Source organism: Grampus griseus (genome assembly GCF_964374135.1).
Source record: "Grampus griseus genome assembly, chromosome: 2".
NCBI classification, from domain to species: domain Eukaryota; kingdom Metazoa; phylum Chordata; class Mammalia; order Artiodactyla; family Delphinidae; genus Grampus; species Grampus griseus.
This window is the reverse complement of record NC_139018.1, coordinates 118,323,963-119,477,395: the sequence shown is the minus strand read 5'-3', so window position 1 is coordinate 119,477,395 and position 1,153,433 is coordinate 118,323,963. Positions and strand designations below refer to the sequence as shown.

At 40.2% G+C, this 1,153,433-nt stretch overlaps 10 protein-coding genes and 2 pseudogenes across 17 annotated transcripts in view; 6 read left to right on the top strand and 6 right to left on the bottom strand.

The window, feature by feature from the left end:
* The window catches only part of UBE2Q2 (ubiquitin conjugating enzyme E2 Q2), a 72,222-nt gene extending 36,768 nt beyond the window's left edge, over window positions 1–35,454 (top strand). The window contains exons 8-12 of one of the 2 annotated variants that reach the window (XM_082647800.1): window positions 15,715–15,773; window positions 25,021–25,069; window positions 25,523–25,618; window positions 30,900–30,966; window positions 32,854–35,454. In XM_082647800.1, the coding sequence (XP_082503926.1) occupies window positions 15,715–15,773; window positions 25,021–25,069; window positions 25,523–25,618; window positions 30,900–30,966; window positions 32,854–32,885 (303 nt within the window). In that variant the 3' untranslated portion in view covers window positions 32,886–35,454. The remainder of the gene's footprint in view (window positions 1–15,714; window positions 15,774–25,020; window positions 25,070–25,522; window positions 25,619–30,899; window positions 30,967–32,853) is intronic. The other variant, XM_082647799.1, reaches the window with a different exon arrangement.
* On the bottom strand, window positions 15,146–15,519 carry LOC309818417 (eukaryotic translation initiation factor 1-like; annotated as a pseudogene). Its single transcript has one exon. The product of its transcript is annotated as a eukaryotic translation initiation factor 1-like (transcript).
* A 1,306-nt stretch (window positions 35,455–36,760) lies between the features above and the next one.
* Window positions 36,761–67,239, top strand: FBXO22 (F-box protein 22). Its single transcript, XM_082647798.1, has 7 exons — window positions 36,761–36,957; window positions 37,329–37,467; window positions 47,669–47,756; window positions 48,569–48,664; window positions 52,660–52,824; window positions 60,686–60,851; window positions 66,126–67,239. Exons 1-7 carry the CDS (start codon window positions 36,809–36,811, stop codon window positions 66,541–66,543), a joined length of 1,221 nt encoding a protein of 406 aa, XP_082503924.1. The 5' UTR covers window positions 36,761–36,808; the 3' UTR covers window positions 66,544–67,239.
* Window positions 67,240–68,351: 1,112 nt separating this feature from the next.
* NRG4 (neuregulin 4) lies at window positions 68,352–202,399 on the bottom strand. Its single transcript, XM_082647314.1, has 8 exons — window positions 202,328–202,399; window positions 199,186–199,247; window positions 193,677–193,764; window positions 153,640–153,705; window positions 151,548–151,641; window positions 96,888–97,037; window positions 88,885–88,964; window positions 68,352–69,817 (listed from the first exon to the last, which is right to left on the bottom strand). The coding sequence occupies exons 4-8, from the start codon at window positions 153,647–153,649 to the stop codon at window positions 69,759–69,761; spliced, it is 393 nt and encodes a 130-aa protein (XP_082503440.1). The 5' UTR covers window positions 153,650–153,705; window positions 193,677–193,764; window positions 199,186–199,247; window positions 202,328–202,399; the 3' UTR covers window positions 68,352–69,758.
* On the bottom strand, window positions 165,526–166,628 carry LOC309819311 (surfeit locus protein 1-like; annotated as a pseudogene). The gene is made up of 2 exons: window positions 166,574–166,628; window positions 165,526–166,242 (listed from the first exon to the last, which is right to left on the bottom strand). The product of its transcript is annotated as a surfeit locus protein 1-like (transcript).
* Window positions 202,152–346,563, top strand: TMEM266 (transmembrane protein 266). The gene is made up of 11 exons (XM_082647313.1): window positions 202,152–202,192; window positions 257,951–258,082; window positions 260,559–260,747; window positions 276,831–276,985; window positions 279,915–279,988; window positions 297,584–297,640; window positions 299,057–299,195; window positions 301,027–301,142; window positions 314,539–314,728; window positions 344,000–344,062; window positions 345,396–346,563. Exons 2-11 carry the CDS (start codon window positions 258,045–258,047, stop codon window positions 345,986–345,988), a joined length of 1,614 nt encoding a protein of 537 aa, XP_082503439.1. The 5' UTR covers window positions 202,152–202,192; window positions 257,951–258,044; the 3' UTR covers window positions 345,989–346,563.
* Window positions 346,564–356,477: 9,914 nt separating this feature from the next.
* On the bottom strand, window positions 356,478–442,006 carry ETFA (electron transfer flavoprotein subunit alpha). The gene is made up of 12 exons (XM_082647312.1): window positions 441,872–442,006; window positions 428,118–428,264; window positions 425,799–425,880; window positions 425,623–425,705; window positions 420,935–421,034; window positions 419,728–419,838; window positions 418,987–419,088; window positions 417,681–417,749; window positions 412,028–412,110; window positions 374,717–374,782; window positions 367,901–367,981; window positions 356,478–356,782 (listed from the first exon to the last, which is right to left on the bottom strand). Exons 1-12 carry the CDS (start codon window positions 441,908–441,910, stop codon window positions 356,744–356,746), a joined length of 1,002 nt encoding a protein of 333 aa, XP_082503438.1. The 5' UTR covers window positions 441,911–442,006; the 3' UTR covers window positions 356,478–356,743.
* Window positions 442,007–468,050: 26,044 nt separating this feature from the next.
* Window positions 468,051–473,109, top strand: ISL2 (ISL LIM homeobox 2; the record flags this gene model as incomplete). Its single annotated transcript, XM_082649548.1, has 6 exons — window positions 468,051–468,108; window positions 468,958–469,147; window positions 469,432–469,694; window positions 471,532–471,815; window positions 472,427–472,594; window positions 472,993–473,109. The coding sequence occupies 6 exons, from the start codon at window positions 468,051–468,053 to the stop codon at window positions 473,107–473,109; spliced, it is 1,080 nt and encodes a 359-aa protein (XP_082505674.1).
* A 5,918-nt stretch (window positions 473,110–479,027) lies between these two features.
* On the bottom strand, window positions 479,028–974,936 carry SCAPER (S-phase cyclin A associated protein in the ER). Of its 3 annotated transcripts, none has more exons than XM_082647309.1 (32): window positions 974,910–974,936; window positions 940,235–940,301; window positions 918,296–918,413; window positions 915,692–915,762; window positions 905,081–905,278; window positions 856,469–856,569; window positions 852,178–852,294; window positions 841,834–841,994; window positions 825,489–825,751; window positions 822,216–822,449; window positions 811,263–811,433; window positions 810,477–810,552; window positions 810,163–810,280; window positions 809,777–809,888; window positions 806,308–806,448; window positions 790,868–791,023; window positions 785,548–785,690; window positions 779,559–779,640; window positions 777,374–777,526; window positions 776,474–776,581; window positions 747,352–747,488; window positions 715,705–715,770; window positions 706,365–706,491; window positions 636,144–636,259; window positions 611,875–611,998; window positions 564,322–564,554; window positions 551,849–552,004; window positions 525,075–525,312; window positions 519,793–519,942; window positions 486,363–486,554; window positions 482,517–482,568; window positions 479,028–480,234 (listed from the first exon to the last, which is right to left on the bottom strand). In XM_082647309.1, the coding sequence occupies exons 2-32, from the start codon at window positions 940,238–940,240 to the stop codon at window positions 480,131–480,133; spliced, it is 4,224 nt and encodes a 1,407-aa protein (XP_082503435.1). In that variant the 5' UTR covers window positions 940,241–940,301; window positions 974,910–974,936; the 3' UTR covers window positions 479,028–480,130. The 3 variants fall into 3 exon arrangements, with proteins under 3 accessions (XP_082503435.1, XP_082503436.1, XP_082503437.1); XM_082647310.1 differs by having other exon boundaries at window positions 822,234–822,449; XM_082647311.1 differs by lacking the exons at window positions 479,028–480,234; window positions 482,517–482,568; window positions 486,363–486,554; window positions 525,075–525,312 and having other exon boundaries at window positions 519,881–519,942.
* A 26,549-nt stretch (window positions 974,937–1,001,485) lies between these two features.
* Window positions 1,001,486–1,017,958, top strand: RCN2 (reticulocalbin 2). Of its 2 annotated transcripts, none has more exons than XM_082681736.1 (7): window positions 1,001,486–1,001,803; window positions 1,002,184–1,002,289; window positions 1,004,850–1,005,046; window positions 1,012,090–1,012,203; window positions 1,015,518–1,015,614; window positions 1,016,483–1,016,622; window positions 1,017,143–1,017,958. In XM_082681736.1, exons 1-7 carry the CDS (start codon window positions 1,001,636–1,001,638, stop codon window positions 1,017,293–1,017,295), a joined length of 975 nt encoding a protein of 324 aa, XP_082537862.1. In that variant the 5' UTR covers window positions 1,001,486–1,001,635; the 3' UTR covers window positions 1,017,296–1,017,958. The 2 variants fall into 2 exon arrangements, with proteins under 2 accessions (XP_082537862.1, XP_082537861.1); XM_082681735.1 differs by having other exon boundaries at window positions 1,016,480–1,016,622.
* Window positions 1,017,959–1,060,649: 42,691 nt separating this feature from the next.
* On the top strand, window positions 1,060,650–1,100,559 carry PSTPIP1 (proline-serine-threonine phosphatase interacting protein 1). 2 transcript variants are annotated; one of them, XM_082647229.1, is made up of 15 exons: window positions 1,060,650–1,060,852; window positions 1,080,164–1,080,264; window positions 1,080,615–1,080,689; window positions 1,088,332–1,088,366; window positions 1,088,607–1,088,713; window positions 1,091,047–1,091,109; window positions 1,091,748–1,091,846; window positions 1,092,792–1,092,837; window positions 1,093,854–1,093,933; window positions 1,094,533–1,094,631; window positions 1,095,714–1,095,810; window positions 1,096,351–1,096,441; window positions 1,098,899–1,098,954; window positions 1,099,149–1,099,282; window positions 1,100,255–1,100,559. In XM_082647229.1, exons 1-15 carry the CDS (start codon window positions 1,060,820–1,060,822, stop codon window positions 1,100,384–1,100,386), a joined length of 1,248 nt encoding a protein of 415 aa, XP_082503355.1. In that variant the 5' UTR covers window positions 1,060,650–1,060,819; the 3' UTR covers window positions 1,100,387–1,100,559. The 2 variants fall into 2 exon arrangements, with proteins under 2 accessions (XP_082503355.1, XP_082503354.1); XM_082647228.1 differs by having other exon boundaries at window positions 1,099,119–1,099,282.
* A 14,310-nt stretch (window positions 1,100,560–1,114,869) lies between these two features.
* TSPAN3 (tetraspanin 3) lies at window positions 1,114,870–1,140,439 on the bottom strand. The gene is made up of 7 exons (XM_082648712.1): window positions 1,140,206–1,140,439; window positions 1,126,498–1,126,689; window positions 1,126,174–1,126,248; window positions 1,124,537–1,124,638; window positions 1,122,999–1,123,151; window positions 1,122,651–1,122,734; window positions 1,114,870–1,115,779 (listed from the first exon to the last, which is right to left on the bottom strand). Exons 1-7 carry the CDS (start codon window positions 1,140,266–1,140,268, stop codon window positions 1,115,687–1,115,689), a joined length of 762 nt encoding a protein of 253 aa, XP_082504838.1. The 5' UTR covers window positions 1,140,269–1,140,439; the 3' UTR covers window positions 1,114,870–1,115,686.
* Between the last annotated feature and the right edge of the window lie 12,994 nt (window positions 1,140,440–1,153,433).

Below are 1,153,433 nucleotides of genomic sequence, written 5' to 3'. Positions count from 1 at the left end.
AGTTTCTGCTGTATAACAAAGTGAATCAATTTTATGTATACATATATCCCCATATCCCCTCCCTCTTGTGTCTCCCTCCCACCCTCCCTATCCCACCCCTCTAGATGGTCACAAAGCACCAAGCTGATCTCCCTGTGCTATGCAGCTGCTTCCCACTAGCTAGCTATTTTACATTTGGTAGTGTATATATGTCAATGCTACTCTCTCACTTCGTGCCAGCTTACCCTTCCCCCTCCCCGTGTCCTCAAGTCCATTCTCTACGTCTGCGTCTTTATTCCTGTCCTGCCCCTAGGTTCTTCAGAACCTTTTTTTTTTGTTTTTTAGATTCCGTATATATGTGTTAGCATATGGTATTTGTTTTTCTCTTTCTGACTTACTTCACTCTGTATGACAGACTCTAGGTCCATCCACTTCACTACAAATAACTCAATTTCGTTTCTCGTTATGACTGAGTAATATTCCATTGTATGTATGTGCTGCATCTTCTTTATCCATTCATCTGTCGATGGACACTTAGGTTGCTTCCATGTCCTGGCTATTGTAAATAGTGCTACAGTGAACATTGTGGTACATGACTCTTTGTTTTTTTAATAAATTTATTTATTTATTTATTTATGGTTGTGTTGGGTCTTCATTGCTGTGTGCGGGCTTTCTCTGGTTGCTGCAAGCGGGGGCTACTCGTCATTGCGGTATGTGGGCTTCTCATTGTGGTGGCTTCTCTTGTTGCGTAGCACGGACTCTAGGCACGCGGGCTTCATTAGTTGTGGCACGTGGGCTCAGTAGTTGTGGCTCACAGGCTCTAGAGCGCAGGCTCAGTAGTTGGGGCACACAGGCTTAGTTGCTCCGTGGCATGTGGGATCTTCCCAGACCAGGGCTTGAACCCGTGTCCACTGCATTGGCAGGCAGCTTCTTAACCATTACGCTATCAGAGAAGCCCAACATGACTCTTTTTGAATTTTGGTTTTCTCAAGGTATATGCCCAGTAGTGGGATTGCTGGGTCGTATGGTAGTTCTAGTTTTAGTTTTTTAAGGAACCTCCATACTGTTCTCCATAGTGGCTGTATCAATTTACATACCCACCAACAGTGGAACAGGGTTCCCTTTTCTCCACACCCTCTCCAGCATTTATTGTTTGTAGATTTTTTGTTGATAGCCATTCTGACCAGTGTGAGATGATACCTCATTGTAGTTCTGATTTATATTTCGCTAATGATTAATGATGTTGAGCATCCTTTCATGTGTTTGTTGGCAATCTGTATATCTTCTTTGGAGAAATGTCTATTTAGGTCTTCTGCCCATTTTTGGATTGGGTTGTTTGTTTTTTTGTTACTGAGCTGCATGAGCTGCTTGTATATTTTGGAGATTAATCCTTTCTCTGTTGCTTCGTTTACAAATATCTTCTCCCATTCTGAGGGTTGTCTTTTTGTCTTGTTTATGGTTTCCTTTGCTGTGTGAAAGCTTTGAAGTTTCATTAGGTCCCATTTGTTTATTTTTGCTTTTATTTCCATTTCTCTAGGAGGTGGGTCAAAAAGGATCTTGCTGTGATGTATATCATCGAGTGTTTTGCCTATGTTTTCCTCTAAGAGTTTTATAGTGTCTGGCCTTACATTCAGGTCATTAGAGTTTATTTTTGTGTATGGTGTTAGGGAGTGTTCTAATTTCATTCTTTTATATGTAGCTGTCCAGTTTTCCCAGCACCACTTACTGAAGAGGCTGTCTTTTCTTTACTGTATATTCTTGCCTCCTTTATCAAAGATAAGGTGACCATATGTGCATGGGTTTGTCTCTGGGCTTTCTATCCTGTTCCATTGATCTGTCTTTCTGTTTTTGTGCCAGTACCATATTGTCTTGATTACTGTAGCTTTGTAGTATAGTCTGAAGTCAGGGAGCCTGATTCCTCCTGCTCCGTTTTTCGTTCTCAAGATTGCTTTGGCTATTCGGGGTCTTTTGTGTTTCCATACAAATTGTGAAATTTTTTGTTCTAGTTCTGTGAAAAATGCCAGTGGTAGTTTGATAGGGATTGCATTGAATCTGTAGATTGCTTTGGGTAGTAGAGTCATTTTCACAATGTTGATTCTTCCAATCCAAGAACATGGTATATCTCTCCATCTATTTGTATCATCTTTAATTTCTTTCATCAGTGTCTTATAATTTTCTGCATACAGGTCTTTTGTCTCCTTAGGTAGGTTTATTCCTAGATATTTTATTCTTTTTGTTGCAATGGTAAATGGGAGTGTTTTCGTGATTTCACTTTCAGATTTTTCATCATTAGTTTATAGGAAAGCCAGAGATTTCTGTGCATTAATTTTGTATCCTGCTACTTTACCAAATTCATTGATTAGCTCTAGTAGTTTTCTGGTAGCGTCTTTAGGATTCTCTATGTACAGTATCATGTCATCTGCACGGTATCATGTCATCTGCAAATAGTGACAGTTTTACTTCTTTTCTGATTTGGATTCATTTCTTTTTCTCTCTGATTGCTGTGGCTAAAACTTACAAAAGTATGTTGAATAATAGTGGTGAGAGTGGGCAACCTTGTCTTGCTCTTAATCTTAGAGGAAATGGTTTCAGTTTTTCACCACTGAGAACGATGTTGGCTGTGGGTTTGTCATATATGGCCTTTATTATGTTGAGGCAGGTTCCCTCTGAGCCTGCTTTCTGGAGAGTTTTTATCATACGTGGGTGTTGAATTTTGTCGAAAGCTTTTTCTACATCTATTGAGATGATCATATGGTTTTTATTCTTCAAATTGTTAATATGGTGTATCACATTGATTGATTTGGGTATATTGAAGAATCCTTGCATTCCTGGGATAAACCACACTTTATCCTGGCGTATGATCCTTCTAATGTGCTGTTGAAGTCTGTTTGCTAGTATTTTAAAGAAGATGATGGAGATAGGAGTTTATTAATTAATTTATTTCTGTTGTGTTGGGTCTTCGTTTCTGTGCGAGGGCTTTCTCTAGTTGTGGCAAGTGGGGGCCTCTCTTCATCGCTGTGTGTGGGCATCTCACTGTCGCGGCCTCTCTTGTTGCGGAGCACAGGCTCCAGACACGCAGGCTCAGTAGTTGTGGCTCTTGGGCCTAGTTGCTCAGCGGCATGTGGGATCTTCCCAGACCAGGGCTTGAATCCGTGTCCCCTGCATTAGCAGGCAGATTCTCAACCACTGTGCCACCAGGGAAGCCCTGTTTGCTAATATTTTGTTGAGGGTTTTTGTATCTGTGTTCCTCAGGATATTGGCCTGTAGCTTTCTTTTTTGGGACATCTTTGTCTGGTTCTGGTATCAGGGTGATGGTGGCCTCATAGAATGAGTTTGGAAGTGTTCCTCCCTTGCTGTATTTTTTATTTATTTTTATTTTTTGCGGTACGTGGGCCTCTCACTGTTGTGCCCTCTCCCATTGCCGAGCTCCGGATGCGCAGGCTTAGCGGCCATGGCTCATGGGCCTAGCCCCTCCGCGGCATGTGGGATCTTCCTGGACCGGGGCACGAACCTGTGTCCCCTGCATCGGCAGGCGGACTCTCAACCACTGCACCACCAGGGAAGCCCCCTCTGCTGTATTTTTGAAGAGCTTGAGAAGGCTAGGTGTTAGCTCTTCTCTAAATGTTTGATGGAATTCACCTGTGAAGCCATTGGGTCCTGGGCTATTGTTTGTTGGAAGATTTTTAATCACAGTTTCAATTTCAGTGCTCACGATTGGTCTATTTATATTTTCTATTTCTTCCTGGTTCAGTCTCAGAAAGATTTGGTTTTCTAAGAATTTGTCCGTTTCTTCCAGGTTGTCCATTTTATTGGCATATAGTTGCTTGTAGTAATCTCTCATGATTCTTTGTATTTCTGCAGTGTAAGTTGTTACTTCTCGTTTTTCATTTCTAATTCTGCTGATTTGAGTCTTCTCCCTTTCTTGATGAGTCTGGCTAATGGTTTATCAATTTTGTTTATCTTCTCAAAGAACCAGCTGTTAGTTTTATTGATCTTTGCTCTTGTTTCCTTTATTTCTTTTTCCTTTATTTCTGATCTACATGATTTCTTTTTGCTAACTTTGTGTTTTTTTGGTTCTTCTTTCTCTAATTGCTTTTTTTTTTTTTTGTAAAAGGCGAAAGATTTATTCTATCTGAAGAGAAACCAGAGTATTCTAATTGCTTTAGTGTAAGGTTAGTGTTGTTTATTTGAGATGTTTCTTGAGGTAGGATTGTATTGCTATAAACTTCCCTCTTAGAACTGCTTTTGCTGCATCCCATAGATTTTCAGTCATCGTGTTTTCATTGTCATTTGTCTCTAGGTATTTTTTGGTTTCCTCTTTGATTTCTTCAGTGATCTCTTGGTTATTTAGTAACGTATTGTTTAGCCTCCATGTGTTTGTGTTTTTTACAGTTGTTTTTCCTGTAATTGATATTTCATAGTGTTGTGGTTGCAAAAGATACTTGATATGATTTCAGTTTTCTGAAATTTACCAAGGCTTGATTTGTGACCCAAGATATTATCTCTTGTGAAGAATGTTCCATGAGCACTTGAGAAGAAGGTGTAGTCTGTTCTTTTTGGATGGAAGGTCCTATAAATATCAATTAAGTCCAGCTTGTTTAATGTGTCATTTTAAGCTTGTGTTTCCTTATTTATTTTCATTTTGGATGATCTGTTCACTGGTGAAAGTGGGGTGTTAAAGTTCCCTACTATTACTGTGTTACTCTCAATTTTCCCTTTTATGGCTGTTAGTATTTGCCTTATGTGTTGAGGTGCTCCTATTTTGGGTGCATAAATATTTACAATTGTTATATCTTCTTCTTGGATTGATCCCTTGATCATTATGTAGTATCCTTCTTTGTCTCTTGTAATAGTCTTTATTTTAAAGTCTATTTTGCCTGATATGAGAATTGCTACTCCAGCTTTCTTTTGATTTCTATTTGCATGGAATATCTTTGTCCATCCCCTCACTTTCAATCTGTTCGTGTCCCTAGGTCTGAAGTGGGTCTCTTGTAGATAGCATATATATGGGTCTTATTTTTGTATCCATTCAGCCAGTCTATGTCTTTTGGTTGGAGCATTTAATCCATTGACATTCAAGGTAATTATTGATATGTATGTTCCTATTACCATTTTCTTAATTGTTTTGGGTTTGCTTATGTAGGGCTTTTCCTTCTCTTGTGTTTCCTGGCTAGAGAAGTTCCTTTAGCATTTGTTGTAAAGCTGGTTTGGTGGTGTTGAATTCTATTAGCTTTTGCTTGTCTGTAAAGGTTTTAGTTTCTCCGCTGAATCTGAATGAGATCCTTGCTGGGTAGAGATCCTTGCTGGGTAGAGTAATCTTGTTTGTAGGTTTTTCCCTTTCATCACTTTAAATATGTCCTGCCACTCCTTTCTGGCTTGCAGAGTTTCTGCTGAAAGATCAGCAGTTAACCTTATGGGGATTCCCTTGTATGTTATTTGTTGCTTTTCCCTTGCTGCTTTTAATATTTTTTCTTTGTATTTAATTTTTGTTAGTTTGATTAATATGTGTCTTTGTGTGTTTCTCCTTGGATATATCCTGTATGGGACTTTGCACTTCCTGGACTCGATTGACTATTTCCTTTCCCATGTTGGGGAAGTTTTCAACTATAATCTTTTCACATATTTTCTCAGTCCCTTTCTTTTTCTCTTCTTCTTCTGGGACCCCTATAATTCGAATGTTAGTATGTTAAATGTTGTCCCAGAGGTCTCTGAGACTGTCCTCAATTCTTTTCATTCTTTTTTCTTTATTCTCCTCTGCAGTAGTTATTTCCACTGTTTTATCTTCCATGTCACTTATCCATTTTTCTGCCTCAGTTATTCTGCTATTGATTCCTTCTAGAGAATTTTTAAATTCGTTTATTGTGTTGTCCATCATTGTTTGTTTGCTGTTTAGTTCTTCTAGGTCCTTGTTAAACATTTCTTGTATTTTCTCCATTCTATTTCCAAGATTTTGGATCATGTTCACTCTCATTATTCTGAATTCTTTTTCAGGTAGACTACTTATTTCCTCTTCATTTGTTTGGACTGGTGGTTTTTACCTTGTTCCTCCATGTGCTGTGTATTTCTCTGTCCTCTCACTTTGTTTAACTTACTGTGTTTGGGGTCTCCTTTTCACAGGCTGCAGCTTCTTAGTTCCCATTGTTTTTGGTGTCTGCCCACAGTCGGTGAGGTTGGTTGAGTGGGTTGTGTAGGCTTCCTGGTCGAGGGGACTAGTGCCTGTGTTCTGGTGGGTGGGGCTGGATCTTGTCTCTCTGGTGGGCAGTGCCGTGTGTTGGTGGGTTTTGGTGTGTATGTGAACTTAGTATGATTTTAGGCAGCCTCTCTGCTAATGGGTGAGGTTGTGTTCCTGCCTTGTTTGGCATGGGGCATACAGCACTGGAGCTTTGCTGGCCATTGCGTGGAGCTGGGTCTTAACGTTGAGGAGGAGATCTCTGGGAGAGCTCTCGCCAGTTGATATTATGGGGGGTCGGGAGGTCTCTGGTGGTCCAGTGTCCTGAACTCGGCTATCCCACCTCAGAGGCTCAGGGCTGACACCTGGCTGGAGACCAAGACCCTGTCAGCCACGTGGCTCAGAAGAAAAGGGGGGAAAAAAGAAAGAAAATTAAAATTAAAAAAAAATACATTAACATAAAAAAAAATTAAAAAAGAAGAGAGCAACCAAACCAATAAACAAATCTACCTGATAACAAGAGCTAAAAACTAAACTAAGGTAAACATGAGAAACAAATCAGTTGCAGACAGCAAACCCCAAGTCTACAGTTGCTTCTAAAGTCCACTGCCTCAATTTTGGGATGATTTGTTGTCTATTCAGGCATTCCACAGATGCAGGGTACATCAAGTTGATTGTGGGGATTTAATCCTCTGCTCCTGAGGCTGCACGGAGAAATTTCCCGTTCTCTTTGTTCGCACAACTCCTGCTGTTCATCTTTTGTTTTGGCCCCCCTTGTGCGTGTAGGTCGCCTTCAGGCATCTTTTGGGAAGTCTGAGGTCTTCTGCCAAGGTTCAGTACGTGTTCTGTAGACGTTGTTCCACTTGTAGAAGTATTTTTGATGTATTTGTGGGGAGGAAGGTGATCTCCATGTCTTAGTCCTCCGCCATGTTGAAGGTCCCCTCTTCTGAACTGTGGCCTGAAGAGCAAGCATATCTTCTACACCTGCTTATCAGAGGCCTTGCCATTCCATTGTAGGCATTGAAAAAATGGCTTTCCCTGGAGACTTTACAGAAGCTAGACAGACCCCTGGTTTGGGTGTACCACAGACACGCGGGCACCCAGGTCACTGAGGCCACAAGCACCGCCCAGGGTACTGACAAGCTGCAGGGCCACATTTAGCACAGGGAAGGAACCTGGAGGAGCTGCTCTTTGAATGCAGGCAACTCACGTGGAGCCTCAAGTGCAAGAAGACCAGGCCTCACATGGCTGTCTTTAAGTCTTTTATGACTGGTTATTTTTGATGATAGATATTATATATGAAAAATTAGAGAGGTAATTCGAAGCCTTAGATGCTGTTGCTCTACAGAGAAGATGTACCTTTGCCCCTGTCAGGTGCTTGGGCAGTAGCAATCCAGGATCACTGAATCCAGAAAGGCATTGAGATGATGTAAAGATTGGCTTCATTCCATCAGGGCAGTTTGTGGTTTGTCCTTCAGGGTCCCAACCTAAAGTGTTGGAGCCTAATAAAGGTCTCCCTTGGTGGACCCTGAGATCCAATTTTTATCTTCTTAGCCCTAGCTTCTTAACCTCTTATCTTCCTCTCCTGTAATTGAAAGAAAACCCAAAGGGAAAGAAAAGGCCCCACTCTCTGGGGTTCCCTTTCTCTTCCTGATCTTAGCTCTGTAATTGTACATTTTTGTCTACCTTTTCTAATTCTTAGCCAGAGGATCGATCCAAATTACCTAGTCTATCATTATTGGGATGGTTCCTTTATATAGTTCTGTTGGACATGGAACACGTTTGTGTATTTCTTTTTTATTTGAATTTTATTTTTTTTATACAGCAGGTTCTTAGTAGTCATCTATTTTATACACATCAGTGTATACATGTCAATCCCAATCTCCCAATTCATCCCACAACCCCCCTCAACCCAACCCCGCCACTTTCCCCCCTTGATGTCCATACGTTTGTTCTCTACATCTGTGTCTCAACTTCTGCCATGCAAACTGGTTCATCTGTACCATTTTTCTAGGTTCCACAGATATGCATTAATATGCGTTACTTGGTTTTCTCTTTCTGACTGACTTCCCTCTGTATGACAGTCTCTAGATTCATCCACGTCCCTGCAAATGACCCAGTTTTGTTCGTTTTTATGGCTGAGTAATATTCCATTGTATATGTGTACCACATCTTCTTTATCCATTCGTCTGTCAGTGGGCATTTAGGTTGCTTCCATGACCTGGCTATTGTAAATAGTGTTGCAATGAACATTGGGGTGCATGTGTCTTTTTGAATTATGATTTTCTCAGGGTATATGCCCAGTCGAGGGATTGGTGGGTCATATGGTAATTCTATTTTAGGTTTTTAAGGAACCTCCATACTGTTCTCCATAGTGGCTGTATCAATTTACATTCCCACCAACAGTGCAGGAGGGTTCCCTTTTCTCCACACCCTCTCCAGCATTTGTTGTTTGTAGATTTTCTGATGATGCCCATTCGAACTGCTGTGAGGTGATACCTCATTGTAATTTTGATTTGCATTTCTCTAATAATTAGTGATGTTGAGCAGCTTTTCATGTGCTTCTTGGCCATCTGTATATTTTCTTTTGAGAAACATCTATTTATGTCTTCTGCCCATTTTTGCATTGGGTTGTTTGTTTTTCTAATATTGAGCTGCATGAGCTGTTTATATATTTCAGAGATTAATCCTTGGTCCGTTGATTTGTTTGCAAATATTTTTTCCCATTCTGAGGGGTGTCTTTTAGTCTTGTTTATGGTTCCCTTTGCTGTGCAAAGGCTTTTAAGTTTAATTAGGTCCCATTCGTTTATTTTTGTTTTTATTTCCATTACTCTTAACAGGTGGATCAAAAAAGATCTTGCTGTGATTTATGTCAAAGAGTGTTCTTCCTGTATTTTCCTCTAAGAGGTTTGTAGTCTCCAGTCTTACATTTAGGCCTCTAATCCATTCTGAGTTTATTTTTGTATATGATGTTAGGGAGTGTTCTAATTTCATTCTTTTACATGTAGCTGTCCAGTTTGCCCAGCACCACGTATTGAAGAGACTGTCTTTTCTCCATTGTATATCCTGGCCTCCTTTGTCATAGATTAGTTGACCATAGGTGCGTGGGTTTACCTCTGGGCTTTCTATCCTGTTCCATTGATCTATATTTCTGTTTTTGTGCCAGTACCATATTGTCTTGATTACTGTAGCTTTGTAGTATAGTCTGAAGTCAGGGAGTCTGACTCCTCCAGCTCCATTTTTTTCCTCAAGACTGCATTGGTTATTCAGGGTGTTTTGTGTCTCCATACAAATTTTCAGATTTTTTGTTCTAGTTCTGTAAAAAATGCCATTGGTAATTTGATAGGGATTGCATTGAATCTGTAGATTGCTTTGGGTAGTATAGTCATTTTCACAATATTGATTCTTCCAATCTAAGAACATGGTATATCTCTCCATCTGTTGGTATTATCTTTAATTTCTTTCATCAGTGTCTTATAGTTTTCTGCATACAGGTCTTTTGTTTCCCTAGGTAGGTTTATTCCTAGGTATTTTATTCTTTTTATTACAATGGTAAATGGGAGTGTTGCCTTAATTTCTCTTTCAGATTTTTCATCATTAGTGTATAGGAATGCAAGAGATTTCTGTGCATTATTTTGTATCCTGCAACTTTACCAAATTCATTGATTAGCTCTAGTAGTTTTCTGGTGGCATCTCTAGGATTCTCTATGTATAGTATCATGTCATCTGCACACAGTGACAGTTTTACTTCTTGTTATCCAATTTGTATTCCTTTTATTTCTTTTTCTTCTCTGATTGCCGTGGCTAGGACTTCCAAAACTATGTTGAATAATAGTGGTGAGAGTGGACCTCCTTATCTTGTTCCTGATCTTAGAGGAAATCCTTTCAGTTTTTCAGCATTGAGAATGATGTTTGCTGTGGGTTTGTCGTGTATGGTCTTTATTATGTTGAGGTAGGTTCCCTCTATGCCCACTTTCTGGAGAGTTTTTATCAGAAATGGTGTTGAATTTTGTCAAAAGCTTTTTCTGCATCTATTGAGATGATCACATGGTTTTCTTCAATTTGTTAATATGGTTTATCACATTGATTGATTTGCGTATTTTGAAGAATCCTTGCATTCCTGGGGTAAATCCCACTTGATCGTGGTATGTGTTCCTTTTAATGTGTTGTTGAATTCTGTTTGCTAGTATTTTGTTGAGGATTTTTGCATCTATATTCATCAGTGATACTGGTCTGTAATTTTCTTTTTTTGTAGTATCTTTGTCTGGTTTTGGTGTCAGGGTGATGGTGGCCTCATAGAATGAGTTTTGGAGTATCCCTTCCTCTGCAATATTTTGGAAGAGTTTGAGAGGGATGGGTGTTAGCTCTTCTCTAAATGTTGGATAGACTTCACCTGTGAAGCCATCTGGTCCTGGACTTTTGTTTGTTGGAAGATTTTTAATCACAGTTTCAATTTCAGTGCTTGTGATTGGTTTGTTCATATTTGCTATTTCTTCCTGGTTCAGTCTTGGAAGGTTATACCTTTCTAAGAATTTGTTCATTTCTTCCAGGTTGTCCATTTTATTGGCATAGAGTTCCTTGTAGTAGTCTCTTAGGATGCTTTGTATTTCTGTGATGTCTTTTGTAACTTCTCCTTTTTCATTTCTAAGTTTATTGATTTGAGCCCTCTTCCTCTATTTCTTGAGGTGTCTGGCTAAAAGTTTATTAAATTTGTTTATCTTCTCAGAACACCACCTTTAAGTTTTATTGATCTTTGCTGTTGTTTTCTTTGTTTCTGTTTCATTTATTTCTGCTCTGATCTTTATGATTTCTTCTGCTAACTTTGGATTTTGTTTGTTCTTCTTTCTCTATTTCCTTTAGATGTAAGGTTAGATTATTTGACATTTTCCTTGTTTCTTGAGGTAGGCTGGTATAGCTATAAACTTCGCTCTTAGAACTGCTTTTGCTGCATCCCATAGGTTTTGGATCGTTGTATTTTCATTGTCATTTGTCTCTAGGTAGTTTTTGATTTTGTCTTTGATTTCTTCAGTGATCTCTTGGTTATTTAGTAATGTATTGTGTAGTCTCCATGTGTTTGTGTTTTTTATGTTTTTTTCCCTGTAATTGATTTCTAATCTCATAGCATTGTGGTCAGAAAAGATGCTTGATATGATTTCAGTTTTCTTAAATTTACTGAGGCTTGATTTGTGACCCAAAATGTGATCTATCCTGGAGAATGTTCCGTGCGCACTTGAGAAGAAAGTGTAATCTGTTTTTGGACGGAATGTCCTATAAATATCAGTTGTATCTGGTCTGTTGTGTCATATAAAGCTTGTGTTTCCTTTCTTATTTTCATTTTGGATGATCTGTCCATCGGTGTAAGTGAGGTGTTAAAGTCCCCCACTAATATTGTATTACTGTTGATTTCCTCTTTTAAAGCTGCTAGCAGTTGCCTTATGTATTGGAGGTGCTCCTATGTTGGGTGCATATATATTTATAATTGTTATATCTTTTTGGATTGATTCCTTGATCATTATGTAGTGTCCTTCCTTGTCTCTTGTAACGTTCTTTATTTTAAAGCCTATTTTATCTGATATGAGTATTGCTACTCCAGCTTTCTTGTGGTTTCCATTTGCATGGAATATCTTTTTCCATCCCCTCAGTTTCAGTCTGAATGTTTCCCTAGGTCTGAAGTGGGTCTCTTGTAGACAGCATATATATGGGTCTTGTTTCTGTATCCATTCAGCAAGCCTGTTTCTTTCGGTTGGAGCATTTAATCCATTCACATTTAAGGTAATTATCGATATGCATGTTCCTATGACCATTTTCTTAATTGTTTTGGGTTTGTTTTTGTAGGTCCTTTTCTTCTCTTGTGTTTCATGCCTAGAGAAGTTCCTTTAGCATTTGCTGTAGAGCTGGTTTGGTGCTGCTGAATTCTCTTAGCTTTTTCTTTTCTCTAAAGGTTTTGATTTCTCCATCAAATCTGAATGAGATCCTTGCCAGGTAGAGTAATCTTGCTTGTAGGTTCTTCCCTTTTATCACTTTAAGTATATCATGCCACTCCCTTCTGGCTTGTAGAGTTTCTGCTGAGAAGTCAGCTGTTTATCTCATGGGAATTCCCTTGTTTGTTATTTGTCCCTTGCTTCTTTCAATAATTTTTCTTTGTGTTTAATTTTTGCCAATTTGATTATTTATGTGTCTCGGCCTGTTTTTGCTTGGATTTATCCTATATCGGACTCTCTGCACTTCCTGGACATGGGTGGCTATTTCCTTTCCCATGTTAGGGAAGTTTTTGACTATAATCTCTTCAGATATTTTCTTGGGTCCTTTCTCTCTCTCTTCTCCTTCTGGGACCCCTATAATGCGAATGTTGTTGCGTTTATTGTTGTCCCAGAGGTCTTTTAGCCTGTCTTCATTACTTTTCATCCTTTCTTTTTCTTCATTCTGTTGTGCAGCAGTGAATTCCACCATTCTGTCTTCCAGGTCACTTATCCGTTCTTCTGCCTCAGTTATTCTGCTATTGATTCCTTCTAGTGTATTTTTCATTTCACTTATTGTGTTGTTCATCTGTGTTTGTTTGTTCTTTAATTCTTCTAGATGTTTGTTAAACATTTCTCGCATCTTCTCGATATTTGCCTCCATTGTTTTTCCGAGGTCCTGGATCATCTTCGCTGTCATTATTCTGAATTCTTTTTCTGGAAGGTTGCCTATCTTCAATTCATTTAGTTGTTTTTCTGGGCTTTTATAGTGTTCTTTCATCTGGTACGTAGTCCTGTGCCTTTTCATCTTGTCTGTCTTTCTGTGAATGTGGTTTTTGTTCCATAGGTGTAAGATTGTAGTTCTTCTTGCTTCTGCTGGCTGCCCTCTGGTGGGTGAGGCTCTCTCTGTGTGTTTCTTAAGTTTACAATATACTGTCCTATTTGGGCCTGATCTTTTTATTTTATTTTTTTATTTTTTTAACATCTTTATTGGAGTATAATTGCTTTATAATGTTGTGTTAGTTTCTGCTTTATAACAAAGTGAATCAGTTATACATATACATATGTTCCCATCTCTTCCTTCTTGCATCTCCCTCCCTCCCACCCTCCCTATCCCACCCCTTTAGGTGGTTACAAACCACCTAGCTGATCTCCCTGTGCCATGCAGCTGCTTCCCACTAGCTATCCACCCTACATTTGGTAGTGTGTATGTGTCCATGCCACTCTCTCACTTTGTCACAGCTTACCCTTCCCCCTCTCCATATCCTCAAGTCCATGCTGTCGTAGGTCTGTGTCTTTATTCCCATCCTACCCCTAGGCTCTTCATGACATTTTTTTTTCCCTTAGATTCCATATATATGTGTTAGCATACGGTATTTGTTTTTCTCCTTCTGACTTATTTCACTCTGTATGACAGACTGCAGGTCCATCCACCTCACTACAAATAAGTCAATTTCGTTTCCTTTTATGGCTGAGTAATATTCCGTTGTATATATGTGCCACATCTTCTTTATCCATTCATCTGTTGATGGACACTTAGGTTGCTTCCATGTCCTGGCTATTGTAAATAGAGCTGTAATGAACATTTTGGTACATGACTCTTTTTGAATTATGGTTTTCTCAGGGTATATGTCCAGTAGTGGGATTGCTGGGTTGTATTGTAGTTCTATTTTTAGGTTTTTTTTTTTTTTTTTGCGTTACGCGGGCCTCTCACCATTGTGGCCTCTCTTGTTGCGGAGCACAGGCTCCGGGTGCGCAGGCCCAGCGGCCGTGGCCCACGGGCCCAGCCGCTCCGCCACATGTGGGACCCTCCCATACCGGGGCACGAACCTGTGTCCCCTGCATCGGCAGGCGGACTGTCAACCACCAGGGAAGCCCTATTTTCAGTTTTTTAAGGAACCTCCATACTGTTCTCCATAGTGGCTATATCAAATTACATTGCCACCAACAGTGCAAGAGGGTTCCCTTTTCTCCACACCCTCTCCAGCATTTATTGTTTCTAGATTTTTTGATGATGGCCATTCTGACCAGTGTGAGATGATATCTCATTGTAGTTTTGATTTGCATTTCTCTAATGATTAATGATGTTGAGCATCCTTTCATGTGTTTGTTGGCAATCTGTATATCTTCTTTGGAGAAATGTCTATTTAGGTCTTCTGCCCATTTTTGGATTGGGTTGTTCATTTTTTTGTTATTGAGCTGCATGAGCTGCTTGTAAATTTTGGAGATTAATCCTTTGTCAGTTGCTTCATTTGCAAATACTTTCTCCCATTCTGAGAGTTGTCTTTTGGTCTTGTTTATGGTTTCCTTTGCTGTGTGAAAGCTTTGAAGTTTCATTAGGTCCCATTTGTTTATTTTTGTTTTTATTTCCATTTCTCTAGGAGGTGGGTCAAAAAGGATCTTGCTGTGATTTATGTCATAGAGTGTTCTGCCTATGTTTTCCTCTAAGCGTCTGATAGTGTCTGGCCTTACATTTAGGTCTTTAATCCATTTTGAGTTTATTTTTGTGTATGGTGTTAGGGAGTCTTCTAATTTCATACTTTTACATGTACCTGTCCATTTCTCCCAGCACCACTTATTGAAGAGGCTGTCTTTTCTCCATTGTATAATCTTGCCTCCTTTATCAAAGATAAGGTGACCATATGTGTGTGGGTTTATTTCTGTGCTTTCTATCCTGTTCCATTGATCTATATTTCTGTTTTTGTTGGGCCTGATCTTAACTTCATTTATGTTAGCTTTCGTTTTCATTTCATTTCATTTCATTTTGGAGGACTATTTTTATGTTTATGACCCTCATTCATCATTAGATAATAAATGTATACATTCTTTATAAACTTTTTTTTTCTTTTTAATGTTTATGGGTTTTTTTTGTCTCTTTTTCGTTTATTGCCTGAAGGAGTTACTAGTCCAAGTTAAAAGCAGACCCCAAATGGTTACATTATACAAGCTGTGAGGTTTTTAAACTTGTGACAGGGGACAGAAGGAAAATTCTACTCATTGCAAGGAAATCCTCTCTTAAGCTTCAGTGAGCCAGAAGCACTTAAAACCCATGAACCTTGAGCTGATCGTCCTTACCCAGTCTAGTCTCTACGAGGAACTGGCATATATTTTTGATGTCCTTGTCCTGATCACCCTGTAGCTGAATTACTTCTCCATATTCTGAATGCTCAATTACAGTACCATTGCAAGCAAATTTCTTCTTAAACGCCTTCGCTAGTTTCTTTTTATCGTAATCATCAGTGATCCCTTGGACAGTAGTAAGGGTCTTCCTGCCGTTTTCCTGTTGAATTCTTATATGGATATAATCCTCAGTGCCAGCAGGAAGCAGATCATCACCCTTGCATCAGCAAAGGGGTAGATAGTGTGGAGCTTCTGGATAGTGGACATACGATGCAATCCCTTTTCCTCGGTGGAAACGGCCTGTGGAAGGCGGCGGCTGGAGAAGGCGGGTTGTGGGGACAGAGTGTTGGGAAGCGAGGGGGCTCAAGGGGGAGGCTGCTGAGTCCTTGGTGGCGGCTCAGTGACTGGGCTATAGAGTATTTTTAAATCGTCTAAATAATACAGTATTAAGGATATTCTTAAAATTAAACTTGCTTATTTGTTTTTTAGGATAACTTTCCATTTGATCCTCCATTTGTTCGAGTGGTGTTACCTGTTCTCTCAGGAGGGTAAGTTTAAGTGATTGTTTTCTTTGATAGTCTACATCAGAATCATTTGGAGGGGTAGTTAAATGCTAGGATGCCTAGAGTGCGGGGCTTTACCTCAAGGTTTCTGATTCAGTAGGACTGGGGTAGGGCCTAAGAATTTGCATGTGTTAGATGGTCTCAGGTGAAGCTGATGTTCTAGGCTGGGAACCATAATTTGAGAATCATTGGCATAAACCATTATGTTTACAGGTAGAGTTTTTAATGACCTCTATTTGTATATACTTCACCTTAAAAAATCGCAAGTTTTTCAAATGTAAGATGTGATTGAGGGTTTAGAGAAAGTTAGGATTAGAGTGATTCCCACATGCCTATGATCCTAGGAATAATCACAGGAAATCTCATGGGCCTATGGAGCTGGTCATTGATCTTCTAAAGGTAGTTGTCTCAGTTTGGTAGGATCAAATGGTAATTGTCATCCATTTTTTAATTGAAGCTTATATTGCCTTTTGGTGATTAGAAGTCATATGAAGGATGGGGAAAAGATCAGAATTTGTACCTAGGTTAGTTGTGAAATGTTCTGTAGATCCTCAAAGTAAGAGCAGTTAAACTAATTTGAGAATTCTGATATGCTCAGCTAATCAATTCCACTTTGTGAGACATATTATGGTGATTAAAACCTAAAAATATCCAGTCCTCTGATCATCTCTATGGTTGATATAGTAATAGTTTCATTTAGATTAAAGCAATCTGGGTGGCTATAAATGATTGAGGAAAATATTTGGAAACTTTTTGTAAATTCAGGATAAATATATAAAAATATTTTTATCAGCTCATTTTGAAATCTCATGTAAACTTGACATAGATTTTTCACATTCTGTTGTGAAAAATCCCAAGAATTTTAAGAATTTATGATCTTAGTAGTTTACCACCTTGTTGTAGAGAAAACACATGAAATTATGAATAATGCCATTTTCAGTTTAAAAATCTGTTATATATTGAACAGTTTCTCTTTGATTCCTTTTACCAAATAGGGTTATTTTCCCATTATTCAAGTGAATAACTGGAATAATAAGCTGGTGACTTATCCAGATAAATCTTCTAACTTCTAATAAAGTATTTTTCCATTATACGAGAAGCCAGCAATGTAAAAGATTAAAAGTATTGAGTACTCAACTGATTGTCAAATGTTAAATATGGACTTAAGTTCTCTGAGGTTGAAGGAGAAGGAGATTGCTTCTGGCGATAGTGATCTGGGAAGACTTGGACAAGTAGGTGGGATCTCAGCTAGGCCATGAAGTATTGGGTGGGGTTTGGTCAACTGACGGAGGTTGAAGGAAAATTGTCTATGTAGGCGAAAAGTAAACACAGTCACTCATTTGGGAAAGAGCATGATGTATTCAGAGTGTACCAGATCAGTTTGAGCTATAACACAAGAGGGGTAGAATTCATATAGAAGAATTATAAGAAATTGTGTTGACAATATCTTATAATTATATAGGAGCATGGATTGGTGAGCAAACTATTTCCCATGGATATTGAATTTATCTTTCTGTAACTGGTTCAGGAACAGGGACATAACAGTAAAGAGAATGTTTTAGAAAGATAAATATGGTGACAGTAGAAGAGACTACAGGACACACTTATATTCACAAAACCTGGAAGAATGCAAGCCTTGTTAACTAGAGCTGAGGTCACTGTCTTAGGATGAAGTGATGAGAACCTAAATCGGTACAGTAGTAATGGGAATGGAAAGATGAATGAAAGGTGAGTGCTGATTTGAGGCAGAATCTAAGTGATTTTGAGGCAAAATCAAAAAAACAATCTACTATTAAGTAAAGAGGAAGAATTACTGGCTGACACGGGAAGAACTAAAGAAGAACTAAAAAGTGTGAAGCCTGATAGAACAGAGCTTGCAATCTTAGAATAAGGCTAAAGCTTGAACACTGTGACTCTGGATAGATTACTAAGGAATTTTTGTTCCAGATATTTTATATCCCACATCTCCTAGCTACTCCCTTATATGTTTCTTGTCACAGTCAAAAAAATTTTTTAAACATAACAGCTTTATTTTGATACAATTCACATATGATAAAACTTACCTTTTAAAGTGTATAATTCAGTGGTTTAGTATACTGAGAGTTGTGCAACCTTTACCACTAATTTCCATCACCTTCCAAAAGAAACTCTGTACCCATTAGCAATCACTTCTCATTCCTCCCTCCTACACCCCACCCACCAGCAGCCACTAATCTCCTTTCTGTCTCTCTGGATTTGCCTGTTCTGGACATTTCATTTAAATGGAACCAAACAAATTACAGCCTTTCGTGACTGGCTTCTTTCACTTAACAAAATTGTGGGCTTCCTTGGTGGCGCAGTGGTTGAGAGTCTGCCTGCCAATGCAGGGGACATGAGTTCAAGCCCTGGTCCAGGAAGATCCCACATGCTGTGGAGCAACTAAGCCCATGTGCCGTAACTACTGAGCCTGCGTGCCACAACTACTGAAGCCCGTGTGCCTAGAGCCCATGCTCCGCAACAAGAGCAGCCACCGCAGTGAGAAGCCCTGCGCACCGCATGAAGCGTAGCCCCTGCTCGCTGCAACTAGAGAAAGCCTGTGTGCAGCAACAAAGGCCCAACGCAGCCAAAAATAAATAAATAAAATAAATTTATATTAAAAAAAATTTGTCAAGGTCCATCCACGTTGCAGCATGTATCAATACTTCATTCCATTTTATTTATGCATGGACATTTGCTTTTTCCACCCTTGGGCTATCATGAATAATGCTGTGAATATTCATGTACACGCTTCTGTGTGCACATGTTCATTTGTCTTTCGCATATACCTATGTGAGGAGGCACTAGGTCCTTTGGTAACTAACTTTTTGATGAAGTACCAGACTGCAAAGTGGCTGCACCATTTACATTCCCACAAGCAATGTGTATATAACCACACTCTTCACTTCCTGTTCACTTTTCAGCCCCATGTAGTCTGGCATTGGCTGTTAGTGTTCCTAACAAACTGGTATAGCTGATAGGGACTTTGGTATTGGACAGAAGTCCCTTTTCAGGCTCTGTCATATCTGATTATCAGATTTCTCAGCAACACTGAAACATTTTTCCCTTGGCTTCTGACTGCCTCTTCTCAGTCTCTTTTGCTGCAAACTCCTTGTTCACTTAACTTCTACCTGTTGGAGTTCTTCAGAATTTAGTACTGGGTCCTTTTTTCTTTTCCCTTCATTCCTTTGCCTTTTTTTTTTTTTTTTTTGCGGTACACGGGCCTCTCACTGTTGTGGCCTCTCCCGTTGTGGAGCACAGGCACTGGATGCTCAGGCTCAGCGGCCATGGCTCACGGGCCCAGCCGCTCCACAGCATGTGGGATCTTCCCAGACCGGGGCATAAACCCGTGTCCCCTGCATCGGCAGGCGGACTCTCAACCACTGCGCCACCAGGGAAGCCCTCCTTTGCCTTTTTTTAAAAATTAAAATTTTAATTGAGTTAATTGTGTATTTGCACACAGTTGTAAGAAATAATAGAAATACCTTGTACCCTTTGCCTATTTTCCCCAGTGGTACCATTTCTGCAAAGCTGTAGTATAATATTACGAGGAGGCAGTGATACAGTATGAGACAGTGATACAGAGATAGTGATACGATAAGTAGAGATTATTCAAATTTTCCTAGTTTTACTTATAACTCGTGTGTGTATGTGTGTATTAAGTTCTATATTGAGTAGGTTTGTGTATCCACCACCACAGTCAAGGTACTGAACAGTTCCAACACCATGAGGATCCTTCTTGAGGCCCCTTTAAACCATACCCATTTTACTGTAATGCCCCCTCTTCCCTTAATTCCTGGCAACCACTAATCTGTCCTGCATTCTTAGTATTTTGTCATTTCAAAAACAATTTACATAAATGGAATCATACATTTTTGGATTGCAAACTTTAGGGATTAGCTTTTTTTTTAACTCATAATTAGAGAGTCATCTAAGCATCTGACTACTTTGTTCCTTTTTATTGCTGAGTAGTATTCCACGGTGCACCATGTACTACAGTCTGGTTAACCAGTAATCTGCTTTAGGACTTCTAGACTGATCTCAGTGTTTGGGTATTACAAGTAAAGCTGCTATGAATACTTGTGTACAGGTGTTTTTTGTGAATGTATTGTCCTTTTTCTGGGATACAAGTCCAGGAATGCAATTGCTGGGTCATATGGTCATTGCATATAGAGTTTTTAAAGAAACTACCAAACTGTTTTCCAGAGTGGCTTTACCATTTTACATTCTTACCAAGAATGTGTGAGTGACACACTTTCTCCACATCCTTGCCAGCATTTGGTGATGTCACTTGTTTTTATTATAGGCATTCTGTTAGGTGTGTAGTGATGTCTCATTGTGGTTTTAACTTGCTTTCCCTAATATTCCCCAGTGTTGAATATCTTTCATGTACTTATTTGACAGCTTTATATACTCCTCCAAGAGATATCTGTTCATGTCTTTTGCCAGTTTTCTAATTGGATTGTATTTCGTTGAATTTTGAAAGTTTTAAAAATATATTCTACATAATAGTCCTTTGCTGGATATGTGTTTTTTTTTTTTTTTTTTTTTGCGGTACATGGGCCTCTCACTGTTGTGGCCTCTCCCGTTGCGGAGCACAGGCTCCGGATGTGCGGGCTCAGCGGCCATGGCTCACGGGCCTAGCTGCTCCGCGGCATGTGGGATCTTCCTGGACCGGGGCACAAACCCGTGTCCCTTGCATTGGCAGGCGGACTCTCAACCACTGCGCCACCCGGGAAACCCTGGATATGTGGTTTTTTAATTTCTTCTAGTATGTAGCTTCATTTCATCTTCTTAACAGAATCTTTTGTAGAACAAAATATTTTAGTTTTGATGAAGTCAAATTTATAGATGTTTCTCCTTATATAGATATGCTTTTGGTGTCAAATCTAAAAACTCTTTGCCTAGTCCTAGATCCCAAAGATTTTCTCCTACCTTTTTTTCCTCAAGGTTTTACAGTTTACTTACAGATAAGTCTGTGAATCATCTGAATTAAATTTTGCATAAGGTATGAGGTGTAGGTCATAGATTTTTGCCTAATGTCCAGTTGCTCTAGCATGATTCGTTGAAAAAGCTCCCATGGCTTTTGAAATATTTCTATGTGCCAGTGACTCCCAGGTTCGTATCTCACATCCCTATGTCTTTTCTGCTTCCAATATCCTTCTGCCTTCTTGACACCTCAACTTGAATGTCTCTTATACAGGCATCTCAAACTCTTCAGGACAAAAACTTGAACCCATCTTCTTTTCAGTTTCCCTTCCCCAGTCTTGCTTATCTTAATTAATGAACCTAGGAGTCATTCTTTCCATCACCTTTTCCTCATTTTCCTTTGATTCTCCCTTTTAAAGAGTTCTCAGATCCAATTACTTGTCTCCATTTTTGTTGCTACCACCATCAGTTCCCAATTGGATCACTTCAGAGGATTCCTGATCAGACTCCTGCTTCTATTCCCTCATTCATAAGCTTCTCTAGAGTGAGCTTTTACAAATTTGTTCTGATTATGTTGCTCCCCTGCTTAAGCTCTTCGCATGTCTTCCCACTGCTCCTACAGGTTGATGTCCTTACCATATTCTGCACGCCCTCTGTGATCTTGCCCTTGCTTTCCTCTTCAGTCATCTTGTTACTACACTTTTCCTCTCTGAGCTAATGCCCCACTAGTTGTCTTTCAGCCCCTAGTGCCGAGCAGACTCTTTCCTCATGACTTCCATATGCATTTCCTCTGCCTGGAATGTTATTCCCACCCACACTTCAATTCCTGCAGGTCTCAGCCTGTGTGTCACTTTTAGATATGCTGTTCCTGACCAGCAAATTTAAAATAAGCCTCCTGGTTTTTCCTGCTCACAGAACTCTGGGTCTCCATCCCCCACTTTATTTGTTTAACATCTGTTATCTTAACTGGATTGTAAACATCATGAAGGCAGGGTCATGTCAGTTTTCTTCATTGTACGCTCTGTGTCTGGTTCAGTGCTTTAGCATCCATACTATATATGCAGTAGATATTTTTGAATGAATGAATGAGATAGGAAAATACAGTAAGTTAGCAAGATGTAGGCAATTTAGGGTAATATACAATTCCCAGTCCACTGGTATTTTTATGAGCTATATTATTGAGCCATCGAAACTTGACCATCTTTCTTGCTTAGTCCAGGGTGTAGTGTAGTGAGAATGAGAAAGATTATTTGATGATAATACAATATATTGTGAGAGAGCTGTTTGTAGGCAACTGAAGATGCTTTATTGGTTGATATAGTAAGAAGTATTCTTTGTGCCCCAGTCATCCACAAAGAAAATACTTCTACTTCTAGATGCCCATGGGTTGTTTCTGTCTGTATTGAGAGAACATTATCTTAAGAAACTGGTTTTAAATGTCAGCATTTTCTTTATCCCTCTCTTAGGGCTCTGTTCTTAGAATCCATTGCCCCTTTCCTTACCTCGAAAGGGGAGGATTATGATTGTTCTGTGTGGGCTGATAAGCCTGTCTTTTTTTTTAATGTCATTATCAAGAATTTGACTATAATATAAAAATTTTATTTCTCATCTCTGTTTTTTGGATCATGTCATATGATTTAAGAATCATGTTGTGTGATTAATGTTACTTGTTGTCCCCTTAAGTACTGATTAATGGTATCTGTTGTCCCCTCAAAGCAATTAAGTGATCATCATAGACTGTGGGTGGGGAGGTTAGCTGGCAAACATTCTTGCAGGAACCTTCTAGTAAAACAAAAATTCTATAAATTGAATGCCTGAAGAGGCTGAGCTTAGGATACTGTTTGCTATACAACTTTGGCAATTGAAAATTTTTTTAAGTTGAAAATATTACTATGCCCATGTATATGGCATTTTATCTTTAGATGACTCTTAGATTATTATTATTTTTTTAGTGTTCTTGGATTGTCTCAATATTCAGCAGCAACTCTTTGGAGGCAAAGAGCAATAAGCGCTTGGAATACATATTGATAAAATGATACGGTACAGAAGTAGAGTTGATAAAATGATACAGTACAAAAGTAGAATTGGCTACTTTTTTTAGGTGTAAATGCTGCTGACAGTATATATTAAGGAAAAGCTTAGTAAGTGTATATTAAGGAAAAGTTTAATATGCATTAATATATACTTAGCTCACTTTTTGCATAGGTAACTAGAACTACTTCTGTCTTGTGTTAGACATCCAACAAACATTTTTATAGCTATTATGTGCTTGTAGAAAATGTACTTTCTTTTGATCTACAAGTATGAAAACTTCCCTTCTTCCCTCCTGACAAGACTCTCCACCCCAAAATGAAGAGTGGGGTGCTAAAAGGGAAGGTGGTGGTTAGATAATTCGTGACTCAGTGTCATCTACAAATCTCCTCTTGCTAAAATGTTTCTCTTTAGCATTTCTGAAGTGTAAGGACCAATGAGTGTAACGAGTGTTAACTCATTAACAGATTACTAGACTTTGAGCAGTTCTGGAGGAGCCAAAATCCAAATGAGAACTTGGATCTTGTAATTCTGTTAAATCAGCAAGTGCTTATTTAAAGCTGACTATATACAAGATGCACTTTGAGCCCAGTGGGAGATTCAAAGAATTGGAGACAGATTTCTGAGTTTCAGGAACATAAGAGAATATACAAAGTTTAAAATCCCATGATTCTCCTCCCTAATTTAATTTTTTGGAGTGTTTTTCTTTCCTTCATATTAAACTTTTACTTTGAAAGTTCCCAGAAGTTGGGACAAGCAAGTAAGAGAGACAGTTGCCTAAATTCTTCAGGATGGGGGTAGTTACTACTTTATGATAGTGAATAATTTCACTGTAACTGTTTTTACTAATGGTCTACAGTAGAAGTTTTTAGATTGCTTACTTATGTGTAATTTGGTTTAGTCAACACAAGGATGCATTTGGTTAGCCAGAATGCAAAATTTGCTGGCTAGAATGGTCTTGGAAAGTTTTATGGGGCAGGGGGAATATGGCATTTGGAAGAGTAGGCAGCAGTGGGAATCTCAGGCAAGGAAGGGAAAGGCATGGGCAAAGTCCCAGAGGACAAAAAAAATTTGTGGTAGACTCACTTTTCACCTAGACCTGATCAGTGGTCTTACCTTATGTATTTTCAAGATTACCACAGTTTTTCTTCTGTAATTACCATTCCTTTGATTTTATTTTTAAGCATGATATTTAATGATTTTTTTTAAAGATTCGAGCTCTTTTTTTAAAAAATAAATTTAGTTATTTATTTTTATTTATTTATTTTTGGCTGCATCGGGTCTTCGTTGCTGTGTGCGGGCTTTCTCTAGTTGTGGTGAGCGGGGGCTACTCTTTGTTGCGGTGCACAGGCTTTTCATTGCAGTAGCTTCTCTTGTTGCGGAGCATGGGCTTCAGTAGTTGTGGCACATGGGCTCAGTAGTTGTGGCTCGCAGGCTCCAGAGCACAGACTCAATAGTTGTGGCACACGGGCTTAGTTGCTCCGCGGCATGTGGGATCTTCCCAGACCTAGGGCTCGAACCCATGTCCCCTGCATTAGCAGGCGGATTCTTAACCACTGCACCACCAGGGAAGTCCTAATGTGTTTTAAAGTTTAACATTAAAGGAGGAATTACTTTGTTTGAGAAAGTGTTAAAAGGCTGAAGAATCTTGATCTAAATAATGATTTCCTAACAGAGATCTGGGAAATCCCCAGTAACTGTCGTTGGTTCAGAGAACAGTCCTCAGGACTGGGAAGAGAAATAGGGGAGTCCCAGAGAGGGGCTCCATGGTCAGAACCATTTGATCCTCAAAACAGAATGAAAAAAATTTTTAAGTATAAATATAAATGCAGATGTTCATTATTATAGATAGGGTAAAGTCACTCCTGTCAGAGGAAAAACTTTTGGCTGTGTAACATGATGGTGGAGAAATCTTTGGTTGAGTAGAACAGTTGAAGGCCATATAAGGAAATTTTTCTCCCCCATTTTCTCCCCCATTCTCTGGAATATTTAGGGCTAAGTTCTTAGTTTCTGATACCTTAAAAGTCTTCTGTTATTAAGAACTATTATTTAAAAAAAAAAAAGACATTTAGATGATGACATCAGAATTTTAGAATTACCCATAGTCCTGTAACTCTTAACAACTATTTTCATTTTTGCATGTTATCTTCTAATCTTTACTTGTATGCATACTTTCTTAGTAATGGTACTTTAAAAATTGATGAAGAAGGAATACCAAGATCTAGAGAATTTTGTATGATTCCGTTTTCTTTTTAAGGTATGTGTTGGGTGGTGGAGCATTATGCATGGAACTACTCACAAAACAGGTGACTATTTTCTTATGGTATTCGTGTTTTTCAAACATAGAGTGTTTTAACTATGTAAATTAGATTCTAAGTGGACAAAGCTCTTTGTAATAGTACCTACTTTAACATAATTTTTGTTTTTTGCTAAAAGCACCTACTTTTAATAATGAAAGCTTTTTAAACCAGTAAAATGACATTGTACTTGCTGCTTAATCTATGCTAGGATGGGCAATAAGAGTGATGTATATTTAAAGTTGTAATTTGCTCATTTTTAGCACTTCGAATGTTGGTTTGCTTTGCTTCGTTTTTTGTGAGATTTTGGAAATGGTCCAACTTTACTTTTACTCTTTGACCACAAACTTCTTAACATTAATTTGCTGTTATTGAGTCATTATATGCCATTTTCTTAAGCTTTCCTAACTGGGAATCAAGAATACCACTGTGTTTTAAAAAAGTGTTTTCTTCTTTCTGTAGGGCTGGAGCAGTGCCTATTCAATAGAATCGGTCATCATGCAAATCAATGCCACCTTAGTCAAAGGCAAAGCCAGAGTGCAGTTTGGCGCAAATAAGGTACTTTTATTAAGAATGTCACATAAACTATAAGATATATTTCCTGTTATCTTATGAGGAGGCTTCTTTCTATTCTCTTAGTCTTTGTTATTTCTACTATAGTTAAATATGTCTATAATTTGAAATTTATTCTTGGTTTATATATACTAATAAGTAAAAAAATTATATGTAGTTGTAAGTTTCCAAAAATTGAGATCATGTTGTAATAGTTAATTCCCAGTGAGCATATACGTGCTAGGCTGTAATCTAAACTTTTTATTTGTATTAACTTTCAGTCCTCTTAATAACCTAAAAGTAGGTAGTGTTATTGTTCTCATTTTGTAGATGAGGAAACTGAAGCACACAGAAGTTAGTAACTCGTCTAAGGTCACAGGTGGCAGAGTGAGGATTGGAACCAGACTTTCTGGCCGTTAGTCTCTGCTCTTAACCACTGAGTTCTTTTCTTTATTCACTTACTATATCAGAAATATCTTTTCATGTCTAATTGTAGTTATCTATAAACACTTAAGTGGACACTTAAGGATGTACTCTGAAGTTAGTATGTTTTGGAAAAATATGTGATGGAAATCATCCTGACCTGACATTTAAAAAAATCTGGATGTTCCTAAAGTTTCTTGTGAATTTTGTATTAAATGCCTATCCAAATAGTACTAAATCTAAATAGGTATTTATAACTGTATTGCACATCAAATCGTGAGCCCACTAGAATCTTAACTCACAGGGGAAGCAAAAAATTGAAAAGGCTGTTTTACAGAATTATACACTTGGGATAATATTATAAAATAACTTACTTTTAGCTTTTTAAACAGCTATTTCTTTGCATTAGAACAAAGTACCATTTTGTATAAAATCTAGAAGTTAATTGAAAAGTAGTGAATTGCTTATAACTACATTTAACTAGTGTTTCTTAACAGTGTATGTATTTTAGGTATTTTAAATGTGGCAATAGAATGATGTGTTAGAACATCAAAACTTTGTTTTTCTAAATGACAATTTATGCTCACTATACAATACAAATAGAAATAAATACAAACTAAAAAAGTCGTCTGTAATTTGAGTGTCTAGAAATACTATTAGCATTTTGGTGTACTTCCAGTCTTTTAAATTTTCTTCCTGGCATTTATTTATATGTAGAACTTGATGTTAAATTTCATCATTTTTTTTTTTAATTAGCGTGTTTTTCCCATTAAGAGAAAATACAAAAAGCTTAGAACAGTGATTTTTTTTTTGAGTAATTGAAAGACCATTTTTACCAATAACTCACACTGTAAACTTACCTCTCTGGGCATCTGTATCTTTACCTGAAATACAATTGATCTGGATATTTTAAGTTTCTTCCAGTTTTAACATTCTGTAATAACAATACGCTATCTTTGTTCAGTGCTGTAATTCCCTTGGAATCAATCAATTTCAATATAATTGCCTTAAACCTTTACATTTTCATAATTGCAGTTTTGTTAGCAAGTAAATATAACCATTTTATATAGAGTGCCAAGTTAGGCAGCTAAATATGTTTGCATATTAGAGTATGTCTTAGAAGGTGAATTTTTTTAATTGTCAAGGTGAAACCTTACCCTTCTATTTTTTTTTCTTATTAAGAAATATTTGTCAGTTAAGAATGTAGAAACTTTGCATGATGTAATATGAGTGTTACCTTCCCTTCTACTCAGCAGGGAATAGTCTGAATGTTAACTTTAAAAATACTACTATCAAAAAAGTAAGGTGCTAAATGGTGTTAAAAATACGCTACCATTTGTGTAAGAGGGATAGACAAGGACATATTATAGATGTGCTTTTATAAGCAGAGAATATCTCTGGAAGGATATTCAAGAAAATGCTAATAACGATTATTTCTGACAAGGGAGTGTTGAAATATTGAGGGGGCAGGTTAGAATTGGGAGGGAGACTTTACTGTAAATCATTTGTGCTATTTGAATTTCTTTTTGCCATACAACTATTCAGGAATATTTAAAATATAAAAAAATACTGTCAGCTATTGGTTCAAAATAAATGAGTTTGTACCCTAAAAAAACTTATTAAAATGAGATAAATATACGTAAGTACTGAAAAACAGAAAAAGTTGCCCATCCACACACATGAAATTTGGAGATAGGGTCAGATTGATAGAGCTGAGGCTCTGCAGCTATGCCTGGGACAGAAGGATCTTGGCAAAGCTGGTTTTCTTATTCAGTTAACATGGAATAGAATATAGACTGTAACATTAACTCTAGGCTATAGTAGTGAGAAAGCCTTCTAAAGTAGAGGTCTGATCATATGACTTTTAGCAGGAATTGGGGGTTTAGATAGGCAAGACAGTGACTTCTAAGAAGCTTCTGTTCACTGTTTGGAGGGTAATGGTAGTTGAGCTAAATAGTGAAGTCCTAGAGCACACAGCCCTAACTAGCTATTTCTATCATCAGGAAAGGCATCTGTCTTCTCTACAGCCCATAGACCTCCAGTTATTTACCTATAGGATCCCCTAGTCAGTGATCACATTCAGATGAGAGAACTGATTTTTTTTTTTTCCCCCTGGGGGAAGTTGTTACCTATACTAAGCACTCCAGTCTTCTATTACAAATGAGCGAGACTGGTCAGCCGAATCTGGGAACCTTGAATAATCCCGAGATTCTCCAAGGGGACTAAAGTGGTTTCATGTTAGTTGTATCCACAGTTCTCATCAGCAGCAGATACAATCTTCAGAGGAAAGCATTTCTAATTTAAGCCTGTAAGATTCTCAAAGATTAAGATCAAGCAAATACGAATTCAGTGAAAGATGACAAGCACGTAAGTAGACAACCTAACATACATGAGAACTGGCAGAAACAATGAATAAGAGATACATATTCCCAAAGACTTGAGGTTTTGGAATTAGCAGATACTAGAATTTTGAGAAAATGAATAATTATATGTAAAATCTAGTGTAAAGAAAAAAGAATCATAAAATTGAGCAAATGATAAGACCAGGAATGATGAGACAGATCTGAAAAAGAATGAAATAGAATTTATAGAAATGAAAAATGTTGAAATGAGAAACAATAGATTAGACATCAGAAGAGGGAATTAATTGATTAGAAGAAATAACTCAATGTTGCACAGAGAGACCTGGGGATAGACAGTACAGCAGAAGTTAAGAGGTAGAGATCAGAATGAGGTCTAAAACATGTCTTATTCGAATCCCAGGAGGAGATAATAAAATTATATTAAAGAGAGAAATAGAAACCAGAAAGTGAAGTTGTAGAAGCAGGCCCAAATAAATAAGTCATAACAAATAAAAATGGACTAAAGTTACCAGTTAGTTCAAATTAAAAAGTGGTCTTGGGCTTCCCTGGTGGCGCAGTGGTTGAGAGTCTGCCTGCCGATGCAGGGGACACGGGTTCGTGCCCCGGTCTGGGAAGATCCCACATGCTGCGGAGCGACTAGGCCTGTGAGTCATGGCTGCTGAGCCTGCGCGTCCGGAGCCTGTGCTCCGCAGCGGGAGAGGCCACAACAGTGAGAGGCCCGCGTACCGCAAAAAAAAAAAAAAAAAGAGAAAAAGAAAAAAAAAAGTGGTCTCTAAGAAGTGTATTTGTTTATTTATTTTTATTAAAAAATTTTTTTGAAGTATAGGTGATTTACAATGTTGTGTTAATTTCTTTTGTGTTAATTTTTTCCTGTACAGCAAAGTGACTCATTTATACATATGTAAATACATTATTTTTTATATTCTTCTACATTATGGTTTGTCACAAGAAGTATATTTAAAATGTAAGGATACAAAGAGATTGAAAAAAAAATTTTTTTTAAAGAAGAACGATAAAGATAGGCCAGTATAGGCATACCTTGGAGCTATTATGGGTTCAGTGCCAGACTACTACTTCGATAAAGCCAGTATCACAATAAAGCAAGTCACATGAACTTTTTGATTTCCAAGTGCATACAAAATTTACACTGTACTGCAGTCTATTAAGTGTGCAATAGCCTTATGTCTAAAAAACAATGTACATGCCATAATTAAAAAAAACTTTACTGCTAAAAAATGCTAACATTTACAACATCATCTGAGTATTCAGTGAGTTGTAGTAGTAACACCAGAGATCACTGATCCCAGATCACTGTAACAGATATAGCAATGAAAAAGTTTGTGTCACATTTTGGTAATTCAAAATATTTCAGACACACAAAATGAGCCAGTGCTGCTGGGAAAAATGGAGCCTATAGACCTGCTCGACGCAGGGTTGCCAGAAACTTCAAATTGTAAAAAAGGCAATATCTGCTAGGTGCAGTAAAGTGAAGTGCAATAAAATGAGGTTTGCCTGTATACACTAACAAAAAGATGATGTAGCTGCACTATCAAACAATTTGATTTTGGAACAGAAAGCATTAGCAACTACTTAATGATGAAAGTCTCATTTAACTAGGAGGATATAATTTTTTACTTTGTCATGCTACCTATCATTTGTTGAGAGGAAAAAGCAGGGGACAGTGACTGACAACAATAGGCTGTACATTAATTTTCTTGTATAACCTTAAGGATATACAAGGAAACTAATAACAGTATTTAATTTGGATAGAAGAAGGAAGGTGGATAGGGGAGGAACTGGGTGGTTTCAGGACAGGTAGGAAGGAGAGTTGTTACTTAGAATATGTTTATACATTTATTCTTATGCTGTGTGAATTTATTTAAAAATTCTGTGACATAATAGGTGTGTACCACTATGGAGAATGCTTATGATGTATTAACTGGAAGTTAAGATGTAGGCCAGTTGTACTCATGGGGATAAAATTAATGCTAAACTTGGCCCCTTAAAAGAGGTTCTGATCTAGAGGTTAACAAAAGAAGACTCCTTTAGTAATGGCTTGATGCCACTTGGACATTCTTTAGATTTTTAACTCAAAATGTCATTCATATGTGTAGTCCTTAAAGCCTAATGTTTCCTTACCTGAAGGTAATATTTTGTAGTTCTTTTTTTTTTTTTTGATGGAAGTTATGAGGAAGAGTTTTTCTACTTGCATCCAAATAGCATCCTTTAACTTTATTCATAAAGCCTTGTACTTGTGCAGTGGTAGGAGGACTTATAAAAATGAACTGTGAATTTTGTAGATCTTTCCTAGAGAACAGTTATGGTTTTGTTGTCCCTCTAAAATGGTAGAGAATAATGAAATTGAGAAATTTATTTTGGAAATGGAAATATAACTTAGTTTCCTGTGTTCTTTTAAGTACAGCAGTGATGCATCCATAAATTATTTGTAATGATTTTCATCTACTTATAGTTTTGATATAAAATGTATAATTCTCTTTCAGAATCAATATAATCTAGCAAGAGCCCAACAATCCTATAATTCCATTGTACAGATACATGAGAAAAATGGTATGTTTAGTTAAATAAGTATTTATTGCCATTTATGAAATTTTACATAATGTACTGTTGATATTTATCATGTTTTATTCTTCTGTTTTTGCTTTAATTTCTTACAAAGTACAGCCACTACAGTGAAAAACTTTAACCTGAGGATACACAGTGTTTCATTCAAAATCTTTGTATCCTAAATACTTGGCCTGCGAACCTCTGAGTCAGAGTCAAGATTTTTGAGTAGATTGAGGAATGGATCACTTTACTCACTTGAAATGTATGGTATTAGGATAGGAATTGAGTTAAAGGCAACTCTAAAGGTGGAGTTCTTGCTGTTAATACTGAGTAAATGCAATCAGGATCATGAACCAGTTTCTGAAACATCTTCAGACTACTTAATGCTTTTTGACAATTGTACACATTTATTTATTCAAGTAAAAAAGTACTGATTTCAGTTTATACTTAAGAATATTTGAGTTGTATATTTTAAAAAAATATTAAAATATCTTTCAAAACTTTATTGGCCTTTTAAAATTTTGCTTATTTTCACAATGCATGTTTGGAGCTTTTGTCTCTAATAGTGAGGCAATAAACAAGTAGACCTGGAATCAGAAGACCTATTATCAAGTGGCATTTGTGTCACCCATTAGCTAATGGGTAATTAGTCCCATTACCACTCAGCCTCAGTTTCCTCATCTCTAAAATTGGCATGATGTCTGTCTTGCCGAACATGAGGAAAAAGCGAGTAGTGTGTACGCACAGCATTTTATAACCAAGTGCTGATATTCGTGGTAGCTGGGGTAGTGAAACTGATGCTTTTTTGTGCAGAGTAAGTAAATTGATAGGAAGTAGTTTTCTTCAGGAGTATTTACAGTAAAGTGTTCTTTACTTTGCTAGAATGTGGTAGTTTGTGACTTAGGATTTGTGTTTTGTGTGTGCTCACTTTTATTTTAATGACAGAGCAAACTTGCCACTTTTGCAGTGACTGCTTACTTCTGAAAGAGTAGTATTCAGAACAATTTTCAAGCTTCTGAAGAGGGAAATGATAAAAAACTTGAGGACAAAGCTGGGTTTTCATAATAATAATCTCCAGCACCCTAAATTAACAGACCCAAAGACTCCTGTATGCTACTTCTTTAACCACGTGGATGCTTCACAAATCTTGGTATATTCATACTGTTCCAATGGCAATTTCGTACCAAGCAGTACTTAATCTCATTTGCCTTTTTAGAGAGAGCTTATATTTTTGTTGAGCTTAGAAACATATTTTTTTCTTATGTCTTATTTTTTGTTAAATTAGATGTTGTAGTCAGCATTCAAAAATGTTTATGGAAACTGTATTTGAGAAAGTGTGGGTGTGTGTATAATTAGCTATGGTGAAAGAGCAATAGATTCAGATTCAGGAGATGGCTTCTAGTATCTTCTGCTAAATCTGATCTTGGGCTTACTTAATCAGTGCACCTGCTGAGATGGCACCCTCACTGGTAAAATGACATCACTGCCTGATGACAGTCCAAGTTCCTCTTATTCTAAAATACCAGGATTTTGTTTGGGGGATAGCTATTTTCAGTGTGGTTTCCTTTCAAATACTGAATTGAAATGAAATATAAAACCTAGCTTGTTGCCTAATATTTCCACACTGTTCTCTTTTGGTAGAAATGCCATTAATATAGAGATCTTATATTGAAAACTCAAGTACAGTTTATTCATAGAAAATAACTTTATATTGTGAACATAAATATCAAAATGCTATGTTACCAACCCAAGTGTAAGTTTAATTTTTACAGTAGTTTACAGAGGAAAATTATGGGTAGAGAAAGTATCTAACCTTGGTAAAATGCCATTGCTCTTAGTTGGTTTAAGAATTAAAATATTTTAACTGTTTTTTTCCCCATTCTTTTTCAGGCTGGTACACCCCTCCAAAGGAAGATGGCTAAATGTGTTGACTTTTGTATGTTTGGACCAATGTTGCTTTAAAGAAAATCTTTCCAACATGCAGACACAAGCTTTGAGTGCCCCTATAACAGCAGTACCGACGATGTTAGCTAATAGATATTTTAGTGGATAATCTGTCAACTGATCCAGTATAAGTTACAGCCTTTCCATTTTTCTCATTTTAGGTACCTTGGACTGAGCAGTGGGGCCTTTACTATATTTTTCCTGATAAATACACATACTGGCCACTCCTTATCTCTTTCTTTGAAAGGTGAAATGTGTTAAGCAGACAAGTCAGCATCAGGTTACTGAAGTTGCAACTTGAGGGCAACTTTCCCATTTTGAGCTCATGTGTTATGAGGATTTGCAATATATTGTTCCATTTAAAGCCAATAAAAGTTTAATTGATGTTTAATATTGGTTTAGAAAATTTAAGATGTTCTAAATCACAGTAGCTTTTTCAGGTTAAAACCATTTTATGATATTGCCAAAATAATGACAGGAAACATACTTATTAAACTGTTAAGATTTTTTTTTTTTTTATGGCTATGAAGATCTGAATTGTTTTTCCAAGATTTGCTCTTTAGTAAGTTGTACTTTTTAGGCAAAGCAAAGCAAGGCTGTGCCAATTCAGGCTTGTAAGTAGTCATTTCCACTGGGGCATCAGAGTCTTGCTGGGCTGAATCTGCTTCTTGTTGGTTCAATATTTACTATGAAGAAGAGCTTGAAGTATAGAGCTTGAAGTTATTTTAAATACTAAGTCATTTTACGTTTCCATTTTATTAACGGGATGTTGCAATCAGTTGTAAACTAATAAACTTATAAAGTGATTGGCACAAAGACTCTTTGAACAAAAACTGCACAGTTAAGTACAAAAAGTATCTAATTTGGAGACCTAAAGTTTTTGCTATAGTCATAACAATGGCTTTTACATTGAAAGACTAATAGGAACTCTACATATATTAATTCTTTTATAAAACCTGACTTAAATCAGTGTACTCTCCATTTTATTGCCTTACCAGAATCAGTCCTGTTGGGTTGGTAGTAGATTTTTTTATATACCCAAATTTGATTTAAAAGTAAACTCTAGTTATTAAGCACTTTTAAAAAGAAATCCAGAAGCACATTTTTTCTGCACAAACCAATTACAAAGTTCAAAAGTGTTTCTTATGCTTTGAGACTCAGTTTTTAACTTTGTAAACCACATCTGAGAGACTTGGCACTTCTGCATTATTGTGTTTAATTTCCTTTTTTTTTTTTTTTCTATTTTGGTTAAGAAGACAGTAGAAAAAGATTTTCTGGCATTCTTGTTCACTTGGTTACATTTGTATAAAGTTATGATCGCCAGTTGCTCAGATAAGTGACAAGGAAGAATTCTTTAAAGCATTAAAGTTCCTTAAACCTAAGGCTAAATCTTGAATACATTATTGAATTCTTTAATATCCTGATGGCTAGCAGATTGACAGCTGCACATTCGGCATGCTTTGTTTGTTTGTTTTTTTTTGGTTTTTGGTTTTTTGGGGACTTTATTTTTCATTGCAGATTTATTTGGCAATGTACAGTAAATTTTGTAAACTTGCATCAAGTTTATGAATAAAGAACCATTTAAAAAATAACTTTGTCACTTTTCCCTCATAAAAGATAGTCTTTGCTTCAAGTTTCTACAGGCTGTTGGGTTTCTGGAATAGGATTATATATGGTGGGATGGGGTGAGAGGCTTGAGGGGAAGAGAGGCAGATTGATTTCACAAGAGAAAGCTAGAGAATCCAGAATTGGTGTGTATAGACTTGGAATACTCAGGGCTTCCTCAACCTGTTCCCTCTCCCACACTTATTTTTTAATATAAATTCAAGTGCTACTTTCTTTATGGCTGTCCCTAGTTCTCCAGGTTACAGTAATCTGCTCCCTCTTTAGTATACCCATAGCCTCTTACACAATTGTCAGTTTATCTCACATACAAGAAGTCCAGAGGTAGGAAAATTCTAGGCATGGTACCTCTGCTGCTTTGAGATTTTTCCATGTTGGTTTCATCTTTGGATAGACTGTTGTCTTGGATGTGCAGCCACCTTAATCCATCCAGAGGTAGATAATGGTCCTGTTGTCTAGTGTCTCCTTAGGAAGTGAGGAGCTCTTTAGAAGTCCCCCCCCCACCCCCAAAGCATTATTGCCTCTCACTTTTCCTTGGCTAGAACTCGGGCCTGTGTCTACCCCTAAACTAATGGCTGGTGAAAAGAATGAGACCTTCATGATTAATATGGACCAGTGGTTCTCAAGTTATGATTTGGAGAAAGCTGGAGGCTCCTGAGACCCTTCTAGGAGGTTTTTAAGATCAAAACAATTCTCTTAACACTAAAGCATTATTTGCTATTTTCACTCTCATTCTTTTACAAGTGTACAGTGGAGTTTTCCAGAGGCTACGTGATGTGATAGACGTGATATTGCAACAGATTGAATTCAGAAGCAGATCAAGCTGTCTTCTATTAAGCCAGAAATTAGAGGTTTGCAAGATGTAAAGATGCTACACTTATTCAATATTGGAGGGGGAGAGTGGTGGAGATTTGGTAAAGTTATTTTTTCATAAGTTATTTTGTTTATGTGTCATGAATTTTAAGTGAATTAATATTACAATGTTTTAATTAAAAAAAATAAAATTTATTTATTTTTGGCTGCGTTGGGTCCTCGTTGCTGCATGTGGGCTTTCTTTTAGTTGCGGCGAGCAGGGGCTACTCTTCGTTGCGGTCCGCGGACTTCTTGTTGCGGTGGCTTCTCGTTGAGGAGCACCGGCTCTAGGCGCGTGGGCTTCAGTAGTTGTGGCTGGCAGGCTCTAGAGCACAGGCTCAGTAGTTGTGGCACGGGCTTAGTTGCTCAGAGGCGTGTGGGATCTTCCTGGACCAGGGCTTGAACCCGTGTCCCCTGCATTGGCAGGGGGGTTCTTAACCACTGTGCCACCAGGGAAGCCCCCAGTGTTTTAATTTTTAATGTAAATATAAATAGTCATAACCCATCTAAAGAAGCTCTTTAGTGTTGCCAATATTTAAGATTGTGAAGCAGTCCTGAGGCCAAAATGTTTGAGACCAGCTTGTTTAGACCAGCCAAATTTACCAGTCAAGAGCTGGGCATCAGATCAGGCCCTTGTTAGCCAGGAAGCGGCAAGAGGAATAGATGTTAGCTGGGGATACAGCAGTATCTGCTGTGCTTACATTCCTTCTATCTGTGATTCTCAAGCTGGGTTTGCATCACGGGAAAGCTTAAATCACAGTAAAGCTGAAACTACGACTGCTGGGCCCCACCCCCAAGTGTTTAAGTAGGCCTGGGGTGAGGACCGAGAATACGCCAAACAGAATTTCTCAGGTGAATCTGATGCTACTAGCAGGGAACTAGTGTTTGGGGGCGTGCTTTCATAGCAATGGTAGGTGCTCTTTAAGCCGTTGAACACATTCAGCACTTGAGGGCTGCACGGTGTTGAATAAAGGTGGTGATTTTCACAGTTTATCTTAAAGCAGATACTGCCAGTTCAAAAATTGGACTCATGCGGTTAACAGGCATTGGGACTGTGAAGACCCATTATTTAGTCTGTGCCTTCCAGAACTCATGAATTAGAAAAAGACCTGTACCGACAAAGAAAATACCGCTGCAAGTGCAGTGAGAGGCACAGAAGGAGGTGGATGTGGTTCGACTGTGGAAAGCCTCCTGGAAAGTTCCAGGAGGATTACACGACGCGTGGCCACCACCTCCAAGCACCTGCCGCCGCTCCCAGACCAGCGCCGGAAACGCTTTGGCTTGGAGTCACGTGGGTGCCTCCTCAGCGGCACCACCTCCCCTGACCGGCCGGAAGTGGCGCGCGCGCCTGCTCAGTACGCGCACGGCCCGGCCTACGCCGCTCCCTCGGAGCCGCCGTACTGCTTCCCCGTCGGGTTGGTGAGGCATGGAGCCGGTGGGCGGTGGCGGTGGCGGTGATCGCCGCGGCTCCTCCCCCGCAGACCCGCGAAGCACCTTCGTGTTGAGTAACCTAGCGGAGGTGGTGGAGCGTGTCCTCACCTTCCTGCCCGCCAAGGCGTTGCTGCGGGTGGCCGGGTGAGGGGAGAGGAGGCGGGAAGCTTACCTCGGGACTTGCCTGGGCTGGCGGGGTGGGCGGATACCGTCGGGACCCAGGGATGACCCGGGCTCCCTATCCCTACCCCTGCCCCTGCCCCAGGTGGTGGCCCCATAAGCTAGGTACCCCGGCCGTAGTGCTCCCGGGGACCTTTCCCAGAGGAGCCAGGTTTTCTCTGCCCCCGGCTCTCCCTCCGAACCGGCGCCCGACGCCTCCCCCTCCCGGGGACTTTGGATCCCGCAGGAATCTCCTGCAGTTGCGCTAATGGGTGGTGGGGGCCGGTGGTTTGTGAGCCGCGGGAGAGAGGGAAGTGAACGTCCGTTCACAGCCCTTTGTGCGTTTGCGTCCCCAGCGTGTGTCGCTTATGGAGGGAGTGTGTGCGCAGAGTGTTGCGGACCCATCGGAGTGTGACCTGGATCTCCGCGCGCTTGGCGATTGCCGGCCACCTGGAGGAGCATTGCTTGGTCCGCGTGGTAGCTGAAAAGCTTGAGGTAAGTAAGAAGGGGTGTTGTGTACAGTCCTTTGCAGGGTTGGTGGGTCAGTCGTTGAGAACTAAATGCAACAATTTTGTATATGGCATTACTTTTTGTAATTTAGGCAGGTTTTTCTCGTGACATGAAAAGATTTTGTAAACATCAGTTTTAATGACTATATTGTAAGGATGTGCCATGGCTGCTTTGACCGTTCTTCACATATTGGGCACTTTATGTATCCAGATTGCCATTGTTATGAAAATGCTGTTTAGAACCATCCTTTTACCTGCTTTCCTTGTCACTGTTTTGCAGGGGTGGTAACTGAAGGCTCTCTATTGCATAGTGTCACATAAAAATGCCAAGAACCAATACTTAAACCCCAAAATTTCAATCCCTGGTCCTGTTTAAAATTATATGTTTAGTATAATCTAAATTATTAAAAGCAAAAAAGGAAGAACAGAAAAGAAATAAGCCAAAATGCTAGCAACAGTTTCCTTTGGGGGTAGAAGTGTGTGTGTGTGTGTGTGTGTGTGTGTGTGTGTGTGTGTGTACACTGTGTTTTTAAAAACTTTTTCTTTTCCTTCAGATTTTTACCACTGCAAGTATTATTTTTATTTAGCTTTAAAAGTTTATATATTGCAAAGGCTGTTAAAGCCAGGCAGACATAGGTGTGAACCCAGCTTTGGCACATACTAGCTGTGTGACTTTGAAAATGTTACCTAAACCCTCTGAGCCTGTAAAATGAAAAGAAAATAATGCCGTTTACACTCTTACAGAGTTGTAAGGATTAAATAATGAAAAGTTAACCCATGTAACATTACCTACAGTGCCAGGAATATAATGTTTTCAATAATTGAAAGTATTATTCTCTATTAATATCATTACTAAAATTCATATACTAATACCCTTAAAGAAATTTATACATTGTAGAAAACTCTAGTGTGGAGACAAAAACATGAAAACCTTGTCCAAATCATTCATGCTCTTTTTCTTTGTGTTTGCCAAATTATCTAGTAGACATGATACTTTATAGCCATAAAGAAAGTTGATTTAGCATTTTTACTAGAAATATTTTAAAATCCACTGAAAATTTTATAAGACATCTTGTCATTTGGAACTTCTTTAAATGAGGTTCTAGTTGTCTTCTATTTTGCTTTGAGAACATTTCATGTTGATGATTGCCACTGTCACTTCTAGTGAGACTTGGGAAGGAAAATTCAGCAGTTGCTTCTCAATACGTACCAGAAAAGAGAATCATAAAACCTCAGAGTTAGACTTCCAAACTTTAAGAATAGGAAACCCAGGGCCTAAGCACTTCCAGGAGTTATTCTGCTGGTTTATGGCAGAGTCAGCACTAACACCTAAATCTCTTAAATTCTCTCTCCTTTACTCACTATACCCAGCATCACAAACTCAAATGACTCCAGAGTTAGGTAACTCACAGTGGGTGGATGACTCAGTGTGCCATCATAAAAAGTGATAGGGCTATGGCAGACCAGATAGTGCTTACTTCTCCTTGGCCCCAGTCAAAGGGGAATGCAGTCTAATAAGTGTTGCCAGAATGTCTACTTTTTCAAAATAAATCCACATTTTATATAAATATTTTGTGGGAATTTTAAATGTTGGCAACCGAAATACGTGTGTGTGTCTGTCTGCTTTGTTTTCTTCGGGAAAATTAATTATTTTACAATTTAAGTATACTTAACTTACATCACTAAGTTAGTTCCAGATGCACAATATAGTGATTTAATATTTCTATACATTACAGAATGATCGCCATAAGTCTAGTTCTCCTCTGTCACCGTACAGAGTTATTATAATATTGATTATATTCCCCATGCTGTGCATTTCATCCCTGGGACTCATTTATTCTGTAACAGGGAGGTTGTACCTCTTAATCTCCCTTACCTGTTTTACTCATCCCCCAACTTCCCTCCCCAATGACAACCACCTGTTTATTCTCTATCTATGATTGTTTCTGACTTGTTACATTTGTTCATTTGTTTTGTTTTTTAGATTCCACATATAAGTTAAATCATATGATATTTGCCTTTCTCTGACTTATTTTACTTAGCCTAATACCCTCTAGGTCCATCTGTATTGTCACAAATGGCAAGATTTCATTCTTTTTTTATGGCTGAGTAATATCACATTGTAGGTATACCACATCTTTATCCGTTCATCTATTTGTGGGCACTTAGGTTGCTTCTGTATCTTGGCTATTGTAAATAATGCTGCAGTGCATATATCTATTCAAATTAGTGTTTTTGTTTGTTTTTTTTTTCCTCCCAGAAAAATACCCAGAGGTGGTATTGCTGGTCATATGGTAGTTCTGTTTTTAATTTTTTGAGGAACTTTCATACTGTTTTCTACAGTGGCTGTATCATTTTACATTCCCATCAACGATGCATGAAGTTACCTTTTCTCTGCATCCTTGCCAACACTTATTGTTTCTTCTCTTTGATAGTACCTATTCTGACTAGTATGAGGTGGTATCTTGTTATGGTTTTGATTTGCACTTCTCTGATGATTAGTGATGTTGAACATCTTTTCATGTGTCTGTTGCTTGTCTGTAAGTCTTCTTTGGAGTCTATGCAGGTTCTCTGCCTTTTTTTATATATAAATAATTTTTATTGAAGTATGGTTGCTTTACTCTCCCTATTTATTAATTGTGTTGTTTGTTTTTTTGGATAAGTTATATGAGTTCTTTGTAGATTTTGGATATTAACCCCCATAAGAGATACATATTGTTTGCAAATATCTTCTCCCATTCAGTAGGCTGCCTTTTGATTTTGTTGATAGTTTCTTTCACTGTGCAAAAGCTTTTTAGTTTGATGTAGTCCCATTTGTTTATTTTTGCTTTTGTTTCCCTTGCCTGAGAACACATATCCAAAAAATATTGTGAAGACTCATGTCAAAGAGTGTACTGCCTATGTTTTCTTCTAGTAATTTTATGGTTTTAGGTATCACATTTAAGTCTTTAATGCCTTTTGAGTTTATTTTTGTGTACAGTGTGAGAAAGTAGTCTAGTTTGATTCTTCTGCATGTAGCTCTTCAGTTTTCCCAACACCATTTATTGAAGAGGCTGTCTTTTCCCCATTGTATATTCTTGCCTCCTTCATCATAGGTGAATTGACTATGTAAGTGTGGGTTTATTTCTGGACTCTATTCTGTTACATTGATCTATGTGTCTGTTTTTGTGCCAGTACCACAGTGTTTTGATTACTGTAGTATAGTTTGAAATCATGGAACATGATACCTCCAGCCTTGTTCTTTTTTCTCAAGGTGGTTTTGGCTATTCCGGGTCCTTTGTATTTCCATACAAATTTTAGAATTATTTGTTGTAGTTTTATGAAAATGCCTTTTGGTATTTTCATAGGGATTGCATTGAACCTATAGTACGTTGGGGCGTATGGTCATTTTCACAATATTAATTCTTCAGTTGATGACCAGAGCATATCTTTCCATTTGTGTCATCCTCCGTTTCTTTTATCAGTGTCTTATGATTTTCTGAGTACAGACCTTTTACCTCCTTGGTTATTTTATTCCTAGGGTTTTTTTATTTAAATTATTTTCTTTATTTTTTTGGCTGCATTGGGTCTTAGTTGAGGCACATGGGATCTTCGTTGAGGCATGGAGGATCTTTCATTGTGGCACACGGTCTCTTCATTACAGCGCTTGGGCTTCTCTCTAGTTGTGGTGGGTGGGCTCTGTAGTTTGCGGCATGTGGGCTCACTCATTGAGGTGTGTGAGTGCAATAGTTGTGGTGTGCGGGCTTAGTTGCCCTGCGGCATGTGGGATCTTAATTCCCCAAACAGGGATCGAACCCACGTTCCCTGTGTTGGAAGGCAGATTCTTTACCACTGGACCACCAGGGAAGTCCCTTTTATTATTTTTTTAATATCTATTATTTAGGCTGCGGCATGTGGGATCTTTGTTGCTGTGTGTGGGATCATTTTAACTGCAGCATGTGGGATCTTTAGTTGCAGCATGCAGGATCTTTAGTTGCAGCATCCTGGCTCTTTTAGTTTGGGCATGCGGGATCTAGCTCCCTGACCAGGGATTGAACCCAGGCCCCCTGCATTGGGAGCATGGAGTCTTAACTGGACCACCAAGGAAGTCCCAGTTCTTTTTGATATAAATGATGTTTTCTTAATTTCTCTTTCTGATAGTTCTTTGTTAGTGTATAGAAACACAACAGATTTCTGTATATTGATTTTGTATCCTGAAACTACTGAATTCAGTTAATAGCTCTAATATGTTTTTGGTAGTTTCTTTAGGGTATTCTATATATAGTATTATGTTATCTGCAAACAGTGAGAGCTTTACTTCTTCCTTTCCAATTTGGATTCCATTTATTTCTTTTTCTTGTCTGATTGCCATGGCTAGAACTTGCAATACTATGTTGAATGAAAGTGGCGAGAGTGGGCATCCTTGTCTTGTTCCTAATCTTAGAGGAAATGTTTTCTTTCAGCTTCTGTCTATTTAGTATGGTGTCTATTTAGTATGATGTTAGCTGTGAGTTTGTCATATATGGCCTTTATTATGTAGAGGTATGTTTCCTCTATATCCACTTTCTGGAGTTATTATCATAAATGGATATTGAATTTTGTCAAAAACTTTTTCTGCATTTATTGAGATGATCATATTTTTATTCTTAAGTTTGTTCATGTGGTGTATTACATGGATTGACTTGCAGATATTGAACCATCCTTGCATCCCTGGGTTAAATTCCACTTGATCATGGTGTATAATTCTTTTAATGTATTTGGTGTGCTTATACTTTGTTGAGGAGTTTTGCATCTATGTTCATCAGGGGTATTGGCTTGTAATTTTCCTTTTTTGTGGTGTCTTTATCTGGTTTTGGTACAGGGTGATGCCTCATAAGAATGAGTTTGGAAGCATTTCTTCCTCTTCTTTTTTTTGGAATAATTTGAGAAGGATAGGTGTTAACTCTAAATGTTCAGTAGAATTCACCCGTGAAGCTCCATGGTCCTGAACTTTTGTTTGGGAGTTTTTAAACTACTGATTCAGTTTCAGTGTTGCTAGTTGGTCTGTTCATATTTTCTGTTTCTTTCTGATTCAGTCTTAGGATATTATATGTTGCTAGAAATTTATCCCTTTCTTCTAGGTTGTCCATTTTATTGGCATGTAATTGGTTTTTGTTTTTTTTTTTTTGCGGTATGCGGGCCTCTCACTGTTGTGGCCTCTCCCGTTGCGGAGCACAGGCTCCAGATGCGCAGGCTCAGCGGCCATGGCTCACGGGCCCAGCTGCTCCGCGGCATGTGGGATCTTCCCTGACTGGGGCACGAAACCGTGTCCCCTGCATCGGCAGGCAGACTCTCAACCACTGTGCCACCAGGGAAGCCCATGGCATGTAATTGTTGATAGTAATCTCTTCAGATCTTTTGTATTTTTGTGATGTCAGTTGTAACATCTCCTTGATCATTTTATTTTACTGATTTCAGCTCTCTTTTTCTTGATGAGTCTGGCTAAAGGTTTATCTAAATTTTGTTTATCTTTTCACAGAACCAGCTCTTAGTTTCTTTGCTCTTTCCTGTTGTTTTACTGTCTCTATTTCATTTATTTCTGCTCTGAGCTTTATGATTTCTTCTAACTGGGTTTGTGTGTTCTTCTTTTTCTAGTTCCTTTAGGTATAAGGTTAGGTTTTGTACTGAGATTTTTCTTGTATTCTGAGGTAGGCTTGCATTGCTATAAACTTACCTCTTAGAACTGCTTTTGCTGCATCCCACAGATTTTGGATCGTGTTTCCATATTCATTTGTCACCAGGTATATTTTTCTTGTTACCAGGTATTTGATTTCTTCAGTTACCCTTTGGTTACTTAGTCACATATTGTTTGGCCCACCAGTGTTTTTTTGCCATTTTTTTTTCTTGTGGTTAATTTCTAGTCTCATAGTGTCGTGGTCAGAAAAGATGCTGGATGTGATTTCAGTCTTCTTAAATTTATCGAGACTTGTTCTGTGGCCTAGAATGTTATCTACCCTAGAGAGTGTTTGATGTGCACTTGAAAATAATGTGTATTCTGCTGCTTTTGGATGGAATGTTCTATATGTTATAGCTATTAAGTCTGTCTATCGTAATGTATTGTTTAAGGCCAGTGTTTCCTTGTTGATCTTCTCTCTGAATGATCTGTCCATTGATGTAAGTGGGGTGTTAAAGTCCCCTACTATTATTTTGTTACTGGGACTTTCTCCCTTTGTTTCTATTTGGTTTATGTATTTAGGTGCTCCCTTTTTGGGTGCATATATATTTACAATTGTTATATCTTGGTGGATCAATCCATTTATCAAAGTAATGCTACCCAGCTTGCTTTTCACTTCCATTTCCATGGAATACCTTTTTCCATCCCCTTACTTTCAGTGTGTGTGTCTTTAGATCTGAAGTGAGTTTCTTCTAGGCACTATGTATAAGGATCTTATTTTTTCACCCATTCAGCCAGTCTGTGTCTTTTGATTGGAGCATTTAGTCCGTTTACATTTAAATTAATAATTGATAAGTATGTACTTATTGCTGTTTTGTTCATTGTTTCCAGGTTGCTTTTGTAGTTCTTTTTTGCTTCTTTTGCTTGCCTCCCTTGTGATTTGATGACTATCCTTAGTGTTAGGTTTGGATTCCTTTATCGTGTGTGTGTGTGTGTGTGTGTGTGTGTGTGTGTGTGTGTGTCTTTTTTTTTTAAATTTGTTTTATTTTATTTTATTGGCTGCGTTTTGGTCTTCTTTGCTGTGTGCAGGCTTTCTCTAGTTGTGGCGAGTGGGGGCTACTCTTTGTTGAGATGCGTGGGCTTCTCATCATGGTGGCTTCTCTTGTTGCGGAGCATGGGCTCTAGGCGTGAGGGCTTCAGTAGTTGTGGCTCACGGACTCTAGAGTGCAGGCTCAGTAGTTGTGGCTCGCGGGCTTAGTTGCTCTGCGGCATGTGGGATCTTCCCAGACCAGAGCTTGAACCCGTGTCCCCTGCATTGGCAGGCGGATTCTTAATCTCTGCGCCACCAGGGAAGCCCTGTGTGTGTATCTATTATAGATTTTTGGTTTGTAATTACCTTGAGGTTCATATATAACAGCCCATGTATATATTTGTGATTATTTTAAGTTGATGATTCTTAAGTTCAAACACATTCTAACAAACCTGAATCCACCCCCACCTTTTATTGTTTTTTTTACATTATATTTTCCTTTTTTGTTTGTTTGTTTGTGTTCCTTAACTACTTTTTGTGGATATAGATGATTTTATTACTTTTGTCTTTTAACCTTCCTACTAGATTTTTATATTGCCTAGTGTGGTGTTTTTCTTTTCTGTTTAGAGAAGTCCCTTAAACATTTCTTATAAAGGCTGTTTACAGGTGCTGAACTCTTAGGATTTGCTTGTCTGTAAAACTCTATATCGCTCCTTCAAATCTGAATAATAGCCTTGCCAGATAGACTGTTCTTGGTTGTGTATTTTTTCCTTTCATCACATTGAATATATCATGCCGTTCCCTTCTGGCCTGCAAAGTGTCTACTGAAAAATTTGCTGACAGTGTTATTGGAATTCCCTTGTACCTAACTAGTTGCTTTTCCCTTGCTCCTTTTAAGATTCTCTCTTAATCTTTAATTTTTGCCCTTTTAATATCAGTGTGTCTTGGTGTGGACCTCTGAGTTCATCTTGTTTGGGACTGTGCTTCCTGGACCTGGATGTCTGTTTCCTTTCCCAGATTAGGGAAGTTTTTAGCTACTGTTCTTCAAATAAGTTCTCTGCCTCTTTCTCTCTCCTCGACTTCTGGGACCCGTATATTGTAAATGTTAGTACTCTTGATGTTGTCCCAGAGGTTTCTTAAACTATTGTCATTAAAACAATTTTTTTTGTTCTGTTCAGCTTGAGTAGTTTGTACTATATGTTTTAGTACACTCATCCATTCCTCTGTATCATCTAAGCTACTGTTGATTCTTTCTAGTGTGTTTTTTACTTCAGCTATTGTGTTTTTCAGATCTGTTTGATTCTTCTTTATCACTTACTGTTAAACTTCTCACTGTGTCCATTCTTTTCCTGATTTCATTGAGCATCTTTGTAATCGTCATCTTGCACTCTTTATCAGGTAGATTGCTTATCTCTCTTCACTTACTTTTTCCTCTGGGATTTTGTCTTTTTCCTTTGTTTGGGACATATTCCTCTGTCACTTCATTTTGCCTGATTTTTCTGTTTTTATTTCTTTGTATTAGGCAGGTCATTTATGCTTCCTGATCTTGGAGAAGTAGGAGATGTCCTGTGGGGCCCAGGAGCTCTGGTCACCAGAGCTATATCCTCTAGGGATGCCCCTTATGTGGGCTGCAAGGGCCCTTCTGCTGTGGCAGGGCTGATTACTGTGGGTGTGCTGGTAGGCAAGGCTGGCCCCCCAGCCTTATTGGCTGCCAGGTGCTCCTCATGTGGAGGCTGCCAGCTGCTGGTGGGTGGGGCTGGGTCCTGGTGAAGTTGGCTGTGTGGCCTGGAGAAGGGGCTGGAGCTGGTGGGTAGGTAAGCCCTCGGCACTAGTAGACTAGAGGGAGGACTCCAAAATGGTGCTAGCCAGCATCAGTGTTTTCCTGCTAGAACAAGTTCCTGTAAATGGCTGCTGCTAGTGTCTCTGTCCCTAGGGAGAGTCCCAGTTGCCTCCTGCCTCTCCAGGAGGCTCTCCAAGATCAGGAAGTATGTCTGACCCAGGCTCCTTTCAAATTACTGCCTCTTAGCTGGGACTCAGGGCATACGAGATTTTGCATGCACCCTCTATGAATAGAGTCTCTGTTTCCTCCAGCCCTCCGGCTCTTCTGTACACAAGCCCCGCTGGCCTTCATAGCCAGATGTTCTGGGTCCTCATCTTCGTGGTACAGGACCCCTGGGCTGGAGAGTCCAATGTGGGGCTCGGATCCCTCACTCCTTGTGGAGAACCTCTGCAATTGTGATTATCCTCCCATTTGTAGGTCACCTATTCAGGGTGTGGGTCTTGACTATACTGTATCTCCAGTTTCCCCCTTCTGCCCTTCTCATGGTGGTTCCTTCTTTATGTCTTTAGTTGTGGAAAATTTTTTCTGCTAGTCTTGAAGTTGTTCTCATCAATAGTTCCTCTATAAATAGTTGTAATTTTAGAGTGCCTGTGGTAGGATGTGAGTCAAGGTCTTATCACTCTGTTATCTTAGCCACTCCTCCCCAAATTATATTCTTTGAAAATGCCTTGTGGACCAAGGAAACTATATCCATAGGTCTTATCCAGCCCGTAAGCGACCTCAGGGTCATCATTCTATCTCAGTATGTTTTATGAGTTTGTCTATATGGAATCTATTCTGAAACATCTTAACTTTCCAAAATCAACATTTCTTTTTCATTTAGTCAGTGTTGAGGCTTTGCTATATGCTCACTTCTTCATTCCATTTTGATAGTAAAAATCTTTGAAAATAACCAACTTAGGAGGAAAAATATGTTCACCTTTTCATTTAGTTGAGCCACTTTGCCACTTGTCTGTTACGAATTTTGGTAGAAAACAAATAAGCCCAAGTTGTAAGGGCTTACAGCCCTCCCTTGTAAGTGGAGATAAGACACAAACAAGAATGACTGGGATGTCAGGGATGTCGCATGTGAGGTCAGAGGTCCTAAGGAAGTCTAGGAAAAGGTTTTATAGAGGGTCTGGCACTTAACGCTGTTTCTTAAGGGAAACAATCTTAAGTACAAAAGGAAGAGAGCTGCAGAAGAATATATACAGAAGCGGGCTTGTCTGGATAGTAGTGAGCAATAGATTCCTGTAGGAAACTAGTTGGCAAGCTGGAAGTGAAGACCTGGATTATTTAATTCGGTAGGCAATGAAAAGAGGAATGATACGGTCTGTATACCTTCCCTCTGTTGCTGAGATGTTTCTGTTGCTGTGGTACCTGTTCACATAAAGCAAGTGGAATCTTTTGCTGGTACTTAATGTTTTTGTTGAAGAGCTTAAATTATTGTGAAAATGAACTTCTTGAGTCAAGCTGGAATGAGTTTGACTTGAAGAAATAATAGATGCTCAACAAATGAATGAACTGAAAATGAAAGCTCATGAGTGAAAAATGAGTGAGAAATGGATCGACTCAGAATGCCAATACTGACCTGAAGGGAGGGTAGGGCAACAGTAGTTTGGACCAGGGCAGAACTTTAAGGGACCACAAAAGCATTCATAGATTTGTGTGATCAGGTTCTGATTTTTTTTTTTTTTCCTTTGCAGAATGTCCATATCTTACCACAGACAGTTCTTTACATGGCTGATTCAGAAACTTTCATTAGTCTGGAGGAGTGTCGTGGCCATAAGAGAGGTGAATATCAAAGGAAAAAGTTTTGGATTTTTTTTTTCGTTCCCTGTGTACATCTTTTTGGAGATAAATACTATTCTCATTCTGAGAGTTACTGACTTTCTGAGGCTATGGGCCTACTCCCTGGAGAATGCATGAATATGCTGTCTTTGAACTTTGAGAAGCCCTTTTGCTTTGAAGATTGATTTCTAAACCTTGTGGTACAATTGAAACAAATTCTTTACTTTAGTAAGGTGTTTTTCTCTTTTTGAAATACTTGAATCCTCCAGGCACTTCTTTTTACTATTAAAACAGGATGTCTTTGGGTATTCAAGCCTTTTATTGTATTGGATGACCATTTACCAAGGTTATCTGTAGATACTGTGCATTCTTGGCTTGCTAAACGAAGAAGCAGACTATATCCCATGTTGGGCACACTGAGGCCCAGAGTTAGACTTGGATAGTGGATTATCATTGTCTGATTTGAATCCAGGTGACAGTGTGGTAGAAAAGTCATTATGCTTTAATATCAGCTGAACAGAAAGGTATAATAGTAAATCTGAAAATCAGCTGCTGCTGCTGCTGTCATTGAGGCAGAAGCAGTATGTGAACAAGTAAAAGAAGGCAAACTGGCAATGTTTAAGGTCAGATTTAGAATTTAACGTATAAAACAAGGGCTCAAAACAGAAAAACTTTTTTGTTTTTAATCAAAGTTTTTAGACTTCCTTGTAAAGTATTCTCGTGTAAAATAATTTAATATTTGCTTTTTTTCCCCCTTCCTCATCAAATTTGACCTTAAATGGATGACATTGAATAATTTTCCTGTGTTATTACAGCCAGGAAAAGAACTTCTATGGAAGCAGCATTTGCCCTTGAGAAGCTGTTCCCAAAACAATGCCAAGTCCTTGGGATTGTGACCCCAGGGATTGTAGGTGAGAGAATACCAACTTGATTTCCTTGCTTTGCATTAATGTGGGGTCCTATAGATTGGTGGGTTATTTGTAGCTTAACAGCATGTTTATATTTTTGGCCATCCAAAGTACAATAAAGTTGGTCATATATACCATCGTATTATATTTCACTTATATTAATTTTCCTTAGGTTATTGTGGTTAATATTTCAAATCTCAGGGCTGTCCATGTAAACCAAATCTAATTCATATCTTTCCAGGAGCCATTCATAAGAGGACAGAGATCTCATTCTTCCTTTCTACAAACTGGGAAGTATTAGCAAGCATTCTTTCTTTCGTCAGTTCAGCCAGAACTGTTTCTGGTGGATGGGGTGAGGTAGGGCTGGGATCAGGAACTGCAGTAGGCCTTACTAGGAAACTTCTCTTTCTCTGCTTGGCTGCCACTGTTTGAAGTTTATAGCAGGAACTTTCCAAGTTTGCTACTGGTGAATTTTTGCTGGTTTTAATTATTTTGACTTCTGTATCTAATGGGGGGAGCGGGATCCTGTTAAAGCTGTCATGGTGCAGTGGTTTGCATCCCTAGATTGGGATCCCAGCTGTACCACTTTAGTATCGGTATGACTTTGGGCGAGTTAGCTGACCTCATGGGGCTTCAGTTTCCCCATCTATTACATGGGGGTGATTGACCGTACCTTCTTCAGAGGGTTTGAGGATTAAATGAGTTAGCATATGTACAGCATTTAGAATAAAGATATGCAATAAGCGGTAACTAAGTGTTAGCTATTATTATTTCTTGTTGCACTCCGTAAATGTCATTTTTAATCTTCACTGAGAGACTTTTGATTGGAATTTAGGAGTCTTGTACAATGAACTACAAAGGATTTCAAGTGTTTACAGATGAATAAGGGTAAATGTATGGTTGATGGGGGACTGTTTCATCCCTCCTGCTATCAGCTCCCACCCCTATACTATTATATCAGCCCCATCACCACAAATTTTGTTTCTCATTGGATTAAAAAAAATGACGGCAGTGACTGATTTTCTTTTAACTTTCAAATTTTCCTTAAATGAGTGATCTAGTTTTTACCATTATTAGTTATTAACAAATGCTTCTATAGAAACATAGCTTTCATTTCTTACATCATTTGGTTAGACCTCCCCACCATACACTCTGTGGCGTCCTCAAAGCATGACTAAGGTTCTCCTCTTTAAAATTTCAGCTGGGGGTTAGGGACAGGAGAGGGCGGGCCAACCTGGGCAACACTCTTGCCTCCATGACCCCATAGTGAGGGGTGAGCAGTCTACCTGAAGCCTTCCTCTCATGTTTGCCATGTTTCAGAGCAGTTGGTCATCTTTCTAAGTTCTCTTAACGATCTTCATGTCGGGAGTGAGTATCATTCCAACTCCCTTTAGTCGGGACCTGTCCTCTTGTGTTTTCTTGGACCTACTCCTTACCCTTCTTATTGATTCTTGTTCCCACAGCTGAGCACTTTCTTTGTTCCACATATGTCACAGAAAAACTTCCACCAAGACAGTTGATTGGATTCCTTTTTCTTAGGCCACAGTTAGTGATTATTTCTAAAATAGCCATTGGCTACTAACCCATCTTCGTTCTTTAGGTTGGAAAAATTTCAAGTTTGAGAATTTGTTCATTTTTATATATACAGAGATCATTTTCTTTCTTAATTGAGGTAAACTTTACTTACAGTGAAATGCACAATCCTGAGTGTACAGTTTAACGAGTTTTTTTTTTGTTTTGCGGTATGCGGGCCTCTCACTGCTGTGGCCTGTCCCGTTGTGGAGCACAGGCTCTGGACGCGCAGGCTCAGCGGCCATGGCTCACGGGCCCAGCCACTCCGCAGCATGTGGGATCTTCCCGGACCGGGGCACGAACCCGCATCCCCTGCGTCGGCAGGCTGACTCTCAACCACTGCGCCACCAGGGAAGCCCCAGTTTAATGAGTTTTGACAAATTCATATCCTGGTGAAACTGACATGCTAGTCAATATTTAGTATGTTTCCATCACCCCAGGAAGTTCCCTCATGCCCTCTTCCTGCCATTCCCTACTTCCGTAGGAAACCCCAGTTCCAGTTTCAGTGACCATAGGTTAGTTTGGCCTGTTGGTGAATGTAATATAAATGGAATCATGTTATATACTCTCTTTATCTTGGCTCTTTCACTCAACATAAATATTTTTAACAACATAATATTTTTGAGACTCATGTTATTTTGCATATGAGTAATTCATTAAAATTCTAGAGTAGTATTCTGTGACTTAACTTGAATTAATTTTTGTGTATGGTATAAGGTAGGTTCAGGGTTAATTTTTTTTCATATGTTTATCTAGGTATTCCAGTGCCATTTGTTGAAGACTTCTCTTCCTCATTAAATTGTCTCAGCACCTTTGTCAAAAATAATTGGCTGTATGTTTGTGGGTCTGTTTCTGGATTTGATTCTGTTCCATTGATTTATTTGTGTATCCTTAAGCCAGAGTCATATTACTGTAGGTCTTGATGTTCTTTTTAAAGATTGATTTCCATAGATCTTGATGTCCTTCTTTTAAAAAATTGCTCTGGCTATCTAGGTCCTTTGCATTTCCACATATATTTTAGAAGCATCCTGTCAATTTCTATAACAAAGCCTATTGGCTTTTAATTCGGATTGTCTTGAGGCCTGCTACGGACAAAAAAAATTGCTTTTATGTTTTGATATTTTTTTGTAGAAGAGGGCCTGATAATAAACTCTGAAATTTTATTTTCATGTTTTTAAATTCAGAATATGTTATGTGGGGTTTGATTAGATTCTGAAATTTTCTCTTTGAAAATTTTTTTTTCCATTTTGTTCTATCTTTGGTTTCTAAAAGGCTTATTAACACTTTTTTTAAGAGTTTCTTTTTTATACTAGTAAGAGCCATTTACTGTTTTTAAAAAAAAGTAAAGGAAAATTAGAAAAGCAAAAAAGAAAAAAGTTAAGCTACTTTAAGCTTTAAGTAGAGTTAACCACTCTGTTAATTTTATGATGCATAACCTTCCAGACTTTTGGTATGTAGTACAGAGTATAGATACAGATAGGTGTGTAGTATAGATATATGTATATATGTGTGTATATGTATGTGCGTGCATAAAATATGTATTTATATATTTATATAAAATACAGTTTTCAGTGAACTTGTAATCTGCAGTATTTGTATCGGTCTGCCAGGGCAGCCATAACAAAATACTATAGACTGGATGGCTTAAACAACAGAAATTTATTTTCTCACATTTCTGGAGTCTGGAAGTCCAAGGTGTTGGCATTTTTCCTTTCTTCTGAGGCTTCATTCTTTGGCTTACATACAGCCACGTGCCTTCTCACTGGGTCCTCACATAGCTTTTTCTCTTTTCTCTGTATGCCTTCATCTCTGATGTTTCTTCCTCTTCTTGAAAGGACACCAATCTTACTGGATTAGGGCCTGACCCTTGTGACCTCATTTAACCTTAATTGCCTCTTTATTTAAAGGCCTTATCTCCAAATACAGTTATATATATATGTGTGTGTGTATTTCAATTCTACATACACACAATATATATAGTGTATATAATTGTCAAATATTCTATGATAAATTTTACAAGTAGAATTGCTGTGAAGATGTAGTTACTACCCTCCCCCAACTTTTTATTTAGAAAAGCTTCAAACCTATAGAAAAGGGAAAAGAATAATAGAATAGTACAATAAACACCCATATATCCTTCATCTAGATTCACTGTTGTAAAAAATTTTGCAACATTTGCTTTTTCTGTCTTTGTTTATGAAAACATTTCTTTCTGAACAATTTGAAAGTAAATTTTAGGCATCATGACCTTATACCTCTAAAAATTTCAAAGCTGAGAAACTCTTATTCAGATAGTGGCCTGTTACCTTATTGATTATGTTAGTGACCTAAACTGAAGTTACCTAGGTGTGGCTGGGTAATTTACACCAGATGAAACTTCTGTTTTTATTGAATCTGTTCACAAAACTGTTTAACTTTTTTCCTAGTGACGCCAATGGGATCAAGTAGCAATCCACCTCAGGAAATAGAAATTGGAGAATCTGGTTTTGCTCTGTTATTTCCTCAAATTGAAGGAATAAAAATAAAACCCTTTCATTTTATTATGGATCCAAAGAAATTAACACTAGAAAGGCATCAACTCACTGAAGTAGGTAAGTTGTTATTATTTACCATTAATTGCCCGTATTGTTGATTGATTTTGTTACTTTGAGAGAGTCTGAATTAAGTACACGTTACTGCAGATGTGGTTAATTCAAATTAGTGATTAACAGAGGCTAGTGCAATATTGTTTTTGGTAGAATGGATTTACTTTTTAAATTATTTTACTTACATTAAAGCCTGAGAGAATCAGAGATGAATTTTCCATAAATACTCTGTTGATAATAAACTTACTTGTATTTAATTCTGAATTTTGAAGGATTTCTTCCTCTTTGAACATTTTCTATTTTTTTTAAAATTATTTGGCCGTGTTGGGTCTTCGTTGCTGCGCGTGGGCTTTCTCTAGTTGCGGCGAGCAGGGCCTACACTTCATTGCGGTGCGCAGGCTTCTCATTGCGGTGGCCTCTCTCATTGTGGAGCACCGGCTCCAGGCGCGCGGGTTTCAGTAGTTGTGGCTCGCAGACTCCAGAGCGCAGGCTTAGCAGTTGTGGCTCACGGGCCTAGTTGCTCCGCAGCATGTGGGATCTTCCCGGACCAGGGCTCGAACCCGTGTCCCCTGAATTGGCAGGCGGATTCCCAACCACCGCACCACCAGGGAAGCCCTTGAACATTTTCTTATCATTTTGCCCTATTTTGTTTTTTGAAGCTGAAAAGTTTCTATTTTGTTTTTTGAAGCTGAAAAGTTTAAGGTTTTATTTCTCTTTTATGCTAGTAATAAGCATTTGTTTTTTCAAAAATTAAAAGATACAGGTTAGTTCAATATTGACTAATTAGAAAGACGGGAATAAGTGTAACGAACTTGGTAAGTTTTAGAAATAGTGTAAGTTAAGGCAGAGTATATCAAACAACGGTTTAGTAGGATATATCAGGCAGGAAGCTTGGCTGGAGTAGACAGGTCATGCATGAGGTGATTTTTTTTCTTTTTTGCGGTACGCGGGCCTCTCACTGTTGTGGCCTCTCCCGTTGCGGAGCACAGGCTCCGGATGCGCAGGCTCAGCAGCCACGGCTCACGGGCCCAGCCGCTCCGCGGCATGTGGGATCTTCCCGGACCAGGGCACGAACCTGTGTCCCCTGCATCAGCAGGCGGACTCTCAACCACTGCGCCACCAGGGAAGCCCTATGAGGTGATTTTGAAGAGGTAAAGGGTTAGCTCAGTTTCTAAGCTCTGATAAGAAAGCTTAATTTAATATAGTAAGCAACAAACTAATTATTCAAGCAAAGCAGTGTTAAGGCCTTGCATCTACCTCTGCAGATGAACTGATTGGGGTTAACTTGTTAGAGAAGCTTGTTTGGCCTTTGACTCAGTGCTTTTGCTGAAGGTCATATTGCCCAGCCTCCTCTGTACTGTCTTTTGGGGTCCAGAAGTAAGTGTGGTGCCTCCTGGGCTCCCCTCTGCCCTATAGCAACCTGGGGGATCCATGATTGAGGTCCTCATGGTATGCTTGAAGCTAGAAGCCTAGTTTTGTCCATTTACAAGAAAGACCCAAAATCTTGAGTGGAAGGAACCATCTATTTTATGATAAAATAGTTATTAGATTTGTTTTAGACCTTGTTTGCATTATAGTGCTAAATAAGTACAGGAATCAGAAAACTGAAATGAAAAAGAGCCCCACGTTTTTCTGCTGTGTGAAGCGTTTTTATTGGTGTCCTTTCCCTAAGCTGTTTGCTGTCAACAAGTCTGGCTTATTCCAAGGCATCATTTTTATCCTGTTCGTGGCCTTCTGGAAATTGAGGTTTTGCCTAGATTGAGATGATAATCTCTATTCTTTCCATACTATTTTCTTCACTTCTAAAATTGGACCATTGTCTTTTATGTGGACGAGAAGATGGAGGCCTCTGAGGTGGGCAAGGAGTGAGTGGTTGGAGCCTGTGGGACGTGCCTTCTCCACAGAGTCCCAGCCTGCACTCCTGAACCAGACACCCGGAGCAACTCTTACCTATGTTCCATGACAGTGGAAGGCACCCCGTTCCTGGTAGTGTCCCTCAGGCTCGGCACACTTTTTCTGTAAAGGCCAGATAGTGAATATTACAGGTTTTGCCAGTGATACAGCCTCAGTTGCATCTATTCAACTCTGCCGTTGGGAGTGCAGAAGCAGCTATAGACAGTACATAAAAAATCAGCTTTGTTCCAATAAAACTTTATACAAAAGCAGGGATGCCGGATTTGGCCCCTGGGCTGTGGTCTGTCTTCCCCTGCGTTGTAGACTTGGCCACTCTGACTAGAAGGTGGTGTGTGAGCAAACAAAGCAGCTCGGCCTCCTGTGAAATAGGCAGTGCCTCTGTGTGCAGGGACCTCGTGTGTGATATTATAGTTTTTCCAGACCCTATGTATAGGGAGTGTCGTAATCGGACCCACTGTCACGGTACGTATAAATTTATATATATACATACACACGCACTTTCTTTTATATTCTTTTTGAAGAACTTACCAAACTGGTGCATTTCTTAAACAAGGCATAGGTTGTTTTAAAGTCTGAATGGTATCCTGTGTTAAAAATAGTCTCTGGAATGAAAATATATATATATATATATATATATGTGTGTGTGTGTATGTGTATGTGGGCTAGCACTTAATTCTTAAGGAGTAAAGGCAAAAATACCTCTGTTCCCTAAGTGCCATAAAAGCCAATGTCCATTCATTCAAAAATTGTTCACGTGCATGTCATATGCCAGTCCCTGTATGTGTGGGGCTCTGGAGATGCTTGTTGGAGACACACTGTCCTGCCTCTTGGAGCTTCCAGTCTAGCAGGCCAGGCCGACTTTGAATACAGTACCACAGATGTGTAAGTGTTACCAAGTAGAAGAGGTGCTAGGAAGCGTAATCATGGACTTAATCCACTCTGGGGTGTTGGGAAAGTGACATTTGGGCAGAGCGCTGGGTAGAAGTGAACTAGAGTGGGGAGAGGTCCCTCAGATGTGGAGTCAGGAAGAGTATCGTAGGAGTACTGTACCTTCTTTCCAGCTTACTGACAAAAATAGATGAAAGGACAGGACATAGAAAGGGCCTGGCAAGTCACCTTCAGGATTTAGGTGCTGTGGATTCACCGGCTCATAGGAAATGTAAGGAGTTCCAGCGTATCTGGAGAGTGGTGGGTGTGAGGAGGGGTGTGGTGTGAGGTGGAGCTGGGATGCAGGGTGGGGCCGCTCAGCACCGAGGATCTTGACGTGCCCAAGGGCAGCGGAAGCCGAAGCCGGAATTCTAAACTAAGGAGTGGCACAACTGATGGGTGTTTGGAAAATGCCCCTCTGGCTGTGGTGTGATGGCTTTGGAGGAACACAAGAGGGGAGGCAGGGAGAACGGGGGCTGTTGTGGCTATTGCAGTGGTGTTGTAGAGACATGGGCGGATTCAAGATGAAGTTCCCACGTGAGTCTACAGGGTGAGGTGATGAGTTAAAACGTTGTGGGGTGAGAATGAGGACCATGGCAGTGTTGTCACCGAGGTTTCTGCCAGGGCAGGTGCGCAGTACCTTCTCCTTGAGGTAAGGAATAGACGGGGGCGCAGGTTGGAGGAGTCAGATGATCAGTTCTGGGTTGGACACATTGAATTTGAGATGGGGACATTGATTAGACAGTTGAATATGTGGGTCTGGAGCTCAGGAGAATGGTCTCGACCACAGATACAAATTTAGGAATATCAGGTAATTAATGGTTGTTGTTTGGGTCCTTCCTGCTTACTTCATTTTGGTCTTCTGATGACTACTCTGCCAGCAACTGAGAGGTGTAAAAACTAAATTTTAATTATTTGTTAAGTCAGAGTCCAAAAAAAATTTGAGGGATTAGGTTTTTAAATTATCTGGAGATTTCATAGAGAATCTTGAGGGGGCCACAGTCAGTGATCAGGTGCAAAGCAGAGAAAAATGGTGCTAAAAGTTAAGTGACGGAACTTGTCCTGCTTTAGAAGCTGCCTAGCCCTTGAAAAAGCTGGGCAGCTTCTAAAGCAGGAAGGTGACTTAGAAGGAGGGTGGTGCCAGTGTTTTGTTAGGCTTTCCTGCCCTTTGTGGTGGATTTCACTCAGCTCCAGGAGCAAAGAGCTAGGAGAGAGCAGAGAACTAGCAGAGAGCTGTAAGGGGCCTGGTGGGGGCCAGCTCCCAGGTTATGGTGCTGGCAGGATACAGCCCCTGAGCCCCCGGGCCGTAGGCTCATGTTCATGGAGCTGACTGGTGTGGTGCTTCTCTTTTTTTCAATCCCCTACCATGTACGTAAAGTGACACGGCTTCTCATTGAACGATATCAGAGAGATTTTTGAATAAGGTGCATCTCAAAAAAGCATGACAACTACGTGATAGCCAGAGCAGCACAGGTGACCCCTAGCTGGTTTGGAGGATAGGATGCATGGCTTCTTTATTTTCCCTCTAAATATGATGTTTACTTTAGATTCATTTGATTCAAGGGGAGATAGCATCTTGAGTGTCATTTCATTATTTGATAACTTGTGTAACTCGTGGTCGGGGCCCTCAGTTTAGCCAGAACATGTTTTGATAGCTCTCCTCTATTGAACCCTTACGGGGGCCAGGCACTGAGCAGGGTTGGATGCTTCTTTATGACATTATCGTATTTAATCATCACAACCTCTCTTGAGACTTGCTCCTGCCCCAGTTTTAGAGGAGGAAGCTGCACTTGGAGAAGTCTAGTAAATTGCTCAGTCAGATGGCTACAAGGGGTTGAGCCTGAGTTCTGATCCAGGTCTGACTCCAAAAGTCATGCCCTAGCATGCTGACTTCATATTTATACATGTTTAGTGTAAAAAAGATGGATATAAAGATACAGGGAAGGAAGTGATGCTAAAACTAAGGTTGTGAGGAAGAGAGAACACAGCTTCTATCTATGAATTGTTCATGAATTGTTCATGGTATTAGCCTCTCATTTCAAGTAGACATTATCTTTCACGTAGGTTTTCTACATGCATTTAGATTACATCACTTTCAAACAGGCCATAAAACAGCTGTCTTCAGAGAGGCTTCCCTAAAAAGAGTAGAAATCTGAACATGCAGACCTAAAGCCTTTTCAAGCAGTCCTAGCCAATCTTTGGAATAGTTCTTCATAGCTGGCTTTCCTGAATCTGATGCTGCACTGGGTGTCTAGATTTGATTTTTCTCCTTTTATTTAACCTTCCAGCTTGAGCATAGCTATAATGAATTTATATTCTGCCTTATTTGAAAATGAATTTAAGGCAGCATACAAAGATACATAGACTATCAGTGGAGGAATTCTGAGTTGAGGGACACGTGTAGGAGGAATATAGTGCAGCCAGGATGGAGGGTAGTACATGAGATACAGACCATCATCATTTGCTAGATGTGGGCCACAGGTTTGGCTGAGCTAGGGCAGAAGCAGCATTAACTCTTCCCAGTTTTCTGAGAACTGAGATAAATTCTAGTGGATCCATATGCCCTTATAATAAATAGCTTGTTTTTCAAGCTGTTTCTTACCCCATGTCACTCTATGAACACCAATGGCATCACCCCAACTATGTCTCCTTAAAATAAAAGCAGTTGTAGGATCCAAACCAATGAGGTCTGGTTACTGAGCTCTCTGCAAAATCTAAAAATGTTTAGAGCTGCCAAAGGAATGGATGGCCCATGTGCTCTTCAGCCACTCAGTCTGCTGTGACTTAGATTTCATGCTGGATTTCAGGGAACAGTGAACTGGAACTTGCACCTTTTATAGTTGGGCTGGTTGAGTACGTCATCTGCCCAACAAACATCGGAGCTGAGAATATGGCTAGCGTGCTTTCCTGAAGTTGAAAGTCCTCAGATGCTGGTAGTGAGCAGAGGGCCCTCCTGTTTCCCCACAGAGGCAGGACTGAAGGCAGTGCCAGGATTTCCCTCAGAATGAGCTGGGTAGTCGTCTTTTCAGGCTCGTGTATCTTAGGCCTCAATTTTTAGTGTCAGGGAGTTTGAATTGTACCTTCCTTCTGGTACATGATACAGACCTGTCTGCTCTGTCAGGCAGCCAGCCTGGGCTAAGGCAGATTCGTTCTCCAAGTTGGGTGCGGGGAAGTGAGTCTACTTTCTAGATTTGTGTGTGTGTGGTCCCGCTGTAGAACAAGACCACTGGAGGAGGATGTTGAAAGCACTCAGTGTGCGTTGGATGAATAAGGACGGTGCCTATAGAACATTCAGATGAAAATCTTAGTAGGCAATTGTAAAAGAGGGCCTAGAGCTTAGAAATCAGGAAAGGGAGAGACTTAGACGTTTTTAGGTTTCTAAAACTTAAAACTGAGAGTCAGGAGATGTGGGTCTAGAGGCTGCCAAGATGCCGTCCTGGGCCAGTCACTTTTCTAGGATTAGCAGCCCTTCTTTGTAAAACAATCGTAAACTGTTGATCCCACGGGCCTCTTTTGACTCTGAAAATTCATTCTAAAAAAAAAAAAAACATTCTCTGAAAATTTGCTGGGCTGGTCTGTGTGGAGAAAAAGACCTTTTAGTAATGGTTTGGGGTATGTGGTATCTTGAAAGTACTGGTTTGTACTAATATCCTTCTTACTCTCCAGATCAGTGATGTACTGTATAGAGAATTAGAAATGGACCAGAGGCAGTCTCCCTAGATAAATCATTATTTGGTGTTAGGAATTGGTCATTCACCTCTGCTCCACCCAGTTTCCTTATTAAGTGAGCCTTATTTCTGGCAACCTTTATTTACCCTTACGTCTGTGAAGATGGAAGTCATGTGGCTGAGTCAGTGGGAACTCAAATGTGAGTCAGGTGTTTGATTTTTTTTCTTTTTTTGTGTCCCAGAGCCACCTCTTTGGCAAATTTCAAGTTGATAATGTATAAACAAGGTGCAAGAGGCACATGTGAAAGCCTGGGAGCTTGTAGGGGAGAGCATGAGTACTGCCTGCCTCCTGATAGACTATGCTGCCCTCTAGTGGTAGCTGCTTTTCATCCATATGCTGCAGAATTGAATATTTCCCTGCTTTGGAATGAGTTTCCAATGGTTAAACCACCTTCACTCCCACTCCCTTTCTTGGAATATATGGATAAGGCCTGTATTTTAATGGTGTATTAGTTTCCCGAGGCTGCTGTAACAAATTAGCACAAACTTTAGTGGCTTAAAACATTTATTCTATCACAGTACAGAAGGCCAGAAGTTTGGAATCCGGGTGTTGATGCGGCTGCATTCCCTCTGGATGCTCTAGGGGTGAATCTCTTGTCTCTTCCACCTTCTGATGCCATCGACATTCCTTATGGCTGCATCATTCTAGTTTCTGCTTCTGTGATCACATTGCCTCTTCTGTCTGTCTCTATTTCTCTTATAAGGATACTTGTATAGTATTTAGGGCCTATGGATAATCCGGATGATCTCATCTCAAGATTTAATTACATCTGCAAAGACCCTTTTTCTTTTCCAAGTTAGGTCACATTCTTTTTTCCAGGGATTTGGTGTAGATATGTCTTTGGGAGACCACATTCAACCCACTACAGGTGGTTAGTGCTGTTTCTGTCCATTTTCTCTGGATGTTTAAATTCCCACTGCGTCTGACTCTGTGCTTCGTCAACCAGTGTTCCCTTCCATTCCAGGTGGTGGCTGTGTGGAATGGCACCAAGGCCCACCAAGGGTGCTGCTCAGTTACATAGTTGCTTCCTTATTTGTGTTGAGTGTTGATTGTATTATTTTCAAATAGCCATTTAGTATTCTTAATGATGAAAAATTAATTATAGCAAAGATTTTGAGTAATGTTAAAGTTTGCAAAAAAAAATGGACTTGACAGCTTAAACAGTAAATTGCACTTAACTAGGCTTACAGGACATTAGCAGTAACATTTCATTTTGCAAAATAATAAAATGAAGAATTCCTTTTTAAGGATTTCTTTTTAAGGCTATCTTTAATTGTTTCTTTTCATTTCTTTGCAGGTCTTTTAGATAACCCTGAGCTTCGTGTGGTCCTTGTATTTGGCTATAATTGCTGTAAAGTGGGAGCCAATAATTATCTGCAGCATGTCGTGAGCACTTTCAGTGATATGAATGTCATCTTGGCTGGAGGCCAGGTGGACAACCTGGCATCGCTGACCTCTGAAAAGTATGTCTGATGTGCTTCTGATTTCTTCTGCACATCGTGGGAAATGTTCTCATGGGAAGTGTTTGGGTTTTTAAAAAACATGCTTAAAGAATTGCTAATAATTAATTCCGTTTTGCAATAGACATAGGTTGAGGGGCTCACACTATGTAATTCTGCTTATCTTTGAAGAATGAAATTTATATATGTTATCCTTTAAGAACTTAGTTGGACTTATACTCTCCTCAAAATTGACTTTCAACATTGTCTACTGAGCTCCCTTGACAGCTCTGTACTCTGTAACTGCAATACAGTAAGTCCCCTACATAACGAACCTTCAGGTTGCAAAACTTTTGTGCGTTTGCATGTCCAATCATGTAAATTAGTTCACGTGGCTGGCATACATTGTCACATGCGTGCATCCTCTACAGGTGGTTATGCTTTTGTGTACTGTACAGTACTGTATAGAGTACAGTAGTACAGTATCTTTAATTAAAGCCCAGGATGTCCGGAAGCAAGCATAAAAGCAGCGGTGATGTAGCTGATAGTGCTAAGAAACGCCAAGCGAAAAGAACTGAGAGAGTGGAGCGAGGCAAAAAGATGGTAGACGTCGCTCATTATCATCACATGAATCGTTCAGCCATTGGCACGATTCTAAAGAACAAGGACAAGAACATGTGAAGTCTGCTGTGCGGTGATGTTGACAATATTATTGAAGAAGTGTGGAAAAGTGATGGAGGAGATGGAGAAGCATCTCAGTGTGTGGATGCAGGATCAGCCTCAGTGTCGAGTCCCGCTCAGCTTAATGCTGATTCAAGAGAGAGCTAAGAGCCTTTATGAAGACTTGAAGAAGAAACATGGCAAAGAATCAGAGGGCACATCTTTTAATGCCAGCCACGGCTGGCTTCATTGGTTCAAGACTAGAGTCAACCTTCATGATGTAAAAGTAAGTGGTGGGCTTCCCTGGTGGCGCAGTGGTTGGGATTCCGCCTGCCGACGCAGGGGACGCGGGTTCGTGCCCCGGTCTGGGAAGATCCCATATGCCGCAGAGCGGCTGGGCCCGTGAGCCATGGCCGCTGAGCCTGCGCGTCTGGATGACTGTGCTCTGCAACTGGAGAGGCCACAACAGTGAAAGGCCCGCATACCGCAAAAAAAAAAAAAAAAAAAAAGTAAGTGGTGAGGTAGTGAGTGCAGATATGGTAGCTGCCCGGGAATTTCCTGAAATGCTTCGAGAAATTACTGATGAAGGCACGTATTTACCTGAGCAGGTTTTTAATGTGGATGAGACTGTACTGTAAGAGGTTGCCAGACCGAAGTTACATCAGTAAGGAGGAAAATTTGATGCCAGGCTCTAAACAGCAAAGCATAGGCTAACTCTGTTGTTTGGTGGCAGTGTTTCCAGCGATATGAAGCTGAAGCCTCTCTTAGTTTATCATTCAGAGAACCCAAGAGCCCTTAAAAACATAGCCAGGGGCTCTCTTCCTGTTGTGTGGAAGAGTAACCCCAAAGCCTGGGTTACACAGGCCATTTTCCAGGACAGGTTTGTCCACCACTTTATCCTGAAGGTAGAGAAATACTGCTTGGAGAAGGACGTCCCGTTCAGCATTCCTTTGCTGCTTGACAGTGCTCTGGGTCACCCCCTCATTCACAGACAGCTTTCATCCCACGTCAGAGTAGTGCATCTGCCACTGAATACAATGTCTCTCATCCAACCTATGGACCAGGGAGTTATAATGACTTTCAAGAAATATTATTTATGTCACACTTTTCGTCAGGCAGTAAAGGCAAGTGACAAATCAGGAACAACCTTGTGACAGTTTTGGGAGGACTATAACATATACAAGGCCATGAGAAACATTGATTTTGCTTGGTGTGAGGTTACGGCCGTCACCATGAATGGGGTTTGGAAGAACCTTTGTTCATGACTTTTGTGGATTTGAGAAGGTGGATGAGGAATCCAAAGAGGTCTTCAGCAACTTAGTGACCCTCAGCGAGAAGCTGGAGCTAGGTCTGCAAGAGGACGACTTCATTGAACTCCTTGCTGTGCAACATGAGGAGCTTACTAATGAAGACCTGATGGAATTGGGGGCCCAGAGAAAGGGCCCAGAGAAACAAGAGGAGGAAGTAACTGAAGAACCGAAGAGATTCACGACACAGGAAATGGCGAGGGGATTTTCTTTATTTGAGGAGGCACTGTTAACTTTTTGAGGCATAGGACCCGGACGTAAAATGGTACACAAAGGTTGTAGCAGCTGTTCAGAATGCCATCCAGTGCTACCGTGTCATCTGTGACGAGAAAAAAAGAGCTACTACCGAGACATCACTTTTTCAAGACGGTAGATAGAACTGAATCCAGCAAGGAACCAGAACCTGTGCCATCAGCGTCAGGCGTGAGTGAAATTGCAGCTTCCCTCCATCTCCTAGAGCGATCCGATCCTTCAGCTCTACCATCTCCCACCTTCTCTTCCTCCTCCAGTCAGTATCTCTTCTTGCCTGTTCACTGGATGCTAGCCCCAGTATGCCAGCTGTTGTACTGTACTACTGTACTTTTCAAGGTACTGTACTGTAAGATTAGAAATGTTTTATTTTTTGTTTGTTTTTTATGTATTATTTGTGTGAAAAGTATTATAAACCTATTACAGTACAGTACTATATAGCCGATTGTGTTAGGTGGGTACCTCGGCTAACTTTGTTGGACTTAACTAACAAATTGGACTTAAGAACATGCTCTCGGAACGGAACTTGTTCGTATGTAGGGGACTTGTTCGTACGCAGGGGACTTCGTATGGTTCACATGTATGTCACTTCCTCTCTGGCTCTGTTTTCCTCCTCTAAAGGAAATGTGTGGTTCAACAGTACATCTTTATGGTAAAACTTCTCAGAGCCTCTAATACTGTGCTCAGTACTTTGGATCTTTTAGAGGGAGGGGGAATATTATTACCTGTGGCCCTTCTTAAATCTGTTTGGCCACAAAACCTTTTGTCCATGGAGCATCTTGCAGGCTGACTGGTATTACTTGGCATACATTTTTGGGAATACTGTACTAGATCTTTTTTTTTTTAACATCTTTATTAGAGTATAATTGATTTAGAATGTTGTGTTAGTTTCTGCTGTAGAGCAAAGTGAATCAATTATACATATACATATATCTACTCTTTTTTAGATTCTTTTCCCATATAGGTCATTACAGAGTATTGAGTAGAGTTCCCTGTGCTATACAGTAGGTCCTTATTATCTATATTGTATATAGTAGCGTGTATATGCCAGTTCCAATCTCCCAATTTATTCCCCCCGCCACCGCTTCCCCCTTGGTAACAGTAAGTTTGTTTTCTACATCTGTGGCTCTATTTCTGTTTTGTACATAAGTTCATTTGTACCATTTTTTTAGATTCCACATATAGCAATATTACTTGGCACACGTTATTGGAAATACTGTACTAGATCTTTTGAAAGGCTTTTTCAAGCTCAAAAATGATGCATCTTTCATTTTATTATTAGGGCTTTTGTTTTCAAAGATAAAAAATATTTGCTCTTCTATCTTGAACCATTACTACTTTTCCATTTCCAATGAAAGTATGTAGTATTTTGAGTTTGAGCTAATTAAGTGGACATAAATATCAGCTGTTTCCAAAAGCAAGAAAATGAGACACACACACCCCCGCCCCCATCCTCCAGATGTTTCCTGCAAGCACTATTATTTGTTTCTCTCTATATTTGTGTTTAGTATTTGGATCCTAGAGTGGTGACATGGAGACACACTGTTAGAGATCAGTATCATTAAGAGCAGCTTAAATCGTCCCAGTCATCATCTCCCTCCTGGTAGTCAGCACTGATGGATCAGGGAAAGCAGGTAGCTAAGTTGAGTTCCCTGGAACCTGAGGAAGAAGGGAGGAAAGCCAACTGCACTGAACTCTAAGCACTGGATTTCATGCATAAGTATACCTGATTCTTGTTAGCTATCTGTGGGTTATTTCTCCTTTTGCCTAATTTTCCTTATTGTCTTTGCTTTTACTTTGAAATTATATACAGATAGGGCAATGGCAATTTAACATACAGTTGATTTTTGAAATGCAGCTCACTCAGACATATAACTGAGGTGCTAGCCTGTTAGCATGGCTGTCTGTATATAATCTACTCTTTATACCTAATATGGGAAATATGCCCTCAACAATCATTACCTCTTACATGACACATTAATTTTAACGTGGTCTTTACACTGTGTCATGGAGTAAGGGAAGCCATTGAGTAAATCAGTGCTCCATGTTAATGGTGTCCAGATAGGAGCCCCGCTCCCTCCAAAAAAAGGTGAATAATTCTTTTTAGGCAGGAGACTCGTGTTGCAGTTGTATACCAAAGAGGAAATGTAATAAGGTTAAAGGAACAGCAGCAGACTTCAGAAGATGGATTCTGCCCCTCAGAAACTGGTTTTGCCACTAGTTAGCCTTAAGTTGCTCAGTGCTTAAGCTTTTTAAGTCTTAGTTTCTTTTTAACCCAGTGAATCCTGCCCATTTCGTAAACTCTGATAGAAATGTTAGGTACTTACTTGGTTTTCCCCGATGGGTGTTCACTGTATTATGCTTTACAACTTTATTGGCATTTTATTTTTATTTTCTGTAGTAACCATAAAATATTTCATTAAAAAAAATACCAGGCAAATAGAAACAAAAAGAAAATGTATGATTTTACCTTCAGATTAAGCTAAATTATCAGGTCAAAGCAATAAATAAGACACAGCAATATAGTCTATTCCTTTATGGACCAAACAGTATAGAGCTTAAAACTTCTGGAATTATGGGTTCTTAATAAAATTATCCTCCATGATTGAATATTTAATACACCTCTTTTAGAATTTGACAGCTGAGGTAGGGGAGAAAAGATACCAAAGAGGTAAATAATACCAAAAGCTTTAATACATATCATAGTATATATGCATAAAACTGTAAGATTCCTTTTTCAGGGAAGTGAGAAAGGTAAGAATACTCTGTACCCTTCTAAAACTCAGGTTGGATTTTAGAAATCTTTGTGGAGATGATGCATTTGCCCCTTTGTATCTGTGACAGAGGAAATGGTTGCTTTCTTCTCCGTAGATCTGCCTTCTGCATTCTTTTAATATATTAATTTCAGTAGTTTAATTTTTAACCCTTATTACAGTCCTCTGATCAGGGAGAGAGAGCCTCAGACTAACTGTAGACTGAGGCAGCACTTCCCAACCAATGAATCAGGAGGATTTTTCTTTTATACTGTAAATTTGAATGGTGTTTCATGATATATTGCCACTTTTCTAATTTAATTTTCTAGGAACCCTCTGGATATTGATGCCACCGGTGTGGTTGGACTGTCATTTAGTGGACATCGTATCCAGAGTGCCACAGTGCTTCTCAATGAGGATGTCAATGACGAGAAGACTGCTGAGGCTGCGATGCAGCGCCTCAAAGCAGCCAACATTCCAGAGCAGAATACCATTGGCTTCATGTTTGCGTGTGTTGGTAGGGGCTTTCAGTATTATAGAGACAAGGGGAATGTGGAGGCTGATGCATTTAGAAAGTTTTTTCCTAGTGTTCCTTTATTTGGGTTCTTTGGAAATGGAGAAATTGGATGTGATCGCATAGTCACTGGAAACTTTATATTGAAGAAATGTAATGAGGTAAAGGATGATGATCTATTTCACAGCTATACAACAATAATGGCACTAATTCATCTTGGGTCATCTAAATAAAGCCACCTGTAAAGTGGCTTTCACAATGTATAACTTTTGGGCTCTGTCTTTTCCAGAAAATGGAAACTTGGGATATGTATATTACAAACAAAAAACTTTATATGTATCTGTTTTGTAGCTTTGACATTCTGAAGATTATTTGGTAGTTTTTAATATATTAGGTGAAGGACAAGTTTGTACATGATGTAATGCAAGACCGGGAGTTGAGAGCTTTTGCATCAGGCACAAGTGAACCAATTATGGCTATACTGCACCAGATATGTAGCTGCTGTGTGATAGGACTTTAAATAGTCTTCTGCATAGGAAGACTGAAAAAGGATTCATCAACAGAAAGGAGATTTAAGACATTCCATGACTACCTCTGCAATGTTAGATGATCTTTCAGCAGACTCATGAAGATATTTTTCTCCCTTAAATAAAGGAGAAAAATACACAGATGGCTTGGGAAATTTTTCTCTGCTTTACAATTTTACCATTTTTTTCAGAAGCTGTAACAAATTGCTGACTTTTTACTTATTTGATAAATGTTAAAGAACTATTTTTGTTTTAGTACTCTAAAGTTGCTTAGTCAAATAAATTGCCAAGACTAATCAGTATTTTATTACCTTATAAGGAAAAAAATTTTCCTTTCCCCTCAATAAAGAAATTGCAACAGAAAATTCTTTTTTTCACCTACTTCTATGTAACTAATTGGCAGATGAGACAATTACATCACCTTATTTTGGTTTTATACCAATAAAACATACCTTGGAAACTCAGATAGCTGTGTACTTCATTGCTTTTAGTGAGTGAGTGAAGGAATCCTTTAGAAAAGAAACCCCAGAATAATGGTATTTGTTAGTTAGCAAATCCTGGCATATTTCCAGTAAAATGTTTTTCAAGTTTAAATTTCTCATTATGTAAATATCAAAATGAAATCTGTGTAGAGAAAACCAGTTTCCCCCCCAATATCCATTCTTTCCTTTTCACACAGTCATAAAACCTTTGATTTTCAGCTAGGCACATGCACACCAGAATAAAGACTACATCCTTGTCTCCCTTGCAAGTATGACTGTTATGGCTGGTGAAATGTGAGGGAAATGATAACGTGTCCTTTAAAACAGACTGGTTTTTTTTTTTTTTTTTTTTTTTTGCCTTTTTTCGATCCTTTTGCTTAGAAGTGTATATGATTGTGAGCCATCTTAGACTCTACAGAAGAGGCAGTGCTCTATTGTGGAAGCGATCACACAGAATGATCCTAGGTTGCCATACAGTTTTGTTGACGTGCTACCATTACTGATTTGGACTGCCTATCTCCAGTGTTTTACAAGACAGAAATTAACATAATTCTTGCCTAAGGCACTTGTTTTTTTCCAGGTCTTTGTTACAGGATATCTGTATTAGCATATTCTAATACAGTATGATATAATATATGGCACTTTTGTAATAGTGGTTTTAATGGGCTAGAAGAAAACTTGCAAGGTAAGTGAAATCAAATATATTAACAACATTCCTGCTTTTTTTTTTTTTGCGGTATGCGGGCCTCTCACTGTTGTGGCTTCTCCTTTTGTGGAGCACAGGCTCCAGATGCGCAGGCTCAGCGGCCATGGCTCACGGGCCCAGCCATTCCGCGGCATGTGGGATCTTCCCGGACCGGGGCACGAACCCGTGTCCCCTGTATCGGCAGGCAGACTCTCAACCACTGCACCAGGGAAGCCCCTGCTTTTCTATTTTTAATCACTTTTTTTAAACCAATTTTTACTTCAAAAGATTTTTTTTCTTGCTGTTTATATAAATGATAAAAATACTTAAAAGTTTCATTAATTTATGGTTATACTCAATCTTAGTTCCTGAAGAAAGTCCAAAGAAAAGTTTGATTGCCATAGAACTTTTAATCTGTGAATATTAATATTTAGCCATTTTTATTTATTAACTCTTCTATTATTTGACATTGGTACCCATTATCAAGTAGAGAATATCTCAAAATTTAAGTCCTTGGTTATGCTTACATAGCATATAAGGAAAATACTTTGTAAATTTTCTTTGTCCTTGATATTAACCAGAGTTGACTGAACAGTAGAGGAAAAAAGATTTTGAAAATGGAAATATGAACAAAATGCACCTGGTTGAATGAACTGTTTTATTTTTTTCAAATTAATACATAAAATGTTTTATTACTACTCAAAGGAGAGTCTGCTGCAAGGTCATTTCATACAGTATTCGAGGTTAATATATGGCTTCTTTTTATAGCTGAGACTTTGGAGCTTGTTAGGAACAGTAAATTCATTTGGCCACAAGATTGTAACCCTGGTGCAAAATAGAAAGGGAAGAAGTTGAACCAATTGAAGGAGTAGTACTGATGAAAACAAAAGTTATTGGCCCTGCCTCTCAGAGGCTTTGACATTTCTGTGGAAGTTGGGGGGGGGATGATAATTTAACCAAAGTTAAAACAATTTATTATGGTTTTGAAAGGCTTGTCTTAAAAGCAGGCATTAAAGAAAAAGTTACTGTTTCAGCTAAAAACATAATTCCTAGAAATGGCAACTGTTGTAGTTATTTGTGAAACTGGAAAAATGATCACATGAAAAAGCTGACATGAGCACAAAAAGAGAAGATGTACCCTTACTGTTTTCTTTACAATACTGAGCTGTCGTCTATCAAGTGACAAGGATAGGATAGTTTAATCAAGGTGTTTAAAAAATATTGATTTCCTTAATGTGCTTTCAAAGCAGAATCTTTCTGCAGCTACAATTTGCCTTGTTAAAGGCTGCTTCAAAGGAATAAACTCCTTGAAATGCCAAGTAGCAATATAAAAAAGAGTAAGGAAGCTTGGAATTAAGATCTCAAAACAGACACCCTACACATTGTTATAATTAATAGTCTGTGAGCTAGAGTAATGAAGGAGGTCCAGAAGGCCAGTTCACTACTGTAATTAATTCTCAACTTTGCTTAAACCTGCATCATTGGTAAATAAAACAACTTTTCAACCTAGTAAGAGAAGCCAAACAGCAAGAGTTTTGCCACTAATTTATATTACAAACTTAACACAATGAACATGCAAAGAATGTAAAATAAACGTTTACAAATCTGAGAATTTCCTAGGCATTCTGCAGAAATTTTTGAGAAAAAAATCTACTTCTGTCATTTTGTGCCCAGTCTAACCCATTTGAGCACCACCATAAATTCCATTTTAATGAAAACAGAAGACTAAATCCTCTTGATTTGAAATTGAGATTTTAGATGACTGACTTGGTTTTCATTTGTAGAAAGGGAATGAGTCTGCTTAATGAAAATCCTAAAATAACAAAACATAGTATTAGTAATAACATATTTGTTAAATAAACAAAACTAATACATGTGCTATGTAAAGAATGTTACCAGAAAGTTTTTTTTAATATTAGCCTGTGTAGAGAAAAATAGTCAAATATTTACAAGACATATTATTTTTGTTTCATTTCTGCCTTATGCCATGATGGAGACAGAATAGAAGAATATATGCTACTCTAAAGTAGAAAACATTGGCAGAGGCCAGTAAACTTCATTTTTTTTTTTTTGCGGTACGCGGGCCTCTCACTGTTGTGGCCTCTCCCGTTGCGGAGCATAGGCTCCGGACGCACAGGCTCAGCGGCCATGGCTCACGGGCCCAGCCACTCCATGGCATGTGGGATCTTCCCAGACCGAGGCACGAACCCGTGTCCCCTGCATCGGCAGGCAGACTCGAAACCACTGCGCCACCAGGGAAGCCCCAATAAACTTCATTTAATGTCTTGGTACTAAGAGTGTATGGAGCATTTCACTTCATAAAGTTTTTATAAAAGTTACTGTTCTCTAGTGACATCACAGCCAGTAAAAAAGGCAAGATAATTACAAGAAATTGGAAAAAATACATATATTCATTAATTTTAAATGTAAATCAGTGAAGATAATTGAGACCATTTTCTTAACCTTTTCACAATACCTCCACATCTAACCAAAATTCAGTTACCATACATGTATCTAAAACATAACTCTGTTCAAGGCCTAGTCAGGATACTAGAATTACAGATAGGAATAAACATAATTGAGCTGAGTGACACTAGCAACTGTGTGAACCGAATTTGTTGGTGCTCTGGAAAACAAAGGTTTACAGCAACTAACACAGTGCCCAGTGAAGAAAACCCATCCTCAGAATGGTAGGAAAGTTTTGTGATTTTTTACTCACCCTTGCCTCCCATGCAGTGGTGCTCTTATTCTTAAAATGACAGAAGGATGGTTTCCAGTTCCCTCCCTCAAACCAGAAGAGGAAGAATAGACTTTATTTGCAAATCACTGTTTGTCTTTTCTAATCTGGGGGGGGGGGGATTAGAAGGACTGACTCAAGGTGCTCATCACTGTTTTGCATAACTTGGAAATCAGGCAAGAAAGAGTAGGCACTGCTTGTGAAAGCTGCAAGATGACTGCAGAATCACAGGCACCTGGATATGGGTGAAGACATAAAACAGGCTGTGTAAGGCCTAGAGGAGAAGCTGGGGTGAGATTTGTGAGAAACTGGGCATTCAAAAGCAGTTGTACCCAGGGGAAGATATAGAATGCCAAATGAATGCACAGGCAAAACATGCTCAGAAAAGATTTAAGAGAGCCTTAGGTTTTCATCTTGGTCTGATCCCTAGGATAGAAGCAGGCCTAGCTAAGAGCTGCAGGAGTGCCTTAGCACACAGCTGAAATGCAGAAAGGAGAACTGGCATTCAAGGAAATCTCTAAAAACAGCTGAACATGAGATAATAGGAACAGAGGTTTCAGTGATCACACACAAGGGATAGTCTTTGTAAAAGTACCTTGGAGAAGTCTCAAAAACAAATGAACAACAGCGTTCAACAGTCAGCAACAACTGGTAAACACTGGGAATAGAAGAGAATGTTATATCCAGAATTACAGTACTGTAATAGTGAAATGCCCAATTTTCAACAACAAAAAATCTGTAAGGCATACAGAGAAACAGGGAAACGAGGCCTATTCAATGGAACAGAAACTGGCTTGGCCCACACATTGAACTTACTAGAAAAAGACCTTTAAATATGCTCAAAGAACTAAAGGAAATCAAGAAAGTGATGAATAAAATGAGAATACCAGTGGAGAGAAATTATAAAAAGGAACCAAACATTTTGGAGCAGAAAGTTACAATAACAAAATTTTCACTGGAGGGGTTGAACAGCAGATTTGAGCAAGCAAAAGAACTCATCAGCAAGTTGAAGACAGGACAGTTGAAGTAATTGTGTCTAAGAAAGCAAAGTAAACAATCGAAGGGATTTGTAAGATACCATCAAATGGAAGATGAAACAGGAGTCCCAGAAGGAAAAGAGAAAGCTACATAAAGTTTATTTGAAGAAATGATGACAAAAGAGCTTGCCAAATTTGATGCAAGACATGGATGTACATATCAGGAGGCTCAACAAACTCCAAACAGGGTAGAGTCAAAAGAGACACCAAGATACATTATAGACGGTCCTTGACCTAGGACAATTTGACTTAGGATTGTTTCAACTTTACAATGGTGTAAAGATGATATGCATTCAGTAGAAACCATACTTACTTCAAGTTTTGAATTTTGATCTTTTCCCAGGCTAGCAGTATGCAGTAAGATATGCACTTATGATGCCTAGCAGTGGCAGAAAGCTGCAGCTCCCAGTCAGCTGCATGATCATGAGTAAACATCTAATACATGTACAACTATTCTGTTTTTCAGTACAGTATTCAGTAAATTACATCACTTCAAAATAGGCTTTGTATTAGATGATTTTGCCCAGCTACAGGCTAACGTAATTGTTCACAGCACATTTAAGATAGGATAGGCTTAGCTATGATGTTCAGTAGGTTAGGTATATAAAATGCATTTTCAACTTATATTTTCAACTTACCATGGGTTTATCAAGATACAACCCCATTGCAACTGGAGGAAAATCTGTATAATTAAGCTATACAAAGAGAAAGAATCTTGAAAGCAGCAAGAATGAAGAAACATCACATAAAAGGGATCTTCAGGGCTTCCCTGGTGGCGCAGTGGTTGAGAGTCCGCCTGCCAATGCAGGGGACACGGGTTCGTGCCCCGGTCCAGGAAGATCCCACATGCCATGGAGCGGCTGGGCCGGTGAGCCATGGCCGCTGAGCCTGCGTGCCTGGAGCCTATGCTCCGCAACGGGAGAGGCCACAACAGTGAGAGGCCAGCGTACCACATTAAAAAAAAAAAAAAAAGGGATCTTCAATAAGATTATCAGATTTCTCGAAAAAACTGTCAACCTAAAATCTTCTATCTGGCAAAACTGTCCTTCAAAAATGAGGGAGAAATTAAAACATTACCGGACACTGATACAACTGGACCTGCCCTGCAAGAAATGCTAAAGGAAATTCTTCAAGTTGAAATGAAAGGACAAAGGATAGGAACAGGAAACCATATGAAGAAGTAAAGCTCTCCAGTAAAGGTATACATGAACAATTATAGAAGCTAGTATCATAACTTTGATTTGTAACTCTTTGTTTTCCACACAATTTAGGAACGAACATATAAAAATACAATTACTGGTTTATGTTTTTAGTTGGTTTATGTTTTTAGACACAATGCTTAAAGATGTAATCTTGTGACAGTAATAGTTGAAAGGGAGTGAGGGCAAAGTTATATAAGAGCAAAGTTTTTATGCACTATTGACGTTAAGCTGCTGTAAATTCAAATTAGTGTCATTACTTCATGATGGTAAATGGAATCCCCATGGTAACCACAAAGAAATAGCTATAGAATACACACAAAAGGAAAAAAGAGAATTTAAATGTTTCACTATAAAACAAAACACAAAAGAAGACACTAACGCAGAAAATAAGGAGCAAAAATATTCCATGCAAATAGTAACCAAAAGGGAACAGTATATTATTATGAGACAAATAGACTTACAACCTTTTTGGATTTAAAGAGACAGAAAAGTACATTATATGTTAAAAGGTTTTATACAACAATGTTACAGTTACAAGCATTTACACATCTAATAACATCCTCAAAATACATTAAGCAAAACACAACATACCAAAACAGCACTGCTTTCATTGCACCCCATAAGACAGAAAATTCTAGCTGTAAATGCTTAGTTTAAAAAAAAAAATCTGAAATCAACATTCTAACTTTATAACTTAAGGAACTAGAAAAAGAAGAACAAACTAAACCCAAAGCTAGTAGAAGGAAGATTAGAACTAAGATAAGCAAAATACTGAAAAGAAAATCAATAGAAAATTTTGAACTAAAAGCTAGTTCTTTGAAAAGGTTAACGAAGTGGAAAAACCTTTAGCTAGATCAATAACAAGAGAAGACTCAACTTCTAAAAACAGAAATAAGAGTAGGGTTATTACTAATGAGTCTACAGAAATAAAAAGGATAAGAGTACTATGAGCAGTTTTAAACAAGTTGAATAACCTAGATGAAATGGATATATTTCTAAAAACAAAAGCACAACCATACTAAGACTGATTAATGAAGAAATAAAAAATCTACATAGACCTATAGGTAGAAGGGAGATTGATTGAATCAGCCGTCAAAAACCTCCCAACAAAGGAAAATCCTGCAACCTCTGGCTTTACTCAATTCAACCAAACATTTAAAGAAGAAATAACTCCAGTCCTCAAACTTTTCAAAAAGATTCAATAGGTGGGAACACTTCCTAATCCATATTATAAGGCCAGTATTGCCCTGATACCAAAGCCAGACAATGACAACACAAGAAAAGAAAAAGACCAATACCCCTGATGAATATTGATGCAAACATCTTAAAGTATTAGCAAACTGAATTCAAGAGCACATTAACAGTTTTATACATTTTGAACAAGTGGATTTATTGCTGCAATGCAAGGATGGTTCAACAGATGAAAATCCAATCAAATACGATACACTGCATTAGCAGAATGAGGGTCACACATGGATCCCATCAGTTGATGCCGAAAAAGAATTTGACAAAATTCTTTTTGATTAAAAAAAAAAAACCCACCACTCCCCTAGGAATTGAAGGAAGCTACCTCAATATAATACAGACCACATATGAAAATCTTATAGCTAACATACTCAATGGAGAAGGACTGAAAGAAACAAGACAAAGATGCAGCTTTTACTGTTGCTATTCAACATAGTGTTGGAACTTTGAGGCAGAGTAATTAGTCAAGAAAAAGATTGAAATTAGGAAGAAGTAAAATTATTTCTGCAGAATACATGATCCTATATGTAGAAAACACTAATGTTCCCTGCACCTCAAAATCTGTCAGAACTTAGAAACAAATCAGCAAAGTTGAAGCATACAGAAGCAACACACAAAATCAGTTGCCTTTCTGTACACTAACATGAACAACCCAAAACAGAAATTAGGATAACTCCCTTTACAATAGCATCAAAAACAATAATATACATAGGAATTAACTTAATGAAGGTGAAAGACATACACTGAAAACCACAAAACATTGCTGAATGATGTTAAAGATGACACATAAATGGAAAGACATCACATGTTCATAGATTGGAAGACAATACTGGTATGATGTCAGGTGATCTACAGATTCAATGTAATCCACTTCAAAATCTCAATGACATTTTTTACAGAAAATAGAAAAATAAGCAGAATATCTAGGATCCCCAAATAGCCAAAACAATCTTGAAAAAGATTAAAGATGGAAGGCTCACACTTCCTGATTTCAAATTTTACTGCAAAGCTACAATAATCAAAACTGTGGTACTGAATAAAAACAGACATATAGACTAGTGGAGTAGAATAAAGAATCCAGAAATCCTCACATATATGGTCAAATGATTTGGGGGAAGTGCACCAAGACCATTTAATGGGAAAGGACAGTGTTTCCAACAAATGGTGTTGGGAAAATAGGATATCCACATGCAAAAGAATGAAATTGGATTTTTATCTAACACCATATAAACGGATCAAAGACCTAAACCTAAGACTTAAAACTCCACTCTTAGAAGAAAACAGGGGAAAAGTTTCAGGACATTGGATTTGGCAGTGATTTCTTGGATATGACACCAAAGTCATAGGCATCAGAAGAAAAAACAAACTGGGCTTCATCAAAAATTAAACATTTATGTATCAAAGGACACTATCAATGGAGTGAAAAAAGCAATCCACAGAATGGGAGAAAATATTTGCAAATCACATATCTGATGAGGGATTAATATCCATTAATATATAAAAAACCCCTAAAATGCAACAACAGCAACAAAAGACAACCCAAATCAAAACTGGGCAAAGGACTTGAATAGTCAGGTATCCAAAGAAGATACAGTATGGCCAATAAGCACGTGAAAAAATGCTCAACATCACTAACCATTTGGGAAATGCAAATCAAAACCATGATGAAATACCACTTCGTACCCATTAGGGTGGCTATTATTGGGGAAAAAAAAAAGTGTTGGCAAGGATGTGGAGCAACTGGAACTTCTGTTCATTGCTGCTAGGAATATAAAGTGGTATAGCTGCTGTAGAAAACAGTAAGGCAGTTCCTCAAAAAATTAAATACAGAATTAGCATTTGACTCAGCAATTCCACTTCTGGGTATTTATACAAAAGAACAGAAAACAGGGGCTTGAACAGATACTTGCACATGTATGTTCATGGAAGCATTATCTCAATAGCCAAAAGGTGAAATGACTCATATTCATTGATTAATGAATGAATAAGCAAAATGTGGTAGATAGATACAGTGGAATATTATTCAGTCACATAAAGGAATGAAATTTGGATACATACTATAGTGCTGATGAACCCTGCAGACATGGTAAGTGAAATAAGGCACACACAAAAGGACAAATACATGATTCTACTTACATGAAGTATTGAGAATATTCAAATACTTAAAGTAGAATGTTGGCTACCAGGGTGTTGAGTGGAGGAATGGGGAGTTATTGTTTAATGGGTACAGTGTTCAGTATGGAATGCTGAGAAAGTTCTGGAGATGAATGGTGGTGATGGTTGCATCAGTGTGAATATACTTAATGCCACTGAATTGTATATGTAAAAATCGTACATCTTATGTATGTTTTTCTACCATAAAAACTTTTTTAAACCACCAAAAGTCACATAACCTAGCTATTTTTTTAAAAAAAAGGTTATCAAGCCACAAAACACAGAGGAAGTTTAATTTGTATATGGCTAAGTGAAAGAAGACAGTCTGAAAAGGTTACATACTCTATGACTCCAACTATGACATTCTGGAAAACTATAGAGCTAGTAAAGGGATTAGTGGTTACCACTGTGAGATTGGGAAGGCTGAGTAGATGGAGCACAGGAGATCTTTAGGGTGGTGAAGTTATTCAACATGATACTGTAGTGGTGGACACATAAAATGATGCATTTGTCAAAATCCATAAAACTATAACAAAAAGTAAACTATAGACTTTTGTAAACGTTGTTTCATTTAATTTATAATTGTTTCATTTATATTAGCAAATGTAGTGCACTAGTACATTTTACATAGATGTTTAATAGGGAAAACTGTGTGGGAGAGGGAAGTATATGGGAACTCTCTGCAATGTCTTCTCAATCATTCTATAAATCTGTAACTTTTAAAAAAATAGTCTGTTAAAAAATTCTGTGAGGGTTTTTTGTTTTGTATACTCTAGTGCCTCAAGCTCATATGTATTAGTTGTAAGTGAATGATGGGTAAATGAGTGAATGAATGAATCAGTGGCACTAGTGACAGATTCAATTCACAGTGCTCACACTGGGCTAGACTGTTGGGAAAAGTCAGTGCGTACCGACTGAGGGATTAATAACCAGAATATTTGAAGAACTCCTAAAATGCAACAATAGCAACAAGAGAAAACCTAGTTCAAAATAAGCAAAGGACTTGAATAGGCAGGTATCCAAAGAAGATATACAGATGACCAATAAGCACATGAAAAGATGCTAAACATCACTAATTAGGGAAATGCAAATCAAAACCACAATGAGATACCACTTCACACCTATTAGGATGGCTGTTAAAACAAACAAAAACAAGTGTTGGCAAGGATGTGGAGAACTGGCTTGAAGGGGAAGTTGTTCACAGGTGGGCTGTTCATTTGGCCAGAGCTTGCTCCTCTGCCTCAGCTATTTACTAGCCCTAGACCTTTGGTGTTCAGAACTCCCACTGCTCCAAGCTACTCCACAACTCTTCATATGTCCTGAAAGTTGCCATTGGTTTTTTCTATTATATTTCAGGGTAACTACACAGTTGGAAAAACTGAAGAAACTGTCTGGCCTAATGAATTCTTTATTTTGCTCCTAATAAGATGAAAACCTCACATTCTGCAAAATCATGCCCTAAAATTAAAAGCCTTATGGGGAAAATAAGTTTGGAATTTTGTAACCTGAGCAGTAACAAAAACTAGAATCCTAAATTTCCACTAGTATCCACTGAGAATTAGTCCATCTTCTGTATACTTAAACTTTTGGGCTTGTGTTTCTTTCAGATATAGATCCTTGAAATCAATTGCTTCTCATAGAGAAATGATTTTCATCAATATTAAAAATATGATCTAAAGGTAGCTGCCAATGATAGGGATAGAGCAGGATAGTTAACACAGGTAGTTTTAGAAGTCCCATTAGGGGATTATAGACACAAAGGGAACTTTGGGAGACCATTGTAAGCTAATGAACACTCAAGAAAGCAATCAGAACACTGTGAAACAAAACAGCTCTGCTTAACAATGAAACCATGCAATAAAAGCACGAGATATGCCCCAGGCCATTAAGTGAAAAAACAAGGCCTGCAGCCTGCTGGTCAAGGTCAGCAAGATAATGATCCTTAGGATGTGCACCTGAGCATGTACAGGAATACAGGGGAAAGGTGGCATTCCAAAGTATAAGACCCCCATACTGAAACCTGAGATGATTTAACATATTTTAGCCTATGTTACCACCCTTCTGCTGATTTGAATAGCACCATGACAGTCCCCGTTTGACCAAATAGGGTCAAAAACTCCTCTGCCCCACCCAAAGGAGGAGCTAGTGATGTAAGCGTGATGTCTACTCAAAGAATGTGGAAGAAGGTGGGCTTCTCCCACTTTCCACTTTTCCTTTGATTATAAAAACGTAGCCCACTTAGTTCCTGGGGCAGAGCTCTCTTGCCTGCCCACTTGTATCCTTCAGAAGCATCCTATACTAATAAATCCACTTCTTCCCTCCCACTTTGTCCCTCACCGAATTCCTTCTGCACCGAGACATAACAACCTGTGAGTTATTAAGTCCCGAGACAAGTTGTGTGGTTTCACCTTCATCAATGAATGCTTTTTTTCTGATCACCGGGTGAAATGTCTTCATGCCTTTACCTGTACTTGCAACTTCCCCAGACAGCTTAACACAGTGAAAGCCACTAAAGCCTCTCCTTGCCCTTAGTTAGGATTTTCATCTTTTCTCTTAGGGTCGTGGTGTATTTGCTAAAAGTTTCTCCTTAGCTGTGAGAAAGTTTGCCTCTGGATGCTTCAACACGTTAGCTTACTGGGAAAAATCATGTTTGACCAATGCAACTCTCACCTAGGATTGATATTACTCCCCTATTTACCTACTGCAAATGAGCTAATAATACACGGGACAGAAACACACGTACCTTGCAATAGGACAGTGTTTCAGGGTATGATAACTTTCAGTCTTTTATTTAGAGAACAAAAAAGGATTAATGTTTAATTTCTTTTACCTTTTGGTGTTACATTTTCTGCCTTTGTAACAAAAAAGCAGTGATTTGGGTTCACTGTGATATTTCTTCAATGTTCTCCATGACCTATAGAAAATAAGAATTAAGATGTTTTCTCCATCTCAATTTTTCTTTATATGCACACCTTCCAACACATCTTTATTTTATTCACACATATACATCCACCCCTTCTGTTTGTGATATGAAGAGTTGAGGTGAACTAGCCTAGAACATCCAAATAAGCCACACAGCGCTCCTCAGAACACAGAAGAGTGTGTCAGCACCTCCATTCAGATCTCACAGAGGAAAGTGTCCCTGCCTTTCCTCACTGCCTGTTTTCTGTTACCTGAAGTTCTAACAAGCCTGGTGAATTTTTTTTTTTTTTTTTTTGCAGCACGTGGGCCTCTCACTGTTGTGGCCTCTCCCGTTACGGAGCACAGGCTCTGGACACACAGGCCCAGTGGCCACGGCTCATGGGCCCAGCCACTCCGCGGCATGTGGGATCTTCCCAGACTGGGGCATGAACCCGTGTCCCCTGCATGGGCAGGCAGACTCTCAACCACTGAGCCACCAGGGAAGCCCCGTTGGTGAATTTTTTAAAAGATATTACAAATGATAAAGAGAGTAAGGGGAAAAGATTGCCAGAATGAGTCATTCTAATGGCAATAAAAATTAATAACTGATGGCAAGAAAACAGAAGAAAGTAGCAAAAACAAAACAAAAATCAGGACTAAAAACCAAACCAAACCAAAACAAAAAAACCCTGTGGCTAGCTAGGACTATTTAATGTAGGGACAATTCCCTCCATAGCCGATGAGCCCTAAGTCTGTAACCCATATCTGTGGAAGCATAAGTGCAGTACAAAAAACTTGGACTTGGGGTTTAAATCCTTGTTCTACCACCTCATGTGTGATCTTGATGTTAACCTCTCTAAGCCTCAGTTTTCTCTTCTGTAGAGTGAGAATAATACCACCTGCCTCACAATGAGTGTTAGGACTTAAAAGAGTTCTCCTTCTCCGATATGAAATATCAACCACAGTGCCTGGCACCTACAGACACCTGATGTTCATGATTACGTATTACACTGCTTTCTTTTCATTTGAAGAGCTGTACTTTCAGAACTAGTGCATTATTGCAATAGGGATACATAATCACAATCTAAATGTATGCTAGGACTTTAGGCTGTAGGTTTACTTAATGAACGAATTGAAAAGATTGCCTAGGGAGGTTTATATTCCAGAGGCACACATGGTGACACGAACAAACCTATCAGAAGGGAGTGATAAAATGAATAAAGCTTTATGGTGTGGTGGCAAGAGGAGTTTCCTGGTGAAAGCAGGTCATTAATAAAATTTAAAATAGAGTGTACCATCATGCTGTGATTTTCATAACAAATACGAGCTAATAGCATTAAGCAATTCCCAGTCCGCATGATCAACCTTATTTTCATGACACAGATCTTGTCACATGCGGTAAAAGGCATTTCTTTTTGCTTTTCTTAAAGTAATGGCCTTGCAGTTACTGATAGACTGTTTGACCTTGAAAAAATAAGTGGTCAGTCAGCTAATTTTGTGAGCTATGCCCAGTACCTTATCTAGATTTTTACCCTTTGTTGTGACATTTTCTGCCTCCATTAAAAGAAAGCAGCAAATTAATACTTAAGTGCCAAAACTCTTTTCTCAATGAAACCAGAGTACCTCTGTGTGGAGAGCTCCAAGGTAGCTTCTATTTTATTACAAACATGTCTTTATAAACAGGAAGAGGTCGACTTGTTTTTTATGTGTGTACATTTTCTAAAAAATAATTGAGTTTTTACCATTCCATTGAACGTTCTGAAAAAAAAAATTAAGAGGCAAACCTTTTGAAGAGAAATGTTATTGGTGAATTACAAACACGGATCCTTGTGCATTCAGTCAACCATTCCTACATTTTTTCTTGTCACACTTAGCCTTATTTGTGTTAATCTTCCCAGTTAAAACCATGCTCAATAATAAATTTTCAGTTCTCTGAGAATTTCTTCACTGGTTACTTTACCATCAGGCATTTTACAAATGAATGTAGTTCCAGACAGTATCATTATTACAAATTTAGCAAAAATCAACAAACTCACCAAACCATTAAAATACATGATTTCACTCAATTACAAAGTAGAGGAACACATCTCAATCTCTTGATAACTCAGAAGTTAATTTTGAGCATATTAAAATGAATCATGTGACAGTATCATTTAATAACAGCATCTCTTTCTGGCTTTTTATTGTGAAATATACATAATAAGATTTACCATTTTAACCATTTTTAACTGTACAGTTCAGTTCCACACTGTTGTACAATCATCACCGCCATGCATCTCCAAAACTTTTTCATAATCCCACACTGAAACTCTGTAGTCATTAAATAACTCCCCATTCTCCTACTCTTAGCCCCTGGTAACAACCATTTTACTTTGTCTCTATGAATTTGATTACTCTCGATACTTCAAATAAGTGAAATCATGTAATACTTATCTTTCGTGTTTGGCTTATTTCACTTAGCCAACTGTCTTAAAAGTTCATCCATGTTGTAGCATGAATCAGAATTTGATTCCTTTTTAAGGCTAAATAATATTCCATTGTATTTATGTACCACTTTGGGTTTATCAATTCATTCCTTTTTAAAAAAATGTTTTATTTAAGTATAGTTGATTTACAACCTTGTGTTAATTTCTGCTGTACAGCAAAGTGATTCCATTATACATATATATACAATCTTTTAAAAAATATTCTTTTCCATTATGGTTCATCACAGGATATTGAATATAGTTCCCTATGCTATACAGTAGGACCTTGTTGTTATCTATTCTATATATAACAGGTTGCATCTCCTAACCCCAAACTCCCACTCCATCACTCCCCCACCCCCACCCCCGATAACCACAATTCTGTTCTCTATGTCTCTGAGTCTGTTTCTGTTTCATAGATAAGTTTATTTGTGTTATATTTTAGATTCCTCATATAAGTAATATCACATGGTATTTGTCTTTCTACTTACTTCGCTTAGTATGATAATCTCTAGATCCATCCATGTTGCTGCAAACAGCATTATTTCATTCTTTTTTCATGGCTGAGTAATATTCCATTGTGTATATATACCACATCTTCTTTACCCATTCATCTGTCAGTGGATATTTAGGTTGTTTCTATGTCTTGGCTATTGTGAATAGTGCTGCTGTGAACACAGGGGTGCATGTATCTTTTCGAATTATAGTTTTGTCTGAATATGTGCCCAGGAGTGGGATTGCTGGATTATATGGCAACTCTGGTTTTAGCTTTTTGAGGAACCTCTGTTTTCCATAGTGGCTGCACCAGTTTACATTCCCACCAACAGTGTAGGAGGGTTTGCTTTTCTCCACACCCTCTCCACCATTTGTTATTTGTAGACTTTTTAATGATGGCCAGTCTGACCAGTATGAGGTGATACCTCATTGCAGTTTTGATTTGCATTTCTCTAATAATTAGAGTCGTTGAGCATCTTTTCATGTACCTGTTAGCCATCTGTATGTCTTCTTTGGAGAAATGTCTGTTTAGTTCTTCTGCCTATTTTTTGATTGGGCTGTTTGGTTTTTTGTTGAGTTGTATGAGCTGTTTGTATATTTTGGGGATTAAGCCGTTGTTGGTTGCATCATTTGCAAATATTTCTCCCATTCCGTGGGTTGTCTCTTTGTTCTGTTTATGGTTTCCTTTGCTATGCAAAAGCTTATAAGTTTGATTAGGTTCCATTTGCTTATTTTTGCTTTTATTTCTATTGCTTTAGGAGACTGACCTAAGAAAACCTTGGTACAATTTATGTCAGAGAATGTTTTGCCTATGTTCTCTTCTAAGAGTTTTATGATGTCATGTCCTATGATTAAGTCTTTAAGCCATTTAGAGTTTATTTTTGTGTATGGTATTAAGGTGTGTTCTAACTTCATTGATTTACATGCAGCTGTCCAGTCAGTTCATTCCTTGATGGACATTTGGGTGGTTTCCATCTTTTGGCTATTGTGAATAATGCTTCTATGAACAGTGGTATACAAATAACTATTTGAGCTCCTGGCTTGGATTCTCTTATGTATATGCCCTGAAGTGGAATTGCTGGATCATATAGTGATTCTATGTTTAATTTTTTTGCAGTCACTTCCCATTCCAAACTCAACCCTAGGCAACCACTTGCATAGTATCTTCAAGGTTCATCCATGTTATAGCATTAACCTTAATATAAATGCAAGCATGCAATTTGTGGTCTTTTGTGGCTGGTATCACTTAGCATAAAGATTTATCCATGTTACGGAGTGTATCAATACTTTGTCCCTTTTTATGGCTGAATAGTATTCCATTTTATGGACATACCATATCTAGTTGATGAATATTTAGATTATTTCCACTTTGGGTTTATTATCAATATTGCCACTGTGGACATTCAAGTCTTTGTGTAGACATATGTTTTCATTTATTGTGGGTTGTTATCTAGGGATGGGATTGCTGGATATTAAGATAAATTTATGTTTAACTCTTTAAGAAACTGCTAAACTGTTTTCCACAGTAGCTATACTATTTATTTCTTCTTTTCTTTTTTTTAAATTGAAATATAGTTGATGTACAATATTATGTTAGTTTCAGGTGTCCTACATAATGATTTGACATCTGCATACATTATGAAATAATAAGTCTAGTAATCATCTGTCTCATACAAAGTTATAATATTATTGATCATATTCTTTATGCTGTATGTTACATCCCCATGACTTTATTATATAACTGGAGGTTTGTACCTCTTAATGCCCTTCACCTATTTTGTCCACCATCCCTCCTTTCTGGCAACCACCCATTTGTTCTCTGCATCGATGAGTCTGTTTTTATAGATTCTTCCTTTTGTAATTTTTATATTTCTAGCTGTGGTTTCTTCTTTTCTGCTTATATAAATCCCTTTAACATTTCTTGTAAAGCCAGTTTACTGGTGCTGAACTCTCAGCTTTGGCTTGTCTGAAAAACTCTTTATCTCTCCTTCCTGGGTAGAGTATTCTTGGTTGTAGGTTTTTTCCTTTCCTCACACTGAACATACTGTGCTGTTCCCTTCTGACCCGCAAAGTTTCTGCTGAGAAGTCAGCTGACAGTGTTATGAGTTCCTTTGTACATCACTAGTTGTTTTTCCCTCACTGCTTTTAAGATTCTCTCTTAACCTTTAATTTTTTGCCATTTTTAATTACAATGTGTCTTGGTGTGGACCTCTTTGGGTTCATCTTGTTTGGGACTCTCTGTGCTTCCTGGACCTGGATGTGTTTCCTTTCCTAGGTTAGGGAAGTTTTCAACTATTATTTCTTCAAATAAATTCTCTGCCCCTTTCTCTCTCTCTTCTCAATTTCTGAGACCTCTATAATGTGGATGTTAGTACTCTTGATGTTGTCCCAAAGGTCTCAAACTATCCTGATTTAAAAATCTTTTCTTCTTTTTTCTGTTCAGCTTGGGTGATTTCCACTACTCAATTTTACTTTTTTACATATACATGAAATATACATGTTAACAAATTCCCAGTATACAATATAGTATTAGTAACTACAGTCATCATGTTGTACTTTAGATCTCTTCATTTATTCATCCCTACATAACCGCACCTTTGCAACCTTTTGACCAGCGTCTCCCCACTTCTCCCACTTCCTTACCCCCATAACCACCTTTCTTCTACTCTCTGCTTCTGTGTAACTTTTTGTAGGTAAAACGTATGTGGGACTTCCCTGGTGGTCCAGTGGTTAGGACTCTGCACTTCCACTGCAGGGGGCGCGGGTCCAATCCCTGGTCAGGGAACTAAGATGCTGCATGCCAGGCAGTGTGGCCAAAAAAAAAAGATTAAAAAAAACATATAAACGAGGTCATGAAGTATTTTTCTTTCTTTGTCTGGCTTATTTCACCTAGCATACTGTCCTGCAGGTCCATTCATGTTGTTGCAAATGGCAGGATCTCCTTTTCAAAGGCTGAGTAATATTTCATTGTATATACCACCATTTCCTTATCCGTTCATCCACTGATGGACACAGGTTGTTTTCATATCTTGGCTATTGTAAATAATGCTACAATAAACATGGGAGCACAGCTATCTCTTTGAGGTACTGATTTCATTTCCTTTGGGTATATACCCAGAAGAGGGATTGCTGGATTATACGGTAGTCCTATTTTTAATTTTTTGAGGAACCTCCATAACTTTTTTTTTTTTTTTTTTTTTTGCGGTGTGTGGGCCTCTCACTGTTATGGCCTCTCCCATTTCGGGGCACAGGCTCTGGACGCGAAGGCTCAGCAGCCACGGCTCACGGCTCACAGCCGCTCCGTGGCATGTGAGATCTTCCCGGACCGGGGCACGAACCCTTGTCCCCTGCATCGGCAGGCGGACTCTCAACCACTGCGCCACCAGGGAAGCCCCATAACATTTTCTATAATGGCTTAACCAATTTACATTCCCACCAACAGTGTACAAAGTTTCCTTTTTTTCCAACATCCTTGCCAACACTTATCTTTTTGATAATAGTCATGAGGTAATATTTCATTGTGGTTTTGATTTGCATTTCCCTGATGATTAATGATAGTGAATACCTTTCATATACTTGTTAGCTATTTGTATATCTTCTTTGGAAAAATGTCCATTCAGGTCCTTTGCTCCTCTCCTCCTTTTTGGTCACACACACAAAGGAAAAAACTAATTTCTGGAAACTCTGGGAAATTTTTTGTCTCCTTCATGGGCTTATGTATTAAGATGTAATTGGTCCTATGACACTCAGTAAGAAGAGAGAGGAATCTTACTTGAACTTAAGGTTTAAAAAATAAAACTTGTGATTAACTTATAAGAAATCCTACACTTAAAATCCCGTTTGACTGCTTTATAAAGTTATTTTAATATTTCATATATTTAGAATTAATAGCAGTAAAAAGGCATTCCACATACATTTCTCTGAGAACTCAAAGAAAGAATGAGCTTAGCATGCTGGAGAGGCCCATTTTAAAATTGGGTTGGTTGGTTTTTTTGCTATTGAGTTGTATAAGTTCCTTATTTATTGTGGGTTTTAACCCCTTTTCTGATATATGCTTGCAAATATTTTCTCCCATTCCTTAGGTTGCATTCTCATTTTGTTGATTATTTCTTTTGCTGTGTGAAGATTTTTAGTTTGATGTAGTCCCTCTTGTTTATTTTTGCTTTTGTTGCCTGAGCTTTTGGTGTCATATCCAAAAAATCATTGCAAATGCCAAGGAGCTTTTTTCCTATATTTCCTTCTAGGAGTTTTATGGTTCAGGTCCTGCATGTAAGTATTTAATTCATTCTGAGTTGATATTTGTGTATGATGCACTATAGTGGTCCAATTTCATTCTTTTCTATGTGGATATCCAATTTTCCCAACACCATTTATTGAGAAGGCTATCCTTTGTGTATTCTTGGCACCCTTGTCAAAAATTCATTGACTGTACATGATGGGATTCATTTCTGGTTTCCTCAATTCTGTTCCATTATCTATGTGTTTCTTTTTATGCCAGTACCATACTGCCTTGATTACTGTAGCTTTGTAATATAATTTGAAACCAGGAAGTATGTTGCCTCCAACTCTCCTCTTCTGCAAGATTGCTTTGGCTATTCAGAGTCTTTTGTGGTTTCATACAAATTTTATGATTGTTTTTTCTATTTCTGTGAAAAATGCTATTGGAATTGTATGGTTTTCATTGTACAGATCTTTCACCTCCTTGGTTAAATTTATTCCTAAGTATTTTACTCATTTTGACGCTACCGAGGATAGGATTGTTTTCTTGATTTCCTTTTTGTATAGATCACTGTGTAGAGAAATGCAACTGATTTTTGTATCCTGCAACTTTACTGAATTCATTTATTTGTTCTAACAGTTTATTAATGAGTGTTTAGGGTTTTCTACATATATGATCATGTCATCTGCAAACAGAGATAATTTAACTTCTTCCTTTCATATCAGGATGTTTTTTCCTTTCTCTTCTTTTCTTTGTCTGATTGCTCTTGCTAGTACTTCCAGTACTATGTTGAATAGAACTTGTGAGAATGGGCATCCTTGCCTTATACTGAATCTTAGAGAAAAACCTTACAGTTTTTCCCCATTGATAATGATGTTAGCTGTGGGATTTTCATAAATGGCCTTTACTGTGTTGAGGAAGTATCTTTTTATACCTATTTTGTTGAGAGTTTTTATCATAAATGGATGTCAAACTTTGTTAAACGCTTTTTCTGCATCTACTGTGATGATGCGTTTGTTTTTTTTTTTTCGGTACATGGGTCTCTTGTGGCCTCTCCTGTCGCGGAGCACAGGCTCTGGACGCACAGGCTCAGCAGCCATGGCTCATGGGCCCAGCCGCTCTGCAGCATGTGGGATCCTCCCAGACCGGGGCGCGAACCCGCATCCCCTGCATCGGCAGGCGGACTCTCAACCACTGCACCACCAGGGAAGCCCGATGATGTGGTTTTTATCTTTCACTCTATTAACGTGGTGTATCACATTGACTGATTTTCATATGTTAAACTAACAGGTTTGTAATTTTTGATTGGATGTTAGATATGTGAATTTTACCTGTTGGGTACTGGATTTTTTTTTTTTTGTATTATTGAGCTTTGATCTCGGATGCAGTTATTTGGAAACAACTTGATTCTTTCAGTTCTTGCTTTTAAGGTTTGTTAGGCAGGACTGGAGCAGTGCTCAATCTAGGGCTAATTATTCCCCACTACTGGGGAAACACTCTTCTGTGTACTCTACCTACTACCCAATGAATACTTAGGATTTTTAGCCTTATTATTGGGAACAGGCACTTTTCCCAGCCTTGTGTGAGTACTGGGTACCTCTAATCCTGTCAGGTAATTCTTACCCTAACCTCAAGTATTTTCCTACTATATATGTGCTGATTATTACTCAGCTGAATACTTGAACTGAAGATCTCTGAAATTCTCTCTCTTTGCAGCTCTCTCTTTTCCAGTACTCCATTCAGTGAACTATAGCCACATTGATGTTTCTGGACTCTCAGCTTCATCTTCTCAATTCAGGGAATCAACCAAGCTCAGCCTGGGCATCCCCCCAAACCCCTGTGCCACAGCCTGGAAACTCCTTCAAGGCAATAATCTGAGGCAATCATTGGCTCATCTCAACTGTTTCCCATCTCTCAGGGATCACGATCCTTTGTTTCCTGTCGTCCAATGTCTTGAAAACCATTGCTTAATGTATAATGTCCATTTTTAAATTTTTCAAGTAGTAGGTAAATCCAGGCCCTATTACTCCATCTTGGTCAGAAGCAGAAGTCTCACAATACTTTTAAAACATGAACTGACCTACAAGCTTCCCAAAGATTTGCCTATACTTGTAGGTAAAAATCCTCCTCCTCCTCCCTGTCGACCAGCCCACTTCAGATTACTTCTGGAGAGATCAGTCCCTTACAGTAATCTATGTAACGCATTATAGCTAACATCGTAATTTCACATATTGAGATAACATGGTTTTCTTTGGGGTAAAAAGGTGACTTGTGTCATACAGCTAGTAAGAAATTCATCTTCACATGAAAAACCCACAGAAAAAAATTTTGGGTCAACCATTTTTTGGATAGATCCAAATCCCATGCAACAACCACCATCTAATCTAGGGCTTTAAAATAAGCACTTCATTTTGAATTTACTCACTGTGGTGGACACTGGTACTGCTTGTCTCTACCAGGCTGATATCATACTGGATCGAACTGGCCCTCTGAAGGTGGCCCTTCCTGACAGTAAAGAGGAAAGAAACACACAAATGGAAAATGGGTAAGTGGAAAACCGGAAAGAAAGTTTAAAGTTGAATATGTGGAGGTACATTTTCCTTTCCACAACTCTCTGAAACTGCCAGAGCTTCCCTCAAACCATGCCCCATTATTTAACAAATCCACCAGGCCAGGCAGGTCATCTGTGGGGACCTCCGATGCTGATGATGCCACTTAGTCTTCCTCCTTTAAGACAGCAGAACTGTTGTATTTTAGTGTAAAGTTTTTGTGCTCTTCTTCAAGTGGCTAGTTTTAATTATTAGTTGGGACCCTTATGTGACATGGGGTGGCTTTAGTCAACTATTGAAAAACTCATTTGCACTTTTATAAGGTTTCAGTTCATCAATCTTTTTGGTCATCGTGTCAATTAATATAGGTTCTAATTGTATTCAGGTGTCATGACAGAGTTTTAAAAAACTACTTTTGGGGCTTCCCTCGTGGCACAGTGGTTGAGAGTCCACCTGCTGATGCAGGGGACACGGGATCGTGCCCTGGTTCGGGGAGATGCCACGTGCCGCGGAGCGGCTGGGCCCGTGAGCCATGGCCGCTGAGCCTGTGCGTCCGGAGCCTGTGCTCCGCAATGGGAGAGGCCACAACAGTGAGAGGCCTGCGTACCGCAAAACAAAAACAAAAACAACTATTTTTAATATTAAATGAGATTTTGGAATGTACACTTCCTTTCAGTTTTTTTCAATAAGTCAGTACCTAAAATATTACCTTACATGAATAAAAATTAATTCAAAACCACTTTTACCATAGCAAAATGAAAGTGTTTTGTAAAAATATACTGATTCCTCCTCATGAAACACAATTGATTCTAGCCTGGAGTTCAGCATTAGTGGGTTATCATTTTGGACCTCATTCAAATATGGCATTAATTACTTATTAAATTTCAAAAGGCCCTCAGCTTAAAGGAATTTCAGAAGTGAAACTGCTTGGTTGCAGCACATATAGTTTTTTAACTTTACAAGACATTTGCAAACTGAATCAAAAGTGTTCAAAACTGTTTCAAACTCTAAAATCTCACATTTTATATTGTTTGGGTTTTTAAAAAAAGTTTTGCCAATCTTATGGGCGAGATAATTGCAGGCTGAATTTGCAGCTTCCTGACTAAGAAGATTGAGCATCTTTTCATGTTTATTTTATGGAATTTTCTTCATCTTTTATAAGTTTTTTTAATTTTTCCCATTTGTCTACAGGTTTACTATTTTCTTGATTTGTAGGAGTTCATGATGCATATATTTTCACATGTTGCAAACCTCTTCTCCCACTTTGTAGATAGGCTTTTTTTTCAATAGTGTCTTTTGATAACTAGAAGTTTAGTCAAATTTATCTGCCATTTGTTTTACAATTTGTGCTTCTTGAATCTTGTTACAGAAATCTATCCCTACCCCCAAGGGCACAAAGACATTCTTTAAATGTTCTTCTGAGAGTTTTCATTTTGCATTTCACATTTAGGTCTTTAATCTACCTGTACTGATTTTGAGGTATGCTTTGAGGCAAAGATCCAACTTTACTTTCTTCCATGTGGATAAACAGTAATGCCAAGACTATTTATTGGAAAGTCCGTTATTTCCCCACTGCACTGTAAACCATTTCTGTTGTACAGTCGACCTGCTGTATCAGAGGGTTCTGCATTCGTGGATTCAAACAATCTCAAATCGAAAATATTTGAAAAAGGAAAAAAAGAATACAGAAAGCTACAAAGAGCAAAACTTGAATTTGCCTAATGCTGACAACTATTTACATAGTATTTATATCATATTTACAACTATTTACCTACCATTTACATTGTATTAGGTGTTCAGAGATGATTTAAAGTATATGGGAGGATATGTGTAGGTTATTTGATCTTTTTAATGTCTGTGGCACCTGAGTTATTATATCTTTATTCATTCCTAATATTATTCATTTGTGCCTTCCCCCCGTTTCTTTGAAAGAGATTTGTCAATATTATTAATCTTTTTATAGAACCAAATTTTGTCTTTGTTGTTCCTCTCTATTACACCTATTGTACATTTATTATCTTAAACTCCTACTCTTTAGTTTTACTTCCTTCTAGTTTCCTGGCATTTATTTTGCTATTCTTTTTCTAACTTAGTGAGATGAATGCTTAGCTTATTTATTTCCAGGCTTTCTTCTTTTCTCATATAAGCATTTAGAGCTATAAGTTTTCCTCTGCTGGTTTATTTGCATCTCTCAGATTTGTTATACAGTATTTTCATTATAGTGCCAGTCAAAATACTTCCCAATTTCCATTGTGAGCTCTTTGATCCATGAATTATACAGACATGTATTTCTTAATTTCCACATGTGAAGGTCTTTGATAGTTATTCTTGTCCCTGACTTTCCTCTTAATCACACTAAAGACTGAGCATGTGGTGTAACATCAAACCTTTGAAATGTGTTGAAAACTGTTTTACTGCCCAGCACAGAATAATATTCATAAATATTCTGTATGAGTTTGTAAAGAATTTTGTACTGTGTTCTAGAATAAGTCTAGATCAAATGTGTTAATTACATTGCTAAAACCTTATAAAGTCTTACTGATTTTTATCTCCTTTCTTATAAATTTCTGAGACTCATACATTAAAATTTAACTGTGATGGTGGTTTTGCTTATTTCTCCTTTGTATTTCAAATTTTGATTTATACTTTTTAAGATTTTGCTTATAAGAGCACATACATTTTTAAATTGTTAAATCCTCCTAGTGAACTAAATCTTTTACCATAACATTTATTTTGTCTGATAGTTATATGACCTTTTTACTCCTAATCTTTTTGTATCCTTATCTGGAAGGACTTAGCACCTAGAATTTAGATTTTAAAATATAGGTGTATTATGACAATCTTTGTTTTTTACCTGGAATCTTTAGTACAATTATATTTAAAATAATTACTGATATATTTAGATTTAAACCTACCATGTTATATCATACTTTCTATTTATCCTTTTTTCTCTATTTTTCTTTATGTTTAATCAATTGATTATTTTTTATTCCTTTTTGTCCTTCCTCTAAGTTGTAAATTATGTGTTTTGATTTTTTTCTTCAATTGTCACCCTAGACATGTTCATTCCTAATATATCAAGGTCTCACATTAACCTATATATTATCCTCCTCCCATTTAAAAACCTTTAGTATATGTTAATTACAATCCTTTCAACTTACTTGCTATCGCCATCATGTGTTTCTTTTTTAAAATTTATTTATTTATTTATTTTTGGCTGCATTGGGTCTTTGTTGCTGCATGTGGGCTTTCTCTACTTGCAGTGAGTGGGGGCTACTCTTTGTTGCAGTGCATGGGCTTCTTTCTCATTGTGGTGGCTTCTCTTGTTGCAGAGCATGGGCTCTACGGAGCACAGGCTTCAGTAGTTGTGGCACGTGAGCTCAGTAGTTGTGGCTAGTGGGCTATAGAGAGCGGGCTTAGTAGTTGTGGCGCACGGGCTTAGTTGCTCCACGGCACGTGAGATCTTCCCAGACCAGGGCTTGAACCAGTGTCCCCTGCATTGGCAGGTGGATTCTTAATCACTGCGCCACCAGAGAAGTCCTGCCATCATGTGTTTTAATTCCTCTTTTCAAAGACATAGTATAGTACTATTATTAAAATTTATACAATATTTGTTTTGATTCATTCACATAATGACTTTCTCTGATCTTTCTTCTTTCTTGCATCTCAATATATTTCCTTCTGCTTGAAAATATGAGAGGACAAACTCTTACAAGTTTTGCTTATCTAAAAGTATCTTTGAGACTTCCCTGGTGGTCCAATGGTTGAGAATATGCCTTCCAATGCAGGGGACATGGGTTCAATCCCTGGTCCAGGAAGACCCCACATGCCATGGAGCAACTAAGCCCATGCACCACAACTACTGAGCCTGCGCTCTAGAGCCCGCGAGCCACAACTACTGAGCCCGCGAGCCACAACTACTGAGCCCATGCACTGCAACTACTGAAGCCCACACGCTCTAGGGCCCCCGTGCCACAACTACTGAAGCCCGTGTGTCTAGAGCCCGTGCTTGGCAACAAGAGAAGCCACCTCAGTAAGAAACCCATGCACCACAACGAAGAGTAGCCCCCACTCACCACAACTAGAGAAAGCCCACGGGCAGCAACAAAGACCCAATGCGGCCAAAAATAAATAAAATTAAAATAAATAAATAAATAAAAGTATGTTCATTTTACCCTCATTCCTGAAAGATGTTTTCTGTGATATAGAAATTTGGGGTTGATGGTTATTTTCAGTGGATACTGAAAATATGATTGCTTGCTCTGTCTTCTGGTTTTGCTTCTTTCCTACTGAGCAGCCAGCTTTCAGTAAAACTGCTGCATTTTTAAAGATAATCTGTCATTCTTTTGTAACATTTTTGCAATCTTCTCTTTGAGCACCCTACAGTTTTACTGGTCTGTGCCCATAGGTAAACTTATTTTTATCCTGCTTGAAATTTGTTGGACTTCTAGAATCTGTGGTTGACTTTCATCAGTTCTGCAAAGGTCTCAGCCATTACCTTTTCAAATACTGCCTTTGCCCCCTTCTCTCTTCTATCATACATTTCTAGGTACTTTCTCTCCGGTCTCCCTTTTTCTTGACTTCTCTATAACATTTTCCATTTCCTCTCCTCTCAGAATTACCTTCTGGGTAATTTCTTATCTATATCTTTCACTTCATTAAATCTTTTATTGTGTCTAATTTGCTATTAAAAACATATTCTTGGTTAAAAAATTTTATTGAACTAAGACATGTATTGGCTTTTAAAAAATTACAATTATTATATTTTAGGCATTACAGTTCTGTTTTGGTCTTTGTCAAATTTGCTTATTTACAAGCCTCTCATTTATTTCTTGGTATATATTAAATATATGTATTTTATATTACGTATCTGAGTCTTCCAAAAAATAAACATTTTGAATATCTGATTTTACTATCAGTTGTTTCTGTGGGTTCTAACTCATGGTGCTTCTTTTCTTATATGTTTGGTAATCTTGTTATACTGTGAGATACTTTTTAAGGTAAAGGATGAAGGTGGGTTCTTCAAGAATTAATTTGCATTTGTTTCTGTCAACCACCTGGATTAATCCAGCCAGCCTGGATTATTCAACATTCCTAGCTTTTTTTCCCTAGACGTTCAGACTGCATCGGGATGCAAACCAGATAATATTTGTGATTGGAGGTTCCTTTTGTCCTTTCTTGTTCTTATATACAGTTGACCCTTGAACAATGCAGCAGTTAGGGGTGCTGACCACCACCACACAGTTGAAAATCCACATATACCTTTTACAGTTGGCCCTCCATATCCATGATTGCACATCCAGGGATTCAACCAACCATGGATTATGTAGTACTGTAGTAGTTATTGAAAAAAATTTGCATATATGTGAACCCATGCAGTTCAAACCTGTGTTGTTCAAGGGTCAACTGTACTTTCATTTTTCTTTTATCTATACTTTCTACCAAAAAGGTATTGTTTAGCCTGCTCATACTAGCAATATTGCTAAATTCTGGCTCAAGCTTGCAGAGTTACTGTGTTCTAGAAGGTCTCCTCTGAAACTCTGTGTCATTAAGCACCTGTGGGGTACAACATACCATGGCACAAACTCAATGGGTTTGCACAGGAGTTTCATTTTTAGACAATTACAGCAATGTTAAAGCTCTATGGAATAAAAAAAATGCCTCTTAACAATTCCCAGTGGAATGAATATTAGATTTCCTAATAAATCCTTTGGTCATTATGTAAGACATGTATTTCTAGCTCTCTACCTTACAGGCATATGGTAGAATTGCATTTCCTGGTACCCCTTGTAATTAAGTAGGACCATGCAGCTCATTCTGGCCAATGAATCATGGCCAGACAGATCATTTCAACTCAAATATGAAACCCTCTGGCAGAGCAACCCACAGCATTCAGGATGGTGGTTGCTCCATCAGTTTGAGATTTTAAGTGACTATGATTATAAAAGCCGGTCTGCCAAATGATAATAATTATACGCTATGAATGGGAAACAGTCTTATTTTTTAAGCCACTAAACTGTTAGGGTTGATAATTACCTAGCCTATCCTGATTGATATTACAAAAGTATTTATTATGCAATCAATAACACATGAAATGCTATATTTCCAACCTGGCACTAGAGTGATTAATGAGGGAATTAGTCAGTTGGTCTTCTCCTTAGCATATTAGACCAACAAAATATTTAGAGGGATAGAATAAAATAATAAATCATTATTCATTCTTTTTCCAAACATGATTTAAAGTCAAGAGTACACCTAATTCCAAACATGGGTGTTCTGGTTATCTATAACAGTATAACAAATCAACCTGAATTTAGTGGATTAAAACAATTTATGGTTTTCTGTGGGTTGACAGCTGGGCAGTTTTTGCTTGGGATCTCTGTGGTTGCAGTCAACTGGCAGCTAAATCTGGATCAACTAAAGGTTCAATTGAGCTGGATGTCTGAGGTGGCTTATTCAAATGGTGGTAGTTGACACTGGCTGTCGGCTGAGAGATCAGCTGAGGCTGGTTCTCTGTTCTCACAACATGGTAGCTGATTGTGTGAAAGAGCAGCGGAAGTATGAGTGACAGGATATGGAAGCTGCCAGGCCATTTAAGGGCTATGTCCTTAACTAGAACAGCACCATTTCCACAATATTCTGTGGTCAAAGCAGACTGAATGCCTGCCCAGATTCAAAGATTTAGAGAAATAAACTCTTCCTCTTGATGTAGGAGTGGCAAGGTCACACTGCAGAAGAGCATGTGGGAATGAGAGATATTGTTGTGGCTATCTTTGGGAAATATAATCTGACACAATGAGCTTGTATTTAAATTTTTGTATCTGTAGTAAGATGCTAAAATTATGAGAGATAAAACATATTAGATTGCCTAAATAATATATTTTAGAATAAAATATGTAATACCAATACCACATATTTTAAAAGCACAATCTCCAATTTTTATTTACTCCATGGTGTAAAGTAATTCAGAATTGAGGATTTTATGAAATATAATTTTACATATGTTACTTTTCTTAGAATATAAATTTCTCAAACCCACTGTATCTCTTTTATGACTACCCTCAGCTCCATTTTCCATTTGCACAAATATCTATGACAGCATACAGTGTGCATTTAATAAAAATTAATAATGAGAGTTATGATACCAGATAACTCCTACATTTAATAAATTCTATATTCACTTATTTTCACAAACATTCAGAAAAAGCTGAAGACCAAAACTAATGAATGAAAGTAATCTTCAGTGCAAAGCGTTGTTTCATGTGAATAAATTTTCCTTTGGTCTTATGAGTTACTAGTCTTCTCAAATTAATTGCCTGCCAATTCATCTGTCTCTCCAAATTGATTTAAATCTCTATGAAGTTAGGGAACATGTCTATTTTCTTCACTATTATATTCTTTATGCTTATCAGCATAAAGTGTCTAGCACATAGTAGGCACTAAATAAAGAGCTGATCCTAGATATTAACTATGTCTTAAATTTGTATTTACAGCGTGTTGCATAAATTGTTTCTTTTCTTTCACAAAATCTGTTTTAAATAGACCTAGTCCAAATATTTAGGTGTTTTTGGCAGGATGACTTTAGTGAATGTGGATCTACCTTACTAGTTTAGAAAAGTCAAGGTAAATAATGATGACGACAGTAACAGAGAATAAATAGAGACTGCTTAAGATCCTTTCAAAAATGACTTATTAATTTAATAACAAAAATAAATAAATAATAAAATTTAATAACAGTAACTCTATTAGAGAAATAACTCTAAACAGAAAAACAATCTGGAAAAATACTCTAGAGCTAAAGGGCATATTGATTAGTTAGTAGGATAACTACTTTTTGCATTACTTTTTCTTTCCAAAAGCATGTTTTTATTTTGGTTACCTGCAAAGGAAGTAGAGGGCTCCAATGATAAGAGTTCCTAGAAGAACAGCCAATGCCACGAAAGCTGCAAACAGGTCACTTTTAGTTTGGATGCTGGAGCTTGGGAGAAAAACCTCTTCACAACGAGCTCCTGTATAATTTTCAATGCATCTACAGAATAAAATTTTAGATAAAGAACTGCATTCTCTGTTCCATTAACTAGTATAGAAAGCATAAGGTTTCCAGCTGGTATGAAAAAAAAATAAGACTAATTTTCAGATTGTGAACATAGAATAGGCATGCTTTCCTATAATGCTCACAGAGCTACAGTTATAATAAAACAAATTAGCATGTGCAGTCTAATCTTCGCTATCTTCCTTTTCCAGTTTTCAAATTGTTTAGAAATTCCAGAGAAATTATAGAATATTCAGTCCTTTTATCTTTTAGATTTTCAATATGTAATTATCCACACTTAAGTTTATCTGAAATTTATTTTGTTATTTCTGGTATAGATGTGGTTCTAAGTATATTTTTCCTTGACGTTGCTAACTAGTTATTCCAACTCCATTTATTAAATAATCATTCCCTTTCCTACTGTTTAACAGTGCCTCCTTTAATGTATGTCAAACTTGTATAAGTAACAGCATTTCTTTATTCTTCAATGATCTATACATCTAATCTTGGGCTTCTACCATATTGCTTCAATACTGTTGCTTTATAATATGCTTTAGTATCCGGTAGTTCTACTCCTTACCTTATTACTTTCCTTTTCTAGAGATTCTGTGGTATTTTCATTTGCCAGCCAAATATTTTAAAGCCAATTACTTTCAGCTCTTTAAAACTATGTGACCATAGAGAGAACCATAATCTTTGGTAATATCAGTCAGTTCCTTTTTCCCTGTTAATATGTTCAGAGATTATAAAACTAGAGATTGATATGAACTAATGAGTTTGGCACCAGATCAATTTCATTATTTCATAGTTGCAGTTAAAATAAAGAATAGTATTTTAATATATACTAATGTTTGTTTATAAAGCAACCCATGAAGTTACAGAGTAAACCAGGGGTCCCCAACCTCCGGGCCACGGACCAGTACCGGTCTGCAGCGGGCCAGCAAGCGAAGCTTCATTTGCTGCTCCCCATCGCTCACATTACCGCCTGAACCATCCCCCTTCCCCACCGGCTCCGTGGTAAAACTGTCTTCCACGAAACTGGTCCCTGGTGCCAAAAAGGTTGGGGACCGCTGGAGTAAACTACACTTAGCAATAATTTTGCATAAAAAAAATGTGTGTGTACATATATGTGTATATATATATTCTTTAAGCTAGTATTACCCAAAATAGAAATATCTGTTCTACTAAATTAATTCTCCTCCTCACCTCTTTCCAGTTTAGGGAGTATTTACAAATGTTATCTTCTTTTCTCCCACCCTAGTCTAACAAGGATGCAGTCCTAGAAAGTTACATGCTGAACTGATTACTAACAAAGCTTGGCAACTAACGCAATAGGCTAATAAAGCAGTATACAAATAAATAAGAGAAAAGAATATCAAGTTATAGCACAAGGGATCGATTTTACTTAAATGAGCATATGAAAGATGTTTTATGAACCTCAAGCCCTACCCATGGTGAGGCAGTGGTGTTATTGGTTACGGCCTCCACTGAGGGGGGAGGGGTGACAGTTTGAGCAAAGAAGCAGTTTTGATTCTCTCAAAATACTGTAAAGATGGAGTTGAGGAAACATAGAAAGGAAAAGAAAGGACTGAATATGAGTGGCAAACTGAAATGCAAGTAAAATACTTTACAAAACACAATTACCTAACGTCTAAATAAAAAATACTTATTTTTTCCAAAGATCAAGTCAGTTAAATAAGTATGAGGAGAAAAAAGATTAAATGAAAATAATTTGTTTCTTTCTCCTCTAGCCCCACATCCCACTTCCAAAAAAGGGAATAAATAACGCACAGAGACACACACACACACAGACACACACAGGCCTAGAAAGTTAATATAGAGACTACCAAAAAAATCAATACATATGTCATCACAAAATAACCAAAGAAGGAAAGGGGCATTCCACACAGTAAAAAAAAAAAGAAAAAAGTTCTAAATTTTTCAAAACCAGAATTCAGTAAGTAGTAATTATTTATGACTTCCGAAGGTTTTTAAAGAAAAGATTTAGCCACTGGAAAAGTTACTGTCGTCGTTTTAAAATAACTCTCAGGTTTTGAAATGATATTAAAATGGGGTTCAGTTTCCAACTGAATATAGCTAGAACTCTAAAGAAATAAATTCTGAATTGAAACAGTATAATTCTTCTTTATAAGGAAGATTTCTTTTTTAAAATGCTATAAACTCATTACTCAAGGCTGTTCAAGTTTAGGTAAGATTGAACTTCAAGGAAAAAGATGACAAACTAGCTGATGTAACTAACCCTATGTGTTTACTTTGAGCTGGAAGGAGTCAAGAGAATGGTATAAATATAAGCTGAGTGGTCAGATCAGGCTATAAGCAAACAAACAAAAAAGGCATATAAAGGAAAACAATCAACACTACAGTGTTGTTCTATTGTCTTACAGCAGGGCCAAGCAAACACATGCTCTTGTGGGAAAGTCAAAGGCTGATGGTATCTTTAAATAAAGCAAAGTGAAGAATAAACACATCTTGTTATTATTTAACTAGTCAAATCAGAATTTAGAGAAAAGCAAAGAAATTTAAATATTATGCTGTTATCTAAGAAGTAGAAATAGCTAACCTAAAAATTAATTTAAAAATTTCAGATATTTATCATACAAAAAACTAAACACAGCCTACCAATGAGTATGTACAAGGATTCCACTTTTTTTTTTTTTTTTCTGCGGTACGCGGGCCTGTCACTGCTGTGGCCTCTCCCGTTGTGGAGCACAGGCTCCGGACGCGCAGGCTCAGTGGCCATGGCTCATGGGCCCAGCTGCTCTGCGGCATGTGGGATCTTCCCAGACCGGGGCACGAACCCATGTCCCCTGCATCGGCAGGCGGACTCTCAACCACTGCGCCACCAGGGAAGCCCAAGGATTCCACTTTTAAAGCTCAAGCTCATTTATGAAAATGTTATGACCAAGTTATGACACAAATATCAAACTTTAGGCAAAGTCAGCTCCTTTAAGGATAAATAAGGGTGAATTAAGAAGATTTAGACAGATAACTAAACGGTAGTACTAGATGAAGCAAAACAGAAGGTGAGGCATTTGTACCACCATTTCATGCAGAACAAAGTAGCCTTCAGTCTTTATGTAACTTTCTTGCTAAATTATTTCCGGACATCACTTCTGCACAGACTGCCAAGTAGCAAACAGTTGTTCCACCTAATGAGGTGAATACCAAGCACTAGGGTCACACACATTCTCCTGGAACTGAAAGATGAATGCTGGAACAGGTACAAATGCTCAACTAGGTGAGAAATTCCAAAACTCAGAATCCAAGTCATAGGGTGCTGGTTTTCTGGCTGAATACCACCAACAATCTTGTCCTTAAACCCAGAAGCTATGTTTAGTACACTGGACATGAAATAAACTCATTAGATTCTATAGCATTCCAGGTAAGTTGTAAGAACCAAGTTTTTAATCATGTAAACAAACAGTGCCATTTAGCTTCAAGAAAGAGTATTGGACTATGAGCTAGAAAAAACTGATTTCTTGATCCCACTCTTATGATTGTTGGCTGTGTGACCTTGGGCAAGCCACTCAAACTCTCTAAGACACTGTAAAAATCAAAATAACACCTGCTTTTGCTATTTCATAGGGCTATTGTCAGAATCAAATAATGTCTAAAAGTGACTTGAACATTGAAACACACTATGCAAGTGAAACTGAAATTAAAGTAGCTAATAAAATGCTCAAGAAAAATTACAGCCAGAAAAAGTTAAGAGCATGGAGATCAATAAATGTGTTATTATTATTAAATATTTTTCAGAAACAATAAACAACTTTATAAGAGTCCACTAACCAAATAGTGATTCAACGTCAATGCCACTTCACTTGGGCTAACCCATCCTGGAAAGAAAAAGTATAATATTGGCATATGCCAAAATTGACTTCCAAGTTTGATTCCTACTCTGTAGTAATCAAAGTTCAATCTGAAACCCATGAAAAATGGTAACAAAACCAAAATAAAACTATTAGATTGTTCAAGAAACACAAATTAACCACATGGGCTTAAATCCCTTTCGCATTCCAGGGCTAGATAACAATACACAAACATGCCAACATCCTATGAAACTCCTACTAGATTTTTAGAAGCCAAGAATTCAGGGAAGACTGACTCTTTTATTAGCTAGTGCCATAAATGTAACTTCACTAAGCATTTATTAGATTCTTAATAGTACCTAGAGATACTTAGCTAATATTTGATCTTGAAAAAGTTTTAATATTGATATGATATTAGCACCAATTAAAACCAATAACTAGTATGCTTCAAGTGTGTAAGTATAATCTAAGTCTAGTAAAAAAGCAAAATCTATTAGGTTCTTCCAAGATTGACTATGAACAAGATAATTCATGTGCTGAAATGGACTACAGACTATATCTGTACATAAATGAATAAAACATCCTGCATAGAGAATAATTCATATTTGTCATTATGTACGGTATTGTTATAATTTTATTGTGAAGGGTTATAATTTTTTTTGCTTAAGTAAATCACTGTGAAAATGTGAAATATTTTACTTACTGAAACTAGCTAAAGCACAGTGAATGAAGGAAGCATGTAAACAAATGATGAGCAGCAGTAGTTTAAAACACAACCTTCATTACTGAATCCATGCATTGGCTATTCTTTTCCGATTAAGACTTTTTGGGAGAGACACCCATAGAATGCTGCCGGGTTCACCAGAGTACTTGGGGAAAATTTTGTGATTAAAAAATGTTTCTTAAATGTTGTCTTCCTCCATGTTAGAAAAATAATGATCTCAATTCTCACCCTATTTTGCTTTCCTCAAGGGAAAAAAAAAAAAAATCAGGGAGGAAATCCAAAACTGCTCTTGACAGATAAGGTATATATATGTTTTAAAAAAATGATCAGGGAGGAAAAGTAAAACTACAAGCAGAAAATATATATATATTTTTTGTATTCTATTTTGTTATGATCCTTGGTGTAAAAAATACACATATATTTGTATATACAAAGATTTATTTATACATAAAAACTGGTATAGGTCAGTTCTTCCTTTCTTTTAAGTAATAATTTCAGTAAATATAAAGCTATATTTAGAATTTATAAATGATAAATTATAAATGGGCCTTCCAATTGTAGACATCTTTCACATGTTTTGGTAAAACTTAAAGGACATCAAGACCATAAATCCAGGAACAAATGGAAAGACTTACGCTCTTAAATCACCAGACACTCAATTAAACCACAGTTCTAAACGGACAATATTCATGCTGGCATCTTACCTTCCCAGGCTTCAGGTCTCAACAACCTTCTAATGCAGGGAAAATCTCATGCCCCAACTTGGAATAAGACAAAGAGAAGCCAGCATCAGTTCACTTCCTGACAAAAGAAGTTAAGTATTAGAGCTGAACAAAAGTCACAGTTGTCACTTTGCATGGTATTCCTATGTTGAAAATGAAATCTTACTGGTGAGAAATTGGGATATTTTTCAGGGGCCTTTCAAAGGAAATAGTGGATGAAAAGACACTATCTAAAAGGATAACCAAAATTCAGAAGCAAATGCGTAATCTGATATAACTTATTATGCAACAAATAAGAAGAAAATGAAGGAGCTTTAAAGGAGGACATTCATTATCTTTCACTGGCATTCTGCTTCCTAGAACAGCAATGAGCTAACCTGAGTTAGTTCTGAAGAGTAGCTTCTACTCTTGAACAAGTGACACAACTGAGTAAGACAAATGCTGGTGGAAGACAAGCAGACCTAAGAGAGCAGTTATGTTTCCACTGTTTCAAAACCATATTCTGCTATGTTTGACAAGCAGATGATCTGGAAAAACATGGTTTCAAGAAGACTGGTCCTCTTTTAAGTTTTTGTTCTAAGCATGGTGAGGTCAAGAAAGATATGTCAGTTGTTTCTGCTGAGAATACTAATGAAAAAGCTTTATCAGAAGTAAGGTTACTAATATGAAAAGTGTTAACAAAATGCATAGCTAAATAGAGCAGCTGTTTCGTGCTTTTTGCAACTGTTCTATTATCAGCTTCAAGGCTGTGATTTCCTTTCTGTAAAGGTGTTCTGAAGATCAATCTAAATCCTGATGTTTAATAAAGCATATTGTACAGTGCCCAAAGTCAAAGTAAAAAGGACTTTGTTCTGATTAATATCACAGTAGCATTTTGAATTTTTTTTCTTTGAACCATAACCTTCTACTAAATTTACAGATGAAAAAACAGAAGTCTTACCTAAAAAGAGTGCCAAGAACTAGCCTATGGTAACCAACTGACCTTAAGAAAACTTTAAAATTTTATGTGGTTAATAAAACAACTCATAAAACCCAGATGATTCCTTTTGGAAACTGAGTTTAGTAAAAAGCACACTGAGGTCCAGCAAAACTGTGGACAGACACACACGCAATATACAATTAAAAGAGGCAACGTATCAAATGCAGAAGCACAATAAATGTTGACTTTCTTACATTTTTCCAATTGTGATTCTCAACCTCAATTATTTTACTTTCATAAAACAAGCCTTTCATATATTATAAGTTGGTACTCCTAAATTGCCTCTCTTAAATAGAATTCAGTCTTTATTTTATCACCTGACAAATGATGATTTCTACCTAGCCAACACTGACTGTTGTGGATAGGGGACAAAGCTTGGCTTCTGTCAAGGCAGCAGGGGCCTGCTTTGGTCTGAGCTTGTGGCCCTCTGGGAGAATTCTGGTGATCAGGCTCAGGGAACTGGAGCTTACTAAGTCACTCTGGGTAACTATACCAACAGATACCCCTTTGCCTGATGTCTTAAGACTCCACCTCCACTGTGCAATGATTGGCTTCACGGTGATCACAAGAAGCCTGGAGGAAAGTGAGGCAGCAAGGAAAGGCCTCATCCAGCTAGTGATGCAAACATAGGTGAAGACAAATTCTTTCCCCCATCCTTGCTCCACGAACCTATAAAGTTCTAGTTGGAAGGTTGAAAGATTAGGGGCTTTCTGACGTTGTGCCCAAGTTGGCAAAGAGGACAAGGGCTGGAAAGGGCTTCTGCCTGGATTGTTCTCAGTGAAAGACTTTGAAATAGACAAGAAAGATTGTTAGGTGCCCTGTCTAACGACCTTCTGAGTTATCTGATTCTATGGGGGCCTGTGCTTTCCATTGTCTTTGAGCTATTTTACAAACTCTGTAAATTGTAGAAAACCTACAATAAATAAATTTTGTCCAGTGTAATACAAGAGATTTCCCTGTGGATACTGATAAGTATTTAGTATTTCATTTCAACATGGCTGATCACCTATACTTACATGTGTGTGTTGTTTTTGTTTTTGTTTATGGCTATGCCATGCGGGCCCTCGGCAGTTAAAGCCCAGAGTCCTAACCACTGGACAGCCAGGGAACACCCAAGTATGTGTTGTTTGAATTCATCTTTGAGTCAGTTGTAATGTCTTATTGGTTCCCTTGTTAATGAATGAGTTAAATATGTCTTTGACACATGTTCATTTTATATTTGTATGAAAATCATGATTTTCCCTTATATAAAAATTTATTTTTTTACCAGTTTGAAGGTTGCCCACTGAGATGGATTCATCTGACAGAGCTAGTTAAATGGAGTTGCCAGTGAAGTGCACCTCCTTAATAGCTTAAGCCCAGGCATGTCTTTTCCTGGCTCCCAGAGGTGAATCCCACTCACCAATAGAACTTAAAATTTGCTGGTTCTCTGTTTCTCTAGCTTTCTTTCCCCTCTCCACTAACTTTATGTTTTATTTTTTTGTCGTTGGTTTAGTTACTACTGATAAGTTATTTTCCCATTAGTAAGAGCAATGGTAAGAAGTTTGGTTTTATAGTTTGACAATCTGATGATCTCTGTAAATGGATAATAGAGATCTACTCAACCAGGTGAAAGGATAGAGAAACTGGTTTGTCAGACTCTTACTAAAAATTTATTTCTCTATTTTTTAGCTCAAATCAATTAAAAATTACATACCCACTGGGAAGGAGAGTACCTCTTCGACATTTGGACCAGTGAGATTTTATGTTTCTGTGTTTACTTGATCTGTGCCAAAGTTATAGATCTGAAGTTATAAGCTCTCTCTGTACCTATGTGTCAAACTCAGAAAGGCCTTTACCTCTTACTCTGTGTGAAATTTCTTTCTTTCTCCAGAGGATACTAAAAAATGATAGTATAAAGACTCTTAAATTAAAGAAGCTCTGTTCTGATTGACTTACAGAGATAAACAAGCTCTTACATAAATTCAGTATTGCTAAAATTACCAGAATAGGAAATCGAACTTCTAATACTTTATTTTTTAAAATTTTATTGAGGTATAGTTGATTTACAGTGTTGTGTTAATTTCTGCTGTACAGCAAAGTGACTCAGTTATACATATATATTCTTTTTCATATTCTTTTCCATTATGGTTTAATCACAGTTTATTGACTATATTAATAATTCCCTGTGCGAAACAGTAGGACCTTGTTGTTTGAACTTCTAATGCTTTAAACGTACTAAACTTAAATAAAATTCTTCTTGCTAAAACTAAGAAACATTTTAAGAATCCAAGTTCACATTAATAAGAGTAAATCTTTGGTAAACAATACTAGCTTAATAATTTTGGCTTAATAAAACAGCTATATCTTTATCAGTATTAGGTATAACAGAAGCATATATTTTATTCCACTTGGGCTTGCTTTTCCTAAAATTATACAGGTTTACTGATCAAATAAGCTAATATTACTCCTACATATTATTAAAAACTATGAAAATGAAAACTATTCAATTAAATTCAATCATTATTCTGACAAACATTTATTTCAACCATAATTATGTTCTGTAGTATTTATGTTTTGTAGTAGATAATTTCTAAGGTAAAAGCTTGAATTTATATTATTTTTTTTTAAACATCTTTAGTGGAGTAAAATTGCTTTACAATGGTGTGTTACTTTCTACCTTATGTGGCTGCTTCCCACTAGCTAGCTATTTTACATTTGGTAAGGTATGTATGTCCCTGCCACTCTGAATTTATATTAAATTGAATTAATGGATATTATTAGACACAGATAATTTTTAAGTAAGATAGAATACTGAAACATTAATCATTAAGTATAATTTCAAGTTTATATAATTTTGCTTCTGAAGGTTACAGCTTTGGTCATGTTAATGAGCATATTCATTTTTGCCACGTTAAGGAGTCATAGAAGAGATGTGTGTGGCAGTAGAAAGTTGTAATATGTGATTTCATGACTTTGCAAGTCTACTAAATTGCTTGTGTATGCCATACAGTTCTAAATTATCCACTACCCCAGTGTTCTCTGTGAAACAGAAGTTAGTTATAGTTACTTGGCTGAAAGATATGAGTAATGAGACTATACTTGGAACAACTGTGACGGAGAAACACAACTCTGTGTGTACTTTTGTTTTCCAAGGGTAGATGTGTCTGGAAGCAGCAGTTTGCAGTAGTTCTCAGGCTTTTTAGTCTCTAGTCCAAAGGACTCTAGGACTTACTGAGGACTCCAGAGAGCTTTTGTTTACATGGGTTAAGAAACTATTGGTATTTATTATATTGGAAAGTGAAATATAAATTTACAAAAATACTTTTATTATTTTATTTAATTTACAAATACTTTATTGATTCACTTGAAGATAATAATATGAACACACAGTGTGTTATAAATAACATCTCAGTATTATAAAAATGGCTTCAACGGGTAAAACCCCTGAAAGAGAACCAGGTCAGTTTGTTCTAATTAGAATGTGGGAAAGTGTAGTGAACAGAATTTAGAAAATAAACTTTATTTTGTCCCATTGATGAAAGAGTTTATTAAATATTAGTTCTCAGGCACCTATCTTAACCAAGTGCCAAAATCTCCTCTGACAACTTTTTTGATTTTGTCTTCTCAAAATTGGATCCTAAATAGAGAAGAAATAAAATAAAAAGTCACCCAAAACTGTATTTGAGATTTCTCAGAGAAAACCCAGAAAATCACAAATTTTCTTTTAAAAACAGAGATGATAGAAATAATTATAACAGTAAAATAATGAACAAAAATCTATGAAATTTCCTGGAGATCTGTCAATGCCTTTGCTGCACATAATTTTTTCTTTCTTTTTTTTTTCGGCCGCGCTGTGCAGCGTACAGGATCTTAGTTTCCCAGGGATCAAACCCGTGCCCCCTTCAGTGGAAGCACAGAGTCCTAACCACTGGACCATGAGGGAATTCCCGGTCCATAGTGTTTTTAATCTCAGGGCAAATGCCAATCAAAACTCTTATTAAATAGTTGTACACTATACTTCCAACAGAGAATTTTACCCTTATTCACCCTGATATTATTAACTGGCTCACAGCCATTACATATCTGTCATCTATGTAGTTTTGTTTTAATGTGATGCGTGTCAGAAGGCACTGCTACAGGCTATAAGGCAGGGTTTGTATTCTGAACTAAAAAGGACAGTCCAGGAGCCTCATGGACAAAGAATGTACCAGGATTGCAAATTTCTGACACTTAAAAAAAAAGATTCTTGGGTACAAGCTTCTGAGGTGACTGGACTGAATCAGTCACCTGATTCTTTATAGTTCAAAATCAGTCACCTGATTCTTTATAGTTCAAAATCAGACAGCCTCGTGAAAGCAGGTTGTTAACCCAAGATCTCAAGGAGCACAGGACTGAATGAATTGATGAGAATTTATTGTGGTTATTTGTTTAGGACAGTGTTAATACTGTAATGATCTATTTTTCTTATATTAAAAAAAAAACCCTTCCCTTTTTTCTTAAGCTATCCATAACCCACAACAATTTAGTAAATAGTACTTCTGTAAAATGCAACAAAATACTTTGAAATGTTATCTGATTCTCATTAAGCATCCCCTGACTCGCAAATTCAGAAACTATTACTGAGTCTCCTTAATCTTCATGGCAATACAGTTATTTGCATATGTCCAACAAGAACCCGTTCTTCTTTTCATTAGGACAAAACTGGACAAATCATTTGATCAACCAAGGCCTCCCATGGACTATCGTTTCTGAGAATGACTCTCTTTGAATTCGGTAAGTCAAGCCACTTTTACAAAACAAGAGCTGACTTTACATATGGATCCAAAATCTACAAAGCAGTAAAAATGGCCTGGTACCTGGCTTATAGGTTCAAGCCCTCAGGAGGTAAGGAAGTCACTTATTGGCAGGCCAAGAACCTTAGCAAATTTGGGGGACTCTGAGAAAAGAGAAACTCACCAAATTTACAGGTACTCTACAAGTGAAATCTGGTATAGTTAGTTTCTTAGGCTTGGTTTTCTAGCCCCACAACAACAAATAATAGAGGCTTATAAAGTCAATTCCAAAATTCTTTATGAAAACTTTCAAACAGAAGTTAATTTTGTAACTGTCATGGATGTTCAGTATTGAATTGCAAAATTCAGTAATTCTATATATTTAACTAATGCTCTTATTGCACTAGCATTTTTTACACCAAGAATAATTTTTTGGGATTATATAACTACAAGGGATTTTCACTTTCCAATACAGAATAATTTTTTGGGATTATATAGCTACAAGGGGGAAGACCGTTATGAAAAATTATGAAAGACTTTGAAACAGACCAAAAAAAAAAAAAAAGACTACTGGGTGTTCTGTCCAATCCATCCTTCTGGATGATCTGATTCTTTAGGGGCCTGCATCTTTCATTGTCTTCCAGCTGTTTTACAACTCTGTAAATTATAGAAAACTTAGAGTAATACAAATGATTCTTTTCCATAGAAATTCAAATGAATTTTGTCTGGTGGAATACAATTGATTATTGCCCTGTAGATATTGAATAGTTTTGCATGTATTTGTAAACTTCTTTCAGCATTCCTGATTATATATGCATCTGTTGCTTTGAACTGGTTTTAACATCTTACTGGTCCCCTCATTAATTAATGAACTAAACAATGTCTTTCATGTGTTCATTTACATTTGTATGAGGTCAGGCCTTCACCGTTTTTTAAAAAAAATTATGTTATAACATCAGGAAGGCTGACCCAAGGCTACAGAGCCTGGGAAGGTTCTTATCCCTCCAATTAGGTTGCAAAGATAGAGGGCAGCAGAAACTACATGATCATATCTGGGAATTTTATGACACATTAGGCCTTGAGGGTACCTTACACCACACTATCATTCGACTTTCAGACAATGACCTTCAAACATGTTTTCAGGAACATATTATATGTGAAAATTAAAGGTAAGATAAAAGTCATGATAAAACAAACTACCCTGGATCAAACTCTTTTACTAGAAAAGAACCATACTTTTGCAATTTTTTCTACTACCCTATTTTTAACAACTAAGTATGTAAAAGTAAAGAAAATGTAATTTCTTTCAGAATCAAAACATGCCATGGCATACGACCCAGCAATCCCGCTACTGGGCATATACCCCGAGAAAACCATAATTCAAAAAGAGTCCTGTACCACAATGTTCACTGCAGCTCTATTTACAATAGCCAGGACATGGAAGCAACCTAAGCATCCGTCAACAGACGACTGGACCAAGAAGATGTGGCACATATATACAATGGAATATTAGTCATAAAACGAAACGAAATTGAGTTATTTGTGATGAGGTGGATGGACCTAGAGTCTGTCATACAGAATGAAGTCAGAAAGAGAAAAACAAATACCATATGCTAACACATATATATGGAATTTAAAAAATAAATAAATAAAAAATAAAGACGCAGATGTAGAGAATGGACTTGAGGACACAGGGAGGGGGAAGGGTAAGCTGGGATGAAGTGAGAGAGAGGCATGGATTTATTTATACTACCAAATGTAAAATAGATAGCTAGTGGGAAGCAGCCACATAGCACAGGGAGATCAGCTGGTGCTTTGTGACCACCTAGAGGGGTGGGATAGGGAGGGTGGGAAGGAGACGCAAGAGGGAGGAGATATGGGGATATATGTATATGTATGGCTGATTCACTTTGTTATAAAGCAGAAACTAACACACCATTGTAAAGCAATTATACTCCAATAAAGATGTTAAAAAAAATGCCATGGGTTAATTTCTGCCACATGTACACTGTAATATAACAGGAAAATAATCTCAAAAATAATATAAAAAGGAATGTCAAGCAATAAATCAACTGTGATTTCTTTTATCTTACAAACAAGTAAATGATAAATTAGTAAAATCCATCTAGATTGGGCCTAACAAATTTAGTGGCAGCTTTGATGAGATATGGGTAAAGGACTTCCTAATAGCTAGGCAATTGGTGCCATGAGATTCAGCTGCTCTCAATTCTCTTTCTGCAGATAAAGTTAAAACGCCAATATCTTTGGGAAAACTAATACATTAAGCTACACTATCATTTAAATCTCCATGTGTACGGAAATTTTCAGAAAGAATTTTTAAAACAGAATGAACATGGAAAGAATGTATAATAGAAGGAAAAGAATCATGACACAAAAAGAGGTAAAAAGATAAAATTTTGCTACTTCACCCTTGGCCCCTGATTAACAACCACCTTTTTCTTGGACAGAAATTAGAATATGTGTTCCTAAGAGAAGTCTTGGGTCCACAAAGGTGAGAAGGAGTACAGCAGTAGAAAGGGCTAGTGGCCTGAAATAAGTTACTCAAACTTGGGGCCTCACACTCTCTAAAAGGGACCTTGGGATGATCCAATGAGATCATGTATTTCAAAGCACCTGGCATATCAAGGTGATCAAAAATGTTTATGAACAAATAAATGATCGAACAAACTCTTGAATATGAGCTGTGGCCTGACTGTTCGTTGTTTTCCTAATTTTATGAATGGTGTTAGCAGAGAAAGTCTGAGAAGGAAATGAATAAATAAATGGAAAAAGGAATAATGCAAATTAGACACACTAAACAAAAGCCTAGCATGTGGATTTCTGAAATTTATTTGTAAAACCAGAGTAAATTATATAGAGTATCTGATTAACTACAAAATATATTATATACATACGAATCTATGGAGATGTATAATTACTCAGTTTTCTGAAATTTCTTTAAAAAGTGTGAGGTAGTTACACATACATTTTCTTTAAAAGTGAGTAAAAAGCTAATGATATGACTGAAAATCTAAAACTTGTGCTATATTTTCTTCCTATTGTATTAACATTCTCAGTTGAAGTTCGAAAACAATAGTATCCTTTTACTCCAGACTATAAATTACAGTAAATTCTTATAATGACAACATAAGTCCATAATAGAAATGCTGACACCTGAATAACAGTGGAACAGCTCAGCATAGCTATAGTTAGGCAGTAATAGCATTAGCCTGTGCTTATATCAGCAAAACTCTTTATATTATTCTTTTCTTATCTCCAAATTGAATGGATTTTGACACCCCCCCTTTCTTTTGTAGTTGGGCTAACTCTCTCTCTCTGCATATAAAATACATTTATATATACCCACAAACATATCTTACTTCTATATTTCCAAGCAATGTATTATGTGGGAAATACAATTTTCTGTTTTAATGAACCTAAATATGTAGGTTTAGAGTGAGAACACACAAACAAATAATTCTATCTTGGTGCCATTTTGAAAATATTATTTGTCAAGATCAAAATAGCTGAAATTTAACTGTTTTTACTATTTTTATCTGATAATCTTATAACCCATTCAAAACACATATATGAGAAAGAATTTTGCTTCAAAAGAGTCCACAATCTAAAATGGGACAACATGAACCAACTGTTCAGTAGTAAAACAAATTAGTTTCAGAACAAACATTAACTGATAAGAATGCATTTCAAGGATTTTTTTACTAGGCACGTAAGAAACTGTCAGCTTTCCCAAAATATCTTGACTCCAGAGGATAGTAAAAGCGAAAATAGAGATTAGTGAAAGGAATAGTGGGGGTGTACTGAAAAATATTGGATAAATTCAAAATAAATAAAAAAGTTTTCTTTGAGGACTTCTTAACTGATGTTAATTAGTATAATCAAATACAGCAAACCAATAGATAGTATGAGGAAGAATACCCCCAGTATGAATGTCAGACACAATCTGGGGTATTTCCAAATGAAATGGCAAACTTCAAGGTTATCTCTGGCATCATTTCACCTCACTTTTCAGTTTTCTGTTGCCACATGGCACCCACTCCCGAAGCCTTGAGTCTTAAAAGGTACTTAGGACATCCTACTGCAGTGATATCCAGAAAAGATCCCATGCTCCAGACCACTCTCTGCCCCCTTCATCCATCAGAGACACTTCGCTCAGTTCTGATAAATTGATTCCTAATACTAAGTAATACTAATGACCAAAGCATTAATCCTTGGAGGATTATTTGCATATAACAGAGGACCTCACAATTCACAGAAAATAATCAAGTCACATCAGTCAAGATCTTTACACATTTAGCTAGATTTGGGTAATAATAATTGGCTACATTTATTCCCACTAAAGGGAAGTTGAGCAATTAATCACCTAAAGAATTTAGATATCCTCAAGGAAAACTTTCTATATAACTAAGGCTCCTCTCAATTTAGATCATTGTTAGAAAAAAAGGACTATTTCATATTCTAGCTTGAGAAATACACATCTATCCTTTAATCCTTACCAATGTTATATATGTTATTCTTTATCATTTAATTACGTGTGTTTGAGACAATAATGCTCCTTTTCCTTAATAAGACTGGAAATATGGCAGAAACAGCTAGATATCCCTTACTCCCATTATCCTTTTATCCTTTCTATTCTCCAATTACAGAATCCTTAGCTAGGCACGGGGCTGCATGAAATAAAGATTGCATTTCTAAATCTCACTTTAACTGAGGTATAGCCATGTGACTAGGTTCCAACTAACAGAGTGTGAGAAAAGTGATGGGTGCAACTTCCAACTTCGAGAAAATATCCTTAAAAGGAGTAGAAGTGTCTCCTTTTCTTCCCTCCTACTTTTTGAAAAGATGTAATCCACAGATTCTAAAATATCTGTGAGAAATATCAAAAGAAGCTGAGATGGGGCAGGTGCTACAAAATAAGAGCTTGAGGGACTATAAAGGAGGGAGAACTCCGTGTGTACCATTTGCTTCCTGGAAGGTGAAAGGCTCATTTTGACTTCCAAGAATCTGGTTTCTTGTTTGCAGTGGCCTGAGAAGGAACCAGGAGCACAGGAATGGTGAGACACAGTGGCAGAAATGTGCAAGTATGCAGAGCATGGAGGAAATATTGAACCTGTGAGCCCAACTTCTGGAAGGCAGCTAGGAGACAAACTTCAGCTAATCGTGACAGGATTGCAGAGGCACTGGCAAAAGCGCAAGCAAGGAGCACTGAATATATTCAACTACAGAACAAAGACTAAAACAGATGAGGGAAAGTAGTGACAAAACAAATGAAAATGTCATATACTCTGACAAAGTAGAAATTGTACCATTTACAAAAACTGGGAAGAGAGTAAGGAGGATAGGGGTAAAGTGAGGACTGAGATCTAAAGCATACGTTGGCTGGCAGTCGCGGCATGTATTTAACATTGAAACATCAAGTAGTAGAGAAGTATAAGCACATTAAAGATTTTTTTAAAAACTGAAAACGTAAAGCAGAAACTAACATACCATTGTAAAGCAATTATACTCCAATAAAGATGTTATTAAAAAAAACTGAAAAAGAATATCACTGTCTAAAACTAAATGGAGAGGCAGGGAGAAGCAAAAGGATGCTCATCTTCATCACCGTTCATAGTAGGGAATTAATAGATGCTACCTAAAGAAATTGGGTGGGAGGATTTGGAAAGATGACAGGAACAAAAAATAACATGGCTGAATTAAAACCAAACACGTGCTGCACCAATAAATAAAAAGGGGTTTCAAAGAAAAAGATGCTCATATTGCTCACGATGCTAAACTCAACTCTATGCTGCATTTATGAGGCATATCCAGAATAAAGTAATTTAGAAAGGAAGAAAGTGGAAGATAGAGGAAAGGCAACCAGGAGTCATGATTTTAATATTAGACAAGGTAGAATTCAGGCCAAAAAGCATTAAATTAGATGAAGAAAGGTACTTCCATAATACAAAGATCTAACTCACAATGAAGACATAACAGTTATTAATATCTTCACAGAAAATAACAGAGCAGCAATAACCATGAAATATTAATTGCAAGAGATAAAGGAAAAGCCAGAAACAAGAGTAGTAGTAGAAGACTATAATTTACTTCTCACAGTCCATGACAAATAGACAAAAATTATGTAAGAATTATGTAAGAACCAAATAATATAATTAGGATGACCTGATTGACACATTAAACTTTTTGCCTTAAAAATAGTGTAATCCTTCTATATAAATATCCAAGGAATAGTTCAAAATACTAAATATTAAACCACTAAAAATCAAAACAGAACCTTAATAAATTCCAAAAGGGAGAAATATTCCAAAAGGGAGACCATCCTGATAATATTGCAGGGAAAAAATGGAGATAAATAAAAGCAGAAAACAAAAGGTCTTTCCAAGTGGAAGTTCCTTGGGTCAAGAGGAAATTAAGAGCAAAATTATAGCATTTCTAGAAAATCACAAATATTAGAATCTATAGGATACGGCTAAAGCAGTGTTCAAAGCAAAGTTCATTAGTTCTAAATACTTACATTAATAGGAAAGAAAAACTGAAAACAAGTTAATAAGTCCTCTTGATTAAAAACAATGATATAATAATTAAAAGGGAAATAGAAGAACTTAAGATAAAGGCAGAAATAAATGGGTTAGAAAACAGAAAAAAAAAACCCAACAATAAATAAATCTATGAGCTAGTTCTCAGTAAAATAACTTCGGGAGAAAGCACATTGTGGTGGATTAAAGATGGCCGTAAAGTCTTTGTCACTCTCCTCATTGAGTGTCAATCTATTTCCCCTCCCCTTGAATCTATGACTTGTTTTGGGAAGGAAAATGTAGGAGATAATGCTTCATAATTTTCAAAGTTACACCTTGAAAGAGATCTGCCTGCATCTATTTGAATATTCCCTCTTGATCTCTATGTGAGAAGTCTGACTACCCTGTTGGGACAGAGACTTGAATCCACTTTGGATGTTTCAGAAACCACCAAGCCCCTAGCTGAACACAGCCCTATATGACATAGAGGAGAAGAAAAACCCAGTATCGCTCTGCTTGAATTCCTAATCCACAGAATTGTGTGCAAATTATAACATGGTTGTTGTTTTAAGCCACTGAGTTTTAGGATGTTACACAGAAATAGATAACCTTAGAATAAGGTGTTGGTGCAACTAAAAACCTAAAATCTGTGGCATTAGATTTGAACCAACAATACGTGGAGGCCTCAGGGGCAGAAACTGTTGGTAGAGACTACAAATATGGTGAGGAAATGCTACTGGAAGCTGAATGTAGCCTAATGAGTGACCTTTTGATACCATGTGGAGTAGAACTGCCTACATAAGACCAGTACAAATTCGTGTTCCATGAAATTATGAGCAAATAAAATGGTTGTTTTTAAGTTACTGATTTTTAGAATGGTTTGTTATACAAAATAGATAACCGAAATACAAATGCATAAGACATGATAAAGGAAATATAACCACAAAGATGAAGAATATTTTTTAAAATCATAAAAGAGGCTATTTTAATAAATTCTTTACATATAACTTTGGAAACCTAGATGAATTGGATAATTGTATAACAAAATATAATTTACCAAAAATGACCCCAGATGAAATACAAAATCTAAACAGGCTGATTTCCAAAGAAGAAAATCCAAACAGACCATTCTCCATACAACAAATTTGTCAAGGAGCTATCCCTAAAAAACTAGACCCAGACAGTTTCATAGAGAATTCTACCAAACTTTAAAGATTAGATCATTTTGATGCTAAACTGTTCCAAAGCAGTTACAGAACAAAAAAGAAAGAAAAAGAAGGAAAATACTCAAATTCTTTCAATGAAATAGGATAATCATTGATCCCAAAACCTAACAAAGATTTTACAAATAAGAAAACAATAGGCCAATCTCACTTACAAATATCAAAGCAAAAATCCTAAATAAAATGTAAGTAACAAGAATCAGCAGACCGCTAAAAGAATAAGTGAGTTGTATTCCAGGAACACAAAAATGGCTCAAAATCAGGAAATCTAACAACATAATTCATCATGTAAGTAAAGTTAAAAACAAAAAACACAATCATGTTCATAAACTCTGAAAAGGTATTTGATAAAATTCAACAACCATCCTTGACAACAACGACATTTGATGAATGTGAGAGGTTTCACTTCTGGGTATGACTTGCTAAGATGCTACAGGATGACCACCACTCCCAGCCCCTGCAGAAAACTCTGAAGATCCGGACAAAATATGAAAAGCAACTACCTGAAAGTCCCAGAGAATGAACAAATACAGAGTCTATTGGGGAGTTCATGCTCTGTTGAAGGAAGAGAGGCAATGAGATAGTGTAAGTTCCTATTTCTGCAGCTTTTAACCTGGGGCTGAGTGTGGCTTAAGTAGTGAGTAGAGCAGCAGTGGGGCTTTACATGGAAAAACTCTTTCTGGTCTGGGAAACCAGAAAAAAGAAGCTAAGAAGCCACAAATGCTGAAGGAGTGGGAGAATCCTAGATGAGAAAAAGCCAGAGAGGGGATCCCCAAATTCTGTCTACACCTAGCTCAAACTGACCCCTGAACCATGCATGCTCAGAACAAATTCAAAACAACCTAGGTAAAAACAAAGTATCAGAACAGAGACTGAAGCTACCAAATAAGAGACAGTGTTTGCAGTAAACACAGAAAACCATGCTCATCAGAGAGAAATAACAGAATTTAGAATCTCCACAATTTAACACTCATGTCTAAGAAACAATCCCAAATTACCTAGCATACAAAGAACCAACCCCCCCCCCCAAAAAAAAAGAGAACATTTTCAAGAGAAAAAAAGATGAACTGAGTTCAAAGTTAAGATGAATCATATATTGGAACTCAAAGCCCAGAATTTTATTTAATTTAATTTTTAATTTAGCCGCACGGCTTGGCTCGTGGGCTCTTAGTTCCCTGACAAGGGATTGAACCCTCACCCTTGGCAATGAAAGTGCAGAGTCCTTAAAAGGCTAGAATTTTTTAAGCCACTAATATGACTATCTTTAATGAAGTAAAGCAAAACATGTTTGGAGTGCGTGAAAATCTCAGCAGAAAAATGGGAGGTCTCAGCAGAGACACAGAAACAAACAAACAAAAGGAAATCCAAGAACTGGAATTAAAAAAAAAATTCAACAAAATAGAAATACATGGGTACTTACTAACATGATAGAATTTATCTACCTCACAACCAAATGTTAGCATCAGGTTTACTGGTGGAAATACTAAAGGCATTCCCACTAAAGTCAAAACAAAAAAAGGACACCATTGCCATCACTATTATTTAATATTGCACTGAAGGTCCTAACAGTGCAATTATATAAGATATAGAAATAAATGTCACAGCAATTAGAAAGAGGTAAGTACTATTTATAGATGCTATGATTGTATACCTTGAAAACCCAAGGGAATCAAATGAAAAACTCCAACAAATAGAAATATAATTCAATAAGAGAGTGGAGGAAAATTAATATATAGAAATCATCAGCTTTGTTACTTATAAATAATAATTAGAGATAGGAAGAAAAGGTCTCAATCACAAGAGAAACAAAATGATGAAATAACTAAGAGCAAATTTAAGAAATATGTAAAAACTATTTGAGGAAAACTTTTAAAGATATTCTAAGTAAAACAGACTCAACTTCAGAAGCATAAGTTCTAAGTTAATTTATGAATGTAAATGTTATCCCAATATCCAAAGACAGAAACTATAAAGTTCCTAAGAAAACATAGGTAAATTCTATGGTTTGATGATCTGCTAGGAGGACTCAAAGGACTCAGCATGTAGTTGTACTCTTGGCTATGATTTATTACAACAAAAGGATACAAAACAAAACATGCAAAGGGAAAAGGCACATCGGTTGAAGTCCAGAGGAAATCAGGCAAAAGCTTCCAAGTGTGCTCTCCTAGCAGAGACACAAAGGACATACTTAAGTCCTCTAGCAATGAACTGTGACAATATATGTGAAGTTTTGTCTACCACGGAAGCTCATCAGAGACTAAATGCCCAGGACACATACTAGAATTGCAGACTCTCAAAAGGAAAGCATGTAGTCAGCATAAACCACACTATTTATAGAAACAATTTAGGCACAGTGAGACACCCTTATGATATAAGAAGTATATATAAATATACGGAACTGTTTACCAGCCAAGTTCCCAGACACCAGCATGGGTCAACTTTACAAACAGGTCCCTCTAAGAACAGCAGTCACAGGACTGCTATGTTAACTGTTTTCTGCACTTCTTGAATATGAAAAGCCTAATTATCAGTCAACATCCAAAAACCATACGAGATTGATAAAATTAACTATGTAAAAATTTAAAAAATCTTATTTGTGGCCAAAATTCACTAGGAGTAAAGTTACAGATAAGTGAAAATTTATGAAACTGTGAAAGAATTTTTACAACTCATATCTCAGACAAAAAGATACTATATCTTTTTATAAATCCTTATTATATAAAAAGCCCCGAAAAATGAATCCTAAAAGGACTACAACTTAATAGAAAAACTGAGAAGAAAAAAAAAACATTGACAGAAAAAGAAATACAAATGTCTCAACCTCACCTACCATAAGATAAATGTGTCAGACAGAGAAAGACAAATATCATATGATGTCGCTTATATGTGGAATCTAAAAGAAGGGTACAAATGGACTTATTCATAAAACAGAAATAGAGTCACAGATGTAGAAAACAAACATATGGTTACCAAGGGGGAAAGGAAGGGAGGGATAAATTAGGAGATTGGGATTGACATATACACACTACTATATATAAAACAGATAACTAATAACCTACTGTACAGCACAGGGAACTCTACTCAGTACGCTGTAATGACCTATATGGGAAGAGAATCTAAAAAAGGGTAGATATATGTATAACTGATTCACTTTGCTGTACAGCAGAAAATAACACAACATTGTAAATCAACTATACTCCAAAAAATATTAACTTAAAAAAAACAGATAAATGTGAATTAAGGCAACACTCAGATACCATTTCTCACCTATCAGATTGGTGAAAGTCCAAAGTTAGACAGCATACTCTGCTGGGAAATGAGGCACTCTCAAACACAGCTGGTAGGAATTCAAACACCTATGCAGAGCAATTCGGCAATATCTACCCATATTACAAATGCATATACCCTTGACCTAGTCAAATTCTTGAAATTTACTTGCACTCTATAAAATTATATACATATAAGGTTATCCACTGTAGCACTATCTGCATTAGCAAAAGATGAGAAACAACCCAAATGTCCATCAAAAGGGTTAAATACACCATACATAAAACATAATACTATGCAATTTTAACAAAGTTGTTGCCTTTTGCCGTGGAAAGATCTCTAACATGTATTATGAAATGAAAAAAGCAAAGTAGAAAACAGTGTTATGATTTATAGAAAATAAGATTTCAGGTTGGTTTGGGCTTATACAAGTGTAAATATATGTTAAAGATAAACAATACATAATATTAGTTACTTGTGAGTAGAAAATAGGGAAATAGGTGAAAACAATTTATACTGTATGTCTTTTATTATTGCTTAATTGTTGGACCATGTAAATTTATTATCAAATTTTTAAAATGTCAATGTATTCTGTAACCAAAACTGAAGCAACCTTAGGAGATGGTTGCTTACGGAATAATCTTAGCATGAGTTAAGACCATGCCCCAGGCCTGTTGTTCATATCTTTGCCAGACACTGGTAGCCAGCTCAGAGGCAAAGTTGGAATGGAAAGGATAGACTAAGAGGACATTAAGTGAAAGACCTAAAATTTAAAGTTAAAAAAACTGTTCATGTTAGGTCTCTAGCTATGGTTATTCGCACATGGAACTGAGTGGAAACAAGGACACATCTAGAGCCTAGTAATGATACTGAGCAGATGATGCCCACAAGCATGTAGACCCCAGACCAGTTGGACCTGAACGTTGATGATGCTGACTCCTACTTATCTCACCACCAACCCATCAGAAGAATGTCCATGAGCCGATCACGCCCTCTTTGAACAATTACTATTAAACTTCTATCTTCTCCAAGGGGGGGGAACACATAGTTTTTCGTGGCAGAAGCCCACTGTGTCCCCCTTTGCCTGGCGAAGTAATAAAGCTATCCTTTTCTACTTCACCCAAAACTGTCTCCAAGATTTGATTCGGCACCGGTGTACAGAGAAGCTGAGCTTTCAGCATCAGTTAAGTTTTTAAGTGGACTGCATTACCAAAGAAACCACAAGTCAAAAGCCTGTTCAAATCCTAAAGCAATCTCTAGACCTCCAAATCTAAACAGCTGGGACTTGGCTATGAAAACTTTGTAGTCCTCAAGAGGGATGAAGGGTAGCAGAATATGCCACCCCAAAATGTGCCACTCTGAAATAAGGATTATTTTCAGCTGAAGGAAAGTGAGAAGAACCAGACACAAGAAAAATTATCTGTCCTTCTCCTCTCTACCAGGAAGAGCAGGACGATTCTTCATCTCCAGACTACTCTAGATTCTAATCAACCTGTAGGTTGACACCAGAGGAATCTATGTAGCAAAACTTACTAACTAGTCCCTATCTTCCATTAAGTTTTCCTCATATATTTACTTTCCCACAGGTTGCCACCCCTGAAAGCCTAAAATCCCTTCTCGTCGTTACTTCTCTACAAATTTGTGGTTCTTTGTTCAGATGCTGTATAAGCCCCAAATTTAAGCTAACCCTTTGAGTTACCCATCACCAAATACTCACATGTGTTTTTCACAATATATGCATTAATAAACTTCTGTTTTTCTCTTTTTTAACCTGTCTTTGTCAGTCTAATTTGCAAGGCCTCAACCAATGAACCTAAGATGGGTAGAGGAAAAATATTTTTCTTCCCTACTAGGATACATACTTTACAATGGCTATACTCAAGTGGAAAGAAAATCAATGGCGTCTGACCCCAAGATGACCTAGATGTTGGAATTAGCAGACAAGAATTTTATATCTCAAGGCTTTATGCTCAAGGATATAAAAGAAAATATACTTGTAATCAATGAAGAAATAGGATAGCTCAGCAGAAAAATAGGAAATATGAAAAAAAATTAAAATGGAAATTTTAGAACTATTAAATACAATATCTGAAATAAAAAACTGACTGGATGGGCTTAACAGCAGATTGTAAAGAACAGAAGAGTCAGTGAACTTAAAGACAGGTAAGTAGAAATTATCTGTTTAAAATACAGAAAAAAAATTTTAAAAAGAAAGAAAAACCCTATGATCTGTGGAACAGTATTAAAAGGTCAACATATTTGTAATTGGAAACCCAAAAGGAGAAAAGAGAGAGAATGGGGCAGAAAAAAGAATATTTAATGAAATGATGGCCCCAAATTTCCCAACTTCAGTGAAAGACAAATTTGCATATTGAAACTCAGCCTACACCTAGCAAACTTAGGCACATCACAGTTAAAGGGCTGGGGGAAAAGAGAGAAAATCTTGAAAGCCATCAGAGAAAATGACACAGTACATATGGGGAAACAGTAATATGAATGACAGCTGATTTTGTATCAGAAGCTATGGAGACCAGAAGACAGTAGAAGGAAATATTTAAAGTGATGAAAGAAAAAAATTGAACCCAGAACTCTGCATCTTTCAGAAATATGCTTTAAATATGAAGGCAATAATAGCAGCATTATTCAAAATAGCCAAAAAGTAGGAAAACCCTCAAATGTCCATTAACTGATAAGTGGATAAATAAAATGTATATCCACACAATGCAGTATTATTTGGCAATAAAAATAAAGTACTGAGTCATGCTACACATAGATAACTCTACAACATAAAATAACTTAGGCTAAGTCAAAGAAGCCATTCACAAAATAACTCTTATTGTCTGATTCCATTTGTATTAAATGTCCAAGATAGGAAAGTTTATAGCGATTGAAAGTAGATTAACTGTGTGGTGGGGAATAGGGCTTAATTACTAATGTTTGTGGTATACTTTTAGGAGGGGATGAAAATGTTCTAAAATTAGATTACAGTGATAACTGGTTGCATAATCCTGTGAATATACGAAAAAACACTGAATTGTTTACTTTAAATGGGCAAATCATATGGTATGTGACTTACATCTCAATAAAGCTGTTAAAAAAAAGACTGAAGGCAATATAAAGACATTTTTAGATACGAGAAAATTAAGATAACTCATGGTCAGCAAGCCTGCATAGTAAGAAATGTAAAGGGAAGGTCTCCAGGCTGAGAGGAAATAACTAGATGGAGACTTGAATCAACAGAAAGCAATGATAAGCATTGGAAACAGTTAAAAAAAGAAGTGTCACTTAAATATCGATTTAGATAAAATACAATGACTATTTAAACCAAAAACAATAACATTGTATTATGGAGTTTATAGACTTATGTAGATGTAATACCTATAATAATGATGGCATAAAGAACAGGGAAGTAAATGGAACAATATGGTTGCAAGATTTCTGCATCTTATATGAAGTGAAAATTATATGAAAGTTAATATAATTATATTAACTGTAAAGTTAAGTCTGTACATTCAAAGCCTTGGAGCAAAAACTAAAAATATAATAATACAGAGGTAGTTAAAAGGCTTACAGATAAATTAAAGTTCTACTTTAATGTTTAGTCAGTTTGAATGGTACTAGCCATAAGAATCATACTGTTGACAGTCATGGGCTAAAGGACACTTAAAGAAAAATAAACAATACAAGAATATGTAATACTTGCAACATACCTCAACTACATTTACATTGTGTATTAAATACAAGGGTACAACTGTAAGATGCTCTACACTACTGATAAATGAAGGAAACAAGGTCACTTAACGAAAGCTAAATTATAAAGTCTATGGGTCAGAACTGAACAAAGCCAAGGTCCTTTAAAAAAATGGAGAATGCCTGAATATATATTAACATATCTAAAGAAAAAGCCTGTCAATCTGAGGAGCTGTTGGTCAGCAAGAGAAACCAAGGGAAAAAAGGCACAAGAGGCAAACCTTAGCAGTGCTCATCTAAGCACTAACAGAGAAGAAGTTATGGCCCGAAGACTTCAAGTACAGTCCTAGGTAAGATTATTCCTCTTGTGGAAATGAATGCATCAGGCTAGTGACAAATTCAATTTATATAATTTTTCTTGTTTCCACTCTATATTCACTAAATAACATTCTAATTATAAACTTGACTTCCCTTGTATGACAGTCACACAGAGAGAGGATATCTGACTCACATTAACTCAAGTCTGTGTAAACTACCACTCATAAATTAATAAGTTAGAATAGTTATTTTAGACACTGGTCTCTGTAAGTCTAGTTTGTGCTCATGAGAGATGAGACCCACCCCCCATCACAATATGCTTAATTAGCTTCCTAAGCATAGAAGCTGAGAGGAGATCTCCAGACTATGATAATACCATGGTCACACAGCACTTCATGAGGCTATTTATTTCCTAGGTGTACGAACTTCACTGAGTCGTTCAAATCATTTTCTTTTTAATTACAAGAGTTTGAAATTTAATCTTCATATTATTAAAAAACTTTGCTTTTTAACAGATGTGCTTGATTACATAAGACAGTGGAATAAAGAGATACTGCTGACAAAAGAGAACATTGGCGAAAGGTCAGGAAATGAGACATAGTCCCTAACATAAGCTATCCCTTAGACGTAACAGAAAAGAGATTCATTCACAAAACTGGAAAATAGTGCCCAATTCTTGTTTATAATAATTTATTTTTACAGCAACTAGTGAATTGCTTAGACCATTCATCTACATAATGATAGTGCTAGATCTCAATATTATATTTATTATTACTACATCTGCTTTTACTGTCTTGGTAGAAATCAGACAAAATGGTTGTATCAGAATGTGAAAATGAACAGGTCCTAGATCAAACCTCAAATATTCCCAGTGAAATGTGTTATGAGAATTGCATCATAAAGATCTATAAATATCAGAATTACACATTTCCTCTTGATGGCCAGAATTAGCTCTACATTTTGAATTTCCATTTAACACATATTGGTTAAGATGCCTTGTAAAAAGGATGAGGCAGGTGTAAAACAAAGGAAATTATTTTATTGATATTTTTAAGACTTTTTTCCACGGCCCTCCCCCCATATGAGCCCTTTTCCCACTCTAATACTCTATTGAGATTAAGAAAAGTTTCTGATCTTTTCAGAAGCACTGGTTTGTTATAAACTTAATGAGAGAAGGCAATATGTAAACTAAAAAAGAAGGGTAAAAAAACAATTCAGTAACATCTCTGTAGAAAATTACAAATAACTTTTATTTTCAAATCTACTCTATTACAAAGATCTTCCTCACAGAATGTCTTATTGTATCTTAGCTTTGTTTGCTTGGTATTAAATATCTCTATTTTTCTGTGATAAGACTTCCAAATTCTTCTCCATCCTGGTTTTCCTCCTCAACATTTTACTCAAAAAACATTTTCTTTTAGCATTTATTATATTCCAGGACCTATACTGGATGGAGGCAATTCAAAGACAAATAAGAGGATGCATTTCTTCTAAGAAGCTTATATTCTATTAGGGAGCAGCATATACATAAATCATTAAGTGAAGTAGAGAGTTATAAAGATGTCTGAAACATGTCTGAGTACAACGTGAGAATATAATAGTCAGGAAAATTAATACTAGCTGCCATTTAAGGTAAACCCTCAAATATTGGTGGCTTAATACAAGAAAAGTGTTCTATTTCTTGTTTACATTACAGTCTAATGCCCAGTGACAGGCAGCACTTCTCCATCTCTTAAATCTGTTACCTGGAAAACATGGCCTCCAAGGTCACTGAGGCAGGAAAAAGACAGGCTGGAGTTTTTCAGGAGATGGTTGTTTGGGGCCAGGTTTCAAAGTGGCCTGAATCCCTTCGCATAGCAAGCATACTGTCCCAGAACTCAATCACGTGGACCCAACCTAATGATAAGTGAGGCTGGGAAATGTAGAGGACCCCATAGATACTTATTGAACACTAACAGGCTCTGCCACAGGGGGTCAAATGGAGAACAGTTAATTCTACTTGGAAAAACTTCATAGAAAATGTAACGCTTGAGTTGGGTATCAGATCACTCTACTTTATCAGTTTCCACCATACATGATGGGAAAGCCAAGAGAATCAACTGAAAAAAATATTACGAACAATAAAAGAATTCAGCAGAGTAGTTGGGCATTCACTCATTCAATAGATAATTCTTGAGTGCTTACTCTATGCCTCTTCTAGATGCATGGGAAACATCATTGAATAAAATAAAAATTCTTAAATTTTAAAATTAAAAAAAAATCCATGGAGTTTATAATCTAGCTTGGGGAGATACTAATAATAAAAAAAGTAAATAAAAAATCATAGCATGTTAGTAGATGATAAGAGATTTGGAGAAAGAAAGAGTGGAAGTGGGAGAAGAATAGGTTTCATTTTTTAAAAAGTGGTCTGGGAGGCTTCATCCAGAAGTTGACAGTGAAGACATGAAGGATGTGAGAGAGTTAGCCATAAGGATATCCTGGGGGAGAGCATTCCACACAGAAAGAAAAATCAGGACGTTATCTTATGATTAGGAATTTTCTTGGCATTGAGAACAGCAAGGATGTCCGTGTGGCTGAAGTAGATTGAACAACAGGACATGAGAAGGATATGAGGGCAGAGAAATACTGTGGCCATATCATTAGGGTTTTATAGGCCTCTGATCTTTATTTGACAGAGATAGAGAGTCACTGAAGAGTTTTAAATATAGAAGTAACATGATATTTATTAAGTTTATGTATAAAAATTGATTTACATTTGTAGCAAAAAATAAAATCTATAGGAAAAAAACTGGAGAAATGTGCAAAACCTATATAAAATGTTTTTAAAACACCCCTGAAAGACACAAAAGAGGATTTGAATAAGTAAGAAGATATGTACTGTTCTTGGATAAAAAGACTCAGCACTATAAAAAATTTTTCCTTATGTGAATGTATCAAACTAATGCAATTACCCCCTCAAAAAGTCCACAGTTTTTCTTTTTGGACAAATTAATTCTGAAGTTCATATGAAAAAATTAAAAAGCAAGGATGGTTAGGGGTGTGGTGGTGCAAAAACTAGACTTACCATATATTAAATCTCACTATAAAGATTCATCAATTAAAAGAGGTTGCTACTGGCACATGAACAGATGGACAGACCAAAGGAAAATGAGAGAAATTCCAGTAAGAATTTAAATACATATGAAACTTAGTATATAAGAAAGCTGGCATTTCAAATCAGTGGGGGCATTCGTGCATTTAATAAATAATTATTGAGTACCTACTATGTTTCAGGAATTATTCTAGCAGTAAACATATGAATAAAAATTCCTGCCCTCATGAGGATGACATTCTAATGGGGATTATGACATTTAAATCAAATATTGGAAGGACTGGGTAGCTATACTGAAGAAGATAAATCTGGATCCATACCTCATACCATATATGTATTCCAAATAGAAAAAATATTTAATTAAAAAAAAGGAAGCTGAAACAAGCATGGGAAAATTCTTTACAACTTTGGTATAGGAAAGGCTTTTCTAAGTATGACTTAAACTCGAAGTTTAAGAAAACAAAGATTGAAAATTTTGACTGCAGACAAACAAAAAAATTACTGCATGGAAAAATAAATGCCATAGGCTAGGTAAAAAGAAACATAATAAACTATAAATAATTATTTTAAATTAATATTACACAGAAAAGGCTCATCTCCCTAATATAAGAAAAGTTCTAGAAATAAAAAGAAAAGGATCAATAACACAATTTTTAAAAATAAGCAAATATGTGAACAAATACTTATCAAAAAAGATAGTTAATATTTAAACAATGAAAGTTGCCTGACTTTACTTATAATTAGGAAAATATAAGTGAAAAGAACACTGAGATACCATGATTTTATCTATCATATTGGCAAAAATGCAGAAGTTTGACAACTCTGTTGCAAGGGAAACAAGTACTCAAATACATTACTGGTGGGAGTTCAAAATGGTATTATAATCCCCACAGAGAACAGTTTGGCAACACCTATTAAAATCACACATGTATATACCTTTAGCCCAGAAATCTCACTTCCAGGAATTTATTTTACAGATAAATAACTTCATACATGTGCAGAGTTATGTACAAGGTTATATACTTCAGCATTGTGCAAGCAATAACATCCAACAATGAGTTCACCAAACTTGGGAGAAGAATGGATAAACACAGAGAGAACTTCAACAAAGAAAGGGAAAATATAGGAAAGTACCAAAGAGAAGTCACAGAGCTGAAGAATACAATAAATGAATTAAAAAATACACTAGAGGGGTTCAATAGCAGATTAGATGAAGGAGAAATAATCAGTGGTCTGGAATACAGGGCAGTGGAACTCACCAAACCAGAGCAGCAAAAAGAGAAAAGATTTTAAAAAGTGAAGACAGCTTAAAGGACAATGGGACAACATCAAGTAGAACAATCACATTGTAGGGGTTCCAGAAGGAGAAGAGAGAGAAAAAGGGGCAGAATGTTTATTCAAAGAAACAATGGCTGAAACTTCCCTAACTGAAGGAAGGACACAGACATCCAGATTCATGCATATGAATGTCGAATCATTATGTTGTACACCTGAAACAAATGGAATGTTGTATGTCAACTATACTTCATTAAAAAATGACATTAAAGTGATCACTGTCAAGTAGACGATTCAATGTAAAAAAGCATTTATGAGATAATGTTAAATGGAAAAAGTTGACTACACCATTTGATTTCTTCTATGTAAAAACAATTGGTCATGAGGCTCAGCCTAAGGGCTGAACTGACTTGAAGTTATGTGATTTGGGATGGGGACTGAAGTAAATTTCTAACTGAAAAGTTTCAATGGAAAAGAAAATCAATGAAATAGAAAAAAAATGCAATTGAGAAAAATCAACAGAGCTTAAAATTGGTTTTGAAAAAAATTAATAAATAAACCACTAGGAAAGAAAGAAAAAAACACAAAACTCTACATCAGAAATTAAAAGGTGAACGTCACTACAGACTCTTCAGATGTTTACAAGGTAATAAGAGAATAATATAAACAACATTATGCCAACACGTTTGACATCTTATGAAATGGAAAAATTCCTTAAATACAACTTACCAAAACTAGCACTTGAATAAACAGAAAAGCTGAATTTCTTGTTTCTTTTAAAGATAGTAAGTATACAATTTAAAACTGTCTCACAAAGAAAGTGCTATTGTCAGATGGTCTCACTTATAAATTCTTCTAAGCATTTAGCGAATAATACCAATTTTACACAAATTCTGTCAAGAGACTAGAGAAAAAGGGAACACTACCAAATTCAATTTATAAGACTTGTATAACCTTGATACCAAAACCCAGAAAGGGTATTAGAAGAAAAAAAATTACAGGCCAATATTCTCTTGAATACATATGCACAAATCCTAAACAAAATACTTGAAAATCAAGTCTAGTAATATATAAAAAGAATAACATAAATAAACGGGGTTTATCGCAGGAATGCAGGGTTGGTTAAACATTTGAAAATCAATGTAGAGACTTCTGTTCAGCCATGATGGAGTAATAGGTACTAAATTTATCTTCTTACCTTAAGCAACTAAAAAATAAAGACAAAAATATAAAACAATGTTTACACATAGTGGACAAGAGGCAGCACAGGATGGTGATCCCTGAGAGAAGGGTAATAAATGAGGTAAACTCTATGATTACCACAGTTTACTGGCTGGAGAAAATTTTCAAGCCACAGCACAGGGAGGGGTATTCACGTGGAAATGGGTCTTCCTGATTTGAGGACAGAGTTTAGGATCTGAGGAGGCCAAGGAAGCTAAAACTCACATGGCACATCACCATATAGAGAACTGCCCAGAGAGAGAAAACTCCACAGATCTTCAGAGGGTTCTACTTAAGTCTTCAACTGAATACCGATCAGCACACACATAAGGAAAACAAGGTTGGGGAAAAAAAAGAAAACACTGGAAAAAAGCAGGTGGAAAAATTCATGAAATTCACACAGGGTTGAACAGTTCATGCTCCTGGCAGCCAGAACAGAGAAACCTTGTAATACACGGGTATCAGGTAGTGTATTCAGAATGGCATTGGCTCGGTAGTGGGGGTAAATTATTAACTAGATTAAAAATTTCTCTAATCTCACCAAGTTTAAAAAGCAAATCTGAAGGATCATACTGCTTTCAAATAAATTAACAACATCCTAGGAAAAAGCTCAAAATTATTTAAATAAATACAAACAACACAACAAACCCAGACGTGACACAGGACAGAATTAGTGAACAAGGATATTAAAACAGCTATTACAAATTATCCCATATGTCCAAAAAGGTGGAAGAAAGTACGATCATGTTAAGGAAAGATATAGAGTGAGGTTTTCTTTTCATATGTTATAAATCTCTTTAAGAGTTGATTTCCTGTTAATGCCAAAAATAATAACAACGTATTGTGTGGTTTATAACATATAATGACTTAAAGTATATGGCAATAATAGCAGAAAGGCCAAAAGAGGGGAAATATAAGTGTACTATTGAAAGGTTTTTATATTATAATTGAAGTAGTATAATATTAATTGAAAGTAGACGATGATAAGATGTACTATAAAACCCAAAAACAACCACCAAAAAAAAAAAAAACAAAAGCAAAGAGACTGTTGCTGATTCAAAGGCAATTAAGTGGAACTATAAAAACATTCCATCTGAAAGAAGGCAGAAAAAGAGGAAAAAAGGAACAAAGAACAGAAGGGACTAGTAGAAAACAAAGAGCAAAATAGCAGATTTAAAGCCAATTGTATCAATGACTACATTAAATGTAAATAGTCTAAACAATCTAGTTAAAAGGCAGAGATTGTCCATTGGATTTTAAAAATCCGATTATATGCTGTCAAAAGGAAATTCACTTAAAATATAAAGACATAAATAGGCTTTAAATTAAAAAATGGAAAAATATATACCATGCTAAAAGTAAGGGGAAGAAAGCTGGAATGTCTATGTTAAAATCAGACAAAGCAGGCATAGAGCAAAGAATATTACTAGGGATAAAGAGAGTCATTTTCTAAGGACCAAGGAGACGATTCATCAAGAGAACATAACAATCCTAAATTGCTTTTGCACCTAATAGCAAAGCTTCAAAATATATGAAACATAAACCAATAGAAGAAACAACAAATAGAAAAATCCACAACTACAGTTGTAAATTTCAGTGGAATAGACAGAATGTCAGCAAAAATATAGAAACCTGAACACTATCAATTAATATGATCTAATTGACATTTATCAAACACTCCACTCATTAAAATCAGAAATACATGTACTTTTCAAGTGTGCATGGAACATGGTAAATGATAGATATGCTAGACATATTATGAGCCTAAAACAAGGCTCAATAAATTTAAAGGAATTCAAATCATACAAAGCATAAAATGTGAACATAGTAGCATTAAATTAAAAATCAATAATACAAAATGTCTAGAAAATCCCCAAGTCTTTGGAAACTAAACAACACACTTATAAGTCAAAGAAGAAATCACAAGGAAATTAGAAAGTAAATAAACTAAATGAAAATGAAAACACAATGTATCAAAAACAATGGGAACTAAAACAGTGTTTTCAGGGGACTTCTGACTTCCCTGGTGTCACAGTAGTTAAGAATCCACCTGCCAGTGCAGGGGACATGGGTTCGATCCCTGGTCCGGGAAGATCCCACATGCTGTGAAGCAACTAAGCCCATGCACCACAACTACTGAGCCTGTGCTCTAGAGCCCGCGAGCCACAACTACTGAGCCTGCGCACTACAACTACTGAGCCTGCGCTCTAGAGCCTGCAAGAGACAACTACTGAGCCCGTGTGCCACAACTACTGAAGCCTGTGCACCCTAGAGCCCGTGTGCCACAAGTACTGAGCCCACGTGCTGCAACTACTGAAGCTTGCGCACCTAGAGTCAATGCTCCACAACAAGAGAAGTCACCACAGTGAGAAACCCACGTGCTGCAATGAACAGTAGCCCTCGCACGCTTCAACTAGAGAAAGCCTGTGTGCAGCAACAAGGCAGCCAAAAAAGAAAACAACAACAACAGTGCTTTCAGAAGAAATTATAGCACTAGATGTTTATTTAAGAAAGAAGAAAGGTCATCAACACTGGCCTGAGGTACCTTGGCAAACTTCTTCCCCATCCAGTAAGACACTGCCTTAACCCTCTTCACGAAGATCTGAACCACAACTGGGGTATTGGGCAAGGTGTTCTCTAAGTTTGTTTCTTCCTTAGGTAGGCTCTCTCAGGCCAGAGGTAGTGGCTGCTCTCTTCACCTGTTATTCCTGTATTCTTTAGGTTTCGCTATACCCTTCTTAGAAGCTAATCCTCTTTTACATATTTAATAATTCTCTATATATTTAATACTCAGATTATTGTTCAAGTTACTGTTTTGGTTCCTGTCTCCTGACTGAACCTAACTAAAACAGAATTGGTACTGGGTGTGATGGCAGGAGATAGAACCTCAAGGATAAGATTTTGGGATTGATCTGGTCATGCCCTTAGGTTTAAGCGTAGGCATAAACTCCCTGACAACAGGAAATGGGAGGCTATTAATCCATAGCATGCAGTAGCATCACAATTAATTGTGATGAATTACAATTCATTGTAATTGTACCAATTAAAGCAACTTAAGAGCTCTTAAGTATTATGGCAGTAATGTTGACCATAGGACAAGGTATGGGATAGATTGTCTTGAATGCACTAGAGCACTTATAGAAAGAAAATGATAAACTCAAATCCGAGTCTGGGAACTAAAAAGCTCCCAGAGCCGCCCTAAAATAATCCATTTCTTATAGCCACAGAGCTGATTTTGCTGAAAATCTAATGTGAAATTTACTTTGTTCAGGCTATTGAATTACAATACTAGTTGAGTTTATGGTCTTTCCAAGCTTCTAATGTGACTAACAGGGCATTGATTGATAAAGAATGAGCCCTTAAAACTTGAAATGGGGACATCTGGTAGGCAAGATGAAACTGGCAATCTTAAATACCCTAGTCCCTTAATTGTGGAAGTAGCTGGCCTTCCTGTGTCTGAGGAAAGGAGCTTTCCTTTGTTGAAAGAACTCTGTGATAACTTTACATGGGGCAAATGCCTGGCAAGGGGACACTCGTTCTCCTCAAGACCCACCAAAATCAACCCTTATTTCTACTAGGCCAATAACTAGGGTCAAACATCAGCATACTCCAAACATAATGTATACACTATGACCCAAGAGGAGAAAGCTTATATACCAGAAGAATTACATTGTGTGTGCGTGTGTGTGTGTGTGTGTGTGTGTGTGTGTGTATCCTGGGGAATATGTGCAGGAGTAGATTCTAAGAAAAGACCAAAGAGGGATAAGTTTATTGATATGAGTGCACTTACTAGAGATTCTGGATTTAATGTGTTAGAGCTTCTTCCCATTGTATGAGCTAACAGCTTGGTTGGTTAACTGAAACTTGGACTCAGTAGCCTACATTTAATGAAAATAAAATGCTGGAGCTCCTATGGCATGCTGTACATGAGGGAGCATGAAATCTTAGGGTTAGGAGTGCTGGAGTGGATTTATCGTGTGTGAGCTACATGACTACCTCACCACTATGTCTCCCAAGAAGGTGTAGAAGGCACTCCCGTCACTAAGGCATTGGTAAATTCATTAGTGAGGGCAGCATCTGTATCTCTGAGGAGCTCTGTGGTTGCTCTTCTGTGTAGGCCACATAGACTATGGGTGACGCCACCATGAGACATCAGATGACCATATGGTCTGAGCTTCCCATCATGCACTGCGTGCTGTCTGACTCAACTAGCTGTGTTTGAGCATAAACAATTCATTATCAAATGGAAATACCATATAAGAGACCAAGTATAGGCAAATCCATAAGGTACAATAAGTTATATGAGCAAGTAGTTCAGACTCTGATTCCTGTTGTGTTACCTCTTCTCAAATCTATGCTTATAGTCTCCTGAGGAGTTCCTAATAACTAGCAAAGGAAGCAAATATTCAAGCCTAGTTTATAAATGGGTCTGTACAATATGCTGGTGCTGAAAGTGGACAGTTACAGCATTACACCCCTACTCAGGGGTGACTAATATTCAGTGATAAAGGAAAATCCTCCCAGTGGGCAGAACTCTGAGCAGTACATTGCCTATCCACTTTGTCTAAAAAGATGGCAAGAAGTATGGATCCACGGGCAGTTGCTCTACAGATCTATATAGATCCACAGGCAGTTGTTAACAATTTGGCTGTATGGTCAGGGAAGGAAGTAACAAGAATAAAAGATAGGTGACAAGAAAATGTGGAGAAGTAGGTAGATGGATATTTCAGAATGGGCACAGACTGTGAAGATATTTGGTTCCCATGTGACTGCATATCAAACGGCCTTCACTGCAGAGGGTGCTCTTAATAATAAGGTGATGTGCTCTAAATCAAAATGACATGCTCTTTCAGTCACCCTCTTTCCCAAGCTGTCCTAGTGCTTGCTTAAAGGGTCCAGTAACAAAGTGACCATAGTGGCAGAGTGGAGGATATGAATGGGCTCAACAACATGGACTTCCCTTTACCAACGCTGACTTGGCTAATACTATTACTGAGTGCCAAGTCTGCCAACGAAGAGACCAACACTGAGTCCCTGATGTGGAACTATTTTCTGGGGGAACAGTCAGCTACTTGGTGGTGGGTTGGTTACATGATACATTTTCCATCACAGAGGAGGGCAGAGATTTGTTCTCACTGGAAATGACCATAGTCCAAATATGGATCTGCCTTCCTTGTTCATAATGGTCTGCCAGCACAAACATCCAAGGACTCACAGAATGTCTTATCTACCATCACAGTATTCCATACCACAGCTTCTGATCATGGAACTCATTTCTAAGGAAGTGCCGCTCTGAGTTCATATCCATGGAATGAAAATGGTTTTACCACATATGCTATCACTTAGAAGCATCTGGCCTAATTAAAAATGAAATAAAACTAATGGGAGAGAAATAAAGCTGAAAGGATGGGGTTCCATTTTAAAGGATTTGGTTATGTGCTTTGAATCAGACAGATACCATTTTATACGGTGCTGTCTCCCCCACAGTTAGAATGCATGGGTCTGGGAATCAAGAGGTGGAACTGATAGTGGCTTCACTCACTATTATACATAGTAACTCACTTGTTAAATTTTATTCTCACCTTACAATTTTGAACTTCATGCCTATGAAGTTCAGAGATGCTAGACCCAAAGAGGATAACAATTCCATCAAGGAATACACAAATGGTCTACTGAATTGAAAGGTAAGACTTCCACATGGTCATTTTGGGCTCCACATGCAACTGAACCAAAAGGAAGAAGAGGGGGTTACTCTATTGGCTTCAGCAGTTGATCCCAACTATCAAGAGGAAATTGGGCTATTGGCATATAATGGGGAAAAGGAAGACTATACCTGGAACCCAGGGAATTCTCTGGGCTGCCTCTTAATACTCTACGTCAATTCTCAATAGTGCAGGTTAATGGCAAATTACAGCAATCAAAAAAAAGGCTGGAGTATTGAGGACTCAGATCCCTCAGGAAAGAAGGTTTGGGTTACTCTACTTGGTAAGAAATCTACTGATGCGATGGCTGAAGACAAGTGGAGTATGCAATGGGTAGTGGAGAAGGAAGCCACAGATATCACCTATGGTCTCATAACAAATACTTACAAAAAAGATTGTAATATGTATCTTTTTTGCTTGTTATATGTATGTATTTATTTGGAGATATTAACCATTTTCTTTTCATTCTCCATCTTACCATTACTGGAAGTTAAACTTAGCGATTAGTCTTTATATTACAGTATATTCAGTTGCACTATGACAAAATCTGAGGAGTAATTAATATTGCCAGCTATAAAAACAATTACTGTTGGGACTGAATGCCTCTTAATTTGGGGAAAGTATGAGAATTTCTTGGTGTGTGGAAGTTCAAGTGAGTGTAAGATGTACATATAGAAGCTGGGTAGCCAAAGGAGGGATATGCCAGTTATCAATTTACTGCCTCTCACCTCTAAATCTAGACTTTGTCCAAGCCCTGTGAAACTTGGGCTTGAAAGTATACTATTTCTCCTTTGCCAGCTGGCATAATGTTAGGCCTTGTCAGTAGAGAGCACTGGAAGGACACCGTAAGAAGGGATTTTTTTTCTTGCTCTTATGGTGTGATGGCCAGTTGGAGGCTTCTGGTGGTATACCCAGTTAGACACACCCTCCAGAAAGTTTCAACAGCACCCCAGCAGGTCTTGCTCACACACTAGCAAGCAGCCTCCCAGTGAGACTCACCAGCAACCCAATGGGTGATTTCTGCTTAATAGCCTTGGCCTGAGAATTTCTCCACCATCTAATAGGCCATAGCCAAACTCTCTCCATCAAGATCTGAATCTCAGCATTGATGGAGCATCTCCCAAGTTTTTTCCTTTCTAGAGTACTCTCCCTCAGCTTAGAGGTAGTAGCTGCTCCCTGCATCTTCTAATCCTGTATTCTTTATAGGAATTCTTTTTACCAATTTAAATTTTTTGTACTAAATTAGGGAATATCAAGAATGACTTTATGCCAATAAATTTAACTACTTAAATGAAATGGAATTATTCCTTGAAAGGCACAAACTACCAAAGATTACTCAAGAAGAAACAGATAACTTTAACTTTACATCTATTAAAGGCATTGAATTTATATTTAAAAATCTTCCCACAAGTAAAACTCCAGGCCCAGATGGCTTCATTTTTAAATTCAACCAAATATTTAAGAAAGAAATATTACAAACCCTACATAAACTCTTCCAGAAAACTGAAGAGATGGGAACAACTTTCCAACTCATTCTATGAGGCTAGCAGTACCCTATAAAGAGTTCACAGTGTATAATTCCATTTACTATATAAAATTCTAGCCCCTGCAAAATCAATCAATAGTGACAAGAAGCAAATCAGCATTTACTTGAGAACACAGGGATGGTAGGAAGAGATGAATTACAAAGAGGAATTAGGAAACTTTGAGATTATGGATATTTTCATTATCTTGATTATGCATGTGGTTTCATAGCTCCATACTTATGTCAAAACTCACACTGTACATTTTAAATATGTATTCTTTAAATATGCTTTAATACAGGTATAAAATATACCTTAAATATATCAAGCTGTAAAAAATTAATATAATCTACTACATTAGTCAAATAAAAGAAGAAAATCATATGACCATTTTGATAGGCACAGAAAAAGCATTTAATAAAATATAAAACACATTTATGATAAAACTCTCAGCAAAGAACAGAAGGGAACTTCCTTAATCTGTTAAAAGATATCAACAAAAAACCTACAGTTGATATACTTAAAAATGAAATATTGAGCTTTCTTTCCTTGAGGTCAGAAACAAGACAAGGATGAGCGCTCTCACCACCTCTATTCAACAAATATACTACAGATTCTAGTCACTACAATACAGCAGGCAACAAAGTAAAAAAAGGTATAAAGATCTGATAGAAGTGTAACTGCCATTTTCAAAGATGACAAGATTGCACATTCTTTAGGACTATTTAGACACACAATTATCATAATTCACATGTGAATTCAGCAAGATCATTACACATAAAATCAGTATAAAAATAATTTTATTTCCATACACAAGCAGTTAGCATTTGGAAAATGATTTTTTTAATGCCATTGAAAATGCCATCTGAAAACATTAAAATATCTATTTTTAAAAACTAATGAAATATATGCAAGATCATAACACCAAGACTAAAAAATAGATATTGCTGAAAGAAATTTAAGAAGATATAAAATCACAACATTGTAAAGAATTATACTCCAATAAAGATGTTATAAAAAAAAAGAAAAAAAAAGAAGACATAAAATCAAGGTATATAACATGTTTATGAATTGTAAGTCCTCAACTTTATTTGAGGCCAATTCTCATATTTGATCTAAAGATTCAATCCCAGTTAAAATCCTTGCAGGATTTTTTTTGGAAGTTGACAAGCTGCTTCCAAAATTTAAATAGACAAAATGGTAAACCAGACAGACTAGTTTCTACACAGCAGCTGAAGCCCTGCTTTGAACAATCTCAATCATTAATTGGATTAGGTAATCTATGATTACTAGTGCCTCTAACCACTTGTCAGAATCTTATGTAAATCCTCTCTAAAAGAAGATAACACCATCAAAGACCTTAAAATATCTCTACAGTTTTCACACAAAATGTCTGACACATTAAAAAATAACTACCTAGGTAAGTACTCGAGACAATCTGATTAAAAACCAAATAGATGTTTTCCACAGAAACAAGAAAACTGTTTCTAAAATTCATATGGAATTTCAAGGGACCCTGCATAGACAAAACAAACAATTGTGAAGAACAAAGTTAGAGGACTAACACTTCCCAAGTTCAAAATTTACTACAAAGCTAAGTAATCAAAACTGTGTGATACTGGCATAAGGACAAACATATACACCAATGGAATAGAATAGAGAGTCCCCAAATAAACCCTCACATATACAGTCAATTCAACAAGCGTGCCAGGACCATTCAATGGGGAAAGAGCAGTCTTTTCAACAAATGGTGCTAGGAACACTGGATAGTCATATGCAAAAGACCTTACCTTACACCATATATAAAAATTAACTAAAAATACAAAAAGCCCTAAACATAAGACCTAAAACCACATAAACTCTTAGAAGAAAACATAGGGCAAAGGCTTCATAACATAAGGCAAAAGTGTCATGACATAGACTTGGCAAGAATTTCTTGGAAATGATACCAATAACAGAGGCAACAAAAGAAAAAAAACAACAAATTGGACTTGATCAAAATTAAAATGTTTCGTGCATCAAATGACACCATCAACTGTGTAAAAAGGCAGTTCATAAGATGGGAGAAAATATTTGTAAATCACACATCTGGTAATGTGTTAATACCCAGAATGTACAGAGAACTAAAACTCAACAACAACAAATAAAAAACAACCCAATTCAAAAATAGGCAAAGGACTTAAATAGACATTTCTCCAAAGAAGATATACAAATGGGAAGGAAGCATATGAAAAGATTTCAACATGTCTAATCATTAGGGAAATGCAAATCAAAACCACAATGAGAGACGAGAGGAAGATGGCGGAAGAGTAAGACGCGGAGATCACCTTCCTTCCCACAGATACACCAGAAATACATCTACACGTGGAACAACTCCTACAGAACACCTACTGAACGCTGGCAGAAGACCTCAGACATCCCAAAAGGCAAGAAAGTCCCCATGTACCTGGGTAGGGCAAAAGAAAAAAGAATAAACAGAGACAGAAGGATAGGGTCGGGACCTGCACCAGGGGGAGGGAGCTGTGAAGGAGGAAAGGTTTCCACACACTAGGAAGCCCCTTCTCAGATGGAGACTGCGGGTGGCAGAGGGGGAAAGCTTTGGCGCCGCGGAGGAGAGCACAGTGACAGGGGTGCGGGGTGCAAAGCGGAGAGATTCCCACACAGAGGATCAGTGCCGACCAGTACTCACCAACCCGAGAGGCTTGTCTGCTCACCCGCTAGGGCGGGCGGGGCTAGGAGCTGAGGCGCGGGCTTCGGTCGAACGCAGGGAGAGGACTGGGGTTGGCGGCATGAACACAGCCTGTAGGGGGTTAGTGCACCACGGCTGGCCAGGAGGGAATCTGGGAAAAAGTCTGGACCTGCCGAAGAGGCAAGAGACTTTTTCTTCCCTCTTTGTTTCCTGGTGCGCGAGGAGAGGGGATTAAGAGTGCTGCTTAAAGGAGCTCCAGAGACGGGCACGAGCCGCGGCTGAGAGCGCAGACCCCAGAGAAGGGGATGAGACACTAAGGCTGCTGCTGCCGCCACCAAGAAGCCTGTGTGCGAGAACAGGTCACTATCCACACCTCCCTTCTGGGGAGCCTGTGCAGCTCGCCACTGCCAGGGTCCCGGGATCCAGGGACAACTTCCCCGGGAGAACGCACGGCACGCCTCAGGCTGGTGCAACGTCACGCTGGCCTCTACTGCCGCAGGCTCGCCCCACACTCTGTACCCCTCCCTCCCCCTGGCCTGAGTGAGCCAGAGTCCCCGAAGCAGCTGCTCCTTTAACCCTGTCCTGTCTGAGCGAAGAACAGATGCCCTCCGGGTGACCTACATGACACGCAGAGGCGGGGCCAAATCCAAAGCTGAGCCCCAGGAGCTGTGAGAACAAAGAAGAAAAGGGATATCTCTCCCAGCAGCCTCAGAAGCAGCAGATTAAAGCTCCACAATCAACTTGATGTACCCTGCATCTGGGGAATACATGAATAGACAAAGAATCATCCCAAATGGAGGATGTGGACTGTGAGAGCAAGATTTATTATTTTTTCTCCTTTTCCTCTTTTGTGAGTGTGTATGTGTATGCTTCTGTGTGAGATTTTGTCTGTATAGCTTTGCTTCCACCATTTGTCCTAGGGTTCTATCCGTCCGTTTTTTTGTTTTGTTTTTTCTTTAAAAAAAATGCTTTTTCTTAATAATTATTTTTTATTATAATAACTTTATTTTATCTTACTTTATTTTATTTTATCTTTTTTCTTTCCTCCCTCCCTCCCTCCCTCCCTCCTTTCTTTCCTTCTTTCTTCCTTCCTTCCTTCCTTCCCTCCTTCCTTCCTTTCTCTTTCTTTCTTTCTTCCTTCCTTCCTTCCTTCCTTCCTTCCTTCCTTCCTTCCTTCCTTTCTTTCTTTCTTTCTTTCTTTCTTTCTTTCTTTCTTTCTTTCTTTCTTTCTTTCTTTCTTTCTTTCTTTCTTTTTCTCCCTTTTATTCTGAGCTGTGTGGATGAAAGGCTCTTGATGCTGCAGCCAGGAGTCAGTGCTGTGCCTCTGAGGTAGGAGAGCCAACTTCAGGACACAGGTACACAAGAGACCTCCCAGCTCCACATATCAAATGGCGAAAATCTCCCAGAGATCTCCATCTCAACATCAGCACCCAGCTTCACTCAACGACCAGCAAGGTACAGTGCTGGACACCCTATGCCAAACAACTAGCAAGACAGGAACACAACCCCTCCCATTAGCAGAGAGGTTGCCTAAAATCATAAGTCCACAGACACCCCAAAACACACCACCAGATGTGGACCTGCCCACCAGAAGGACAAGATCCAGCCTCAACCACCAGAACACAGGCACTAGTCCCCTCCACCAGGAAGCCTACACAACCCACTGAACCAACTTTAGCCACTGGGGACAGACACCAAAAACAACAGGAACTACGAACCTGCAGCCTGCAAAAAGGAGACCCCCAAACACAGTAAGATAAGCAAAATGAGAAGACAGAAAAACACACAGCAGATGAAGGAGCAAGATAAAAACCCACCAGACCTAACAAATGAAGAGGAAATAGGCAGTCTACCTGAAAAAGAATTCAGAATAATGATAGTGAAGATGATCCAAAATCTTGGAAATAGAAGAGACAAAATGCAAGAAACATTTAACAAGGACCTAGAAGAACTAAAGATGAAACAAGCAACAATGAACAACACAATAAATGAAATGAAAAATACTCTAGATAGGATCAATAGCAGAATAACTGAGGCAGAAGAACGGATAAGTGACCTGGAAGATAAAATAGTGGAAATAACTACTGCAGAGCAGAATAAAGAAAAACAAATGAAAAGAACTGAGGACAGCCTCAGAGACCTCTGGGACAACATTAAACACACCAACATTCAAATTATAGGGGTTCCAGAAGAAGAAGAGAAAAAGAAAGGGACTGAGAAAATATTTGAAGAGATTATAGTTGAAAACTTCCCTAATACGGGAAAGGAAATAGTTAATCAAGTCCAGGAAGCACAGAGAGTCCCATACAGGATAAATACAAGGAGAAATATGCCAAGACACATATTAATCAAACTGTCAAAAATTAAATACAAAGAAAACATATTAAAAGCAGCAAGGGAAAAACAACAAATAACACACAAGGGAATCCCCATAAGGTTAACAGCTGATCTTTCAGCAGAAATTCTGCAAGCCAGAAGGGAGTGGCAGGACATATTTAAAGTGACGAAGGAGAAAAATCTGCAACCAAGATTACTCAACCCAGCAAGGATTTCATTCAGATTTGATGGAGAAATTAAAAGCTTTACAGACAAGCAAAAGCTGAGAGAGTTCAGCACCACCAAACCAGCTTTACAACAAATGCTAAAGGAACTTCTCTAGGCAAGAAACACAAGAGAAGGAAAAGACCTACAATAATGAACACAAAACAAGAAAATGGGAATAGGAACATACATATTGATAATTACCTTAAATGTAAATGGACTAAACGCTCCCACCAAAAGAAACAGACTGTCTAAACGGATACAAAAACAAGACCCATATATATGATGTCTACAAGAGACCCACTTCAGACCTAGAGACACATACAGACTGAAAGTAAGGGGATGGAAAAAGATATTGCATGCAAATGGAAACCAAAAGAAAGCTGGAGTAGCAATACTCATATCAGACAAAATGGACTTTAAAATAAAGACTATTAGAAGAGACAAAGAAGGACACTACATAATGATCAAGGGATTGATCCCAGAAGAAGACATAACAATTGTAAATATTTATGCACTCAACATAGGAGCACCTCAATACATAAAGCAAATGCTAACAGCCATAAAAGGGGAAATCAACAGTAACACAATCATAGTAGGGAACTTTAACACCCCACTTTCATCAATGGAAAGATCATCCAAAATGAAAATAAATAAGGACACACAAGCTGTAAAGGATACATTAAACAAGATGGACTTAATTGATATTTATAGGACATTCCATCCAGAAACAGAATACACATTTTTCTCAAGCGTTCATGGAACATTCTCCAGGATAGATCATATCTTGGGTCACAAATCAAGCCTTGGTAAATTTAAGAAAACTGAAATTGTATCAAGTATCTTTTCCAACCACAATGCTATGAGACTAGATATCAATTACAGGAAAAGATCTGTAAGGAATACAAACACATGGAGGCTAAACAGTACACTACTTAATAATGAAGTGATCACTGAAGAAATCAAAGAGGAAATAAAAAAAATCTATAAACAAATGACAATGGAGACACGACGATCCAAACCTATGGGATGCAGCAAAAGCAGTTCTAAGAGGGAAGTTTATAGCAATACAATCCTACCTTAAGAAACAGGAAACATCTCGAATAAACAACCTAACCTTGCACCTAAAGCGATTAGAGAAAGAAGAACAAAAAAAAACCCAAAGTTAGCAGAAGGAAAGAAATCATAAAGATCAGATCAGAAATAAATGAAAAAGAAATGAAGGAAATGATAGCAAAGATCAATAAAACTACAAGCTGGTTCTTTGAGAAGATAAACAAAATTGTTAAACCATTAGCCAGACTCATCAAGAAAAAAAGCGAGAAGACTCAAATCAATAGAATTAGAAATGAAAAAGGAGAAGTAACAACTGACACTGCAGAAATACAAAAGATCATGAGAGATTAGTACAAGCAACTATATGCCAATAAAATGGACAACCTGGAAGAAATGGACAAATTCTAAGAAATGCACAACCTGCCAAGACTGAATTAGGAAGAAATAGAAAATATGAACAGACCAATCACAAGCACTGAAATTAAAACTGCGATTAAAAATTTTCCAACAAACAAAAGCCCAGGAGCAGATGGCTTCACAGGTGAATTCTATTAAACATTTAGAGAAGAGCTAACACCTATCCTCATCAAACTCTTCCAAAATATAGCAGAGGGAGGAACACTCCCAAACTCATTCTATGAGGCCACCATCACTCTGATACCAAAACCAGAGAAGGATGTCACAAAGAAAGAAAACTACAGGCCAATATCACTGATGAACATAGATGCAAAAATCCTCAACAAAATACTAGCAAACAGAATCCAACAGCACAGTAAAAGGATCATACACCATGATCAAGTGGGGTTTATTCCAGGAATGCAAGGATTCTTCAGTATACACAAATCAATCAACGTGATACACCATATTAACAAATTGAAGGAGAAAAACCATATGATCATCTCAATAGATGCAGAGAAAGCTTTCGACAAAATTCAACACCCATTTATGATAAAAACCCTCTGAAAGGAGGCACAGAGGGAACTTTCCTCAACAAAATAAAGGACATATATGAAAAAGCCACAGCCAACATCGTCCTCAATGGTGAAAAACTGAAAGCATTTCCACTAAGATCAGGAACAAGACAAGGTTGCCCACTCTCACCACTCTTATTCAACATAGTTTTGGAAGTTTTAGCCACAGCAATCAGAGAAGAAAAGGAATCCAAATTGGAAAAGAAGAAGTAAAGCTGTCACTGTTTGCAGATGACATGATACTGTACATAGAGAATCCTAAAGACGCTACCAGAAAACTACTAGAGCTAATCAATGAATTTGGTAAAGTAGCAGAATACAAAATTAATGCACAGAAATCTCTGGCTTTCCTATACACTAATGATGAAATATCTGAAAGTGAAATCACGAAAACACTCCCATTTACCACTGCAACAAAAAGAATAAAGTATCTAGGAATAAACCTACCTAAGGAGACAAAAGACCTGTATGCAGAAAATTATAAGACACTGATGAAAGAAATTAAACATGATACAAATAGATGGAGAGATATATCATGTTCTTGGATTGGAAGAATCAACATTGTGAAAATGACTCTACTACCCAAAGCAATCTACAGATTCAATGCAATCCCTATCAAACTACCACTGGCATTTTTCACAGAACTAGAACAAAAAATTTCACAATTTGTATGGAAACACAAAAGACCCCGAATAGCCAAAGCAAGCTTGAGAACGAAAAACGGAGCTGGAGGAATCAGGCTTCCTGACTTCAGGCTATACTACAAAGCTACAGTAATCAAGACAGTATGGTACTGGCACAAAAACAGAAAGATAGATCAATGGAACAGGATAGAAAGCCCAGAGACAAACCCATGCACATATGGTCACCTTATCTTTGATAAAGGAGGCAGGAATGTACAGTGGAGAAAGGACAGCCTCTTCAATAAGTGGTGCTGGGAAAACTGGACAGGTACATGTAAAAGTATGAGATTAGATCACTCCCTAACACCATACACAAAAATAAGCTCAAAATGGATTAAAGACCTAAATGTAAGGCCAGAAACTATCAAACTCTTAGAGGAAAACATAGGCAGAACATTCTATGACATAAATCACAGCAAGATCCTTTTTGACCCACCTCCTAGAGAAATGGAAATAAAAACAAAAATAAACAAATGGGACCTAATGAAACTTCAAAGCTTTTGCACAGCAAAGGAAACCATAAACAAGATCAAATGACAGCCCTCAGAATGGGAGAAAATATTTGCAAATGAAGCAACTGACAAAGGATTAATCTCCAAAATTTATAAGCAGCTCATGCAGCTCAATAACAAAAAACAAACAACCCAATCCAAAAATGGGCAGAAGACCTAAATAGACATTTCTCCAAAGAAGATATACAGACTGCCAACAAACACATGAAAGGATGCTCAACATCATTAATCATTAGAGAAATGCAGATCACAATTACAATGAGATATCATCTCACACCAGTCAGAATGGCCATCATCAAAAAATCTAGAAACAATAAATGCTGGAGAGGGTGTGGAAAAAAGGGAATACTCTTGCACTGCTGGTGGGAATGTGAATTGGTACAGCCACTATGGAGAACAGTATGGAGGTTCCTTAAAAAACTACAAATAGAACTATCATATGACCCAGCAATCCCGCTACTGGGCATATACCCTGAGAAAACCATAATTCAAAAAGAGTCAAGTACCAAAATATTCATTGCAGCTCTATTTACAATAGCCCAGAGATGGAAACAACCTAAGTGTCCATCAACGGATGAATGGATAAAGAAGATGTGGCACATATATACAATGGAATATTACTGAGCCATAAAAAGTAACGAAATTGAGCTATTTGTATTGAGGTGGATGGACCTAGAGTGTGTCATACAGAGTGAAGTAAGTCAGAAAGAGAAAGAAATACCGTATGGTAACACATATATAGGGAATTGAAGAAAAAAAAATGTCATGAAGAACCTAGGGTTAAGACAGGAATAAAGACACAGACCTACTAGAGAGTGGACTTGAGGATATGGGGAGGGGAAAGGGTAAGCTGTGACAAAGCGAGAGAGTGTCACGGACATATATACACTACCAAACGTAAGGTAGATAGCTAGTGGGAAGCAGCCGCATAGCACAGGGAGATCAGCTCGGTGCTTTGTGACCGCCTAGAGGGGTGGGATAGGGAGGGTGGGAGGGAGGGAGACGCAAAAGGGAAGAGATATGGGAACATATGTATATGTATAACTGATTCACTTTGTTATAAAGCAGAAACTAACACACCATTGTAAAGCAATTATACTCCATAAAGTTGTAAAAAAAAAAACAAAAACCGCTATGAGGGCTTCCCTGGTGGCACAGTGGTTAAGAATCCACCTGCCAATGCAGGGGACATGGGTTTGAGCCCTGGTCTGGGAAGATCCCACATGCCGCGGATCAACTAAGCCCATGTGCCACAACTACTTAGGCTGTGCTCTAGAGCCCACGAGCCACAACTACTGAGCCCGTCTGCTGCAACTACTGAGGCCCACGTGCCTAGAGCCCGTGCTCTGCAACAAGAGAAGCCACCACAATGAGAAGTCTGTACACTGCAACAAAGAGTAGTCCCCGCTCGCCACAACTAGAGACAGCTCGGGCGCAGCAACGAAGACCCAACGCAGCCAAAAATTTAAAAAATAAACCACAATGAGATACTGCTTCACATCCATTAGGCTATTATCAAAAAAACAGAAAATAACAAGTGTTCACAAAGATGTGGAGAAATTGGAACTTTTGTGCATTGCTAGTAGGAATGTAACATGGTGCAGCCACTGTAGAAAACAGCAAGGCAGTGCCTCAAAAATTAAACATAGAATTACCATACAATCCCACTCCTGGTTATATACTCAAAAGAACTGAAAGCAGGGTCTTGAAGAGATATTTGTATACCTGTGTTCATAGCAGCATTATTCAGAATAGCCAAGAGGTTAAAAACAACCCAAATGTCCCCCAATGGATGAGTGGATAAACAAAATATGTTACATACATACAATGGAATATCATTAATCTTTAAAAAGGAAGGAAATTCTACACTATGCTATAATGGAAGAACCCTGAAGTCATTATGCTAAAATAAGACAGACATACAAGCTAAGTATTGTTATGTTTCCACTTATTTGAGGAACCTAGGATAGTCAAATTCATAGAGCCACAAAGTCGAACAATGCTTACCAGCGCTGGAAAGAGGGGAAATGGGAGGTTATTGTTTAATGGGTACAAATTTCCATTTAGGATATGATGAAAAAGTTCTGGAGATGGATAGTGGTGATGGTTGCATAACAATGTGAATGTACTTAATGTCACTGAACTATACACTTAAAAATGGTCATAATGGTAAGTTTTATGTTATCTATCTTTTACTACAATAAAAAATAATTCAAAAAATACTAGAATTCACCTAAACCTTTAAATTAAGTGTTATGGTGAATAAGAATCATACTTTCATAAAGGAAAATTCACAACTTCAGTTAATAAATAGTATGTAAAATATATTTATACTGTCATTTATACTGCCTCATTTTCTTTTTTATATGAAATATACTGAAAACCACAAAACAGGTGTAAAAAAACCCACCCATAATCACTGCATAAAAATTATATACTCATCTTGTAATGCTAATATAACACAGTACATTTTACTAAACAATTTAAAATTTGAGTTTTCTGTAATTACTTGCAGCAATACATAGGTATAATTTGTTCCTTTCCTTCCTTCATTATACTTATTTATTCATTTATTTATTTTGCTAGGCACAAAAAGCAGAAAGATGGCAAATCTCTGCCCTCAAGGCATTCACAATTTTGAGGAAGGCAGTAAATAAACAGTTAAGATATTAATCAGTGGCATAATAAAGGTATGCATGAAATGCACAAGGTATTATGGGGTACAAAAGAAAGAGCCCATGAAACTGCCTGGTTAAGACAAAGAAGGCTCCACAGAAGTGATAAATTAGCTCTCTTCAAAGACAAGGGAGGAAAGGCATTTCAGGCAGGCGAACTGACATATGCCAAAGCATGGAATCAGGCTTAGCATCTTTGGGAACCTTCACATTGTTCAGGATGTTTAGAACTCAAGGTATGTATGAAGAAGTTATAGGAGAGGATGTCAACAGAACAGACCAATATGATGAAAAGCTTTGAATGCCAGGCTAAGAAATTTGGAGATACACTGTATCCTTTGAAATATTTTGTGAACAGAAAAGACAAAGACAACTACAGCAGTATTGTGAATGAGACTAGGATAGAAGAAAGAAGGCTACTGCAATACCTCAGGAGAGAAACAATACTAAGGAAAGAGCAAAGAGATACAGAAGTAAGGATAAATTCCATTTAATCCAGGACTTTGTAAATAATTAGATGTTGGTACAAATGAACTTATTTACAAAACAGAAATAGAGTCACAGATGTAGAAAACAATCTTATGGTTACCAGGGGGGAAAGAGGAGGAGGGATAAATTGGGAGATTGGGATTGACATATACACACTACTATACATAAAACAGATAACTAATAAGGACTTACTGTATAACACAGGGAACTCTACTAAATACTATAAGTGGATATATGTATATGTATAACTGATTCACTGTGCTGTACAGCAGAAAGTAACACAACATTTTAAATCAACTATACTCCAATTAAAAAAAATATTGAGCCACTGAATCAAAAAAATAATAATAGACATGACTCCAAACACATGCACACACACACACCTGAAGCACAACTTTCACAAATAATACACTCATTATGCACTATTTATTCTAATATTTTTTCTATTCTTTTCATTAAAAAAAGACACAACTAAATTAATTTCAAGACATATCAATGAAAATAAATAGAATGTAGGGTGGAAAAATAAAAATCATTTCAATAAAGACAGAAAAGGTAAAGTTCAACTAACTATGTATTTACAGACACACATTGAAAAATTGGAAGAAAAAAGTGTATTAGTCAAATACTGAAAAATGAAAGTTAGTATAGCTACCTTAATGTCAGATAAGTAGATTTTAAGGCAAAAAACATTAGAGATAAAGAAGGTCACTGTATCATGATAAAAAGGGATACCTCACCAGAAGACATAACCATTCTAAATTAATATAGGCTTAATAGCATTGCCTCAAAATATTTTCAGCAAAAATTAACAGAAATTGTGATATTAAAGATACAAAAGCAGTGAGAAATTTTGACATAACTCTTCAGTTATTGATAAATCAAGAAGATTGAAAATTAGTAAGGATATGTAAGATTTGAACAGCACATTATAACAAGCTTGATCTAAGGTACATATATAAAACCCTATATCTGTCAATTAAAGAATATACATTCTTCTCTAGGAGACACAGACCATTTAAAATATTGTACATGAACCAGGCTCCAGAGCAAATCTCAACAAACACTAACAAACTGATGTCATGTAGTCCTCAACTTTAAAATATTAGCTTAAAAAAAGAAAATCACTGTGCTAAATCACCAAATAAAGAAAGTAGATAAGAAAAATGAGAGGTGGCTGGTTTGAAAGAAAGTCCAAAGAGGCTCTAGAAAGCTCTCTCTTCCTGCCATGTATGGCATAATCTTCCGTATTTTTGCATGTGTTTTTTACAACGCTTTAAAAAGCAAGAAAAATACTCTTAGCTTGAGGGTCATACAAAAACGATCTGGCCTGTGGTTTGTAATTTGCTTACATCTAGAAGAAGGTACTCCTCATTCTGTCATATGTTGTCTCTGCAGTCTGATAGCTGGCTCCTTACTAGCTCTTCCAGAAAATAAATCTGCCAGTCAAAAGTTCTACGCAGGTACATCTGCAAACCAGGAAGCAGGCACTCACCAGAACCCAACCAGGCTGGCACCCTAATCTCAGACCTCTGGCCTTTAGAACTGTGAGTAATAAATTTCTGTTGTTTATAAGCCACCCAGTCTATGATATTTTGCTATAGTAGCCTGAACTAAGACCCTAGATTTCTTCCCATTACAATGATTCTCCAAATTTCAGTACTCTGAACTCTTTCTTTCTTCACTGCAGCATAACAGACATTTATTTAGGATACAGACAAGTATTAAGTATACAGCTTAACAGAACACATACTCTGACTATAATGCAATTAGATATAAATCTTAAAGGATAACCCAAAAAAAACCCCATACGTTAAAGAAGAAATCATAATGGAAAAAATTTTAAACTTAGTACTGAACAACAGGCTATAAAATTTGTAGGAAGGAGTTAAAATGTATTTGGAAATTTTTAACATTAAATACTGTATAAAAAGAAGGCTAAAGATCAATGAACTGAAGACCAAAGTTAAGGACTCACAATGCTTGACTTCACTTATTATAAAGCTACAGTTATTGAGACTATTTGTTATTGGTAAAAGACAGAAATACAGATCAGTGAGTTAGAATAGCCCAGAAGTAGACCCACACATATATGGTCAATTAATTTTTGACAAAGATGCAAAGGCAATTCAACAGAGAAAGGATAGCCTTTTCACCCATATAGCTACACCAAGATCAAGATACAAAATGTTACTATTTTTTTAATTATTAAATTTATTTTTTCTGGTAAGCATTTTGATTTTGTTCCATGAATGCCACATGCCATATCCCCTTATAAAGAATCCAGAATGAATATATCATAAGATTAAGTGAACCCTGGGAGTTATACTCATAGGCCATTTCTTTAATTTTTTCCTAGTTGTATGACTTTAGGCAAGTCAGTTAATTTTTCATTTTCCCTTTATTTTTCTATTTCCTTAGGTCTCCTCTCCCCCTTTTCTCTAAGGTTTTTCTGAGAATGAAACATGAAAATGTAAATAAAGAATATGGTCAGTAAAGAAATTTGAGGGGATAATGGAAATGTTCTGTATTTTGTGGTGGTGGTGGTTTCACAGGTATAAACATTTGTCAAAATTCATCAATTATGCACTTAAAATGAACGTAGGGACTTCCCTGGTGGCGCAGTGGTTAAGAATCCGCCTGCCAATGCAGGGGACATGGGTTCGAGCCCTGGTCCAGGAAGATCCCACATGCCGCAGAGCAACTAAGCCCGTGCGCCACAACTACTGAGCCTGTGCTCTAGAGCCCGCGAGCCACAACTACTGAGCCCACGAGCCACAACTACTGAAGCCCGTGCACCTAGAGCCAGTGCTCTGCAACAAGAGAAGCCACTGCAATGAGAAGCCCACGTACCGCAACAAAGAGTAGCCCCCGCTTGCCAGAACTAGAGACAGCCAGTGCATAGCAACAAAGACCCAATGCAGCCACAAATAAATAAATAAATAAATAAATAAATATGAATGTAGTTTGTCATACATAAATTATATCTCAGTAAATGGATTTAAAAATGTAAAATAACGTAGACGCTCCTGGTGGGTAAGAAATAATTGCTAATTTTTTCCTTTATCCCCTTCCTTTTTTACCTGAGAGGAAAAAAATGCCTATTTTTAAAAACAGTCACTCACTATTCCCTCCATGAAAACTTCTAAAAACTTCCTGAGATAATTATAAGGTTATTTCTCTGCCTCTCCTCCTCCACACTAAATCCCAGTATCTTTCACTTTTCCTGTGAATTTTACTTTCCTATCCTTTAGTAAGATCTTAAATCTAGATTCTATACCTCTCACATTTCAGTTAAGTAACAAAAACAGAGTAATTGATGCACATGCTACAAAGTATCTTTAGATGTTAGCTCTGCTAAAATCTGTGGACATTATTGGTAGTGCTATGTTTTTCGTTCACATATTAAAAGAGGTTTATTATAACCCCCTTAAATCCTGTTCAACCAAACTCACACGAAGCCAGCTACACAAGTACTATTTTCAAGTCTTTTATTGATCACTGGCTATAACGATACTCCCAAAGTGAATAATATTATTTTAAAACAATAATGGCTAAGATACCCTTCTTTTTAAAATTTGCTGCTAACATTAGAAAAACTTAACTCTTCATTTTCTTTTTAATATATCAAATGAAGTTTTGGTACCAACACAGTTATCATGTATTCTAAATCAAAGCAAAATATCTCATGTTGCTTTTCTTACATTAGTGAATTCTGTAGCTGTTTTGACAGTAATAAGTACAGACTGTCCTCCCTAAATTGCTAAAATCATAGAGAGTTCACTAAAATGGATTAAAAAATCTGAATACGCTTGAAGCTACCACTACCAATTTTCAAAATAAACACTTTTGAGATTGTGATTTGCCACTTTGCTTTGTTTTTATTTTAAAACCATAATTTTGTTCTACATAAATACGAAGATTGTTCCTCACACTTTTTCATCTTATACTCTTTGTTCAATATTTATCACTTCTCAAAGAAGTTAGTAGATGATAAAAAATAAAATCACCCTCTCCCCCAGTCCATTTCACTCACCTACAAAATGGGCTGGGAATGGTAGGTATCACATAACAAATCCCTCCATTCAGGCAAAATGACCTATGACTGGGACCACAGGGCTCTTCATGATCTAAAACATATACATAAATAAAATAGAGAAAAACAAATTATAGTTTTTCTAATAATATAAGGAAAAGGACCAAGTATCTTATACTGAAGTAGTAATTCTAAAAATTAGAATGAAGAATTGTTTCTTAAAATGAAGGACTTAATCTTATTCCTTATTTGATAAGCAGGGACTTCTATCTCTTTGAGGAAAAAAAATTAATCTGTCTTGAAGATATGGTCATTAATTATAATGGAGTTAAAAGCTATATTACAGAAATAGGGAATCTCTATAATAGATTAAAAGGAGGACATTATGATCTTAAAATAAATAGTGGCTTTTCTCATTTAGTACATAGATTCTGCAGCTTTGCTTAGAGTTTTTCTGTCCCAAGTGTATATTTAGATTCCTATCTTTCCTTTAAGGTCTCAAATACATTAAAGTCTGAAACTGTTGTGGGAAAAAAATTAGATTATTAAATAAATTCTGATGTCCAAAATCATCTTTAAATATTTCTACATATGACAATTTTAACATCAAAAAAACAAAAATATAATCTTATTAGGTTTTGGTTTGCAAGGGAATTTTAGGTAATAACTAGTAACTATTGAAAACCTGAGTCATCATCTGATAAATAGCAAAAATTTTCAGAATATTAAGAAAATAAACCTCCATTTCTCTCTTGCTTCCTTTCTCTCCTCCTCTTTCTCCATCCTTCTTTATCTTTATCTATCTTTATCTATCTTATCTATCTCTATCTTTATCTATCTTATCTATCTTTATCTATCTTATCTTTATCTTTGACCTTCTTTATCTTTGACCTTTCCTTTATGTTCTTTCTCTCTTTGCCTTCCCTTTCTCTCTTGGTACCTCTCCTTCCTTCCAGCCTCTACCTCCTCCTCCACCATTAAAAAAAAAAATCCCACCAAAACCATCAGACAGAAAAATTTAGAAATAACATAGTAGAATTCATTGAGTCATTATACTACTGTATACTACTATTTATGATTAGAAAAGCAAATTGCTGAATGATTTATCTTTTGGTCCTGAAGGGGGAATCACATTGCTTTAAAATCGCACATTGTTGGTTCCTGATTGGTTCTGTCCAGAAAGTGACATAGAATCTATTGTGAAGAAGAAAATGGCATTATTCCAATTTAGCATTTAAAAAAATAGCATACTAATTTTAAAAAGTTATCTAGCATTTATTTGCCACTAAGATATCAATACCCTTAAGATATAACTGCTGTAGAACCAGATGTCTTCACTATCAGAATTTGAAATTTTAAAACTTTCCTTTTACCTTAGAATTGAGAAGATTCTGTTTCACCATCACATTACAATTATAAAAGTATAAAAATGTAAAGAGGAAAACAGAACTATAAAGTATTTAAGTGGAAAAGAAGAAAGTAAACCAACCAGAACTAATCTTTTAGATTTTTTTCTTTTTTACACAATGTCATGCTGCTTTACAACCAAACAACTTTTAATAAGATAATTCTTACAACTCTTCAGGAATAATCTGGCTAACAAATAAAATCCCAGTTGACATTACATTATGCTAGAATCATGGAAGTCATCACATAGGGTTTCTCTATTGAGGGTGGAGTGTCAACTTTATCACAGAATGCTTCCTGTGGCTGAAATTAATGTCCTCGTTTTTAATAAGATTATAACCAGTCATGACTCAGCACTTGCTATTTTATCAGTAAAGAATACTCATCTAACCTGAATCACTATCTCTGAATCTATTTTTATTCTGATTTCATTTACTTATTTGTAAAGTTGTTATCAGATTTAGAGTAAGCCAGAATTTGTCAGCTTGTAAAAAGTGATAAAAGTGATAAAATATAGGTCTAAAATAAAATAGTTTCATGTTATAAAGGAAGGTCTTTCAAAACCAAGGTATTCCATATTTCTAGGACAATTTTAGATGGGGAAAAATATAGTCTATACATTTGTTGTTTGGTTCTATTTCTATGTGACACACATTGACAAAAGTATAAACTTACAAGAAATTACCTGTTGGCATCTTAATTTTTAAATAGTTTCATTCTTGGTCAAAAGTTTAGGGTTGAAAAACAGCACCTAAAATTAACAATTTAGGAAAAATTATCTTCTTTTGAGAGCATTATAAAATGTCAAATATTGTAACAGTAATATTCTTTTAAACGATGAAAATAATTAAGACATTTAAAGGCTAGGGACAAAATTCTTTGGTTAGAGCATCTATTTTTTTAGATACTTATCACATATCAATTAAAAATCTGAACAGATAAAACTAAAAGATCAACAAGCAGTATAAATGCACCAGATACAAATCATTGCCTAAATAATATAATGTACTCTTAAATCTCTCTTTGAAGAAACGTCTAATGTTTGAGTTTTAATAAACATTGTTAAATTAGTAGTATACTATATGAGATTATATATGAAAGATATGAGTCAGTAACTGAAACTGAATAACCTGAATTGACTTTTCAACTTTTTCATAAAGGCTATTTCTAATTTGACTTTAACAGAACAACTTTCTATTTTTCAGTTTATTAAAAATGGCCAAAAAACACACTATAGAAAAAACGAACTGCATTTAAAAGGTCTGCATTTCTATAGAAACTTTAAAAATCTTATAGAAGTACTTTCAAATTTACTGTAGATTGCACTACATTTACCAATATACAAATGCCTTTTAAAAAATATCTGGCATCTAGCAAAGCAAAGTAGCTATATATGAAGTTATCTGCTATAACAGAAACAAAGGAATTACAAAATACAGTTGAAAAGATGACAGATTTATACTTACATTATGATTACATGCTCTCAATTTCTTTTTATAAAAGAGACTCACTCCTGACTTAAGCAGAAAGACTTTGTAACAGAAATCTCAATCAACAACTTCCTATTAACACAGGTGTAATAATCAAGGCCTTCTCTCAAAGCCAGTCACTCTTTCTTAAACAGACAAGCAATGAGAGAAAGAAATACAGAAGTTAAACCTATTTAATTTGAAATAATCACTGTCTCATCATATGAGTTTCTTTTTCTAAAGAAACAAGGCTTACCTCAGTAAAAACTCACATTCATACAAACAATGAATTTTGTTGGATATGCAGCACTTCAAAAGTTTTTGAACAATGCAGTCTGCAGCAGCTGTGCCTTGCCCTTTATAACACGTCAAAAATCTGATTTATATGGCTGCAGTGTGCAGTGTGGGCGCAGTGGAGACAAAGACCAAGGTGTGCACAGAGGTCAGGCTCCAGCCAAGGGAACCACCCCTTTCAGTCCACATGTTCAGAGTTGCAAATGGAGCAGAATTTTATTTAGAAAAGAAGTTGTACTAAAAGCTGAGCTCTCAAATCACTGTCCAATTCTTTAACTTATAAAGTAAACCACATTCTTTAGACTGCTAATTTATCTCTGCATGTCTGAATAATTCCAAAGTGTTGTACAACTTTGTGAAGAAAAGGAATTTGAATATGGATTTAGTGGACAAGTGTTCCCTGGGTTTTTTTTAAAAAAGGAATTTCCTTACAAAACATGTAACGTTTATACAAATGGTGATTTGAAGTACTTATAAAACTGAAAGAAGGTAATATTTATAATACAGCATGTGTACAATGCCATGTGCAATATGAAGTGAATATAATCACTGAACATGACTAATACTGATGGCAATATAACCATCTGCAAACTATAACAAAGCTGTAATACATGCATTAAGGGAAGCTATGAGGTTTAAAAATCATAAATAACTTAAAATATTGACAAAAACTATAATTTTGTTTAAAATGAAGTGCGGGGTTCTTCAGCGCGTAATTACCTAAAGTATGCCAACCATTCAGATGGTTATCTTTTCTAAAACCACAATTCAGACATGGCTCCTTGTTTGATGTAAAACATGGAAACGAATACATTTGCTCTTTTAAGAAAATATTAAAATAGTCTCATATAATTCATATTCTGAGAACAATTCTTTTCATTACTATTATCTTCCACATTCAAAGGCAATTTTTACATAGTTACAATCTTATACATACACACACATACATATATACATACAAATATATATAAAATTTTGTTAGCTTACAGTGTTTCAATTTTAAAATGGTATTTTTATGAAAAATCAGTAACCTTTATTATGTGATTTGAACTATGGAACTATGATGCTGTCCACTAACATGAAAATGACTACTAAATTGTATGTAAGAGATAATAATCTGTGACTTCATTCAGGATATTAAAGATGTATTTATTAGGAGACATACCATGGCAGTTGGTTTGGTATTAATAATTTTTCACACAATACAAATAAACTTAATCTTCGAGGCTACATGATTCTAAAGAAGACCTAATGTTTTTCAAGTTGACTTTTCACTCTAAATAAAAGCCATGGTCTTTAAGAATAATTTGTTCATGCACCTATTATCAAATATGTTGTAAGTGGCCTGCTATTGTTAACAAATGATAGACACATGAACAAAAACAGGTAACTACAAAAATGTTGTAGGCTGACATATAAACCATATTTTGGCTTAAAATGATAATTGGGCTTAAAATGATAATTTCATGCAATTCAACCAAATATAGTCTCAAAGACACCTATTTATGTCACTATAATAACACACAAAAACAAAGCTTAAGGAGAATCAGAGAAAGATTCCAAGAGGGAGTTTTATTTGTGCTGAGCCTTGAAGAATGAGTAAGAGTTTGTAAACAGAAATGGATGAACATTCTAGACAGAGGTGACAGCATGTTCAAAGGCACAGAAGAAATAAAATCCTAATGTATTCTGATAACTGCAGGTAGATTACAGGTCAGGATGTGTGCAGAGTATGTGTGTGGAGCGTACGTGAGTTCATAAGAGGATAGGATGGTGGGGGAAGGAGTGGTAAGAATAGATCTTGTAAAATAACCAGGGTTCAAACAGTGACTCTGTCTGAAAGGCAATAGGGATACTTTGAAAGGTTTTTAGCAAAGAAGTGGCATGATCACATCTACATTTTAGAAAATTCATTTTGATAGTGGTGTGGAAAATAGATTGCAACCTGCCGAGGGACTGGTATCAGAGAAAACTATTTGGAGGACGTTTTAATAATCAAGAATAGTGAAGAAATAAAGCAATGGGAATGAGGATAAAGGAGAGAACTAAAGATATACTTAATAGGTACACCCACAGAATGGGAGAGCAGGGTACAAAAGAAAGAAAAATCAAGGCTAACTTTCAAGTATCCATTAGGGAAATGTATATTAAACCCACAATGAGATACCATTTCACACCCTACTAGAATGGTTATAATAAAAATGACAGACAATAACAAAGAGAAACTAGACCTCTCATACATTGCTGGTGGGACTAAAATGGCACAGTCACTTTGCAAAATAATCTGAAAGTTTCTTAAAAAGTTAAACATAAATTTGCCATAAATGTATCCAAGAGATATGGAAATATGGGTCCACACAAAGATAGGAGTGTAATGTTTAGAACATTATACATAATGCCCCAAGCTATAAAACTCAAATGTCCATCAACTGATGTATAGCTAAACAAAATGTGGTACAACCATACAATGGAATACTACTCAGCAGTAAAAAGGAATGAAGTATTGGTACATGTTACAACATGAATTAACTTCAAAAACATGCTAAGTGGGGGGAGACCTTCAAGATGGCAGAGGAGTAAGATGTGCAGATCACCTTCCTTCCCACAAATACATCAGAAATACATCTACATGTGGAACAATTCCTACAGAACACCTACTGAACGCTGGCAGAAGACCTCAGACCTCCCAAAAGGCAAGAAACTCCCCACGTACCTGGGTAGGGCAAAAGAAAAAAGAAAAAACAGAGACAAAAGAATAGGGACGGGACCTGTACCTCTGGGAGGGAGCTGTGAAGGAGGAAAAGTTTCCACTCACTAGGAAGCCCCTACGCTGGCAGAGATGGGGGTTGGTGGGGGGGAAGCTTCGGAGCCACAGAGGAGAGCGCAGCAACAGGGGTGCAGAGGGCAAAGCAGAGAGATTCCCGCACAGAGGATCAGTGCCGACCAGCAATCACCAGCCTGAGAGGCTTGTTGGCTCACCTGCCGGGACGGGTCAGGGCTGGGAGCTGAGGCTTCGGCTTCGGAGTTCAGATCCCAGGGAGAGGACTGGGGTTGGGTGCATGAACACAGCCTGAAGGGGGCTAGTGCACCACAGCTAGCCGGGAGGGAGTCCGGGAAAAAGTCTGGAACTGCCTAAGAGGCAAGAGACCATTGTTTCAGTGTGCACAAGGAGAGGGGATTCAGAGCACTGCCTAAATGAGCTTCAGAGATGGGCGTGAGCCACGGTTATTAGCGTGGACACCAGAGACAGGCATGAAACGCTAAGGCTGCTGCTGCAGTCACCAAGAAGCCTGTGTGCAATCACAGGTCACTATCCACACCTCCCGTCCCGGGAGCCTGTGCACGTCACCACTGCCAGGGTCCTGTGATCCAGGGACCACTTCCCTGGGAGAACATGGCATGCCTCAGGCTGGTGCAATGTCACACTGGCCTCTGCCGCAGCAGGCTCATCTCGCATTCCGTACTCTCCCTCCACCCTGGCTTGAGTGAGCCAGAGCCCCCTAATCAGCTGCTACTTTAACCCCATCCTGTCTGAGCGAAGAACAGATGCCCTCAGGCAACCTACACGCAGAGGCAGGGCCAAATCCAAAGCTGAACCCCAGGAGCTGTGAGAACAAAGAAGAAAAGGGATATCTCTCCCAGCAGCCTCAGGAGCAGGGGATTAAATCTCCACAATCAATTTCCTGTACCCTGCATCTCTGGAATACCTGAATAGACAACGAATCATCCCAAAACTGAGGTGGCGGACTGTGTGTGATTTTGTCTGTATAGCTTTGCTTTTACCATTTGTCCTAGATTTCTGTCTGTCCTTTTTTTTTTGGTATAGTTTTTAGTGCTTGTTATCATTGGTGGATTTGTTTTTTGGTTTGGTTGGTCTCTTCTTTCTTTCCTTTTTTTTTAAATTACTTTTTAATTTTTTTTACTTTTAATGATTTTTTTAATAACCTTATTTTATTTTATTTTTCTTTCTTCTTTTTCTTTCCCCTTTTCTTCTGAGCTGTGTGGCTGACAGGGTCCTGGTGCTCTGGCTGGGTGTCAGGTCTGTGCCTCTGAGGTGGGAGAGCCAAGTTCAGGACATTGGTCTACAAGAGACTTGCCGGCTCCATGTAACATCAAACAGTGAAAGCTGTCCCAGATATCTACATCTCAATGTTAAGACCCAGCTCCACTCAATGACCAGCAAGCTACAGTGCTGGACAACCTATGCCAAACAACTAGCAAGACAGAAACACAACCCCACCCATTAGCAAAGAGGATGCCTAGTATCATAATAAGGTCACAGACACCACAAAACACACCACCGGACATGGTCCTGCCCACCAGAAAGACAAGATCCAGCCTCATCCACCAGAACACAGGCACCAGTCCCCTCCACCAGGAAGCCTACACAACCCACTGAATGAACCTTAGCCACTGTAGGCAGACACCAAAAACAACGGGAACTATGATCCTGCAGCCTGCAAAAAGGAGACCCCAAACTCAGAAAGTTAAGCAAAATGAGAAGACAGAGAAACACACAGGAGATGAAGGAGCAGGTAAAAACCCACCACACCAAACAAATGAGGAGGAAATAGGCAGTCTACCTGAAAAAGAATTCAGAGTAATGATAGTAAAGATGATCCCAAATCTTGGAACTAGAATGGAGAAGATACAAGAAACGTTTAACAAGGACCTAGAAGAACTAAACGGCAAATGAACAATGATGAACAACACAATAAATGAAATTAAAAATTCTCTAGAAGGAATCAAGAGCAGAATAACTTAGGCAGAAGAACGGATAAATGACCTGGAAAATAAAATAGTGGAAATAAGTACCACAGAGCAGAATAAAGAAAAAAGAATGAAAAGAATTGAGAAAAGTCTCAGAGACCTCTGGGAAAACATTAAACACACCAACATTCGAATTATAGGGGTCCCAGAAGAAGAAGAGAAAAAGAATCGGACTGAGAAAATATTTGAAGAAATTATAGTTGAAAACTTCCCTAATATGGGAAAGGAAATAGTCAATCAAGTCCAGGAAGCACAGAGTCCCATACAGGATAAATCCAAGGACAAACATGCCAAGATACATATTAATCAAACTATCAAAAATTAAATACAAAGAAAACATATTAAAAGCAGCAAGGGAAAAACAACAAATAACACACAAGGGAATCCCCATAAGGTTAACAGGTGATATTTCGGCAGACATTCTGCAAGCCAGAAGGGAGTGGCAGGACATATTTAAAGTGATGAAAGGGAAAAACCTACAACCAAGATTACTCTACCCAGCAAGGAGCTCATTCAGATTCGACAGAGAAATTAAAACCTTTACAGACAAGCAAAAGCTAAGAGAATTCAGCACCAACAAACCAGCTTTACAACAAATGCTAAAGGAACTTCTCTAGGCAGGAAACAAGAGAAGGAAAAGACCTAAAATGACAAACCCAAAACAATTAACAAAATGGTAACAGGAACATACATATTGATAACCACCTTAAATGTAAATGGATTAAATGCTGCAACCAAAAGACATAGACTGGCTGAATGAATACAAAAACAAGACCTGTATATATGCTGTCTACAAGAGATCCACTTCAGACCTAGTGACACATAACAGACTGAAAGTGAGGGGATGGAAAAAGATATCCCATGCAAATGGAAATCAAAACAAAGCTGCAGTAGCAATTCTCATATCAGACAAAATAGACTTTAAAATAAAGACTATTATAAGAGACAAAGGACACTACATAATGATCAAGAGATCAAACCAAGAAGAAGATATAACAATTGTAAATATTTACACACCCAACATAGGAGCACTTCAATACATAAGGCAAATGCTAACAGCCATAAAAGGGGAAATCGACAGTAACACAATCATAGTAGGGGACTTTAACACCCCACTTTCACCAATGGAGAGATCATCCAAAATGAAAATAAATGAGGAAACACAAGCTTTAAAAGATACATTAAACAAGATGGACTTAATTGATATTTACAGGACATTCCATCCAAAAACAGCAGATTACACTTTCTTCTCAACTGCTCATGGAACATTCTCCAGGATACAATATCTTGGGTCACAGATCAAGCCTTCGTAAATTTAAGAAAACTGAAATCGTATCAAGTATCTTTTCTGACCACAACGCTATGAGACTAGATACCAATTACAGGAAAAAATCTGTAAAAAATACAAACACATGGGGCTTCCCTATGGCGCAGTGGTTGAGAGTCTGCCTGCTGATGCAGGGGACATGGATTCGTGCCCCGGTCAGGAAGATCCCACATGCCGCGGAGAGGCTGGGCCCGTGAGCCATGGCCACTGAGCCTGCGTGTCCGGAGCGTGTGCTCCGCAACGGGAGAGGCCACAACAGTGAGAGGCCCGCATACAGCAAAAAAAACCAAAAACCAAAAAACAAACACATGGAGGCTAAACAATACACTACTTAATAACCAAGAGATCACTGTAGAAATCAAAGAGGAAATCAAAAAAATCTGTATTGCTAGAAACTTCCGTCTTAGAACTGCTTTTGCCACATCCCATAGGTTTCGGGTCGTTGTGTTTCCATTGTCATTCGTTTCTAGGAGAAAAACCATATGATCATCTCAACAGATGCAGAAAAAGCTTTTCAACAAAATTCAACACCCATTTAGGATAAAAACCCTCTAGAAAGTAGGCATAGAGGGAACTTACCTCAACATAATAAAGGCCATATATGACAAACACACAGCCAACATCATTCTCAATGGTGAAAAACTGAAACCATTTCCTCTAAGATCAAGAACAAGACAAGGTTGTCCACTCTCACCACTATTATTCAACATAGTTTTGGAAGTTTTAGCCACAGCAATCAGAGAAGAAAAAGTAATAAAATGAATCCAAATCAGAAAAGAAGTAAAGCTGTCACTGTTTGTAGATGACATGATACCACACGTACAGAATTCTAGAGATGCTACCAGAAAACTACTACAGCTAATCAATGAATCTGTAAAGTAGCTGGATACAAAATTAATGCACAGAAGTCTCTTGAATTCCTATACACTACTGATGAAAAATCTGAAAGAGAAATTAAGGAAACACTCCCATTTACCATTGCAACAAAAAGAATAAAATATCTACAAATAAACCTACCTAAGGAGACAAAAGATCTGTATGCAGAAAACTATAAGACACTGATGAAAGAAATCAAAGATGATACAAATAGATGGAGAGATATACCATGTTCTTGGATTGGAAGAATCAACATTGTGAAAATGACTATACTACCCAAAGCAATCTACAGATTCAATGCAATTCCTATCAAACTACCACTGGCATTTTTCACAGAACTAGAACAAAAAATTTCACAATTTGTATGGAAACACAAAAGACCCCAAATAGCCAAAGCAATCTTGAGAAAGAAAAACGGAGCTAGAGGAATCAGGCTCCTGGAGTTCCAACTATTCTACAAAGCTACAGTAATCAAGACAGTATGGTACTGGCACAAAAACAGAAATATAGATCAAAGGCACAGGATAGAATGCCCAGAGATAAACCCCCACACATATGGGCACCTAATTTACAACAAAGGAGGCAAGAACATACAATGGAGAAAAGACAGCCTCTTCAATGAATGATGCTGGAAAAACTGGACAGCTACATGTAAAAGAATGAAATTAGAACACTCCCTAACACCATACACAAAAATAAACTCAAAATGGATTAAAGACCTAAATGTAAGGCCAGACAGTCTAAAACTCTTAGAATCAAACATAGGCAGAACACTCTATGACATAAATCACAGCAAGATCCTTTTTGACCCACCTCCTAGAGAAATGGAAATAAAGACAAAAATAAACTAATGGGACCTAATGAAACTTCAAAGCTTTTGCACAGCAAAGGAAACCATAAACAAGACCAAAAGACAGCCCTCAGAATGGGAGAAAATATTTGCAAATGAAGCAACTGACAAAGGATTAATCTCCAAAATTTATAAGCAGTTCATGCAGCTCAATAACAAAAAAACAAACAACCCAATCCAAAAATGGGCAGAAGACCTAAATAGACATTTCTCCAAAGAAGATATACAGACTGCCAACAAACACATGAAAGAATGCTCAACATCATTAATCATTAGAGAAATGCAGATCAAAATTACAATGAGATATCATCTCACACCACTCAGAATGGCCATCATCAAAAAATCTAGAAACAATAAATGCTGGAGAGGGTGTGAAGAAAAGGGAACACTCTTGCACTGCTGGTGGGAATGTGAATTGGTACAGCCACTATGGAGAACAGTATGGAGGTTCCTTAAAAAACTACAAATAGCACTACCATACGACCCAGCAATCCCACTACTGGGCATATACCCTGAGAAAACCATAATTCAAAAAGAGTCATGTACCACAATGTTCATTGCAGCTCTATTTACAATAGCCAGGACATGGAAGCAACCTAAGTGTCCATCAACAGATGAATGGATAAAGAAGACGTGGCATATATATACAATGGAATATTACTCACCCATAAAAAGAAATGAAATTGAGTTATTTGTAGTGAGGTGGCTGGACCTAGAGTGTGTCATACACAGTGAAGTAAGTCAGAAAGAGAAAAACAAATATCATATACTAACAAAAATATATGGAATCTAAAAAGAAAAAAAAACGTTCTGAAGAACCCAGGGCAGGACAGGAATAAACACGCAGATGTAGAGAATGGACTTGAGGACACGGGGAGGGGGAAGGGTAAGCTGGGACGAAGTGAGACAGTGGCATGGACATATATACATTACCAAATATAAAATTGATAGCTAGTGGGAAGCAGCCAAATAGCACAAAGAGAGCAGCGCGGTGCTTTGTGACCACCTAGAGGGGTGAGATAGGGAGGGTGGGAGGGAGATGCAAGAGTGAGGAGATATGGGGATATATGTAAACGTATAGCTGATTTACTTTGTTATAAAGCAGAAACTAACACACCATTGTAAAGCAATTATACTCCAATAAGAATGTTAAAAAAAAAGAAGACAATAGGATAACATTTGGAGTGTTAAAGGTATAGAATTTTGAACCTAGACATTTATAACCAATAAAATATCCTTTAAGTTTTAAAAAAATTAAAACAAAACATGCTAAGTGAAAGAAGCCAGTCATAAAAAACCACATATTGTATGATTCCATTTATAAGAAATCTTTAGAAAAGGCAAATCAGAAGAGACAGGAATAGATTAATGATTGCTTGGGACTGGGGCTGGGAAAAGGAAATTATGCAAATGAGCATAAAGGATGTTTTTAGAATGATGGAAATATTCTACAATTGGATTGTTTAGGTGGTCGCAAATTTGATAGAGCTAAAATATAGGGCTTCCCTGGTGGTGCAGTGGTTGAGAGTCCGCCTGCCAATGCCGGGGGCATGGGTTTGTGCCCTGGTCCAGGAGGATCCCGCGTGCTGTGGAGCGGCTGGGCTCCTGGGTCGTGGCCTCTGGGCCTGCGCGTCCGGAGCCTGTGCTCCGCGACGGGAGAGGCCACAGCAGTGAGAGGCCCGCGTACCGCAAAAAAAAAAAAAAAAAAGTAAAATATAAAATAAGTGCACTTTATGGTATATAAATTATGCTTTAATAAAGCTGCTAAAAACAAAATAAAGGAATACCAAAACAGATGTCATGAGTAAGATAATGATTTCTCTCAAGACATGGCATATTTAAAATGTTACTGGGACATGTAGAAGGAAATGCCTGAAAATGCAGATCTTGCATGTACGATAAGAATGAGGTTAGAGATAAGAGATTTGGGACTCAAATTCCACAGGTGGCTGCTGAAGTCATTAGCTCAGAGTGTGCACATGTGTGAGACAGAGGCCATAGACTGATTCCTGGAAAATATCAACATTTAATGGTTGGAGAAGGAGCCCACTGAGAAATTATCAGAGAAATAAGAGAAGAACCAATATGACCAATGGCAAGCTCTTCTTCCATAATTCAAAATGCTTATCCTTTCTATTTCTAGATTTAGCACTCTAGACAACATCTAACTCCCAGTGATGAAAGATGAGGCTTCAGCTCTCTTACACTACCCTCTACCTCTTTAATTTGAATGTTTGATAAGTTACACTATTATCTATTTCTTCTCTGTTATATCTGTAATTTAAAATAATATACTCATACTTCTGTCCTCATCAATGAACTTGAGTCAATTCACAGACTAACTTCTTAACATGTAAAATAAGTAACTGTACTGCTAACTTTGCTTCCACCTTTTCTCTCCCCACTTCCTCTTTCTGCCTTAGCAGCTATACCTTGACTCTTACATCATGAAGGTTTTTAACATTTACATTCTCGTCTGTGACCTTAATGAAGTGTTTTCATAACTTTGCCTCTAGACGTAAAACTTGAAAACCAATAAACTACAGTTCTGTCAATATAACTGTAAATAGTAATCACAGCAGATCCATGCAGTGTGAAAGAATAACATTTCCTTCTATTGTTTCAGTGTCACAATACCTGGGCCATTCATAAGACAATATTCCCCAAAGCAAGATAAAATAAATTCTCTTTTCTTAAACTCTAGGTTGATTAAAATCATGCTATATTTGAATTTGCATCTTATTTGTATCTTGGTTTTTTTGCACAGCTTTAGAGTTTACAGTTTCCTTCTTTTTGGGGGGCGGGCGAGACGACTGAAAAATAATGTGCTTTATCATAACATCTCAAATATTCAGCTGCTTTTTTTTGTAGTGTAGAGATTTATTTATACCGATAGCACATGATCCAGCATAAAACCAAATCTCTTGAAATGTTTACTCCGTGACTTCCTAATTATTCAGGGACAGGGCTCATCAGCTAATCTCTTCACACACCAGGAGTCCAAGGTAGGAATTTCTTAAACCACAGGTATGACGTGGCTGCACAGAGTCTGTACCAGGTGAATGATGTACTGCAAGTGCTCATTCCTCAGAGTGACTCTAGTTTGCCCTCCAATAGGTCTTTTAAGAACTGTGCTCTGGAAGTCAGCATCAGTGAAAATGGGGTCTGCACCTGGGAGCCTGGACGTGGTCTCCAGGTCGTGGTAATGCCAGTGGTTCCTGTCTGGATTATTCTCAGAGACAAAGGGCTTCCTGGTTTCTGTCAGCCTCACCATCACGACTAGGTCCACTTCTCCCTCAATCTGTCCTTTACACCATGTTTCAGGATTCACTTTCTTCTTGGGCACAAACTGTCTGTTTAGCAGGATGGTTAATTCCCAGGTCAGCACAGTAAAAAGGTAGCACCACCAAACAAAGAGAGCCAGTAGGCCAGCCTCCTGGGCAGGGTTCACCATGGTCCAAAACATCATGACAGCAACTTGGAGTGGTCAAAGTGCCTCCTGACCTTCACTGGCCTGTACTCCAGATTTTTCAGTTCCACTGGGTCTGTTGGCAGTGAGATGGGCTTGGCCACCACTCTAGACTAGCTCTGTGATCAACTTCAGCTTCCACTTCTGACGTTGGACCTGCCATGTCCTTGGGCCAAAGATAGCAATAGGAATGAGAAGCAGAAGCCACTAGAGAAAGGTGTCGTCTTCTGTTTCTGTGGCAGTTGCTTTGGCTTAAGAGCTGCCACACCTACTGGGTCTCTCGGCCAACACTTGGGAGGAACATGCAAACTGTGATGATTAGTTATGCTTTCCTTTAGGATCCTAGACACCTGGGTTTCAGTCTTGGGTTGGCCCAGCACTAGCCCAAGGAGGCATAGGAAGTTACTGCATGTCTACAACCAAGTGTATAATACAGGAGTGCGGGAGGAGCCAGCCCTGGGGCTTTCATGAGGACAGAGTGCTAACCAGAGCGGGTACGCAACCACGGCCTGATTCAGAGGCTCAGGGGGCAGTTCCAGAGCATATTGCAATGCCCATACTCACCGACCCTCCTGGGCAAAGTGGAGGGCAGGGACAGGGCAGCTTTTCCTAGGTACATAGGGCATACCTGGATGAGTCCTCATCTGGGCACAGGACAATCCCAAGAATGTTCCTCCTGATGACACCGGCCTGGTGCCCACCCTGCACAGCAACAGCCCTAGCCTTGTGGCCTGCAGCCCCAGCCCTCAGATATTCAGCTTCCTAATCATACTATTTATTACATGTAGTCTTCTTTCATTTTCTTAGACATCCTTTCCAAGCTCTTTCTACCTCCTACTCAAATCTAGAGCTATACCGAATTCAGCATATCAGTAATAATCACTATCTTTTTAACTTTGATTTTTTTATTGAAGTATAGTTGATTTACAATGTTTCAGGTATACAGCGAAGTGACTCAGTTACACATATATGTATCTGTTCTTTTTCAGATTTTTTTCCATTATAGGTTATTAAAAGATACTGAATATAGTTCCCTGTGCTATATAGTAGGTCCCTGTTATTTATCTATTTTATATATAGTAGTCTGTATTTGTTAATCCCAAATTCCAAATTTATCCCTCCCCCTTTTCCCCTTTGGTAACAATTTCTTCTGTATCTGTGAGTCTATTTCTGTTTTGTAAATAAGTTCATCTGTATCATTTTTTTAGATTCCTCATATAAGTGATATTATATGATATTCTCTAAAACCATAACAAAAATAAACTCAAAATGGATAAAAGACCTAAATGTAAGACTGGACACTATAAAACTCCTACAGGAAAACATAGGCAGGACATTCTATGACATAAATCACAGCAATATTTTTTTGGATCTGCCTCCTAGAGTAATGAAAACAAAAATAAACACAAAAAACAAAAAATAAACAAAGCTTTTTAAACTAAAAAGCTTTTGCACATCAAAGGAAAGCATAAACAAGAGAAAAAGACAACCCTCAGAATGGGAGAAAATATTTGCAAATGAAGCAACTGACAAAGGACTAATCTCCAAAATATACAAATAGCTCACGCGCTCAATATCAAAAAAATAAACAACCCAATCCAAAAATGGGCGGAAGACCTAAATAGACATTTCTCCAAAGGAGACATACAGATGGCCAACAAACACATGAAAATATGTTCAACATCACTAATTATCAGAGAAATGCAAATTAAAACTACAGTGAGGTATCACCTCACAGTGGTCAGAATGGCCACCATCAAAAAATCTACAAACAATAAATGTTGGAGAGTGTGTGAAGAAAAGGGAAGCCTCATGCACTGTTGGTGGGAATGTAAACTGATACAGCCACTATGGAGAACAGTATGGAGGTTCCTTAAAAAACTAAAAATAGAACTACCATATGACCCAGCAATCCCACTATTGGGCATATACCCAGAAAAAAACATAATTCAGAAAGACACATGCAGGGCTTCCCTGGTGGCGCAGTGGTTGGGAGTCCGGCTGCCGATACAGGGGACGCAGGTTCGTGCCCCAGTCTGGGGGGATCCCGCGTGCCGCGGAGCGGCTGGGCCCATGGGCCACAGCCGCTGGGCCTGCGTGTCCGGAGCCTGTGCTCCGTGGCGGGAGAGGCCACGGCAGTGACAGGCCCGCATACCGCAAAAAAAAAAAAAAAAAAAGACACATGCACCCCAATGTTCACTGCAGCACTATTCACAATAGCCAGGACATGGAAGCAACCTAAATTCCATCAATAGAGGAATGTCTAAAGAAGATGTGGTACATATATACAATGGAATATTACTCAGCTATAAAAGGGAACGAAATTGGGTCATTTGTAGAGACATGGATGGACCGAGAGACTGTCATACAGAGTGAAGTAAGTCAGAAAGAGAAAAACAAATATTGTATATTAACACATATATATGGAATCTGAAAAAATTGGTATAGATGATCTTATTTATGAAGCAGAAATAAAGACACACGTAGAGAACAAACATGGATACCAAGGGGGAAAGCAGGGGTGGGGCGGGGCAGGTGATGGTGGTGTGATGAATTGGGAGATTGGGATTGACATATATACACTACTGATACTATGTATAAAATAGATAACTAATGAGAACCTACTGTATAGCACAGGGAACTCTACTCAGTGCTCTGTGGTGACCTAAATGAGAAGGAAATCCAAAAAAGAGGGGATATATGTACACGTATAGCTGATTCACTTTGCTGTACAGTATAAACTAACAATATTGTAAAGCAACTATACTCCAATTAAAAAAAAAAAGGAAGAAGGAAATCTTGCCATTAGCAACAACACGGATGAACCTGGAGGGCATTATGCTAAGTAAAATATGCCAGACAGAGAAAGACCAATACTGCATGGTATCACTTATATGTAGAGTCTAAAAATAAGTTTTTTTTAATTAAAAACTCAAACTCATAGAAACAGAGAATAGAACGACGGTTGCCAGGAGCTGGGGGTAGGGGAAATGAGGAAAGGTGGTAAATGGGTATAAACTTTCAGTTGTAAGATAACAAGGTCTGAGGATCTAATGTATAACAAAGCAACTATAGTTGATAATACAGTATTGTATAACTTAAATTTGCTAAGAGGGTAGAACTTAAGGGTTCTCATTTCAAGAAAATGTAAATATGATATGAGGTAATGGATGTGTTAACTCGATTTTGAAAATCCTTTCACAATGCACACATATATCAAATCATCACATTGTATACTTTAAGTATATTACAATTTTATTTGTCAATAATGCCTTGATAAAGCTGGAAATGAAAACTCTGCTCTACAAAAGGCACTGTCAAGAAAATGAGAACACAAGCCACAGACTGGGAAAAAGCATTTGCAAAAGACATACCTGATAGAGGATTGTTATCCAGAATATACATAGACCTCTTAAAATTCATATAAGAAAATGATCAAACCAATTGAAAAGTGGGCAAAAGGCTTTAACATACATCTCTCCAGACAAAATATACAGATGGCAAATAAGCATAAGATTCTCAACATCATATGTAATCAGGGAACTGCAAATTAAAACAACGAGATACAACTACACACCTATTAGAAGGGCAAAAATCCAAAGCAGTGACAATACCAAATGCTAGTGAGGAAGTGGAATGTCAGTAACTCTTTTTTTTTTTTTTTGCCACACTGCACAGCATGCAGAAGAACTTCCTGGACTAGGGATTGAACCTGTGCCCCATGCAGTGGAAGCATGGAGTTATAACCACTGGACCACCAGGGAAGTCCCAGGAACTCTTATTCATTGCTGGGAAGGTAAAAGGGTGCATCCACTTGCATGACAATTTGGCAGTTTCTTACAAAACTAAACATAACTCTTACCATAAGATCCAGTAATCGCATCCCTTGGTATTTACCCAAAGGAGTTGAAAACTTAAGTCCACACAAAAACCTGTACATTAATGTTTATAGTAGCTTTATTTATAACTGTCAAAACTCTGAAGCAAGCAAGATGTCTTTCAGTAGAAAAACAGGTAATTAAACTGTGGTACATCCAGACAATGGAATATTATTCAGTGCTAAAAAGAAATGCAATAACAAGCCATGAAAAGACATAGAGGATCCCTAAGTGCATATTACTAAGTGAAAGAAGCCAACCTGAAAAGGCTACACGATGTATGATTCCAACTATATGACATTCTGGAAAAGGCAAAACTATGGAGACAGTATGAAGATCAGTACTTGCCAGCAGTTACAGGGGAGGGAGGGATGAATAGGCAGAGCACAGAGGACTTTTCGGGCAATGAAACTATTCTACAGGATATTATAATGGTAGATACATGTCATTATACATTTGTCAAAACTGAGAGAATGTACACCACCAAGAGTGGACCCTAATATAAACCATGGATTCTGGGTAATAATGATGTGTCAATCTGATGGTTTATAGCTGGGGAGGCTGTGCATGTATAGAAGCAGGAAACATATAGGAACTCCATGTATTTTCTGCTCAATTTTGCTGTTAACCTAAAATTGCTCTAAAAATTTCATGCGGCAACAAAAACCCAATGCAACCAAAAAAAAAAAAAAAAAAAACCAAAACACCTCAAGGATGAAACATGTAAAAAGAGAGAATAGCATCCAAATACCCAGACTGTACATTAAGAAGCGCTGGGCTTGTAACTTAAAACAATGTACAATGCAAAAGCAGCATTCTGAATTGAATAGCATTACCGGGACTTCCCTTCCACTTGCCAATGCAGGGGACACGGGTTCGAGACCTGGTCCAGTAAGATCCCACATGCCGCGGAGCAACTAAGCCTGTGTGCCACAACTTCTGAGCCCGCATGCCTAGAGCTCGTGCTCCGCAACAAGAGAAGCCACTGCAATGAGAAGCCCCCGCACTGCAACGAAGAGTAGCCCCTGCTCGCCGCAACTAGAGAAAGCCCGCGTGCAGCAACAAAGACCCAATGCAGCCACAAATAAATAAATAAATAAATACTATTACCAATTAGATATAATTAGTTGAAAACATTGTTAAAATTTGGCCTTAAGGCCAAATTAAAGCTTCCTCATAATTCAGTACTTGAGCTGGATGAATTTTTGACTACTGAAAGATTTTACTCTTACTATTCGAACTGAAAATATTATTAATTTTTTTTTTTTTTTGGTATGTGGGCCTCTCACTGTTGTGGCCTCTCCCGTTGTGGAGCACAGGCTCCGGACGCGCAGGCTCAGCGGCCATGGCTCACGGGCCTAGCCGCTCCGCGGCATGTGGGATCCTCCCGGACCAGGGCATGAACCCGTGTCCCCTGCATCGGCAAGCGTACTCTCAACCACTGCACCACCAGAGAAGCCCTGAAAATATTATTTTAATATTCAATGGCATAGATATAGTACAAGCAGAGATGTCAGAAAAAACGCAAATAACTGAACCAAATTCATCCTTCCTCTTAAGAACAGATCAAATAAAGCATCCTTGTTGATTATAGCTTAAAGGTGCTATGCTCCAAGGTTCAACTCTGTACACTCTCTCCTTTGGAGATCTAGTCCATTCCCATGGCTTCAATTACTCCTCTATGGAAAAAAACTCTCATTTTTATTTACAGCCCTAATCATTCTTATAAGCTCCACTTTTGAACTCTTACACATAAATATCCCACTTCTATTTAAATTCAAAATACAGAATTCAAACCAACAAATACTTACTGAGTCCCTACTCTGTAGCAGACAACAAAAGAATCGCAAAAGAGTTAAATCATTTCCTACTCTTAAGAAGCATATAGTCTAGTTGATGAGAAACATGAAAAGTTCAACAGCAAATGTATAGCCATACAAAGCAGTTTCTACATGTTACACATACATAAATTATAAAAATAGTTAGTTGTTATAGTATTTTGCTATAACATTATTGAGAGGTTCCCAATCCTCCATCAGTTCACACTAATAAAAAGAAAATCTCCAAAAATCTTTGCAACTTTGGAGAAAGCAGATTTCTTAGAACATAAAAAGTATGAACCATAAAAGAAAAAAAAATGGATAAATTAGACTTGAGCAAATAAAAACTTTTGCTCTTTGTTGTTGTTGCTCGTTTTTGGCCACACTGCGTGGCATGCGGGATCTTAGTTCTTTGACCAGGGATTGAACCCATGTCCCCTGCATTGGCAGCATGGAGTTTTAACCAGGGAAGTCCCAAAACTTTTGCTCTTTGAAAGACACCATTAAGACAATGAAAAGGCAAGCCACAAAGTGGGAGAAGATATTTCCTATAAATGTATCTGACAAAGGATTTGCATTTTATATTTATATATTTTATGTTTTTATATATGTTTATATATATATATAAATGAACTCTTCCAACTCAATAATAAGACAGCTCAATTAAAAGATGGGCAAAAAAAATGTGAAGTCATTTTACCAAAGACATATGAAAATAATAAGCACACGCTCAACATAATTAATCACCAAAGGCAACATAAAAGCACAATAAAAATCTACATCCCTATTAGAATGCCTAAAATTAAAAAGGCTGTCTGTCCATATCAGGTGTCAGCAAGGATGTGGAACAACTGTAACTCTCATCATCACTAGTGGGAGTGTAAAGTGGTATAAAGACTTTGGGAAACAGTGTGACAATTTCTTAGAAAGTTGAGCAGACATCTACTGTGGTGGAAAGCCTTTAAGGTGCATCCCAATGAACACCACTTCCTGATACTCACACTCTTGTATAACCTTCTCCCCTTCAGGGTGGGCCGGACTTACTGACTTACTTCTACAGAACAGATACTGCAGAAGTAATGACGTGCTGCTTTCAAGACTAGATTATAAAGATTGTGGCTTTTGTCTTAGATGTCTCTTTTTCCCTCTTTTAGATTTCTTTACTCTGGGGGAATCCAGCTGCCATGTCATGAGGCAGACCTGATAAAGAGGCTCACATGACAAGGAACTGAGGCCTGACAATAGCCACATGTGTGAGCTTGGAAGTGGATTTTCCCCCAGTCATCCTTGAGATGAGCACAAGTCCTGACTGACACCTCGACCGACCCTGAGCCAGAACTATCTGGCTAAGTCATTCCTGGATTCCTGACCTAAAGAAATTGTGAGAGGATAAATTTTTGTTGTTTTTAGCCTCTGAGTATTTGTTTGCAGCAATAGATAACTAATAAACCAACCATATGACCCAGAAATTCCACTCTCTCATATTTACCCAAGAGGAGTAAAAAGCACATCTGCAGAGTGATGTGTACATGAGTATTCACAGTAGCATTATTCATAACAGCCCCAAACTGGAAAAACCCAAATGTCCGTCAACAGGTGAAGGGATAAATCAGCAAGCATCAGAATTATCTGGAAGGTCTGCTGAAGAATAGACTGCTAGGCCCTACCCTCAGAGTTTCTAATTCAGTAGATCCGGTGTGGGGTCTGAAATTTTGCATTTATAACAAGTTCCCAGATGATGGTATGGTGCTAGTTTGGCGCTTTGAGAACCATCATATTAGTCTACAATTTGAATGTCTATGGTAGTCTGTGCTGTATAAACTAGAACATATCCACAGGGTACTACCAGATTGATGAAGGGAATAAAACTCTAAGGAATTCACTGGAAGAAAAATGGAGAATTAATCACCTAGAGAAAAGATAAAAAGGAGAAACTCAATAACTTTCTTAATTTGCTACCCTGGATTTCTCTTTAGTCTCTATATGAATATGCTTTATTTCCTTACTAGACTATAGGTTTCCTGAAACGGGAATAGTGTCTTATTTATCTTTATCCCTCTAGGCTAAATCTGGCCTACTGCCTTATTAACAGTAGATGTTTAACAAATATTTTGTTATGAATTTATTGCTGATAGTTGACTGCTAGACTGACTTGTAATTCCTTATGTTTTACTAAAAAATGACAAGCTTTTTCATAATTATCAAGGGGATTTCTTAAAAGAGCATATCAATCTTCCCATATTCCATTTTAATTTATGTAAATAAGACAGAAAAATTATCAACACCTCAAACTTCATCTTCTTACACATAAGCTGAATAGAAGTGTGTGTTTCATAAACCCTAAAAAATAATTCTGTATGGAATGAACTGGAACTGCACAAAAGAATGTACTGGCCAGTGACACACCTTTAAATCTCATTCTTACAGGTTCTACAGGTTCTTCTGGTTCACCTCCCAAACACAAGAAAAGAATGTTAGCTGCCACTAGTCTTATCTCAAAAAGATAAAAACCCATCAACCAGAAAACTTTCTGAAATTTTTCAGTGCCTATGATGGTTATGCCTTTGCAATATCCAAAATAGATTACAGTCCTGATAACAAGAAATTAAACAGAGAAACTTCTGCTTTAAAGATAGTGGTCTATTAATTTCCAAAATATACAAAAAGCTCAATCAACTCAATATCAAAAAAACAACCCAATCAAAAAATGTGCAGAAGACCTAAACAGATATTTCTACAAAGAAGACATACAGATGGCGAAAAGGCACATGAAAAGATGCTCAACATCGCCAATTATTAGAGATATGCAAATCAAAACTACAATGAGACATCACCTAACACCAGTCAGAATGGCCATCATTAAAAAGTCTACAAATAATAAATGCTGGAGAGGGTGTGGAGAACAGGGGACCCTACTCCACTGCTGGTAAGAATGTAAATTGGTGCAGTCACTATGGAAAACAGAATGGAGGTTCCTCAAAAACTAAAAACAGAGTTACCATATGTTCCAGCAATCCCACTGCTGGCCATATAACCAGAGGAAACCATAATCTGAAAAGATACATGCACCCCAATGTTCATAGCAGCACTATTTATGAAATAAATAAATGTCCTATTTATGGAATAAGTAAATGTCCTAAATGTCCCATGACAGATGAATGGATAAAGAAGATGTGGTACATAAACACAATGGAATACCATTCAGCCATAAAAAAGAATGAAACAATGCCATTTTCAGCAACATGGATGGACCTAGAGATTATCACACTAAGTGAAGTAAGTCAGAGAAAGACAAATATCATGTGATATCACTTATATGTGGAATCTAAAAAATGATACAAATGAACTTATTTACAAAACAGAAACAGACTCACAGACATAGAAAACAAACTTATGGTTACCAAGGAGAAAGGTTGGGGGGGGTAAATTAAGAGTTTGGGATTAGCAGACACAAACTACTATATATAAAATACATAAACAATATTCACTATCTTGTAATAAAACATAATGGAAAAGAATTCAAAAATAAAGACAGTGGCCTAAAGTTGGCATTTCTCTTTTCTTCCTGGAAATAAGCATACTCCCTTATTACTACAACAGCAAAATTTGAAATCAGGTAGTGTAAGTCCTCTAGCTTTGTTCTTCTTTTTCTAAACTGTTTTGGCTATTCTAGGTCCTTTGCCTTTGTATATACATTCTAGAATTAGCTTGACAATTGCTATTTTTAAAATGCTGTTGGGATACTGATAGGGAATGTGTCAAATCTACAGATCAAGAACTGTGCACTGAAAATAAAGCCTTATATTATTTTGACAAAAGAACCAAGGTAATTCAGTGAGGAAAAGATAGTCTTTTCAACAAATGGTACTGGGATATTTGAATATCCACGTGCAGAAAACAGACTTATACCTTTACCTTAAAGCATACAGAAAAATTAACTCAAAATATATCACAGACCTAAATGTAAGAGCTAAAACTATAAAACTTCTAGAAGAAAATCTTTGTGACTTTGGGTTAGACAAAGATTTCTTAGATATGACAGCAAGAGCACAATTCATAAAAGAAAAAATTGACAAAGTAGACTTTATCAAAATTTAAAACTTTTTCAATTAAAAAAAATTAAGAAAATGAAAAGGCAAGCCACAGAATGGGAGAACACATTTACAAATCATATATCTGATTAGAGACTTGTATCCAGATGATATAAATAACTCTTACAAATGAAATAGAAGGAAGACAACCCAATCAAAAAATGGGCAACCACTTTTTCAACTTAGGGAAATTGAAATTAAAACCTCAATGAGAGGACTTCCCTGGTGGCACAATGGTTAAGAATCTGCCTGCCAATGCAGGGAACACTGGTTCAATCCCTGGTCTGGGAAGATCCCACATGCCGCAGAGCAACTAAGCCCATGTGCCACAACTACTGAGCCTGGGCTCTAGAGCCCACAAGCCACAACTACTGAGCCCGCATGCCTAGAGCCTGAGCTCTGCAACAAGAGAAGCCACTGAATTGAGAAGCCTGCGCACCACAACGAAGAGTAGCCTCTGCTCGCTGCAACTAGAGAAAGCCCGCACGCAGCAACAAAGACCCAATGCAGCCAAAAATAAATAAATAAAAAATAAAATAAATTTTTAAAAAAACCTCAGTGAGATACTACTACATACCTACTAGAATGGCTTGGCTATAATAAAAAATACTGACAATATAGTTTTGGCAAGGATGTAGAGAAACTGGAAGCCTCATACAAAACTGGTGGAAATGTAAAATGGTACAGCCACTTTGGAAAAGTGTGGCAGTTTCTTAAAAATTTAAACATGTGCTTATCATACAACCCAGCAATCCTCCTCCTAAGAATCTAGCTAAAAGAAATGAAAACATATGTCCACTAGAAGATTTGTAAACAAATGTTCATAGCAGATTTATTTTTTAAAATGTAAACACTTTTTGGATAAACCAAACATGAAAAAAGTTCCACTAAAAAAACTGCATTAAAGTATGAATGGAAAGTACTGAAGAATGAATACAAGGAAGGAAAATGATTCTAGCTAACGATATAGATGTAAGAAGGAATTAAGGGCAAAGAAAGCTGTGAATATGGTGGTAAATCTAAATAAACACTATATAAAAAGTGGAAATGTCCTTTGGGTTTAATTAATATGCATGTAGTATTAAATACATGAAAACAAAAGCATCAAAGTTAGGAAGGAGTACGTTAAATGTGTCCTAATGTCCTTTTATTTTCTGGGATGACAGCAAAAGTATTGAATAACATTAGACTTTGCTAAGTTAAGAATGTATGTTGTACTTAATAAGGTAACTACCAGCAGAATAGAAACTGTTTAAGTTCAAACTAGCAGAGGGGAAAACTGAAAAAAAAAAAATCCCAAAGAAGGCAAAGGAGAGAAAATAAATATGAAACAGATGAGACAGAGTAAACAGGAAGACGACTTCTCCTCTCTCCTCTTAGGAACTCAGCCAATGAAAAAGTCACAGACTCTTTGTTTACTATAGCCTTTCCAACTTGTTTCTCTCCTCTATAAAAGTGTTCTCCTTCCTTTGTTGTGTGGGGACTTGCACGTAGCTCACCATGGTTGCAGACCCCAAACTGAAATTCTCTGCTGATCCCAAATAAACCCACTTTTCTTGTTGCTGGAAAAGTAACTGGCAGATATTTCATCTAGGTAAAAAGTTAGAACAACGATATACGTTTGAATTACATAATAAACAAACTTGATCAAATGAAGATATACAAAACAATGCTCCTAACAACTGCTAAATACACTTTTTTTTTAAGCATACACAGGACATTTATAAAAAACATATCATTATTGAAAAGCAAGTCTCAGAAACGTTTAAATGATTAAAATCATACAGAGTAAGTTCTCTGACCACAGTGAGAATAAACTAGAAATTTTAAATGGGTCAGTGAAGAAATTTAAAACATATTTTAACTCAACTTTGCAAATATTATACATTAAAACATGTGGATGAAACTGAAGCCACATTTAGAGGAAAATTTACAACCTTAAATGCATATGTTAAGGGGAAAAATTGCTTACAAATGATAAGCTAAACATCCAACTAAAAATAAGAAGAAAATAAAATCAAAGAAAGTTTAAAGAAGGAAATAAAAAGCAAAAACAATAAAATGGAAAACAAACATACAACTGAGAGAATTAACAAGGCCAAAAGTTGATTCTTTGAAAAGACTAGAAAAACTGACTAACATTTATTGAGATTTATCAAGAAAAAAATTTTACATTACAGGTCAATATCCCTGATGAAATAGATGTAAAAATCCTCGACAAAACACTAGCAAAACAATTCAACAGCACGTTAAAAGTCACCATACACCATGATCAAGTGGGATTTATTCCTGGGATGCAAGCGGTTCAACATGTGCAAATCAATCAATGTGATTCACTATATTAACAAAAGTGATAGGGATAGAGTAGGATAATTAAAGAGTCAGTTTAGAAATCCCACTAGGGGATTAAAGACAGAAAGGGAATTTTAAGGGAGGTTTGGAGACTGTTGTAAGCTAATGACCACTCAAGAAAAGAATCCAGTAACCTAGCAACAATCTACACTACCTTGAAGGAAGACCAAGTGCGTCCAAGTGCCAACACACTCAAGCCACTAACCTGACAGTTAAAATACAAGACAATAGATACAGGGTCTCAATCTTGTGAAGTCAGAGAGTTAATAGTCCTTGAAGAGTAGCATTTTTACATGTAGCCAAGACAGAAATATAGTTGACAGGGGAAAGAAATTAGGTGAAAGGGGACATTATTCTGAAACCTAACATAAATTACCATATTTTAATATATGTCACCACCCTTTTGCTAATATATATATGATTTAAATAGCACCATGACAGTCCTGGTTAAACCATGTAGGGCCGAAGGAGGAACTAATGATGTAAGTCTTGATGTCTGCCAAAGAATGAGGAAGTAGGTAGTCTTCTCCCCTTTCCACTTTTTCTTTGATTATAAAAATGTATCCCTCTTTGTTCTTGGGGCTTTGCTCCCTTGCCGGGCTCCTTGTATCTCTCACCAGTGTCCTATGCTAGTAAACTCACTCTTTGCCTCACGCTGAATTGTCTCTGTAATGAGACAAAAGAACCTGAGCTTCAGTAAGTATTGACACCAAGTGAGCAGTTCTAATCAAAAGACAGTGGGTTCAAGTCCCCTCCTAAGCCAGGGATTGTGTGTTCAAGCCCCACTCTGAGGTGCGGGTGGGTTCGAGTCCCACCCAAGAAGGAGTGCAGTTTCAAAAGGAGGGATTAAAATCCTACCATCATTTCAATAGTTACAGAAAAAGCATTTGACAAAATTCAAGATCCTTTCATGATTAAAAACTCTCAACAAATTAGGTATAGATGGAATGTACCTCAACATAATAAAGGCCTTATATGACAAGGTCACAGCTAACACCATATCCAACAGTGAAAAGCTGAAAGCTTTTTCTCTAGGATCAGGAACAAGACAACATAGTAGTGAAAGCCCTAGTCTGAGTAATTAGGCAAGAAAAAGATATAAAAGGCATCCAAATCAGGAGGGAAGAAACAAAATTCTCTGTTTGCAGATATATGACATCACATATAGAACACCCTGAAGACGCCACCAAAAAAACTATAGAACTAATCAATGAATTCAGTAAAGCTGCAAGATACAAAATAAATATACAAAAAACAGTTGCATTTCTATACACTAACAATGAACTATCTAAAATAAAGAGGAATTAAGAAAACTATCCCATTTACAAAAAATAAATACTTAGGAACAAAGTTAACCAAGGAGGTGAATGTACAGTGAAAGTCATAAAACACTGATGAAAGAAATTGAAGATGACACAAATAATTGGAAAGATGTTCCATCTTCATGGATTGGAAGAATATTTCCATATTACCCAAAAAAGATATACGATTCAAAACAACCTCTATCAAAATTCCATGGCATTTTCCACAAAAAATAGAAAAAAAAAAATCCTAAAGTTCCTATGGAACCACAAAAAAAACCCTGAATAGCCAAAGCAATCTTGAGAAAGGACAAAGCTGGAAGCATCACACTGTCTGATTTCAAAATATACTATAAAGCTATGGTAATCAAGGCAGTGTAGTACTGGCATAGGACAGACATAGAGACCAATGGAATAGGATACAAAGCCCAGAAATAAATTCTCACATTTACAGTAAGTTGATCTTTGACAGGGGTGCACAACAGAGATAAGATGGTCTTTTCAATAAATGGTGTTGGGAAGGCTGAATGTCTGTGTGCAGAAGAGTGGGGTTGGAACGTTGTTTCACACCACATACAAATGTCAACTCAGGATGGATTACAGACCTAAACATAGGACCTAAAACTGTAGAACTACTAGAGGAAAGCACAGGAAGAAAGTTTCTTGACATTGGCCTGGGACGTTCTGAATATGACCCCCAGGAGCACAGGCAACAAAAGCAAAAATAAACAGATGAGACTGCATCAAACTAAAATCTTCTGCATGGCAAAGACACTCAGCAGACTAAAGAGGCAGCCTATGGCACAGGAGAGGATGTCTGCAAATCATACATTTAGTAAGGAGTTCAGAATATATTCAGAATATATGAGAGACTCAAACAACTCTATAGCAAGAAGATAGATGACCTGATCTTATTTTGGTTTTTTTGGTTTTTCCCAAACACCTTATAGTTCTTTATTTAAAGATTGAATGATTTATCTTTAGTAAATTGAAATGTCTTAAACCTGTTAACACGGCCAATGAATTAAGGTTCTGAGTGATAACTTATTTTGTAAATAAAGGACCTGATTTTAAAAATGGGCAAAGGACCTGAATAGACATTTCTCAAAGGAAGACATACAAATGGCCAATGAATATACGGGATGATGCTCAACATCAATGATCAGTAGGGAGGTGCAGACTAAAACCACAGTAAGATATCACCTCACACATGTTGGAATTACTATTATCAAAAAGACAAAAAATAACAAATGTTGGTGAGGATGTGGAGAGAAGGAGCCTTTGTGTACTGTTGATAAGAATGTAGACTGCTACAGCCATTATGGAAAACAGTATGGTGGTTCCTCAGAAGACCGGAATTGGAACTGCTATGTGATCCAGTGGTCCCCCATCTAGATATGCATCCAAAGGAAATGATATCAAATCTTGAGGAGATATCTGCACTCCCACGTTTACTGCAGCGTTATTCATGATACCCAAGATATGGAGTCAATCTAGGTGTCCATCAACAAATGAATGGTTGGAGCTGGTGTGGTGTATAACAATGGAATGTTATTAAGCTTTAGGGAAGAAGGAGATCCTGTCATTTGTGATAACGTGGATGAACTTGGAGGACATAGCACTGGGTAGACAGAGCCAGACACACAAAGGCAAGTACTGCATCATCTTACTTGTGGAATCTGGAAAAGTCAAAGTCATGGAGGCAGGAAGTGAAACAATAGTTGCCAGGAGCTGGGGGGTGCAGGAAATAGGGTGATGTTGTTTAAAAAAAAAAACAATGGCTAATTTCTCATCACAAAATAAGTCAGAAGAGAAGAATAAGGACCTCTTTCAAGTGCTGAAGAAAAAACAAAAATTCTTCTATCATAGAATTCTGTACCTAAGAAAAATATTCTTCAAGGAATGACACAAAATAGAGACACTTTAAAATGAAAGCTGAGAGTATTTGTGGCTAATAGACCTACTCTCCAAAAAAACAACAAAGAAATTTCTTCAGGCTAAAGGTAAATGATCCCAGACTGAAGCCTGATTCCACAAGAAGAAATGAAGAACTCTATGGTAAAGAAACTAAGAACACGGTGGTAAATTCAATATCTATTTATGATAAAAACTCTCCACAGAGTGGATGTAGATGAAACGTTTCTCAGCATAATAAAGGCTATATGTGACAAGCCCTATCAAAACTCCAATGGCATTTTTCACAGAAATAGAACCAATCACCCTAAAATCTGTATGGAACTACAAAAGACTCTGAATAGCCAAAGCAACGCTGAGAAAGAACAAAGCTGGAGGCATCACATTCCCCAATTTCAAATTCTATTACAATGCTATAGTAATCAAAACTGTATTGTATCGGCATAAAAACAGACACATACAACAATGGAACAGAATAGACAGCCAAGAAATAAACCCATGCCTATATGGTAAGTTAATCTATGACAAAGAAGGCAAGAATATACAATGGGAAAGGACAGTCTCTTCACTAAATGGTATTGGGAAAACTGGATAGTCTCATGCAAAAGAATGAAACTACTAACTTATAGCATACACAAAAATTAACTCAAAATTGATTAAAGACTTGAATGTAAGACCTGAAACCATAAAACTAGAAGAAAACTTAGGCAGTTAGTACCTTGATATGGTCTTGGCAATGATTTTTTGGATCTGATTCCAAAAACAAAGTCAACAAGAGCCAAAACAAGTAGAACTGTATCAAACTAAAAAACTTCTGTACAGCAAAGAAATCATCAACAAAATGAAAAGGTAACATGAACTGAATTCAACTTTGATTTGGACAAAGTTGCCTGGGTGTTTTAAAGGGAGAATGAGGGAATAGGGAGGGGAGGTGAGTGGGGGCTTAATAGAGTTGAGGAATTGAAAAATTACAAAAAGCAAGAAGGTGGGGAGGTTTTTCCATGTGTGTCCCATCTGGGTTTGTTAACTGGCAGTTATCTAAGGTAGGCTCCTACACTCCCATAGAGGGTGGGAGATAGGAACCCTATCTTTGGGTAAATTCTTTTGGCAACCTTGAGTTTCCTGAGGCAGGCACTTTGGGGGTGGGGGGGGAGTGTAATTCTAGGGATGTGGCCTTCAGCTGTTAGAAGGTATGTTACTGTTCTGTTCAAGGATGAGGCTTAGTTGAGAAGAGGGTTTAGAGGACCCTGGCTAGAGACTGGTCAAGAAGAATATCTTTGTTAGCCCCCAAATGTGAATCAGATTCAGATAATACAACTGATTATTCAAGAATGAACCTAATATATATGGAATCTAAAAAAAAAAGGTCATGAAGAACCTAGGGGCAAGACGGTAATAAAGATGCAGACTTACTAGAGAATGGACTTGAGGACATGGCGACGGGGAAGGGTAAGCTGGGACGAAGTGAGAGAGAGGCATGGACATATATACACTACCAAATGTAAAACAGATAGCTAGTGGGAAACAGCCGCATAGCACAGGGAGATTAGCTCAGTGCTTTGTGACCACCTAGAGGGGTGGGATAGGGAGGGTGGGAGGGAGGGAGACGCAAGAGGGAAGAGATATGGGAACACATGCATATGTATAACTGATTCACTTTGTTATAAAGCAGAAACTAACACACCATTGTAAAGCAATTATACTCCAATAGAAATGTTAAAAAAAAAAAAAAGAATGAACCTAAATTAGATCTATGATATTTTGGCTTCACAGGATTGCTCTATGCCCTCTCAGTATTTTATGAACAAGAACTGTGGATAAAAAATCAAAGTCAAAAAAATGTTCACATGTGACTGACATTAATATCCATGTGAGTTAATAATAATGGCTACCATTTCCTGTGCACTCACAGTATGCCAGACAAAATAATAAAAGCTTCATATACCTTATATAGGACTTAACAGTAGTTTTACAATGTAGGGATTATCTTCTTTTTACAAAGGAAACTGACGCTAAGAGAAGTGAAGTGGCTTTTCCCAAGGTACAGCTTGTAAGTGGCAGAATTTTAAAAAATTTGCCATGGTAAATAAACTATACATACTTAGTCTTATGAATTTACTTATAAATGGAATATGTAAATATATTCTCAAAATCCAAGATATAGGATATATAAAATTCTTTTAAATCCCAGGTACAGAATGTATCTGAGATCCTCTTTCTCTTAAGATGATTGCGATTATATAAAAAAAAGCCATTTAAAGTTAGTCCACTTAGGGACTTCCCTGGTGGTCCAGTGGTTAAGACTCCACGCTCCCAATGCAGGGGGCATGAATTCGATTCCTGGCTGGGGAACTAAGATCCTGAACACCTCATGGCACAGCCAAAAAAAAAAAAAAGTCCACTTAAAAGAGATGAAAAATTCGTATAAAAAGAGGGGTAAGAAACTTCCCTGGTGGGCGTAATGGTTAAGAATCCGCCTGCCAACGCAAGGGATACAGGTTCGATCCCTGGTCCAGGAGGATTCCACGTGCCACGGAGCAACTGAGCTGGTGTGGAGCAACTATGCTGGTGTGGAGCAACTGACCTCCTGTGCCACAACTGCTGAGCCTGTGCTCTGGAGCCCGTGAGCCACAACTACTGAGCCTGCATGCCACAGATGCTGAAGCCCGCGTGCCTGGAGCTGGTGCCACGCGACAGGAGAGGCCACCGCAATGAGAGGCCCCTGCGGCAGGGAATGGCCCCTGCTCACCGCAGCTGGGGAGAGCCTGCACGCAGCAATGGAGACCCAATGCAACCAAAAATAAATAAATAAAAATTAAATTAAATTAAAAAAATAGTGGTAAGAATTTTGATGGTTATTTCATCTTTTATTTAACAAATTTGGGTTATAATTGTAATTATGTTCTAATTCTTTTTTCATAATTAATTTTTTTTTTTTTTTTTTGCTGTACGCGGGCCTCTCACTGTCGTGGCCTCTCCCATTGTGGAACACAGGCTCCGGGCGCACAGGCTCAGCGGCCATGGCTCACGGGCCCAGCCACTCCACGGCATGTGGGATCTTCCCGGACTGGGGCATGAACCCGTGTCCCCTGCATCGGCAGGCGGACTCTCAACCACTGCACCACCAGGGAAGCCCCATAATTAATTTTTATTGGAGTATAGTTGATTTCCAATGTTTTGCTAGCTTCTTTTGTACAGCAAAGTGAATCATTTATACATATACATATATCCACTCTTTGTTAGATTTTATTCCCATATAGGTCATTACAAACTATTGAGTAGAGTTCCCTGTGCTATACAGTAGGTTCTTATTAGCTATCTATTTTATATATAGTTGTATGTCAATCCCAATTCCCCAGTTTATCCCTCCCACCCCCCCTTTCCCCTTGGTAGCCATAAGTTTGTTTTCTACATCTGTGACTCTATTTCTGTTTTATAAATAGGTTCATTTGTACCATGTTTTTAGATTCCACATATAAGTGATACCAGTGTGTGCTAATTCTTAGAAGGAACAAATCAAGTGGGGATTTGGGCATAACTTTTCTGACAAAATTGTGTTATATATAAACAGATTTCATCTAATGTCTAGTTTCCATATGGACAGTCGTAAAGAAGGCTGTAAAAATTTTGACATTGTTGACAATTTTCCCAAGGCCCTCCTTTAATCCTGATATCCAAATATTTTAAGAGATGAGAGTCATCATCATCATTGCAATTTCTCTGTTTTTCAATTGTTGTGGCCTAACTCTGCCAAATCTTCATTTGTCATTGGTTTCATTTGTGATTTGAGTTCAACAACATCATTTTCATCATCTCTCCTACATCTTTTCAAGATTCACAATTTTGCCCTAAAATCACTTGTATTGTATTTGTGTTTTATAGGAGTATTCAACAATCATAAGAAGACCGGCCAACAATGCCTCTAAGCTAGACAAGGATGCATGCATGAGGGACAACCAATTTTATAAGTGGTTTGTTCATTAGTGAATGTTATTATAACTTTGGCTTCCCTTTGGAATCTCATAACTGTGGGAACTTAGGTAACAGTCAGATAACTAGGGTACCTGTACTAAATGACCACCTGTGAAGTTTGAACAGATAATGGCATAAGATGAGGCCAGAGTGGGAGGCATCCACCTAGCAAGGCTGCCTCTCATAGTGAAAGAAGATGGGCACGTGTACATCATATAGGATTTAAGCCTGCAAACTTAACCATAAAAAGTAGATAGAGAATCACCCAGCAGACTTTATACAGTAGTCATAAAAGCCACCACTCCAATAATAATACATGCTTAAAAATAAGAGTAATTTAAATCAAGAAAATCCCCAAGCTTTACACTCTGTTTCAAACTCTTTCTATAGAGTGTTCAAATCTTAGTAGAAATAGATCAAAAAGAGTTTTCAGGGGCTTCCCTGGTGGCGCAGTGGTTGAGAGTCTGCCTGCCGATGCAGGGGACACGGGTTTGTGCCCCGGTCAGGGAAGATCCCACATGCCGCGGAGCGGCTGGGCCTGTGAGCCATGGCCGCTGAGCCTGCGCGTCTGGAGACTGTGCTCCGCAACAGGAGAGGCCACAACAGTGAGAGGCCCGCGTACCACAAAAAAAAAGAGTTTTCATCAGTTGGTTAAAAATATCCTTATCGTATATTTAAGAATTTCCCACTTAGATGTTAGCTTGCTAGTCTTACAATATTAGTAGTTTTTTGGCAGGACTGACTCAGGGTACATCAGGAAAGGAAAGCAAAATATTATGTATGAAACCAGCAAGCAAGAAAATCACAGTGGAGACCAATATATCTCAATACGCCAAAATCACTTCATGTATATTTAGATATGGTAATAATAGGATCTTCAGTGTCAGGCCTTTCCAGCTTATTCTAAAAATAATTTAAAAGCTTTTGTTTTTAGGGCTTCCCTGGTGGCGCAGTGGTTGAGAGTCTGCCTGCCAATGCAGGGGACACGGGTTCGTGCCCCGGTCTGGGAAGATCCCACATGCCACGGAGTGGCTGGGCCCGTGAGCCATGACCGCTGGGCCTGCGCGTCTGGAGCCTGTGCTCCGCAACGGGAGAGGCCACAACAGTGAGAGGCCCGCATACCGCAAAAAAAAAATAATAATAATAATAATAAAATAAATAAATAAAAGCTTTTGTTTTTAGAATTTAATGTATTTTAAAAGAAACTTTCAGATTAAAATACTTTTTTAGGAAGTGAAAAAAATGATTTGGATCACATTTTGTCAATATGTGAACACAAATTAAAAAGCTAGCTTTTCTTGAAGCCAAATGTAATTTTTCTATAAAATACATCCAAATAAATATGTCTGTTCTCCTTAATTCCATATTTACCTTTGGTTAGTGTTCAAGCATTTCCTTTTGATATAAAAAGCTGGCACACATGGCTATTACCACTAATTAATTTTAAGAAAGGCAAAAATAGAAAAGTACAATCACGAACCTCATATGGTGGAGTCAAAAACTGGAATAAAAAATTTTTCTGAAATGATGAACAAAAACATTTAAAAGGACACTGGAAGAAAAAGTACATGTTCTGATATAAAGGCTCTAGAGTAAAACATCATTTTGGAAGTAGTAAACATTTACTAGTAGTCAATGATGCGGAAATAAAAGATTTTCCTATACAAAAGTCAAGACTTACATTGAACCTGTTCTACTCCAGTCAGCAATTTCTTCCTGAAGACTTCTATTTGGTTGTAACAATTTTTAGCTTTTCTTGCTGTATACCTCAGCAGGAGAAACCAATTTCCAAAAGGTGTTCCCTAATTATATTAAATGTGCACGCTGAGCCATGCCAATATTCTATTCCAAAAAGTAAAGATGTAAGATAAGTCACATATGGAGGAGATGCCTGTCAACAGTAACGCATCAATAATGCAATTTATATGTGAATCAGGCTATTGTCAAAGTTTTTTTTAAAAAATCTTTTCCTCCGGGATCAAACGCACGCCTGCTGCATTTGAAGCACAGAGTCTTGACCACTGGACTGCCAGCAAAGTCCTATGTCTGCTCCTTTCACTCAGCATTATATATCTGAGGTTCATCCATATTGCCATATGCAGTTGTAGATTGTTCACTGCTGTATAGTGTTCTTTTACGTGAATATACCATTAAAAATTCCATTGTCCATTGGAAAAAAAATATTTTCCTCACTTCATAGAACTATTTACTAATAAGACTTCACGGTAAAAATGAATCAACAAATAAAAACTGTCCTTGAGGTTGCAGTCTAGGAAAGAGACATTTATACTGCATCAGTTTAGAATGCTTTGGATTGCAGGCAACAGAGAACTCAGTTCACAACAGCATAAACAAATATGGATTCACTTCTCTCACAAGACAAAAAATCTTGAACTGGTGACTGCTAAGGTTGGTGTTTACCCATCAATGGTGCTATCCATATCTTCAATATTTTTGCTTCACCCTCCTGAGTGTATTTACTTTTAATATTCGTGTTTGTTGCCTAATGCTTTCAAGATGGTCACTGCAGCTCCAAGCATCACATCTAAGGTCAAAGCAAGAAAAAAGTTAACCCCAGCGCTGTCTGACCCTTTTATCAGAAAAAGGGAAAGCCTTCAATGAAGTCCCCTGGCAGGTTTATGGGCTAGAATTGTATTACATGGCTACTGTAGCAGTAAAGAAGACTGGAAAATCAAATATTTAACTTTGCTAATTTTTATGGTAGAGGTAAGAAATGGATATGGATTGGCCAGCCAACAGTGTCTGCCAGTCCTCAACTCAATATGCACACACATACTTCTTACACATGTGTTAAACACAACATACTCATCCTCTCTTCAAGGAAGACAACCCCACTATCTCATCCAATTACTGCATGACGCAGGATCTTTGGTTGATTTTCTGTCTGCTCTATCAAGTCCAAATATGACAACTCTTATCTGACCATTTGTATGGCTAAAAGGGAAGCTGTCTCTCAACCACTCCCCTCACATATATACAACGATGAAAAAGAAAGAACAGAGTGACCCCCCAAAAATTCCATTAAGAAAGGGAGATAAGAGGAAGTACACAGTAGTCAACAATCCACAATCTATATCATATCTTCCTAGACAGAAATCACAGATTCCTGGGCAGGCAATAAAGTAAATCCCTTGGCCAGTCACTCTGACAGCGCCTACTTTAAGTCGCAGGAGGATCTGCTTTGTCATTGTTCTCTGTAGCCATATCTAAGGCAGGTTTTGAAGCAGATGTCCTTCCCAGGGGAGCCACAGCTTTTGTAGCCTACTCCATACTGGTTTGACTTAGGGAGGAAAGGATGAGGATTGCTTGGAAGGTAGAGACAATCAGAAGGAATCGCCAGCTTTGTACTGCAGGTTCCCTCAAAAACATATCAAGCTTCTGGTCTGTCTGCTTCAGATCAATTCCTTGTGTGAGTAACCACACCCAAAAACATTTCCAGAAATAATCTTTAAGCCTGGAGATTCTAATCTCTTAGCTGCTGACCTCTGAGCTCTCATAACAGACAAGGCAATTCCAACAACAGTCTTAGGTAAGAAGGTCCTACCCTTAATCCCTACAAAATTCCAAATTACAGGGCTCTTTTGTCAATTTAGAGTACAAGCTAAAGGCAGAATACCTCTGTAGCAAAGCTATATTCTTCTGCCCTCTCTGCTTTCATGCTGAGGAGCACTAATTTGAGTTCACCCCCTTCTGTAGGATCCTACTGAAAAGCCACAAGAAGTCACCAATACAGCACAATATTCCAAATTTTTCCTTTCGTTTCTCCTAACACCACAGTTTCAGTTTGCATAGTCAGCCTTCCACAGAACAGCAGGTACAGATTAATCAAATGCTTTGCTACTGTATAACAAGGGTTACAACTTTCCTTATTTTTCTCCATAATGTCTGGAGGTAGGCAGTCCAAGATTGGAAGAGCTGTTCAACAATGTCCAGACTCTTTCAATCCTTCTCCTTCATGGTCCTCAGCTTGTCAGAATCATCTTTTCTCTCTCATACTTGTCATCTCATAGTTGCAAAGATGGCTGCTATATCTCCAGGCTTCATGTCTGCATTTAAGGCACAAAGAAGGCGGAAAGAGGAGAGTACCAGCCACCACTGTTCTCTTTATCAGGAAAGGAAAAGCCATCCCTGAACTTGGGAGCCTTCCCTTCATGATCACTGGCCAAGGAAGATGGGATTGTCATGACTGGCTTCAACTAGTCAGGACTTTTTGCTTGAAGCTGGGAACATTGCTGTCCCTAACAAAATGAAGGTAAGCAATAGGGAAAGGGTATAAGGAAGGTCACCAAGAATATCTCCACACAGACATTTACAGTTTTAAGAGAATGTTTGAAAAATGAAAAGCAATCTCTATTTGGTGAAATTTCAAGCAATATAACAGAAGCGGGGGGAAGCTCCTCAGGCAGTGCTATAGAAATACACTTTAGGTAAAGAGATCTCTACTCAGGCATACCCATCCTACTTAGGAGTCTATCCCTTAAATTAACACCCTTTAGTAACTCTGCTTTTCACAGACTCTTCACTTCCTTCAATTCTGAACCCACAGATTCTCTAAAATACCCATGTTTATTCAACAGCTGTTTCTATGGCAGCAGAGCCCCTGGTGGAAGGGCACAGGGGTGGAGGCTATTTATAATTTAAGGACTGACAGTACATGCCAATAGCAGCTATTATTGATGAAATCCTTGAGAAATGTATAAAACAGATAAATACTGTGAAAAGCCAAAACCAGAAATATTCATGGTGCCTGCTGTTCACCAAGAAACCTCTTATAATTTGGTTTCCCATCTATATCCACCACCTGGAAGAAAATACACTGATCATACTGGTACAACTGGTTTTTGTAACAATTTTATCTCATTGTATTGGGTTGGCCAAAAAGGTCATTTGGGTTTTTCCATGTTACTGAAAAACCCGAACGAACTTTTTGGCCAACCCAATATTTAAATTAATTTGCTTTCTGGCTTTACATATTAGGCTGATGAGGTCGTTAGACTAATTTAATCCTCTCTGGGACACTTACTGACCAGATCAGGTTTCTAAGACCACAAGACTGAGAGTTAGACCCTAGTAAACTCACTAAGGTTATACCACCCAATGTGGTCTTTTGAATAAAAGCAGCTGGCCTGCCCCAAGCAATAGCCCTTTACATCACTGAGTGTATTGGCATGAACTTCTTTAAAACATTTAATCAATTTTCATTCCATGTAGCTGCTCACAAGAGCCACTTTCTTTGATGTAAATTGTGCTACCTATAAATATACTCGAGTCACCAACCATTCAAAGTAAAATAGTTTCCAAGCAACCCTCAAATCACCATTTTTATGTATAAAAAGATAAGTAGTGTAGGGGTTATGGGCATGGGCTCTGGAGCCAGAAGGCTAGAGTGCAAATCCTAGTTCCACATTAGAACATTCTACCATAGAATCGGGCAAAAATCTTTGTGCCAATTTTCCTCATCCATATGTGAGGCTTGAGGTAGCGGGGGACAGAATAATAGTGCCTACTTCAAAGAGTTGTCTGAAAATAAAATGAATTTATATATATAAGGTGCCTGGAACACAAGAAGCACTCAACAGGTGTTAGCTATCATTATTCTTCACTGGAAAATCTAATAGTATATGGTTGCATTTAATGCAAATGTAAAATGATTTGATAATAAAGATTCACTTTATATGCAAAATATGAAATAACACAAAATCCCCCCCAGTTAATAATTCATCAAGAATCACAGTTTCGGGCTCCCCTGGTGGCTCAGTGATTGAGAGTCCACCTGCCGATGCAGGGGACACGGGTTCATGCCCCGGTCTGGGGAGATCCCACATGCCGCGGAGCGGCTGGGCCCATGAGCCATGGCCGCTGAACCTGCAAGTCCGGAGCCTGTGCTCCGCAACGGGAGAGGCCACAGCAGTGAGAGGCCCGCGTACCGCAAAAAAAAAAAAAAAAAAGAATCACTCTTTCAAAGCTGGTTGGTAATTGACTCATAAACTCTTTTAAGCTACTGCCCACATGGCAATAGCAAACTTCCCATTCTTTGCTGCCAGGAATAGTCTTGAATTACGCATGTCTCCTGCAAAAGGCTACAGCTCTATACAGAGATGTGAAGGAGATAATAATCATAGCACTTCCCAACCCCACTGACCTCTCAGTGTTGATCCTGGTCTTCCTGGAGGTTTCCTATGTCCTTGGAGCCTAGAAACTCTACAACCAATATCCAAACAGAATTAAGTCTCTGAACACTGCCCCAGAAAACTTTTCTTGAAATAAGGGGTCACTCAGCCTTCTTATTTTTCACATGTGTGTACCCTTCTCAGAACTGGAGTAATTATCATCCATTCCCATTTTCCTTACTGTACATAGTTTTTTTTTTAAACATCTTTATTGGAGTATAACTGCTTTACAATGATGTGTTAGTTCCTGCTGTTTAACAAAGTGAATCAGCTATACGTATACATATATCCCCATATCCCCTCCCTCTTGTATCTCCCTCCCACCCTCCCTAACTGGTCAAGTTTAATACTTCCTTGCTCACAAAGAAATATTATCCTAAATGGCCCTGATTTTCCTTTAACCTATGTCTACTCTTCTCTCCTACTCAAATACTTCTTTCCCTTCTGTTTTATTTACTCGCCTCCATCAGCACAAGTCTTTTTTCCCTTTTGCATGTGACTGGCACATCTTCACTCTCAAACTCCCCCAACCACGCTCATTCCACACCCAATTCTTCAACTTCTGTCATTCTTTACCCTCTGCCCTATCCCCCATCTACTAGACAGTCCATTTATTTGAGGAAAAACTCTTTTATCCAAATTTATTTTTCACTTTTCTGCAGTTTACTCTTTTTAAGAAATATTTTATTTATTTATTTATTTGGTTGCACCAGGTCTTAGTTGCTGCACATGGCTTCCTTAGTTGCAGCTCAAGGACTCCTTAGTTGCAGCTCACCAGCTCCTTAGTTGTGGCAGGCACGCTCCTCAGTTGTGACTCGAACTCTTAGTTGTGGCGTGCATGTGGGATCTAGTTCCCTGACCAGGGATTGAACCCGGACCCCCTGCATTGGGAATGTGGAGTCTTAACCACTGCACCACCAGGGAAGTCCCTCTGCAGTTTACTCTTAATAAAAATCTGGTTCCTCCTTAGATCACAAGGTACCTTTTCCAGTATAACTTATTTAGTCCTTACTTTCTGCTTTCTCTGAATCGATGGGAAGAAGTGAGGAACAGCCTCTTCCTTGCTCCCAAATGCCATTTTCAGATCATCACACTGTGGCCCACTCTCCACTGTTTGAAATCTCTACCTTATCTCACATTTCAGAGAGCTGTTCTCAACAATCCTATCTGAACACACTCATCTTTAAATTTATCCTCCCATCCTTCTCTCTAGTCTTAATAGAGGTGATTCAATTTCTGTTGACAGTAACGTATGTATTTGAAGAGCATTATATGAACCAGAAAAATTAAACATGGTAATGGTGATCACATGGTCAACAATGGAACAAACTGAATAAAACACATGACTACTTCTGTGCTCCTAAAAGAACTTTATAATTTTCTATAATACTCCTAAAGTCAAGTTCTACTAGTTTATATATTCTATCATTAGAAATATATCATGTTAGCTACTGCCTTAGACATAAATCACCGTATGTTTGTCAAAATAAACCATAGCAACAGAAAATTAGAAGGTCTTATGATGGATATATAAGCTATTATTGGCAGATGATCACTGTACTTAGAAGACCTTTTCCAAAAAGAGAATTCTACAACTTCCCAAGGTAAATCATTCTAATCTTACACATCCTGAATTTCAAAAGTTTTGACTCTTCTTATCTAAATTTCTCCTGCTGTTTTTCCTCTATAGAGATGGAAAAAGGACAGGCACCATCCTCAGTAAGTCAGCATCTCAACTACTTGAAAAGCAATATCATCCCTTAGCCTTCACTCTTCTAAACTCAACAACTTGAACTATTTTCCAGACTCTTGTTCTCCAAGGCTTTCTTAACTTTCTTTAATTCTATTCATATTATTTTTAAATTACAAAGACCAGACCAAGCTTACAAGTTTGTTGTTTTTAATATGTTTTTAGGAATAGTTAACACATACTTGAACATGGTTCTATACACACACACCTTTCCAACTTTAGAATGGAGACCCAAGCTTCTGTAATTTAAAAGTTAAAGAACTTTCCATATTGTGGAGTCTACCACTATTTTCTCTTAGTTGAATTAAAACAATGATCTATGGCTATAGTTGACAAATTATGGCTCCACAAATGGCCCCAAAACATTACAAAGAATAAATTAACAAATAATTACTTACCCGATCTGTCCTCGGGTGAAAGTTTTTCTCCTAGATTGCAGAGTAGAGATGAAACTGGCTCTCACTTTATAGTTCACCTCTTTTTCTTCTGCTTTGATAGAAATTGTGGCCACCATAAAGAAAAATAAAAACAGAAAATATTTTATATAACAATTTTAGCAACATATGGAAGAGAAGAGTAGAATCTGTTTACAAATTTTACGGGCTTTTTCTTTTACTTAGTAATACTCTCAAAGAACTTCGTAATAAGTAACAGAAACTTTAATATTTTTAATTTCTCCTGCTTCCCCTTTTTTAAGCCTCAGGAAAACTATTTATTGTTAATACTTCTAAATACTAGGCTAGGAGCTGGATTAAGAGGGAAATAGAATTTTATTAGAAGATTATTGTGTGGGAGGAAAAAAACCCTTTCAAACAGAGACTTTTGGGGGATGACAAGGAATTTTATTTCTTTTTCTATGAAAGTTACTTTTTGTGTTATGTCTCCACCAAGAAAAAAATTTACATACAATATTATGGATAGAGAGTTAATAAGGATTGTCATTTCAATAAAGTGGTAACCTTCATGAGAAAGAAAGGGAAAAAGTGGTATAAAATATGATCTATCTTCCACTTTAAAAGTTCCTTTTCCCAAAGAGCTTTACTTTATATGGCATGAAGAAGAAGGTCAAGGCTCAGAACACCTTAAGTATATAAAAGTGGCATATATGAATAATATAAATTTTTATATCAAGCCAATTATCAGAATGCATAATCAATCCCTCAGAAGTTTATGGTCTTTCTAGACCCATATGCTGAAAACTATAAAACATTGATAAAGAAAGCTGAAGATGATTCAAAGAAATGGAAAGATAGCCTGTGCTCTTCGACTGAAAGAATTAATATTGTTAAAATGGCCATACTTCCCAAAGCAATCTACAGATTTAATGTCTATCAAAATATTCATGACATTTTTCACAGAACTAGAACAAATAATCCTAAAATTTATATGGAACCACAAAAGATTCAGAACTGCCAAAGCAATCCTGAAGAAAAAAAGAACAAAAGCTGGAAGTATAACACTCCCAAACTTCAGACTATACTACAAGACTACAGCTATCAAAACAGCATGGTATTGGCACAAAAACAAACACAAAGATCAGTGGAACAGAATAGAGAGTCCAGAAATAATCCCACTCACCTATGTTCAATTAATCTACAACAAAAGAGGCAAGAATATACAATGGAGAAAAGACAGCCTCTTCAACAAATGGTGCTGGGAAAGCTTGATAGCTACATGTAAAACAATGAAATGAGAACATTCTCTCACACCATATACAAAAATAAACTCAAAATGGTTTACAGACCTAAATGTAAGATATGACACCACAAAATTCCTAGAAGGGAACATAAGTGAAACATTCTTTGATATAAATTGTAGATCAGTCTCCCAAGGCAAAAGAAATGAAAGCAAAAATAAACAAATGGGACCTAATCAAACTTAAAAGATTTCACACAGCAAAGGAAACCATCAACAAAATGAAAAGATAACCTATGGAATGGGAGAAAATATTTGCAAACGATACAATCCACAAGGGGTTAATATTCAAAATATACAAACAGCTCACACAACTCAATATCAAAAAAACAAACAACTCAATCAAAAAATGGGCAGAAGACCTAAACAGACATTTTTCCAAAGAAGACATACAGATGGCCAATAGGCACATGCAAAGGTGCTCAACATCACTAATTATTAGAGAAATGCAAATCAAACCCACAATGAGGTATCACCTCACATTAGTAGAATGGCTATCATCAATAAGTCTACAAATAATAAATGCTACAGAGGGTGTGGAGAAAAGGAAACACTCATACACCATTGGTGGGAATATAAATTGGTGCAACCACTATGGAAAACAGTATGGAGGTTCCTTAAAAAAACTAAAAACAGATCTACCAAATGATCTGGCAATTCCACTCCTGGGTATATATCCAGGAAAAAAAACGAAAACTCTAATTCGAAAAGATACATGCACCTCAGTGTTCACAGTAGCACTATTTATAATAGCCAAGCCATGGAAGCAACCTAAATGTCCATCAACAGATGAATGGATAAATAAATTGTGGAATATATATACATATGTGTGTATATGTATATATACAATGCCATTAGAAAGAATGGAATATTGCCATTTGCAGCAACATGGATGGACCTAGAGAATATTATGCTTCGTGAAATAAGTCAGAGAAAGACAAATACTACCTATCACTTATATGTGGAATCTAAAACTAATACACATGAATCTGTATACAAAACAGAAACAGACTCAGACATAGAAAACAAACTTATGGTTACCAAAGGGGAGAGGGTGAGGGATAAATTATAATGGATACAATAAGGATTTACTATACAGCACAGGGAATTATACCCAATATCTTATAAAAATCCATAATGAAATATAATTTGCAAAAAAACAAAATCACTGTGCTGTACACACGAAACTAAGACAATATTGTAAAGCAATTATATTTCATTTAAAAAAATAAGTTTATGGTCTTTCTGTAGTCACAGGAATAATGAACATGAAAGGTTTAATAGTAGCATAGGACTTCCCTGGTGGCACAGTGGTTAAGAATCCGCCTGCCAATACAGGGGGACACAGGTTCAAGCTCTGGTCCGGGAAGACCCACATGCCGTGGAGAAACTAAGCCCGTGCGCCACAACTACTGAGCCTGTGCTCTAGAGCCCGTGACAACTACTGAGCCCGTGTGCCACAACTACTGAAGCCCACGCGCCTAGAGCCTGTGCTCCACAACAAGAAAAGCCACTGCAATGAGAAGCCCACTCACTGCAACGAAGAGTAGCCCCCGCTCACTGCAACTAGAGAAAGCCCACCCACAGCAACGAAGACCCAACACAGCCAAAAATAAATAAATAAAATTTTTTCCAAAAAAAGTAGTATAATTTTGTAACTACAAAATATCAAAAGTTTATCTACCTTCAAATTTAATCATGCTAGTTTTTTTCCCCCCTCTGGTTCATTTTTAGTCTGTTAGATAAGTGAAAAATCAAATTTTCTTCTTTACATAAAAATAATCATAGAATCAGAAAAATTTAGAGCTAGAAAGAAATTTAGAGAATTTCTAGATGTACCAAGTTCAATCCTCTCCAAATCAGAGACATTCATTTAATTGCCTTTTTCAAAGTTAAAGAATGAATTGGAGGTGAAACCCTGGAATCCAGAATGCTTTTCCCACTTAATTCCTCAAGCTTACTGAGACACAACTTTGTGTGTGTACGTGAGGCAGTGAGGCAGTAGGGTTGAACTTGAGGTCTCTGAATCAGACTGTCCAGGTTTGAATCTTATTTCCTCCACTTATTATCTGGGTGTTCTTGAGCAAATTACTTAATCCCACGGTGCCTCAGTTTTCTCATCTGTAAAATGAGATAACAACTATACCTTCCCAACAGGACTTATGAAAAAGTTAATACAAATAAAGCTCACAGAATGATGTCTGACACACTGTAGGCATTTAACAAATGTCAGTAATCATTAGGAGTCTATCAATAAACACATGGACATGTACTTGCTAGGTTTTAAAATAGCCTAATTAGACTAGAATTGGAATACTAGATCATTTTTATGTTTTAAAATACATATACAATCACTGATATTTCATTTTGCCATATAAACAGTGCCCCCAAAACGGTTTCCTCATGAAGTACATGCAAAATTCCAGATATTAAACACATAATAAAGCTCACTTAATTTGAATACCATTTATTTTGTGATCACTTGAGCCCAGTGGTATACTCAGAATATGACACCCAAAAGGATCATTTTTTTTTCTAACACACCCTCCTCTACGTGACAAAATTATTTTTAGTAATGATCGTGAAATGAAACAAATAATAATAGCCAGGAAAGAAACAGACAGTGAAAATTCTTTTACTCAACTCCACGTATATGCAAATATAAAATAAATATTGCAGTACAAAAAAGGAAAAATGCAACGGAATTCATGTTTCTGAAAAAAGGAAAAACTTAAACCTACATATTGTTTTGTGGAAGTACTAAGTAATAACAATGCACCTCCTATTGATTCCTTCTTCAGTTTTGAAGTAAACATTAATAATTTAAAAAGAACAAATTTCAAAGTAAAAGATTTTTTAAATTCAATTATTCTGAAGAATAATTTCACATATTAACTAAATTTGTACTTACAAGCCAAAAATATTAGACTTTGTTTCCCTCAAATGTTACATGCAAAATGAAAACCCTAAGTGGTCATACAGAATGACAACACTGAAGTCATCAAGTCTGTTTCTTCATCCTTATAGTCGCTATGCAATCACTGCTTAAGAATCTACTATATAAATGCAAAGATATGGACCAAAGGGGCTGCAGACATGAACTGCACCTGAAGCCTTGAATTACCCTGAGTTTTTATGAATTTATTTGGAAAAATATCCATAGAGCTGAGTCTATGTTTATTGAAGGCCAACTGTATAACTGGGAGTTCTCTGATTTAACTTCTATGTAGAATATGATATTTATTAAAGGATCAATAATTAAAATGTGCTAATTTGAAGCTTACATATACATTACTAAAACTTAACAGTAACTACAGTAATTGTTTAGAACATAGACTCATAAGAAATTTTTCAGGGAGAAATATTTTATCATTGACACTGTTTTGAATTTCTGGTACACAGAAATTGCTGGTAATAAAAATTGGACAGACTTTTAGTGGGTTTATTATAGTTTAATTCCCTACAGACAATGAGAATTTTTGTTGCCTACACCCCAAGTGATGCTCTCATTGCTCCCACGCCTGGCATGCCACCGCTCAAGGTGAAATCTGCCACTGAGGTACTATCCTTGAACATGGGCTCGCTACGTTAAGCGTATTTAAGCTACTTATGAGAAAACGTTTTTAAAAAGAATGTTAATTGAGGACCTATTCAGTGCACGGTACTGTGCTTTGTTTTATCCACATAGAATGTAAGCACATGAATTTTGCTAGTTACAAGTCAATCACATTTATTCATTAAAGCCCTCTCAGCAGAATTTTTAAAGCTATTTTGTTAGCAGTTATTGTGTATACTTAAATTTTTAAATAATTATCAGAGTCACATATATTCCATTTTTCAAGCTTTTCATTAACTTAAATTGGCTTTCTCCCTGTGTGTTCCAAATAAGTGAGGGTGCATCACAAATCAACATTCAGAAGAGGTTTTAAAATATTAACATTTACATAAACATTAACAACTTAAAATCTCTTGATATTTTAAAATTTCACAACTCATGTGGCATCAGATTCATATGTTCTACTTTTTCAAGCAGCTACCTCAAGAGAACAAATTTTAACTCTAATAGCAATCTTTTTCATTCACAGGATCAACATAATCTCCAGTCTGCCTTCTCATAATCTTGCAGCTGCATACATGCACAAATTTTCTGGTTATGTGATTCTGGTACTCTTGAAAAGACAGTCTTTTTAACTGAAAGAAAATCTGACTTACCTCAAAAGGTACTTTGGTATGGGATAGCGTGCCAATTACAGCCACATTAGAAGCAGATATATCTGGCAAGAAAGTGACACACAAGCCTTAAAATTACAGTTAATTTCTTCTACTCCTATTTTAGGTCCTATTTTCTTTTATGCTGTGGGGATCCTTCACCCACAAAATCCCTCTCACTAGTCACTTACAGTCTACTAATGTCAAACCCGTTCCCTTTATAGCTCTAGGATTCCCCAACCTCTCCCATTGATAAGAATCACCTGGGACAGTTAAAAATAAAAATAACAGGCCACACTCCCGTAAATTAGATTCTAATGGGTTTGAGGTGAAGCTCCAGTATCTGATTTTAATCAAGTATCCTCAAGAGATTCTTACAGACGCATTTAAGAATAAACTAAAGAGGCCTGCCAGAGATCTTCACAGTTCCTCCAAATTGATCAGTCTCAAGGGCTAATCCTCCTTTGGGTATTAGGACTTAGGGTATTTGAAAATAGAGCAGGAGAAGTTTGGAGAAAGCAGAATACCATCTTGTCTACAACTCTGATTTAGGTTTCCAACATCCTAAAGAATGAAAGAAGTGGAAGATTTTAGTTTGGACAGGTGATGTGAAGTACGACACCACCAGGGAGCAGCATGGAGCTGATAAATTACACGTTTGGGGATTTTTTGACTTCACACTACCACATAAAATGGTGTACCTACATTTTCCATGAACTCAGATTACAAAAAAAACAAAAACAAACAAACAAAAACCCCAAAGCAGCACACTTAAAAGACACAGATAAAATATGTTAGCATGTAATTTCCAGTTTTCTCTCTCTAGAGGGTCTTCATTGACAGCTGTTGTAGGAAAAAATTTCCCTTGAAGTAGCCTTGCACCTGAATCCAAACCTGGTATTAGACTACAAAGATTCCAGGTAAACCAAAGTGGTGTTCCACTTTTTCTGTCTGCAAGTTTCAAAATACTTGTCCTACTCTTTTAACTAGCATTGTAACTGGATGCTTTTCAATGGTTTTAATCAAGTCTTTAGAGTTCTACTAAGTGTGAGGGTGGGGGGGGGAATGGGGTGGAAAACAACTTTAACAAGCTATGCCGAGGTTTTTTTTTTTAACACTTTTTAAAAGTGTAGTTGAAATGTTGCCACCACCTGTCAGAAAACTATACCCACCCAGCAATCCCATCCACCCTCCCAAGTTTTCTTGACTCATCCCCACTTTCTCTTTTCCAGTCCACATTAAATGTAGAAAAAAATCCTCTGGCAACCCAGGTAGCTTCTACAAATATCACCTCCAAGGGCTTTGTGTTCCTCTGAAATTCCATTACAGTTGGGTTAAGAAACATTGAAAGATGAGGGAGGACTTGAAGAAGGAATTTTACTTACTTCCCAACTTGCCAAAATTCGATACTCATTCCCTACCTAGAAATTCCTGTGTCTAAGAAAAGTATGATCCAAGCCCCTGTGGCAATTCTGTGACCTGGGTTTTGATTTCCATCTTCTAGCTAGAAAAGCTGAGGTGGGAGGAGGAAGAGGCAAGAATGACTAAGACATTCCTGGGAGACCAAATAGGCCTAACCAAAAAACAAACAAACAAAACAAAACAAAACAAAAAACCCACTCGAGAAGAGGTGTGAGAACCGGAAATCAAGGCTGTCTGCGGAGCTAGAGCCCATCCTGGAACTTAGCGTTCTAGAAAAGAGGGTTTCCAATCTTTTCAAGTATCTTAGCAAAAATGTCAGGACCCTACTGGAAAATGGCTAGTTTAGCCTGAATTGAGACGAGTAACAAAACCTATTCCGAATCCAGAAGCTGCTTAAGTGATTGTATTCCACTGCTCACAGCAGCACCTGCAGACATTAGAAAGAGTTGTATGGGAGGACTTTAACCTACAGAGAGTATTATGAGTGCATCCACAGCCCTCACGTACTCCACTTGCTCCACCCGCTAAAACCAAGAGCCACGGTCCTAAAGCAAGCATTCATTCTCCACGGGGTTGATGTTATCTCCAAGGGGCGAAATCTTACTCTTTTCATGTATAAAGCACAGATACACGTATGGTACATAAACAGCTATTCAGGATATGAATGGTATTATAATTTCATGGCGGGTGGGGAGGAAGGGACTGGTGAACAAAACGTTTAAAAAGGCTTTTCTTAAGAGAACGATAATGGAAAGAAAAAAAATAGGCTGAAGTAACACTGTCCTATAAGGGTCCTGAGCTAAAACCATCAAATGAAGGTCCTGACAGGTAATTTTCTCCCAGACAGCAGCCTAAGGGTCAAGGGTCTCTGATTCTGGTTCGATCTCGGCCACAAAGAGGTGTTTTCCTCTCCGTGCCTCAAACCTCAGAGGGCAGTGAATGCCCGCCGTTTGCTCCCTCACGGGGTGCCGTGTGTGGATGTGCCCAACAACTAGCAAAGAGCTTTGGAAACCGCAAAGCGCTGCACCAAAGCCAGAGGAGGTTTCTATTCTCGGCTGCACGAAATTCCCCGGGTGGGGCCCCCTCGGCCTCCGCACTTGTTGCTTCCCGGCCCCGCCGGCCTCCACCTCAGACCTTCTCTCCGCGACCCCCTCCTCTCTCCACAAGCGCACGCACAGCACCCCCCTCCCCCGGCCCCGCGACCCCCTCACCCACGCCACGAAACCGGCGCGCTCCGTTCAGGCCCTGGCGCCGGCCGAGTCCCCAGCCCCCATCCCCCTGCCCAGTTCCCGCCGACTGCCCGGCCCGCAGAGGCCGCCGTTTCCTAGACAGCCGCGCGGCCGCTCCGCAGCCTCCGGGGCGCGCGCGCCGACGGCGGGAGGCGAGGGCGCAGGCGCGGGCCCGGGCGAGCCGCCGGCGCGTGGCCGCGCGCGCCCCCGATCGCGGTGGGCGGAGGAGCGGAGGCAGCGGAGGCAGCGGCGGGCCGCGAGGGGGCGAGGGGGCGGGGGGGCGGAGAGGGGAGCCCCGGGAGCGCGAGCCGCGGACGGCGCCGCTGCAGAGCCGAGCGAATCCACAGCCCGGGCAGCAGGTATGTGTCCCCGCAGCCGGCCGTGGCCGGGGCTTCCCCTGCCACTCTTCCCGGGTCCTGTGGCCGGGGCGGGGGTGGGGGCCGGTCAGGGTTTGCAGGGTACGTGTCCGGGAGGGCTGGGATCTTACCACTGACCTTCATCCCCTCTGGTCGCTGTAGCAAGGCGAGGGTGCCTGGGGCAGCCTAGGGCTTCAGCTCCAGCCTGGGGATCTGCTTCTTGTCACATGCTTCTTATTTATTTTTGCAAACTGCCCTGGTTCGGATCCAGCTGCAGATGCCTTACCTCCCATTCTTTGCCTCTGTGTGCCATCTTGCATTTATTAATAAAACATGCAAGCTGGGGGTTGGGGATTGCTGCTGGGGGGGAATCCCATTGCAGTATAACAAGCGGGTGCCTATTTTAGGTTTTCAGGCGTGGTATTGAGGTGGAAATCCCACACCCTGGGGATTTGTAGCTTTGTTGGTCGTGACCACTTCCTAGTGGGCTTCCCCCATTTGTCTGGAGGCGCCACAGCGGCAGGATGGACTGATAGGAAGGGATGGTGGGTTTTCACCGTCAGGCCAAAACCCCGTTCTAGGGACAGGTGCAAGCTACGGCGGACAGTTCCCTGCTTGCTAACTTGCCAGGGTGGCTTAAAACCAGAAAATTGTATCCCTTGATTGCCGAGAGGAGGCCTTGAACAGAATCCCTGAGACTTGCATACTCAAACTCATTAAGGTTTTGCATCTGAAGATGACTAAAGCTTGCCACCTGTTGGAAGTTAGACCCCATGAAATCCCCCGTAATCCAGCCCACCAATCCCTGTTTCAGTCACTAATACTGAGATAGCAATAGGCCCATATTGATTCCTTCCATATTCTTTAATACTGCTTGGCTTTTGTCTCTTTTAAAATAAAACCTACCTATGATTTGATGCCCTATAGGTTATAGATTGAAATTACATGATTTGTTTATATTCCATACACATATAACATCATATCCTAAAGAGTAAATTTCTCTTCAGTGTATATGTTGCCTATTTCCCCAGCTTTTCACCTTGCTTCAAGAAACAGTTCAAAAAGTGGGATGTATGTAACTGATTACCTTTCTTTTTTTTCCCCCCTGAAATACTGTGGTGAAAAAAATAGTAAAAGCTAGAAATATAGAATGAAAATGGTTACCACAAGATGTTGGGGTATGGCAGCAGGACTGTAATTTCTTCTAAAATATATAGTAGTCAGAGTGCCACATCTAATCATGAGAACACATTTCTTAAATGCTCATATGTGCCAGGTACTGAGCTACAAGCTATTGGTACATATCTCATTTCATCCTCATAACAAACCTGTTATCTCCATGTTGAAGATAAAGAGACTAAGACTTAGAAAGGTTAGCTAACTTGCCCAAGGTCACACAGCCAGGGAGAGGATAAGGATGCAAACTCTAGTGCATCTGATTGCTGGGGGGGGTCAGTGGGGGGAGGATGAGAGTAGCCTTTAACCCTGGTGCTGCTGTTCCATCTACATTTTCATTAAGATCAAAGCTTATGCATGAGCACACAAGCTTGGATCTGATTTTCCATTTCATAGATTTCACATCAACCTTTGTGGCTCTCCAGTAGGAGAAACTGTTGTTTCAGAATGGGTTTGTGTGGAATTTTTTAAGGTGGCACTGAGCCTATAAACATGGGGTTCAAGATGTTTCCATTCAGCTCTCCCAAACAAGCAATTAAGTTCAAAAAGTTGTTTCCCTTCAGATTTAAATCTGTAAAATGTATATGCATCAGGTAGAATGAATTACGTTTTTCATTATCACATCCTACTCCAATCTTCTTGCCGCCCCGCACACTATCTTCTGGTCTCGCTGCCAGTCATTAGAACAACATTGTCTGTCATGCTTGTGTGTGACTGCCTTAACCAGGTGAAGGAATCCGTACAAGTCGTGAACCATAATCCAGTCTTTGTGATTGTAGCAGCTCTTCATTTGAAAGTTTTGGAATTTGTACAGTCAACAATGGATATAAATTTAATCTTTTTTTGGAAATGCATTATTATAATGCAGGGATTGGATTGTGCTGCACATTCCTAACAGTTCTCACAGACTTAGAAATCACTGTAGTTGCATCAATGGGAAATTCACTCGGGGGGGCTACAAAGTTTTATGCTCAGGTCACGTATTTGAGATGGTGGTGAGAAAAGTACAGCTCAGTGGAAGGGGTTATTTGAAAATTATATCCCATGGAAATTACAGCTTTAATGATAAATTGAGGAATAATATTAGGTCAGAAATAAAAGACTCTTGTAAATTCTATAAGGTCTGTTTTCTTTCTTGACTGGTTTTAGGACACCATCATGTTACTTTTTTCATTATACTCTATTCTGTTGATAGTAAAGTAATTTGTTATAGCCGTTTTGCCTCATGGAAATCACTCGGTTTTGGAAGAGCTCAGCCCCAGTGCTTGTGGAAATGCTGAGATGGAGTCTTTCTGCCCTGGGGTTTTCCAGTCTATGATCAGATAAACTCAAGATGAGTCCTGATGTTACTGGAAAAAAAGCAGAAAGCAAAGAGAGGTGCTGCTTGATTCTGGGGAGCAAATTGGTTTTCCTATGGGGAGCACCATTATCTTCTTCAGTCAGAAGTCTCATGATTAAAAAGCATCTAAGAAGTCTACTTTCTTCTGTTCAAGCAGGATTTTATTTACTGCAGACCTGAGCACCCTTTTTTGGTGCAATGGTCAATTTGAGGAATGTTAAAATGTTTCTGACTACATATTTGTTTTCTTGAAACATATGTTTACACTGGGAAAAGCCATATGAACAACTATGGATGCTTAAGCATTATTTTTTTTTATTCCCCTCATCAAGGGTTTTTTCTTCTTATTTTTGGAAGTGGGGAAGCAACTAAAATTTTTCCAAGCTATATAACTAGCATGCATTGCAGTGACTGATTGTAATGCACATTTTAATGCATTGTTGAGTAAGATACTGGGAACTGGCATATTTGACTTTCCTTGACTGACCTTGTAGGCTACTTAGTTGTGAAATGTCTTGTTTTCTTAACAGTATTTCTTAACTCAGTAGTCTCTAAAATGAGATTTTTTTTTTCAATGTCAACAATCTTGAATCACAGTAGTTCACAGCTTACTCTGAAATACTTGATTTTCACCAGTCTTCTTTTTCTCTCCTTGATGGAAGCTATAGCAAGCGTTTTAATTTTATTTAGAAAGCAGTTCACAACCTGCAAGTTAAGCCATCCCCTTTCCAGACTGAACCAGTCAGAGTACACAAATGCTGGCCAGGCACACCCACCATAGGACCTTCTCCTATAGAGAACCCTAGACCTCCTGCTGGACTTACATGCGCTCATTTTCCCCATATGGAAGATTTAAGAGGTCCTAAAGTGAGCTCACACCAGTGGGCCTTGGGTACAAGGTAGGATGGAGGCTACTTGTAGGAAAGAGTCAGGAAATCACTTCTCCTGTACCAACACTAGTCTATATTGTGATTTCTGCTTGCAAATATGTATTCATTATAAAATGTTTGATCATTACATAGAGAAGGTAGAGGTCCATGGTTAGAATCTTTGATATTCTTATACTTTAGTGAGACCACCATTAATAGTTTGGTATAGATTTCTCTGGATTTTTGAATGTGGATACTAAAATGTTACTGTTTGCCAACAATACTATACATAGATGCACACTATTTTGCAGTTTCTCTTCTTGCACTTGGTAGTAGACTTTGGACCTCTAGAAGGCCCTTGAATGGCATACTTTCAGACACGGCCACAATGGGAACTAGATGAGAGGAGCCCTGTAACCAGGGGTAGAGGAAGGGAACTAATGTGTGCTGGGTAGGAACCTGGCATTAGCTGTGTCCTGGGATAGGTAGTTTCACATTCCATATCTCCTTTAACCCTTTGCAATGACCCTTTGTGGTCAGCTGTTTCTAGATTAGGAGAGAAGAGCCCAAGGTCCATGACATAAGGAGCAGAGCTGAGATTCAGACCCAGGTCAGTGTGGCTCAAAATCTGGGCCTTCTCCTTCTTTTCACTCTGATTGCAGGATGGAGAGTGCTGTGTCCCATCGTTCTCTGGCCTCCCATCCTCCTCTGCCTCTGCCCATCCACACAGGCCTCCTTACTGTTCTCCTGCCTTAGGGCCTTAGCACTAGTGCTTCCGTCTCCTGGACTGCCCTTCCCGCAGATTCTTGCATGGTTTGCGCCCTCACCTCTTTCTGGCTTTGCTCAAAGTCTCACCACTCCTTTAAAACTACACGCCCTCCCACAGGCATTCCTGTTCCTCCTCCCTGCTTTGCTTTTATTCATAGCCCTTCTAAATATACTATATAAATCTCCCACAGAGAATGAACACTCCAGAGTACAGGGATTTTGTCTATTTTGTTCACTCCCCTAACCCTGGTGCTGTGGAAAAGAACTGACAGGTCACAGTGGCATCCTTGAGTATTTCCAGCCTCCCACACTTTTTGTTTTTTGTAGCCCTTACAGTTCTGGTAGTGAGCAGTGAAACCTCTCAAATGCAAAGGCTTTATATGTGTTTGGGGGCAGGGGGAACAGCAAGGAAAGTAGAGAAGAATTGGGAGAGATGTTGTCTTACTCTTGAGTCGAGGTTAGGAAGAGAGGAACCTCCCAGGTAGAGTCAGCCCCGTAAAGATGGAAAGAAAGTCTCCTGAGGGCTGGGCTGTATAACAAGGCAGCAAAAGCTACATGCGGACATGGCCTGGGTTGGGGAGGAGACCTGTGTGGGTTCCCCTCTATTTGGAGTGCAAAATATTTTGAAGACTTCCAAGAATGGTGCTCCAGATTCCACCAACTTTCCCATGGCCTGAGTCACTAGAAAGGAAAAGGAATCTGTGGACGTTCACACAGGCAGGTTAATCACTGCACTACCAGCTTCAGCATCTTGCTTTTTTTTTTTTTTTTAAATACCTGTTGGTGCCTTCCCCCCTCCCCTCCCCCTCCCCTTCCCCCTCCCCTCCCCCTCCACCCCCTCCTCCCCCTCCCCTCCTCCCCCTCCCCCTCCTCCCCCTCCTTCTCCCCTCCTCCCCCTCCTTCTCCCCTCCTCCCCCTCCTCCCCTCCTCTCCCTCCTCCCCTCCTCCCCCTCCTCCCCTCCCCTCCCCTCCTCCCCTCCCCTCCCCCTCCTCCCCTCCCCCTCCTCCTCCTCCCCTCCCCCTCCTCCTCCTCCCCCTCCTCCTCCTCCTCCCCCTCCCCCTCCCCCTCCTCCTCCTCCTCTTCCTCTTCGGTGTCTTTAATTGCTGCCTTAGGCAGTCGGAATTATCTGCCGGGAGAGAATTCCCCTCCAAGAAAATGCAGCCTCCCTAAAACTGCTTTTGATTGTGATGGAAACTACTCAGTAGCTAGGACAGGGGCTGATAACTCAGTTCCCACAGCTCATTAAAACAAAGAATTTTAATAAGTATTTCTGCCTTTTGCAGCCCAGGTATTTGGAAGTCCAGACTGCAGTCAGGCAGCTCTTCTCTGGATTTCATTCTCAAGCCATAAGGCATGCAATGCTTTCTGCTACTCTTGGTTCGAAACAAGTCCGAAGCAAGTTATTTCATCCGTGATCCTCTCAGTCTCCCACCCCAGTTTCAGAACTGCCATCATGTCCAGCCAATGCCATATATAGTATGGTCAAGTACCTTTCTCCCATAACGATTTCCCTTCAAACAGTTAAATCTTTGGTTTTACCTGAGTTTAACGCAGTGTTTTTAAAAAAAAAAATTTCTGTGACACTTGCTAATTCTCGTTTAACCATGGCTACTAAAATTTGTTAGTTTTGCCCTTCAAAACAAAAGAACAAGGTGAATTATACTTGTAATCCCTCAAATAAAGAAAATGTTCCATTGTTTGGGAGGGCATAGTCTCAAAAGAGAAGCCTGGAAAATTCTCTCCCATCTCTCCCTGTCCTTCCATTATCAGTTTCTACCCAGGACTCTATCACTCCCCACTTCATGTCCTGCCAGGAACCCCGGTCCCCACCCTTCTACGAAACAGAACTCTTAAAGGTCACGCCTTATTGCCTAATCACAAATCCAGTGGCCCTTTCTCAGATTTCGTTCCTGATGGCTCAGCAACATCTGACCCCATTGACTCCACTCCTTGAGATGCTGGCAGCTTCTTCCTAATGTGCCTGGTCTTTCCTCAGCTCCTATCCTTCCTGTTCTATCAAGAGGCAGTCTGGAGAAGCAGTTAAGAGTGTGGGCTCTGCCCAAGGGGTGAATCCTGGCTCTAGCCCTTGCTAACTATGTGACTTTGCAGGAGTGATTTACAACCCTGTGCCTCAGTTTCCTCCTCAGTAAAATGGGAAGAAGAGTGGCTATGTCATAAGGCTGTCAGGAAGAGGATGAAATGAGTGTGCCTAGAAAACAGTAAGCACTCAGTCAGTGTCACCTTTTATCATTATAACTTCCTGTTTGGATGCCTTTGGAGACTCTCTTGTAGCTGCAAGATAAAACCGTAACTTTAGTGCCTGATTAGTTTGCTTCCTGCCCCTGACCCTTTCCAGTGTGTGCCCACTTCCGAGCCTTTGCTCTGCCCCTCCTTCCCTGGCCAGAGGAGGGAAAGAGAGCTGAGGGCTGTGCCTGCCTGGAGGCTCTGAGCACAGACCGCCTTGTAATGAAAGACATCCTCCCTTGGGCACCAAGCCTATCCCTCTCAGGCAGATTATAAATTACTTAAGGACACCAGCTGTGATTTATACTTAAAAAAAAATATACGCCTCAACATTTAGCACTATACTTTACACATAGTAGGAATTTAACTCATATCTTTGGACTGCCAAAACATTATAGGTTTTCTTGGTCCTTCCAAAATCCTTTTTCCTCCTACACTGAAACTTCTATTGATCAGTCCTAAAGCCCAGTTAAGCTTTATATGGGAAAATTGAGTCAACACCACAGGGCGAGTTAACCACTTCTACGTTTTTGGAATGAGGAGGGATATACAGAAATCATTAAAATAATGGGATCACAGGGAGTAATTTAATGCTTTTTAAAAGGAGTTTGAAATGCTACCAACCCATGAAGCTGTTAGGATTTTATAGTGTGTGGAGCTTTTTTCTGTCCTCACACCATCACTCCCAAGTAAAGTGAGCCCTGAGGGTATAAGTGGAAAATCTTCAGACCTTGTCACAGGCCTGCTCCTGAGCCAGTGCTCTAGTCCTGTTTTCTTTCCCCTTACTACCCAGGTGAAGAGGACATTGAGGTTGAATGAAGATCAAAGGAAGGGCCGCCTACTTAAAAAAAAAAAAATTAATCCCGTTCCTGACGTTCTTCGTTCTTTGTTGGCATGGCAAATGTTCCATCAGTTTCTGCTGTGTCTCTGAGGTCGTGTACAGTCACAGAGTTGGGCTACCAATAAAACCAATAGAATTTGTGCTTCCCCTGGAAGCCTTAAGGACCATGTTCTTTGCATCTTGAGATTCTATAGCAGGGTTTTTAAACCTCAGCACTTTTGGGACCGGATAATTCCTTGTTGGGGGGAGCTGTCCTGTGTACTGTAGGGTGTTTAGCAGTATCCCTGGCCTCTACCTATTAGATGCCAGTTGCACTACCACCCTCCCCCAGTTGTGATAACCAAAAACGTCTCTACACGTTGCCAGATGCCCCCTGGGAACACTTGGCATCTCCCATTTGAGAACTGTTGCTCTATAGAATCAATCAAGAAAACTCAGCATCTTACCGTTTTGTAGAATACCAGAGTTTAGACAGTTGGGGGCAATTGAAGATAAAGATTTTAATAGCTATGAAAGGTAAATTTGGGTTTGAAATTACTAACACAGAGAAAATTTAGTGTTAATAAGCAGTTCTAGAGTCTATCATAAATAAGAAGAAGTAAACAAATGAAGCAGTTACAGAAATTGAGACCATTCAGGTCTGAACACAACAGCACAGTCTAGGACTGTTTCAATCATCCTTGGAGTATTTTTGTTGGAATTGTATTTAAGTGCCCCACATACTTTTAGGCATTTGACAGTAAGTATATTAAACCAAAATTCATTAATATTTCTAGTGAAATCTTGGTTGATTACCAATGGAGAAAATTATATTTGACCTAAGGTAGGCTGGCTCTCTTCACCAGAGTCTGCTTCTGACCACAAACCTGCTTGAAAACAGCACTTTCAGGCACTTCAGGGGCGAAGTAGGAATGACAAGGCACTTTGGGCTTTGGTGAAGGGCAACAGTTGATCAGCGATCTCCATGGCTATTAGAAAATTTAACTGTATACTTGTGATTTGAAACCCACCTCCAACTGACAGTCACCATTGTGTTCTTTCTAAATGCAGTAGCTAATTTGCATGCCATACCCCAAAACTGAAAGTAATAGTTAAACATACAGCTTTCTGAAAAACGTTAAGGCTCCAGCCTTAGGAGAGACCTCCTTTGGTCAGAGATCACATTTGGTATATTAATTGCCTTTGAAAAGGAAAAACATACACAGAGAAGACCCCAAGATGCTCACTACCCGAGAGTAGAGAAATAAGCCTTGTGCAGTTTCTTGAATCAAGAAGGTCAGGTGGAATTACTGATTCCACAGGTAATTGTGATCATCTTCAATGTTCCAGACTTGTGCTAATAGGTAGAAGGAACTCCAGTGCTGTGGACTGGATGGGGACCCCCAAAATGCATATGTTGAAACCCTAGCCCCCAGTGTTATTGTATGTGGAGATAGGATCTTTAGGAGGTAGCTGTCTGCAAGCCAGGAAGAGAGCTCTCACCAGAACTAGACCATACTGGCACCCTGATCTTGGACTTTTCAGTCTCCAGAACTCTGAGGAAATAAGTTTCTGTTGTTTAAGCCATGCAGTCTATGGTATTTTGTTATGGCAGCCCGAGCTGACTAATACATCCAGCATCCTCATTGTACAGATGAGGAAACTGGACCCAGAGAGGTAAACGACTTTCCCACGGTCAAGCTACTAGTTAATGGTAGAACTGGAACACAAAACCTAGGTTTCCTGACTCCTAGTCCAATGTCTATTCCCCTTTCCCCACTGCCTCGGGTCATATAGCACTTTTTTTTTTTTTTTGCGTTACGCAGGCCTCTCACCGTTGCGGCCTCTCTCATTGCGGAGCACAGGCTCCAGACGCGAAGGCTCAACAGCCATGGCTCACGGGCTCAGCCGCACCGCGGCATGTGGGATCCTCCCAGACCGGGGCACGAACCCGTGTCCCCTGCATCGGCAGGCAGACCCTCAACCACTGCGCCACCAGGGAAGCCCCATATAGCACTTTTATTCATTATCTCTAGAACCCGTGGCTCATCACAGTCTTTATACTTGCCCTGTTTATCTCAGCATTGTTGTGAGGATCAGTGAGATGGTACAAAAAAAGGCAGTTTAAGTTTCTGAACTACAAAATATTTTACTAATATAAATAGCATACTCAACTCAGATTGTGCCTGGATAGCAGGAATCTATTTGGCTCTGAAAATTGTAAGTTGACCTCTAGTCAAGTTGGAACTTCTGTGAGGTAGTATTAGGCTAGGAGGTCTCAGGTAGGGGGGTTGGCCCTTAGCGTTAGGGAATGAATCAGAGGACGGAGAAGGCAGAAGGAGGTAGGGCACCTGGTTCAGTGGTGTACCATCTCGAAGAACAGCTGAGAGCAAGACAACTGCTCTTTTTTGTTGAGTTGTAAAAGTTATGGGTGATGTGAGTTTGCCTAGTAAGAGAAATGTCCCTCTTATAAGGACAGAATATCAGAGCTGGAAGAGAGCTTGTGGTACCACTTGGAGTTCCTGGTGGTAAACAACAGAACAGTTGATGAACTACAAAATATTTTATAAATGTAAATACAACCATTCTCAACTTTTATTTATTGAAAATATATCATGAAGGAATATGCTTATCTGAAAGTAACAGAAGGTCTGAAAAACAGTGGCTTGAATAGGTAAATGACTTATTTTTATTGTGTAAGAAGTCTAAAGGTGGTGGTCCAGGCTTGCCTTGCCGCTCAGAGATATCATCAGAATCTAGGGTTCTATTTAGCATTTTGTTCCTCATGGTCATGAGCAGCTGCTTCACCTCCAGGCATTTCATCTGTATTCCAGGCAGGAGGAAGGAGAGGGACAAGTGTGAAGTGCAAAAGCTTTCTCCTCTCCAGTGCAAAAGCTTTCTCCTCTCCAGGTTTTGCCTTCATTTGGGGGAAGGGACTTATTCCTTTATTTTAATAATCAGAACTGTATCACATGACCACTTCTTAATGCAAAGGCATCTGGGGATTCAAGTATTTTGCTTTCTAGCTTCTAGGGTAGAGGGAAACAAGGGAGAAAGAGGTTGAATGGGGCTTGTGAGTCAAGTTGAAATAACTATCACAGAAGAACATGGCATTTCTGCAGAATCATAGGGGACTAGAGAGCCAGCCTCAGCAAATAAGCAAGGTGGCCAGGCACAGCTCGAGGGCACTGGGCACTCCTGTACTCTTCTAGGCTGGTCACTTCCAGTCAGCATTCATGCCATACCCCTGGACTTCTCATTCCACCACAGCTAGACTTTTGCATTCTTAAGGATTCAAAGTCCTCAGCTGAGCCTGGGTCACATTTCCATGCTGTAGTATATGGGAGGGGTAGGGAATGAGACTATATGGCCTCCTCTTGGGCTTCCGTGATGGACCAGGAAGGAGTCTGCCTGCATCCCATCTTGGAATTCCTCCAAAACAAGAGGGTAGTCCAATGCTTTGTAGCCACAAATATTCACCATCCCCCTATTTTATAGATGGGGACCCTGGAGCCCAGAAGGAGGAAAGGGCTCAGGCTGTACCACTGAGTGGGTGAAGGGCAGAGGCGGGGTTTTGTCTTATCCTCGTGCACCCGATCTGGTTGGTTCCAGGGAGGCAGCTCCCCTCAGTCTTCCCCTCAGAGTCCTTGACATTCCCTAAGGTGAGGGGATTTGTCCTTGGAGGCGGCCCCTCCTTTTCCCAGCAGTCCGTGGGCAGTTCCCTTTCTCTCCCCAGGACCTTCCCGGCGGCTCCTTCCACTTTGTGTAATGTCTTCCTTTCCAAAAGTAAGAACTACCCTCCCACCTTGCAAACAACACTTAGGACTCTTCTAAGAGAATACTGACTGGGATTTTTTTTATGAAGATACTGGGTGGTACGTATCCCCACCTTCTAAAGAGGAACAGCTGGGCACAACCGCTCAAGATTTATGTAAAGGTGGTTGAACTTTTCTGGCTGCCATCACCCACCTATATAGCCTGTGTGAAGAAAAGACTAGACATTCAAGGAGAGTTGATTCCCTGGGCAGAGTGTGAGGGACAGTGCAAGGGTGGGGGGTGGGAGAGCGGGGAGAGCCTTGATTCCAAGGGAGAGGGCTCCCAGAGCACCATCAGTTTGGTGCCCCTGACTCAGATCCTTTGGAGATTCCCATAAGGCCTTTTCAGAAGTCATAGCTGCATCCCACGGCACATTCGGCATTTGGACACCAGCCCAGAGAATGCTGTCAGCTGAGGGAGATCTAGAAACAGTCAAGTGCAGAGACTTTAGTCCCTTGACTTCAATCCTTGACAACTCCCCCACCCCAGGCCCACCAGTGATCCTGGGAAACCAGAGCCGTGGAAGAAGGGGAGGAGGAGAGAAAGCAGATTTCACTCCCTTCCCCATCGCAAGACCTCAAGCTGTGAGCCATGATCACAGACAGTCTGAGCCACGATCAGGGAAAGAGCTTTGAGCTGGATGTGAGATTGAAGACTTGATTTAGACCAGATGAGTTTTTGTTTTTTGAAACACCTGAAAATTAGTCTTAATGGCTGAAATGAGGTGGTTCTCGAAAGTGTAACCAGAAAGCTATAGAGTCTGTTTGAAGACAAAGGTTGGAGAGAAATAAAGCTGTTCTAGTCGTAACCACATTCAGGCTGTTATTACTCTCCTTTTCCAAAGATAACATTCCAACTTTTGAGAAGAAGCACGGGACTAAGGTATGAGGATTTCTGGAGTCCAGCCCCAGCTATTCCACACGCTAGGAGGGCAGCTCTAGAACAGTCACTTTACTCTCCTGGGTCTTGGCATCTTCTCCCCAAATGATGGGATTGTGCTTTGTGGTTTAGGTGTTCCAGAATAATTTCTCTACTCCTCTGAACCGTGCAGTGACTTAAAACAGCAGGACAAAATAATTCGCACAGTGAGTTTGCTTTTCAAATTGTATTTCGGTTCTATTTGTTGGAAGACTCAAGCATAGATGAATGGCATTTGGCAGGAGAAAACCTTAGTACACCTGAAACCTTTAATTATACACGATAGGCAGCTCTGTAGCTTGGTCTGTGTCAAAAGATGCCACATTATCAAATGACACGTGGTAGAGATATTCAGAGTTTTTGCAACAGCTCGTTCATCTGTAGCATGATTGGCCTGTGTCAGGTAGCATCCACGTTTTCACCTGAGTCTGCGTTTGAAAACCTGAGGGCTCCTGTATTTAGATTAAAGGCCTCTTGTCTGGTTCCTGTGGAGATGAGTCCGTTGAAATTGATGACACTCAATAGGAAGTTTGGGGCCCATAGCTAGTGACACGTATTTATTTCCAGAGTTTGTATGTAGTTAAATATTATCACCACACTAGGTATAAGTTTTATACACAGCTCTTTATGTATTTTGTTACATATGTAATATATAAAAATCACACATACGTAATACATAAATACTTTTCCTGCAATAAGAAAATCATACGTAATCATATGTAACCCTAAAGATAATTATTATTCCCCTTTTGTTCCTATCCTTTCAGACTTGTTATACATGTATACATATATTAATTATCTTTTTCTTTTCATTATTATTTTGGTAAAATACACATAACATAGAATTTACCAGTTTGACTAATTTTTTTTTTTTTTTTTGCGGTACGTGGGCCTCTCACTGTTGTGGCCTCTCCCGTTGCCGAGCACAGGCTCCGGAGGTGCAGGCTCAGCGGCCATGGCTCACAGGCCTAGGCGCTCCGCGGCATGTGGGATCTTCCCGGACCGGGGCACGAACCCGCATCCCCTGCATCGGCAGGCGGACTCTCAACCACTGCGCCACCAGGGAAGCCCCAGTTTGACTATTTTTAAATGTACAGTTTAGTGACATTAAGTACGTTCACATTAAGTTCTGGAGATCTGTACGAAATAGAGCCTATCATTAAGTACATTCACACTGTTGTGCAGCCATCACCACCATCCACGTCCAGAACTCTTTTCGTCTTGTGAAACCGAAACTCTGTACCTGTTAAACACAAAAACTCCTTTGCAGCTCCACGACCCCCTACACACACTCTGTGTTATTGATGTCACAGATTTTCTCTTTATATCTTACATTTTTAGGTAGTATAAGTTCAGTTTAATAACCTGCTGAAGACAGCAAGGAGGCCTGTGTAACCAAAGTGCTGTGACGAACGGGGTAGGAAATGAAACTGGAAAGGGAGCTTGCAGGGCCTTGTGGACCATGGTGAGCACTTGGACTTCATTTAAAATTAACTGGGACATCTTTGGATAGTGGAGGGCAGAGGAGTAACATGACTTAGTTTTTCTCAGAAGGTTCACTGGGCTCCTCTTTAGAGCGTGACTGGTAGGGGTTGAGAGAGGAAACAGGAGAGCAGTGGGGAGGCTCTTTCAGGTGAGAGTTGATGGTGGCGTGGATCAGGTTGCTGTCAGTGGAAGCAGAGGCAAGTGGTTGGATTCTGGATATATGTTGAAGGTAGAGCCGGTAGGATTTGCTGATGGATTGAATGTGGGGTGGGAGAGAAAGAGGAGTCAAGGTTGACTTCAAGGTTCTGGGCTTGAGCAACTGAATGAAACTGCCATTTGCCGAAGTGGAGACGGAGGAGGAGGAGATTTTAGGTGGGGGGAAATGAAGAGTTCTGTTTCAATCACGTTAAGTTTTACAGTCTATTAGATGTCTCACTAAAGAAGTTCAAGTAGGCAGGCAGATATGCAAGTCTGGAGTTCAGGGGAAAGAATGGGGCCAGAAATAGAAATTTTGGAGAAAGCCTGTGTGGATGACATTTTAAGCCGTGAGATTGAATGAGCTCACCTAGGCCCTGGCAGAGAGGATAGATGTATAAGATATGAGGCTTGAGTACTGAGCCCTGGGGCACGTCACCATTTAGAGGTCAAGAGGAGGTGGAGGACCCAGGAAAGGAAACTGAGAAGGAACATCCAATGAGGGCAGAGAAAAAGAGAACAAAATACTTCAAGAAGAAGGAATGAGCGGTCCGTTGTGTCTAATGCGGCTGAGAAACTGAGTGTCGTATTTAGCAACGTGAAGGTCATGGCTTGTACTTGGGATGCGGCTCCCGTCACCAGGGTCTGTGTCTAACCGATGATGTGGGGGGGACTCCTGAATCAGGCAGTTCTCCTTCCTTTTAGTGCTTCTGATTCTTAGTGGTCTTCTGTCAGATATTCACATACATTTTGAAATTGGGGCTATATTTTGTCTACACAGATGCTTCACCAAATCCTGTCTGGGAGGAGAGGAAGACACTTTGGGTCCTCTAACTTTCCTTCCTGAAAGATCTATGCCATATTTCTTGATAGAAAATCACATTCCCTGTCTTAACAGTTACCACTTACGTAAAAGAACTTTACCTTTTAGCTGAATGTTAAACATCTCATCCTCTAGGAGATAATTATCTAATTTTCTAAATCAGTTGACTCAAAACAAGTATTCTCTCTTCTCTTGGACCTTCCAAGCAAACAGGTGTTTTTTTCCTGCCTCACAATGGCGAGCAGTCTTGTTTTGGTGTGATCTGTGCTTTAACCATCACTAGTTCCCCTTACATTCATCAACCAACAGTTATTTAACAAAATTCCGACAATAGACTGTATTATATGCATCGAGTCTAATTGGAGAAAGAAACTCTCAGGAAGAGTTTATCAAGTCCCAGGCACAAGTGATTCCCACGGTCAGGGTAGGAAGACCTCAGAGGAAAGCAGGATTGTGAGAAGCTGTGGAGAGTAAGAAAATGTCATGCCCTGGGAAGGCGAGGGGTTAGCTGGGCCTCAAAAGGTAGAAAGGATTTGAAGAGGTAGAGTAAAAGATAATCATGCCAGATATTTGATATCATAGTCAAATTTAATGCTAATTGCAATTACAGTTTATAGTGACAGATTGGCCTGAAGAGATGTCAGAGATAATTCACATTGAATCATGAGCCCATGAAACCCATTCACACTGGCCGGTGCTTGAGAGGCCTATGATATCAAGATTCTAGATTTCCTTTCAGAGGGATATTGATGGTATATAGCGGTAGTGAGGTGCCTTAGAATTTAGAAATAAGATTGCCTTAATTTAGCTCTTCAGTCTCATTCATGTATGAGACACTGAAGATGTATGAATACAGATAGATAGGTCCAGTGTTCAAAAGCCTCGAATGGTGGTGCCAAATCCCCCCAACTGCGAAAGATACTCACATGAAGTCCCCAGAACCTGTAAATGTTACCTTATTTGGAAAAAGATGTGATTAAGTTAAGGATCTTGAGATGAGGTAATTCTGGATTATCAGTATGAAAGTCACGGAGAAGAAGACGTGGCAGTGTGGCCACGGAGGCAGAGATTGGAGTGATGAGACCCAAGCCAAGGAACACCTGGAGTGACCAGAAGCTGGAAGAGGCCAGGACCAGATTCTGCCCCAGAGCCTTCAGAGGGAGCCCAGCCCCACTGACACACTGGTTTTGGACCTTTGGCCTCAAGAACTGTAAGAGAATAAATTTCTATTCTTTAAAAAGAATACCACCAGGCTTCCCTGGTGGCACAGTGGTTGAGAGTCCACCTGCTGATGCAGGGGACACGGGTTCGTGCCCCGGTCCGGGAAGATCCCACATGCCGTGGAGCGGCTGGGCCCGTGAGCCGTGGCCGCTAAGCCTGCGTGTCCGGAGCCTGTGCTCCACAACGGGAGAGGCCACAACAGTGAGAGGCCCGCGTACCGCCAAAAAAAAAAAAAAAAAAGAATACCACCAAGTTTGTCGTACTTTGTTATAGTAGCTACAGGAAACTAATGCAGGCGGTATTAGTTATTATGGTATTAAACAAATTGTAAATGTGGGTTTGGAAGAACCCAGAACTTTAGTTAAGGTTACCTGCTTTGTGATCTTAGGGAGGCAAGTCCAGACATAACTGTAATATAGCAAGTTTAAACATAATCATTTAACACCCTGTTTAGAGGACAGCTATGTGAATGGAAGTGGGGCAGTTGGCCCCAGACCATGGAGAAGAAGAGCCAGAAAACCAGAAACTTGCCGTGAATGCTGCAGACAGGCGGGCCTGAACTTTGCGGTCTGTCATGGTACAGGGAAGGCCACTGGGCCTCTCTATGGCCTGGATGGAGTCCCTTCCTCTTTGCTTGCTGGGTGGTGCCCTGCCTCCTTGCTTTCATTCCATACAACTTACAGTCACTGATCAGCTTCCAGGTGTGCTGACTCTGGGCCCCTGCCAGTGAACTTGAGCATTTTGGATCCTGAAAGAGAAGCTTTCTCTCTTTCTCACACACATACAGATCAATACATTTGCAGCCTTGTTTTTATTCCTTGGGAATTTGATTAGCATGATTTAGCTAATCATGCTAAGGTTGACTCAACCTTGAGATTGACAAAACTAGAAGCCGCATCCTGACACTTACTGAATTTGCCAGCCAAAGCCACACGATGAGACTTTTTGATAGACAGCCTTCAGATCTTCCAGATACTATCTAGTGTTATTGTTGATCCCTCCCTGCTAACTCAGGGACATCATGCTTCTCCCTCAATTTAAAATCTGGGAAATGCATTTATTCAGCAGACATTTTTTCTTGGCGCTCACATATAGGGGTGTAGCTAGGGGCTGGAGAGCTCCTAAACATGCCCTTTAGGGAGAATGACCTCAGCTCCTGTATTTGTTTCCTAGGGATGGTGTAACAAAGTACAACAAACTGAGTGGCTTAAAAGAACAGAAATTCATTCCCTCACAGTTCTGGAGGCCATAAGTCTAAGATCAAGGAGTCAACAGGGCTATATTCCCTCCAGAAGCTCTAGGGGCGAATCCTTCTTTGCCAGTTCTGGTGGATTCAGGTCTTCCTTGGCTTGTGGCCTCATCGCTCCAAGCTCTGCATCTGTCTTCATTTGACCTTCTCTGTCTCCTCTTCTGTCTCTTATATGGAAAGCTGTCATTGGATTAGGGCCTACCCTACTCCATATAACCTTATCTTAACTAATTACAAAGACTGATTTCTGAATAAGATCACATTCTGAGGTTCTGGGTGGACATGAATTTTGTGGGGACACTATTCAACTGACTATATAGCTCCTCAAGTTGGAAAAGCTGTCAGGGCTGGAATGAGTCTTAGGTTATGCTAAAATAAATGTGAGTCAACTACAGCACAGACTAAGTAGATACCAATTTGTTAAGTGCATGGGCTGTAAGATAATAAGGAAGCTTGGTAACGATCAAGAGACCACCCTCTCTGGTGGCAGCAGTGATACACAATGATGTCTCCTGTTAATATCCCTAAAGGCACCTCTCCAAATGGGGAACCTGCCCATCTGGCTCTCCTGCCCTCCTCTAATTCAGATCACTCCAGCAGTACTGCTCTCTACAGGTGGAACTAGTTCCCACATCGCCTGCTGTTCTCTGTGGGTGTGGATACCTGTCTCCTGGTGCAGGATCTTCACAGCTTTGTAGCTTTCCATGGACACTGGCAATTCTTCCAAAGGCTCTTTTTCTCCTCTTGGGATAGGTTTGTCTTCTAAGGGCTGCCCCACCCATAGTCACTCTGGTTATCACCCAAGTTATTGCCATCTTGGCATTTGTGCCCCAAGCTCAAAAGGTCACATGAAGGCATGTCTCCATGGCACTCTTGGACTCCATGGGACTCTGTGGAGAAGTTATTGATCTCATCTTTAGTTAGGTTAGCCTGTGATGTACTCCAGTGTTGGTTTTTTTCTGATCCTTCCCATCTCAATAAGAAGACAATGTGTTCTATGCCAAAGTGTTACATTCTAGCCTCCCAAACTGTCTTCTTATTCCTCATACACTGGTATGAGACCCTGGAGGGCACATTATGCAAATTAAACTGACCCTATAGGCAAAAACTGCCTGTCCCACCTTGCACTGTGCCTAGGCTACAGCTGTATTGGAGCAAAACATCTGAAACCAGTGAGAAGGGACAAGAACTCACGTTCTGTGGCTCCCAAGTTGCCACAGGCCTTGAGTTCCAAATCCAGGTCACCCACTCACTGACAGTGTAGATCCAGGAAAGGTTTGTAACCTCCTTGAACCCAAGTTCTGTACATTGTAATTTATCTGTAAATTGGGCCTAAAACTATATACTTTGAAAAATTATGAAAATTTAGTGAGATGGCGAATGTATGTGAAAACTCCCAGCATTGTGCTGGTTGCACAGTCACCAGTCCATAAATCTGCTACCATATTTATGGGCAGAATCCATGACACAGCTGACAAAAAGTGATTGTCTGATAGCACCATGCAGATTCAGGAAAATGTCCAGTGAACCACGTGACTGTAATAACTACCAAGAGTTAGTGTCTTTTCTCTAGATCTTTCCCCATTTTCCTGCCCTTTTCTCTTACCTCAAAGGAAGAATGATTCTTCCTTTTCAAAACTGAAAATCTATGTATTTGTGATTCCATCCTTTCCACCTATGGCAGAACTGTATTTACATATTTCATCCCTTTACCTCTGTTGGCTGTATTCCCTCAACAAACCCAAGTTGTGCCTTTGCTTAAAAACACTCTTCCCCCAACTTTGCAGCCCACCCAGGATACATGTAATCTCTCTTTCCATTAGTTGTCAAACTCCTTGAACACTTCTAAAATTGACTAATTCACAAATGTCTGTTTCACATGACCCTGTCGCTGGGTACAGTGATGGACAGTGGACAGCCATCATGGCTGTCAGCAGAGGATGATACTACCAGGTCTGCTGCTGTTCTGTCTTGACCAAGACGGTGGCCACATGTGAGCAGCTTCTGGTCTGGCCCTTGCCCAACTCTTTTCCCTCACACGGGGCCCATTAGTCTCTGTTCTCAAACCTCTGCCAGCTTAATTTCAGTTTCCTGAACAGTCTCAGGTTCTCTCCCACAATAAGGAGCAACACACTTCACCTGATTAGTTCCTGTGCCTCCTTTAGATTCCAGTATTATTTGCTCAGGGAAACCTTCCATGCCCCCTCCACCCTATTTAGGACAGATTCTTGTTTACATATTCATAGACTCATCACTCCCTGTGTTCAGACCACTTAACTCAGTTTCTAATTCTGCATTTGTGAGTGTGATTACTTGGCTTTCTTCTCCACCCTTCCCTAAGCTCTAGGAGAGCAGGGACCATGACTGTTATTACTCATTCTATGCATAGCAGCTAGTATAGTGTCTGTCTGGTGGTAGACCATCATTAAATAATGGTAGTAGTGTCTTCCAGGAGCTACTCCAGTAGCAAGTAGAAAATAATGTGTTCTAGTGCTTTGAGCAGAGTATTCTAATGGAGTTATATCCTGTATGTTAAGGGAGCACAGAATAGCAGCAATTAACTCACAGGGGTGTGGGTACAGGTGTGAAGTAATCAGCACATAGCTCTGAAAAGATGAGTAGGCATTCGCTATGCAAATGCAGCAGAGGGAAGGACTTAAACAAAGAAGTGAAAGAACTTCATGAGTTGAGGGAACTGAGTGAGGTTAGTATGACTGGAGTGAAGGGAACATGTGGAGAAGTAGCAAGAGATGAAGCTGGACAATTGGGACACAAATAATGGAGAGCCTTGCCTATTTCCTTTGGAATGTGAACATAGGTGGAGAGAGCCCCAGATGGTCTTTAAGTAGGAAAATAGTATGACAGATTTGCATATGAAAAAGACTTGTTTTGGCAACTGGAACTCTCAGACATGGCTGGTGGAATTATAAAATACTAGAACCATACTGGAAAGCCGTTTCGCGGTTTCTTATAAAATTTAACATACACCTATCCCGTGAACTGGCAATTCTACTCCTGCATACTTCTCTAAAATTGAAAATATTATGTCCAAAAAAGACTGACACAGAAATGTTCATGACAGCTTTTTCATACGAGCCAATACTAGAAACAACTCAATTTTTCATCAACAGATGAATAGAAAAATAAGTTATGGTATATCCATACAGTTGGATACTACTCAGCAATATAAAGGAACAAACTAGTGAAAATGCTATAACCTAGATGACTCTCACAGACACTGTGTTGACTGAAGAATCCAGACACAAGATAATCCATACCATGTGACTCCATTTATATACAGTTCTAGAACAGGCAAAACTAATCTATGGTAATAGAAATCAAGATATCAGCTGCCTCTGGGTATCAGGGGCTTGACTGAAAAGAATCACAAGGGAACTTTCTGAGACTACAGAAATGTTGTATATCTTGATTCGGGTGGTGGTTCTGTTTAAACCCATCAAACTTTACACTTATAATTTGTGTGTTTTATTGTGTGTAAATGATGCATCCATTTTTTTAAGTACTAGAGGAAAAAGACTTCTTTGGAAGCAGTTGGAGCGTGCTGGAAGAGGGATTGAGAATTGAATTGGGGAGACTAACAATGCAGCTGAAAATTTTTAGGGCTGGGGTTTAAGCTGTGGGTTTGGAAAAAGAGGGGATACATTTCTGGATTTTTGAGGTAATAGGATTTTTTTTCTCTTCTCTCCTCAACCCCCTCCCCTCTAGCAACCACCTGTTAGTTCTCGGTATCAGTGCCTCTGTTATTTAGTTATGTTGTTCATTTACTTTGTTTTTTAAATTCCATATGTAAGTGAAATCATACAGTATTGTCTTTCTCTGTCTGTATTATTTCACTTAGCACCTCTAGGTCCATCCATGTTGTCACAAATGGCAAGATTTCATTCTTTTTTATGGCCAAGTAATACTCCATTGTGTGTATGTATGTGTGTGTGTATCTATAAATCTGTATATCACCACTTCTTTATCCATTTTTCTGTTGATGGGCACTTAGATTGCTTCCATATCTTGGCTATTGTTAATAATGCTGTAATTAACATAGGGGTGCATATATCTTTTCATTTTCTTTGGATAAATACCCAGGAGTGGAATTGCTTGATTCTATGGTAGTTCTATTGGCAGTTTTTTAAGGGGCCTCCATACTGGTTTCCAGAGTAGCCGCACCAATTTACATTCCCACCAACAGTGCACAAGGGTTCCCTTTTTCCACATCCTCACCAACACTTGTCATCTCTTGTCTTTTTGATAATGGCCATTCTGACAGGTGTGAGGTGATATCTCATTGTGGTTTTGATTTGCATTTCCATGATGATTAGTGATGTTGAGCATCTTTTCATGTGTCTTTTGACCATCTGTATGTCTTCTTTGGAAAAATGTCTATTCAACTCCTCTGCCCCCCCGCCTTTTTTTTTTTTTTTTGCGGTACACGGGCCGCTCACTGTTGTGGCCTCTCCCATTGCGGAGCACAGGCTCCAGATGCGCAGGCTCAGCGGCCATGGCTCACGGGCCCAGCCACTCTGCGGCATGTGGGATCTTCGCAGACCGGGGCACGAACCCGCGTCCCCTGCATCGGCAGGCAGACTCTCAACCACTGCGCCACCAGGGAAGCCCATCTCTGCCCATTTTTTAATCGGGTTTTTTGTCTTCTAGATGTTGGGTTGTGTAAGTTCTTTGTGTATTTTGGATATTAACGCCTTATCAGTTATATCATTTGCAGATATCTTCTCCCATTCAGTAGGCAGCCTTTTCGTTTTGTTAATAGTTTCCTTCACTGTGCAAAAGCTTTTTAGTTTGATGTAGTCCTATTTGATTATTTTTGCTTTTGTTTCCCTTGCCTGAGGAGACATCCAAAAACGTATTGCTAAGACTGATGTCAAAGAGCATACTGCCTATGCTTTCTTCTAGAAGTTTTATGGTTTCAGGTCTTTTTCTATGATGATCTTTTATTTATTTATGTTTTGCCACACGGCATGTGGGATCTTAGTTCCCTGACCAGGGATTGAACACGCACCCCATGCACTGGAAGCACAGAGTCTTAACCACTGGACCGCCAGGGAAGTCCCCCAGGTCTTACATTTAAGTCTTTAATTCATTTTGAGTTTATTCTTGTATATGGTGTAAGAGAGTAGTCAGTCTGATTCTTTTGCATGTAGTTTTGCCTAGTTTTCCTAATACCATTTATTGAAGAGGCTGTCTTTTCCCCATTGAATATTCTTGCCTCCTTTGTCGTAGGTGGATTGACCATATAAGTGTGGGTTCATTTATGGGCTCTCTATTCTGTTCCATTGATCTATGTGTCTGTTTTTATGCCAGTACCATATAGTGTTGATTACTGTAGATTTGTAGTTTGAAATCAGGGAGTGTGATACCTCCAGCTTTGTCTTCTTTCTTAAGACTGCTTTGGCTATTCAGGGTCTTTTGTGTTTCTATACAAATTTTAGAATTATTTGTTTTAGTTCTGTGAAAAAATGCCATTGGCATTTTGATAGGGATTACATTGAATCTGTAGATTGCCTTGAGTGATATGTTCATTTTAACAATATTAATTCTTCCAATCCATGAGCACAGTATGTCTTTCCATTTGTTTGTGTCATCTTTGATTTCTTTCATCAATGTCTTATAGTTTTTCTGAGTACAAGTCTTTTACCTCCTTAGTTATATTTATTCCTAGGCATTTTATTCTTTTTGATGTGATTGTAAATGGGGTTGCTTTCTTGATTTCTCTTTCTGATGGTTCTTTTTTAGTGTATAAAATGAAGGTGATAGGAATAACAAAACTTAAAAAGTGATAAGAGGAAAGAGTTAAGAAAACTTCGGGTTGTACCCTTTGGTAGGTAGGTATAGTTGGTGAAAATTGGGAAGCAAGTTTTCGAGGGAGATTTTTGGTGGTGGGAGATGAGTTGAGTTCCAGAAATGTGAGCTTGCTGTGCCCCTGGGGCATCTCCACATCCAACAGGTGGAGTTAAATATGGGTCTGAAGCCTGGGGATATTCCAAGGCTGGAGATAAGGATGTGGGGTCGCCAAGAGGTAGGCATCATTGAAATCATCATGAATGGGAGCAGAGACAAGATCTAAAAACAGAACCTTGGAAACCTTGACATTTAAAGGGCAGTAGAGAACAAGGAGCCCATGAAGGAATCTGAGGAAATGTAAAAATGTGCCTCATAGAAGCCAAAGAAGGGGAAAGTGATTCAATAAATAGGCAGGGTTGATGTCAAATGCTGTAGCAGTCAGGTCAGAAAAGAACTGCTTCCACACCACTTCCTCTCTCCTAAGCCCTTCAGATCTCATCAGCTCCTTCCTCATGCTACTGAAATGCTTTTTCCTGAAGGTGGCCAGAGACCTCCAAGTCTCCAGATACCGTGACCTATTCCCAGCCTCATCTTCAACCTCCCTGCAGCATTTGACATCATTGACCATCTCCTTCTCCTTGAAATTCTCTCCCCTAGGCCTTTGTGACTCTATAGGGTCCTTATTACCCTCACGCAACCCTTTCCATGGTTCCCCTTCCTGCTCCTGAACATACTCGTTCCCTGAGGTTTTGCCTTCTTTTCTTCCCTTGACATCGAATTGAAGCATCTTCTCATGGTTAGATCTGTGCTGGGTGCTGATGATACCAGTAAGTGTAACACAGGCCTGGCTTCCCAGGAGTTGACAGCATAGCCACAGAGGAAGAGGAAAATAGATCTCAACAATATTGTATGCTAAAAAGTTATTAGCAGGGTTCTCTGGGAATGTGGAAGGACAACTGAGCCTGAAAAAGTTAGGAATGAAACAGTAAATAAGAATGCATAGCGCCGTGAAGGGGAAAGTCTAGGAAGGGATGGGATCCTCAGAAATTTCTATGACTGAAGTGTATGTAGAAAATGTGGGTGTGAAGGGTGAGAGGAGGGGTGGAAATGTAAATGTAGAGAGGTAAATTGCAAAGTATTTTGTATAATCCTAAGGAGTTTAAGCACTGTTCTATATATATAAGCAGTAGGGAGCCAGCTGGGGTCTTAAGCAGAGGAAAGGTATGATCACACACACAAAAAAATTTTTGGAAGGTAACTAGCTGAATGAAGGATAGAGAGACTGGGAGGAGGCTGGGGACAGAGGGGCCAGTTAGGGGGCTGTTTCCGTAATTCAAGTGAGAAATGATGAGAATTCGAATTAAGGTAGCAGTGAGAATAGGGAAGATGATGAAATTCCAGAGATATTTCTGATATAGACTTGAATAGATTAGGCGACTGGTTGGGAGATATGAAAGAGGGAGAGGTTGAGGATGACGGCACAGTTCTTAAATAGGGAGATTTGGGTCAATGGTGACTCCATGATCCCAAATTAAAACCACAAGAATGGAAACAGCCTTTGAATGGAGGTAAACTGATGATTGAGATTCAGACATACTCGGCAATTCCCTGGCAGTCCAGTGGTTACGACTCAGCGGTTTCACTGCCAAGGGCGCGGGTTTGATCCCAGGTCGGGGAACTAAGATCCCACAAGCTGCACAGCACAGCCAAAAAAAAAAAAAAAGATTTAGACATACTAATTTTTTTAACATCTTTAATGGAGTATAATTGCTTTACAATGGGGTATTAGTTTCTGCTTTATAACAAAGTGAATCAGCTATACATATACATATATCCCCATATCTCCTCCCTCTTGCATCTCCCTCCCACCCTCCCTATCCCACCCCTCTAGGTGGTCACAAAGCACCTAGCTGATCTCCCTGTGCTATGCAGCTGCTTCCCACTAGCTATTTATTTTACATTTGGGAGTGTATATATGCTCATGCCACTCTCTCACTTCATCCCAGCCTACCCTTCCCCCTCACTGTGTCCTCAAGTCCATTCTCTACGTCTGCATCGTTATTCCTGTCCTGCCCTTAGGTTCTTCAGAAACTTTTTTTTTAGATTCCATATATGTGTGTTAGCATATGGTATTTGTTTTTCTCTTTCTGACTTACTTCACTCTGTATGACAGACTGTAGGTCCATCCACCTCACTGCAAATAATTCAATTTCGTTTCTTTTTATGGCTGAGTAATATTCCATTGTATATATGTGCCACATCTTCTTTATCCATTCATCTGTTGCTGAACACTTAGGTTGCTTCCATGTCCTGGCTATTGTAAATAGAGCTGCAGTGAACATTGTGGTACATGACTCTTTCTGAATTATGGTTTTCTCTGGGTATATGCCCAGTAGTGAGATTGCTGGGTCATATGGTAATTCTATTTTTAGTTTTTTAAGGAACCTCCATACTGTTCTCCATAGTGGCTGTATCAATTTACATTCTCACCAGCAGTGCAAGAGGGTTCCCTTTTCTCCACACCCTCTCCAGCATTTATTGTTTCTAGATTTTTTGATGATGGCCATTCTGACAGGTGTGAGGTGATACCACATTGTAGTTTTGATTTGCGTTTCTCTAATGATTAGTGATGTTGAGCATCCTTTCATGTGTTTGTTGGCAATCTGTATATCTTCTTTGGAGAAATGTCTATTTAGGTCTTCTGCCCATTTTTGGATTGGGTTGTTTGTTTTTTTGATATTGAGCTGCATGAGCTGCTTGTTAACTTTGGAGATGAATCCTTTGTCAGTTGCTTCATTTGCAAGTGTTTTCTCCCATTCTGAGGGCTGTCTTTTGGTCTTGTTTATGGTTTCCTTTGCTGTGCAAAAGCTTTGCAGTTTCATTAGGTCCCATTTGTTTATTTTTGTTTTTATTTCCATTTCTCTAGGAGATGGGTCAAAAAGGATCTTGCTGTGATATATGTCATAGAGTGTTCTGCCTGTGTTTTCCTCTAAGAGTTTTATAGTGTCTGACCTTACATTTAGGTCATTAATCCATTTTGAGTTTATTTTTGTGTATGGTGTTAGAGAGTGATCTAATCTCATATTTTTACATGTACCTGTCCAGTTTTCCCAGCACCACTTATTGAAGAGGCTGTCCTTTCTCCACTGTACATTCCTGCCTTCTTTATCAAAGATAAGGTGACCATATGTACATGGGTTTATCGCTGGGCTTTCTATCCTGTTCCATTGATCTTTCTGTTTTTGTGCCAGTACCATACTGTCTTGAATACTGTAGCTTTGTATTATAGTCTGAAGTCCAGGCGCCTGCTTCCTCCAGCTCTGTTTTTCTTTCTCAAGATTGCTCTGGCTATTCAGGGTCTTTTGTGTTTCCATACAAATTGTGAAATTTTTTGTTCTAGTTCTGTGAAAAATGCCATTGGTAGTTTGATAGGGATTTCATTGAATCTATAGATTGCTTTGGATAGTATAGTCATTTTCACAATGTTGATTCTTCCACTCCAAGAACATGGTATATCTCTCCATCTGTTTGTATCATCTTTAATTTTTTTCATCAGTGTCTTATAGTTTTCTGCATACAGGTCTTTTGTCTCCTTAGATGTACTAATTTTGAAATTATTATGCAGAGTTTAGTTAGAGCTCTGTTTCAACACAGAGATGGTGGCTGAAGTCCTGGAGTTAGATGAGCCTTTTCAGAAAGCCCATGTAGAAGAGACCGTCAGTTGGCAGAGATGGAGCATCAAAGAATATAAGCATTGAAGTTTTGTGAAGAGAAGGAAAAACTTTAAAGGAAATAAAAGCAGAAAGGAAGGAAAGAACAAAGAATCCCCAAAACCAAGAGAATAAAGAGTTTTAAGCATCAGACGGTCATCAGCAATGTCAACTTTCACAGAAAGTTTCAGGACTAAAGGTGTCCGTTGTGTTTGGTAGTTAGGAGGCTCCTGACTAACATATCAAGATCATTTTTATTGCAGGGCAGGGGTGGAAACCACAGTGTTGAAGTAGGAAGAGAAAAATTAGAAAAAGCATAATGTAAAATTATGTCACATTCAGGCATGCAAATACTCAGAACATCTACTTTCCACATAATTTTACTCAGGAAAATTACTTGAGGATGTAACTCCAGCGTAAATAAAAGGAATTCAGCAAAGAGGAGGACATGGTATCTGAGGTGGAAAAAAATGGAACCGGGCCTCCCTGGTGGCGCAGTGGTTGGGAGTCCGCCTGCCGATGTAGGGGACGTGGGTTCGTGCCCCGGTCCGGGAGGATCCCACGTGCCGCGGAGCCGCTGGGCCCGTGAGCCATGGCCGCTGGGCCTGCGCGTCCGGAGCCTGTGCTCCGCAACGGGAGGGGCCGCAGCGGTGAGGGGCCCGCGTACTGCAAAAAAAAAAAAAAAAAAAAAAAAAGGAACCAAGCCAGGATAACATCTGTGCAGCAGATCCATAGAGTAATGTGTCCAAAATTCACCATTTAACAGGAAAATTAGAAATCTTGATGATCTTACCATAAGATGAAGAAAACATATATATCTACTTTCTGTAAGAAAAAAGGCAGTGAGAAACTTCAGAAGTATAAAGAAAAACCTGTGGAAGATGTCTGGACTAAGCGCGAAGCATACTAAAGTATAGAATGATTTTGAGCAGCTTGATGGCGTACAAGAAAAGAAAAACAAACCTATATACTTGAACTTTTTCCATCCAGAAACTTCGATAGAAATAGTGTTACATCCCTTTCTGTCCTGATTTAACCACACTACCTGATTCTGCAGTGGATATAATCATAAATATAAAGGTTGCTTATTGCTCTACAAGTTTTAGATGCAATTTATGAGCAATTTGCAAAGCATGCAAAAATTCATGTAGCTCGGAAACACACTCTGAATGATTTAAACCTTGACATGTAAAGAAGCATTGGTAATCAATCAATCAGCTAATCGAAAGTTGGAATGTGGAGAAGGGTATTAGTAATTTGATAGCTAACATTTACTGACTCTCTACTATGTCCCAGTCCCTATCCTAAGCCTACTATAGGTTATTGAATTCATAACAAAGCTATGAGTTAGGTGCTATTTTTGTATCCATTTTCCAGATAAGAAAACTGAAGTACAGAGAGGCTAAGTAACCTGCCCAGGGTCACACAGCTAGAAAATGGAAGCAATGACATCAGCACCCCAGCCATCTGGCTCCAGAGCCTACATCTACATACAATCCACTGTCCTGTCTCCTCAGGAGAGGCCGAGAGAAGTGTCCAGGCCAATGACTTCATCACACATCCTGGAGGGGCAGGAGATACTGACCCAAATGGATGCAGCAGACAGGAAACATATATTTTAAAAAGTAACCTGAGGTGGTTGCCTCTGCAGGTTAGGACTGGGGGGTGGGAGGCTGAGAGGAAAACTTTTACTTTCTGTCATATTATATACCTGTGTACCATTTGAATTGTTATTACTATGTGCATAGATTCGTTTCATCATTTAAAACTCCTGGGCTTCCCTGGTGGCGCAGTGGTTGAGAGTCCACCTGCCGATGCAGGGGACATGGGTTCGTGCCCCGGTCCGGGAGGATCCCACGTGCCGCGGAGCGGCTGAGCCCGTGAGCCGTGGCCGCTGGGCCTGCGCGTCCAGAGCCTGTGCTCCGCAATGGGAGAGGCCACAACAGTGAGGGGCCCGCGTATCAAAAAAAAAAAAAACTCCTACCCTTCCTTTAGGGTAAAAGTTTCCTCCCAAAGCTTCCCTAATTCCTTTAGTAAAAAATGGGCTTTCAATCCTCTGAGCTCCTGTAGGGTTTTGTCTCTGTCTCTGCCCTCTTTAGAACCCACTGCTTCTTTATTTTTTCTATTAATTTTTGTGTTTTTAAAAAAATTTTATTGGAGTATATTTGATTAGAACCCACTACTTCTGACGTTGCTACAGTTGCCTTTGAAAATGCCTTGAGGACAGCATCTTTGCCAGATTTATCTGACTGATCACCATAGCCTTGGCACCATGCCCTGCCTATGGTATATGCTCAGTAAATATTGAATGAACTGGATGAGTGGCTTCTTTTAGCACCAGATCATGTCCATTTCCTTCAATTGGGGGAACCTGGAAATGTAGCTTAAGTATGTCTATGTGTCAGTCATTGTTCTGCCACTGGGGAAGAGGGAGGTGGGAAGAGAGGGAGGTGTGGAGTGGACACTCTGCCTCATTCTTCTATAAGAGCAAAGTCACAAAATGACAACGCTGAAGTGAACCTTAGGTCACTACGTCCAACCCCATCATTTTACAGATGAGGAAACTAAGGCCAGGGAGCAGAAAGGACTGGAAAACCTACAGTTAAATTGTAATAGCTGTATCAGCTTAAGTTCTTAAGTGTTTTTTTCCTAATTACCAAAGCAATACATGTTCAATGCTTAGCTTGAGTTTTTTTTTTTTTTAACCCCCTATAATCTCTCTCTATTTCTACCTGAACATGGTTTTGAGCTTTTATTTTTCTCTTAGAGGTCATGCTTTGTATGTGATATTTTAAGCTGGCACAGATTCTGTTTGGATGTCAGTGAATGATGGATGGGTGGATAAATGGATGAATTAGTGACTTTCCCAGGATAACATAGCTGGTCGGTGACAGTAGCAAACCACCTCGCTGAGGGATGCCAAGTACCTGACGCAAAAGCACTTCTGAGTTGCCATGACAACTACAGTAGTCCTCTAATTTCCATCAGAGCATGTGAGGATCAGGGTCAGACCCTTACGTACAGGCACAGAGGTTAAGGCCCAAAGGAGGATGCTCCTTCCCAGGTTGTGATGGCACAGCCCAGGCTAGACTCAGGAATCAGCATTTTGTTGAAACCACCAGGCCTGGTCTGAAAGAGGGGCCAAGGGAAATGGATCCAAAGGACACTGTTATCCAGACAGCACCATGTGGTGAAGAGGTGCAGGAAGCGGACCCAGATTCCAGTCCTGGCTCAGATACTAACTCACTGAGTGACTTTGGGCAGGACCCTGGGCCTCGGTTTGTTTACCTGTGAGGTGAGGTGGTCAGACTAGTGCCTAGGTGATGTCCACGGGCTCTTCCAGTGTGAAAATGCCCTGACACTTTGCAATTGCAGGCCACACCAATTGCAACATGTCTCGTCAGAATCCAGAAAAGGCTGGGATTCCAGCCTCAGACCCACATCGAGGACACATCCCTCCCTGCACCCCTTTGTCACACACAGACTCCGCTCCCCTCTGACAGCCAGCCGGAGCAGTGGGAGGGCAGCCCGAAGGCAGGTAGACCCCCCCCAACCCTGGCCAGCTACCCACTTCAGGTGAGGTGGGAGTGGGGCCAGGAGCAGGTGCTCTTCTTCAGAGACTGCCTCCCCCTTTGGAGGCACTCGGGAACCGCCCCAGCTACTAGCGTGGTAAACAAAGAGCCAGGTTCCTTGGCTGGAAGCGGGGATGTGTCTCCTACTCCGTGGAGATGGGGGCTGGCAGGAGGTCAGCAGTTCTGGGAGCAGTGCTGGGAGGATAAAGAAGCCACCTGGCTAGAGGGGCAAGGTGATCTGGCGACCTTTGGTGACTCTCCATCCATGCCCAGTCCCTGAGGGTCGTGTCCCCCAGCCTCTTCATGAGCCATCTACCTCCCAAGCCTCTCCACCTTCCTGTGCTCATCGCCACTTATACTTCATTCATTCCATAAATATTTCTTGAGCACGTGTTGTTCTGGGTGCTGAGGATACCGTGGTAAATGAGAGAGACACAAAATCCCTGCTCTCAAGGAGCTTATGTTCTAGTGGGGGAGGTACTTAATAAATAAATACTAATCATATAGTATATTATACAGATGGTGAGACGTGCTATGAAAAGAATAAAGCTGGTAGAGGAGATAGGAAATGTGGGCAGAGCGTATTATTTGAATTAGGGTGGTCCAGAAAGACCTTGCTAATAAGGTGGCATTTGAGAAAAGACCTGAAGGAGGTGAGGGTACAAGCCCTGGGACGTCTCAGGGAAGAGCATCCCAGGCAGAGAAGAGGCCCAGAGCGGGGAGTGTGCTTGACACGTTTGAAGAACGAAGCTAGCGTGGCTGGAGAAGTGAGCACAGAGGAGACAGGTGGAAGTTGCAGGGGCTCCGGGGGACAGGGTACAGAACCTTGAGGGCCGTCACTCGGCAGCCAGGGTAGGGAGCTACTGGAGGTGGTGAGCAGCAGGGTGATGTATCTGCCTTGGGTTTTAAAAGGGTTTCTGCTGGGCGAAGGACAGGCGAAGGAGAAAGCAGGGGGACAGGTGAGCTGTCTATTGCAGTAATCCAGCTGAGAGATGACAGGGGACGTGGACCAGAGTAGAGAGGTGGTGAGAAGTGTTAAGTTTGGGGATGTATCTTGAAGGCAGAACTGACAGATTTGCGGACAGGGTGAATGTGGGGTATGAAAGGAAGGAGTCAGGGATGACCCCAAGGCTTTTTGGCCTGAGCAACTGGAAGGATGGGGTTGTTGTTCACAGAGACGGGAAAGGCTGTGTTGAGGCAGGTGAGACATCTAAGTACAGTTGTCTGGTCAGCAGTTGGATCCACAAGTCTGGAATTAAGAGGAACAGTTGAGGGTAAAGATGTATTTGGGAGTCATCAGCAAATAGACCTGCACTGTCCAGTATGGTAGCCACTATCCACGAATGGCTTTTTAAATTTGACATAAATTAAAATTAGCTAACATTTAAAATTCAGTCCCTCAAGCACTCTAGCCACAGTTCAAGTGCTCGATAGCCAAATGTGAGCAGGGGCTACCATACTGGACAGCACAGGTATAGAACATTTCCATCATCACAGCAAGCTCGTTGGACAGTGCGTATATGTCTGGATGAGATTCCCAGGGGAGTAAATGGAGAAAAGTGAGCATTTATCTGTTGGCAAGGTGAGGAAGAGTGACCTGTACAGGAGGAGGAAAACCCAGGAAAGGATAGATTCCTAGATGCCAGTAAAGAAAGTGTACTACAGAAGAGGTCAAATGCATTTATTAGGCCAGGTAGACTGACAATCAAGAATTGACCCGTAGAGGGACTTCCCTGGCAGTCCAGTGGTTAGGACTGTGCGCTTCCACTGCAGGGGACAGAGGTTCAGTCCCTGGGCGGGGAACTAAGATCCCACATGCCATGTGGTGTGGCCAAAAAATAAAGAAGCCTGTTTGGAAGAATTGACGGGTAGATTTAACAACAAGTAGGTCATCAGTGACCTCAGTGAGAGCAGTTTTGAGGAGGGGGAGGCAAAAGCTTGAGGGAAGATAGATTCCAGAGAGAATGAGGAGAGAGGGATTGGAGGCAGCACATGCACACACCTTTTCAGATGAATGTGCTGTGAAGGAGCAGAGAGATAGGCAGAGGCTTATGATGTTAAGGGAAATTTTCAGGACAAGAGGAGGAGTATAGCATGTTTGAAGCACTTGAGATTAATCCAATGGAGAAGGAGAAATTGATGATGCAAGAGACAATTGAGAAAACCATGCCTTGAGTAAGGAAGAGCCAACAGGATCTCATCCCCAGCGGTAGGATGGTCTTTGGTTAGATATGGACAATTCATCTGGAGGATGGAGGGAGGGCAGAGTTGGTGGCAAGGCGGCAGGTAAGAGGGAAGCTGGGGAGCATGTGGAGGTTCTCTTGTGATTGCCTCAGTTCCCCCAGGGCAGTAAGGAGTTCATCAGCTGAGTGTGAACAGAGGCCTTGGAGGTGTGAGGAGAGAGAGGGAGGCATCGAGGAGTCATCCAGGAAAGCGCGAGAGTGGTGGGATTAGGGGATGGATGTGGGGTTGCCAGGCTGCACCAAGGGCTTGCTTAAAGTCTGTGGTCCTGGGCTTCCCTGGTGGTGCTGTGGTTGAGAATCCACCTGCCAATGCAGGGCATACGGGTTCGAGCCCTGGTCTGGGAAGATCCCACATGCCGCGGAGCAACTAAGCCCATGTGCCACAACTGCTGAGCCTGCGCTGTAGAGCCTGTGCTCCACAAGAGAAGCCACCACAATGAGAGGCCCACGCACCGCAAGGAAGAGTAGCCCCTGCTCGCCGCAACTAGAGAAAAGCCTGCGCACAGCAACCGAGACCCAATGCAGCCAAAAATAAATAAACAAAAAAATTTTTTGAATGAATAAAATCTATCTTTAAAATAAAGAAAAGGCCTGTGGCCCTGCCAGAGCCAACTTCCAGAATTTGCCCTGTTTTACCTCTGTGTGTTCACATATGCAGCTCTTTCTCATAGGAGGATCCTTTCCATTTCTCTACTCCCTTGTCTGCCCAGCCAACCCGTGGTCCTGCAAGGCACAGTTTGAGCATCAGCCCCTCTGATACCTCCTTCCCTTTCTTTTCAGCAGTGCCCATCCTTCTCCCAGAACTCTGGTAGTGTCACATTATCATTATTTGCTTACATGGGTGTTGCTCGAAGACAGGGGTCAGTAAACACTTTCTGCAAAGGGCCAGATAGTGAATATTTTAGGCTTTGTGGGCTGTTTGATCTCTGTCACACTATTCATTCTGCACAAATTGTAGCACAAAAGCAGTCAGACAATACAGAAAAGATTGGGCGTGACTGTGTTCCAGTAAAATGCTGTTTACTAAAGCAGGCAGTGGGCTAGATTTTGCCTACGGGCCATAGTCTGCCAACCCCTGCTCAAGGGGATGGCAGAGCTGGTGTCTCAGTTATCTCTGTGGCCCCCATATCTGTTGTCGGATCTGGGTACCAGGTAGGGGCTCAGGAAATGTTTGAATGGATGAAAGATGAATGGATGTGCTGAAATAAATACTTGGCCTGCCGAGATGCTTAGATTACAAGACAGTGCTCCCTCAGACATGCAAGTTTTGGTCTATTTGTCAGTGGTCTGTCATTACAGTCACCTTGTGACTAGGGAAGGATTACACGCGAGAGCATGAGCCCTGGGCACCCGGGAAAGATCGGAGTTGGCCTCGCCATCCACTGCCTCAATGCTAAGCTGCCATCCTGTCTAGCCAACCTTGCTCCTACTTGTTCCCAGGTGCACAGCCCCCCAGTTCTGAGGGTCCAGCCTCTTCACAAACAAGCCCTCTGTGTTCACTCTCCCTCTGCATGGTTCCTGTGTTCCCCTTCAGCCCACCACCCCTCGGCCCCTGCAAAGAACAAACAGTCATCAGTCGTATGCAAGGCATGGTGGGAGAATCATAGGCCCTTCCCTGAAGAAGCTCACTCACAGTCTGTGCATCCCTCCAGGGGTGCCCTCTGCCTACCCACACCATACTCACCTGAGCTCCTCCTGAAAGCTTGCCATAGCCACCCCAGGCCGCCTGATTCCCCCTTCCTTTCTACTTTTTCACAATCCTGTGCTTCTGCACCGCACTGGGGTTCTCTTGGGTATGGATTCACATGTAAATATCATCTCCCCATCACAGTGTAAGCTAACAGAGCACAAGGGCAGCAGAGTGTGCTTTTGTTTCTCTGAGACCAGCACTGTCCGATAGAAATGTAAGCCACATACACAATTTTAAAATTTTCTAGGGGCACATACAAAGAGTTCAAAGAAACTGGTGAAATTAATTTTAATGTATTTTATATAACCAATATATCTAGAATATTATCATTCCAACGTGTAATCAATATAAAAATGATTTTATTCATACTAGGTCTTCAGTGTCCAGTGTGTATTTTGCATGGACAGAACATCTTAGTTTGGGCTAGCTACACTAGAGTACGTAGTTCATGCAGGGCACGTGGTGGTAGCTGCCTACTAAGTGACTGCATTGAGTTCTCCTTGTGAAGTGCTTCACACCTACTGTCCAACCCTCACAGCAACCATATGAAAGAGGAACTGTTATCCCATTTTCTAGATGAGAAAACTGAGATTTAAGAGGTTGCTTGTACCCAGCTGCTAAGTCACAAAGCTCAAATTTGAACCCAGGTCTCGGTCCAAATCCTGTCCTTAAAATAGAATATTTAAGCTGGAAGTTTCTTTAGAAAATGATCTAAATGTCAACGCCATAAATATCACGTGTGTTCTTAGCACCTAGCCCCAGTGTCAGGCTCATCCTAGGAGCTCAAAGACTTGAATGAGCGAATCTGGTCTCACTTTACAGATGTGGAAATTGAGAAATGCGGGGAGACTTGTCCAAATCAATCAAAATAGGGAAGTCAGGGGCTTCCCTGGTGGCGCAGTGGTTGAGAGTCCGCCTGCCGCTGCAGGGGACACGGGTTCGTGCCCCGGTCCGGGAAGATCTCACATGCCGCGGAGCAGCTGGGCCCGTGAGCCATGGCCGCTGAGCGTGCGCGTCTGGAGCCTGTGCTCCGCAACGGGAGAGGCCACAAGAGTGAGAGGCCCACGTACCGCAAAAAATAAATAAATAAATAAATAAAGAGAGAAGTCAGGAGCTAGAACCCACATTGCTGGTTCCCACTGCACTGCTTTTGTTCTGTGTCCTTCTGTCATGCAGATGATCAACGGCCAAAAAAGCATGGGAATTTGATATCTGAAGCTTTCTTTGTATTTGCAGGGACAGATTTTAGCAGGCATTTTCTTCCCCATCTCCACAGCCTCGGAACTCGTCATAAATCTTTCTTGCAATTCCCTTCTCTCCTCTTAACTCCACCTACCCAGCAGCCCAAAGGATGGGCAGAGCAGTTGAGCCTGCTCTGTGACCAGGACTCCAGGTCTCCAAGTGAAGCCGCATAAACCGGCAAAGCTCACTGCACGTGGGCGCCACCCCCAGCTTTCATCTCAGGTCACGCTCCATCGTGACAACTTGCGCTGTTTCCTTGGCTGGAGGGCAGCATGAATTTACAACAGGGTCACGCTAACTAGCCGCCAGCAGCTGCCTGCCGTGCCTGGATGCCTGCCCTGGAGCCTGGTTAGGGAGGCACCCTCAGGCTCACTTCAGGCCTAGCCAGTCAGCATCCTCCCAGGGAACTCCTAGCAGCCTCCTTCCTGATCAGGTCATAGTAAAGGTCACAAATTGTAGAAGCTTAGAACTGAAAGGGAATTTAAACATCATGCATCCTACTGCTCTTCAAACTGTAATGTCCTACAAGTGTCCCGGGAATCTTGTTAAGATGCAGATTTCTGATTCAGTAGGTCTGGAATGAGAATGAGAATCTGCATTTCTAACAGGCTCTCAGGGGATGTCAATGCTGCTACTGGTCTAGGGACTGCACTCAGAAAAGCTAGGATTTTGGTGAGAAAACTAAGGGGGGAGGGATTAATTAAACTCACAGTCAAGTCTCCTCTAAATTTTAACTATACTTACCAACTGTATTTGCTATCTGCAGAATTTGTTGGCACTTATCACAGACTACTTTGTATTAATATCCTTTTCTTCCAATTAGACTGTTAGAAGCAAGGATATATCTTATTCTTCTGTGTATCTCCCTTGAAGTCCCCTCTGAGAGGCCGCATGAGCTGTGAAAGCCCATGTACCTGGGCCTGTGCCTTGGAGGGTCTTGGTACCAGGTGTTCCTGGGATCAGAGGCACAGTGAGGTGGAGCTCAAGTTGGAACTAGAAAGACCTCAGCAGGTACCAGACCTGAAGGGCAAGGTGAGGATGGAAGTGGAAACTTGTAGTTTGGGAGTTAGCAGAGGTGCAGAGGCTTGGAGTCTTTCTGAACACAGTCCATGGATAGAGAGGGAAGGCTGCGGGCTCAGCTCATTATGTGGTGCCCAGGGCGTGGGGCAGAGGCAGTGTGACTGCTTTGGAAGCAAGGACCCAGGCCCAGCACCGAGTTTTTCCAGGGGCTCTAACGTTTGTTGAATAAATGCACAAATGAAGATCAAAAAAGATGCAGCAGCAATAGTTCAACATATTAAAAGACTCCACATGCTTAGTGATGATTTACACACTTCCTGGCACACTTCAAAAGTGGCAATGGCAGGTTTTTCTATTTGACTTAAAAATTAGTTTTTCTTTTGACCCCAGTGAATCGAGGTCTGTTCAGGGCACACACAGGACCAAGCATAAGCCCATAGACCTGGGGGGCCGAATGGAGTTGCCCAATAAATGCTGGATGTCAAAGATGGCCCCAGTCTCTCTGTCTATGTGCTGTGGTACTTATTTTCATAAAGGTAAAAAACAATATGTAATGAAAAGATAAGCCACAAACTTGGAGGAAACATTTGTAAAACACACATCTAATAAAGGACTTGTGTCCATATTATACAAAGAACTCTTTTTTTTTTGTAAGTAAGATCCTTTGTATCATTTGTTTTTAATCTTTATTGGAGTATAATTGCTTTACAATGGTGTGTTAGTTTCTGCTTTATAACAAAGTGAATCATTTATACATATACATATGTTCCCATATCTCTTCCCTCTTGCGTCTTCCCTCCCACCCTCCCTATCCCACCCCTCTAGGTGGTCACAAAGCACCGAGCTGATCTCCCTGTGCTATGCGGCTGCTTCCCACTAGCTATCTACCTTATGTTTGGTAGTGTATATATGTCCATGCCTCTCTGTCGCTTTGTCACAGCTTACCCTTCCCCCTCCCAGTATCCTCAAGTCCATTCTCTAGTAGGTCTGTGTCTTTATTCCTGTCTTACCCCTAGGTTCTTCATGACATTTTTTTTTCCTTAAATGCCATATATATGTGTTAGCGTACAGTATTTGTCTTTCTCTTTCTGACTTACTTCACTCTGTATGACAGACTCTAGGTCTATCTACCTCATTACAAATAGCTCAATTTCATTTCTTTTTATGGCTGAGTAATATTCCATTGTATATATGTGCCACATCTTCTTTATCCATTCATCCGATGATGGACACTTAGGTTGTTTCCATCTCCAGGCTGTTGTAAATAGAGCTGCAATGAACATTGTGGTACATGACTCTTTTTGAATTATGGTTTTCTCAGGGTATATACCCAGTAGCGAGATTGCTGGGTCGTATGGTAGTGCTATTTGTAGTTTTTAAGGAACCTCCATACTGTTCTCCATAGTGGCTGTACCAATTCACATTCCCACCAGCAGTGCAAGACTGTTCCCTTTTCTCCACACCCTCTCCAGCATTTATTGTTTCTAGATTTTTTGATGATGGCCATTCTGACTGGTGTGAGATGATATCTCATTGTAGTTTTGATTTGCATTTCTCTAATGATTAATGATGTTGAGCATCCTTTCATGTGTTTGTTGGCAGTCTGTATATCTTCTTTGGAGAAATGTCTATTTAGGTCTTCTGCCCATTTTTGGATTGGGTTGTTTGTTTTTTTGTTATTGAGCTGCATGAGCTGCTTATAAATTTTGGAGATTAACCCTTTGTCAGTTGCTTCATTTGCAAATATTTTCTCCCATTCTGAGGGCTGTCTTTTGGTCTTATTTATGGTTTCCTTTGCTGTGCAAAAGCTTTGCAGTTTCATTAGGTCCCATTTGTTTATTTTTGTCTTTATTTCCATTTCTCTAGGAGGTGGGTCAAAAAGGATCTTGCTGTGATTCATGTCATAGAGTGTTCTGCCTATGTTTTCCTCTAAGAGTTTGATAGTTTCTGGCCTTACATTTAGGTCTTTAATCCATTTTGAGCTTATTTTTGTGTATGGTGTTAGAGAGTGATCTAATCTCATACTTTTACATGTACCTGTCCAGTTTTCCCAGCACCACTTATTGAAGAGGCTGTCCTTTCTCCACTGTACATTCCTGCCTTCTTTATCAAAGATAAGGTGACCATATGTGTGTGGGTTTATCTCTGGGCTTTCTATCCTGTTCCATTGATCTTTCTGTTTTTGTGCCAGTACCATACTGTCTTGAATACTGTAGCTTTGTATTATAGTCTGAAGTCAGGGAGCCTGATTCCTCCAGCTCCATTTTTCGTTCTCAAGGTTGCTTTGGTTATTCGGGGTCTTTTGTGTTTCCATACAAATTGTGAAATTTTTTGTTCTAGTTCTGTGAAAAATGCCATTGGTAGTTTGATAGGGATTGCATTGAATCTGTAGATTGCTTTGGGTAGTAGAGTCATTTTCACAATGTTGATTCTTCCAATCCAAGAACATGGTATATCTCTCCATCTATTTGTATTATCTTTAATTTCTTTCATCAGTGTCTACAAAGAACTCTTTAAACCTAGTAATAAGAAAATAAACAACCCAGTTGAAAAGTGGACAAAATATCCCAACATCAGATACCTCACCAAAGCAGCTATGCTGATGTCAAATAAGGAGATGAAAAGTTGCTCCACATCATATGTCATGAAGGAATGGCAAATTAAAACGAGATACCACTACACACCTCTTAGAATGGTTAAAATCCCAAAACACTGACAACACCAAACACCGGTGAGGCTATAGAGCAACAAGAACTCTCATTCATTGCTGCAGGGAATGCAGCTTGGTGAAGCCACTTTGAAAGACAGTTTGGTAGTTTCTTACAAAAATAAACGTACTCTTAACCACATGATCTAGCAAGCACACTCCTAAGTATATGTACCCAAAGGAGTTGAAAACTGTGTTCACACAAAAACCTGCAAACGAATGTTTATGGCAATTTTATTCATTATTGCCAAAAATTGGAAGAAACTAAGATGTCCTTCGATAGGTGAATGGATAAACAAACTGAGGTGTACCCAGACAATGGAACTTAATCAGCAATAGAAACACATGAGCTATGAAGCCACAAAAAGACATGGAGGAAGCTTAAATGCATTTTACTAAGTGATATGGTTACACTGAAAAGGTTACATACTGTATGATTCCACCTATATGACTTTCTGGAAAAGGCAAAACTATAGACACAGTAAAAAGAGCAGTTGTTGTTGGATATTGGTGGGGGGGATTTTTCGGGCAGTGGATCTGTTCTGTATGGTACTGTCATGGTGGACACATGATATTTTGAATCTGTCCAAACCCAGAGAGTGTCCAACACAAAGACTGAACCCTAACAATAAAGTATCAATACTGGTTCATCAATTGCAACAGATATACCGTTGGAAGCTATGGGGTGGGGGTGGGGAGATGGTCACATGGGAATGCTCTGTACTTTCAATTTTTCTGTAAACTTTAAAACTGCTCTAAAAAATAAAGTCTATTAAATTTTTTAAAATGTGCTACTGAATTCCAAGGGAGATCAGTTGCTGGGTAATGGCTCATCCATGTTTCTCCTTAGGTGCAAAGATGATCTTGCACATTCACTGCTGACAGCCCCTCCAAAAGCTGCCTGCCTCAAAGCATTGACTTGGTTTGAGAATTGTCCTCGAGTTTTATGGGTTACTGAGGAATACTTTTTGAATGCAGAAAGCATACTCATGGGGGCCATCTAAGGGCCCTGAATTATTTTTCTGCCTTTAGAAAAGCTGCTGAACTAAATCTGGCACATAGAAATATGCCTGAGGGATTTATCTTTTATTTTTAAAGGTTTAATTTAATTTTTATTTTATATTGGGGTATAGATGATTTACAGTGTTGTTTTAGTTTCAGGTATACAGCAAAGTGATTCAGTTATACATATATCCATTCTTTTTCAGATTCTTTTCCCATATAGCTTATCACACAATACTGAGTAGAGTTCCTTGTGCTATACAGTAGGACCTTGTTATTTATCTATTTTATGTATGTTCGTGTGTATGTGTTAATCCCAACCTCCTAGTTTATCCTTGCCACCCTCTTTCCTCTTTGGTAACCTTAAGTTTGTTTTCAAAGTCTGTAAGTCTCTTTCTATTTTGTAAATAAGTTCATTTGTATCATCTTTTTAGATTCCACATATAAGTGACATCATATGATATTTGTCTTTGTCTGACTTATTTCACTTAGTATGATGATCTCCATCCATGTTACTACAAATGGCATGATGTCATTCTTTTCTGCGGCTGAGTAATATTCCATTGTATATATGTACCACATTTTCTTTATCCGTTCCTCTGTTGATGGACATTTAGGTTGCTTCCACGTCTTGACTATTGTTAATAGTGCTGCAATGAACATTGGGGTGCATGTATCTTTTCGGATTATGGTTTTCTCTGGATATATGCCCAGGAGTGGGATTGCTGGATCATATGGTAGTTCTATTTTTAGTTTTTTAAGGAACCTCCATACTGTTCTCCGTAGTGGTTGTATCAATTTACATTCCCACCAACAGTATAGGATGGTTCCCTTTTCTCCACATCCTCTTGGCATTTATTGTTTGTAGACTTCGATGATGGCCATTCTGACCAGTGTGAGGTGGTATCTCACTGTAGTTTTGATTTGCATTTCTCTAACAATTAGCAATGTTGAGCATCTTTTCAAGTGCTTTGAGATTTTTTTTTTAATTTGCTAATATGAACCCTGACCTTAGTGAGCTTGTAGTCTAGAGTAGATGGTACAGGAGCCTAAACCACTATAACACAAGATAGAAAAGTGATTCATGCACTGAGTGAGGTACCATTAAAGTGGTTGGGAGAGAGATGCCCTTCCCCCACACTGTCTTCAGGTGGAAGCAGTGACACTGGGTTATAGAAGATTGGATGGGAGAGCAGGTATTATGGTTGGGGCCTGTGGAATAGGGGAATCCATGTTCCATGCAGAGAGAATTCCATAAGCAGAGGCAGGGAGGTGGATAATGTGTGTGCATGTGTCCGTGTCCTGGGAAAAGTGGTGTCTGCACAAGGTGGCTGGACCATAGCACATGAAGAGGATGAAGAATGGCTTCAAAGGTTATGGCCAGTTGGTGGCAACCTCTGAGTCACAGGCCAAGGAATTGAGACCATGTTCAGTAAGCAGCGGGGACCAAGCAAACCCCAGCTGTGCTTCAGAAGAGTCATGTGGTAGCAGCATATAAGATGTGTCAGAGAAAAGAAGCCTGGAGGTAAGGATACTTGTCAGAAGACCACTTTGAGGAAGTATCAAGAACCCAGGAAGTTGGAAGCTGTCTCTTCAGCCTCTGAATTCCCATATCCCTTTACCTGTATCTCTTGTATACACTTATCAATTTTTACCTTATGTATCTTTTTTAGTTTAAAAGTAGATTTAGTTCATTATTAAGGAAAATTAGACAACATAGAAACATATAAAGTAAACAGTTCCCTGTAGTCCCACCACCCAGAGATAACTACTGTTAACATTATGGCTCTATCCTTTCAGATCACATTATATAAATCACACTATACTGGCTTTTTTTTTTTTTTACAAATATGAGCATAGTTTTAAAGCCTACTTTTTTTTTTTTAAGTTAGAAGTTATTTTTTATTTTATTTTATTTTTTTGCGGTACACAGGCCTCCCACTGCTGTAGCCTCTCCCGCTGCAGAGCACAGGCTCCGGATGCGCAGGCTCAGCGGCCGTGGCTCACGGGCCCAGCCGCTCTGCGGCACGTGGGATCCTCCCGGACCGGGGCACGAACCCGTGTCCCCTGCATCGGCAGGCGGACTCCCAACCACTGCGCCACCAGGGAACCCCTTAAAGCCTACTTTTTAAAATTACCTTACAGTGAACATCTTTCCTTGTCAATCAGTATTTCTAGATTTCTGTTGTTGTTTTGGTTGGTTTTCGGTTTTGCTTTCCCAGTTTTTAAAATTGTGGTAGAATACGCATAACATGAAATATACCATTATTGACAATACATTCACAGTGTTGTGCAACCATTACTGTTATTTAGTTCCAGAACATTTTCATAACCCCGAAAGGAAGCCCTGGATCCATTAAGCATTTATTCCCTATTCCTCTCTCCTCAGCCCCTGGCAACCACTTATCTGCTGTCTGTCTCCAGAGATTTATCTGTTCTGGAAATTTCATGTAAATGGACTCGTACAATATGTGGCCTTTTGTATCTGGCTTCTTTTACCTATCACAGTGTTTTCAAGGTTCATTATATCTAGATTATCTTTTTTTTTTTTTAAACAAAAGGCGCTCATGAACAAAAAGCACTGAGAAACAAGACCTCTCCTCAAGATTTCCACTTCCCTACCTCCCTACCTGTTAATAATTTTGGATACAGCATCTGGACCTTTTAGATGAACATATCAAGCGATACGTCCTTCCAACATATTCTGCTGTCTCTCTCTTCCCATCACCTGACATGAATGTGGGAAGATGCCTTAGCTTTTCTAGCCACTTTCAGGATTTAGGACAGGCTGATTTTCAGGTGTTAAACTATCCCATGTAAATCAAAACTTCCATCCAGTCCACACAGCCTGACCTGCGGATCAGCCCTTCTGCTCCTTCCCCACAATTCACTCAGCCTAATCCTGGGATGCTTTTGTAAGTTCCTTAGAAACCCACCTCCTGTGTTCTGCCCACTCTAACCCCTCTGGGGGCAGTAGGGGAGTTACATGCACTATTCCACTGGATACTTGCCTAACTTTGGAGGGCTACCTTCAGTTCCTGCTTTTGACACTGTCCCCCTGGAACCCCTCTGGCCTTCTTGGGTGGAGTCCTGTCAAGATGTCCCCTGGAATCTATAACTGTAGAGGGCACTTGCCATATTTGTGATCATCTTGCATCCTTTTAGTGGCCTTTCTAGATCTGGGGAAATTCCCATGTTGAGTCTACCCCCCATGCAAGGTGGTAGCCTCCCTTGCAGCCAGGATACAGCTGTGTGTTCTGTCTCTGCCAATCAGATGGAGCTGGGACCTAGGATTTGGAAGCTGAGAAGGAGAGGATGTTGGTGTGGTGCAGTGGCATCAGCGATGCTTTTGCTGGAGCAGCGCCAGGGTCCAGTCACTGTTCCTGACCATAGAGTTTTGATGCCTGGCTCTCTGACCCACCTGGCATTCAGCATCCTTTAAAAATGCATACTCTGCTTAAACTATTGAGTTTAATTTTTACTAAGATCCTTGACTGATGCCACATCCTTGCTTAGCCTGGTGGTTAAGGGCAGGTTGCTCCCACCAATGCTCTCTGTCCCCACCTGGCCACCTCCCATGCCCCAGCCAGCCTGGGAGTCTGGCATATGTTTCTCTTGCCTTCTCTCCTGCAGGCTGTCAGGAGTAGTAGTTACTGGACCAGCTTCACCATCTGTTAGTATGTTCCAAATATATAGTCTGACATCTCTCTTTAGAAAATGTGAGTACTTACCATTTTGTCCTCAACTTTTGGGCATCTGCAAAACTCTGAGACAACAGGAAAAGTCCTATTGCACACCCTGTCACACACATATTTTCTCTCTATATTATGTAAGTGGGATCATCATCTACTTGTCATTTTGTAACCTTTTTACTTAATGTTATATTGCAGACAACTTTCCATGTTAATGAGAATAGTACACCTTCATCCATGTTTTAAAAAAATATCAGCCACATTGGTGAAAGAATGATTTATAAACAATAAAAAGCACCCATTTTAAATGCACACTTGGAACCATCACCACAATAAAGATTTAGAATATTGCCTTTATTCCCAAAAGTTCCCTCATGTCCCTTTGCAGTCAGTACTTCCCAACCTTCAGCTCTAGGCAACCATTCAACTTCATCCTTTTCAATAGCTGTATGACAATCCCATAATATAGAAGTTCCTTAGTGTATTTAACCAGTCTCCTATTGATAGACATTTACATTGCTTTCAATTTATTGTTTCATTGATTCCTTATCAACACATATTTGTGGAGCACCTACTATGTGCTAGGCATGGTGCTATTATAACAATTCAACGAACTTCTATATGTGTATATGTGTGTATGCATTTATTATTTCCCTAAAGTGTATCCCCTAACAGTTGAGTGACTGGGCCAAAAAGTGTGCACGTTAAGATAATTTTGATAAATATTGTTAAATTACCCATCGGCAAATTTGCAACAATTTACACTTCTATCAACAATGTGCATGAATGGCCATTTTCTCACACCATCCTCAGTACTAGGGATTATAAATCTTTCCCAGTCCATTAGAGATAAAAAATGGTTTGAATTTATGTGTCTTTGCTTACTGATGAGGTGGGCCAACTTAGCGTCTGTGAATTTTATTCTGGGAATCACGGCCCCAGAAGCCAGACTCCCTTGACCTCACCCCTCAGAGTCAGGCTGTGGCCGGGCTCTCTCCACTGAACTGGAAGGACATCCTGTCCTGTTGGAAGTGGGACAAAGGTCACCCTTTGGTTCCTGACAGCTCCCTACCTCCCACCCCCCTTTTCTTTAAATTAATTAATTAATTTTTGGCTGCATTGGGTCTTCATTGTTGAGTCTTCGTTGCTGCGCATGGGCTTTCTCTAGTTGCAGCGAGCGGGGGCTACTCTTCGTTGCGGCGTGTGGGCTTCTCATTGTGATGTCTTCTCTTGTTGCAGAGCTCGGGCTCTAGGCACGTGGGCTTCAGTAGTTGCGGCACGCGGGCTCAGTAGTTGTGGCTCGCGGGCTCTAGAGCACAGCCTCAATAGTTGTGGCGTACGGGCTTAGTTGCTCTGCGGCATGTGGGATCTTCTCAGACCAGGGCTTGAACCCATGTCCCCTGCATTGTAAAGCGGATTCTTTACCACTGGACCACCCTGGAAGTCCCCCTACCTCCCCTTGAACAGCCACGTTGGAGAAAGCCCCTCAAGGATGGGGTTGGTCCTAGTCTCTCCCGTGATTGGACCTGCCCCTGCAGGTACACCTGAGGAGGTCCATGTCATTTAGACTTCTAAGCTGGCAGAGAGTGTGGGTGGAAATATAGCAGGCTTAAATTAGATATAGTTCCTGACCAACTAGATAAAAATCATTATCAAAGGAGAATTTTAGCAAGAGTCACTCTCTTTTTAACAAGTAAGTATATCAATATATAGGTTAGTGCCCCAAATATTACTGGAAACTGTTAGAAAGTGGCACCAGAATTTCCTGTAGTCGCCCCCTCCACTGTGGTGCTCTCCTGTCCTCATTCCCAGGAAAGTCAGATCTGCTTCCATAGAGCACAGCTTGTAACTCCTGGGGGTGGGCAGGAGATGGGCACGGGTGGGAACCCAGGACCTGGTTATGTGGTTGGTTTAGCTGGGAGAGGTTAGGGTTTATGGCACAAGGAAGGAAACAGGATCCTCGGGCCTTGACTGTTGCTGAAACAGCTCAGAAATACTGTGACAGGGTAGTTCCTAAGTCAACTATGTCTTTTCTTGTGGTGTAAGGATATCTATTGCTATTTTTGGTTTCATCCTGTCCTCCATTTTCACGCCAGTGCCCATGGAGAAGAGGGTATAATTAAACAAGTATTTGGACTTATTTGATCCACAGCCACCCTCAACAGCTTGCAAATGATTAAGACGCTCCCTCAAAAGGGAACATTCATACTTTGCTGTGGAGTGTGAATTGCTATAGCCCTTTGCAAAGCAGTCTTGTTTTAACTATTAAAATTTAAGATACATACTCTTTGGCCCAGTAGTCTCACTCCTGGGAATCTATCCCATACAAATAAAAATACCAGTACATAATGAAATGTATACAAGGATATTTATTGTAGCATTTTTTACAGTGGCCAAAAAAAAAAAAACCATCTAAAACTGCCTATCAACAGGAACATCGTTAACTAAATTATGGAGCATTCATACCATGGAATATTACGTAGCATAAAAGAAAGAATGAGTTCGAGTTTTACTGCCTGACTTGGGAGAGGGGGATTTCTATAGTTTCCACTGTTGAGTGTGAAAAACAAAGAGCAGTTAAGTTTGAATAATGTATTTTTTTAATAAAACAAACAATGAGATGTTTATTTGTGTATAATTGTACAAGCACAAAGAAAAGTAAGGAAAAATATACACAAGCTTAACACTGGTGTGTGTTTGTGAATATGTATATTAAGGGAGGGGGAAGCAGGCAAAAAAGAAAACATAGGTGCCACTAAAGACATGAATTTTATGATAAGCACATTATATAAAATTATATATTGTACCTGTGTATATATATGAATTAAGAAGTTAGAAAAAATGTAAATCTTTACCTATTGATCAGAAAGGATGTCCATTATATATTGCTAAGTGATAAAAGCAAATTGCAAAGTTGGTTTTGTTTTGTTAAACACAAACCCACAAAAATTAGCCTATATATGTGAGTACATGCTTGCATAATTCTGAGCAAGGGTTTCCACACCTGGGTATTAACATAAGACCTCAAGGGAGAAGTGGAGGGTTAAAATGGAGGCTGGAGAGAGGTTTATCTTTTTTAAAATGTACATCTTTGTATTATTTTACGTGTTGCAGTGGACATTTATCTATAATGTGTCAGTGATCTATTGCCACAATAATACCACATAACAAACCACCCCCAAAACTTGGTGGGCTTAAAGAAACAAACCTTTCCTAACAGATGGCTGAAGGAAGAGGAGGATTGTTCCTGCCAGTGTGAGCAGTCATTAGCTACCTAATATTTATAAGGAAGTTTAGAGCTTTCAAAACACTCCTTTGTAATGCTTCATTCTTCTCACCTCTTTGAATTTTAATTTCTATCTATGCGTCTGTCTTTATCACTAGCCCACTAGTTTCTTGAGTTCATCTCTTTTATCTTGATAACTCCAATGTTTGGTATACTTCCTAGAACACAACAGGTGCTAATAAATGACTAAAGAATGATTTTTTTTAAAAAACCAAAGTTTTATTCACCTCCTGGGTCTGTGAGCCTGCGAGTTAGGCTGGGCACAGCTGTGTGACTCTTCTGGTCTTGATCCAACTCACATGCCTGGGGTTGGGGGGGAGGGGAGGTGGGCAGCTGGCTGTTGGCTGTCCTTGGCTGGGGTGACCAGGCATGCAGGCTGTCATGGAAATGTGTACGTGAGAGGGCAGTCCCAATCACATGAATGCTTTTCATGTTTGCTGATACGGTTGTCAGGGTTCTACAGAGAAACAGAAGCAATAGGATAGATATATATGTGTATTGTCTGTGTGTGTGTGTGTGTGTGTGTGTGTGTGTGTGTGTGTGTGTGTGTGTGAATAAAGAGATTTATTATAAGGAACTGGCTCACAGGATTATGGAAGCTGAGAAGTCCAGACCCAGTAAAGCCCATAGTGTAACTTCGAGCCTGAGTCTGAAAACAAGAGGCTGGTGCCCCAGCTCAAAGTCAGTGAGGCAGAGAGAGAATTCTTTCTCACTCAGCCTTTTGTTCTCTGTAGGCCATTGACAGATTGGATGAGGCCCACCCATACTGGGGAGGGCAACCAACTTTACTCAGTCTACCAATTCAAATTTTAATCTCATCCAAAACACCCTTGCAGACACACCCAGAAATACTATCTAACCAAACATCCCTTTATGCGTGTCAAGTTTCCAACCTATGTGGACAAAGCAAGTCATATGGCCAAGCCCAGTGACAGGTGAAGGGGCAGTGGAAAGTTATGTGACTTGTCTCCGTCCATTTGGGCTGCTGTAACAGAATACCTTAGGCTGGGGGGCTTCAACAACACACATTTATTTCTCAGAATTCTGGAGGCTGGGAAGTCCAAGGTCAAGGTGCTGGCAGATCTGGTGTCTAGTGAGGACTCTTCTGGTTTGCAGTCAGTGGTATTCTGGTTGTATTCTCACATGGCTAAGAAGTCATCTCTCTTGTGTTTCTTATAAGGTACTAATCCCATTTGTGAGGGCTCGTTCCCCATGAGCTAATTACCTTCCAAAGGCCTTACCTCCTAATATCATCACGTTGGGGCTTAGGATTTCAACATATGAGTTTTGAGGGACACGTTCAGTCTGTAACAATGACAAATACAGGAAGGGTGAGAATGGGGTCATTTTTGCATCATACCACATGTAGTCCAAAAAGTGTTGAAGAAAGAGGACTTCGTCCCTCCATTTACCAAAGAAGAGTCACTTGCCTGGTGCCATGTAGAATTCAATTGCCAAGTTAATTATGTCTGGGTTCTTAACATGTTTAGTCAACATCACGTACAGGTGAAGATTGCTTCAGAGATTTGCAAAGTGCGGCGTTTACGCTTAAGATCTTAAATCTTACGCTTAAGATTTGCTTGACTGGGACGGAAAAGGCGAAACGTAGGGGTAACAGGGCAGCCACTTGCAGCCCTAGCTCATTGTTGGTGCTTCCCCATATCATAGCTATTTGAGTTCCCCAGGAGCTCTGCAGAATTCTGGAGGGAAAATGACATCAGGCTGGGGTTGAGGAATGCCTGCTGCGGGGGGCATCCTTTTCTGCCCAGGCCAGCCAGGGGTGAGGAGCCAGTAGGTCCTTTGTCCCAGCAGGGACAACTTAGGGGAGTGTTTGTTAGGAAAAAGAATATCGAGAGGAAGGGAAGGATTAGAATAACGGTCCTCTTTGTTTTCTTCTCGGAATACCTGAGTAATTTCAGATCTAGTTTTGTGTGATCTCGTTTTGTGTTTCCCTGCTTTATGAGACTGGTAATAGTTGAGAGGCTGTGTAAGTGAAGAGGCGCAAACAATAGAAAGTAAGAGGGGTCCACGGGAGACTGTGCTGCATCTAGAAAAGAGAGCCACTGTGCGCTCCCTGCCCACTTGCTTAGCCACTAAGGATTGTGCAGTGGACTGGAGATCAGAGTGGGAGAATGCTCAGAGACATGATTGATTTTCTTCATTTTCACTTCTTGTTAACGGAGCAAGGTGTGAATGGGTCAGGGTAGCAACAAGGATGACTTCATGTTGTTATACACCAACCTTTCTCTTCTAGCATAAGAATCACCCTTCTCCGCCTGAGGGTGTGGAACATCATGTCTGTGAAAGGTGCCTGAGTGGCTTCTCCCTAGGAGCAGATTCTACAGCGAGCTTTAGGATGTCAAAACTGAACCCCACACACATGCAATGCTCTCTAACTAAAAGAGCCCCAAGGTTTGGTAAGAACACATCTTTCACATCTCCTGCCGACCAGTTACCAACACTTGGCCAGTCTTGTTTGGAGACCCAGGAAACTTATTCAGTGGAGTGTCCAAACCTGGTCTGGCAGACAATTGGTTATACACACAATAGCTCCTTCCTGTCCTTGCTTGTTAAGAGAACTGAGATTTGTTTATGGAAACAATATGCACAGCTCCAAAGGATGAATCATGATTGGTCTAGGCTCTCATATCACTCCTTACTCCCTTGGCCAGCTGTGCGTTGTCCTCGGTTCCTTTGCAGCCGTGTGACCCCACTCTGCGCAAGAGACATCAGATGTTGACTAGAGGACTTGGAGAGATAATGCTGACTGAATAAAAGATCAAAGCTTCGTGAGGAGAAAGCCTTTGATTCTTTTTTTTTTTTTTACATCTTAATTGGAGTAAACCTCTGATTCTTTTCTTGTTTGGGAGCTAGTGTGAGGATGTGCAAGCTGGAGCTGCAGCAACCATTCTGCAACCACAAGGCAACAAGTGTGAATAATGCATCACACAGGGGATGGGGGAATGGAAAGATGCAAAGAGCTTGGGTCCTTGGTGTTACCTTTGAGCCACTGCCTCCAGGCCTCTTGCTATGTAAGATAATTAAAAGTCTTCACTGCCTAAGTCACTGTTAGCCAGATATTCTGTTACTGGCAAATAAAAAGTATTCCTAACTGATATATCTGGTCATCTTCAGCCTGGCCAGGGTAGGTTTTGCTGACAATTCCACCACACTAGCTTTGTAACCAGTTAACTTCATCTGCAAAATATGTTGGGAAAAAAATACCTTCTTTATTACTTCAAGCAAACTTTCTGAATCACAAGATCAGAGCGTGGTCTGTGGATCAGCAAATCATTATCCCCTGGGGTTTCTTCAAAACGTAGACTCTCAAGCTTCCACCCCAGACACACTAAATTAGAAATTTCTTGGGTAGGGCTATCAATCTGTGTCTTCATAAACCTTCCAGGTGATTCAGTTGCAATGGAAAGTGTAAGACCACTGATACTGAGGGTCAACTGGAGTGGTTGCATGTCAGAAACACCAGGGGAACTTTAAAAAGATTCTCAAACTCCACCTGCAGAGTTCTGATTCAGCATTTCTGTAGTGTAACCTCTGAATTTATATTTCCCGGAAGGCCAGGTTGAAAGGCCAGGTGAAACCAGGTTTGGTAACCAATGGAATGCATATGAAAGCAGGTCACCTATGCCAAGGGGCTGTCACTCTAGTAAGAGATGAGGAATAGACCTGGTCACCCCGGGGACAGGTGAGCTGAATTATGGATTTTCTCACCTGGTAGGTAAGGGAACTGACTGCTTGATCTTAGACGTCTTTTTCAGCTCTAAGGTTCCTAGGATGTGCCCACTTGAACTTTGCAGATCTGGCTGGAACAAGCAAAGATGGTCTTGGCAAATTACGTAGACAGACTCATGAGCAACAAGTGGAAAGGACTGGAATTTTCCTAAAGTTTAAACAGCAGCCTTGCTCCCCACCACTGCCAGACCCAGTAAATCCAAAACAGGTTTTCTCTTCTGCTTTTACCGGGTTTATGAGACACAGCAGGTTTGCACTTCAGATGTTCATTTATAGAGTGCTAGACTACACCTGCTTCACGCTAGGCTTGTGCTCTGGGCGTTCTTTCCTTCGGAAAATATTATTTTTAAAGAACATCATCTTAAGGCATCTTGCCTTCTAAAGTGTGCGGCTTGTTAAGGATCAAAACTTCCGAAGCAGCCTACTTACTGTCCATCCAAATATGATTTTAACCCTCTCTCCTGCCTCATCTCTGCCTTGTACAGGAGATGCCAATCATTTCTTCCCCACTCCCACATCTCCTTGCAGGAAACTGCAGTCCCTGTTTCCAGCGAGCCTGTTCCCCCGCTCAACCCCTGCTGAGTGAGTGTTTAAATCCGTGACACTGTGGAAAGTAAACGACACCTCATCGATTGACTTTGGAAGATTATTTTGAAAACCAATAAATAAAGGGGGAAAAGTTAAGCATTTATCCTTCCTTTTCTATATGAACTGTACCTTAGGCTAACCAAATAGTTGATGAGGGGGAGTTTTTCTTCATAGAAGCTGATAAATGAAGAAGGAAAGGTGAAATCGTAGCATGATCCTTTTGCAAGGCCTAATGAATTAATGGATCTAGGAGGCAACCCTCAATGGCTGTTATGTCACAAAAAGAGAAAAAAGAAGACATTCTGTGTCTCTGAATGGAAGTCATGACACTGCCTATAGTCTTGCAAAAAAAAAGTTCCACCTGAATCTGATTAAAGTCTATAGACTAAAATTTACAGGAAATATAGAGGACAGAGGAACATGTTAAATGAAAACGAAGGGATACAATCACCATACTCCAGACTGTGGGAAACTTTCTAAGACAAATGATCTAGTTTTTCCAACAAATTGCACAGAAAACATAAGACACAGGGGGAAACCTACAGATTAAATGAGACTGAAGAGTCATATTAACCAATCATAATGTGTGGACCTCGTTTGGCTCCTGATTCAACAAACCTTTAAAAATTACAGGAAAAACAAGGAAATGTGAACAATTCCTGGATATTTGATAATATTAAGAAAATATTGTTGATTTAGTAGTGATGACAGTTTTGTGGTTACATCTTTTAAAAGGAATCCTTATCCTTATTCTTAGAGCTACGTATTGAAACATTTACAGATGAATGAAATGACGTTGGAGATTTCTTTCAAAATAATCATGAGAGGTGGGGAAAGGGCAGGATACAGAGAAGCCTGTCCCTGAGCTGTTAACTGTTGAAGTGGGTGATGACTAACTAGAATTTCACTGTACAGTTCCCTACAACTCTCTATATTTGAAATTTTCCTTCCTAAAAAGTCAAATTAAAATTAAATCACTTTCATTTCTATTTTTTATATATATTTTATATTAGCCATAATATATTAGTATAGGAGTTGATGTTTATTTTTTTATAAATATAGATTTATCAAGTTTTACTTGTTCTTCACTGCTAAGGGTACCCAAAAATTTTGGAGTTTTTTATTTTTCACACTTGCCTGCCCAGCTGGACTGGAAGGTCCATGGAAGCAGAGACCTTCCTCGTATATTCTCCACAGAGCTAATACCTTGTGGAGCTTGTAAAGTGCCCACCCTGGGAATACAGCTCATTAAAACACCTTCCAGAAGGGAGTATTGCTCACCTGGTCTCCTATTTGTGGACACCTCCATCCCGACTTCATTGTTAGTGGAGGATGGACAGTCCACACAACCATTCCTACCACTGGGAGGAGTTGGTTAGCTTGAGGCTTTGTAGAGAGAACAGAAATGATTGAAACTGACTAAATCTGTGTTATGGAATGGAGAACGTTGTAAATTTACTAGGCAGTTAATACTACAAATAGTACAGGAGAGTTCTGGCTTTTACATGTAGACACTCTTTATGAAAGTATAAGGTAAAGTGAAACCACTGCCAAGGTGTGGCTACAAAATGTCTGTCCAAATTCTCTTTGCTGTTGTCCCTGCCTCTTGGTTCCATGTTGTTGTTGTTATTGTTTTTGCCCCAGAAACATCTGGTGTGAAAACGGTGGTCCCCTGTATTAAAGCCCTTATGATTTTAGAAAGCTCTCCATCTCTCTTATTTCCGGTTGCTCGAAGTTCAGACTTTCCCAGGATTTCCTCAGTTTCCTTTAACTTGAGCTCTCACTTTTCTTTTTCTTTTTAAATAAATTTATTTATTTATTTATATTTTTGGCTGCTTTGGGTCTTCATTGCTGCACGCGGGCTTTCTCTAGTTGTGGCGAGCAGGGGCTACTCTTCGTTGCGGTGCGCAGGCTTCTCACTGCGGTGGCTTCTCTTGTTGCAGAGCACGGGTTCTAGAGCACAGGCTCAGCAGTTGTGGCACACAGGCTTAGTTGCTGCACGGCATGTGGGATCTTCCAGGACCAGGGCTCAAACCCGTGTCCCCTGCATTGGCAGGCGGATTCTTAACCACTGCGCCACCAGGGAAGCCTCTCACTTTTCTTAATTACACAGAAGTTAGAGACACTTCTCCACTTTGTAAATTTACCATCACTGCTTACTCCAGGAGCACCTTTTACTTCTGCGTGATGTAACAATTCTATCCCTTTTTCTCTCCTGAGCTTCAGGATTGGGAGAGGGTATTCATCCTGGGTTGATGTCTTGTAGGAAAAGCAGTTTGCAATTAGAATATAACTTACAAAAGGACCGCCCCTTGGAGTAACCTCCCTTGTAACTTGTTCAAAATCACCCAGAACATGGGTCTGTCTCCTTGTATTTGTACATTCTGCCTGATTGTTACTGTCTCCCAGAAGACTTCTAGGTGGTACCACAGCATCCACTTATAGAAAAGTATACTCTATTTACCTAGTCTGGATTTTAAGAGGAAATCTTACACTCGGCCATCCAAATGCTTTCAACAGACGGTGCAATTTAAATTTATAAAACAGTAACTATGTCGATAAAAGCCAACACTACATGCCAGGCACTATTCTAGGTGTTCTAGACGCATTAACTCATTTAGTTAGTTCTATTATTATTCCCATTTTATAGGTGGACAAACTGAGGACAGAGGGCTAGTGAGTGGGAGCCAGCCTCTGACTATTTTTGGGACAGCAGTCTTGAAGCAGATCTTATTTCCCTTCCCAGGGATTGAACCTAGCGGCTAGTCCACGAGGGGCTAGAGGCTAGAAGCAAAGTTCCCTGGTTCTTACCTCCTTTGAAAGCAAAAATGTTTCAAGGAGGCAAAAACTGCAAAACAGATACAAAGTTTATTATAAGAGGCACAGCACAACGGTATGGGAGAGCACAGAGAGAAACAGTTTATTTATTTTTTTGTTTTGTTTTGTTTTGCGGTACGCGGGCCTCTCACTGTTGTGGCCTCTCCCGTTGCGGAGCACAGGCTCTGGACGCGCAGGCTCAGCGGCCATGGCTCACGGGCCCAGCCGGTCCGCGGCATGTGGGATCCTCCCGGACCGGGGCACGAACCCATGTCCCCTGCATCGGCAGGCGGACTCTCAACCACTGCGCCTCCAGGGAAGCCCAGAAACAGTTTATTTATCGAAGTCAGAAGCAAGGCAGAAATACACACCCAGAGAGGAGTGCAGGCGTCCTGAATGAGGAGGCAGTAAAGAAGGGATTGAAATCACTTATATAGGGCAGTCCTTCTGGTCTTTGTTTACATTTGGCCAAGCATCTTGTTTCTTTTCTCACACCTGACTGGCCCTGGGACCCTCCCCAACTTTTTGCACAACTTTTTGCTAGGATGGATCCCACCGCAGAGGCCTGTGGGGGTATGTCCACACTTATTATGGGGTGGGCCCCCTCCCTTTTTGACCCCCAAGGAGCCTTTCTGCACATGTGCAGACAGGGACGTTTTCCTTGACCTCCGGAGCGGTCATCTTATCTCTTTACTTCAGCACAGCTCAGCTTCTGCCACTAGCTTTGTCCTTGGAGCGTCTGGGTGAGAACAAAGCTTCCATTTTACTCCACTTGACAGACACCAGCTGTCCAGCCCAGGGGCCCATCTATCTCCTCACTCATGACCACGGGCAGGCTGGCTCTAGGGTGTGCTGCCTGTCTCCTGGAGAGACCCAATTGGGAAGAAGAGAGGAACGCCTGGAAGAGTGGAGAGACAGAACTACCAGAGGAGAGGGAAATCTCGGGAGAAAGAAATTTCTGGGAAAATGAGATATTTTAAAAAAATTAATTTATTTATTTTTATTTATTTATTATTTTTGGCTGTGTTGGGTCTTCATAGCTGCGCGCAGCTTTCTCTAGTTGCCGCGAGCGGGGGCTACTCTTCATTGCAGTACGTGGGCTTCTCATTGCGGTGGCTTCTCTCGTTGCGGAGCACGGGCTCTACAGCACGCGGGCCTCGGTAGATGCAGCACGTGGGCTCAGTAGTTGTGGCTCGTGGGCTCTAGAGCGCAGGCTCAGTAGTTGTGGCTCATGGGTTTCGTTGCTCCGTGGCATGTGGGATCTTCCCGGACCAGGACTCGAACCCGTGTCCCCTGCATTGGCAGGTGGATTCTTAACCACTGCGCCACCAGGGAAGCCTGGAAACGAGATTTTTGAGACAAACCTGATTTTTGAGATTCCTAAAGCTGAAATATAAAGTTACCCTGGTTTTTCCTTGTCTATTTAGTAGAAAGAGCTGTGGTCCAACCTGGCTCTCTGCCATCTCTGTGTGACACAGGAAAGTCACTTTATCACTCTGAGCCTGTTTCTTCATCTCTAAAAAAGAGTGAAATTATGCCTATTGCTATCCGCCATAGGTAATGGTAGGAATCTGTTCACTATTACTTTGAAGGAAAGTCTATATGGAAGAATGTTCTAAGGGCTTCCATTTTTAGATGAGCTTAGGAGGACTTTGGTTTTGACATCTGAGTGTAATCAATTCCTACTATTCAATTATTTGTTTTCAGGGCACCACATTTGTATGCCTTATAGAACCCACGCTTGGACATGCTGACATCAGGCTTCAAGACAGCTGAGCCCCACTAGACACCCAAAAAACCCATGGCTCTGGTTGCATCTTTCAACATGACCAGTCCGCAGTAAGTAGCATTGGGATCGGCCCTCTGTGGATACTGAGTTGGCACATCAGGATTGGGGGTACAGCCAATGGCTCCTTCCCCAGCCCTGTAGAGATGGAGGGGCTCCAGGTGGTTTTGTCCTTGAGCCTGACATTAAAATAATGTGTTAACATCTACTTTTTCTCAGAGTTACCTTATTCATGTCATCTCATTTTTTAGTTCAAATAGGCAGAGGAATTCTGCAATCCAAAACTGGGATTGTAATCCCATTGCTAATCCAGTGGGATTGCTAATATCAGATTGGCCGAAACAAGTCTCATGACTGAACACAGCATCAAGGGTGGGGAAATATACTCTTCCCTTTGATGGGAAGCTCCAAAGTCACGTGGCAAAGTGAGGGGTGCAGAGCAGAGCCACTGATACGTGTTGTCCACCATACTGTTCTTCATATTCAAGACCAGGGAATAGTCCCAGTACTCAGGCTGTAACTGTGAGACTTTCACTCCCCCTAAAGGAGGCCTTGTCTCCTCCCGCTGAGATGATCCATGGCCAGAGATGGTGCTGGGCCACCATGACCATTGGCAAGAGGGGAACAGAGGGCAGGAAGGCAGGAGTAGCTTATTCCATGCTTCTCAGAGCCACATCCTGTTAGTTTCAGAAACTCACCCCAGCCCTCCATGAATATCTCATTGATCAGAAAGCTCTACGTGTTCAGTTTGGCAGTCCACAGTTTCCAAAAGAACAAATTTGACCCAGCATCTACTTTTTGGGAAACATCTGGAAGAGCCAGGATTCCCCCCATGAACACCCACACTTTTATTTCAATTGTTGAGAAACACAGAAGCTTCACATCCTGTGACTGTTCTGTCTGAAGATCTTGAGTCATTTTGTAAATGCCACACCATGATGAGTACTATTATCTGTGCTTGACAGGTAGCAAAGAGCTAAGGTTTAAATAAAGCCTACAAAAGAGAAGTGGGGCATTGGAAATTACTTGGTGAATTCAGGTAGTTTAGGCAGCCAATCTGTGGTGTTCAAGGAAAAATCCCACTTTTTTCTCAATTATCTGGGATGATTCAAGCAAAAGAGAAGTAGGCAGATTCAGTTCCAAACTTTCTGGATAACTGCCACTGTGTATTATTGGTTAGCTTTCAATGGTGGTTGGAAAAATTTACAATGTAGTACTGTCCAGCCAAGTGTAGGAACTTATCACTCCAGAGCCCCTCCCACCTGCTCCATATTTCTCACATCCATGTCAGATCACAGAGAAAGAATAGAGCCTCTATTCCACCTCCTCATGCTTCAGCTGGAGAAACTGAGGCCCCAGAGGAGGTCCGCAGAAGTCAGCATTGGAATCGGCACCAGAGCCCCTGAACAGTTTATCGCAGACTGGGCTGCATTACAACTGGCCTCTCAGTGTTCCCTCAAATGTTTAATTTTTACTCCTCTCCACTGTTTGGCCAGAGACACAAGACCCAGCCCCTCAGATTCTACAGATGAAATAGGGTCAAGGATGTGTTGGGGGAACCAAAGATGGAAGCCCAGGAAGTTAAAGGAAAATGATCCAGCCCACCATCTCCTCACAGTGTAGCTGTTGGTGTTTGGAAAGAAGAGTTCTTAGTTACTGAACACACTGCAGGATGTGTAATGTCCCCTTTCTTAGTTATGTCATTAGTGACCTCCTTTGGTAATGTGACAGCCACAAATGCCTCCACCAATTGTCAAATACCCCTGGTGGGCTGGGAGGTAGTCCTGCCTCTGGTTGAGATGCCCTGTAATGCCAGTGGAGTTGTGGGTTACTTGCAGTGCCCTAGGTGAGCCTGATGGTAACCTAGTAGGAGACCCAAAACCCCTCAGACATTTGTTCAAGTGAACCCCATTTCCTACTGTCAACCTTATAAAGGGAGCTGTAGTAGGACCAGTTTAAGTAGGAAGGGAGTGGCACCCAGAACAGCTGGCCCCTCCTGTCCTCACCGTCCCAAGGCTCACTTGGTCCCTACAGTCCTCCAGGTCAGCTCCCCAAGCACCAGCAGTACATCCAGTTGTGAACAAACACCTCTCTTCTCTATTGTGGTACAGATGGTAGAAACATTCCCAAGGACCTTTACAAAGAAACACGGAAGACAATTTAAAAGAATGTATTACTCCAACGTAAAGTCTAGTTATCGAGAAGACTAAAAGTCTAAGTCCTGGCTTTGCTGGTTGGCAGAGTTTCCATCTGGGTCTTTACCTCCCTTTGATGAAGGACTCTTCCCCCCAAACCTCATATTTTAAGATCTGAGCATGCTTCCACTTTTCCCCAGCTCGTGAGGGAGATGCGGCCGGTAGGGCCTCAGTCCAGTCCCTGGGTTGGCCAGCGGGGAAGAATGGTGACCTCACACTTCCCCTGCCCTCCTCCAGCACAGATTCTGGTGCATTCTCCCTCTTTTCCTTGGGGAATGGAAAAATCGTTTTGTTCTTGAGGGATGACTCTGCCCTGTTGCCATCCCCAACTCAGGCCTGCCACAGAAGGAGGAACTTCCGAAGTTGAGATCATCTCCCAACAAGTAGACGAAGAAACCAAGAGCATTGCTCCCGTGCAGCTGGTGAACTTTGCCTATCGGGACTTGCCCCTGGCTGCGGTTGACCTCTCCACGGTGGGCTCGCAGCTCCTGTCAAATCTGGATGAAGATTACCAAAGAGAAGGGTAGGTGTTGGTACCGTTGAGTAGCTAAGATGTCTCTTGCATAACTCCCTGGGTTTCCATGGGTACCTACAGCGAGGCAGCCCAGAGGTGAGAGGTGCTGAATAGTAAGAGACCAGAAGTTCACATCAGGCCACTCCGGCTCTTCTCCTCAGATATTGTTTCCTCAGAAAAAGGCTGTGGGCACAGAAAATACCTGTTGCTGCTAGACAACCTATTAAGTGACATTTGCTTGGAACTTGGGGAATTATAAAATTAAACGCTGTCACACTGCATAATAGCCCATCCAACCCCCAATCTGGACACCTGGGAATCAAGAGACCAACAGGATTTAGTGTGACTCACCCAAGGTCTCAGTGCCTATAAAGAATGGATTTAGAATATACTTTCTTTTTATCACGTCTTCTTTCACCAGGGACGAGATGGGGAAGAAAGCACATGTGCAGTAACATGCTAAGGGTGGGAGGGAATTTAGCACCATTCAGCCAGGAGCTTTGCAGACCTTAAAAAGGTCTGCTGCTTTTTCCAGTGAGAACAAATAGCAGATGCTGGCCCCTGATTCAAAGGAGTGGCCCCTACCTACTCCTACTTAACTGGTCAATCAGATTGGATGCCTTTGTTCAATCTGGACAGGGAAGACACAGCAGTGACACCCTCCATTCACGTGGGGGAAGCTGAAGGCTGGACAAGGGCAAGAACAGGTCCTGGGGTCACAGGGCAGGTCAGACTTTCCCCAGCCCCACCCTGTTGCTCTTAGATATAGACTTTTAAACATTGGCCAGGAGCTTGGGAGCCAGTTCTGGGCTACTCTCCTTCCTCAGATGCCACCGCTAAATATTTTGGAACATGCTGACAGCTTTGAATATAAAAACGAAGGGTTGCCAGGTTATTTTAGAAGCAAATGAGAAGCCTTAGCTACAATTAAATTTCCAGAGCTTGGATTCCCTGTAAGTGTTTTTGAAGGGCCTCCCCGCCTTCCTAAGATAAATTGCGTAACAATTGTGAAACCATACACCTTTTGCAAAAACTTCACTCCAGTGGCTTTCTCTGAAAATACAATTTTTTCCAAGTACTGTGCTTAGAATCAGCAAGACATTGGAAACAAGGGTAGGCAAACGGGTTGGAAATAGTTCAGGGTGGCCTGGCGGACAGTGGCAGCATTCTGAGCATGGGCAGCACCATCCGACCACAGGGCCAGCTTCTCCAGGTCTCCAGGTCCTTGGCTCCGCCAGAGATGTTGGCGGTCAAGCCTTCCTTGACCACCTGGCTACTGTGCCACTGCCCTCTGGAGGTCAAAATTGGTAGTGCAGCCTGGTATCCTGCCCCAGCCATTCTCATGGACTCATTTCCCGCCCCACCAGCGCCACCTTTAGGCTCTTTTCAAGTTTATAGTTGGAAGGCAAGGAAAGAAGCGGGAAGACCTTGGAGGATCTAGTTCCAGACCCTATCCACACCTGCACCCTGGAGGCATACGCACCACAGGTGGTCCAGGCTTTGGGGGCACCACTCCTTAGCCTGAACTGGAGAAGGCAGAGTCCCTGCTTTGTCATTCCATTTGCTTCTGAATCAGGCCCCTGCAAGGTTTCTTCTGAGCAGGGAGAATACAAATGGGATGCCTGCAAGGCAGAGAGGCTCTTGATTTGGTTTGAGTCTCCAGGTGTGCCCTGGAAAGCTGCTCCTGTTGGGTAAATAGGAAGCAGCCGGGTGAAGAGATTTGCTTCGCTGCTGGAGTTCTCGGCAGCCGGCTCCATTGGCAGCTAGAGGGCTTCCTGGAGGAAGGAAGAGCAGGCACAGGACACAAGCCAGGTGACAAGGAAGCAGAACAAAAGCACACTGTGAAGGGGGGAAAAAGCCTCTCTTCACAAGCTTCTTGGCTTTTGCTGCATTTCCTGGGGTTTTCCCCAAATTTCCAACCTGGCCCTTTCTGAAATGATGCAAAACAACACAATTTACAGTTCTGGTAGGTCTTCGAAAAGCTTTGGTGTAAGTCTTGTCAAATACACCTCTTCCTACTAAGGGAAGTGTTATATATAGGAATGAATCTTTTCTGTAGGAAATGAAGGGACCTCAGGGACCCCAGCAAGATAGTGCCCAGCCACCCCACCATTCACTTCTTTTGAGTTCAGTGGTATTTCAGTGCTTTTAAGTTTCCCAGAATCTGAGAATGTTAGAGCTGGAAAAATCCTTAGAAAGTATATATTCTAAATATTCTAATAGGATAGCAGAGTCCAGAGAGTGGAAGGAACTTGCCCAAGGTCACATAGTGACAGAGACAAAAATAGAGCCCTGGCTCCTGATCCAGGCTGGCACTACTGGGCTTCCATTTGTCACCTGTCCCTTTACAACGTCACAGTTGTGACTATGGTTAGCATGCATTGTACATGATACCACTGTTAGGCTATACCATCAAAGGCCCTTAACTTTTTGGCGTGCAGTCACTGAGATGTGGGTAAACCCCTAGGCACAGGTGGAAGAGTTTCATCTGTCTCAAGCTCCTTGACTTTCCTAACAGTGCTTTGTCCTTCTCGTGGACCTGCCTAGCAGATCTTAAACTGCAGAGCTATCTGTTGTCTACCCTCTTTGCTTCTACACACAGACTGCTGAGGGCTCAGGTAGGAAAGTCAGACAACTGTGCAAATTGGTGCTGTCTTAGTCTGGTGGGGCTGCCATAGCAAAGGACTACAGACTGGGTGGCTTAAACAACAGGTATTTATTTTCTCACAGTTCTGGAAGTGTGAAGTCCAAGATTGAAGTGCCAACAGAGTCAATGGCTGGTGAGAGCTCTCTCTTTGGGCTGCAGACAGCTGCTTTCTCGCTGTGTTCTCACATGGCCATTCCTCGTTGTGCATGAGTGGAGAGAAAGAGTGAACTCTGGTCTCTTCCTCTTCTTATAAGGGCACTAATCCCATCATTAGTCATTAGGGGTCCCACCCTGACCTCATCTAAACCTAATTACCTCCCAGAAGCCCCACCTCCAAATACCATCACGTCAGGGTGGGGTGGGTGCGGTGCTTAGGGCTTCAACATACGAATTGGGGGGTTGGGGGGGAGGACACAAACATTCAGTCTATAAAAGCACCTCCCAGACTCAAGGCCTCCAGTCTCAACTTGCTTCTCAGTTTTGCCTGACAGTTCTCTGTGGTCCTGGTTAGCTTTCACTCCTGGTCCCCAGGTGGCCATTTCAGATTGTTTCCATTTCCCCCAAGCCTTCTCTTGCCTCCAGCAGATGACCTCCTCTCCTCCTTCCCTAAGAAAGTAGAAGCAGTCACAAATGAGCTTCACCCCACCCCTCAGTCCCTCGCTTCCTCCCTTCTAGGGCCAACCTCACCTCTGAGTTCTGATTCCCCTCCCCTCACACCTTCTCATGAACTGTGCTGCATCAGTTGCATCCTCACACTGACTCGTCACACACTCAGGTCTCTCACATCCCCCCTTGACTCCACGCCCCCATTAGCTGCCACTATCTCTCTCTTCCTCTTTGCAGCCAGACTTCTTAAAAGCCTCATCTGCACTAGCCATGCCCCCTTTGCTCTCTCCCATTCATTCCTCAGCCTGCTGCAGTCCAGCTTTAGCCCCATCCACACCGTGGAAACTGCTCTCCTCAAGGTCATCAACGGCCTCCGTGTTGCTAGGGTCCTTACACTGTCCTCTGTCCAGCATTTGAAAACGTCATCCACTCCCCGCCCTTGAAACACAGTCTTGTGTGTCCTCTGCACTATCACACTTTCTGGATTTTCTTCCTACCCCTCTGGCTGTCCATTCTAGGCCTTTTAAAACTTGTTCTTTCTCTGCTTTGTCCTTAGATGTTGGGGTTCTTCGTTTTCTGTCTTTGGCCAGTTTAGCTCTACTAATTCTACCCACTGGGTAATTGCATCCACCCACATAACCAAAATTCACATTCTTCAGCTTGTAACTTTCAAAGCTGAGTCTCTAGCACAGCTGCTGTCTCTCTCTCTCTCTCTCTCTCTCTCTCTCTCTCTCAAACTGCTGGCTCACATCCAACTACTTCCTGGACATCTCCACAGGATCCCAGACACACCTAGAATCCTAACAAGTGTCTGTGGAATTATCTGTTCTTCTACCTCTGAGTTGGCTGCATATTTGAGCAAATATTGAGCAAATGTTCTTGTCTCCGCCCAAGTCATTGCTAAAAATAGCCTTTTTGGTGACAGCACTTAAATCCAGCCTGAGGAACCATTATCTGCCCAACCAGGACTTCTGGCCATCTCAAACCCAACAAGGCCCCAAACTAAACTGTCTTTTCCCAAAACATATTCTGTCTGGCCCCAGTCAGTGGATCTAGACTTACCTGGCTGACCTCCCCAACCCATTGCCAGAGGGAGTCACATGTGCATGTTGGCTCATTTCCAATGACCCTCAGCCTCCTTCCTGCCTCAACAGGAGCCACTGGCTTCCAAGACACCAAAGATCCATGAAGCCAGTCGGTCAGGCATAGTCACCACTGGAACTTGCATCCTTCTTCCTCCCCTGCTCTGGCTCCCTCTTGTCCATGTTCCCTGCCCATGAAGCCGCTGACACTGACAGTGTCCACTGTGGGAACACTAGTGCCCAGTTCAGGGCCTTTCAGAAACCACAAGGCCACAGGATGCCCATGCAAGGTGGGCAAGAAAAGCCTCCCCTCCCCCCAGACTCTGTACCAAGCTATCAGTGAGCCCAGAACTGTCTCTGCTTATGGCCACTGCTCTGGTCCTATTTGCTTCTGGCCTTCACTTCTCTACACCCAGGTCTCCGGTTCAATCCAAGGGGCTGCACTGGCACATCATGCCAGCTACACCATCACCATCACCATCACCATCACCACCATCATCATCATCCTTTCCCTCCTTGCATCTTCCCCCCAGCTCCTCCTCCTTCAATACTGGTAAAACACAGATCTCCATGAATGTCTGCAGATGTGAACAGACAGAGGAGGGGGAAGGGGAACAGAGGAGGTTCTTGAGCACTTCTGAGCCCCAGCTGAGCCAGCCACAACGCCCCACTACATCGGTACCCTGAGAGACCAGCTTAATTCCTTCTCCTTCGTCCTCATGTTCTGTCATCTCCAAGTCCTGTACCTTTCTACTGCCCTAATATCTCTTCACTGCATCATCCTTCTCACAAAGGATTGGTAACCCTATCAGCCAGGTGCTTTGGACTGCATACCACAGGAAGCCTATCTCAGACTCAAACAATGAGGGTTTTCATCAGCCCATGGCCCATGGAGCCCAGAGCTAGGGCAGCTTTGAGGTTGGTCCAGACCCTCAACAGTAGCAACAAGGACCAGATTCCTTCTATCTGTCCACTCTGCTGTCAACAGTGTTAGCTTCATCCTGATGCTGTAAGGTTCCCCTTATTTTTTGAGAGGGCTGCCCTTGGTAATCTGGCCACATCCTTCATACATGTCTGGCAACAGAGAATGGCTACCCATCATTCTCTTTTAAGAACAGCAAAGAACTTTCCCGGAATCCTTTAGTTGCTCTCTCCTCATGTCCCATTGGCTAGAATTGGGTCACATGGTAAGGGGTATGGGAATCCACAGCCCAGTCAGGGCCACCCTTGAACTGTGTCATTTCCCAAAACACACTGCTGTTACCCCGTGGGTCAAGGGTGGGATGGATATTGGAGAATTGCCCACAATACACCACAGTCTCTAAGAAAGCCAAGCCTCCATTCATAGCTTTTGATCCAGAATTAGAGCTTCCCTTTTTCCTTTCTAGTCAGTGTTCGACTTGGAAAAGATCTAGAAGCGTGTCTGCCTTCTCAGACTGTTTCTTCAGTAACTTGGTTGGCTCGATTATTTCGCTCAGATACAGTTTGAATTGTGTCCACTATGCCAGGGGACAACGCTTTGTGTTTCCATGTAACCAGAGCCCCTTCTGCCTGGTTGCCTTTGGACATCACCCCATTCAACAGTGGGAAAGTGAGACACAGAACTGCTTCTCAGTGAACCAACTACCCACCTTTGGAAGAGGGACACTGGGTTTGCAGGAGGCTAACTCAGGGCACAGACTGGGAGTTCTACTCTTTCTCAACCAGCTACACTACATTGAAGGCCTGGTTGGTTTGCAGGGTCTGGGCTAGACAAGAGGCCACAGCAGACAGAAAATTCGGAGAAGCGCAGAACCTCCACCCTCGGGAAGCTCACAGCCGATAGGAAAAATGATGGTGACAATATATGTGTGAGGAAGGCGGCGAAGGCAAGGGTCATCACCCCCTTTTATAGAGGAGACTCTGTGGGCTACATCGAGAGATAGTGCTACCCATCTTTTTAGTGGAAAGAGGGTGCAGAGAGGGTCATGGAAGAGTAGGTAGGATAGTCTTTGTCAAAATATAAAAACAAAGTAAGAAATGAAAGGTATTCAGCCTTTTGTAATTATTTACATTTTAGGGTTCTAAGAGGTCTGACCTGGTTGGTCAGGGCCAGACCCCCAGATGGGAGAAGCTTGGAGGAAGGCTGGGTAGACAGAAAGGGACGTTATTGCTTGGAGATGATGCCAATGGCACATTTCTGCTGGAACTTAACAATCAGAGAAAGAAAACCTAATGTTTTTGAGATGTCAGGCTAGGAAAAGATGACAGGGTCCAATATAGCAACATCTTTAAATAAGGACTGAAATAATTTTAGATATGCCAGCAAACAAAGGCTGGAGGCAAAGAGGGAGGAGGGGAGGTACCCCCTGAGCCATAACCCCCAATTCCCTTCTCTTTTCCCATACTGTCCAGCCCAAGGACCACCCGCTCTGGAAAGTCTTCTGTCTCCTACCCCACCCAGGCCAGAGCCTCACCTTGGTGCACCCCTAGCCCTTGACCTTCTTCTATCTCAGGACTTGTGACACTGAGCTCTACTCTGTTCTCAAGTCTGCCTCTGGTACTGGACCAAGTGCTCCCTCAGGGCAGAGATCAGATCCTTTGAGCCTGGAACGTGAGGGGTGTTGATTAAATGAAGGAATGACTTGAGCGAGTGAGTGGATGAGTGAGGCTGGGTTAAGATAAGGATTAGAAGAGAAGGGGAAGGCCACTTCCATTTGGGGAGAGTTGGGGGCTGGCTCTAGACCTGTGTGGCATCCAGGAAGAACCACAGGAAGGGACTAGGCTTCTCACTCCCCACAACTCAAGGCCATGGTCTGTGGCTGGCCCACCTTTGAGCATCCCTGCTAATTCCACACCCCCTCCACAAAGTCATCCTAAAAGAAAGAAATCAGATTTGCCTCAGAACATGCCCACTTCACTTAGTACAATCTTAGCATCCTTTTAGAAGAAGGGAAGGGTTTTGGGGGTTTAGGGTTAAAGGGCATTTGCATCCCTGCCATGACCTTGCAAGTGCAAAGTCCAGAAGTTCTGCATCACGTGGCTTGTGAAGTCTTTGATTCATTTTTCCCTCAAGGAAGAAAAAAAGTTAAAAAGAGCTTCCTTATTCCATTTGCTTGATGCCAAGCAGATTTGTCTCTAATAAAACTCTGCCTCTTCCTCTGGCACACCAGCTGTCCCTGGACCTGAGCTGACCCTGTGACCCACGACTCCTTATATTTTTTGTAGGCTTAGGCTTCCATGAGGGTTCTTGATGTCCCAACCAGGAAATAAAGGTTTGATTCAGATCAAAAAGCATTTTCTGGTAAGCACAGGTGAGCCTATTTCCTGTAGTCCAAGAACTGCAAAGATTTTATATTGATTAAGAAGGCAGTAAGTTCACAGATAACATTATTTCTCAGCGAAATAAACCTCTTGTCCCCACCTACTCACAGGGCAGGGTGTACAGCCTCTGGAGAGCACTAGGTGGCGGCAGAGCACCTCTGACCACCTTCGCGTGGGTGCGTGAGCGCTGCATGGAATGGGGTGGGGGACTTGAAGCCAAGGCCAGGTCGCCCAAGGAAAGTGAGCTGACTTTATGGGATCTGGGGTTCTCCAGTCATCTGCGGAGACCCTTGAGATCTGAACTTTAGCCAAAGAGAAGAAGAGGGAGCTGGCCATCCCGGGATTTGCCAAGCCACATCTCAGAACCAGAGAGAGCTGGACAGAGAAGTGGGCGTGGGGTGTGCCTGATAGCCGTAGCCCACTGGTTCCCACCAGGGTAGGAAGCTGACCTCATTCGGGCAGCCCTGCCCACAAAGCATAGCGTGAAGGAGACTCTCAGGCTTCTGGCCAGTTCCCAGAATTGAGGACTCGAGGTGGGAGAGGGTCTTGTGGCCCCTTGGTCCAGCAGGGCCCCACTCCCTCCCCTGAGTAGGCTTGAACCCCATGGAAGCCCTTCAGAGATGTGTGGGCAATGCCCTGGGTTCCCCCAAGTAGGGGCAGCCAGTCGATGGTGCGTATTAGCCATTGTGTTCCCAGAGGGGGGTTGGTGGCTCGCCAAGCGGGGTGACAGCTCCTGGGCTGGGCTCTTGCCACCACACCCTGCTGTCTTTCCCAGCGCTTGCATTTCCCAGGGTGCAAGAAATCTGAGATTCTGGAACAGGAACATGTCAGACTCCCGTGACCCCAGCTGCACACAGCCCTCCTCCCTCCCTCCCCCCAAGGCAGTGGGGCTAACCTTTAGCTCTCATTGCAGAACGGAAGCTGCTCGTATGGGAACTTCAATTTCTTCAGTTCCCCCAAGGGCTGGGAGAGTCACCTCTGACCTCCAACCTGAGAGTCCTCGTGACTGCAGTGTGTTGTGTGCTCTCATTTCTGGGTGTTTTGTGCTGCTGTGGCTTGCCTCTTGGAATTGGGTACAGGAACAAAGGGGATGCTTGACAGTGCTTTTCCTGCTCTTCTGGTTCTCCCTGCGAGAGTGAGAAAGGAGTACAAGGGTGTCCCTGGGGGTGTTGGGTTGATGGTTCTCATGGGTGGATATTTGTCTCTCTGAAGAAGTTCTGCACATGTGAGCTCATTTCCCTCTCCTGCCTTTTCCTCTCCCTTTATGTGTTTAGCTTTTCAGGGTAGTCTGGGGCAAAGAGCTCATTGCATAGTCTGAATTCACTTATAAGGCTGCAGGCTCCATGCGGATGAAGGCCCTGAGCACTCTCCTGTGCTTAGCGCCCAGTAGAGTGCCTGGCACTTAGTGGGCATGTAATGACTATGTACAGAATGGAATGGATGTTGGAACTGCCCATATTTAGATGATTAATCCCTTTTCTAATGCTCACAGGCCTAAATCATCATAGTAGATATGAATGGTAGCCGTGCAGTAAGCGTTATGTTATGGGCTTTACATATGTTATTTTTAATATTTTAGAACAACAATCCTGCAGTAAGATAGTACTTATTCCCATTTGGGAGCTTAGGAAACTGGGGATCAAAGATCGCACTCAGTGTTCAGGCAGTGGTGGGGCTACAGTTACCACCAAAACCTAGACAGTTGGAAGAGTCTGGCTTTCCCCATTGTTTGTCAACAGAGAAAAAAATAGAAGGAATTGTCTTTTAAAACTACTAGATGAGTTAACGTTTGTAAAGTGCTCGGAATAGCATACGTACATAGTAAGTGCCTTATAAGTGTTTGCTAAATCAATAAAAATAAAACCCAGGTCAGTGCCAGAAGTTGGATTTAAGTCAGCTTCGTGGCTTTCTCTGACAGTATTTTAATCCTTGGGAAAAAATACAGTAAAGAAAAATCAAGTGGGGCCATAGGATGTTCTGACAAAAACACCACCAAGTCTGTGGCTCCAGGCGGCAGGTGTTTAGCGTCACAGAATTGGAGCATCTCAGGGCCTGGACGGGTCTCAACTGCCCAGTCCCGGGGTTTGAACTCGGATCCCAGGTGTCCTTAGAAGACCTATCAGTGAGAATCAAGGGGTCCGTGCACCCCTTGGAATGTTATGCACAGTGTTGTTGTTTTGTGCACTGTTCAGGTATGGGGCCACGGTTTTCATGCCCTGGAGAGCTCTGCAACACAGAAGGGTTCTGAGGCTCTGATCTAGCAGTGCCTCCCAAGGTCATAGTTGAGGCAGGTTGGGGAGGCTCAGCACCCCAGACTACACGCCCTTTCTTTGGGGACTTAATGGATGGAAATCTCCACTGAGTAGGACTGGCAGGCCATCTGGTCTGGCCACCTACTGGGAAATAAGCTCTTCTGTGATCTTCCGCCTCCTCCAGGGACATCATGACTGTCCCCTGCCTGTGGACTTTGCAGGCAACTTGGGGGTCTCCACAATCCCCATACCTCGCCACCGCCCCTTCCCCCCATCGTGCATCCTCCCAGCCACACCAGCCTGGCAGCCACACTGTGGATTGCCAGGGTGGGAGAAGCCAGACCCCCCCAGGAGCAAACACAGCCCCTGCCATCCTGGCACTGCACAGAGCAATTCTGCTCTACCTTTCAGAACAGGGCTGTTTCAGTGCCAGGCTTGGGAATGCTGCCTGATGGAGCAGTGACCTGGAGCCGCTTCCTTCTGGGCCACTCTCGTGGCTTGACCTCATATAAAGGATTCATCAGAAACTTGCCAGAGTTCATTTTAATATTCTAAAAGTTATCCTCTCAAACTTTTATGAAGACACCTAAGTATAGAAAGCAGAAGAAGTAAGGGTACTCGGCCTCTCCTCCCTCTCCAGGGTTTCTCTGAGGCCGCAGGAGTGACTGGTGCACCCACACAGTAGAACAGTCACCTGCCTGCCAGGAGATGCCATCTGGTTGGTATTTACAGACTTTGGCAGCCGAAGCCGGCCTCCTGGAGCTGTCCCCTCGCTGCCACTGCACCGATAGGAAATTGAGAGACGCCTGCCCTCTGGTGGTGATCCTGGGGATAACACCACCCTGAGAACCAGCTCTAGGGCTTTGATGGGCTGAACGCTCAAGAGATGGAGGAAGGTATCTTTTCTAATTAAAGAGTCAATGCTGATTTCCCTTTTGACCCATTAAACTCCTTGAGTCATTATTTAATCACTCAGGGATATTGTGAAGCTGGAAAGATTCTATTTTTCTACTAAAACCCAGTCTCCTAGGAATATCTGAGTCATTTGAATTTCAGAGGAAATTTTATTAGTAGCTGGGATTTCCAAACACTGAGGCAGCCAGAAAGTCTTCTGCTTCATCCCAGCCTCTTTTCTGGAGTCTTGGGGTCCATGGTCCTGCTCTTCAAGGAGCTGGAAGCCCAGAGCCTGCTTGGGCTCCGGCTTCAGCCTCAGGTCTGGGCTAAGAAGCCCTCGATGCCCCCAAACACATACACTCAGTCTCAGCGCTACTTTCTGCTCCCCAGGGGGCCTACCCGCTTCCCCCTTCCCTCAGTGTTGGGTCCTGCACCTCGGCCCCAAGGGCTGGCTGGGGACCTGCTTGCCTTCACTGCCTCATCTCTCCTGCACCCAGACTCCCTTTGCCATGCCCTGCCCGCCTCCTGAGCTACCCGTTACCTCTTGTTAAATCCAAAGCAGTGGTTGTCACCTAAATCACCCAGGATCTCACTGAGATGCAGACACTTTTCAGTGGGTATGGGAAGGCCCAAGAGTCCGCATTTCCAACAAGGTCCCACGTGATGCTGATGCTGCTGGTCTGCGGAGCCCACTGAGCATCAAGGAGCAAGGACAGTGGTTCTCAATCTCAGCTGCACATTGGAATCACCTAAGGAGATCAAAACATGCTAAGGCCTGGGTCCCACCCCATAGTGTGTGGTTTGTGTGGTCTGGTGTGTGGCCCAGGCACCGGGATTTTTAAAAGCTCTCTTAGTGGTCCTCGGACCAGCCAGGGTTGAGAACCACTGACCTGGAAACAGATTGCAGCCCCCCTGCCACCACCCCTCAGCCGCTACTGTATCCCTGGACACCATCCTTTCTTGGATGGGTGGTCTCCCTCCATCTGCTTCAGTTGAGTCCTCCCCTGTGTGTATTGTCCTGGGGTTCACATAGAGTGTGTGCAAATAGCACCCCTTGAACTTGTGCACAAAGGGGGTTTTAGGAAGTCACCCCCAGACGGGCATGGTTGAGGGGCTTGTAGTGGAAGGCAGAGCAGAGGTGGGGGGAACCACTGGGCTGGTGCGGGAGTGGAAGCACAGGACCAGGGCAGTGAGCATGGGCTCCACTTTGCAGCTGCCTTGGGCTTTTCTGGGAACTGCCTTGGTTGGTTGCCCTGTGGGCTGTGGGAACACCTGCAACACCTGCTCGGGGTGGGGTTAGGTCAGCTGCCCCCCGCCCTGAAGGGGAAGCCCTTCCGGGTGAGGCCTACCCTGACCACCTAGTTTAAAATGTCACCCTTCATGCCCCCCTTTCCTCCCACAGTACCTACCACCTTGTAGGACACCATCTCGTTTCCTAATTCGTTATGTTTATTGTTTGACTCTCACCCACTGGAATGTCAACTGCCCTAGAGCCGTGGCCTGTGTTGAGCACAGTGCCTGACTAGCACATGGGGTGTCTGGCGTTCACTTGACTTCCAGACATTCCCCTCCCTGCCTGGTTTCTGAGTCCTGCCACCTTCCTGGCCCCTCCCTGGCTGCTTCCCGAGGCCCAGGAGTGCCGTGGTGCCAGGGCAAGGCTCGCATTGCCAGCTTTGGACTACAGGTCCCCACTTTGCACCGACCGCTTCCCAATAACCAAACCTGGGTCTGCTTAGGAAGTTTTTTCTGATCAAACAAGAAAACGAAAAGCAACATCTTTTCTTCTTTTTTCTGGCTGCACCTTGCAGCACGCGGGATCTTAGTTCCCCAACCAGGGATCGAACCCGTGCCCCCTATATTGGGAGCGTGAAGTCTTAGCCACTGGGCCACCAGGGCAGTCCCAAAAGCAACATCTTAACATTTGAAGCCTCAACATAAAATGACTTTTCGTTCCCATGGAGAGGCAGGTCAAGTGTGGAGTCTCCTTTTTAGAGGGAAAGCCTGCCACTTGAAGAAACAAATGGTTTGTTTCATCCCTTTCTCCCCGTGGGACCTTCCTCTCAGGGTAGAAGGCCCGGTCTCTGAGGGATGCACCCCGCGCTTCTGGGGTGCACAAGGCACAGGTGAGATCAGGTGCCCCGCTTCTCACACTGGACGTGCAGGCGAGTCTTCCTCTGGTTGCTCAGCATGGCAGCAGCCCAGGCAGACGGCTTTGGCACCTGCCCTTTTCGTTTATCACTGCGGAGGGTGCTTGCCTCAGACTTCAGGTGACAGTGAAGTGGCATCAGTATAGGGGCCACAGACGATTGGACTGGGTTTTAGAGAGGATGTGGAATTGGAGCTGGGTCTCCTTTGGGAACTGGGGAGGAGGGCAGGAGGCCGCAGGAAACTTCCAGAGGGAGTGCCGAGGCAGCTGGAGGCTGGGAGAGAACTGGGGTGAGAGGTGCGAAAGATTAAAAATAGGGCCAGCGGAAGGGGGCGGGGATGTCACACTATGGGAGAAGGAGGGGTGACACTCTCGGGATGTATCAGGAGGAGAGGAGGTCAGCCAAGTAATGATGGCCAAAGGTACCTTACAATTCAAAGGGTCTTTCATAGGCAAAAGCATACACAGCTGATAGCACCTGTGGGTGGAGCCTCCAGGATTCTCTGTGCCAGGTAGGGCGCGGCTGTCCCTGACCACTCTGGTCCTTCTTTCCTGGCCTCCTGGACAGACACGCTCAGCCCTCCCACAGGTGTCCTTCACGTGGCCTTTCCTTTCCTGACACTGTCTTCTAATCTGTATCCCAGGGATCCCATGCATTCCTCTGACCAAATCCCAGACACCCTCACCAGGCCCCCTCAAGACCCCTCTGCTCTGAATTTAGGGCTGTCACTTTAGCAAATAAGAATAGAGGACACCCATTTAAATTTGAGTATCAGATAAACAATGAATAAATTTTTTTAGTGTAAGTATATCCTATACAACATTTGGGACATACTTATACTAGAAAATCGTTGATAGGTTGTTTACCTGAGATATAACTGCTTGTCCCGTATTTCCTCTGGCAACCCTACTGAGCTCCACATGGTATCAGTTTGGGGTTTACCCTGTAGCCTGTTGCTTTTGGGTGGCCCTCGTGAACCTGCAGGAAGGTGGAGAGAAGTGGTTCCACGGGGGACTTTGAAACCCATCTGCAGCGCGTGAAGCAGGCCTTCATCGATGGCCTTCTGTCTGGCCTCCGCTCACCTTTGTCCCCCTGTCTTCTGCTTGTCCTCAGTGAGAACCCTCTCTTCTGCCTGGCAGCTCTCCTCGCTTCTCGCCCCATGCTCTTGGCCATGGGCGAGGGTGTCCCGTCAATCATCCTCTGCTTGTCCAAAAATGCCTCCCTCCTCTTCCCCCATCACCTGAAAGCCAAATTTCCTTGAAGAGCCATGAGCTTTGTCCCACTTTCCAACAGCTGGGGCCTCCTTCAAGCTTTCCCTTGATGGACCGTGGGGAAGAAATCTCCCTGAAGCACCTACATTATTCCTTCGAGGAGAAGGGAGCACCTCAAGGCAGAGCTCCCCTTTCCAGAGACACCCTCGGGATCTTCAGGGATGGGTACCGGCCGCTTTGCAGCAGGCTCCAGCCAATTGCTCCCTCTGGACAGGAAGGACAGTGGGTGACGGCCGAATCTTTGGGCCATCAGATAATTTATCATCATCATCACCATCACCATCAACTACTTGGTGCTTTACAGGTCAGATACATTTTCTCATTTAACTGTCAATAACCCTGGAGGCTAAGGAGTTTGACAGATGGGGAGGCTGACGTCCGGAGCGCCTTTGACATGGTCCCGGGAGGCTGAAGGCCAAGACAGCAGTGAGGACTCCCCAGCCAGTGCTGTCTCTGGTGTTCCAGGGCACCTAATTCTTCCTCATCAAGGCAGGCAGGCGGGTCCACTTGTCAACAACCCACCAAGGCAGTGAGGTCTGACTTCACCATCCCCATGCCCCCTTAGAGGCACCCCCTTTCCACCAGGATCTTGTGTTCCTGAAGGGAGTGGATCACATGCCCTAAGGGGCCTACCAGCTCTGAGATTCTGTGCCTTTTCTCCACTTCCAAACCTACTCAGGAAAGATTTCATTGTTGGTGGCCTCATGTCTATGTGTGAACGTTCACGATCATCTAGTCAAAGGTTTCCCAAAAGACGGCCCATAGAACACTAGTCCCTCCAGGTGCTACATGACAAAAGTGTGTGTGGGCCAGTGAGTTTGGGAAAAACTGATACTGTAATCCCTGTTGGAGCACAGTGATGCATGATAGCATATTAATGGCACTACAAGGTCCTGCAGAGAAAAATAGCCACTTAACTTTTTTTTATAATTTTTTAAAATTTTTATTTATTTTTGCCTGCACTGGGTCTTCGTTCCAGTGTGCGGGCTTTCTCTAGTTGTGGCGAGTGGGGGCTACTCTTCATTGTGGTGCACGGGTTTCTCATTGAGGTGGCTTCTCTTGTTGTGGAGCATGGACTCTAGGCGCATGGGCTTCAGTAGTTGTGGCTCGCGGGCTCAGTAGTTGTGGCTCACGGGCCCTAGAGCGCACGCTCAGTAGTTGTGGCACATGGGCTTAGTTGCTCCGTGGCATGTGGGATCTTCCCGGCCCAGGACTCGAACCTGTGTGCCTTACATTGGCAGGCAGATTCTTAACCACTGAGCCACCAGGGAAGCCCTATCCACTTAACTTTGACCCAAATTTTCTAAAACTTATCTAACCCTAGTAACTTTTTATTGAGTAACAATCATTAACTTTCTGTGGAACTAGCGTTCCTTACAATCTACTTTGAGAAACAGGGATCAGTTCAAATCTTTCCTTGTATAGCTGAAAAAACAGAAAATTCACTTACGAATTCATTGAGCATTTATTAGAGGTGGGCTGAGGGTATCCTAAATGCAGAGCCTGTGCTAGGTTCTGAGACCTATGCGGAAGTATAATATAATAAGTGTAATAATAATAATTCATGCAGCACTTACCACATAGCCAGGCTCTCCACTAACCTTTGTGGTCTTCCATCTTTACAAGAAGCCTATGAGATGTGGTTTTGTACCCATTTTAAAGATGAGGAGACTGAAGCACAGGGAGATGCTGTGAGCTGCCCGGGTCAGCCTGCATACCGAGCTCCATCTCTTAATGAGATGTTTCCGGTCTTCATCATTCTACCTAGTGGCCCCTTGAAGAAAGCTGTGTTTCATCAGGAAGCACAGAGCCGGGGAGGTATTGAGAGCAGGGCTGTGGTGGGGACGTCACCCCCTCTCAGTGCCTCCTCCCCCACTTTTGTCCCCGCAGGTCTACCTGGCTGAAGCCGTGCTGTGGGAAGAGAGCAGCCGTGTGGCAGGTATTTTTGCTCAGTGCAAGTGTCAACAGTTTCCTGGTAGCCTGTGTAATATTGGTGGTGATTCTCCTGACTCTGGAACTTCTAATAGATATAAAGCTTCTCCAGTGTGAGTAGCAAGAGAGATACATATGTAAATACATATGATGTCAATATTCCATGTGCATTCATCAGGGGTCCCCAACTAGCAGTGTGATCTGCCCCCAGCCTGATGGCACTGCCCACCCCTGGCCCCATGGCTCATGGGTATGACCACTGGGAGGAAAGCATCTGGCAGCTTCTCTCCCTGCCACCCCCAGCATCGCTTTGCCCCGCTCCGCCCAATGTGGCCTCTTCACTCCCCTTCCCCAGCATTCCGTGATCAGAAACTGATGAGATCCAAAATGTTGGGGACCCCTGTGTGCACCATTTTTTTTATTGTTCCCGTTTGGAATTTTCCAGGTTGCGATTTGCTGTAGCTTAAAGAGAGTTCCCATGTGTGGAGGCGTCTCACCTTGTAGTAACTAATAATGACAGCAGCCACAATGACGCTATGATTCCTTGTATTTTTATCCATCTGTAAGTTGGCAGCGTTATTTATCTATAACGTGATCATTTTGAAAGCACTTCTCCATGTATTTGACCCTAGCAGCAACCCTGTGAGACAGGCAAGACTGGTATTATCCCTTTTTATGGATTTGGGAATTAAGCTTGGGAGAAGTTAGACTTTTCCTAGTTGAGAGGTATTAGAGCTGGGACTTCAAGCCATCAGGCCCGTTTTCTTTCCCAACCTGGTCCTCTGGGTGTTCGTCCTAGTTTCATGTTCACGGGAGCCTGACGCACATGGCAGCAGATAGCTTGTCCGCCACCTCTTCTGTCCTTCCAGGTGTCCCTTGGGAGCACGTCTGTCAGAGCGGAGGGCCCTCTTCCTGCCTCCCACCCTGTAGACCCCTGTTTGGGGCACCAGCAGGGGGCCAAGGGTCTTGACTCTTGGCTTTGGCTGAGTGAGTGGTTTCTGGTAGAGCTCCTGGCTCCCCAGAGGTCCCCCAGTCAGAAGACGGCTCATTCAAGTGCAAATGAAAAAAAGAAATGAAATTGTTGACCCCCCCGCCACCCGAGAGATTTCCTTTCCTGCCATTGGCCAACGTCCAGGACTGTAGATCTGGCCACCCCCGGACCCATTCAGTCATCTTAGACTTGTATTCTCCAATGCCCCCAGACCCTTTACTGGAGTCTGTATTCAGGGTCCGTCCTCTTCAGGGTTCCAAGTCCTATTAGCCTTCCCCGCTCTCTGAGAGAGGACGGCGGGGAGTGCAGAACTGCTTTTGTCTGATAAGCCTCGTTGGCTTTTGTACAGCTGGTGGCCCCTTGGTTCCAATCAAAGTATCTTCCAGCAGAAAGTGACTAGCACCGATTTTACAGTCAACCTGTCTTCAATTAAACCATGTTGTATACTTTCCCTCCTACTCATTGGTATGTCTGCTTTTTATGAGGTCTGACCGTAACAGAGTCATTCTTTCCTGGGTTATACTTGGGGCTCCGGGCCGCTCCGGCATTGAGTAGAACTGAGAACACGGCCAACACTGGAATTTTGCTTAAAACTAAGCATCCAGGAGATTGATTTTGGTGGGAGATCCACTAGCAGCTCATAAAAGGCATCTTAAATTCCATAAAATGCACAATCAGAGATTTATTGCTCTTCTAAAGCAAACCATAAAAAAAGGCACAGGAATTCATTTGAGAAATAATGGGGAGAGATTTTATGCTTCCAGAATCATCTGGAGGTCTCTTCAGAGTCACACAGGCCTTAGCCTCCCGGTTCCCACTCGTATTCATGTGACCCAGGACGGAAAGAATCCACAGTGTGGCAGGACTTGCCTTCTGAGGCTCGTATTGGTCCAAAGCCAGGAACCCCAAAGTCTCCCACTTGGAACCTGTCTTTGAAGCCTCCTTCCCCCAGGACATGCTCCAGGGCCTTGTTTCCACCCACCCCCAGGGCTTGCCGATGTCAGAGCTTTGGGGGAGGCTGTGGGTTCCTCTCTTTCGGCCAGCCCACCCCACTGATAGCTCTGGGCATCTTTCCTTGTCCCCCAGGGGATCTGAGCTGCGTGCTGACCAGAGGGAAGTGTGCTCCCAGCTGCATTCCTGCACCTTGTTTTAGTCCTGCCCCACTGTCCGGGGATGTTCTACCAGTATCTCTTTTAGGCCGGCCCTCTGAGGGGGCATCCCCGCCCACCCACTCTCCATCGGAGCCCACCTGACCTTGTCCTGGGCCCCAGCACCCTACTTTTGGCCTTACTCCCTGATAAACTACGCTCCGCTACAGCTCAGAGGCTGGTCACGGCCCCTGTATTGTAAAAGGGCCTGCCAGAGGTGCTGCCTTAATGCCAAGGATTGCCTGGTGGAAGGGGGGGTGGGAGCTTTCAGTGGCCGATAGCTCTCCCCGCTCATACTCTGGTGTCCGGAGGCGTGGCAGCCCCCAGCTGCTCGCTCTGCCACTTTCGGGAGGCTGACACCCTGCCCCACCACTGGTGTCCTCTCCAGTCCCGGCTCCTGCCTTCTCCCCCAGAAGACCCTGGCTGACGCCGCCGTCTCAGCCACTCAGAATTTTCAGAATGAGAAGAGTAAGCTTGCCTGAAGCCCCACTCACAGTGCACAGTGCTTTGGGGGTGAATTGTGGGGATTTCTGGCAGCTCATCTCGATCTGACCGAAGCTGCCCACCCAGGTCTGAGGTGTCTTCCTGCTCCCTCTGGAAGGCTCCCCTGGAAGGCTTCTTTCTGGGCGCAAAGCCCACGGCGGCTGATGGGACGGAGCTGGAGCTCTGAGAGGCAGCCCGTTGGATGGAGGGAAGAACAGCATCACTGGCCCACCAGCCTCCCACCACCTCCATCACAGACACCCCTTAAAGCTGCCTGGTGTTCTCTGGCCCGAATGCATCCAGTTCTAAATACTCATGCTCTGGGCTCCTGGAGGCCTGCCTCCGCGCTGTGAGGGCCCCTCTACAGTTGCACCTAATTCCTTGCTCCTAAAATTGGCCCCTGTTATTGTGCTTTTGCAGTTTCCAGTGCATTCCAGTTTGCTGGCGTGATACACTGGATCAGTCTGGTCATTCTCTCAGTGTTCTTCTCAGAGGTAGGTCGAGACTTGGGCCCCTTGACCATCTCTTTAGGGCGACTCCTGGCCCGGGGAGACCAACCTTTATTCTCTAAACACTTTCTAATGACAGACCCTCTGCCAGACTTTGAGGCTGCAAAGAGGGAGACACGATGCAGGGAGCTGAGTTCTGTGCTGGGCCTCAGCGGGTGACCCAGACGGTGAGCAGGTGTCGTCCAGGTGAGGGTAGATGGTGACATCTGTGAAGGTGAGACTGAGTGAGACATAGTTGAAGGAGAGCAAATAGTTTGTGTGACCGGTAAGGAGAAGGCGGAGGCCGGGCTGAAGCCCAGGGGGCTGGAGGTGGGGAGACTGATTAGGACGCTGTGGCCATGGTCCTGGGTACATAGGTGACTTGCCCCTCGGGGCCGAGGCCCAGGGGGCAGAGAGGGCGGAGTCACAGGGCTGGGCAGTGGACTGGACCCAGTACTTCAGTGGGTACACGGTCTGGCTAGACTGAGCTGTGCCCCCTCTGTGGGAGCAAAGGGGCACGTGTCTGGGATGAGGGAGCATGGGTGCCCTTCGCCGTTGCTAGAGCCAGCTGATGAAACCCGAGTCCGTATCTCTATGTGTGAGGTAAGAGGGAAAAAGCACCTGGAAGCTCGTGGACCCTGGGTTTTGGTGGGAGCTGATAGCCCTGAGTGGGTCTGAAATGTGTGGGAACAGTTCCCCCACCTTGACATGGGGGTGAGTGACGCGTCCTCTGAGCAGCTCCCAGCCTCTCACAGTGACCCCCTGGCCTGTGTTTCAGGGGCATTGACTTGGGGCTGCTCCCGGCAGGGTCTTCAGGGGAAGCCGAGAAGACTGGGCTTCATCCTATGTGTGGTGGCGGGTCTTTGAAGGACTGGAGAGTTTTGTGTGGAAATCCTGTTCCTCCTAACAGAAGACGGGCCCAAGTCAGCTGGCCACTGGCCCACTCCCTGTGTGTGCCCTCGGCCCCACGACCACAGGTCCAAATTAGCCCATGCAGAGCCCCAGTGGGGCCTTTCAGCATGGTCAGCAACCGTGGGCGGAAAGAAAGGAATATGGTACAGAGCCTGCTGGGGTGGCATGTATGCCTGCACGTGTGCGCGTGCGCACGCACACACACACACGCACGCAGCTTACACCAGCAAGGGTCTCAGAGGCAGAGGGGCCTCTGAGTCCCAGAGCCCAGCGGGGCCTTGAAGGAGGAAGGATGCTCCGGGAGAGCAATGCTGTGGGTGGAGGTACGGAGGAAAAGTTTTTTGTACTGTGATCAGGGAGCCCAAGGAGTTAGGCACCCCAGGGTCCTCCTGGGCCGGCTCTGACCCCATCTAATGGCACGCACTTTCTCTCTCAGACTCAGGGGAGGCCTGGGCCTCAGGCCTTGAATCCAGAATCCTGAGTCGGGTGTGGGGTGTGGTGGGGCTGGTCAGCAGGCATTCCAAGCATGGAACATTCTTTCCCAGGCCTCGGCTCCCGCAGCCCACGGGGTTGGCAGGCGAGGACTCCGACACTGCCCTTCCTGGGAAGCGTCCCTAACAGCTCGCCGAGGTCATTGCCCTGGAGGCGCCTCAGACCCCCGAATAGTGCCTGCTCCCCAGCCTGCTGCCCCTTGGAGGGTCCTGCCCTCCTGGCCCCCTTTGTCTCCGCTCACTGGGATTCCCTCCCATGCACACATGGGCTGTGGCCAGATGTCTCCTTGATGCAAACCTTGGAAAATGTGCCATGTGTCTGTGACTGCCAACAAAAATGTTTAATCAGTTGCTGCGGTTCTTCCATCTATCCCTCTGCTTTCGTTTTATTGGCTTTGCAGAATTTATCACCCAGTGTTAATTTGGCATTCCCTTCCTGTCACTGCCGAAGACGAGCCACCTGAAACAGACAAGCGACAGTGCAGAGGAATGGCGGCCTCAGATCCCCCCCTCCGCCCCCCCCCCCCCACGCCACGGAAGAGTCTGGGCTTCCCACAGGCTCAGCAGGGAGAGCTGGGGGCTGGCGGAGGATGACTGTGACCTTGGACCTGGTTAGAGATGGTGAGGGTGGGGGTGGAGCTGTAAGGTGAGAGTAACAGAGGAGTAACAGAGGAGTAACGGGGTAACAGGAGTAACAGAGGGGTAACAGAGGAGTAACAGAGAGGTAATAGAGGCGTAACAGGAAAGTAACCAGGGAGACCTGCCACCCCCAGTACACCCAGCCCAGCGTGAGCAGAGGGGCTGGTACCCAGTGATCTCGTGAGGAGGCAGCCCAGCTAGCAAGCCGGGGTTTCCACGGACCTCCCAGGAGAACCTAGCATCCGAAGAGGTTAGAACAGTCCCATAGAGGCCCCCTCCCCCTGCTCCCCAGAGGGCTGGAAATGTGCGAAGGTGTCTGTGATTCTCACAATGACTGGGGCACAATGACTGGGGCACAGTGACTCCCTCTTTCTAGTGGGAAGGGCCAGGGCAGCCAAACATCCCTCAGCCACAGAGCAGGCCCTGCGTTATTTGCCTGCTGAAAATGCCAGCAGTGTCCCTTTAAAACCACATGGACGAGGACGGCAGCCCAGGGTCACACAGCCAGTTCCCACCAAAAGCGGCCCAAGGCTCTGGACTCTTCGTCTGGTCCGTCACCACTGCATCCTCCCCATGGCCCTAGTGCCGGCAGGTGGGGAGCAGACCAAGTATCTGGGGGAAGGGCCTGGACCAGCAACTGAGAAAGAAAAAGCCCAGCCCTGGAATACCTCTGACTACAAACCCAGCACAACTGGCACACTGCCTCACCTAGGGAGAAGCGAATGCCACCCCTTCGGGGCTGGCCTTTCTTCCTCTGGGAAATGGCTGCAGGCCAAGGGTGGGGGTCAGTCCGAGCCAGATGACTTAACATGGGTGTGGTGTCACAGGCAAATTCCAAGAAAGTCCAACCCAAAGGACTCCTGATTCCAGGCAGCCTTTCACCTTGTGCTGAGCGATATTCCACCCCTTGTCTCAACTGAGCTTTAGGACAGCCCCTGAATTGGGCGGGACACTGTGAGTTAGGAAACTGAGGCCTATAGGAGGAGCAGAAACCGGCCAGGCCTGCAGGTGGGACAGATGCAGGCCTCGGGGTGGGTGTGCAGTGGGCCAGCCCATCCTTGCCCATCTCAGAGCTCTGAGGGCGGCTCCAGGGAAGATGCCCCGGAGGACAGAGCTAGGCCCACAGAAGAGAAGTGCAGGGCTGGTTTGGCCTCAGTTTGAGGACATCTATTCAAATAGGCCAAGCTATTCACCAGTGAGGCAGGTGAGAGCAGGCGCCCCGCACCCAGTCAGGCTGTGTGGGTGCCCGACAGGGGCCCGAGGTGACAATGGGTGCCTGGGAGGCTTCTGGGTCCTGCCGTGCTAGGTCAGGCAGGGTCATCCCACTTCCATGGGGCCCTGCAGCACCGAGATGGGGCAGAGCCTTCGGAATCCAGATGGAGAATTATGCTAACGGTGTTTCCAAAGTGCCCCCCTGCCCTTGTCTGAGACCAGGCCCAGCAGCCACTTGCCACCAGGGAGGCCAGCAACTTCTCTTCCTGAGACCGCATGAGGCCTTGGGGCCCGGCCAGGCTGGGCTACCCTGCAGCAGGGCCTTAGTAAAGGTCATGGGGTGTCGGCCCCATCCCCTAATTGGGGTGGAGATGCAGAGAGGCCCTGCTCTTCCTGGGAGAGGAGAAAGCCAACCCAGGGCCGGCCTTCTAGACAGGAGCCTCAAGGCAGCGGCTGCAGCTGCTGCGTCCTCTTCCTCATCCTCCTCTTAGTTATTATTATTAGGATTCAGTGGAGGTGAAATTTACATAACAAAACATTTTAAAGGTTCAGTGGCATTTAGCACACACACAGTGTTGTGTGACCATCACCGCTTCCTAGTTCCAAAGCATTTTCGTCACCCCCAAAGGAGACTCTGTCCCCATTAAGTGGCCACTCCCCCATCCCCCCTTTTCCCCAGCCACTGCCAACCACTAACCCGCTTTCTGTTTCTATGAACTTAACTCCTCTGCATATTTCATGTAAGCAGAATTGTATGCTGTATGACTTTTTTTTTTTTTTTTTTTTTTGTGGTACGCGGGCCTCTCACTGCTGTGGCCTCTCCCGTTGCGGAGCACAGGCTCCGGACGCGCAGGCTCAGCGGCCACGGCTCACATGCCCAGCCGCTCCGCGGCACATGGGATCCTCCTGGACCAGGGCACGAACCCGCGTCCCCTGCATCGGCAGGTGGACTCCCAACCACTGCACCACCAGGGAAGCCCGATGTATGACCTTTTGTGTCTGGCCCTTTCATGCAGCACAGTTTCAAGTTCATCCACGTTGTAGCATGCATCAGTGCCTTGTTCCTTTTGATGTCTCGATACTATTCCATTGTATGGATAGACCACATTTTGTGTATCCACCTGTCAGTTGATCAAGGTTTCCTTTGACATCAGCTATTAGGGCCACCTCGTTCTCCCCGGCACTGTCTCTTAAAGTTGTCCCCGGCTGCGCTGGGTCTCGAGGGAGTCTGGCCTGCTGGGTTACCTGTGCTGTGTGCCAGCGAGGGCCGTTGCCAAACTAAACTGAGCCAGGGCCTCCCTCATCTGTGCACATCAGCAGCCACCCCAAGATTCTGGATCTGTGAGGGGTCCCTCTCCTGCCTGCTCCCTCCTCCCAGGGGGGCCCTGGTGAGCCTCAGTCATCAGATGGAAGGCAAGAGGGTTGTGCTTCTTTTTTTTTTAATTTATTTTTTATTTTATGTTGGAGTATAGTTGATTAACAATGTTGTGGTAGTTTCAGGTGTACAGCAAAGTGATTCAGGTATACATATACATGTATCTATTCTTTTTCGAATTCTTTTACCATTTAGGTTGTTACATAATACTGAGCAGAGTTCCCTGTGCTATACAGTAGGTCCTTGTTGGTTATCCATTTTAAGCATAGCAGTGTGTACATGTCAATCCCAAACTCCCTAACTATCCCTTCCCCCTGGTAACCATAAATTCCGTTCTCTAAGTCTGTGAGTCTGTTTCTGTTTTGTAAATAAGTTCACTTGTATCATATAAGCAATATCATATGATATTTCTCTTTCTCTATCTCACTTACTTTACTCAGTATGACAATTTCTAGGTCCATCCATGTTGCTGCAAAATGGCATTATTTCATTCTTTTTAACGGCTGAGTAATAGTCCATTGTATATATGTACCACATCTTCTTTATCCATTCATCTGTTGATGGAATTTAGGTTGCTTCCATGTCTTGGCTATTGTAAACAGTGCTGCAAAGAACTTTGTGGTGCTGTATCCTTTCAGACCATGTTTTTCTCCAGATATATATCCAGTAGTGGGATTGCTGGGTCGTATGGTAGTTCTATTTATAGTTTTTTAAGGAACCTCCATACTGTTCTCCATAGTGGCTGTATCAATTTACATTCCCATCAACAGTGCAAGAGGGTTCCCTTTTCTCCACACCCTCGCCAGCATTTATTGTTTCTAGATTTTTTGATGATGGCCATTCTGACTGGTGTGAGGTGATATCTTATTGTAGTTTTGATTTGAATTTCTCTAATGATTAGTGATGTTGAGCATCCTTTCATGTGTTTGTTGGCAATCTGTATATCTTCTTTGGAGAAATGTCTATTTAGGTCTTCTGCCCATTTTTGAATTGGGTTGTTTGTTTTCTTGATATTGAGCTGCATGAGCTGCTTGTAAATTTTGGAGATGAATCCTTTGTGAGACGGCGAACTTAATCGATGAATGTTTTGTGTGTTCTGACTGCTCCACCCACCAGCTGTTCCCCAGTCTCTCTCCCTTCCCTCAGCCTCTCTATTCACTGAGACACAGTATTGAAATCAGGCCAGTTAATAACTCTGTAACGGCCTCTAAGTGGTCAAGTGAAAAGAAGAGTCACACATCTCTCACTTTAAATCAAAAGCTAGAAATGGTGAAGCTTAGTGAGGAAGGCATGTCAGAAGCAGAGACAGGCCAGAAACTAGTCCTCCTGCATGAAACAGTTAGCCAAGTTGCGAATACAAAGGAAACTTTCTTGAAGGAAATTAAAAGTGCTACTCCAGTGAACACACGAAGGCTGAGAAAGGGAAATAGCTTTACTGCTGCTATGGAGAAAGTTGTAGTGGTCTGGATAGAAGATCAAACCAGCCACAACATTCCCTTAAGTCAAAGCCTACTCCAAAGCAAGGCCCTAATTCTGTGAAGGCTGAGAGAGGCGAGGAAGCTGCAGAAGAAAAGTTGGAAGCTAGCAGAGTTTGGTTCATGAGGTTGATGGAAAGACGCCATCTCCATTACGTAAAAGTACCTAGTGAAGCAGCAAGTACTGATGCAGAAGCGGCAGCGAGTTATCCAGAAGATCTAGTTAAGATCATGAATGAAGGTGCCTACGCTAAACAAAGGACTTTCAATGCAGACGAAACAGGCTTCTACCGGAAGAAGATGCCATCTAGAACTTTCATAGCAAGAGAGGAAAAGTCAGTGCTGGCTTCAAAGCTTCAAAGGACAGGCTGACTCTCTTGTTAGGGACTTAGGCAGCTGGTGACTTTAAGCTGAAGCCAATCCTCATTTACCATTCTGGAAATCCTAGGGCCCTTAAGAATCATGCTAAGTCTACTCTGCCTGTGCTGTAAAATGGAACAACAAAGGCTGGATGGCAGCACATCTCTTTACAGTATGGTTTACTGAATATTTTAAGCCCACTGTTGATACCTACTTTCTTTCCACATATTACTGCTCACTGGCAATGTGCCTGGTCACCCAGGAGCTCTGACGGAGATGTACAAGGAGATTCATGTTGTTTTCATGCCTGCTAACATCTATTCTGCAGCCCATGAATCAAGGAGTAATTTTGACTTTTTGGTCTTATTCTTTGAGAAATACATTTTGTAAGGCTCTAGCTGCTACAGATAGTGATTCCTCTGATGGATTTGGGCAAAATAAATTGAAAACCTTCTGGAAAGGATTCACTACTCTGGATGCCATTGGGAACATTCATGATTCATGGGAAGAAGTCAAAATAGCAGCATTAATGGGAGTTTGGAAGAGGTTGACGCCAGCCCTCATGGATGACTTTGAGGGGTTCAAGACTTCAGTGGAAGAAATAACTGCAGATGTGGTAGAAGTAGCAAGAGAGCTAGACTTAGAAGTGGAGCCTGAAGATGTGACTGAATTACTGCAGTCTCATGATGAAACTTTAATAGGTGAGGAGTTGCTTCTTATGGGTGGGCAAAGAAAGTGGTTTCCTGAGATGGAATCTACTGCTGGTGAAGATTGCCGAAACGACAACAAAGGATTTAGAATATTGCATAAACTTAGTTGATGAAGCAGCAGCAGGGTTTGAGAGGATTGACTCCAATTTTGAAAGAAGTTCTACTATGGTAAAATGCAATCAGACAGCATTGCCTGCCGCAGAGGAATCATTCGTGAAAGGAAGAGTCAATCCAAGCAGCGAACTTCTTGTTATCTTATTTTAAGAAATCACCACAGTCACCCAACCTTCAGCAAACACCGCCCTGATCAGTCAGCAGCCATCAACATCGAGGCAAGATCCTCCACAGAGAAAAGATTACAGCTTGCTCAAGACTCAGGTGGTTAGCATTTTTTAGCAATAAGTATGTTTTAACCAAGGTATATACGTTATTTCTTTAGACATAATGCTATTGCACACTTAATAGACTACAGTGTAGTGTAAACATAACTTTTATATGCACTGGAAATCAAAAAATTCCTGACTTGCTTTATTGCAATATTCACTTTTAAAAATATATTTTTAATTTATTGAAGTATAGTTGATTTACAGTGTTTTGTTAATTTCTGCTATACAGCAAAGTGATTCAGTTATACATATATATACTTTTTAATATTCTTTTCCATTATGGTTTATCATAGGAATTTTTTTTTTTTTTCGGTTCGCGGGCCTCTCACTGTTGTGGCCTCTCCCGTTGCGGAGCGCAGGCTCTGGACGCACAGGCTCAGCGGCCATGGCTCACGGGCCCAGCCGCTCCGCGGCACGTGGGATCTTCCCGGACCGGGGCACGAACCCGTGTCCCCTGCATCGGCAGGCGGACTCTCAACCACTGCGCCACCAGGGAAGCCCCAATTATAGGATTTTTTAAAATAAATGTATTTATTTACTTGTCTATTTATTTTTGGCTGTGTTGGGTCTTCGTTGCTGTGCGTGGGCTTTCTCTAGTTGCGGCGAGCGGGGGCTACTCTTCGTTGTGGTGCACGGGCTTCTCGTTGCAGTGGCTTCTCTCGTTGTGGAGCACAGGCTCTAGGCACGCGGGCTCTGTAGTTGTGGCCCACGGGCTCTGGAGCACAGGCTCAGTAGTTGTGGTGCACGGGCTTAGTTGCTCTGTGGCATGTGGGATCTTCCCAGACCAGGGCTCGAACCCGTATCCCCTGCATTGGCAGGCGGATTCTCAACCACTGCACCACCAGGGAAGTCCCCTATCATAGGATATTGAATATAGTTCCCTGTGCTATACAATAGAACCTTGTTGTTAATCCATCCTATATATAATAGTTTGCATCTGCTAATCCCAATCTCCCAATCCTTCCCTCCCCACCCATCTCCCCCTTGGCAACCACAAGTCTGTCCTCTATGTCTGTGAATCTGTTTCTGTTTCCTAGATATGTTCATTTGTGTTGTATTTTAGATTCCACATGTAAGTGATATCATATGGTATTAGTCTTTCTCTTTCTGACTTCGCTTAGTATGATAATCTCTAGGTCCATCCACGTTGCTGAAAATGGCATTATTTCATTCTTTTTTTATGGCCGAGTAATATTCCACTGTATACGTGTACCACATCTTCTTCATCCATTCATCTGTTGATGGACATTTAGGTTGCTTCCATGTCTTGGCTGTTGTGAATAGTGCTGCTGTGAACGTAGGGGTGCATGTGTCTTTTCGCATTATAGTTTTGTCTGGATACATGCCCAGGAGTGGGATTGCTTGATCATATGGCAACTCTATTTTTAGTTTTCTGAGGAGCTACCATACTCAATATTCGCTTTATTGAGGTGGTCTGGAACTGAACGTGCAATATCTCCAAGGTATGCCTGTATAGTCTTCTGTCTCCCCCATCACCTGGAGTAGGGCTGGGCATCTGACACCCACCAATGAAGGCATGAATAAATTAAACATGTGAGAAATTCTTTTTCAAAATCTTGTTTTCATTTGCCATGACCTTGACAATGATCTTAGGGAGCATGAAAGTTGTATATAGAGATGAATTTTCTAAACAAGTTGGAATGTACTGCTTTAGACAATGTCAAGCTCACCGCTGGTGGAAGTCTGCAAGCTCAGGCTAGATGACCAGCTCATTGGGCTACCAGACAAGGGATGAAAAATCATTGGAAGGTGGTTGGGCCATGCAACGTAACCTTTAAGGTCCTCCCTCCAGCTCTGAGATTCTAGAAATAATCCCAGGTCCAGAACATTCCACTTAACACCACATTCTCAGCAACAACTGATCCGTGCAAGTGGGGAGAGCTGGGCTAATACTTCTACCTCCTGGAGGAGGGACCTAGTAGGGAAGAAGCACATTCTCAGTGACCCTTGGCCTCAGACACAGACCAAGACCTCATGCCGGGCTGTCAGGGTGACATTCAGAAGGAGCTGAGAGGCCACCACACAGACAACCCAAAGTTTGGGTCCCTGGTGACTCCTCTAGATAAGCACAAGGTTCCGTCTCATCACCCTGATGTATAACAATAATCCTCATGTTTACAAAGATAATTCTGCCCATTGTAGAAAATACAGACAAGACAAAACGAGAAAAAACAAATCGCCCACAGACAACCACTATTCACTTGGTTTATGTCAACAGTGACCAAGTCACTGGACATTCTCATCACCCACAGACAAGCACTATTAACTTGGTTTACGTCGACAGTGACCAAGTCACTGGACATTCTCATCACCCACAGACAACCACTATTAACTTGGTTTACGTCAACAGTGACCAAGTCACTGGACATTCTCATCGCCCACAGACAAGTACTATTAACTTGGCTTACACCCAGTGAGCCTTTTTCAATGCGCAAGTGTGTACGTACACACTTTTTCCTTAAGAAAAACGGGGTTATAGTGGACCTGATATTCTGGAACGCACTTTTTGTCTATGAATATTTTGTAAATGTCTTTTCATGTACATAGTTTTACAACCACATGCTTGGGATTCTACCTAGTGTTTGTTTTTTTAATTAGCAAATAGTTGAAACACATCAAAAACATAGTGAACCATTTAATGCACACATGTGTTCCCACAATCCAGCTTTGTCAAATCCTAACATTTTGGCAATCCCCTGCCATACAGTGGCTGCAGCCATTGTACGATGTCCCCAGATTAACCCTCATCTTGGACTTGTGGGATTTCTCCCCGTTTTCTGCTGTTATAAACAGCAACAGCCCTGCAGACTCACCCCATCTCAGCGTGACTCAGTTTGGGTTTAAGAGCAGTGACCCTTGAGCCCGTGTGACGCCACCCCCTGCTCCTCTTCTGCCCAGAGTCCTCCCTTCCGCCCTCGCCTCGCACCACTTCTGGCTGTTTCTGGCTGTCGTGGCGTGTCCTCCCACCCAGGCGGCAGTTCATTCATGTGGGCCAGTGGCATAGAGGGAAGGTCAGGCCCAGGCTCTGAGCCTCCTGGTTCAGCCTCCTGCCAGCTCTCTGGTCCTGGGGAGGTCACTTAGCTTGTCTGAGCATCAGCCTTCCTCGTCTGTAAGAGGAGGTTAAAAATATCCATCTTACAGGGATTTTGTGAGAAACGAAATAATGTGTATAAAGTCCCTCTATTAGTCTAGGTTTTCCAGAGAAACAAAACCAACAAATATAACCTAGATGTGTATATTTATGTAATAAGAGAGATTTACAACTTCTTGGTTCACGTGGTGATGGAGGTCAAGAAATGCCCCAGATCTGTAGGGGGCAAAAGCTGGAGGCCCAGGAGAGCTGATGATGCGCATCTCAGTGCACGTCGGAATCTGCAATGTCCCAATTCAAAGACAGTCAAGCAGAGAGAACAAATCCTTCCTCCCTCTGCCTTTTGGTTTTATCAGGTGGATTGGATAGGGTGAGGCCCGTTCACGTTGGGGAGGGCAATCAGCTTTTACTCATTCTTCCAGTTCAAATGCTAATCTCATCCGAAACACCCTCCCAGACACACCCCAAATGAGGTCTGGCCAGATATCTGGGCACCCTGCGGCCCAGCCAAATTGACACGTAAAATTAACCTCCTAGCTCCTAATACAGAGCCTGGCACAGAGGAAGGACTTGATAAATGGAAGCTCTTGTTAATTTATTCATTCAGCCCACATTTTTGAGTGACTCCTTGCCAGGTGCTGTAGGTGGTACTGGGCGTGAGGATTCTGCCCTGATAATCAAGGTGAAGGCCCAGCTCAGGTGTTTGCGGTCTACTGGGAAGCCGCCAAGGGGACGTGTGTAATGAGAGAACCGGAAATGGAGCTTAAGTCTCCTGCTGCAGTCAGTAGGAGACCTCAGAGGGAAAGCAGGTTGCTTGCGGATGTGTGAGGTGCTAGGTGCACGGTGGGGATAGAGGACCTTCTGGCAGCAGTCACAGAGCAGACAAGGGACAGCATGAGTGACCACAGCATGCCTGGTTGTTGACTACAGCAGGGAATGGTGAGAGATGTCCTGGGGACCAGGCCAGGTCATGAAATGCCCTCCATGTCTTGCTCAGGAGTGGGGGTCTTGTTTTGAAGGCAGTGGGGAGGAGGCTCCAGGCAGGAGAAGCGGGTGATGAAGTTGGACTTTTAGAGAAATCCCTCTGGCAGCTGGTAAGCAGCAGCGGTCGGAGGTGGGGGGAGACTGGAATTTGGAGACTATTTAGGAGGTGCCATTTAGCTGTAAGAGGTTAAAGGTTTGACCCAGAGCAGTGGAGGTGGGACGGAGGAAGGGACAAGCTGGACAGAGTTGAAGGAGCTAAACTCTGCAGGACTTGGGGACCGGCCATCCTGGGGGAGGGGGCACGTGCGAGCGAGAGTGAGGGTGAGCATGACTTCTGGGGGAGGCTGGCCTCCTAAGAGGGGGTGGGGATGCCCTGTGCTAAGCCTGGGAACTGCTGCAGGAGGAGGTCTCAGCTGGAGTCGTGGACTGGGTGGGGCTTCAGGGTGTCGGGTGCGAGTTGAAGCCAAGGGTGCAATTGTCCGGGGATAAGGGAGCGTGAGAGGAGAAGAAATGGAGCCCCAGGAAACAATTCTGGGATGGAAAGCTGACTGAGAAAGTGGAGCCAGGGAGGTGGGAGGAGAACCCAGAGGGTGTGGGATCCTGGAAACAAAAGGAGGCCTTCTGGAACAAGGAAGCCGGCAGCACACCTGAAGCTGCTGAGGGGTCATTGGTAACCAGGGGCGATCAGTTTTCCTGGAATGTTGGGTGCTGGCATCAGACTGCAGTGGGTTTAGTGGAGGCATCTCTTCAGAAACTTGGGAGAACGTGGGGTCAGTGAGAGATGTTACAGGGTGGAGGAAGTGGAGATGTTCCTATGCCCAGAGGGAGTTCTGGGACAAACCTTGCACATCACGTGGGTTCCAGTTTCTCTCTTCGTCACCCAAGCCTAGCACGGTGCCCCCTGCACAGTGAGCACACAGCCAGGGCATGTCAGTGCTTAATTCACTGCCGTTTGGTCATGTTGTCACCACCGTGCTCTACCCTGTGGGTCTTGAACCCATTCTTTTAAGGTAGCCGGGAACCTCCTGCCAAAATGAACCCAGCATGGCGGGAGACAGTGCAGCCAGTGTGCCTGGGAGCCCAGGTCCCTGGAGATATCAGCTGCTGCCTCTCGGAAGGGGGTCATCTTTAGACCCCTAGGGAGGAGGCAGTCTCCATTCACCATCCTCTTCCGCACAGATTTGGAAGACTTGAGGGTGAAGGAGGGAAGGGGTGGCTGCTGGCTCTACTCCTGTTTTATCAACGCCTAACCCCAGGGGGCACCCTTGTGCTGCCTGCAATCACCCCTCAACCTGTGCATGTCATCCAGCAAACCTTTCTTTTGCAAACCAGTTCAAGACTGCTTTTAGCCCCCACAAACGTTCCTCACATTTCCTAAGTTCTCCTTGTAGCTGGATCCCGGACTCCATGTCTTCCTTTGCTTCTCTAGTTTAACCGGGGGCTTGCAGAGGAGGGAGCCTGTAGCCATCTTGGCAGCCAAAACTTGCCCAAGGGTACATCTGCTTCTTGAGGAAGTACCAGGGGTCAGCCCCCAGCGGCCTGCTGCCCATCGTTTGTCTTGCTCAGGCCAGGCTGTTCCCCTAAGCCGTGCAGCACCCCGCTCCCCAACGCCACCGGCTGCAGCCTTCCAGGGGCACGAGCTCAGGGCGAGATGTGTGCTGCTCCCTTTTCCCCGGCTGGCGGGCCCGGCTTTGGGGATGGCTCTGCAGGGAGCAAGGGTGCCAGCCCCCACTCTGCTCAGCAGGCAGTGAGCCAGGGGATCTCCCTCTGCTTGGGGAAGGGGTGCCTTTGAAAAATTTGCTCAAAGGCGTCTGATAGACGAGCAGGTGTTTCTGCCTGCATCTCCCAGGGTTCCTAAACCCTAGGAAACTCATCAGGCCTCATCCCAGGGAAAGAGGCCGATTCCCCTAAGGGGAGGGGCTCAGGCCTCAGGCGGCAGGAGGCCAGGAGTCCTTGCTGCCACCTGAGCGAGGCAGGGCCTGGAGCAGATGCAGAGGGTCAGGACTTCCCATCCTCCCCTCGTGCTGCCTGAAGCCTGAGCCCCTTCCCTTGGGAGAAATGAGGGGAGTCCCTCCTGAGAGCGGGGCTTGCCGAGGGAAAAGATGAGGCCTCTGGGGTGGGAAGGAAGAGGGGCCTGGGGACCAGAAGGTTTACCTGCCCCTCTCAGCCTCAGTTTGTGCATCTGTAAAATGGCACGAGAGCTTGGATTATAGTAAATAATAGATGGTGCCATCCTGGAGATTTTGCCAAGACTCTGGCCTTTCTTGATTGTCAGAGCATCCTCATCTCTGGAAGGTGAGACTGGAATGAAGGAGCCTGAAAACCCTTAGTCCCAGGTGGGACAGAGGCAGCTGGAGCTGAGGGTCCAGGTCCCTCAGTCCCACCCCCCTCAAAGCCCTTTGCAAATCTTAGGCGCAGGATTTCAAGGCCGCGGGCCCTGGGGTGGGGGTGGGTGATAAAAATAACCCCTCCTTAGTGTCCTCCTGCAGTTCTGTTAACAAAGCTCTTTCCAACGGAGCTTTGTAGCAGCTGGCTAGCTGAGGCAGGCAGCACGGGGTCACTAGTTCTGCCTTCCTGCAGGCTGACTGAGGGCTTCGGCCAATGTCCCATGGTTAGTAAGGGATAGTCAGAGCCCAAAAGGGGGATCTGACCTTTGACTCCTGATCTAACTCTCTTTCTCCTTCTTGCATCTGGGCATGTGGTCTCCCTGGGTTTACCCAGGGCATTGTCACCTTACACATCCCTGCCGTTCTGTTGGGTACTCCAGGGGAGTTTGTTAAAAAAAAAAAGGCATATTTCTGGGCCCTGCACCCAGAGATCCTGACATCCTGGATCTTCATGAGAGCCCAGGAATCTCCATTTTAAACAAAATCTCCAGATGTTGCTAAAGCAGGGGGTCCTTGCCTGCACATGGAGACACACAGGCCAACAATGGGTTAGTCAGTCTGGGTGAGACCCGTGCTGGGGGCCGTGACGCGGCAGGGCAGCATGGCCAGGTCCCTACCTCCACGGACAGCAAAGGATGCTGCAGGGGAAAAACCCCTGGGTGGAGTGTTTCAGAGCTGGGTTCTCATTCCACCTTTGACCCTGACTCGGAACAGCCAGTTCCAGGCCATTTCCCATCTACAGCGGGAGGCTGGCCCAGGAGCTGTTTCCCAAGCCATCTCCACAGCTGCCTTTTGGCTGTTCTGTTTCCATGGGCTGGGCTAGGAAGGAAAGTCTCCCTCACAGGGTGGGTCCCCTGTGGATGGGCCAGCAAAGAGGGAAGGCAAATAGGTGGCCAGTACTCCCGCTGTTCCACTTGCCTACCTGGTACCACCTTGACCCATAAGCCCACGCAACCTCCATCCCTTCCTAGAGCACAGAGGCCCCGCCGGTGCTGTCTGCTGTCTGCTCCTCCCCTCTCTGGGGTTCCTGGCTGAGTTTCAGCCTGGCCAGCTCCCTTCCTCATACCCACACTGACTTTTTAGTAAATGCTGCTTTGTTTATAAAGCAGGATGATTCCTTTTAAATGAGGTAACCTAGAGGAGTCAAATTCATAGAGATGGAAAGTAGATGGTGGTTGCCAGGGGCTGTGAGAAGGGGGAGTTGATGGTTAATGGGCACAGAGTTTCAGTTTGCGGTGATGAAAAAGTTCTGGAGGTGGTTGGTTGTGATAATTGCGCAACAGTGTGAATGTGCGTAATGCCGCGGTTCACTTTTAGAAATGGTTAAGATGGTATAATTCATGTTTGTGTATTTGACCACAATTTCCAAAGACGAAGCAATAGCAGGGCGGGGAGAAGGGGGTATCACATCCGGACCAGGCCCTGTTCCTCTCTGTGCTAGCCTGGACTTTTGGCTGTGGGAGCCCCAGAACTTGGATTTTGAGGTGGATGTGGCTGGTGTATCATTTCAGAGGAGACAAATACTGAGTTTCAAAGTCGGCACAGTTCGAGGGAGTGAACAGCAGCAAAAGAAACGAGGACAGTATCTGGCGTTCTTAGGCAGCTTGAGTACCTTACACAGAGTCCAACACCTCTGGGTCCAAAGGCCGACTCACCTCCCGACGCCTGAGTGACCTTGGGCAGCTTCCTTAACCTCTCTGAGCTTCAGCTTCCCCTTCAGTAAAATGAGAATCATGTGTGAGGAGGGTTGGCCCAGGATCTGCAACCTACTGATATGTACCAGATGGCAAATGTTAGTCTCATAATGAATTGGAAGATTTGTATCTTCTAACTCATCTCTCTAGCAGAAGGGGAAACTGAGGCCCAGAGAGGTTATTTGACTTGCCGAAGGCCACACAACCAGCTGATTACTGAGCTGTGACCTCAAGATATTGGACTCCAACCCAGATCTCTCTGCACCCACTCGCAGCTGTGGTGCAGTTAAGCGAGAGATTGGGAAGCCACGTGGAATGGGCATCAGGCTGCCACATGTCCCTGTGTGTTATCAAACATGGTGACAGAGCTGGCCGCCACCAGCATCCCTCCTTCTCATCTCTTCAGGATAGTCCTTTATGGGGAAGAGGTAAATTTTAGCAGGCAAGCCTTTTTGTGGCTTAAGTGTGGGTAGAGATCCCTAGGCTTTCTACAGCTTTGCCACATTCAGATGGCTGGCCTTGTACTATAGGCATGTGGGAGCAGGGACCTCACCTGGTGTGAATTACTGTGAACTTCTCATCTTGGTTCAAGGAAGGGTCTACGACAATTGTACCAGGGTCATATGAGACCAGCTTTTAAGTATCTTCTTTGGAGAAAGATGTACTCTTGGTGAGGAAACCGCTACAGAAGGCGGAGGCATTGGAGTGAGTTCCTGAGGGCTTTAAGGAATCGGACATGCATGCATTTGTTCATTCATTCACAACTTGTAATCACTCAGTGTCACTCTATGCCAGGGATTAGGGGTAAAGGAGAGAAATCAGACAGTGTCTCCTGAGCCTGAATTGGGGGATCAGGCAGATAGTCACCACAAAGTAAGATAAAGTCCAAGGGAGGGAGGGTGGTGATTGATGGTCCAAGGCCTATAGGAACACCCAGGAAAGAGGCACCAAGCCTGGGAGGGTAGAAAAGCTTCATGAAGGTGACATTTGAGCCGTGGCCAGAAGGAGAAGGCCTTTCCAAGAAGAGGAAGGGGAAAAGGCCCTGCTGGTTAGCACACAGGCCAAGATGCTATAACAAGAAAACCAAAAACACATGGACTTAATTAAACAAGGTGGGGTCAGCAGTTAAGGCTTACGTGGTGGCTTGGGGCTGGTGGGGGCCCAGCATGCTTGTTGCCAGCCCTCCCTAACTGAAGACACCTCCCCACCACACCTACACACCCACATTCTAGTCTTTGGGAAGAGGGAAATAGGAGGACGAACCTAATCCCTTAAAGGTCACAACCAGGAGGTGGTACACAGAGCTTCTCTCCTTATAAGCCATTGGCCAGAACTTGGTCACATGGCCACTACAGATGCAAGGAAGGCTGGGAAATGTAGTCTTTATCTGGGTGGCCATGCTGAAATTCCAATTATTGTATAAGGAGAGAAGAGAGATTGGGGGTGAGGGGGAAGTCAATGGGGGAGTCAAAGCCACTTGCAAAGACAAGGCAAAGGAGAAAGAGCTTGCATGTTTGTTGATTTGCAAGTGGTTTGTGACATGACAGGAGTGCAACAGGTGACTGGAGAAGGAGGCAGGGTCCTGCGTATCATTCCAAGGATTCAGAGTGTATGTGTATGTAATGGGAGCATTGAAGGTGCTTAGCCAGGGGCTGGCGCAGGCGGTGACGCAGACCTGAGCTAGGGCACTCAAAGCGGGGGTGGAGAGAGCGCGTGGGCTGAGAAACACTTAGGGGATGGTGAAGACTTCTCCCATTAGTGAACAGGAAGCAGAGCCCTTGATTCCGAGCTCTGGAATCCTCTCTGCCGGGAGGAGGGGGGAGGGAGAACAATAACCATAACCTCTTTTCTCACTTCCTCTCAGACTGTTCTTCGGATAGTGGTGCTCGGGATCTGGGATTACATTGAAAACAAAATAGAGGTAAAGACCAATGTCCATCTGCACCCCCCAAGCCAACCATCCTGGAAGCCAGGAAATGTCACTGTCCCATCCATCCCAGGGTGGGAGCCATCAACAAAGGCCATCTCCTTCCCACACTGGACACAGGAGTCTGTTCAGCTGTGCCTTTGGGTGGGTGGGGAGGGGGGTGAACTGAGAAAGTTTCCAGCAAAGGAATGGTCTAAAAAATCTCCTTGACTTTCTGCAAAATTTAACAAGTTATTCTTTTTTTTTTTAACATCTTTATTGGAGTATAATTGCTTTACAATGGTGTGTTAGTTTCTGCTTTATAACAAAGTGAATCAGCTACACATATACATATATCCCCATATCCCCTCCCTCTTGTGTCTCCCTCCCACCCTCCCTATCCCACCCCTCTAGGTGGTCACGAGCCACGGAGCTGATCTCCCTGTGCTATGCAGCTGCTTCCCACTAGCTATCGGTTTTACATTTGGTGGTGTCTATATGTCCATGCCATAAAAAGTTATTCTTGAATCATTTTGGAAAGCTTTTGAAACGTGTTCTAAAACAAATCCACTCTAAAATGGCCCCATGATCAGAGAGCTGAGTGGGGGAACCATAAAAGTGTTTCTCAGCCTGGGTTTCTGCAGAGCAAACCGGTTGCTTTGTTTTGTATAAAAGCAGGTGGCGTGTGGTGGGTGGAGATGAGGTGCGGGGGAGGCTGGCTGACCCCCAGAGTTTGGTGTGCACAGGACAAGGCAAGGCTGTCAGGGTCTGCTGCCCACTCCTTCCTCACCACCCCATTCCTCACCACACACACTTTTTAGCCTCTTTGGGCCAAATGCTGGGAGCAGACATAGGGGCCTGGCCTGTGGAAATCTCAGACCAGGCCAGGCTGGAACAGGCAGATGGAAGGTCAAGGCCCAGAGCTGAAGCGCAGGCTGGGTCCCCTTCTCTCCGAGCTTTGCCTCCATGCAGGGTTAGAGACTCAGCACCAGATGCAGATGAGATGTGGGCTCTAGGCTGTTGCTTCCCAGGGGTAAGGGGCTTGCCTTCAGCCTCCACTGCCAGTGAGGGATTCAGTGAGGCCAGCGCAGGAAACCTGCGACATGGGATGCAAACCCCACCCCGAGAAGGGACAAGATGCTGGAGACGTATGCTTGCAAAAGAAGCTTGGAACAGCCCAAGGCCGTCCGAACCAAGGCTGGCGATGGGCTGAGGTCACTTGGAGGAGAGAGAGTGCTCAGGGGCACATCTGGGGTGGGAGGTCCCTAAAGACTAAGGAGGGTCACGAGAGGCAGCCAGGGATGGGGGTGAACTTCTGAGGGGGGTGCAGGGGATCACTGGCCAGCACCAGCTGCTTTGCGTGACCTGGTCTCTGGTTCCAGGACATTCAGGAAGTTGGCCCAGGGCACTGAAATCCACCTCCTCTCACAGGTGTTTGATGGGGCTGTGATCATCCTGTCCTTGGCCCCGATGGTGGCGTCCACTGTGGCTAATGGGCCCAGGAGCCCCTGGGATGCCATCAGCCTCATCATCATGCTCCGGATCTGGCGGGTGAAGAGGGTCATCGATGGTGAGTGGCCTGAAAGGGGTGCGTTCGAGGCAGGAAGGATGGTCTCTGGGGTCTCTCATCCCCTTATCGGGGTACCCTCTCCCTGGTCCCCAGCCCCATGTCCCATCCTGTGAACCCTGTGGGGTTTGACATCTTGCCAGGGAGCCCCTAATCCAGAGTCCTCATCAAACTGAGCTGTGATCAGGTCCAGCTTTGTAAGGCCCACGCAGGAAAGGCACTGGGAGATCATCTAGTCCATTCCTCTCATTTCACACATGGGGAAACTGAAGCCAAGAGGGATGAGGGTCACACAGGAAACCAGCTCTGAGTCAGGAGGGAAGCCCAGGACCCCTGACGCCCACCAGTGTTCCCTTAGCTGTTCAGCTTCCCCCATCTGCACAGGCTCTGCTCTTGGCTCTGTCCCTGAGGGGCTGCCACTGGCTGGGAGCTCATGGGGCCCCGTAATCCAGAGTCCAGGCTCTCTCTCTGGGTCTCAATGTATGTCTTTTATAAGTAGGATCCACTGTGAGTAAGAGAGACTCAGAATAGCAGTGACTAAAACAAAACAGAAGCTTATTTCTCCCACATGAAAGCCTGGGCCAGTAAGGTAGGCAGTCCAGGGCCAATAAGGAGCTTCTGAAGTCATGATTCCAGGTTCCTCTTGTATTGTTGCTTTGCTGCACATAGCCTACTTTCCAAAGTCACCCTCATGGTTCAAGATGGCTGCTTCAGTGCCTGCCATCACATCCTCATTTCAGCCAATAGGAAGAAGGAAGGGAGGAAGAAGATAAAGAAGCAAAAGGAAAGCCCCAGCTGCCTTTTCTTTTTACACATCTTTACTGAGATATAGTTCACACACTGTAAAACACACATTTAAAGTACACAATTGAATGCTTTTTAGTATATTCATAGAATTGTGCAAACATCACCAAAATCTAAGTTTGGAGCATTTTTATCACTTCAAAAAGAAACCCATACCCATTAATTAGCAGTCACTCCCCATTCCCCTCCAGCCTTAAGCAACCACTAATCTACTTTCTGTCTGAATAGATTTGCCTCTTCTGGACATTTCATATAAGTGGAATCATTTATGTGGTCTGTTGTGTTTGGCGTCTTTCACTTGTTGTAGTATGCATCAGTACTTTATTCCTTTTTATTGTCAAATAGTATTCTATTGTATAGATATACCACATTTTATTTATCCATTTGTCAGTTGATGGACATTTAGTCTGTTTCCACTTTGGGCTGCTGTGGACACTCATCTACAAGTTTTTGTATGGACATATGTTTTCATTTCTCTTAGGTTCCTGGGTATGGAATTACTGGGCCATATGGTCACTCCTTGTTGAATATTTTGAAGAACTCCTGTTTTCCAGAGCAGCTGCCCCATTTTTCATTCCCACCAGCCACGTGGGAGGGTTCTAATATTTCCACTTCCTCCTCAACTCCAGGTGCCTTTTAAGGAAGGCTTCTGGAAGCCGCTGCACAACACCTGCACTTGCATCCCGTCATGCAGGATGTAGTCTCATGGCTTCTCACAGCTGCAAAGGAGACTGGAAAATATAGTCCTCATACCAGGCAGCTGTGCACACAGCCAAAATTAAGGGTTCTTCTATCACTATGGAAAAGGAAAAAAAAAAAAAAAAGGTATCTTAGTCGTGATGGGTTAGGGTTCTAGCCCTCTTATAGTTTCTGGGTGCTGTTGGGTACCTGACACCACCGCCCCCGCCCCAGTTCTTCCAGGAACCACACCTGGGCCTGAGCCTGCTGCCGGCTGGATGCTGGGACCAGCCCCTCCCCCACCAAGCCCTGCCGCTGCCAAGCTGTTCACGGGGCTGTCTCTGTTTTCCAGCCTACGTTCTGCCTGTGAAGGTGGAGATGGAGATGGTCATCCAGCAGTACGAGAAGGCCAAGGTCATCCAGGACGAGCAGCTGGAGAGACTGACGCAGATCTGTCAGGAGCAAGGGGTAACGCGTGGCCACTCTCAGTTCTGCCCAGTTCCGTCCAGGGCTGAGGACCCTAGTGGTTTCTAAAGTCCCCTAGGGTGCCAGAGCTGCAGGTGCCCTGCGGTTAGCGACCTCCTCCAGCCCCTTCACAGACACATGGGAACCTGAGGCCCAGAGTGGGGAGACACGTCTCTAAGGTCACTCATGCCCAGCCCAGCCCAGCCCGGCCCGGACTCCGCCCTGGCTCTAAGGCCAGGCTTCTTTTCATCTCTCCGTGGTGACCAGTCAGCTCTCCAACCTGAACTGGCTGAGTCGTCCCCTCAGTTATCAGGGTCTTCTGGGCACGGCGGTCTCTGAAGCAGGGGTCGGATTCTGTGTACAGAGGTTGCTGGGCGCCGCTGTGGGCCAGTTGCCACCCAGGACCCCCAGACACACTAGAGAGGCTTCAGCAGTCGCCCTCTGCCCTCTAGGAACCCTGGCAAAGACTCAGAGACAGGGACGGGCCCTCCAAGGCTGTGCTGGGCAGAGCCAGGGGGACAGGCAACCGGGGCTCGGAGAGGGTCTGTCTGGGAATCCAGAGGCTTCTCTCAAGGTCCAGCCCCCCAGTCCTCTGCTCCCTCCCCCAGGACTTCAACCAAGTCACACACTTCTTTGCCCTCAGTTCTTTCCTCCCTAAGATGAGGGGACCGCTCCCATGTGAGTGGGACAGACAGCCCCTTCTATAGGAGTTTAGGGGAGGGGACTGGGGTGCTCAGGAGGTCGGAGGACAGCAGGGCCCTGCAGCAAGGCTGCAAAGCGCTGTAGAAACATAGCCTCAAGTGCAGGGAATGTTCTGGTACCAGCCGTGCAGGGTGGGAATGCCACAGAGCGACGAGCTCGCAAGGTGGTGGGAACGTGTGTGGGAGGATGGGCCCAGCCCCGAAGCCCTCGCTGTCGGCCTCCAAGGGTCCTGGGCACTCACTGCCGCGGGCCGTGCTTGTTCGCACCCGGAGCTGCTTCTCCCACTAAGCTGGATGCTCCCCTAGGGTAGGCTTCGTCCAACTCGTGTTTGTCCCCAGCCCAGCACCCCCTACGTGTGGGTCTCCTGGCTCCCCAGCCCCAGGCTCTCGTGGCTGGAGGAGGCGCTGGAGCGGGTGGGGAGTGTGTGGAATTACCCCACAGGAACACGCAGGCCACGTCTTCCAAGTCATCCCCTTGGAATGTCTGTCCGGGAACATTTATCTCTTTATCTACTTGGGCAACACCACGGCCTTTCACTTCAGCACAAAACGCTTATGAGTGACAAGAGGGGCCATCAGGGGACACAGTCCCCAGGGGCACATTGTCCATGGGGTCCCGGGAGTGGGGCCGTCTAGGCTGGGAAGAAGTGCTAGGCTGGGAAGAAGAATGATGCTCCGGTCCCGAAGCAGTTGGCCTCAGCTTCGTGCTTACCCGTGCATCTGGTCAGCCAGGAGTGTGCACAGGACAGGCCCCTGCCCTCAGGAGGCTCTGGGTGACTCGGGGCATTTAGCAGGCCCATGGTAGACAGCAGCAGTCCCGTGTAATGCATGCTTCAGCAGGGACACGTCGGGGGCTCTCGGTGGGGTGGACGGGTTTCCAGAGGTGCTGACATTGAGCCATGGACCCCTGGAGAAGGGCGCCAGGTAGAGGGGACAGGTGAGGCACGAGAGTGGGCATTGTGCTGGGGGGATCAAGGCTGTTCAGGGTGTCAGCAGAGGCGGGGAGTGGGGGGATTTGGAGGCAGGCTTGGGGAGGGCCGCAGGGCTGACCAGGGAGTTTGGGCTTCATCCAGTTGGGAGGGAAGAAGCCTGGAGTGTTAGAAGCAGGGCCGGGGGGATTTGCTCAGATTTGAGTTTTTGATGTATCTTTCTGGTAGCCTTTGAAGGATGGATGGGAGAGGCAGGAGTGGAGACGGGAAGCCCGGTAGAGGCGGCAGAACCACCAAGGGGAACGCGGCCTGGGCTTGGGGCAGAGGGAGGTGGAGGGGTCAGGGAGAGGACAGCTCAAGTGTCATCCAGGACCCGGCCAGAGCGTGGTCAGGCAGCTCTCAGTCTGCTGTCTAATAGGAAAATGAATGCTCTGCTTCATTGCGTTTGGCCACGTGAAAGACACAGACACAGCGCCGCATCTGCCCTCCATAAATGCATGGCCACGTTAACAGCCCACGTGCTGCGTGGCTGATGGCAGGCCAGCCCTCCTGGTTTCCACTGTGACCCCGTCCTGAGCCCCCGGGGACCCCACATTCCTGCCGTCCCGGTTCACGTCACCCTCTATATGTGGCCTCCTTCCCAGGGATCTGGGCCAGAGGGAGACTCCCTTGGATTCTGCACAGGAAAGAGCCAATAAATAAAGACAGATTCCCTCTACGTAGTGACATCTGGAAAAGAGATAAACAGAAACAAACCATTTTAATTTTAAAAACACCTGAAGCCTGTCATCTTAGTTAAGACAGCAAAAAAGGGCCAGATGGGCTGGAATCCCAGCAGGCTGCCAGGGAGGCGGGAGGGGCTGGCCAGAGCCACACGCTGGGTCACTGGGTTCTGCAGAGAAACCACGAACGCTGCTCTCCCAGAGCCGTGCCCGCTCCACAGGGTGGAGCAAATAGACACCTCATTTTCAGCTGGATTTTAAGACCAGGCTTGGGACTTGACTGAGCAAAAAATGCCCTTAAAGAAATGTGAATGCTGGCTGGTGGAATGTCAGGGATGGCTAGGCCCTTTGAGAGAATAGTGCCTGGAATGGTTAGGATGTTAGGGACAGACCTGAGTGCAAAGCCAGCTTGGCTACTTGTGGCTTTGGGCACCAAGGGGACCTCTGTGGACCTTGGTTTTCCTAATCTGAAAAATGGGGATAATAATACAATCCTTGAAGGATGGTTGTGCGATTGCTTAGCCTAAAGCCTGGCACGTGATAAATGGTGACTCTGTGGGAACTAACCACCCATTTCTCCACGTACACCCATTTTACAGATAAGAAAATTGAGAAGTGGTGACTTGCCCAAGAGCACAGAGCTAAGAGAGGGCTTTTAGAGCCAGGAGTAGGTCCAGGTGTCCTATCTGTGAAAGGTGTTCTTCCCCAGCCCACCTTGCTAAGGATCGTGTTCTATGACATTTTTATACCCACGTCACTTCTCAGGGCTCGGTGAAAACATTGATTAGACTGTGCACCAGGGTGTCTTTAAACCACTGCCTGAGGACAACTCTTCTCTTGCAGGCACAAACCTGGCTGCCCTCAGCTGCCTCAGTAGCATTTCCAAAGAGTCTCTTGCTGCTGCCCTCACTCCCACCCCACCCCACCCCATTCCAGGTCATTCTGTTCATCTTTGTCACAAACTCTTGTGCTCTCTCTCTCTCCCAGCAGGAATTCTTAGGGCTTAATGAAGCAATTTCCAAACTCAATTTGTATATGCTACCTAAGAGATTGAAATGTACCCAAAATTCCAATGAAGTGTGTAGAATCTCAGTTTAAACAAAACACTCACTTTGCGTTCACCGTGCTCTCTCCCTGGCATGTATTTGTAAAACTGTTTGCCAACACTTCACTCATCTTAGCTCTTTTTAAAACTAAACTTTATTTTTTAGAACAGTTTTAGATTTATAGGAAAATTGTGGTGATAGTACAGAGTTCCCATATACCCTGTACCCCTTTTCCCCATTATTAACATCTTACATTAGTATCATACATTTGTTACAATTAATGAACCAATATTAATATGTTATTATCAAGGCCCACACGTTGTTCAGATTTCCTTAGTTTTTATCGAATGTCCTTGATCTGTTCCAGGATCCCATCCAGAACACCACATGACATTGAGTCATCATGTCTCCTTGGGCTCCTCTTGGCTATAAAAGTTCCTCAGACTTGCCTTGTTTGTGATGGCCTTGACAGTTTCGAGGAGTTCTGGTCAGGTATTTTATAGGATGTCTCTCTGTTGGGATTTGACTGATGCTTTTCTCGTGATTAGATTGGAGTTCTGGGTTTTGGGGAGGGAGACAGAGGTCCCGTGCCATTCTCATCCCATCATATCAAAGGTACATACTGTCACTATGACATCACCGTGGATGTTGACGCTGACGTAGTGTTTGTCAGGTCTCTCCGCTGTCAAGTGACTCTTTTTAAATTCATCTTAGCCTTTTTAGAAAGCTTAAATTGCTTCTTACTGTGACCCTGTGGAGACTCTTGGGTGACATGCTTTGCTAGCTTCTTGCATGAATATCTCGCACATTTTATCTTCTGTGCCACATGGCATCTCATTCTCACCACAGGCCACGCCCAAGGTGCCCCAGAACTCCCTTGTGTTATAGATGAGGGGGCCCTGGATTTGGCAGTTGGAGGAATCTGAGGCCAGTTAGGAGATTAGGATGGAACAGGGGTCTCTTACAGCTCATTCTAATCCTTTCCTCCCCCCAGATCACACTGACCTTCTGGTCTTCACAGGGAGACAGGATTCAGTGCTTCCCTCATTCCCTCATCTCTCCTGACTACTGGCTCACCTCATCCTTAGCAGATTCCTACTGGAAAGAGGAGCCCAGAGGGGCCAGGGTTGGGGCGGGGGGAGGGAGGGGGACACTGTTGGTCAGTCTCACCTTTCCCAAGCCCTGGCTGACCTTCTGCTGCCTTCTTCCAGATGGCTCGTTTCTGTGGTGGAAGCAGGTCGCCTCAGACCCCTGCATTCAACAGTCCTTCGACGGGAAGGTCCTTTCACTTTTATTTTGCTCCGTATCTGGATTTTGTTCTCTGCCCGTCCAGCCAGAATTTTCTTAGGCACTCATCTCTCTGGTACACAGATGGATTCCAGAGGTGGGGTGCTAGTTCCTGCCCTTCAGAGAGATGGTACGAACTTTTTGTCTCTTTCTTTGTACTGGCTGCTTCAGAAATCAAAGCTATTTCAGATGCAGTGGTTAAATCAATGCAGTGATATATTCTTCCAACTTGTCTTAAGAAACCACTTCTGAGGTTTCAGTACATCCCTGCCCAGGACCTTGCTCTGATTCCAAAACGTACTCTGAAGTCCCCATTGTACTTGCTCTTTGCTCTATAAGCCTTGCAACAACTTTTGGTCCAAAATAATACGATCCAACTCAGCTCATGGTCGAAGTTTGTTTCTCTTCCCTGCTGGGCCCTGTGGGACCAGTTAAGTTCTTCTTCTTCAGCACCATCCAGTGAGACCACTGGCAAAAGACCCAGGGAGGTGGGGCTCAGTCTAGGGTGACTTGAGGCCCAGCAAGGAGGCCAGTGGAACTCTGTGAGCCCCTTAGGTCAGCCTTAGACCTGGGGCAGACGGTGGTCTCTGAAAGAAGAGTCCTGTGCGGGGGCAGCTTGGAGGGTGGAGAGCATCCTCTTACCATGGGAATCAGCAAGTGGGATTCTAACCTCAGCTCCACCAATAACCCTCTTAACCCCTGGACCTCAGGATCCTCATTGGAAAAATGGAGGAAACAAGGCTTACGTCACAAGGGTGCTGTGACTATCAGATTAATTCAGGTAATATATAAAGTCTGGCCCACTGGAGTCTCTCAGTAAATGTTAAAAAAGAGCACAAAAATAATACTAAATCATTTATATAATGGTGACCATTTGCAAATGTGCTGCCACGTGTTTTAGCTCATTTTGACTTTGATGGTCAACGTTGGCAGGCTGGGTATTATTAATCCTTTTATAGATGGAAAGGCTGAGTCTGAGAGAGGCTGCTGCCTGCCCAGTGTCTCACTGTTTGTCATGGAAGGAAGGGCTGGGGTGGAACTCAGAGTTCAGTGTCCATTTTCCTCCACCCGAAATAGGGCATCCGTACAAGTCACTGTTAGAATGAGTAACACAAACTGCTCCATTAAACAAATCCAGACATCTCCGTGGCCGAACACAAGAGGAGCGTGTTTGTCACCCACACCGCAGCCCAGTGCAATTGCTTTGGGGAGGGGGTAAAGGGACACTGTTCCACACAGTCACTCTGGCCTCCAGGCTCTTCCCCTGTCATGGCTCCTTCTTCTTCTAAGTGTTTGGAGTTTTCTCCCTTCAGCCAGGGGATTAAGAAAGGGAGGGTAGAGAATTGTGCATAGATTTTTACTGGCCGGGCCTGAAAGCGGTGACATTGTTTCTGCCCCCATTTCGTGGGAGGACTCAGTTACACAGTCACACCTAAGGCACCAGATGCTGACAAAAGTAGTCTGAGTGGCCAAGGAGAAAACAGTCACCTGCACAGTCACCTAATAGGCTCACGATGTTTCTACCTCCATTCCCCGCTTCCCACTAGCAGGAGGCACCATCACAATGATTAATCCTTCCTGGATGATGCAAGTCTCCCTGGCCTGTTTCCTGAAGAAACAGGACGATAACCTGGACCCTAAGCGATAGGCATTCCCGCTGGAGGCAGGTGGGGGGTGGTGTCCACTCCACGGTCCTTCGAGGGCCAGCAGCCCCTTCAGCAGGTCACGAGCAGCAGGAAAGGGGTTCTATCCTGGCTCGGGGTGTCGCTAGACGCTGACGCGTTCCAGAGAGCCCCCTCTTTTCTTGCAGAGGCCACAAGCCCCCCAGCTCAGCACAATAGTCTTTGTTACCCGGATTATTCAAGATCCCCACTGTGGGAAGTGAAATTTTTTTTTTTAAACATGGGCAGTGATTTGTAAAACAGCCGATAGCTTTAATGACAAGCCTATTTAGCTGATAAAATTAGCCATCAGAGGAATAATTTATGTTATCCTTTTGCCATAATTTAAATTTATGGCCAACTACCAGTCATCTTCACAGTGGATGGAAAGGGGCCAAGGTCGAATTCAGCTTCACCCTGCTCCTAAATCATTAGTTTGCAACTGTCTCCTGAGTTTTATTGTTACCAACAATGGCGAAACTAATGGAAATAAACATTGGATGCCATCCCAATAGCAGATGGGTTTGAAGGCAGGGCAGTCTGTGCAGACAGCACTAATAGGATGGAAGAAAATTATTGCTATTGCATTAGATACCATCGAGCTTCTGGCCAAAGTGTGCATTGATCAGGCCAAGACCCTGTCAGTTGTACTTCACAAACCAGACCATTAAAGGCAGAGATGGGCTGGGTGTGCCCGCCCTGCCGCGCCCCCCACCCCCCGCACCGGGGTCTGGCCCCGCCTGGGCATGCATTAAAAGCCCAGCCCAATGGAAGGGGCCTGACTCACTCCAGTAATGCACGCTGAGGGCTTCCCTGTGGATCCCAGCAGATCTGGTCAGGTTATCTGATTAGAAATACTTAGCTAATAATGTGCATTAAGAAGGGCTGTGACTGCACTTTCCTTCTTCCCAACTCATAGAATGGTCTTTTTTTCCCCACTGGCCCAGTTTGCCAGTGGAAAATTTGCTTCATTTTATCCTCAAAGCCGCCATGCACTTTCTGTCCCAGAGGCCCAGGCTCACGTGAACCTGGAGAGCCTCAGCGCTATGGGTGTTTCTCCTTATCTGTGTTTAGCAGTTTGACTATAGGGTTTCTAGGTGTGGGAGTTTTGTATTTATCCTCCTTAGGGTTCGGATTTGTGGGTTGGTGTTTTCATTAGATTTGCAAAGTTTTTGGCCATCATTTATTTATTGCTTCTGTCCCATCCTATCAGTCTCCTTCTGGAGCTCTAATTACATATGTTAGACCTTCTGATCATGCCTCACTTTTTTCCTTAGACCCTATTCTGTTCCCCCATTCTCTCTCTCTTTTCTTTTTCTGGCTGTAACTTTTTTTTAAAAAAATAAATTTATTTATTTATTTTTGCTTTTGGCTGTGTTGGGTTTTCGTCGCTGTGCATGGGCTTTCTCTAGTTGCAGTGAGTTGGGGCTACTCTTCGTTGCGTTGTGTGGGCTTCTCATCGCAGTGGCTTCTCTTGTTGCAGAGCACGGGCTCTAGGCGCACGGGCTCTAGAGCGCAGGCTCAGTAGTTGTGGCGCACAGGCTTAGTTGCTCCTCAGCACGTGGGATATTCCCGGACCAGGGATCGATCCCGTGTCCTCTGCATTGGCAGGCAGATTCTTAACCACTGCACCACCAGGGAAATCCCTGGCTGTAACTTTTAGTATTTTTCTATAGACCTATCCTCAAGTTCAACATCCCTATCTTCTACTGTGTCCAGTCTGCTGTTAAACCCATCCAACTGAGTGCTCAATTTCAAATATTGTATATTAAGGTCCTAAAAGTTTCATCTGATTCTTTTTCTAGGTTCTGTTTCTCCACTGAAATGCTACAACTATTTTGTCCATCTTTTCCCACACTTTTCTCTAACTGCTTTATGATTTGATAATCGATCCCTTTTTCCTGCTTGTTGGCATGAATAGTAATTCTTATTGTACGTTACACATTGTTGATGCATTTTAGAGGTTCTGGGTTATGTTATCTTTCTCTAAAGAGTTGGCTGTCTGACAGTGAGGCATTTCCGTAGGAGCAGGGGATGGCCCTGAAGACAGCACCAAGAATTAACTGGCCCTTTCACTTTGTTCCCTCCCAGTTAAGAGTCCCAGAGCCAGCACAGAGCTTGTTATAGACCAGAATTCAGCTGCTCCATTAGCCTTACTGAACACACAGTGAAACTGAGGCCCAAAGAGGAAAGGATACTTACCAAAGTCAGAGTGAGAGAGGGATGATGGGCCGAGAGTTGAGGCTCCTCCTCCAGCCCTGGCTTTTTCCCCACATGGGGGCCCTCCTGCTCTTTCCTGGCCCCCGTTACCATGAAGCTCCCCCATATTCTGTTTGAGCTGAGTCACTTCCACCTCTCCCTTAAGGCTTCAAGTTCCCTGACACAGGGTCTAGGGGGCTGTAAGCCAGAGACATGGGTTCTGGGCCCAACTTTGCTCTGATGCACCATGTGGTCCTAGCCTTTACCCCACACTGTCCCCCAGCACAAAAGCCTCCTGCCCATCACGGGGCCTCAGTTCACCCATCTGACTAAAGAGGCCCTGCTCTCCTAGGACCCCTTGACAACCCTTCATCAACTGGAGAAGCACACGTGGCCATGTTCAGCATATGGGAACCAGGAACCAGGCTCTGAGGGTCCCAGCTAGAACATCCAGACAGTCCCCTGGGCTGTCACAGCCAGTGACCAGAGCTGAGAGCCATTTAGCCCATCTGCAGTGTCTCCGTAAGGAGTCAGCCATTCCTTCTCAGGGTGAGGGATCAGAGCATCCAGCCACCCCATGCCCTCTGGGTGTGAAGCTTGTAAAAATATGTCCCCAAAGCAGGTTGCCTCCTCCCTCACCCGCATTCCAATCCATGCCCATGCTGACACTTCTACCTCCTAAACAGTCTTCATCTTCATCTCCACTGTCTCTACCCTAGTCCAAATTCTGGTCATCCCTGGCCTGCACTGCTGCAGCAGCCTCCCAGCTGGTATTCCCATGTCCGCCCTGGCTTACCCCCATCCAGTTCATTCCCCTCTCAGCTGTCAGCACAGTCCTCTCACGATGCTCATCTGAATCACCACTCCTCCACCTCCACCCCTCCACCCTTCTGTTCAGAAGATTTCAGTGGTATATTGTTTCTCTTTAAATAAGGGCTGAAGTCCTTAAAATGTCTTACCATGGCTACAAGGCTCTGCCTGGTGTGACCCCTGCTGACTTCCCCCAACACCTCTTACCTCCCGGTCTCTGTCTCCCAGACACACCGTGCCTCTTCTGCCACAAATGTCACCCAGAGCTAGCCCTTAGAACTCTCCTGGGACATTTGTTCCCTGCAGTGCCGCAGACAGTGCCTGTTGCTTGGGCCACCCAGGACTTGCTGTGAAGCTGGGAGAGGCAGTTTCATTCCAATACACATAACAGGATTTTAACGTTTCCCTCGCCATGCTTTACCTGACTTCTTAGTGAATAAGTGAATAAAGGAGTGAATGGAGGAACTACCATACACTCGGGTTCATATTTCTAGCCTAAAACTTATTTCAGTGTACATGCCTATGTCTGCACATGTGGGCTTGGGCAAGCCATGGCCTCTGGCGTCTGGCCTGAATTCCGGTGGGACACTCATGGGCAGCTCTGTATCAATTACAAGTTATCAATAATGCATCTGTTCAGAGTGGCCTAGGAGGCCATTAGCTAGGGCTGCCGGCCCTGCTGAGCGGCCTTGGAGAAAGTGGGCTGGGTATGCCCATGGGAAGTTCAGATCATCCTGGGCAGGAGGGGCTCCCAGCCCCAGCAGAGCTAAGGAGGGTTGCCTAATGGGCCCTACGTGACATCTGAGACCTTGCTGCGAGAAGGGTGGCTCGAGCCCTCTCCCCTTGCACAGAAGGCTACTCTATGATAAGCTAGTCTCGCTTTCTCACTTTCTGAGACCAGTGGCCCCATTCGAGTACTGGGTTGTTGAGATCCAGGTCTGAGCCTAGTCTGAGACCAGAGTTAGGGCCCAGTGTGTGATCAGGATGTGGTCTTAGTATGTGACTTGGGTCAGGACTCAGTGTGTGACCAAGCTTGGGGCTCAGTGTTGGGGCTCAGGCTTTGCCTCAGCTTTGGGTTAAGGTTGGGGCCCAGTTTGTGGCTGGAGTTAGGGCTCAGCCTGAAACCGCAGAAAAAAGCTGGGCAAAGCTGACTGGTTTCACACACTGATTTATTGATTCATTCAGCAGTATTTACCGAGTCCCTTCTGTGTACCAAGCAACAAAACAGGCAAGATCCCTGCTCTTACAGAGATTATATTCTATATTCTATTCTTACATAGATTGTGTTCTATATCCCTGCGCTTACAGAGCGGTGAGGGTGGCAGTGGTGTGCTGGAGCTCCCACTGACTCGTGAGAGCCAGCTGTGCACAGTTCTTCACAGTTCTGCATGACATCATGTTGGTAGTTTGCAGTTGGCCATGGTGGGAGTATTTATACCAGAGATTAGCACGTACTATAAATCAGGCCTCTTTTTTTCTATACCAGCACACTACTGCAGCTGAAGTGACGGACCACACGTGTTTATCTGATCTCCTTCCCCAAACTCCACCGAGATGATAGTAAAGAAAAAAATCATAAACACATAAGAATTAAGAAACTCTCTTTAAGTCCTGTCCATCAGGACAAAGAGGATACAGATTTCAGTGGATTTAGGGAAATGGGGAGTGATTTAGCAGAGTGGAGAATCTATAACTCTAGTGTCTAAAGAGGCGGATAGTGAGGGAAATGGGCTAATTCCCCCCTCAGTACCCTTTAGAGTTTGGGAGGAACGGGGTGAATGTGAAGCTGACCACAGGGGAGAGGGGTTGGCTAGAAGTCTGTACACATAATATTTGAACCCTCCGTGTCCCCTCCCAAGTTCTGCACACTCCCCCATCATACAAGAGGCAAGAGGTTCGTCCTCTGGAGAAATTGAACCAGAGGGCTCTGCAGGTGGGCACTGGGTGAGGCAGAGGCCTGGGGAGAGGTTCAGGGCTGAAAATGAGGATTAGGTGAAAGTCCTTTCATCTAATGGCTGGACCCTCTGCCCCATTTTTCTGCCCTGCTGCCAGCACAGAGGCAGCCAGAGGTGTGTCCTCAGGCAGGAGGCTGATGAACTCTGGGAAAACCTGAGTGTTCCCAGAGACAAAATTTGTGAACACTGACATTGGGAAGTTGCCCCGATGCCTGGCCACCCTAGTGTTAGTGAATGCTTCAACTGTGTGTTTCACTTTTGTCAAAAGAAAAATAATAAAACATTAAAATAAACAAAAATATCAGAAGGTGCCAAGCAAAATGTAGAGAATTCAAACAGAGTGATGTGATGGAGTGCCTGGGTGGCTGCCTTAGGTCAGGGGTCGGGGAAGGCCTCCAAGAGGGGGAGCCAGCCGTGTGATATGGGACCAGAGGTCCCTGGGAAAGGGACCTGAGACCAACACACACTTAGTGTGTTTAAGGAATGACGAGAAGGCCTGTGTCACAGCGGGAGGTAAAGGGAGAAAGAATGTGGTGCAGTGAGCCAGGTAAGCAGAGCCAGAACATGCACCTGTTATGTAAGCCAAGGGTAGAAGTTTGGGTTTTCTCCCACCCGAGGTCTATGGACAAGGGGGTGACATGATCTGATCTAGGTTTACGAGAATCCCTCTGAGCCCTGTTGGCGAATGGACGGTAGAGAGCTGTAGGGCTGCAATCATCCAGGTGAGAGCTGGCAGTGGAGGTGGAGGGAGGTGGGCAGGCTTGTGGTAGCACTTAGGGAGCTGGACTTGAGGGCAGATTGGACGGCAAGGATAAGGGAAAGTGCGGAAGCAAGGGAGGAGATTGCATTTTTGGGGATACAGCTAAAATGAGATGAAAACACCTGAGGAGCAGGTGTGGGGATAGAGCGAAGTGTCCTGTTTAGACTAGGTTGAGTTTGTGACACCTGTGCCCCAATTCTGTGTTGCTGTCAGGTAGGCAGTTGGAGGTTTGATCTGACATTGCAGGGAGGGGCCAGGGCTGGAGATTGGGATCATGGGCAAGTAGGTAATCTCCTAGGTAGGGAGCCCAGGTCCGGGGACTCCCTGGGACTCCTCTACCCGCCTCCCTGCTTCAGGCCTTTGGGGGTTTGACTGGAGGTTGTGGGGTTATGCCAAAGCGATGCAATGTGTGTTTGGAACACTAGGTGGCAGTGAAAGATCTCCTTCCTCCTGAGCCCATGGCCAGGCCCTTCAGTGTCAGACCCAAACTTTGCCTTCACCCAGATGGCCCAGGGAGGCCCCCAGAGTGTGAACAGCCGTCTCAGCCACAAACTCAAGAGGCATCTGGAAGCCTCTCTAGGCAACCTTCCCCAACAACAACAAAAAATGAAACCAAAATAAAAATGTGTGCAGCTTTTTACAAAGCCTTTATGAAGCCCTCAAGTCCTCAGAGAGCTCTGTGGGGTGATAACCCCTGTTTTACAGATAAGAACACACGGCAGTACGCCGCAGGGTGGGAACTAGAGTCCAGTCTAGTCTGGCCAGCCCTCGGAACACCTCCTAGAAGAGGGGATATGGGCGTTGCTGGAAGACAGATGGGTCAGGCGCAGCCCAGTAAGCCACAATGGGCTCCCACCGGCTAGTTACACTGACCCTGAATATTGCGGGGTTTCCCGTCTTCCACTAATCATCAGTGTGGGACGCCAGAATAAGGCTCTTGGGTGGCACGTTTAGGCAAGTAACCAGAACGCATCCCGTTCCCTGACTCCTCTTCCTCCGAGGCTCTTCCCGCAAACCACGGCTGTGTTTCCTCTCACGGCCATCTTGTCTTCACTATGGGGCCAGACTACACAGTATCCGAGGTGAGACACACGAACGTGTTTTTTATTACTCGGAAAAGGCTCCAGAAACGTCAGAGACTCTTGCGACAAGTGTCGTTGGGAGATTTGTAAGGAACGCCCCCTCCAGCCTTGGGATGCTCAGCCCATTCCTCCCCGCTCCCTCAAGAGGAAAGCGCCCAGACGTCGGGCTCGGGCCGGGTCCACGTCCCCCCCCCCCCCACCCCGCCCCTGCGCAGCCCACCACCCACCGCCACGCTCTTTCTTGCAGTTTGAGATCCGGCAGCTGCGGGCGCACCTGGCGCAGCAGGACTTAGACCTGGCGGCCGAGCGCGAGGCGGCGCTGCAGGCCCCTCACGTGCTCAGCCAGCCGCGCAGCCGCTACAAGGTGGTGGAGGTCGGTACGTGGGCCGAGGAGACCGCGGATGAGAGCGTCGTGGAGGAGCTGCAGCCCGTGCAAGGTGAGCCCGCCCGCGGCCTCCCCAGTCCCGTCGTGGGGAGCCCCGTCCCCACCCCTGCCCTAGGGCTCTGTGCACAGCTTCCCGGAGTTGGAGCACGCCTCCTGGCAGGACCGTGCCCCCATCTCGGCCCACGATTGTGGCGGTGGCGGTGGTGGTGACCCTCAGATCAGTGCCCCCGGGACTACCTTTCTGAGCCTCGGAGAAAGCGTTCAGGTAAGCTCCCTTGACCCGACCTCTACATGATCTCAGTGGCGTGTACTCATTTCATGCCTGTGGGCCACTGGCTGCTTTGCGTGCACTATTTCCCCAGTCCTCGCGGTAACCGCCTGCAGGAGGCTTGACTTTCCTACTTTATGGATGAAGGAACTGCGACCCAGAAAAGTTGTCCAAAGGTGCCTCAGTAATAAATGGCAGAGCTAGGCTTCCAACCAGATGCCTAGGACTTTCCTACTGGACTGCCCAGCCCACTAGGGCCCAGATAGTAAGTTCAGGCCTGGGGCCCAGAACAGCCCAGAACCTATGCTTTGGGGATGGTAGTAAATTGATGGGCAGGTGATGTTGGTGGAAATGGGAGTGCCGGCCATACCCTGGGGCAGAATACTCTGTAGAAGACCGACCAGCTGTGTCACCTTGTAGTGGGGAATTAACCTTTCTGGGTCTTGGTTTTACCAGCTGTCAAATGGGAACAATGCTGAGCTTTTCCCACAGGGTTGTTGTGAGGCTCCAGGAAGCAGGTGAAAGTGGCTTCCAGAATTGCAAAGTAGTCCTGCAAATGTCAGGTGGTATTATTTCGTGATTGGGGGTGAAAGTACCCTCACCTGGTGATGCAGCCGTGTCAGGTGTGGGCCTTTGGGAGGTTTGGAGAGACCGTGTTCTCATGGGCTCAGGCCAGGAATCAGCCTCGGCTCAGGGGGCACAGCGGGGGAGATCTGTGGTCTTGCTGGAGCCCCGGGGGAATCCTGGGAGCCTGAACATGAACGCTCATGTCTGAGTCCTCCCTGCCCCAACTTGCACCTGAAAATGTTATCACTAAAATGATGGTTAAGGGATTTCTTCACTTTACCAAGATATTTTTTAAAGTATCGATGTCCCCTAATAATTCAGAATACATTTTTGGGTCCCCATTTTTTACCTAAAGGTAAGGGAACTAAGATTCATCAAACTCCTCCAAGAGAAGCTTTTTACAGTGTGATTTCATTTCGTCCTCACACCTCCTCTCATACGGAGGAGGAAACTCAGACCCAAAGAGGTCGAGAGAATTTCATGGGGTCACACAAGAGAAATGGAGGTGCTGGGCTTGGAACCGAGGCTGTGGGATCCTAAACTCCAGCTTGGTGTGGGGCCCGCTTTGCCTTGGCGTGCTGAGTGCTCCGTGCCAGGGCAGCGGCAGCCAGCAGGGCTGGGCAGGTTGGGCAGCAGGAAGCCAGAGCTCCAGACTCTGCCACTCCCCGGCTCTGTGATCTGGGGCTTCTGTGTTCCCTTCTGCAAAGTGGACTCATCACTCCAGCTCTGTCTGCCTTACAGGAAGTCTGGGGAACTGATGGATGTGAGAAAGCTCTGTAGGCTGTAAGGCACTGTGAACAGGTTTTGGGGAGCGGGGTGATTGCTATTATGATCTTTTGAGAGACCTTCCAACCTTAGAACTGTAGAATTTGGGGGGTAGGAGGGACTTCTGAGTCCAGCTCTTCAGCTGATACGCTAATCCCATCTATTACACCTGCCAAGAGTTTTACCTTCTTCTAAGAATAGGCACCCCGAACCTCCCAGAGAAGCCCATGGCAACCCAACATCAGATGGCTCTGCCTGTTAGAAAATTCTTCCTCAGGCTGTGCTGAGGTCCGCCCCCGGCACCCACCTCTCCCACATGGACGAAGCTTTTATATATAGGCCTGGTGGATGCCCTCCCAGCTGAGATATCCTTTCGGAGACTGGCCTCTGAGTGTTTTCTCCTCCAGAGACTGTCACCTGCATTCCCACAACCAGTCCTCAGGGGACAAGCTCTCCAAGTTCTTGCTGTTCTGCCCCTCCCTGAGCATCCCAATGTTTCAGTCACGCAGTTCTTGGGGAGCTGCAAGACCAGGGCAGAGTGTCGAGGGGCCACCCCTGCCTTTTTTCTGGACCCAAGACCCCTGTGACAAGGCCAGAAAACTCCTGAGCCTTGTGGCTGCCTGGCCTGAGCTCACAGGTGACCCAGGCCCACATGGCTCTGTCGAGCCCCGTGTCCCTGCAGCCCATCCTTGGGCAGCGCACTTTCTGTACCCCGTGTGTGGATTTTGACATTCATTTGTGTTCAGCTGTAGCTTGTTTGATTCCTGCCTTTACTCCGGGTTTCTAGGACTTTGTAGATCCTGACTCATCACCAGTTCCTTCCGGTTTCACTGCCTACATATATCGTGAAACATTCCCCTTTTCCATGTGCATTGTTCAGCCTTCCTTATCTCTGGACCTCGGCTGGCTCCCTGACCTCAGCTTTGCCCCCATAGGTGCCCTCTTCAGTCCTTTGTCCCCCCCTACACACACACAGTCATCTTTCATAAATCCTTCATGTCACTAGGGCTGCCGAAACAAAGTACTGCAAACTGGGTGGCTTAAACAACAGAAGTTTACTGTCTCACAGTTCTGGAGACTGGAAGTCTGAGATTAAGGTCTTGGTAGGGTTGGTTCCTTCTGAGGGCTGTGAGGGAGCATCTGTTTCAGGCCTCTCCCCCAGCTTCTGGTGCTTTGCTGCTAATCCTTGGCACTCCTTAGCTTGTAGAAGCGTCACTCTGACCTCTGCCTTCTCTTCACATGGTGTTCTCCCTCAGTGTGTGTCTGTGTCCAGATTTCCATTTTCATAAGGACCTTAGTCATGTTGGGTCTGGGGCCCATCCTACTCCAGTATGATCTCATCTTTTTTTTTTTTTTTTAAATACATTTATTTATTTTTGGCTGCATTGGGTCTTCGTTGCTGCGCACGGGCTTTCTCTAGTTGTGGTGAGCAGGGGCTACTCTTCCTTGTGGTGCACGGGCTTCTCATTGCGGTGGCTTCTCTTGTTGCGGAGCATGGGCTCTAGGCGTGCGGGCTTCAGTAATTGTGGCTCGTGGGCTCTAGAGCGCAGGCTCAGTAGTTGTCGCGCACGGGCTTAGTTGCTCTGCAGCATGTGGGATCTTCCCGGACCAGGGCTCAAACCCGTGTCCCCTGCATTGGCAGGCGGATTCTTTTTTTAAAAAATTAATTAATTTATTTTTGGCTGTGTTGCATCTTCGTTTCTGTGCAAGGACTTTCTCTAGTTGCAGTAGCAGGGGCCACTCTTCATCGCGGTGCGTGGGCCTCTCACTGTCACAGCCTCTCTTGTTGCGGAGCACAGGCTCCAGACATGCAGGCTCAGTAGTTGTGGCTCACGGGCCTAGTTGCTCTGTGGCATGTGGGATCTTCCCAGACCAGGGCTCGAACCTGTGTCCCCTGCATTGGCAGGCGGATTCTCAACCATTGCGCCACCAGGGAAGCCCAGCAAGGCGGATTCTTAACCACTCTGCCACCAGGGAAGTCCAGCCTCATCTTAACTAATTATATATGCAACAATCACATTTCCAAATTAGGAAATCACAGTCTGAGGTACTGGGGGTTAGGATTTCAACATATGACTTTGGGGGGGAGGACGCAATGACTCAACTCATAACAGGTGGCATATAAGACCCTTGATGGTCTTGTCCCAGGCTGGCCACTCCCCCGACCCCCGCCATCTCATTTCCTTCCAGTCTGCACTCTGTCTTCACTTGCACTCTAGCTGAGTGAAACATCTTTGCGTTTGGGAAGTGTTCTGCGCAGTAGTAAGTCTCTGAGCCTTTCCACATGTTGTTCACTGGCAGGACAGGCCTGCCTGCCAAACTTCTTTAAACATCCTTAAAACCCGTCCCAGAGTGAGCTCCCAGTCACCACGCCCTTCTCTTGAGACCTTATACGATCTCCCACTAGGCCCCAAGTGTGCCAGGTCGCTCCCACACTTTATCTTCGGCGCCCACTGCGCCTGGCCCTCAGCAGGCTCCCCTTAAAGTCTGTTGCATGGAATGTAATCTGCAAGCCCATAACTGATCGAAGAACAAAATAAGGCTTGTGGACATCACTTGTTTCCCTTGGGTCCTGCAATCCTGGGCGGAGCTCGGAGGCATCTGGCAATAGCCCACTCCAAAAACCCCACTCCTGGCTTTCAGCTCCCCATGCTGGTGCTTGTGGAATCCAGAATAAAAGAATATAATAGAAGAAGAATAGAAGAATCTTCTTTTTGAAAGTTCTCCTGGAAGTCAGTGGCAGCTGTTGCCCACTTTGTCTTGCTTTCCAAGGATGCGAAGAGCAGGTTTACAGCCTCCTGGTCCATCACAGGACCTTCCTCCTGATGGAGCAGAGGGGGCTGGAGCAGCCGCTTCCTTGCTCTCCCTAGTGGTCAGCCTCCTTGGCCTGCCCATGGCAGCTGCTCACCTGATGCTTGAGCCTGCCCGGTGCTGTTCTGTCTTCAGCTGAGCCCACCTTGAAACACCTGAGCTCAGCTGAGCACCTCCAGTACAGCCACACATTCTGCAGCACCTCTCTGTCTCTCTCATCAGGAGACTGAGCTCTTGAGATAACAGCATGGCCGTTGCTATCCCCCAGCCAATGACCTCCAGACCCTGGACACCTGATGCCACATTTGGATTCACAGGGAGTCAAGATCGGGGGTCAGAGAGTCTGCAAACAAACAAAGCCTTTAAAATAATCCCACACATTCTAGTGCTGTGAAGCTTTGAGTGCCTCCCTCTCTACCCTGTTCCTCCTCTCTCTGCAGTCCCCATAGTGGGCAACTTCCAGGAGGAAGTGGAGGGACACAGAATAAGAAGGGAGAAAGTGACTGGCTGCATGTGCCAGCTAGGGTGCTATGGGGTCTGCACTGACCCTCCCGGAAACTAGAGGCATGTCTGAACGAGGCACTCAGGCCTCCCATAGAGGTGGCAAACGTGCACCCCTGGGAGCAGTTGCAAATGCCCTTCCCATCTAGTCCTGGAATCCCACCCCTGTTCTCCTTTATCTCCTCTGTGACACCCCCTACTTCCCAGCTCTCTAGATGCACACCTGCCTGCCCCAGCCCACTCAGTAGAGCACAGCGCATTCCTGGTCTGCCACTTGATGGCCAACCCCCAGAGCTGTCAATAGAAAAGGCAGTGCCTCTGAGGCAGAGGGCAGAAGCCTGGGGGGCTAGCAAGTGGCATGCATGATTCACAGCCTCAGATGGGCCAGAGAGACAGGGCACCCCAGCTGATCTCTCTTTGACCAGGAGCTGTGTCCAGGGAGGGATTTCCACGTCATTAGAAATTATGGCTAGACAAGCTAGGGGCGCTCTGGGCCACGCTGGAGACGGAGAAAGGTCAACGTTCATTGCTCACCATGACCTTCAGGCCAGCGAGGGCCCTGAAGCTCACCATATCACACTAGTACACAGACCATCTGGGGATTAACCTGCAGACAACAGCGATAAGTCTCAGGACCCTTGGGCAAGGGCCTTGCTCCAGGGGGGGATGGCAGCCCAGGAGGGCGGGAGTGCCATCCTCAGCCCGGGCAGAAGTGGCTCCTGCAGTCTCAACAGTTGCCAGCAGGTCACGGTCAGACTAATGCCGACCAGCTTCTGTTTAAACTTGCTCCAGCACAAATCATTTTTAAAACCCAGGCGGCAAAGTTGCAGGCTTTGGGGCCTGCCAAGTTCACAGTGCCCCTGTGTAGTCATTAATACTTCCCTCCCAAATTTATTAGTCTTGAAGCTCACCCGTAACTTCTGAATTACAGCCCCTGGGGGGAGTGCCGCAGCTTCCACCATATATCACAGTGAGCTTCGGTGTCCCCCCGTGCTGCACCAGCGCTCAGAGAAACCCCCCCAGAGGTGCACCAGGCCCGCAGAGCTGGCACCAGTGTTTAACCTTGGGAGAGGAGGGGCCTGTGTGCCAATGGAGGCAAGCCGGGGTTTCTGCCATCACTGGCCTCCTGATGTGTGTGCCTGATGGGGGCCCTTGGGGACCCCGGGGAGCCCCGGAGCTGTAGAACTAGAACTGGGCAGCGAGGCAGCTGACAGGGCAGAGCTGGTGTGGGTGGTACTGAGGGAAGGACGTGGGTTTAAGACTCAGGGCTGGGTTTGAATCTCAACTTGGCCTTGAACAAGTTACTTAAACTCTGAGCAGGTCTGGCTTTATGGTGGGGTGACCCATACAGTCACCGAGGGCCTCACATTTGGTTCGATGCTCTGCTGTCACTCTTGAAATTCTTAATGCTTCTTTTCTTTCAGTGAGGTATAATTGACATATTAGTTTCAGGTATACTAGGTAATAATTCGATATTTGTATATACTGCAGAGTCACAATAACCCTAGTTAACATCCATCACTATACATAGTTACAGAATTTTATTTCTTGTGATGAGACCTTTTAAGATTTATTCTCTTAGCAACTTTCAAACATAAAATACAATATTAACTATAGTGACCATGCTGTATCATATCCCCATGACATTTATTTTATAACTAGAAGTTTGTACCTTTAGACCTCTTTCACCCACCCATTTCACCCACCCCCCAGCCCCTGCCTCTGGAAACCACCAATCAGTCCTCTGTATCTGTTTCTTTTTAGTTTTGTTCTGTTTTTATTTTCTATTTTATTTTTTTAACATCTTTATTAGAGTAAAATTGCTTTACAATGGTGTGTTAGTGTCTGCTTTATGACAAAGTGAATCAGCTATATGTATACATATATCCACACATCCCCTCCCTCTTACGTCTCCCTCCCACCCTCCCTATCCCACCCCTCTAGGTGGTCACAAAGCACTGAGCTGATCTCCCTGTGCTATGCAGCTGCTTCCCACTAGCTATCTGTTTTACGTTTGGTAGTGTATATATGTCCATGCCACTCTCTCACTTTTCCCCAGCGTACCCTTCCCCCTCCTCGTGTCCTCAAGTCCATTCTCTACATCTGGGTCTTTATTCCTTTCCTGCCCATAGGTTCGGAAAACCTTTTTTTTTTTTTTTTTAGATTCCATGTATATGTATTAGCATATGGTATTTGTTTTTCTCTTTCTGACTTACTTCACTCTGTATGACAGTCTCTAGGTCCATCCACCTCACTACAAATAATCGTTTCTTTTTATGGCTGAGTAATATTCCAGTGTATATATGTGCCACATCTTCTTTATCCATTCATCTGTCGATGGACACTTAGGTTGCTTCCATGTCCTGGCTATTGTAAATAGAGCTGCAGTGAACATTGTGGTACATGACTCTTTTTGAATTACGGTTTTCTCAGGGTATATGCCCAGTAGTGGGATTGCTGGGTCATATGGTAGTTCTATTCTTAGTTTTTGAAGGAACCTCCATACTGTTCTGCGTAGTGGCTGTATCAATTTACATTCCCACCAACAGTGCAAGAGGGTTCCCTTTTCTCCACACCCTCTCCAGTATTTATTGTTTGTAGATTTTTTGATGATGGCCGTTCTGACTGGTGTGAGGTGATACCTCATTGTAGTTTTGATTTGCATTTCTCTAATGATTAGTGATGTTGAGCATCCTTTCATGTGTGTTTTGGCAATCTGTATATCTTCTTTGGAGAAATGTCTATTTAGGTCTTCTGCCCATTTTTGGATTGAATTGTTTGTTTTTTTGATATTGTGCTGCATGAGCTGCTTGTATATTTTGGAGATTAATTCTTTGTCAGTTGCTTTGTTTGCAAATATTTTCTCCCACCCTGAGGGCTGTCTTTTCTTCTTGTTTATGGTTTCCTTTGCTTTTTTTTTTTTTAACATCTTTATTGGAGTATAATTGCTTTACAATGGTGTGTTAGTTTCTGCTTTATAACAAAATGAATCACTTATACATATACATATGTTCCCATATCTCTTCCCTCTTGCGTCTCCCTCCCTCCCACCCTACCTATCCCACCCCTCTAGGTGGTCACAAAGCACCGAGCTGATCTCCCTGTGCTATGCGGCTGCTTCCCACTAGCTGTCTGTTTTACGTTTGGTAGTGTATATATGTCCATGCCTCTCTGTCGCTTTGTCACAGCTTACCCTTCAACCTCCCCATATCCTCAAGTCCATTCTCTACTAGGTCTGTGTCTTTATTTCTGTCTTACCCCTAGGTTCTTCAGGACATATTTTTTTCTTAAATTCCATATATATGTGTTAGCATACGGTATTTGTCTTTCTCTTTCTGACTTACTTCACTCTGTATGACAGATTCTAGGACCATCCACCTCATTACAAACAGCTCAATTTCGTTTCTTTTTATGGCTGAGTAATATTCCATTGTATATATGTGCCACATCTTCTTTATCCATTCATCCGATGATGGACACTTAGGTTGCTTCCATGTCCTGGCTATTGTAAATAGAGCTGCAATGAACATTTTGGTGCATGACTATTTGTGAATTATGGTTTTTTCAGGGTATATGCCCAGTCATGGGATTGCTGGGTCATATGGTAGTTCTATTTGTAGTTTTTTAAGGAACCTCCAAACTGTTCTCCATAGTGGCTGTACCAATTCACATTCCCACCAGCAGTACAAGATTGTTCCCTTTTCTCCACACCCTCTCCAGCATTTATTGTTTCTAGATTTTTTGATGATGGCCATTCTGAGTGGTGTGAGATGATATCTCATTGTAGTTTTGATTTGCATTTCTCTAATGATTAATGATGTTGAGCATTCTTTCATGTGTTTGTTGGCAGTCTGTATATCTTCTTTGGAGAAATGTCTATTGAGGTCTTCTGCCCATTTTTGGATTGGGTTGTTTCTTGGTATTGAGCTGCATGAGCTGCTTATAAATTTTGGAGATTAATCCTTTGTCAGTTGCTTCATTTGCAAATATTTTCTCCCATTCTGAGGGTTGTCTTTTGGTCTTGTATATGGTTTCCTTTGCTGTGCAAAAGCTTTGAAGTTTCATTAGGTCCCATTTGTTTATTTTTGTTTTTATTTCCATTTCTCTAGGAGGTGGGTCAAAAAGGATCTTGCTGTGATTTATGTCATAGAGTGTTCTGCCTATGTTTTCCTCTAAGAGTTTTATAGTGTCTGACCTTATATTTAGGTCTTTAATCCATTTTGAGTTTATTTTTGTATATGGTGTGAGGGAATATTCTAATTTCATTCTTTTACATGTAGCTTTCCCAGTTTTCCCAGCACCACTTATTAAAGAGGCTGTCTTTTCTCCATTGTATATTCTTGCCTCCTTTATCAAAGATAAGGTGACCATATGTGCGTGGGTTTATCTCTGGGCTTTCTACCTGTTCCATTGATCTATATTTCTGTTTTTGTGCCAGTACCATACGTTCTTGGTTACTGTAGCTTTGTAGTAAAGTCTGAAGTCCAGGATCCTGATTCCTCCAGCTCCGTTTTTCTTTCTCAAGATTGCTTTGGCTCTTCAGGGTCTTTTGTGTTTCCATACAAATTGTGAAATTTTTCATTCTAGTTCTCTGGAAAATGCCATTGGTAGTTTGACAGGGGTTGCATTGAATCTGTAGATTGCTTTGCGTAGTATAGTCATTTTCACAATGTTGATTCTTCCAATCCAAGAACATTGTATATCTCTCCATCTGTTTGTCTCACCTTTAATTTCTTTCGTCAGTGTCTTAAAGTTTTCGGCATACAGGTCTTTTGTCTCCCTAGGTAGGTTTATTCCTAGGTACTTTATTCTTTTTGTTGCAGTGGTAAATGGGAGTGTTTCCCTAATTTCTCTTTCAAATTTTTCATCATTAGTGTATAGGAATGCAAGAGATTTCTGTGCATTAATTTTGGATCCTGCTACTCTACCAAATTCATTGATTAGCTCTAGTAGTTTTCTGTTGGCATCTTTAGGATTCTCTATGTATAGTATCATGTCATCTGCAAACAGTGACAGTTTTACTTCTTTTCTGAATTGGATTCCTCTTATGTCTTTTTCTTCTCTGATTGCTGTGGCTAAAACTTCCAAAACTATGTTGAATAAGAGTGGTGAGGGTGGGCAACCTTGTCGTGTTCCTGATCTTAGTGGAAGTGGTTTCAGTTTTTCACCCTTGGGAACGATGTTGGCTGTGGGTTTGTCATATATGGCCTTTATTATGTTGAGGTACGTTCCCTCTTTGCCTGCTTTCTGGAGGGTTTTTATCATAAACTGATGTTTAATTTTGTCAAAAGCTTTTTCTGCATTTATTGAGATTATCATATGGTTTTTCTCCTTCAGTTTGTTAGTATGGTGTATCACGTTGATTGATTTGCGTATATTGAGGAATCCTTGCATTCCTGGGATAAACCCCACTTGATCATGGTGTATGATCCTTTTAATGTGCTGTTGGATTCTGTTTGCTAGTATTTTGTTGAGGATTTTTGCATCTATGTTCATCAGTGATATAGCCTGTAGTTTTCTTTTTTCGTGACATCTCTGTCTGGTTTTGGTATCAGGGTGATGGTGTCCTTGTAGAATGAGTTTGAGAGTGTTCCTCCCTCTGCTATATTTTGGAAGAGTTTGAGAATGATAGGTGTTAGCTCTTCTCTAAATGTTTGAAAGAATTCGCCTGTGAAGCCATCTGGTCCTGGGCTTTTGTTTGTTGGAAGATTTTTTTTTTTTTTTCGGTACGCAGGCCTCTCACTGTTGTGGCCTCTCCCATTGCGGAGCACAGGCTCCGGACGCGCAGGCCCAGCGGCCATGGCTCACGGGCCCAGCCACTCCATGGCATGTGGGATCTTCCCGGACCAGGGCACGAACCCATGTCCCCTGCATCGGCAGGCGGACTCTCAACCACTGCGCCACCAGGGCAGTGTTGGAATATTTTTAATCACAGTTTCAATTTCATTGCTTGTGATTGGTCTGTTTATATTTTCTATCTCTTCCTGGTTAAGTCTCAGAAGGTTTTGCTTTTCTAAGAATTTATCCATTTTTTCCAGCTTGTCCATTTTATTGGCATATAGTTGCTTGTAGTAATCTCTCATGATCCTTTGTATTTCTGCACTGTCAGTTGTTACGTCTCCTTTTTCATTTCTAATACTGTTGATTTGAGTCTTCTGCCTTTTTTTCTTGATGACTGTTGCTAATGTTTTATCAATTTTATTTATCTTCTCAAAGAACCAGCTTTTAGTTTTATTGATCTTTGGTATCATTTCCTTCATTTCTTTTTCATTTATTTCTGATCTGATTTTTATGATTTCTTCCTTCTGCTAACTTTGTGGGGGTTTTTTGTTCTTCTTTCTCTAATTGCTTTAGGTGTAAGATTAGGTTCTTTATTTGAGATTTTTCTTGTTTCTTGAGGTAGGATTGTATTGCTATAAACTTGCCTCTTAGAACTGATTTTGCTGCACCCCATATGTTTTGGGTCATCGTGTTTTCATTGTCATTTGTTTCTAAGTATTTTTTGATTTCCTCTTTGATTTATTCAGTGATCCCTTGGTTATTTAGTAGCGTATTGTTTAGCCTCCATGTGTTTGTATTTTTTGCCGAATTTTTCCTGTAATTGATATCTAGTCCCATAGTGTTGTGGTCGGAAAGGATACTTGATACGATTTCAATTTTCTTAAATTTACCGAGGCTTGACTTGTGACCCAAGATATGATCTATCCTGGAAGAATGTTCCTTGAGCACTTGAGAAGAAATTGTATTCTCTTGTGTTTGGATGGAATGTCCTATAAATATCAATTACGTCCACCTTGTTTAATGTGTCATTCAAAGCTTGTGTTTCCTTATTTATTTTCATTTTGGATGGGATGTCCTATAAATATCAATTAAGTCCACCTTGTTTAATGTGTCATTCAAAGCTTGTGTTTCCTTATTTATTTTCATTTTGGATGATCTGTCCAGTGGTGAAAGTGGGATGTTAAAGTCCCCCACTGTGATTGTGTCACTGTCGATTTCCCCTTTTATGGATGTTAGCATTTGCCTTATGAACTGAGGGGCTCCTATGTTGGGTGCATAAATATTTACAATTGTTATATCTTCTTCTTGGATTGATCCTTTGATCATTATGTAGTGTCCTTCTTTGTCTCTTATAATAGTCTTTATTTTAATGTGTATTTTGTCTGATATGAGAATTGCTACTCCAGCTTTCTTTTGGTTTCCATTTGCATGGAATATCTTTTTCCATCCCCTCACTTCAGTCTGTATGTGTCTCTAAGTCTGAAGTGGGTCTCTTGTAGACAGCATATATGTGGGTCTTGTTTTTGTATCCATTCAGCCAGTCTATGTCTTTTGGTTGGAGCATTTAATCCATTTACATTTAAGGTACTTATCAATATGTATGTTCCTATTACCATTTTCTTAATTGTTTTGGGTTTGTTTTTGTAGGTCTTTTCCTTCTCTTGTGTTTCCTGGCTAGAGAAGTTCCTTTAGCATTTGTTGTAAAGCTGGTTTGGTGGTGCTGAATCCTCCTAGCTTTTGCTTGTATGTAAAGGTTTTAATTTCTCCATCGAATCTGAATGAGATCCTTGCTGTGTAGAGTAATCTTGGTTTTAGGTTCTTCCCTTTCATCACTTTAAATATGTCCTGCCGCTGCCTTCTGGCTTGCAGAGTTTCTGCTGAAAGATCAGCTGTTAACCTTATGGGGATTCCCTTGTATGTTATTTGTTGTTTTTCCCTTGCTGCTTTTAATATTTTTTCTTTGTATTTAATTTTTGATAGTTTGATTACTATGTGTCTTGGCATGTTTCTCCTTGGATTTATCCTGTATGGGACTCTCTGTTCTTCCTGGACTTGATTGACTATTTCCTTTCCCATATTAGGGAAGTTTTCAACTATAATCTCTTCAAGTGTTTTCTCAATCCTTTTCTTTTTTCTCTTCTTCTTCTGGGACCCGTATAATTCGAATGTTGGTGCATTTAATGTTGTCCCAGAGGTCTCTGAGACTCTCCACAATTCTTTTCATTCTTTATTTTTTATTCTGCTCTGCAGTAGTTATTTCCACTATTTTATCTTCCAGTTCACTTATCCTTTCTTCTGCCTCCATTATTCTGCTATTGATTCCTTCTAGAGAATTTTTAATTTCATTTATTGTGTTGTTCATCATTGGTTTTTTGCTCTTTAGTTCTTCTAGGTCTTGTTAAATGTTTCTTGTATTTTCTCCATCCTGTTTCCAAGATTTTGGATCATCTTTACTATCATTACTCTGAATTCTTTTTCAGGTAGACTGCGTATTTCCTCTTCATTTGTTTGCTCTGGTGGGTTTTTACTTTGCTCCTTCATCTGCTGCTTATTTCTCTATCTTCTCATTTTGCTTAACTTACTGTGTTTGGGGTCTCCTTTTTGAAGGCTGCAAGTCTGTAGTTCCTGTTGTTTTTGGTGTCTGCCCCCAGTGGGTAAGGTTGGTTCAGTGGGTTGTGTAGGCTTCCTGTTGGAGGGGACTGGTGCCTGTGTTCTGGTGGATGAGGTTGGATCTTGTCTTTCTGGTGGGCAGGGCCATGTCCAGTGGTGTGTTTTGGGGTGTCTGTGAACTTATTATAATTTTAGGCAGCCTCTCCGCTAATGGGTGGGGTTGTGTTCCTGTCTTGCTTGTTGTTTGGCATGGGGTGTCCAGCACTGGAGCTCACTGGTCATTGAGTGGAGCTGGATCTTAGCATTGAGATGGAGATATATGGGAGAGCTCTCACTGATTGATATAACGTGGGGCCGGGAGGTCTCTGGTGATCCAATGTCCTGAACTTGGCTCTCCCACCTCAGAGGCTCGGTCCTGACACCCGGCCAGAGCACCAAGACCCTGTCAGCCACACGGCTCAGAAGAGAGGGGAGAAAAAAATGAAAGAAATATTTTAAAATTAAAATAAAGTTATTAAAATAAAAAAATAATAAAAAGTAATAAAAAAAAGAGAGCAACCAAACCAGTAAACAAATCCACCAGTGATAACAAGTGCTAACAACTATACTAAGATAAACATAAAAATCAGTTACTAGTCTGTCACATACAGCAAATCCTAAGTCTACAGTTGCTCCCAAAGTCCACTGCCTCAATTTTGGGATGATTCTTTGTGTATTCAGGTATTCCACAGATGCAGGGTACATCAGGTTGATAGTGGAGATTTAGTCTGCTGCTCCTGAGGCTGCATGGAGAAATTTCCCTTCCTCTTCTTTGTTCGCACAGCTCCTGGGGTTCAGCTTTGGGTTTGGCCCCGCCTCTGTGTGTAGGTCGCCCTCTGGCGTCTGTTCTTCGCCCAGACAGGAGGGGGTTAAAGGAATGGCTGATTAGGGGGCTCTGGCTCACTCAGGCCAGGGGGAGGGAGGGGTACGGAATGCAAGGTGAGCCTGTGGCCGCAGAGGCCGGTGTGACATTGCAACAGCCTGGGGCATGCCATGTGTTCTTCCGGGGAAGTTTTCCCTGGATCACGGGACCCTGGCAGTGGCGGGCTGCACAGGCTCCCGGGAGGGGAGATGTGGATAGTGACCTGTGCTTGCACACAGGATTCTTGGTGGCTGCAGCAGCAGCCTTAGCGTTTCATGCCCGCCTCTGGTGTCCACACTGATAGCCGTGGCTCGTGACCATCTCTCAAGCTCATTTAGGCGGTGCTCTGAATCTCCTCTCCTCGAACACCCCAAAACAATGGTCTCTTGACTCTTAGGGAGTTCCAGACTTTCCCAGACTGCCTCCCGGCTAGCTGTGGTGCACTAGCCCCCTTCAGGCTGTGTTCATGCAGCCAACCCCAGTCTGCTCCCTGGGATCTGACATCTGAAGCCTAAGCCTCAGCTCCCAGCCCTCACCCACCCTGGCGAGTGAGCAGACAAGCCTCTCAGGCTGGTGAGTGTTGGTCAGCAGCGATCCTCTGTGCAGGAATCTCTCTGCTTTGCCCTCTGCACCCCTCTTGCTGTGCTCTCTGTGGCTCTGAAGCTTCCCCCTGCCTACCACCCATTTCCACCAGTGAAGGGGCTTCCTAGTGCATGGAAACTTTTCCTCCTTTACAGCTCCCTCGCCGAGGTGCAGGTCCCATCCCTATTCTTTTGTCTCTGTTTTTCCTTTTGCCCTACCCAGGTACGTGGGGAGTATCTTGCCTTTTGGGAAGTCTGAGGCCTTCTGCCAGCATTCAGTAGGTATTCTGTAGGAGTTGTTCCACATGTAGATGTATTTTTGATGTATTTGTGGGGAGGAAGGTGATCTCCACGTCTTACTCCTCCGCCATCTTGAAGGTCCTCCTGTTTTGTTTTTAGATTCCACATAAAAGTGAGATCATACCTTGTCTTTGTCTGACTTATTTCACTTAAGCATAATGCCCTCTGGTCCATCCAGGTTGTTGCAAATGGCAAGATTTCATTCTTTTTTACGGATGAATAACATTCCATTGTATGTATATGTGTGTGTGTGTATGTATATATGTGTGTATGTATGTATATGTATATATCACATCTTCTTTACCCATTCATCTATTGATGGACACTTAGGTTGTTTCCATATCTTGGCTATTATAAATAATGCTGCTATGTACATTGGGGTGCATGTATCTTTTCAAATTAGTGTTTTTGTTTTCTTCAGATATATACCAAGGAATAGAATTGCTGGATCATATGGTAATTCTTAGTTTTTTGAGGAGCCTGCATACTGTTTTCCACAGTGGCTACACCAATGTAGATTCCCACTAACAGTGTACTTGGGTTCCCTTTTATCTATCTTCTCTCCAACACTTGTTATCTCTTGTCCTTTTGATAATAGCCATTCTACAAGTGTGAGGTGATATCTCTCTGTGGTTCTGATTTACATTTCCCTGATGATTAGTAAAGTTGAGCACCTTTTCATGTACCTTTGCCCTACTGTATGTCTTCTTTGGGAATATGTCTGTTCAGATCCATTTTTTAATTGGATTGTTTGTTTTTTTGCTATTGAGTTGTATGAGTTCTTTATATGTATTGGATATTAACTCTTACCAGATATGATTTGCGAATATTTTCTCCCATTCGGTAAGTTGCCTTTCATTTTGTTCATGGTTTCCTTTCCTGTGCAGAAACTTTTTAATTTGGTATAGTCCCAGTTATTTTTGCTTTTGTTTTTGCTTTTAGTGTCAAATCCAAAAATGCATTGCCAAGACCAATGTCAAGGAGTTTACCTATTGCCTACATTTTCTTCTAGGAGTTTTATGGTTTCAGGTTTTACATTCTTTTTTTTATTGACTCATATTTGATTTTAATTTTTTATACAGCAGGTTCTTATTAGTTATCTATTTTATACATATTAATGTATATGTGTCAATCCCAATCTCCCAGTTCATCCCACCACCACCCTCTCTTCCTGCTTTCCCCCACTTGGTGTCCATACATTTGTTCTGTACATCTGTGTCTCTATTTCTGCCTTGCAGACTGGTTCATCTGTACCATTTATTTTGGATTCCACATATATGCGTTAATATATGATATTTGTTTTTCTCTTTCTGACTTACTTCACACTGTATGACAGTCTCTAAGTCCATCCACATCTCTACAATTGACCCAATTTCTTTCCTTTATATGGCTGAGTAATCTTCCATTTTATATATGTACCACATCTTCTTTATCCGTTCATCTGTTGATGGACATTTAGGTTGCTTCCATGACCTGGCTATTGTAAATAGTGCTGCAGTGAACGTTGGGGTGCATGTGTCTTTTTGAATTATGGTTTTCTCTGGGTATATGCCCAGTAGTGGGATTGCTGGGTCATATGGTAATTCTATTTTTAGTTTTTAAGGAACCTCCATACTGTTCTCCATAGTGGCTGTATCAAATTACATTCCCACCAACAGTGCAAGAGGGTTCCCTTTTCTCCACACCCTCTCCAGCATTTGTTGTTTGTAGATTTTCTGATGATGTCCATTCTAACCGGTGTGAGGTGATACCTCATTGTAGTTTTGATTTGCATTTCTCTAATAATTAGTGATGTTTGAGCAGCTTTTCATGTGCCTCTTGGCCATCTGTATGTCTTCTTTGGAGAAATGTCTATTTAGGTCTTCTGCCCATTTTTGATTGGGTTGTTTGTTTTTTTTAATACTGAGCTGCATGAGCTGTTTATATATTTTGGAGATTAATCCTTTGTCCATTGATTCATTTGCAAATATTTTCTCCCATTCTGAGGGCCGCCTTTTCATCTTTATAGTTTCCTTTGCTGTGCAAAAGCTTTTAAATTTCATTAGGTCCCATTTATTTATTTTTGTTTTTATTTCCATTTCTCTAGGAGGTGGGTCAAAAAAGATCTTGCTGTGATTTATGTCAGAGAGTGTTCTTCCTGTGTTTTCCTCTAAGAGTTTTATAGTGTCCAGTCTTACATTTAGGTCTTCAATCCATTTGGAGTTTATTTTTGTGTATGGTGTTAGGGAGTGTTCTAATTTCATTCTTTTACATGTAGCTGACCAGTTTTCCCAGCACCGCTTATCAAATAGACTGTCTTTTCTCCATTGTATATCCTTGCCTCCTTTGTCATAGATTAGTTGACCATAGGTGCGTGGGTTTATCTCTGGGCTTTCTATCCTGTTCCATTGATCTATATTTCTGTTTTTTGCCAGTACCATATTGTCTTGATTACTGTAGCGTTATAGTATAGTCTGAAGTCAGGGAGTCTGATTCCTCCAGCTCTGTTTTTTTCCCTCAATATTACTTTGGCTATTTGGGGTCTTTTGTGTCTCCATACAAATTTTAAGGTTTTTTTTTTTTGTTCTAGTTCTGTAAAAAATGCATTGGTAATTTGATAGAGATTGCATTGAGTCTGTAAATTGCTTTGGGTAGTGTAGTCATTTTCACAATATTGATTTTTCCAATCCAAGAACATGGTATGTCTCTCCATATGTTTGTGTCATCTTTGATTTCTTTCATCAGTGTCTTATAGTTTTCTGAGTACAGGTCTTTTACCTCCTTAGGTAGGTTTATTCCTAGATATTTTATTCTTTTCATTGCAATGGTAAATGGGAGTGTTTCCTTAATTTTTCTTTCTGATCTTTCGTTGTTAGTGTATAGGAATGCAAGAGATTTCTGTGTATTAATTTTGTATCCTGCAACTTTACCAAATTTATTGATTAGCTCTAGTAGTTTTCTGATGCCATCCTTAGGATTATCTATGCATAATATCACATCATCTGCAAACAGTGACAATTTTACTTCTTTTGCAATTTGTATTCTTTTTATTTCTTTTTCTTCTCTGATTGCTGTGGCTAGGACTTCCAAAACTATGTTGAATACTAGTGGTGAGAGTGGACATCCTTGTCTTGTTCTTGATCTTAGAGGAGGAAATGCTTTCAGTTTTTCACCATTGAGAATGATGTTTGCTGTGGGTTTGTTATATATGGCCTTTATTATGTTGAGGTAGGTTCCCTGTATGCCCACTTTCTGGAGAGTTTTTATCATACATGGGTGTTGAATTTTGTCAAAAGCTTTTACTGAATTTATTGAGATGATCATATGGTTTTAATTCTTCAGTTTGTTTATATAGTGTATCACACTGATTGATTCGTGTATACTGAAGAATCCTTGCATCCCTGGGATAAATCTCACTTGATCATGGTGTGTGATCCTTTCATTGTGTTGTTGGATTCTGTTTGCTAGTTTTTTGTTGAGGATTTTTGCATCTATATTCATTAGTGATATTGGTAATTTTCTTTTTTTGTAGTATCTTTCTCTGGTTTTGGTATCAGGGTGATGGTAGCTTTGTAGAATGAGTTTTGGGAGTGTTCCTTCCTCTGCAAGTTTTTGGAAGAGTTTGAGAAGGATGCGTGTTAGCTCTTCTCTAAATGTTTGATAGAATTCACCTGTGAAGCCATCTGGTCCTGGGCTTTTGTCTGTTGGAAGATTTTAAATCACAGTTTCAATTTCATTACTTGTGATTGGTCTCTTCATATTTTGTATTTCTTCCTGGTTCAGTCTTGGAAGTTTATACCTTTCTAAGAATTTGTCCATTTCTTCCAGGTTGTCCATTTTATTGGCATAGAGTTCCTTGTAGTAGTCTCTTAGGATGCTTTGTATTTCTGTGGTGTCCATTGTAGCTTCTCCTTTTTCATTTCTAATTTTATTGATTTGAGTCCTCTCCCTCTTTTTCTTGATGAGTCTGGCTAAAGGTTTATCAATTTTGTTTATCTTCTCAAAGAACCAGCTTTTAGTTTTATTGATCTTTGCTATTGTTTTCTTTGTTTCTATTTCATTTATTTCTGCTCTGATCTTTATGATTTCTTTCCTTCTGCTAACTTTGGGTTTTGTTTGTTCTTATTTCTCTAGTTCCTTTAGGTGTACGATTAGATTGTTTATTTGAGATTTTTCTTGTTTCTTGAGGTAGGATTGTACTGCTATAAACTTCCCTCTTAGAACTGCTTTTGCTGCATCCCATAGGTTTTGGATCATCATGTTTTCGTTGTCATTTGTCTCTCGGTATTTTTTGATTTCCTCTTTGATTTCTTCAGTGATCTCTTGGTTATTTAGTTACATATTGTTTAGCCTCCATGTGTTTGTGTTTTTTACAGTTTTTTCCCTGTAGTTTATTTCTAATCTCATGGCATTGTGGTCAGAAAAGATGCTTCATATGATTTCAATTTTCTTAAATTTACTGAGGCTTGATTTGTGACCCAAGATGTGATCTATTCTGGAGAATGTTCCATGTGCACTGAAGAAAGTGTATTATGCTGTTTTCAGATGGAATGTCCTATAAATATCAATTAAATCTATCTGGTCTATTGTGTCATTTAAAGCTTGTGTTTCCTTATTAATTTTCTGTCTGGATGATCTGTCCATTGGTATAAGTGAGATGTTAAAGTCCCCCACTATTATTGTGTTACTGTTGATTTCCTCTTTCATGGCTGTTAGCATTTGCCTTATGTATTGAGGTGCTCCTATGTTGGGTGCATATATATTTATAATTTTTATATCTTCTTCTTGGAGTGATCCCTTGATCATTATGTAGTGTCCTTCCTCGTCTCTTGTAACATTCTTTTTAAATTAATTAATTTATTTTTGGCTGCGTTTGGTCTTCGTGGCTGCATGCAGGCTTTCTCTAGTTGTGGCGAGTGTGGGCTACTCTTTGTTGTGGTGCGCAGGCTTCTCATTGCGGTGGCTCCTCTTGTTGCAGAGCATAGCCTCTAGGTGCATGGGCTTCAGAAGTTGTGGCATGCAGGCTCAGTAACTGTGGCTCATGGACTCCAGAGCGCAGGCTCACTAGTTGTGGCACACGGGCTTAGTTGCTGCCCGGCATGTGGGATCTTCCCGGACCAGGGCTTGAACCAGTGTCCTCTACATTGGCAGGCAGATTCTTAACCACTGTGCCCCCAGGGAAGCCCCTCTTGTAACATTCTTTACTTTAAAGTCTATTTTATCTGATGTGAGTATTGCCTCTCCAGCTTTCTTTTGATTTCCATTTGCATGGAATATCTTTTTCCATCCCCTCACTTTGTTTGTATGCGTCCCTAGGTCTGAAGTGGGTCTCTTGTAGACAGCATATATATATGGGTCTTGTTTTTGTATCCATTCAGTGAGCCTGCGTCTTTTGGTTGGAGCATTTAATCCATTTACATTTAAGTTAATTATCGATATGTATGTTCCTATGACCATTTTCTTAATTGTTTTGGGTTTGTTTTTGTAGGTCCTTTTCTTCTCTTGTGTTTCCCACTTAGAGAAGTTCTTTTAGCATTTGTTGTAGAGCTGGTTTGGTGGTGATGAATTCTCTTAGCTTTTACTTGTCTGTAAAGTCTTTGATTTCTCTGTCAAATCTGAATGAGATCCTTGCCAGGTAAAGTAATCTTGGTTTTAGGTTCTTCCCTTTCATCACTTTAAATATGTCATGCCACTCCCTTCTGGCTTGTAGAGTTTCTGCTGAGAAATCAGCTGTTAACCTTATGGGAGTTCCCTTTTATGTTATGTGTCGTATTTCCCTTGTTGCTTTTAATAATTTTTCTTTGTCTTTAGTTTTTGTCAATTTGATTACTATGTGTCTTGGCATGTTTCTCCTTGGGTTTATCATGCCTGGGACTCTCTGTGCTTCCTGGACTTGGGTGGCTGTTTCTTTTCCCATGTTAGGGAAGTTTTCAACTATAGTCTCTTTAAATATTTTCTCAGGTCCTTTTTCTCTCTCTTCTCCTTCTGGGACCCCTATAATGTGAATGTTGGTGCATTTAATGTTGTCCCAGAGGTCTCTTAGGCTGTCTTCATTTCTTTTCATTCTTTATTCTGTTCTGCAGCAGTGAATTGCACCATTCTGTCTTCCTGTTCACGTATCTGTTCTTCTACCTCAGTTATTCTGCTATTGATTCCTTTTAGTGTATTTTTCATTTCAGTTATTGTGTTCTTCATCTCTGTTTGTCTGTTCTTTAATTTTTCTAGGTGTTTGTTCTTTAATTCTTCTAGGTCTTTTTAAAACATTTTTTGCATCTTCTCGATCTTTGCCTCCATTCTTTTTCTGAGGTCCTGGATCATCTTCACTGTCATTATTCTGAATTCTTTTTCTGGAATGTTGCCTATTTCCACTTCATTTCATTGTTTTTCTGGGATTTTATCTTGTTCCTTCATCTGGTACATATTCCTTTGCCTTTTCATTTTGTGTGTCTTTCTGTGAATGTGGTTTTCATTCCACAGGCTGCAGGATTGTAGTTCTTCTTGCTTCTGCTGTCTTCCCTCTGGTGGATGAGGGTATCTTACATTCAAATCTTAATCCATTTTGAGTAAATTTTTGTTTATGGTGTAAGAGAGTGGTCCAGTTTCCCCAGGACCACTTATTGAAGAGACTGTCCTTTGCTCATTGTGTATTCTTAGCTCCTTGTTTGTAAATTAGTTGACCATACATGGGTAGGTTTATTTCTGGGCCTTAATGCTTTTTTTAAAAAAAATAAGTTTATTTATTTATTTTTGCCTGCATTAGGTCTTTGTTGCTGCACACAGGCTTTCTCTAGTTGTGGCAAGCGGTGGCTACTCTTGGTTGTGGTGTGCAGGCTTCTCATTGCGGTGGCTTCTCTTGTTGCAGAGCACGGGCTCAAGTTACGCAGGCTTCAGTAGTTGTGGCGCATGGGCTTAGTTGCTCCGTGGCATGTGGGATCTTCCCAGGCCAGGGATTGAACCCGTTCCCCTGCATTGCCAGGCGGATTCTTAACCACTGCACCACCAGGAAGTCCTAACCTTAATGATTTTTAAACAAGGGGCCCCACAAGTTATGCAGCTGGTCTTGTGTCTCAACCCTAATTTTTCCAAAATGAGAATAGTAGTGGAAGCACATCTTCACTGAGAGGAACTGAACATTCAGTCATACACTCTGCCCTCAGCCTGGTACACAGCAGGTGCTCAGTGAATAGTAGTGTCCCCCCTCAGTGAGGCTTGCTGAGCTGTGGAGCAGCAAGTTGGAGTTTGGGAGTGGGAGTCCCGACCAGCAATCAGGGCTTCCCTCTGGGCTTTGGGGCCTGGATCTACGCAGGACGTGTGGGTGTGCAGTCCTGACCCCCACCCCCAGGCTGGCCAGTCCTGTCGCCTATGGGAGGCCCAGCTGACTCACCACCCTTTTGCTCCACCTCTGCCTCGCTGGGCAGGTTGGGGCCCTGCCCAAGGAGCAAACCCCACATAATGAGCATTGCCACCACAGCACCTTACCGGCTTTAGAAGGATTAGTCAGGATGGCTTCGCAGAATGTTCACACCCTAGGAAGAAAGGTGCTGGGCAGCTGAGAGCAGCTGCCACAGAAACGACCCAAGACTTTGGGGCTGGTAGGGAGCACCATGGGCCGGGGTTTCAGGGAGGTGAGGAACAGCCCCAGGTTAGACTTGACCTTCATTATCTCAGTGAAACATACAGCTCACCTGCATGTAGATATTTCTTATTCCCATTTTACAGGTGAGGAAGCTGAAGCTCAAAGTGGCTAGGGATTTGCCTAAGACCACACAGCAAATGTCTGCACAGTTGAGGTTGGCACCTGGGCTCTTTTGTCCTGGAGCCTGTGTTTGTACCAACTCTTCTTTCCCACCCCTCCAGGGTCAGCCAACCCAGTCTCCCTGTGAGGCAGTTTCTACATGGCCCTAGGGCTCCTTGGTGCCAAATCAAAACAAACTGTGGGGCAGGGGGTTATTCTTAAATGGAAGCTGGGTAGTCCCATGTTGAGGCTGACTGATGGCCTCTTCCTGGCCACAAGCATCTGTGCCTGCCTTTCTTCCCTCCCCCTCAAGCTCCCAGACACCCAGTAGTCACTAGTCTCTGGGCAGGAAGTACCAGGGACTGAGAGCAAGGCTGTGTGCTGCAGGGTGCAAAGAGCATCTCAGAGGGTGAGGGGAATGGTCCTGGGAGGTCTTGCATGCCCCTGACCCAGCCATAGTCACTGTTCAGTCATCCTATTTATTGGCCGCTGGTATACACCAAGCCCCATGCTAAGTGCTGGGGAGACTCTGAGTAAAATGTGGCCCCTGCCCTCTAAGGCTCTTGGGCCCCTGTGTGGATGGGGACAGAACTCCAGCCCAAGCGGTCAGTTGTGGAGAAGGGGGCCTACCTGAAGCAGAGACGGGTGGGCGGGGGTGGGGGTGGGCGGGCAGCATTAGCACTGCTAGGGAAGCCCGGGCAGGCCTTGCTCTGACTTGTCTAAAAGTTCACTCTGAGGCCCCTGTTTGGAGCAGAAGAAGCAAATACAGACTGGACAGGCCTGCAGTGGCTGCCTGGAGACCTAGGTTCTGTGTCAGGCATGTGCATGGAGTGAGCAATCCCACTCATTAATCCCACAGGCATGACGAGAGTCCAAAGGGGAAAGCAAGAGGTCTGACCTAAGGCTGGACTATGGGCCATAGCAGAGGGTATCTGGGGTCCCTCAACTGGTCAGATTCAGCAGCAGTTGCATTGTTGGTAAGGATGGAGAAGAAGCATGGAGAAGTGACCAGGGTCCCAGCCTAGGTGGGCAAGGGAACCATTCACCAAGATGGAGGTGGAGGGAGAAACTGAGTTCTATTTTGGACATGTTGAGTCAGAGGTAGCTGGAGGTCATCCAGGTGAAGCTGTCCAGTTGGCCAGACAAGTCAAAAGCTCAGGAGAGATATCTGGGCTGAAGGTCACCTGGCCTAGGTTATTTTTATCAATGGCTTGGATGAAGATGTGAGCATCCTCAAATAGTCAACACTGAGACAGGAGAGAGAGAGAATACCTTAGGAGACTGAATCAAGATTCAGAATGCTTTCAGCAGGCTCTGGGCTGAAACCAGCAAGCTGACATTTGCCTGAGATGATAAACATGAAGTCCTCTGGGGGAGGGGGGTTACACAGCTACAGCATGGCAAAGGCCTGGCTGGCCTGGCCCCAGCTCCTGCAGAGAAGACCTGGGCATTGATGTTGGCCACGAGCTCGTGAGTCAGCAGAGTAGGGTGGTTGCTAAACCCACTTGGAGGAGGTTAGGCTGCACTAGGGGAATGATCACACCGGATCTTGGGAAGGACCCATCTGTTGAACAATCCCAGCCTTGCAGGACAGCAGTGAGGATTAAAGGAGGTTGGTGTGTGAAGTGCCGAACCTGCAGTCTGGAGCACTGAAGGGCACAGCAAACGCTAGCTCCCTCCTCCCTACTCCTCCCCCCATCTTGGTCTCATCTAGAGCCCACAGTGAAAGCTTCAGAGTGGAGAGGCTGGAAAACTGGGGAGGGGTGAAAAATGGACAGGGGTTTCTCAGGAGAAGAGAATTCTCAGGAGGGATGTGAGGGCTTTTTAAGTGCTGGAAGTTCTGTCATACAGACTGTGAGTAGAAATCGGCTTAGCCTTGGTACCTGTGGGGGCAGGATCTGCAAGGCTTCACATAGCAGGCTCTTCCGGAGGAGACAGAGACTGGCTGCCTGACCAAGGAGTGGACGTCCCTAGGAGGCCCTGACTGTGCTCCTTGGAGGTAGAGGGTCAGGCACACTGACCGTGTTGAGCACAGATGAACCTGATTATTATTATTTTTTTAACATCTTTATTGGAGTATAATTACTTTACAATGGTGTGTTAGTTTCTGCTTTACAACAAAATGAATCAGTTATATACATACATATGTGCCCATATCTCTTCCCTCTTGCGTCTAGATCCCTCCCACCCTCCCTATCCCGCCCCTCCAGGCGATCACAAAGCACCGAGCTGATCTCCCTGTGCTATGAGGCTGCTTCCCACTAGCTATCTACCTTACGTTTGGTAGTGTATATATGTCCATGCCTCTCTCTTGCTTTGTCACAGCTTACCCTTCCCCCTCCCCATATCCTCAAGTCCATTCTCTACTAGGTCTGTGTCTTTATTCCTGTCTTACCCCTAGGCTCTTCATGACTTTTTTTCTTAAATTCCATATATATGTGTTAGCATACGGTATATGTCTCTCTCTGACTTACTTCACTCTGTATGACAGACTCTAGGTCTACCCACCTCATTACAAATAGTTCAGTTTCATTTCTTTTTATGGCTGAGTAATACTCCAGTGTATATATGTGCCACATCTTCTTTATCCATTCATCCGATGATGGACACTTAGGTTGCTTCCATGTCTTGGCTATTGTAAATAGAGCTGCAATGAACATTTTGTTACATGACTCTTTTTGAATTATGGTTTTCTCAGGGTATATGCCCAGTAGTGACATTGCTGGGTCATATGGTAGTTCTATTTGTAGTTTTTTAAGGAACCTCCATACTGTTCTCCACAGTGGCTGTATCAATTTACATTCCCACCAGCAGTGCAAGAGGGTTCCCTTTTCTCCACACCCTCTCCAGCATTTATTGTTTCTAGATTTTTGATGATGGCCATTCTGACTGGTGTGAGATGATATCTCATTGTAGTTTTGATTTGCATTTCTCTAATGATTAGTGATGTTGAGCATTCTTTCATGTGTTTGTTTGTTGGCAGTCCGTATATCTTCTTTAGAGAAATGTCTATTTAGGTCTTCTGCCCATTTTTGGATTGGGTTGTTTGTTTTTTTGTTATTAAGCTGCATGAGCTGCTTATACATTTTGGAGATTAATCCTTTGTCAGTTGCTTCATTTGCAAATATTTTCTCCCATTCTGAGGGTTGTCTTTTGGTCTTGTTTATGGTTTCCTTTGCTGTGCAAAAGCTTTGAAGTTTCATTAGGTCCCATTTGTTTATTTTTGTTTTTATTTCCATTTCTCTAGGAGGTGGGTCAAAAAGGATCTTGCTGTGATTTATGTCATAGAGTGTCCTGCCTATGTTTTCCTCTAAGAGTTTGATAGTTTCTGGCCTTGTATTTAGGTCTTTAATCCATTTTGATCTTATTTTTGTGTATGGTGTTAGGGAGTGATCTAATTTCATACTTTTACATGTACCTGTCCAGTTTTCCCAGCACCACTTATTGAAGAGGCTGTCCTTTCTCCACTGTACATTCCTGCCTCCTTTATCAAAGATAAGGTGACCATATGTGCGTGGGTTTATCTCTGGGCTTTCTATCCTGTTCCATTGATCTATCTTTCTGTTTTAGTGCCAGTACCATACTGTCTTGATTACTGTAGCTTTGTAGTATAGCCTGAAGTCAGGGATCCTGATTCCTCCAGCTCCGTTTTTCGTTCTCAAGATTGCTTTGGCTATTCAGGGTCTTTTGTGTTTCCATACAAATTGTTAAATTTTTTGTTCTATTTCTGTGAAAAATGCCAGTGGTAGTTTGATAGGGATTGCACTGAATCTGTAGATTGCTTTGGGTAGTAGAGTCATTTTCACAATGTTCATTCTTCCAATCCAAGAACATGGTATATCTCTCCATCTATTTGTATCATCTTTAATTTCTTTCATCAGTGTCTTATAATTTTCTGCATACAGGTCTTTTGTCTCCTTAGGTAGGTTTATTCCTAGATATTTTATTCTTTTTGTTGCAATGGTAAATGGGAGTGTTTTCTTGATTTCACTTTCAGAAGTTTCATCATTAGTGTATAGGAATGCCAGAGATTTCTGTGCATTAATTTTGTATCCTGCTACTTTACCAAATTCATTGATTAGCTCTAGCAGTTTTCTGGTAGCATCTTTAGGATTCTCTATGTATAGTATCATGTCATCTGTAAACAGTGACAGCTTTACTTCTTCTTTTCCGATTTGGATTCCTTTTATTTCCTTTTCTTCTCTGATTGCTGTGGCTAAAACTTCCAAAACTATGTTGAATAAGAGTGGTGAGAGTGGGCAACCTTGTCTTGTTCCTGATCTTAGTGGAAATGCTTTCAGTTTTTCACCATTGAGGACGATTTTGGCTGTGGGTTTGTCATATATGGCCTTTATTATGTTGAGGAAAGTTCCTTCTATGCCTACTTTCTGCAGGGTTTTTATCATAAATGGTGTTGAATTTTGTCGAAAGCTTTCTCTGCATCTATTGAGATGATCATATGTTTTTTCTCCTTCAGTTTGTTAATATGGTGTATCACGTTGATTGATTTGCGTATATTGAAGAATCCTTGCATTCCTGGAATAAACCCCACTTGATCATGGTGTATGATCCGTTTAATGTGCTGTTGGATTCTGTTTGCTAGTATTTTGTTGAGGATTTTTGCATCTATGTTCATCAGTGATATGACCCTGATTATTAGAGCTGCTCAACAAAGAGGTAGGAGTCCCCTTCCCTGAGGTGCACAGGCCCTGGTGGGGAGAGCCCCCCGTCAGGCAGGTGTTGAGGTGATTCCTGCACTGGGGGTTCGGGACACAGCTCAGATGCCTCCGGTCCCTTCCCACTCTGCTCTGACTCCACCTCTTGGAACTTCAGGGCTGGCAGAGGGGTCGGGAGCCAGCTGTCGCAATCTCTAAGAGCCCCACTGGCCGCCTCGTGGTACAGATAAAGAAACTGAGGCCCAGAGAGGGGCTGTGACGTGCCCAGGTTCCCATAGTGGGTGCAAGAGCCCAGGCTCTGGGTTTTTCTCATTCACTCCAGGCCACCTCCTGAGAGTGGCCCCTTTGGGATTCATGGGTCTGTGGATACTTTAGCTGAGTTCATTGTCCTGCCCATGTCACATGGCCCTCTACAGCCCCATCACTGGTGCCTGCTGCCATGGCCTCAGGATAAAACCAAGATAAGAGACCAGAACCCTCCACCTCCCACTACCCAGGGTGGCCTGCAGGGCTAGACAGCATTTACAACATAAATTATGAAGGACCATGGAGAAGAGTGTTGCTGTCTGATTCTGAGGGAGTGTTGCTGGTTGATCCTGAAGCAGGGCCTGGAGCCAGCCTGGGGCCCCTCCCTCAGCTCAGACATTAGTGAAAAACACACCTTTTTTCATTTAAAAAAAGAATGAAATGACCACAGGCATTTAACGATCAAAAGAGGCCAAAAAAGCTTTTAAGAGCCAGGTTGCTGTGTGTGCTGCCACCTAGTCTCCCAGTGTCAGGGCAGACTGGCTTCTGCAGCCATCTCAGGTGTGCCCAGGAAGGTGGCCACAGAAAGCATCAGGCCCAATCACCTGCAGACCATGGCTTCTTGGGGTGTGGACCCCAGTCCTTCCCTTCTGCCCCATCAGGCACCACCCAGCCTCCCTCAGGGCCTGTCTTCCTCACCCGGGCACTGTGGTCTCTGTTCTCCTGTCTTAAAGTCTGACACCTTCCCAGCCACTCTCCCCACAACTTTGGGAGTGACTCACACCTGACCATGTTCACACTTTCCGGTGGCTCCTCACTGTACTTGAGGCAAAGCTAAGCTCCTTAGGATGGCTTTTGGGGTCTCCTGTCATCTGCTTTTCCTCCTACGGGCAGGCCTCTCTGTGAAATTCTCACCTCTCCTCTCTCCATTCCTTCCCCACCCCTTCAGGAAAATGAACCAACATTTCTTTGAGACCCTGTTCCCTTACCATCTCTCTTGACCTGGACAGCTTTACACCTTCTCATTTGTTGTTCATTCAATAACTGTTTAGTGAGCACTTACCATGTGCTGGGAACAGTGTAGGGGGTGGGCATGCCCAGCGCCCATGTCCATTCCTGTACAGCGTGGAAGACCGAGGGGGCTGTCGCCGATGATCAGCACCTGGCTGTGTGTGGCTGCAAATGGGGCTCTGAGGCTTTTGCACTGAGGACAGCATTCCCGGTGACCCTGAGAACCTCAGATGGATTCAGAGACTCAGGACATCCAGGCAGGGAAGGCCCTGAGGAACTATTTCCACACCCCTTATCTCAGAGAGGGGGAAACTGAAAACAGAGAAGGAAAGGGCCTGTTCATATCACACAGCAAGCTGGAGATGCTCCCTGATACCCAATCCAGCCCAGCCCTGGGGCAGATGAGACATGCAGTCCCCCACGGAGGATCAAAGCATCAGAGAGCTTGTGGGAGACAGTGCCTGCCTCCCCTCGTGGTAATGGGGGTAGGGGCAGGAATACTGGGGGAGGAGCGTGAACTGGCCACAGCCCCTGCCTCTTGGACTCTCTGGCTTACCATCACACTCACCCTTCTCTTCCCCACCTCCATAGAAGCTGCAGTGAAAGATGACATGAACAGCTACATCAGCCAGTACTACAATGGGCCCAGCAGTGGTAAGTCTGTGTTGGCGGCTGTTCTGCATGTACCAGAACTTCTGTGTGGCCCTGCGCCAGAGGTGACCCTGGCAACCCCTAACATCCAGGCTAGGGACAACTCGACCTGGCTGTCCATCTCCCAGCACCTGTGAACCATAACTGCAGGCAGGGTTCAAGGCTCCCAGCAAACTCTAGTGCTAGAGCTGTGGGTGCTGGGGTGGGAATGTTCTGGGATCGCCAAAGAGAGCTGCGTGGGGGACCCTGGAATGGAAGGGGGCTGGAATCTAGATGTCTAAGTGACCTCAGCGCCTCCCAACCTGAGAACCTTTCAGGATGAGCATGATGGGGGTGAGATAGCAGTGTAATTGGGCTCGAGAAGCAACAGGCATTGGGCATGTCCTTGCTTGATTTGTTTCATTCTTGCACTTCAGAAAGTCTTAGGGGGACCTAGTGGTTTTCACTTATGGGAAAGGTTGAGTTTAAAAATAATACTCAGTCCTTCAACGTCTTGTTTCTCCTTAGCCAATGTCTTGAATCTTGTAGTCTGGGTTTCACAGCCCTTAAATCCTGGTAAACTCCGTTTTAAGGCTAGACTCCCTCTTCTGTCTCCTAGTACACTCTCCCCACCACTTTAGAGAGAAACCTTGACCACACTACATCCACTATGATTCAGCCCCTTGATACTTCTCACTTAGAGAAAAGACATTTTGAGGTGTCCTCCACCCTCCCCCTACAATGCATCATATAGAGATTAATCAGTCTTCTGAAGGCACAGCTCTGGTCATGTCACTATCACACTGGACCCATTTAAAACTTTGACCCCCTCTGACCATGAAATTCAAATTCCTTGTCGTGGCACACCATGCTTTCTGAGTTAGGATGGGCTAGGTTATGCCACAGTGGCAATAACCCCACATCTGTGTGGTTTAAATAAATCAACAAAGGCCCATGGCACACTGGCCAGGGGCTCTGTGCCCAGGCTGTCATCTTTACTCTAGCACCCAGCAGGCAGAACACCTGTCATCCCTTCCAGAACAGTGTTGACTGCCAGAGCAAAGCACGTCTGGTTTACATAGCTTCTCTGGGAAATGCCACGGGTCAGTTCTTACAGATGATTGGCCAAGTCACGTCACGTGTCCGCACTTGAGTTCAGCAAGATGGGGAGGCATAATCCTCCCTCAGGGTGGTCAATGAATATTGGAGAACTGGACCGCCTACCAAGACTTCTCCCAGCAAAGCCCGTTCACACTCACTGCCCACCGTCCAGCCCCATTCCTAGACCCGCCCCCATCAGGGCATGCAGAGGTGTGGCAAGGGCGGAGTGTGACCCGCATCCCCTCCTTCCTTGCAGACAGCGGTGTCCCAGAGCCAGCTGTGTGCGTGGTCACCACGGCGGCCATAGACATCCACCAGCCCATCTCCTCTGACCTCTTTTCTGTCGATGTGCCCCTGAAGCTTGGCAGCAATGGTACCTGCGCCAGCGCCACCTCTGAGAGCGCCTCCCGCTCCACTCGCGGCTCCGTCACCCAGGCACAGAGTGACAGCAGCCAGACGCTGGGCTCCTCCACGGACTGCAGCACTGCCCGCGAGGAGCCGTCCTCTGAGCCTAGCCCCTCCCCTCTGCCACTGCCGCCACCACCTCAGCAGGAGACGGCAGAGGCCACAGTCCAGGACCTGTTGTCCTCCCTGTCAGAGGACCCCTGCCCATCCCAGAGGGCCTTGGACCCAGCCTCCCTTGCCCGGCCCAGCACAGCGGGCTTGGCCCAAACCAGCCCCGAGCTGGAGCACAGGGTAAGTCTGTTCAACCAGAAGAACCAGGAGGGCTTCACTGTCTTTCAGATCAAGCCTGTCATCCATTTCCAGCCTGCTGCACCTGTGCTGGAGGAGAAGTTCAGATCTTTGGAATCCAAAGAGCAAAAGTTGCACAGGGTCCCTGAAGCCTAGAGCCTCCGGGCAGGCTGGGAGGGAGCAGGGCAGCCAGCCATCTCACGCTCTCCCAGGGCCCTGGAGGCTACCGGGGCCACACAAGGGGCCCAGGAGCCCTCCTGGCCTCCCTCAGGGTGCTGCCTGCCTCCAGGGAGGTGACGCCAGGCCAGGAGGCCACACGCCTCAGACCTCAAAGCCCAGAGCTGGCGCCTCCTCTCACCCTGCTCAGGGGAGGGTGGTGCTCGTGGCTGGGGTTTTTTTAAACCACTTTTACAAAAACCAGCCTGTGGCCCAGCTTCAGCAGGGCAGAGTGCGGGGGCCAGCTCAGCCTCTTCCGTTGCCTTTGTTCCTGATGCCCACCCCGGACCCCCGGGAACAGCACTGTGAGCAGGGGCTATCCAGCCCCACCCCCAAGCCGTCTTTTCCAGGAATCCTGGGTGGAGTCAACACAATCACACACAGACCACCATCTGAGCCTATTTCATTTGTCCTCATTCTCTCATTTAGGCATGAGCATTTCTGAGTCTTTTCAAGACAAATCTAGTTTTCACCTTCACAGGACATAAAGGGATGGATCTGAAGGTGGGTGGGAGGGTTAGGGGGGTGGGGGGACAGCCATTTTCCAATCTTGGCTTTAATAATAAAAACCACCTGCACTGAGACTTCCAGTTGGCAGAGGTGTTCCTTTGGTTGCTAGTCCAAGTGAGGACCCCAGAGTAGCTTGTTTGGGTTCGAGTTGGCCTTGAAAACCAACCCAGGGAGCCCCAACCCCTCTCTGGTGTGCCCGAGGCCTTTATAGAGTGGAAGGAGCCCTGGACCCCGGGAGGGAAGCGCTCACACTGCCTGCCTGTCAACTAGTACCTTCCCTTCCCTCATCTCCCCACCAAAATGGAGCTCAGAATACTGTGTTCCTTGCTGACAACTCCCAGACGCAGCTCACTGACCCAGGGCTCCATCCCTCAGGGATCTTGAACTTACCTGGTCCAAGGCTGAGCGTGATATCTTGCCCACAGCCTGCGCCTCCTTCCGGGTTCCCAGCCAGGGCACCACCATCCACCCAGCCATGAACGTGAATGAATGTTGGCTCCCTTCTCATCCCCCACAAGCAGTCAAGGAACGCTGGCCATTCTGCGCTCCAAGTCACCTGCCCCAGACGCCATCATTACAGCCTTGCTAAGGCCCAGGCCCAGCTCTGGCTCCACCCCCCTCCAATCAGTGTGTCCCCACCCGGGCTGCTGAGCCTGGTCACTGTCTCCCTTGCTGAAAAGCCTCCAAGGGATTTTATGACCACTATGTTTCATTTTATATGTCCAGAAGAAAAAGGGAAGGGAATTTTTTTCATTTCAAGGGCTCCCATTGCCTCAACTGAGTTTCTTGGTGGGGTCACAACTCCTAAATGAGCTCACTTGCCTGCCCCCTGGCCACCCCTCCCAACCTGCTCTTTCTCCTCTCCCTGTGTGTGCAGGTTGTTCTCACTACTCAAGTGTCTCACTAGTAGGTCAGGGTGTCCTCCCAGCTCCTGTGGCCCCTTGGACTCACCCTGACAGTGCAGTCAGTGATCCCCTGGATTGGTCAGCATCTGCATCCCTGCTTGTGTCCCCTTGGTCCTCAAGATCAGGGATCAGGCCCGAGTCCCATTAAAACCCTAGAGCCCTGCGTAAGGCCACAGGCTTGGGCACAGAGTCACTCAGGAAAGACGGCTGAATTAGAGAAAAGGAGGGAAATTACCACATGCAGACAAAGAACACCCTCATGATTTGTGGGGAGATCAGCACTTGTCAAAAAAGATATTAAAGGGGGCAGTGTCCAACCAAGCCGTTTTGGGGTGTAATCTGAGGCATTCCAGTTACAGCTTCCATTACTGAGCACTCTGTAAGGCCTCTACACACGTGGGCTCCTGTAGCCTTCTGATGACCCTGTGAGGTGGTAACACGGCCCATTCTACAGGTGTAGCACCCAAGGCTGAGAGGTTTAAGAAACTTCTCTGAGGTCAAACACTAATAAGAGAGGCACTGAAACTGGAGCCCAAATCTGCCTGGCAGTGTGCTAGGTGCTAGGACTCCCAAGTTTTAGAGCCTTTGGAAGTAAAGTGATCACTCTTAGGTTTTGTCACATGATGGGCTGGAGGGCATTACCTGATTTACAATCTCTAGGGCAGGAGTCAGCAGGGTCTGTTATTAGCGGTCTGCATCTGCCGGACTAGAAACAGCTACCCTCCTCGGCCAGGCCCAGCTTGCTAAGCTGTGATGCCTTCTTTGCTGACTTCCCGTCACCCCAGCTCATGGGCTAGTGCTGGCTACCCAAACAGGTAAATGAGCCTGTCCTGTGCCAGAGCTGATACCCAGCTCCTAGCTGGCACCGCCTCTGCTGTGGCCTTCCACTGCAGAGAAAACCACAGGACAGGGAGGAAAGCAATGGGGTAAGATGCTAGGCAAGTGGCCCCTGCTCTCTGCCTCAGTTTCCCCACCTAGAAGACCTCCACTTTTAAAAGCTGGTTTCTTAGGGTATTTACAAATTGCTGTGAGGTGAAATTCTGCCTGAGCACTCACTGTTGCCTTCCTGCTTGAACAGGCAGTAGCAGTGTTAGAACTGCCGCACAAGCAGATGAAGACTGGGGGCAGAGATGCCAAGAGGTGGTCCCACCTCTCTGAGAACAGAGTCTACAGTCACCGAGTTAGAGGGTGCACACAGACAGAGGAAGCCACTCACCTGAGGACAGGCGCAGGGCAGTCTCTCACAGCCTGAAGTGCAGGAGGTGGAGAGTAAAAGCTTTGGCTTTCACGGTTCCCCCGGGTGCCACAGCCCAGAGTTATGGCTGGCGGGCAGCTGGGGACCGGTGGAGATGGAGCCTGAGCACTCCCTGGGAGGTTTGCAGCTCTGGGAAACAGCTCCCCTTGCTCGTCAACCCATTGAGAGCCCACTCTGGTAATCTTCCAGGAGACAGGAGGGTCTGGTAACAGCTGCTGTCTCCTATAAGCCAACAAGAGGGTGATAACAGTAATGGCTCCCATTTATTCATTTCCTGTTGTGATGGGTGCTCTTTGCAGCATTCCCTCTTGATCACGGCCTTGCAAACTGGGTGCTGTTTTCCCTGCTTTACAGAGGAGAAAACAGACACAGAATGATTAATTAAATGACTTGCCCAAGGGCATACAGCTAAACTACTGGCAGGATTCAAACCCAGGTCTGTCTAGGTTAGATGCCATGCTGGATATGGTGAAACGAACTGTGGGGAATTAAACCAGGTGTTGTCAGGAGAGCCAGAGAGAGAAATCAGCCTACGTGGCCCCTCAGGCTGGAGGGACCCACCCACCCTCTCTGCAGAGCCCTGTGGCTCCTCCTACAGGGCCAGCCTCTTGGCTCCGCCCTGCCACGAAGCTGGAGAGGAGCCAATCCTGTGGCCAGGGTGCCACCCTGACCTGCCAAACCTGGCAGCGAAGGCAAGGCTGAGAGCCACCAGTACTGGTGGCCAGCCCCCAAGGCAGCTTGGCCAGAGACCTGCAGGCCTGGCTCTAAGTCCACCCAGAACTGGGGAGCTGTAAGACCTTCCCTGAATGACACAACTGGCCCCTCTCCAGTCAGCCCTGGGCAAGTCCTCCAGCCCAAACCTTGGTTTTTCAGATCAAGTCACATAGACTCGGGTTTTTCACAGACCCTGGACAATTAGAGGCTGGTGGCCAGGAATTCTCTTTGGCGTGGTGGGTGTTTATTCCATCAGTGACTCTCAGCTCAGGAACACCTTTCTGACTCCAAGCTCCTGACTGGTGCTGCCTCCACGTTCCTCTCTGGTGTAATTTTCTCATCTCTAAAGAGACTAAAGGTGGGGCCATACACTCTGTGAGCTGGGGAGAGCCTCAAATAAGATGAGGTCCAAAGAAGCCTTCTTAAAAACCAAGTATCTTACTAACAAGTCAATAGGACACTTGCACAGAGTTGCTTAACAAGGATACCCAACAACTCTGGGAGTTAAGCCCAGGTTTTGAAAGGACATCTCAGGGCAGGAGAGAAGTCTGGATCGCTCCACCTCCACCCTCCACCTCAGATGCTGTGGTGCATACAGGGTGTGCCAAAGCCCTGGATTCTCAGCCCAGCTCTGTTTCTGGTTTGCTACATGGCTCCAAGCGAATCCTTGGACCTGCTTCCTCACCCTGTACAGCAGGAATAATAACTCTCGTCCCCTCCGCCCCCATCCCCGTGAGGGTTGCTGGGATAGCTAATGACATAATGGAAGGGAAAGCCCTTTGAGAATGTTTCAAGGGAGACACAAACAGAAACCATCCTTATTAATAATAGATGCCTGGGGTGTTTCACTGCCTACCCACGTTCAGCACTTCTGGGGAAGGCTGCCCAGGAGATGCTCAGCTATTTCATTTGCTGCCACTGATAGTCTGATGTGGGGAGAGGGTGGTAGATGGGTGCTGAGAGGACGTGTGCCCCACCCCCCAGCCCCAACAGCCAGCTCAGGCACTGTATCCCCACTGGTTCCCCTGTAAATAATGCCCTGGAGTCACCCCAAGTTACAGCACTGTTGTTCCCCAGACAGGAGCCACCTTATCTGCTTTCCTCTCCCTTTTCCAGTACAAGCCAAAAACATACATTTCCATGGCATAAACTGAGTGATGAATTCATATCTACTCTGGAATTTTTTTTTTTTTTTTGCTCCAGCACTTAAAAGTTTAGTATTGTCTCCTGGTGAATAGTTAATTTAATTATCCAAAGAAAATGATGGAACATTTGCTGCTAAATTTATTGCAAGCTACCAAAGAGACAGGGCTGGCATAATTTTATGCAGAGCCCCAGGCTATATAGCATAGGGGAGCAGGCTGCCTATTCATCCTGAAACAAGCAAATGAAACTGACTACCCTGGAGATCAATCAGGACATTAAACACTGTGATGAATGTGGCAGAATTCTTCAGTGTCTGAGATTTACAGGGCACCTTTCACCAAGCACTCTAGGAGCCTCCCCAACATCAATTAGCCTCACATCTAGGTAGGCTCACCTCCGCCTCCACTGCATAAAGAAGAGGCATGGGGTTCTTGGACCTGGGTTTGCTAAGTGCCACAAAAGATAGCCAGTGTGCAGACTAGATCCAGATTCTAGTACAAAGACCCCCTACTTCCCTCAGCAAGGAACACTTTAGAATGGAGGAATCAGGTTAAAAGGGGACTGAGGGATTGGGGTCCAGAGTGTGTCACGTTCTTGGGCCTTGTTCACGCTGGGCCTTTTGCCTGGGATACATTTCTTTATGGGTTGATTGTGACTGGTCCTTCTGAACTCGGCTCAGCTGTCTCATCTTGCTCCCCTCCGCTTCAGCCTGCCCCAGTCAGGCTGGATTAGGTACATCCTCTGAGTTCCCAAAGAGGGACTCAGAATATGGCATGTGGTTGAGAGTAAACTTTGGCCCAAGGTCACCACTCACTAGCAATGAATCCTTTGGCAAATGTTCTAAGCTCTGTAGGCTTCAGTTTTCTCAACTGGAGAATGGAGAATACTACTATACCTTGTGGGGTTATGAAGCTTAAATGAAATATAATGTCTGTAAAGCCCTCAGCACAGCATCTTGGGCCTAAAAAGCTCTCAAAAGTGGTTACTGTCTCCATTTACCTAAGCTGTTTGATATCTGACAACACATTCACACAGGTCAAAGCTTGAAGATATCTTGGAAGATTACCAAGTGCAATTTGCCGTTTTACAGATGAGGAAAATGAAGGCTAAAAGGAGAAGGAATGTGGCCAGGGTACCTCTGAGACCATATCAGAACAAGGACAAGAATCCAAGGGTCCTGGTGACCAGCCAGTGCTCAGCCCTTCCTGTGGTCCCCAGGTCCCACACCCCAATGTTCCCCGTGCAGGCCCCACGCTGGGAAGGGAAACAGCCCTCCAAGCTGGACTTGAGTACACAAAAAGGCAGCAGTAAGCTGCCTTTAACCACGTGACCAGTTGTGGTAGGCAAAGAAGGTGAAGCCCAGACAAGTAAAACCTCACCATGGCCTGACTGCTCACCAGTCGGGCACCAAAGAAAGTAAATGCCAGCTTCCTTCCCAACAAATTCCTAATTCCATCACACTTCCATGCTTCTAATGACGAGCTTGCTGTTTTGAGGCAGTGCAAGCCAGAGGATAAGTCCTGGAGAAGCTGGAAGATGCTGGGGGGCAGCCTGGCACGGTGCAAAGGCCAAGCTCTCCAAACCTGAAGTCAGCTTAGGTTCCACATCTCAATTACTGCCTCTGCTCGGTTACCTCTCAGTGCATTTCTTCATCCAGAAAGTAGGGGTTAGTGATACCCCCTTTGGGGATCATAGTATTAGAGAAGGATATACAATGCACCTAGTAGGTTCTTAACAAGTAACATTTGCCGAAATTCTGGTTTGTGTTCTACCTCTACCATCTGCTTTATGCCTTTGGGCAAATCACCTCTCCCGAGACCCTGACTTCTTCACTGTTTCCTACCTTTTCCACCTCTCGGAGTAAATTACATGAAAGTGCTTTTATAAACCAAGGATTATCAGCAACTCTTCTTCATTTGGGTTTCCCACAAAATATTTTTAAAACCCTAGGGCTATACGAATTGTGGCATTATATCACCCTATATGGGCTTTTTTTTACAGGTTATCAGTCAAGTCTCCTTTAGTTCAGCAACAGCTAACCAAATCCATCTGTTACAATCAATAGTGTTCTCCGTGTTTCCCAGCCTCTTAAGCACACTTTTATGTGGACCAAAACAAAAACCCCTCTTACCCCCGTGAGAGACAGTGTGAAATGCAACCAAGCTGACTATCCCTTTCAGAAAAACAGCAGAGAGCACTTATGGCTGAGGTTTCATTCAAAGCCCCCCAGCCCAGTACAGACACGCCCAGGCTCTGCCGGCAGCATGGCTCCCACTCTGTCCTGGGAGGAAGAGCCCCAGTCTCTGCCAGCCTCGCCCACAGCACCGGACCCATTTCCACAGTCTCAGGGGACCCATTCTGTACCCAAAGAGCTTTCAGCCAAACCCATCCGGGGCATAAGGCCGGAGGATTCCTGCAACAGCCTCCTAATCACTTCCATCTTCTCCTCCTCCCTCCATCTGTCCTGTACACACTGCCAGGTTATTTTATTCCTCTAGGTTATGTTATTCCTCCAGATCAGGTTACAGGCCTTCCTCTATATATGTCAATATCTCCCTGTTGCCCGGAGGGTGCTTCTTAAGACCTGTTCAGGTGGCAGGGCCTCAAGACGTCATATGCAGCTATTTGTGGAACATTCTGGACATACTGACATGTTTAATTCTAACATACAAACAAGGAACAGAACCACCAGCAGAGAGCATTTTTAAGGATCCAACACATGTCCACTAAACAAAAGCTGTGGAGGGTCAGTGGCTGCTGACCTCCTTAGTTAATATCTATTTGCTACCTGTTCATTCACTTTGGAATCTACTTATATTAAGACGACATAGCAGCAACCAAAGTTTTAGAAAAACGTATGCAAGAAAGACTTAGATTGGGAAATTCTATTATTTTTTTCCTGTAAATCAGGAAAAGACCTTTCACTGTACCATCCCCAGCCCAGCTCCTGAAATGGCAGTATTCCTTGAGGGCAAAGTTTGAGAACCACTGACCAATAAGGAAAAAGGACAAACTCCTCAGCCTATCAGTCAATGTCCTCTGCAATCTGGCCTTAACTACCTACCACCATCAACCCCTTTCCTGACGCCCTGTGTTTCCACCCGTCACTGCCTCAAGCATCCACGTGAGCCCTTATCTGTTCTACTTCTGCCCCACATGCTAATATTAATGCCTCCACGCCCAAGGAATAACCACAGCTGGCCCACTGAGGGAGCTCGCCCTGTATGCATTGACTACATGCTATCTGCTTTTCTAATCACTTGGGTCTCATCTTCCCTGGTAGCTGCAAATCTTGAGGGCCGGGGCTGTGCCTCTAACAGCTTGTATTCTCAGAGCCCAGGAGGAAGCTGTTCTCCCTGTCAGGACCACAAGCTTCAGGACAGTGGCTGGGCCAGACTTCCAGGTGTTTGCTCCAGCATCCACACAGCACAGCTGGCGGATGAACCAGGGAATATGCCCCATAGTACTGCTGAGAGACCGTGGGACCAGGGGCAAAGCTGGGTTCTGTACTTTCTCAACTACTGGAAAGCTGAGACCAGGGCCCTCACTGGGCCTCAGTCCATAGAGTAAGGAGTTGTTCGCTTGATCTAAATGGCCCCAAGGACCTACTCAGCTCTGCCCTCACAGGGCTGCCCTTCTACATGCGTACTTTTGCTCTCTCAGGGACTCCGGGTTCTGCCTAATTAACCAAATCCCCAGGGGCCGTATGAGCTTAACCAAAGACCTCAAAAAACTAGGGAGAATAGAAAGCTACTCCTAACACCTTTCCCCACACTGCTTCCAGAGCTACTGCTCTGGGTCCTCAAGCCAGATGCAGGGGCAGTCACTTGGAACTGACAGCTTGGTTTCCAACAAAACATAAGGAAAAGAAGGGCACGTCAAATTGCATCTTCTGGCATATATGGTAGTTTTAACAATTTGCCCCCATCTCACACAACTGCCTTTTTAAGGTAAACTTTAAGTGGGCACTTAGAGGGGCTTCTGAGTTGAACGAATTCCTGCTGGAAAGACAAGCCCAGAACACTGACTCTTCTCCTCAACTAGGATCCTGAGGATGTGCCCTGCCCACCCAGCACCAAGCACTGAGTGCCCTTTACCTGAGGTTACTGTGCAGCGACTCCCTGTTCCTTGAGCCGAAGTGAAGCAGAATCACATACTGGTGAAGCCACTGCTCTGAAGCCAAACTTCCTGGTTTCAAATCCTGGCTCTCATTTATAAGCTGTCTGAATTTGGGCAAGTTATATAACCTCTTTGTGCCTCAGCTTCCTCATCTGTAAAACAGGGATGATAATAATAGCATCTATCTTACAGGGTATTGTGAGGACTTAAGGGGTTTAATATATTTCAAGTGTTAGAATGGTGCCTGACATATAGTAAGCGCCATATTTAATGCTATTATGATGGTGATGAGTTGTACCCAGTAAATTAAGTGAACAGCTGCTTAGAGCTGGGGCAGGGCAGTCACGATAGGAGGGAGCCAAAAGGGAGAAAGACCAACCAGTTCAACCCTGCGGCTAGGAGCCACACAGAGATACCAGCTGGGATGGTCCTCCGTGAGCCAGCACACCCTATATATACTGGGGGTACCTCTGCAGCCATCACCTTTGCTGTCTCTCCTCTCCCCCAGTTACAGTGTCCAATAGGGATGAGGAGTAAAAGGAGAAGGCAATGAGCAAGGTTAGCTTTCTTCGGAAGAGCCCCAAAGACAGCAAAAAGATATGAGAACTACTTTTGCAAGGGTGATTCAAACTGTGTGGCCTTGGACAAGTCACTTTACCTCCTTCACTTCTTCTCTGTGCCTCAGTATCCCTATCTGTCCAAGAGGTGTGAACCTGATGATTATTCAGCTCTGCATTCTAGGATTCTACAGTTCTAGCAGAGCATCACTTTGATGCTCCTCTCATCTCATTAAAAGAAGGCAGAAATGCCAGTGTTTCACAGCAAATGATTATGACACATCAAAAAGGGTTCAACTAGTCAGTCCCAGGCTGGCCACACAAAGGGACTGGCTGGCCCCTCTGCTCCCTCCCCTTATGTATCACTAGTCACTTCCCATCTCTTCCCTGCCGTTTTCCTTGTCAACTACTATACCTTCTGCAGATTGGCTTCAGGGTGGCAGTTCTCTTCATTCAACTTGCCTACTGACTCCTGGCCTTTCTATGACCCCAGATACCTGCCCACGCCTTCCTGCAGGCTTGGCCAAAGCCTCACCACCCTCTGTTCTGTGGGCTGCATTCACACCAGCTTCTGGCCTCTTGCGACACTCTCAACCTCAGCCATGCCCTAGAGCAGCAGAGGGAGAGTGCCAGTGCTCACCACACATGTGGCCAACTCACATACCTGGCTGCTTTCTAAGACAGCCCAAAGGAAGCCACCAGGAGGGCAAAGAAAAGCCAGAGCATTCTCTGAGCAGGACTTTAAACATTTACAATAATATCAAACTATCTGTTAGCATAAGAGGCCATACTGTCTCAAAGCAGCCCCTCCTTCTCCACTTCCCTCTCCTTTATAGACACAAAGTCCTATCAGCTGACAAAACCTTAAAATGAAATGGAAAATTAAATTAACTTCAGCCAACTAAATATATTCAGCAGGTTCAGGTTTAAGTCAGGTCTGCTTTTGTCACATTAGCTATGATTTTCGGAAGACTGGAATATATTTAAGATAATATCCATGCTTTGTGGCCATGCTTTTTTAACTCTCAATTTGCCATTCCAGTTCCCTTATCTGTTACTAGATTATGTTGATTAGGCTGGTGGCAACATTCATGTTTACAATTTTGCCTAAAACACAGAGCCTTCCATGAACAACACAGGCAAAGATAAAATAATAAATTAACTTTCACTCCTTTTTTTCAATTTTCTCTCTTCCTTTACAAAGATAGGCATATTTCTGGTAATAGTTTTAAAGCTGTGAAAAGGCTTTATTATATATTTTATTACAGAACTAGAAAATTTCAAAAAATAACTGTGTGGAACCACAAATAATTAAAAAGAAACATAATAATAACCCCATAAAAAAGCATTCTGGCGCCTGTTAGAATTTTTCCTCAAATTACAAAATGTAGCTCTCCACGCTTTCCAATGATTGTTACGTTAGCCATGAATTTCTATTTCAGCTGAATATACTTTGATACAATTTTCCTTCTTAAGACATGGTCATGGCTCATTTTTTCTTCAATAGTTCTGTCATTTCAGGAACAACCTGCAAATTAAAAAAAAAAAGTTATTAGCAACTTGAGTCTTCATTGTGATATGGTCACAGCTCCTTAAGAAGTAAAAAGAGGCCAAAAGAAACAATGTGAATCACTACAGAGGTACAAAGTGTCCCCTTCTCTCCCCCACCCAGAAACTTCCAGTTCACCCAGTCTCTCTTCCCATCCATGGGGAAACTATAAACCTTGGGAGGAAAGGTCACCTGGGACACATGGCTGGTAGGGCCAAAGCCCACTCATGGCCTAGGAGCCTTTCTGACACAACCCCAAACCTCAGAAAGGCACCACAGAAAATAGGAAGTCCAACTTTTCTCTGTGCTGAGAATAGTGTATATATATATATATTTTTTAACATCTATATTGGGGTATAATTGCTTTACAATGGTGTGTTAGTCTCTGCTTTATAACAAAGTGAATCAGTTATACATATACATATGTTCCCATATCTCCTCCCTCTTGTGTCTCCCTCCCTCCCACCCTCCCTATCCCACCCCCCCAGGCGGTCACAAAGCAAGTTGATCTCCCAGTGCTATGCGGCTGCTTCCCACTAGCTATCTACCTTACGTTTGTTAGTGTACATCCATGCCTCTCTCTCGCCCTGTCACAGCTCACCCTTCCCCCTCCCCATATCCTCAAGTCCGTTCTCCAGTAGGTCTGTAATGAGGTGGATAGACCTAGAGTCTGTCATACAGAGTGAAGTAAGTCAGAAAGAGAAAGACAAATACTGTATGCTAACACATATATATGGAATTTAAGAAAAAAAAATGTCATGAAGAACCTAGGGGTAAGACAGGAATAAAGACACAGACCAAATAGTGTATATTTTTTACCTTCGTGTTTTCTAACATTCTTCCTTCCCTCACTGCATTCCTGCCCTTCCTTCAAAGTCCACACCAGAGTCTCTTGCTTAGTCATGACTCCTGTCAACCTCCTCTAGTACTTGTTTTCTCATTGTTCATTCATTCATTCATCATTCATTTAACAAACACTGTGGCTGTTGTTCCTCAGCATATGTTACTATCTTCTGGCACATAAAAATGAGCTGCATGCTGAACATTACCCATCATCACTCTTTATTAAAATCAAGGCCTTGTGCTGATGCAGTGGCTGGTCAGCAGACACAGTAAGAAACCACAGTGAGGGAAACTGACCGAGTTGGCTCCCACCTTAAAAAGGATTAATTACTAACCCTTGGTCTTGGCAGTTTAGTGGCTGCAACTGGAGCTTTTGGCGTGGAGCTGCTTTGTAACAGCCTGGACAACAGAGGAGGGCTACATGTGGGGACTGCAGGGGAATGTCACACAGAGCCCACCTGAAAACTAGCTGAGCCACTCATGTAAAATATCAATTACTCAGTCTTCCAAGGGGCTGTCGACTGCCCTAGCTCACAAAGATCCCAGCTGAACTCGCCACTGATGAATATAGCCTCTCAATTATTTAAGAGAGCTACATTTCCATTAGGTGGAAATAATGTGTTCGTACAAAATTTATTAAGGAAATTGTTGACATGTTGTTCCTTCCGAATGTCACTTTGTCTCCAGACTATTAAAAGGCCCATGTTTACCATGGAGCCAGGAGGCATTAGCTCAGGGGCAGCATTAAGTGCTGGCACCACTTCTCCCAGCTTTTCTCGGTGGAGAGACCATGAGCTTATGCCAGTCATACAGATGACATGCTAAATGAGCTTCATGTGGGACCTACGTGTTTCATGAAAAATAGGCTAGAGCCCAACTTCTTTTAAATAAAACATTAATTTGGTTTAGAACACAGTTTTTAAAAACCTTACAGAATGTCCCCCTGCCACGGTCCCCAAAAAAGAGTCGAAGGGTCTTTCTCTCTCCATCCTCTCCATCCTTTTTATTAGATCAACCTCAGACTTTCCAAGCATACCACACAATGCCTTAGTTAGGAAAAAGAACATGTCAACTCAGTTTACTGAGTATCTGATGGTCTTAGCACACTGAAAGATCTGGATTCTTATTTTTATTCTATTTTAGATACTGCAGAGGCAGTTCCCTATTCAGTAAGACCAAATGAGAGTGAATTTATGTTTAAAATACGATAATCTACTGATATAAGTCACAGCACAACTATATTTCACTCATTTACCTAGTATTTCCTCAGGATAAGCACTATGGGAGATAAAGAAGTTCAGGCCTGATTCCTGGCCATGAGGAGTTCCACTCACTATTTGGAGAGAAGAGCCAGAGGCCTATGAACAACCCAATTAGAAATGTGCTCATCTTCCACTGTAATGTAAGAGGATGAGAAGAACGGCACTAAAAGCTCCAAATTCAGGAGTCCTGAGGAAAGTTGAGACTGGTGCAGACTAAGAAAAATCAGGACATTACCATGGAGAAGAAAAATATACTGAGCAAAAAAATAAGGAGGCAAACAGATAAACATTGCAGGTTCCAGAGACAGTAAAGGGATTAGAATGACTCCAGTGAATGACTATGCTGGGAAGAGGTGAAAAAGGTTTAAAAAGACAGGAGATACGCCAAGTCTAATCAATGGGAACACAATAGTCTCTCCAACGGAGATGGACAACTGGATATCCACACATACAAAAGAATGATGTTGGATTGGACCTTCCCCTCACACCATATACAAAAATTAATTCAACATGGATCCACAACCTAATTATAAGAGCGAAAACCATAAGACTCTTGGATCATGACAACAGATTCTTAGATATGACATCCAAAACATAAGCAACAAAAGAAAAAAAAAAATGAACTGGCCTTTATCAAAATTAAAACCTTTTGTCATCAAAGGACATTATCAAGAAAGTGAAAAGACAACCTACAAAATGGGAGAAAATATTTAGAAATCATATGTCTGACAAGGGTTTAACATCCAGAATATATGAAGAAATGTTACAACTCAACAACAAAAAGACAAACAATTCAATTAAAAAATGGACAAAGGACTTGGATAAACATTTCTCTAAAGAAGATATACAAATGGCCAAAAAGCACACATGAAAAATGCTCAATATCACTGGTCATCAGAAAAATGCAAATCAAAACCACAATGAGATACCACTTCACAACCATTATTAGGATGGCTATAATAAAAGACAATAACAAGTGTCAGCCAGTGTATGGAGAAACTGGGGCCCTTGTATATTATTTGGTAGGAATGTAAAATGAGGCAGCCACTTTGTAAAACAGTCTGACAGTTCTTCAAAATGTTAAACATAGAGTTATAAAGTAAACCAGCAATTCCATTCCTAGATATATATCCAAACAAGATGAATCAGTGCACAAAAACTCATACATGAATGCTCATGGCAGCATTATTTACAACAGACAAAACATGGAAACAACTCAAAAGTCTATCAACTGATGAATGGATAAACAGATTGTGGCATATCCATATGATGGCTATTACTTGGCAATAAAAAGGAATAAAGTGCTGATACATGCTAGAACATGGTGAACCTTTAAAACATTATGCTAAGAATCCAGCCACAAAAGACCATATTACATGATTCTATATCCAAGACTGGCAAATCTACAGAGACACAAAGTAGATTAGCTGTTGCCAGGGGCTGGGGAGAATGTGAATAGGGAGTGGCTGCTAATGGGTATGGAGTTTCCACTCAGTGTGATGAAGATGTTCCGGAATTAGACAGTAGTGATGGCTGCATAACTCTGTGAATATACTAAAAAAAAAAAACCCACTGAACTGTACATTTTAAAAGTGTAAATTTTACAGTATATGAATTACATCTCAGTAAAGCTATTATATTAAGAAAAAAACAAAGACCCCAAACTACCAGTCAGGTGGTGCCCTCTGCCCTATCACTCTAACTCTGATTATGATATTCCATTTATTAAGCACCTACTATGTAAATGTATGGTAGGAAATACAAACAGGTAGGCTAATATTTAACATAGACTATACTAGGTGCAGTATAATCTCATTTAATTCTCATTACAAGGTAGTATAATATTTATATTATCTATGAGAAAGCTTATATTCAGAGAGATTAAATAACTTGGCTAAGATAATTTAATTAGTATGTGCCCAAGACAGAATATGAAACAAAGCTCATAATTACCATACCATGTTATTTCTGTCATATGAAGAAAAAAAAAAAACTTGTCCTAACTCATATGATTGTTGAAGGGTAAAGTGAAAGGATGAATATAAGAAAATAAAATGTTATGCACATACATTTTTACTCCAGACATGATGAAATTTGGTGGACACAGTATCCTTTAGAGAATTATTAGTCTAATAGCTATATACACTTGTTATGTGTGATACAGTTTGAAATTTTTAATTTTTAAACAAAAATTTGATCTAAAAAAGCCCTTTTTATACAGCTATTATTTGACTTATGATGTTATTTTAAGATCATAATCCCAAATAGATAATTTTCATTCATCATTTGCATACTTGTATTTTTCAAGTTGTTATACATTTAAATATTTGATTTTTAAAGAGAGGGTGGCTCCAGTGAGAAGTATATTCACTGAGCCACCCTGTCTCTTCCTCTGTCAGAATTACTATAATATTCATCTGGAATCATTCTGATTTCAACTGAGAAAACAATTTGATTTCTATCTAGTTCTGCCTTGGCTGCTAGTCTGTCAAAGATGTGGTTCTATTTACTGCAACTTATCTAAGGTACAGGAGTAGCGGTGAACCACCCAGCTGTGGTACCTGATAAGCTGGAAAGGCAGAGTGATGAGAAACGAACAGAATCAGGAGCCTGGCTTAGTTGTGCCAATAACTTGCTGAGCAGATTCTCCAAATCACATCTCTCTGGGACACAGACAACTTAAGAAGAACACACCCTGCATGTTACTCATATAATAATAAATGGGAGGCTGCAACTCAAGCAGAATTTTTAGTATCTTCTTTACTAGTTTTTCCCCAAACTGCATTTTTAAGGACTGATTTTCTCACTTTGTATTAATCAAAGGCATATATAACTGTACTTCAGAACTTCTGAGCCGCATGAGATAGACACTACCGTAATTCTAGCTAAAGGCAAATAAAAATTATGTCTTACTCCAAATAGTCTCCCTATAGTCAAATGTGGACTTCTTAAGGGATGGAAGATGATACTCCAAGCAAATGGCAGCCAAAAGAAAGTGTAGCTACACTCATATCAGACAAAAAGACTTCAAGACAAAAAAATTAGCAAGAGACAAATTGGACAATGTATAATGAAAAAGGGGACAGCTCGTAAGAAGACACAACTTATTAACATATATGCACCTAACAGAGGAGCACCAAAATATATAAAACAACTATTAACAGACCTACAGGGAGAAATTGACAGCAACACAGTAATAGTAGGAGATCCTACTTACATCAACCAATAGATAATTCAGATAGAAAGTCAATAAGGAAAGAGCAGCCTTAAGTGAAACGTCAGATCTGATTTGATAGATTTGTACAGAACAGGCCATCCAAATGCAGCAGAATACACATTCTTCTCAAGTGCACATGGAGTTTTCTCAAGGATAGACCATATGTTGGAACACAAAACAACTCTCAATACATTTAAGAAGACTGAAATCATATCAAGCATCTTTTCTGATCATAATGGTATGAATCTAGAAATCAACTACAAGAAGAAAGATAGAAAAAAATCATAAAAATGTGGAGAATGAACAACATGCTACTGAACAACTGTTGGGCCAATGAGGAAATCAAAGGAGAAATAAAAAATTACCTGAACACAAAAGAAAATGAAAATATGACATACCCAAATCTATGGGATGGAGCAAAAGCAGTACTGAGAGGGAAGCTTATAGCAACACAGGCCTACTTCAAGAAACAAGAAAAATCTCAAATAAACAATCTACCCTCACACCTAAAGGAACCAGAAAAAGAACAAACAAAGCCCAAAGTCAGTAGAAGGAAGGAAATAATAAAGATCAAAGCAGAAATAAATGAAATAGAGACTAAAATATGATAGAGAAGATCAGTGAAACTAAGAGCTGATTCTTTGAAAAGATAAACAAAATTGACAAACTATTAGCTAGACTCACCAAGAAAAAAAGAAGGCTCTGATAAATAAAATCAACAAAAGAGGAGAAATAACAATGGGTACCACAGAAATACAAAGGATTATAAGAGAATATTATGAACATATGCTAACAAACTGGACAGCCTAGAAGAAATGGACAAATTCTTAGAATCATACTACTTTTCAAGACTAAATCATGAAAAATAGAGAATGTGAATAGACCAGTCACTAGTACAGAGACTGAAACAGTAATAAAAAGCTCCCCAGAAAACAAAAGTTCAGAACCAGATGGCCTCACAGGTGAATTCTACTAAATATTCAAAGAAGATTTAATACCCACCCTCCTCAAACTATTCCAAAAAACTGAAGAGGGAACGTTTCCTAACTCATTTTATGAGGCCAGCTTCATCCTGATACCAAACCCAGACACAGAAAACACAAAAAAAGAAAATTACAGACCAATCTCTCTGATGAATATAGATGAAAAAATCCTCAACAAAGTATTAGCAAACCAAATACAACAATACATTAGAAGGATAACACACCATGATCAAGTGAGATTTATTCCAGGAATGCAAGGATGGTTCAATATCTGCAAATCAATTAACATGACACACAACATTAACAAAATGAAGGACAAAAACCATATGATCATCTTAACAGATGCAGAAAAAGCACTTGACAAGATTCAACATCCATTTATGGTAAAATCTCTCAATAAAGTGGGTGCAGAAAGAATGTACTTCAACATAATAAAGGTCATATGTATAAAACCCACTAACATCACACTCAGTGGTGAAAAACCAAGTTATCCCTCTAAAATCAGGAACAAGACAAGGATGCCCACTCTCACCACTCTTATTCAACATAGTACTGGAAGTCCTAGCCAGAGCATTTAGGCAAGAAAAAGAAATAAAAGGCATCCAAATTGGAAAGGAAGAAGTAAAAATGTCACTATTTGTGGATGACATAATTTGATATATAGAAAACCCTAAAGATTCCACCAAAAAACTATTAGAATAAATGAATACAGCAAAGCTTCAGGGTACAAAATCAACACACAAAAATCTGCTGCGTTTCTACATACTGCCAATGAACTAGCAGAGAGAAATTAAGACAACAATCCTGTTTACAATCACAACAAAAAGTATAAAATACCCAGTAATATATTTAACCAAGGAAGTGAAATACCTGTACAATGAAAACTGTAAGACATTGTTGAAAGAAACTGAAGAACACATAAATAAATGAAAAGATATTCCATGCTCAGAGACTGGAAGAATTAACACTGTTAAAATGTTGATACTGCCCAAAGCAATCTACAGATTCAATGCAATCCCTATCAAAATCCCAAGGACATTTTTCACAGAAATAGAACAAAAAAATCTAAAGTTTACATGGAACATAAAAGCCCCCCCAAAACAAAAGCAATCCTGAGGAAAAAGAACAAAGCTGGAGGTGTCCCATGTTCTGATTTCAAACTATATAACAAAGCCATAGTAATCAAAACAGCATGGTATTGGCACAAAAACAGATACACAGATCAGTGGAAGAGAATAGAGAGCCCAGAAATAAACCCACACATATATAAAAAATTAATTTATAATGAAGGAACAAAGAACATACAATAGAGAAAGAATAGTCTCTTCAATAAATGGTGCTGGGAAAACTGGACAGCCACAGGCAAAAAAATGAAAATAGACCATGCCCCACACAAAAATCAATTCAAAATGGATCAAAGACTTGAATGTAAGACCTGAAACCGTAGTAGTACTCCTAGAAGAAAACGTAGGCAGTATGCTCTTTGATATTAGTCTTAGCAACATCTTTCCAGATATGTCTCTTCAGGCAAGGCAAAAAATAAACAAATGGCAAACTAAAAAGCTTCTGCATGACAAAGGAAATCATTGATAAAATGGAAAGACAACCTATGAAACAAGAGAAGATATCTGCAAATCATATATCCAATAAGGGGTTAATATCCAAAATATGTAAAGCGCTCATACACCTCAACAACAACAAAACAAACACCCTCATTAAAGAATGGGCAGAGGAGCTGAATAGACATTTTTCCAAGGAAGACATATGGATGGCCAACAGGCACATGAAAAGATGTTCAACATCACTAATTATTAGGGACTTGCAAATCAAAACCTCATTTCTGTTAGAATGACTATTATCAAAAAGGCAAGAAATAACAAGTGTTGGTGAGGAAGTGGAGAAAAGGGCACCCTCCTGCACTGCTGGTGGGAATGTAAATTGGTGCAGCCACTATGGAAAAAAGCATGGAGATTCCCCCCAAAATTAAGAATAGAACTACCACATGAACCAGCTATCCCACTCCTGGGTATTTATCCGAAGAATACAAAAACACTAACTTGAAAAGATATACCAGTATTTAAAATGACCCATATACAAGGACCTACTGCATTGCACAGGGAACTCTGCTCAATGTTATGTGGCAGCCTCGATGGGAGGGAACTTTGGGGGAGAATGGATACATGTATATGTATGGCTGAGTTGCTTTGCTGTGCACCTGAAACTATCACAACATTGTTAATCGGCTATACTCCAATATAAAACAAAAAGTTTTTAAAAATTTTAAAAAAAGAAAAGATATATGGGGACTCCTGAGTTCACTGCAGTATATTTACAACAGCCAAGATAGGGAAACAACCTAAGTGGCCATCAAACAGTGAATGGATAAAGAAGATGTGGTGTATATATATACAATGGGATACTATTCATCCATAAAAAAGATGAAATCTTGCCATTTATGACAACATGGATGGACCTTGACGGTATTATGCTAAGGAAATAAATCAGAAGGAGAAAGACAATTTCACTCATGTGGAATATACCCCCCCCAACCAAAACAAAGTAAATGAACACACCAAATAAAAACAAACACATAGAATCAGAGAACAGAATAGTGGTTACCAGAGGGGAAGGGCTTGGGGGAGGGTGCAATGAGTAAAGGGGATCAACGGTATGGTGATAGGTGGAAACTAAATTTTTGGTAGTCAGCATGCTGTAGGGTATACAGAAGTAGAAATATGAAACTTATATAAACTTATATAATTACTGAAACTTATATAATGTTATAAAACTATGTTATCTCAATAAAAAAATTTTTCAAAAAATTTTTAAAAGTGCGCTTCTTAAAACACCAAAAATAGCTTGAGAATCTCAGGTTGGAAATCAGCTGACTGGATGATCTTTGAGGTCCCTTTCCACTTTTACTGTCCTAGGACTCTGAATGAGGTATCTCTTTGATCATGTGCATGCGCACAAACACACACACACACACATATACAATATAGATACATACACTCTCTCATGTTAATGCACAATGTGTGGGACACCACTGCATCTATCATTGCTACAAAGATAGCAATGATATCCTGCCTTGAGGCAGGAGCATCTTTGTAGCAATGATAGATGCAATGGTGTCCCGCACAGTATGAACATCACAAATTTCTGACTGTGTAACACTTCATTCTTTTATCCAGTAAGCCCCGCATGTAAGTAGCAATACACAGTACACAAGCAGACAGAATAACATAACTTAAAATAAACAAAATTACTTATAGATTTACTCAAATATTCTCGAGGAAAAATAAAAGGTAACTACAGTAGATGCCTGTCTGCAAACATATCAACATGATACATGGTTAAGGTTCAGAAAGTGTTTGCTTTCATTTTTAAATTAAAAGGTCTTTATCCCTTTATCTGTATCTCACTGGAACTAAATGCTTTCTACTTGAACAAAGGTATTATTATACAGAAATACAAAAACATTTATCTTTTTCATACTAACTTTTCCTCCCACTGGGATATCTCGGTCAAATGACTGCCACTACTGTTTGTTCTTACATAGTTGGGCCAGGTCACAGGAGCAGCTAACCTACCTAAACCCTAAATTTCAGATACAGAACCCCAGGATCACAGAAGAGGGGGTGTATTTTTCCCATGCAATATACAGGCTCTTTTGGGAGGGGGGAGGTTCCATGGGGAAAGCTGCCCTATGCTGACCCAGGACAGTAGCCCCAATTATAGTCTCTCCATGAAGTCTGGACCATTACTGAATAATTCTGAGCATTTGAAGGGCCCATCTTTCACTGAGCATGAACACACACTTCAAAATACAGATGTGCTCTCAAAGTGTACTCATTAGTTCATCTGGATCATAAACAGTGCTGGAGAAGCCATGGTAATGGGCCAATCCTCTTGCTGGGGAGACCACCCCTGGCTCTGTTCTCAGGTTGCAGCCTCTCCATTAAGGCCCACAGTAGCTCATTATACTTCTATGTGAGGGGTTCCTCACTCCAGTAAACCCAGGGTTGGATGCTACTTTCAGAGCCTCAATTCCCGCATGAGTGATTTCTGCACAAGGTGACCTGGAAGCCAGTAGACAGGCCCTGAGGGACAAAAAGAGGCCAGGCTATGCATAAGCTATGACCTTTAAATGTGGCCAAATGAATATCAGGTGCTCAACAATATCACTAAACTAATTCTCTCACAGAGAGGGCAAATACAGGGGTGGTAGCAGGGTAGAAGGAACACTCAAAAAAATGAAGAGTGCGAGGAGTGGGAAATAAGTGTCCTTCTCTACAGCTGTCACTGTTAGGAAGGCCTGTGACTCTCAAACACAGCAAGCAGAGCATACTTGCTGAGTAGATAAAGTGGACTTGAGTGCCCACTCATCCCATGAAAAGCTATAGCATCACTAGTAAATCTCTGAATGAGGGGTTATGATGTGAATTTCTTTAAGGTACCTGCCAAATATGGTTCTAGGTTATAATTACTTGAGTCATTTCACACTGTATACTAACTTGGCATATGAGATGCCAAGAGCCATGTGGATATTTGAAAGACAATATGGACTTCTTAAAGGGAAAGTTATAATGCTCTATATAAACATCATATATTAAGCAGAACAACTCTTCACTTTAAGTAGTTCAAAACTGCATATATTAATATATACATACAAAGACAGACACAGATATACAAACACACAATGTTTTCCTATAATAGCTTCCTCCCTGACCAACTCCTGGAGGTTGTTGGATGACAACCTAGATAACAGCCATCACTCTCAAGGCCAACTTACCTTAAATAAATCTGCAACTATTCCATAATCTGCCACTTGAAAAATTGGAGCTTCTGGGTCTTTGTTAATAGCCACAATTGTCTGTGAAACAAAAAGAGAGTTTGGCCTTTATAAGAAAACATACCACACAGATTGATGGTTCTATTCTAACTTCCCTAACAAATTTGTATTCTTAAAAATGTCTACCATATAAGATTAGTTTGATTAATGTATGCCAATATTGTAAGTTTAGAAATTTCTGGATTGGAACATAACAAGATTATCTCCCACCCCCACCACTAGCCCACTGCAGTATTAAAAAGGTTTTAAATCATTATTTTTTAAAGTTATTTTTTTACTTATAAAAATAAATGTTTTAGGTAAGTAACAAATCAGAGGAGAGGATTCTGGGAAGACAGCCAACTAGGAAGCACTGGGAATCTGTCTCCTCACGTACACTACAACTGAACTGGCAGAATCTTTCTAATGTAACCATTTTGGAACTTTGGAATCTATTAAAGGTTTGCAACTTCCAGGGGAAGACTTGCATGGTAAACTGTAGCTCTTAGCAAAATAGTTGCTACCCACCCCCCAACTCCCAGCCCTAGTGGCAGGTAGCTGTGCACATGTCCCTGGGGCAGCTTTCACACAGCTTACAGGAGCCAGAGTGGGCAAAAAGGACCCTGTTCTCCAAATATTGAGGATCTGTGCTTTGATCATGGAATGCTGCTTCTGATCACAAAGGTGCAAAGAGGACAGTGGCTACTGCTGTTGTACCTTAACCATCATTGTTCACGCCTTCCCCCTCCCGTCAAAGTTATTTCCAGGAGATTTAAAGGATCAGTGCTCTTCATTTTTCTCTTTTTCCCCTTTTGGGAGCCAGACATTAAAGCCTAGGACATTGAAAAGCAAATGCATATCAGGAGAAAACTACAAAGTGACCACACAGGCCCAGGGAAAGGCACAGGCTCTGAAAAGACCCAAGAAGACAGTAAGTTTATACCTCAGGTAAATATGTGGCACAGAGACAGCCTACAACAATCAAAAAAACAAGAACAATAATAAGCAAAAACAATAACCAAAAACCCAGCAAACCTGGGGAAAAAGGAGAACCTGATTTCCAGATACCACATTATTAGATTCAAGCATCCAGTTTTCAACAAAAAAAATCACAAAGCATACAAAGAAACAAAAAAGTATGGCCTATTGAAAGGAAAAAAAAAATCAACAGAAACTGTTCCTGAAAAAGACCTGATGGCAGATCTACTAGACAAAGACTTTAAAACAGTCATCTTACAGATGCTAAAAGAACTAAAGGAAGATGAGGAGAAGGTCAAGAAAACAATGTGTGAACAAAATGGAAATAGTGATAAAGAGAAAACCCAAAAAGAAACCAAAAAGACATTCTGGAACTGAAAAGTACAAAAACTGAAATGAAAAATTCACTAGAGGGATCCAAAGGCAGACTTGAATGTGCAGGAGAATGAATCAGCAAATTTGAAGACAGGATGATGGAAATTAACAAGCTTGAAGAACAGAAAGAAAAAAGATTTAAGAAAAGTGAACAGAGCCTAAGGCACCTGTGGACCACCATTAAGAGGACCAAAATACCTATGGTGGGAGTCCCAGAAAGAGAAGAGAGAGAACAGGGCAGAGAGAATATTTAAAGAAATAATGGCTGAATATTTAAAGAAATAATTTGATTAGAGATATGAATAGAAACAGCCAAGAAACTCAAAAAACTTCAAGTAAGATGAATTCAGAGATCCACACCAAGACACAAAATCACACTTTCAAAAGCTGAAGATAAAAAGAGAATCCTGAAATCAGAAAGAGAGAATTGATTTGCTACACACAAGGAATCCTCAATAAGACTATCAGCAGATTTTCCATCACAAACTTCGGAGGCCAGAAGGTAGTGAGCTGATATATTCAAAGTGCTAAAAGAAAAAAACTGTCGACCAATAATCCCATATCCATCAAGACTGTCCCTCCAGTGACTTTTGCAGAAATTGAAAAACTCATCCTAAAATTCATATGGACTCTCAAGGGACCCTAAATAGGACCAATGAAATAGAAGAGGGAGCCCAGGAATAAACCCTCACACATATGGTCAAATGATTTTTGACAAGGGTGTCAAGATCATTCAATGGGGAAAGGATAGCCTTTTCAAAAATGGTGTTGGGAAAACTGGATATCCACATACAAATAAATGAAGTTTGTCCCTTACCTAACACTATATACAAAAACTAACTCAAAGCAGATCAAAGATTTAAACACTAGACCTAAAACTACAAAACTCTAAGATGAAAAACATAGGGCAAAAGCTGAATGATGTTGGTTTTGGCAATGATTTCTTGGATATGACATCAAAGGTATATGCAATAAAAAAACAGACAAATTGAATTTCATGGAAATTTAAAAATTTTGTGGATCCAAAGGCACTATCAACAGAGTAAAAAGGTAACCCAGAAAATGGGAGAAAATATTTCAAATCATATATCTGATAACGGATTTTTTTAAATTAATTAATTAATTAATTTGTTTTTGGCTGTGTTGGGTCTTCATTGCTGCATGTGGGCTTTCTCTAGTTGTGGCGAGCAGGGGCTACTCTTCGCTGTGGAGCACGGGCTTCTCATTGCAGTGGCCTCTCTTGTTGCAGAGCATGGGCTCTAGGCGCACAGGCTTCAGTAGTTGTGGCTCACGGGCTCTAGAGCGCAGGCTCAGTAGTTGTGGCACACGGGCTTAGTTGCTCCGTGGCCTGTGGGAGCTTCCCAGACCAGGGCTCGAACCCGTGTCCCCTGCATTGGCAGGCAGATGCTTAACCACTGCGTCACCAAGGAAGTCCCATGATAAAGGATTAATATACAGAATATATTCAAAAACCTACTAAACTCAACAACAAAAAAACCAAACTACCCGATTCAAAAATTGGGTGAATGACTTCCATAGCCACTTCTCCAAAGAAGATATACAAATGGCCAATAAGCACATGAAAAAATGCTCAACATCACTGATCATTAGGGAAATGCAAGTCAAAACTACAATAAGATACTACCTCAGATCCATCAGGATGGCTACTATCAAAAAAACAGACAAATGCTGACAAGGGTGTGGAAAAATTGGAACCCGTATGCATTGTTGGTGGGAATGTAAAATGGTACAGTTGCTGTGGAAAACATTATGGTGGTCCCTCAAAAAATTAAAAATAGAATTACCATATGATCCAGCAATTCCACTTCTGGATGCATACCCAAAAGAATTAAAAACAGGGCCTTGAAAACATATTTGTACACCCATGTTCATAGCACCCTTACTCACAAAGGCTAAAACTTGGAAGCAACCCGAGTATCCATAGATGGACGAATGGATAACCAAAATGTGGTGCATACATACAATGGAATATTATTAGCCTAAAAATAAAGGAAATTCTGACACATGCTGCATGGATTAACCTTGAGGACATTATGCTAAGTGAAATAAGCCAGTCAGAGAAAGAGAAATACCAAATGATGATTCTACTTAAAAGATGTACTTAGAATAGTCAAAATCATGGAGACAAAAAAAATAGAACTGTGGTCGCCAGGATCTGGAGAGTGTGGGGGGAGACTGGGACGTTACTGTTTAATGGGTATGGAGTTTCAGTTTTACAAGACGAAAAGAGTTCTGGAGTTGGATAGTGGTGATGGGTGCACAACATTATGAATGTATTTAATACCACTGACAGTGGGTACACATCTAATTTTATACTTAAAAATGGTTAAGATGGTAAATTTTTTGTGTATTTTACCATGCAAAAAATATTAAGTGCAGTGTACTAAAAAATTTGAATTTTCTGTATATAAATTATACCTCAATAATCTGACTTAAACCAAACAAACCAAATATAACTGGAAAGTTTGGCCGTTCATCGAAAAATTTTAGATATACTGAATGAAAACCATGGATGAAAAATTAACTAACTTATTTTATATTTGGAGTGCTTTATTCAATAAGACAGAAGTCTACTTTATAAAATCATCATGAGATACATATTAGAGTCAATCCTCAGCTTATTTCACTTATAAAATGATCAGTATTTTCTATCTCCTATTAACAAGTATATATATTTAAACTTGTGACTATAAATGTTAGATTTCAACTTTAAACAAGTAACAAATCCATATCCTAATTCCTAATCCATATCCTAATCCTAATAGGCTTTGTAGCTCACTATTTATCCTCCATGTACTGCATTCAATTTAATATTTTAAAATTACTATTCTGGGTCTATGTGAGAATACAAAATTTAACTATCTAGTCAGCCTGTTAAGATGAACTTTAAAACAAAAAAGTTTAAGTCTGTATGTATGCAGCAAATATAAATAAATGTAATAAAGCAAGTAAATTACGACATCTCCTACAAAAACTACCACAAGTTCTTCTTATCCCCTATAAAATTTTTAAGTGTAAAAGGTTATAATGACAGATCAGTAACAGATTAAGGAGAAATAGTCACTAAAAAAGGTGTTATGTTTACACAATTATTCGATTAACAACAGACTTATTTATAAGTTACAAATAGTTTGGTATTCCTCACAGATGCTTCTAACACCATTGCAATTAAAGTAAAATTAGAGTTTTGACTCTAACATGCTGTTATTTTAATAAAAAGATCATAATAATGTGAATCTCTAGAAGAAAAATTAAGTACTTCCCTGCCTATTACACCATCTCATGAAAACAGCTGGAACACCTTTTTAAAGTATTTTGATATAGTCTGACTTAAAATATAGGCTACATGACATTATGTGTAATTCCCCTAGAGGGGCCCTGAGGCGGAATATTCCAGAATATCCGAAACTGGCACACACTGTAGTCCAGGTAACTAGTGATCCAGAGAAACATGCCATATATATTAAAGTATGGTCAGAGACGATAAACGAGGGTTTCAGTATGAGCCTCAAATCCAAAGTCACAAGAACAAACATTTTGAATCACAGGCATTGATTTGCATCGAGGTGTTTCTCTTCTGGGAATATGTAGCCTGCTTCACAGCTACTAGCAGAGATTTATTAAATTAACGATGGTTAATGATTTTCCTGGAGGCCACCTAGTCAAACGTCTGACAGTTTAATCATCTGAAAGCTTTTTCATCCCACTATATAAAAGTTATTTTTAAAGAAAGAGCACGTAACTGTGGAAAAGGAACCACTATAGTATTTAAGAAAAAAGATTTGGGCTGTTCACAGTTTTTCAGATTACTAAAAGAATATTCCTGAATTATCAACTGTAAATAACTATGATAAAATCTTACTTGCACCTTAGAGCTCTTTTAATATGTCCCTATAAATGCATGTTCTTCTTCCTTACAGACCTTTTAAGGCACAGACTGTATTCAACCATATTAATATGTATACAGTTCCATCAAATTTCATATTCTTTCAACTAGACCACAATGCTAACTACAGCTTATATGCAATGCAACTATCAGATTTAAACCAATCACTTAATATTCCATTTTAGAGCTTAACTAAAATTACAACCTAAGACTGCTGTGTCTCCCACACAAGACAGTGATGGCAGGGACTATGTCTTTTTCATTTGAGCATCTCCAGCATCTAGTACAAAGTACACATGTTTAATAAATATTTGTTGATGGCATGGAGAGACAAATTCTTGGCTCAAGTTTATTCTTATGGATTGTTCCCCAACACTGGTCTCCTTACTTCAATTATTCTTTTTGCTTTGACTATCTAGTCCAGTTCTCCCAATCCAGCCCTGTTGGCATGTAATGAGAACTTTCACCAAGATCGTCTAGGCAGGTAGAGTCTTTTATTTTAGAGAAGCAGAATTCTAGATATGTCTGAACTGGCCCAGCTAAAAGTATTTTTTAAGGTTGCTGGTGTTGGAGTGGTTTTTTTCCTCTAATGCAGCAATAACATTTTCCCCATTGGCACTGCTGTTTTCAGAGCTCAGTAAAGAAACCTGCCATCCAACTGTGAAATCTGACTGATTTGGGGCCAATTCATTTAGAGGTTACAAGGAGGTAGTGCATGCATCTTTTCAAGTTAGCAGTTAAACCTATTAAATGTTTTATTACCTTTTATATCAAACTTCCATCTGAATGGATAAAAGCAGGAGTGTCAGAGGCATCTCTGACTTCATGAAAGACTAAGTTCATAATTCAAACTGTGCATTGTTATGCATGAATTAATGTGTCATATTCTGAAATATATGTTCACAGAGTCATCACACATAGAGTCCAAGTAGCAAGTTAAAATCAAGTGTTTCCTCTATACACTGTATTTCTGACAATTACTGAGGTTTTGAGACACTCCAGTCCAAAACATGTCAGTCGCAATTTAGTAACAACCCAAGAAGAGGGGACTTGCTGAGGTAGAGGGTGGAACCATTAGGGGACTAGGGTGAAGCAGAGAGAGAATCAGGCATCAGAACCTCATAAACTAGATAAGTCAGAACCTCATCAAGTTGTTTTCACCCCACATTTTCTATCCATAGATTGTCAGAGCTGAAAGGGATCTTAGAGATCATCACCCAACACCTGCATTTGGCAGACACAGAACTGAGGTACCAATAGGACATGTCACGTGGTAAGTTGGCAGTGGAGCTGGGATTCAGGTTCACACCTCTTTCCATGACATAGCACTGCCTCTCCTACCAATGGTACATCTTCAGGCAGGGTACAGTAGCTTATTTATCTTTCAGTTCCTAGATTTGTGTTCATGTGAATGGTTCCACTATACACACTATAACTACATAGAAACATACCAGTCAAACCCAAGTTTTAAAATATGAAAACTTTTCCTCTTAGCCTCTTTATTGTTGTGTAGTTACCTTGCTGTCTTTCATCCCAGCTAAATGTTGGATGGCTCCAGATATTCCTACAGCAATATAAAGTTCCTGAAACAAAAGAGACCATATCATTAGTATGTATTTATATTATATTATACCTTCCAAAGTATTTGCTATTAGCAACTCGAGTCTTACACCAAAAGTATTTTAAATAGAATAGATGCAATATGTATTACTTAAATTATGCTTTCCTCCTTCTCTGATCTCCCTAACCCATAGTTCTCATTTTCCTCTGAATTCCTATAGTAGTGGTGGCATAATAATAAATAAATGGATAATGAGAGTTATTGAGCATTAACTATGTGTCAACCACTGTGCTAAGCATTTTACATCAACTGTTTCACTTAATCTCACAACTTCCTGTGAGGTAGCACTTTTTTGTCTATGCTACTCATTTGGATAACCACACTTCAACTCATCACTCTGTATGTAACCATTCACAATACACACACATTGTATATAAACATATAGACACATACACTTACACATATTAAAATATATTTTGACTTAATTGTTTGCCTTCTCATGGATATTTGTGGAAGTGGTAATTAGGGTATATTTATTAAGCTTCATATTTAGAAAAACCAAAAATACAAATCAGTCTCAAGAGTCATCACACACACACAATCTCCTTAACTAAAAAATAACAAATTTCTCAAAGGCATAGAATGAACCTTTGTATTTCTAACGCCTAATAAATGGGTCACCGCACTGTAGTTTCTAAGTAAATGTTGATGATATTTGCATCTCTTCCTACCCCTCTGCCCCCACTAATTACAAAGGGAATGATGACTTACTGCTGCTCTCTGTCCCTTTATCTAAAAATTTTAAAGTATCCATGTTTGACAAGTAAAATTCACTATCATCATGGAAAACTGACTTAATAAGTGCTTAATTAAAAGAGCTTAGCTGCTCTATTCTGTCTAGTAGGGATAATTAAAGCTTCAACTGAAAAGCTTTTCCCACACATAAACTGAACTAACAAGTCCTGGCTTGGGTAGGGGGTGCACCTACCATGTAACCAAAATAACACTACAGTTTTGTCACAAATGACAGTAAAGTTTCTCCTCAATATGAATAACATGGAAGGCACTGAAGGTGGCTCTGTCACACTCAGTTTTATTACAGGGCAGATACTTCGAAGTCAGTGACAGTGTCAGGTGGTCCCACTTTGTTTTCTGTACTGCTCATAATCTTATTTATGAGCATTGGAGCTTTTTAAAAAAGCTCTCCAGCATTGGACCTTTCTTAAAAAGCTCCCCACGATGCTCTAATGTATAGCTAGAGCTGAGGCCCAGTAAAACAGATGATCCTCAGCTCTTGTGCAGCTTGAAACCTGTAACTCGACACAGCACATTGACAGCATATCTCTGGGTCTCATCTTTAAAGGCATAGTGTCCATTGCTTCTAGAGCAGTGAGATACACTGTGTACCCCGGAAAGGACGCAACCTAGCCCCCATTGTGAGTTAATCATCTAAAAATCTAAAATGAGCTGGGCTTGTTTTCTGATTCAACTTGCTCTATAGTTAACCATCAAAAGCCTGACGATAAGAAAGAGCAATTTGGCCTGAACAGACTGTGTCTTAGAGTGGAGGGTATACTGCAGAAAGTAAAGTGTGTGGGTGAGGATAAAAAGCAATCCCATGCTCCATGATTCTATCTTAAACATAATCCAATGTGTCAATTATGACCATACACAGCTGGACAATACAATAAGGCCCTGTCATTATACTGTCTTAGCAGACATGGACACTCACATGAGTAATAAACAAGCACCACTATTTTCCATTGAAGATTTTACAGGTAACTTCAATTGATAATTTTAGCATCATTTCAGTTTATTCTGACTAGCATTTCTTTCAAGAAAGAACATTCATTAAGTTATTAATCAAAATATACTTACTAAATCCTACATTCAGGAAAACCAGGCCAAAAAGTTCTTATGTAAAGATTTTTAAAGTAAGATATTTAGACAGACACTGTCTCACTAACCACTCTTTTAAGTATATTCTCAAAGCAAGTATTGGGAAGGATCAATAGTTCTGTAAATGAGTCTTTCTGACATACATGTCTTCATTAAAATTCAGCCAGTCTGGGCTTCCCTGGTGGTGCAGTGGTTGAGAATCTGCCTGCCACTGCAGGGGACATGGGTTCGAGCCCTGGTTTGGGAAGATCCCACATGCCGCAGAGCAACTGGGCCCATGAGCCACAACTACTAAGCCTGCGCGTCTGGAGCCTGTGCTCCGCAACGAGAGGCCCATGCACCGTGATGAAGAGTGGCCCCCGCTCACCGCAACTAGAGAAAGCCCTCACACAGAAACGAAGACCCAACACAGCCAAAAATAAAATAAATAAATAAATTTATTTTTAAAAAAAGAAAATTCAGCCAGTTTTAAAAGCTGCTCCATTTGCATTATAAAATGCTAATAAAAAATGCTGATTCACTCTGGCACTACACATCAACATAAATATGATATAAATGAAATTTACTTTAAACCCCCTGAGAAATGAATACTGTTGGCTTTATTCATAAATGTCACTAAGGAAATAACAGATTCTGGGGCAAAGGAAACCAAAGGCAAGTGGTTCCAGGGTCATTCCCTCCTTTCTTACCAGCATAAATTGCCCAAATAGGTCCACATGACCAACAGGACCTTATTTTATACTATCTTGCAAACATGGTTCTCTTAATAAATATAAAAGCTTTGAAACAACAGCCCTGAACGAGTCCTGAGATTTTGGCTGCTGTTCTGAGATCTGATAGCTCTCTAAGGCAGAAGAGAGGCTCTTTTCTTCTTTTTTAAAAAACATGTACAGGCAATTAGACTAGTGTCATAGGATGCTTCCTCATGGTTCAGAAAGCATTTCTGTATTTCAATAATAATAATTAGTATGTACAAAACTCTCCACAGATGCTAATTTATGGAGCACTTTAGACACTGCTTCACAACATAACAAGGCAATGCCTGCCCTGAGGCACTTTCTTTCTAAATCAGGTAGTAAGATAATTTGGAGAGAAAATGAGAGGCGATGTTGGAGGGGAGAACAGCAATTAAGGGTTCAAGAAGAGGTGGGATTAAAGAAAGGAACAGACACAAAAGGAAGGAGGGGTAGTCCTGGAGATAAAATCCTAGTAGCCTTTACAAAGGGAGGGAAATCTTGAAGAGTGAAGAGACTAGGACAAACTACACAGCTGGTAGCAGTCTGGGTGGATCATCCTGCAATTCAAGGATAGAGACTGGTGGGGAGAAATAAAGCCACAGAGCAGTAAGAGAACCAGAGGTTATTCTGAAATATAAAGAAGGGACAGCACCTTCTTCAATACAAACAAATTCTGGCAAAAGTAAACACAAATCTCTCTTCCTTTGCCAAAGCCTAAAAAAGACTACAGCTGTAGACTCATCCAAAGAACTTACGGGCAGATGTCTAAACTACTCTAGAGTGGGCTCAGATAAAAACAAGAATGGGGCTTGGAAACTTCTGCATCCAGTGTGGTTAACAGAGGTTTGCAAGAGGAGCATATTATTGTTGTTTAGAATCTAGGCTCTGGAATCTCACTGCTACGTTTAAATGCCAGTTCAGCCACCTAACAGACATGAGACCGTGGACCAATTATTTAACCTCTCTATGCCTCAGCTTGCTCATCTGAAAAACTGGGATTCTAAGAATCCCCACTTCATAGGGTTACTGTAAGGCTTCAGTTCTTAGCATAAGTATCTGGTTTCCCAAGACACTGGTGTGCCACTCATGAATTGAGATTTGCTCAAACATTGATTTTCTCAGCCCACTGGGTGACCAGTGGACTCCTGGGGTGGTCCCAGGGCTACCATGTACAGCTGAGCAGGTTGTATACTGAACAACTCTGAAGGGAGGTATCATTCATATCATAGTCGTTAAAGATCTGCATTTTATTACAATAATTTTCCAACAGATGGCAGTAAAGTAACTTGAGAAAGGGGTACTTTTTTCCTAATTCATACAGAAGAGTTGTATGGACTAGTAGAAGTGCAGGGCAGCAAGAACCCCCTGTGGTACAAACACTGTCATTGTCTTAAGGATGCCATAACATGGTTTTACTGTTGTTGGTACAGTTATACGTTACAGGCAATATAAAGACAACTGATTCTTTGTCCTGTGTTCTCGTGAAGCTCACAGTCTAACAATGTAGGTTAAGGTAAGATAATAAAAATCTGTAATTCATTACAGGAAAAAATCATGGTGTGATAGAGCTCTGGTCTCTTATGCAACCCCTTACTTTCTGTTCCTGCCACTGAGAAGTGGAAAGGCCTTTACAAGCAGGAAGCAGTTCGCAGGATGACAGTCCTCTGTAGTCATTTCTATCCTCTGCCAAACAGGAGTCCACTTTTATATCCATCTGTTCCTGTTCCCTTAGTCCTTCAAATAAAATAAGCTTTTAGAAGAAGTTTTATTGATCCTAGCCTGATGATAAATCTGTATGTCTGAAAACAGAAAGACCGGAATGAAATCTTAACACTTTTACAGAAATCTAACCAACCTGTGGAATCGACATGGTCACAGTATTCCCTGGTGGATGATTTGGGTTTGGGCTGCTTTCTTCAAAAAGTATGTGCTAACATCATTCTCCTGCTTTACCCAAACCTTGTGCAGGAAATCTGGAATTCCAAGAGGTATTTACTTCTGAGTCCTGCTCTCTAGAGGATTCTGGTGCAAAAGCTAAGGAGAAAATTTTCTTATTTCCTCATTGTGATTTTTGCCTAACGTTATTAAATCCAAGAGATATACAATATGATGTGAGCTACATAATTTAAAATTTTCTATTAGCCTCATTAAATAAAGTAAAATGAAATAGGTGAAACCAATTTTAATAATATAATCTCAATTAAGACTAGCCACATTTCAAGGGCCCAATAGCCACATGTAGCTTAGTGGTTACCATGCTGGACAGCACAGATCCAAGATGATTTAAGAGCAAGCTAAAGAAGGGAATTCCCTGGAGGTCCAGGGCCCACTGCTGAGGGCCTGGGTTTGATCACTGGTCAGGGAACTAAGATCCCACAAGCCATGAGGCATGGACAAAAAAATCAAAAACAAACAAAAAAACAAGCAAACAAACAAAAACAAGCTAAAGAAGAGCCTTCTTGTAAGCTCTAAGAGGTACTGTAGAGCATAGTTTGATAGTAGACCTCAGGATAGAATGACATTAGTCTCTTGTGTCAGCTTTGCTTGTATTATCTCAGAACAAGAACATTTATAGGTTGTTCAAACTCTGTGAAAGAACCAAAAAGGAAAGTCAGCAGAATGACGAAGCTGAAGATGAGTGTAAGAGACATGAGACAGCAAGATTAAACAAGGGAGCAGCCAATAGAGACACAAATAGATGACAAAAATCCATCAATTTTCAGGTACAGTAGACCATCATAGGAAAACCAAAAGCAGATGAAAATGACTGGTTTAAAAACAGTAAATTTATACTCTGAAACTAATTATCAAATTTTGTTCTCTAGTAAGATATTTTTTCTTAAAATTTTAGAAAAACCTGAAAAATCTATCCTGAGAAGCTCACAATTCTTAAAAAAGGGTACAGGCATACTGTGGAGATTTTGTGTGTTCTAGACTACTGCAATAAAGTGAGTATCCCAATAAAGCGAGTCACAAGAAGTTTGTTTCCTAGTGTATATAAAAGTATGTTTACACTCTACTGTAGCCTATTAATTGTGCAATAACTTTATGTCTAAAAAAACAACATACCTATCTAAATTTAAAAATACTGTATCGCTAAAAAAATGCTAACCATCATCTGAGCCTTCAGCAAGCCATAGTAGTAACATTGAAGGTGACTCTTCACAGATCACCATAACAAATAGAATAAGATCAGAGACAGATGGGTTCAGATCCTGGTTCTTCCACTTAACATCTGTGTTCTCAGGTAGGTTACCTCTCCTCTCAAAGGCTCAATCTCCTCGTGTAAAATGGAGATAAATACCTGCAGCTAATAAGGATTGCTGTGGTTATTAAATAACAGAATGCATGTGATGTGCTCAAGATATTAGACATTAATGCTATTATTATTATTACTGAATGATCACTAAATCTTTAAACTAGAAGGCATTAGACAACCAACTACCATATAAATTCCACTTTAAACTACTTAAGTAGTTTACTATTGTAATAGTAACTATTACTATCTCAAGGCAAGTTGTTACTTAACTTGATACAATTCTTCTGGGATAATGTACTGAGGAAATTTCTTTTTATTGATATTTATTAGTTTCTGTTTTGCATTTAGTACTAGCTGTAAAGTTTGAATTTCTGCCCAACTTTCTAAACAGTGCTGGCCGGCCTAGGAAGTTGAGGTGAGTTTCTTTACAAAATTCTAACACAATCTTCATACAGGTACCAAGACATGTCAAATTGGTCATACAAAAAATACATATATCAAGTTGAAATTACACTTTTTTTCTAGAATTGGAACAGTATTCTGCTGCAGCAACTTCAGATCTGCTTTACTTTAAACTAAGTAGAAAGGAAAGATTTAAACATTTACTTTTTTGTTTATATGAAATATGGCTATGAGAGGAGTAGTTAAATCTGGAGCTTTCCAAGTAGAAAAACCAGGCCAATATTACTTCATCTCTTTAAAAATCAGGTTTAAAATATCTTTCCTACCAAGTCTCCCTTTCTAAATAGAGTTGGGGAAGGAATGTAAAAAACTACATTTATTCAAAGACAAGAAATTTTAAAGACGTCATATAAGTAGTTCTCACTAGAGTTCAGCAATCCAATGTTACGTGCTCAAAAACAATACCCTATGACTACCTCAGACAGGACAAGTTTTACAGAATGGCACATGCTCTCTCAACCTTGTTTACTCAGAAGACTACAGAGGCATAAACTTAAACAGCAACTGTTACAGCTAAAACACAACACATACACAGGACAAATGCCAGGTTAGGAGTTAAATGGAATTCATCATAACAAATAATGAACGTCTCTTTGAGAAGTAGATTAACTGAATTATGTTTTCTAATTAGGGCAAGTCTCCTGTGCATTAATATTGCTATATTTCATCCTGTTGCTCATTTAAAAGGCCAAACTATTTCCTCTGTTTGCCAAATTGTGTTTAAGTCTCTTCTCTTTTTGGAAGAGGCCCCAAAACGCAAAGCACAACTATCTGTGGCCCTTTTCTCAAACAGCTCTCTGCCTATATTATGAAATTCTCAGGCAGGATTATGGCTAAACTGAGTTTTACATGAATAGAGAACTTTACCCATACTCTTGGTTTGAAGCTGAAGGTATGTCCCTTCCATCAGACAATGCTCCTATACTAGGACTAACTCAGGTTTTATCAGGATTCAAGATGGCATAGTAATCATCACAACTACATGAATTGTCTATAATATTGCCAGTAACCATATTCTACTTTATATACATTAACTCACTTAACTATGACAACTCTAAGGGGTGGAAATTCTTCTCATTTTACAGAACAGAAAGCACAGGCTCAGGCAGGCCTGCTGAGTTGTTCAAAGTTATATACACCTAGTAAAAGGCAGCCTCTTAACCTTTAATTTTTCTTAAGAGAATATTTTGACAATAAATTTTTAATATTTAACTATTTTGCAATTAAATGCTTAGCATTTATGTAATTAGTTTCTATACCAATTCACAGATTTTCTACGGTGGGGAGATATTCTTCAAGTATACCTAGAATGATAGAAAGCAAAGCATATTATATAAAATTATTATATAAAATTATTCAGATGATTAAATTACAATGAAATATTTGGGTGTATGACATCAAAATATTTAGATAAACAATCAGTCTATTATAAACTTTGCATTTTAACAGATCAAATAAAAATTTTGACTATAAAATTTTTTATCAGTAAGGTTTTTTAACTGACATGGTTAGTTAGATCATGCTAAATTATATATACCTATATAGAATTTTGGAGTACTAAGGAACCTCTACGAATTTAGGCATAATCTTTTTATTTAATCAATGAAAAAACAGAGGCCCCCAAAACCAAAGCTGGCAATTGAACCTGACTTCCAAGTACTATTCTTTTCACTCACCAAGCTACCTCTTTCCCAAAATTACTAAGAAGGCCATTGTTTGTGCATAGCCTTTCTTGATGATTATTTAATCTAAAATTATTAAGATAACTTCTGTGCCAAGGAGCTTATGAAAGGTACAATGTAACCAGAGGAACACAGTTTGGAGGTTCTTCAAAAAGCTAAACAGAGAATTACCATGTGACCCAGCAATCCCACACCTAGGTATACCACCCAGAAGAATTTAAAACAGGGACTCAAACAGATACCTGTAAGTGAATGTTCATAGCAGCATTATTCACAATAGCCAAAAGGTGAAAACAAAACAACGCAAGTATCTATCAACAGATAAATGGATAAACAAAATGTTCATGGGGGCTTCCCTGGTGGCGCAGTGGTCGAGAGTCCGCCTGCCGATGCAGGGGACACGGGTTTGTACCCCAGTCCGGGAAGATCTCACATGCCGCAGAGCGGCTAGGCCCGTGAGCCATGGCTGCTGAGCCTGCGCGTCCGGAGCCTGTGCTCCGCAACGGGAGAGGCCACAACAGTGAGAGGCCCGCGTACCGCAAAAAAAAAAAAATGTTCATGGACTATTACTGAAATATTTTTCAGCCATAAAAAGGAATGAAGTTCTGACACACGTTACATGGATTAAATCTGAAAACATGCTAAAAGAAGACAGTCACAAAAGGACAAATATTGTATGACTCCACTTTTATGAAGTATCTAGCATAGGCAAAATCATAGACACATAAAGTAGATTAGGCATTATCAGGGACTGGGGTGGGAGGGAATGGGGAGCTACTGCTTAATGGGTATAGAGCTTCTATTTGGGGCCATGAAAACTTTGGGGAATAGACAGACAGTGGTTATGGTTGCACAACATTCTGAATGTAATTAATGCCTCTGAATTGTACATTTAAAAATGGTTAAAATGGTAAATTTCGTTAGATTTTACCACAATAAAATCATCAAAAAGTAATTTCCTTGACAGAATCCTTTACATAATTATCCGTCTTCAAAACACTTAATTCTAGAATCCTATGGTTTCAACAACTATCAAAAGTAAATAGTTCAACATAACATTAAAAAAATAACAATAGGTGAAACCAGGTGAAAGATTGATGGGAATTATCTGTACTATTTTTGCAATTTTTCTGTAAATCTAAAACTGTTCTAAAATGTTTTGTTTTGTTTTTTTAAAAAGCAACTAGAGTTCTCTGTGAAGTTCAGCCCAAGTTACACAAAGACTCCTTGAAGCACATTTTAAAGTTATAAGAATTGGAGCAGAGCTAGTACTGTAGAAAAGGGAAGTGCCTATAACACAATAATAAATTTACTATTCTTCCAACCTTACTGGAGACCTTCTAAGTAATCTCACTTTAAGGAAATGGAAGATATTCCCCTGCCCCAAATACCATTTCCCAAATTCCTTTTCAGACTAAGTTTAGTTAATATTAATATATAATTATATTAAAATAAGTTATTAAAATGTTTTATACAAGATCCAAGTACTCATGTCTTTGGCCCTAAAGTAAGCACAAGGATTGAATTACATACTCTAACTGATCAACCATCATTAAATAAACATTTCCTTTTAGTACAGTGTCTTATGTTCTCTGACATGAATGTGCATGTTTATCTTATCAGGAACTACACATGAGAAAAAAATTAGCTTTTATATGAAAGAACCAAAAATACAGTTAGAATAAGAATAGAAATTTAGAATAGTTTTATTCAAGTTGCCACACCACGACAACTACAACAAAGATTTGCTGTCTACTCTTACTGATTTTCGTGCCAGCTGTTAAATGAGACTGGCCACCTACATGTCAATTATATCAGTGGAATCTTTTTTTAAAGTTCTAATATATACATTAAAAAATTCAATTGTCTCTCCAAAACTTAAAAAATTTAACTTTATATATAAAGTAGTAATGGATAAAAAACCTGGCTGATATTTGTCCTCTGAAATAAATGTTTAGAGAAATCAGTCTAATAAAAATTAGCTAAGAAAATAAAGCAAAGATTTAATTAGAACCCAAAGATACAATTACAACTAACTTTTAGCAAAGAAGTTTTTAACTACTGCACAACCAAACTGTTTATACATCCAAATCACAGTTTATTAGTTCTACAACTTCTCCTTTGTCATTTTAAGCTTCACTGTAAGGGCTTCGATCATCCAGGCCATGTAATTACCTTTAAGAAGCATGCTTAGGGTGTTTTCTGGACTACAGGTCCATATAGCATTTCTCTTTGTCCTCTTGGGAATAGAACATCAATTGCTTTCAGCTAAATGCACTCACATATGAATATTTTAGTACAATTTAATGCTTCTACACCAACCCCAAAGGAACAGAGCATCAATTTGTGAACACTGTTCTCTTGGAGTTAAAAGCCAAGCTGGATAATGCAGTATGAAAGGGGTTGTCAATCTTTAGCTTTTTAGCAAGTCAGAAAAGCAGTCCATAAATTCAGTCCCAGCTGTGTACAAATAACTCCATAAAATTTATTCATACACAGATTTTTCAACATTAGTGAAATTTTTCAAGAGAACCCCGAAACAAAATTTCTTGTCTTGCTAAATTCTCCCCAAAACTGCTTCATCTAGTAACTATTCACCTTGCCTTAGAATTATAAATGAACCACTAATCTGTTAGTAAAATACCAAAATACAGACAAAGTAATCTACTTCCACTAAGTGTAAAAACACATTTTCCTGGCATTAGGTAACAGATTCTTTAATGACTGCAATATGCTTATATGTTTGGATGATTAGGAACATAAAGTCATCAACAGGGCTTCTAAAAAGCAATCCAGAAAAAAAGTTAAATGGGAACTACCACTAACTATGACAAGGCTTAAAAAGCCATATTCATTAAATTCTAGTCAGAGCATAAATCTGACACTCTGTTAAGCTCAACACATGTTAATTAATGTCCTAACAAACTATCAGGTATTAGTTAAAGAATTCAATACCTCTTCATGATTTCAAAACAAACAAACTTTCAGCTAACAAGGATTTATAATAGTAATGATAAAAATAGCTAATTCACAGTACTTATACTATATGCCAGGCACAGTTTTAAGTGTTTTACATATACTAACTCATTAAATCTTTAGAACTACCATATGAAGTATACAGACTGTTACTATCACCATTATACAGCTGAAAAAACTGTGGCACAGAGAAGCTAAGTGATCTGTCCAAGGTCACACAGCAAGCAAGTGGTAATACTAAGAACTGAATTCAGACAATCTGGCTACAAAGTCTGGACTGTTAACATTTTTAACCATTATATGACACTGTCTATTGTAGGAAACTACTTTAACATCATACCTAGTGGTGAAACACTAGAATTCCCTTGAAAATAAGAGATAGGGATGTTTATCAATCAAAACTCCAACTGTGGAGCTTGACAAATTAATTCTAAAACTGTGAAGAACGGCAGAGAGCCAAAAATGGCTTAAGACGATTTTGGCGAAGAATGAGGGAGAGGGGTATTGCCCAACTAGATAATTTTATTATAAAGCTTTAGGTGCAGTATTGGTACAATGATAAACAACTGATGGATAGAACAGAACAGGGAACACAGAAATAGACTTGTGCATATATGTAAACTTGATATGTAAGAGGTAACACTGTAGATCAGTGGGGGAGAAAGGAAATGTGTAATAAATGATTAGCTACATGAGGAAAAATTAAAGTTACTTCACACCAAACAAAAAATCAAATCAAGTAGATTATAAACCAAAATGGGAAAAGCAAAACTTTAAAACTTTTAAGAAAACAAATACTGATTAATATTGTTAAGACCCTGTCTTAGGAAAGATTCCTTAAATAAGACACAAAAAGCACATATCAAAAAAGAAAAACTGTTCAACAACGTTAAAATTATAAGCTTCTGTTTATCAAAAAATATGATTTAAAAAATGGAAAAGACAGCCATAACTGAGAGGAAATGTAACATACATAACAAAAGATTAGTATCTAGAATATATAAAAGAACTTCCAGAAATTGATAAGAAGACAGACAATTCTATAGAAAAATGGGCAAAAAAGATATAAACAGGAAACTCAGAGAGGGAAAAAACCACGAATGGACATTTAGCATATGAAAAGATCCCTCACTAATAATCAGGGAAAAGCAAATTAAAAAACACAGTGAGATTTCATGCCCATAAGACTAGCAAAACTTTTTAAAAATCGTAGTAAAACATAACTAACAAAGAAGTTACCATTTTAATCATTTTTAAGTGTAGTTCTGTAGCATTAAGTGTGTTTGCCTTGCTCTGCAACCATCACCACTACCTATCTTTGGAACTATCATCTATCTCTAGAACTGCAAAACCTTAAAAAAGAGAAAATACCAAAATACAGAGATGATGAGAATAAAGGTAAATTTTATAAACTGTTGTTAAGTGTAAATAGCCACTTTGGAAAATAATTTGTCAATATCTGGTAAAGCTAGACATTTACTGGTAACTAAGCTATTCCACCCTTAGGCATACTTCTCTAGGGAAATACTAACATACAAGGAGACATTTAAGAATCTTTATAGCAACATTACTTGTAATAGCAAGAACTTATAGACTACCTAAATAAACATCCATTAATAGGAAAATGGTGGAGTTATGATATATTTATATACTAGAATACCATAAATCAATGTAACACAAATGAAAAGATGCTACCCGCATTAAATGAATGAATCTCACAAACAAAACTGACTAAAAACAGGATAAAGAACACATACAGTAAACAAAGTGGGTATAGAGGGAATATACCTTAACATAATAAAGGCCATATATGAAAACCCCACACATAACATCATACTCAACAGTGAAAAGCTGGAAGTTTTTCCTCTAAGATTAGGAGTAAGTCAAGGACGCCCACTCTCACCAATCTCATTTGATATAGTATTAAAAGTCCTCACCACAGCAATTAGGCAAGAAAAAGAAATAAAAGGCATCCAAAGGCATTCCTTGGGAAGGAAGAAATAAAACTGTCTCTATTTGCAGATGACATGATATTATATACAGAAAACCCTAGCTCTCCTGCCCACCTGGCAGTGGTGCATGGAAGGCAGGGGTGTGGACCCCGGCCTGCCTTTGGTCTTCCACCACTGCCTCTCATGCCATGGGCACTCTAGCCTCACTGCATGTCTCATGACAGGCCCTCCCCACAGTGGGGTAAGGGCGGGGGTGTCCTGCCACCACCATGCACCCCCCTCAGTGTGTGAGAGCATCTCGCCCTGCCCTCAGTGGTGCCCCTGCAGTGCTCCGGGTTGCCCCTCAGTGGCCCAAGCTGTGGCATCATTTCCCATTGCCAGCAAGGCCCTCGAGTCCCCACCGCGATGGTACGACCATTGAGCAGCTCTCTCGGGATACTGAGAGGTCTTTTCCAGAGATGTTCATGAATGGGCTCCTTTCCAGCCTAGAGGTCGACCTGAATAGATTCTCATCATTCTATGTGATTTCAAGGGCACCTATCAGGCACCAGAGGGGGACCATGGACACCTAAGGGGACGGGAGGAACCCCCAGTGACTGGCTTCCGGGATCTTGGTGCCCAGGCTGGAGGTATGGCCCAAGCTCCTGTGGTGGGAGCTCTGAGTCCAAACTGCTGGACTAACAGAGAACCTCAGACCCCAGGGAATATCAATCGGAGTGAGGCCTCCCAGAGGTCCTCATTTCAACACTAAGACCCAGCTCTATCCAACTGCCTGCAAACTCCAGTACTGGACATCTCAGGCCAAACAACCAGTGAGACGGGAATACAGCACCACCCATCAAAAAAAAAATGAAATGACAAAAAAATATGTTACAGACGAAGGAGCAAGGTAAAAACCTACAAGACCAAATAAATGAAGACAAAATAGGCAACCTACCTGAAAAAGAATTCAGAGTAATGATAGTAAAGATGATCCAAAATCTCGGAAACAGAATGGAGAAAATACAAGAAACATTTAACAAGGATCTAGAAAAACTAAAGAGCAAACAAACAATGATGAACAACACAATTACTGAAATTAAAAATACTCTAGAAGGAATCAATAACAGCATAACTGAGGCAGAAGAACGGATAAGTGAGCTGAAAGATAAAAGGGTGGAAATAACTGCCAGGGAGCAGAATAAAGAAAAAAGAATGAGAAGAATTGAGGACAGTCTCAGAGACCTCTGGGACAACATTAAACACACCAACATTCAAATTATAGAGGTCCCAGAAGAAGAAGAGAAACAGAAAGGGACTGAGAAAATATTTGAAGAGATTATAGTGGAAAACTTCCATAACATGGGAAAGGAAATAGTCAAACAAGTCAAGGAAGCACAGAGAGTATCATACAGGATAAACCCAAAGAGAAACATGCTGAGACACGTATTAATCAAACTATCAAAAATTAAATACAAAGAAAAAATATTAAAAGCAGCAAGGAAAAGTAACAAATAACATACAATGGAATCCCCAAAAGGTTAACAGCTGATTTTTCAGCAGAAACTCTTCAAGCCAGAAGGGAGTGGCAGGAGGTATTTAAAGTGATAAGAGAAAAACCTACAACCAAGATTACTCTACCAAGCAAGGATTTCATTCAGATTCGATGGAGACATTAAAACCTTTACAGACAAGCAAAAGTTAACAGAATTCAGTACCACCAAACCAGATTTACAACGAATGCTAAAGGAACTTCTCTAGATACACAAGAGACGGAAAAGACCTACAATAACAAACCCGAAACAATTAACAAAATGGTAATAGGAACAAACATATGGATAATTAACTTAAATGTAAATGGATTAAATGCTCCAACTAAAAGATATAGACTGGCTGAATGGATACACAGACAAGACCTACACAACCTGCCTACAAGACACCCACTTCAGACCTAGAGACACATACAGACTGAAAGTGAGGGGATGGAAAAAGATGTTCCATGCAAACGGAAATTGAAAGAAAGCTAAACAATAATGCTACTAAATAACCAAGAGATCACTGAAGAAATCAGAGGAAATAAAAAAATACCTAGAAACAAATGACAACGAAAACACGACGACCCAATACCTATGGGATGCAGCAAAAGCAGTTCTAAGAGGGAAGTTTATAGCAATACAATCCTACCTCAAGAAACAAGAAACATCTCAAATAAACAAACTAACCTTACACCTAAAGCAATTAGAGAAAGAAGGAAAAAAAACCCCAAAATTAGCAGAAGGAAAGAAATCATAAAAATTAGATCAGAAATAAATGAAAAAGAAATGAAGCAAACAATAGCAAAGATCAATAAAACTAAAAGTTGGTTCTTTGAGAAGATAAACAAAATTGATAAAACATTAGCCAGACTCAACAAGAAAAATAGGGAGAAGACTCAAATCAACATTACTAGAAATGAAAAAGAAGTAACAACTGACAATGCAGAAATACAAAGGATCGTGAGAGATTACTACAAGCAACTATATGCCAATAAGATGGACAACCTGAAAGAAATGGAAAAATTCTTAGAAAAGCACAATCTTCCAAGACTGAACCAGGAAGAAATAGAGAGTATAAACAGCACAATCACAAGCACTGAAATTGAGACTGTGATTAAAAATCTTCCAAGAAACAAAAGCCCAGGACCAGACAGCTTCACAGGCAAATTCTAACAAACATTTAGAGAAGAGCTAACACCTATCCTTCTCAAACTCTTCCAAAACATAGCAGAGGGAGGAACACTCCCAAACTCATTCTACGAGGCCACTATCACCCTGATACCAAAACCAGACAAAGATGTCACAAAGAAAGAAAACTACAGGCCAATATTACTGATGAAAATAAATACAAAAATCCTCAACAAATTACTAGCAAACAGAATCTAGCAGCACATTACAAGGATCATACACCACAATCAAGTGAGGTTTATCCCAGGAATGCAAGGATTCTTCAGTGTACACAAATCAATCAATGTGATAAACCATATTAACAAACTGAAGGAGAAAAACAATATGATCATCTCAACAAATGCAGAAAAAGCTTTCAACAAAATTCAACACCCATTTAAGATAAAAATTCTCCAGAAAGTAGGTATAGAGGAAACCTGCCACAACATAATAAAGGCCATATATGACAAACCCACAGCCAAGATCACTCTCAATGGTGAAAAACTGAAACATTTCCTCTAAGTTCAGGAACAAGACAAGGTTGTCCACTCTCACCACTATTATTCAACATAGTTTTGGAAGTTTCAGCCCCAGCAATCAGAGCAGAAAAAGACATAAGAGGAATCCAAATCAGAAAAGAAGAAGTAAAACTGTCACTCTTTGCAGATGACATGATACTACACATAGAGAATCCTAAAGATGCTACCAGAAAACTACTAGAGCTAATCAATGAATTTGGTAGACTTGCAGGATACAAAATTAATGCACAGAAATCTCTTGCATTCCTACACACTAACAATGAAAAATCTGAAACAGAAATTAAGGAAACACTCCCATTTACCACTGCAACAAAAAGAATAAAGTACCTAGGAATAAACCTACCTAAGGAGACAAAAGACCTGTATGCAGAAAACTATAAGACACTGATAAAAGAAAGTAAAGACGATACAAACAGATGGAGACATATACCACGTTCTTGGATTGGAAGACTCAACATTGTCAAAATGACTCTACTACTCAAAGTAATCTACAGATTCAAGGCAATCCCTATCAAATTACCAATGGCATTTTTCACAGAACTAGAACAAAAAATTTCACAATTTGTATGGAAACACAAAAGACCCTGAATAGCCAAAGCAATCTTGAGAAAGAAAAACAAAGCTGGAGGAATCAGGCTCCTGGACTTCAGACAATACTATAAAGCTACAGTAATCAAGACAGTATGGTACTGGCACAAAAACAGAAATATAGATCAACAGAACAGGATAGAAAGCCCGGAGATAAACCCACGCACATATGTTCACCTTATCTTTGATAAAGGAGGCAAGAATATACAATGGAGAAAAGACAGCCTCTTCGATAAGTGGTGCTGGGAAAACTGGACAGCTACATGTAAAAGAATGAAATTAGAACACTTCCTAAAACGACACACCAAAATAAACTCAAAACGGATTAAAGACCTAAATGTAAGGCCAGACAGTATAAAACTCTTAGAGGAAAATACAGGCAGACCACTCTATGACATATATCACAGCAAGATCCTTTTTGACCCACCTCCTAGAGAAATGGAAATAAAAACAAAAATAAACAAATGGGACCTAATGAAACTTAAAAGCTTTTGCACAGCAAAGGAAACCATAAACAAGAAGAAAAGACAGTCATCGGGATGGGAGAAAATATGTGCAAACAAAGCAACTGACAAAGGATTAATCTCCAAAATATACAAGCAGCTCATGCAGCTCAATATCAAAAAAAACAAACAACCCAATCCAAAAATGGGCAGACCTAAATAGACAGTTCTCCAAAGAAGATATACAGATTGTCAACAAACACATTAAAAGATGCTCAACATCACTAATCATTAGAGAAATGCAAATCAAAACTTCAATGAGGTATCACCTCATACAGGTCAGAATGGCCATCATCAAAAAGTCTACAAACATAAATGCTGGAGAGGGTGTGGAGAAAAGGGAACCCTCTTGCACTGTTGGTGGGAATGTAAATTGATACAGCTCTATGGAGAACAGTATGCAGGTTCCTTACAAAACTAAAGCAGAACTACCATACAACCCAGCAATCCCACTACTGTGCATATACCCTGAGAAAACCATAATTCAAAAAGAGTCATGTACCACAATGATCATTGCAGCTCTATTTACAATAGCCAGGACATGGAAGCAACCTAAGTGTCCACTGACAGATGAATAATGAAGATGTGGCACATATATAATGGAATGTTACTCAGCCATAAAAAGAAACAAATTTGAGTTATTTGTAGTGAGATGGATGAATCTAGAGTCTGTCATACAGAGTGAAGTAAGTGAGAAAGAGAAAAACAAATACTGTATGCTAACACGTATATATGGAATCTAAAAAAAAAAAATGATTCTGATGAACGAAGGGCAGGTCAGGAATAAAGACACAGACGTAGAGAATGGACTTGAGGAGACAGGGAAGGTAAGGGTAAGCTGGGACGAAATGAGAGAGTAGCACTGACATATATACACTGCCTAATATAAAACAGATAGCTAGTGGAAAGCAGCCACATAGCACAGGGAGATCAGCTTGGTGTTTTGTGACCACCTATGGGTTTTGGATAAGGAGGGTGGGAGGGAGGCGCAAGAGGGATGGGATATGGGGATATATGTATACATATTGCTGATTCACTTTGTTATACAGCAGAAACTATCACAACACTTTAAAGCAATTATACTCCAATAAAGATGTTAAAAAATAAAAATAAAATAATGTCTGAAAATTAAAAAGAGAAAACCCTAAAGACGCCACCAAAAAATTGTTAGCACTAATAAATGAATTAACTTGCAAGATACAAAATCAATATATAGAAATCTGTTGTGTTTCTACACACTAACAACAAACTATTAGAAAGAAAAATTAAGAAAACTGCCCTATTTACAACTGCATCAAAAAGAATAAAATAACTGGGAATACATTTAACTAAGGAGGTTAAAGACCTGTATACTAAAAACTATGACCCTGATGAAAGAAATTAAAGAAGACACAAATAAATGGAAAGATATTCTGTGCTCATGGATTAGAAGAATTAATATTGTTAAAACATCCATACTACCCAAAGCAGTGTACAGATTAAATGCAATCCCTATGAAAATTCCAATGGCATTTTTCACAGAATTAGAACAATCCTAAAATGTGTATGGAACCAAAATATACCTTGAATAGCTAAAGTAATCTTGAAAAAGAATAAAAAAGCTGGAGGCACCATATCAGAAATTTGTAATATAATTTAAAACTATATCACAAAGCTATAGTAATCAAAACAGTATGGTACTGACATAAAACAGACATATAGATCAATGGAATAGAACAGAGAACCCAGAAATAAACCCATTCACATATGGTCAATTAATTTATGACAAAGGAGCCAAGAATGTACAATGGGGAAAGGACAATCTCTTCAATAAATGGTGCTGGGAAGACTGGACAGCCACAGGCAAAAGAATGAAACTGGACCACTATCTTAAACCATACACAAAAATCAAATCAAAATGGATTAAGGACTCGAATAAGACCTGAAACCATAAAACGCTTAGAAAACATAGGTGGTAAGCTCCTTGACATTAGTCTTGGTGATGGTATTTTGGATTTCACACCAAAGGCAATAAAAGCAAAAATAAACAAGTAGGGCTATATCAAATTAAAAGGCTTCTGCGCAGCAAAGGAAACCATCAACAAAATGAAAAGGCTACATACTGAATGGAAGAAAATATGTGCAAATCATATATCCAATAAGGGGTTAATATCCAAAACATGTAAACAACTCACACACCTCAACAGCAAAGAAAAAACAAAACAGAATCCAATTAAAAAAATGGGCTGAGGTTATGAACAGACATTCTTCCCAAGGAAGCCACACAGAAGATGGCCAACAGGTACATGAAAAGATACTTAATGTTGCTAATCATCAGAGAACTGCAAATCAAAATCACAATGAGATAGCACCTCACACTCTTAGAAATGGCTGCTATGAAAAACAAAACAAACAAAAACCCAAGAGACGACAGCTGGCTAGGGTGTGGAGAAAACGGAGCCCTTGTGCACTGTTGATAGGAATGTAAATTGGCACAGCCACTATGGAGAACAAAATTAAAACGAGAACTACCATATGATCCAGCAATTCCACTTTTGGATTTTTATTCAAAGAACACAAAAACACTAACTTGAAAAGATATTTATTGCAGCATTATTTACAACAGCCAAGATACAGCAACAACCTAAGTATCCACCAATGGATACATGGATAAAGAAAATATGGTGTGGGGCTTCCCTGGTGGCCCAGTGGTTGAGAGTCCGCCTGCTGATGCAGGGGACACAGGTTCGTGCCCCGGTCCAGGAAGATCCCACATGCCGCGGAGCGGCTGGGCCCATGAGCCATGGCCGCTGAGTCTGCGCGTCCGGAGCCTGTGCTCCACAACGGGAGAGGCCACAACAGTGAGAGGCCCACGTACCGCAAAACAAAAACAAAAAGAAAAAGAAAATATGGTGTGTACATATATACAATGGAATACTATTCTGCCATAAAAAAGAATGAAATCTTGCCACCTTGAGAGCGTTATGATAAATGAAATAAGAGAAAGACAAACACCATATGATCTCACTTAATGTGGAATCTAAAAAAACAAACAACTTTAAGCTCATTGATACGGAGAACAGATTGGTGGTTGCTGGGGGTGGGGAGGAAGGGTCAGAGGGTGGGAAAAATGAGCGAAGGGAGTCAAAAAGGCACCAACTTCCAGTTATAAAATAAATGAGTCATGGAGATGTAATGCACAGCATGGTGACTATAGTTAATGATATTGTACTGCACATTTGAAAGTTGCTACAAGAGTAAATCCTAAAAGTACTCATCAGAAGAAAAAAAATTCTATAACGATATATGGTGATGGATGTTAACAAAAAAACAGCATGCTATTATTAACATAAAGTTTTAAAAATATACAAAACAGTAGTATGTATCAGTGCTTCCCAACTTATTTATATCATGGCACACAGAAAATAGTAATATTTGTATGGTACACTAGGCTAAATGAACAAGGCTAGTAATAATATTTACTCTTCCAAAGACTGAGAGGATCAACATCTTGGCAAACTTGTAAATCATCCATGGCACTCAAGTTGAAAAGTTCAGCTCTATACTGTTTAGGGATCTGTCGATATACAGTAAAAGTAAAAATGAAATGCATTGAATAATCATCAAATTTAGGTTACGTTTGAGGGGAGGGAAGGATATGCATTGAACAAAGAGTTACAGGGGTTTTCAATTGTAATACTGCTTTTTAAATTTGGTGGTAAAAACGTAGGTGTTTACTGTATTATTTTATATATAAATATATATTTACATATATATTTTTTAAATAAAAAGAAAAGAATGGGAAACAAAGTGCATTTAGTAAACATAAGCTAATTTTTCAAGCTTAGCCTAGCAAGAGAGATAAACAGGGTGGTAGCTAGCAGGGAAAAAGAGCTGCTGGGTGGGTAGATGAATCATTTTCTTTTTTTAAGGTTATAAAATAGCAGCCAGGGACTTCCCTGGTAATGCAGTGGTTAACAATCTGCCTGCCAATGCAGGGGACACGGGTTCGATCCCTGGTCCGGGAAGATCTCACATGCCACGGAGCAACTAAGCCTGTGCGCCACAACTCCTGAGCCTGCGCTCTATAACCTGCAAGCCGCAACTACTGAAGCCTGTGTGCTTAGAGCCCTGCTCTGCAACAAGAGAAGCCACTGCAATGAGAAGCCCGCGCACCACAACTAAGAGTAGCCCCTGCTAGCCACAACTAGACAAAGTCCGCATGCAGCAATGAAGACCCAAAGGCAGCCAAATAAATAAATAAATAAAACTAAAATAAATAAATAAATAGCAGCCAGTAGAGAGGTGCCCTGGACCCAAAGTATGGGGGTAATTAATGAAATACCATCTCAAAGGAGGTAAGAAGTGATGGGATCCAACGACAGGTAGACATATTAGTATTAAATAAGAAAAGGGCCACCTCTTTCTGTGATACATATAGGTAACCTTGGTTTTTGTTTTGTATTGTTTTTGCTTTCATAGAGAGGACAATAAGTTGACTTGTGAAGCAGAAGGAAAGGTCAGTGCCCAAGAATAAGGGAAATGATACTAAATAAGGGGTTTAAAAAATTGGTACAATATAAAATAATGTAGTTGATATATACTAACAAATCAAAATTCAGTTCAGGTAGATATACTTGCAGAAAACTGTCTGAGGCTATACAATCCACCAATTTTTTCTGGACAAGTGATTTTCAAAACGTGCTCAGGGCTCTAATCACTCTGCAAAGGTGCCATAGAAAATCTCTCAGAATACTGAGAAAGGGAGGGAGCTGAGTTAGTAGCACTCCAGATACATGGCCCCAATTCAATCCCACTTTTTCTTATGTTATGTATGGAGCTTTCTGATAAGATTTCATATGAAGAAGGGCTCTACAACGAAACCACTATGAAATTTTACCCTAGCCAGACCTACAGGCCCAAAAGCAAATAATTTTGACTTCTTACAGTAGTACACTTAAATAATAGGCAATTGGCTGACACTGAAAAATACTATTTTTTAAAAAAAAACCTGCCCTATGAAACCACTGTCCTATTTATAATAAAGATATTGTTGAGGATGTTAATCAATAGTGTCCTCTGTATAAGGGCTCAAGGGATAAATGTATTTCTCTGATCTTGATACCAGGCCAAATTATGCTTCCCATGTGCAATTAGTTTGTTTTTACCTTAGGGACAATGTAAATGAAGACACTGATCTTGTTTCCCAATATGAACTGGCTTCTAGAAAACCTAGTGCCAAATTGGCAGCCCGGGTCTAACAAATGGACAAGGCCATACAGAATTTATTTTCTTTAAAATCTCTCTCCTAGTTTCAACACATATCTCTAACCTTTGTTTACCCTCCACCTGAATTTTCTCAAGACCACTCAAATTGCTATCCAGCCACCCCCCTACCTCATCCCAAGAGATACAAGGCAGAGTTTGGCTGTGACAGGTATGGGAGCGGAAAGTCAGAGCAGGAACACTAAGAAATCCCTATCTCTGAGGCCCAGGTGCAGAGGACCTGCCTAAGATGAGGTTAAATAAGAACTGAGAACCACCCCTTACCACAACCAAAGACTAAAGAGATATGACAACTAAATGCAATACTTGGCCCTAAACTAGATGCTGTACTGAGAGGGGAAATATATTATCATGAACATCAACAGGCTAATAAAATAGGAATATTCCATTAGAATATGGAAAACTGGAATTGGAATATCAACTGACAAAATCCAGATATGGAATGTAAACTGTACTTTGGCAATGTAAGAGACTATTTCTTTTTTTTTCTTTTATTGAAGTATGTTGATTTACAATGCTGTGCCAATCTCTGCTATACAGCAAAGTAATTCAGTTATACACATGTACACATTTATTAAAATATTTTTTCCATTATGGTTTATCACAGGATTTTGAGTATAGTTCCCTGTGCTATACATTAGGACCTTGTTGTTTAGCCATTCTAAATGTAATTGTTTGCATCTACCAACCTGAAACTCCCAGTCCGTCCCTCTCCCTCCCCCACTCCCCCTTGGCAACCACAAGTCTGTTCTCTATGTCTATGAGTCTATTTCTATTTTGCAGATAGGTTCATTTGTGCCACATTTTAGATTCCACACATAAGTAATATATGGTGTTTGTCTTTCTCATTCTGACTTACTTCACTTAGTATGATAATCTCTAATTGCATCCATGTTGCTGCAAATGGCATTTCATTCTTTTTTATGGCTGAGTAGTCCATTGTATATATGTACCACATCTTCTTTATCCATTCATCTGTCAATGGACATTTAGTTGTTTCCATGTTTTGGCTATTGTGAACAGTGCTGCTATGAACATACAGGTGGATGTATCTTTTCGAATTATAGTTTTGTCTGGGTATATTCCCAGGAATGGGATTGCTGAATTATATGGTAATTCTATTTTTAGTTTCCTGAGGAACCCCCAAACTGTTCTCCATAGTGGCTGTACCAATTAACATTCCCACCAACAGTGTAGGAGGGTTCCCTTTTCTGCACACCCTCTCCAGCATTTGTTATTTATAGACTTTTTAATGATGGCCATTCTGACCGGTGTAAGGTGGTACCTCACTGTAGTTTTGATTTGCATTTCTCTATTAATCAGTGATGTTGAGCATCTTTTCATGTGCCTACTGGTCATCTGTAAGTCTTCTTTGGAAAAATGTCTATTAAGGTCTTCTGCCCATTTTCAATTGGGTTGTTTGGTTTTTTGTTACGGAGTTGTATGAGCTCTTTGTATATTTTGGAGATTAAGGCCTTTTGGGCTTAATATTTGCTTAATTTGCAAATATTTTCTCCCATTCTGAGGGTTGCCTTTTTGGGCTTTTTTGTTTTTTATGGTTTCCTTTGCTGTGTAAAAGCTTGTAAGTTTGATTAGGTGCCCTTTGTTTTTGTTTTTATTTCTATTGCCTTGGGAGATTGACCTAAGAAAACTTTGGTATGATTTATGTTAGAGAATGTTTTGCCTATGCTTTCTTCTAGGAGTTTTATGGTGTCATGTCTTATGTTTAAGTCTTTAAGCCATTTTGAGTTTACTTCTGTGCATGGTGTGATTCATTGATTTACATGCAGCTGTTCAACTTTTCCAGCACCCCTTGCTGAAGAGGCTGTTTTTTTCCCATTTTATATTCTTGCCTTCTTTGTCGAAGATTAATTGACCGTAGGTGTGTGAGTTTATTTCTGGGCTCTCTATTCTGTTCCATTGATCCGTATGCCCGTTTTGATTTCTGTAGCTTTGTAGTACTGTCTGAAGTCTGGGAGAGTTATGCCTCCTGCTTTGTTTTTCTTCCTCAGGATTGCCCTAGCAATTCTGGGTCTTTCATGGTTCCATACAAAATTTTGAATTATTTGTTCCAGTTCTGTGAAAAATGTCATGGGTAATTTGACAGGGATCACATTAAATCTGTAGATTGCTTTGGGTAGTATTGCCATTTTAACAATATTAATTCTTCCAATCCAAGAGCATGTGGTATCTTTCCATTTCTTTGAATCCTCTTTTATTTCCTCTATTAATGTTTTATAGTTCTCAGCATATAAGTCTTTCACCTCCTTGATCAGGTTATTCCTAGGTATTTTATTTTTTCAGGTGCAATTTTAAAAGGTATATATATATTTTACATTCCCTTTCTAGTATTTCATTGTTAGTGTAAAGGAATGCAACCAACTTCTGAATGTTAATCTTGTATCCTGCTACTTTGCTGAATTCATTTATTAGATCTAATAGTTTTTGTGTGGAGTCCTTAGGGTTTTCTATATACAGTATGTCATCTGCATATAGTGACAATATTAGCTCTTCCCTTCCAATTTGGATACCTTTTATTTCTTTTTCTTGTCTGACTGCTATGGCTAAGACTTCCACTATTATGTTGAAGAGAAGTGGTGAGAGTGGGCATCCCTGTCCTGTTCCAGATTTTAATGGGAAAGCATTCAACTTTTCACCCTTGAGTATTATACTGGCTGTGGGTTTGTCATAAATGGCATTTATTATGTTGAGATATGTTCCCTCTATCCCCACTTTGGTAACAGTTTTTATCATGAATGGATGTTGAATTTTGTCAAATGCTTTTCCTGGATCTACTGAGATAATCATGTGGCTTTTTACTTTTCTTTTGTTAATGTGGTATATTACATTGACTTGCGTATCTTGAACCATCCTTGTGAACCTGGGATGAATCCACTTGGTTGCGGTATATGATCTTCTTTATATGTTGTTGGATTCAGTTTGCTAATATTTTGTTGAGAAATTTTTCATCTATATTCATCAAAGATATGGCCTGTAATTTTCTTTCTTGGTGGTGTCTTTGGTTTTGGTATCAGAGTGATGGCGGCTTCATAGAATGTCTTTGGGAGTGTTCCCTCCTTTTCAATCTTTTGGAAGAGTTTGAAAAGAATCAGTGTAAGTTCTTCTTTGTATGTTTGGTAGAATGTGCCTGTGAAGACATCTGGTCCTGGACTTTTGTTTGTAGGAAGTTTTTTTTAATTACAGATTCTATTTCAATTCTAGTGATCAGTCTGTTCAAATTATCTATTTATTTTTGATTCAATTTTGGGCAGGCTGTATGTTTCTAGAAAGTTGTCCACTTCTTCTAGGTTGTCAAATTTCTTGGTACATAATTGTTCATAGTACTCTCCTACAGTTTTTTGTACTTCTGCGGTATCGGCTGAGATTTCTCCTTTTTCATTTCTTACTTTGTTTATTTGGGATCTCTCTCTTTTCTTCTTGGTGAGCCTGGACAGAGGTTTGTCAATTTTGTTCACCCTTTCAAAGAACGAGCTCTTGGTTTTGTTGGTTTTTTCCTATCGTTTTTTTAATCTCTATTTTATTTATTTCCTCCCTGATCTTAATTCTTTGCTTCCTTCTGCCAATTTTAGGTTTTGTTTGTTCTTCTTTTTCTAATTCTTTTAGGTGGTAGGTTAGGTTGTTTACTTGAGATTTTTCTTGTTTTTTGAGGCAGGCCTGTATCACTATGAATGCCCTCTAACAACTGCTTTTGCTGGATTCCATACATTTTGTATGGTTGTTTTCATATTCGTTTGTGTAAGAGACTATTTCTACTCTTTGGAAATACACACTGAAGTATTTACAGGTCATGATCTTACTGTCAAATAGTTCAGAAAAAAATTGTGTACATATGTGTACACATACACACACACTGTATTATTTTTAATTTTCAAATTTTTATAAGTTTGAAATTATTTCCAAATAAAAAGTTAATTAAAAAAAAGGAATAGAAGTCTTTGTTGCAACAGTAAGCTACAGACTAGTGGATCCCTATAACTGGGTCTGAATTCTTACAGGCAGCATGAATCCATAAACATGTCAGATTGTTCCATATAAATAAATGTTCAGTAATCTTCCATATGTACGTGTCAACTGCTATGAATGATAATATAAAAATGTATTTAAAAGTATAACTAAATTCATAGCATCTCTGAGGTATTAGATATTTTCTTAAAAAATTGATAATAAAAGTAAAATTATTTTGTGAAATAACAAAATTTGCCTTTAAGTGTCCCCTTACGTGAAATAAGGAACTTCTTACTATTCATCATCGGAGAGAACTATGATGATGCTTTCCATAGCTGTAACAAAATGGCAACAAAATACAACATAGGATCTTCAAATAATATAAAGTTAAAAGGAATAAGAATGAAAAAAAATCAAGCTTTAAAAGATTCAGGAGGTTTTGGTGGTAAGACAACACAGACCCAAATTTAATAAAGATAACTAAAAGTACTTTGTTCAGCTTTAAACACTAAGAAACACTGCATTATTACTAAACATTGCATTATTACTAGACACGGTTTTAACAGCAAACAACAAAATATGGAGGAAGGAGAAGAGACATTTTGGATGTCTTCAAATGCCAACAGTAGGATCTGGCTGCCAAGAATCTAATGCAATATTAAGTAGCACTAATTAAAATATTATTTAGGAAGATAATAATCCAACTCTGTACTAGTCAGAGCACACATGAAGTAATATGCTCAATTCTAAACCTCAGGACTCCTGCTTATGGCCCTGAGAATAGTTTGTATCAGACTAACCCCCCTCTTGCAGAGAAAAACTGTGAAACCTGGTGAAAATAAAGGCAGCAACTGTTTAAATACATTGGAGATCAACCAAGATAGTGGACACTTGAGAAGCCAGAATTCTGTTGGGGAGGGAAGCACAATGAAAAGAGCCCACCATACACCTCTACTTCTTCCCTTGGGACATATGCAAATCTCCCACAAGGGAAATAAGAGCCCCTCAGAAAACAGCCACTTTAGATAGAAACCTGCAGTCTTATTAGTGGAGGGAACAAACAAGACAGTATTTACGGCTGCAACATTAGCTGGAAGGTGAGGAAAGTATTCCAGAGGGACAACCAAAAACTCTGCATACATATTCTGCTCAAAACTCTGGCTGACCACCCCCGGACACACACTGGACATGTGTCAGGTAGCCTCTAAGCCAGCTGGCTAGGCTAAAAGAGAAGAGGATTTGAGGTTTGAGTGCAGTCAAATTAATTGCCTGCGAAAACAAAAATGAATATTCTCAACAGAAATATAACAGAATCCATAATCTCTAAACATATTATTCAATCTGCATAATACGATCCCAAAGTACTAGGCCAGTGATTCTTAAAATGTGATCTGCATATTCCTGTAAGTCCCAAGACCCTTTCAGGGGTCTGCAAGGTCAAAAATATTTTCATGGTAATACTAAAGTGTTATTTGTCCTTTTCTCTCTCATTCTATCACAATGCTACAGTGCAGTTCTCCAGTGGTTACATGACTGTTTGAGGAAATCACCTCTCTGATAACTACCAGAAGGTATGCATCTGTATTTCTGTGTTACCTAAAAATGTTTAAAGTAGTAGGTTTTAAGTATAAATATGTATGTTTAGAGAGATTAACTCAGTTTGTTCTCAGTACAGTAGCTTGTGCTCTTATAGTTGTAATTTCTGTAACCTCATTATCATCCAATAAATTGATATTTGGAATCCCAAAGATTTCCCTGTGCCTACAAGGAAACACAAGAAGTACATTTTGTTACCTTATATGGCAATAAAAAATGTTTTGCAAATTTTTATATACTTTAAAATTTATCTAAAACTATAATTTTAGATTTTGCTAATATTTATACTAAAATACAGAAGACTCACTTTCCCAACCCACAGCTCCAACATCTACATCAAAAGATGCTGATAAAGATGAAACTGATAATAGAGATCTCTAACTTATGGAAAAGAGGAATCTATTCTAAAAAATATTGTGTAAAATTAAAAATAAGTGAAAATATGATGAAAGTTATCTTTCTCTTGGCTTCAGAGATGTTAATAATTTATGTTACTGTGTCTTTTGCAACAGAAATGATGGCCATTTTGAAAATAATTCCATTTAGCGAAAAATTAATTGAATGTTTTATTTTTAACACAGATGTGATGAGTTTAAAAGTAAAAAATTGTTTAGCTTTTCAAACCAGGAAGGAAAAAGTCACTGAAGCATCATATGGGTTATCATATTTCATTGGCTAGACAAGCACAGTTGCTAAAAGACTAATAAAGGTGACCTTGCTAAATGCCTGCTAGATGAAAAATCAGTGAAAGAAACTATGGCACTGCCACATTCCAATGATACAGGAACTTGCTGAATAAAAGATTCAACTGTAAACATGAATATTAAGTTAATAAATCATCTGCAAAATTGTACTTTTGCCTAACAAAGAGACAAATCTATATAGTTGGGTTTTGTGTTTTAATTGTATTTGTCCAGTATCAATAACAACTAAATACTGAAGAATTCCTGTATGTGAATGCTTGGCAACAAACAAAAGTGGTACTGAAAAATTCAAAGTATTAAGTAACATTTTTGGATCTCATGGTTTATCCTAGAAAAACTGTATTGACTTTTGCACTGATGATGTAAAAATAACAGTGGGTAAAACTGCTGCCTTAGCATTAAGTAAGACAGTTGCGCCAAACTGTACTAGTTGTCACTGCATTCTCCATGGCCACATACAGTTTAAAAAAAAAAGAAAACCTGGTTTCACTTAACAACGCCCTTGATGAAGTAGTAAAAATTATTAGTTTTATTAAATCTTCACCTTTGAGTACACATCTTTTTAGTATTCTGTGTGACAAATCACGAAGTATGCAAAGTACTTCCATTGCATACAAAAGCACAATGATTGTCTTGAGGAAAATGGCTCGTGTGATGGTTTGAGTAAACCACCCACATTTTCATGGATCACCATTTCCACTTCAAAGAACAACTGATAGATATTTGGAGTTTTGGCAGACATTTTATTGAAAATGAATGAGGTGAGCTTATCAATTCCTAGAAAACAAAGTTTTTGTTGCCATGGACAAAATTTGTGAATTAAGTTGATAATTAGAATTTTTTAAAAACTTGTATCCATGAATATGAACTGTAAAGACTCCTCTAATGAGATGAGTGGTGATATTGATGAAGGTAATGTTTTGATATTGATAAAATGTGTCAACATTTGAAAGATCTACAAAACTCACTAAAGGTTATTTTCTAAATGTTACAGGATAGTGAAAGATCCATTCGAAGTACAATACAGACCAACAGATTTTAATGTAAGGGTATGAAAAGTTCATTGATATGTTTCAGATTCCACACTGCCAATACCCTTTAAGAATTTACTCCTTGCCAAGTTCTGATATAGTGTAAAAGAAGAATATCTACAATTTTATGAAAAGGCTATTAAAATACTCCTTTCTTTCTATATATCTGTGTGATGCTGGATTTTCTTCATATACTTCAATCAAACCAATATAAAACAACACAGTTAGTAGAAACGAGAATCTAGCAGTTTTCTACTAAGCCAGATATCAAGTCAAAAATGTAAAAAAATACCACTATTCTCATAAAATTTCTTTTGTTTTGGAAGACAGTTATCTTCACTAAAATGTTATTTATATTAAAAGAAATGGCTTTACTGTTGTTATTTTCAAAAGAATATTTTAAAATTTTCTCAGTTTGAATTTCTAATATAAGAAATATCAATAGATATAACCCAAATAAACAAAAGCTCTGAGAGCCCTAAATAAATTTTAAAAGTAAGGATCCCTAAGACAAAAAATTTGAGAACCATTGTACTACAAACATAATGAAACAGGAAAGTGTGAAAATACAAAGGACATCAACCCTGAAATAACCCAGAACTTGGAATTAGTACACAAGGATTTAAAAGCAGCTATTACAAGTATGGTCAAGGATGTAAAGGAAGATACCTGTAATGACTGCACAGATAAGAAATCTCAGCAGAGAAATGAAACTATAAAAAGAACCAAATGAAAATTTAGAACTAAAAAATACAAAATCAGAAATTTCCTAGATGGGTTTAATAGTATATTAGAAATTATAAAAGAGTCAGTAACCTTGAAGATAGACCAATAAAATTATTCAATCTGAAGAACAGAGGCGAAAAAAAAACATGAAAAAGAATGAACAGAACTTAAGTAACCTACAGAAGAATATAAAGATATCTAAAATATGTGCAACTGGAGTCCTAGAATAAAAGTAGAGAAAAATAATGTGGCATAGTGTTCTATGTCAACAGGCCAAATCTGGACTGCCATCTGTTTTTGTACATAAAGTTATAATGGAATACAACTCATTCACTTACTTACAAGTCTATGGCTGCTTCTGCTCTACAACAGAAGAGTTAAGTAATTACAACAGAGACTATGGCCAATTAAACCAAAAATACTTCCTATGTGATTTACAGATAGCTTGCTGTCCCCTGGTCTAGATCTTTTATGTCCTTACTGAAATTTTTCATCTAGTTATTCTATCAATTACTGGGAGAAGGTATTAAACCCTCCAACTATAATTATGGATTTGTTTATTCCTCACTTTAGTTCTGTCAGATTTTGCCTGATGTATTTTGAAATTCTGTTATTGGGCAGTTACACATTCATGATAGTTCTTTCTGATAAATTGATCCTTTTATCATTACATAATGGCCTCTTTATGTTTGGCAGTACCCATTGTCTTGAAGTTTGCTTTATCTGATATTAAAAAAGACAAACCAGATTTCTTATGCTCACTATTTGTATGGTGTATTTTTTTCTATCTAAAATGTATTTCTTTTAGGTAGCATATAGCTGAGTCTTGCTTTTTATACATCTGGTAATCTCTGCTTTTTGACTGGAATATTGAGTTCATTTACACTTTTCTCTCACTGCTTTTAAGAATTTATTTTTATCAGTACTGAAGTGGATGTACATTATGAGTTTTGAATACAATTATATCAACCATAAAAATAGACCAAACAATTCTGCTTGTCCATCAGAAAACAATTCTTGATCATGAGATTTCAGGTCTTCGTTTTGTTCTCATTTATAGTAATAAAAGGTGTTTGCTGATCATTAACTGGAGAAAACTGCAAAGTCAGTGAATCTGGAAACTAACATTTATGACATACAGATGGCCAAGAGGCACATGAAAAGATGCTCAACACTGCTAATTATTAGGGAAATGCACATCAAAACTACAATGAGGTATCACCTCATACCAGTCATAATGGCCATCAACAAAAATTCTACGAACAACAAATGTCAGAGAGGGTGTAGAGAAAAGGGAACCTTCCCACACTGTTGGTGGGAATATAAACTGGTACAGTCACTACGGAGAACAGTATGAAGATTCTTTAAAAAACTAAAAATAGAGCTACCATATGATTTAGCAATCCCACTCCTGGGCATATATCCGGAGAAAACCATTATTCAAAAAGATACATGCACTCCAATGTGCAATGCAGCACTATTTACAATAGCCAACACATGGAAGCAACCTAAATGTCCATCGACAGGTGAATGGGTAAAGAAGATGTGGTACATATATACAATGGAATATTACTCAGCCATTAAAAAGAATGAAATAATGCCATTTGCAGCAACATGGATGAAACTGGAGATCATCATACTAAGTGAAGTAAGTCAGAGAAAGACAAATATCATATGATATCGCTTATATGCAGAATCTAAGAAAAAATGATACAAACGTACTTATTTATAAAACGGAAACAGACTCACAGACTTAGAGAACCAACTTATGGTTACCAGAGTAAAAGGGTGGGGGGTATGAACAGACTGGGAGTTTGGGACTGACATGTACACACTGCTATATTTAAAATAGATAACCAAAAAGGACCTACTGTATAGCACAGGAAACCCTGCTCAGTACTCTGCTAATAACCTAAATGGGAAAAGAATTTGAAAAAGAAAAAAGTTTCAATAGGGAATGCAGCAAGGAGATCTGATGTTGGTTAAATTATGGACTCTTTCCAATTAGTTGGCTCTCCCTCCAAAGCAAATGTACTAAAAATAAAATGACTTCCTTTTTGAAAAAAATTTTTTTCTTTTTATCATCCTGTAAACAATTTGACTATTACATGCCTTGTAGTTTCATTCCTGTTTCCTGGTCTTGAGGTTTGTTGAGCTTCTGAGACCTGTGGATTTATAGTTTTCATCAAATTTGGACATTCTATGGTCATTATTTCTTCCAATAGTTTTCCTGATCCAATTACACATATATTAGGCCTCCTAAAGTTGTCCCATAGCTCACCAAGGCTCTGTCCATTTTTTTCCTGTGTTTTCAAAATTTTCTGTGTTTCATTTTGGACAGTTTTTGCTGCCATATCTTCAAGTTCACTAATCTTTATTCTTGTAGTGGCTAATGGCAGGATAAACATGCTTTTCAAGTGCACAAGGTATATTCACCAAGATAGAGCATTTGTTAGGCCATAAAATAAGACTCAATGAATTCTAATACTGAAATATTAAAGAGATGCTCACCAAAATTAAATTTGAAATCAGTAATAGAAAGCTATCTAGGAAAAAAAATCACAAATATATAGAAATTAAACATTCTTAATTTTCTAAATTAGAAAATTTTTTTAACGAATGATGAAAATATATCAAAATTTGTGGGATGCATCTAAAGTACTATTTAGAGGGAAATTTGTGTCTTTAATATTTACATTTAAAAACAAGCAAAATACAAAATTAATGAAGTAAAGTTCTACCTTAAGAGCAAGGTAAACCCAAAGTAATTAGAAGGAAGAAAATTAAGAGCAAAAATCAATAAAAAGAAAACAATGAAAAAAATTAACAAAGCTAAGAGTTGGTTCATTGGTGTAGCTGCTCTGCAAAACAGTGTGGCAGTTCCTCAAAGGTTAAACATAAAGTTACCATATGAAAAGCAATTCCACTCCTCAGTACATATCCAAGAGAAATGAAAACATATGTCCACACAAAAACCTGTACATGAATGTTCCTATCTGCATTATTCATAAGAGCCAAAAAGTAAAAGCAGCCCACACACACACAAACCAATCTTACACAGATTTTTCCTTCAGAAAATATAGCAGGAGGGAATATCTTTCAACTCATTTTATGAAGCCAGCATAATGCCAATACCAAAATTAGACAAAGATATTGGGTGGGGGGGATTACAGATTATTTTGATAAAGACAGACCTAAAAATCTTTAAAAAAATATTAGTCAATCAAAACCAGCAATGTATTAAAAGGATAACATATCATGATCAAGTAGGGTTTACCACAGTAACTCAAGGTGGTTTAACATTCAAAAATCAACCAATGTAATTCACCAAATTAACAGAAAAAAGGGAAAAAAACATGATCATTTCAACAGATGCAGAGAAATATTTGACAAAATTCAACAACCATTCACGATAACAACTCTCAGCAAATCAGGAACAGAAGGGAAGTTCCTCATCTTGATACCATTAAAATAAACAGGCAAGCCACAGATTGGGAGAAAATATTTGCAAAACATATATGACAAGTAACATATCTGGAATAGATTTTTTAAAAAACTTCTACAACCCAATAACAAAAAGACAAGCAATTCAATAAAAAAGGTGCCATACATCTGAACAGATACTTTGTAAGGAAGACATCTGAGTGGCCAATAACACAACAGTGTTCATCATCACAGATATCAGGAAAATGCAAATTAAAACCACAATAAAGTACACCACTACACAAGCACCTGAACAGCTAAAATACCAAATGTTGGTGAAAATGAGGAGCAAGTGGAACCCAGATACATAGTTGGTGAAAATATAAAACTGTACAACTACTTTGGGAAGAAATGATCCAGAGGGGTGTCAGAGTCCAAGCAAGGTAGGTAGGGTTATCTATATAGGAGGGCTGAATGTTCAGTGCAGGGTGTGGGAGCCTGAGTGGGGCAAGGAGAGCATTTGTGCAGGTTAGCGTATTGGCAGGGTCCAGGTTTTTTACTGCCAATGAAAGGCATTACAAACAGGGAAAGGGAGAGTCAGAATTGACCTTGGAGTGGAATTGGTGATGTCACTGTGAACTCATGGTTTTCAATGTAGATAGACTGATAGTGAAATAGATATAAATGTTTGTATGTGTATATGAATACATATGTGTGTATATCTGCATACATATATACATACCTACACACATTCCCTAGCTTTTTTCACTGAGGGGTCCTGGGAACAGCAACGAGCACAATTAATATCCAGATGTCAGCTTCATACTATTCTTCACTAAAAGGAGCCAGAACTCCCTGGAGAAAAGACTGATGCCAGGGCTGGGATAGGAAAGGTACAAAAGGCCTGGAACATCTTACTCTGCCAGTAAGTAAGAAAGGCCTCAAAGAATTATGGGAACATGTCAAGAAGATACAGAAGCCACCTTGAAGGGGTTCTCACTGGCCAAATGTGGAACAATTTTTACATCAATTAAAATAATAACAACAGATTTTCACCCATTGAATAAAACAGGAACCATAAGTCCTATTATAAAGAAATGAATATTTATTTAACATTCATTTATAAATAAATATAAATAAATAAACTGAAAGTGAGGAGAACTGGAATATTCACATCATTTCAAAGTACCTCCTCATAAAACATTTATTAATTACAAAGGGAAAAATAACTTTACAGTGGAGAGGTTTGACAGATATCAAAGCCTTTAACATATTTAAATTCCTTATGAAAAATTTAACCAAATGGTCAAAGTGAAAATCTAATAAGACACAGTGAAACTGTGTACCATCTGATAGTATGAAATACATCCTTTTGCTATATAGGACATTATTGGGACAACTGGCAAAACCTGAACAAGGTCTGATGATTTGATAGTATTAATGTAAATTGATGTTAATCTCCTAATTTTAAAAGTTGTATTGTGGCTTTATAGGACAATGTCCTACATATTTGGAGATGATGGAGAATCATCTCAGCAACTTACTCTCACGTAGTCCACAAAAATAAAGGCTTTTACTCTGTCCTTGAAAGTTTTCTGTAAACTTGAGATCATCTCAAAAAGGCTTTAAAGTCTTAAAGAAAAATACACACACACACAAAAATAAATATGTACACATATATATACATGTCAAACTCTAACTCAGAGTTAATGAATCAGAATCTCTGGGGCTTACATGATTTATGTTAAAGAAAGTCTTCAAAGCCTTTAATGTATTTAAATTCCTTATGAAAAATTTTCAATAATCCTATATTCATGACAGTAATGTTGAAGAAAGCTGACTGTATGGCATTTATTTACAATACAGGTAAGGATGCCACTGGTCATTCCCTGTCATTCTGCTATCCTACTTAATAACAAGTGTGTTGTTACTGAAAAGTCAATGTAAATAAAAGTTTGTCTCCCACCATACTTCCTTGTAGAAGTATTATTGATTAGGAAGGTTGTGGGTCTGATTTTTTGTAAATAAATTCAAGCCTAAAGATTATCTATTCATGTAAACTAGGACAAACAAAATTTCTACCAAAAAAATACCTATGTGCCACAGCTCATTAAATGCTAGGGAAGGCTTGAGCTTACTTGCTCAATAAATGCTCTCACAGCCTGACTAATGCAGTATCACAAGCAAATGGGTCACATGGTTTTGTGACTTTGTTTATTGAGTAACTATTTTACATTCTGAGATCTTATCTGACTTCAAATAAGCTGAATAACACAAAAAGCATTAACCATCAATACGTTAGATCTTATAAAAATTAAAAATTTCTGCTCTTCAAAAGAAAGTGAATAAAGAAGCAATAAAAAGACAAAGAACCCAATTTTAAAATGGGCAAAAGACTGAACACTCTTCAAAACAAACTTCAAAAGCAAGACAAATTTTTTGCCTATTTTGAAACTTTGAATGAACCTCTGATGGAACAGGGCACTGAGATATGAGATTTTTAAAAACAGATATGACTTAATATCCTGTTTTGAAATACATTAAAAAAATTTTGAAATACATTAAAAAAATTTTGAAATATATAAAAAAATTCATTTTCCTCCACACAATAAAGACTTAAACTGGCTGAGAATTGTATTCACTGAAAAACCTGAATCATCTAAGAAATGTGAACAATCATTAGATATTGTTAGTGATTCAACTTTGAAACCAAAGTATTCCTTTTGTAAGTTTTGGATAGTTTTAACTGAATAGTCTAGTATCACTTACCCATATGGATAAGAATTTTCTGAATTTCATGCAACTAGACATAATACAGAAATAAACTAGGTGTTCAGGAAGATATAAGACCACAGTTGTCACTCACGGCTCCCAATTTTGAGATTCTGTGTTCATTAATATAGATTCATCAGTTTTACTGATAGATTTTATAATATATAGGCTTTATGGTAAATAAATGTTAACGTGAACTTGTAAAATCCATTTAATAATAAAATGCTGCTTCTATCAATTTTATATTTAGTGTTGTGACATAAATTTGATAAACTATTCCACTGCTTTAAAAAATGTGAAAAACAATGCTGGATTTAAGAACTGCTCTGTGTTTTACTGAGGCCAAGAAATCCACAGACCTGTGAGAAGGACACATTCACCATGGTAATGGCTAACTGCTTAGGTACATTGAATAGGGCACCAATCACAGGGATGATTGTTCCACAAATATATACAGTTCTTATCCCCATAGAATTCTGCATGGCATATTTTATTGCGATACTTACCGGTGCTACTATTTTTCCTGTCTGTCCAACTTGCATGTCATTGGGAACAAAGCCAGCATCAACAGCAGCACGAGACGCACCAACTAAGGAAAAAATATTTGTCATTTTTTTAAGCTCTATTATTCAACTAGTTGGAATATTCACTGATAACAGTAAAAAAAAAAAAAAAGATTGATATAGTACATACATAAAACATACATTATAACCTGTTTGGGACGTCATTATATAATGCTCCTTTACACTGTAACTTCACAGCTTTTAAAGAAAGGTATTATAATATCTTTACCCCTAGGACCAGATAAAGAAGAGTTACATACAACACAAGATAAAGGCTTAACCAGTATTTTCTATCTAAAAATAAAAATGAGAATTTAACTAGCCTTCTATCCTCATTCAGCAGGAGTCAAAAGGGGCCCTGTACTTGGAGAAAAGGTACCCCACTCCCAGCAGGGGTCAACAATGAGCCTCAGGTCCTCTTCATCTCCATCTAGAGAGGACAAAAAGGGGGAGCCCTAGTGAATACTCCTCACTACCTCTTAACACTCACAGACTCACCTCCACTACCTATCATGAGTCAGTCAGGACTGATCACATTCTGCCCTTCACTTACATTAGTCACTGCAACAAGCCCCAGACTCAAAGGTTATCCTTCATAACCCATACACTGATCCCCACAATGCCCTGCATGCTCCCCAATCTGCACCTTCTCCCATGGCTCCCCAATTCCTGAAATCTTACACTATGATTTCTGGAATTCACAGCCTGATACCAGCAAACCACAAGTCTCTGTATCTTCCACCTATCTGTCTAAATGTTCCCTGAGGACAAGGATTCCCCTGCAGCCCTCTCCAGCAGATGTTGCTTTGCCTGCCACCATCTTCATACCACTGGGCCTAGAGGTGGTACACCAGGCCCTCACTGCCACTCTCAGAAAGTTTCCCCTCCTCCCTCCTTAAAACCCTTCAGCTTCGAATCTCATGTCATCAGATCATGTCACCCATATATTGCTGTGTCATCTATCAACCAGCAGGTCAATCCCCTTCATTCCTCAATGATTTTTAGCTTCTGGGTCTTTGTCACTTTCTCCAATACTAGTCTTAATTCTTGAAGACTTTGACACCCTGGCTTCTCAGTTCCTTGAGCAACTCTCCTCCAGTCATCTTGTCCTTCACTCTGCCCATGGTCATATCCCCAACCAGCCCATTAGCAACATCCCTCAGTAATCTTGATTTCCAAAGTCTCTCTGTGACCTCCCCTTTCTAGCTGACTATTTTTAGTACCCTACTCCAACAACCCTCTGACCACACTGGGATCCACAATTCTATTCATTGTCCCTCTCTCCCCTCATGTTCTCTCTTCTTTCTTTACCCAGCTTAATTTCTATGATCAGTGACTCTAATCACTCCTCTGCATATGTCTTTAATTTCTTTGCCCTCCTCTTGCACCATCACACTCAAGTGGAAATCCTCCATCTCTGGTTACTGATTAAGCAATCTTTCCACCTTTTCCATACCTGTCCTACTATAGTTCTGCATGGCTGAAGAAAAACACCAATACTCAGCCATGTTAACTGGGTTTTCCTTTAAATAAATAGGCCTTAATTCTCTCCATCTTTCTTAAACTATCGATATAATTTCATATCTTTCCTTCTCTCTTCAAACTTCCAATACTCTTTAAGATTCTGCCTATTTCACTGAAAAAGTTGAAACAATCAGAAGAGAGTTTCCACATGCTCCAACTAACACATTCACCCATCAACCTGCAGCTGTGTTCATATTCTCTCTCGTCTACTCAAGAACATCCCTCCAGTAACTCTCCTGTCTATCTCGTGTATGATTAATCTCTCCCTCTTAACTGAAGCACTCCTATCAGCATGTATGTATGCTATTATTTGTCCAATCTTTAAAAAGTCCCTCTGTTCGTCCCACTCCCCCTCTAGCTACTGTCTATTTCTCTGCTCTCCCATATAGTTAAAAGCCTCTAAAGAGTTGTTTGCATTCACTGTCTCCAATGCCAGGCCTCCCATTCTATTTCTAAAAACTTTTTTATTAAGATATAACACACATACAGAAAAGCACACAAATCACAAACGTGCTACTGCTCAATGCCTGATCATAAAGTGAACACAACCAGGTAACTACTACCTAGGACCATTCTTTTAAACCCACTCCAATCAGGTTTTCGCCCCCACTACCCACCACCCCCATTACTAAAACTGCTCAAAGTCACCAATGACTTCTAAGTGGCTGAATCAATTAGTCACCTTTCAGTCCTCACCTTCCTTGACCTTCCGTCCTTGCAGCATTTGACATAGGTCATCACTCTTTCCCTTACTGAAACACTTCATTTGGATTCCAAAACATCATACTCTCTATCCTGATTTTCCTGCCTTACTTACCCATTCCTTTTGGTCTTCGTTCTCCCCTTCTCCCCTACCTCTTAATCTTGCAGAGTCTAAGGCTTAGTCCTGGGACCTCTTCTATATGTACACTCAGTTCCCTTGGTGAGTTCATCTGGTCTCATGGCTTCAAATGCCAAATAAACGCAATTGATTTCCAAATTTCTATCTCCAGCCCAAACTTTTGAACTCCACATTCCTATACCAATTGCTTAATTGACATCTCTATTAGGATGTCTATTATTAGACATCTCAAAACTTAGTACAGTCATTCTTCAGTATCCGCAGGGGACTGGTTTCAGGAACCCCGCCCCACAAAGATACTGAAATCCAAGGATGCTCAAATCCCTTATGTACAATAAAATGGCATATATTTGCATATAACCTACGTATACAGGCATACCTCAGAGATATCGCTGGTTCGGTTCCAAACCACCACAGTAAAGCAAGTTACATGGATTTTTTTGCATATAAAGGTTATGTTTATACTATACTGTAGTCTATTAAATGTGCAATAGCATTATGTCTAACAAAATAATGTACGTACCTTAATTTAAAAATACTTTATTGCTAAAAAATGTTAATCATCATCTGAGCCTTCAGCAAGTCACAGTCTTTTTGCAATAGTAACATCAAAGGTCACTGATCACATATCGTAACAAATATAACAGTAATGAAAAAGTTTGAAATATTGCGAGAATTACCAAAATGTGACACAAGAGACATTAAGTGATCAAATGCTGTTGGGAAAATGGCACCAATAGGCTTGCTCAAAGCAGGGTTGCCACAAACCTTCAATTTGTAAAAAAATGTAATATCTGCGAAGTGCAATGCCTATACTTTAAATCATCTCTAAATTACTTATAATACTGAATAATGTAAATGCTATGTAAATAATTATAAATACAATGTAAATGTTATATAAACAGCTGCCAGTGCAAGGCAAATTCATATTGTTTTTTGGAACTTTCTGGAATTTCTTCCCCCCCCAATTTTTTTTTTTTTTTTTTTTGCGGTACGTGGGCCTCTCACTGTTGTGGCCTCTCCCATTGCGGAGCACAGGCTCCGGACGCGCAGGCTCAGCGGCCATGGCTCACGGGCCTAGCCGCTCCGCGGCATGTGGGATCCTCCCGAACCAGGGCACGAACCCGTGTCCCCTGCATCGGCAGGCGGACTCTTAACCACTGCGCCACCAGGGAAGCCCCCGCCTCGAATATTTCTGATCCATGGTTGGCTGAATCCATGGATGCAGAACCTGCACATATGGTGGCCTGAATGCATGCCCAAAACTGAACTGCTGGTCTATCCTTGGAAACTGTGCCACCTGGGGTATTCCCCATCTCAGCTAATGGCAACTCCATCCTACCAGCTGCCAGATAAAAACTTTTCCTCATAATCTATATTCAGTCTATCAGGAGATCCCAATGGTTCTATCTTCAAATATATATCCCAAAACTCTTTCTCCCCACATCTACAGCTACTAACCCGGTCCAAACCATGAGCATCTCTTACTGAATGATTGAAACAGTCTTCTAATTGATCTCCCTGTTACTGGACTTATCACCCTATAGTCTATTCTCAAAACTGTAGCCAGACTGATGCTTTTAATATGTGTCAGATCATGCAACTCTTTTGCTCAATGGTTCCCCATTTTACTCAGAGAAAACCAATCTCCTTACGAAGGCCTACAAGCCCTATGTGATCTGGTCTATTACTTCCAATCTTATCTCTTAACCACTCTCCCTTTCTGCACTTTTCATTCCAGCCACACTGGCCTCCTTGTTATTCATCACGGAGGCCAGACACCTTCCTGCCTTAGCAAAAAGCCCTTTGCACTTTACTGGTCCCTCTACCTGAAACACTCTCTCTCAGATTTCCTCATGGCTTGCTTCCTTACCTTCTTCAAACCTTTATTCGGATGTCTCCTCATTAAGGCATACTCTGACCAGCTTATTTAAACCTGCAATCCTCCCCCTCCAATCCTCCTCCTTCTCCTTTTCCTGTTCTATTATTTTCATAGCATTTACTACCCTCTAACACACTATATTATTTACTAATTTATTGTGTTTACTGTCTGTAGTAGGCAGAAAAATGGCCTCTCCAAAGATATAGTCACTTTCTAATACCCAGAACCTGTGAATATTACCTGTATGACAGCAGATAGGATAAAAAATTAAGGATCTTGGGAGAAGGCACTTATCCTGAATTATCTAGGTGGGTTCTAAATGTCATCACAGTATCCTTGTAAGAAGGACACAGAAGGAGATATGAAACAGATACAGAGAGAAGAAAGTAATATGAGGACAGAGGCAGAAACTGGAGTGATGCGGCCATAAGCCCAGGGATGCCAAGGCAGCCTCTGGTAACTGGAAACAAACAGATTCACCCCCAGAGGGAGTGTGGCTCTGCCAACACCTTGACGTCAACACACCTGTGGCCTCTAGAGCTGTGAGAGAATAATTTCGCTTATTTTGTTCATTGCTTTCGCTTAGCTCCTAAAATAGTGCCTGCCAAATGGCGGACACTTGATAAATATTTGTTCAGTGAATGAATGCATGAATGAAATATCCTCAGTCAAATACCACCATCTGATTATAAAGAGTCGATATCCTGCCTTTATTCAGACAAAACCATAACTGTTTCTATGGGTACACATATTAGGTAATAAAGAAGCACAGGAAAAGCTTAGAAAGTTATACACAAAACTCTCAAAAGGGGGAGAACAAAACAGATATTTTTATAAAAAGAAGAACATATTCATGTAATGGTTGTATAATTAAAAACTAAAATATTTTTAGTTTTCTTATTTTTCAAAAAACATCATTCCATTCTCAATATACTTTTAATAACAAGATGTCTCTTCCCTATAAATTTAAAAAATAATGTTAAATGTTAGTATCTACTTGTATGAGAGATTTATGTTAGACCACCAATAAAGGGAAAAATAAGGCATTCCTGAATCTGAAGTAGGCGATGAAGCTGACATTTAATTTTTTTTAATGGAAAAAACTACTAAAATGTGGCAAATGTTAAGTGTGTCATATAAATAATAAAAAAGAACATAGACAACCTCTCTCCACTGAACGCTACACCATTTACTTGGAGACTAAGAAAAACTGTTTCAGAGAGAAAAGTTGAAAACCAGAGAAAGCAAAAAATCTGCAGCTTTGAATGACTTATATACAAAAGAAACAATGAAGAAAAAATATTTCCAACGAAATGGGAACATTTTTCTACTAAGGAAAGTAACTTTACCTGCAGCGTGTAGTTGATCTGCCAAATCGTACAACAATTTAAAGTTCTCTCCACTCTTCAAACCCCGACCTCATTTAAAAAGATGAAAAAAAAAATTGAGCAAATATAAACTCCATTCCAGAAAAATTTTGAACTTCGTATACATGAATGAATCTTCATATTACACAACTACCATCTCCTCTATAAAGCCTTTCCTGAGTTCTCCCATGATACTCCTGTACTTCTCCTATAAAGCATTCAACACTACTGTAATTAACTAACTGGTTAACTAATGGTATAATCAGTCTTTAAAATCAGTCTTCCCCACTAGAAGAAAAACTCTTTCAATACAAGATCCTTACCTATCTTGGTCACTGCTATATTTAGCAATACTTAGCTGAACAACTGAAAGAAGTTATTTTCATGGAAGTCATTCCACTAGATTTTCAACTCCTTAACAGCAAGAACAATCTGCCTTTTCCTCTTTGTTTCTTCAGCACTTTGCAATGGGCCTGGCAGAGAACATATACCCAATAAACATTTCTTAAAAATAAGTGAATAAACTAGTCAGATATACCTTTTTTGAAATATTAAATTATTTCCTCTCAATGCCACTTGCAACAGGAGGCTGTATGGAAGCTTAATTATTTCATTTGATGTTTAGTTTGGGAAGATTTTTAAATCACAGCAGTTATTTTTTTAAAAAGCCAGCAGGCTATAAAATGTGGGCCTTTTTGTTTGTTTCTTGGTCTTTTTTTTTTTTTTAAGTAAGAAACATGACATACAAAAAGAAGCAAGTCTTGTGCAATATTAACAGCTTTGATACTAAATGTGAAAAAACTTTCAAAGAGTTATCCATAGAGACCTGGACTGCACTGGAGGTCTTTCAAAGAAGAGTGAAGGGTGGGAATCATACAACACAGCGAGACCTGGACTGCACTGGAGGTCTTTCAAAGAAGAGTGAAAGGTGGGAATCACACAACACAGCCCTGAGATTCCAACCAGTTCTTTCTGTGATTTCAGAAGTCAACCATACTCTTCTGAATAACACAGAAGTCAGTCAAAAAGACAAAGCTATGGAGTTGAGAGATTTGTACCATGCTCCCCCTGGTGCCAATGACACAGATTTGCAACAGAAAGTCCAAACTGTGTATTAAACTCATGATTTCATTTTCCTAATCGGTAAAATGGGACTAATATTTGCAACTTACCTACTTCTTACATTTGAAAAAACACCTGTGCTCCTCTAAAATGAGTACTAATAAAAGCAAAGTATTTTAAGTTTACATCATTTTTTAAAATTAATAAATTACAATATTCCACTTACCACCAGATACCACCACTTTGGCACCTGTTAGCTCTGGTCGATCGCTTTTTGTTAATTTCTGGTCAAGCCATTCTGATATCCCCACTGGGGAAGCACTTGATGCTGCATATATTGATACATATAACAAAACATAGAGCATGAATTCAAGTTCTACAGTAAAAAATAATTTTTTCAGAGAAATACACAAAGAATTAATTCCAGGAAATTTAACTTTGTTAGTTACTGTGAATTTTTTATGCCACTAATTTCATTCTCTCTGATTTTATGAAAGACAACTAGATTCCAGCCTTCACCTCATTAGCTCATTGAGAAGTCATTTAACTCTCTGAGTCTAGCTATAAAACTAGAATAAGCCTCTCTCTATGGGGTTCAACAAGATACTGTATATGTTAAAGTATAACACCTTCCATAAGTTTACTATTATGACATTATTCCATTATATTGAATCTCTATTATAACAGGCAACAGTGAGAGGGGAGTAAAAAATCTTTACATCAACATAACGGATTAATCTTAATGCCCCCCCTACCCTTTTGATGTACACCAAAGCAAATATCCGAGGACCAAAAATGATATAAATATTTCTTATTTTTGTATAAACTTGGGAATAATATTTAGATTGAGGTCTCAAACACTCTGCATTAGAAATTTAACTAGAAGCCTTCTCTTCTTCTAATATAATCTCTGAGCTAAAAACTAAAAAACTGAAATAAATACAAACAAATTCAAAGGAACACTCACCCTTTTCTGAGCTGGCACTACCTCCACTTGTTGCTGCAGCTTCAAAAGATGTTCCTCGGACAGAAAACACCTTCACTTTCTCATCACACTTCACTGTACATAAAGCATTTCCTGTAATACACATTTATTTTTAAAAAACCACCATGAAAGGCAAAAAACCTCCCAAATATTCCTTTGAGGTTCAGAATTTACTTCACAAAGAGAAGGAAGAAATAACTGTAGACCAGTTACTTGTTTTCTACCTTTACTAAGTATAGGATAAAGGACTACACACTGAAGAAACATATCAGTGGCTCTCTGTATAACCTTAGATGTCTTTAAAAATAGAACAAGTGCTGACCTGCGTGGAAGAAACAAACTGGAAAAGGCAGTCACACTAATCAGGTACACTCTTCCTAAAAGGAATATAAACAAAAGCTTCCTTCTCCAAAAACAACATAATCAGTAACTCAACAACACGAGCTGCAACAACTTACTAAGAACGAAGCTACTATGCCTTGCTAAGGGAGGAAAATAAGTGAAAACATGATCAGGCATAAAGGACAGAAAGTGTGATGCATCAAGACTTTTAAAGGATTTGAAACATTTCTTATGGATTAGCAATCACATTAAGAGTGACCTAAACTATGACCAAATATTTTCCTTTAAACACTACTAACGATGAAAGATCTGATTTGAGAATTGCCCATTTATACTGAAACACACAACTTCAATCAGAAAGAACAAAGAGTTCACTGCCTTCTCCAGCCCCACTAGAGACCAGCATGCTTACCAAAAGATCAACTAAAGAGATACCAAAATGAATATCGTAATGCAGATGGAAATGAAGTAAAAGCAGCAAAGAAGACTGAAAATACTACTTTACAATAAAGATGTTAAAAAAAAAAGAAAATACTACTTAAAAAAAATAGAAAATTTTCTTTTCCAGGTGCCACTTACAAAATATACTAAATAGTAAATCTAATTTTTATTGATCACTGGAAAAATCTCACTCTGTACACTGAATGATTAGGAAGGAAAGAAGTGTGTTCCAGATTTACCAGAGAGAATGTCATGTCATGGTCCAGCAGCAATTCTAAGACTAAGATTTTCCTCAGAAATCTTTAAGATGGTCCATATTTCAAAATCCTATCTTCAAGATTAATCTCTGCTTTTAAAGTTTTCAAAAATTTAACATACTGATTAATTATCTTCCTTGGGTACTTACCTGCATAAATGGTTCTCACAAATGTGTCAGGTGATTTGATTGCAATGATGTCAGAAATAGGGGCAACATCAAGTTTGGCTGCTATTCTGGGCAAAAGGTTCTAAAAGCAAAATAAGTAGTGAGTTACACACATACATGCTGATGGATGGCTATAAAGTATAAGCAATAACATTCTCTAAATGGAAATTCTGTAGAAATTTTAATTTGAATCTTTTGTATTTCACATGCATCTTTAGACATACCACAATTTCAAGCACAACTTTTTGGATAGTCTTTGAGCATAAGTAAGAGTCGATGATTACTCTAACTACAGTAAGAGTTTTATAGCAATAAATTACCTTAACTCAGTATGCTGAATTATGAGATACGATATTTGCTTTAATGATCATCATTTATGAAGTGTGACAGTTATAGACTACTGAATTTAGATAATATAGAAAAATATTTAGAGTAGTAGTAAAATTCTCAAATACTGAGAAAGAACATACTTGTATATGTTTATTTAATGTACATGAAACAAAAAATTTCAAAGCAGACATTTTCACCTTTTTAAAAAGTGATGTTGCATTTAAAAAGACCAAAACTAACCTAAGTGTCCATCAATAGGGGATAGGTTTATAAATTATAGTTCATCCATATAATTTTAAAAAATGAGAAAAGTAAAGCACAATGCCTCTCTCTCTCTCTCTCTCTCTCTATATATATATATATATATACACACACACACACACAATATATCTCAACAAAAATTAATGTACGTGCTTTTCCTTGTATATGCGTATAACATCTTTGGAATAGATACATGTGGTAACTTTGCTCCCACTAGCAGGGACCATTGGGCAAGCCACAATATTCCCAGGCCTTAGTTACTTCACCTCACAAAGAGAGGAAGAGAATCTCTATGCTTCTACTCTAAATTTCTCTGACTCTCAGGCTCTAAAACAGAATCAGTTAGTGAAGAATGAATATCCATGCTTTCTAGACTCAGAGGTTCTCTTAGATGATGACACCATCTACGTGTAATTTTAAAAGTGAAGTGTTGCTTTGATCACATAAATAGAAAAGGTGAATTGTACACTACTTTCTACAGAGAGCTTACTCCATGGCATCTCCTAAACTCAGCACATGATACTACCTCTAGCAGGCAAACTTTCATTATGACAGTACTCAAGCTCCTCTCCTCACTCCATCCCCAAACTCTCTCTGTTCCTCTAAGAATTCTCTCAGGATTATCCTCTAATCACTCCTTTATTCTTCATCCTCTTGCACGCATGTACAATTATACTATTTAATTGGCACTAACGTGTATTTTGTTTTAAAATACTTTTTAATATACATACTATATGACCCTCAACTAAATTTATAAAGCACCCTGAGAACAGAGGTTGTGTGTCTTCTGCTTCTTGTGTCTCTGCCCCGTATCTAATAAGCAGTTCTACATAAATCGATGCTAACAAGTGTTAAAAGCCTGAATCAAATTTCCTCCTGTTGCATCTGAAAATCTATAAAGATTTTCTAATTTTCAATCTATTGCTACCTATGTTATATAGTAATCCCCTTTCAACCATGATAAAAGGGCTACTGAAAAGTACTGTAGTTTATAAATCCACAACTAGAAAAAATTAAGATTTCATAGGAAATAAAGGGCTTGGGAAAATAATTAAAATTCCATTAAACATAGCTCTAACTTGATAAATAAGAGGTTTAGAAGACACGTGCTTTTAAAACAAACCAAATTTGTCAGCATTTAAAGCCTACTTCAGTAAATAACTCTTTTTCCTGAGCCACCTTCTTTAAATTGTTCAGGAAATACTGCTGGAATATTGTTACCTGGCTGAGCAGATTCTCTTACAAATTTTATGATACGCAGACCGTGCTTCTTTTTAAAGTTTTAGAACTTTCTAAACTTGAAATTTAATATACTTTGTACTTCTATTATCCCTTGTTTTATTTTAGCACTTCTTGAAAAAAATTTACCACAGTACTTAAAGGCACATGTTTTTCCAGGTCTGATCTTCTGTCTGAATGTCCTGAGAGGATGGATGGTAAACAGATCTATTTCTACACTATCCAACAGGCTCAACCACATGGTTTCAGGGAAGGAGAGGCAATAACTAACACAGTTTTCTTTTGATGCACAAAAAGATGACAGATTTTTAAACTCTAGCATACCAGTACAAAGGTGTGGTATCTTGAAAACACAATTGGTGAAGAACTGTTATACAGCCAATTGTTTAGCTTAATCTGATGGACTCTTCCTCATTCCAAATCCATTCAGAGGCTGCAGCAACAGCTACTATTATGTGACCTTTGTTCTCAAAACTCCCATATGCCACAACATAGCAATCAAGGCTAGAGTATTAAAATCTAGCTAATCAGATACAACAAACACCCCTTCTTGGTTTAACAATCTTTTAGGTAAACTGTCATCACAGAAACTCAGACTCACGAAATTGTTTAAATCACCCAACACAGAACCAAACTCTCAGAGATGGAATGGTCCATAAAGATCTTTTAGTTCAATGCTCATGTACAACAATCCAAAGTACAGGAGCTGGATGTCAAGCCTCTGACTTAATCATTTCCAAGGGAAGTGAAACCTGCCATAGAAAAAACCCATTCCATTTTAACATTTCTAGTTGGTAGATCATAGACATCACTTGGCCAAACCGCATCATTTTACATATCAGAAAACAGATTTCAGGAAGGTAAATGACTAGCCCAGAGTCATATATCATATATATAGAACCATCTTACTTAGCAATTACCAAACCCCACACAAAAATGGGAAAACTTATGATAGTTTGCAATGTGACAACCTAATTGTTGTCACACTGTTATTAGTAAAAGAACAATTATTCATTAAACTCATGTACTTACATTGTAGATTACAAATTCTGTTATTGCCCAGAAATTCTACTAATCTTAAAAGAAAAAATTTAATGAATTCAAAGTGATAATTCTGAGCTTAAAAACAAACTAGAGCAATTCACATGGGTGACAGTGCAAGATCCCTACATGTTTGCAGTGATTCACGTCTAGAAGCAATATTGCACTACATATAAATATTCACAAACACTATTCATTTTGCAAGAAAAGGGATCAATGTATTGGGAACTCACTGCTATTACCACTAGACATGGTTAGCTGATGAAAGAGCTTATATCTTATTCCCCAAACTCATATTTAAAAATCAATTACAATTGTGAATGTAAAAGGAAAAAAAGTCAAATCAAGACAATTCAAAAAAGAAATTTAAATGACTGATAACTATATGAAAAGATATTTGATCTCACTATCAATCAGAGAAATGCAAAATTTTTAAAGATATATTTTTCACACATCAGATTGGGGGAAATGTTAAAATGTACAATAGCAAGTGTTGGCAAGCTATGCAACTGGTGGAGTGCAAACTGAGGCATCCTTTCATGAGAGCAATTTAGCAATATACATCAAAATTTTAAAAGCACGTAGTCTTGACCCAGCTATTTCACTTCTAGAACTCTGTTCTAAATAAATACCAGCCCATGTATACAAAGGTATATACAAGGACGTTTCTTCACAGCAAAGTTTATAAATACAAAAAATTAGAAACAACCTAACTGTCCATCCTTGGCTAACTATGAAATATTATGCAGCCATTTAAAAAATGAGATAGACACATTATGAGCAAATATTTTCAAGATATACTCCTAAGTGAAAACCACCAGTCACAAAACAATTCATGCTATACTATCACATTCTAGAAGTAAAAAAAAAAAAAAAAAAAAAAAAGTACATTTATTATAATTTGAAAATCCACAGGAAAAGGCTTAAAAGAATGTACAACTGTTAACACCAGTACTTTGGAAGAGGGAAGAGAGCTGGGAATAAGAAAGGGGAATTGTGATACCTTGCTCTGCATACTGCTTTACTGTATGCATCTTTTATAATAAGAATGTATTCGTGTACAACTTAATTTACCATCTTTAAAGGTAAAAATAAAAGCTACAAGCTGCAGCTTATTAAGAATGGGATAAAAGAAAAGGGAGCTAGAATAATACCCATGGTCACAGGGAGAGCAAGAAAGACCCACTGACAAATTCCTTCTCTTGGGCTCCCCCTACATTCCCCCTCCCTTTTTTTAAACTTCATGCAGACCACGACCCATCTCATAGCACATTCTTTCTTCAGACATATCACAATGCACATGATCAGATTACACCTTTCTCTACCCTAAGGATGTCTTCAGCCACCACACAGCCCTTCCCAAATCCCCCAAGTAGATAAATTTGGCCTTTCTAAATATCCATCAGTCACCCAAACAAAGCCATCTCTTATGATGGGTTACTAATACAAATGACATTCACACAATGAGAAAGTTCAACATTGTTTTTAAAGAAAAATGATTTTTTTTAAATAGAGTTTTTCTCCATAACAAAATCTGAAAATCTGGAAGAGGCATTCTAATAAATTATGACAAAATCTTGAAAGAACAGAGTTGTCTCTGTGACAAAATGGAAAACCTGGAGATAGCATTTTCACAGAAATTATAACAAAATCTTGAAAGAATAAATTTTAGCAAAACTACCACATTAATTCTGAAAGCCAGGATTAGCTATCTAAACAAAGTCTGTTGTACATTTTCAGCACAATGAAATCTAATGCTTCCAAGTAGTGACATCAGATTCCAGTCTCAATCTTCTCACCTTTCCAAAGGCAGATGCTCCAGCGCAGATGTGTGTGTAATTAAACTGCTTCTGAGTTGCCAAAATCAATGGTGTCAGTTCCTCTGAGAATTAAACACATTTGATAAACACATTTCATAGTATTTTATTTATTTCATAAATTCATAAACTTATTTATTTCTACTGGAAAAACTCACCTGGAAGGAGGCCTTTGTACACATCATGCTGAGCCACCAGAACTTTTGCTACACCTGTTACTTTGCAGAGATCTTGTGCCACCTATGAATAAAAGAGTTTTCAATTATCCATCTAACAGAAAGATACTGATAGATCCACCACTACAATTATCAACAGAGCATAAAGTCTTAATGGCCAACTGTAAAAACTGTTCTTATGGGAAAAAGGACTATTTGAGAAATTAAAAAATTATTTAACAAAGAAAATCTTAAGCCAATTGATCTTACTGTCCACTGACCTTAAACAAAAATTCCTGCCTTGAAAAAGAGAAGTACTAATTGATAAACCAAAATCAACACAGCTGCCTACTCAAATTTTGTTGTACATTGTGCTCTTTCCTTTCACTCAGTGCAAATGTAAATTCATCATTTTAGAAATGGTGAAAATGAAGCAACAGTTAGATTCTTTCACAATAACAACACAGCCAATACACTTCAGACTCAGGGCTCCTAGAGCTAAAGAACAGGAGTTAACCACATTGGTATACAGACTACTGCACTTTATCTGGCAATAATAATTTCTGCTGATTTTAAAATTAGTGAGTGAATCTGGGCAATAAAGAAAATCTTATATAACAGTCCCCTGTGAACCACTGAGTTCCTACTCACTGACATATATTTATCTATGATGAAGCAAAATATTTTGTATTTGAAATCCTCATTTCTTCTGTTCAGAATCAGGATGGGGTTCTGGATAAGCTTTTTGACCACTCAGACTTCCTGTATACAGAAGACAATTAGAATTCCTTCTTTTAAATCTCTTTAATTACAGCATAACTAGTTTCTGCTTTAGGAGAAACATGGTAATCATATTATGGTCTACTGTCTTGTTTACCTCCATGCTGATTCACTGAGGTGTAGGCATAAAATGCTGTGCCTCCTGTCCCCTCCCCCTTGATGGAGGGTAAGATTGTAACAATATTCACTGAAGAAAGAATGCAGTGCAAAAGCACCTCTTCTGAATCAAGTGTTCACTGGAAGACAATCTTGTACTATCAAAACCATCTTTTTTTTAAAAAAAAAGAAAAAACCAGCAAAAACTGCAGGCACTACACAGAAGAGTCACTTGTTGTTTATGATAGCTACAGAAAACAATATAAAACTGAAATACGCCTAGGCTATTAACAGAGTCTCTATATACAGGTACTGATTGTTTTTCTTTAAGATTAAAATGTGACACGACAATAAAATTGTAACTGAAGAAAAGATGATTTGCTTTGATCTTTCTCAAAATAATGTAAATAAAATAGCATCAAATATTTTTAAGTCATATTAGAATAATTATTTAAAATCACAGCAAAATAAATAATCAAATCCAGAACTAGTATATCTGAAAGTAGGGCAACCAAAAAGATAGCTTAGCTATATCATCATACATTGTGGTTAATAACTATATAAGATTCAACAAGTGTTAGCAGGATTTTGGTAAAGAAATCCACATAACCGCAAACCTGCTTGAATACATTCTTTTAAGATACCAATTTCACATAAGAATATGGACAGAAGCAACACTAACATTCTGAACCTGCATTATATCACATGCTCTGCAACAATGCCATTTAATAAAAAATAAATTAAATCCTCTAAAAAGAAATATGCTCTATTAGGGATTTCTTCCTCTGAGGTCCAAGCCCCCAGCTATACAACTGGCAACTCCTGTATAGTGAGAGGGAACGGGCGGCTCAAGCTGGGTAAGCTTAATTGAAGCACAATTTCAACTACACTACAGCCCAGAGGTACAGACTCTGCATACCACATTAGAGCTCCTTTCCAGGGGGTTAGTTTACAAAGCTGTCACTGTCTTATTTCAACAACAACCAAAATGAAGAACACCTTTTAGTAGCAGCTATAGTTTAGAAAGCATAATACTTACATTTGAATTCTTACACCAATTAAAAATTAACACGCATGATACTTTTTCCAGATTTACCACTTACAGGAATTAAAAGCAATTAGCAAGCATATTCATCAATACAAAAAGGGATCAGCTATTAACCTCTAAGGGGACTCAAATATTATCACTCTACTTGGTACCTGATGGTACATGATGGTGCCAGTGGAACTAAATTAAGTATTCTACCTCATTTCAAAAGATAAAATGGCTGGTGAGCAAACCTTTTAGTTCCTTTTTTCACACGTAGTAACGGTTGTGACATTCAGCATTTATGAGGATCAGAGACCAGTTTGGGTTACAGTCCTCAGCATAATTCTCTGTCTCCATCTTTCCCTGTCTCTTGATGGAGATTATATTTGCTATGGTTGACCTTAAAAATTTCTCACCTTGTCACATTTGGTTCCAGCTACTAAACAGGACACTTCACCTCCAAGACGATTGGCTGCAGTGATGGTATTTAATGTAATGGGTGCTAGGGTATCATTTGCATGCTCAGCTATTACCAGGGTACTCTGAAATCGTAGCAATGAGGCCTAAAAAGAGAAAGAAAAAAAGGAAAAGAATGTTGTAATACAAACTTTATTTTTACTCTAATTGGTAAGCATGTGTGCTTTAAAGAAAACTGTATGCAATATTCAGTTTTATAAATGTATTTATAAAATACTTGCTCAGTAGCAAAAATTTGGGCTGTGTCTATCACTCTATTACTGATAGTCTTACCTAATAAAAACAGAGAATACAAATTAGTATTCTACTGTTAGAAAAAAAATTTTATTATTTCCAAGCAACTTTCCCACTAATCCATGTTCAATAACAAACTGATAAATGTATCTAAATTTAAAATCCTTAGAACACATTAACCATCAAACTGGGAATCAACTACTACCAATTACATTCACTTGCAGCAATACTGCTAAACAGTACAGTATATCTAGAAATAATGATTATGAAATCAATTACTAAAGTTCTGTTGCTTCAGGCAAAATGAATACCAAAATAACTGATAATGTAAATCTGCCTTTAAAATACAATACTACACAGCAATTTTGCTAAAGTTTCAATTGTTCAAATATGCTTCCAACTTCAAAAAAGAAGCTTTTGGACAGTATCTTGGAACCAACTAATAACCATCCATAGCTACTGTGGACTATCAAGAGACCACCAATAGTTCATGGTCATTTGAAATAATTTCAAACACCAGAAACACAAAGATGAACAAGAATGGTCCCTGCACTCAAAGTTTTCAAGAGAAATTAAGACTTGTTCACATACAATTATAAGACTTGTTCACATACAATTATAAGTTTTCAATTAATGAAGAGAGCCAAAATGTTGGCAGCTGCCGATCATGAAGCAGAGAATCAAGAGGAAGAATGGAAGGAAGCTTAGGTATTCCTATCATGTGAAAGGATAAGGAAGCATACCACAGGCACGAGGAAAGGAGAAAATTTTGGAACTATCCTTGTGGAAAACGGCAATGAGAAATGAGAAAAAGGGGCACTGATGATCAAATGTCATGGTTCTGTGGCTTTAAATTCAGCAATAATCTTCAGATCTGGAGTTGGAGTGAACAAAGCAGGGTGTAAAATGTACCCAGAGCTTGAAATTTACAAAGAGGGTATGAATGAAGGGAAGCCAGGTACATACAGGACTATAAGGCTGGTTGCACAACTAAACTGACAAAATACATATTTTTTTGTTTACTCTATTGTATATACCAATTGCTATATTCTTCACCTTTTTATTAATATATGAGCATATCAGTTCAACTAGTTTCCATAATCATTTGGGTTATTAGTAATTTTTTATTATTATAAACAATGCAGAGACGAGCATCCTCATAGCCAAAGCTCTGCACTTATCCTCAACAGATAAGAGTTCCTTTTAGTCCAGTAAGACCTTTTTGGCTGAAACTTAGCCAAGTTACTCTACCTGTTCTGCTTCCACGGATTACTAAGTCAGATTCTGTGCAACCTTCAACAAAATAGGCCCTTCTTCCTCTAAGCCTCCTACTTCTACCACTGCAACCCCTTCCTTCTCCTCAGCCTCCTAAACCCCCTCTATCCTTGATGAACCTAATCCCAGAGCTGGGGGCCAGAGACTCCAAGGCAAGCCTTCAGGGGCAGAAATGCTTCCAGAGCCACAGAATGAGAATGGAAAGAGGAAGAGGACAGCACTGAAGAATATGCCAGAGGAAGAAATTGCTGCATTGTGTATCAGTGGATAGCATTTCTTGTCTTTTTTCCTCCCTTTCTGTTCACTCAAAGGGAGCAAGAAAAGGGGAGAAAATTAGACTTTTGTTTTTGCCAAATCAAGTCGCTGTTTGTATAACTTTTCCTTTTTTACGATAAAAAAAATTGCCTTCTCACGAGAGGTGAAATTCTTTACGGTTAAGGTTAGAAATCTTTATGCACTTCTTAAGATTCTCTTCTTATGACAAATTCCTAGGAGTGTTAGATCAAGAGATAGACACATTTTCAAGGCTTTTAATACTGATTGACGCAAACTGTTCTCCAGAAAAGTTGTAGCAATTCACAACAATTCACAATTCCTGGGATGGCATGAAAGTTCTTAGAAGACAAACACCATGCCTGTTCACTTTTGTATCCCCATAGTCTAGAACAATATTGTTTCCAATATACATCTGTAGAATTATACGGTACTTCTTTTTTAATCAGAAGAGCACAATATCTTGTAAAGAACTTTGTAATTAGGACCCAATGGCATAATTTATGATTTAAATCACATTTCACAAGAATTGCCAGTAACAAACTATTTATTACCAATATATATCAGACACCATATTTTTGATTATGCTTCACACATCATTTGCCATAAAAATTATGAGCTTTTCATCACCATTTAAAGAATAAATCCAAGATTTGGTGGCAAAAGGCCCATATTTGCTATAAATTATAGTTCTAACATAAGATAAATTAGGTAGTGTCCTAAGGAATTGTCAAGCCTTTTAGAACTTCCAAGGGATCACTGCATATTCTTTCTAAAAGACTATTCAAAATTAAATTTATAAGAATAAACAACAAAAGAATATACATAAGAAACTACTCAGTCCGTCTATCTGATCAATCTTTACTAAGTACTACATATATCATAAGGCACTCCATATTACTTTATCAATTGACTCCTTTATAGTTTTTTTAATACTACGCTTTCTTCTAATTCAATGTTCCATCTTCTATTTCTCAGATACCACCTAAAGAGAAGCTGCAAGCATCTAAACATGGTTATGTAGTTTAATTCAGCAATAACAGCTATGTGTAGCCTACAGCAGAAGAAACTGGTCTGTGACCTTTAAAATGTTATTCCTCACTCCAGAGCCCAGTTTCTTCATCTTCAAATTGAAGGAGACAAACTAGATCAATGGTTTTCAGACTATACTCCATCCAGGGAGGCACCTCAGGAACGACCGCATAGAATAAAGTGAGAACCAGGCAGGTAGGGCTGCCAGAATGGTCCCCAGCTTTGCTTTAACCAAATTAACCAAACTAATATTATAGAGCCCTGTACTAAGATAAAATCGTATTTAAAATTCAAGAAACCTCTATGATGTAGGTACCATTATTATCCTGAGTTTACAGATGAGGGAATTGGAGCTTAGTGGCTACATAGCTAAGAAACAGAGCCAGGTTAAAGTCCAGGTAGTTGGACTCCAGATTTGGGGTTTTTAATTACCAGCTCTCACCAAAGCACCATCATTTTTAGCTGTTTTATATATGGGTCACTCCTGTAATGTTTCACTTAGCAAATATTCTCTTGTTAAAAAAAAAAATAGCACTGGTCAAAAAGAAACAAAAAGATGATATCAAAGGCCTCTTTTCCAGCTCTAAGAATTCTGTAACCCTAAAATCCTATTTTAAATAGAAGTGGTATAGAATATCACAAAAGATACAAAAAATACAGGTCCCAGGCTTCCCTGGTGGCGCAGTGGTTGAGAGTCCGCCTGCCGATGCAGGGGACACGGGTTTGTGCCCCGGTCCGGGAAGATCCCACATGCCGCAGAGCGGCTGGGCCCATGAACCATGGCCGCTGAGCCTGCGCATCCGGAGCCTGTGCTCCGCAACAGGACAGGCCACAATAGTGAGAGGCCCGCGTACCGCAAAAAAAAAAAAAATACAGGTCCCATTACTGAAAAGGTTTTTAAATGAAAGTCATTTCATTATCTTATGACCCATTCATTGCATCTGTAGACTTTAGGGCCCTCTCTTTTATGGGGAAAAAAGGAGCCAAATCTTAAACATCTGAAGGTAACTATTGAAATCAGTAAGAGAGCTGCTCAGAAAAGAATCTCAATCTCTTCAAAACACTGCTACTTAAATTCAAATTAATTCATGCAGACCAGTGCCACCATATATTCTTGGCCATCAACCTTATCTGGGCCCTCTGCCTGGCAATGTTACTATGACATCCTTGTTGGCACTCTCACTCACTCTCCACAGCAACTATTTCCAATATCCCCTTCTGACATTTTTCAAACTGCCAACATAGTCTGCTCCTTACTCTCAGAAGAAAGCCTCGCTTCTTACTTTGCAATGAAAACTGAAGCCATCAGAAGAGAACTGCTTCCCCTTCCTGATATCCAACACAGAAATTCCCACCCCTACTCTATCACAGTAGAAGCTGCTGCAGGTCCTTCCTCCTGGATCTGATCCCTTCATCTGGACTCTGGATTCCATCCTCTCAAATCTAGTCAAACACTTCATTCTGTAATCACCTCTCAGTAACGTTTCCAACCTCTCCCACCTCTCCCTTTTCCTGGGCTCCTTCCCGTAAACTTTAAAACATGTTTGAAGCTCTCCCAATTTTAATGAAACCCAAAATTAAAAATCCATTATCCCACCGTTCACTCCAGCTAATTCCTCATCTCCCATACACACCTCAACTACTGTACTTGTATCCTGGCTTCTGCACTCACCAAAATTACCAACAAATACTTTTCATGCTTACTTCTTCTCTCAAAATGTTTGAAATTACTGACTAGTCCATTCTTACTTCCATTGCTTAATTAATAATTTATCATCTATATAAAAATGACAGATATACAGACAGAGATAGAGGTATCAAATCTCTCTCCTAAGTGCTAGACCTATATAATTAGGTTACACCTGCATATCCAATTGCTTAACTTGTCTCATCAATCACTCACCAACTCAGCAAATCCAAATCTTAACTCATCTTTCCCTTGATCCTCCAGCCCCCTCCCATACTGCTTCTCTGGAGTTCTTCAGGGGATGCACCATCCCCTAACAAGTTGCCCAAACCATGATCTGAGAGTCATATCTGGGTTTTTTCCTCAACTCTCACAGCCAATCAACCACTAAAGCTGTAACAATTCTTCCTTCTAAATATAGTATATCCTAACTCCACTCACTTCTCTCCATCTTTAATTCCACTACCTAGTGCAGGCCATTAACCCTCTCTTATTACTCCAACTGACTCCCAAACCAACTTTGCTCCCCTCCAATCCATTTCTCTCAGTGATCTTTCAATGATAAAAATCCAACGTTATTCTCCTGCTCAAACAAGTCAACTGCTTCCTGCCTCCTTAGGATATGGTAAACTAGACTCCTTAGATTGGCTTACCAGGCATTTATTCTATGGCCTGATCTACCTCCCTAGCCATATATCTTTTGCTCTATTTATAACTAACTTTCGGATACTTGAACTTGCCCTGCTCTTTCTGACCTTTAGCCTGTCCTCACATTGTTCCCTCTGACTTAAGGACCTCTTCCTCTATTACCGGATTAGCTTCCAATCACCCTTAGATTTTCTGCTTAAATGCCAACCCCTCCAAGAAACTTTAGTACAGTGCTGTGGTAAAGAGTACAGGCTCTAGAGCTCCCCTGCCTGTTCTTGTTTTTTGTTTTTGTTTTTAAATTCTCTGGCTGCACTGTGCGGCCTGCAGCATCTTAGTTCCCCAACCAATGATCAATCCTGGGTCCGGGCAGTGAAAGTGCAGAGTCTGATCCACTGGACAGCCAGGGAATTCCTGCCTGGGTTTAAATCCCACCTCCACCATTACTTCTTTGTGCCTCAGTTCCCAGATCATAAAATGTAGATGATGATAACAACAGTAATAATCTCAGAGTTGTTGGGAAGGATTAAATTAGTAATTGTAAAATAAAGCTCTTGGGATAGTTCCTGGAACATAATAAATGCTCAATAAAAGTTAGCATGAAAGCTTCCTGGATCTCCTCCAACTGGTTAACTTTCCTAGCACCAACACAGTACCCTGAATCGACTTCATTACAGCACTTGACCACACGCACCTGATTACTTTGTCTTCCCTTCTTGATTTTGAGTACAGAGGTCATGTCTGGTCTTCTTACCGCTACAACCCCAGCTTCTACTTCAATGTCTAGCACAGAGTAGATGTCTAATAAATGAGTTGAAAATTGCTTCTAAAAACTTCTTCATCAAAAGGATAACAAGCCACAGATTGGGAGAAAATATTTGCAAAACAAAAAATATCTGATAAAGGACTGTTATCTAAAATACACAAAGAACTCTTAAAAGTCAACAATAAGAAACAAACTGATTTAAATATGGGCAAAAGTTCTGAATAGACACCTCACCAAAGAAAATATACAGACGGTAAATAAGCACACGTAAAGATGCTCTACATCATATGTCATTAGGGAACTGCAAATTAAAACAAGAATGAGATACCACTACACATCTATTAGAATGGTGAAAATCCAAAACACTGACACCACCAAATGTTGGTGAGGATATGAAGTAATGGGAACTCTGGTGTAAATTCAAAATGGTACAGCCACTTTGGAAGACAGTTTGGCGTTTTCTCACAAAACTAAACATACTCTTGCCATACAATCCAGCAGTCACACCCTTTGGTATTTACCCAAATGAGTTGAAAACTTACATCCACACAATGGGACTTCCCTGGTGGTCCAGCGGTTAAGACTCTTCTGGACTTCCACTGTAGGGGGATGGGTTCCATCCCTAGTCAGGGAACTAAGATCCCACATGCTGTGTGGTGTGGCCAAAACAAAACTTACGTCCACACAAAAACCTGCAAACGGATATCTATGAAAGCTTTATTCATAATTGCCAAAACTTAGTAGCAATCAAAACGTCCTTCAGGGGACTTCCCTGGTGGCACAGTGGTTAAGACTCCGCACTCCCAACATGGGGGCCCAGGTTTGATCCCTAGTCAGGGAACTAGATCCCACATGCATGCCACAACTAAAATTTCACATGCCACAGCTAAGGAGTCCGCAAGCCGCAACTAAGGAGCCTGACTGCTGCAACTAAGGAGCCCTCAAGCCACAACTAAGGAGCCCTCGAGCCACAACGAAGGAGCCCTCAAGCCGCAACTAAGAAGCCCATCAGCCACAACTAAGGTCCAGTGCAACCTACTTAATTAAAAAAAAAAAAAAAGTCCTTCAGTAGGTGAATGGATAAACTGTGGTACCACTCAGCAAATGGAGTACCAGTCAATGCTTTAAAATAAAAAAAAGAGCCATCAGACCATGAAAAGGCATGGAGGAACTGTAAATGCATATTACTAAGTGAAAGAAGACAGTCTGAAAATGCTACATACTATACGGTTTGACCAATGTGACATGCTGGAAAGGAAGAGCTATGGAGACAGGAAAAAGATCAGTAGTTGCCAGAGGTTGGCAGGGAAAGGGAAGAGCACAGAGGATTTTAGGGCAATTAAACTATTCTGTATCCTATAACAGTGGATACTTATCACCGTACATTTGTCAAAACCCATAGAATGTATAACACCAAGAGTGAACACTAACGTAAACTATGGATTTTGGATGATAATGATGTGTCACTGTAGGTTTTTCAATTGTAACAAATGTACCACTCTGGTGCAGGACGTTGATAGTGAGGGAGGGAAAAAGGGTAATATGGGAATGCTCTGTACTTTCTGCTCAATTTTGCTATGAACCTAAAACTGCTCCAAAAAATAAAGTCTATTTTTAAAAAATCTGTTGCTTCAAAAACATCCTTTTAAACTTCGACTTTATACACTGAGCTATTAAAAAAACAATTTTAAGACTCTAGATTAGTTACTCCTCAAGGTTATTCATTTGAACCACAGAAAATGATGCGAATAACTGTTTTCTTGATTCTCCTGAGAATGAACATAGCTAGGACCATTCCAGATTCACAGGTAAGAAGTTATTTAATTACATACAGTGAATGCTTAAGGATTATAAATGTTTGTTGCCACCTTACACTTAGATCTTCCTTTTGTGTGTGTGGGTGTGCAAGAAGTTTATTGGGGAGTACTCTTGAGAACGACACTCAGGAGGCATCAAGGAAATAGAACTGGGCGGTGGAAGAAGCTGAACTGCAATATTGCAGTGCAGTCACTACAAAGCTCTCAGCTGATCTCACAAGGAACCCTGGAACTAGGATGGCCCTTCAGAGTTGTCCAGAACTGAAGCAAGGGGGCCACAGACTTTGGGTGGTTTTTTGGGATATTTTTAAGAATAATCAAACTAACATGACTGACGCATTCTTTTATTTCTAATTCAACCCTGGAAATAACGCCATGTTTTAAAAAAAAGCAAGATATGATCAAATAAGAACACATACAATATGTACAGAATTAAAACAATGGTAAACAGGTGATTTAAGATAGCCAAAACTCAAAAATGAAGTGGCCTTCTTATCTAAAGAAAATCCTTCACCCTTACTATTACTTCATCAGCCAATAACAACAGTTGTAAAGCACCTTAGTTTACAAAGTAATTTCACAGGTTTCTCTAGCCCCCTAACTAGATTAATGCTCTCCCCAATTACATATTCCCCAAACACCCTATACACCTTTCTGTCACAATGATCACACTTAAAATAATGTGTTCAATATTTGTCTCTCCCAGTCTGTTTGCACCATGTGGGCAGGGATTAGGTCTGTCTCATCCTCCACTGTGAACTCAGTATCTATCTTTGAGCGTGACACATAGTGGGCATTCAATGAATGTTTAGCGACTAACTGAAAAGTTTCCCCCTAAATGATCAAAAACTAAAAAAGCAACCGTTTTTCTCTCATTGATAACTTAATTATCTAAGCAGTTAATATGTGTATCTACCAAGGACAGTACGCAAACTTGCTAAATCACTAAAGAAATACCCCATCATACTTTTACAGAACTTATCTAGACTACTAAGTAGACTTAGTTCCCATCAGTAAAATGTGAAGTTTTCTTCTGCATACCTGCCACATACCCTTGTTAAGTTGACTGGCCTTAATGAGACAGTATTCTTGAAGATAGGATTAAAGGGGTCATCATCCTCTCTCCACCCTTTCAGAGCCAGACTTCTTGAAAACAACGTCCTTAAGCATAAACTCTGCTGCCTCACCTCACTCTTTCTCCTTTACTCACAGCAAACCAGCTTTCACTTCCACTACAACACTGAATCCAGTCTCTTCAAAGTCACCAACAACCTGGGATAGCTAAGTCCAGTGAACACATTTTGGTCCTTCTCTTATTCAACCTTAACAGTTTTGACACTGTTTTTGCTTTTCAGTGTTTTTAGGAGCAACAAAGGAGATTCACTGCTCAGGTGCTCCTGCTGTGCCTTTAACTGTATGTTCAGGTAGTAAACTACCACAGGTGTTAGAAGGAAAAAAAAAGTTGGACTCTAACTCCCTACTGTACAAACCCACTCAAAACCTAAAGTAGTAAGAATAAGTTTAACCTACCTCCCTCACCTTTGAAAACTAAGTGGGGTAATAATGGTAAGGGTGTGGGGGTCATTTTGCTTAACTCAAAAATTAAAAAGCAGGAACAAACTATAAAATCTTTCCAACTTCTACTGAAAAAGATAAATATATAATTAAAGTTACCCATCCCTATTTTAACATACATTTTGTAATTTAAAAACGTGTATTACATTTCTGTACTTTAACCTCCTTAGTAATAAAATATGATAGCTTTTAATCATGACTAGAAATGTCATATGACATTGATTATATTATTAAAAACACAGTCAATTTACTTCACTTTAAAAACAGACAAGACCCTTAAGTAGACACATTGGCAGGAAGCATAATTTTACGAAATTCCCCTTATGCAATAAATGTTTTAGTACCACATCAAACTTGGCTTTCTTCTTTCAAAAGAAATTAAAATTTGCATGTGAATTACAGAGTTCAATCTCATTTATCAATGATAGACCGTGGACTCTGAAAAATGTCATGTTCCTTCATACCAGTTTCATAGCTTCTGAATCAAGGTAGATATGCCTCCTGTCTGGCAATGAATATAGTAACAGGAAGACTCAAATAACCTTGAAAAGTGTTGCTTCACTCTCCATGTAAAACATCTCTTTGGTATCTTAGTCAACAAATCAATTTCAAATGTAAATGAATAAAATAATACTAATAATTCAAATCAATAACCCTGCAAGAATGTTAACTACCTATTTTCCTCTTATTGTGTTCCCCAGATGGAAAACACTTTCATTAACAGATAACATTGAGGACCACTCCCCCCTCACCAAGAGACTTTGCTCAAGGCCACAGATAAATCAAAATGAAAATGGAATTTAGATACCAAATGCGAGTCATTTAACTTACATTCTAACAGTTTAAGGTATCTCTTTTATTTTCACTAGTTGCAATAAATTTACCGTCTTAACCATTTTTAAATGTACAGTTTAATAGTGTTAGACATTCTAACACTTAAGGTATCTTTTTTTCACTAGTTGCAATAAATTTACCATCTTAATCATTTTTAAATGTACAGTTTAATAGTGTTAGCTATATTCACATTATGATGTTAACAGTTTAATCTTTTTAATCTTTTAATAGATAAATCTATTATTAAAAATGTGGTTTTGTAGAAACATATCTTCCTGAATTTACTCATGGTTAGCTACAGAACAATTTATTTAAATTGCAAGAGTGGGGATTCAGATAACTCACTTTGACTTTACGGTATCATAAATGTAAGTAAACAGGAGCCAGACTGAGGGACTTGCACTTTAGAAATCTGGGACAACTTGAGCACCAAAACATTTAAGAGTAGTAATGGATGAAGTAACCTACTGAATGAAGTAAGGATCCATGAGTCCATAAATAAATACATCAATAAGCAAGAAGAAAATGTTCTTTCTTATAATTATACAAAGCTAATAAAAGTAGAAGGAATGGACTTCTCTGGTGGCGCAGTGGTTAAGAATCCGCCTGCCAACGCAGGGGACGCAGGTTTGAGCCCTTGTCTGGGAAGATCCCACATGCCGTGGAGCAACTAAGCCCGTGCGCCACGACTACTGAGCCTGCGCTCTAGAGCCCACGAGCCACAACTACTTAGCCCACGTGCCACAACTACTGAAGCCCGCACGCCTAGAGCCCAAGCTCTGCAACAAGAGAAGCCACCGCAATGAGAAGCCCGCTCATGAAAACGAAGAGCAGCCCCCGCTCGCCACAACTAGAGAAAGACCACGTGCAGCAACGAAGACCCAACGCAGCCAAAAATAAAATAAAATTGATTAATTTTTTAAAAAGTAGAAGGAATGATGAAATTAGAAAAATCGCTATTTTACATCACAGTACTCATTTCTCAGGCAAGAATCATCAACAGATAAGACTAATGGGTGAAAGTCTGATGAGAAACAGAAGAGTTACATCGTTTCAATGTATCTCTCCACAAATTAGTTAACAGATAAGTAGTAATTTGATAGTGGAGAAACCTGCTGAACACTTTAGCCAAGTAATTAACATCACCAATAATGGGATAAACCAACATTATGAGCCTCCTAATATGATCCACTGAGAACACAATACCACTTCTGTGATACTCCTGCCAGTACATAACCTGAAACTAATCAGAGGAAACACCAGACAAACCTAAATCGGGGGACAGTCAACAAAATAGAAGGCCTGTACTCTTCAAAAATGTCAATGCCATCAAAGCCAAAGAAAGGCTGAGGAGTTTTCTAACAAAGACTGAAGAGACATGAGAACTAAATGCAAGGCATGATCCCAGAGTGTCCTAGACCAGAATAAGAAATACTGCTACAGATGCAAACTATTACATAGAGAATGGATAAACAACAAGGTCCTATTGTAGAGCACAGGGAACTGTATTCAGTATCCTGAGATAAACCATAATGGAAAAGAATATAAAAAAGAATGTGTACACACACACATATATATAAATAAATCACTTTGCTGTACTGCAGAAATTAACACACTGTAAATCAACTATACTTCAACTAAAAAACAACAATAAAAAAATACTGCTACAAATGAGTAACAATTGGTAATACCTGAGTAATATCTACAGATCATCGTATTGTATCATTGTTAAACTTGCTGATTTTACCAATTATACTGTGATAATGAAAGATGAACCTCCTTGTTCATAGAACATACACTGAATTATTTAGTATAGAGCATGTCTGCAACATACATATTATATCAGAAAAATAATATGTATATATGAGGAGAGAGAAAGCAAATGTGCCAAACTGTTAATAGCCGGTGAAACTCAGCAAAGGGTTTTGAGAATTCTTTGTACTATTCTTGCAACTTTTCTGTAAGCTTGAAATATCTAAATTTTTAAAGTTAAATATGTATGTGTATTTATGTATCCATTTTACAAGTGTTCCCGCTGTTTTCCTATACCCTTGAAATTCAAATCTCTCAAATGTTCTTAATGACTTTAGAGGAGCTACTCTAAGCATGACTTCAAACTCTGAAAATAAAGTCAAGGTCAAAGTCTTTGGCAAACCACAGCAAAGATTTGGAAATACTGCCTATGTATATTGGCAGTGTTTATAATGACTTAAGCTAGTCATTCCATTTTTTTCTGTTAGTGCTACAAAATAACTGAGTCCTAAATTCCCCCTCCACAACTATTTCACTTATGCCAGACTTCTAACCTGTCCACATAACTATCTTCCAATTACTGTATAGGTAAGAATCTGGCTCTGATACCTGGAATTTTCCCAAATCCATGACTTTAACTTGTTTATGTCTGAGTCATCTGAGGAAAATTTCTGGGGAAGACTGAACACTGACCTGAAGGATGTGGGTTTGAACTTTGAGCGTATATGTGGGGGGGGCAGGGTTGGGATTTTTTTTTTTAAGGGAACAAGAATACATAAGAAAAGGGCCTACAGATATCTAGAAATACTGCCAACTATGTTTCAGGGAGAAAATCCCAGCGGTGGGTATGAAAACATGCATGCACAAGAAAAACTGTAGAAAAAGTACAAAATGTCAGGAAAGTTTCTGACCCAAGTTTAGCAATCTTGTCACTTAACCATCAGAATATCTACAGAATCTACAATATAAATTGTTACTTGACTTGTAATTGGTCAATCTCCAAATACTACTGTCCCATAGCATTAGGAAAACACATATTTTCTATCAGTCTTTCTCACAATAGCAAAATGTGGTAAACTCATGATTTGTAACTAATGAAAGCATCAAAAACTTACCGCTACCAATATCGTTCCCTAGCTATTTAACCAGCAATCTGCTGGTTTAAAAGCAGGTCAGCTTGCAGTAAAAAGACGCCTGCCTTTCAAAATTGGCTACAGCTGTCAGCACAATCACCTAAACGCAGCACTGCCCCATTAGCCAGAGAGCAGAGCAGGTTTCCAAAACCACATTGCCCCTCGCTCGCCCCAGCACTTGACAGTGAGTGGATCCGAAGAGCCGCAATGCATCCAGGGAAAATGTTTAATTCTTCCAGAAACGTCACCTTCCAAGCTGAATTCAGGTTTTAAACTTTTTCCAAGAGGACATGCCGGCGGCGACATTTTCCTCCCTCGGGTAAAGATTCCCCGGGGACTCAGCTGCTCGCTCCCCGTCAAAGGTGGAGAAACTGGCGGCCTGTCAGTGCTGGAGGCTGGGAGAGGGGCTGGGAAGAAGACGGGGAAGAGGAAGGGCAGCGGGAGCGCAGGTTCAGTACTCTGACCTCTGACCTCGACCCCCACCTGGCGGCCCGAAAGGAGGCAAGGGCAGGCCCCAGAACTTTGAGCCCGAGCCCCAGGCCGGGCTGGGCCTGCCAGCGCGAGGGCCAGTCAGGTCCGGGGGTGGCGGTGACCTTCGCCCAGACCTTCACAGGGACAGCAGATCGAGGCTGGACCGTCACCGGGCTCGACCCTTCCCTCACGGACTCACCGCCCGCCAGAACTGCCCAGAAGCCACCGCTCGGAACATGGTCACGGCACCCGTTCGCTTCACACTAGCCTTGAACGTACCCAACTGCACCGCCTCCGCGAGTTACCGTAACGCTCGCGAGACTCGGGAACGAGAGCAGACTCCCCGGCGAGGAGAGCAAGCCCGCGGTTTCTGCCTGCCCACTGGGCGGTCGCGCAGCCAATGGGGCCGGCGGAAAGTTAGGGGCTGGACTTGGGAGTGGGGCAAAGGTGAGGCTTTTAACTAGGAGACGTAGGGGGAAGCCAGGCTAAAGAAAGGCACGGGCAAAGCGGTCCAACTGCCGCTGACCGTAGCCCAGACTGTCTGCCAGCCCCAGTGTGCAACGCTTGTTAGACTGAACTTTCCCACTGAGCTGATGACGTCACTGTCCTGGCTTCCCAGACCTCTGGACGAAGTTCACCTCCCTCACTCTAATCATTCTTCTGCCTGTTCATTTGCTCACGGATATCAATGTTAACCCCTGCAATTTGCTAAATACATTTTCCAGGTCAGGGGAATATAATAAAAGTATGCATAAAATGTTGACCTCACCAAACTCTGGAGGAAACATACGAGTAAACCTATCATTACTATTATGGGAGGGGGGATTCCTGGAATTGGTGATATTTGAGCTGGGTTCTAGAAGGAGGAACCTCCGGAGCACAAACAGGGAAGGAACATGACAGGAAGGTCCAAGGACAAGGGGCAGGATGCTGTGTGCTGCCTGTAGAAGGAAGCAGATTGGGAAAGGTCTTGAATGGGGGAGTAACATGCGGCCCCACCCTAGCCCTCTTCTCTCCCCACTCTTCCTATCCCAGGACAGGCCCACCCACACCCTGCCTTCAGTGCTCTTGACTGCCAAATCTCTTCTGACCTTTGGATCAGCTTATCCACCTGCCTACTGGGCATCTCCTCAGGATGTTCCTCAACACCTCAGACCCCCATATCCACAACTGACTGGGCGTTCCCTTCCAGACTTTATTCTCCTCCTGTATGCCCTTTCACAGGGAATGCTTTCCACCTCCACCCAGCTGCTCAAGCCAAAAACCTGGGGGTCATACTTGACTTGTTTCTTCCTTTCTTCCCTATCCTATGAGTCACTAAATTCTAGCGATTCCACTCCCAGAACAGCTCCCAAATCCATCCAGGACTCTCTACCACGCTCTGTGTTTGCACTGCTGCAGTTGCTTCTTTACTCTTCTCCCAGTTTCCAGTCTTCAATCCATCTCCCACTGCAACCGAAGGGCTCTTTCAAAAGAGCAAACTGGTGATGTTACTCCCCTGTTGAATAATACACTTCAATGGCTGCCCATTGATTTTAGGATAAAATGCAAACCCCTTAACGTGATGTATAAGCCCTGTGTGAGCTGATCTCTTCCTTGCTCTTTTACCCCCTTTCCATCTCCCATGGCCATACAGAATTTCCTTCACATCCTCCAACGCCCTATTCCTTCTGCCTCCCCACTCTCTTCCCCCTTCCTCTCCCCTTTACTCCTTCAACTGTTTAATACTTATTCATTCTTGACATTTCAGCTTGGACTTTCCTCCCCCCAGTAACTCTGAATTAGACCTCTCTTCCACATGCCCCTATTTCTGCCTGTACTTCACCTGTATATAGCGGCAATTGCCACATTGGTTGTAATGGCCTGGTTACTTGTCTGTCTCACCCACCTGACTGTAAGACCCGTAAAGGCAGAGTCTATCCTACTTTTTTTATTAATGTGTCTTCACACCTTGCACAATGCCTGGCTCACAGGAGGCATTCAATCAGTGTTTGTTGGATGAATCCACAAATCAATGAGTGACTTGGCTAAAGAGTCTGGACTTTAAGCAGGGGAGTGATACACTCAGAAATTGTCTCACTTCCCAATTTTCTAACCATCTACCTTTCGATCCTTGTCGAGTCTACCAACAAATCCCACTGGCTCTACCTTCAAAAGATGTCCAGAATCCAACAACTTCCACCAACACGTCTTCATTCCTCCACCACTACCACCTCCCCTCAGGCCCTTATCATCTCTGCCCTGGATCATGGAAGGAACCTCCTGACTGGTCTTTCTGTTTATACCTGTGCCTCCTGAAGTCTCCTCTCCAAACAGCAGACTGATTGTGTGCTCTGCTCAAAGCCCTCTTCTGCCACTGCCCGCTCTGTCACTATGCCCCAACAGAACTCGCTGCTCCTTGTACACACCAAGCAGCTCCCTTCTCTGGCCTTTGCACTCCCATTGTTCCTTCTGCCTGAAATGCTCTCCCCTGGGGACCCACGTGCCTCTTTTTCTCACTTCATTCAGGTCTCTGTTCAAAAGCCACATTTTCAGAAAGGTCGACCTTGGCCACCCTACGTAAAAGAGCCCCCCTCCTTCTGCACTCTCAGTCGGCTTCTTTGACTTTCCTTCTTGGCATTTATCACCAACTGACAGGATGCACGTTTCTATTCATTTGTGTTTCTTGCTAATCTCCCTGCATGGGAATGTAAATTCCCTGGAGCAAGAACTCTGAGCCAACAAACATTCGAAGGGCCCTGTACTTGGCTTTTGCTCTTGCCTCTGTCTGGAATTCCCTTCCCCACTCAGCAGGCCTCTGTTCCACATTTAACACTCAGCTCACATGATATTTCTTCTGTGAGGCTTTCCCCGCCCCTCTAGGATGAACGAACCCTTTCCTCTTCTTCACTCTCCTGGTTCTGTGACCATAAATTGAGCATACGTTACATCCACTTAGAATATGTCTGCGCCCACGTGGTGGGCTGGGGCTCGGGACCCCCTCAGTGAGTCTGCATGTGGGAGGGGCCGTTTAGTATTCCGTATATCACTGCATTTGCCTCCCAACCCAGTTTCCCAGTTGGACTCATAGTCCTATGGAAGTGGAAAGAAGAGGGAAGGGTGCTTTAAGTAAAAACTGAAAGGGGTATTTTACTAAAAACGATGTAAAAAAAAGTGGTCCACAAAGCCACCTCCTCCCCTGCCTCCCCACCCATGACAAAGCAGAACACAAAGGAGGAGAGGAGCTTCCCCACCCCCTCCCCACCTCCATCTCCCACTGGGCAGCTTTGGCACCACCCAGCCTCCGGTGAATCAGCAGCAGCTGTGCCCAGCAGAGGTGCGATGCCAACAGAGACAGGGTGGTTCCTGGCAGAGCCGAGACAGAGCCAAGGAAGAAGCAGAAAACTGCCCAGGTCTATGATAACTGACCAGACCTGCGCATGAGCACAGAGGGGACGCCCCTTGGGACTTCGCCGGGGAGTGGGGGGGAGTTCTATATTCACATGCAGGTCAACAACCACCGAAATGTGTGTACGAAAACGTCTAACTTAGAGGGATTTCCCTGTAGATACTTGGGTGTCTGTTTTTCCCCCTCAGTTATGAGCTGCTCTGATGGCAAGACCCCGTGATTTTTATTATCTGGTTCATGTTTAGTGAGTGTTTGTAGAAATGTTTGTCCAAAGAGAAAAGGGAGTAAGAGAGGGTGGGAAGAGGGAGGAAGGAGTTGCCACAGTCAAGCCCTGAAGACTTACTCCAGTCTCTTTGGAAAAACAGCTCACCTCACCTCTTTCCTCTTCACAGGCCAGTTTCAGGAGCAGTTTCTCCAGGATTCCTGGTGAAAACTTAAAAGAGGAGAGTTAGTGGGATGAACTACAGCCCCAGCTGCTGCAACTCTCTTGGGGGGCCACACTCCTTCCTCGTCAGCCATGCTAGGCTCCCCTTACCGTCAGCTGGCACCTCCTCTGGGCTCAGTGGTTTATCTGCTGATCTGAGCCCTTGACCACCAGGCCCTTCTTAGACCAGAGTTGTTGTACTTGTCCATTTATCATCACAAGTGGGCAAGAGAGTACTGAGAAGCACCCAAGTGGATCACTCTTGGCCAAGATGATGTCTCCTCTTCGTCCCTGCATACAAGGTGCCCAAAATGCCCAGGTGGCGTCTGTAGCTAAATACTTCAGTGGGACTCTTACCGTGTCCTTTGGTGGAAGAGTCCCAGTTTGGAGTCAAAGACCTCTAACCCTGCAGAGCCCGGAGCTGTGAGGTCTGGAAGCCCAATCTCCTCAAGTGCTCACTGAGAGTGATGGTAAAGTAGGCCCCTCCTGCTTCCACCCTTTGGTTCCTGGATCCATGTATTCTTCCTGCTGGGGACACAGCACCATATAAAGGTCTTTGATTCAAGATGCACATGGCATCCCGGAGGATGAACCCCATCCTCATAAAGTATTGCCTCCAAGCTGGTGCTTCAAGTGGGCCTTCAGGAGGTCATTCTGATACCCTATCAGGCCAGCAGCTTTGGGGTGGTAGAGTGTGTGACTGGATCAGTGACTCCTGTCATCACAGACTCATTCCTGCACCTCCACTGCAATAAATTAGGTCCCGGGTTTGACATGATGTTACGTAGGATCCCATGCTGGTGAATCAAATACTCGATAAGCCCTCAGATAGTGGTGCTGGCTAAGGTCTTGGGGGCAGGAAAGGTAAACAGTACCCTGAATATGTGTTAATTCCTATCTGGATGAATCATGGTTCTTCCAGGGTGGAAGGGGTTCAATGTAGTCAACATGTCACCACATGGCCAGTTGGTGTCCTGGAGGAATGGTACCATATTGCTGGCTCATTCAGCAGCAGCAGTAGCTAGAACAGCTTTCTTAAGTGGGAGCCCATGCTACTAGGTTCACACTAGCCTCTCTTGCTGTCACTGTGGCCACTTCATTCATGTACCCTTAGTGCCAGCACTGGGTGGCTGACGGCAGAGGCTGGCTGAGGTCATCTGGCCAAGTGATTTTTTGTCTTCTTGGTTATTTAGTGCCTCTTTCATGGTGAATGCTTGCTGGTGGGTGTTAACATGTGATACAAATACTTTCATACTTGGTGCCAACGTTCACACACCCATCCATCCTTGTGTCTCTATCCCAGACCTCTTTGACCCTAATCCTCCAATCTTTCTTCTTCCAGGCCCCTACTAAGCCATGTAGGCCATTCATCACCGCCCCTGAACTCCTATATATTCTAACCTTGGGGCACCTCTCTGTCCACACAATGTGGATGACCAGGTGCACCTCCTGAAGCTCAGCCCACTAAGAAGAGTTTCCTTCACCACTATTTTCAAGGTCACCCCGGAGTGGGGCTACAATGCAACTGACATCCATTTTCAGTTTGAACTCACATACTGGGTCAACTCTCCATAAACCATATACAGGATTTTCTTCCTCTTGTCTGCTGGTTGTGAGGGATCCTACACAGGGCAGTAAGTGTGAACTGAGGATGGGTGCTGGTATAACATGGGGTGTGGGCTGCCTGCTCAGGCAACTTGGTCATGCTCTCTGGTCCTACTTGTGCTCAATTCCAGATGTACCACTTCCATCCTAGGACAGACTGTTGCTGCCTACCTGATATTATGACTTGGTGGGTTTGATAGAACCCAGCTTATGATGGGTGGTTTCTGACATATGGCTACTTGGTGTGGTTACACCAGCTTCCTTTTTGCAAAAGGCACATAAATCTCTGCTGTAGGTGGCATGGCCTTGCTCCAGGGGCAAGGGCCTATTTTGTGATTCCCAGTGGAGGTTGCCATAAACTTCACACAGCATCTCTTCTACAACTGATAGCACTAATACCAGCTATGGAAACATAAATGGCCTAATAGCAGGACTGCTGGGACTACAGCCTGGACCTGCTGTATAACCTTTTCCTGCCCTGAGCTGCATTAAAGCTGGCAGCCTTTTGTGTCACCTGGTTTATGGGCCAGAGCAATATGTCCAGGTGTGAAATATACCATGCCAAGAACCCAAAGCGGACTACCAGGCGTTATGCTCCCTTATTCATGGTAGGAGGTACAATAATTTATCTCTTTCTTTGGATGGGTTATGTGGCATTCCCCTGACTCTGGACCCCTAAACATCTTACTGATGCTATCGGCCTCTGCGCCCTTATAGAATTTATCTCCCACCCTCTGGAGTACATGTGTCAGACCAAGGCCTCTAATGTGCTAGCCACCTTTTTGTCCATCTGACTGAGTTAATATGATGTCTTTGTTGTAACAGATCAGGATGTGATGTTTTGCAGGATGTCTAAATGGTCTTGATCTCTTCAGTCTGTCTTACTACAGAAGTTGAAAGTTAACATAGCTCTGGAGCAAAACTATAAATGTACTCTAAATGTATAATGTTGATGTTCCATATGAATGCATACTGTGTCTGATCCACTTTCCTCATAGGGATAGGAAAGGACTTATTCACCAAATCGATATCCACATAAAATATACCTGAGGCTGTGTTCATTTGCTCTAGCCAAGATACCCAAACTGGTGTGGTGGCTGCAATAGGGCTCCTACTTGGGTGAGTTTGGGCTAGTCCACTGTCATCCTCTAGGTTTAGTCTGGTTTCTGCAGGGACAATACTGATGAACTGAATGGAAAAATGACGGGATTCCTTTAGACCCGTAAATGTTGCTTCATTGTATGCTGCCAAGGAGGCCCTCTGACTTTTACACATGGTTTTCAATTGCCTGTTAATCACTCCTAGTCTTTTATATTTTTCTCTAGGGCATCAGTGGAGCTTAGTAATTGTCACCCAATGCCATTGTCTTGTAGTTACTATTTCCCTGTATCTCTCAAATGCCTAGCATATTCCCTTCCACAGGCAAAGCATCCCAATTCACCACCAGTGAAAGCTGTAACAATTGAACCACCACTTTACATGAAGGGCTATCTGTATTCCAGCTACTGGCAGTGAGGGTGTCCTCAGTGCTGGTCTAGCAAAGAGTAATACAGCTCCAAATCCCTATCTTATCACCTGCTTTCTCAGACCACTCTCATACTCCTGTTTCTATTGGAAGCAGGCTCTGAGACAAGTTTAAAGTACCTGATGACTATTTGGGGGATGCCCTTAAGATTCACACCTCTGTAAAGGATGAGAGAAGCAGAATGGGGCAGAAGGAGAAGCTGGGAAGATATGTAGGCCTGAACAACAATGCAATGGAATGTGAATTATTCTGTTATTGAATAAGCGGAAAAGCACTGTGTTTATTATGCAATAACACTATTGCCATGCTAAAAGAATACAGTATATGTCAACATTCACAGACTAAACCACATTATTGTCGACCCGTAGGAGAACAACCATCAGAAAAATTAGAAAATTAAAACTGGAATGTATCATCTGTGATATTTGAAACTGAATAGCTCATTACATCAGAATTTCTTCACAAATGGAAAGACTGAAAACAAAGCTGCAACCAAAGTAAATTTCTGTTTGGCTCGTTTGTTAGCCAAACAAGGAAAGCCTTTTTACTGATGGTGATTTAATTAAATTGGGCTTGATCGCAGCAGCTGAGAAAATGTGTCCAGAGAAAATTAACTTGTTTACTATGATTAGATTTGGGGGGGGGGGGTAGAAGAAATGAGGACGTGAAAAGCAACATCAATAATCAATTAAAAATCAAGGTAAATTATTTCAAGTAGTTTTCTGTGGCTTTTGATGAGTTAACAGATGTTACCAATAATGCCCGGTTAGTCTTGTTTATTCAAGGAGTCAATGCTAAGTTTGAAGTTACTGTCGAATTGCCCTCTGTGAATAGTCTGAATGAACAAACTATTCCCTAAGAAGGTGAGAAAACACAAATCAGTACAACCTGAAGTGGAATCTGCTAAGATGTATTACACAGCCAATGGTGGCAAAAATATGTGTGAAGCAGAAAAAGGCTTAGACAAGTTTAAAAACTTGTGAAAATGTAAGGTGTGTAAAGCCTGTAGTTATTCATTGTATTATTTGTCAGCAGCTATTTCCTTGAAAATATTTTGAATCTATCATTTTTCATTGTCTCAGTGTCAGCAGTGAAATTCATTCACTCTCATGGACTCTTATCAGTTCTGTGATTTTTTTGCTCAGAAATAGAAGCTGAACTTGTGCTACTACATAGCAGTTTGACGGTTTAGCAGTGATAAGGTTTTATTGTGATTTTTAGCTCAGGGCCTAGATTGAAATTGTATTCGAATGTTTACAACAGCTTATTATCATAGCCCCAAACTGGAAATGACCCAAATGCCTATTAACTGGTGAATGAATTAACAAATCGTGGTCTATTGTATTCCATTGTGCTATGGACTGAATTGTATTCCCTCCAAATTTATGTATTGAAGCCCTAACCCCCAATTTGGTAGTATTTGAAGATGGGGACTTTGGGAGATAATGAGGTTCAGAGGAGGTCATGAGGGTGGGGACCCGGTGATGGGATTACTGCACCCTTCCTCTCTCCCACATTTGAGGACAGAGAGAGACGGCAGTGTCTGCAAGCTGGGATTACCAGAACCCTACCATGCTGGCACCCTGATCTTGGACTTCCAGAACTGTGAGAAAATATATTTCTGTTGTTTGAGCCCCTCATCTGTGGCATTTTATTATGGCAGCCCAAGCTAAGCATGATCCATTGTATTCCATTGTAAAACAATAAAAAGGGTACATACCACTGATACACACAACATGAATGAATATCAAAAGCATGCTAAGTGACAGAAGCCAAACACAAAAGACGTACGATTCCATTTATATGACAGTCTGTAAAAGGCAAAACTAAAGGGACAAAAAGCTGATCAGTGGTTTCCAGGAGCTGGAATGGAGGGTGGAGATTGACGGCAAATGCGCACGAGGAAACTTTCTATGGAGATGAAAGTGTTCTGTATCATGATTGTGGTATATATATCAATGATTATGTACATTTATTAAAACTCAACAAACTGTATATTTAAAATTGGTGAATTTCATTATATGTGAATTTCACCTCAGTAAAGTTGATTAAAACACATCCACACACACATACAGCAGGTCACCAGACTGAACCCTCTGCTGATACAATTTACAAACAGGATATTGATGCAAACATAAACTGAAACATTTCATTTTGTAATCTGACCCACATCCTACATTCAATCCACCAGCAAATCCTGTTGGCTCTAGCCTTCTGCTTCCACTCTAGTCTAGCCACTGTCATTTCTCCCTGGGGTTATTGAAGCAGCCTCCTAACTAGTCTCTGAGTCTCTGCTCTTGCCTTCACAGACTATACTCAGAACAATTAGTGATCCTCTTAAAACGTAAATCACATTACACCACCCCATTCAAACCCTTCCATCCTGCTGGGGAGAAACTCCAAAGCTCTTGCCATGGTTGCAAATCCCTCCCTGATCTGGCCCCTGCTTGGCTCTCCTATTTATTTCCTCTCTCTCCTTCCATTTCAGGTACTCTGTCTCTCTACTCTTCCTCAAACACATGAGCATACTCCTGCCTTGAGGACTTTGCACTTGCTGTTCCCTCTGTTTGGAATGCCTTTCCTCTAGACCTTCTGCTCAATTTGCTCCCACTTTTCATTCAGGTCTCAGCTTAAGTACTGCCTCCTGGGAGAGACTTTTTCTGACCACCACCAGGTAGTTCTTTCTCCATTTTCTCCATCTACTAATTATGTTTTATTTTTCAGAGCAAGGACTTTGTTCTATTCCCTGTTGTATCCCTTGCCCCTAGAACAATATCTGGTGCGTGTCAGGACTCAGTACATACTTTGTGAATGAACAAATGAGCTTACTTGCTATGAAGCCTTCTCAGACTGCCTGGCCTGCCTCTCCAGGCCATCTCTCCCTCTTCCTCATCTTTCTGGCATTTGCTCTTTTTGTTTAATTTTAACAACACCTTTATTGAGATATAATTATGTGCCATACAATTCACCCATTTCATGTATATAAATAAATTATTTTCAGCATACAAGCCACAGTCAATTTTAGAATATTTTCATCACTTCCAAAAGAAACTTCAGGACTTCCCTAATGGTGTAGTGGTTAAGAATCTGCCTGCATGCAGGGCACACGGGTTCGAGCCCTGGTCCGGGAAGATCCCACATGTCGCAGAGCAACTAAGTCTCTGCACCACAACTACTGAGCCTGCGATTTAAAGCCCGCGAGCCACAACTACTAAGCCCACGTGCCACAACTACTGAAGCCCGCGCACCTAGAGCCCGTACTCCGCAGCAAGAGAAGCCACCGTAATGAGAAGCCCGCGCACCACAAGGAAGAGTAGCCCCCGCTCGCCGCAGCTAGAGAAAGCCTGCACGCTGCAACGAAGACCCAACGCAGCCAAAAATAAATACATTTAGATTTAAAAAAAAAACAAACTTCATATTCTTTTTTTTTTTTTTTTTTTAGCAGTACTAGGGCCTCTCACTGTTGTGGCCTCTCCCGTTGTGAAGCACAGGTTCCGGACGCGCAGGCTCAGCAGACATGACTCATGGGCCCAGCCGCTCCGGGGCATGTGGGATTTTTCCGGACCAAGGCACGAACCCGTGTCTCCTGCATCGGCAGGCAGACTCTCAACCACTGCGCCACCAGGGAAGCCCAGGTCTATGCTCTTAAAACCTGCTTCACAGTTTCAAGGCTCACCTGTGTTCCCAACAATTATTCTGCAATGACATACTGCCTTTCTAAATACAGCACATGGAAATGGACCGCCCTTTTTAGCAGTGTCTGGCAACAGGACTTTTTTCTTGGTGCTAAAATTACCTGCAAATTATTTTAACTAAGCCACTTTCAGATTCTCCTTTCAACGTATCTGTTCCTTCCCATGTGTTGTCATTTCTCTATTTGAAAGTCATGACCGTGAAACCTCGAACATTTATGGGTTATGCAAACTGCTTCTTTTGGTATATTTTTAATAATCACTGCTCTTATTATTACCAGATGTTGAAATCGCAAATGATAACAAAGTGACAGACTTTAAGGGTAAGATTATTTGGGCAAGAGAAATGTGACTTTTTGTTCTCTGAGAGATAGCGGGTGTCTCGCCTGGATTTGTATCCATTTTTTCCCACTTTTAGCTGAGATGTCTTGGACAAATTCTTTAATTTCACTGATCCTTTGTGTCTTCATTGGTAAAGAGTGCTGTTAATGCCTCTTTCATAGAGTTTTGTTGAGAAATGTGTGGGATTTTTTGTTATTTATTATTATCAATTAGTTATTAGTTATCTATTGCTGTGTAACAAATTACCTCCCAAATTTAGCAGCTTGAAACAATGTTTTTTATCTCACACAGTTTCAGAGTACTAGAAATTGAGTGCTTTAGCCGGGCGGTTCTAGCTTAGAATCTCTCACAAGATTGCATTCAAACTATTGGCCAGGGATGCAGTCTCAGTAGACTTAAATGGGATCAGAGGACTTGCCTCTAAGCTCACTCATGTGGCTGTTGGCAGGAGGCTTCAGTTCCTCACCACAGGGACCTATCCATATGGCTTCTCCCAAAGGCAGTGATCAGAGATTAAGATGGAGACAGAGATACCAAAACATAAGCTGCAGTCTTTTATAACCTAAACTCAATGGTGACATACCATCATGACTGCCATATTCTGCTGGTCACACTAACCAACCCTGTTACATTGTGGCAGAGGACTGTGCCAGGGTGACTAGAACAGGAGGCAGGGATCACTGGAGGCCATGGTGGAGGCTGGGTACCACCTATAGATAGAGTACCCAGAAGGCATCCCTGAACACCACGAATTCAACAGCCCTTCTAGGCTCCGGAGATATAAAATAGACATTGTCCTTGCCCGCCATGACTCTCATTCTAGAGGCCCATAGTAAGTGCTCAAGAAATGTGTTTTTCCCTCAAGAAAAAGAAAGAGACAAAAACTTCACAAAAGGAGATCTTGCTAATCAGAGGTATAGCCATGATCGAGGTAATTCCCGCTAGGGAAAGTAGGGAAACTCTCCCTAAGGGTGACTATTACAAGTTGGATGACTCTGCAATTTTCAGTTTAGAGCCTGAGAATTTCTGTTAAGGATTCTAGCAGAAGTAAAGACAGCCATTATAATTGTCTGTGAGAAAAAGGTGTACTAGGCAAATTGATGGTATCCACAGCCCAGCAAACAAGGTTATTTTCCAAAACTATATTTTCAGACATTGGCTGCATCTATAGGCACACTAATAAGGTTCTAAAGTCCTGGGCTCCTTATCTCTATGTAAAAGCAACTAAGGTGGGACCTCTATTTGGCAATGACTCATCGACTGTCAATTTTGTTGATGTTTAACATAACGTGTATATATAGATAATGTATGTACTATATAATAAGGTGACCTTGAGTTTAACATTCTCTAGAAGGCACTCTGACCTCCCAGTTTACCCTAATTAGTGAGGTTTTACTCCCTTGATATTTTACCTGTGCTAAAATATTCATATTTCAGGTTCTTAGAGGAGGCATGTATGACTCACGGGATTAATGGCAAAGGAGTTTGCCTCCATTATCAGATTAGCCTTGCATCTCACCAGCCTTCATAATACTGAAGTGAAGCTTGAGATTTATACATAAATATTGAAGTCTTATTCCAAGTTTAATAAAACATGCATATCTTTCTAATATACCCATAGACAGAAACGGACACTGGAACTTTTGCTGATGCAGAAGAGCCCCCAGGTGTCTGAGAGATACCAATTCAAGTCCCACTGGATGGCTGTCATTCCCTCTAATGCCCTTGACCGGCCGTTTTCAGGTCACTGAAAACTTTGTGGTTCAGTAGCTCTTTGCGGAGCCTGCCGTCCTCTGCCAGGCCCATGGAGGATGCCGGAGAAGAGACTGATACCATCTCTGAGCTCATAGATTTAATGAAAAACACTTGTCCTAGAGTCCCTGCCTCCACGAGAAAGAGCAAGGATTATATCTGTCTTATTCACAGCTGTGTTTGCAGTGTTTAAAAAAGGGATTTCAGGCAAACTCCGTTAGGGAGTCCCTAAGAACTAAATCATCACGTGGTCCCCGGGTGTCTCCACACTGAAGCATACACACCATGAAACTATAATGAGAGCACTGGGGCCAAGCAGGGGGCCAGACCTTTCACAGTCCCCGTATTTCGGGTTCATTCCTGCCTCCCGGCTTTGCTGCCAGGTGCCTGCTGCCTTGGTGCACCCTCCTCGTTGCCAAGACTCTACCCCAGTGGTTCCTAATCTTCAACCCAAGAAGAAGTTTTTGGCATTTTGCAGCCAAATGAGAAAAACCAGAATAATATAATGAGTTTTTCACAAAGCTCGATGGGAAGGACCATTGATTCTGAGACTAGGCTTTCTTTTTTGGTGTTACTATGTTACCTCTTACATGAAATTATGGTAGGAGATAGTGGGTTTTTTTTTTTAAGTGCCTCACTTGGCATCATGGAATTGGCAGTCCTGTGTGATGTCCCCATTGTTTTTTCCTTGGTTCCTGAATTCCAGAAGTCTGAGAACCACCATCATACAAGAACAGTTCAATCCCCACCTCACTCTTGGAGTCTTCCGTGATCCTTCGGGGCTCACTTTCCCTTTCTTTAGAAACAATATCAGGGCTTCCCTGGTGGCGCAGTGGTTGAGAGTCCGCCTGCCGATGCAGGGGACACGGGTTCGTGCCCCGGTCCGGGAAGATCCCACATGCCGCGGAGCAGCTGGGCCTGTGAGCCATGGCCGCTGGGCCTGCGTGTCTGGACCCTGTGCTCCACGGCAGGAGAGGCCACAACAGTGAGAGGCCCGCGTACCAAAAAAAAAAAAAAAACAAAAACACAATATCAATTAGGATATTTTTCTAAAGTCATAAGTATATAGTGCAGGACAATTGGTAAATGTAAAAACTCACAAAGAAGAAAACAGAAATCCTCTATAGCCCCACTTCTCAAGAGAAAATAAACAGTCTGAGAGATGCCCTTCTATTCCATTTTCTGAGTTTTTCACTTAACTTTTTAACAAAAATGAAGTTATTTTGTATAAACTGTTTGGTAATTTCATAATATTCCATCCTCCTCCTCCTCCACAATTTTTTAAAAAATAAATTTATTTATATTATTTATTTTTGGCTGCGTTGGGTCTTTGTTGCCATGTGCGGGCTTTCTCTAGTTGTGGCGAGCGGGGGCTACTCTTCGTTGCGGTGCACAGGCTTCTCACTGCAGTGGCTTCTCTTGTTGAGGAGCACGGGCTCGAGGCGTGCGGGCCTCAGTAGCTGTGGCACACGGGCTTAGTTGCTCCGCAGCATGTGGGATCTTCCCAGACCTAGGGCTCAAATCCGTGTCCCCTGCATTGGCAGGCGGTTTCTTAACCATTGCGCCACCGGGGAAGCCCCCTCCACAATTATGAAGTGCTGACTTGGTCTAGCTGCTGTGGTAAGCATTTACACGTGTGAGCCACTTAATCCTCACAACAACCCCATAAAGTGGATACTATTATTATTCCCTCTTTGTAACTGAGGCTCAGAGAGGATAAGATACACCCCCATTTCACAGAGCTGCTAAGTAGTAAAGGCCTTCTGACCAGGGGTGCCTGGCTCTGGAGCCCAAACTCCAAAACAGTATGATTTAGTGCACTTCCATTATATGGATTTATCACAATTTATTTAATCAGTCTTTTACTTTTGTTCATTTTCCTTTTTTCCCCCCAAGTTTCTGGTATTATAAATAAAGCTGCCCTGTACAACCTCATGAGTAAATCTTTATGTACATTATCCGTAAGTACTTCCATAGAATAATTTCTAGCAGAGGATTTGCTGGGTCAAAGTGATGACAGCATTTTAAGGCTTTGTCAAAATTTGCCAAACTGCATCTCAGATTGTTGTGCCTTTTCAGAATGTTGTACCCTGGACACTCCCTCCAACAGGCTATGAGAAGGCCAGTTTTCCCACACTTTGCCACCATTGGGAATTATCGGGGTTTTGTTTTTTTAAATCTTTGCCAATGTGAGAGACCCAAAACAATTTCTGATGCTTTAGTTACTAATGTGGTGGTAACTCCCAGAGACTCTGGCAAAAGTGAAGGATTTTGTAGATGTAATTAAAATCCCTAATCACTTGATTTTCAGTTAATCAAAAGGGAGATTATCCTAGGTGGGCCCTACCTAATTGGCCGAGCCCTTTAAAGGGATCATTGAAGTTAGAGAGAGACTCAAAGCAGCAGAAACTCTCTCTGTGGCTGGCTTTGAAGAAGCAAACTGTCATGAAATGAAGCTGAAAGTAAGTGAATTTCATCACCAATCTGGGAGCTTGAAAGTTTGTCCTTCCCTAGTCAAACCTCCATATGAGAATGTAGCCTGGCCATCACCTTGATTTCAGCCCTGTAAGGCCCTCCCAGAGCAGAGAACCCAGATAAGCCATGCCCAGACTTCTGAGTTACAGAAACCCTGAAATAATAGACGGGTGTTGTCTTACGCCACTGAGTTGTGTGCTAATATAACTAACAAGACTACAATTTCTCCACGTGTTTTTAATCATGTTTTTTTCTTCTTTCTAGCTCATTTTTCTGTTAGCATTCATCATTTTCTTATTTGAGTTCTTAATATATTTGTTTTAAAGGTATCAACCCCTTTGTCTGTCATAAATAATAATCAGCCATTGCATTTTTATGTGGTCAAATCCATTGGTCTTTCCCATCTGGAATCTATCTTTGTTGTGCACTTGGAAAGCCCACCCTCGTCCCAAGGTTATAGGAAGAGTCACATACATTTTTGTCTAGTACTTTTGTGTTTTTTTCATTACATTTAAATCTTTAATCCATCTAAAGGGGTTTTAATAAACGGTGGTGCAGAAAAGTCCAACTTTAATTACTTTCAAATGTACCAATAATACCTACTGAATAATCATTTGCTTTCCAGTTGAATTCATATAAAATCAAAAGTCTAATTTTGGCCTTTTCAATCTGTTACATTAAGTCCATCATGTTCTGCTTTAGTATCAAACTGTTTTCATTATTAGAACTTTATAATGCATTTGAGTATCCAGGGGGAAAAATCACCCTTCATTTCACTTCTTTTATAAATTTTCCTCACTATTCTCACACATTTCTTCTTTCATTTTATCTTTCGAATTATTTTGTCAAATTCCATTGGCAATTTAATGGTATCTGTAGCATACCAAAATACATTTATAGATTTATACACATACAGATTATTTGGGGGAGAAATGACACCCCATAATTCCATACCAGAACATGTTTGGCATTCTGTGCATTCTTCATGGCCCTCATCAAGATAGGTTTATTCATGTACACTTGACATATTTCTTGTCGAATTAATGACAGGGTTTTAAATATTTTCATTTAAAATATACTAACTCTAGTATATTTTAATAACTGTTTATTGCTAGATTATAGGAAAAATATATTTTTTTACTTACTTATGCAACCATAAATTAGTAAGAGTTTGGCAAAAATCAGTGAAAGAATTCTGTGAGAATCAGTTGGCTATGTGGAATTTACAGGTCAGAGTATTGAGTATTTTATAATTTATTTGTAAATTATTTGCTATGGTTCCTTTATATCAGTAAAATTTATTATGAACATATATATGCTTTATGTGTATGTATATGTGTGTATATATATATAAGTGTGTATATATGTATAAAATTTCTTCCCTAGAGACTCAGTTCTTAAACGTTTATCAATACCCCACTCGTGGGATGTATGTGCCTATGATGATTTGTCTAAGCCGTAAGGGAATCCCAAATTCCTTGCCAGTAATTGGTTCAGGAATGGACAAATCTAAGCCAAGTTGGGCCAGTGAAACAGGAAAGAGGCTTCCCAGGGGATTCTGAAAAGAAGCTCTCTTGCTCTTTGGTGAGAGCCCCAGGAAGCCAGCTTCTCCAATTGGTCACAGACAAGGAGCCATGTGTATATTTTGGCAGCCGTGTGTGACCATAAGAACCACTCTCAGAATGAAGCTGAGTCTGTGGACAGTAGAGCAGAGAAACAGAAAGGCACTGCTGATGACATCTTTGAGCCCCTGGGTCGTGTAACTCTGGGGTCTACCCTGCCTCTGTGCTTGTTCTTTGAGCCAGCTCATTTTCTGTTTATGTCCCTTTCACCTGGGCCTTCTTTAGCCCAAAGCACCCTGCCGATACATGAAGACTGAGTGAGGTATGGAGAGTATCCACCAGTTTCCAGCACACAGTGGCTGGTCAGTAAATGACAGCACCTCACCCCCACCCCACCGCCTCCCACCCCCAGCCCCACCAGGCCTTGCTTCCCCATCCAGTGCAGGCCTGCCTCCAGCCTTTGCTCCTGCAACCTCCCTCCTCACCCACAGGCCACACTTGAAGCTTTCTCACCCTTAAAGACCCTGCTCAAATCCCACCTCCTTCACAAACGCTGTCCAGCTCATGGGGAATTCTTCATGCTCAGCTTGTGTGAGCCTCATCACATACTGTCTCCTGTGGTTGCCTGTGCCCTCCTGAATCTGGGTCCATCTTCCCTAGAGCGGCTCCCTTTAGGGCCTGGACCATTCAGTGTGCATCAGAGTCTGCCTCCTACACTGGCCTGGCTCAACCTCTTGCCCCCTGTAACGTTTAGTGAGTACTTGGTGCTGAACTTACCAGACTTTAATCTCTTCTCTTCCTTGCTTTTTGTAAACTGTGGGCACCAGGATTCAGCTGAATGAGATTCCTGCAACAGCAAGAGGAGTGTTATTATTTTGTTCTGAAGGTCTTTACAAGCATAAGACATGTCTAAAGTGGCTATAAATAATTTATATTGTCCATAACTCAAGCTGATCAAAATAGACCTCATCACAGTGATGCGGCAAAATCTGGTACAAGCTGCTTTTCTGCTGCCTCCAAACCAATCACACATTCGGCGCAGATGAAAATCTGCCTGGATTCCCTCCCGAATCGGATTAATGCCCCATCTGCAATCACATTCATCACAATCTGTCCATGCTTAGACATTGGATAATCCCATTGGACAAGAGGTGACAACCCAGTTTCTATTATCTCATTTATTACCTATTTTTGGAATTTGCTGGTAACTCTAGCCTCCAGAAGATGTTTTCCAGTGAAAGAGGCTCCTCTGTAGATTCTTTTGAAAAACTGTCACTTCATAGGCTTCAAATAGAGCCAAGCACTTGGTGTTACTTGTGATTCCTATTTTGTTTCCAGGTGATGAATACACAAATAGGACACAAGTCTGTGGCCTTTGTTACGAGAAACACACACACACATTTAGCTTCTTACAAATGTGTGTTGGAAAGAATAAAAGACATCCTTCAGAACCTTTAAAAGATCTGGACAACAACTTTCTGAAGAGGCATCCTCACGTTTGAGATATATGATACTTCCTTTTCTGTTTCTTTTAGTATCATAAAAGCAAGCATCTATGATTGGTAAAGGAGCCGTAACTGGCCCCAAAAGTCTGAAAACCTAAACCCACACACATGCACACATTTGTGCAGGATGGAGGACCTTTTACAATATTCCATTTTCCTGCTGGAAGGTCAAACTGAACTCCGATAGCTGATTGTTCCTCTCATTTGCATCTAGAAATACCACTCAAGGGACTTCCCTGGTGGCGCAGTGGTTAAGAATCCACCTGCCAACGCAGGGGACATGGGTTCGAGCCCTGGTCCAGGAAGATCCCACATGCCGCGGAGCAACTAAGCCTGCGTGCCACAACTACTGAGCCTGTGCTCTAGAGCCCACGAGCCACAACTATTGAGCCCAAGCACCACAACTACTGAAGCCCACACGCCTAGAGCCCGTGCTCTGCAACAAGAGAAGCCACCGCAATGAGAAGCCCGTGCACCACAACGAAGAGCAGCCCCTGCTCGGCACAACTAGAGAAAGCCCGCGTGCAGCAACGAAAACCCAACACAGCCAAAAATAAAATAAATAAATAACTACATTTATTAAAAAGAAATACCGCTCAAGGGAAATGCTAGGACCACATGAGTTCGGGGAATTCTAACATCGCGCCCACGTTCTCAGACCCGCGGGTGCTGGAGCACAGCAGAGAAAGCCCGAAGTCACTCCCACCCCAGAAGGATACAACTCACAAAGCAGCATTGTTCCCCACAATGTTGGTGTCTGTATCTCAAACCAGATGTATTTTTCAATATCTTCAACAAGTAAGTTACAAGTGAGTGGTATTCTTTTCCTCCTTCTTCCCTTCACCCCATGGAAATGGTTGCGAGCAACTGATTACCAGCCACCCCTCCCTCAAACCAGCCTCCCTCCTGCCATTTCTAGGTTTCTAGGTGGAGAGAGGAGCCTGCCAGAGGGTTTCTCCCTTCGTCCCCTGCCCCCGCTCCTGACTCACGATCTTGTTACCTCTTGCCTCGCTTGACTTACCCACGTGTTAATTTTCCCACAGCACAGCTATGTTCTTGCCATTTTCCCGTCTGAATCTCTTCAGTACAACAACAGGATCCTGGAGGTTCTCCTTTGCCAAGAGAGTCCCTCATACTCCTCGGTGGAAGTCTGAGGCTTCCCACTGTCTGACACGAGCTTCCCTTTCAGTCTTTCGCTCATGCTGACTCCTCTGTGGGAGTCCAGCCGCACGGACCTGCCTTGGGTGGCTCCAGGGGTCTTCCCTGTCTCTACGGGGCTTTGCCTTGTGCCACTGCCCTGACTCATTCCTGCCTCTCCCAGCTGCTCACATTTTCCCCCAAATGCACTCAACTCACTCATCTCCTCCCTCTGTCTTTGAGACTGTTCCCTCTTCCAAGCAAACCTTCCTGCTCCTTTTCTGCTTGGAAGAATCATACTCATCATACAGGGCTCAGATGATTTGCCGTGGGCTCCAAGAAGCCTTTCCAGTCATCCCGTTCTGTGCTCCCTCCTTGGTGTTCCTGTTGCAGCTCTGGTTCTCAGCTCTGTGGTAGCCCTCGTCCCATTGCTGACCCTAAGTCAAAGGTGAACAAAGCTGGACACTAGGTAAAGTGGCAAGGACACATTTTAATTAGTAATATCTATTGCAACAGGGAGAAGAGTCCCGCATGAACCGAACTCAACTTCGATTTGTACGGAGGTGATGGGAATTGTAAAGGGAGAATGAGGGAACAGGGAGGGGGATGAGTGGGGGCTCGGAAGAGTCAGCAAAGTGATAAGTTATAAAAGGCAGGAATCAGGGGTTGGTCTGTGAGAAATCCATCAGGGTTTGCTAACTGCTGCTTATCCAAGGTAGGCTTCTACCCTCCCACAGAGGCTGGGAGACACTGGCCCTAGCTTAAGGTGTTGGATGGAACAAAAAGTAAATTCTTTCAGCAACCTTGAGCTTTTTTCAGGTAAGCGGGGCTGGGGTCATCCTAGGGATGTGGCGTTGAGACATTACAAACTATGTTAGTGTTTTGCTCAAACCTTCATAGGCTAAGACAGAGGTCTAGTTGAGAAAGCGCTTGGAGGAAGCTGGCTAAAGTCTGATCGAGGAGAGACTCTGTGTCACCTACCATCATCTTTCTCTTCTCTCTACCGTGCTGCCTTGTTTCAGTGAAGGCACCTTGTCCAACCGGGGCCCCAGCCCCAAGCCTGGCCCATTTGGCAAGAGACTGGCCTCTCTGCAAAACCACCCAATCCTGGTTTGGTTAATCTATTCCTTTTGGAGCTCAGTCTCTCCCTCTTTCCTTCCCTCCCTTTCTTTCTCATTTTGCCCAGTATCCAGATCTCGGCAAGGGGAGGGATAGTGATAGAAAAAAACCGAACCCTAGAAGGTAGGCCCTGTGAGTCTGCAGGCTGGCAGAAGCAGCCAGGAATGCCAGTGCCCTGGGTCAGGCTTCTCAGAACCACTCCCAGGCCACACTGAGCCAGCTGGGGCTCCCCCTTCTGGAAAGATGGGAAAAATGCAACTGTCCCAAAAAGCATCAGCACAGCTCCTTCCTATTACCCCCTCCCTTCCTGAGATCTGGGCATGGCGGTTTATCCCTGTGGCTACCAGGGTGTGCTTTGGAAAGAAACAAAGGCTCCCATGTATTGTTTTTTTTTTTAAGGGTTAATTTTTCTCATCCTTCTGTAATGACCATATTGATCCCGCAAGGAAAAGAGTGCTAGAGACTGTGGGTTTCTTAATACAGAATGACCCTGGCACATGTCCACTATAAACAAAGTAACAAACAAACAAACAAGTTCATTCCCATCTGGATAGACTCAAGTAGCACGAGTTCATAACTCGTCTCATGGACTAGTGGGCTTGAGTCTCAGTCCCAGCTCTCACTAGTTGTATTAACTCGTGAAGGTTATTAATTTATTCATTTCTGAGCTGCTGGAAGATGGTAAGAGGACCTGACCTGCCTCAATGCCTCAGAGGCAGAGTTGGCTTCATGGGATGCAACCGGTACAGTCCATGGGGCCCCATGCTTGTTTTCATGCTCTGCCATTGCCGTCTTGAAATTGTCACTCATTTTTGAGCGAGGGGCCCCGCATTTCATTTTGCACAGGTATCTGCAAATTATGTAGCCCATCCTGCCCTGTGGGTTGTTGGGAGCTATAAATGAGACCTTCTACGATTGCTTAGCCCAGGGCCTGGACTGCAGCAAGTGCTCAGTGAATGTTAGGGAGGGAGAAAGGGGCTCAGGAAAGAGGGAGAGGGACCCGGCAGTGTCACTGGATACCTGTTTGCTCAAAGGAAGTTGGTGTGGGTCAGGCAAGAGAGCCTGGGGAGAGAGGACGGGCTTGGATATTGAAGGCCTGGAGTCTGGCTCTGATTTGCCAAGTTTCTTTCTCTTCCTGGGCCTTAGTTGCTGTCTCTGAAACATGGTGCCCAACTCCCCCAAAGTCGAGCTCTCAGAAGCCTATGGCAGTGGTGATGGGGATGCTGAGACCCTTTCTGGCCTATTCTGTACAATGTCTCCAAGTGCCTTTGGAGAAAAGTAGAGGCCAAGGTCGTGGGGTGGGAGGGGAATGGAGGCAGGAGGCAGAGGAGGAGGCCTGGTCCTCAGGTGGGCAGTAACAGAATCCCATCCTAAAGGACTCCAGCAGGAAGACCCCTGGTCTGGGTCAGGGGACTTGGCTTCCAGCTCCATTTCTGTCACTTATATGCTAGATGACAGGTCATTGGCCCTCAGTTTCCTCTCTGACACTCACAGTGGGTTTAATGCTCCCATCACTGGCAACAGCTTCCTTTGTGTTGGGTGGGCACTATGCCTGTGACATGCCCTTTGTGAGTGATCAAGATGCAAGATAGTGTAATGATTCCACCAGCAAGCTCCGGAGGCAGAGAGCCTGGCTCCACGAGCTATGTAACCTGGGACAAATTACTTAACGTCTCCAAGCCTCAGTGTCCTTATCTGTGAAATGAGGATAATTTTAACAATAGTAACTCCTTCCTGAAATTGTTGTGAGCATACAGGCAGTCATGTGTGTGAAGGTGGCCCCAAGTGAGAGTCCTATATGTTAGCCATGACGATCATGATGATACTGAAGATATAGGTTAAGCCCCACATTCCTTCCCACATATGCATTTCCATTACAAATAGGAGACAAATCATCTCCTGGCAGGTAAAGCTCTCCTGAGTGGGTAAGAACAGCAAGGCGGTTAGTGGGGAAGGAAATGGAGCGCGTGTGCGCACATGTGGGCCTGTAGGAGCTGTCTGGGGGCTCTGAGCTTGAGGACGGACAGGCTGGGCGAGGATGACCACCTCTCTGGGCTGCAGATTTTTCTCTGTCAAACAAGGGTCTGAAAGAGAAAGTCTCCAAAGGGTCTTCCAGCGTATTCATTCTAGAGTTCTAGAAGGAAGGAAGAACGGAGGATTGACTAAGCAAAACTGTAAAATAATAAAGCCTGGTTTGCTTTAGGTGACCTGGCCTGCTCTGTGATCTGCTCCTAGGCCCTGGTCCCATGCCTAGTGCTTTCCTGCTCTTTCTTTCAGGACTTGTTCCCAGGGTAGGAGCTGCTATCCCTGTATCGTGAATGACCACCTGTTCTGTGATTTCTCAAGGATTTCTGCACAATAAGCCTATCTTTCAGGAGAATTGTGAGTAGAGTTTAAGGCAACAGAGATGGTGTGGGGGGAGGTTTGGGGAGAAGGAATCCAGAGAGACCTCTTTGTGCTTCTGCAGTCTTCTCAGGAAGAGGGTCATAGCTGGGCTAGTTTTTTTTTTTTTTTTGCGGTATGTGGGCCTCTCACTGTTGTGGCCTCTCCCGTTCCGGAGCACAGGCTCCGGACGCGCAGGCTCAGCAGCCATGGCTCACGGGCCCAGCCGCTCCGCGGCACGTGGGATCCTCCCGGACCGGGGCACGAACCTGTTTCCCCTGCATCGGCAGGCGGACTCTCAACCACTGCGCCACCAGGGAAGCCCCCGGGACTAGTTTTATGGGATAATACAGAGCTATGGAGCTCAAGTTGCTATTCCCAGTAAGGACAGAGAGTGATCTAAAGCCCAGGAAAGGAGGCTCCCAGATCTCCCGTGTGCTGTAGCCTGGGACATGGAGAAGGGGACCCTGGGAGCAGCCAGGAAGCAGAGAACCAGGGCGGGGCCAGATCAATGGTGTCTTGTGGCTGTGGCGGGGGAAGAGGATTTTCACTTCTCTCACTCCGGTGCTGGTCTCCCAAGGATGGCTGTGACCCAGGAGACCCACACGGAGGGATCCTGAAACTGGTCCGTGGTTTTACAGCTCCAGAGAAGTGAAGCTGGTGAGTGATGGAACCACACCCATGTGGGTCTTCAACTGCACAGTGAAAGAAGCAAGGGAGATGGAGCCAGGCAGCCCTGCTTTGAATGCCAACTCTGACTTACCCTGTGACCAGAAGCAATCACGTCACCTCCTTAAGCCTCAGTTTCCTCATGGACTAAATGAGTCTAATACTACCCACCTCATAATATTGCGGTAAAGACCTAATAGGCTAATAACAGGGGCTTCGCCCATGATGGAGACTAAAGAAATATTAGTTCTTGACCCAGCTACCTGACATCTCAGGAGAAATCACCACCTCCCCCTCCTCCCTAATAGGGTCTCGAAGAATTGGCTTTTTTCTGGTAAGGAGGAATTTCTCCTCTTGGCAGGAGAGTGTTAAAAGTCTGGACCTAGGATTCCAACACAGAGCCTCCCCCTCCTGGCCGCCTGTGCCATTGAGTTAATTGATCTGCTTGCTCCTAGTTGGGTGCTGACAGTCTGGCCAGGCCCAGAGCGGCTGGAGAGAGAGGCCAACCAGCCAGGAGCACCTCCTAGTTCACTAGGGAAGCACGCCTACCACAAGCCTCCTCCCCATTCTGAGACGGCACCCAGATACACAGACATTATTTGTACACAAATTTTGCACTCAGTCCACAGTTTCTGATCCTCCAGCCCCACAGGAGATACACACAGAGCAAGCACACATGGAAATGCACAAAGAAATCATCAGATGACACACACACAGATATACGTAGACCTCCCCTCCACGCCCAGAGGCACGCAGGCACCGCACACAGGAAAGGCACAGCATACACAGAGGCTCCCAGCACAAAGATACAGCCATAATTGTGATGATCATAGTTACCATGTATTGCACTTATTATGCTCCAGATATTGTTCTAAGCCTTTTCCAGAGAATGCTTTAATCCTTACAATAGTAGAGGTAGATATTATTTTTATCCCTCATTTTACAGATGAGGAAACCGAGGGTCAGAGAAGTAAAATAAAGTGCCTGAGGTCACAGAGTGGCCTGGTGCAGACATACCCACCCATACCCGTCCCCTCGCTCCTCAACCCCGTTTATTTTCATAGACACACAGCATTGTCCCCGCCCCGACATGCTCCACACACACTCAGGGCGAGCGCTGTTTGGGGCACTAGTGGCCAAAGACGCAAGAAATGGCCTGTTGGCACAGCGGCTGGTAAACTGTACTGAAGAACCAGACGGGTGAGAAAGACCAGGCGTTCCAAAGGTAGTGGCAGTGGTTAAAAGCCTTACAAGACCGACGGGGCCACCACGTGAAGCGCTCAGCACAGCGCTGGGTGGCGGGCCGTCATCCAGTAGTGAGTTCAGTGTGCGCTGAGGGCCTAGCCCCAGCTCTGCGCAAAGCCTCTCCTTTCGCGCTTGGCTGCGCCCATTTCCCGGCGAGCAGCCCAGAGTGTGAGGCCAACCAGCCCTAGGTTTTTAGCAGAAGGGCCGCCGAGCTCGACCGCGCCCTCAGGCCGACTTGGGCCGGGATCTGGGGTTCCCGTGGAGACATTTTATTCCCAGGCGCCCACCTGCGTCCCATCGCGCACCAAGTTCTTGGTACACCTTTTAATGGGAAAACAACGACAGCCACCATGGTTGGATAAATGTTATTTATAATTCATGGGCCAGTTCTTGAACCCTTTCAAACAAAACCCACAGAGATTTCTTTGAAAGAAAAATGCCTGGACTCTGCTCAGAAGTCGCGGGTTTTCTAAGGAACGACAAGCCGCTACACAGATAGTAAATTACCCCGCGCGCCACATTTGTTTCTGATTATTTGCGTTGCAGTTGGTTTGTGAAATAAAACAGAAGAGTTTATAAATATCATTTATTCTGGAAGTGAGACACACATTCGACCCCAGCCTTGTTCCTAGAAGGAGCTGTGCTATTCGAGTGGGGAAAGAATGGGGGAGTCCGTGTCAAATTACACTCCCGCCCCAAATGCAAGTCAAGGCTCGAATCTGGATCCGGTGATCGTCTTCGGATTCTGCGTTCTGGCGTTACCCACCTAACGCTCCAACTGGGAGAAGTTTTCCACAGGCGGACGGGTGGGGAAGTCTAAACAGAGTTTATCCAAACCCTTAACCTCTCTCTCTAGCTTGGACCCTGAGAACAAAGGCGCCTGAGAGGAGAACGGTGACCGGCTGGACGGTTGAAGGTCTTGTCCAAACAGACCACCCTTCCCCCCAGCTCTCGTCCTAAGAGAGTGGATTTTTTTTTTTTTTTTAAGGAAACAAGGGAGCATCTAAAGGACAGGCCCCCCTTCACTCCCCCAGGTATCCATCACCCTGCTCGAGCGCGCCTTGGGAGACCGCACCGCAAGTCCAAGAGGAAGTTCAGAGCTGCGGCGGCAGCAGAGACAGCTCAGCGGTGACACAAGGTCCAGCCGGGATAGCCCGACCCAGCGCCAGAGTGAGGATCCTTGTACATTTCAGGGGAGGGGGGGCTGCGCTCCATTGTTCACTCTGGGCCAATCAGGGTTAGCCCATTTCCTCCCAGCCAATCCTCCGTCACCCCCGCCTTCCACCCAATCTAACCCGCCCATCGGCCCCCAGGTCCCCAACACCTCCCCTGCATCCCCAGCGGTTCTGGGGAAGCTTCGTGACGCCACAGGTCCCGCCCCCAGCTCCGGCCACGGGCGAATGCGTGCTGACGTCATGCTGCGTGCGGGCCGGTGCGGAATCGCTCCTTCAACTCCGCGGGGCAGGAGGAGTTAGTTAGCAAAAGAGCCGAGGCTGGGCGCGCGACCTTCGTCCTTCTGCCCCTGGCCGCACGCTTTGCGCACATCTCTTTTCTGCATGGTGGATATTATTTTTCATTATCCTTTTCTGGGTACTATGGGGGATCATTCCAAGAGTAAGTCTTCCTGTGTGTGTGTGTGCGTTGTTATGTGTGTGTGCTTAATATGCAATATTTCTAACGCAGAAGAATGTTTAGTGGATTCTACAAGTGGCTTCTATTTGACAGGACACTGGGAGAGAAAAAAAAGAAAACGAATGCATTTTCCTGCAGGACCGCTTATCCGTTGGAATCCTGTTGTTTTAGTTTATAATTAAACACTCTTTCTCAAGCCTGCTAGGCTGACCTCAGGCTGTGAAATCTGCTTCTGTTTCGCGCTAAGGCAATAGGTTTGATTTAGGGATGTGGGCTTTTTTGTTTGCTTGCTTGCTTGCTTGTCTTTCGGCCTTTCCAATAAGGAAGATTTCTCTAGCTTGATGTGGGATATTTAAACTAAGAAATGTCAGAGGATGAGCGGAGACTCCGCCGAAAGCTGATGTGTCTGTATTGGGATAGGAGGGAGTCGCTGTGAGAGGGAGTGTGCGGACGGCAATGCCGGAACATCACCGTCCAGTATTGATAGTGTGGCGTCCGCAGGGTTTAAATGTCCATTTACTCTTTCTTCTCACTGACTTGTTATATTTTAGTTACAAGATATATCGATAAAACGCCTGTGTCCAAGTGAATGTAATAGCGAAAAAAATCGGGGAGGGGGATGGGGGAAGACAGAAAGCCTTCGCAAATTCAGAAGATTTTGTTTTTTCGTTTCCAATTGTCTGGACTTATGGAAAGCCCATTTCCTTTTTCTTGTGGTCGCAATTCTTGAAAGAGAGCGAGAGCGCCAGCGGGTTGGGTTGGGGCTGGAGCGGCCTCGGCCGGGGTCCGGGCAGCCAGGCCTGACACGGGCCCCGCGCCCTTCCCCGGCAGAGAAGCCCGGGACGGCCATGTGCGTGGGCTGCGGGAGTCAGATCCACGACCAGTTTATCCTGCGGGTGTCGCCCGACCTCGAGTGGCACGCCGCCTGCCTCAAGTGCGCCGAGTGCAGCCAGTACCTGGACGAGACGTGCACGTGCTTCGTGAGAGACGGGAAGACCTACTGCAAGCGGGACTACGTCAGGTGAGGCCCGCGAGAGCCCGGGCTGCGCCACCGCCCGCTGGGCCGGGGCTCGAGGATGGCGGGCCGCCCGCGCGCCCCGGCGCGGGCAGAACACGGCCCCCAACCCCGAACGCGTGCCGCCGCACACCTCCTGGCCTGGGAACCCCCCGAGGGCTGGTCCCCGCAGCCTCCCTCTGGGCCACAAAACGTCCTGGGCGCGCGTGCCCGGGGTGGGTAGCAGCCCGGCAGGCGAGGCCGGCCTCAGGCCCCGTGCTGACACCACCGCCCGTGCCTTGGGCCCGCAGGCTCTTCGGCATCAAGTGCGCCAAGTGCCAGGTGGGCTTCAGCAGCAGCGATCTGGTGATGCGGGCGCGGGACAGCGTGTACCACATCGAGTGTTTCCGCTGTTCCGTGTGCAGCCGCCAGCTGCTGCCCGGCGACGAGTTCTCGCTGCGGGAGCACGAGCTGCTCTGCCGCGCCGACCACGGCCTCCTGCTCGAGCGCGCTGCGGCCGGCAGCCCGCGCAGCCCCGGCCCGCTCCCCGGCGCCCGCGGCCTGCATCTACCAGGTAAGCCGCTTGCGCCTGGTACTGCGCCGCCGGCTCGGGAGTGAGTGCATGGGTGTGTGTTCGTATGGGGGGTGGTTGTGATCGGACGAAAAGTTGTCACTCGGGTGTATTTCCGTTTGCCTGCAGTGTGGGGTTTTCTGGGTGAGTTCAGAACCCTGTGTTAGGAACGCGGCTGAGTGTGTGTTCGTGTGACGGGGAAAAATTGCATGTGGGTAAATGTGAGCCGGGATTGTGTGTATGAGTGTGCAGAATAGTGGGGAATTGTGTTGTCCGTGATCAGGAATATGTGGAACACAGTAGTAGGAGCAGGAAGGTGAATGATCACGGGGAATCTGAAGTGGTGACTTTGTCTGTGGAACTTGTACTCGGAATTTCAAGCAGTATGTGTGTCGTCAGAGAGAAAAGATAGGTTTGCCTGGGGGTATGTGTGTAAGGAATACAGTTCCCAGCCTAGAGGTGGGTTCAGCCAGCCAGAAGCCCACCCGTAAGGACAGCTCTGAAGGCTAACCACTCAACAAAGAGCTAGTGTCTGCATTTGTCTTTTGAGGCCCAGTTTGATGAACAACTTAGCCAAACGTTTCTCGGTGGGGAAGGAGTGGACGTACAGTGGACTCAGGGATCATACACCTCAGGGGATGCTCTGGGTCCTAATCAGGAGATGCCCAGAGGTGGGTTCTAAGTGTGTGGTTACCGGGTAGGAACAGTGACTCTGGCTGAGCAGTTACCAGCAAGTAGCCACAGACCTGAAGCACCAACCTCTAGACCAGGCTGAGCCTCAGGGTGCTGTGTGCTTGAAGTGCTCCCACTTCCTTTGGTCCTCCCTTTATTCCCGTATAGAATGAGAAAATTGGGCTAGATGGGCTGTTTGTAAATATTTATCCAGATCTAGATATGCCCAGAAGAGGATATAAATTGAAACAGTGAGACTTGTATCGAAACCTGGTTCAGATGGGAGTGCGGAAGCAGGATGAAGCCAGTGTTGAGGGCACCCTGGGCTCGGGTGTCGGAGGGGCTCCCTTTTGTTTGCTGCGGGTTGCGGGTTGCGGGCCGCGGGAATCCGGCCCTAAATACCCGATTCTACTTAACCTGGGGTTGAGAGAACCCAAGGCCGAGTGAGGAAAGTGCCAGCGGCTGCGCGCGGGCCGGGAGGGCGGCCGCTGGGCCAGGGAACCTGGAGCCTTGAGGGAGGAGACCCGGCGGGCCGAGGCCCGAGGGTGGGCAGAAAGGAACCGTTCCAGGCCCTGGAGGCCCACTCGCGCCCCAGGGCAGGTCTTCGCGACACACGGCCTGGCCCTGTCCGAGAGGCCTCTGAATCAGGGAGAAGGGCTCTTGGGGGCCACCCGGGAGCGGGAGACAAGCCCCCCAATTCCGAGGCAGCGCGGCGCTTGGGGTCCGTGTGGGTCCCCTTCCCCTTTCCCCCTCCAGAGTCCCGGGCGCGCCTCCTTCCTCTTCCTCTGAAACTCCGACTTCTTCCGGAGAGCTTCCCTCGTCCCGCGGAACCCACGCGGGCATTCCTAGGGTCTGGTAAGTGGAGGAAGCACAGCGGGGGTCGGCCACTCCCGTCCCGCACAGGCCTAGCTCGGAACTCCCATGCCCCGCTTGCGCGCTGGCGAGATCGCTGCGGGGAGAGCCCTGTGGAGGAACTAGGGAAGGGACGAAAATGCACACCTTTTTCCGGGTAGGGCGAACAGACGGAAAGGGAGAGAAGACGAACAATAAAACGAAATAAACGGAATAAACGAGAAACGAAATCGGGCCTCGGAGGACTCGGCCGCCGCGGGGCCGGGCACAGGGAGAGTGAGTGGCGGTCACTCTCTCATCTCTCGCTCCCTTGCAGACCCGGGATCGGGCCGGCAGCCCTCGCTGCGTCCGCACGTGCACAAACAGACCGAGAAGACAACCCGCGTGCGGACCGTGCTCAACGAGAAGCAGCTGCACACTCTGCGGACGTGCTACGCCGCTAACCCGCGGCCCGACGCGCTTATGAAGGAGCAGCTGGTGGAGATGACCGGCCTGAGCCCGCGGGTCATACGCGTCTGGTTCCAGAACAAGCGGTGCAAGGACAAGAAGAAATCCATCCTCATGAAGCAGCTGCAGCAGCAGCAGCACAATGACAAGACGGTGAGAGACTGGGAGCTGGAGGATCGGATCGGGTGGAGCCTCGGGTTCGCCCTGCGGCATCTGCGTGCCCATTTCTGGGCCGGCTCTCGGGAGATCCAGGGGGAACTGGGCTCCCCAATAGCGTGTGTTGGTGCTTTCAGAGCAAGGCTTACCTTGAGGTTGAAGGCTTCTTAATTACTGTATCCGAGGTCAGGTCTTCCCCAGTTCCAGCGGCAGACCAGAGTTGGGGTCTGGGGCGTAGTTCGGAGTTCCAGGTGGCATGTTTGCCAGAGCCAGCAAGTCGGGGCGGGTTGTGTCCTTCTCTCAGCATGACTCGGTTTGAACACTTTTCCTCTGTAAACCTGGAGAGGGATGGGAACGCAGGCTTCACGTTCGTTCCCTTGCCATGTTGGCTTCCAGGACCGAGGCTGGCCTATGGTGGCTGTTTTTGGGCCCGAGGAATTTGCACTGGATAAGGCGGGCTCACTCGGCTGCGGACAAGTGTATGCCTCCCCTAAACCGTTTCAGGCTCCAAATCACGTGCCAGTGCCTGGGGCCCCAGTCTCAAAGATGTCGGGAAACGCAAGACCTAATTCGAGCATCTTCCACCCTCTCTCCTGCTTGTCCCGCAGAGCCTGCAGGGACTGACCGGGACGCCCCTGGTGGCGGGCAGCCCCATCCGTCACGAGAGCGCCGTGCAGGGCAGTGCAGTTGAGGTGCAGACGTACCAGCCGCCATGGAAAGCGCTCAGCGAGTTCGCCCTCCAGAGTGACCTGGACCAACCCGCCTTCCAGCAGCTGGTGAGGCCCTGCTCTACCCGCCCGGAACTCAGGACTCCGGGGGAGGTGGGGTGGATTTAGCCACTTAGCCAAGGTGGGAAGGGGTGGGGGTTTCTCAGGGGATGAGGGGCTTGGGGGGTTGGGGGGAGGTGGGTAGCTGCAACCGCACCCGGCTCATTAATTCGCTCTAAACCAGGTCTCCCTGGATTAAAGCGCTCGCAGGGGAGGTCGAGGGATTACCCAACCCGCAGCCCCGCCCTAATACCCCTGCGTGCGCTTGGGGACCTGGCCGACTTATCCAAGGGCCTGCTCCCAGCCGGTGGCTTGTCCCCAAGAGACACCTTTGGGAGTAGGTGGCCCGGGAAAACCAGCTCGGGCGCTTCTTCACCCGCTCCTTCCCGGTGTCTCCGCTGCCCCAGGTCTCCTTCTCTGAGTCTGGCTCCCTAGGCAACTCCTCCGGCAGCGACGTGACCTCCCTGTCCTCGCAGCTCCCGGACACCCCCAACAGCATGGTGCCAAGTCCCGTGGAAACGTGAGGGGGACCCTTCCCCGCCAGCCCGCGGACCTCGCATGCTCCCTGCATGAGACTTACCCATGCTCAGGCCATTCCAGCTCCGAAAACTCTCTCGCCTTTGTAATTATTATTATTGCTATTTAAAGAGAGAGGACTGAGAGAAGCGGTCGGGATAGCCAAAAGCGCCGGGACGCAACCTGCTTTCACCAGACTGGAAAGCCCTGCTCCGAGGACTTTTCTTTTTACAAAACCAGAATTTGGGTTTACTAACGTTAGCTCTGCCATCTCTTCTCCCTCGCTCGGCGTGGCCGCCGCCGCTCTATTACCGCGCCCCCCGGCCCACGCACCCACTTGTGCGTGGAGAACGCGCAGGTCAGGTCCCGCGCCGGCCCAGCCCCAAGCTCGCCCACGCGGATGCGGGCATCTGCCGCCGCCCGGCCCCGCGCTCCCAGGTGGCCTCGCCCCGGCTCTAGCGGGGAAGAGGACGGAGCAATCCAAAGGAACAGGCACTCAATCCCCCAAAGCGCATGATTGCCGGAAAAAAGTAGAAACGAGACTTTCCTTGAAAATGTTTTAAATTATCGGTCGACGGAGGACAGAGTGTGTGAGCCTTTGCCGAACAAAACGTAAGTTATTGTTATTTATTGTGAGGACAGCCAGTTCATAGTGGGACGAATATTTTGATCTTAATAAAAAAAGATAATAACCCGATCGATGCTGCTCCTGTGTGCTGTTGGTGCAGCGGGAGGGCTGGACGAAGGCAGGTTGGGGTTGGGGCTTGTTTCAACGAAGATGAGGCTCCGCGCAGGGCCCACCGCTGGTGCCCGCGCCTCGCGCGCCACTGCCCCGCGTGCTCCCGAGCAGACAGGGGCGGGCCCGGCGGGGATTGGGCGCCGCGCGGGGGGCGGGGCTGGGTCCCTGTGCTCCGTGCGCCCCGTGCGGCCCAGCGAGGCCCAGAGAAGCATGTGAGAGCCCAGGACCTTCCGGAAGCCTGCGCGCTCCCTGTTGGCTCTCCACTCTCGGCGTTTCGCGGCAGAAGCCCGCGGGGCGGTGGGGTGACCCCGTTTGGGCCGGGAAACCTGCGATGTTCCGATGGCGTCCGTTTGGCTGGCTAGGGCCAGCGTTTCCGTCTCAACCTGGCCTCAGCTCCTGCAGCTGGACCCAGCCTGGCGTCCCTCAAGGCCCCCTAGACCCTCGCTCCACTTTCGGCCGGGTGCACTCGGCCCCCCGCCTGCGTTTCTTTTCCCGCGGGTCTGGAAGCCCGAACCCCCACCCCCGGGCGCCTCGCCCGCCTGCCACCCGGGCCCTGCCGCCGAGCAGCGAGGCCAGCCCGCGCGCCCCGGGGCGAACAGGGGGGCCATGAGGCTCGTCCTCGGCGCTGTCCCCGGAGTGGATGCGCGACGTGATCAATCCCGCTGCATTTATTAATTCCCCCGTCTAGACAGAGGAGAAGGCCGTGCGGCGGCTCCTTATCTGCATTTGGCATCACCTGCAAGCGATACACTGAAGGAGCCACAACAAGCCCCCGCTAGGATCGAGGCTGCCAGGGAAAATAAGTCCACCCAGAACCAGTCTGGCGTGTCCTTGGTTTATTTTCTTTCCAGACCCGAAATGCAGGGGGCGGGGGATGGCCCGGGTGGGAGGGAGCTGGGAATGGCCCCTGGATATGCCGTGCCCAGGTCACTTGGTGTGACATTTCAAACCCCTGTGACTTGTTTTCTTGAAAACTGGCTTTAGTGATCGCAGGAAATAACCAAGAGATACTGAATCTCCAGCAGGCCCCCGGGCAAGCACAAAAAACCGGGAGGCTCAGGTTTTACCCTTCACAAATATTTAACCCTTTGGCAGCCTGGGGTAATTCTTTTCCCAGACCAGTCCTCTTTTGGTGGACTCAGAAAGCTGCCAGCCTGCCAGTGATTCCACTACTCTTGAACAATCTCTGGCATTGGGTTTCCTTGTCCCTCCAAGTTAAAAGACCCTTAAGTAGCTCCTTCTTTGTCCAGGCATTGTTTTGAAAGAGGGCAATGCCCTTACTGAGTAGGGGATAGTTGCAATCTTAGCTCAGGTAGCTTCTGGTAAGGAAAAATGTGTCTGAGGGGGCATCTGTGGTCGCTGGATAGAGGAATCGATGCTTTCTGTTGAAAAGCCATGGGCTGATTGGATGCCAGAGCCTGCTGTAGATGTTTCAGCTGAACTGATGGCAGAATTCCATCAGCAGGTTTCTCCCCTTCCCCCCCATTAGAGATGGGAGGCTGGAAGACTGGCTGGCAATTGAGGAGGTGGGAAGATCGGGCCACATTTATGTTTTACTTCCTGAAAGTCAAGGTGATGCTAGCACAAAAATTAAAGAGAATCTTTCCCTCTTCAGAATTTAGGAAATGGTGCTGCAGACTTAGAGATAAGGGGAGAGATATGTAGGTTTAATGAGGACCAGCTTTACTCTCAAGTGCCCAGAAAGTGTTTTAATAATCAGGGTTAGATTCTTTGAGGGTTCATTCCTTTAACTTAGATCATTCCCTCCCAAACAGAACTATAGATATTTCCCTTTACCTTCTGGCTGGCCATTGGATTAGGGGGCTAAACTTCCAAGAAATCTTACTTTTGAAAACTTTTGATTTATCCAGAATATTGGGTTTTGTCATTTTTAAAAAGGAAATAACAGGTTCTTGAATTTAAAAAATTTCATTAATGGTTGTTGTTAATTAGCTCTGAATTTTTGCTTTGAACACACTGCAGTGTTTTAATGCTACAAATGGAAACATCTGCCTATCTAATTACAGTCACCTCTTCCCTTGACATCCATAGATCAAAAATCTAATTCCTCTTTTTGATATTTATATGAGTGTGTCTGTTTTTGAATATTGGGAAATTATCCAGATCACGGTGGTTACTGTGTATTAGGATACCTGTATCTATGTGTATTGTTGTATAAAACATCACAAGCTGTTCTCCTGTAGTTTGTTGCTAGCCACCCAAAGGGGCGCATCGTTTTCCTTGTGGGTTTCCAAGGAAAGGGTTTGACTCTGAAGCCTTATTACAGCGGTCCCTGGTGAGGTGTCAGATCTATGGTTGGTTAGTTACATTAATAAATATCTGTTTTACTGGTTCCCAGGTCATCTTTAAACATCTTCTGTAATACAGTAGGGATATCCTTGTAAATTAAACTACAAGTACATTTGTAAATTGTAATTACAATTACAAGTGTTGTATTTTATGCTTACTGAACTTTTAAAGTGAGATACCCAGCTGTGTAGTAAAAAAAGTCAGTTCAATCAAAGAGGCCATAGATGGGAAATGGGAGTAAGTTATTTAACTAGATTCACCTTAGAATAAGATTTTCTCAATGGATTTATCTAATAATTTGGATAGCTCTATGTAATGGAGGCAGAAAGGGATTCCCAGAGATGGAAAAGTTTATGGCTATTACACCACAAAATTTAATACATATTGAAAGGCTGCACAATTCTGGGAAATTCAGAGTCCCTGTGGCAGTATTCCCAACGAACTTTAATTTTTAATGGGTTGTGGAACAGAAATCAGCCTTTCAGTTTTGAATATGAAATAGCTTAAAGCTTAGTTTTGTCAGAGCTGCAAATACTGGGTTTAAATGAGACGTTGTCTAAGATTGTTCTCTAAAAAATGTGAGATTCTGCCGCTGCTGTCTGGGGGAGGGCATAAATTGCCACACGTTTAGTTAGCTGTCTTTTCCCATACAAGTATTCACCAAAGAGAGCAAGAGAATTAGTTGACTAGCAGCACGCTGGAGAGGGGAAACAATGAATGAATAATAAACGATTTGCAGAGGAGTTCCCAATGGACTTGTGATAAAAGCAGGAAATTCAGAGAGTTTATTAAGCTGATGTAGGGAAGATTAGAGGCTTTTAAATATGGGTCTGATTGATGTAAAGGTAAACTTTCTTCAGGATACTGGGATTCAGTGCAATAACGAGGATTGTGTGACCAATTACAGACTAGCACCTTGTTGATGGAGACTGTGCATGGAAGATGCAGATAAATGGAGCTAGGCTGAGAGCAGTAATGGGAGAGACAAAGGGCACAGAGAAATACTCCATTGGGATCCAGATGTGGAGTGGTGTAGGGGGAGTGGTTCAATTTATAAAGCAAGTTTGGCGCCCGGCAGAAATCATGCCAGAAAGGCTGGAGTGCTAGGCGAGGCCATGTTTTGGATCGGGGCACCGCCTGGTCCATAAGGTCAAGGGCTCGTGAGAGAGTGGGTCAGGGGGTGAGCGGAGGGGCAGGAGTTCAGGAAACCTGAGCGATTCCTCAGTGGGAAACAGGATATTCAAGGCGGTAGTTTCAGTGTTTAAGGCAGGAGACCCCAGTGTTCGTTGGGGGCGTGGGAGCAGGGAGAGGGACGTGGAAGAAGAGGAATGGTGAGGAGTAATCCCTTCCCAGATTGAGACCCAAGAATTCAGAAAGCTTGGCAAGGAGCTCTGGAAAAAATGGCCCACGTGCTTTTCTTCCTGGGGAAGGAAGGAAAGATAGTAGAGGAGACGAGGTCCGGACCTAGATTCAGGGTTCGAGGGTCACAGCGCCTCCAATTGCCTGTAGGGAGGGAGAGGCTCCGGAACTCGGCAGAAAGCGGCATCCTGCTGGGCGTCCGGTGTGACGAGCCCTGTAGAGCTCCGGGAAAGCGAGCTGCCGCCTAGAGCGGGAAATTCGGTTGGGCAGCGGCGTTGGGCGTTCAAATGTCGCTGCCCCCGGACCTCGGGCGGCTTTTACCTATTTGGCTCAAATTCTGGGCTCTAAAGCCTGGGCGAAATTGTTACCTTTGCTCCGACTGGGCCCTGTCGCGTCGTCAGGTTTACAGGCTGGACCCAGCAGAGACTTTTCGCTTCGGCCCAGCGGGTCCACCTGTGGCCCCTGAGCCTCGGGAGCCGCGGGACGTGGCCCCCGCCCCAGGAGAAAGCCAGTTGGTGGCACTTGTCTCCGCAAATTGGAACAAGATGTGCCTGCGCTCACCTGCGCGCTGTTCTCTCCCCACCCCCGGAGAGTTTAGAAGTAGTAAAACCCAAGGGAGTTAGAGCTTAAATCACTCTGGCCCTGCGGAGCGCACAATAAAGGAGGGAACTTGAGACCTGCAGAAACCGCGCGGGTCGGGAGCACAGAGGAGCCGCCAGGCCCGATCCTCGCAGGTTCCCCAGCCGGGTGGAGCCGGGGTTTGTCTCAAACAAACCCTCTCCCCTCCCGGACGAGAGGACCAAATGAGACCATTCAATTAAATGTTTAATTGCGAATTCTGGTATGGTTTCTGGAAGGTTAATCACAGCTGTCTCAATTATTTATGGCTTTTTGGCAAATTTCCGACCTGATAAGAAGTATATTCTACTGTGAAGCGTCTTGCAGGAAATCTGATAAATATTTGATTATTTCTTTCAGCTACAAGGATTCTGCGTCCACGCCCCAAGACCCGCGGGGCAAGCGGGATTTGGGAACTCCTCCCCTGGTTGGGGCGCCCCGGGCGACGGCGGGTCGAGCAAGGAGCCGGCCGCCGACACCTGGCTCCCCGGCCCTCGGGCAGCGGAGAAGCCCGGGCCGCCGTCCTGGAGGAGGGCGCGGGCGCCAGGGCCCAGCCCCTCGGCCTCCCGGGGGCGCGGCGCTCAGCCCGGCCGCGGCTCGAGGTGTTTCGGAGCGCGCCGCGGGGAGGGGCCGGGGTCCTGGGTCCGGCGCCCCGGGCCGAGTCGCCGCCGAGCCCTGGCAGCGGGCTCCGCCGAGGCGTCAGGGACTTCCCGAGAGTCGGTCCCACTAGCCTCGGAGCCGCCGTCCCCGCCCCGAGCCCAGCCGGGCTTCGGCCCCGCAGCCCGAGCGCGGAAGACGCCGGGTCCCGGGCGGCGGAAGTACAGAGCGCACTGGGATGCGTTCGCTTTTTCTTTTTTTTCGTTTGAAATTGGATCTCTTTATTTTCTATTTGCAAAGGAGTAAAAACAGCATATACAAAACTCGGCAGCCTTGTGAGGCTCCAAAAAGAAGTGTCCTGAACATTAGGTAGCTAAATTTGCTTTCAACAATCCGATGAAACTTCTGTATTTTCCAGTCCCCTCCGCCCCCAGTCTTGAATCTGATACTATTAAAACCATTTTTTCCCCCCCGACCAGATCTTTCTTCTTGGTAATGTTTGATCCTTATCTGACAGAAATTATTACCAATGTCACTCAGTGACCGGCTTAGCACTGACCGTTGGCTTAAGGTGGAGAACCGATGAGAACAAGATATGAAAAGGTCAACATCTCCTGGCAGACACTCCTCCCGTTCAGCTGTGAGCCGTGCACAGGAGTTGAAAACTTCAATTCAAAGCCCTTGTGACCGTCTGTTTTATTTTTACTTCGGTTTTCATTGCAGTTATTTGAGAAAATACTTTAGGGTGATTCACTATGGTTGATCTTTTTGGATCCCTAATTTTTATTCTGGAGAATTTCAGTTCAGCGATGCTATTTCTATAGGAGAGTCTCAGTATTGGCCGCTAGGAAAGTTTAAGCAGACCAACGAATATAATGCTTTAAATTCATTTCAAATAGCCCCCAAAACATATTATGTAATTAGAATGTAAAACTGTTATAAACATCTTTTACTCAAACCTATAAAAGGGAAATTTAGAGCAGGTTAACTTTTAGTAAGTCTTTAATTAAGATACTTCCGGAGTTGGAATTAACGTTTTTCTTTCAAATTTGTATTGCTTTAACAAGAAAAGTCATCACTGCAAACAGAATAAGTTATTTTATTACAAGAACAAAACAGACTTGCTAATTTTATGTCTAATTTTACCCACATTACAAATGCAAAGTATATATTATCATAGGATGTAAGTTACCAAACTCCAAAATATTGTGCATAAATGAAATAAACTCAACTTGCAGAATTAGAAAGAACATTAAAGTATCTACAGTCTTTATAAATAGTGCAAAGTATATACCATATCTACAGAGTATAAACACGTGAAAATGAACTTCTTAAGGAACAGTTAGAATGTTTGATCAATTTAAAATATTAATGAGGGTACTCAAATATACAACCAACCAAAACATTTATTTTTTCTCTTTTTTTAAGAAAAACTGTCGAGCTTCTTCCCAGGCCTGCTGAGGAAATCTGTTAGCCAGCTCAAGATAGTCTTGGGAACCAAGGCATTTTCCTGAGAGAGAAAAAAAAGAAGAGTAAAATTAAAAAGAGTTAAATTCTTCAAAATGTAAGAAATGAAAATTATTTTGATATCTGAGTACAAAATGGAGACATACTCTTCAAATAAATCATGATGCAAATTTAAGTAAAGGTAACTGATCTATATCTATTATAGTATAAAATATATAATATATATTTTAATCACAATCTATTTCATGCTTCTAACCTATTCAGACATTAACCCCTATGTAAAACATTGTGAAAAACATTGTTTTTGGACTCTGGAGTAAGAAAATAAGTAAATAAGTACGGTAAACAAAATAAAGTGACAGTCATGTATTCCATCCTTAAGTTAGCCTTGAAAGGCTAAATCTGTATGTAAATTTTACAGTTATTTTCTAAAATAGTCTATTTAATCTAAAACATGATTTTAGTTTAAACATAACTTTAAAAATGTTTCAATCTGGCACTCAGTCACCTAACAAAGCAGAGGGAACTGTCAGGAGCCTTACTGGCTCTTGAAACAAACGATCTCCTGGCCAGCCAGTCATCTAGCAGCGAGTATTTGAAAAACAGAATTCTTCCTCAGCAATAAGAATGTGGTGCTGCCAGGAGCTGCTTTACACTTAGAACTTAGAGGTTCACCTGGGCAATGAACTCAACATCTTGAAACATCTTGAAATATTTTGGGGGGATTTAATCTAAGCAAAAGGGGAACAGATGTCCAAGGTGCAAACTGGTAACTTAGTGTGGCATCATCATTTTTTAAAATCAAGTAAGCATATTATGAGCTGTCACCAGTAGAGTGATGACTTTTTCTAAGCAAAGCAGAGAACAGTTCCCTATTTGTTGGTTTGTGGATTAACCCATAGTAAATCCACATTGGGGAAAGCATGAAAGTCAGAGAAGATGGTCCCTTGGAAAAGGAAAGAAGGTTGAAACCATGCAGACAGAGTCAGCCCCTGGGACTTTGCCTGCCAGATAGGCAGCAAATTGTGACTCATCCTTACGTCAGGAGAAAGAGGAAGAAAAAAGAATGTTTATATGTCTTACTGGCAAAAAAATTGCTGTACAATTAAAAAATAAATTAAAAAATACATTAGAAGATTTTTCTAGGCATTTTCATAAATTCAAAATTTAAAACATTGCTTTATAAGGTATAGTAACAAATTATGTTGATTTCTGTCTAGCCTCCAACAGCTTAAAAAAAAAATGCTGTCACTGAGTCAGGGCGGAAGTGAACTTGCACACTAATGCAGGCTTAGACAAATGGTACCAAGTATGATGTTGACTTGAATTTCTAAAAAGGGACATAGCTTTCTGTTTACTTCTCTGAGTGCCTGAACCAATAAAACGACATTTTTTCATATTGTTACAGTTTTAGATATATTCTCTTTTACGTACTTTTCAACACCTGCCCACTATAAATAATGTGTGTGTGTGTGAGACAGACAGACAGACACACACACCCCAGGGTGACCTCCCCTTCTCCCAAGTAAGGGCTACTGAATGGGTGCCCCATAGGGTTTTGCTGGGAGTAAACCTCTGGCCACTTTAAAGACTATCAAACTAATGGAAGAATTGGGGAAAATCTGGATTAAGGTCTCATTAATCAGAGATGCTGTCACGAGAGCCAGACAAAGAGCAACTTCTCAATTACAGTGTGGGTAGCAGAATATTTCAAAAAGTAAATATGCACTTTAAAATTCGACATCTCAGCTCTGATCACAGGACTCACCTCAGCAGGAATGCTATAGGGAAAAGAAACCTTGTAAATCTTTTGGCCCCTGAACTGTGCTGTGCTCATCTGATGGCTTTTTCGTCATGTAGAACAATTTTACACTTTTATTTTCAATAAAAAATTCAAGTACTTGAATTTAGGGGGATGTACGGGCTACTACCAATGATGATTTTATTCTGAACATGGAACCAAATGTATGTGATTTCAGCATTTATGTGATAATGTAGGCCAATATTAATGATCTGATTGTCTCTTGTATTGCAAAGTAGCTCTTTAGTAATTATTCACCATTTATTATACCTTGCATGAGGTAAGTATAAATTACATAAAGACGTTTTGTGGTTTTCTTTTACTTCCATAGATTTCTCTGTATATTCTGATGTACTCATGCTTGATGACAAAATCAATTTCTTTATTCCCTGAAATATATTTGGTATCCGAATCTCAAATATTTTAGGTGATGTAATAAACTGATTTCTCTAACAGTTTCAGAGGGTTGAGTGAGAAATGTCCAGCTAACAAACACATGACATTTAATTTCAATAGAGACGTACCTTTGGGCTGATAAGACTGGGTATCTGCCTGACCTGGAGTCTGTGCAAAATCCTGTGTGAAACGAGAAAAGTGTTTTTTTTAATACCAATGCTACGGACAGAGAATTTTGCTGAGCGTGGCTTTAAAAATGCTTCTGAATTCTGAGGCAACTATTTTTTTTTTAACATCTTTTTTTTTTGGGGGGGGGGTACGCGGGCCTCTCACTGTTGTGGCCTCTCCTGTTGCGGAGCACAGGCTCCGGACGCGCAGGCTCAGCGGCCATGGCTCACGGGCCCAGCCGCTCCACAGCATGTGGGATCTTCCCGGACTGGGGCACGAACCCGTGTCCCCTGCATCGGCAGGCGGACTCTCAACCACTGCTCCACCAGGGAAGCCCTTTTTTAACATCTTTACTAGAGTATGATTGCTTTACAGTGTTGTGTTCATTTCTGCTATATAACAAAGTGTATCAGCTATACATATACATATATCCCCATAACCCCTCCCTCTTGCGCCTCCCTCCTACCCTCCCTATCCCCCGCTCTAGGTGGTCACAAAGCACTGAGCTGATCTCCCTGTGTTATGCAGCTGCTTCCCACTAGCTATCTATTTTACATTTGGTAGTGTATATATGTCTATGCTACTCTCTCACTTTGTCCCAGCTTACCCTTCCCCCTCCCTGTGTCCTCAAGTCCATTCTCTATGTCTCCATCTTTATTCCTGTCCTGCCCCTAGGTTCATCAGAACCATCTTTTTTTTAGATTCCATATATATGTGTTAGCATACAGTATTGTTTTTCTCTTTCTGACCTCCTTCACTCTGTATGACAGGCTCTAGGTCCATCCACCTTACTACAAGTAACTCATTTTCGTTTCTTTTTATGGCTGAGTAATAGTCCATTGTATATATGTGCCACATCTTCTTTACCCATTCATCTTTCAATGGACACTTAGGTTGGTTCCATGTCCTGGCTATTGTAAATAGTGCTGCAATGAACAGTGTGGTACATGTCTCTTTTTGAATTATGGTTTTCTCAGGGTATATGCCCAGTGGTGGGACTGCTGGGTCGAATGGTAGTTCTATTTTTAGTTTTTTAAGGAACCTCCATACGTTTTCCATAGTGGCTGTACCAATTCACATTCCCACCAACAGTGTAAGAGGGTTCCCTTTTCTCCACACCCTGAGGCAACTATTTTTGCATGAATAGTTTGGAGCCCAAATATAAAAGTTGAAGAAACTGACATTATGTAATTCAGGTTCTCATACATTTAAATTAAATAATGATGACTCAAATCTTGCTAAGTATCACCAGGGGCCAGGTTGTTGCCTCCTGTGGAAAGTACAACTTTGTTTTATATCTAACAAACTGAATTCTTTAGCCAAATACTGTCTTAAAATATTGATAGATTTTTAACATTTTAAAAAGCACAACTATAAAAGCCCTTAACGTATTCTGCAGCTATATCTTTTTTAATTGAAGTATAATTGACATACAGTATCATATTAGTTTCAGGTGTGCATCATAGTGATTCTGTATTCATATACATTCCAAAATGGTCACCATGATATGTCTAGTTATCATCTGTCACCATACAAAGTTATTATATTATTCACTATATTTCCTATGCTGTACATTATGTTCCCATGACATTTATTTTATAGTTGCAAGTCTGTACCTCTTAATTCCCTTCACCTATTTTGCCCACCTCCTACCTCCCCATGCCTCTTTCCCAACCACCAGTGTGTTCTCTGTTATCTATGAGTCTGTTTCTGTTTTGTTATGTTTGCTTGTTTTTTATATTCCACATATAAGTGAAACCATATGGTAAAATTGCCTTTCTCTGTCTGACTTATTTCATGTAGCATAATACTCTTTAGGTCCATCCATTCTGCAGCTAAATCTTAAAGTCTAGTAATTTTACTCTTAGATGGAACATGAAAAATGTCATCTATAATATGTAAAGTTTCAGGAACCTAGGACAAACTACTAGCTCCTATTTTAAATATAATTTTCTAGTAACTATTAATCATCTAACACAGGGGACCTTGAAGAACCATTTTATAAACTAAAATCCAATGTATTTTCGTTCCCTTGAGCACAGTTATTTATAGAAAAAAACCAAACTTCATTTAACTCCAGCAATCTAAAGTGCTATCCCAAATAAGCATTATAAGAAATTTCTGTAGTATTTATAAAATCTGTGTGCTAAAATAAAATGTATGTTAAATGTGTTACATTTACATTAAATTACATTTAATTGTGTGTTAACTGTAATGGAGAAGAGTTGAATTAGAAGTACTCCGAGATCAACACCAGATGAAAATAATATATATGATCCTTACTTTAGATTCTGATACCATTTATAGTTTTATAAATTGTTTTCCAAGCAGTTGAAAATGTAAGGGACTAAGTTGGTACAGATGCAAAATTGTCTTTGCTCAACAATCACTCTCTTGGTTCAACAATCACTGTCCTGGTTGAGGCCTCTCTGCTCATGCCATGAAAAACTGCATATCACCTCCCTGGCAGTCCCTGTCCCCCTTTCTTGCCTTACTTTTCTACACAGCACTTAGTACCATCTGACATGCTATTTATTTTACTTATTTATTTGTTTTTTGCTTTGACTCCCCCCATTCTAATGAAAGACCTTTAAAGGAAGGAATTTGTATCTGTGTTATTTGCTGCTGTATTTCCAGTGCCTAGAGCAGTGCCCAGCACACCGAGGGCACTAAAAAATTAGTGAATGAAAGAAAGAATGAATTTTAAGATCACAGTCTTAAAATTCTCTATAACATCTTTTCTGTTTAAATTTAATCCTAAGGCTGTAAGAATATCTGAAGAATCCTAAATGTTAATTACGATGTTTACATGAAAATTCATTAAGATTTTAATTATTAATCACAAGATGTTCTTTGAAAAATCTCTACCCTACCTATAGATCTGAATATCTTTGAAAAAATTTTCAGAAATTGGAATCCAGACTCAAACAGAACAATTAAGCTGAAAATAAAACATTTCTAAACAATTGATCTAGTATGTTTATTAACTGATCATCTAACAGAGGATAGTTTAAGAAATGTAAACCACTGATTGCCATCTAAGGTGAAGAAGCCTTGGGGGACTCTTTAGCCATCCCAGCCAGCTGGGCACAGTTACACCCTTTCAAAAGTGATATTTGTATCTTAGCCAGAATAAGGAACAATAACAATACAGAGCTCTGCTTTCTGTTTCATTATTATGAACAGAAAACACTGTCTATTAATCACATGTGCATCATGGAACAAAAACAGATTGGTTTTAGGGTGGAACATTTGAAGGAAAATGGAAGATTCTGATTCCAGTCCTACAGAATTTAACTGGATCAGAAAAATATAAGGTCATACTTAAAAGTTTTAGATTTAAGAAAAAGAAACATAACAGATTTTTATTATACACACACAGGCTGTGTGTATTTATTTAAAAATTTATTTTAAATATTTATTTAAAAATTTACAAATAAACTGACATTTTAATTGATCTTTCTTCAGCAATCATTATCTTTTCTCTATAAATAGACAAAAAGCAAGATGAATTAACAGTTAAAGCCTTAAAGAAGTCTTTTAAAAAACATTTCCTTAGTGCAGGCTTACCATTTCATTAACTGGAAAAATACCCTTTTCTTGAAATCCTCCAAGTAGAAATGATACAACACCCAAACCCCAGTTTTACTATCATGATATTTTAGAAATTAATTTCAAGCACAGAAATATGTGAAATTTTTAAAAGGTAGCGTGGATGGCAAGAATAAACAGCTGGTTCGCTTTTACTTTTCAATTGCATTAGCTTACACACAGAGCCGGAGAATTAGGCATAACACAGAAGGTACCTGAATGAACGTGGCCAGTAGAACACAGCTCATCTCCTGCTCCAGAATGATCTTGTTCTGAAGATTGTTGTAACAAGCAGCGATAAGTGAAGGGAACAGCACTTTGATCAGCCGTGGGTCACTGAAATACTGGAAGGGCAACTGGCAAAGCTTCTGCAGCACCGTGGGGTGGCGGCCGGACTGCACGATGACCTGAAACAGAGGAGGAACCCCAGGTCAGCTGCCAAAAAGCCCCAGCCTGCCTGCCCTGTGTCCCCCTTCCTCAGCCAGTAGTGCCAGTAAGAACCATGGAGAATATGCTGAATAAGTGTAAGGAGGAAAGAAAAAGACTCCTCAACTCCTTACCAGAGCTTAACTTAAGTGATATTTGAAAGGAGCAGAAAAGAAAGAAATCTCATTTCCTAACTTAAGGGAAAAGACTCCAAAAGTTCTGCACCCATTTAAAAATTCTTATAATCCACGAGGAATCATGCATTTATCATGGAGAGAGGGTGCCTGTGAAATGGGTTTGGGATACACACTGCTTTAACAGAGTGCCCCACCCTTCACTCTTCCCCTTAAAGCAAAACAGCCATATTCCTTAAAACCTGCAAAGAGCTCACTCACAAGAAAGACACCCTTTCCTATACTCCTGCTCACTAACCTAGCTCACGGAATATATTGAACACAGATAGATCTATTCTGTATGCAGACAAACCCTTGGAAAGAAAAGGGGATTGTAAAGGGAATGGGAACAGTTTCAGCAAACACAGGCTCCAAAAGTTCCTTCCTCCGATCCATACAGCTTATCTATGTTTCCATCAGTGCCACTGAGTCTAAAAGGAGAATTGTTTAGATAAATGAGACTGTTGTCTTGAAGCAGTCTAGGTTTACAACTGTGTACATTTTAAGAAATGGGGCAATGCAATTAATGGGCTTGCAGGGAAGCCCTCCTAACTTACTCCCTAGGCCTACATGATAAACTAAGAAATGTCAAAATCAGATCTGTTTCAAGTAACCTTGATTAGACTGTTCTAATATAAAAGAGCTGGGTGACCCAAAGCCCACTTCTTGGTATAGGAGGAAGCTCACGGAAGGTTAGGAACACTGTAAAATCTAAGGTCAAGACCGTAAATTGTACTTGGAAAAACACAGTTTTACAGGTACACACCCAGACAGGACTGCATTCAAATTAAAACCAGAAGGACAGAATGAAACAGCAGAGGCAGGAGAAACATAAATTACAGGGATTTACAAGTTTTCAAAGTACTTTTAACAATACTTTAAGAACACACTCTCAGATGATAATGCAGTTTGGTTTAAGAAGAAAATCAACAAAGTAATAGTTCACATATTTTAGTTCAATAGCTAAAATGACATCAAAAACCTTTAGAGAATGTTGATAGGGACTTGTTAATACCTTCAAATCCAGCAGGAATTTTAAAGACTTGCAGTGTGACAATTCAGCACATGGCTATATGCTGCCATTTCTGACACTGGCTGAGAAAAATATGCCCTATCATCCACTTTATTGATAAAGCATTTGCTTAAATCTTTATTTTAATTATTAGCTACAAATTTTGTAGCACAGCAAAATGATCATCACTTTAGAATTTATAATGACACCATTATTAGAAGTCTCTTTTCTCCCTTTGGACAAAAATTAAGAACAAGTTTTTTCTTTGGAACTTCACTGTTAAAATGCTATTATTGGAAGACTCACTGATTGAAAAGACATTAAACTGGACAGTCTGGCTAGCACAGGCACAATGTTAACTCAAAGATGACAACTCCTGGTTCCTGGTAAATTAGCCCAGAACATGAGAGCTTAACCATAACTTATTCCACCTGGACTCCTGACTCTCCCTGGGGTGAGGCAGAGCCCCTTGGGGGTCAGTCCCCTCTGGGAACAGGGCTGGCTATCAGTTGCCCGTTGAAAAAGTGAGTTTACAGAGGTCACCAGCAGTGTAGTGAGATGACCTGCCAGAGGCCATCAGCTTTAAGTCCTGAGACTGCAGAAGACACAAATGGAGGCAGGCAGTTTGGTTACCTTGGGGTAAGGAGTTCTACCCACAGGACTGACTATGACAGGACTCAACCAGATTACAGGTAAGGGGTCCAGTCCGTGAGAGCCACACCCCTTGGCTTGGCTGTGAGCCAGAGTAGGACATGTAGTTGTCACTGTCCCTCAAATCACACTTCAGACATTGTGGGGAGACAGGATTAGGAGACCCCGGAAGTGGCCAACCTGTAGCACTGAGACTCAGTTGGCGAGACTCCTGGATAATTCAGGTGGGCTCTTGGCACAGAGCAATGGCAGTTTGATGTCATGAGCACAGCTAAAATAGTCATCTAAATTAGGCTAATAAGCACTTCCTGTAGGGGCAGGGAAGCAAAGGCTGGGATACAAACAGCCTGACCTCAATGCTCAGGGCCTTGGGTACCAGGAGAGAGTTTCCTGAGGGGCTTTTGACAGATTAGGGGATGAAGGCATCATTCAGTTTTATTTCATCCACTCACTCCCAGGCCTTAGGGGGTAGGTCAAATGTCACCTGGACTACTTAAGCTTTCCAAAATCAGTATAAAGTCAATAGAGTGTCATCACGGGGCATGAAGTTCTTGCTGAATGAAAGAAACGTACATAAGAGAAATCTCAGACATACAATATGATGTAAATATGTCTCTCTATATGCCTTCCTCATGGAGCTGCAACTAAATCAATAACTGCTGGTCTGCCACCTTTGTCCAGACAAAGGGTTACCAATAAGGCCTAAGGTGGTACTACCCTGAACCTGGCCAGGCCACCTGCCCTTCCCTTCAGGACACACAGGCCAACACAAATATAAAGAAGCTTTTCACAGAGCCCCTTTCCAGAGTACTGCACCAAGGGAAGGATGTGACCTGCCTGTAGATTTCTTTGGTGGCCACAGTCATCAGAGACAGTAGGTATGGCCTCAGTAGTAATGAGAAACCTCCTCTCAAACATGATGTCCATTTTCAGATGCGGAGTAGGGCTCCAAGGAAACCAAGGGAATTTCTAGCAACATTCAGATCAAAAGAGACTGAAACTGAACTTGCCTCTTGCTCTGAGGTGTGATTCTAAAATAGGTACTAACTTAAGAAGAACTAGGAGATCTGAGTTCCTGCCTTCACTCTAGTCACCAACTAGTTGTGTGACCTAAGCAAACAGCTCAGTTGCTTTGGGTTTTAATTTTTTAAAAAGTATACTTTTCATTGAAGTATAACACACACACCCATTAAGTTAATAGCTTGATTTTTCACGAAGTGAACTTAACCTGTGTCGCCAGCGTACAAATAAAGAAAGAGAACACGACCAAGGGTTCTGGGTCTTTAATACACTCTTTCTCACTGAAAATTAGATTTCTGCATTTTGAATTTAAGACAAGTCACAGAAACTACTTGACTGTAGTAGAACGTAAGATCTCTCTTATGTTCTTAGCACTTCGAGGCCTTCTTGGATTCAGTCTCTATCAATCATTCTCTGGAGAGAATTCTCCTTTGGTCTTCTAAGCAAAGGCCAGTGGGCCTAATTCCTCAGTCACTGAAGAAAGACACCTTTTACCCAAATGCCCAGGCATTCACCACCTTTTTCTTTGGTATCATTGGCAAGGGGTTGGGGGAGGGAGTAGGGAGAGGGTAAGAGAGGAAGTGGGAGAGAGACCCTCACTTCCTTTTCTTTTTGGAACTATCAACAATTCTGGGAAGAAGGGGCTTTAGAAAAAGGAAAGTTGCATGCTGCCAACGTGTGCTATAGCCTGTGGAAAGAGGGCCAAGAGAATCTGAATGCTGGCATTAAAAAGGCATCTGGGAAAAAAAATAAAAATAAAAGAAATCTGGAGTAGACAAGTGGACACGTTGATTCTTTCATCTGTTGATCCTTGACTACCCACTAAGCCTTCTGGCTCCAATCTTTGTACTTCCTACCAAGTGAAGCATAATCTGGGTGCACTGAGTGAGAGAGCCAGAAGAGAGCTCTAAATTCAGAGGACGTTTGCTGAGTGCCTCCTGTGTGCCAAATGCTGTTGGGGACATGGACAGGAATCAAGTTTTAGCTCTCAGGGAGATGAAGTATGTCCACAGTAGACAATGATGCAAAGGAGCCTGGGTCATCAGAGAGGGAAGGATAAGGTACTAGGGGACCCCTCACCTCCCTCCTTAGGTGAGGAAGGCTGCACTGGGAAGGTGGGCTGGACCTTCAAGGCTAGATCAGATTTGAGCACCGAGAATTGTAGGTGGAGGAATTTTAGGTGGAGAGAAGAAACGCCTAGGTTCAATAACCAGCCTGTCTTTGTCTGCTCAGGCTGCCATTACAAAATACTATAGACTAGGTGCCTTAAATGACAGAAATTTATTTTTGAACGGTTCAGAAGCCTGGAAGTCTGAGATCAGAGTGCAGCATGGTTGGGTTCTGGTGAGCGCTCTCTTCCTGGTTTGCAGACTTGACACCTCAGTGTGTCCTCATGTGGCCTTTCCTTAGTGAGTGCACATGGAAAGAGAGATCTCTCTCTTCCTCTTCTTATAAGGCCACCAATCCTATCACATTAGGACCCCACCCTCATGACCTTGTTTAACCTTAATTACCTCTTAAAAGCCCTATCTCCAAGTACAGTCACATTGGGGGTTAGCATATGAATTTTGGGGGGATACAATTCAATCCATAGCTCAGGTCTGATTCCTCATCACCCCTGGCCAGAATAAAGTTTCATTAGCAGGCTACCCTCACTAACCAGGTGGATTTTAGAAGTGACTGGGTCAGTTGTCTCTCAGTGGGCATAAGCCGTGAATCTGCAGGCTTAAGGGTGCTTGGTGTTAGGTAGCCCTGGGCTCTAGGTCTGGCTCTGTTCAGTTAACCAGTTTGAGCCTCAGTGTTCTTTCAATAAAATAGAGGTAGATGGCAGCCTTCAGGGTTTACATGAGGATCAAATGAGACAGTGTCCGTGACCACAATGCATTAATAAAAAACAATGTTAGTTATGAGCGTGTGGTTAGCTCACCAGCTCTGCTGCTCTGAGTCTTCTCCTGCCGGATCTGGCTTCCCTACACTTGCAGGACCAGAAGTCCCCTCCCAGCGTTAGGCCTAATGAATGCTTTCCATCATCCCACCCCCCCATCTCTCCATAAGGGCTGCTCATTAGAACAGGGCATCTGGCAGCAGCAGGCCCTGCTCTGGCTGGGACTCATCAGCAAGCTTCATGCCACGTGGGAAGCCATTGTGGCGGCCTCTCCCTGGCCCTGTCTGCACAGGAGACAGCTATGCAAACAGTGCTGGGGATGCAGCTAGGATCTCGTGGTGGTGGGGTAGGAAGTGCATTCTGAAGGCTCTGAAAAGAAAATCCTAGCATAAGCACGATCCAAGAAATGCAGGTAGTGGTACAGAGAAACAGTCTTAGCTTACTCTGTGTGTGTGTGTGTGTGTGTGTGTGTGTGTGTGTGTGTGTGTGTGTTTTGAGCCTGTTGTGCTAGACTTGTCAATCTGAAGACAGAGCAGGAAGGGCCAAAGCTAATAGGCTGGCGTTGTGGCCTCCTGATTCAGACCCAGGAGGAGCTTCCCTCCAAGCACTTGAGGAAATCCTTAAGCCCAGGAAGTCTTCCCAGGTAGCACAGCCTGAGAATGCCTCTCCTTTTCAACCCAAAGACAAGGCAGCAGCTATTACATATTTAAGTGTGTGTAGCTTAATTCCTAGTTCCAGAAGGGCAGGAACTGTATCTTTTACTCTTCTGTTCTCCATTGCTCTGTTACAGGGCTAGGCACATCAAAGTTACTGGAATGAATGAATCAAAGTGACAGAGGGTCCCTACTTAACAAATTCTTCTGTGCCTTACCTTGGGGGAGAATCATACCACAATCTCTTCTCGTGAGGTATAGATGCCGTTTTCTGACTCAGGGGCCTCAATGGTCTCCACATCATGTTGCCTTAAGTCTGCATAGCTAGTCCCTTGTCATAGACTGAATGTTTGCATGCCCCCCACTCCAATTCTTTTTTTTTTTTTTTTGTGGTACGCGGGCCTCTCACTGTTGTGGCCTCTCCTGTTGCGGAGCAACAGGCTCCGGACGCGCAGGCTCAGCGGCCATGGCTCACGGGCGCAGCCGCTTCGCGGCATGTGGGATCTTCCCGGACCGGGGCACGAACCCGCGTCCCCTGCATCGGCAGGCGGACTCTCAACCACTGCGCCACCAGGGAAGCCCACACCAATTCTTATGTTGAAATCCTAACCCTCATGTGATGGCATCAGGAGGTGGGGGCCTTTGGGAGGTGATTAGATCATGAGGGTGGAGCCCTCATGAATGGGATTAATACCCTTATAAAAGAGACCCCAGAGGGCTCTCTAGTCCTCTTTCTGCCATGTGAGGATACGATGAGAAGTTGGTAGTCTGTAACCTGGAAGAGGGCCCTCCCCAGAACCTGAATAGGCTGGCACCCTGACCTTGGACTTCCAGCTTCCAGAACTGTGAGAAACAAATTTCTATTGTTTATAAGCTACCCAGTCTATGGAACTTTGTTATTGCAGCCCAAACTAAGACATCCCTAAAGAATGGGTTTTGTGATGCTCTGTCTCCTATCCTAGAAGGAAGTTGGGCTTGAGATCCTCAGCGTCCTAGGCACAAACTCAGGGCTCCCTGGCCTGGTTATAAAGAGAGGTCTGGAAAAAATCCTCCTCCTTTGTGGGTGGTGGGTGACACTGGTCTCTCACTTGATGTGAAAGAATCCAAAATCTTCTAGGATATCACGTTGCCAGAACCTCAGCAATACCCAACTCAACAGAAAGCCTGTCACTGGCAGAGACATTACTCAACAGTCTATAAAGCCCCTTTCCCTACATTGTCTGAGTCTCTAAACACCCTGTGAGGTGGGCAGACAGGGATGACTATACTCTTTTATAAGAAGAGATCTAATGCTCAGAAAGTCTGAAAGACTTGTCGCAGGTCCGCCAGCCAGTCACTTATGGAGCTGGGCCTGGAAAACTCTTACGACTGACTGCTGGCTTTTCTCTCACCACTCAGGCCTGTCCAGGGCTATCAGACACTCATGATGCTGCCCTTTACTAGGCAGAGGGGCTCTCTGTCACCTGAGCTCATTCCAATGACTGGCTGCCAGCTAGCTTCTCGCACAACTTTGCCCGCCCAGATGAAGATGAGGATGACATACTGTCATTCTAAACAGACTAAACCAATTGACATATACAGATTAAACCAACACAAAAGGCCTTTCTTCAAAACCCTATATTCTGTTTGGCTAGGTATCAAATAACCAGTTCTCCGCTATGGGCTGTGCTGTGCTAAGGGCTTGTCTCAAATGATCAGACCTAAGAACTTGAAAGAGAGGAACGGTTGGCAATGGGGCTAGATTCTCAGGAGTGAACTGTTGGAACATGTGACTCCGAAACGAGGACCCTCTTGTGATGGTTATGTAGTCAGCTGCCTTCTGGGTTTTGAGTGCCTGCCAATCTGGTCTTACATTTTTGAAACAACTGCTATCATCTATAATATATTTATAATGTTAATCCTTGGTATGACCTGAATAGTTTTTCCCAACAGTTAAATTTAAAGAAGAAAAAAAGGAAAGTGGAGGTAGGCTATTGAGTAGTTCTAAGTCTGGTCTAGAAATGCAGTCGGCCTGGGGAGAGTTTGCAGATTTCACACCTGTGAAATGACAACTGCTGTATTCACTTCAAAGATCCCAAGGAGAGTGGCTAGGAAGGCCTATGGAGACTCTATCATGTTATGTAAATGGAAAACAGCCTGATTCTCCTCACCCAGAAGGCCCCCTTCCTCCAACTGTGACCACCTGGAATGCAGCCAAGAACCAGGAAGTGAGCAGGCAGACCACTGAGCAGACAAATCAGTTCATTCATCAAAAATCTACTGAGCATCTACTCTGGCCAAGTGCTGTGTTAGGCTCGGGGAGCGGGGTAGTGAATGAGTCAGACACACCCTTGCCCTCATAGAGTGCCCAGTCTTTCCACAAAACTGATGTCAATTATTGACAGCAAAGTTCTGCAAGCTCCAACTCAGTTTACCAATTCATATTTCAGAAGCAAGTCTAACAAAGTGGATTGGAATCAGCAAATTAGGAGACTGCTGGAGATAGATAAACTGACAACAGGAAGAAGCATCTGCTGACACGAATAAGTGACGGGTGGGAATTAAAATTATTTCAAGAATAAATAAGAATTCAAAAAGTTGCCTGGAACCATTTAGTATATAAATAGTTGGTCTTGAGTGCATTAATGTACTGTAGTAAAATATCATATTATAACCCATTACCTTTTCTTAGTACTCTACACTTTAAAAATTTGCTTCAAAGAGAGGCTTCTGGGAAGATGATGGAAGAGTAAGACGCGGAGATCACCTTCCTCCCCACAGATACACCAGAAATACATCTACACGTGGAACAACTCCTACAGAACACCTACTGAACGCTGGCAGAAGACCTCAGACCTCCCAAAAGGCAAGAAATTCCCCACGTATCTGGGTAGGGCAAAAGAAAAAAAGAAAAAACAGAGACAAAAGAATAGGGACGGCACCTGCACCAGTGGGAGGGAGCTGTGAAGGAGGAAAAGTTTCCACACACTAGGAAGCCCCTTCGCGGGCGGAGACTGCGGGTGGCGGAGGGGGAAAGCTTCAGAGCCGTGGTGGAGAGCACAGTAACACGGATGCGGGGGGGGGGGGGGCAAAGCGGAGAGATACCCGCATAGAGGATCGGTGCCGACCAGCACTCACCAGCCCGAGAGGCTTGTCTGCTCCCCTGTCGGGGTGGGCGGGGCTGGGAGCTGAGGCTGGGGCTTCGGTCAGAGGCAGGGAGAGGACTGGGGTTGGCGGTGTGAACACAGCCTGCAGGGGGTTAGTGCGCCACGGCTGGCCGGGAGGGAGTCCGGGGAAAAGTCTGGACCTGCCCAAGAGGCAAGAGACTTTTTCTTCCCTCTTTGTTTCCTGGTGCGCGAGGAGAGGGGATTAAGAACGCTTCTTAAAGGAGCTCCAGAGACGGGCGCGAGCCGCGGCTAAAAGCGCAGACCCCAGAGATGGGCATGAGATGCTAAGGCTGCTGCTGCTGCTGCCACCAAGAAGCCTGTGTGCGAGCACAGGTCACTATCCACACCCCGCTTCCGGGGAGCCTGTGCAGCCCACCACTGCCAGGGTCCCGGGATTCAGGGACAACTTCCCCGGGAGAACGCACGGCACGCCTCATGATGCTGCAACGTCACGCCGGCCTCTGCCGCCGCAGGCTCGCCCCGCACTCCGTGCCCCTCCCTCCCCCCGGCCTGAGTGAGCCAGAGCCCCCGAATCAGTGGCTCCTTTAACCCCATCCTGTCTGAGCGAAGAACAGATGCCCTCCGGCGACCTACACGCAGAGGCGGGGCCAAATCCAAAGCTGAGCCCCTGGGAGCTGTGAGAACAAAGAAAAGAAAGGGAAATCTCTCCCAGCAGCCTCAGAAGCAGTGGATTAAAGCTCCACAATCAACCTGATGTACCCTGCATCTGTGGAATACATGAATAGACAACGAATCATCCCAAATTGAGGAGGTGGACTCTGAGAGCAAGATTTATTATTTTTTTCCCCATTTTCCTCTTTTTGTGAGTGTGTATGTGTATGCTTCTGTGTGAGATTTTGTCTGTATAGCTTTGCTTCCACCATTTGTCTGAGGGTTCTATCCGTCCATTAAAAAAAAATTTTTTTTTCTTAATAATTACTTTTTATTTTAATTATTTTATTTTACTTTATCTTCGTTCTTTCTTTCCTTCCTTCCCTCCTTTAGACAACGAATCATCACAAATTGAGGAGGTGGACTTTGAGAGCAAGATTTATGAGTTTTTCCCCTTTTCCTCTTTTTGTGAGTGTGTATGTGTATGCTTCTATGTGAGATTTTGTCTGTATAGCTTTGCTTCCACCATTTGTCCTAGGGCTCTATCCGTCCGTTGTTTTCATTTTCTCTTAATAATAATTTTTTTATTTTAATAACTTTATTGTTTTATCTTACTTTACTTTATCTTCTTTCTTTCTTTTTTTCCTTCCTTCCCTCCTTATTTCCTGCCTTCCTTCCTCCCTCCCTCCCTCCTTTCCTCCCTCCTTTCTTTCTATTTCTACTAATTGTTTCTTTCTACTTTTTCTCCCTTTTATTCTGAGCCGTGTGGATGAAAAGCTCTTGGTGCTGCAGCCAGGAGTCAGTGCTGTGCCTCTGAGGTGGGAGAGCCAACGTCAGGACACTGGTCCACAAGAGACCTCCCAGCTCCACATAATATCAAACGGCGAAAATTTCCCAGAGATCTCCATCTCAACACCAGCACCCAGCTTCACTCAACGGCCAGCAAGCTACAGTGCTGAACATCCTATGCCAAACAACTAGCAAGACAGGAACACAACCCTACCCATTAGCAGAGAGGCTGCCTAAAATCATAAGTCCATAGATACCCCAAAACACACCACCAGATGTGGACCTGCCCACCAGAAAGACAAGATCCAGCCTCATCCACCAGAACACAGGCACTAGTCCCCTCCACCAAGAAGCCTACACAACCCAATGAACCAACCTTAGCCACTGGGGACAGACACCAAAAACAACGAGAACTACGAACCTGCAGCCTGCAAAAAGGAGACCCCAAACACAGTAAGATAAGCAAAATGAGAAGACAGAGAAACACACAGCAGATGAAGGAGCAAGATAAAAACCCACCAGACCTAACAAATGAAGAGAAAATAGGCAGTCTACCTGAAAAAGAATTCAGAATAATAATAGTAAACATGATCCAAAATCTTGGAAATAGAATAGACAAAATGCAAGAAACATTTAACAAGAACCTAGAAGAACTAAAGCTGAAACAAACAATGATGAACAACACAATAAATGAAACGAAAAATACTCTAGATGAGATCAATAGCAGAATAACTGAGGCACAAGAACGGATAAGTGACCTGGAAGATAAAATAGTGGAAATAACTACTGCAGAGCATAATAAAGAAAAAAGAATGAAAAGAACTGAGGGCAGTCTCAGAGACCTCTGGGACAACATTAAACACACCAACATTTGAATTATAGGGGTTCCAGAAGAAGAAGAGAAAAAGGGACTGAGAAAATATTTGAAGAGATTATAGTTGAAAACTTCCCTAATACGGGAAAGGAAATAGTTAATCAAGTCCAGGAAGCACAGAGAGTCCCATACAGGATAAATCCAAGGAGAAATACGCCAAGACACATATTAATCAAACTGTCAAAAATTAAATACAAAGAAAGCATATTAAAAGCAGCAAGGGAAAAACAACAAATAACACACAAAGGAATCCCCATAAGGTTAACAGCTGATCTTTCAGCAGAAACTCTGCAAGCCAGAAGGGAGTGGCAGAATATATTTAAAGTGATGAAGGAGAAAAACCTGAAACCAAGATTACTCTACCCAGCAAGGATCTCATTCAGATTTGATGGAGAAATTAAAAGCTTTACAGACAAGCAAAAGCTGAGAGAGTTCAGCACCACCAAACCAGCTTTACAACAAATGCTAAAGGAACTTCTCTAGGCAAGAAACACAAGAGAAGGAAAAGACCTACAATAATGAATGCAAAACAATTAAGAAAATGGGAATAGGAACATACATATCGATAATTACCTTAAATGTAAATGGACTAAATGCTCCCACCAAAAGACACAGATTGGCTGAATGGATACAAAAACAAGACCCATATATTTGCTGTCTACAAGAGACCCACTTCAGACCTAGGGACACATACAGACTGAAAGTAAGGGGATGGAAAAAGATATTTCATGCAAATGGAAACCAAAAGAAAGCTGGAGTAGCAATTCTCATAACAGACAAAATAGACTTTAAAATAAAGACTATTAGAAGAGACAAAGAAGGACACTACATAATAATCAAGGGATCAATCCAAGAAGATATAACAATTGTAAATATTTATGCACCCAACATAGGAGCACCTCAATACATAAGGCAAATACTAACAGCCATAAAAGGGGAAATCGACAGTAACACATTCATAGTAGGGGACTTTAACGCCCCACTTTCACCAATGGACAGATCATCCAAAATGAAAATAAATAAGGAAACACAAGTTTTAAATGATACATTAAACAAGATGGACTTAATTGATATTTATAGAACATTCCATCCAAAAACAACAGAATACACATTTTTCTCTAGTGCTCATGGAACATTCTCCAGGATAGAGCATATCCTGGGTCACAAATCAAGCCTTGGTAAATTTAAGAAAATCGAAATTGTATCAAGTATCTTTTCTGACCACAACGCCATGAGACTAGATATCAATTACAGGAAAAGATCTGTAAAAAGTACAAACACATGGAGGCTAAACAATACACTACTTAATAACGAAGTGATCACTGAAGAAATCAAAGAGGAAATTTAAAAATACCTAGAAACAAATGACAATGGAGACACGACAACCCAAAATCTATAGGATGCAGGAAAAGCAGTTCTAAGAGGGAAGTTTATAGCAATACAATCCTATCTTAAGAAACAGGAAACATCTCGAATAAACAACCTAACCTTGCACCTAAAGCAATTAGAGAAAGAAGAACAAAAAAACCCCAAAGTTAGCAGAAGGAAAGGAATCATAAAAATCAAATCAGAAATAAATGAAAAAGAAATGAAGGAAACAATAGCAAAGATCAATAAAACTAAAAGCTGGTTCTTTGAGAAGATAAACAAAAGTGATAAACCATTAGCCAGACTCATCAAGAAAAAAAGCGAGAAGACTCAAATCAATAAAATTAGAAATGAAAAAGGAGAAGTAACAACTGACACTGCAGAAATACAAAAGATCATGAGAGATTACTACAAGCAACTCTATGCCAATAAAATGGACAACCTGGAAGAAATGTACAAATTCTTAGAAATGCACAACCTGCCAAGACTGAATCAGGAAGAAATAGAAAATATGAACAGACCAATCACAAGCAGTGAAATTGAAACTGTGATTAAAAATCTTCCAACAAACAAAAGCCCAGGACTAGATGGCTTTACAGGCGAATTCTATCAAACATTTAGAGAAGAGCTAACACCTATCCTTCTCAAACTCTTCCAAAATATAGCAGAGGGAGGAACACTCCCAAACTCATTCTACGAGGCCACCATCACCCTGATACCAAAACCAGACAAGGATGTCTCAAAGAAAGAAAACTACAGGCCAATATCACTGATGAACATGGATGCAAAAATCCTCAACAAAATACTAGCAAACAGAATCCAACAGCGTATTAAATGGATCATACAACATGATCAAGTGGGGTTTATTCCAGGAATGCAAGGATCCTTCAATATATGCAAATAAATCAATGTGATACACCATATTAACAAACTGAAGGAGAAAAACCATATGATCATCTCAATAGATGCAGAGAAAGCTTTCGACAAAATTCAACACCCATTTATGATAAAAACTCTGCAGAAAGTAGGCATAGAGGGAAATTTCCTCAACATAATAAAGGCCATATATGACAAGCCCACAGCCAACATCATCCTCAATGGTGAAAAACTGAAAGCATTTCCACTAAGATCAGGAACAAGACAAGGTTGCCCACTCTCACCACTCTTATTCAACATACTTTTGGAAGTTTTAGCCACAGCAATCCGAGAAGAAAAGGAAATAAAAGGAATCCAAATTGGAAAAGAAGAAGTAAAGCTGTCACTGTTGGCAGATGACATGATACTATACATAGAGAATCCTAAAGACGCTACCAGAAAACTACTAGAGCTAATCAATGAATTTGGTAAAGTAGCAGGATACAAAATTAATGCACAGAAATCTCTGGCATTCCTATACACTAATGATGAAAAATCTGAAAGTGAAATCAAGAAAACACTCCCATTTACCACTGCAACAAAAAGAATAAAATATCTAGGAATAAACCTACCTAAGGAGACAAAAGACCTGTATGCAGAAAATTATAAGACACTGATGAAAGAAATTAAAGACGATACAAGTAGATGGAGAGATATACCATGTTCTTGGATTGGAAGAATCAACATTGTGAAAATGACTCTAGTACCCAAAGCAATCTATAGATTCAATGCAATCCCTATCAAACTACCACTGGCATTTTTCACAGAACTAGAACAAAAAATTTAACAATTTGTATGGAAACACAAAAGACCCCGAATAGCCAAAGCAATCTTGAGAACGAAAAATGGAGCTGGAGGAATCAGGCTCCCTGACTTCAGACTATATTACAAAGCTACAGTAATCAAGACAGTATGGTACTGGCACAAAAACAGAAAGATCAGTGGAACAGGATAGAAAGTCCAGAGATAAACCCACGCACATGTGGTCACCTTATCTTTGATAAAGGAGGCAGGAATGTACAGTGGAGAAAGGACAGCCTCTTCAATAAGTGGTGCTGGGAAAACTGGACAGGTACATGTAAAAGTATGAGATTAGATCACTCCCTAACACCATACACAAAAATAAGCTCAAAATGGATTAAAGACCTAAACGTAAGGCAAGAAACTATAAAGCTCTTAGAGGAAAACATAGGCAGAACACTCTATGACATAAATCACAGCAAGATCCTTTTTGACCCACCTCCTAGAGAAATGGAAATAAAAACAAAAATAAACAAATGGGACCTAATGAAACTTCAAAGCTTTTGCACAGCAAAGGAAACCATATACAAGACCAAAAGACAACCCTCAGAATGGGAGAAAATATTTGCAAATGAAGCAACTGACAAAGGATTAATCTCCAAAATTTATAAGCAGCTCATGCAGCTTAATAACAAAAAAACAAACAACCCAATCCAAAAATGGGCAGAAGACCGAAATAGACATTTCTCCAAAGAAGATATACAGACTGCCAACAAACACATGAAAGAATGCTGAACATCACTAATCATTAGAGAAATGCAATTCAAAACTACAATGAGATATCATCTCACACCAGTCAGGATGGCCATCATCAAAAAATCTAGAAACAATAAATGCTGGAGAGGGTGTGGAGAAAAGGGAACCCTCTTGCACTGTTGGTGGGAATGTAAATTGATATAGCCACTGTGGAGAACATTATGGAGGTTCCTTAAAAAACTACAAATAGAACTACCATATGACCCAGTAATCCCACTACTGGGCATATACCCTGAGAAAACTATAATTCAAAAAGAGTCATGTATCAAAATTTTCATTGCAGCTGTATTTACAATAGCCCGGTGATGGAAACAACCGAAGTGTCCATCATCAGATGAATGGATAAAGAAGATGTGGCACATATATACAATGGAATATTACTCAACCATAGAAAGAAATGAAATTGAGCTATTTGTAATGAGGTGGATAGACCTAGAGTCTGCCATACAGAGTGAAGTAAGTCAGAAAGAGAGAGACAAATACCGTATGCTAACACATATATATGGAATTTAAGAAAAAAAAAGTCATGAATAACCTAGGGGTAAGACAGGAATAAAGACAGAGGTAGTAGAGAATGGACTTGAGGATATGGTGAGGGGGAAGGGTAAGCTGTGAGAAAGCGAGAGAGAGGCATGGACATATATACACTACCAAACGTAAAGTAGATAGCTAGTGGGAAGCAGCCGCATAGCACAGGGATATCAGCTGGGTGCTTTGTGACCGCCTGGAGGGGTGGGAGGGAGGGAGACGCAAGAGGGAAGAGATATGGGAACATATGTATATATATATAACTGATTCATTTTGTTGTAAAGCAGAAACTAACACACCATTGTAAAGCAATTATACTCCAATAAAGATGTTAAAAAAAGAAGTAAAAATAAAAATTTGCTTCACATACATGATAATTCTCCTGTACCTCATATTATAGTAGGTATTCATTTCTTAAGGCATCAAAAAATATATATTAAGTATAATTTAAGTTTTAGAAGACAGGAGACTGTAATATTTAAAAAATGAACACAAGTAGTTAATGTTTGTTCTTTTTTTAACAGCTTTATTGGAGTATAATTGCTTTACAATGGTGTGTTAGTTTCTGCTTTATAACAAAGTGAATCAGTTATACATATACATATGTCCCCATATCTCTTCCCTCTTGCATCTCCCTCCCTCCCACCCTCCCTATCCCACCCCTCTAGGTGGTCACAAAGCACCAAGCTGATCTCCCTGTGTTATGCGCCTGCTTCCCACTAGCTATCTATTTTACTAGTTTGGTGGTGTATATATGTCCATGCCACTCTCTCACTTTATCCCAGCTTATCCTTCCCCCTCCACGTATCCTCAAGTCCATTGACACAGACCTACTAGAGAATGGAGTTAACGTTAAATAAACATCATGTTTTAAACGTAGGTTTGGTCTTCTGCAAAATTCACTTATATGGGAACAGCTCATTCCCTGACCATACCAAAACCGTGACACTAAATAATAGAAATAAACTAGAAAAAGGTTCTGTGACAGTTTCTTGCCCTTCTCCAGATCCATCTATCCATCCATCCATCCATCCATCCATCCATCCCTCCAAGCATCCTAGACACAGCCATGGTGTACTATAGTAAAATCTCTCTCTCTAGAACTCACCTAATTCAAGGAAATAAAACAGAAAATGGTCATGTTCTGTCTTACCTACTTATACTCTGTGAATCCTGCTGATTTTGCTAAGATCTAAGAATGATCCTGAATTTCCCTCTTATTTAGGAGAAAGTCTTGCATTTTGTTTTATTTTTATTAGTTTTTTTTTTTTTTTTCTCAGAATGCCCCCTGGCAAGCTTCTAAATACTTACGTCACTGGGACTCCAATCCTATGTCTGCCATGGACCAGAAGACAGAAACACACATATGGCCTGCCTGGCTCCAGATGCACAAGCAGTTGCTTAGGCAAAGACAGGCAGATGTGAATCTCCAGTTTTCAACACTCTTTAAGACTATAAGCTCCATGGGAACAGGGGTTATGTGCCTTTTATTCACTGCTGTGTCCCCAGCATCTGGCATAGTGCCTAGCACAGTGCCTGACAAATTATAGGTGCTCAATAACCATCTGGGGAATGAATGAATGAGGACTGAGCTTTGGTTTCCAAACCTTACTCTAGGGGCCTATTCCTTCCGCACCAGAGCCTTGGGCCTACTCTTCCCAGAGCCTTCAAGGTCCTCAGAGACACTGTCTTTGGACCTACAAGAACAGCCGACTGAGTACCTCAGCCAGCACCTTGTTCAATCCAATAGCCTCTTGGCACAAAGGTGCGGGAGAGTGGGGCTAGGTGGGGCAGGGGTAGCGTCTTTCAGCAAGACTTGTGAGCTGATCGGTCAAGCCTAAGGCCAAACCACCTCCGTCGGCCAGGGTGGTAGGGTGAGTGGAATACGGGTCAGACAGAAATGTATACAAATAGTTAAATCTCACCAAGGCAAATTCTTTATGCTCAGGAATTCCTGTTTTGCTTTTTTCCATTTCTTGTCAGAGACAAGGTGTCCTCAACAAAGGGGCAAAAATAGGTGTCTAGACATCTAAATTCATTATAAGAGACAGCCAAAAGAGTCTGTAAATCATTGGAACAAAGAATATTTTTCTAGCAGAGCAGAAACAAAGTAGTTGTTGCATTCCTTCCCGCAAAACTGGTCCTGCTACAATGCTGAAGTGAAGAGGTAGCAGCCGCAGTGGCCAGGCCAGTGCACAAGCCTCTCTATCCACATTGCTTTTGACAAGTCTCATCACACCTGAAGCCCAGGCCCAGGAGAGGAACCATATGACAGGAGGGGCCTTGAGGCCAGTGACCTCTATGAATCATATAAAGAAATGGCATGCCCCAAACACACACACACACCTTGTTTCTCTAATCTCATGCCTTGGGGGTAGAGTAGGGAGGGTGTTGAAGTGGCTTTATTTAAATGCCACATGAGAAAAGTTTTAAGAGTCTGTCCACATACATAATCAAATCAAATTCAGAGCAGAGAAACACAAAGATTCCCTTGGCTAGCACTGCAAACAAATTCCTCTCCTCACAAGCTTGTTTCTCCCATAAGATAGACTTCTAGGCTTAGATTAAATGCAGAGATCTTAGCAGACTGTGTGGGAGGCAGGCCCTTTAAGCACTAGCCTTCTTGCTGGTGGTCCCAGGGATTCACTGCTGTCTAGCGCCAGCAGAGGGTCAAGGAGGAAGGAAAGAGGGGGAAGAAGGGAAGGAGGGAGGAAAGCAGACAGGGGCACGAGGAGAGGCTAAAGCCAGTAGTTGGGGGCTTGGCCTCTCAGAGGCTTTGGAAACCAGGTGATCCTACAGAAACGAGGGCTTTCTTCATGTAGTAAAGGGTGAGTGGCTGTCCTGCAGTGTCCCTCCAGGGAAACTGGGTGAGAAGGCCCCTGAGCTGTGTTCCCTGCTTCCTATGGGTGACAGGCTGTGTGCTGAGTACCACCAGCAGAGGGGTGCAAAGGAGGCTTCTGGGCAGGCCTCCCCCTCAAACGCCACTCTGCTCCTGCAGGCGAGAATGATGCTTCAGAACCAGGGGCATCAGGTCCCAGTCCTGGGGCTCCAGTGTGGAAGTCCTGATGACCTCCACATACTGGAGTGACTTTCAGACGCAGGCTGAACATATCATCCTGCTGCTCTCCTCATCATCTCCTAGAGGATAAATCCCCAATTCTCAGCCCCACACGTAGGTCTCTTCATGACCTGGGCCTGGCCTGCTTCTTCACTCTTAGCTCTTATTCCTTCCACTACCTCCTAAGCTCCAGCCAGAATGAACAGTTTGCAGTTCCCTAACCCTTCCCAGGCTATTTTACATCTCAGTATCTTTGCTCATGGTCTTTCCTGTGCCTAGAATGTCTTTCCTACCTTGCTACCTGGTAAGTGTTTATTCCACTGTCAGATATCAGCTCAAGCACCAGCTCCACTGTGAAATACTTCTAAGAGGAAGCTCTAGCACCGATCCAGGTTTGTTTACTGTCTGTCTCTCCCTTTCCTCTTAGAATGTCAGCAACTTGAGAGCAGGGACTTAATCTGTTTTGTTTTTCTCTGTCTCCTGGGTGTCTAGAACAGTGCCTGGACCATTGCAGGCACTCGTTAAATGTTTGTGGAAGGAAGGAATGAGTCTCAGCACTGACAGCACTGCTCCTAGGCTGTGGGTTCCACAAGGACAAGATCTGGGTTGTATTCATTTCTTTATCTCCCAACACTTGGTTTGAGATGGGGGGTGGGCATTTAGCAAAAGCTGATAAATGAGAGAAGGAATGAGTGATGAACGCTCATATGGACAGAAAGCTCAGGATACGGGGCATTTCCCCAAGAATAAGTCACCTCCTGCCTTCTGTTCCATGTTAGAGCTTCTTTTTACTTCTTTCATGTTGTCTATTTTGTGAGAAGAGTTACCTTTTAAATGAAGCATGTTCCAAATTCCCTTCAAACACATCTTGTAGCACAAGAAGTGTGGGCTAGATTCTCTTAAAAACTTGGTTAACCCTAAAAGTCACAGATTCTATAATTGTCAGGGACTATACCCATACGTGCCTTTTCTGTTTTAATTTATGTTTGAGAAAGAACCTTGTCTAAAGAGCACAAACCTTGGAAATGATACAGACTCACTGTACCGTCATACATTTGAGGGACTACTTTATTTTGGATTTTTTGTTTATTTGCATTATCTGTGTCCCATCTACCACAAGGTGGGGGGAGGGGAGAAGAGAGAAGGCTGGTCACAAAAAGTCCTAGATAATGTGCCAGGAGGCCTGGCTCCAGGGACTTGAGCAAGTCCTTCTCTTGTCTGGCAATGAAGGGAGTTGGACTAGATGATCTCTGAAGGTCTGTGAACTTGCAGAAATAATATAATCCTGTGCTATGAGCATTCACACACATAAGCACCTTTTGCTGACTATACCTGCACAGATATTACATTTAAATATGGTAAAAAAAATAGTTTAGAATATATTTTTCTTATGAATGAATGAAAAGTCTTCACACAAAACATGCTATCTCCACATTCTCAACTATTCTGATTTTCTAATCCAGCTTCTTTAAGAAAAGAGAACTTATAATCACACACACACAAACACACGAACACTGGCAAGATTATGTCCATTACAGACTAACAGGACATGTGTGTGTGGGGGTTGGGAGGGGGGTAGGTAGATGGACAGTATTTTATAATGCCCTAAAATACAAATATTCCAAGTGGGCTCTGGACTGTTCCTGTGAGGAGAACTTGGGTCAAACCTTCTTCACCATGGAGCCTTTGGGTGGTGTAAGAACAACAGCAGGGTTAATAAATGCAGAGCACAGCCTGATAGATTTTCTGGTCACATCCTAACAGCAGCCAGAGAGCATGGATGCATTCCATGGAGCATTTATGGACTCACTAGCACCAGTCTATGACAATTTTATTTAATCATAAAAATATAATAGTAGTCAAATCTTTTTGTAGTTTCAGTTTACTGCTTTCTCAAGTGAAATAAATGGTCTCTCAGATTTCTTTTACTTTCATCTCTCTGCTCTAAGTACAGTAGGATAAGGTTCCAATTAAGGCCCATTAAATGTTCACGTTGATTCATGTGAGGCATTTTCCAGTTTCTTTTCCTAACACAATCTCAGTGTACCTCTGAGTTACCTCTGTGGTGTGTTTTCAGTTTAGCAGTTGCCCATATAGAAGAGAATTATTCGGGTGTGAGGTCTCCCTTCCTCCTATTTCTGCAGCCCAAAATGGTGAGTAGAGATTCTCCTTCATTGCATTCCACACAAGCATATGTTTATCACCTGTCAGGTACATCCAGATGAACTACACATGCCCCTTGGGAAGGGGAGCTGGCAGCTGGCCAGAGCAGACTGACCCTCCCAACCTCTCTTTGCAGCTGTGCTGGAGCGGCATGGTGAGTGGCAGCCCAGAGACCCCTACAGGGGGACCTCCTGGTGCTTCTACATCTTTTGGGTCCATGGAGACACACAGAGTTCTCTTCAGTTTCTCAACAGATGGGGATACACGCTTTGACAGCAGAGATGGCCTAGCTAAGGTGATATCAAGTGTCAGAGCTGACTGAGTGGATGCTCCAGGGATTTTCCTATTAAGAGCAGGGAATGTGGAGGCTGACAACGATAGTTTCAATAACATCATAGTCAACACTTGCTCCCAGCCAGGGAATGTGCTAACACTATGCGCATTATCAAATTTAATCTACACAACAACCCTATGAGGTGTTATCGATGTTATCCCCACTTTATAGGTGAGGAAACTGGCACCAGGAATGTAAGGGGTTTGACCAGGATCACAGAGCTAGTAAGTGGTATAGTTGTGACCATAGGTCACCTGGCTGCAGAGCCCATGTTCCTCTCATCATGCTATAGAAACATACTACCAACTCCTTAAAGCAGAGACCAGCCCATGGCTACCATGACAGAACTCCTGCACACTAGGGTCTCTGACGAGGTGTGCATTATCTGACGGCAGACCAAAGGTGCATAATCCCAAAGGAATTACATACACATGAAGAGATTTAGGAAAAATATTTTAAAATCCCCCCAGGAAACTTGCTATTAAATGAATGATATGGTGATTTGGGGGTCTTTAAGTGTAGATTTTCCCAGTGTGTGCTTTCAGAGTGAGGCATACCTGCCAAAAAGCCTTTTTTTTTTTTAACCAAATCATAACAAGTCAGTGTAGATTTGCTGTGACAATGCCACCAACTTGATAAGCAAATACCCCAAAGACATCCACTCTCACAGCTGAGAGTCAAACTTGGGGCCTACGTAATAAGGATGACATTTAACCTTCACAACAATCCTGTGAGTTAGGACTTCTTGGCTCTATGTTACAGCTGGGGAAAGCGACACTCAGGGTAACCTGCCCAAGTTCATCACTCAAGTGAGAGGAGGGTCTAGGACGTGAACCTAAGTCTGCCTCCAAAGCTTTCTCTCACACACCGCTGTTTTCTCAAATGCAGGATTTGCCAAACCTTAAGCACAGTGGTTTCATTTGGATCTCAGAACTACTGGCTCCAGCAAAAGCAAAACTAAGAAGTTTCTTTTAGAATAAATTCAAAGATAAACAACTTATAGTGCCAAAGAAATGGCTCTTAAATTTTTAGCTGAAAGTCAGTTCAGGAGGTTTGGTCACTAAAACAGAAGTGCTGTATCCTTCAAAATCTGGGGCCATTTTATCCTTTCCTGCAGTATTATGCCTAAGAAGAGATGTATTATCTCAACATCCAATAATTCATTCAACAAATATTAAGTAATTACTCTGTGCCAGGCACTGCTGTAGGCACTGCAGACAAAGGCGCTGTTCTCAAGATACTAACATTCTAGTAGGATGGGGTGGGAGCGGGGAGACAGGCAAAATAAATAAATGTCAAGGGCGGGTAATAAGTATATGAATAAAAATAGAGCAAGGTAAAGGGGAAACAGTAACCATGGGTCTGATACACTATTTTAGATACTATGATCATGATAACATGACATCTGAGAAAAAAACCTTTGAAACACCCCCACCTCCCAAACCATGCTGATTTCTGAGGGAAAAGATTCCCAGGTAGAAAACAGCAAGAACAAAGGTTTGACATGAGAGGTGTGTTTGTAGAAGAGCAAGGAGACCAGCATGGCTATAGTGGAGTACTTGCGATTACTGCAATAGAAATGAAGATTATTAAATTCAAGTACTTACGTTGGTCTGGACATGACTTCCCACTTCACCTTAGAATTATATATTTGTCCTCCATCAGAGCTGGAAGGGCCCTTGGGAGTACCCAGCCTAACTCTGGGTAAAGCCCAGAGAAGGGCAGTGACTTGCCCAGCGTCACACAGCTGTACAGCTGTGAGAGGACCCAGCCATCCTGACTGCTGCACTAGTATTTGTTCCTTGGTGCTGGGCTTTTTGTGACTGATGAGGATCTCATATAAGATTTCCTATCTCAGGACAGGTGTTTTCTCTGTGATTACAGATTAAGTCTTTATAGTCTATCTCAGTGATTTATTAAAAAGGTCCCTCTATGACCAAACACCAAGGCAGGACCAGAAACAATTAGATTCACCACTGGTCATGAGTTAAACTTTGACAAAATATCCCTTCTGGCCTCATTTTCCACCCCATTAGAAGATTTCCAAGTGAGCAAAGGATGACTGACATGACCTGGCAGTAGGGTTCAGCTCTGGACCTTGTTCACAGGATCAGGGTTTGGGCACCTGGAGAATAGGGTGCTGACAGCTTATTGCTTGGCTTCCCCTTGTGCATCTCCTGCTGCTCTGCTCAGTCTTGGGATGGAGCTCAGAAGGAGATGATTAACTTCATGGCATCTTGCGGCTAAACTAAGCCCTCACAGTGACCCTACCCATGCTCTTGGTCTCACTTCCACTGCTGAAGGCGCTTAGTGGGTTCCCAACTTTTTATAGGAGAGTGGAGATGAAACTATGGTTAGCTTTCAATTTCAAAGTTTCAATGTTAGATTTCCTGACAGTTATTTTACTGGAGTGTTCTGAATCTGAGTTCCCCCAAAATGAGAAACTGAGAAGACTGGTGAAGGAAGGATAGTTTACCTGTACAATTGTGTTTTTTTCCGATCACTATGCCAGAATTATGAATTCAGCCTACTGCTGAATCAGGTGTATTATTTAGTGCCATAAAGATGATGGTAACAGGGCCATCAGGGATAGCAACAGCTGCCTTTCTTGAACATTCACTATGAGTCAGGGCCTTTATTGTCTCACTTAATTCACACAACAATGTGAGAAGTAGTGGTATTATGTCCTCCATTTCACAGATGAGGAAACCGAAGCTCACAGCTCAGTAACTTGACCAAACCAAGGTCACAGTGCTAGGAAAGAACAGAACACAGATTTCAAAGCCAGCTGACTTCAGAGCCTATGCTCTATGTCACGGAGGTGTGACATCTGACTTTTAGTACTATCAGAGATCAAGTTCAAAACCTCAATTGCTGACTGACTCAAGAAGTGAATCCATTCAGGTGCCACCTTAACTATCGCTGTATCAACCACAAGCAGGGGGATCCATGGGATTATAGTGAGCCACGAATGAGGACACAATCCTGTACAAAGGGGGAGAAGAATGTTCCTTTCTCAGTTAAGTGCTACAAGTATACCTGGCCAATGTTAGCCTTGGGTGGTGAAGGCTTCCATCTGAGAGCTCAGTGGAGGCTCCCTTGCGGAGGCTGCCATTTACTCCAGCTGATTCCCTGGCAATGCAGCCACCGGGTCAAGGAGGGAGTTCCTTATAACTTCTCAGGTGGTTTTTGGAGTTAAAAGGTACTTGGTACGAGCTCATGGTACTTCAAACTACCCTTGTGTTGGAAAAGAGAGATGAGGACACCAAAGAGATGAGGGAAGTAAAAGGTATCTTTTATTTGGATTCTGTGACATTGGTGACTTTTAATACAAGCAGCCAAAATTGCTAACTGGCAAATTTCTCCATTCTAATATCAGCCAGGTCACTCACTAGAAGTCTTAGAATAAATCTTTAGGCAGGGGACTTCTCTGGTGGCGCAGTGGTTAAGAATCCACCTGCCAATGCAGGGGACACGGGTTCAGTCCCTGGTCCGGGAAGATCCCACATGCTGCGGAGCAGCTAAGCCTATGAGCCACAACTACCAAGCCTGTGCTCTAGAGCCCACGAGCCACAACTACTGAGCCCACGTGCCACAACTGCTGAAGCCCGTGTGCTTAGAGCCTATGCTCTGTAACAGAGAAGCCACCGCAATGAGAAGCCCATGCACCGCAACGAAGAGTAGCCCCTCCTCGCCGCAACTAGAGAAAGCCCGCATGCAGCAACGAGGATCCAATGCAGCCAAAAAGAAATAAATCAATAATTAAAAAAAAAATCTTTAGGCAGAAGTTACTATTATTTTTGCGGTACGCGGGCCTCTCAATGTTGTGGCCTCTCCCTTTGCGGAGCACAGGCTCCGGATGCGCAGGCTCAGCGGCCATGGCTCACGGGCCCAGCCGCTCCGCGGCACGTGGGATCCTCCCAGACCGGGGCACGAACCCATGTCCCCTGCATCGGCAGGCGGACTCTCAACCACTGCGCCACCAGGGAAGCCCCAGAAGTTATTTTTAATTAGGAAATTTATTATTCTACTTTTGGGAAAAACCCCATATTTTTCTTTGGTGCTGTAATACTGAGAGTAACTCCAAAATGGTTATACTGTTGAAGTTCTTCAGCTCTGCCTTAGACAGGATACATTTTTATTTTGTGAAAGGAACTGTATCTGTCGCACAAAGAAAGAAAATACAGAAAGCTGACGTTTGTGTGACAGCTAGAGAATAAGCTGCCAACACTGGGAGAACAGAAAGGCCTTGAATGCTGGGGTTTCCACTTTGAGCCCACCACAGCAGAGTCCATTCTTGGACTTGGATGGGGCTGGGGGAGTTTACCAAATGCGTGTGACCTAGGACCATCTGCCTTTGAGAAAAACAAAGAGTAAAGTAAGAATGTGTGAGCAGGAATTAGGCCACCTCTGAAAGTTCTAAAGGCTACAACGGAGCTCTGGAAAACCGCCACTCTTAAAACACAACTCTGTGTCCCTCACTTGTAGATGGTATACAACTGGGAAACTGCCCTGTGTTTGTTTTCAGGGAAACATCTGAGGTGAGTACAACAGATACATTTTAGGACCATTTAGTCAATTAACATTTGGATTGTCTTATTAAGCCATCAAACTACAAAAGACTTGGAAAACGCATGTCACACAGCTCAGGCAGAATCTAGTTTCAAGAGCTTCAGTGTCCAGCTTACTGGCAGGTTCCGATCTCCCCCAGACACATTAGGGAAACTTTGGTGCAGTGCCGAGCAGATGATTACATGATCTGCATGACTCTCTACAGAGAAGCTGATGGGGGGAGGGTGGGCCAACGGGATCCTTCTTACTTTCAACTATCACAGGAGACTCCGGCTCTGATTGCTGGAATCTATGGGGTCTTTCCAAATGAAAAAGTCAGTCACTGACTACAATGAATACGCAAAGGTGCTTATTCCCAATACAGTAATATGCAGGCAGTCAAATCATCTGTCATTCAAGTTAATTTAATTATCAGACCACATTTAATTATCAAATATAAAATGTAAATAAAGTGAAGGTCTGACAGCCCATACTAATTATGTTCATTATAATAATTAAATGGGAAGGAACGCAGAGTCATGAAAGTACCATAAAAGACAAGGAAGCTTTTGATTAAAAAGAATATTTTAATTAGAAACTGCAGCCCTATAGGAAACAGATGATTGGTTCTATCAAGGATGGGGCATTACTTTTATTATCCAGGTTTCTCTTCTAAAGTCATCTTTAGTATCATGGGGCTCAGTCCTTCCAGCTAATAGACTAAATGGTGGCAAATAAAAAGTGCCAATCCTTTATGCAAAGCAGTTTCCTAATAAAACAGCCTTAGGCTGCAGCAGGAGTTCAGGATCTCCTGTCTTATAAAGACACAAGCTGGAAATAAAGGATCCTCTGTGGACAAACAGGCACTGAAAATTAACATGACTTCTGCTTAATGATATGGAAAGATGAAATGAATTGAGCATCATAATTTCTCCTCTGAAATTTCTCTGATTTAAAGTAAGTGGCATGAGGTTAAATAAATTCACTTTCACAAGAACAGAAGTGAGGTGGAAAGGGCACTAACTGGACTGCCAATCAGGAGGTTGGGCTCTGCCAGTTCTTGCTTGGCAATTCCTTTTCCTTCTCTGAGCCTCAATTTCTCCATCTACAGTATGAGGGAGCCGGACTAGGTATCTCAGGGCCCTTCCAGGATGAAGGCTCCATGAAACTGTGATTGAAACTGGAATGAGAGCTTAAAACTGCACTTCCATATCCCTCAGGAAATGCTCACTTGGCAAATTACTGGGTTTTGGAGGGAGCAGAAAGGGGATTTAGAATGAAAATAAACAATCAACTTTTTAGTTATAGAAAACTCCCCAGTTCTACTGGGATATGAGCAGTTATCATTAAGTAAGCTTGAGGCTATTTCCCCTACCCTTCCCTTGCCATGCAGCCTGATGGGCATGGAGCCCAGCCACGGATGGTGAGCATGGCTGTTTGGTGCAGGTGAAACTACTGTGGCTAGAGACGGCATCACACAGCAAGGACACTAACATCTCACCTGTAAGTCTCTGCTTGTGAGTGTCTGCCAGTGGACCCCCCTGTATTAAAATAGGAGAACCAACGTATATTCAGCTTTTAAGGATGAGCTGCCATGGAGTGGGCAAGCAGCTCATGAAGCTATCTGGTACTGAAAGAATCTGGAGTAGGGCAAGGAGGATCTAAAAAACCACAATATGTCTCCATAAAATCAGAATGCTGGTCTGTGGTTCTAATCTCAGCCATTAAAATATCACAGACTCACGGAGCTCAAAGGAGAGATGATCTAGGACAATCCTAGGTCATCCTAGATCATCATTTAAAAAAAAAAAAAGGGCTTCCCTGGTGGCGCAGTGGTTGGGAATCCGCCTGCCAATGCAGGGGACATGGGTTCGAGCCCTGGTCCGGGAAGATCCCACATGCCACGGAGCAACTAAGTCCGTGAGCCACAACTACTGGGCCCGTGTGCCGCAACTACTGAAGCCCATGCGCCTAGAGCCCGTGCTCTGCAACAAGAGAAGCCACCGCAATGAGAAGCCCACATACCGCAACGAAGACCCAACACAGCCAAAAATAAATAAATGAATAAATTTATAAAAGAAACAAACAAACAACAAAAATAAAAACCCACAACATTTTTTTGGTGGTAAAATATGGATAACATATAATTTACCATTTTAACCATTTTTAAGCCTACCATTCTCAATGGCATTAAGTACATTCACAATATTGTGCAACCATCACCACTATCCATTTCCAGAACCAAGCTATTGGGTTGGCCAAAGAGGTTTGTTTGTTTTTTGCCATAAGATGGCTCTAGTAGTGCTTAGTTGTCTTTAACTTTATTCGAAACAATTTTGTTAGATTGTATTATGACAGCTGTCATATCAGAGTGCATTTTAAAACAATTATCAAAATTGGTGGATTTTTGTGTAGCCATTTTAATATTGAAGATGGAAGGAAAAAAGCAACATTTTCGGCATATTATGTTTTATTATTTCAAGAAAGGTAAAAATGCAACTGAAACACACAAAAAATATTTGTGCAGTGTATGGAGAAGGTGCTGTGACTGATCAAACGTGTCAAAAGTGGTCTGTGAAGTTTCGTGCTGGAGATTTCTCGCTGGACGATGCTCCATAGTCGGGTAGACCAGTCGAAGTTGATAGCGATCAAATCGAGACATTAACTGAGAACAATCAACCACACAGGAGACAGCCAACATACTCAAAATATCCAAATCAAATGTTGAAAATCATTTGCACCAGCCTGGTTATGTTCATCGCTTTGATGTTTGGGTTCCACATAAGTTATGGGAAAAAACCCTTCTCGACCATATTTCCACATGTGATTCTCTACTTAAACATAACGAAAACATTCCATTTTTAAAACAAATTGTGATGGGTGATGAAAAGTTGACACTGTACAATAATGTGGAATGGAAGAGATCATGGGGCAAGTGAAATGAACCACCACCAACCACACCAAAGGCTGGTCTTCATCCAAAGAAGGTGATGTTGTGTATATGGTGGGATTGGAAGAGAGTCCTCTATTATGAGCTCCTTCTGGAACACTGAATGATTAATTCCAACAAGTACTGCTCCCAATTAGACCAACTGAAAGCAGTACTTGACGAAAAGCATCCGGAATTAGTCTACAGAAAACGCATAATCTTCTATCAGGATAATGCAAGACTGCATGTTTCTTTGATGACCAGGCAAAAACTGTTACAGCTTGGCTGTGAAATTCTGATTCATCCACCTTATTCACCAGACACTGCATCTTCAGATTTCCATTTATTTCGTCTTTACAAAATTCTCTTAATGGAAAAAATTTCAATTTCCTGGAAGACTGTATAAGGCACCTTGAACAGTTCTTTGCTCAAAAAGATTAAAAGTTTTAGGAAGATGGAATTATGAAGTTGCCTGAAAAATGGCAGAAGGTAGTGGAACAAAACAGTGAATACATTGTTCAATAAAGTTCCTGGTGAAAATGAAAAATGTGTCTTAGTTTTACCTTAAAACCGAAGGAACTTTTTGGCCAACCCAATACCTCTTTGTATGGTCAAAAAAGAGTCATGTACCAAAATGTTCATTGCAGCTCTATTTACAATAGCCCGGAGATGGAAACAACCTAAGTGCCCATCATCGGATGAATGGATAAAGAAGATGTGGCACATATATACAATGGAATATTACTCAGCCATAAAAAGAAACGAAATTGAGCTATTTGTAATGAGGTGGATAGATCTAGAGTCTGCCATACAGAGTGAAGTCAGAAAGAGAGAGACAAATACCGTGTGCTAACACATATATATGGAATTTAAGAAAAAAAAAATGTCATGAAGAACCTAGGGGTAAGACAGGAATAAAGACACAGACCCACCGGAGAACGGACTTGAGGATATGGTGAGGGGGAAGGGTATGGTGTGACAAAGCGAGAGAGAGGCATGGACATATATACACTACCAAACGTAAGGTAGATAGCTAGTGGGAAGCAGCCGCATAGCACAGGGATATCAGCTGGGTGCTTTGTGACCGCCTGGAGGGGTGGGATAGGGAGGGTGGAAGGGAGGGAGATGCAAGCGGGAAGAGATATGGGAACATATGTATATGTATAACTGATTCATTGTTATAAAGCAGAAACTAACACACCATTGTAAAGCAATTATACCCCAATAAAGATGTTAAAAAAAAAATGCTCAAGCCTCAAGAGGGAAAATTATTTATCTAAGATCCTGCAGCTAGTGGCAGAGCTGAGGTTAGAACCCAGGCCTTCTATTTGCTAGATTATGGTCCACTTTGTGCTCATAAAACACACTCATTTACACTTTCCCAGGATCTTTACGTGTCTTCCCCACGTAAGGCACACAGATATGTCCCAGAAGCATTCAGAGTTGCAGAATGGCAGCTTCTCAGTGTACTGTCTAGGTAAATGGGCATCATCTTCTAAACCCTCCACCCCTGCCCAAGAAATACTTCAGAGATCACTGGTAGAACGGGCCGGTGATACATCTAATTTTCTTAAGCAATGTGAAATGAAAAGAACACTGAGCTGGGCTTTGCAAGACCTGTGTTCTAGTCCTGGTATTTAAGCAATTCTTTATGTCATTTCAGGGGGCTCATTTCACCTCTCTGAGTCCAGATTCTTCACCTGTCTGTGAGGTGGGAGTAATTCCTCTGCCTTACAGCCTCAATGAAGTGCTAATGAGGTCCAAGAGGCCACAGATGGGGCAAGCAGTATAAAGAATTCTACAAATACCAGAGGTTATGCTTTAGAAAAGCACCTCCATAAGGTGCAATGTCTCAGTGTTTGACAATTACTATCATTTCTATCAATTTCTGATTTCTTCTCTACTTTTTGTCATATTCTTTCTTTTCACAGATTGTTGCATTTCAGCAATTGCCTGAGGACTGAACTGACTTCTCTGACCTTCTACCTTCCACCAAATCAGAAGTGGATGTCCAGTTAGGATTCAATCTCTCTGGGAGGCAAGGTGTCGAGAAAGGAGGTCTGGCCTTTTTTACTTTTCTAATTTCTTCCTCTCAACAATTACCTCTAAACCCCACAGCTTCTTCCCCAACTGAGAAGCCATAGGGTCTCTGTCTCCTCCTTGGATTGCTTGCTGCTCTCTCTGCCCATTTAATCTGCTTTCTTCCTGTCCCAACATGCCCAGTCTTTACTTTGCCATCAGGTCCACGTCAGTTCTAACATGCCATTTCCAAATACCAGTTCCCCCGACCCCATTTCTCATTGACTCTGGTGAGCCCAGAGATACTTAGAGTGTGTGTTTTATCTATAGGAGAGGATTAGTCTGTGGTCCGGCAACAGCAGAAAATCTCTCTGAAATCCTACACAGTTCTGAGTTCAGTAAATTCATCACAACAGAGTTGGTTTAAGCAAAGAGCTTCAACCATCCCTAAACATGGGTGTGCTGAAGAAACTGAACTTTTTGCTGTAGAACTGTACAGCAAAATATTATCACACACACAAATTACTTACCTCTTTATAAGTGCAGTAGATAGTGTCATGATAAATGGTAAACGACTTAACAGGAAATTGTGAGGTAAACCATGGGCTGTCTACACAAGATAAAGCCACGCAGCCATTAAGAACTGTATTCACAAAGAAGGATTATGATATAATGTTAAGTGTACAAAGCAGGATAGGAGTGTATATACCATATGACCTCAGCTATGTAAAAATATTCATAGAGGGCTAAGGAGTGGGTGAAGTGAGTGAAGGTGGTCAAAAGGTACAAACTTCCAGTTATAAGGTACATAAGTTCTGGTGATGTAATGTACAGCATGGTGACTGAAGTTAACAATACTGTATTGTATATTTGAAAGCTGCTGAGAGTAGATCTTAAAAGTTCTCATCACAAGGAAAAAAATTTTAACTATGTGAGGTGATGGCTAACTAAATTTACTGTGCTAATCATTTTGCAACATATAAATATATCAAATCTTCACACTGTACACACTTAAAAATAAGACAGTGTTACATGTTAATTATATCTCAATAATATTAACTGGCAAAAATATTCACAGAAAAGAGACTGTAAGGAACCTGCCAAAATGGTAACAGTGACTATCTCAACAGTGAGATCAGGGATAACTGTGACTCCTCCTCCTTCTTTACACTTCCTATCTTTTTCATGATGAGTAAGAAACACTTTTGTAATCAGAAAAATAAAAACAAACTTTTAGAGGGAAACAAAATGCAGTTTAGTAGGTCAAATGGACACACATGAAGAAAAGAAAACCACACAGGAGATTTCGCTCAACTTTCCTTCCTTGAGTAGCTTGTAAGAGACTCGTGGACCTGCTGGGCTTAGTCCACGGAAACGACAAAGCATCAGTACCTGAGAGAGCACTGCGTGAGTGCTCCTGTGGCGGGAGGTGAGAAAGATCTGCCCTTCTGGCAACGAGGTCTGCGAAAGGGGAATTTTTCTACGTATGACGCTTCTTCTGGCAAGGGTCCACATTTTCTACATTTTAATCATGGAAATCTTTCTAGAATGGACTTCATATTCCTTAGCCTTCTTAAAGGGAATGCACAGAACATACATTTTGCCTCCATGCTCACTCAGGGTCTGCACGGGGGGCATCAACAATCATCCAGGGAAATCAAATACAGGGCTTAGTGTCCCTTTGAAACCAGATAGCTACAATTTTTTTTTTCTTTTCTTTTTTGGCCGTGCCACGCGGCACGCAGGATCTTAGTTCCCTGACCAGCGATCAAACCAACGCCCCCTGCAGTGGAAGCGCAGAGTCTTAACCACTGGACAGCCAGGGAAGTCCCAGATGGCTACAATTTCTGAGGTCTTGTGCTTGTCTTGTTGTTTTCTATCCTCTTTCTCCTTATCAGATAGGCAGTTGCAGCTCTCAGTGTGTAGGTTCTCACCTTGTATTTGGCTCTGGCACTACAGCTATCTCCTTCCTTCTTCTGCCCTGGTCTAGTTTACTGCAGGCTAATAAACCTAGTAAGCACACTTATTAGTGAGTTGCCTAAAATAAAAATCAGTAAGCTTAGAGTGAGGGTTAAGGGCTGTTCATAGGCCTTTTTCTCAGCTATAATCCACATAATTAAGGTTGCTGAATATGAGGCTTTAGATAACTGAGGTAGTCAGGAATTACAATTTGATGTGTTAGTTATGCCATGACTCTGTTTTTAAAAATAAAGATAACAACCTAAATGGAAAACGAATTTGAAAAAGAATAGATACATGTATATGTATAACACTTTGCTGTACACCTGAAAATATCACAACATTGTTAATCAACTATACTCCAATATAAAATAAAAAGTTAAAAAAGGGTAAAGTGCTTTATTATTGTTATTTTTAAAATAAAATCTGTAACACAGATTTCCCAACTTTTTAAAGCAACAGAACCCTATTTACAAATGAAATCTTGCTTAGAAACCGAATAATCAAAATAGTTAAAAGCAAAACTACTCTGGGTGATTCAAGGGGGTAAGGCCCAAGCCCTGCCTTCTCAGGCTCCCCTCCAACACCATCTGGCACCCTCTTAAGCACCTAGGCAGAAGCCAAAGACCAAGAGCAGTTTCATAAAGCACCAGACTAATGCTATAATATTTGCAAAGTAACCCAAGTTGAAAGATGTAATCTATTTCATTAAAACAACCACAAAAAAATATGAATAAAGCATCAGGATCTATGTGGTAAGGGAGTAGATGCTTCTGTGTGGCTTAAGAAGAACATTTTATTAAAAATATCTTATTGTTATAGCTTTAAGAGGAAGTCCTAGTGCTGGTCTAGTGCTGATCAAATCTCTTTGGAGAGAAGTCAGAGGCATATCCCTGGAGCCTGGTTAAAGGGCCTCACACAGGACAGATGGGTTCCAGCAGGCTAGCCTGCCTTTTCTCACTCCAATACCTCACACTCTCAGTGCTGGGGAAGCAGTCTGAGGAACTTTCCTGTGCCTCTTACCTGGTTATCTGGGTGGTTGACAGTGAAGTAGCCCACACAGACGATGACCTCATGAAGGAGGCTTTCGCAGGAGACGTGGCTGCAGTGGCCCAGTAGGGAGCTGGCGATGTGCCGGAATGCAAGGGACAAGCCCTCTGCCCCTACAATAGACTAACAAAGACAAGGAGCAGTTAGAACTCCCCAGCCCAGGGACAGCCAGGGCTGCAAATCACAAAACACACCTGGGCCCTGTGCACCTTCTGCCATGATGCCAGAAAAGCATATGAAATTTCTAGAGCACTGTGCTTAACAGTTCAGTTCAGGGATTCCTGCTCCAATAAACGACCATAATAAATGCAACGTTTAAACTGAAAAAAAAAAAAAAAAAAAAAAAACCAGAAAATAAAGCATAGCAGACCAAATGCCTGTACTATGTGGATCAAGACACTATTCACCTAAAGCATGAGTATTTATCCCATTTTTAACAAGGTATTTTTTTTCTCATTGCACAGTCTCACTGTAGAAAATTTGGGAAAATATAATAATACTAAAATTCACCTGTAAATCTACCATTTAGCTAACTTCCAATACTTTTTTTTTTTCTGAAGGAGAAAATATTTTCTTGTATGCAGGGATAAAAATATGACTCTAATTATTTACTTATGTTCAAATAGAAAAGAAATATAAATAACAATTAGTTATTCAAATAGCTCTTGTGCTCCCAAAGTAATGTAAAAAAACCCAACAACCTCCCCCTGCCCCCCCAAAAGAGCACAAAAAACAAACCATGAAGCCCCCTCAGCTATGAGGCTTCTGGGATCCTTTCTCGAGACAGTCAAAGGGCTGTTGGTGGTGGGCGACGCGGGAGGAGAGCCTGAGTCTGTCTGTGCAGCCTGAAGCGTCTATTTAATAAACATGTCAAACAGACAGAGCGACAGGAGGGCAAAGGGGAGAGGCGAGGCCCACAGAATGCACTCGCAGCCCACACTGGAATGAAGCACCACTGCCAGCCTGTGGGAAAAGGCAGTGTTTTAAACTCATCTCTTGATTTGAGGTCTTGGCTGGCTTGAACCAGGTCAGATACTTTGCAGCTTGGAAGTTTCAATGAATTCACTCTGCCTAACAGCCGGGGAGGCACAGTCTTTTTAATAAATACTGTTGAAACAAAATTACTACTAAATTTTAAGAGTGCCTTCTGTCTCCGTTTCATTGCACTGAGACAAAATGTTTTTCAAGCCCCAAAGAGACTTCAGGAGGGCCCTGCTCCTTTAAATCAAGTAGTGACACCTTCTCAGCTCAGCCCTTATTTAATTAGTTGTGTCCAGCTTGCTGTGACCCAGTGCCCTCTGTTTAACCTTCACTGATAAGAGCAGGTCAAGGGGCATGTAAGTTTGAATATAAAAATTAAACCAATTTATCAAGGAAACTATATTTCCTTTTTAGCCAGAATTAATTGCCAAGTCAGTACATTGATTTGTTTCTTGAGACCACCTTCAATTGTAAAAACTGTCAAAGTATATGCACTATACAATATCCGGGATCTCAAGGCCATCTGTGCCAATATGAATTCAGAGTGAAATCAGACTCTTTGCTGAAGGGAGAAAAATATTTTGACAGCCTTATTAGTATATAATGAAATGGAACCAGTTAAGAAAATATTCTAATGGATAATCTTTTGTGACTACTATGCGATGAGTTCTCAACCAAAACAATCACATAGGTTTATGGCTTCAAAGAAGGGTGCAGAAGCACTGGGAATGTTGCATTTGAAACCTAACCTTTTGATTCAGCATCTGCAAGATGGTTTGGGTAAATTCTTCACCTTCAGAATATGAGTCAGTCCACATTTCCTGAGGGCCTACTATGTGCTAGTTAGCACAGTGCCTTTACGTAATCTCATTTAAACCTCAGACTTGTGAGGTAAGTGTTTTTAATCTCTATTTTACAAATGAGAAACTCAGTGTTAAGGATTCAAATGACTTGTCCAAAGTCATACAACTTGGTAGTATGATGGCTCAAAGTCAGGTCAGTCTGACTCGAGACCCAGAGGTCTTGATGAGGATGCTTCTCCATAACAGCTCTACAGAGATGCATTCTTGCGATGCACTGGGACTCAAACCGTCAACATGTCTTACACTGTCTTGTCTAACTCTTCAGAGGGTCAGACCATTTATCTCATTTCAATTTTCTTCTTCAGTTCCTTCAATCCTCTCAGGCAATTCATAAATTGTCTCCCAGATTTTTTCTGAGCTCAGACCCATGCTGTACCTAAAATCTCTTTTCCTGTGCTTTATAAACATAGTTCCTGAAATCTCACTTTTGACAAGTAAGTTGTTTTAATGAACTAGAATATGAGTTTCTCTGACCATATCTATCATAAAAATAATACTTTTCTCCTAAACTCACCCATTGCTTTACAATGCAAATATTGTGTATTTGTATGCTATTTACTTGAGTATTGCACGATTGATCAGGTGTCTATCTATGGCAATGATGTCTATGTGGTCAGATGCTTTGCTTTAGCTTGCTCAACAGAGTGTAGTGGTTAGTTAAAAAAAAGGACTATAAATCTTTGACAGCCGTCCCACTGAGAGATGGGGCCTATGTCTTCTCCTCTTGAATCTGGAAGGCTTATGACGGATTTAACCAAGAGAGGATGGCTGATATGTAACCATATGACTTCTGAGGCTAGGGCATAAAAAAGCCATGCAGCTTCCGTTGGTTCTCTTGGAGCAGTTGTTTTCCAGGAGCTTCCTCTCAGGAAACTCCTACTGAGAACCCAGACACCATGATGTTTTGAGAAGCCCAAGTCACATAGAGAAGCCATATGTAGAGTCTCTGGCCAGTAGTCCTTGATGAACCTAGTCTCTGAGTAATCAATCCCAGGCATAAAACATGAAAGTGAAGGAGCCTCCAGATAATTTGAGCTCCCAGCTATTTGAGTCAATTTGCCCCTCTTCTCCATACCCCCCAACTCCAGTCATTCGAGCCCCTCAGCTGAAGCCCTACATCGTGGAGTAGTGACAAGCCACCTCCACTGTGAAAAGCCCTGCCTGAATTCTGGACTCACAGAATCTGTGATCATAAAGGTTGTTGTTTACCCCACTAAGTTTGTTTGTTTTTCAAATGTATAAAAGTAACTGGAACAGTAAGGTAATCATTGGTAGATGTATTAAAGGACCTGATGTTAGAAATTCTAGGTATCTGGGTCCCTGCACACACTGATGAAGCATAAGAGAAAAACATGTGCTCGACTTTGGGCACCAAAAGGATGGCAGCCAGGAGGAAGGTCCCTGAAGGCCTTCCTGGCCCATGCACTGGTTAAGGGGAAAAAGGTACCTGGGAACAATGTCTGGGGAGAGGATGAGAAGCAGTGATGGCAAAATTGACTAAAATAAGACAGGAGAGTCAGAACAGGGAAAAGGAAAAGAAGAAAAAGCAGGAAAGAATTAAGAGAAATATGGAGTAACAGGAAGGACAGAGAAGAAAGAAGCAAAAGAAGTGTTAGGAACCAGCCACAAAAGGACATTCCCCTGGGGAGGTGGGCATCTCACTCTAAGAATGGCTCGAACTCTCGAGTCACCTTGGTGTTTCTCCTGGGGTTGTGGCAAAAGCGGCTCAGGTAGGGAATATATTCTGGGCTCAATACGGCAAGGAGCTGCAGAGGAGAAGTCGTGGTTTCATCTTAGTTGGGCACGAAGGGCTCCAGAAATAGATTTTTGACTTTTCTAACATTATTGGCCATTGTGCCTAAAGGTCATGAGGGAGCAGGGCTGGTTGGAGTTCACTGGTTCTTTTGAGTAAGGCTGCACAGGCTGTGAGTTCATGGAGGGCTGGGGGTAGGGCAGGGACCGGGGGCTCCCTGACACTCAGAGTGACTGATGGAATAAATGGCTGACTTAATGTAAATGCTTGTGTATGATGTGGTGACCCCTGAAGCAGTATAAATCCTGGTCAGAAGACCCATAAACCAGGAGCTCAGGAACATTTTTAGGTATTTGCTTTTCATAATCCCTGGTAACAAAAGAAATCACTCTAGTTGGACCTAGCTGATGGGTAGCCTGCTGGTCTCCATATTCTGAGGGCATAAAATTAGCATATCTTGATTTCTAAGCTGTTTCCAGACGGAACACAATGGGGTTGGGTCTTCATAAAACACAAATGTTACGTTCAACCCAGAGGCAAGAACCATTGGCATTCTCTGGAGCAGGTACCTCTTGTTCTAGGTGTGGCTGTAAACTCTCAGAACTTTACATATTGTGTAGCTACCACCTAAGGCTAGTTCAAGTGCTTTGAAAACTGAAAAGCATTAACCCTAAGGAAGAGATTTCTGTTCTTATGATGGATAAACTAACTCTACAAAGTTGAAAGATACTGAATCCAATGATACGACTTACTAATTTCCAGTTGTGAAGAGAATGACAGGAAGACAAGAACTGCACATTTGTCACCAGCTACAAAACAGAAGTGTTTCTTCCATCTTGCGATGACCAAAGACCACAATTTTCATACATTTGTATCTCTATAACCTTTTTCCCTTTGAGCAAAGCAATTCATCTAAATTATGGGTTCATTATCTGCCAAGTTTGTTCCCTTTTTAATGAAATCACTTGACAGTTAATAAACTGAAAGAGAAAGTCTACTCCTTGGGGCTTGCTCTGTTCCAAAGGTTCAGTGTTTTTGAAAATTAAATTTCCTACATGAAAAACAATCTGTTTCTAAGCTGACAGTCTGGTGTTATAACATAAAGCAAGTTTTCTTTAGCTATAAAAACTTAGTATTTATAGGGGTTTGCACATTTAACTACACATGCACTTTACGTTGGATACAAGTCAGTTAAATCATTCATAGACAGTCATATCAATCAAAACAATTTATCTAATTTTGGTCGTGTTTATATAAGAAACCATTACTTTCCTTAATATTTAAATGTTTATGGTATGATAATGCCTTTTCTAAAGAAATCAAGACAGAAGATTTATAAGTAGCAGAATGGCATAGGCTTGGGGCCATGGGTACCAGTCCTGGCTCAGCCATGTGTAACCCTGGGAAATTACTTAACTGCCAGCTTTTCCACCTGTAAAATGGGTATAATAATATTCTGTAGGGTAGTCATGAGAATAAATAAGAAAGCATATGCAAAGCACCTAATCCAGTTCCTAGAATACAGCAGCTTAATAAATAGTACGTATTATTATTCCCTGTATTGTAGCTTATTCCTTATGCCCCAATCCAGGAAAAGAACCTCTCACCATATCTACATAAAATTATTTACTCTTGGCTGGTTAACCAATTCCTGGTACCTGAAAAGCAGGCAGGTCAAGAGCTGCAAAGCTGTTGAAGAAACGTAAACTCTGAATGGCCACTTGGACTGTGTTCTGAGCGTAACTCTCCTTGGGACTAGAAGTGCCGGGGTCCGAGATTGTGCCATGGAAGAGGACACAGTAGAGCATATGCAGAACTCCAGCCAGGTCTGTGGCCTGAAGAGCAGCTGTCAGTCCTGTGGGATCCTGGCGATTATTGTCAAATATGCTGTGTGACCTGATAAGAAACATTCAACTTTTTAACAGAAATCTACTTAAAGGATGCTAGCATTTTTATAGGTCAAATGGAACATGACAAGCAGACCGTTAAAAGCAAACCATGTGAGTGGTGTAGTAAGGTAACAAGAAACCTCCAGGAGTAAATGCAGCCCTCCCCCCAACCAAGTGCACTGCGGCCCGCCCTTTTCTCCAGCTGGGAGACCGGGCTGCTGCAGCAGTGGCAACTGAGTACTCTGCAGCCAGGCTGAGGCTGCTTCCACCCTTTGCAGCCTAGATAGCCTCACTTTGTTTAGATTCCAGGCCTGGTGGAACTGGACAGAGTCCATGAGAGCTGTTGGGACTCAGAACTCAAAACACCATGGCTTCCTTTCTGGATACACAAGGGAATCTTCTCAGGGGAGGCAGTTACTGGGGAAGTACGAGGCCTCAAAAACCCAGTAGTGTGTTGGTATACCGTGACAGGGAGACACTTCAACTGCTTCTGAAGGCACAGTTCCATCATCAAGGAGTATTGGCAGGACAGGTTGTAGGGGCCAGGCTCTCAAGAACAAGCTAGTGCTGGGTTAGCTTTGTACAAATCACCTTGAAGTTAGCTTAGCAATTGTGGCAGGCAGTATGGATGAGCAAGAAGCAACGGCAGTGGCAAATGAATTCCTCAAATCAATAGGAAAGGAAGGGTTTGCTAAATCCACCTCACTCTGGAACTCAGGTATGCGTGAAGCATCTAGTGATCAAGAGCCTACAATTTTAGTAAATGTGGCTGCTAAGCATTCATTCACCCTTTTTGCCCCTAGAAACCATACCCAGGTTTCTCTCCCCTTCCCACAGCCAACATGCTTCAGGTGGGGCCCCCTTCCTATTCACTCTGGCTCAAGGGTATGTAGGTCTAAGGTAAGGGGAACATGGAGGGAGATTCTTGGGCTGAAATGCCTGGAAAGAAGCCCTCCCTTTTTCTCCACAGGTTTGAATCTGAAATGTAAGCTGCTGCAGCCATTTGTTCTAACCACTGCACAAATCCTCAGGTCTCTGGGCTGTTCCAAGTGGGTCAGTCACCTTTCTTCATGGGACACAGCTTTTTCTCAGGAAGGGAAGTTACAAGTCCCTGCTCAGTGTCTCCCTTTAACCTGGTATGATCTGCATAAAGCTGAGCAGAAGTGTCTTTATGTTTCTGCCACAGGATGATGCCCTTCCCTATTTAACACTAATATAGGTCCCTCCCATTCCTTTTTCTGTTGTTGTTGTTATTGTTCCTTTCAGCTGGAATCTAGAATGGGAGAGAGGCATTAAAGATCTATGCTTATCTCATAAATTTGCCCAGAAGCACTGAAGAGATGCCACTAAGTAAATATGAATTCGAAAGTGCTGGCTGGCAAGTTTCTAGTATCTTGTCTAGTTTTCTAATCTATAACTTTTTAAAGGGATTATATTATTCATTCTAATTTGTTAGTTTCATCAAAGTATAGTTTTATTCGTAACTGTGGTAAGCATTTGTTTCCTGAATGTGCACTATTTCTGATAGTCTAAGAATGTGGGATGACACTTATACTTGTTCTCTTCTTAAGAAAGCAGGTCTTATGAAATACTATCATCTCATTTGCATGGCAGGACCTGCTAAGTACATTCACATCTTCCACCCCGCCTCATTTGTAGTTCTTCATAGTTGGTAGAGAAGGTGTTGTTCTCCTCACTTCACACATGACACAACCGAGACCCTCAGAGATTCAGTGAGATGTTTTAGCTCATAAACATTTGTCAGTGGCAAAGGCAGGGGTACTACCAAGAACTGTTGACTCTTTAAAGGCAGGGCTTTGTCCAAAGACCAAAACATCCAGGCCAAACAGGAGGTGACCTCTTCTTTCGTCTCCATGCCTTTTCTTAAATCAAATCTCGGGGTTAACTGAACACTGTTAAACAAAGTACACAGACGTTGTAATGTAATCCTGATCATCACGGAGAGACACTTTCTGTCTTATGGGACTCAGTAAAAACAAAAAGTTAAGAAATTATATTTATTTGCTTACAGGCACATCTGAACCTTTACACAAACTGTTAGCTAATGTCATTTCAGTTCACCCTTCCTTCCTTCCTTCCATTATAGCCATGAGAGTTAGGGGTCAGACCCCGACTAAAGACGTGAGTAGAGATTAATGTGTCTGAGTTTATTATATAGATTCCAAAAAGGGGTCTGTGTTTGTTTAACAATGACTGCCTTTTAGAACCAATGACAAGTCAGAAGACATTTCTCCCTAAAGCTAATTTCTAATAGGCTTTCAGAACCTTGGGGATGAGTGACATCACTGCTGGTGACAACATTTTTTCTTCTTTGTGATTCAGAATGGTCACCTCCCCTTTACTGCCTGTGTTGCTTTTAAACTGATTATTAGCATATTCAAATGCAGATATTCAGGAATATAGCTTTATTATTTAGAAAACTTTGTAACAGTTAATCTTTGCAAGCATTTATGAAATGACATGAATTCACTGCTATTACTTGTTTAAAAAAATAAATTAAAAAAAACCCAGCAAGTGAAGATCATCAGAATAGTTTCTCTTCTCTCCACCCCACCCTATTTAGGAAAATACCAAACTATAAAATAACATAACTCAGGATCTTTTGCAATATTCTTCTGATGAAATAAAAATGTTGATTCAGAAAAATCAATTAAATTAGCATTCAAGAACTCAGATGTGGAAATGGTTCAAAATGTATATTAATATTGCTTTGTGGAAAAGACACTTTTAAAGTTAGCCTACAGAATATACAGGGTGGAGGGGAGGGGAGAGAGCTTGTCTGCTGCATTTGGCTTCCACAGAACTAATGTAGACATGAAGGGACTTTAGAAAATGTTTACTTTTGATTTAGTCTGAAATACGGATAATTTGTCCTTGAACAGGCCACTGGCTCCTGTTGGTCTTAAATGTCAGCTATAATCACTTTAAGCCTAAATGTTTATAATAAAAAAGTAAAAGGCCTTATTCATATCAGGCACAGGTTATAAAAAGTTTTCTTTTTTTAAATAAATTTATTTTTGGCTGCGTTGGGTCTCTGTTGCTGTGCGTGGGCTTTCTCTAGTTGTGGCAAGCGGGGGCTACCCTTTGTTGCGGTGCGTGGGCTTCTCATTCCGGTGGCTTCTTGTTGTGGAGCATGGGCTCTAGGTGCGCGGGCTTCAGTAGTTGTGGCACACAGGCTCAGTAGCTGTGGTTCGTGGGCTCTAGAGCGCAGGCTCAGTAGTTGTGGAGCACGGGCTTAGTTGCTCCGCGGCATGTGGGATCTCCCCAGACCAGGGCTCGAACCCGTGTCCCCTGCATTGGCAGGGGGATTCTTAATCACTGCGCCCTCAGGGAAGCCCATAAAGTTTTCTTTTAAAAACACATTGAAGATATGAAAAATCAGATCTGAAATTTTGTATATTACACTCTAAGATCTTCTCAATTTTACTGGATTTTAAAGTGTTTTTGTTTGGTCTCTAGGATTAGAGATCTTAGTGGCATATTCATTTCTGTTCATTAATTGTGAGATTCAATCAGGAAAAACTATAACTGGGCCATCAATATACCTGCACAGCTCTTGAAAACCCTACTTTGCCTTAAAGGAGAGTATAGTTGGGCAAAAAAAAAAGCAATAATTTGTGTGGGCATGAATCACCTGCCATCTGTTCTATCTTTAGTATTTTAAACCACTTATGTAACAGGCCTTATTTGGCCCAAAAAAGCAGCTGTGACAGTCGCACACACTATAACCCCCTTTCCCCATTTGTTCCTGGCTTGTTTGCTCTTGTATCCCTGGTCGCAGATTTCTGATTCGGTAACATCCACCCTGATCCCCTTCAGTGCCGGTATCTTCTAGACTGCTCTCCTAGCTTCTTGGATTTTGGCTTTGTTCCCTCCTTTAGATCTGGAATCCCAGAGGCATCTTATCAGAACCTCCCATTTTAGCCTCTGAATCCAGAACACTCCCCACAAAGGTCTGCATAGTGCTGGGAGTGGACGGAGTTAAGTCACTGTCCCTCCCAATGATGAATGTGAACTTCACTGTTCAAGGAGAAGTGAATTATTTCTTACAGAGTTATTCCAGCTGTGGGCTCTTATGTACTGGAACAGTCTTAGAAAGCTGACCTTCATCTAGTAACATCATCATTTATCAGGCTTTGTGGTGAGCAAAAGGGACATGATTATCTGTCATATATTCTCTATTGAAAAAGCCAAAGTACCTGTGCTCCAGCAACAGTGACCTGTGATGTATTACAAAATCAAGGAAGACCAGACCCCTGTCCTATAGAACGTTACAGTCTAATAGTGGCAGGCATGTGCATCAGCTTCCTATTGCTGCTGGAATAAACGATCACAAGCTAGTTGTTTAAAACAACACAAATTTATTCTCTTAAAGTTCTGGGGGTCAGAAATCCAAAATGTCTCACTAAGCTAAAATCAAGGTGTTACCAGAGCTGGGTTCCTTCTGTAGGCTGAAGGGGAAAATTTATTTCCTTGCCTTTTACAACTTCTAGAGTATGGTTGCTCCTTGGCTCCTGGCCCCTTCTTCCATATTCAAAGCCAGCAGCATAGCACCTTCAAATCCCTCTCTAACACTGACTTTCCTGCTTCCCTTTGAGATTACACTGGGCCCACCTGGATAATCCAGGCTACTCTCTCCATCTCAAGATCCTTAACCATTTCTGCAAAATTCCTTTTGCCATGTTAGGTAACACATTTATAAGTTCTGAGGATTAGGATACAGGTATCTTTGGCAGGGCATTATCTCCCCCCACCCCTGATTTTTTTTTATTGTGGTAAAATACACATAAAATTTACCATCTTACCTGTTTTTAAGTTTACAATTCAATGGTATTAAATTCGTTCATAATGTTGTACAACCATCACTACCAACCATCTCTTTAAGTCTTTTTTTTTTTGCGGTATGCAGGCCTCTCACTGTTGTGGCCTCTCCCGTTGCGGAGCACAGGCTCCGGACACGCAGGCTCAGTTGCCATGGTTCATGGGCCCAGCCGCTCTGCGGCATGTGGGATCTTCCCGGACCGGGGCACGAACCCGTGTCCCCTGCATCGGCAGGCGGACTCTCAACCACTGCGCCACCAGGGAAGCCCTCCATAACTCTTTCATCATGTAAAACTGAAACTCTATACTCATTAAACAATAACTCCCTATTCCTTCCTCCCCCTGGCAACCACTATTCTACTTTCTGTCTCCATGATTCTGACTACTCTAAGCATGTCATATATGTGGAATCATCATATAGTATTTGTCTTTTTGTGACTGGCTTATTTCACTTAGCATAATGTCCTCAAGTTTCATTCATGTTGTAGCATATGGCAGAACTTCCTACCTTTTCAAGGCTGAATAATATCCCATTATATGTGTATACCACATTTTGTTTATCCATCATCCACTGATGGACACTTGGGTTGCTTCCGTTTTAGCTACTGTGAATAATGCTGCCATGAACATGGGTGTATAAACATGTCTTCAAAACCCTGTTTTCAATTCTTTTGGATATATATCCAGAAGTAGAATTTCTCAATCATATAATAATTCTATTTTTAATTTTTTGAGGAATTGCCATAACATTTTCCACAGCATCTATACCATTTTACATTCCCACTAACAATGCACAAGGGTTCTAATTTCTCCATATCCTCACCAAACCTTGGTATTTTCTTTTTTTTTTTTTAATAGTAGCCATCCTAATGGGTGTGAGGTGATATCTCATTGTAGTTTTGATTTGCATTTCCCTATCAACGACATTGAGCATCTTTGCATGTGCTTATTGACCAATTTGTATTTCTTCTTTGGAATTCAAGTCCTTTGCCCATTTTTTAATTGGGTTATTTTGTTGTTGAGTTTTAGGAGTTTTCCATAGTTCCTGGATATTAACCCCTTATCAGATATATGACTTGCAAATATTATCTCCCATTCTCTGGGTTGTTTCTTTACTCTGTTGATATTATATTTTGATGCACAAATCAAAAAACTTTTCATGCAGTCCCATTTGTCTACTTTTTCTTTTATTGCCTGTGCCTCTGGTGTCACATCCAAAGAAATCATTGCTAAATCCAATGTCAGGAAGCTTTTGCCCTGTGTTTTCTTCTAGGAGTATAATTGTTTTAGGTCTTACATTTACGTCTCTGATCCATCTTAAGTTATGGTGGTAGATAAGTGTCCAGCTTCATTCTTTTGCTTATGGATATCCAGTTTCTCCAGCATCATTTGTTGAAGAGACTGTCCTTTCCCATTCAATGGTCTTGGCACCCCTGTCAAAAATCATTTGGCTATAAATACAAGAGTTTAAGTCTGTGCTCTCTATTCTATTCCATTGTTATATATGTCTGTCTTTATGCCAGTACCACACTGTTTTGATTACTGTAGCTTTGTAGTAAATTTTGAAATCCGAAGTGTGAGTCCTCCCCCTTTGTTTTTCTCTTTCAAAATTGTTTTGGTTATTTGGGGTCCCTTGAGATTCCATATGAATTTTAAGATGGGATTTACTATTTCTGCCAAAAAAAAAAAAAGCCTTTGGGATTTAGATAGGGAGTGCAAGGAATGTACAGATTTATAGATTGCTTTGCATAGTAATGACATCTTAACAATATTGTTTTATAATCCATGGTCATGGGATGTGTTTCTAATTTATGCCTTCTTTGATTTCTTTTGGCAATGTTTTATACTTTTCATTGTATAAGTCTTTCATCTTCTTGTTTAATTCCTAAGTATTTTATTCTTTTTGATGCTATTATAAATGGAATTTTCATAATTTCCTTTCCAGATTGTTCATAGTATATAGTGTATATAAATGCAACTAATTTTTGTGAGTTGACTTTGTAGTCTGTTACTTTATTGAATTCATTAGTTTTAACAGCTTTTTTGTGTGGAATCATTAGTAGTTTCTACATATAATATCATTTGCAAACAGAGAAAATTTTACTCCTTCCCTTCCAATTTAGATGCCTTTTTATTTTTCTTTTCCTCACCTAATTGCTTTGGCTACAACTTCCAGTACTATGTTGAGTAGAAGTGGCAGAAGTGGGCATCCTTGCCTTGTCCTGATGTTAGAGGAAAAGCTTTCCTTCTTTCATCCTTGAGTATGATGTTCCTTGTGGGCTTTTCACATATGGCTTTTATTATGTGAAGGTAGTTTCTTTCTATTCCTAATTTGTTGAGTGTTTTTATCATGAAAGGGTGTTGAAATTTATCAGATGCTTTTCTGTATAAATTGAGATGATCGTGTTTTTTTTCCCCTTCATTCTGTTAATGTGGTCTATTAAATTGATTGATGTTCATATGCGGAACCATTCTTGCACTCCAGGAACAAATCCCACTTGGTCATGGTGTATAATCCTTTAAACATGCTGCTGAGCTTGGTTTGGTAGTGTTTTGTTGAGGATCTTTAAATCAATGTTCGCAAGGAATATCAGTCTGGAATTTTCTCTCTTGTGGTGTCTTTGTCTGGCTTCGGAATCAGGATAATGCTGGCTTCATGTTAGAAAGTATTCTCTCCTCTTCAATTTTTTGGAGAAGTTTGAGAAAGACTAGTGTTAGTTCTTTAAATGTTGGGTACAATTCACCACTGAAGCCATCAGGTCCAGGGCTTTCCTTTGGAGACTTCTGATTACTGCTTCAGCCCCCTTATTAGTTACAGGTCTCTTCAGATTTTCTATTTCTTTGTGATTTAGTCTTGGTAGGTATTGTGTTTCTAGGAATTTGTCCATTTCATCTAAATTATTCAATTTGTTGGCATACGTTGTTAATAGTACTCTTGTATAGTCCTTTTTATTTCTGTAGAATTGGTAGCAATGTCCCATTTTCATTTCTCCCCCCCCACCCAACTTTACCGAAGTATAACTGACAAATAAAATTATAACATTCAATGTGTGTAAAACATGATGATTTGATATACATTGTAAAATTATTCCTATCATCAAGTTAAAACATCCATTACCTCATATAGTTAATTTTTTTTTTGGTAGAATGCTTAAAATCTACTCTTTTATAATTTCAATATACAATACTATACTACAACCATAAAAAAAAAAACACTTCAAGAATCTGAGTGTCATCTTTGTGCAGGGACCATGCTAATCTTTGTATCATTCTAATTTAGTATATGCACTGTCAAAGTGAGCACCCCATTTTCATTTCTGATTTTAGTAATTTCAGAGTTCTCACTCTTGTTTTCTAGCTGAAGGTTTGTCAATTCTATTGATCTTCTCAAAGAACCAACTTTTGGTTTCACTGATTATCTCTATTGTTATTTTATTCTCAACTTAATTGATCTCTGCCATAATCTTAATTATTTCCTTCCTTTTGCTAGGCTTGCGTTTAGTCTGTTCTTTTTTTCTAGTTCCTTAAGTTGTATAGTTTTTTTTTTAATTAATTAATTTTTGGCTGCGTTGGGTCTTCGTTGCTGCACACAGGCTTTCTCTAGTTGTGGCAAGCGGGGGCTACTCTTCATCGCAGTGCATGGGCTTCTCATTGCGGTGGCTTCTCTTGTTGTGGAGCATGAGCTCTAGGCATGTGGGGTTCAGTAGTTGTGGTTCGTGGGCTCTAGAGCACAGGCTCAGTAGTTGTGGTGCATGGGCTTAACTGCTCCGCAGCATGTGGGATCTTCCTGGATCAGGGCTCCAACCCATGACCCTTGCATTGGTAGGCAGATTCTTAACCACTGCATGACCAGGGAAGTCCCTAGTTAATTTTTTGATTTGAGATATTTCTAGTTGCTTTAGTGTAAATGCTTATAGCTATACACTTTCCCCTTGACAGTGCTTTTACTGTCCCATGAGTTTTTAATTTATTTTATTTTTTATTGAGGTATAGCTGACTTACAATTATATTAGTTTCAAGTGTACAATGTAGTGACTGAAATTTTTATAGATTATACTCCATTTAAAGTTATTATAAAATATTGGCTATATTCCCTGTGCTGTACAATATATCCTTGTAGTTTATTTTATAGATAGTAGTTTGTACCTCTTAATCCCCTACCTCTACGTTGCTCTTCCCCACTTCCCTCTCTACACTGGTAATCACTAGTTTGTTCTCTATATCTGTGAGTCTGTTTCTGTTTTGTTATATTCATTAGTTTATTTTTTTAGATTCCACATACAAGTGATAACACGCAGCATTTGTCTTTCTCTGTGTCATTTATTTCACTAAGCATAACATCTCCAGGTCCAGTCATGTTGATGCAAATGGCAAAATTTTATTCTTTTTATGGCCAAGTAGTATTCCATTGTGTGTATGTGTGTATGCATCTCCTTTTTCCATTCATCTGTTGATGGACACTTAGGTTACTTCCATATCTTGACTACTGTAAATAATGTGGCTATAAACACTGGGTGCATGTATCTTTTCAAATTAGTGTTTTCATTTTCTTTGGATAGACACCCAGGAGTAGAATTACTGCATCATATGGTAGTTCTAATGTTAGTTTTTTGAGGAACCTCCATACTGTTCTCCAGAGTGGCTACACCTATTTATATTATACCAACAGTGTACAAGGGTTTCCTTTCCTCCATATCCTTGCCAACATTTGTTATTTGTGGTCTTTTTGATGATAGTCATTCTGACAGGTGTGAGGTGTTATCTCGTGGTTTTTAGAATTTTATTGAAGTATAGTTGATTTACAATGCCGTGTTTAATTTCTGCTGTACAACAAAGTGATTCAGCTATATATACATATATATATATATATATATATATATATATATATACACACACACACACACACATATATGTATATATATATTCTTTTCCATTATGGTTTATCACAGGATATTGAATATAGTTCCCTGTGCTATACAGTAGGACCTTGTTTATCCATCCTATATATAGTAGTTTGTATCTGCTAATCCCAAACTCCCAGCTAACTTTCCTTCCCCATCCTGCCTCCCCCTGGCAACCACAAATCTGTTCTCTTTATCTGTTAAGTTTGTTTTTGTTTTGTAGATATGTTCATTTGTGTCGTATTTTAGATTCCACATATAAGTCATATCATATGGTATTTGTTTCTCTTTCTGACTTACTTCACTTAGCATGACAACCTCTAAGGTCCATCCATGTTGCTGCAAATGGCATTATTTCATTCTTTTTTTATGGCTGATAATATTCCCTTGGATATATATATACCACATCTTTAACCATTCATCTGTCGATGGACATTTAGGTTGTTTCCATGTCTTGGCTATTGTAAACAGTGCTGCTATGAACATAGGGGTGCATGTATCTTTTCAAATTATATTTTCGTCTGGGTATATGCCCTGGAGTGGGATTGCTGGATCATACAGCAACTCTATTTTTAGTTTTTTGAGGAACCTCCATACTGTTTTCCACAGTGATTGTACCAATTTACATTCCCACCAACAGTGTAAGAGGGTTCCCTTTTCTCCACACCCTCTCTAGCATTTATTATTTGTAGACTCTTTAATGATGGCCATTCTGACTGGTGTGAGGTTGTACCCCATTGTAGTTTTGATTTGCATTTCTCTAATAATTAGTGATGATGAGCATCTTTTCATGTGCCTACTGGCCATCTGTATGTCTTCTTTAGAGAAATGTCTTTTTGGGTCTTTTGCCCATTTTTTAATAGTGTTGTTTGTTCTTTTTTTGATATTGAGTTGTATGAGCTGTTTATATATTTTGGATATTAACCCCTTGTCGGTTGCATCATTTGTAAATATTTTCTCCCATTCAGTAGGTTGTCTTTTCACTTTGTCAATGGTTTCCTTTGCTGTGAAAAAGCTTTTAAGTTTAATTAGGTCCTATTTGTTTACTTTTCTTTTTGTTTCCTTTGCCTTAGGAGTCAGATCCCTCAAAATACTGGATTTATGTCAAAGAGTATTCTATTTGTTTTCTTCTAGGAGTTTGATGGTTTCCAGTTTTACATTTGGGTCTTTAATCCACTTTGAGTTTATTTTTGCATATCATGTGAGAAAATGCTCTAATTTCATTCTTTTACATGTAACTGTCCAGTTTCCCCAGCACCATTTACTGAAGAGACTGACTTTTCTCCCTTGTATATTCTTGCCTCCTTTGTCACAGAAACCATAAGTGTGTGGGTTGATTTCTGGGCTCCCTATTCTGTTCTGTGAGCTATGTGTCTGTTTTTGTGCCAGTACCAAACTGTTTTGATTACTGCAACTTGGTAGCATGGTCTGAAGTCAGGGAGCGTAATAGCTCCAGCTCTGTTCTTTCTTAAGATTGTTTTGGCTATTTGGGGTCTTTTGTGTTTCCATACAAATTTTAAAATTATTTGTTCTAGCTCTGTCAAAAATGCCATTGGCATTTTGATAGGGATTACATTGAATCTGTAGATTGCCTTAGGTAGTATGGTCATTTTAACAATATTAAGTCTTAAAATCCATGAACATGGTATATATCTTTTCATCTGTTTATGTCATCTTTAATTTCTTTCATCAGTTTCTTAGAGTTTTCTGAGTATAGGTCTTTTACCTCCTTAGTTAGATTTATTCTTAGGTATTTTATTTTCTTTTATTTTTTGATGTGATTGTAAATTGGATTGTTAATTTCTCTGACAGTTTGTGTATAGAAATGCAACATATTTCTGTATATTAATTTTGTGTCCTGAAACTTGACTGAATTCATTGATAAGCTGTAGTAGTTTTTTGGTGGTGTCTTTCAGATTTTCTATGTATAGTATCATATCATCTGAAGACAGTGACAGTACTTCTTCCTTACCAATCTGGATTCATTTCATTTCTTTTTCTTGTCTGATTGCTGTGCCTAGGACTTCCAATACTATGTTGAATAAAAGTGGTGAGGGGCTTCCCTGGTGGCGCAGTGGTTGAGAGTCTGCCTGCCGATGCAGGGGACACGGGTTCATGCCCTGGTCTGGGAAGATCCCACATGCCGTGGAGTGGCTGGGCCCGTGAGCCATGGCCGCTAAGCCTGTGCGTCCGGAGCCTGTGCTCTGCAACGGGAGAGGCCACAACAGTGAGAGGTCCACGTACTGCAAAAAAAATAAAAAATAAAAAATAAATAAATTAAAGTGGTGAGACCGGGCATCCTTGTCTTGTTCCTGGTCTTAGAGGAAATGCTTTCAGCTTTTCACTGTTGAGTATGTAATTAACTATGAGTTTGTCATATATGGTCATTTCTTATGTTGAGGTATGTTCCCTCTATACCCACTTTGTGGAGAGTTTTTATTATAAATCGATGTTGAATTTTGTCAAAAGTTTTTTCTGCATCTATTGAGATGATCATATGATTTTTATTCCTCAATTTGTTAATGTGGTGTATCACACTGATTGATTTGTGGATACTGAACCATCTGTGCTTCCCTGGATAATTTCCCCTTGAACATGGTTTATGATCTTTTTAATGTATTGTTGGATTTGGTTTGCTAATATTTTGAGGATTCTGGCATCTATGTTCATCAGTGTTACTGGCCTGTATTTCCTTTTTCTTGTGATATATTTGTCTGGTTTTGGTATCAGGGTGATGTGGGCCTTGTAGAATGAGTTCAGAAGCATTCCTTCCTCTGTAACTTTCTGGAAGTTTGAGAAGCACAGATGTTAACTCTTCTCTAAATGTTTGGTAGAATTCATCTGTGAAGCCGTCTGGTCCTGGACTTTTGTTTTTTGGGAGGTTTTAAAATTCCTGATTCAATTTCATTACTGGTAATTGATCTGTTCATATTTTCTAGTTCTTCCTGGCTCAGTCTTGGAAGATAGTACATATCTAGGAGTTTGTCCATTTCTTCTGTCCAGTTTATTGGCATATAGTTGTTTGTAGTAATCTCTTATAATCTTTTATATTTCTGTGGTGCTGGCTGTAACTTCTCTGTTTTCATTTCTGATTTTATCGATTTGTGCTCTGTTTTTTTGTTTTTCCTTGATGTATCTGGCTAAAGGTTTATCAATTTTGTTTATCTTCAAAGAACCAGCTCTTGGTATCACTGATTTTTTCTATTTTTTTTTTTTTACAGCCTGTTTCATTTATTTCTGTTGTTATCTTTGTGATTTCTTTCTTTCTACTAATTTTGGGTTTTGTTTGTTCTTTTTGTAGTTCCTTTAGGTGTATGGATAGGTTGTTTGTTTGAGATTTTTCTTGTTTCCTGAGGTAATCTTGTATCACTATAAACTTCCCTCTTAGAATTGCTTTTGCTGTGTCCCAGAGATTTTGGATTGCTGTGTTTTTGTTTTCATTTGTCTCCAGGTATTTTAAAATTTCTTCTTTGATTTCTTTAGTGATCCACTGGTTGTTTAGTAGCACACTGTCTAGCCTCACCTGTGTAATTTTTGCAGTTTTTTCTTGTAGTTGATTTCTAGTCTCATAGTGTTGTGGTTGGAAATGATGCTTGATATGATTTCAATTTTCTTAAATTTACTGAGACTTGTTTTGTGGCCTAGGATGTGATCTATCCTGGATAATGCTCCATGTGCACTTTAAAAGAATATGTATTCTGTTGCTTTTGGATGGAATCTTCTTTATATATCTATTAAGTCCATTTGGTCTAATGTGTAATTTAAGGCCAGTGCTTCCTTATTGATTTTCTGTCTGGATGATTTGTCAATTGATATAAATGGGGTGTTAAAGTCCCCTACTATTATTGTGTTACTGACAATTTCTCCCTTTATGTCTGTTAATATTTGCTCTATGTTTTTAGATGCATCTATCTTGTGTGCATATATATTTACAATTGTTACATCTTCTTCTTGGATTGATCCCTGATCATTATGTAATGTTTAAGAGTGTTTTGTTTAATTTCTGCAAATCTGTGAATTTTCTAGTTTTACTTCTATTATTGATTTCTTACTTCATCCCATTAAGGTCAGAGAAGATATTCTGTATGATGTCTACCTTTTAAAATCGACTGAGACTTAATTAGTGGCCTAACATGGTATTCTATCCTGGAAAATGTCCCATACACACTTGAGAAGAATGTGTATTTTGCTTTGGGGTAGAATGTTCAGGAGGGGCATTATTCTGTCACATGGGCCTATTCATTCATGATTCATTTATTCAACAAATATTTACTGAGGACCTACTCTGTGTAAGCACTTTTCTAGGCACTGGGATTCAGCAGTAAAATCCATGTTCTCTTTCTAATAAAACTTACGTTTTAGTGTACGAGATACAATGAACAAATAAACAAGTATCACATGTAATATACAGTATGTCAGGTGTGCTAAGTACTGTAGAAGAGCAGGGGATATGGGTAGGGAATGAAGATGCAGGGGTGTGTGTGTTTGTGTGTGTGTGTGTGATGCTATTTTATATAGGGTGGTTGGGGAAACACTTTCTAAAGTGCTATTTAGACAGAATTCTACAGAAAGTGAGGAAAGAAGCCATGTGGATACCTGAGGCAAGGGTGTTTTTAGGCAGAGGAACAGCAAGTCCCAAGGCTTGGAGCCAGGAGCATGCATGACATATTCAAGAAACAGCAAGACGGCCAGTGTGGCTACAGCTGGTTAAGCAAAGTGGAGGAACAATGGGGGATGAGGTCAGAGAGGAAACAGGAAGACAATCAGGTAGGGTCTTGTAGAGCATTGTAAGGACATTATAAGGGTTTTACTGAATGAGATGGAAAGCCATTGTAAGGTTTTGAGCAGAAGGGTTATATAATATGACTTTGGTTTAAAAATAATCACTATAGCTAATTGGTTGAAAAGTTGTTAGAAGAGCCAAGACAGAAGCAGAGAGGCCAATTAAGAGACTGTTTCAATCATCCAAGTGAGAGATCATGGTGGATGAACCAGGATGGTAGTCATGGATGTGGTAAGAAGTAGCTGGATTCTGAAAAATATTCAGAAGGGAAAACCAATAGGATTTCCTGATAGAATGAATGTGGGGTGAGAAAAAGAGGAGTAAAAAATGGCTCAGTGGTTTTTTTTGCCTGAGTAATTAAAAGAATGTGGCTGCCATTTACAGAAATGAGAAAGACAGTGGATAGAGCATGTCTGGGGAGGAAAATGAGGAGTTCACCTTTAAACTTGTTAAATTCAAGATGCCTATTAGACACCTAAGTGAAGATACTGGATCAGAAGTTGGATAAAATGAGCTTCCCAAGGGTAGGGAGTTTTGTCTGTCTCCAGGGCTTAGAACAGTATCTGACATAGAGTAGCCACTCAATAGACATCTGTTGAATAAATGAATAAATATACAAGTCTGAGTTCAGAGGAGCGATCTGGGCTTGAGATATTTGGGAGTCATCAACACACAGATGGTATTTAAAGCCAGCTCATCTAGTGAGTGAACATAGATTAGTCTGAGAATTGAGCCTTGGGATACTCCAAAGTGTAGAAGTTGGGGAGATGAGAATAAATCATCAAAGGAAACTGAAAAATGAAACCAGTGGGGTAGGAGGAAAAGCAGGGAAGTGTGATGCCCTAGAAGCAAAGTGAAGATAGTTTCAAGGAGGAGGAAGTAAAAAATAAAAAAGTTTAATTAAAAATAAATGAGGACTAAAAAAGGATGAAATTTATAGAAATGACTATTAAATCCTATTTTTAGATTTAAAAACTAACTGCATAGGTTTAGGATGGGAAGAAGGCAAGTGACAGGGGACTGGAATATAGCTTTCAATGATAAGTAGGGGGAAAAGACTTAGCAAATTAGCTTCCTATCCATTCAAATGAAGAAACAGTCTTGCTTGATTACCCATGAATATAATTCAATTTTGACTGAGCTAAGAGGAGTAAAACGTACACAACCAGAAAGGTTTATCCTGATCCACTGCAATGAACAACTACTCTGGAAGTACTGGTTCTAGCACTGGGTATGGCACTACATTCAGGACACTGATGTATCAGAAAGTTCCCAAGGAAAGTGAATTGTGTCGTAAAACTATGTGGAAACAATGTCACCTGAGGTACATTTGAAAGTACTGGGAAATTTATTTCAGAACTGGAGGATATAAAGGTTATCTTCAAACTGAAGAGGTATTACACTGTTATTTATGACACCAGAGGAGAGATGCTACCCGAAAGCAGATATTAGATAAACTTACAGAAAATTTTCTAACAATCAGAACACCCAAAAGTTAAATGGGCTGTTGGTGAGGTATTACATTCTTAACTATTCTGAATCAGTGGAGGAATACATTCACTGAATTGACAGAGGGCACTCAAAACTCAGCTGGGCAATGGACAGGATGATGTCTAAGATTCTGTTCAGTTCTGGGGTGTTATAACAGGTGTGAATCTACTTCAAAAATTATAGTCTCCTACACAGACACACACACGCACACCCCCCCCCCCCTATATTTTATATATACAGTAGAGGGAGAAAATAGCTTGTTTAATGCAGATCTAATTTGGAGCCCTGTTGAAGGGAATGAGGATGACTTAGTAGAGATATTAGAGCAAGAGAAAACTCAAGGTGGAAAAGATACATGTGTAAGCACTATAAGATAGTCTGGACATTTGGTTAGAGAAGAGGAAAAATATAGGAGAAATTAAATAGTGAGAATATTAGGTAGGGTGAGGCTGGCTGATTACTTGGGAGGATTTCCAAAGTACCTGGTCATTAGTTTCAGTTGAATTCAAAGAGGAACTTTTGAGAAGGAAACCTTTCTGGGAAGAGAAGTGATAGATGATGAAAACAGAGAGACGTTCTTGTTGTTGGAGATCAACAACCTAGAACACGCTTGAGAAAGAAGAAGACCAAGAGGACACCAATGAGAATGGAAGGTAAAGGGTGAGGCCCCTAAGAAGAAACTGTGGTCTCTGGCAGAGGTCTGGGAGGAGGATCAAGAAAGTGGAAGATAAAGACAGTCTGGGGACAACCAAAGGTGAATGGAGAAAGGGCAGGGAGGAGTCCAAAAGGTGAGAATACGGCAGCTCTGGATGACTGACAACAGTATATGGTCCTAGATCTTGGAACTACAGACTAGGACTGTTGTCCAAGAATGCTTCTCAGATGGGACTTTTCTGACCTCTCTATCTTCAGTTTTCTCATTATCACTGTAAAACACAAAAGGGCCCTGTGCTGATTTTGGCTAGTTCAGCTGATATTTTGGGCTTCTCTTATCTTTAGTATTTGGCAGTTAGGCTGAAGGAGCTCTGCCAGAGGCTCTGCTGTGTTGCCAAATGAAAGCAATTACTTCTTCTGGGTGAGTAACTGGGAGGAAAAAACTGTCATATCTGGGCTGCGTGATGCAGTACCCTCCTAATTAATCTTTCCTGCTTCCACTCTTGCCCCTATAATCCATTCTACACAGAGTAAAAATCCATTACTTTTTAAGTAATCAGATCATGCTGCTCTCCTGCTTAAAATCCTCCAGTGGCTTCCTATCACATAGAATAAAACCCAAACTTCCACTCTCTCTGTCCTGATCTCTTGGCCCTTCGTCTCCTAGCACTTTCTTGCTCATCACATTCCAGCACACTGCCTTCTATGTTTCTGGTACACACCCACTTCAGATATTTGGTAGTCATCAACTTCCTATTCTGCTCAACTAGAATACTCTTCCCTCCGATCTTTACAGAGTTGGCTCCTTCTTAGCTCAGTGTCATCTTCCCAGAGAGGCCTTCCCTGACCACTCACCCAAATCACTCTGCTATATTACCCTGCTTTATTTTCTCATATCACTATCACTAGCTAAAATTATCTTATTCATTTACTGGTTTATCATCTTTTTCTCCTGTTAGACTGTGAGCTCCACAGAGTGAGTATTTTGTTCACCACTGGATCCCTAATACCTCGACAAGTGTCTGGCACATATCAAGTGCTCAGTAAACAGTAATAAAGATTTGCTAAAGCAATGGAAGGAAGAGAGAGAGAACTGGTCTCAGAAAGGTATGCCAAAGGCACGAAGGCCTTGGACGTCTCCTTCTTACCTTAGGGGAGGAAGAACGTGAGACACAGGCACCTCTTCTTCCTATGCTAAGAGTAAGCCCAGGAAATGGGGCCCTGGCATAGGTCGATGGTGCACACCAGTATTTGCTAATGCTGCCAGTCATAGCTACTTACCGACTTCTTATTTTGTTTATAGCCTGATGCTAGGTGCCTGAAGGGGAGCTGCTAGGATATTTAGTCTCTCTCCTTAGGGAAATCTTTTCATTTGAAGACACAAAACATATACACAGGACAAAGGAACTAGTGAATTAGAAGTAGACAAATATCAAGTCATAGGTATAAATAACAGGAGCCACCTCATATTTCTGTGGCAAGCATCTTTTTGATTTAATTGCATAGGACTGGATTGGATTCTGAAAGACAGAAGTCAAAGATAATAAAAGTCTGAGGTCTTAAAATCTGTTCATATTACTACAGTCATGAGCAGAGTAAGGTAATCAGGAGGAAAAGCCAACTTTGGATGAAAGCCAATGAGCTTAGAATCTGACATATTAAATATAAGTTCCTGGTAGAAACTGCCAGTAGGAATTCCAAGAGGAAATGTCTACCAGGGGCTTGTTTATGAATATGGTTTATGCCTTAACTTCACTTGCTTCTGGCTTCATTTACTTTTCCTTACCTATTTTCTTTTATTCTAATTTTTTCATCTATTTTTTAAAAATAAGAAGACATATATACTTCTATAAGCCATCTCAAATCTTTTTGGAACAGGGTGGGGTGTAATAAATATATATAAAAAAGCACCTTGGGCAGAAGGTTAGGGTGACAGGCATGTTAGCCCCCATTTGCCCCTATCCTGACCAACTCTGTGAAGAAGAATTGTCAAATTCATGTTTATAATGTGAGGAAACAGGCACTGAGAAGCTAAAGAATCTGTCACTGGTCACAGAGCTAGGAGAGCAGGAACTGCATTCACATTTTTCTGACTCCCAAACCTGGGCTCTTCAATACAACAGTACAAAAGGATTTTCCTCTTGAGATCCTGACCCCCAAAGTCCTAGAGCCAGTGGGAGTTCAACTGCAAGTGTACACCAGATATATTCTGCTATCCTAAGTGTGGTGAGCCTGCATACGTATTGGCAGACTACCTTCATCACACCCTCTCCCCTCTGGGAGTAGTAAGTCAGCGAAGCCTGCCCCTAAATGCTGGCCCTGTGGGCTAAGGCCCAGGCAGCTCCCTTTCTCTGGCATAGTGCCTAGCACACAGTAGACACACAGTTTGAATTGCAGCAATGAAGCGATCATCTTTCTGTCCCTACAAGTCAACTACGACTTTATTACCAGCTGGGATAGATTTTTCAGAAATCTCTGTACTAGCATTTGCCCAATTGTGAATATAGAGACAGCCCAGAGGTTCCTGTTCCTGTATTCTTCTCACTTTCCAGACCTGAAGGATTCGGACAATCACTCTTCCTTATCAGTCTAGAGGCTGTTATGCTCCCTTGGACAGTGTGAGGATTGCTGGGAGATAACTCAGGAGGAGCCCTTAGCCTGGGGCACATAAACAGTGTTCAACAAATGTTATTTCCTTTAGTTACACTTGTTTAGTCTTATGTTCACTTCATTCTCCATCTCCCAACACCAGCAAGCCTTTTGTCTGAGGACAGTGGCTAAAGATGCCAAGAGAAATGATAATACCAAGTATGAGACTGCAGAGAGGAAAGAATACAGATGAGAACAGGATACTGGGAACACATTTATCTCTAGGGTAGGTTGGAACGTGGAAGACTCTATTTTTCAAACATAAACATAGCAATATTTCTGGTACAATACGCTCTTCCAGAACCTTTATATTGCCCATGAAGAGATGGGAGTCTACTTCTCCTCCCTTTGAAGCTGAATGGGACTCTGTGGCTGCCTTGCTGAACAGAATTCAGTGGAGGGGATGCTGCATGACTCCTGAGGCTAGGTCATAAAAGGTGACATGGTTTTCACCTAGCTCTCTCACTTGTCAGGATGCTCCTCCTTTGAACCTCCACCATGCTGTGCAGCCCAAATTAGCCTGTGCAGAGGGACCACATGGAAAGGTCCCTAACAAACAGGTAGCATGAACTACAGTCATGTGTGAACAAGCACACAGATGATTCCAACCTCCAGCCTTCAAGTCTTCCAACTGAGGCCTAGAGACTGTGGAACAAAGATGAGCCATTCTCCCTGTATCTTGATAGAATTCCTGACATACAGAATCTGTGAGATTAATAGATTGTCATTTTATGCCACTAAGTTTTGGGGTAATTTGTTACACAACCACAGTAACTGGAACAAGAATGAAAGCAAAGGAGAATATGTGGTTTGGTGAGACGGGAGAAGTGTAGGGAGAAGAGTGGGGTTAGAATAATCTATATGTTGCCAAGGAGCAAATAGGACTAGTACTAGTAGGTAGTATTAGGGAGACGGATTACAGCTTGGTATAAGGAGAGGCTTTTAAAGCATTAAAACTGATCAATGAAAAAAAAAAAACTGATCAATGATAGAATAGGCTCCCCTGGTAAATAATAAGTTCCCTGTCAATGAAGATACTCAAATGTAAACCGAAAGAAGTTATTGAAGAGCTACAAATCTGAACAGAAGACTGGATTAAGGTGACTTTAAGGTTCCTTCCAGTCAATGGAATGTGACAGCACATTAGATCTGCGGTACAAGGAAGACGGATGAGAGAGAGATGACATCTGGAGCCTGATGCCCGAGAGACCAGTGATACCACACATAAAAAGAGAGACTATGAGAGGATTTAAAAAGATTCTTCGGGCTTCCCTGGTGGCACAGTGGTTGACAGTCCGCCTGCCGATGCAGGGGACACGGGTTCGTGCCCCGGTCCGGGAGGATCCCACATGCCGCGGAGCCGCTGGGCCCGTGAGCCATGGCCGCTGAGCCTGCGCGTCCGGAGCCCGTGCTCCGCAGTGGGAGAGGTCACAACAGTGAGAGGCCCGCGTACCGCAAAAAAAAAAAAAAAAAAAAAAAAAAGATTCTTCTTTTCCATTCCTTTTGCCTCTTGCCCAGATGCTGTTAATGGTCTTTCCCACTTTCTACAGCCTCTCTCATACACTTTCACATGATAACTCCCAAATATGGTTTTTAGCATGTCATTGCCCTGATCAAAGGCTTTTAACGACACCACTGCCACCACCACATTCAGCAGATTGTTTTATATATCACACAGTATTTTTATATTTATTACCTCATTTGAACATCATAACAGTCTGGTAGGCACTAAAATCACCAATACATACATCTCAAAATCCAGCCAAATTAAGTACTCTGTTCATTCTTCATGTTTTTTTCTGCTTTGATGTCTTTGCGTATGCTATTTTCTTTGTCTATGTTTTTCTCAACTCTAAATGTTCCAACCCTTTTTATCTTCCAAGGCCTAGATTAAATTTTAGTTGCTCTAGAAAACAGCTAATTCCTACAACTAAGAGTGATCTCTCCCTCCTCTGAAGTCCATCAATGATGATGTGATAATCCAATATTTATTAAGCATTTACTATGTGCCAGGCAGCATGCTAAGTGCTTTTTGTGTGTTATCTTCTATCCTCTGTAACACTCTCTGCCTTATACCATGGATATTTGTATATACCTCTTCTTTACTAGCTTACAAGGTCCTTGAGGACTCAATCAACATCTTAGTCATTTTTGTTTTCTCCCAAGCCTAGCACAGGGCCTGGCACAGAGCAAGCACTGTATAAATATTTGTCTAATGAATGAATGAATAATTCAGGCAGGCAGAGTTAAAGTTTACCTTTGCTTGAACAAATGGTTTTCAAGCACCCTTAAACACTTGAGAAGCACTCATTTATATCCACATAATTAATGGGCTAAATTACAAATCATTCTTATCTTTTTTTTTTTTTTTTTTGCGGTATGCGGGCCTCTCACTGCTGTGGCCTCTCCCGCTGTGGAGCACAGGCTCCGGACGCTCAGGCTCAGCAGCCATGGCTCACGGGCCCAGCCGCTCCGCGGCATGTGGGATCTTCCCGGACCAGGGCATGAACCCGTGCCCCCTGCATCGGAAGGCGAACTCTCAATCACTGCGCCACCAGGGAAGCCCCCATTCTTATCTTTTTATGACACAGGTTTCCAGAGACCTTGGCTAGAACTCATTTTGTTAGTGTAGTTTACAGATGCGAAAATAAAAACCACAAATACACATAGTAACAAATTTCTTTTTGTGTAAAAATATTCTAGCATTCACAATAGTGTTTTCCAACCAGTCAGAATTAACTAAGTTTTACAAGCTCCTATTTTTCTTCTGTGCAGTCACAAGGACTGTAAACTCTTTCACTTTGGATCCACTACTTCTTGGCACTCTTGCTATAGTACTTTGCATAGTTATGCATCTAGAAATGATTGCTGATTAACTGAAAGGTTTTGTGTTGGTTACAATTTATAATCACTCATTACTGTTCGGATCCTATTAGTTTGGCTACGGAGCCAGCACCTTAAGGGGGACTTGAGCCTTAGCCAATTACGGCAGTTGAGTCACTGCCCTGAGATTTGAAAACTATCCTTTTTTCCTTATTTCTTGCAGGCCCAAGAATGGAAAACTGGTAACAGTTAAGGCCCAACAGTCATTTCTGAAAGTCCTATTACAGATTGTTGAATTTTGTTGAAGTGATTAAGAATTATAGCTTGTGAACAATTCGCATATTAAAATTGTAGAGTAATCCTAATATAAAAATCAATCCTTTCACCAGAAGATCACAATTTCGATTTTTACTTAAAGAAATGCAAGTTTACTGTTCAAAACCAAGGCTGGTACAAAAATCATGTGAGTACTTTTCTCCCCCATGCTGAAGCAGAGATTAACAGTGTAAATACTGACACCCAAATTGTCTTTCAGAAAACCTAGGTAAAAATTAGAAGATTAAGGGCACAATAGCAGGGCAGTGCAAAGGCAGACCTGCTATAATCACCATCACAAAGGCCGGCCACCGGCAGACTGCAAAGTGTTTACTCAAAGCCCTGTGCTATCAATTAGTGTACATAATTATCTCAGGGTCTGCCAGTTCACAAGAGGCAGTTTTTGAAGGTCTCTCTGGGCCCCCTTTGTCTTTTACTCCTGTTGGTCACAGAAGGGCTTTGAGGACAAGCCTTCCTCGGCGCTCAGGCTCTGGCTGGCTTCCCTTGGCAGCCCCAACAGGAATTATGTGAATTCCTCTAGTATAACAACCACCAAGCTACCTTTCTCCCCACACACGGCTTTGACCTTGTGCTGAGACTATTTAACACATGCAACAAAGTGCTTTCAACAGGTCATTATAGTTTAAAAATATAATTTCCACAAAGAAATGAGAAGTATTGTAGCACAAAATGGGCTGTAAATATTAGAGGTAAACAAATCAGAAGATGTAGGAAAAACTCCCTGTATTCCTGTAGCTTGGCAGTATTCAGGAAATACTGGAAGATTGAAGGATGAGAGGAAGAACACCAGACAGGGGTCATTCTTCTTGTCTCTCAGAGAAGCAGCTTACACTGATACTGCTAAGAATTTCCTAGGTAAATTAAGCCAGGAAACCACCCGAACCTGCTTTTGCAGCAAGGCCTACCAATAGAAATTTGCAGAGTAACTGAGGCTGGAGAAGGAAATTATATTGAGTAAAAAATAGATGAAGAATTCTTAAAAACCACTAAGGGTTAATCATTGATTTATTTAAAATCCAGTTGTATATGTACATAGAAATAATTATACTTCATTTTATGAGTGTGTGTATATACGTATAGAATAAGGTTTTATATATAAATTTCATACATACACACTCACACTTTGGTCTGCCTAGATAATCCTTGGGCATGTCTAGAATCATGGAAAACCACACATATCCCCTAATTTGGAGACTACACCATCTACCACTCAAAAATTTCAAGTCAGAAACTTGGGAGTCATTGCAGACTCCTCACTTCCTTTTACACCCCATACTATCAGCTCTATGCCATTTCCCTTACATTTATTCTGTGTCCTCAGTGTATCTGCTCCTCTCTATTTCTACTGTCTCCACAGCCCTCAACATTTCAAGAGCCTTTTTACTATTCCTTCTGCCTCTAGGCTCATGCCATTCCAGTCATTTCTATAGTTTTCAGGAGTGATCATCCTATCACAGAAATTTGAACATGTATGGAGTGCACTGAATACCTCATCTCCTGCCACTCTTCACAGTCACCCTATTGTAAACTACATCAAACTGAACATGAGACAATGTCTTATATATCCATAACTCTTGGTTTGGGTTGCCCCCAAAGCAGTCCCTGAAACAAAGATATGGGTGTTAGTAGTTTATCTGTGAGGAAGTAGAGAAGGAAAAGAGGGTAGGGAGAAAAGCTAATCAAGTAAGTGTTAATGAACAGGTTACCACTGGGTCCCTTTGAGAAACCGTACAGAACATACCTCAGGATCGTCCCACTGAGGGTTAGCGGAGCTGGGATATTACCCACCAATGTATTGTTGGAGAGTCACTCCTGGGGGTGTTAACTCCCTGGCACTTCTAGCGAACAGCTACTTGTTCAGTGAATATCCTCAGGCAGAGAAATACAGGAAGCCACTTGTAGGTGACCTGATAGGCCACAGGCACCAATAACATCTACTATATCATGCAGTGCCCATATTATGCCCTTTCTCCCGAATGAATTCTTTACTCCACTTGTCTTCCTGGATCCTTTAAGATTTAGGCCATTGAAGCCCTTCTTGACCTCCTTTGGAAGTGCTTTACTTCCTTCTCTGGGCACATTCTCTTCTGTTGCAGCTATTATGTTGTAGCTATTAATTTGCAAGTCTGACTCCACACCAGACTCTGGGCTCCCTGAGGGCAGTAACCTTGGTACTTAGCTTGGTGTCTGGCCCAAGGCAGATGTTCAGTCAATGTCTACTAGACAAGGACATGACTGTGTGTGTTAAAGAGAAGAGGATCCTGTTTTCCACATATGTAATTGAGAAACTTTTCAAAGAAACAAAACGTATGCTACCATATTTTGAATAATATAAAGTCAAGTGTGTAGGAGGGAACACCAAGGGAGGAATCTTGGGTCCTAATTCAAGTTAGTTTGGCTCAGTTGCTTTCCCTATAAAAATGAGTGGCTATTAATGACCTTTAAACTTCTTTCAAGTTCCACAGATTTCAAGTGACTGAATCCATGTGTAAGTGAAAGCTGAAGCCCACAAACTTTACAACAACCACATATGGAAATGTTTATGTGTGATATTCATCTGTATTCAAGGAAAGAGTATAGGTGACAAAGACTTGAGACGCTGGCAGGTTTATAATGGTGTGTATACAAAAGAGTGAGTGTTGGAAGGGTCTCCTGGGTGACAGGATACCTCCCAGGGAGTGGCCTGGCTACTGCACAGGAGCTAGCTGGGCAGCATGGCAGCCTCCAAGCTGGCAGGTGCCAGGGCCCTGGATGGAGCCCTGTCACTGCTGCCAGCCTCTGGGCAGTGTGGGACCACCCGAGCTTACTTAGGTCACAGACCTACACATAGCCACTTCCTGAGTTCTCATCAAATCCCTGGAAGGTAGGCTCTGGCTACATTTCTAGAGGGAACAGACTAAGTGGAACACTGACTACAGGTCGTGCTTGGCTTCCTTGATACTCAGACAGTCTTAATCTTCCTAGAAATGTGACTCAGGGTAGAGGGACTAGGCAAGAATAAGGAAGAATAGGTGGGTGTCGGGGTCCTATGCATAACAGACTAACAAATGTTGAGGAAGTTCATTTCAGGAAACAAATTCTCTTTTAAAATATTCTGAATATAGACATTAGCATTGTGTGTACATTGAATACGGCTGGATAAGATTTCTTTAAGTACCTAGACTTTATTAGTTTCAAATCATTAGTTTTCTTCTTGACAAATCCCTGAGATATATATATATATATATATATATATATATATATATATATATATATATATATTTGTATGCAGTGTTGTTTAGAATTTAATTGTAAGAAAATTGTTTTACTGAACATCCTTAATATGCCTGAGGGATAGGTCATATTTCTATCGGAAACACTGAGTCACTATTGCAAATGATTTTTACTTGGTAGGAGGGGAGAGAAAAGAACACGAGGCAGTTTACTCTGTCTCTCTTAGAGAATTACTGTTTTTGAGGACAGTCCACAGGGTGGGGTGAGGGGGTTTACAGAGCCAAGCAGGCCAGTCGTAGTCCCTGGCACACTGGCTAAAATGATGCCCACGGGTCATGTGTGACGTCAGGAGGCTACTGTTTTTGGATGGCTCCTTTCTCTTATTCATGGAGATACCTTGGAAGGACAAAGGGGAAAATAAAGAACTTAGGAGGCGATAATTGAAAGCATGTGACGGTCAGGGCACTGTGAAGCTGTGCCATGTTGCGCTGAAGGCCTGACTTGATTTGGTCTAGGCTTTGTCGCTGACTTGCTGACTCAAGGAGAATCACCTGATTCCTCTGGATCTCAGCGGAAGAGGAACTGGATGACTTCTAAGGTCTCTTGTAGAAATTATAGTTAAGTTTATGACACCAACAAGAAAAAAAGGCTCTGACAGGAGCATGTAGCCAGGGAAAATGAGACATATTAGACAAGTCTCAATATGGGAAGCCAATAAGGACAGAGGTAGCACAAAGAGGAAAAGAGCCCAGGATGACCATGTACATCCCTATGAAATGACTCCAAAATGAGCAAAATCCAAGAGATGCTTCAAAAGTTGACTCCAGACTGACATCAAGTAGAGGCCTTACCTTCCGGTGACAGCAAAGCACAGCGTGCACATTCCGTGTAAGAGCCCTGCGGCATGCTGCAGAAATGTGGCTGTTTTGGGATTCTCATCCACTGGGCCTTGCACCGAGAGGAAGCAGCCACAAAGCTTGTCGATCAGACCAATGTTCACCACGTAGCTAGATGTGGGGAGAAATGTGTGTTAGCAATCTGCATAGTCTGGCAACATCTTCACCTTCAAAGATAAATCTTAACAAACACAGGCTTAGACCCTTCAAGCAAGCAAACACAACACACATACGTCTGGGTACAGCATCTTAAATAACAATTTCCTAAGATTTAGTCCTGAATAATCAGCTATTTCTGTAAATGGTTCTCTTTTCTCTTTTGGTTATTCTGATGCTATTTTTTCAGGAAAGTGATCATCTGATCATTCTCACCGGTCTAGAGAGTCTGACAATAATTGAAATGATTTATAATGATCTCTATCCTCTTGAAAAGCAGTACTTCCTAAAGTACTAAGAAGCTAAATTCACCAGAATTCAGGGATTCAGAAAATAAGATAATGCTACCCAGACACTCCTGTTACAACCTAAACTTCTAATGCCACTTTAGATTCTCTACTTTTTTTTTAAACCCTATCACCATTAGAAGTATAACAGTGAGAATCTAATTGCTCTCTGTTATGAAAAGCAGCAGTCCTGAGAGTTGACAGTAACACTTATGAAGTCATTTTCATCTTTTCAGTCTATTAAACAGTTTTCCAGAGTCGTTTATTAACCTGGACCAACAACAGTAGTTCTTTTATTAGTCTACAAAGCAGAAATAATTGAAAATATCTGAAGACTATAAATGACCTTGTAGATAAATCAGCCTTAGCTTAGACATTTTATACCAATTCACTGCTACTGCATTTACATGTATGAAAAGCGCAGGACTCTGAATACAGCAGTTCTGGAAATCAACACATACAAACTTTCAGCAACATGTGCAAAGGAATTGATGCTTCTGCTTGTAAGTGCACTAAAATCCCTATCACTATTCATTTACTAATACAGTTTTTTGTAAAAGGAAGGAAAGCTGATGAATAATTCATGTTTGGAGCCTCTTCTAAGTTTACTATTTAAAAGGTAAAAAATAATGTTCCCTTTTTCCTTTTACATTTGGAAATGCATTTATCTGGTTACTGAGCATCGGTGGCCTGTTAGGAACCAGGCCACACAGCAGGAGGTGAGCGGCCAGTGAGCTAGCAAAGCTTTATCTTTATCTTATTTATTTTTTTACATCTTTATTGGAGTATAATTGCTTTACAATGGTGTGTTAGTTTCTGCTTTATAACAAAGTGTATCAGCTATACGTATACATATATTCCCATATCCCCTCCCTCTTGCGTCTCCCTCCCACCCTCCCTATCCCCCCGCTCTAGGTGGTCACAAAGCACCGAGCTGATCTCCCTGAGCTATGCAGCTGCTTCCCACTAGCTATCTATTTTACGTTTGGTAGTGTATATATGTCCATGCCACTCTCTCACTTTGTCACAGCTTTATCTTTATTTACAGCTGCTACCCATCGCTCGTATTACCGCCTGAGCTCCACCTCCTGTCAGATCAGCGGCGACATTAGATTCTCATAGGAGTGCGAACCCTACTGTGAACTGCGCATGCGAGGGATCTAGGTTGCACACTCCTTATGAGAATCTAATGCGTGATGATCTGGAGCTGAAGAAGTACTAGATGCTAGTGCTGGGGAGTGGCTGCAAATACAGATTATCATTAGCAGAGAGGTTTGACTGCACAGAGACTATAATAAATTAATTGCCTGCAGACACATATCAAAACCCTATCAGTGAGTGGCAAGTGAAAACAAGCTCAGGGCTCCCACTAATGCTGCATTATGGTGAGCGGTATAATTACTTCATTATATATTACAATGTAATAATAATAGAAATAAAGTGCACAATAAATGTAATGCGCTTGAATCATCCCAAAACCGCCCCCTCCCAAGTCCGTGGAAAAACTGTCTTCCATAAAACCGGTCCCTGGTGCCAAAAAGGTTGGGGACCACTATCCTACAGTTTTAAAATTGGGAAGTATGAAATGATGACCACTAACCCTATTATCTTATAATGAAGGAAAATGACATATTGACATACTGAACCCTAGCCCTGCAAGTTACTGGATGACCTTGGGCAAATTACCTTGCCCCTCTTAGTCTGTTTCCTTTATTAATGTAATAGAATGTTAGTATAAGGTTCTTGTAATAAGTGACTGATAAGCTAATACATGCGAAGAAGTTGATACATTTTATTGTTAGTTTTATTGTTACTAGTAGTATTTTAAATACTACTAGTATTTTAAATACTAGTACTACTAGTATTTTAAAAATAGATGCATGCAAACTTACTAATCATAAATACAATGAAAATGAAGACAACACAAAATACCATTTCACAAATATCAGACTGACAAAAATCAGTGAGTTAATATAAAACACTGATAAGGATATGAGGAAATGGAATTCCTATCCTTTACTGATGGAAAGTGAAATCTGTAAAATCACTTTGGAGAACAATTTGGTGTTACTTGGTAAAGTTGGACATGCATTTATCATAACATTCATAAATTCCTACTGTAGGCATATAAGCTTGAGAAACTCCCATATAGGTGCAAAAGAAGGTTTCTACAAGGATATTCATTGTATCATTGCTTGAAATAGTGAAAAAATAGAAACTATTGCCCTCAAATAGAAAATGGATGAACTGGGAATTTATTCATTTAATAGAATCTTTAGAGCAGTTAAAATAAATTTATCAGATTTATATGCATCAACATAGTGCTCAACCCCATGTTATGTGAACATAGAAACTGACAAAATAGTATGATAGCATTTATGTAAAATTTAAATAATACAAAAAATAGAAAGCAGAATATATCGTTTATGGATATTTATTATATATAAATATATACATATAAAATTTATATACACAAATATATTTATATATATTTGTATATATTTACATATATACATATATATTACACACATGTATATAAAAATTTTATAAAAATGCATAGGAACTATATACACACACTCTAACATAGTGATTTACATCTTGAGCGTGAGTAAGAGGAAAGGGATGGAGATGGGGAGTTAGCTGTATCTACAACAATTGGTTTCTTACCAATAAGAAAAAAGATCTAAGACAATATGGAAAAATGTTATTGGTTACTGAAAAATGTTGTCAAGTTGGTACACAGGTATTGATAATTTTGTTAGGTGTATGTTGATATACTTCATCATAAAATAATAGAAAACTTAAATATTTTAAAAGGCAATAATGACAAACAGAAAAAGCATTTGAAACGTGTAAGATGAAGGCCTAATGTATTTTTCCCCCATGTTTATTGAGATATAGCTGATATATACATCATGTAAGTCTAAGGTGTACAATGTGATGATTTGACATATGTATATACTGTAAAATGTTACTGTTTTCCAGTTTCACACCACTGGGATTGGAAAAGATACTTGATATAAGTTATGTGTTCTCGAATTGTTGAGACTTGTTTTGTGCCGTAACATAGGATTCATCTTAGCAATTGTTCCATGCGTATTTGAGAACAATATGTATTCTGCTGCTGTTGGATGGAGTGTTCTATATATGTCTGTTAGGTTCTTTTGGCCTATAGTGTTGTTGAAATCTGCTGTTTCCTTACTGATTCTCTGTCTGGAAGATCTATCTATTGTTGGGAGTGGGGTATTAAAGTCCCGACATATTATGGTATTGTTGTTTTGTTCTCCTTTTAGTTCTTTTAGTATCAGTTTTATATATCTAGGTGCTCCGACGTTGGGTGCATAAATATTTACCACACCACTGTCATATCCTTGGTGGACTGACCTCTCTATCATATAATGACCTTCTTTGTTTCTTTTAACCATTTTTAGCTTAATATCTATTTTATCTGATATAAATATAGCTACTCCTGCTTTCTCTTGCTTACCATTTCCTTGAAATATCTTCCACCCCTTTGCTCTCAGTCTATGTGTGTCTTTAAAGCTAAAATGAGTCTCTTATAGGCATCATATTGTTGGATACTGTTTTTTTATCCCTTCAGCCACTCTATGTCTTTTGATTGGAGAATTTAATCCATTTACACTTAACGTATTGATAATTACTGATTGGTAAGGACTTACTATTGTCATTTCACTAATTATTTTCTGGTTTTTAGATCCTTTGATCCTTGCTTCCTCTCCTGCTGTTTTCTTTTGTGATTTGATGACTTCTTGCGGCAGTATGCTTTGACTTCTTTACACTATATGTATCTACTACAGGTTCGTATAGGCTTAAATAAAACATATATATTACATCCTATTTTAAGTTGATAAAAAGTTTGATAGTATACAGAAACTTTATACAATTGTCCCTCAGTATTTGTGGGGAATTGGTTCTAGGACCCGCTATAGATACCAAAATCCGCAGATGCTCAAGTCCCATCATTGGCCCTCCATACCCTCGGTTCTGCATCTACAGATTCAACCAACCACAGATTGTGCAGCACTGTAGTATTTATTGAAAAAAACCTGCATGTAAGTGGACCTGCACATTTTAAACCTGTGTTGTTCGAGAGTCAACTGTACTTTTATTTCTCCCTCCTCATATTTTAGGTTATTCGTGTAATTTATGTATTTTTATAGTGTTCATTCAATAACAAATTACTGTGGTTATGTTTATATCTATTATGTTTGATTTTTTTTTTTTTTGTGGTACGCGGGCCTCTCACTGTTGTGGCCTCTCCCGTTGTGGAGCACAGGCTCCAGACGCGCAGGCTCAGTGGCCATGGCTCACAGGCCCAGCCGCTCTGCGGGATGTGGGATCTTCCCGGACCAGGGCACGAACCCGTGTCCCCTGCATCGGCAGGCAGACTCCCAACCACTGCGCCACCAGGGAAGCCCTATTATGTTTGATTTTTAACTTTCAAACTAGACTTGTAAGTGAATTATGCACCACCATTACAATAACAGAGGATCGAATTTTGACTATATGTTTACCATTACCAGTGAGTCTTACACATCCATATGTTTTTTTTCGTCTTTTTAAAAATTTATTTATTTTATTTTTGGCTGCATTGGGTCTTCGTTGCTGCATGTGGGCTTTCTCTAGTTGCTGCGCGTGGGCCTTCTCTGGTTGCGGTGAGCAGGCTTCTCATTGCGGTAGCTTCTCTTGTTGTGGAGCACGGGCTCTAGGTGCGCCGGCTTCAGTAGTTGTGGCTCTCAGGCTCAGTAGTTGTGGCTCACGGGCTCTAGAGCACAGGCTCAGTAGTTGTGGCTCACAGGCTTAGTTGCTCCACGGCATGTGGGATCTTCCCGGACCAGGGCTTGAACCCGTGTCCCCTGCACTGGCAGGCGGATTCTTAACCACTATGCCACCAGGGAACCCCATCCATATGTTTTTATGTTATTACTTATCATCCTTTTCTTTAAAAAAAAATTATTTATTTATTTGGCTGCGCTGGGTCTGAGTTGAGGCATGCGGGATCTTCATTGCCACGAGCAGGATCTTCATTGCGGCATGTGGGATCTTTAGTTGCAGCATGCGGGATCTTTAGTTGTGGCATGCAGGACCTAGTTCCCTGACCAGGGATTGAATCCGGGCCCCCTGCATTGGCAGTGCAGAGTCTTAACCACTGGACCACCAGGGAAGTCCCTATCATCCTTTTCTTTAAACTTGAAGAATGCCCTTTAGTATTTCTTGTAAGGCAGGTCTAGTGGTGATGAACTTCTTCAGCTTTTGCTTGTTTGGCAAAGTCTTTATTTTTCCTTCATTCCTGAAGGACAACATTGTTGGGTACAGCATTCTTGGTTGACAGTTTTTTCCTTCAATATTCTGAAAGGCTGTGCCACAGGCTGGGCTTCTTGATCAGGTTGGCTGCTTGCTGTGCTCTGATGTTGAGCAAGGTCACTGGCTGGCCTCGCTGGTTGGGAGGGGCCTCCATTTATATCTCATAGTTGGGTGGGTAAAGAAACTGTCTCTGTGGTTGGGAGAGTCTTTGTCTGGGCTCCATTGTGGGGTGAGGATGCAGGCTATGCTCTGTAGTTGAGTGGGACAATAGCTGGGCTCTAAGACTGCCCAGGGTTACTGTTCAGTCTTCCTGGTTATGTGGGGTCAGAGGCTAAGCTCAACAGTTGGGTAGTTCTGTTGGCTTGGTTCCCTGCCTAAGAAGGGCTGTAGTTTGGGCTTTGCGGCTGCCTGGCTTCCCCAGCTGGCCTTCCTAGATGGTCAGAATAAAGGCGATGCTGAGCTAGAGGGCAAGGATGATACTTTGCTTTCCTTCCCAGGTTGTGTGGTAAAACAAGCTCTACAGCCAGTACAGTCTGGGGACTGGGGACCCTAATCAGCAGAACTGCCAGCTGAGCTCCGTGGCCAGATGGGGCTACAGGCTCAGTTCCACAGATGGGCAGAGCTGTTGCCTGGGATCTCTTCTTAGGCACCACTGCAAGCAGCAATACAGTCCACCAAGATCTGAGTGCTGACTGCTGTCAGCCCCTCCACACCTTTCTACTTGATCACCAGTGGTCAAGCTCTGCAGATTCCCCCAGCAATCCCGGTGAGGTGAGACCCAAGTGGAAGTGTCCCACAATGCTGGGAGAGATGGATGTCCATTTGGGCTCCCTCTTCCCACTGGAGAAACCACAGGCTTGTGGGGGGATGGGGGCTCATGCAGTGTTGTGCTGGCCTGTGGGAGGGCTGTTGTGGTCAGAGTGTAGCTGCTCCTCTTACTCTTCTAATGTGGTACTTCTTGATCTCTGAGGTCTGGGGGGAGATGCTTCAGTCTCATCTACCTCCTGCATTCTGAGTTTTCACAATGGTTTCTTGTCTATGGATAGTTACTATCTGGCTTTCTTGTGAGGCCATCTGTTTGATGACAGAATCTGATCAAAAGTAATGAACTAAGACCTTGTAAACAGAGGATTATCACAGGGAATCAACACTGATCCTGACAAACAGGAGCATCATCTACAGCACTGGACTCCATTTCATAGTACAAGACGGTTGGCTGTTCTTTAGCACATTCCATCCATATCTCAGCAAAGTTCTGGAAGCCAAGAAAATCCAAGATCAAGGTGCCAGCAGGGTTGGATTCTTCTGAGGCCTCTCTTTTTGGCTTCCAGATGGCTGCCCTCTTGCTATCTTTCGTATGGTTGCCCCTCTATGCATGTGCCTAATGATTTTAATACATGAAGAGCTTTTACAATTAAAAAAGTCAACACCTCCAATAGAAAAATGGGCAAAGTACATGAACAGGCAACTCACAAAATAATTAAAATGGCCAGTGAACATTAAAAAATGTTCAATGTAACTACTAATACAAAAAATGAAATATTTTCGCCTCTCAGTTTGGCTAGGACTCAGAAGAACGATGATATCCGACAGTGTCTAGGCTGAGGGTACAAGGACGTACTCATATGTAATCTTTATGTAGGACAATTTGGCAATATGGATCAAAATCCTTAATGCATATTCTCTGACCCCCCAAATTATACTTCTCAATGTTTAATAGAAGACAATAATCAATTGTAGGGAAAGATGTTCTTTACAGTATTATCTGTAAGAGTAAAATACTGGAATAAACCTATGTAAGCAATAATAGATTACCTAAAGCAAATCATGGCTACATAATTAAATACTTGGAAAGCCAGTAAAATTCATTTGCAAGTTTCTGTTGATTTGGAAAAAAGCACTTAAAAAAAAGTATGACCAAACAATGTGTATAAATATTACAGTTTTTTTCATAAAATAACCACATATATATGTACCAAAACCAAAACAAAACCAATGATTATCTTTGGGTGGTGGGATTAAAGATAATTTTTGTGTATTCAACAAAATCCATTGTGCTTTTCTGTGTTTTTCAAATCGTTTTTCTCACTGAGCACATATTAATTTCATAATTAGGAAACAAGTTATTTTAAAAAGGAGAATGGGGAGAGAGGCAGAGGCAAGCTATCTGCTATTACAAGAGAGACTGCACTCTTAAAGAAGTAGCAATGGAGCAAAGGTAAATCTGAGATATTTACAAGGTAGAATCAATAGGTACTAAAGACTTAATTGGATGTTGGTTTGGTAAAGGATTGTGAAGAGTTTTTGACAATGCTCAGAATGCTGGCTTAAGTAACTGAATGGGATACTGGTGCTACAGATAAGGACAGAAGACACAGGAAAAGTATCTCCTTTGGGTGGAAAGATAAGGTGTCCAGTTTTGAACTTGTGGAGCCTGAGGTGCCTGTAGTACATCCTAGCAGCTAGGAAAGTGCTTGGCTAAAGTACAGTTTTATGACTTCTCCTTGAATAGATGCCTTATGTTTACTAATTTTTGATTCCAAAAGGCTGGTATCAGTGACTTGGACTATCTATTTGCCTCTAGGTTGCAAAGTTTGATTTCCCTGTTTTGAGAGACAGATATAAATTTCTAATTGAACATGATGAAAAGAATTGTGCTTCAGCAAAAGACCATGAATAGCCAAAGGAATCCTGTGAAAGAACAACAAAGCGGGAGGTATTACATTTCCTGATTTCAATCTATATTACAAAGCTACAACAATCCAAATAGTATGGTACTGGCATAAAAAGAGACATGTAGACCAATGGAACAGAATTGAGAGCCCAGAAATAAACCCATGCATATCTGGTCTATGAATATTTGACAAAGGAGCCAAGGATACTCACTGGGGAAAGGATACTCTCTTCAATAAACAGTGCTGGGAAAATCAGATAACTACATGCAGAAGAATGAAACTGGACCCCTATCTTACACCATTCCCAAAAAAAGAACTCAAAATGTATGAAAGATTTAAATGTAAGACCTGAAACCATGAAACTCCTAGAAGAAAGCATAGAGGAAAAAACTTGACATTGGTCTTGGCAATATTTTTTTGGATATGACACCAAAAGCACAAGCAACTGAAGCAAAATAAACAAGTGGGACTACTTCAAACTTAAAAACTTCTGCACATCAAAAGAAACAATCAAAAAAATGAAAAGGCGGCCTGCAGAACAGGAGAAAATATTTGCAAACCATATACTGGATAAGGGGTTAATATTCGAAAAAATAAGGAACTCCTACAATTCAATGGTAGAACCACAAATAATCCAATTAAAAAATGGGCAAAGGACCTGAATAGACAGTTTTCCAAAGAACATATACAAATGGCCAATAGGTATAGGAAAAGATGTTCAACATCACTAATCACCAGGGATATGCAAATTAAAACCACAACGAGATACCACCTCACACCTGTTAGAATGGCTATTATCAAAAACAAAATCACAAAACTAAAAAGCCCCCCAAACCAAGAGACAACATTGGCAAGGATGTGGAGAGAAAAGTGAACCTTTGTACGCTGTTGGTGGGGAAAGTATATTTGTAAAGCCACTATGAAAAACAGTATGGCGGTTCTTCAAAAGATTAAAAACAGAACCACCATATGATCTATCAATTCCACTTCTGGGTATATATCTGAAGGAAGTGAATCATTATCTTGAAGAGATACTTGCATTCCCATGTTCACTGCAGCATTATCCAGAATAGCCAACACATGGAAACAAAGTGTCCATCAACAGATGAATGGATAAAGAAAAGTGGTAAATACACACACACACACACACACACACACACACACACACACACACAATGAAATATTACTCAGCCATAAAAAATAAGGAAATCCTGCAATTTGTGACAATATGAGTGGCCATATAAGGCATTATGCTAAGTGAAATAAGTCAGACAGTAAAGGATAAATCCTGTATGTTCTCACTTACATGTGGAAACTAAAAGAGCTGAACTCACAGAAACAGAGTAGAATGGTGGTTGCCAGAGGCTGGGGTGGAGGGTCAGGGAAAGGGGGAGATGTTGGTCAAAGGGTACAAACTTCCATTTATAAGATGAATAAGTTCTGGGGATGTAACGTACAACATGGTGACTAAAAATAACAATACTGTATTACATACTTGAAAGTTGCTAAGAGAGTGGCTCTTAAATGTTTCGAAACACACACACACGGTAATTATGTAAGCTGATGGGAAGTGTTAATGAACGTTACTGTGGCAATCATTTTGCAATATATATGTGTATCAAATCATCACGTTGTATAACTTAAACTTACACAATGTTATATGTCACCCATATCTCAGTAAAGCTGGGAAAAAACAGAATTGCAGAGCTTCAGGGTTGATGCATTTCCTGAGCAAATTTCAAACCAGTGTTTTTTTCAAATTGCAATCTGCTTCTACCCTACACACAATACTGCTTTCCTACAACTATGCTAAACATTTGACACAGACAATATTTGCATCTTACAGAAAAAAGAATTCTGATGTTTGATAGCCGAAAGATATTATCTGGATATTCTGTTAAAGGATTTTTTTTAAATTTTTTTTTTTTTTTTTATCCCAGGACCTTGTGAAGTGTCTGGCACAAAGTGAGCACAAGTGATCATATTTTGAGGTGATAAATATTAGAGGATCCCTTAGATCTAGAAACTTGACTAAACTATGTAAAATAATGAGAATAAACACTGTTATTACCTCATCTTGGTTAGACACCCTCTTGCCTCTTCTATGCCAGATAAGGAGAGAACAGGGACATATGTCAGGGTGATGTGCCCTGCTCCAGCTCTGCCTTAGGGGTACAGGTCAGAGAATAGTGCCAAAGACTGTGTTGGAATGCTTTCCTCACAACTTTACAATGCTAGAGGTATAAACTGACAAAAAATGCACAGGTTGTAGCAGGGAGTGGTGTGAGATTTCCTGTCACTTCATATTTGAGAAGGTGAGAAAGAAAGCATGAAAGTAGTTAAACATGTTCTGTTTGCTTCATTAAGAAGATCTGAGATAAGGTTTGTGGTTCTACATATAGGGATCATCAAACCAGCCTGCAATGCATTATCTACAAGAAAACAATATTTAACAAAAGTGGTTCAAGTCAGATAAAGAGTGGCATGGTTTTGTACTGAAGTACTATAATTGTCAATCACCCTTTTTAAGCTACATGAGTTATTTGGCAAATTACCACTGTTATTTTTTTTCCCCAATAACCTTCTTCTTTTTACAAAGGATCTGGTAACTATAATAATATATGTAAAAATGTAGGTACTTTCTCCCGGAAGGCCCACCAGAATTGCATTGAAGCACTTGGCTGGACCTTCTGCCTCATCACAGCTGAGGCATGTGGCTAAGCTGTCTGGATGACAAGAATGCAGGGTTGCTGCAACACAGAGTAGCCCAAGGGAGAATGCTGGGGCTGAATGGCATTCATCAGCAAAGAGGGCCAGGTTCTACAATGACCAGAAGGACATGGGGAAATTGAATGGGATCAAACAACTGAGAGAAAGGCCAGGGAGGGTCAAAGTCAAGTGCTGTATGATAAATGGTTGTGGACCCAAAGGGCCTAGTACTCTCTGGCAATAAATATGCCTGGGGAAAGAGGGCAGGCAGATGGAAGGGACAAGTTAGCAAAGTAATCAAGGGTAAGAAAGATACTGAATGAAACAACTGTTTTCAAGAAAGCACTACAAGAGACCAGTGTAAAATTTATGAACTGTGAAAGAAGCAAATGCAGAAGAGGGCATTCTCTTTCTCCTATGAACCTACTATAAGCTTCAGAGAGTAACAAATTGCATGGGTTTTGGAAGTCAGAGATCAGTGCAGATCACAGAGGAGTTTCTGATAGGTGGGACAGGTAATTGATTAACACCAGATGGAACCCTGTTGGGAAATTAAATGTCCTACCTGATTCCAGATTCATGAGGGAAAAAGAATTCAGATGTCAAAGTAGGAATAAATTTCCCAGGAGAGAAGGTGGACCTTGGAAGGAAGCAGGGTTGACCTTGAACAGGTGTTAGGAATTGCCACATTTGTGTAGTGGAAAACATACAGCTGTTGGGAGTACAGCTAGACCTGAGTTCCAGTCTCAACTCTCCTACTTAACTTTTAAACTTATTCAGTACATAACCTTGGGCAAAGCACTTAACCTCACTGAGCAATTTCCTTACCTACAAAGTCTGTATTAGAAATCCTACACTTATAGGGCTGTAAAGCCTCTACTACAGTACCTTACACATAATGGGTGCTCCATAAATGATAGCTATTATTACTGTTTTAAATCTGAACCAAATTTATAACCAGAGATGACCTGAGATAGGGAAATGCTTAGAAATTCTTTGAGTTGGAAGGAGTTGACAGCAAAAAAAGTTATAAAAAGCTTGGACACTACCTATTCTAATATCAAATATCTAAATACCAAGAAAGACAAATGAGCTCTAACTGTAATGCTTTTCATTAATAGGATTTTCCTTCTCTCTACAAAATGTGGTATATTTTGTATTAGGAATTTGTGGATGGTGTGAGAAAGATTGCCATCACATTGGGCCCTGAGACTTAAATTATTTTAATATATATTTTTTAACAAAAAAGACAGTTTTAAGAAATCTAGAAATTTACCTGATGAGGTCCTGAACTCGACTGTTAAAAGCATCACCTTGTGAGGGTTTGCTTTTCATTTCCTGTGTTGATATTTTTGGTGTAATTGGCTGGCTGTTTCCATCTGGTCGATTGGCAATCAGGCAGCCAAAAACCACAGCACTGACTTTGAGAAGTCCAGTTGTCAAGCCTTCGAAAACTTGCTTATTTGTATTTCTTCCCAAAATAGCATTATTTTCATCTGGAACATAAACCTAGATAGAAAAAAAATACAGTAATTGTGTTTCAATAAAACCACCAAAAATGAACAGAGATGATATGGAAATTTTCTGGAATCATAAATAATTTTGAAATTATAGAGGTGCCATCTGAATGTTTGAGTATTGGTTCTAAGGTCAGATTGTCAAGTTCAAATCTCAGCTTTGCGCCCGCTAGCTGGGTGACCTTGGGTAGGTTGTTACTTCCAAGCTTCAATTTTCTCATTTATAAAACACAGATAATGACATTACCTATAACATAGGGTTCTTGTGAGGATTAAATGAGCTAATAACATAAAATGCTTAGCTTGTGCCTAGGTGCATAATAAGCACTCAATAAATATTAGTTATTCAATTGAATAAAGTATATTACAAATTTGTATAAACTCAGAAAACAAACCAGTTGGTAAACCGACAGCACTGTTTCTTGTTAAAGTGAATTTTTAAAATATCTAATCTAAATTCCTCTCTTAGGAAAAAATTTGCATTTCTTATTACAAAATGGTAAAATAGTTTTTTGCCTAATACATAGGGTCATATTGAGCTGTTTATTTATGGTTTACAGGAAGTAATATGCCTGTTAAAAGCTGGACAAGGAGTCAGAACCTGGGCTTGGGTTCTGGCCTTGCAGCTATACGTGATCTTAGACATGTTCCTTAACCTTTCTGTGTCTCAGTTTCCTCAACTGTTAAATGAGGATAATCTTAGTATCTAATGAATCAACATATGTAAATTCTTAGAACAATGTTTGGCACATAGGTAAGTCCTACAAAAGTGTCATCTGCTACTATAACTGCTACTCTTACTGTGATTCCTACTATTACCAGGAGTAAATACTACTGTGTGTGAACATCAGCTCTGGCAGAGAAGTACAGCTCTTGTAGAAGTACAGTGGCTAGATACATAATTATCAGGCTGGGAGCTCTGTGCCTTGGTATGTGATACTGGCTACATAAGGGCTCACTCTTCCCACGGAGAAGAGGGGCTCCTGAAGGCCTCACTACCAAGAAAGGGCAGAAACAAGAAGCTAAAGGTGGGGAGAAAGGAAGTTTGGACTTGGAATCAGATAGCACTGTAATTAAGTTCCAGTTCCTCCAGCACGTCACATGACTGCATGTAAATACTTCACATTTCCAAGCTTTGGGTTCTGTGTCTGTCTACCTGCTAGGACTACCATGAAGTTCAAATAAGATGACGAATGGGAAATCACTTGGTAAATTATTACTAATAACTTCACAAATGCACGCACTTAGTAACAACTAGTCTTTGCCTCATTCTCATTCTTTATCTGCACCAGTTCTATCAAAAGATAGAGGAATAAATGATCACTAGGATTCAAAAGGAAGATCTTCATAAACACAAGCAAATATTCCCTCCATTGTTTATAGTTGTTCATTTAGACATTCCATGAAAGTTACTTTTCTGAGAATAGCCTTGTTTAAGACTGTTGACCATCTCTAACCACTGAGCAATTCCTAAGCCAAAGTAATTACAGTAGAATCTTTCTGCAGTATGTGCTGATGGAAGTTCCCTTTGAAACTCTATAAAACAGTCACAGAGCTTCTTCAAGCTGTGACTAGCATAATCTAGCCTATCCCAATACAGAAGGTGGTATTAAGAGCTGAGTTTGAATCAAGGATTTCTGTATAAGTCAGGATAAGCTAGGTTATGCTGCAGTGAAAAATTCCTCAAAACTTTCAGTGGTTTCAAACAATAAAGCTTTATTTTTCATTCAAATGACATGTTCATCTGAGACTGGCTGGGGCTCCTGTTGTCCTTACTTCAGAGTCTAGGTGACAAAGCAACCATCATTTAGAGCAACAATGCCCAACAGAACTTTCTAAAATGACTGAAATGTTTCAATCTATACTGTTCTACATCTGCACTTGTCACCATGTGGATAACGAGTACTTCGAATGTAGTTAGTGTGACATGGGACTGAATTTTTAATTTTAGTTAATTTTAATTTAAATAGTGGCTAGTGTATTGAACAGTACAGAGGACTGTAGGTCACAGTGGCAGAGAGCAAAAAATATCTCTGGAGGGTCTTGTGTCAACATTAAATGAGCTGCCTGGAAATGACACATCATTTTTGCTAACAACTTATTGGCCAAAACAAATCACATAGTCCAATTCAACCACAAGGAAGACAAGAAACGTCATTCTACTATGTACTTGGTAAGAGGGGGAGAATCAGAACATCTGGTCCACAGCACTACCGACAGCAAAATATTGTTTCTTCTAGTATGACTATACAAATATTATTCAGAGTTAAGCTATTTAGTAAATGATTACCTTTACTTTCTTGTACAAATTTTTGGTTTCACTCAGATGTTGAATTTCTTATGTATGTATCACTAGTTCATTGTCAATCTTTCTGGTTAAAATGAAATTTCCTCTCAAGTTCAAACACATCAGGGATTGTTGATTCTTTTTCTCCCTCCAATGGAGACAATTGTCCTGAAACCGCCATCCTCCTGCTGTAATCTGGACTGGTTGCTCTCTAGGCATGCTACACAGTTCTCATTTTGAGATGCCCTTCATCTTCATCCTAAGAATTCCTTCCACCCCCACCCCTCAACCCCGAGTTAGATTCCTTTATTTCTTGGATTCCAAACAACTTCCAAAGAAAGGGTGCTTGGGAAGAAAAATTTTGAGACCTTGTAAGTCTGAAAGTATATTTATTTCATCCTTATACTTGACTGATAGTTTGGATGGATATAGAATTCTTGGTTGGAACTAATATTGGTTGGAACTAATTTTCTTTCAGAGTTTTTTGTTTTAAATAAATTTATTTATTTATTCATTTATTTTTGGCTGCGTTGGGTCTTCATTGCTGTGCGTGGGCTTTCTCTAGTTGCGGCGAGCGGGGGCTACTCTTCGTTGTGGTGTGTGGGCTTCTCACTGCGGTGGCTTCTCTTGCTGTGGAGCATGGGCTCTAGGTGCGCAGGCTCAGTAGTTGTGGCTCGTGGGCTCTAGAGCGCAGGCTCAGTAGTTGTGGCACACAGGCTTAGTTGCTCCGTGGCATGTGGGATCTTCCCGGACCAGGGCTCAAACCCTGCATTGGCAGGCAGATTCTTAACCACTGCGCCACCAGGGCAGTCCCTCTTTCAGAGTTTTTAAGGACTGTCCCATTGTTTCCTACTTTAAGTACTGTTCTTCATAAGTCCAATTAATTCCTAACGTTTTTGTACATGTCCTATCTTGTCCTCTCTGGAAACTTTTCGGCACTTCTTACCCCTGATTTCTTCTGTCATGGTATAGGTCTTCCTTCATTTTTTGTTCAAAAACTCAGTGGTCTTTTCAATCTGAAAGTCATGTGTTTCACTTCTGAAGATATCTCTTGTATTACTTCTTTGCTAATTTCCTCTCATTTATTTTCTCTGTTGGATTTTGGTCCTGAACTGAGTCTTGAATTTTCTTGTATTTTTTTCTTCTGCTTTTCATATCTTTTTACTTTGTCCTACTTCTTAGGCAATTTCCTTAACTTTATTTTCCAGTCCTTCTGCTGAATTTTTCATTTCATCAATTGTATTTTTAATTTTCAGGAGTTCTTTTGGGCTCCCTGTTTTGTTTTTACAGTACTTTGTTTTTGCTTCATGGCTGCAATATTTTCTCATCTCTGTGAAATTCTAATTTTTAAAGATATTCTTTTGTATTCTGCATGGTCTTTGTTTCCTCTGAGTTCTTTCTTTGTATTTCAGGTTGTAGGCTTTCCTTAAATATGTGGTAATCTGGAGATTTCTGTTCATACTTAAGATTAATGCATAGATGGATTTCAGTGTTTCACAATCTAGATCTAATCACAAGCTGGATACAAAGTCAGCATGAGGGGCTCCAATTTGAATGAGTAAGCAGAGACCCTGCTGGGGAATCCCAACTGTCAATATTTATAGGTCTATTCTCCTGGGACAGTTAGTGTCACAAGAATGGAATCCTATGCCCTCTAAGCCTAGAATATATGACATGGCCTGCTCATTTTCTCAGAGGTTCATAGAAGAAGGGGCTGAGTGTCTCAGTGTTTAAGGAACAGATTTTCACTTAATCATTTTGTTTTTGTATGATTTCCATATGGCTGTACCTGGTGGCCCCATGTCCTGAGTAACTTTGGTTCAACCTCTTGTCTTCTGCCAGTGTTTGGGGAGGGGCATTCACTTGGCTGTACATGTAGCAGATGGGATCTAGGGCATCTGAACTGCCTCTTATTTAGACTTTCAACCAATCCTCCTCTTTCCAGCCCTACTTGTACCCTCATTTTCTGAGATACTTGGGAACTCTAATTTTTGAGCCTTCTGGGGTTATGTGGCACAGGTTTTCTTCCGGTAGGAAGACCTCCTGCTAATTGAGGTTTTAGCTTTTAGGCAACTGTTTTTCAATCATCTGCTTTCCAGATTAAAACATACTTGCTTTACTTTCCTTCCCATTCTCTCTGTCTTTGAGGGGTTAGAACTTTATCTGTTTATCTATTTACTATAATATTAGTGGGGGCCTTCAGAGAGAGAGAATGTAACTTGTGTGTTCAATTGGCCACATCTAAAAATTAACTCAATAAATCACCTAAAGACACAAGTTTCTTTTTCTTTTACAAACTACAGAAAGAATATGAGAAACACATTTCTGGGTAATGTCAGGGTTCTTCATACATCACAGATTTTCATATTCCTTTCTTTTCAAAAACCTTGTACTGATATTAAGTATTTCAAATAAAACACTATACATGTGCATTTAGCAATCTTTCACTTCTCTAGAAGTATTTTATCCAATAATTGCATCTTTTAAGAATATAGTTGAGAATCACAAAGACATTAAAGACTTCTGAGATACCCAAATTAGTGTCATTTATTTAATCACCTGCTCATCTAACATTTGAATATCTACTACATCCACGGTCAAAGGAATAAAGTGATGCTCCACTTATTCTAAGGGTCATTTAGACCCTGTATACTTTGATTTTACAAATAAGTGTAGAAAGCTGTGGTTTACTGGTTTATAGTAGAACAGAAAGAACAATATAAAAGAGAGGAGTGGTAGCTATTTTAGAGGTAGGCAGTAGCAAAATGTAACACTAATTCTGGAAGCATAAGAAAAAACAGATATAAGAATGCTAAAGGCACTGCAATGTGAGACATGTTATTTTTACTGGACTCACTCATCTTTATTTGCACTGAAATTATTATTTACTACAAATCAGTATAACAGTTTATGCTCAAAATGACAACCTTAAGATATAAAAAAAAAAAGCTAAATTATGAGCCTCACTTATTTGAGGGGGGGGCAAAGAAAAAAGGATGAAAACTAACATTTATCAAGTTTTTCTTCTATGCCAGATACTTAAGCACTTTCTTTATACCCTTACATTTAATTTTTGCAGATTAACATATCAAAGTTCAGAGATATCAAGCAACATGTCCAAGTTTCACAGCTAGTTAATAGAAGAGCTGGGACTTGAACTTGAGTTTATCAGACTCTGAAGCCCATGTGCTTTCTCTTACCCCACACTGACTTCCTCCCACTGGCCATCTCTTCTACTGAGGATTCTGGAGCAACTGTCTCAATTGGAGGGAGGTGAAAACTGATCATGGGCCAAACATTGCCTTTCTGATGTCTCTTCCATTAAAAGCTCTTAATTAGGGCTTCCCTGGTGGCGCAGTGGTTGAGAGTCCGCCTGCCGATGCGGGGGACACGGGTTTATGTCCCGGTCCAGGAGGATCCCACATGCCGTGGAGCGGCTGGGCCCGTGGGCCGTGGCCGCTGAGCCTGTGCGTCCGGAGCCTGTGCATCCGGAGCCTGTGCTCTGCAACGGGAGAGGCCACAACAGTGAAAGGCCCGCGTACCGCAAAAAAAAAAAAAAAAAAAAAAGCTCTTAATTAATTTGAACTTTATTCTTGACCAAAGGGCATGAAAATATTTTATTTAAAGGTTGTTGGAATAATTATGGGTGAAATATACTAAACTTATTATTCAGAAACCATAAATGTGGTTGAAGGACCAAATGTTACTTCTTCATCAGCCCCCCCAAAATAAGCTCAATGTAAAGTAAATCAGATACATTTTTACACTTTTCTTATTTTCTCTGTCCACAACTGACAACTTTTGATTTTTCTATTTCATTGGGGCTTTCTGCTTAATTTTAGAAACACCATTTTGGCAATTTTTAATAAAGTAAACAGAAATTGAAAAAATTCTCTAACCACCTGGCAATTATACGAAGAACACTTGTGGCCTTCAGGAGCCAAGCTTGCCATGGTGAACCCTGGGACCTCAGACCTCAGTCTAAAGTCCCTCACTGTACTGAACAGTCTTTTATTTTCTCACTGTGGTTTCCTATTTTCCAACAGTCTAAGCCCCTCACCTCATCATATTTTCGCCCCAAATTTGTTTTTTTCTCTCTAATCTCCTTATTTAATATTGATCCTTTCACTGCTGAGAATAGAGTTTTCTTTTGCTTGTAACCTTTGGTGAAGTCTTTGTCTCATAAGGACATTATTTTATTCAAACGGTCACAGAAATTCTCCTCACCCTTCTATATAGATTTTTCTTTTGCTGGTTTAAAGTCCTTTTACCACAATGTTTTAAATAGGAAACTGATGTTTCATCTAAGAAAGAATTTCAAAATTGACTGAATTAAAGTATGAAGGGGTTTATCTTCAGTTAGACAAAAGGTTCTTTCTAGTCTTCAAGAATGAGATTTGATAAAGAGAAACTTTAAGGAGAAGGTATCTACACTGTAAAGGATATTCTATTCAGAGCAGTACTCTGCACTGTTGTCTTTTGTCTAGTTGGGTATCACTGTTACTTGCCAGAGGTAAAGTAACTCGTTAACAGCCTGCTCTTTTGGGACACTTGGTAGATGAAATGCACACCTAGAGTTCTGATATACGCTTATAGACTAACACTTGAGTTTGCACTTCCTTCTAACACAGCTGCTGGGCCAAGGGCACACTGCAAGTTGAGGGGCCTGTCCTTTAGGAAAGGTGTGCAAGCAACATCCTCCCTTCCCCCCGTCCGCTGTCTATTGCACACCTGGCTTACCTGAGTCTGGAACACATTCCATCCTAGGGTGGGTGGTCTGTGGAGGGCAGGGGAAGGTTGCCTTCCCAGCATGCAGCAGTGCTTGTAACTACCACCTGCTGGTACGTACCAGGCCTGGCCTGGGAAAAAACAGAGCTATGTAGCTTTTGTCTCTTCTGAATCTGTCACTCCTGAGGCAGAAATCTAAAAACCACAATTTCTCTTCAATGGATGCAAGGTATTTCCTTTAGTATATTTCTTTAGAATACACTGGTGTGGTTATTATCTTACTCTCAAAGTAGCAGCAAACTATAAGTAATTTCATATAATACACTTATTTATAAAATTTCTCCTTCCTCTCAAAAAATATTTGGCTTTCTCAAAATTTGCAGATATTTCATATAGTTTTAGATCAAGAAAGAAACTTAGCATCAATTTTTTTCATTTTATATTTGAGGAAATAATGGTCTAGAGGAGAAAGAGACTTTCCTGAGAATGAAGAAACCATCAGGGCTAGAATAAGTACTGTGCTACTTCTCTAAACCTACTCCAAGGAGAAACCCAATATCTATAGGGCTAAGCTCTGAGGCAAAGTGTTTTAGCAAAATTAAATTAAAAGTCATTATCACTTTTAAAAGACGAGCTCACACTCTTTCTTTCCCCCACTACCTCCCACCATCAAAGTAGTTGTGAAAACTTTCCACATTCTTTTTTGCAATCCAGAAAGATGTTTTTATTAGTAGTATAAATCTATCCATCTGTAACATGATTCCATGAGACAGAAAATTAACTTGGTAATCAGTGGTAATTCTATCCAACTAATTTTCAGTATTGTGAAGTTGGGCTTAAGTATTTTTAAGTTGTAGAGTGTGTTCACAATGGTCAGAATATGAACTAAACTCACTGAGAACCAATAGGAGATTGTTTAGAAAGCTCCTGTCAAGTCAATGTCAGAGTATAGGGGAAAAAAAGGCAAAAAAATGTGGAAGGGCTCCAGCATCAGACACAGGTTTCCACATTGCTGGCACCATTTTATTTCCTTAGCTAAACTGTCTTCAGACTACAACAGTCATTTCACCATTGACATTTTATAAAACATCTATGCTCATGTTGTATTATGTATAAAAATAGAACTCATGAATGATATTTACCCTGATGATTTAATTGGCTTGAAAGCATGAAAAGAAATTACATATGAATGGCTAATAGTTTTCAACATTATCTTTTTTAAATTTCACAAACAATATCAAGACAATATTAAAGAGAATGTTGCATTTTATCCCAAATATTATTACCCTTTTTAATATATTTATGCCTTTCAGACTCTGTTTATACATTTTCCAAAAATCCTAAATAATATAGTTTCAGAAAGCTCTATAGTGCATGCCTTAGTGGTCTTGATGCTTGGAAATTTCTTTGTTACTAATGTTGAATTATATTATTTTTCTGCTCAAAAGAATCCCTGGCTTCTTATCTCCTGCAAAGCTAACGTCCAAAACCGCATAATGGCCAAAGAGGTCCTTCCTGATCTACTTCCCCAATTACCTCTCTGAATTCATGTATTACACTTTGTCTGTATGGCTCTTGCTCTGCTATTTCCTCTGCCTAAATACACTTCTCCCAGGTATCCTCATGATTCATTCCCCCTCTTCCTCTAGGTCTCTATTCAAATGCCATCTTATACATAAGCTTTTCCAGACTATCTCTTTAAAAGTTACATTCTTCTCCCCCAAACCCACTTCCCTTTCCTGTTTACTCAGCTTTATTTTTCTCCCATTGCAATGGTCTAAACTAGTATGTATTTCCTCTCTCTCCAAGCTAGAATATAAGCTCCATGAGGGCAAGATTTTGTTTTGTTCAATTCTCTGATCCTGGTGCCTAAACAACACTGGCTATGTAGGAGGTGTTAAAAAAATATCTTGTTTAATGCACCTAGATATTGATTTTCAATTTTAAAAACCCAATTACTGTAACATATTCAGAAGTTCTAAGTTAAAAATAAAACCAGCACTTAAGGGACTTCCCGGGTGGTCCAGTGGTAAAAAATCTGCCTTCCAACTGCAGGGGACGTGGGTTTGATCCCTGGTCAGGGAACTAGGATCCCACATGCCGTGTGGCAACTTAGCCCATGTGCCACAACTACTGAGCTCGCGCGCCTCAACAAGACAGCCCGAGTGCTGCAAACTACAGAGTCTCTGCACCCTGGAGCCTCTGCACCACAATTAGAGAGAGAAAAGCCTGCACACCACAACTAGAGAGAATCCCATGCACTGCAACAAAAGATCCCGCATGACTCAAGGAGGATTGTAAATGCCACAACTGAGACCCGACGCAGCCAAAGAAAGAAAGGAAAGAAAGAATAAAAACATGACATTAACAGAAAGATAGACAAGATGAAAAGGCAGAGGGCTATGCACCAGATGAAGGAACAAGATAAAATCCCAGAAAAACAACTAAGTGAAGTGGAGATAGGCAACCTTCCAGAAAAAGAATTCAGAATAATAGTGAAGATGATTCAGGACCTCGGAAAAAGAATGGAGGCAAAGATCGAGAAGATGCAAGAAATGTTTAAAGAAGAAACAAACAGAGATGAACAATACAATAACTGAAATGAAAAATACACTAGAAGGAATCAATAGCAGAATAACTGAGGCAGAAGAATGGATAAGTGACCTGGAAGACAGAATGGTGGAATTCACTGCTGTGGAACAAAATAAAGAAAAAAGAATGAAAAGAAATGAAGACAGCCTAAGAGACCTCGGGACAACATTAAACGCAACAACATTTGCATTGTAGGGGTCCCAGAAGGAGAAGAGAGAGAGAAAGGACCCGAGAAAATATTTGAAGAGATTATAGTCGAAAAGTTCCCTAACATGGGAAAGGAAATAGCCACCCAAGTCCAGGAAGCACAGAGAGTCCCATACAGGATAAACCCAAGGAGAAACACAGTGAGACACACAGTAATCAAATTGGCAAAAATTAAAGACAAAGAAAAATTATTGAAAGCAGCAAGGGAAAAACAACAAATAACATACAAGGGAACTCCCATAAGGCTAACAGCTGATTTCTCAGCAGAAACTACAAGACAGAAGGGAGTGGCATGAAATATTTAAAGTGATGAAAGGGAAGAATTACAACCAAGATTACTCTACCTGGCAAGCATCTCATTCAGATTTGATGGAGAAATCAAAAGCTTTACAGACAAGCAGAAGCTAAGAGAATTCAGCACCACGAAACCAGCTCTATAACAAATGCTAAAGGAACTTCTCTAAGTGGGAAACACAAGAGGACAAAAGGACCTACAAAACCAAACCCAAAACAATTAAGAAAATGGTGATAGGAACATACATATTGATAATTACCTTAAACATGAATGGATTAAATGCTCCAAGCAAAAGACACAGGCTCGCTGAATGGATACAAAAACAAGAACCATTTATATGCTGTCTATAAGAGACCCACTTCAGACCCAGGGACACATACGGACTGAAAGTGAGGGGATGGAAAAAGATATTCCATGTAAATGGAAATCAAAAGAAAGCTGGAGTAGCAATACTCATATCAGATAAAATAGACTTTAAAATAAAGAATGTTACATGAGACAAGGAAGGACACTACATAACGATCAAGGGATCAATCCAAGAAGAAGATATAACAATTATAAATATGTATGCACCCAACATAGGAGCACCTCAATACATAAGGCAACTGCTAACAGCTATAAAAGAGGAAACTGACAGTAACACAATAATAGTGGGGGACTTTAACACCTCACTTACACCAATGGACAGATCATCCAAAATGAAAATTAATTATGAAACACAAGTTTTAAATGACACAACAGACCAGATAGATTTAATTGATATTTATAGGACATTCCATCCAAAAACAGCAGATTACACTTTCTTCTCAAGTGTGCACAGAACATTCTCCAGGATTGATCATATCTTGGATCACAAATCAAGCCTCAGCAAATTTAAGAAAATTGAAGTCATATCAAGCATCCTTTCTGACCTCAGCGCTATGAGATTAGAAATCAATTACAGGGAAGAAAATGTAAAAGACACAAACACATGGAGGCTAAACAATACGTTACTAAATAACCAAGAGATCACTGAAGAAATCAAAGAAGAAATCAAAAAGTACCTAGAGACAAATGACAATGAAAACAGGACAATCCAAAACTTATGGGATACAGCAAAAGCAGTTTTAAGAGGGAAGCTTATAGCAATACAATCCTACCTCAAGAAACAACAAACATCTCAAATAAACAATCTAACTGTACACCTAAAAGAACTAGAGAAAGAAGAACAAACAAAACCCAAAGTTAGTAGAAGGAAAGAAATCATAAAGATCAGAGCAGAAATAAATGAAATAGAAACAAAGAAAACAATAGCAAAGATCAATAAAACTAAAAGCTGGTTCTTTGAGAAGATAAACAAAATTGATAAACCACTAGCCAGACTCATTGAGAAAAAGAGGGAGAGGACTCAAATCATTAAAATTAGAAATGAAAAAGGAGAAATTACAACAGACACCGCAGAAATACAAAGCATCCTAAGAGACTACTACAAGCAACTCTATGCCAATAAATGGACAACCTGAAAGAAATGAACAAATTCCTGGAAAGGTATAACCTTCCAAGTCTGAACCAGGAAGAAACAGAAAATACAAACAAACCAATCACAAGTAATGAAATTGAAACTGGGATTAAAAATCTTCCAACAAACAAAAGTCCAGGACCAGATGGCTTCACAGGTGAATTCTATCAAACATTTAGAGAAGAGCTAACACCTCTCCTTCTCAAACTCTTCCAAAAAATAACAGAGGCAGGAACACTCCCAAACTCATTCTATGAGGCCACCATCACCCTGATACCAAAACCAGACAAAGATACTACAAAAAAAATATAAAGAATTACAGACCAATATCACTGATGAATATAGATGCAAAAATCCTCAACAAAATACTAGCAAACAGAATTCAACAACACATTAAAAGGATCACACACCATGATCAAGTGGGATTTAACCCAGGGATGCAAGGATTCTTCAATATACACAAATCAATCAATGTGATACACCATATTAACAAACTGAAGAATAAAAACCATATGATCATCTCAATAGGTGCAAAAAAGCTTTTGACAAAACTCAACACCCATGTATGATAAAAACTATCCAGCAAGTGGGCATAGAGGGAACCTACTGCAACATAATAAAGGCCATATATGACAAAACCACAGCAAACATCATTCTCAATGGTGAAAAACTGAAAGTATTTCCTCTAAGATCAGGAAAAAGAGAAGGATGTCCACTCTCACCACTATTATTCAACATAGTTTTGGAAGTCTTAGCCACAGCAATCAGAGAAGAAAAAGAAATAAAAGGAATACAAATTGGAAAAGAAGAAGTAAAACTGTCACTGTTTGCAGATGACACGATAGTATACATAGAGAATCCTAAAAATGCCACCAGAAAACGACTAGAGCTAATCAATGAATTTGGTAAAGTTGCAGCATACAAAATTAATGCACAGAAATCTCTTGCTTTCCTATACACTAATGATGAAAAATCTGAAATAGAAATTGAGGAAACACTCTCATTTACCATTGCAACACAAAGAATAGAATACCTAGGAATAAACCTACCTAGGGAGACAAAAGACCTGTATGCAGAAAACTGTAAGACACTGATGAAAGAACTTAAAGATGACACAAACAGATGGAGAGATATACCATGTTCTTGGATTGGAAGAATCAATATTGTGAAAATGACTATACTACTCAAAGCAATCTACAGAGTCAATGCAATCCGTATCAAATTACCAATGGCATTTTTTACAGAACTAGAACAAAAAATCTTAAAATTTGTCTGGAGACACAAAAGACCCCGAATAGCCAAAGCAGTCCTGATGGAAAAAAACGGAGCTGGAGGAATCAGGCTCCCTGACTTCAGACTATACTACAAAGCTATAGTAATCAAGACAATATGATACTGGCACAAAAACAGAAATACAGATCAATGGAACAGGATAGAAAGCCCAGAGATAAACCCATGCACCTATGGTCAACTAATCTATGACAAAGGAGGCAAGGATATACAATGGAGAAAAGACAGTCTCTTCAATAAATGGTGCTGGGAGAACTGGACAGCTACATGTAAAAGAATGAAATTAGAACACTCCCTAACACCATACACAAAAATAAACTCGAAATGGATTAGAGACCTAAATGTAAGACCGGACACTATAGAACTCTTAGAGGAAAACACAGGAAGAACACTCTTTGACATAAATCACAGCAAGATCTTTTTTGATCCACCTGCTAGAGTAATGGAAATAAAAACAAAAATAAACAAATAGGACCTAGTGAAACTTCAAAGTTTTTGCACAGCAAAGGAAACTACAAACAAGGTGAAAAGACAGCCCTCAGAACAGGAGAAAATATTTGCAAACGAATCAACAGGCAAAGGATTAATCTCCAAAATATATAAACAGCTCATACAGCTCAATATTAAAAAAACAAACAACCCAATCCAAAAATGGGCAGAAGACTTAAATAGACATTTCTCCAAAGACATACAGATGGCCAAGAAGCACATGAAAAGCTGCTCAACATCACTAATTATTAGAGAATTGCAAGTCAAAACGACAATGAGGTATCACCTCAAACCAGTTAGAATGGGCATCATCAGAAAATCTACAAACAACAAATGCCAGAGAGGGTGTGGAGAAAAGGGAACCCTCTTGCACTGTTGGTGGGAATGTAAATTGATACAGCCACTATGGAGAACAGTATGGAGGTTCCTTAAAAAACTAAAAATAGAATTACCATATGACCTAGCAATCCCACTACTGGGCATATACCCAGAGAAAACCATAATTCAAAAAGACACATGCACCCCAATGTTCATTGCAGCATTATTTACAATAGCCAGGTCATGGAAGCAACCTAAATGCCCATCGACAGATGAATGGATAAAGAAGATGTGGTACATATATACAATGGAATATTACTCAGCTATAAAAAGGAACGAAATTGGGTAATTTGTAGAGACATGTATGGATTTAGAGACTGTCATACAGAGTGAAGTAAGTCAGAAAGAGAAAAACAAATACCATATATTAACGTATATATGTGGAACCTAGAAAAATGGTACAGATGAACTGGTTTGCAGGGCAGAAATTGAGACACAGATGCAGAGAAAAAATGTATGGACACCAAGGAGGAAAGTGGTGGGGAGGTGGGGGTGGTGGTGTGATGAATTGGGAGATTGGGATTGACATGTATACACTGATGTGTATAAAATGGATAACTAATAAGAACCTGATGTATAAAAAAATTAAAAACTAAAAAATAAATGGAAAGAAAATGAATAAAAACATAAAACCCCCCAGCACTTAAAAAACAAAAATGTACAGTACGTAGTCACCCTGGATGAATTTGTAAAGTGAGTAAAAGGAAGAAAGGAATTTTGCATGTTATCCCCTTCTCTATGCAATATTCTACTTCTTCTTCACCTCTTATTCCTAGTTCAGTTGCTGCAGTCTATGGGATATGTCTTCTATTTTCCCCACGTGACAGTTTAAGTTATGTGCCTCACTAAAGTCCCCAAACACCCTGGGCACACTCTGCTTTATTGCAGTACTAATTGCAATGAATTTTAAATGTCTGTTATCTCTCTTTTCTACTAGACCATAAGCTATTTGTCTCTGTAATTCCAGTGCCAACTACCTACTTGGTGCTTCTAAATATTTGTGGAATGAAAGAATGAGTAGGTTCTAGAGGCATTTACAAAGCAGTATTGGTATGCTGACGTTACTGTGCTGGGAGCTAGTAAGCCAGGGTCTCATTCTAGCTTAGCCATTATTACCAACATGATCTATGTGTCTCCAATTCTTTATGCATAAAATAACGGCATTTGGCTTTAATATTTATTGAGTCATTTGGAAGTAAGATGGTGAGAGAGGTACTTTTATAAGCATTTAACTCATTAAATGTTTACAGCAACCCTCTATTATATCTATTATTATCCCTATTTTGCAACTGAGAAAACAGAGGCTCAGAAAGGTAAAACAACCTGCACAAGATTGTGAAGTCAGTAAATGATGAAGCAGCTTCTCAAATTCAAGACATCTGATTCCACGTTTAGTGACTTATCCCAACATCACTGTATCTTTCTTAGTAGGAGGTTGCAATGATTACTCTCTAAGGCCTCTTTTTATTCTCAGATTCTTTGATTCTGTAGGCCTAATTTATTTATGATCATGAAGTTATTCAAGTAAAGCCATCTATTTGGAATACAAGCAAGGACCAGGGAACAAAACAAACAGACAAAAACAAAACCAAAAAACCAACGAACAAAAAAACAATGAAAAAGGAGATGGAATCAGGCATACTGATGCCAGTGAGAAAATAGTTAAGCAGTGGAAGTTGAGGTAAAAAATGACAGCACCACTATAAGCATCATCATAAAATACTAGAGGGAGGAACCCGAAGTACAGAAAATCAGAGATTCTCAGAGTGGAAAGCTCTGAGAATTAACTGAAAGCATTAACTGGTTCATCCTCCCAGATAATGTAGGGATTTCTCAATATGGGTCTGACACCCTCAGCCACAGGGTCTCCACCAACCATTCGCCAAGGCAGACCTTTCCAATTTTAGACAGTTCTAATTATTTATTATGTTTATGTCAATGTCTGTCCCTGCTCCTAGCCCTATCAATCTCCACTGACCCACTGGTCATTGGTCTTCTTATTCCTCTATGCAATCAGAATAGGTTTGTTCCCCTGTCCCTAGGAGAACCATTGAGAAATTTAAAAACAGTCCTCATGTATATTGAATCCCAGTTTCTTCATTTATTTCTTATTTTGCATGATTTACATTCTCTTTACCCATCAGGTTACTCTCTATTCTGCAGAGGGACTGTCATTCTCTTGTTCTACACACCATTCAACTATATGATATGACATCAGTTTTTTTCAGAAGTCATGTTTCACTCCAGATATACTAAGTTCATAGTCATCTAAAACCTATAGGTCTTTCCTCCAACCTTGAGTCTTTTTCACTGATGCAACAGAAAAGCTAGGTTACCACCACACCCTGCATCCTGTAGCTGATTTTTTTCAACCTAAATGCCAGTCCACCGAGATCTTTATCAGTCCTATTTCTATCACTCTAAAAACAGCCTATCCTTCCTAGTTTTGTGCAAATTTGATATGCCTGCATTCTATGCCTCTCATAGCCAGATTCCTACCAATACAAGGCTTAAGCCCAAAGGCTCTGAATGCACATAGCCAACCAAGGAACCCATGCTGGGGCACATCTTATTGAAATAGCTTTCATTCTCTTTTGGAAACTCAAACCATGCCATTTGTCAAATGGAAACCACTGTGGTTTATGGGTTGGGGGTTGGCAGGGTGTGAATGGGAGAAGTATATATACGTGTGTGTGTGCGCACACACATGTGTGCACACCCACACCTTCACAGATGGTAAATATCTGTGAAGGCAAAACACTGGGTTTCCTATCACATAAGTGTGGAATTCCTAAATAAATTATTTGGCATTTTGCAGCAAATAATGTCTCTTTTGCTCAAAGCTGCCATTCAAAATTCTATCGACCAAAAAACAAAAAATCATCCTTAAGTACAAGGGGCTCTTCTCTAATAAACCTGGTACTCTTCTCATTTTTCCTATCACAGATAATGGCACTACCATCCATCTAAGTACAAAATCCAGAAACCTTGGTCTCATCCTCCTTACCCTACATATCCATTACCAAGGTGAATATTTCTTGACTCCTCTATTTCGATGGCCATCCTAATAGTCCAAGTCACCAATAATCTCTCTTCCAGACTACTCTGATAATCTAATTGGTCTCTCTGAATCCATATTTGCCCCCCCCAAAAAAAAATCCATTTTAGATATCCATATGTATATCTGATCATATCTGATACCCTTCAGGAATGTATATTTATGATTAAAGTCACAAACTTAACTGAACCTACAAAATCCAGCATGCTCCAGCCCCTAAATCTACCTCACTTGCCCAAATTGACTGCCTTCACTTCTTGCTCACTAGGGTCCAGCCTCAGTGGCCTTCCTTTGGTTCCCTGAATTACACAACCCCTTTTCCACCTCAGAGCTCTCTTAGGAGCTATTCTCTCTGCCTAGATCATTCCCTCACCTGCCTTTTTGCCTAGCTAATAAGCAAAACCTAATCCTTCAGGATTTAGTTTAAATATCACTTCTTCATGGAGGCCTTTCTTGACCCTCCTAGCTTGGTCAGTTCCCATTTATGCTTTCCTAGTACCTTGTAAATATTCATTTAGCATGTAACACAATAGTAGTCACATAATTAATTGCATAATGACTATTCCTCATACCTGGTAAAATAGAAGCTCTACAAAGATTAGGACAAATGTATTTCATTCACTGTTCTATTCATAATACCTAATGTTCAGTTCTTTATATACTATAGGTGCTTAATAGATTTTTTTTTTTTTTTCCAGTACGCGGGCCTCTCACTGTTGTGGCCTCTCCCGTTGTGGAGCACAGGCTCCGGACGTGCAGGCTCAGCGGCCATGGCTCACGGGCCCAGCCGCTCTGCGGCATGTGGGATCTTCCCGGACCGGGGCATGAACCCGTGTCCCCTCCATCGGCAGGCCGACTCTCAACCACTGCGCCACCAGGGAAGCCCTTAATAGATATTTTTTAAAAGACTAAACAATTCTTTGAAAATGGTACTATTGTTTATCCCCATATTATAGGTAAGAAAACTGAGTTTTAGAGAAGTGAAGAAATTTGTTCAAAATTAAAAATTAGCTAATTATGGAGTGAGAATTTGTACCCAGGTAGTTTGATTCCAGAGCCCGGGCTATATGCCTTCTAAGGTATATGAGATACTTTTCAAGAAGCATCTTCCCTCTTACCCATTTTTATGTCTTTTTTTTATTGTGGTAAAATACACATAACATAAAAGTTACCATCTTCACCATTTTTTTAAAAAAAATTATTTATTTGGCTGTGCCGGCTCTTAGTTGTGGCACGTGGGATCTTCATTGTGGCATGTGGGATCTAGTTCCCTGCCCAGCAATTGAACCCGGGCCCCCTGCATTGGGAGCACGGAGTCTTATCCACTGGACCACCAGGGAAGTCCTATCATCTTCACCATTATTAAGTGCACAGTTCAGTGGTAATAAATACATTCACATTGTTGTGCAACCATCACCACCATCCATCCCCATAACTCTTTTCATCTTACAAAATTGAAACTCTACACCCATTGAACAACTCCCCATTCTCTCCTTCCCAGAGCTCCTGGCAACCAACATTCAACTTTCTGTCTTTATAATTTTGACTACTCTAAGCACCTCACAGAAGTGGAATCACACAGTATTTTGTCTTTACGTGACTGGTTTCTTTCACTTAGCATAATATCCTCAAGGCTCATCCACATTGTAGCATGTGACAAAATTTCCTTCTAAAAGACTGAATAATATTCCATTGTATGGATATACTACACTTCACTTATCCACTCATTCACTGATGAACATTTAGGTTGCTTCCACATTTTATCTATTGTGAATAATGCTGTTTTGAACATGGGTGTATAAATACCTTTTTAAGACTCTGATTTCAAATCTTTAGGGTATATACTCAGAAGTGAAATTACTGGATCATATGGTAATTTTATTTTTAGTTCTTTCAAGAATAAGTTCCTTAAAAGAAAACACTTTCTACAATGGTTGTACCATTTTACATTCCCACCAACAGTACACAATGGTCCCAATTTCTCCATATCCTCACCAAATCATTTGTTTTCTGATCTTTTTGACAATGGCCATCCTAATGAGTGTAAGGTATTATCTCATTGTAGTTTTGATTTGTATTTCCCTAACGATAAGTGATGTTGAGTATCCTTTCATGTGCTTATTGGCCATTCAAATATTTTCTTTGGAGAAATGTCTATTCAGGTCTTTTGACCATATTTTAATTGGGTTTTATTTTGTTGTTGTTGTTGAGTTTTAGGAGTTCCCTATATATTCTGGACATTAATTCCTTATCAGATATAGGATTTGCAAATATTTTCTCCTAGTCTGAAGGTTGCTTCTTTACTATGTTCACAGTGTCTTTTGATGCACAAATTAAAAAAATTTTCACTCAGTCCAATTTGTCTATTTTCTTTTGTTACCTGTACTTTTAGTGTCATACACAAGAAATCACTGCCAAATCCAATGTCATGAAGCTTTTGCCCTATACTTTCTTCCAAGAATTTTATTGTTTTAGCTCTTATATTTAGGTCCTTGATCCATTTTGTCTTAATTTTTGTATATGGTGTTAGGTAAGGGTCCAACTCTTTTGCATGTGGTATTTAGTTTCCCCAGTACCATTTGTTGAAAAGACTGTCCCTTCACCATTGAATGGTCTTGGCAACATCAACAAAAGTCACTTGATCATATATATGAGGGTTTATTTTGGGGCTTTCTATTTTATTCCATTAGTATATATGTCTATTTTTATGCCGGTACTACACCATTTGATTACTGTAGGTTTGTAGCTAAGTTTGAAATCAGGAAGTGTGAGTCCTCCAGTTTTGTTCTTTTTCAACGTTGTTTTGGTTATTTGAGGGTCTCTTGATTTTCCACATGAATTCTGGAACAGGTTTTTTTTCCCCACAAATACATCATTGGGATTTTGATACAAATTGCATGGTACACACAGATTGCTTTAGCTAATATTGACACCTTAACAATATTAAGTCTTGTAATCTGTGAACACAGAATGTGTTACGACCTACATATGTCTTCTCTAGAATCTTTCAGCAATAGTAGTAGTTTCCCTTGTACAAGTCTTTCACCTCCTCAGTTAAGCTAATTCCTAAATATTTTATTTTACTTGATGCTATGGTAAATTGAATTGTTTTGGTAATTTTCTTTATAGATTGTTCACTGTTTGTGTATAGAAATGCAACTAATTTTTGTTTGTTGACTTTGTATCCTACTACTTTGCTGGATTCATTTACTAGTTCTAACAGTTTTTTCTTTTGTGTGGAATCTTTAGGGTTTTCTACATATAAGATCATAACAGATAAAAACTGAGATTATTTCTTCCTTCCCAATTTGGATGACTTTTGTTTCTACTTCTTGCCTAACTGCTCTGGCTAAAACTTCCAGTACTATGTTGAATCGAAGTAGTGAAAGTGGACATTCTTGCCTGCTCCTGATCTTAAAGGAAAAGCTTTCAGCCCTTCACCACTGAGTATGATGTTTGCTGTAGGTTTTCATATATGAATTTTATTATGTGAAGATTCATTTTTGTTCTTAGATTCCATATATATGCGTTAGCATATGGTATCTGTGAAGGTACTTTCCTTGTTTCTAGTCTATAGAGAGTTTTTTTTTTTAATCATGAAACGGTATTTTGTATTTTGTCAAATGCTTTTCTGTATCAATTGAGATTATCATGTGTGTTTCCTTCCTTCATTCTGTTAATGTGGTGTATTACACTAATTTATTTTTGTATGTTGAAACATCCTTACATTCCAGGAATAAATCCCACTTGGTCATGGTATATAATCCCTTTAATATGCTGCCGAATTTGGTTTGGTAGTATTTTCTTGAGGACTTTTACATCAATGTTCATAAGGGATATTGGTCTGTAGTTTTATTTTTTTGTAGTATCTTGTCTGGCTTTCATATCAAGGTAATGCTGGCCTCATAGAATGAGTTAGGAAGTGTTCCCTTCTCTTCATTTTATTTTTTTGAAAAGTTTGAGAAATATAGATATTAGTTCTCTAAAATGTTTGGTAGAATTTGCCAATGAACCTATCAGGTACAGGGCTTTTCTCTGTTGGAAGATTTTAAATTGCAGATTATATCTCCTTGGTTATAGGTTATTCATATTTTCTTCTCCATGATTTAGTCTTGGTAGGTTCTGTGCCTCTAGGAATTTGTCCACTTTGTCTAGCTTATCCAATTTGTTGGTGAACAACTGTTCACTCTAATCTCTTATAATCCTTTTTATTGCCATAGAATTGGTAGTAAAATGTCCTCACTTTCATTTCTGATTTTAGTAATTTCAGTCTTCTTCGTCTTCCCCTTTTTTTCTTTGTCCATCTAACCAAAGGTTTGTTAATTTTGTTGATCTTTTTTGAAAAAAACAACTTTTGGCTTCATTATTTTCTGTATTGCTTTTCCATTCTTTATTTAGTTTTTTCCTGCTCTAGTCTATATTATTTTCTTTGGGTTTAGTTTGTTCTTGTTTTTCCAGTTCCTTAAGTTGTAAAGTAGGTTGTTGACTTGAGATCTTTCTTATTTTTTAATATAAGCATTTATAGCTGTAAAATTTCCCCTCAGCACCACTTTTGCTGGTTCCCTTGTTTTCCTTTTTTTTTCAATTTCATTCATCGCTAAGTATTTTCTAATTTCCCTCGTGATTTCTTCTTTGATCCATTGGTTGTTTAAAAGTGTGCTGTTTAATTTCCACAAATTTGTGAATTTTCCAGTTTTCCTTTTGTTACTGATTTCTAACTTCATCCCACTGTGTTCAGAGGAGATATAGTATCTGTCTTTTTTAACCTATTGAGACTTTTTTGTGGCCTAACATATGGTCTATCCTGGACAACGCCCCATGTGCACTTGAGAAGAATGTGTATTCTGTTGTTGTTAGGTAGAGTGTTCTGTATAAATCTGTTACAGCTACTTGGTTTAATGTGCTAAGTCCTCTATTTCCTTACTTATCTTGTGTCCGGTTGTTCTATCCATTATTGTGACTGGGGTACTGAAGTCTCCAACTATTATTGTAGAACTATCTATTTCTCACTTCAATTTTGTCAGTTTTTGCTTCACATATTTTGATATTAGGTATGTAAATGGTTATAACTGTTATATCTTGCCATATTGAAACTTTCCAAAAATATATAATGTCTTTTTTTCTTGTAACCTTTTTGATTTAAAGTCCTCTTGATCCAGTTTTAAGAATCAAGCATTTTCTTATTTTATCTCCATTATTTTTATCTGCATCCACATACTTCATTACACAGAAATAGAGAGAATTTAAGACAATATAGAAATGAAAATGCAATCACAGAGTTAAGATATATAATTCTAGTCTGAATAACTTCCCTCTTGGTCACAATATGTTGGAAAATAATAGCAAGTAGAGTAGAACTATATCCAAGATGGCCTCCTTCCAAGGGATTTGTTGAGAATTTTAGGGTCAAAGGCAATTGGTCTGGAACAATTTTAAAGGAAGAATATTTATATTATTTTCTCCTTTCCCTATTCCAACAAGGTGCTATGTACTTATCTCTCGTCTGACTCTGATGTTGTACTGTAATTACTGATTCTTACGTCAGTTGACTTACTATATTGTAAATGTGTTAATCTCAGAAATATATATTTTTAAGATGTACAGCATGATGAATTGATATACAGAGTGAAATTACTACAGTCAAGTTGGTTAACATAACATCTACTCACATAGCTACCATTTTTTTTTTGTGATGAGAACACCTGAAATCTCTTAGCATATTTCCAGTATTCAATACAGTATTATTAACTATAGTTATATATTGTACATTAACTCTCTAGACTTATTTATCCTACATAACTATAACTTTGTACTCTTTGACCAACATATCCCAATCTCCCCCAGGCCCCAGTCCCTGATAACCACCATTCTACTCTCTGCTTTTATGAGTTTGACTTTTTAAGATTCCACATATAAATGGATTATATAGTATTTGTCTTTGTATGCCTGGTTTATTTCACTTAGCATCACCACATCCTCTGAGTTCATCCATGTTGTCACAAATGATAGGATTTCTTTTTTTTTTTCTGGTCGCGCTGAGCAGCATGCAGGATCTTAGTTCCCCAACCGGAGATTGAACCCGTGCCCCCTGCATTGGGAGCATGGAGGCATAACCACTAGACCACCAGGGAAGTCCCAGGATTTCCTTCTTTTTTAAGGCTGAATAATATTTCATTATACCTATCTATCTACCACATTTTCTTTATCCATTCATCTGCCAATGGACACTTAGGTTGATTCCATATCTTAGCTATTATGAATAAGGCTGCAATGAACATAAGAGTGCAGGTATCTCTTTGAGATATTTATTTTATTTGGATACATATCCAGAAGTGTGATTTCTGGAGTCACACTTGAAGTCATTTAATTTCTAGTGGACATTTAAAGGACTTTCTGGAATACAGCCTAGTAAATGGCAAGAGACCGACACAGCCTAAATAAAATTCACACAGAACAGAAAAGAATATTTCACTTGCTGTGACAAAAGTGTCAGGAGTGAAAGGAGTGAGGCACAACGAGGAAAATAAATAAGCATCATAAATGGGATGCTGGGCTACACATGCCTAAATATTTAATTAGGCCCTAAGATGATTTGAAGGCAGCACAGAACAGCAAGGCAGGATGTTGAAAGACTGTTGGATTATGAAGCATGAAGAAATATGTTCAGGCTGGGTGAGCTGGCATGAGTTTTTTTAACTCTTTAATTTAAAATAATTACAGATTAATTGGAGACTGCAAATGAAAGTGTAAAGTGGTTCTATGTACACTTCCCAGTTTCCTCCAATGATTACATTTTATATATCAATAACTGTAGTATGATAGCAAACCCAGGAAATTGACATTGGTACAATGTGTGTGTATAGTTAGTTCTATGCCATTTTATCACCTATGAAAACTAGTGTAACTGCCACCACAGTCGAGATACAGAACTACTTCATTACCACAAAAACATCCCTTTATGGTCACACATACATCCTCCTCATCTATTCTTCACTGCTGGCAACCGCTAATTCACTTTCCATCTTTATATAAAATTTTATCATTTTGAGAATGTTATATAAATGGAATCATTTAGTATATGACCTTTTGAAACTAGCTTTTTTCACTCAGCATAGTACCCTTGAGATCTACCAAGCTGTTGAGTGTATCAGTAGTTCATGACTTTTAATTGCTTAATAGTATTCTATGGTATGGATGTACTAAAGTTTAACCATTCCCTATTAAAGGACACTTTGGTTGTTTCCATTTTTGGCTATTACAAATAAAGTAGACTATTTATATTTAATGATAAGTTAGGACCTAAGTCCATCATTTTATTTTTTGTTTATCCTGTTTGTGGCCTTTTCAGCTTTTCGAACCTATACATTTATGTCTTTTGCCAAATTTAGGACAATTTCAGCCATTATTTCTTCAAATACTTTTTTAGTCCTGTCTTCCCTCTCCTCTCCTTCTGTGAGTTTGATAACATGAATATCTGTTCTTTTGTTATAGCCCCATCAGGCCCCTGAAGCTCTGTTAATTTTTTTTTCAGTCTATCTTCTCTGTTGTTCAGATTGGGTAATTTCGATTGTTCCTCTTTCCTCTTTCCTCCCTGTTCTGTTGTTGAACGCATTCCCTACATTTTAAAGTTGTGGTTATTATAGCTTTAAGTTCTAACATTTTCATTTGGTTCATCTGTATATCTTCTATTTCTTTGCTGAGGCTTTCTATTTTCCATTTGTTTAAGCATCTTTGTAATTGCATGTTGAAGCGTTTTTATGATGGCTGCTTTAAAATCCTGTGAGATAATCACAACGTATGTTGGCTCTCTCTTCTCAATCAGGTATAGGTTTTTCTGGCTCTTGGTATGATGACTGATGTTTTAAATTATATCTTTGATGTCTTGGGTATTACAAGACTCTGGTTCTTATTTAAATCTTGCATTGTAAAAGGCCTTCTCTGACACCGTGCTGGTATGGGGTAGGGTATGCCACCTTGTTACTGTCAGGTGGGGACAGAAGTGCAGGTTTCCTGCTTGGCCTTTACTGACACCCTTGGCGGGGGAGGGTGCCCCATCATTGTTGGGTGAGGGTAGGAGTTCAGGCTCCTCACTTAGTTTTCCACTGATACCACACTGGCTTGCTGGTTTGGAGAGGGAGAGGTAGATGTTACTGCTCCCCACATGGCCTCCACAGGAAGGTGGTGGGGCTTGTTACCTCAGGCAGGTGGTAAGGGTGGTAGGATTTGTTACTAGAGGAAGGTGGTAAGTCCTGGCATCCTACTTGGCCCTTTCTGATGCCACTCTAGTGAGAGAGAGAGTGGAGTCTCACTACCTCTGGGTGGAGTGAAAATTCAAGCTCTCAGCATGGTCTGTGTTTACCCTGGTGGGATGAGGGGGGCTCATTACTGCTAGGTGAGGATTAAAATCCCAGTTTCCCACCCAGCCTTCTCTGAAACCACCATGGTAGAAGGGCAATGCATGAGTGCTTAACCCCTTCTTAAGGCCTCTGATTCTTCCAGAGAGTAACAGCCACTGTCACTGTGCAGGGATTTTTCTTACAGTGGTAACAGAAGTAGTGAAAGAGGCAGTAGGGACAGTAATAGCTTATACTTAGTGAGCACTTAACAATGTGAGATACCAATGCTAACAGCTTCACCTGGTTCATTACACTTAACCCACACAATATTGCCAAACAGCAGCATTGCTACTCCTTTTTCAGACAAGAAAGCTAGGGTTTAGAGAGGTTATATTATGGCCGAGTCAGGATTTCAATCCAGGCAGTCTCACTGCTAAGCCTGGGCCTTAAAACTACTTTACTATACTGTAAAGTATAGTAAAGTAGGATTAAAGGATTAATCAAGATGACGTGTGAAAGTGCTTGAAAATTAGAAAGCACTAAACAAGTGTGAGGGAATTTTTATTACCACTTTTCAGAGTACTTTGACAAGTGACCATGATTAGGTAAATGAAATTTCAGGCTTCATCCAAAGCTAATGAATCATTTATACACTGTTTTCCACTGTACCAGCTACCCAAAAGATAAGTTTCATATTCCGTAAAAGCTGCAAAGCACCTCTGAATGAAAGTTTTAAAGGTAGAACTTTAGGGAAATACATGTACAGACTATTTTCTCATAGGTATTTTTACATTTTTCACATATAGAAATGGGAGCTGAATTTTGGTTTAATCTCTTTAGATAGGTTTAAACAGAAGTTGTGAGGCGAGAGGTGTTATGGATAATCACTGAGCCATGCTATCTACTTTATAGGAAGGAGATTAAGTTGTGGAGGAACCCTTTAAATAAATAGTTATATGTAGATCATGAAGTAGACAAATTCACATGAAAAAGGAAATGTATATCATTCACATTTCAACTATATTTGAAATGATGTATAATTCTCTAAAGCACATTAGCTTACAACACTGTTGCATTCATTTATCATTTTTCCAATACTACGTCCTAAGCTCTGTGATAAGCTCAATGGGTGAAGATAAAGACACAGTCCTGCTCTCAAAAGTTCATAGGTAACTAAACTGTAATTAGAATTCCATGTAATAAGTACAATCCTAGAAGTAAACTCATGGCACTGCGAGGACTGGCACAAGGAACAGTGTGGAGGAGGTAACTCCTGGGCTGAGTCTCACAGGAAGAGAAGAACTTAGCTTGCAGGGGTCTCGGTGGTGTGGGGCAGTACAGTACACAAAAGGACACAACATGAATGAAGGCCTGAGAGAGTGCGGACATCTAGGGAGCTACGGGTTGATGGGTGTAGCTAGAGCAGCAGGAAATGAGACTGTCAGATCACACAGGCCTGGTATGCTTCATTAAGGATTTTGGTTCTTAACCCTGAAGGTGATGGGTAAGCCAATCAAGGATTCATTTTAGAAATAGGACTCTTGTCATAATGTGGTGTTATGGAAGGGATTAAAACTAAATGCAGGGAAGAAGCCTATTATATTGCTACAAATGAGAGATGATGGGGATTGTAGAATAATCTGATTAACTGCATATCTGGTGAATGGGGAGGAAGAGGAGCGAAGGGAGGTATGGTTTTAAAACATTTCCTAGGTTTCTGACATAGACGGTAGTTTATTTATCAGGGTAGGGGGGAGGTAAGGGGGGAGGACAGGCCCAGCTTTGGGCATGCTAAGTTTCAGGTACTGGGTATGGAGATGCTGATTTGGGATCGTCAGTGTGTGGACAACAGTTGAAGTCATAAACATAAAACTGTCCATGAAGACTGTACAGCTTGAGGAGGAGGAGGAGAAAAACTCAAAAGGGAATCCTAGGAAACATCAACATTTGCAAAATGGTCCTCTATGAGGAAAGTCCAGAGGGAGATTTTACACAAACCAAAGGAGGGGAGATTTTTAATGTGGAAGTCACTGGTGATCTTGGTGAAAGCACTCTGAGTGAAATGGTGGGAGAAAAAAGCCAAACTACAGTGGGTAGAAAGTGAATGTGTAGTGTGGAAGAGAAAAAAGTGGATGCAGACAGCTCTTTAAGATGCCTGGATGTGACACACAGGGGTGGTAAGTATGACCAGAAGCCAATGAGCTGTCATTTCTTTTCTACTGGAAATACAAGGATGCCTAATGACAGCAATACAATAAAGCTGATGATGCTGGCATTTTACAAATGATAGCTTAATCTTTGGCAACTTGGTCAAAAACAAATGCAGGAATGAAACAGAGAAAAATACAAAAGTGCTAGTCTCAGGATGGGTAATCTGATGTAACATAGAAGCCACATTTTCCCAAGTTAATTATAGGCAACAATAAGTAGTTTTCAAAATTATGTCACTTATTTGTTCTTCTAAAAATACCTATGAAATATCTATCAAACTGTATGTGAAATGCACAATTTAAAAAAGGGTTTTGGTCTTCCTCTTTCACAACTTTCGCTTGGGAAACAAATCCCCCCTGACATTTCTCATTGCACACAGTAAACCTCAAAGGAAGGGAGAGTACATATGATTTGAAAAAAGTCTTTTAGACAGTCTGATCTGCATTCCCACACCTTAGATGAGACTTCTTGCCCTAGAAAGGTACTTCAGGAAGGCAGGTCAGTTCAATTCGGTAAATGTTGGTTTACGTGCCTCAATGTGCCCAACACAAGGTGTGGAAGCAAAAGCAATGGGTTTTAGTATAGCTCCCCCACTAACTTTGTGACCTTGCATGAGTTATTTAACCTTTTTAAGTCTGTGGCCTCACCTGAAACTTGAAAGGGTTGTATGAGAGAATCCTTCAAGTTCTTTACAGTTCTTTATATTTTATGATTTGTTGACAAGTGGGTCAAAGGTTGCTAAATTAGACATTCTTTTCTCTCTACCTGGTGATTTTTAAGAGCATATGCAAAGTTTTCCTTCCACGCTTCCTGCTCCAACCACTTACCACTCTGTTCCCACCTGCCTAATTCCTACTTAGGTTCAGCTTCCAACAATACTTCCTCAATGAAGCCTTCTCCAACCTTCCTGTTAGGAAGGAATCGCTCCTTCCTCTGACCTCTCAGAACATCCAATCTTTACTTTGCTTATGGCACTCTTTGCTTTGGCATTCATGTCTTATTTTACTAGACCAGAGGATGGCAAACTTTTTCTATAAAGGGCTAGATAGTAAATATTTTATGCTTTGCCGTCATACCGTCTCCATCACAACTACTAAACTCTACCATTATAGGGAGGAAACAGCCATATGTAACAAACGAGTGTGGCTCTATTCCAATAAAACTTTATTTACAAATAGGTGATTGTTTGGCCGGTATGTCCTAGTTTGTTGACCTTCGTGCTAGACGATAATGCTCTTGAGAGCAAGCTCCACACCATATTGTCTCTGCATTCCTTGTGATGCCTAGTATAACATATTCTTGCCTAAAGATGGCACACAAATAGATGGAATAAATTATGTACACTTAAAATGGGAGGAAAGAAAATCAATAACCATTCCCTCTATGTTATTCATTTCAAGAAAAAAAAGAGAGAGAATCGATATAAAAGCATAAGAAGATGGTGTAGCCCTTCAATAATCTAATCAGTGTCTTTACATTGCTGCCTTTTAGACAATACTTTTCCCTTTCTAAATCTAGGGCAAAAAATTAAATTTCAATGCCAATGGCCCTTACAATGCCAAAAGCCAAAGGCCCTTCTGCATATAACAAAAGCACATTTCCTCCAATTTTTTGTTTTGAAAAACGTCAAGCTGTTAGAAAAGCCAAAGAATATTAAACAATGAACTATACTCTACCTAGATTCACCAACTGATATCATTTTGCTACATCTGCAAAAGCACGTTTCAAAAATAAATTTTATTGTAAACTGCACCTATTTTAAGTGTAACTTGCAACAAGTTTTTTTTCTGAGAAAATTTTAAAGTTTTGCTTCTTAAACATTTGGGGAAGAGTGTTTGCCCAAGCATACCATGACATCCAATATCCTTAAAGGAAAATATTAATGTATTTGATTACATAGAATGAGTAACTTCTATACCGAAAAAGACAGTATAAGCAAAATTTAAAGGAAAAGGAGACACCAGATGCTAGGAGAAAATGTTAGCAACAAATCTATAGAACAGGAATACAAATATATAAAGATAATAAATAAAAAATTTAATGTGTGAACAGAATTTAAGAAGACAACTCAATTAAGATGGATAAAGGATGTGAAGATATACAAATGACCAATAAATATATGCAAAGATATGCAATCTTACTAAGTTATCTAAATTTATCTAAAACATTAGTGAGATTCCATTTCAGTTTAGCAGATGGGCAAGTATTTTAATATACAGAATATATCTACATTGTAATATCTGATGTTGGTAAGTCAGTAAGTTTTGACAAATATGCACCTCTATAAGAACCATCAAGGTAGAGAACATCTTCAGCACCCCGAAAAGTTCCCTTGCGCTCCTTTGAAGTCAATGTTCTCCTCCACCCCCAGGGCTCTAGGCAACCACTGATCTGCTTTGTGTATCATAGATTATTTTGCATTTTCTAGAATTTCAAATAACTGGAATCATAGAGTAGGTGGACTTTGAATCTGGCTTTTTTTTTTTTTTACTTTGAATAATGCTTCCCTGAATTCTGAATAATTCATCCATGCTGTTGAGTGTATCATCAGTCCATTTCTTTCTGTTGCTAAATATTATTCCATTGTATGGATATACCACAGTTTGTTTACCGTATCACCTGTAAAGCCTGTCCGGAGCACAGGGTCCGGACGCACAGGCTCAGTAGCCATGGCTCATGGGCCCAGCCGCTCCACGGCATGTGGGATCTTCCCGGACCGGGGCACGAACCCGCGTCCCCCATCAGCAGGTGGACTCTCAACCACTGCGCCACCAGCGAAGCCAAGCAGGTTATCTTTTAAGGAACAAAACTACATACTGAAGTGTGGTCTACATTAAGACTCTCATTTGCTGCGGTCAGAGGTGTTAATGAGACCTAATATTGCTGCTTTTCCTCTCTACACACACTGCTTTCATAGGTGAGAATGAACTGAGCAAGAGCAGAGGCCCACCATAAAGAATGCTTTTAGTCTATTTCCAGTATCTCATAAAACCCCAAGAGGACTGGGAAAGGGCATAGAAACAGGAACTTAGCTGTGTGTATGACCATTTTAATGTCTGGTATTACTGTTCTCTTTCATTTACTAGAAACGCCAGAAGGCCTTCTGCTTGATGCCCTGCTATGTCTAAGTACAAACATGAAGATGTTGGGATGTAAGCTTCAGAAGGGCAAGAAGAGAGACTGAATTATTATAGGGTGCTGGAAAAGGCCTAAACAGAGTTCATCTATATTCACCCTTCTAATTTCTGCCTATCTTCCACACCTGACCCACTAGTAGTCTCTTTTTCTCTCCATTCTATATTGCCCTCCTGAGCCCTCCTCTTGTCTGTTTCCTTCTCGTCTTGGGTCCCACTCTTGTCTTCCTTTTAGTCTCTTCCATTTTCTTTCATCTTTCTGCTTTCTGAGTATGTGTACAAATGTGCATGTGCATGATTCTCACCCTTGCTAAGCTTATTTCAGGCTTCTCTTCCTAGTCTCTCTTCTTCCTCCCAAACAAAAGCTATGAAGTCTGTTAGACATAAAGAAATAGAATTATTCCCTTGCAATTGTTGATGATGGCCTTTGTGCTTTTCATTTGCAGTAGTTTTCTCCCTGCAGCTAGGTACTACAGGTTCCAGTCTGAGTACCGGGATCACCCATTTTCCTGAATCTCTATGTTAAATGACAACATAGCATGTTCAAAATGTACATTGAATAGCTGCACTACCTTTAAGGAATTTTCAAAACATGGGTTAAATAGTTGTTTTTAAAATTCCTCTGCAGGTATTTTAAAACATGTTTCAACTATATAGCTATAGATATACAGTCTACAATGAAAGCTTCACTTTCCTTTCATAAAAACAATCATTTTTCCAATAAAGAAATCTTTTTAAGTTCAAGGCCATATTTAAGCCCTAAGAATTAAGTCCTGGTATTTAAATTACCAAGTATTTCAGTTACTGAGGTGAATGCATGTAGCTGATGGAAACCACATAACTCTTCCCAAATTCCGGAAGTCTAGAATTTTTATTTCTGTACTGCTTTAAAATCTATCTATATGTATGTGTGTGTTTGTATGTGTATAAAATATCAAACTTCAGAAAAGTTGCAATTATAGTTCAGAGTCATGCTGTACCTAGTTGTCATGTCTTGTTCCTACCCATCTAGAAAATTCCTCAGTGACTCCTTGAACTTTCATGATTTTGAGACTTTTGAAGATTACAGGTTATTTTGAAGAATGTCCCACAATTTGGGTATGTCTGATGTTTCCTCACGATTAGATTCAGATTATGCATCTTTGGCAGGAATATCACAGTAGTGATACTGTGTTCTTCTCATTGCAGCCTATCAGGTGACAGACAATTTTGATTTGTTGTACTACTGATAATGTTCACTTTCATCACCTAAGGTGGTGTGTACCAGGTTTTCCCACTACAAAGTCACTTTTATTTTGTAATTAATAACAACTTGGTAGGAATGTACTTTGAAACTAGGTAAATATCCTATTCCTCATCACATATTCATTTTTTTTAAAGAAATGGGTACAGCATAAGTATTTCATAAAAAAGTAAATATTTCTCTTTCACTGGTTAAAAAAAGGCAGAGTGATATTTGGAACAGAATTTGAGATATAGGTCTTCCAGCTTAAACTGACAGATCAATTACCATTTGTATCTATTTAAAACATAGGCCATTATTTTTAAAAATGTAGAAGTACAATAAATGTATTCTTTCCTCACATTTGAAACCTGAGAAATAAGCAAGCTTCTGTAGGGTAAAAGCTAAGGCCATGTCATTTCACTGTTAACTCAGTATCCGTCTTAAACTGAACCTGGCTTAAGTCCGCTGGAGCTCTCACCGCTTAGCACTCACTCCTTTTCCCTCTGCCTTTATTTTGGCTGTAAGCTTACTAAGGTTGATATTTTTTTCTCATTTCCTTAGATAATGATTAAATTACTTATCAATCAGTTCTCAGTTTAGATAGCTCCTCTAGGAACTTCCCCCGACTCTTGAATATCTCAGCATCCTGTCTTGACTCATCATAACCCTTAAAATATTATATCGCATTTGTCTGTTTGCTTGTTTGAACTGAACTATCCACAAGACTGTAAATTCCAAGAAGACTAAGATTGTGGCTTTAGTCCATTAAAAATTAATAACTTAACTAGAACAATACCAACAGATTTAAACTCTTTTGGCTCTTCTGCTATCCCACTCCATGCCTCTCTACTTAAGTAACCACTATCACGAATTTTGTGTTTGTCATTTCCTTGCTTAATAAAGTTTTTTTAATCACATATGTATGTGTCCCTAAAGAATATAATTTTTAGTTTCCCTTGTTTTCACACTTTATAAAAATAATATTTGAAAAAATTAATCAGTGAATTTAATTTACTAATATTTTTAGAATTTTTGCTTCGGTTCATGAGAGAAACTGGCCTGCATTTTTTTTTTTTTTTTCTTGTTTGGTTTTGTTAACAAGGTTGTACTGGCCTCAAAGAATGAATTGGGAAGAAGTTCCACTTTTTCTCTTTCTGGAATAGTTTGAAATTGAAATGATCTCTTCCTTGAATGTTTGATAGAAGTTGGGTATAAGCATCATCTAAGCCTGTGATTTCTTTGTGGAAAGACTGTGAATAACCAATTCAATTTCTTTAATGGTTAGAGAAATTTTCAGGCTTTCTATTTCTTAAGTTGGTTTGTTGAGTTATAATTTTCTAGGAATTTGTTAATTTAAAATTTTAAATGCACTGGTATAAAGTTATTTGAAGTATTCTCTTAACTTTTTAATTCTTCAAGCTGCAGTTAATTCTTTATATTCCTTATATTATTTGTGTCTCTTCTTTTTTTTCGTGATCAAGTTTGGCAGAGGCTTGCCTACTATATTAGATTTTATGAATAACTAATTTTTGCTTTGTTGATATTCTCCAATGTTTGTTTGCTAACTACGTATTATAATTTCCCTTGTTTTCTCTCTAGGTTAATTTGGCTGTTCTTTTTCTAAGATTCTTAAGTTAAATACTCAACTACTTATCCATACACTTTATTCTTTTCAAATATAAGCATTTAAATATATATATTTTACAGTTTTGCTTTATTGCATCCCCCCAAATTTTGATATGTAGTATTTTCATTATTGTCCTATTTTAAGTTCAAAAATTTGTGACTTACTGTATGACTCCTGAGTTTAAGTCTCTAAATTTCTAAATGTATATGGATGTTTATCTTTTTGTTATCAATTTCTATCTTAATTGCATTACATTCAGAGAAAATTGGTTGCAGAATACTTCTATTAAAAACTACAGGGCTTCCCTGGTGGCGCAGTGGTTGAGGGTCCTCCTGCCGATGCAGGGGACACGGGTTCGTGCCCCGGTCCGGGAGGATCCCACATGCCATGGAGCGGCCGGGCCCGTGAGCCATGGCCACTGAGCCTGCACGTCCAGAGCCTGTGCTCCGCGGCAGGAGAGGCCACAGCAGTGAGAGGCCCGTGTACCGCAAAAAAAAAACCATACACACACACACACAAAACTATAAACTTCCCCTTAAGCATTGCTTTTTGGGGATATGCTATATTTTTATTATAATCAATTCAAATTATTTTCTAATTTCCCTTGTGATTTTGTAGGTATATTATTGATTTCTAATTTTATTCCACTGTGGTCAGAGAATATACTTTCAGTTTCTTTAAATTTACTACGATTGTTTTATGGCCCAGAATATAGTCAATCTTGAACACACTATGTATGCTGGAAAAGAATGTGCGTATTCTGCAGTTGCTGGGTGTAGTGATGTATAAATATCAATTAGATCTAGGTGGTATCATCTATATTTTTACTGACTTTTTTTTAGTCAAGTTATTTTATCAGTTGCTGAAGGAAGGTGCTGAATATCCGTCTATGAGAATGGAATTATTTTTCTCTTTGTTAATATTTGCTTCCTGTATTTTGAAGCTGTTATTAAGTACATATACATTTATAATTGTTATATTTTCCTATTGGTTAACCTTTTATCAATTTGCAATGTTGCTCTTTATATCTTCTAATACTGTTATATATTAAACTCCTCTTCGTTTGATATGAATGTAGCTATTCTAGCTTTTTGTTTTGTTTTGTTTTCAACTCATATTTATATAGGTCTGTGTTTTTATATTTAAGTACATCTCATGTATATAGCATTTGGTTGAGTCTTGGTTTTTACCCTTTTTGACAATTTATGCCTTGTAATTTTTTCAAGGAAAGTTTTGCACATTCTGTTTAGTATAATTATTGATATATTTGGGTTAGGTCTGCTGTTTCATTGTTTTCTGTCTGTCTCACTGTGTTTTGGAATATTTAGATATATTACAGAATTCCATTTTAATTTACATATTAGCTTCTAAGATATTTTGCTAGTAGCTGCTCTAAGGGATTATAATACACAATCTTAACTTTTCATAATTTACTTAGAGTTAAGATCGTACCACTTTGTATAAAATTCAGAAACTTTGTAACCTTATAGGTTTTCTGTCCTCCCCATCCTTTATACTATAGTTATCATTTGCAGTACACCTAAACATGTTATAACCTTAAAGACAGTGCTAAAATTTTTGGTTTAAACCATAACATATACTTTAAAATTTTGTTAAAGAAACAAAGAGGAAAAAAATCTTCATTTCCAGTGTTCTTCATTCTTTCCTTCCTAAAGATAGCAATTTTCATTGGGTATCATTTTCCTTCAGTCTGAAGAACTTTAGCATTTCTAGTACTGCAAATCTGTTGTCAACTAATTGTCTTAGGCATATATTTTAAAATGTCAACTGTATTTATTTCACCTTTATTCTTGAAGGATTTTTTTTGCTGGATATAGAAATTCTGGATTGAGTTTTTTCTTCTTCTAGCATTTTGAAGATGCTCACTGTCTTCTGGCCTCTGATGAGACAGATGTCAGACACTATCTGAATCATTATTTGCCTGTATGCAGTGTGACAACTTTCAACATTTTCTCTTTTTATTATACTTGGTTTTTATCAGTTTGGCTATGATTTACTTAGGCATGATTATCTTTGTATTTATCCTTTTGGAGGTTTGTTGAACTTCTGATTGAATCTATATATTTATGACTTTTACCAAATTTGGAAAAAATTTAGACATTATTCTTTCCAAAATATTTTAATGCTTCATTCTCTGTTCTTCTTCTGGATATCCAATATATATTACACTGTTTGATATTGTCCCACAAGTCCCTAAGGCTCTGTTCTTTTTCTTTGTTTTTGTTCCCCATTCCCTCCACCACACACATTCTTCAGACTGGTTAATTCCTATTCATATAACTTTAAGTTCAATAATATTTCTTCTGTTTACCTCCATTCTGCTGTTAAGCCCACTAGTGAATTGTTTTTTAAAAACGTATACTTATTTTGTAAATAATTTTACACTTCTCTCAGCCTTCCCTAGTGTTAACACCCTACATATAACTTTGGCACAATTACCAAAACCAGAAAATTAACACTGATACAAAACAATGAACTAATCTACAGACCTCACTAGAATTTTGCCAGTTTTCTCCCTAACGTCCTTTTTTTCGGCTTCAGGATCCAATCCAGAATCCCACACTGAATTTAGTTGTCACATCTCTCTAGTCTCTATGAGTTTTTCAGTCTTTGCATTTCATAAGCTATCTTGTAGACTGTCCTCAATTTCGATTTTGTCTGATATTTTCTCATATTTAGATGGCATTTTTGGCAAGAGTACCACAGAAATGATGATGTGAGCTTCTAAGTATATAATATTAGAGGGTAAATGATATTGATATGTTCTGTTTCTGGTGATGTTAGCTTTGATCACATAGTTAAGGTAATATCTGCCAAATTTCTTTATTGTAAAGTTTCTATTTTCCTTCTTTGTAATTCAAAGTATCTCGTGTGGAGTTATTTTGAAACTTCGAAAATATCCTGTTTCTCGTCATACTTTTACTCACTAATTTTTGCATCCGTTGATGATTCTCTCCTGCAATAATAATTACTGTGGTGTTTGTCTAATGTGATTTTTCTATTTTTCATCATTCCCTCTCATTAATTCATTTGGTGAATTTTTAAATTCAGTTACTGTATTTTTCAGTTTGATTCTTTTAAAAAAGCAGGCATATGACTTTTCTGGACTCAACTGGAAAACTCTATTCTTGGATAGCAGCTGAAATCTCAGTTCAGTTTGTCTTTAGCTGAGGCACTTGGAGTCTGTCCCACACATATATGGTACCAGGGTCATTCAGATATTTATAAATAATTTAGGGGATCCTCCTTTCTGGCTCTCTCCTTTTTGAATATCAGCCTTACATTCTAGCAGTTGTCTTTGCCCCAGATTCTGTCTTCTGGTTCTTTAGGCCAGAAGAATTGCAGATTTTCTACAGTAGTTCTAGTCATCCCATGTGGTACCAACTGTGGCCTGCCCTCAGGCTAAAAGCCATAAAACCAGGAAACTCACTCAATGCTGTTCCCTTCTTCCAAGTATCTATTCCAATCAGAATTTGTCTGCTTTTGATTGGTCTCTAGTACCTTCAGGTAGGTTTTTTTCATACTTTACCCAGAGATTATACTTGTCATCTGCAGGAGGGTCAGTCTGGTAGGAGCTTATTCAATAATATCTGAAGCAGTACTGGATTATCTATACGATACTGATTCTTTCAAATATGTTAAGACTTGCTTTATGGCCTAGTGCATAGTCAATTCTTGTAAATTTCCCATGTGAGCTTATAAAAAATGTATATTCTCTAATATTGCCATACGGTTCTATCTATGTGCATTAAACCAAGTCTGTGAATTGTTTTATTCAGCTGTGTACATATTTAACAATCTGTCTGCTTTACCCACCATTTGAAAGCAGTGTGATAAAATCTCCACTATGATGCTGGATGTGTCAATTTCTCCCTCAAGCGGTCAACTAATGATTCTAGGTGACAGTAATAATAATGATGATGATACTATTTCATATGACTGCAGTAGAAGGGCAATTAGAGTTATAATCTTACCCATATTCTTTCACTAGGTCAATTTTGAATATAGCTTTGAGGGTAAAGTTCTACATCAGTTACAATATCCTTTAACTGTTCTCACCAAACTTACATTAGCGGTGTGTCATGTAATACAGTAGAAAGAAGGTTAGGTTGGGATTTTGGAGACCTGAATTTGAATCCCAGTTCTATTGGTAACAGGCTGTGAGACTTTTGGCAAATACCCACCCTATACATCTCTCATTCTTCTCCTTTTTTGAGTTCCGTTGTCCTCATTTGTAAAACAAGGAGAACTGGACTAGACTGGATACTATGAAGGCCTCCTCTCTGTTTCTGATATACTCTGTGTCAATAAGCTATATAGCCTACTAGACACAGAGTTCACATTATTGATGAAGAAAAGGGTAGGGTGTCCTTGACATGCTGAGCAAGTGCCACATAGTGAGGAAAGGAGAAACAAGACGCAAGTGGCATCAGGAAGAGCAATATTACCAGTAGAGTTGAAGGATTTCTGCTCCCTGTAATTAACTATTAAGTCCATGTTCTGGCTCCTTGGTACAAAGAAAACAATGTGGTGAATGGCCAATTCCAGGCCTTTGCTACTGTAATGAAAATGAAATAGGCACCTGCATGGCTCTGCACACGACTCAGTGAAAAATGATCCCCTTGCTGTAAGGTTGCACTTATATTTTCTTTGTTTGTACACAGGGCTTTCTTGTCACATTCTGAAGTGCTCACCAACAGTCTCTTTGATCCAACAGTACCATATCAATTATTTAAGGTTTGTACATCACTTTTCAATTAACAGTTTCCTTGGCTCCAGAAAATATATACACACAATTTATAAGAGTATTCTTTAAATATTCCATGAGGAACAGGTTACTATGAATTAAAAATAAGAATGCTAATAAAATATGTAATGCCTTTTAAAGTGCAATGAAACATCAAGAAATTATAAATCTTTTAATTAAATGCTTCTTCAGTGTATCTTACCCAGGTGACAATATTAAACATGTATAAAATTAAAGTCACAAAAATGTTACTTTATCTCATTTGTCAACTCAATAAGGTGAGGACACATCAATTTAGGTTATAGGAAGGGATGTCCTGGTCAGGGACTCAGGAGACTAGCATCCAGGTCACGGTTCTATCACTAGGTAGTTGTATGATCTCTTTGCCACATCTCAATTTACTAATCTGTAATATGGACTATTTAGAATTTGTTCAACATTAAAAGTCTATCAATCTATTTTCACAGCACTCAGTAATACCTGTACTGGTCTTTTTTTATGGTAATAAACACGTAACATAAATTTACCGTCTTAACAATTTTAAGTATACATTACAGTCTAATTAACTATATGCACATGGTTGTAAAACAGATCTCTAGAACTTTTTCATCTTGCATGACTGAAACTCAATACCCACTGAACAGTAACTTCTCACTTCCCCTCACCCCAGCTCCTGGAAATCACCATTTGACTTTCAGTTTAATGAGTCTGACTACTTTAGATATCTCACATAAGTGAAATCATGCAGTATTTGCCGCTCTGTGACTGGCTTATTTCATAAGGTTCATCCATGTTGTAGCATACGTCAGGATTTCCTTCTTTTTTTGGTGAACCAATATTCCGGTGTATGTACATACATTTTCTTTATCCACTCATTTGTCAATGGACATTTAGGTTATCTCCCCCTCTTAGTTACTATGAATAATGCTACAGTGAAAAAAAATAAAATAATGCTACAGTGAACATGAGAGTGCAAGTATCTATTTGAGATTCTAATTTCAGTTCTTTTTGGGTAAATACCAAGAAGTAATCCCATATGGTAGTTCTAGTTTTAATTTCTTGAGGAACTGCTGTTACTGTTTTCCAAAGCAGCTGCACCATTTTACATTTCCACCAGCAGTGCACAAAGGTTCCAATTTCTCCAAATTCTTGCCAATACTTGTTACGTTCTGTGTTTTTGATTTTTGGATATTATGTATTTTGGATATTAACCCTTCATCAGATATATATGTTTCAAATATTTTCTCCCACTCTGAAGTTTGCCTTTTCATTTTGCTGATTGTTTCATTTGCTGTACAGAAGCCGTTTAGTTTGATGTAGTGCCACTTGTTTATTTTTGCTTTTGTTGTACTTTTGGCATCATATCCCCCCCCAAAAATCCTTGCCAGGACCAATGTCAAGGAGCTTTCTCTTCATGTTTTCTTTTACGAGATTATGGTTTCAGGTCTTACATTAAAGTTTTAAGTCCATTTGGAGTTAATTTTTGTGTATTGTGTAATTTTTGTGTATGGTCCCCACCTTTTTGGTACCAGGGACCAGTTTTGTGGAAGACAGTTTTTCCAAGGACTGGGGTGCAGGGGCAGTGTGTGTGTGATGGCTCAGACGGTAATGCGAGCGATGGGGAGTTGCAGATGAAGCTTTTCTCGCTTGCCCGCCATTCACCTCCTGCTGTGTGGCCTGGTTCCAGGGGTTGGGGACCTGTTGTGTAAGATAAGGGTCCAATCTCATTCTTTTGCATGTGGATATCCACCATTTCCCAACAGCATTTACTGAAGATTACCCAACAGCATTTATTGAAAAGACCACCTTTTCCTTTGTGTATTTTTGATGGTTTGTCAAATGTTAGTTGACTGTATATTTGTGGGTTTACTTCTGAGCTCTCTATTCTGTTCCATTGGTCTATGTGTCTGTTTTTATGTCAGTTTGCTTTAATCTGAATTATTTCCTTCCCTCTGCTAACTCTGGGCTTAGTTTTTCTTTTTCTAGTTTCTTGAGGTATAAAGTTGTTTGTGTGAGATCTTTCTTCCTTTTTAATGCAGGCATTTATTGCTATGAACTTCCCTCTTAGCACTGCCTTTAAGCATCTCATAAGTTTTTGTATATTTTGTCTCAAAGATACTATCTAATTTCTCTTTTAATTTCATTCTTTGATTCACTGGTTTTTTCATGAATTTGTTTAATTTCCACATATTTGTAAATTTTCCAGTTTTCCTTCTGCTATTAATTTCTATTTTCAATCCATTGTGGTCAGAAAATATACTTGGTATGGTATCAGTCATCTTAAATTTGTTGATGTGTTTTGTGACCTAACATGTGACCTATCCTGAAGAATGTTCCATGTGTGCTTGAGAAAAATGTGTATTCTGCTGCTGGTGGGTGGAATATTTTGTATATGTGTATTAGGTCCATTCAGCATATAGTGTTGTTCAAATCCTCTGTTTACTTAATGATTTTCTTTCTAGATGTTTATCCATTATTGAAAGTGGGGTATTGAAATCTCTTACTTTTACTGTGTTACTGTCATCTTCTTCCTTCAGTTCTTTTCAATGGTTGCTTCTTATATTTGAGTGCTCTGACGGGTGCATATGCATATATATTTACAATTGTTTTACCTTCCTGAAAAATTGACCTTTTATTACTATATGATGTCATTCTTTATCTCTTCTGAGAGTTTTTGACTTCAAGTCTATTTTGTCTGATATAGGTATGGCCACCTCTGCTCTTGTTTGGTTACCATTTGCATGGATTATCTTTGTCACTTCTTTCACTTTCAGCTTACGTGTGTCCTTAAATTTAAAGTGAGTCTGTTGTTGACAAATGAGTTTGATCCATTCAGCCACTGTACGTCTTTTTACTGGAGAGTTTAATCTATTTACATTTAAAGTAATTATTGATAGAGAAGGAACTACTATTGCCATTTTGTTAATTATTTTCTGTCTTGTAGTTATTTTGTCCCTCATTCCTCTCCTGCTGTCTTGCTTTGTATTGCTGATTTTTTTTTTTTTGTAGTAACATGCTTTGATTCCTTTCTCATTTTCTTTTTTTTTTCTTTTCTTTTTTTTTTTTTTAACATCTTTATTGGGGTATAATTGCTTTACAATGGTGTGTTAGTTTCTGCTTTATAACAAAGTGAATCAGTTATACATATACATATGTTCCCATATCTCTTCCCTCTTGCGTCTCCCTCCCTCCCACCCTCCCTATCCCACCCCTCCAGGCTGTCACAAAGCACCAAGCCAATATCCCTGTGCCATGCGGCTGCTTCCCACTAGCTATCTACCTTACTACGTTTGTTAGTGTGTATATGTCCATGACTCTCTCTTTTGAGTATCTTCTATAGGCATTTTCTTTGTGGTTGCCACTGGGTTTACATAAAACATCTTATAGTTATAATAATCTATTTCAAGCTGATAACAACATCAATCACATACAAATATGCTACACTTTTACTTCTCTCCCCCAATATTTTATGTTACTGATGTCACAAAATACATATTTTATATCATGTATCCATTAACATACTTTTATAGTTATAGTTATTTCTACACTTTTGTCTTTTAATTTCTATAACAGAATTAACAGTGATTTAACCACCCTCCCATTACAGTATTACAGCATTCAGTATTTGTCTACATATTTACATTTACCACTAAGCTTTATACTTTCATATGCTTTCATGTTTTCATGTTTCATGTTGCTATTTAGTGTCTTTTTGTTCTCAATTGAAGGACTCCTTTTAGAATTTCTTGTAAAGCAGGTCCAGTAGTGGTGATGAATTCCCTTAGCTTTTATTTATCTGGGAAAGTTTTTATTTTTCCTTCATTTTTGAAGGATAGTTTTGCTGGATATAGTGTTCTTGGTTGGCCTTTTTTTCTTTCAGCATTTTGATTATAACCTCCCACTCCCTTCTGGCCTGTGGTGTTCCTGGTGAGAAATCCACTGATTGTTTTATGAGAGTTCCCTTGCATGTGACACATTGCTTTCCTTTTGCTGCATTGGAAATTCTGTCTTTGACTTTTGATAAGTTGATTATAATGTGTCTCTGTGAGATTCTTTGGGTTCATCAAAGTTAGGATCTGTTGGAATTCTTGAATTTGGATTCCCTTTCCTTCACTAGATTGGGAAATTTTAGGCCATTATTTATTTAAATAAGCTTTCTGCCCCATTCTCTCTTTCTCTCTCCTTTTGGGACTACCATAATACATACATTGGCCTACTTTACAGTACAGCATAAGTCCCTTAGGCTTTTTTCATTCTTTTTTCTTTTTATTCCTAACTGGATAATTTCAAATGACCTATCTTTTAGTTCGATGATTCTTTCTTCTGTTTGATCAATGCTGATCTTGAATTCCTCTGATTTTTTCAGTTCAATCATTTTGTTCTTCAGCTCCAAAACTTCTCTTTGGTTCTTTTTATATTTTCTACCTCTTTGTTATTTTCATTTTGTTCATACATCATTTTCTTGAGTTCATAGAACATCCTTATGATGATTATTTTGAATTTTTTGTCAGGTAATTCATATACCTGTTTCTTTAGGGCTGGTTTTGAAGATTTATCTTGTTCTTTGTAGGGGCCATGTTTCCCTTTTTCTTTGTGTGTCTTGTAACTTTGTGTTGGGATCTGCACATTTGAAAAAACAGGCATGACTTTTAGACTGTACATACTGGCTTTGTAAAGGGGAAGACACCAATCACCTTGACTAGGGAATCAGGCATTCTCTGACACTTCTGTAGGGGATGGGACTTCTCTGGGCCTGCCTGAGCAATTCCTCAATTAGAAAGGCTTGCTGGTTTCTGTTTCAGGAGATCATAATCTCTTGCTCCCTCTGGTGTCTGCCTGCAGCACTGCAAGTTCTCTGGTTCTCAGAAGCAAGTTGCCTTGCTCTCTCTTGTTCTCAGGGCCTGCCAGGCATCCAAAGTATGCCAGTTTCCTGTCAGTGCCATAAGTCAGGTGAGACAGATACAAGTCCCCTGGCAGCCCTCCAAAAAGACAGAATGCAGGACTCACACTCAACTCCCCTCCCTCCTAGAGGGGAGAACCCATGGCCTGGGGTATTATCTTCCAGTGTGGAGCTGTGCCAACTTGAGAGAGGGGCGATCATGAGTAAAGCAAAACAGTTCTTCTTACCCACATCAATGTGGCTGTTCTTGGCTTTGAGATCATCTGGGGTATTGCAATATCTTAACTGCTTACCAGAGTTCTCACAATGGTATTTTGGTCTGTATATAGTTGTTAAGTATCTCTGTGGGGAATGAGAACTGGGGCTTCCTATTTTGTCAGTTTGCTCTTTTTCACTGGTCTTTCTATTGCCTTCTAATGTGCATGTCTGGTCTCCTCAAGGAGACATTTTGAAGGTAGAGGCCTACTTTTCTATGCACTGAAATGATTTAGGTACAGAGAAGATTCTTAACAATTACTTATTGAATGAAATCTGCTTTAACATATTTTAAAGTTTTCATACTTTTTGGAAGATAATACATCTCTGTTAGCCTTCATCCTAGATCATGCCTGTCTAAATGTACTGTTTTTACAGGGCTCCAAATAAATTCCTCAAGACCTTATCTTAAAAATCCTACTTTGAATCTGCGCTGCAAGAAAAAGCACATACTTTTACAGTGCCACATATGCTAATTTAGCTTTTGTAAAAATCATAATCCAGAACTGTAGAATTTCCATCCTTCCTCAAGGCATGGGCAAATACAATTTCTTCCCGAAAGCCTCTCCAATGCTCCAATTAGAACTCATTCATTCATTCATCAAATATTTAACAGGCACCTCTTATGTGCCAGGCACTCTTTTAGGCTGTGTGGGCTACTCTGTAGCTCTGATTATGTTACAGAACTTCTCATAGCTTTTCTTTAATGTTAATGTATGTAAGTTGTTCCTTCTTCAACTGTGGGCTTCTAGAGGGAAGGAACTGTGTCCAATTCACCTCTGTAACCCTGGAATCTGTACAATGCTTTGCACATAATTGAGATGAAATACAAGAGTGCTAAAACAAACTCCAAACAGCTAGATTGGGGGAAAATAAAGTCTTCAAAACCACCTCAGTTTGCTGAAGAACCAGAAAGGCTGAAGTGCACTATAATCAGGTGTCATATAAATTCCACCAGATCTCAATTAATTAGCTTCTTTTATGCTTCTTTCTAATCCTTCTGGAAAATGTGTTGATGACTATTTTCTATCCTTTACTTAAAGGGTACTAACAAGTTAGTGATCCATATTTCAGTTACATGTATATCAAAACAAGTCAGCAATAAAAATGGAAACGCACTCAAGTGATTTCCAGAAAAATAAAAATCACCATCACTAGCCACCACCACCCTCCACTTTCCCAACTTAGAAAACATACCCTCCTCTCACATACTCTATCACAGCGGTATTAGAATTGACAGCTAGAGAATGAAAAGCCAAAAGGAACAGCAGAAACCAGAAAGTGCCACATATAGGGGGGATGAAATGTGTTTGACAAACTAATGTCCCAGGATCCCAGTTCTAAACTGAACAAGATAAACATAGAATGTGGTGAAATCCACTGGTTGGGAGATTAAAAGCTTTCTGAGTGTCAAGAAACCTTGAGGTCACAAGTAAGGGAATATTATTCAAAGAAAACTGGGGATTTCAAAATACAGGGAGAGGATCAAGCTACTTGTACAAGCTCCTGGCACATAGTAGGCACTTAGTAATTGAAAGTTATTATGAGAAGCTAAGGTCTAGCTCAAATGTCCCTCCTTTGTGATGTCTTGGGCAGAGGCTACTGAGCTCCTTCCTCTGTGCTCCATTATACTCTGTACAGGTTTCCAACACACTGTTTTTATATGCAGTTTACGTGTCTATTCCCACTCCTATGCAGGAATTTCCTGGATGATTGGGATCATGTCTTATGCTTCTCTGGAACTGGAAATAGTAGGCGCTTACAATCATTAAGTGAGAGAATAAACAAACTACCTCATACAATAAGAAAAGGTTTCGATCAGAAAAGAATGAACAGCTAGGATGGAAGATCTTGTCTATAAGTCTTCTTGCTCATTCCTTCACATTTCAAATGTCTCTTTTGTTACTTGTTCTGTTCAAAGTACATTTACGTATCTTCTTCCATTAGCAATATAGAATAGGTTTCACAGAGTAAATTCTTCCAGATGATGCAGCATGCAACAGTGGGAGAGCATGGGGTTTGGTTTTATAGTTTTTGCTTCTTATTTTGAAATAATTTTAAATTGGTAATGGAAGAATATAAATTATATACTTTGTACAGGACAAGTAACAAAAGAGAATGGCTTTTAAATGTGAAAGAATATGCAAGAAGACTTAAAAACAGGATATGATGCAAGAATAGTAGAGTTCCCTTCAGCCAGTACCCCTACTGTTAACACCTTACAAAACCATAGTATAATTACCGAAAGCAAGAAGTGAGCCAATAAAATTAACTATTCTATAGACCTTATTTGAACGTTCAGTTTTCTCACTAACGTCCTTTTTCTGGTCTAGGATCCCACATTACATCTAACTGTCAGATCTCCTTAGTTTCCTCCAGTCTGTGACAGTTCTCCAACCTTTCCTTTTCTTTCATGACACTGACACTTTTAAAAAGTACATGTCAATTTTTGTGTAGAATGTCCCTTAATTTGGGTTTGACAGACCTAGGTTGGACACTTGACTCCGTGACTTACTATCTATGTAGCCCTGGGCAAACCAACCTCTCTGGGACTCAAGTTTCCTCATCTGTAAAATGATATAATAATACTGACTTTCTGTTTTAAAAGTTAAATGAAGCAATATATATTAAAATACCTGGAATATAATAAGGCCATACCACAAATGCTAAGTCTTTTCTCCTTGCCCCTGCCTTTCAACTATTTCTGATAGAATTTTGCTAAATGTGTAACCCGTATTTCAATGCCTTCTTTTATAGATAAAACCACATATAACTTAGCCCTCAAGTGATGACTCAGTGTCATCACTATAAATAGCCATTATTGCACTGTGTAACAGTTCTAGGTCTGTGTTTTTTGTTCTCTCTCACTGCAGTCCCTTCTCATTGTCAGTATACCTACGTGTAAGGGCCTCATCATTTCCTTTCTGATTTTCAGCTTGAAACATATGGAGTTCCATTTATTTACTTATATATTCATCAAAGACATACTGAAGCTACTGTGTCAGGCCCTGTGTTAGGATCTTGGAGAAGGTGATAAATTACCTCCTGTCCTCCTTGATTTTATGGCTAGCTGGGGAAATGGACAAGTAAACAGTTAATTACAATTCAATGTGGTTAATTCTATGAATGACATAATGCAGAGGAGCATATAAGAAGAACACCTAACCTGGACTTGGGGAAAGAGTCAGGTTGGGGAAGGTTTCATAAAGAAGGTGCCATTATGTCTCAGTAAAGGTCTGCAGAATGTGTAGAAATTAACCAGATGGAGAAGGAAAGAGAGCAAAAGGCACACAGTTTAGGATGAGCTATTAGAAATACATGCTGAGTAAAAGTAGATCGGTTCTGAAAAATAAATCTCCTGTGTTATAAACTTGCAGCTTGAGAGCGATTTTGTGCCAATACCTCAGGAGCTCAGAAACTTGACCAAGAAAATTCTGGCCCCAGGGCTGTGTTCTGGAGACTGCAGTTGACAGGCCTAAACCTTTGGATATTATGCTGAGCTTACCTCTTTCAACATCTGTGAACCGAAGTAAAATGTAAGGCTACAATTGGCTGCTTGTTCCCATTTCAAACGTATAACAGGTTTGCCCCTTTCTGACAGAGGAGTTTCTTGCTTCAAAAAAATATATCAATGGTCATCAAAAAGTCCTTTTTAAACTGACCCTTTTAACTGAGCTGGTAAGATAGGTTTTGAGACTTTCCCAGCTGTCTTCCCTTCTACAGCGCTCATTCCTACGGCCTCAGAGGTTTGCCTTTGAGCTTAACTGATTCCAAAGCCCTAGTATGACCATGTAAATTTATGATATCAGCAAGTGCTACAAGTATATTACCCATCAAATACTGGAAATTAGGAGAATGCAATATAAGATTTTCAAATTAAGAGGTTTTTCTGCCAGTTCCTATTTTACTCTCCCAATCATCTTCACTTTTTTTTTTCCCCCCAATCTGGAGAGTAAATAAGCTTTTAGTTTTCCCCACAGGGGATATTTCTCAAATCTTAGCTGCTTCTAACTCAAAGCAATAATATTACATACCGTCAACTGGTGTATGAGGAGGTCCATTAAGAAGGTAATCTTGTTACTAAACAGAACATCAGTGCAGTTTTCTGAACAGTTATTGCAGGTGAGGTTGTAAACATTGATTGCATTGCAGAGAGACCTAACAGAAGGAGAAAAACACCACTTATAAAACTCGTGCAGCTCTTCTCTAAACAATTTAAAATACATAAAATGAATGGTATAAAAGCAACAGGCATGGGATAGAAGTCACTCTAAAAAAAAAACAAGCCAAATATTACTAGGTACAAGGTCCATCAGCTAGATATAAAAGCTTGTAATTTTTATCCACAGCCCAGTGTTCATTAGTAACTAATTCTTGCCTCTTATTAATTTCTTAGTTGCAGCAGCAGGCAATGGAAATGTACTTACCAGTCTACTGACAAGGTCTTAATAATCTAAGATTAGATATTACCCAGGAATTTTGGGATCTAGAATTCTTTGAATAATACCCAGAAAAAAAGGTCTGCCAAAGCTCCTGTTGCTAGATCTCCTGGTTGACAAGGGCAGATGATGGAAGAAGGGAGCACACATAAGGAGAAACTAGAGGCTTTCCCTGTGAGACAAGAACTGCAGAGTTCTGGGGAGTGAGCACCACACCTGCTCAGAGATTGAGCAGGGGAGGACCTAGAGAGTAAAACAGTCTAAGGTCAAACCCATCAAAGAAATGTTTTTTTTTTTTCTTAAGGATTAAAAAATTATATGCCACTGTTCAAAGAAGCATTTGGAGCAATACTCAATGGGTATTCTTCTGAGTGCTTTGAAAACTGTGATTAACCTGCATTGCCTGAGTGATCAATGTTGATTCCTGCCTGTCTGACTAAATCTCCTGCTTAAGTCCTATGTATAAGTGTTTCGATTTAGTCCCTTACAACCAACCCTCTAGAACAACAATTCTTTTTTTTTTTTTTTTTTTTTTTTTTTTTTTTTTTTGCGGTACGCAGGCCTCTCACTGCTGTGGTGGCCTCTCCCGTTGCGGAGCACAGGCTCCGGACGCGCAGGCTCAGCGGCCATGGCTCACGAGCCCAGCCGCTCCGCATGTGGGATCCTCCCAGACCGGGGCACGAACCCGTGTCCCCTGCATCGGCAGGCGGACTCTCAACCACTGCGCCACCAGGGAAGCCCCTAGAACAACAATTCTTAAAGTGTGAACCATGGACCAGTAACATCAATATCACGTGGGAACTTTTAGAAATGCAAATTCTCAGGTTCCACCCCAGATTACTAAATACTAGAAACTTTGGGGGTAGAGTCCAGCAATTTGTGTTTTAACAAATTTCACAGGTAATTCTGATGCATCTTCAAGTCAGAGGACCACTGTTCTGGAATAGGGGCTCTAGAGTTTGACAGAGCACTAGCATCACCTGTATATCTTCAAAGATATATACTTGCCTGAGTTCCTCCCCTGGAGATGCTAGTTGGGGAATGGGAGGGCTCTAGACATCTGCATGTTTCAAACGTTCTATGAGCAATTCTGATGTATAGCTAGAGTTGAAAAGTACAGGTCTAAGAACCAACAAGTGAGTATTCATTCATTCAACAAATATCTAAGTGCCTATGATTTTCCAGGCTCTGTGCTAGGTGGACAAGACAGACAAGCTCTCTGTCCTCATGGAGCTGATGCTCTAGTAGGAGAAAGACGGTGAAGACAGCCCCTCTTGTACTTGTAATCATCTGTTTGTCTGATATAGTTGTATCTTGCTTCACATAATTGATAGGTTCCTGAAAACTGAGCATTAGAATACACTGGTTAAGAGTAGAGGTACTGGAATAAGACACTAGGTTAGAAACCCAGTTGTGCCATTTGAGGTTTTAGCAAGTTAGTCATTTAATATCTTAGCATCCATTTTCTTACCTATAAAACTGAGATAATAATACCTAAGCTTCACATGGTTATCATGAGAATTAAATGAAGTAACATGTAAAATATTATACTTAGGACAGTGCCTGGCACATGCTTAAATACTTAATAATGATAGACTTCGTTAGGGTTATTAATCTTATTATTCTTGTTAAGAATAATGCACAAATAAAACATTAAAAAATCCAAAGTGTGCTATAGAAGCTATTATTTCCAGGATAATAAAGCACGGCGTGTCCCAAATTTTTTCATGGCATACTGGCATAAACAACGAAAGAGGGCTTCCCTGGTGGCGCAGTGGTTGGGAGTCCGCCTGCTGATGCAGGGGACGCGGGTTTGTGCCCCGGTCCGGGAGGATCCCACGTGCCGTGGAGCGGCTGGTCACGTGAGCCGTGGCCGCTGGGCCTGCGCGTCTGGAGCCTGTGCTCCGCGGTGGGAGGGGCCACGGCGGTGAGAGGCCCGCGTACCGCAAAACAAACAAACAAACAAACAACGAAAGGACTCTAAGTTGAAGGGAGCCAGGAGGAGGCTCAGCTCTGGCCTGACTTAATCCCTGAGGATTGTACAGGAAAATGTGGCCTACATGTAACTCATTTAGGACACATTGGTTGGAGGCACTACCTAACAAATTCTCCACAAATGCAAATCAACATTATTTCAGTTATTAGGTAACATATTTAGATTTTTCAAGAGGACTTTTCTTTTTAATTTAAAAAATAACATGTATTTGTGATTATAAAAATAATTTTAGATAACTGTCATAACTTTGGGAAAGAGAAGCACAAATAAACAGTAAAAAACTATCAAGAGACGATTGGTATTTGTACTTCCAGTCTTCTCTTCTTACAAATATTCACTTAGTTAATATGTGTACAATGAATATTTCTCCATGACATTTAATATTCTTCTATAGGGACTTCCCTGGCGGTCCAGTGGTTAAGACTTTGCCTTCCAATGCGGGGGGTGAGCGGTTCGATCCCTGGACAGGGAGCTAAGATCCCACATGCCTTGGGGCCAAAAAACCAAAACATAAAACAGAAGCACTATTGTAATAGATTGAATAAAGACTTTAAAAATGGTCCACATCAAAAAAAATCTTAAAAAAAATTCTTCTATAACACTGTTCTTCAATTTTTTAAGAAAAAGCAGCAGAATGCTTTCTTACTCAGAAGCTTAAAAGCTAACAAAATCTTTTTCAGAAGCTTAAACCAAAGAACAGATAAAATCAGACCTCTTCTGACTGAAGCAGAAGTGGGGGACCCAGGACCCTACTTTGTTCTCCTCTCAAAGAGCCTTGAAGGGTTCCTCAGAGGCCTGGGGACACCTACGGGTGTGTTCCCTTGGAGTACAGTAAAAACTATTGAGCTTCAATACAAATAAAATTTAACTTGGTAACTTTTTGAATAGGAATGATGACCTTAGTACAACACACACAAAAAGGCATGGTGAAAAGTATCTCCCTCTTACTTATTTCCCTCAGCCACTCAGTTCCCTACCTTAGAAATCACCATGGTTACTAGTCTACATATCCTTCCAGAAGTAGTCTGTGCATATGCAAGAGTTGTTCCCTCCCACACAAATGGTATCATACAAGATTTGGAGGGTGAAGTGAGCCAAGGCCATCTTCCCGTGCCATTGGTTGTCCTTATCAAGCAAGGTTTGGAAAAGTGAGGTTTTCCTGCAGTAATATTCAGGTTCCATTTCCCGAATTCTGTGTGTCAAGAACCAGTGGGATAACTTGTACTACTTGATTTGATTTCCTAACCTCTGATCTGCAGCCTTAAGTACCCATTCTGTGGTTTCCCGGTTGTGAGAGAAAGTTGTGTGTGGCATTAGCTTATTTCCTTCCTAACTTGTGTTTGGCCTCAAAGGGAGTAGTGCCCCCAGTGGATATGTCTGGTATTGTTTTGGAGTCAACAACAAAAGGTCTACAACTTTTTCCAACAGTTTTGTAAACATCCAATTTCTTATTTTAAATTCCTTTTCTGATTAAAATACTTACATTGAGAAATATTATAGATTTTAAAAGATGGAACAGTGTCATCCAATGGATATAAAATTTTACTTCAATCAATCCCTTACTATTGTGCCCAATTTTCAATGTTATAAACAACACTGTTTTAATATTCAGAGTTCTTAGTTATATGCCACAGGAAGTAAGCTCTGGTTGACTTAAATATTAAGGAAATTAACTGACAGGATATTGGGTATATCATAGGATTTAGAAAACACAGGCATAGAAGTTACCCTGCCCGGACCAATATCCAAATCACATACCATGAAATTGATCTGCTAAAAAAAACACTGGGCACCATATGCCACAGCTTGAACTCACACTATGATTTTGGACACCAGATGCAGCTGCCTCCAATTGTCAAAAGAATAGAGTTTGGGATGTCCTTGCTTCTTACTTCATTAGCCTCAGAGTAAAAGTCTGGAGTGGGTATGTTGGGTTGTGAAGCCTAGGTCACAAGTTTATATACTAGACACAAAGAATACTGGGAAGCAAATACCTGGCATTCTCATGCTCTATAGCGGGAGGGCCACATTATATGCTTGGGAGCTCCAGAAACATAGGATGTGCTCAATAGCACAACTCATGTTCACAATAGCTGTACTGAACAAATCCTTCTGCTTCCTTAGGATGAATTTTCAGCAATGATAATTTGAGTCAAAGGATATGAACATTTAAGATTTTTGAGACACTGCAAAATTCAAATTGCCTGCCAGAAAAAAATATTTTGAACCAATTTATACTCCCAGAAAAAGAGTTTCTCCATGTTTTTACCAACATCAGATACTTTCATTATAAACAACTGTTACTGATCTGACAGCTAAAAATGGAATTTTTTTTTGCTGTACGTGGGCCTCTCACTGTTGTAGCCTCTCCCGTTGAGGAGCACAGGCTCTGGACGTACAGGCTCAGCGGCCATGGCTCACGGGCCCAGCCGCTCCGCAGCATGTGGGATCCTCCCAGACCGGGGCATGAACCCGTGTCCCCTGCATCAGCAGGCGGATTCTCAACCACTGCGCCACCAGGGAAGCCCTAAAAATGGAATTTTTAAAGGTTGCATTTCTTTTATTACTAGTGTGATCAAAGACTTTTTCATGTGCTTATTGCCAATGTATATTTATATTTTCTTGAATTATCACTGTGAACCTTTTACCCATTTTTCTATTGGGGGGGGGTCTCTCTTTTTCTTATTGATTTATAAGGCTCTTTACCAATAATAAAGACATTAACCTTTTATCATCATATGTAGCAAAATAACTTTTCCAGTCTGTTGCTTATCTAAATTTTTTGTTTTTTGTCATAAAGAATGTTTTCATTTTTATTTGATAAAATCTGTCAAACGTTCCCTTTAGTACACCTGGGTATTGTGTAAAACTTAGAAGGACCTTCCCACTTCAAGATTATAAAAACATTCTTTTAAATTTGCTTCTGGCATTTTCATAGATTTTTATATTTAAATGCAAGCTATGAAATTGATTGTGGGATAAGGTATAAGGTGAGTAGCCACTTATCTTTTTGTTAATTATTCTTATCCTCTATTTTAAAATTTTTATTGGAGGTTTTTATCTTTTTCTTAGTGATTTATAAGGATTCTCTCAATATAAATATAAAAAAGGGTTAATATATGTTGTTAATATATTTTCCAGTTTACCTACAGCCATTAATTTTGCTTGTTATTTTGAAGGCATTTTTTATGTACTGAAGCTAAACAATTTTAGGCAGTCAAATAATTCTTTCTTTGTGATTTATTTTTTTCTTCCTTTCCTTTTATCCTTTAAAAGGTTATTCTTCACTATAAGATGAGGTAACTACATGTCTTTGTCTAGCCATTTGTATTTATTTTTCTTTAATCATCACTGTGTGTGGTAATTTTATGGTTTTATAATTTACTATCAAATCATTTAAAATTTATTTTGGGGTGTGGCATGAGGCAGAAGCCTAAATTCCACCCCCCGCCCCAGAGATTACTCAATAATTCACCTTTTCTCTACTGGTTTGAAATGCCACCGTAACTATAACTATATATATAGGATATATTCCCTGGTTTCCTAGTCTAGTTGCTAATATTGTTCAGCATTGTGCCAATATCACATTGTTTTGTGTATTGCAGCTTTACAGTGGGACTAACATATGTAACTATAGATCCCTCAAGGCTTAAAAAAAATGAGGGTACTATATTTAGAACGACACGTGGAATTATAGTTCTATAATTGTATCCTCTTTTCCCTTTGGTTTTGATCTATAAATTTTATGGTCTTGATTTCTTTTTTCTGTCTTATTCAATTAAATCCCTACAACTTGTCTAAAATCTTTTGTGGAATATTGTAAGGCATAAATAAACAAATACATGAAAAAGCAAACAGCACATGGTAGGGGACTTTGTCCTAAAGCCCTCTGTGCTTTAAAGAAACTGCATTTACTAGTAAAGTATGGAATATGCATCTGTATAATCTTATGCTCACAAAACTCTCCAAAGAAACTTCCACAAAGAAACTACTTTCTGATGAGAAAAAAGCGGGGCGGGGTGGGGGGGCAGTAACCAAAAATCTCAGGGTCAGGAAAAACTTGTCCACTTAGTAGAACTTGTTTGAAAAACAACCTCTATTTGAAGAGCACCTGTCTTAGAAAGATCACTTCTTTGAACCCAGCTTGGGTGGTCTGCCCAAGCAGCTTTCCTTGTAATTTAAAACTCAAATGACTGGAAGCACTTTTTAACATCAAACAGAAAGCCCCAGATTTTAAAAGCATCTTCTGAGAAGACAGTAAAATCTTACTGTCCTTTCTGTCAAAAGTACACTGTGGTTGGGTTTAGATAAAGGCTTTCTGCTCCAAATAATCATGAATACATGAGTGAATCTTGTGTCAGTAAGTCTTCTCACTGCAAATGTTTCCTCTGAAAAACAGAGGACAGAAAAGGCGTCATAAAGCTGGGTATTTTAGCAATAAATACAGGAACCTATTTATACCCCAAAAGAACACTAATAGAATACAAGTGTAGTACACCTCTGACATTAAGATTAGTATCTAAGATGTTATGAAATAGTTAAATAGAAAAGCCCCAGGTGGTTGCAGCCTAAGAGGACTTGATAATATAACTAAGGAAGTATGTAAGTTTATATCCTTATGCAGTTTCTAGTGATTAAGACTTTTCAGGAAACACTGTTCACCAAAATCCACTATCTCATACCAGTGTCAAGAAAGCAGACATTTAAAAACAACTGTCATTGGCAGTTTAAAACCAGAGGCCTTATATTATAAATTATAATTTGCCTTTGGCTTGCATTGAGCATTTAATAAATGGCATATAGCTTATACACATGGAGGTGAGTGAAGGCTTTAAGTTCCCGCAGAGCAAAATTCTGTGCTAAGTAGGCACAGCAAGTAATAAGAGTCACACCAATACAGCTGCAAAGAGAAACTTGGAATTTTCATCAGTTACTGTTTCAGCCCTCATGTAAGCAAAGGATGGGCTTGATGTGGATAAGTGTAGGAAAGAGACAGAACATCACAAAACACAGCAAATGATATAGTTTAAGGAAAGAAGATTATCTGGACTGAACCAGAACACACAGCCCTGGAGTAGTACCAGTTTCCTAGGGAAGGGAGAAATGAATATTAAAACTAGAGCTCTCAAACATATTATAATTTACCACGTACATTTTGTTTGCATTAAGCATTTAATAAATGGTATATAGCTTATATGCATTGCCATTCTCAAATTATGCTTTGTCTTTATAAAGCTCCAAACTACAAGAACTTTTTAAGATATTATTAAAAAGAATTATTTGAAACTAGGGAGATGCAACTGCAGTTAAGAATTCTAACACCCTAACTGGACGCACCAAGTGAGTGGCCCCTCACAGAACGGGGCCTGTGATGTAGGCCTGGCCTTGCAGGACTGGCCCACCTGAAAGCTGTATGTGCCAATTCTGGAGGCTAAAAACTGAGACTAGTGTCAAAGCACTGAAAACTCTATTCTATTATACAACTACTTTAAGTTAGTTCTAAGCAAGGTCCTTGCCTGATTCATCCTTTTTGGGGCCCTCATAGTATGCAGCACAGAGCTGGCTGAGCACAGAGATGTCTAAATGAAGGGACAACTGTCTTCCTTGTTTCAAGGAGAATATACAAGAATGTACAACTGTGGAACATGCTAACACATTAATTAACCACATTTCCCACTATTCTGCTTTTTTAAACACTCATTAGAATGACTAGGGGTGGGAACCCCATCCTCCAGTTAAAGATCAAGTATCTCGTAAATTCATATTGTTATTTCAGATTCAAACTCAGGACTACGGGATTTTTTCTTCAAACTCTTCTATCAACATATAACAGCTCTCTTTCCTCTCTTTGACACTGAGAATCCTGGTCCTTAAGAGCAGCAAGGATGACAGAGTTAGAATATCCATAATTACTTATTTGCTTTATGCTACATTATAACACACAGCAGTTTGAGAATAACAAAATTAATAGTACACTAATTATGATTACTGAAAACAGTTAAAAATATTTTGGCATATGTCATACCTATTCCTCACCTCCAAAGAGGCTATACTAGCTACACTGTCAGAACATACAATCATCTCATACTACACTCTCCCTCTTAATCTTCTTTAGTTTTAGTGCCATAATTATATATTTAATGTTCACTATCAGTCCACATGTCAATGTATCTATATTCATTACTTGTCTGAAGCTTGTTCTCTATTAGATTCCTTAGCAAGGTCTTGTGGGAACAATATTCCCTGAGTTCTTGCATATTGATAAGTGTCTGTCCCTTTTATAAGGGAAGGTCAATTTTGCTGAATATAAACTCCTTGGCATGTATCTTCTTTTCTTGAGTATATTAAAAATGTTACTTCATTTTCTTCTGAAATAAAACACTGATATTGAAAAGTCTAATGATAAATGAATTTTCTTTCATTTATATTATCATGTGCTCTTTTGCACTTTCAATATGTAATTTTAAAATTTGAAGTACAATTTATACACAGTTACCATTTACCCTTTTTAGTGCACAGAGTTTTGACAAATGCATTCAGCAGTGAAACCACAACCACAATAAAGATATAGAACCATCATCTCCCAAATTCCCCTGGATGGTTACTTTCTAGTCATCTCCTCTCCTAAACCCTGACTATCACATATCTGTGTTCTAATTCTGTAGTTTTGCCTTTTTCAGTCATAGAAATCGAATCATTCCATATGCAGCCTTTTGACTCTGGCTTCTTTCACTTAGTACAATGCATCTGAGATTCATCCGTGTTGCTGCATGCATAGATAGTCTGTTCCTTTTTATTTTGGAATAGTATTTAATTGCATAGATACTTTCCATGCTTATGAATTGCTTATTCATTTACCAGTTGAAGAATATTTGGGTTGTTTCAAGTTTGGGGCAATTATGAATAAAGCTGCTATAAACATTCATTTACAGGTTTTTGTGAGCACATATTTTGTTTTATTTCTCTGGGGTAACTAGGAGTGGGACTGCTGGGCCATATAGTAAGTATATATTTAATTTTATGAGAGACTTACACACTGTTTTCCAAAGTGGCTGTTCCATTGTGCATTTCCCACTCGTAGTGTAAGAGAGTTACAATTGCTCTGTATGCCCACTGGCACTTGGTAGTATCAGTTTTCTTTTTTATGAAATTTTAGTAGGTATGATGAAGTCTCTTCTTGTGGTTTGAATTTGTGTTTCCTAATGAGGTAGGGCATCTTTTCATACACTTACTTGCCATCTGTGTGTCTTCTTCGGTGAAGTATCTATTCAAATCTTTTGCACATTTATTACCTTTTATTCTGTAATGTATCCAAAGCACATAAAACACTTCCTGGTCTATACATACCAGGAACTAAAAAATACACACTGACAACAGAGCGAATGAATGTAATACTCTCTTCCTCAACCAAAAAAGGTAGAGAAAGAACATTACCCAGCTTGGAAAACATGTGGAAAGTTCATGATTTTTAAATTTTTAAAACAAATAAAATCAGCTTTCATTTGCAAATCTTTTAGTATCAGATCTCTTAGTTCTTCTCTACAGAAAGTAGAAAGACTCTAGTGTATATTACTGAACCAGTGGATTTAAAATTATAAAACAACATGGAATGCTAACATGTAGTGTTACTCTTATAAAGTTATTTACTGAGGCAAGGGAGAAAATTTTCTAAAGCAGTCTCATTTTAATAATGTTCACTTGGTCTGTTGTACCAAATAGATTTTAGACATATAGTACTGATTAGAATAAAATAAACTGAATAAAAGCAAAGCAAAATAGTATTTAACATGGAAAATGTATTTGCAAAAAGTTCTATATGTGGTCTTGCATATATGGAAATCTTTTTAAGTGTTATTAATTTTATTGATAAAATTTGAAGATATTGAATAAGCAAGTCTTGGTTAATAAGAAAATGTCTTCTCAGCAAGAAATCTGAGGACAGAAGAATGATGCAGAAAATTTAATAAGGAAGAGATGATTCAGTTTTGATAGTTTTGTGACCACAAAGAATGTGGACTTGTGACAGAATTTGGAGGTATTTTTACAGTGGACATTTGGACATTTGGATCCGCGTGAGCTGCGGACAAAGAGGAAAACTTTTCCCACTGGCACAGTGATGACTAGTGTAAATCCACACTGCCTTCTCTACCTCTGACTCCCTCCATTCTGACGCTAGAACACTTAGGGTGGGCGGGGATAGCAGGGGGGCCAACATCCAGGAATTGCAAATCAAGACAGCTCAAGGGGTCTTGAAGAGACGCTAATAATGCTGCCGACCAACCGATCTTTACTATGGGTATGTAAGTTAGGTGCATCCTACACTGAAGTTTGCACCAAAATTCAATGTAACAATCACAAATGATTATTACATTGCATATCATATTCTACCATGTAACATTTTAATAACACTGAGAGTAATTTTTTAATTAAATGCTTTTCCTAAGTATAATGATGCCTCAGAGCGGGAGTAAGAAACTTTCAAGTGGATATGTTATTTCAAGGGTTCTTCTTTAATTGGTGAATTTGGGACAATTAGATAGGCAATTTAATTATTCCACAGAGACATATTCTAATTTTAAATGTGAAACCATATATATTTTAAGCACAACTTAATTAGACTTTCTGCATTTCCTAAAATTAATCTCCCACTGAGAAGGTGTTATGTTTCAAAGATTACAAAAATATATTTAAAAATGTAGGATGAGCATCAAATTAAAACATTAATTTTAAAGTCTAGTGTTAAACTCTGTCTTGTCTAATAACAAGACAGTTATGATTAGCAAGTCTTTAGATATGTTCTTACGTAGGATCTGGTTATATAATTTTAAAGTCACAATTAAACATGTTGGCTCTGGAGAAGACCCCAGGTGGTTTGCAATGTTAAACAGCAGATTAAAGTCGACTCAACTAATTTCTTTACTTTAATCTTATTAGTGGTACAACAGCTGTCAACTGTAACCATTTGTGTTCAGCCTTCCGAGGCATAAACAAAATGCCTCAATATGTCAAATGGAGATGAGTATTTATCAATCACTATGGCTAATTAGCTTGCAAAACAATGTTTTTACTTTTATTGTCTTGGGGAAAGTTATTCACTTCTAGTAAACCTTGATCTAAAAATAGACATTTAGAATTATATTACAATAATCCTGCCTAGAAATAAGGAATTGCTTATTAACAATGGATTGTATCCTAAATTTCACCCACACTGGCAAATACCATTTTATTAACACTTAATGAGGGGCTATAATGTAGCAGATACATGGGGTGGCGCATGATTTCCACCTCTATAGTACCCACATCTGTTACTGATGGGAAATAAGTCTTATGATAAATTTACTCCATATTTGCCACCTGATTTAAGTCATGAGAAGGGTGTTTAAGGTAACACAGAAACGTTGCACTGCTTTTTTAGACTTCATTGCTAGATCTTCTCTCAACATTTTGTCTCATACATACAGATAGTTACAAGTGGTTTTGGTTCATCTTTCCCAATTTCTGTTAGATCATTCCTGTTGTCCCTCTTTGGCTCCTAACCTGTTAGGAGGGAAAAATCATTCCACAAGCATTTTCTGTACCCACACCAATAAGCCACTATAATAATTGGTTTAAAAACCTTAAACCAATCAACCAAACAATACCACCTCCACCAAAAGTAAAAAACTAAACAAATAAACTAAATAACAGCAACAAAAAAACCCCAAGCTACTCACAGGAATGATGACAGTAATTTTTATAAGGTATCAAAGAAATATTCAATTTTTATTAAAATTTTAAAAGTTAAATATTCACATATCAGAAACAAAAGTATAGCCATCATTACCCTGTAAATACCAGCTTTGTAAGAGATCCACTGAGGACCCTTATAGACTCAAACAAATTAAATCACACTTTCTGCATACACCTTCAATAATTCAATTTTTTTTTGCTGTGTGGTGTAGAGTAACTTACTGATTAGTCTTATCTTTCCCGTTGTGATGTAAGCTCTTTGAAGATAAAAATCTCACATATCTCAGAAGAAATTTAACAAATACCTGAAGACTGATAATATCTCTCTTTGGTGATACCATGTAGGCAATAAGGTAGAGAAGGAAGAGTACCAGAATAGAATGCGCAGTCCTAGCTGCCAGTGTGATAACTGATGGTAAATCATTCAGTCTTTTTAAGCCTTAGTTTCTTCATTTATATAATGTGATAAATTGGTGAAGACAAGCCAAAAACTCTGTTAAATAAATGTAATATATTTATAAAACAGTTTTATTACTCTTGTATTTCTGACAATGCCAAGTGTTTTGCAGGGATTCAAAACAGCTTCTTTGTAAAGGTTCTGTCTCTCACTCATCTTTTACCCACAATACTAAACAAAGTACTACGCACATGGCAATAAAAGAATATATTAAATGACAGAATTCCTCTTTGGTTAAAATAGCATAAGCAATGCGGGCTTAAATTAAGGTAGTGGCAGCACTAATAGAAAGATGAGTGAATGAAAGAGATATAAACTTTTCTTGCCAAAATGTGAAATAAATAAGGAATAAATACCTTTTACTTTTCCCTGAATTAGTCATTTTGTCCAATTCCATCAGACTTAATTATTTTTGATATTGTACTGACAGTGTTCTAATATCTTTTCCTCTTATTAGAACATTTGTGCCCTAAGAATATCAAAATGTGTACAGCTTCCCAAGCACATCCTATTATTTCAGGCCTCCATGATCTTGCGCATGCTGTGCTCTCTGCCTAGTAGGATTTGTTAATTTGGCAAACTCTGAATCTATCTTCTAAAACCCAATTTAGATGGCATATCCTACAGGAAAGATTCTGTGTCCTCCTATGGCAGTTAATTACTCCATCCTTCATGCTATCTCTGTACTTGGTGCATACTTCTATAGTTATTCTTAGCACATCACACTAAATTACCTCGTCCCTTGTTTAGCTCACCTCTTAATGAATGAGCCTGCTGAGGGTATGGACAATGTTTTATTTCCACAAGTCTACTGCTCAGCACACAACTCCCAATCAGAATTGTACAAACCTCCTAGGTATGTGTGTAAAGGTATAATAACATATTTGGTTGTCACAATGACTGAGGGCAGAGGTATTTAATGGGCTATTACACACCTTGCAGTGTGCAGGGCAATCCCGCATTCTGACCCAGTGCCACTGGTATCCCATGCTAGAGTGTGACAATTCACAAAGCCCTTTCCTACATATTAGCACTTCACCTTCACAACAACCCTGTGAGAAAGAAATCTTTCCCCCATTTCCCAGATGAAAAATACTACAGCACAATAAGGTCTTAAGAGACAGGTCTCACATTAAATACTGGCAAAGCTGGTATTTGAACTCTAATGCTCTGACTCTAAATCCCAGCTGAGTTTAATCCATTAGTGCATTATATTCCCTTTTCTCTAATTCTAAATACAGATATTCCTGGCTTCAGTTCTAGAACTAATCAAGTGGGAAAGTGAATATGTTTATAGAAGTAGATTTTAGCCTAAAATACATTATGTGTTAGACTGTGTACCTATTTGTAAAATGTGATATTATAATCTTCATCCTATTTAGGTGTTTCTCAAGAATCTAAGTCCCAGACAGTAACAAAAGAAAAGAGGTTACAAAGTTAGCAAATTGCTACATAGTTCATAATTCTGAAAGTGCTACAGAGTATTTCAGTAGGACTGCTGTGTTACACTGTCTAGAACACCAAAGGACTTGGTCACAAACTCTACATCAATTGTTTAGTGCACTGACACTTTCCTCACAGAAATACACTGCTGATTTTAGAAGGAAATTAATAAGAAAATAGGATTCACTTAATAGAAATTAGCTTTACAACCATCTTTGCTGGAATGCATAAATTTGAAAAACTGAGAGAGATTTGTATTTACATTAACTCAAATGTCAATGCTGAGAACTATTTATATGAATTTTTATTTTCAGTAAGGCAATAACCTGAACTCTGAATCAATAGCTAGGCTTGATGAAAATGATTCCCTGGAGAAGGCATTAGTGTAAAGGAAATAGCAAGCAAGTTAGAGCCTCAAATAAGTTGTGAGTAACGTCCCAGGAGTTATTTACCAGTGACAGTTCAAGTTAAAGATTTTCTTAAGCAGACACGTAACCAAAACTGTTCAACCAACAAAATATTACCTGAGAACTTTCTACATGGAAAGAAAATGGCTTAATGTAGACTGGGCTAAGAAAAAAGTTTCAAAACTGCAAATTTTATCAGAAAACATGAATCCAGCATCTACCAGTGCAATTTTGGTAAAACAACAACCCCATCTAGAATAAAGTTTTGCATTTCTTATTGGGAAAGAGAGAGAGAGAGGAATAGGATGATGCAATGCCCTGAAACTTGCATCAGGTACTTGACTATGTCATGCTTTGGGATAGATGTTTAATAATATGGAGATATTGTGTGGTTTCCCTGAGAAGAACAAAATTACAAGTCCAAAAAAAGCTTGAACTGAAATAAGTCAACGTTTTTCTTCCTTCTTTTAAGTACTATAAAAATGACTTAACAAAAAAATCATTTGTCTTTTACCAATGCTATATCTTTCTCCTAGCAGTTGAAACTGTACCGTTAAATCTTAAAATAAAGGCATATTATTCAGTTCTCAAAAATATAATAAAGCTTTACCTTGTAGTATAGGATTAACATTCTGAGCTGCATCATGCTGTCAGGACTTGAGTGGGGGGTTGGGGGGTGGTGACTGCTCTTGCAATCTCCTCACATTCAAAACATCTTAACCTCAGCTTCAAAACAGGCAACTGGTTCTAATTTCAGAAGGTAACTGGTACATTGATTAAGTTCATCATGAACAAACATTTTTTATTAAAAAGTTGGACTATGGTCCATTATGATCAAGTCTGAGAAAATAGAGTCTAAGAAAATATACTTCTAGTTTTTGTAAAAATAAGACAGTGTTACTGGAATTCAAACTAAGTTCTAATTATAAAGTTAATAATGAGGTAATCAATCTGTGACCCAAGGGCCAACCAAGAAAGTTAACACTTGAGGGCTATAAAGAACATGAGTAGTACTGTTACTTGTTCTTGCAGAACTTATGTATTGTTATTAAAGAACAATACACAATACATTTTCTAATCTGTGATCCTGAAAATAAGCTCTGCACTCTAGAGTATGTTACTTGAAGTGTGCTTACCTTAGCATCCAGGGACAGAATGTTTAATGTATATAATTTTCTATACAGATTCTCCAAACTGGGGTTAGGAGAAAAAAGGAAAGTTCTGCCAGTCCCAGCTTGTAGAAACATTTAATGCTCATAAAGAACTATACCCTAGAGAACTTGTAAAACGTGCTTTCTCTATTTCTACTTTAAAACGTGGGCATTCATTCATTCTTTCTTGGTATGAAAGAATTTAGAAAAACAATTCTATGAGGTTGCAAGGAAGGTTCTATACCATAGTCCCATATTTTCAACCCAATCTAGAGTTTTAAAAAATCTTTAATATTTGTATTTAAAAGTATCAGGCTCTAGGTTGGAAGGGACAGAAATTTACTCAAAATATGTCAAGTAAAAAGAGGCATTTACTGTAAGGCTGTTGGGAACTTTCACGTGAATCCAGGAGAAAATGAACTACCACACTTCAGGAGGGCAGGAACAATGCCAGCTCTGTGGACTGGGCCTACTCTCATTTCCAACCCCCTTTTCTCCTATGAAGCAGTTTTGGTCTCCTCCTTTCCCCCCAACTGGCCTTCATTAGTCCTGCTAAACTTGGAGTGAACATAGCCCTGTAATGACCATCCCAGAAGTTATTCTACATGATTTTTCAAATTCAAACACACACACACACACAAAATAGGTTGGAGTTTTATAATTTTCCAACTGCAAATCCCTGAGAGAGAAACTTGACTGGACCAGTTTAATTTTGGGGGCTGCGTTTTAAGCCTAATACTGCTGGCTGGTCTATAGATTGGCTGCGTTTGAGTCAAATGTCCATTCTTGGTTTAACCAGCTACGGCCATTGGGGGAAACACCCTATGGCATAAAATATAGCTGCTTAGAAGAGGCACAGCTGCAATGCCTAGAACATGTAGTATTTATAACACCCAGAAAAAGGGAACAACGAATAGGAATGGAGTTGAGGCGAATATGAAGTGAATATGACAAGCCAAGAAGAAATAAAGGGTAGTAGGGAAGGAAGCTCATGGTGAAAACAGGTTAACGGAGTCTGGATTGTGTTACAAACTGAAGAGAAAGGCAAAGATTTAACAGTAGATGAGCTCCAAAGAGAACAGACACGTGAGTCAAGAGACCAGAATAAGAAGCAAGCTATAGGCCAGGCACACGAGGCCAGGCATCTGAGGAAACTAAGTTTGCAGACATTAGATACGTAACAAAACGTTCCTTTTATGAAGAGCTTACATAAACCACCAGGCTGGCTACTCCACGAAGGTAACACAGCAGGCTAGTACTAATGATATTTAGAGTTTAACCCACCTCATTTCCCTGTAAGTTCCCTAAGGACAAGGTCTATTTCAAATGGTTCCTAGATGTGGCAATCCCATTCCCATGTCCATATGTACATACAACTGATCCCAAGAAAGGAATCCCTAGAGAACAGTTTCCCTGGGTATCAGGATCAGAAGCCCTACGTCATGTACCTGCTTCTAGTATACAACGGGATATCCCTTTTCCACTATGAAATGAACTGCATCAGTCGCTACCCTGTGAGTATCACTAGACCAAGAAAAAGGAACAGACACCTTTAGGGATGAAACCTCAATAATCATGGGAGAGTAATTCCGAACACTCTGCCATTTGGAAAGAAGAAACACTCTTTGAAAAAAGAGTATCATGGCTCTCTTTCAGGTTGCAGTCATGCCCCAAACATTGTTGTTCCTGACCCTCATTCTGGCAGCGGTCACGTACATGGCTTCCGGCGACTGTGAGGAGTGAACAAGGGAAGCCATGCAAAGCATCTGACACAGGGAATGGCGCTGAGGATGCTCTCAATAAATGTTAAGTTCTGCCTCCCCACCAACTTCAAAGGATCAAGCAAACGCAATATTGCCAAGTAGATAAATTGCATAAGTTTATGTTATTTTACTTTGGAGAATAAATTTGTGATCTTCCTAGTAAGCAAGGCTCTACCTCACATCATCCTAAACTTATTTATTTTTACTGTATTCAGTGACTATTGTTCTACCTGAGACTGATTTACTAGATAGATAAATGTATATACTCTAAAGAAGCAAAAAAGCAACTTAATTTGTTTGATGTGAATAGAGAGGTATACTTTATAAAGGCCACAGCAGCAGGAAGAATTTATTTTTCATCATAGATTAAAACAGGGGTAATCTTATATAAACCCGTGTACTCTGATTCTAAAACTGTGATAAGGACAACAACCAAGAATATAGTTGTAGCATTCCCTTTGACCTTTTGAGGAAAGAAGTTATAGATATAAGATATACAAATCCACAGAAGTTTAAAGATGGAATAAAAACATATTGCCTTAAGTCTAGCTAACAGAGTGGTCAAAATCAGTAGGGCCTTATTTGGCTAAGATTGAGATGTGATCATATTTTAAGTCCACAGAGTCAAGTATTTGAAGCAGTGTGCTCTTTTACTGCTTTACTTCCGTGTCTCAGAAAATGAATTCATTCATGTATTCAAATGATATTTACTAAGATATCATATGATTTATAAGTAATGTATTTACTATGGTCTCTGATTCCAAGGAATTACAGTATCTCTGAGGAGAAGATAACACAACGAATGGAGTACTTGGCAACATTAATAAAGTGCTAAATTGGACTATTCTCTAAACTGTTTGATATTTCTTCAATGATTTAGATGAAGATACATATCTTTTACAGATCAACTTCAGGAGTGGCACAAAGTTAAAGAAAAAGAAACTAAATTAGAGGCCAAATCAGGATCCAAAAACGATCTTGACAGGCTGGGCCAAAATTAACCAGGATGAAGTTTGGACTTAGGGTGAAAAAAACAAATGACCAAGTAAAATTAATAAATCATAGATTCTTAGAACCCAAAGTGATACAAACTTAGGGATTTAAAGTTCAATAATTAAGTAGGGTAAGTGGAGTCAAGACAATAACAACTACCAAAAAACCCCCATTGATATTAACTAAGTGCTTTCTTTGTGCAGAGCACTTAATAAATACACACACTTTTAGCAGTCAACAAGCCCTACCCTACATGGTAGGGTTACCATTTAACTGAGGTTCTGTTATAACAAGCAATTTAGCCCATGATCCCATAGCTACCAAGTGGAAAGCAGAGATTTAAGCTCAGATCTGACTGCAGAGCCTGTCTGTTCTCCATTATACCATGTGGTCTGCACTGCTCCATGTTGATAAGACTACTTACATATAAAAAAATTGTGTTCAGAGGGACAATGGAGGAAGAGAAGCAAGGCTGATGGAGAAGAAAGAGGGGCTGGTTAGTTCTGCTACAGAACAACCTAGAGCAGCTTAGAGAATAAAATAGTTAAGTAGAATAGCTTAACTATTTGGCCCCTTTATTGTCCATGAGTACCTGTCAAGAACTAGAAATACCAGATAAGTAAAAGGCAACCTGGGAAAGACAGCCCAGTATCATTTTTGATGTTCCAAAAGGTTTGCTGGCTTCTTTATGAAATATGAACATTTACTGCTGCCTGAAAAGGGCTTGGAGATGTGGAATGCCAGCAAATGTCAACTCTCACTTCTGTTATCATTGCCACTATGTAAATATACTACAAAAACACAACACAAAGTTTAGGTCACAGCAGATCCATCTTCTTATTTACATAACATGGGGCATTCCTTTAGCCCAAAGAAAATGACAAACTATCATTTATTTTCAAATATTAAAAGCTATGTTAAGAGGCAAACTAGTATATATAGAATGTATAAATAACAAGGTCCTAATAGCACAGGGAACTATATTCAATATCCTGTGATAAACCATAATGAAAAATAATATAAAAAAGAATGTACATATGTATAACTGAATCACCTTGCTGTACAGCAGAAATTAACACAACACTGTAAATAAACTATACTTTGATTTAAAAAAAAGCTATGTAAAATAACTGTTATTAGCCTAAACCAAAGAAAAGGTTAGAATATATCATTCATTGTTTTGTACTTGTTTTCTCCAAGTAAAATTAGGAGGCAGAATAACATGAGTCATTCCAAAAGTAGATACAACATGAAATGAAAATTGCCTTGTTAAAAAAGAGGGGATATATGTATACGTATAACTGATTCACTTTGCTGTACAGTAGAAGCTAACACAACATTGTAAAGCAACTATACTCCAATAAAAATTCAAAAAAAAAAAAAAAAAGAAAGAAAATTGCCTTGTTTCATGGTGATCTTTCCTGGCACTGAAAACGATTTTACTGGAGCACATTTGTTAACAAGGTTGATTTTAGAATACCATATCCCGACCAAGTCCTTTCAGTAATAACTGATATATATATATATTAATTGAAGTATAGTTGATTTACAATATTGTGTTAGTTGTAGGTGTACAGCACAATGGTTCAGTCTTATCTATATATCTATAAATCTATAGCTCTATCTATCTATCTATATCTTCTTTTTCAGATTCTTTTCCTTTATAGGTTATTATGAAATATTGAGCATAGTCCCCTGTGCTATACATTAGGCACCTATTGGTTATCCATTTTATACATAGTAGTGTGTATATGTTAATCCCAACGTCCTAATTTATACCTCCTCTACCTTTCCCCTTCGGGAACCATAAGTTTGTTTTCTATGTCTGTGGGCCTATTTCTTTTTGTAAATAAGTTCATTTGTATCTTTTTTTTTGATTCCACATATAAATGATATCATATGATAACTGTCTTTGCCTGGCTTATTTCACTTAGTAGGATAATCTCTAGGTCCATCCATGTTGTTGCGAATGGCATTATTTCATTCTTTTTCATGGCTGAGTAATATTCCATTGTACATGACAAACCCACAGTTAATATCATACTCAATGGCGAAAAGCTGAAAGCATTTCCTCTAAGATCAGGAATAAGACAAGGATGTCCACTCTGACCACTTTTATTCAACATAGTTTTGGAAGTCCTAGCCACAGCAATCAGAGAAGAAAAAGAAGTAAAAGGAATCCATGTTGGAACAGAAGAAGTAAAACGTCAGTGTCTGCAGATGACATTATACTATACATAGAAAATCCTAAAGATGCTACCAGAAAACTACTAGAGCTCATCAATGAATTTGGTAAAGTTGCAGGACACAAAATTAATACACAGAAATCTGTTGCATTTCTATACACTAACAGTGAAAGATCAAAGAGAAGAATTATGAAAACAATTCCATTTACCATTGCATCAAAAAGAATAAAATACCTAGGAATAAATCTACCAAAGGAGGCAAAAGACCTGTACTCTGAAAACTATAAGACAGTGATGAAAGAAACTGAAGACGACACAAACAGGTGGAAAGATATACCGTGTTCTTGGATTGGAAGAATCAATATTGTTAAAATGAGTATACTACTCAATGCAGTCTACAGATTCAATGCAATCCCTATCAAACTACCAATGGCATTTTTCACAGAATTAGAACAAAAAATTTTACAATTTGTATGGAAACACGAAAGACTCTGAATAGCCAAAGCAATCTTGAGAAAGAAAAACGGAGGTGGAGGAATCAGGCTCCTTGACTTCAGACTATAATACAAAGTTACAGTAATCAGAATAGTATGGTACTGGCACAGAAACAGACATGTAGATCAATGGAACAGGATAGAAAGCCCAGAAATAAACCAATACACCTATGGTCAATTAATCTACAACAAAGGAGGCAAGAATAGCCAATGGAGAAAAGACAGTCTCTTCAATAAGCGGTACTGGGAAAACTGGACAGCTACATGTAAAATAATGAAATTAGAACATTCTCTAACACCATACACAAAAATAAACTCAAAATGGGTTAAAGACCTAAATGTAAGACTGGATACTATAAAACTCCTAGAGGAAAACATAGGCAGAACATTCTTTGACAAAAATTACAGCAATGTCTTTTTGGAGCCATCTCTGAGAATAATGGAAATAAAAACAAAAATAAACAAATGGGACCTAACCAATGATAATTTGAAAAGGATTCAAGCAGGTTTATGGGCTTTCTCTGTTTCTAAAAAAAAGAAAAACAACCCAGTGAAGATTCAGAAAGGTTTCAAAAATTTAAATTTTCATAAGTGGGTATAATTCTCAATTTCACACTAAAAAATTCTGCTGGAAGCAAAATATTCACTCAGAGGGAGTTACCTAGCAATAATTATAGGACAACTGCTGAGGTACCATGTGTAGTAAAAAGGAAGATGGGCAAATTGGTGAGGAAAGAGGATCAGGGAGTTGATTTTTCCACTCACAGAGCTCTGGGGCTGCAGGGGCAGTGAAGTATTAGGCTTGCAGTCATAGGTGATCCACATGATAAATGTTACTAGACAGTGGCTGCAACTTCTCAAATCTTTTCCTGTTTATTGCTGAGAAAAATGAACTACTGTAGGATAGTAAAAAAAAAAAAAACGAGAAACAAAATACAGTCTCTTTAGGTAAGAGCCATGAAAGGCCACAGGAAGCAGAAAACAAAATGCGCAAAGGTGGCAGAAGTTTCATGATGATGAGGGCTGGGAGCTCAACAGGGATAGAAGGGGAGGATCTGGGGAAGTTGAGAGCAAAGGAGGTCCCAAGGCCAGAGAGCAGTTAGAAGGAATATGAAAAAGTCACTGACTCAGGCCCACCAGTGTGCTTTGAGTCTACATTTAAATCTAATGTAGTTGTGGCATTTTTCTTGCCTGTCTCCAAGTAAGCAGCATAACCCTAATTCATTAGCCCGGAGAAGTGAGGCTAGTTTAGAAAGTAGAGTCATGATCTTGAGCTGTGCTAAGGACGGACAGGAGAATCTTAGAGTCGATGCTAGATGCCCACAGCCCTGAGTGCTGGCCTCACTCAGTAAGCAGTACCTGGCTGAAAACACAAACTTATTGGCCTAAGATGAGACGAAGAAACAAACTCTCAATCCTGGTACTGTGGCCAGCTGAGAAGCATTGATCCGGACTTTCAGGATTCCATGGCTCCTTTCCAAAGCAGGTGTGCTAATTCTTACTTAGGTCTTTTTGGGAACTATGGAAACCTCTTCTGTTCCCTAAACAAGAGGCACAAATAAGCACCAGAACATGCCCTCTGCCACAATGACAAAGGTAGCTTTGGGGAAATAGGCATTTCATCTAGGTTACCATTAAGGGAGCTCAGGGTCATGCGTGTTGCAACCTACCAGAAAACAAACAAAACAACAACAACAACAATGAAACCAAAAAACAAAACAAAAACTATAGGTGCAGTTAAGATGAACAATATGAATTATTAACAGTTATGAAAAGCACTGTCCCAAAGAATCAAATGTCATTTCCTTTCTTACCTCAAACATTTTATTGTATTTCATTCTTTCCTTCCTCTCTCTCTCTCTGACAATTAATATACATTGAGGGCTGACAACATTCCAAGCAACACACTGTCAATAAAGTCTACTTTGATAAGGAGTAGCAACTCTTCTGGGTTAGAACATCTATTTGTGTGCTATAACTGCCCCATGTACGATTTTCTGCTCCAAAGAAAGATATCCTGACTTTAAAGGACACCTATACCTTCTTTCATTAATCTCTACTTTGTCAGTAGAGCAAAACAACCCAAACTAACTCAGTATCAAAGTCTGTACTTAGAAATCTCTCACGTCAAATAGATAACACTGTCTTGAACCAGGCAAGATTACTACTTTAAAAACTGTCACCTAATATTTATATAACACTTTAAGGTTTACAAAGAACTCTCACATACATTATTACTTCAACTGATCCCCACACTGTGAGGTGAATATGATTACCCCTGTTTGACCAAATGAGGAAACAGATGCAACAAGATTAAGGCACTTGTCCCAATTCTCCCAACTAGTAACCAGCAGAGGTAAAACTGGAATTCAAGTTTGTTTGACTCCAAAGCTGGCGCTATTTCTATTTTACCAAATGTCTCTCAGGAAGAAAGATAACATACTCTTGGAATTTTTTTTTTTCTGTTGTATCCAGCACACAAATGAAGCACTCACTTTTATAGAGCTAATTAAATATTTAAAAGTTTCTCAGTGATATAACTGAACTTTTATCAAAACTTCTCATTTAAACCCTGTAAATAAGAGTCTCCACAATCCAAAAATTGTGCATGTTACAACTCAGGAATACAATACTTCTGAAATAATGCTGTCTGCTACTACATCCTAGATGGCCAGGGACCAAAGGGTGATGTAAAAGAATAAGCAAGTAGATCTTGGGTCTAAAGGATGCACATGATCCTTACGACAGAGCAATTTGCAGTTAAAAGACCAAACTGCAAACCACTTCCCAACTATTTGGCTGGGACTCCAGACTATGGCAGTCTTGGCCTCAGACTGCTCTTCCTGTACGTTAGGGACTTCTTCAAATTTCACAGCTCAGGCCTTTGTCAATGTACTTACCTCCTTTTTTGTATGCAATACAAAAAGTTAGCTGTTATTACTACTCATTTCTGTTCAAATTTTGTAAGCAGTTAGAACTTCTCACAAGTTCATCAGTTCCTCTTGATTTAGGATTAGAAAAGGTCACAGACCAAAGAAATTTCCTTCATAAGGCTTTTCAAGCTCAATTTGAGTTTTGTAAATGAAGTCGAGCACCTCTGTTTTTCTCCCTAATGGGGAGTGTAAGCTTTTGCTATTCAAGCCTGAATAAACATACAATTTTCCTGTGGTCCCCCATATGGAAACCATAGGGCAGAAATGACTCACAAGTGAAACGTGAAAGACAGATTAAAAAACTATACTTACTTAGGAGGAATTCGTGAAACTGTGTTCACATTTGTGACTGGGACCACTACTTGAAGAATGTGTTCAAGGGCTGTTAATCCACCAGCAACTTGAAATGCAATCTGATCTGCCACATTCTAAACAGAAATACAAAAAGAAATTAACCCCATTTCCCAGGCATAAAATTATAACCAAATGAAATATTTAGTTGTAGTGTGAAATATTCTGTTGGTTCAATTATTCTACAAACACTTATTGAATGCTTACTCAGTGCTACGAACTATAGGCCAAAAGTGGTGAACAAAAAATCATAGTTGCTGTCCCCCATGAAGCTTAAAATTTAGTGGATGAGACCAACATTAATCAAATAAATATAAATAAAACAATTTGAACTACAATAAGTACTCTGAAGAAAAAGGAAAGGTGCTCTATGAGAACAGTGGGGGAATCAACTGTATATTGGGGAAAGGGGTCAGCACAGGCTTTTCTGAGAAAGTTGAGGTTTTGAGACAGGAAAAAGAAAAGGGAAAGGGATGAAGCACTCCAAGCATAGGAAAAAATCATTTCAAACAGAAGTTTTTAGCAACACTTTTAAAAACTGGATTATTTTGTAATGTTAATTACCACTTAACAAGACAAACTGACTTCCACAAAGATTTCCTTTGCTAGAACTTTTTTCTTCAGTAATACAAGATAATCTAATAACTAACCAGTTAGATGTACCTCTTTTAAAAAAGGGGAGACCTTTAAGATGGTGGAGGAGTGAGACGTGGAGACCACTCTCCTCCCCACAAATACATCAGAAATACATCTACATGTGGAACAACTCCTACAGAACACCTACTGAACGCTGGCAGAAGACCTTAGACTTCCCAAAAGGCAAGAAACTCCCCATGTACTTGGGTAGGGCAAAAGAAAAAAGAAAAAACAGAGACAAAAGAATAGGGACAGGACCTGAACCTCAGGGAGGGAGCTGTGAAGGAGGAAAGGTTTCCACACACTAGGAAGCCCCTTCACTGGCAGAGATGGGGGTTGGTGGGGGGGAAGCTTCTGAGCCACGGAGGAGATCGCAGCAACAGGGGTGCAGAGGGCAAAGCAGAGAGATTCCCGCACAGAGGATCGGTGCCCACCAGCACTCAACAGCCTGACAGGCTTGTCTGCTCACCCGCCAAGGCAGGTGGGGGCTGGGAGCTGAGGCTCAGGCTTCTTCAGAGGTCGGATCCCAGGGAGAGGACTGGGGTTGGCTGCGTGAACACAGCCTGAAGGGGCCTAGTGCACCACAGCTAGCTGGGAGGGAGTCTGGGAAAAAGTCTAGAACTGCCTAATAGGCAAGAGACCATTGTTTCAGGGTGCACGAGGAGAGGGGATTCAGAGCACCACCTAACTGAGCTCCAGAGATGGGTGCAAGCTGCGGCTATCAGCGCAGACACCAGAGACGGGCATGAAACGCCAAGGCTGCTCCTGCAGCCACCAAGAAGCCTGTGTGCAATCACAGGTCACTATCCACAACTCCCCTCCCGGGAGCCTGTGCAGCCTGCCACTGCCAGGGTCCCGTGATCCAGGGACAACTTCCCTGGGAGAACACACGGCGCACCTCAGGCGGGTGTAACGTCATGCTGGCCTCTGCCGCCACAGGCTCGCCCTGCATTCTGTACCACTCCCTCCAACTGGCCTGAGTGAGCCAGAGCCCCCTAACCAGCTGCTACTTTAACCCCGTCCTGTCTGAGTGAAGAACAGACGCCCTCCAGCGACCTACACACAGAGGCGAGGCCAAATCCAAAGCTGAACCCCAGGAGCTGTGAGAACAAAGAAGAGAAAGGGAAACTTCTCCCAGCAGCCTCAGGAGCAGTGGATTAAATTCTCCACAATAAACTTGATGTACCCTGCATCTCTGGAATACCTGAATAGACAACGAATCATCCCAAATTTGAGGAGGTGGACTTTGGGAGCAACTGTAGACTTGGAGTTGGCTTTCTGCATCTAATTTGTTTCTGGTTTTATGTTTATCTTAGTTTAGTATTTAGAGTTTATTATCACAGTAGATTTGTTTATTGATTTGGTTGCTCTCTTCCTTTATATATATATATATATGATATATATATCATATATATATGAGATATATATATATGAGATATATATCATATATATATGAGATATATCTCATATATATATCATATATATGAGATATATCTCATATATATATCATATATATGAGATATATCTCATATATATCATATATGAGATATATCTCATATATATATCATATATATGAGATATATCTCATATATATATATATTTTTTTCCGTTTTCTCTTTTTGTGAGTGCGTATGTGTATGCTTTGCATGATTTTGTCCGTATAACTTTGCTTTTACCATTTGTCCTAGGGTTTGGCCTGTCGGTTTCTTCTTTTTTTTTTTTAGTGTGGTTTTTAGCGCTTGTTATCATCGGTGGATTTGTTTTTGGTTTGGTTGCTTTCCTCTTTCTTTTTTCTTAATTACTTTTTAATTTTTAATAATTTTATTTTACTTTTTATTTTAATAACTTTATTTTCCTCCCTCCCTCCCTCCCTCACTTTCTCCATTTTCTTCTGAGCTGTGTGACTGACCAGGTCTTGGTTCTCTGGTCGGGTGTCAGGCCTGAGCCTCAGAAGTGGGAGAGCCCAGTTCAGGACATTGTTCCACCGGAGACCTCCTGACACCATGTAATATCAAACAGCGAAAGCTCTCCCAGAGATCTCCATCTCAACGCGAAGACCCAGCTCCACTCAAAGACCAGCAAGCTACAGTGCTGGCCACCGTATGCCAAACAACTAGCAAAACAGAAACACAACCCCACTCATTAGCAGAGAGGCTGCCTAATATCATAATAAGGTCACAGACACCACAAAACACACCACCAGACGCGACCCTGCCCACCAGAAAGACAAGACCCAGCCTCATCCACCAGAACACAGGCACCAATTCACTCCACCAGGAAGCCTACACAACCCACTGAACCAACCTTCCCCATGGGGGCAGACACCAAAAACAACAGGAACTATGGACCTGCAGACTGCGAAAAGGAGACCCCAAACACAGTAAGTTAACCAAAAGGAGAAGACAGAGAAATACACAGCAGATGAAGGAGCAAGGTAAAAACCCACCAGACCAAACAAATGAAGAGGATATAGGCAGTCTAGCTGAAAAAGAATTCAGAGTAATGATAGTAAAGATGATCCAAAATCTTGGAAATAGAATGGAGACAATACAAGAAACGTTTAACAAGGACCTAAAAGAACTAAAGAGCAAACAAACAACGATGAACAACACAATAAATGAAATTAAAAATTCTCTAGAAGGAAGCAATAGCTGACTAACTGAGGCAGAAGAACGGATAAGTGACATGGAAGATAAAATAGTGGAAATAACTACCCAGAGCAGAATAAGGAAAAAAGAATGAAAAGAATTGAGGACAGTCTCAGAGACCTCTGGGACAACATTAAACGCACCAACATTGGAATTATAGGGGTCCCAGAAGAAGAAGAGAAGAAAAGAAGGGACCGAGAAAATACTGAAGAGATTATAGTTGAAAATTTCCATAATATGGGAAAGGAAATAGTCAATCAAGTCCAGGTAGCGCAGAGAGGCCCATACAGGATAAATCCAAGGAAAAACATGCCAAGACACATATTAATCAAACTGTCAAAAATTAAATACAAGGAAAAAATATTAAAAGCAGCAAGGGAAAAGCAACAAACAACATACAAGGGAATCCCCATAAGGTTAACAGCTGAACTTTCAGCAGAGACTCTACAAACCAGAAGGCAGTGGCAGGACATATTTACAGTGATGAAAGGGAAAGAATTACAACCAAGATTACTCTACCCAGCAAGGATCTCATTCAGATTCGATGGAGAAATTAAAACCTTTACAGACAAGCAAAAGCTAAGAGAATTCAGCACCACCAAACCACCTTTACAACTGCTAAAGGAACTTCTCTAGGCAAGAAAAACAAGAGAAGGAAAAGACCTACAATAACAAACCCAAAACAATTAAGAAAATGGCAATAGGAACATACATATTGATAACTACCTTAAATGTAAATGGATTAAATGCTCCGACCAAAAGACACAGATTGGCTGAATGGATACAAAAACAAGACCAGTATATATGCTGTCTATAAGAGACCCACTTCAGACCTAGGGACACATACAGGCTGAAAATGAGGGGATGGACAAAGGTATTCCATGTAAATGGAAACCGAAAGAAAGCTGGAGTAGCAATTCTCATAACAGACAAAATAGACTTTAAAATAAAGGCTACTACAAGAGACAAAGAATGACACTACATAATGATCAAGGGATCAATCCAAGAAGAGGATATAACAATTGTAAATATTTATGCACCCAACATAGGAGCACCTCAATACACAAGGCAAATGCTAACAGCGAGGAAAGGGGAAATCGACAGTAACACATTCATAGTAGGGGACTTTAACACCCCACTTTCACCAATGGACAGATCATCCAAAATGAAAATAAATAAGGAAACACAAGCTTTAAATGATACATTAAACAACATGGACTTAATTGATATTTATAGGACATTCCTTCCAAAAATAACAGAATCCAATTTCTTCTCAAGTGCTCATGGAACATTCTCCATGATAGATCATAGCTTGGGTCACAAATCAAGCCTAGGTAAATTTAAGAAAACTGAAATCTTATCAAGTATCTTTTCCAACCATAATGCTATGAGACTACATATCAATTACAGGAAAAAAATTGTAAAAAATACAAACACATGGAGGCTAAATAATACACTACTAAATAACCAAGAGATCACTGAAGAAATCAAAGAAGAAATCAAACACTACCTAAAAATATATGGCAATGAAAAAACGATGACCCAAAACCTATGGGATGCAGCAAAAGCAGTTCTAAGAGGGAAGTTTATAGCAATACAATCCTACCTCAAGAAAGAAGAAACATCTCAAATAAACAACCTATCCAGACACCTAAAGAAATTAGAGAAAGAAGAAGAGAAAACCCCAAAGATAGCAGAAGGAAATAAGTCATAAAGATCAGATCAGAAATAAGTTAAAAAGAAATGAAGGAAACAATAGCAAAGATCAATAAAACGAAAAGCTGGTTCTTTGAGAAGATAAAGAAAATTGATAAACTATTAGCCAGACTCAACAAAAAAAAAAAAAAAGGGAGAAGACTCAAATCAACAGGATTAGAAAAGAAAAAGGAGAAGTAACAACTGACACTGCAGAAATACAAAGGATCATGAGCGATTACTACAAGCAACTACGAAATGGACAACCTGGAAGAAATGTACAAATTCTTAGAAAAGCACAATCTTCCAAGACTGAACCAGGAAGAAATAGAAAATATAAACAGACTAATCACAAGCATTGAAATTGAAACTGTGATTAAAAATCTTCCAACAAACAGAAGCCCGTGACAAGATGGCTTCAGAGGTGACTTCTATCAAACATTTAGAGAAGAGCTAACACCTATCCTCCTCAAACTCATAGTAGAGAGAGGAGTACTCTCAAACTCATTCTACAAGGCCACCATCATCCTGATACTAAAAGCAGACAAAGATGTCACAAAGAAAGAAAACTACAGGCCAATATCACTGATGAACATAGATGCAAAAATCCTCAACAAAATACTAGCCAACAGAACCCAGCAGCACATTAAAAGGATCATACACTATGATCAAGTGGGGTTTATACCAGGAATGCAAGGATTCTTCAATATACGCAAATCAATCAATGTGATAAACCATATTAACAAATTGAAGGAGAAAAACCATATGATCACCTCAACAGATGCAGAAAAAACTTTCAACAAAATTCAACACTCATTTATGATAAAAACCCTCCAGAGAGTAGGCATAGAGGGAATTTACCTCAACATAATAAAGGCCATATATGACAAACCCACAGCCAACATCATTCTCAGTGATGAAAAACTGAAACCATTTCCTCTAAGATTAGGAACAAGACAAGATTGTCCACTCTCACCACTATTATTCAACATAGTTTTGGAAGTTTTAGCCACAGCAATCAGAGAAGAAAAAGAAATAAAAGGAATCCCAACTGGAAGAGAAGAAGTAAAGCTGTCACTGTTTGCAGATGACATGAGACTATACATAGAGAATCCTAAAGATGCTACCAGAAAATGACTAGTGCTAATCAATAAATTTGGTAGTAGCAGGATACACAATTACTGCACAGCAATCTCTTGCATTCCTATACACTATTGATGGGAAATCTGAAAGAGAAATTAAGGAAACACTTCCATTTACCAATGCAAGAAGAAGAATAAAATACCTAGGAATAAACCTACCTAAGGAGACAAAACACCTGTATGCAGAAAACTGTAAGACACTGATGAAAGAAATTAAAGATGATACAAACAGATGGAGAGATATACCGTGTTCTTGGATTGGAAGAATCAATATTGTAAAAATGACTGTACTACCCAAAGCAATCTACAGATTCAATGCAATCCCTATCAAACTACCACTGGCATTTTTCACAGAACTAGAACAAAAAATTTCACAATTCGTATGGAAACACAAAAGATCCCAAATAGCCAAAGCAATCTTGAGAAAGAAAATGGAGCTGGAGGAATCAGGTTCCCAGACTTCAGACTATACTACAAAGCTACAGTAATCAAGACTGTATGGTACTGGCACAAAAACAGAAATAGATCAATGGAACAGGATAGAAAGCCCAGAGATAAACCCACACACATATGGTCACCTTATCTTTGATAAAAGAGTCAAGAATATACAATGGAGTAAAGACAGCCTCTTCAATAAGTGGTGCTGGGAAAACTGGACAGCTACATGTAAAAGAATGAAATTAGAACACTTCCTAAAACGATACACCAAAATAAACTCCAAACGGATTAAAGACCTAAATGGAAAGCCAGACACTATCAAACTCTTAGAGGAAAACATAGGCAGAACACTCTATGACATAAATCACAGCAAGATCCTTTTTGACCTACCCTCTAGAGAAATGGAAATAAAAACAAAAATAAACAAATGTAACCTCAAGATACTTAAAAGCTTTTTTGCACAGCAAAGGAAAACATAGACAAGATGAAAAGACAACCCTGAAAACGGGAGAAAATATTTCCAAATGAAGCAGCTAACAAAGGATTAACCTCCAAAATTTACAGGCAGTTCATGCATCTCAATATCAAAAAAACAAACAACCCAATCCAAAAATGGGTAGGAGACCTAAATCGACATTTCTCCAAAGAAGATATACAGATTGCCAACAAACACATGAAAGGATGTTCAACATCCCTAATCATTAGAGAAATGCAAATCAAAACTCCAATGAGGTATCACCTCACACCAGTCAGAATGGCCATCATCAAAAAATCTACAGAAAATAAATGCTAGAGAGAGTGTGGAGAAAAGGGAACCCTCTTGCACTGTTGGTGGGAATGTAAATTGATACAGCCACTATGGAGAACAGTATGGAGGTTCCTCAAAAACTAAAAATAGAACTACCATGCGACCCAGCAATCCCACTACTGGGCATATACCCTGAGAAAACCATAATTCAAAAAGAGTCATGTAGGGCTTCCCTGGTGGCGCAGTGGTTGAGAGTCCGCCTGCCGATGCAGGGGACATGGGTTCGTGCCCCAATCTGGGAAGATCCCACATGCCACGGAGCAGCTGGGCCCGTGAGCCATGGCCGCTGAGCCTGCAGGTCCAGAGCCTATGCTCCGCAACAGGAGAGGCCACAACAGTGAGAGGCCCGTGTACCACAAAAAAAAAAAAAATTATAAAAATAAAAATAAAATAAAAAAAGAGTCATGTACCACAATGTTCATTGCAGCTCTATTCACAGAAGCCAGGACATGGAAGCAACCTAAGTATCCATCAACAGATGAATGGGTAAAGAAGATGTGGCACATATATACAATGGAATATTATTCAGCCATAAAAAGAAACGAAATTGAGTTATTTGTAGTGAGGGGGATGGACCTAGAGTCTGTCAGACAGAGTGAAGTAAGTCAGAAAGAGAAAAACAAATACCGTATGCTAACACGTATATATGGAATCTAAAAAAAAAAAAAAAAAAGTTCTTTAGAACCTAGGGGCAGGACAGGAATAAAGGCACAGACATAGGGAATGGACTTGAGGACATGGGGAGGGGGAAGGGTAAGCTGGGACGAAGTGAGAGAGTGGCATGGACATATATACACTATCAAATGTAGAATAGCTAGTGGGAAGCAGCCGCATAGTACTGGGAGATCAGCTCAGTGCTTTGTAACCACCTACAGGGGTGGGATAGGGAGGGCTGGAGGGAGACACAAGAGGGAGGGGATATGGGGGTGTATGTATACATAGAGCTGATTCACTTTGTTATACTGCAGAAACTAACACACCATTGTAAAGCAATTATACTCCAAAAAAGATGTTAAAAAAATAAAAGTCTGTGATAATGATAATAGCCAAAAATAAATAAATAAAAATAAAAAAAGCCACTTCACCTCTTTTAGGGAGAATATTAAGTAACCATTTTAGAACTCAACTTATGATTTTTCTATACAACTTCTGATTTGTATACCATTCTTGTGGGAAGGATATATAAGCTCTTTGCATTCCTCTGGCATGGGGACGGCAAGAGTTTTTAAGCATACACAGAATCACTGCATCAAATATGTGAAATACAGGATAGCAACCTGCTATAGGCTGAATTGTGTCCCCACCCTCCACTGAATTCTTATGTTGAAGTCCCAACCCCTAGTACCTCAGAATATAACTGTATTTGAGGATAAGAAATTTAAAGAGGTGATTAAGTTAAAATGAGGCTGTTAGGGTGAGGCCTTAATCTAATATGACTGTTGTCCTTATAAGAGAACAAGAGAAACCAGGAATGCACATGCACAGAGAAAAAGGCTGTACACAGCAAGAAGGTGTCCAATTACAAACCAAGGAGAGACGCCTCAGAAAAAAACCAAACCTCCTAACACTTTCACCCTGGACTTCAGCCTCCAGAACTCTGAGAAAAGAAACTTGTGGTATTTAAGCCACTCAGTCTGTGGTACTTTGTTATGGCAGCCCTAGGAAACTAATATTCAACCCCTCTATTACAATACCCCCCTATATTTCTTTTAATAGTATTCTACAGTTCATTAAGCCTTCAAATGTCTTTGGAATACTGAAGGGCTTTTTTATTGGGGGGGGGGTACTTGGGGGAGATATATGAGTTATTCACAGGCTCTGTCAAACATGTTTTCCTGATTCTTCTGATGTTCAAAGCACAATGCTCTGCCTGCTTGATGTGGACTATCAATTATTGGCTCCAGTACATGTCTGGAGTTTGGTAGTATAATATCTTAATCATTCATTTACTCATTCTTTGTGCACAATAAAATACAATCTGAGACTATAAGAAGTTCATCATGAATCCTAGACAAGACCTCACACTTTTAAGATTAAAAATTAACAATTTATGTTGTTATTAATGAAAAAATGTTTCCTTGCAATAAAACTAACAATCAGAAAATTGAAAACTAGGTGCTCAGTAATTTATTTAAAACCATAATGCTGTTACCATTCTTTCTTCTTATGCTAGGATGTCAATATAATTAGAAAATAGTAACAACTTTGTATTAGTACATAGCATACACAGATAAAACTGCACTGATCATAACCATATAGCTGGATGAGCTATGGCAAATTGAAAACACATTGTAATAACTCCAAAATTAAAAAATAAAGCTCTGTAACATGCCATAATACCCCTGGTGCCCATCCTACTCATTATCTCTCCGTCTTTCCCCGATGTAAAGGCTCTCCTGACTTCTAAAATCACAGAATCCTTTTGTTTTCTTTTCAGTTCTATAAAAATAAAATCACACTTTATATATTCTATAATATCTAATTTTTCTTCCTTGTTTTTTCCCCTAAATTCATCCATATTGTTGCCTGTAGCAGTATTCGATTCATTTTCCTTGCTGTATGGTATTCCTTTGTCTGATTACATACCTCAACTTATTTAAATGTTTAACCGCTGATTGACATTTGGGTTGCTTCCACTTCGAAACTCTGGACAATGCTGCTTTCAACATTTTTGTATATGTACTTGGGCACATGTGACATGCAGTTGAGTATATGCTTAAAAGCAGAACTGCTGGGTCACAGAGTGTGCATAGGTTGTGTTATTAGTTATAGCCAAACAGCTTTCTAAAATAGTCAGAACAATTTTTATACACATTGCAGTGCCGTGATGATTTCAGTTACTCTACAATGACACCAAAACTTGCCTTTATCAAGTTTTTTTTTTTAAACTTTAGTGATTCTAATGGGTGTATACTCGCCTTTTTTTTTTTTTTTTTTTTGGCTGTGCTGAGTCTTCGTTGCTGTATGCAGGTTTCTCTAGTTGCGGCGGGGATGCAGTGAGGCTTCTGTGGTGGTGCAGTGGTTAAGAATCCGCCTGCCAATGCAGGGGACATGGGTTCAAGCCCTGGGGCTACTCTTCGTTGTGATGCACGGGCTTCTCACTGTGGTGGCTTCTCTTGTGGCAGAGCACGGGCTCTAGGCACGTGGGCTTCAGTAGCTGTAGCACATGGGCTCAGTAGTTGTGGCCCATGGGCCCTAGAGTGCACGGGCTTCAGTAGTTGCAGAGTGTGGGCTCAGCAGTTGCAGCGTGCGGGCTCTAGGGTGTGTGGGCTTCAGTAGTTGTGGCACACGGGCTCAGTAGTTGCAGCTCACAGGCTCTAAAGGACGGGCTCAGTAGTTGTGGCACATGGGTTTTCTTTACTGCATGGTATGTGAGATCTTCCCGGACTAGGGATTGAACCCATGTCCTCTACATTGGCAGGCCAATTCTTAACCACTGGACCACTAGGGAAGTCCCTGTATACTCACATTTAATTGAGGATTTTATTTGTCTTTCCCTGATAATGATGGGGTTGAACACATTTTGTTCATTTGCTTTTTTTTTTTTTAAATTTGAGGTATACTTTACAATAGGGTGAAGAGCTCAGATCTTAAGGATACCATTCAGTTAAATTTGATGAGCACCTATCAAGACCTGAACATTTCCATTACCCTAGAAAGTCCCCTCATGCCCCTTTCACAGTCAATCCCTCCTCCCTGATGCAACCACTGATTTGATTTATGGTACCGTAGGTTAGTTTTGTCCACGGTAGAATTTCATATAAATGAGATCATGTAGTACGTATGAATATTTAATTTGGTAGTGATTGGTTATCCTACCAGCAGTTTTACCAGAGCCAGGCCTAGGGTATCACGGAAGCATCTTTAGCCCAGGGGAAACGGCAGAGGGGCTCTGAGTCAAGATAGGGAAGCAAACACGTATGTACATATCCTTTCTTCTATACTCAAATAGGAATTATAGATAAAATATTTAATAATATGAAAAAATAACCACATTAAAAATAAGTGAAACATCTCTGTAAAACAGGGATGGAAAAGCTCATAATAATGCATAGAGCAAGGGTCCAACTTTCAGCAGACTCTTAAAAGAACATTTGCCCTTCTAGACTCTTTCTTCTTCCTCAGCTTTCACACTGATTCAGCCTCCAAGTTCTGATTACTCATCTCCTGTTATGGCCCTTAACTTTTGCCTTTTCTATCCATGTCTATATTCTTACCATGTCAGTTCAGGCTTTCATGGTCTGTTGCTTGAGGCACTGCAGCAACCTCCTAACTAGTACCTCTGGATCCTAGCTTACTTCACAGCACACCATTCTCTAGAGCAGTGCTTCCCAAACACTCTAAGATAAAAGTCAGGTGTTTTTGTTTGTTTCTTTGTTTTTAATATTTTAACTCCATTGTGACCAATAGTTTTGTGAAATATAATACAAATTAAATACTAAACAAATGAGGGAAAAAAGGTATACTAAGTTTGAACCCACATTTTAAAATATTAGATGAAAGACATAAAATTACTCTTGATTTGTGTACTTATCTCACCATCTTCTAGTGACAGTAGCCTGGCACTGGCCTGTGGACTCTCTTTTGAGTAGCCCTGCTCTGGATGCCTTTATATGCAATGAAGATAATATTCTCAAGAGTAAATGTGATCACGCCACTCTGTGGGTGAAACATTTGAATGACTGCTTCCTCACTGTCTACAGAATGAGGCCCAAACTCTTTAGCACAGTTCTTCAGAATCTGATCCCTCTCTAACAGCTTCCTTCCCTGCCATGCTCCTGCCTCTCTCTCAACCAGATTCCCCATGTGGTCCATGCTGTTTCATGCCTCTGTGCTTTGGCATATACTGATCTTCCTAGAAGGGATGATCCTCTAGCTTTTCATCTTTGTATCCCCACTAAACTCAGAACTTCCTGCAGCCAGGGACCATGTCTTCTTCATCACCATATCCCCAACACTTAGCAGAGGGGAATGTACTCAGAAAATGCTTCATCAATGGTTGTTCAGAAAATGCTTCATCAACAGTTTTGGAAAAGAAGGCTCACAAAGGTATTTTAACAGGATTTTAACTGTGAAAACACAGATAGTCAATTGCTCTGGTATGATCCCAGGATACAATTCCTGTTACTGCATGTGCCTAGTGGAATAGTTTTTCATTGGGATTGAGCTTCATGACCGAGAACAAAATTCAGTTTTTCGAGACCGAAACACATGTTCACCTTGAGCCTCCTTAATAGCCACCAAGAAACTAAATTCTCCACTTGTACTCCGTTTCAATGTAAAGCCTTTGTATTTTGATATTTCTCAACTCAAAGTTATGTCATACCCTAAGCCAAGCAGATGCTCCAATTGATGCAATCTGTCCACAGAGAAACAAAACAGCACCACTGCTGTTCTCACAGACCTTTCCACAACAAGAGAGAACTAGGTCAACATTGCAAAAGTGTAGGGGAAAAGGACTGAGTGAAAGCAGACCATCTTAATGTACACATCTATGCCTTAAAAACAAAACAAAATAAACTCAAAGCCTTTCATGCAGTGCCAACAACATGGATATGACCTCTTGAAAAACTTAAAACATGGGCTCTAACAGACATTAAGCAGGAAAAAAAAAAGCCAATTTCAGGAAGATAGGCCATTCAAAGCCAAATTTTTATTAAAGTATTATTGAAAATTGAAGTTCTAATTTATCAATTGCACCTTTTCAAGGAACTGAAGCAAAAAAAAGCAAAACCAACTGTGAAATAAAAAACCCCACAAATTTCTCCCCAGAGAAATCAAGGATGGTTTTGGTCATGTGCACTCCTGTATTACAGATCCAACAAGCCATTTTTGGATTCTCATCCACAGAGCATGGCCAAGTGGGAACACTGTTCAGTATCCTCCTAACTTCTTCTTCATGCCCCACATCAACTCCTATTCATGCCATCATCTCTGTCCTACCTCAGGGCCCCATTTCTCTCTGTTTGCAAGCTCCTCAAGAGTGGCAGCTGACTCATCTCTGCAGCCCCAGTGATGACACAGAACAGAAATGGTAAATACTTGATGGATGAGTGACTGAACAAAAGGATGAACAAATGAAAAGATCTCTCTCAAACAGCAAAAATGTCCTGTGAGATATGACAGTTTAACACAATTATAGGGGCCCGTGAGCATAACAAGGAGAAACACCTCCCACTGGATCCTATTTCCTAACACAGTGCAAATGAACAGCTCTCTCTCTCTGTACATAAAGGTAGATGAGACAATCCTCTGATAGCCTATGCCTTTTTCACCTCAGGGGGACAGAAAGGGAAACTCAAACTGGCTCAATGATGAGTTGCCCAAATGTTAAAATCTAGGGGGGGGAAAACACCTTCTTAAGCATGTGGCATTAAATACTCTTTATGCAAATGAAGATCACTTTCACACAGTAATCCAGGTAGACTTAAAGGACGTAGAGAGCCTCTCATTTCTTCCTCCTCTCTTTTCCCACCACACTAGCTTCTTGTGCCAATCACGTGGTACTTCCTATACACTGCTCTCTTTATATTCCTGGATGCCACAGTGAGGCTGGATGCTCCTCAAATACATGGTCATATACTTGTTCCTATCCCTCTCAGTGTCTAGAAAAAAGCAAGTATGCTAAAAATGCTTAACCATAACTATACTCTCCATCCAACCTGCCCCCTTCTCGATTTGTAATGTTCAAATGCTATCTCTCAATCCTTTAAGACCCAGATCAAATCACTCATAAAGTCTTTCCTGATCCCCTCAACAAAAGTCAAAAGGTCTTTGTATTTAACTGTATTTCTCTTATGGCCCTTATCACTCTTGACTTTATCCCAGAGCTTTTTGTGTTCATGTACTACACTGTGAAGCCTAAGCTCTCCTACCTCTGCATTCTCAACTGTGGTCAAGCACAGGATGCACATACTGCAGATACCAAGCAAAGTTTGTTAACTGATTGAAAATACCTCATCTAGAAAGGTGAACTAGATATTTCTCCTTTTTTTCTGTTACCCCTTTTCCAAATACTCTGCGTTCAGACAGAAATTATGAAATTAGAACTTTCATAAATAGCTTTACCATTCTGATGTGAGCAAGAAAAAAATACCTCTGAAGAGGAAATATGTGGCTTTACTTGTGTACCAGACATAACACCTTAATAGCTCTCCCTTCCTTTGCTCTCTCCCACTGTGAGACTGACAACTGACTAATAGGATTAGAGGCTCCATTATAATAACCCAGCTTAGCTAAAGGTCAGCAAAAAATGACAGCTTCAATCTGAATTACATGGCCTAGGAATCCATTCAATTATTAACTAGAGTAACTGTTATTACCTCTCCCAATTAAAGGAGAGGCAGCTGTTAATCTTTGGTGGCCTGAAAAGGCTGATGGCCTTTGTACTTGACTTCTCTATAGACAGTAATTACATTCTTTGTGATCAGAGAGGAAGGCCTTCCTAGCCTTTTAGACAGAGGTGGCAGATGGGGAAAACTGTTTGCATGTTCATTAGCAGGATAGGCTAGGCTAGATTTGTTTGGAGCATCTGGTGACACCTTAAGACCTGTTTAGAGATAGTACAAGTAGGTTTTGGCAAGTTCATAAATTTAGAACTAGTAGCCCCATTTATAGAGATGAGAAGATTCTAGAGTGAATTTTTTTACAGCTGTTTTTCCCATAATGAAAACTTTCCTACCATTTAAATGACATCATCTCTACTCAACTACTATCTTCACCTGTTATGGTCAGCTTAAAAGAAGCAAGTATAATGAACAGATATTCCTTCTTCTGTTACATGGTTTTTCTCTTCTAAGCCTTCTAATGTCCGCTTCTTCACATTCCCATAATCTACATAAAGGTTTGGCTCAGTCTTTCAGCCGTAGACACTCACACTTGAAAGAATCAGTTTCTGGAGTCAAGAATATCACAAGGAAATTGTAAATTTGTGGGACTGTGGTGCCAAAAAGAGTAAAATCATAACCCACAGTTTGAAGGGTTAGGTAATAAGGTAAGTGGGGCTGAGAGAGGCTGGAAAAGCTTTCTCAAGATGAGAGGAAGAATTCCTTTGTGATGCTAATCAGAACATGGACCCTTTGGAAGGCTCTCCCCGAGGGAGCTGAATTGTGCCATGTTTGACCTGTTTGGACTAAGTGAGCTGAGGGCAGGGTGAGTGAGAGGGGGTGGTGCAGGAACTGAAGGATGAAAGCAGGACACAGACCTGAGTGCTCTCATTCCTTCTCTTTAAGCTGTTATGAGACAGATGACCAAAGATTAGTGTATAGAGTTTATTACTGCAGTCCAACAAAACTCACAATAAAGTCATTTTGATCTTCCCTCATCTTCACGCTCCACAAAGCTGCCAAGTGGCAGGCACTGGGCCAGACCCAGCACTCATAGCTACAGTGAGAGACAGACTTAACATAGACAAATGCAACACTGTGAGATAAGCAGTATAATAAGGGGATGTACAAAGAGTTGTATGCACACAGAGGACTAGTTCTTCAGGATATAATGGGTGTCAATGTGGACAGTTTTCTGAGTTATCATGTTATCAAACTAAAAGACAAAAAAAGGATTCAAAGTCAAGGACCTACATATGAAGTTCCTCGTGCAACTCCTTTATTCTCCCACCATTCCTAACTTCCAGGCTACCCGCTGCTTTACCGCAGAACTTGAGGAGTCTTACCACAGCAGTTCCCTGTTTCCCTTGTTGCTGCATCTTAACTCTCCTGGGTGCTTTAAAGTTGGGAGGCAAAAGAAACGCAGGACCATGAGACCAAGGAGAATCTGTTTTGGGCAAGGGAGCGATACGGACAAGGACCAGTAACAAGGACAAACTCCTTTAGGTCCAGCAGCTCCCAGGGAGCAGGACCATAGAGCTCGAGGCTCTTGTCCACTGAGATGCAAGGAAATGGAGAGGAGTGGTCCTAGAGCACTCTGTTCTTGCTCCATTGTGACACTGGCACTTCTTGACTGATTTTTCTATTATTTAATTGTAAACTAGATCATACTGATTATTTATTTAACCACAAGGTAGACTGTGAGCTCTTTGACAGCTGGGATTACGTTTCTATAGGTCCAGCAAAAAGTAGGTATTCAATAAATAGCTGTTGAATATAAAAGTACAGTCTAATTTCTGGGCTCTCACATCAGAAATTCTCTTAAGAGGAAAGAAAAGCCATCAATCCTTAATGAGAAAGAAAAGGCTTAGAAACACTCATGTGCCTGGGAAAGTCAAGGCAAGGATACAGGTAAGCTAGAAACTGTGGCTGATAAGGCAAGGCAGGCCCTGATGTTAGGCCTGCCTGAAGGGGACAAGCCCAGAGAGGAGAGGCCAGAAATGTGAAGGCCAACTGCAAGGCCTTTGCCAGTCATCTTTGCTTATGTCCTGCCTTAGTCATCTCGGCATTCTTTTTTTTTGTTTTGTTTTTTCCCCCTTATTCTCAAGGGAAGTAATGACCCAGACCCTTTTATGTCCTTAAGAAGGGATGGGGAGAGCAATTTTCTCCAAGTGCCATCCTGGAGGGCTGAAAGTGACAATTCAAGGAATTACAATGTGGCAGACCCCTAGGCTGTTATCTAATCTAAGCCCTCAAAACTGGTACCTCATCATCATCCCATTAAAGAAAAATAGTCTTAGAGGAGTTAGTTACTTGCTTAAATTTTTACAGCTAGCAAGTGGTGGAGCCAGGGATTGAGCCTAGGTTTATCTGACTTCCAAGGGTATAATGGGTCTATACCAAGAAAGCTGTGGGGGAAATCTAGTGTGTGGCTATAGGAATGTACGTGACTTTTGGCACACTTATCACTCAATATCCCAATTTTGTAAAATCTTGGACTTGATATTATTTTAAAATTTCAAAGAATATTTTATTTTGAAATAATTTTAGATTGAAGAGTTACAAGTACAGTAGAGAATTCCTATATGCTTTAATTGAGCCTTCTCTCATATTAACATCATACAAAACCATGGTACATTTATCAAAACTAAGAGATTAAATTAAAACTATACTATTAATTAAGCTATGGCCTTATTTGGATTTCCCCTAGTTTTTCTACTGATGACCTTTTCCTGTTCCAAGATCCCATCTAGAATACCACATTGTATTTAGCTCAATGTTATTGTGAAGACAAGGTGAAGTTACTCTTAGCATTAGAGGGGGGATTCTGAGCTCTTATATTAGCATTCACTAGCAACTAAAAAAATTCAAAGAACTTGAAGTAATCCAGACTCAGAGAATGCAAAGGAATGCCAAATTTGACTATCACAAGTAAATAAAAAAGGAAATGAGAGCTAACTAGACTCTAAGGGACTGAAATATGAGTAGTTCTTTTAACTGGTGGTGCAGTTCTTGAGACTGTCAGGAAATGGGAAGAAATGTGCACACAGCAGGAGGGAAGCAAGCCTTGGGTGAGGAGGGAGGGAATGTGGGACCAGGGTTAGAAGAGACTCCAGGTGGCCCAGGATGGTCTCCCCCTGCAGCTCCAGGCCCAATTGGCCTTCAGTACTTTTTTGGCCTATGGCAGGCTTTCAAAACCCTTTCCTTCCTGGATGTCAGTGAAATCCAGTAAAGCCTTCCAACTGTAGCATGATACTGCTTCAAAGTCTTCAGAGTATGCCTTTCCCACTTGTGCCCATGATAGGATATTTACTGCAAGATTTTTTTCCAAGAAGCAGCTAGGTCAAAAACCTTGTGATGGGGCACTAGGAAAATCAGTTACAGTTGATTTTCGAAATGATCCTGCTAGGAAGCACTGGGTCTGCTTAATTTAGTCAGGAGGAAATGAAAGGGGGGAAATAACTAGTGATAGGCAATGTTTTCTCAGATGGATTATCTGGAGTCTGCACTCCGGTTTAGCCCCTCCTGTTCTCTAGCATCTAAAGTATACAGGGAAAACAGAGGAGACAAAATCCACACTACATCTGTTACTTAAGAGACTGATACAAAGTATGGCAAGGAAGAAGGCAAAAATGAGCAGCCTTTCAGATTTTGGACTTCAAGATGATTGTGCTAATTTATACTTTGATCGTGGATGAAAACTGTGTAACCATGCAGAGCTTTTGTTCCCCATTAAGATGCTGCAAACAAGGCCTTCTTATACAGACAACAGTGTGAAAGGCAGAATATCTGGTCATTCTTCCTGATTTTGCTAAATCAAATATGATCAAATGTTTACTGAAGAGTTAGTGCTGCCCGACTGAATTGTAACTGAATTAGAGATGCTCTGTGCTACCACTTTTAGCTAGTGAGAATAAGATAAGACCTTTACTAAAGGTGAACTAAAATGTTTAAAAGTCTGCTTATTCAAGGCAAACAAAACTCAGAAGACTCATTAAGTCTGGAGAACACCAGACCATTACAGAATCTTATTTCTTTATAAAAAGGCATATATGAATCTCTTTCTCTTTACAAGGAATAACGAAGTTCATTTGAAGAGAAATTTGGTAATCAATTTATATTTACACAGCTTTTAGTCTGAAGTCTGAAAAAGGTTTTAGTTTTAAGTCAGAATGCAAGTCCATATCCTCCCATTATGGGGAAGTAAAGTTATCTTATGGAAAAGAAATGTAAAGATCCTAAAAAGAGTCCACACTTCTGAGGACATCCATGTATAAACATTAAAAGGCATACAACACTAGGAAGCCTTTTCAGCAGGGACAGGGAGAGGTAGGGATTTGAGAAAGACAGGCAGAAATGATGTTTTAGATTTTGTTGTTATGGCACAAATGGTGTCTTTTTTTTTTTTATTTTAAAGAACAGATGTTATTTGTTTAGAGTTTGCTATAGCAGATAGTCAGCCACCAACAGTTACATTTGGCGGAGGGATGGGTAACCTTTATAATGAAAAAGAGAGAAGGCTTCAAGTATGCACTGTTTGGAGGCTATTGGCATGGGGAAGCTAGAGGTAGGTTAACTAGGAGTGGGCATCTTATGTGATGGCTTGAGTAGCATACTCATCTTTTCATGGTGGGTCTTGAGTTAGAAGCAGGATCAGAAAACAGTGAAGCTGGCAGTCACTGATCAATTTCTGACCATTCTGGGTTGATTGCTTCAGAGGTAGTAGATTGGCTTCCTAAACTGGTTGCTGGTCATTGTTCTATTGTTATATATGGGCTGGCTATTGTTTATTTGTATATTCAGTTTCTCAGACAACTTGAACATACATGCAGAAAATCCAGAGGAACATACAAAAAAGCTCTAAAAATAATAAGTGAGTTTAACAAGGTCTCACAATATAAGTCAATACAAAAAAATTAATTCTATCGGCAAATCTGTAAAGATAGAAGTAGATTAACGGTTGCCAGGGGCTGGGGGAGGAGAAAATGGGGTGTAACTACTAATGGGTATGGGGTTTCTTTTTTGGGGTGATGATGTTATGGAATTAGATAGTGGCGATGATTGCACAACCTTGTTAATAAACTAAAACTCACTGACCTGTATACTTTAAAGGGGTGAATTTTATGATATGTGAATTAGATACAAACTACGTCTTACTTACTGTTTAGAAGCTGTTAGCATGGCCTATGGATTAATTCTGCCACGGGTTGAATCCCAACTCGTTCACTTACTAGGCATAACATCAGGCAAGTTCCTTATCCTCTTGATGCCTCAGTGTTCTTACAAATGAGGGCACATAATTCCCACTTCAAAAGGTTATTAAGAGAATTAAATAAATTGACCTATATAAACATTAGAATCATCATCATCTTCTTTATATTGTCCCTGCTTCTTCAGCTAAGTACCTAGTATAATGTCATCAAATAAATATTAGTTCCTAACTGCTGAGGGTTCTTGCTTTGTCTAGACTTCACATTTCACTTCTAGTTCATTCAGTACTAATACCCGTAAGAGTAGACCCTTAATGTTCTTGAGAGGACATATCCTGGAATCTTTCTGATACCTCAAAATTTCACTGAAGTATGATTTCTCTCATAAATACCTTTATTTTAGCTGAGTCTACCTTCTCACCTCATCAGCCTCAGCTTCAATATTAGTTCCTCAAAAGGGCATTCTCTGACCTCTAGGTTGTATTTAGTCTTCCTACGACTTCCACAAACAACTCTGTATTTCCTCAATCATTTCCTCAAAAACTCATCACTCTTTACTGTAATTAACTGTTTAACTGCCTATAAGGGCAGGGCCGGTATCTGTCTGAATTAGTGCTATTTCCCATGTGCTTGGCACATAAAAAATTCACTAACATTTGTTAAGCGTGTGCACACAAGGTCAGGTACTCTCTTAAGTGCTGCTTTGCAAGCACGTCTCATATAATACAACAGCATGAGGTGGATACAATTATCATTCCCATTTACTTGGAGAAACTAAAGTTCAGGGAAGATAAGTAACTTCTTTAAGATTATGTAACTAGTAAGGGCTGGTCTAGGACTCAAATCCAGGTATATCTGATTCTAGAATCTGAGCTTTAACCATCACACTATTCTGCCTCTCTGCATACCATGCACTGAAAAACAAAATTGCTTCATTGAACTAAAATGTCTGTGAGTGAGTACAATGATATAGAGTTAGTGCTGGGAAGTTTCCCTAGACAGGAAGATAGCATTATAGACATAATAAACTATACATTTCTACATAAGGGATGGCTCTATATTGTTCTTGAGAATAAGGCTTTGAAAACGAGCTATTATTCAAGTAGCTAGGAGTAAATGGTAAGAGGCAGAAAATAATTATAGAAACTAAAAATTTTAGATTAAGAAGGAACCTGAAAATGATCTAATTCCGTTATATAATTTGAACACATTAGATCAGGCAAAGATGCACCATAGAATATTTTAAGGTGGCCATTTTGGGTAGTTTGGCAAATGTTATGTGCTCTATAATCTTACTATATTTTTATGGCATATTTTACAACTTATTGTCACAACTTGTACACAGATGAACAAGCATGTTATATCAATTCAGCAAATAATCTATGTAGTACCCAGAATATATAAGGAACTGTAGTTGGTGCTTCAGAAGACCAAATCGACAGATAGCAAAAAATCAAATTTAAGGATAACTAATGTCTGTACTTTGGATTTTGTATTCAAGAAATTAATGATGCAGAGGACTTTCCTCGTGGTCCAGTGGTTAAGACTCCATGCTCCCAATGCATGGGGCCCAGGTTCGATCCCTGGTTGGGGAACTAAGATCCCACATACCGCGACTAAGCTCGCGCGGCGCAACTACTGAGCCCGCGCACTCTAGAGCCTGCAAGCTGCAACTAGAGAAGCTCGCAACTAGAGAAGCCTGGACACTGCAACGAAGAGCCCACGCACCGCAATGAAGACCCAGCGCAGCCAAAATCAATTTTTAAAAATTCAATTAAAAAAAGAAATTAATGAGGTAAATTATGTATAGGCTTTTTAAGATAAAAATATTTTCCAGCTTCCTTTGGTCCTTGATATAATAAACTTGGAATATGTAAATGACAGCAAACACAATAAAACAGAGTCACTGCTGCAACTCTTTGAGATAACACCAATTTTTCCCTCTGAATAGACTGACTTTGTGAGGTAATTCCCAGAACTCTTTCCTAGTATTACCAAATCTGCCAAGTTGGCTACTTCTGTAAAGTAAGCTATTTGGCCCAGACAAACATCTATCTTGAATGTTTAGGCATTTGCTTGCCTTAAGGCAAGGAATGGACTAGAAGACAAGCCAAAAAAAACATTCAATTTATTTGAACAAACATTTATTGCCTGCCAACTGTGTGCACGGTGTTTGTTAAATGGCAGAAATACAGACGCACAGAGGATCAGGACCTGCCTTCAAAGACCTCACATTCTACTGAGAAAGAAAATTAAAAAACAGGTTAATGCAACATAGTGTGATAAATCCATAGTGTGATATGATGGAGGTACAGGGTACACCCTGGGCTTACGTGGTAGGTACCTAACCTGCTTGGGTGAAGATCAGAAGAATGACAGGGAATACTTCCTAGAGGAAGTGACACCAGAGTTGAGCCTCAAAAGAAGCCATCCAGGTAAAAGTATTTGATTATGGGGTGAGGGTGGATGTGTGTGTGTGGGTGGGTGAGTGGGGTGGGGGGAGGCAAATGCACTGAGCGGGAGAGAGGGAGGTGTTCTAGGGGATGAGGTGTATGCAGATAAAAGGGTACAAGGCCCACTCAAGGAGCAATAAGCCACTGAAAATGGTTACGAGTGTGAAGTGATGGGGGAAATGTTGAGAGATGATGACAGAGGGGTAGGAAGAGAACAAATTTTGCAGGGGACCTCGTACTCAAAGAAAGAGAGTCTAAATCTTATTCTAACGCAACAGAGAGCTTCCAAAAGGTTTTAAAGCAGAGTGACACACCCAGATTTTCACTTTTGAAAGCACGCTCTGGAAGCTATATGGAGGACAGACTGGAGAGGGGTAAGACAAAACACAACTCAAATAGTAGAAATGATTAGGGACCCAACACCATCAGTGACAATTCAAATAGAGAAGTAGGATGGCTGGCTAAAAGCTATATTTACAAGTAAAAGCAACAGCCTTGGCTGCTGATTGGATGTGGGAGAAAGAAGAGTCAATTTACCAATCATCTTCTATGTATAAGGCAAAAGGGATACAAACTGGTCTGGCACAGGATCAGACTCTCCTCCATGAAAAAGCTTAGAATTCAGTTAAGTATACTAGGGATAAAAAGAATCTAATGATTTTCAAGGTAATGTCTACATGCTAAATGAGTATGTGGCAGTCACAGGACACAGGGTTCATGCAAGGCAGGAGAGAGACAGGTCTCATGCCTCCTTTTCATAATGCCAAGTGAAAAACATGTTTAAAAACGGTTTTAACCTTTTAATATATAACCTTGGTAAATGGAACAGTGGCTTGAATTGGGTATTTGTACATAGGACTGAAAATTAGACAGATTTTTTACTGCATTTGTCATTAATCAGCCATCTCTGTTCAATAATATTAATTTCATAGAAAAGATAAAGGAGTAAAATATGAAGGAGAAGGGGAAGGAAGAAACGGGAAGATACACTGCTTTTTCTAGGAAAGACAATATTTCTCCCAATGAACGTCATATATTGGTCGCTATGACTCTGAAAAAAAAAGCCTACTTTTCTTTCTCCTTAATTTGAACTTAAAAGGATTCCTATGGCATCACCATATAGGTGCCATTGTCCTCTGAAGGTTTTGTAGATATTGGTTTGGCATCTCTTCTATGTTCATAGCAGCAGGGGGGGCTACATCATAGGCCCCTATAATCTGTACCAAAGAACAGAGTGTGGAACAGTTTGAACACGGAATATTTCAAAGAGGAGACCAGAACGTCAGTGAAAGACTTTTGAATGATCTTGTGCTCATGTTTTCCAAGCTCTAGTCAGTATATCCATAAGCTCAGAAGCAGTGAATATTTAAGCTTTGTAAGCTATTAGCCACCCATAGACATGATTTTGTCTTCTCAGAAAGTGCATTTTATTAAATTAACCTATTTCTGACAAAGCACCTTTTCTCTAATCTGCTGAGAAATACACTTACTATATTTCAGATGGCCTCTGAGTGGCACTGCCTAACAGTCAGTAGACTGTGTCAGATATGCAGTTATGCTACCTCCCCTTTTTTAAAGAACAACATAACTTGATAGGAAGAACTAGGGCTATTTCAAAGTAAACAGGCAGGTCAAAACTGTTAAGTTAAAAATTTCTATACAAGCTTAAACACCTTACATATATGGTCTGAACATATTTACATGAAGATGTGAGTGTTGTCAGGTAAATTTACTTATATATTACAACTTGCACTTTAAAAATTAATTTTTATAATCCTAATATTTAACACAGTGCCTGGCATTTAAGTACTGAGTAGGTACTTGAATAAATGCAAGCTTTTTATACTAATAAAACACTTCCCAGCCTACAAAGGAATAAATCAAAAGATTGCAATCCCTAAACATATGAAATACCAAAATGCACAAGCAGCACAAGAGAATCACATTCTATACACATTGCTGTGTCCAATGAACATTACACCAGAATTTAAAGTTGCACTGTACAATATATACATACAATGCATATATTATAACTAATCAGAAATATTACTTTTTCAAAGGTAGATGAGCTACAGCATTGCCAGTGATCGGTGTGGATTTACAGGTTCCAGGCAATCCTACATTCCCATCTTTTACTACTCCAGCTCTGGGTGGTGCAGGGGTGGAGAGGAATAGCATCCTGCAGTTATAACTCTCTAGGTACCATCAGCCTCCTCTTTTTGCTCCTCCAACCTGTCCAATAATTTTTATAATGAAATCTTTGTTTTAAATACTCTTCTTTTTGAAATACCTAAAGTAGTCACTATTTTCCTGACTGGGTAATACTTTCTTACTGCCCACTGTTGCTTGACATTTTCATTCATTTATTCAACAAACATTTATCAAGCAACCATTATGTTCTTATATTAGGTTCTGGGGACAGTTAAAACAGACATGTCCATCCCTTTATGGAGTTTATAGTCTAGCATTCTAGTCTGGTATAATTAGTTTCTATTCACAAATACATAAGGGTTAAAAACTCAGTGAAAGATCATAAAGTACTACTCAATTCTTACTGGTAAATGCTTTACTCAAAATTAAATTTATTGCTTTAAGTAAACCAAACGATAAAAGTAATTTTATTAGTTAATAAATCAAAGTGATAAGAAAAGTAAGTCAACCCTTCATAGTTGTACTTTAGTAATCCATTCCTATTCTTAATGTTACAATTAGGCATTGCAAAAATACATACGTGATACAAGTTATGCAAACTGTATACAAAGGGTACACAAAGCATATACACAAATATCAGAGAAGCTGCATAGACTCATCACGAATTTACCTAAATCCTCATTTGAATTAGATAAGAAATTTATTAAATTTGTTTCTATGGCACTTGATACAAAGATAGTAGACAAGTCCAAAACGTCCTCTATCAAACAGAGTCAGCAGTCTAATGTGTCCCCAGACACCAGGTTACCAATTTGTTTATCACTGATCTTGACTATAAGGTTTTTAATGTATTATTCATAAGTACATTATGCATTTTACTGCTTGTTGCAGAGATTTTAATTCAGAAAATGCTCTGTGCCAGCAAGAACTTAGTGTAAATGATACAGATAAAAAGATCATTTCATGTGTTTCTGACAAGTGATTTACATAACTTTTCTATTAATCAAAGTAGAATAAGTAGTGTATAACGTAACTTGTCACCCACATGGGGTTTTCTATTCTGAAAAATCCAAAATGCTTTGTGACTGACTTTAATTTTCTTATAATTGTCTAAATCTATGATAAAGAACAATTTAGACCAAGAAGTCTGAATTGAATACACATAATCCAAACTATAAGAGATACATTCACCCACTATGACTTATTCCAATTTCAGTTTGGTGGAGAGATATCTCTTTAATCACGGTATAGTAACTGATTCACTGGTAGTGAGTCAATTAAAATATTGACGATTTTAATTCTGTCAATAAAGCAATAGTTGCTCCTCAAATAGTATACTAATTTTTAAGTTTTATAGTTGCAAGGAAAGGTAAAACGATAATATTCAAATTACTAAATTTGGAGCTCATTTAGACAAATAGCTTGCAGTAAGATGTGAAAACCTGGACTCTACAGAGATGCTTGAAATACACACACACACACACACACACACACACACACACACAATGTGAACCTTTGATCATTATACTAAGACAGGGTAGGAAATAAATATTTCAAGTGTAAATGTTAACAAAATGCTAAGGGGGATGAGGGAGATTAGAGAGTGATGATTAAAGGGTGCAGAGTTTCTTTTCAGGGTGATGAAAATATTCTAAAATTGATTATATCGATTATATTCAACTGTGAATATACAAAAACAGTAAATTATATTGTTAAATGGGTGAATTCTATATTATGTTTAAAGCAGTTTAAAATGTTAACAATAACGTAAAGCAGTTTAAAATGTTAACAAAATGGTTTTACTAAAAACCACATAATTTATTGAAATATTGGGTTTGAAACATTTACAGCAATTTCAGAATAGACCGATTAGCATAGTTCTCACGCAGTATTAACGTCTTTACTAAAAGTGGCACATTGCCTTAAGTAAACATAGTACATAAAATTCAAATTAGAACAACACTTATGAAAATATTTTCTACTTTATAAAAGATTCAGATTCAGTTGACAGGACTGAAGAAAGTCTTAAGTAATAGATCAGACATACATTTGCACAAAAATGAGAAAAACTTAGAATCAGACAAAAGTCTCTGATTCTAGGTTCTGATATGGACCGACATGTTTCTCTCTCTCGCACAGAAGCCAGAAGTTATGAGTTATAGGTTTCCAGGACAGTCACTGATTACCCTTTATGGGAATCTGATAGAACCAACGAATAATCAACAAAGAGATTCAAAATTTCTGTGCTTCAGAAAACATGATAATATAAACAACCTTAAGCACCTGAATTCCATGGGAATTAAACTACTGTCAGGATCTCATTCATTCATTCAATAAACATTTTTGTGTCATTTAAGGCTTGTGCTTCCTTATTAATTTGGGGGTATCCATCCAATGACAGTACTGAGGTGGGAAGTACTGTGTAAGGAAAACAAACAACTCACTGTAATTCCATGGTAAATATTATAACATAAGTATAATCAGAGGGCTGTGAGAACACAGAAAGAGGAGAAATTGCTGCTTGTATTTTAAAAAGAAAGTACGTGCTTTATATATGAAAAATAACAATTATAGCATGTTATCATGTATGCTGGACAGGATGATATACATTCCACTTCAGTGTCTTAGTAAAAAAAGAAGTGCATAAATCAACTATCAAAAATCCCAATTGTTGTGTGTGATCAGGGTAAATTCACTTAACCTCTCCCACCTTAGTTACCTCACACATGCCATCAATTCCTGACTCACATGAGACTGAAATGACTGTCAGGACTTAAATAAGACTCTTTCATATTTCAAATACGGTTTGAAGTTCCTTTAAAACATCAACACAATTAGCTTTACACAAATCTTTCTAATGTTAATGGCCTGATTATTCAAATAGAAACTTTACTTACTTTACCAGCAAATCTGTAAAATTTTCATAGCTTTGCAAGACAACATGCGGTAACATACTCCTATAGAATGCTTTGTTGTTAGAGTTAAAAAAAAAAAAACTCCACAAAACTCAGATATACGAAACGACCGTTCATGTGACATGTGTGCGCTGTGTGTATAGACTGTGTTCATCTACCTTGTGGAATATAGACAGCCATGGTAGGAGACCTTGAGAAGACTAGTGTTCGAAGCGATAAAAGAACAAGCAGCTACAAGCCAGGGCAAAAATTGGTACTTGTCCTAAGACAGATGCAGACAAAGTGTTTTTAGAGTTCAAAGAAGAGAGAGATCATTACTCCTTTGGGAGATATTTTCACTTGGATTACTAGGCTTTTATGGATGATTCCATTAGAAACAAGACCACCATATATCTGAGTGAATATTTTAAAATATATTCACTTATTTACATTTTACTGCATAATTATTCTTGCCTCCATGTTATTTTTATGATACTGAGATAGGAAATGAGGACAGTCCCACATTCTCCTGAGAAATGTTCATTCTGTACTTTTTGGGATATTTAAGACAACAGTTAACAATTTCTGGAGTCTTTTATCATTCATTCAGAGACTTAACAATAGATGAGAGTGCTATCTTTGGAATGAAACAAGAACTGCAACCTAATATTGAAATATCTCAGGAATAAACATGAAATAAAGCCTTCCAACTATAGGCTTACATGAAGGGAAGATCTTCTGAGACCTGAACTACTCAAAAAGTCCATCATAGGACCCTTAAGTTATGAAAACTTAAACATAATTACTGGTCCACATTAATACTATGTTAATACATGACTGTAAGGTAGAATTTAGTTTTTGGTAAAGTTGGATTTTCTATGCATACTTAAAAAAATATAGGTATCCCTTAACAGATGCCTATTTTAATTAAATTTAATTAGAAGTTTACCGTGTTAATGGTTTTCAAGGCTGGGTCAAGTAGTTTTATCTTTGCCTTATGAAATCACTGGCCTCATTTATGATTTACCTGATTTTGAAACCTTGTTCTAGAATCTAAACTTATAATATGACATTATTCCTGTGCAGTAATTTTGATTCATAAGCATAGTAATTTATTGAAAATATTCACTCTCCTCTACTCTTACTTTACCATTTCTGTCATAAAGTCTTTTGCATATTTTAACTCCCAATTATATACCCTCCTCATATCTTGTTATCACCAACTAAAGGGTTAAGTTTTTCTTCCTTTTCCTTTTTGTGTAAATAAAAAGGTTTTTTTTTAACATTGTCAATGGTTAATGAAGCAAACTGATGCATCTTTACAATTTCTAGGCTCACCATTTTTACGTATCCCATGCCCTCTCTCTGAACTCATTTTCCTCTTGCTGACATAGCTTTTAATTGCTCTTTTAGTGAAGGCCTGTACTTCTTCTATTTCTTTGTCTTCAAATGTCTTCATTTTGCCTTTATTCCTGAGTCATGTTTCACTGGGCATAAAATTCTTGGTTGATATTACACATTTTGAAGATACTGTTCTCTTGCCTTTTGGTACCTCTCATAGCTGACAAGAAGTTTCAGCCTAACTCTACTTTTAAGATAATCTGTATTCTGGTAGTTTAAAATATTTTCTTCTTCTCTTAGATCTTCTGCAGTCTCATTATAATGTGAATGCATGCCTTTCTTCCATTCTTGAAAATTCTCAGGTTTGAGTGTGAAATATTAACTCCACTTTTCTCACCATTCTTTCCCTCCAGAACTCCAAATAGATACTATGGAATCCCCTCAGTATACATTCATGACTCTTAATCATTCTTTCATTCTTTTTATCTGTTTTTCTCCTGTGTTTGGAGGATATTCTTTAATACCATCCCCCAAGCTACTGATTAATTCTTTCCCTGTCTACTTCCAGTTTATATTTTATCCTGTTGAGTTTATCCTTTATTTCAAGAGCTATATTCTTATTTCCTAGATTTCTTTTAGTTTTTTCTCATATTACCTCTTATTTCACTTCTGCCTATTTTTTCATGCTTTCCTATTGATTTTAAATGGGTGCTTTCATTTATCTCCGTGAGCATACTAAATATATTTCTTTAAAAATCTCTTTCAGAGAATTCTATAAAATCAATTTCATCTGTTATAAATTCTTGCTCCATTTAAGAAATTGTTTGGCTATTCTTTCTAACATTTTATTTATTCATGTCTGTAATTTTGACTTGTAGGCACATTCTGAGCAGAGGTGTTTTGTTTTATTCTCTCTATCCCTTTATTCTCCCTTATCTCGTTTCATAGTTGCTTCCCCTGGGCAGCCAGGGCTCAAGGTCACTTAAATGGCAATTCAGAGGTTGGAGCTCCAGCAACGATCCTGGAGATACTGTAGATTTGGTTACTGAGCAGGCAGGTGGCTTGGTTTAATTCTTGGTTGTGAGGCTGTGTGTTCTCTTCCTTCCTAGGCCTGAAACTTCCTGCAAGCTGATGCACTAAGCAGTAGTCAGCAGCATTTTTTATTCAACCTGCTTTCATGAGTGGAAAATTCCCCAGCCCAAGCTTTGTCCTTGGGCTGTGAACATGACTTTGTAAGGAACAGTTACCCGCTTTCAGTCCACAGGAGCCCAATCCTGGTCGCCATAGTGTCTCTGGTCTGAGAGTAGTATGGAATGGTGACTTCTGCCCTTTTGTTAATACTTTGTGTTTCTATTCATTCCATCCTGGTCCACAAGAATCCCAGTTTTGCTTTTGACCTGGCTATGTCCCCTTAGTTTTCTTTTAAAATATCTTTTATTATTGTTATGTATTTGAAGCAGAAGAGAGGTGCCAGTATATAAACTTCCTATGCCAACATGATCCAAAGTTTCCCTAACTATCTGAAAACCCTGTTTTTCCCCCTTCTGATTTTCCCTATCACTCTCACTAACATTTACCGTCATCTTTGAAGGCTTGTCTTCCTTTGCTTCAATCAGGGGTTAGTAAAGTTTTCTTGATGGACCAGATAGTGATATTTTAAGTTTTGCAGGCAAAATGAAGGCTATTATGTAAAATATAATCACTAATAAATGTAAAGAGCATTCGTAGTTTGTGGGCCATTAAAAAACTGCCAGTGGGCCAGCTTTGGTCCATGGGCCTTAGTTTGCCAAACTCTGCAGTAAATATTATTATTTTTCAGGTTTCTCTCCTCCACTCTATCCTTTCATTACTCTATAGATTTTTATCCATTTCTACTGTTCTCTTCACTGTATCCAGGCCGATGATCCTAAATCTCTATCTCTAGCCTAGGTGCTTCTTCTAAGCCCCTTGTTTTTAGAGTTAACTTTATACTAGGTATCACTATGTGGACGTCCCATGAGCACATGAACATATCGAAAATGGAATCTGTTTTTTCTTATAAACCTGGTACTAAAAGGCACCATCATCCACTTCATGTGACGCTTCTTCCTTCCCCATACTCCTCACAGCCAATGTTGATTGAATATCTCTTAAATACTTTTCAAATGCATCTATCTATTTCTCATCCCTACATTTGTCAACATAGTCTGCCACCATCTCACTTAAATATCCAAAATAGGCTTCTAAAACGCTTTACTGCTACAAGCTTGGCCTCCTGCAATCTACTCACCACACTGCAGCCTGAAGGATAGTTCCAAAAGAAATAGCAAAGCTACTGACTTCGCTCCCTGTTTGAAATCCTTCAGTGGCTCCCACTGTCTTTATCTGACCCTTCACTGGTCCCTGATTATCTCTCTAGTTTCACTGCTTACCACTCCCCATCCTTGCTATGTCCCAGTTATGATAAATGACCAAAAGTACCACACACTCTTGTGTGCTTCTCTGGGTCTTTGCAAGTGCTGTTCTCTCTGCCTGAAACACTCTGTTAAAAACCTCTTACTCATCTTTCAAGTCTTAGCTTTGTTGTAAGGTCTCCTCTGATATCAATTACTAGATTATGTGCTCTCATAGCACCTAGTATTTAAATTTTACTCATTTACTCAACAAGTATTTATTAAGCACAGACAGAAATCCCTCCTTTCATGAAAGTTTTATTTTAGTTGGGGTAGAAAGTCATTAACAACATAAATGAGTATGTTAGATGGTGATAAGGACTACAGAAAAAAATAAAGTAGAGATGAAGGGCTGGGGGCCGTGGAGGGAAAGAGGGTTACAATTTTTAAAGGATGGGAAGAGAAGGCCTCCTGAGAAGATGATGTCTGAATAAAGACCTGAAAGAGGTGAGGAATAAGCCATGCAGCTATCTGGAGGAAGAGATTTTCAGGCAGCAAGAAGAGTAAGTGCAAAGGGCCTAAGGGAGAAGAGGACTGACACGTGTGAGGAATAGCAAGGCCCATGAGGCTAGAGCAGAGTCAGTGAGGGGGAAGAGTAGTAAGAGATGAAATCAGAGATGTAAAGAGTGGGGCAAATCTACAGCTTTCTAGGCCATTGTAAGTACCTTAACTTTTGCTTCAAATACACTGGGAAGCCACTGGCAGGCACTGGGTAGGGAAGTGATGTGATCCGACTTAAGAATTATTCTGGATGCTGTGTAGAGAGCAGACTGAAAGCAGCAAGGATGGAAGCAAGGAGACCTATTATTGTACAACTTATTATATGGTATTTTAACTGCCTCTTTGCTTTTCTGTAGTCAGCTATTAGACTGAAGCACCTTGTGCGCAGAGTGTGACACATACATTAGGCATTTATATTTATTGAAAGAATGATGTACTTCCCAAGGATCTGTTTTTAAACATAGTTTTCAGGAATGAAGGAACATGCTCTCCTAAGAACATATTGCATAATAAACATCAAATGCCTTTTAGGAGAGAGATGAAGTATCCTTCCAAAATGAAAGGCAGGATACGTCACAATAAAGTCTGCGTCCATCAACTAAATTATCTACATGTTATAACTTATCTCTGTGTTTCAATGACCATGTGACTCCTTGGTTTTCAATGACCAGGTGAATCCTACTCTCAGGCATCCTGTTTACTTTTTGGTCACTGTACTCTTTTGAAAGAGGAGTAGGCATTGCCTCCTTGTAAACCACGTCCTGAACCTTTCAAACCCAAATTATCTAAATGTGGTCTGAGGATGAGAAAAATTTAAAGGTATCATGTACGAGGCATCCACTGTCTAGAAAAATCTGTTCCAAAGACACTATGGCAAATTTATCAAACCCTTCATAGTCAAACTTTCTCATGAGGATCTTGTTCTTTTTATGTTTTTTCCAAATAAAAAAGTGAGTATATGTACCTGCACATGGTTTCTGAGTGTGCACTGGGGGAACTAGAGAGCATCTGTTTCCTGTGAACATGCTATGTATCTGGAAATCATCACCATCGTATGCTAATTATGTACCATTGTTCACAGACCAACCTACATCATTGGGAAGGGAAAAGTGAAAAGGAAGGAATGAAGAGCGAGAGAGGCAGAGAGGTATGTTAATGATGGAAGAAAACATCAAGAAGACACATTTCTTGTAATCGAAGAACTTTAAAGTTATGTGTGTATATATATTTAACTCAAACCACAAAGAACATATTTATGAATCAGTTCTGAACTATATAGATAAAGCAGTGATTTAGATGACTATAACAAAAATTTCGGGTTGAAGTCTGTAAATCTCAGAATTAAAAAAAATGACTATACATATGTTAGCCTTCAGGAATACTGGTATTTCTTGAACACTTTAGCAAAAGTTGAGGGCATAGAGACCCTTAAGTAAAACTCGCTAGGAGAATCTACTGAAGTTGGTAGAGGAAATCAGAAGATCAAACCACTCGGGATGAGATGCCTGTTTTCCTGACTGGGCTGGAAACATACTCCCTCCAAAAAGATATCTGAGACTGAAATATGGCTCTTGTAGTTGTGGCTTACGGGAATGTGTGAAGCTCTCTGGACAAAGGAGTTAAGGGACAGTCACATCCAGATGCATGCTCAAGCAAGTAAGAGGCAGCAAGATAAATATCAACTTGCTTTGCTCAGTACACTGTAGTGATTAATAGCTTGGACTCAGGCTGCAACTGATTTGTTTTCAACCCCTGGTTCCCTACTTATCTGCTGTGGGACCTTGGAAAAGTGCCTCCGTTTCCTCATTTGTAAAATGGGGATAATAAAAGCAACAGGACTGCTGTGAGGATAACATGTGTTAAGTTTATGTTAAAAATTTAGGATGAGTACCTGGCACAAAATAAGTGTTAATTATTAGTCTGCACCTATTGAATCATACTGTCCAGAGATGTTTTCTTCTACGTTCCCAGTATCTTTTGGCTCTGAGTAAAGTAAGCCTTCAGGATCCCACAGAGATCTAGTGGCCTATCTACCAATCTTTAGTAAAGTCAATGAATTGGACGACTGGGTTGTGTCCATGCTCTTTTCCTCAGCAGATTCCTTGTCCCTTTGGCATCAGGGCATGGTAGAGAACACAGATAATCAAAAGCATCCCCCAGCAAGAATAAACATCTTCTCTAAGATGGAGTAGATAGAACATAAGTTTTCTCCCACTTGCCACCCCCCACTAGGTACCCTTGGTTTCCTTATCCTCATTCCAACTCTTAGTGGCCATCAGCTTTGTTTTAACTTCTGTAAGAGGATCTTCTCATATGAGGAATGAAATGAGAAAGATTCTTTGGAAACCATGATGCCATCTGCAAATATAAGCATTATTACTATTATTGTGGGATTGGAGAGATGGTACATCTATTCTGAGATTCCACCACCTTCTGATTATACTGGCCAAAAACTTTCTAATTCATATTCTGCCTTTCTATAATTGTGTTTGAGGCAGTCAGAGGAAAAATTACATTTAAATTCTCTTTGAATGATGTAACCATTGTCTTGAAATCCTACAACGCTTTTCTTCTTTAGCCACATAATAACTTAAAACTCCCCTTGCCATGACTATACAACTCCTTCAGCAGAAAGTAGCTTCCACAGTATGGTTCCAGAGACATAACGCTAATTAAATTTCAATCTGCCTTCTAAATAGTTCCACCCAAAAACCAGTTTGCTACTTTCACGTATCTGTAAGAGTCCAAGATTGTGGAGAGCTCGAAGAACCCTCAAAACCACTGTTTCATTGACGAGGAAACTGAGGCTAAAAGGTTTTGTCATTCCCAAGCACATACAAACAGGTAATGACACATCTGGAGCAAGAAGCTGAGGCTTATCATTTCTCTGGCACTGTTCTCCCTTGTCACAAAGATGACTACACTGGCAGTAAGATGACTATATGACTAACATTCAAGCTCCATTGAGATTATTTTTCCCATCATTTATTTTCCTTTTTGTTTAACATATTTTTCTCTTTTAAGTTTATAGTCTAATGTTGACTTCCACTCATCAATTTATCTATTACTCATTTATGTTTTCATTAAGTATCCTGAGGGCCTATACTGCTCACTGTACTCTTGAAAGCCTCAAGGACTGAGTTAATCATAGGTTTTCTAAAGGAAGTGTATCTTGAATGTGATCTTGAAGAAAACAGTAGGCACAGATAAACAGAGGAAATGGGGGCCTATTACAGAAGCAAGGAAATGCAGAAAGAAAAAGATGGTGTAAGCACAATACAGAGGATACTGTTCTGATTAACAAGGGGTGATGCCCTTGGAGAAGTGGGAATGAAGAACCAGTGAGGGAGGCCATGAATGCTAGCATTCTAGAGCAGAAATATGATGTCCTAAATTAAATAATTCAACATTTATTTAGCACCTACTAAATGCCAAACACTCTGCTTTACACTAGTGACACATGGTTAAATAAAACAGCCCTTACCTTTTAGAAGCTTCCAGTTTTAGTAGGGGAGACAAACAAGAAAATCAGTAATCATATTATGAGGTAGAAATGACAAATTGTATTATGCAGCTATGACAAAACTTGGTAAGGACTTTAAAATCAAACAATGGACTGAGATAAGGCTCCTAAAGGTGATTACTGAAATTAGTTTTGAAAAACAAGTAGGGGATGGCTTCAGGGAGTAGGTGTTTCAGAGGAGGAAGCAGTATGGAGGCCGTTGGGAATGAAATGTACTGTTAAAAATTCAGTATGTCACGGACTTTCTTGGTGGCGCAGTGGTTGAGAAACTGCTTGCCAATTCAGGGGACATGGGTTTGATCCCTGGTCTGGGAAGATCCCACATGCCACAGAGCAATTAAGCCCGTGAGCCACAACTACTGAGACCACATGCCACAACTACTGAAGCCCGTGTGCCTAGAGCCCGTGCTCCGCAACAAGAGAAGCTACCACAGTGAGAAGCCCGTGCACCGCAACGAAGAGTAGCCCCCATTTGCCACAACTAGAGAAAGCCCACGTGCAGCAACAAAGACCTAACTCAGCCAAAAAATTTTTTTTTTAAAATTCAGTATGTCAGTATTTATATACATACATATGATCTCTGGACAGATCTTAAGCAACATTCACTTTATTTATACACTCCCCAAACCTTTGCTCAATAAAAGATTAAGTAAATACCTGAAATTGAGAAACAGGCTTTAAATGGCTGTAACAGTTGACATGACTACAGTGCAAGCAAAGGGCCACTCCTCTTTTCTAAAAACTCCTCCTCTGTCTACTTGTCAGCACATTTTTCTGACCTAACTTGGAGATGATCGGAAAAAATATCACCACAGGAAACACATTCTACATGTGAGTTTCCACATTTCACTTTTGGAAGAGGGTCATTAACCAAAATAGTAATATAATTTCTAATACTGGAATGGCTTCTTCTCATCCTTTAGCCATCATCTGTAAAACACATTTTTTTTTAAAAAAGACTAATTCAGAGCAATACATGGCAACTAGTATAAAAATTCTGTGCTATTCATCTTCTTGTGCTGCAGTTGGTCACTATAGTGAGCAGGCCTGACAGTTTGCAGATGAAAATGTAAACACTGAGCTCGACTCAGTTATGTTGAGGCCAACCATTTCTGACAGTCTCTACAACGTGATAAACACCGTCTGTCTATAGTTCCTCTGTATTTGAAAGTTACGACAAACATTTTGTTGAAATGTAAACAACTGACTTCGTGACTGGTGAAGCAGTGGGCTGCAAATTTATCTAAAATCAAGAAAACAAAGATCTTGTTTGACACTAGATAAACCATTAGTGGTCACCAAGGGAGCAGCTTTGGGAGGTCATAAGTGTTGTCATCAGTCTTGAGAAAATATGCACCAAAAGGTATTGTCGCAACTTAGTTGAGGCAAGAATAAGTAATATGAGAGACAAAAGAATTAGAAACTAGTAGAAAAAGGGTAAATTTTTCTTTTACTCTAAAGCACAGTTTTTAACCAGTAGAAAAAAGGTGAAATTTTCTCTTCAAAGGACAGTTTTTAATTGGAGCTGAATTTTAAAATCTATTAACCTTAATTTCTGTTTTTTCAATGACTTTAAGTGGAATAGTATGGAATAAAATTTATAACTAATTTTCTAAAAAACTTAATGAATCCATTCTTTCATTTATTCAATTCTACGGGAGATAATTGTTATTACTTCTTTGTACGGCCTTCCTGAAAAGTTATGCAAGTCCCAGCCCAGTGCTCTGGAAAACTTCAACTTACCTTTTAATTAAGGTGGCATTGCAAACCAAATTCTACTATTTTATAATGATATATTATAAGGTTAAATTAAATATTTATAAATTATAAGGTTAGAATATCACTGACTGAATTTTTATGACAGCCTGTAAATGTTTACAATTCCTGTATCTGTATTCCTGGGCTACATATACTTAGACCTTAATGATGACTTTCAACATGACGGACAGACATATTAAAATTTTTAATTTCTAGATATGTAAAAAAGTGTTTATAAAATGGAATGGCGGTCACTTCAAGACATGGTAACAAATATATTAAGTGAGAGTCCAAAATCAAGGACTTGGCTTCTTAAAGTTCACAATAAATATCAACTAAATTATTTTCTACGTTTTATATAAGGCAATTCATACTGCACTATATGGCAAATTAAAGTCAATTTTTTCTAGTGAATTTATTAAGATTAATCTTCTTTAGTCATTCAACCAATATTTAGAATATGTAAAATGCACTTCAAAGACCTCTTTTCAAGATTAGAGAAGGGAGATATTCCTACTATGAAAATGAAAAAAGAATCTGTATATTTTACCTTGATCAATCAGCTAAAATAAAAACTGACATAGCTTTATTCACCCTGTACCATTATATTTTAAATCAAAACCACTAGATTCATTTTGTAAATCATGTAATTATAAGATCAAAGACAAAAGCACATGAATTTGTTTACCTAGTGTAGTTCTTCCCACTGGTTAGCTCAGTCTTGTATTTTATAGAATATCAGTCATACGTTAAGCCCTCTATGGTTTCTTCTCAACTACCTACCTGCCCCCTGAACACACCCAATACCAGAGAAACAGCAGCTCAGCAATACTTTCTAGTCACAGCCTAGTACTAACCTATTTCTTGATCGATCTGCGTGCCAGCTTCCATCTGCTTTTGTTCCTCCCAGGTAAAACTTTGCTGCTTTTTCTTCTGTTTCTTCCCCGTCTTTGCCTTTTACATCAGTCAAGATGCTCAGCACCATTTTTATACCTAAGACCTACATTAGAATAGCCTCAAGTAAAAACGTTACAGTCTTGGTTTGGTTCACCCTGTGACTGTTTAATTCTAAAATTTTCCACCAACTTTGTCCTGGCCCCAAAGTCTAGAACTACACATCATGGATGGCTTTAGCCTAAATTCCCAGTGTACAGGACAAATGCCTAGCTACCATCTTATGAAAGGAAGTCTACACCCTTCATAAATTACCTATTTATTGAAATAGCTTAGTAATCTTTATAGGCAAGAAAGTTGTCATAGTCTATGAAGTTGTACATTTTGGCTCATTTCTCATTCTAACCTCAAAGAAATTGGATGGTATATCTTAGACCTTCTTATTAAAAACATTATGTATACAAACTCCACTAGCTTACTCTTTACCCTTTTCCTAGTTAACAGAATAATCTCATCCATTCTTTAATTTTCTTGTTTCTTCAGTAAATCTTTATTGATCATCTAGTAATATGTCAGACATTGGGCTAGGTCCTAGGGACTCAGAGACAAAAGGATCCTCAAGGACTCTACAATCTTATAAGAAGACAAACAAGCAAGTGAGCTGTTCTGGTATAGCAATGATTCTCCACCCTAGCTGTATCTCAAAATTACTGGTAGAGATTTTTATTTAGTAAATCTGTGGTGGACCCAAAGCATCATTTTCTTTTTAATTTTTATGATAAAAATTTCAAACATAAAAAAGAAGAGAGAATCGCCCAGTTATCTGTATTTACTTTAAAAAAATTCCTAAATAATTCTGAGGCACAGAGTCGAGACCAATACAATATATTAATGATAGTGCTATGAGAGGTAAACATGAACGGATGAGATTATAAAGAAAGGGTACCAAAATGTTCATTGCAGCTCTATTTACAATAGCCCAGAGATGGAAACAACCTAAGTCTCCATGGATAAAGAAGATGTGGCACATATATACAATGGAATATTACTCAGCCATAAAAAGAAATGAAATTGAGCTATTTGTAATGAGGTGGATAAACCTAGAGTCTGTCATACAGAGTGAAGTAAGTCAGAAAGAGAAAGACAAATACCATATGCTAACACATATATACGGAATTTAAGAAAAAAAAAATTGTCATGAAGAACCTAGGGGTAAGACAGGAATAAAGACTGTGTCCTACTAGACCTACTAGAGAATGGACTTCAGGATATGGGGAGGGGGAAGGGTATGGTGTGACAAAGCGAGAGAGAGGCATGGACATATATACACTACCAAACGTAAGGTAGATAGCTAGTGGGAAGCAGCTGCATAGCACAGGGAGATCAGCTGGGTGCTTTGTGACCGCCTGGAGGGGTGGGATAGGGAGGGTGGGAGGGAGGGAGACACAAGAGGGAAGAGATATGGGAACATATGTATATGTATAACTGATTCACTTTGTTATAAAGCAGAAACTAACACACCATTGTAAAGCAATTATACTCCAATAAAGATGTTAAAAAAAATAATAAATAAAAAAAAAGAAAGGGTAGCTAATCTGGAGTGATGACAGGCAGGTGTGTGTGTGTGTGTGTGTGTGTGTGTGTGTGTGTGTGTGTGTGTGTACAGGTACAGAAGGGGCAGCTTGGTAGGGAAGTCTTCCAGAGAATATAACACATCAGCTGGTTTTCTAACAGTGGAATTTCCAATCCTTTATTTTGCCGCAGAGATTTCTAATCAGAAAAATGGGGATCTACCATGGGCACTCCAAGCTCACTGTTATCACTGCTACAGTTCCTTTTCCAGCTGTTGTCCTATTCTTGGGTTGGCTAGGATTCCCAGTGGAGAAGGGACTACAGTCCTCTTCTTCGCTGCTCAGTTGAACATCAATTTACGTGCTTTAGGACTTTACCCCAAGAGCTTCTCACAAAATGCCGGATGCAATGTGCAATTTATAATTCTACTTCTAGAAATATGCCCTGCAGAAATACTTAACACAAGTACTCTGCAAGATCTGTAGGTCATTTTTTTTTTATTCAACAAACTTTGCCACTTACTAATATTTTCCCTTCTGAAGAAAATTTAAGATCATAGGGTAAAATCAAGATTAGCTTTTCTTCTTTTGGAATTGAAATGCCAAAAACATAATCACGGGGATGTAGTAGGTGAGAATTCAAGGTAAATTCAAGAGGTTATCAAACAAAACATTTTTCAGAAACTGTGGCTTAGCAACTTGGTGTGTGTCTGTCTCTCTTATTTACATTTGGATGTTAACTATAACAAAAGGTAAAACTCAATGTAAAGAGAAATACAGGTCTTAATTTATACAAGGAAAACATGCTAGAGCAGACACACTCAGTAGGTCCTGTAGAAATGAGTTTAACATTTAGGATTATAGACTGATTGGTTTACCATGCCCATGCCATGACCACGTTATCCTCTTCCATTAGGAGTGTAGGAAATTCCAATTTTAATCTGTATTGGTATGGCCTTTACAGACTCAAAGCATCAGCACACTTCATTCACATATTCCACAAACAAACGAATGAGAGAGTTGGCTAAATAACTCTTAAGGTGACTTAACTTCTAACATTCTATGACTTTCTTCCTATAATTTGTAAAACCAGGAAAGTGCCTTGTAGCCTCAATATATACTTAGTGAAAAAATTTTATAAACCATTCTGAAAGAATATTTCATGAAAGGAAAATATACTAAAAATTTCATATTTCTACAAGGACTACTTCTATATTTTGCCAGAATGTTTTAACTTCTTATATGAAATATAAGACATTGAAATACTGAATATCCCATTTGTGCAATAAACTTATTATGTCAAATAAAAAGGCTTAAAAGTATTTTTCAATCTCAGCTCTGCCACTTACTGTGTTACCCTGGCCAAGTTAGTTAATCTCTCTGTCTCAGTGACTTTACTTTAAAAATAGGGATAACATCAGATAACATTACTATACTATAATGTTACTATAATGAGTTAATAAGACAACATAGGAAAGCGTTGACAGTAGATGCTCAATAAGTGCTAGGGTTTTGTTCTTGCTGTTGTTCACTGAGAAACATTTTCCAGCTTTAAGATGCCTTTTGGATTAATAATACCTGGTGTTGGCAAGGATGAGTGGAAATGGACCCTTGCAAACCATAGGTAGGCTTGTGAATTAGTATAGTACAAAATTCTTTCAGCTGCTCTCCACTTGGCCAGAATGATGGTTTATGGGACACTCTCCACTTCTCCTGTAAAACATGCTGACTGATGCCTACATCCCAGTGAACATCTTGCCTCTGAGTGTTATCACACACAGCGTAGGTTCCATCTGTTCCCAAAGAAGTTTATGTTAATTGACTCTTCACCATATTATGTAATTTAACTAAATGTCGAGAAAATTAATGACATATTAGGAAAAAAACATTTCTGTGAAAACTAAGTTGAATGCTTCGGAAAGATTCGATAATAACAGCTGCTATACAAAACTGCCAGCAAATTAGGTTTAAGTGAGATAAGTGAAAGGACTGGGGGAAAAACATAAAAATCGAGAGGACTAGGATGAACTCAGATGGTTTTACACTTTAAAAAACCTGAATGTGAAATCTGTAGCTATTGTATTATAGGTAATAATACTCATGTAAGAATAACGGAATGGAATTCCAAAGAAGAGATCTATTCACAAAGAAAAGCCTTGCTTCTACACCAGAAGACTGGTGAATGAACATAAACTGAAATGTTTTATATGTTGAAACAAAATATTTAAAGTACTTAGGTATCATTTATCATGATTTCCTTGGTTTGACCTTTGGGCTTAACTGATCAACTACAATTGATCTCAATTATACTGGCTAAGAAGGTTACTACTTTTTAACATGTATGAAGTATATATAATTGGCTTTTTTAAAATCAGAATTTCAATTCCATACCTAGTAAATCTATCCTGGAAAATAAGCCCAAGTCCACGACAGCACAGGTACAGAGATGTACATTGACGCACTATTTGAAAAAGCAAAATCCCCCCCAAAATCCAAACAAAAGTCCATCAATAGGGAAACGGTTAAATAAGTCAATGGCACAACTATTCCATGGAATACTATGCAGTCTTTAAAAAGAATTTCCAGGGTAAGTAAAAGAGAAGGTTGCTTTTCATTGAATTCCCTTTTGGATGGTTTAATTTTTTTTAAGCCATGTATTGCCATTTTTTCAATTGAAAAATAAGCCCAGCTAATTAAAAAGGTAAGAATTAGGTAGATCATGTGCTCACAGGGAATAATATTCATAATATGCTACTAACTGAAAAGAAAGGACTAACAATACATATAGCTTGATTTTTTTAATTAGAAAAAGTATATATGTATGTATATGCATAAGAATATTAACAGACAAAAAATATGGAAGGATATTTTCCTAACTCCTTAACAGCTGTTATGTCTGAGATGAAGGACTAGGAGGGAAAAATGAAGGGGCTTTCGCTTTTCTATATATGTATTTCTGTACTGCTTAATTTTGTTTTTAACAGTCAACATACATTATCGTAAACCTAAAGGTCTCCCAAACAGATGATTAACCAAATAAATTATAGTACCCTCATATGATAGAAAACCGTGTGGTTCTTAAAATCATGTTCATAAGAAATACTAAGAAAATGTTTAAGTGTTACACATTTTCTACCAACACACATTACTTTACTAGAATAAAACTAAAATGTTTTATTTTAAAATTATATTAAAATACATATATTTTTATTTGAAACATTGGTAGTTTGCTTCTGAAAGTTTTAAGTGGAAAAGAGCTGTTGTAATCAACTTTTTATTTCCTGAGGACAATTCTGTATCCATCCCGTACCATTAGTAGAGGAAAATCAATGCAACCAACTCATACATATTGGAGACTTGTATGGATTTGTTCCTTCTCCCCTTCCCCACACATGATGGTATACTTTTGTTCTCTTTACAGAAATTCAATTAGCAATATTAGCCTCCTCCTCTGTCAGTGATGGACACCATTGAGATTCTCCTCACCACCTAAAGACATGTAAGATGGGCTTACTGATTCCCTGACTTACTAGTTAACAGGAGAATTACTGCCCACTCCTATAAATGACTCTATATGTTTCTTGTCATAAACACAGTGACAGCTCCTGAAATCAATCTTTCATGACCTTATTGATTAGGACACTTAGAAATAATGAGACTTCACTAGTGGTAGAGTAATGCTTGGAAAAAGAAAAAAATACTCCAAAGAGGACTTGCCTATTAACACTGTGAAATTTATCTTCTCATTGCCCTTTTCTTATTACGGACATTCACCTAGAAACATACATGATGAAAAGTTAATAATCAGTTTTGTGGTTCATGTGCTTTTTCTTAATACTTGCTGGTAACATTTTAAATTAACAAAATAAATAGATATAAAAACAATTTTTGACCACTGTCTTCCTACCCTGTTAAGATCAGTACATAATTTCTAAACAAGGGGAACACCTGGGTTTTTCTGAGAGTGATTACAGGATAAAAGCTATTTAGGGAAATTCTGAATATTCTTGAAGGGGGAAGTTTTAAAACTGTTTCACTCATTTGAATATTTTCTGCTTATATGATTTACATATATGTGTTTGAAGCAAAACACATAATTTTAGAGCTGGACAGAACCCTAGAGATCTTCTAATTCAATCTACTTTTCATATTATGAAGAAATTGTCACCTAGGGAAGGGAAGTGACTTGCCTAGGGTTATACCCAAATAGAGCTAAGATTGGAATCCATAACTCATCTGATGAGATGTTTTACAATTTTCCATAAAGTTGAGAGGAGGAGGTACAGCTTATCTGGTTAAAGAAAAAAGAAAGAATTCTGCTTCTTTTACCCTCTATATCACTTTTAGGGTATCTGGGACAGGGTTAGGAAACACGACCATGTTTTATTTAAAATATGGGCCTGTAGACAAGAATCACATCCCTTGTACAGTACCTGGCATATTACAGGTGCTCAATAAAAACAGGCATACCTCTGAAGAGTGTTCTGTGGATAACATTTTCCTGGTACAAAGCCTCTTGGTTTTTAATACCCAAACTTGATAGAACGCACTTATCTCTCATTACAAAGCTTTTCAGTTGAAATATACACAGAAAACTTATATGTACCCCGAACTCAGTACATTTTAAATACAATGATATGCAAGTTGAATTACACTCCAAATAGAACTCATAAACATCAGGATTCCATGTAGATAGTTCAAAAAAATGCACTGACTGACAACAAAGGGAGTATGTAATATGCTACTGCATGCAAAGCAAAATATTAACAACCATATTAATCATTATGATGTTTTAGACACTTTACATTGTAATGTGTCTATTACTTACATATACATTTTGCCGTGTTTTAGTACAGTTTAGGAAACTGGAGTTTAAAATGTAATGTGTTTTTTTTTTCTCATTTAAAATAATGGGAAATAGACTTGCAGTTAGCATTCTCACACATAATGGATTCACTTCAGGCATGAATTACTAATGGTAAGAGGGAGATTTTCAGTGCAGACACTGTGCTTACAACTGCTGGGCACAGCACTGTACTTTGCACTGTGGACAGAAGGAACTGTACTTCTAAATTTTGTCACTGTTGAAATCTGAGAACTGGATGTATCTGCTGCTACCCTGACTGGAATGGATTCTTTGTAGTGCCTTTCTTCCTTACCTCCTTAGACTCGGATGCAAAATTTGGCATGGGTGCTTCTAACTGGAAGAACTTAGATCGTAGGCCCATGCCAGGCTGTAAGGGAGGCTGGAAAAATATTTTCTGATTTCTATTTTGGGAAGGCTTGTACTCATAAGGTAGGGACGTCCATAATACCATGAAAACTAAGACCTCAATATCATGATTTTGCAATAAGACACCAAATCCAAAACCAAAAGAATAAAAAATAAGCTGGACTTAATAAAAATTAAAATTTTTATGCTTCAAAGGACACCACTAATAAAGTGAAAAGACAATCCAAAGAAAGGGAGAAATTACTTGTAAGTCATAGTACTGATAAGAGACATAACCAGAATATATAAAGGACACTTACAATTCAACCATAACAAATAACCCAGCTTAAAAATGGGCAAAGGATTTGAATAGACATTTCTTCAAAGAAGATATACAAACAGCCAATATACACAAACAGATGTTCAATATTATTACTTATCAGGGAAATGCAAATTTAAATCACAACAAGATACCACTTCTCACCCACTAGGATATCTATATCTATATCTGTCTGTTTGTCTGCCTGTGTATCTATCTATTTATTGGCAGAAATTAACAAGGATGTGGAGAAACTGAAACCTTCATATGTTGCTAGTGGGAACGTGAAATGGTGCCAATTTGGAAAAGTTTGCCAGTTTCTCAAAAAGTTAAATCTAGAATATACTATACAACTATGCAATTCTACTCCTAGACACATACCCCAAAGAAATGAAATCATACGGCCACACAAAAACTTGTACATGAATGTTTATAGCAACATTATTTATAATAGCCCCAGAGTAAAAACAACTCAAATGTCTATCAACAAAATTAAATGTGGTACATCCGTACAATGCAATATTATTTGGCAATAAAAAGAGGACAGAATATTGTACTAATATATGCTACAATATGGATGAGCCTTAACAATATTATGCTAAGTGCAAGAAGCCAGTCACGAAAGTCTACATATTGTATGATTCCATTTATATGCAATTTCCAGAATAGGCAAATTTATATAAACAGAAAATAGATTAGTGGTTGCCTAGGATGGAAAGGGTAGGGGAAAATGGGGAGTGATTGCTAACGGGTACAGGGTTTCTTTTGAGGGTGATGGAAAAGTTCTGAAACCGACTGTGGTGGTAGTTGCACATCTCTGTGAATATATGCTCTGTGAGCATATATTCTCTGTGCTCTGTGAGCACTGAATTGTATGTCTTAAATAAGTTAATCGTATGGTATATGAATTATGTCTCCTTAAGGTCCCCCTATATATAGAGGACCAGTTAACTATATACCTAATTGTTTTTAGTATCTACTGGTGGTTATTATCTAGATTCATTTCATTAGAGGATTTACAAAACTAGTGATTTTCAATGTTCAACATTCTTCATTAATTTATTAATATTGATTACTTGGTTACCCTAAGATAATATCTACATAAAAAAGCCAGGATAAACACTTGATTCCTTCCCTCAATTTACATATTTTCAGAATAATGAAATATTACAAAATATTTCAAATATACACAAAAATATAGAGAATAATCTAACTAAAATCTATGAGCTCATTGCCTACATTTAATAAATGTTATTTTTTCAAATTGCCTTAATTTTTAAAAAAGAAACAGAACAAATAGGGTTACCTTCCCTTCCTAACTTTCTCAAGGGTAATGACTATCTCGAATTGGTATATATACCTCCTATTAGTGCTTTTACACTTTTATGTAACCCTTTCTCTCTCTCTCTCCCTCCCTCCCTCCCTCTCTAGCAACATAACATTTCTTTGAGCATTTTAAATTGTTACCTAAACAGAAGCATACTGTATGTAGACTCTTACAATTTTCCTTTTATGGTCAACATTGCATTTACATTTTTAAAAGTAAATGTTTTACTTAAGTATACATATAGAAAAGTGCATAAATTATAAGTATAAAGCTTGATGACTTCACAAAGTGAACATACTCTTTGCCTCCATTCATTTTAACCGCCACAACTTAAGTGATGACTTACAAGACTCTGTGTTGCTTACCATCATATCCTCAGTATCCAAAGTGTTTAGTACACGTTGAAAGTTCATTAATGTTTCTTAAATAAATGAATCAATAAACTGCTTCATAGTATTCTATTATACGACAAAGCTGCAATTCATTCATTCTCCTAGTGCCATTCCCCCACTGATGACATTCAGGTTATTTTGCTATTAAAATGAGGATAGAACACACATCCTTGTATAGATCTCACTGCACCCAGGTATAAGAGTTTCTCCAAAGTATAAAACTAGAAATAGAATTTTGGGGGTCAAACAGGGCATGCAAGCTTCTACTTTACCAGATCTTGCCAAACTGCTCTACAAAGTAGTATATCAATTAATATTCCCACCAGCAGTATATGAGGGATTCCTTTCACCATATGCTTTCAAACACTTAGTATTTTCCATTTTCAGTTTTCACCAGACTGGGAGTGAAATGGTGCCTTGTTTAAATTTATAGAAATCTATTAATGAGGTTGAACATCTTTCCAAATATTTAATGGCCATCTGGATTTCTCTTTTTTTATGACTCCACTCAATCTCCTCATGGGTTCACTTTTTCCTACTGATTTGTAGGATAACTTTAATATATTTTTCTAGTCCAATTTCTGGTTATATGTGTTGCAAATATCTTCTTTTCATTCAAAGCAAATAACTTTGTTTGAGTTACTATTTGAAGACATTTTTTACTTCAATGTTGTCAGTCATGTTACCTTAATTATATATGCTTTTGAGATCTTAAATTATGTTATAACTAATATCATAAAGATATACTGTATTTCTTCTAAATTAGAAAAGTTCTGCTTTTTACATATAGGACTTTAACTTATCCTGGAATTAATTTTCAAGTTTGTGAGATAGGGGTCTTATTCCATCACTTATTCACTTACACATACATCCATTCATTGATTGATTAGTATGGAAAAATAACTGTCCCAGTCCCATTTACTGAAGGGTTCATTCTTTCTCCACTATTGAATATGCAACTTACGTCAAATACCAAGATCCTCTCTCTATATACATGTATATGTGTACATGTATGTATTATATATATACACACACACACACACACATCTATATATGTAAAACAGTTTCTGGGCTAATATTTTCCACAAATGTATTTGTCTATTTGCACCAACATCACATATTTACTACAGCTTAAAAAAAGTCTCGTTTTGAACGGACTTGAGGTTATGGGGAGGGGGAAGGGTGAGCTGTGACGGAGCGAGAGAGAGTCATGGACATATACACACTAACAAACGTAGTAAGGTAGATAGCTAGTGGGAAGCAGCCGCATGGCACAGGGATATTGGCTCGGTGCTTTGTGACCGCCTGGAGGGGTGGGATAGGGAGGGTGGGAGGGAGGGAGACGCAAGAGGGAAGAGATATGGGAACATATGTATATGTATAACTGATTCACTTTGTTATAAAGGAGAAACTAACACACCATTGTAAAGTAATTATACCCCAATAAAGATGTTAAAAAAAAAAAAAAAAAAGTCTCGTTTAATTCTTTGTTTTTTTTCCCAGTGACTATCTTTTCAAAATTTATCGTTCAGTTTTATTGAGATATAATTGACACATAACACTGTACAAGTTTAAGGTATCAAGTTTAATCAAATAATGTGTTGATTTAATATACATATATTTTATGAAATGATTACCATAATAAGGTTAATTAACACCTTCATTATCTCACATATTTATCATTGTGTGTGGGGGGGGGTTGAGGACCTTTAAGATCTATCTCTTAGTAACTTTAAACTATATAATACAGTATCGTTAACTTCAGCCACCACACTATACATTAGATCCCAGAACTTATTCATCTTATAACTAGAAGCTTATACTCTTTGACCAACAGCTTCCCATTTACCTTACCCCCCAGACACTGGCAACCACCATTCTATTCTCTGGTTCTATAAGTTCGATTTTTTAGATTCTACATACATGAGATCATATAGTATTTGTCATTCTCTCTCTGACTTATTTCACACAGCATGCCCTCTATCCATGTTGTTACAAATGGGAGATTTCCTTCCTTCCCATGGCCAAATAATATGCATTGCATATGTACACACCACATTTTCTTTATCCATTAATCTGTTGATGGATATTTAGGTTGTTTCCATGTCTTGGCTATTGTGAATAATACTGCAATGAACATGGGAATGCAGATATCTCTTTAAGATAGTGGTTTCATTTCATTTGACTATATACCCACAAGTGGGATTGTGAGATGATATGGGTAGTTTTATTTTTAATTTTTTGAGGAACCTCCACACTGCTTTCCATAATGGGTATACCGATTTATATTCCCATCAACAGTGTACAAGGTTCTCTATTTTCCACATCCTTGCCAACCCTTGTTAATTGCTCTTTTTTTTTTTTTTTTTTTTTTTGCGGTACGCAGGCTTCTCACTGCTGGGTCCCCTCCCATTGCGGAGCACAGGCTCCGGACGCGCAGGCTCAGCGGCCATGGCTCATGGGCCCAGCCGCTCCGCGGCACGTGGGATCTTCCCTGACTGGGGCACGAACCCATGTCCCCTGCATCGGCAGGCGGACTCTCAACCACTGCGCCACCGGGGAAGCCCAATTGCTGTCTTTTTGATAATAGCCATTTTAACAGGTGTGAGGTGATATCTCATTGTGGGTTTCCATTACATTTAACTGATGATGATGATGATGATGCACCTTTTCAAGAACCTGTAGGCCTTTTTATGTGTTCTTAAAAAACGTCAATTCAGGTCCGTTTGCCCATTTTAAAATCAGATTATTATTATTATTTGCTATTGAGTTGTAGGAGTTTCTTATATATCTTAGATATTAACCCCTTATCAGATATTTGGTCTGCAAATATTTTCTCCCATTCCACAGGCTGCCTTTTCATTTTGTTGGTTGTTTCTTTTGCTATGCAGAAGCTTTTAAGTTGGATGTAGTCTGACTTGTTTATTTTTGCTTTTGTTGCTTGTGATTTTGGTCATATCCAAAAAAATCATTGCCAAGATAAATGCCAAGGAATTTTTTGCTTGTTGTTTTCTTCTGGGAGTTTTATGTCTCCAGGTCTTAGATTTAAGTCTTTATTCCATTTTGAGTTAATTTTTTTTGAGTTAATTTTTGTGAGTGTGAAAAGAGTCCAGTTTCATTCTTTTGAACGATTATCCAGTTTCTCCAACACCACTTTTTGAAGACATTATCCTATCCCTGTTGACTATTCTTGGCTCCCTTGTCAAATATTAATTCACCCTATGTGTTGGTTTATTTTTAGGGTCTCGATTCTGTTCCACTGGTTTTTGTGTCTGCTTTTATGCCAGCACTAAACTATTTTGATTACTATAGCTTTACATAGGGATTGCATTGAATGTATAGATGGCTTTGGGTAGTGTGGACACTTTTAACAATATTAATTCTTCCAATCCATGAATGAGATTTTTTCCCCATTTATTTGCGCATTCTTCAATTTCTTTCATCAGTTTCTTACAGTTTTCAGTGTACAGATCTTTTCACTTCTTTGGGTAAATTTATTCCTAAGTATTTTATTGTTTTTGATGCTATTGTAAATAGGATTGTTTTACTTCTTTTTCAAATACTTCCTTGTTAGTGTATAGAAAAACTACTGATCTTTGCATATTCATTTTGTATCCTGCAACTTTAGAGATTTTGTTTATTAGTTCTAACAGCTTTTTTTGGTGGAGTCTTTGGGATTTTCTATACATAAGATCACATCTTCTGCCAACAGAGACAATTTTACTCCTTCCTTTCTGATTTGAATTCTTTATTTCTTTTTCTTGCCTAATTTCTCTGGCTAGGACTTCCAGTACTATGTTGGATAAAAGTGGTGACAGTAGGCAGCCTTCTCTTATTCCTGGTCTTAGAGGGAAAGCTTTCAATCTTTCATTGAGTATGTTGATAGCTGTGGGCTTTTCATATATGGATGTTATTATGTGGAGGTATATTCCTTTCATAACTGATTTGTTGAGAGTTTTTATCATGAAAATGTGTTGAATTTTGTTAAATGCTTTTTCTGGATCTACTGAGAGGATCACATAATTTTAATCTTTCATTCTATTAATGCGGTATATCACATTTATTGATTTGTGTATGCTGAATCATTCTTTTATCCTAGGGAAAAAAATCCCACTTGATCATGATTTATGATCCTTTTAACGTGCTGTTGAATTTGTTTTCCTAGTATTTTGCTGAGAATTTTTACATCAACATTCACCAGGAATTTTGACTTAACACTTTTTTTTCTTGTAGTGTCCTTATTTGGCTTTGATATCAGGGTAATGGTGGCATTGTAAAATGAGTAGACAGTATTCACTCCTCTTTGATTTTCTGGAATAGTTTGAGATGAACTGGAATTAATTCTTCTTTAAGTGTTTGGTAGAACTGACTAGTGAAACCATCTGGCCCTGGGCTTTTCTTTTTTGGGAGGTATTTGATTACTGATTCAAATCCTTATTTGTTATTTTTCTGTTCAGATTTTCTCTTTCTTCAGGATTCAGTTTTGGGAGGTTGTACATTTCCAGAAATGTAGCTATTTCTTCTAAGTTGTCCAATTTCTAGGTGTGTAATTGTTCACTGTAGTCTCTCATGATCCTTTGTGCTATCAGTTCTAATGTCTCCAGTTTTGAGTTTTCTTTTTTTCTTAGTCTATCTAAAGATTTGTTAGTTCTGTTTCTCTTTTCCAAAAATCAGCTTTCAATTTAACTGTCCTTTTCTAAATTTTTTTTTCTCTATTTCATGTATTCTGGCCTGATCATTTTTATTTCCTACCTTCTACTAACTTTGGGCTTAGCTTCTTCCTTTTCTAGGTACTTGAGGTATAAAATTAGGTTGAGATCTTTCTTTTTTCTTAATGTAGATGTTTATCATTATAAACTTCCTCTTAGAGCTGCTTTCATGGCACCCCATAAGTCATGATATGTCATGCTTCTATTTTCGTTCAAGATCTTTTTAAAATTTCACTTTTTTTTTTCTTTTTTTGCAGTACACGGGCCTCTCACCGCCGTGGCCTCTCCCATTGTGGAGCACAGGCTCCGTACGTGCAGGCTCAGCGGCCATAGCTCACAGGCCCAGCCGCTCTGCGGCACATGGGATCCTCCCAGACTGGGGCACGATCCCACGTCCCCTGCATCGGCAAGCGAACTCTCAACCACTGCGCCACCAGGGTGGCCCTAAAATTTCACTTTTGATATTGGTTGTTTAGGAGTGTGATGTTTAATTTCCACATACTTGTGTATTTTCCAGTTTTCCTCCTATTCTTGATATCTAGTTTCATACCACTGCAGCTGAAAAGATACTTGGTATGATTTCAGTTTTCTTAAATTTGCTAAGATTTGTTTTGTGACATAACATATGATCTATCCTGGTTAATGCTCCCTATGCACTTGAGAAGAATATGTATTCTGCTACTGTTGGATGAAATGTTCTGTGTCTATTAGTCCATTTGGTCTAAAGTATAGTTTAAGTCCAATGTTTCCCTATTGATTTTCTGTCTGAATGATCTATCCATTATTGAAAGTGGGATATTAAAGTTTCCTTGTATTGTTGTCTATACCTCCCTTCAGATTTGTTAGTACTTTATATATTTAGGGGCTCTGATGTTCGATGTATATACATTTACAATTTTTATAGCGTCTTGATTATTTGACTCATAATTTTATTATTATATAATTACCTTCTTTTTCTCATTATAATTTTTGACTTAAAGTCTATTTTGTCTGAAATAATGTAGCTACCCCTGCTGTCCTTTGGTTTCCATTTGCATGGAATGTCTTTTTCCATGCCTTCACTTTCAGTCTATGTGTGTTGTTAAAGGCTGAAGTGAGTCACTTGTGGCCACCACATACTGAGGTCTTTTTAAAAATCCATTCAGCCACTCTATACATTTTGATTGGAGAATTTAATCAGTTTACATTTAACATAATCATTGATGGGTAAGGACTTGCTAAAGCCATCTTACTGTCTTCTGGCTACTTTGTAGTTCCCTTATCCTTTCTTCCTCTTTTGGTATGTACTATTTTGGGGGTTTTGTTTCTTGGTTACCATGAGGCTTACATAAAACAACTTATAACAGTCTCTTATAAACTGGTAATTTGGATTGCATACAAAAGTCTACCTTTTTAATCCCTTCTCCCATTTTATTTTTTGATGTTGCAACTTGCTGCCTCTTTTTATATTGTGTAATAATTAACAAACTATTGTAGCTATAGTTACTTCTGATACTCTTGTCCTTGAACCTTTATACAAGAGTTAAGTGACTAACACACCACATTACATTATTAGAGTATTTCAAATTTGACCTTAACTTTACCAGTTTTATATTTTCATGCTACTAATTAGCATCATTTCATTTCAGCTTAAAAAACTCCTTTTAGCACTTCTTATAAGGCAGGGCTAATGTGATGAATTCCATCAGCTTTTGTTTATCTGGGAAAGTCTTTATCTCGCCTTCATTTCTGAAGGATAGCTTTGCTGGCTAACATATTCTTGGTTGGCAGTTTTTTCTTTCAGCACTTTGAAAATATCATCCTACTCTCTCCTGGCCCACATGGTTTCTGCTAAGAAATGCACTGATAGCCTTATTGGGGAGGGGTCCCTTGTATGTGAAGAATTTTGTTTCTCTAGCTGCTTTAAAAATTCCCTTTGTCTTTGACTTTAGACAATTTTATTATAATGTGTCTTGAAGATCATTTGGGATTGCAATTTTGGGGGCACCTATGAGTTTCATGAATTTGGATGTCTAAAACTCTTCCCAGATTCCCATATCTATGAAGTTCTCAGGCATTATTTCTTTAAGTAAGCTTTCTCAAGAGACCCTTTCCTTCCCTCCCTTCTCCTAATTGGACTCCAATAATGCAGACTTTTTCTTAATGGTAGACCATGGTTCTTATTAGTTTTTCTTCACTCTTTTTCATTCTTTCTCAGGTAAATCTTACATCTCCATTTCTTTGGGGTCAGTTGCTGGAAAACTGTGTTCCTTTGATGGTATCATATTTCATTCATGTCTTGCATTGCTATCTTCTTGTTTAAAGAAGCCATCACCTCCTCTTTACTGACTGGCTTCAGTAGAAAAATTAATTTGGTCAGCCCTGTTAGGGATTCTAAGTTTTCTCAGAACTATGAATACACTTGTTGCATACTTCTTGCTCCTCTTCTGGGGGAATGTTAAGATTATACGTCTTCTCTTGATCCTGCAAAGCCAGGTCATGTGCTGACAGCCTCCCTTTTGCTTTCCCTAGGGTGGTGCTGAATGTTCATATTTGGGTGATTTCTCTCAATTCCCCAGAGTTGGGCCAGCTTTCTGTGTTGCTCATTAGCCACTGGCAGAGGTTTCTTCTTGCTGCTGTTAGAGGCATGCACTGGGAGCTGGCCAGGGGGTGTAGGTTTGTGTGGATGAGGTGCTGGGGTACTTGTGGACCAGTTGAGGGGATTCTAGAGCAAGGTGTCTTCAGCACCTCATGGGCGAGCTTCCTGATGGAGTCCACAATGTGGTTCATAGGATCCATGTCCCTTTGATGTTCTCCAAGAGCACTAGCTGCTGTTCTCCCAGTCATATCCAAACTCCTAGTCACACAGCATACCTCAGTATTGAGGATGGGGCTAAAAAGAAGTGGGTCTCTTTGGCAGCGTCCTGCCCAGCTGGGGAAGACTAACTCTAATATGCTCTCACAATTCCTCCTTGGGAGAAATCACAGGCCTAAAAGGTGTCTCATGGCACTGTGCTGTGCCTCCTTGGGGTAGAGGTGACACGTCCTCTTATCCTCTTCAGTGTATCCAATCTCAAAATTTTTTGCTCCAACAGTGTGATGGAACTTCCCCTGGGTCTAAATTGGTGTTCTTGGGCAGGGGGAAGACTATAGGAAATATTTAACCCACCATGTTGATGATATCACCAACTCTCATTTATTTCTTATTTAAAATTGGTTTAGTTATTCTCAACTTTATTTTTCTAAAGACTTTTAGAATTATCTTGTAATATTCCATGAAAAAGTTAATTGCAGTTTTAACTGAATTTAATTTATGTTTTAATTTGTAGAGAATTGACACTTTATAAGTCTTCACAATCACAAACATCAAGTATTTCCATTTGTTGAAATACTCTTTCCATAGAATCTCATAATTTTATCCCTAAAAGTCTTATTTTTTTAAAAAAGGTTATTCCTAGGCATATAATGGTTTCTGTTGTTATTAAGAATGAGATTAAAGCTTTTCTTTTTTACATTTGTAGTTTTTGGTCACTGGTGTCTAAGAACACAACTTAATTTGGTAAATGGATCCTGTAACCAGGAATCTTTATCGTCTTTTTGGTTTTAAGAATTTGTGAATTTTCCTGGATTCTCAACATAGACAAGCACCTTATCAGCAAATATACACAACTTTGTTTCTTTACTGCTTATCTTTTATTCAGGCATGATGTTCAGATATGTTAGCAACATACTTCACAGATATCAACCAATCAAAAGGAAGCAATGGCTTTAAACAATCCATTTGGCTGTACTGGTGCATATCAGCCAGTAATCAGCACTGCTTTTTCTTGTTATATTGAACAAGAAAATATATCGTCCAGGACCTTGAGGACAGTGAATCAATGTTTCATTATTAAATACGATGTTTTTTGCAGGTTTTTGGTAACCACCCTAAACTAGCCTCTTCTTCTTAAAATTAAATCTTTAAAATTGTTAAAAATTAGGAGTAAGTGTTGAATTTTAATTTATGCCTTTTCTGTTTCTACTAATACTGTTTTTCCCCTTTAATTTTAAAATGATGGTTTATATTAATTTATTTTTAGATGTTATATCAATCCTTTCATTTCTGTAATAAATAATAGTTGATTATGTTGCTACTAAATTTTAATTCTCACAACTGAAAGAGTTAGATATGCAATCCTACCCATATTTTTCAAAGGAGAAAAGTGAAGTTTCTGGTACTTCCCTGGTGGCGCAGTGGTTAAGACTCCACGCTCCCAATGCAGGGGCCAGGGTTCAATCCCTGCTCAGGGAACTAGATCCCACATGCATGCTGCAACTAAGAGTTCGCATGCCACAACTAAGGAGCCTGCATGCTGCAACTAAGGAGCCGGCGAGCTGCAACTAAGGAGCCCACCTGCCAAAACTAAGACCTGGTGCAACCAAATAAATAATAAAAAATAGATATATTAAAAAAAAGATTAATTAAAAAAAAGAAAAGTGAAGTTTCCTACAAAGGTTAATAATCTGGCTAATCTCACAGAGCTACTGCATGGCTGATCTGGAATTTGAATTCAGGCCCATAACTACAAAGCCTGTGGTCTTAATAGCTGCATTACATTGTATCAACATCTGCCGACTGCCTAATTATTGCCATGAATTTAACATAAATTATTTCATTTAATAGTCACACAATCCTTTGGGACGTGTCAACATCATACACTTTACTGATAGGAAAGACTGAAGCCCAGATAGATTAATTAATTTGTCCAGGTTCACAAAATAAATAGGTAGCAGGTTCTAGGCCCATGCTTTTAACATTGCTCTCATCTGCTTCCTTAATATCTGCCCATTGCTGGTGCAATTTTGACCAACATCACGTGCAACTTTCAACAATCCTCTATTTCTTCATAGTTCCTGAGAATGGAATAGAGGACAACATAGATGATTTAATTTATTCTAAGGCAGAGTTTCTCCAAATGTCCATTTAAGTATCTCTAATGTCAGAAAAAAAGTGAATTTCCAGGGACATGGGGGGTATACACCTAGTAACAGCAAGAAGCACCTTCATGAGTATCTTGTTTCAAAAATAAAAAAATGTTGCATTCCTTTCCATGATATCATCTATGTTTATTTTAACCAGAAAATAGTTTTATGTGACATACTACTGAGGAGGAAAATAGTTTTCTACTTGCCTTACTTCATACACAAGGTATCTGCCATGGAGTCTATTAATGTAAAAAAAATGAGCTGAACTGAAGACAGCTAGCATCAAGGTCCTTATACAGGCAATTTCTCATTTTTTAGTGTCACTATTTCCGAGAACCCAGACTTATATAAATGTGGTTAAAAACAGTAAGTGTTTACTCACTGCATCCAGCAGTCAATAACTAAGGTGAGCCCAAGAGTAGAATATTGCCAGAGAGGTAGCATGATGGAATACCGTCAGGCTGCTATGGGAAGAAACTTCAAAAAGCACATCTTACTGACAGGTAAAATCACTCATATCATGTGCTGGGCTGAAAGGATCTCTTATACAGCATTGTCTATTTACTTATTTATTTTAAATCATAACAACAATGTACTCAACAAGAACTTTATTAGTGAAGAAATAACTCTAACAATTTGTTCTTAATATTATCAGTAGCATTGTCATTTTTAGCAATGTAAATGAAGATTAAATAATTCATGGTCCTACTTCTGGTTCTCAAACATCATTTTCATGACATTTCTTGCCTAATACAATAATTGACATGCTTTGGTTAAAATTTATCAATTATTTGCCACAAAGTATTTATTCAAGAGATAATACTAAAATAGTCTTTTTCACAAAAACCTGAGTGTAAAAAATTTTTTAACAATTTTTTTTGTCGCTAATATTTGCATAAAACTGACACTCCAGGGAAGTGTACTTTTGTATCTAATAGCTTTGAGAAGCCCCCCTTAGCAATGTTCTAGGGAAAGGTGATTAACGACAGTATATCGGCATTCACCTAGCTAGATGAGTAGTGAACTTGGTTTTGCTTTCTCATGCTTAGCTCTCTTTAAGCACACCATAATCTCTCTACTTCTAAGAAGAAATGAAAAATAACCACCAAAAGGTGTGTAGCTGGGATTCAGTTATAAATAAGTCTAATGTCCTATAGTTCTGGTCAGTGAACTGAATACTTTTCTGAATGAGGACCTGCACTGTTCAGTCAACACAGACAGACATTCTCTTTTTAAACTAAATCCTCTACATGTGATACTTTTCTAAGTAGAAGATGACACACAGCTGTTTTCCAAGATTTGCAACATGGTTTGATATGAAACAGGTTGATCCTCAGTTACACAACTAGCTAACAACTCTAACAGCCATTTCTCAAAATGCTGCTGTTACAGACATTAATATCCTTCCAGTCTTAATTTATATTAAAAGTATGATTTAAAATGATACTAGAAGGTACCTCATTCAAAAATGGGAAACTAAGCAATTAAGATAAGCTCTCCTGCTGAAAACAACCAAAAAAGCTGAATAAAACATTTTTATTATTCTAAACAAATTAAAGCTACCAGAGAGAGAACTGCAAGTCAAAAATCCAGGAGAAGGTAAAAACCAAGAGACAGAAGCACAGCCCTCAAAGCTGCTTTTGCTGATCCATGAGAAACAGTTACAAAATGACACAAATTAAACCATTCCAAAAAAGATTGAAAAGTTTCATCCTCATGATAAGCCTGAAATAGAAGTCAGCCAGCCAATCCACATACTTGCAGCATGTTTAGGACACCCAAGTGGCCTGGAGAACCTTAGACCTTGAACTTGAATTAACATGGTTCCAGAAACATTAGTACTCTTAGCACCTACCAAAAATAAATGAAAATATTTCCAGAGGAAGGCATCATCATATTAGGTTTTCAATTATTCTTAAAAATTGTTCAAATACAATGACCACAAAACACATGTAAATAAATTTTAAAAGACTGAAATTATACAAAGTATCTTCTCTAACCATAAAAGAATGAAATTAGAAATCAGTAACAGAAGAAAGTCTGGAAAACTCACAAATATGTGGAAATTAAACAATACATTCTTGCACAACCAATGGGTCAAAGAAGAAATCACAAGGGAAATTAGAAAATACTTTGAAATAAGTGAAAATTAAAACACAATATAACAAAACTTATGGGATTCACTGAAAGCAGTGCTCAGAGGAAAATTTATAGATGTAAATATCTGCTTTAAAAAGAACAAAGATCTCAAATCAATAACTTAACTTTACACTTTAAGGAAGTAGAAGACCAAACTAAGCTCAAAGCTAACCCAAAACTAAAAGAAATAAAGATTAGAGTGGTGATAAACAAAATAGAGAACAGAAAAGCAAAAGAGAAAAATCAATGAAATCAAAGTTGGTTCTTTGAAAAGATCAAAAACATTGACAAACCTTTAGCTAGACTAAAGAAAAAAGAGAAGATTCAAATGACTAAAATCAGAAATGAAAGTGGGGATGTTACTATTGACCTTACAGAAATAGAAAGGATTATGACAGCATACTATGATCAATTATATGCCAGCAAGTTAGATAACCTAGATGAAATGGACAAATTCCTAGAAACATGCAAACTACTAAAACTGAGTTAAGAAGGAATAGAAAACTGGAATATATTTGTTAACAAGCAAAGAGACTGAATCAGTAATCAAAAACCTCTCAACAAAGAAAAGCCTCGAACCAGATGGTTTCACTGGTCAATTCTACCAAACATTTAAAGAATTAATACCAATCCTTCTCAAATTATTCCAAAACACAGAAGTAGAGAGAACACTTCTTATCTCATTCTATGAGGCCTGTATCATCCTGATAATACAGCTAGACAAAGATATCAGAAGAAATTCTAGACTAGTACCCCCTATGAGTATAGATGCAAAAGTTCTCAACAATTACAATTATCAGCATGTAATGAAAAATAAACAGGTTAAAAAGGAAACAAGACATCACAAGAAAGAACGTGTAAAAACACACACTGAAAGATGTGAGATATTAAGGTTATTAGACACCGATTGTAAAATGTTTTCTGTGTATAAATAAAAAATAAGCTTGAAAATATCTGCAAAGAACATGCAATTATAAAAAAAGGTCATAGCAGGTGTGAAAAAGAGCAAACAGGCTTTCTAGACATAGAAAATTGAATACTGTGGTTAAAATTAAGAATCTCATGGATAGTTTTAAGAGTGTATCAGAGACAACTGGGGAGAGAATAAATTAAAACAGAGAAGCTAGAAGAAACTCACATATCTACAAAACTTTGATTTACGACAGATGAGGCACCAAAGAACAGTAGGGGAAACTAGTCTTTTCAATAAATGGTGCTCAAAAAATTAAGCACCCAGATGGAAAAAAAAATGAAATTAAACCTTACAATAAGCAGAAAAATTAATTCCAGGCAGATAATAAACTAAAAGTAAAGGCAAAACTATAAAACTTCAAGAATAAAATACAGAAAAAGACTTCTTGACTCAGGAATGGGACAATAGTTTATAAAGAGCAAAAACTATTAACCATAGAATACTGATAACTCTTTGCACACTAAAATTAAGAAATACTATATGATACCACTTATATGTGGAATCTAGAAAATACAACAAACTAGTGAACAAAACAAAAAAGAAACAGACTCACAGATATAGAGAACAAACCAGTGGTTACCGGGGGGACACTACCATATTGTGGTAGTAGATTAAGAGGTACATGCTATTATGTATAAAATAAGCTACAAGTATATATTGTACAACACAGGGAATATAGCCAATATTTTATAATAACTATAAATTGAGTATAACCTTTAAAAATTGTGAATCACTATATTGTACACTTGTAACTTATATAATATTGTATATAAACTATACTTAAGTTTTTAAAAAAAGAACTGTTCATCAAAAGAACCAAAAGAGAGTAAAAAGACAGCTGAGTAATAGAAATAGGTATCTTTAATACACTTCAAAAACATAGAACTGGTATCCAGAACGTAGAAAGAATTCTTACAAATCAGCAGAAAAGTGAGCAAAAGATTTGAACAGGCATGTCACAAGAGAATTCAAATGGCCAAGCAATATGAATAGGTGCCCAAACCTACCTGCCAATAGAGATGCACATTAAACTACAGCAAGCATACTACTACATACCCACAAGATTGGCAAAAATTAAAAAGTCTGATAACATCAAGTGTTAGAAAAGGAGAAAGAAACAGGACTTTTATACTCTGCTGTCAGTAGAGTGGCTTGGTACAACTTATCTGGAAAACAATACAGCATTATCAAGAAAAGTTAAAGGTACACATACCCTATAACCCAGGAATTCCACTCCTTAGGGAAATTCTTGCACATGAGTACAAGAATACATGTTTAGAAGTACATTTTTTATAAAAACAACCCAAATTTCCATCAATGGTGAAATGGGTAAGTGCTACTGTGGCAAATTTATATAATGACACAGTACATACAGCAATGGAAAAAACCCTCTACACAACATAAATTCTTAAATACATAAACCTGATAGACACCAAGACACAAAAATACAGAGAGTAGCATTCCATTTATATAAAGTTCAAAACTAGACATGTTTAAACTAACATATATTATTTAGGAATGGATCCTTAGGGAGTAAAACCATACAGAAAATTTTTAAAAAGTGGTTTCCAAAAAGTCAAAGTAATAATTTATCCAAATATTAAAAGAAATGCATGATTGGCAAAATAAATGTAGGTGGGTTGCAGGGTTCAAGATGCTGGCAATGTTCTATTTCTCGAACAAGTAGTCACCAGGGTTTCTTGCTGTTATAATTATTCATTTTTCTGTGCAAGTGTGTTTTACACAAATTTCTGTGTGTTGTATTACATGAGGTTTTTTTTTAAGACGAGGTTTTTTAAAAAGAATTTTAAAAGAGTTTACAAAGAGTTAATGTGCATAATCAGAAAATATCACAAGTTGTGTAAAAAAACGTTACTATAAGCTAGCAGTACAAATATTCATCACTGAGTTTTTATAACAAATTTATTTGCTTTTAAAAGAGCACTCTTCAAAAAGAAGCCACAATAAGTGATTTCACACGAGATGACTAAAATAGTGTGTTTTTATAAAGGCAAGCCTCAACATCTGAAAAATAATATAAGCTATTTTGGAATCATGATTATCTAATTTTTTTTGTTTTTTACTGAGACATAGTTTACATAAAATGCACAGATTTAAGTATTTGGTTTGATGACTTTTGGCAATTGGACACACCTATATAACCACATCTAAAACAAAATACACAAACACTTCCTCCTTTCTTTTCCTTCACTGTTTCTTTTTAAAAAATACAAACCATATACATATTAAATTTCTGTATGATTCTTAAAATAACAATTCCATTTTCCTTATATTAATTGTCTAATGCAAGCTAGTTGAAGAAGTATCAGAAACATTTTCATTTTACTTTGGGCCATACGATACACTTGTCACCTTCTGATAAGATATGGGTGTCATACAAGCTATACAGTTACTTGTCAGCTGCTACGAGGAAACAACTACATAAATTGAGAACACAGTAAGTGAGGGGATCAAAATAAGACGATCCTACGACTGAATGTTTTCCAGTTCCTCTCAAACTGAAGAGTTCCAGCTGAAAATAAGAGAAGTAAAACCTAATGCAACCATGAGGTTTGGAGGATAGACAGTGTCTACCAGGACCTGGACACAATTTTCTGAACACAATTAGGTTGAAAAAGTTCTTAGGGATTAGTGGTTTATCTTCTCTAGGCATGTGTTAAATAGCCACAAAAAGCAGAAAAAAGGGGAGTGGGGTGAGGAAGGGTTTCTACCTTTCTACCTTCCACAGTTTTTTGTTGGTGGAATTTTGCAAGATAAATTTCAAAAACACCAAAGTAAGATGGGGTTTGCTATAGGTATGACAAAGTCAATTGTGATTTGACATCTCAATTCAGTTAAATTATGAATGCTGTCAGCTACGTGGTTTACTTATTCAGGTTCAAGAGATTCACAGCTGAATTCCTATTTAAATTTGGCAGGATTCTAAAAAAGTCAGGAAAGGCAACTGGACAAAATCCACGTCCAATCCATTTGCTTAAAGTGTTTACTTATAGTAACAGCATACAAATGTCTCATGTTACTGATAAACCACAGAAAGCTTGTGGGATGCTGCTACTATCCAAACTTAAATGTAATGTTCATTATGGCAGAGTAATGAGAAAGTCAATAAAAATACAAATCACATTTACTTAGAACCAATTTAATACAATGGCAAGTATGATGAAAGTGCCTTTGCATATATGAGAATGTTTTAGAAACTCTTATTTGAAATAATTAAACATTTCTGCAACAGAAGTGTCTTTGGAGCAATTTATTTTAACTTGAACTTTAATTATATTGTGAAACATAAACATACATTAAGACAGAAAAAAAAGAAAACATTTAGTACAATTTTAAAGAATAGTTATAATTTGAACATAACATCACCATCTGGTCAAGAAAAAAGAAGACTAGAAGCACTCAAGAAGCCACTTAGGTAAATCTTCCTGATCATACCATTCACCCTCCTCTTTGGATAATCATTATCCTGATTTTGACCAGAAATATTTTCCGTATCTTCTTTATAGTTTTACCACCTATGTATACAGTCTAAAAGAATAATGTTACCTTTGTCTATCCTTAAAGTTTATGTAACTGGAAATGTAACAGTATATAAATATATGTTGGCGACTTGTGACTACACATTGTGAGATACACCCATGTTGTTACCCATAACTGTAGTTCATTCATTTTTTTTTAAACATCCTTATTGGAGTATAATTGCTTGACAGTGGTGTGTTAGTTTCTGCTTTATAACAAAGTGAATCAGCTATACATATGCATATATCCCCATATCTCCTCCCTCTTGCGTCTCCCCATTCATTTTTACTGTTGAACAATATTCCATTACATGAACATACCATAATTAATATATTCAGCTGTTGATGGATACTTGGGTTATCTTCCATATTTGGTAATTATAAACAATGCTGCTATTGAACATTTGTGTACGTGTCTCCTGGTGCATATATGCATTAATTTCTCTAGGGTAGAAACCTAGAAGTAAAATATGATATGCATGCCTTCAACTTTAATTGATCCTGGGCATACATCAGAGAAAACCATAATTCAAAAAGATACGTACACCCCAAGGTTCACTGCAGCACTACTTACAATAGCCAGGACATGGAAGCAAGTTAAATGTCCATCAACGGATGAATGGATAAAGAAGATGTGGTACATATATACGATGGAATATTACTCAGCCATAAAAAAGAACAAAATAATGCCATTTTCAGCAACATGGATGGACCTAGAGATTGTCATACTGAGTGAAGTAAGTCAGACAGAGACAAATATCATATGATATCGCTTACATGTGGAGTCTAAAAAACTGGTACAAATGAACTTATCTACAAAACAGAAACAGAGTCACAGATATAGAAAACAAACTTATGGTTACCAAAGGGGAAAGTGGAGGGGTGGATAAATTGGGAGATTGGGATTGACATATACACACTACTATATATATTGATAAAATAGATAACTAATAAGAACCTACTGTATAGCACAGGGAAACTCTACTCAATACTATAATGAACTATATGGGAAAAGAATCTAAAAAAGAGTGGATATATGCATATGTATAACTGATTCACTTTGCTGTACAGCAGAAACTAACACAACACTGTAAATCAACTATACTCCAATAAAAATTAATGAAAAAAAATAAACTTGGAGTACCAACTTATATTATCACAAACAGTGTATGAGCATTCCCATTGCTCTAGATCTTTGCAGATACTTGGTATTTTCAGTGTTTAATTTTTGCCATTGTGATAGGTGAATCACAGTACCACACTGCGTTTTTTATTTGGATTTTCCTGATTAATAAAGAGATTGACTATCTTTGCATCTATTTATTGGCTAATTAAGTTTCTCCTTTTGGTTTCGTTTTGGTTTGTTTTTTTTCCGCTGCACTGTGTGTCATGTGGGATCTTAGTTCCCCGACCAGGGATCAAACCTGTGTCCCCTGCATTGGGAGTAAGTTCCTCCTTTTGGAATGCCTATTCTCTTGATCATTTTCCTACTGGGTTGTTGGTAGGTTTTTTTTTTTTTTCCCTCATTAATTTGTAGGAATTCCTTATATACTCTGGATATCCTTCTTCATGGGTTGTACATATAAAGATCTTCTCCCATTCTGTTCTCTTGTCTTTCTACTCTTTTTTCTGGTGTCTTTTGAGGAATAGAAGTTCCTATTTTAATGCAAATTTATCAACACTTCCCTTTATGGTTAATGTCTTTTTTTGTCCAGGCAAAACCCCAAAGTCAAGAAGATATTCTTCTCTTATTTCCGAAAGGCTTTTCTTTTCTTTTTACATTTAGGTCAATCTGGAATTAATTCTTTGTTTATGATGTGAGGTAAGGTCAAGTTTCATTTTTTAAAAATGAGGATATTTAATCATTACAGCATCATTCACAAAATAGACCATACTTTCCCCTAATGCTTTACAGTGCCTCCTTTTTCCATACATACATAAACAAGCATACACATTTGAATAGGACTATTTATGTTTTTAATTGTGTTCCATTTTTCTTTTTCTCCATCTTTCCTCCAACAGCACACTTTCTTAATTACTGCAGCTTTAAGCAAGAGATATGAATAATCTAATCCATGAACATGATAGATTTATTCCTATATAATATTTTGATATCATAAATACAATTGATTTTTTTTATACTCTCCTTGTATCTAGTGGCCTTGTTAAACTTATTTATTAGCTTATGATGTTAGCTATGTTTTTTTTTTTTTTGTAGATACAATTTGTCAGATTAAGGAAATTCCATTCTATTCCTGGTTTACCATCATGAATTGTTTGGCTGCTGAATTTACCAAATGTTTTTACTGCATCTTTCGAGATGATCATTTTTTTTTCTTTTTTCTTCTATTAATATAAGCTATGATTGATTTTCCAACATTAAACCGAACTTGAATATCCTGAATAAATCCAACTTTGTTGTTATATATTATTCTTTTAATACATTGCATGATTCGGTTTGCCAAAATTTTGTTTAGGAAATCTGAATCCAAGTTCATGAATGAGATCGGCTTGTAATACGATTTTCTCCAATTTCACTATGATGTCTGTAGGTGTGTATTTCTCTTTATTTACCTGGCTTGAGCTTCATTTGGCTTCATGAATCTGTGGGTTGATTTAGAAGTTTTAGAAAGTGCTAAATGATGATGACTTCAAATAATGTTTCTACTCCTCTACTCTACTTCTGAATAACTATACATACATTAGGCATTTTCACTACATATTATATGCCTCTTACACTCTTCTCTGGGTTTTCCATGTCATCTTCTCTCCATGTTTCAGTCTGGATTCTTTCTTATGACCTACCTTACAGTATACTAATTCCCTGTCCAGCTGGTTTATTCTGCTGTTATCTCACGTACAGTTTTCTTGATTTTAATTACTAAAATATTCAGTTCCAAAACTTCTATTTTCTTTCAAATGTGCTGTACCTTTAAAAAAATAATTAATACTTATATCGTTGAACATAATAGGCATAGTTCTAGAGCTTCTATTGGCCTGTTTCTATTGATTTTTATCCATGTTGTCTTGCCTTTTATACGCCTAATTATCTTTCTCTGTCAGACAGTATATTTGAAAATTATTTTGTTGAAGTAATTTGAGACTTAGGTTGATTATTATCTTCCTCCAGAGTAGACTATCCATTTGCTTTTGTTAGGTACCTGGGGGTATTAGCAATTCAAGATCACTTTACTGCTTTTTCCAATGATGGGATTTTCCCAGCTACCCAGATGATTTGCCGTTTATCTGCTGTCTGTGCAACGACTGGCATACTTCCTGTTTATACTTCCTGTTAAGGTCCCAACCCAAAACATGGGTTTTTGGCCACTGTCCTACGACTTACAGTTCTAGACTCCAACAATTTTTCCCCACCAGTTCTGCAATAATATCAAAAGTACTACTCAGCTTCTCATCCACCCCTTTTGGATCACCAATTGTACCCAGCCCCAAAATGCCTGCCATGTTCCCAGATCTTAGACCAGTAATTCTTCACTACTTTATTAGCAATTCAGTTCCAGTTTGTATTTTGTCTAGCTTTATTCATTGTCATCAGTGAGAGGACTATTCTGAGTTACCTCCTCTGTCATTGCTGTTAGGTCTATAACTAAATATTTTCAAGCTTATCTTTTGTTTCCTTAACACGTAAAAGAACAGTTTTATGATCTGTGACTGGTATTTACAAAGCCTTGCAGTTCTAGTTTCTGCTTGCTCTTACTCATAATGACTTATCCACTTTTGTGCTTGTTTTTTGACTGCAGCTATTCGTTCTTATAAAATTACTTGACAAAAATTACCTGAGGCCTAGGATAAAGGTGTCTTCTTCCACTTAGGACTCGCATTTCCTTCTGCCAGGTTTCTAGGGGATGCTACTAACCAATCTGGGACTATTTTAAACTCACTTCACCATTTGATATAATACAGGTAATGTGAACTTGGACTGCAAATCTACTCCAGGGCTGGATTATGGTTATAACTTCTGCACTATACCGAGACACTTTCTTTGCAGTCTCTGAGGTCAGGTGAGAGGGTTCACCATTACGTCGGGGAGCAGGCTATGGTGATTTTGGTGAAGGGAAAATCTCCTATTAGACTTCATACCTTAGGTAGCCCTTAGGCTTTTACTTTTGTCTCCCTACCCCATGAGGCCTGCAAAATCGTAATTCACATTTGCCAGCCTGGCAAATACTCTTGGGGCATTCAGTTATAGGCAAAACTGTCTAAACTCTTGCTTTTTCTTTGGCCTGATAACTCTTTATTTCTCCTTAGCTCTTTGATGCTTTTAAGAAAATTACTTTTAAATTTTTTCCAGAATTTTTAGATGTTTTTGATGGTAGAGTTGGTGCAAGTCCCCTAGATCACCATATTTCTTACAGAAGTGGCTGCGGTTTGTTAAAAAGCATAATACATGCAAGAAAGCTTACAAACGTTTTATTTCTGAACAGAATCAGAGAACCCAAAAAGCCAGAAGGGACGTGAGACACACAGTAAGTATTCCAAAACCCAGGTCTCCTCAGTTTCCAAACCTCTTTTGTGACAAGAGCATTTTTGTGCATCACACATTTAACCTGTTAGTCCTAAAAACATTTCTCAGAACTTCAGAAAAATTACCTAAGGAAACTGTGTCAAAGCAGTAACAGAAAGCATCAGTGTGTTGAGGTCTAAATTAGAGGACAAAGACCTCAAGATTAATCTCTCACCATTCCTCAGTGAGTGCCTGCCCAAGTTCTACCAGTCCCCCACCCCCACCCCCATCACTTCTAGGTTGTCTTCAAATCCTTCACTGGGTACTTGGCTTTGGTGTTAATGATTTTGTTACTCCAGGCAGTTTTCCAAACAAAAAGGAATGGTTATTTATAATTCCTAGACTGAAATCATAAATACCATCAGCTGAATTACACTGAAATGTCCGTATAACTCTATGAACAGAAGTTCACATAAAGTTAGTCTGTCTTGGCTAGGTAAAAAGGATTTTAGTTATAAAAGTTGCAAAAGGATCTTATTGTAGGTAAGTTTAGACTCTTAGGTGGTCCTGCAGTGTATACTCTGAGGACAGCTTTGCAGCAAGGTTCCTGACACAGATCATTTAGGCTGGGAGCCAGACAACATTTTTCTCCCTCAAATTATAAGGGATCAGTGGTATTCCAGTAAATTGCCCCTTTGTGAATGAAATAACTTTACTTAGATTTTCATACTGAAATACCATACTGAATACCTTTCTTATACAGATCATTTTACTTTTTCCTCAAAAATTTTGTGATTACTTCAGTCTGAAACAGTATTCATGAGATACGGTATACATGGTGGTATCTTCAAGCAAATGCCTTTTAGTTCAAAGTATAAGTACCCTTTATAAAAAAAAAATCAGTATCTGCTAATTTTAAAATAATTAGAGATTTTTCCAAGGTATATAAAACCTCCAAACACTCCACCTAGTACATGTTGGACAACTAACAGCTTCTGAACTCTCTCATACTCTGAAAGGGACATGTTATACAAAAGAACTGACTCTATGTGGCTCTGCCATGATATCACAGTGAATATGCTGCTCTCAGTTCCTATAGAGGATTGTATTTTCTGATGCCAAAATGCAGCTGAGCACTATCTTGTAAAGCTGATCATTTATATGACTGAAAACCTGGTAATTCCACCCATGAGGCATATCCCCTAGAGTAGAACACTGATTCTCAAAGTATAGTCCCTGGACCAGCAGCATCAGTGTCACTTGGGAACATATTAGAAATACAAATTCTTGGGACCCACTCCAGACCAACTGAATGAGAAATCCAAGGTGTTTTAACAAGTCCTCTAGGTGATTCTGATGCAGACTAAAGTCTGAGGCTCCCTGCTTTAGAGAAATTCTTGTTCACTTGCTCTGATACAAGAATTGTTTGAGCAGAATTGCCCCTTCTCTCTCTACCTCTCCCCACCGCCCCCCCACAAACATCCAATCCCAAAAATGAACATCTACTGTCAGGAGAACAATATAAAAAAATGTACTACTAACACAATGTAGTACTCACTATACAACAGAGAAAATAAATGAAAAACAGCTACATTTACAAGCTTAAATAAAACTTAGACCCATAATTTTGATTGAAAAAAATCACGTTAAGTCTGCAGTGTGATATTTTATAAAGGTTAAACACAAGCAAAACTAAATAATATATTATTTAAATATATATTTATGTGATAAAGCAATAACACTATTTTTAAAAAACAAAGAAAGGATACCCCTTTAATTCTGTACAGTACTTCCCTCAGAGGGAGCAGAGGCAAGGGGATAGGGTGAGGAAGGAACACAGTGGGAACCATAAATGTACTGGGATCAATCTAGTTCTTAGGTTGGTCATGAGGTTGCAGCTGTTCACGTATTTATGTAATTTTTATCACTACATTCTTTTGTATATATAAAATATTATATAATACATTTTAAACCCAGAAAACAAAAAAATGCAGCTCATAAACAAAGATAGTCATTACCTTAAGTAGAAAAATTAGAAACCACCTAAGTGATATAAATTGTGTAAATTGTGATATGTTCATTCAGTAAAAAAGAATTTTAAAATATATGAGAAAAAATTTATGATAAAATGAGTTAGATAAAATAATGTAAAAAATGTACAGTAAAAGGATTAGAAAAAATACAATAAAATGTCAATAGTGGGTATTACAGGGAGTTTTGTTTCTTCTTTGTACATTTAAATTTTTCTATAGTGAATAATAAATACTTTAAAAATCATTAAGGATTTTTAAAACTGTCACTGAAACATTTAATAACTCTAAGTCATTAAAGAAAACTACCAAATCTTCCATTGGAAACAGGAAGGAAGTTGGTATTTTGTGAAAATCTGTGATATATGAGCTTTATAATTCAAAGTTTTATATTTTCTGCCATAAAACTGTGTATCTTTACTACTCTGATTTCATTTAAAATAATTTCATGTTGTTTGTGTGGGAGGAAATATGACTGAGAAAACCATGACCTAAAGAATATATTTTTGCCATAGAGGACGTCAATTGAAACAACTAAAAACAACTTCGATATCCTTAAGAACAAAAAGAAAAAATATCCACCAATGGTTGACCAGCTTTTGGAAACACCGAAGAAACACATATACTGAGAGTCTGCCTTACAGCCCCAGGGCCCATCATAATAAGAAAGAAACATAAAGATTAAGGCCAGAGGCCAGAGATTAGTTACATACCTCTTTTTCCAATATTCTAGCGACCTCACCAAGGGTACGATCTAAAGCAGAAACCTTATTGTTTGCCCATGAGCCACTGTCTTGTACTTGTAGTTGTTTTAGAAGATCTTTGGCTAATCGCTGAAGCCTTGGATACAAAATGAAAGAGAAGAATGGCATGAATGTATTAGACTATAATATTTCGTTTTCCTAAATATTTTTAAACAAAAGTTACTTTCATTATTGTATTAGAAACTGCTTCATAGAGCACCTAAGGGGAAGAAAAACAAACCACTCCTAAGGCTGGTATTATCCTATGTTCACAAACATCAATCTAGTCCTTGTGACACAAAATAGATCTAGAGGACAGTACTGTCCATTCACAGGATTAGCTGGAGCAATTGCTGCCATCAGTTTCCACGTGACCCTTAAACTAGAACAGAATTGGAGATGGGGAAAGGTGAGAGTATGATGGCAGAGAAAATGAGTATAAGACCCTGAGCAGGTTTTCATATTTTGATTTAAATCTTCAAGGTAGCCTTGGATACCATGTTATAAGCACTGTAAACTCTCAGAATATCAAACTCTCCATTTTCCAATTTACAGGCAATTTGGGGATTTCCTGCCACTGCTGATGTCATTTAGACAAGAGAGCAATTATTTCCTTTTCACCAAGAATAACACATATTTCCTAGATCATAAGATTCTTTAGTAAGGGGAACGTATGTAATATTTCTTTGAAGCCCTTACTTCTTCTGTTTCATATACCTTACTCTTTGATCAATCTTCCTCTCCTTTCAACTTACTTGCTTGAGTATCCTACCAGCAGATACTCACCAGACACTTTCCCAGATCTCTCCACTTTTCCCCTAGGCATCATCTCCCTGTTGCCTTACTTCCATTTTTATCTATGATTGATTCCATAGGCCATCATTATAATCACTTTCTTGTAAACGTGTGCTACATTCCCTTTCTGTTGTTCTGTTACTCCTACAGCTAACCCCCAGTCATGGTAACAATCATTAATGTTTGTTTAGTGGGCCAGGCATCCCTCTCAGTGCCTTGCATACATTAATTTATTTAGCTGGATTAGTGAACATCTGCCTGCCTTTTCCATTTTTGATACTGAGAAACAGTCATACCATGCAAAAGACTGGTATGACTACAGATTCAGAATCTTACTAATATACGTTTGTCTAGTCTGCTCACTCTCCTACAAAGACTTGCTTCATATATTGCTCAATCTCCTGACAACTCCACCCATTCCTTTCTCCCCATTACTTTCACATATGAAGATCTTACATCTTATAGAGAAAATGGAAGCTACTGGAACCAGAAAATCTTTCTGCCACAAAATCTACAAGGATATCAGCACTTCACCCATACTCTCCCTTATTTCTCCTATTACAATCAAGGAAGACTGATTCCTCCCATGTAGGGCTAGTCTTGCCACACAGGCTCTGTATGCACGAGGTCTTCCTGGATCTAAATCCCGCTCTTCCTGCTTCAGTGTCTTTGCAAATGCTATTCATTCATTCCTCTGAAATGCTTCCCCCACCTCCACATTATCTAGAAAATTCCTACTTATCCCTAAGTTTTTAGGCTAAACATTGCTTTCTCTGATTTGACTATTCCTTCAAATCACTTATTACAAGTCTCTCCCATGCAGAGATTTACAACAGAACTTTTGGTAATGATGGGAATGTTCCATATCTGTACTGTCCAACATGGTGGCTGCTAGCCAAATGTACCTATTGTGCACTTGAAATATAGTTAGTGTGACTGAGGAACTAAATTTTAAGTTTTATTTAATTTTAGTAATTTAAAAAGCCATATGTGGCTAGAAGCTATCATACTGGACAGTGCAGAAGCACAGTATTAACTTCATAAGACAGGGTTCTTTTCTTTTTTTTATTATTAATTAATTTATTTATTTTTGGCTGCATTGGGTCTTCCTTGCTGCACATGGGCTTTCTCTAGTTGCAGCGAGCGGGGGCTACTCTTCGTTGTGGTGCACGGGCTTCTCATCGTGGGGGATTCTCTTTGTTGTGGAGCACAGGCTCTAGGTGCGAGGGCTTCAGTAGTTGTGGCACGCGGGCTCAGTAGTTGTGACTCGTGGGCTCTAGAGCACAGGCTCAGTAGTTGTGGTGCACAGGCTTAGTTGCTCCGTGGCATGTGGGATCTTCCTGCACCAGGGATCGAACCTGTGTCCCCTGCACTGGCAGGTGGATTCTTAACCACTGCGCCACTACAGAAATCCCGAGACAGGGTTCTTGTCGACCCATTCACCATCTTATCCGTAGCACCTCTAGATAAGTACCCTCAATAGATATTTAATGATGAATGGTCTAAGAAGAAATTTCTTCTTTACATTAATATTAATAGTATCCATAACCTCATATGTTACAAAATGCTTTCATGTACATGATCATTTTTAGTCCTCTGAAAAACACTGTCCATCCCTGTTTGAAAAATGACGACGCCAAGGCTCAGGCAAATTAGGTGACTTTCCCAAGGCCTCACGACTGGTAAATGTATTATTGGGACTAGAAACCTAGGCCTTTAATCTTCAAATTTCATGCTTTGTCTCCACACCATATTAGTCAATTCAAATAAGGAAATTTCATTCACAAATGAATAATATCTTAGAATATAATTTCATCTAGAAATGTATTTATGTAAAAATACTGAACTCCTCAAAGAATACAACAGTAATTGCAGCTCAAAAAGGCCCTGGTGAACTCCAGTTTAAACCTAAGCTATCCATATGAAGTTTACTTCGATAAGTCAAGGAATAAATACAAACTCTAAAATCAGAAATACCTATGCTTAAACTCTGGCTCCAGAACATACCACATATGTAAACCCTGGGGAGGTTATTTATCTACTTTCAATCTCAGTTTCTTCAACTTGAAAGTGGAGATTTTATATATATATATATATTTTTTTTCTTTCAGAGCTTCTGAAGATTAGAGATAATTAATGTAATGTACCTAACAGCATTCACTAAAGTAGACATTCAATAAATGACCAACTCTTATTACTATTCATTGACAGAAAGTCTCAACCTAACAAAAGGAAAAAGGGAATATAAAAAATACAAAAATAGAATAAGAGCAACATACTTCTTTTCTTCCTAATCGAATATGGGCTAGAGTCCCATCCGATTAAAGTTACTGACCTTATCATGTGGATGAATATTGGCAGCGAACTTCATTGTGTGACAGATAAGTAGCCACTTCAGCTTTTGGCTGAATAAAGCCTGCACACCATGTAACTGAATATCCAGCCATAGCAATGGATGCATATGAATCTAGCACTATTCTTACCAAGAATGCTCACATTCCACTGAAAACCAGGGGTATTTAGGGAGGCACAAGGGCCATTTTAATTCACAGAATACAAGAGGCTTGTATTTCACCCTGAGGTAAATCAAATCTGGGATTCATATGAACCTATCTTTCAAGGAAGAATGCCAAATCAAGGGGATGCTTAGGTAACATGAGCTAAACCTCTGTTTTATTCCCTGCCTCCAAAGAAGTACCACAAATAATACAGCCCCTCTCAAGAAAAACATTAGATTTTGATTCATACTATAAATAATGATAGAATGTCACAGGACTCAAGCCCTGAAAGCTGTATTTTCCCTACAGGGCAAGAATAGGAGCTGTTTAGAGGGTGCAGTTTTTATTAATACAGAAATTGCTATTTGAGTTACTTCTGGCATGTTAATTTTTTCTAGCATGAAAAGAAAACGTGAAGGATTCATAACTCCTAGCCTAGAACATGAGAAGTATCTGTCAGGTAAATGGCTTTATGGAGAATTTTTTAAGGTCAGATATTTTCTTCTCAAAACTTGAACAAATTCTAACAACTCTTAAGTTCAAACCTGTCACTGGCAAATGTGAAATGTAAGGGCTTCTCTGTAAGGATCCCTAAATTTTATCACGGTCAATTTTGGGAGGTTCATTAGGATCATTGGGAAGATTTATAAAAGTGTAAGAAAGGGGACTGGGCCCACGTTAGGAACTAACATTGTTCTTTGGTGTGATGTACAGGAAGACATAAACATATTAACTTCTTTTTTCTTTCACCTCCTCTATTTGAAAGGTACATAGTCTAAATTTAAGGCTACCGGTTCCCCTTCCATTTGTAAATAATATGCTTAAGCCTGTATTTCTAAATGTAACAGCCTAAGAAATCCCCATATAAGATGAAAAAATCAGTGTGCATATATTGCCTCCTACATTGATCATCATTCATTGTTGCCAGCCAGCATCCTTTCCTGTGGAAAAAGAACCCATCTATCCCTTTCAGGGAACTACCTCACCTTCATACTTACATGGGTATACTAGATGTGCTCAATGCTATCAGGGTGTTCCTGCTCCCAGACCCTCATTCTTAGTGGAAAGATCTAGAAAATGTGTGTATATTATTATATAAATAAATATAAAAAATACATATAACTGGGCGCAGTGGTTGAGAGTCCGCCTGCCGATGCAGGGGACACGGGTTTGTGCCCCGGTCCGGGAGGATCCCACATGCTGTGCAGCGGCTGGGCCCGTGAGCCATGGCCGCTGAGCCTGCATGTCCAGAGCCTGTGCTCCGCAACGGGAGAGGCCACAACAGTGAGAGGCCGGCGTATCGCAAAAACAAAAACAAAAACATATAACTATATATATAATTATATATACACAGAGTTGACGCTTGAGCAACAGGGCTTTGAACTGTGCAGGTCCATCTATACGCAGATTTTTTTCACTACGTATGTCCCACAGGATTCAGGATTGGTTGAATCCGTGAACACAGAACTTTGGAGGGGAAGGCCGACCGTAAAAGTTACAGGCAGATTTCTGACTGCTCGGAGGGCCGGTGCCCCAGCCCCCACCCTCACTGTTCAAGGGTCACGTGTGTGTGTGTGTGTGTGTGTGTGTGTGTGTGTGTGTGTGTGTGTATCCCTACACTTTACATCTATATTTATTTCTACTTATATATATAATGGAAAATACGAGTTAAAACCGATACCTACAATTCCAATTCACCACCACAGGATTTTCTATTCTCCCTGGGTCTATTTTTAACTCTCTTCTCTCATCCTTAATATATTTACTTATGTGAACAATCCACCTAATATATCATGCATCTTTCTTTATGCATACTGTTATCTTCCTGCTTGGCCTCCAACTCCCTACTCTGGGCTCTTCTGCCATTCTCAGCTTGCTTGGGTTTCACACCCTTTGCAAGACTCCCCTGACAGACTGTGCCAGGATTACATTCCATGGATTACCCTCCTCATTTGGCTCTGATTCCCCACACCAGGCCATGGTGTCCTACCCCACATGGAAGCTCCCTGCGCTCTGCTTGGGCTCTGAACCTCCATACCTGGCGCCCCTCCTTAGCCTACTCTGACACCCACCGTTGTGCCACTGCTGCCTCCAGCCATCCAGCCAGTGCAGATGGTTGCTTGGTGCTCTCTCTTCTAGTGGCTTTAGGACTGAATTTTTCTGGAAAGGGAGGGGAAACTGGTGGAAGAGTCATTTTCATTTATTAGCTAGAATAATTTTATAAGGAGACATTTCTTTTCATCTGCTATTTGGTTACCAATTTCAATCGGTTACAATAATTATCCTTTTTGATGCTCAAATTGTCCTATTTTTGTCTATTAGTAAACTTTTCAAGTCAGCTCCTGAGTCTTTTGACAAAACACTAGCAGTCTTTGAGAGATTCCTTGCCATCTAGTATGACAGAGCATTCAGATCTAGCATTAGACATTTTTCCAAGAAGCTCTTGCTCCCTTTAGTGAGATATGCTCACTGCTACTGCATTGGTCATTGTTTCTAGGCCTCTTCAATCGACAGAGCTAGGAAATAAGTAAATGTGTGTACACACATACATAATACATGTGTATCTATATATGTATATACGCAAATACGTATACACACAAATATGCAGAACACTTTTTAAAAGATAAAATATCTCATAAATTCATATATTTCAAATTCAGTCCTACAGGGGTATTACCTGATCTCTAATGTATTACATCTATCTCCTTTCATCCAGACTGAGAATTCAGTTTCTCAGTAATACAGGGGATGAAAGAATGCTAGTCTCCATAATCTTCTTTACTTTATCCTTATTATTATGCACATAGACTCAGAATAACATTATCAATAATACCATCACCAATATAACTGGAGAATGGTTAATTTTTTAGAATATGTTTTCCTCATTCTCCCCAATATTTTTCTTATAGTTATACTATAAAAACAACTGAGATACAGTTATTACATAATATTCTTTTTCTTCTGGCCATCAGTTATTCTTAGTTCTATAAGAAACTATAACTTTACTATTCATCCCTAGTCTTTATGTTGATGTCTAATAATTTTGATTGTCTAAGGTTCATTCTCTCTTAGTATTTAAGATCCTCAAGAAAAGAAAATGTGGGTCAAGGATTTTGTAACTGGCAAAACTGATTTTTTTTTTTTTTGATGGTACACGGGCCTCTCACTGTTGTGGCCTCTCCCATTGCGGAGCACAGGCTCTGGACGCGCAGGCTCAGCGGCCATGGCTCACGGGCCCAGCCGCTCCGCGGCATGTGGGATCTTCCTGGACCGGGGCACGAACCTGTGTCCCCTGCATCGGCAGGCGGACTCTCAACCACTGTGCCACCAGGGAAGCCCGGCAAAACTGATTTTTGAGGGCATAAAATTATTGATAAGAAAGAGTAAGAACTAAGGCAACATTGTTCACATCAGCCCTTCTTGAGAAACCTACTTAAGACTGAGGTTCAGGTGCTTCTCTCAAATTGGTTCCCTGAACCTTCCAGTGAAAACCTGTTAGTTATTTGGGGGTTATCCTTTCCTTACATCTGTTATCCCAGTTGCTTCTCTTTGCTTTCTTTCACACTGATGTCATTACCATGCAGGTCTTGTGGCTATTTGTTCCCATCCACTTGCATTTCAGATTTCATGCAGATACCTGGCAATGCAGTGTTTTTTGTAAATGCTTCCATGGGTTTTGGGTTTTCTTTATTAGTTATCTGGTTTCTATATTAAAATTTGAAGATATTGAAAAATTATGCTTCTATTGCTACTGCCATTTTTCTAGACTTATAATTTAAAAGAATACCCTGGTTGCCCTGTGGCGAAGAGACTGTAGTAAACGAGGGCAGAGCAGTGTAGAACTAATTAGGAAGCTGCTACAATAATCCAGATGAGAGACACTGGTAGGTTAGACTACACTAGTTACTATGGAGGTAATGAATAGTTGTCAGATTCTGAATATATTTTACAGATAGAGCCAATAGAATTTTTTGATGGACTGAAAGAGTGTGAGAAAAAGGATGACTCTAAAGATTTTAGATGTCTTAATTTAAGGATGGGCTTGCCATCCTTAAATTAAGGATGAGCAAAAATAGGAGGGGTAAGGTATGGGAGCAAATTTCAGGAGTTTGATTTTGCACATGTTCACTTGAGGCATCCAAGTGAACAGAGACATTCAAGTGGAAATGCTAAATAGGAAGCTGGATATAGTGTTCTGGAGTTCTGGGGACAGGTCTGTATTGGAAACATAAATTTAAAGTCCATCCAGATACTAGATGTTTAAAGTCATGAAACTAAATGAGATTACCAAGGGAGTAATTCTCTATTTGAACTCTCAGGACAAAGGCATGTTAATGTCAGTGGTCAAAGAGACAAGAAACAACCAGGCAAAAGATACTGAAAAAGAGCATCTAGTCAAGTAAGAGGAGAATCCAGAGAAAGTTGTATAGTAGATGGTTACATTAAAGGTCCCCCTTGAAGTATATCTTGCCAGCCATGACGTACATAGTCACCTCAGACAGTGACTACGGACTTGGCAAAATGACTTGCCTTGGCCAATGGGACATAAACAAATGTGACACAAGCAGAGGCTTGATAAGGCCTGATATCCTCTATGAACACTGATGCAAAAACCCTCAATAAAACAAGCAAAACAAATTAAACGGCATATTAAAAGGATTATACACCATGACCAAGTGATCTGTCATCCTCAAGGAGGCTGACCAAAGCTTCCTTATATGGCAGTCACAGGGGAGCAAGAAAGCAAAGTTGTGAGCAGAAGCCTCAAGACTTCTGGAGCCAAGGCTCAGGAGTCACATATTGCTTCTGCAGTAGACTGTGGATGAGAACAAGTCAAAAGGCCAGAACAAATTCAAGAGTAAGGAAAATAGAGTCCACTCCTTGATGGAGAGGTGGCAAAGTTATATTGCAAAGGGATATGCCTCCAGGAATGGCTCAACAACTTCTGGCCATCTTTGCAAACACTATACCACATCATATATTAAATTTCCTCAAATTTTGGATTTCTAGACTGTTTTAAAAAATCGATTCCATTAATTTGTATTATTATTCACATGCCAACACAAAACTATTTGGTGGATAAATTAGGAGTTTGGGACTAGCAGATACAAACTACTATATATAAAATATATAAACAACAAGGTCCTACTGTATAGCACAGGGAACTATATTCAATATCTTGTAATAAACTATAATGGAAAAGAATTGGAAAAAATATATATACTGGATCATTTTGTTGTATACCAGAAACTAACACAACATTGTAAATCAACTATAAATTAAAAAAATAAAGTACAACTTCAAGTGCTAGAACTTAATCATATACATAATGAATAAAAGATATCTTAATCGTAAACATAAAAGTGGACATCCTAAGCTCCAGATTCACATTGCCTTTCAATAAGACTACACCAGTCTGTACCCCCATCGGTAGTATTATATAAGTACCTTTCTCTCACTGCACCTCTACTGGTAGTCTATTTGAGAGAAGCAAAATGATGATGTTTTTGTTTACTTAGCTATTACGCTTAGTAATTACGCTTACACCCAATGGCGGAGTCTAAATCCTCATCTGTCAAGTGGCCCTTGCAACAATCTTGAATGAGATCTCCTCAGAGTAAGAACCAGTACAGCCTTGCCAGAACTTGTTTTGTTAGAATAGGGTTTCTTTACCTCAGCACTACTGATGTTTTGGATGTGGTAATACTTTGCTGTGGAGGCCTATCTTGTGCACTGAAGAATGTTTAACAGTATCCCCTGGCTTCTGCACGCTTGATGGCAGCTGCACCATTTTTCCAAGTTGTGATAACCAAAATATTATCACATACCCCTAGGCACAGACAAATGTCCTCTCGCAAAACCATCCCCAGTTGGATACCACTGTGTTAGCAGAATAAAATTCTAGGCATCAGATACAAAGTCCATGACCACAGGCATACAATGATGGTTCAGATAAGCTTTTGTTACAGGCAAAGACTGAAAAGACAAAGAACTAAAATGTAGGATAAAATACTCACTTTGCTTTATAGGGTGAGTCTGAGCCAGAATTTTTTGTTTCCAATAAACTCTCGTATTCCTTGGCCCTAAAGCGAAAAGAGTTTTATCACTGTTAGTTATTTTGCTGCTAATTTTTATAACAAAATAAAACGTTGGCTGTGTTTTTCCTCTCCCAGTACTAGGAACATTACCACACTAAGATTTCTGAGATTGCATCTTTAAATATTATAAATCTATCAAAAAAGACTAAAAAATACATATTTCCTCACAGGATATAAAACAGATTCATAAAAACACTTCTGAGTTTAGGGACATGGTACAGAATGGTGCTATTTTTCAGAAATGTTAAAATCATGATAATTAAATTTAAAACCATACTAAGTTTCTACAAGGTGGTTGAGGTGCCTCAGGAGGCATATAATGCAAGATTAAATACAGGTAAAGAATAGTCACTTAACTCTAGAGATAATTTTAAAAGGCAGTGGAAATGACTTGACCAGATACTCAAAGATTTGTTTTGTTCTGCTTTTGTTATTTATACTGACTAAATACCAAAAGTCTGCAAAAATCTGAGATAACACTCTTCTGCCATTGTCCAACTAAGCTCCACCTTGCCTGTAACTGTAGGTCACAGCCATCAACAGGTCACCAAACTAAGCAGATGTCACTACAGCAATCCATTAACAATGACTTAATTTGTCAATTTCCCTTTTCAGAGGAAAAAGAGAAAAATACTAATTTAAATATTAACCATTCATCCAAAGGGTTCTAGTCTCAAATCATTAGTCCAGTGACCTATGAAAGAATTAGTCACAATGTACACCAATCCATACAGCAATGACAGGTGAAAAAATAAAAACTGTTTCATAAAAAACCTGAAAGATGCAAATTACAACACACCCAATGAGAAAAAAGCAATCTAGCATAGGTTATGCTTGGGAATGAAGAAATAACTAAATTAGAATTAAACATTAAATTATGTATTGTTTCAACCTACGTGTGCTCATTGCTATCAGCCAAAATATTAAGGCTTATCAAAATGGGGAAATAACCACATTGTAGTTGCAAGTAATTGTGACCTCATATGAAAGGTGGGGAAAGTAACAATTTTTCAGGATTGAATATGTTCCAAGAGCTGTGCCAAGGAGCTACACATTCGTTGTCTCATACAGTCTTACAAACTCAATATATATATTGTCCTCCTTTTACAAAAAAGAATTTGAGGCTTAGGAAGATGCCAGTTATATCAAGACATATATTTTATCTGAGCCTTCAAGTGGAAAAAACTGAATACATTCTCCCACTCATGCACACCTAACTAGAAAAATACTACCCAAAGAAATCCTAACTTTACCTGGAATGGTAGCTAACCACTTTTTCCTAACTTGAATCTCACCTTGATTCACTTTTAGCAATCAATTAAATATTTATTTCCAGAGCCCCTACTCTGTATAAACTAGAGTATGGGGGGATAATGAGAGTTATATATATATCAGGGATGGGGTGTGTATATATATATATATATATATATATATATATATATATATATATATATATGGAATATTCCATGTATTTATTCTCCATAAGGAGAAGGAAGATAAAGCATTAAAAGATACATAGTTCTAAAAAGCTGAGTAAGTGACTCATGCGTACTGTCACAAGTGCTCTTTTCCACCTAAGATGCTAGGGGGAGTTTCCTCAAGGAAATGGAAAGTGTACCTGCTTGAAAGATAGGTAGCATCTGAATACATGAAAAGAAAATGCCATTAATAGGTTATAGAAGTGAGCAAATAATGCTAGACATGGGAAAAACACAGGTTTTGCTTAGGGAACAGTGTACAGATCCCTTTTGCTGCAGCAAAAGATTAAAATGTGGGAATAATGAGAGATAAGGCTGAAAAGAATTATTTCAGAAACTCTATTATTATTAAATTCTGATTACTTACTCTTTAAGATAATGACCCACTTTATTAATATTTTAAATTTATTAGTGTTGTGTTGTATACTGCATTCCGTCACTTTTAGTCTCCTTGTCATCGTGGTTGTACTCTTTCTTAGCCATAATGTGGGATATTTATTTACTCCGTTTTATTTTTTGTTAGCTTTTCAGAGTTTACCAATATTCTCCAAGAATTAGATCTTATCAACTTCTATTTAATTTCCATTTTTATCTTTATAAAGATATAGTACATTGTAAGTGCCATATGTATATTTGTTAAATAAAAATAAATATATCTATAAATAAAAATAAATACATCCTATTTCCCATGAAGAAGATATGAATATTGTTCTAACCCTTGAGTTGTTTAGACCACTACTACTTCAACTGATAAAATAATTTAAGGCTAAAATTTCATTCTGAGTAAAGTTTTCACCATACTCCATAAGTTTCATGTTCTCATTGTCACAAATTTCAAACAGTTTGTATTTCCATTTTGTCTTACTCCTAAAAACTCTTACTTCAAATAATGTTTTCTGGCCCACTCCCACCCCTTGGTTCCGAAGTATTAATTTTTTTGTCTTTATAATTCTTTTTTTCATTTTTGGGTCAGCTTTATTGAGGTATAATTTACAAACAATAAAAACTTTAAATTTTAAGTGTATAACTTGATGAGTTTTCACAGTTGTGCCTACCAACATAAGTGAAACCACAATCATGATATAAAGCATTTCCACCACCTCACAAAATTTTCTCATGTTTTTCGGTAATAGTTCTCTTCCCCCTGCCCCCACCTTCTTGTTCCTAGGAATAATCCATCTACTTTTTCCCAGTATAGATATCTGAATATCAAATTACTACAATCATACATACTTTCTTGTGTCTGGATTAATTCATTTAGAATAAATCTCGAGATTCTTTCATAATCAAATATATTATTAGTTAATTCCTTTTCACTGCTTTGCAGTATTCTATTGTTTGGACACCACAATTTATCCATTTCCAGTTGGATATTTTACTTCTTTCCAATCTGGGGCTACTACCTACTCTAAACATTTGCACACAAGTCATTGCATGGGCAGATGTCTTAATTTCTTTTGGATAAATACCTAGGAATGGGGTTGCTGAGCAATCTGATAAGCATGTGCTTAACCTTAAAATACAAAAATGTTTACCAAACAGGTCATTCCAATTTGTACTTCTACCAGCAAAGAATGAGAGTTCCAGTTGCTTTAATCCTTGAAGAGTGTCTTGCTTAATTTCTTTATATCTGTAAAGTTCTCATATTTCCTTTTGACTTCTAACTTCATTTCCTTGTGGTTAGAGAAGATATCTTGCATGATTTCAATATTTTAAAATTTATGGAATCTTGTTTTGTGGTCTAACGTATGATCAGTGCTGAAGAGTATTTCATGTACACTCGAGCAGAATATGTATTCTGCTGTTTTGGGGTAGAATGTTCTCTATTCATCTGTTAGGTTTAGTTAGTTGATGTTGTTCAAGACTTTTATTTCCTTGTTGATCCCCAGACTGGTTGTCCTATCCATTATTAAAAGTGGGGTATGAAGTATCCAACTATTACTGGTGAACTGTCTATTTCTCCCCTCAATTCTGTCAGTTTTTCCTTCATATATTTTGTGACTTTCTCAGGTGCATATATGTTTGTAATTGTTATGTATTTTTGATGGATTCATCCTTTCATCACTACGTAATATCCTTCTCTCTTTATTGTATAATTTTGGTCTTAAAGTCTATGTCGCATGATAGCAATATAGTTACTTCAGCTATATTATCTTGCAGAGGGTACTCTTTGCATGAAATATTTCTATCCTTTCACATTAAACCACTTGGGTTCTTATATTTGAAGTGAGTCCCTTGTAGACAGCATATAGTTGAATGATTTTTAAAAATTCATTCTGCCAATTTGTTTCTTTTACTGGTGTCTTTAATGCATCTATATTTAATGTGATTACTGATAAGGACAGATTTACTTCTGCCATTTTGCATTTTCTGTATATCTCTTTGGTCCCCCAATTCCTTCATTACTCCTTTATTTTGTGCTAAATATTTTCTAGTGTACCACTTTCATTCCCTTCTCATTTCTTCAAGCATATGTATATACTTATTTATTTATCTATTGTTTTCTTAGCAGTTGTCCTGAATTATAATTAACATCTTAATTCATAACAATCTAGTTAGAACTAATACCAACCTAGTTTCAGTAGTATACAAAAATGTTCCTATATAGCATTTACCTCCTTTATGCTATTATTATAGGTCATTTCTTTATACATTGTGTGTCCATCAACATAGGTTTATAATTATTGTTTTGTGTAGTTCTCTTTTAAATCAAATAGGAAAAATGAGGAGATACAAAAATACTACATTTACACTGATATAGTTACTTTATTACATATATAGTTACTTCTACAGCATTCTTTATTTCTTTGTGTGGATTCAAGTTACTGTCTACTGTGTTTTTATCGCAGACTGAAGATTTCCGTTAGAGCTTTTGAAGTGCAGGTCTACTAGTGACAATCTCTCAGCTTTTGTTTATCATGGAATGTATTAATTTCTCCTTCATTTTTGAAGTTTTGCCAGATATAGAATTCTTGGTTGACAATTTGTTCTGCTTTTGTGTTTTTCTACCAGGAAACTGAATATGTTTATCCTACTGCCTTCTGACCTCTATAGTTTCTGATGAGAAATAAACTGTTATTATATTGAGGATGTTTTACATATGAAGAATTGCTTCTCTTTTGATGTTTTCAAGATTCTCTTTGTCTTTATCTTCCAATGTTTGATTATAATGTGTCATAACGTGGATCTCTGCATTTCTCCTACTTACGAGTTTGTTGAACTTCCTGGATCTGCAGATCATACCTTTCATTAACTTTGGAAAACTTTCAGCCATCATTTCTTCAAATGTTATCTGCCCTTTTCTCTCTCTACTCTTCTCTGGGACTCCCCTTATGTATATGTTGGTATGCTGGATGGTGTCCCACAAGTTTTTGAGACTGTATTCAAATTTTTCCCCATTCTTTATTCTTTCTCTTCCATGGAGTGGATAATCTCAATTGAGAATCTTCAAGTTCACTGACTCTTTCTTCTATCTGCTCAAATAAGCTGCTGAACCCTTCAAGTAATTTTTTTCACTTCAATTACTGTACTCTTCAGCTACAAAATTTCTATTAGTTCTTTTAAAATTTTTATCTCATTATTAACATTATCCAGTTGGTTACATATCATTCACATGTTTTCCTTTAGTTCTCTGAGTATATTTAAAAAATTTTTAGGGCTTCCCTGGTGGCGCAGTGGTTGAGAGTCCGCCTGCTGATGCAGGGGACATGGGTTCGTGCCCCGGTCTGGGAAGACCCCGCATGCCGTGGAGCGGCTGGGCCCATGAGCCATGGTCGCTGAGCCTGCATGTCCAGAGCCTGTGCTCTGCAATGGGAGAGGCCACAACAGTGAGAGGCCCGCATACCGCAAAAAAAAAATTTTTTTTTTTAAATCTTTGTCTAGTAAGGCCAATGTCTGGGCTTCCCCAGGGACATTTTCTATTATTTTTTTTTCCCAGTGTATGGGCCAATTTTCTTTTTTTTTGCATGCCTTGCAACTGTTTCTTGAAAACAAGACATTTTAAATATTATAATGTGGCAACTCTGGAAATCAGATTCTCCTTCCTCTCAGGTTTTGTTTTTGCTACTTGATGTACTTGTACATTTGTTTAGTGAGTTTTCTGAACTAATTTTCTAAAGTTTATATTCTTTGTCATTATGGCCCCTAAAGTCTCTGTTCTGTTACTTTAGCAATCAATTAGTGATCCAAGAGATTTCTTTAAACACCACAAACAATAACATCAAAACTCCTAATCTAGTCTTGGTAGATGGGCTCTGTGTGTGTGTTGGGGCAAGCCAACAAGACTCAGTCAGGCAGATTAAAACTCTACCTTAGCCCTCACTTCCTGCTTGCATAAAAGACTAATGGGCAGGACCTTCTTGGGTCTTTTCTGATCATGTACCCATCCCTGGGCATGCATATGGCCTTCTAGATTTCTCAGAGTACGTGGGAGGTTTTCAAAGCCCTTGTTCCCCAAGGCATCTCAATCCTCAGCCTTTCCCTGCAAATTTTTTGATTAATTATTTACACTAATTGTATACCCTTGCACTGGGCACCACCAACTAATACATTTGCCTTTAAATTGTTTTTGACAATCACCCCCAGGTAGCCTCCTCAGCTCTGGGAGGATCCTGAGTTATGTAAAAGGAAGACAAACCCTTAGAACTAACCTTTCAGAGAACCATCAGTCAGGTTAAAACAACTACAGTTCTTTGAGTACAAGGTTTGTTCTGCTCCCTCCATTACTAAGTACCTGTAACAGGGATGCTGGGAAGTTGAGACATGATCAGGGTAAGTTAAAACACCCCTAGCCTCTTTTTTTAAACTGAAGTATAGTTAATTTACAATGTTGTATTAGTTTCAAGTGTACAGCAAAGTGATTCAGTGATATATATATATATATATTTTTTTTTTCAGATTATTTTCCATTACAGGTTATTACAAGATATTGAGTATAGTTCCCTGTGCTATACAGTAGATCCTTGTTGTTTATCTATTTTATAATATATTGTAGTGCGTATATGTTAATCCCAGACTCCTAATCTATACCCCAACCCCCACTATCCCCTTTGGTAACCATACATTTCTTTTCTATGTCTGTGAATCCATTTTTGTTTCATAAATAAGTTTGTATCATTTGTATCATTTTTTAGATTCTACATATAAGTGATATCATTTGTCTTTCTCTGTCTGACTTGTGTCACTTAGTATGATAAACTCTAGGTCCATTCATGTTGCTGAAAATGGCATTATTTCATTCTTTCTTAAGGCTGAGTAGTATTCCATTATGTATACACCACATCTTCTTTATCCACTCATTTGTCAATGGACATTTAGGTTGTATCATGGGGTATTCCTCTGTGGGTTAATCCTATATGGAACTCTCTGTACTTCCTGGACTTGGGTAACTATTTCCTTTCCCAGGTTAGGGAAGTTTTCAGCTATTACCTCTTCAAATATTTTCTTAGGTCCTTTCTCACTCTCTTATCCTTCTGGAATCCCTATAATGCAAATATTAGCGTGCTTGATGTTGTCCCAGAGATCTCTTAAACTGTCCTCATTTCTTTTCATTCTTTTTTCTGTTCAGTGGCAGTGACTTCCACTACTCTGTCTTCAGCTCACTGATCTGTTCTTCTGCCTCGTTTAGTCTACTATTGATTTCTTCTAGTGTATTTTTCATTTCAGTTATTGTATTCTTCAATTTTGTTTGGTTGTTCTTTATATTTTTTAATTCTTTGTTAAAATTTTCTAATTTCTTGCTCTGTGCATCCATTCTCTTCCCAAGTTCTTTGACCATCTTTATGATCACTACTCTGAACTCCTTCTAGGGTCGACTGCCTATCTCCACATCACTTAGTTCTTCTTCTGGGGTTTTATCTCATTCCTTCATCTGAAACATATTCCTCTGTTGTCTCATTTTGTCTAAATTGCTACTTGTATTTTCCTGTATGTGGCAGGTTGGTTAAGTTTCTCAACCTTGGAGAAGTGGCTCTCTGTAGATGTCCTATGCATCCCAGCAGTGCACACCCCTCTCATCACCCAAGAGCCAGGGGCCAGCTGGTCCCAGGGTAGTGTCTGGTCTGGATTTGTGGACTCAGTCTGCAGGCTGTGGGAGTGTAGTTTTCTTGCTTCTGGTGTCTGCGCCCTGGTGGATGAGGCTGGTCTAAAGGTTTGGGTAGGGTTCCTGGCAGGAGGGGCCAGTGCCTGCCCCGCTGGTGGGTTGAGCTGGGTCTTGGTCCTCTGATGGACAGGGCCGTGCTAGGGGCATGTCTAGAGGTGGCTGTGGGCTCAGAGAGTCTTTAGGCAGCCTGTTTGTAGATGGACACATCCCCACCCAGTTTGTTGTTTGGCCTGAGGTGTGTTGTTTAGCACTTGAGCCTACAGGCTGTTGGGTGGGGCCAGGTCTTGATGCCAAAATGTCAGACTCCAGGAGAGTTCTTGCAGATGAATGCTCCCCACTGTGTCCGCCACCAGTGTCGCTGTCCCCAGGGGGCCACTGCCACCCCGACCTCCACAGGAGACCCTCCAAGACTAGCAGGTAGGTCTGGCCCAGGCTTCTATCAAATTACTGCTTTTGCCCTTGGTCCTGGTATGAGTGAGATTTTGTGTGCGCTCTTTAAGAGTAAAGTCTCTATTTCCCCCAATCCTGTGAAGCTCCTGCAATCAAGCCCCACTGGCTTTCAAAGACAAATGCCCTGGGGGCTCTTTTCCCTGGTGCTGGATCCCTGGGCGGGGGGGCCTAATGTGGGGCTCAGAACTCTCACTCCTGTGGGAGAACCTCTGCAAATATAATTATTCTCCAGTTTGTGGGTCGCCCACCTGAGAGATATGGAATTTGATTATATTTCAAGTCTGCCCCTCCTATGGGTCTAGTTGTGGTTCCATCCTTGTATCTTTACTTGTAGAGGATCTTTTCTGGTAGGTTTCAGTCTTTTTCAATGATGTTTGTTCTGCAGATAGTTGTGATTTTGGTGTGCTCATGAGAGGAGGTGAGCTTGGGGTCCTTCTACTCTGCCATGTTGGCCACTCTCTTCCCTCTCTTAACGAGGTTCATCTGATTTTTCTTTCTTTTTTTTTTTTGGTACACGGGCCTCTCGCTGTTGTGGCCTCTCCCGTTGCAGAACACAGGCTCCGGACGCGTAGGCTCAGCGGCCATGACTCACGGGCCCAGCCGCTCCGCGGCATGTGGGATCTTCCCAGACCGGGGCATGAACCCGTGTCTCCTGCATCAGCAGGCGGACTCTCAACCACTGCGCCACCAGGGAAGCCCATCTGATTTTTCTTAATTGCCTTTTCCCCCAGTAGCAGTAAGCCTTTGGTCATTTCCTGAGTTCAAAAAAAGTTGATTCTGACAGTTTTTGCCAGTTGATTCATTATTTTTATGGCAATATGGACTCTTGGAGTTCCCTACCCTACCTTTTTATTCACATCATTCAGGATTTTTAAAATTTTAAATAAAAGACCTTAATTCATATTTACATTATAATTGATGTGTTTAGCATTATTTCTGCCATTTTATTTTTTAAACCAACTTTGAGATATAATTCAAATACCATATAATTCACCCATTTAAATGTGTAATTCAATGTTTTTAAATATATTCATAGGGTTGTATAGCCAATCATCACATTCTAACTTTAGAAGATTTTTATTTTCCCTGAATAAAATCCAGTAACCTTTAGTACTCAATCCCAGTTTCTCTCCTCCTGCTCACATCCCCAAGCAACACTAATCTGCTTTTTATCTCTATAAAATTTTTTATCCTGGACATTTCATATAAATGGAATCATAAGATACATGACCTTTTCCTGACTGGCTTCTTTCACTTACCATAGTGTTTTCAAGTTTCATCCACATTGCAGCACATGTCAGTATTCATTCCTAAATACTATTTCATTGTATGGATATATCAAATTTTGCTTACCTATTCAACAGTTGATGAACATTTGGGTTGTTTCCACTTTTGGCTCTTATGAATAATGATGCTATGAACATACCTGTACAAGTTTTATTTGACCATGTTTTCAATTCTCTTGGGTATAAATCTAGGCATGGAGTTACTAGGTCATACAGTAATTCTGTGTTTAACTTTTGGGGAACTAACAAACTGTTTTCCAAAGTAGACAGACCATTTTATATTCCCAACAATAAGGTATAAAGATTCTAATTTCTTCACATCCTTGTTACTGTCTGTCTATTGAATATAGCCATTCTAGTTGGTGTGAAGTGGAATCTCACTATGGATTTGACTTCCCTGATGACTAATGATGTTGAGCATCTTTTCCTGGTCATACTGGCCATTTGTATACCTTGTTAAAGAAATGTCTACTCAGATCCTTTGCCCATTCATTATAGGTCAGTCTACCAAGGCAAAAGAAATAAAAGCAAAAACAAACAAATGGGACCTAATCAAACTCAAAAGCGTTTGCATATCAACAAAATGAAAAGACAACCTATTGAATGGGAGAAAATACTTGCAAATGATGTGAACTGACAAGGGGTTAATATCCAAAATATACAATCAGCTCATACAACTCCATATCAAAAAAACACACAACCCAATCAAAAAATAGGCAGATGACCTAAATAGACATTTTTCCAAAGAAGACATACAAATGGCAAACAGGCACATGAAAAGATGCTCAACATTGCTAATTATTAGAGAAATGCAAATCACAACCACAATGAGGTATCACCTCACACTGGTCAGAATGGCTAATATCAAAAAGTCTACAAAAAGTAAATGCTGGAGAGGTTATGGAGAATACCACTGGTGGGAATGTAAAGTGGTGCAGCCACTATGGAAAACAGTACGGAGGTTCCTTATAAAACAAAAAATGGAGGTACCATATGATCCAGCAATCCTACTCCTGGGTATATATACAGAAAAAACAAAAAGTGTAAGTCGAAAAGGTACATACACCACAATGTTCACAGCAGCACTATTTAGAAAAGCCAAGACATGGAAGCTACTCAAGTGCCCGTCAGTGGACGATTGGCTTAAGAAAATGTGATATATATATATATATATATATATATATATATATAGACACACACATACACACATACACACACATATGCAATGGAATATTACTCAGCCACAAAAAAGAACAAAACATTGCCATTAGCAGCAACATGAATGGACCTAAAGAATATGCTTAGTGAAATAAGTCAAACAGAGAATGACAAATACTATATGATATCACTTATATGAGGTATCTAAAAAACAATACAAATAAATCTATATACAAAACAGACCCACAGACACAGAAAACAAACTATGCTCACCAAAGAGGACAGGAAAGTGGGAGTGAGAGACAAATTAGGAGTGTTTGATTAACAGATACAAACTACTATACATAAAATAGATAATTAACAAGAACTTACTATATAGCACAGGGAATTATACCCAATATCTATAATAATCTATAATGGAATATAGTCTGCAGAAAAAACCCAAAGACAAATCAATATGCTGTACACCTGAAACTAACGCAATATTGTAAATCAACTACACTTCAATAACAAAAAAATTACTCTGAGCATTAAACACACAGTATATAAAAAGAATGACATGGTAACTATTCTTACTAAGAGTTTACAGTGAGGAGAGTAAATAAAAATTTTAAAAAATAAATAAGGTAATATCTGAGAATAAGATATCCTATAAAGAGAATAGAGTAATTAATATACAGTGGCTGATTATATGTATGTGTGTCAAGGAGGTGAAGGATTTATAGAGCACAATGAAGGAAGGCCTCTGAGGAGTAAGTCTTTAAGCAGAAACCTGAATCAAGTGAAAGAGCCAGTCACAGGGAAATCTCGGGGAATTTCAGGCTGGCTAGAGGGAACATCAAGTGCCAATACACTAGGGAATATTCAAGGAACAGAATGGCAGCAATGGTAAAACGAATACAGAATTATGCTTATTATATAAACATGCTACTCCATTAAAAATGCTTCCTTGAAAGTCATCAATGATCTCCAGTATTACCAAACACAATGGCTTTTTCTCTGTATTCATTCTCCTTGAACTTTCTGACTATATTTCACATCTCACTATCAATGCCTTTTTCATGCCCTTATCTCCTTTCACTTCCATTTAACAATTATCTATTGTTACTATTGCAATTTTAATATTATAATAATGAATGCTAAATATATAATTTTAACTTACAGTCCAAATTTCAAACTCCTGAAGCTCTTCACTTGGAAGTTCAACCTTCACCTTGTTCTCTATATCTTGAAAACCAAAATCATTCTTAACATTGTACATCCACTTACCTATATTTTTCAATAGTACTTTGGACTAATATTTCAAAATTATTTTCTATTCTTCATTTTCTTTTCTCAATATTATCAAATCACTAATCTTAGATTAAAACATTTCTTGATTGCCTTCTTTAAATTTATTGTACTATACACTGTAATGTCAGCCCTATCACTTCATGCCTGAGTTAGTAAAATAATCTCCTATGCACCCAAGCTCTCAACCTTCTAATCCTACCTGTATAGCACAGGTGACAAATCTTCCCAAGTCATTAATTTCCTGATGTTATTCCCTTGGCAATCTATGGTAGTTCTTTCCCAAAAGATATAGTCAATCTTCTAACTAGCATTCAAGGCTCTCCATAATTTGACCCTTTGCTACTTATTCAACTTTATATTCTCTGACATATCAACTGCATTTTATAAATTTGGATTTGCACAGTCCATTATCGAGACATTTTCACCAGTCAGGATACTGCTAGCAGGGAGCAGTACAGCTTAATACCTGCACAGATTAATGCAGAAGGAAAGAAATAGGAGGAAATTATTACTTTTACAAAAATAAACTTCAACTGAAAAGAATAAATAGGCATTTAACAGGCTTACGAATGTGGACACTGTCTACCAGTTCCTCTGGGATACCACTTGGAGAGCTGAAACCTACTTGCTGTATGCTCAGCCACATCATCTCTGTGCCCCTATTTCTTTTTTCCCCCCAAGTTTACTGAGATACGATCAACATACAGCATCGTGTAAGTTTAAGGTGTACCAAGTGATGATTTGATACACATATATACTGTGAAATGATTACCAAAATAAAATTAACACCTCCATCACCTCACATAATTACCATTGTGTGTGTGGTGAAAATATTTAAGATCTACTTCCTTAGCAACTTTCAAGTATTAAAATATAGCATTGTTAACTATAGTCACCAGCCTGCACATTAGATTCCCAAAACTTGTTCATCTCGTAAGTGGAAGTTTGTTCCCTTTGACCAATATCTCCCCATTTCCCCCACCCCTGAGCCCCTGGTTACCACTGTTCTAATCTCTATTTATATGATTTTGACTTTTGTAGGTTCCATGTATAAGTGAGATCATATAATATCTGTCTTTCCCTGTCTTACTACTACATAGTAAAATGCCTTTGGGGTTCCATACATGTTGTTGCAAAAAGGCATAATTTCGTTCTTTTTTATGGGTGCTCCCTATTGCAATCAAGGACATACATCAGCATACAGCTAGATGCTCTAAGGACATCATCAACTTCTTCCTGCCTCCCTCTCTCACATAATCTATCTCAGATTTCTTTCTTGTATCTATCTACTCCTCCACATGTCTGTGCCAAACATTCTGGCATCTAATTTTGATCCTTACTGAACCACTGTCTAACTACTTTGTGTGAGGAAGTTTTTTTGTTTATTTCTAAGTATGGCCTTTAGAAAGCCATTGTATTTTGTAAGCCTAGTTTTCCGCATTTGTAAGATGTGGGAATACAACTAGCTAATTTTTTTTTTTTTTTTTTTGCGGTACGTGGGCCTCTCACTGTTGTAGCCTCTCCCGTTGCGGAGCACAGGCTCTGGATGCGCAGGCTCAGCGGCCATGGCTCACGGGCCCAGCTGCTCTGCAGCATGTGGGATCCTCCCGGACGGGGGCACGAACCCGCGTCCCCTGCATCGGCAGGCGGGCTCTCAACCACTGCGCCACCAGGGAAGCCCCTACTAGCTAATTTTTAAAGGTCTTTTCTAGCTCTAAGATTCCATGATTCTAAATTCTTATAAACAGTAGGTACAAATTTGTTAGGTAGGGACTTCCCTGGTGGCACAGTGGTTAAGAATCCGCCTGCAGGGGACACGGGTTCGAGCCCTGTTCCAGGAAGACCCCACATACTGCGGAGCAACTAAGCCCGTGTGCCACAACTACTGAGCCTGTGCTCTAGAGCCCGTGAGCCACAACTACTGAGTCCACAGGCCACAACTACTGAAGCCCATGCACCTAGAGCCCATACTCCGCAACAAGAGAAGCCACCACAATGAGAAGCCTGCACGCTGCAATGAAGAGTAGCCCCCGCTCGCCGCAACTAGAGAAAGCCTACATGCAGCAACGAAGACCCAACACAGCCAAAATACAAATAAATAAATAAATTTTAAAAATTGTTAGGCAGACTAGAAGTAGTTGTGAGCTTGCTAAAATGTAGATTCCTCACCTAAAACCAAGTTAATCAGAATCAACTGGCTGAAGCCCAAGAACCTATCTTTTAAATAGGATACCAAGTGATTCGGATGTAAGGGGTCAAAGACTACAGTTTGAAAATCATTGTCCTGTTTCATGATTTGATCTATATTAACAAAACAACATGAAACTTATCATTTATTGAGTTATCTCTTAGATACTAGGCCAGTAGATTTTAGAGTATGATGTGATACCAGGGGGTATCTGAGAATCTTTCAGAGGTACAAGGTAAAAACTCATTCATTCTCATTCTCTTACAAGCATACAATGGAGGTGAGACTATATGGCATGTGATATTACAACACAGAAGCAAATTTGAGAATCCACCTCTATTTTTTAAGCCAGACATTAAGAAAATTAACATAACTCTTCTTACTAAATTTTTTGCTTGTTTTAGAAAAGTTATTTTTCATAAATTTTTTTTTCATTTTTAGACCCTTTGTTTTATAAATTATGTATTATTGCTTTGGCTAGAACTCACAGAATTATGTTCAAGACCAAGGGGGATAGTCTTTTTGGTTTGCTTCTGGTGCATGGGCTTATTCATGGGCTCTCTATTCTGTTCCATTGATCTATATGTCTGTTCTTGTGCCAGTACCATACTGTTTTGATGACTATTGCTTTATAGTATGCAGTTGGCCCTCTGTGTCTATAGGTTCAACCTCCATGGATTCAACCAACCACAGACTGAAAATATTAGAAAAAAATATTAGACAATATTAGACTGAAAATATTACAAAGTTCCAAAAAGCTTAAATTCGCTGTGTGTCAGCAACTATTTACAAAGCATTTACAACTATTTACAGAGCATTTAAATTGTATTAGGTATTATAAGTAAGTTAGAGATGATCTAAAGTACATGGGATGATGTGTATAGGTTATATGCAAATAGTATGCCATTTTTATATGGGGGACTTGAACATCCACATAGTTTGGTATCCACAGGGGGTCCTGAAACCAATCTCCTGCACATACTGATGGACAACTGTAGTTTGAAGTCAGGAAGTATGGTACCTGTAGATATTTTCTTCCTTCTCAAGATTGCTTTGGCAAGTGTCTATTGACAGATGAATGGATAAAGAAGGTGTGGCACATATATACAAAGGAATATTACTCAGCCATAAAAAGAAACGAAATTGAGTTATTTGTAGTGAGGTGGATGGACCTAGAGTCTGTCATACAGAGAGTGAAGTAAGTCAGAAAGAGAAAAACAAATACCGTATGCTAACACATATATATGGAATCCAAAAAACAAAAAAAGGTTCTGAAGAACCTAGGGGCAGGACAGGAATAAAGACACAGATGCAGAGAATGGACTTGAGGAGGGGGAATGGTAAGCTGGGACGAAGTGAGACAGTGGCATGGACTTATACATACTACCAAATGTAAAATAGATAGCTAGTGGGAAGCAGCTGCATAGCACAGGGAGATCAGCTTGGAGCTTTGTGACCACCTAGAGGGGAGGGATGGGAAGGGTGGGAGGGAGACGCAAGGGGGAGGAGATGTGGGGATGTATGTGTATGTATAGTTGATTCACTTTGTTGTAGAGCAGAAACTAGCACACCATTGTAAAGCAACTGTACTCCAATGGGGACTTCAAAAAAAAAAAAAAGATTGCTTTGGCTATTCAGGGTCTTTTGTGGTTCCCTACAAATTTTAGGATAATTTGTTCCAGTTATATGGAATATGCTATTGGTATTTTGATAGGGATTACATTGGCTCTGCATATTGTTTGGGTACTATGGCTATTTTAACAATATTAATCTTTCAATCCATGAGCACAGTATAACTTTACATTTATTTATATTATCTTTAAATTCTTTCATCAATGATGACCAGTTTTTATCTTTTGGCTTAAATTTATCCCCAGATAGTTTATTCTTCTTGATACATCTGCAAATGGGATTGTCTTCTTTTTTGTTTTTGTGGTATGTAGGCCTCTCACTGTTGTGGCCTCTCCCGTTGCGGAGCACAGGCTCTGGACGTGCAGGCTCAACAGCCATGGCTCACGGGCCCAGCTGTTCCATGGCATGTGGGATCTTCCCAGACCAGGGCACGAACCCGTGTCCACTGCATCAGCAGGCGGACTCTCAACCACTGTGCCACCAGGGAAGCCCAGGATTGTCTTCTTATTTTCTCTTTCTGATTGATAGTTTATTATTAGTGTATACAAATGCAACAGATTTCTGTGTATTAATTTTGTATCCTGCAACTTCACTGAATTCATTTATTAGGTCTAATAGACTTTTGATGAAGTGTTTATGGTTTCCAATTCATAGTATCATGTCACCTGCAAATAGTGATAGTTTTACTTCTTCCTTTCCAATTCGGATGCCTTTTATTTCTTTTTCTTGTCTGACTGCTATGGCTAGGAGTTCTAATAATATGTTAAATACCAGAGAGTGGGTATCTTTGTCTTGCTCCTGATCTTAGAGGAAAAGCTTTCACCTTTTTACTATTGAAAATGATGTCACTTGTGAATATGTCATATATAGCCTTTATTATGTTGAGGTACATTCTCCCTATGACCACTTTGTTGAGAGTTTTGATCATAAATGTATGTTAAATTTTGTCAAATGCTTCTTCTCCATCTATTGTGGTTATTATATGGTTTTTATCCTCCATTTTATTAATATTTTATATCACACTGATTGATTTGCAGGTGCTAAACAATCCTCACATCTGTGGAATAAATCCCACTTGATTATGGTATATGATCCTTTATATTGCTGAATTTGGTTTGCTAATATTTTGCTGAAGCTTTCTGCCTCTATGTTCATCAAGGATATTGGCCTCTAATTTTCTTATTTTGTAGAGTCTTTTTCTGGTTTTAGCATTAGGTGATACTGGCCTCATAGAATGAGTTTGGAAGCCTTCCTTCCTCTTCAGTTTTTCGGAACAGTTTGAGAAGAACAGGTATTTACTCTTCTTTAAATATTTGGTAGAATTCATCTGTGAAGCTGTCTGGTCCTGGACTTCTGTACGCTGAAAGTGTTTTTTTTTTTTAATTACTAATACACTTTCATTACTAGTGATTGGTCTATTCAGATATTCTATTTCTTCCTGATTCAGTGATGGAAGATGGTATATTTAGGAATTTTATATATAGGAGTTTATCCATTTCTCCTAAATTGCACAATTGTTCATGTATAATTGTTTGCAGTAGCCTCTCTTTCATTTCTGATTTTATTTTTTGTGCCCTCTCTTCTTCTTGAAGAGTCTGGCTAAAGGTTTGGCAATTTTGTTTATCTTTGCAAAGAACCAGCCCTTAGTTTCACTGATCTTTTCTATTGTATTTTTCACCTCTATTACATTTATTTCTGTTCTGATCTTTTTTTTTTTACATCTTTATTGGAGTATAATTGCTTTACAATGTTGTGTTAGTTGCTGCTGTATAACAAAGTGAATCAGCTATATGTATACATATATCCCCAAATCTCCTCCCTCTTGCATCTCCCTCCTATCCTCCCTGCCCCACCCCTCTAGGTGGACACAAAGCACCGAGCTGATCTCCCTGTGCTATGCAGCTCCTTCCCACTAGCTATCTATTTTACATTTGGCAGTGTATATATGTCCATGCCACACTCTCACTTCATCCCAGCTTACCCTTCCCCCTCCCCATGTCCTCAAGTCCATTCTCTGCATCTGCATCTTTATTCCTGTCCTGCCCCTAGGTTCTTCAGGACCATTTTCATTTTTTGTTTTGGATTCCATAGATATGTGTTAGCATATGGTATTTTTCTCTTTCTGACTTACTTCACTCTGTATGACAGACTCTAGGTCCATTCACCTACTACAAATAACTCAATTTCATTTCTTTTTATGGTTGAGTAATATTCCACTGTATATAAGTGCCACATCTTCTTTATCCATTCATCTGTTGATGGACACTTACACTGCTTCCATGTCCTGGCTATTGTAAATAGAGCTGCAATGAACATTGTGGCACATGACTCTTTGGGAATTATGGTTATCTCAGGGTATATGCCCAGTAGTGGGATTCTGGGTCATATGGTAGTTCTATTTTTAGCTTTTTAAGGAACCTCCATACTGTTCTCCATAGTAGAGGCCACCAACATCCTGATACCAAAACCAGGCAAAGATGTCACAGAAAAAGAAAACTACAGGCCAATATCACTGATGAACGTAGATGCAAAAATCCTCAACAAAATACTAACAAACAGAATCCAAAAGCACATTAAAAGGATCATACACCATGATCAAGTGGGGTTTATCCCGGGAATGCAAGGATTCTTCAATATATGCAAATCAATCAATGTGATAAACCGTATTAACAAACTAAAGGAGAAAAACCATATGATCATCTCAATGGATGCAGAAAAAGCTTTTGACAAAATTCAACACCCATTTATGATAAAAAAAAAAACCCTCCAGAAAGTGGGCATAGAGGGAACTCAACATAATAAAAGCCATGTATGACAAACCCACAGCCAACATCTTTCTCAATGGTAAAAAACCATTTCCACTAAGATCAGGAACAAGACAAGGCTGCCCACTCTCACCACTATTATTCAACATCGTTTTGGAAGTTTTAGCCACAGCTATCAGAGAAGAAATAAAAGGATTCCAAATCAGAAAAGAAGAATTAAATCTGTCACTGTTTGCAGATGACATGATACTATACATAGAGAATCCTAAAGATGCTACCTGAAATCTACTAGAGCTAATCAATGAATCTGGTAGTAGCAGGATACAAAATTCGTGCACAGAAACCTATTGCATTCCTATACACTAATGATGAAAAATCTGAAAAAGAAATTAAGAAAACACTCCCATTTACCACTGCAACAAAAATAATAAAATACCTAGGAATAAATCTGCTCTGATCTTTATTATTTCCTTCTTTCTACTAACTTTGGCCCTCATTTCTTCTTCTCTTTCTAGTTGCTTTAGGTGTAAAGTTAGATTATTTATTGGAGATTTTTCTTGAGCTAGGTATCTCTATAAATTCCCTGTTAGAACTACTTTTGATGCAACCCATAGGTTTTCAAAGGTTGTTTATCCATTTTCATTTATCTCAAGGGACTGATATTTTTTTGACTTTCTCTTTGATTTCTTTGTTGACCCATTGATTAGTTAGTTTCATGTTGTTTAGTCTCCATGTGTGTGGGGTTTTTTCAGTTTTCTTCTTGTAGTTGATTTCCAGTTTCATACCATGGTGGTCAGAAAATGTTTTAAATGATTTCAATCTTCTTAAATTCAATGAGACTTGTTTTGTGCCCTAGCATGTGATCCATCCTAGAGAATGTTCCATGTGCACTTGAGAAGAATGTAAATTCTGCAGTCTTGGGATGGAATGGTTACACATATCTGTTAAGTCTATCTGGTCTAATGTGTTGTTTAAGGCCAGTGCCCCCTTACTGATTTTCTGTTTTGATGATCTATCCATGGCCAAATTGGGGTACTGAAGTCATATGCTATTAATGTATTGCTGTCAATCTGTTTTTTACATCTATTAATATTTGCTTTATATATTTAACATAGGTGCTCCTATGTTGGGTGCATAAATATTTACAGATGAATAGACAACAGTGAGATGGTAGACTTAAAACAACCCCAGCAGTCATTTCATTAAATGTAAATTGATTAAAAACTGCAAAAAATAGACACTGTTACACTGGATAAAAAGGGAAGATTAAATCATATGAAAATTATAGGAGATGCTCAAAATATATAAAAAGACACTGGTTACGTTTAAAACTAAAAGACTTGGAAAAATTTATCGTGGAAATGGTAATTATTAGCAAAAGTGGACCTCAGCATAAGGGACAGAAAAAGTGGACTTCAGCATAAGGGATAGTACCAGATATAAAGAAGGACACTTTATAATGGTAATGTGATCAATTTTTCAAGAAGATAAAATAATGCTAAATTTGTATATATCTAGCAATAAAGCTTCAAAATTTGAAGCAAAACTGGAAAAAACTAACATGAGAAATAGATAAATCCACATTTATATTTAGAAATGTTAATATTCTTTTTTATGTAACTGATACAAGATGAAATGGACAATACCAGAGATAAAATACAGATTTTTAACAACACTATCAACGAAACACACCTAAGTGACACTACAGAAAATGCACTTACCACAAGCAAAATATACACGCTTTTCAAGTAAACATGCAGCATTGACCAAGACAGACCAGATACTCAAGATAAAAGTCTCAATAAATTTAAAGGAATTGAAATTGTGTGCAGTAGCATCTCTGACCACAGGAAAAAAAGGCAAAAAGATACATGAAAAGTTGCCAATTATTTGGAAAGTAAGCAATACATTTCTAAGTAGCCAATGGGTCAGTGAAACTGAAAAATATTTTGAACTGAATGAAAATTAAGACACAACATCGAAAATACTGGAATACAGTTTAAGCAGGGCTTAGAGGAAATTTTATAGGTGTAATTTCAAATATTAGAAAAGAAGAGAGGTTTCAAGTCAGTAATCTAAGCTTCCACCTTAGGAATTTAGGAGAAAAGGCAAAATAAATATAAAGACAGGCAAAAATAATAAAGTACATAAATCAATAAAATAGAAAACTAAAAAGTAGAGAAAAATCAATGACTGCAAAAGTTCATTCTTGAAAAGATTAATAAAACTGATAAATTCCTGGACAGAGCGACCAAAGAAAAAAAAACAATTACAAATTTTAGGAATGAAAAAGTGTATGTCACTACAATCCATACAGGCTTAATAAAATATGGGAATTTTTTTAAACTAGTTTTTAGAGCAGATTTAGGATCACAGTAAAATTGAAAGTTACAGAGATTTCCTATACATCTACTGCCCTGAACATGCATAACCTCCTGCATGATCAGTGATGATGGCCATTCTGACCAGTGTGAGGTGATACCTCATTGTAGTTTTGATTTGCATTTCTCTAATAATTAGCGATGTAGAGCATCTTTTCATGTGTGTATTAGCCATATGTATTTCTTCTTTGGAGAAACGTATATTTAGGTCTTCTGCCTATTTTTCGATTGACTTGTTTGTTTTTTTCTTATTGAGTTGTATGAGCTGTTTGTATATTTTAGAAATTAAGCCCTTGTTGGTAGCATCTATATGGAAAAATAAACTTGGACCAATGCTTCCTATCATACTCACTAATTTATTTGAGATGGATCATAAATCTAAATGCCAAAGCTAAAATTACAAGGCTTCTAGAAAAAAAATATGGAGGCTTTTTTAACCTCTGGTCAGACAAAAACCTCTTAGAACCCAGAAAGCATAAGAACAAAAAAGAACATATTGATTGGGGGACGAGGGGAAGATGGCGTAAGAGTAAGATGCAGAGATCATCTTCCTCCCCACAGATACACCAGAAATACATCTACACGTGGAACAACTCCTACAGAACACCTACTGAATGCTGGCAGAAGACCTCAGACCTCTCAAAAGGCAAGAAACTCCCCACATACCTGGGTAGGGCAAAAGAAAAAAGAAAAAACAGAGACAAAAAAATAGGGACGGGACCTGCACCAGTGGGAGGGAGCTGTGAAGGAGGAAAGGTTACCACACACTAGGAAGCCCCTTCGTGGGCGGAGAGTGTGGGTGGCGGATCGGAAAGCTTCAGAGCTGTGGAGGAGAGCACAGCAACAGGGGTGCGGAAAGCAAAGCGGGGAGATTCCCGCACAGAGGATCGGTGCTGACCGGCACTCACCACCCCGAGAGGCTTGTCTGCTCACCCGCCGGGGCGGGTGGGGCTGGGAGCTGGGGCTCGGGCTTCGGTCGGAGCGCAGGGAGAGGACTGGGGTTGGCGGCGTGAACACAGCCTGTAGGGGGTTAGTGCACCACCGCTAGCCAGGAGGGAGTCTGGAGAAAAGTCTGGACCTGCTGAAGAGGCAAGGGACTTTTTCTTCCCTCTTTGTTTCCTGGTGTGCGAGGAGAGGGGATTAAGAGCACTGCTTAAAGGAGCTCCAGAGACGGGCACGAGCCGCAGCTAAAAGCACGGACCCCAGAGACGGGCATGAGACGTTAAGGCTGCTGCTGCCGCCACAGAGAAGCCTGTATGCGAGCACAGGTCACTATCCACACACCCCTTCCGGGGAGCCTGTGCAGCCCTCCACGGCCAGGGTCCCGGGATCCAGGGACAACTTGTCTGGGAGAACGCACGGCGCGCCTCAGGCTGGTGCAACGTCACGCCGGCCTCTGCCACCACAGGCTCACCCCTCACTCCGTGCCCCTCCGTCCCCACAGCCTGAGTGAGCCAGAGTACCCGAAGCAGCTGCTCCTTTAACCCTGTCCTGTCTGAGCGAAGAACAGACGGCCTCCTGCGACCTACACGCAGAGGCGGGACCAAAACGAAAGTTGAGCCCCTGGCAGCTGTTGAGAACAAAGAAGAGAAAGGGAAACCTCTCCCAGCAGCCTCAGAAGCAGCGGATTAAAGCTCCACAATCAACTTGATGTACCCTGCATCTGTGGAATACATGAAGAGACAACGTATCATCCCAAACTGAGGAGGTGGACTTTGAGAGCAAGATTTATGATTTTTTCCCCTTTTCCACATTTTGTGAGTGTGTATGTATATGCTTCTGTGTGAGATTTTGTCTGTATAGCTTTGCTTCCACCATTTGTCCTAGGGTTTTAACCGTCCGTTTTTTTTTTTTTTTTTTGGTTTTTTTGCTTTAAAAAAAAAATTCTTTTGTTTCTTAATATTTTTTTATTTTAATAACTTTATTATATTTTATCTTATTTTATTTTACTTTATTTTCTTTCTTTTTTCCTTCCTTCCCTCCTTCCTTCCTCCCTCCCTCCTTTCTTTCTTTCTCCTTCTTTTTCTTTCTTCCTCTCTTTCTTTCTTTCTTTCTACTTCTATTAATTCTTTCTTTCTACTTTTTCTCCCTTTATTTTCTAAGTCGTGTGGATGAGAGGCTCTTGGTGCTGCAGCCAGGAGTCAGTGCTCTGCCTCTGAGGTGGGAGAGCCAACTTCAGGACACTGGTCCACAAGAGACCTCCCAGCTCCACATAATACCAAACAGCGAAAATCTCCCAGAGACCTCCATCTCAACACCAGCACCCAGCTTCACTCAACGACCAGCAAGGTACAGTGCTGGACACCCTATGCCAAACAACTAGCAAGACAGGAACACAACCCTACCCATTAGCAGAGAGGCTGCCTAAAATCATAATAAGGCCACAGACACCCCAAAACACACCACCAGATGTGGACCTGCCCACCAGAAAGACAAGATCCAGCCTCACTCACCAGAACCCAGGCACTAGCCCCCTCCACCAGGAAGCCTACACAACCCACTGAACCAACCTTAGCCACTGGGGACAGACACCAAAAACAAGACAGAACTACAAACCTGCAGCCTGCAAAAAGGAGACCCCAAACACAGTAAGATAAGCAAAATAAGAAGACAGAAAAACACACAGCAGACGAAGGAGCAAGATAAAAACCCATCTGACCTAACAAATGAAGAGGAAATAGGCAGTCTACCTGAAAAAAAATTGAGAGTAATGATAGTAAAGATGATACAAAATACTGGAAATAGAATAGAGAAAATGCAAGAAACATTTAACAAGGACCTAGAAGAACTAAAGATGAAAAAAACAATGATGAACAACACAATAAATGAAATTAAAAATACTCTAGAAGGGACCAATAGCAGAATAACTGAGGCAGAAGAATAGATAAGTGACCTGGAAGATAAAATAGTGCAAAAAACGACTGCAGAGCAGAATAAAGAAAAAAGAATGAAAAGAACTGAGGACAGTCTCAGAGACCTCTGGGACAACATTAAGCGCACCAACATTCGAATTATAGGGGATCCAGAAGAAGAAGAGAAAAAGAAAGTGACTGAGAAAATAATTGAAGAGATTATACTTGAAAACTTCCCTAATATGGGAAAGGAAATAGTTAATCAAGTCCAGGAAGCACAGAGAGTCCCATACAGGATAATCCAAGGAGAAATATGCCAAGACACATATTAATCAAACTGTCAAAAACAAAGAAAACATATTAAAAGCAGCAAGGAAAAAACAACAAATAACACACAAGGGAATCCATATAGGGTTAACAGCTGATCTTTCAGCAGAAACTCTACAAGCCAGAAGAGATTGGCAGAACATATTTAAAGTGATGAAGGAGAAAAACCTGCAACCAAGATTACTCTACCCAGCAAGGATCTCATTCAGATTTGATAGAGAAATTAAAACCTTTACAGACAAGCAAAAGCTAAGAGAATTCAGCACCACCAAACCACCTTTAAAACAACTGCTAAAGGAACTTCTCTAGGCAAGAAACACTAGAGAAGGAAAAGACCTACAATAACGAACCCAAAACAATTAAGAAAATGGAAATAGGAACATACATATCAATAATTACCTTAAATGTAAATAGACTAAATGCTCCCACCAAAAGACACAGACTGGCTGAATGGATACAAAAACAAGACCCATATATATGCTGTCTACAAGAGACCCACTTCAGACCTAGAGACACATACACACTGAAAGTAAGGGGATGGAAAAAGATATTCCATGCAAATGGAAACCAAAAGAAAGCTGGAGTAGCAATTCTCATATCAGACAAAATAGACTTCAAAATAAAGACTATTACAAGAGACAAAGAAGGACACTACATAACGATCAAGGGATCGATCCAAGAAGAAGATATAACAATTGTAAAGATTTATGCACCCAACATAGTAGCATCGCAATACATAAGGCAAATACTAACAGCCATAAAAGGGGAAATCGAGAGTAACACATTCATAGTAGGTGACTCTAACACCCCACTTTCACCAATGGACAGATCATCCAAAATGAAAACAAATAAGGAAACACAAGCTTTGAATGATACATTAAACAAGATGCACTTAATTGATATTTATAGGACACTGCATCCAAAAACAACAGAATACACATTTTTCTCAAGTGATCATGCAACATTCTCCAGGATAGATCATATCTTGGGTCACAAATCAAGCCTTGGTAAATTTAAGAAAATTGAAATTGTATCAAGTATCTTTTTGGACCACAGCGCTATGAGACTACATATCAATTACAGGAAAAGATCTGTAAAAAATACCAACACATGGAGGCTAAACAATACACTACTTAGTAACGAAGTGATCACTGAAGAAATCAAAGAGGAAATAAAAAAATACCTAGAAACAAATGACAATGGAGACATGACGACCCAAAACCTATGGGATACAGCAAAAGCAGTTCTAAGAGGGAAGTTTATAGCAATACAATCCTACCTTAAGAAACAGGAAACATCTCGAATAGACAACCTAACCTTGCACCTAAAGAAATTAGAGAAAGAAGAACAAAAATACCCCAAAGTTAGCAGAAGGAAAGAAATCATAAAACTCAGATCAGAAATAAGTGAAAAAGAAATGAAGGAAATGATAGCAAAGATTAATAAAACTAAAAGCTGGTTCTTTGAAAGGATAAACAAAATTGATAAACCATTAGCCAGACTCATCAAGAAAAAAAGGGAGAAGACTGAAATCAATAGAATTAGAAATGAAAAAGGAGAAGTAACAACTGACACTGCAGAAATACAAAAGATCATGAGAGATTACTACAAGCAACTCTATGCCAATAAAATGGACAACCTGGAAGAAATGGACAAATTCTTAGAAATGCACAACCTGCCAAGACTGAATCACGAAGAAATAGAAAATATGAACAGTCCAATCACAAGCACTGAAATTGAAACTGTGATTAAAAATCTTGCAACAAACAAAAGCCCAGGACCAGAGAGCTTCACAGGCGAATTCTATCAAACATTTAGAGAAGAGCTAACACCTATCCTTCTCAAATTCTTCCAAAATATAGCAGAGGGAGGAACACTCCCAAACTCATTCTATGAGGCCACCATCACCTTGATACCAAAACCAGTCAAGGATGTCTCAAAGAAAGAAAACTACAGGCCAATATCACTGATGAACATAGATGCATAGATCCTCAATAAAATACTAGCAAAAAGAATCCAACAGCACATTAAAAGGATCATATATCATGATCAAGTGGGGTTTATTCCAGGAATGCAAGGATTCTTCAATATACGCAAATCAATCAATGTGATAAACCATATTAACAAATTGAAGGGCAAACACCATATGATCATCTCAATAGATGCAGAGAAAGCTTTCGACAAAATTCAACACCGATGTATGATAAAAACCCTACAGAAAGTAGGCATAGAGGGAACTTTCCTCACCATAATAAAGGCTATATATGACAAACCCATAGCCAACATCGTCCTCAATGGTGAAAAACTGAAAGCATTTCCACTAAGATCAGGAACAAGACAAGGTTGCCCACTCTCACCACTCTTATTCAACATAGTTTTGGAAGTTTTAGCCACAGCAATCAGAGAAGAAAAGGAAATAAAAGGAATCCAAATCGAAAAGAAGTAAAGCTGTCACTGTTTGCAGATGACATGATACTATACATAGAGAATCCTAAAGATGCTACCAGAAAACTACTAGAGCTAATCAATGAATTTGGTAAAGTAGCAGGATACAAAATTAATGCACAGAAATCTCTGGCATTGTTATACACTAATGATGAAAAATCTCAAAGTGAAATTAAGAAAACACTCCCATTTACCACTGCAACAAAAAGAATAAAATATCTAGGAATATACCTACCTAAGGAGACAAAAGAACTATAAGCAGAAAATTATAAGACACTGATGAAAGAAATTAAAGATGATACAAATAGATGGAGAGATATACCATGTTCTTGGATGGGAAGAATCAACATTGTGAAAATGACTGTACTACCCAAAGCAATCTACAGATTCAATGCAATCCCTATCAAACTACCACTGGCATTTTTCACAGAAATAGAACAAAAAATTTCACAATTTGCATGGAAACACAAAAGACCCCGAATAGCCAAAGCAATCTTAAGAACGAAAAATGGAGCTGGAGGAATCAGGCTCCCTGACTTCAGACTATACTACAAAGCTACAGTAATCAAGAGAGTATGGTCCTGGCACTAAAACAGAAAGATAGATCAATGGAACAGGATAGAAAGCCCAGAGATAAACCCACGCACATATGGTCACCTTATCTTTGATAAAGGAGGCAGGAATGTACAGTGGAGAAAGGACAGTCTCTTCAATAAGTGGTGCTGGGAAAACTGGACACGTACATGTAAAAGTATGAGATTAGATCACTCCCTAATACCATACACAAAAATAAGCTCAAAATGGATTAAAGACCTAAATGTAAGGCCAGAAACTATCAAACTCTTAGAGGAAAACATAGGTAGAACACTCTATGACATAAATCACAGCAAGATCCTTTTTGACCCACCTCCTAGAGAAATGGAAATAAAAACAAAAATAAACAAATGGGACCTAATGAAACTTCGAAGTTTTGCACAGCAAAGGAAACCATAAACAAGAGCAAAAGACTACCCTCAGAATGGGAGAAAATATTTGCAAATGAAGCAACTGACAAAGGATTAATCTCCAAAATTTATAAGCAGCTCATGCAGCTCAATAACAAAAAAACAAACAACCCATTCCAAAAATGGGCAGAAGACCTAAACAGACATTTCTCCAAAGAAGATATACAGACTGCCAACAAACACATGAAAGAATGCTCAACATCATTAATCATTAGAGAAATGCAAATCAAAACTACAATGAGGTATCATCTCACACCAGTCAGAATGGCCATCATCAAAAAGTCTAGAAACAATAAATGCTGGAGAGGGTGTGGAGAAAAGGGAACCCTCTTGCAGTGCTGGTGGGAACGTGAATTGGTACAGCCACTATGGAGAACAGTATGGAGGTTCCTTAAAAAACTACAAATAGCACTGCCATACGACCCAGCAATCCCACTACTGGGCATATACCGCGAGAAAACCATAATTCAAATAGAGTCAAGTACCAAAATGTTCATTGCAGCTCTATTTACAATAGCCTGGAGATGGAAACAACCTAAGTGTCCATCATCGGATGAATGGATAAAGAAGATGTGGCACATATATACAATGGAATATTACTCAGCCTTTAAAAGAAATAAAATTGACCTATTTGTAATGAGGTGGATACACCTAGAGTCTGTCATACAGAGTGAAGTAAGTCAGAAAAAGAAAGACAAATACCGTATGCTAACACATATATATGGAATTTTAGGGAAAAAAAATGTCATGAAGAACCTAGGGGTACGACAGGAATAAAGACACAGACCTACTAGACAATGGACTTGAGGATATGCGGAGGGGGAAGGGTAAGCTGTGACAAAGCGAGAGAGAGGCATGGACATATATACACTACCAAATGTAAGGTAGATAGCTAGTGGGAAGCAGCCGCATAGCACAGGGAGATTAACTCGGTGTTTTGTGAGTGCCTGGAGGGGTGGGATAGGGAGGGTGGGAGGGAGGGAGACGCAAGAGGGAAGAGATATGGGAACAAATCTGATATGTATAACAGATTCACTTTTTTATAAAACAGAAACTAACACACCATTGTAAAGCAATTATACTCCAATAAAGATGTTAAAAAAAGAACATATTGATAAAATAGACTTCATCACAATTAAAGAACTTTTGCTTATTAAAAGCTATCAGTAACAAAATGTATAGGCAAGCTCCAGATTCAGAAAAAAATTCACAAGACACATATCTGACAAAGAACGTGTAGCTAGAATATATAAACAACTCAAAAATAAAGTGACAACTTTTAACGTGCAAAAATCTTCAACAGACACATCATAAAGGAAGATATGAATGGTTAAAAAGCACATGGAAAGATACTCAATACATGTCATTAGTCACTAGGAAAATGCAAATTAGAATCACAATGAGATACCACTATGCTCACACTGGAATTAGGTTAAAATTTTCAAAACTCACAATACCAAGTACTGACAAATTGTTGAGCAACTGGAACTCCCACAGTTTGCTGATGGGAGTGTAAAACAGTACAACCACTGTGGAAAACAGTGTGGTATTATACTTTTAAGTATTTACCCAAGAGAAATTAAAATGTGTATACACCCAAAGACTTGATAGGAGCTTAATTTACAAATGCCAACAATTGGAAACCCAAATGTCTATCAACATATGAACAGATAAAAATTTGTGGGACATGCACACAATGGATATGTTCAGCAATGAAAAAGAACAAACTATATACATGCCACAACACAGATAAGTCTGAGAAACAGTATACAGTTGACCCTTGAACAACATGGCTTTTAACTATGTGGGTCTACTTATACATGGATTGTTTCCAATAGTAAATACTATAGTACTACACAATCCCCGGTTGGTTGAACCCATGGCTGTGGAAACATGGATACAGAGGAACTGCAGATACGGAGGACCAATAAGTTATACGTGGATTTTTTGACTGTATGGAGAGTCAGTGCCCCTAACCCTCTCATTGTTCAAGGATCAACTGTACTTAGTAAAAGAAGCCAGCCACAAAGGAATCTAATTTCATTTGTATGTATTTCTAGAACAGGAAAAACTAATCTATAATGATAGAAAGCAGATCAGTGGTTACCAAGCACCAGGAGTGGTGGAAGACTGACTGGAAAAGAGACACAAAGACACTCTGTGGAGTAATGGAAGTGTTCTAAACTTTGACAGGAGTATGGCTTACGTGAGTATCTAGATTTGGCAAAACTAAACATCTGTACATTAGAGATCTCTACTTTCACTTAAATAAATCATACTGCAATGAAAAAAAAAGTCTACAGATAAGTATGCATAAAAAGGATATATATGCCAAAATATTAGTATCAGAATTATAGTTTTTTTCCTATAACTTAAAGATTTTCTTTAATAAACTAGCATTATTACTATATTATATATATTACTATATTATATTAATATATATATGTGTGTGTGTGTGTGTATGTGTGTATATATATATATATATATATATATATATAAAACTATACTATACTTCCCTGAAGGACCTCACTGAAAAGGTGACATTTGAGCAAAGACCTGAAGGAGGTAAGGGAGCTAAGCTTTATACATAAAAGTAGGAAGAGCCATCCAGGAAGAGGAAAACTGAAGTACTGAAGTTTAAAAGCCCTGAGGTTTTGCGAAGAAAAGTGACATGATCTGACATTTTAACAGGTTCACTTTGGCTAGCATGTTTGGAATAGACAGTAAGGAGCCAAGGATAGAAACAAAGAAACTAGTCAGAGGAGTACAGCAATAATCCAGGTGAGATATGATGGAGGCTTGGTTGAAGGAGGAAGTAGTAATGCTAGAGAAAGACAGTCAAATTCTGAACATATTTTAAAGCAAAGCTAACATTATTTGCAGTTAGATTGGATGAGTAGTGTGGGAGAAAGAAAAAGGTCAAGGACAACTTCAAGGGTTTTGGCACACACAACTAGAACAGAGCACCTGGTCATTACAATAGGGAAGACTATGGGACAAGAACGGGTTTTTTTTCAGGAGGGGTGCTGCAGAGAAGAAAGCGGGAGCTTGTTGTTTGGACATACTAAGTTTGAGTAAAACTGGAGATATATAAAATTGGTAGTCATCAGCAAATGGAGAATACTTAAAGCCACAGAACTGGGTCAACTAGCCAAGGAAATGTGTACACAGAGGAAAAAAAAGAGAGGTCCAAAGAATGGACTCTACAGCATTTCAGGACCTCAGCAAGTTCTTAGCACAAACTAGAAATGAAGGTCAGTAATACCCTGAAGTATATACTGCAAAACTATTTTTAGAAACTTGGAGGAACTTCAAAAAATATAATCAAAAAAGCCTTTCCTATTCTTTGCCTGAATGAGTACTCTCAAGTTTTCACTGATTCTATAAGATGAAATCGACACCTTTTTAAATTACAATCTGAAATTGGAAACTATAGAGAGATAACCCCAGTTCACCATTATTCTAGACCTGTATTTCTGTAATCCCACGGGTGAAGCTTCTCTATCTTTCAAACCATTTGGGAATAAAGGTATAACAACATATTCAGACTACCTTCCTTCAAATAGCAAAGAACTATCTTCTAAGGAGGAACTACATTTGTGTCCTCGAACAAGACTCATCAGTCAGCAGATGATGCTCAAAGCTTGTGAGGTAATGATATACTACACAGCTGTCTGATCCTCAGATATCACTTTGGAGGCAGATGATAAACTACAGATCTGACAACTCACTTTCCATTTCAAGATATTTCTTGAACTTTTTCTTGTTGTGACAGGCTACCAAATTGATTAAACCTAGTCATGGTATTTGACACTACAGCCAGCAGACTTCTATTTGTTGATTGCTATTGATTTTCTTTGATACTTCATTTAAAAATCAATAGTTGGAAAGAAAAATAGGCTTGGTTTACACATACTTAAACATACTGTTGTATGCTGAAGGAGGCACAAGTTTGGCAGGGCTTTGGCATCCAATTATAAGGAGAGCTCTTAACAGGTGAAAGCAAGGGCTTCAGATCAATATGCAGTTTTCTTTCTTAATCAAAGAAAGTGGCTATAAATTAGGCTCATCGGTGTTATTTTCAAGGCTTTCTTGAAGCAAACAAGTTTAAACTTTTTTGGCGGGGAGACAGGGTCTTCCTTGGATTTACATTAAAAAAGATACATCACTAAGAGTTTTTCTTTGTTTTTAAGGATATTTTTAGTACCTGAAGTTCATCCGGGCTTTTATCTTTTTGGCTTTTTTTTTGTTTTTTTGCCGCTCTTCTCCATCTTTCAAAGGCTCTGGTGGAGCTGCACTTTCAACCACAATGTCAATAATATACTTCTTTAAGGAAAGGTGCTCCTGCAAGATAAATAAATGAAATAATGGTGATGATGATGATGATTAAGAAATAACATAGCATTGATACAGACTACAGTGAGTATGAAAGAATATATAGATGAAAGTAAAAGTAATCTCTATGAAATACTGGTTTCAAAAATTGCTTGGGGAAAAATTGAAGAAACTGTTTTACTTGAGATTTTCATTGACTCACCAAACCTTTGCTGCACATCAATTGCACTACATGCTAAGGATACAGCGACATATCCCGGTGCCTTGCAACCCTACACTGCAGTAGGAGAGGTAAAATATGTACACAAATATATAATACCAAGCTTGAGAGTTAAGAGTGCTGTAGGAGCTCAAAAGGGGAAACAAGATCACTGTTCACTCAGGGTAAAGAGGAAAGATTTTAAGAAGGAAGCACCACGTCTGCTATCCCTTGATTGAATTTGAACATATGGATATTGGGGATGTGTGTATTTGTTTGGGCTGGTAGTTGGTAAAGGTGGCAGGAAGGAGAAAGGAAAAGGGCATCTCAGAAAACAGGCAGAGATGAGAAAGTGGAAGGTGGTTACTGGCAGCAGAAGTTGGCCCCAGTGCCCTCCTTAGCCATCTTGGATTTTACGGCTCATCACTGTAATCACTCCCTTGCATGTACACAACTCGCTTGCCCCTCTGTTCTTCTTTCATACTTGCATGGAAAAATCCTAACCCTAAATCCAACTCTTTCCCTACTCTGTACCCATAACTGAGCAGATTAATATGGCTATAATTACAAACCATGTTGACTACTCTAACTTTAAATTTATGACATTACACCTCAAATGGGCTCCAGTATTGCCAGGCAATCAAGCAACCTTAGTCTACCCACATTCTTCTTCCTAGAAATTATTTTAGACCCTCTCCTTAAATTTCCAACACCATTAGCACTGTAGATCACTTCTTCCTCCCTGACACTCTTTCTTCACTAGGTTACTAGACATCACATTGTCCTCCTAACTCCAGCTGTACCTTCTACGTTTTCCTTGCTAGATCCTTTTCCTCTTCTTGACTGGTAAATGTTAAACATCTCAGACCTATCTTCAGATCCTCCCTCTTCTCTATTCAAACTTATCCATCAAGTGTAGTGACTTGAAACATTATTCACATAGGCAATTCCCAAATTTTTATCCCTAGTCCAGACCTCTCCCCTGAACTCCATTCCTATATCAAACTGTCTCCTGAAAATCTCCACTTAAGTAGAATATTTCCACCATAAGAATTTCCAAAATAATATTCTACAACAAAACTCTTACGCTCCCAATATAAATTGCTCTTAGAGTGTTCAGTAAATGGTCCCACTATTTGTACAACTGCTCACATCTAATACACTAGTAACTCCTATCAGCTCTACTTTCAAATATACCCATATTAATCCCAATCCAACCACTTCTCCCCACCACATCACCTAGTCTAAGGCATCATCAGCTCTCATCCATATTATCGCAATAGCCTCTTAAATGTTCTTGCAGCTTCTATGATCTCCAAATCTTTCCTTTACAAAATCAGCGACTTTTAAAAATATAAATCACATCATATCATTCCTCTTATCAAAATCTTGAGTTCTCATCACATTTAGGGTCAAATCCAAAGTCCTTACCATGGCCTACTAAGCCCCCACATCATCAACCTCTCTCACCTCATCTTACACTACTCTCTCCTTTGTTCACTCCTTTCTATCCACAGTGGAGTGGTTGCTGTTGTTCCCCACATTCATCAGGAATGGTACTGCATCAGGACTCTTGTTTCCTTAGCCAAGAATATTCTTCTCCAAGTACTTGCATAGTCTCAGGTAAAATGAACACCCAGTCTTAAGTAACACCTTCTATTATTTGCCATCTTCTTATTTTGTTTATTTTTCTTCATAGGACTTGTCTAATATTAGTGCCTAACATCAATATTCATTTGCAATCTCCTGCACCAGAATATAAGTTTCATGAGGGCACTGACTTCGTTTTGCTCAGTGATGTTTCAGTGTCTGGTACTGTGCCTGGCATATGGTAGGCACTCAATAAGTAAATGTTAAATGAATGATGAGAAGAGGGTGAGGTAATAAGATCTAAAATAGTATTTGTGGTCAAATGAATGAAGGTGGTCAAAATGTACAAACTTCCAGTTATAAGATAAATAAATCATGGGAATGTAATGTACAACATAGTGACTATAGTTAACAATACTGTATTGTATATTTGAAAGTTGCTAAGAGAATAGATCCTGAAAGTTCTCATCACAAGAAAAAAAAATGTTAACTATGTGTGGTGACAGACTTTAACTAAACTTATATGGTAAGTTTACATTTCATACACTATATACATCAAACATTATGTTGTACACCTAAAACTAACACAAATGTTCTGCCAATTATATCTCAATTAAAAAAAGACAAAAATAGTATTTATGAGGGTTTATTCTACAACATATATTGAGGTAAGTACTTTACGTACGATCATTTAGTCCTTTATACTAAAAGGTATATATTGTTATTATTCCCATCTTAACTATGAGGAAACAAACACAGAATCAAATAACTTTTCTGAAGTTAAAAGGTCAAGATCATGACTAAGCAGCTTTGGAGGTAGTAGTGATAGAGCCTAAGTTTAAACCCAGACAGTATGATTATGGAGTCTGTATTCTTGACTAGTACCTTACATATATGGCTGGAAAATGAGTTTGAGTCATAGAGTTGTGCTCATTATGAAAATTTTATGCTTAGTGAAGTCAGAGAAAGACAAATCTTTTATGTTCTCTCTTATATGTGGAATCCAAAAAATAAAACAAATGGATATAACAAAACAGATACACAGTCACAGAGAACAAACTAGTGGTTACCACTGGGGCGAGGGATGGGGAGGGACAAGACAATGGAAGGGGATTAAGAGGTACAAGCTACTAGTTATGAAATAAATAAGATACAAGGATGTAGTATACAGCACAGGGAATGTAGATATATATATGTTATATAATATATAACTATAAATGGAGTATAATCTATGTAAATATTGAATCACTGTGTTGTACAACTGACACTAATATAAGATTGTAAATCAACCATACTTCAATAAAAAAGAAACTTTTCAATTCATAAACCTACCAAAAAAGCAAAACAGAAACTCCACAACCAAAGGCAGAAAATATTCTCTCAAATGCAGAAGCAATTATTTTCTTTATTTAATCATTTATTAAATACTTACTGTGATCAGCAAAGGGCTAAAGTGCATACATTATTTCCTAAAATCTTCACAACCCCATAGAACAGGTGGCAATATGTTTATATTTTACAGATATTTAACAAAGGCTCAAAGAGGTTCAATATTATGTCCATGATCACAAAACTCAAGTTCAAAACTACAACTGGCTGACTTCACAAGACCAACCTTTTTTACTACTCCACATTCCCTCCCGCTACACTGCTCACGTGGGCTGAGTCTCTGACATCTAATTTCTAACACTGCGTTAAGGAAAGGAAATCTTTTAAATGACGTCTTCAATTTTGTGAAAAGTTCAATTATACTACTTTCAGTTGTACATAAATGTTATTTACATATCTAATAGAATCCATTAAGTATTAATAGGATCCTTATTATGAAAATGCAGACATTATATAGAAAAATTTGGATTCTATCCAGAACAAAAAAATTGCATCTTTTAAAAAGACATTACATTTATATACACATTCACACATACAACACACATCATGCCCTCAAATTTATGTTAATTTTTTAAAAACCTCAAAACTAAAACCAAATGAGAATATATATTTTTGTTTGATTTAACTTTTTTCTTAATACAAAATCAACATGTTAATTATAGAAAATATGAATAAAACTAAGAAATAAAAATCTCCTATAATCTTAACACCTAAAAATAATTATTTGAGTATATCATCCAGACAGTTTTCTTCATATATATTTTTATTAAAATGGGCATACCTTTTATAATATTTTATAATCTGCTTTTTAAATTTAATATTGCAAATATATTCATACCATTAAATAATGTTCTAGAACATAATCTACTGATTATAGCAGTACACCTAATTTTACTAAATGCTTTTTTGTTAGATATTTGGATTTATTTTATGTATTCAATATAATAAATACCAGTGCAATAAATATTCCTATAGTTAAAATTTTAAACACAGAGTATATTATTCCTTTATGATCAAATCATAGAACTGAAATTCCTTGGTTACAGATTACACATATTTTTAAGGCTTTTCATATGTATTCCGAAACAACCAAAATGAGAATTAAGTCCCCACAAGTGATTTGCTAGTACCTAGTGTTTCGGTTTTCTTTTGTCTTTTTTTTTTTTTGTAAATATGTCAATTTGTTAGCTGAAAAAGTGATATTAGTATGCTTAACCATTTGCTTGTATTTTGTCTTCTGTGATTTAAAATGTGTCTTTTGTCTGGCTTTCTATAGACACATTTCAAGGTTTTATAGATTTGCTTCTGGTGGTTTGCATTATGTTTTCACTTTCTGTAAGCAAGAGACCGCCTTTTGATGATAAAAGAAATGCATTGTTGGATGTGACACAGGATGATTAATAGTTATTTTTCCATTAAAACCATGAAGACTATACAGGAAGAAGGTTTTGAGACGGTTTCTGAAGATGGAGAGAATGTACAAAGAAGGTTTTTCACACTGAGAAGTGGTTGAGAAAATTATGGTATATTTCTATGATGAAGTATTAGTCATTAAAACACTTATGAGAATTCTGAGAAAATGAAGGCAGTGGTAGCAATGTTTAAGATTCTCTCGGAATCATCATATAAATCAGAAAGAAAGATTAGATAGCAAAAACAAAACCCACAGAAAATATTTACAACAAAGTAAGTGACAAGGTATCCCCACAGCCTCCAAATAGAAGAGGGTGAGGACAAACTACCAATAGGTCAGCTGTGTTTCAGTGCCTTTGAAGGAGAAATCAGAGGGAAACAACAAGAGTGAATAATGAACTTGAGAGCAGAAATCTAAAAGGAACTGTTTTTCACTGGAGAGTGCAATAGGCCAATTTGCAAACAGCATCTAAAACTGAGAGGGGTTTCCCACTCAAATGGCAGGTGAGTAAAAGGTGCCTGCATTAAGAAGGTCTGAACAGTGTGGTGAAGGCTAGGCCCTATGAACTCTCGAAACTGAGCCAAGGAGAAACTGTTAAAAAACGAACTTAATTAAGCCAACTAGGGATAATTGAGACAAAGGGGGAAAAAGCCTCCATAAAAGCAGAGCAGGGAAACAGAATCAAGAAATATTAGAAAGCAAGTCACTATATTTTTCACAAAAACAATAGAAGAGGGAGCTCTAAGAAGTTAGAATAGGTACCCTGAGTCACAACTCATTATAAAAGTCTTATAAAACCAGTTCCACATAAAAATAAGCAATACAAAAGTATCAAGGTCAAATGTCAAACTTATTAAAAGAAAAAGAAAATAAGTAGAATAGCAACACTACAACAATGAAAACACACCAAAAAAATCCACAGAAAAGATAAAAATGCAACCTTCTATTTCAAAATAAACTAAAACAAATACAGAAAATGTTCTAACACAAATCGCCATCCTAAAACCTCAGCATTTAGGTCACAGAACTCAATGAAGACTGCAAAAGAAAATAAATCATTTAAGAAATGAAGATAAAACAGATGACAAGAGTGAATAAACACAACAAATAATGCCTCAGACAACTAAAAGATAAAAGGTAGAAAAATACTTAAAGCAAAAGAAATAAAAATTATTTGAGAGTAAGTGGAAATACAGAAGATAGGGAAAGATGCAGCAAACTGAATAGGAGTGCCTGAAAAAGAAAATCAAACCAAGGGAACAAATCAAATATTAAAAACTATAATTCAAGAAAACTTTTCTGAAAAAGAATATAATTAAATATTGAAAGAGTACACCACATATCTGAAAATATTGACCCAGAGTGGCTAATACCAAGACATATTGTATTACAATTTCTAAAAATATAATTTATGAAAAAAATTTGATTATCATCAGCCCTTTTGACAGCAATATTTTATGCCAGAAGAAAATGAAGTACAGTAGTTCCCCCTTATCCTCGGTTTCACTTTCTGTGGTTTCAGTTACCTGTGGTCACCAAGGTCTGAAAATATTAAATGGAAAATTCCAGAAATAAACAATTCATAAGTTTAAAATTGTGTATTGTTCTGAGTAGTGTGATGAAGTCTCACACCAATCTGCTACATGGCCTGGATGTAAATCTTCCTTTGTCCAGTGTTTCCATGCTGCACCTACCCGTTAGTCACTTAGTAGCCATCTAGGTTATCAGATGGATTGTGGTACGGCAGCGCTTGTTTTTAAGTAATGCTATTTTACTTAATAATGGTTCCAAAGCACAGGAGTAGTGATACTGGCAATTCAGATATTCTCTTACTTGCCTAATTTATAAATTAAACTTTATCACAGGTATTTATGTATAGGAAAAAACAATACAGCTGACCCTTGAAAAACATGGGGGTTAGTGATACTAATTCCCACACAGTCAAAAATCTACATGTAATCTTACAGCTGGCCTTCCATGTTTGCAGATTCAACCAACCACAGATCACTTTATTGAAAATAATCCATGTATAAGTGGACTTGCATAGCTCAAACCCGTGTTGTTCAAGGATTAACTGTATATATAGTATTTGGTACTATCCATGGTTTCAGGCATCCACTAGGGTCTTGGAACATATCCTCCAAGGATGAGAGGGGACTACTATAAGGTACTTAGTATTTTTTAAAGAAAGAAATGTGAGCTAAGGACTTTATATCCAGCAAAACCAACTTTCAAGTATGAAAAGCACAGATAAACTGTTATCAACATTTTAAAAAACCTCAGAGAATATCATTCTCATAAGACCTTCCTGAAGAATCTACTACAGAACAAGCCTCAGAAAACCAACATGACTAGAGAGACACAGACATAAGACTTGTGGTAAACATTACACGTACACTTACAGAACTAAGACTACACTAGTGATTAAAAGGTAAAGAAATATAGTTATATAATGGCTGTATGTCAGACTTTTCACAGAATTACTAATAAAAAAAGATGAGAATGGGGAAAACATGAAAAGAACACAAAAGGGCCTATAACACAGCTCTGACTCTGAAGGGGAGGGCATAACTTAGGGGATAACAGAGACAGAAGATGGATCTCTGAAAAACCACATGGCATAAAGCCTTGGGACTGCTTACCTCAGGACTGGCCACTTGGGATTGCTTACCTCAGGACTTTATTGTGAGAAATAAACTTCTATGTTCTTAAAACCACTGTATTTTTGTCACTATTACAGCAGATTAGTCTTTTCCCTAATTAATGCAATTATGTACAAAATTTTATAATAATTATATATATATCTTTGCATTTTTATATGTGTATACGTATGTGCATAAAATGACTATAAGAAAATAAGGCAATGGGAGGGAGGCTCAAGAGGGAGGGGATGTGGGGACATGTGTATGTATATGGCTGATTTGTTCTGTTGTGCAACAGAAACTAACACAGTATTGTGAAGCAATTATACTCCAATAAAGATCTATTTTAAAAAAAAAGGTGGAAAATTACTAAAAGTTGTCACTAGATGATTGTGATAGATTTTTAATTCTCTCATTTATAATAAGCATGTATAAGTAGATGGTAAATCATTTTAAAATAGTTCTTATGAGATGAAATCTGGAATTGACTTCAAAAAGAGTATTTGAGGAAAGTGAATGGAACGTCAATAAGGCAGGATAAGTTTATCATTGTTACAGCTGAGTAATGATTACATGGAGGCTTGTCATATTATTCTGACTACTATTATAAATGTTTTAAATTCTCCACAATAATCAGTTTAGAAAATCTTGTAACAAGAAATAATTTGTACACATGCATCTTAAAATTCTATGTCTTGCCAAAAGGAGTAAATGAAATCACAATATTCCTATATCTCAAGCATCTAAGAACTGGACTTAAAATGAAATTTACATGTTTGCACACTATTCAAGTGCTAACAGTGTGTACTACAAGTTTGAAATCTATTGTAAGGACAGAAGGAGACAATATCCTGCAGAAAATAATCCTTAATGACATCCTTTCTTAAAACCCTAAGGAACTGCCTAAGGTAAGAAAAATACAGCAGTCTCATCTCCTTTTACCCGAAATGTTGCTTGCTTCAAGTTTTCTATAGTTCTGGTCATCCAAAAATAGAGCTTTTCAGAGACTGATAGTCCTGCCTCCATTCTATATGAACAACCAAATAGCTTCACAGCCCAGTCTACTTAATAATTAATAAATGTTCAGTTAAAAAAAAAAAAAGAAACTGTAAGTAATTTACTTCTCCAACAATATTACTCTATAAATATATTCACACTGCAGTGAGATTTACAACAAAATATCAGCAGTAGGGAATTGACTCCATAAATTATGGTACATGAATTAATATGATACTATACAGATTTGTTTAGTTTCAAACAACAGTAATGATATTAGAAACATTCATTGTATAATGGTAAATAAAAATTCAGTAGATGCAAAAATCCTCAACAAAATACGAGCAAACAGAATCCAACAACACATTAAAAAGATCATACACCATGACCAAGTGGGATTTATCCCAGGGATGAAAGGATTCTTCAATATACGCAAATCAATCAATGTGATACACCATATTAACAAATTGAAGGATAAAAACCATATGATCATCTCAATAGATGCAGAAAAAGCTTTTGACAAAATTCAACACCCATTTGTGATAAAAACTCTCCAGAATGTGGGCATAGAGGGAATCTACCTCAACATAATAAAGGTCATATACAACAAACCCACAGGAAACGTCATTCTCAATGGTGAAAAACTGAAAGCACTTCCTCTAAGATCAGGAACAAGACAAGGATGTCCACTCTTGCCACTATTATTCAACATAGTTGTGGAAGTCCTAGCCACAGCAATCAGAGAAGAAAAAGAAATAAAAGGAATACAAATTGGAGAAGAAAAAGTAAAACTGTCACTGTTTGCAGATGACATGATACTATACAGAGAGAATCCTAAAAATGCCACCAGAAAACAACTAGAGCTAATCAATGAATTTGGTAAAGTTGCAGGATACAAAAGAAATGCACAGAAATCTCTTGCATTCCTATACACTAATGATGAAAAATCTGAAAGAGAAATTAAGGAAACACTGTCATTTACCACTGCAACAAAAAGAATACAATACCTAGGAAAAAACCTACCTAGGGAGACAAAGGACCTGTATGCAGAAAACTTAAGACACTGATGAAAGAAATTAAAGATGATACCAACAGATGGAGAGATATACAATGTTCTTGGATTGGAAGAATCAATATTGTGAAAATGACTATACTACCCAAAGCAATCTACAGATTCAATGCAATACCTATCAAATTACCAATGGCATTTTTTACAGAGCTAGAACAGAAAATCTTAAAATTTGTACGGAGACACAAAAGATCCCAAACAGCCAAAGCAGTCTTGAGGGAAAACAACAGAGTTGGAGGAATCAGACTCCCTGACTTCAGACTATACTATAAAGCTACAGTAATCAAGACAATATGGTACTGGCACAAAAACAGAAGCATAGATCAATGGAACAAGATAGAAAGTCCAGAGATAAACCCACACACCCATGGTCAAGCAAGGATATACAATGGAGAAAATACAGTCTCTTCAATAAGTGGTGCTGGGAGAACTGGACAGCTACATGTAAAATGTAATTAGAACACTCCCTAACACCATACAGAAAAATAAACTCAAAATGGATTAGAGACATAAATATAATAATGGACACTATAAAAGTCTTAGAGGAAAACATAGGAAGAACACTCTTTGACATAAATCACAGCAAGATCTTTTTTGATCCACCTCCTAGAGAAATGGAAATAAAAACAAAAATAAACAAATGGGGCCTAATGAAACTTAAAAACTTTTGCACAGCAAAGGAAACCATAAACAAGACGAAAAGACAACCCTCAGAATGGGAGAAAATATTTGCAAACGAAATAAAGGACAAAGGATTAATCTCCAAAATATATAATCAGCTCATGCAGCTCAATATTAAAAAAACAAACAACCCAATCCAAAAATGGGCAGAAGACCTAAATAGATATTTCTCCAAAGAAGACATACAGATGGCCAAGAAGCACATGAAAAGCTGCTCAACATTACTAATTATTAGAGAAATGCAAATCAAAACTACAATGAGGTATCACCTCACACCAGTTAGAATGGGCATCATCAGAAAATCTACAAACAAGAAATGCTGGAGAGGGTGTGGAGAAAAGGGAACCCTCTTGCACTGTTGGTGGGAATGTAAATTGATACAGCCACTATGGAGAACAGTATGGAGGTTCCTTAAAAAACTACAAATAGAATTACCATATGATCCAGCAATCCCACTACTGGGCATATACCCAGAGAAAACCATAATTCAAAAAGATACATGCACCCCAATGTTCACTGCAGCACTATTTACAATAGTCAGGTCATGGAAGCAACCTAAATGCCCATCGACAGATGAATGGATAAAGAAGATGTGGTACATATATACAATGAAATATTACTCAGCCATAAAAAGGAACGAAATTGGGTAATTTGTTGAGACGTGGATGGATCTAGAGACTGTCATACAGAGTGAAGTAAGTCAGAAAGAGAAAAACAAATATCGTATATTAACGCATATATGTGGAACCTAGAAAAATGGTACAGATGAACTGGTTTGCAGGGCAGAAATTGAGACACAGATGTAGAGAACAAACGTATGGACAACAAGCTGGGAACGCGGTGGGGTGGGGATGGTGGTGTGCTGAATTGGGCGATTGGGATTGACATGTATACATTGATGTGTATAAAATTGATGACTAATAAGAACCTGCTGTACAAAAAAAAAATTAGTTATATAAATATGCAGGTGTAGATCCATTTATCTATTCTGTTCCACTTGTCTATTTTCCAATCTAGATACTAATACTACACCACTCTGATTGCTATAACTTTTATAATAAGCCGTATAATCAGGTAGCATAAAATCTCCAACTTTGTTCTTTTTCCAAAGTTGTTTTTGTTATGAATCAGCTTGTAAATTGTATTCTGTTCCACTTGTCTATTTTCCAATCTAGATACTAATACTACACCATCTTGATTGATATAACATTTATAATAAGCCTTATAATCAGGTAGCATAACATCTCCAACTTTGTTCTTCTTTTTCCAAAGTGGTTTGGTTATGAATCAGTTTGTAAATTTTTATAAGAAAGTGGAGAAGAAGTACTGAGATCTTCCTGAATGGAACACTTGTAGGACAGAGCCTGAGGATTTGTCCAAGGTGTTCTCATTTAAGTATTATTTCCTAAGCTCTGCATTTATCTAAAAGAGAGATAATGTAGAAAAAAATGTTAAAAAAGCATATATATATAATATGTATAAAAATTCTCAATTGGGCTTTCCTGGTGGCGCAGTGGTTGAGAGTCTGCCTGCCGATGCAGGGGACACGGGATCGTGCCCCAGTCCGGGAGGATCCCACATGCCGCGGAGCGGCTGGGCCCGTGAGCCATGGCCGCTGAGCCTGCGTGTCCGGAGCCTGTGCTCCGCAACGGGAGAGGCCACAACAGTGAGAGGCCTGCGTACCGCAAAAAAGAAAAAAAAAAAATCTCAATTAAAAAGGGCTACCCTTTTAATACGTCTGATGAACTTAATGTGATTGAGAGACACCGATATTGCTGTTTGTTATCTTGTGTGCAAGACCTATTAGATGTGTGAAAATACCGATCCCTTGGAAAAGAAGTCTGTGTTAATATAATTGTACATTCTATGTTGTCATATGTAGCATATCACGTAGACAACTGTCTGGTTGTACTTGGAAGATTTTTTGAAATCTGATTGCTACTCAATGATTTTCTGTTTTAAAGAGTGTGAAACAGATCACATATGCAAGTAATAAGACCAAAAATCTTAAGACCAATGTATACAATTAAACCACATAGCTTATATTCTTAAAAAATAAAATAAAATTCAGGATTCAATCCTTGCAGTGCAGCTTATATATAAATAAGTGTGTAAGATTCATATATTCATATGTAAAGAGCTGAAAATTAGATCAAAATGCTAACAGTAGGCAAACTATATTTTTCTCAAATTTTCCACAATTGACATATATTTAAATTTTAATTATTGTGAAATTAATGGTAATAAGGAAATGTAAGGAAAAGGCAAGCTATTTAAAGAAAAGAGGATTTGTTTGTATTAGGTTAAGTTGCTATAGGCTCATTTGTGCTGCCGAAGAATAAGTATAACTACATAAAAATACACTCATCTTTTTGTATCTATCCACAATCCTAATTATTATGGCACAGGCACAAGGAAAAGAAAGTATACTCTTTGAGACACAGTATCTATGACTCATTTCCAAAATATGAATCAATCAGTACCAAAAATCATCCAAAGACCCCTGGATCTCCTTCTTTCCTATAAAAATTTAAAAAATACAGCTCCTACCCTGGAATCCTGCTCAGTGCAAGTACTAATCTGCTACTAACAAGTCAGAAATGAGTCTTCATTGGCCATTCTCAGTAGTTGACACTGTTAATTCTAAATATCCATTAAGAGGGGAGACTGTTTTTCCTTAGGAATAGAAAAGCAAATCAATGCAGTGGAAACAGCACTGAACTGTGAGTCAAGATAGCTATACCAGGATAAATTCTACAGCTCATGGCTAAGTGACTTCTCTGGGCCTCAGTTTCCTCAGTAGGAAAAAAAGAAAAGGGATTAGACAGTAAATTGCAAAGTCCCCCATTTTCTAACATTCTGGAAATGAATGTATCAAGCCCAAAAGCTAATTAATGATGGCTAACTGTGTACACACACACAAATTTAAGTCTAGTTTTAAAGTCACAGTTGTGACTTTTTATATAAAAACAACATTGCTGCAATAAGAAATACCAGTACAACATATAAGGAAACTAATACCTATACAGATGATCTCATCAAAGTTTATACCCTTCTTATTCTTTTAATTACCTTTTACGGCATACTAGACCAAACCCTGGCCTTTCTAACATAATTTACTATATTCAACGAAATAATTCATATTGAAGTTTATGACTTCGATATTCTATCAGACTCTTCCTAAAGGCTCTCATAGTTCTTTATTTTTTAAAAGAGACAGGAAAAAATTAAGCCATAGATAGGTTCATGATCTTTGGGAAAGAATGTCAAAGTTCTAAAAATAGTTGATTAGAAGGAAAATATAAATGACACAATATAGGATTTTATTAAACTATAATTATTATAGCTCTCTCAAGGGTTACCACACAATAAATACATTTCATAAAATGTGCTACATCAAAGAAAATAATTTGCTTCCCATTATTTAAAAATATTATAATACAGAACTGAGAATTTTTAAGGATGTTATTCTTCCTTGATCAAAAAGCATTTAAATATGTCTTCTTTGAATAAAAAGGACCAGAATTTCATTACAGTAATACAAATGTATTTTTACTTGAAAATCAAACGTCATGTTCAAGAGGCATATTTCTCTAGAGCCAAAAGTTTACTTTCAAGAGCAGGGTGGATGCCAAGTTACTAATCTAAATAGGTGAGAAATTAATGCAAGGGTTTTCACATTTTGTTTGGAAAACAACATTTTTCTCTCAACCTCATCCTTTACTTTCTCAACTTTGTAATCTAAAATCCAATGATATTAATCAATTCCAGAACCAAATAATGTTTTCTCTTAAATTCTTAAAAATATTATGAGGCATTCTGCTCTTTGAAGCCTGCCTGGCACAACAACAAGTAAGATAAATAGGAGGCATTTTACAATATTTCCTCACTGTCTTCTACAAAACTGGGAAAGGGTGAAGGCCTGGAGGGTTGGAACTTGTTTTTCTTGTTTCTCTGGATGACGATGGTAAGAAAAGTGAGGGGTGAAGAAGAGGTGGAAGAGTGGAGAGATGAAGGTGTTTGGGAAGGGAAGAAGAAGGAAAATCAGGAGAAAAAGAGGAAGAAGCAGATGAAAGAAGGGAAGAAATAAAGAAATACTCAACCACAAACAACATGGCATTTTTAGACAGTACTTTACCACATATTTTGAATACCAACCTCAGAGACATAGTATATTGAAAATAATAACAGGTTAGCTTATTAACATTTAACTTATTAACATTTAATTCAATACTAAGTGTCAAGGGCTTATGCTAACAGCTTAAGTTAAAGAGTCAGAGTTTTACTCAGAATAAGACCAAAAGAATCTAAACTATTATTTTGACTGATATCACTCTTCCATAAAACTATTCCAGCAGATTATCCCCCAGAAAGATTTCACAGGAAAGTTGATTTGTAACTACTGATTGTTTGGATGGCATTAGCCATATCTACAGATTATTATCATCCAGGCACTATTCAGAAGTGAAAGCACCATATACAAAAACTAGTTCATTTATATTCAAATGAGTGTTTAGAGATTCATGAAACTATGAAATTTATCAGAGATAGCATAAAATTAAGAGATAGGCTCAAGTGACATTATTTATCTGTATTTCCCTGGTCCCTGGACTAGTGCAGAGTGCACAAGCAGGTGCTGAAGAAATGCTTAAAAAAAAGTTTGAGAATTCCATTATATTTAAATAAAATTTTAAATTTAGTCAAACAGTAAATTTAAGAAAATCTGAAATGTAATGCCTTTTATCAAAATAATGCCCTTTGTGACAGCATCATTTTGAAAAATTAAACACATGTGACAATGACAATTTTTAAAACTCGATAGGCTATTTTAATTATACAAAAGATTCAACTCTGCCAAGATCCCTGTCTACAGGTATAGGATACACTTATGTTCTTATCTACTACAATCTATGTATTATATTGTTTGAAGTGACCGATGAGAAAAATGAAGCTAATGAAATACTGTGAAACAGACACCATGTAAAAGAGAAAAGGCCATCTTCTGATAGAACGATAGTCCACCATCTGTCCCCCTGCCACTCAGTGACAATTACAAATACTCCATCAGTTTTCTGATTGGTGGAGATGATAAATGAGGTAAAGACTTCTTTTTCAGATACTGATATTCCTTTCTGATCTAATCTGAGGTTTAACAGATGACTCAAAGAAAAGCCCAGAGTTCAACAAGCTTATAATTTATCATGCTGTGAAGATGGAAAGAGGTCTGAGCTCAATACTACAACAGGGAATGGTTCAGTAGTATTGAACCACGGCTTATAATGAAAAATATCTTTGCAGAATTCTCAGATTTAAAATATAGCAACTTAGATTAGTATCAGACTTCATCCTCAGAAATGGTTTCAATAATATCCCAGTAACAATATTACCACAGATCACAAATAACATCACCCTTTCAATACAGAATCAAAGAGACAATAATGCTCATAGACAGAGCTGGAACTCCCCAGTTGTGAGTGGCTTTCACAAGCCCTGGGTGACAAGGGCTTGAGAGAGTTAGCAGCTTCACATCATAGTCAACAGTACCAGAATAAACATTCCCTTTAAGTCTATTGACCTTTAAATGTTTAAGAAAAGGATGCAAGCAAAAAAATAAATACATAGGTTAAAAGTAAAAGGATAAAAAAGGATATACCACTCTAACACTAGATAAAAGAAAGCCGGAGTGGTTATGTTAATATTAGACAACATAGCAAAGAATATTATTAGGAATAAAGAAGGTCATTTGACAATAAAAAGGGGTCAATTTAGTCAAGAGGACATAACAATGATTAGCATTTATGAATCTAATAACAAGGCTTTGAACAACATGAAGCAAAAACTGGTTGAACTGCCAAAAGAAATAGAAAAATTAACAGTTAAAATAAAAGATTTCCATATCCCTCTCTCAAAAATTGATAGAACAAAAGTAGGCAGAAAACCAGCAAGGATATAGCAGATGATGAAACTTTTTGAGGTGACAATTATGTTCACTATCTTGATCTTGGTGATGGTTTCATGGGTGTATGACTATGACAAAATTTATTAAATCATAAACTTTAAAGTAAGTGCAGTTTAATGTATAACATTTATACCTCAAAGTGCTTTAAAAACAGCAGGAAATTCCCAATTTGTATGAATCTAGGCACTATAATACTGAGTGGAAAAGAGCTAAGTTCAAAAAGATCACATACAGCATGGTAACTTTTTATAGAGCAGAAAACAACTAAAATAAAAGTATATTTTTTAGTTAACAGATCTAGATGCAAAAATAAAACTATGAAGGGAAGAGGAGGAAAGAGGAAGAATATAAAAGTACATATCAAAAACCTAACCAAAACTAGGTTTGCCATAACAATACAAAAAAAAAAATTCTAGGAGAGAGGCATTAAATAAGAAAGAGGAATGTTTCATATTCTTAAAAGGTATAATTCATCAGTAAGATGAAAAATGTGTAAATAGTTATGACCACGATAATTAAACTTTGTGATATATATATTGCAAAAACTGACTTTAAGAATACAAGGAGGCAAGAATAAATAATAATAGCATATTGGTAGTCTTCATTTTTGAGAAAAGGATATTAATGAGCATAAAAATAGGTGTAAAAAAGTAAGAATATTCACATAACAATGAACAAATTTGATCTAACATACACTATACATACCCAAAGAGAAAAAAACATATTCTTCTTAAAATTTTACAATGTATGAAGCTATAAAGAAAAATCATTAAATTTCCCAAAGTAGAACCTATATAAGGCATAACCTATGACCGTAATGAAATAAAAATTGAAATTAAAAACAAAGACTAGTGCTCATTTTGGCATTACATATTTTAAATTAAAGCAATGCACAGAAGATTATCCTGGCTCCTATGCAAAATATCTGACAGTCAAATCCATGAATCACTTCACACTTTTAAATACACACAAACACTCATATTCATAAAATAAAGCAAAAGGCATTGCCACCACTCTAATCTATAACCTTGGAACTACCTCTTTGTTTAAAAGAAAATAAAAACTGAAATACAAAATACTTGTAAAACCCACTAATTATCGAGAAACAAGCCAGCAAGAAATGCTAAGACTTAAATGAAGAAAACTATACACTTTACTGAATGACACATACATACAAATACAATATATGAGTAGACAAACATGTGGCTGGATGGAAAGAAAGAATATTTAAAAGATGTCCACACTTATCTCAATGCAGTCTCAATCAAAACACAAACAGGATTTTCTTAGCTTACAAGTTAATTGCAAAGGTTATGTAGAAACTGAAAAGCAGAGGAATAGCTAAGGAAATTTTGAAAAAGAATAAAGAAGAACAAACTGACCCTATGAGAGTAGAAGCAAGAAGACAGCAAATGACATCTACTCAAGTTTTGGAGAAAATAAATGTAAAATTGCAAATGTCTACCCAGTGAAAATATCTTTCATAAACAAAAGCACACACAAACAAACAAAATTTCCTACTGGGAGATTCTTACTAACCTGAGTAGTAGGCACAAAGACAGTTGTTCTATTATTATTCTACAAACAGTATATATACATCTTATGTACTCTTCTGTTACATAATGAATTTCACCAAAATATTTTAAAGTAGAAAAAGATACACCATGCATATACTAAATAAATGAAATCTAGTATATGTATACTACTGTCAAACAAAATAAGACTTCAAGAAAATTCTTCAGAGGTAGAAAAAAAAGCCAATTTATTTTGTGAATCTGTTATGAACTTGATGTTAAAACCAGAAAGCACCTGCAGATAAAAAGGAAAACTATTCACCTATAGCATTACTCATGCTACAGAGCCATTTCATATAGTAAAAGGCTGAATACATTGAAAGATATACAATTGTAAACTTGTATGCTCTTAGTAACGTAGCCTCAAAATATATGAAGCAAAAATGGCTGGAACAAGAAAAAATAAATTTATGATCACAGTGAGAGACTTTAATCTCCTCAATCAGTAATTGAAAGTAGACAAAACTCAATATAGATATAGAATATTGTAATATCATGACTAATATGCTTGATAGAATAGGTAACTAGAAAATACAATTTCTCTTCAGGCACAGAACATTTACAAAATCTTACCCTGTGCTATGCTACTTCAGATTTCAAAGGATTTCAAAGACTACATTCTCTGATCTTACTGTAATTAATGTAGAAATCAACAGACAAAACTCTTATGTTTGGAAATTTCAAGTCAATGTTCTAAACAACCAATGGATAAAAGAAAAAATTCTGAAGGAAATTAGAAAATATTTAGAAGTGAGTAATAATGAAAATATATTGTATCAAAAAAGGCCTTAGAGATTAATATCTTTAGGAAAAAAGGCTAAAAATTAATGAGCAAAGCATTCACCTTAAGGAGTTAGAAAAAGACTGGCAAAAATAAACTCAGAGAAAGAAGTAAAAAGGAAATAATAAAACCAAGAAATGACATTTACTGAGTAAAAAACAAAGAAGCGATAGGATCAACAAAACTAAAAACCAAATCTTTAGAAATACTAATAAAATAGACAAACTCATGACAAGAAAGATCAAGAAAAAAAATATAGGCACAGGACTTCCCTGGTAGTCTAGTGGCTAAGACTCCACGCTCCCAATGCAGGGGGCCTGGGTTCAATCCCTGTTCAGGGAACTAGATCCCACATGTCACAACTAAAAGATCCCGCCTGTCGCAACTAAAAGATCCTGCCTGTCGCAACTAAAACGATCCCGCATACTCATGCCGCAACTAAGACCCAATGCAGCCAAATAAATAAATAAATAAATATTTTTTAAAAAATATAGGCACAAATTTTAAATGTTAGAAATGAAAAAGGAGACACAGTTAAAGATTCCTTTAAAAATCACAAAGAATACTATCAAAAATGTTTTGCCAAGACCATTGAAAACTTAAGAAAACATATAATTTCCTAGTAAATGAAAATTTACCAAAATAGATGTAGTAAATCATAGAAAATCAAAATACACTCAAATAAATAATTGCTAATTTAGAATCTGACCAACTCATTAGGATAGCTACTACCAAAAAAACATAAAATAACAATGTTGGCAAGGATGTGGAGAAATTGGTACCCTTGAGCAGTTTATGGGAAAGTAAAACTGTACAGCTACTGTGAAAAAAAGTTTAGTGTCCTCAAAAAATTAAAAATACAATCACAGTACGATCCAGAAATCTACTTCTGGGTATACATACAAATAATTGAAAGCAAGCATTCAAACAGATATTTGTACATGTCCATAGCAGCATTATTTGCCGTAGCCAAATGGTGGAAGCAAATCAAGTGTCTATCAACACATAAATGGATAAACAAGATGTGGTATATACATACAATGGAATATTACTCTGCCCTAAAAAGGAAGGAAATTCTGACATATGCTACGACATGGTTGAATCTTACGCTGAGTGAAATAAGCCAGTCACAAAAAAACAAATACTATAGGATTCCATTTGTGTGAGGTGTGTGTGGTAGTCAAATCCTGAGACAGAAGGAATGGTGATTGCCAAGGCCTGGGGGGAGGGAGAATGGGGAGTTATTGTTTAAAGGGTAAAGAGTTTCAGTTTTGCACAATGAAAAGATTTCTGTGGCTGGATGTTGGTGATGGCATACAACGTGAATGTACTTAATGCCACTGAACTGTACACTTAAAAATGGATAGGATGATAAATTTTAACTCGTGTATTTTACCACAAATAAAAAACAGAAAATAATTTTTCAGAAAAAACATATACTAAGAACATATAATTTTATAGACACGTTAAACAAAACCTTCAAAGAAAAGATTATTTCTATTTTATGCAACCTATCCCAGGAGTTTAAAAAAAAAGGAAAAACTTGTTAGCTTATATTATGAAGCTAATATAATCTTGAGAAAGGAAAATTAGGAAAATCTAACTAAAATATTTGCAAAACAAATTCAACTACATATCTTTTTATTTTTTTCGGTATGCGGGCCTCTCACTGCTGTGGCCTCTCCCCCCTCAACTACGTATCTTTAAATCAAGACCAAATAAGTTTAATAACAGAAAAGTCATTAATGTAATATATCACATTAAAAAAATTAAGGGAGGGCTTCCCTGGTGGCGCAGTGGTTGAGAGTCCGCCTGCCGATGCAGGGGACACGGGTTCGTGCCCCGGTCCGGGAAGATCCCACATGCCGCGGAGCGGCTGGGCCCGTGAGCCATGGCCGCTGGGCTTGCGCGTCCGGAGCCTGTGCTCCGCAACGGGAGAGGCCACAACAGTGAGAAGCCCGTGTACTGCAAAAAAAACAAAAAAAAAAAATAAAAAAATAAATTAATTAATTAAGGGAGGGAATTCCCTGGTGGTCCAGTGGTTAAGACTCCACGCTTTCACTGCCGAGGGCCCGGGTTTGATCTCTGGTGGGCGACCTAAGATCCCACAAGGCGTGCAGTGTGGCCAAAAAAATAAATAAATAAAATAAAATATAGGAAAAAGTGACCTTTCCATAAGATCCAGAAAAAAATTTCAATAAAAATACCTACTTATTTTTTTAAGACCTTACAAAACTAGGGAACTTCCTTACCTTGATGAGAGCCATTTATAAAAACTTGTAAATTGTTAAAACTCCAAATCAGAAAATAAACAGGGTAAAAAAAGTCTTAATTTCATTCAGCTTAAAATGCCAAGTTACTGAACTAGTTACCAGCATAAATCTAAGGTCACTCTGTACCCCAAATCCTATAGCATGGTTAACACAGATGAAACCCTGGCAAGAGTCAATTGTACATGCTTTAATTCACTTGTTCTACAATGCCAAAAAGCTAAAAAGCCAACTTGAAATTAAGAATACATGCACCTATCTGAGCAAATCTCATCAAAGTGGTCAAAATGGAATCTAGTATTTTGTCTTTTATAATGGCATCAAAGGATATTGCAACAATTTAAAAGAATAAAGAACTAAGGATGCAACAAGCCAAAATACCCAACTTCACCATAATGGTCTTTTATGGTTGCAGATGCATTCATTTATCTAATTTTAACCTTGAATCAAGAAAAAGCAAAAAAGGGGCACAGAAGACTCTGGAGCAACAGGGACACATCTCCATTGTTCTATTTCTTTTTTAATTTTTTAAAATGCTTTTGCTTTTATCAAAGTTACCCATACACATAATTTACACAGTCAATAGTTCAAGGAAAGTAGTTTCCTACTGGTTCCCCCACTTCTTTCCTCAATCCAGAGGCAATGATTTTAGCTGGTTATTTTATCATTTTTTCTCTATACTCCTTAATATATTTTGTGTTGCTACTTCTTCAGTTTTCAATTTTAGGAGTATCTATTGACTTTTCATTGTGAAACATAAGGACTTAAGCTCTACTCCTGGAACCTGGTCCTCCCACCCACACTTTGTATCTCATGTATTCCCCTATCCTTCCAAATGTAAAGAAAATAAAGAAGTGTTATCACCTAATTATCCAGGTGACAGGAATATGGGGTTTACTACATTACTTTCTTCTTTTTTTGGTGTAAAATTTTAATATTTAAAAAGAAAATTCAGCAACACTAGTGAAATATGGGAGAAAAAGTAATATATTTTATCTTTGCATCAAGTAATATATATAAATTATCTAGAAGGAATGAAATATTAAATTTACATGACTGAAATTTTCACATAATATAATAATATATATATCTAAAACTTTTTCACTTTATAAAAATTTCTTCAATGTAATTTTAAACTAGGCCACTTTATTTTTATTTTATATTGGAGTATAGTTGATTAACAGTGTTGTGTTAATTTCAGGTGTACAGCAAAGTGATTCAGTTATACATATACATGTATCTATTCTTTTAAAAATTCTTTATGCTAAGATACTTCATAATCTAAATAAAATTTTTTTGAGAGAGAGGACCAAACTACGGGACTGTGACAATTTTGCTTTATAGCTTTGTGATTTTCCTAACACAACAGATGTGCCTACTCTGCCAACTGCAAGAGAAGCCAAAGTGACAGAATAATTATTACTAAAACTCAGTAAGTTTGATCAGAGATAGGTGTTCCCTGCTCCTCTATGAATATCTACTTTGGAACTAAAACACTGGCCACTGAATTTCAGATAAAGAACCTAATAAAGTCTTAATTAAAGTAAAAGCATTTATAATCACTGATTTATTAAGGAAAATTAGAAGAATTATCTAAATTAGGCATGTAAAATGCTAAATTTGTCATCTATCCTCATTAGGGCAGCAATGTTCCCTCTCATAAACTATCAATAAATCTTTCATTTCCTTTATCCCTCCCACATGAAATCGTCATACTATGGATTTTAAGATTATGCAGGCATAAAATTTCTATATAAAGAAATACATATTATAAAACTTTTACAGCATATTCAAGTAGAAGCAGCTTGAGCTGTATAAATTTGTCTCACTGTAACCCTGTTTCAGATCCTCCATCATCCAACTGAAAGACAGCAGCTGAGAAATGGTGATCACAGTTGCTCCGATCTTTTAACATCGCCCATGGACACAATTCTGCAGCTCCTTGTAATTGACACTTAAGAGCCAGATGGGAAAGTATCAGCCTATACTCTGTGAATGTATAGAACTAGCCACGGTTCTAGTCATTCCTAGCTACCATGATCTGGATTAAGAGTTTAAGGAGTTTAAGAGTTGTCTTTTATAAAACAATAGCGTTTAGGTATGTAATTAACTTCTTAAAGGCAATGGATACCTGTTGCAAATAACTGCCAAAAACATATTATAGGGACCTCCCTGGTGGTGCAGTGGTTAGAAATCCACCTGCCAATGTAGGGGACACGGGCTCCAGCCCTGGTCCAGGAAGATCCCACATGCTGCGCAGCAACTAAGCCCGTGTGCCACAACTACTGAGCCTGAGCTCTAGAACCAGCAAGCCACAACTACTGAGCCCATGTGTCACAACTACTGAAGCCCTCATGCCTAGAGCCCATGCTCCACAGAGAAGCCACCGCAATGAGAAGCCCACGCACCGCAACGAATAATAACTGCCTGCTCACCGCAACTAGAGAAAGCCCATGCGCAGCAACAGACCCAACACAGCCAAAAATGAATAAATAAATAAATAATTTATATTAAAAAAAGTACAACACTTAACATATCATCTAGAAAACTCCATTCTAAACCTCAAATAAGCAGATGCCAAAAGGAAAAACTAATCTTAATTAGTTTAAGTAAACTATGAAATTTAGGCAACCACCATGATGCAAAAGAAAAGTAGCATGTGTTACAGTATACACGCACCAAGGACTCATGCAGGAAAATATGGTTGAAATGGCTTTTCACATTTGTACAGGTTAACAGTATTTTGAGAGCTAAGAGTCACAGAATGAAATTTTATCCAAAACTAAATAGTTTAAGTTTCTAAACTGCAGTTATTTGTTACCTATTTAAAAATGCATTTTATAATAGAGCAACTGTTTAAAAGCAAAGATCAATGGAAGAAATACTGAGACAGTGATTAGCAGTGAAAGCACAACACGTATCATTAGAAGAAGCATGAGAAACAGGTATCACTGGAGCACTATTTCAAAATTATTAATGTGATTATCCATTTTACCTTCCTTAGCACATGGCCTTTGCCCATTTCAACCCAGCTAGACAGGTGATTAGAATTTGTTCCAAAATAAATAAAAGAAAAAAAGCACCTTATAATCAACTTTAGATACGCAGAACAGATATATGAAGCAAGAGAAGAGTTTTATAAGCCAAGTTAATATCCTGAGGTTTAATAAATTTATTTACTTTGCCCTTTAGCATGTCAATAATCAAGCTTGGAGGATACCTATAGCATTTACTTCAAAGTACAGAGAAAGTTCCCTTTTGCAACCTTAAGGCTTAGTTACTTGGTTAGAATAAGGAGGAAAGAGAGGTTAAAGTAAATTTTACTTCTTTCTAGCCAAAAAAGTTTGGAGATGAAAGGAGGAAAAAAAAGTGTGTCCCAAGGGAGATAGGTGTGTTAGCTAAATCAGAGTAATGACAAAAGTATTATTTTGATTCTCAAAAGAAACTGTCTCTCTAGGTGTCCCTGGCACCAAATAGGGTATGGTCCATTAATATGGCCATGCTGTGTGGTTTAGCTTTCCCCAAATGCCCTTGGTTCTTATGTGATAGAAGCCAGTAGGATGCCAGGGGCCAGAATGGAGGTTATGGTAAAGTCTCAGAGATATGAAAACAGAGAGAACTGAGGGGTGGCCTGATCAGGAGGAGGTAAATAAATGGCTGATGCTCCACTGAAACACCATCCAAGTGGAAAGAATAGATCAAGAGTTCACTAGCCACCCTTCCAGATCGGTGGCCCTAAGTAAACTAAGTGAACAGGTAAACAAGAAACTCACACTGGAAATCAGAAAACACAAAGATACGATGTAGTACGATCCCAGCTTTTCCTCCTAACATGGGGTTACGTATGCCATACTCTTACTTCGATACGCAAAGATGCCATCTTAAGGAAATAAGCAAGAGGATGGGGACCAAGGATTGTTATAAAAGAGGCTGGGTACTAACTATGGAAACTAATTAAATTACCAGATCAAACTAAGGTTTAAAATGAACTGGTTGCCTACTTAAAATTTCTTCCTTTAAAAAAAAAAATTTCTTCCTTGAACCAACGAAGAAGACTAAATCGGCTATAGATAGATAGCTACATATTCTCTGCAAATCCCAGGTACAATGCAAGTGAATTTACCACCATAAGAATTCCAAAAGTGAGAAGAAATATACACATTAACAATCAGCTATATGTGTGTGTGGATTATATACACACACAACTATAAAAATTTTCCCAGCCTATTAAACAGAAAATGAAGGCAATGGAAACTATGTCCTATAAGAAAGGGTAAGATGTTTTTACATCATTTCTCAAACTAACATAAAATGTACTTATTGAAGTATTGGGGGGAAATGAAGATCCATTCTAAATGAGTTCTAGTTTTTTAATTTGACTTGATTTTCTGTTGAAAGGCAAAGAAGATATTTTCCTAACATGATTATTAAAAGAGAGTAAATACTTGTGCTTCTACAAATGTAATAACCAAGGTAAAAAGAAAACGAATCTATTAGGAATTACGGAGTTATCTACTATTTCTCAGACTGCCATCAATTCTGGGAGACATCTACTACCTCTTTTTTTTTTTAATTAATTAATTTATTTTTGGCTGCGTTGGGTCTTCGTTGCTGTGCGCGGGCTTTCTGTAGTTGCGGTGAGCGGGGGCTACTCTCCCTTGTGGTGCGCGGGCTTCTCATTGCGGTGGCTTCTCTTGTTGAGGAGCACGGGCTCTAGGCGCGTGGGCTTCAGTAGTTGTGGCACAAGGGCTTCAGTAGTTGTGGCTTGCGAGCTCTAGAGCGCAGGCTCAGTAGTTGTGGCACACGGGCTTAGCTGCTCTGCGGCAAGTGGGATCTACCCAGACCAGAGCTCGAACCCGTGTCCCCTGTATTGGCAGGTGGATTCTTAACCACTGTGCCATCAGGGAAGCCCTTTACTACTTCTTCCACATCAATGCCAGGCACACTCTAGCCAAAGAGATTGGCTTATATCCCATTAAATACAGTGATATCTTTGTATTTTTACTAATTAAAATTTTCATTTTTTCCTTCAATCACCTAATTAGCATAATTTTCTAAGCAGAAACACTAATTTGGGATTTGTAAAATCACACTTGGTTGTAAACATTCACTAAATTATAACTTAAGATTCTTCATAAAAGTTGTTTTCATACTTTCCATGAATTAAATGAAAATAAACTATTATTTTCTCTATATTTAAATAACATGGTTGACAAACAGGTATAATGTATATGCTTTTAGGGCCAAGAAGTCTCACAAACACAGAAATGGATAACTTAAAAAAATTTTTTTAAACCTTTTTAATTTCATTTTCTACATGGAATTAAATGTACTTTATGCAAGTCCTACAAAAATCACTATCAGCTTCCTCAGTGTGAAAACAGGATCACAAAAGAAATCAGAGTTTTAATTAAAACTAATACTTTACTATTTCTCTAGTAATGTGCTGAAAAATTAAATTTTGGAATGTATTTAAACTAGCACCAGTTTCTTTTGACCTTTAAAAATCACGTACTTTTATCGTTTGCATTCTAGGATGATGAAAGAGAAAAAAAATCAAACATGTAACAGCTCTTTTTGTGAAGTCTCAAGAAACATAAGAAAAATTTCCTGGTCAAATTACAATAAAAACACAAAACATTAAACCTTTCTTGCTGGGCAGCTACCTCTTATGTTTAACAGGCTTGAAACAAAATGTGTCAGAGATCAAGAGTAAGTTATCTGATATGTCAAGTGCATAAGGTCAAAGGTCCAATTTTATTAGGTCAGAGGTGGTATAAATAAAATCTTATATGTCAAAGAAGAAGGGTCACAGATAAAGTGTATATAATATAAAGACATCACAGATGACAAGTAATAACTTTAAGTAGAACAAGTATGTTTACTATAGATACCTTTGCTGATTAAAAATGACGTGTGTGTGTAAATATAAAATTGCCTTTCTGTATTACACAACTACATTGCACACTTGTTTTCAGGAAAAATGGGCTATAACCAAGAATAACTACATGAATTGAGAACTTAAAGAAAATTTAATACTTTTATACCGAAACAGTACACAAAATGAATACATCGATCAAATCTCAAACCACAACAGCTAAACATCAAACTATGCTTTAGTAGCTAAAAAAGTTAGATAATATTACACATTTTTCTTCCAAAGTACATGAATTAAATATTCTTTCCTTCTCTACTTCTCCATTGAGATAAAAACACATAAAATTTAGATTCCAGTTTACATAATAGCAGTGCTCCACAAAAATTTAAAATATTTTTTTGTAAATTGAATAATATATTTAGTTTTTTTTATTAAGAGAACTTAGTTACAAACAATTTTTATAAGTGGAAGAATTTCCTTTATAATGGGAATAATTAAATTCTAATTAATGAAGCAATTGAGAATTTTTTTTCATAGTGGAACACACATAAACTTGACTCTAGCTCTAAACAGTAAACTTAAGTAGAGAATGGGGATAATCACATGAATGATTCAAGTTAAAAAAAAAAAAATTCCATGTTACTCTCTCTTAAAATACCCATACGATTTGATTAAAAGGCAAAAAAATTATTTCAGGTAAACTAAATAGATGATTAGTTCCATTTTTTATTTCACCTTTATTAATGGTACCTAAAGCCATTCTGTATAACCTTTCAGTTCAACTCAACTAAATGAGTTCTTATTAAATACCATACTATGTGTCAAGCATTATGTCAAACAATGGCTACTAGAGAAATTAAACATTTAAAGACTTCCAATTTCAGCCACAGTGACTGGCTTATACTGGACTAATCTTCCAACTCCAAAAGTTGCACAAAATATACAAAACATCTATTTAAAGGCATTAAAGAACAGCCAACACAGCCAGAACTTGAGAGACCATGATCCCTAAAAGGAGGGAAGCACATGAGGCGAGCTCCACATTCACTCTGGATTTTTCCCTAAGGGCTTATGCCAATTTTTGGCATGAGAGAACAGTGCAAGGTGAAAGTGGCAGTCTTACTAAGCTGAGGAGACAGAATTTGGTTTAGAGCTGTCAAAATAGTTGGAACTTGAGGGGCAAAAATCCTTAAAAGGAGGAATCATAAAGAAGTGAGCCAAATTAACCATGTGCAATTTCCCCTCAAACACTGGTCATATCCAGAAACTTAGGAGAAAACAGCAGCTTTGTTCCTCCTACCTAGGTAAGATTTATTAAGAACCATCCACAGAATTACCCCTGCTTCCTGACAGCATCCATTCCAGAGCAAAGTCCCACGTCCTTGAACACTCCCCCCAACCTCCAGATCACCTAGCAAAGATCCAAATCCTATAATAAGTCCTTTCTAACACATTATTGAGAAACTATAACTTCCCATAGTGTGCATTTTCCCTTCTTTTAACAAGTCAATAAACCTAATTTTATTCAACTGTAGATGTGTTCCTGATGGTCTTTGCCTGGAGAGCACTGACAAAAACCCAAGAAAAAGAATGAACTATAGCTTCATATAAATATTAGGGATCAATTTCACAGACTTAAGGATGAGTGAAAGAAGCCAGGTACAAAAAGTACATACTGTATGATATCATTTATATGAAGTTCAAGAACAGGCAAGACTAATTGATTGTGCTAGTAGTCAGAGAACAGTTACCTTTTGGGGGCACGACTGAGATGGGGCATGAGGGAGCCTTCTGGGGTTCAAGGAATTATTTATGTGCTGATATGAGTGGAACAAATGTAAAAATTCATCAAGCTATATACTTTAAATTTGTGTATTCTATTAATATATGCTCTACTTCAAAAAAGAGTTAAACACACATGTGCACATACACACAAGTACTGCCCTCAAAGAACCACAATAACCTTTCCTGGACATCTTAAAAGATGCTTGACAAACATGAATTTCTCATCTTTGGGTATGTTTAGAAATTTTCTATTAAAAATAGAACCAACAAATTCAGAGATTAGTAATGTCATACATATCTCAATAACAGTCGAGTGAAAAACATTTATAAAACTACTTATACAAATCTAAATTCCATGTAAATAGCAATTATAGGTAGATACATAATGCATTTCCAAAAATTTCTAAGTATTGTACTGATACAAAATTATCAACTTATATGATTTTTATATTGTTAACTGTTTTCCAAGAAACATAGAACATCACTAAATAAAATTATTAAAAAATTTAAATTATTAATATTTTTGAATTATTAAAATACCATAAACCTTTTTTTGCACTGAAATTATATAAACAGTATTAAATTCTTATTTCTATGTTTCTTTTAATATATATACTAAGATAAGGACATTTGTATACTATATTGTAGTAGTTATTAAATATTAAATATAGTTTTAAATAATCACAGAAATACATATGAACATGGATTTCTTCATAATAGAAAAGAACATAGAAGGTACTCAATAAAAGAACAAAATTAAAGCTTACCACTTCCTCATCTGAAAGTTCACGCCCTTGGATGCTGCTATTTTCTCTCACAGCTTGCTGGTGTTTTTTTCCTTTAATGTGGCTAAAAAGATACACCTCTGAAGAGATCTAAAAGCATAAAATCAGAGCAATGTAATGAACATATAATTATATCTTACTTTAAATATTACACATTCTATCCAGTATACTATATGCAAGTTGCGATCACTCTAGCATTTACATATTAGTCTTAAAAGTATTTTCTTTAGAATACAATTATGAGAATCCTCTAGAACAGGAGTGCCCAACCCCGGGTTCGCGGACCGTTACTGGACCTCTTAGGAACTGGGCCGCAGAGCAGGAGGTGAAAGGCGGCAGGTGACCGGCCAGCGAGCAAGCGGCTTCATCTGCCGATCCCTGTAGCTTCCGTTACCACCTGAACCATCCCCCCTCCCCCGTCCGTGGAAAAACTGTCTTCCACGAAATCTGGTCCCTGGTGCCAAAAAGGCTGGGGACCTCTGATCCAGAAGACACATGGTCAAAAAGGCATGTCATCAAAGCCAACCTTAACAGAGTATCATTTCTTCTAAGTATCAAGGTTCAAGTTTCAGCACTGAAAATGTTCCTTTTCTTCTGTGGTCATAATACCCAAAAATATTGACTTGGGCTATCATTAAGCAGGTATACATCCATTTTAGCAGCAACTGCATGCTTTGGTTCTTTGCACTGCTACTCCTAACTGCTGATACTATTTTTGTACTACTTACTTACTTTGCATAAAAATCATGAAAGAAATCCATGGTAGTCAGCAGATGCCTTAGTATGACTTTTAAAAGAGTGGGAGAATATATTTCCATAGTTTAATAAACTTTAGTAAATAAATTATGACGTATCGTAAAAATACTGATACTGACAACCTACCGGGACATTGCAGAGAGAACACTGCTTCTTTCTTTCATAAGGGGTCAATTTGGGGGCATAATCAGTATTTGCATGTCGTCCACTGCTTAACTCAGCAGCTTTTTCTTTTCTTTGCTCAATCTGTTCCATGTGCCTTCTAATGCTTTCATCATGCTGTAAATGAAGTCGAAGTGTGAGAATACAGAAATTTACTCAAGTTATACTGAGAACTTGAAAAAGTAATATTTCCATTAAACTTTCTAATATAACAAAATGTCTTAATTCAGTATTAACTTGGACAGTGAGGACAAGAATCTACATAAAGCCCTTTAATATCTCCTACATGCACAGTAACATTTCCTAAAGTGTACTTCATGGAATTACACTGTGGGTTATTAATAAGTGTTGATATTTTGTGGAAGGGGTTCTATGGTCAAATAAACTTGGAAAATATTAAGTTAAAGCTACTTACTTACTCCAGCTTGTCACTGTGCATTATGACTCAATAAACCTAGCTTACACTAAGCAACATTTTACACACTTATTTGACGACAACATACTTTTGAGAAGCACTTCCTGGAACACACTATGGGAAATGTTGCCCCACAGGTAAAGACCAAGCTCATCCTCACAGCAGACAAGGCCCATCATGACACAGACCTTTACCCACATCGACTCCAGTGACTTCCCAGAAAACAAAAAATAAACCAACTAAAAAACACTATTTCAGACTTCTGACTTTGTGCTCATACCACTTCATACGGCTGGATGCCATCCCACCCATCTACCTATTCAATTCGTCTTTCTTTCAAGATTCAGCTCACAAATTATTCTCTAAAATTATTTCCCTGACTTCTGAAATTCTTCATGTTAGCTTAGTATCCTCCTCTGTACTTTCATAGCACTCTATCCATATGGAAATTATCTGCTTAGCATCTGAATCTCACACTAGATTGAGTTCTTGAAACTGAGAACCATGTCTTACTCATCTCTGTATCCCCATGCCTAGCACAAGACTCAATAAATATTTGCTGCATTAAATTTAAATACATGATAAAGTTCTAGAGCTATGCAAATAGTAAAATAGGGTTCTCTACTCCCTGGAATTTACTACCCCTGTGAAAACCCAACATGTAAATAATTGTGACACAATGTAAAATATTCATACTGCTAGAAACTACTAATGGTAAAGATTTTCTAGAAAATATCAGCTTATCATAATCTCCCAAGCAACAACTGTGCAATTCATAAACATTGAAATAATCTTTTAGTTTATTTCTAAATAATTAAGTCTATGAATATAAGAAAGCTAGTAACAATGTCTTCAAGTCATTAACAAATTAATTACTAAAATCAAGAAATGCTAAAATTCCTTTACATTTTTTCTGTCAATTGCTTTATCTTACTAAAATAATTTCAGTTTTCAGATAGTTGAGTTGGAATTGATCATAGCCAAAACCATATGTCTTATTCTCCAAATACTGATATTAGGAATACAAATTAATTCAGTTTTTTTAAAAAGAAATATGACTGATTCTTTTCTTTTTTTAATAAATTTATTTATTTTATTGATTTATTTTTGGCCGCATTGGGTCTTTGTTGCTGCATGTGGGCTTTCTCTAGTTGTGGCGAGTGGGGGCTACTCTTTGTTGCAGTGCGTGTGCTTCTCATTGCAGTGGCTTCTCTTGTTGCGGAGCACAGGCTCCAGGTGCACGGGCTTCAGTAGTTGTGGCTCCGGGCTCTAAAGAGCAGGCTTAGTAGTTGTGGCGCACGGGCTTAGTTGCTCCGTGGCATGTGGGATCTTCCCGGACCAGGGCTTGAACCCATGTCCCCTACACTGGCAGGTGGATTCTTAACCACTGCGCCACCAAGGAAGCCCTAATTCAGTTTTTTTTTTTTTTTTTTTTTTTTTGTGGTACGTGGGCCTCTCACTGTTGTGGCCTCTCCCGTTGCGGAGCACAGGCTCCGGACGCGCAGGCTCAGCGGCCATGGCTCACAGGCCCAGCCACTCCGCGGCATGTGGGATCTTCCCGGACCGGGGCACGAACCCGTGTCCCCTGCATCGGCAGGCGGACTCTCAACCACTGTGCCACCATGGAAGCCCCTAATTCAGTTTTTATACAATTAATTAAATCGATAAAATTTTAATCTCATGCTACATTAAAATAGCTCTAAAATTTCAAATTAAAATATATAGTATTCCTACCTTGAGCTGAATTTTTTTCTGTAGCTCTTCCATAGCTTCTTGTTGAGCAGCTGTGAGTGCTGCCAATCGTTCTTCCCTGTCTCTATAAGAAGATATTTAAAAATTATAAACTCAACTGCTTGGAGTAACAAATTTCATGAGGTTAAAAAAATACAATTAGGACACATAGGCTTATATGTTCTAGAGAGTTTTTTTAATTATTTTTTTCTGAATGCCTATTAAGTCTCAGATATATTATTGCTCATTAAACATTTGGGAAGCAACAGACATTATTATTTATAAAAGTAGGTTTCTGGACCCAAGAATGGGTTTAAATACTAGCTCTGGGCTGTCATTTAAATATGGTATATTGAAAATATATATTTATCTCTTTTCCCTTCCAAAAACCTATAAAACAATATGAAAGGAATAGAAAAGGCAAAAATTCACAAAGACAAAGAGAATACGAGAGGAATCAATCACAAACAAATTATAAGACATACAAAGAAGTATGACCATGTTTAAGAAAAATGCAGTCAAATGAAACTCTCTGAATGAGGCCATATGCTAGATTTATTTGGTATTATAAATACATTATAAGAATTAAAAGAAAGTATGCCAACCTAAGGAAAAATATTGTGACAATGATTCAACAGATAGAGAATCTCAACAGAGAAAGAGAAAACGTTTTTTAAGAACTTTCCAACGAAAGGAACTAGGAGTCCTTAAACAAATGGCTTTCTAGGGATGGAGCAGGGAAAATATAAGATGAATTTGAAGAATCTTGCAGTGCCAGGAAGTAAGGAAGTACTCAAAAAAACAAAATGATGAAGTATGTCAAAGGCAAGCAGGGGTCAAACGAAAAAGCTTCCAATGTCCAAAGGTGAAACAATTTGAGCAACAAAATAAATACCATAATACTGGTTTGTAACCCATAGTATAATACAAATATAAACGAGTTCCCGTTGACATAACAAAGGAATTTAATAAATAAATGGGAGAACAAATATCCTGTACAGAAGAACTGCAAATAATTTATGTATGAATTCGTGTCTCAAGGAGGTAGAGAATAACTCCCCATCTCTTCAGCATAGGCTTGCTTCCAAGGAGGACAGCATAGGGAAATTTTTAAACTATACAGTGGAGAAATCTGACAAATACTACCTTAGCCAGGTGATCAAGGTTAACAAAATCAGTGATAAGTCAAGGTGACAGTATGAACCTTAGACATTTTAAAAATGGTAATTCACATTCACCTCTGTGCTCTTCCTCCCAAAACCCATAACCTCAGTCTAACCATGAGAAAAACATCAGACAAATCTTAAGAGAGGAAAAGTCTACAAAATACCTAACCACTACTCAGAACTGTCAAGGTCATCAAAACCATGGAAAGTCTGAGAAACTGTTACAGCTCAGAAGAACCTGAAGAGAAATGACAATTAAATATCTGAAGAAATAGTGGCCACTTGCCAAATTTTATGAAAAGCATTAATGTACAGAGTAGGATAATCATGAAGAGAACCAACCTACTGGTGAAAAACAAAGTCAAAAAGAAAATTTTGAAAACAGGAAAAAACCCCCAACAACTCACCATATACAGAGGAAAAACAGTATGATTAATGGCTGACTTTTCATGAGAAACAACAAAAGTAAGAAGATTCAAAGTACTGAAAGAAAAACCAAGAATTCTAAATCCATTAAAACTACCATTCAAAAGGAAGCCAAAATAAAAATATTCCCAGATAAGCAAACACCAAGATAATTCAATGAAAGCAAACCTGCCTTACAAGAAATACTGAAGGAAGTCCATCTAGCTAAAAAGATATGCCAAAGGGTAACTTGAATCCACAGAAAGAAATGAAATACACAGGAAATGATAAATAAGAGGATAAATATAAAGGAATCTACAAATACATTTTCTCTATTATTCTAATTCCTTTGAAAAATGTGGGACTGCATTTAAAAAATCGTAACACTATATTGTTGAGTTTATGACATATATAGATGTAATATATATGACAATACAAGAAGAAAAAGACATAGTGCTATATTGGAACAAAGTTGTTCTATTTTACCAAAATTAAGTTAATTTTAACGTGAAGTAGTTTGTGATAAGTCAAGATGAATACTGTAATAAAGAAAGCAAACACTAAGCAAATAACTAAAGTAATACAGTTTTTAAAATCAAGAGAAAAATGTAAATGATGCCCTAAAAAGTACTGGTTGAGGGACTTCCCTGGTGGCACAGTGGTTAAGAATCCCCCTGCCAATGCAGGGGACACACGTTTGAGCCCTGGTCCGGGAAGATCCCACATGCCGCAGATCAACTAAGCCTGTGCACCACAACTACCAAAGTCTGGGCGCCTAAAGCCCGGGCTCCGCAACAAGAGAAGCCACTGCAATGAGAAGGCCAGGCACCGCAACGAAGAGTGGCCTCTGCTGGCGGCAACTAGAGAAAGCCCACACACAACAATGAAGACCCAACACAGCCAAAACTAAATAAATCAATAATTTTTAAAATGTACTGGTTTAACAAAAAAGAAGACAGTAAAGGAGAAAAAAAACTTGAGACATACAGAAAACAAATATCAAAATGGCAGACATTAAATTCAGTCATATCAATAAATTACATTAAATAAGAATGGACTAAACAATCAAAAGGCAGAAAATAGAAGGCCAGATATAAAAAGAAACCTCAACTATATATAAGTGACACACTTTAGATACAAAGACACAAAAAAATGTTTCCCTTTAGACAGAAAAAGACATATCATATAAACAATAAACATGGCAATATTTAAAACATAAAAAAATTGACTTTAAGACAAGAAATATTTTTTTAAAAACCCAACGAGGGATATTTCATAATGATAAAAGGGTCAATACTTCAAGGAGTTATAGTAAGTATAAATTACATGCCTGTAATACTAAGGCACCAAAATACATGAAGCAAAAAACTGTCAAAACTGAAAAGAGAAATAGACAATTCAACAATTATTTTTGGAGATTTCAATAACTCTATCTCAAGAATTAATACAACTAGACAGAAAATCAGTAAGTATACAGACGACTAAACACTATCAACTAACTTTACTTAACTGACATTTAGAGAACACTCATCCAAAACAGCAGAATACACGTATTTTCCAAGAGCACACAGAACATTCCCTAGGATAGTCTACATTCAAGACCATAAAGTAATAAGTTCAATAAATTTAAAAGGACTGAAATCATACAGAAAACATTCTTCAACCACAAAATATTTAATTAGAAAACAGAAAAACGGGAGACATTCCAAATATTCGGAAACTAAATAACATGCTTCTGAATAACTCAGGAATCAGAAATCATAAGAAATATTAGAAAAAATCTTGAATTGAATGAAAATAAAAATACAATGTATCAAAACTGATGAGATGAAATTAAAGAAGTGCTAAGAAGAAAACTGGTAATTCAAATGCTTATATTAGAAATGCAGAAATATCTAAAATTAATCAACTAAGTTTTGACTTTATAAAAGTAGGAAAAGCAAAGCTAATCAAATCCAAAATAAGCAGAAGGAAAGAAATGATAAATATCAAAGTGGAAATCAATGTAACAGAAAACAGAAACGTAATGTAGAAATTCAAAGAAACCAAAAGCTGGTTTTTTGGAAAGATCAACAAAATGTACAAACCTTTAGCTAGACTACCAAGAGACAGAGAGACAGAAAGACAGAGACAGAGAGGAGAGACATAAATTAGCAAATAAGGAATGAAAGGAGGAACATCACTACAGATCATGTTAAAATTAAAATCCTTATAAGGAGCTATTAACAACTTTATAAAAATACACAACTTAGATGAAAAGGACAAATTCATAGAAAAACACAAATTACCAAAGCTGACTCAATAAGAAACAGAAAAATCTCAATAGATTGATAACATGTTAAGAAAAATTTATTTGGTAATTTAAAGTCTTCCCCAAAAGATAACTCCAAACCCAGATGGCTTCACTAGTATATTGAACATTTAGCAAGAAAAAGTAACAATCCTACACAAAGAGTTTCTATAAATAGTGGAGGAAAAAACACTTCCCATCACATTCTCTGAGGCTAGGATTGCCATGACATGAAAGCCAGACAAAGACATCACAAGAAAATTACACACCAATATCCCTTATGAATACATCCTTAATAAGAATTCAACAACACATAAAAATGATTTTACACTATGACCAAGTGCAAATTAACCCAGGAATGTAAAGTTGGTTTAATATCCAAAAATTAATTAATGTAATAAACCATATTAATAAAAAATGAAAGCTACATGATCATCTCAGTGAATGCCCCCAAAGAAGCATTTATTTAACCAAATTTAAAGTACATGCATGCTAAAAACTCTCAATAAACTAGAAATAGAAGAGAACTTCTTCAACCTGATAATGAGGATTTATGAGAAACCTACAACTACATCATACGTAATAGTGAAAGACTGAATGTTTTCCCCCTAAGATCAAGAACAAAATAAGGATATACAATGTCACAACTTCTATTAATGTTATATTGTAGGATCTAGTCAGTGCAATAAGGCAAGAAAAAGAAATTAAAGACATCTGTATTAGAAAGCAAGAAGTAAAACAATCTCAATTTGCAGAGGACATGAGCCTTTATGTAAAATATCCTAAGGAACAACAACAGCAAAAAAGAAAACACTAATAGGAAAATACGCATAGGAAAGTTGCGCAAGATCATAAAAAATTATAAAATAAAATATATAAAAAATTGATTGTATTTCTACATACTAGCAAAAATACTAACAAAAATGAAATAAAATAACTCCATTCACTATGGCTTCAAAAAGAGTACTTAGGAAAATATTTAAGAAAAGAAATGCAAGACCTATTTTCTAAAAACTAAAAAATACTGTTGAGAGAAATTAAAGCAGATAGAGACACATACCATATTCATGGATCATATACAATATTGTAAAGATGGCAGTTCTTCCCACAATGACTTATAGATTCAAGGCATTACTATAAAAATGCTTGCAAGCTTTCTTTTTTTAGAAACTGGCAAGCCTACCCTAAAAAGTTATTTGGAAAGCAATTCTGAAAGAGAACAACAACATTAGAGAACCTACATTAATTGATTTCAAAACTTGCTATAAAGCTACAGTAGTTAAAACAGTGTGGTGCTGGAGTAAGAATAGACATGTAGATATCAAAAGAACAGGACAGAGTCCAGAAATAAACCCTTACATCTATGATTAATTGACCGTGAACAGGCAGCAAGGATAGTCTCTTAAAAGCTACCCTCTTCAACAAATGGGGCTGTTCAACAAATGGATATTTATATGCAAATAAATAAATTTATATTTTTGATTCATACCATACATAAAAGGTATCTTAAAAGGAATTAAAACCTAAATGTGTGTCAAACTGAAAAACTATAACATTTTGAAGAATATCTTATGACACAGGGTATAAAAGGATTTCACAAACAAGATCAAAAAGCACAAATCAATTTGGCCAATTAAATGCTTTTTCCTGGGTCTTTGAATCTTAAACAAGTGATTTTAAAATGTAGGGATGGCTGAGTGTCATTTAACATAATCAGGGCGGCAACATGTTGACCAGACCGTTTCTATCAAAAGACCACTGCCGTGGCTCCTGGGACCTAGTATCTGATACTTGACCATGTCCCAGCCTGGTCATCTAACCACCTATCACTTTCGCTCCCAATAGTTTACTTAAAATTTACTTTGCTTAAGTTAGCCAGAATCAAATTCTATTTCTTACAACTGAAAATATCTTGAAATATCAAGTTTCCCATCCAACAGAAATTTTCAAAAGTTTTCCATTTTGAGTAGGATGGCTTAATTCCTGGAAATCAAAATTCAGTATAACATTTCTGTATATGTAACACTTTCTAAAAATTCTACATGACGGCAAATAGCTTCAAGACTTGATTTGAATATGCTCTCACTGCAAATGTTCATCAGGATCAAAATCAAGATAGCAAATGAAGTACCTAGCTCTTTCCCGGGCAGCATCTTCCCGGGCTTTTTCCTTTTCTTGCCTCTGTTGCTCAATTCGGGCTTCTTGTTCTTTCCTCTTCATTAACAATTCTTCTACACGGGCCTGCCGTTCTGCTTCTAGAGCTCTCTTACGTTCCTAATGTCAGAAATATTTTAAAAGATGTTAGAATTATGTGTAAGATGAAAATGATTAAAGGTGACACAGCTTTGACATATACTTATATATTCAAGCCAAATAGATCCCTGGCTTCTCATTAGGTATGCTTCTCAGAATTTAAATAAAATCAAATACCAATACTATCTGGTTTTCATATGTCATTTACCAGTGTTACAAATAATTAGAAGAATAAATGCTGGGCTTCCCTGGTGGCGCAGTGGTTAAGAATCCTCCTGCCAATGCAGGGGACATGGGTTCGAGCCCTAGTCCGGGAAGATCCCACATGCCACGGAGCAACTAAGCCCGTGCGCCACGACTACTGAGCCTGCACTCTAGAGCCCGGAGCCACAACTACTGAGCCAGCGTGCTGCAACTACTGACGCCCACACGCCTAGAGCCCATGCTCCGCAACAAGAGAAGCCACCGCAATGAGAAGCCTGCGCACCACAACGAAGAGTAGCCCCCACTCGCCACAACTAGAGAAAGCCCGCACGCAGCAATGAAGGCCCAACACAGCTAAAAATAAATAAAATAAATTTATTTAAAAAAGAATAAATGCTATTTTAAGCAGATACTATCTTATTAGAACCTGATACATATTTTATGGTTAATCACTTCTAAAGCCTTGTGTTTGGACATGGTTATAGAAATAACAGAACATGATGAAGAAAGCATAATTAACAGATTTTATTTCTGAACTAAGCTTCCATATAGGACTTAAGTGAAGAAAAGCTTGTGGCAGGGAGAAAGAGGCATTGTAATATAGCATAGTGGGTAAGAGAGTGGACACTGTATTAGATTCCCTGATTTTGTTTCCTGATTACATTATTTACCAGCTGGGTGACCCTGGTCTAGTTATATTATATATGTGACTTAGTTTTCTGGAAGACAAGTAACAATAGTGCTTATTTCTCAGGATATTGTGAAGAACACATGAGATAATACATGAAAAGCACTTACATAGGGGTTGGCATATACTAAATTCTCAATAATTATCATCATCATCATCATTAATGGAGAAGATACTTCATTAAAATACTGTGATATACTTCCTGTGTATTTTTGCCTACGAGGAGTACTTAGCTAATTTTCACCATATTACTAGATGTATTGATATATTTCTTTCAATTCATCCCCATCCCCCAGGGAGCTCACACAACATCTCCCTGGTCCCTACTCTTTATGATAAATGGAACACACTACACTGATCTAGGCTCTAGTAACCACTACTTACATAGCCTTGGGCAAGTCATTTTACCTTAAAGAGACCCAGTTTGCTGTGAGATCTAAATTATTAACACAGGTAAGTACTTAGCAAAGTGTTTAGTACATAGTAAAGTGTTCAGTAAATGAGAGCAGAAAAGAAATGCTAAAGCAGTTTCTGTTTAGATAACACTGGGGAGAGATGCTAATATTCCTAATAGTTAACTAAGTTACTAATAAGCTCACAATGCTAACTTTATATCTACAACAAGCTGTATCTACCCAGGGGAAGAAAACCTTTTTAAAGTAGTAACACAAAAGTGTCCCTATTTCTTTTCTTTCTTTTTTTTTTGGCAGGGGGCCTGAGAACTAGAGGGAATGCACCGAATTCATGAGAGCACATCTGACAGATCATAGACTGTTGCAGGTGGGCAATTAAATTTTAAATATAGTCTTTACTTTCTAACATACTATTCATGAACTGGTTATAGCTATTTCTCATTACTAAATATAACATGTAGAAACTTTTTTAGTTATATACTCTCTGAAAAACTCAAGAGTAAAAAACAATCAAACCTGGTACAGAAAATTTTCTCCAATAAGAAACATGAACAGGGACTTCCCTGGTGGTCCATTGGCTAAGACTCCACACTCCCAATGCAGGGGGTCTGGGTTCAATCCCTGGCCGGGGAACTATTCCCTCATGCATGCCTCAACTAAGAGTTTACATGCTGCAACTATGAGTCCACATGCCACAGCTAAGAACTCCACATGCAGAAACTAAAGATCCCACATGCCGCAACGAAGATCCCATGTGCCACAACTAAGACCTAGTGCAGCCTAAAAAAATAAATAAATATTTAAAAACACGAACAAAAGAGTTTTCCCTTAAACTCAAATTTATTTTTAAAAAATCTGCATTATGTCTGAAAACACAACTTTCACACTAAAATGCAAAAGGTTAAAGCATTAAATATAAAGAATTAAACCAGAACTTTTCATTTCATATTTTATAAAACCAAAATCTTGAGGGATATACTTTTAAAAATTATAAGTTGGTCTTATAAATGAAATTTATTAATATTATATACAAACAATTACTTTATGTGTATGTGCAATGTAGCTACGTTATACGCAAAAATATGATGTCAACTTGCTGATTGTTTTTACGGATATAAGAAATACTCCAACATTGTACTAATAGAAATAACTGGACTTCAAAAAATATCCAATCTTCTAATTTCTGTTTTTAATAAGTGGAAGAGAAAATTGGTAACTGTATACCTAATGAGTAAAATTAGTAAATTCATCTAGTGTTTTCCTTTCTAAAATTTAAGTTTCCTAAAGATAGGAAACTTTGTACCCCACAAAAGCATCTTGTACAGGGAAGGAGTTCGATAAATGTCTATTAAACAAATGAAGCGTAACTTTATAATATTCATTATAAATCTATATACTCACAAATAAAAAGCATAAACCTACAGCAAATGAACTGTAAAGATATCTAACTCTCAACCCTTCTGAAACCTCTCAGACTCCCATGTACCTTGTTTCACAGTCAACGATGTGTTTATGGCAGCCTAAGAAAGGATTTTGCAACCCCGCCCTTTACGCCTACAAATCAGATTAGGGCAAGAGGACAAGGCAGAATATCTAAGAAAACTGGGCTTAAAACTAATCCATCAATAATTTATATGGCAAAAAAGGGAAATTGAGAATATATGACGGCAGCATTAACTTAGTATTTCACTTACAAAAAACAAGAATCACAATTGCCTTTAACAATTTAACATTTACGTGAATGTTTCAAGAATAAAAGTAAAGCAGATGGAGGGCCTCTGAATTCTTTATTAAGTCAATACCTTACTATTATTGTATTTACAGAATGTTTGGCATTATCTCCTTGCACATATAGTAATGACTACATATTTAAAAAATTTTTAAATTTTATATATATGTTATATATTACCAATGAATTTTTCTAGTATCAGTCATCTCGATTAAACTTATGTACATACATTTTAAATTTTTCACTGAAAATTAAATCCATAGGAAATTTCTACATTTTTAAAGATAAAAATAAGTCTGAGTAGTCAAAAAAAATTTTAAGTGTTAGTGAGTTCAGAAGACTCCTTACTACTTTCAGAAAATAACTGCTTTCCTTTACGCCTTAATAAATGTTCCAAATTATAAAATAAGAGTCGTCATTTTTAAACAGAAGATAACTGTTATATTTCAAATCTTCAAATCTGCAAAATAAATGCAGAAAAAGTAACTAAAGATGTCTACTCAAAAATATACAATATTACTCATATATTTCCCCCCAAAATCCAGTTAAGAAGTTACCTCTTCCACTGAACTTTCCCTGACATTCCCCTCCCACCAAGAGAGCTAATTATTCCCTACTCTGTGATACCACTGTAACCTATACAGTACAGGTTTCTATTACACTTTCACACTATGTTGTATTATTTGCCATAAAGGCAAAGATCATATCTCATTTATTTCTGAATCATTAATGCCTAATGGTTGCTCAAAAGTAATACACAATTTTCAAAATAATAATTTTTTTTAACATCTTTATTGGCGTATAAAAAAATAATTATTTTTATAAATTGGTTTGATGCAGAAAAAGAAAGAGCAATAAAGCTGAAGGGATGGCTCAAATTAAAAATTCAAATATCCTATTTCATTTACTCATTTAAGAATGTTAGTTAATGAGTAATTAACTTTTAAATGATAAAAATGAATTTTTTACTGTTCCTTTGAGAGGAAAAGCTAAAGTTTCTCTAAAAGTAGTATCCTGTATTTTTAAACATAAGTTAGCTTGACACTCAGATTAAAATGAGACCTTGAACTCAAATCAAATAGAGATTGGGGTGAATATGGGACTGCTTGCTAGTGTACAAAAAGAGCATAAAGTAACCAATAAACTTGAAAACTGTAATATTTTAATTTCCTAAAATTACCAGTGACATGAAGAAGCATGAAACATTAATAACATCCCTAGCTTTTAACATAACAACAAAGCTCTTCATGGTCAGGTCCCTAACTCTACATGCCATACTCACTCATCTCCTGCATAGAATGCCTACTTTGCACCATTTACGACTGTCTCAGTTTTCAAAACTTAGTTGAGGCACCGCCTCCTCCAGGAAGCTTTTCCTGATGTTCTCACGTCTTTGGCACTCTCAATTTGAGTAACAGGTTCTCCTTTGTGCTTCCAAAAACGTCTTTACTGTTATACTAATCCTACGGGTTAAGATTTGTTTACATATATGTCTTCCCATTGAGATCAAGGATATATCTTTTTCATGTCCTTGAGCAAAGCACAGCACACAGATTATAGCAGTAATTCAATAAACGATGACTGAATGAATAAACAAATAAATATTAGTCATAATAGATAAAGTATGTCTGCATCCATATTTGATCTTGAGGAAGATTTAAATAGTTTAAAACCATCACTAAAGTTTATGTGTTAAGTCTTCTTCCCATCCTGAAAATGGTAGCTAACTTAGGGTATGCTACAGAGGTTAAAGTACCTGATGACACTGCCCAATATATGACAGGTGCTCCTTGTCATAAACATAAAGATTGCCCAGTTACTAAGGCTACATACATTGGTTCAAACACAATCCATTTGTAAGGGAAGAAAGGAACATATTCTTGCCCAACCCAATTAGAAAAGAATAGATAATAATCTGTCCAGAGCAATTTAGTCCTTCATCTAGTTGAGACTAGAGATTCAAATTGACAAAAACACTGATACCCTTTCTGAAGGAGTACACACTGCCTTGGCAATCAGACTTCCCATTTCCAAACCGTGCTACACTAAACCATGCATCCTTGGGAACACAGACTTGGTCTTACTCCTTTTTGTATCCTCAGCACCTGGCTCAGAGCCTAGAAATGGCTGGTGCTCAATAAATGCTTGCTGAATAAAATTCTACCTGAACAGCTTCATCACGTGCTTGCTTTTCTTCCTGTCTTCGCTGACGCTCTTCCTGTAACTCATTAAGCCTCTGCTCATATTCCTTCAATTTTGATAAAACATCATGGCGTTTGTTCTGGGCTTCGAGGGTATTTATAAAGGCAATTTCGTTTACCTGCAATAAAAAAAAAAGAGAAAGTGAGTTTCAAATCAGGTTAATTCTAAGGCACATCACAAAAATATGAAACTTAAGTCTTTATATAATAATACAAACCAGTTTTAAGGCATAGACCAAAAAATGAACGACTTATAGTCTTTTCTTTCAATACTTATCCCCCAAATGGATAATAATCCAGTGTACATAACAAACCCATAGGCCGCAGTAAGAAGTGATTTAGAGAAGTGGTCCCCAACCTTTTTGGCACCAAGGACTGGTTTCGCGGAAGACAGTTTTTCCACAGACAGGGGTGGTGAGAGGATGGTTCAGGCATTAATGCGAGTGATGGTACAGGCGGTAATGCAAGCGCTGTTCAGGTGGTAAGGGAAGTGATGTGGAGCAGCAGATGAAGCCACTTGGTTGGCCGCCACTCACCTCCTGCTGTGTGGCCTGGTTCCTAACAGACCACAGGACTGCTAACGGTCCGCGGCCCGGGAGTTGGGGACCCCTGATTTAGAGTAAAGGTCTGCCATTGAAATATATTTTTTTTATTGAAGCATAGTTGATTTATAATGTTATGTTAGTTTCAGTGTACAGCAAAGTGATTCAGTTATACATATACATATATTCTTTTCCATTATAGTTTATTACAGGATATTGAATATAATTCCCTGTGCCATACAATATGACCTTGTTGTTTATCCATTCTATATATAATATCAATAGTTTGCATCTGCTAGTCCCAAATTCCCAATCCAACCCTCCCCCTTGGCGACCACAAGTCTGTTCTCTATGTCTGTGAGTCTGATTCTGTTTCATAGATAAGTTCATTTGTGTCATAGCTTAGATTCTACGAATAATGATATCATATGGTATTTGTCATCTCTTTCTTACTTCACTTAATGTGATAATCTCTAGGTCCATTCACGTAGATGCAAATGGTATTATTTCATTCTTTTTATGGCTGAGTAATATTCCATTGTATATATTTAGATCTTCTTTATCCATTCATCTGTCAATGGACATTTAGGTTGTTTCCATGTCTTGGATACTGTAAATAGTGCTGCTATGAACATAGGGGTGCATTTATCTTTTTGAATTATAGTTCTGTCCAGATATATGTCCAGGAGTGGAATTGCTATATCATATGGCAACTCTATTTTTAGTTTTCTGAGGAACCTCCATACTGTTCCCCATAGTGGCTGTACCAATTTACATGGTCACCAGTTTTGTAGGAGGGTTCCCTTCCTTCCACACCCTCTCCAGCATTTGTTATTTGTAGACTTTTTAATGATGGCCATTATGACCAGTGTAGGATGGTACCTCATTGTAGTTTTGACTTACATTTCTCTAATAATTAGTGATGGTGAGCAACTTTTCATGTGCCTGTTAGCCATTTATATTGTCTTCTTTGGAGAAATGTCTATTTAGGCCTCCACTGAAATGTTTTTAAGAGACAAATTAAGATTTTTATAGAAACCATTTTATAGTTAATATCATTGTGATTTGACATTATACAAGTTACATTAATTTTAATAGGTATGTACATTATTCTAATGAGTATGAGATGACAAAACTTAAAGTAAACAAACAAATCATTTTTCTTCAACATACACCAAATAAGTGACAATTAGGTACAAGATATTAAACTATATACCTCATCCTCAACTTCACATATATTGAGTCTGAACAGTCAAGTTTTGCTAGAGATTACAGTTTTTTTTAATAGATCTTTATTGGAGTATAATTGCTTCACAATACTGTGTTAGTTTCTGTGGCACCACGAAGTGAATCAGTCATACGCATACACATGTCCCCATATCCCCTTCCTCTTGAGCCTCCATCCCATCCTCCCTAACCCACCCCCCTAGATCATCACAAAACACCGAGCCGATCTCCCTGTGCTATGCTGCTGCTTCCCACCAGCCAACTGTTTTACATGCAGTAGTGTATATATGCTGATGCTACTCTCACTTTGCCCCAGCTTTGCCCTCCCACCCTATGTCCTCAAGTCCATTCCCTATGTCTACCTCTTTATTCCTGCCCTGCAACTAGGTTCATCAGTACCATTTTTTTTTTTTAGATTCCATATATATGTGTTAGCATACAGTATTTGTTTTTCTCTTTCTGACTGACTTCACTCTGTATGACTCTAGGTCCATCCACCTCACTACAAATAACTCGATTTCATTTTTTTTATGGCTGAGTAATACTCTATTGTATGTGTCACGTCTTCTTTATCCATTCATCTGTCGATGGACATTTAGGTTGGTTCCATGTCCTGGCTATTGTAAATAGTACTGCAATGAACACTGTGGTACATGACTCTTTTTGAATTATGGTTTTCTTAGGGTATATGCTCAGTAGTGGAATTGCTGGGTCATATGGTAGTTCTATTTTTAGTTTTTTTTAACACATCTCCACACCATTTTCCATAGTGGTTATATCAATTTACACTCCCACCAACATAATTAAATGAAATAGAAACAAAGAAAACAATAGCAAAGATCAATAAAACTAAAAGCTGGTTCTTTGAGAAGATAAACAAAATTGATAAACCCTTAGCCAGACTCATCAAGAAAAAAAGGGAGAGGACTCAAATCAATAAAATTAGAAATGAAAAAGGAGAAATCACAACTGACACCACAGAAACACAAAGGATTATAAGATACTACGACAAACAACTATAGGCCAATAAAATGGACAATCACAAGAAAATGAACAAATTGTTGGAAAGGTAAAACTTTCCAAGACTGAACCAGGAAGAATTAGAAAATATAAACAGACCCAACACAAGTAATGAAATTGAAGCCATAATTAAAAATCTTCCAAGGGCTTCCCTGGTGGCGCTGTGGTTGAGAGTCCGCCTGCCGATGCAGGGGACACGGGTTTGTGCTCGGTCCGGGAAGATCCCACATGCCGCAGAGCAGCTGGGCCAGTGAGCCATGGCCACTGAGCCTGCACGTCCGGAGCCTGTGCTCCGCAACGGGAGAGGCCACAACAGTGAGAGGCCCGTGTACCGCAAAAAAAAAAAATCTTCCAAGAAACAAAAGTCCAGGACCAGATGGCTTCACAGGCGAATTCTATCAAACATTTAGAGAAGAGCTAACACCCATTCTTCTCAAACTCTTCCAAAATACTGCAGAGGGAGAAACACTCCCAAATTCATTCTATGAAGCCACCATCACCCTGATACCAAAACCAGAAAAAGATTATCACAAAAAATAAAATTACAAACCAATGTCACTGATGAACACAGATGCAGAATCCTCAACAAAATACTAGCAAACAGAATCCAACAGCACATTAAAAGAATCATACACCATGATCAAGTGGGATTTATCCCAGGGAGGCAAGGATTCTTCAATATATGCAAATCAATCAATGTGATACACCAGATTAACAAATTAAGGAATAAAAACCATATGATCATCTCAATAGATGCAGAAAAAGCTTTTGACAAAATTCAACACCCATTTATGATAAAAACTCTCCAGAAAATGGGCATAGAGAGAACCTACCTCAACATAATAAAGGCCGTTTATGACAAAACCACAGCAAGCATCATACTCAATGGTGAAAAACTGAAATCATTTCCACTAAGATTAGGAACAAGACAAGGATGTCCACTCTCACCACTCTTATTCATCATAGTTTTGGAAGTCCTAGCCACAGCAATCAGAGAAGAAAAAGAAATAAAAGGAATACAAATTGGAAAAGAAGAAGTAAAACTGTTACTGTTTGCCAATGACATGACACTGTAAATAGAAAATCCTAAAGATGCCACCAGAAAACTACTAGAACTAATCAATGAATTTGATGAGGTTGCAGGATACAAAATTAATGCACAGAAATCTCTGGCATTCCTATACAGCAACAACGAAAAATCAGAAAGAGCAATTTATGAAACACTCCCATTTACCACTGCAACAAAAGGAATAAAATACCCAGGAATAAATGTGCCTGAGGAGGCGAAAGACTTGTACTCATAAAACTATAAAACACTGATGAAAGGAATCACAGATGACATAAACAGATGGAGGAATATACCATGTTCTTGGACTGGAAGAATCAATATTGTGAAAATGAATATACTACCCAAGGTAATTTACAGATTCAATGCAATCCCTATCAAACTACCAATGGCATTCTTCAAAGAATTAGAACAAAAAAATTTACAGTTCATATGGAAACGTGGAAGACACCAAATATCCAAAGCAATCTTGAGAAAGAAAAATGAAGTTGGAGGAATCAGGCTCCCCCGACTTCAAACTATACCACAAAGCTACAGTAATCAAGGCAGTATGGTACTGGCACAAAAACAGAAATATAGATCAATGGTAAAGGAGAGTAAAGTTTTTATGAGTAAAGTACAGTTAATGATAAAAAACTGGAAAATGTCTGTTGGGGTCAAATTTCTCATTCTTGAAAGCCAGAAGGAAGACATGCCACAGTGAAAAAGGTAGAGTGAAATTGGGAAGTAAACAAACTCTGAAGCTTACTCTCTCTGAAAGAAGTATAGACTCCAGGAATCCATGTTGGATGAAATAAAATCTATCACTAGATATGTTACAAACTGTAATAAGAAAGTTTGAATACAGTTCTAGCAAAGATTTCCCAATCTCCATCCCATGTAACTACTTTCATAAGTAAATTAACAATATAATCATTTCTCAAGGTATACTGAAAGTATAAGACAAACAGGTATGCTCAAGGAAAATTAATCATAATGTATCAAGGGTCATATGTTAAACATAATCAAGATGAAAGAAAAAGAAATGAGACCTAATGCTCCAGACAAAATAAATAAAATAAAATTCAGAGGGAAGAATGTGCAAAAGCAGCATAAAAAATACAATCTGTGATGTTGGTCAAATGCTACAAAATTTTAGTTATGCTAGTTGAATATGTCTGGAGACGTAATGTACAGCATGGTGATAATAGTTAATAGTACTGTACTATATATATACTTGAAATTTGCTAAGAAGATAGATCTGAAATCTTCTTAATGTGTGTGCACGCACACACACACAGTAACTAAGTAGAGGTAACATATTTTAATTAGTTGGATTGTAGTGATCATCCCACAATGTATATGTATATCAAAATATCAAGTGTGGGCTTCCCTGGTGGCGCAGTGGTTGAGAGTCCGCCTGCCGATGCAGGGGACACGGGTTCATGCCCTGGTCCGGGAAGATCCCATATGCCACAGAGCAGCTAGGCCTATGAGCCATGGCCGCTGAGCCTGCGCGTCTGGAGCCTGTGCTCCGCAACGGGAGAGGCCACAACAGTGAGAGGCCCGTGTACTGAAAAAACAAAAAAAAATCAAGTTGTACACCTTAATATATACAATTTTGATATGTCAATGATATCTCAATCAAACTGTAAGTAAGTAAAAAAATAAATAAGACATTTCCTGGAAATTAACTGGAAGAAAACATAACCAAAGCAACAGCAGAATATCTCCTAGGCAAACTTTGTAATGTAAAAAGAAGTCAACACGAACCTGAATTTAAAGGTGCAAAAAAGATAATAAAATGACATGATAAAATAAAGGAAGACTAGAGAGTTAAGGAAACTTAGGCCAAAGTAACACAATCACAGAATTAATTAAATTAGAAAAAGCATGAAACAGAACAAAGATGGTAAAAAGTCGAATCACTAACAGAGGAAAGGCTTGTTATAATCACAGTTAATATGGACTTTAAAATGAAAATTTATGTGTAAGTAATAACTTTTGAACAATGGAGAACAAGTTAAGATGATCTAATGTAAGAATAATATCTGTAAAGTTAAGAAAGACAAAATATTCCAATATATAATACAGAAAATTTTCCCTGAAAAAAAGAAATACTGAAAATTGAGAAAGCCCACTTTATTTCATGAAGAATTTATTCAGAAGATCAACACCAAGAATATCCTTATTAAATCACAAAACATTAAGGAACAAGCACAAATTTTTTAAGCTTCCAGGCAGTAAATGCAAGTCATCTATGAGAAAGAGGGAGAAAAAATCTGTCTGGCCTCAGGCTTCTCCACAGAATTAGTTAATGCTAGAAAAACATGGAATAATGCCTACAAAACTTTGAAGGAAAGATATTCTGAACCATGAATCTGATCTCTAGCCAAGATGTACTCAGCAATGCCACAGGCCTTTGATATCTAAGAACTCAAGGAATAGAGCACAATAACCTCTTCCTGAAAAAATTACTTGTTAATAAAATCCAGCCAACCAGGTCAAAACAAAGAACTCATGAATGGAGGATTAGGCAAGCTGTGCATCCATTCATACATAGAAGGAAAACTAAACTGTGGAATTTATAGTTTCAGAGCAAAATGTAAATGTTATAAACCTTAACAATGTAAAAATAATGAAACTATGAAAATTGTTGGGAGGAGATCTTGTGATAAACAAACATTTATTACAAATTCAATAAGTCTCTCAATTTTACTTCCACGTCACTTCATTCTCTTAAAATGGAACTAAAATAGAAATGAATACTTCTTATTAAGAAGTACCATGGATAGTATAATTCTTTTTTTTAAAATTAATTAATTAATTAATTAATTAATTAATTTGGCTGTGTTGGGTCTTCGTTTCTGTGTGAGGGCTTTCTCTAGTTGCGGCAAGCGGGGGCCATTTTTCATCGCGGTGTGCAGGCCCTTCACTGTCGCGGCCTCTCTTGTTGTGGAGCACAGGCTCCAGACCCGCAGGCTCAGCAGTTGTGGCCCACGGGCCTAGCTGCTCTGCGGCATGTGGGATCTTCCCAGACCAGGACTCAAACCCGTGTCCCCTGCATTGGCAGGCAGACTCTCAACCACTGCGCCACCAGGGAAGCCTGATAGTATAATTCTATTTTATAAAGTTATCTATTCATTCAATCTGAACATTATTCTAAAGAGATTTCTGGAAGAGTATTTATAATGTCAATGGTAGCTATTTCTGAGGGTGGGATTTTGAGTTTCCTTTGCTACATATTGCTTGAATTCTTTAAAATGAGAATAAACCATTTTCATAACAATATGGCCACTATTCTACATATAAAACAGTATTAAAGAAAGCTAGAGTAATGCATTTATACTAAGAAAGACAAGAGAAAGTCCCTAAAGGTTTTTAAGTTGAGAGGTAATACAATAATGCCCTTAAGAAAGATTAATTTGAAGGGAGTAGGGACAAAAGGCAAGAATAACAACTGCAAATATTGATAAATGATCACAAGCTTTCCAAGTCTAGATTAATGGGAGACTAATGATACCATTCATCTGAAGTATGAATTTCAGGAAAGGCAAATGATTTGGGATACAGGGGTGGTGACCTGATGAGTTTCACTGGATACAATCATCAAGCAATAGGTAACTGAGTCTAGAGCTTCATTGAGAGGGTGGGGTTAAAATGCAGATCTAGGAGTCACTACAGAGAGGACAGCTGAAGCAAGGAGAATGATTGTGATATTCAAGGAAAGGAATAAATGAAGTGGACTGAAGGCAGTAACATTTAAGCAGCAAAAGAAAAAGGGAAGATAGTAAAGCACTGGTTAGGAAAGCAGAAGGAAAACCAAGATAGCGCAGAAGAAAGTGTTCTAGAAAAAAATACATAACAGTGTTGATAATGAACAGATCCAGAAAAGGCTTTTAAACATAGTGATAACAGAGTAACATTCTGAAAGGAAAGTACAGTATAGCATAGAGGAAAAATGGTGTCATAAGGAATTCAAGAAGACAGGAGTGATGAGGTAGTGGAAATGAGCACAGACAGCTCTTTTTAGGAATCTAGTGATTTCCAAAAGGAAAGAGTAGGTAATCTATAGAACAGGTGGAAGTAGTCAGTCTAGAGGAAGAAAGCAAAGGAGCAGGCACAAGAAGATAACTGATGAAGCAAATTTTAAAAGCAGGCAAGAGGACACAGCACAAGGAAAAGGCTACTGCCATAAATAAGGAAAAAGATGTCTTTTCCTCAAAAAAAATCCCCAAAACCCTGTAATTATGAGTAGACACATTGCATCTGAAAAGCTATCAATGAGACCATTAAGAAACTGAAAATAAAAGCCATTTTATACTATTAAATAAATGATAAAATCGTGTGCTGAATAACTCTGCCTGTAATAATAATCACTAACAACTAAATAGTAGATCACTTATTTTCAATCATCTGTGTATCCAAGAAAGAACTAAGACATTTGAGAAGACTTAATTTATGCCAAGAACTCACAAAAAAAGTATATGTGGAAAAAATATCTTACACAGGACTGAAATAAATATATTTGGTATGTCTCAAGGACATATTCTTAAGTTCTAGTGGAACTTAAGTATATTTTAAATCACTGGATTATTAGAACTTCTGGATTAGTAATAAAACAACAGAAATGCATTAGGGACTTAAGGAAAAGTTAGGAAGTGGAACACAAATAGGATGTGGCATTCTATGAAACTGTAATATTTTACAGAGTATTTACAGCATACCAAGGATGGCATTAACTGCTTCACAATACGCACAACCTAATTTAATCCTTTCAGCAATTCTTTGAGATGTAGGTAAGATTATTCCTATTTTACAGATCAACAAATAGGCTGAGAGGCTAAAATAACACCCAAGACCATTCAGCTACTATGTGGTAGAGTCAGGACCTGAATCCAAATTTATCTAACTCCAGAGACTTCAGTCCTCACTATTATGATGAAAAATTACTTTTGAAGAAGGAGCAACTGTTTGACATATGTGGAACCAAATTTCCTGATCATAAAAATCACCTGGGGGGCTTATAAAAAAATAAAGCTCCTCAGGGGCCACTCTAGCATTACTGAAAAAAACCTGCAAAGCTTGGAAATCTCTCTTTTTAACAACTCATATTACTGTTATAATCAGGCAAGACTGGGAAATATTGGCACGTGATAAAACCAAAGGTAGGAGGAGGTTTTGTCTCATAGATTAAAATGTCTGGGGATGAAAGTAATCGGCAATGTTTCACACAAACTTTTAAGATATTTATGTAATTATACTAAGAACAATTCATTCATAAAATATTTAAATGAATGAGAGAACAAGCAAAAACTAGATTGTCTATTTTTATTTTCTTTGTAGATATAATACATTTCAAAAGAGGGTTTCAGAGATTATCGAAGAGAAAGCAATGAAAATTAAGAGAACCAACAGGGCAGCAGTTGGTAGCAGGGTTTTAAAGCAGAATTTCATATCAGCAAAAATCTTAGTACAGACTGTTAACTCAGTGAACCTGGATTATTAAGAATTTTTAAAACTGAAAATGGTAGCTGATATCTTTATGTAAAAACAACCAGCAGTCAACCACTTACCTTGACGGAAATTATTTAAACTATAGTTTGGGTTAATATGTTTATAGGAGCCACTTTGGTTTAATGAGATTATAATGAAAGTAAATATATTAGGCAATTAGACAGATCAAAATTCATACAAGTCATATAAAAAAAGACCATAAAATGAAAATACTAAATCAATAATAAGAACAGTGGTAAAAGCATAGGCTTTGGAACCACAAACATCAGGATTTTAATTCCGACTGTGTGACCATCAACAATCTGCCTTCAGACTGCTCCTCTAAAATATAAAAATAATACATAGTTCAGAATTTCCACTTCCAGCTATGATGGAGTAAGAGGGTCCAGATGCACCCTCCCACCTTAAACAACTAAAAAATTAGACAAATGTATAAAATATATGAAATGCAATTAATGTAACACAGCAAATATCAAAAGAACAAAGGACAAAACCACATTATTCTTGCAATAGATGGAGAAAAAGGATTTGACAAAATCCAATACCCCTTCATGATAAAAACACTCAACAAACTAGAAGTAAAAAGGAACTTCCTCAATCTTTGAAGTGTATCTATGAAAACCCCATACCTAACATCATATTTGATGATGAAAGACTAAATGCCTCCCACTCCAAAGATCAGGAACAAGACAAGGATGTCCACTCCTACCACTTCTATTCAGTATTGTATTGCAGGTTGTATCCTGAGCAATAAGCAACAACAACAACAACAAAAATCAAAGCCATCCAGATTGGTAAAGAAGTAAAACTATCTCTAGTTGCAGATGGTATGATCTTGAATATAGAAAATCTTAAGGAATCCACTAAAAAGCTATTACAACTAATGAGCAAGTTCAAGCAAGGTTTCAGGAGATAAGATAAATATATAAAAATCAATTGTATTTCTATACACTAGCAGTAAACAATCTGAAAATGAAATTAAGAAAACAATTCCATTTACAGTCACCTCCAAAAGAGTACAATCAATACTTAGGAATTAATTTAAACAAGAAGGTGAAAGGCTTGTGTGCTGAAAATTAGAAAACACTCCATAAAGAAATTAAGGAAGATTTAAATAAATGGAAAGATATCCTGTGTTCATGGATTGGAAAATCTAATATTATTAAGATGGCAATACTCCCCAAAGCATGGTAAAAATTCAATGCAATCCTAACAAAACTCCAATGGACTTTTTTATGGAAATGGAAAGCTTATCCTCATCCTAACTGCAAGTTGCCCCAAACAGCTAAGACAACATTGAAAAAGAACTAAGTTGGAGGACTATAGTTCCTGATTTCAAAGCTTACTGAAGTGCTACGGTAATCAAAACAGTGTGATACCAGCATAAGGATAGACGTATAGACCAGTGGAACAGAACTGAGAGAAGAGAAATAAACCTGTATACACCTATGGCTAATTGATTTCCAGCAAGTGTGCCAAGACCATTCACTGGGGAAAGAATAGTGTCGTCAAGAAGCAGTGCTTGGACAAATGATATCCACCTGCAAAAGAATAAAGGCAGACCCCCTACCTCATTCTGTATATAAAAATTAATTCAAAATGTATCTATGACCTAAATATAAAAGCTAAAACCATAAAACTCTTAGAAGAAAACATGGAGGTAAATCTTCATGACTTTGAATTTCGCAATAATTTCTTAGCACAAAAAGTACAAAAAATAAAACAAAAGATAGATAAATTGGACTTCATCAACATTAAAAACTTTTGTGCAAAGAACATTATCAACAAAGTGAAAAGGTAACCTACACAGTGTGAGAAAATATCTGCAAATTATATATCTGATAAAGGACTAGTATTGAGAATATACAAAGAACTCTTACAGCTGAACAACAAAAAGACAAACAGCCCAATTTAAAAAAATGAGCAATGGACTTTGAATAGACTTTTTTCTAAGGAAGATATACAAATAGCCAATAAGCACATAAATATATGCTCAATATTGTTAGTCATTAAGGAAATGGACAGATTCCTAGAAAGACACAAATTACACAAGAGAAACAGATAATATGAATAGCCCTATGTATATAAAAAAATGGAATTTTTATTTAAAAAACTCATCCACAAAGAAAACCTCAGGCCCAGACGGCTTCATTGGTAAATTCCACAAAAAATTTAAGGAGGAAATTGTACCAGTTCCACATAAACTACTTTAGAAAACTGAAGAGGATGGAAACCTTCCCAAGTCACTTTAGGAGGCCAGCATATTCTGTTACCAAAAGCAGACAAAGACATTATAAGAAAAGAAAAAAAAAGATCAAAATCCCTCACAAACATTGATGCAAAAATTCTTAAAATTTTAGCAAACGAAGCACACCAAAATATAAAACTGATATTATATCATGACCATGTGAGCTTTATCCCAGAATTGCAGTTACTTTGGTATCCGACAATCAAATACTGAAATTCACCATTTTAAGATCTTAAAAAAACACATAATATCATCTCAATAAATGCAGAAAAAGCAGGTAACCAAATTCAAAGTCCATGGTAAAAAAATTTTAGTAACTAGGAATAGAAGGGAAGTTCCTCAATCTGATAAAGAACATCTATGAAAGATCTACAGCTAATATCACACTTAATGGTGAAAGACTGAACGCTTTCTTCCTAAAATTAGGAGCACGGCAATGATATTGGTTCTCATCATTAATCAACACTGTGCTAGTACTGGTTAATGCAATAAAGGGAGATTTAAAAATGAAAAACATACAGGAAAAGAAGTAATAAAACTAGAACTAGTAGGTTTAGCAGGGTTGTAGCATATAAGGTAATACACTAAAATCAAATGTGTTTCTATAAGTTAGCAGCAAACAATTAGAAACAAATTTAAAACAAGATACTATTGACAAGAGCATTAAAAATATGAACTGCAGGTAAATTTCATAAAATATATACAAACCAAAATAAATGGAGATATATGCCATCAGACATATGGTTCAGAATACTCAATATCATTAGGATGACAAGTCTCCCCCAGATTAATGTATATATTCAATGCAATTCTAATCAAAATACAGGCAGGCCTCTTTTGGGCAGGAGGAGTAGAAATTCATAAGCTGATCCTATAAATTACATGGAAATGCAAAGAACCTAAAAGAGCAAAAGTAGTTTTAGAAGAAAATAAAACTTAAGGATTTATACTTGATTTCATGACTTATTATAAAGGTACAGTAATGAAGATAAAGTTGTATTTATAAAGATAAATGTAACAGAATAGAAAATTAGAAATAGACCCACACATATATAGCCAATTGCTTTTCAACAAGGTCTAAGGCAATTCATTATACAAAAGATAGTCTCTTTAACAACTGATACTGGAACATTATATAAAATGTTTCATTATATGAAACATTTAGGGTTTCATTATATGAAAAAAATGAACCTCAACCCTACCTCACACCATATAAAAAACTTAACTCAAAATGGAATATAGACCTCACTGTAAAATTTAAAACTTCTAGAGAAAATTTAAGGGAAAATCTTAGTGACCTTAAGTTTATGTAACTTTTTAAAATAGGGTACAGAAAAACATAAAGTATAGAAAAAAAAAGTCTATATGGGACCTTTCCAATTTTTAAAACTTCAAAAGACACTTTTAAGAAAATGAAAAGGCAATCCGTAGACTGAGAGAAAATATTTGCAAAACATAGATACTAATATCTAAAATATACAAAGTCCTCTAAGAAATTCTGCTATTTGCCACAACATGGGTGAAACTGGAGGGTATTATGCTAAGTGAAATAAGCCAGAGAAAGAAAGAAAGATACTGCATGGTATCACTTATATTTGGAATATAAAAGAAAAAGTGCAACTCATCGAAACAGATTTTTCTTTCTGTAGTTGATTTCTAGTTTCATACCATTGTGGTTGGAAAAAATGCTTGACATAATTTCTATCCTCTTAAATCTGTTGAGACTTGTTTTGTGGTCTAGTATGTGATCTATCCTGGAGAACATTCCATGTACACGTGAAAAGAATGTTTATTTTGCTGTTTTTGAATATAATGTCCTATAGATATCTATTAAGTCCAACTAGTCTATTGCACCATTTAAGACCATCATTGCCTTATTGATTTTCTGTCCAGATATGCAACCAACTGAAATGCCCACCAACAGATGAATGGATAAAAAAGATGTGATATATATATATATATATATATATATATATATATATATATATATATACACAATGGACTATTACTCAACCATAAAAAAGAACAAAATTCTGCCATTTGCAGCAACATGGATGGACCTAGAGAACGTTATGCTTAGTGAAGTTAAGTCAGACAGAGAAAGACAGAAACTGTATGATATCACTTATAATTGGAATCTAAAAAATAATACAAATGAATATATATGCAAAACAGAAACAGACTCAGAGATATAGAAAACAAACAAACCAGTGGTAACCAAAGGGAAGAGGGGAGAAGGGAGGGGCAAATTAGGGGTACAGAATTAAGACATACAAACTACTATGTATAAAATAGATAAGCAATAAGGATATATTGCTATTACATGGAATTACAGCCATTATCATGTAATAATTTTAACGGAGTATAATCTGTAAAAATACTGAATCACTATGTTGTACACCTGAAACTAACACAATATTGTAAATCAACTATACTTCAATTCAAAAAACTCAAAGAGCGAGCAAACAGAAAAGTAGTTGCCACAGGCCGGGGGGAGGCAGATAGGAATAGGGAGAGATTGGTGAAAGGGGACAAACTTTTAATTATAAGATGAATGAAATCTAAGCATCTAATGTATAACATGGTAGCTATAGTTGATAACACTGTATTGTATTGATATAATTGAAATAAGCTAACAGGGTAGAACTCAAATGTTCACACACACACAAAAGATAAATATGTGAGGTGATGGATATGTTAATTAACTGGATGAGGGAAATCCTTTCACAATGTATATGTATATCAAATCACCATGTAAATATCTATTTTATTTGTCAACTATATCTCAAAAAAGCTGAAAAAGAGAACTGTGACTAATAACAAAACAATCTAACTTTAAAAAATGAACAAAGATATTTGAACAAACACTGTACCAAATAAGAGCTACAGATAGGAAATACACACATGAAAAGATGTTCAAAAAGCAAATTAAAACCACATGACACTATACATAAAGACTAATATGGAATGGTTAGAATTACAGTATGTAACCATGTCAAGTGTTGGTGAGAATGTGGCTAACTAGAACTCTCATCCACTGCTGGTAAGAGTATATAAAGTGTTTCTTTAAAAGTTAAACCTATCATAAGACTCTGCCAATATCAGGTATTTACCAGAGAAAATGAAAGCACACATCTGCACAAAGATTTGTACACGAATTTACACAGCAGCTATATCTATAACAGCCAAAAACTGGAATGAAAACAAATGTCCATCAACAAGTGACTGGATTAACAAACTATGGTATTTCTACACAATGGTATACTTCTCAGCAATGAAAAGGAAATGATACACAACAGCATGGATAAAATTCAAAATAACTATGCTGAATGAAAGATGCCAGGGGAAAGAACACATACTCTATGATTCCATTCATATAAAATTCTGGAAAATGCTAACATCCATAGTGACAAAAAGCAGATCAGCAATTGCGTGGTAACAGAGTTGGAGGAAGGAATGAATTACAAAGAGGTATAAGAAACTTTTGAGGGTGATGGAATTGTTTATTATTTTCATTGTACTGATGGTTTCAGGAATATATATGTCAAAACTCAACAAATTGATGCTTCACATATGTGTTATTTATTGTCTGTGAATTATACCTCAATAAACCTGTAAAAAGTAATACATATCTCACAGGATTATTGTAAGAATAAGATATTGCACATAATAAGTATCAAATGAGCATGTAAAAATGCTGTTATTCTGGCACAGGATAAACATTTGATAAACATTAGCTTCTCGTGTAACAACTGAAAAAGTACTCAAGTAACTAATTCAATGTTCAAAGCACCTAAGTTATACCTTAGCTTCTTCCTCTTGTGCTTTTTTAACAATTGCTTGTAACTGCACCTCTCGTTTAAATTCAGCATGAAGTAATTTCTCTTCCATCATCCTACGTCGTTGGTCTAGTAACTCTTCTTTCCACTTCCGGACATCTTTCTCCTATATGCAATGAATTATCACATCATTAATTTCAGCATACATAGTCACTTGACAAGAAGTGCAAACAGATAAACAGCTTAGGAATTATAAAGTCAAGAATGTGGAAAGACCTAAAGGATCATGACTAATGATTACGAACACAGTCTATGGAGCCAGACTGATGAGTTCATAATCTACCATGGTCACTTGTTAGATATATAAACTGGGCAACTTTTTTAGCCTATGTCTCAGTTTCCTTATCTATAAAGAGAAAAGTAGTAGTACCTAACTCATAGGTTTTCAAGATTGAGTGAATATATGTAAACTCTTAGAACAGTACATTAGACATTGCTCAAGAGAAATATTTGCTGTTATTATTATACTGCACTATGAGCACACTTAAAATAAAAATAGTGTATATGTCTTATCCTTATAAACATTAATGGCTCTATAACCCAAATTCAAGACAGATAATTTTATCCTAGAAATTGAAAAAAAGGTGAGAAGTCTGAAAAATAAATATTTGCATTAGAAACATTCTCTGAAGGAACAGAGAGTTTTGACTATAGAAGAATAATTACGTTAGCTCCCTTTACTTCCTTAAAACAATATCAAATAGAAGTAAAAGACTTGTCCTGTGCTCCAAGAAATCAGAACCTGCACCAGCAATAAGAATAAATTATAGAAAATCAATGTTGGCTCAACATGAATGGGAAGAAAACTAACATTTCAGTTGAATTTCATCTATATAATAATGTATTTAACCACCTAAAAAAGTATGATGCAGAAACAGTACTGGATTAGGAGCTAGGAACAGGTCCTTAAAGCTCTAGCTCTGCAAATTATTGGTCATGTGATATTGGTAACTAGCTCTGCAAATTATTGGTCATGTGACATTAGAAACAGCCCTTAGCCTCTCCTAGATTCAGTTTTCACATCTATAAAATGGGGTTCAGGGGGACTTTCCTTGTGGCGCAGCGGCTAAGAATCCGCCTGCCAATGCAGGAGACATGGGTTCGATCCCTGGTCTGGGAAAATCCCACATGCCACGGAGCAACTAAGCCCATGCACCACAACTACTGAGCCTGCGCTCTAGAACCCGCGAGCCACAACTACTGAGCCCGCACACCACAACTACTGAAGCCTGCGTGCCTGGAGCCTGTGCTCCACAACAAGAGAGGACATCGCAGTGAGAAGCCCGTGCACTGCAACGAAGACCCAAGGCAGCCAAAAATAAATAAATAAAATAAAATAAATTTTTTAAAAAATGGGGTTCAGGATCTGTTCAACTCTGTGTGCCTCACAGAGGTATTGTGGTGATCAGATGAGACCATATATGTATAGAATAGTGTTGAAACAATAACTCATTATATAAATGGAAGGTGGGATTTATCATTTAATAATTGAAGGGATACCTACATTGATGGGAAAATTAAACCAAAGAACCTCTAACGTCTTGTACAATTTCAAGAATTTACTATTTTGGGGCTTCCCTGGTGGCGCAGTGGTTGAGCCTGCGTGTCCGGAGCCTGTGCTCCACAACAGGAGAGGCCACAACAGTGAGAGGCCCGCGTACCGCAAAAAAAAAAAAAAGAATTTACTATTTTGTTTGCATGAGTATCTGGAGATTATATTATATAGTGAGAAAATAAAGTATATAATTTTATTTGTATTAAAAATACAATAAGAAGGGAAATTATAATTGTGTTAGAACATTTTTCTAAAGCTTAAAATGAAATAATATATTAACTCTTATAGAGCCCCATGAATGGAGACTGTTTTTCATATTTGATCTATTCAATCTAAATGATTAAAATCTTGATTAAAATGATTAAATTCTTGAGATTCAAGTAAAGAGAAAAATTACAGATTTTCTTCCTTTCCCAGCCAACTTGTCCACTGTACTAAGGAGAATCTTATGCCACCTCATTTTTACATTCAAATTATTTGGTCCAATTGTTTTCCCCAATTTTAAAACAAACATAAGTAATGCAAATATTTTTAACCTAGGCATATTAGTCCTCCTTTCTAGGACCAGAAAGTAACAAGGAGTTCACCTATACTATAACGGTTACCTATCTTCTGTCATGCTATGTTAGGTATATGTAGTTCACAGACTTCAAGATGGCTCCAAATGATCCCAGCCACCTGGTATTCAGACCCTTGTGTTTTTCCCTCCAACACTGTATCAGGTTCGTGACCAACACAATTCAGCAAAAGTGATGGTATATCACTTCCAAGATTAGGTTATAAAAGACAGTGCAGCTTCCATTTTGGCAGCTCACTTGTTCATTCTCTCTCTTTCTCGTCTTCTCTCAGATTACTCTGTGGGAAAGGTAGGAGCCATGTTATAAGAACATCAGGCTATGGAAAGACCCACATGGCAGGATACTGAGGTCCATAACCAACAGCTAAAGAGGAATCCAGGCCTGCCAATAACCATATGAGAGTTTGGGAGTGGATCCTTCAGCTCCAAATGACTGCTGCCCCAGACAACAGCTTGACTGCAACCTCAGGAGAGACTCTGAACAAAGAAATAACAACACAAGCCACTCCTGGTTTCCATGCCCAAGAAACTGTGAGCAGTTGTTTTAAGTGAAAATGTGTGTTGTTTTAAGCTGCTAAGTCTTGAGGCCCTTTGTTACACAGCACACATACCTAATACAGTACTCATGTCTGTCAGGTGTAACTAACAATAAGAATGACCATATGCTGAGCAACAGCCACCCGAGCACCACGCTACTGTTTTACTTGCCACTTTCATCATCACAACTGGTTAACAATGATAATTGTCATTTTATGGATAAAGAAATTAAAAGGCAGTATTGTTATGTAATTTGCCCAGGGCATCATATCCTATTATGTGGTTCAAACCAGGATTTCACCTGATTGGCCATCTCCAGAGCCCATGTTCTTTCCACTACATCACACTAACCAGAAGTTACACTGCTCTAAATACTCCAAGAATCTCTTCCATAAATCTAATTAGTGCCCTACTTATTCAAATCTGATCATCTCAAGCTCAAAACTGTCCTACCAATTCATTGAACACTTTGCACAAGACTACCCCAAGGAAACCTCCACTGAAAATGGCAAAAGACAACGCGCAGCTTTAATAATCCATGTGAACTCAGCAAAACATCAATTTACCAGCTTTTTTAGGAATGACAAATTCTGTTTTCTTTCTTTAACAGGTAGCTTTCTGTAACTCAGTAGATAGAAATGCTTTTGTTTCCTAGTAAATTTATTTTTATTGTTCTTTTAGCTTCTCTCGAACCAGAAGAAGTCAAGTTGAAAATAAGCCCATTAATTTAAGGCAATCATACTTCCCTAAAAATTAAAAACTCACCCTTTCTAACAATTTCTGAAGCTTTAATGTTTTCTCTTCACGTAACTTTTCCCTTAGCTGCTGTGCTTTCATTTGTTTTTCTTCATGTTTCTTCTTAGATTCTGCAATTGTTCTATTAATACAAACAAATGGACAAGAGACACAAATGTTTACATGATAAAGTCAGTAATATCTTCTTTAGTCTTCAAAGTTCTTAAAATAAATATAAAAAATATACAAAACTAACTTTGGCCTAAAATTTCACAGAAACATTGTCACTTTTCAATGGATCTGGAAATGTCTTGAATAATGTACCTTAAAATAGTATGTAGTAACTCCATTTAATAGTCAAGAACATCTAGTTCCCTTCCTGTGAAACATTTCAAATTAATTTTCAAAGGCCAGACCTTTTACGAGATGGTGAGGAAAGTTTTTCATGCATGTGAATTCCATGTCCTGGAGGTCTAGCAGGTTCCTCCTCTACAATATCCCCCCAGGATGTATTTTGGCGCCAAGATTCACGAGCTGTTTTCAGAAAAAAGAAAACTGCTATTGCTTAACCACATAATTCTATAAAACCAACATTTGAGAACAGACTTTTAAAAGGCATCCCACTCTTATTTATTTTACACAAAAACCCCAAGTAATAAGATAATCTATTTTATACCCCTCTACCTATACATACAACACACACACACACAAACATACAAACATGTAATACCTTCATAATCTGCAAGGACATCGTTCCAATCCATAGACATACCACAGAAAGATACACTTCCACTGCCCATGCTGGCCTAAAATGTAGTAAGAAAAATTGAGTAACAAATATTTGAACCAATTATAACCTTATAAAATGAACTATATATGAAATTTTTCTACCTATTGCTCATATATTTCATTTAGCAAACAGTCCAAAACCAGAAAAAAGTTACATACCTCTTACAGTCACAATAATTACCAAGTTAAAAATACCACAGCCTATACGTTTTAAGAGGAAGACTAACCTACGTGCCATTAACAGCAGAGACAAGCCAAGTAATTTTAAAAGAAAACTACTGGGTTTAAACTATTACTACATAAATTCTGACATATTTAGAGCATACATCAGAAAAGCTAAAAAGTATTTGTTGGGCATTAAAATTTAATAGGATAACATAGCAAACATTCATGATACTTTTATTCTTTAAGAAATCCCTCTCATCAACATATATATCCTGAGCGCCTAGTGATAGCAAGGCAATGTATCATTTGCTTTTTATTAGCAGAAGGAAAGATGTATCTTTGACTCTTCTTCAATCTGTACAATTATAATCTGAGTAATGTTACGTATTTACTTACTCTGAGATTCATTTTCTTGATGTGTAAAATGAGAAAACAACTTCCAACTTGTCAATTGCATTATATATAAAAACACTTAGTAATGGTAAAGTGCTTAAAAAAAAACTTGCTATTGTTTATCGTATAAGTCTCAATCACCCAGAGAATAAAAATTCTAAAAGCTCACAGAAAAATCACTGTCGTTGTCAGTTTCAATATTGATATCATTGTTTTCTTCAGCTTCAATTTCTCTAGTTAACTGTTCCTCTTCAGCAATAGCACTAGCAATGGCTTCTTCATTGGCCTTTTCTAGACGATCTGCTAGCTCTTCCTTTTTAGCAAGAACTTCTGCCATAGACTATAAAGTGAAAAACAAAATCAGTTGACTGGAAAGTTAAGTAAGTATTTCTTTATGTTCTAATCATAAATAGTATATATAAAAATAGCATTGATCTAGAATTATAAAACTTGGGGTCCAGTTATATGACTCGGAAATTTCTTAAAAGCAAAAGACTATTTTATATTCCATAAAATGATACAATAATCCATGAGACCTTTTTACTAAACTGCTGTGTATGACAAACTGTGAAGTTGTATAAATAATAGTTATTGTTATTAATAATAAACTGTGAATTTCATTTGAGCACCAAAATTCAAAACATTTACAGGTCAAATATTTGAAAAACCAAAGAAAAACATTATACTTTAAAGGGAATATAAAAAAAAATTATGCCGTACTGGTGATGACACTTTCCGAACATATATACCTTACTTAAAATTATGCATTAGAATTATGTAATACAAATATATGCATCAGAATTATTAATTAATAAATCCCTATAAAAAGCTAAATATGCATATTATAAACCCTAAAGCAAACAGTGAAATAACAAATATTTATGGCTACTAAGCCAAAAAAGAAGATAAATTATAAAAGAAAATTAATCAAAAAGATGGGAGAAAAAGGAAAAAGGGGATGAAGAACAGATGAGTCAAAGAGAAAAACAATAAGATGATAGATTTAAAGGAACCATATTAATAATCACATTACACGGAAATAGAGACTCAAATTGGATAAAAGCAAGACCCCAAACCACATGCTGCCTATACGAAACCTAATTTAAATATGAGAATATAAACAGATTACAAATAAAAGAGCTACCATACTAACACTAACCAAAAGAAAGTTGAAGTACTAATATCAGACACAGTAAATTTCAGAGCAAAAAATATGACAAGGGATAAAGAAGGTCATTTCATAATGATAAACTGTTAATTCACTAAGAAGACAAAACAATCCTAAAGGTTTATGAACATAATAATAGATCTTCAAAATGAAAGAAGCAAAAACTGATAGAATTACAAAACAAAATAAACTTAACGGGAACGTAAAATGATGCAGCTACTTTCGAAAACAGTCTGATAGTTTCTCACAAAGGTTAAATGTAAAGTTACCATACGACCCAACAATCCCATTCCCAGATGTATACTCAGGAGAAACGAAACCATATGTTCACACAAAAACTTGTACACAAATATTTAAAGCAGCATTATTCATAAATTCCAAAAAGTGGAGAAAACCTAAATGTCCATCAACTGATGAATGGATAAAATATGGTATATTCTACAATTTTCAATCAGTGGAATATTATTTGGGCATAAAAAGGAATGAAATACTGATACAGGCTAAAACACGAATGACCTTGAAAACAATATGCCTAGTGAAAGAAACCATTTACAAAGACCACATATTGTATTCCACTTCTATGAAATGTCCAGAACAGGCAAATCTATAGAGACAAAAGACAGATTAGTGGTTGTATAGGGCTGGGTGGGTGGGGTGAAAGGGAGGACTGCTGCTGGGCACTGGGTTTCTTTTTGTAGTGATGGAAGTGTTCTAAAACTAATTATGGTGATGTCTGCACAACTCTGTGAATATACTAAAAAACACTGCACTGTACACTCTAAATGGATAAACTGTATGCTATGTAAATTATATCTCAATAAAGTTGGCTTAAAAAAAGTAGCCCCACAGATATATGCAGAGATTTCAATACCCCTCTCTCAACTGATAGAACAAGTACAGAAAATTGGCAAAGGAAACCTGAACAATATTATCAACAAAACTGACCTAGATATTTTCCCAAGAGAAATGAAAACATATGTTCAAAACAAAGACAAACGTTCATGGTGCCTTTATTCATAATAGAGAAACTGGCAACAACTCAAACATCTGTCAACAATTGAATGGATGAACATACTGAGTTACATGCATACAACAGAGTACTCCTAAAGACAATAAAAGAAGAAGGAACTATTAATATACACAACTACATGGATGAATCTCAAAATAATTATGCTGAGTGAAAGAAGCTAAACAAAGATTACACTATTCCATATACAGAAATTTCTTAAAATGCTAATTAATATGTAGTAACAGCAGAATAGTGATAACCCTGGGAAGGGGAAACAGGGAAGCGCAGAAAGGAGGGATTACAAAAGAGAAAGTGAAAACTTTTGGAGGCAATCGATACTTTCATTATCTTGATTATAGTGATGATTTCACAGGTATAAACACATGTCAAAATATATCAATGTGTATATCTTAAATATGTGAAGTTTACTGAAAATCAATAACACCTCAATAAAGGTATTAAAAATGCAAGTGCTTGCGCTTCAGCTTATTACTGAATTGGTCTGGAGTGGAGCCTAGACATGGGTATCCTTCTTAAAGCTTCCCCTCCCCACTTCATTTCCCCTGTCGATACTCTGCCCCCTCAAAACATACAAGATTGTCCCTGGGGAAGAGAATGGGGTGAGAGAGTTTAGATGACAGACCATTTCTTTGCATCATAAGCTTTTTCTCTGTAAACGCTAGAATATTATAGAAACTAACTTGTTAAGGTGCCACACAAATATCATACCTAACAATGATTTAAAAAAACTATTAAAGTTAAATATATTTAACTTTGCAGAAAGTAAATTCTCACATAAGCCTATTTCCTTCTCAATTTTATCTTCTCCAGAGAACATTTCTATTTCACCTCTTAAGACCTGAAGAGATTTTAACAGAGTAACAGAGCTTACGGATGAAATAATGACTAAATTATCCATATACAACTTCTACTATTTTCACACTGTGAAATTCAAACACATACCTGCATACATAATCATTTTTTAAATTTCTAAATTTTCATTAAAATTTGTAATTTCAGTAAATCTAAAAAAAATAAATCCATGGTAGCTAGGATTTACATCAGCATATTTTTACAATGGTGGCAAAAGTGGACCTTAAACATAAAGGGTCCTTTATGTTTAATAAATAAATTTTATTATTATAAATTCTTACAGTCATTTTTTGCTTAGGCTTCTGTTAAATAAGAGAACTACAGATTTTTTTAGTTGAACCATGTATGTGACAATACTATATTGAGGGGAAAAAAGAAAACAATTTTCTCAACACTGCAGCAATTCTCTATAACCCTCTATTTAGAACCTAAACAATGACATGCTTATCTAGAGCAACCCACAGAAGTATCTGTGCCAAGACAAATTAAAAACATAAAATTTTCTCCAAATATTAGTTTAGTTAAAATTCCTCTAAGACCTCTAAGGATATGATAATATTCATATGTAAAGCAGAACTTATTTTCCTTCAAGTATGTAAATGTCATTCTCAAAATAACCAAGGGTTTTTAATACTCTACCATAAGCTTATTTTACCTACGTGATCAAAATAAAAATGATGAGAGAAGAATTTTTAAATAATTATTTTATGCTTATTTAACTATAGGATCTTTTTCCTCTTTCGAAATTTGATTCTCATAGAATCCATTTGCAAAATACATAATTTAATATGATAACTAGCTATGAAAACAAAAATATAAATACGACCAATTTCTACCGATACATTAAACCCACTATTTATATGACCGTAAATTAGTTAACCTTTAAAACATTCGCACTAAAAAACCTAAGTTAAAAAAAAGTTGCCCTTTATTCCTTTATAAAGGAATCTAAATATTTGTTGTTCTTATTACTGTAACTCTTATTTTTCCCTTAAACAATCCATATCAAATTTCAACTACCTAATCTTGTTCTCTCTCTAAAATGTATAATTTGGCCTAATATCATCTGCTGGTATCATCTTTCAACATGATGAGGCATTAAATTTAAAAAGAAATTATAGTATACAGTGGCCAATTAAAAACTAAATTTGGAGTGTAGGAGGAGGAACCGAGATGGCGGAGTAGAGGGACATGCTCTCACTCCCTCTTGCGAGATCACCAAAATAACAACTAGCTGCTGGACAATCATCCACAGGAAGACACTGGAACTCACCAAAAAAGATACCCCACATACAAAGACAAAGGAGAAGCCACAATGAGAAGGTAGGAGGGGCACAATCACAGTAAAATCAAATCCCATAACTGCCGGGTGGGTGACTCATAGACTGGAGAACACTTATACCACAGAAGTCCACACATTGGAGTGAAGGTTCTGAGCCCCACATCAGGCTTCCCAACCTGAGGGTCCAGCAACCGGAGCAGGAATTCCTAGAGAATCAAACTTTGAAGCCTAGTGGGAATTGACTGTAGGACTTCTACAGGACTGGGGGAAACAGAGACTCCACTATTGGAGAGCACACACGAAGTAGTGTGTGCATCGGGACACAGGGGAAGGAGCAGTGACCCCAGGGGAGATTGAACCAGACCTATCTGCTTGTGTTGGAGGTTATCCTGCAGAAGCGGGGGTGGGGGGGATGCTGTGGCTCACCGTGGGGACAAGGACACTGGCAGCAAAAGTTCTGGGAAGTACTCCTAGGCTAGAGACCTCCCAGAGTATATCAATAGCCCCACCAAAGAGCCCAGGTAGGCTCAAGTGTTTGGTTGCCTCAGGCAAAACAACCACAGGGAGGGAACCAAGCCCCACCCATCAGCAGTCAAGTGGATTAAAGTTTTACTGAGTTCTGCACACCAGAGCAACAGTCAGCTCTACCCACCAACAGTCCCTCCCATCAGGAAACTTACACAAGCCTCTTAGATAGCCTCATCCACCAGAAGGTAGACAGCAGAAGTAAGAAGAACCACAAATCTGCAGCCTGGGAACAAAAACCACATTCACAGAAAGATAGACAAGATGAAAAGGCAGAGGGCTATGTACCAGATGAAGGAACAAGATAAAACCCCAGAAAAACAACTAAATTAAGTGGAGATAGGCAACCTTCCAGAAAAAGAATTCAGAATAACGATAGTGAAGATGATCCAGGACCTCGGAAAAAGAATGGAGGCAAAGATCGAGAAGATGCAAGAAATGTTTAACAAAGACCTAGAACAATTAAAGAACAAACAAACAGAGATGAACAATACAATAACTGAAATGAAAACTACACTAGAAGGAATCAATAGCAGAATAACTGAGGCAGAAGAACGGATAAGTGACCTGGAAGACAGAACGGTGGAATTCACTGCTGTGGAAAAGAATAAAGAAAAAAAGAATGAAAAGAAATGAAGACAGCCTAAGAGACCTCTGAGACAACATTAAACGCAACAACACTTGCATTATAGGGGTCCCAGAAGGAGAAGAGAGAGTGAAAGGACCAGAGAAAATATTTGAAAAGATTATAGTCAAAAACTTCCCTAATGTGGGAAAGGAAATAGAGACCCAAGTCCAGGAAGCGAAGTGAGTCCCATGCAGGGTAAACCCAAGGAGAAACATGCCGAGACACATAGTAATCAAATTGGCAAAAATTAAAGACAAAGAAAAATTATTGAAAGCAGCAAGGGAAAAATGAAAAATAACATACAAGGGAATTCCCATAAGGCTAACAGCTCATTTCTCAGCAGAAACTCTACAAGACAGAAGGGAGTGGCATGATATACTTAAAGTGATGAAAGGGAAGAACTTACAACCAAGATTACTCTACCAGGTAAGGATCTCATTCAGATTCAATGGAGAAATCAAAAGCTTTACAGACAAGCAAAAAGTATGAGAATTCAGCACTACCAAACCAACTCCACAACAAATGCTAAAGGAACTTTTCTAAGTGGGAAACACAACAGAAGAAAAGGATCTACAAAAACAAACACAAAACAATTAAGAAAATGGTCATAGGAACATACATATCAATAATTACCTTAAATGTGAATGGATTAAATGCTCCAACCAAAAGACACAGGCTTGCTGAATGGATACAAAAACAAGACCCATATATATGCAGTCTACAAGAGACCCACTTCAGACGTAGGGACACATACAGACTGAAAGTGAGGGGATGGACAAAGATATTCCGTGCAAATGGAAATCAAGAGAAAGCTGGAGTAGCTTTGCTCATATCAGATACAACAGACTTTAAAATAAAGAATGTTACAAGAGACAAGGAAGGACACTACATAATAATCAAGAGGTCAATCCAAGAAGATATAACAATTATAATTATATATTCACCCAACATAGGAGCACCTCAATACATAAGGCAACTGCTAACAGCTATAAAAGAGGAAATCGACAGTAACACAATAATAGTAGGGGACTTTAACACCTCACTTACACCAATGGACAGATCATCCAAAAGGAAATAAATACGGAAACAGAAGCTTTAAACGACACAATAGATGAGATAGACTTAATTGATATTTACAGGACATTCCATCCAAAAACAACACAATACACTTTCTTCTCAAGTGTGCACAGAACATTCTCTGGGATAGATCACATCTTGGGTCACAAATCAAGCCTCAGTAAATTTAAGAAAACTGAAATCATATCAAGCATCTTTTCTGACCACAACGCTATGAGACTAGAAATGAATTACAGGGAAAAAAACGTAAAAAACACAAACACATGGAGGCTAAACAATACGTTAATAAACAACCAAGAAATCACTGGAGAAATCAAAGAGGAAATCAAAAAATCCCTAGAGACAAATGACAACGAAAACACGACGATCCAAAACTTACGGGATGCAGCAAAAGCAGTTCTAACAGGGAAGTTTATAGCTATACAAGCCTACCTCAAGAAACCAAAAAAATCTCAAGTAAACAATCTAAACTTACACCTAAAGGAACTAGAGAAAGAATAACAAACAAAACCCAAATTTAGCAGAAGGAAAGAAATCATAAATATCAGAGCAGAAATAAAGGAAACAGAAACAAAGAAAACAATAGCAAAGATCAATAAAACTAAAAGCTGGTTCTTTGAGAAGACAAAATTGATAAACCATTAGCCAGACTCATGAAGAAAAAGAGGGAGAGGACTCAAATGAGTAAAATTAGAATGAAAAAGAAGTTACAACAGACACTGTAGAAATACAAAGCATCCTAAGAGACTACTACAAGCAACTCTATGCCAATAAAATGGACAACCTGGAAGAAATGGACAAATTCCTAGAAAGGTATAACCTTCCAAGACTGAACCAAGAAGAAACAGAAAATATGAACAGGCCAATCACAAGTAATAAAGTTGAAACTGTGATTAAAAATCTTCCAACAGGGCTTCCCTGGTGGCGCAGTGCTTGAGAGTCCACCTGCCGATGCAGGGGACACGGGTTCGTGCCCCAGTCCCGGAATATTCCACATGCCGCAGAGCAGCAGGGCCCGTGAGCCATGGCCGCTAAGCCTGCGCGTCTGGAGCCTGTGCTCCGCAACTGGAGAGAACACAACAGTGAGAGGCCCGTGTACCGCAAAAAAAAAAAAATCTTCCAACAAACAAAAGTCCAGAACCACATAGCTTCAGAGCTGAATTCTATCAAACATTTAGAGAAGAGCTAACACCCACCCTTCTCAAACTCTTCCAAAAAACTGCAGAGGGAAGAACACTCCCAAACTCATTTAATGAGGCCACCATCACCCTGATGCCAAAACCAGAAAAAGATACTACAAAAAAAGAAAATTACAGACCAATATCACTGATGAATATAGATGCAAAAATCCTCAACAAAATACTAGCAAACAGAATCCAACAACACATTGAAAGGATCATACACCATGACCAAGTGGGATTTATCCCTGGGATGCAAGGATTCTTCACTATATACAAATCAATGTGATACACCATATTAACAAATTGAAGAATAAAAACCATATGATCATCTCAATAGATGAAGAAAAGGCTTTTGACAAAATTCAACACCATTTATGATAAAAACACTCCAGAAAGTGGGCATAGAGGGAACCTACCTCAACATAATAAAGGCCATATACGACAAACCCACAGCAAACATCATTCTCAATGGTGAAAAACTGAAAGCATTTCCTCTAAGATCAGGAATGAGACAAGGATGTCCATTCTCACCACTATTATTCAACATACTTTTGGAAGTCCTAGCCACAGCAGTCAGAGAAGAAAAAGAAATAAAAGGAATACAAATTGGAAAAGAAGTTAAACTGTCACTGTTTGCAGATGACAGGATAATATACATAGAGAATCCTAAAACTGCCACCAGAAAACTACTAGAGTTAATCAATGAATTTGGTAAAGTTGCAGGGTACAAAATTAATGCACAGAAATCTCCTGCATTTCCTATACACTGATGATGAAAAATCTGAAAGAGAAATTACAGAAACACTCCCACTTACCATTGCAACAAAAAGAATAAAATACCTAGGAATAAACCTACCTAGGGAGACAAAAGACCTGTATGCAGAAAACTGTAAGACACTGAAGAAAGAAATTAAAGATGATACCAACAGATGGAGAGATATACAATGTTCTTGGATTGGAAGAATCAACATTGTGAAAATGACTATACTACCCAAAGCAATCTACATATTCAATGCAATACCTATCAAGTTACCAATGGCATTTTTTACGGAACTAGAACAAATCATCTTAAAGTTTGTACAGCGACACAAAAGACCCCGAATAGCCAAAGCAGTCTTGAGGGGAAAAAACGGAGCTGGAGGAATCAGACTCTCTGACTTCAGACTATACTACAAAGCTACAGTAATCAAGACAATATGGTACTGGCACAAAAACAGAAGCACAGATCAATGGAACAAGATAGAAAGCCCAGAGACAAACCCACGCACCTATGGTCAACTAATCTATGACAAAGGAGGCAAAGATATACAATGGAGAAAAGACAGTCTCTTCAATAAGTGGTGCTGGGAAAACTGGACAGCTACAGGTAAAAGAATGACATTAGAACATTCTCTAACACCATATACAGAAATAAACTCAAAATGGATTCGAGACCTAAATGTAAGACCAGACACTATAAAATCTTAGACGAAAACATAGGAAGAACACTCTTTGACATAAACCACAGCAAGATCTTTTTTGATCCACCTCCTAGAGTAATGGAAATAAAAACAAAAATAAACAAATTGGACCTAATAAAACTTCAAAGCTTTTGCACAGCAAAGGAAACCATAAACAAGACAAAAAGACAACCCTCAGAATGGGAGAAAATATTTGCAAACGAATCAATGGACAAAGGATTAATCTCCAAAATATATAGACAGCTCATGCAGCTCAATATTAAAGAAACAAACAACCCAATCCAAAAATGGGCAGAATACCTAAATAGACATTTCTCCAAAGAAGACATACAGATGGCCAAGAGGCACATGAAAAGCTGCTCAACATCACTAATTATTAGAGAAATGCAAATCAAAACTACAATGAGGTATCACCTCACACCAGTTAGAATGGGCACCATCAGAAATTCTACAAACAACAAATGCCGGAGAGGGTGTGGAGAAAAGGGAACCCTCTTGCACTGTTGGTGGGAATGTAATTTGATACAGCCACTATGGAGAACTAAAAATAGAATCGAACTAAAAATAGAATTACTGGGCATATACCCCGAGAAAACCATAATTCAAAAAGACACATGCACCCCAATGTTCATTGCAGCACTATTTACAATGGCAAGGTCATGGAAGCAACCTAAATGCCCATCGACAGATGAATGGATAAAGAAGTTGTGGTACATATATACAATGGAATATTACTCAGCCATAAAAAGGAACGAAATTGAGTCATTTGTTGAGACACAGATGGACCTAGAGACTGTCATACAGAGTGAAGTAAGTCAGAAAGGGCTAAATAAATATCGTATATTAACGCATATATGTGGAACCTAGAAAAATGGTACAGATGAACCAGTTTGCAAGGCAGAAGTTGAGACACAGATGTAGAGAACAAACATATGGACACCAAGGGGGGAAATCCGCAGTGGGGTGCAGATGGTGGTGTGCTGAATTGGGCGATTGGGATTGACATGTTTACACTGATGTGTATAAAACTGATTACTAGTAAGAACCTGCAGTATAAAGAAACAAACAAAACCTAATACTAAACTTTCTTTGGGTTATTTGTATGGAAATATGTTAATATAAATGTTTCAGACATTACGTGAAATTTCTAAAAATCTTATATGTTCTGGTATAATGTTATAAGTCATAATTCTAGTTATTACTTTAAAATGTATATCTCAGAAAAAACTAAATTTCCTTGTCAATTGCCAAAAAAAAAACGAACTAAATTTGAATTTTTTCTCAACAACTTTTTATATGTGCCTATTCCTTTTGAAAATTACTTTTTAAACAAACCCAACATGACCTAATCTGAATTATACTCAGGCCAAGTATCTTAATACTAAAATGGGAAGGAGAAAGACATGAGCAGAATTAAATAGTCATCCAAAAACATAAACCTATAAGTAATTTTAAGTCAATGCATTTTTAAAGATTCTGCCATAGGGATGATAAATAAATTTCATCTTAAAGACCAACTCCAAGCAAATGATAATAACTGTCTAAAGTACTCTGTTAAGAGAATTCTTAAAGCTAAGTTCATTAAGCACAATTTCCCATCTATCAGAGTGGTAGATGTTGCATAGAAAACATTATTATGACAGTTTCTTAACATGTGATCAAATCACACACAAAGTGAATGATTTTGAGCAAGTTATTTAATTCTCACAGTCTCATTTCCTTCCTCTACAAAAGAAGAAGAAACTTAACTATATCAAAAGATTGCTATAAGAATAAAAGGTTAAAATGAAATAACATATATCAAATGCTATGTTAAAAAGTGCTTGTAAAGTGTAGAGAAATATACATTACAATTTTTTATTATCGGAGTTTATGTCTCTTTAATATATTTACTCAGAATTTCGATAAGTTGCTCTTACCAAGTTAGCAGCACTCACATTTGAAATATCTGAAGGATCCATTTCACTTTCTATTCTTTCTTTCTCTTCTGAAAATTTGTCTTCACTTGCTTGCAAAGGTGTGTCAGCTTGCTGAGTAACTGAAACACACTCTATATCAATGTGAACGGCAGGTATTTCAGAAGTTTGCACAGAATTGTCTTGTAAGAAACTACTGCCAGAGTTCTTGACATCATCCAGTGTACTCACTGTGAACTAACGAAACATATTACAGATTGAATCAGAGATAATGGAAAATACTCACCAACTTATTTCACTCTAGAAAACCTGATTCTGCTTAACCTATCAACTGTAAAGCAGCAGTTGACTGACAGATGACTCAGTCATTTTTTGGTATGTTTCAAGTATAAGAAGAGAAACCATTAAGCAGCCACAAATTTTATTTGCACATCTACTATGTTTAGGACACCACATAGCACATAATACCAAATCTCAGATATAAAAGAGAAATACACCATAAAAAGTAGAGTATATGTCAGCATGCAGTTTCATTATGCAATTCATATTCTTTAGACTTCAATAGGCTCTCCATTCCCCTTTAGAAATATTTAACACATAACCAAGAGAAACGTAAAAACCATTTAAACAAATACAACTTATGCTGAAGTCAAATACATACCCATTTTTTTAAAAACTTTCTAGTTTAGTGAATAGGAACAAGCCTTTATTTTCACTTTCTAACAGAGTACAGAAAGAATGGTGCTATGTTTTCCAGCTATACTCAGAGTAATGAACTCCAAGGAGAAGAACTAAAATCTAAAATTGTGAATTTAAAACTTACTCACATCACTACTTAAATAAACATTAGATAAACAGTGCAGTGGCCATAAAAACCCTAGTTTGATATAGTATTTATATAAATATTAAACTTGGCCAAGTCATATAAACTACTTTAAAAATCCTACTATTGGTTAGAACTTTAAAGTGTCCCAAAGTGTTCATTTTAGCATAAGCATTATTCAAATTGCATCACAATGTTTATATTGCTATCAACATTATCCATACATCAGTCACCATGGTTTATAATCTTCTCAGTAATATTTACATTAGCATTATTGATCTTCACAATATAGTCAATGCTGTTTATTAAAAAATCAATATCAACTTAAATAACAAAATCAAAGCTAAACTATAATGTTGAAAAATATATAAAAATGCTAATTCCATTTTCAGAATGACAGTGGAGAAAACAATTATTAATATTAGCTTGGCCACCACAAGCAGTGAACTTTTATACTGAAATAATTTAACAATAATTACTCAAAAGTTCTATGTATAGACTATTTCTAAAACCTCAAAAAATCACATAAGTTTATTCATTACACAAAATCAGCATAATTTTTATACTGTTAAATTTTATAGTTAAAATATAATACATGTACCAAGAATGCCAGATGGTAGTTAAGTGATATAGAAAGTGATTTCGTCATCAAATTTACCTACATTTAAAAGTTTCTTAAAGTTTCACCCAACAACTATGTACTGATTACTTTCTACGTATCTTTGACTCTGCTCCATATTGTGGGAAATTAAAAGGCAACATAAGATAATGCCCGCAAGGAGCTTTAAATCTCATGTGGGCACAAAACATACATATATTAAAGAGTTATAAAACATCAGGAACAATGTAGGATTAAGAGCCATTATTATCATTAAGGAAAAAAACCATGGAAGTTGAGTACAGTTTCTAATAAAAATAAATATCCTACAAGTAAAAGGAGAGAATTTTAAAAGGCAGATACTATTCTGTACTGAGAAATATGACAACTATTTTACAACTTTTTTACTTAGTCCCTGTACCTTATCAAAGAATCTCTCTTATATTTCATTGGACATTTTACATAAAATTATACTAACTGAACATAAAATTTTTTTGTAAACAAATATCTTTTTTGTTGTTGTTGTTTGTTTTGCGGTACGCGGGCCTCCCACTGCTGTGGCCTCTCCCGCCGTGGAGCACAGGCTCCGGACGCGCAGGCTCAGCGGCCATGGCTCACGGGCCCAGCCGCTCTGCGGCATGTGGGATCCTCCCAGACCGGGGCACGAACCCGTGTCCCCTGCATCGGCAGGCGGACTCTCAACCACTGCGCCACCAGGGAAGCCAAACAAATATCTTTTAAAAATGCATTGCTGGGACTTCCCTGGCGGTCCAGTGGTTAAGACTCCATGCTTCCAACGCAGGGGGTGCAGGTTCAATCCCTGGTCTGAGAACTAAGATCCCACATGCCGTACAGGGTGGCCAAAAAAAAATAATAATAATAATAAAATAAAATTTTTTTAAAAGTCCTGTTTTTTTAAAAAAAATGCCTTGCTTAACCAAGTAAGTAAAATAAACTTCAAATGGACTGACAGAAGAGTACTGGGAATATTAACTTTAAAGAATTATTTAAATATAAATCACTCTATACTCGAATTGTAGGAAGTAAAAGTAGAGCAAGTGAAAAATTATTCTACTTTCATCACCATTTAAAATAACACTACAAATGAAGCAGGAGGACACCATTTTAACCAGTAATCAAAGTTAACAAACTTGGGCAAATTGATATGATATGCCTTTAAATGTGAGGCTAAGAACAATCACTTTATTTCTCTCAAAAATGTATAAGCTAAAGTGAATAATGAATAAACAAACTGAAGAACACTACAAAAAACCCACAATGTATACTTCAAAAATATTAATGTCATGAAAGACAAAGACAGGCTGAATAACTGTCCCTGGTGAAAGACATTAAAGAAACAAAGCCAAATACAATGTGTAACTCTAGATTGGATCATGCATCATGGAAAAACATTCTATGAAGAAATTATTGGGACAACTGGAAATTTTTGAATACAGACTATAAATTCGATAACAATATTATATAAATGTCAAATTCCCCGAATTTTATAACTATAGTGTGGTTATGTAAAAGAGTTTCTTTGTTCTTTAGAGATATATGCTATAGCATTTAAGGGTGAATGGTTACGATATTTGCACATTACTCTCAAATGTTTAGCATACAATATGAGGGTGTGATATGTAAATAGAGAGAGAAAAAAATGTGGCAAAATGTTAATCTGTGAATCTACGAAAAGGGTACAGGAGAGTTCATTATTCTATTCTTGCAACTTTTCTGTAGATCTGAAATTTTTCACAATAAAAGTAAAAAATGAAGTAGAAAAATTAAGACATTCCAACATACATATATATATCCGTTATAAAAAAGCAATAAAAGGATTTTCAGAATGTACTACCTGGGTTCTCTCTGTGAGAGGATGATCACATGAGTGTAATGAGTCTTTGAGCCGAGATTCTATAGTATTAGAAGGTCCACCTCCAACAAATTCACCTTTCTGAATACTTTTGTCAGGTAGAAGACGTACATTTTCTTTATCACTGTCATCCTTTGACCTTAATGCTTCTGTTGGTAATGAAACTTTTGGCACCACTGCTGTTGATCGTGAACGAACAGGCCTTCCTCTCTGAACAGTTTCCCATCCTTCAGCATCTTTCCGTTCTACGCAATTGAGGGAAGAAAATAAATCAAGATTTCTTTGATGATAAACATTTTCAAAAACCTACAAAATAACATTTTCCAATCTAATTCCCATTAAATATAACTAAAATATAAACATGACACTAATTACTATGCAAGGTATATTGTGCACAAGTGTGTCTGTGTATTCTCTAGTTCCTACAACCACACTGTGGGGTAGGTATCATTATCCCTATCTTACAAATGATAAAACTGAGATTAAGACTGACCTAAGACCCTGGGACTTCCCTGGTGGTCCAGTGGTAAAGAATTCACCTTATAATGCAGGGGACATGGGTTCGATCCCTGGTCCCACATGCCAAGGGGCAACTAAGCCAGAGCACGACAACTACTGAGTTCACACCCCTCAACTAGAGAGCCTGCATGCCGCAAACTACAGAGCCCATGCACCCTGGAGCCTGTGTGCCACAACTAGAGAGAAACCCATGTGCCACAACGAAAGATCCCACATGCCTCAATGAAGATCCGGTGTGCCGCAACTAAGGTTCAATGCAGCCAAAAATAAAATAAATAAATAAGAAATAAATCCTTAAAAAACAAAAAAGACTGACCTAAGGCCCCATAGTCAGAAAGTAATAACATTTATACTGTGTATACTATGTGCTAGAACTGTTCTAAGTGCCTTAGATGTAACTCTTTTAAATAAACCCTCTTAGAGGGTTCACAACAACCCTCTAAGATCAGTACTATCATTCCCATATTACCAGTGAGGAAACTGAGACAAAGAGAGGTTGAGTAATTTACCCAAGGTCACACACTTAGTAAAGGTAAAGCCAAGATGTAAGTCTAGGCAAATTGGTTCTGATGTCCATACCCAACGAATATGTAAAAACTACCTCCCCTTCTTTTAGAATCCAAACATAGGCCTTGGTCCAAAATCCACGTTCTTTTTCCCCTGTCTCAGTACTAACAGTATACACTGACTTAGGAAAAAAAGGTAAAAAACTATTTTAATGATCATAAGATTATAGTGTTAAATGAATGAACCCTCAATGATCTAGTCCAGTATTTCACCATACACATAAGAAAATGAAGGCCTGTATCCAAAGTCACAGAGCAAACTAGCCTAAAATAAATAAGCTTCTACCAAAATGTTTCAAAATTTCACAACCTGAGATATATATGTATACAGTGATAGCCACAATTTTTAAAATTTTATAGGCTAATTGTAATCTATCAAAATTAGTATGAAGACGTCCAGTTCTGGCCAAGATGGAGTAGCCTCACCTTCATTTCCACGTCCTCCTACTTACAATTAAGAACTCTGGAAAAAAACATACAAAATAAGCACAGGATGATTTTAAAAGACAGAAAGTAGTAGGTGGACTGCCTAGTGACCCTGGGAATTGAAAAGCAGCACAGCAGTGAGTTCTGGTTTTGTTTATTGCTGACAGGATGCTATAAAAGCCTCCAATCCAGAAGGACCAACTGACACAGACAAAACAGGCAACAGCAAAACTTGTTTTGCCAAGCCAAAGAACAGAGAAAAGGATGGTCTAAGAAAACAGACAACCATTTTGGCAATATTCCTTCTATTCTAGCCAAACGTCAGTGGAAAACTTCCACCCCATAGTTTCAATAGGGGTAAGCAGAGAGCTGAACTTCCGTTGCCCACCTGGCAGAAGCAGATGGTGGTCCAATTCCCTCACCAAAACAATGTCAGCAAAGGTGAACAGTGAGCTGAGCTCTTACCTCCAGTTGGCATTAATAACACTAAACAAAGCAGTAGGAACCGTACTTACTCAGCACTCCACTTTCCCTCACATCTAGTGTCAGTGGGAGCTGAACTTCCACACCCACCAAGCAGCAGTGAGACTTAACGAGGTAGTGAAAGTCAGAACTGGTAGACACTGACCTAGTCAGCTAGCTGGGAGGGAATCCGGGAAAAAGTCTGGAACTGCCTAAGAGGCAAGAGACCATTGTTTCAGAGTGCACGAGGAGAAGGGATTCAGAGCACCGCCTAAACGAGCTCCAGAGATGGGCACGAGCCATGGCTATCAGCACGGACACCAGAGAAGGGCATGAAACACTAAGGCAGCTGCTGCAGCCACCAAGAAGCCTGTGTGCAAGCACAGGTCACTATCCACACCTCCCCTCAGGAGAGCCTGTGCAGCCCGCCACTGCCAGGGTCCCATGATACCGGGACAGCATACCCGGGAGAACACATGGCATGCCTCAGGCTGCTGCAACGTCACAGCGGCCTCTGCTGCCGCAGGCTCAAGCCGCATACCATACACCTCCCTCTCCCCAGCCTGAGTGAGCCAGAGTCACCTAATCAGCTGCTACTTTAACCCCGTCCTGTCTGAGTGGAGAAGATGCCCTCAGGTGACCTACACGCAGAGAGGCAAGGCCAAATCCAAAGCTGAACCTCAGGAGCGGTGTGAATAAGAAGAGAAAGGGAAATCTCTCCCAGCAGCCTCAGGAGCTGCACATTAAATCTCCACAATCAACTTGATGTACCCTGCACTTGTAGAATGCCTGAGTAGACAACAAATCATCCCAAAATTGAGGTGGCAGACTTTGGGAGAACTGTAGACTTGGGGTTTGCTTTCTGCAAATAATTTGTTTCTGGTTATATGTTTATCTTACTTTAGTATTTAGAGTTTTATTAACATTAGTAGAATTCTTTATTGATTTGGTTGCTCCCTTACTTTTATATATATATTTTTTTCCTTTTTTTGTGAGTGTGTACGTGTACGCTTCTTTGTATGATTTTTTCTGTATAGCTTTGCTTTTACCATTTGTCCTAGGGTTCGGTCTGTCTTTTTTTTTTTTTCTAAGTACATTTTTTAGTGCTGGTTACCATTGGTGGATCTGTTTTTCAGTTTGGTTGCTCTCTTCTTTCTTTTTATTTCTTTTATTACTTTTTAATAATTATTTTTCATTTTTGATTTTAATAATTTTATTTTATTTTATTTTTTCTGTCTTTCTTTTTTTCTCCCTTTTCTTCTGTGTCGTGTGACTGACAGGGTCTTGGCACTCTGACCAGGTGTCAGGCCTGTGCCTCTGAGGTGGGACAGCCGAGTCCAGGACATTGGTCCACCAGAGACCTCCCGGCTCCACGTTATATCAAATGGCGAAACAATCCCAGAGATCTCCATCTCAACTCTTAAACCCAGCTCCACTCAAAGACCAGCAAGCTACAGTGCTTGACACCCTATGCCAAACGACTAGCAAGACAGGAACACAACCCCATGCATTAGCAGAGAGGCTGCCTCCTATCATGATAAGGTCACAGACACTCCAAAACACACCACAGGACGTGGTCCTGCACACCAGAAAGACAAGATCCAGCCTCATCCACCAGAAAACAGGCACCAGACCCCTCCACCAGGAAGCCTACACAACCCACTGGGGGCAGAAAACAAAAACAACAGGAACTATGCACTTCCACCCTGTTAAAAGGAGACCCCAAACACAGTAAGTTAAGCAAAGTGAGAAGACAGAGAATTACACAGCAGATGAAGGAGCAAGGTAAAAACACACCAGACCAAACAATTAAAGAGGAAATAGGCAGTCTACCTCAAAAATAATTCAAAATAATGATAGCAAAGACAATCCAAAACCTTGGAAACAGAATGGAGAAAATACAAGAAAACTTTAACAAGGACCTAGAAGAACTGAAGACCAAATAAAAAATGATGAACAACACAATAAATGAAATTAAAAATTCTCTAGAAGGAATCAATAGCCAAAAAACTGAGGCAGAAGAATGGATAAGTACCCTGGAAGATAAAATAGTGGAAATAACAATCACACAGCAGAATAAGGAAAAAAGAATGAAAAGAATTGAGGACAGTCTCAGAGACCTCTGGGACAACATTAAATGCACCAACATTCGAATTATAGGGGTCCCAGAAGAAGAAGAGAAAAAGAAACGGACTGGGAAAATATTTGAAGAGATTATACTTGAAAACTTCCCTAATATGGGAAAGGAAATAGTTAAGTCCAGGAAGTGCAGAGAGTCCCATAGAGGATAAATCCAAGAAGAAACATGCCAAGACACATATTAATCAAACTATCAAAAATTAAATACAAAGAAAGATATTAAAAGCAGCAAGGGAAAAACTACAAATAACATACAAGGGAATCACCAGAAGGTTAACAGCTGATCTTTCAGCAGAAACTCTGCAAGCCAGAAGACAGTGGCAGGACATATTTGAAGTGATAAAAGGGAAAAACCTACAACCAAGATTACTCTGCCCAGCAAAGATGCCATTCAGATTCGATGGAGAAATTAAAACCTTTACAGACAAGCAAAAGTTAACAGAATTCAGCACCACCAAACCAGCTTTACAACAAATGCTAAAGGAACTTCTCTAGGCAGGAAACACAAGAGAAGGAAAAGACCTACAAAAACAAACCCAAAACAATTAACAAAATGGTAAAAGGAACATACATATCAATAACTACCTTAAATGTAAATGCATTAAATGCTCCAACCAAAAGACACAGACTGGCTGAATGCATAGAAAAGCAAGACCCATATATATGCTGCCTACAAGACACCCACTTCAAAACCACGAACACATACACACTGAAAGTGAGGGGATAGACAAAGATATTCCATGCAAATGGAAATCAAAAGAAAGCTGGAGTAGCAATTCTCATATCAGACAAAATACACTTTAAAATAGACTATTACAAGAGACAAAGAAGGACACCACATCATTATCAAGGGATTGATCCAAGAAGAAGATATAATAATGGTAAATATTTATGCACCCAACATAGGAGCACCGCAATACATAAGGCAAATAATATCAGCCATAAAAGGGGAAATTGACAGCAACACAATCATACTAGAGGACTTTAACACCCCACTTTCACCAATGGACATATCATCCAAAATGAAAATAAACAAGGAAACACAAGCTTTAAATGAAACATTAAACAAGATGGACTTCACTGATATTTATAGGACGTTCCATCCAAAAACCAACACAATACACTTTCTTCTCAAGTGCTCATGGAATATTCTCCAGGATAGATCATATCTTGGGTCACAAATCAAGCCTTGGTAAATTTAAGAAAATTAAAAGAGTATCAAGTATCTTTTCCGACCACAATGCTATGAGACTAGATATCAATTACAGGAAAAGATCTGTAAAAAATACAAACACATGGAGGCTAAACAATACACTACTTAATAACCAACAGATCACTGAAGAAATCAAAGAGGAAATCAAAAAATACCTAGAAACAAATGACAATGAAAACAGAAGGACCCAAAACCTTTGGGATGCAGCAAAAGCAGTTCTAAGAGGGAAGTTTACAGCAATACAGTCCTACCTTAAGAAACAGGAAACATCTCAAATAAACAACCTAACCTTACACCTAAAGCAATTAGAGGAAGAAGAACAAAAAAACCCCAAAGTTAGCAGAAGGGAAGAAATCATAAAGATCCGATCAGAAATAAATGAAGAAGAAATGAAGGAAACGATAGCAAAGATCAATAAAACTAAAAGCTGGGTCTTTGAGATGATAAACAAAATTGATAAACCATTAGCCAGAGTCATCAAGAAAAAAAACAAAAGACTCAAATCAATAGAAATAGAAATGAAAAAGGAGAAGTAACAACTGACACTACAGAAATACAAAGGACCATGCGAGATTACTACAAGCAACTCTATGCCAATAAAACGGAAAAACTGGAAGAAAGGGACAAATTCTTAGAAATGCACAACCTGCCAAGACTGAACAAGGAAGAAATAGAAAATATGAACAGTCCAATCACAAGCACTGAAATTGAAACTGTGATTAAAAATCTTCCAACAGAGGGCTTCCGTGATGGCGCAGTGGTTGAGAGTCCGCCTGCCGATGCAGGGGACACGGGTTCGTGCCCCGGTCCGGGAAGATCCCACATGCCGCGGAGCGGCTGGGCCCGTGAGCCATGGCTGCTGAGCCTGCGCGTCCGGAGCCTGTGCTCCACAACGGGAGAGGCCGCAATGGTGAGAGCCCTGCGTACCGCAAAAAAAAAAATCTTCCAACAAACAAAAGCCCAGGACCAGATGGATTCACAGGCAAATTCTATCAAACATTTAGGGAAGAGCTAACACATCTCCTTCTCAAACTCTTCCAAAATATAGCAGAGGGAGGAACACTCCCCAACTCCTTCAATGAGGCCACCATCACCCTGACACCAAAACCAGACAAAGATGTCACAAAGAAAGAAAACTACAGGCCAATATCGCTGTTGAACATAAATGCAAAAATCCTGAACAAAATACTAGCAAACAGAATCCAACACCATATTAAAAGGATCATACACCATGATCAAGTGGAGTTTATCCCAGGAATGCAAGGATCCTTCAATATACGCAAATCCCTGAATGTGATACACCATATTAACAAATTGAAGGCGAAAAACTATATGATCATCTGAATAGATGCAGAAAAACCTTTCGACAAAATTCAACATCCATTTATGATAAAAACCCTCCAGAAAGTAGGCATAGAGGGAACTTTCCTCAACATAATAAAGGACATATAGGACAAACCCACAGCCAACATCGTCCTCAATGGGGAAAAACTGAAAGCATTTCCACTATTATCAGGAACAAGACAAGGTTGCCCACTCTCACCACTATTATTTTAACATAGTTTTGGAAGTTTTAGCCACAGCAATCAGAGAAGCAAAAGGAATAAAAGGAATCCAAAACAGAAAAGAAGAAGTAAAGCTCTCACTGTTTGCAGATGACATGATACTATACATAGAGAACCCTAAAGATGCTACCATAAAACTACTAGAGCTAATCAATGAATTTGGTAAAGTTGCAGGATACAAAATTAATGCACAGAAATCTCTTGCATTTCTATACACTAAAGCTGAAAAATCTGAAAGTGAAATTAAGAGAACACTCCCATTTACCATGGCAACGAAAGAATAAAATATCTAGGAATAAACCTACCTAAGGAGACAGAAGATCTGTGTGCAGAAAATTATAAGACACTGATGAAAGAAACTGAAGATGATACAAATAGATGGAGAGATGTACCATGTTCTTGGATTGGAAGAAACAACATTGTGAAAATGATTCTAGTACCCAAATCAATCTACAGATTCAATGCAATCCCTATCAAACTACCACTGGCATTTTTCACAGAACTAGAACGAAAAATTTCACAATTCGTATGGAAACACAAAAGACACTGAACAGTTAAAGCAATCTTGAGAAAGAAAAATGGAGCTGGAGGAATCAGACTCCCTGACTTCCAGACTATACTACAAAGCTACAGTAATCAAGACAGTATGGCCCTGGCACAAAAACAGAAATATAGATCAATGTAACAGGACAGAAAGCTAGACATAAACCCACGCACATATGGTCACCTTATCTTTGAGAAAGGAGGCAAGAGTATACAATGTAGGAAAGACTGCCTCTTCAATAAGTGGTGATGGGAAAACTGGACAGGTACATGTAAAAGAATGAAATTAGAATACTCGCTAACACCATACACAAAAATAAACTCAAAATGGATTAAAGACCTAAATGTAAGGCCAGACTCTATAAAACTCTTAGAGGAAAACACAGGCAGAACACTCTATGACATAAATCACAGCAAGATCCTTTTTGACCCACCCTCCAGAGAAATGGAAATAAAAACAAAAATAAACAAATGTAACCTCAGGATACTTAAAAGCTTTTTTGCACAGCAAAGGAAAACATAAACAAGATGAAAAGACAACCCTCATAATGGGAGAAAATATTTACAAATGAAGCAACTGACAAAGGATTAATCTCCAAAATATACAACCAGCTCATGCAGCTCAATATCAAAAAAACAAACAACCCAATCCAAAAATGGGTAGGAGACCTAAATAGACATTTCTCCAAAGAAGACATACAGATTGCCAACAAACAGATGAAAGGATGCTCAACATCACTAATCATTAGAAAAATGCAAATCAAAACTCCAGTGAGGTATCACCTCACACCAGTCAGAATGGCCATCATCAAAAAATCTACAAACAGTAAATGCTGGAGAGGGTGTGGAGAAAAGGGAACCCTCTTGCACTGTTGGTGGGAATGTAAATTGATACAGCCACTATGGAGAACAATATGGAGGTTCCTTAAAAATCTAAAAATAGAACTACCATATGACCCAGCAATCCCACTACTGGGCATATACCCTGAGAAAACCATAATTCAAAAAGAGTCATGGGCTTCCCTGGTGGCGCAGTGGTTGAGAGTCCGCCTGCCAATGCAGGGGACATGGGTTCGTGCCCCGGTCCGGGAAGATCCCACATGCCACGGAGCGGCTGGGCCCGTGAGCCATGGCCACTGAGCCTGCGCGTCTGGAGCCTGTGCTCCGCAACGGGAGAGGACAGAACAGTGAGAGGCCCGCGTACCGAAAAAAAAAAAAAAAAGAGTCATGTACCACAATGTTCACTGCAGCACTATTTACAACAGCCAGAACAAGGAAGCAACTAAGTGTCCATCAACAGATTAATGGATATAGAAGATGTGGCACATATATACAATGGAATATTACTCAGCCATAAAAAGAAATGAAACAGTTATTTGTAGTGAGGTGGATGGACCTAGAGTCGGTCATACAGAGTGAAGTAAGTCAGGAAGGGAAAAAGAAATACCATATGCTTACTCATATATATGGAATCTAAAGGAAAAGAAAGAAAATGGTTCTGATGAACCTAGGGGCAGGACAGGAATGAAAACACAGACATAGAGAATGGACTTGAGGACACGGGGAAGGGAAAGGGAAGCTGAGACAAAGTGAGAGAGTTACACTGACATATGTACACTACCAAATGTAATATAGCTAGTGGGAAGCAGCTGCATAGGACAGGGAGATCAGCTCGGTGTTTTGCAACCACCTAGAGGGTTGGGATATGAAGGGTGGGAATGAGACGCAAGAGGGAGGGTATATGGGGATATACGTATGCATATAGTGATACAACAGAAAGTAACACAACATTGTAAAGCAATTATACTCCAGTAAAGATATTAAAGGAAAAAAGAAAAAGAAAAAAAAAAAAGCCCTGGAATAATCCCAACCTGACTGTGATTTGTTATCATTTTTATTTATCGCTGTATTTAATTCACTAATATGTTGTTCACTGTTCAAGAGAAAATGTTTTATTATAATATCCTTTTTAGGTTTTGATATTAAGGTTATAAAATGATCTCTCTTTTATTCTGAGGAAGAGTTTCTTTAAGATTGAATGTATCTTTACCTAAAATGTTTGGAAGAATTCACAGGTGAAGCCATTTTGACCTGGAATTTTCTTTGTGAAAAAATGTTTCATTATTAATTCACATTTTTTTAATACTTATACATTCCTTCAAGTTTTTCTAATTCTTGCTATGCAATTTTTGTTATGTTTTTCAAGTTATTTGTTAATTTCTTCTAAATTTCTAAATTTAGTGTATAATATTGCTCAGAATTTCTTTTTAATATTTTGGGGATCTGTGCCAATGCCCCTGTTTCATTCCTGGTGCTAGGCCTTGTCTCCTTTTTTTCTTGGTATTACTAGAAGTCTGTTAATTTTATTGGTCTATTTGAAGAACTACATTTTGGTTTTGTTAATTTTTCTCTATTCTCACCTGTATTTTTCCTTCCATATTCCCTGGGTCTAGCTTGTTCTTTTCTAACTTCTTGAGATGGACAGAGTATGGATTTTAGGTTTTCCTCCTTTCTAATTGGTGTAATTGAAGCTAGAAAATTTCCTCAAAGCATAGCTTTACCCTAATCCCAAAGATTTCAAATGTTCATTCTTATTCAACTGACATTTTCTAATTTTCAGTGTGTTTTCTTCCCTGACTCATGGATTATTCAGATATATATTCCAAAATTCCAAAAATCTGAAAATTGTACAGCTACATTTTTGTAATTAATTTCTAACTTCATTCCACTGTGTTAAGACAGGCAGAATAAGTTCAATCATCTGAAAGTTGTTGAAACTTGTTTACTGTGTCAATTTTGGTAAATATTCCATGTGTGCTTGAATATGTATTTGGACTTACAGGCATGACAAAGTAGCCTGTATTAAAATTAATCTTCTTCCTGCCAAACAGAACTACAAGAGCTAGATGAAATATATAAATGAATTGTTTAAAGGCATTGGAAAGCAACCAGTATAGGCAAGACTTGAGGAACTACAATTCCTGAGAATAGGGACAACAACATGAGATCCACATTCACCCTAGAATTTTCCCTGAAGACTGCTGGAATTCACAGTGTAGGAAAGTGAGTTCTAGCAGAAACCAGCAGTCCTATCTAGCTAAGACAGATATTGGAGTTCGATGAGTCTAAAGAAACTGGGGCTTCAGGGGAAAAAATCTTGGAGAGGGGGAAACTGCAGGAAAGTAAGCCAAAAGAATCTGCATTCAATCTTCCCCGAAGAAGTCTGACAACTGCTAAGCTTTGCATATACAGGGCAAGATTCCAAGACACCCAGCAGAAAACAGCAGCTGGGATGCTAATGAACTAAGCAGATATTGTAGCAACTGTATGGTGCCGAGGAAATAAAAGTTGGAACTCAGGAATGAAGTGGTCTTGGCAAGCACCCCAGGTTTTCAGTTGAGACTCCAAAAGGAACAAGAAAAAACTAAAACACATCAACTTTAATAAAACCTCAAGGCAAACCTTGACAGGATTAAGGTGTTCTGCTTGTTCTCTACCTTACTGCCATAAAAAACTATATATTTTTAGAAGAAGTCTCTATAACTTTTAGTATACAATGTTAAACATTCAATTAAATATGAGGCATCCTAATCAAAAAGAGTAAAATAACTCTAAACTGCCCCAAAACTGTTTTTTAAACTAACGAACTCACAGATGGTTCAAACATTTTACTTTTCAGACACAAATTTTTAAAATAGCTATTATTAATATGTTCAAGAAAATATGGATTAGACATACAGAACAGAGGATGAGCAGAATGACTAGAAGACATATCAGTAAAAAGTTTCCAGATTGAAGTAACAAAAGGGAAAAAAATGGAAAAAAAAAAGCATTAGTTGTTAGACATATCAATTATGTCAAGTTCATTAATCAGGTTGTTTAGATATTTTTGATCTTTACTGATCTTTATCTACAGGTACTATCATTTGAGACAGTTATGGTAAAATCTCCCAGTGTAAATATAGACTTTTTTTCAATTTTTCCTTTCAGTCCTGTCAGGGTTTGCTTTATATGTTTTAAAGATATGTTATGTACATATAAATTTAGAGTTACTTTATCTCTCTGTTGAAATGACCCTTTAATAATTTTTAAAAATCTCTAAAATGTTGCTTGGCTACTCTTATTTCATCTGGTAACAATACTAGCTTTGAATTGAATGGGGTATGTATAGAATATCTTTCCCTGCCTTTTCCTTTTGACTTTTCTACATTTTAATATTGAAGGTGTATCTCTTATAAGCAGAATACAATTGGGCTTTTTTGTGTGTGTGTGTGGTACGCGGGACTCTCACTGCTGTGGTCTCTCCCGTTGCGGAGCACAGGCTCTGGACGCGCAGGCTCAGCAGCCATGGCTCACGGGCCCAGCCGCTCCACAGCATGTGGGATCTTCCCGGACCGGGGCACGAACCTGTGTCCCCTGCATCGGCAGGCGGACTCTCAACCACTGCGCCACCAGGGGAGCCCCTATTTTTAAAAGTGTTATAATCTTCATTTTTAAAAGTTAATATTTAGACCATTTACATTTAATGTAGGGATTGATACATTTACTTCTATTACATTATAATTCTTTTTTTGATTTGTCTTATGTGTTTTGTGTTTCTTTTTTTCCTCTTGCTTTCTTTTGGATTGATCAAAAAGATTATTAGTTGAACATTCGTTTATTCTTCTTTGTGGTTTTCCTGAATTTATAACACAGCGTTGACTTATGTCTAATGCAAACGAGCACTCCTGTAACTTCTTAGACAATGTTAGAACCTAGAAAATATAAACTCCATTTATTCCTCTCTTATCTTTTGGGTTACTGTCATAAATTTTCATTCTACATATATGTCAAGCTCCACAAGACATTGTTTCACACAGTCAATACACATTTAAGGTTATCTGCATTTTTATTCCTTCTAGTTTTTTTCATTCCTTCATGCATTTCTGGGATGCTATCTGGAATCATTTTCCTGCCATCTGAAGAACTCTGTGGGTTTTTTTAGTGTAGGTCTGACTACAAATTCTCTCGATTTTTATTCATCTAGAACTACCTTTATTTCACCTTCATTTTTGAAGGTTATTTTTTGCTGGATGCAGAATTCTATCTCTCCAGTTATTTTCTTTCAGCACCTTAAAGATCTCATTCCACTGCCATCTGGCTTTCATCAGCTATAAGTTGACTCTTGCTCATTTTAAAAGTCTTTTTTTTTTTTTAAAGCTGTGACTACTTGCAAAGATTTTCTCTTTCTTTGATTTTTAATATTTTTATTATATTGCATCTAGATGAGATTTGTTTTATATTTTTCCTAGTTGGAGTTTATAGTGGTTCTTGAATATAGGACAGTATCTTTTGACAGTTTGGGGAAATCTTCAGTGATTACCTCCTCAAAGGTTGCTTTTGTACCATTCATTCCATCCCTTCAGACTCCACTTACAGGTGTGCCTCTTATGCTCTTCTCTGCATTCTCCTCTCTCTCTCTCTTTTCTCTCCATGATATAGCCTCAGTATTTTCTACTGACTTAGAATTAATTCAATCCCAACTCTCCTAAATTTTAAATCTCTTCTCAGTGTGGGTAAACACATTAGTTGTTTTAAGAATTTCATTTATCTTCCTGGATTCCTCCCTTCCAGGGCACTGTGACCATAAAAAAATCTGGACTGGCTGCTATCTAGACATTTACACAGCAATCATCCTGGGATCACCACCACAGAATTATTACCTTTGCCTCTTCTCTGTACTGGCTCCCTCTTGTAGTGACAGTGTCCATAGAGTTAAAAATCTTTTGAGACCTAGAATGTTTGAAAATGTCTTTAATCTACTCTCACATCTAATGGATAATTTGGCTGGACATAGGATTTTAGCTTAGAAATTATTTTCCTCCAGAATTTTGAAGACATTGCTCAATTTTCTTGTGGCTTCTAGTGATAATTCTGCAAAAGCAGGTGTCATTCTGATTCTTGGTCATTTGTATACAAACTGATTCTTTTCTCTAATTTTTTAGAGCCTCTCATCGTCTGTAGTACTCATAAATTTACCACCTTTTTTTTTTTTTTTTTTTTTTTTTTGCGACACGCGGGCCTCTCACTGTTGTGGCCTCTCCCGTTGCGGAGCACAGGCTCCGGACGCGCAGGCTCAGCGGCCATGGCTCACGGGCCCAGCCGCTCTGCAGCATGTGGGATCTTCCTGGACCGGGGCACAAACCCGTGTCCCTTGCATTGGCAAGCAGACTCTCAACCACTGCGCCACTAGGGAAGCCCCTCCCAACATGTTCTGATGTCACTGCAGTTTCATCCATTATAGTGGGCACTTAATGGGCCCTTTTGGTTAAAAACTTATTATCTTTCTGTTAAACAAAATTTCCTTTAATTATTTCATGACTTCTTCCTTTTCCTTTATCTTTCTATAATCCATGTTATTCAAATAGTGGATAGTCCAGTATCTATTTTTATATAATAAGTCTAAAACTTAGCATCTTAAAATACTATGTTATTTCCATGCAATTCTTTGACTCAGGAATCTGAAGAGTGCTCCGTTTGGTGGGGGGAGGTGTAGGAGGGGGTTCATCTCATCTCCATATGGTGTCAGCAAGGGTGGTTCAACTGAGACCAGAGAATTCATGATAGCTTCACCACATGTCCAAATCTTTCATACTAGTTACTGGCTGAGACTAAGTTCTTCTCCGGGCCACTTTCTCTTCACATGGTCTCTCATTATTCAGCAGCCTATCTTGGGCTTCTTTACATGGTAGCTGGCTTCCAACAAGGAGAAAATTGAAGCTGCAAGCCCTCTTACCAGCTAGGTTGGGAATTTACCAAACCTCACTCTAGATACATTCTATTGATTATATCAAGTCACAGGACCAACCAAAGATTTAAGGCGAGGGAAAACAGAATCTACCACTTGACAGTGGAAGTGGCATGCATGCACAGGGATGAGAGAAACTGTTCACACCCATCTTTGCAGACAATCTACCACAGTCCACAATCTGGCTTCAGATTGCCTAAGTCTTCCAAGACTACCAGACATTCATCAATTAGAGAATCAGTCTTGAAGACCAATATCTCATGATCTATATCAGATTTGGATGTGTTCCTCAGGTGTGGGTTCTCTTGATCTGGAAACCTGGCAGTTCAAGTAGAAGAGGGCTTGAAGTGGAAGCAAGATTGAGGTATCTCAACATTATCTTTATCCATAGTCTTCTACTTAGTCTTGTTGTTTGCAATACAGTACCCCCACCTTCCAATGTGTCTGGTATCTCTCAGGTCAAATACCATCTTTTGTACCTTCTCTAGAAACTAAACCTCCAATATTCTGTAGGGTGAGAGAGATACATCTACTCTCATCCTACTATTCAGAGTTATGGGGAAGTGGGGAGGATTCGAGATTCTTCTTATAATCCCTACCTATACCCTCACTTCCAGAGATACCTGCTCCCACCAATTTCTGATCCTTTTGGAAGTTATGTGGATCAAATTGGATTGCTTGACAGTTTTGCCCACCCCCTGAGCTGAGGATTCAGCTAGCTTACTCAAATGTCACAACTGGTCTTGCTATTTTCCAACTTTCAAAAATTTGTTCATGTCATCTCTTCTCCTGTCTCTTTTTCCTTAAGTCCTTTCATATCATTTTAGTTGAGTCTGGGGAAAAAGCAAAGTAACTGCATGTGCTCACTCTATCATCTTTAACAAAAATCAATTTTATAGCATATCATTACAAACTTGAGTACTATACCTACTGTAATTATAAATTACTTAAGATATACACCATAATTCACTGTGCAAAACAGTGCATCAAAACCCCACAACTGAAAACCAAAGTGGTCAAAAACAAAATTCCTTGGTATATTAACGAGTATTTTTAAGCCTAGTCATAATGAAGATCTATCATTTCACTTCAACCAAACGGGTCACACTCATAAATAATCTGAGAGTACTGCTTTAAACAAAACCATGATACATGCTAATACTATAATTCCTTTAAGTTCTTTTGCAGTTTTGATTTTTTAACACATTTCTCTCAGACTTTCAAGACACAGACACTAAACTTCATGATTCCACATTTTCCTACCTTTTCCTAAGAAAGAACTCATACCAACTCTCAATTTTCTACTTTCTCAATGGAGAAAGCAAGGGCAATATATTCCATAAAAGTAAGGTATGTATCTGAAATAAGCCAATAGCACTTACTGAGACCAAAATGGAAAAACAGCGCAACAACATCAATAATGCAAAGGTGGCAATACCTTTGTTATATCCAATAAAACATTTCTTTATGAACCAAAAAACTCCAAAGTGATCCTTCATTGAATAGAAAAGAAAGCAGTATTCTCAAGTTGTTCCTTAACTAATAAGACAAACTCATTATTACTTACTATCACTCTAAAATCTAAGCCTCTAAAGATGTATAAAAATCCACTCTGGATTTATGAAGGAAACTCCTATGGAATCAATTCAGATGAGTCTTCAGAATTACAGCCCTTCTATTTATTTTTGCCCCTTTATTATTCTGATGGTATGGAAAACAGATATGTGAGTAAAGATAAACACATGATATTATTTTAGTACCCAAACAATATTTAAACATTAATGAAATGAAGTACTGACATGACATTTTAAAGTGTATACCACCTAGAAGATGAACTACTTTATTTCTTTTCTACTTACAAATGAACTGACAAAAGATATCATTCTCCTTAAAGTTTACACAGGGCAAACCTGAGACTAGAATGACCTCCAAAAGTTTTCATACAGTTAAGATGATTTTATGATTTTAACTAAGGCAAATTAACATCATATAAATGATGCACAAAGATAAATATATAATGTTATTAGCACCAAATTCAAATAAAATAAATATCTTCACATAAATCTACTTGTCTAATACATACAAAGGTTGATTCAAAGTCACTTGCCATTTTTGCGGGAAGGCTTCTGCACTGTCATTGGTGGGCAAGACTGGGCAGGTGCTACATCCGAAGAAGCAGTAGAGCCTGTATGATGAGCCTTTACCTTGTCAGCCCAACTGACACCTGTGGGAGCCAGACGCGGAGCAGCCACTGTGCCAGGTGAACCCCTATGGAGAAAATGACAGCATTTAATAAATCAAATATAAGTTAAAATTTTAAAAATATAGTTAATATATTTAAATTTTAAATGCATTTTGTGTGTGTGTGTGTGTGTGTGTGTATCCACATATATAGAATAACATACTACCACAGCAATTTAAGGCAAATATACTCATAAATTTATCTTCTTCTAATACTTTATTAATATACCATAACATATTATATGGGAACAAATATAACAAAAAAGCTCTCACCAGATTGGTTTAAAAGAAAATTTCAGTTAAATGGGGAATCTTAAAAAAAATGCATATATTTTTTATTTAAAATTTTATTTTCATTTAAAACTCATAACTTTTAATATAAATGTGCATTAATTTGCCAATTTATCAATGTAGGCATTATTAAAACAGGCTTTTTTTGTGTATATTATTTCATACATGATGCCTCATTGACAATGTCCAATTTTGTTTTCTTTAAAATGGAGTGATACTTTAGTGACACCTATTAAATAATCTTAGTACACAATCCTCCTCAGTTTTAATAATAATTTCCCCAATCTTTCACAGCTGTCCTATCCACTCATCTGACAGCAAAACTTTAACAGTTCACTTTATGAAAGCTTTCCAAAAACTTATCTTAGTTTTCACAGAAACAATGACTCTTTTACACTCACATTTTAGTGGTTTACTTAATATTTAAGTTATGAGTTATTATATAGACAACTTGAGTAAACAAGTTTGGTAACTAACTGCATAGTCTAAAGCATTTAACTCAACCAGGAAGAACAGAATTGCGCATATATACTAAAGTAAGCCTATAAGCCACAATCTTTCAGCATGCTTAAACATGTTTTACAATGATAATAAAGAGTCTCAATTAATCCAATGACACAATACATGGAGATCAGTATGAGAACCTTTACTATGCATGCATTAAAGACTTCCAGGTTAAAATAAACCATTTACTATACAATACTCTGAACCACAGACTAATGGACTGCATTACAGGGAAATTTCCCTTAAACTGGTGATAGAATATAAAAACATTTGGTTTTATTTGCTTATATGTCTTTCCCCCACTCCACTAAGGTCCAATTATTATATGGTTCCAAAGTCCATCAACCTTCACCTAAGGCAATATTATCTAATAATCTCATATGAAAGCAAAAAACTGGTTCTACTGAATAACACTTTATGAGCTCTTAGTAAGGGTCAAGTATTGATACAATGCCAGATGCTTGTGATAGAGAAGATATGACAAACATCTTGCCTTAAAGAAGGTCATAATATAAGTACAAAGAGTAAACAAACATTAAAAATTTTAACACACTGAGGGTTTGAGGCAGCTGCTGTCGTGGGGTGGCTAAGGCAAATCAGCAAGCCACTCCAGTAGCCAGTCACAGGAGAGCAATGCTTTGGACCTGCCATCAGCTTATGACATACAGGATTATATGTTGCAGAGACCCAGCAAGGAGGTCCACAGTGAGGCTTTTAGTCCTGAGGGAGCCCTTTCTATTCCTTGCTCTTGTGATGTAGATCCAGCTGTGTGGCTGACAGGGTCTTGGTGCTCCTGCCTGAGCCTCTGAGGTGGGAGAGCCAAATACAGAACACTGGACCATCAGAGACCTCCCGGCCCCACATAATATCAATTGGCGAGAGCGCTCACAGACATCTCCGTCTCAATGCTAAGACCCACATGCACCCAACGGCCAGCAAATTCCAGTGCTGGATGTCCCATGCCAAACAACTAGCAAGACAGGAACACAACCCTATCCATTAGCAGAGAGGCTGCCTAAAATCATACTAAGTTCACAGACACCCCAAAGCACACAACCGCATGCGGCCCTACCCACCAGAAAGACAAGATCCAGCCCCACCCACCAGAACACAGGCACCAGTCCCCTCTACCAGGAAGCCTATACAAGTCACTAAACCAACCTCACCCACTGAGGGCAGAAACCGAACACAACAGGAACTACGAACATGCAGCCCGCAAAAAGGAGACCCGAAACACAGTAAGTTAAGCAAAATGAGAAGACAGAGAAATACACAGCAGATGAAGGAGCAAAGTAAAAACCCACCACACCAAACAAATGAAGAGGAATTAGGCAGTCTACCTGAAAAAGAATTCAGAGTAATGATAGTAAAGATGATCCAAAATCTTGGAAACAGAATAGAAAAAACAGAAGAAATGTTTAACAAGGACCTAGAAGAACTAAAGAGCAAACGAACAATGATGAACAACACAATAAATGAAATTTAAAATTCTCCAGAAGAAAGCAATAGCAGTATAACTGAGGCAGAAGAATGGATAAGTGCATAGAAAGTAAAATAGTGGAAATAACTACCACAGATCAGAAGAAAAAAGAATGAAAAGAATTGAGGACAGTCTCAGAGACCTCTCGGACAACATTGAATGCACCAACATTCAAATTATAGGGGTCCCAGAAGAAAAAGAGAAAAAGAAAGGGACTGAGAAAATAGTTGAAGAGATTATGGCTGAAAACTTCACTAATATGGGAAAGGAAATAGTCAATAAAGTAAACGAAGCACAGAGAGTCCTATACAGGATAAATCCAAGGAGAAACATGCAAAGACACAAATAATTCAAGCTATCACAAATTAAATACAAAGAAAAAATATTAAAAGCAGCAAGGGAAAGCAACAAATTACATACAAGAGAATCCCCATAAGGTTAACAGCTGATCTTTCAGCAGAAACTCTGCAACCAAGAAGACAGTGGCAGGACATATTTAAAGTGATGACAAGGAAAAACTCACAACCAAGATTACTCTCCCCAGCAAGGATGTCATTCAGATTCAACAGAGAAATTAAAACCTTTACAGACAAGCAAAAGTTAAGAGAATTCAGCACCACCAAACCAGCTTTACAATAAATGCTAAAGGAACTTCTCTAGGTAGGAAACACAAGAGAAGGAAAAGACCTACAATAACAAACCCACAACAATTAAGAACATGATAGAACTACCATATGATGCAGCAATCCAACTACTGGGCATATAATCTGAGAAAACCATAATTCAAAGAGTCATGTACCAAAATGTTCATTGCAGCTCTATTTACAATAGCCAGGACATGGAAGCAACCTAAGGATCCATCAACAGATGAATGGATAAAGAAGATGTGGCACATATATACAATGGAATATTACTCAGCCATAAAAAGAAATGAAATTGAGTTATTTGTAGTAAGGTGGATGGACCTAGAGTCTGTCATACAGAGAGAAGTAAGTCAGAAAGAGTAAAACAAATACCGTATGCTAACACATATATATGGAATCTAAGAAAAAAAAAGTCATGAAGAACCTAGGGGTAAGACGGGAATAAAGACACAGAACTACTAGAGCATGGACTTGAGGATACGGGGAGGGGGAAGGGTAAGCTGTGACAAAGTGAGAGAGTGTCATGGACATTATATACACTACCAAACGTAAAACAGATAGCTAGTGGGAAGTAGCCGCATAGCACAGGGAGATCAGCTAGGTGGTTTGTGACCACCTAGAGGAGTGGGATAGGGAGGGTGGGAGGGAGGGAGATGCAAGAGGGAAGAGATATGGGAACAAATATATATATGTAAAACTGATTCACTTTGTTATAAAGCAGAAACTAACACACCATTGTAAAGCAGCTATACTCCAATAAAGATGTTAAAATAAAAAGAACATGGTAATAGGAACATACATATAGATAATTACCTTAAATGTAAATGGATTAAATGCTCCAACCAAAAGATATAGACTGGCTGAATGGATACAAAAACAAGAAACGTATATATGCTATATACAAGGGACCCACTTCAGACCTAGGGATACATACAGACTGAAAGTGAGGGGGTGGACAGAGATATTCCATGAAAATGGAAATGAAAAGAAAGTTGGAGTAGCAATCCTCATATAAGACAAAATAGACTCTAAAATAAAGACTATTACAAGAGACAAAAAAGGCCACTACATAATGATTAAGGGATAAATCGAAGAAGATATAACAATTGTAAATATTTGTGCACCCAACACAGGAGCACCTCAATACATAAGGCAAATGCTAACAGCCTTAAAGGGGAAATCGACAATAACACAATGATAGTAGGGGATTATAACATCCCTCTTCCACCAATACACAGATCATCCAAAATGAAAATATTTAAGGAAACAAAAGCTTTAAATGACATATTAAACAAGACGGACTTAATTTATATTTATAGGACATTCCATCCAAAAACAAAAGAAAACACTTTCTTCTTAAGTGCTCAAGGAACACTCTCTAGGATAAATCATATCTTGGGTCACAAATCAAGCCTTGGTAAATTTAAGAAAGTTGAAACCGTATCAAGTATCTTTTCTGACCACAATGCTATGTGACTAGAAATCAATTACAGGGAAAAAAAACTGTAAAAATTACAAACACATGGAAGCTAAACAGTACACTACTAAATAACCAAGAGATCACTGAAGAAATCAAAGAGTAAATCAAAAAATACCTAGAAACAAATGACAATGAAAACACAATGACCCAAAACCTAGGGGAAGCAACAAAAGCAGTTATAAGAGGGAACTTTATAGCAATACAATCCTACCTCAAGAAACAAGAAACATCTCAAATAAACAACATAACCTTACATCTAAAGCAATTAGAGAAAGAAGAACAAAAAACCCACAAAGTTAGCAGAAGGAAAGAAATCATAAGGATCAGATCAGAAATAAATGAAAAAGAAATAAAGGAAACAACAGAAAGATCAATAAAACTAAAAGCTGGTACTTTGAGAAGATAAACAAAACTGATAAACCATTAGCCAGACTCATCAAGAAAATACAGAAGAAGACTCAAATCAACAGAATTAGAAATGAAAAAACAGAAGTAACAACCGACACTTCAGAAATACAAAAAATCATAAGGGATTACTACAAGCAACTATATGCCACTAAAACAGACAACCTGAAAGAAACAGACAAATTCTTAGAAAAGCACAACCTTCCAAGACTGAACCAGGAAGAAATAGAAAATATAAACAGACCAATCACAAACAATGAAATTGAAACTGTGATTAAAAATCTTGCAATAAACAAAAGCCCAAGACCAGATGGCTTCACAGGCGAATTCTAGAGAATTCATTTAGAAAAGAGCTAGTAACACCTATCCTTCTCAAACTCTTCCAAAATATAGCAGAGGGAGGAACACTCCCAAACTCATTCTACAAGGCCACCATCACCCTGATACCCAAACCAGACAAAGATATCACAAAAAAAGAAAACTACAGGCCAATATCACTGATGAACATAGACGCAAAAATCCTCAACAAAATACTGGCAAACAGAATCCAATGGCACATTAAAAGGATCATATACCATGACCAAGTAGAGTTTATCCCAGGAATGCAAGGATTCTTCAATATATGCAAATCAATCAATGTGATACACCATAATAATAAATTGAAGGATAAAAACCATATGACCATCCCAACAGAGGCAGAAAAAGCTTTCAACAAAATTGAACACCAACTTATGATAAATATGCTCCAGAAAGTAGGCACAGAGGGAACCTATCTCAACATAATAAAGACCATATATGACAAACCCACAGCAACATGGTTCTCAATGGTGAAACTCTGAAACCATTTCCTCTAAGACCAGGAACAAAACAAGGTTGCTGACTCTCACCAAGATTGTTCAACACAGTTTTGGAAGTTTTAGCCACAGCAATCAGAGACAAAAAAGAAATAGAAGGAATCCAAATCCGAAAAGAAAAAGTAAAACTGTCACTGTTTGCAGATGACATGATACTGTACATAGAGAATCCTAAAGATGCACCAGAAAACTACTAGAGCTAATCAATGAATTTGGTAAAGTAGCAGGATAAAAATTAATGCACACAAATCTTTTGCATTCCTATACACTAAGATGAAAAATCTGAAAGAGGAATTAAGGAAACACTCCCATTTACCATTTCAACGAAAACAATAAAATACCTAGGAATAAACCTATCTAAGGAGACAAAACACCAGTATGTAGAAAACTATAAGACACTGATGAAAGAAATTAAAGATGATACAAACAGAGAGATATAGCATGTTCTTGGACTGGAAAAATCAACATTGTGAAAATGACTATACTACCCAAAGCAATCTATAGATTCAGTGCAATCCCTATCAAACTACCAATGGCATTTTTCACAGAACTAGAACAAAAAATCTCACAATTTGTATGGAAGCACAAAAGGCCCCAAATAACACAAAGCAATCTTGAGAAGGAAAAACAGAGCTGGAGGAATCAGGCTCCCTGACTTCAGACTATACTACAAAGCTACAGTAATCAAGACAGTATGGTACTGGCACAAAAATAGAAACACAGATCAATGGAAAAGGATAGAAACCCCAAAGATAAACCCACGCACATATGGTCACCTTATCTTTGAGAATGGAGGCAAAAATATACAATGGAGAAAAGACAGCCTCTTCAATAAGTGGTGCTGGGAAAACTGGATGGGTACATGTAAAAGAATGAAATTAGAACACTTCCTAACACCATACACAAAAATAAACTCAAAATGGATTAAAGACTTAAATATAAGGCCAGACTCTATTAAACTCTCAGAAGAAAACATAGGCAGAACACTATGACATAAATCAAAGCAAGATCCCTTTTGACCCACCTCCTAGAGAAATGGTAATAAAAACAAAAATAACCAAATGGGACCTAATGAAACTTCAAAGCTTTTGCACAGCAAAGGAAACCATAAATAAGACGAAAAAACAACCCTCAGAATGGGAGAAAATATTTGCAAATGAAGCAACTGACAGAGGATTCATCTCCAAAATATACAAGCAGCTCATGCAGCTCAATATCAGAAAAACAAACAACTCAATCCAAAAATGGTCAGAAGACCTAAATAGACATTTCTCCAAGGAAGATATACAGATTGTCAACAAACAGATGAAAGGATGCTCAACATCACTAATTATTCGAGAAATGCAAATCAAAACTACAATGAGGTATCACCTCACACCAGTCAGAATGGCCATCTTCAAGAAATCTACAAACAATAAATGCTGGAGAGGGTGTGGAGAAAAGGGAACCCTCCTGCACTGTTGGTGGGGATGTAAATTGATACAGCCACTATGGAGAAGAGTATGGAGGTTCCTTAAAAAACTAAAAATAGAACTACCATACGACCCAGCAATTCCACTACTGGGCATATGTGCTGAGAAAACCATAATTCAAAAATAGTCATGTACCACAATGTTCACTGCAGCTCTATTTACAATAGCCAGGACATGGAAGCAACCTAAGTGTCCATCGACATATGAAATGGAAAAAGAATATGTGGCACATATATACACTGGAATATTACTCAGCCATAAAAAGAAAAAGAAATTGATCTGTAGTGGTGGATGGACCTAGATTCTGTCATACAGAGTGAAATAAGAAAGAGAAAAACAAATACCGTATGCTAATGCATAAATATGGAATCTAAAAAAAAAAAGGTCTGATGAACCTAGAGGCAGGATAGGAATAAAAACGCAGATGTAGAGAATGGACTTGAGTACATGGGGAGTGGGAAAAGTAAGTTGGGACGAAGTGAGAGCGTAGCATTGACATATATACACTACCAAATGTAAAATAGCTAGTGGGAAGAAGTTGCATAGCACAGAGAGATCAGCTTGGTGCTTTGTGACCACTTAGAGGGGTGGGATAGGGAGGATGGGAGGGAGACGCAATAGGGAGGGGATATGGGGATATATGTATACATATAGTTGATTCACCTTGTTATACAGCAGAAGCTAACACACCATTGTAAAGCAATTATACTCCAATAAAGATGTTAAAAAATATTTTTAACACATTGAAAATCTAATAATATAAGTATATGCAAGGTTTAGCAGTAACAAGAGATAAAAATGACTGTGAGACGGTGGGGTGGGGTGGGGTGGGGTGGGCAGTGAAGGGAGCAGTAAGAAGCCATGAATAAAGGGTAAGTTTTAACAGAAGAAAGATAACTGACCAAGTAAACTACTCACCAATCCTCACACTACACATCAAATGTTAAGACTCACTCTAAAGAACTAAAGTCCAAACAAATTTTCGTCTTTAAAAACAAATTTTGCCAGGGAAATTTAAGGAAAACAACAGTGATGACTGTGATGAACAATATCATAGCTGACAGAGCTGTGAATAGCATTTTGGGCAAACAGGGGCTAACTTAAAAGGAAAAGTTGGAGAAGCTGCCTCAGGAGGCAAAAAGGAGAAATGCTGATAAGTGCTTAAATTAAAAGAGTTGCCTCAGGGCTTCCCTAATCTCTCACCTCTGACTGACCTGGCTCTGAGGAAGCAGGAACTGACAGTAAAGGCAGAATTGTAAACTCCAGAGCACCGAAGACATAGTGATCACATGTAAGACCAGACAAGAGCTAGGAGATTTACTGGTTCAAGGTGATTTACTGATTCAAGGCACTTAAGGAAACCTCTGTCAAATCATTAGTTGACAACTAAGATAACTGAGCAGAAACTTTAGTGACTATACATGACAAAGAACATAGACTTCATAAAACTAGTTCAAGGAAGTCACTAAACAAACAAATAGCAATAAAACCACCACCACTAAACAGCCACAACAACAAATCGTGGAAAGGGTAGCAATCTGATCCCCAGAGCTGTTACATTATATGATTTAAAATATCCAGTTTTTAACAACAACAAAAAAAAAAGATATGCAAAGAAACAGGAAGGTATGGCTTACTCACAGACACACAAAAAGAACAGTAACTGAAAGAGGTCCTCAAGGAAGCCTGAACTTTGGACTTACTAGACAAAGATTTTACATGAGCTATTATAAATATGTTCAAATAATATCTAAGAACAAAAGGCAACCACATCTAAAAATAAAGTATGATAACATTTCATCAAATACAGAATATCAATAAAGAGAGATTAAATATAAAAAAGAACTACATAGATGTTCTGGAGTTGAAAAGTACAATAATGGAAATGAAAAATTCACCAGAGGGGCTCAACAGCATAACTGAGCTTGCAAAATAAAAAAACAGCAAATTTGAAGACAGGTAAAGTGAGACTATCTAACCCAAGAAACACAAAGAAAAAGAATGCAGGCATTTGAACAGAGTCTCAAAGACCTGTGGAACACCATCATGATTACCAGCACAGGTATAGTGGGATTCCCAGAGGAGAGAAAGGGACAGAAGGAATATCTGCAGAAATAATGGACAAAAACTTCCCAAACTTGATGAAAAACATTCATCTACAAATCCAAAAAGCTCAACAAACCTGAAGTAGGATAAACTCAGAGATCCACACCTAAATACCTCATAGTCAAACTACAGAAAACCAAAGACAAAGAGAGAATTCTGAGAGCAGCAAGAGAAAACTGAGGCATCTCATGAAAGGATTCCCAATAAGAATAACAGTTTATATCTCACCGGAAGCCACGGAAGCCAGAAGGTAGTGAGAGGACATAGTCAAAGTGCTAAAAGAAAAAGACTCTCAACCAAGAATTCTATGCACAGCAAAACTATCCTTCAAAACCTGAAGAATAAGATATTCTCAGATAAACAAAAACTGAGAAAAAATGTCACTAGCAGACCTGCCCAATAAGATATATTAAAGGGAGTTCTTCTGGTTGAAATGATAGGACACTAGACAGTAACTTGAATCCACATGAAGAAATAAAGAGGACCACTAAAAGTAACTACATAGGTAAATTCAAAAGACAATACAAACTTATTTTTTCTTGTAACCCTTTTCTTCTCGTATGTGATATAAAAGTCAACTGCATAAAACAATAATTATAAAACTGTGTTGATGAGATTATAATGTATAAAGATGTAATCCATATGATAATATGGGTAACACAGTTTATGATATATTTAGATCATTTGTTGTGAAAGAAATTGCCAGTTGATGTTACAAATCATTTAGCATGAAATATGTTTATGAGTTTTAATTTTTGGATCCTAATTATGTTTGAATATACAACATTTCCTGAAACTTAAACTTTACTCTCCTGGATTTTTTTAACTTTTTATTCAAACAATTTCAAACATAAACAAAAACATATACATGGATATATTTATAGTGAAATACCAGTTTTATAATACTATATTACCCACAAAAAAATTATTTACTGTAATGCAAGCCTCAGTAGGCTTTTTTGAGTTCATCTCACCCAAAATTTAAGCTTCTTCGAGCATTTGACGTTACACTTATTCTATCTGTTGACGGACTTGGAATCACATGACGTCCTGGGGACATCTTCTTTACTTCCCATGCCAATGAAGTTGGTCTGCCAATTCAAGACATACAGCAGATTAACAGAGAAAAGGGGTGGCAGGGGGAGGGGTAATCTAATCTTTTCTCTTGGTTGTTAGTGCATGAAAACATAAGCAGGTCACAATTTTTCCCTAGTGCATTGTTTTCCAGAAAGTTACCACATTACCAGTAAGTAATCCCAGATGATGCATGGTCCAGGATTTTCCACCCACTACAGCATAGCAGCATAACCATAATTATCTAAAAAAGGGCTATGGGGTTACAAAGACAGGATATAAACTACTTATATTTTAAAAGCTTCCATACACCCAGCTAAAAACACATTAAAAAGGCAATGGTACTAATTCTGGCTGCTTGTGTCTAATATCCTTGGAGAGCTAAGTGTGTAGAACCGAGATCAAGACAGAAATACAGTGGTGAGGGTTAAAATGTAGAATACACAGGAAAATATGAAGTCTTCGTCCTCTACCTCTTAATCACCTGTGAGAGTGACATCATAGACATTTCACTGCTCTTTGCTATAAAAGCTAACTATTCCTCCTTCTTCACTGGCCCCACAACCAATCAGCTGATAGGATGCACAATCTCTACTAAAATGTTTTTTCCGAAGCAACATCTTCTTTATCCTTATGCCCTCAATCAGACCTCCATAACTCCCCAAATCTCCTTGCCTCTTACTTTCCATTTAATCTAGTGATTGTGATTTTTTTCCCATTAAAAAGTAAAATTTATTGTTAGAAAACAAGAAAATTCAGATAGATGATTATCCAAATAAAGTTTAAAGCTTTTGATAACTTATTGCTAAATTGCCGTTCAGAAAGGTTGTAACAAATTACACTTCCACCAGATGAAAAGTACCCATTTTACTTTAACGTTGCCAGTAGTTGGTATCTTGTCTTAGAATTTTCGTTGGCTAAAATGTTTACTATCTGGCACTTTACAGAAAAAGTCTGCTGACTCCTGTGCTAGAGTTTCAGTCTTTGATGAGTTCTTTTTCCTACAAGGATGTCAATAAAGATGTTTAGTTGAAAAAAAAAATTCACTGGCAAAATGGTATTTGCTTTTGTTTTTTAAATTATAATACACTTACTATCATTACAAGTGAGGCTGAACTTTTTCACCAGCCATTTAAACTTCATCTTTTGGGATTTGTACATTGGTATCTACTGTCCATTTTATCCACTGATACTTGCATCATTTTCTAATTGATTTGCAATCATTTACTACTACTACTATTATTATTACTATTATGGCTACAAATCTTGTCACATAGATGACATAACTATTTCACTTGTAATTATTTTTTTATGTAGAAAGGCATATTTTCTTCCTGTTAAATCAAGCCTATCAATATTTTCCTTTGTGCTTTTTGCCTTTGTCTCACAAAGTCCTTACCCACATAAAAATATATAAATATTTATACTTTCTTTTCTAAGCATGTACAACATCAGTTTTTACATTTACATTTCAAGTCTGCGTGAAATAAATTTTGATGCATGATTTGAGGAATGAAAGATGGATAATGCCATCTACAGGAAATTTAAGGTTGTTTTCTATATCTGGGAGCTGCCTCAGGAGGCAAAAAGGAGAAATGCTGATAAGTACGTAAGTTAAAAGAGTTGCCTCAGGGCTTCCCTGGTGGCACAGTGGTTAAGAATCCACCTGCCAATGTAGGGGACACGTGTTTGAGCCCTGGTCCAGGAAGATCCCACATGCTGTGGAGCAAAGAAGCCCGTGCACCACAACTACTGAGCCAGCGCTCCAGAGCCCGCAAGCCACAACTACTGAAGCCCACGTGCCGCAACTACTGAAGCCCATGCGGCTAGAGCCTGTGCTCTGCAACAAGAGAAGCCACCGCAGTGAGAAGCCCGCGCACCGCAACGAAGAGTAGCCCACGCTCGCCGCAACTAGAGAAAGCCCGCACACAGCAACAAAGACCCAACACAGCCATAAATAAATACGCAATGCAGCCATAAATAAATAAATAAATAAATAGTTGCCTCAAGTATATTTTTGTAGGATATGAATAGCTGTTGGACGTGGCCTCACAAGCTTTCTCAATACAATCTTCAACATAGCCACTGTTAGCTTGGAGTTTGCAAGCAAGAAAATAAATCTAGTTAGCTTTTTTAATGCACTAATGGTTATATTACAGACCCTTTTTGGATATAAGGAACAGGAACTCCATCAAATTAAATAAAAAAGAAAAAAGTAATAAAGACTTATTGTAAGGATACAAACTGTAAAATACAAACATCCTCAAGGTGGCTCATGATTAGCCACCTGGAAGAGGCAGGCTTTAAAGCAACACTCTTAAACTCTCAAAGACCACATGATTTCTCTCATTTCTGCCTCTCTCTGTACATCTATTCCATTTTCTTTGAAATTGCTTTCCTCTGATTATCTTTACAAGGGCAATATAGTCACCAATCACAAATCAGCGTGATGATCTCTTAACTTGGTTCAACCCAGTGAAGGAATGTACCCCCCACCCCTGCCCAATCTAATCACCTATTACCAAGGCGTAAAGACGAAACTGCTTGTTACAAAGACAACTAGGCTTGATCCACCCAGGGACAGAGTAAAAAATTTTCATTGTGAGAAAAAAATATTAAAAGGATCAACATAACATGGCTTCCTTGAATTTGGTTTCCTGGGAATCAAGACTTCCTGGATTTGTCTCTTGGGATTCCTTCACTCTCTTGATTTCCCCCTGGGGCTGATACACTAGGATGGGATAAAAGATACGTTCTCTATAGGACGGTTCCACTCACTGAGACTGAACCAAGGTTAAATCTAAGGGAAAGAGGCAGCCTAGGCCTGTTTTCTCTGGGTAAAAAGGCATCATTGTAGCTCCATGTGAACTGACCCATTTCACAAGGGCTCAGGTTTCACTTTTAAGTCTAAACGAAATAGTAAATTGTTCTTTTGCCTTTGCACATAGCCAAAATAATACTAAATCCAGTTGGATTACCTATCTCTGGAATATCTCTCAACTCTCCCTAGTGCTTTTACTCTAGTCTGAGTAGCCATCATCTATAAACTATACTGATGAATCTCAACCTTCCCACACTACAGCCAGAAAGATCTTATAAAAACACAAGCCTGGTATGTGGTTTCCTTACTTAAGAACCTTTACGGCTCAAAATAAAGTCTAAGGTTTTTATCATGTCTACAGAGTCCTACATAATCTGGTCTCACCCTACCTCTCTAGGCTCCTCTCATGCCACTTTTCCCCTGCTCTCTTCACTCCAGCCCTGCTAAACTTTAAACTCTTGACTACACTGTGCTCTCTTCCACCTCCAGGATATCATATACCATCACCTCTACCTGGAATTACACTTTTCTTCTCTCCTTGTCAAGCTAACTGCTTCTTGATATTTCTTCCCCACTTAAATGTAACCTCCTCCTCCTTGGGGAAGCCCTCCTGGACTTAACAAACTGCATGATGGTGCATTTTCTTATACTCCCAAAGTATACTACATTTCTTTTGGATGACACTTTGTACACTAGTAAGTGTTTACTGTCAATGCACTGTGCACTTCATGAGGGCGGGGACTATGTCTGTTTTCTTCACCACAATAGTCCCAGAGCCTGACACATAGCACTCAGATGTTGTGTGCTGATTCCAAATGAAGTTTTCTAAAATATCTCTAATCTCTCATTATTCCCCTCATCTCATCAATTTTCCTCAGTGCCTACTACATTAAGAAATACTGTACCTTTCCCTACATGCTGTCACTTCACACACTCTGCACTTCTATAGCTATCCTTATTTCCTTCATCTGAAAGGCCAAACACTTTGTTAAAATCCATCACTTTCTTTAAACACTTCTGTATTTTCCATGAAATCTTTCCTGATCTATCCCCCAAAAGAAATATGACCCTGTCTTTCACTGAACATCTATAATAGTTTCTCATTGTAGTAAGTTCTATTTTATTCGACCTTTAGACTGAAAATTCATGAAAGGAGTAAATGTATCATATTAGGCAATTAAATTTCTGTACCAGATAAAAGTGCATTGTACTAGTAGGTACCCGATAAATACTTGTTACTTAACTTGAGAAATGCAGCTCCCAACTTTAAGATTTTTACAAGTTTCAAATTAAGCTGAGATCAAGTTCACTGTCAATTTTAATAATTGTTTTTGAATCTGCTGTCTGCTATAAAGACCAGAATTCATTACCTGCTTTGAGCATCTGTCTTCTCTAGCTTTTCCTGAAGTTGAATCCAGTCAATCAACGCTTTGAAATCTCTTACATAATTATCCAGCATCATTAGCACCTCCTAATTCAAAACAAACAACAAACATTAGATTCCATTCTGAAACTAAAGAGTTTCAAGAAAAAATTTTAGAGTAAAAGGACTTAGGAATTAATATTTTTTACACTATATATACTCATTGAGGAAGCAGCAAAACCTACAGATATTTTTTTGAGGGGGGGTTGTTTTATTTTCATTCTCACTCTTTGGTAAGAAATTAGGTGAAGCTGACAGTCTAAAGACCAAGAAATGGTACTGATATTCCTTCTCAAGACTTTCTCAACTGACCATTCTTTTAACCTTTTTTTATTGTTAAATTTAATAAACAGAAAAGCGCACAAAACATAAATGTACACATGAAAAGATGCTCAACATCACTATTGGAGAAATGCAAATCAAAACTACAATGAGGCACCACCTCACACCAGTCAGAATGGCCATCATTACAAATTCTACAAACAATAAATGCTGGAGAGGTTGTGGAGAAAAGGGAAGCCTCCTGCACTGTTGGTGGGAATGTAAATTGATACAGCCACTATGGAGAACAGTATGGAGGTTCCTTAAAAAACTAAAAATAGAGCTACCATATGACCCAGTAATCCCACTCCTAGGCATGTATCCAGAAGAAAACATAATTCGATAGGATACATGCACCCTGATGTTCACTGCAGCACTATTTACAACAGCCAGGACATGGAAGCAACCTAAATGGCCATCAACAGAGGAATGAATAAAGAAGATGTGGTATATATATACACAATGGAATATTACTCAGCCATAAAGACGAACAAAATAATGCCATTTGCAGAGACGTGGATGGACCTAGAGATTGCCATACAGAGTGAAGTAAGTCAGAAAGAGAAAAGTATTGTATATTAATGCATATATGTGGAATCTAGAAAAATGGTAGAGATGAACTTATTTGCAAAGCAGAAATAGAGTCACAGATGTAAAGAACAAACCTACGGATACCAAGGGGGGAAGGAGGGGTGGAATGAACTGGGAGATTGGGACTGACATATATACACTACTATGTATAAAATAGATAAATAATGAGAAACTACTGTATAGCACAGGGAACTCTACTCAATGCTCTGTGGTGACCTAAATGGGAAGGAAATCTAAAAAAGCATGGATATATGTATGTATGACTGATTCATTTTGCTGTACAGCAAGAAACTAACACAACATTGTAAAGCAACTATACTCCAATAAAATTTTTTAAAAAACAAACATAAATGTACAGATAAATTATTTCAAAGCAAGGAACCATGCAACCACCACCCAGGACCAAAAATTTATTAATATCAGTCTCTAAAAGTTCCCTGATGTCCCTCTCCGAATCACTATTCCACCCCTGTTCCAAAGTAACCACTGCTTTGACTTCTAATAGGTTAATTTTGCCTGATTTTGAAATTCACATAAATGAACACATAGAGTATGTATTACTCTGTGGCTTCTTTTGTACGTTTACCACATTCATTCATATTGCAGAGTGTACCTGCGATTCATTTACTGACACTGTCCAAGGTCACTACTAAACAGTATTCTAATGTATTAATATTGGGTTAGCCAAAAGGTTCGTTCGGTTTTTTCCATAAGATGGCTCTAGTAGCACTTAGTTGTCTTTAACTTCATTCAAAACAATTTTGTTAGGCTGTATGTGACAGCTGTCATATCAGTGTGCATTTAAAAAAACACATCAAAACTGGTGAATTTTTGTGTAGCCATTTCAATACTGAAGATGGAAGAAAAAAAGCAACATTTTCGGTATTTTATGCTTTATTATTTTAAGAAAGGTAAAAACGCAGATGAAACACAAAAAAAGATCTCTGCTGTGTATGGAGAAGTTGGCTGATGAAACGTGTCAAAAGTGGCTGATGAAACGTGTCAAAAGTGGTTTGCGAAGTTTCGTGCTGGAGATTTCTCACTGGATGATGCCCCATGGTCGGGTAGACCAGTTGAAGTTGATAGCAATTAAATCGAGACATTCGTTGAGAACAATCAGTTATACCACGTGGGAGATAGCCAACATACTCAAAATATCCAAATCGAGTGCCAAAACTCATTTGCAGCAGCTTGGTTATGTTAATCGCTTTGATGTTTGGGTTCCACATAACTTAAGCAAAAAAAACCCTCTTGACCATATTTCCACATGCGATTCTCTACTTAAATGTAATGAAAACATTCCGTTTTTAAAATAGATGAAAAGTGGATACTGTACAATAATGTGGAACGGAAGAGATCGTGGGACAAGTGAAATGAACCACCACCAACCACACCAAAGGCTGGTCTTCAACCATAGACGGTGATGTTGTGTATATGGTGGAATTAGAAGGGAGTCCTCTATTATCCTCCTTCCGGAAAACCAAACAATTAATTCCAACAAGTACTGCTCCCAATTAGACCAACTGAAAGCAGCACTCGACGAAAAGCATCCGCAATCAGTCAACAGAAAACACATAATCTTCCATCAGGATAATGCAAGACCGCATGTTTCTTTGATGACCAGGCAAAAACTGTTACAGCTTGTCTGGGAAGCTCTGATTCATCCACTGTATTCACCAGACACTGCATCTTCAGATTTCCATTTATTTCGTCTTTACAAAATTCTCTTAATGGAAAAAATTTCAATTCCCTAGAAGACTGTAAAAGGCACCTGGAAAAGCTCTTTGTTCAAAAAGATAAAAACAGTTTGGGGAAGATGGAATTATGAAGTTGTCTGAAAAATGGCAGAAGGTAGTGGAACAAAAGGGTGAATACATTTTTCAATAAAGTACTTGGTGAAAATGAAAAATTTGTCTTTTATTTTTACTTAAAAACCGAAGATGGGACTTCCCTGGTGGTCCAGTGGTTAAGACATCACCTTCTAATGCAGGGGGTGCAGGTTCACTCCCTGGTCAGGGAGCTAAGATCCCACATGCCTTGTAACCAGAAAACCAGAACATAAAAACAGAAGCAATATTGTAATAAATTCAATACAGACTTTAAAAATGGTCCTCATGCAAAAAAAATCTTTAAAAAAAAACAAAACCGAAGGCACTTTTTAGCCAACCTCAAATTTATTTATCCAGTTTATTGGTTGGTATTCATTTTAATATTTATTTATCCAATATTTACCCAATCTAATGTTGAAGATTTAAGTGATTTCCAAATTTGGGATATTACAAATTATATGCTGTTATTCATGTACATGTCCTATGCATATGTGTATATATTTCTGTTGAGTGTATGACCAAGAGTGTAATTGCGGAGTCACAGATTAAGCATGTGTTCCACTTTATTTATTGTTTTAAGTTTATTTTATTTATTTTTGGCTGCTTCGTGTCTTAGTTGCAGCACGCGGGATCTTCATTGAGGCATGCGGGATCTTTCATTGCAGCACTCGGGCTTCTCTCTAGCTGTGGCGTGTGGGTTTCCTCTTCTCTGGTTGTGGCACACAGGCTCCAGGGAGCGTAGCCTCTGTAGTTGTGGCGCACGGGTTTCAGAGTGCATGGGCTCTGTAGTTTGTGGCACGCAGGCTTTCTAGTTGAGGCGCGTGAGCAAAGCAGTTGTGACACATAGGTTAGCTGCCCCGTGGCATGTGGGATATTAGTTCCCTGACCAGGGACTAAACCCACGTCCCCTGCATTGTAAGGTGGATCCGTTACCACTGGACCACCAGGGAAGTCCCAATGCTCCACTTTAGTATATAATACCAAACTGTTTTCCAAAGTGGTTGCCACTCCCGCCAGCAGTCTATGTGAACTCTACTTGCTGCACACCCTCACCTACACTTGGTATTGTCCATTTGGGGTCTTCTTTGTTTTTAACCTGAGCCATTCTGGTTGATGGGGGTGTAATGGTTTCATTTTGGTTTTAGTATGTATTTCTCTGATTACTAATGATTCTCAGCACTTTTTCATATGCTTCCTGGCCATCCTCTTTTTGTGAAGTGCCTATTCAAGACACTTCCCATTTTTTTAGAGTGTCAACTGTCTTTCTCTTTTTGATGTGTAGAAGTTCTTCACATTTTTTGGATATGTGTCTTTTGTTGATTATATGTGCAGCACATATATACTTGCCTTTTCACCCTCCTAATGGAATGGAATTTTTGATGAACAGAAATTCCTAATTTAAGGTAGTCTCATTTATGAGCCTTTCACCTAAAGACTGATGTAGCAATCTTTTCCTACCACAAGGTCAGGAAGATATTCTCCAAAATTATCTTTTAGAGCATGGGTCTATTTCTAGAATCTCTCCTCTGTTACACTGGTCTGTTTATCTATTCTTATACCAGTACCAAACTATCATACGTTGCTACAGCTCTAAAGTAAATCTCAAAACTCAGTAAATTCTCCAACTGTATCTTTGACTTCAAAGTTGTCTAGGCTAATTCCAGGCTTTTGCATTTCCATATAGATTTTAGAATCAGCGTGTCAATTTCTCAGGGGAAAAAAATCAGAATTTTCACTGCATTTGCATTGATTCTATAGATGACCTGGAAGAAAACCAGCATTTTTATAACATTGTTTTCTAGTCTATGAACAGATCTATAGCTCCATATATTTATCTTACTCAATGTGTCTCAGTAACGTATTACACTTATCTGTGTAGAGGTCTTACACATCTTCTGTTAGATTTAACCCTAAGAATAAATGGAAGTTGTTTTAAAGTTTTTCTTTTTCAGTTACTGTTGATTTTTTTATTTTGAACTTGTATCCAGCAACTTTAACTCACTCAGTACTTCTAATAGCTAATCTTTAGATTCTTCTGGACTTCATAAATATACATATATACATACATACATATATATATATATAATCTGTGAATAATGACATATCTATTTTTCTCCCTAAGCCTTATACCTTTTATGTCTTATTCTTGTATTCCTCTGCTGGCTAAAATCTTAAGTACAAGGTTGAACAGAAATAAGGTTAGCAGCCTTTCCTGTCTCATTCACAACTGCAGAAGGAAAGCTCTCAACATTTCACCATTAAGTACGATGTTTACTCTAGAATTTTTAGAAGATTCCTTATATCAGTAAGGATGTTCCCTTTTATTCCCAGTTTGCTAGTTTTATCATGAATGGGTGTTGAACTTCATCAAATATTTTTCCTAAATCTACTGAGACAATATGATTTTTCATCTTCACTCATCTAATTTGGTAAATAACATTAATTTCATATTCAAATGTTAAAGGAACACTGCAGGACTGGAAGGAAACTGACTTGATTGTGATGTAGTGCCTAATTTTCAAATAACCAGATTTGATACATCGTTATATGGTTTAGGACTTGTGCACTCTGTACTCCAGAGTGGCCTGTATTCTCCTTTCTCGTAAGTGCTTTCGTTATCAAAGTTATGCTGGAAAGAATTCTCTATTTTTCTAGGTTCTAGAAGAATTTGCATAATACTGGCACTTTTTCCTCAATTTTAAAAATTGAGATATAATTCATACACCATAAAACTCACCATTTTGAATTATACAATTCAGAGTTGTGCAACATACATGCAAAGAGTTGTGCAACTATCTAATTCCAGAACATTTTCATCACGCCCAAAAGAAACCATAAGCAGTCACTCCTTTGCTCCCCTCTCTCCAGGCTTGGAAACCACTAATCAACTTTCTGTCTCCATGGATTGGCCTGTTCTGAACATTTCATATAAACAGCATCATACAATATGTGGTCTTTTGAGGCTGGCTTCTTTTACTTAGTATAATGTTTTCAACGTTTTTCCACCGGGTAGCATGTATCCGTACTTCATTCCTTTTTATAACTAAATAATTGCATGAATAAACACACTTGCTTATTCACTTGTCAGCTCATGGATATTCAGGTTGTTTCCACTTTTTGCTTATTATGAATAACGCTGCTACGTACATTCATGTACAAGTCTTTATGTGAACACATGCTTCAAATTCTCTTGGGTGTATAACTGGAAGTGGATTTACAGGGCCATATGGTAACTCGAAGTTTAACATTTAATATTAACGACCAAACTTTTTTCCACAACAGCTGTACCATTTTACATTGTTATCAGCAATATGAGAGGGTTCTATATTCTTCATATCCTTGCCGAGATTTGCTATTTTCTGACTTCTTGATACTAGTCAACAAAAAGAGGATAAAGTGGTATTATTGTTGTTATTTGAAATTCCCTGACGACTAAAAACGTTGAGCATATATTCATGTGCTTATTGGACATTTGTATATCTTCTTTGGAGAAATGTTTATTCAAATTCTTTTTTTTATATATTTATGGGGATATAATTGCATTACAATGGTGTGTTAGCTTCTGCTTTATAACAGAGTGAATCAGCTATACATATGCATATATCCCCATGTGCCTTCCCTCTTGCGCCTCCCTCCCACCCTCCCTATCCCACCCCTCTAGGTAGCCACAAAGTACTGAGCTAATTTCCCTGTGCTATGCGGCTGCTTCCCACTAGCTATCTATTTTACATTTGGTAGTGTATACATGTCCATGCCACTCTCTGCCTTCGTCCCAACTTACACTTCCCCTTCCCCATGTCCTCAAGTCCATTCTCTACATCTGCGCCTTTACTCCTGTCCTGCCCCTAGGTTCTTCATAACCAATTTTTTTTAGATTCCATATATATGTGTTAGCATATGGTATTTGTTTTTCTCTTTCTAACTTACTTCACTCTGTATGACAGACTCTACGTCCATCCACCTCACTACAAATAACTCAATTTGGTTTCTTTTTATGGCTGAGTAATATTCCATTGTATATATGTGCCACATCTTCTTTATCCATTCATCTGTCGATGGACACTTAGGTTGCTTCCATGTTCTGGCTGTTGTAAATAGAGCTGCAGTGAACACTGTGGTACATGACTATTTTTGAATTATGGTTTTCTCAGGGTATATGCCCAGTAGTGGGAATGCTGGGTCGTATGGTAGTTCTATTTTTAGTTTTTTAAGGAACCTCCATACTGTTCTCCATAGTGGCTGTATCAATTTACATTCCCACCACCAGTGCAAGAGGGTTCCCTTTTCTCCACACCCTCTCCAGCATTTATTGATTCTAGATCTTTTGATGATGGCCATTCTGACTGGTGTGAGGTGATATCTCATTGTAGTTTTGATTTGCATTTCTCTAATGATTAGTGATGTTGAGAATCCTTTCATCTGTTTGTTGACAATCTGTATATCTTCTTGGAGAAATGTCTACTTAGGGCTTCTAGCCATTTTTGGATTGGGTTGTTTTTTTTTTGATATTGCGCTGCATAAGCTGCTTGAAAAATTTGGAGATTAATCCTTTGAGAGTTGCTTCATTTGCAAATATTTTCTCCAATTCTGAGGACTGCCTTTTCATCCTGTTGATGTTTTCCTTTGCTGTGCTAAAGCTTTTAAGTTTCATTAGGTCTCATTTGTTTATTTTTGTTTTTATTTCCATTTCTCTAGGAGGTGGGTCAACAAGGATCTTGCTGTGGTTTATGTCATAGAGTGTTCTGCCTATGTTTTCCTCTGAGAGTTTTACACTGTCTGCCCTTATATTTAGGTCGTTAATCCATTTTGAGTTTATTTTTGTGTATGGTGTTAGGGAGTGTTCTAATTTCATTCTTTTACACATAGCTGTTCAGTTTTCCCAGCACCACTTATTGAGGAGGCTGTCTTTTTTCCATTGTATATTCTTGCCTCCTTTATCGAAAATAAAGTGACCATATGTGAGTGGGTTTACCTCTGGGCTTTCTAGCCTGTTCTACTGATCTATATTTCTGTTTCTATGCCAGTACCATACTATCTTGATTACTACAGCTTTGTAGTATAGTCTCAAGTCCGGGAGCCTGATTCCTCCAGCTCCGTTTTTCTTTCTCAAGATTGCTTTGGCTATTCAGGGTCTTTTGTGTTTCCATACAAATTGTGAGTTTTGTTCTATTTCTGTTAAAACTGCCATTGGTAGTTTGATAGGGAGTGCATTAAATCTGTAGATTGCTTTGGGTAGCATAGTCATTTTCACAATGTTGATTCTTCCAGTCCAAGAACATGCTATACCTCTCCATCTGTTGGTACCGGCTTTAACTTCTTTCATCAGTGTCTTATAGTTTTCTGCAATAAAGGTCTTTTGTCTCTTTAGGTAGGTTTATTCCTAGGTATTGTATTCTTTTTGTTGCAATGGTAAATGAGAGTATTTCCTTAATTTCTCTTTCAGATTTTTCATCATTAGTGTATAGGAATGCAAGAGATTTCTGGCTATTAATTTTGTATCCTGCTACTTTACCAAATTCATTGATTAGTTCTAATAGTTTTCTGGTAGAGTCTTCAGGATACTCTATGCATAGTATCATGTAATCTTCAAACATTGACATTCTTCTTTTCCTATTTGGATTCCTTTTATTTCTTTTTCTTCTCTGATTGCTGTGGCTAAAACTTCCAAAACTATGGTGAATAATCTTGGTGAGAGTGGACAACCTGTCTTGTTCCTGATCTTACTGGAAATCGTTTCAGTTTTTCACCATTGAGAACGATGTTGGCTGTGGGTCGGTCATATATGGCCTTTATTATGTTGAGGTAAGTTCCCTCTATACCCACTTTCTGGAGGATTTTTCTCATAAACAGGTGTTGAATTTTGTCGCAAGCTTTTTCTACATGACTTGAGTTTATCATATAGTTTTTATTCTTCAGTTTGTTAATATGGTGTATCACATTGATTGATTTGCGTATATTGAAGAATCTTTGCATTTCCGGTATACAGCCCACTTCATCATGGTGTATGATCCTTTTAATGTGCTGTTGGATTCCGTTTGCTAGTATTTTCTTTTTTTTTCTTTTTGTGGTACGCGGGCCTCTCACTGTTGTGGCCTCTCCCGTTGTGGAGCACAGGCTCCGGACACGCAGGCTCAGCGGCCATGGCTCACGGGCCCAGCCACTCCATGGCAAGTGGGATCTTCCCACAACAGGGCATGAACCCATGTCCCCTGCACCGGCAGGCGGACTCTCAACCACTGCGCCACCAGGGAAGCCCTGTTGGCTAGTATTTTGTTTAGGATTTTTGCATCTATGTTCATCAGTGATATTGGCCTGTAGTTTTCTTTCTTTGTGACATCTTTATCTGGTTTTGGTATCAGGGTGATGGTGGTCTCATAGAATGAGTTTGGGAGTGTTCCCCCTTCTGGTAAATTCTGGAACAGTTTGAGAAGGAGAGGTGTTAGCTCTTCTCTAAATGTTTGATAGAATTCACCTGTGAAGCCATGTGGTCCTGCGCTTTTGTTTGTTGGAAGATTTTTAATCACAGTCTCAATTTCAGTGCTTGTGATTGGTCTGTTTACATTTTCTATTTCTTCCTGGTTCAGTCTTGGAAGGTTGTGCTTTTCTAACAATTGGTTCATTTCTTCCAGGTTGTCCATTTTATTGGCACATAGTTGCTTGTAGTAATCTCTCACGATCCTTTGTATTTCTGCAGTGTCACTTGTTACTTCTCCTTTTTCATTTCTAATTCTATTGATTTGAATCTTCTCCTCTTTTTGTTGATGAGACTGGCTAATGGTTTATCAATTTTGTTTATCTTCTCAAAGAACCAGCTTTTAGTTTTCCTGATCTTTGCTACTGTTTCCTTCATGTCTTTTGCATTTATTTCTGATCTGATCTTTATGATTCTTTCCTTCTGCTAACTTTGGGGTTTTTTTGTTCTTCTTTCTCTAAGTGCTTTAGGTGTAAGGTTAGATTGTTTATTTGAGATGTTTCTTGAGGTAGGATTGATGTGCTATAAACTTCCCTCTTACAGCTGCTTTTGCTGCATCCCATAGGTTTTGGGTTGTCATGTTTTCATTATCATTTGTCTCTAGGTATTTTTTGATTTCCTCTTTGATTTCTTCAGTGATCTCTTGGTTATTAACTATTGTTTAGCCTCCATGTGTTCGTATTTTTTTACAGAATTTTTCCAGTAATTGATTTCTAGTCTCATAGTTTTGTGGTCAGAAAAGGTACTTGGTAACGATTTCTAATTTCTTAAATTTACCAAAGCTTGATTTGTGACCCAGGATATGATCTATCCTGGAGAATGTTCCATGAGCACGTGACAAGAAAGTGTATTCTGTTGTTTTTGGATGGAATGTCCTATAAATATCAATTAAGTCCATCTTGTTTAATGTATCATTTAAAGCTTGTGTTTCCTTACTTATGTTCATTTTGGATGATCTATCCATCGGTGAAAGTGGGGTGTTAAAGTTCCCTACTATGATTGTGTTACTGTCAATTTCTTCTTTTATGGCTGTTAGCATTTGCCTTATGTATTGAGGTGCTCCTTCGTTGCGTGTATAAATATTTACAATTGTTATATCTTCTTCTTGGATCAATCCCTTGATCATTATGCAGTGTCCGTCGTCATCTCTGGTAATAGTCTTAAAGTCTATTTTGCCTGATATGAGAATTGCTGCTCCAGCTTTCTTTTGATTTCCATTTGCATGGAATAACTTTTTCCATCCCCTCACCTTCAGTTTGTGTGTCCCTAGGTCTGAAGTGGGTCTCTTATAGACAGCATACACATAGGTCTTGTTTTTGTATCCATTCAGCTAGTCTATGTCTTTTGGTTGAAGCACATAATCCATTTACATTTAAGGTAATTATCAATATGTATGTTTCTATTACCATTTTCTTAATTGTTTTGGGTTTGTTATTCTAGGTTTTTTCCTTCTCTTGTGTTTCCTGCCTAGAGAAGATCCTTTAGCATTTGCTGTAAAGCTGGTTAGGTGGTGCTGAATTCCCCTAACTTTTGCTGTCTTTAAAGGTTTTAGTTTCTCCATCAAATCTGAATGAGATCCTGGCTGCTTAGAGTGACCTTGATTGTAGGTTTTTTCCTTTCATCACTTTAAATATGTCCTGCCACTCCCTTCTGGCTTGCAGAGTTTCTGCCGAAAGATCAACTGTTAACCTTATGGGGATTCCCTTGTATGTTATTTGTTGTTTTTCCCTTGCTGCTTTTAATATTTTTCCATGTTTCTAATTTTTGATAGCGTGATTAATATGTGTCCTGGCCTGTTCTCCTTGGATTTATCCTGTATGGGACTCTCTGCACTTCCTGGACTTGATTAACTATTTCCTTTCCCATGTTACGGAAGTTTTTAACTATAATCTCCTCAAATATTTTCTCAGTCCCTTTCTTCTTCTTTTCTTCCTCTGGGACCCCTATAATTCGAATGTTGGTGCGTTTAATTTTGTCCCAGAGGTCTCTGAGACTGCCCTCAATTCTTTTCATTCTTTTTTCTTTATTCAGCTCTGCGGTAGTTATTTCCACTATTTTATCTTCCAGGTCACTTCTCTGTTCTTCTGCCTCAGCTATTCTGCTATTGATTCCTTCTAGAGAATTTTTAATTTCATTTATTGTGTTCTTCATCACTGTTTGTTTGCTCTTTAGTTCTTCTAGGTCCTTATTAAACATTGCTCATATTTTCTCCATTCTATTTCCAAGATTTTGGATCATATTTACTATCATTACTCTGAATTCTTTTTCAAGTATACTGCCTATTTCCTCTTCATTTCTTTGGTCTGATGGGTTTTTACCTTGCTCCTTCATCTGCTGTGTGTTTCTCTGTCTTGTCATCTTACTTAACTTACTGTGTTTGGGGTCCCCTTTTTCTGGCTGCAGGTTTGTAGTTCCAGTTGTTTTTGGTGTCTACCCCCAGTGGGTAAGGTTGGTTCAATGGGTTGTGTAGGCTTCCTGGTGGAGGGGACTAGTGCCTGTGTTCTGGTGGATGAGGCTGGATCTTGTCTTTATGTTGAGGAAGACCACGTCTGGTGGTGTGTTGGGGGTGTCTATGACTTTATTATGATTTTAGGCGGCCTCTCTGATAATGCGTGGTGTTGTGTTCCTGTCCTGCTACTCGTTTGGCATAGGGTGTCCAGCACTGTAGCTTGCTGGTCGTTAAGTGGAGCTGGGTCTTAGCGTTGAGATGGAGATCTCTGGGAGATCTTTCACCATTTGATATTACATGGAGCCAGGAGGTCTCTGGTGGACCAATATCCTGAACTTGGCTCTCCCACCTCCCACCTGTACCTCCCAGAGGCACAGGCCTGACACTCGGCTGGAGCACAAGACCCTGTCAGCCACACAGCTCAGAAGAACATGGAGAGCAAAAGAAAGAAAGAAAGAAAAAAATAAAATAGAATAAAATAGTTATTAAAATAGAAATAATTATTAAAAATTTAAAAAATTAAGAAGAAAAAAAAGAAAACAGAAAAACAGGTAGAAGAGAGCAACCAAACTGGAAAACAAATCCACCAATAATAACAATTGCTAAAAACTATACTTAAAAAAAAAAACAAAACAAAAATGGACAGACAGAACCCTAGGACAAATGGTAAGAGCAAAGCTATACAGATAAAATCACACAAAGAAGCGTACAAATACACATTCAGAAAAAGAGAAAAAGGAAAAAATATATATATATTGCTGCTCCCAAAGTCCACTGCCTCAATTTTGGGATGATTCGTTGTCTAGTCAGGCATTACACAGATGCAGGGCACATCAAGTAGGTTGTGGAGATTTAATCTACTCCTGAGGCCGCTGGGAGAGATTTCCCTTTCTCTTCTTTGTTCACACAGCTCCTGGGGTTCAGCTTTGGATGTGGCCCCGCCTCTGCGTGCAGGTTGCCTGAGGCCGTCTGTTCTTCGCTCAGACAGGATGGGGTTAAAGTAGCAGCTGATTAGGGGGCTCTGGCTCACCCAGGCCAGGGCGGAGGGAGGGTTATGGAATGCGGGGCGAGCCTGCGGCAGCAGAGGCCAATGTAAAGTTGCACCAGCCTGAGGCACGTCATCTGTTCTCCTGGGGAAGCTGTCCCTGGATCATGAGACCCTGGCAGTGGCGGGCTGCACAGGCTCTCCCAAGGAGAGGTGTGGACAGTGACCTGTGCTTGCACACAGGATTCTTGGTGGCTGCAGGAGCAGCCTTAGCATTTCATGCCCACCTCTGGTGTCCCTGCTAATAGCTGCAGCTCACGCCTGTCTCTGGAGCTCGTTTAGGCAGTGCTCTGAATCCCCTCTCCTTGCGCACCCTGAAACAATGGTCTCTTGCCTCTTAGCCAGGTCCAGACTTCTTCCCGGACTCCCTCTGGCTAGCTGTGGTGCACTAGGCCCCTTCAGGCTGTGTTCACGCAGCCAACCCCAGTCCTCTCCCTGGTATCTGACCTCTGACCTCTGAAGAAGCCAGAGCCTCATCTCCCAGCCCCCACCTGTCCCGGAGGGTGAGCAGACAAGCCTCTCAGGCTGGTGAGTGCTGGTCCGCACCGATCTTCTGTGCGCGAAACTCTCCACTTTGCCCTCTGCACTGCTGTTGCTGCACTCTCCTCCATGGCTCCGAAGCTTCCCCCCACCAGCCCCCATCTCTCAAGGGGCTTCCTAGTGTGTGGAAACTTTTCCTCCTTCGCAGCTCCCTCCCAGTGGTGCAGGTCCCATCCCTATTCTTTTGCCTGTTTTTTTTTTTCTTTTGCCCTACCCAGGTATGTGGGGAGTTTCTTGCCTTTTGGGAAGTCAGGTCTTCTGCCAGCGTTCAGTAGGTGTTCTGTAGGAGTTGCTCCACATGTAGATGTATTTCTGATGTATTTGTGGGGAGGAAGGTGATCTCCACGTCTCACTCTTCCGACATCTTGAAGGTCTCTCCTATTTAAATTCTTTGCCTATTTTTTAACTGGGTCATTTGTCCCTTTTATTGTTGGACTGTAGGAGTTCTTCATATATTGTGTATATTAGACTGTTATCAGACATATGGTTTGAAAATATTTTCTCTCATTCTGTGAGGTGTCTTTTGACTTAATAGTGTTGGCTTAATAGTGTCCTATAACACACATAAGTTTTTACTTTTGTTGAAGTTCAATTTACATATTTTTAATTTAATTATTTGTGCTTTGGGTATCATATCTAAGAAACTATTGCCCAGTCCAAGGTTACAAAGATTTCCATCTATGTTTTCTTCAAATAGTTTTATAGTTTTATCTCTTACATTTAGGTCTTTGCTCCATTTTCAGTTAATTTTTTGCACATGGTGTGAGGTAGGTATCCAAATTCATTATTTGCGTGTGGATGTCTAGTTGTCCCAGCACCATGTGTTGAAAACACTATTCTTTCCCCATGAAATAGTCTTGGCACCCCTGTCAAAAAACAGTGGCCACAGATGTGTGGATTTATTTCTAGGCTCTCAATGTTATTGCATTGATCTATACGTCTATCATTGTTCTGGTAACTTACTGCTTTGATTATTATAACTTTGAAGTAAGTTTTGAATTCAGGAAGTGTGGGTCCTTCAAACCACTCACATTTTACCAACTGCCCCACTACCGTACGTTAGAGAAAAAAAATAATCTAATCCAGGATCCAGTCGAGGATCAGGCATTGCATTTAACTGTCCTGTCCGCTTAGTTCTGCTACAGTTCTTCCTCAGTCTTTCATGACCTCATATTTATAAAGGATACAGGCCAGTTATTTCATAATATGTCAATCAATTTCAGGTCAAATTAAATTATCAGGAATATCACATTTCTGATGTTGTGGCCTTAGTGCATTATTTAAAAAGGTACCTGGGGCTTCCCTGGTGGCGCAGTGGTTAAGAATCTGCCTGCCAATGCAGGGGGCATGGGTTCAAGCCCTGGTCCAGGAAGATCCCACATGCCACAGAGCAACTAAGCCCGTACGCCACAACTACTGAGCCTGCGCTCTAGAACCCGCGAGCCACAACTACTGAAGCCCACGTCCCTAGAGCCTTGCTCCACAACAAGAGAAGCCACCACAATGAGAAGCCTGCACATCGCAACGAAGAGTAGCCCCCATTCGCTGCAACTAGAGAAAAGCCCACGCACAGCAACGAAGGCCCAATGCAGCCAAAAATAAATAAATAAAAGGACACCTGCTATGTATATGTCCTATTACTGGTGATAATAACCTTGATGATTTGATTAAGTGGTACCTACCAACTCCCCCACCTAAACTTCCTATTTTTCTTTGTAATTAATATTTTATAGAGAGACATTTTGTGACTATATAAATATCCTGTTCTTCAACAAAATTTCACCCACTAATTTAAGATCCATTGGTGATTCTTGCCTGAATAAATTATTATAATAGTTGCTAAATGATGATTTTCTAATTCCATCATTCCCTCTACATTTACTACTTAGCATCCTATTGTAGGAAAGGTGCTGTCCCTTCTCCCTCATTTGCCTATTTATTCATTTAGTTATTCATAACAGTATGGATTCATCAATTCCTACATTATTGAATGATCCATTACTATATTTGTTTTGATGCTCAAATTGTCCCAGATTTGGACAATCAGAAGCCCTTAATGCTGGCTCCTATGTATTTCTGACATGACCCCATTATATCAGAGCATTCCCTAGCTTTCTGTCACAAAAAGAATTTTCAGGCTCATCTTGTATTTTCCCTGCCCCTGCTCTGGAACCAGCCATTCCTCTAAGAAGCTCTAGTTCCTCTTATTGGAGAATGGTATCTTGACCACGACTAGGTGTTTAATGTGCTCACTGGTACTGGTGTGTCAACACTTCAAGGTGCTCCCAGTAGACAATAGAAATATATATATATTTTTATAAACACACACACATATATGTATAGTTTACTTTTTCCCCTAACTTCTTGAGCTGGATACTAAGATCATTGGCTTTTAGCCTTTATTTCATTTCAATTATATGCATTTTAGCACTATAAAGTTTCCTTTAAGCAGGACTTAGGCTCCATCTCACATATATTGTTTTTGTTATCATTCAGTTCAAAATATTTTCTAATTTCTATTGTAACTTCTTCTTTGACCAATGGATTATTCAGAAGTGTTTTGCTGAGGCTTCCCACTAAGGATTTCTATCTTTTCCTGGATCATGCCCCTATCATTCTCCCCTGCTTAAGAATTCTTCCCTCTCCTAAGCTGTCTGTAGATTTGTTATTTATCACCTAGCACTTCCAGTCCTCAGAGAGAGAGTTGACCTGAATTTTCTATTCCATCTCTAGTAGAAGTGAAAGCCCCTCTACCCAAACATTTTTACCAGTGATTTTCATAAAGCAATACAGGGTATGCTCATCTAATTTACAGGTGAAATAAATCTATGGTAGACAACAGAATTCGAAAAATATATAAATCTGCACTGTTCAATATGGTAATCACTTGCCACATGTGGCTATTAAGTACATGAAAAGTAGCTCATCTGAACTTAGACTTGGACCAAAAGAAAAGGAATGTAAAATACCTTAATGTTCATAACTAAAAAATAGTAATAATGGTCATACTGATTACATGTTGAAATAATTTTGATGTATTGGATTAAATCTAAAATATTACTTAATGTTTCTTTTTGCCTTTTTAATGTAACAAATAGAAAGATTAAAAGTACATATGTGGCTCACATTATATTTCTATTGGGCGGCACTGATCTTGACAGGCTACAGTAACTTGGCAAATCTAAAAAGATGAGATTTTTAAATGATAAATTTCTGATTCTACCCTTTGATCCAGTAACTAACTGTACAAGTAAAAGATTGGGGGGAGGTTGGTCTTAACAACACATGACACATATAAAAAGACTGGAATTTTATTTGACACTAAACTCAAGTTGAGTAAATAGTTTGCTGAGCGAGAGGAAAAAGTGAATAAGGCCTCACACTTCAATAATACAAGGATAACAGCAACTATGAAAAGGCTGTGAGTCTCACCAGCACAAGGTAAAATGAGACCATTTCCTCTGTGGGATTTCCATTTGTATTAAACATTTTTTATTGCTAACCAGAATTTGCACTCCCTTTCCAGTTTGGGGAATTGGGTTCTTGCACAGATGTAAAAGGAGAAGATCCTCCTCCTCCTTCCTACTACTTGGCAGTAAGGCTCAGAAATATGATTGGGACTTAACCAATCAGATTCACTTGCCTGGGACTTTGAATCTCAAACTAGTAAGGCAACGATGAAGAGGCAATGGTGTTATTAAAAAACAGCAATACAACCTAGCCAGATGTTTCTCTGCAAAACCTCCCTTGGTTTCTGCCTACTTTCTAACCCTGATTCATCGGTTCTAGTGACAAATCTGTGAACTATCCAATATCCTCCCAATAAATTATTTTTTCTACTTAAATCTGCTAGAGTCTATTTTTGTTGCTAGCTACCAAGAGCCTGACTGATAAGCCATTGTAAGCACAATTTAAGGAGGCTAGATAGATAAAGCAGAACACAATAAAACAAGTGTGATAATAAGGAAGACTTTAACATCACATCATAGTAGGAACTATAGTAAGAACTGGATGACTAGATTTTAAAAGACTAAAGGGATGGTATGATAGATACCTTCGCATATAAGAGAGCTTGACATAAAGGGATTATATTATTTCCGTATGAATATAATTTATAGAACAAAGAATGCTTGGTGAAAATTACAGATTTTTACCTGGGAGAGCTGTCTCAAAAGAGAATTAGTTACCCGGGGGAATATGGTCAAGGGTAACTCGGTAATCGGTATGTGGACTAGACAACTTTACTTACAGTTCTAAGATTCTATGATTTACTCACCAAATGCAAATTTGTTAGGAACCCACTATGTGCCAAAATACTGAATCTATGAAACTCAAACCACAGGAGAGATGTATTCTATGCTTTAAAACACTGATAGCATGCCTGCAAATGCTGCTCTTTAGGCTGAGTGAATTAAACAGATTATTCCCTCAGATACCCAATGTAACATTTATCAGTGGTACTTTCTGACAGAATGAATTATAATTTACAATCCCTCTTAAAGCAAATTTCTATCCTCTCCAATCTTTAGAAAGTTTTACTCTAGGACCTGAGGACAAGGGGGCAGGGTGGGAAGGGTAAGGTGGGACAAAGTGAGAGAGTAGCAATGACATACATACACTACCAAATGTAAAATAGATAGCTAGTGCGAAGCAGCTGCATAGCACAGGGAAATCAGCTTGGTACTATGTGACAACTTAGGTGGGACGGGGATGGTGGGAGGGAGGCGCAACAGGGAGGGGATATGGGGATATATGTATACATATAGCTGATTCATTTTATTATAGAGCAGAAACTAACACAACATTGTTAAGCAATTATACTCTAATAAAGATATAAAAAATAAAGTAAATAAAAAAATTTTAAAAAGATAATTTTATCCTAAAAAATTGGATTAATAAGTAAAACTATTAGCTGCAAAATACATTAAATAACAAGCAAATCCCACAGAATTATCTGATGAGTGATGAAGTCACACTGTCCATAGTCAGCCACTTCATTTTCAAGATAACACTGACGTTTAGCGATCTGGATGTGATGGCACAGAACCCAAACCCTACTGACACCTGGCCCACTGCTCTTTCTGCTAAGTCATATCTCCAAGACTTCCTACACCAGCAGCAAGAAAAATAAAAGCAAGAAAAGATAGGAACGAAAAAAATTACTAGCAAAATCCATTATCAAGAGCATGTTTCTTCCAGTGTTCTTTATTAACACTTTTTACATTTACTACTAAACTGAAAGTTTCTGATGTGAAAATTCAAAAAAATAATAATAGTGTCTTCTAAATACTCAGTCTTAAATTCTACTACCATATATGTGAAATCATCAGTTTAAAAACAAATAAATTTGGAAAAGTAAATGTTTAGAATTTTACCAGCATTTCTTATGCGATTGACTCAAAGCTAAATATATCACAGGCAATTATGCATGATTTAAAACCAGTTTTCAATAATATGATGGACTACTTGCATTTTGTTTATCAAATACAGCATTTACACTGGCAGTGAGCTTCCAATGGCAAAATAAATTTTAAATTGACTGGATTTCACAGGGAATCATTTCTAAATCAGCTTGTCTGTGCTCCACTGTACATACTCATGATAATAACCATTGCTGCACTCTAATTTTCTTCTTTATTTTTTTACTAATTAATTTATTTATTTTTGGCTGCGTTGGGTCTTCGTTGCTGAGCACGGGATTTTCTCTAGCTGTGGTGAATGGCGGCTACTCTTCATTGTGGTACGCAGGTTTCTCACTGAGGTGGCTTCTCTTGTTGTGGAGCATGGGCTGTAGGTGTGCAGCTTCAGTAGTTGTGGCACGTGGGCTCGGTAGCTGTGGCTCACAGGTGCTAGAGTGCAGGCTCAGTAGTTGTGGTGCAAGGGTTTAGCTGCTCTGTGGCATGTCAGATCTTCCCGGACCAGGGATTGAACCCGTGTCCCCTGCATTGGCAGGCGGATTCTTAACCCCTGTGGCCACCAGGGAAGTCTCTGATTTTCTTCTTTAGATAATCCAAAATAACATTACTGGGACACTACATTCTACACATCTCACAAAGACTTTTTCTTAGCACAGACTAGTTTTGCATATGAATGACAATGAAAATTTTACACAAGAGTTAAATGCACAGGCCACTAACATCCACTCCGTTACTCAGAAACAGGAACTGATTTCAAGTGTAACTATGTGTAGATATTGCTTAATTGGCCAAAGTTGTCATTTAAATGCATAAGACAAAGAACTTCAAAGTGTATTCACTTCACCAGTATCACACCATTCTCATCTTACTATAAAGACTAAAGACATACCACTCTCACTTTACTATAAAAGCCAACTTTCCAATACTCCCAGAAGATGACTATCAGAAAATGCTAACCAGCTATAAAAATGCTTAGGTTTTATAAATACATTACTTTTCTATAACAAAATCTTAGACTGATGTTTTAGTGTCAGTGACCCTCAAAGACCTCAAAAACGCTTTTCACTTATATACGCCTAATTATTCATAAATGAAATATAGTACCAACCTCACTTCAATCATAAAAGTTATATTCTACTTTAAAAGATTCTTCTGAACAAAGAAGTATTGTTTATTTTCTTTCAAAGGTAATCTTTAGTGCCAAATCACTGGTAATAAAAGTCTTCTTATAATCAGGAAAAGGAAAAATTTTTAAATTTAGTCGGCTTCCTTTTCTCAATTCTACTAACAGATTCAAATTCTTTAACTTAAATGACCTATTTATTTAGGGCACAGAAAGTTTTAATTCAGGATAATTTATTTTAGAAGTTTTCTACTGATTTCCCTTTTTGCTAAAAAAAAGAAAAAGAAAAAACCCTCTAAAAGGTAAGAATATAAGCAGCTATACTTCTAATACAAGTTGGCACAGAGAAAGTACATTTGGTGGCTTAAACAACCTATTTTAAGGAATGTTTAGCTCAACGTTATCAGAAATGATCATAGTGGTACCGTGCAGCTGTAATCCGAGTCATGTTTTACGAACAAGGGAATACAAACAAGACAAGCAGCTGGAGCAGCCTCACAGTCACTGATGCACATCTTCCTCCTTACAGCTATGAAGGCCATTTTGTCAAGCAAGATGAAACAGAACAAAAGTGGCTCTGAAAGTAATGTTATAGGCATTCAGATAACTACATATAGATGTACAGCTAAAATTACCAATTAGTTTACCAATTGGCTGCAACGGATTCGATTGGTTTGTAACTAATTCTAGTTACTGGCACACAGAGCAGGATGGTTGGCGCCATCCCTTTGTCCTCCTGACACACAATACTAGTGCAGACCCTTGGGCCCAGGACATCAATACAGCCCTCCAATTCAGCTGCAGGAATGAGCACAGTGGTGTACCTCAGTGATGATGAAGAAGTGGAAATAACCATCACATGAGAAGTCAGTGATAAAGGGAATGTTATGAAAGAAAGAACTTTACAAAAAGTGTAACAAGTTTTAAAAAGCATTATTTTTTAAAAACAGCTAATCTAACTTTTAAAAACTACTAATGAAATAAATAGTTCAAAAGGGAAATCATCTGAAAGCAAAATGGCAAGTAAACCACTAACAAAACTGACTAATTTCAACATTCACGGTCATGTTCATTCCTTTATCATTCACTTCTTTCAAATATCTCGCCTTAATTTTCAGTATAAGCAACCTGGAAAAAGAATACATTATATGTTCAACAAATGAAAGCCTGTAAATGAAAATCTGCTGATGGAAACCATTCTCCTATAATTTAATCCTTACTAGGATCCTTTTGGATAAACAAAATTTGCAGTTGCCTCGGTAGTGATAAAAAAATATTTTGCTGCAGTGGCTAATTTTTATCTCAACTCATTTGCAAGCTGGCTTGAATAGATGCTTTTCTCTTATGTAATTTCCCACTATGAAAACTGAGAGACCTATTGCAACTAAAAATGAGCAAAGATACTCAATGCACAAAATCAACATACTCAAGTTCAAATTCTCCACTGATACTTTCATGGTTACCTCTAAACAACTACTTAATGAATTTCTTATGCCTGGAATATTCTCCCAATACCAAACTAAATGTTTACATTCAGGCTGAAGGTCCTCAGGTGTCATCTAGCCAAACTCTTCATTTACGAACACAAAGGTAGGAAAAGGTTTGGTGATTTTTCCGAAGTCATGCAACTAGAGTAGAGAAAACACTAAAATAACTATTATTCCATGAAATCGACTACTTTCCTTTCAAGGGACAGCACAAATATCACATGTAAAGAAACTCTACCAGAATCCTGCAGCCTGTATCTCTCCTTCTATGAATATCAGCATATGTAAAAACTAATGTTAACACATATTCAAAACTCATAAGTGCTACTCATGAACCTGAAAGGAAGAAAAGACTTTTCTCCCTCAAGCCACATATATTGTAATATTGCGACCCACATCCTAAGAGAAAAATAACATGACATTTTTCTAAAATTTTAACCTCCACTAAGTCACCATGCATAGAACAGCAAAACTTCTTCTGAAGACATAGACTGACTCTCTCCCAGCAAACAAATCTCAAATATTTTTTTAAATCCTGAGGAATAGCATGACAGAAATATAACCTTTGCTGCTACACCTTGTGATCTGGACATCAGGAAGAAATGTGTTCTATATTGCAGTCATTACCTGGTAAATTTCCATCATGCAAAATTAACAGTAGAATTCAACTGCAGGAAAAAAACAGTAAAAAAGAAAAACTGTAAAAACCACAAATACATGGAGGCTAAACAGTGAGCTACTAAATGACCAAGAGATCACTGAAGAAATCAAAGAAGAAATAAAAAAATACATAGAAACAAACGAAAATGAAAACACAACAGAAAACCTATGGAACACAGCAAAAGCAGCTCTAAGAGGGAAGTTTATAAAAATTCAATCTCACCTCAAGAAACAAGAAAAATCTCAAATAAACAATCTAACCCTACACCTAAATCAACTAAAGAAAGAAAAACAAAGAAAATCCAAAGTCAGTAGCAAGAAAGAAATCATAAAGATCAGAGCAGAAATAAATAAAATAGAAACAAAGAAAAATATAGCCAAGATCAATAAAACTAAAAGCTGTCTCTTTGAGAAGATAAACAAAATTGATAAACCCTTAGCCAGACTCATCAAGAAAAAAAGGAGAGTACCCAAACCATAAAATTAGAAATGAAAAAGGAGAAATCACAACTGACACAACAGAAATAGAAAGAATTATAAGAGACTACTACAAACAACTATATGCCAATAAACTGAACAACCATGAAAAAATGGACAAATTCTCGGAAAGGTACAATTTTCAAAGAATGAACCAAGAAGAATTAGAAAATATAAACAGACCTATCACAAGTAATGCAATTGAAACTGTAATTAAAAATCTTCCAACAAACAAGAGTCCACGACCAGATGTCTTCACAAGTGAATTCTACCAAACATTTAGAGAAGAGCCAACACCGATCCTACTCAAACTCTTCCCAAAAATTGCAGAGGGAGGAACACTCCCAAATTCATTCTACGAAGCCAGCATCACCCTGATACCAAAACCAGAAGAAGATATCACACAAAAAAAATTATAGACCAATATCACTGATGAACATAGATTCAAAAATCCTGAACAATATACTAGCAAACAGAATCAAACAACATATTAAAAGGATCATGCACCATGATCAAGTGGGATTTCTCCCAGGGATTCAAGGATTCTTCAGTATACACAAATCAATAAATGTGATACACCATATTAACAAATTAGGGAATAAAAAACATATGATCATCTCAATAGATGGAGAAAAAGCTTTTGACAAAATTCAACACTCATTTATGATAAAAACTCCCCAGAAAAATGGATAAAGAGGGAACCTACCTCAGCAAAATAAAGGCCACATATGACAAACACACAGCAAGCACCACACTCACTGGTGAAAAGTGAAAGCATTCCACTATCAGGAAGAAAACAAGGATGTCCACTCTAGTCACTCTTATTCAACATAGTTCTGGAACTCCTAGCCACAGCAGAGAAGAAAAAGAAATAAAAGGAATACATACTGGAAAAGAAGAAGTAAAACTGTCACTGTCTGCAGATGACATGAGACTATACATAGAAAATCCTAAAGATGCAACCAGGAAACTACTAGAACTAAATAATGAATTTGGTAAGGTTGCAGGATACAAAATTAATGCACAAAAATCTCTGGCATTCCTACACACTAACAGCAAAAAATTAAAAAGAGAAATTAAGGAAACAATCCCATTCACCACTGCAACAAAAAGAATAAAATTCCTAGGAATAAACCTGCCTAAGAAGGCAGAAGACGTGTACTCATAAAACTATAAAACACTAATGAAAGGAATCAAAGATGACATAAAAAGATGGAGAGGGCTTCCCTGGTGGCACAGTGGTTGAGAGTCTGCCTGCCAACGCAGGGGACACAGGTTCATGCCCTGGTCCGGGAGGATCCCACATGCTGCGGAGCGGCTAGGCCCGTGAACCATGGCCACTGAGCGTGCGCGTCCGGAGCCTGTGCTCCGCAACGGGAGAGGCCCACGTACTGCAGAAAAAAAAAAAAAAGATGGAGAAATATACCATGTTCTTGGGTTGGATGAATCAATATTGTGAAAATGACTATACTACCCAAAGTAACCTAAGATTCAATGCAATTCCTATCAAACTACCAATGGCATTTTTCACAGAACTAGAACAAAAAATTTCACAATTTGTATGGAAACACAAAAGACCCTGAATAGCCAAAGCAATCTTGAGAAAGAAAAACAGAGCTGAAGGAAAAAGGCTCCCTTACTTCAGACTATACTACAAAGCTACAGTAATCAAGAAAGTATGGCACTGGCACAAAAACAGAAATATAGATCAATGGAACTGGACAGAAAGCCCAGAGATAAACCCACGCACATATGGTCACCTTATTTTTGATAAAGGAGGCAAGAATATACAATGGAGAAAAGACAGCCTCTTCAATAAGTGGTGCTGGGAAAACTGGACAGGTACATGTAAAAGAATGAAATTAGAACACTCCCTAACACCGTATACAAAAGTAAACTCAAAATGGATTAAAGACCTAAATGTAAGGCCAGACACTATAAAACTCTTAGAGGAAAACATAGGCAGAACACTCTATGACATAAACCACAGCAAGATCCTTTTTGACCCATCTCCTAGAGAAATGGAAATAAAAACAAAAGTAAACAAATGGGACCTAATGAAACTTAAAAGCTTTTGCACAGCAAAGGAAACCATAAACAAGACCAAAAGACAATCCTCAGAATGGGAGAAAATATTTGCAAATGAAGCAACTGACAGAGGATTCATCTCCAAATTTTTCAAGCAGCTCATGCAGCTCAATAACAAAAAACAAACTACCCAATCCAAAAATGGACAGAAGACCTAAATAGACATTTCTCCAAAGAAGATATACAGATTGCCAACAAACACATGAAAGAATGCTCCAAATCATTAATCGTTAGAGAAATGCAAATCAAAACTACAATGAGATATCATCTCACACCAGTCAGAATGGCCATCATCAAAAAATCTAGAAACAATAAATGCTGGAGAGGGTGTGGAGAAAAGGGAGCCCTCTTGCACTGTTGGTAGGAATGTAAATTGATACAGCCACTATGGAGAACAATATGGAGGTTCCTTAAAAAACTAGAAATAGAACTACCATACCACCCAGCAATCACACTACTGGGCATATACCCTGAGAAAACCATAATTCAGAAAGAGTCGTGTACCAAAAGGTTCATTGCAGCTCTATTTACAATAGCCAGGAGATGGAAGCAACCTAAGTGTCCATCAACAGATGAATGGATAAAGAAGATGTGGCACATATATACAATGGAATATTACTCGTCATAAAAAGAAACGAAACTGAGTTATTTGTATAGTGAGGTGGATGGACCTAGAGTCTGTCATACAGAGTGAAGTCAGAAAGAGAAAAATAAACACTGTTTGCTAACACACATATATGGAATCTAAGAGAAAAAAAAAGTCATGAAGTACCTACAGGTAAGATGGGAATAAAGACACAGACTTACTAGAGCATGGACTTGAGGATATGGGGAGAGAGAAGGGTAAGCTGTGACAAAGTGAGAGAGTGGCATGGACATATATATCAAACTTAAAATAGATAGCTAGTGGGAAGCAGCTGCATAGCACAGGGAGATCAGCTAGGTGGTTTGTGACCACCTAGAGGGGTGGGATAGGGAGGGTGGGATGGAGGGAGACGCAAGAGGGAAGAGATATGGGAACATATGTATATGTATAACTGATTCACTTTGTTATAAAGCAGAAACTAACACTCCATTGTAAAGCAGAAACTAACATATCATTTTAAAGGAATTATACTCCAATAAAGATGTTAAGAAAAGATATTCAAAAAAATGAACAATGTGAATATGATTTTGAAGGAGACAATTTAGTTAAGCTCAATTTCTCTTCTAAACACTTCAAAATTCATTGATAAAAATGATTTTCTGATAACAAAATTACTCTCATTGTACTATGAAGAATATATTTAACAAAGAAATGAAAAAAAAAAACATGACCCACAGAGTAAAAAAGAAATTCAAGGAACAGGAGAAAATATTTATAAATCGTGTATCTAGTAAGGGATTATATGTATCCCTCTATATAGTCTATATATCCAGACTATATAAAGAACTCCTAAAACTTAACAACAACAACAAAAAAAACAATTCAAAAACGGGCAAAGGACTTGAATAGACATCGCTCAAAAGAGGATTTACAAGTGGTCAATACACAGATGTAAAGATACTCAATATCACTAATAATCAAGGAAATGCAAATCAAAACAACGAGATATCACCTCACACATGTCAGAGTGACTATCATCAAAAAGAACACAACAAATGTTAGCAAACACATGGAAAAATGTGAACCCTTGTACACTGTTGGTGGGAATGTAAACTGGTGCAGCCTCTGTGGAAAACAGTATGGAGGTTTCTCAAAAAAACTAAAAATAGAAATACCATAAGACCCAGCAGTTCCACTCCCGCGTAGATGTCCGAAAAAAAATGTAAACACTAATTCAAAAAGATACATGCACTCCAGTGTGCACAGCAGCATTATTTACAATTGCCAAGATGTGAAAGCAACCTAAGTGTCCATCAACAGGTGAACAGGTAAAGAAGATGCTGTATATACACATACACCCCCCACACACACACAATGGAATACTACTCAGCCATAAAAAAGAATGTAATATTGCCATTTGCAACAACATGGATGGACTTGGAGGGTATTATGCTAAGTGAAATAAGTCAGACAGAGAAAGACAAATACTGTGTGATATCACTTATATGTGGAATCTAGAAACTACAACAAACTAGTGAATATAACAAAAAAGAAACAGACTTAGATATAGAGAATAAACTAGCGGTTAACAGTGGGGAGAGGGAAGGGTGGAGGGGCAATATAGGGGTAGGTGATTAGGAGGTACAAACCATTATGTATAAAATAAGCTACAAGACTATAATGTACAACCCAGGGAATACAGAAAATATTTTATAATAACTATAAAAGGGAGTATAACCTTTAAAAATTGTGACTCACTATATTGTATGCCTGTAACATATAATACTGTACATCAACTATACTTCAATAAAAAAAGGAAAAAAAGAAAAAGCAATACTGTGATTTAATTGATAGAGAAAACAGCTGTCATGAAGAAACTCAATGAGCTACAAGAAAACTCAGAAAGGCAGTTCAGTGAGCTCAGAAATAAAATTAATGAGCAAAAGGAATACTTTACCAGAGAGACTAAAACTCTAAAAATGAACCAAATAGAAATTCTGGAGCTGAAGAACTCGATAATACAAGATGAAGAATGCATTAGAAAGTACTGGAAATAGAGCAGACCACATGGAAGAGAAAATTAGAGAGCTCAAAGAAAAAAATCTAGAAATGATACAAGCAGAAGAGGAAAGAGAAATGGGATTTTTTTTTTAATGAGGAAATTCTACAAGAGTTATCCAACTCTTTTAGGAAGGGTAACATTAGGGTAATGCACACCCCAGAAGAAGAAAAGGGAGAAGAGGGAAGAGCATTTATTTAAAGAATAATAGCTAAGAACTTAACAAACCTGGGGAAAGAACTAGATATACAAGTTCATGAAGCTAAGAGGACACCTAATTACCTCAATGCAAAAAAGACCTTCTCCAAGACGTATTAAAATTGCCAAAAGCCAATGACAGGACTGCCCTGGTGGCGCAGTGCTTAGGAATCCACCTGCCAGTGCAGGGGACACGGGTTTGAGCCCGGTCCAGAAAGACCCACATGCTGCAGAGCAACTAAGCCTGTATGCCACAACTACTGAGTTTGTGCTCTAGAGCCCACAAGCCACAAATACTGCACCCACATGCCACAACTACTGAAGCCTGCGTGACTAGTGCCCGTGCTCCACCACAAGAGAAGCCCCTGCTAACTGCAACTAGAGAAAGCCCAGGCACAGCAATGAAGACCCAATGCAGCAACCAATCAATAAATAAATAAATAAGAAAAAAAGCCAATGACAAAGAAAGAATTTTAAAGACACCCAGAGAAAAAAAAGGCAGTAACCTATAAAGGAAGCCCCATTAGGCCACCAGCAGATTTCTTAGCAGAAACTCTACAGGCCAGGAGGGTGTGAAATGACATTCTCAAAATATGAAAGATAAAAACTGTCACCCAAAAATACTCTATCCAGCAAAATCATCATTCAGATATGAAGGAGAAATAAAGACTTCCCCAGACAAACAAAAGCTGAGGGGAGATTCAGGTGAAAGGATGGCAGCGCTGAAAGATCCTGAGATGACCTCCTCTCACAAGCCCACCAAAATCACAACTATTTGCAGAACAACCATCAGTGAAAAAGACCAGAACCTACCAGAAAAGATCTTCTACAACTAAAGATATAAAGAAAAAAACACAACAAGTCAGGTAGGAGGGGTGGAGTCATGATATACTCAAGTCCCATACCCCTGGGTGGGTGACCTACAAATGTAAGAATAATTAACAATTGCACAGGCTCTCCCAAAACAGTGAGAGGTCCAGCCCCACAACAGGCTCCCCAGCTCAGGGACCCTGCACCAGAAAGATGAGCCATCAGAGAATCTGGCTTTAAAGGCCAGCAGAGTGCAGTTTCAGGAGACCTCATGGACCGGGGGAAATTGTGACTTCACTCTTAAAGGGTGTGTACAAAATCTTGCTCCAGGACCCAGGGCAGAAATAGTATGATAGGAGCCTGGGTCAGACCTAACTGCTGATCTTGGAGAGTCTCCCAGAGAGGGAGGCACCAACTGCAGTTCACCCTGGGGACACAAACACTGGCAGCAGCCATTTCCGGAAACTCCTTTAACTATGTTGGCACTGGTGTTGACAAGTACCATTTGGGAATCCCCCCTCTAGCTTATTAGCCCCAGGACCCAGCCCCATCTTGGCCCAACAGTCTGTAGGTGCTAGTGCTGGGACACCTCAGGCTAAACACTAACTGGGTGGGACAAAACCACACCCAGAGACAGACAAGTTACCTTAAGACCCCCTGAGCCCACAGCTGCCCCTGGACAAGCCACTGCCCTCCAGAGGGTCCAGGACCCAATCCCAAACATCAATGCACAAGCAATGGACCCCAGGACCCCAAAGGCCCTCCAGACAGAGACTGTGGAAACCACCCTTACCGAACAGGGGGCAGACACCAACCACAAGAAAAGCATAACAGCACAGTCTGTGAAACAGCCCATCTACTAGCATATCAGATCCTGCCCTGAGACTGGCTGAGCCCTGGCCCCACCAACTAGTAGGCCAACACAAGCTTCATGAAACCCCAGCCCCCAAAGCCAAATGTGTCAGGAACAGGCCCCACCCACCAGCAACATGACACCAGCTCTGAGACCCTTGGGACTTACAATGAGACCCTGGAACATGGCTCTGCCCACCAGTAGGCCAGCACTAGCCCCATGACCTCCTTCACCCACCACTAGGTGGACAATAGCCCAGGGGTCTCCTGGACCCTGACTACACCACCAGTAAGCCAGCACTAGTCCCTGGGGACCCCCAGGGTCCCAGAGTCAGCTGCCTTGTGACCGGGTCCTGCCAACCAGCAGCTGTTAGCTTTCACACAAGCAGAGCCTGGCAACCAACTGGGCTGGGGGCCAACCAAGCCTACCATACCATCCACGTAGTCAGCCTGCCATAATAAAAAGACCCACACAGCCCTCATAAGGGGAACCCCTAGAGCATATAGCTCTGGTGATGAGAGAGGAGTGCGCTGCTGAGGTGCACAGGACATCTCCTACAGAAGGCCACTTCTCCGAGGTCAAAAAACATAACCAACCTACCAGATACATAAAAATAAAAACAGCAACTTAGGAAAAATGAGGCAACGAAGGAACATGATCCAAACGAAGGAACAAGACAGAACCCCAGAAGAAGAGCTAACTGAAGTGGAGACAGGCAATCTACCTGAGAAAAAGTTCAGAGTAGTGATCATAAAGAAACCCAAAGAACTCAGGAGAAGAATGGACACAAAAAGCAAGACATTAGAAGCTTTAAACAAAGAGCTAGAAAATATAAAGAAAAACCAAACAGATGAAGAATATAATGACTGAAATGAAAAATACACTAGAAGGAATCAACAGTAGATTAAATGATACAGAGGAATGAATAGAGAGCTGGAAGACAGAGTAGTGGAAATCACTGATGCCAAACAAAAAAAGAAAGAGGAATGAAAAGAAATGTGGAAAGTTTGAGAGACCTCTGCAACAACATCAAGCACATTAATATTCACATTATTGGGATCCCAGAAGGAGGAGAGAGAGAGAAAGGCACTGAGAGCATAATTAAAGACATAATTGCTGAAAACTTCCCTAACCTGAGAAAGGAAACACACATTCAAGTCCAGAAAGCATAGAGAATCCCACACACAACTAACCCAAACAGGAACACACCAAGACAAATTGTAATTAAAATGGCAAAAATTAAAAATAAAGAGACTATTAAAAGCATCAAGGGAAAAATAAAAACTTACACATAAGAAAACTCCCATAAGGCTACTTACATCCCCACTTACCTCAATGGACAGACCATCCAGGCCAAAACACCAATAAGGAAACACTAGACTTAAATGACACATAGACCAGATGGACTTAAAAGATATCTACAGCACATTCCATCTGAAAGCAGCAGAATAAACATTCTTTTCAAGTGCACATGGAACATTCTGCAGGACAGATCACATGCTAGGCCACAAAATAAGCCTCAATAAATTTAAGAAAACTGAAATCATATCAAGCATCTTTTCTGACCACAACACTGTGAGACTACACATCAACTGCAAGAAAAAAAATGTAAAAGACACAAACCTATGGAAGCTAAACAATATGCAACTAAACAACCAAAGGATCACTGAAGAAACCAAAGAGGAAATCAAAAAATGCCTGGAGACAAATTAAAATGAAAAAAAAATGATCAAAAGTCTACGGACTACCAAAGCAGTTCTAAAGACATTTATATTTATACAAGCTTAGCTCAGGAAACAAGAAAAGTCTCAAACAATCTAAACTTACACCTAAAGGAGCTAGAAAAAGAAAAACAAACAAAACCCAAAGTTAATAGAAGATAAGAAATCATAAAGATCAAAACAGAAATAAATGAGACTGGAAAAAAAAAAAGAAGAAAAGATCAATGAAACTAAAAGCTGGTTCTTTGAAAAGATATACAAAATTGATAAACCTTTAGCCAGACTTATCAAGGAAAAAAGAGAGAGGGCCCAAATCAATAAAATCAGAGGGGACTTCCCCGGCAGTCCAGTGATTAAGACTTCATCCTTCCAATGCAGGGGACATGGGTTCAATCCCTGGTCAGGGAACTAAGATCCCACATGCTGCATCGTACATACAAAAAAAAAGACAGAAGGAGAATAAAATCAGAGATGAAAAAGGGGAAGTTGCCATGGACACCAGAGAAATACAAAGGATCATAAGAGACTACAAACAACTATATATCAGTAAAATGGACAACCTAGAAGGGATGGACAAATTCTTAGAAATGTACAATTTCCCAAGACTGAATGAGGAAGAACTAGAAAATATGAACAGACCAATTACCAGTAAGGAAACAATCAATTAAAACAAAAATTCCCAACAAACCAAAGCCCAGGACAAGATGGCTTCACAGGTGAATTCTACCAAATATTTAGAGGAGAGGGAACACCTATCCTTCTCAAACTATTTCCAAAAATTACAAAGGAAAAAACACTCCTCAACTCATTCTATGAGACCAGCATCACCCTGATAACCAAAACCAGACAAAGATATGACAAAAAATGAAAATCACAGGCTAATATCACTGATGAACATGTATGCAAAAATCCTCAACAAAATATTAGCAAACCAAATCCAACAATACATTAAAAGAACCATACACCATGATCAAGTGGGATTTATCCCAGGGATACAAGGATTTTTCAATATCTGCAAATCAATGTGATACACCGTATTAACAAATCTAATTGAAGAACAAAAACCATATGATCATCTCAAAGGCTGCAGAGAAAGCTTTTGATAAAATTCAGCATCCATTTATGAAAAAAAACTCTCCAGAAAGTGGGCATAGAGGGAACATACCTCAACATAATAAAGGTCATATATGACAAGCCCACAGTTTAACACCATACTCAACAGTGAAAAGCTGAAATCATTTCCTCTAAGATCAGAAACAAGACAAGGAGGTCCACTCTTGCCACGTTTATTCAACATAGTATTGGAAGTCCTAGCCACAGAAATCAGAGAAGAAATAAGATAAGAGGAATCCAAGTTGGAAAGGAAAAAGTAAAACTGTCACCATTTGCAGATGACATGATACTTTACACAGAAAATCCTAAAAATGCCACCAAAAACATACTTGAGCTCATGAATAAATTTGGTAAAGTTGCAGGACACAAAATTAATATATGGAAATCAGTTGCATTTCTATACACTAACATTATTAGTGTATAGAAATGCACTGTTGTGTAAATTAAGAGAAAACCCATGAGAAATTAAGAGAAATTAAGGAAACAACCCATGTACAATTGCACCAAAAAAAAAAAAAAATACCTAGGAATACACCTACCTAAGGGGGCAAGAGACCAAACTAGAAGACACTAATACTAGGAATAAGCAACAGTGGAGATATAGAGGAACCAGGAAACAAAAGATAAAATGGCAGTACTAAGTCCTCATCTATCAATAATCACCTTACATGCAAATGGACTGAATCCACCAATCAAAAGATACAGAGTGGCGAGACAGGTTAAAAAACAAAACCCAACTGTATGCTGCTTCCAGAAGACATACCTCAACTCTAAAGATAAACATAAGTGAAGGGATAAAAGAGGATACTCCAAGCAAATGGCAGCCCAAAGAAAGCTGGTGTAGACATTCTGCTATCAAACAAAATACACTTCAAGGTAAAAAAGGTAAGAGACAAAAATGGATAGTAATAATGATAAAGAGGATACTTCATAAGAACATGTAAGTTATTAACGTTTATGCATCTGACATAGGTGCACCAAAATATATAAAACAATGATTAACAAACCTAAAGGTAGAAACTGACAGCAACAGTAATAGTAGGGGACTTTAACACCCCACTTACGTCAATGGATAGATCATCCACACAGAAAGTCAACAAGGAAACAGCAGCCTTAAATGAAATTTTGACAAGATGGATTTTATAGATTTGTACAGAATATTCCATCCAAATGCAGGAGAAATCACATTCTTCTCAAGTCCACATGGAACTTTCTCAAGGGTAGACCATATTTTGGGACACAAAATAAGTCTCAACAAATTTAAGAAGACTGCAATCATATCAAGCATCTTCTCCAATCATGATGGTATGAAACTAGAAATCAAATTCAAGAAGAAATCTGGAAAAATCACATATATGTGGAGACTGAACAACATGCTATGGAATAACTATTGGGTCAATAAAGAAATCAAAGGAGAAATTAAAAATTACCTGAAGGCAAATGAAAATAAAAATATGACATACCAAAATCTACAGGATGCAGCAAAAGCAGTACTAAGAAGGAAGTTTATAGCAAAGGAAAGAAGAAAAACTGTCACTATTTGCAGATGACATGATAATATATACAGGAAACTGTGGGAGACTCCATCAAAAAACTATTAGAAATAAATGAATTTAGTAAAGTTGTAGGATACAAAATTAATATACAGGAATCTGTTGCATATCTATACACTAATAATAAATTATCACATAGAGAAATTAAGAAAAAAATCCACTTAGAATTGCATCAAAAAGAATAAAATACCTTGGAATAAATTTAAGCAAGAAGGTGAAAGATGTGTACTCTGAAATCTATAAGAGTTTTAAGAATTATTATTATTGATGAAAGAAATTAAACACAACACAAATAAATGTAGAGATATACAGTCCTCATAGACTGGAAGAATTAATATTACTATAATACCTATACTACGAAAAGCAATATACACATTCAATGCAATCACTATCAAAACACCAATAGCATTTTTCACAGAACTGGGAAAAACACTCCTAAAATTTTATGGAAACACAAAAGACCCTAAACAGCCAAATAATCTTGAGAAAGAAGAACAAAACTGGGGTTTTGTTCAACATCACTAATTATTAGGGAAAGGCAAATGAAAACCACAGTGAAATATCCCCTTATGTCTGTCAGAAAAGCGATTACTAAAAAGGCAAGAAATAACAAGTGTTCGAGAGGATGTGGAGAAAGGGGAAACTCATGAACTGACGGTGGATGTAAACAGGTACAGCCACTATGGAAAACAGTATGGAAATTCCTCAAAAAATTCGGAACAGAATTACCACATGATCCAGCTATCTCACTTCTGGGTATTTATCCAAAGAACAAGAAAACACTAATTTGAAAAGATAATATGCACCCCTATATTCATCACAGGACTATTTACTGTTGCCAAGATATGGAAAAAACCTAAGTGCCCATCAACAGAGGAATGGATAAAGAAGATATGTCATGTCTGTATGTGTACTACATATATATATATATATATATATATATATATATATATTTATATTTATATACAGCAGATGAAGGAGCAAGGTAAAAACCCACCAGACCAAAGAAATGAAGAGGAAATAGGCAGTCTACCTATAAAATAATTCACAGTAATGATAGTAAAGATGATCCAAAATCTTGGAAATAATATGGAGAAAATACAAGAAATGTTTAACAAGGACCTAGAAGAACTAAAGAGCAAACACACGATGATGAACAACAATGAAATTTAAAATTCTCTAGAAGGAAGCAATAGCCTAATGACTGAGGCAGGAGAACGGATAAGTGACCTGGAAGATAAAATAGTAGAAATAACTACTGCAGAGCCAAAAAAAGAAGGAAAACAATTGAGGACAGTCTCAGAGACCTCTGGGACAGCATTAAACACACCAACATTTGAATTATAGAGGTCCCAGAAAAAGAAGAGAAAAAGAAAGGGACTGAGAAAATATTTGACGAGATTATAGTTGAAAATTTCCCTAATATGGGAAAAGAAATAGTCAATCAAGTCCAGGAAGCACAGAGAGTCCCATACAGGATAAATCAAGGAGAAACACGCCAGGACACATATTAATCAAACTATCAAAAATTAAATACAAAGAAATAATATTTAAAGCAGCAAGATAAAAGCAACAAATAACATACAAGGGAATCCCAATAAGGTTAACAGCTGATCTTTCAGCAGAAATTCTGCAATCCAGAAGGGAGTGGCAAAGCATATTTAAAGTGATGAAAGGGAAAAACCTACAACCAAGATTACTCTACCCAGCAAAGATCTCATTCAGATTTGACAGAGAAATTAAAACATTTACAGACAAGCAAAAGTTGAGAGAATTCAGCATCACCAAACCAGCTTTACAACAAATGCTAAAGGACCTCTCTAGGTGGGAAACACAAGAGGAGGAAAAGAGATACAATAACAAACGCAAAACAATTAAGAAAATGGTAATAGGAACATACATATTGATAAATATCTTAAATGTAAATGGATTAAATGCTCCAAAAAAAGGATAAGACCGGCTAAATGGATATGAAAACAAGACCTGTATATATGCTGTCTGCAAGAGACCCACTTCAGACCTAGGGACACATACAGACTGAAAGTGAGGGGATGGACAAAGATATTCCATGAAAATGGAAACCAAAAGAAAGCTGGAGTAGCAATTCTCATATCAGACAAAACAGACATTAAAATAAAGACTATTACAAGAGACAAAGAAGGATACTACATAATGATCAAGGGATGAATCCAAGAAGATATAATAATTGTAAATATTTATGCAACCAACATAAGAGCACCTCAATACATAAGGCAAATGCTAACAACCATAAAAAGGGAAATCGACAGTAACACAATCATAGTAGGGGACTTTAAAATCCCACTTTCACCAATGGACAGATCATCCAAAATGAAAATAAATAAGGAGACACAAGTTTTAAATGACACATTAAACAAGACGGACTTAATTGATATTCACAGATATTCACATCCAAAGCCAACAGAATACACTTTCTTCTTAAGTGCTCATGGAACACTCTCCAGGATAGATATCTTGGGTCACAAATCAAGCCTTGGTAAATTTAAGAAAATTGAAAGCGTGTCAAGTATCTTTTCCGACCACAATGCTATGAGACTAGATATCAACTACAGGAAGAAAACTGAAAAAAATACAAACACGTGGAGGCTAAATAATACGCTACTAAATAACCAAGAGCTCACTGAAGAAATCAAAGAGGAAATCAAAAAATACCTAGAAACATACAACAATGAAAACACAACAATCCAAAACTATGGTAGGCAACAAAAGCAGTTCTAAGAGGGAAGTTTATAGCAATACAAACCTACCTCAAGAGACAAGAAAAATCTCAAATAAACAACCTAAACTTACACCTAAAGCAATTGGAGAAAGAACAAAAAAACCCAAAGTTAGCAGAATGAAAGAAATCATAAAGATCAGAAATAAATGAAAAAGAAATGAAGGAAACAATAGCAAAGATCAATAAAACTAACAGCTGGTACTTTGAGAAGATAAACAAAATTGATAAACCACTAGACAGACTCATCAAGAAAAAAAGGGAAAAAAAAAAAAGAAAAAAAGGGAGAAGACCTAAATCAACAGAATTAGAAATGAAAAAGGAGAAGTAACAACTGACAGTGCAAAAGTACAAAGGATCATGAGAGATTACCACAACCAATTGCCACTACAACGGACAACCTGGAAGAAATGGACAAATTCTTAGAAAAGCACAACTTTCAGAGACTGAACCAGGAAGAAATAGAAAATATAAACAGACTAATCACAAACAATGAAATTGAAACTGTGATTAAAAATCTTCCAAAAAGCAAAAGCCCAGGACCAGATGGTCTCACAGGTGATTCTATCAAACATTTAGAGAAGAGCTAACACCTATCCTTCTCAAACGCTTCCAAAATATAGCAGAGGGAGGAACACTCCCAAACTCATTCTACAAGGCCACCAACACGGTGATACCAAAACCAGACAACGATTTACAAAAAAGAAAACTACAGGCTAATATCACTGATGAACACAGATGCAAAAATCCTCAACAAAATACTAGCAAACAGAATCCAACAGCACATTAAAAGACTCATACACTATGATCAAGCGAGGTTTATCCCAGGAATGCAAGGATTCTTTAATATATGCAAATCAATCAATGTGATACACCATATTAACAAACTGAAGGAGAGAAACCATATGATCATTTCAATAGATGCAGAGAAAGCTTTCAACAAAATTCAACATCCACTTATGATAAAAACTTTCCAGAAAGCAGGCATAGAGGGAACCTACCTCAACATAATAAAGACCATATATGACAAACCCACAGTCAACATCGTTGTCAACAGTGAAAAACTGAAACCATTTCCTCTAAGATCAAGAACAAGAAAAGGTTGCCCACTCTCACCGCTAACATTCAACATAGTTTGGAAGTTTTAGCCACAGCAATCAGAGAAGAAAAAGAAATAAAAGGAATCCAAATCGGAAAAGAAATAAAACTCTCAGTGTTTGCAGATGACATGATACTATACATAGAGAATCCTAAAGATGCTACCAGAAAACTACTAGAGCTAATCAATGAATTTGGTAAAACAGCAGGATACAAAATTAATACACAGAAATCTCTTGCATTCCTGTACACTAATGATAAAAAATGTGAAAGGGAAATTAAGGAAACACTCCCATTTACTACTGCAACAAAAGGAACAAAATACCTAGGAATAAACCTACCTAAGGAGACAAAAGAGCTGTATGCAGAAAACTATAAGACACTGAGGAAAGAAATTAAAGACGATACAAACAGATGGAGAGATATACCACGTTCTAAGATTGGAAGAATCAACATTGTGAAAATGACTATACTACCTAAAGCAATCTACAGATTCAATGCAATCCCTATCAGACTACCACCGGCATTTTTCACAGAACTAGAACAAAAAGTTTCACAATTTGTATGGAAACACAAAAGATCCCGTATAGCTAAAGCAATCTTGATGAAGAAAAATGGAGCTGAAGGAATCAGGCTCCCTGACTTCACACTACACTACAAGCTACAGTAATCAAGACAGTATGGTATGGCACAAAAATAGAAATAAAGATCAATGGAACAGATTAGAAAGCCTAGAGATAAACCCATGCGCATATGGTCACCTTCTCTTTGAGACAGGAGGCAAGAATATACAATGGAGAAAACACAGCTGCTTCAGTAAGTGCTGCTGGGAAAACTGGACAGCTACATGTACAGGCATGAAATTAGAACACTCCCTAACACCGTATACGAAAATAAACTCAAAATGGATTAAAGACCTAAATGTATGGCCAGACACTATAAAACTCTTAGAGGAAAACGTAGGCAGAACACTGTATGACATAAATGACAACAAGATCCTTTTTGACCCACCTCTTAGAGAAATGTAAATAAAACCAAAAATAAACAAATGGGACCTAATGAAACTTAAAACGTTTTGCAAAACAAAGGAAACCATAAACAAGATGAAAAGACAACCCTCAGAATGGGAGAAAATATTTGCAAACGAAGCAACTGACAAAGGATTAATCTCCAAAATATACAAGCAGCTTATGTGGCTCAATATCAAAAAAAACAAACAACCCAATCCAAAATTGGGCAGAAGACCTAAATAGACATTTCTCCAAAGAACATACACAGATTGTCAACAAACACATGAAAGGACGCTCAACATCACTAATCATTAGAGAAATGCAAATCAAAACTACAAGGAGGTATCACCTCACACCAGTCAGAATGGCCATCATCACAAAATCTACAAACAATAAATGCTAGAGAGGGTGTGGAGAAAAGGGAACCCTCTTGCACTGTTGGTGGGAATGTAAATTGATACAGCCACTATGGAGAACAGTATGGAGGTTCCTCAGAAAACTAAAAACGGAACTACCATACGACTCAGCAATCCCACTACTGGGCATATACCCTTAGCAAACCACAATTTTAAAATAGTCATGTACCACAGTGTTCACTGCAGCTCTATTTACAATAGCCAGGACATGGTAGCAACCTAACCTAAGTGTCCATTGACAGATGAATGGATACAGAAGATGTGGCACATATAGACAATGGAATATTACTCAGACATAAAATGAAATTGAGTTATCTGTAGCAAGGTGGATGGACTTTGAGACTGTCATACCGAGTGAAGTAAGTCAGAAAGAGAAAAACAAATACTGTATGCTAACACATATATATGGAATTTAAAAAAAAAAGGTTCTGAAGAACCTAAGGGCAGGACAGGAATAAAGACGCAGACACAGAGAATGGACTTGAGGACACGGGGAGGGGGAAGGGTAAACTGGGACCAAGTGAGAGAGTAGCACTAACATATATACACTACCAAATGTAAAATAGATAGCTAGTGGGAAACAGCTGCTTTGCACAGGGAGATCAGCTCAGTGCTTTGTGACCACCTAGAGGGGTGGGATAGGGAGGGTGGGAGGGAGACGCAAGAGGGAGGAGATATGGGGATGTATGTATATGTATAGCTGATTCACTTTGTTATAAAGCAGAAGCTAACACACCATTGTAAAGTAATCATACTCCAATAAAGATGTTAAAATAAAAATAAGAAAAAATGAAAGATTAACGTCATTGGTAAAAAGCACTACAAAAGCAGAAACAACAACAACAACAAAAAAAATGAGACGGGGACATACCCAAAAGGACAAGAAAAATGTTCACCAGAGAGTAATAAGGGTCTTTAAAAGGCAATGTATTGACACTAGGAAACAGGGAGGGGATGTGTGAATGGGAAAAAAATGCAAAAAACAAATGAATAGGAACTTTGAAGCTGACAAAGAAGAAAGCATGGGTGGCTGGGAGAGTGGTGGTCATTAACAGAAATAAAGAAATCAGGAAGAAATCTTTTAAAATGAAAGTATAATATCGTTTGATGGCTACTCCTAAGAACTAGGTTACCATTACTAGGAACTTAGCCCAGATAAGTCAGGTTTGACTAACCCCAGTAATAGTTACAACATGGTGATTGTGGGATCAAGTTATTAAGTTATTCCAAATACCCCAAAGAAAAATAATCTATTCTCTATTGATTATAATAAATGAGAACCAAATACAAGGAACAAAGACTTATCAACGAAGATATCATCAATGAAGTGTCATGTTAAATACACTAAAAAATAACAATTCATCTACCTCTACAACTTAAACACTGAATCATAAAATAATGTCTCAGGAAATGTTATACACATAGGAGTAATTATTCTTTAATCAATAAAGATAGCACATTTTTACTGTAAGCGTACAATGAATGAAAAACAGCAAAGAATACATAACTAGAATAAGACCAGATACAGACAGAGGAAAAGATAGCTATTAATGGGGTGGGAGGTGGGTGAAATGGGTAAGTTGGTCAAAAGGTACAAACTTTCAGTTACAAAATAATGAAGTTCAGGAAATGTGATGTACAGCATGGTGACTATAGTTAATAATAATGTATATTTGAAAGTTGCTAAGAGAGTAGATCTTAAAACTTATCACCAGAAAGAAAAAAAATTGTAACTATGTGTGGTGATGAATGTCAGCTAGAGTTATTGTGGTGATCATTTCACAATTTATACATATACTGAATAAATAAAAAGTAAATTTTTGAAAGATAGTTATTAATGTAAAACAATGGTAAGGTAACCAAAGCCTAGTCCATAAATGCACAGGTGAACTCTTAGCCTACTCTCCCTGTGCAGAATCTCATGTTCTTTGTAACAAACTGCAATACCCGAGCTAAAGAGCAATAGGCAAATCAAACAAACCAAAAATAGAGAGATTATAATATTAACATCACACAAAACAGAATTCACAAATGTTAAATTCACAATGAAAATACAACTCATATGATCCTTTATACAACTAATAATAAGGCAGCAAAATGGTTTAAAAAATCTTAGTACCTTTATTTTATATATTTTCTTTTCAAATTTCTGTAAAAGACCATCGATTTTTACAGCAAAAATTAAGCAATTGAGACGCTTCCAGTGTATAGAGTAGTAAAATATAAGCAATGAGAACATAAAAGGTGGAGTAGGTCAATGGAATTGTGCTGTTGTAATGTCCTTACACTCTTCATGAAACACTGTGATATTAATTGAAAGTAGATTATGATAAAGTAAACATGCATGTAATACTTATTCCTACAGCAGGTTATTACCTAAAAGTTTCGCCTTAAGTTAAATCTGATTTTCCAATAGAAACAATGGAATTAAATGAAGATGTTTTCCTAGGGACTCAAATTCAAGGCCTCCCTCTGGTGCTCACTGCAGAGTATACTTCGTTGTGGCAATGCCCCAAATTAGCAATGCACAGCCTGAGAGGAGGTCTTCTCCCAGAGCCCGCCCAGCCTCGATGCTCCCCCCAACTGATCTAACATGGCTCCCTGTCTCCAGGTCAAAGCCTCTGAGGACACTCCTCTAACCACTTCACTCTCCACCCTTCTCTCTCCTACAATCATAGGCTCTCCAGCCTATTGTTTTGCTGCAAAAACTTCTTTTGCACTTCTAGACTTTTGCACTTGTGTGCCTAGATGGGATGATTCTATAAATCTATAAATTCTATAAATTTTGCAACTTAAAAAAAAAATCTCAGAAATTCAAGGAAATATTGAAGAAACTGCAATAGTAGTGGGAGACCAAAATATCTGTGTCTGACAGATCAAGAAGATTAAAAAAATAATAATTTGGAGTATGTAAATAGTAACTTTAAAAATATAAACTTATCAATTTCTATCTAGAGAGAATCCACCTTACCTATTCCTACCATGTCCAAAGGATATTTGCAAACACTTAGCTTCTTTACTTTCTCCACATCTATCAGGCTTCTGCAGTAGTCATTTCCTTCCCCATCCAGCTTAGGTTCCATGGTCCACTACTCCAACTACTCTCTCACCCTCTTCAATCCTTTACTCCAATGAAATTACACTGCATCTGCCTAAAAAATACCTACCCATGATTAATTCATCTACCCACCATCTTTGTGCATTTTTAGCAAGCAACTGAATGCTAAGTATAACTCAGGAGAGAGAGGAATCACATCACTGTGTAAACCAGTGTCTTCACCCCCAAACTCTACGTAGTCTCATTGCTTCACACAGCCTTTTGATATCTATTTACAGAGCATTTACTATGTTTCAACGCCAGTTCCAAGAACTGATGATGGAGGGGTAAACAAAACAGTATGGTTTCTGTCCTCATGGAGCTTACTGTCTAATAAGGGAGACAGATATAAAAACAACAAAATAAACAATTATGTAATTTCAATTGTGATAAGTGCTTCTAGGGAAAGTATTAAGAGTACAGTCGGTCCATACGTGCCCAAGCAGAACCTATGGATACCCAGGGCTGAATGTACTATGTCATTTTATATAAGGGGCCTGAGCATCCATGGATATTGGTATCCACAGGGCAGGGGTTGGGGGAGGTGTCCTGGAACCAATCCCCTGAAGATACTGAGAGACGACTGTATATTATAGGGGAACCTGGTTTAGTCTGAAATATCTGGATAGGCTCCCCCTGAGGAAGTGACACTTAAACTGAAATCTAAATTAAGGAAATTAGGTAAAAGGGATGGGGGAGGTGAGGAGGTGCTGGGCAAGGAGAATGAGGGATTAGTGTTCTGGCAGAAAAATCAGAATGTGTAAATGTCTGAAGACTAGTGAGCACATGGCATGTTTGACTAACTGAAAGAAGGCTGGTTTAAATGAGGCAGAAGGGAAGAGAGAAAAGTGGTGTGAAATGAGGTTAGCACTGATCAAGTCACTCAAGATTTTAAGGTCATGCTGAAGATTTTAATGCTCAGAGCAAAGGGAAACTTTTGAGGCGCTATCATCAAAAAAAATAGAGCTGGGGCTTCCCTGGTGGCGCAGTGGTTGAGAGTCCACCTGCCGATGCAGGGGACACGGGTTCGTGCCCCGGGCCGGGAAGATCCCACATGCCGCGGAGTGGCTGGGCCCGTGAGCCATGGCCACTGAGCCTGCGCGTCCGGAGCCTGTGCTCCGCAACCGGAGAGGCCACAACAGTGAGAGGCCCGCGTACCACAAAAAAAAATAAAAATAAAAGTAGAGTTTATTTTTGTGGTTTTTAAGTATCATTTTGCCTATAACGTGGAGAATGGATTGGAAGGATGCAGGGAATCCTGTTACAAGGTTTCAGTTGTAATCCAGGCATTTTTTACTGGTGGCTTGGACTAGAATGGTAGCAGTGGAGAATGAGAGAAGTGGACAGATCAGAAAGATTTAGTAAGTAATCTGAAAGAGGCTGATTCATTGGACAGTGGCTGGTGTGAGGTGAAGGGAGGAGCGGGGAAGAGAAATACATCTCCAGGTTTGGGGCAAAGGAAGCTACCATGAACTTGGTTTATATACGTCAGTTTGACATGCTTGTGAAATATACAAGTGGAGATGCCAACTAGGCAAGTTGGATATACAAGTCTGAAAATCAGACGAAAGATATAGGCTAGACATATAAATTTAAGAATCATCAGAAAATGAATAGTAAACTAAGCCATGGCATAGAGAAAACTGAAGAGGGAGAAAGATGGTCTAAAAGGAGCCTTAATAACTTCTCAAAAGCTAAAGGTCAGGTGGAAAAGAAAAAGCTAAGAGGAGGCAGAAGCAGCAGCCAACAAAGGAGGAAGAAAACTAGCAGAGGTTGTTCCATAAAAGCCAAAGAAGGGAGTGCTGTAAGAAGAGGGGAGTGGTCAACAGCATGAAATGCTACTCAGAGATCATGGAAGGGACTGAAATACAGCCACTGGACTTAGTAATACTGAGTGACTTTAATAAGAACTTAACAGGAGCTCTGATAGGATGTGACACCAGGTTGGAGTAGACTAATGAGTACCCAGGAGAAAAGGAAATGAAGGCAGCAAATGTAGAAAGTTCTTCTAAGAAACTTGGCTAAGAAGGGGAGGAGGAAAATGGGGACTGGGAGAGTAGATGAAAGGATAAGTAAAGTAGAGAAAGGGTTTGGGGGTTTCTTCTTGTTGTTCTTATTTTTGTAGTTCAGAATAGAAGAGAAATAAGCATGTTGTAGGCTGATGGGAAAAGAATCTAATAAGGAAAACTGAAGATACAGGAAAGAGAAGAATTTCCAATCTCAACTGTGACCTTCAAGGCTGATGGGCAATCGGTTTCTATATGTCAGCCCTTTCATCTCCATCACAGTTATTTCAGACCTTTCCACTCTCTTCAAACTTCCAACCCCACACCTCCTACTTTTCAAAATAAAGAGAGCAAAGAACCCATCAAATGGAATTTCAAATTCTTATCACAAATTTCCACTTTGATCCCATCTGTTCTTATCCCTCTTGAATGCCAAGTTGAACAAGCTTTCTCTCAACTGCAGTCATTCTTAACCTATGCACCTCTCCTACTTCTTCCATGGCTTTTGGGACATTCCTACTCTCCTATCTCCTTCCTACTTCTATGATGATTCTTTCTCTGTCCTGGACCTATATCCCTCTTTCTCCATCTGTGACTTCTCCTTTCATCTAATTATAAAATTTATTTTCTTTTTATTGTGTGTCATACCTTTCTAAGCACTTTCTCACATCTCATTTTGATCCTTACTTGTTGAATTGAGAAGTCTCAACTATTGAGATATAAACATAGAATACTTTTATTTTTCCCCCATATAACTAACTACTCAGTTGAATCCTAAACCTGCTGAGTATGCTCAGTGAAATTCCACAGTTTTTCAGTCACATTCAATTATCAAAGCTTGGTTTTTAAATCCCATCTACAGACAACCTGCCTAGCACAAGTGAGAATTACATGCTTTAGCAGATGCTTGTGGTGGGGAAGAACACAGCTTGTCCTCACGGTGTCTCTCCTCTCGTCCTCACTGTGTCTCTCCTCTTGCCCTCCTCTGTACCCCTTCAAACTCTCCTACATTCACAAACTTATGTCCTTGCCATAAGTGGCAGCTGTGGGAACACAGCAATATCCTACTTATTATAGAGCTCACCAGTTATTAGTGATGGATCTACTACAGTCATCAGCCAGTCCTTCTCCAGGGACTAAGGTGATACTGACCACCAAAAGAATCAAGTGCTGCCAGGCAGAGATGCACCCCTAATCTTTCTCTGAATCAATTTGAAGTCAGTGGTCTCTACTGATCTCTGCAGTACATGGTAATTTCTGCACAGGGAACATTCATGGTTCTCTAGGCAGTGGTCAGGTTCACCCTGGCTCCCTCTGCCCAAGCAGTATCTGCCTCAACTCCAACAGAGGTTGGTATATTTTACCTAACCAAGTGTCCCCATAGGAAGCCCCTATTACTCCAACATCTTCACTAATGTACACAATTCTACCCTCACATAAATCGTGAGATGCACTGGGGTTCCTCTTTACTTGGTCAATGACAAGTCCCATCCTATCTCCTTCCAAAGAAAGCATACTACCGTAAAGTCCCTTCAAGCCCAGCTGGCATGAGCTACTCCAGCAAGCTTATTATGCTATGAAACTTCTAAGGGAGATGTAGGTACCACTCTCTATATTCAAGGATGCCCCCAATATTCCAGAGCCACACATCCAGTTCCCCCAGGTTGAAATGGAAAAAAGGGAATGGAAAGTACAATATGTTCCCAGTATGCTTTTCCCCAAAATCTCTCAACATATTCCACAGGCACCAAAATCAGCACGGCAAAGATCCAACCAGAGAACAAGATGCCAGTTTCCTGCAGCCATACACACAAACTTCACAAGCAATTCACGCACCTCATCAAACTTCATTAACTGTGCACTCCCCAAAAGGCAATCTCCCCCTAGCCCACTTTATATGGAAGAAGGGGAAATGCAGTGGTGATGGTCAGATTACAGCTTTGCTGAAAAAGTCAGCTCTTAGCAAGTCATGCAGTGAAGTAGCTGATGGCATAACAGGCATGCCTTTAAACGAAAAAAATGAGAATTTTAGCCTCTTGATTAAAGAGATTGGCTCTGGTCAGCAATCCTGGTTGATACAGTTAAGATACTTTTTCATGCTGTACTTATCATGTGAATTACATAATACAGGAGTTATTAACTGCATTTTACATATGAGACAAAGAATTGAACTGTGGTTACTTAACAAAGGCGTTGCACAAAAATCACGAAGAAGGATAAATATTGTCAGTAAATCTACAAAATAAAGGCTGAATGCACCTGTACAATGAGGATCTATAAAATGAGGGTTATACATCTTACAGTGGTTCTAATCAAATGAGATAATGGATAGAAGTGCTTTTAAAATGAGAATAGAACAAAACATAAATAGAACTCCAGTTATTATATACCCAGCACATGGATAAAGCAAATATTAAACTGTATATTTTTACATCACCACCTGTAAGTCCTAGATGGGGAGAGGAGCAGAGTTGGGTATGAAATTAACTTTTAAGCTCCCAGATTTTATTTCTCAGCATAAACCTTTGAGCATCTTGACACAGTACAAAGAATAGAGAACACATTTCTACTCCTCTGTCAAAATCTTCTCCATTCTTTCTTTCTTTTTTAATTAAAAAAAATATATTTATTTATTAATTTATTTTTGGCTGTGTTGGATCTTCATTGCTACACGTGGGCTTTCTCTAGTTGCGGTGAGCAGGGGTTACTCTTCGTTTTGGTCTGTGGACTTCTCATTGTGGTGGCTTCTCTTGTTGCGGAGCACAGGCTCTAAGCACACGGGCTTCAGTAGCTGTGGTACATGGGCTCAGTAGTTGTGGCTCACAGGCTCTAGAGCACAGGCTCAGTAGTTGTGGTGCACAGGCTTAGTTGCTCTGCGGCATGTGGGATCTTCCCGAACCAGGAATCGAACCCATGTCCCCTGGATTGGCAGGCGGATTCTTAACCACTGTGCCACCAGGGAAGTCCCTATATTGCATTATTCTACTTTGTATTTGAAAATTCTCATAATAAAAAGTTAAAAATTAAAAAAAATTTTTTTAAATCTTCTCCATTCTTGTAATCTACAACTTGCACAACCAATTTCTATTACTGTTAAACTTTCACAAAGCTTTGACAGGACTGAAAATAAAAGCTACACTGTCTTTGTTTCATAGATATGTTGATTTGTATCATATTTTAGATTCCACATATAAGTGATATCATATGGTATGTGTCTTTCTCTTTCACTAGAGATGATAATCTCTAGGTCCACCAGTGTTGCTGCAAATGTCATTATTTCATTCTTTTTGATGGCTGAGTAATATTCCATTGCATATATATAATAATTTTTTTTAAAAAAAAAGCTACACTGTCTTATGGCAAGTCTAGCTTCCCTGAATACAGTATCAGAGATAGGTGCAAGAGTTTCTGCTCATCACAGAGACGTGGCCGCAATTGGTCCAACTCACTTCTATAAAGAAGTACACATTTGACAAATTTGATTTCTTCAGTCAACCTTTTGTTATTTTTAATCACAAAATAAAAGAATCTGCTGATCTTATTGATCTCTAGGGATGACCTAAAGATTATCTAGGCCCACATGCTCATTTTATATAAGAAACTATAACCCAAAATTAAATCCAATAGTGTTTTCTACCACAACATGCTGATTCATTCCACCCCAATGATATGATTTTCCTTAAAAATATTTTTCTTAAAACATAAAAAGTTTTACATGCTGATAGTAACAATATTAATTGTGACAACCAAAGCATAAATTTGGGTGATTTCAACCACTGTTCATTCTGAAAACTGCTTCTGAAGAGTCATATTTTTAGGCTAGTTTAAAACATTTTGGCTGTTTCCAGTTTTAGAGGAAACATAGCTGTTGTGTCAACATGTAACTTTGCTTTGACCCTTCGGACATTTCAAAGGTTAAACAATGAATTCCAGGATTTTCAACCATGTTCACTGTAGAAACAGAAGCTACCTCTGTAATATTTCTATGATGATGTATCATTCTGGTTTTTCTCAAAATAATTTTATTTAGTATAAACTAATACAGTATATAGTTTGTATCTACTAAACGGCCAGACTTTCTAGTGAATTTTTAGAGCCATATTATGCTATGTGTCTGTTTAATATACTATTACAAATACAAGGTTATCTAAAATTAGAAAACACACCTTACAATGACATCCTAATCCCGCCCAGGATTGTTTATGGTTAGCCATCAATCTCACTTTTCCCTGATCACAGTGAATTAGAAGAGTGATAAGTATCTCAACAGAAAAGAAGCAATGTCCAATTAAAGACATTAAACAGGAAACCAAAGAATGTGAAAATCTCACTAATGCCACCTACAGTACCAATGGAGAACACAGATAAGAGATTTTTTAATAAATTGTGTATATGTGTACCTATCCCTTAATTTCTTGCCTAGGACTATGTATCAAGACAACTTTCTACCAAATCTTGCACAGAATATAAAAGTACATAAGTAGGTAATGCAAACAACAACAACAAGGGTACTCTTGAAAAATCAAAACAAAGAAAAACCTGACACACTCACAGAAGCAGAGAGTAGAACAGTGGTTGCAAGTGATAGGGGAAATAGGGAGATGTTGGTCAAAGGGTACAGACTTTCAGTTATAAGATGAATAAGTTAAGCAGATCTAGCGTATAGCATGGAGACTACAGTTATTATTAAAGTACTGTGTACTGAGGCAAATTATCAAGTCAGACGTAGCAAAAATTGGAGAATCTGACTTCAAATGGATTACAAAGCCTCAAAGCAAAGCTTACCTTACATTCCACCACACTCTGATCTGATTCACAAGTTACATAGATTTCATCTACAGCCCGGCGAAGATTGTCAAAAAGGAATGCCCAGTATCGAGCTCTTAGATCAATTTTCCGAGGGTGCCTTGTTTTAGTGGGACTTTTATCAAAGTGTTTATCTCCAGTTGTAGATGACGTTATTTTACAGTCTACTGTAGTGTTCTGATGAAATAAAACAAAACATGAAAAAGTATTTTTTAAAAGCCTCCAGGAACTGGATTTTTGTATAAATCAAATTTTTCAACATAAATACTTAAAAACATGACATTCTTCTTTTTAGCTTATATCACACTGAATTCATCAAAACAAAACTTCTCAACTTAAATAAAAGCGGCAGGTTTGTAAAGTCAATTACATGTTTCATTGAAGATTAGGATGATTTTAATGGTGAACAGACTCAGTCAAAAAGGAGCACTAAAGTGGCTCCTGATTTACTAAAATATGTGTATGGCACATTTACATACAGTAACAAATAACAGATACTAATTTCAACATTTTGAAATTGCTTGTATATATTCTTTTCATTTAGAAATGACATATCTATACTTATATTCAGTTACTGAATTTTATCTTAAACGTTTTTCCACTAAAAGTAAAAATATATAAATACAAAACAATTTACTAGAAAAGAACACTGATTAATAAAACCAAGCATCAGCTACAGAGCAGACTCACCAAATAAAGTAACTATAGTATTCTATGACCCAATGTTTCCTCAGCTGCACAGGCGGACTTTGAAAATACAAGATTATATTCTATACTTTTATAGACTGTACCAAAGAATCATTCCCCCACAAACAGGAGCGTGCAGTTTACATAAAGACCTGAACTTCTCACTACAAGTACAAAGGAGTTGCTTATCTCTCTGTGGCTACTTAAACTGATAAATAAATAAATACTAACCTTGTACTACAGTTACAACAACAAACAATCTCAAGTTTCTTTGGGTTGTTTTGTATGTGTGTATGTCATTCCTGTTAGCTTGTTTGTTTTTCCTTTTCATAGAAGAGCCCCAGAGTGAAGAATATCCAAAATAGAAGCTAATACTCTCCTGTTTTATTTTAGGCTTTGGCCTTCAATGTAACAGTGATTCCTATACTTCAAAAATCTTTTATAGCCAATCTTCGGTTTATATAGAATCTTCACTATCAAAAGTCAAGCAAACAAAACATATATACTCACAAAGACATGCACACTTAAGAGGCTGAGATGGAGCTGCTCATCCACCACAGTCCCCCATCCAGACTAAGGTTGTCAGACTCAGCAAATAAAAATTAGTAAATATTTTATCTGACAGCCTTAGTCCAGGCCCAAATTCTCAACACTCAAGCAATAAAATTTAAAGTAATCATCAACAACCCACAAAACCTTTGCTTCAATGGCTCTCCAAGCACTTTCCAACCCTAATAGTAAATGATAAATCATGATGGCAAATACCCACTCACACAAATTTTAAAGTATGTATTATTAGCTCTACTTTACAGCTTAGAAAATTGAGATTTAGAGGCTGATTTGTCCAAGATCACATAGCCACAGGAGACTATCTTCCAGTTAGAACTCCGCAATTACACCGCTGACTTCCCATTACACTGCACCCCAAGGCCCTGTGCTAACAACCCTTTACCGAATATTCCAGACCACCTCATTTCTCTTCCTATATACCACCCAAAGTTAAAATTAACTTGAATTTTCCTGAATTATACTTCCTTCACAAACTTCTTAGAGCGATCAGCAAAACACTAGTAGCTTCCTGTGAATTCAGATCCTAATCTTATAAAATTCTCAAAAATAATTTAACTCATCTTCACCCATTTATGTATTTACCCTATCATGCATCCATATGTATATGACTCAAATACTTTAACCAACCTTTCTTAAAATGTAGAATAGGCAAAACTGCTTTTAGGTTAAGATGTTTCTATTCTCCGTGATTGCTCTATGTGAGGCTTTTACTAAGAAAGACTCCAGAAAGGCAGAAACTACAGCTAGGTAATTCCATCTGAAGGGCAAGGTACTATACAAATTTGACATTTAAGCTTGACAAAAATAGTAATACTTTATATTTGCACATTTATTTACATTTTATGAAGGGCTTTTGAAAACATATCATTTAATCATCACAGCAAACTATAAAGACAGGACAAATATTGAAATATTATTATTCCTATTTTGTAGATGACAAAATCAGTAAGATTCAATTTCTTGACCAAGTCAAAAGGCTGAGTGACAGAACTGGGACCAGAACTGAGTCTTCCAACTTCTGCTCCAATGTTCATAAAGCATTTCACATAGCACCTAGCACACAGTAGTACCCATATAATGTTAGGTATAATTATAGTGGGAAAGACAAAGAGGTGAAGAAATATGCTCACAGAAAAATGTGAATAAACTAATGGCAAAATTGCCAAATTTGTGAAGAAAGGTAGAAGAAGCATATCAAATTGTAGAGGCTGATAAGTTTGTATAAAGTTTCAAAATACAGCGCTCTTACGTACCACTGATAAAAATAACAGCAGTGATAATAATAACTGCAGTGGCATCTAATATTCATGTCATACTTGCTATGTGCCAGACACTGTGCTAAGTGCTTTCCATACAGTTATACTTCATTTAATCTTTGAAGCAATTTTATATCACAGTTACTATTATTAGTTCCATTTTATAGAGGAGAAAACTGAGGTTTAGCTAAATTAAATGATAAACCCAAGGTCTCACACTAAGTAAGAGACAAAGCCAAGATTCAAAATCAGGTAACTATCCCATTGTTATGACTTACTGTGCCTGTTTCCAAGACATTCAACAGAAGACAAAGCAACCTAAACTTCTGGAAAAAGCTAGACACAACTGAATCTCATGTTTTAAATAAAATTCAATATAACAAATGTTATACTATTTTAATCAATCACTTCTGAGAGAAAAAGAGGAAAAAAGAAAAGGAGAGGGAAAGGGGAAGGAGGAAATTGAGATTTCTGACTCACCTCTCTTAGAACTCTCATCAACTCCCCTGAGAATATGAAGAAACCTATGGACCTAAACCTCTGACAACAGCTTGTCTTTTTACTGTCTCCATATTTAGTCTTTTCTAGAATGTTCTAAGGTTGGAATCATACAGTATGCAGCCTTTTCAGATTGGCTTCTTTTACTTAATAATATGCAATTACTTTCCTCCATGTCTTTTCATGGCCTGATAGCTCATTTCTTTTTAGAGCTGAATGTACCACAGTTTATTTATCCATTCACCTACTGGATATCTTGGTGGCTTCCAGGTTTGGCAATTATGAAAAAGGCTGCTATAAACATCCATGTGCATGTTTTTGTTTAGACATAAGTTTTCAACTCATCTACATATATACCAAGGGCATGACTGCTGATCACAAGGTAAGAGTATGTTTACTTGTGTTAAGAAACTGCCAAACTGTCTTCCAAAGTGGCTGAATTTCCACTCTGAATTCCCACCAACATTGAATGAGAGTTTCTGTGGCTCTTCATCCTCACCAGCATTTGGAGTTATCAGTGTTCCCAATTTTGGTCATTCTAATAGGTGTGTGGTGGTAGCTCATTGTTTTAATTTGCATTTCCCTGATGACATATGATGTGGCACACCTTTTCATATGCTTATCTGCCATCTGTACATCCTCTTTGGTGAGGTGTCTGTTAAGGTCTTTGGCTCATTTTTCAATCAGGTTGTTTCAATGACTGAAACATTGAAACATGTTTAAAAAAAGAGTCCTTTGTATATTTTGGATAACAGTCTTTTACCAGATATCTTTTTCCAAATATTTTCTCCCAAGTCTGTGACTTGTCTTCTCATTCTCTTGACATTGTCTTTTGCAGAACAGAAGTTTCTAATTTTAATGAAATCCAGCTTATCATTGATTTCTTTCAGAGATCATGCCTTTGATACTGTACCTAAAAAGTCATCACCATATTCAAGGTCATTTAGGTTTTCTCCTATGTTATTGTCTAGGAGTTTTATACTTCTGCATTTATGGTCAATAGTCCATTTTGAGTTAATTTTTGTGAAGAATGTGAGGTCTGGGTCCGGATTCATTTTTTTTTTTTTTTTGTCGTATGGATGTTCCAGCACCATTTGGTGAAAAGACCACCTTTGCTCCATTGTATTGCCTTTGCTCCTTTGTCAAAGATCAGTTGACTAATTATGCAGGTACATTTCTGGGCTTTCTATTCTGTTCCATATATCTATTTGTATTTTCTTTTGCCAATATCACACTGCCTTGACTACTGTAGCTTTATAGTAAGTCTTGAAGTTGGTTAGTGTCAGTCCTCCAACTTTGTTCTTCTCCTTCAATATTTTGTTGCCTATTCTGGGTCTTTTGCCTCTCCATATAAACTTTAGAATAAGTTTATTGATATCCACAAAATAATTTGCTGGGATTTATTGAATATATTCTTCAACCTGGGAAGAAATGACATCTTGACCATATTGAGTCTTCCTATTCGTCAACATGGAATGTCTCTCCATTTATTTAGCTCTTTGAGTTCACTCATCAGAGTTTTATAGTTTTCCTCATATAGATCTTATACATATTCTGTTAGGTTTATACCTACCTATTTAATTTTGGGGAGTGCTGATATAAATGGTATTGTGGTTTTGGTTTTTTTTAAGATTTATTTTATTATTTTATTATTTATTTATTTTATTTATTTATTTTTGGCTGTGTTGGGTCTTCGTTGAGGCATGTGGGATCTTTCACTGCAGCACGCGGGCTCTTCATTGTGGTGTGCGGGCTTCTCTCCAGTTGCAGCATGCGGATTTTCTCTCTCTAGTTGTGGTGCATAGGCTCCAGGGCATGTTGACCCTGTAGTTTGCAGCATGTGAGCTCTCTCGTTGAGGTGCATGAGCTCACTAGTTGTGGCGCGCAGGCTTAGTTAGTTGCCCTGCAACATGTGGGATCTTAGTTCCCTGACCACGGATCAAACCCTGCATTGTAAGGCAGCTTCTTTACCACTGGACCACCAGGGAAGTCGCAATGGTATTGTGTTTTTAATTTCAAATACCACTTATTCATTGCTGGTACACAGGAAAGCAATTGAATTTTTTATGTTAATCTTGTATCTTGCAAACTTCTGTAATCAATTATTAGTTATAGGAGTTTTTTTGGTTGATTCTTTCAGATTTCTTACATAGATGATCATGTCATCTACGAACAAAGACAGTTTTATTTCTTCCTTCCCAATCTGTATACCTTTTATTTCCTTTTCTTGTCTTATTGCATTAGCTAGAACTTCCATTATGATGTTGAAAAGCAATGGTGAAAGGGGACATCCTTACCTCATAACTGATCTTAATGGGAAAGCTTCTAGTTTCTCCCATTAAGTATCATGTTAGCTGTAGGGTTTTGTATTTTTTTTTAATTAAGTTGAATAAGTTCCCCTCTATTCCTAGTTTAGTAAAAGATTTTTATCACCTTTTCTAGGTGTAGAATTTTGTCAAAGTTTTTTTCTGCATCATTGATATAAAACTAGGTTTTTTCTTTTTTATCCTGTTGCTGTGATGAATTCCATTGATTTATTTTAAATTACGAACCAACCTTGCACCTCTGGGATAAATCCCACTTGCTCATGGTGTATCATTCTTTTTATTGTGGGATATGATTTGCTAATATTTTGTTGAGGATTTTTGTATCTATGTTTGTGAGAGTCACTGGTCTGCAGTTTTCTTGTAATGTCTTTGTCTGGTTTTGGTGTTAGAATAATGCTGGCCTCATAAAATGAGTTAGGAAGCATTCCCTCTGCTTCTACCCTCTAAAATGGATTGTAAAGAATTGGTATAATTTCTTCCTTAAATGCTTGGTAGAATTCAACAGTGAATCCACCTGGGCCTGGTACTTTCTGTTTTGAAAGGTTATTAATTATTGATTTAATTTCTTTAATACATTTAGGCCTATTCGGAGTGTCTATTTCATCTTGAGTGAGTTTTAACAGATTATGTCTTTCAAGCTATCAGTCCATTTCATCCTGGTTATCAAATTTGTGGCAAAGAGTTGTTCATGGTATTATTTTATTGTCCTTTTAATGCCCATGGGATCTGTACTGAAATGAATAAGTAGGGACATGCAATAGGACTTTGGGACAGTACTATCCATATGAGGTTAGCGGTCATAAGTGTCAAAAGAGCCTTTCAACATAACTGATACTTTTCTCCTGCCACTTTCAAATGCATGGGGCACAGAGCAGAATAGGCAGAAAAGTGGCTATAATGAGGACAACTCTGTCAAGCGTGTACTACCAAGGGGCAGGGTAGCCAGACAGTTGGGAGAGTGGGCAAGAAGGCAATTATCACAGACAAACCATAGAATCTCAGGTGGATATTCAGGAAAGTGTGGTCATATGGAGGATGAGGGATAATGAAAGGGTGGTAGGATCAGTAAATTATAGATTACATGGGGTTGAAGAATTGTTAGAGTCACATGATCACAGAGAATAAGGCAGGAGGAGAGATGACAGGTAGAAAATGGGATGGCTGAGACTGAGATCCTGGAGGGAGAGTAGTTGTTAGTGAGAACAAGGCAAGAGTCTGACCATCAGAATGAGTAGAAGACAAAACTATTGGAGGAAAGAAATGCAAGAAATTGAGAGGACAGCAGTAATGGTGTAGAGCATGCAGTGAGCCTGAAAATTATATCTTCAAGGAATAAGAAGTGACCTGGAAATCTGTTAAGTGCTGCAACAAGAAGAGGGAGCAGGTGGTATAGTCTGATGGCATGTCCTTCAAATCTGAGGAGTTTTAGGAGATGGGAGGGAGAACTGCCCGAAATGCCAGTGAGGAGCAAGCAGGAAACCTAACCCACCTCTAGGATCACAGGTAGGAGTGCTGTGGGGGAAGAAAACAACTACTACTTAAAACAACTGTGGAGGAAGCAGTATCCCCACATGTGAGTTGGAATTTACCTAAAACAAGAAGGTAAAGGGAATGTGCAGGGAAGAGAGGAACAAAGAAAGTTTTGCTGATGGTAAACCTACTTCTAGAGGGCAAAGTTGTAGGATTTCACAAGTAATCCAGAGGCATTTCCCTGATTACTACTGAAACTGAGCATCTTTTCACAGGTTTACAGGCTATTCAGGTTTCCCCCATTTTTTACTGGGTTATTTGTCCTTTTTCTGATGAATTTTAGCTCTTTATGAAGTCTTTGATGAATGCTATCTTCTCCCAGTCAATCTCACCTTTAACTTTGTTTAAGTGAGTTTTTTAGTATATAAATTTAATTTTGATATAACATATCCATCAGTTATGCTTTTTGTCTTGTCTAGGAAAGCCTCTTCTAATTCAAGGTCATAAAAATATCCTTCCAGATAATCTTAATTTTTTTGTTTTCTCATTTGGTCTTTAGCCCATCAATAATTTTTTTTATATTACATGAAAATATCCTTATATTTTATTTGTAATTTAATTGCATTACAGTCAGAGAACATGCTGTGTCTGACTTCTATATTCTTGTCTGACTTGTATTTACTGAGACTTCTTTATAACCTAGGATGTGATCAATTTTCGCATGTGCTTTGTGTACACTATTTGAGTGCCAATAAATACACACATATACATGCATACATATACATACATATATGTATATGTATTTATGAGATCAGTCATAATTGCATCTTAATTCTATCTTCTTGCTATTTATTCCTGCTTGATCAGTTTCTGAGTAAGAGATATGAATATTTACCACTATGATCATGAATACACTTTCCTCCTTGTAATTCTGTTAGTTTGGGCTTTAAATATTTCAAGCCCATGCTGCTAGGTACCTAAAAGTTTTGTACTTTTATACTTTTTGGATGATTATTCTTTTCACCATTATATAATTTCTATCTTTCTGTAATCAATGCTTTTCATGTTGAAGTCCATCTGGTTTGATATGAATATTGCTATTCTAGCTTTAGAGCACATCTAGAATATCAAGTATTTTGCCTGGATTTTTTTCTCTTTCTTTGTTTTAAACTTTCCTTGAAATTTTAAATATGTCTCTTATAAGCAGTATACAGCGCAATCTAAAATGAGAGGTTTAATTCAATCATCTGACTTTTAAGAACTGAATTTAATCAGTTTACATGTACTGATATTATGTTTGCTGAAATATTTATACTTAGTATCTACCATTATCTTTCATGTTTTTCACTTACTATGATTTTTCTTCTTTTTTTCTTTCTCTTTCCTTCTATTTAGTTGAAAAGCTTTGGTTTATTCACTTTCTCTTTTCCTCTGTTTATTTGGAAATTGTGCCCGCTTGTTTTAGTCCTTTAGTAGCTAGCCTTAAACAAGGACTTCTTCCTAAATAAGACAAGGATTTTATCACGTTAACTCCCTTCCAAACTCCCTACGGTCTTCTGTGTTAACACTGTTTAAGATTATAGCTCCACCTTTCTAAATTTAATTGTGTGAGTGCTTTTGAAAACCATCAATAGTTAATGAGATTTACTAAAATATTTTACAGCTATCTTTTTATCAAGCTCCCTCCTACAGGTTACCTTTTCTTCTTGCTGAAGTATGTCTTTAATAGTCCCTTCATTAAGCATCTGTAGGTGGCCAACCCTTAGCCTTTGTACATCTAAAAATGGCTTTATTTCACTCTTGCACTTGAATGATCATTTGAATGGTCACAGACTTCTGGGTTAAAAGTTATTTCGCCTTATAACTTTGTAGATATTGGTCCACTGTTCTTTTGTTCATTACAAGATTATTGTTATTCCTCTGTGCTTTTGTTTACTTCCTGGTATTTTAAGAATTTTATCCTTAACATTTTGCAGGTTCTCTAGAATGTATCTAAGTATAAATCTATTTTTATTTATCCTGCTCAGCTCTACAGTTATGCTCTGAATCTCTTGAGAACTCAAAGTAAGGAAAATTTTAAACATCATTTTTCCCAATATTGCATGCCCACTATTTATTCTCTATTTCAAAAGTCCTAGAAGGCATATGTTAGAATTTCTCAATCAAATTCTCTTTCCAATTTTCCATCTCTTTAGTTCTCTGAGCTACATTCTAAATCCTCTTAAGTAGTTAGTGTCTTCCAACTCACAAATTCTCTCTTTAACTAATCTCTCTGTCCAATATATCATTTATTCTTACTAATTGCAGGTACGAATAAAAAATTAAAATTTCACGGACAACATTTTCATTTGTAAGATGTTCACTTTTATCTATAAATGTTCAAAATTCATATCCATCTTTTATTTCAGAATTTTCCTTTTTGCATTATATTTAATCTTTCCTTTGAGGAATTTAAACTTGTTTATTTGAAAGTCCTCTTTAGAAAAATGACCATTTTTCATTACCTCAGGAGTAAATTCTCTCATTTGTGGAATGTGTTGTTTATATCTTACGATATTATTTTCCTCATGTGCCTTGATATTTTGTTTTGCAAACTTATTTTGCATTTAAGTTTGTTTTATTTTAGTTTTTCACTTTGCTCACCCTAACTACATGTGTACTAGTTTTATGGTTACCATCATCTGGCCCACCATGGTCCCCTTCCAGAGGCCTTTTATTGGGGACTTAAAGCTCTCACCCTTCAAGAATATAGCAGACCCAGTCATGAACCAGAGGGCCACTCTCTTTTATTGCTTCAGATATCAATTATCACAGGCCACAACCCCAGGCAGATTGTAGTGTTCTTTGTCTCCTAGTGCAGAACACTGCACAAGCCTAAAGTTTTATGCCATGAGCCTGGATCTGTTTTCCCACCACAATCAGGGTGTTTCAGCCTCCCTTATATAGGACTTGTCCAGTAAGTGTGTCCCCAACTCCACTTATCTGTGAATATATGTGTTTGTTTTATTTCTGATCCAGAGAGATTTTTATTTTATTTTTGAAAATCCTTTGTCTCTTTAATTTTTAAAAAATATTTTATCATTGATGCCTCTTGTATGAGAGGACTAGGGAATATTTTGTGAACTCACAATGCCACCTTGATTAGAAGTCCATGTTTTCCTTATGTGTAGTTTGGGGTTTACATAATACATATTGGTATATTTAATAACATCAAACTAAAATAATATATATGAAAGGTTCAGGGAAAATAACTACAGATTACAGAGCTAACTATAAATATGCCAAAACACTTTTAAAAATAAGGTAGGCTTGTGTTCTCTAAAATTTTAGTAGAACAATCTGAAAAATTTTAGATTCAATACATCTTTATTATCCTACATCCAAAAGATTTCATTATACCTAGAAAGTAAATCATAGAAAAATCACAAATATGGAATGTGCAGCAGAGGAGTTAAGAGCATAAACTGTAGAAATTGAAGGCATGGGTTCAAATCTTGGCTGTGTCACTTACTAGTAAGTTACATAACCTCTCTCTACCTCAGTTTTCTCATTTGTAAATGAAGAATAATGCCTACATCAAAGGGTTGTTATAAGAAACAAATTAGTATCTGTAAAGTATTTAGTACAAGTTAGGCACATAATACTACATACACATTTGTTAAATAAAGGATGTTACATTAAATTTTTATATGAAGATAAAATATGCAATATTCAAATCCTGAAAAATTAGATTTTATAATTGAAATTAATCACAAAAAAGTAAACAGTTGTATATGCTGTACCTGTTTTGTTGTTTTATGAGTGCCTTGAATTGTCCTCTTTGATTTTCCACCAGTTTGACATTTAGATTTTCCTTCAAGGCAAAAATAGATAAATATATAGATCAACAAATAGATAATATAAAACTGAACTGTGCAAATTATCCAGGCATACTAACACATAATCTCCTTCCAGAGACCACAGAACAATCTATACATGGCCAACATGAACTACAGATGTCATAAAAAACAAATTTCCAAGGTCCCAGAGACTGCTTTTATTGAATGGCTTTCTCAGAATAGGAAGAAAATCAACTTCGTCAAGAAGTCAGATAGTCTGATAATTTAAAAACAAAATCAGGTTAGTGACACTCTTCAGCTTATATATAGCTCCTTTGAAAATAGTTCTTTGAATTCAAATTTTAGTTTGACAATAAAATTAAGAATACATTTTTTTTTGTTTGTTTGTTTTTGCAGTACGCGGGCCTCTCACTGCTGTGGCTTCTCCCGCTGCAGCGCACAGGCTCCGGATGCGCAGGCTCAGCGGCCGTGGCTCACGGGCCCAGCCGCTCCGCGGCATGTGAGATCCTCCCGGACCAGGGCACGAACCCGTGTCCCCTGCATCGGCAGGCGGACTCTCAACCACTGCGCCACCAGGGAAGCCCAAGAATACATTTTTTTACCATATAAAAACTCAGTATTTTCTGTTTTAATTTATCTGATTTATGAAATATATAGTTTCATTTTGAAAAGGGACATTTTCAGTTCTTTGTATTTCTGCAGCAGATACAGCTTTCTCACTTGCTCTTTTTTATAAGAAAAACACTAACTACTGTTTTATAATCACTCTATTCTTGAGAGCTATTCCAAAACAGGAGTAAAATTCTGTAATGTACAACAGACTCGTTTTCCTTTTTGCAAAATAATTTTGGGCCAAGATCCCTGAAGCAGTACAAATGAAATGAACCATAACACCTACTATCAATTTATCTGCACATCAGAGGGCCTCCCTCACTGTTCTACCAGGGGTGGAGGCAGAGAACTCTCCACCCCCACACAGCCTTTTATTCATCCTTTCATCATAGAGAACAATGTATCAGAGGCTTCTTAGAATATCCAGGAGAATAATCAGCTTAGAACAAGTACCAGAGGAGACAGGAATAAAACAAAGAACAGAAGAAAACTTTTAAAAATTGAATTATCATCCTCAGAAACATCTGAGTATAGATGACAGCCATAAAACAAGAACGAGTTGATATTTTTTAAAGAGCAAAATAAAGATTTTTCTGTAAGTGGCAACGTTTTAACAATATAAAATAATCCTTAAAAATTATGAAGTTAACATTTTTCCTTTGTCATCATTATTATAGATATTCAGAACGTTCTAATTCTTTGTGCTCTTATTTCCATTAGTTTGCAATAAGCATAAATGAAGCTTTAAAATAGTACTGGCCGGGCTTCCCGGGTAGTGCAGTGGTTGGGAGTCTGCCTGCCAATGCAGGGGACACGGGTTCAAGCCCTGGTCTGGGAGGATCCCACATGCCGCGGAGTAACTGGGCCCGTGAGCCACAATTGCTGAGTCTGCGCGTCTGGAGCCTGTGCTCCGCAACGGGAGAGGCCGCGGCGGTGAGAGGCCCGCGCACCGCGATGAAGAGTGGCCCCTGCTCACCGCAACCGGAGAGGGCCCTCGCGCAGAGGCGAAGACCCAACGCGGCCAAATTAATTAATTAATTAAACAAATTTTTAAAAAAATAGTACTGGCCAATTTTTTATGTACTTATGTGCAATATCAGGATATATACAGATATAGGATTCATTATTATATTTTCTTTCCTTTTATGTTTTTTGAGTAGAAGCAATTTTAATAGTAACACCTTCAGACTACGTTGTGTTCTGAATAACCCATGAAAAATGAGAAAATTTCATAAAACAGTATTTATAACATAGAGCAACCATGAGATATTTCTAGGTTTCTTGCCACTTTTGTACTAAATAATGTTGATATATATTTTCTATAAAACAAATGAAGTAATAGTAAGCTCCATATGACAATTTTAGCTAGTAAGGAGCTAGATTTAAAAAGAAAAATTTAATTTCCACCTCTATTTAATAGTTTTTGTGATCCAAAAGAACTGCTCTCTAAAAATACCTAATAAGACTGACAAATGAGTGAGGTGGATGGACCTAGAGTCTGTCATACAGAGTGAAGCGAGTCAGAAAGAGAAAAACAAATACCACATGCTAACACATATATATAGAATCTAAAAAAGAAAGAAAAATGGTTCTGAAGAACCTAGGGGCAGGACAGGAAGAAAGACAGACGGAGACGTAAAGAATGGACTTGAGGACAGAAAAAATCTAAATCTCCTAAACTTTAAAAAAAAACTAATCTGCCAGTCATAATAACACACCCAATTTCATTCCTATGTGAAACAGTGAAACTAACAATATCATTTTCATTTGTGTATTAGGTAAGATAAAAAATCAATTAAAAATTATTTCTTATTTAATACATACTAATTTGCCCAAGACTTCTAATTATAAACAGTCTTCAGTCTGTCTACTGTTCAAGACTAAATACATTCTTCTAATTTAGAACAAAAATGAAACTTTTTTTTTAATACATACCATCATCATCTTTGCTTTCTAGTGGAACACTCCAAGCTATTAGGTTTCTTGCTGTACGACCCTCCTCTGCAACTATTCTCCTTACTTTGTCATGACTATTGGAGCGCTGGAATGAAGCCTATGCACAGAAAAGAGAACATGTATTAGTTTATTAAATTAGTCAACATAAAAAATATATCTGGCAGACAAATTCATCATTTCTATTATTTTCTCAGAAAGGAAACACTTAAAACTAATTTGGGATCGGAAACGTGCTTAGACAGAAATAAGAGTAAGTCCCAGATCTTTTTTACTTCTAAAAAGACTGAATTTTACAACTTTAAAAATAAATAAATCATTTCAAGAATGAATTCAACCTAAGGTCTGAAAAACTGTCCTAAGGAGCACAAACACTGCTGTGTACCCATTTCAGCACCACTCCCCCGTATGTATCACAGGTTAAAGAGGGTACATATTCCCTCTGAAAGCTCTCGGCAACAAAAAATGTTTTCAAGACTCCTATTTTTTTCCCTACAGATACTGCTAAAGTAAATTTTCACTCAGCTGTAAATTTCCACTGCATAATTTATCTCCAAGTTATTGGGATCTAAATAATAATTCCTATAAACTAACATATTTAAGTTGCAAAATTTTAAACTCTGCCCTACTGCACACAATGTGTGTATGTATACATGTAAGTGGTGTGTGTGTGTGTGTGTGTGTGTATTCTTGCTTTCTCTAGTTCCACACAGCTGAAAGCAACACTAGCCTACAGGTTCAGCCCCAACAAAACCCTGGGCCAATGGAAGCCAGATCCAGTAATGTAAAGGAAATTACCTTCCCACTAATGAATGCTATATGAAAATAGCCCACTTTTATTTTCTGTTGTAATAAGATCATGGATGCCTTTTCTGTCTTCTTTTGCTTCTCTATATTTTTATTTTTATTTTTTTACTTTTTTTTTTACTTTATTCTTTTGTAACATCTTTATTAGAGTATAATTGTTTTACAATGGTGTGTTAGTTTCTGCTTTATAACAAAGTGAATCAGCTATACCTATACATATATCCCCATATCTCCTCCCTCTTGTGTCTCCCTCCCACCCTCCCTATCCCACCCCGCTAGGTGGTCACAAAGCATTGAGCTGATCTCCCTGTGCTATGCGCTGCTTCCCACTAGCTATCTATTTTACATTTGGTAGTATATATAAGTCCATGCCTCTCTCTCACTTTGTCCCAGCTTACCCTTCCCCCTCCCCGTGGCCTCAAGTCAACTCTCTACGTCTGCATCTTTATTCCTGTCCTGCCTCTAGGTTCTTCAATACCAGAAAATAGCCCATTTTTATAAGTCAAGAATCTATGAAAAGAAAACGGCTCTAAAGCATCCCTATGAGCACAAGGATGCAGCCTCCTTGCCCAACCCTTAACTCCATGTGGGAAATCTACCTCTTTCTGAAAAGAATTCACTCCTGGCCCAGCCCAAAATCCTAGTCCAACTAATGAGTGAGTTCATCTTCTCTTCTAGTTCTTGCCAGTCTAAACTCTTAGCATCCCTGGAATCCTTAGTCAACAACAAATTTACTGGACAATTACTATGTGCCAAGCACTGTGTAAAACACCGAGAAGAATACAAAAATATAAGGTAATATACGTGTCCTCAAAGAATTAACAATCCAAATGAGTGAACCAAACACATAAGAGCAAAAACTAATATATGAATTAATCAGTATGGTATCTAGTCTCCAGATGCCCCCCTTCCCCTCAATAAACCACTCCTGCTGGTGTTCATGCCCTTGTGTAATCCCCTCCCCTTGAACCTGGCTTTTTGACCTATAAAATGAGGTGAAAGTGACACTGCGTAATTTCTGAAAATAGGTCATAAGAAGCTTTGCAGTCTCTACCTGGGTCTCTTGGAATGCTCCTTCTTAGGATATTCATTATTGAAACCCAGCCATCCATGCCATGAGAAGCCAAAGCCACCAGTAGAGAGACCACGTAAAGTCAGCACTGATGGACAGGCCCAGCTGAACTCCCAGCTGACAGACAACATCCACTGAGCCATCTTGGACATTCCAGCCCAGTCAAGCCCCCGGATGAATGCTGCCATCCCAGCACCCCAGGGCAGAAAAACCACCTAGTCAACCCATAGTATCATGACAGGTAACAGGAACTATATGTATGCACACTAATCCACAATAAACACATCTGTATTTCTGTATCTATCTGTATAGAGATATTGAAAACTGTGAGTTTATATTAATACCTCTGATACCTCTGATTTCTTTTTTTAATATTTATTTATTTATTTTGGCTGCACAGGGTCTTAGTTGCAACACACGGCATCTTCCTTGCAGCATGCGGGATCCTTAGTTGCGGCATGCAGGCTTTTTAGTCGCAGCAAGTGGGCTTCTTAGTTGAGGCATGCAGACTTTTAGCTGCAGCATAAGGAATTCTCAGTTGCAGCATGTGGGCTTCTTAGTTGCAGCATGCAGACTCTTAGTTGCGGCATGCATGCAGGATCTAGTTCCCTGACCAGGGATCAAGCCCAGGCCCACTGCACTGGGAGCTCAGATTCTTACCCACTGGACCACCAGGGAAGTCCCAATACCTCTGATTTCAATCCTACATCATAGGTTCATTTTAGCCTTCCCCTTTCCTTATTCGTAATTTCTTTCTCCAACAGTAAGAAACCCAGCTCTCATCATCTAAAATATATTTACTTACCTGTTCAATTCTAATATATACATAAAGTAGTTTCAAAAAATAAAGGGGGGAATTCCCTGGCGGTCCAGTGGTTAGGACTCTGTGCTTTCACTGACGAGGGTCTAGGTTTGATCCCTGCTCAGAGAACTAAGATCCCACTAGCCACGCCATGTGGCCAAAAGTAATAAAAAATAAATAAATAAAATAAAATAAAGTAGTTTCATAACTGCTAACCCATGTCTCTGTGAGAAACACACTTACTAACAAGATTATATTTCTATACAGTTCCATCTTTAGCCTTACAGTGTCCAAAGTACTAAATTTTGTTTTCCAAAATTACTTAAATTAGTTCGTCTCATCCTCAACCCTTCAGTGTGGTTACATTATATACCTGTAATATGTTACTCTTTAGTTTCTGGGTTCCCCTCACGTACTGGTAAATTTTAATTGCTGGCTTATTTGGGGAGTATGTGAAAGAAAGGCAACACGTGGTTCTCAAACAAAAGAACGTATTAATTAGTATGACTTTGAGAGAAGAAAAAAGTCACTACACTCTAGGGCAGGGGTCCACGAACTTCCTCTACAATGGGCCAGACAATAAACAATTATTATTTTAGGCTTTGCAGACCATACAGTCTCTTATGACAACTACTCAATCATGCCATTTTGTGTGACACCAGCCATACACAACATGTAAACAAATGGGTGTTGCTCTGTGGGAAATATATATTACTGTTCAGTTTGAAATAAATTCAAATTATAGAAAAGTTACAAATTAGCACAAAGAATCCTCAAAATATCCTCATACATTTTTTTCCTAAAACATCTGAGAATAAACTGCAATCATCATATCTTTTGCCCTTAAGTACTCCAATGTGTATTTCATATATCCAAAGACACTCCCCTATATAAATATACTACAACTATCAAATCAGGAAATTATCATTGATCCAAATTATTATCTAAATTAGAGTAATTATTTAAATTTCACCAACTGTTCCACTAATGTCTTTGATAATATAAAGTTGACAACAGAGAGAGGAGGAAGATGGCGGAAGAGTAAGACTCGGAGATCACCTTCCTCCCCACAGATACATCAGAAATACATCTACACGTGGAACAACTCCTACAGAACACCTAGTGAACACTGGCAGAAGACCTTAGACCTCCCAAAAGGCAAGAAACTCCCCACATACCTGGGTAGGGCAAAAGAAAAAAGAAAAAAAATAGGGATGGTACCTACACCAGTGGGAGGGAGCCATGAAGGAGGGAAAGTTTCCACACACTAGGAAGCCCCTTCGCGTGCGGATACTCCGGGTGGCAGAGGAGAGCGCAGCGACAGGGGTGCAGAGGGCAAAGCGGAGAGATTCCGCACAAAGGATCGCTGCCGACCGGCACTCACCAGCCTGAGAGGCTTGTCTGCTCACCCGCCGGGACAGGCAGGGGCTGGGAGCTGTGACTTGGGCTTACCCCGCATCGCAGGGAGAGAGGACTGGCGGTGTGAACACAGCCTGAAGGGAGCCGGGAGGGAGTCCGGGGAAAAGTCTGCACCTGCCGAAGAGGCAAGAGACTTTTTCTTCCCTCTTTGTTTCCTGGTGCGCGAGGAGAGGAGATTAAGAGCGCTGCTTAAAGGAGCTCCAGAGATGGGCACGAGCCGCGGCTAACAGTGCGGACCCCAGAGACGGGAAAGAGACGCTAAGGCTGCTGCTGCCGCAACCAAGAAGCCTGTGTGCAAGCACAGGTCACTATCCACACCTCCCCTCCAGGGAGCCTGTGCAGCCCACCACTGCCAGGGTCCCGGAATCCAGGGACAACTTCCCAGGGAGAACGCGCGGCGCGCCTCAGGCTGGTGCAACATCCTGCAGGCCTCTGCCGCCGCAGGCTCGCCCCGCACTCCGTGCCCCTCCCTCCCCCTGGCCTGAGTGAGCCACAGCACCTCAATCAGCTGCTCCTTTAACCCCGTCCTGTCTGAGTGAAGAACAGACGCCCTCCGGGGACCTACATGCAGAGGCGGGGCCAAATCCAAAGCTGAGCCCCGGGAGCTGTGAGAACAAAGAAGAGAAAGGGAAATCTCTCCCAGCAGCCTCAGGAACAGCGGATTAAATCTCCACAATCAACTTGATATACCCTGCATCTGAGGAATACCTAAATAGACAAGAATCATACCAAATTGAGAGGTGGACTTTGCGAGCAAGATTTATTATTTTTTCCCCTTTTCCTCTTTTTGTGAGTGTGTATGTATATGCGTCTGTGTGAGATTTTGTCTGTATAGCTTTGCTGTCACCATTTGTCCTAGGATTCTGTCCTTTGGTTTTTTTTTTTTTACTTTTTAAAAAAAATTTTTTCTTAATAATTATTTTTTATTTTAATAACTTTATTTTATTTTATTTTATCCTCTTTCTTTCTTTCTTTGTACTTTTTCTCCCTTTTATTCTGAGCCGTGTGGATTAAAGGCTCTTGGTGCTGCAGCCAGGAGTCAGTGCTGTGCCTCTGAGGTGGGAGAGCCAACTTCAGGACACTGGTCCACAGAGACCTCCCAGCTCCACGTAATACCAAACGGCGGAAATCTCCCAGAGATCTCCATCTCAACACCAGCACCCAGCTTCACTCAACGACCAGCAAGCTACAGTGCTGTACACCCTATGCCAAACAACTAGCAAGACAGGAACACAGCCCCATCCATTAGCAGAGAGGCTGCCTAAAATCATAATAAGGCCACAGACACCCCAAAACACAGCACCAGATGTGGACCTGCCCACCAGAAAGACAAGATCCAGCCTCATCCACCAGAACACAGGCACTAGTCCCCTCCACCAGGAAGCCTACACAACCCACTGAACCAACCTTAGCCACTGGGGACAGACACCAAAAACAACAGGAACTACGAACCTGCAGCCTGCAAAAAGGAGACCCCAAACACAGTAAGATAAGCAAAATGAGAAGACAGAAAAACACACAGCAGATGAAGGAGCAAGATAAAAACCCACCAGACCTAACAAATGAAGAGGAAATAGGCAGTTTACCGGAAAAAGAATTCAGAGTAATGATAGTAAAGATGATTCAAAACCTTGAAAATACAATAGAGAAAATTCAAGAAACATTTAACAAGGACCTAGAAGAACTAAAGAGGAAACAAGTAACTATGAACAACACAATAAATGAAATTAAAAATACTCTACAAGGGATCAATAGCAGAATAACTGAGGCAGAAGAATGGATAAGTGACCTGTAAGACAAAACAGTGGAAATAACTACTGCAGAGCAGAATAAAGAAAAAAAAATGAAAAGAACTGAGGACAGTCTCAGAGACCTCTGGGACAACGTTAAACACACCAACATTCGAATTATAGGGGTCCCAGAAGAAGAAGAGAAAAAGAAACGGACTGAGAAAATATTTGAAGAGATTATAGTTGAAAACTTCCCTAATATGGGAAAGGAAATAGTTAATCAAGTCCAGGAAGCACAGAGAGTCCCATACAGGATAAATCCAAGGAGAAACATGCCAAGACACAGATTAATCAAACTGTCAAAAATTAAATACAAAGAAAACATATTAAAAGCAGCAAGGGAAAAATAACACACAAGAGAATCCCCATAAGGTTAACAGCTGAACTTTCAGCAGAAACTCTGCAAGCCAGGAGAGACTGGCAGGACATATTTAAAGTGATGAAGGCGAAAAACCTACAAGCAAGATTACTCTACCCAGCAAGGATCTCATTCAGATTCGATGGAGAAATTAAAAACTTTACAGACAAGCAAAAGCTGAGAGAGTTCAGCACCACCAAACCAGCTTTATAGCAAATGCTAAAGGAACTTCTCTAGGCGAGAAACACAAGAGAAGGAAAAGACCTACAATAACAAACCCAAAACAATTAAGAAAATGGGAATAGGAACATACATATCAATAATTACCTTAAATGTAAATGGATTAAATGCTCCCACCAAAAGACACAGACTGGCTGAATGGATACAAAAACAAGACCCATATATATGCTGTCTACAAGAGACCCACTTCAGACCTAGGGATACATACAGACTGAAAGTGAGGGGATAGAAAAAGATATTCCATGCAAATGGAAACCAGAAGAAAGCTGGAGTAGCAATTCTCATATCAGACAAAATAGACTTCAAAATAAAGACTATTACAAGAGACAAAGAAGGACACTACATAATTATCAAGGGATCGATCCAAGAAGAAGACATAACAATTGTAAAGATTTATGCACCCAACGTAGGAGCACCTCAATACATAAGGCAAATACTAACAGCCGTAAAAGGGGAAATCGACAGTAACACAATCATAGAATGGGACTTTAACACCCCACTTTCACCAATAGACAGATCATCCAAAATGAAAATAAATAAGGAAACACAAGCTTTAAATGATACATTAAACAAGATGGACTTCACTGATATTTATAGGACATTCCATCCAAAAACAACAGAATATACATTTTTCTCAAGTGCTCATGGAACATTCTCCAGGATAGATCATATCTTGGGTCACAAATCAAGCCTTGGTAAATTCAAGAAAATTGAAATTGTATCAAGTATCTTTTCCAACCACAATGCTATGAGACTAGGTATCAATTACAGGAAAACATCTGTAAAAAATACAAACACATAGAGGCTAAACAATGCACTACTTAATAACGAAGTGATCACTGAAGAAATCAAAGAGGAAATCAAAAAATACCTAGAAACAAGTGACAGTGGAGATACGACAACCCAAAACCTATGGGATGCAGCAAAAGTAGTTCTAAGATGGAAGTCTATAGCAATACAATCCTACCTTAAGAAACAGGAAACACCCCAAATAAACAACCTAACCTTGCACCTAAAGCAATTAGAGAAAGGAGAACAAAAAACCCAAAGTTAGCAGAAGGAAAGAAATCATAAAGATCAGATCAGAAATAAATGAAAAAGAAATGAAGGAAACGATAGCAAAGATTAATAAAACTAAAAGCTGGTTCTTTGAGAAGATAAACAAACTTGATAAACCATTAGCCAGACTCATCAAGTAAAAAACCGAGAAGACTCAAATCAACAGAATTAGAAATGAAAAAGGAGAAGTAACAATTGACACTGCAGAAATACAAAAGATCATGAGAGATTACTACAAGCAACTCTATGCCAATAAAATGGACAACCTGCAAGAAATGGACAAATTCTTAGAAATGCACAACCTGCCAAGACTGAATCAGGAGGAAATAGAAAATATGAACAGACCAATCACAAGCACTGAAATTGAAACTGTGATTAAAAATCTTCCAACAAACAAAAGCCCAGGACCAGATGGCTTCACAGGCGAATTCTATCAAACATTTAGAGAAGAGCTAACATCTATCCTTCTCAAACTCTTCCAAAATATAGCAGAGGGAGGAACACTCCCAAACTCATTCTAGGAGGCCACCATCACCCTGATACCAAAACCAGACAAGGATGTCACAAAGAAAGAAAACTACAGGCCAATATCACTGATGAACATAGATTCAAAAATCCTCAATAAAATACTAGCAAAAAGAATCCAACAGCACATTAAAAGGATCATACACCATGATCAAGTGGGGTTTATTCCAGGAATGCAAGGATTCTTCAGTATACGCATATCAATCAACGTGATACACCCTATTAACAAACTGAAGGAGAAAAACCATATGATCATCTCAATAGATGCAGAGAAAGCTTTCGACAAAATTCAACACCCATTTATGATAAAAACCCTGCAGAAAGTAGGCATAGAGGGAACTTTCCTCAACATAATAAAAGCCATATATGACAAACCCACAGCCAACATCGTCCTCAATGGTGAAAAACTGAAAGTATTTCCACTAAGATCAGGAAAAAGACAAGGTTGCCCACTCTCACCACTCCTATTCAACATAGTTTTGGAAGTTTTAGCCACATCAATCAGAGAAGAAAAGGAAATAAAGGGAATCCAAATCGGAAAAGAAGTAGTAAAGCTGTCACTATTTGCAGATGACATGATACTATACATAGAGAATCCTAAAGATGCTACCAGAAAACTAGTAGAGCTAATCAATGTATTTGGTAAAGTAGCAGGATACAAAATTAATGCACAGAAATCTCTGGCATTGTTATACACTAATGATGAAAAATCTGAAAGTGAAATTAAGAAAACACTCCCATTTACCATTGCAACAAAAAGAATAAAATATCTAGGAATAAACCTACCTAAGGAGACAAAAGAGCTGTATGCAGAAAATTATAAGACACTGATGAAAGAAATTAAAGATGATACAAATAGATGGAGAGATATACCATGTTCTTGGATTGGAAGAATCAACATTGTGAAAATGACTCTACTACCCAAAGCAATCTACAGATTCCATGCAATCGCTATCAAACTACCACTAGCATTTTTCACAGAAACAGAACAAAAAATTTCACAATTTGTATGGAAACACAAAAGACCCTGAATAGCCAAAGCAATCTTCAGAATGAAAAATGGAGCTGGAGGAATCAGGCTCCCTGACTTCAGACTATACTACAAAGTTACAATAATCAAGACAGTATGGTACTGGCACAAAAACAGAAATATAGATCAATGGAACAGGATAGAAAGCCCAGAGATAAACCCACACACATATGGTCACCTTGTCTTTGATAAAGGAGGCTGGAATGCACAGTGGAGAAAGGACAGACTCTTTAATAAGTGGTGCTGAGAAAACTGGACAGATACAAGTAAAAGTATGAGATTAGAACACTCCCTAACACCATACACAAAAATAAGCTCAAAAATGGATTAAAGACTTAAATGTAAGGCCAGAAACTATCAAATTCTTAGAGGAAAACACAGCCAGAACACTTTATGACATAAACCACAGCAAGATCCTTTTTGACCCACGTCCTAGAGAAACGGAAATAAAAACAAAAATAAACAAATGGGACCTAATGAAACTTAAAAGCTTTTGCACAGCAAAGGAAACCATAAACAAGACCAAAAGACAACCCTCAGAATGGGAGAAAATATTTGCAAATGAAGCAACTGACAAAGGATTAATCTCCAAAATTTATAAGAGCTTATGCAGCTTAATAACAAAAAAACAAACAACCCAATCCAAAAATGGGCAGAGACCTAAATAGACATTTCTCCAAAGAAGATATACAGATTGCCAACAAACACATGAAAGAATGCTCCATGTCATTAATCACTAGAGAAATGCAAATCAAAACTACAATGAGATATCATCTCACATGGGTCAGAATGGCCATCATCAAAAAATCTAGAAACAATAAATGGTAGAGAGGGTGTGGAGGAAAGGGAACACTCTTGCACTGCTGGTGGGAATGTGAATTGGTACAGCCACTATGGAGAACAGTATGGAGGTTCCTTAAAAAACTACAAATAGAACTACCATATGACCCAGCAATCCCACTACTGGCCATATACCCTGAGAAAACCATAATTCACAAACAGTCATGTACCAAAATGTTCATTGCAGCTCTATTTACAATAGCCAGGACATGGAAGCAACCTAAGTGTCCATCATCGGATGAATGGATAAAGAAGATGTGGCACATATATACAATGGAGTATTACTCAGCCATAAAAAGAAATGAAATTGAGTTATTTGTAGTGAGGTGGATGCACCTAGAGTCTGTCATACAGAGTGAAGTAAGTCAGAAAGAGAAAGACAAATACCGTATGCTAACACATATACATGGAATCTAAGAAGAAAAAATTGTCATGAAGAACCTAGGGGTAAGACGGGAATAAAGACACAGACCTACTAGAGAATGGACTGGAGGATATGGGGAGGGCAAAGGGTAAGCTGTGACAAAGTGAGAGAGTGGCATGGACATATACACTACCAAACGTAAAACAGATAGCTAGTGGGAAGCAGCCACATAGCACAGGGAGATCAGCTCGTGCTTTGTGACCACGTAGAGGGGTGGGATAGGCAGGGTGGGAGGGAGGGAGATGCAAGAGGGAAGAGATATGAGAATATATGTATAGGTATAACTGATTCACTTTGTTATAAAGCAGAAACTAACACACCATTTTAAAGCAATTATACTCCAATAAAGATGTAAAAAATAAATAAATAAAGGTGACAACAGATATAAGCTCAATTATTCCAGAAGCTCTACAAACTCCAAGCATGATAAATATAAATACAAAGAAAACCATGCCTAAACCAACCACAGAAAAACTGATGATAGCCTGAAACATAGAGAAAAACTTAAAAGTATACAGAGGAGGGAAAAACAGCTCACCTTTAAAGAAGCAATGATACAGTAAGACTGACAGTTTTGAATTGTCCAGGAAGTGATAAAAGTAATAATTTATAATAAATAAATGAATAACTTATTACTACCTATTCAGTACAATAGTAGGGTCAAAACCTTGACTGAAGAGAGTTCAAGAGAATGTTGAGTGAGAAAATGGAGACAGTAAGTATAAGTAACTTTTTTTGAGTTTTGTAATACAGGCGAAAAGAGAAAGAAGAAAGGAAAAATGAACAGAGAAGTTTTTAAGATGGATGATAGTATGGTTTTATGCTGATGGGAATGATCCATAGGAAGTGAAATTGCATATGTAGGGAAACAGGGAATAACCAAAGAAGCTAAAGCTGCAAGTGACAGGAACTGAGTTTCAGTGTACACGAATGAACCACCCAGCTCAAACTATTAGGCAAACAAAGACTGCTCTCTTCCCCTCTAATACTCTGTGCTATGAAGTTAACCCAAATTTCCCTCTCCAAAACTTGACTATTTATATTTTTAAAATAAATACCTGCCTCCACATTCCTTCACTCCTCTGACCTTACCCTGGATATCCACATGGCATCTACTTACCTGACTCATAAGCTTTCACTGAGACTCATTAGTCCGTGACCAATGTCCCAGCTCCATTCTGTGCAAAATACTTGAATGATCTCTTTTCTATTCCCATACTTTCCAATCAGTGTAACATCATAAAATCTCCTTTTGCTTAAAGACATCTCCCAATGATTATATAACTTAGGTTGGCATCTATCATTTAGGTTACCTAAGCATTGTTTTAACCAAAATGTATCACTATTCCTTTCAGGCCAGATGAATACATTTAAATAGGTGGTCTACTTTTCATCTCTTTTTCAGATAATTCTCTTATGCAATCACAGAAAATTATATAGGTAGATATACATATATATATATATATATATATATATATATATATCTCAGATCATAAAATCCACTATTCTTTACTTTATAACTCAAGAGTCTTCATAAAGTAATGAGTTTCTCGGAACTAAAATGACCACAAGAGAGCAACAATGTAGTACTGCTAGACCAGAAAATTGGAAACCTAATATTGTCTTCTTCTATAAACATTTCAGTTCTACCACAAATTTTGTAGTTAGTTCTTTTATACTTAGTACACATACACATATTCAAAGAAAAAGCCACCAGCTCAACACTGTCTTCATTCTTAATTCCAATACTTCATAAGGAAAAACATTATAACACTCATCTTACAACACATGACTGAAAACCATTTTTCAGTTTAAAGCACAAGTGCCTTCTGCAGTATATGCTGAATGGACTCTTTTCAGTAAAAACTCATATATTATAATCAATTTTAATAATCCTATTCTTATAAAAATGTCAGTAGTAACTTAATGCAATTTTAAACATTTTAATTAAAGCATCAGGGTTTGAAATGCAATAAATGAGTCTGAGATACTTCAAAACATTATAGATGTCTATTTCAAACAGTATTTTCACACAGGTTCTTTTCTTCCAAGAGACTTAAACAAAATATATGTATTTTCATCCAAAGTCACAGTGTGCCACCTAGTGCCATAGGGAGATTTTACAGAGGCTTGTTCAAAAACTAAATGTTTCACCCAATCCAAAAATGGGCAGAGGACCTAAACAGACATTTCTCCAAAGAAGATATACAGATTGCCAACAAACACATGAAACGATGCTCAACATCATTAATCATTAGAGAAATGCAAATCAAAACTACAATGAGATATCTCACACCAGTCAGAATGGCCATCATCAAAAAATCTAGAAACAATAAATGCTGGACAGGGTGTGGAGAAAAGGGAACACTCTTGCACTGCTGGTGGGAATGTGAATTGGTTCAGCCACTATGGAGAACAGTATGGAGGTTCCTTAAAAAACTACAAATAGAACTACCATACGACCCAGCAATCCCACTACTGGGCATATACCCTGAGAAAACCATAATTCACAAATAGTCATGTACCAAAATGTTCATTGCAGCTCTATTTACAATAGCCAGGACATGGAAGCAACCTAAGTGTCCATCATCGGATGAATGGATAAAGAAGATGTGGCACATATATACAATGGAATATTACTCAGCCATAAAAAGGAACGAAACTGAGTTATTCGTAGTGAGGTGGATGGACCTAGAGACTGTCATACAGAGTGAAGTAAGTCAGAAAGAGAAAAACATATACCGTATGCTAACACATATATATGGAATCTAAAAAAAAAAAAAAAGGAACAGAAAATGGTCAGAAGAACCTAGGGGCAAGATGGGACAAAAGATGCAGACCTACTAGAGAATGGACTTGAGGATACGGGGAGGGGGAAGGGTAAGCTGGGACAAAGTGAGAGAGTGGCATGGACATATATACACTGCCAAACGTAAAATAGATAGTTAGTGGGAAGCAGCCGCATAGCACAGAGAGATCAGCTCAGTGCTTTGTGACCACCTAGAGGGGTGGGATAAGGAGGGTGGGAGGGAGGGAGATGCAAGAGGGAAGAGATATGGTGACATATGTATATGTATAACTGATTCACTCTGTTATAAAACAGAAACTGACACACCATTGTAAAGCAATTATACTCTAATGAAGATGTTAAAAAAAAAACTAAATGTTTCAATAAAAAGCATACACATCAGCCTTAAAGTTTTTATGTTTGACTCTTCACTATATAATCTAAGAAAGTAAGTGCTCAGAATGTTTACCAAGAAACATATATACCTCTTAGCAAGGCTCATCAAACAAAAGAAAAAAGAAGGCAAAAATAACCAATATCAAGAAAAAAAAAAGGAACATCACTACAGATTCTAGAATCTCCAGAAGTCAAAAACATAAAAGGATGCTATAAATAGTATCAATAAATTTGAAAATGTTGATGAAATGCACAAAATCCTTGAAAAACACAACCAAACTTGGCATAAAAGGAAACGGGAAAATCTGAGTATTTATTAAAGAAATTTTTAGATTTTAAATACTAAAGAAATATTTACTGAAGAAGTTCCACAAAAGATAATCCAGGCTCAGATAGGTTTCACTGGTGAATTCTCTTAATCACTGAAGGAAAAATTGCACTAAATTCTTCCAGAGAATAAAAAAGAAGGATCAAATCTCAACTCATAGAGTCCCACGTGACACATTTAGGATATGAGAACCTAAGAGGACAAGAGAAGTAAATTACCCGTTCAAATTCTTTCAAAAGTAACAATGTGAAAATTACATATACATACGCACACACTCACACTTGCAAACTGAATCCAGGTAAAACATCACAATCAAGTTGATTTTATTTCAGGAAGCAAGGCTGATTTAACATTTTAAAATCAATGAATGTCATTTGCCATATTAACAAAATAAAGGAGAAAAGTTTGATGCTCACTTCAGCAGATGAAAAAAGCATGTGATAAAAGTGACAATCATCCATGATAAAAATTCTTCACAAACTATAACAAACAGCGTATTTAATGATAAAACCTTGAAAGAGACAAGGATGCCTACCATCACCACTTCCATGAATCACTGTACTGAAGTTCCTAGCCCATGTAATAAGGTGAGAAAAAGAATGAGAGGGAAAATATAAGGTGAACCTGGAACAGCTTGTTACACTAGAAAGTATAGAAGGACTCAGAGAATAATAGGAGCATATGAAAAGACACAAGAGCCAGTTTGAAGGAGTTTCCACCAGCTAAATCAGGGACAATCTGAGCATCAAAATAAATGGTAGTAATAGATTATAACAGTAAATAAATAAAAAATCCAGAAAGCCTGAAAGACAGGCACACAGATAATTGGGAAGAAAGCAAATATTTATTATCTACTTTAATTAATATTTATTATCATCAGTGGATGCTAAAACTAATGGGTAGACAGTTTGATGAGTTGCAGGGTATTTACATAGCATCAAAGTATCTCTTGACAAATTAATTTCAAAAGAGAAAGCAAACTTTAAATAGAAGAACCTGACAATACCCTATATTAACCAAGTGATCAGAGTCAACATGATCAATATAGGACAAACTGACATCATATGCTTCATGATGTGATATACTGACAAGGACACATCATCATTCGTGTGCTATTCTGCCAAAAATACAAAATCTGACTCTAATAATAAGGAAACATGACCAGAATCGAGTGACGTTCTTCAAAATAACTGTCCTGTACTCTTCGAAAATGGCAAAGTCAAAAGAGGCAAAGAAAGTCTCAGGAATTATTCCAGGTTAAAGGAGACCAAAGAGACATGATAACTAAATGGATCAAGAAAAAAAATAGCTACAAGAGATATTACTGAGATAATGACAAACTTTGACTACATTGTGGCTTATATAATAGTATTATATGAATGTTAAATTTCTAGATTTTGATAATTGAATTGTGGTCATGTAAGAGAATGTCCTTGCTCTTAGGAAACATACACTGAATATCTAGGGATAAAGGAGTATGCTAGCTTCAAATTGAGGCAGGAGATAGGTGGGCCCCAGGCTGAGCAGCTGGAAGCTGTCCCCTGTGGACAGATACTCCAAGAGAAAGATAATGGCAGGAGCAAGGAGGAGCTGAGTTTTGCTTGGATGAAAGATAAAGAGACCACATATTTCTCATTTTTAAGGACTAGGAGACCTCTCCAACTACACGTGTGCAGAAAGGCTCCTCTGGGGTCAAAAGGGGAGGGGGCGCCACCCCATAAGAGGTGGTGTCAACTTCCCCAGAGGCCTCTACACTGGAATCCATCTTGGCAAAAAGATGCACACACATTTCAGGGTGGGCCCTAGGACAGGTCCCCTGTGGGAAAGAAATGAGATAATTGGCCAAAGGTAAACAAAGACCAGGAAGAAGTGCCCTATGTAAGTGATTTGAATCACCTCTCTGGTGCACTCCTCCTCATTAGGGAGGACACCCACACCCTTTCTCTTCAGGTGTGTATCTCTGTCTTGCTTCTGTCTTAAATAAACTGTTTCTCTGTGCTCTCCCACTTGTGCTGTGTCTCTAGTAATAAACTTTGTTCCTGTTTTTACAGTTTTTGCCTCCTTGAGAAATTTATTTTTCAGTGAGGGGCAAGAGCCAGGGCAACTTTGCTTCTAGCCTCTAGCCCCTGGTGGTCAAGTGGTTAGGATTCCTGGTTTTCACCCAGGCTACCCAGGTTCACTTTCTGAGCAGGGAACTAGGATCTCTCTTCAGGACCACTCACGCTGTCTCCTTGAGATCAAAATATTTTCAAATGGTTCATGGAAGAGTAATATATGTATGCACATAACATGCATATACTATATGCATGTTTGTGCAAATATATGTGTGTGCAAATACGTGTACATGTCTATAGGTACATATGTATATGTGTTTGTATGTTTACATGATCTTTTTTTTCTGGCTGTGCCGCATAGCATGTGGGATCCTACTTCCCCAACCAGGGATCGAACCTAGGGCCCCTGCAGTGGAAGTGCAGAGTCCTAACCACTGGACCACCAGGGAACTCCCTATGTGTAATTTTAGATACACATATTGTGTATATATACATTTATACACATCTGTATGTTTTATATACACACACATACATATAGAAAAAGAGAAAGAGAATATGAGAAAAGAGACAAAATTAGCAATTGGTAAAGTTAGTTAAAGAATATATGAGAATTCCTTGTACTCCTCTTGCAACCTTTCTTAAATTTGAAATTATAGCAAAATAAAAGGTGCTAAAAATAATGATAATAAAGGATGATATTTTCATGAACTTCAGGTAAAGAAAAAAGTCTTAATCGAGACACAAAAAGCACTAATCATAAAGGAAAAAACTAATAAACTGAACTTCACTGAAATTAAGAACAGCTTCTACTAAAAAGACATCATTAAAAGAATGAAAAAGCAAGCCACAAAGAAGATATATGCATAAAAGAAACAAAGGTATTGTACCCAGGATAGATAGAGAACTCCTTAAATCAATTAGAAAAAGAAAGACAACCCAACAGGAAAATAGGCACTTCACAAAAGATACAAAAATAACCAATTACCATACAAAAAGCTACTCAAAAGCAGGCACCGGAAATACTAAATTTTTTTTTTTAAATAAATGACTATACTGTATGGTGGTGAGGAGTTGGGGCAACTGCTTACACTGCTGACAGGAAGCTAAACTGGTACAACCACTTTGGAAATCTGGCATTAGCTACCAAAGCACAAACCAGCCTCTGTTTATCTCTCTAGCCTCATCTTCCATTACTCTTTTCTTTTCTTTTCTTTTCTTTTTGATAAATTGAGTCTCAGAAATTTTATTTTATTTATTAATTTTTTTAATTTTATTTTTGGCTGCATCAGGTCTTTGTTGCTGCACATGGGCTTTCTCTAGTTGTGGCAAGTGGGGGCTGCTCTTTGTTGAGGTGCACAGGCTTCTCATTGACTTGTTGCACAGCATGGACTCTAGATGTGTGGGCTTCAGTAGTTGCAGCACATGGTGCTCAGCAGTTGTGGCACATGGGCCCTAGGGCACATGGACTTCAGTAGTTGTGGAGCACGGGCTCAGCAGCTGTGGCTCACAGGCTCTAGAGAGCAGGCTCAGTAGTTGTGGTGGATTCTTAACCACTGTGCCACCAGGGAAGTCCCTCCATTACTCTTCTTGTCTGTCATGCTCCAACCCCACTGACTTCTATTCAGTTCCCTACAGCCACCAAGCTCCCTCCTAATTCAAGGCATTTATATAGAATTCTCTCTGCTATTTAGAATGTTCTGCCACTCTACAATGTACATTTATTGGCTTCCTCCCCAGCATTCACTCCCTACATCTTTCCTAATAGTTCAATTTTGTTGGGGTCTCACGTGGTTCTAGAGAAGTAGACTTCATCCCTAACTCCAGGCAACCCATGACCTTGCCTAAGCCAATCAGCATATTCCACTCCTCCAGGCATAACAAGTGATTCTGGTGTAAGCATGTAACGTAAGGTGATCAATACACAGTGGACTTCAGATCTTCTCCTGAAATATTGGAGAAAAGACTCATTTTCCTACTGGCCATACATGAGGGAATACAAAGTTCTGAAAACTATCACTAACCAACTGGAGACCTTAAAGGGAGCAAACCTTAAGATTATGGCAACAAAACAGAAGGCAGAACCAAGGGAAGAAAAGCAATCAAATCCTTGGTGAAACTGTTGAGCTAATAGATCAAGTCTTATCTCTACTTGCTACTGAAAGCATCCTAACTAAGACAGTGTTCCTCTTAGCCCAGCCAAGGCCTAATGATCTTTCAAGCCCCGACTTAATGGTACTTTCTCAGAATGAGGTATCTTCAACTCCCAGACTTGGCCAGGACCCCTTTTATATACTCGAATCAACTTGTACACCTTTGTAGCACATCTCACAATTAAATTTTAAATTATATAATTATGTGTTTACCATCTATGCTCCCCATTAGACCGTAAGCTTCTGGAGGACTGGATTTTGTTCATCACTCTAGCTAGTGTGTGCTAGCACAGTGCCCAGCACATAAATACATCATGAATGATGAATAATTGGAATGATAAAGAAATCGTCAAGATAGCTAGTGGGAAGCAGCCGCATAGCACAGGGAGATCAGCTCGGTGCTTTGTGACCACCTAGAGGAGTGGGATAGGGAGGGTGGGAGGGAGGGAGACACAAGAGGGAAGAAATATGGGGACATGTGTATGTATAACTGATTCACTTTGTTATAAAGCAGAAACTAACACACCACTGTAAAGCAATTATACTCCAATAAAGATGTTTAAAAAAAAAGAAATCATCAATAAATAATTGACAAAATAAATATATCATGAATAAATGAACATCATTGGGAAATAAGGTGCTCAACATAAATCCACAAGTAAAGTTCTGCCCTGCTAAGCACAAATTCTTTTTGATTTTACCATTTTGGATGAAAATCTCTGAATCACAGCTCCCTGACTTCTGAAACAGAGACTACTGAAGCAACTTCCTCTTTTCTTGAAACTTTCAGGCTATCACTACAAACACCAACTTTTGTATGATATTGTAATATATAGCCTTCAGGAGCTATAGAAGGGCAGTGGATGACTGTCTTAAAATAAATGGGCCCAGGCCAAAGTGTTTTTAGACTTTTTGGGCTCTTTACTTCCTAATGATTTTGCAGAAAACAAAAACTTAATTCTTAATTATTTTGTCTTCTTCCCTATCAAGCTATCAGCTGTCAATTCTTATCTGTTAGAATTCTGGGAAATGTACTACTATGTTTCTGAATAAGAAACGCAAGAATTTTACAAGTACAGTGAATATATTTTCTGTATGTGAATTATCTGTTATGGATGATCACAGGCATATTTCATTTACTTTCAGGGTTTTGGCCACATTCTTCAGAGTCACAATAAGCAGTGCTTTACTATACCTTTCCCATTAAGCAGTTTAAAAACAACAGAGATCAAAAGGAAATACTATGCAGCTGTAATAAGGAATGAAGATCTCTAATGATCTAGGATATATTGGTAAGTGGGGAAAAAAAGTATTAGAATACGGTATCTTTGGATTTGAGAAAGAGAATGATAAATATATATAAATTATATACATACTTATATATTTTTCTTCTTTTTGAAAATATAAGCAATAAAGGATAAACCAAAAACTAGTCAAAATGATTACCCACAAGACCCATTAGGATAGCTACTACCAAAAAAAAATAATAATAACAAGGATGTGAACAAACTGGAACCCTTGCTCACTACTGGTTGGAATGTAAAATGGTATAGCTGCTGTGGAAAACAGTATGGAGTTTCCTCAAAAAATCTGATATGATCCAGGAATTCTACTTTGGGTATATAGCAAAAAGAATTAAAACTAGGGTCTCAAAGAAATATTTATACATCCATGTTCACAGCAGCATTTTCACAATAGTTAAAATGTGGGAGCAACCCTGTCCATAGACAAATGAATGGATAAGCAGAATGTAGTATATACATACAATGGAATATTATTCAGTCTTAAAAAGTAAATTCTGACATATGCTACTACCTTAGGATAGTATACTAAGTGAAATAAACTAGTCACAAAAAGACAAATACTGTATGATTCCACTTATATGAGGTACCTAGAGTAGTCATAATCATAGAGAGAGAAAGTAAAATGGTGGCTGCCAGGGGCTGGGGGAGGAAAGAAATAGGGAGTTATTGTTTAATTGGTATAGAGTTTCAGTTTTGCAAGATGAAAAGAGTTCTGAAGATGGACAGTGGTGATGGTTGCACAACTATATTAATGTACTTAATACCACTGAACTGAACACTTAAAAATGGTTGAGGGGCTTCCCTGGTGGCACAGTGGTTAAGGATCTGCCTGCCAATGCAGGGGACACGGGTTCGAGCCCTGGGCCAGGAAGATCCTACATGCCGCAGAGCAACTAAGCCCATGCACCACAACTACTGAGCCTGTGCTCTAGAGCCTGCAAGCCACAACTACTGAAGCCCACATGCCACAACTACTGAAGCCCACGTGCCTAGAGTCCGTGCTCCACAACAAGAGAAGCCTGCGCACCACAACGCGGAGTAGCCCCCGCTCGCCCCAACTAGAGAAAGCCCACGAGCAGCAACGAAGACCCAATGCAGCCAAAATAAATAAATAAATTTTTTAAAATGGGTGAGATGGTAAATTTTCTGCATTTTACCACAATTTAAAACATGGAAAAGAAAAGACTGCCCACGAAGGGAAGAAGAGGAAGAAGAAAAGTCATACTTCTCTAAATGAATACTGTTTAATAGGAATTGTGAACCATGTAAACATTGCATATAATATTAAAACAAAGTAAAAAGAAAAAGAAAAATCAAAAAGAGGTTGAAAACAGTGGAATAATTTTTTCAGCATACTGAGAGAAAAATTAGTCAATCTAGACTTCTATACTCAGCAGACCATCTTTCAAAATTAGGGCAGGAAAAAAAGATACCTTAGACAAACAAAAACAGAGCTTATTAGGACTTAAAAGGCCCTCACTATAAGAATTTCTCAGAATATTAAAGGCAGCAAGAAAACAATCCCAAATGACAGATTTAAAAAATTTAAAACTCAGCTTTTTTTATGTCTTTAAGATATAAAAGAAACTGGAGTGTGGAATGGGGCAGGATGAGATAGGAAAGGAGAATATAGGTAGAAACAGTCCTGCCTTTATACCCAAAAGAGGAGGCTCCTGCCCTGAGCCCTACACTTTAGGAGAGTACACCTATCAAAATACCAAAACATCAAAAATATCAAAACCCAAAGATAATAAGTAACTAATTGAGGGTACAGGAATTAATAGAGAGAGATTCACAAACTAAACTGAGACCTCCCCATCCTAAGAGAAGACAATGAAGAGAAGGAAGGAGGCAAAGCACAGCCTCTGTGCTGAGAAACCAAGGTAAAAACATCTAATTTTACTTAAGAATGGCCACCCCCAATCTCCCAAGGAATGTGTCTAGGCAGCCTGGATTCCCCCAGAAACTGCTTTCCCTCCTCCTCCTGGGTTTGAGTGGGATAGTTTAAGAAGATACTTAGAACTGCCTTAAATCTTGAGTTAGAAAAGTAGAATATGGGGAAGGAGAACCCATCTGCCCAGACTCTCTGGGGACTTTCACCACATCAGTCCCCATCTAAGATTCGGAGACCACCCTGGCCCAACTTCCACCCTGCCAACCCCAGGGAGTATATTGCTCCTTTAAGAGCTGGCTGGGCCCTGGGTAGGAAAGTAAGTCAGGCTGCTGACATAACCTGATTTATAACTTTTTAAGATTAAGACATATTGTTAAAAAAAAAAGCTGACTTCCATTTCTATTCTTGCCCTAGGTTGTACAAATGTTAGGAGTGAGAGTCTATGGCTCTCAAGTTGAACAATACATTCACAGTCAGTTACTTTATTGTTGTGTTTTATAACAAATGTGTTCCATAGAGTGTCTTGAAGGTAACAAATATTACATCAAAAAAGAGAATGAATTAAAAATAGAAGGAAGGAAGGGAGGTAGAAGGAGGCTAAAAAAACTAAGGTTAATGCTTAAGGTAGCTTGATCACTTACCATCATTTTTCAATTCCCTTCTATGCCAAGAAGTTCATTTACCACACAAACCCATGGGGTGTGACTCCTATAATAAAAAATATATAGTACATACTCTTAGTCATAACATTGTCATAAAATCATATTTATTCATAAAAGATAAAAATCTCATCCCCGCAAGTTTCTCATTACATTAAACAACAAAAACATCACCCCTTTATATTCCGTTTAGATATACTATAGCATGTTTCAAATACTCTATGCTGAATAATACCTCAATATCTCCAAAAGAAATTAAATGGAAGAGAAAGAGTATTAATTACATAAATAGCCTATGACATTCCAATCCAAAGGCTTCAAGCTTTTTTTTTTTACTAAACACACACACACACTTTATATCATGACTCAGTTCATACATACATGATTAACTGAAACAAAGTTTCATGAAGTAATATTTATCCCTATTGTGAGAGATGCACTCTGATTATTTCCTATTCTATTCTATTTCATTTTTTAAATACTGCTTTCACTGAATTGATTTATGACCCACTAATGAATCCCAACTCAGTATACAAAACACTGTGTAACCTCTCCTTAGGAACTTCCAAAAACTGAGATTTTATCATAATATCTCAATTACAGAACATCTAATTCTCTACGTACAACAGATCCTACTTTTCAGGGAACCTAGTTAATATTGGTCAACCCTTTATTCAAAGAAATCCAAAGCTAGGAAACTAGATAAAAAACAAGAGGACAGAGAAATTGTGAGAAAAAATGGCTTAACGCCGTAACAAAAGCTACTGAACAAAGAAAAGCAAGCAACAGTTGGAACCCAACCTTCTGGGATGACAGTCTAGTTCATTTATCTTCATCAAGTGAATCTGCTCCTTTTAAAATGCAGCACTTCAAATGAAAACATATGTTCACACAATAACTTACATACAAGTATTCACAGCAACATTATTCCTAATAGCCAAAAAGTGGAAACAACCCAAATGTCCAAAAACTGTTGGATAAATAAAATGTACTATATCCGTACAATGAAATCTTATTCGGCCACAAAATAGAATAAAGTACTTGTACATGCTACAACATAAAGGAATCTTGAAAACAAGACGCTAAGTGAAAGAAGCCAGTCATAAAAGACCACATATTACATAATTCCACTTATATGTAATGTCCAAAATGGGCAAATCAAGAGAGTCAGAAAAACAGATTACTGCTTGCCTAGGGCTAGAGAGTTGGAGGATGATGAGTTACTGCTAATGAGTACAGGGTTTCTTTTTGGGATGATGAAAATGTTCTAAAATTCAATATGGTGACAGTTGTACAACTCTGTGAATATACTAAGAACCACTTTTTAAATGGGTGAGTTGTAGGGTACATGGATTATATCCCAGTAAAAATGTTATACTTTTAAAAATATACTACCTCTGTTCACAACTTCTCCAATGCCTCTACATCTCACTCAGAGTAGAAGTCAAAATCCTCACAGTGGCCTACCACACCCTAAACCTTCTAACTCCCCATAAGTCTCTGACCATACCTCCTACTCCCCTCTTCTCTGGTGTTCATTCCACTTCAACCACACTGGCCTCCTTAAGTTCCCCAACATGCCAGACACACTACTGCCTCAGGGCTTTACAATTTAAAGTCCCCATCTGGAACACTCAAGATTAACTCCATCTTTGCCCACATGTCACTTTCTCAGTGAGGCCTTCTGACACGCTCTTTTAAAAAGTGCAACCTGTTTATCCTGACTCCCACCACTGGCACTCCCTATCCCACTTCTTCTCTAGAGCACTCATTACTTTATATTATTTACTTACTTGGTGGACTGTCCCTCTTTCCCCACAAGAATGTAAACTCCATTATGTTCTTTTTTTTTTTTTCCTATTAGACCTCCCTCCCACCCCACCCTCACCCCACGCATCTAGGTCATCACAGAGCACCAAGCTGAGCTCCCTGTGTTATACAGCAGGTTCGCACTAGCTCTATTTTACATATGGTAGTGTACTTATGTCAAACCTAATCTCCCAATTTGTCCTACCCTCCCCTTCCCCCTCCCTGTGTCCACATGTCCATTCTCTACGTCTACATCTCTACTCCTGTGCTGCAAATAGGTTCATCTGTACCATTTTTCTAGATTCCACAAATATGCATTAATATACAGTATTTGTTTTTCTCTTTCTGGCTTATTTCACTCTGTATGACAGACTCTAGGTCCATCCACATCTCCAAAAATGACCCAATTTCGTTCCTTTTTATGGCTGGCTGAGTAATATTCCACTGTATATATGTACCAAATCTTCTTTATCCATTCATCTGTTGATGGACATTTAGGTTGTTTCCATGTCCTGGCTAATGTAAATAGTGCTGCAATGAATATTGGGGTACATGCATCCTACTGAATTATGGTTTTCTCAGGGTATATGCCCCACAGTGGGATTGCTGGGTTGTATGGTAGTTCTATTTTTAGTTTTTTAAGGAACCTCCACACTGTTCTCCATCGTGGCTGTATCAATTTACATTCCCACCAACAGTGCAAAAGGGTTCCCTTTCCTCCACACCCTCTCCAGCATTTATTGTTTGTAGACTTTTTGATAATGGCCATTCTGAACAGTGTGATATGATACCTCACTGTAGTTTTGATTTGCATTTCTCTAATAATTAGTGATGTTGAGCAGCTTTTCATGTGCTTCTTGGCCATCTGTATGTCTTCTTTGGAGAAATGTCTGTTTAGGTCTTCTGCCCATTTTTGGATTCGGTTGTTTGTTTCTTTAATATTGAGCTGCATGAGCTGTCTATATATTTTGGAGATTAATCCTTTGTCCATTGATTCGTTTGCAAATATTTTCTCCCATTCTGAGGGTTGCCTTTTCGTCTTGTTTATGGTTTCCTTTGCTGTGCAAAAGCTTTGAAGTTTCATTAGGTCCCATTTGTTTATTTTTGTTTTTATTTCCATTACTCTAGGAGGTGGATCAAAAAAGATCTTGCTATGATTTATGTCAAAGAGTGTTCTTCCTATGTTTTCCTCTAAGAGTTTTATAGTGTCCAATTTTACATTTAGGTCTTTAATCCATTTGGAGCTTATTTTTGTGTACGGTGCTAAGAAGTGTTCTGATTTCATTCTTTTACATGTAGCTGTCCAGTTTTCCCAGCACCAGTTATGGAAGAGGCTGTCTTTTCTCCATTGTATGTTCTTGCCTCCTTTGTCATAAATTAGGTGACCATATGTGCGTGGGTTTATCTCTGGGCTTTCTATCCTGTACCATTGATCTATATTTCTGTTTTTTGAGCCAGTACCATACTGTCTTGATTACTGTAGCTCTGTAGTATAATTTGAAGACAGGGAGCCTGATTCCACCAGCTCCATTTTCCTTTCTCAAGATTGCTTTGGCTATTCGGGATCTTTTGTGTTTCCATACAAATTGTAAAAAATTTTTCTGCTAATTCTGTGAAGAATGTCATTGGTAGTTTGATAGGGACTGCACTGAATATGTAGATTGCTTTGGGTAGTATAGTCATTTTCACAATATTGATTCTTCCAATCCAAGAAAGTGGTATATTTCTCCACCTTTTTATGTCAACTTTGATTTCTTTCATCAGTGTTTTATAGTTCTCTGAGTACAAGTCTTTTGCCTCCTTAGGTAGGTTTATTCCTAGGTATTTTACTCTTTTTGTTGCGATGGTAAATGGAATTGTTTCCTTAATTTATCTTTCTGATTTTTTGTTATTAGTGTATAGGAATGCAAGAGATTCCTGTGCATTAATTCTGTATCCTGCAACCTTACCAAATTCATTGATCAGCTCTAGTAGTTTTCTGGTGGCAACTTTAGAATTTTCTATGTATAGTATCATGTCATCTGCAAACAGTGACAGCTTTACTTATTCTTTTCCAATTTGTATTCCTTTTATTTCTTTTTCTGCTCTGATTGCTGTGGCTAGGACTTCCAAACTATGTTGAATAAGAGTGGCGAGTGGATATCCATGTCTTGTTCCTGATCTTAGTGGAAATGCTTTCAGTTTTTCACCATTGAGAATGATGTTTGCTGTGATTTTGTCATGGCCTTTATTATGTTGAGGTAGGTCCTCTCTATGCCCATTTTCTGGAGTGTTTTTATGATAAATGAGTGTTGAATTTTGTCAAAAGCTTTTTCTGCATCTATTGAGATGATCATATGGTTTTTATTCCTTAATTTGTTAATATGGTATACCACATTGATTGATTTGTGTATACTGAAGAATCCTTGCATCCCTGGGATAAATCCCACTTGATCATGGTGTATGATCCTTTTGACATGCTATTGGATTCTGTTTGCTAGTATTTTGTTGAGGATTTCTGCATCTATGATCATCAGTGATATTGGTCTGTAATTTTATTTCTTTGTGATATCTTTGCCTGGTGTTGGTATCAGGGTGATGGTGGCCTCATAGAACGAATTTTGGGAGTGTTCCTCCCTCTGCTGTTTTTTGGAAAAATTTGAGGCTTGGTGTTAGCTATTCTCTAAATGTTAGACAGAATTTGCCTGTGAAGCCATCTGGTCCTGGGCTTTTGTTTATTGGAAGATTTTCAATTACAGTTTCTATTTCATTACTTCTAATACGTCTGTCTATATCTTCTAATTCTTCCTGGTTCAGTCTTGGAAAACTGTACCTTTCCAAGAATTTGTCCATTTCTTTGTGCTTGTCCATTTTATCGGCATATAGTTGTTTGTGGTAGTCTCTTCTAACCCTTTACATTTCTGCAGTGTCAGTTGTGATTTCTCCTTTATCATTTCTAATTTTATTGATTTGAGTCCTCTCCCTTTTTTTCTTGATCAGTCTTGCTAAAGTTTTATCAATTTTGTTTATCTTCTCAAACAACCAACTTTTAGTTTACTGATCTTTGCTACTGTTTTCTTTTTTTCTACTTATTTCTGCTCTGATCTTTATGATTTCTTTCCTCCTACTAACTTTGGGCTTTCTTTGTTCTTCTTTCTCTAATTGTTTAAGGTGTAATATTAGGTTGTTTATTTGAGATTTTTCTTGTTTCTTGAGGTAGGATTGTATTGCTACATACTTCCCTCTTAGAACAGCTTTTGCTGCATCCCATAGATTTTGGGTCGTCGTGTTCTCATTGTCATTTGTTTCTAGGTATTTTTTGATTTCCTCTTTGATTTCTTCAGTGATCTCTTGGTTATTTAGTAGTGCACTGTTTAGCCTCCATGTATTTGTGTATTTTACCCTTTTTTTCCTGTAATTGATTTCTAATCTCATATCGTAGTCAGAAGAGATGCCTGATACAATTTCAATTTTCTTAAATTTTCTGAGGCTTGATTTGTGACCCAAGCTGTGATCTATCCTGTAGAATGTTCTGTGTGCACTTGAGAAGAACATGTATTCTGCCACTTTCAAGTAGAATGTCCTATAAATATCAATTAAATCTATGTGGTCTACTGTGTCATTTAAAGCTTGTGTTTCCTTATTTATTTTCTGTTTGGATGATCTGTCCATTGGTGTAAGTGAGGTGTTAAAGTCCCCTACCATTATTGCTACTGTCGAATTCCCCTTCTATGGCTGTTAGCATTTCTTATGTATTGAGATGCTCCTATGTTGGGTGCATATTTATAATTGTTATATCTTTTTCTTGGATTGATCCCTTGATTATTATGTAGTGTCCTTCCTTATCTCTTGTAACAGCCTTTATTTTAAGGTCTATTTTATCTGATACGAGTATTGCTACTCCAGCTTTCTTTGATTTCCATTTGAATGGAGTATCTTTTTCCATCCCTTCACCTCAGTCTGGATGTGTCCCTAGGTCTGAAGTGGGTCTCCTGTACACAGCATATATATGGGTCTTGTTTTTGTATCCATTCAGCCAGTCTGTGTCTTTTGGTTGGAGCATTTAATCTATTTACATTCAAGGTTATTGTCCATACATATGTTCTTATTACCATTTTCTTAATTGTTTTAGGTTTGTTTTTGTGGGTCTTTTTTCTTCTCTTGTGTTTCCTGCCTAGAGAAGTTCTTTTAGCATTTGTTGTAAAGCTGGTTTGGTGGTGCTGATTTCTCTTAGCTTTTGCTTGTCTATAAAGTTTTTGATTTCTCCATCAAATCTGAATGAGATCCTTGTTAGGTAATCTTGGTTGTAGGTTTTTCTCTTTCATCATTTTAAGTAGATCTGCCACTCCCTCCTGGCCTGCAGAGTTTCTCCTGAAAAATCAGCTGTTAACCTTATGGGGATTCCTTTGTATGTTATATTTTGATTTTCCCTTGCTGCTTTTAATATTTTTCCTTTGAACTTAATTTTTGTTAGTTTGATTAATATGTGTCTCAGTGGGTTTCTCCTAGGGTTTATCCTGTATGGGACTCTCTGTGCTTTCTGGACTTGGGTGATTATTTCCTTTCCCATTTTAAGTAACTTTTCCACAATAATCTCTTCAAATATTTTCTCAGAGCATTTCTTTTTCTTTTCTTTTTCTGGGAACCCTGTAATTTGAATGTTGGTGAGTTTAGTGTTGTCCCAGAGGTCTCTGAGATTTTCTTCAATTCACTTCATTCTTTTTTCTTTATTCTGCTCCTCGGCAATTATTTCCACCATTCTGTCTTCCAGCTCACTTATTCATTCTTCTGCCCCAGTTATTCTATTATTGATTCCTTCTAGTGAATTTTTCATTTCAGTTATTGTGTTGTCCATCTCTGTTTGTTCTTTATTTTTTCTACATCTTTGTTAAACATTTCTTATATTTTCTCAATCCGTGCCTCCATTCTATTTCTGAGATTCTGGATTATCTTTACTATCATTACTCTGAATTCTTTTTCAGGTAGATTGCCAATTTCCTCTTCATTTATTTGGTCTTGTAGGTTTCACCTTGCTCCTTCATCTGTAACATATTTTTTTGTCATCTCTTTTTTTTTTGATGCATGGGATTGTCTTCCTGTCTTACTGGTTGTTTGGCCTGAGACTTCCAGCACTGGAGTTTGTAGGCTGTTGTGTAGATCTGGGTCTTGGTGCCAAGATGAGAACCTCCGAAAACCTCACTCAAACGAATATTCCTTGGGACCTGAGGTTCTCTGGTTCTCTGTTACTCCAGTGGTTTGGACTCAGGGCTCCCACTGCAGGAGCTCAGGCTCAACCCCCAGGTCATGAACCAAGATCCCACAAGCTGCGCAGGGCAGCAAAAAGAAAAAGAAAAAAAGGAGAACAATAACAAAGAGTAAAAAATACAATAAGATTAGAAAACTAACAGATGTGTTAGAAGAAAATTTTTAAATAAAAATATAGATGAAACAACAACCAGAAGGTACACTGGAACAGCAGCAAAAAAAAAGGAAGGAAAAAAAAGCCAGAAAAGGCCTTGGCTGTTTGGAGCGGGGCTTAGGTAGGGGCAAGGTTTAGGCAGTGGGCAGGGCCTATGCTTCGGACTCACAGGGCTGTAAAAGGCACCGGGGGAAGAGGGGCTTAGGCTCAACACAGCAGGAGGGGCCCAGGAGTGCCTCGGGCCTTGGAGGGCAGAGGACCAGGTCCAGGACCCCAGCGGGCTCCCTGGGCACAAGTGGGCAGGGGAAATACTAGACACGTTCCCCTCCGATCCTCCAATCCTGGAGGGTCCCTCCCCACTGGCCTCTCTTTTTCTCCCCACACCCCATCTTATGCTGCTAGGACCCACACAGCCAGAGGTGGCCCCAGAAGGCAGGGGACCAGACCCAGAAGCCCAACAGGCTTCCCGAGCTGAGTGGGCAGGGAATATGCCCGCGGCACTTCCCTTGATACCACAGTCCCAGAGGGTCCCCTCCCGGTCCGCCCCTCCTCCCCTTTCTCTCTCTTCCCTCCCTACTATGCCCCTAGGACCCCCACAGGCAGAGGGGGCCTCGGAGGGCAGAGCACCAGGCCCAGATACCAGCAGGCTTCCCAGGGCCCAAGTGGGTGGGGGAAACACCCGGCACGCTTCCCCTGATCCTCTGATCCTGGAGGGATCCTCCCCATCCACCTCTCCTCTTCTCCCTTCATCTCCCTCCTATGCCCCTAGGATCCAGGCAGCCCGGATGGCACCTTAGCGAGCAGAAGACCTGGTCTGGGAGCCCAGCAGGCTTCCTGGGGCCTGACTGGGAAGGGGAAATGCTAGGTGTGCTACCCATTGATCCATGAGCCCCCGAGGGTCCCCCAGGTGAGGGAATCCCTCCCCTCTGCCAGCCACACCTCAGGGGCCCTGGTCCTGTCCGGCCTCCACTTTTCCTCCCCCTCTCACTCCCCCCCACATCCAAGCCAGTTTCTTGGGGGTTCCTCCCATTTCCTTGGGCATCGAGGTCCCCCACCAGCATCCAACAGGTGCCCTAGTTGTGGGGAGACGTGAACTCTGCGTCCTCCCACACTGCCATCTTGACTCCGCCCCCTTTCTCATCTGGTTTTGTTATTGCTATAGCCTCAGAATACAGAACAGAGCCTAGCATTGAATAGGCATTAATTAAACACTTATTTACTATTGAATAAAGCCTGTACTAAAGAATCTTTGCGATCAGAGGGCAGACAGCAGAAGCAAGAAGAATAACAATCCTGCAGCCTGTGGAACAAAAACCACATTCACAGAAAGACAGACAAGATGAAAAGACAGAGGGCTACCAGATGAAGGAACAAGATAAAACCCCAGAAAAACAACTAAATGAAGTGGAGATAGGCAACCTTCCAGAAAAAGAATTCAGAATAATGATAGTGAAGATGATCCAGGACCTCGGAAAAAGAATGGAGGCAAAGATCGAGAAGATGCAAGAAATGTTTAACAAAGACCTAGAAGAATTAAAAAAGAAACAGAGATGAACAATACAATAACGGAAATGAAAAATACACTAGAAGGAATCAATAGCGGAATAACTGAGGCAGAAGAATGGATAAGTGACCTGGAAGACAGAATGGTGGAATTCACTGCTGTGGAACAGAATAAAGAAAAAACAATGAACAGAAATGAAGACAGCCTAAGACACCTCTGGGACAACATTAAACACAACAACATTTGCATTATAGGGATCCCAGAAGGAGAAGAGAGAGCGAAAGGACCAGAGAAAATATTTGAAGAGATTATAGTTGAAAACTTCCCTAACATGGGAAAGAAAATAGCCACCCAAGTCTAGGAAGCGCAGAGAGTCCCATACAGGACAAACCCAAGGAGAAACACACTGAGGCACATAGTAATCAAATTGGCAAAAATTAAAGACAAAGAAAAATTATTGAAAGCAGCAAGGGAAAAACAGCAAATAACAGACAAGGAAACTCCCATAAGGTTAACAGCTGATTTCTCAGCAGAAACTCTACAAGCCAGAAGAGAATGGCATGATATACTTAATGTGATGAAAGGGAAGAACCTACAACCAAGATTACTCTACCCAGCAAGGATCTCATTCAGATTCGATGGAGAAATCAAAAGCTTTACAGACAAGCAAAAGCTAAGAGATTTCAGTACCACCAAACCAGCTCTACAACAAACGCTAAAGGAACTTCTCTAAGTGGGAAGCACAAGAGAAGAAAAGGACCTACGAAAATAAACCCAAAACAATTAAGAATATGGTCACAGGAACATACATATCAATAATTCCCTTAAACATGAATGGATTAAATGCTCCAACCAAAAGACACAGGTTTGCTAAATGGATACAAAAACAAGACCATATATATGCTGTCTACAAGAGACCCACTTCAGATCTAGGGACACATACAGACTGAAAGTGAGGGGATGGAAGAAGATATTCCATGCAAATGGAAATCAAAAGAAAGCTGGAGTAGCAATACTCATATCAGATAAAATAGACTTTAAAATAAAGAATGTTACAAGAGACAAGGAAAGACACTACATAATGATCAAGGGATCAATCCAAGAAGAAGATATAACAATTATAAATATATATGCACCCAATACAGGAGCACCTCAAACATAAGGCAACTGTTAACAGCTCTAAAAGAGGAAATCAACAGTAACATAATAATAGTGGGAGACTTTAACACCTCACTTACACCAATGGACAAATCATCCAAAATGAAAATAAATAAGGAAACAGAAGCTTTAAATGACACAACAGACCAGATAGATTTAATTGATATTTATAGGACATTCATCCAAAAACAACAGATTACACTTTCTTCTCAAGTGCGCATGGAACACTCTCCAGGAGAGATCACATCTTAGGTCACAAATCAAGCCTCAATAAATTTTAAAAAGTTGAAATCATATCAAGCACCTTTTCTGACCACAACGCTATGAGATCAGAAATGAATTACAGGGGAAAAAATGTAAAAAACACAAACACATGGAGGCTAAACAATACGTTACTAAATGACCAAGAGATCACTGAAGAAATCAAAGACAAAATCAAAAAATACCTAGAGACAAATGACAATGAAAACATGATGATCCAAAACCTATGGGATGCAGCAAAAGCAGTTTTAAGAGGGAAGTTTATAGCTATACAAGCTTACCTCAAGAAACAAGAAAAATCTCAAGTAAACAATCTAACGTTACACCCAAAGGAACTAGAGAAAGACGAATGAAGAAAACCCAAAGTTAGCAGAAGGAAAGAAATCAGAAAGATCAGAGCAGAAATAAATGAAATAGAAACAAAGAAAACAATAGCAAAGATCAATAAAACTAAAAGCTGGTTCTTTGAAAAGATAAACAAAATTGATAAACCATTTGCCAGACTCAGCAAGAGAAAAACGAAGACTCAAATCAATAAAGTTAGTAATGAAAAGGGAGAAGTTACAACAGACACCGCAGAAATACAAAACATCCTAAGAGACTACTACAAGCAACTCTGTGCCAATAAAATGGACAACCTAGAAGAAATGGACAAATTCTTAGAAACGTATAAACTTCCAAGACTAAACCAGGAAGAAACAGAAAATATGAACAGACCAATCACAAGTAATGAAATTGAAACTGGGATTAAAAATCTTCCAACAAACAAAAGTCCAGGACCAGATGGCTTCACAGGTGAATTCTATCAAACATTTAGAGAAGAGCTAACACCCATCCTTCGCAAACTCTTCCAAAAAATTGCAGAGGAAGGAACACTCCCAAACTCATTCTATGAGGCCACCATCACCCTGATACCAAAACCAGACAAAGATACCACAAAAAAAGGAAATTACAGACCAATATCACTGATGAATATAGATGCAAAATCCTCAACAAAATACTAGCAAACAGAATCCAACAACACATTAAAAGGATCACACACCATGACCAAGTGGGATTTACCCCTGGGATGCAAGGATTCTTCAATATACACAAATCAATCAATGTGATATACCGTATTAACAAATCAAAAAATAAAAACCATATAACCATCTCAATAGATGCAGAAAAAGGTTTTGACAAAATTCAACACCCATTTATGATAATAACTCTCCAGAAAGTGGGCATAGAGGGAACCTACCTCAACATAATAAAGGCCATATACAACAAACCCACAGCAAACATCATTCTCAATGGTGAAAAACTGAAAGCGTTTCCTCTAAGATCAGGAATGAGACAAGGATGTCCACTCTCACCACTATTATTCAACATATTTTTGGAAGTCCTAGCCATGGCAATCAGAGAAGAGAAAGAAATAAAAGGAATACAAACTGGAAAAGAAGAAGTAAAACTGTCACTGTTTGCTGATGACATGATACTATACATAGAAATTCCTAAAAATGCCACTAGAAAACTACTAGAGCTAATCAATGAATTTGGTAAAGTTGCAGGATACAAAATTAATGCACAGAAATCTCTTGCATTTCCTATACACTAATGATGAAAAATCTGAAAGAGAAATTATGGAAACACTCCCACTTACCACTGCAACAAAAAAAATACAATACCTAGAAATAAACCTACCTAGGGAGACAAAAGACCTGTATGCAGGAAACTATAAGACACTGATGAAAGAAATTAAAGATGATACCAACAGATGGAAAGATATACCACGTTCTTGGATTGGAAGAATCAATATTGTGAAAATGACTATACTACCCAAAGCAATCTACAGATTCAATGCAATCCCTATCAAATTACCAATGGCATTTTCTACGGAACTAGAACAAATCATCTTAAAATTTGTATGGAGACACAAAAGACCCCGAATAGCCAAAGGAGTCTTGAGGGAAAAAAACGGACTGGAGGAATCAGACTCCCTGACTTCAGACTATACTACAAAGCTACAGTAATCAAGACAATATGGTACTGGCACAAAAACAGACGCACAGATCAATGGAACAAGATAGAAAGCCCAGAGATAAACCCACGCACCTATGGTCAATTAATCTATGACAAAGGAGGCAAAGATATACAATGGAGAAAAGACAGTTTCTTCAATAAGTGGTGCTTGGAAAACTGGACAGGTACCTGTAAAAGAATGAAATTAGAACACTCCCTAACACCATACACAAAAATAAACTCAAATTGGATTCGAGACCTAAATGTAAGACCGGACAGTATAAAACTCTCAGAGGAAAACATAGGAAGAACACTCTTTGACATAAATCACAGCAAGATCTTTTTTGATCCATCTCCTAGAGTAATGGAAATAAAAACAAAAATAAACAAATCGGACCTAATAAAACTTCAAAGCTTTTGCACAGCAAAGGAAACCATAAACAAGACGAAAAGACAACCCTCAGAATGGGAGAAAATATTTGCAAACGAATCAACAGACAAAGGATTAATCTCCAAAATATATAAACAGCTCATACAGCTCAATATTAAAAAAACAAACAACCCAATCCAAAAATGGGCAGAAGACCTAAACAGACACTTCTCCAAAGAAGACATACAGTTGGCCAAGAAGCACATGAAAAGCTGCTTAACATCACTAATTATTAGAGAAATGCAAATCAAAACTACAATGAGGTATCACCTCACACCAGTCAGAATGGCCATCATCAGTAAATCTACAAGCAAGAAATGCTGGAGAGAGTGCGGAGAAAAGGGAACCCTCTTGCACTGTTGGTAGGAATGTAAATTGATACAGCCACTATGGAGAACAGTATGGAGGTTCCTTAAAAAACTAAAAATAGAATTACCACATGACACAGCAATCCCACTACTGGGTATATACCCTGAGAAAACCATAATTCAAAAAGACACATGCACCCCAATGTTCATTGCAGCACTATTTACAATAGCCAGGTCATGGAAGCAACCTAAATGCCCATCGACAGACGAATGGATAAAGAAGTTGTGGTGCATATATACAATGGAATATTACTCAGCCATAAAGAGGAACGAAACTGAGTCATTTGTTGAGATGTGGACGGATCTAGAGACTGTCATACAGAGTGAAGTAAGTCAGAAAGAGAAAAACAAATATCGTATATTAATGCATGTATGTGGAACCTAGAAAAATGGTACAGATGAACCGGTTTGCAAGGCAGAAGTTGAGACACAGATGTAGAGAACAGACGTATGGACACCAAGGGGCACAAAACCGTGGTGGGGTGGGGATGGTGGTGTGCTGAATTGGGCGATTGGGATGGACATGTATAAACTGATGTGTATAAAACTGATGGCTAATAGAACCTGCAGTATAAACAAACAAACAACTAATACAGAAATTTCTTTGGGTTATTTGTATGGAAATATGTTAATATAAATGTTTCAGATATTACATGAAATTTCTAAAACTCTTATATGTTCTGGTATAATGTTATAAGTAATAATACTAGTTATTACTTTAAAATGTATATCTCAGAAATAACTAAGTTTCCTTGTCAATTGCATTATTATGAACTTTCATCAAATCTTTAACTGTAGTCATTTTTAAGTCTTTTGTCATTTACAGACAGTTCTGGGTGTACTCTGATGCTTTTGCAAATATGTTCCTGTAAAAGGGTTTCATCTTCAAGGAATTCATGGAAAAGACTTTGACAAGTACAGGTTTCTGGTAACTGACTATAGTGCTGAACTGAATGAATAAGCATTTTCAGAACTCTAATGGAAAACTGATGAACTCATAAAAGTGCTAACAAAAGATCAAGATGAAAAAAAAATTAATTACATGGGACTGAGTGAACTGATGAGGATGATTATAATTGTTGTGACTTTCTGTTTGAATTAAAAAAAATCCGACAAGGACTCAGAGGCAAAAAATACACAAATCAATTTTCACTGCAAAGTAAAGGAGCTGTTACAGTGGAGGATTACTGGACTGAATGTCAATATTATGACACAGTATGAGTGTGTTTCGTGTTTGGTAATTGCAATCCTTGTTGCTTTTGTTGTGGTCATCCATTTATAATGCTTGGTGTTAGTCTATTTATCTCTTGTAAAAATAAAATACAGTGTGTATGTGTGTGTGTGAAAAAAAATAAGAAACTTTGCTCACAAAATTCGTTTCTTCTCACCCTATATGTATTCAAAGCCTATCAATTCTTCAAGGCCAACTCAAAAGTCATCTTCATGAAACCCATTTTTTTTTTTTTTTTTTTTTTGCGGTACGCGGGCCTCTCACTGCTGTGGCCTCTCCCGCTGCGGAGCACAGGCTCCGGACGCGTAGGCTCAGCGGCCATGGCTCACGGGCCCAGCCGCTCCACGGCATGTGGGATCTTCCCAGACCGGGGCACGAACCCACGTCCCCTGCATCGGCAGGCGGACTCTCAACCACTGTGCCACCAGGGAAGCCCCATGAAACCCATTTTGATATCCCCAGCTGACAGAGATCTTCATCTGAATTCCCAGATCACTTCATCTGTAATCATTACCTCTAAAAAGTGGGGGAAAGTGTGATACAGTGGAAAAAGAGTATATAGGCACAGGAGTCAACCAAATCACTGGTCATGTGACCTTCAGAAGTCATTCAACCCTTCTGAGTATCGGTATTCCCACCTATAAAAATTAAGGCTGGGTTGTTTACCCAAGAGAATTTTTTCCACACAAAGACCTATATACAAATATTGAAAGCAGCTTTATTCATAATATCTCCAAACTGGAAACAACCCAAATATCAAAAAGAAAAGAGACAATCCAATTGTGGCATAAATGTATAACAGAATAGAAAGCAATACAAAGGAATGAACTATTGATATATGCAATAAAATGGATATCACAGATATTATGTTCAGAAAAAGAACCTGAACACAAAAGAATACTGAATTTATATCATTTATATTAAGTTTTAGAACATGCAAAACTAATTCTAGGTGAAAATATCAAAAGAGGATTTCCTCAGTTGGAAGGGAAGGACTGGGGAGAAGTACAAGGCAGCTTTCTGGGAAGATGGATTGCGATAGTGGTTCCCAATTATATATAAATGTGTCAATACTCATTTAACTGCCCACTTAACAAGTGGTTATACTTTTTGTTTGTAAATTATACCAGTAAAATTGATTAAAGACAAGGGCACACAGCTTAAGGGGAAAAAATAAAGGCTATCCTTAATTTATAAGGTTGTTAGGAGGATTAGATGAGAAACACTTCTACTGAAATCAGTATGGCACAGTGGGAAAGACTACACACTGATACGGGACTGAATCTCAATTTAGCAAATTACTATAGCTACTAGTTACATAACCTTGGACAACTCATTAATCCCTCAGAACTTCAGTTTTCTCTTTTGTAAAGAGAATAATATCTACTTTACAGAGTTAAATGGTAGCATACTAGAGTTTCCACCAGTTAAGAAAATATCTGTTACCTAACAAGTACCCCAATAGTTTTTTAAATAATACATAAAATCCAGCACATAGTAGATGCTCAATTAGTGTTATACTCTTTTCCCCATTTTCCTTGGATGAGAATTTCCTCCTCTACTATATTTTAGGATCCTGAAGGACAGGATCAGCATCTCAGTGATCTTCTCTTTCCTCTACTTAAGATTCTATCTAAAAAATGGTAGTCACTCAACAAAGATTTTGAAGGAAAGGAAGGAAGGAAGTAGGCTGGCTTGTTGCTTAAGCAGAATTACCTCTTTTTCTTTTGGTCATTCCAGAATCAATTACTGAGCTTTTCAGTAAAGACAGTTGTAGGCTAGATACCAATAACTTTTTTAAGGCAGACACAAAACTTATATACTATATGATCTATATGCACTGGAAAACAGATTTGAAATAGACAAGAAGCAATGTGAAGTAAAGAATGGGTCTCTGAAGTCAGACCCAAATACATATCCCAAGACTGACACTTAAAAATCTATGTAACGCAGGACTTCCCTCATGGCACAGTGGTTAAGAATCTGCCTATGTTTGTTCTTTGCTATTTTCCAGATTTTCTGAAATACAACTGGAGTACAATTACAACCTTAAAAGATTATAATGATATAAATTGAAATGTATGCAGGAGAGGAGATCAAGACAGCAGGATAGGAGGATGCTGAGCTCACCTCCCCCCAAGAACATATTAAAAAAAAAAGAAAGAAACACATCAATTCTCACAGAAAACAGACTGGAGACTGGCATAAAGACTCTTACATAACCAAGGCTGTAAAGAAAGATCCACACAGAGTCAGGAAAGAAGGGAAGAGTAGTGATCAGGTTGGAACCCACAGCTGAAGGAGGGGACACAGAAGTAGGGGAATTACTTCATTTTGGAGATCCTCTTTGGAAATAGAGGGGTTTGAACCACATATTGGGCACTCCAGGCCCGGAGTCCGACACCAGAAAGACAAATCCCCTTCACTGGTTTGAAGACAAGTGGGACTGGCAGGGGGGCTGTGAGAAACGTGAACTCCACTCATTAAGAGCATGCACATGCTTGCCTGCTCCCAAAACAAGGCAGAGGAAGCAGACTGAGACTGCCTGGGACTCTAGCTGGTTTCCACAACCAGCCCAGTGCACGCCCTAGCCTACCTTGCTCCGCCACACAGCTCCCGACTAGGGTGAAGGCTGCCGCTGCCAAGGAAAGTGCACAGTTGTGGGGGATGGTGCCAACTTGGACCCAGCTCTGCATCTGAATGGGGCAAGGGCAGCCATTACTGGCACTCCCAGAAGCAGCAGATTGGGAGTGGTCTGGACTGTGACTGTAAGGCCTGGACAGCCCCAGCGCATGCCCCAATCCACACTGAGTGCCCGCTCCAGCCCCTCTTGCTCCATTGCAGCTCCGCAACTACTGAAGCCTGCATGCCTAGAGCCTGTGCTCCGCGATAAGAGAAGCCACTGCAGTGAGAGTCACACGCACCACAACAAAGAGTAGCCCCCACTTGCCACAACTAAAGAAAGCCCACATGCAGCAATGAAGACCCAATGCAGCCAAAAATAAATATAATTTATTTTTTAAAATTTAAGAAAATTTACATCAAGCAATATTCCAACCATAGTAGTATGAAACTAGAATCAATTACAGGAAGAAAAATGAGAAAAAAAAACACAAGGGGACCAAACAACAGACTATTAAAAAAAATAGATCAATGAAAAAATCAAAGAGGAAATCAAAAATTACCTTCAGATAGATGAAAATAAAAACACAACTCTCCAAAGTCTATGGGATGCAGCAAAAGCAGACCTAAGAGGGAAGTTTATAGCAATACAGACCTATGTCAGGGAACAAGAAAAATCTCAAATAAGAATCCTAACCTACCATCTATAGGAATTAGAAAAAGAACAACAAAAAAGCCAAAAGTGAGCAGAAGGAAGGAAATAATAAAGATCAGAGAGGAAACAAATAAAACGGAGACCAAAAAAACAATAAAAAGGATCAATAAAACCAAGACCTGGTTTTCTGAAATGACAAACAAAATTTAAAGCCTTTAACCAGGCTCATCAAGAAAAAAAGAGAGCAGACCCAAATAAACAAAATAAGAAATTAAACAGGAGAAATTACAACTAATATCACAGAGATACAAAAAATCATAAGAGAATACTACAAGCAGTTATATGGTAACAAATTGGACAATACAGAAGAAATGGATAAATTTCTAGAAACATACAAACGTCCAAGATGGAATCAACAAGAAATGGATAATCTGAACAGACTGATAACTAACAATGAAACTGAATTAATAATAAAAAAAAAAACTGACAGCAAACAAAAGTTCAGGGACTCACAGCTTCATAGAGAAATTCTACAAAACATATGAAGAAGGGCTAATACCTATCCTTCTCAAACTATTCCAAAAAGTTGAAGAGGAGGAAACACTCCCAAATTCATCCTACAATGCCACCATTATGCTGATAACAAAAAGAGACACAGATACTCCAAAAAAAGAAAATTATGGGCCAATATCTCTGATGAATATAGATGCAAACATGCTCAACAAAATATTAGCAAACTGATTTCAACAATATATAAAAAGAATCATACACATGATCAAGCAAGATTTATTCCAAGGATACAAGGACAGTTCGATATCTGCAAATCAATGTAATACGCAACATTAACAAAAGGAACAATAAAAATCACAGTCATAGATGCAGAAGAAGTATCTGACAAAATTCAACATCCATTCATGACAAAAACTTTCATCAAAGCTGGTTTAGAAGGAACATATCTGAACATAATAAAGGCTATTTATGACAAATCCACAGTTAATACCATACTCAATGATGAAAAGTTGAAAGTTTTTCCTTTAAACTCAGGAACAAGGATTCCCACTTTCACCACTTCTATTTAACAAAGTATTGTAAATCCTAGTCACAGCAATTGGACAAAAAAAAAGAAACGAAACGCATCCAGATTGGAAGAAAAGAAGTAAAACTGTCCCTATTTGCAAATGACATGATGCTATATATAGAAAACCCTAAAGTCCCAACCAAAAAACCATTAGAACTAAGAAGTGAATTCAGTAAAGATTCAGGGTACAAGGCTAATATACAGAAATATGTTGTTGTTCTACACACTAATAATAAACTATCAGGGAAAGAAAAAAACATTTAAAATCACATCAAAAAGAATAAAATATCTAGAAATAAACTTAATCCAGGAGATGAAAGACCTATACTCTGAAAACTATAAAATACTGATGAAGGAAACTGAAGATGATACAGAAAGATGGAAAGATAACCCATGTTTATGGATTGGAAGAATTGTTAATATGCCCATATAACCCAAAGCAATCTACATATTTAATGCAATCTCTATCAAAATACCCATGACATTTTTGCACAAAACTAGAACAAAAAATCATTTGGAATCACAAAACAAACTAAATAGCCAAGGCAATCTTTAGAAAAAAGAACAAATCTGAACTCACACTCCCTGACTTCAGACTATACTACAAAGCTACAGAAATCAAAACAATATGCCACTGACACAAAAACAGACACATATATCAATTGAAGAGAATAGGGAGCCCAGAAATAAACCCGTGCACTTGCAGTCAATTAATCTACAACAAAGGAGGCAGAAATATATAATAGAAGAAAGCCAGTCTCTTCAATAACTGCTGCTGGGAAAACTGGACGGCTACACGTAAAAGAATGAAATTAGAACATTTTCTCACTCAAAATATAAAAATAAACTCAAAATGGATTAAAGACCTAAGTGTAAGACTGGAAACCATAAAACTCCTACAAGAAAGTGCAGGCAGAACACTCTTTGATATAAACTGTAGCAATATTTTTTTGGATCTGCCTCCTAAGGCAAAGGAAACAAAAGGAAAAATAAGCAAATGGGACCTAATTTAACTTACTTGGGTAAAATATAATGTGTAGATTAATAAACTTAAATAAGGGATGTGTGTGTCACAGTAGAGTATTTAAATACAATGGATTTCTGGGGAGCAATCACTTGAATAAAAAAAACCAATAGAGTGAGCAAGCACAGGAGTGACACCAAGAGCCCATGTCAGGTTAAATGTCACCATTACATCAGGTTAAAAAGGCCATGTTCTCATTTCTCCCAAAAAGATAAATAAATGGCTAATAAGAACATCAAAAGATGCTAAACATCATTAGTCATTAGTGAAATACAAATCACAACCTCACAACTACAATGAGATACCTCTTCACAACTACCAGAATGACTATAATCCAAAAGACAGACAAAACCAGTGTTATAGAGGATGTGAAAAGACTGGAACCACCATACACTGCGGATTGTGAATGCAATATAGTGCAGCTGGTTTTGTAAACATTCTGGCAGTTCCTAAAAGGTTAAATACAGAGTTACAGTATAACCCAGCAATTCCACTCCTAGAAACATACCCAAGAGAAATGAAAATATAGCCCCACAAAAAAAAGCTTATACACAGATATTCACAGTAGCATTGTCCATAGAATTCAAAAAGTGCAACAACCCAAATGACTATCAACTGATGAATGAATAAATAAAATGTGGTACATCCATAAAAGAAATGAAGTTCCTGGAAAAGTCAAAATTACCAAGACAAGAAAAACATCAATGGTTGCCAGGGATTCAAGGGGAAGGAGGAATGAATAGGTAGAGCACAGAGAATTTTTAAGTCAGTGAAAGTACTCTGTATGATACTATAATGGTGGATACATACCATTATACATTTGTCCTAACCCATAAAATGTAAAACACCAAGACTAAACAGTAATGTAAACTATGGACTTTGGGTGACAATAATTTGTCTATGTAGGTTCATCAATTGTAACCAATGTACCACTCTGGCAGGGGATGTTGATAATGGGGAGGCTATGCATGAGTGGAGACAGGGAGTACATGGGAAGTCTCTATATGTGCCTCATAATTTTGCTGCAATTCTAAAACCGCTCTAAGAAAAAAGTTTTATTTAAAAAAAAAAAAAAAGGTTCGGGAGCGTTCACATGGTGCTGCAGGAAGATCCTGAACTCACCTCCTCCTACAGACACAATGAATCTAAAACTACGTATGGAATAATTTCCTTGGAAAGGGACATGAAAACTGGGTAAACAGAACCTCCACAACAAAAGGTAAAAGCACATCATCAAGACAGATAGGAGAGGCAGAGGATCAGAGAGGCAGAGAAAGTTTCACCAAGGAAAACCCACCCACCAGCTGTGTCAATTCACAATCGGGAGGAACCACAAAGGTATGGATCTTTGCCTGAAAAGTGAGGGATGCGAGCTCCACATCAAGCACTCCAACCAGTAGACGCTGCACAGGAGAGATGGGCCCCCCAAACTGTCTTCAAATACCAACAGAAAATATGCCCAGGAAACCTATAAAACTTCAGAGTATGGACAACCCACTCTTAAAGGGCTCACAGGTAGACTTAACCCAAGAATCAGCGTAAAAACACCTGATTAAAAAGCGTGGACCCTAAGTAATGAGGACCCACTTACTATCTTGAAGCATCTGCCAGAGAGGCAGAATCCAATTAGAACATTCCCCAGGGACTGAGACACTGACAGGAGACTTTTTTTTAAGATTTATTTTTTGAGGTAACCTGGTTCATAACATTATATAATTTTGTGTATACAACATTATATTTCTACTTTTGTATACCCTACAGTGTGCTCACCACCAAAAATTTAGATTCCATGTGTCAACACACAGTTAATCTCCTTTATGCATTTCACCCTACTCCTTTCTGTCCCTTCTTCTCTGGTAACCACTACTCTGTTCTCTTTATCCGCGTTTCTTTTGATTTGGTTTGTTCACTTATTTTTTGTTTGTTTTTATATTCCACATAAGTGAAATTTTACAGTATTTGTCTTTCTCCATGTGGTTTATTTCACTTAGCATAATACACTCAAGTTCCATCCATGTGGTTGTAAATGGCAAGATTTCATCTTTTTGTGGCTCAGTAGTATTTCATTGTGTGTGTGTGTATACAAATACATATCCATATCATATATATATGTATCACATCTTCTGTATCCGTTCATATGTTGATGGGCACTTAGGTTGTTTCCATATCTTAGTGATTATAATGTTGCGGGGATTTCCCTGGTGGCACAGTGGTTAAGAACCCACCTGCCAATGCAGGGGGCATGGGTTCGAGCCCTGGTCCAGGAAGATCCCACATGCCGTGGATCAACTAAGCCCGTGCACCACAACTACTGAGCCTGCACTCTAGAGCCCACGAGCCACAACTACTGAGCCCGTGCGCTACAACTACTGAAGCTCACACACCTAGAGCCTGTGCTCCACTATAGGAGAAGCTACCGCAATAAGAAGCCCGTGCACTGCAACGAAAGAGGAGCCCCCGCTCACCGCAACTACAGAAAGCCTGCGTGCAGCAACAAAGACCCAATGCAGCCAATAATTAATAAATAAATAAAATTTTAAAAAATTATTTTAAAACAAATAATTCTGTGATGAACATAGGGATACAGCTATCTTTTCAGATTAGTGTTTTCATATTCTTCAGATAAATACCAGGAAGTGGGATAGCTGGATCATATGGTAGATCTATTCCTAATTTTTTGAAGAATCTCCATAATGTCTTCCACAGTAGCTGCACCAATTTACAGTCCCACCAAAAGTGCATAAGGGTTCCCTTTTTTCCACATCCTCACAAACATTTGTTATTTCTTGGCTTTCTGAATAGTTATTCTAACAGGCATGAGGGGTATCTTGTTATAGTTTAGATTTGCATCTCCCTATTAATGATGTTGAACATCTCTTCATGTGCCTATTGCCATCTGTATGTCTTCATTGGAAAAATGTCTATTCAGATCCTCTGCCCATTTTTTAATTGGGTTGTTGCTTTTTGTTATTAAGTTGTATGAATTCTTTATATATTTTGGATACTAACCCCTTATCAGATACATCATTTGCAAGTATCTTCTCCCCCTTAGTAGGTTGTCTTTGTTTTGCTGACTGTTTCCCTTGCTGCACATAATCTTTTCAGTTTGATGTAGTCCCATTTGTTTATTTTTGCTTTTGTTTCCCTTGCCTGAAGAGACAAATCTAGAAAGATATTGCTAAGACCAATGTCAAAGAGCATACTGCCTGTGTTTTCTTCTGGAGTTTTACGGTTTCAGGTCTTACATTCAAATCATTAATTCATTTTGAGTTAATTTTTGTGTATGGTGTGAGCTAGTGATTTTTGTGTATGGTGTGAGCTAGAGTTTCATTTTTTTGCACATGGCTGTCAAGTTTTCCTAGCACCATTTGTTGAAGAAGTCAGCCTTTCTTCATTGTATGTTCTATGCTCCTTTGTCATAAATCAATTCTCCATATATGAGTGGATTTATTTCTGGCCTCGCAAATCTCTTCCACTGACCAGTTTATCTATTTTTCTGCCAATACCATGCTGTTTTGCTTACTATAGCTTTGTAGTATAGTTTGAAATTAGGGAGTGTGATACCTCCAGCTTTGTTCTTTTTTCTCAGGATTGCCTTGGCTATTCAGTATCTTGTGGTTCCATGTAAATTTTAATATTATGTAAATTTTATAATTTTTGGCTCTATTTCTCTGAAAATTGTCCTTGGAATGTTGATAGGTATTGCACTGAATCTGCAGATTGCATTAGGTAATATGGACATTTTAACAATATTACTTCTTCCAATCCGTAAGCATGGAATATCTATTTATATTTATGTCTTCTTCAATTTCTTTCAATGTCTTCCACTTTTGAGTGTAAAGGTCTTTCAAATCTGTAGTTAAGTTTATTTCTACATATTTTATTCTTTTTGTTGTAATTTAAATAGGATTCTTTTCCTAATTTCTCTTCCTGCGAGCTGCTCATTGCTAGCAGATAGAAACACAACAAATTTTTGTATTTTGATTTTGTACCCTGCAACTTTACTGTATTTATTCTTTCTTTCTTTCTTTCTTCTTTCTTTTTTGGCCATGCAGCATGCAAAATCTTAGTTCCCCAACCAGGGATCAAACCTGTGACCCCCACAGTGGAAGCACGAAGCGCCAACAACTGGACCACCAGAGAATTCCCCTGTATTTATTATTTCTAATAGCTTTTTGGTGGAGTCTTTAAGAGTTTTCTATTTATAAAATCATGTCATCTGCAAATAGTGGTGAATTTACCTCTTTCCAATTTGGATGACTTCTACTTCTCTTTTTTGCCTAAGTGCTCTGGCTAGGACTTCCAATACTATGCTGAATAAGAGTGGCAAGAGTTGGCATCCTTGTCTTGCCCCAATTTTAGAGAGATAGCTTTAAATTTTTCACCATTACGTATGATGTTATCTGAAGGTTTGTTTTATATATGGCCTTTATTATGTTGAGGTATGTCCCTCCTATGTTGAGAGTTTTTATTATAAATTAGCATTAAATCTTGTCAAATGTTTTTTCTGCATCTATTGAGATAATCATATGATTTGAGGCCTTCATTTTGCTAATGTGGTATATCACATTTACTGATTTGTAAATGTTGAATAAATCCCACTTGATTATGGTAAATGATCCTTTCAATGTACTGTTGAATTCAGTCTGAATACTTTTTGCTGACTCAACAATACTTTGTTGCAGATTTTTGCTTGTATTGAAATGTTCATCAAAGATATTGGCCTGTAATTTACTCTGTTTGGTATCAAGGTGATATTGGCCTCACAAAGTGAGTTAGGAAGTGTCAGTGGGAGCCATTTTTGTGATGTCAGGCTACCTTGCTAATGCCAGCGCTGGCGGGCATGCATTTGAATTTCTCCATGTAACCTGTTAGTGCCAGTGGCCATGCCCCACTTAGAGCTCTGCCTACCCCTGTGCCTAAGCCAGGCCTCATAGCCAGCTGAGTGACAGCCCTGCCCATCAGTGCCCCACAGTCACTGTGGCCCTGCCACAATAGGAGGCCCATGCAGTCCACCTAGGAACACCTGGCTCTGGTGGCCAGGCAGAATTACACTTCTGAGCCCCACAGGACATCTATATAAGACCACTCCTTCAGGATTGGGAAACAGCTGATACAGCTAATACACAGAAGCAAACACAGAGACTTAGGCAAAATGAGGAAATAGAGAAATATGTTCCAACTGAAAAACCAAGGGAAAAAACCTCAAGAGAAGAACTAAATCACAGAGAGATAAACAATCTACTTGATAAAGAGTTAAAAGTAATGTCATAAAAATGCTCACCAGGGACTTCCTTGGTGGCGCAGTGGTTAAGAATCCACTTGCCAATGCAGGTGGCACAGGTTCAAGCCCTGGTCAAGGAAGATCCCACATGCCATGGAGCAACTAAGCCCATGCGCCACAACTACTGAGCCCACGTGCCACAACTAATGAAGCCCATGCACCTAGAGCCTGTGCTCTGCAACAAGAGGAGCCACCACAACAAAGAGTAGGCCCCACTCACTGCACTAGAGACAGCCCGTGTGCAGCAACAAAGACCCAATGCAGCAAAAAATAGTAATAATAATAAAATGCTCACTGAACTTGGAAGAATGGAAAAACACAGTGAGACCTTCAACGAAAAAATAGAAGACATAAGAATGTACCAAACAGAAATTATAACTGAACTGAAAAATACACTACAGGGGTTCAACAGTAGACTTGATGAGGTAGAACCAATCATCAAGCTGGAAGACTAAAGAATGGAATTCACCCAGACATAGCAGCAAAATGAAGAAAGAATTTTAAAAAGTGAAGATATGATAAGGGACCTTTCGGACAACATTAAGCAGCATAACATTCACATTATAGGGGTCCCAGAAGAAGAAGAGACAGAGAAAGGGCCAAAATAAATTATTTAAATAGTGGCTCAGAAATTCCCTAATCTAGGGAAGGAAACAGACATCCAGGTCCAGGAAGCCCCAAGAGTTCCAAATAAGGTGAATCAAGAGAGATACATAACAAGACACATTATGATTAAAATGCTGAAAGTTAAAGGTAAAGAGAAAATCCTAAAAGCAGCAAGAGAATAACAACTTGTTACATAGAAGGGAAACCCCAAAAGGCTATCAGCAGATTTTTCAGCAGAAACTTCACAGGCCAGAAGAGAATGGCATAACATATTCAAAGTAAAGAGAAAAAACTTCCAACCAAGAATGCTCTACCCAGCAAGGTTGTCATTCAGAATTCAGTAAGACATCAAGAGATTCCCAGAGAAGCAAAAGCTAAAAGAACTCATGATCACTATACTGGCCCTAAGAGAAATATTAAAGGGACTTCTTTAAGCTGAAAAGAAATGACACTAATTAATAAGAAAATTTATGGAAGGAAACATCACACTGGAAAAGGTAAATAAGTAACAAAGGTAGTGGATCAATCACTCAGAAAGCAAGCATGAAAATTAAAAGACAAAAAGTAATAAAATCAACTATAACTGCAATTAGTTAAGAGATACACAAAATAAGATGTAAAATGTGTCATCAAAGTATAAAATGTTGGGGGTAGTAAAAAGATAAACCTTTGGAATTTGTTCAAATTTAAGTTGCTACCAACCCAATACATACTAATTATACGGTAAGTAGGATATTGTATGTGAACTTCAGAGTAACAGCAACGAAAAAACTTATAGTAAATACACAGAAGAAAATGAGAAAGGAATCTAAACATAACTCTAAAGAAAACCACCAACACACAAGGGAAGAGAGAAAGAAAATAAGCAACAGGGAGGCACTACAATAACATCCAGTAAACAGTTAACAAAATGGCAATAAGTACCCATCAATAATTACTTTAAATGTAAATGGACTAAATTCACAAATCCAAAGACACAGAGTGGCTGAAGGGATTTAAAAAAAAAACATCTATATGCTGTCTACAAGAGACTCACTTCAGAAGAAAGAACACACACAGACTGAAAGTAAAAGGATGGAAAAAGATATTCCATGGAAATAGAAATGAAAAGAAAGCTGGAATAGCTATACTCATAACAGACAAACTTTAAAACAAAGATGGTATTAAAAGACAAAGACATTATATAAGGATAAAGGGGTCAATCCAGCAAGACTGCATAACATTTCTAAATGTACATGTACCTAACAGGGGAGAACCAAAATATATAAGGCAAATATTAACAGAATTAAAGGGAGAAATGGAAAGCAATACAATAATAGTAGGGGAATTTAACACCCCACTTACAACAACAGATAGATCATCCAGACAGAAAATCAATAAGGAAACATCAGGTTTAAACAACAAATTATACTAAGTAGATTTAATAGATAAATAGAGTACATTCCATCAAAAGCAACTGATTACACATTCTTCTCAAGTGCACATGGAACATTCTCCAAGACAGACCACATGTTAGGTCACAAAACAAGTCTCAATAAAGTCAAGAAGACTGAAATCATGTCAAGTATCTTCTGCAACCAAATAGTATGAAACTAGAAATCAATCGCAAGGGGAAAAAAATGGGAAAAATCACAGAAACATGGACAGTAAAACAACATGTTACTTAACAACCAGTGGGTCACTGAAGAAATCAAAGAAGAATTTAATACCCAGAGACAAATGAAAACAGAAATGTGATATACCTAATTCAGTGGGATGAAGCAAAAGCAGTTCTAAGAGGGAAGTTCATAGCAATACAGGCCTACCTTAAGGAACAAGAAAAATCCCAAATAAACAATCTAACCTAACACCTAAAGGAACTACAAAAAGAAGAACAAATGAAGCCCCAAATTAGTAGAAGGAAATAATAAAGATAGGAAGGAAACAAATAAAATAGAAATTAAAACAAAAAAAAAACAGAAAAGATCAATGGAACTAAGTACTGGTTCTTTGAAAAGATAAACAAATTCAACAAACTTTTAGCTGGACTAACCAAGAAAAAAAGGAGGAGGACTCAAATTAAATCATAAATGAAAGAGGAGATGTTAAAATTGATACCTCAGAAATAAAGGATCAAAAGAGACTATTATAAGTAATTATACACCAACAAATTTGACAACCTAGAAGAAATGGATAAATTCCCAGAAATATATAATCTTTCAAAACAATCATGAAAAAATAGAAAATCTGAATAGACAGATTTCTATTAAGGAGTCTGACACAGAAATAAAAAACCTTCCAATAAACAAAAGTCCATGACCAAATGGCACCACTGGTGAATTCTACAAAACAGTCAAAGAAAATTTAACACCTATCCTTTTCAAACTCTTTCAAAAAACTGAGGAGAAGGAAAACCTTCTAAACACATTTTACAAAGCCAGCATTACCTTGATACTAAAACCAGACAAGGACGTGACCAAAAAAACAAAAAAAAAAAATTACAGGTCAATAGCTTTGATAGATTAAAAAATCCTCAACAAAACATTAGCAAATGGCGTCCAACAATACAGTAAAAGGATCATACACCAAGTACACCACAATCAAGTGGGATTTATTCCACGGTCGCAAGGATGGTTCAAAATTCACAAATCAATAAATGTGATACATCACAATAACAAAAGGAAGGATAAATATCACATGATCATTTTGATAGATGCAGAAAAGCATTTGACAACAGTCAACATCCCCTTATAATAAAAACTCTCTACAAAGTGGGTACAGAGCAAACATACCTCAACATAATAAAGGCTACATACAACAAACCCACAGCTAACATACTGAACAGTGAAAAGTTGAAAACTTTTCATCTAGGAACAAGAACAAGACAAGAATGCCCACCTTCACCACTCTTATTCAACATGGTATTGGAAATCCTAGCCACAGCAATTAGGCAAGAAAAAGAAATAAAAGGCATCCAAAATGGAAAGGAAGAAGTAAAACTGTCACTATTTGTAGATGGCATGATACTATACATAGAAAACCCTGAAGACTCCACCAAAAACTGTTAAGACCAATAAATGAATTCAGTAAAGGTGCAGGATACAAAATCAATACACAGAAATCTGTGGTATTTCTACACAACAATAAACTATCAGAAAGAGAAATTAAGAAAACATTCCCATTTATAACTGCATCAAAAAGAATAAAATACCTAGGAATAAATTTAACCAAGGAGATGAAAGACCTGTAAACTGAAAACTATATAAGACACTGGTGAAAGAAAATGAAAAAGACACAAATAAATGGAAAGATGCTCTATGCTCATGGATTGGAAGAATTAATATTGTTAAAATGTCCATATGACCCAATGTGATCTACAGATTCAATGCAATCCCTATCAAAATTCAAATGGCAACATTTACAGAACTAAAACAAACACTTCCAAAATTTGTATGGAACCACAAACAATCCTGAATAGCCAAAAAAATCCTGAGAAAGAAGAAGGCTAGAGGTATCATGCTCCCTGATTTCAAACTATACTACAAAGCTACAGCAATCAAAACAGTGTGATACTGCCACAGAAATAGAGACATAGATCAGTGGAACAGAACTCACAGTCCAGAAATAAACCCACTCATATATGGATAATTAATTTACACCAAAGGAGCAAAGGATTTTCTCTTCAATAAATGGTGGTTGGCAAACTGGACAGTCACACACAAGAAAATGAAACTAGACCACCATCTTACACCATACACAAAAATTAACTCAAAACAGATTAAAGGCTTGAATGTAAGATCTGAAACCATAAAATTCTTAGAAGAAAACATAGGCAGTAACCTCACTGATCAGTCTTTAAATGTTTTTGTGGATCTGACTCCAAAGGCAAGGAAAACAAAAGCAAAAATAAACAAATGGGACTACATCAAACTGAAAAGTTTATGCACAGCAAAGGAAACCATCAATAAAACAAAAAGGCAACCTACCAAATGGGAGAAGATATTTGCAAATGATATATCTGATAAGGGGTTAATATCCAAAACATATAAAGAACTCACACAACTCAACAACAACAGAAAAAACTCAATTTAAAAATGGGCAAAGGATATGAATAGACATTTTTCCAGAAAAGAAATACAGATAGCCAACAGGCACATGAAAAAAAATGTCCAACATCACTAATTATCAGGGAAATGCAAATCAAAACCACAATGAGATATCCCCTCATGCCTGTTGGAATGGCCATTATCAAAAAAAGCAAGAAATAACAAATGTTGGAGAGGATGCCGAGAAAAGAGAACTCTTATACACTATTGGTGGGACTGTAAATCGGTGTAGCCACTACGGAAAACACTATGGCGATTCCTCAAAAAATTAAGAATAAAACTATCATTTGACCCAGCTATTCCACCTCCAGGTATTTATTGGGAGAACAAGAAAACACTATTTTAAAAAGATACATGCACCTCTACGTTCACTGCAGCATTATTCACAATAGCTAAGGTAAGGAAATCACCTAAGTCTCCATCGATGGATGAGTGGATAAAGAAGATGTGATATATATATATACAATGGAATATTATTCAGTAACAGAAAAGAATGAAATCCTACCATTCTCAACAACATGGATGGACCATGAAGGTATTATGATAGGTGAAATATGTTAGAAGGAGAAAGAGAAAAAACTGTATGATTTCATTCATATGTGGACTGAAAAAAAACCCAAACAAACAAAATAAAACAATGACGAACTCACAGATACAGAGAACAAATTAGTAGTTACCAGAGGGGTAGGGGATTGGTGGGGGGTGGGGGGGAAGTGGACGAAGGAGGGGGCAACTACATGGTGATAGATGGTAACTATAATTGTGGTGGTGGTCACTTCGTAGTGTATACAGATGGTAACTTATAATGCTGTACACCTGAAACTTATATTTTAAAAAAAGGAATAAGGTGCTGATACATGCTACAACATAGATGAACCTTATAAATGTTACGTTAAATGGAAAAAGTCAGACACAAAAATCCGCATACTGCATGATCCTATTTGCCAAAATAAGCAAATTCATAGAGAAAGAAAGTAGATTAGTAGTTACCTGGGGCAGAGGTAGGGAGTAGGATGGAAAAGTGGGGAGGGAAGTCAGGAATAGGGAATGAATGCTAATAGTTATGGGGCTTCATAGTGGGATACTGAAATGTTCTAAAATTGATTGTGGTGATGGTTGCACAATTCCATGAATACACTAAAAACCACTGAAGTGTACACTTTAATGATTGAATTTAATGGTATGTTAAATATCTCAATAAAGCTGTTTTCTAAAAATAGAACTTACAATTTCCAAAATTTCAATCAGTTACTAGTTTCATGACCTTTGCCATAACTACCACCCATACTATTATCTACAAAACATTTTTCTATAAAAAGAACTACATTTCTACTTAAATTTCAAAAGAAAATTTATAACACTAACCTAAATGAAAAATCAGCTAATATAAAAAAATGGATATGGCAATATATTGGCAGTGCTACTCAAATTAAATTTGAGAACCCAGGCTATGGCAAAACAATGGCCACGTAGAAAATAGAGCACAAAAAACAAAATAAGTCAGTAAACAGGGAATGAACACTAGGACTAACTGGCCCCAACGTTTCTGAACAAGCTGCTGCCTGTGATGAACTGAGGTCTCACTTGTCCTACCCTGCCCTGCAGTCCCAGAATGTAGAGACACCTGAGAGTCCTAGAGATAAAAATGTGAAGACTGGCTCAAGTGCCAGGAAAGGCTTCTCTCTTCTCTGAGTTCGGTCACCAGGCTCTGTAAAGGCAAGAATCAAATGGCAGGCCCAAAATAGTGAGAAGCCTGCTAGTAGCACTATTCTAAAAATTATAGGCCCAATTAACTGAAGTCAGGACAGTACATCTATGAATTGTCTCATGTTTGTCAATAAATTCTAGAAAAATCGGGATTTCAATCAGTTCCTCTCCAATGTTCATAAAATCTATCACCCATGTTTTTGCTTTTTCTGAAATATAAGAAAATCTTAGTATTTACCTTTCTGAGACTGGTACTTAAACAATGCTGATGTCCGCATACTCCAAAACTATCAATAATTTTTCACATGTTTCCTAATGGAAAGTAAGTGTATTACAGTAAAATAAGTAGTATTCTGAAGAGCAACACAGACATTTTATAAGTCCAAGTTGTTTAATGAGGTTTTCAATTCTGATCACACCTATATTTACTACCATGAAAACATCAAGTAAAAGGCATTTATTTTCTCCCATGAACCTGGCATGCCTCTTTGAAAATATCAAAATTACTTCTCTTTCCAATATTATATTAAAAGCTGGCTTGACACATACAGAAATCTTTACAAATGAAATATGATGTCTGAGATTTGCTTCAAAACAATGGGGAGTGATAGCTTTTACGGGACAAGACTGTCCATGCATAGGTAACTGCTGAAATAAATTGGTATACAGAAATTAATTTTTCTATTCTCTCCATTTCACAAAATATATAATATTAAATATATAATAAACTTAGTGCTTTAAGAAGTTAGGGGACTTCCCTGGTGGCACAGTGGTTAAGCATCCACCTGCCAATGCAGGGGACACAGGTTCCAGCCCTGGTCCGGGAAGATTCCACATGCTGTGCAGCAACTAAGCCCGTGCACCACAACTACTGAGCCTGCACTCTAGAGCCCATGAGCCACAACTACTGAGCCCACACGCCACAACTACTGAAGCCCGGGCACCTAGAGCCCGTGCTCCGCAACAAGAGAAGCCAACGCAATGAGAGGCACCACAACGATGAGTAGCCTCTGCTCACTGCAACTAGAGAAAGCCCATGTACAGCAACGAAGACCCAATGAAGCCACAAATAAATAAATAAACATATATTTTTTTAAGTTATCATTAAAAAGTAGTAATTATTTTAGCAAAGCTTCATGAAATCTTTAGTGTTTCATGTCACAGAGGGGAAAGTCTGCCTATAAATCATTTCATTCTAATATTTTTTAAGGTTGTCTCCACCAATGGACTGTAGATCTTTTGCTTATATTCCTTAAGACTTACTGCCAAAGCCAAACACGTTTGTGGAAAAGGTTACCATCCCAGCATAAAACTGGAAACAGATTTCTATTAGTGATTTATTTTGTTATACATGCCATCTGCCGTTTTCACTTCTACAATTTCAGAAATGCCAATTTCACAATGGATATTAGATTGCACCATTAAAGAAAATTCTATTTAACTTCCCACTAAATACCACCATCACTTTCTAAGTGTTTAAAGAATGTTCCCATGTGATTCCCAAAGAATTTTTGCTTCTCCTTTAAATTAGGTTGGGTTGTGGTTGGGTATGAAGGTGAAAGAAAAGACAGAATCTCAAGCCCCTTAATCTTATCCTTAAAACATTAAAGTGGTTAAATGAAGGAATTAATAAAGTCAATATCAAATCAACATTTTAGTGATTCTTAAATATCTTTGAAGCTGTAAGGACAAATATTTTTGAAGTCTATGTTTAAAACACTAGATCCTTTGGAGACCAATCAACAAATTATTCATAACTGCATTCATATAGCAACACTGATTATGCTTCCATGCATAATCCACCAGGTAGACTGACCTAAACCACCAGGGTTTAGAGAATTTTAGAGAATTTTAGAGAATAAAGAATGGCAGCTCAGTGGAGTGGAGAGAAAGAAGGCAAGGAGCATGCATTTGCTGAGTGCTTACTACGGGCCAGGAGCAGTTCTAAACGCTTTACAGACACCTCATTTACTTGCTATCAACAAATTTATGAGGTGGATAATAACATCCATATTTTATACATGAGGAAACCAAGACTCAGAAAAATTAATCTGTCCAAGAACAAGTAGGAGAGCTGGGATTCAAACTCAGATCAGTTTGCCTTCAAGGCCATCATACCACACTTCCTCCCACAAAGACACCTTTCCAAATCATATTAAAAATTCTTTGATTAAAATATTAATTCCTTAGTGGATATTATTCAGATCATTTCAATATGCAGCATAAATCAATCTGCACCACTACATTTTGAGGAAAAGTCATAGTTACCTGGAGGAAAAAAAAAATACAAGGGCCAGAGCATCAATATAAACCAGACAGGGACACTGGTCAGAATACCAACCTCAGGTCTGAAAACTTAATTCCAGATGAACCATTCACCAATGGGTGATCTGGAGCAAGTAATGACCTCAGTTTCCCCACTGGTAAAATGGACATAACGCTTAACCCATCCTTCCACCTCGGATTGTTTATGAGAATGAAATTAATGTTGGTGAAATCAATATGTAAACTATAACAAACTATAATACACATAAGGAACTACTATCTACTCAGTAAGATGACTATACTGAACAGCTATTTTCATGTTAGAATAACTTAGCACAAACAGAATGAGGAATACAGTTCACAAACGACAGGAAGCTGCTCTCAGGCGGGCAGGCCCCACCTCAGCGAGAGCCACTTGACAGCAGCAGGTGCTGCTTGGAGGACCAGTTTTCTGCCTGCTTTCAAACAATCCCGTCCCTCACTCCGTCCCTCACTGGTAGGGGAGGGTAGGCGGGAATAAAGTGCTGGGAAGAGAGCACTAGAACAGGCAGAAGGCTGGGTTCTACTACACCCAGGTGCCAGGCCCTGGTTAAACTCTTTACCCCTCCAGGCCTCAGTTTACGCATTTGTAAGATGGAGAGACCTTTCCCGCCCTACTTCCCGGGGAGAGCTAATACCCGAGTCACTGTGCAGGGAAAGCGTGGTAAACCCCGCTGAGAATGAGATGATGACGATCACCTGTCAAATGAAAGGCTGGGAGGGCGGCTCCTCCGCTAGCCCTTCGCAGTTTAGATATTCCAGAAACCTCGGACCGGGCCGCCCCTCTAAGGAGTAACGCAGCCCCCCTGTCCACCTCTCGGCCCGCGGGGTGCGCGCAGTCCCCTGTCGCTCACACCCCGAGCTGAGTCCACAGGGCAGGCCCAAAGCCTGCCCACCCCCGCCCCCAGGCCTCCTCAGAGGACCCCAGGGCCCTCCCGAGTAGCCGCGGCTCCCCTCCCCCAGCAGTGTTCCCTGCCCTTCTCCGCTCCCACTCCCAGGTGAGAGGAGGGGGTGAAAGGGCGTACCCCGCCGCCATTTTGTCCCCTTGGCCCCCGCTAAGCATTCCGCCGGCCCGCACCCCAGCCCACGCCCGCCCAACTCTGTGCAACGCGCGCCCCTCGCGGACACTCACCTCTGACCGCCCTGCGCAGTTCGGGGCGGCTCCGAGCGTCCCGCCGGGAAAGGGGCGGGGCGGGGGCGGGGCGGCTGCAGAGGGGCGGGGCGGCTGGCCGCTGCACCACGTGACTTCCAGCTGCAGCCGCGCCTCTCCCCGCTCCACTCTTCGGCAGTCCGCGCGCAAGCGCAGCCCGGTTCCCGCCTATGGGCCGCCGAAGCGGGAGGCAGGGCGTGGGCGCGTTTCGTGGCCCGGTCACGGCTGCTTGTAGGTGGCTGGCTGTTCCACCCCCTAGGCTGTGCGATTGCACGAGCTGTTGGCCACACGGTTCTCTCTGTCTTTCGGAATCAGCCCCTTCCCCCTGCCTCCCTTATCACCACAGTCTGTCCCATAGATAAAGGACCTAGAAGTACGCCTCAAAAATCTGTGACTGAAAGCGCTTCAGAAAAGCAGCAGCCCTAAGCTGAACACAGTTTATTCTCTGCCGCAAAGCTTTATTCAGCTTCTCTTGTGCGCCAGGCTTGAAAGTCTCAAAGTACAAAGACCTAACAATTTAACGGTGTTAAATTAGAGCTCTGAACAACGCAGACCATAATTATCACATGAATATTCCCCCATCACTTTTCATACATCTGAGAAACTCTCTTTACCTTTCCCTCTCCTTTGCTTCCCACGATAAGCAGGAAGTTATGGAATCCAATGGAGTCTACTTCACAACTAGACTGTAAGTACTGTGAGGGCAGGACCCATATTGTTGGCTGTTGTGGCTCCTCTTCCCTCTTGCCTTCTTAGAAAACTTGCTCTTTCGTTCATTTATTTAACAAGTGTTTTTTGAGTACCTACTATATGTCAGATGCTATTCTAGATGCTTGGACTTAAGAAATAAACAAAAGAGATAAAAATCCGTGCCTTCCTGGAGCAAGGTAGAAACAGACAATAAATAGTGAACATAATAAAGTTCCATGATAATGAGATGATAAGCACTACAGTAAACAAAATGAGTAGGATAAGGAGGCAACATAATGCGATTTCCTGAAAGGTGGTCAGGGCGTTATTCCTCTTATCAATTGTCCCCTTTCTCCTCTCTCTTTCATTTCCATAAGCATTTAAATAACCTCTCCCATCTTGAAATCTCCCACCCAACCCACCAAACCCCACTTCAACCTCTGCTTGCTTTCTTCTGTTTACAGATCTGCCGTTCACGGATACATCTCTCTGACTACCTACACAAGGACGTCTCCAATTCCTCAACTACTACTCATGTCTAGAAGCTCATGTTAGGGACTTCCCTGGTGGTCCAGTGGTTAAGAATCCGCCCGCCAATGCAGGGGACACGGGTTCAATCCCTAGTCTGGGAGGATCCAACATGCCATGGAGCGACTAAGCCTGTGTGCCGCAACTACTGAGCCCATATGCTGCAACTATTGAAGCCTGTGCACCTAGAGCCCGTGCTCCACAACAAGAGAAGCCACCACAATGAGAAGCCTACTCACCACAACAAAGAGTAGTCCCCGCTCGCTGTAACTAGAGAAAGCCCGCATGCAGCAATGAAGACCCAGCGCAGCCAAATAAATAAATACTCACGTTACTGCCCTCCGGTTTCTGCCCCACCACATTATGAAAACCACTCTTCAAAGTCACTAGGGATCTCCCTACTGCAGATCCTATGGGCGTTATCATCATGACCTAACTTAATTTCTCTGAGTCAGTTGACACTCCTTACATCTGGAAACACTCTTTCCTTGCCTTCCACTTTTACTCTCTTGATCTCACTTCTCCATCTCTAACCACTCCCTCTCCACCTCTTTTGAAGTCTCCTGTTATTTCTCTCACCCCTTAAATGTTGGTGTCCCTCAGGGATAGGTGTAGGCCCTCTCTTTTCCAGCTGGACACACTTTCTCTGGTGATCGCTTCTTTTTAAATTCAGTTAGTATCTTTGTCCCCTATATTTCCCAATATATATCTCCAGCCCTGATTTCTGCTTTGAGCTCCAGAGCCACATGGTTAACTACCTGGTCATCTCCACTTGAACCTCTCAAAATCAAGAAGACAAAAACAAAAACCACTCATCTTTCTTATATACATATAAAACAGCTTGAGATATTTTATTTATTACACAGTTCACTCAAAGTGTTCAATGGTTTTTAGTACATTCACAGCGTTGTGCAACCGTCACTATAATCAATTTTAGGACATTTTCATCACCCCAAAAATGAACCCAATGCTCATTAAAAGTCACTTGCCCACTTCCTCTCAGCCATAAACAACCACTGATCTATTTTTTCCATATATAGATTTGCCTATTCTGGACATTCTATGCAAAAGGAATCATGCAATATGTGGTATTTTGTGACTGGCTTCTTTCACTTAGCATGTTTTTCAAGCTACAACCACATTATAACATGTATCAATACTTCAATCCTTTTATGGCTGAATAATATTCCATTGTATGGATATACCTCATATTATTTATCCATTTATCAGTTGATGGGCATTTAGGTTACCTCCATTTGGGGGCTATTATGAATAATGCTGCTATGAACATTTGTGTACAAGTTCTGTGTAGACATATGTTTTCATTTCTCTTGGATAAATACCTAGGAGTGGAATTGCTGGGTCATAGGTAACTCTATGTTTAACTTTTTGGAAAACTGCCAGACTATTTATAAAACCAGCTGTATCATTTTACATTCCCACCAGCAGTACACGAAGTTTCCAATTTCTTGATATCCTCTCCAACACTTGAATTGCCTGTCTTTTTTATTACAGCCAACCTAGTAGGTGTGAAGTGGTATTTCACTGTGATTGTGATTTGTATTTCCCTAATGACTAATGATGTTCAGCACCTTTTCATGTACTTATTGGCCATTTGTGCACGTAGAGAAATGTCTGTAGAGAAATGTCTATTCAAATAGACATTTGAATGTTGTAGAGAAATGTCTATTCAAATCCTTTGCCTATGTTTAAATTGGGTTACCACTCATTATTTTTTGCACAAAATCTGTTCCTATTATTGTTCTGACAAATACTCTGGTGCCCCTCCATGAAATGCCCCTTCTTCAGCCCCACTGGTGGCAGGCTTGACCATGTGACTTGCTTTGGCCAATAAAATTTGAGAAGAAGGATCAATTCCACGCAGAAGCTTTAAGCACCAGCTGGTGGGTTCACCATGTCTCCTTTTTGTATGCCACAAGACTAGCAATCTGTTTCAGAGAGAAGTTGTTCCATCAGCCTGGGTTCCAGAGTGAAGATGACATGGAACAGAACCACAGCTGATCCCCAAAGGACTTGTAGCATTTTTCTTTGTAAGCCACTCAGATGTGTGTGGACATTTGTTACTGCAGCACAACCTAGCCTGTGCTAAAGGATACACCTGTCCTATGTGCTGTGTGAGTGCCTCTACTATCCCTCCAGCCTCCTTGACATGGCCTACCAGGCCATGAAGATCAGGCCTGTTGACCTCTCCAGGCTCATTTCCAGGCCATTCCCTCAACCACCCTATACTCCAGACAAAATAAAATACGTTGATACCCTGGAATTCACTTCTTCCTCTCTTTCTCTCCCCATCCTGGACCTTTGTCCAATTTGTTCCTTACTACCGGAATAACAGTAATATCTATCTTTCCCTGAGTATTTTCTATGTGCAAGACAATATTTATATATGGTCTCATTTTGTCTGACAGCAACCCTGAGAATTAGGCAATCTATCCCACTTTACAAATCAACAAAGTCCCTAGACTTACTTTTCCTAGAGCAAACAGCTAGAAAGGGGCAGAGACAGGATTTGAACCCAGGTCTGTTTGACTCCAAAGCTCCTCTTTGAATCATTATGCTATAAAAATAGATAGAGTTATTTATCTTTTATTGAGCATTTACCATGTGGCAGGCATTACACTGAAGCACTTTGCATGGACTAAATTTAACCCATTAAAGAAATCACATACAATAGAAGTATAGAATTGTGGTATCCCATAGCAGTTAAGACTCTGACTTTGGGGTCAGATCATGTAATTGTGTGACCTTGAAAAAATTACTAAACTCTCTAAACTTCATTTTCCTCATCTGTAAAATGTAGCAGTAAGATGTACCTCAATGGGTTTTTGTGAGTATTAAATGAATCAATTTTTAGAAAGCACTTAGAATAGCTTAGTCTATAGTTAGAGCTCAAATTATATCAGCTATAATGTTTATTTTCTCATCTAGCCTCGCAACAAATAGATATGAGGTTGGTACTATTATGTAACTGTCCCCTTTCCTTCAGCTGCCCTGTCCTTTCCCACCTCTTGACTTCTGACACACTACTCCCTCCAGAATGCGCCTGCTCTTCTTTGCCACCTGGCAGACTCCCACTCACCTCTGGGACCTCAGATATCCTTTCCTGCACTGCTGCAGCAAGCTTGGTTGCTCTCCCCACTGGGCTTCCAAAGCACTTTGTTCAAAGTCTGATAGTTAGATCCCCTTGAAAACTAGGAACAAGAACCCAGTAAAAAGTAGAGTTTACTGTAAGACTGGAATTGAAATGCGGAGGTCTTCGAAACCAGTCTCTCTTGCTTCTCTCAGGTGGATTCCCTGGCTTCTCTGCTTCTTTCTGTTTTTGGCACTAGAAGAGGTGAAGCCAAGAGATTTCCCCTCGCTTGCTCTCCCTCAGGCACCATCTCCAATGGTTAATACATCTTCTCCATGGCTCCAGCTCCAACTGGGAACCTCTTGCCATGGCTCTAGATTCTGCCTGACAGCCTTGGCTTTGATGTTCTGATAACATCACATCTTTCCATTGTTCACGGGCAGATTAATTTGCTCACCTGTTTGATTTGAATGCTGTTATCACCTCCAACGAGTGGAAAATAAAATTCTAGTAATCCATGGCAGACAATTGTAACTGTAATTGCTTGAATTAGTATCTGTGGTTGCTTGAAATAAAGTTCCAGATGAAGGTAAGGAAATTAGAAAATTCGGAGCTACTGTAATGATAATTACAAGGACTACAGAGTAGGCTGACAAGCATTAGACACAAGCATTAGGCAGCTTAGAGAACAAAAATGTTAAATTCAGGACGTTAAACTCTCAGCTCAAAGTGTGATCAGAGAACCAGAAAGCTTGTACAGTGTAGTAGAGAATCTCTTATTTCTTATGACTTAAGGACAGACCATGGCTGAGGATCAGAACAAATTTATTTGTCCAAGTTGCTAGAGTATAATAACATTGAACTCACAGCCTTTCTAAGTCACTGCCTTAAAGTTAGGACATCAGTTGGAAATTAGCGGGGCCCTGTGACTTAGGATGGGGACATTTGAGATGACTTCCAACTAGCCCCCTAAATATCCCTGTGCCCCCTCTCCTTTATAAGGAAACTGACCTTTCCTTGTTTAAAGATTCTACATGCAGCAGTTGCCTTGCAAAGAGATATCCAGTCTCCCTTAAATCCTAGCCCCCCGCCCCATTACCTCCAAACCCAATTCTAAAGTTAAATCCAGGGACTTCCCTGGTGGTCCGGTGATTAAGACTTTACCTTCCAATGCAGGGGGTATGGGTTCAATCCCTGGTCAGGGAGCTAAGATCCCACATGCCTCCCGGCCAAAAACCCAAAACAGAAGCAATATTGTAACAAATTCAATAAAGACTTTAAAAATGGTCCACATTAAAAAAAAATCTTTAATAAAAAAATTAATAAATAAAAAATAAACTTAAATCCAGGGACCCAGGAGAGAATTGTAAGGTATATTCCAGAAAATAAATAAATAAATAAACTCATACACCCAAACAATTACAATGTCTTTTATATTTACATTATCAATAACCTGGAAAACTATACCCGAGTAGATTCTACGGGTATTATATGAGAAAAGATAGAATAAAATGATGAGTCAGGTTAAATTTAAACACAGGTATCCTTCGTCTTTTAATGTGCTAAACTGAGCCTTTCTAACAGCTTGCCTGATGTGGTTGACTGAAACTAAGATTCAGTAGTGGCCTACATTCAATGAAGCTAAGATGCCAGAACTTCACTCACATAATGGGGAGAAAGAAATGTAAAGAGTCTTGTACAAAAAGGTCAAGCCACAGTGTCATATATGAAAGAGTCAAGGTGATGGGAATATTAGAGTGAATGTGTTATGTGTAACCTGCTCACCCTCCTCCTGACTATGCTTCCTGGAAGGGCACAGAGGGCACTAATGCACTGAGAAAACATTAGTGAGAGAAACATGGGCATCCTTGAAAGCCCTGCAATGCCCTCAGGGGTCTGTGGGGGTACCAGCTTGATGACAGGGTCCCTAGGGATGAAATAGATGGGTAACCTACTAAAGTATTCCTTGATAGACAAAACTGGGAAAACTAAAGTTCTAGCACACAGAAACCCAACTTGAGTAGCCACAAAAGGAAGTCATAGCCTCTCCCAGTTACGGCACATACCCAGGGCCCAGTGATTGAAGGAGAAACTGGGCTCTCTTGAGGAAGGACACTGCGACATTGTCACAACTGTATACCATAAATATTTCTCCAAGCCTTTCCCAAAAGGACCTGTGGCTATTAGGAGAATGAGCATGCACTGAGGGAAGGGACATACCCAGACTTTGAAGGATTATTAGACACTGATCTGAATTTATGCTAATCCTTGGGGGCCCCCGGATAGATTGAGGGCTTTGGGTAATCAGATAATAAATTAAATTTATGTCCAAGTCCATCACACAGAGGGCTCAGCAGGTTCTGTAGACCCATGCTGAGGTAATTTCACCAGGTCCTAAATGTATATTTAGACGAGACATACTTGGCAACTGGCAGATCTCCTGCACTAGCTCCCTGAAACTTGCAGAGAGGACTATTTTGGTGGGCAGAGCCAAGTAGCCCCTGGAACTGCCCTTCCCTAACAAAATGGTAAGCCAATAGCAATACCACAGACCTGTGGGAACTGCAGGGATCGGTGCCACCATCTAAGATTTGATAGGTGCAGAAGTGATGACTCTTTTCTCACCTCTGTTTAATTCCTGTGTTTGACAGTGGCAAAACTAGACAGTGATTGGGATTATTCAAGCTTCTACTCAGGAGATTTCTAACCCTTGTTAATAGATAAATATAAATACATGATTGTTCACAAATATATTCTTAGTACCTAGAACAGTGTTGAATGTGTGATAGGTGCCTCAATAAATATTTGTCGAATGAAAAGAAAAAAAAACGAGACAGTGTCTTCACTTGAAGCTTCTGATCCAGATATGGCATTTTTGCTGGGACAAATCAACATAATCCTGCCCACGTAGCATGCAGTTGTTGATCTGGCAAATCATTTTTCCCTCAAATCAATTAGCAAAGAAAATCAGAAGCAACAAATTTTCATATGTCAGGAACAGTGACTGACCGTTACAGTTTTACTTCAGGGCCATGTCAGCTCTCAAATTCTGTCACAGTATAGTCCACAAGGACCTTGATCATCTGGACATCCCATAAAACATCACTCTGATCCACTACATTGATAATATCGTGTTGATTAGCTTGGTGAACAGGAAGTAGCAAATATTCTTAGTAAGACATAAGAATGCCAGAGACACAAAAATTCCATGAAGGGAGTATTGCGATATCCCTGTATAGCAGTGGCTCTCAACCAGAGGCAATTTTGTCCCCTACTGAACATTTAGCAGGCAATATCTGGAGATGTTTTTGGTTGTCACAGCTGGAGGTAGGGGAGTTAGTGGCTATTGACATCTAGTGGGTAGAGGCCAAGTACACTGCTAAACAACTTGAAATGCACAGGACACCTCCCCACAACCAAGAATTATCAAGCCCAAAACGTCAAGATCAAGGTCAAGAATCTATTTAAAATTCACTTTTAAAAGTTCAGGTTAAAAAGTCTACAAATAACAAATGCTGGAGAGGGTGTGTAGAGAAGGGAACCCTCCTACACTGTTGGTGGGAACGTAAGTTGGCGTAGCCATTATGGAAAACAGTAAGGAGGCTCCTCAAAAAAGCTAAAAATAGAGTTGCTGTATGATCCAGCACTTCCACTCCTGGGCATACATCCAGACAAAACTATAATTCGAAATACAGGCACCCCAATGTTCATAGCAGCACTATTTACAGTAGCCAAGACATGGAAGCAACCTAAGTGTCCATCAACAGATGAATGGATAAAGAAGATGTGGTGTATGTATATACAATGGAATATTATTCAGCCATAAAAAAGAATGAAATATTGCCATTTGCAGTAACATGGATGGACCTAGATATTATCATGCTAAGTGAAGTAAGTCTGGCAAAGAAAGACAAATATCATATGATATCACTTATATGTGGAATATAAAAAATAATACAAATGAATTTATTTACAAAACAGAAATACACCCACAGACATAGAAAATGAAACATGGTTACCAAAGGGGAAAGGGAGGGGTGCAGGATAAATTAGGAGCTTGAGATTAGCAGATACAAACTACCATATACAGATACAAACTACTTTGTAGATATACCATAAACAACAAGGATTTACTGTATAGCACAGGAAACTATATACAATATCTTGTAATAACCTATAATGCAAAAGAACCCGAAAAATGTATATATATACGCAACTGAATCACTTTGTTGTACACCTGAAACTAACACAATATTGTAAATCAACTATACTTCAATTAATTAATTAATTAATTTTTGAAAAGAGAGAAAGCTCTTAATAATCAGGGAGATGACCCATCCTGTGGATGTTGGTCAGCTTCATTATTCAGCCACAGAGTCCTTGTTCACTGGGCTTGTGTACTAGTAGCCATGGCAGCAGGCATAAGGGCTCAACAACATGGACTTCCCTCTCCAAGGCAGAAAGCTCAGACTGACAAGAGCAGAAGCCAATATTGAACCCTTGCTATCGCACCATTCCTCAGGGCACTGGGGGCATGCCGATTATATTGGACCTCTTCCATTATAGTGGGGCAGAAATTTGCTCTCACTGAAATAGATACTTCTTTCTTCTTTCCCTATCCAAAATGGTTCTGCCAGCAACACCATTTGTGGACTTATGGAATGTCCTGATTCCATGACTCATTATCATGATGTCCTATACAAGATTGCTTCTCACAAAGGATCTCATCTGAAAACAAGAGAAATTGTCTCAGACTCTTGTATTTCACTAATATTATCACATACCCCATCATCTGAGAACATCTAATCTGGTAGATTGATGGAATAACCTACTGAAGTCATAATTACAGCACTACTTGTGGAACACACCCTGTGAGGTCCAGTGCTATCTTAACAGGATGGAGTTTATGTTTTGAGCCAGTGACCAACAGATGGTGCTGTTTCTCTTAGAGCCAAAAATACCCAGGTACTAGAAGCTATTACACCTAATAACCCTCTGACAAAATTTAGTTTCCCTTCTCCCCAGCCATAGATTCCTCTGGTTTAGAGGTCTTTGTTCCTGTCTTAGTTTGGGTTCTTGCCCTAAGACAAGGTCTTGGGTGCATGCAGTTTACCTGGAAGATAATTCCAATAAGCACAAGTAGTGAAGGGAGGAAAGTGAGACAGAGAAAGGAGAAAAGCCAGTAAGGTGTGTGATGATGAGCAGGTGATTGCTGTGGGCAACTGAAGCTCAATCTCACCAAAATCCCTCTGAAAAACAGTATGGAACAAGCTTCAGAATTGTCCTTTTGGAGGACAGGAAGGCAAGGCATATACCCACCAACTCCAATTAAAGGACATTAACTCCCTTGCATTTCTGGGCTGTTTTCCTTTGGCAGAGTGTGAGAAAACCTCACAGGAAGAGACTAGAGAAGGGGGGAAGCTGTCATTGTGCAGGGAGCCTCTATTGCAGCTGCAGGTGACTCAGGTGGACCAAGGGGATATGGACAGAGGCATCCACCTCATCTGCTACAGCCCCAAGGGAGGCGTGCTTTCATGAGGGGACACAATAATGGTCCAATTGAGTGAGAAATTGAAACTGATACCTGACTATTTTGGGGTCCTCATGCCACTAAACCAATAGCCAGAGGAGAGGTTACAATACTGGTTGGAGTGGTCAGTCCCAACTAACAAGGGCGATTTAAGTTGCTGCCACACAATGAGGGCAGAGAGGATTCTGGTACCCAGAAGGAATCATTGGGGAATCCCTTGTTTTTCCATCTCTAGTAGAAACGATTAAAGGAAGAACCCAATAAAGGCAAGACCACTGAGGATTTGGATCCTTCAGGAATGAAGGTTTGGCTCACTACCCAGGCAAAGAGCCACCACCAGCCAAATCATTGACTAAGGACAAGTGAAGCATGGAATAAATAGTGACAGAAGGAAGTAATAAATATCAACTCTGCCCTATGACCAGTTATAGAGATGATTAACAGCTATGCATATTTTTGTTATGTATATATTAATATTTACCGATTATTTCTTTTTTCCCTTTCCTAGGCTATTTTGTACAAAGGTCAGTGATATTTAACTTTGCCAATTGGTTCATATGTCACCAGACCATGAGAAGCCATGGTTTACTGGGGAAGACTGTGAATTCCCTAGAGATCTTGGACTTAAAAAGAGCAATGATGATTTGCCTCACCCATACTGAAGAGATGATGAGGGCATCTTCATTTTTGTGAACCATAGTTGCATCCTGCTAGAAAGAAGCATGAAGTTGTAACATAGGTGGTAAATATTATGAATAGCAAAAGGCGTGGACTGTGACACTTCGTTTGCCTGTTTGCTCTTGGTCTGTTCCCTGATCTTCCCCTGCTCCACTCTAACTCTCAGAGAACTACATTTCCTAGCATCCCTCAACAAAGGGCTTCCAGATAGATTAGGCCAATGGGAGGCCCTGGCAGAACACTGGAGAGTGGAAGGAAGGGAGAATCAGGGTATTTCCCTCTCTTACTCCTCCCTCCTCAGGCAACATCTCCAATAGTGGCTACGTTTTCTCCATATCTCCAGCTCTCACCAAACGGTCCCTTCATTCATGGTCCAAAATCCTTGCCATGGTCTAACTCTTGGGTGGTGCCAATTTCAGACAACACCACCTCCTTCTATTCTCCTTCCATCATTAGAAGTGGTAGCAGCTGTGTAATGCTGCCAATCTGTGGTTTGTCTCACTATCTATTGTTGAATTTCTCAGCTCTTCCATCAACTGGTATAATTTCCAAAATTAAAAATCCCTCTTCTTTTAAAACGTAGGGTAGATTGTGTTTTCTTGACTGTATCCTAACTGATACATAACCTGAGGTTAATCCCATGCTCAGTCTGGTTCTATGGGGTATTTATAACACACTAGTGGCAGCCTTGGCACACTGACAAGGATTTGAGGCAGTTGTCATCAACTTGCTAGTGGATATAAGCAGAATGAGGTGTAGGCTATAGCTGCTGAAACATGGGTTTGATGTGAAGAGTATACGGTCCAATCCACCCTGGGCCCTTTTAATTTTACAGCCCTCCAGATCTGCACTATCCAATACAGTAGCCACTAGCCACATGTGGCCATAGAGCAATTGATATGTGGTTAGTCTGAATGAGATTTGCAGTAAGTGTAAATTGTATACTGGATTTTTAAAGTATTTTAAGAAAGGAGGTAATATATTGCATTAATAATTTTTATACTAACTGCATGTTGAAATGATAGTATTTGGGGGCATGTTGGTTTAAAAATTCATTAAAGTTAATTTCACCTGTTTCTTTTTACTCATTCTTAATGTGGATATTAGAAAATTTTACACATATGCATCACATTATATTTCTGTTGGACACACTGTTCAAGACACCAAATGGGTTCTTTAAAAAGATAGTAAGGGTTGGTGATAAAAGGAACTGCGGTCAGGTGAATAACAGCTCCCAAAGTTATCCAGGTCTCTGGGTCTGTGAATGTTACCTTATATGATAACAGAATTTGCAGATGTGATTAAGTTAAGGATCTTAAGATTTAGAGATTATCCTAGATTATGCAAGTAGGCCTTAACTGTAAATCACAAGTAAGAGGAGAGTGTGATTTGACCTAGCTATGTGAGGACTGGAGCAAGATACTGTACTGCTGGCTTCAAACGTGGAGGAAGAGCCCAACAGCCAAAGAAGGCAACTCTAGAAGGTGGAAAAGGCAAGTAATCTGATTCTCCCCTAGAGCTTCCAGGAAGAGTGTAACCCTGCCAACGCCTTGATTTTGGCCCAGTGAAACTGATGTTGGATTTCTGATGTCCAGAACTGTAAGAGATTAATTTTAAATTAAATTTGTTGCTTTAAGCCGCTAAGTTTATCATAATTTATTACAAGCAGCCATAGGAAACTAGTAAAAGAACCAACATTTCTTTTTTTAAAAAGTAAATTTATTTATTTATTTTTGGCTGCGTTGGGTCTTCCTTGCTGCGCGCAGGCTTTCTCTACTTGCAGCAAGTGGGCTTCTCATTGCCGTGGCTTCTCTTGTTGTGGAGCACTGGCTCTAGGCACGCAGGTTTCAGTAGTTGTGGCACGTGGGCTCAGTAGTTGTGGCACACAGGCTTAGTCTCCGCAGCGTGTGGGATCTTCCCAGACCAGGGCTGGAACCCATGTCCCCTACACTGGCAGGCAGATTCTTAGCCACTGCGCCACCAGGGAAGTCCTTTCTTTTTTTTTTAATTTTATATTCTTTTTTTTGAATTAGCATTATCATTATGATAATTATATCATGTTATCATATAGTCTTGCTTTTTTTATTAGAGTTGCTTTTTATAGATTTCTTTTTTTTTTTTTGGCTGTGTCGGGTCTTAGTTGCGGCACATGGGATCTTCATTGGTGTGGATGGGCTTCTCTCTAGTTGTGGCGTTCAGGTTTTCTCTTCTCTAGTTGTGGTGTGCAGGCTCCAGAGTGTGTGGGCTCTGTAGTTTGTGGCTCACGGACTCTCTCGTTGAGGCGCGAGCTCAGTAGTTGCGGCATGCGGGCTTAGTTGCCCCGTGGTATGTGGGATCTTAATTCCCCAACCAGGGATCTAACCTGTGTCCCCTGCATTGGAAGGCAGATTCTTTACCACTGGACCACCAGGGAAGTCCCAAGAACCAATATTTCTTTGTGTACTTTTAGGTACCTGCACTTAACATGTGTTATCTAATTTAATCCTCATGACCATCCTATGAGATAGGTATTTTAAAGATGAGGAAACCAAGATATAGAGAGACTAAGGAACTTGCTCCAGGTATTACATTTAGTAAGAGGCACGATCTGGATTCAAATCTAAAGCCATGTGAAAATAAAGTTCATGCTCTTTCCATGATGTTGCACACATCTCCTCATCTCTCTGGGCTTTGTTTTCTCCACTTTTCTTCCACCACATTGACCCCAGAAGTCACAGGGGTACCTAGAAAATGAGTTAGCATGTTACTGCCACCTCCAGAGGGAGGAACATCCAAGTTGGTCACGTGACTGCCATTTTCTCAGGCAGAAAACTGCTCAGAGGGTAAGTGATTCTGAAGCAGTCAACCAAGGCATACTTCATTCCATTCCCTGGGAGTACTAAATTTAACCCTCTAAATTTAATCTCATGGTGAAGAGGTGCTACCACCTCCATCCAAGGGGAGAATCTTGGTGTCAGGGAGGAGTTGAGGATTACATACCTGTATCTAGCTTCAGCAACCTCAGGAATGGGGATGCCAGTGTGGTACATACTGGGAATTAACTCAGTCTCCATAGGATGCATTACAGAGACTGGGTAGCTGAAAAGTACATATTCCTGACTCCTTTGCAACAGGGTTTCTGAATGTGAATTGATTTCTGATAATGGGATGACCTCATGAAATATAAGGCAGAAGTGAGATAAAGTCTAAAGCCATCTTTTTACCCCTTACACTGTCAAGAAAACTTGGGAAAATGTGAATTTTTTTCTGTAGTGGGATTCTAGTAGCCATTTTCCATCTTTCTGAGTGCTGAGAGACGGTGCAATCATCCACGGTGGCAATAGCAGCAGCTTCTTGATTACAGTTTCCTGACCCCTGGATCAAAACTATGGCGGGGTATGTCTTGAATAATTCAAATGATGACCTTGGAGTGTTGGTGATGGTCCATTCTGTATTTTTCTGGGAATAATTTCTAGTAGTTCAGCCTAGATCTTTCTCTCCTAAACCTTATATGCATCAATTTCCTGCAATAAATCTCTTCCTGTAAAAAATACCTAGAGTGGTTTCTACTTTGCATTGAACCTTGACAGATACAGCTGTCAACTGAAAGAGGGAAAATGACAAATACAACTTAGAACATATTTCATCTTAATTGCCGCTAAAGTGTGCAGATCTAGTTGTTCAACAAATATTCATGAGTATCTACTATGTGTCAGAAACAGTTCTAGTCAGTGAAGAAAGACCAGTGAAAAAGAGACATACCTGCCTTTTAAGTGGCTTGATTCAGGTTGGAGAGGCCAACACAATCAGGGATAGAGTGTTAGAAATACACTGGTAGGTAAAGTACCCTGTATTATCAGGGTACATAAGAGAGTTGCCTAACCCAAAGTTGGAGTCCAGGAACATATGCTGGAGGAAGTGATTTCTGAGATTGCAAATTAATTAGAGCTCACAGAAGCTAACACTGACTCACTTAAGCAGTAAAGAAATTTGTTTAAGTGATATAGGAATTTGAATATGAAGTATGGATTAGATAATAGTTTTACATCAATGTTACATTTTCTGATTTAGATAATTGTATGGTGCTATGTAAGAGAATATCCATGTTCTTACAAAATATACACTGAAGTATTTGCGAATACAGAACTATGATATTTGCAACTTACTCTCAAATGACTCAGAAAAAAAAGTGTGTGTGTGTATGTGTGTGTGTGTTGCAAGAATAGTTAAGGAACTCCCATATTCCCTTTATTTAAATTTATCAGTTGTTTACACTTTGCCTCACTTGCTTTACCATTCTCCCCCCCGAGTTCCTCTCATCCCCTCTCTCCCTCTCTGTATCCCTCTCTTCCTTTCTCAAGGGTATATGATTCCTTAACTATTCTTGCAATGTTGTGTTGCTAAGTATGAAATTATATAAAAATTAAACTTTGTAAACCAAAAAAGTGATGTCGAATTGCCAGGAGGGCTAGAAATATCTCAGGCTCAGTGCTACCCAGCCAGGAACAATACCCAAAATTCACACCCCAGAATTTGTCAGTGAGAGCACCACTACTGCTCAAAGAACTTGATCTTTCTATAATGTTGTAGCTGTCGAAGAGTCCCTCGCAGTCTTCCTGTGGCTTACTTCTGATATAGTTTTGGGAGATTGTATCCAGTTAGTGGTGGATCCTAGATAATGTACCCACACACTAACTTTAAGGAAGGTGAGAAAGTGAGTATATGCCATTTTCAGCTTCTAGAGTGAGAGACAGACTTTAAGGTGGGAAATTCTGCAATCATCCAAAGGAAAGCAAACACTCGATTGAAAAAAAGTGACAACATTCACTAGAGTGCACTTCTTTGCTACCCATGCCAAATATTAACATAAACTCTTCTTCCCATACTTAATCCTCCAGAAGAAAAAATACTGCCAGTTAACATAATGCAGCTGTTCCTTATAAAATCAAAACGTGCTCACTTTCTCCCTAAAGGGATGATAACTTGGAATCTTACTGGTGGCTGAATCCAGCTTATATAGAATCTCTGTATGATGTTCAGTCCTCTTCTGGTTCCATCATGATCCTGTCTCAGAATTCTGTAACCCATGAACAATATTATAAAGCTAACCACTGTCAGCATGCCCTGGAAGAAACGGATAGAAAAGAAAAGAAAAATTAGTTGAAATATATGCATGGCAGAACAATGAGGCAGATCCTATCATCTTTATTTCTGCAAGAACTCACAAACCTATTTCAAGGGCAGGAATAGAGACGCAGATGTAGAGAATGGATGTGTGGACACGGGGGTGGGGGGATGAATTGGGAGATTAGGTTTGGCATAAATACACTACCCTGTAAAATAGATAGCTAGTGGGAACCTGCTGTATAGCACAGGGAGCTCAGCTCAGTGCTCTGTGATGACCTAGATGAGCAGAATGGTGGGCTGGGGGGTGGCAGTGATGGGCGGGAGGTCCAAGAGGGAGGCGATATATGTATACATATAGCTGATTCACTTTGTTGTACAGCAGAAACGAACACAACATTGTAAAACAATTATACTCCAATAAAAATAAAATAAAAATTTAAAAAAAGAAGTCACAGCGCTGTAATTGATATTTCTAACTTCCATCCCCTACCACACATTTTATGTTCTCCTGCCCAGAGCCACCAGCTGCAACTGGTCAGGCTTCATTACTTGGGTTGAAGAACCCAAACCCTCATTCCCAAGGGATCTGAGCCCTTGATGGTCTTATAAGACTGTTGGAGTCCTCCATTAACTTTACCAGCAGACATGGCAGTACTAAGAGTCAACCCCAGGAGATCTGTGAGTCCCAGCCATTGTCCTTTAAGTCTCTGTGTTTATCGGTGACACTATCTCCTCTTGATAGAGAGGATCAGTCATCCCAGCTGGCACCTTTTTTGGCCTGTATTCCTGGTGACATGAAGAGCTTTAAGCATCCAGGTGGTAGTCTTAATTTCCAATCAGTGGAACCATGGTGTGTCCCCTGGTAGAAGCATTCCTCTCATGCTTACCAACACCTCTACACCAGCGCTCTAGAATCATAGGGGTAGAAAACAAAACATTTCCCAGTTTGCATTACGTGTGAAAGGTACACTTTCCACTTCCATCTTGGAGACTATACTTTTGCAGTGGAAAAAAAATAGGACCATATCTTGGTTGCTGACTTAGAACATATAGCACATCTTGTAGAATAGCACAGTAACCTCGCAAAATCTCCCTACTAGCATTTTAACCGAGTTTTCAGTAGACCATCCTACCTCTCTATATTTCTCTATATTTCTATTTCCAGGTGATGGAATAAATGATAAGACCAGTGAATTCCATAGACATCAGTTCATTGCCTTAACTCTTTCACCATAAAGGAAGTTTTCTTAGTCAGAAGCAATGTTATATGGGATACCATGATGGTGTATAAGACATTTAAGGCTATGGATGGTGGTATGATCTGAGGCATGGTGGGCAGGGATGTTGAATGATGCCATCAGAGAGCAGTCATCCAAACACTCCCATATATCCTACTTCAATTCTAGGCATCCTACTTTCCAATCAATGCCCTAATTTTCACATAAGAGAAAGACTATTATTTCAAAAAGTGCCTAAATTCAACAAATGGAATTTAAATTTGGTTTTCAACCATCTACAGGTATAGAAAGCCCATGGTTTTCAGTCACGGTCACTGCCCAGCACAACTCACTGAAGGATCCCATAGGCTAGTGTTGGTTATATATTTGAACAACAGTTTTTATCATAAAAATGAGATTTGGTTAAAGAGAAATGTATATAGAACAAATGATGAACTTAATACTGGTTACTAGAAAGCAAAACAAAAAGAATAGAAAAAGTAAATTATTGGAAATAATAATTTCTCAGTTGAATCTCCAACAAAAAGAGGGTTCAAAATATCATAGTTAAGTTCCTGAATATAGATGATAACTATAATCACCTGCATCAACTAGCTACCAGTTTAATGCTTCTGATGCCTGAAGAGCACTTTGTTTTGTTTTCACCAAGTGATTGTTCAGCTTGTGTTTGGAAATCTAAGATAACAGGAAATTCAACCCAACCTGAGGCTGCCCTAATAGCTACAAGTTCTCCCTTGTGTTAAATGAAATTTCTTCTCACTGAAATTTACACCATTGAAACTAATTTCACATCTTGAAGTTTTTCATGTCATTGTTAAGGGCATTTCTGCAAACACACCTGATCTTCCATACAGAAAGTGGGTCAAAGTCTATTAAAATCCATTAAAAGTACAAAGTATAGTTATGTATACCAAGATAATCTGCCATTCCATTTTAATGATTTTTATAATAGTTGAAGTTCCCCTATTAGGGTTATGTGGTCTTCTCAGCTATTAAAATTCATTGAATGAATGATTTCCTTCTTATTTTGGAGAAGAAATTGGGTGCAGGTAGTTTCTTTGGGAGAAGTCTTTGGTAAGGTTCCCTAGAAACAACCTGAGATGGATATTTGTTTGCATGTAACTTATTGAGAATGTATTCAGAACAGACAGGTAAGGGAGGGAAGGAAGCAGCATGGGAAAGGAACTATGCAAGAATGGAGTTTCAGGTGAAATCTATCTTCAGTCTCATCCTACAAGAAGCTATGGAGTATAAAGTGTACTGCAAAGCCCTTTTTACCTTGAAGCAAGGGAGTGGAATTTTTGTACCCCTACCCCATCTAGATATTAGTCATGGTCCAAGAAATGGGCAGTTGGTATAACTCCCAGGAATCTCCAGCCCCAGAGGCTTCAAACATACAAGGGAAATCTTCCAGAGAACGTTGCAGGTATGACCCTTTACCCCAAGTATATGGCAGCTGGCACTGAACACAAAAACTAAAGTAGTTAAAGGAATCTCAGAAGGTCTGGGTAGAGCATCAACAATGTCTGCCAAGGCCCACCTCTTGCACCATTCAGATCCACGTGTTTTTGACATTAGATTCACTCCATTCTATCACAGCTTCTCCAGGATTCTGGTCAGTTATAATTTCTGGCAAAACATAAGAGAGGAGGGTTTGTGAGATGAGCTCTAGCCCCTGTTGCTTCAGTTAGACCCTAGGCTATCATTGATACTTATCATCTCTCACCTGTACTGCCCAATCTAGATTTCCCTCAACCTCAGGTAGTGTTTGTGGTGTTCTATATGGTTTGTCTAGTGGATGACCTAGATCCTCATTTCTGGGGATGCTGAGCTCCTGATTACCGTGCCATTAATAGGTCATGGTTGCTGAATTTTTCCACTTACAGTTAAAACTGGCCATGGAATATCAAGAGACTCCTTAGTGGATCACCGAAGTGCCAAATGTTTCTGCCTGCTCCATTACGTAGCAGTAGCCCCACCTCCTCATGATATCAAAGTCACTTTTCCCCCACAAGGTGGTAGCTCCTTTTCACTGGCACAAAGACCCCAAAGTGGCAAGGTGGCAGTCAGAGTATTAAGTTAAGTAGGATTCTTTTTTCCCTGGTGGAAGAGTCCTTTTTCTGGAAACTAGGAACTACAGAACCACAGGACCTAAAAATTGTGGGGCTAGGAAGAACAAATTCTTCAAACGGTTTTCTGAGAGCGATGGTGAGTGGAGTCACTCCAACTTCCACTCTTTGATTCTCAGACCCATGTATTGTACTGACTGGGGACACAGTACCACACAATGATTGCTGGTTTAAGGTAAAGAAGGATAGAGACCCATCCTCACAAAATGTCATCATAGTCAGATGTTCATTTCTTACCAAGGCACAATAGCATAATTGTAGATGCTTTTCAAGGTTAAAATAGAGTTTAACTCTATGCTTCAATAAAATTCTCTGCTACAGATGTCATGACTCTGCTCTAGAACCCAAGCGGTCTTCACCATGACTCTCTTACTAGAACTGCTAGGCTAAATATGTAATTCTAAATAAATATTGACTTATGAAATAATAACAATACCTTATAGAGTTTAACATATAGAATTATAATACATGACAACAATTGCAGTACAGTATGTGGTGAGTAGTAAATTGTAATTAAAGGGTTCTAAAATCCTTGCATTGTTCAAGAATTGGGAAAAGTCCTAATTTATATTAGAGAAATTTCCATTAAGTCAAGGATGCATATTATAATCTCTTTTATAACACTAAAAGACAGTAAAAGAATGTACAACTAGCAAGTTAATAGACAAAAAAAATAGAATAATAAAAAGAAAATTTTAAATTTTATTTTAAAAAGGCAAGAAAAGAGAGAAAAAGGAACATAGAATGTATTGGACAGGTAGAAAACAAATAGTAAGATAGTTGGTTTAAACCCAAATCTCTCAGTCACTCTATCAAATGTAAATAGAATAAATACTCCTATTAGAAGGGCAAAGATTTTAAGATTTAATGTAAAACTTCAACTATAGGCTGATTTCAAGAAATACATCTTAAGTATAAAAATACAATGAGGCTGAAAGTGAATGAATAGAATAGAAAAATGTATACTTGCAACCAGTAATCAAAAGAACCCTGATGTTGTTATACTAACAACCTTATGATGAAAGGCTTATGATGAAAGGCTTTATTAAAGGTAAAGATAACATTTCATAATGTTAAAGTATCAGTCCACCAGGAAAATATAAATTTGTATGTTCTTAATGACATAGCCTCAAAATATGCATAACAAAAATTGAGAAAACCAAAAGTAGAGAAATATACAACCATAGTAGGAGATTATGAAACATATCTCTCAGTAACTGATAAAACAAGTGGACAAAATATCAGTATAGATATAAAAGATTCACACCACACAATGAGCAGATGTTACCTAATTGACATATATAGAAAACTGCAATCAATGACTTCAGAATACAGATTTTTTTTCCCCAGTGCACATGGGTGGGAACTCTTCAGAAGTTCCTGAGCAACAGGAATCTGAGATCCAGCCTCTCTAATAGAATAAATAACAGATACAGTCATGTCCATCTTTCCTCCCTGCAGATTTGTGTTCTAATTCCACTCTCCTATTGAGTGCCAGGTGGGAGTTTGTTTAGCCAGGGCATGTGAGACACATCTCATTTGGGTATTATGAGTAAAAAGTGAGCGTAGGGCTTCCCTGGTGGCGCAGTGGTTGAGAGTCCACCTGCCGATGCAGGGGACGCGGGTTCGTGCCCCAGTCCGGGAAGATCCCACATGCCGCGGAGTGGCTGGGCTCGTGAGCCATGGCCGCTGAGCCTGAGCGTCCGGAGCCTGTGCTCCGCAACGGGAGAGGCCACAACAGTGAGAGGCCCGCGTACCGCAAAAAAAAAAAAAAAAAAAGTGCGCGTAGAGACCAGGAGTCATACTTTGGAGGAGACCCAAAGGTCTAGCTTGTTACTCTCAATTCCAAAATAGATTACATGTTCCCAGAGGTGAGATGGATCTGGTAAAGCACACTTGTGGTGGGAAATGGAGACACACAACCAGGGAGATAGAAGACAAGGAAAAGCAAATCAGGCAAAAGTGAATTGACACAAAGAAACTCCTGAGATGGAATGTGAATACTTGTTGAGGAGTTTTAAGGCTCCCCAGATCTTGTAGGTCATTCTGGGCTATGCTCCTCTGCTTTCTTGAGCTATTTCAGTGATAGTAGTAGCTTCCTTTTTAATCCTATTTTTTGCATAAGGCATATCTGCCTTTAAAAGTGTACATAATGCATACAGAAAAACTGTGAAGTTCAACACCAATGTTTATAGCAGTCATTTATAAAAATGGGATTTATGATCATTTCTTTTCTTTTTGCTTATTTGCTTATATACTCATTTTGCTAAAGTAAATAAGTAAGCATGCATTACTCGTGTAACTCCTTTGTTTCTGCACTTACATTGTAGGACAAATCTTTTTTTTTTTTTTTTTTTTTTTTAACAGCGACCAACCTCAAAAGCCCACAGACCTGAGGTTGATCCTGAATCAAAAAACTCGAAGCACCAAGTTCCTGAACACTGTCTTGTGATGGAGCTGGAGTCGTAGGAACGTTTTCTCTTTGTCAGTTGGATCTAACAACATGTAAGCCTTGAAGGCCTGGTGTGACTATAAAGCAATCCTGCGTCTGGTTCCCACAAACACTCCAAAACTTATAGGTTCAGGAAGTGGTGTCTTTCAAAGAAGTCACTCTGCTCGTATCAGTTTTGGATTTCCTCTCACAAAATTGTCTTCAGAGCTAGTTTAGTAATGCCAAAAGAAAATCAATTTCATTATAATTTGTAAGAAATTCTTTATTAGTACACAATGTTACTCCAGTTTTTACTCCTTCTTTCACTACCTTCTTTAACTAAATTTTATCCCTTCCTTCTTTGTATACTTTGTTTTTACTGCTAATGTGTTTGACTAAGACTTCAAGGACCTATTGTTGAGAACCTGGGGAAAAGAGTGTGGGAAAGGGTTCTGAAGCTTAATAAATCCTGGGACTTGGGGAGGGGGGCTGGGAGGGGGCTGGACAGTCTGCATGTGAGGCCCAAAGGTAAGGTGATGTTATAATTTATCACCCCATTCTGGGATACTTTCAAGTGTGAATGGGGACATGATTAATAATTATTCCAGGTCAACCAAGATGTATGGTCACCCAATGGGTATAGGGAGCAAGTCAGGGAAGGTACTCTGACTATTATCTGTCCACTTGGGCTGCCTTTAGGGCCAGAGGTGGGTGTAACTGCCTCAGGGCCATAAATGTGAATTGCCGGTTGTAGAGGATGGCTTCTATTTGAGGATGGAGCTATCATTACATTTGATTATTTGATCACTGGGACAGATCCATGTTTACTTTAGGGAAATCTCATTCAGTAAGAAACAGTTAAACTGAATTTGTTGGAATTATTTCTAATAGGTTATTACAATTTTATGACTACCTACACACTTTTTTTTGTTGTTTGTTTTTGCGGTACGCGGGCCTCTCACTGTTGTGGCCTCTCCCGTTGCGGAGCACAGGCTCCGGACGCGCAGGCTCAGGGGCCATGGCTCATGGGCCTAGCCGCTCCGCGGCATGTGGGATCTTCCCAGACCAGGGCACAAACCCGCATCCCCTGCATCGGCAGGTGGACTCTCAAACACTGCACCACCAGGGAAGCCCCCTACACACTTTTGGATACTCCTTAGTATTGGATACCCCTTGGTATATTTTCTAGGTATTACGACACACCCACCCACCTACATATTTTCTGTCACTTTCTAAGACCCCACTATAACCCTGGAATTTTCATATCTCCTTCTCTTCTCAAAAGACTATAAAAGATTAAACAACCAACAAAATCCCTCTAATTGTGTGATCATTCAGTCTAAGTTGTTCCTTCATTCACTGCCCTGTAGTCTATTCCTTTGTCTTGTGTTTTCCGACCTTGGAAAAGCTACAAATTCATTCAGTTTGTTGGCCTTTCCACATAAGTTGTGTATTGTGCCAAATCTCATTCATTCTCATGGAAATGGGCCTATAACACAGGGTCGATACCAATATATTCAGTAAGTATTGCTTTGTTTCTTAAGCCACTATCCATTGTAACGCACGTTTTAAAAAACTCAAAATCTACAAATTCCCTCTTTTAATAGTTTCAAAGCTAACTCTGCTATCTGTAGTACATACTTTTAAAAGAATGCCAATAGAGCAGAATTCATTCATTCCACAAAAATTTATTGAGTTCCTCTTATTAGTAGGGGCACTGATGAAATACAGGTGAAAACACACAGTTCCTGACCTCAAGACTCTCAAATTCTTGTAGTAATATCAACAAATAGATACAGTAGACTGTACTAAATGCTGTAGCAGAGGAACATACAAAGCACAATAATGGAACAAAGAGACTTGAGAGACCAACAATTTCGCTTGGTAGGGAGTTAGAAAAGGCCTCCTTTAGGAAACACTTGTGCTGGGTCTGGAAGGTGGAGTGGAAATTTTCTAGGGGGAAAGAAAGAAAAATTTAAAAATTTGAGCCCCTTCTATGAGCCAGACACCTTACATAGAGTATTTAATATACTACTCTCATAAGACTTATCAGACAGGTTTTTATTATTACATTTTTAATAGAATTTTTAAAAGATTAAGTCATCTGTTCAATGTTACAAAGTGGGTGAGCTATGGAGACTGATTCAAGTTCTGTGTGTCTGATTCCAAAATTTTCTATGCTCTTTCCATACTGCTTCCCAGCAGGGCAGAAGGGTATATGATTCGTAGGTTTTTGTTTTGTTTTGTTTCTATTTAATTTTTATTTTATTTATTTTTTATTGTTATTATTTTTTCTGGCTGTGTTGGGTCTTTGTTGCTGTGCGTGGGCTTTCTCTAGTTGCAGCGAGTGGGGGCTACTCTTTGTTGCAGTGCACGGGCTTCTCATTGTGGTGGCTTCTCGTTGCAGAGCATGGGCTCTAGGTATGCAGACTTCAGTAGTTGCAGCACTCGGGCTCAGTAGTTGTGGCACCTGGGTTCTAGGGCACGCGGGCTCAGTAGATGTGGTGCACGGGCTTAGTTGCTCCGTGGCATGTGGGATCTTCCTGGACCAGGGGTTGAACCCATGTCCCCCTCGTTGGCAGGCGGAGTCTTAATCACTGCACCACCAGGGAAGTCCCCTGATTAGTAGTTCTAAATCCTGTATGACACCATCTACATAAAGTTCAAGAATAGGCAAAACTTAGCTATGATGAAAGATGTCAGAATAGTAACTATGTTTGGCAGAGGTGATATTTGGGGAGCAGGAGGGAGACTTTTGGGGTACTGGTCAGTCTTCACAGGTTTATATATGTATAAATTCGTTGAGCTGTACATGTAAGATTTGTGCACTTTATTGTATGTAAATTACACCTCAAAAATCTACATGAAAACGTATTTGCTACATGATTTGGCTTTTATAGGTCAAGAAAGTTGATCTCTGTATTCTCATAATGCCTTTTTTATTGACAGCCTGCTTGTTGTAGATACTTATTTTTCTCTAAATAAAATGGATTAATTACAAGTAATGACAGTGGATCAGTCTTGCCTCTCTTAAGCATAGGTCTTTACTATAATCTGCTTCCTAACAATCCTAACTGTCAAGATAATAAAATTGTGGATTTTAAGAGATGAAGAGCTGCTTAGAGGCTTCTAGAAGGGTTGCCACATGGGTCTTTTTGCGACTTTGATGAACGCGAAACGATAGATCTCCTCCCCAAAAATGTACTATGCACAAAATTTTGCATGGGATTTTGAGATTATCACACCACTTAGGACCCACCTAGCAGCCAAAGATTTCAAATTAAGATTCTCTGAACTAACACAATCATTTTCCTACAGGTGAAGAAAAAATAGGCCCAAGGAAGGAAAGGAGCCTGTTTAGGTGCTGAGGGAAGACAGAACTCAGACATTCTGATATTCAGACATTTATGCTGTTCACTCCAACAGCACCTCTTTAGATATCATTAGATCTCCTTTGCCCCAAAGCCTTTATCTGGGGAGATCCTGAGTTCAGAAGAACTTCCATAATATCTTGTATCCTACCCTTTGTAATTGGAATCACATCAGGAGCTGGTCAAATTTTACCTTGTGCTTATTGGAGAACAATACGTGCAAAGCTGAGTTGTGACATTAGTCCTTCTTTTTTCACAGACTGCCTCAAAGCCCAGAACTAAAGTTAAAATTAAAATGTGATACAAGTGTTAAAAGTTTTTCTTGGGCTTTCCTGGTGGCGCAGTGGTTGAGAGTCCGCCTGCCGATGCAGGGGACGCGGGTTCGTGCCCCAGTCCGGGAAGATACCACGTGCCGCGGAGCGGCTGGACCCGTGAGCCATGGCTGCTGAGCCTGAGCGTCCGGAGCCTGTGCTCCGCAATGGGAGAGGCCACAACAGTGAGAGGCCCGCATACCGCAAAAAGAAAAAAAAAAAAAAAAAAGATAAAAGTTTTTCTTTTCTTTTTTGGTTTTTAATTGTTTGTTTTAGAGAAATCAACCCTGAAGTGTTGCCTATATTTACACTCTGAAACTTAAAACTTTATTCTGTGCTGATCTTTATAACACTGGAAAGATTCCACTGAACTTACTCTTTGTTCTCTAAACTTTTCAATGGTCTCTGATTAAAAAAATAAAATTCCAGCCTGACCCAGGAAATTTGTCCAATCTGTGCCCATTCAGTTTTTCAGTCTGGAGCAGAATTCTTGCACCCAATCCAAATAGAGACTGTGAGAAGTGAGAGGACCCAGAAAGCCTTTTCTTCTGTGTGAAAAGGCCTGATCTTAAGTGGACCAATCAATGAAAGAAAAGGGCTCAAGCTGCAGCCTACAAATTACTTTGAGTTTAGTGTGCTTGGGATGAAGTGCAGAAATCACATAGAACTGTAGGTGGACATGGAATAAAAACCACGTGCACATGCATTCTATCTGCACAGGATTTCCTAGGTACTTACTGAACTATTCCTTTTGCGCAACCATCTTTTGCTTTTCTAGCAGCATGATGTAAGCTTACATTTCTTGAACACCTTACCATATGTGCCAGGTACTGTTCTAAACGCATATTATTTTAATTTAATCTTCATAATAACCCTTTAAGGTAGTCTTATTACTATGATCATTTTATAAATGAGCAAACAGGTTTTCAAAGGCCAAGTAACTTGGCGAAGGTCACAGAACTTGTAAGTCGCGAAATTGAGCATCACATACAAACATCTGGCTTTAGTACTTGGGTTCGTTCGTCCTTCTCTGGTCAAATAAATAAGTAGTGATACATTAAAGACTGGCAAAAACAAAGATTTTCCTAGGTACTGTATTATTTTCACCCAAATCTCCAGCCTTTCTTATTGATGGAAACCGGGTCGGACACACGGAGTGGACAGGGGGCTTCTGGTAGGAACGAGGCTGACGGAAAGAGACAGGGCGGGGGTAGGGGGGGCGTGTCTTTTAGAGGGCGTCGTGGCGCAAGGAAAGGCTCCTCCGGGAGTCTCCCCTCCCGGCCCCGACCGCCAGCCTCCTGTAGACTCTGGGCCCGCAGCAGACCGCCACATCGCCGCGGCCCGGCCCCAGCGCCGTGCGGTCCAATCATCGGCGCGGCCTGGCGCCCCGCCCCTCCGCCGGGGCTATATAGGCCTCGGCCTTGCCTGCTGCATCACCGCAGTTGTCGCTCGGGCTTCAGCCAGTGATCACCCGAGGAACGGAGGCCACGGCCCTGTTCACGTTCGGTTCCACCCTCCCCACGTACCGCGCGCCGCCTCTCTGCGGCCGCCCGCTGAGCGCCGCCGCCGACCTGAGCCCCTTCCCGCCTCCCTCCTCACCTCTCTATGTGTCCGCGGCTGGCCGGCGCGATGCGGCTGGGCCCGAGGCCCACCACGCTGGGGCTGCTCCTGCTGTGCGCCGCGGCAGCCGGCGCCGGGGAGGCCGAGGAGTTGCACTACCCACGGGGAGAACACCGCGCCGACTACGACCGCGAGGCGCTGCTGGGCAGCCAGGTGAGGCGGCCAGGCCGGGGGTTGGGAGGGCCGGGCCTCGCAGCGCGGCTGCCGCGGGCTTTGTCCCGGGACAAAGGGGGCGGCCGGGCAAGGCCTGGCCGGGGCAGCCTGACAATGGGGGCCGGGCGGGGCACAGCTCACTCTCCCGTGGACCCCGGGGGCTGTAAGGCTGAGAAAATAGCGCGGCCGAGGAGCCGGATCCCTTCTACCCTCCCTACAAGAGGCAGGATCACTGAGGTTGTGTAGGGGGCAGGGGCCTTGGAGAGCAGGTGTGGGTCACCCCAAAAGCCCTCGGCGAGGGTAGCTCTATTTTTCTCCACCATTTTGCCCTCCTGATAGTAATGCTTGACCACCCCCTGTATATCGCTTACCCCCCAAAGGAAGAAGTCGATGAATATGTTAAACTCACCCCCGAAGAGCAACACAAAAGACTGAAGTCAATCATAAAGAAAATTGACTTGGACTCAGATGGCTTTCTCACCGAAAGTAAGGACGTCCTACACAACTAACAATGGAGACATCCCTTTGTAGGAGACAGAAATACAAACATTTAAGCAGGGTGTCTGTTGAGTGTAGATTGCTAGTGTTCCAATCAATTACAGGTACTGTGTGAGAGGGAAAAAAGGACATGGTGAGTAGGTTTTATACCTGGAAATCTTTAGACATAGGATACCAACTAACACTTAGTGCTTTCTCCAGTAATATATAAACATCACTGACCCTACATGGTGTGTGCAAGTCACACCTAGAGCAAACGCCCTGCTCCTCACATGACTTTTTATCAATATCAACATGATTCACTTTAGAGAAACATGCTAAAAACCTTCTTAAGGCATTAAGTGGTTTATAGCTCTTTTGATATATGCTTCATTAGAATCTTAACAACTTGCTTCTTTTTATAAGCAAGTAGAAAAGGACCTGTTGCATGTGAATTATGTTTATCACAAATTATTATAACTGTTAGAGGCCTTAGAATCATTATGTCCACCTCTTTTTGTAAGAAACTGAAGCCCAGAGGCATTAAGTGCCTTGCTCCAATGAGTGGCAAAGCCAGGATTAGAACCCATATCTCCTGCACTTAATTCAGTCTTTAATATCCTTCACTTAAAAAAACAAAGAAACAAAAAACAAAGTGAGTGCTCTTAGGTAGATTCTAGAGTCAGAAATGAAATGCACAGATTCTTTAAAGAATATTCCAAATAAATTGCTGTGCATCTGCCTCACCTCATTGCTTAATTCATGTGATGAACCCGATCAACTTTCCAAGTTGATCCTCAACAAAAATTCAGGAGCTGTTTTCTTATAACTCTTATTTAAATACTGTTCAGCATCTGAAGAATGAAGTTGCTGGAGAGAGAATTATAAGCTGATTAGTAAATTCAAGATGTGTTGTCAATGAAGTATTCACATTGGTGCCCTCAGGAATATAAAGGTTTTGTTCCTTGTACTTAAACAACAGAACCTTTAGACTAATTATCCAATAAGAATAGGTCCATCTTTTGTTACACTAGAGAGCACATAAAACAAGTTGATTTGGAAGACTTGGTGCTGTTTATCTGTAAGGGCCTACATGTGTTCAAATATTTAATAGTAAGCTTTTTAAAAAGTTAAAATTAAAGGGAACTTAGTCCAAATCTTCATTTTATAGATGAGAAAACAAAACCTAGAGAGGGTAAACTTATTCCTTACGGCAGAGCTGAAGTATGAACCCCTGTTTCTGACCTTTGTTTTGTTCTGTATTCTGTTAAGCCATGATGATCATTCCACTTGAGGACTGTTCAGGGAATTTTGCTTATTTGCACTTTAAGGGCCAGGACTGGACTCAGGTTCTTGAGAGACAGCTAAGTTCAGTTTGGGCTTTGAAGTCAAACATGGGTTTGAATCTAGACTCTGCTACTTACTAGCCGTGAGTCCTCAATTCCTAACCTCAATTTCCTGAACTGTAAAACAATTATTATAATTGCCTTGTTTTGAAGATTAGAGACAAAGTATATAGAGGACCTGATATATAATAATTGTTCAATACATGGTTGCCATAATTATTCTGCCCTGCTTTAGAGTTTCAGGAGAGACGTGTCTTTACTTTTCTATTCACCTGACCTCCCCCAAACCAATAGAGGAGTACCACTCTTTAAACCAAATGGTGTATTATCTTTAAACCAAATGAGTACTCTTGCTTCCTTGCAAATATTTATGTTTTTCTTCCCCCCCTTTTTTGTATAATGCAGTATAGTAAATATTTCTATGATAGATTTTTAAAAGTTCATCTGAAGGTGGATATTTGCGATTTAGAAACTTTTCCCCTATGTCTTCAGGTAGCCAGTTAAGACAGACAGCTATTATAAGAAGGGCATAAATCATAATTGCTACCCATAACTTTTTAAAATTTCCTCCAGATGCTTTATGACATAGTTAAAGGGAATGTACTGTAACAATATTTCTCAAACTTCAGTCACTTGAGTACATTTTTCACAATTTAGGCCCTATTTACTTATCTATTATTTCCTTAATATAGTCTTGATTCAACTTAATGTAAAATGTATTTTAAAGGAAAACTTTATATTTCATAAATGAAGAACACTATTTTTTCCAATACATATTAAAATAAATGGGCAGTTATTCAAATATTTGTGCTTCCTGAGATATCTGTGATAATTAGCAAAAGTTATCTACAATTTTTTGGATAATATGTTTTAAAAGTCAAGTGCTATTTTGGCCAATTGGTAGTTTATTTAATAAATACTTGTTGAGCCAGGTGCTTTCTAGGCATTTGGAGTACCTCCAAAACATACCAAAACATACCAAAACTCTCTGTACTCAAAGAGCTTACATTCTGTGTAGATCACATATTATAACATTCTTAAGACTCCAAACAGCTCTCCCCACCTCCTACTCCTATTCTATGAATACAACTAGGCCAGTTCTCACTCACTATTTATATACATTAAAGATTTTTTTCTTCTTTTAAAGAATGTTTAGAAATTCTCACTCGTTTTAAGTATCAGAATTACTATCACATTCATTGTGTTCTGGGAAATTCTCATAGGTGAACTCAGTTCATGGATTCAAATGTCTTTTAAACATTATGCTATGCAAGAAGCGAAACAACAGTTTGTTGAATATGATAAAAACAGTGATGGTAGTGTGTCGTGGGATGAATACAATATTCAGATGTATGATCGCGTAATCGACTTTGATGAGAACACTGCTCTGGATGATACAGAAGAGGAGTCTTTTAGGCAGGTGAGTACAAGTGCACAAGCTTTTGATCATATCAGTTCACTTTACCTTCCTGCATGAGTGAGCACAAGAGCCTGAGGTCATAGATTGATTGCTTTGTTCTCTAGGCAATCACCTGTTTCACTTCAGTGGTCATTTTGATGGTTTCCTTTCTAGCCAGATTTAGGACTCTTATTCTGGACTACTTCAGTTATCCTTGCATCTGTATTTCTCAGCTGCATCATTTGTCCTCATTTCCAGGGTTGCTTTTTTAGTGTATTTTGAATATGTATCTCAATATTTTATTTTTTTTTGTTATTGAACAATTGGTTTTATTATTATATTAAGAAGACTGTAGAGGCCTATTCCCATTTTTAAGCACATAGTTTTATATAAAATAACTAAAATTTTTTTAAATTGTGGTAAGGTACACATAACAAAATTTACATTTTAACTACTTTTAAGTGTGCAGTTCAGTATTGTTTAGTACATTCACATTGTTAGGCAACCACCACTCGACTTTCTGTCTCTGAATTCAACTATTCAGGGTACCTCGTATAAGTGGAATCATAACATTTTTGTGTGTGTGTGACTAGCTTATTTAACTTAACGTTCTCAAGTTTCGTCCATGTTGTAGTATGTGTTGGAATTTCCTTTTAAAGATAATATTCCATTAATATTTATATATCACATTTTGTTTATCCATTCATCAATCAATGGACAGTTGAGTTGCTTCAGCTTTTTGGCTGTTGTGAGTAATGTTGCTGTGAACGTGGGTGTACAAATATGTCTTCGTGGCCCTGCCTTTAATTCTTTTGGGTATATATCCAGAAGTGGAATTGCTAGATCATATGGTAATTCTATTTTTAATTTTCTGAGGAACTACAATACTGTCTTCTATAGTGGCTGTACCATTTAAAATAACTTATTTTTGAAGATTCAGTATCACTATGAGTTCTGTTGTGTCTCATTGTTTAATTTGTTGAAATATATTTCTTAAGCAAAGTTGAGGAAGACAATATTTAGGAATCACTAGGAACTTTTAAAGACTTTTTACTTAGTAATTACTAGGAACTTTTTAAGACAAATTACTATAAGCTTGAGAAATTACTATTTCAAATACTGTTGTACTTCAGAGGTAATTTTAAAGACTTTTTTTTTTTTTGCGGTACGTGGGCCTCTCACTGTTGTGGCCTCTCCTGTTGCGGAGCACAGGCTCGGGGCGCGCAGGCTCAGTGGCCATGGCTCATGGGCCAAGCCGCTCCGCGACATGTGGAATCTTCCCGGACCGGGGCACGAACCTGTGTTCCCTGCATAGGCAGGCGGACTCTCAACCACTGCGCCACCAGAGGAGCCGTAAAGACTTTTTTTAAAAGAGTTTTTTGTATGTGGAAAAAATAAAACCAAACACCTTGTTGCAAATGTGTGTCCCAAAATATTAATCAAGGGTGCTTGGAAAACATTTGAGGCTCCTCTATTCCTTAACCTACCTATCCCATTATTAGTATCTACCTTTTAGTTTTTACCATGGCCATATTTTATCAGTGTATATGCTATTTATTATAGAATCATATTGTCCACTTGAACTCTGTAGGCCATCACTAACTCAAAATTGGTTGTTTCTCTGCTAATGATTATGCATATGCTATGCATATACCACTGGTTTGGAGGTTAAGAGCTCCAGCTTTGGAGCCAGTCTGCTTGGCTTCACATTCAGGCAGACCACTTAACAGTGGTGCAGCTTTAGGTTAAGTCAGACCTCCTTATGCCTCAGTTTCCTCATATCTAAAAATGGGAATGATAATAGTATGGAGAAACAGTAATAAATATTGAGAGTAGCATTTGGACTGGTAAACTCTTCTATGTTGATTTGAAAGAATACTGTTGAAGAAAGCAGGTGTGATTCACATGTTTATCTTTAATATTTATATACAATCAGCTTTTGAAAGTTGTTTAAGCATTTGTTAACTATATCAGCTTTAGATTAGTTAGGATTTAATATATAGGGGAAAAATGTCTTTGCTCCTTTTTTTCTCCTTATTTGGGTCTTCATCTTACAGCAGACTGAAAAGAGTGCAAATCAGTCTTTTCACTACTTAGTGCTAAAAAGAAAACAAATGATAATAATGAGATCTGGGATTTGTCTACTAGTTATTCTCCTTTACTATAGGAATTAACTCATCTTAAAAGCATCATTTGCATTCCAAGACTTTTCTAAAACCAGACCATGGTATGATATTATGACTTCCCTTCCAGAGAATAATACAGAAGTTAAATACAGTATTTTAAAATCTTACTAGAATTAGATTCTGTCCTTTTTTTTTTTTTTCACTCAAAAGATTCAATTAGCATCCCATCAAAAGTGAGAAACGTGTGTGGTTTTTAAAATCTGTATTCTTTTGGGGGTTAGGGGTGTGGGATGAAATAATACATGATGTTGAGGAGAAAATCTTCACTTTGAAGAGGTACATGACTTGTTAATATAAAGTATTTATGAACAGTTTTTCTTTTAAAAGACGTCTGGTTCTAATGCTATGTTCCCCACCCAGGTACTCAGTACATGTTGATTATAAGACTCTACTTTTAAAGAATGAATTAGATGGACCTTAATAGCCTAAAGGAATTTATGGATTCCTAAAATGAACACTTCTCAATGGGAGTCCTAATGGTTATTCTCTGACAACACAGGAATATGTCTCTGCATGAAGTTCTATTTATAATACTTTATTAGATTTTTATATATATAGATATAACCCACTAAAAGTGGATGTGGGGTGTAAAGATGAACCCAGACACAGCTGCATTATTATTCAAAATAAAAAATCAAGGATGAAGAATGAATCGGTCTTAATCGAAGTAACAGACTAAACATTATACCATAAAATAATCATGAAAAGTAATTGGATATCTAAATAAAATAAAATGTTTCTATATGGAAGCCTAATAATAAACAAAAATCAACTTGATACCTGAATTTTATCTTATTTTTGATGTTTCATATAGAGAATAGAGATAGCCTGGAAGAATGACCCTCTCAGGCAGTGAAATGTCTGAAAAAGCATTTCTTTATGATCTGATGAACAAGTATAGTCAGCACTTTTAAGCAGGATAATTAAAGTTTGAGGACCAACCTGGCAGAAGCTCAATTGCTCTAACTTCTAAAGCCAGCTGCTGAATGTGCATGTATAAGCAACATTTATTTATATAAGATATTATCTTGCATGTGGTTAATCAGAATAAGACCTAGGCTTTTTTTCTGGTATCACAGGTTACATATTTCCTCATGTAAAATTTTTAGTCTACCAAAAGATGGCAGTTTTGTTCTTCACAAGTTTCTATTACAATATAAACTAAACGAGTATGGTAGTTTCTATCTTTTTACTACTGTGTATAGTACTTCCTACTCTCGACTAAAACACAAGGTCTTTATACAGAAGAGAAAAGTGTTGAGGTTTTATGAAACTGATAGTCTTTTGTCGTTCTCTTTTAGAAATTTGCCACTTTGAAAAACGTCTTTCAGTGTATTGGCTTCTTTAATATGAGTCTCTTAAATTGTGTTCCTCAAATGACTAAAACTTTAAAAAATCACATTATTTCATTTTATTTTTAAAACTGAGAAATGTAAACCAGAAAATACCTTTTTTTTCTTTTTTTTTTTTAAAGAAATCTTAGCTGTTGAAAGAGATCCTTTCTTTCCATAGGCAAATTTGGCCAAATTCCGCTCCCTCTGCTGAAACGTGGACCTCTTGCTCTGAATTGGAGGGTTCTTTCATAAGGAAATCTAAGCACTTAGTATTTTGAATAGTGATTTATTCAAAAAGAACTTGATTGACTCAACAAAATACCTCAAGTTCTTATTTTTCTACTTTTCCCCATGTTAAACCTGCACATAACATGTAAATTATTTGGTCTAATTATTTAAAATTATGAAACGTTAAGTTAAAACAGCTATTTGGAAACAGTGTTTTCCCCCTGTCGTGATTGGGTGGATATAACTGGCTAGTGGAATCTGGATGTTTAAAAGACAAATTCTTTGGGGAAAGAAATGAGCCTCTCCACTGTAAATCAATCATCGTAAAAGAACTAGTGTTTCAGTAAATGACTGCTACCTAACCTCTAGTATTCCAAAAAACCGAAAAGAGTATTTCTTTTCAACAGTGAATCACATAAGTTAAAAGCTTCTAAAATATTTGAAATTGTACTTTTTCAAAAATGTGCAGTTTAATACACTTAAGTTTATAGAAAGTTATTCCCAGAAATTCTCAAAATAGAATTTATGCAGGATTAGCAATATGCCACTATTGGCTTCCAAGGCTCTTAATCACAGAATTACCTTTGAGAAATTCATTAAAAGCAGCCTTGTCCCTAATAGCTGCTACTTCTTGATTTCCTATCAGAGTGTACTTGGGGGAAAAAAAGGAAGATGGGTGTGAGAAAGTAGAAAAGGGTATGATTGTTTAACCTCGACCTCAAGATAGGCCCTTTTCAGCTTTTGATGTGTTTTATCTGGACATACAGAATTAGCACTGTAAAGAGCCTACAGAGAGTAGACTTCCAAATATTATGTACATTTATCAAAAGTATTCTCATTAAAGGACTATTTTTTGAAACCTGTTAACCTGTTTTTGAAAAGTCATTTTGAAGACCAGAAATAGTTAGAAATAGACATACCAAGAATTAATACATAGTCTAAATTTATTGCTTTGGGGACATTAAAAAAATTATTGAGATTGTTAAAGAAGATAGTGTGTAGTACTGTAGAAAGAACAGGGAGGATCCAAGTTCAACATATTTTAGCTGTTTTCCTGACATCCCTTTCAACAAATCATTTTAATCTCAGTTTTTCTATCAATAATAGTAATATGTAACATTTGTTTAATACCTAATACTTAAGGTTTCTAATTGCTTGATAGGAATTCTCATCCCAGTTGCTTAACAGAGATTTTTTTCTTATTTATTATAAATTGTTCAATTTATTTAAAAAAAAAAACAAAACAGTTCACCCATTTCTGTCACCTCCCCACCTCTGGCAACCACCAGTCTGCTCTCTGTATCTTGAGCTTGGTTTGGGGGGAGTTTTTTGTTTGTTTGTTTTTAGATTCCACATATAAGAGATCATACAGTATTTGTCTTTCTCTGACTTATTTCACTTAGCATAATGCCCTCAAGGTACATCCATATTGTCTCAGATGGCAAGATTTTATTCTTTTTTATGGCTGAATAATAAATCCCATACATTCGAATGAGTTCCATTCGTAAGTCCGATTTGTTTTGTTCGTTAAGTCCAACAAAGTTAGCCTGGGTACCCAACTAACACAATCGACTATATAGTACTGTACTGTAATAGGTTTATAATATTTTTCACACAAATAATAGATAAACACAAACAAGAGAACATTTTTAATCTTACAGTACAGTACCTTGAAAAGTACAGTAGTACAGTACAACAGCTGGCATACAGCTGGCATCGAGTGAACAGGCAAGAAGAGTTACTTACTGGAGGAGGGAGAGGAGGTGGGAGATGGTAGAGCTGAAGGATCGTCAGCAATAGGAGATGGAGGGCAAGCTGCAATTTCACTCACGCCTGACGCTGATGCCACAGGTTCTGGTTGCTTTCTGGATTCAATTCTATCTACCGTCTTGAAAAAACGATCCAGTGATATCTGGGTAGTAGCTCTTTCTTTCTTGTCACAGATGACACGGTAGCACTGGGTTGCATTCTGAATGGCTACTGCAACCTTCGTGTACCATTCTACGTTTGGGTCCTGTGCCTCGAAAAGTAACAGTGCCTCCTCAAATAAAGAAAATCCCCTTGCCATTTCCTGTATCGTGAATCTCTTCAGTTCTTTAGTTACTTCTTCTTTTTGTCTCTCTTCATCCTTTCTCTGGGCCTCCAATTCCATCTTTTCGCCTCGTTCCACTCTCTCAATTATTTTCACTTTTGTTTCCATTGTTATCGCTTGGTGCTTCTTAGCAGTACCAGCTACATTACCACTGCTTTTACGCTTGCTTCCGGACATCCTGGGCTTGAAATAAAGATACTGTACTACTGTACTGTATACAGTATTGTACAATAAAGTACACAAAAGCACAACCACTTGTAGAGGATGCACGCATGTGACAGTGTATGCCCGTCATGTAAACTAACTTACGTGATTGGACATACTATATATTGGCTATTGTAAATAATGCTGCAGTGAACATAGAGGCTCATATATCTTTTTGAGTTAGTGTTTTCATCTTCTTTGCATGAGTACCCAGAAGTGGAATTCCTGGATCAGATGGTAGTTCTATTTTTAATTTTTTGAGGAATCTCTATACTGTTTTCCGTAGTAGCTGCATCAATTTACATTCCCACCAACAGTGCACAAGAGTTCTCTTTTCTCCATATCCTTACCAACACCTGTTATTTCTTGTCTTTTTTGTAACAGCCAGGTGTGGTATCTCATTGTGGTTTTGATTTGCATTTCCCTGATTTATGATGTTGAGCATCTTTTCATTTACCTGTTGGCCATCTGTATGTATTTGGAAAATGTCTATTCAGATCTGCCCATTTTTTAGTTGGACTGTTTGGGTTTTTTTCTGTTGAGTTGTACAAGTTTTTTATATATTTTGGATATCAGCCTCTTATCATATATATGATTGGCAAATATTTTCTCCCATTCAGTAGCTTTCATTTTATTGATGGTTTCTTTTGCTGTGCAGAAGCCTTTTAGTTTGATGTAGTCCCACTTGTTTATTTTTGCTTTTGGTGTCAGATTATCCCAGTTGTATAGGTGAGGAGACCAGAGAGGTTAAGCAATTTGCCCTAAGTAATAAGCTAGTGAGTGGCATTGCTGGAATTCAGATCTGAGTTTCTCTGACTCTAGAGCCTGTGTCTCTGTACTGCTTCTAATAAATGTTTGTTATCTGCCCAACTTACCTTCAGAGGGATGATGTGAAGATAAAATATGATAATGGGTGTAAATGTACTTTAGATTTCACATAGTTGTATTTTTCAAAGTATTTTTAATGATGTTATGGTATGGATGAGACCTTTAAACGTGTTCAATATTTAATTTTCAAAGCTTCATTTAAAAGACAAGAAGAGATTTGAAAAAGCTAACCAGGATTCAGGTCCTGGTTTGAATCTTGAAGAATTTATTGCTTTTGAGCATCCTGAAGAAGTTGATTACATGACGGTAAGGAAGAAACATTTCAAGATGACTATTGAATGACCACAACTTTAAAACTTGCTTTTACAAAGTAATTAAAATGAATTGTATGGCAAACAGAATTTTGAGAGACAGGAAGATCTAGTTTTCCCTGCTTAAGATAAGGAGTGGGAAGAAGGAGGTTTTCTGGTGGGGTGGGGTGGGGTGTGCTTATTGGGAGGAAGAAGGTAAGGAATGAGTTTTCTTTAATCTCTGTAACATATATGAGCATCAGTCTTTCCCTGGCTAGTTTCTGTTTCATAACCACATTATCTTCAGTGCCTTCCTTGTCTTTTTGTAGTTTTCCGACTTTCCTCTGGTGTTTCAGTATTAGTAACACTAGAACTTCCTATTTAGTTTACAGCATCACTTGTGAAAACTTTTGGTCTGGGAAAATGTATCACATTTGGATCCCCTTTCATAGGGTGTGTGGGGATAGGGTAGGGAGTGCAGCTGCTAATGACTAATGATGTTTTTGCAACTTTAGGCATAATGAGTCCTCTCATCCCTTTAGTGCTTAAAAGAAGTACCAGCTCTTCAAAATTTTGTTGGACTCTAGGTTTAATTTAACACTGATTAAGTCCCTCCTATGACTTGATAAGCTTCTTGAGAACAGAAACTATCGTATTGGAGGGTAAAGATTAATATAAGACATGGCTTTTAAAAAATAGGCTAAACATTTATATTGAGGTCTGTTGCCTGGCATCAGCCTCCAGCCATGTGGCTTAGTTCCCTGGACATTTCAGGGAGGGGAGATGTAGCTTTTTGTTTAATGGGTCATGGTCAGATGCTGCTACCTTGTTAGACAGGCTGCAGATATGTTTTTCATGACCTAGTTTAAGAACATTGGCACAATTTGTTTAATTAGGGCCAATTAGGGCCAAAAATTGAGCCCCCTAGCATGGTAGGCAGAGGATGTTGGATCTTGATTGAGGAATAAGGAACAGTTGAAGACTGAGGAGGGAAATGACCAATGAAAGCAATGAAATAATTTAGGCAGTATATGTTATGGCCCCGGAATACAAGGTGGCAATGGAATGAATTAGACTTGACCAACATTTTGAAGAAAGCATAGACAGGAATGTTGACTGACTAAGCACGGGAAGGGAGGGGGGCAAGAGTCAGAGATGACTGTGAGGTTTGGGGCTGGCGTAACAATGAAAGCCCATTGCAGAATGGGGTGTGTCAGTATGGGGAAGTATGTTCTTTGTGCTGAGTTGGCCTTGATGGCAGCATATAAGGGTGTGTGACCATAAATTGGTGTCTCATTCAGAGCGGCTTCATTAATTCCTATTTACCTTAATTGCTTTTGCGTATCCCTTTTTCCCTTTAAGGATATGTTTGATATAGGAAAAGGCAGGAGTACAAGATCAACTAAGTGATTCTACGTTGGATTAAAATTTGGAATTTAAAGATATTTTCATTCACGTAGTTCCAAAAATTATTTTAACCAAGGCAACATTATTGTAATAAGTCTACTGTTTCCCAAGAGGATTACTTGAATGGAGGAATAATCATTTCGATCAGTGATTCTTTCACTGGGTCACAGACTTCTTAAAAAATATGATGCAAACTATTGTTTCCCAAGAGGATTACTTGAATGGAGGAATAAGCATTTTGATCAGTGATTCTTTTACTGGGTCACAGACTCCTTAAAAAATATGATGCAAACTGTATACTGTGTCCCAGAAAAATCCTATGTATGTCCATGCTCATACACGTGAAGTATTGGATTATAATTTCAAGAGATTCTCAGGTCCTCTCTCTAAAACCAATCTTTGGATATCCAGGTTAAGATGCCCTGGTTTCTATATATAAAATCTGTAATATTTGATTTTTAAAAACGCCAACAACTTGTATTTCAGTGTTATTTCATACAGATGTAGATAAAGCCCCTGGGTTTGACTAGAATGGTAGACTTTTGAGAATACATTTCATTATAGTTGTGATGCTAGAATCCAGATTGAAAGGTATTTGGGTGGCAGTAGGTAATGAGGAAACGAGAACAGAAAGGTATAACCTATGACAGGAAAAGAAAAACCAGGATGGTGGCTAAAGAGTGCAGCATAGTCATTGGGGACTTGAATGTTTTTAAAGGCATAGAAGAAGGAGCTAGTGGAAAAGAGACTGGAGCCTTGGGAGAGGCTGGAGTTAAGAGTGAAAGAAAGCACTCAGGAAATGGGGTAGTATGGGATCTAGGAAGACAGCTGAGGGCTTCACCCTAGAGAAGAGGGGGAGAGAGCTTTAACTGCTGAGATCAAAGGCCTAAAATGATGAGAGGAAAAGGCATATATAGAGGTAATTAAAGGTGAGGATGCAATGCTGGGAAACAAGGAAGCATTTCAGAAGACCTGTACCATGTTTAGAAAAACAGGAGGGTCTTTGTCAAGAGTGTATTGGAGAGAGTTAGGGTGAGGCCCAAGGAAAATGGAGGTTTCAAAAAACAGCTGTAGAGTGTATGTTAGGGAAAGTGAGGCAGAGATAGACTTCGAAGCTGCAGTGAGACCCCGCCAAAATGGCAAATTAATTTACAAGGACTAGTTTCTATTTTTGTATCTTTCTCTGATTCTGGAATAAAGGAGAAAGTGAAGTGAGTCTGTTGTACTAGATGGGGATTGGCATAATACGAAGAGGGTACAAGGGGATATAGGAATATAATAAGGGAAGTACTGAAGCAGCTGGCCATTAAATGGGTCATCTTGGGTCAAGTATAACGAGAAAGGGTGTGGTCTCTGGGTCAGAGGGGAGTGGTTGGTAAGAAGCCTTGGTAAGCGTGAGGAACAGATTTGGGGGCATCTGGTGTGGATAGGGTAGATAGGTAGAAGAAGAAGCAGGGAAGTTGAGGTTTTATAGGGGACTGCCCCATTTCAGGTCTGGGGGTAGAACAGCAGCTCTATTCAAAGACATCTGAGACAACGGTTCTTTTGGGGTTGTTAATAGATTTGAGGGAAAGTGGAATTAAAGAACACAAAGGTAGTAAGATACGTCATTCTTCAGAAGGAGAGTAATGTGCAGAAAATAGGAGTGTGAGTTTAGTGCCGAGGTTGTTCAGGAGGGTGCAGTGGAGTGCTCAATAATAGAAACTTAAGGATGTTGAATTTTAAGCTACTTAATATTTGGGGTTTTATTCCTGCTTCTAAATTCCAATGTTTAGAAAGGTTGTCTTGCAAGTATGGACAACCAAAATAATTATTCCTAAATAAGTTCTGTAGTAGCATTGATTCAGATGGTGGTGGGATTGAAACTTTTGTGACTAATTTTTTTTGTGTGTGTGTGTGTGTGTGTGAACGGACATGCAATAGGAATTTGTCATTCAAGAGGCTTTAGAAGAACATGACAAAAATGGTGATGGATTTGTTAGTTTGGAAGAATTTCTTGGTGACTACAGGCGGGACCCAAGTAAGTAGCTTGGGGATGTGTGGAAGGGGGTGGGGAAGAAGAAAGAAATTGAAAGACAGTCTTGCTCATTGAGAGTTCTGTTTGACAGAGGAAAATGGAAGAAGAACTAGGCCTGATTCCTTCTTGTTCTGCCAAGTTTAGTAAAATACAAGGGAAACAAAGGAACTTAAAGCTTATCTGAGAATGCTGTTTTTACTCACTTTTAGTTCCACATCTAGATCCAAGCATTTTTATTCCTTTTCAAACAAATACAATGTAATCATTAATCCAAATGGGTGAGGAAGTAAAGGTTGATATTTTTAAATAGACTTCTGTACCCTTGCATGTAGATCTTGAAAGAGAAGAAAATATAGAATCCTATAAATACTGGAGTAAGACTGGAAGGTGGCTTACTGAGTGTTTGAAATTTGAGGAGTTTTTAAATGCAGCTTTTTCTGAAAGCAGCTGTCTTTTCAGAATTGTTGCTTAAAAGCATCACTTATTGTGAATGTCACTTTAAAATTACACATGGCATTGCTTTGTAAGAGCACGCAGGAAGCTTTAGTCACATGATGTACGTAAAAACATTACCTAGCTCAAACTTGGGAAAATTGTATCCGAACAAGCAGCAGCAGTTACCAAAATTACTAGTTTGTGATAATAAGCAACAATTTTAAAACTCTGAGTATCACTTTTGAAAATTACTATAGAGTTTATACTTATTTCAGGACTTTTCAGTTAAGTACCTCTGTTTCTTTGGGCCTCCTTTATTTGGTGAGCTTTAATTCATTTCCTTTATTCTAGGGGTATACCAAACTTATTGGATACATGTGATATTCTTGCATGTGCATGTTTATGTTCTTGGGGTTTTTTTTAATATATTAAGCAGCAAATGAAGATCCAGAGTGGATACTCGTTGAGAAAGATAGATTCCTGAATGATTATGACAAAGATGCTGACGGCAGGCTTGATCCCCAAGAGCTGTTGTCTTGGGTAGTACCCAACAATCAAGGCATTGCACAAGAAGAGGTAAGTGTTACGGAATTACTCTCTCATCCCCAAATTGGTGGTACTGGTAGTAAAGGAAATTCAAAATCTTAAGCCAAAGAAAGAAGTAGTGGAGTTATTTATTTAGGAATAATGCATTGCTATTTATTGATTTAAATCTATGATCTGTTTTAGATTTTCAAGGAGACAAAGAAGTTAAGATTGTATCATGTATTAATCTGATAGCACAATAGAATAATAAAAATTTGTATTTACCTATAGGGGCTCAAAATGAGTTATATTAATTTTGCTTTACTTTGAGATATCCTGAATTGGATTTGAGTTGGGAGGAGGCAGAACCCAGCAGAAATTAAGGAAGGAGGTAATGAGAGACTCCGTAGACAGACCTGGTCACAATGGTTAATATTTTTAGATACTTAGACAATAATGAGTACTTGGCATACCTGAATGGTTTTGACAAATCAAATCACATTAAAATGTGAACATCTTGCTGAAAATGCTTATTACACTTGACACCTTTTTGTTTTGTTTTATTTTAAAGGCTCTTCATCTAATTGATGAAGTGGATTTGAATAGTGACAGAAAGCTGTCTGAAGCAGAGATTCTGGAGAACCAGGACCTGTTTCTTACCAGCGAAGCCACAGATTATGGCAGACAGCTTCAGGATGAATATTTCTATCATGATGAGCTTTAATCCCTGGGTATATCTGAGTAGAGTACTGGCTCCTTTTATAGTTTGTTACCAGCTTTACTTTTGTGATAAAATGTTGATGTTATATTTTACATTCTTACATCTTACCACAGTCAAGATTAATGTACATTAAAATTTTGGCCTTTTAGAAGAAACGTAAAAAAAAACCTGATATTTATTTCAAAACATACTGAAGAAATGAAACAATATTGTGCCATATGACAACATAGTCTTTCCTAAATATTCCATTTGTTTAGTACTGTATTATGGAATATTTGAGTTCTGTTTCCATACTTGAAAAAATGGAGGATTCTAGAGATGGCTGAACAATATTATTTAAGTAGTATATGACTGAGCTATCAATTTTTGTTTTAAGTAGATTTAATTTGGGAACTGACAGAAGGACATTGTGTTTAGTTTTAGCATTTTTGTTTTAAAACCTTTAAAGGAACCTTAGAAAGACTTATGCCTCACATGTTAATGTTGAGAAGTTCTGCTTAATTTTAAAATGGTTTCTATAAAAGGTTTTATTGTATGAAATAGAACTTTATATTTTTGCATATGTATAGATAGTAATTATATTTAATGTGTAACTATAGCATTATGGTGAGTGGAATTTGACATTGTCCAGAACTCTTTTCTTTTTTTTGACTGATTAAAAATGAAATGTCCTATCTTTTTACATGTGTGTTTGTTTTTCTTTAATCTTTCACGTAAACCTTGAATTTAGCAAAAGTTTTGTTGTATTATACATTACTTCACCTCATCCATTCCTGTATTTTATTTGGGGAGTGAATGTTCTCAAAACTCTGTTAAATTATATTCTTGCTGCATATTCTTATTTTGCCTTTTTTTTTTCTAGATAAAAGAATCATATTATAATTGAATGTGGACCTGACACATTTCAGTTGCTATTGTGGCAAATGTGGTCTTGCTATTTGGGGCTAGAAATAATCATAAGAACTACACAGGTTGAAATCACCAGTAGAGCTGGTTAGTTATCAGCAGTAGAGCTCAAGATCAGTCATAATGAAATTAAAATCATACTTGATAAGCATTTGTCCACACCTAAATGGTCAGTTTTAACCTTATTCAGGAAGTCAACTTAGTACCTTTGTGGGGAGTAAGAAAAGTGAGAAGGTGAGAAATTCATTTTTTCATAGCTTTGACTCACAGATAGTTTTTCTTTCTGTTTTCTTAAATTACTTTTATTTGTGGGTGACGAGGTCAGCTATGCATTCTATTAATCTTTTCCCAATCTAAAGTTGTCTCCTTTATAGCACACACAGCACTGGAGGGCTCAGCCAGTCTTTATGAGTTACTAGAGAAAATCTGAAGCCCTTTTCTAATAGAATTAACTGCATCAGCTTACCTTTCTACTGCTCCCACCTCTGCTGATGTGAGTCGCGAATGCAAATTGTAACCTCTCACACTTTAGTGATAGCTTGCTTACCCTGGTATCTAAAGTACATGGTTTTCATTTTAACTTACACAATACCTGTCTGGCCTTTTAAGAATTAAAGATATACCATTATCACTCATCTGCTACTTGTCAGACTTATTGAAGTTGGGATATTTGGAATAACCAGTTTGATTAGCATGCTAACCATTTGTTTTTCTCACTAGATTCTCCAAAATCTATACCAGAATTGTTAGATCATTGGATATGGCTTTTATTTTTAATCTTAATGAGTTAAGAGTTAGCATTCTACATTGTCTTGATTTCATGCAGATATAAGAATTTTGGTGACATTATTAGCGGTCACAAGTATCTGTACTCCTTTAGTTCCTGGCATAAAGAAAATTACACTTTCCAGCCCCCATGTGGGTGAGCAAGGGCTAGTTCTGACCAGTTAAATGTGAGTAGAAATAGTATGTGTCACTCCCAGACCAGGCCAGTGACAAACCTTTGCCATGGCATTGTAGAGGATGCCTCACTTGAAATGGTGAAGCCACAAGATCAAAATAGTCTTGATTTCTGAGTGATCACATGGAGGTCAGTTGGACCATCAGTGGACTTTGCATGATCAAAAAATAGACTTTTATTATGTTAAGCTACTAAGATTTTGGTGTGTTTTTTGGTTTTTTGTTTTTTAAACTACAGCAGAGCCCAGCCTATCCTTACTGAGTGAAGATTTAGTATTAAACAATTGGCTTTTATAAGCATATGGAGAAGAATCATCATCTACTTGAACGGAGTTTCTATATCTTCTGCTAATTCAAAATAGAAAAGTTTATTTTTAAGGCTTTTATTTGGATTTAAATTTTAAATAAGCCTCTTTAAAAATAAAACTTTAGGGCTTCCCTGGTGACGCAGTGGTTGAGAGTCCGCCTGCCGATGCAGGGGACACGGGTTCGTGCCCCGGTCCGGGAAGATCTCACATGCCGCGGAGCAGCTGGGCCCGTGAGCCATGGCCGCTGAGCCTGCGCGTCCGGAGCCTGTGCTCCGCAACGGGAGAGGCCACAACAGTGAGAGGCCCACGTACCGCGCAAAAAAAAAAAAAAAAAAAAAAAAAAAAAAAATTTAATAGAATTAGGATAATTTGAATTTATTCTTATGGAATGAGAGTAAAGATAGAATGAGGCTTTTTGAATAAGCTAATTCTGGCTGAAGGACTTAATTACTTCCATTGTTTGACTTCAGGTACTACTTCAAAATGGAAAAGTTGGCAGTATTTGCACGAATCAGTTCATATGTGGTTCTGATTGGGCAAATATACAGGACAGAAAATGACTTTCTAGTTTGTGGTATGAACTTAAAGGAAGCCAGGACATTCATAGTAAAAAGCCATGATATCATGTTTGCCTTACTTATCAGTTCTTTCCTTTGCAGTTTTGTTTTTTTTTTAAACAGACCTTATTTTTCGAGCAGTCTTAGATTCACAGCAAAATTGAGCAAAAAGGTAGTTATTTCTCATACGCTCTGCTCTTTGCATATGCACAGCCCCCTCCACTATCAAAATCCTGCACCGGAGTGGTATATTTGTTACAATTGATGAGCCTACATTGACACATTATTATCACCCAAAGGCCACAGTTTACATTAGGATTCACTCTTGGCCTTGTACATTCTGTGGGTTTGGACAAATGTATAATGACGAATCCACCTTTATACAGAGTAGTTTCACTGCCCTAAAATCCTCTGTGCTCTGCCTTTATTCATTCCTCCTGCACCAAACCCCTGGCAAACACTAAACTTACTGTCTCCTTAGTTTTGCCTTTTCCAGAACATCGTATAGTTGGAATTATACAATATATAGCCTTTTAAGGTTACTTTGCAGTTTTGAATGTACACCATTGTTGCTCTAGGTTTTTGTGTTACCATATTTCCTTTTAAGTGAGAAATTTCTACTTAAACTTCCATAAGATCTTTTCAACTTTGGAAAATGATTTGGGAAAGCCAGTAAGAGTCGAACTTTTGAAACAAGTATAACAACTAGTGTGCTTCATTTCAACATTGAGTTTTTGTCTAATATTTGGCCAGATTTCCTGGCTGCTATGAAATTTTTTACAACTGATATCAGTGAGTAGCTCAACTACTTAAGAGCCACCAGAACAGCTACTAAAATGTCTCAATTTGATTTGGAAAAAAAGACAATTCAAGTATAGAGGAAAACAATTATGGTGAAATACCTAGAGTTCGCCATATCTTTATTTCAAATTAACTAAAATTCATGAGCTGTCGAAAGTAAACCACTTGAATTTATAAAACTTTAAAAATGGTTAAAGAGATTGTTTAAAAATCACATAGCCTTTAGTCTTGGTTTTATGTACCCTAGACGAAAAAAATCATCCTAGTTCTGTTTTGTTCTACAAAGATATTTTTCTTTTCTTCTGAGGCCAGGATCCAATGAACGTAAAGCATCATTCTTTTGCTGTGTAGTACCATTAGCAGTGATTGGTAACACAGGTAAAGAGACCATCTCACTACAAGGATACACTAAAAGCATGAACAAAGGTGTTTTTTGTGCCTGCTGCTGGCCTGCCTGAATTGATGTTTCGTTGTTCTGTCTAACAACAAATGACCTCATACAAGTGATTGATTTTGTAACAGTACTCTGTAATAAAAAAACTTGATTATATTTAATTGTAGACTTGCCTTCGTGGTGGTAAGGAAAGGGAAGCTGGGCTAAGCTGAGGCTGAGCTGTGACTAAGCTGTTTACACGTATTTCACCTCACCGGCATATAGCAATTAGTCTTCCACCTGTGCTCCTTCAGCCCTTCCTTTTTTTTTTTTTTTGCGGCACGCGGGCCTCTCACTGTTGTGGTCTCTCCCATTGCGGAGCACAGGCTCCGGACGCGCAGGCTCAGCGGCCATGGCTCATGCACGCGCCCAGCCGTTCCGCGGCATGTGGGATCTTCCCGAACCGGGGCACGAACCCGTGTCCTCTGCATCGGCAGGCGGACTCTCAACCACTGCGCCACCAGGGAAGCCCGCAGCCCTTCCACTTTTTAAACCCCAGCACCGCAGCAAAGCTCCTAACTCCCGAACAACCCACCAAAGCAAAACAGCAAATACTGCGAGCTTAGAAAAGAGATGAGGGTGATTTGTATTAATGCCACTTTCCTACTCAATTTAAAGGACATGATAAACATTTATTTATAAAATTTCCTGTATGACAAAGAGAAAAAATATAACAGTTTATCTGGAAATCAATGTGTTATCCTCCCTTAAAGTTAAAAGAATGGAATGTAAGTTTCTTGAGGACTGCAGCTGTATCTTTATCATTGTGTTTCCAGTGCCCAGTATGTGATTAGCACATAGTAGATATTTACTGAATGAAGTTACTAGTGACACAAGATGAGAGAAAGCTGACATAATATCAGTTTGTTTCAATGACTAATTTTTTAAATGTCTCAGCCTGTTCTTGCCTTGTGGTCTCTTTTTTAAAAAAAATTCTTTGGATGTTTAAATATATTTGTTTAAGTATCTTTGAGATTATTCTGTTAGTTCTAGGTGTACTCCCATTTGTCATTCCACTGACTCTCCCTCATTATGGTTTGCAAGTTTTGACTGAATTCACATTTAGTGAGAGCTGTTTGCATAGAGTCTCGTGTGTCCAAGGTTGTAGAAATGTCATTTGTTAGGTCCTGTGGGTTTTATCAGTTCTAGACAGGTTTCTGTGTTAAATTTCTTAGCCTGAAGTTTCTGTACCTCACAGTAGTGTGAATTTGGACTCCATATATCTGCATGGGCACAGTTTTGGTGTCTGAATTCTCATCAGTGACCTTATCTACCCACGATTGGCAGATACTGTACTTCCTTGTTCCTTTTTAGACCAGTGAGTGGGTTATTCTAGTCTTCATTTCAAAGAGAGCCTCCTTCATGGTCCTGGCCCGCTCCCCACTGTAGAAGCATCATCTCCTTTCCTTTTCTTTGGCGTTAAGACCTCAGCCCCAGTGGTTAAGGCCCATATTCAGGTGCCGTATGTGATTCTCCTGTGAACCATCGTGCCCTTGTTCATTCCTTCTTTGTTTTTATTCCTTCTTTGTTCTAGTACCTGGAGATTTCTCTTTCTTGCTCTTATACTCTGATTTATATTCTTAAATGTTTTGGATTGTATTTTGTCTAGCATTTAAGTTTGTTTGGAGCAGGATTTCAATCGCCATGATGACTAAGAAGCTTTACTGTTAATTTATAATGAAAGAGCTGGATTTTTAATGTGACTATAAGCTAGTAGCATAAAATAATGCAAAGTATATAATGCAATCTTAAATGCTTTAAAAATAAATGCAATGTGCAGATTGTGAGAAAAGTCCTACTGCTAGTTAGATCTCATTTGCATTTTATTTCTTAGACTTAGCCATGAGGTCTGAGCAAACCAGAGGCCAGTTGAGTCAACTAAATGACTAAACTGGAATTCTTAAAATTCCTTGAAAGAAGAATGAGGGGGACATATCAAAACGATGCTGGACTCAGCTTGTAGGGGTTCCCACTGGCCAAATATGGTATAATTTAAGCATCAAAATAAATCATGATAATAGATTATAACAGTCGAATAAAATAAAAATCTATGAGTCCATGGTGAAATAAAGTAATGAATTAAGAAATAAATGGGGGAGAAGGGAACGCTCTTCCATACAGTAGAATGCCAACTTATAAATGTAAAACAGTGCTGGAGTTAGAAAATCATCAAGGGATGCCAAAACTAGTAGGTGAAAGTTTGGTGAGGAACATTATATTTACAGTTTCAAAGTATCTTCACACAAATTACTTTTTTTTTTTTAATGTTGAGCCTTCTTTTAATTATTTTTATTTTTGGCTGTGTTGGGTCTTCGTTTCTGTGCAAGGGCTTCCTCCAGTTTTGGCAAGCGGGGGCCACTCTTCATCGCTGTGCACGGGCCTCTCACTGCTGTGGCCTGCCCTGTTGCAGAGCACAGGCTCCAGACGTGCAGGCTCAGTAGTTGTGGCTCACGGGCCCAGTTGCTCTGCGGCATGTGGGATCCTCCCAGAGCAGGGCTCGAACCCTCGTCCCCTGCATTAGCAGGCAGACTCTCAACCACCACGCCACCAGGGAAGCCCTCCTTTTTTATTATAAAGAGAAAGATAGTAACTATAGCTGAGAAACCTGGTGGACACCACCTTAACCAAGTAGTCCAAGTTAACATCACCAATACTGGAACAAACCAACATTGTGTTTCTGATATGGTCATTGAGGACACACCATCACTTTTGTGGTATTCCTGAAAAAATACAGCTGACCCTTGAACAACATGGACTTGAACTGCGGGGGTCCACTTACACATGGACTTTTTTCCCAGTAGTGAACACTACAGTACTACATGATCCGCTGTTGGTTGAATCCGGAGGTGCAGAGGAACCGCTGACAGAGAGGGCCGTGTGAAAATTATACTCAGATTTTCCACTGTGCAGAGAGTTGGCACCCCTAACCCCCCTCGTTGTTCAAGGGTCAACACTACATAGTCTGAATCTAACCACAGGAAACTCACAGAAACAAAGTGAGGGACATTCCACAAAATAGTTGACCTATGTTCTTCAAAAATGACAAGGTCAAGAAAGACAAAAAAGGCCAAAGAGCTCTTCTAGTTTAAAAGAGACTAAAAAACTATGACAGCTAGATACAGCTGTGATCCTGGACTGGATCCTGAAGAAAGGAAAAATAGGTATCAATGTTGTTAATGGAGCAATCCTGACATTTGAAAATGTTCTGTGGTTAATATTGTATCAATGATAAATGTCCTTATTTTGACAGTTGAACAGTGGGTATTTATGAGAATGTCCTTGTTCTTAGCAAAGTATTTTTAGAAGAGAAAGGAGTATGATGTCTGCAACTTACTTTCAAATAGTTCAGAAAAGAAAAAAGGTCTGTGTTCATGCATAGAGAGGAGGAGGGAGGGGAAAGAGAGAATAAGGATGCAAATGGGGCAAAATATAAACAGTTGGTGAATCTAAGTCAAAGTTATAATTTCAAACTTAAGAAGAGTTTCAAGAATACATCAAAATTTAAGAATTAGCCCTCTCCCTAAAATACCTTCTAACAATAGGATTGATTGTACACCATTCAGCAGCTGTTGGTTCTGCAGATGGATTTAATTAGGAGGTAATGGCAGGAAACCAGGTGGGTCATTTCAGAGTTTAGTGGGTAATGCCACCAATTGTATGAGATTGTCAGGTTGACTTTGAGAAGATCATTTTGGTTCTGGCGATAAAATGATCTAGAATAGGCACGTGTAGCAAAAGTGTAGGGCCACCAGAGTTCGTCTCTGCCTTTCTGAGTCCTAACCCCCATCCCATCCTCCTCCAGATACTCAGTATTCTGATGACCTCTTGTGCTCTCAATCCCTTCCTTCCCACTACTAACCTGCCTTGTAAATTTCCATACCCATCAATATTATCTTACCTGTTGGTTTCTGTCCCTACCCTCTTGAGAGCTTTTCAAACAGAAAAAATATTTTCTCTTTCAATTGTATTTGTATCACATGAAGTTTACATTATAACTGAACAGGTTGGCAGAAGAGAAAGGGACCAGAAACACTCTGGTGTACAGTGACTCTATTCAAAACTGCGTGAGAGAATAGAGTTCACCAATGATAGGGATAGGATAGTATCCTAGGCAAACAGGATCACAGGAGAGGAAACATCTAGTTTTGATGACAGAAACCTTGAATCCAAACCATTGCTGGCTCCAACTAGAGAAACTGGATCCCCTTTCCTGCTTGCTCACCTGGGTTGGCATTCCTATGGCAACACAGTGCAAACAGAAGCTCAAATATGGAGTTTACATAAGGTTTCTTGAGCATATGTCTCCTGATTGCAGCCTCCTGAAAAATGCTTTTTTTCTTTTGGTTTTCATGATGCCATGCTTTTCTAATTTTTCTCCTTCCTGTTTGATCACTACTTCTCAGACTCCTTTATTGGCTTTTCGTCCACCACCTGGGGTTTATCCATGGCTTTCTCTCTTTACACACTTTGCCCAGACTATTTCCACTACCCCCACAACTTGGAGAACTTTTCTGAGACTCCCAAATCCATATCTCAGTGTTGAAGGAGCCTGCACATCCATCTTTTGGCATATATGAATACTTGAGCTTTTCATGAGTTGAGAAGTCCTTGAAAATAGGCTCGTTATCTCATCTGTGAGGACTGTTTGCTTTGTGGGCCAGCAGTAAGAGGATATGGGGTAAATCCCTGTGGTGTTTGCAATGGAGCAAATGAGAGAGGTTGAAAAGGAGCTGGATCTCCCATATCAGGGGAAGTATGAAATGGGGTAGGCCCTTGGAAGGTCCATTTTAGAACCCATATGGGTATAATCAAGTAGTGTGGCACTGACATAAGTATAGGCTTATAGATCAGTGAGTAGAATTGAGAGTCCAGAAATAAAACCATGTTGATAGACAAGGGTGCCAAGACAATTCAGTGGGGAAAGAATAGTCTCTTCAACAAATGGTGCTGGGACAACTGGATAGCCATATGCAAAAGAATGAAGTTGGACCCCTTCCTCAAGCCATATACAAAAATTAACTCAAAATGGATCATAGGCCTAAGTGTAAGAGCTGAAACTATAAAACTCTTAGAAGAAATTGTATGAGTAAATCTTTGTGACCTTGGTTTGGGTGAAGCCTTCTTAGATATGACACCAAAGCATAAGTAACAAAAGAAAAAATAGATAAACTGAATTGCATCAAAATTTAAAACTTTTGTGCTTCAAAGACACCATTAAGAAAGTGAAAAGACAACCCACAGAATAAGAGAAAATGCTTGCGAATCATACCTGAGAAACTACTTATAAAAAACTACTTATAAAAACTACTTATAAAACTACTTATAAAAATAAATTATCCAGTTAAAACATGAAGAAATTATCTGAATAAACATTTATCCAGAGAATATATACAAATGGACAACAAGCACTTGAAAAGATGCTCAACATCACTAATCATTAGGGAAATGCAAATCACAGCCACGGTGAAATGTCACGTCGCACCTACTCAGTATGTATATAATCAAAAAGGCAGATAATAACAAGCATTTGTGCAGAAGTGGAGAAATTAAAACCCTTATACACTGCTGGTGGGAATGTAGAATTATGGAGCTGCTTTGAAAAACAGTCTAGCAGTTCCTTAAAAGGTTAAACATAGAAATATATATGTCCCAGCAATTCCACTCCTAGGTCTATACCCAGAGGAAATGAAAACATACATACACACAAAAACTTGTATAAGATGTTCACAGCAGCATTACTCATAATAGTCAAAAGCATGGAATCAATCCAAATGTGCATCAACTGATGAATGGATAAATAAAAGGTGGTATATTCATATAATGGAATATTATCTGGCTATAGAAGGGAATGAAGTACTGATAACAAACTACAACATGGATGAACCTGTATATAATCTGCTAAGTGAAAGAAGCCAGTCACAAAAGACCACATATTGTATGATTCCAAAATCTTCAGAGACAGAAAGTAGATTAGTGGTTGCCTGGGGCTGGGGGTACAGTATGAGTAACGACTGCTATTGAGTCCCTGATTTATTTGGGGGTGATGAAAATGTTCTAAAATTAGATTGCGGTGACAGTTGCAGAACTCTCTAAAAATTGTTGAGTTGTACACTTTAATTTTCTGGTATGTGAATTATATCTCAAAAAGATAATTTAAAAAAGAAAAAATCAAACTCACATGAGTTCCACAGAAGACTTGCCTAATCGGTCACTGCGAGCCACAGAATCATGATAACCACCTGAGAGAGGAGAGAATCCTCACTACAGACGGTGATCTCTCCCCACCCCCTGCCATCCCACCTCTCCTCCCAGACTCCAATGCCAGAAAGGAGCAGAGGGCAGCAGAGGCCACAACTACCCCACCCCACTTGCAATCCCCTGGAATTTTGTGCTTGGGGGGCACACCCTGGGGGCACTTTGGGAGCATTTGAAGGGCAGGGTCAGGGGTCCTAGGTGCCCTGCCATTTTTGGGACAGTCCTGCACAAGAAATAAGTGTCCTTTGTCCCACATGGTTTTAGAATGTCCCAGTGGACATTCATGTAGATAAAAGACCTGGATATGATCATCTGAGCCTAGAAGCAAACTCCATTTTAAACAAAGTAGTTTTTACATGGTTTTAATGTACACTGCATTTCCAGAAATTCAACTACTATGTAAATCAAAGGAAGGTTGGGCTTCCTTTTATTTAGAACTTTCCAGGAGTTGTTCACCATTGCAGAAAACCAGGTCCTAAATGACATGGCCACTAGCGGTATTTGAGTCTCTGATAAAAACCCCGGTATCCATCTGCGTTTGTACCCAAGCCCATTCATGGTGCAAAGAGCTGACAGCAGTACTTCAAGATGTCTTCTGGGGACAGTCATTCCCAAGTATTTACATGTTGAGATAATACCCTTCCCAAATTCATACTCTGAAGTCCTAAACCCCCAGTACCTCAGGATGTGACTGCATTTGGAGACAGGACCTTTAAAGATGAAAGGGTGGGACGCTAATCCAATAGGATTGGTGTCCATATAAGAAGAGAGGGAGACACCAGGGACAGAGGAAAGGCCATGTGAGGACACAGAGAAGGTAGCTGTCTTCAAGCCAAGGAGAAAGGCCTTACCAAAGATCAACCCTGTAGGCACCTTGACCTTGGACTTCCAGCCTCCAGAACTGTGAAAAAATAAATGTCTGTTGTTGAAGCCACACAGCCTGTGGTTATGGCAGCCTTAGCAGGCTAGTTTACCCCACACACACATGAGCTGTGACTATATGTCTACAGAGATATGTCAAAACTGTTGGTACCTCAGTGGGGCAGGGAATAAATACCCTCACCTCTCTCCTTTTGCAGTGGCCTTTGTATCAGTGCCTCCTATTGGCCTAACGCAACAGGAACCCCTGGTGGATACAGTCTGTGGAGGTTACCTCTCTGGGCCCAGAGCAGGCCATAGGAGCATGGAGAATACATGGGGGAGAAGGGACAATCAATATATATTGATTTAAAAAAATTTTATATGTAGATAAGTTATACTACATATGAATTCTATTTCAACATAGTAAACCAGCTATTAACCACATAATTGTTATTACAAGGAGCATTGGGTCTGTTTAGAGTTGAAAACCACTGCCTATAGCCACCAGTGCCTCTAGGGAGGAGGGGAAACAGGTTTTGAATAGACACTAGTTTAAAAATGAAAAAGACTATGTCTTAAATACTGTGTCCTATACTGTGAAGTGAAGGAGTTGTAACCACAAAAATGACAGGCAAGTTAAAGAATCTGAACAAGATATCCTTAAGGGACACAATTCCCAATGGGAAAGATGGGTTTAATTAACCCAATAACTGTAAGGGGACAATTATATTCTTAATGTATCAGTTACACCGAATTGCATGTATAATTTTTTTAAAAAAGCAATAAAGCAGTCTCTCTGGGCTTAGTAACGCACATACATTATATTTAATATTATTAAATCATGTATAATTATAATTTGGAGGGTAAAGTAACGTACCTTAAGAGGTTAACCCAATTCTAGCAGACTGAAAAAAATAAGGCTTTTTCTGATCATAGAAGTAAACATATACAAAGATGCAAAATGAGTGAAGTAGTCCCACCAATAAACCCACCTTTGGTGACAACTCAGGAGCCCTCTGATTTCTCACGGCTCTTTGCTGCCTTCTCTCTGCTAAAGCCCTTCCTCTTCTTCATTCTTTGGGAATGAAGATCCCGAAGGAGTGGATCTTCATTCGTCACCTAAATAACCCACAACAAATGATAGTGATTCCTGGTCTGTTCTTCATCCAGACTGTGAGCTCCCTAAGGCAAGGACTGTGCTGTGAAGTGCTTTATATCTCCTCCAGTTTCTGGTGGACACATAGTAAGGGCTAAATATCTTCTTCGGTTGGTGGTGTGATTCATTTTCCAATTTGTAGGGGTTGAACCAGTGATTTTCAAACTTTGGGTACATTATGATCACCTGGAGAGCTTTCCAAAAACACTGATGCTTGACCCGCTCTCCTAGAGATTCTGATTCATTGGTCTGCAGACACCCAGGTGATTCTAAAATGCAGCTGAGTGTTGACAAACTGGTTCTAGTTCAGGGTTTCTCCATCTTGGCACTATTGACTTTGGGGACTGAATTATTCTTTGTTGGGGACAAGGAAGGGCTGTACACAGTAGGATGTTTAGCAGCATCCTTGGCCTCTACTTGTGAGATGCCAGTAGCACCCTCACTTCAGTTGTAACAGATAAAAAAAAGGTCTCCAGACGTTGCCAGAAGTCCCCCAAGGGCAAAATCGCCCCACTTAGAAACACTGGTCTAGTTGCTCTGCATATTGCTTTAAGAGTCTAGGTTTGAAAGCCCATAATTTTGTTTTCTGTGTCTTTTCTGACAGGAAGCTGCATCACTGTGTCTGGGTAAAGCACTAGGCTGGTGTCTGAAGGTGGACCTGAGCTTCAGCCACTTAACCTCAGTGCAATCCAGGCAGCTCTCTTCATTCCCAGGTCTGGTTTCTCATCAGAGGGCTATGGAAGAGATCAGAGGAGTCGATCTTTATATTTCCTTCCAGGTCTGACGCTTTGTCTTTGCTGCTTTACCTAGCAACCAGTTGGAAATGGAGTGTGTTTTATATTTAATACATTTACTGAAAAGAATTTTATATTTCCCATTTAATTAAGAAAAAGTAGATTAAATTGCTTTATGGTTATGACTTTACTGATTCCCCACTCCACCTCCTGTAGCAATCTCCCAGGAGACATACGAAAAGTAAGGCATGACATTGTTTTCATTCCTAAGTTACATAACCAATTTCAGTGTGGAATATGATTTAAACAGACAGGAAGAAACACAGCCTTTTTATGAGAGGAATTTAAAAGTGGAGATGATGGATTTAACTTTCAAAAAGTGTCTGTAGGAAATTTAAAAGGTGAAAGTTATTTTTAGAAACTGTAATGCTAGTATTAAATGAAGTTAAATGAACTATTTCCTCTTTGGGGTGTGTGATTTCAAATGAATCTGTGATAATTTAAAGAGACTCCTGTGTAACTACCTGCAAGGAGGCAGAGTAGAATTGGAGGAAGGCGGGGTTAGGCACTTAGGTCTCTAAATCACTCTCCGAAGCCCAAAACTTTTAGAGTCCAATCCAGACGCTTCTCACCCTTCCACTGCTACTGCCTGGATTCATGTAATTGCCTCTTATTCCTTGCTTCCATCTTTGACTCCCCTTCTCCATAATCTCTTTCCTACTAGGTGACCAGAGAATAGACTTGGTCCTGCCCACCCCACCACTTTACCATTTTACTCAGAGTAAAAACGAAATAGCTAGAGGATTCTACACGATCTGGCTTCTCACATATCTTTCTGACCTCATCCCCTGCCCTTTTCCTTTATTCACTCCTCTCCCTCCACATTGGACACCATTACAATTCCTAAACACACCAGGCACTTGGCACGTTCCAGTCTCAGGACTTTTGCACTTGCTCTTCCCTCTCGCAAGGATGCTCTGCCCCCAGATAGCATAGAGTAACTCCTTTTATTTCCTTCAGGTCTTGGTAAGAAGTCACCTGCTTAATGCAGCCACCCTGACCACCCTATTTAATACCGTAACCTGCCGCCCACATACTGACTCGTCATTCCCTAAGTTCTGCTCCTTTTTTGTTCCCATAGTACTCATCACCTTCAAACACACTATATAATTTACTTATAACGTCTGTTCTCGTGTCCATTTCCCTCCACCAGAATGTAAGCTCCATGAGGGCAGAGTTCTTTGTTTTCTTCTCTCATGTTTTCCAAGCAACTAGGACAATGCCTGGAACATAATAGGTGCTCCAAAAACTATTTGAATGAATGAATGAATGAATGAATGAACCATGAACTGTGAAACCTGAACTTGGGCAAGTTGCTTAACTTCTCTGAGTCTCTGTCTCATGACTGTTAAATGGAGTTGATGAGTTGCTGTATTTACCTAGTAGAGTCATGTGTGAATCAAATGAGTTCTTACCTGAAAGGACTTAGCACAGTGCCTGGCATACAGAGAGTCCTCAGAAAATATTGGCTGTTCTTATTGTTATTATTAACCTGTTGCCCAAGATCAAAATCGGGGTGTAGTGTGTGCTGACGAGTGAATGCGCTCCTGGTTGCATGACTTAATAAGCAATGAGTCTGAGGCAAGAGCTGAACTATGAGAATGGGCAAGGTGGAGCTGGAAAGGCAGGTCAGGTACAGGAAACGCACCTTGAAGGTAGCTCAGGGTGCTGCCCTGGTGCACTTCCTCCACTCCCCCAAGAGGTGTGTGGAGCTGATCTGTGGGCCCTAGGAGAGGATCTGTGTTTGGGGGAGTGTGTGGAGAATGATCATTAGCAAGATGAGAAGGGAAGGGCAGTGGAAGTGGGGAGATCATGTAAGAGGGGGTTGGCTCATCTAGGAAGCAATAACGAGCCCTAGGGAAGACAACTGTGGTTGCAACAGATGGTAGAGACATTTTGGAGACAGAACCAACTCCTTCAAAGCACACTCAGAAAGACAATCTACTTTTTATGCTCTATCAGGTAGCAAAAATACGATTAACATGAATGATGTGATTCTTACCTACTGTTAATTTCTAAACAGACTTTGATTTTTATTAACAGGCTTTGGGGCCTATTATTCAACAGAGAAGCAGACTGTTTTTCTCATGGGGAATGATTAGACTAGAAAAAGAAAAAAAGGGAAATTCTTTCCTTGCTAGGTAATAATAGAGAAATATAGCAAGTGTGGCCAAAATACGACATGAAGGAAAGCTCTGGAACCCGCTGTTGTGAAACAGTTCTTGTCAGACCTCAGTGAGTACTGTAGCAGTTTCTCTCAGAAGTTAAAACAGGAAATACACACCTGATTAAACTCCTTTAAGTTCGGATAGCTGCTGCTGCAGGTTTGAAAACCCTGGCATTTCAAAATCTCAATAAAGTGACTTTCGAAGCAACAGAAGGGCAAACCTTTGATAAGGCTGCAAGGTGAGATGCCAGAGAGGAAGGTTCCTTTTATATATATGTTGGCCACCAATTGACAGCTTCTGCCCTTTAAACTTAATTGCCCGCTCTCTTTGGGACTAGGAGATTTCACAGTCTGTTGTCAGTCTTTGATGCTCAGGTGGTGTTAAATATTTTAAAAACCAACAAAACAAATTCCCCAGACTCTAACACCTCTTTGCCCTGATGACGGCCCAGCCTCCTACTTTGTTTCCCTGCTCAGCTTCTCTTCCTTCCTAGCATCCTCTAGGACCGCAAAGTCAGGTCGCTGTTACTGTTATTTTAAAGTGTTTCTCATCTCTTAGGAACCACATCTCCTGGGAACCAGATTTCTCAGAATTTTGAAAATTTCCTTGTTCAGGTCCCTAGGACACATCTGCAGGGCCCTCAGGCATACACGGGAGTGTTGATGAAATGCTTGAGGGCCGTTCTCTTGATTATTGCCGCCTCCAAGAGGAAATGGCTGTTTTCTTGCCCATTTTTCCCTAAGGGCCAAAACTGGGTCCCCAAGAGCAGTTTCCCTTGGGCTCTGAGATGAAATGGTCAGCAAACAAGGCTAACGTGTCCGTTGCTCCACTTCCAGCCCTGCGAGACTGCACATGGAGTTGATGCTGCTGGGGGAGGTGAGGCACCTGAGGAAGGAACCTCGAAGAACTCAGGCACCTGTGGAGCACGCGGATCCTGCTGCACGCTTTCCTACGGGGCACTTAGAAACACTTCCATTTTTTGAAATCTTGCTTTCTTTGGGGTATTTCTCCATTTAATCCAGTGGTTCTCAAAGTGTAGTTCTGAGACCAGCAGCATCAGTATCACCTGGGAACAGGTAAGAAATGCACACTCTCAGGCCCCACCCAGGGCTTCTGAATCAGAAACTCAGGAGTGTGTTTTAACAAGCCCTCCAGGTAATTCTAGGGGTCAAGTGTGAGAACCATGTATCTGGCCTGCTGTTCTATTGGTGTGGTCCTCAAATTGCTTTGCTAATAATAGTTTAGAAAGTCGGCTTTGTGTTTCTGTGCATCTGAATTCACCTCGTTGTAAGGGCTGTGGTTACTCTCTGACAGCCACAGCCTCCATGACAGGAGGGGGAGAGGGAGGCGAGTGCTGTGAAACAAACGCCTGGCGAGGAAATCTCAGACCTGCCAGAGTCTGCTTTGAATCTTCACACCTTTGAAAAGGGAGAGAACTCAACAACTGGGAAAAAAAATAAAACCCATTAAAGGGACACACAGCTGCTATTTGGAATCAGTAGCACAGCAAATTGAAGTGATAGCCATAAAACATTTTTACTTCTGACGAGAGAATCCCTTTAGGGCAGGTAATGATCTGTTAAATATCAAAGGAGCAGACCAAGGACCCTAGGACATTTAATAGAGAGAAGTGAGGTGGGGAGAGGGGGGAGGAGGTGAGCTCCGCCTTCAACAGGCCACAGCTTGGACCTGGGGAAGTCGACCAGGAACAGGACCAATGCAGAGAACCACGGAGAGGTGTGCGGGGATCCTTTTGATCATTAGAGCTGCCCGACAATGGGATGGCATCTTAGGGGCGATAGGGAGCCCCCTGGCTCCGGGAGCACGTAAGTCTAGGTGACCCTGTAACAGAGACGCCATAATAAAGGAAATTCTTGTATCAGGCAAGAAGCTGCACGAGGGTCAATATTTTGCAGATTTAAAAAAAATCAGAACTCTTTCTTCAAGTGAGATAGTACCCCTTGGTACTTAAATTTATAAAACAGATTAAACAGGGGCCTCTTTTGTGATCCCTGGGACACATCCTCTTTGGAACGTCCTAGGTGAGTACCAAAATCCCTTGCAATATGAGCTCCTCTGATTCTGTGGTTCTTTGACCTCTTTTCAAACCAGAACTTCTCTCCCTTCTCCCCAGGCTTCTCTTGAGCTGCCCACGAGCTTCCTTGGATGTGTGTCACCAAAAGAGCAATGGTTACAGAAGATGAGAAAAACCTAAGAGTGCATGCAGTCACACGCCTCACATGCCCCTCCCCAGGGATGGTGCTCAGTGAGGACTTTGCATGCTGAGGCTTGATTCCTAGTGGCATGCGAGGGCAGAGGCCCCGAGCAGGACACGCCTGTCTTTAGCCACCTTCAGTGCAGACAGGGAAAAAGGCAGGCAGACTAAAGCCTGAGCCAACAGGTAGACCTAAATGGAATGGGTTTTCCAAGCTGTGAGAGACCCACCTTGAAAGTGGCCCAGATGCTGTCTGGGCCTGCCCTGGTGGGGGTCTCAGAAGTGAAGAGGGGGCCTTCCTGAACTCTGAAGGGACCAAATGTGAGACGGACCCTGGACCCGTGGTAGGGAGGGCTGTCAGCCAGGGCCTTCCCTTCTCTGCCCAACATTGTTGGCTCTGAGTCTGTTTTTTTCCAACAGAACCAGATTTTTTGTCATAAAATTCTTGGACTACTTGAGCTTCTGGATTATAATGTCCTTTTTTTTTTTTTTTTTTTCCACAGTGATGATAGCTTTGGCCTCTCTTATAAACACCTAATGGGCAGAAATTTTCTCCTTCAGAAGAATAACAAAAAGAAAACACCAAGGAGCTTTCATTATAGTGCAGCTTCTTCTCTGGTTGATGAGAGGCATGACTGTGACCTGAAGCTGATTTTGTTTATTTGAAAGGAAAGACAATTGTTCATTCACTCAACAAACATTTACTAAACACATAGAGCTTCTGGGCTTCTGCTTGGCGTTGGGCATATTGTCAGCTCCAGCTCTGAAGGAACCATGAGGTGAGGGGATAAACATGGGAAAAATCACAGTTCAGGCATCCATGTACTGATACCAACTGGTTTACACAGGCTGAATAAAAGAAGGTGAATAAAAGAAGAACAAAAAGCCTTCTAAGCAGACAATAGAGAATGTGTAAGCAGCATGAAGTCAGGGGTAGTGAAACCAAGACCCCTAAAACCGAGTTCCCCTGCTGAGTTTGATTAACCTCTCTGTCTAAAATTATTCCCTTTCTTGCTCCTTCTGACCTCAATCCTGGGCTAACTGAACACTAATCAACCAGAGTCAGATGACTAAAACTGCTGTTGTCGATAACATCGTTAACCTACAAACTCAGGTTTTTTCTCCAGGACAAGATGAGCTAACAGACCCCCAAGCCATGGACCACCTGGCCAGAGATAGTAAACCAGAGACATCCTGACTCCTGAAACTACAATTACGTTATTAACCCCAGCTTCTTTGTTCTTCCCCTTAAAAAACCCTCTAACTCAAAGACCGAGTGGGAGTGAATCTAAGGCGTGTCTCCCACTCCCTTGCTTGGCGCCCTGCAATAAACCCTCACTTTGCCGCTAACACACACTGTCAGGAGTTTGACTTTCTGCGCTGTGGATGCACAAGCCCTTCTTGCTTGGTTACAGAAGTATGGACCTGTCCTCCTCGGTGGAGAGGGGCATGAGAGGTGCTAGGGAGAGAGCAGCAGCAGGTGGCTTGGTGAGCTGGGCAAGGTAGGATCTGGTAGGGCACTGTCTGCTGAGCTAGGGAATTTGGACTTTATCTTAAGAGTGAGGAGGAACCATTGATGGATTCTAAGCAGAGGAGAGTCCTGACCACATCTGTACTTTAGAAAGATTTCTCTGTGAAAAGATAATGTCTAGGATTTGCATCCAAATGACCTCAGACCAAAATACAAAAATCAATTAATTGCAGGACTTTGTAATGGGAAACAGCCCACTTGTCTATCAAAAGGCTGGTTGAATAAAGAAGTACTAGGCAGCTGTAGAAGGGAATGAGGGATATCTCCACTTATGATATATTTCTGAGTAAAAAAGGAATGTGTGGGACTTCCCCGGTGGTCCAGTGGTTAAGACTCTGTGCTCCCAATGCAGGGGTCACAGACTCGATCCCTTGTCGGGGAACTTAGATCCTGCATGCCACACGGCCCGGCCAAAATAAATAAAATAAAAGTAAATAAAACAGAGAAAATTAAAAACACCAAAAAGGAATGTGTGTATAGTATTTATCTAAAAAAGGCAGGGATACAAATATATAAACATACAAATGTATCTACTTATATTTAAAACAGACAAGCAGTGGATAAACCAATGAAAAGTGGTTACCTATAGGGGGAGGGAGAGTACAGTGTGGAGGAGATGGGGAGAAAAGCTGGACTTCTTTGAATAAAGCTTGGCTTGTGTATTTGACTTTGGAACCAAGTAAAAATTTCATGTAAAAAACAAAATTATAGGGCTTCCCTGGTGGCGCAGTGGTTGAGAGTCCGCCTGCTGATGCAGGGGACGCGGGTTTGTGCCCCGGTCCGGGAAGATCCCACATGCTGCGGAGTGGCTAGGCCCGTGAGCCATGGCTGCTAAGCCTGCGCGTCCGGAGCCTATGCTCCGCAACGGGAGAGGCCACAACAGTGAGAGGCCTGCGTACCGCAAAAAAAATAAAATAAAAATAAAGAAAGAATTCCTAAAAGTAAAATGGAACAAATGAGCATAAGTGTGCATATGGTTAGTGGGGTAAACACACAGGGGAACTGTTCCAAACACAGTAATTTGACTGTACACCTATAGAGAGATATGACCTAAGGACAAAAAGGACTGCAAACAGACAATCTTAACTTGTTTTCAGCAATCATTTGGCTGGTGAGAGAATTGGTATTGGTGTTCTGAGACTGTTGTGTGTGCAATGTGGGATGAAGCCAATGAGAAATTATGTGAAATTCTAATTATATATTTCTTGCTGTCTTCTTTTTTGGCTGCGTTGGGTTTTCGTTGCTGAGCACGGGCTTTCTATAGTTGCAGTGAGCAGGGGCTACTCTTCGTTGCCATGGGCGGGCTTCTCATTGTGGTGGCTTCTCTTGTTGTGGAGCATGGGCTCTAGGCGTGTGGGCTTCAGTAGTTGCAGCATGTGGGCTCAGTTGTTGTGGCTCGCAGGCTCAGTAGTTGTGGCACACAGGCTTAGTTGCTCTGTGGCATGTGGGATCTTCCCGGACCAGGGATTGAACCTGTGTCCCCTGCATTGGCATTCTTAACCACTGCACCACCAGGGAAGTCCCTTTCTTGGTGTATTTGAGAAATGAGATTCTTAGCATGGAAGAAAGGAGATGCAGGTGGAAGAAATAAGAGGTTATGCAAAAGCCCCGTAGCCCTGAATTTGAGTTGAAAGTATCAGTACGAACTTATATGTTTTATCTTTAAGACTAACAGAAAACATTATTCCCTAGCTCTGATCTCTGAAAAGACCTAGGAATAGTAATCAGTCCTGTAGCAGTGAACACCCTCGGTGCCCAGATCTTAGTCTTGAAATTCCATTTCCCGACAAAAGACTAGGACTCCATGAAGAAATGTTAATTCCAGGGCTGATATAGGAAATGAACATGAGGAGCCTATCATACCAGATGGGAAGGAAGTCCTCAAAGACGGCTAGGATAGTGTCAGAAGGACTCAGAAGTCAACTTGAAGAGGCTCCTTCTGGCCAAAGATGGACACTTTTAGCATCAATAACGGCAAAACTTCAATGGATTGAATACATAAAATATGTTTAATTCCATGGGCTCATAATGATACTAAAACAAATTTAATTGGTCACTTTTGGAGTATGGTCATGAGCAAATTCATTATTTTGAAAATTAATAAAGACATATAATTATCTTTGAGCATTTATCTGTCTTTCCTATACAGGCTGTACTACCGGGTAACCAAATAGTAGATGAGGGGAAGTTTCTCTTTATAGAAGTAATTCAGTTCATAAACGAAGAAGGAATTATAGAATTGGAATATCACCATTTGGCAACTCCTAATTAATTAATGGGTAGTGACACTGGATCAGCAACATCTGCTAATATCACAAACAAAGACAACCAGATATCACATGGCTCCTGTGAAGTATTCTTGCCAAAAATTTCAACCTAAATCTAGATTCAAGTAGCAATTTACAGGAAATACATGGGACAGGAGAAAATATTAAAAGACACCATGGAGATGCAATCAGTAAAATCTATATTGTGGAAACCTCTATAGGATAAATGATCTAGTTTCCTTGCAAATAAATTGCAAGGAAAAAAAAAGAGGAGGAAACTGATATTTAAAAGAAACTTAAGGTAGACAACAAATGTATGGATACAAGGGGGAAAGGGGTGGGGTGAGAGGAATTGGAAGACTGGGATTGACACATATACATTATTGACACTATGTATAAAATAGACAACTGATGGGAACATTGCTGTATAGCACAGGGAATTCTACCTAATACACTGTGGTAACCTAAATGGGAGGGAAGTCCAAAAGGGAGGAGATATCTGTATGCATATGGCTGATTCATTTTGTTGGGCAGTGGAGGTTAACACAACATTGTAAAGCAACCATACTCCAATAAAAATTAATAAAAAGAAAAAAACTTAAGAAACATATCACCAATTACTGTGTACAGGACTTATTTATTTAGATCGAGATTCAAACAAACTAAAAAAATAAAATAAAAATTTTGTGACATTTAAAAACAGTTGGAAATTTGAAAGCTGGCTGGATATTTGATGACATTAACATTATTAATTGTTTTCAGGTGTGATGTTATGGTGGTTATGTTTTTCTCCAAGAATCCTTATCTTTTAGAAATATACACAGAAATAGTTACATATAAAATGCGATATCTGAGATTTGCTTTGGAATAATAGAGGAGGGGCAGGATGTGAGTGGGGATGGAGAAGGAACAAGTTTAGCCATGAGTTGACAATGACTCAGGTGGGTGATGGGGACATGAGAGTTCATTCTTCTATTCTACTTTTGGATACGTTTGAGATTTTCCACAATCAAATGTTTAAAAACATAAATACAAAGCCATGAAGCCGAAAAGAACGATCCCCGCAGCAACCTGTGAAAGATGGACTGGAGGGAATATTTAGGGGCGCTGACTTTCCTCTACCCTCTTCTCAAGACCCTTTTGCCTCTCCTTCTCTACTCCCACGCCTCATATTCCATAACAGCTTACAGAGAAACCCGAACGAACTTTTTGGCCAACCACATAGAACAAGAGAACGGCTGATTGTACATCAACCTCACAAGAGAAGGCCTGGTTAGGCCTGCCCCCAATATTTGCAGGGCTCAAGCTAAGAGTACAAATGGAAGTCACATGCCATGGGACATCGAAATAATAAAAGTTATAAATCAAGCTAACAAATTGCTAAGTAAAATGTGTTTTATCCTCTTACCCTGGAAAATATATTTGCCTACAGACCTGGAACACCAGGTTTCAGTTAAACATTCTTGAATTCTGTGCTGGAACACGGAATCTGGAAAAGGAGTCCCTTTTTTCTCCCACCCCCCCCCCCCCGCCCCCAGCTTTGTCTCACGTTGTAAAGAATATTGTGTGCATGTGTGTATATATCCCAGGTCACATGTCCAAGCTCTGTCCACATCCTCCGCCAAAGCTGCCCCTTGGCCATCCTTTGGGCCTAGGGCTGCACACACCAACAGTTCAGTTTACACTTAGGGGGACAGAATTGTGAGGAAGAGGCCCTTGAAAGATTTGGGGCCATGTGGGCATGCTATTCCAGAGTCTCAGGGATCTGAAATTTGTTCTAGAAAGGAGACACAGCTCTGTGTGATTACATCTCCTTGGTTCTGTTGACTGCTTATGCTGTGGAAAAGGGTATGGTTGAGGGAGGGCCATAGTGGGGCTCAGGGTCCACGAGTCCCCAGGGTGACACCAGCGATGGCTGGTGGGAGGATGGGAATTTTATCTCAGATGAAGCAAAATTTGGAGGCCCTTGGAGTTTTCAAAATCCCAATTTAAATACATGACTTTCACCTAAAGGATGATAGAAAGAGGATAATTTCCTTGGCCCCCAGCCCTAACCCCACAGCAAGATGACGAGCCACAGAGAAATCAAGGCCTATGGTTGGAGAGGGTGTCCTAGAAGACATCTTAAAAGGACTGATTTATCCTTTAGGATTAAAAACCTGACAGTTTGGAGTAACATTATAAATAATACAATTATTTTGGTTTGGGAAAAATACAAGATCAATTATACACATCTTACCTTCGAGAAAGTCACGGTGCTTATTGAAATTGAATTCATATCATGCCTCCAAGATGAAACTGGCATACTTTCCAAGACTGAACAGCAGGGGAAGTTGCCCCCCAAGGGTTGTTGGTATGGCTGGTCAGGTGGTTGTCTCTCAGGTTCATTTGAACAATCTTTGCTTTTCAGCCACCTAAAGTCCCACCCTCAGTGCTTGTTCCCTTGGCATTAGCAGCAATACTGTCAAACAGTAATCAGCATCCAGGCTGTAAAGAACAAAGAGCTTTATGGGGGTCTTAAGAATTGCAATTTTGGGGCTTCCCTGGTGGTGCAGTGGTTAAGAATCCGCCTGCCAATGCAGGGGACACGGGTTCGATCCCTGGTCCGGGAAGATCCCACATGCCGCAGAGCAACAAAGCTTTTGTGCCACAACTACTGAGCCCACGTGCCACAACTACTGAAGCCTGCACGCCTAGAGCCCATGCTACGCAACAAGTGAAGCCACCGCGATGAGAAGCCTGCACACCAAGAGAATTGTAATTTAGGATACACAGATTTGGGTAGAAGGGAAAGAGTGTTCCAGGGAAGAAAAAGAGTCAGGGGTTTATAAAGGCAAAGACCGTAAGGTTGTTAAACTTGTCTGGCAGGAATTATGATTGGCTCTGATACAGGAAAGGAAATATTTCTCCTTAAGGGATAGGCTGTCACGAGTTATTTAGGGTAAGGGTCCATATGATATCTTGAGTGTCTGGAACATTGGGCAGATGTTCTGGATGCCTGAGTTGAGACATAAGTGATCAAAGGCCAGATTCCGTCTGGGCTGAGGTGTGCATAAATCACACTCACTCAGTGCCTCCTGGCTTCATTTTAGAGAATTAGCAATACCGACTCAATTTTAATTTTCCTTTCACAGTACATGCCAGGCTCTTAAAGCAGCATGCAACTTGTTCTAGGAAGGGAAACCTTTCGGATCCTTATAACTTACTGAGAACAAGTTCATCAGCTTTTCCCACAGGGAGGGCCGGGGCAGCCAGAGAGCCCCTGACCCCTGTATGGAAGGGCTGAAGAATGACCACAGGACTTTAGAAATGGTACAGATTTCCACCCAAGTTTGTCTTTATAATTTTGCTGAGGGCTCCTATACCATGGAAGGATGTGATACAGAATGTATCACAGACATAAAAGGTCAGTACTTCTTCAGGGCTCTTTAAGCAAGGCAGCGCTCTTGAGGCTTGTGTCCTTGGAATCCTGGCTGATGTGGGAGCTGGATGTACAGGGCCAAAAGCACAGCAGGCTTCGGGTTGACTAGTGCTCTGCCAAGCCCTGCCTAGCCAGTTCCTGCCCTCACAGCCACGGCAGCCTGAACACTGCTGGGAGCTAGAGCTGTTGGGCAGTCAAGGACTTCAAGGTAGGCCAGGACAGACTGTCTAGGCTCCGTTCTCTTGAAATTTTGGTTCAACTCAAATAGACCTCTGACCACATCTCTGGCCTCTAGGGGGCACGTTTCTCAGTCTCACAGTCTTTTTTAGGGTGAAATTTCTTGAGCCTTGACCACAAGCTTCTAGGAATTTTCTGAATGGGTGGGTGATAAACCACAGGCCACTGTGCTTTTTTTTTTTTTTTTTTCCCCGGTACGCGGACCTCTCACTGTCGTGGCGCCTCCCATTGCGGAGCACAGGCTCCGGATGCGCAGGCTCAGCGGTCATGTCTCACGGGCCCAGCCGCTCCGCGGCATGTGGGATCTTCCCGTACCGGGGCACGAACCCGTGTCCCCTGCATCGGCAGGCGGACTCTCAACCACTGCGCCACCACGGAAGCCCGCCACTGTGCTTTTGACTCAAACTCTTGGAAGACCTTGGGCCCCAGAGCTGGAGCAGATGAACTTGGCCTGGAACCTGGAGACAGGAGCTTTGCAGGGTTTTTCCTTTGTTTTGCCCTTAGGTATGGACAGGAAGGTTGAGTTACTTAGCCTCATGGTCCATTATCATCTTTGAGCAAGGCCCCTTCCTTGATTTTGAATTAATGAATTCCCTCTTATCCCGTAGTTCCCTCCCATCCCCCTCTCCTCTATAGGTAAGCACACTAATGGACTTAATGCACATCTTATTATTTGCGTGTGTTCTTGCATGTATTTTGTGAGTATATATTCTCTAACTCGGAAAATAATTTATTTTTCTTAAATGTAAGGGGAAATTAGAAGCACTAATACCTTATCAGGACTTTATGCAAATGTAGAATAAGCATGTTATTCCAAATTCAGGGCCCAGGTGATGTGAAAATGAAAAATAATTGGGGGGACAAAAATATATTGTGAATAACACATGCATTTCCATTTCCATTTAGGTATATTATGCCAAAGTCAGTTTATAGTATTTTGGTACATTTGAAATAGTACTGACTTATTGAGAGTAACCACTGAAATACCTTTCAACTATGTGAAGTATGGAAAATTGCAAAATTAAAAAAAAAATTAACATAGGAGAAATGTTATACTATTGTGCTGGCTTACAAAGTTAGCGTCCAGATTTTGGATGAAAATATGTTCCCCTAGTATCCTAAAAATAAGCAAAGTCTTTGAAATCTTTTACACACTGGTATTAGATAGTCCTGTTTATTTTACTCACACCAGAGGCAATAGTACAATGCTAAAAATAAGCATGCACTGCCTGTATTATTAATGTATGGAAATTGCATTCAGTTATAAAATCTCATCTGGTTTCCTACTTTTTTCACTAAGCACTCTGATTTTAAGATGCATCCATGTTGCTGAGTGTGCCTGCAGCTCATGGGCCACGTTTTACTCATCCACTCCCCCGCCGGTGGACTCTCAGGCTGCCCCTCCCTCATCCATCATGGGCACAGGAACAGAATTTCTGGGTCATAGGACTGAGACAGAGGCTTTAGTCTGGAAACCTATTAGCACAGCAAGTGCCAAAACCCCTTTCTTGTGCCTGGAAGAGATGTTTTGGTAGTCTGAAGAGCCACCACGCCTCCCATCCTCCCTGTAGCACTGGGCTTAACTCCTAAAACTACAGGATTTGAGGTAAGAAAGCTGGATTTGAGGAGCAGCCTTTCTGCCCTCCTCTGCGCCAGGAGAAGACATCCCAGGGTCCAGGTGAGAGGCCCAACATCGCCAAAGAATTTGCTGGCAAGCCCTGAACGCTGAGCTGGCCCCTCCTGCGCAGCTCAGGGTAGGGGGACAGCCAGCCCTCACCTCAAGGCTGGGAAGTGACTGGGGCCAGGCCCGGGCAGGCAGAAGACTTGAGCAGGAACACCCTGGGATCAGTAGGCACCCCTGCACCTGCCCCCGCCCCCGGGCGAGCCTTTGGGGAGCAGCTTCTCTAACTATTGGACTGAAGCCATAGTCCAAGAAGCTGAGGCTTCTGGCACTAAACAAAATTCAGAAACACCCAGATTGACTCCAGGAAGAAGCTCTTCCAGCTCTAAGATGGGGCCTATGGGCTCTTGCTGATTTGCACTGCCCGACCCCACCAGCCTTCAGGGGGCGCTGTTTCTCTAACATCAGAGGTTCTGAGCCAGAACCAAGGGCGGCTGTCAGGTGACAGCTCAGTGGTGCCTCACATTGATGGTAGAGACCTCTCAGACAAAGCCCTGGGGAGAATGAAGGGAAATTGGCTCAGGCAGAAACCTGACAACTAGCACCGCCTTTTCCTCCTTGCTCCAGGAGACCCTCCTATTCATCCAGACGCTTCCAAATGCAGACCGAAAGAGGCTGAGCCCTCCCTCCACACTGCCCTGCCCTGCAGTTCCATTTCCTGCCTCCTCTCCTCCCTAGCAGGAGAGCAGGGACCTTCCCCGGCAGGACCCGAGGATGGCCTTCTCCAGGAGGACACAACCACAACTTCTGTGTACGACAGGCATACAGCAAATAGTAGGAAGACAGTGTAGGGGAGGACTTTTCTTGGCCCTCTGGACCCTTGTCCCATGGGCATGACTTTCAGTTAAGGACAGCCTGGGGTAAGGCCAGTGAGATTGAGGTGGGAGAGTGGGGAGGTGAGTAGGAGCCCATGGGGTGTGAGCCTTCTGGGGCAGCCTAGGGTGGGAGTGGGTGGCAGACTCGTAGGAAATAAGCATGGTCCCTGCCCGGAGAAAGGGCACTTGCTATGAGGGTAACAACCATTTGTGCCACAACTATTCTCTAAGCATCTCTTACGTGTCAGGCACTGGGCTAGTTGCAGGATACTGCTGTGAACAAGAGCTATGTGGTTCCAGTGATCTGGATCTGACACTGGAGAGCAGAGGAGTCAAACAAACAGTTAAGTAAGCAAATACTAATTCTAAATAGCAATGCGAACAATGAGGGAAGTTGGGAGGATGTTGAGATGGAGAATAATGGGGAGGAGGGAGCTACTCTAGAACTCAAGGCCTTCGAGGTCGGCCAGGACAGTGGGCATGACCTCACTTGGCCTCATGTGCTGATCAGGAAAGGAGGCACAGAGGCTGAAGCAGTGATCATGGAGGTTTTCCCCTGCTCAGGACCCCTTTCCCTCTTCTTGTACAGCCCTCTCAGTTCCCTTCTCCACTCTTGATCCATAAGGGCTCCTGGAGAGGACATGTGACCCAGATCTGGCCAATCAGGGCAGCCCATCCCACACTGGCCACAGTGATTGGTTCAGAGATGGACCCATGACCCAAATTAGGCAAAGGAGAGTCAGGCTGGAAACTTTGGCTGGACCGTTAGATAAGAAGCTGTCTCTTTTCGTCGGAGGATGCTAAACAAGGATATAAGCCTTGAACAGTCATGGGTGGCCACATAGAAAGAGCCCGCCTGAGAATAGAGCCAACCCCAAGGAAAGCAGAGCTGAGAATTGGTGAGGGAGGGAGAGAGAGATCTGTTGACCAAGCCCTAATGCTACTTTTGATTATCTGAATCTGCAGGAGGGAAGAGGAAAAGAAACATCAGCATTCCCCAAAACTCTCTTCAAAATCATCTTCTTCACCAGTCTTCTCTCTCCCCTCAACTCTATAGGAAGCTGGAGGCAGGTAGTGGGCAGCAGTGCAGGGTCTGTTTGGAGCCCCCTTTTGGCAGGTCCTGCAAACACAGGTAGTTTCCTAATGTCTTTTCTCATCTTCACCTTTGGACATCAGCCAAAACTCTGAGAGAGAAGAAAAGCCCCATTTTTAACATCCTGTTACATGAGTATTGTTGGCTCATTTCTATAAATGAAGAAAATGAGGCTCAGAGAGTTTGAATAACTTGCCAAGAACACAGAGCTGGTCAGGGACAGAGCTGAATTCACACCCCAGTTTGTCTGGCTTCAAATCTTCCTCCCCCTTTCTACTACTCCAGTCTAGGGGGTGGTATGGCCCGGCAGGCAGGTGGCCCCTAGTATTGTGGCTATAGGCAGCTTGACCTGGGATTCAGGGCCATTTAGCTCCAGCTCTGGCAGGCTGTGGGCGGGGCAGTCCCACATTCAGAGAAAGTGACATCTATGGGGTCTGGAAAGTGCAGCTCAGAGTCTAGGGTTACCACCATGGGCTGAGTGTCCACTATGTGTTACTGTGTTTCATCCAGATAAGACACTGACTACCAGCCAGAGCTGATGAGACCTACTGCTGGCTACGTTCTTATCCTCGTTTCCTGAGTCAAGACTGACCCCTGTGGTGGCGTGAGGCTGAGGCTGGCCAGCAGGGAACCCCAGCTGTTAGGAGCAGAGGAAGGCAGTGTCAGAGCCAGACCCACACGCCTTTCTCCCACATCCATCCCATCCCAGACCTGGGCCAGCCTCCTCATGTCTCTCCAGACTCCTCCCCTGCCTCTCTGCCTCCAGCCTCACCCCTCACCCTTATCCACCAGAGCTGCCATTGTTTGCCTGATTGTTCACCATCTTCTTGCCAAATGCATGGTCCAAAAGCATGTTTTACAACGGCAACCTTTATCTACAGAAGGTCTTTGAAACTTCTTGGCCTGGCATTTACAGTGGTTCAAAATGTGGCCTTACTGAACTTTTTCAACTCTGTTTCTCTTTTCTTTCAGATGCATACCCTGCATGTGTGTCAAACTGTGTGTGCTATTCCTACTGCCACTCCTTGGCTCAGGTGATGTCTGCCATCCCTGCCCTCCCCTCTCCGTTGTTAATATTGACAATTCACTCCTTCAGTCTGTCCACCTTTCCTTCAACAGGTATTCCAGGAGTCTCGCTCTGCTCCTGACATTCCGGGCAGCTTCACCGACCCGCAGCTCTGACACCTCATCCCTTGTATTGTGATCTCTTTAACCCTCTCGTATTAACCTCCTGCATGAGACACCCTTCTTCCCCTGCTCCACTCAACTGCAAATCCTTCAAGGGCAGAGACCCTTCAAGGGTCTCACCCACTTTGCAGCTCCTGTGACAGGGGTTAATAAATGTGTGTTGCTTGAATGGGACAAACACAGGCTCTGGCAGGAAAGCACTAAAAACACTGGCTTGAGAGGCTAGAGCTTAGTCCCAGCTCTGCCACTTCCTAGTGTGGCTTGAGGAGAGCTACTGTCCTTCTCTGGGCCTCAGGATGCCCATCTGTAAAATGGAACTACCATCCTGTCCTGACCGCCTTACTAGGCTGGGGTGGGTGGGAGACTCTGCAGGTGTCGGCTGTTATTACGATGGTTTCTCCCATAGGCAGGTTGTGTGTTGAGGGTGGAGGGAGATGATTGTGTTTCTTGGAGCCCTTTAGCCATAAGAGCTGAGTTGAGCAAAGACAGCAGGAGGCCCCTCAGATGCCAGTCCCGGGGGTTACGGCAGAGGAAATGACCAGCGACTTGGTGCACGTGTGTCTTTCTGAGGCATGGATGCTCCAGGGCTCTCTGCCAGTATCCTGGGAGGGGGGCAGGCAGGAGCTCTTCTCCAGCCCCAGACTGCCTGTGAAGGGTCAGTGGGCATGACCTCACTTGGCCTGCTTGCAGTCCTATGGTCCTCAAGGCTCCAGACTGCCTCCAGTGACCTGGGGTGGGGTGTGCAAAGGAAGGTGGGGTTTGAGTCGGGGCGTTTTATCATCACGGGCTATCTGTCCAGAGGGGAAGCCGAGGTTCACACTGGAGAAGGGACTCACTGAGGTCACTTTTACAGTCCTGGTGTGGATTTTAGAGACAGAGACAATTGAATCTTAGCTCTGCCACTTACTCCTGTAAGAGCTGGAGCAAATTACAACCCTGAGTCTCAGGTTCCATAAATGTTAATGGGGGCTTACAATTCTAATGTTGTAGAGCTATGAGGATTGGAGGGAATGATGTGTATGAGGTGCCCATTCCCGGTGGCAGCTCAGGCATCTGGCTCCATTCCCCAGGGTGATGGGGATGCTCCCTCCTGGACATCCTGCACTGCTCTGGGCAAATATGTCCCTGTTTCTCAGGTGACAAGGCTGCCAAAGGCTTTAGGAGAGAATCAGGTCGGCTTTGGACCCAGGACAGGAGGTGGCAGGTCTAAGATTCTGCAAGTCAGGAGACTGATTCTGAGGAAGTGAGCGGCTTAGGGCCTGGGACTCCTTCCCCACCACTTCCTTTCCTTCATTTGCTCATGCATTCCGCAGATATGGATTGACTGTGCACTCAGGAACAGATTCTGTCCTGGCTGCTGCTCCATCAGGGAGGACGAAGACCCAGATGCTCCCCACCCAAAATGCTCACGTTCCAGTGGGGAGAGAGACAAAGCAAGGAGACACAATGAGAGTGGGATTGCTATGGGAGTTATGTGCACAAGGCAGGGGATACCGAGGTAGTGGAGCTGCGGAAGACTCACACTTCCTTTTTTTCTCGTTTTAATTGCAGAGCACATTTTCGTGGTTGAGATCGAGCTGTATAATTTTATAACCTGCTATTTTCATTTGGCATTATGTCATAAATATTTCCTCCCTGTGATTATTGAACTCTTTATTTTTTACTGTTTTTAATTTATTTATTTTATTTATTTATTTTTGGCTGCATTGGGTCTTCATTGCTGTGCGCGGGCTTTCTCTAGTTGCATCGAGCGGGGGCTACTCTTCTTTGCGGTGCGCGGGCTTCTCATTGTGGCTTCTGCTGTTGCAGAGAGCGGGTTCAGTAGTTGTGGCGCACGGGCTTAGTTGCTCCGCGGCATGTGGGAGCTTCCCAGACCAGGGCTCGAACCCATGTTCCCTGCCCTGACAGGTGGATTCTTAACCACTGCACCACCAGGGAAGCCCCAATTGAACTCCTTATAAATATTTTCAATGGCTGCAGTGTATTTTCAGTGGAGCAATGCCCTGATTTAATTAGGCCTGGACATGTAGATTGTTTTGGGTTTTTTTTTTTCCTATGATAAATAGTACTGTTACAAACATCTTTGTACATAAATTATTTCCCATGTTTCTTCTTATTTCCTTGGGGTAGATTTCTAGTCATGGAATTCCTGGACATGGTATATCAAATTTTTAAAATCCCTCAGTAATCCCTTGATACGTACTGCAAAATGTCTTTCTGAGTCAGTTTTTCGGGCGCACCCTAGAGCAACTGTGGCACTGTTTAGACTTAAGTCTGTATAGAGGTAGGGGATCATCGTAGGAAGATAGGTTGGGGTGGGGGTTTGAATCATACAGACTTGGAGGTTCCAGTCCCAGCCCTTTCACTTACTCATCCCATAGCCCTGGCCACGTCGGTTCTCCCATGACAGGTGTGATAACACTATCCTTGACCAGTTTCCTGCAGATGAGAGATGGCGGATGTGAAGTACACAGCTCAGTGCCTGGCACACAGTAGGAGCACAGTAACTGGTTACTGCTATGGAATGACAGCCTCCTGGTCGGGCCTGGGATGAAGTCATGCCCTCTGGAAGCTGAGGCTGCAGGGTGAGGCCTCAGCTCCAGCCTCCGCTGGTCCAGGCCCAGGTGCCCCTACACTGACCAGGCCAGGGCCCCCAGGAGCGCTGCAGGCAGCAGGGCAGAAGGCAAAGGCCAAGATCGGAGGCTAGAGAAAGTGAACAAAGGGCTCTGGGGGCAAAACAGAGGGAGGAAGTGATTTCCAGGCTGACTGAGGAGGGGAGCTGGGAAGGAGAGGGAAGAGGGAGGGGTAGAGGTCTCAGGGGCCACAGGAAAAGGCAGGACCAAGGTGATGAGAGCCAAAGGGAAGGGCTGGTTCAACGCCAGGATGTAAGGTGAATCCAGGTACCAATCAGGTCCCCAGAGGCTGGCCCAAGGGCAGGGGTGGGCACCAGGGGGCTCTGACAGGCTGCCCAGCACCTGATTCTATGACTAGCTCACTGAGTGCCCCTGGACAGGAACCTGACCCTTGCCGGGCACTGACGCACCCATCTGCAGAAGTCTCTGGTGTCCTTCTGTCTCTGACATCCTCTGGCCTGGCAATGCCCTGAAGAGATGAATGACTTCCCATCTGGCCCTCTGAATAAGTTTAAATACCTACCAAACAGTTTTTCTACTTCAGACAGGAGACAGAACTGCCCTGGGTCTCTTGGATCAGTGGGAAGACTTTTCTGAAGGATTATTGGAAAGGGGAAGGGCAGAGGTCAGAGGGAAAGGGCTTGATTAGAGAGAGTGACCACAGCCAGAGCAGAGTGGACAGGGCAGCCCCAAGTCAGGCTCGAGGAGAATTAGAAAACGCCTGCTTTGGTGGGTGAAGTCCCATGTTCATACTGCTTGGCTAGAGAAACCAGCTCTGGTTTTCAGCCCTCACTCATCCCCTTGGCTTGATACTCTGTGTTGCAGGTTGAGTTCTGCAAGAGCAGACACTGAGGCAGAGTTTGGAGCACGTGGTGTGTACTAGAGACCCACAACTATGAAAGGAAGGGGGAGAAAGCAGGACTGGGCAGAGAGAAGTCAACCTGTGTTCTAGGCTCAATCAAGTCTCAGCAAACCCAGCACCAGGTCATCTGAGTTGTCCAGCATCAGACCTAAATGGAGGGGCCTCTATCCTCTTGTCTCCATCAGTCACCAGATTTGAGCTGCCCCAGGACAGCTGTGATCTCAGGTAAGGCGGCCCCCTGCAGCTGCGATGAGCTCGGAAGGAATTGACAGGAGGTTGTGTGCTGAGCACTCTCCCTCCCTTCACTCTCTTTGAAGCAGGGTGGGGGGCGGGGATCTGGGCAGCACAGCTTCATGTCTTTCACAGCTTGTGCAGTGAACCACCTGCTCAACTGTACATGGCAGCCCTGTGGGAGAGAAATTTTAGAGGATACAAACCTGTGCCTTCTCTAGATGCTTTGAAAAGTGTGGAAGAGGAAAAGAAAATCAAATAACACATCATTGTCTTTGTACTAAGGGAGTCCCTGTCAGGAGAGTCACATCCTCTGAGCATGCTGGTTCCTGATTTTCTGGCCTGGAAGTTTTGAAATGTCCGGTTGTCTTATCTCACCACTTCCTGCCCTCCCCCTCCACTAGCTCCTGGGCCTCGTAATACGCTTTCTGCTGGGAAAGTGTGTTCATTCTTCCATTTCTCTCCTTTTCCCCTTTCTGTGTGATTTGGCCACAAGTTCTTGGCATCAGGGAGTGAGGAGGCAGCCCTAGAAAGAGACGTGACCTTCACAAGAAGAAGGGAGATGGAACCCTCTGGCTCCAAGGTCTTCAGTGGCCCCTTAGTGCTCTTAGTTTGAAGTCCAAACCCTCAACATGGCATGTAACGCCTGCATGAGCTGGCCCTGCCTCTTCCCAGCCTGGCACAGAGCATCACTGAATGAATGGAATTTTTTATTTTTATTAATAGTGATGATGAAGATGATGATGATGATAAAAGAACTCATGTTTCTCTAGGCTCCATCAAACCATGTGCACTCCTCGGGGCTCAGATCAGCAATGACCTAAAAATTCTTGGCTCACCTGTGCATACAAAATTCTGACTTTCTCCTTAAAATCTATTCCAACCATTTCTGAGAGACAAGCGGTAAAGAGCAATGAGTTAAGAGCAAAAACTTTGGACTCACCTTTGGAAGGAACCAGGATCCTTGGAGAAAGCTTGATTCCAGAGCTGGGGACAGGTAATATATAAGATTAGCCTGAAAAATCTCATGCCAGAAAGTAAGGAAGTGCTCAAAAACTAATAGTGCCACATCAAAAGGAAACACGATAAAGATGTTAAAAAAAAAAAAAAAAAAGGAAACACGAGCCACCCCAGAGGGGCTCACACTGGCCAATCTGGGACAGTTTGAGCATCAAAATAAATAACAATAACAACAGATTATAACCCATTGAAAGAGAAATTCTCAAGTCGTCATTAATATAAGTAAATGAATAAATAAATGAGGAAAAGGGAACATTCTTCTGTTCAGTAGGATGTCAACTAATACACATAGATGGAAGTGTGGAGTTGGGTGACATCAATGAATGTCAAAACTAGTGGGTGTGGGGCTTCCCTCGTGGTGCAGTGGTAGAGAGTCCGCCTGCCGATGCAGGGGACACGGGTTCGTGCCCCGATCCGGGAAGATCCCACATGCCGCGGAGCGGCTGGGCCCGTGAGCCTGTGCGTCCGGAGCCTGTGCTCCGCAACGGGAGAAGCCACAACAGTGAGAGGCCCGTGTACCGCAAAAAAAAACAAACAAAAAGAAAACAAAAAAAAACTAGTGGGTGAAGGTGTGATGAGGAATAGGATACATATATTTATTTATATAGCCTCAAAGAATTTTCCTATAAGATACTTATTAATCACAAAGGGGAAAACAGTAACTCTATGGTGAAGAAAACTGGTGGACACCACTGAAATTGAGTGACCAAAGTTAACATCACCAACAATGGGACAAGTTGACATCATATGCCTCCTGATATGATGCACTGAGAAGAACACAGAAGCACTTATGTGGTGTTCCTACCAAAAGAGCATGATCTGAATCTAATCATGAGGGAAGAACCAGACACAAATCCAAATGCTGAGACATTCTTTTTTTCTTAATTAATCTATTTACTTATTTATTTTTGACCATGTTGGGTCTTCATTTCTGCGCACAGGCTTTCTCTAGTTGCAGCGAGTGGGGGCTACTCTTCGTTGTGGTGCGTGGGCTCTTCTCACTGCAGTGGCTTCTCTTGTTGCAGAGAATGGGCTCTAGGTGTGTGGGCTTCAGTAGTCGTAGCACAAAGGCTCAGCAGTTGTGGCTCACGGGATCTAGAGCGCAGGCTCAGTAGTTGTGGCACACAGGCTTAGTTGCTCTGCGGCATGTGGGAACTTCCCGGACCAGGGCTCGAACCCCTGTCCCCTGCAGTGGCAGGCAGATTCTTAACCACTGTGCCAGCAGGGAAGTCCCAAAATGTTGAGACATTCTACAAAATGACCAGCCTGCTGCTTTCCGAAGTGTCAATGTCATGAATGTCAAGGGAAAATAGAGGAACCGTCAGAGATTGAAGGAGACCAGGAGGGAAAAATAGACTTAAGGGACATTACAATTGATGGAATTAAATTTGAATGAGAAGTGCAGACTAGACAAGAGCATTGTATCAATGTTAAATTGTGCTGTGGTTATGTAAGAGAATGTCCTTGTTCTCAGGAAATATACACTAAATAATTTAGGGGTGAAGAGTGCCATGTCTCCAGCTTACTCAGATAATATATACTATATTATTAAGCATATATAATTAATTAATATGCATATGTAAGTATATAGAGAGACATAATAATAAAGCAATTGGGTAAAATTTAAATAATCTGCTGAATCTGGGGAAAGAGGACAAGAGTTCTTTGTACTCTTTACTTTTAAAATTATATCAAAATAAAAATGTAAAAATTTTAAAAGCCAAACCCAAACATGAGAAAATGTGCCTTTTACTGACCACTGTAGCAGAGTGCTGGTGAGGGCAGGGCTTAGGAGGGAACTAGGGAGATGGGCACCTGCACCCCAGGAATGTGGGGTCTCACCGTCTGGTGAGAGTCCACTGTCACGCCGTCCACAAGACTCAGGCTACTAGTCACTCCTCGGCTTTGTTCTGCTGTTTGAAGTCCTGGGAATGAGGCTTTTCCAGTTGATCCTGAGAGGACAGGGCCTCAGCAGCAACAATGCCAGGTGCATTGTGGGTGCATCATCACGGTGGGCTGAAAGCCCGCTCTGCACGGGATCTGAGCTAGGTGCCTTTTCATGTTCTCAAGCACTGGGCTAGGCACGTTAGAAACATCTTATTTAAATTTTAGAGCAACCCTATTAAATACATAGACTTATCATCCCTGTGTTCCAGATGAGGAACTCAGTCTCGGTGAGGTGAGGCTGGAGCCGGGATTCAAACCCCACTCTTCGGACTCCCAGTCTAGTGCTCTCCCTGCTCCCCTCTCCCCGCCCCGGCTGGACATGCCTGGAACCCTCCTGTTTCCGCACTTTGACCCATGCTGTCTCGTTTGCCTGCATCCGTGCTCCCCTCCCCATTTCTCAACTTAGTGATTTTCTGGCCCAGCCAAGACTGAAGTCCAGGTCTCCTACCTCTGAATCCCAGGTTCTCAGTGATAATTAAACACCAGCTGGGCCACAATCAAGCTTTGCCTTACTGTGAACAAGTCATTTTCTGACTAAATTAAGACCAGCCCAACTGAGGAGAGGAGAGGATGCCGAAAAACTGTTTTGATGCTCTGTTTTGAGACAGAAAAGAGCTACGATGGAAAACACAAAACAAAGCAGGCTGGAAAGGACGGGGGCAGGTGTTGGCATGGGAGGTGGTTATGCCATGCCTTCCCTTTTAGAATCAGGTCAGTTGTTCTGTCCCACTGGGCCTCAGTTTCCCCATCTGTAAAATGAAGCAGTAAGAGGATAGAAGGAGCTCCCATCCAAGTGTGTATGTCTGACTCACGGACTGTGACTAGAAACTAGGCGGAGTCCGTGTCCCTGACCCAGTCAGGCGGTCTAAGTTGGAGCCTGGCCTTATGTTTTCTAACAAAGTCCCACAGGGCTTCTGATAGGCACCCTTCCTCCATTTGAGAACCTCCAGAGCGTCTCTGTGGGCCCTTCCACCACTGCAGTCCTCCACTCTCTGACCAGTGAGCGGTGGTGGTTCTCAGCCCTCACTGAAGGAGCCCTTCCCCCATGTCTACCGGGCTGGGCAGGGGGTCCTGATTACTCTGCTGGCTGCCCACTGGCCACTTTGCACTTCTTTGATGTCTTTTAAGGATCCTGGCCAACAACACCCAGCTTCTGAAGACCAACGATGGTTGGAAACTCAGAGTCACACCCTGGTTGCTGCACATTACTAAATCTGAAAGCACCTTGTCAACTCAGAAAAGCTGTGTGAGCGGGAAGAAGCTTTATTTTTTGCAACTGCTTTCCTGGGGCAAACTGAAAAACAGAATCTATATCACATTCTGAGGGCCAAGAGCCACACCCTCGGTCCCCTCTGAAGATCTGGGGCCAGGATGTCTCCAGGCGGCAGACATAATTTCTGGGAGCCCTGGGCCCCAACCCGCATGGCCCCTTGTCCCCGTACTTCCTCCTCTGCTACTGACTTCCCTTCTCTCCCCTTCCTCCTCATCATGCTTCTGCTCCAGACCCTGCCCTGGCCCCTCACCTCCAGCCCCACACTCTAGGAAGGAAAGACTCCACTTAGGATGGAACTCTGACAAGTTAACTGAACTCTCTGAGCCTCAGTTTCCTTATCTGTTGGATTAGGTGAGACCTCAGGCATGTGACGTGCTTAGCACAGGGCCCTGGGCAGTGAGACCCCAGCAGGCTTACCGCTGTCGTCCTGGAACTCCCTGTTGCCTGGTCTCACCAGTGAGCTTGTTCTGGTTAATCAGGCCCCAGCTCCCCTCCTGAGGGAGGACTTCCCAGGCAGAGCCCCTCTCTCCTTGCACCCACTGCTGTCCTGCCGTTCGGCACATTTCCCCACCTGGGCTGCCTCCCCGCCGAGACAGGCAGAAGCCCTGCCTTGTTTGTTTCCAGGTCTCCAGACAAAAAGGCTCAGTAAATGCTGGTGGGTGCTCTGCAGCAGAACTTGTTCTATGCTGGGCCAGGGTAGCTGCGGTCGAGAGTGGGAGCCCCAGCCCAGTGGACCTGGCCACCTGGAGGGACCCCACAGGCATTTCCCCCGGGAACAGTGGACCACAGTAGCTGGGTACATGAACATTCCAGTTCAACCATGGGGTAGGTGGGGTGGGAGGGCACACCACAGCCATGCCAGCATCATGGCAGTGCACTCTGCTCCTCCAGGAAGGAAGGAGATACATGTGTCACCTGGCCTGCCTAAAGAATGGCAGATATTATCAAGACAGCATGTTAGCAATGAAAGGGCCAAAACAAATGTCGCTTGGACCAGTGGTGATACCGTTTCCAAATGAAATTCGTGGTAAGGGCCTTCCGGATTCCTAATGTCACCAAGGAGCTTTGAAATGCTCTGTTTCTACAGCCCCTTCCCCTTTCCAGAAGGCTCCAAGCTATTGCTTAAGATTCTTCCTGTATGAGATGAAGTTGAAGGGTAGCCTGGGGCCAGATCATGCAGGCCCTGTAAGGACAATGACCATTGTTCTAACAGCAATGGGAAATCATAGCAAGGTGACAACGGGAAGGTGATGATCAGATTTGGGTCTGAAAATGTCACCCTGCTGTGTGGAGAACTAACAGTAGTGAGCAGGGCTGGCTACAGGGATGTGCATCTTGAAATTCCTAATATTATCTTTGGATTTGTATTTTTAAGTGACGTTTGATGGGACAATGAAGCATGGATTCAGGGCTCGGAGCCTCGGCTCATGCGTGGTCCCGTCTCCTACTACCACCCCTGACGGGTTCTCAGCTTTCCCCTCCCCACTCCTGCCTAGCAACCACTGCCACCCTCTGCCCCCAGCAGGAACCTGGTGCAGGTGTGGGGAGGCTCAGGGTTGACTGGTGGCATCTCAGGATGGGGCACTGCAGCGGTTGTCCCTGTGCCGTGCTGGCAGCACCGTGGCGCATTCAGCAGGTGACTCGGGATGGTGGGTCTCCTGCTCACTTCTGCTCCAGGTACCTAGGGCATCCTGGCATGAGTTGCAATATTCTTGGGCATCACCCTCCACCATGGGAAAGGGAGATGCCTGCTTTACTTCTCTGCCCCCCCTCTGGGGAGTGCAGTCTGGTAACTGGCAGGATGGGAAACCCAGCAGCTTGGGTCTCCTACGGAAGTGAGTCAAGAGATGGAGGGTGCTTGTCCTTCACGTATTCCTATGCCCAAGGGAGCGTAACATTAAATAGCAAGTGAAGCACCAGGACAGGTTGAGAGAACATGGGAAAGGAAAAGACTTTATATTTTAGGACCTTTAATGGCAATTTTCCCCTTACCTTTTTAATAATAGGCCCCATAGTTTCATTTTGCATTGATGCTGCAAACGACATGGCTGGTCCTGGTAGAGAGCATTCAATGAGATCAAGCATGTAAAACACATGCAGGCCCTGCAGGCAGTAAGACTCCCTCAGTGCTGGCTAGTAGTATTGTTTTTGTTGTTTCTTTGGCTCAAAAGGATGGATGAAGTGGCTTCAGGAGCCGAACCCCGCCAGAGGGCTTGCTGTGGCAATCAATGTTGTAATAACTGAGTTTGCATTTTATTCTCAATCCTCAGACCCACTACCTCTTAAATTCTTCAAGTAGATGTGTTCAAATGTCATGCAAAACAGGATGGGGCTCTGCCTGCACAGGGGGACTCCCCCTTTAAGAAAAGGAGCAAAGCGTGCCTCAAACACAGCTGCCCAGACCTCAAGGCAAATTGTGTTTTGAGGCAATTGTGATTTTCAGGACTGGATCCCCCTCCCCAGGGGAGCTGGTGATGAAGGGAGGCCTGAGGGCAGCTCCCTTTTCTGAGGGGAGCTCAGATGACTCTGTCCCCCTCTTCCATCTCCCTGATGTCCCACCAATCCATCCCCTCCTCCCTGCCTGCCCATCTAGGCCTCATCCCTCTCTCAGAGTTACAACAACACCCTCATCTTGTCTCACCCCCTCCCAACCACTTCCCCTCTGGAGACATCTTTCTAGAACCTGTCTGTGGGTCCTCCAGGGCAGAGACCAGGTCTGTGTCCTCTCTGAGCCCCAGTCCCAGCAGGGCCTGACAGGAGTTGGTACCCAGCAGTGTTCGTGGACCTGACTGGGAGAAGGCTGTAGTGGTCACGGTGGTTGGCTCCCAACACACGTAACACCCCAATCAAGGCACCCCCTTCCTGAGGCCAGTGATGGTGGTATATGAGCATGTGACTCAGTCTCCTTCTGGCCAGTGAGACACACGGGGAGGTCTCCCGGGAGACTGGGTGGGGAGGACTTTGGAGAAAATGAGACAAGGAGAGGGGTCCCGTTTCTTCCTCTGTGGCTGTGTCGAGTTGTAGACCAGAGCCGTTGCAGACGGAGGAGGGAGACAGTCAATGAGGAGAATCACAGAGAAACTGAGCTGGGGCTGTAATGCACTTCACCTGGAGGCTGTGCTGCCTCCAAACCCCTTGTGTGGGTGATAACACACGTCCTCCATGTCAGACCCTCTGGTGTTATGTTCCTTGCGGCCAAGGCGTCCTCAATGGGTGCAAATAACAAAGTGAACCTGGAAGATCATGTGCCAGGGCTGGACTCTCACCCAATGGCACCACCAGCCCCAGCAGCCTCCCTGGACTCAGCTTTTCCTGCTACGGATCAGGGTGACAGGTTCTGGAGGCAGAATTGGAGAAAGGAAGGATGAAACCCATTGTTACGAGAGGGCTGTTGATTACAGACACCTGTGAAGGTTAAGACATGGGCTTTGGCATCAGGCAGGCCTGGGTCTGAAGCCTAGCGCTTTACTTACTGGCCTTGGGCGAGTTGCATAAACTCTTTAGTTTGCTCCTCTGTGAAGTGAGGATGATGATAATGTGTGCCCCACAGGATGGGGTGAGGACTAAGTGAGGTTGTCCATGTAAAAAGCTTCAGCAAGTGCTCCAAAGCCGAGCTGGCTGTCCTGGTGGCCCAAACTTGGGAGCCGCAAAAGGTGAGGTGTGGGGAGGGAGAAGACCTCTCTGCAGCAGAGTACTTCAGGTTGACGTCTCTGTTACTTCCTTCCCCAGTTGCTTCACCCCACAACCAGCATGGCCATCCGTCTGGGGCTGCCCTGACTGGACCAGAGCAGCTGGGAAAGGAAGACCTCATGTGTGGGAGCCTTGAGATGGACCTTGGGGGATGGGAGGATTGGGCCAGGGAAGGAAGATGAAGGAAGGCATGTCAGGAGGGAGGCTGGGGAGCAGAGGGGCAAAGCTGTGGAGGTAGGAGTAGAGAGGGTACCTTTGGGGAGAGGGAAGAGGCCTGTTTGGAGCAGAAATTTGTGAGGGGTGATGGGAGGAGCCCCTGGAGAGGCAGGGGAGAGAGCCTGGCTATGAAGTTTCCTGCTGATAAGAGGGTAAGAGCCGTCTATCGACAGAAAGTTTCTAGTCCACCTCCAGAACTAGAAGCGTCACCCCATTTGGTAGATGGAAAAACCAAGGCCAGGGAGGCTGAGTCGGTGCTATCAGAGGCGGTGATGCCATTGGGATGAGGAACAACCTCAGCACTTGGCCTTCGGGTTTCAGAGTTAAATTTACATTAGCTGTCTTCAGCTGCAAGCAGCAGACAGCCTGACTGGGGTGCCTTCAATGCTGGAGATGTTTATTAGCTTGACCCCAAGGATTCTGGAGGTAGGGGGCTACCACGGTAGCCCCACTGCCCTGCAGCTCTCCCTGACATGTTCTCTCTTGGGTGGTTATTGCAGAAGTGTGGGTGTGCCCCATCTCTAACCCTGGGCTTACATAACTGGCACTTGGGCTCTTAGCTCTCTCCTGCGGCAGCTCTCATCCGTCTAATCACCACCAGTCAATGGTAAGGGAGGCATCGCCAAGGGTGGTGATTTGTGGACGAGCCTGATTCATCTCTTCTTGCCAACCCACCCTGGGCTCCGGCCCCCCTCCTGATGTCTTCTGCTGAGTGGGCAGGCCCTGGCTCCCCAGGGCGGTATCTGGAGCTCCAGCCCAGGGCTCTTCCCAAGTTGATACCAGACAGAGCCCCCAGCACCTGCCCCATCAAAACCAGAAACTCTAGTAATGTTCTCAACATTACTTTGTGTCTTTTCCAAAGACTGGGGGTGACAGATGGGGAAACTGAGGCTCAGAGAGTTGGAGGGTGGATTAAGGTCCCTCTGAAGGGTAAGGCCCAGACAGAACAGAAACTGGGGCCTCAACCTGGCTTTTCAAACTCCCACGTTTATGCCTTTGTAATCCTGTGTCTCTCAGTCCAACCACATTCTTCCAGCCTGAAGACTCCATCTTCAGAGGGGGGCTTTCTGCCCCAGAGAGTGCCTCACCTGGGGACTTGGAGGGAAGGCAGTATCCACAGGCTGTTACCCCTTGGCTAGTTACCTGCTCACCCCACTTCTGTGCTTTCACAGCTCCCCCCAGCACACAGCTCTGTCTGCGCCCAGGCTGTGAGCTCCTTGAGTTCAGGATGTGGACTGGGGCAACGTTCACCCAGGGTCTGATGATGTTCTAGGCTTGGGTGAGCCCCTCCCTCCCTGAAATGGTTTGCTGGTGACGGATGGAGAGTCTAGCGTCTCTGGACCCGGTCTGGGGTGAGGCTTGGGGTGGTAGGTGACAGCACCCGGGATCCTGCCCTCCTCCTTACCCACAGCTTCAGTGGGCCTCAGGCTCCCTAAGTTTATGGCCTCTGAGAATGGCCCAGCTAGGGCATCGGAAGGAGGCAAGTGGAGACAAGTAGCTGGGTGGCAGATGGCAGGCGGGGCTGCACAGGGGAGCATGGCAGCTCCACTTCCTGTGGGGTGACGGCCCTGGAGCCTGCCCTAGGGGAGGTTGCACAAACCTACCTGCACAGGCCCCGGGCTGCGTCTCCCACTGGCCCCTGCCTCCCCACAGCCCGGGGCTGGCATCCCTGCTCTCAGTCCTGAAGCCTGGGCTGTGTCCTCCGTCTCCACGGGGCTGGTGAGGGGCCGGGCTGGACACTGGGACCCGCCCTCACATCACTGGGCACCAGCCCTTCCTCATTTTGCTGCTGATTCTAGCCCCAAACAAAACAGGTTGAGCCCTTTTCCTCCCTCTAGCAGTCTCTGGTTTACAGCTGCCTTCTGAGGCACTGCAGACGGCGCCGGCCTGGAAGGGGGGCCCTGGGCCAGCGCTGCCAGGACGGGGACGGTGCGCCTGCCTCCTGGCCCTCGTTCAGCCCTGTCTGTGGCAGGAGAGGGAGCTTTGCCGTGGCAGTCGGCTGAGGAAGATGCCCCAGCTTCAGTTCAAAGATGCCTTTTGGGTGAGTGAAGACGGCTGCCGGTTTGAGCCAGTGGTGTTGGCCCCGGGGAGGCCAGTCCGACCGAAGTTTCCCCGGGGGTGGTGGGTGGGGATGCGGCTCCAAGAGGGGGATTTCTCATAAAAATAGTGGTTGATTTTTGGTCTTTATCATCGTGGAGGTGACTTGGGCTGCTTCTGAGTCAGAAGACGAAGGGGATCCTCAGTCTGGGGTACTGATTTCTCTGTAAACTTCAACACAGTGAGTGGGGGATAGTCTCTGTGCTCCCAGGGCTGGTTTTTCCCCTGAGTGACCCTCTCCCCACAGCAGGAAATTTTTAGGAGTGTCTGATATATGGGTGGGAGCTCGAGGAGGTCTTGTGAGGCGAAGGAGGGAGGGGGTCAGGTTTGGGGACCAGAAAAACTTGACTTTGGATGTTGGCTGTGCTACTTAGAGGCTGGACAAGTCATTTAACCTCTCGGGGTTCCATTTTCCCGCATCTATATAGTAGAGAGAGATATTAATAAATGCACCAACTGGATGGGAGGGTTAAAACAAGGTGAGGTAACAAACTCCCCCGCACCTTGCTGGAGCGCCAAATGGGAATTCTCTTCCCCTCACCCAACCCCTCTTCCTTGCAGACCTCAGGGGTTCTTTGAAGAGGCGACAGGGCTGGGCAATTCCTTGCTGACTTTCTTAAATCCAGTGCACATGTAAATCAAGCCTTTTCCTAGTGAAATTCCAGCACCCAGCTGGCTCGTGGGGGTGAAATGCTTGGCCCAGGCCACACAGCCTGCAAGCCCAGTTTGGACCCCAGATCCCTTCAGCTTTTTTCCAGCTGTCTCTCAACCTCTCCCTCTGCTCCCCAAGCTCTGGCTGTTCCCAGTGGCTCACAGGAAAAAGCTGAGACCTCTCTGGTTACTGCTGGGGAATGTGGCTGTCCTGAGGGATCCCCTCCAGCCCTGCAGAGGACACCTGGCTCTTTGCTCACTTCACACGGCCTCAGTCAACAGCCTGGCCTCCCTGGGCTCTTTCCTGGGGCCTCCGGCCAGGAGACGAAAGCTAACAAGCCAGGTCTTCCTTGCCTTCCAGGCCACGCTCCGCTTGGGGCCCGTGGCCAGCGTGTGAGTGGCCTGCTTCCCGCCGGCACTGACTGCACAGTGGGCAGAGGGATGCCTCTCTGGGCCTCCGTTTCCCCATATCTACAAAGAGGGGCTGGGACCGGCCCAGAGAAGCCAAGGGAGGCAGACCTGGCTCGGCCCATTCCAAGCACCAGGCTGGAAAATGGGGCCCGTGCAAGGGGCAAGGGGCGAGGGGCTGCAGGGGTGGGGTGACAGGCCGGACAGCGGGTCACTACATCACTGCTCTGACTTGGAGTGCAAAGTCTGGGGAAAGGACAGGGCCTGAAAATCCAGGTGCTTAGTCGCCCAAGGCAGGCCAGGACATCTTGACTATATTTTAGCTCCAGGACATCTGTCCCAGCCCAGAGCCCCTGGGTCCACCTTCCCTAGGACAGAGCTGGGCCAAGGAATAGCCTTAAGGCAGGATCTGGGCAGCGGGGGATGGTACATGAGAGAGAGCAGGGTATGGTGGCAGCAGCCGACCTGTGGCAGCTTCCTGAGCGGTATCCCGCCCACGCTCTGTGCTCTCCCCACCTCTGAGCTGCTGCGGGCTTCACGGCCTACAGGTGCCCCCTCTCCGCCACTGCTCGCTCCCTGGGCCTGGGGTGAGGGTGCAGCTTCCCTAGGGAAGGCTGGAGCAGAACGGGAGAAGTGGCCAGTGGGAGCCTCTCACACTGAGCCTGGGCAGATGCCCCAGAAGGTCAGTGGCAGCACCACTGAATTCTAACACCTCTCACGGGAGCTCAGCCCCACCCAGCCCACGAGGACAGCTAACAGTTACTGAGCATTAAAGATGTACCAGCCGCCCGTTCTCAGGACTCTGTATCTGTTCACCCATTTAAACCAAGGAGGTAGATGCTATTGTTATCCCTATTATCCACAAGAGAAGGCTGAGGCACAGAGAGCCTAAGTCATTTGCCCAAGGTCATGTAGCTGGGATGAAACCGGACGGGTTGGCCCCAGTGTGTGGACTCTCACCCAGGTGCTTCATTGCTCTTCTAGCAACAGGGCCCATCACTGGATCTTTGGGCCACGTTGGTGGAGGAGGGAGAAAAACTGTCCTTCTCACCTCCCAGAGAAGTAAGATCAGATGAGGTCCATAGAAGTCTTTTAAAGCCCAATTTACAGACAAATCTGTTAAATGGAAAAGACTTAATGATCTAACTGCCATGGGGGTGTTAGGGACAGGGGCCTGCCTGCCCCTCCCCCTGGCTTTCCCCCACCCCAGTCCAAGGCGCACCAGCTCCATTGTGAGGAGGGAAACAGAAGTGTTTTCTGAGGAGCTAAGAGCTTGCATTGAAGCTTATACACTTTACTCATACGAGATGCCCTATAGTGGTTAGGGCCCATGAACTCTGATTTTACCCACAGTTATAACAAGCTTGGTCGTGTGGTCTTTTAACCTATAGATACAGCAAATAGTAGGGATCTACATTTGGTTAAATACTGGTGGGCCTGAACTGTTAGAGACGGTTTCACAGATAGCTGGTAGCCTGATAGCAAGAGGAGACAAAGAAATTATAAAAAGCAGACACAGTGGTTCAGAAGTGGTGGGAACATTCAGCATGGGAACAGCCCAGTCCCGTCCCTCAGTGCGCCGATATTTGCAACTTTTGCCAGTGTGGCCACACGGTATTTATTTATAGCCTGCGTTTATCTTCAGCAGAACGTTCAGAGGCAGGCCGCTGTGGGAGTGCGGCAGGGGCGGGCCTAGCCACAGGGGGAGGGAAGGGATCGTTTGATGTCTGTTATACACGCACAGTGATAAAGAACATCACGGCTTTGCAGGAAGTTTGCGGCTGACCCTCAGAGCAGGGGCTGTTGGTGAGACAAGGCCGAGGATGAGAATACCAGGTGCTCGAGCTGAGGGGGACTTAGAGCTCATGTAACCTGACTCAGCACCGAGCGGCACAGAAGCCCCCAGAATGCGGGGATACCACCCCCCTTCCCCAGTACACACAGCTTTCCTTGCCAAACTGTACTGCAAGAAACACCTGTCTGCCTCCTCAGTATGAGGCTGGCGAGTGGGGTATGTGTTCAGTCAATGTTTATAGAATAAGTGAATGAACAGTAAATGCATCCACGGTACTCATGCCTTCCTGAACCTATCTTCTCCTTCATTTTACTTTAGTTACATTCTGCAAATGTTTGTTGAGAAGGGTTCACTACCAGGCAGCCTAAGCTGGGCCTCCCACCCCCACGTCCAATCAGGTGAATGAGACTGTCTTGCCCTCAAGGAGGCCAGAATCCGGTGCTGGAGACTGAGCCTGTCTGATAACACGGCCAGGCACGGGGCATACCCAGAGGGGTGCTCCGAGCTGCGCTTTCCCCTCCTACCCCCTCATTGCCTCCCACCTATATGTCCAACCGCCTTTGCAAAGAAGTCACTGGATATTGCTTCAAGAGGGAAAATCTAGGTCTGGACCAGGTTTTATTAAGATCCGCATCCTGTCCCACTTGGGGTTGTTAAAAGGAAAAGTAAGGGCCGCGTATACTACCTCTCACTCCCTGCCCTTCCCTCCCTGCCGCCCCGGCTTTGGGCAGGAACCATCAATGGGGACAGAGAGAACAGGCCTGAACTTTTCCCTCTGACTTGAGGTCACATCTCTCCCCTTTGAGGCTGGGCTCCAGCTTCATCTGGAAACCTCTGTGCCAAGCTGGGAGGAGCTGAGCTCCTCAACAGAGGACAGAAGGAGGTACCACATCCTTGGGTGGGGGAATGACTCACCCAGGATGCACAGGGTGAGGGTGGGGAGAGGGGACTCAGGACCCGTGTGTCTGATCAGCTACTGTTGCCTCTTCTCCTTCCCAGTTCTGAGACTCTGAGGTTCCCCACAGAGGAGGAGACTGAGGTGGGGAAGACCCTCTTTTCAGCATAATTCTGTTTTGAATGTATGTGGGCCTGGGTATGATTTCCTCATCTTCAAAACACCATTGTTAATGACTGCATGGTCCTCCAGCTTGTGGATTTGGTGGACATGCTGTGATTTATTTACCCAATCCCCTATTGTTGGACATTTAGGTTACTACCGATTATTTAGTATTCTGGACAGTGATGTACTGGGTAGATCTTTGTGTATCAAGGTTTTGCACTTGAGGACTACGACTTTGGGTAGCTTCCCAGAAGAGGAGGCATTCCTGGGTGAGAGAGTGGGCCCAGTTCTCTAGCATTTGGCACTAGCAGTCACTTTGGGACCCTTCATAGTCCTCTGGCTGGGCAGGAGACTTTTCATCCAGGAAAGAGGGACCAGAGGGACCTGGAAGGGGCTGGGAGGACTGGGCCTGGAGGGGCTCTGCTGGGAACCTAAGCCCACTCAGGCTTTGTGGGTGGACTTGCAGCAGGGCAGGGCCCTGTGGCCTTGAAGGCTGAGGGGGCCAGTGGCTGAGGAGTGGGGTCCTCCCGAGAAACAGGGGATTGTAGAGGCAGGAGGTGGGAGAGGGAGGCCCCTGGCTGTCCTTCCTTTGCCGCCACCTACTGCCTTCCCAATGTCTCCCTGGCCATGGCTGTCAGAAGGGGTGAGGATGGACTCTCTTTCTGTGCTGGTTGCAAAGCTCTTCAAGGCATGGTGTTCTGTGTAAAAAGCATAGAGCCAAGCAGTGTGTCTTGCATGCGACCTGTTGTGAAAAGTGGGGGAAATAAGCATTTATGTCGGCACAGGCTTGTATTAACAGCGAGAGTCTCTAGAAAGACACACAGAGAACTAATTAAATTGATAACCTTGGGGGGAGTCAGAGAAAAGCGATTGATGGGTTACAGGGCTGGGTGGCAGTGAGCGTTGTCACTATGTATCTTTTTATAGTTTTTAATTTTTGAACATGCAAATGTATAACCTATTGAAAAATTAAATTACACAACTAAAAATGAAAAAGAGAATGTTTATTTCCTGTTCTGTGAAGATTTTTTTCTCTGAGTCCCAGCTACTTAAATCATCCCCAGAGGAGCGACAACAGTGCCTGTTTGTTCAGTGCCTGTTAGGCGCCAAGCACTGCGACAGTCATTCCATGCATGTCCCCAAACCCACCCTGCAGGGAAAGACTTGCCAAAGTCCTCCTGTCTGCAGAATGGAGGCATGGGCAGGTCAAGGGCCTAGTTCATGGTCATATGTCCAGGACAAAGCAGGGGCACCCACCTAGCTCTGTCGGACCCCGTCCAGTTCTGCCCCTGACTCCAAGGAGATTGACCAGTTCTTGGTTCAATGATAACTCCTGTTGGATATAAGGGCGGCTCCCTATAGGTTAACACTGGTTTCCATGTTTTGGAAGTAATGTGATTTTTCTCTCCATAATTTTCTGCAAGTGATCACAGATTACGTATTTCATTAAAAGGAAAATATTTAAAAACACAACTAAGCAATTCCTGTTTTCAAGGCCAAGATGGTGTTTTTAGGCGACATTTGTAGCTCGATAGCATGAACTCTTCCACGTACCCTGTGCAGACTCTGTGGCGCGTGTGCCCGCTGGGACCTGAGAACTTGGTTCCTCAGCGCCCACTCCACAGGACACGGTTGGCCGTCTAATGGCAATAGGTGACTGCAGAGGTCTGTGGTTGTGTTTGCCCTGCTGTTGCGATGCCTGCAGATGCTCTCCTGTAGGATTTCCTGGAGGCAGTGTCCTGGGCCAAGAACATAACCCACACCTTTGATTTTATTATTGGTGGAAAACAAGATCTGCTTCTCCAGACCCTCTTTTTGATCCAATTCCCAGGAACTCATGGACTTTTCCTAGCTGCTCCTGGCACCTCCCCCCAGCCGGGGTTGCCAGCTCCTGGGATGGAAGGGAGGGCCTTGCTTGGGTTTGGAAGGGTTGGTGAGGATTTGGGAGGTGGGAGGAGGGCAGAGGGTGCTCCAGGTGGAAGGAATGGTGCAGGCAAAGGTGTGGAAGGGGGAGAGGGCACAGTGGGTTTGCAAGATGGTTTTCTGGCCCAGAGGACTGTGCAGGGTGACTGGTAGGAAGGGAAGGCCCTTGCCGGCTTGTGAAAGGTCTTGACCAACCTTGAGTGAAGGCAAAGATGCTTTCTTCCTTTTTGCACCCTCTGCAAGGATGGATGTTTCCACTCATGCAGAGGCTTGGAGGCTGCAGGCTGTGGGTAGGATGCCCGCCCACCTCGCCTAGAGCCTGGCTGACGCTGCAAACCACACGATAGAGGGAACTTGTGGAAACTGAAACTGCCTCACGTCCAGCTAGAGAGAGTGGTACCCTGTGCCCTGGGGGCTGCCCATGCTAGGGCTCCCTGCTGTGCTAGCTCCGGAAGGTCCCTCCCTCATGGGCTCAGTCACTCCCTGTCTTCCAGTCTCAGAATGGGGAATAGGCCTCTGTGAAGCTTCCACCCTCACTCGCTGAGGGGAACCTGGAGAATCCTTTCCCCTCTCTGAACTTCAGTTACCTCATCTGTAGGATGTCAGAGTGATTCTCACCTAAGATAAAGGCTTTGAAGATGGAGAGGCTCAGGGGTCCACATTCTTCTGCTCAGCATCAGGAGTTAGCAGACCAGTAACAGATCCCAAGGGATCCCCACTTATAATTGGATAGGCACCTACAGGGTGAGCCTCATATGTGGATCCTCCCAGTCTCAGGATGCCTCCCCAACTCTGTTCACCATTGCATATTAAATTCCACCATTAGAGAGTCATTCCTATGGCTTCAGGTGACAAGATGCTATAGCCCCATGAGGTTGGTATTCTTATTCCTGCTTTATAGAGAAGACTGAGGCTTATAGAGGCGATGTGGGCCTGGGGATACCACCCCGTTGGACTTTGGGGCTGCTGGGTTAGGCCTGACTGCTACCTTCCCAGGCCAGTTCAGAAAGCCCTTGGCGTCAGTGAGAGTGCGGTGGTTTGCCGAGACCTGGTACCCTGAGCAATGAGTGACAGAGGAGGCGGGTGAGTGACATCCCCTTCTGCTGGTGTTGACAGGCCACCCACTATTGGGCAACAGGAAGTGTCTGCTGGTGCTCCAGAGACTAGCAGCCTGGGTGGGGATGGGGCAGCCAGATGGGATCAGGGCTTCCCAACTGCAGAAATGGAAAAGCGGAAGCTGAGCTATACTGGAGAGGAAAAGGGGGTGATGGGCTGAGTCAGGAGAACGCTTGACCTCTTCAAGGGACAGGGAGGCCTGTGTGGCTGGGGCAGAGTGACAGAGGTAGAGAGTAGTTGGAGATAAGATCAGAAATGTGACAGGGATCAAAAATACCAATGCCCAGGCACTGCCCCAGGTCAATTGCATGCAAATTTCGGGGTGGAGGAGCAGTATTTTTCAAAGTTCTCCAGTTTCCAAAGCGCAGCCAAGGCTGAGAACCATTGGTGTAGATAACTGTGGTGTTTCAGATGCATTGCTGTTGCTGACAATGAGCGCATATCTGGCTTTTACCATTTACGTGACCTCATCTGACTCACTTGTGAATGAGTAGAGGGTAGAGGGTTGTTTTTTTTTTTAACCTTATAAGCTTATACAATTACTTTTTTTGTGGTCAGTATACGTAATGTAAAATTTACCATCTTAACCATTTTTAAGTGTGCAATTAAGTGTGTTGTTCAGTTTTAAGAGTTAGTTTTTGTATATGGTGTTAGGAGTCCAATTCCATTCTTTTGCATGTGCATATCCAGTTTCTCCAGCACCATTTGTTGAAAAGACTGTCTTTTCCACATTGAATGGTCTTGCCATCCTTGTTGAAAATCAGTTGACCATATATGTGAGTGCTTATTTCTTGCTCTCTGTTCCATTCTATTGGTCTGTATGTCTGTCCTTATGGCAGTACCACACTATATTAATTACTGTAGCTTTGTAGTAAGTTTTGAAATCAGGAATTGTGAGTCTTCCAACTTTGTTCTTTTTTTTTTTTCAAAATTATCAGCTATTGAGGTCCTGAGTTGAGGTGTTTTTATTTTTTTATTTTAATTTTTAAAAATATAGTTGATTTACAATGTTGTATTAGTTTCAGGTATACAGCAAAGTGATTCAGTTATACATATTATATATTGATATATTCTTTTTCAGATTCTTTTCCATTATAGGTTATACAAAATATTGAGTGTAGTTCCCTGTGCTATACGGTAGATCCTTGTTGGTTATCTATTTTATATATAGTAATGTATATCTATCTGATAATCCCAAACTCCTAATTTATCCCTTTCCCCCCTTTTCCCCTTTGGTAACCATAAGTTTGCTTTCTATGTCTGCAGATCTATTTCTGTTTTGTAAATAAGTTCATTTGTATCTTTTTTTTTATATTCCACATATAAGCGACACCATATGATATTTGTCTTTCTCTGTCTGGCTTACTTCACTTAGTATGATAATCTCTAGGTCCATCCATGTTGCTGCAAATGGCATTATTTCATTCTCTTTTATGGCTGAATAGTGTTCCATTATATATATGTATCATACCTTCTTTATCCATTCATCTGTCGATGGACATTTAGGTTGCTTCCACATCCTGACTATTGTAAACAGTGCTGCTATGAACATTGGGGTGTGTGTTCTTTTTGAATTACGGTTTTCTCTGAATATATGCCCAGAAGTGGGATTGCTGGGTCATATGGTAACTCTGTTTTTAGTTTTTTAAGGAACCTCCATACTGTTCTCCATAGTGGCTGCACCAATTTACATTCCCACCAACAGTGTAGGAGAGTTCCTTTTTCTCCACACTAGAGATGTTTTTATAGGTGAGGAAACTGAGGTTTGAGCCTTCCTGAGGTTGCCAACCTGGACTGGCCACCAGTCTATGACAAACCCCCTATAACTCTCCCAAACCTGGACATACTTGGAGAGACACCGTCCTTAGAGAGAATCCCCTGGGGATGGTGGGCTCCTCCTTACAGTTGCCCTACCTCTGGCCCCCTGAGAAGGCCCATGACTTCTGAGCTTACTTGAGGCCCCACCAGCTCTCACTCTTCGAGGAGGATTGTCCCACAGGCTGGGGTCACCGACTTCTTCAGTGGATCATGAGACGGCCCTGAGGGAATTGATGTCCACCCTGGCCTGGGCCTGCCTAGACCTGAGGGGTCTTTGAAAACCAGGACTTCTACCCCCAACTGCCCAGATGGCAGCCACTGAAGCAGAAGGGGTCCTCTTCTTTGTCACCTCTTGAATGTTTTCCCTTCATTTGGACCAGCTCTGAGCCCGCTCTCCCAGGCCTGGGGCCCCCAGACTGCAGGTGGTAGGAAGGTCCAGGAGGTCAGCTGGGGTCAGTCCATGCAAGCAGGGTTGAGGTGGTAGGCAGGGGACCAACACAGAAGTCTGGATCAGTGTCTCTGGAGCTGTCGTGAATACTAACAGCTTGGGCTGTGGGGGTCTGCACAGCGTAGAGCAGCACCGTAGTAGGTGCTGTGTTGGTGTCTGCAGTTGTTCTCAGTCTGACCCAGAAGAGGATGGAAATTGACACTGGAACCAAAGGAACAGTGTGGCTAATTCCAGGGCCAGGGGAAGACCAGCAGCTGAGACTAGGTCTTGGGTCAGGGCGGGAGCTGCCATGAGGCTGCTGGAATTTTATTTTAGTCCTCAGATCACCCCCAACCTTAGAGGGACTGCAGATTCATTGAGGGGAGGAGTTTGCATTCCAGGGTCCAAAGGTCTTGGTTTGAGTCCTACCAACGTACGGGTGCAAGTGAGGGGCTGAGTGGGAAAGGTAAGCAGTGAATGGTTCCAGAGAGCACAGGCTTCCCTCAGGCAGCCCCAGCGCCCCAGAACCCTGGAGGTGGCATCTTGCTCCACTTAGAGGTGTATTTTCCCACAGTGCTGCGCTATGCCAGATGCACACTGGCTGTGTTGGGCAGGGTGAAGCAATTTCCCAGTCTCCAACACAGAACCCTTGCTTGGAAGGCACCGTCTTTGTCTCTCACCCTGCCTTTAGAACCCGATGCACTGCTTGGATTCCACTGCATTCACGGTGTGGCCCTGGTGAGTCCCTCCACTCTCTCAGCCTCTGGCTCCTTGTCTGTATTAAATCCATTACTGTGGTTAAAAGATAGACGTGGTGAAATGAATGTTAATGGCCTAGGCCAAGAAGCCCCGCATATAGACCCTCGGCAGGTACAGGAGCCCAGGAAGACCCTGGGCTTGGAAGGCGTTGGAGCCAGAGCCCAGGATCAGCTCTGAGGCCCAGAACCTACCAAGGCTGGCAGAGGAGGCTGAGGGACCTAATCCAGGGGCTGTGGGTGTCTGTTCCTGCCTTTGGGGAAAGATGTGAGGAGTGGGGGTCTCCTGCACCCCAGGGGCCCATCTCTGTCTCTTGAGCAAGTCTCAAGCCCAGAGGAGGCTGTCAGTCCTCACCCTGAAGCAATTCACAGCTACCAAGCAAGACACCCCCCGTCAGCCCAGTGGAGGGCTTGGAGTCCAGTGTGCGTTCCACTATACGGGTGAAAAAATGAAGGCTGAGAGATCGGAAGCAATCAGTCAGTCGATTGGATTCCAACCAGCTAGGATTCAAACCCAGCTCTCCTTTTTTATTTCCTTTCTTGGTTTACTTTTACTTGATATGTACTAATCACCATGGCCACCATTTTCCAGGAGCTCCTTAAGTTTCAGGGTGCCCTTTGCTGGGCTCCTACATATATTATATCATTTCGTCCTCAGAGTCCCAGGGAAAGTGGACAGTGTGTTCACACTCATTTTACAGAGGAGGGAATCTGTGCACAGGAGCTTAAGTAACTTGCTCAACTCGTGTGCGTGGGACTGGCCAGGACGAGGACGCAGTGCCTGGGGTCTTCCCACACCCCCTACCTGGACTTTCTCTTGTCGAGGTGTTCCCTGTGGGCCATCCTCTGGCAGGTGTAGGAGGTGTGGGAGGGGTGATAATTGCAGAAGGAGACGTGCAGAGACAGCGCCTGGGCCACAGACACCAGTCCCCAGTCCCTGGCCGGTCACTTACAAGCTGGAGGCCATGCAGCAAGGAGCCCTGTGCAGCCGGCCACGTGCAGGGGATGGTCAGTGCCTGCCCTTGCCGACAGGTCAGAGTCTCCTCCAGGGTTCAGCGTCGGGTGGCTCATTTCCCTTCTGCCCTCCAACCATGTTCCCTACCTGCCCTCAGCCTTGGCCACTGCTGGATCCTACAAGCCCCCCGCCTAATCAACTTGAGTGGGGGGCACTACAGAGGAGCTGTGTGACCTGGGCAAGTCACTCACCTTGCTGAGCCTCCGTTGCTCATCTGTGACGTGGGGCAGTAAGGGCACAGTCCTGACATTGCAGGCTTCTCTGGGAATTAGAGGCATGGAGAACACTGGCCTCTACCCATCCACATCCCATCCATCCTGTTCCCTTCCCCTGAATTTGGAACCTGGCCCTGAATCCTCGTTACCTCCAGGGAGGGTCCCACCACTTGGTCTGCCTGACTCAGGGCTCCACCTCAGCTGGCCTCAGGCTACCTCTTCAGACACCTGCTCCAGCCCCTCAGACCCCTCACTGCTGCTTTCTGCTGGACTTGTAGCCACTCACAGCTCTGAGCATCAAGCTTCCGGTCTCCTAAACCCGAGGGGCTCATCCCCACCTCCAGGCCTCTGCCCCAACTGGTGTTCGCTCCCTGCCCCACCTCTCTTGCTAACTACTACACGTTTTGGTTTCATAAAGCAGGAGGGAGAAGTGGGGGAATCGAGCTGGGCTTTTAAGAGCAGAGGGGAAGTGAGAAGTACATCACAGAATGGGGGAGGGCAGTGCAGTAGAGGAGGCCCTTCCTGCTTGACACTGGAAGAGACCTATTTAAAAGAACAAAGTCGGAAGCCACACACGCCCACACAATTGCTGTTTGAGCCTGGACAAGTTACATAACCTCTCTCATCCTCGCATTCTCCCAGGGTCGGTATGACTGAGATAAGAGGCCCCAGGTATGCACAGTTGGTCCCCTTCTGTTGCTTGTGTTGTTCCCCTGGCCTCCACACCCGGCTCCGTGGGATTCCTGAGAGCTCCTGAACATTCACAGGGCTCCAACGGGGCCCCCCGAAGGCTGCAGGTAACCATCAGCACCCCGCCTCCAGATTCCCCAAGGTCAAGGGCCTGGATGTCTCAGGGGCCCATCCAGCAGGGCTGCTTGAGTAAAGGGCCGTCTAAGGCCCAGGGGAGGCCTCAGACTGGGGCTCAGTGGGGAGCTAGAGGCCTCTGGAAACTCATTTCTAATCCCAAGCCCCTGTCAGCCCAGCTGAACCCAGAGTAGCTCATCTAACCACACTCAGTGTGCTTTTGTTCCTTAAAAGGAAGCTTTCTTGGCTCTCTCCCTTTGCCACCTAGCCTGGGCCATCTTAGAAAAGCTGTAAATCACCCCCCCCCATTTGTCTGCTTATGAATGGACCCCTCCAGTCTTTGAGTCAGGGGACACCTAGACCCAGAACACCTAGTTCAGCATGTCACTTGAGGCTCGAGTCCTCTCTGCGGAATCCCTAACCTGATTATAGACCGCGGCGATGGGGCATTCTCCATCCATCAGAGCGGCTCACCTGTGTTGCACATTTGGGGCCACTTGGGCTCTTGGAGTTGGCCTCTCTGGGGGCACCAACCACAGACAGGCCCTCTGCTCCTGATGGCCCCACAAAGCTCTGCAAATGACCACATTCCCCAATGGCTCCTCAAGGGCTGAGACTAGGGAACTTCTCTTTACCCAACCCTCCTCCTGGGGTACTCTGGGTAAGCAACCGGCTTGCTCACTTAAGTCTCTGATCCATCCATCCATCCATCCATCCATCCATCCATCCATCCATCCAACCAAGCCATACGTGGGTGTCTGGTCCTTTGCTTTTCCTCAGTTTAGCAGCCAATAATGGTGGAGATGCGGGGTACTAGCTGTGAGGCAGTGGAAAGAGCCCAGCTGCTATTCATTGGCTTATCCTCTCTGAGCCTCAGTTTCCTTATCTGTACAACAGGGATAATAATACATTGTACCAAGTAGAGGGGACAAGTCTGTCTGGCTTATTTAAAGGTGCTGGATAACGAGTCATTGAATTGCAAACAAATGGTCTGGTGTTCTCCATGGGGCAGCTCAGGAGCTGTCATAAACCCACATCAGCTCGAGGGCCTCCATCAGACGCTTCCTCAGCGTTTGTCCAGTGTATTTGCTGAGTGTTGCTGTGCAGACCTGGGCACCAGGACCCAGTAGGCAAACAGACCCACGTTCTGCCTCCAGGGGGCCGCCTTCTCCAGAGTTCAGTGCTTACTACCTCAGGTGTGCTGACAATCCCAGTGGTTGGGTTTCTCAGCCCACAGCAGACAAGCAACAGTGGACTAGTTGTTAATAAACCAGCCATGGTGGGCACCTTGGCCGCAGAGAACTGTTAAACTGCGGTAAAAGGAGAGGGCAAAGCAGCCTGGGCACCGTGAGGCCTGTAACCGTGTTCAAAATCGCAGTCCTTGGCTTCTGGGGCTTCCTGAGATGAAGGGAGTAAGTCCAGTCTCCCTGTTCTGTCTCCTCTTCACTAGTAAAAGGTGATTTTTTTTAAAAAAGAAAGAAAGAAAGAAAAATGTTAGAAAAAATATATAGGGCTACCCTGGTGGTCCAGTGGTTAAGATTCCACGCTTCCACTGCAGGGGGTGCGGGTTCAATTGGGGAAGTTCTGCATGCTGTGCAGAGCAGTCAAAAAAAAAAAAATATATATATATATATAGAGAGAGAGAGAGAGAGAGAGAGAGCCCGCCTAGCAACCCAAGAGCACATCAGTTATTAGAAAGGTTTTTGACAAGCATGGCTAGCATTTTACAGAAGGTTTCTGAACTTGGTTAGGGTGCAAGCAGGAAACTTAATGTTTTTCCTTCCACCTTCCAAAGCCACTGGTAGCTCTCCCTTCCTCTACCCTGGGCACGTGTTAGAGCGTTTCTAGTTCTTTTCAGGTCTAACTCCCTCCAGTTCCACCACATATCAAAATCTCACTCTTGTTCACTTGAAAGTTTCCCAGTCTCCCCACTTGGCCTGTGATTGGAAGCCGACGCCGGGGGACAGAGAACGGGTCCGTCTCTGCACTCGCCGTGTTCTGCCACCTCCACTGCCTGCTGCTTCTGTGTCTCCACAGATGGCGTGGGGCGCGGGCTTGGAAGCTCTAAAGGAGTACTTCACCCCTTATTTCCCTGGTGCTGCTGTAGCTGGTGCGGCGGGTAGCAAGCGCACACAGGTCAGCTCTTCCTCTCCTGGCTGCCTCGGCGGGCTCCGTCCCCTGCAGCTGTCCACGTCTGACCCCTCCCAGCTGCTGCTTTCGGGGACTCTTCCCTCACTTACTACCGGCAGCTCTTCCCAGCCACCTTCCCGGCCTCCTCTTGGTTCCCAGGAAACACATGGTGCCAGTTCCCAACTGCTCCCTCCCCAGGCCTCACTCCCCTCAGGCAGCTCCAGTCCACCCCGGACTTCAGACTTCTCTAGGTAAGATGCAGCCATGGTTGCCATGGCTTCCAAAAGCCAGCAGACAGACAGCAGCCTCCCTGCTGGAAGGGCAATTAAAGGTCACTTCCTGTCCCTAAACCTGTTTCACAGTCAGGAGGCCCCAGAGAGGGCAAGGGACTTTACTAAGACTACCCAGCTTCTTCCTGGCAGATCAGACCTGGTACCAAAACCCAGGCCTCTCCCTCTAAGGTTAGAGGTTTAGCTGTCCTCTGAGGGACCTTATATTCTGGAATTCCACGTAAGGGAACATTTGAAAAGGCTTCTGCAGCCTTTTAAATGGACCCTCTGGTGGGGGAGGGTGTGTGGTAGGGAGATAACTTGTTTTTTCCAGCCTGGCACATCTGGGTTCTGTCTGGTGGGGGGGGTGGGGGGGGTGAGAGGCAGGCAGGGACAGGGTAGGGCATATGGGGAGCTACCACTTGCTGAACAGCCACTGAACCTGGGGCTTTGCAGAGAGGTGAGGGAATGAGCCAAGATCTGGTCTGGGGGAGCTGGGTTCAAATCCCTGCTGTGCCCTTCAGGGCCCCTGAGCAGATTAGGTAACCTTTCTGGGTTCCATTTTTCTCACCTGTAAAATGGGGGTAATCCCGGCTCAGGGCAACCTCTGACCTTGCTTTTACTATTCTCACCTGTGTACATTATTTCACTGGCTTCTCAGATCAAACCTAGGTGGTGGGAACAATTAGGCTTCTCTTTACAGGGAGGGAAGTAGAGGCTGAGAATGACCAGGACCACAGGGTGGGGTGTGAACCTGTATCTGGTCTGCTGAACTCTGTCCAATCTCTCAGGCCAGGTCCGGGCCCCCTCCCTGACTGGGCGGCCAATCTGCCCTGATAGGGCTGTGCCCTAGAGGGTGGGCTGTCAGGGCCAGGAGAGGTTGGCCTCTGCCCTCACTTCCTCCATGAGGAAACCAGGTCCCGAGAAGGGAAGTGGCTTGCTTGGCACCCTGGTCTCTGTGGCCTAGCCCATGCAGCCACCAAGAATTGTATGGGTATAAAAAGGAGGAAGTGGTAGTGTGTACAAAGGTGAGCTCTCTACCCACCCAGTGGGGGCATGGCAGGGCCGGGGTCAGCTGGAGGGCCTGGACAGTGGCTCACAGCCAGAGCCACCCAGAGAAGGGAGCAGGTGGGCTGTCCCTGAGCACAACCCAGCACCCAGGCCTCCCACATGCTGCCTTCAGGCTGAGGTAGGACCATGCTTCCTCCTGCCAGAGTTGTCCTGAGCACCTCCTCCTGCAGCCCCGATCTGACCCCTCTATGGGGAAAAGGAGGTCCAGAATGGCCACACAGTGAGGGTGGCAAGGCCTGGGGTCCCACATCTGGCTTGAGGGAGGTCTCCCAAAAGAGGGGACCGCACCTGCCTGCCACCTGGCACCCTCCCCTGGGGTGGATCGCCCTAGTGCCACATGGTGAGGGCGGGGCCTCCGGCTGCTTGCCGGCTCTCAGCAGCTCATCTGCAGAGCCAGCACGGCCCTTCTCCAGGGCAGCGTTCCTCTGACCCAGCCTGGCACAGAGCTGGCCTCTGTGAATCCATGGTAACTGAATGACAGACCGAAACACAGCTTTGGTTTGAAGCAGAGAGAATTTGGGAAATCATTTTCAAAAGTTTTTTCTTTTTAATCTTTTTTTTTTTTTTTTTTTTTGCGGTACGTGGGCCTCTCACTGTTGCGGCCTCTCCCGTTGCGGAGCACAGGCTCTGGACGCGCAGGCTCAGGGGCCATGGCTCACGGGCCCAGCCGCTCTGCGGCATGTGGGATCTTCCCGTACCGGGACACGAACCCGTGTCCCCTGCATCGGCAGGCGGACTCTCAACCACTGCGCCACCAGGGAAGCCCCTTTAATCATTTTTTGATGTTTCAAAATGTAAAAGAGCTGCTGGACTGTCTGTTGAATGACTGATGTCAGTATGTGAGTTTGGGGACAAGCTGACCTGGGTTCACATCCCAGATCCTGATCTTTACCAGCTGAGGGACTTGGGCAGTCACTTCCCCTCTTTTCCTCCTTATCACCGTCCTTACCTCCCTGGGTGTGTGGTGTTTTCAATAAGAAAACAGCTGTGATATTCTTGGTATGGTGTGTGGTAAGTGGACTCAATAAATAGCAATTTCACAGAGGGCAAGGCCACAGGCAGGTCTCAGGTGACAGAGGCTGCAGGTAGACAGGAGATGGGAGGCCCTGCCTTCTAGTAGCTTCTGCACTGTGGAAATGGCAGCCTGAGCCTGTCAGCAAGGGCCCTGAAAGGGAGGCCTGGACGCCTAGAGGATGGAGCTGGGTAGGTGCAGGGAGGAAAGGCCAGGATGGGCCCCCTGGAGGAGGTGACTCTGGTGCTGGGCCTTAGACAGTAAGCCTGCAGGACTGATTGATTAACTGATTGAATGATTGGTTAGTTCATTTCCTCAGCAGCTTCCTGAGCCCAGCTGTGTCCAGCTCTGAACCATGAGTCAGAAGCCCTGGAGGAAGAGGCAGTGGTGGGGTGGAGGAGGGGTACAGGCTGGCAGGGAACAGGCCCCAGGGACTCAGGCACTTCCTTGGAACAATCTAGTCACTTGTGACGGTGGCTCACTTGGCCAAAGCCCCTGCTGGCACCAGCGCGCTCTGAGCAGGGGCTGGACCAGACTCTCAAGCCTGGAGTGCTCTGGGGACTTGAGCTCCTGAGGACCCAGTCTGCAGGACCCCTCTGCCTGCCACCTCCTCCAGAATGGCCAATGTAGGTTTGCTTTTGCTTCTCTTTCCACTCTGGGGGTCTCAGGAAGGACAGTGGGGTTTCCCTGGGGAGTGGGAGCTGGGCATGGGGCTGGGAGGGAAGAGCAGAGTGTCCGCTGCAGGGCTGGGCTTGGTCAGCGTCTCCCTGCTCAGGCCCCCCTCCCAGAGGCATCGGGGAGTAACAGCAGGTGCCCTGCAAGTCCAAATCCTTGTCCTGCCTCCGCCAGTAGGACCTCAGGCAGGTCCTTCCCTTCTCTGGGCCTCAGTTTCCCCAAGGACTGAGGGGCGCTGGACAAGATGCTTCCCAGTTCTGGTGGTCTATGGAATTTGGCCCTGAATACTGGTGTCCAGCTCAGAGTGACCCTCTTGGGGGGGAGGGCAGATCCATTTTCCTTGCTGGCTGCCATAGGCTTTAGTCCTGGGGGTCCGGAGGGAGGACAGAGGCTGAGGGGCAGGAAGCCGTGGTCTGCTGCCTGGTTAGTAGGCAAGTGGCCCATGAAAGCTACAGAAATGGAAGCCTGGTGCACACTAGCCTGGACATTGTGGTGGACAGGCCTTCAGGAGTTGGGGGGTTGACTCCCTCCTGCTGGGGTTCTGAGTAGTCAGCCAAGGCCCAGGCCCGCTGCTTGTCACCCAGTGGGCAGCTGAACCTGGGTCTCAGGAATTTCTAGGGCTGCTTAAGGAGGAGGGTGTGAGCTTGGGATCCTAACCCTCCTACAGGCCTGCAGATTCCATTATTCTGAGTTTGCTGAAGGTGGGCTGGGCCTGGCACGGGGCCATCTGGAGCAGTCTGTGGCATCTCTGCCCTTCTCTACCACATCTGATTCTCCTTAGACTTTGAAGAAAAACACCCTCTCCTCAAGTACTACCTCCCGCCCCCAGCTTCCTACACCAGCAGCTCAGAACCCACTCCAGGGGTGAGAGTCAGATCAACAGCAGGACGGGTGGCAGAGAGGCAGCTGTGTCCTGTGACTTCTCCAAGATGGCCCTCTCCCCACCATCCTGGCTAAGAGGTGGACCTAGGGGGTGCTGGGTGTCCTGGGCAGCTAGGTGTGTCCTAAGTGTGTGCTAGGATGTGCCCTAGCCCTGACCCTCAAGGCCCACCTCAGCGGATGGGTGCAGGAGCCCGGAGTGGCATCCGGTACACAGTGGATGATCAGGGAACAGCAGCTGCTCTTGTCTCTGCAGAGGCTGTAGAGTGCAGGGGGGTGAAGGGCACGGACCCGAATAAGACAGCCTGGGTTCAATGCCACACCTGCTGCTTTCAATCTGTGTCACCCTGGGTACACTTCACCCATCTGTGCCTCAGTTTTCTCACTTGGACCCCTGAGATAAGAGGGTAATTGAGAAGGTGACAGGAGTGAGCAGTGTGGGGCACCCCATAAAGGCTGTCATCACGGAGGCTTGGTGGGGACCCTTCCCATGGCTGTCTTAGATTAGAGTTGCTGTGTCCTGACTATGAGCTCTGATCCACAAGGGGCTCACCTACACCTGGTACCTCCACAGATGGGGGACCTACTGTGTGCCTGTGTGAAGCTGTTACCGACCAGCGTTCTTGGCTTCCTTAATAAATAGAAATTGATCAGAGGCCAGACAAGAAATTCAGGCAAGGTTTTATTGGGGCCCCTGCCGCAGCACCGGGGAGCGAGAACAAACAACACGTTCCCTTGTTTGCCCGCTCGCTCAAGGGGGGAGAACTTGTTCTTTATACTGGGTGAGGGTAGGGGTGTGTCCAGGGGTCGGGCTGGAGGGGTAGCTTAGGTGGTTTGCCCACCCCTTAGCTGGTATTGTGTGTAAGGAGCTTTTGCTCCCCCGGCTCTTCAGAAGTGGCAGTTGAGGTTTTTTTGGTCTTTTGTATCTTTTGGTCCAGAATTTGCCCCAAATGCACATGCACGCCATATAATTTCTTTGTATTTTGTAGCTTGAGGAGAGGTGTGTCCAGGTGCCAGCACTGCAGCACTGCAGCAAAGGGGCCCAGGTCCCAGCCTGTCTCAAAGCCAGGTCCTGAGTCCCAAGAGCTCGTTCTTGGATAGGGCAGAGGGGGGCAGACGGGGAGGCCAGGCTGGAGGAGGTCAGCAGGGTCCTCACCAGGCTGCAGTCTGCATTCCCCTGACCCACGCAGCCCGGCTGCGGCCCTCACACGTCCCTCTGTCCTGTGTTCCAGTGCAGGGACTTCACGGCCCACACGGGCTACGAGGTGCTGCTGCAGCGGCTGCTGGATGGCAGGAAGACCTGCAAGGACGTGGAGGAGCTGCTGAGGCAGAGGTGAGCCCCTCCCCCCAGCCCCTGGGAAGTGGCCGAGCCCCCATCCTGGCTGCGCCCCACCCCACCCCCCGCTGTAAGAAGTCAGGAGCGCGACTCTCCTGTTTGTCCCGACCTGGGCCTCCCCCAAGTGGGCAAATAATCTAATGTTCCTCCAGATGTCCTTGAATTTAGCCAACACTTATTTAGACGAAGGGCTGGAGGCTTACCCTTCTCAAGGAGGAGCCCGCCGGCCAGCTGACCCCCAGAGGCTGAGCGGGTGGACCATCAGGTCCTCCTGCCACTGCCGGCGGAGTCTGAGCCGCGGGCGGCGGAAGTGGAGGAGACGCAGCGTCCATGGGTTGTCATTGCAGGGCCCAGGCAGAGGAACGGTATGGGAAGGACCTGGTGCAGATCGCCCGGAAGGCAGGCGGCCAGACAGAGATCAAGTAAGAGGGCCCCTCCTGCTTCGCCAGGCACTTTCCACAGGGTTTAGGGCCTCCCCGTGTGGGGTGGACTGGGGAGGGCCGGCGAGGGTCTGTATGGCTCCCAGGGTCTGTATGGCTCCCAGGGCAGGGTGCCTGGAGGGCATCTCTCTTGGGAGTCAGGCATTCTGGGTGAGGTCAGGTTCTGTGTGTGGGAAGAAAGCCAGCAGTCTGAGCACCAAGGAGGCCCTGGGCAGGGGGTGAGGTCATCTGTCCTCAGGTGCCTGCAGCACAGCCTGCACCCTCTGGGCGGCCTCCATCTAAGTCCTGAGAGCCCTGAGGGGAGGTGACAGGACCCCACTGGCTGCCCGAGACCCCACAGCATCGGCTCAGGCTTCCAGGAGGGACTGTGTGGCCACAGGTGGGGGTGCCAGTTCCTCACCCGTTAGCCCTGGGACCTTGGTGGGGGGGTCACTGACACTCTGTGCCTCCATTTCCTCATCGGTGAGCAGATGACAGTACAGCCTTCCTCAGAGGAATATGTGAGTCCAGGGCTGGCTCAGGCCTGGCTGGGAGGGGAGGTAGCAAGGGCACTTACTGCTGTGAAGCCACTGGGCCTCTCTGGCCCTGGGGCCTGGGCCTCTGTGTGCGGACTGTCAGGCGGGGACGCAGATGGAGACAGAGTGACAATTTGAGGGCAGCTAAGGAAAACTTTCTAACAGTGGAGTAGAGGGGCTGCCTCGGGACGTGTGGACTCTCCTCGCTGCATGAGGACCGAGCCAGGCTGAGGGGCAGACAGGACCCTGGACTCCAAGTCCTGGTAGGGCTCTGATGAGTCCTTCTCCTCCTACCCCAGAGCCGCAAGTGCTCACTCAGCCTGCAGTTGCCATAGCAACCCCTGGCCCCTGCCCCTGCTCCCACAGGGGTCAGGCCTGTGAGCGTCTGACGCTGCCCAAGGAAAGTGGCCCTGGACCCCGTCAGCTGCAAAGCCCAGAACCGGGTCCCCTTGTTTGAGTGTCTGAATAAACAACACGCTCTAAGTCTCCTAAAGACATAGGCAACCCTGGCTGGTCCCTGCTTCCAACCTGGAGTCGGGGAAAACTTAGGGAGGGCTAGAGGAAGGTTGAAGAGTGGTGTGAGCCAGGGGAGTTGAATGCTCAAGGCCCAAGGGTCCTGCGCGGGACCACAGAGTGTGAACGGCAGCTTCAGGAGTACGAATGGACCATAGAGTGTGAACGGCAGCTTCAGGAGTATGAATGCAGGAGCCCCAGTCCCCACTTGACCTTTGTGAGCTGTGTGACTGGGAGCAAGTCACTTAACCTCTCTGAATTGGGTTCTCATCTGTCCACTCCGGTGGGCTGTTGAGCAGATAAAGATGGCAGGGCCGAGGTTGAACACCAGTGTAGAGGAGGGCTCAGGACATGGTGAGGAACGAATGGAAGTCTGTGGGGACCTTCTTTGTCTTCCAGGCAGGGGGTGGAATCAAGGGAGCATGACCCAGGGGGAGTCTCTTCCCACCTCCTGCCCTCCCAGGCCTGCTGGAAAAGGAGAACTTTCCCAACAAGAGAGGAGACCTCCTGGGGGAAGTGTTCCAGGCAGGGTCACGGTGGGAGGTCAGGCTGGAGATGGACTGCGTGAAGCACACTCAGGGGGCTGTGAGTCACGGGGGACTTAAAATAAGGAAGGAGAAGCCACCAATGAAGAGAATCAAGTGGGAATGGAGCCAGGTGAGCAGCGGGAAGGGTGGAGAGGTGCACAGAAGTGGCTAGGGCGAGGCTGTGGGCAGCACTGATTCCCTGCGTGGTTATAGGAGGCCGAGTGGGTCAAGGTCTGCCCTGCCCTATATGCTGTGTGACCCTGGGATGGTCACTCCCCCTCTCTGAGCCCTGGGTCCTCAGCTGTGAAAGGGGACAATCACTCCCAAGAGTTGCTCTGGACAGTCACAATGTCAAGCAGAGAGTGCCAAGCCACAGTGATGCTCAATAAACAGCAGGGGTCTTTACGATCTCATGGGCCCCTCCTTACTTACTCCATAAGTAAGATAAATTGGGGTCACCCGGTTTAGTTTAACGCTAAGGAGCCTGCCTGGCCAGCCCAGACCATTTCCTATGAGGCCCAGCCCCTCCCTGGCCCTGGCCCTATCCTTAGAGACACAGCTTCCATCCAAGGTGGGAGCACCAGGGTGGGGCCCCAGGCCAGGGAAGGGAGGAGAGTCAGGGTCCACCTTGCTGCCTACCAAGGAGGAGCTGGTGCCTGGGCTGGGAGGGCCAGGCCCTAAGGTTCAGCCTAACCAGTGGAAGGAGAGGCAGGAACAAAACCCACAGGGGCACCGCTGCACAGCCACACGGGTTCCAGAGCAGGCTGGGAGCAGTGCATGCATACCAGCACTGCCCCGAGTTCCCCATCGAGCTGGGGTGGCCAGAGGAGCAGGGCAGAGCAGAGGGCACCTCCTGGGAGAGGTGGACAGGAAGGGAAGGCACCTTCCTGACAGAGGACTGGCACGGACAAAGGCTGGAGGTTGGAAAGCTCAGGGCACATTCAGAACCAGAGAGTCAGGAGGCAGGAGGCAGACCATCCCAGCTCACCTGCTGCTTCCCGTAGGGCTGTGCCCCTTGCAGCTCCCAGCTCAGCTGACTATGCGCAGTAGGTCCTTCACCATTATTGCTGTTGATCCACGAGGCATGTACTAGGGCTGGTGACACGATTAAGCCATTCCTTTCTTTAACCGTGGGCCAAGCATCCCTCATCCATCCAAGCATGTAAGGAGCACCCACTATGTGCCATGCCCTAGGCCGAGTTGGGAGGGATTCAGAATTTTTAAAATAAAGGGCCTCACTGTTCTGAAGCCAGGGCCTAGCACACTGAGGGTAACTTCACTCTCGTCCCCAGTCCTTTGCATCAGAACATCACTCCAAGGGCCCTCTCATGCCCCACCTCCTCCAGGAAGCTCTCCCAGACACTCTGGCCTTGTCTGCCTGTCAGGGTCTCGGCTTAGACCAGGTTGCCCCATCCCACACCAACGCGGAGGGCTCTTTGTGGGTAGGGGGAGTGGCAACCATGACAACGTGGGTCGCTTCCTTGTCGCCGTGGAGACTTGTGGGGTTGGCACCTGGCAAAGCTGGCCTGGCCACTCCATGTGGGGACTGGCAGCTCATCCTCCAGGGCCCGTCTCCTGGTCAGGGGGAGCCCCCTGCCTCCCCATGGCCAAGGCCCCTGTGTCCCGTGGGATGCTCATTCTCAGCCCCTGGGAGGGTGGGCGGAGGGCTGGGGGTGCATAGGCTGGATGCGGTGAACGAGAAGGACAAAAGCCAAGGGGTGAAGTGACCCCAGAAATAGCCCAGCGAGAGCTGAGAGGGTGAAGCAGGCCAGCCTCCCCACCCCTGCTGCCTGAAATAGAGCATTTCTGTGTCATCCCCTGACCTCAGACTGGTCAGAAGGCCGGAGACTCAGCCACATATATTAAAACAAGGTTACTCCCACCTTCAAGTGATTTTTAGCATTCTCCTCCTTCACACATTAACTCAGCAAGCATCTGCTGGGCAGTGGCAATGGAGGACACACAGATAAGACCTGGTCCCCAACTCGAGGGATCCCCACAAGCCCTTTCAAATGCATCTTAAAGAAGCGCTGGGTGGGTGCAGGGGGCTTACCCATAACATCTAAACCACACATCCAGCCCTTACAGAAAGTTCACCTTGACTCTCCTTCCAACCTTGGGGCCTTTGCTCTGGCTGTTGCCCTCATTTCTCCCCTGCGAGGTCTAGCTGAAATACCACCTCCCCCAGAAAGCTGTCACCTCCCCCCACCTCTTGTTCATCCTGCACCACGTAGGGTGCTGAGTGTCACAAGCTGCAGAAGCTGCATGGGGCAGGGGTTCAGGAAATAAAGGGGAATTGAGGCAGGGCTGGGAGCAGCTTCCTGCGAGCCCCTTTGCAGTAGCCGCGAGCAAGGACGGCCCCCACCTGAGTCCTCACACCCTCTCGTCCCTGCTTCACCCCCACTTGTCACAGCCTAAAACGCTGTGTTTTCCTGTCAAAAGAGAGGGATTTTTTTCATGATCTCTCTTCCTCTGAGCTCAGAGCATGAAGGTATCACTGAGGATATTGGAGGGAGAGAGGCGGGCCCTGTTCCCATCAGGGCTCCTCTGGGGTCAGCTCACTCAGGCCCAGCCTCCAGCAAGGGGAGCAAGAGGCCCATCTCCTGTGAGCTGGGAGGCAGGGGCCTCCTGGCTGGCAGGTGCACAGGAAGTGGGATGGCAAAGCAGGGACCACGAGATGGTGCGTGTCACATGGTGGTACAGAAGTACAGAAGGAGAGACATTTACACTGGAAATTCAGACTGTTTGGAACAGAATTCCAGGCTGAGTGTTCTGAGAGCAGGGTTGAAAGGGGCAATGGGATGAGTTACACATGAGGACACTGGTGACTGATAACAGAGGTCAGAGGCTTCCAAGGGGTCCCCATCCTTGACATGTGATGGAGACACGGTAGAGGAGAGCTCTGGGAAATCTGGGTCATGGTTTCCCTGAGTGGTTTGGAGTTGAGAAAGGCCTAGGAACTCATCGCTCTGGGCTGTAATCCTAGGGACAACGGGGAGGAGAACCAGGCACTGCCGCTGTTCAGTGGCCTCACAGTTCAGTGCTGTGACAGACACTCAAGGTATCAACCCAAGATGACAATAGGAACAAGTGCTCCGAAGGGACAGAAGAGGAAGCCAGGCAAAGATGCTGCACATAGGGAATTAGCACGTGCAAAGGCCCTGCGCAAGAAGGAACATGGCGTATAGAAGGAACTGGTAGGTGGCCAAAGAACAGGGATAACAGGTGAGAAGTGAAGCTGGAGGGCTGGAGGTGATGGGGCAGGGGCTAGGGTGGTGGCAGTGAGAGGTGGACACATAGGAGATTTGGGAAGTGAAAAAGAAGGTAACAGAGGGGGAGGAGGGTGGAGTCAAGGGCGACTCGTAAGTTTCTGGTGTGCATAACCTGGTAGACGGTGGTGCCTTTGCTGAGAAGGGAGCCCTGCAGGAGGAGCAGGTTTGTAGGGCGATGAGTCCAGTTTCGGACACTCTGAGTTTGAGGTGTCTGTGAGACGTGAAGTCTAAAAGGAGGTGAGGACCAAGCAGTGGGTGTGCAAGCCCCAGCCTGTGGGAGGGGTCTGGGCAGGGTGTGGTCATGCTGTGGGTCATGATGGGGCATGGAGAAGTGGCCATACTGGACCTAGAGAGGCTCTAACCATGGATGGGGAGACTGAGGCAGGAGATGAGTGTGTGAGAAGGAGGTGTAACCGCTGGCAAGGTGTCAATTCTGTCAGAGAAGAGTCCTGACCTCTCCACCCCCCGCCAGGGCAGGTGGGGTCACCATGGCAATCGCCCCTTCCTTCCTCTGGTAAGAAGCAGAAGGCTCCGGCTCTCTCCACTTGTGTGGCCATGGTCGGTTTCTTTACCTCTCTGACCCTTGTTTTTCTCACCTGTAAAATGCGGATAATGATGGTACCCTCCCTGCCTGGCAGAGGTGTGAGGATCACATAATTTAGGCCAGCATTTGAACGTACATCAGCAGCACCTGCAGATTTGTTAAAACACAGTGTGCTGGGCCCCTCTTCCAAGCTTCCGCTTCAGGAGGATTGGGGTGGAGCCTGAAATCTGCGTTTCTAACAAACTCCCAGGTGATGCTGCTGCTGCTGGTCTGCTGCTCCTCCATGGCCTCAGTTTCCCTAACTGTCCCCATGGGAGGAGGGAGCCCCCCCTGTGAAGCCTGCCTTGCAAGGCTTGAGGGGAAATGCAGGCGGGTGGGCAGGGCTGTCTCACTGGGTGTCATGTGGCCATATGGCCACCAGTGGGCGGGAGCGCTGCTCCGCAGAGAGGCTGGATGGGCTGCAGCAGGATGCGGCCAGCAACAGGATCCTCGCCGCTGCCTGGGTGTGACCCCAGCAAGCCTGGCCACACTCGGGCCTCAGATCCCCTATCGGCCTCGACTGACTGTGGCTCCTCAGGCGTCCTGGTGAGGGGGGAGTTAAGGGGCCATAAACACAGGCAGAGAATTTTACCCTTGAGATAGACAAGCCTCACTTCAGGGCCAATCTGCAACCTCCGCACACCGTCTCTGTGCACTTGGAGTCTTGGTACCCACAGGACTGCAGGGAGTGGGGGGGAAAGGAGCCCAATCTATGGGGCTGCCTCAAGGGGACCCCCTACCTGAAGGCAAATCCAGTGGGGGTTTCTGATAAGAGGGGGCATGCAGTAAGCCCTTAGGTGGGGCATTTTGGAGCTACAGCTCAGGTCAGGTTAAGAGACCTGGGGGACCCCCAGGTCAGGGTGTGCAGTAGTGGGCTCAGGGGAGGGTGGCACAACAGCAACCCTTGTAAAGCATCTTCTTTGCACCAGCTCAGAGGTGCTTTATACATATACATTCATTTAATCCTCATAACCATTCTGTTTGTGCTATTATCCCCATTTTACAGAAGGGGAAACTGAGGCACAGAGAGGCTAGGTAACTTGCCCAAGGTCATACAGAGAGTCAGTGGCAGAGCCTGGATTGAACTCAGGCCGTCTGGCTCCAGGGTCTGCTTCTAACGCACCTGGGAGTCCAGAGCAGGAAGCCCCTACCCAGGTTCCTAGCTTGGGATTCCAAGTCACCTCCCTCCTCTGCCAGGGGGGGAGCTCACTCCTCTGAGAGGCCCCTGCCCCTGAGAGCTGATGGGCTGAGGAGAGGCACTTTACCGTCAGTCCTGCTCTGAGCAGCAGACAAGACTGGGCCCTGAGTGGGCTCCGACATCTTTGCTCAGATCTCAACTCCGTTGGTAGCTCTGGGAAACAGCCCCCTGGCAGGACTGCCAGATAAAATATAGAATGCCCCGTTAAATTTCAGATAGACAACAAATATTTTTAAAATTTACGTGTGTTCCAAATATTACATGGGGCATGTTGACATTCAAAAACGATTTGTTGTTTATCTGCAATTTGAACTTAGCTGGGTGGCCTGTATTTTTATTTGCTCCATCTGGCAACCCTACCCTTGGGCGTAACCCCCTCACACCTCCTATGCCCAGCCAGCCCCTTCCCTTTCCTTTCTCCTTGGTGCCCTCTCTGGAGTGGGCAGTGTCTGCATGTCTGCTTCAGACTGGCCACCTGGTGCCTCCTGACTCCTCCTACTGGGTTTTCTCAGGCACCCCAAGCTTAGTGCACCCTAAAGTAACTCCCCATTTTCCCTCCTGGGCCCCTCTCAGAGGTGTCACCACCATCTACCCAGCCACCTAGCCAGGGACCAGGGAGCCCCTCAGTTTCTCACTGTCCTCACCTGTACCTCCTATTCATCCTGTCCGAAGGCCCCTACATCTCTCCCCTCCATCACCTCTGCCCTGCTTGTCCCCCTCTTCCCCCACAGCCCCCTCCAAAATGTCCTCAGGCCACCTGCCAGGTCTGAACCCCACCCTCTCCTGCTTCAAGGCAGGGCCCTGAAGATGTGCAGAAGCCAAGAGCATTCTGTCACAGTGGGAGGTTTGATTTCTGAGTGGATGCTCACAGTCTGGCTAGAGGGTCCCTGGGATCTAGGTCAGTGTGTGTGAGTAAGCCAGGGCCCTCCCACCAAAATAAAAGTCCCTGGGCCCAGCCAGGACTTCAGGTTCCCCTGCACTGTCCTCCTGCTGACCCTGGTCTTTCTGTTTTGCAGCTCCCTGAGGGCCTCCTTTGACTCTCTGAAGCAGCGTAAGTCCCGCCTGCTCCCCACTCCAGGCTGCAGGGTGACAGGACCTTCTGGGAACACCAGATCCCCCACCGTTGGGGATGGATGGATGCTGGCCAGGAGTCGAGGCTGGTGGAGGACTTGGGGGTGACAGAGATGAGCTGTGGGGTTGGGGTGGGCTGGCCCAGGCAGGGGCAAATATGTGAGTGGCTGGGGCCCACCAGGTCTGACACCAGGGACCACTGTCCTTACTCCACCCCCAGAAATGGAGAACGTGGGCAGCGCCCACATCCAGCTGGCCCTGGCCCTGCGTGAGGAGTTGCGGAGCCTGGAGGAGTTTCGTGAGAGGCAGAAGGAGCAGAGGAGGAAGGTAAGGGGGCGTGGGGATGGGCCTCGAGTGGGCGGTGGCTGTTGTTGCTGTGGAGGCAGTAGGGGACGGGCTCTCCCGATGGGCAGCACCCCAGGCTTGCGGGTGATGGCGATTTGAAGGAGGAGAGGGGGCTGTGGACAGACACCTGGTACTGGGACCAGGGCCCAGCTCTCGGGCCTGAAAGCCCCACTGGGGGTCTTCCCCCTGCGCTGTCTCAGGCCAGGAAGAGGGAAAGACCTTGGTCTTTTTGATCATCCTACCACAACAGGCTATAGAGGGTCCATGACAGCTTGGGGGTATCCAAAGGAGGCAACCTAAGTTGGGGAGTCACCAGAAACTGGTCCTGAGCCCAAGGATCAGGGCTGTTTACCTGGGAAAAAGGAAGACTTGGGAGTCAGTCACTGCAGCCACTCTGCAGGGCTGCCTGAGGCTGAGGGGAACAGACAGAGCTTGTGGGGAGTGGGGGCTGCCGAGCCTACCTCAGCATCCAAAGGTACTGTTCACCCATCTGTAGGGTATGGCTGTCCCTAGATGGAGGGATTGCATGGAGAGGAACTGAGGTCCCCATCATGGGAGGTATACAAACAGAGGCTGGAGGCTACTTGTCAGGGAAGCTGCAGAGGTTGGATGGGAGGTGGGCTTGGTGACCCCTGTGTCCCAGGGCCCCCTCCCAAGCCTGAGACTCTCTGACTGGCTGAGCACGTGGCCCTCTGGGAAGGCAGGTACGGACACATGATCAGCCTCTCAGGGCCTTAGTGATGAGCGTGGTGCCTTAGACAGGGTGGGAGAGGCCAGGGCACAGGAGCACTTCTTGCTTGGAGAGGAAGCATTATTGTAAACTGTCCAAAGAACTGAAAATGGAAAATTCCACACAACTGAGCTGTGAAGGGACAGAAGGCAACAGTTCATGGCTGGGGCCAGGCTGGGACTGGGTGTCCCGGCCAAGCCACTTACCCTCTCTGTGCCTGTTTCCCTCTTGTGCGATGGGACACTTACATCCACCTCCCAAGCTTTGGGGGACCCAGCCCAGAACTAGGCCCCTTGCAGTCTTCACAGGCAGGGTGCTGGCTCCGATTAGTAGCTCTGGCCCCAGAAATTTAGTGTGGCTGTACTCCCTGTCTGCCCATCTGGCCAGCTGGGGCCTCAGGCTTTCACGATTCTAAATTTGGGTTCCTGAGCAGACAGTGGGTCCTCCAAGCCAGCCCCAGAAGTTGGCCCAGCCTTAAGGAGCTGCAGCAGGCGACCCCTCTGAGCTGGGACTTGCTTGCAGAGCATCTACTGTGACAGCAAGGCCCCAGGATGGCTGTTTAGAGCTTTCCTGTGGCCAGTGGGGCTGTGATGTCTGAAAAAGCTGTTCTGGACAGAGGGACAGTTCCAGGGTGTGATCAGGGCTCCCACAAGCGAAGGACAGCCGTGATGTAGTGTGCGGGGAAGGCTGCCTGGGTGTGTGTGCACACGTGTGCATGTATGGACGTGGGTGTGCACCCAGGAGAATGAGAGGACACCTCTGCACACCTGTGAGCATGTGCATGTGTTTCAGTGTGTGTGTGTGTGTGTGACCAGGTGGCTTCTCGAGGTCTCCCCGCTGGCACCGGCCCCACTGAGACCCTAGGCACGAACCGGCTCCAGCCCCAACACGAGAGGTGTTTCATTTCCCATTATCCTTAGAGCCAATCTCTGTCCAGGCCGAGTTCCATCCTCTCCATCTGTACAAGGAGCCTGGGAGGCGAGGTGGAGGTGCAGGGGCCCCGTGTGCACCAGTGGGTGACCATGACCAAGTCTGGGGTGTGTACACAGGGCCCATGGCTGTGTGTGGCGGACATGGGAGAGTGTACGTATGTGTACTTGTGAGTGGTGTCTGAGGTTGCTCTGTGAAGGCCTTGTGTATATGCAAGGGGGAGCGTGGGGGCCTGTTGACGTTTACTTATGTGTGTGTGTGTGTGCAACTCTGTGTGCGTGTGTGTGCCCGCGTGGGTACACGGGGTATGATGGCTTTGAGTGGGTACAGAGGCTTGTGAGTGAAGGACAGCGTGCGTGCGTGTGCGCATGTGCACGTAGGTAGGTTGGGTATTCCCGGGCAAGAGACCAAGTCCTGGCTGGGGTCTGCAGGGAGAGGATACACCATGTGTATCCATGCCCCGGGTTCCTCTAGCTTTCTGTTCTGAGCAGTAGTTGTGAAAGAGCAGGCTGAGGGAGAGGGAGGGCATCTTGTCACCACCCCCTTCAGAGCCAGGAAGGAATGCTGGGCCTCATCCCAAGGACACCCCGTCCTCTGGACCTAAGGGAGTGTCCTGAGGCCACGCCCCAAGCTCAGAGCCTCACGTCCCCTGCAGTATGAGGCCATCATGGACCGTGTCCAGAAGAGCAAGCTGCTGCTCCACAAGAAGGCCATGGAGGTGAGCGCTGGGGTCTTAGGCCTGGAGGGGTGGCAGGGCTCAGGGTGTGGATGCCAGGAGCCCTGGACTGGGCACCTGGGACAGGGATGCCTCAGGCCTCCATCCAGCAACAGGCACAGTGGCCTGTCGGGTTCTTGGTGTTGCACTTGCTCCCAGGGTGCCATGCAGATTGGCCCACGGCCTGACCTTGGGGGGCTCCTGACTGATGGGCAAGCAGCCAGTCCCAGACAGCGGTCTACAGGGTCATCCAGGCTGTCAGCTGGGGACTCCAGGGGCAGAGGGAAAAGGGACCCCTGAGCTGTGTCTCCTAGTTCACTGAGTAAGGAGAAAAATAGCTCCACCACGTGTGCGGAGGCTGGCATCGTGATGACGCATGGCATTTTAAGGGCCCTGCTGGCGGTTTGATGCGACCACACCTCTGAAGAGGCCGGGGCTGTGGGCAGGGCTACGTTGTCCCCACTGGGAAGGGGCCTGGGAACAAGACTCCCTTCTCCATCTCCATTCTGGACCCCAAATCCTTGTCCCTGGTGAGGAGGCCCCCAACCCATCCACAGCCCCCAACAGGGAGAAGGGAGGTTGGGCTCAGGAGCCTCACTTGGGGCCCCCAAGTCACGCCCCTCCACACACACCCCCCCCAGTCCAAGAAGACATATGAGCAGAAGTGCCGAGATGCAGACGACGCCGAGCAGGCCTTCGAGCGCATTAGCACCAATGGTCAACAGAAGCAGGTGGAGAAGGTGCGTGGAGCCCCTGAGGCCATGTGGTGTCACAGGGCTGGGGCAGGGCGGGGAGGGAGGGAAGAGGTGCCACAGACACTCCAAGGCAAGGTCTGCATCTGGGATATCCTGGCTGCTCACCTCGCTCTGAACCTTCCTCCCTCTGTCTGTGAAATGGGTTTCCTAGAATCTCAGGGTCTAGATAGACAGTCAGCTTGATCCCCTTTGCCATCTCCAGGCTGCACCCAAGGACCCACTCCTCAGAGCAGGCCCACTGCAGCCCAGGCCCAGAGCTCACAGGGCAATGAGAGCAGATGCTAACCCTCACACAACCCTTTGGAGAAGGGCTCAGTAGGCCCATGTCACAGGAAACAGGCCCAGAGATGGTAAGTGACTTGTTCAAGGTCTGAGGGCCAGGCAGAAACAGAGAAAGGACCCAAACCCAGGTTGTCCAGAAACCAAGCTCTTGACTACTCTGGCCTCTTGGCCAGGGTGGGAGTGTCAGAGATGCCAGGGCTCAAGAACACATTTTGCCCATTGCACAGACAGGAAAGCTGAGGCCCAGAGAGGGCAGGGGCCTGCAGGTGAGTTGGTGGCAGCAAGTCAGGGACAGAGCTCCAGCCTCAGCCAGTGGGTTCAGCAGTGGGCGTGGGGCCCCAGGGCCCGGCCCCTGGTCTACATTTCTCCCTCTAGGTCTCAACATCTAGTTTTCACATGTACCTGCATGAAGTGCAGGTTTCTGTTTTATTCCTTTTTTACTGGAACCAGGCTGTGGGCCCTTGTAGGGTGAGGCTGGAGTTAATGATGGAACTTGCCCACAGTTGGCTCCTGAGTGTCCCCCTGTGTGGCCAGAGAGGGGATGACAGAGTCCCTTCAGGGTTGTCCAGGGAAACTCGGAGCCCAAGGGCTGGGCTGGGGGGTTCCCGGGGGCGGGGCTTCAATGCTGCTTTCCCTCTGTCTCTTCAGAGCCAAAACAAAGCCAAGCAGTGCAAGGACTCAGCCATGGAGGCAGGTACGTGGCTAGCCCACCTCCTCAGCCTAGGGGGTAGGGTGGCTTGGACATCCCTTCCCCCACAGCACACTGCCTTCACCCTGGGGACACAGTCACGCTCATCACTCTCATTTCCATACTTATGCAAGTAAAACGAAACCATTCGTTTTCTCACATTTGCCAAGACTGTTCTTGGTGCTTTGCATGTTTTAACTAACACTTACAACAATCCTGCAAGGTGGTCATTATTACTATCCCCTTTTTTTTAAGAGACGAGGAAACTGTGGCACAGAGAGGTTAATTAACTTGCCCAAGGTCACACAGCCAATAAGTGGTAGTAACTGTATTTGAACGCAAGCCATCTGGCTCCAGGGCCCAGGACTTTCACAGCCACAATCAAGGGAGACAGGCCCACTCATCGCACATACCTCTCTCTTACATACACTGAAACCCATCAGAGCCTTCTCTGGGTTTCTGTCTCCTCTATCCTTCTCCTGATGCCAGAAGACCCCAACACCCCTATCTCTGCTGACACAACTCCTAGGACAGAGAGCTTTCCGTTGCTCCCTTTCCCTGGGAAGGCTCTCCCTCCTGCTAGCGCTGCCTTTCCCAGGACCCAGCTGCTCCCTTGGCTGGGGGCACAGAGGTCATGGTCCAAGCCTGCTGGCTTCCCAGCCCGATAGCTCCCAATGCTCCCCTTCACCCCTCCTCCAGGGCTGCCCTCTCTGAGCCTGTTTCCCATCTGGAAAGTGAGACGGTGGGACCTGGGGATGGTGACAGGCCCAGATTCTGACTTTGGGTGTATGAGGCTCTGCTCCAGCCCCAGGCAGCTGGACCACAGGGGGAGCTGAGAGTCACCCTAAGGGCAGTAGCACAGTGGGTGGCCCTTACGAGCGTTCAGATGTAGCACCAGCAGCCAGGGCAGGTCTCTCTAAGGAGGAGGAGGGCACTCTGGGCAGGGGCACTGCAGGAGCAAAGGGGTGGCTGTGGGGGGTGTCTAGGCCACTGGCCTCCCCAAGGACTGCCTGTGCTTCCAGAGCGCGTGTATAGGCAGAACATCGAGCAGCTGGAGAAGGTGCGGGGCGAGTGGGAGCAGGAGCACCGGACCACCTGTGAGGTGAGACACTCCCGGCGTGGAGGCTGCTTCCCGAGCTACGAAATGGGAGGGACGCCCGTCCCCGCTCCCGCCGCTTCACGGGGGGGAAAAGAGGCAGTGCTGCGGGAAAGGCATCATTCCTTCATTCATTCACTCATCCACTCACTCCACAGGCCCTGTGCTGGGTCCCTGCCCCCGGGGAGCTCACCGCCTGGCTTTGTGCTCTGGGTCCCCTTTTGCAGGCAGGCATCCTTCACCCCTTTTGGCTGAAGCCGAAACTGAGGCTCAGACAAAACCCATAGCTTCCCTGGGCTCTGCTGATGAGCAGGGCCTGGGAGACAGGGTTCGGGGTCCAGGGCTCCTCTTAAGACACTCCCCAGGGGTACACTCCTCCACACCTGGAGGAAGGACGGGGCAGGAAGCCCACACGCAGTTCAACTTCCCTCCCCAGAAGCCTCAGGAGCTGGCACAGAGGTGGGGGTGGGGATGCCCAGGAAGAGTCTTTCCTTTCGGCTTGGCTTCAGCAGAAGGGGTCTGGCTGGTCAGCCCCAGCTGAGCTGAGTGGGGCCTGGCCTGGCCCAGCCCTGCAGCAGCCCCCGCCGCCCCCGCTTCTCCCCCAGGCCTTTCAGCTGCAAGAGTTTGACCGGCTGACCATCCTCCGCAATGCTCTGTGGGTGCACTGCAACCAGCTCTCTATGCAGTGCGTCAAGGATGATGAGGTAGGGGCTGAGGGCAGGGAGGGGTAGGGAGTGGGAGGGGGGCGTGAGGAAAGGTCAGCCTCCTAGCAACGGCACACCCAGGTCCACCTGAACCTGTCAGCAAATACCTAGTCCTCTGTGGTCCGAGCCCTGGCCTCGGGGGTCTCCGACCTCAGCGCTGAGCCGCTGCCCCAGGCCCCGAGTACAGGGAGCTCAGTACCACAAAGGGCCACAGCCTCTCTGCCTGCAGACTGGGCTTTGTGGTTACCCTGGCATCTGCCCTCTCTGCTCACCCCTGCTCCAAGGCCTTGGCTCTGCTATCAGAGCCACAGAGCACATGCTCCCTCTGCTGGGATGGGGAAGGGAGGTGGACACAGCACCTCAGAGGTTTGCAGAGAGGCTGGGGGACCCTCGGTTGCCCTGCTCCAGGCCTGGCGCTTGCAAGAGCCAAGGTCCGGTCCCTCTTCTGTCTCTAGGCATCTCCAGGGTGTCTTGGTTCCCCCTTACTGAGCTCTACATGCCTGGTGGGCTGGGTGGGTCCTCCTCAGCAGAGAGGGGCCGCCACCTCCCTTGCCAGGGGCCTTGCAGTCCTAGAGCCATAAGCTCCCTCTCTCATGGCAGCCCTGACTCCCTGATGCCCGCTGCTGTTACTTGCCTAATCCCTTCTGCCTATGGGGTGAGGAGTTTTGGGGGTTTTCTCCCCAAATGACTTGAGCCCACCTGGTGACCTCCTTGTAGCGGAGGAAGGAGTGTGGGCTCTGAATCCTCTCATACCGGATCCAAAGCCCAGCACACTGAATTCCTGCTTTGTGACCTTGGGCAAGTCACTCTCCTCTGAATTTCCTCATCTGTAAAATGAGGAAGCAGTGTCTACCTCAGAGAACAGGAGTGGGGGTAAATCCCTTGCAAAGGAACTTGTGCACAGTAGGTGTTCCGGAAACAGGAGAAGCTGTCAGCCAGGGCTCTAACCCCTCAGGCAGGCCTGGGGCAGTTACACCTCAAGGCCCCTGGTCAGAGTTCAGACCCGAAGTGGGGGCAGGCTTGACAATGTGGGCATGGAGGTGAGGCCTGGCCCCTCAGCCTCTGCTTTTTCCTGCCCCCAGCTCTACGAAGAGGTGCGAGTGACGCTAGAAGGCTGCAGTGTGGATGCCGACATAGACAGCTTCATCCAGGCCAAGAGCACGGGCACTGAGCCCCCAGGTGAGGCCCACGTACTGGCAGCGCAGCCTCTGGGTCCAGGCCCGCCTTCCCTCGGCCTGGCCCAGGTTCTCTGAGCCTCAGCTGCCAGGACAGAACTGGGGTGGCTCACAGCTCCTTTCTGGGTGGAGAAGCCTTGGCCAGGCCCGGGGAAGGGGTCAGGGACAGTGCAGTCCCCTGGTTGGGTCCTTAGCCTGCTGCCTCATCCAAGATAGAGGATGAGCAGAGCTTAAGAACACTGACACTGGAGGGGGAGATGAGGATGGGGACAGAAGCAGGAAGCCTCTCCAGAGCACCTGCTCCAGCCTGCTTGGTGCCACTAAATCCTGAGTCTAGACTATTCGGTCTTGGTGCTGCCCACAGTGAGATATCTCTAGGAAGGGAGCGGGCCCCGTCCTCAAGCACCAAGGTGGCCAGGGCAAGGATGGTAAGGTGGGGCCCCAGTCTGGGTCTCCGGATGGGGAGAGGATGGGGTGCCGAGTGGCACAGGTCCTGCCTGCCCTGCCCTTGCCACCCTGGGCCTCATGCGCTTGCTGCCTGCAGCTCCGGTGCCCTACCAGAACTACTATGATCGGGAGGTTGCCCCGTTGTCCAGCAGCCCTGGTGTTCAGCCGTCCTGTGGCATGATAAAGAGGTGAGCCGCCTGCTGGGTGCCAGCCGGACGGGATACAGAGGGTGGGGCCGGGGGTGGGGAACGGGGGCTGCCAGGGAGGGAGGCCAGCCTCTCCTCCTGCAACTGGCTCTTCCACATGTATTTATTGGGCATCTATTATGTGCCTGGTGCCAGGGTTTAGGTGCTGGGCACTCTTCGGGGACAAGACAGGTTCAATCTAATCTCATGACACCCTCAGCCCGAGGGGACCTAGGCATTAAAGAATCACAGCCCCCTTATTCACTAGCGACTATGCTCAGAGCTCCAGGGAGACCCCAGGCTGGCTGACCCCTTGGGCTCTGCTGCTAGCCTGGTTGGAGCCTTGGACAGTCAGGCTGCAGTGGCAACCCTCTCCCACTGGCACAGGATCAGAGCATAGGAGAAGGCCCTACAGCCAGTACTCTTGGAGAGTTCTCCAGGTTTTTCCAGGGCCCCTTCCCTGGCCTGGCTGTGGTAGGTGCCAGGGTCCTGGTGTCAGGCCCCAGCGTGTCACTTGCACAAGTCACACACCTCCTCTAGGCCCGGGGCCTATGCGTGTTGGGGGCAGACTCAGACCTAAGGACCCTCTTGGTTCAGGCCTTGGGTGACGATGGTGACAGCCCACTGGGAGCGCCATGGCCTGCTCAGGGAGCCCCCCTGCCCAGGAGCCAGTTCCCTGAGCTCCCCAACTGTGCACATCTAGGAGCATCCATGGGATTCATATGGTGCCTGCGCCCCACCCCCACCCCCCAGGCCTCTGTGACCTCCTCCCTCCCTCCAACCCACTGCAGAGAAGGCCCTGCCTTTGAGAGGCGGGTGGGGTGGAGGTGACGGGCTCCCGGTCCTCTGAGGACAGCTCATTTCTGAGGCCTCTGGAGCTGCCCTGCAGGAAGGCTCCTGGGAGGCAGAGGCTTGTGGGCACCATGGCATGCTCCTCTGGGAACCCTGAGAAAGTAAGAACCCCAGGAGAAGGGCATTCTTACCCTCGCTATCATTCCAAAATCTTAGGGGACTCAGACCTCCCTGCACTCCCAGTGAGGACCCAGATCCCAACACAGGTGGTCACTTAAACAACGGGACAGAAGAGCTCACCTGGGGCAGTATCAAGAAAGGACAGAAAGGGGTCTGATGAGGATGAAAGATAAAGAGGGAAAGAGGTCGCACAGGCAGAGGCCTGGCTGTTGCAGGGGACAGGCAGGGACCACCGTGTGGGGACCAGAAGCCAGGCAGGGCTGGGGAGGGGCAGGGGCCACTGGCCAGGAAGTGAGTGGACGGAGGAACGGAGTCGAAAGCGCAGACAGCCCTGGCACACACAGCCTCGACGAGCTGCTCCTCCAGCCCCAGCCCTGCTGGGTTAACCCTACCTGGCAGGGGCAGGAATGCCACAGGCACCAAGTCTGCAGGGCCCAAGGTAGCATCAGGCCTTCCCACGTGTGCCAAGTCCATGCATGCCTGTCCATGTGTTTCCATCCTGGGCCCTCAGCTCCACAAACCCTGCAAGGGGGCGGGGGTCCCGGATTCTCCCACCCTGGGAAAGGTCTCTGTGTCCCACCTGGCACTACAGGGCAGCCTCCTACGGGCCCAGCCCCTTACTGGGCACTCAAGACCCCTGGGGGGTCTGGCCTTGTCCCTATTTCAGTCTTATCTCCTATACACCCCAAACTGGTCCACTCCGCTTCCCAAATTCCTCTGTCTGTACAATCTGCACCTTTGCACTCCTCTCCCATTCACCGGCAATGCCTTGCACTCCAGTCTCTACCTGATAAAGCTGAGTCTTTGCAGACTTGGCTTGACCCCAACAGGCCAGGAAGCCTTTCCTGATCAGGGGAAGTAGCATCAGCCTCTACTCGTTTAGCCCTTAGCACTGTCTGCTTCGGGGCACCCACATCTGGTTCCTTACTAGGTACCCCAGTGTCTGCCTCTGCCTCTTGATTCTTGCCTTTTTTTTCTCTCTTTTATTCAACAAACTTCCATGAGTCCAGCTCAGTCCAGGTCTGAGCCAGGCACGAGGGAAGGGGTGAATTAGCCTAGCACTGCCTCCTGGACCTCACTTTGTGTGGTCGGGGAGCGGCTGGGCTGCCCAGGCTGGTGAAGGTCCTAGCGAGGTGTGAGTGGGCCAAGCTCTAGGGGGCAGCTCCTTTGCCCATGGGGGAGGCTGGAGCAGGGGCCTGGTGGGTGTAGGGCCTGGGCCCTGGAGCACAGAGGTCTTAGAGCCCCCATTTAGGCCCTGCAGGGAGCAGGTACTGAGAAGACGTCTACAGGGTGAGGGACTGAGAGAGTGCGGCTGGGCAAGAGCCACTGGACCACTCTTTAGGGAGTCCTCATGGTGAGGGGCACCCCATAAATCATATCTGTGCCTGGAGGCTAGGGGCAACCCCAGCCCTGGAGCCCTGTGGGCTCCCTGCCTCATCTACTCCCCCCATCCCACCCTGACTCACCTGCTTTCCTCCCTGACCCCAGGTTCTCTGGGCTGCTGCATGGAAGTCCCAAAACAACATCGTCAGCAGCTTCTGCAGGTAATTGGGGGTGACAACTGTCAACCTGCGGTGAAGGGGAGGATGCCTACTTGGCACAGATGGGCCTTCCAACAGCTGGGAGGTTGGGGGTTGGGAAGAGGCTGGGCCAAGTCTGGGGAAGCTCCACGTCGGGGGGGCCTCCAGGGACCACTGTTCTTTGTAAGGGGCGGGTGCCAGCCTCACCCTGCTCTCAGCCTCCACAGAGACCCTGACTCCCACCTCTGATCGGAATGAGGGTGTCTATGCCGCCATCGCTGTGCAGGAGGCGCCAGGACCCCACACCCTGCCAGCCCAGGATTACAGGGCGCTCTATGACTACACAGCCCAGGTGAGGCCCCGCCCTCCCCTCCTTGGGAGGGCACCAGCATGCCCAAGGGTGTGCTCACACGTAGGCACATGCACTGAGTGGGCTGGGGTGGGTGCCCTTAGAACAGCACCTGGCCTTTGGGAGGGGCCCAGTGCGGACGTGCTGAGTGAAAGCTGATGAACGGCACAAGGGCCTTGGTCACAAGCACATGCGGTATACAGGCAGGTGTGCACGTGTGCAGCAGCTGGCAGAGCTGCAGCTATCTGAGGAAGTGGTCTGAGGATCAGGCTCTGCACCCACAGGTGAGGGCCTTGTTCTCCGTGACCACGGGCGCCCAGAACAAGCCATGGTTGGAACGAGGCCCTCAGCTGTGCCGGGGTTGATTTTCTGAAGCCCACAAGGGGAGGATGAGTAAAGGAGCCACAGGGCAGCTGTGCCCAGATCCCCAAAGAGTCTAATCTGCTCCCAGTTTGAGGTGAGGGAGTACAGAGCTGGACTCCAGATCCACTGGGACTGAGGCCAAGCATCTCCTCGGGGCTCGGCGGGCTGCACTGACTCCCGAAGCCTGGTCCCTGGACAGGGAGACAGCCCAGGAGAATGATGGTGTGCCTGTATGGCAAGGGCTAGCAGAGGTGCGGGCGTGGCAAACACACCTGACTTGCTAGGTTGCAGCGTCTGAAGCAGGGAGGGGAAGAAGGGAGCGGCAGGGAGGTGAAGCAGGGGAAGAAGCCCCAGGTTGTGTGGGAGGCCCACAATGACAAACCAGAGGGGACAAGAGGCTGAGCCCCACGAGGCACCCCACACCCTATGTCTCCAGGGCTGCCTTAGCCCAGAGTGGCCGTGTCTTGCAGCCCCAGGAGGCCAGCATGTCTCAGCTGACAGCCCATCTGGGAGACAGGCTGGCATTTACTGCCTGGGGTTGGGGGAACGCCTGACCAAAGGCCCTCCCAGCAGGCCCACTTCAGCCAGATGCGTTTTCATTCTCTTGCCCAGAATTCCGACGAGCTGAACATCTCTGCGGGGGACATCCTGGAGGTCATCCAGGAAGGGGAGGATGGCTGGTGGACAGTGCAACGGAACGGGCAGCGTGGCTTTGTCCCTGGCTCCTACCTGGAGAAGCTTTAAGGAAGGGGCAGTAGCCCCCGCCTGGACCTGTCCTGTCCACGGGGCCAGCAGTGCCCCCACCACTGCCCTGGCCTCGCAGGGGCCTCAAGACAGAGCCTACCCTCAGGAAAGGTACCGGCTGCTCCCGAGCAGTCCTTCCCACAGGGAATAAAGGAGCGCTCTTTTTCCTCCTTGCACCCGTGTCCAAGTGCTCAATTCGGAGGAGGCAAAGGAGGGGAGAAGCCCAGGAGAGCAGAGCTCCCCACCTGCAGTGTTGTCACTGAGGCCCCAGCTCGGGTCTGTCCCTGGTCTGCTGGGGATGGGGAGGTACCCTAGCCCTGGGTCCCAGGGAACTGCCACGGAGACATATTCACAGCAGGCAATGGGAGAAGGCCGCAGCGGTCAGGGAGGACGGGGGTAGGGGCAAGGAGACGCTTGGGACAGCTGGGATGGGGAGCCCAGGCTTCCTGGGGCAGAGGGACTAGAGCAGGGCAGCAGCAGACAGAACACAGGGAAGGCAAGAGCAGCAGGACAGGGCAGGTGTGTGAGCACAGGGAGGAGGGACACCTGGAACGTTCTAGGGATGAGCCAAGCTTAGTTCCAGGCAGGAAACAGGTGACAGGTCTGCCGAGGCGGAGGGGCTGTGGCATGGTCGCTTAGGCAGGCCTGGAGTCTATGCGGGTTGACCTGGGCACAGAGGTGGCCAAGCTCTTCTTCCGCTCTTGGTGCTCTCCGGCCTTTGTCTTTTTGGCCCCAGAAACGTAACTTCTACTGCTGCCCAAGGCCTGCCACGGCCCTGCTCCAGCCACGCCAAGGGCCTGGGGAGTGACTGCAGGGGGAGAGCCAGTGGGAACCGGCCGCTCCGCAGTCCTAGGCCTCCCCAGCGCTCGCCTGTGGGAGCCCCAACACTCTGCCGGCACAGCAGGCCAGCAGCCCGCCCCGACTCAGGGCCAGACATGCCGGGGGGCCTCCTCCACCGGGCACACCTTGAGTGAGCCTGTTACTATCCCCATAGACCACCTTCCCTGGGACTTCATCACTTCGCTTGCTCGTTCATTAACCTTTGTGGCCCACCCACTGTGAGCACAAGAGGAGGAACGCCTCAGACACTGGCTTTACTCAAGGGGCCCTTGACCTGGTGGAGGGGAACAGATAGACCAGAAAGCTGGTGGCAGTACAGGAAACGTCCTGATGTGCCAAGCAGTCCTGAGGCTTCTGGGAACAAGTGACCAAGATAAGCCAAGGAAAAGGGGAAGCTGTTCCAGGAAAGGAAAGAGGGGGTTCCTTTCTGCTCCTGCTTGCTTGTGATGACAGCCTCACAATGGGCAGGGACAGAGAAGGGAGCGAGGGGCATCACTGAATTCTCCAGCATTTAGAACTAGAAGAGACTCTGGGGGAATCTGATCTGACCTCCTGCACGACTGGGCACCAGGCACTCCTGTCAGCTTCAACATCTCTGTGACTGGGAGCTCATGGCACCCACGGAAGCCTGCCGTGGACCTGTGGCTTCCCACCGGTCCTGGCTCTGCCTGGCCAGCCGTCCACCTGGCAGCCAAACGGAGGAACATTCCACGTGCTCAGGCAAACATCAGATGCCACAGTAGCAAAAATGAGGGCTTTGACCAAGCTCTGCCCTAGGAAAGATGACCAGGAGGGGCTGGTAAAGAGGGCTGTTCCTCTGTTTATTGCAGACGTCCATCTTTATGCCCTTATCTTCATCACTTAAGCAAAAAAGTGGGTTTGATTAAGCAAACGTGACACCTGGTCAAGGAGGGGGATGGCCGGACTGTGGCCTCTGACCTCAGACTCAGGTGTGAGAACACCTCGAAAGTCTACAAAGCATGAAAGGGTTGTTTCCACCCAGTGTTATTCATGCTGGGGCCAGGCAGAGGTGAAAAGGCACAGGGCAGCCCCTGGGTGCAGGGTAGGGTCCTGGAAGCACGGCTCCAACTACCCTCTGCTAGATGCCACTCCACCACTGCTTCCGCCAGAGGGTGTATGGCAGATGGGGTGGGAAAGGGCTTTGGGCCTCTGAAAAAAATCAGACTGAGGCTTAAATCCTTCCTGAAATGTAAATAAATTGTCTTTTATAAAGCATATTGTACAAGTGAACTGACCAAATGACCATACCGGTCCCTGACACATCTGAGGTTTATAAATAGGGATGTTTGGAAAGAAAAATGTAAACTTGTGCTTGGTTTTATGCTCCCTGAAGGAGAGAGAGCGAAGTCAGTGACTAAAGCCCTGCTTACACAAATGCTTGCCTGGGCCAGAAACGTTGCCCAGGACAGCCAGATATGAGAGCTGTCAGAAGTAATTCAATCAAGCAAGGTATTTTGATGCCTTCTGTGTGACTGACACTGTATTTGAAAATGGGGGGGGGGTACTAAGATAAGGGGGTGCTGGCACCCCAGAAGTAGTACAGAGACACTATTGCCCCTCTGATACAAGGTAGACAGTGAGTAGGGCAAGAGTAGGACCGGGAGACCAGGTGCAGGCTGTCCAACACAGAGATGATGGTGGCTTCTCCAGGAAATGGCAACTGGGCTGGAGAGCAATTCTGGAAGAACGAGGGAAATAGATCAACAGGACTTGGTAACTTACAGGATGTGAGCCAGGAATGGAAAGAGTGGAAAGGAAGGAGATGAGAAGCAATTTCCCTTCCCAGGTGGACTAGAAGGTGGAGGAGGGGTAGCAGCAGGGACAAAGTCTGAGCAAAGGCCCAGAAGAGGCAGGACAGCCAAGTAGACTGACCACTGGCATCAGGTCATATATGGGCGGCCAAGAGGAAAGAAAAGAGGAGAAAGTTAGGTTATCAGTGCTTTATTTATTCCTTGAAAATACCTTGTCATCTTGATTGAGCATTCCATTCAACTGCAAAGATTTTTTTAAAAACCTTTGGCCTAGATATTTATCATCATCTCTGACAGGTGCCGCAGTGTCTACAGTCCTGGAGGGTGATGGGTAATGAGTGTTAGATAACAGAGCCTGCACTCCGGTCATTTAGGCAGCCAGAGAATAGAACTGAAAGCAACTCTGGGGTCACAATTTATACCAGGAAAAAAGAAACCCATGAATGAATCTAAGTCAGATTCATTGCCTCTGCAGCCTTCTCCAATCTCTGTGCACCAGGTCACAACCTCAGCTGGACAGACAGCCTTCCCAGCAGAGGAGATGGTGACAGATAAAGAGGTTGTTGGTGTGTGTGTAATTGGGTGTATAAATAACGGCGGCCCACTTCTTGACAGAGGGCTGCTCAAAGCCAGAATGGAGCAGGAGGAAAAGCATGGCCTCTGAAGTCAGACTATCAGGGTCTGAATCCATGCTCATGCTTCCTTGTGTGGTCTTAGGCAAGGTACAACTTCTCTGGACCTCAGTATCATCATCAGTAAGATGGGTGCAATAAGCCCCTGTGTAAGTTGCTATCCTTGTAAAGTTCAAAATTAGATATAAGCGCTAATTAAAAGCAAATCTTGGCTATAATCAACAGTAGCTTTGCGCTTGGTACAGCATCCTCACTTAACGTGCCCTCTGGAGAGTGTTGGTTATGTCGGTAATTCCTTCCCAAAGGTGACAAGGAGGAAAGGAGAAGCAATGCACTATTTGACCGAACTGGACACATGCACCACTGGGGTCTAACACTTAACTCCAACCACCTTCCCACAGCTATTCTCAGGCCTGGCAACCTCAGCACAGGGGTAGCTGTTAGGCTCCGTCTGGCTGAACCAGAATATCTGCCTATCATATAGGCAGCAGCACAAGCCCAGAACAAGGTCACCACCAGCAAGTGGGCACCCCATCCTCAGCACCCTCACAGGATTCTCAAGACCACAGGGATGTGGCTTTCAAACTGTGCTCTACAAAGCCCTAGCAGGGGCCAAAGGGAGGAGAAGCGGCGCTCCCACTCCATTTCAAGCTCTACTTGTAGAGTTTACCTATTGGACCACCTGTGGTTCTCATCCCTGGCTGCTCAATGGAATCACCTAACAAGTTTTTTTTAAATGTTGATGCTTTGGTCACACCTTAGACGAACTGAATCCAATTCTCTGCCAGCTGAGCTTGAGCATAAATATTTCGAACACTGAGAACTTGTCTAGCTAATGGGTTCTTCAGCTGAAAAAAGAAAGTTTGAAAACCATCTTCTTATGGCACCACAGTGACATTTCAGACACTGAGGGTCCCACTATGGTGCTGGGGATACAAACATAAACAAGTCTCTTTTCTATCCTATTATAACTTCTGTATCTATTTTACTTTCAGTGGATAAACTCAAGAGACCAGGACCTGTGTATGAGTTAATTTCCCCCACGACTAGCCATGTACTCAGCACAAAGGTATTCAGTAGGTAAACTCAGAAAATTTCTGCAAGGTACTGCACAGTACCCTCAGGAAATCTCAGGGACACTGCAATAAAGAACCACACAGAACATGCAAATTATTTTCAAGAACTGCAAGGATGCTGCATATAAGATCAAGTACCCAAAAAGTAGGGGCTCCTACGCACCAACAATAACCAATTAGCAAATGTATCAGCAACATTACCCCATTCACAGTAGCAATAGACATTGAGTTTCACAGAAAAGTTTCCCAAGTAAACTTAACTCTGTTCAAATCTATAAGAAAAACAAAAACAACCTATCAGGACTTCCCTGGTGGCGCAGTGGTTGAGAGTCCGCCTGCCGATGCGGGGGACACGGGTTCATGCCCCGGTCCGGGAAGATCCCACATGCCGCGGAGCGGCTGGGCCCGTGAGCCATGGCCGCTGAGCCTGTGTGTCCGGAGCCTGTGCTCCGCAACGGGAGAGGCCACAACAGTGAGAGGGCCGCATACCGCAAAAAAACAAAAAACAAAAAAAAACCTATCAAACTGGGCAGATGATACAAACTGGAAATCCAGGAGATACAAATGGCTGAAACAGCTTTATGAGTCCTAGCTAAGAGTCAAAGACATACATATTTTCATCTACTGGATGGGAAGAAAAGGCAAAGGCTGATAATATCCAAAGTGTCAAAAACAGATCAAGATGGTGGAGTAGGATGGGGGACTCACCTCCCCCAGTGAACACATCACAAATACATCTACATGTGGAACAATGCTCACTGAAAACTAACTGGAGACTGGCAGAAAGACTCCTGTGCAACCAAGGCTGTAAGAAAGATGCACAAAGAATCAGGCAGGAAGGTAAGAGAAGTGATCAGGTTGGGACCTGTGCCCTTGGGAGGGGACTCAAACGAGCATGGAGATTACACGGGCAGAGATCCTTCCTGTGGAGTGAGCGGTTCCAGCCACATATTGGGTGCCCCAGGAAGATGAGATCCCTTGGTTGGCTGGAGGGCCGATGGCACTAACAGAAGGGCTGGGGGAAGCCTGGACTTGACTCATGAGAAACAAGCACAGACTTGCTTACTCTTGAAACAGGGCAGATTGAAACTACACAGGTCTCTGACCAGTTTCCCACCACTGCCCTGGCATGCACCCAGCCTGAGCCGAGCAACAGCTCTGGCCTCACTTGTTCCAAAAAGCAGCTCCACACTGGGGCAAGGGCTGTCTTGGCCAAGAGTAAAGCTCGTCTGTGAGGCACAAAGGTAGCCCAGACCCAGAGCAGTGTCTAAGTAGGGCGGGGCAGCCATGACTGGCGCTTACACAGGCAGCCCATTCAGAAGCTGTCTGCTGACTATGGCCAGACCTCCACAGCCCAGGCCCGACCCACACCGAGTGCCCACACACGCCCCACTTGCTCTAAGGTGCAGCTGCACACCAGGGTGAGCATAGCAGTGGCTGAGTGAAGAGACAAAGGAGGCTCAGATGTGGAGCAGCATCTGAACAGGGGAGAGGCAGCCATTACTGTTGCTTACACAGGCAGCACGTCAGAAGCAGTCTAGATCCCTGACTGTGGCCAAACTGCCGCAGCCTGCGCCAGCACTGCTCCGCTCTGGGGTGAGTGTGCCAACGATGGCATCAGAGGGCACACACTTTAAAGGGAACAGAGCTAGCTCCGACCTGACCCTCAGAACTTCTGCTCCAGCAACTTGAGACCCAACCTGCCCCTAATAGCGTGGTGACAGCCATTGAGAATAAGGGACATCACCTCTCACACCTGGCTCTGGCCCTAGCCCCTCTCTCTGCAGTCCCACCTTCTACCAAGGTGACAGCTGCCAGCATGCCCTGGAGAAAGATGTGACTTGTGTTCACGTCAGATCTAGCTTCCCCACCAAAGCCACTGGGCATGTGCAGACTGTATAGGGTTGCTCCCACACAAGGATACCCCTTTTCAAGACTGCAGTAGGTAACTGTTTCACCTAATTTCACAGAGACAGAGAAAGTTAAAATGAGAAGACAGAGGAGTTTGTTTCAATTGGAAGAGCAAGCGAAAACCTCTGAAAAAAACAACTAATGAAACAGAAATAAACAATTTACCAGATAAAGAGTTCAAAGCATTAGTAATAAGATTCTAACTGAATTAGCGAAAAGAATATATAAACACAGTGGGAATTTTATAGAACTAGAAAATATAAAAAAGAACCAGTCAGTACTGAAGGATGCAATAACAGAAACGAATAACACACTAGAAGGAATTAACAGCAGATTAGGTGATACAGAAGAATGTGAAAGTGATCTGCAAGAGAGAATAATGGAAATCACCCAATCAGAACAGCAAAAAAAAAAAAAAAAAAAAAAAACAGTAAAAAATGAGAACAGTTTAAGGCATCTCTGAGACAATATCAATCATACCGACATTCACGTTACAGGGGTCGCTGAAGAAAAGAGAAAGAAAAAGGTCAAAAAGGTATTTGATGAAACTTTCCAAACCTGAAGAAGGAAACAGATATCCAGATATAGGAAGCCCAGAGGGTCCCAAACAAGATGAAGCCAAACAAACCCACACCAAAACATATCATGATTAAAATGACAAAAGTTAAAGAGAAAATTCTAAAGGCAACAGAGAAAAATAAAGAGTCATATACAAGGGAACCCCCATAAGGCTATCAGCTGATTTTCCTATAGAAAGCTTGCAGACCAGACGGGATTAAATATTCAAAGCGCCAAAAGAGGGCTTCCCTAGTGGCGCAGTGGTTGAGAGTCCGCCTGCCGATGCAGGGGACACGAGTTCGTGCCCCGGTCCGGGAAGATCCCACATGCCGTGGAGCAGCTAGGCCCGTGAGCCATGGCCGCTGAGCCTGCGCATCCGGACCCTGTGCTCCGCAACAGGAGAGGCCACAGCAGTGAGAGGCCCGTGTACTGCAAAAAAAAAAAAAAGAAAAAAAAAAAAGCGCCGAAAAAGGGAAAAATCTGCAACCTCACATACCCAGCAAAATAATCATTTAGAATTGAAGGAGAGAGAAAGAACTTGTCAGACAAGCAGAAACTAAGAATTCATCAATACTAAACCAACCCTAAAAGAAATGTTAAACGGTCTTCCCTAAGTGTAAAGGAAGAGGCTATAACAAGAAGTATCTACAGGAAAGGAGAAATCCCACTAGTAAAAGCAAATATATAGTAAAGGCTGAGGATCAACCAAACAAAACAAAAAAACAAAAAAACAAACAAAAAAATTGTAAAAACAACTACAACTACAACAATCAGTAAAGGGATAAACACGAAGATGCAAAACAGGACATCAAAAACAAAATATGGAGAAGGAGAGTAGAAAATATACACCTTTTGGAATGTGTTTGAATGTAAATGACTACCTGTTTGAAATAGGCAGATATAGTTATAGATCAGCATATATAAACCCCATGGTAACCACGAATCAAAACCCTAAAATAGACACACAAAAACTAGAGAAAAGGCACACAAGCACACCAGTAAAGAAAGTCATCAAATCACAAGGGAAGAGACTAAAAGAACACAGAAGAGCTACAAAAACAAGTAATAAAATGGCAGTAAGTACATACCTACCAATAATCACTTTAAATGTCAATGGACTAAATGCTCCAATCAAAATACATAGAGTGGCTGACTGGACGAAAATACAAAACTCAACTATATCCTGCTTATAAGAGACTCCCTTCAGAGCTAAAGACACACAAAGACTGTAAGTGAGGAAATGGAAAAAGATATTTCATGCAAATGGAAATGACAAGAAAGCAGAGGTAGCAATACTCATATCAGACAAAACAGACTTTAAAACAAAGTCTGTAACAAAAGACAAAGAAGGACTCTATATAATGATAAAGGGATCAATACAAGAGGATATAACACTCATTAACATATATGCACCTATTACAGGAGCACCTAAATACATAAAGCAAATATTAACAGACATAAAAGGAGAAATTGACAATAATACAATAATAGTAGGGGACTTTAAGACCCCACTTACATCAATGGAGAGATCATCCACACAGAAAATCAGTAAGGAAAGAGTGGTCGTAACACATTAGACCAGTTGGACTTAATAGATAGCTACAGGACCCTACATCCAAAAAAAGCAGAATACACATTCTTTCCAAGTACACATGGAATGTTTTCCAGGATAGATCACAAAACAAGTCTCAACAAATTTAAGAGGATAGAAATTACATCAAGCATTTTTTTCCAACCATGACAGTCTGAAAGTAGAAATCAATTACGGGAAGAAAAACGGGAAAAGCACAAACACATGAAGACTAAGCAACATGCTACTAAAAATACAATGGGTCAAAGAAGAAATCAAAGAGACAATCAGAAAATGCTTTGAGACAAATGAAAATGGAAACACAACTTTCCAAAATCCATGGGATGCAGCAAAAGCAGTTCTAAGAGGGAAGTTAATAATGATACAGGCCTTCCTCAAGAAACAAGAAAAAACTTGTTTCTAACCTAACCAACCATCCAAATAAATTAGAAAAAGAATAAAGAAAGTCCAAAGTCGGCAGCAGGAAGGGCCTAATAAAGATCAGAGAGGAAATAAATAAAATAGAGACCAAAACATAACAAACGAACATCAGAAATGATCAATGAAACCAAGAGCCGGTTTTTTGAAAAGATAAACATAATTGAAAAACCTTTAGTCAGGCTCATCAAGAAAAAAAGAGAGAGGACTCAAACAAAGTAAGAAATGAAAAAGGATAAATAACCCCCAAAATCACAGAGATACAAAAAATCGTAAGAGAATACTATGAATAGTTATATGACAACAAATTGGACAACCTAGAAGAAATAGACAAATTTCTAGAAACATACAATCTTCCAATACCCAAAGTATCAACAAGGCTGTAGGAAAATGCAGAATTTCATATACTGCTAGTGGGAATATAAACTGGTATAACTTTTCTGAGGGTAACTGGATGTATCTAAAAGTACAAAGTAAACCACTACTAAGAATCTATCCTTGAGTCCACGCAAAGATGTAGAACGCAGGGTAATGAAAATGCTTCGGAACTAGATAGAGGGGGTGGCTGCACAATACTGTGAACGTACTAAATGCCACCGAGTTGTTCACTTTAAAATGTTAACTTTATGCTGTGTGAATTTCACCTCAATAAAGTTTTTTAAAATCAAAAAAACATTCTAAATGCCTGACAGCGTGTGTACGAAGGTGTTCACTGCGGTGAGGCTGGAATCAACGAGTGCCTGTCCACTGTACATTGGTTAATCACACTATTACTATATCTATGCAGCTAACAAAATGCAAGAACAAATTCTACAGACTGATACAGGTAATAGTACACATTTTGCTGAGAAGAAAAAAAGAGCACCTATAGAATAGAATTCATATAATAGCAAAAAGTAAAACCACAAACCATGACCAAGTCTGGTTTTTTTGCTTTTTTTTTTGCGGTACGCGGGTCTCTCTCACTGTTGTGGCCTCTCCCGTTGCGGGGCACAGGCTCCGGACGCACAGGCCCAGCAGCAATGGCTCCAGCTGCTCCACGGCATGTGGGATCTTCCTGGACTGGGGCACGAACCCGTGTCCCCTGTATCGGCAGACTCTCAACCGCTGCACCACCAGGGAAGCCCCCAAGTCTATTTTTGTATATGTAGAGAAAACAGTTTAGAAGGGTACATATCACTGCTAAACTTGCTTACCTGTGGGCACATTTTCCTTATAGGTGTCTGTATGGTTTACATTTTTTAAAGCCCTATTACTTTTGTTAAAAAAACTAGGAACAACTTTTAAAAGGCAGTAAGATAACTCTGACAGAATGAGAAGAAAAGACACCCCTGTAGTGATGAGTACAGCTAGAGCCAGGGACCAGGGCTCCTTGGAGAAACAATGATTCCAGGGCTGAGGGGAGGTGGGTACAAGATGAATCTAGAACATCTCGTTATGTCAGAAATAATAGAAGTGTTAAAAAAAAATGTTGGGATGTAGGAGACAACTTAAAGGGGCTCCCACTGGTCACATATGGAACTATTTAAGAACCAAAAACAAAACAAAAAACAAAAGGACAATAATGAATTACAGACCATTGAAAAAAGGAGAATCCATCAGTTCACAATGAATATAAATAAGATATATAAAAATAAATAATTGGGGAAGAGAGAGGGAGGGCAGACTGGTAAATGAGGAAGGAGTGCTGAATTGGAAAAACAGTATTTCACAATCATCATTTTAAGATGGAATCTAAAACAACAATCATCATAGGAAAGATTGAATCAGGCCAGAGTCAGCACTATTTGCTAAATCTAGGCAGAAGTTTGGTGAGGAGCAGAATATTTACATGGTCTTATACCTCCAGAGATTGCTTGAGTTGGAAGGGGAAAAACAATAACTATACCATGGAGAAAGTGGAAAACATCCTGTCCCGGTGTGCTAGGTATGAATTTGTTGCCTCTTAGCTCCAAACTTGCCTTCCTTTCCCTTCCTTGCCACACTGAAGCTGGGACTCTGCAAACTACATTTCTCTTCGCCAGCTGGCCAACAGGGGCCTCTGAAGGGGTAAGCAGGGCTGGAAGAGACCATTAGTGTTTCAGTCTGGCCTGGATCCCAGCAGCATCCTCCACAGCGATTGTTCTTTGCTCTCATGTCTCGGCAGGCACCTCCAGGGAGTTGATTCTGCAGCACAGGGCAGGCAGCATGTTCCTGTTGGTCAGGCTTACAGGGCCCTCTTCTGAGGTTCTAAGTTCCTTCCTTGTCTTCTCGTCCCTTGATCCTCGGTGTGGTAGCTGTTTTCTATTCAGACGCTTTAGAGCTCTCTTCTTTCCCTTTTAGTCATTAACTACCTCTTACTCAGTTAACAATTATTTATATTAAAGTTTTCCTATTTACTTTTTCCCCCTCACTGGACTCTGAATGATACACCAGGTGATCAAAATTAAGATCACCACTGAGGGGCAGATGACATTGTGCTTCCTGAGAGGACATATGACATAGTGTTCCAGCCACCTGGAATGCAAAACTCCATCAAATCTAATCAAGAGCAAACATCGGATAAACCCAAAATGAGCGGCATCATTTAAAAGGAGAAACTGTATTCTTCCAAAATGTCAATGTCATAAGTGACAAAACTATGGAAATGCTCCAGATTAAAGGAGACCAAAGAGACATGACAACTACCTATAATACTTGATCTTAGACCAGATCTAGAACTGGGTGGGGGTGAGGTTCTACAAAGGACATTATGAGATCAGTTAGAATGTGAATCGTATTTTAAACTATTTTATCAGTGTTAAATGTACTGAATTTGATAACTGTATTGGGGTTGTTACAGAGTATCTTTATTCTTAGGGAATACCCGCTGAAGTATTAGAGTTAAAGGGCCATGATGCATGCACAGAGAGAGAGCATATGCAAGAATACAAATGACAAATCAAATGGGGTAAATGTCACTCAGTGGATCTAAGTAAAGGATATTTAGGCCTCGTATGTACAATTCTTATTCCTGCAACTCTTTTGTAACTCCGCATTTCCAAATAAAATTAACTTTAAAAAAAAGGCAACAGGTTACAGCAGTAGTTCTCAGCCTTCACTGCACTCTGGACACCCCAAGCCACTTCCGAAGCTCTGGGACCCAGGCATCTGTATTCTCCAAGTTCCCTGGGTGATTCCAATTTGCAGACAAGGGTGGGAAATACTGGTGTAGTGGGGGAGCTCACTCATTAAATTCAGACATAAAAAGTGGCTCTTTTGCCCTCCAGAGCAGCAGTCCCCAACCTTTGTGGCACCAGGGACCACTTTTGTGGAAGATAATTTTTCCATGGACCGGGGGCAGAGGGGAATGGTTTCAGGATGATTCAAGCGTATTACATTTACTGTACACTTTATTTCTATTATTATTACATTGTAATATATAATGAAATAATTATACAACTCACCAAAATGCAGAATCAGCGGGAGCCCTGAGCTTGTTTTCACTTGCCACTCACTGATAGGGTTTTGACATAAGTCTGCAGGCAATTAATTTATTATGGTCTCTGTGCAGTCAAACCTCTCTGCTAATAATAACCTGTACTTGCAGCCGCTAGCATCACCGTCTCAGCTCCATCTCAGATCATCAGGCATTAGATTCTCATAAGGAGCACGCAGCCTAGATCCCTCACATGTGCAGCTCACAGGAGGGTTCGCACTCCTATGAGAATCTAATGCCGCGCTGATCTGACAGGAGGCGGAGCTCAGGCGGTAATGCTAGCGATGGGGAGCGTCTGTAAATACAGATGAAGCTTCGTTCACTTGCCTGCGGCTCACCTCCTGCTGTGCGGCCTGGTTCCTAACAGGCCATGGACCGCTACTGGTCCGTGGCCCAGGGGTTGGGGACCCCTGCTCTAGAGAATAGCCCTGGGGATTAGGGTCTCAGGGTAACACAAACTCCTAGTCTCAGCACCATGTGGTATGGCAGAGACCCTGAAGACCCTGAAGCAGGTAGAAGGTGAATTTGTATGGCCCTGGTCAACATGGAGAGATCACCCATCCAGAGGTTCCAAAGGAAAAGGGCATTTCCATGACTATGACAGGTATTAAGCAAAATTTAAAGCTGGCAGGAATTAGAATGGTTTAAATGGCCCCAGAGCTACCATCTCCCCTTGTCTTTTGGTTGCACTGTTAGCATGGTCGATCTGGGTCCAGCTGACAGAGCACAGGAGAGGATGCTGCTCTTTCATCAGGCAAGCCAGGGAATAAGTGAAGGACAGCGGTGTGGAATTAGCCTCTTGGGCAAGTTCAAGGAGTGGGTTACCAACTGGCATATTTTCCCAAAGCATTTTCCTACCGTGGAGGCTCAGCTAGGTAGGTCAACGCAGAAAGAGCTGAGGGCAACCAACAATCACAGTCCAGCTATTGCTCACCTCAGCTCCAACCTGTGATAGGGCAGCCATAGAATGCTACATATGGAAAACTGGAAGCAAGGTTGGGGAGAGACAGGACTGGGGAATGGGGAAGGTGGTAGTCAAAGGCCACAAAGACAAGCAAAACATTCTTGCCCAACATGCAATGGGTAGGAACAAGAGATGCGATGGGTCAAGAGAACATAGCAAATTTCCTACAGTTCTCTAAAATCAGGTATGTTTTGGTTAACTTCCACTTTGTGAACAGAAGTTAGTTTTTACTCCTCTCCTTTCTCACATCATCTCCATTTTCAGGCGGGACAGATTTGCACAATATTTAGGCATCTCAAAACTGATGGATCCAAACCTGAACATGAACTCATGTCCCTAGATGTGGTCCTTACTGGCTCCATATCTCTGCAACAATTCTGCTTCCCCAGTTGACTGAGCCAGAAACCTGGGACTCATCCTAGATTCCTTCCTTCCTCTCCCTTCTCTCTGCCCCATGGCCAATCAATGATCAAATTCTGCCATTCTCCGTGACTCCTAATTCCTCCTGAGTCCACGCCCCACACCATCTCTACCAACAGGGTGCCACTCCAAAGAGCCCTCAAGCTCCCTCCTAAACTACCACATCCACCTCACTGAGGCCTCGCATGGCCCCTTTAGCCCATCCCCACAGCTACAGGGACGCCTATGACAGGTCCGCCTGCACCACTACCACGTTCACACATGGCTGCTTCTACCTTCAAGTAAAATCTGACTTCCACAGGATGTCATATAAGACCCTAGAGGACCTGGGCTTTGCCAATTTAACTTCTTTTCGTTTTATTTTAAGCCCCAGGCACAATGAGTTACTTGTAGCTCCCTGCACTTTCCATCCCATTTCACATTCCTGTATACCCTCTCCCACAAAGCCTATTCAGCCTCTGGGCTTGGGCCTCTCCTCCAGGAAGTTGCCTCTGACCTCTCCAGGCACCTCCTTTGGGCTCCCATTCTTTTACCACTACAATCACTGCACTGTATGGAAATGATCTGCTTCTGTATGTGTCTCTGATACTAGCACTCCACATTCCTTGAGGAGGACAGCACCATCACTGTATCCCCAATGCCATGCACACAGTAGGTGCTCCATATTTGTGGGATATACTGGACTGAAAAGCATCTGTAGTTTTTTGAATATCAAGGCCTTTAGAATTTAGCAACAGATATAATTAAAACACATGCAAAGCATAATGAACTGCAGATAGCACCAACATTTAAAACATACTGCTGCTCTGGAATTGAAGTATCTCCAAATAATTAAAACCTACATGTTGAGGGGGTGATACAGAGTTTATTGAATTAGATTTTTCTATTTACAACTGAGATCACATCTACATACTATTTTGCTAGTCTACATGGGTACATTATTTCTAATGAGTTTAGACTTACAATGAATGGGCTCAATCATACAAAAAAACACACGCACACACTCACACTAATTGTTTTAAAACAGTAGTGCATACATTACACTCCTCCTATAAAGCCAGCTTTGATTAAAAACCGCTAGTTTCAAAGATCAGTCTGATTTTGAAGATGAACCAAGATACACGCTGTATGATTCTAAAATCTATTTTAGCCATTTTGTACAGTTGCTATCTTACTGAACTATAGTATATATTTTTTAAAAGGACACTGATGAGGGGCACCATCTGGTATTAACTTTAACCAGACAGCTGACTGTCTCCCCCTCCCCCCAAAAACCTTTGGCCAAGAGCTCTCCATTGTGAAGACTGAAAGGACCCGGTGATACTTCAGCAGCAGTCCCATTACTGCTTGGAGGTAACAGAAGCAGGCTCATGTCCGCCTTTAATTCTACCACACTACGCAACTCGCAAATGGTTCTGAGATTAGAACATTTACCACCGTACTTAAACACTTACGGACATGGAGAGTCAGCTAGAACAGGGGAAAAGAAACTCACAGGTGGGTAGGTAAGAAGGTGGACACGTGAAGAGCCAAACTGCTCTGTCCGACACCTGTGTACGTGTGCTTTAACTAAATGAACTCAGGAGGCCAATAGCAGTGGACCTGCTCAATTCACCTTCCAAATCAGAACAAGACTAAAAAAGCTCAGGTTTGAGTTTTCTACTATGCATAGGTTCCACCGGTGATGAGCAGCTCATAAGCAGGATCTCTACTCCTTCTGCACAATACGATGCAGGCACACAGCATGCCCAGCAGCTGTGGGAAGAAAACAACAATGGAAAAAAAAAAAAGGCTGAAAACCCTCTTACAGCAAGTGCCTATTTCTTTGTTGGCAATGGAACTGTTTCTAAGTTCAAAGATCTCAAATCATCAAAAAAGCACTAACAGTAACGGAAGCAATTTCAAATGAATACACTATCTTTTTAGGATCTAAGTACCAAGTTTTAGTTTCCCTGCTTCACACCTAAGAACAATTTGTGAAGCCAGCAGAGAATCAAGTCTCTCCTAGTGCCATTCCCATCTCAATCTAGAGCAGTGCTGCATGAAAGAACTTTCTGCAGTGATGCAAACAGTCTATACTGAGCTGTCAAATATGGCAGCCACTAGCCACGTGTGGCTACTGAGCACTTGAAATGTAACTAGCGCAACTAAGGAGTTGCAATTTTTATTTTATTAAAATTAATTTAAATTTAGACATATGTGGCTAGTGGCTACAATACTGAACAGCAAAGGTCTAGGGAGCGGAATGATCAAGACTATGTATGGTGAGCAAATTTAATGGTGGTGGGTTTTTTTGTTTTGTTTTTTTTTTGCGGTACACGGGCCTCTCACTGCTGTGGCCTCTCCCGTTGCGGAGCACAGGCTCCGGATGCGCAGGCTCAGTGGCCATGGCTCACGGGCCCAGCCGCTCTGAGGCATGTGGGATCTTCCCGGACCGGGGCACGAACCCGTGTCCCCCGCATCGGCAGGCGGACTCTCAACCACTGTGCCACCAGGGAAGCCCTAATGGTGGTGTTTTTAAGCATCTGGATTTGAGGGAGATAAACTTTATAACAAACCACAAAGTGAAAAGCCCAATACATGAGTAGCCCAAAAGCCCTATGGGGGAAAACCAATCCTGATACTAAAAAGTACAGTTCAAAGGTTTTTGTTCCACAATTATTTACTATTTTTGAAATCTAGGTTTGGCTCTGTGGTATTATATACATATTACTTTTTAAAGGTCACTTTTCCTTCATCATTTTATTTTAATAAGGCCTAATCCTTCTGTGGTAGCAAACTGGAATAGTAGTGCCATGTTATTTTGGATAAGCGAGAGGATTAAGCTGGATTAAAAAGAAACGATTCTAGGGCTTCCCTGATGGCACAGTGGTTGAGAATCCGCCTGTTGATGCAGGGGACACGGGTTCGTGCCCCGGTCCGGGAAGATCCTACATGCCGCGGAGCGGCTAGGCCCGTGAGCCATGGCCGCTGAGCCTGCGCGTCCGGAGCCTGTCCTCCACAATGGGAGAGGCCACAACAGTGAGAGGCCCTTGTACCGCAAAAAAAAAAAAAAAAAAAAAAGAAAGAAACGATTCTAGAATTTTTGACCTGGCTTCTTACAAAATATAAACAGGTACTAAAGAGCTAAATAAATTAATTTGCTGCTCTAACTTTTCATAGACAGTGAAAGGTCTCAGTTATTTGATTTTTAAAAGGCAGGGCCCTCTGTACATATGGGGTCAATCTAATTTCAACAAAGTGTACCTGATCCATAAACAAGACTCTCAAAGTCTGAAGTGGAAGATTACTAATGAGACACATGTACAGAGAAAAAGGATGTCCTCAAACTGATTTCTCCAAGATAAAGTCACACTCTCCAATTTCTGCCCTTATTTATTAGCCTCTGTTCTACCCATTCAGGATATATACTTGCTGCTTGAATTCAACAGTTTCATTATATCAATATTTGCTGAGTGCTTACTAGCACAAAGCACCTTAAAGACATTTTAAAAGTGGATATTGTTGAAAGTTTACTAAATATCTTAAGCCAATTCTAGACATGTTTAGTATCTAATTCCTAAAGAAATACATTTCCATTCACTGTACAGCAAAACATTCTTAGAACAGCTATAAGATCAAACACAATTATGTTCCCAGGCAATGTTAAATTGAGCAATAAAAATGCTAAGCTCTGAAGTTACTGATTAGCTTGGGGAAAAGATCTCTTCCCATCCCCACTTCCTCACATTCCTTTCAGTTGGCTAACTTCTACCGAAGGAGTCAGCATTCTCAAAATGGGGTCTGAAATAAGTATCCTTTTTTTCCTGACTTTAATTTCACTTAAATCAACTTGCACTGATTTAAAAACAATTAAATAAATTTGATAAAACCCTACTCATGCTTGGAAATGAGTCTGTTTAAGAACATTAAATACTACAATTAAAAAAAAAAACATTAAGCACTACACAATAACTTCTTATAGTGCAAACCTCATCACTAAGTATTACAGGTCCATTTCCAAAGCTTTGCTATACTAAAATCTCATCAATTATTGAAATTTTCCAAAAACAGATTTTAAAATATCACACAAATATTTTAGCTCCAGTGTGATTTCTCGCAATGAAACTTTCCCCTGTAGCAGTCACATCATGAGAACTAATCTACACTTAGTCCAAATATAACACTCAGCAACTGCAAAAAATGATTAGTAAATACATAGGCAAGTGGTGATTAAAAAAACTGCCAAGGACTAAAATGCTCTATGATACACTAGGTAGGTGGCATTATGGGGAAGTAGATATTTTATACAAGGTAATTAGAACTGCACACTGAAAACACTCTTTTCTGAGAAAAATTTAGAAATACCTATCAAAAAGTCATCCATATTCTCTAACCCCTCAATTTCATGACTACAAATATTTTGCTACAGACTTTGCCCATATATACAGAGGAAATTCACTACCTGCATTTCTGTAATAGCAACACTTCCATAAGTGCCCATTAATGTAGATTAAATTATGAAGTATGTCCAAAAAATGGAATACTATATTGCCACAGTAGCATATTAATTTGTTTTTAAGAAGGTACAAAAGGTTACATATCATATATTATATGTAACCTTTTGTACCTTTTATGATACTTTTGAAATGATAAAATAAAATTTTAGATATGTAGGACAGATTAGTGGTTACCAGGGTATGGGGGAGGGGGCATAGGACAGAGGTGGGTGCAATTATAAGAGTTATCAGGCAGACACTTGTAGTGTCGCAACTGTTCAGTATTTTGACTATGGTGATGGATACAAGAACCAAACAGGTCATAAAGTTGTACAGAATTGAATACACATATAGAAATGAGAAATCTAAAAAAAATCAGTGGATTGTATCAAGGCCAATATCCTGGTTGTGATATGTAATAGTTTTGCAAAATGTTAACCACTAAAGGAAACTGAGCAAAGCATACAGGATTCTGTCTGCATTGTTTCTTAAAACGGGAGGTTGCATACAATTATCTTAAGAAAGAAAGGTAGAAAATTGCATCCTATAAGCTTCTATTTGCATAAAAAATATTTATGTGCTTGTCTAACCACAAACTACTTCTGGAAGGATATACAGGAAACTGGGAACAGTGGTTGCCTCTGCAAGGGGGGACTCGAGAGCTGGGGTCAAGACTTGAGAGGGAGGCTTACCTCTTACTAAATTTGTATCTTTGAAGAAAATTTTATCAAATGGGTTTTTCAATTAAGAAATTTTCAAGAAGTTAACAATTAAGATTAATTTCCCCAAAATTAAAAAAAAAAATCTTAGCCACTCAAGAATTAGCTTCCCAAGCTTTGGTTTTAAGTTTTTAAGGAAGAATTACTTGAAATACTTTTTTAAAATGACTGTCAGAATCAAGCCACTCAATTTTAACTATCTGGGGGCCCAATCTGAAGTGCTATTCATTTATGTATTTTAACTCATTTTAATGAATTAAAATAGAAGTCAGAAGAGGCAGGAAGGAAATAACAGTCTCAACCTCCTTCACACTTGGCATACAGACCAGAAAAAAGCAACAAGGCCTTGGGAACCAGTTCTCTGTGAAATTTTGCTTTCCATCATTCCATCTTAAGGACATGCCAACGTTGTGAGACTCCAAAGACTGACAATTCCCATTTTCCCCATACTGCCTTTGCAGTGAGCCTTACACACAGCTGAAACTTAAGAGCTTGCCAAATCAAAACCTAGATTTTATTATTATCACCAGACTGTTGAAATATAAAATTTATAGCTGATCATTTGTTCATTTAAGAGGCTGGCTACTCTCAAAGAAGTGAAATACCTTGCTCATTAAGAAACTAACAGTATAAAGGGTGTAGCAAAATTTTTAAAATCTCATTCTCTTATAGTTTTCACGTTTTTCTTTCTTGGTAATTTTGGTCCTACCCAAACCTAGACCACTTAACAAGACTAGAACAAGGGTGGGCAGATGTTTCATAAAGGGCAATACAGTAAATATCTTAGGCTTTGTGAACCAAGAGACAAAATTGGTCTCTGTTGCAACTATTCAACTCTGTCACCATAACACAAAAGCAGTCATGGACAATACATAAAATGTGTGGGGCTCACACAAAAAGAGGTGGTGGGCTAGACTGGCCCACAGATGACCAACACTCAAACAAGAGGCTTTTATTGGTAAATTAAGTTTATGGGAAAATTTCTTCTTAAATTCACCTTTATGTCTTAGAACATCAATGAAATGTAGCTTAATAGTTAGTACCACAAATCACACTCAAAATCAAAGGAGACAACGCTTAAATATTTTTGATACTCACAACACTACCAAAAATCAATCAATCTTTCCCATTATTTAAAATTGAATTTTCTGTGATAGCTCTTAGAGCTTCCCCACTTTAGAACCTGAAGAAAAGTGCTAATCATTTTTCAGTGCTATTACATTGTGTATTCTAACCAGTTTAAGTGTCAATTTGCTGTCAGATTTCATTAACAGAATTTAGGAATTTAATCTTCTGAGAATCTTAATTCTTCAATTTGTAATTGGAGGCAGAGTACACATGGAGACGGGGTTCAAGTTTTAGTGATGGTCGTAAGTCATGCTATCCTTGCTCTCCCTCATTTTCATGGCCTTTAAAACCAGGGACTGCAGAATCTCCAAGCATCCTTCTAGCTCTTTCTCTATCAGGATAAGTATAAAAGCATAAAAGCTCCCTGCTCTTTGAGTTGTTTCTGCCTTCATTCATGTTTTCCACAAACATGGCACCAATCTACATCAGATTTTGAATATCAAAAGTTTAAACATTTATAGGTACTCTTAAAAAAAAAAGTAGAAAATTCTTTTATTTCAAATGGATGTTTTTCCCTTTAAAACCAGTTTTTAAATTTTCAAAACTACTAGGTTTTGAGGCTATAAAAGCTCTGAATCCCTGACTTAGTTTTGCTGAACTGAAAACATCAAAGCTTCATCAGCCATTATTTAAGTCAGGGTGATTTAAGTATAAAATGCATATGAGAAGGCATCCTTAAGAGACTAGTTAGAATATTTATTAGCCCCCATTAAAAAATATTTAATGAAGAAATATCTGACTGGTTAATAAGCTTAACTAGATGAGGGACATATCTAAAGTGTTGATTTCATCAGTCTTCTATATACATGTTGCACATTTCATGATCAAAAGCACCATACAGTTCTAAAGTTTTTTTGCTGCATGCTAATACATGCAGCTTTATTACCACACATAAAATCATTAAAAATGCACAGATCAGGATTTCACTTGGGAAAAGAGACCTCCCTTACGTTTCATTATTTTTAGCTAAATGAATGTGTTTACACAAAGAAAATATGAAGTACACCCCTGCTGATCAACAGACTACTGCTATGCTGAGCCAAAAAGAAAACGCTTAGAAGGGCAGAGCCCAGAGCAAATAGAGCTCGGCTTTTCAATGAATCATTTCAGAGCTCTTTGAATTATCAGCAAAGTAAACATTCACCCTTTTGCCATTTTATAAGGCACTTCCTGTTCAATACACTAGTTTCTGTTCAAATAGACAGAGAGCAGACAAGCCAAGCAACTTACATATAAACTAGCAATTATGTTGGTTTTTCTAACAATTAAATGATATCAAAACTTTCTTCAAGTAGACTCTCTAGACCTGAAGCATGTTTCAAGAACATACTAAAAGAACACTAAAGAACACTCTGAGAACTAGATCTGATGCACAGGATTTTCAAATAGTTGTAATATCCTCTAACAGAATCCCTAAGATATAATGTATATACCCAAGAAACTAGGAATGTAGATTATACTGGGCAGAAAAATAGCCATCTTTCTTACTTGTTTTTTATGTGGGTATGAGGGATAACGGATGTGTATGGGTTTTTTTTTTGATAAAGTGACAGGTAATTAAAACAATTACCAGCTACTTTGTACAAGCTCTTATTAAGGGGGAAAAAGACTGTTTTCACTGGTAGGAGCTGGGACAAGTCCCCTCAGCTACCAGAAAGACATGGTACATTTCCAAATATGCCAAGTGGTATAACAGACTTCTTGATGACAGTCCTTCTAAAACAACTAAGTCCACAAATACAAGGGAGGTTAGAATCTCAGTTTTTAATTAAAGGTCTTTCCTGTAAAGTGATAAAATTGCTCCCGTTACTGTAAGAGACTAGTGTAGTGCCACTAGTCTTGATTTATGTATATGAACATATAAAACCCTTGACGACAGAAAAGCAAGAAATGGAAGGAGAAATTTTAAAAAGATTAAAATAGAACTTTCCACCTCCAAGCTGAAATACAGCAGTTTGATTTTTTTTTAATTCTGTGAAGTTCTACTGAAGTACCTCCCAAGAATACATTATGACAACAGTTTGTATTTTGAACAGGTCACTCACTAATCAAGTCAAGAAAATAAGATAAGGAGTCCCCTCACACATGGTTCCCCCATCCAGATCTCCGGTTTCTGGGACCATTCTGGGTCTATGTCTAGAAACAGGAAATGGAAGATGCTGGAAACTAGTGTCTGGTACCTCAATCAATTCCAAGTTATCTATATACACAAGGATTAACTGTACTTAGTGATTAAAACCATTCAGGGTTGCCATCAGAGAATCAGTACACTCTGAAAACTCCTTGGCTAGCTGTGCTTACCTGAATAGCTGCAAATGCCAGTGCTGCCCAGATAACATGCATCATGATTTCTTGTAGCTTCTTCACAACTAGAGCTTCACACCCCTGAAACACCCAAAGTCATCCTCATTAGTCTTTTTAAAAAGTGAAAGCTGCAAGGTCACATATTACTATTCACTGGCAGAAATGGAAATGACAGAAACTAAAAGAGGGAAAAAAGATAATGCATTTGAAAATAATTTATATTAAAATTAAATGGCATTAAAGACAAGTAAAAGAAGGTAGAAAAGAAGTTCCAGGTAGAGATAATTCACCAAGAAAAAAAGCTACCAGGCTAGATTCAAGTGTTGGCCAAGAAACTGAACTTACCTCAGCATAGAGGTCAGAAGGGTGGGCCAGACTGCCATTACAGCTGCTGGCGGTCTCTCTGCAACAGCTAAGAGGGACACTCTGGTTTTTGGTTTCTTTGAACCAGTCTGTATTTTCCCAGTCTGAATAGTTGTGAATTCCACAACAATGCAGCTAACAGAGAAGAGAACAGAGATATTACTTGTCACAGAACACATACCCCTGTGCCGAACTTTGGAGTTCCATGCACTGAAGAGCTTTAAGCTACTTTTAGACCAGTGATGTCCAACAGAACTTTCTGCAATGATAGAAATGTTCTGTGTCTGTATGCTCAGTATGGTAGCACCCAGCCACATGGGGCTATTGAGCAATTAAAATGTGGCTAGTGTGACTAAGGAACTGAATTTTTAATTTTAATTTAAATAGCCACATGTAATTAATTAGTGGCTCTAGAACCTCCATTTGAGAAATCATATTGCCCACAAGGGGTAGTTTACAGCTAAGAAAAATCTTTACACTTTGCCTGTTAAACATCTAATCCTGAGTTAAATATTATTTCCAATGACAAAGTATTTAAAATATTTTGTCTGAAATGTCTGGGACTTACTTTAAGTTAATCTAGCAAACGATATGTGGGAGTAATAGATGAAACAAGATTGACAAAAAGCTGACAATTTTGAGGTGGGTTTATGGATACAAAGATCTACTGTACGATTCTCTCTACCTTCAGGTATGTTTCAAATTGTCTACAATAATTTTTTTTTAATGGTTTTGTCTGTTATCCTTTCTGGTCTTGCTTTCTCAAGGTATATGAAGACTTCTCACCTCCTCTGAAGTCCATCTGATGCTGAACTTTCCTGTGACACGTACCTCTCTTCCATTATCACCTCTTTAGCTAATTATTTTTAAGGGAAAATCAGATGCTTCTTATCTGGCTGTGACTAGGTAATGGTGGGAAAAAAAACTTTCCAAGGGTGAGGGTAAGATTATCGGACTTGGACTTCGCTGGTGGCGCAGTGGTTAAGAATCCGCTTGCCAATGCAGGGGACATGGGTTCGAGCCCTGGTCCAGGAAGATCCCACATGCCGTGGAGCAACTAAGCCTGTGCACCACAACTACTGAGCCTGCACTCTAAAGCCTGTGAGCCACAACTACTGAGCCTGTGAGCCACAACTACTGAGCCCACGTGCCACGACTACTGAAGCCCGAGTGCCTAGAGCCCGTGCTCCGCAATAAGAGAAGCCACCTCAATGAGAGGCCGTACTCCTCACGGAAGAGTAGCCCCTGCTTGCTGCAACTAGAGAAAGCCCATGCACAGCAACAAAGACCCAAGGCAGGCAAAAAATAAACAAATTTATATTTTAAAAAAATAGCATTGATCATTTAGTTTAACAACTCATGTGTAGCTGCATTTGAAAAAAAAAAGGTTATTGGACTCATCACGAAGCTAACCACAGCTGTAAATGTATACTGCTAATTTACATAGTAACAGAGTTAAGTTTAATGTTTGCTCAACAGTGATTGGTCCTCAAAAACAAATTAGCCTCAGAAGAACTCACCTGTCTCTGTACGTAATCAATAGCCCGGCTAGCAGCATCAGGGTTGGTTCCATTGTAGGTCTTATATACTTTCTGAATGCTGCGATCAACCTCATTTTCCACCTGAATTAAAACAAAGAATTCAGTCCCTCAAAAATACTGATAAAAGTAACATTAGTCAAGGCTCCAGCTAAAATGCCCTAATGGCATGTGTGCAAAGTGGCAAGATATTTCCGTGAATTTCTTGTAAGAAAAAAGTTTTCTCCCTTCCTGCCTCCATGTAGATTCAGGTAAAACTTCAGACATATTATATCACACAGATTAAAAGCAATCACAGAGAAGACTGTGTGCAAGATGGCAGGCTACCAATTTGTTCAAGAGGGAGAAAGCAGTTGAGCCTTGAGATAGGTGTCCTAACTTATAAACAGACCACCTTCTTTTTCAAATAAGTTTTCAGTGAGTTCTCAGAAGACCTACTCATTTTCCTTTCCTAAAGGAGGTAAAAAACAACTTAAAAAGCCCCCACAAGATACTTTTGGGACAAATACCAACATTATTTCCATTTTACTTATTTAACGTTTAATTAGACTTGGGCAAATATGTAAAAGTAATCAGCAGGTTAAAAAAAAAATCAGTCCTTAAAAGTGGCACCTTATGAAGAGCTGCAGTTCAATGTATGTGAATGAGAAGACAGGAAATAAACTCTCCATAATGTATTGCCAAGTGGCAACTAAAGTGTCATTTAATAAAGTTTGCTTGTACCAGATTCTCCTTACCCTTCTAAGATGATTAGACCTATTTGGTAATTTTATCAGTGATGTAGTAAGACTATAAAATTGATAACCAGATCATAGGTAGGGGCATAATCCACTGCACTCTTTTTTTGGCATAGCTCTCTGGTACCTTATGTAGCAATGGTTGAATATTAAATTGGCATATCATGCCTTTGACTCAAAATCATAAGAGAATAATCCTACTATGAGAATAACCCTACTATGCCTTTATAATAGCTCTATAGTTATCCCCAAATTAATTTAAAGCAGCCTGTTTAGCCTTAAATGGTACCGTAGATGGAAAGCAAAAGCAGGAAAAATAGAAAGGAAAGGGGAAAGAAAAGAAGAATGACCAGAAAAGAGGAAAGAGGGGCAAGAAGGGAGTGGCTGGCAACAGTTGCCTTAGTGTTTGAGTTGGTAGGACCCCTTTTTCCTCAGGAACAAATTGCAGGATTACAACTCCCAATCACCTTTTTCTATGTCCAGAACCAACGCACTTTTTTTTAAAAGAGGCAATGGAAAATGAAATCCTCAGTTTAGTTCTTCTAAACAGAAATCTGGGAATCTATATGGGGAATCTATAGGCTGAGGAAATTTGAACAAAGTTCTCAGCTGACCAACTATTCATTTGCAGATCATCCTATGGTCATTTAAAGAAAACTACCTACAAACTAGGACAGTAGTAGAATTAACACTTTGCTATATTAAATGAGACTAGAAGTCCTGACATATAATTTCTAATTATCCTTACATTTTCAAAGCAGTGGCTAAAGTGAAGGCAGGCAAAAGAAAATGTTTACTCTCAAAATGAGTTTGTTCTATTTCACTTGAAACACTTAAGCCTTAAGCCACCTTTTAAAACATACATTCCAGTAGACAACATACCTTTGCTCTGTAAACATATCCCAAAACCACTACAACAACTTCTGTGACAAAAACCAAGAGTAGGATGATGACAAACTGTAAGGAAAATGTAAGGAAATATTGTCAAAAATTAAATACAAATGAAAAAATAACTCTAAATACTCTCTTGATAAAAAGCAATTATCTGAGATAACTGCTGGAAGTTTAAGACAAGTGCTAATTCTGTTCCAATTATAAAGAGAGTCAAATAGAAAATGGAGTTTCATGCTCAATTCAAGCAAGTAACACAAATGAATATTCCCACATACTATGACGACACATGCGATCAGTGAAGAGCTAACTTACCGTGGCAAGTCCACAGCGGCTTTCCCGGATTGTGGCACAGCAGCCAATTAGCCCAATAATGAAGAGCAGGGCTCCTACAGCTATGATCACCACAGCAGGGATGAGAGTGTACACATCTTCAAAGAAGTGGTCATAGTCGTCGTAAGTGATGAAGACATAGGCTCCCACATAGCATAAAATGCCAGCTGCTCCCTGTAGAAAACAAGGTCAGAGCGCTGGTAAAATTCTCCAACCCCTGCTGGTAAAAATCCCCACTATTTCTTAGCATGTTATAACTCAATGAGATTTTCCACCACTTTTAAATCTTTGTAGACGTTTTTTCTGTGAAGCTGAAAATTATTCACTAGTAAGAGTATTTCGTTACTAAAGTTGTAAAGTTTTCCAAGCTCCATCTACTTTTCAATAACTGCTGGTTCATCTAGGACCAAGAAACCATGAATCCAGTAAGTAAGACTGATGACAAGAATGAAAACACACACACATCCCAAAGCGCTTCTGTAGCTCAATTACATGTCCAATGAGGGTCAGTGTGGAGGTGGGGACTGCCCCCAGCAAATGGGGAAATCGGGTACAAGTGGCAAAGGCAGGATTTGAACCCAGGCGATCTGACTCCAGAATCTGCATTTATAATCTCCATCTAATGACTTGGGGAAAGAAAATACAATAGCAACTAATAACCATGATACCCATATCTAAAACATTTGCTGTCCTAGTTGAGACTATGAAATTTACCATTTTCATAGCTAGAGGGCTACGTTACTAAAGAACTGTACAAACCCTTTAGGTCTATTTATTCTTTAGAATCGTGTTTCTCAAACTACATGAATAGGAATCACCTGAAGATCTTATTAAACTGCAGACTGATTCAGTAGGTCTGGGGGTGGGGCCTGAGATTCTGCATTTCCAACAAACTCCCAGGTGATGCTGATGCTGCTGATTCTTGAACTACACTTTGAGTAACAAGGTTTTAGAGCACCTAAAGGCAAACAATGCAGAAAGTCATGGAACAGCTGCTGCTCCAGACACAATGCTCCAGTTACAGAGTTTTACATACATTTTCCTTTTATCATTGTCAATTTTGCTATCATTGTGTACCAGCACAATACTGACAGCCCAATGCTGCTTGCTTTTATGTGAATGAGCAAATACAGTGTGAGGTTAAGTGTTAAAACATCTGGTTTAATGAATTATCATTTACAGAGCACTTTGAGATATTCAAGTAAAAAGAATTATTTCACCATTCTTCAAAATTTTAACACATAAATCATTAATCTTCAAACTAGAAAAGAGCCTCCACAATGATACTGGAAATATCGTTAACTCCTCTCAACCTGGAAACTCAGTTTATTTCTTTTTTTTTTTTAATAAGTTTATTTATTTATTTTTGGCTGCGTTGGGTCTTCGTTGCTGTGCACGGGCTTTCCTCTAGCTGCAGCGAGCAGGGGGCCACTCTTCGTTGCGGTGCACAGTCTCATCGCGGTGGCTTCTCTTGTTGCGGAGCACCAGTCCCAGGCACGCGGGCTCAGTAGTTGTGGCGCGGGCTCCAGAGCGCAGGCTCAGCAGCTGTGGCGCTCAGGCTTAGCTGCTCCGCGGCATGTGGGATCCCCCGGGACCAGGGCTCGAACCCGTGACCCCCGCATCGGCAGGCAGACTCTCAACCACTGTGCCACGGGGGAAGCCCTCAGTTTATTTCTTGAGTCTGTGGGACCCTGTAAGCTTGGGCGTCATCAGTATATTTTCACATACCAGGCCAATAGAATCATTCAGATCTGGAAGAAAAAGACCCCATTTATGGAAAGTTGAGAAAGTAAGTTGATTTTTTAAAAAAATAATAATGAACTTTTAAAAAGAGAAGACAAGACTAGAGTAATGGAGGCAACTTAAAAAACCATAATCTTTTTTTTAAAGCTTTTTTAAAATTTTTATTTATTTTATTTTATTTATTTTTGGCTGCGTTGGGTCTTTGCTGCTGCACGCGGGCTTTCTCTAGTTGCAGCAAGCAGGGGCTCCTCTTCATTGCGGTGCACAGGCTTCTCATTGCGGCGGCTTCTCTTGTCGCGGAGCACGGGCTCTAGGTGCGCGGGCTTCAGTAGTTGCGGCTCGCGGGCTCAGTGGTTGTGGCTTGCAGGCTCTAGAGCGCAGGCTCAGTAGTTGTGGCACATGGGCTTAGCTGCTCCACGGCACGTGGGATCTTCCCAGACCAGGGCTCGAACCCGTGTCCCTTGCATTGGCAGACGGATTCTTAACCACTGCGCCACCAGGGAAGTCCAAAAAACCATATTCTTTTAAAACTCTCCTCTGGCTTTCAAGAGGCCCCACTGCTGGCTTTCTTCCTATTTCTCTCACTGCTTGCTCTCTCATTCTCTTCATGGACTCTTCTTTACCAGACAAATGTTAGTGATCCCCAGAGTTCTACCTTCAGCCCTATTTAAATAGTTTTCATTTTGTAGGCTCTCCTTGGGCTATATTAGCCATGGCTTCACCAGCCACTGCAGCTCTCTACCTAAGCCATCATCTCAGGATTACACATCCCCATCTGGAAGCCCCACAGACACCTTGCCCTCAACTTACCTCAAACCCTCTCTGCCTTCCTGCCCACTCCATTAAACCTTCCCTCATATTCTGTATTTCAGAGCAAATGGCACCAGACAGTTATTTTTTTCTAGTCAAATGCCTGAGAGTTACTCTATTTTCTTTCTTTGTCCTACCTCTACATCTCATCAATCACCAAACTCCTTCAGATTTACTTTCAAAACACTACCTGAATACCGTAACTTCTCTTCAGCCCTCTGCAGTGCTTCTGTCTTAATGTGGGCCTTACCATTGTTCACCCTAAACCTTACTTCCTGACCCTCCCTGTCCCTTAATAATATGTTCTTTATATGATCAGTTATTTTTGTTAAAAATATAAAACAGATCAAGGCATTAGCATGTTTAAAATCAAGATGAGGCAAATAAGGCCCCTGATAAACTAAGCTGTTCCTCCCTGCTTTTCAGGCTCAGACTCCATTACCTCTCATGTACCCTGAACAACAGAAAGCTGTTATTTCCAAATGTACCACATATCCTCTTACTTCTTTACCTCTGCTATTCTCTTTGGAATGCCCTCTCTTCATCCGCCTGGGAACTCCCTGTCACCCATTAAAATGCAGTTTAAATATCACCTCTTCCTTTTGGAAGCCATTCTCGACCATTTCAGGTTGGATTAGGTGCACTTGGTCACATACCACCCCCTACACAGCTCTAACAGAGCATTTATTACAACTGTTGCAATTATAACTATATATGTCTCAGCATGCCATTAGGGCACAAACTTTGCCTGTCAGTCTTTCAGCCCTGTACCACCATCCAGCACCTAGAACGGTGCCTGGCACATAGAAGGTATTCGTCAAAATTCATTGAGTACACTTCATTTCATCCAGTCCCTTGAAATTGCCCTCCTATCTCAATCATAAAGCTTTGGTTTGAATTTGCTTTGTTTCTCTTCAGTCTAATGCTTCTAGTTTTTAGTCCACCATTCAAACAAGATTTGGCAACTTAATCCAGCTTACTGAATTCCTGATGGCCATGACATCTGGAATACATTAGTTTATAAATGCTTCACCTACAGCAACTGTACCTGTTCAAAGGCCCTCAGTTCACTGACATACTTACTTTCGTGACATATTATTATGGGATGATGGAAGGCACAGGAGAGGGGAGAGAGGAGAAACAGCTTAATAGTCTGGGTGCATTAACTACCGAAGTACATGGAATACTTAACACTCTTACCAAACATTACTTTTTCTTGACTACATACACACACAAACACACACGTGTATACACACACACATTTTGTTACAGTAAATACTTTTAGTCCCCAAACAGAATTAGAAGAATACTAAATATGAAGCCATCAAATACTGTCCAGTTTGTCTTCACTAGTCATCTCTCTATCCTTTGGACTCTTAGCTTTTCTTACTCTAACAGGCAATCTTCATTTCTTAAATGGCTTAAATTAAAATGAATTCCATCTTTGAGCTGCTAGTAAATGAAATTTAAGACCACATAAATTTGAATAGGGCTTCCCTGGTGGCGCAGTGGTTAAGAGTCCGCCTGCCGATGTGAGGGACATGGGTTCGTGCCCCAGTCCGGGAAGATCCCACATGCCGCGGAGCGGCTAGGCCCATTAGCCATGGCCGCTGAGCCTGCGCATCCGGAGCCTGTGCTCTGCAACGGGAGAGGCCACGACAGTGAGAGGCCCGCATACCACACACACACACACACACACAAAAAAAAAATTGAATAAAAACAGGATAAAACTGGAAGATATATGTACTCAACAATTAATCTGAAGCATGGGAAAGTGAAGAACCATCTGCATTTTAAACATGAAATGATGAGTTTTCAACCTAAAGAGATCCCTATAAGGCTCACACTTGGTGCTGCCTGGGTGTGGGCCAAGTGAAATGCTTCCAGTGCAGCCATCCTCCACCCATACAGATAACGAATGCAATGGAAGGCTAGGAGGAAATGCCATTTGTAAAGCCGCCTGTTCTTTTCTAATAGACTTGAAGGCAGTTTCTTTTCCCAGGCTGCAAACTAGTCAACATCCAAATCACACAGCAGAGTTGAAAACATAACGCTTCTGTTTTGACAACATACAGTGGGAAGCAACTTAGCAGTTGCACACACCAAAGCAGAAACTGCACTGATTGCTGATATGAAACTATATAAATCAAATTACTGACAGAGACTGTCTCCTAAATTGAAGGTAACTTCAAAAATTTCTTCTTTTAACAACATGTATATATAGTGCTTAATGTAAGTTGTATAGTAAACAATTTATGAAGTGACATCAGTTACTCTGAAAATATAGAGAAGGTGTCCCTAAAACAGCTGAAGACATAAAAACAGCAATAAACAACTGCTTTAATGACATCCAACCATCAGTATGAAAAACATAGGTAGAGCTTATATGGTAAACGGAAAAAGGTTATAAGTAATTCCTAACTAGGGACTTTGTAGTCATGCAGATTTTTGATATAGGAGTTGTGGCTATTAGAAAGCCTAAAAGGTAAGCAGGGTTAAATCCTTCTGAAGGGTAATGCTGGGATTGAGATGTATCAAAGGATCTGGGCTTTGCCAACAAACCAGCTGCAGGGGGGGAAGAGGAGGTGCAGCAGAAGAGGGAATGAAATGTAGAACTTGGAAGCAGCTGAACTGCATTAGTCATCGCTGAGAAAATCTGAGCCTATAAGGAGCATTTGTGCCAGGACAGTATACTAAAAATACTCATCCTTTTTACAAATAAGTGAAGGGAAATTTAACGGAAAGGCTGAGAGCTGAAACTATAGAAAAAAGAATTTTTTGAAAACCATTCTTCTTTACCTTTTAATAAACTCATGTTCTAAATTAAGTCACAAAATTTTAAAACTTTAGGAAAGCCAGTGCTTTTGCACAACCCCAAGCTGTTCCTCCAGAAATAAAGCTACCTGTCAGAAAACTTTAGAAGTATGAGTTCCAGAAGTATGACACTTCACTTTATCCTTTTACCCTTCCACTACATATTCAATACATACAAATGTGAAGCCCCTTTAAAATTAGAAATTTCAATGTTATGTAAGATTGATTTTTCTACAGTTTAGAAACCAGTGTTTTGGTTTTACAAACTAATTGTTTTGTTTTTGTACTTTTGAAATCCTCTGTGAAAGACGATGACATGCTAAAATCCAAAAACTCCTAAATTCTTTACTTTTCTAAGGAAGAAGGAATATGAAATGAAAGGGAGCACATCAACCACAGTGATACTTGCCACTGGAATCAGGGAACATTAAAAACAAAACAGCCTTGTTACAAGCCAGGAGGTAAAACACCTCTGCTGTGAAAAGTGCATCTATATGGAAATTTAGAAATGTGAAGGTGCATCCCACATCCCACAGAGCATATGGGTGAAGATAAAGCAAAGAAGAACAGGAGTGATTTTCTTGCAGTGGTATACAGTAGTCATGGATTCATTTGTAGAAGGGAAAGAATCAGGACAGTGTAAAGATGAGGGGACCATCTGAAGTCATTCAGCTAAAAAGCACAGTGTCTCACAAATTCTTGTTGCCTGCAAGAACTACTCCTTCAGTGTGATTTTTGCCTCCAATAATCAATTGGTAAAGCAGAAGCGACTGGAATGTTGGAAGAAAGAGTAGAAAGACCTGGCAAAAACCACCATGTATTCTAGACTTCATAAGAATGCAGATTTCAAAAAGTAAAGAGGGGAAAAACAGCAGCAGAAATCCATCTTATGTACCTATCTTTTAACATTTAATTCAGAGTCTCCTGTACGGTCATATTAGTTTTTCATGTACCTCGCTTCTCTCCTACAAAGAACCCATTAGTAATTCTATGCAGTGCATTTCTGAAAGCTTTTCCAAACTCCATCCCTCCTTGTGCCATTAGTAGTGTCTTAAAATCACCTCAAATCTTTCAGCATTCTACTTACCATAATATTCTCTAGTCAAACCTATATGTTTCAATTCTGACTTACTCTGACGAAATACTTCATATCATTAAATATAATTACTCTTACCAAGTCCAATGCCTACATATTTCATTTACTCTCTTATCACTCAAGAAAAAAAACTATCCCAAAGATTTCAATTCCGGGCTTCCCTGGTGGCGCAGTGGTTGAAAGTCCGCCGCCGATGCAGGGGCCATGGGTTCGTGCCCCGGTCCGGGAAGATCCCACGTGCCGCAGAGCGGCTAGGCCCGTGAGCCATGGCCGCTGAGCCTGCGCGTCCGGAGCCTGTCCTCCGCAGCGGGAGAGGCCACAACAGTGAGAGGCCCGTGTACCGCAAAAAAACAAAAAAACAAAAAAAAATTTCAAATCCTCTTTCAGAAATTAAAGCTACTCTAACCAAGAATTTCTGAAGCTATTAAAATATATCATTTTCAACCTAACAAATTGGTCAATAATAAAGGCAAGCAGTATTCAAAGATATGTAAGGGTACAGAGAGAAGAGCCCACAGAAGTACAAAATAATATAGAATAATCTTTCTGCAGAGCTATCTGGCAACACATTATTAGCCTCAGCATTTATACTTTTGTACCTACTAACTGCACTTCTAGGAGTCTATTCTTAAGAAAATAAGTCAGATGAAAACAAAGATTTGTATAAGGTATGTTCATCAAAATGTTATAATATTATAACAAAATTATAATAGCGAAAACAAAAGAAAAAACCCTAGCATCCAGAGGTATATTTGCATTATAGCCCTTAAATATGTTAAAGCATAATTTACTAATATGTTTGTGGTGTGTTAGGGGAAAAATACACTTACATGCAGACATTAAAAAAAAAGAAAAAAAACACCAAAATGTTAATACTGGTTGTCTCTGAGTGGTGGAATTATGGTAACGTTAGTTTAAAATACTTTTTAGTGTCTTCTTTAAAAAGCAAATATATTATTTGCATAATCATAAAAGTAAATACTTAAAATTATATCTGAAATTGAGACTTTGTTGTTCTTTCACAAACGAATTCTTAGATCTGTCCTTAACCACCAACATAAAACAGGTATCTCTTCAATCCCAATATTTTAGGCACTTCTGCCAATCTTCCCTGTTTATCACTTTTCTTGGGTCTGCCTGGCTTTGACTCATCTTTAGATGTTTTCTGACTATCTAACACAATTCTGATCCTTTCAGTACACATCCTTTTTTTCCCCCCCATAAATGTTACCTATTAAGGAGACAAGTAAAAAACAAACAAACAAACCCTACTTGGAGGGGTAAAATTTTGACAGTAAGCCACTTCTGCCATCATTATCAATATCACCATCATTATTGCCATTATTCTTAAAGAAAACGTATTTTAATCCTTTAAACCAATATTACTCCGATGACATTCCAAAGGTCATGTTCCTCAATTTTGTCCTATTTTCACTGTTTCTGTATTTGGTTTTTTATAATCACTGTTCATCTAGCTTAACAAAGTTGTTCTATTTAATCCAATTTATATCCACGAGTTGAAAGACCCCAAATGTTCAGGTTGCAATGAAACTGGAGATCCGCAACTGCCACAGCCAAATTATTTTAACAGCATGGAAATTAAATATTTTCAGATTGCAGGGCTCCAGGGGTCATCTGAGAAGCACGTAATTTAAACATGCATTTTTCTTTGAGACCCTCTGTCCTCACACCCTACTCTAACTGTAAGAAGAGTCAGTTATTACTACTGGAGCCTGAGGTCCTTAAGCTCTATAATAGTAGAGTTTGTCCTTGCTTGGGTTATGTGTTTAATCAGTAGCAGCAACAATGTAAAATACAGTATGTCAGCATTTACTATAGATTCCCTTTTAGTAAATCAAGAACAAATACATCAATGCAAATAATTGTTCTCATCTACTGACTCTACAAAACTATTAAGGAGGGGGAAGGAGGAAAGAGATGATATTTTTAAAGGAAGACTTGAGACTCTCTGTGAGTATAAGGGGAAGGAGGAGGGGGAGGAGCAGCTAGAAATTAAATTCAATAGACTATTAAATGGTTTTGCCTGTCTGACCCCTCTTCCTATAAGCTGTCAGAGAGCAGGAACTGTAACTTTTTGCATTTCTCAGAAACATGTAAAGCACAGATATTCAACAAGTATTTACTAAGTGAATGATTCTTAGAATATACTTGTTTGATGCAAGTATAAATTTTAAGAAAATAAAATTTCTGCAAAAATCCTAAGCTAAGTTGGATCTTATGGAATAAAATTCATTAAAATATTTCAAAGCATGATAAATATCCTAAAGAGCTACTAAACAACCTCTTCATTAAACTGCCAACTAAAGAGAGCTTTCCTGACTAAGTTCCCCATGCGATGCGCTCTTCCAGTTAATGATTACTCAGAGCCACAAGGCTCTTGGTATGGTGGACAGCTGACTGAGAATGTAGTAAGACTGGAAACATTCATTTTCCTAACTGTCAAAGTTAAGAAACAGGTCTCCTAAAATACACCATAACTTGCTTTTCTTCTAGTGAATTGAAAAATAACTATGAAAAAAGAAATCTGTTAGCTGGAGGTGTGTTCCAATGACATATTCTTTGTCAGAGCAGTCATTCATGATGATAGGAATACAGGAGGTGGAGAAACAAATTCCAGGATGTTTGATAAAGGTTCCGGTTTAAAAGTATCATATTCTCAACTCAAATGTGCAAGATGTGCTAGAAAAGACAAAATATGTATATGGAGATTTGTGAAGAAGAAGTCTTCCTTGAAATATTTCATTATAAATTTTTATCTTTTAAACAAAAGCATGAAAGTATAGTTAAGCTTTCTTTTGGTAATTTGAACACACCAAGTATATTCTTGCCTTAGAGCCTGTAGGCTGTTCCTTGTCTTAAATGTCCCCCATCTCCTCCAAATCACCCCAAAATCTGTTCCTTCATATTCCAGATTAAATTTCACCTCCTTGGAGAAGACTTCTTTGCCAACCTAAAGCAGCCACCCAATCACTCTATCACATCACCCTGTTCTAAGTCTCTGCATAACACATCACTATCTGATATTTTCCTTGCTTATTTTTTTTATTTTTATTTTTTTGCGGTACATGGGCCTCTCACTGTTGTGGCCTCTCCCGTTGCAGAGCACAGGTTCCGGATGCGCAGGCTCAACGGGCATGGCTCACGGGCCCAGCCACTCCGCGGCATGTGGGATCTTCCTGGACCGGGGCACGAACCCGTGTCCCCTGCATCGGCAGGCGGACTCTCAACCACTGCGCCACCAGGGAAGCCCTCCTTGCTTATTTTTAATTGCCTTGCTCCACCAAAAAAAAAGTTCTGTAAGAACAGAGATATTCATTTTTCCACCATTCTATCAGTAATATAAGCACAAAGTAGGTATTTAAACATTTGTGTTGTATTTGTTTAACAAAGCAATTTTCCTTAATTATATGTATTCACAGAGGGAAGGGTAATATGAAACTTTTTTAAGATAAGGTAAATTTTAATGCTTATATAAGGCTTTTAAATATGATTTGTATGTAAAGGGTATTTCATATGAGTGAATGATGATTAGTGAAGGTGCCACATTCCAAAGTTGTTTCCAAAAGCATTTAAAAGGTGTTTAACCTTGTGGTATTTCCCACTCCACAGCTGTGTTAGTGTTACTATGGCCTTTCATACTGATGAAAAACAACACCCTAAGCAGATGTGCCAGACTATAAATTCTGCAAGCATGGACAAAGCTTTCTCTTGTAGTCCCTATAATGCCTAAGACACATATGAGCAAAATAAATACTAGCCAATTGGTTTTTCTCACAGGGTAGAAAAAGTAAAAGTAATTTGTATAACATGGGTCTTCATTAAGTACTCAATTAACTTGCCAGAATAAAAACCTGAAATTATAAGTACTAATTTAAACTTGTTTTAGATGAGGCCTCCTGGGTCAGATTAAATGACCCACTGAATTAAGACCCTTGTCTGACCTTGGTGCAAAAGTGCAGTTTAGAGAAGAGGTTAATGACTGTTCCAAGAGCCTTCAAAATTTAGTCATGTAACTCAAACACTCCTGCCTTCCAAAAATTATCATGGGTCTAGAACTAATACGCTTACATTTAAAGCTATGCCACTCCATAAAAAACAAAGAGATCCAAGTTGTACATCCCTTCGCTAGTCCAAAATTACCTTTCATGCTATAGGCCCTAATATTTTGGAATTTGGTGAGGCACTCTCAATTTCCACTAAGACAACCTTCAGGATTTTAGAACCCACTGTTTCCCCTTTGTCTGAGCCTTTCCATAGTAACTTCCTTAGACTGCACTGTTCAAAATAATCTACACCAAGTCAACATTAACAGCTTTGGCTGTCAGATCATTTAATACCGATCCTAAGTATTTCAAGTACGTATCTATTTGCACATCACAGCTCTTTGAACAAGCTGCCAACGGAACCAGGATATCATGATATAGAGAGGTGTAGTTTAAAGATGTTGACAAAGCAATTAAACTTTAACACTTATCAACAATCAGTCATTACCATCGGATAGTGAAGAGCCAGTGCAACAGAGCCTGGGCAACTTTGCTGAAGTTGCCCAAGGGAACCTAGATAAACTTTAGAGATGCTCTGTGTAGGGAATGCTTATTCTTCCACTTATAGATTAAGGCATTAAAAGGAGGAAGAGGCCACTATATAAGAATATACTTATTAGAACTGAAGAATGCATTAGAAATTCCCAGGAAGAACAGGTTAACATCTGTTTTATGTACTTCCTCATAATGACCTAATTTTTTAAACTGACAAGTTAAATAGTGTAGTTTAAATGCTGGGGCAGGTTCTAAACAAGGTTAAAATCAGTGTTTTAGAGCAAGTGAGTCTAACACAGCCTAAAGAGTTCCTTCCCCTTTCCAAATCTTTTGAAATTCCACTTTGCTCTATCACCACCGGCTCTAGAGCACAGGACAACCTGGGTGTGAAGGCTGGCTCTGCCCCACCTTGCGTGTGCCCCTTTAAGTAAAATTTAATGTCCTCATCTGTAAAAGAAGCACGATATTCCCTGCCAGAAGGAGCTGTTATGAAGATACTCCATGTGAAGTGCTTAGCACAGTGCCTGGGTTTTAAAAGCACTCAAATATTAGCTATGATTACCAACATCGTCAGATTCCAACAGTTGGTCCTTAAACTAATACTTTGGCACGAGACATATCTAATATTGTTTCCTCCTTAGTTATGTTGCACTAATCCTGCTGCACGCCACAGTTTTTTTCCCTGCATGTCTGCTTAACTTCCTCATCACAGCTCACAAATGTTTTATTATCCTACTAACCTAGATAAAGAGTGTTTTTACCACACAGTTTAACTTCAATCTCGGCAAGAAGCCACTATGAAAAGTACAACTGAAGTTCATCATAACCTTCTTCACTAAGTGCCAACAGTACCTATACTTACATAGTTTCCAAAGATTAATGAACCTTTGAATTAACTGCTATTTTAAATGAAAATTTAATTATTTAAAGAAAATGGCTCCTGCATTTCCAATATTTTGTTTCATTAGCAATTCCAGTCCCTGAGCTTGAATAGCCTAGAACTCACCTGACAGTACACAGACTCTTCTCCAATATCAAACTGTTATGCCCATAAAAATCACAAGGAACTGTAAAGGCTACAAAGCTAAGTCTATACCTAAGAATCTTCTTATCTAATAGTGTTTCTCATCTGGAGAGCCCTGGAAACTCTTTTAGCTTTTAAAAAGGCTTGTAAGTCAAACTAATGTATAAGAAACACTGCTCTAATTGGAAAAGAAGAAATCATGGAAACATCAATGACACGTGGGTGATTCTGAACAGTACTATCGGCCCTACTAGTCAGGATTCTTTCCATCACACCATAAATATCCTGAAAGACTCTATGGCAATACATGTGTGTAGTAAGTGCCTTATTATATGTAATTATCCTTTTATGCTACCGCAGTCAGGATATGAAAAGTTTCCTCCTTTGTTGGGGGAGGGGGGAATGTGTTGTAAGAAGGAAAGGATTCCTCCTAATTTAGGGTATGTTTGTGGGAAAGAGTTGCATGGGGACATACAAAAGTATGGGAAGTGGGAATGTTCAAGAAGTGTCCTGGGGACTGGGGACAGGGAAGTGTGTCCAGGACAGCAAGTGTTTAAGAACATGGTCAATGGTGAGGAAGGAAAGGTGACTGAGGACTTTAACTGCAATACCAAGAGGAGGTTGAACCTTAATCTACTGCTGAAGCTTCTGGGGTGTGGGCGGGTGTTTATTTTTTAAATGAAATAAAGTGATGTGAGGGAAGAAATGCTTAATAAGATTTATCCGGGTGCAAAGTCCAGATGAACTAGAGGGTGGAGAGACTGACAGGAATAACACAGGTTATTACAAAAGTCCTTGGCGAGATAAGGACCTGAAGTAAGATGAAGGGGCTATAAACACCCCTTTCTTTGAGGGCGTGTCCAAAAAATGTGTAAGCCACCCTTTATTGAAAGTGAACTAACTCAATGCTTTCAAGATCTTGTGACATCCGAGTCATATTTAACCAAGGTTTATAATCTCAGGCTACCCATCCCCAGGACCAAACAGACTAATTTTCTGGTTACAGGATTATTTGGCTTCTCAAGTTGAAACCGTTCCATTTTCTGGGCTGGTAACCAGTCAACCAGTTCTCCATACACAAAAAGCTCTAAGGCAAAATCCCTCACCCCTGAGTTGGTAGCGTCCCCGCACTACTGCACCGTTTGCTCGCACGCCTCGGGGCTGCCACTAGAGCTGCCAGGGCTCCGGGCCCCGACAAAGAAAGCAGAGCCCGACCCTTTGGGGAATATCCTATTTCGAGCCTGGTGTCCTAAAAGAATCTGCAATGAGAGCTCTCCGTCCAGCAGGCTGCTGCGGGGAGGGGGGAGGCCGGGGGGCCTCTCAGCGCCGGCCCCTGGCACAGAGCTCGTCAGCGGGGGCACCGGGCCCGAGCGCGGAGGCCGCAAGAAGCCCCCGAGGGCTTCCTCTCACCGCCATCTACGCCCGGAGCCTTCGTCCCGGCCAGTGAGGGACCTAACGAAGAGGCCCCCGGGGCCGGCCCGGGCCCCCTCCCCTCGCGCCTCCGCCACAGGGCCCCCTGGTTCCCCCAGCGCCAGCCCCGGCCCAGCCTGGGTCCCCGCTGGGCCCCACAGGCGCTTCAGCCGAGGCCTCCTTCGGGCCGCACCGCCGGCCCCCCTCCCTCTCCTGCCCGCCGGCCACGCTCACCCAGAAGATGAGGTTGAGAAACACCAGCACGGTCTTGGAGGAGGTGATGCCGCACTGGCCCATGGTGCCGGCGGTCGGCTGAGGCCCTGCTCGGCGAGCGGGACGCGCTCACCGAGCGAGGCGTCAATGGCGACGGCGCCTTCCCTGTGGGAACTGCACGGCCTGCGAAGCGTTCACCGCAGCCCCCGGAGCCGTCGCCCACCCCTAGCCCAGCAAGCACCTCGCTCCTCCGCGCAGCCGCCGCAGTCTCCGCCAGGCCACCGCGCCACACCCCGGCAACCGAGTCCCGCCCCCGGACAGGCAGCTTCAGCCAATCACTCCCGTGGTTCTACAGCGAAGCCACGCCTCTTAAAGGAGACGAAAGCTCAGTGTCCTTGGCCTCTGGCCGCCCTTGGATGCAGACGGCTCCTTAGGGAAGTTTCAGAGGACCAAACCCAGTCCCCTCCTACTGAGCTGCGTTTACTATGCCAGGCTTACAGGTGATTCAGAGTCCGAAGAACGCTGTCTTTCTACCTAGCCCGTTCTCCCCTAAGGAGGTCGGTCCTGACAAAGTAACACCTAAGCATTGTCTGGGAGAAGTGCAGTAAACATCAACAAATATTTATGGAGAACTTATTGTGCCAAGCGCTAGACTAGCTCTCAGAAGAGTCATTGGAAAGGAGAAAAGGCTGGTGAGGGGGTTGGCAATGAGGAGACATTTTCGTGTAGATGTGTGTTGGGAGCAAGGTAACACATGAAGTCTATTCCTGGGTAGGGCATTTTGGAACAAGACTTAGAAAGATTACAGAAACATCTTTTCACATTGCAGCATTTCACACTCTTCCCCCAATCTTGCATCGATCATAGTAATGAACAGTTATTGAGAGCTTACCCCATGCCAGACTTTTTATGGCCATTTGCTCAATTAACCTCCATCACAACCTTAGGTGAAGGTATTATGGTTATCAGCTTCATTTTACTGGTGGAGGAATTGAGGCTTAGAAAGATTAACAAACTTACCCAGAGCCACACAGAGACTAGGTAGTCTAGGGCAGAAAACCACATTCTCAGCCACACACGAAACTGCCTGTTTACTGTCTTACCTGCCATTACAACCCTGCACTCCCTCCTCAGTTGGCCCTTAAAGATGCCCATTTGCTCGTCCTTAATCATCTCATTCTCCTGAAATCTCCCTGGCTATCACCTTTCCCAGGTACTCTCACCAATACCTTTTCATCTCAGCCTCCTATTGATTTGTACCAAGCAGCAGCAGCAGCCACTTATTCACTCATTAATAAGCACCACCTCTGTGCCTCACTGTTCTAGGTAGTGGGCATTTCACAGTGAGCAAGACAAATCCTTGCCCCCATGGAGCTCACATTCTGTTAAAGGAGGTAGACCTCAAACAAATAGGCAGGTTAGGTTTATGACATGATATTGAGTAGTGATAGAAAATAATTCAGAGGAAGGGGATAGAGAGTGATGCGGGAAGTCCTCCGAACAGAAGATGTTGGAGGAGAACCAACTAAAGCGAGTGAGCAGGCCATGTGAATATTTAGAGGAAGAATAGCCCAAAGGTGGGAATAGCAAGTACAAGGGCCCTGAGCAGGAACATGACCAGTAGGAAAAAGAACATTAAAAAGCCTGACGTGCAGGAGGTCAGTGGAGAGCAGAGAATGAAGTGAGCAAGGCCAGATCACCAAGGGCCTACTAAGCCATATGCAGCGGAAAGATACTGCAAGGCTTTGAGCAGGCCAGTAACAACATCTAAGTTTTTTTTTTTTTTTTTTGGTTGCATTGGGTCTTTGTTGTGGCACGCGGGCTTTCTCCAGTTGTGGCGAGCAGGGGCTACTCTTCATTGCGGTGTGTGGGCTTCTCCTTATGCTGGCTTCTCTTGTCGTGGATCACGGGCTCTAGGATCATGGGCTTTAGTAGTTGTGGATCACGGGCTCTAGGATCATGGGCTTTAGTAGTTGTGGCACACGGGCTTCAGTAGTTGTGGCTTGCAGGCTCTAGAGTGCAGGCTCAGTAGTTGTGGCGCAAGGGCTTATTTGCTCCACGGCATGTGGGATCTTCCTGGACCAGGGCTCGAACCTGTGTCCCCTGCATTGGCAGGTGGATTCTTTTTTTAATTTTTAGTTTTAGTTTCTGCTTTATAACAAAGTGAATCAACTATACACATATCCCCATATCTCCTCCCTCTTGCGTCTCCCTCCCACCCTCCCTATCCCACCCCTCTAGGTGGACACAAAGCTCCGAGCTGATCTCCCTGTGCTATGCGGCTGCTTCCCACTAGCTATCTGTTTTACACTTGATAGTGTATATATGTCCATGCCACTCTCTCCCTTTGTCTCAGCTTACCCTTCCCCCTCCCCATGTCCTCAAGTCCATTCTCTACGTCTGCATCTTTATTCCTGTCCTGTCCCTAGGTTCTTCAAAACCTTTTTTTTTTTTTTGGATTCCATATATATGTGTTAGCATACAGTATTTGTTTTTCTCAAATAACTCAATTTTCTTTCTTTTTATGGCTGAGTAATGTTCCATTGTATATATGTGCCACATCTTCTTGATCCAGTCATCTGTTGACAGATGCTTAGGTTGCTTCCATGTCCTGGCTATTGTAAATAGAGCTGCAGTGAACATTGTGGTGCATGACTCTTTTTGAATTATGGTTTTCTCAGGGTATATGCCCGGAAGTGGGATTGCTGGATCATATGATAGTTCTATTTTTAAAGGAAACTCCATACTGTTCTCCATAGTGGCTGTATCAATTTACATTCCCACCAACAGTGCAAGAGGGTTCCCTGTTCTCCACACCCTCTCCAGCATTTATTGTTTGTAGATTTTTTGGTGATGCCCATTTGACCAGTGTGAGGTGATACCTCATTGTATCACCTCAAATGAGGTGATACCTCATTTTGCTTTGAATTTCTCTAATGATTAGTGATGTTGAGCATCCTTTCATGTGTTTGTTGGCAATCTGTATATCTTCTTTGGAGAAATGTCTATTTAGGTCTTTGTCCATTTTTGGATTGGGTAGTTTGTTTTTTTGATATTGAGCTGCATGAGCTGCTTATAAATTTTGGAGATTAATCCTTTGTCAGTTGCTTCATTTGCAAATATTTTCTCCCATTCTGAGGGTTGTCTTTTGGTCTTCTTTTTGGTTTCTTTTGCTGTGCAAAAGCTTTTAAGTTTCATTAGGTCCCATTTGTTTATTTTTGTTTTATTTCCATTTCTCTAGGAGGTGGGTCAAAAATGATCTTGCTGTGATTTATGTCATAGAGTGTTCTGCCTATGTTTTTCTCTAAGAGTTTTAGAGTGTTCGGCCTTACATTTAGGTCTTTAATCCATTTTGAGTTTATTTTTGTGTATGGTGTTACGGAGTGTTCTAATTTCATTCTTTTACATGTAGTTTTCCAGTTTTCCGAGCACCACTTATTGAAGAGGCTGTCTTTTCTCCACTGTATATTCTTGCCTCCTTTATCAAAGATAAGATGTGTGTGGGTTTATCTCTGGGCTTTCTATCCTGTTCCATTGATCTATGTTTCTGTTTTTGTGCCAGTACCATACTGTCTTGATTACTGTAGATTTATAGTATAGTCTGAAGTCCGGGAGCCTGATTCCTCCAGCTCCGTTTTTCTTTCTCAAGATTGCTTTGGTTATTTGGGGTCTTTTGTGTTTCCATACAAATTGTGAAATTTTTTGTTCTAGTTCTATGAAAAATGCCGTTGGTAGTTTGATAGCGATTGCATTGAATCTATAGATTGCTTTGGATAGTATAGTCATTTTCACAATATTGATTCTTCCAATCCAAGAACATGCTATACCTCTCCATCTGTTTTTATCATCTTTAATTTTTTCATCAGTGTTTTATAGTTTTCTGCATACAGGTTTTTGGCTCCTTAGGTAAGTTTATTCCTAGGTATTTTATTCTTTTTGTTGCAGTGGTAAATGGGAGTGTTTCCTTCATTTCTCTTTCATATTTTTCATCATTAGTGTATAGGAATGCAAGAGATTTCTGTGCATTAATTTTGTGTCCTGCTACTTTACCAAATTCATTGATTAGCTCTGGTAGTTTTCTGTTGGCATCTTTAGGATTCTCTATGTATAGTATCATGTCATCTGCAAACAGTGACAGTTTTACTTCTTCTTTTCCAATTTGGATTCCTTTTACTTCTTTTTCATCTCTGATTGCTGTGGCTAAAACTTCCACAACTATGTTGAATAATAGTGGTGAGAGTGGGCACCTTTGTCTTGTTCCTGATCTTAGTGGAAATGGTTTCAGTTTATCCCCATTGAGAAAGATGTTGGCTGTGGGTTTCTCATATATGGCCTTTATTATATGGAGGTACGTTGCCTCTTTGCATACTTTCGGGACGGTTTTTATCATAAATGGGTGTTGAATTTTGTCGAAAGCTTTTTCTGCATCTATTGAGTTGATCATATGGTTTTTCTCCTTCAATTTGTTAATATGGTTTATCACACTGATTGATTTGCGTATATTGAAGAATCCTTGCATTCCTGGGGTAAAACCCACTTGATCATGGTGTATGATCCTTTTAATGTGCTGTTGGATTCTGTTTGCTAGTATTTTGTTGAGGATTTTTGCATCTATGTTCATCAGTGATATTGGCCTGTAGTTTTCTTTCTTTGTGACATCCTTGTCTAGTTTTGGTATTAGGGTGATGGTGGCCTCGTAGAATGAGCTGGGGAGTGTTTGTCCCTCTGCTGTATTTTGGAAGAGTTTGAGAAGGATAGGTGTTAGCTCTTCTCTAAATGTTTGATAAATTCACCTGTGAAGCCATCTGGTCCTGGGCTTTTGTTTGATGGAAGACTTTTAATCAATCACCGTTTCAATTTCAGTGCTTGTGATTGGTCTGTTTATACTTTCTGTTTCTTCCTGGTTCAGTCTTGGAAGGTTGTACTTTTCTAAGAATTTGTCCATTTCTTCCAGGTTGTCCATTTTATTGCCATAGAGTTGCTTGTAGTAATCTCTCATGATCCTTTGTATTTCTGCAGTGTCAATTGTTACTTCTCCTTTTTCATTTCTAATTCTACTGATTTCAGTCTTCTCCCTTTTTTTCTTGATGAGTCTGGCTAATGGTTTAACAATTTTGTTTATCTTCTCAAAGAACCAGCTTTTAGTTTTATTGATCTTTGCTATCATTTCCTTCTTTTTCATTTATTTCTGATCTGATCTTTATGATTTCTTTCCTTCTGCTAACTTTGGGGTTTTTTTGTTCTTCTTTCTCTAATTTCTTTAGGTGTAAGGTTAGGTTGTTTATTTGAGATTTTTCTTGTGTCTTGAGGTAGGATTGTATTGCTATAAACTTCCCTCTTAGAACGGCTTTTGCTGCATCCTAAGGTTTCGGGTCATCGTGTTTTCATTGTCATTTGTTTCTAGGTATTTTTTGGTTTCCTCTTTGATTTATTCAGTGATCTCTTGGTTATTTAGTAGTGTATTGTTTAGCCTCCATGTATTTGTAGTTTTTACAGATTTTTTTCTGTAATTGTTATCTAGTCTCATAGTGTTGTGGTCAGAAAAGTTACTTGATAACGATTTCAATTTTCTTAAATTTACCAGGGCTTGATTTGTGACCCAAGATATGATCTATCCTGGAGAATGTTACATAAGCACTTGAGAAGAAAGTGTATTCTGTTGTTTTGGGATGGAATATCCTATAAATATCAGTTAAGTCCATCCTGTTTAATGTATCATTTAAAGCTTGTGTTTCCTTATTTATTTTCATTTTGGATGATCTGTCCATCAGTGAAAGTGGGGTGTTAAAGTCCCCTACTATGATTGTGTTACTATTGATTTCCCCTTTTATGGCTGTTAGCATTTGCCTTATGTATTGAGGTGCTCCTATTTTGGGTGCATAAATATTTCAATTGTTATATCTTCTTCTTGGATTGATCCCTTGATCATTATGGAGTGTCCTTCTTTGTCTCTTGTAATAGTCTTTATTTTAAAATCTATTTTGTCTGATATGAGTATTGCTGCTCCAGTTTTCTTTTGATTTCCATTTGCATGGAATATTTTTCCATCGCCTCACTTTCAGTCTGTATGTGTCCCTAGGTCTGAAGTGGGTCTCTTGTAGACAGCATAATAACGGGTCTTGTTTTTGTATCCATTCAGCCAGTCTATGTCTTTTGGTGGGAGCATTTGATCCATTTACATTTAAGGTAGTTATCGATATGTATGTTCCTATTACCATTTTCTTAATTGTTTTGGGTTTGTTGTTGTAGATCTTTTTCTTCTCTGGTGTTTCCTGCCTAGAAAAGTTCCTTTAGCATTTGTTGTAAAGCTGGTTCGGTGGTGCTGAATCCTCTTAGCTTTTGCCTGTCTGTAAAGGTTTGTATTTCTCGGTCGAATCTGAATGAGATCCTTGCTGGGTTGAGTAATCTTGGTTGTAGGTTTTTCCCTTTCATCACTTTAAATATGTCCTGCCACTCCCTTCTGGCTTGCAGAGTTTCTGCTGAAAGAACAGCTGTTAAACACATGTTGATTCCCTTGTATGTTATCTGTTGTTTTTCTCTTACTGCTTTTAATATTTTTTCTTTGTGTTTAATTTTTGATAGTTTGATTAATATGTGTCTTGTGTGTTTCTCCTTGGATTTATCCTGTATGGGACTGTCTGTGCTTCCTGGACTTGATTGACTATTTCCCTTCCCATATCAGGGAAGTTTTCAACTCTAATCTCTTCAAATACTTTCTCAGTCTCTTTTTTTTCTCTTCTTCTTCTGGGACCACTGTAATTCAAATGTTGGTGTGTTTAATGTTGTCCCAGAGGTCTCTGAGACTATGCTCAATTCTTTTCGTTCTATTTTCTTTATTCTGCTCTGCACTTGTTATTTCCACTATTTTATCTTCCAGGTCACTTATCCATTCTTCTGCTTCAGTTATTCGGCTATTGATTCCTTCTAGAGAATTTTCAATTTCATTTATTGTGTTGTTCATCATTGTTTGTTTGCTCTTTAGTTTTTCCAGGTCCTTGTTAAACGTTTCTTGTATTTTCTCCATTCTATTTCCAAGATTTTGGATATCTTTATTACCATTATTCTGAATTCTTTTTTCAGGTAGACTGCCTATTTCCTCTTCATCTGTTTGGTCTGGTGAGTTTTTACCTTCCTCCTTCATCTGCTGTGTATTTTTCTGTCTTCTCATTTTGCTTAACTTACTGTTTGGGGTCTCCTTTTTGCAGGCTGCAAGTCCGTAGTTCCTGTTGTTTTTGGTGTCTGCCCCCAGTTGGTAAGGTTGGTTCAATGGGTTGTGTAGGCTTCCTGTGGAGGGGACTGGTGCCTGTGTTCTGGTGGATGAGGCTGGATCTTGTCTTTCTGGTGGGCAGTACCGCATCTGGTGGTGTGTTTTGGGGTGTCTGTGAACTTATTATGATTTTAGGCAGCCTCTCTTCTAATGGGTGGGGTTGTGTTCCTGTCTTGGTAGTTGTTTGGCATGGGGTATCTGGCACTGGAGCTTGCTGGTCGTTGAGTGGAGCTGGATCTTAGTATTGAGATGGAGATCTCTGGGAGAGCTTTCGCCATTTGATATTACATGGAGCTGGGAGGTCTCTGGTGGACCATGTCCTGAACTCGGCTCTCCCACCTCAGAGGCTCAGGGCTGACACCAAGCTGGAGCACCAAGACCCTGTGAACCACACAGCTGCTAGTGTTGGAGGGTCTCCTGCAGAGGTGGGGTGTAGCTGTGGCTCACCACAGGGACGAGGACACTGGCAGCAGAAGTTCTAGGAAGTACTCCTTGGCGTGAGCTCTCCCGGAGTCCGGCAAGTAGATTCTTAAGCACTGCGCCACCAGGAAAATCCCCTGATTTACGTTTTTAAAGTACCTTTCTTGCCACACCATATCCCAGTTAAAATTTAAGAAATAAATCAACCAATTAATCACAGCTCTCAGGTGTGATTCCTTGTGAGTGTCTGTCTCCTTGCTGGTCCCCACCTCTACAAATTTTTCTCTCTCTGCTTTACTGTGACGCTGTTCCTCCTTCCCCAAAGCATCTCCTTTGCATTTCTTCAGCCTCATCCCTTCCCATTTATCTGAGGAGGCCTTAATTCCCTGGCACCTGCACCTCCATCCTGTCCTTCCTTACTATGACACCTTGGGTGGGTCTTCCTACCACATCCCCCTTCAATATTAGAATCAGCTGGGCCACAAGACATTCTTCTGGGCATGGGTTTCAGCACCACACGTGCTTCTAATGTGCTGCCAGGGTTGCAAACCACTGTTCTAAGTTTACAAACATGCTCCAGTCTCTCCATCCTAAAAAGAAAAACTTTCAGTTAATATTGCAGTTTTCTTTCTCTCTTTCTTCTCTCATCCAAAGTTCCTGATAGCTCATCTAGCTCTGAAAGATCAGCTATTTTCAGACTTCACCGTGCATGTGAATCACCTGAGGAGCTTGTTAAATGTAGGGGCTGTTTCAGAAGATGGGGGTGGGACCAAGGTGCTGCATGTCTAATGGGCTCCCAGGTGATGCAGCTGGACCACTCTTTGTAGTTAAGAGCTGGCCTTCTGATCCTGACTCTCTTGCTTCCAACTCACTTTTTTTTTTTTTTTTTTTTACTTACTGCCTTGTGGTTTCACCCCGTAGTGCTACTGAAATTGCTCCTGCCAATGTTACCAATGACCCATCTGTTACCCCTGCTCTGAGGCAGCACGTATAACAGTGAAGAGCACAGACTCAGAGAACAGAGAGCCTGGGTTCAAACTACTTACTAACTGGGTGACCTCTCTGTGCCTCAGTACCCTCGTCTTCGGGAAGGGATCATGATGATAGCCCCTACCTCACCTGGTTGTTGAGAGAATTAAGTGAGTTATTACACATAAAGCTGTCAGAACAGCGTCTGGCACCCAAGTGCTTTGTAAGCATTGGTGTTTTTCATCTCACAAGGCCTCTCATCAGTGTTTGACTCTGCTGACTTCTCTCTGCTTAATCCTCTCTCTTCCTGTAGCTTCCAGAACACCCCCCTCTCTTAGTTCTCCACCTTCCTCTCTGGCTGCTCTTCTTCCTTGGCCCCCTGGGATGATGGTGTTTCCCAGGACTGTGGCTTAGGCTCTTGGATATTCTCACTCCACCTGGGCCATCTCACCCAATGCCTTGGATTCAGTTACCACCTAAGTGCATAACTCTGCTGAATCTAGAGCTCCGTCCCAGATCTTTCTGTCAGTTTCCTATACATGTATCCAACTGCCTGCTGCATGGCTCCAGGTAGATTCATTAATTCATTCAGCACGTATTTATTGGTTTCCGGCTCTGTGCCTGATCCTATGCCAGGTGCTGGGGATACAGCAGTGAAATGGTTAGATCTGGGCCGAGGCATCAGGGAGCTCGCAATCCAGAAGAGAGATTCAACACTAATCATGCCATTATTGACTTATTGCAATGGGGATAAGCAATATAAACAAAGGCGCAGGATGCTATGAGAGTGAATGATGGGGACCCTGACTTTGTCTGGTGGTGACTCATGCGTACTTTGGACATGGCATGTCCCAAACTGAACTCATTGTTTCCCTGCCCCTCCTCTGCCTGTGTTCCTTAGATCAATGAACAACACACCTAACAACTTACCCAGGTCAAGTCCTGGACCTCATGGGTCCCACTTTCCCTCACTGACTGCTTCCACCCAATAAGAGAATCCTTCCTTTTGGAAAATCAGCCTTCTAACTCCTGGCACCCTAAATTCCAACTGCCTAATGCTCAAGCAGGCTGGTGTTATCCCCTGGCAAAGCTGCACCTAGAAAAAGAGAAAATGAGGGGGTGAGGTTCATCCCCAGAAATGCAGACCTACTGTTGTCCTGCTGTACCTGACTGGCACGTCTATTTGGGGGGCGAGGGGAGGATGAAACATGCATGCCTTCTCTTACTGACCCTTGGCTTATAACTTTCCGCAATAAACCATGTTTCTTAATCTATATCGTGTGAACTAAAATGCACTCTGATCCACATTGTGTGACACAAAGGGGCTATGTTTTACCAAAAAAGAAAAAGACTTACTTACTTTTTCCACTGTAAAAGTAATGTCTCACAGGGAGATCAGCTCGGTGCTTTGTGACCACCTAGAGGGGTGGGATAGGGAGGGTATATGGGGATATATGTATATGTATAGCTGATTCATTTTGTTATAAAGCAGAAACTAACACACCATTGTAAAGCAATTATACTCCAATAAAGATGTTTAAAAAATAATAAATAAAATAAAAGCAATGTCTGCTTAGAGTGATTAGTGTCTTTATTAGACCAGCTCTGCAGTCCGATTTGGGACACTGGGGAAAAAAAACATAGATACAAATGATAGACAGTAATCATACCTATACCTGCTTGTAGTAGACATTTGTCTTTTATAGCTGTCCCACATTTGAACACCCTACCAATTTGGAAGGATCCCCATTGTATGAAGCTTGTGGGAAGCCCAGCTAAGAGCTAGAAACCTCTTCTCCCTGCACTCAGGCAGCTATAACATGGGCACATGATTGATGCTGAATCCGATGATCCTGCTTAGAAATCTGAACCTTGAGAGAGTGACACAAAGACACAAGGACAGTTAGAGGGGGCACTGGGAGTCCAGCAGTAGGGGTGGCTATGAGTGCTCTGGTGGCAGTGCCAGTGGCAGTCTTCTAACCAAACCATTAACCTTGGTTTGACCTTGGCTGGGCTGTCTCCTGCTAAGCTTTCCTTGGCTTCCAGCATTCCTAAAGATGCTGGGAACTACCTAATATTTTTACAATAAATCCTTTTCTACTCAGGCTAGTTGGAGTCAATTTCTGTTGTTTATCATCAAGAATCTTGACTGATACGATGATCATTACAGAAAAAAGTGGAAAATTCCATAAAGTAGAAGGAAGACAGAAACTCATTGCTCTACATCCAGAACAAAAACTATTAACACTTTCTTCCAGTCTTTTACCACATACATATTTTGACATAATTGCAATTATTTAATTAAATAAAAATTTATATATTCTAAGCTAATTTTAAATTGTTGTATTATTTCAAAGATGATATATATTCATTGTAGAAATTTTGAGAATACAAGAAAAAAAAAGGTACAACCAGAGATAATTGCCGTTAATAATTTTGTGTATTTCCTAAAAAAATTTCTCTATATTTTTATACTTTACATAACCAAGAATACACTGATGATTCCAACTGTTTATGCATTGCTAACTGAGAAACTTTAACAGTTCCTACATAAAAGATGATATGAAGAGAAGCCAGGAGATAGATGTGGATAATATCTGCCATTCACGTGGTGTATTACTCAATACGAATTAAAAAGCCTTAATGGATTCAGGGCTTTAAAGATGCAGAAGATCATTATGCAAGTTTCTTGGCAGTGAACACGCATATTATGCTGCCCTTCACAACTCTGCTTCTACTGACAAAAATACAGAAGCCTTTTTGTTCAGCTATTTTCCTGGCACAGTGTTCCAAGCTCTTAAAAATTTGTCCATTATGGGCAAGTGCTGAAACACAATAGGAATCATTATTGTTTTCAGTGTCATCAAACATGGCAAAGATACCACATGAATTGTGGAATGAATTATGGAGCTTGAGAAACACTTCTCCAGGAACTGGGAGAGGAGTGGGACAGAAGAGAAACAGCTGACAAGCTGATTCAGTGACGTGACAAGGAACATGCATCCTGGGACCAAACTGCTCAGGCTGACTCTTGGTTCTTACCCCTCGGTTGTTTTGTGACCTTGGAGAAGTTACTTTAAACTCTCTGGGCCTGTTTCCTCATCTGTAAAATAAGGAATGATGCTTGCTAATACATTCAGATTTTGCAACTCTCTTCAAAATGAGGGTGAGGTGGGTGATAAGAATAATACAAATTTCATAGGCCACTGTTTATTTGGAGAGAATTGAATACGTGAAAAAATAGAGTACTCAGCTCTACTACTGAGTGGCAGGGTCCATATATGACAGAATTCAACTGGCTCACGGCATTTGAGAAGCCTTATAAGTTCTTTATATCACCAGTTTCCATTTCCTAAATTATCCATTTTTTATTAAAACTTTTACTGAATGAAAACATTACATTCAGAAAAATGCACAAACCATAAGTGCACAGCTTGATTGCAACAGAGTGAACACATTTGTGAAACCACCACCCAGGTCAAGAAACAGGATGACCAGCATCAGAAATCTTCTCTCACAGCCCCTCTTGGTCATTATCCTCTACTATCCTGACTTCTAACACCATAGATAAGTTTTGTCTGTTTTTAAGCTTTTTATAAATGAAATCATATGGTATGTACTCTTCTGAGTTTAGCTTCCTTCACTCCATGTTCTGTTTATGGAATTCATCCATGTTGCTGTATGTAGTAGTAGTGTCTTCATTCTCATTGCTGAATACATTCAATTGTATTATTATCTTATGATGAACTGACACATTCTATTGTTGAAGAACATTTGGGTTGCTTCCAGTCTTTAGGTTATTTAGAGTGGTGCTTCTGTGAATATTCTTGAGCCTTCCAATCCATGAACATGGTATCTCCCTCCCTTCCTTTATTCAGGTCTTCATTCATTTCTCTCAGTAATGTTGTGTGTCATCTTGTACACTTTTCATTAGACTTTTTCCTATATATAGGAATAAATATATTTATATATTTATATATAGCAATATATATATTGCTTTTTTGATGACATTATAAATGGTCTCATTTTTGAATTTCAGAAATTGTAGCTGGTTAATAGAAGTACTGCTGACTTTTGTATATAGGCAGTGTTTCCAGCAACACTGCTAAATTTAACTAATAAATTAATTGATTGTTTTTCTCTATTGTTTATTTTCCTATTTCATTCACTTTTGTTATTATTATTTCCTTCCTTCTACTTTGTTTGGGCTTAGTTTTCTGTTTTTTTTTTTTCCTAGCTTCTTGCTCCGTAGAGAGATGGGCGGCGGGGGGGGGGGGGTGTCTTCTTCTGTTCCCATTGTCTGGTCTCTGCCATTCTGGATCAATTGGAGTCTGTGAAAAACTGTGCCCTACCTCATGGATCATTACCAGTTCTTCCCCTTCTGTACCTGCTCCCACCTCAGTGCTTTACCTTGAGATTCTTCACCTTCAGTATGCTAAGTGCCAGCCCCAGGCTTTCCTACTTTCTCTCCTTTTGTTATTTTGGGATTGAAACCTCATTTAGTTGCAGAAAGGTAGATGCAAGAAGGACAGGAATTTAAGAACACTGGGCTGGCTATCTCAAAAAGCAGCCCATTTACAGCACAGGGGCAGC

What these genes read in the sequence shown, in the direction of transcription:
- TSPAN3 (XM_082648712.1), bottom strand. Translation starts at nt 1,140,268, where the DNA reads ATGGGCCAGTGCGGCATCACCTCCTCCAAGACCGTGCTGGTGTTTCTC. An exon ending in TTCTCAACCTCATCTTCTGG is followed by an intron (nt 1,126,690 to 1,140,205) that starts GTGAGCGTGGCC and finishes TGTTTTCTACAG; the next exon opens with GGAGCAGCTGGCATTTTATG. An exon ending in TGGCATTTGCAGCTATTCAG is followed by an intron (nt 1,115,780 to 1,122,650) that starts GTAAGCACAGCT and finishes TTCTTCCCACAG; the next exon opens with CTGCTGGGCATGCTGTGTGC.
- NRG4 (XM_082647314.1), bottom strand. An exon ending in GCCCTCTACTTCCTTTGCAG is followed by an intron (nt 88,965 to 96,887) that starts GTAACCAAAATA and finishes CTTTACTGTCAG; the next exon opens with GAAGGGCCACCTTCAGAGGG. An exon ending in CAGTACCAGTGTCCACCACA is followed by an intron (nt 69,818 to 88,884) that starts GTGAGTAAATTC and finishes TTGTTATTTTAG; the next exon opens with GATTTTCATTAAGCAGACTC.
- PSTPIP1 (XM_082647228.1), top strand. Translation starts at nt 1,060,820, where the DNA reads ATGCCCCAGCTTCAGTTCAAAGATGCCTTTTGG. An exon ending in AGAAGGAGCAGAGGAGGAAG is followed by an intron (nt 1,088,714 to 1,091,046) that starts GTAAGGGGGCGT and finishes CGTCCCCTGCAG; the next exon opens with TATGAGGCCATCATGGACCG. An exon ending in AACAGAAGCAGGTGGAGAAG is followed by an intron (nt 1,091,847 to 1,092,791) that starts GTGCGTGGAGCC and finishes CTGTCTCTTCAG; the next exon opens with AGCCAAAACAAAGCCAAGCA.
- SCAPER (XM_082647309.1), bottom strand. An exon ending in ATGTGAGTGCTGCTAACTTG is followed by an intron (nt 811,434 to 822,215) that starts GTAAGAGCAACT and finishes TTCACTTTATAG; the next exon opens with TCTATGGCAGAAGTTCTTGC. An exon ending in TTCAGAAATTGTTAGAAAGG is followed by an intron (nt 806,449 to 809,776) that starts GTGAGTTTTTAA and finishes CATTGCATATAG; the next exon opens with GAGAAAGATGTCCGGAAGTG.
- RCN2 (XM_082681735.1), top strand. Translation starts at nt 1,001,636, where the DNA reads ATGTGTCCGCGGCTGGCCGGCGCGATGCGGCTGGGCCCGAGGCCCACC. An exon ending in TGACTACAGGCGGGACCCAA is followed by an intron (nt 1,015,615 to 1,016,479) that starts GTAAGTAGCTTG and finishes TAATATATTAAG; the next exon opens with CAGCAAATGAAGATCCAGAG. An exon ending in AAGGCATTGCACAAGAAGAG is followed by an intron (nt 1,016,623 to 1,017,142) that starts GTAAGTGTTACG and finishes TTTATTTTAAAG; the next exon opens with GCTCTTCATCTAATTGATGA.
- FBXO22 (XM_082647798.1), top strand. Translation starts at nt 36,809, where the DNA reads ATGGAGCCGGTGGGCGGTGGCGGTGGCGGTGATCGCCGCGGCTCCTCC. An exon ending in GCGTTGCTGCGGGTGGCCGG is followed by an intron (nt 36,958 to 37,328) that starts GTGAGGGGAGAG and finishes TTGCGTCCCCAG; the next exon opens with CGTGTGTCGCTTATGGAGGG. An exon ending in GCATCGCTGACCTCTGAAAA is followed by an intron (nt 60,852 to 66,125) that starts GTATGTCTGATG and finishes TTAATTTTCTAG; the next exon opens with GAACCCTCTGGATATTGATG.
- TMEM266 (XM_082647313.1), top strand. Translation starts at nt 258,045, where the DNA reads ATGGCTCTGGTTGCATCTTTCAACATGACCAGTCCGCA. An exon ending in GGAGCTGCAGCCCGTGCAAG is followed by an intron (nt 314,729 to 343,999) that starts GTGAGCCCGCCC and finishes CCACCTCCATAG; the next exon opens with AAGCTGCAGTGAAAGATGAC. An exon ending in CTACAATGGGCCCAGCAGTG is followed by an intron (nt 344,063 to 345,395) that starts GTAAGTCTGTGT and finishes CCTTCCTTGCAG; the next exon opens with ACAGCGGTGTCCCAGAGCCA.
- ETFA (XM_082647312.1), bottom strand. Translation starts at nt 441,910, where the DNA reads ATGTTCCGAGCGGTGGCTTCTGGGCAGTTCTGGCGGGCG. An exon ending in TGTGAGAACCATTTATGCAG is followed by an intron (nt 419,839 to 420,934) that starts GTAAGTACCCAA and finishes TGTGTATTACAG; the next exon opens with GAAATGCTTTATGTACAGTG. An exon ending in CTGGGATGAAAGACAGCAAG is followed by an intron (nt 367,982 to 374,716) that starts GTAACTACACAA and finishes TTTGTTTCACAG; the next exon opens with ACAATTGTGGCTATTAACAA.